Source organism: Rattus norvegicus, chromosome 9 (genome assembly GCF_021556685.1).
Source record: "Rattus norvegicus strain SHRSP/BbbUtx chromosome 9, alternate assembly SHRSP_T2T, whole genome shotgun sequence".
NCBI classification, from domain to species: Eukaryota; Metazoa; Chordata; class Mammalia; order Rodentia; family Muridae; genus Rattus; species Rattus norvegicus.
In genome coordinates this window covers 38,701,581-39,565,000 of record NC_141542.1, presented here as the reverse complement: position 1 = coordinate 39,565,000, position 863,420 = coordinate 38,701,581, and the positions used below count along the sequence as shown (strand labels likewise).

Genomic DNA, 863,420 nt, shown 5'->3' with positions numbered 1-863,420 from the left:
CTATTTATTCTTTAACTTTGGCTTGCTGTATGTCATAGTTTCAGCTGCCACCCTAACCTAGTGTCACTTGGTAGAAGGTAGCTTCAATTGAAGAACTACCTGGATCAGATTGGCCGATGGCCTTGTCTGTGGGCATTTTCATATCTACTAATGGATGTAAGAGGTCACAGCCCACTGTGGATCATGCCGTGTTGTGGCAAGCAGTCCTGAGTGTATGAAAAACCTAGCTGAGCATGCCAGTAAGGCAAGGCAGTAAGCAATATTCCTGTACGGTCTCTGCTTTAGTTTCTGCCTCTGGGTTTCTTTCTTGGATCCCCACCTTCGTTTTCCTCCATGAAAGGCTATAACAGGCTAAAGTAAACCCTTCCTTCTCAAGTTGCTTTTTGTCATAATATTATACAAGCAACATAAAACTAAGACATTATGTACTTAATAAATTCAATTATTCCATGACCAAAGCATGACTGTTGTAGACTATCCTCCAGACAGAATAACAACAGAAATATCCTCTCCCCTTGAACAATTACAATCTTCCCCCTCTCTTTCATCATTAGTCCTCAGACTCACACACAAAACAGCCCACAAAAGCAAAATAGAAATCTTTCAAATATGTGCAATGATACTCTAGTTTATGGTCCTCACACTGTGATTCATCGAACTTTTCCTCCAGGGTGGGAAATACAGCTTGTTATCTCATTTTCCTGGTCTTTCTGAGGACAGTTGCTTCTTATTCCAATATGAACTATTTTGAATAACAAGATTTCAACAAAGTTCAGGGGCGCCTCCCCAGGATCTTCATCCTAACCCTTGCCACAGTCTGGGATATCTAAGCCAAAGTACTAAGGATCTCAGGGAGGCCATATTATCAAGTTTGTCTCCTCTGTCCCTCGTTGGTATCTTCATTTTGACACTAATGGGCTATTCTGGTTATTTTGTAGCTGATTCATGAGTATAAAAGATAGGAAATTTATTCAGAACCTCAGAAAAGAGAGGTTTTGGGGGTTTTGTTGTTGTTGTTTTGTTTTTTGACTTTGGTAATGTTCAAATGTAATTAAACAGACTTTCTGTTACTACCGTTTTATATGTCAACTCATATATAAATGATAGAATATGCTTTTGATTGACCCTCCAGAAACTTCAACTTCAAGTCTGTCTCACTTTCTTCTCTAGGTTTTAATAGCACCAGTGTGGAATTCATAAGGATCAGATCTGCGCTATTCCTTTCTTCTTATAAGTTTATTTTCTCCTGAAAGATTTGAATATTGGCTCAGCTTTCATTACCAACAAATCCAAATAAAATATATACTTTATTCATTATGCACTTCTCTTTTAGTATAATTCTATAAGAAAATGAAATGATGCCTTTATTGATAAGCTGAAAATACCTACCTTGTCTGATCTTTTTCTGATCTTTTCCCCTTGAGATTTCCTTTCTAGTACTCACAGTAGAGTGCTCCTCTCCTCGGTAGTTGCTTAGTTTTAACTTCTGTTCCTTCCGTTCATCCTAAGTGCTCTTGTTTTTCAGGCTTTTTCTTTTCTGGTGTGTGCATGCATGTGTGCATGCATGCATGTGTGTGTGTTCCTCCCTCCCTCCTCTGTCTTAGTTAGGGTTTTATTGCTGTGAACAGACACCATGACCAAAGTAAGTTTTATAAAGGACAACATTTAATTGGGGCTGGCTTACAGATTCAGAAGTTCAGTCCATTATCATCAAGACAGGATCATGGCAGCATCCAGGCAGACATGGTACAGGAGGAGCTGAGAGTGCTAGCTATTCATCTGAAGGCCTCTAAGAGGAGACTCACTTCCAGGCAGCTAGGACTGGGGTATTAAAGCCCATGCCAAAAGTGACACACTTATTTCAACAAGGCTACACTTCCTAATAGTGCCACTCCCTAGCCCAAATATATACAAACCATCACACTATCTCTCTCACTCTCTCTCTTTATTTTTTTGACTTTCCTCCTTTTATTTAAAACAGATTTTTTCTTATATAATATATGCTGATTACAGTTTCCCCACCCTCTATGCCTCCTAGTTCCTCCCCACCTTCCCTCTCCATCGAATCCTTTTCTGTCCCTCATTAAAAAATAGCAGGCTTCTGAGAGATAACAAATGCCAAAATAAAAATCTAATAAAATAGAATAAAAACTAACACTTCAAGGCTGAGCAAGCCAACCCTCCAGAAGAAAGAGAATCCCAAGAGGAGGGACAAGAACCAGAGACCTGCTCATTCACACATTCGGGAATCGGAATCCATGAAAACACTAAGCTGCAACGCAGCTGCTCCTCCACTAGCTACAGAGCCTGCCCCACCTGAGGATCCAGCCCATATCCATACAGCCACGAAACCCAGACAATATTGCTGGTGCCAAGAAGTGCATGCTGACAGGAGCCTGGTATAGCAGTCTCTTGAGAGGCTCTGCCAGAGCCTGACAAATACTGAGGCAGATGCTAGCAGCCAACCATTGAACTGAGAACAGGGTCCCCATTGGAGGAGTTAGAGAAAGAATTGGAAGAGCTGAAGGGGCTTGCAACCCCATAAGAACAACAATGCCAACCAACCAGAGCACCCAAGGACTAAACCACCATCCAAAACCTACACATGGTTCCAGCTGCATATGTAGCAGAGGATGGCCTTGTTGGGCACCAATGGGAGGAGAAGCCCTTGGTCCTGCCAAAGCTTGACCCCCCAGTGTAGGGAAATATCAGGGCAGGGAGGCAGAAAGGGGTGAGTGGTTAAGTGGGGGAAACACCCTCATAGAAGAAGGGGGAGACGGGATGGATTAGGGAGTTTATGGACAGGAAACTGGGAAAGGGGATAACATTTGAAATGTAAATAAAAAATATCCAATGAAAAATTTTTAAAAACCCACTAAGCTGAAAGATATAACATGTATGCGAAGGACCTGGTGCAGGTCTGTGTCACTCCTGTGCTTTCTCTGATTCAACCTCTCTGAGTTCATAGGAGCCTTGCTCTCCACTCCCTTGGCTCTTATAGTCCTATACGCTTCCTCTCTCCTCTTCCATGGGTTTCCTTGAGTTCCAAGGGGGAGGTATTTGATGGACACATCCCTCTTAGAACTTTTTTATCCATCCATTAGAACTCATTTATTCATCTTCCCTATTTGATTTGGACACGCTAAGAAGCAGGACTATTTCTATTTTCATTTTTATATTACTCCAACTAGTAAGATACCCGTTGACGGGTGATTGCATGCAGAAGGAATAGATGCATGGAGGAGCGTCACGAAAACATCAGTATTTAATTCCTCCCTGAAGAATAGTGGTGAAATGTCAAGGAGTCTCCCTGTGTGTAATGTCTGGCTGTGGGTCTCTGCATCTGTCTCCATCCACTGCAGGAGGAAGCCTCTTTGGGAATGACTGCATAAAGCACTAATCTGTGAGGACAGTAGAATTCGTATGTGTTTCTCTAGGTAATCATCTTTGATTCCTCTGTCTTGGAACAAGGAGCATCTCTGGTAGGTTCTCAGTTTGTACTGAGTGCTGTTCTGGAAGTGGAATTAGGCAAAGGTTTCTTGCTCAATGGTCTCTGGTGGCTCTCTGTTCTTCAGGATACAGTGCCAGTCTTTGTTTCGTCCCTAGGTTGTGGAGTTCCTGGGGTAGGTAGTTCTTCTGCCTCCTTCACACAGCTCTGTCTTCCAAAGCAGCCCAGCTGCAGTGCCACCAACTACTTGTCATGCTGAAAGCATGGTGAGGGCTGTTTCGTCCAGCGTTCTCTCTTTGAAGATGCTGCTCGCATGTCCTCAGCACAGTCTGCTTCTTCTTCTTCAACACCTTCCCATCTATTGCATTGTTCAGGAAATCCTCAGCAGCTTGGATTGCATTCTGCACAACCTTTTCTCAACTCCTCACTACCTTGTAGTGACTTAATTTATCCATCCTTCCTGCCTGATTTGAACATGCTAAGAAACAGGACTATTTCTATTCTTACCTGTGTGCTCCTCTAGCTGGTAAGGCACATGCTGATTGGTGTTTGCCTACAGAAGGAATAAATGCATGGTGGGAGCTTCATAAGCAATGCATCCTTATGAATCCCTGTTAAAGAATAATGGTAAAATGGCAGTACCACTAGGGGGCATAGAATTATAACAGAATTTTCCGGTACACTAGCTCGCAGGAGATTTTTCACTTCTGTATCAACTTGACTATTTCTAGCTATATGGATCTTGGGATAATGTAATGATTCCACTAAAGTTACCTTTCAGAAGAAGCTTTTAAACACTACCTAAGAGATAAGACTGGCATAGTAACCTGCTAGAGTAGGCTAAATCAGTAGGGCTTCATGAATGAAACTGAAGCTAGCGTTAGGAAAGGATCAAACTATAAATACAATGTCAAAACATTAATACCATGAGACTTGGGGCTGCTTTAAACTTTGTAATAAAAATATCTACATAAGGAGACTCTTTATTTTCACAGAAAAATATGCCTACTGAAGCTATTTCTTCTTTTTAAATATAACCTGAATTCTGTTTAAAAAAAAAAACCCACATACTTATGAGGTTACTGTTAAAAGCAAATGAAATAATTATTTAAACCAGTGTTAGCACACTGAACACATAGTAAATACAATTATTTTACTTTGGAAATTCTGATCAGGACAATATTTTTCTTAGGAAAAAAAAGGTAGCTGCTGGCCTGGGAACAGGGAGATCTATTGAAGCCCTGTGCCCCAGCTCCTTACCAACTCCCTTCTGACAGCCACATACATGCTGTTGAAGTATAACAGTGCTCACTGCAAAGGGAAAGAGGCCTAGTGTATTCTGGAGCCAAATATGAGAGACCATGGCCTGAGAACACAGACTCAGATGACCCCTAAACGCCATGCTCCAGTGTAGTAACAGCTTTAGGAATAGCATTTTATAGGTAAGGGACAGGAAAAGCTATAAATTAAAGCATTTAAAAACTACATCTATGGTACTATCAGCAAAGCACGACCATGTTGGCTACAGGACTCATGTATCATCTGATGACATTTTTTGCCTTTGGGTTGGTGAAAGCTAAAAAAGATTTTATCTGATAGACCAACGGGAGTTAGGTCAAACGCAGAGGTGAGCAAGAAATGACAACCAAGAGGTTGAAGACAGCCCAGTAGATCCACAGCATCCCAGCTCCACCATCAGAGGCCTTCCAATCTGTCCATCGGCCTTGTAGAACGTTTAGCACAGGTGTGGCCTCTTTCTCGGAACTTCAGTTCATACCTCCTACATTCTTTCTGTGCCTGTGCCCTCAGGTCAGGCTGCTTTCCTGTGGACCATTTCTCATCAACAATGCATTTTAGGTCTCAGATTCCAATGACCAGAACCCCTAGCAGTCTGGCCACCCTCAGATGGTCTTGGATATTACGCTAGGTTTTCTGGCCTTAGCTTGTTGGAGAAACACCTTAAGAGGCTTGTGTCGTATCTCTTAGAAATTATTTATTTTGCATTAAAAAAAAGAATACTTTGGCCCACCATACTGCTATTTTTATTATGAGAAAATAAGTTTTGAGCCAATGGTTGTAATGATAGATACATATTAAATACAGTACAACTGCTATGCTTACTGACTTGACTGTGGATTACTACAAAGAGAATAAAAGGTAAAGACGCGGATCGTATAGTTTAAAGGGCATTCCTATTCAGGAGGGCAGAGGCTTCTGCCCTCATGCCAAGACTTGGTGCAAGTCACTGAGCAAGCAAGGACTTCCATTATTCTATGTTAGCAAATATTCTTACTGTTCCAAGTTTTGCAACTTGTATTATCATTGCTACTCAAACTAGCCCAGGTGGCTCATACAGGAGCAAAGTGTATCTGTATCCGTGTACAGTACCTCTGACATCACACGAGCTCATCAGAACAATACACATGGGTTTGACTGTGAGTCTACACTGTGTTGGGAGGGCTAAAACGAAGAGTAAAATACATGGCCCTGAATAAGGAAAGGAAGAGTGCTATGGCGATGCTAACCTTTGACTTTATTTAGTGTCCCTTTGTAGGCGCTACATGTGTGCGTCTTTAGCCTATAGGTGGCATTTCTAACGGTGTGATTCCAGAGTACAGTTCAGCAAGAACATATAGCAGGACAGAAAATACCTTGAAATAAATTATTTTCTAGTAACCATATTCAACTAAAATCATATCTATATAGACTTGAGGGAATTTAGTTTCCAAGGCCATATGTTTCAAGCAGGCATCGCAATGGAATAGTTGAAAGGACACTTACCTCCCTTTTTTTGAGACAGGGTTTCTCTGTGTAGCCCTAGCTGACCTGGAGCTTGCTCTGTAGATCAGCCCTCCTCTGCTTCCTGAGTGGTAGGACTAAAGGCATGTGCCGCCATTGTCAGGCTAAAGCAAAAGCATCTTAAGGGATGAGGGCCGGCCAATCAACTCATGTGTTCTAGATTAGTTAAGGGGATCCTTTGAATAGGCCTTTTTACTCAGGACACAAGCAGGGAAATAATTACAAGTTAAAGGCTAGCCTCAGCTAAATATCTAACTGGGCTACAGGGTGAGATCCTGTCGCACAAAAGCAAAATAAATAAATAAATAAATAAGTGAATAAATAAATAAATAAATAAATAAATAAATGGAATTGTCGTGTACCTTTACTATTACCCTTTCATAATATTTTAGTGTAATTATATATTCATGAAATAACGTTACATTATTTCATGCATGGCTCACTATGCCTACTGATATTTCAGCAAAAGAAATAAAAGGCAGTTTCCTAGCAACACCTGTATTCAAAGGAACAGCAACAACAATAAAAACTTAATTATAAACACTTTCTTTCCCTCAAAGTTGACTTTTGTCTATCTAGGGAAGTTACTGGGTAGCAATGAAAGCTTGGCACAGGCCGAGGCGTAGGAACAGGTCGGAACTGAGTCTTAGTCTTTCTTTCCCGGGGATGGATGAACAGGATGATCCACTAGGGTTCACACCTAGAACAGCCTTTCCCTTAACAGTCAGCGGTGCTGTAGATACAGTTCTGTCCGGTACTGTTCGGTCCATTTACTTGAAGCTGCAGAATGGGTACTCCAACTGGGAGCCAGGATGCTGGGTTCCTAGTGGCCTATCTTGTCTGTGGATACACAGACAAGCCCCCTTCTCTGGGTTTGTGATTAAGTGGATGACACTCAGAAAAGAGTGTTACAAACGTCTTCGACCTCTATAACCCTTACTAATTACAACTGTCCTTGCCATCCTCCTGCCTGGGTTTATTGACATTTTCGAAATAGACATCACAGCTTCCCTGGTTCTATTCCTGCACCCTAGGAAACCATCCTTGGACATTAAGCAGCTGACTTCCTGGGCCTTTCTGGAGGGGAAACATGGCCTTGTGTCATGCCTTAAAGAGATTTCCTGCGGGTGTGTGGGGCCCAGCCACTGAGTGAGGCAAAGGTGATCTAATCACAGTAGAAGTTTGCAGCCAAGAAAACAGCTTCGTTTAAAGGGGAAGTGGCCTTTTCGTTTTCTTATTTTCAGAAAAGCTGGGATTTTTTTTTCTCACGTCGACAGCGTGCGCACGAGTCATTTTAAGTCTCTACATCTTTCACCCTGAAAGTCCCTGCACAGAAACTCCGCGGGGAATCTAAATATAGCTGCACCGAATTCGCCCCGCCTTCAGCCAGGGGTCTCCACGCTCTTGGATTGGAGAGCTTATTCCAGGACGCTCTCTCTCTTTTTCTCTCTGCATCTGCCTTGAATAGCAGGGCACGGAGCAATCTCTCTAGCACCTCCACGGTGTGTGGGTGTGAAGTGTATTAGGGGAAGGCAGGAGTGACTCTGGGTGTTGGCGCTGGCTCACAGTCACGTGGTACCGCTGCCAGCTGCACAGCGCTAGGGGTTAGTAGTGCCTTCTGCCCAGAGGCTTTAAAGAAAGCAAGGTCATGCTGAGTAAGAACCAGGGAGAGGTCTTCACAAAACAATAACGATAAAAATAAAAGTAAAACTTTTAGCTGACACTCTGACTGCAGAGAGCAGCTGTCTGTGGGCGTGGGTGTATGCACGGGGTGGGCGGGGGTGTTGGTAGAGTATTATCTGCTAGGGGTGAGGCAACCAAGATTTTTGCCTTAGTGTTGGTTGATATTCATGGAAATGGGGGGAAAAGGCACACGGATGGCCACTTTGCTATTGTCTACCTTGGTTTTGTATTGAAAGCACAGTTCAGTTGAACTTGGTGATTTTTTTTTTTTAATGTTTGGGAGGAAGGCAGCTCTCTTGGAAGTAGTTCCCAATCCTGGCGTCCTCTCAGTTTCCCCAACGCTGAATCTGTTGTTTAATTGCTAACAATGTTTTTGAAAGGCAGAGTTCTGAGCCAGCAGCACCATAATCTCACTCTTAGCCAAGAGCGCTGGCTTTGGGGAGTCCATCTGCCAGAAGTGGTAGGAGATCCAGTCAGTGGTTCCCCTCCTCTCTAAACATTGTAAGTTACAGCATCCTGTCTGAGAGGCAGGTCCTGGACTCCCCACCCTCTGCGATCCTTCTCTAACTCACTGGGGACGCCACCGTCGCGGCGTAGACTTAAAGCAGTTTTATGACTTTCTCCCACTTAAATGGAAATTTCTTGAAGGAGGGAAGTGGGTTCATTTTCCCAGGCTTCTCTGTCAGGAGGAGCTCCCTCACCGCAAAGGAGCTACTTTGGAGTTTTACGCCCTCCCCACACCCCACCCTTGGGGATGGGAAGGATGTTCTGCGACTCGCGGGCTTGTAGGATGGAAAGTCACAGCCTGCAGGCTGGATTGAGTCGCGGGAAGCTGCTGGGTCCCTGCCTGGCGCTCTCCGGGTGTGTCCATTGAACTGCGGTGGACTGGTCCCCAGCGCGGGAACCCAAGCGCCACTGCCCCAAGCGTAGCCCGGTTGGCTCGCTCCTAGGCTAGCCAGCACCTGGAGGGCAGGACAGAACCTCTCTTGCTCGCACCCATCGCCCAAGGATGGCAAGACCAGGCGCGGCGTAGCAGCGTGAGAAGCCCAGAGACCCACTCGTCCAGTTTGTTCTCGAGGCACCAGGAGGACTTAACCCTCCGAGCTCCAGGAAGAACCGAGCCAAACTCAGCCTGGGAGACCGACTTGGGATCAGGCTGGTGCTCTGCGGGGGTGCAGGGGACAGACAGACTCGAAGCCAGCTGGGTGTGCACGCGTGCGAGCGTGCCTCGGGGCATCCCGCACACCCTCGGTCCCGTGTGGCAACACTCCGCGGGGAGGAGGGAGTGGCAGCCACCGGACTAAAGGAAAGCGAGGGACACCTCACAAAGTGACGCCCCCAACAGGTCCGGATTTGGAATTGGAAGCGGCAGAAATCCGGACCTCCCCGGGCCTGCTCCGCACACCCCGCCGCCCCCGCCCGGAGCCCAGACCCTCGGCTTGCCGGCCCCCCAGGGCGCCCCGTCGGCTGCGGGCTTCCTCCTGCAGACCTGCCCGCGCACATGAAGCGGCTGCCCCCGCCGCAGGCGCCGGCGCCCCCCTCGCGGTGCCCGTGGTGATGCCATGCCCCGCCACCACGCGGGAGGAGAGGAGGGCGGTGCCGCCGGGCTCTGGGTGAGGAGCGGCGCGGCGGCGGCGGCGGGTGGGGGGCGCCCGGGCAGCGGCATGAAGGATGTGGAGTCCGGCCGCGGCAGGGTGCTGCTGAACTCGGCGGCCGCCAGGGGCGACGGCCTGCTGCTGCTCGGCACCCGCGCGGCGGCGCTCGGCGGAGGCGGCGGCGGCTTGAGAGAGAGCCGCCGGGGCAAGCAGGGGGCCCGGATGAGCCTGCTGGGGAAGCCGCTCTCCTACACCAGCAGCCAGAGCTGTCGGCGCAACGTCAAGTACCGGAGGGTGCAGAACTATCTGTACAACGTGCTGGAGAGACCCCGCGGCTGGGCGTTCGTCTACCACGCGTTCGTGTGAGTACCCGCGCCCCCACCCCCGACCCCCGTGCGGCCCTAGCCATGCCCTCTGATGGGGAGCCCCCTGCCCCTGGAGCCCCGGGGCGCACTTGGCGCCAGCGCCCTGACCCTAGGCTTGGAAACGCGCGCGCGCACACACACAGAGCTACACACACGTGGTGGGTTTTTTTTTTTTTTTTTAATTTCTTTGCACGTGTTTGCCATCCGCCCTCTGGAGCCCTCCATCTCTCTTGTGCCACCTCTGGTTCTGGTTCAGATTGAACCGTTTTGCCCCAGAGCACCCAGGGGACTGCGGGTCAGTTCCAGGTACCTGGGTGATTGAAGGCAGAAGCTAGACTTAGGGGACTCAGATAATCGGGAGCGATTAGGTCCTGATATACAGAAACTTAACTGAGTGGGGCGCCCAGGAGCTGGGAAACGCTCCGGGAGGTTGTGCACCAACCTGAGGCTGGAGAGTATATTGGAAAGATTGGGAGGGCATGGCGGGGTGGCATGGAGTGGAGAGGAGAAGGTTAAGAGTGGGTCCACAGTCAGCTCTGGGGTCAAGCAGAGGAAGCTGCTACGTGGTGGAGAGACTAGGTTGTAAGCGCGCCCGGAAACACGCCTGGCCACCATCACAGCTGTCACCAACGGAAAATCTGTCAGTGCACGCAGTAGTCATTGCCACATAGAGGTGGTCAGAGTCTGGCAGGCTATTCAAGCTCGGCTGCAGGCAGCTCCAGCTACAAGTGGAGAACCTGGGGGGAGAGGGAGGGGGGTCAGGAACATGGCCAGAGGTGCTATAACAGAAGTGCACAGGGGCCAGCTGTGAGTGACCTGGATTAAGCAGTGGGTTTAGTTGGCACTTATGGCGCTGAGACAAAGTGTCTGTGTGTGTGTGTGTGTGTGTGTGTGTGTGTGTGTGTGTGTGTGTGTGTGTGTGTGTGTGTGTAGTAAGCTCTCACCTTCGAGCAGAGAATGCGAGAATGCTTAATGAGAAAATGATTGGAAGCAAATGTTTATTTTTCCCTTAGGCATTAAAAAGCTTTCGGTGGCTTTAAAGTTTACTACTGTTTTTCCCGACGTCCATTCATTCAATCTCCTGTTAGAGTTAGGTGTATCTGGACGACGACGACTTACGGTCATTTTTATGCCTTAACACCCCGAGTTATTTAATCTTTTTAAAGGAACCCTCTTCTTCTTGCCCCCCTCCACCCCCTCCTTCTTTATGTTAAGATGAAATACAAACATATTAGCCTTAGAAGACCTTCAGAGAAAGTTGCAGGCACATAACTGATTGATTCCTTGTTTCCTAGTTAAGGTATGTTTGGAAGAGACAAAAACAAAATCTTTCAGAAATGAGGCATGCCGTCCTATACTTCTCCCTCATGTGGAATGAAGAATTGGCACCAACCCAGGAAACTTAAAAAAAAAAAAAAGAAATCATAATATCAGGAGAGAAGAAGGAGCTGCCTTTATAAATAGGTGAACCTGAAATGTCACCAGGTAGAACTCAGGAAACTGGTGGAGTCTGCACTCTGGGGCCCCGGTGTCTGGAAATTTTTACAGTTCCAGATTGCTGTGAACACGAAGGATTAGGTGAACTATTCGGGCCAGCTTCATAGGTTTGCAAGGCACACACAGGGAATGTTGTGTTCTGTCTAGCGTCATTACAGTCAAAAATATAAGGTCTATCATTTGCTGATGGAAGAGGCACAAGTATTTGGATGAAATTAAGGATAAACACCCCTGACACTTGTTAAGCTCATCTCCTTGGGTTGATAGCCGATTAATTTAGCACTTAATGACTTAAATGATTTTGACCTGTTAGAATATGCCATACACTTTTAAAAAGAAGTGCTGAGGCATAATTTGCTGTAAACATACACAGTATGGATGATGGTATTTTTAGAGCATGCTCAAAATATTCAGGGCTGTGAGCTTTCAATATGATGGAATATAAAATACATGTTATGGGTTCGGAGGGAGTTTGACATAACCTCCACCGTTGCACAGACGGATGTCTCCTAAGCGTTGTTTACAAGCAGGAGTGAAAATTTCTCAGAATGCAGCATTCTCTTTTTGATGCCTGATTGTTAAGCCGGTTGTTATGGGTTTCTGGTGTAACATTTGGGCAATTTTTAAATTTTATTTATTTATTTATTTATTTATTTATTTATTTATTGGTTTCTAGTTTACCTATTTTCCTGCTAACCAGTTTTATCAGTAGTGAGTTCAGTGGGGGATAGAACACAAATTGTGTGCTTGTCAACCCAGTGTTGCTGATGTAAAGTTCTTAAATGTTGCGAAGATCCTTGAGGGCCACAGGGTAGGAGCAGTTGAAACTACATAGTGATGGTGGATCCATATTAGCACAAAGTCAGAATGGACAGAGTCAGGTTCTGGAAGGATGGGACTTAACCATGGCAGAGCCCTGAGGGTGGGGGGGGGAGGACTGGGGTAATCACTACTTACAGTCTTAAATGAGGATTTGAATAGCCGGAACTTACACATTAAATTAATAAAGCAAGGTTGCTTTGAGCTGCAAGTCTAATAAGACCATTAAAGGAAACTATAAGGAAATAATTTCTAGAGAGGTGTAACTAACTAATGCCCTGCCAGCCTGGGAATCCTCGAATCTTACTTTAATAACAGTTTTTGTAGGGTATTAAGCTCCTTGCCAAGAACAAGTACACTGTGATTAATGCGGCCGTTCAGGGATGAATTTACTTGGTTAGCCCTGTATTTCCACGGCCAAGAAACCAGAGAAGTATGCTTAACAGTATGCTCCAGGTCAAGAGAATATTCTGTTAAAATGTGTAAAGATAATTATGATAGTGATATTTTAATGGTCTAAAATGTGATCTGGTGAGTGTGTAACCCCAGCCTACTGGTAGGAATGCTGGCGAGAACAGAGGTGACCTGCTTCAAGTGATTTCTTCCTCAGAGTTTTGTGGGCCTCCCTCAGGAGATCCAGGCGCTTCCTACTTCTTTAGAGTCCCCGGGGAGGCAGCATGTGCTGTCTTCAGCTGTGATACGATTAGCCAGATGAGCTCTTAAAATAAGACATGATTTCTCTGAGTTGTTTGCTCCTTTAAAATTGCCCTTCTTTGGGGAAAATTTGGAAGAATTATGGGAGTTGTAGAGGAGCTCGTGATAGGATTCCTAATGTAAATGTGCATTGGTGTAGCAAATTCTGTCAGTCCTGAGGACTTGCCCATGAGATGTATCAATGAAGATATATCCATGTAACCCCATCACGTTGCCCTAAGTGTATCTCGGTCTCTTTTAGTCCTGTGAATGAGAATTCATAAATACTTTAAACTAGAGTATTCTAACCACCTGAACTAGGGAGCTGGGAGGCTGGGAGTCGTCATCATCATCATCACCACCATCACCACCACCATCATCATCACTGCCATCACCATCACCATCATCATCACTACCATCACCATCACCATCACCACCATCATCACCACCATCATCATCATCATTATTATTAAACTAGCTACTACTGACCATACAAATGACCATTGGATTTTGTTCACTTGCTTTGAAATCTTCTTACAAATATATCTTTCACTGTCCTTTGCTGCTTCCTTGGTGCCTCTCTGTTTCTCAGAACCTCTTCTCTGCTGCCTGGTCATCTTTCTCCTGTTTACAACCCTGTAGCTGCCACTCTGACACGAGTTTTATTAATAAAAGGCAGGCACGATTACATCACGTATAGATTTATCCATTCACACCTATCTGGGTGTCTGAGGTCTACGCTGATTTTCAATTTGATGAGGCAAAGGCCTCTGATTTCAAGGAGGGGTGAGCATTTAGGTGACTTTTAAGCATTTTCAGCAAGGGTGGGGTGATGCTCTCAGGCCTGTGACAGAGGAAATAAGTTGCAAAATAAATTAATGGAAAAGTGGAGATGATGATGATGATGATGACGACGACGACGGTGCCGCCCCCCACCCAGGGCAGAGAAGACAGCAAGCAGCCTTTAAAGGGGAAGCGAGACCTGGGCTGAGTTGAGATGATCAAGTAGTCCATTTTCAGGGGGGAGGGGGAAGTGAGCAATTGCGACAGAGAAAATAGCTTTAGCGAAAGTGTGAGGTCACAACTGTGTATTAAGTGAGAGTACTTTAAACTCATTGCAGGATAAAGCTAACTTCAAGAAAAGGGGTGGGGGGCTTGCACCTGATTTTTCATAGCTTTGATGAAGGAAATGGATATGGAACTGTGTAGGCCGAGTCTGTCTTTACCCTGCAGAATGTAGGCTAAATGAATGACGAAGAGAGAACAGGCGAAGAGAGCACATCTTAACTTGGAAAGTGAAATGGGGAAGGGACTTAAAATGGAGTTGGCATGGTGTGTAATTAGGTGGGGAGAGTGTTTCAGCATTTCGATTCATTCTGAGCATTTTCTTTTTTAAATCTTTTAAGTTCACGCAGCAAATGCCTCTTGGCTCTCTACCTGCCTTGGGTTGCTCTGGAGAAAGTGGGAGACGATTGCCCAAGGAGCCAAGGTAGTCACTGTGGGGATAAAAAGAGAGGTTTGATCAGAAATGTTTCTCTTTCTTCTAGGATTCATTCTTAGAGACTTTGGTACAGTGTATTTAGATCATTTCCCCCTCCAACTCTTCCCTAACGCACTCCACTACCCTACCCTACCTTCATATCTTGTTTCTTTATGTTGCCTGTGTCCTGGGTGTAGGGCTATCCACAGGGCATTCACAACCCAAAGAGGGGTCACTCGCTTAAAGAAGACTTTTCCTCCCCTACCAGTCATCAGCTGAAAATAACTTTGTAGTTGGGGGAGGGGCATTATTAGCCCATCTATGGGACTGTAAACTGGTTTGATCCTGCACAGGCAATCACACCTGATGTAAGTCCATGTCCTGTTTAGAAGATGCTAATTTATAGTAGTTCTTCCTGATCTGTGGCTTGTACACCTGTTCCAGAGCTTTGGCGGGTAAGGAGAGAGGCACGACATACAGGTCCCATTCAGGGATGAGTACTCCACACTCCTTTATTCAAATAAAAAATATTAAAGGTAAGGAATTGGTTGTTTGTTTTCACCCATCTGGTGGGTGTGTGAGGATTAATCTCACCTGTGTTCTGGAGGTAGGACTGTCATTTAGTAATAAATAATGCAATTAAATATCTGATCCATAGATGATGGCAGCATAGGACTCAAGCTCACAGAAACGTAAAGAGTTCAGATTTGCTCAAGCCGGGTCTCGGATGTTCTTAGTCAGCCAGGTAATGATTGTAAGAATTAGGAACATGGAGCCAGCCCTCGTGGTTTCATGGGCTTCAGATTAGCAACGACAATGCTTTCAAGAACACAGAAGTCACTCAAGGAAATACGTTGAAAGAATAAATTCATTTAGAAATCCCGAGTCTGATATAAATGTCTCGATCCTACCCCTAGATTTGAAACCTTTATTAGTTTGTAGTAATTCAATCAATGCTTTTAAAAATGGTGAAATGGGCTGGGAACACCAAAAGGAAGCAAAGAGAGTAGATGAGTGGAAATTTGCAGAAAGACCCAGAATAATAGAGCAACCCAAAGGCTAGAGAATTGGATGAGGCTCCATTAGATTTTTTTTTTTGAATGATGTTCCTGAAGAATAAGAATAAGAAGCCTATGTGGAGTGACACAGGTTTGTAGGATCTTAGCATATGGACGTGTGGCTAAACGCAATAAAAATTTAGGCTCCAGGTCCCCTGGGAGAGTTCAGAAGACTCTCCTGTCATCCTTCTGGCTTAATTACAGCCACCTCCCCAAGACTCCATCCCTTGCTGGGTTGCTCTGTCCTATGTCTTGTGGCTATACCTTTCTTCCTGCTATGCCGTTGAATTTTTTCCCTTTTAGGGTACCATGACTTTTAACACATACTTCCGACTTTCATTGTTTCTTCAAACTACAGTACAAAAGGGACTTCTTAGGTATGCTCCAGGCAGTTGACAAGGATGATGCAGGTGCCACTTGTCTTAGGTTTCATCACGTTCTGGGATTGCCATTACAACAGCACTTCATCCATCTTGGCTGTGTTGCCACCTTGCCCCAGCCCTTCAGTATGAGGGAAAACTTCCCATACAGAAAGTCTACATAATTCTGAATCTTAATTTAGTTTGTGTATCTAGTAGAGCCTTGTTAAATGCCACCTCAACGAGTGAGGAGGACGTAGTCTTATTTGGAAGTCCCCCGTGCAGATGCCTCAGGTAAGACAAAGAGGAAAGAGATGACACATCCTTGCAATTCTCTTGCAGATGCTCGAAGTATCCCAGAAGGTGATTGCTTGATTTCTAGCATTCTTTCCAGTGTCTGTGACTCAACGAGGTGATGGAACAGAACGAGTCTAAAATACCGTCCCAGAAGGAACAAAGTCTCTGGAATACAAAGCCTTCCGGCATCTTAATCGCCCCTCCTCCTCATGTCTGAGCTGGATGATTACCTCCTAATTCATGGCTGCACCTTACTCCTTAAGTAACACAGCATAGCTAAAGTCACCTTTCCGAAATGTAACACTTCGCTCCTCTGATTGGAGAAGAAACCCGTTTTATGGCCTCTCTCCGCTCCTTGTGCACAACTGCCCTTAAAATTACACCCTTCGTCCCGAGTCCTTAACACCCAGGATCCTCTATGTCGCACAGCTGTGGTCTGTGTGCATCTTAGTTCATTTACCAACATTCCATATGTCCAGACTATTCTAGTTTCCGGTGAGGTTCTGTATCTGACGCCATTAGACTGAATTAATTGTTCACTATTTGCATGAGAATTCTGCTCCAAATTAAAAGTCTGTATCTAGAGAAACCCATGCCTGCAATTTATTTAAAATGCGTTCATCAAAAATTACTTATTTCCCCTTATGTGCAGCGAGGCTCGACTTAATCTGCTTTATATTCAGCTAATATAGCAATATAAAATATAATGTGGCAAATTAGTCTATTTTTTAAAATATAAGTAAATATTTTTTTACTTGAGGTCCATAATCCAATTTAAAATGTTAAAACTGTTGACATATCAACGTCAAGACTAGTGTGGCATAAAAGAAACAAGGAAATTGAGAACAGGATTTCAAAACAAAATAAAGCCAAGGGTGCAAGACTCACTGTAAACAAGGAAGATGGCCAGAAGCCTTTTGATAATTGCTTGCAGAGAAGTAATGCCAATATTAATTTTTAATTGCAAATGGCTATTTTGGCAGAAGAAAACGCCAGCAGAGCATGTTTTACCCCCAGCCCAGTGGTGCGAGACGACTGGAAGCCCAAACATTGACTAGCCGCAGCCGTGTTAAGTTGGAAGATGTGCCTGTCCATCATCCAGATAAAAAAACCCTTAAATTCATTCAGTTATGTCAAGATTGGCTGATAATTTTATAGTTAATTGATTTTCACTGTACATGAAAAGATACGCCTCTTGCAAACACAGCCATACCGGGCATTATTCTCTTTATAATACTTGGGAGGCCATTCTCGACTGCTTCCTCTTTACCCCGTGGCAGGGCGGTCTTTGATGACTGTACTGTTAGAGTTCACAGTTCCTTGTCTGGAACCCTGGATCTAGTTTTCCCATACTAACTAAACGCCACTGTATACAGAAGGTGACGTGCTCACGGCTAGTCACTTCACAAAGCGGATAATACCATCTTCAAGATGTCTCATAGGAGGAAACGATTAGGTACAAATCCAACCTCAGCTTTACTCCTGGCGATGTGATGGCTGTGAGTAAGTTGCCTTCAGTGCCAGCTTTCTTAATCTGTGAAATAGAAGCAGGACACATCAAGAATGCAGTATTAGGCGAGAGCCGTGTGCATGTGTATATTTAAAATATGGATGCTACCAGTTAGTGTGGTGACTGCTTTTAAAACGGTAAATAAAATTAGGAATAGTGTGGTAGAAGGCTGTCTTCCCATTATAAAATTCTAGGATTTTATCTATACTTACTGGGCAATCTTTGAAACAGATAGAACTAAGGCAGGGAATAATGATCTCCTATTTTCTCTTCCTTCCTTCCTTCCTTCCTTCCTTCCTTCCTTCCTTCCTTCCTTCCTTTCTTTCCCATCTCTCCTTCCCAGCCTGCCTGTCTTCCTTCCTTCATTCTTTCCATCCATCCATCCATCCGTCCGTCCGTCCGTCCGTCCGTCCGTCCGTCCATCCATCCATCCATCCATCCGTCCGTCCGTCTGTCCGTCCGTCCGTCCGTCCATCCATCCATCCATCCATCCGTCCATCCGTCTGTCTTTTGTAATGGCATTTTCTGATATAGTTCAGATTGACCTCTACCTGTCTAGGAAGACCAGGCTGGCTTACACATTGTAATCCAATTGCTTCTGCTTCCCAAGTCCTCGGTTACAAGTCTGCACCTCCACATGAAGTTAGCGCTCATCTAAGGTGTTCCCCTCTACAGCAGATGACCAGAGGGAGAGCAAGGGCAGAGATGACCAGCTTCGAGACTGGTATTGAATTAGGATGCAGACTGGTGGGATAATGTAAGAAAAGAGAAAAATACAGCCCTGGAGTGGAATTGTATTTATGAATTATCAAATGGGAAAGATAGAGGTGGACTTATTTCTGGTCATTGAGTTAGGCCATTAGAGAGATAGTGGGGCCCATGAACTGAAATCAGGACTTCAGGTGACGCCGCAACAGGTTGTGGGGGCGGGGATGACAAACACGAGTTTAACTTTAGAGATACTGAGCTTTTAGTGCGGGTGGGTTTTCTGAGAGTGTGTTTACAGTCGTGTGTGGATGCTGCTTTAAAGTACTGGGGATAAAAATCACAAGGTAGGCAGTGAAGAGAAGGTTAGGAAGCCTTGGTGGATACCTGGAGAATTCCAGTAATTGAGGGTAGAAGAAGAAATGGGGAGTGGAATAGACCAAGAGCATGATGAAAGGAAACAGACTGCACATTGGTAAGTAGTGTTTAACTTAAAAATATCGACTGCATACATCATCCTAGTTACCAGGAGTGTCTGTTTTCAAGAAGAACGTCTATAATCTGCACTTTTCTTATAACTGGGAGGCTAGCATGAGACTCAGAAAAGCTTGTTTATGATAGGAGAGCCTCTGAGGTAGAATAATAACTTTATGTGATTCTATTTCGCTTCACCAAATACATAGGGCACAGAAATAGAAGAGTAATAATAATGACCCTCGTGGAAAGAACCCGTTTAGCTCCTTCAGGGTGTGCTTCTCAGCTCAGAAGTTACTCATCTTATTCGTGCACGTGTTGACAAGTTGAGAGAAGAAATGCAACTTGGTTTATAGGCTGTGGTTTGACCGGTAAGGGACATCAAATGGAAGTCTTTAGAAGAAAGCTAGGTGTTGTGGTAAAAATTAAAAAGGAGCGTTTGGCTGGAGAGATGGCTCAGCGGTTAGGAGCACTGACTGCTCTTCCAAAGGTCCTGAGTTCAATTCCCAGCAACCACGTGGTGGCTCGCAACCATCTGTAATGAGTTCTGGTGCATCTGAAGACAACTACAGGGTACTTATATATAGTAAGTAAATAAATAAATCTTAAAAAGGAGCGTTTTCTATCAGTTCCCACGTGCCAGATCCACTCGCTCCAGCTGCTACTCTACCATACGGTATGCAAGCCGCCTTCTCCCAACTGGCTCCCTTTTAGCCACCCTCTCCGTGTGGTCCCCCAGGTGCCCTAGGTGGTAGTTATTAAGCCTGGCGCACACCGCACACGCACACACACCTTGTTCTGCTAGCCCTTGTGTGTTCTTACTCCTCGTGGGCAACAGAACCAGATCCACACGCTCCAACTGCCTCTCAGCCATTTGCTTCACACACTGTCCTCTTTAGCTTGGTAAATCAAAGTTTCAGAAAATTTTAATTTAACAATTAGATTTACATGTTAAATTCTGCTCACCTAGACAAGACAAAATCAATCCAGTCCACCTCGATCTGGATCATCCTGCTCTGTTGTCTCCAATCTTGTTTCTCCGGGCTCCTCTTACTCCTCCCTCCTTTCTAGACTTTTCCCCGCCTACCCTTCCTTCTCATCCAATGATAGGCTATGCCTTATCCTGGACCTGCCTTGCAGCATAATGACATCATCCTACAGCTAGGCTGCATCATTAGGTTCAGACCCAGCACCGGGTCAGAACAATGAGAAGTATTACAGTCCTCCCACTGAACTCAGCCACTGTAGGTAACACGGAGGCGTTTTGTTCTTATGCTCAGGTGACCCTGTAGACCTAAAGCGTTTTGTTTTTATGCTCAGGTGACCCTGTAGACCTAAAGGTAAAGTAACATCGACAGTAGGAGAAAAGCATTCAGTTGTTGTGGTTATGTTGATCCTGTTGACTTCTGAAGGAATTCAGGCCACCAGTTTGGTGTGACCATGATCAACAGCCTTGCCTTCTCTCCTCTTTGAAGAACGTTGTAAGTCACTCCACTGAGAACGGAAGTGCAGCTTTCCCAGCGTCTCTACCGAGAAAACTTTCCTTACAGGCTTCCCTGGTTTTTTGCAGCCAGTGTTGGTCTTGATGAGTTACTTCACAAATTCCTGTTTTTAAACAAGTTGGGTCATGCTGCTGGAGCTTATTTCCAGAGCTCCTGGGTATGGAGTTATTATTCTAGGCTTCGGAGCTGAAAGCAGATAATAAAAACACATTTATAGTTGACATTGGGTGAGGTAACCTAGACACCTATAGACAAGAGTAGTCAAGAAACTATCGCAGTATGCTGAAGAACAGACAATGTCCTTTTAATGATAGGTAACACAGTTTACCATGTCATCAAGGACATCATAGACTTTCTTTTTCTGTCCATAAAGGAATGAAGCAAATACTCAGCTCCTTTTTTTTTTCTTTTCCACTTCTTGTTTCTTGTTGGTTCTAATTCTCTTTCAATGCTGCAGTCTTAATCTAGATTTCCAAACCATGTCATTGGATATTTGTGAGACCTCTTCACAGTCATCTGTTGTGTCTTGTTATGTTTGCTTCAGAGGCCACATGCAAAACCATGAAGTTAGTTCCGACAGAGTAAGCATCTGACCTGTGACGAAGCCCCACAGCACAATCAGGGGTCAACCGGAGTGCTGCATCTGTGGATGTGAAGAAGGGGAGAATAGAGGTCTCAGAGGATAAATGAGGACTTGTTTGCAAGGAAAATGATTGACATCATCCAAGTGCTCAGGATTCCCACCACCTGTGACCATCCCAAGGTCCAATCAGGTTGTTCATCATTACACGAAGGCGGGGTGTACAGGGGGCTCCTTTAAGCTCTGCAGTGTAGACATGTATGTCAAAGGAAGAGATAGTAATGGTGCTGGGTACAGGGAGAGAAAGTTGGCATTTTGGGAGATGATACGATAGGGGGAAACAAAACGAAACAAAACAAAAACCACAAAACTATAGTCATACAGCATCCACAGGAGGCCAAGTCTCACATAACTACAAGACAGGTAAAGTATTACAAAGAAGAAATGTTGTACGCGTAAACATGTGAAGAGAGGCAGTGACGTGGAAAGCCAGGATAAATGAGGGGTGGCCAGAGACCAGTAGAAAAGTCAGACATCCAGGAGCCAGTAGCATCTGCAGCCCTTTGTGTTGGGGGGACAACCAGTCTCACAGGGAATGCACTCAATGTCCTGGACAAAGGAGATGAAAACAGAGCAAGGAGGTTATGGATATGCACAGAAACCAGCACTTCCTAAGACACCCAGGAGTACGCTGCCTCCTGCAGTACAGTGTGTAACTGGAGTGCAGACGTCAGGGAAGGGGGCAATGCAGAAACTTTGCCAGTAGGAAAACCTGGTGGAAACAGAAATTCGCAATCAGAGAGGAGAGGGAGCTGATAAGTGCCAAGCAGTACTGAGGAGCCTGAGATAAGGCACCAGACACTGCCGTGGGAACGAGAAAGAAGAGACCGATTACGCCGCGAAACCGACAACTAAATGGGCGAAGAGAGGAAGGAGAATCGCAGATTAGGAAGCAGCCGGGTAAAGCTAAACCTTGAATGTCTCCAAGCAGTGCTAAGGCTTCCCAAATGCATAAAAATAGTGTATGGAAATTCTGCCCTAAAAAGGGAAATTGGAGTAATTGAAATGAACAAGATGGCAAAAAAAAAAAAAAAAGAGAAAGAGAATAGAAATTATGATAAATACATGTTTGGAGTAAGTAAAAGATTAAAACAAATTTAAATAGAAAAGAAAAATGGGGTAGCAGTGTTGGAAGATATGACTAGAAATCCCTAGATAATTAATAATTAATGATTCTCTCTCTCTCTGTCTGTCTCTGTCTTTCTGTCTATCTCTCTGCCTCTGTCTGTCTGTCTGTCTCTATCTCTCTGCCTCTGTCTTTCTCTGTGTGTCTCTCTGTCTCTCTATCGCTCTCTGTCTCACTGTTTCTCTCTCTGTGTCTCTCATTCATATATTCTGTCTTATTGAATTTTGGTTTGCAAATTAGTGTTTAAATACTGAATCTGTGACTATCGAGGATTAGCAGTGCATGCTTCTAGTCTGTACTTCAGAAGAATGTGTGCATCATAAATACCTTCTTATTCAGTCTCCTGTCTTTCTGATTCTCACCAGCTCCCTTACCCATTCTTAGAGGAAGCCCTGTGCATTTTCTGTGCTAGGGACAGAGTTGTAACCGAACCAAACTTACCACAGTGATTTCCCCATTGGAATTCTTGGAAAGACATTGGTATAATTTTATGTATGGAAGGCCATGCTAGAATGATCAGCAACATGACTCTGAGAGCATGAGTTCTTATAGCAAGTAATTCCTACGGCATCGTGTTCTCTGGTCTTCTAGAACTCAAGCGTCCATGAACTAAGGGGACTTCAGCTTTGTAATACCCTTGTTTAAACTCTTCTACCAGGCTGTCAGAATTAAAAATAATAACTAGGAAACAAGCAGTACCACTGACTCTATAACTACAAAGCGAAGCATGAATGGTGGTGTGGAGGTTCTCTTCAGTTAGACCTCCAGTGTCTGGGCTTGCTGCTTTCACCCCATAGTAGCAGAAGAGTGGTTAGTTTTTTAGACTAGTTTCCGCTGACTTCACTATCGGTGCCACCAAGAGCTGTTGGATACCATCTTCCCCAGGATATTCATAATGAAACACATCCATTTCTGGCTCAGCATGATTGTTTTCTTGGAATATTTTTGAAATCTTGCCATTTTTAACATGTTATTTCAGCAAACAGAGGACACATTTCACTTTTGTATCATATTTCCTTCCTGCATATATTGCACTGCTATTTTCTTTTATTGAAATAAAGTCTGAAGAGAAAGTATTTCTGGCTTCCCTAAAATACTCACACATATCCCGCCCCAATTAATGTAGTTATTTCCACTTTCCTCCCGTTAACTTCTGTGATGTGCTGTGCTCTTGGTTAAACGAAAGTTAAGAGTAAGTTGATGGTGGATTAAAAACTGCAGATAAGATAGGTCAATATTTAATTACAGATTAGAAAAATTAGTGTTAGTGTCTCCTGTAGACTGTCTGATAGTTCAGTATGCTGTGTACTTGGATTTCTAACAGTAATACATCCTTCTAGCTCCTCTTAAATATAGCGAACACTGTCTTCTACATATGTTTGTATGCATGTACACATATACAATCGAAATGTGTGAAAAACACCCCTTCATTTCAAAACACAAACAAGGTTTGTATGAATAACTTCAGCAACAAATGGTGAGTTTATTTTAAGGATCAGTTTCATAAATATATGTACCTCTAAAAATAAAAATAGTAAAAGTTCTAAAATGTTTATTTCCCTCACTGAACATGACAGTTGTGTTCAAGTGGAACAGCTTGTAGTTACTGGTGATCTCATGTCTGAAGAACCACAGGGATTTTTTTTTTGGGAAAGGCATGTGCATATCCCTTGGTGTGTGTGTGTGTGTGTGTGTGTGTGTGTGAGAGAGAGAGAGAGAGAGAGAGAGAGAAATATATGTATATATACACACATATATACATTTATACATACATACACACACACACACACACACACACACACACACATATATATATATATATATATATATATATATATCACTACTGATTTTATACGCAGATTATCCAGGAACACAAAAGGGACCTTTTCTGATGAGAAGCTGTGTATAGATGGCATATACTCTACCAGTCTAGGGGTGCTGGAATTTGGGATGTTTTTGAACTAGGACAGAGTTCTCAAAATTAATTTAATGTTAGTTGCTCCTTTATAAGGTAGCATTATTGTTCCAAAACAAGTGCCCAGCCTAGGCATGTTGTCCCAGTTATACACCATTTTTCAGACATATCTGTGAGTACTAAAGTAGAAGGAAGTCACTCATGCCTTTGTCACATTGGTAGGGGTTCATCTTGGTTACTGGCCACATAAACCCCTCAAATTCGTCAGAATCATCAAAGCCCTAACGACCTTGTTTTTATCCTGTAGGAAGAACTATAAGCAAAATAAAACCATCAGCAGAGGGTGTCTTAGTAAAGATCCACACAGAACAACATTGCTGAAATGAAGTCTTGTAGCTCTGGAGGCCACTGCAAATAAATTTTACTGGAACACCAGTAATTCACATCTATTTTTGTATTGTCCATGATGTTCTCATACTATAAGCACATAGTTGAATAATTCCAACAGTGATCTCAAGTCCAAAGCGCTGCAAATGTTTGCTACGTGGCCTAGTGCCTTCTATTCTGTGTCCTTGTCCTATGGGCAAGTGACAATGGAGACATGCCTGGTGAATGCCACTATGGACGAAATAGGAAAGATATTGCTGTTTAAAGGGAGTGTGAATGTGGGGAGAGTTGTAAGGAACAAGGAAGTATACATGAAGAAGAAAAGGAAAGCAAGAGACAGTAGGGAAATAGAACTGACCTAGAGTAAAAAGAGAACCATGTCTTAAGATGAGTAAGAGAGAAAGAGAGAGTTGGGGCAGAGTCTGGGGCTCAGAGACCCAATAGTGTCCTTACTAATCTTTCTGGTTTACTGACTGCTGTATATCCCACGTGTGCTTACAAGCACCCCTCTCCATCTGTAGGAACCAAGAAGCTCTTCTTTGTGATCAAAAGAAAGAAATACAAATTGATACATATTAGCATAGTCCACCTACAGACACAGAGATACTTATGTGTCCTTAAGGTGGCCAATTAATTTTCTTTATTTTTAAGTTCCTGTGGGAGTACCTCTCTGGCACTTGATCTCAGTGTCTGTAGTAAACACTAACATACCATTATGGATTTTAAAAAAAATAGCATTCAGTATCATGGAAAAGAACAGTGCTGACAGAAACCTTCAATGCAGTATTGACTGGAGTTATGTCACACTTTATGTAATCAATTGCCACTGAAACTTTGCTTTCTTTGTTTACCTATTAAATACTAAAGACCAACTTAATATATAAAACCTGTGCATGTGTATGTGACAAAAATCTCCATTCAGGGAACATAAATGACATCATAAGGAAGTTGAGACAGGCACAACAACTACCACCTAGGAAAACCCATGACAATTAAATTTAAAGGATAGTGACAAGAGGCATGATGTAAGCATCGCAGCAGCCACCATGGACATCATGCTGTAGTGGCTGAGGCTTCTGGAAAAAGGTATAGGACTATTTATGAGGAGAACAGAAGGTTATAGCTCACCACTGTTGGCAGGGGCATGAGTTCATGGGGCTTCAATAGGTGACACATGAGACCTTCCTACTTAAAAGTGTTCACGGCAACACCATTGTTCTTAGAACAGAGCTCACAGAGAGAAAAACAGGTAAACATAGACAGTCTCCTACCATAGATGCCAGGTAGTGGTAGAAAGCGGTTAACTTGAACTACTTAACCAATATTAATACCTCTGAAACTTGATACTGAACCAAAACTAAATGAGCGCAGGCAGATATGCATGTCCAACACATGGTCATAATCTCAGCTCTCAGGAGGCTGAGGCAAGAAAATCTAGGGTTTAGTCCCAGTCTGGACTTTATAACAACACTCTTGCCTTTAAGAACAAAAATGGGGGAATGCTATTTTACAGTGTGGAAAAGACTAGTATTCAAAAGTATGCAAATGATACTCATGGATATGTACATGTTTGTAAAACATCTTTTAGTATGTAGAGTTCATCATTGGTATCCACAAGGATAGCATTGGAGGCAGGAACTGTGAAAGCGTATGTAGTCGTGTCTATTTGCAAAATTTTCAATATTTAGACTGATAATCGGTATCTACAAGGATATCTTTGGGGCGTGGAATTGGGAACACATAGGTGGTAGTTCAACTGAACCTAAATGTAATAATTTTTTAGAAATAAAATTAACCCAAGACTGAGAAAATAACAGCAAAATGAGTGTTTGTGGGGGGGCATATGTGGATATTCATTTTATTATTCTCAAGCCCTTCTTCAGTTCAAAACATTTCTGAAGAGGGAAAAAGGAAAGGGCAGAATATGCATGTACTATACTCTGTTCTATTTCTGAAATTCCCATGTTTTTCATGTGTGCTGAATTATATTGGTCACCTGAGAAAAATGAGTTTTTTTAATAGATTCAAGGCAGGATTTTCTTTGAGCAAAATGAGTTTTCGGTATAATCAAAGCATGGCTTCTTTTGGCCAGACAAATGAATGATATTTGGAGTTGTCTGTGATTGAGCACTGATCTTGTTCTGCTTACAGATGAGCAGCAGATGGGCAATGCTGAAAATGAGTGGCACGCTGGTCATGAATGCTTAAGAGTGCATTAAGGGCTAGATCTGCAAAGGATTTCATTCATAGCCCTTCACAGAATGCAAATGCAAAATAAAACTATGAACTGTGCCCTTAAACAAACATGCTCACATGTGCACACATGCATGGTTGTATACATTTCTAAGAGTTCAGATATCATGAAATCCAAGAAACCCTAGTTGACGACCACATGGATAAACCACATTGCCTTACAGGAAGTTGGTTGAATCCCCAACAGTTACTTGGGTAATGCCTGTGGATATACTCAGTCATGGGTCCTGCAGACCCAGTGAAGTATTGGTGTGCCTCAAGGAGTCTTCCTACTCTTATGGATTTAGACACTGTTAAAAAACATTAATCTTGGGGCACATATGAGCAAACTATACAGTCATCCCTCGCTTGGCTTATATCCCCCTCCCCTGCCCCAATGCTTCTTTCATATTTAAGGACTAAAAATGGGCATAGAAGAATCCGTCAACCAGTTCTGTTACCTGTGTGCAACTATTTAGGTCGATGTGACTTACCCGAGGCAGTGTGTGCGAGAAAAAGAAACTCAGTCAGATGACAAGTAAATTCTTGGCATTGAGCCCTGACCACCGGTGTGGACTGTGAGTAAGGAATGAAAGCTTAGTGTAAGGTCACATACACTGTGAACTTTACACTTGTCATTTAAAAAGTGGCAAGTAGGCATGAGATTCCAGGAGGTTGCTTCGCTGGATGAATAAATACTGCATTGACTGGCAACCAGGTACAGCTAATACAGCCCCATTGCAAATGCTGTGCTTTTCATATATATATATATATATATATATATATATATATATATATATATATATATACACACATATATGTATATATACATATATCTTAATTATATATATTAAGATAGTAAAATCAAAATATTAAAGTTAATTTTTAATTATGTATCACACATATATGTACAGATGCAGATTTTTGGTCTAATCAGGCAACAAAATATACTACGTAAAATAAAAACTAAGTTTTTTTTCTTTACTTCTTTCTCATCATGTATTCTGCATTATATCATTCAACGTGTAATTCACAATCTAATAATTTTATCTTAACCATTACTTCTCTGGCCGACTAGATTGTACGTATAAAAATGACAACTCATGGATACCTATTTTCAAACAGTTAATATGAAGACGTATAATTGTGACCTGGTTTCTAAACACTTGCTTAGGCAAGTGAAATGTGAAAACAAAACAAAAACAAAAAGTGCTGTCAGTCCCTTAAAAATATGTTTTCAAGGTGACTTTCAGATCAGGCCCTTGCTTGTATAGCTGTGTAAAACGTATGGAAAGAAAACCAGAAATTCCAGGATACTTTCAAACTGGCCTAAGCATCTTGACACTATAGTTTTTCTCTGCCAGGAGGCTAAATGAATGCAGTCACTTCTGGGGGGAAAAGCCACTTTGAAGAAAACATACTTTAAATTCTTCCCTTTGTAGGCAGGAAGAAAAAAGAGCAGCATCTTAGAAGTTGGAGGAGCGGGCCTCTGCATCCCAGAGACCATAGCCAAATGGATCAGTGCAAAGTGTTCATTTATAAGTCTTGTTGTCTCTCTGTGTCTACTGGAAGTTAGATTCCGCCTTGGTTGTTACATTTCATGGTATTTGTATTTAACCTACATACATCCTTCAGTATAAGCCACCATTCATTTACTTATAATATCAAAAGAATGCTACTATTGTATAAATAGTTGCTCTGCTGTAGTATGTAAAGACTAAGGATCATTAAGAGACTATTTATTTAGTACAGTTACTATTTCTTTTCAAACAATTCAATACATTGAGTTCATTGCCCACGTGGAAACCTAAATGAAGGACAAGATACATATACATATACATACATATATATATATATGTATATATATATATATATGTATCAACATACAGGCACATGGTGACAGTCAGTGATAAGAAACTTCTAGTTCTTGTCCTCAAGTAGCTTTGGTCACAAGGGAGAAACCTTGGCATGTATACAGTGCATCATGGCCTTAGGGATGCCATGAAAATGAGATGTGTGGAAACTAGTCCCATGGGGCATGAGGAAGACAGCAGACAGCTAGTTTGAGAGCACGTGAGCTGACCAAAACTGATGAAATGCACTCGGGAGTTGTAATTTTTACTTTCTGTATGGAGTTGAAGGAAGTTGGTAGATTTCTGCTCTCTCAGTCTCATTATCATACCTGTTCATCTGATGTAGCTGTTCCTCAATGTAATGTAATTACTCCATTAACTTTTAATCTGTCCTATAGAATCCCAAACAAGGAAATACTCCATTCCTCTCTGTTCTCTAGCACGTAATAACACAAGCCCAAACAGTTGGCAAGTACAAAATTTATGCTTGTCTAGTTGAAGGGAATGAATGGAAGAATGGCTGGACGAATGGATGCAAAAAGGGATGGATAGATCTGTGTTTAGAAAGTCATAAACTTGATCTATGACTGCTTCAGCGGAAAAAACAACATACTAAGAAAAATGTAATATACAGGGTGTGGTAGAATGTAAAAATATTTTTACTAGAAATACACTTTGACTTTATTATAAATTGGAAATGATTTCCATCTACGTGTGGACTTTCTAAAACTTCACAATCACGCACTCATTAATTTACTTATTAAATTGTTGTACTAAGTCTTGTTTGGTTCAGAAGTCTATTCTTTCATTAAGATGGCAGTTGGTAAGTAACTAGTAATAAAAATCTTCCAGTTAAAGCACTAATTTCGCAGTGTGTACTTTGATTATGTGAAAATAAACTATTTAATCCACTGGAAAAAGTCTAGGTTCTGTTAACCCCTTTGAAGTGGTGTTGCATATCAGAGTACACCTTCGAACTACCAACGGAGGAAAAATAAAACCGTTCTGGAGGCGCAAGCCGGCTGCGCAGACAGCTGGAATTTTGGGGAAATGTCTGTGGCATTTGAGTTTACTTTTAAGGGAATGAAAAAATTTTTCCATTAAATTTTATAATGCAATAACATTTTAAAAACTTACACTCAATAAGAACATTTATAGTGCTGATGTAAAAGCCCAATTATATTTTATTCATGAATTACATGAAATACACCATTTCTTTTCTCATGGGGTGCATGGGGTAAGCAACGTTTTCTAAGTTCCTTCCATCTCCCTAAGCGCCTCCCCCTTTGTCTCAATGTATATGCTCACAGTCAAATCTTTTTTATTTTTCATGAGGTCCCATGTGCGAACACAACCATATGGTATGTGCATTAAGACGCACGTCAAACAATTTCTGCAACATTAGAAGAAAACCCAACTTTCTGGAATGCGTAGGTAACTTTGAAAGCCCTTGACACAGTAGAGGTGTGGGGGGAGCTCTGTAGCTTTGTGTCGTTTTTTAGTTATGTGTTTCTGAAGGTGAAGTTTTGATTATGTGCTTCTTTAGACAAGTGGGAGATTAATTCCTCTGACTCATTCTCTCCAACTTCCAGTCCCACTCTTATCTCTTTCTTTCCCTAGCTCTGCCTCGCCTTCCTCACGTCTCCTCTGCTCCTCCCCCTCACTGCCTCACCTTTCACAGAAAGTCAGTATTGTTTCATGGTAATCACCTAAAGTAGAGAAATCTCCGATCAGACACAAGTCCCCTTTGTACGGTCCTTATCCTATCCAACTGGAGTTCTCCTGGATCTTTCAGATTTACTGATACAATGTTGCTGTCCACGGCTCCTTTTGGCCTGGGATTTTGCAGGTGGCAGCAGCATTTGCTAACATCAAATGGGCTGTGTTCCTATGTGAGGTTAGCCCAGAAGACAGAGCTGGTCCCGCTCTGGAGGAGAAAGGTCTACTTGAAAAAAGGATTCAGTTTAGCCTCACGATTTACCGGAGTGTAATTCTGAACCAGGAGACTGGTGAGAAGCCGCAGTTGCCAATGGTGCTTGTTTCCCAGGCGGCTGACTCAAGTTCTAGCACCCACAATTAAAAAATTCTCAGGAAGGAGAAAAATCATGTCTTAGTTTCCTTATTTGAGTGGACTGAGGATTCTGTGGCTCCTCCTGTGCTCTCTTCCCCCTATGTGGTCCACAAAATGTCAGATATGTTGTCAGTATCAGCTGTTGTTTTTATTTACAGGGAAGCACAGGTATCCATGGAAATGGGCACCACAGTAGCTGTTGCTTACTGTAGTTTGTCTATTCCACTACAGTGGCTCTATCTTTCTGTAAAAAGAGAGATGTGTCCCTTGGGTTTTCATTTCTGTGTTTCAGCTGCCACATTTTCTGAATCTCCCATGTCTTAGCCTGGGTGTGATGTTTCATAACCAACCTGCAGGCTGTCAGAATCAGTGAAGCAAGCCATTTTCTGCTTGTCTTAGAAACGCTGGATGGTTCCCTCACCCCATTCTACTTTAGTATTGCCTTTTTTTTTCTTGTAAGGATCCATCTTTGGCAAATAGATTTTTTTCCTCACTACCTATAATTTTCACCACTTGGAATTTTATCTTTAATTCTAAATGTGAAATTTATATCTTAAAGGTGAATTTTCTCTCATTACTAGTCAGGGAGGAGGGGATAGAGGATGACATCCAAAAGAAGAAACCCTTTCTAATTTTTTAAAACATATTTTGGTGACCTTTTAGCAACTACATTATTTTACAGTTTGACAATTAGTTAGTAAAAGTAAGTATTTCAAATTATTTCCTTGGGGTCAGTTCCCCGAATACTATGCCTGGCAATATAGCATTTTATTTTGAAAGTGAAAATATTAAAAAAATCGCTTAATGTGCGTATAAAACAGTGTGTTCTCTCGCTAGACATTCTGATTCTCAAAGTATTTATATTTTAGTTGTTCTCCAAAGCATCTATTTCTACATATACCATACAGAAATTATTGTAGAATAAAGTCAATGTATAGATATTATATACTTGATTCTGTGGCTAAAAATGTAAATTTGAACATCAGGTTATTTCATATACAATTCTTTATCCATGGAGTCGATAAATATTTGGAAGACTCCCGTTGCTTTATAAAGTAAAAAGTAATTCAGTCATCTTCACACTGAAACACTTTGAAATTCGATACAAATAATTCATATAGAATTTAGTGCGGTCTCTGGCATGTGACGAGCATCCAGTGACCTCTACTTACTGTATCTGAGTTCATGATATAAACATAGCTTAGAATGAGACTCACATGACCAAATAATACTAATCGATATTTAAGTAATTAAACACATGTCTGTGCCTGTCTGAATTTCCGTGCACCACATGTACGTTAAGCAATGTGAGTGTGGGAAATAAGGCTAGAAATTGGGTGCTCTGTAGGACCATCGGATCTTCTTAACTCTGTAGCCATTTCTTCAGCCCCGAGGACAATTAATATTTAGACAGGTGTGAACAGAAAGGAAATAACTGGGAATAACTGAACGGTGTTTGAGATCATGTGATATAAGAATAGAGGTGAAAGTAGGGGTTCAGGTTCCTGGGAAAGTTTGGAAGTGTTTGGGTTACCTTGAACTTGAAGTGACAGAGTCACTGTAGTGGAGATGTGCCGAGGCTGTTTTGTGGATTGAAATCGAATGTCTGTGTTTATTTTCATTGTGGGCCAACTATGTTCCAGATACAGGTATGCAACAGAGGAGGGAGGTAAGTAAGTCATCCAGCCTATCTCTTGTATGAAGCATCAAGAATTGCAGAAAAGAAAGCAAGACACCGACACAGAAGGCTTAAGGAATGTCAAGAGTATGGTACATCAGGCCAAAGGAGCATGTCAAACAATTGCAGCAGTTGAGAAAAAAATACCTTTATAGGAACTGAATGTGTGGTTTAGAGATTAGAATCCTCCAGAGAGCAAAGGTAAAAGCAGATTATTGGCTGCCTATATTTATTTATTAGAGCTCTGCATCAAAATCATTGCGTGCACCTACTTTCCTAGTATGTTATTTTTTTTTACGAAAGGTATAGAAGTGGTGATTTAATGAATAATGTAAATAATCATTTTCTCTAGATATTAATTGGTCATGATAGGGTATTAAAAATGTTTAGGTCTGAAAGTTTTCTTTGTCACAATTTCTAGCATGTTTGAGAAGCGATGCTGAGTTTTGTTCTTGTTATATTTAGTAGACAGAATCTGTTTTAATTTTAAGGAAAAGAAAAACTGGGTTCTTTCTTTGTTGGCTCTCTGTGAACAAAAGGGAAAATATGGAAGGAATTGCCTACACATAAGTTGCAACGGGCTTTCAAACATTACCACTCAAAATTCAGCCTCCCACTGTCACCTCATATACCACTAGGTTTGGTTCAAATATACAGTTATATCTTGGCTGTCATTTTTGGTCTCTCTCTCTTTTTTTTTTTTTTAACTTTGTCACGTCGGGTTCTGCAAATCACGTGTTTACAATCTCCAAATGCATGCATGCATGGACACAATTATGTAAACAGCAAAATGGCATGTTATTGCTATGAGACAACTTCAAAGGTCAAAGGTGTGTGAAGAAAGAGAGAGAGAGAGAGAGAGGGGGGGGGGGGATAAAGGCGTGCATGTGATTGATAGGGCAAGGAAGGCTTGTGGAGGAAGTAGGATCAGGGGAATGAGGAGTGGGAGGGAGAATGGGAGAATGAGGTCATCTTGGTGTGCAGACAGATAGAAGCTTAGTTAATGCTGTTAGGAAGTAGTCTCCTAACTGGAGGGAATATTAGGAGAGTAGGGCATGGAGTGAAGGGTGGATATCTGCCCTGTGTGTGCTATGCTGAGAAAATTCCGATTGCTTTAGAGGGAAATGAAGAATGATGACTAGGTTTCGGGTAGGGGGACAGTAATTTAGAATCCCGAGACTGCACCCGTGTGGGGTGTATTCTAGAAAGAAGATTAATTGGACTTGTGGAAACTGGCTGGGAACCTACCATTCTAGCCGGTAGTTTAACAAAGTATGAATCGAGATGGAAAGACAGGGAAAGAATCTATCTACCCCGTCTTCCAAAAATGCACATGTCCGGGAATGTTCCATAGACCCAGTGCTCACGTCTGTGTATCACATTTCCATATTTCGCCCGTTGGTAACTGGCAGATTGAGCTGCAGTGTGATTTGGCACTGGCCAGCTCAGCTGTAGAGCTCTACTCTTGTGTATTCATAGTGTCTGCTCAGATTTGTCAGGCCACCAGAATGGCTGCGGCTATGATTCCTATCTTGGGGACAGTGGAGAAAGAGAATCGCGCATGACAGCATGTGTTATCAACTGGTTATCGCAGCTATTTAAGAGGTATCTTAAATAGGAAGGCAACTCTGTCCTCAGTCACTGCACCTTGTACATTGCATTGTTACCCTCTGGGTTCGGGGCTTCAAATGCATCACTTCTCGGCGTTCTTTCAGGAGCAACAGGTATGTCTGAGAGTTCTCGTGAGGATGACTCTCGTACTCCTTAAACAGAAAGGCTCTCTGAACTCAAAACATTTGCAACTACCGTCGGCGCCCTATTAATCTATGATAGTATTTTAATATCAAATGCCCTTAGTTATAATAAACTCAATAATCATGAAATAAGAATTGTTGACTGACCATTTCTAGCCTTGGTTTTTCCTTCCTTTGGCCTAATTAAAACTAGATTTAGAATCCTACGTGTATGGATCTAGTAAATAGCCACACAGCCAACTTCTCTAGGTTATATTTCAGGAAACTTTCTCCAGCACACAAATGCACATGCACTGCAGGTCTGATATCTCTGGCTCTTACACAGTTTGGTCTGAACCTCACCATTCCCCCACCAGTGCATTGAGGATATACTAGGTGGGCTTATGATGGTTAATGTTTAAGAGAATTATAGGTTATACAGCTTTTGCCTAATTTCCTTAAAAATCATCTTCCTGATTAATTCACCCGGTTAATAAATGAGGTCTTTTCTTTTTTAATCAGTGAAATAGACTTGAGCATGGCAATATTTTCTCAGACTAAATGTGTTAGTTGTATTACTTCTGAGGATTTTAGTATTTTCCCCATGGACGGTTCAGGCCTAAGGGAAGAAACAATTCTGGTTGGCTTCGGCGGTTCCTGGGAGACACCCAGGACGCTCACTAGAAGTCCGGGATGTTCCAGGACTATAAAAATTCTTCATATTGAAGCCTGCACACTGCAATTCATAGCCGATGTATGGATGATGCTTCTTAAACATTCCATTTTTTTCCTTCAGTCTGTATACTTCATGCAATGTTACCATTTTAAGGCGGCCTACAAAGCAGTGCACGTTTGTGAATGTGTCCGTATCTACCCGCTTCCGGTTATTATGACACTTTCAGCCTCTTATTTGGGAATGTGCTCCCAGTTTAACACAGGTCCGTCACATCAACGTGCAGGTGGTCGCCAAGCTTCTCCTGGTGCTTCAATTAATAACTAAGACGCAGATGAATCACAGCTGTACTCTGGGCTTCCCCAAACCTGAAAGTCGGGTTTCAGGACACTTTCTTAGAAGTCTTCAAATCCTTTCCTCTTCGCTCAGAAGTGAGGGCGTTGCAAGCAACATTTCCTGAAGTCCGTGTGGAAAGAGCAGGTGTCCGAGGATCGACCCTTGAAGATAAAGTTGGTTCTAAAGCGGAGAAACATTTATTTTTGTCCATTTAAATGGAAAATTCTGCTGTTGAAGACAGTTTTGTTTTAAAAATAAGAATAGGTCGAGCAGGCTTGAGGGCTGAAGATGGGAAGGAAAGTCCATTCATGACTGGATATTGCTGTATTCTTCCTCTCCTAGCACGCAGTATATATTTCTTAGTCCCAGTCAAGTGACGTTTTAGATTCCTTCCAATGGATCCTTTCTTTCAGGCAATCCACACACCCAGCATTTGCTGGATTTCTTACTTCCTCAGTGACTAGGGAGATTTATAGTAGAACAGGTACTTAATTCCCCCTTTACAGTTTTGTCACTTTCTGCCTATTTCTCTGGGCTCAGATTTTTTTTCATTGATTTTTTTTCCATGTGCATGGGTGTTAGGTCTGCAGGAGTCTGTGTATTACACACATGTAGCACCTGTATAGGTCCGGAGAAGGAATCTTATCACCTGGGGCAGGAGTTACAGACAGTTATGCATTGCTGCCTGGGTGCTGTGAATTGAACTCCCTGGGTCCTCTGAAAGAGCAGCATTGCTCTTAACCTTTGGCCCTGTTCTTTCATTCATATTCCCAGTGTCAAGTGGCTGGCTCACTGGATGAATGAATAAAGGCTGTAGTATATCTAGCTGCATGCTGATTTGAGAGATAGCTCTCTCTTAAGAGCTATTTCTATCCTTGACTCAGGCAACGAAGCAATGATTAGTATGTCCTGGACCAACAGTTGAGATCTGTGAATTAAACTGCTCTCCTTCCAGAGGGTCGGCCACTTCCTGTATTACAGATATGCATCACATTTAATAGACGACTCTCACAGCGTGAGTATTTTTAGTAGTCTGTGGTTTTACTGACTGAAATATATACACTTCTAAGTGCTATATGCTAGGCATTTATACAGATAGTTTAAGATTTTGAGAAACCCCATTTGGGGGATAGTTAATCTTAAAGGCTACCTGTGCATTTAAGTAGCTTCCTTTAAAATATGCATATCCATATACTATAATTTAATCAATGGCAATTTTCTTTAAATTCTTAATGACTGTTCACCTCTTGTTTATCCAAGAACTTAATTAAAATCCCCACGAATTCTCTTGTTGTTTTGATAAAAGTTCTCTCTTTGTAGTTCTGACATTTCTGGAACTCACTATTTTAGACCAAGCTGGACTTGAACTCATTGATGTCTGCCTGCCTTTACCCAGTGCTGGCATTAAGTTATGTACCCTATATCCAATCTCCAAGGATTCTTGATTATTCTCTTTTTGAATGTGTATGAACCTAAATTCCTGCTTTCTGTATTCCAAATCTATACTTGTATATAATGGTCCCCCTACTAAGTTCCTTACCACATATAAACTTCATCCTCCCTGACACTCACAAACATAAAAATAGCAAGGGGAAAACAGGCAAAGAGATGCTCCAGTCTTAGATTATCCCTACCACCATAACATGATAATTGGGTGGATAATGTATAAATATAGAAATATTTCCTTCACATTCTGAAAGTTAGGAAATCTAAGATCCAGGTGCCAATAGCTTTGGGTTTCTGTGTTAACTTTTGGCTGTGTCTAAGGTGGTATTCTTTTTTTTATTTTTTATTTTTTAATTTTTATTAACTTGAGTGTTTCTTATTTACATATTCCCCTTCCCGGTTTCCGGGCCAACATCCCCCTAGCTCCTTCTCCTCCCCATCCTCCCTCCATTATCACCCTCCCCCCAACAATCACGTTCACTAGGTGTTCAGTCTTGGCAGGACCAAGGGCTTCCCCTTCCACTGGTGCTCTTACTAGGCTATTCATTGCTACCTATGCAGTTGGAGCTCAGGGTCAGTCCATGTACAGTTTTTGGGTAGTGGCTTAGTCCCTGGAAGCTTTAGTTGGTTGGCATTGTTGTTCATATGGGGTCTCGAGCCCCTTCAAGCTCTTCCAGTTAAGGTGGTGTTCTTGAGGGGACAGATGCTATGTCCTCACACTGAGATTAACAAGGAGTCACACAACGACTAGCCTCTTCTCCAAGGATTGATATCATTTCCTTCTCGGTGCTGACAATTGCACAAGACAGACCCCCGAGCATACTGATTAAATGTTTTACTGCTTGTCTGAATCTCCAGCAGTATCCCATTCCTAAGGGATGTTCACTAAGGAATAATGACTTCCTAAAACACCACTTCTCTTAGTATCCTCATATGGGTAATTGTCAACATAAGAATTTTGGAGCTAAAATCCAAGCATCCCCCATGAGAAAGTTTGAGCTTGAATTACCAAGCTCCTTTCTGACAAATGCTCTCTGTATCCAGTCAATACATGTATACCACATCTATGCAGCTAATTGGCCTGTTTTAAAATCTGTTTTTTGCTTATGGGTCAAGATATAAGCTCTTAGCTCTTCCCACTCCAGTGACTTTGGTCTCACATCATGGATTCTAACCCCTTGCAACTGTAAGCCCAATTAAACACTTTCTTTTATAAACTATGTGGTGTTTTCCCTACAACAGTAGAGAAGTAACTAAGACATATCGTGTAGGCTTTTTGTTTGGTTTTGGTTTTGCTCCTTAAGTCTTACTGTTTCTTAGGTATTATATATGTCCACATTACATATGTTCATCTTTTGTCAAAAGAAAGTAGTTTGTAAAATATTTTTCCTATTCTAGAGGCCGTTCTTTTCTGTTGAATGTTTCACTTACTATGCAGCCCTTGCTAGTGTGGCTCCCATTTGTAAACTTTATAAACTTTTATTTCTCTATTCTTGATATTCGGGGAGAGAGAGATCTAGTCAAAAAGTTTTCTGGCGGGTTGGGGATTTAGCTCAGTGGTAGAGCGCTTGCCTAGCAAGCGCAAGGCCCTGGGTTCGGTCCCCAGCTCCGAAAAAAAAAAGTTTTCTGGCTATACCAATGTCATGAAGTGTTTTCTTCCACTAGGGTTATTGTTTTAGGTTTTACGCTTAGGTCTTTGTCACATTTTGAGTCGACTTGTTAATATGTTAAAGTAAGGGCCCAGTTTACTCCTTCTGCACTTGTATATTCAACTTTCCAGGCTCTGTTCACTGAAGAGATTTTCCTGGCTCTAATGTATGTATTTCTTCACTGGAGATCACTGGCTGTAGACACATTGATTTATTGATTCATGTGTTGTTTTTTATGGCATGTACTATATTTTGAGTGTTACTTTGAGATGAAATTTCTTAGTATCCTGTCACGAAAGTACTTAGCACCTCACTCACAGTTAGGTGACTCAATTGACATTGATGACCCAAGATGTACCTTAGACTCCAGGAGATGCCAGTGCTTAAGATTTACTGTTCATCTTATACATGAGTTCTGAATAAAATTCCACTATCAATGCTTTATTTTGACCCTTAAATCATAATTGTGTGTGAAATTATTGTTCATTCAATTGAGAAATACATCTTAGTAACAAATGTGGATCCCAGAAAATTACACTCATAAATTCTACTCTTCATGAAAATTAGCAAGAGCTAAAATGAATGTAATTGTCGGTAAAGATTTTACTCAGATGAGAGCAGTTATGACATATTATCTAATTAAAGTCTGTAAGCAAAGTTATCATCACCTAAATATCAGCATATAATAAAACGTGCTAATGAAAATATATAGAATGGTTTTCATGAGTCGTAAAATATTCAAAGTACATCTTAATTTTTCATGAATTTAAATGAATATAAATTTCATTCACTAACTAGGTCTAATACATCTCTTCTTTTCCAAGTATTCTTGATTGTCATGTCTAAACATAAAGGTTATCATTATATAGAGAGAGATTTAACCTGCTGCTAAAAATTAGGACAGTATTTATAATTTCCTTAAGATTAGCTATAACTTGTCACAATTATTATTTACATTATAACATAGTAATATGAATTTGCTGAATAAATTACAATATACAAATGATATGACTTTATAATATTCTTCCTAAAACTTTATTTATTTATTTTTTTGGTTATTCTGTGCAGTCTTATCCAATTAGTCACAGAATAACTGTTGCAGAATTAGATCATCAAAATAATACAAAGTATGCTATGCTGGGAATATTATTCCTAATCTGGGAGTGTTCTCGGAAATACACTAATTAAACCTCTCTTCCCAAACTATTATCAAATTACTCCAACACTGTTTAAAGCACACATTCTTTTCTTTCTTAGTAGTTGGTTTCTTTTACATGCTTTTAATTCATTCAGCTTCACTCTTTCATATTGACTTAGATCAAGACCTATTCAAACATTGATTAGCATTTTAAATAATACACACTGAGGTTCTCTAAAAGTGTAAGAATTAGATGTGCTTTGAAAGCATTTGAATTTATTAACTTATCTTTGACTTAAAATTTTTGTTTTTTTTCTATTGGGGAAGTTTTTTCATGTCTTCCTGTATAGACCTCACGGTTTTGTTTGTCCAAAATATTTAGTGATCTGATTTGCACTGAATAAATTGTTTTCTTGGATTTATACAATCCTATTATGGGCCAGAAACTCTTTGAGATAGAGAACTGAACTGCCTTCAAGTTGTTTTTGATTTCTAGGCATGACAGAACCGAATACATAAGGGGATGCAGTATTCAAAGCATCTGTGGTAAAGAAGCCACCGGGCTCCTGGGTTCTCATCTTTCCTCATTCAGTGTTTTATTTTTTGTTCTGCCTTGCAAGTCTCTGTACAATCATTCTTAATTTTCTCCTCATGCACTGTTGTCTACTCTTCTAGGAATCAGTCCCCCCGCCCCCACACGCACTTCTTTTCAGTATGTTTATATGCTGCCTTTTAGCTCACCTGAGAATCATAAATTTTCTGATCAGGAGAGTACAGTGGTTAGTATTTTAGTGGTTAATGCATGAGGCATAAAAGTAGTTATTCACCCAATAAAACAAAAGTAATAGAATCTGAACACACTATGTGCAGTATGATATTTACAAATCCTATCATGACTGCGCTCTGAAAGACCCAATGAGCAGCTCAAAGAGTCAGATGTCGATATGTGCACCCAACCAATGAACAGAACCTGCTGACCCCTGTGGTTGAATTAGAGAAAAGCTGTAAGAAGCTGAGGAGGAGGGCAACCCTGTAGGAGGACCAGCAGTCTCAACTAACCTGGACCCTGAGATCTCTCAGACACTAGGCCACCAATCAGGCAGCATACACCAGTTGATATGACATCCCCAACACATATACAACAGAGGACTGCCATGTCTGGATTCAGTCAGAGAAGATTCACCTAACCCTCAAGAGACTGGAGGCCCCAGGGAGTTTAGAAGTCTGGTGGGGTGGGTGGGGTGGGAACATTCTTATGGAGACAGGAGGGTGGGTAGGAGGTGTGGGATGGAGAACAGTCAGAGGGTAGACCAGGAAGGGGATAAAATCTGGAGTGTAAAAAAAAGGATTAAATAAAATTTAAAAATATAGTTCATTATTTAACCTGTTATGGGTGTTGCATGCATGTCTGTGTACCATATGTCTATAGCACCCATGGAGCCAGATGAGGATCTTGGATCTCCCCCCTTGGTCCCCCACGAACTGAGGTTACAGATGGGTATAACCTAGATAGGTGCTGGAAAATGAACTTGAGTCCCCTGAAAGAACTGGTTCTCTTAACTGCCAAGCACTCTTTCCAGCCCTTATAAGTTGTTTTTATCACACTTGTTTTTATTTACTTTCTCAGTGGTGTAGCTGTGATGTGCTGATATAAATGACACCTGTGGAATGTTTCCATTGACTGGAAAGCAAATACAGAGCAGGTAATAGACGTTATTCTGTGCTTGTGAGGAAAAGAGGGAAATTAACTGTTAATTAACGTTCTCAAAAAATCCAAGAGAAGCATCTAAGTGATTAAATACTTAGAACATGTCTTACACACCTAAAAGTAAATTATTCTATCATCTTTAAAGTGAGGTCCTGACGTCTGTCATACAGTAAAGGCAGCGTGAGGACAATTGACGTTCTGGTTCCCCCCCCCCCAACTTTCTAAGATTGCTTTGTGCTTGTCCCTGCCATTCTTCGTGTTTACATAAAGCACCCTAGCCATTAGTAACAGAGGAATGGCGAGAGTTGGTTTTGACAGCCAAAACCTGGAAGTGTTATGATCTCCTTCAGTTGTCTTAACTATTTCTGAATGTTATAAAGGCATGGGGAGTAATACCACTGAGTCTTGGGTTGCTCTTTAAAAAGCTTCAAAGATGAGCTATTTTAAATGTCCCCAGGAAGCTCCAAGTGTGGCTAGCAGGCGCCTGCTCATTAAAGTGGTCGAGTTTCCAAGGGAGCTTAAAGTTCCATTCATTAAACTTTCTCGAGGATGTGACATCTCGAGAAGTTGTAAATGTAATCACACTTGATATTTAGCATAATTCTCTTCTTAAAAGACGTCCTCTTGGGTCAGTAGCTGGGAAATATTTTATATTCTGAGTATAAATGAGGATACTGTGTGCTAAGACCACATTGATCTGTCGAGGTCTCCATTTCCCACCTCAGACTCTCTACTCTTCCTTCCTGCGACGGAAACCTCCATAGTGGTTGCTCCAGACATGGAGGTGCCACTGATTTCCACACAGAAAGTACAGTACAGAAGACTAGGAACATTCTTAGCAAGTCCTTGGCGCCTTCAGACAGCATTGCTGACTGACTAATTCCACTCCGTTCAAATTGCCTGATATTAGGGTTTTTCTAGACTCTCCTAAATGTACTTAGAATCTGCATAATGAAACAGCTCATCAATGGTTTTATGTTTTTTTTTTTAATGTCATAGTTCAGTGAGGATTCTCATGTCTAAAATCCGTTCTTGGGATATACCTCCTAGAGGTTCTAAGAACTAAGCAACCTCGTGGGTTCTGCTTTACAGAATTTCAGAATAACACAGCAAAGGAATACAAAAAAGAATTAATTAATCGCCATCGCTGCAAGGCCCAAGGGAGCACTGATAGAATGACTGAAGGAGCATGGAGCATATTGCCGTGCATTGCAGAGAGCAGTGACAGGGACATTTTACGTAGCAGTCATGATCGGGTGCATAGTGCGAGGCCTGCGAGGCCTGCAAGAAGAAGCCTTATAACACACGGCAAGTAATTTCAGATTTGTCTTCGTAGAGCACTCCAGGTATCTGGCAGAAGAGAAGCCAACATGTTGGCCTTGCTTATGACACTTTGGGATTCGCAGAAGACAGCTTCTGTGGGAGGAAAATAGCATGATGCGCAGGTTTTTTTGAGAGCATATATAAGAGCAAATTTATAATAAAGCGAATGAATCTTAAGTTCCGTGGCTTTCACTTGTACAACACCCATTATTTGAAGGAAAACTGTGGGTCAGTAATCTTACTAATGTTCTATGCCAGACAGCTGAAAATGAGAAGTCCTTTGCAGCAAGGTATCTCCTTAGATAGGTGCCAAATTATTTACTATAAGCAAATATCCTTTTAAAAATTACATTTATTTATATCCTAAACACTTCCCACTCTCAACACCCCCTCCCCCATCTCATCTCCCCTTCTCTTCTGAGAGGGTGGGACCCCCCCCGTGTCAACACACACACACACACACACACACACACACACATACACAAACACACCAAGTCTCTGCCAAGCAAACATACTTTAGAGTAAAGTCACTATTATTATTATTTGTAGAACACAATACATCCTTGGCTAGGATACAACCTTTTCTCACTCATAAATAAAAATGATTCCTCTTTCTACAACGTGGTGTTTGTGGGTATTGATTGTTTTTTTTTTATCCTCCTCCCCCCTCCCCTTCCTTATGGGTGTTCCCCTCCCAACCCTCCCCCCATTGCTGCCCTCCCCCCATAGTCTAGTTCACTGGGGGTTCAGTCTTAGCAGGACCCAGGGCTTCCCCTTCCACTGGTGCTCTTACTAGGATATTCATTGCTACCTATGGGGTCAGAGTCCAGGGTCAGTCCATGTATAGTCTTTAGGTAGTGGCTTAGTCCCTGGAAGCTCTGGTTGCTTGACATTGTTGTACTTTTGGGGTCTCGAGCACCTTCAAGCTCTTCCAGTTCTTTCTCTGATTCCTTCAACGGGGGACCTATTCTCAGTTCAGTGGTTTGCTGCTGGCATTCGCCTCTGTATTTGCTGTATTCTGGCTGTGTCTCTCAGGAGCGATCTACATCCGGCTCCTGTCGGTCTGCACTTCTTTGCTTCATCCATCTTGTCTAATTGGGTGGCTGTATATGTATGGGCCACATGTGGGGCAGGCTCTGAATGGGTGTTCCTTCAGTTTCTGTTTTAATCTTTGACTCTCCCTTCCCTGCCAAGGGTATTCTTTTTCCTCATTTAAAGAAGGAGTGAAGCATTCACATTCTGATCATCCGTCTTGAGTTTCGTTTGTTCTAGGGATCTAGGGTAATTCAAGCATTTGGGCTAATAGCCACTTATCAATGAGTGCATACCATGTATGTCTTTCTGTGATTGGGTTAGCTCACTCAGGATGATATTTTCCAGTTCCAACCATTTGCCTACGAATTTCATAAACTCGTTGTTTTTGATAGCTGAGTAATATTCCATTGTGTAGATGTACCACATTTTCTGTATCCATTCCTCTGTTGAAGGGGATCTGGGTTCTTTCCAGTTTCTGGCTATTATAAATAAGGCTGCGATGAACATAGTGGAGCACGTGTCTCTTTTATATGTTGGGGCATCTTTTGGGTATATGCCCAAGAGAGGTATAGCTGGATCCTCAGGCAGTTCAATGTCCAATTTTCTGAGGAACCTCCAGACTGATTTCCAGAATGGTTTTACCAGTCTGCAATCCCACCAACAATGGAGGAGTGTTCCTCTTTCTCCACATCTGTGCCAGCATCTGCTGTTACCTGAGTTTTTGATCTTAGCGATTCTCACTGGTGTGAGGTGAAATCTCAGGGTTGTTTTGATTTGCATTTCCCTTATGACTAAAGATGTTGAACATTTCTTTAGGTGTTTCTCAGCCATTCGGCATTCCTCAGCTGTGAATTCTTTGTTTAGCTCTGAACCCTATTTTTTAATAGGGTTATTTGTTTCCCTGCGGTCTAACTTCTTGAGTTCTTTGTATATTTTGGATATAAGGCCTCTATCTGTTGTAGGATTGGTAAAGATCTTTTCCCAATCTGCTAGTTGCCGTTTTGTCCTAACCACAGTGTCCTTTGCCTTACAGAAGCTTTGCAGTTTTATGAGATCCCATTTGTCGATTCTTGATCTTAGAGCATAAGCCATTGGTGTTTTGTTCAGGAAATTTTTTCCAGTGCCCATGTGTTCCAGATGCTTCCCTAGTTTTTCTTCTATTAGTTTGAGTGTGTCTGGTTTGATGTGGAGGTCCTTGATCCACTTGGACTTAAGCTTTGTACAGGGTGATAAGGATGGATCGATCTGCATTCTTCTACATGTTGCCCTCCAGTTGAACCAGCACCATTTGCTGAAAATGCTATCTTTTTTCCATTGGATGGTTTTAGCTCCTTTGTCAAAAATCAAGTGACCATAGGTGTGTGGGTTCATTTCTGGGTCTTCAATTCTATTCCATTGGTCTATCTGTCTGTCTCTGTACCAATACCATGCAGTTTTTATCACTATTGCTCTGTAATACTGCTTGAGTTCAGGGATAGTGATTCCCCCTGAAGTCCTTTTATTGTTGAGGATAGCTTTAGCTATCCTGGGTTTTTTGTTATTCCAGATGAATTTGCAAATTGTTCTGTCTAACTCTTTGAAGAATTGGATTGGTATTTTGATGGGGATTGCATTGAATCTGTAGATTGCTTTTGGTAAAATGGCCATTTTTACTATATTAATCCTGCCAATCCATGAGCATGGGAGATCTTTCCATCTTCTGAGGTCTTCTTCAATTTCTTTCCTCAGTGTCTTGAAGTTCTTATTGTACAGATCTTTTACTTGCTTTGTTAAAGTCACACCGAGGTACTTTATATTATTTGGGTCTATTATGTAGGGTGTCGTTTCCCTAATTTCTTTCTCGGCTTGTTTCTCTTTTGTGTAGAGGAAGGCTACTGATTTATTTGAGTTAATTTTATACCCAGCCACTTTGCTGAAGTTGTTTATCAGCTTTAGTAGTTCTCTGGTGGAACTTTTGGGATCATTTAAATATACTATCATATCATCTGCAAATAGTGATATTTTGACTTCTTCTTTTCCGATCTGTATCCCCTTGACCTCCTTTTGTTGTCTGATTGCTCTGGCTAGAACTTCAAGAACTATATTGAATAAGTAGGGAGAGAGTGGGCAGCCTTGTCTAGTCCCTGATTTTAGTGGGATTGCTTCAAGTTTCTCTCCATTTAGTTTAATGTTAGCAACTGGTTTGCTGTATGTGGCTTTTACTATGTTTAGGTATGGGCCTTGAATTCCTATTCTTTCCAGGACTTTTATCATGAAGGGGTGTTGCATTTTGTCAAATGCTTTCTCAGCATCTAATGAAATGATCATGTGGTTTTGTTCTTTCAGTTTGTTTATATAATGGATCATGTTGATGGTTTTCAGTATATTAAACCATCCCTGCATGCCTGGGATAAAGCCTACTTGATCATGGTGGATGATTGTTTTGATGTGCTCTTGGATTCGGTTTGCCAGAATTTTATTGAGTATTTGCGTCAATATTCATAAGGGAAATTGGTCTGAAGTTCTCTTTCTTTGTTGGGTCTTTGTGTGGTTTAGGTATAAGAGTAATTGTGGCTTCATAGAAGGAATTCGGTAGTGCTCCCTCTGTTTCAATTTTGTGGAATAGTTTGGATAATATTGGTATGAGGTCTTCTATGAAGGTTTGATAGAATTCTGCACTAAACCCGTCTGGACCTGGGCTCTTTTTGGTTGGGAGACCTTTAATGACTGCTTCTATTTCCTTAGGAGTTATGGAGTTCTTTAACTGGTTTATCTGTTCCTGATTTAACTTCGGTACCTGGTATCTGTCTAGGAAATTGTCCATTTCATGTAGATTTTCAAGTTTTGTTGAATATAGGCTTTTATAGTAAGATCTGATGATTTTTTGAATTTCCTCTGAATCTGCAGTTATGTCTCCCTTTTCATTTCTGATTTTGTTAATTTGGACGCACTCTCTGTGTCCTCTCGTTAGTCAGTCTAAGAGTTTATCTCTTACATTGATTTTCTCAAAGAACCAACTTTTGGTTCTGTTGATTCTCTATACAGTCCTTTCTTGTTTCTACTTCGTAGATTTCAGCTGAGTTTGATTATTTACTACCTTCTACTCCTCCTGGGTATGTTTGCATCTTTTTGTTCTAGAGCTTTTAGGTGTGCTGTCAAGGTACTGATATATGCTCTCTCCTGTTTCTTTCTGCAGGCACTGAGAGCTATGAGTTTTCCTCTTAGCACACCTTTCATTGTGTCCCATAAGTTTGGGTATGTTGTACCTTAATTTTCATTAAATTCTAAAAAGTTATTAATTTCTTTCTTTATTTCTTTTTTGACCAGGTTATCATTGAGTAGAGCATTGTTCAATTTCCACGTATATGTGGGCATTCTTCCCTTATTGTTATTGAAGACCAGTTTTAGGCCGTGGTGGTCCAATAGCACGCATGGGATTATTTCTATCTTTCTGTACCTGTTGAGGCCCGTTTTTTGACCAATTATATGGTCAATTTTGGAGAAAGTACCATGAGGAGCTGAGAAGAAGGTATATCCTTTTGCTTTAGGATAGAATGTTCTATAAATATCCATTAAGTCCATTTGGCTCATGACTTCTCTTAGTCTGTCTACATCTCTGTTTAATTTCTGTTTCCATGATCTGTCCATTGATGAGAGTGGGGTGTTGAAATCTCCTACTATTATTGTGTGAGGTGCAATGTGTGTTTTGAGCTTTAGTAAGGTTTCTTTTACGTATGTAGGTGCCCTTGTATTTGGGGCATAGATATTTAGGATTGAGACTTCATCTTAGTGGATTTTTCCTTTGATGAATATGAAGTGTCCTTCCTTATCTTTTTTGATGACTTTTAGTTGAAAATTGATTTTATTTGATATTAGAATGGCTACTCCAGCTTGCTTCTTCTGACCATTTGCTTGGAAAGTTGTTTTCCAGCCTTTCACTCTGAGGTAGTGTCTGTCTTTGTCTCTGAGGTGTGTTTCCTGTAGGCAGCAGAATGCAGGGTCCTCGTTGCGTATCCAGTTTGTTAATCTATGTCTTTTTATTGGGGAGTTGAGGCCATTGATATTTAGAGATATTAAGGAATAGTGATTATTGCTTCCCATTATATTCATATTTGGAAGTGAGGTTCTGTTTGTGTGCTTTCATTCCCTTTGTTTTGTTGCCAAGACGATTAGTTTCTTGCTTCTTCTAGGGTATAGCTTGCCTCCTTATGTTGGGCTTTACCATTTATTATCCTTTGTAGTGCTGGATTTGTAGAAAGATATTGTATAAATTTGGTTTTGTCATGGAATATCTTGGTTTCTCCATCAATGTTAATTGAGAGTTTTGCTGGATACAGTAACCTGGGCTGGCATTTGTGTTCTCTTAGGGTCTGTATGACATCAGTCTAGGATCTTCTGGCCTTCATAGTTTCTGGCGAGAAGTCTGGTGTGATTCTGATAGGTCTGCCTTTATATGTTACTTGACCTTTTTCCCTTACTGCTTTTAATATTCTTTCTTTATTTTGTGCATTTGGTGTTTTGACTATTATGTGACGGGAGGTGTTTCTTTTCTGGTCCAATCTATTTGGAGTTCTGTAGGCTTCTTGTATGTCTATGGGTATCTCTTTTTTTAGGTTAGGGAAATTTTCTTCTATGATTTTGTTGAAGATATTTACTGGTCCTTTGAGCTGGGAGTCTTCACTCTCTTCTATACCTATTATCCTTAGGTTTGATCTTCTCATTGAGTCCTGGATTTCCTGTATGTTTTGGACCAGTAGCTTTTTCTGCTTTACATTATCTTTGACAGTTGAGTCAATGATTTCTATCGAATCTTCTGCTCCTGAGATTCTCTCTTCCATCTCTTGTATTCTGTTGGTGAAGCTTGTATCTACAGCTCCTTGTCTCTTCTTTTGGTTTTCTATATCCAGGGTTGTTTCCATGTGTTCTTTCTTGATTGCTTCTATTTCCATTTTTAATTCCTTCAACTGTTTGATTGTGTTTTCCTGGAATTCTTTCAGGGATTTTTGTGTCTCCTCTCTATGGGCTTCTACTTGTTTATTTATGTTTTCCTGGAATTCTTTCAGGGATTTTTGTGTCTCCTCTCTATGGGCTTCTACTTGTTTATTTATGTTTTCCTGGAATTCTTTCAGGCATTTTTGCGATTCCTCTCTGTAGGCTTCTACTTGTTCTCTAAGGGAGTTCTTCACGTCTTTCTTGAAGTCCTCCAGCATCATGATCAAAAATGATTTTGAAACTAGATCTTGCTTTTCTGGTGTGTTTGGATATTCCATGTTTGTTTTGATGGGAGAATTGGGCTCCAATGGTGCCATGTAGTCTTGGTTTCTGTTACTTGGGTTCCTGCGCTTGCCTCTCGCCATCAGATTATCTCTAGTGTTACTTTGTTCTGCTATTTCTGACAGTGGCTAGACTGTCCTGTAAGCCTGTGTGTCAGGAGTGCTGTAGACCTGTTTTCCTCTCTTTCAGTCAGTTATGCGGACAGAGTGTTCTGCTTTCGGGCGTGTAGTTTTTCCTCTCTAAAGGTCTTCAGCTGTTCCTGTGGGCCTGTGTCTTGAGTTCACCAGGCAGCTTTCTTGCAGCAGAAAATTTGGTCTTACCTGTGGTCCCGAGGCTCAAGTTCGCTCGTGGGGTGCTGCCCACGGGCTCTCTGCAGCGGCAGCAACCAGGAAGACCTGTGCTGCCCCTTCCGGGAGCTTCAGTGCACCAGGGTTCCAGATGGTCTTTGGCTTTTTCCTCTGGCGTCCGAGATGTGTGTGCAGAGAGCAGTCTCTTCTGGTTTCCCAGGCTTGTCTGCCTCTCTGAAGGTTTAGCTCTCCCTCCCATGGGATTTGGGTGCAGAGAACTGTTTATCCGGTCTGTTTCCTTCAGGTTCCGGCGGTGTCTCAGGCAGGGGTCCTGCCGCTCCTGGGCCCTCCCCCACGGGAGCCCAGAGGCCTTATACAGTTTCCTCTTGGGCCAGGGATGTGGGCAGGGGTGAGCAGTGTTGGTGGTCTCTTCCGCTCTGCAGCCTCAGGAGTGCCCACCTGACCAGGCGGTTGGGTCTCTCTCTCTCACGGGGTCTGGGAGCAGAGAGCTGCTGCGGGCCGGGATCCGCGGGTGTGGGACTTCCGGTAAACACAGAACGTGCCTGGTCCTAGAGGAATTCTGCTTCCGTGTATCCCAAGCTCACCAGGCAGCTTTCTTGCAGCAGAAAAGTTGGTCTTACCTGTGGTCCCGAGGCTCAAGTTCGCTGGTGGGGTGCTGCCCACGGGCTCTCTGCAGCGGCAGCAACCAGGAAGCGTATTGATTGTTATAATGATTAAAAGTTGCTGTTTTAAGACTGTGAGTTGGGACGAAAATGCATCTACATAGAAGCAAGTCTCAAAATGACTGAGCTCTAAATTTCTCACTGTCTACATTTATAGCCACCCAAGGCTTCTCAAGGATTTGAAGAAGGAGAATCAACACTATCTCTTTAAACTCCTGAGTAGCTCTTTGTGAATTCTCCAGTAGCAGATTAACAGGTCCATAAGAAAGCACTTTCCCCAATGGGATGCATACGAAGTCATCAGAAGCAAGTGAATATCCACTGACACTTTCAAGCTGTATTGTTCCTTTCTATACAATTAGATGCTTATTTTTTCATGGATAGTTCATGTTTTCAAATTGTTATTTGTTTATAATCATAAGGCATAAATCACGTGCTTCCTGCGTGATACTGTTACATGTATACTGCGTGTACATGAAAAGATGTTACATACACTGGTTGTCCTGGCCGCACTATTCTCAGGCGGCCAGATCACTGTTTATATCACAGAGAGACTTCCTCATTAACATTGGAATTTTACTCAGAGTCACTTTATGAACATGTTAGCTTTTCAATCATCGGCCAACTAGACATGACTGGAATAAATTCTAATCTGTGATTGGCTGTATGAATTATCCTTGGTATTTAATGCTTTTCTCCGGGATTCTGTAACCAGACACAAACAATTCTAAGCCAGAGCTTCTGTAAATGGGATCAGCTTTGGACGTGTAATGGGAGCAGGTACACAGATATGTTTGCACTTTTTGTGCATGCAGAAGTCCTTAATCTTAAGATGTCTGATAAGGCTCCTTTATACTTTAAAACATAAAATGTCTTTACATATAAGCAAGATTACATTTGTTCTTCTTTATGCATTAAAATATTATGTATAAGTACCACATAGGTGAATATACGGCAGTGGTATAGGTTGGTCAATTCACTTTTCATTTTCTGAGAAACCTTCATACTGATGGTTATAGTGGCCGAACTTTATGTCTTTTGCAGAGAACTGTATGCAACCAGGGATTACCTTATTAAGTTAAGCACCAGGAAGACTAATGTTGCATATTTTCATTTGTGGTGGCTGGACTTTATATTATTGCATGAAGCATGCATACGTACATGGCATGAAACATATGCCCATCTACAGTGGCATGAAGCACTGATGGGTGGAGATTTGGGAGATGGACGCCCGAGAAGCTGTCATCCACTGGGGGAAGGAACACAATGTGGAAGCGTATTCTGAAGAAGTGAGAGGCCTTAATAAAATATCTGCGAAGTTCAAATGAAAGTCCACCTCAGGGCTAGTTGTTTCATTGACTTGGTGTATACTATATGGCTGCTAGAGATCGACCTTAAGATGAAAGCCAGGAAGAAATAACCTTATGCACAGCAGCCTATCCTATAATTTCTTAAATAATTTTCTGTAAGTCTTGATTGAATTAAAAGCATGAAGTTAAAGAAGTTATGGGACGAGGGTAAATATGTTCAAAATATGTTCCACAAAGTTGTCAGAGAATTAGTACAAATACAGAAGATAAGAAGCCAAAGGGAAATACTTTTAAAAACCACGTTCACTTCTGAAGGAAAGTGGATGTTCATGTCAATAGGGTTCCATTGCATTAACTAAGCGCAATGACAGAACATGAAATATTTGCGAGTAACGCAGAGGATACTAGTGACAAGTTGCCCAACCACTTATGGTTTTGTCTAAGAAAGTAAGATAAATTAGTTAGAAGATTCAAATCAAAAGCAGACATGGATTCTCTCTCCTCCCCCCAACCCGTGTGTTGTGTGTGTGTGTGTGTGTGTGTGTGTGTGTGTGTGTATACATATGTGTATAAATACAGGTGTTTCCAGGTGTTTCTTAACTGGGCAGGATAGTACATTTAGGAAAGCTTTCTGTAAACTGGGCATGGTGGCACATGCCTTTAATCCCAGCCCTTAGGAGCCAGAGGCAAACAGATGTTCGTGGGTCTGAGGTTAGACACTTTTACATAGTGGAAATTAGGATACACAGAGAGACCTTATCTCCAAAGCAAAAGCATAACGTGGGGATTTGAAGAGTAGGTAGAACTTTTATCAGGTGTTTATTATTATTTTTAATTATGCGTCTCTGTGTGTGGGGACGTGCAGGCGAGCGCTGGTGGAGGCCAAAGATGACAGATTCACCTGGAGCTGGACTTAAATGTAGTTGTGCGACATCGGATGTGGCTACCAACAGCCAGATCCAGGTCCTCTGCAAGACTAGCATCTGTCTTACCCACTGAGCTCTCTTTCCAGCCCCAGTAGATAGAACTTCTACAGAGAAGAGGCATTCCAATCAGAAATATTGACATAAGGAAAATCATAGTCTTTAGAATACTTGAAAAGGAAAGGTATCTTAATTATACCATGTGATTTATCAATGGGTATCTTAATTGGCTAAGGGTACTATACATATCACAATAGTTAGAATGAGTTAAATATAATAATTTAGTTTCTCGTTTCGTACCATCTTGAAGCACCCAGGTTAAGGTGTTGGCCAAACTGGCCTCTTAAAGATGCATATAGATGGCTAGCTTCTGATCGGAAGCTTTTTATGAATAGTCAGGAAAGTGCACATAAGCTTTCTATCATCTCTTCTCCTGAAGACACCAATCTTATTTTACCAGGGCTTCACCATCTTGGTATAATTCGAATTTCATTTACACTCTAGCCAGCCAGTATAGTTCCTGGCAGTCTTCCTGGCGTGCAGACAGCCAACTTCACTTTGTGTATTCAAATGCCAGGGAAGCAGCATATGCAATCTCACTTCTCCTTTAGGACTCATTTCTGTGTCTTTAGGTCCCCACATTTATCTCTAGATACAGTCACGGGTTTGGGGAGCCCACCAATGAATCTGAGAAGGATGCAAACATGAAGTCCATATGGCAACATTACATGACTCGTTTATGAGGGGGTAAGGAAACAGGTACCTTCACTGTTTCCTAGGAAGTCCACAGTGGGTGCTTCTCGAGTTCCGATGTGCACCTTGGCAGAATCTCCAAAAGGGTTTCTCATATGTGTGCGTGTTGGCATCATTCGGATCATGTCTCAGTAATTAGGAATACTCAGTTTCCAACAACTTCATCAACTTCCACCTAAAACCTCATCCTTCTGTGTGTTCGCCTTTGAGTCTTGCTTTCCGAAGAGTTGACAGTAACTGTAATTTTTATTTGCCACTTTAAAATCATGATGCCTCTTGGGCTTAAGTTTTGTACTATTACTCGACACGGTATTGATATTGTAAAACAGGTGATAATTTCACCTTTGTACATAAAGTATATGAGAACTATAAAAAGAGTAACCATGACAACAACTACGATTATAACCTAGTTCTTGATGGCAGAGTACATGAACATGCAGATCTTTGGCAGGGATTACTTGTCTATGATGAGACATACATACTCTGCCAGGAAGTTTATATTTCATGTACATACATTATCAAATCTTTTTAAAACTGAAGACAGAAAGAGCCAAAGAGGGCTACTGAGATTGTCTCCCAGACACACTTAGGCAGCCTAATAGGTTTAGAAATAAAAGTATCAAAGTTCCGAGGCTGGTAAGATGGCTCAGTAGTTAGCACTTGTTCTTACAAAGGACTTAGGACTTCAGGTTCGTTTCCGTGTGCCCCATGGTGGCTCACAACTGTGTACTGCTCCAGTTTCAGGATGCTCACGATACACAGACACACCTGCAGGCAAAACACTCATACACATAAACTAAAATAAACCTAAAATATGAGTTCTTATAAAGAAGTTGAAGTTTAGTCTTTAGCACTCTCTAGCTGTAGTTCTTTGAAAAATAAACCCTTGGGGCTTTATTTTTTCTCATTTCAGATAACCGAGAGGTTTCTCCTTTTCAAACTTACCTTAGCGGTTCATCAGAATCAGAATTAATGCCCCTCCAAGACAATTTTTAAAAATATCACAATTATTTTGCTAACTATGCCATCACCACGGTATGATTACTTTCTAATATTTGTTACTTTTGAGTTTCATGATTAAGGCTAATAAGTATGGAGATGTCAGTGGCACATAAAAATTTATAGGCATGACCAAAAGCCCTCATGAAAGGTTAAATAATCTGTAGTTATTATGTATGAGGAAGAGATGGCCAATAGGTAATCTGATAATTGTCTTCTAGCACTGGAGAGAGTTAAAAACATGAATAGAGAGGGAAAGGTCAGCATATCCGATCTAAGCTAATTAAACAAAAAAACTTTCTAGTAGTGGATGGAAGGCACTTCAAAGTAGAATTTGCTTCTAGGGAGGTTGTAGAATAGCCGACTGTGGCAGATAGCCTTGTGTCTGGGAGCAATTAAGCTACTCTTGCTGAATTCAGGCCTCTCACTGAACAGAAGCAAAGTTCTCTCTTAGCTTTGCATACTATGTATACAGGAAGATATGTGGATGTAGGGTACCACAGTGGGAGGAAGGAAACCCATTTTTCCGATTGTTATTGTTGACCTGTGGAAAAGAAAACAATCAGTGGAAAAGCCATATCTTGAATACGAGTGATTGTGTGTCTGCTTCCTTCCTTGAAAATCAATCTATTATTTTGAGTTTCAAAATTACATTTATTTATGTATGTATGCATGTATGTATGTATGCATTTATTTATTTATTTTGCATGAGTGTGTATGTATATGCCACAGCATGCTTATGTTAAGGGACAACTTGTGAGAGACAGATCTCTCCTTCCACTATGTGGGTCCTGAGGATTGAACTCAAGTCACCAGGGGTTGTGGCAAGTGCCTTTTTCTAACCAGCCATCTTGCCAGTCTCTAGTTATCACTTTGAAATATTGAAAGCACTATTACTTGATCAGGAGAGAAAATAGAATAGTCTTTTCAAGGTCATTTAGAATGATTTAGATGGACACAGATCAAGGATGCAGGCTAGGATGTGGATGCCTACGCAGCAGAAGATAGAGAGTGGTCAGAGGAGAGAGGAGACCAAGGTGTAGGGAATTTCTCTTTTCTTTTCCAGAAAACATTTTTATTTACATTTCCAATGTTATTCCCTTTCCCGGTTTCCCATCCATAAGCCCCCTATCCCATCCCCCTCCTTCTTCTTCAATAAGGGTGTTCCCCTTCCCCAACCACCCCCCTTCCTGCCTCCCTGCCCTGACATTCCCCTACACTGTGGGGGGTGTGGGGAGAGGGCCACCTTGGCAGGACCAAGGGCTTCTCTGCTATTGATGCCCACCAAGGCCATCCTCTGCTACATATGCAGCTGGAACCATGGGTCTGTCCATGTGTACTCTTTGAGCAGTGGTTTAGTCCCTGGGAGCTCTGGTTGGTTGGTATTGTTGTTATGGGTAATTTCTGTTTTAGTAAAGGGCACACAGGGCCAATTCTTTAGATTTTGGAAGCTGGACAACATTATCCTTTATCTCTGTTTTTTAAAAAACTTATTGAGAATGCCATACACGCTTACAATGTGTTTTAATTAAATCCACTTCCTAGTCTGTCCCTTTTAGTACCTTCTCTGTTTCTCCTCCCACTTTCTTACACTTTTAAAAAATAAAAATAAAACAAAGCTAAGTTCGCTGAGTTCACTTAGGGCAGCCTGCGTGCATTGGTATAGGACTATCAGCTGGAGCATGGGCTGCTCTCAGAGGCCACATCCCTGAAGAAAACTGATCCAGTGGCTGTCAGTTGCCAAGGGCTTCTCAGCTGGGTCTGAGACTTCATGCTTTGGGAAATGCAAATTGAAACTATTTTTTTGAGATTTCATCTGAGCCCAGGAAGAAGGGCTAAGAGAAAGTATTTCTTAAATCAGAAGCTTAGTCAATTGGTCATTCTCTAGGCTCAGATCTACTATCTTAAAATGGCTTCACTTTGGTTCAATACGTTGAGTAGGGTCCCAGAGTAGACCCTGGAAATATTATTTTCTAGACTCTGGTTATACTAACAATTCTGCTTTATTGGGGTTAAATTGGACTAAACATTCTCCAGCAATATCTTCTGCGTGAGGTTATTACTCTTAGAATTGCAGACAGTTGTAGTACGGTTTACTGCACTAAATCATGGAAGCCTCGCTGTTTTATTTTATGGCAGTATGATTTTTATCAGCTACACTTCTAACTTAAAGGCCTAAAGATGAAAGAGACATTCTAAATAATACAACACAACAAAATTTTAAGCAAAGTAAGAAAAATATTTCGCCCGACTTGCCTGTTTACCCTCATGTCTATCTATTTACCCATTTTTCTATCCATCCGTCGGGATTCATCTCTGTATCTTCCAATGTTTTAGTTTTGGAGAACAAGTTCTTTTTCAAGTTCCCCAAATCTTGCGTACGATTAAATGCTTTAGGTAATTGGATTAGAGGCCTGATTCAAAGGATGTTTAGTGGGGGTTCCGAGGAAGTTTGGCCTTAGGAATTGAGATGCGTCTTTTACTATTCACAGGAAGGTTCTGCTCTCTGCTACTTCTGCGCTAGCTAGCTTCATAGACTAGCTCTTCATGCTCTGTTACTCAGTGAGTAAATGTGTGTGAGCATGTAACAGTGGCAGGATAGACTTCGCTTGTTTTTATGAGACAACGAAATGAACAAGTCTTTTAAAATCCCTCTTCATGTTTTCCTAGATACATTATATATTGGCACTCAGGGGCTACTTGATTTTCAAAAATGAGTGTCTAAAACAGTCTTAGACCATATAAGGCTTGCTCGTGGTCTAACATTAAACTATCGGGGTAATTATATTTCTCATCCATGGGATGTTTTTGTTTTAAATACGAAATTGTTACCTGTTGATGGAAGAAGCTTAATCCTCGGGGGGGGGGGGGCACACAGTCTCTGTTAATTTATTCTGGAACTGCAATGATCTCTACATTCCGTCCCTGTGCTTTCTGAATTCTATTGTGGGACCTGCTATTTGTCAATGGGTTATAGATTTCCAGTTTTCACTTTTGGCCCTGAGGTCTGGAGTCTCGCTTATTACTCTGACAAACAGCAGCTTTTTGAGCTTAGCCATCTCACCATCGGAGGCTGAGGCCAAGTGACGGGAGGGGAGAGAGAACGGGCAGTGATAATAACTCAGCTTTCCTGACATGCTTCTCATACCGACTCTCTGAAGGATGTGTCATCATTTTTCAGAATGACCCCCCGTGAACCCAGGGCTTGTGGTATTTGCCTTCCTTGTTCACTCCGAGTTCTTTAGAGCCAAGTCTTTGGGATTTATATTCCTAGAGCTTTGCACTATTAATCTTTTGAAGAAATTTTAGGGGCTTTCATCAGATAGGAGCAGTGGCTTAGAAATATTGATTCTGGGCTGGAGAGATGGCTCAGCCGTTAAAGGCTAGGCTCACAACCAAAAATATAAGAAATATTGATCCTTTCTAGAGTTAAGGGAGTAAATCACCGGATATTACCTAGTATCCCTGGATGGGCTTTTAGTTGTTTCTACTGCATATCATGTCGTAGCCTCTTAACTGATTGAAGCTACAGTACTTCTACCTGTTTGAGTAAATCCAGAGAATCGTGTCTTCGGCAGGGCTGTCATAGGATCTACTTTTTTTTTTTAACTTGCACGCAGGCCTTTTGACTTTTGAAGGATCGGGCGATGAATCTCACATGATCTGTTGAGGATGTCATCTCCATTCCACAGAGGCAGCTTGTTAGTCTCTCGTCTTATCTTGAAGCTCTTGGAATGTGAGACGGCATAGAAGTGTGTGGAGATCAACATGCAGAAGAGTGGAAAGTTTTCTCTCTCCTATCTCGCAGTATCTTTGAAATACTGCCTTTCACGGCCATAAAACAGTCCAAGAGCCGTCCCATCTTGAAGCACCTCACCGTAACGTAAATGCAGTCAGGATGTGCCTATGCCTAACAGGGGCAAGGTGATGAGTTCATGTTATAGAGTCTACCAAGAAGCTGGTTTATGTCCGCGTCTCTGGGGCTCTTGTGGTTATGGTGGCAGTTTTGAGACAGATATCCCAGGTGGGTCTTGAAGTCCAGCTCCTCCTGCCCCAGCCTCCGTAGTGATGGACCTGTAGATATGCATGATCACACCTAGCTTTTCTATCTCTAATTGGTTTCTAAGTGAATCTTGGAGTGAACCACTTGAAACTCTCAATGAATTAAGAGATAATAGTCATTTCTTTACAGGACTGGTGGAAAAGAATGCTCTAGTAGTTATGAAATTTATTGATTTATAGTGTAGTTCTTTTCCATTTAGGTATAGTGTTTTTGGTATTAAGTAATATGCATAAAGTATCTTTTATTCTCTCTCCCCCCCCCTCTCTTTCTCTCCCTCTCCTTTATTTTCAGCAGTGCTGGGGATTGAACTCATGGCCTCGCAAATGCTAGGCAAATCATCTACATCCTCAGGGCATCTAACTTAAATGTATATTGTTATGTATTTGTTATTGTATCTTAGTTTTGCTTCTTTCTAGCATTTGGACATTATCTTTAGAATCTGGGCCTATCTTCAGGCTAATTTCTTCTGATTCTTTATATAAATATTCATATTTTTAAGCTCTATATAGAAACGGAATTAATACATCTGGATTTTTCATTGGGTTTTTCTCTCAAAAGCCTGCTGTAGAATAATGTAGGGCCAAGTGTTAAGAGATCTGAGTAGTCTCATGTACAAAGAAGTGTTTTTACAGAACAGAAAATATATACTTCTTTAGGGCTCAGTTGCTTTTGTGCATGATATTTGTATATTCGGGGTTTTGGTTTTTTGTATCAGTAGGGATAGTGTGTGTGTGTGTGTGTGTGTGTGTGTGTCTGTGTGTCTGTGTGTCTGTTTGTCTGTGTTTGAATTTCTATAGCAAACTTGGTACTTCCTTGGTCTACCAAATCAAATTACATCATAAAATGGGATTCGAATTAATTTTGCCTCTCTAACAATAGGTCCATCCCAGCTGGTTGGCATGATCAAATGTACAACCCGCTAGATTGTGAGGATAGCAATAGCCTGATTCCTATGTAAATTGTGGCCAGGCAAGTCAGTACTCTGTCATTCAAGCCAGACATATACAATGGAGGCAGTACAGTCTAGGCCTTGCAGAGTCGTGACCCGAAAGCTCCTTTCCCAACGTATTGTCTTGAGGAATGGTGATGGATGGCGGTAGAGGCCAGAAAATTGTTGCTCCTTAGCAGTGGGAATGCTTGCATTAGAATGTGTTTTTCCATAAGGAGAAAGTATCATGGCTATGAACACCATCTTTGCTTAAACATCTGGATGAGGTCCGTGCCTCTTGTCTCACAGGAAAACTGACTCTGGCTCTGACATCACGCATACGTTAAGACTTGTTGCGTTGATTTTAATTCTGCACACAGTATATCTCAGAAGGGAAGATCTAGATAAGGTAAGCTGTGGCTTTCGTTTGTATCTGTGACAGCTAGCACAGTACGAGGGAGTCGAGGAATACATTTATTCTACGAGACAAATACCTTTTTTAAGTAGGAATCACCTTTAGAACTGAGCTAATGCTACTGAACTATGATCTAGAGAGTGACATGGAAGGTGGAAGGAGGCTCATTTGCTTCTTTTCGTGTCTCATTATACTGAGAGAGACCACATGGATCCCGAGGGTGACTTTTTTTTTCCGAGTGGCTAGTAATTATAGTTGTTATTGTTTGTGACACAGCACAGCTCGGATTATAGCTACTTTGCTTATAATCAGATGAATGGGATATTATATTTGGCTTTGTTTATGGAAAAAAAAGACCTAAGTTTGAGGTTATAGGCTTGTCAGTAAAAATGTTAGTAAAAAGGATGAATGGTTTCCTGAAATCTGAATTTTCATAGCAAAGGGGTTAAAAAAACAGTATCTCACTGTGGCACTGAGCAACTGAGCAGCTTTTTTTTGTTTTGTTTTGTTTTGTTTTGTTTTTTTTTTTTTTTTTTTGTTTTTTGTTTTTTTTAGAGCTGGGGACCGAACCCAGGGCCTTGCACTTGCTAGTCAAACGCTCTACCACTGAGCTAAATCCCCAACCCCGGCACTGAGCAGCTTTGTGACCTTGCTTCCATCTCAAATCTGTAGACTCTGTAAAGAAAGTCACTGGGGTAACAAATGATGCAATGACATGGGATTAGACAAGTCAAAGGTGGCCTTATGGTGGTGGAGGAGGTGGTGGTGGTGATGATGATGATATCAATGTTCCAGGTCAACAAAGTGGCCAGTGTTGACATTTTAAATGTCACATATTGTTATCTTCATTTTAAAGATGCAGGTGATGAAGGCTACAAAGATCAAGAATATTTTTCAAGGGCATAAATGGGAAAATCAGGACTCAGAAAGTTTGAATCAAGGCTTGGTCTTTGAGTTGCCACATTGATACACATATTATTCAGGATTACTAGGTATACCCTGTCATTAATTACATCCTGATTAATACATGATGGTAAAAAAAACCAAATGAATGGTGGCCATATGTATATTTCATTAATTACACAATTCTTTTTTCTTTCTGAAAAATTTCATTAATCAAAGTTGCAAGAGGACAGAAATATAAAACTGGTCTTTTCTCACCAAATGTGTAAAATGTTCTAATGAGTAGTTAAGACGTTATCACGACAACATTTAATTTGCAAGATTTTTTTTAAATTAATGTGCTTAATTAAGTACTTTATTTCCCACTTTGGATGTGTTCCACATTTGAGCTGCTGCTGTTTCCAGAAGTCACACAATATCATTCTTAGTGAATCCCATTTTATTCTAAAAAACAAAGAGAAAAACAGAAACCATGAAGCATGTCTTTGATCCCTTTGGAGAAGAGCTAATACAGCGAAACTCATCCAAGGCATTTCTTTTTCCTTTTCTTTTTTTCAGAATTAAAAATTGGCAGGGAATTTTGTTTATAAGACTTTGAAAACCAAACAGATTTGCATATAAGGATTTTCAACTTTGTTTTGCTAATGTGGTGTCAGTTAGAAAGTCACTGGACCTCACACAGAATGTAAGCCCCAGGGGAATATGTTTGGGAAAATGTTGGTGGTGATAGGCAAGGACTTTCCAGGTTAGAAGCTTGAGATAAAATTCTCTCTCTGTCTCTCTCTGTCTCTCTGTCTCTCTGTCTCTCTGTCTCTCTCTCTCTCTCTCTCTCTCTCTCTCTGATACACACACACACACACACACACACACACACACACACACTTAATCTTTTTTTAGCTGTCGAACTGATAGAACCCATGGGAAAGGAATGCTGCACACAGGTGTGGAGCTGAGGCCCCAGCACCCATGTGAAAAATGGGACACCTTAGGTCCTGTCTGTCCCATCAGCCTCTAATTCTCCTGTGGAGAGGCAGATACTTCTGAGGTTTGCTGGCTAGCAAATCTAGACAATCAGTGAGTTCAGGGTTCAGTGAGAGAGGATCTGTCTCGAAAATTACGTTAATGAATGATAGAGGAAGATGGAGAAGCCTACCTACCCACAGGAATGTGTATACACAAACATAAAAATATCAAATTCAGTGGGTTTTTGTTTTTACTTGGAAATGCAGTCCTTACCATTATGTAATTCTAAAGTGTTTTTAAACACCCCTCATCAGAAGCCTGTGCCCATTGTTCACCTCCTCCCCCATCCCCAAATACCACCCTCGGTATCACTTCCAATCTACCTTCCCCCTAGGCATATTTTTCCATTCTTTCTGTTAGCAGAAATAGAATTGCTGTATAATTTTTGTTCTTTCATGTTGTTTATTATTCTCATATTATATGTTATCTATGCCACAGAATGTATCTGCCCAGTTCTACTCTCCTGCTAAGTGGTATTTCATTATGCTGATGTGCTTTAGTTTATGTATCCATTAAGTTTATGAATCCAGACTGGATATTGGAACCAGTCTGTTTGATTCATAATAAAATTGTGAATGTAGAATGTAATTCATGCTAGCTTCCAGGGGAGGTAGAGTGGCAATAGTGAAGACTCCTTATTTCCTTTTCATAGTGCACAAAATCGTATCTGACGAGAGGACCATACTTTCAGACAGGAGAGAACCTGACCTCGGTAGTTCAGGCAACAGAATTCTACAAGCTGTCTTTCCTCAATGAAATGGCTGAGCAAGTTTGTCCAACATTTGACAATAAAAATCTCTTGTGTAGAACAGCCATTCATGGGAAAACAATCTACATTCCTAAAGCTATAAAAGGAAGTGCCTCTTTACACTACTATGTGCCACATTAAATCTGGAAACAATCAATGGAGTTTTATGAAACCAAAAGTATACGTTACCCGAGAGGTTTTCATTGTCTTTGGTGGAATCACCCCTGCTTTAAGACAGAGAAGCATGCATTTTAGTTTGCAGTGACTTTTGTGATCTAAGTAGCTATTTAACGAGGAGCGACAAACAGAATGGAGAACAGTTGCTGCCAAGTCCAACGTAACTCTCACTACTTCCGTACTGACTCCAGAACTTGAACATGAAAAAGGGTGAACTGGTGTGAAAACCTCCTCTGTCCTGTTAGCACACTTCTGTGACCCATATCGCATGTTCAGTGACCTCAGCATTTAATGTGTGAAGAAGGTTTTGGTCCTTTATGCTTAAGAGAATTTTGTGAGATAACAAAGTTGACGAGCTAACTGGAGCTGCTGTTCATTGAGCAATTGCCCTGTCTTAGGGTTTCTATTGCTTCAACAAAGCACCCTGACCAAAGAGCTAATTGGGGAGGAAAGGATTTATTCAGCTTCCATATCCATCACTAGTGGAACTCAGGACAGGCACTCAAGCAGGACTGGAACCTGAAGGCAGGAGCTGATGCAGAAATCATGAAGTGGTGCTTCATACTGACTTGATCCCATGGCTTGCTCAGCCTGCCTTCTCATAGAACCCAAGACCACCAGCTCAGAGTTGGCATTACCCACCATGGGATGGGCTATCCCTCATTGCTCACTAGCTAAGAAAATGCCTTATAACTGTATCTCATGGAGGCATTTCCTCAGCTGAGGCTCCTTCCTCTCTAATGACTCTAACTTGTATCAAGTTGACAGACAAAACCAGCTAGTACATACTGTTTTCTAGACACTGTGTCTACATTTAACTTATAATTCTCCAACATACATTTTATTAGCATTACTTAACAGAAAGGAACCGTCAATGAAGTGAGACGTGTTTCTCTTTGTAAGAAAGATAATTGGAATTTAAACACCTATACATTGTCTCCCTCTTTGAATCAGGCACAGAGGATAGCAGATAGTTGATCTCGAAACTGTAGATACTAGTTTCCAGCAGCCTAGATGATAGATACCCAACCTCCACCCACAACATGAACACTGCTTTTGCTATGTAAGTTTGTCCTTTTCAAGCTTATCATTGGGGCTTATTTTCACCATGCTATGATCATAGGATATTCCTTACACATAATATCAATTTCAATTAAATGTCATGGGTGTTTTGCTCATATGTGAGTCTCTGCACCATATGTGTGTAATGTCTGCAGAGAATAGAAGAGGATATCAGATTCTCTGGGGCTTTACAGATGGTTTTGAGCTATCATATATATGAGTTTTGGGAGTTAAATTCAGGTCCTTTGAAAGAATAACTATTACTCTTAACCACTGATCCATCTCTCCAGCTCCAACTAATAGCATTTTAATGGGAATGACTTAATAAGCATCACTTTCTATTTTTTAAATGCTCATTTAAGAGAATCTAGGATCATTCTACATTTTATTTTTTCTTTGAGGAGTTTTGAGATAGTCCCTGATCTTGATTCTTGGTTGTTTTGAGCCTTAAAGAGTATTCATTTCTAAGGAGAATGGAAAAAGTCCTGGGGTTCATTAATATTTGAGCACACAGAGATTGAAGGATAGTCCAGTGACAGGCCCAACTTGAGATCCATGACATGGGCGGGCACCAAACCCTTACACTATTACTGATGCCATATTGTGCTTGCAAACAGGAGTCTAGTCTCAGAGGCTGTCCTCTGAGAGGCTATACCAGCAGCAGACTGAGACAGATACTTACAACCAACCATTGGACTGAGATCGGAGACATCTATGGAAGAGTAGGGGAACAATTGAAGGAGCTGAAGGGGATGGCAACCCTATAGGAAGACCAACAGTATCAACTAACCAGGACCTCTGAGTGCTCCCAGAGACTCAGCCACAAACCAAAGAGCATACATGGGCTGATCTGTAGCCCCTGGCACATACATTGCAGAGGACTACCTTGTCTGGCCTCAGTAGGAGAGGATGCACCTAATCCTATAATGACATGATGTGCTAGGGGAGGGGTATGCTTGGGGGAGGTAAGGTGGGAGATGTTGGTTGGGCAAAGGGCAGGCATGAAGAACTCTTGGAGGGTGGACAGGGAAGGGGGCAACATTTGGAATGCAAATAAATAAAACAATTTTAAAAAGATTTGAGCCTATAAGATGCCTTTAGCTAGACTGTTTATATTCCCTTGGTTTTTAAGTCTATAAGGAAAAGAACTTCAAGTGCATCATTACTTATATCAAAATGCACCATATAACCATATTGCTCATCTGCAACCTTAAAAGCATCAGAAATTCCTCTCATAGTTACTTGAGCCAGCATAATAGTTATATTTTAATGGTAGTGCTTTTCAGGACTAATCTTCAGTACATATTCTTAAGATATAATCTATTTTAGGATATCTAGTCTAATTCCCTGATTACTATTGCCTGTACCTGAAGCCATGTTATTCTAGAACTTTCTGCTCATATTAATTTTCTAAATTACTTCCTTCTCTTCTCTTCTTTCGTATAACAGGACTCATACTCCACCCCGCTCCCCATCCAACTTTGAATCAATGCTGGTTTCCCTAATTTCTACTATTCCTTGTCTGTTTTCCCAGAACCACACTCCTTTTCCTTTGTCTGCCATGTGCTGCTAGGCACTCATTAGGGTGCTCTTGCCTCTAGATACCATTTGCTACACTGTCATAGTACCTCGTATGTCTGGCCATCCCCATCACCCTGGCTCTTAAAGTACACACCGTACATAGGTGAGTTCTCCTAGCTCATGTTTCGCCATTAGCACAGAAGATTGGATAGAAGAGATGCTTATGATGTGCAATGTCCAATGTATCATTAGTCAGTCTAAGCCCAAGGCTGGTGACGGTGAAGGGATTTTGGAAGGTGATCTGTTCTGTTTCTACTTTTAACACTAACTCCCAGGCCCAGGATGCTTTCATCTTTCTTCACAGAAAGCAGATGTCTGAACTACTGCCTGCTCTGTAGTTCACACTGCCCTATCAGGACCACTCTGAGTTACCAATTACTTGGCTTGACTAAGAGGCAACAGATGGCAGGATACTGTTCTGGAATTGCTTCTCTCTCTCTCTCTCTCTCTCTCTCTCTCTCTCTCTCTCTCTCTCTCTCTCTTTCTGTGTGTGTGTGTGTGTGTGTGTGTGTGCGCGCGCATTTTAATTCCATAATATGTCCCACCACTTGTTTTTAAACCAGTTTTGTAACTAGAGAAATCAAGAGTAATTATTCACATCCATTAAATAAATGAAAAGAAGTGTGAAAACTGGTCTTTTAAGTGTTATCAAAGGCTGAGGCCAAACTCCTTTGGCCTCCAGACTTTCTGAGGCACCTAGAATCTGCCATTTTCAGATACTTCTTGTCAGGGAAGTGGGGAAATCTATTCTCAGTCCCGGCCATTGCTGGTCTCTGGTCTGTAGTGGAACAGGCAACACACTCTGGATGCACGTGATCAGTGCGTGTGTTTGGCTGTTCTCTATGACGCCATTTGTGAAGCTGCTCACCAGCTGCCGTGCTTGTGCTGCAGTGTTTGGAACTTCACTGTTTCACAGTTCACAAGTCCTTCTTTCACATCTCCATATCAATCGCCTTTTATCTCCTCAAGAAGGGTTCTGCATATTAGACAGGTGGTTTTGGCATTATTTTTTTCTAGTATTGAAACCAATATTTAGGATATAATAACCTGCATAGTCAGTGTCAGAGTGTAGGTCTTTCAATAATCTGTCCATATGTGTGCTTCCGTGCCTGCTAACACATGGTATGACCACTAAATTCATAAGAAGCACACTATGGATTTCCATCTTGTGATTGTGCTGTTACTGGCCACAGCCACCATGGCCCTTAGTTGTTGATGATCCTCCTTCTGTCAGAGGTAGGGTTTCTATTGTTATGAAGAGATTCCATGACCGTGGTGAGTTTTATAGGAAAAAAATTAATTGAAGTTGGCTTACAGTTTAGACTTTAGTCCAGCGTTAACATGATGAGGAGCATGGTGACATGTAGGCAGACACAGTGCTGGAGAGAGGGAGCTGAGAGTTCTACATCTGAATCAGCAGGCAGAAGGAATACCATGAGACGTTGGGCTTGGGTTGAGCATTTGCCACCTCAAAGGCCATCTCCAGTGACACACTTTCTTCAGAAGAGCCGCACCAACTCCAACAAGGCCACACTTCCTATTTGTGCCACTCCTTATGGGTCTATTGGTCCATTTCAATCCACCATACTCCCCTAGGCACTGGAGCTTGAGTTTGCTTTATAGGCAACCTCATACTTCGTCACCATCAGTGATTAGTAATGGACAAGACCCTAACTACTTACTCACTTATCAAGGTGTGTCTAGCTAGGAGACAAAGGGGCTTCACTGGAAAAGCTTATTTGTTTCTTTCCAGTGTGTTACTTAACATTTTCCTGGAAAACTAACATTTTCCTGGAAAACTCCATCTACCATGAGAGGCATTGTATATGCTCACAAAAATGAATTACCCTCTTTTTAAACAGTCTTACATCTCACACTCAAGCTTTAATAGAAACCTTCTAAGCATTTGTTCTGTTCCTTCTCTAGACTGGTCTGCATTTCCTGACAACACAACATGGACCTTCTTTCTGTATTATTTGTTAATACACTGGGCACAAAATAAGCAAGCACATTCAATAAACACAGAGGACCATAAAGAGAAATAGGCAATAAATTTAAGTTGAGCAAAGTAGATATGGAAATGAGTGTCTTGCCTTTTGTACATTGTGTTCAGTTCTGGAACATTCAGGCAAAGTCTTTAGTCTGTATTTAAATAAGTTTATTTATAGTACAGGGCCACTGTATGACAAGAACTTCAGGTCTCTGAAGAAAGAAATTGAAGAAGATCTGAGAAGATGGAAAGATCTCCCGTGCTCATGGATTGACAGGATTAATATTGTAAAAATGGCCCTCATGCCAAAAGCAATCTACAGATTCAATGCAATCCCCATCAAAATTCTAACTTAACTTGCAAATTCATTTGGAGTGAAAAATAAAAAAAAAACAGGATAGCAAAAACTATCCTCAACAATAAAATAACTTCTGGGAGAATCACTATCCCTGACCTCAAGCTGTATTACAGAGCAATAGTGATAAAAACTGCATGGTATTGGTACAGAGACAGGCAGGTAGATCGATGGAAGAGAATTGAAGACTCAGTAATAAACCCACATACCTATGGCAACTTGATCTTTGACAAAGGAGATAAAATCATCCAGTGGAAAAAAGATAGCATTTTCAACAAGTGGTGCTGGTTCAACTGGTGGTCAGCACGTAGAAGAATGCAAATAGATTCATTCTTACCACCCCCACCCCGTACAAAGCTCAAGTCCAAGTGGGTCAAGAACCTCCACATAAAACCAGATACACTCAAACTAATAAAAGAAAAAGTAAGGAAGATCTTCAAACACATGAGCACTGTGAAAAATTTCCTGAGCAGAACACCAGTGGCTTATGCTCTAAGATCAAGAATTGACAAATGGTCTCTCATAAAATTGAAAATCTTTAAAGCAAAGGACCCTGTCATTAGGACAAAATGGCAACCAACAGGTTGGGAAAAGATCTTTACCAATCCTACATCTGATAGAGGGCTAATATCCATTATATACAAAGAACTCAAGAAGTTAGACTATAGAGAACCAAATAACCCTATTAAAAATGGGGTACAGAGCTAAACAAAGAATTCTCAACTGAGGAATATGGAATGGCTGAGAAGCACCTAAAGAAATGTAAAACACCACTAGTCATCAGGGAAATGCAAATCAAAACAACCCTGAGATTCCACTTCACACCAGTCAGAATAGCTAAGATAAAAAACCTAGGTGACAACAGATGCTGGCAAGAATGTGAAGAAAGAGAGACACTCCTCCATTATTGGTGGGATTGCAAGCTGGTACAACCTCTCTGGAAATAGGTTTGTACATTCCTCAGAAAACTGGACCCAGCTCCTGGGCATATACCCAAAAGATGCTCCAATATATATCAAGGACACATGTTCTACTATGTTCATAGCAGCCTTACTTATAATAGCTAGAAGCTAGAAAGAACCCAGATGTTCCTCAAGAGAAGAATGGATGTAGAAAATGTGGTACATTTACACCATGGAGTACCACTCAGCTATTAAAAGTAATGACTTCCTGAAATCCATAGGCAAAGAGATGGAATTAGAATATATTATCTTGAATGAGGTAACCCAGTCACAAAAAACCACATATGGTATGAACTCACTGATAAGTGAATATTAGCCCCAAAGCTCGAATTACCCAAGATACAATCCACAGACCACATGAAGCTCAAGAAGAAGGAAGACCAAAGTGCAGACGCTTCGGTCCTTCTTAGAAGGGGGAACAAAAATATTCAAAGGAGGAAATACTGAGACAAAGTTTGGAACAGAGACTGAAGGAATTGTCATCTAGAGACTGCCCCACCTGGGGATCTAGCCCCTATATATACAGTCACTGAACCCAAACAATATTGCTGATGCCAAGAAGTGCGTGCTGACAGGAGCCTGATATAGCTGTCTCCTGAGAGGCTCTGCCAGAGCATGACAAATACCCAAATACCAAGGCGGATGCTTGCTGCCAACCATTGAACTGAGAATGGGGTCCCCATTGGAGGAGTTAGAGAAAGGTTTGAAGGAGCTGAAGGGGCTTGCAACCCCATAAGAACAGCAATAACAGCGAACCAAAGCTCCCAGCGTCTACACCATCATCCAAAGAATACACATGAACAGACCCATGGCTCCAGATGCATATGTAGCAGAGGATGGCCTTGTTGGGCACCAATGTGCGGAGAAGCCCTTGATCCTCCAAGGCTGGACACCCCAGTATAGGGGAGTATAAGGGTGGGGGATGCAAAAAGGGGTGGGTAGGTGGTTGTGTGAGGGAACACCTTCATAAAAGAAGAGGGAGGGGGATGGGATAGGAGGTTTATGGACAGGAAACCAGGAAAGGGGATAACATTTGAAATATAAATTAAAAAGTATCCAGTAAACAAAAAATAACTGTACAGATCCAAATATGGGGTTCCCATGTAAGGTTTTCTTCCTGAGACTCAGTTTGTTGTTCATCCTTAGCATAAGTAGTTTCAACTGAAACATGCGTTGTCCAGTTGAAGATCCGATTTAGCTGGGAAAATGATATGTGTGCCAAGTATACTAGCACATTAGTTGCTTTTCTCATTGTTGTGGCAAAAACCATAAATGCCTGAGAAAAGCAACTGAAGGACTGGAGGGAGACTTTTAGCTCACAGTCTAATGGTAAGCAAAAGGGCAGAGCATGACAGCCAAAGCTTGAGACAGTTGATCATAATATGTCCAAAATCAGAAGGTAGAAAGTCATAAATACTGGTATTCCATGCACTTTCTGCTTTTTTAAAAATTATTATTAGCCCCAGACATTGTCCCATAGAATCACTGCCCACATTTAAGATGAGGCTTCTCACTTCAACTCCATCCACAACCTCCTTAACAGACACAGCCCCAGGTTTGTGTATTAGGTGATAGTGTGTCCTGACTCATTGTTACTGATGGTCTAGACTCGGATAGGTGCTTCCAGGCATGGGGTTCCTTATCATTAGAACTCACTTATCACAGGGATTTATGCACATTTACAAAGGAAGCAAAATAACTGTCACTTTTCTTTTTGCAGTGGTGAGAACCAAGACCAAGAGCAACCTAGGGCAGAGAGGTTTTGTTTCAGTTTACAGTCTATAATCCAACGTGAAGGGAGGTTAGGTCAGGATCCTGGACGCAGGAACTGAATGAAGCAGCAAGCAGGGAGGAATGATGATTGACGGCTTTCTCCTTATAGTATGTTCACCCTGCTTCCGCCCTTCTTTCCTTCCCTCCTTCCTTCCTTCCCTCCTTCCTTCCTTCCTTCCTTCCTTCCTTCCGTCCTTCTTTTTTGCTATGTCTTTTCCGTTCTCTTTTTGTTAATTTATTCATCATATACTATACCCCAACTTCAGTTTCTTCCTCTCCCAGCACCTCTTCCATATCTCCTCCCCTTTCCATCTATTCCTCCTCAGTTTCTTTCTGAAAAGGGCAGGCCCCCAAAGGATAGCAACCAAACAAAGTATATCAAATTGCAGCAAGATTAGGTACCTCCCCTCATATTAAGTCTGGACGAGGCAACCTAGTAAAAGGATAAGGTTCCCCAAAGCAGACAAAAGCACTGGAAACAGTCCCTGCTGTTATGAGCCCCACAAAATACCAAGCTGCTTTCTTATGGAACCCTGGGGACTACCTGTCCAGAGATAACAACACCACAGGGGCTGGGCCCTCCCACATCAATCAGTAATCGAGGAAATTCCCTACAGAATTGCCTTCAAGTAAGCTGATGTGCATTGATTTACTTAACTAGACTTCTATTATTTGCTTATTGCCTGTCATGTTTTAATACAAACGCTTAGATAGTAGGCATTGTCCTTGTATGCACATAGATGCAGAGGGTAACTACCTGTATCTTACTTCTCAGAGTTCCAGAAACAAAGCAGTCCAAAATCTAGTGCATACTCCTGTCATAGCTCAGGACTATGAGCTCACTTGCATTCACACAGTCTCTTCTCCATGCATCCTCAGAGACTGAGCCCCGGTATCTCTCCTTCTAAGACCACTAAGTCTTACTACAGGGTCTCTGCCTTCATGACTACAGCTGAACCTAATCAAAGACGGGCGAGATGACTCAGTAGTTGAAGCCCATCCCACGGAAGGAAGGGAATTCAAACTCTCCAAACCTCACACAGAGCTGGGACGCTGAGGTACTATGCAATATGAAGTCCCAAAGAAGGGCCTGCAGCTACCTAGATTCGATGGGCTGGCGAGCTGCCAGTGCAGTGAGAGACCTTGCTCAGTGAATTAAGTAGAAAGTGATTTAAGGAGGACACCCAAAATCAACTTCAGGCCTCCATTCATGAGCATATGCATTTCAGACACATGCAAGCACTTACATAGCAAAGACACACCCACAAGTAATAAATAAACCCAACTGCTTCTCAAGGCCCTTACTCCTTAATATTGTAATATCAAAGGCTTCAACACAGGAACATAAAGTGGACACCAAGCTTTTAATTTGTCCACTGTGTCAGCAGTATTATCCTACGGTTTGTCATAAATATTTCCTATGTAAGGGTAAAGCTTTGAACCTTGTCAGCAAAGTGAGTTATTAAGTTTTGTGATGTCCCTTCATCATGATATTACCTTTTCAAAAATATTTATTTCCATGTGTACGGGATTTTCACTTCCATGTATGGCTGTGCAATACCTGACAGAGAGTAGAGTCCAGAAGGGCATGGCAGATCCCCTGGGACTGGTGTTAGAGGGAGTTGAGAGCTACCATATGAATGCTGGGAATTGAAGCAGGGTATCCCAGAACAGCAGTCAGTTCTCTTAACTACTGAGACATCCATGCAGTCCCTGAAGTTAGTGTTTCATTATTAATATGTGAGATTTAAAACTAACTCACGAGATTAGTAAATGTCAACAATTTATTTCTCAGGAAATAGGTAGGTGGTCATGATTGTCTTTGCTCACTGTCTTCTGGACTGGTGATTTTTTTCTCATATTTTGTTGGGGGTGCTTATGTATGAAAGCTAGACCTGGGGTTGGGGATTTAGCTCAGTGGTAGAGCGCTTGCCTAGCAAGTGCAAGGCCCTGGGTTCAGTCCCCAGTTAGAAAAAAAAAAGAAAGAAAAGAAAGCTAGTCCTTTGCATAGACTTTAAGTAGTTTTTCCAAGCTCATAATCTATGTTTTGATTATTTAAAATAAGTAATTTATGTTGCGCTAAAAATATTTTTTCTGTGCTGTCTACAGGCTAAGGTTATAAAATATTTTTCTCACCTTTTTTTAGAACATTCTTGGCTTTTTCCTTGTTTTAAAGTCATTGGCACTTTCCAATTATTATTAAATGCATTATGTGATAGGACCCACTATTTTGTTTTTATTTTATTGCTTTTTCTATCCTTTTAATATTTATTACACAGTTAGTGTTGATATCTTTAGAAAAAAGAGGAAGATCTATCAAATAAAAGAAAGCAAGCCTCTTAAGATCAAGAAAAGGCTAAAACAACATGATTCTATATGATAGCATACTGAATTATTTATTGCATTTGAGTAATTAATATCAGTTTGTGTGTATATACGTGTATATGTATGTATACATGTGTATGTTGTAATTACCAGAATAAGCTATATTCTAGTCCTGTTAATCATTTAGCCCTTTTATTTAATTTGCTTGATCTACAGATTTATTTAAATAGTCAAAACGAGTTACCTCAAACAGCCAGGAGACGTAGGGACATTAAGCTTCTATTGTAACACTGAGTGCCTATGTAGCTTCGCTAACACTGCTCTCTGTTCTGACTATGTTGACGTCTGTTGCCTGGATGTGAAGCCTTGAATGGAAGCCTTATATTTCCATTTGGTCCACTCAGGAAACACTTTCTGAGTATCTGCCATATCCAAGCACAGTCCTGGCATTAAGAGAAGCAAACTGTGGAAAGATAAGTCTTGTCTTCAAGGAGCATAGAGTGTAGTGGCAACACAGAAACATTAACAGTGATATTACACGTGGCAGCCCCATTCCTAGAATCTCCAGAAGTTCAAAGGAAGGCCATCCAATTTGGACTGGCAAGGAAGGCTGTCTCGAGGAGATAAAATGTAAGGACATCATCCATTTAGACTGAGTGCTAGGCAAATTATGGATGTAATCCTTACCAGAATCTTATTTCTGTTTATCTCGTAAGTACCATGTCTTATGGATGTTGGAGAAGTGCACACTTTATTTGTGTTTTTCCTGGAAGGAGAAAAGAAACATTCTCTCCCTGAGAGCCCATATAAACTTGAATTTGCAAAACTGTAACTTTTTACTTGATCATTTTTTAAAGGGTGCAAACGCATGCTACCTAGCTTTCTTCATCTGTTTATTTTCAAAGGAGTTTAGGCTTTATTTAAGCTATCTGAAATACTCTTCAGGGCATCTTCTTTTGCACATCATAGTCCTTCAGTACCCCCTTGGTGACATGGTTTTGTTTTGGTTTTCTTTTTCTTTATTTTTCTTTTACTACATCCCACCTCTTCCCAGACCCTACTCAATACCTCCCCCCTCCCCCAGATCCACTGTTTCTCCATATCCTTTCAAAGAAGAGGTCTCCCCAACATTGGTCAACCAAACATGGTACAACATTATTCAGTAAGATCCAGGACATCCCCTCATAGCAAAGCTGGGCCGAGGCAAGCCTGGTATTTTTTAAAATCAAATCAGTCTCTTGAGGCTAGGCATAGTAGCACACACTTTTAATGCTTGCACATGGGAAGAAAAGGCAGGTGGATATCTGTGAGCTCAAGGCCAATATGTCTGACATACCAAATTCTAGGACAGCCAGGACTACATAGAGACACCCTGTCTCAAATCAGCTCTTGGGAGTTCTTTTTCTCTTCCCTTTGCTAGGCTATACTACATCTAGACACTGACTTCTGTCTTCTTCTCTTACTTGCTGATTCTTACAATGTTTGGGGGATGTGGGACATGCAGATGCTGGTCAAAGAATCGTGTATGTAATGTCTGAGCTAGCATGAAATTCTATGTGACAAGTAACCATGAGTTTTGGGGGACAAGCACACAAACTGTGGCTCACCATAAGCCAACTGTGCCTGTCACCAAGTTTGCAAAGACTGATTATTTTCCAGCAATGTTGCTGAACATTTGAGGTTGAGGTCTCCATATCATGCAGCGTAAACTATCCTTGATTTTGCAATCTTCTCACCTCAGCCTCCCTAAGAACCTGGTCATAGGCATGTGCCACCACACCCAGTTGAAATTTCTGGATAACTTATCTCCGGGATAGACGGAACATGGTGAAGTAAAACAAAGTATAATAGGGTTTCAGGGGAGCATTTAATGTTTTATTGCATAAATATTATATTGTGGTTATCTATAGCTAATATTTATTATATTTATCTAATGAACTTCTCTTAATTTTATAGTGCTGCAAAAATGCTGATAATCCTAAAACATTAGTTTGAATCAGTATGGGGTTGTAGTAGTCTATTTTCACATTGTAATCAAGTTGCTCTAAATTACAAAATCGATAAAACCATTTCCCAAAGAAATATTTCATTCTGAAATAAAATACATATAAAAGTAAATAGGTTTAGTGGGAAAAGAGTCTTTTAAAAGGGTTTTGAGCAATAAAAGTGCGGCCTTAAATCACTACCCAATCTTTTGCATTAAAAGTTCTCTCAGTTTACTTATTGTTTGTATGAGTACATTTTTTTTAGAACATTTAGTTATGGCCCTCCGGAGCCACTGGCTTGAGTAAAGCTGTGAGCTCTTTCTGCATCTCCAAACGTGTTAGCAGTCAGAACAGTGAGTGAGAAAGGTGACTGGAGCCAGTGCATAGCAGACCTTCAGTCACGAATCCAATCCCCTTTGGAGAGAGCTTGCCTTTGCACAGGAAGAACAATGCAAAGTCTCAAAAACAAAACAAAAAGACTTCCATCGTCATAGACAGGCAATTACTACAAGCCATTCCATCTCCCACAAACATGCCCAAGGGGCAACTGGGTGAGAGATCATTAACTCAGAAGGTCACCTGGCTACAGAAAGATGAGGGAAGGGTTCATAGCAGCATGCTAGCCAAGGATAAACTACCCCCATCATGAACCCATGCCAGCTTTTAATATGTTCTGGGAAACAAGTTTCAGAAGCAAGATACTTTATGGTATCTAAGAATTGGGATTTAAATAAAAATTGAAGACAGCATCCAGTGGGACACGGGGAAGGTACAAGCAGCTATATTCCCAAGGAAAAGTGACTTGCCTTATTGGCAGCCATCCAATAATTCCTCAGCCTAGGATGTGGATCTTTGGACTGCCCTGATCTTACACGGGTCTTGTGCGGTCAGCTCTAGCCGCTGCAAGTTGATGTGTACAGCAGCCATGCTGTATCCAAAAGAAAGCCATTCACAGTTCTTATCTACCCTGCAGCTCTTCCGTTATTTCTAACCTTTCTTCCATGATGTTCCCTGAGCCTTGGACTCAAGGTCTGTTCCACAGTTGGCATTCTATGTCCAGTACTATAATACTAGTCAAAAGACCATAAGCAGAGCGGGTAGATCTAGCTTTAAGAGGGAATACCTACTGGCATTTTGCTAACTACTCCTGTTGCCAAACTGTATCCTAAATGTTTATGTTTGAACCCACATATGTTTAGGCTGCTGTCACTTTGTCACATAAGCTTTTTTATAGAGGGCTAGAGTCAATATAGAGACTCATACCCGGTCAAACTTCTGAGAATGGGTGACTGTAAATGCTCAGCTAACCGTGAGTCAACTTCTATCAATCTCATTTGAATTTTGAAGCGGTCTCTGATTTTCTGAGATTGGGTTCCCATTCTTCTATTTGCTATGTTTTGTGGTTTTGAAAGAAAGCCCTGTTTGATGATAAATAACGTTTTGATTAAATCTCTTGCCACGCATCATTGTATTGGCTTCAAGCATGGAAAGTGTTGGCGTCACCAATTGGTTGGCATCAGTATGAGTTGCTTTGACACTGCTGCATTCATAGTACACAAGAGAAGTAGCCTAAGAAGAGAAATAATCATTGGCTCAAGTTTTCAGGAGGATCTTACTCTACTATGGAGGGGAGAGCATGGTGGGAAGAATGTCTAGCAAGGATTCTCACATCACTGTTGGCCAGGAAGTGGAGATGCTAAGTCTGGAGACAAATAATGCCTTCAAAGACCCATCTCCCCTGAGGCCTGCTTCCACCAGTTAGGCACTGCATTCTAAAGATTTCACAGTCTCCAAAAATAGGCCCTCCAGATGGAGTACAGGTGTCCAAAACATGAACCAGATTCCAGACTCCAACCTTAGCAGCATCTTCCTATAAAATGTTTTTTTTGAAAAGAAGCAAAGCTGTGAGTATCAACAGAAATGATGCCTGTGAATGTCAACATAAACGATTCCTTTGATGTTCATATCTATTTCCCCAAGCACACACAGAGTTTCTGAGGTCCTGGGATCTGTTACTGAGGAATGCTTGTAGCATAATGTTTTGGAAATCTTAAGACACATCATTCATAGGACTTTAGGTAATTATTATCAGGGTCTTCTCAGAATTCACAGTAATGTACATGGTACATATTAAATATTAATCAGAACACTGTGCAAAGCGGATATAAGTTGCCTTTAAATAGCTTATAATAAAAATGACATGTGTCGTTTATTTGAACTAATTTTCATTAATAATTGTTATTTATCAGATTTTCCAGAAATAAATTCCTTATTAGATCCTTAGTCATTTGATTAAGTTCTTCTTAGAGAATAGAACCCTTCCCTTGCTGCATAGCTTCTGTTCTTAAGAAGCTTGGACTCAAAGTAAAATTCTTATTCTTAGCACTTTGGCTAGCTAGAGATCTCTGCTTTGACTGCTACCCACTTGAAAAGGAAGCTTCCTAATTAAGGTTGAGAACACCCCAGGCCTGTGAGTAAAATCCTAAACATTTCAGAGACAATTTAACAGAGTAGCCATTTAGTGAAATAGCAATAGTGGGTCTACCCTAGGTGTACTGACCCTCCCTGTCATGAGCTGGGACTATCGTTCCTGGCATGGAACTTTCTTGCAAAGCAGGCTTCAGATCTGATCAGAAAGCAGTTGGTACCTCGATAACAGTCTTGCCATTATTGCATGAGTAGGCATGTTTTGCCTGGCATATCAGTATTGTAGCATATGGAGTCAAGCATGGGTATGCCCATTGCTGTTTTGTCTCCCCTAGAAGTCCGCATGCACCTTCTGGCACTATGAAAGCTAACCAGCAGGAAGGAGTACTGATTAGCCCCAAGTGAGACATCTTTAACATTCTCTTTACCCTGCCAAGGCCCAGTGAAAATGTCAGAGGAGAAAGCAAAAGCAATTTAAAACCCATAGGATGGTGCAGAATGCAGAGAAAGGCTATCATTTGAACACGCTGTGCCTGGTACTCATAAATTCACAACTAGGAAGGTTACCTTCACGAGACATGTCCGAGATGAAACCTGCCAATATTCCAGTGTAAATAGGGGAGGAGCTCTCCAGGCCTCACCCCTTAATGAGGAGCTAATGCAGTTTATGGCTTCTGTGGGGAGAGAGAATTATTAGGTTTTTGAGGGTGTTGCCATTGGTGGGTTTCTATGGTCTCATGGGTGGCTTCACAGCAGTGCACACATGAACAGCATGGCTTATATTTAGTAGCTCATCAAAAGTAGAAGAGGACACGAAGATCATAGAGTAACATGTGGTGGCTTATATGGTGAGAGACGGAGGAAAGAAATGGGGAAGGAGATAGGATCATTTCATTGCGTAGAAGTATGAAATCTCAAGAATAAACAGAAATATCATTGGAAAACAGCAACTTCAAGTGGAGCTCCAATTTCAGAGAACTTGGCATAATATACTTCAAAGGAGTATTATTCTCTGTAACTGTCTCTCTGTTTACTGCAGAGTGTGTCAACTGTAGCTCATCCTCACAGCCGCAACAATGAGATTCAAAGTCGGGATGCACAGTTCTATTTTTATGAGTATCATTTAGAAACTAATTTATAAACCCTGTGATTTATGAAATATTTGCGAACAAAACACCCAGTGTTGCTGGAATGATCCAAATAAAAGGAGGTCTTACACTGAGCAATTTTCCAGTTTAAGACCTACCTCACACAATTGCCCTGCAGTTGACCCCTTAGCCCTATTTTGAGTTCCCAGAGGAAAATAAGATTTTTCCTTCAAGTGGTAGTTGCTATGGGCAACTGCACTGATGCCAAAAGATGAATACTCTGCCTCCTTAGTATAATACCTACTTTGTGAGCTAAATAAAGAGCTAAATTGTAGAGAAGTAAAGCATATAAATGGGAAATATCTGGGAAGGAACAGAAACAGGAGTATTAGAGATGTGGATATAAGAAAATAAATTACTCGCTGCACACTTTTGGTAACTACCTGGTTTGCACGAGTTTTCTAGTGTCCTGGGCACAGTATACTTCCATTTGTGATACCCAGAAGACTAACACTGTTTACTGTGCAAGCCTGTCCCTGGTAGCATGAATTTATTATGTCTTTAGTTCTTAGAGGATTTTGAAAAAGTAATGGAAGTGAAATTCTGAGACAATTGCATAGGGAGAAATTTCGGAGCTTGGATTTGCAAGTAGAAATACTCTACGCTGTTACAATTGCTCTATATGCCACTTGATAGTCTCAGCCCTCTCCGAGCACATTTCAGTTTGTGCTCGAGTGTATTGGTCTCATGAATTGTGTTAAATTCATAATTTCTTTGGCCTAATTGTAGTATCTTACTCTCGCCATTTCTATGACTACAGGATTTCAAAGCAAATAAGCCTTTATTTTCATTTTGTCTGGGGCATTGTTGCTACTGTAGGGTGCAGTCTTGATCCCTTTATTGTCCGTTCCTCTATTGACAAGCGTTCTTCTTGTCTATAAGGATGTTGTGAGAACAGAAAAGATGTAATGTGCTCATGTGTAAAGTCATGTCACTTCCTCCGTTACCAAAGTCCCTATCAGTGAAAATGTCTTGAGGTAAAATAGTTCATCTGGGAAAGACACGTTTTCCTGCATGAGAGATTGTAGAACGTGACCGCCTGCATGAAAATAGAAAGACCTCCATGACTATAGGCACAATTGACTTCTACAAGAAGTATCAGTTCTAAATTCCAGACTTTCCAGGGCCTTCTTAGCTATAAATGAAAACTTTTTACCCTCAACAGTGTGAAAGGCGCTTATCAAACATTGCCTTGACGTACTTGATTCTAGCAATTTGGCAAATCTTCCAGATAGAAAGGAATTGAAGAGAGCTAGCGAGGTGTTATTGTGACGCAGTGTGGAATTTTATGAGATTAGAAAAGTATATAAAGAATCTGTGGAATTATTTGTACGGAGCACTAAGAGAGCTGGATATTATATCCTAAGTCTCAAATCCACTGCTACCTTCCCAACCAAAGAAGAGTCTAGATCATTTTTTTAAAAAAAGGAAAGATACTGATTGGGATAGAAATAATGAAAAAATGGAGGGGAGGAGATGTGGATTTGGACGGAAGAAAAGGTGGAGAGGCTCTGGAAGGAGTTGTTGGAGAGGAAACTCTAATCACGATATATGATTTGTGAAATCTATTTTAACTTAAAGAAAAGTTGAAAGAAGGATATTGACCTAAGAGATATAAATACATGGATTAATAACTTAAAATGATAATGAGAGCACAGGAATGGATGATTTGAATCCAATGCAATCTAATGAAGGCTTGTAAAATAAGGAAAAGGGTGGCCCAGTCCTCAGAAAGTTGTGGGCGAGATGAGGAAGCAGGGATGTGCCTGACCATGACTTTGGAGAGTTAGAAGACAGCAGGATAGTGTGCCTAAGTGTGGAGGGCAGACAGCTAAGAAAGCTGAGGACTGAAGACTGTTGCCTGTGGGTGAAGTCAGATGGGAACTAGAAATGCACATTGGTCCGATGTCTGCACTGTTTGGACCCCCTTGAAATGTCTTAGATGTTTGATGGGGAAAATAACTCTGTTAATTTTAGGGTAAGTGATTCCTTTGCAGACAAGAGAGGGGAACTAATGGAACAACAAAACGACATTTTTCTTTCTGGAGAGAAAAAGAGGGAAATATTCCAAAAACACAACACAACACCAGCAAAATACCTCAACTATCCACGTCTTGGCAAAAAAAGTCCTTGTCATAGAATTACAGAACTGTTAACTGACATGTAAGTTGTGTCACCATAGAACAAGTGGTTGCCTAAATTATTCTGCAGTGCTCGACGTTTTAATTGCTTATTCTGAATTCTAATTATCAGGCAATAAGAAGATGTAGTCAAATTAGCATCTCACTGACTTAACTTGGGGAAAGTCACTTCTATTCACTGTTTCCAAGATGTTTCTTTCTGTCCTTCTCAACTCAATATTTAATCTCATAATTGGTTCTCAGTATTTTCAGTTTTTTGCATGCATGTATGATATGTGTGCATGTATTCATGTTCTTCTGTTTTGGGGAAAAGGTGTACATGGAGCTGTGTAAATCCATACATATGAAAAGTTCTGGGTTGGAGTGGAGTGTCTTCCTTTCTTACTGTCTATCTTATATACTAAGGCAGGCCTTTTCACTGAATCTAGAACTTACTTTTTGAGCTAGTGTGTATGGACATATTAGTATAAGTATTCCTTGTCTCAGTCCCCCAAGCACTGAGTTAGTCTACTACACGCACCTGGCATTTACATGGGTACTAAGAATCCAAACTCTGGTCTCCGGGCTTAGCTAACAAGTGCTTTCAGCCTTGGTTTTCTGTTTTAAAAGAATTGTTGAAATAAAGGAAGAACTGTAACTTCAGATTCTGCAGGTCGTGATGATGTCAGAAACTCTCTCTCTTCTCTTTCTATCTCTCTGTTCCCCCCTCTCTTTGTCTCTCCCCCCACCCCTGTCTCTCTCATCTTCTCAATGATTTTGGGAGAACTTTGATTAAATTAAAGTTCAGCTTAGTTTATTTGTTAGGGCTGCTATACCACTGTATAGTTTCCTTCTACCAAGCCAAAACAGTGACAACGCTAGCTCACAGTCCATTGTTGAATTAGTCAGGCTGCTGAAGATTAGTGAGTAATTCCGTGAGTTTTTGATTATGTAAGGCACAGGTGCTTTTCCTGGAGATACTTTGTATCCCATCATCTCTGAGAAGTGGTACACCAGACATAGTGTAACATCTGTGCTTGTGATGTGTGGCATTCAGTGAGACAGTATCCAGTCTGCTAGGGCCATACTTCACAACCTGGCAGAACTTTTGGAGATTCAGTGGCTAAATGACTGTCAGAGTCTGTTGCTTTGATATAAAGGCTTGACAAAGTAACACACATCCTCTTTATGTGTCTATCTTTTCTCTCAGGGGCTGTGGGCAAAGACACTGGCTTAGGAAGAAGCTTTGGATTCTAGTGCTGACTGGGCTCTTATTATCTACTCTGTAACTGCTGGTTGGCCAGTTGATGACTCTTGCTAAGTCTAATTCCACCTCTCTAAAACAGAGAGCTGTGTGACTGAGCTACCTCAAAAACGGTTGTGAGTATTCACAGAGCAACCTGGGCTCCCCGGGGGAGGACGTGTGTTACCAGAACTCATCATCCTGTGACAGAGAGCAAATGAGAGCGAGGGCTGAACACATCTGCAGTCACTGGGAACTGCACTTATCTACCTTATGGCTTTCACAATATGTCAAAACTAATTTGCATAGAAACTCGAAGGTATTTCGTGTAGTACTTTTCGAGACTGAAATACAGTAAACAATATACTTGTTTCTTTTTCCCTACATAAAATGAAATGGTAATGTCACATTTCCTTCAGATTTTCTTTGCAAAAAAAATTATTTACAGGTATTTCTACCGCCCCACTTCCCTATTCTGTTCCTCCTTCTTCCTTCTCTGAATGTCACAATGTTGAAATTGATGTCTCCTCACCATACATTTTGAATTTCAACTACATGTGAATTTTCATTCTGATATGTAGAATGCAACCTGTATTTATATACACACTAATTTTATTTAAAAAGAGTATGGGGATGTTTACCTACTGATACATACAGTTTTAATTTCCTTTCCTTTGACAGGAATACATGGTCTTTCAAATTGCTGGTAAGGGATAACCGGATACAACTATTTAGTCAGCATTCTGCTTAGGTAAACTTGACGAGATGGGAATTTATGAGACAACAGTCATTTCTCCCTGTTTAATTTTTAAAAGGTTTGACCTGGACAAAAGGATGTGGAATATGATTTTTTAAATGGAAAAACATGAAAAAAAATCTATGGCCCATCATCAGTGAAATAAATGGTATAGTCCTAACAACAGATGAAGTAGCACTTGAACCAAAGAAGTACGCTAGAAATGTAAGTGACGTAAGCATTAGGAAAGAAACGCGAAAATACCACAAACTATCCTTGGTAAAAAATCTAAGTGCAGAAAAAATTGAATGTTGGGTAATTTATAAACAGAAGTATGTCTCCTTATGCCTTAGTCACCATACATTTCATATAATTGATTTCTGTTTTAAGTACATGAGCAAATTGCAAAAGTAATAGAAGATTTCTCCAGCAGAAGCGCAGCTGATAAATTGGCAAGATCATTTCACAGTAGTTTTTCCATTTTCTTTGACAATGGGTGACAACTAGTTGTGCTATTTTTAGAGGATCACAATTAAAGAAGCCCTTTCCTGACTTTAATGTTATCTAAAGGGTCTCTACGTCAGGAAAAGCTGGCATATTAAAACAGCGACTTAGAAACAGGATAGACCGGGGATTTTTCTAAAATTGGAAAATATTAGATTCATACCTAGAAGTAGATTTCTCCAGGGATACCCACGGGATCTCAATTATGACTCCAAATATAAAATTATTGTTTTAATCTTTCAAGAGCACGTTTAAAGGACAAAAGATAGGCCCACACGATGGAAGGTTCACATTCAGCAATGACCGATGCCCCAATATCACACTACAGTAGTGGGGATAAGCTTCGTTAATGGTGAGAATACCAAGTTACTATTTACCATTATGAAGTCTGATAATTGACTAATAAATAGATTATCAATGCCAAGAAAGAGTTTGTACTTTCATGAGCAGCGTTTGTTTCTATCAGAATTTTGCTATGTAACTGTGGCTAGTCTCAAATTCAGGAGCTTAGGAGCTCTTGTCCAGTCTTCCAGCAGCTGTGGTCCTGATTATACACTGCCATGTTTGACTAGGACTTTGTTATACCACTTAATTCTGCTAAAAACCATTACTCAATCTTTTCCTTGTGAAGTGGCATCTCTAAGAGTAGTGATTCTACAGTTATTTATAGGGTGTTGCCCTAACTGGTCTTTCATACTGCCTTCTCTACCACAGATCTTATCAGTTTCTTATTTACAGTAGTTCTGGCTACCAAACGAACTGAGAAAGAGGCAAGTGGGAAACAGGAGTGGGTAAGCAATGTGTAAATAGTTACAGAAGTTGGTAATCCAGGATGCATCACATCTTTAGTCAAGTGGCTTCTGTGAAAATAGCAAAGAATTCTTAATTTATTTCAAGAGAGTCACTTTTATGAACAATTTACAAAGAAGACAATAGAAAGTGGTCAAAATAATACAATATGAATTTTGGTTTCAAATTTTTAAAGAAGGGAGGTATGGTATAGAATTCCATAGGTTTGGCTGTAAAACACATGTGGAAGGAAATGGGGAAGAAAGACAAACCATTTAAAAAGTGTGAAACATGACTACAGTTAAAGAAGTCTTACCCTGATGTTCAAGTCTGAACATTTTATTAGTCCATGACTTTTTATCTGTTATGTTGTCTTACAAGAAGTTTCCCTTGAGCTTTACTGAAAGATAATTTAGAAGTAGAGATGTTAATTAGCTTAGCTATTATATTATTCCACATTATATCAAGACAGCATATTGTACCCCATAAATAGATATTACATATAACAAAAAGGATCTTGATTAAAAACAAAACACTTATGAAAGGTTGGTGCCTTGATCTTTGTAAATTATTTTGCACTTAAAAGTTATCATTAGTCTTCAAAGGAAAATTCAATCCTTCGTTTTTCGAAGGCCAATATTTCAATAGGTCACAGTTAGACTATTCTTCAGGTACCAACTGAACATGTAGATGAGTCAGTGTATAGGAAAGAGGGAATATGTATTCAATGGCAATTCTAAAATAGACTTGTCTTTTTGAAATTTTTATGATTAAAAGGGCCAAGTAAAGTAAACAATAACAGGATGAATAAATCAGAGAGCTGATTGACATTTTAGCAAACATTCCAGAAGTATCCCTGTAAATAATATTTGGTTAAAACTTGTTAAGGATGACGTCTTAGAAAAACTAGAGATAACATTGGTGGTAGGTGAATGCTTGGAAATCTAGATCCACCACTAAGGTCACAAATAAGAGAGGATCTAATGTTGGCTTCAAATAATTTTTAAGGCTGAGGTGCAGTTGGTAGAGGACTTGAGTTTAATTCCCAAAGCCCAGTTTTTGAAAAGGCAGACATCTAAGTATGTTGGCGCACACTTGAAATCTCAGTGCTTAGGAAAAAGAAAGAAGTGAATCCCTAGGATCTGTGGACTGGCAAGTCTAGCCTACTTCAAAAGCATCAGGCTAGTCCCAGAAAAAGGTTTATGGGCACAAGGAATGACACTGGAAGTTATTCCAGTGTTGATACACATGTGTAGATGTATCTGCTCATACATGTCTGAAACATGCAAACAAAGACAGATACACAGACATGAACACCCAAACACACACACACACACACACACACACACACACAAACAAACAAACAACCCAGAGGGGTATGTGTGCACTCATGCACAGAAGGAAGTTTTGTAGAAGAAGAAGCAAAGGAATCCTATTTATCCAGTGATTTGAACCTTAGAACCTTAGATTAGGTCCAAATACATAATGACTGACCATGATATCAGTGGTGGTTGAAGGTAAACCAGTAGAGATATAAAGCTTGCTTCTGTGACCACTGAGGACTAAAGCAATCCCTGCCTTCAAGGTGACCAGAGATCTCTCGTTCCTCTTGTCTTGACTTCCAGAGATTACTGATTAAATCCAAACAACTGCCTTACTGTGAACATTACATCATTCTACTTAGCTATCGCTAACGCAGCAATTAGAAGACTGCCAAGTCCCTCCCTTCACCATGGAGTGTGTAAACAGCACAACTGGAGGACCAAGGACACCAGCTCTGCTGATCAGAAGAATTTATAGCTGTACGAGTTTTTAGCTCATGTGAGAATCTTTTAACGAGGCAGTTCTTATTCCTGGTCACTTAATTTGTTTGAATGTCGAAATGAAATGACTAATCTGAACTTTGATTCATTTGAAAAATTATTCAAATTTGCTGGATCAGGCTTAAAGTACTCTTACTTTGAAACACCATCCATCACTTACATTGCTGGATTAAGCTTCTGTGAGTAAAATGGTAAGATGTATCGAGTCTGCACTGTAGGACTCCTTCCTTCCAGGCATCGCGGCTTATGGCTTGGCTGTGATCGTGCTTTACTCTTTCTTCATGTGTCTCAGGGGCTTGTTTGAGAAGCAAGTGGGATCCAATGAGCTCTAAAGCAGATGAGGCAGCCTTTGGTGGGTCCTAAGTAAATAGACAGTGGGAAAACCAGCTGTTTGAATCACTCAGAATGTCTCAACCACAACAGTTTCCTTCCACCCAGCCTGGGGACCCGAGTTTGATCCCAGAAACTCATGCAGTGGAAGAAGAAATGAGCCACCTCAATCTTTACCTGGCACCCACCAGTGCACTGTGGCATGTGCAGGTGCATACAAACACGAACACAGGCACACGAAAAGCAGAAAATGTGATACACAGTTTCTGAAGCAAATCTGCTATCTCAGTGATACGGTAGTCTCGTTCGGACTGTGACGGTTGCAGAAACAGTGATTGCCCGAAATCTTAAACGTTGTTAGGTTTTCACTTAACAACCAAAGTCATTTCCAAATGAAGTCTCTTAGATCTCACTCCTAGATCTAAGTTGTTGCAACACGCGCAAGTGTGATTGTGAGCATATGTACGCATACATACATAGTAAATGAGTATTAAAAATATCTGGAATGTTAAGATGATATATGTGCGTTTGCGGGGCAATGAGTGTATGTGTGTGTTTGAGTGTGTGTGTGTGTTTGACTGTGTATATGTGTGTGAAAGATTGTGTATGTGACTTTGTGTGCATCAGGTTGTGTGTATGTGAATGAGTACATATGTGAGTGTGTATGTGTGTATGAGTGTGTGTGTGTGTGTGTGTTTGCGTGTGCAATTTTATACCCATGGAGATCAGAGGATCTGGTGAGAGTTGGTTCTTTTCCTCCCTCTCTCTGTGTCTCAGGAAATGAACTCAGGTATCAAGTCCATGCTTTAATCCACTAAGCCTGATTTTTGTTGTTGTTGTTGTTGTTTTAATATTTGAGTATTTTTTTGCATAGTACACTCTGAGACAGACATTCGTTAAGTCATTGTTCTAGCTCAAGTGTATTCAATGATTTGACTCTGTCTCATTCATTCAAATCTGAGCCGCCCCCCTTCCTTAGCAGCTTTAAAGCATCAGTGTTTACTTTAAGGGCAGTATGTGAGGTCAGGTACTTTGCAGTTGGGCAACAGTGCCAGTTTCTGGGTTGTCACCACTGGTCGTATGCATCACAGTTCAATATTAAAGCGTAGAACTCATCTTGATGCACAAAATCCTCAGAGACTTGAGGCCCCAGGGCATGTCCTCTGGTAGAGACCGGAGGGTGCACCCTGTATATCAGTCTTTCTGTTGTGGATATAACTCAGCCTGCTAAGTTAGGTGATGCTAAGAGCTGCACACCAGAGGACAGCCACTGGCAGAGTCCTCATGAGAGCAGTGATGCAAGCCTCCTGGAATTCATATGCAGCCTTTCTTTCTAGGACCAAAAAAAAAAATTATTTTCACACAATATCGGAACTGATAACTAAATGACAAAATGCAAAAATAAAGAGACTCCTAGATACTTGAAAAAAATGACTTAAGTGTAAATTGAAATCAGGCAGATGCTTTAAGAAAGGACATTCCCTCAGGTCCCTGCAAACCTGTACGCTTCTCTGAGAAGGAAAGGGAAGAGGAGAGAGTTGCAGCAACTTCTCTGGGAGGATCATACAAAACAGAGACCAGAGGGGTATAAAGGATACAAATACAGAACTAACATGAAAAATTTAAATATATATTTAAATATAAATATAAATATATATAGAAAAATTTAAATATATACATATATGTATATAAAAATACATATATACATGTACATACAAAAACACCTTAGAGGTCATCATCAATACAATATTTAAATTATTGAACTTACTGAATTTCTATTTTCTCCTACACTCTGCAAAATAATTCTCAAGAACTAAACAAACAAACAAACAAACAAACAAAAAACAACGAAAATATATGGGTAAGTAAACGAGGTCCATGCCCAGGAGAGGGAGTCCACGCTACCCATCACAGATGCCAGCTTGGGAGGCATCAAAGTGTTTCCAAGCCACACCTCAGCTAACCCTCGGCAGAGTCCCTACCCCTCCCATTTCAATAGATGCGTAAAAAGCAAAGCTTAGTCTAGAACTGGTAGGTATTCTACAAGTCCAGAGACAGACTGCTCTTTCTTTCAGCTCATACGATTTGGTCACATGACTGTTTGCTGATTTAATTTGTAATAAGCAGTGATAGCAGCAATATTTCCAGGTAGGACTTTAATGAAGACATTAGGAAGGAGGATTTCTCCTAGCTTTAGTTATAAGAATGACTCGCTAAGGGAGGAATAAATTACCAATTCACACACTTTGTAGAAAACACTATTTGTGAAATAAGCTCTTAAGCTAAAAAGGAAGCTTTAATTAAAGCTCCCGTGTCCAACAACACTTAACAAACCTGGGAGCCCAATTTTTAATGTAGATGAACTAGAAATCACATAAATTCCAATGTTTTTTGACTGTTTAATATTTTTAATTATACGACTGTAAGTTATACAAGTTCTACTACTTAGTATTTTGTATGAGACCATTTTATAATACACAGATTTTTCAAACGCAACAAAAAGTATTAAAAACTACATCATTTGTTAAGTGGATATTAGCCCAAATGCTCAAATTACCCTACATGCACAGAACACATGAAACTCAAGAAGGATGACCAAAATGAGAATGCTTCACTCCTTCTTTAAAATGGGAACAAGAATACCCTTGGGAGAGAATAGGGAGGCAAAGTTTAGAACAGAGACAGAAGGAACACCCATTCAGAGCCTGCCCCACATGTGGCCCATACATATACAGCCACCTAATTAGACCAGATGGATAAAGCAAAGAAGTGCAGGCCGACAGGAACCAGATGTAGATCTCTCCTGAGAGACACAGCCAGAATACAGCAAATACATAGGCAAATGCCAGCAGCAAACCACTGAACTGAGAATGCCGCACCCCCCTCCCCCAGTTGAAGGAATCTTAGAAAGGACTGAAAGAGCTTGAAGGGACTTGAAACCCCATGTGAACAACAATGCCAACCAACCAGAGCTTCCAGGGACTAAGCCACTACCCAAAGACTATACATGGACTGACCCTGGGCTCCAACCGCATGGGTACAATTAATAGCCTAGTAAGGGCACCAGTGGAAGGGGAATCCCTGGGTCCTGCTAAGACTGAATCCCCAGTGAACGTGATTGTTGGGGGGAGGGCGATAATGGGAGGAGGATGGGGAGGGGAGCACCAATATCGAGGAGAGGTGGAGGGGTTAGGGGGATGTTGGCCCGGAAACTGGGAAAGGGAATAACGGTTGAAATACCCAAGTTAATGAAGATGGAGAAAAAAACCAAACAAACTACATCATGTGCCAAGTTTACAGGCTATGGTGAAGCTTTTATCTTAAAAATACCTTCAGAGAATAAACACCCAACCAGTTCCCTCAGCTTTAAAAAGTATTGTCAGACATATGAAATTGAATAAAATACCAAGACAATGACCAATCAGATGCTGACCCATTAGTAACATTTTGAAACTTCCCTTCATCTGTGCGTGGGTGTACAATGACGTTTTCAAGCAGTGGAGGTAAGTCTGCAGTCCTGTAATCAGACAGATGTGTCTGTTTACAGTGAGTTCTACTGGATCAGGGAGGAGGGAATCTCTTACACAGTATAGTCAGTCTTTTAAACATATCGGTAGTATTTCCAGTCAGTGAAATGGGGAACACTCAGATATGTGGAGAAATACCAGAGCAGTGGCTATCCTCACTAGGTCACTTCAGTGGGAGAGAAACCTTAAAATAATTTCTATTGCCTATTGGCTTTTTGAGATCGGGTTTCTCTGTGTAGCTCTAACTGTACTGGAATTCACTCTAAAGACCAGGTAGGCCCTGAATTCAAAGAGAGCTGCCTGCTACAACCACCCAGCTTAAATAATATTTTTTTATTTTATTGGATATTTTTTAATTTACATTTTAAACGTTATCCCCTTTCCAGGTTTTCCCTCCAGAAACCCACTATCCAATCCCCCTTCCCCTGCTTCTAGGAGGGTGCTCCCTCACATACCCACCCACTCCCTCCCACCAGCTCCCTCTCACCTCCCCGTCCTAACATTCCCCTACACTGGGGCATCAAGCCTTGATAGGACCAAGGGCCACTCCTCCCATTGATGCCAGACAAGGCCATCTTCTGCTACATATGCAGTTAGAGCCATAGGACCTTCCCTAGCTCTTGGGGGTCTGGTTGGTTCTTCCTATGGGGTTGCAAACCTTCAGCTCCTTCAGTCCTTTCTCTAACTCCTTCACTGGGGACCCCATTCTCAGTTCAAGGTTAGCTGCAACCATCCTCATCTGCATCAGGCATCTGGCAGAGCCTCTCAGGAGACATCCATAGCAGGTTCCTGTCAGCATGCACTTCTTGGTATCAGCAATAGTGTCTGGGTTTGGTTTGGTGTCTGTATATGGGATGGACCCCCACATAGGACAGTCCCTGGATGGCCTTTCCTTGAGTCTCTGCTCCACATTTTGTCTCCATATTTCTTCCTGTGAGTATTTTGTTGCCCCTTCTAAGGATGACTGAAGCATCCACATTTCTGTCTTCCTTCTTCTTGAGCTTCATGTGGTCTGTGAATTGTGCTTGAGTATTAAGGTTTCTGACCAACTGCTTTCCAAAATGTAACCGATGTTTGTAGAACACATCTGCACCTTTTACCCTAACTTCAGGCCTTCCGAAATCAACCCACTTAGCTTCGTCTCTGGAATATACCTTCAGACCAAGCCTCTTTGTTTCAAGAACCAAATATATTACCACCTTTGCAAATAAAATACTGGCAGCAAATTCCTGGTAAAACTGATAGTTTTGCAAACAGAACTGCAAATGCTACAGCTTGAAGTTATCCTAAGCTTGGGCAAACAGAGAAAAGCAACTCAACACATTACGGGGTGGCTTTTGACACAGAAGATAAACTCTGTATCATTACCTCATTGTTTCTTAGACTATTCACCTAAATTTTTTTAATCTGCTAGCAAATTAGGATTATAGAAGAAAGAAATCTGAGGCAAATGTGTGTGTGTGTGTGTGTGTGTGTGTGTGTGTGTGTGTGTGTACAATCTTTGTACATATTGCCCTGCATTATTTCTTCAGAGGAAAGTTACCATTCACAGACAAATGGCTTCAACAGAAATGCATCATGAAACTGAATCTGAAGAAGATAAAGCTCTAAAATCTATTTAGCAATGAAGGGTTGCCTAGATAAGAGGTAGGAGCCAAGTATGATTGCGGATTCATGGGGCTCAAGGGAAATAAAAGTAGACATTCTTGAGCTGCTGCCCAAGGTTAAAGAAACAGAGTGCCTTCCGCTTTTTTCTGTTCTTTTTTTTTCTTTTGTGTTTTTCTCCCCCTTTTTCTTGAGGAGCATATGAAAGGTTTAAGGAAGAGCATTAAAAAAAACTGATAAAAACATTAAACCTTGAGATGATGCAATCTATAGCCTTGGCTGAGGTACAGAGAGATATGTCTTCACATTTCAAGGAACAAAACTTCTCTTGTTTGGAGCCACTCTGTGGAAATTCTTGGAGGCAGCCTGAGGACTGCCCAGCATCAGATAAGCCCTGGTGTTTTTCTCCCATGGCCTCCACATTTGCGGCCTACTTTTGCCTCTTGGATCTGGGGGATGAGAGATCCTTGATGTCCATTATAGTCCTAAGCTCAGTGCTCTCGCAGCACCTTGGACTCAATTTTAATGCATTTTATCCATCTTCCTCCTTTCCTTTTTACTGACCAGCCTCATGCCATTTTCAACTTTTCTTCCATTCAAACCACCTCCTCCCTGGATTGCTCCAGCTCATCTGACCCTTCTCTCAGCTACAGAAAGGGTCTTAGGATTCAGATCTGGTATGTTCTTCCTGCTAGAGTCCTGAACTGGTTCCCTACAACCAACCCAGAGGACAGCCTCTAACTGGGGCAGAGATCAGGGGCAGCAGTGGGTGTCACTCTCTAACTGTTCCAGTCTCCTGCCCTTCCCCATCTTCTTTTCCCACTCTTGTCCCCTTTCGTTCTAATTTCTTCTTGTAAACTCAGCATCCATTTAACCCCCTTTGATGTTAGTTGGATGGCCCTGTTTTCTGTCCGTGGGTTCCCTTGATCATGGTACTTTTTTATTATTCTGGAGTTGTCTGTTAAATATCTGCCTCTCTCAGTTGATTGCTATGGTTCCTTTTAGAGCAGGGTCTTACCCATCCAACAAAACCATCCAGGCTGAAATTAGCTTGTTAAGCCATTTCTTGAAAAATATTTTATTTGGCCAGAACAATGTGCCTCAGGTAGACTTAAATTGTTACGAAGGAGGCTTTGCAAACAATTCATCTCGCCACAACTGGGTGATTTAGATGACGCCCACCCCGTGCCAACTGTTTCAGACTCTCATTGATTTGTGCAGCTGTTTTAGAACGTGTTTCCATTTATCCAATTCTGTGTGTGTTTTAATTTCCAACTAAAGGGAGAGGATGTAACTGACCCTTCAAAGAAGCAGTTACCAACGATGAGGATGAATTTACTGAGATTTCTTAGCACTTAATGGTATGTGCCCCAAACCCTGAAAATCTGAGTTCAATCTCTGGGATCCATTTGCTGGAAAGAAAGTGCTGATTCTTGCAAGTGTCCCTCACTGTCACACACGTGGCAGCACAGACATGCACACTTGCGTGCATGGAATGCAGTTGAAATGTTTTTATTCCACAGCTGATCTGGACAGCCTCAGACATAGTTTAATTATTATTCCTAATTCGGTGGTTCAGAAGGCTATGATGGTAGTCTGAATGTCTGTTATAGCCTGTGGCATTTAAATGCTTGGCCCTCAACTGGTGGTCCTGTTTGGGGAAGGTGTGGCCTTATGGAGACGTGTCACTGGAGGTTGACTTTGAGATTTCAGAAGCCACGTGTCATTCCCAGTTAGCCCTCTCTGCTTCCTGTTTGGAATTCTAGGTGTAACCCTCAGCTCTCAGCTTCCAGCTTTATCTGCCACTTCTATATTTTTCCATGCTGTGCCCCCGTGATGGTGATGAACTGAGCTCAGGAGCCATGAGCCCAAAGCAAATCCTTTCTTCTATACACTTCCCCGGGGCCATACTGTCTTATCACAGCAATAGAAAAGTAACTAAGACAGTCGTTCTATATTTTGTTTTCATAGGGGTAATAATAGATGTTCAAGTATATATTTCTATGTTCATCGAGTTATATTAGACTTTTAAATTAAATATTTTCTAAACTATGTATAAATATCACAGTATTTGAAAGTTCACTGCTTAAGTCTTTAAGGCCTACGTTCAGAGTATACATGTTCTTCATGAGCTGAACTGCTTTTCTGACTTTCTCTTGAGAAGGTGGGAGGAATGGATCCAAGAAGTGCTCAGTAACAAGCTTTGGACTTTATATTAATAGATTTCTTGGATTAGTATATGATGCATTAACAGCTTTTCTAAAACAAAATCACATACACATTGTAATATACAAATAATAACTTTATTATTGACTCCTTCCTAATAAAGGTAGAAAATCTTAAGAGCTTAAATTTTCTGTTCCTCTTGTTACTCCTTTTGAAAATGTAATTTTAGTTTCTTTGAAAAACAATTGTCATCAAGAAAAGGTGTTATTTCTATTACACTAAATATAATGTTCCCTCTTTGCTTAGATCCTTTCTTTGATTTGGTGGTAAATAGAAAACCTGCTGTCTCTCTTTGTCTCCCAATTCCCCATCAGTAACTACATTTAAAAGATTACCATGGGGCTGGGGATTTAGCTCAGTGGTAGAGCGCTTACCTAGGAAGCGCAAGGCCCTGGGTTCGGTCCCCAGCTCCGGAAAAAAAAGAACAAAAAAAAAAAAAAAAGATTACCATGTTGTTGCATTACAGCTCAAGTGATTTCTAGGAAAGATATTACAGTTTCAAGCTTTATTATGACCTCCCTCAGTGTGTAACTATGGAGGGGATCCACTGCTTCCACAGTACCTTTGTCTACCTTTAGATTTTTTGATGCTTGAGTTTCTCTTGGTGTCTCTCTGAATATGAACTCAACTATTCATTGTTTTCCCAGTTATTTCTGCCTTTACTGTCCTTCTGTCTTTGTTACCGAATGGATAGCTATGTGGGGTGAGTTTGTTGTTGTTGTTGGTGGTGGTGGTGGTGGTTGGTTGGTTGGTTGGTATGTTGTCCAGTTCGCATTCATAGAGCTCGTCAAACACATAGGGTGGTAGAGCGATGCTCTCGGTGTATCCTGGAGTGGGGGGTGTCTCTGATAACCACTTATTTATGACTGTCTAGAAGCTAACTGTTGCCAATGCATACCCTGATCAGGAGAGTGCACCGTGGGTCTGTCAACAATCCATTTCATGCTGAAGCCATGTGCTACCTTTCTCAGTGTTCGTTCAGTATGAACAGGAAATGTGGCTTTTGCCAGGACAGAGGGTAGAATTGCCTGCACGGAGTAAAGAAACCCTCGCTGCTCCCCCAGCGGGACATTGTTCTCTCTGTGCAGTTAGAAAGTTTAAATAGATGAAATTAAGGAACTGAAGTTTTTCATGTAACTGTTCTTAAAATACACGTGAAGGCTTTGCTGTCAAAGTCTGTTTTTAAATAAAACACAGGCAGTATGAAATAAAATTTGTAAAGTGCGATTTCTTATAAGATTTTTGTAGTCTCTTTAAAATATAAGGCTGGAACAAATTCAAAGCAATTATTAGATCTAAATTTTAACACAAAAGATCTTTCATATTTTGTACTTTAATTACTTCAATCTGGGAAGTAATTTGTTATATTGTTACAATGTTGACAGGCCCAATTTCACTGAAATAAAATAAGTCTTTTATAATGTAAGCTCTTTTTAAAAAAATTCTTTCTGGTGTTTCTGTCTTACTAAAAAGATGAAATTATATGTGAAAACTAAATAAAATATAAAACTATTAAAATAAGAAATTATGCTTACATAATTTTTGGAAGTTAGTATTTTGGAAATGTTTGGTCTATGAAAAACTTGGACAATTAAACTTTGCAATTTTGTTTTAATGAGGCAGCAGAAATCGGAAATATCAAACACTATAAACTTTAATTTAATTAAAAATGTCATTCATAGTGTAGTTATATTTTCTGCTTTCCAAATAATTATTTGGCTAGGAATATTTCTCTGTTGGGAGAGTGATTTCTTTTGTATGCATAAAGCACTGTTTTCAAATCCAACACCACCAAAACCATTATTGAATATTTCAAATCTGAAACACATTGACTACTGCCAATGTAGACATTATTATTATTTTATGAAAACAGATGCATAGATATACCTAGAATAAAAATTATGAAGTTGAAGTGAAACTTTTTTATCAGTTGAAATGGTTTGAACAAACTTATAAAATATTTTAATGATGAAAATAAAATCAAAAATACTTTATTACTTTAAATTAATGTGCACTTTAAATTGTGTGCAGGTGGCTTCAGAGGCCAGAGAGCATCTGATTGCCTGGAACTGGAGTTATTGGCAGCTGTAAGTCACCTGATTTGGGTAACTAAATTGAACCCCAGTCCTCTGCTGAGTCAGTAGCCCTTAACCACTGAGCCATCCCTCCCCACACCCTGCAACTGAAATTTAAAAGAGCTATCCATATTAATAGCAGAGCCTATTTGAAATTTCCTTGTGCTTTCCCTTGCTTACATGCTGAGGTGCAAAACCCAGCCTGGAGAGTTGAATAATAATTAACTAACTGTTATCTGCAGTGTCTGAGAGGAAAAAGACCGGCCACTGAATAAATGCAATGGAAATAAATTTGTGTGAGAGAATAGTAGACTTATTGGGATAGTTACTTTATTAGCCTTGTTGGGGCTTCTAAAGGATTCATTAAATATGTTCCAATATAGGCTTATGGATGCCTATATTTACAACTTAAAAAATGTAAGCACACATGCAACCACAAGTAACTCACCCTTCCAAAATCAATTTATGGATTGAAGTCTGTAACCATTTCAACATTATTCTTTCCCTGCTCAGATTCCTTTTCTAAAATTAAAGTAAATGAGAGAGCGTAGTCTCAGGGAATTTATTTATTTTCTTCTTTCATACAATACATCCTGATCACATCCTCCTCTCCCTCTTTTCCTCCCAGACTGCCCACTCCTCCTCTTCTTCCTCAGATCCACTGCTCCTTGTCCATTTCCCTTCAGAAAAGAGCAAACCTCCCACGAATATCAACAGAACACAGCACAAGGTGCCAGGTACAAACAAACCTTCATACCAAGACGGGATGAGGCAAGAAATAGGAGGAAAAGGGTCCCAAAAGCAGGCCAAACTGTTAGAGATACCCAACTTCCCCTTTTAGTAATCCTATAGAAACCCCAAGCTAAGCAAACAGGAAGTACACACAGAGGACCTATCACAGACCCACGCAGGCTCCATGGTTGCTTCAGTCTCTGTGAGTCTCTTTGAGCCCTGGTTTCTTGATTCTGGGGACCATGTTCTTCTGTTGTCTTCCATCCCCTGGCTCATCCAATCCTTCCTCCCCTTCTTCTGTGGGGTTCCCAGAGCTCTGCCTGATGTTTGGTTCTAGGACTCTATATCTACTGCCATCAATTGCTGGAACAAGCCTGACTGATGACAACCAGGGTAGGCTCTGAGCTACAAGTATCGCAGAAGACTATCATTAGAAATAGTTTCATTTGTTTTTTGTTTTGTTTTGTTTTGTTTTGTTTTGCCGGTTGTCTTTGGTTCTATCCTAGGTCTCTGAGTCATGGAGCTTCCAATTCCTGGCCATCAAGGCAGTGTCAGGCACGAGCTCCCTCTCGTGGTATGGGCCTCTAATTAGACCAGTTATTAGATGGTCACACACTCCGAGCCGCCATTACCCTAGCACTGCTTTAACAGAATTGCTTCTTGTCTTCTATATCAGGCACATTAGTTGATGTAGACATACAAAGGCGCGCGCGTGCGTGCGTGCGTGCGTGTGTGTGTGTGTGTGTGTGTGTTGTGTTGTGTAAGCTCTCACTGACTAGCAGAGAATGCACATGCGTACTCCCATTGAGATATGCACACATCTGGTTTTCCCACGGAGAATGGCAATTAGCTACATCATTAAAGGAGCTTTACATTTGCATCCATATTCATAGATCCATCTGCTAACTTTCCATGACTACGTGTAAAAATTTTGAATCTCGCAGGATTTTTCAATCCCATTACAGAAGTATTATTGATAAATTCTCTAATAAATACCCAGGCATGGTGATGTGCTTCTCGAATCCTAGCATGTAGGGAGGCAGAGGCAGGAAGATAATTAGTTCCATACTTGTCTTGCTACTCAGCAAGTTCAAGGCTGGCTTGGACAGAATAGCAAGACATGTCTCTGTATGAATGGATGAATGTATGGATAGGTAACCCTTAGTAAATGATTATAATTAGATTTCAGTGCATCTTGGTAATAGAAGTGTCCTATTATGAAGACTGCTTCCTTACTTTGAGGCATCGACTTGCAGATTTTTAGTGTGTGTGTGTGTGTGTGTGTGTGTGTGTGTGTGTGTGTGTGTGTTTATTTATGGCAGAATTTTAAGTGGTATCATGATAATTTATGTTTAGATTAAGTAGGAAGCTAAATGAAGTTTTAACTCTTAACTGGAATGAAAATGAAAATACTTAAAACCACCAACGAATACCTTTTGTGAAAAATAAAGCTGAGATAAAAATGCATAAAAACGTCTCTTTCATGATTTTTGATTATCTTGGAATTTAAATTATACATTAACTTGGTAGTAGTAAATTTAAGAAAGAGGACAAGCTCAATTTCAGCTTTTATATTCTCTGGCTTAATTGTTTAACAGAGACAGGTCTTAATAAAAATTGAATTGAAAACCTTGGACGAGCAGCCTCAATTAACCTGGACACCTGAGATCTCTCAGACACTGGAGAAAGGAGGGTTGGGGAGGAGGTATGGGATGTGGAACTGTCTGAGGGTGGACCGGGAGGGGAATAAAATCTGGAGTGTATAAAAATAAGAAAAAAAAAGAAATAAAAAAGCAATCTAAAATAATTACAATAAATAAAAACCCAACCATCTTGATTCCACGAGGTGTTTGGATGAAGGGAGTAAGAATTCATGACCTACAGCTGACATCTAGGTATTCGTAAAATCCTTCTTCATGTTCAGTATTCTGACCCTGACCTGGCCCTTTTAGGTCCCAAGAGACTCCCCTCAGTCTCTTTCTCTTCAGACTTAGAGATCTTCAGACATTCCTACCACCTGCTCATCTAGGAGCTCAGGAAGTGTCTGTGAGGAAAAGTGAAACCACCTCAGCAAGTTCCAGTCATTGTTTTCAAGAACATCACCTCCATCAGAGCCCTGGCTTTTGTTTCTCTTCCCCACTGACAAGTCTTCACTTTGAAACTAACCACTGAGGCTTATCTCCAGCTTACAGTCTGTCTTCAATCAGGCTATGCTTGGTGTCTCTTACACACACAAGCTCCCGCCTCAGTGCTTTGCTGTCTTTGTTTGTTTACTGAAGTGTTTCTTAATGCTTGTCAATGCTTACATTTTAATTACAACTAAATGGCAGAATTTTTATGAAGTAGCTGCTTATATGAAGACACAATTTATTTATATTAAAATATAAAAATGGAAAGAGGCAGGACAGAGAAGAATTAAAAAATAACTGTAGGACAAAAAGGAGACTTTTTATCTATCTATCTATCTATCTATCTATCTATCTATCTATCTACCTATCTCTCTATCTATCTATTTCTGGTGTTTACTTTTCTTGTTCAGTAGCACACAGCATAGTATCTTTCAGTAAAATGAATGCTAGTCTCTAGAAGTAGAGTCTCTAGGTAGGCACCAATTCAACGTTTCAATGAGTTCTGTGGGTGTTTTCTTCAGTAGTAGGGCCTTCTTCTCAGTCTGTGTGAGCGACTAATAGCCTTGGCAATATCTGGGATTGTTTGGGGGTTTCCATGGCTCACCAGTGGGCAATGGTTTGATTAGATGTATTGTATTCCCACTACCGAAAGCTTCATTTGGTGGCAATAGATGGCCACTTGTGGCTCCATCTTCCTTGTTGTTTGTAAATTTCATTTAAATCACCTTCATATATACATATATTTCAGGAAGCTTCTACTGTATTAGGGAGACTTTGAAAAATCCTTAAAGGTCTTAAATAATTCGCATTTTTCCTTCACAGCAAGGGAAAACAATACATTTGTTGTTGATAACCAAATACTTTGCTTTCAAAGTTTCTCTAGATGAGGAAATAAAAGAGTAGACAATCCTTGGCTCACACACTTCACAACAAGTATTCAGACTTTTATCATGATATTTTAGAAGAGAACCAACTCAATTCTGTAAAGTTTTAAAACATTACACATAAAATTTCAATAAAATTACATCAACCTTTTTATGCTTCCAAACAATAAATCATGAAAATATATCGTCTTTCTTTTTAGTGAATCTAAAATAAAATACACAGGGAAAACATGCTCATTTTCTTGATAATGCTGGGTTCTCTGTAATCTTTGTCTTGCTTTTAACACAGCCACTTTATCTGTATAAAACATTAAAATAATTTGGTCAAGTTACCCTATTCATTCATACTGAAGTAGCATTCTAATGAATAATAATCTGAGATTACACTTGAGGAAGTAACTCTAGAATGAATGTGCTGTATTATTTTTTCTCCTATAATTTTCATTTTAATTCCAATGGCAGTTTTGTGGTCTCTAACAGAGATTTGGCCCAGAAAAGACGGGATTAATCTGAAGGGTGTAGCCATGCTAACTGATATCAATTATGAAAAAGCCAGAGGTAAAAAGGCACAGCTCCTGTTCATGATTAGAAAAATCACTTCAAAATATTTTTGCCTTAATAAAATCATTCTGCTTTTATTTTATAAGAATAAAATAGTTGACATACTGACAACTAGGTCTCTGAATTGGTTATTGGTGACCATAAGTTCATCTGTACCTGGGATGTTACACTCTGCTGATACAAATAGCTAAGAATCAAATAGCTATGCAAATTATTGTATATTACTTAATTTAAAGGTTTAAAGTCTCCATTTTGGAGGAAGTTCCTTGGGATAAAGATGTTCAAAAGAGAGATAAGACATTCCACCCTCTAAAAAAGCCTCTTTAGTCCAAAAAGTAAACAACTCAAGAGGTTCAGGAAGTCACTGAAACTGCCCAGATTTAGTAGGCCCATCTCCCTGCTCAAGCATGTGTAAGCACTAAGAACTGCTGAGAGGCATACATCCAGAGATGCTAAACTGTCTGGAAGAAGCAGAGTTTACTAACTAAATCGATTGGGAGCTGTAGGGACCCATTAAGCTGCCTGGAACAGGCTCAAACAAATTAGTTATCTGGAAAGAACAGTCTCCAACCTGTTCAGCTATATTCAGGTAACAGAGTTAATTCAAATATCTGATTTCATGAGCTCTCACTAAGAGTGGAGTGATCTTTTCATGATGCAGCTGTCTTTGAGTAGCTTCTGTTCCTGTAGTAACTACTTACACATATTCCTATGAGTAATCCAAGCAACATTTACTAGTTCTGGACTTCGGTGGTATCCATATATCTTTTCTTCTTTTCCTATCTGCTGTGAATAAACATTTGTTCATGTTTCCCTAAGAGTAGTATTATAAAACACAAAAAAATACACTTGCTAATTTATTCAAATATATCTACTGAGTGCTTTGTGTTCTGAGCATATACTAGACATGCAATGCCTGAGACCATGACATATTCTATGGTTGGATAAGAGTATAAGCAAAGAAGCATGATTAAGTAAGGCAATTGGTGCTAAGAAAATCTACAACTACTAAGGGACATCAAAAGTTTTTTTGATTTAGGGTGATGTGTTTAGAGCCAGTAATGAAGAAGTACTGTATAAGTTGGTATTTAAACAGAATATTGAGTAGAGATGGGTCATGTCTTGTCATGTGAGAGAAATCTAGGGTTGAAAACTTTGGACGCATTAGGGTTTTAGCCAGAGGAAAGGAATGCTTGAGAACAGAAGGAGGGATGAAGCCAGGCTTTATTCGTTACCACAAATTACAAAATGTGTTGTAGCAAGTAAGGTATTCAAAAAAAGTAGGTGACAGGGAGTCCAACCCAAATGGGAAGATTGTTTTACAGACAGAATTGTATACTCCGAAGTGCAAAATTAATTTACTTTCTAGTATAACTGTATTTGGAGATAAGGCTTTTTACAGAGAAAAAGTTGGTAGGGGTCAAAAAAGAAGAGACTCAAAGAGATTCACACAGTGAGGAGGTAGCTACCTGCAAAAGAAAGAGGTTCCATAAGAGGCCAGTTCAAGCTAACATCTTGGTCTGCAATTGCAGGCCACCAACATGGGAGAACACAAATGTCTGTAGTTACAGCCACACAAACTGTGCTTTTCAGTTAGTGCAGACCAAAAATGGGCTTCCCGAGGAGGTGATCTTTGAAGTTTATTTATGAGTTAGCTACCATAAGAGTAGCAGCCCAGAACTGTTTGCAAATCTCTAGAATGGGTGATTGGCATGTTTGGAACTCTTAGTGTGTTTGAGAATCTGAAAGAAGGTCCATTGATGGAAGTGCAAACTTGACTGGGTTTTGGAGAGATGAAAGAGGTGGCCAAAGGTCAAATCGTGCCATGTCAGGAGGGCTCTGCTAAAGATTCATTTGTTATTTGTTCTATAACTACTACCGAACAACTATAAGATGCAAGAATATTACCAATCCACCAAATGCTACTGTCATTGTTGTAAAGATCAGATTTACATAACATCTGGTTATGGCCTATTGGGGTAGGGAAAGCCTAGGAACAAAATGAACTCCTCTAGAGTTCTAACAGAGGTGAACTCTGTTAAAGGCAGTGTAGACAGGATGATGGAATGGAGCAAAGTAGATTGGTATTTATAGTTGAAGTTGACACAGTGAGGACATTTTTCACATTTGTGGTTTTATCAGAGAAAATCTGATGCCATTCTTAAAATGGAGAACACTGCATTTATAATGTTACCTCCAACATGACCTTTTTTTTTTGAGACAAGTGAAATTTAAGATACTTCTGAAACTTTGAAGTAGACAATATATGGGTGAATCAGAGGACAAATGGAGTAGGCTATAAGAACTTGGAAATCAGAAGTAGATGGCAAGCACAGCCTGCTATAGAGCAAGTTCTATGTGTGTAGGAGTTTTATTACTTATTCAAGGATGTATTCCAAATCCACAGAATATTGCTGACATAGAGAAGGCCCCCAGTATAATTATGAATGAATGAATGAATGAATGAATGAGCAAGAGGACCACCAATAAAAATTGAAGTTTAGCATGAAAAGAGAAACTGGTATAAAATGAACTCTGGAGGAATGCCAATATTTATTAGTTTTGTGGAAGGAAATAAGCTCACAGAGGAACAGCAAAAGAATGTCGGAAAAAAGAATAAGACAGAACAGTCTCAGATTTGGAAGCCCACGGAAAGAGAAGTTCAAGAAAGGAGAATTGGTGTTTGGTGTAAGTAATATGTCCAGACAATGACATGAATGAATAGTTCTGAATCTCTACCACAAGATGGGCATGAAAATACTTGGATCTACCCCTCTGTTCTTTTCTCTTCCCTGCTCTTCCTCTCGTCCCTGTCCCTTCTCTCTACCCCTACCCCCTTCCCTACAAGTGCTCATGGCCAGCCTTTCCTCTCTTCTCCTCTTCCTCTCTCATTAAATCTCTCCATGTGGGGAAAAATTACTTGGATCTGTTCATCTCTGTGTCAGACTTTCAGTTAAATTATAATTGTTTTCTGTCTGAGACTTACGTTAGATAACAATCTGTTGAAGCTACATTTGAAAGCATACTTCTGACACATTACCAGCATAAGCACATATATAATTACGCAATTATTCTTTGTATTATGACTTCAGTGACAGTAGAAAAATGTATCCATAATGAATACATTTAGACAACCAATATTTTTTCTGACAATTTCACTTAAAATATCCTTTTTGGGATACTGGAGAGGTAGAAAGCTCAGCAGTTAAGAGTAGTTGCTACTCTTGTAGGGGACCTGGGTTCCTTTTTTTTAGCATTCAATGGCAACTCACAACTGGCTAAATCTTTAGTTTCAGGCAATGTGACCCCCTTTGCTGTCACCAGCACAGATATCATGCACATAAATGCAAATGAAGATTCATACGAATTAAAGATAAATATGTAACATGTCCCTTTGGAGTGAAATTACTACCATTTTGTTTTTATAAGAACTCTTTTGTGGGAGGAGGGGGAGAAGGGGGATAGGATGGGAGGTTTGTGGAGGGGTAAGTGGGAAAGGGGATATCATTTGGAATGTAGTTGAATAAATAATTAAAAAAATTCTTTTGTAAGAACTTTGTTAGACTATATTACTATGTGTTTCTCTTTATTTTCTCAAAGGCTTTATTAACTTTCCCACAGAAGCTTATGATGATGAATTATAAGATATTGCTCAATAGTAAAAATTATTTTTATGTTACCACTTACATACTTTTCTTTAAAAAGCTAACCTCATTTAAAATACCAAGTTAAGGTAAAGATCTTAAATAGTTTCAAATATCATGGGTAATGACCCTAGCTATTCTCATACAGATTCTCTGCCTTATAGCAGATCCCCATGTGAGTCCACTGGGGGACTGTTCTGAAGACATAAACAATGGCTCTCTTACTAAATTGGGGTCATAGCTCTCAACCTAGAGACTGAAGATGTTTACCCCAAAGTACTGCCAGTCCATCTGATTTGAATGAACTCTTCCTTGTGACAGATAACCCACTAGGCTTTTAGCTATTATTATCTTCAGTGGATAGACTTGGAGAAAAGTCATTAATTAGTCCTTGGTTTAATTTCCAACCGTACCATAAATATTTGGTTCAAGGAATAGTTTTTCCTCTTTCCCATTGCCTTATTTTGCTTCAGCACATGATTAACGTACTTGTTATCTTATTATATGTTTATGACTTATTTGGCTTTGCTCGATTTGCCTTTGAGAGAGTGTCTTCTTGGGAACTAGAATACCGTCACTCCTGTTTACTGTGTCAGTAGGTCCCAAATCATGTTTGGCATCATGTAAATGTTTGGTAATATTTATAGAATGAGCTAAATGGATTGATATTTGAAGTCTGATGGCAGGAAATGAATACAGAATGTTGGTCGGGTTTACAATTTAGTTGGTGATGCAGTTCCTAAGAACACACACCTGAAAACCAAGCCAGTGTCTTGCACAGTTGTACTTGTGACTTCTCATGAGTCTCAGCCCCACATTGGAGGTTCCATATGAAAGGGAAATGGTTTTCTCAAGGTAAAAATGGGGCCTGGAGAGATGTCAAAGAAGTTAGGGGTTCTGGCTGTTCTTCCCGAAGTCCTGATTTCAATTCCCAGCAACCACACGGTAGCTCACAACCATCTATATTGTATCCTGATGCCATCTTCTGGCATGCAGGTGTACATGCAGATCGAATATGCATCATAAAATAAATCCTTTTTTTAAAACGAGGTACAAAACATGTTATTCTCATATCTACCAAATGCTATTAATTCTCCTCTTCCAGGTGTATTTTTTTATCTTTCCTCCACGATACCCTCTTTCCTGATCTAATTTTTTTAATTATGTTTTTCTATTTTTTTTTGGTGCATATGTGGGGGAGAAGAGCAGGCCATATACATGGAAGTCAATGGAAAACTTACAGAGCTAGTTTTGTCCTATTATGTGAGCCCCAAGGATCCAACTTAGGTCATCAGGCTTGGCTGCAAGTACTTTCTCCGTCATGTGTCTTCTGGTATTCTTTTCTCTAGACAATATATCATATTGTCAGCCTTGGCTTGTCCCAATGGGACAATAATTAATTGATGTCTTCATTGATCACAAGCAAGTTCCTTCCTGTGTCTATTTCAGGCCTAGGAAATGAATACCTTGATCCTACAGAGGGTGTCTTCCCTTTCAGAAAAGCAGAGCCAGTGGATACATTTACCTCAATAAAACTGCATTAGAACCCAGATTGGAAGTGAGCCCTTCACCAAACTGAGACATATGTCCTCTGAGCTTCTCTCCTGTAATGTCATTAAACACTCTGTGTTCTCCTTCTTCACTGCTTTTAGCTCAGGAGCAATTGCTGGTGTTCTTTGTGCTTAGTACCATGTGGCTTTCAAAAGGATGCGGAAATATCTTCCCATCATCAGAAGCGCGGATCGTGGTTGCCTTGGGCATTGTTTGAGAGCTACTGTGCTGCCAGTAATGACCACACCACTCGGAGTTTAACTGTCAGCTGCCGCATATCAGAACTTCCTAGGCTGGCCAATTCCCAGCAGTTTCTAAATGATAAGTGCTAATGTCAAGGCAGTTCAAAAATAGTAAAAACTCGATTTCCCTCCTTAATATCCCGAGAATCATATTCTTGGGCACCAGGGAGTCTGGGCAATAATTCTGATGGATTTTTGTCATCAAATTTAGAATAAACAAATTAATGCTAGAAACAGTTTTCCGACAGGAGATAATAAGGAAGTAGGGAAGCAAAAATAAAATGTTTCAAAGAGGGAAAAGGTAGTCTCTGTCATGACAGTCAGCAGTGATTTTTTTTTTAAAAATCAGGATGACATTTTTGATGAGTTCTAAAATTACCCAACAATATTTGTGCCTTATTTTTTTAAATAGTTGTCTTTTTCGGGGGGGGGAGGTAAATTCGATAGTTAAATGTGTTTTCTCCTACAATGAAGTACTTACAGTATTTTTTACCATGACCATTTCTTGACGTAAGTACAAATTTGGTTTATCTCTACAGGCAGGTCATCAAAGGGCCAGAAGGATGAACACTGAAGGTGCATGCAGACATCCAAGTGCTGTTTGTCACAATCTTAATGGCCATGTGCTTGGGTGTGTTCACAGTTCAACCAGGATCTGACTTGTCCCTAATTCCCCAAGGAATCCCTTGGGCCTATCCTATGGCTTTAACTTAATAAATGGCGCCTGCCGAGCAGTTATGGAATCTCCTGTGAATCTTAGTAAACTATTTGCTTCTTGATGATGACAACAATGCCCCTTGTAGGAGAGATTTAGACAATATGCTGAAGCCCCGGATGAAAAGAGGAATTAGAGGAAAGAACCATTTCTAAACGTTGTTACCATCAGGTCCAGCCTCTGCATCACACTGAGAATTCCTGACCCCCCCCCCCACTAAGACTTAAAGGTTGAACTTAAAATTTACTCTGAAATATACATGCCTTTAAATAAAAATGCTAACGGTTAACTTATTTTTTTTAATTAACTTGAGTATTTCTTATTTACATTTCGAGTGTTATTCCCTTTCCCAGTTTCCGGGCCAACATCCCCCTCCCCCCTCCCCTCCTTTATGGGTGTTCCCTCCCCATCCTCCCCCCATTACCACCCTCCCCCCAACAATCACGTTCACTGGGGGTTCAGTCAACGGTTAACTTATAAAACCCCTTTAATATATTTGGTTTTGCTCTATGATATTTTAAAGATATTAACCATTAATTGAATACATTGAAACACTTAACGAGAATAGTAACTAGGTAGGTTCTTAAATAAGATACTTATTTCACAAAATAGGAATATCCTAACAAAATCATAATTTTTACCTGCCATTTGTCATTTTCTTATGAAATCTGAAAGACTGTGATGGACACTTATAGTATAATTTTCTATGGTTACATTTGAGTGTCACTTATTTCTACACAGCAAGATCTGTAGTTGTGTTCAAAAGACGGTAGATATGATGAGATGGTGGTTTTATTTTTTCCTATAAGAGTTTGTATCCATAAACATGATATTTATATATAACACAAATGAAGTCCCGTGGTAAAGTTTGTGGGTGTTCTGTTTTGTTTTTATGTTTGGAGGAAAACAGCTTTCATACAGAGAAGTTGTAGTTCTGCAATGGGAGAAGATTCGTAACAGGTTAGAGAAAACAAGGAACCCATCTTCTTCCCTTTAAGACTAGCGGTGCAAAAACTTTGCATACCTTTTCTGATCTTTGACCTTATACACGTACCGAAGAGCACCTGCTTGAAGCCCATGTGAACCATGTTTCCAATAACTTAACAATAATTCTATCAGCACCAGCTAATAAAGGATATAGCCTTTGAAGGGACACGAGGTTGATGTTGAAACATCAATATCATACTAAATGGGATTTGACAACCAATAAATTAAATAGCAGTCTACATTTATCTCTTCGGAAAAGAGACCTTATGTTTAAAGGAAATGATAGAGAAAAAAAAACTGTGTGTGTGGAAAGTAACCAAATGGGATAGGGAAAAAAGAGATCAAAAAGGTTAGAATTTCCTTTTCTATAGGCCATTACAAGGGAGTTTTCCCCACTGTATTTTCCTATTAAGTACATTATTATTCTGGGTGGCTTGTTTTTAGCTTTAGAATAAACACACACACACACACACACACACACACACACACACACACACATTTAAGAACTTGCAACTAGGAGTGCATAAGATTCTCTTGGGATATCTCATGATTCTTACACTAGGACAAGTTCACAAAATAGTGTTATCCTTTTAGGACGTTTTCCTAGAGAGCAAGTATAACACTGAGACCCAAGACCATGCACACTTAAATTAGACAGGATCCATTTAGCTTGACCTTGGCAATGCTAATACATTTTCCAGGTTTTTCAATGACACTGCTATTAATCAAAAGTATCCTGGGCTTGGAATATAGCTAAGTTGGGATGCTTCCAGGTGTCATAGGTTCAATCCTCAGCCCAGACACACTGCATATACTTATGTATCTGTATTATCAAGACAAATACTTATATGTTTGTGTGTGTGTGTATATATATATATAAGCATGTTCAAGCGCACAGTCTGGAGTTCAAACAAATTATGAACCACATGAGAATTCCCAGGATATTTCATGCCATTTTAGCCCACAATTTATTGCTTACCATGGTGATTTATAGTGTGTAAAAGGCTCTAACTATTTCCTTGCAGGTATCCTAATAATACTCGTCTTTTGAGTTTATGGAAAAGCAATGGAATAGCATAACAGTGAAGGAAATTAAAATACGATTATCATGTACTTAATTAGCAACTTATGAGAAAATGCATAACCTCAGATAGGTTTAAGGAAAACACTATTTAACAAAGAAACCAATTATCTGAATGTGTAGAGTGTCACAGGTCGTGTGATTCGTATAGTTTTGAATGTTCTCCAGAAACAGCACACAAAGCTCTTTCAGCCTCGAGGGGACATTTACTTTTACTTTTGAGTTTTAAGAAGCGTATTCAGTGAAATAGTCAACTGGGTTTTGTTGTCTCGTAAAAGCAGTGTTTTAGGGCTTTCTTTTTTCTGTTTAATTGCTAAAACTTTTTTCTTAAAATCAATTCTGGCATCCACAGTCTCATTGTCTGTAGCCACAGGTTCCATTAATTCTCATGGTGCCATGTCACCGGTAGCACCAGGTGTATCTTCCTCCCTGGTGTAATCTCTAGGTGTTTTAATTGTTGTCTGTGGAGAGGATCTTAGATGCTAGAAAGTCACGGGTTTCAATTCCCTGACACCGGAGAGCAGTACTCAACTGTGATGAGACAAGGGAAGAGAATGCATTCTGGGAAATATCAGCCCCCGGAAAACAGACTGTGGGGCTTCTTCACAGACTGACAGCTGAACTTCTGGATCTGCTTCAGCCATTCTCCCCCCTTTGCCATGTCAAAGCAGAAATATAAATTCATTTGCACAGTTGATCGCTCCTGATATTTAATAAGCAGTTACTACTCACCAAGGAACACTCTAGGGAGTTTGTGGCGGGGAGCTAAAAACACAACAGTTATCTCACAGAATTCTTATTCTCCTTGGAGGGCGGATGACAGTGGTTTTCACAGATTATAGAGGTGTGAGTGCCGTTTTTCACTATGGCGCCGATACATAAGTAATGATCCCTGTGTAGTGAAGCCCCGGTGACATATGTTGAACTTCAGAAGATGATACACACAGACAGGAGCATTGGTTATCTAGGCTGACCACATCCAGGAAGACGGAAAGCCGAACACCTAATGCTCTATATTTTTTTAACTTTTAAAGATTTATTTATTTATTCATTCAGTTTATATCACAATATTAGCCCCCCTCTCTGCTCCCTGGATCCCCTCACGCAGAGCCTTTCCCCATTTCCCCTCTCTTTCTTCTCTGAAAAGTGGGACCCTCCCTTGGTGTCCAGGCCCCCCGTCCCCACACTTGAATACCAAGTCATTGCAGGACTAGGAACATCGGTTTTCACTGAGGCCCAACAAGACGGCCCAGCTAGGAAAACGGGATCCACAAGCCAGGCAAAGAGTCAGGGACAATAGACGCTCCAGTTGTTGGGGGACCCGCCTGGAACCAAGCCGCTCACATGCTACATATGTGTGGGAGGCCTCAGTCCAGCCCATGCCCACTCTTTGATTGGTGGTCCAGTCTCTGGGAGCCCGCAAGAGTCCAGATTAGTTGACTCTGTTGGTCCTCTTGTGGAGTCTCTTTACTCTTTAGGTACCTCAGTCCTCCCGACAACTCTTCCACAAGACTGGCCGAACTCCATCTAATGTTTGGCTGTGGGTCTCTGTTACCTGTTTCCATTGAATACTGGGTAGAACACTGGGAAAGGACAGTTATGCTACAGTCCTTTTACTAAACACATAAACAACCAACATAAAAGCAATCCCTGACCACAGAGATCACCAAAGAGTACACAACAGGGAATGTCTTCAGACATTGAACACTATTAGGAACTAGTTTATGCCAGTATCGGTGGAGAAATTTTTAGTGGGAAAATAACCTTTAATACAGGCCACATTTTGGGGGACCTTGGCTCTTGTTCTAGCCTTAAGCATAATTTAAAATGTAGTAGACATTATTGAAGCCACTAGCTAAGAACTCCTTCCTAGGAATCTACCTACAGATTTGTTTTTCAACCTACCAGATCACAGTAATAAAAAAAAATTATTGAATGAAATTGGGTTTGTGTACTCATGAATCGATGACCATTTCATCCATTGATGAAAAAGATTATAATACTAAGAAGGTGCTTGAAATCCTTTCAAAGTTTCTCTTTTAAATATATTTTTCATTTATTTTATATGTATTTTTAATGTATTTTTACCTGTGTCCGTGTGTGTATGTCTGTGCATAGTGTATATGCAGTGAGTTCTTGCAGAGATCAGATGAGGGCTTTGGATTCTCTGGGACTAGTGTTACAGATGGCTGTGAGTCCCCATCTGTGGGTGCTGGGAATCAAATCTGGGTTCTCAGCAAGAAAGACGGTGCTCTTAATCACGGAACCATTTCTCCAGTGCCTTATTTCCTTTATAAAAGGTCAAGGTTTTACATAATATTTACTCATGTTTTTCAGTATTTTTAATATCAACAGTATTTCCAAACCTACCTCAGAGTCTTCTCCTCACATGGCTGCTCCTAACCCAGTGTCATTTGCAAACTATTGCTCTCTCTCTCTCTCTCTCTCTCTCTCTCTCTCTCTCTCTCTCTCTCTCTCTGTGTGTGTGTGTGTGTGTGTGTGTGTGTGTGTGTGTACTCTCTAATACAAATATACTCAACATATGTATACATGCCATGCTATGACCTAAAAGCATGCATAGGGTAGCATACACCGAGTCCCCTTATTTTTTCAAAGTGACTTTGAGGAAAAGGCATAAAGAACCTTCTCTTCTTTACCTTACACTGTTTTAAAAAAATGATGGTCTTGAATGGCTCTTCAGAGAAACTGAGGTTGCCTTGACTTCAGCTGATGCTTGCTTCAGCCAAATGCTCTGAGATCCCCTGACCGGGTAAGAGTGTACTTGGAGCAGATCTCTGAGAGGACAACAGTAGTTAATCCTCTCAGAAGCATGTGCCCCGTCCTTTGCTGGCCTCCATGCTCCGCTTGCCAGTTTGCGTCAGCAGTTGGTGGCATTAAAAAGCATCTGGCTTCCCTTATATCTTGCCTTCACTTGCGGATTCGGGAGGTAAGCCAGGTCCTGAGGACTCTTTCCTTCTGTTGCCCCTTACGGGCTTGCCAGGCATCCTTTCACTTGTTTGTGGTACCTAGAATGGGGAAAGACTAAAAATATCAGTCGTCTCTGAATCCCCGATCTCAGTTTCCTTTTGGGCTTTGTCTTGGATACGCTTAGGTCGTATCAGCTGCTCCTTTGGAAGTGGAATATGGACGTGCGCTAGCTCTTTCCTGTTCCCCTGAAAATAGTTCAATAAATAGTTCACGCGTGAATGTAAAGTGTTGAAAATGGGGGAAGTGAAGGTGCTGTTGGGATCAGTGAGTAGCATTTCCTCACTGACCGACAATCTAATACTTGCTAGGATAGGTAAAGCAACAGCGACAGTAACAAAAGCAAGGACACAATTGTTCTTTCGTAGAGCGGGCTGTCTAGATGGAGCAGGATTCTAAGCTTGCCCTGACCTAGCACAAGGAAATTGCCGCCCAGATCTTTAGACCCCCTACAGGCTTTCTTGTGGAAGAGTTTTTCTGTCTTCACCATGGAAAGTATTTTGAAAAAAATATCCCTGTCCAGTGCAGAAAAAGATAGAGGTGGCGCTGTATTTAAATACTAGACACGCCCCACCACTTGTATTATCTGTTTCTGATGGCTGAAGCCTGTAATCCCAACTGTATGGATGGAGAGCTGGGAGGATCATGAGTTCTGGGCTATGCTGGGAGGCAGAGTAAGTTTCAAGGACAGCCTGGGCAACACTTAATGATACCCTGCTTCAAAGTAGAAATATTACGAGAACTGGCACTAGAGGTACACGGAAGTGTGTTTTATGAGGATCTGCAAGGCCCTAGTTTGGATAGGGAAAAACCATGTTCACAGAGCCATGGTCTGCTCTTGCAACTCTTCTGAAAATAATAATTCATTGGCTTCACGCTCAGAGATTCTTCTCTATGCACACAGCATCTATTCTTGGCAGTGATGTTGCAATGGTCCCTTGCACAGTCCTCACTCAGTCCTCCTGTGCCTCCCTAGTAACTCCCTCCTATCCCCAAAGAGCTCTTCACGGGTTGGGTAGTACAGTGCTACTCTCAGCTCCCTCAGGACCCTCAAGAGTCAATAGCAATATCCTGATCTCCCCGTGAGGAGTACTCACTCTAAACTGAGTCTCCTGGACTGACACCATAAAACCAGAGACTATCAACATGTCTAGACCAATGAAGGACTTGGCAAGAATCATGTACCTTCTGGTACCTGATATGTAAATCCTTTAAGGCACAGTCATTGCTAGAGACATGGTCCAAAGCCCATCTATCAGTGCTCGAAGTAGGAGTGACCCTTGCTATTTTGATGCATTGTCAGTTAATGGAGAGCTTCAGACACTGTGCCTATAAGTAAGCCCTTCTGTCCATCCGTCTTCCTTCCTTCCTTCCTTCCTTCCTTCCTTCCTTCCTTCCTTCCTTCCTTTCTTCCTTCCTCCCTACGTCCCTCCATTCCTCTCTCCCTCCCTACGTCCCTCCATTCCTCCTCCCTCTGTTCCTTTCTTCTTTTCTTTCTTTAACGTTACTATCTTTACCAGTGCTTTGCATTTCTGTGAACTCACAGCTTGCTTTACCTTCTGCTGTATTTGCTGCTTTACAACGGATGACCATATTTCACTGATCGGATTGTCTCAAAAATAAAAGTTAGACTCACAGGCAACGACTTCTCTTCCCCTACGTTTCTAAATCTATTATATTATTTTCATTCTTAAAAAAACAAAACAAAACATTTTGCTTATTTTGTCTCTCAGCTACACTGTGCTATTTATCTCATTGACTCCATGGAATGGATCATGGATAAGGATGTGTTCTTTGTGTTCTATTCCCATAGATTCTTGACTTTCTGGACTTCCTTTACTAACTCTAGTTATTCTTCAACCCTAAGAGTTTCTGCCACTGTGTAGAATTCCTTCCATGGTGACGCTTTGATTCTATTAGTGTAAGGTGATTCATGTGATTCATAATTACTGTATTCATAAAATGTCTAGCCCGGCAGGCTGGAGGGATGACACAGTTGTTAAAAGTACTTTTGCAGAGGACCAGTTGCCAGCACTCACATGGCAGCTCACAAACATCTGTAACTCTTGTCCCAGAGGATTTTGATATCTTCTTCTGACTTCCACCTCTACTGCATGCACACAGGGCAGAGTGCATACAGGCAAAACGACCACACATACAACATAAAAACAAATAGGTCCTTAAAATTTTCTACATGTGTAGGAGTTTGGGGATTTGTTTATTTGGTCTTATAGGCAGACAGCAAACTGAACACAGAGATTAAGAGATCTGCTCAGGGTCCAGAGACAATCCAGAGAGATGGCAACCCCATTTCCTGGATCTTGGGTATTGCTTTCACTTAATTCTTATTAAAAATATCAGGGGTACATAATGGAGAGCTGGCTCAGAGGTTAATGTCACTAGCAGCTCTTCTGGGTCCAATTCCCAGCATCCATATGGTGGCTCAGAAATGACTGAAACTCTAGTCCTAGTGAATCGGATGCCCTCGCCTAGCCTCTGTGGGCACCACGTGCATATTTGGTATCCATGCATGTAGGTAAAATAATGACAAGTAAAAGTAATTGAATGCCATTGGAAACTATGAGTAGGTATAGCTAATGAATAATTGTTAATTTTACAATGAAATTTTATAAATAGAATAGCTAATCTCACATGGATTTCCATCTTGCTGAAAAACCAGAGTAGACAATGAATGTATGGACTTATAAACCAGAAGGACAATAACCAAGCATGAGTTTTGACTTTTTCTAGTTTTATGATGTGGGTAAATCTGTGAAATCCTCTGAACTTTTGATCCCTAAAATTGGTTTATCAAGCTACACATGTAAAGTTATAATGACCATGAATCTAAATGAATTACTACTACTATGTAGTGCTTAGGACAGCACTAATAAATGGGATGCCCAGCTGTCACATCTCTCTTTCTCCTTCATCAAAATAATAACTTATCTTTATGATTAGAATATTAGCTCCTATTGTAATTATCATGGCTTTGTGATAGAATTTATAGATACATTAGTCCATAAAAACACATATCCTAGTCTTTCTCAAATGATGATCTTGGAGCTCTTCTGTAGGAATTATGTTAAAATGATGATTTCTGAGCTCTGTAAAGGAATCACTAATGAGAATCTCCAGCAATAAATGATCTTGGGAGCTCATTTTGTAATAAACCCCAAATCTAACCTTTATAAGTGCTAATTTTGAGAACTATTGCTAGAGAGGAATCATTTATCAAACACTAGGTTAGTGTACCTAATATATTACTTGAATTATGGTGTTTCCCTACATGAATAAACCCTACCAACTTTCTCTAATCTCCAATGAGTAGTGTGAATTTACAGGTCCTTGTTGGTGACAGACAGAGACTGTCTCATTCCATTTGCAAATCCTGGACCTCAATATCAGGGAATACTGTATCTCATTACAAAAGGGCATTCCAGTGACACTTGCATTTCATCCCAGATTATCTCAGTGGACCCAGCATATTCACAAGTACCCATATTTGAGAGAGACAGGATGAGAACTGGTGCAAAAGCGACTGAAGTAATGCAGAGAAGGAGTTCTGAAGGAAGGCAAGCAGCTGCCATCCAGAAGCAGAAGCAGGGAAGGATGCTCCCTTTGAAACCATTAACCTTCCAGAAGACCTGGCTCTTCTAGCACGTTTAACTTTGCACAGAGAGACTGATTGGGACCTCTGTGCTTCAGAAGAGTTACGTATTGTTCCAAGCCACCCACTACACAGTGACTTCTTACTGCAGGAAGCCAATGCTCTTCACCATTCCATACTGCCCTGCTGGTTCCAGCATTTTCCGGAGCCAATCTTAACACTTCCTCATCTCTGAGCTCCTGTGTTTTTTTCCATCTACTACATCTTCTCGCCTTTCGTTCTCCTGTGTACTCATTAGCACACTTTCCAATAAGTCCTCTTTTTGTCGAAAACCTTCCCTGGCTAGCGCAGACAACAGTGATTTCCCTTTCTCTGAAGTACAGAGGCAATCAGGAGCTGCAACACAGGTTTGGAATTCAAGAATGTAAAGCTCTACCCCATGAGCAGGGAAGTGGAAAAACCTCTCAGAAATCAGAACTCCTGGGTTTAAATTGTGCATTAGAGCTTGAGAGAAGCTTCTTAAATTTCCTCAGATTTGACTCATTGTCCTTCCCTGGGTCAACCTTTTTGGGCTGTGAAGTTTACACAGGCTTTGCATAAATAAATAAATAAATAAATAAATAAATAAATAAATAAATAAATAATCATGGTGACCATCAAAACATAGTCAAGACCCTACTCTAATGAATGATTGATATTAGTGTAAGTGAATATTCTTCTAGGCAGCCACTTAAAAGCTGATGTTTATATTCAAAATGTATTTGTTTCCTATTCCCTATTTAGTTCATGAAAGCAAGTGTAGTCATTATTTTAACAGCAGAAATAATGATAAAATTGTAACAGCAAAGTGCAGTAGTGAACAGATACTAATTCTTAAGCAGACCCTCAATTCTGCCTTCCCAATTTACTGGCCACTTGAAAAGAGAAGATAACGGGTTTCTTCCTTCACTTTTAAAGTGGTACTGATTAGACTAGGAGCATACCTCATTGGTAACTCACTTTCCTAGCATTTTTGAAGGTTAGGTTTGTCTGCAGTATAGACAGATAGGTACATAGACAGACAAGTCATAGATAAATGATATGCAGATGTACGGGTGAGTAGGGAGATAGATTATAGAATTAAGATGATATTTAACTTTTAAAGAAGTCTTATCAACAGTACAATATAGTATAAATTCAGCACAGATATTTTGAGGCATTTGCTTTTCTAGTTATTATTCCTACATATGTAAATATGTAAGTAATAAACCTATTACTTTATATAGGGCAATGGTATAAGAAATAGAAACAAATAAGTTATGAACATTTTATTTAATGCCAATCTTTGTTATCGAGTGCTATAGAATATTAGTCCTGTAGGCTCTCAGTGTATGCTATTAGAGCATTGTTCATACTACACAAAACCTTTACAAAGCCCAGACTATATCTAAATTCTTCCTCTTCCTCTTCCCTTCCCTTCCTTTCCCTTGCCGTCTCTTCTCTCTTCTATTTCACGTCAGACAGCTGTATGAATAGTTTGGTATTTTAGGTGTTTTAAATATATTGGAACTTTTTTCTCAAAGAAAAAAAATCTGTGATTCAATACTTTTATATTAATCATTACCTTTCCTTACAACCCTTCATGCTATTTTAGTCCAGATGAGAGCATTCCTATCACAGCTAATTTGAATTCATTTTTCAAATGAGAGTTCATGAGCTTGTATGCTAAAATTAAGGGCTGCTACATCCCTGCACTTCCTTTGTCTAGTAGCATGATAATGTAATTTTTATGTAATCGAATTTCGTCTGACATGCCTTCTTACTTAGAAACTCGGACTTATGAGCAAGCCTTTCATCTCTATAGATGTTTGCATGTTTCCTCTGTTGTTTTACATCTATCTTAGATGTATGTGGAATTAGTCACTTCTATTTAAAGCATGTAAAATGAACAGTGTAATACAATTCAAGAATATTAGGAAAATTAATGGTAAGGACTACATTTTGTCATTAGAAATATGGGAGGGAAAATCAAGCTAGCATTTATAAGACATAGAAATAACATAATGATGCCTAAGATTCCAACCCTTGGTTTATGCTCTTTGTTTATGTCCCAAATGTTGCCTCCCTGGTCTCCCCTTGCTTCCCTTGGTCTCTGAGAGGGAAGTTCCCACATCCCAGTATCTCCCCACCCTAGTGCATCAAGTCTCTGTAGGGTAAGGGTCATCCTCTACCTCTGAGGCCAGATGTGGCAACCCTCTGTTACATGTGTTGGGCAACTCCCATGTATGCTCTTTGGTTGGTGGCTTGGTCTCTGGGAGCTCCCAGCAGTCCAGGTTAATTGACACTGTTGGTCTTCATTCATTCATTCATTCATTCACTCATTCATTCGTTTGTTTGTTTTTAAGCAAAAAAAAAGATTATCTCTCTTTGTGCTAGTCTAAATGAGGATGGCCCCAAGCTCACATGTTAGAGTACAAGGTCCTCAGTGGGTAGAAAAGTTTGGGAAACATACAATGTTTGGCCTTAAAGGAAATGTGTCAGTGGGAGCAAGGATTAAAATCTCAAAACACTTGGGCCATTGCCACTGTACTCTCTGCCTCCTGTTTGGGGTTTGAGATGTGAGATCTTGAGATCTCAGCCATTCCACCATGCATTCACCCTGCCAACATTGACGTTAATCCTCTGAAACTGTAAGCCCAATTAAATGATTTTATTTAATCATTGCCTCACTGAGCAGTTGCTATAATAAAAGTAACACATTATGTTTTGAAAGTGTTCAAAGAATAGATTTTAAATGTAGCCAGAAATGTTTATGTAAGGTGATATGTTAATTATCTTGATTTAGTCATTATGAAATTTGAATGCATTAAATACTTAAGTGCATAAATATATTCAATTATTAGTCAAATAAAACTATAAAGAAGCCATTATATTTGTCAACTATTTCTAACCTAGTATTTAAAATCTTCATATGGCTTTCTTTTAGGATTAAGATATTTGGATTTTACAGGATAATAGCCTAGAAAGTCAATGATATATCTCTTAGACAGTTCATTATATGGCTAAAACAAATATATTTCAGCCATAATGCTGTCAGCATGGTGTCCTAAATTGCTTTACTTCTGAAGTCATTTATATGCATCATGAATGGATTCATTGCACATAAAAAGGTTCATGTGGGAGGACCTAAGTAAAAGCTGAAATATGGTTAAAGTAGCCTACTTAATAGTAAAAAAAAAATGATCCTTTAAGGTTACAGGAAGATTACATCACATAAATAAAGTGTATTTATCAATATTGCCACATGCAAAAAGTTTTTTCTTGTCATTTTAATGTTCTAAACAACCAGGACATCATTAAAAATTCACATCAAAGGTGACTGTTAATTCAAGGGTGACTAAAGGAGAAATAAGATTTTATAGAAAATTATGTTAAATGAAATATAGATTATAGAATGTTATTGACTAGTTACATGAAAAGTTCATACTCCCTTCAGTGCAAATCTGTAGTTAAGAAACATGATAGAGAAGATGCAAAATAAAGGAGAGAAAAATAAGATCTTACCCTGTAAGCTGTGTTTGTGAAAATTACATTATTCATTTAAATGATTAAATGATGCTGGAGAGTTATGCTCTTTGAGCTGAGAAGAGGTCTCAGTGGGTAAGGTACTTGCCGTACAACCATCAGGTCCTGACTTTTAAGTCCCCAAATCTACATGAAGTCAGACATATTAGTGCCTGAGGGAAAATGAGGGGAAGAGAAAGGAGAAGCCCAGGAAACTCACCAACTAACTAGCCCTGAACAAAAGATACTGACACAAAAACGGTGGGAAGCCTGGGCTGACACCAGAAGGTGTCTGTTGACCTCCACCTTGTGCCATTGTATATAAGTATCTATACACAAAGGCACACACTGGCTGGTTTTGTGTGTCAACTTGACACAAACTGGAGTTACCACAGAGAAAGGAGCCTCTCCTGAGGAAATGTCTCCATGAGACCCAGCTGTAAGCATTTTCTCGATTAGTGATCAATTGGGAAGAGCCCCTTGTGGGTGGTGTCATCCCTGGGCTGATAGTCTTGGGTTCTATAAGAAAGCAAGCTGAGCAAGCCAGGGGAAGCAAGCCAGTAAGAAACATCCCTCCATGCCCTCTGCATCAGCTCTTGCCTCCTGCCCTGCTTGAGTTCCAGTCCTGACTTCCTTTGTGATGAACAGCAGTGTGGAAGTGTAAGCTGAATAAACCCTTTCCTCCCCAACTTGCTTCTTGGTCATGATGTTTGTACAGGAATAAAAACTTGACTAACACACACATATATATGACAGTTGTTTAACTACTATAGCAAAAATAATGACTCCTTGGTTGTAGTGCTATTTTCTCAACATAGAACACATATCTAACTTTAACTTTCTATTGATACAGCATGTGCCCTGAACAACACAGCAAGGAAAGTCTTTTTGTGATCCAGTGGGCACAGGAATGATGAATGGTATGCTAGGCCTATACAGAAACTTTGCAGAGAATTTTTTTTTTAATCTTGTGGGCTATAGATTTCTATTCTTCGTCTTGAACACAATCTGTGGGAAAATAAAACGAGCAGAAAATGTCAAGCCCATCTGTGAGGGTAACGATTTTTAGCTTGTACATGAGATTTACTTTGTGTTATTGATCTATCATTCTTAGGATTCAAACTTTTTTGCCCAGTCAAGTTCAATGGCGGTAGTAACGTACCCAGTGCCCCTTCCTTTGAGAAGATACACTTCCCCATTGTTTTCTGAGTGCTCACTTGGTTTCTGCTTTCATATTTTTTTCTAGATTTCTTTAAACACCTCTGGGTACTGTCTTTATTAATCTCTCTCTCTCTCTCTCTCTCTCTCTCTCTCTCTCTCTCTCTCTCTCTCTGTGTGTGTGTGTGTGTGTGTGTGTGTGTGTGTATGAATTCCAACATCTTCTTCTGAAGTAAGTTGGGATTCCTTTCAGGAGACTTATTCTTCAGTAATTCTTCCTGTCCCATGATTGTTATATTAGTTCACTGTCTCCACAATATGATTGTGGAGTAGATAACCTAGTGCACATCCTGGAATTATCTGTCTCTTTATCAGTTGGTTGGGGTGTGGCTAGTGGACATCACATTTGCTAGTGCGGTTGTAAATTGCAAAGTTGAAGATTCGTCTATGACAGATGCGGCCAAGACAATTGCACCGTCTTTCCGTCTGTCCCTCTGATTATGGGCCCCATGAAACCTAGTGGCTTCATGGTGAAAGTTACTGTATTACGGCTCCCCTGGGCAACTAAAAATCAATGCATTTCTAATTGACAAACAGTAATTATGCATGTGTATGAGGTTTGATATGTTACTTCGATCTCAATATATATTTCAGAAAGATCCAACAAATGTAGCTCACCTCATTCATTTATCTCTCATGATAGAAACTTTAAGAAATATTATTTAGCAGCTTTCAAATATACAGTGTTTTTAAACTATGGTGACCATGTACAGCAATAGATCATTAACAGTCATTCTTCAATGTAACCATAACTCTGCAATCTTTGATTAATGTCCTCTCCATCTCCACCTGATTCTCATCTTCTGGTAATGAGCTATGCTCTGAGACTGACTTACTTTTCTTTATTCATTTCAACTTCCCTCTGTCCATACATTCATTCACTCATTCATTCATTCACTCATTCATTCATTCATCCATTAATTCAATGTGTGTGAACTGAACTAGGGTAATTAAATCACATGCTCTCTTTTCTTCTTCAGGATCCTGGAAACTCAGTCAGCATTTAAAACATAATCCCCAAAGTGTACAATTTTACAGACCTCACAAAGAGGATTAAGACCTAATCCTTGCCTTGAGTAGTGTGCAGTCTAATGTGGGAGCCTGACTGATAAGAAGTGCTTGTAGCCTAGGGCGAGAGGTGTTTTCCCAGGGCTGTGCAGAAGGTGAGATGGGACACATACAAGAGGCACTTGAGGAAGCCTAGGTGGAGGATTGGAAATACAAGGTGAGAACTGAGTGGAGCCATCAAGTTCCGGCTACAGGGTAAGATTGGAGCACTTTGGGAGCTGGAAAGATTGCTCAGTGGATAAGAGTGTTGCACAATTCCCATCATCCACGTAGAAGCTTAGCAAAGTTGTGTGCTCTAACATACAACTGCCCACAGCAGTAGTGGAGTCAGGGAAAGGGAGGCCAGTGAGTCTTTCTGGCTTTCCTGAAATACAAAGACCCTCTCTCAAGGGAAGAAAATGGAGACTGATACCACAGGGCATTAGGTATCTTTCTCTGTGCTCAGTATACATGGGCATACAAATCTCAACACACATGCATGCATAAACCACACGCAATTCATATGTACTTACACACACACACACACACACACACACACACACACACACACACAAAAACCACAAATATGGTTGTTTATATGGTTGACTAGAAGGGAGAGCTAATAGGAAGTAAATACTCAGCCCAGCCTGAGCACATCTGAAATCTGAGAAAGGAAGGAGCAAACGTTCATTGTATAGCGTCACTAGTTTTTTGTCCTTTGTCAGCTAGGGATGACTGAAGAAACGAGAATGGCATGAAGCTAGATCATGGGGGCCTGTGTGCCAAGCTAATTAAAATTTATATTGTCCCTGATTATAGAACTAGAAACAGGAAGTGATGTGCTCAGCTTCACATGTCAGAGGATCATCCCACAGGCAAATCAAAATAGGTTAGGGACAAACAGGATCCAAACAAAGGGAGTGCCAATGTAGTTTACCTAGTCTAGATAAAAAATGACGATGTCTTAAGCAGTGCACCCAGTTGGGAATGACAAGTCCTTAAGAAGAAGAATCTTCAGGGCTTATGGTGCATTGAATCTAGAAGTGAGGGAGCTGGACAAATGGAACAGCAAGACACACTGAACTTGTGTCCTGGACAACTGAATGGAATGGATTGCTTACCAAGCAGACGTTTTTAGGGAAGATAGGGTATCATAGGAGACTAGTTTTAGGTGCTAGTTAGACATTCACACGGGTCTAGAGAAGGATTGGAATCTAGGGGAAAAAAAAAACAGACCAGGACTGTGAAATGAATTAAATATGAATAAACTATGCTACTTGCAATGAGTGTGATGAAATCAGGAATGTGTGCAGAAAAGTGACGTGAGACTTTAGTGGTCTTTTAAATACTCTACATTTTAAATGCTATAAATACCAAATGAGGGAAAATCAATACACCTGTTGAATTCTGCCACTAGAAAACTATTGGAACTAACGCAGGTTAGCTTTGGTGGCAAGAAGTAACACTGAGTCAAAATATAAATCTCTATATAATGCTTTAAAGCAGTAGCATTTCTTGGATGAGAGAAAAGCGAGATTTCGTATACATCCTTTTAAAAATGGAAGCAGATTGGGTAGGTTTAAATTTGACAAGAAAGAGCCACAGATGGGGAAAAATGGAGGAGAAAGAGGATATTGAAGAAACTTCTGAGAATTATCAAGTTCTCCTCCAAAACTCCATGACTTTCCTAAGCTCTGGGTAGTTCACTAGGTTTCTTGAAACCAACGGTTATTTCCCCCTTTTCAAGTGGGCATTAATTCCTTCGACAGCTCTTGGTTCCAGCCAAAATGTATGTGACAGTATTGTACCCTGAGAGCTACGATGCCTGCTAGTTGTTAATATCATGACAAGGCAGGAATATTGACTGGTTGCTTTCCTTCTCTAGAAGCCTTTGTAGTGCTCTCTGGTACCATGAAATCTAGTCATCAGGGAGGAAACATTTTAGGTCAGATCCAGCTTTGGTCCTCTGGATCTTCTGTCCAAAGTACATAGTGTCCTCAGCAATAACCGCATGCACATGGGGAAGATTTGTCTTGAAGCATGGGGAACAGATCTTTTTATATAAGGGAGGAAAGGAACTATTACCAAGAGGGGGAGCTATGTGTAGTAATCACATAGAAAGCTAGAAAGTTAGTGACCATCAGTCCCAGGAGAGAATCGGCAGGGACAAATGAGGGGGCAGTTCTGTAGCCTATGAGACTAGAAACCATAGAGTGTTAGTTTTTCATGTGATCGTGTCATTTTCTCTAGTAATGTTCTGCAGGACAGGTAGAGGGAGGAGGAGGATTAGTTTTTCCTTCCCCAAGTGGGTATAAAGGGAAGATGGCAGGACATGGTTGGTTTTGAAAATGCAGTGGTGCACACAGTCAATGATAAAGCAAAGCAAATTTAACATGCAAACATTTATCCTGAGGAACAGGAAGGAAATTAGACTTTCTAATTAAAGGCGACTGGTAGTCACAATGAGGACAGCAAGCTGGAGGGCTGATGGCATCAGATTTTCACATGGCAGTGATTTTTCTCCAGTTAGAGTCAGAGAAATGGCCTTTCAGTCATTCGCAGGCTGTTGCAGACGGCTCTGCTGTCGGCTCACTTCACAGGAGTGTAATGAAAGACTAGCATAACTTACTCATATCTAAAATATTTTCTTATTTGCTTAACATAGACTTTATATTTTTAGAACATGGGGAACAAAGGAAATATCCATGCAAATATATTTCTTCCCATAACCATTACCTTCTTCTCCTGTCCCACCTCCCGTCTTGCTCCGTACACCATTCTACTCTTACCTTCGTTAATTCATATTATGTGGACACAGAATTTTGTACAGCGTAGATCAGCTTGAAACGCACAAGCTCCCTGGCAACCTTCCAGCTATTGGTAATATAACAGTGTACCACCAACCTAGTTTAATATGCAAAATTTTTACCAAGTATTAAAATTCTAGATAATCTTGTTTGACTTGGATATTCAGCCTTTTAGGTATGTGATGACTTTGGGACCTCTGTTTTGCTGCCTCGTGGTATTAGCGTAGTTGCGTTGATTTATGGGCTAACGTTCTGCCTAAAAGGCATACGCTCTGCTACTTCAAATAGAGCCCAGCAAAATAAATGGATATCACTGCAGCTTTAACATTATGGACTATTAATAACTTTGGGCAGAGTTAAATTATTTCATGATTTAATTTAAAACAAGATTATCCGGTTTCAACAGACAGTTTTTTTTATTTGAGTTCCTCAGATGTAAAAATTCAAGACATTTTGGAATCCAACTGAACTCTGATTCTATGATTCTGCATTCCAGTCTTTTATGTTCATGTTTATTTTAATGTCATGAAATTGCTAACACAGCTATTCTATATAAATATTCTATAACCTAGTGTATGCGCTTTCTTTACCAACACAAAACGAAAGTCATACAGATCAGAGTGGAGTCAGGTGGCTTCATGTGGACTGTTGAACAACTAAATACCCAAGAGAAATCAGGGGACAAAATCCAAGCTCTAAGACTCATTCTTGAAGAGCCTGACCATCAAAACTCCATTGTCGAAGAGAACAAACACCATATTATGGTCTGTAGTTGCTGTGGAAATGAAGCCTGTCTGTATCATGGTTCTAGCAGTATTACTGAGAGGGCATCATGGAGACAAGGACCATAGAGATGAGTACTGTATTTTGGCAGAATTCAGGGTAACAATCACCATTTATTTTAAGAAATGCACTGAAATTATCATGTTCACTGTGAATGTTTAGAAATAAATATTTCTAAATTTCATTTAAGATATTGTTAACAATAAAAGGTTTCCCGTGTTTCTCTTAAAAATCTACTGTTGGAGAATAAGGTTCTATTCATATGTTGGACATTATATATATATATATCAAGTGCTATCCCTCACTGCAGACCACACCCACCATACTGTCCGAGTGATCTCCTTATTTTATATTACAGATTTCAGATATATATATCAAGAATCTTTCCCAGATACTATTTGGATACAACGAGAGGGCTGAGCAAGCTGCAGCCAAGCCTGACAACCTGAGCTTGATCCCTGACACCTACAATTTAGAAAGAAAAAACCACCCCAAGCTGTCCACTTGTCTCCACAGGAGTTCTGTGGCACATGTACTTCCATGGACATGATCGTGCATGTGCATTTGCACACTCACACACAGACACACACACTCATGCACATGTAATTTAAAAGGTATATATGTATTCACCCCCAAAATTATAATTAGTGAATTTTAAGCATGCCAGAGTTGGTCTGTCTTTTAGATTTAGAATTCAACTTATTGCTGGTGACTATTTAGTTATATGTTTATAAAGCAAATTAAAACATATTTCTTCTTTATCAATTTAGTGTTTCAGATGCTTTGAAAAATAAGGAAGTAGAAATCTTGCATTATTCGCAGCCGTCTAAATAACACCTGGAAACATTGCTTATACTGAAGAATGTTTTCTATTTGAGCTAAGTAATTTAAAACTAACATGGACCTTGAATGTCAACGTGCATATACCTCATGTGGAAACATCAAAAACTTCTGATATTTCTTCTTTTTCTTCCTCAGCAATTTTTTTAAAAGCATGAAAGTTATAGTTTGAGGCTTACTTATATATATTCAGTAAAAAGATTCATTTACCAGTTGAGAATTTTAATGTAAGATTTGTGACATTAAGGGTTTATTTTATTTTATATTTTCTGCCCATGCCTACAAAATCCTGAAAATATCTAGTCTTTTTTGATGCTTATCTTTTATTCCCAGGGATGTATCCCAAGAAAAGAATTCAAAAACAGAAAAAAAGACACTTCTTATAAAGAGAATGCTAACGAAGTTATAGCACTGAATACAGAAACAATCTAAATGTCAATACCAAGGATTTAATTCACTAAGGAATAGTAGCAATGGGTATTATATTATCAAATGCATGATTAATCTGATTACTCAGAATGGTTCTGAGATTCTGCTTATGAGTAGAATTTAAGAAAAAGTGTAGAATTATGATAATATAAGTTATATTTCCTGTGTAGATAAAGATTCAAGGATCTGTCTAAATAGTCAACATGTAAATGTGAGAGGATTGTTACTGTTTCTGTTTCCTGTTTGGATTTTTCTCTGTAGTTCAGACAGAACACACAAACTTTCACGTTTGCTAACAATATCCTTTACCAATAAGCTGTATTCATTGTTCTTTCTAACTGTAGATTTTTTCATCTTGATACCCTGTCTTATTAAATTACATAGGCTAACCATGAACTTATTCTAGTTTAAGCAAGCCTTGAATGTGTGATCTTCTTATAACCAAGATTACTGGCTTAAGCACTTTAAAAATCATTTTCAGTTGATGTGATCAGAAATATGTGTACAGTAGAGAGTTTTTAAAGTGGTATGCTGGGTGTTAAAGAAAATAATATCTCATTAGTAAAGGTTCTGTTAGTCATACTTTTTATGTTTCTTACTTAGTACTGTTGAAATCTGTAATATAAAATAAGGAGATCACTCGGACAGTATGGTGGGTGTGGTCTGCAGTGAGGGATAGCACTATCCTTGACAGCGAAGGGACACAAAGCCAGATCTGTGACTTCTTTCTAGAAGATACAGGGGGCTTTTTTCTTCTTGAGAAGAATCACAACCTGCAATAGGCAGACAGAAGCCCTGGGTGAACTTTGGGATGTTTTCTATGTTGGGAGTTTCCCTTCATTTTGGAGGATTAGCATCTGCATGGAGCACTGGCAGATAGACATTTGTTTCTTTTTGTTGGTTTGTTTTTAACTAGTTAAGTTTTTTCAGAATGTTTCCTTTTAGGAAATATTTAAATGCTCAGGAAAGCACCTTCGTAGTGACCCTGAGCTCTAGTTTCATTTCTATTGCTCTTATAAAATAATATAACAATAGGCAACTTTGTGGAAAAAGTTTTATTTGGTCTATAATTCAAGGTCATATGTCATCATTTCTGGGAACTCAAGACGGGAACTCAGGTCACATCCATAGCCAAAAGAAAAGAGGGAATAAACACATTCTTCCTAGCCTGCCTCCTTACTCTTATCTGCCTTCATTTCTTCTATACTTTTAGGGAATTCCTGCTTGGGGAATAGTATTGCCCACAATGGGCAATGTATTCTGATAGCCCTTAAGTAGACAGTCCTCAACAGACAAGCCCAAAGTCCAATCTGGTGTGTGTAATTCCTCATTATGGTTCTTGCAGCAGGGCCTCTCAGGCCAGCCAATTCTAGCACATCTTGTGCCAGGAATCATCTGGATAAGTGGAGCCCCTCAGACTTCATCAAAGAAACTTTACTTTGCAACAGAAAGGGATCCACTAAAGGAAACCACAGCTGCTCAAAATACAGAGAATGGGTGATCAGAGAACGACTCCTGAACCTAAGACTCAGGGAAAGTCGTGTTAGACAAGGCAGAAAGTTTGTAAGTATCAAAGACCAGGAAATCGTCTGGGAGATTTTTGTCTCCTAGAAATGACGGAAAAGTTTCACCATTGATACATCAACGGTCTGGCTGCCTCACCAAGACCTGAAGAAGTACAACATCAACAGACATGCTAACATGGAAAGGGGAAATCTCAAAAGGCCGTGCTCGTAGACAAAGAAGAATCAACCAAGGATACTGAGAGCAGGAGAAAGACTCCTCACCAGTGATATGCTACGTAATTGTTTGTCCAATTGCAAGTCGGCATCCCTGAACATACATGTACATATACATACGCATCTGTGCTTGTGTGTGTGTGTGTGCTTGTGTGTGTGTGTGTGTGTGTGTCTGTGTGTGTGTGTGTGTGTGTGTGTGAAACAGCAAAATAAGAAAAGACCATGATTTTGAGAGAGAGCAAGGGTTAAGCAGGCAGAAATAAAAGACAGAATATAGAATGTACGATCTGTGGTCTGGATGAAACATGTTGGAGAAGGCGACCATTGAGGAGAAAACAGTTTGTTACCAAGAACACACTTGAGAAACTGATGACCAGCCCTACAGTTTCAAAACAGTCCCAGGGGTCTCTGTGGCTGGGCTACTCTCAAGAAGGTATTCTCAGAGAGTTCCCTATCAAATCCAGACCATTGCCATTGCAGTTGTAAAATAACTTTATTCCTCATAGGACTATAAACATTAAAACATTCTCCTTTGGATTTTCAATTAGATGTTCACTATTAATGGTTTTCAACATAACCCCGAAATGTGTGATAACTTTGTAAACTTTCCATTCTCATAGTCCTTGGACCACCTTATTTTTCTTAATTTTCATTTTCTATCATGTATTGATTTACTATGTTACTTTCCTTAGTAATAGGAACCTAAATGGTAGTATAATATTTTTACAAAGAATTAATGCCGTAGACTGATGGGAAAGAATGAATTATTAGACTATACTATAGCCAGATAAAAATTTAACCCCCAACATATTAGCTATTAATTTCAGAGAAGACACAGAGGGATCCTGAGTGCACCTTGATAAATGAGGGCAGTGATCTGTAAAGCTATGCATTTTAGGATGCAAACTATGTGGCATTTTAGAAATGGCAAAACTGTAGAGACAGAAAGTGCTGTGGAGCAAGAAGCATGCTTAGCACAGTGCAAAGGATTCTGCCAGTGAAACCACTGGGTTTCATGCTCCAATGCTGGAGACATGGTACTGTCCACTTAGGAAGACTTTAGACCTTCACGTGGTGAGCGAACCATAATATAAACTGTGGATGTCGGAGAATAATGCAGGTTCATCAGTTACATTGAATGTTCCCTTTCGGTGAGCAGTCTTTTTAGGGGAAGATGAAGTAGAGGGTGCATAGAAACTCTAGACTTTCTTGTCAACTTTATTATCCCAATTAATGTACATTGATCTTTAAATAATACTTTATATGTTTATTTCTGTACTCTTGCGAGTGGAAGCACGTGTGGGTATATATTCGCGTGAAAGCCAGAGGTCAGATTTAGATGCTATCTTAGATGCTATCTCCCTTCGTTTTAGGGATTGGTTCTTACTCTGGCCTGAATCTTGATAAACAGACTAAACTCTTGGCCCAGGAACCTAGCTCTGCTAGGGATTACGAGTGACACCCCCGCCCCCACCCCACTTTACATGGGTTAGGTTCACTGATTGGTCTATCTCCCCAGCTCTCCTTAAATAATTTTAAAGCAACTGAGGTTTTATGAGAATTACGGACAGAGTATAATTGTTGTGTATATAGAAATACATTTCTTTATGGAAATCTAACAGTTTTGATACATCATCTTTATGTGTGAAAAGGTTGTCACATTTTGTGAGGGATGAGTCAGTAAGATAGGGGGAGGGGTGACTTAATGTTTGCCCCAGGCCATTCTATCAGGGGCTTTTGTACTAATGTCCTCTCATTTTGCTTTGTTTATATGCCTTCTGAAAGCCTTTCATTTCACAAAGGGAACTCTGGACGTTTGCTGCTTCTCTGCGTTTTATTTTAAACCTAATCTTTTTTAAAGGTGATAATACAGATGCCACCTGTACACGCACCGTTTAAAGGAGAACGTCGCTACCCTGAGTAATTTGTTTCTCTATCAGAGAAGTCAGGAGAGCTGCAGATGGTGTGCTCGGTGAGCCGAGGAACCAGGGCACAGAGCTATTAATTCTCACAGCAGATTTTTGCTATTTTATGGTCCCAAGAACTGTTATCATTCGGAGTCTGCTTTAAATAGCACACATCCATAAAGTGAGAAAATAAAATTAACGTATATAATTTAAGGATACTTATACCCTGCTCTAAGCGTAGGCTATTTTGTTAGTTATCTATGGCTAAGTAATAAATCGTTTAGTGGCAACAAGCAAGTTAGCTCGTAGTGTGTGTATAACTTGCATCTATATGAGACATATGGATTTTTCCTCAGGGTCTCAGTTAATTGAAATCAATACCATTGCCATCTCAGTAGGTTTTTAACACCTTCTCTGGCTAGGGATGTTTACCCATAGTTGCTCTAATTTTTCCAACAACTCTAGGTTCAAAAATGTTGCGTGAACATCTCCTGTTTTCCACTTCAAGTGTAGGAAACCGGAGGTCAGTATAAGAACATGCTCTCAGGGGACGGATGATGGAGTCCTGAAGCAGTTTCAGGAAGAAAGTGTTGGGATCCTACGCCATCGCCTAAATCCTTCTGAGAGGAAGAAAGCAACTCAATGTGGCTTCTGGATCAATGTGTGTTGGGAGAGCCGTCCGCATTCGTAACTGGAAATTCTCAGCAGATTATAGGTCGACCATGGGAAGCCATGGTGTTGGAAGATTTACGACACAGTCTTCAGAGGCTCTCAAGTTGACAGTGGCGGCTACAGAACAGTAAAGCTGCAGTGAGACTCTAAAGGAACGATCAAGACCACACGGCCATCTGGTGACATTTATAGACTACTCTGGGAGATGTCAGATAAGGAAAATGCTTAAGAGACGCAGACTCACCCAGAAGACGTATTACCCAGCGCGTAATAAGGAGAATTCTGAGAAGAGGATCAGAAGGTGGATGAAGACCTTTTCCAGAATTATCAGGAACATAAATAGAAAGATATGTTGGTATATATGTCAAGCTTGATTTTCATTTCATGCCCAAGCCTTAGGCAGCTGGGTGCTCTTGGCCCTGGCTCCCTGCTAACACTTAACACTATTTTCACTGTGTTTCTGATGGTGGCCTAATGGTTGTGCACCTGGACTTCTGTGACAGATGTGTGCATCGTTTTAAGAATTTGGGCTATGACAAAATTTCCAATTCCGTTCAGCAGTGGTGGCACATGCCTTTAATTCCAGCACTGTGAAGGTAGAGGCAGGCAGATCTTTGTGAGTTTCAGGCCAGCCTCCTCTACAGAGAGAGTTTCAGGACACCCAGGACTGTTACACAGAGAAACTCTGTCTCAAAAAGAAAAAAAAAAGAAAAAGAAAAAGAAAACCAACAACCAAACAACAATAGAAAACCGAGAAACTCCCAAACAGTATTTACGATATAATCAGTTTGATACTCCAGTACAAATTTGCCTAGGCAATGAACAGAAACTCAGCAGGATTCAGTTTGCATCCTACATTGGCTAAAAAAAAAAAAAAAAATGCTCTTAGAAAGAGTTCCACAGTTAACTCTAAAAGTGTCACATCTGATCACATAAGTGTTTCCTTTCCTCTGCCCTTACTAAAAATAAAGCACAACTGGTGAAACGTTGTGCTCTAGTTTTATGGCTGATGTCCCTTCATATTCTACTGCCTTCGGTGGACAGCCTGTAAGAAATCAGGAAGTCAATGGCACTCTTCTGTCTGAAATGAAATAGATTCAAAGATGTGTTCTAACAATGAATCTCAATGCTTACATGACTTAGTGTGAGCAGACGTGTTTTTATTCCTATGCCACATTAGAAGAGATGGGAGTCTGTTTTTCTACATCCCCAAGTAATTCAGATATAGTGCATTAGAACAGGAAAAATGTACTGTACATAAGTAGTTCTCAACCTGTGGGTCATGACCCACCCCCCCCACACACACAGGGGCTGCATATCAAATATTTACATTACTACTCACAACAGTAGCAAAATTATTATACAGTTATGAAGTAGCAATGAAATAATTTTATGGTTGGGGGTCACCACAGCATAAGGAACTGTGTTAAAGGGTCACAGCATTAGGAAGGCAGAGAACCACTGTCTTAGATGAATAAGTAAGCCCCCAATATAAGAATTTGAATTCATGCCTTTCATCTAAAGTAGAAATTGTAGAACTCTTTAGGAATACCTTTAGATCTCTATGGAGAAAAAAAAATGGGACTGGAGAAATAGTTCAAGGGGTAAAAGCTCATACTACTTCCCCAGAAGCTCCAACTTTGATTCCCAGCACCCACAGCAACAATCTGGTGAATTGGATGCCCCTGGTCTCCACTAGACCCCAACTCTTCTGTACCTTACCCACCACAGAGACATATCCTGAGATCAATGTAAATCTTTCCTTGCTAAAATTAGTCTCTGTCCTCTTAAAGAAAGTATTATGGAAAAGCAGAAACTATGTAGTGGGTAGAACAGGGAAAACAATTTCATTAAGCCCCAAACCCTGGAATATATGATCTCCTGTTAGGAGATTTAGCAATCAGTTTGGTTTTGAGGTGCAGGTGACTGCAGCCAGGGTTACTCCCACACTAGGCAAGTGATCTTTCACTGAGTTAGATCTAACACCAACAACCCCTGTTTCCCTTCCTTACTCACCATCTCCCCGCCCCATATTGACCCTCCACTGGTTCTCTCCTTTTGTACAGTAGGGAAGCAGTTGCAGGTTGACATAGGGATGAGCTTTATGCCTGTATCTCACGCCTTCTCGAACGGTTGTTTTAGGGCAAAAGGACAGAGAACCTTCCAAGGGATGGAGCTGTGGTAGAGACCTTGTGAGATGTAGCTTTCAGGCTCCCTTATTGTAATTTGCATTTTGAAGCTGTGGAATTCTAAAATTGCCAGAGTCATTTTTTTTTCGGTCAAAAATCACTGTTGAAAAGTTCCTAAGGGTCGTAAGAGTGCTGGCTAATCTGCTCATGCCTACCGACGTCTCTTCCTCTGTTGCTCTTTCTGTCGCTATTCATAGCAGCTAATCTACAGGACATAAGCTCTCATCTTAGGGTCTGATGTAAATAACCATGGAGCTCAAACTACGCTGTGCTGAAGAAATATGGGTAGTTGGTATCTATACTCGATACCCATACATATCTTCAATACTAATACATGAATATGTTTCAGGGAGAGTACAATAAAAGATTCGCCTGACCTCAGTGATATTTTCATTCAAACGCCAGCGTTTCTAATGAGCTTAGTCGGGTTGAACTCCTGTGGAAACATTTAGAAAGGAACACTGTCGGTGGTCTTTGAGGCTGTGCCCTTGAATTGGAATTTTCCCTCAGAGTGACAGACGAATGCAGACAGGAGCGTAAGGAACTCAATGAGATACAGCAGTCAAGTTTGCCCCATGCCCACTCTGATATTTTCAGGCATAGGAGTGTGAACATCTGCCTATTTTCATCCACACTATATTGTAACTCATAAAAATCTGGAAAACATCAAATTAAGAAAAATGAAGTATGTAAAATGCCCCCTTTAAGAGGGGACCCAAGCAATATCCTTTTGGTCCCAAAAGGATCTATCTTCATGGCTTAGATTTTGCCCAACATTCTTCATAATCCTTCATTCATTTTAACCACTTAAAAAGAAGCTTTAATATACCATGTGCCCCTCAGGTAATGTGACTATAGTCATTAAATACTTAGACAATAGAAAGACCAAAGTTTGGGTTATGAATAAAAGTTTAATCTTATAAATAAAATTCTTACAAATAACTACACTATTTTTCAATACTTTTAATGAGTGTAAATATTATTGGACCCAAATAATAAAATATTTTATGGCTTAAATAATGAGGTTGATTAAATATTTTTATACTTTAATCATAAAACTTTAATTTAATTATTTTAATAGAATTTTGGTTGATTTAAAGCAACACTACTGTGCAGCCTCATAATTTTATTTTTAAAATGAGATTATGACAAATACAAAGTTATTTTCATTTTGTAATACAATTAATTGAACCCCAATGTAAGGGCAATTTGTCAACCTCATTTTATTAATATCGTTAGTGATAACCAAACGAGCTTGTGGATTAATAAACAGAAGTCCTTTTCATCCTGTGCTCCCAACCAGGACTGTGCCCAAATTTACTTTGTTTCTGTTACATGAAATCTAGTAAAGTGTTGGACCCAGACTCGGCTTTTGATATGCCATCTTCCCAAGGAAGGGGGTCTTTTCCCACTGACCTTCCCCTCTTTTTGGTGAGCTGATGACCTCAATGTGAGCTCTCCCTAGCATACTGAACATATTAAATGACATAAAAATCAAATATTGGACGTGATATAAATATTTATTACTAAAACTTTCACAGTAGGCTCAGTTTCTCTGCAGCCACGGGAGCAAAAGCCCAAGTCTTAGTGGCTGCGGATGTCCCCTGCATGAGGAAACTTGTCTCTTTGTTTACAGGATCTATGCTCTTGGTGATCCCTGCACACCATCAAATGGAAACCTCACGTTAGCCAGTACTTCTGTTTTATCCAAGCTGAGGAGAGATGCTGACAGATTACACGCAGGTATCCAAATCAAGTGGCGCCAAAGTGATGCCTGTAACTGAACTCACAATTCATGACCCAAAGGCAATACCACAGCCGTGTTCAAATCCCGTGGGGAAGTGCTCTTCAGCCAAGAGGCTGGGAGGGAAGGAGAAGTGACCTGTGTCTTAAGCTCAGGAGTATTTAAACGGAAAGCTAATACATTCATCCGGAGATTAACTTAGTGAGGAAATGATCTTTCCCTTGCATTGGTAGAAAGAAGCATTAACAACTGTCAACTGTAAATGGAAGATGTTTAAAGCCGTAGTTTGAGAAGATGAGATGTTTCCCATTTAAAAAAGATGGTACCAGAACCAAGTTTGTATGCTCCATTATGTTCTTAACACAAAACACAAGACAGAGGGAGAGTAAAAGCTAGAGATAGCACTGTAGAGAAATGACATAGAAAGTCTGGTAAGAAAAGGAAGAGGAAGAAGAGGAAGAGGAGATGAGGAGGGGGAGGAGGAAGAGGAGATGAGGAGGGGGAGGAAGAAGAGGGGGAGAGAGGAAGGGGAGGAAGAGAGGGGGAGGGGGAGGAGGAGGGGGAGGAGGAAAAGGAAGACACAGACAGGAGACTTACAGCAGAATCCCACTGCTGGAAAACGTGTGGAAAATGTGTGTGAATGACCACATTGGAAGCCAGCAGTGGAAATACATGTGTGCAGTTTCAGCACTGGGGAGGTGGAGGAAAAAGGATCAAGGTCTCAAAGGCATCTTTTGGTACTTAATGCATTTGCGGCCACACTGAACTACACTCGATGCCTTGTCCCAAAATATATCAAAGGGCAAATCAATGTTTAAAAGTCAAACAAAAAACAAAGTACGATATTAAAGAACGAAAGGAATATAGATTTATCTAGAAGAAATGACTACTATATAGAAAAGTAGAATTCAGCATAGAAATTTTGATCTAGGCTTTTCTAAAATGTTAGGGCCTTTTAATCTAATGACACAGCTTTTCTGTTCTTTTCTGTTTTTCTTAGTGCTTTGCCATTTAGAAGTCCAGCCGCAAAGGAAATTTTGGAAACAATATCTGTCTTTATGTGTGCAACTTCACTTTAAAATTAAAAATATCAATTAAGAAATTGTTGTCTCCTTTGTACTTCTTGAGTTGCCCCCAATTAATAAATTGGTTGAATTGGGCTCTCTAGCATTATCTATTGCTATACTGTCAGACTACTGCATGCTAACTATTTAAATCGAGTGAGTGTGTACCTTTCGCAGTATTTAGTATTTCTAGAAAGCACCTGGGTTTATGCAGGATTTCACTTATAAATGGTAGTGGTCGGGTCTAAAATCTCTACTCGAATTCTCGTAACTCTGCCCAGCTTCCCCTATTCTTAGCCTGTATCTATAGGAGTTTTACAGTGATGTGCGTTCTTTTTATACTTTTCTTTAGCCTTTGAAAGTTCCATGCACATATACAATGTCTTTTAATTGCTTCCGAGTCCCATTAATGTTGACTATAGGGAAATCAGTGGCGATTACCTTCTGGGCCGACAACAACCTACCAGAGACCACATCCCCAGAGAAAAGTGACTTTCCTTGGGAAGCCAGCAATCGCCAAATGTTTTTCTCAGCCCTAGAGGACGGAGATTTGAAATCAACATGAATAACAAAGTCCTATTTCCTTTGGAGTCTCTCTCTCTCTCTCTCTCTCTCTCTCTCTCTCTCTCTCTCTCTCTCTCACACACACACACACACACACATACACACACACACACACACACACACACACACACACACACACACACACACACACGAAGGCACGTACACATGCACATGTACAAGCTTCTGATGGCCCCTAGAAATTTGTGACTTCTATTTTTTTTTTAACCTTGTTACTCTCTCTTCTGCCTCTTATCAGGCTGTTTTGCAACTGAGCCTGCATTCCTAACTACAAATCCCTCTCTCCTTATAAGGACAGTAGTTACCAGATTTAGGGACCACTGAGGCCCAGAATAGTCTCTTGTCAATTTTCAAAGCACGTTCATATTCAAAGATACATGGAGTTAGAAATTAAGCATCTATCTTCTTAGGGGATATAGTTCCATACTTAACAATGGCATATTTAAATTTCTGTCATTCTCTATCATCCATAGGTGGGACTCTATGAAAACACTCTCAGAGACACTCTGTAAACCCCCAAGTATAAAAGATAATCTCTCTGTACTCTCCTCTAGACTTCTAATTGCCACTCAATATGCAAGTCCGCAGTGCTGATTGTTTGCCCTGAAACCTGGTTCCTGTGTTAGCCTTTCCCTCTCTCACGACTTTCTTAACAAAACTTGTCAGGCATTACCTTTGTTCTCAGGGCTTTGGAGTCCTTTCAAATGTGCCAGAACAGACATGCTGGTGACCAAGGGTGAGTCATTATCTCCCTCCCGTGTCAGGGATCTGCTGACAGATACTAATGGCTGTTGTCACTGAACTAAACCTAAAGCCATGGTAAAACGAAACAAACAAAAATACCAAACCAAACAAACAAACAAAAAACAAACAAACAAACAAGGGCTGGAGCACGTTTAGCCAAGACAACTGAGATATTGGGTTTTTTTTTTTTTTTTGTTGTTGTTGTTGTTGTTTTTGTTTTCATTTTTTTCCTTTTAACAACCCCACCGGTTACATACAGATAAAGGGTTGTTGTTTTCAAACCTGAGGCAGATTTCAGGGCACCATCTTTTTCTTTAAGATAATCCTAATATAATTTTGACTACGGGAAACAGGGAAACATTAGAAAAATGACATTAAGGGTAATGCACTGAAGTCCGAAAGCAGCAGATGATGAGTCAAAACTGAGCAACATCCTCTCACCTTATTGTGGTTTGCAATGGTGTTACAGCCTAATTAGCCCCACGGAACACGACCTCTCACTATTCGTATCCTTCTTAAAATAATTCCTATACCTGCGAACTGCCTTTAAAATGTTCTAGGAAAGCTGTCTTACATGAGAACTCTTTGGGGCATCATCTACAGAGTATTTCAATAGGTGAAGGATGATTTTCACAGATCCTTAAATCCTTTATGCAAAGGACAGATTAAGAGAAAGGACCAGTTCTTGCAAGCTGGAGTTCAGCGAGACTTTACACCTCAAGAATTTGCACACCAAGGTTTATTTGGAATAATGTAACGTACATTAGAAAATCCTATCGTTTTTTAGCATATAGCCTGTAGTGGATTGAGAACTGCCCCCACAGGCTTGTATATTAAATGTTTGGTTCCCAGTTGGTGGACTATCTGGGGAAGGATTAGGAGTTAGGGTATTGGATGTGAAGGTGTGTCACCGGATGTGGGTTTTGAGGTTTCAAAAGTCCATGCCAGGCCCGGGCCAAAGCTCTCTGTGCCTCCCACCTGTGGATCAGGGCATAAGTTCTCACCTACGGTTCCAGTGCCTTGCCTGCCTGCCTTCCACCATGCTTCTTTCCAGCTATGATGGTTGTGGACTAGCCCTTTGAAATCCCCGTTAAAGTTTTTCCTTTGTAATATTTGCTTTGGTCATGGTGTCTCTTCACAGCGATGAAAGAGTAACCAAGTCCTAGTAGAAAATAAGCTACATAAGCAGGTGACGTGGAGTATGTGGCTGCCCCCGTGAGAGGTAGATCATTCTGGGGTTTGTGTAAGCAGAGCTAAGAGAAGAGATAAGAAATTAGTTTGCAATGAAGAACAGAGAATGAATTGATAGATAGTATTTTTTTTTAATCACAAAACATTCTTAATAGCAAACACTTCTCTCATTAAAAGAAAATATGGTAAGAGATAGAACCAAGTGTAGATAAACTCAAACTGCCTTTAGATTTAGTTGTTTGGAGTGGCCTTCCCATGGAGAACCAAGCCCTAGGACCCTCTCCCTTAAAACACTCAAACATCTTTTTCCATTAACAACAGCTCCTTGGACATTAGTTGGAAGCCAAGTTCTGATGAGAATCTTGAACCACACCTCAGGCTTACTGAATCAGCATCTGAATTTTAACAAAAATACTCCATGATCTAAATCGTATTGGAATTTGGGAAGCACCTGGGATATGAAGAACAGCAGACCTACTGGGAGGTGAATCTAAGTGCTGATACCTTCTTTCCTGCTGGTTAAGGACTTTCTCGCTGCTTTCTGTCATTCATACTACAATGTATGTAATATGTACATACATAACATGTAAAACATATATAAAATGTAATCGTGACTTTGGGTGGAAAATCTCATTAAATCAGGCTGTTGTTCCTAAAGCTTGTAAAAAAAATCACTTTTCTGCTTTTTGTTTTTGTTTTTGTTTTGATACTGAGGGTACCAAGTATAACAAAACCCAGTCTTTGTTAGTCCCATGTGTTTACCAGGAGAACTCTTCCTCATATGGGGCAAAAAGGCCCTGTCCTACATTTAGGCCCATCATAACTGGATGTCGTGCCAGGGAAATTCAGAGTGTTTTTCCCGCAATGGCTCTGACATGCACACACATGAATGTATTTCATTCAGAAAAAGTAAAGGCTTAGAATGGCTCAGGATGCCTTAATGGGAAACAGATGTGTCTTGGTTCACCCACTCCCTGACCACCTGTGGTTTGCCCATGACTCAACTTTCCTCAATAAAGGGAGTTAACTCTTGGATCCTGACCAAACTCTAAATTACATATTTACTTTTTTCCTTCCCATATTTCTCTTCACTCTTCCTAGCCATTATAGGATCTTATGATTGAGAGATATTTCAATAAACTACCCAAGGAATTCTCAACGACATAAGAATTGTCCTTTAACAGTGCCATCCTCTCTGGTATTCAGACTGAGGTTCTGTAGACAGAACATTAATTCATCCAACCAGTTAGAAAGGGATGTTTATTACTTATTTAAAGTCACCTGTTTATAAAATTCTTTTAACTGTTTGTGTTTTTGGTTGAGGGGAGGAATTAGTCCCTCTAAGAAATGGGCTTTAGAAGCCTTTGACTAGTTTCTTACTCCTCAGCTGCCCCAGTCATGGAATAATTTAGACAAACTAATATAATATTTGTTACAGTTCAACTTAGGTAACACCTGCAGTTAAATCCTATCCTGATCTGCATCCTGCAGTTACTTACAAGTAGTCAAAAGGAAGGATTTGAACTTCATAACACTTTATTTTTCCTGACATGCCCTACTCTCTTACAGAGAACATCCAGGGAAATGATCCAACCAACCACAGGTAGGTGAATGGAAAAAGACACAAATAGCCCACGTGGGAAATAATCATGCCTTAAGGACTCACTGACAATGTTCTAAAAAAAAAATCTTTATTTCTATTTATGCCATCACCTTGGGGTGGCTTTTTTTTTTTTGGTTCTTTTTTTCGGAGCTGGGGACCGAAACCAGGGCCTTGTGCTTCCTAGGCAAGCGCTCTACCACTGAGCTAAATCCCCAACCCCGGGGTGGCTTTTTAAGATGAGGTTTCAGTATCTGTCTTTCCTTTTCTTAGCCTTATCATAGTGAAAAGTACGATACAAACAACGTAACTTGTCATGGAATTACATGACATCCATGGGCCACATTACAATTAAATGACCTCACCTTGAGGAGGGGCACTGACAAGTAGAAACCAAACCTCAGTGTCCATTCATTGCTTATGGTTTTCAAATGCAAAAGACATGAAACTTACATTTTACAAAGTTTAACTTTTGTATTTTTCTGTTCCAAATGGCTTCCAAAATGACACAGAGCAAATTTCATGTACCTTTTGTAAATTCACAGACTTAAGTGACAGACACCAAGAGCCTGGCACAGTATGGTCTATGGGAAACTTGGTTCATTTCCTAAGAGTATTCGTAAGTCAAAATGAGTTTAACATGTCTATCCAGCGTGAAGAAATGACCTGTGGGATCAGATCACAATAAAAGGTTTCTAGAAGGCAATATCAACATCATTTAGAGATGTACTGTTAAGATTAAAACAATTAAAATTCGAAATAATAGATTTTTGAGCCACAGGGCTATTTAAAAGTTTACTTAGCCAAGAAAACATTTAGTGACTTATCAATGCCCTCAGGAATGAATTAATTTAGTAAGTCACAAAGCCAAATGGGAGTATATTGAGGAAAAAAAGACTGTGGTATAAAAGTGATGATCATTCTAATATTGAGCTCTTTTTAAAAGTAAGTTAATTTTGTAATAATCGCCAAAATATGGTGCTTTTAAAGTCCATTTCTTTAATGGGCTTATAGCATATAACACCATAGGCATTTAAGAATGTCACTCCATGTGCTCAAAGGGCTTTAACTATTTAAATTTTTAAAAATATGCACATGAATATTTGCGTGTGTGTGTGCGTGTGCGTGTGTGTGTGTGTGTGTGTGTGTGTGTGTGTAATACGCATGTCTTGTGGAGGTCAGAAGAGGGTGTCAGTATCTTGGAACTAGAGTTACAGACATGCCACGATATGAGGGTTAGGTATAGAACATGTGTCCTTAAAAGCAAGTTAAAAGTTAAAAACAAGACACAAGAACACGTCTTTAACTGCTGAGCCATTCCTCAACCCCATCCAAGACTTCTAATGCCATCCCTTCAACATGTATATAGTATGTTTCATCCTTTTATATAACTTAAAGAGAAATTATCAACTTCTGCCAGTTGACCCCAGATACTATTTGAGATTTTCGTGTAAGTTGCAGTAGTAATAGGGTATGAAATATGGCAAAGAGATGGTTCTTGGCTAAGAGACTTGTATTTGCATGTCAAAAATTAGCTTTAATTTAACAAAGGTTATTCAAAACGTGGTATGGGGGGAGGGGGAGGAGAAAGGGAGAGGAGGAGGGGAGGGGAAGGGAGGGGGGAGAGGGAAATAGGGAGAGAGCACTAAAAATAGCCTTTGATTCTGATTCAGATTTTTAGGAAAAGGCAATGGTTTTCATAGAAGGCAACTTCAGGGAGAAAATATCAAACAATCTGAGGCCTGTATTTTAAAAATGTGCAAGTTAAGTTAGGTAGTGGACCATCGGGTATGATTTAGGTCTACAACAAGAAAACTAATATTTAAGGAAATAAATCAAACCATAAACTGAAGTTGTTTTTGAGAAGGCTCGAAAGGTATGGTATATGATGTAGAAAGAATAGATGTGTTGCAAAGCTCACATCACACTAGAAATTCATATCTGAAGTGATTCAAGGGGTAAAACTGAGTGGAGGTAGTGGCGACGTATTGCAGTAGAACGTAGTAGGTGGTCAAAAATAATAGAGTTAAGTCAGCGATTTTGTACTAATCCAGTGCTCTTCTGTTGCTATGATAAAACACTGACCAAAAGCAACTTGGGGGCAAAGGGTCCATGCAGCAAAAGGGTCATGCAGGAAAAGGGTCATGCAGCAAAAGGGTCATGGAGCAAAGCCAAGGAACCCAAGGCAGGACCTTGGGGGAATATCACTTACCAGTTACTGGTTACTGTTTCCAGGGTCAGGTCAACTACCCTTCTTATATGGCCTAGGACCACCTATCAGGGATCTCATTAGCATAGTAGGCTGGACCTTTCTAAGTCATTAGCACTCAAGACAATGCCCCATGGGCCAATCTGGATTCAGATTCCAGATGTGTAAAATTGGTAACAAAGCTAACCAGGATACCCAGTGATTTGATCTTACTTATATTCTAATAAAATTTCTATTAAGCGAATTATTTAAGGTTACAAGATCCTTTTTTGAGTGAACTTCCACAAAACTAATGGCATTTGTCTTCTGTTTACTTTTCAGAACTTGACCTTTTCAAATAATTTCAACTAATTGATCAACTTATATTCTAAACATATTTCTGGACATTACACTCCCCCTAGTTACATGAAAAGAAATGGGATGGGATAAAACAAAGAAGTGAAATGGAGTTTTTTATGTGACAAGATTGCAAGTCAGCCCTTGTAAAAAAATTTAATCGCATCATATTGGAACAACTGGGAAGAATACTATATAGTTTTCCAAGAGAAGCACCCTAGAAAAACACAAACATATCACCATCAGTCAGTGTGTGCTGAAGGCATCTTAGAAAAATATATGCACATTTTGTGTATATCCATTTATTATTTTACTTGTAGAATATGTTTTTTATGAGGAAATTGAGTACTTAGAAAAACAACACTTGTTTTATTTTTTTAGGTTCTTTTTTTTTTTTTTTTCGGAGCTGGGGACCGAACCCAGGGCCTTGCGCTTCCTAGGTAAGCGCTCTACCACTGAGCTAAATCCCCAGCCCCTTGTTTTATTTTTTTAAATGATGTCTTCATTTGTTTAGAAAGGGTGCACTACACCCTTTACTCTGTTTGACCTGGAACTCGTAAAGATCCATTTGCCTGTGCCTCCTCAGTCCTGAGATTAAAGTCATATGGCACATCAATAAAGCGGGTTAGACCCTGGAAGAGGAGAGGGCAAGTTTGTGTATGGGATGGGATGATAGAGGCTGCACAAAGGGTTCTAACACCTTAATATTTCTAAGAACAAACAGAAGCTTCTTATACCTTACTAACCATAGTGTGTGACTCTGTGAGTGTGTATGTGTGTGTGGGGGGGAGAGAGACAGAGAGAGACACAGAGAGAGAGAGAGAGAGAGAGAGAGAGACAGAGACAGAGAGAGACAGAGAGACAGAGAGACAGAGAGACAGAGACAGAGACAGAGAGACAGAGAGAGAGAGACAGAGAGAGAGAGTGTGCATGTATGCCAGCACAGTGAACATAAGGAAGATAGAATTACAGGATGCCACCTCTAGCCAAAATATTCTGGCTTCTGAGAGACTCTCCGAAGGATGAGTGATCTTCTGGGTTGTCAATGCAGAGTAGACAACCTTGAAAAAGTTTATGTGATTATGATGTTGACTTTGTTTCTTGCTACCTTGATGAATTCATCTACCAGTTTAAATAGTCTTTTAGTTTTTCTAAGTAGAGAATCATATAATCTGTAAATGGGAATAAATTAGATTGCTTCTTTTCTCTCTTTCTGCATTTATTTCATTCTCTTTAGTTGATCTAGCTAAAGTACCTATTATGTTGAGTAGGGGTTGGGGGGAGTAGATGTTCTTCTCTCCTATTTGTAAACATTAAGGGTTTTCTCCCTCCGTATTTTATTGGCTGTCAGTTTGTCATGCAAAGGTTTTACCATGTTCTTGTATGATCTGTCTGTACTTCAATTTTCAAGACTTCTACCATAAAGCAGTGTTTAACTTTACTGAATTCTTTCTCTGTATTTAGTAAGATAATCACATGGGTTTTGACTTTATTTTATTCCATGTACTGTATTGCACTTCTATCTTTTCACTTTTTTTTTTTTTTTTTTTTTTTTTTTTCGGAGCTGAGGACCGAACCCAGGGCCTTGTGCTTGCTAGGCAAGCGCTCTACCACTGAGCTAAATCCCCAACCCTATCTTTTCACTTTTTAAACGCTTTACATTATGAGTAAAAAGCTAACTTGATACTATGCAATCTTATGTTTTGTTTAATGCAATTTGTTACTTGTAAAACTAATTTTATTACCGATGATGGTTTACAGTTCCTTTATTTTTTTATAGTCAGTACCTGGACTAACCTTTGACTGCCCAGTTATTTATGTTCCATATTGTGTTATTTATTTATTTATACATGCATTGTTTTCATGAAAATATAATAACCTTATCTATAGTAAGAAGGCATGTTGGGTTATGTCAGGGTCATCTCTGATCTAGCATTTCTTGTAATTTGCTTGATCTGAAGCTACTATCAGTAAGATATGAAAATTAAAATCAAGCAAAAAGACAGAAATATCAATGAATAATTATGAGCAAGTTCATTTAAACTGGAAAGGACAGAGAAGAGACTTTTGGCTTTTGAGAATGTTATATTAGACAAGACACCCTAAAACCACAGTAGAATATAGACACCACATTTTTTTTCCTATTTCAAATTAGAACCTTGTTTGTGCAACCAGACACTCGTTAATGAGAAACACCTCTAGCTGTGTGCTCTCACCTTAGGAGACAAATGACCTCCGTGCAGACATTCTTCCCCGAAACTAAAGGGACAAGGTCTAACTGCAGAGACTATGGCCCTATATATTTTAGGAAATCAGTTGGTTTTTTTTTTTGTTTTGTTTTTGATTTTTTTATTTCCAATGCTCTCTGTCTCTCTGTCATCCACATTAACATTAAACGATTATTTTGGTGGGAAAGGGAATGTTCAATTCAAGTTGGGGTTGGCTATGGCTAAGGAGGGTTGCATATTATTAACTCAGCTTCATACTACATCTGCCTCTTTAAATGTTTTTAAATTCAGGTTCCAATATGGATCATGTAGAATACTCCAGAACATCAGTGTCTAGGAGAGGCATCAGCTTCCCAGACCACATGAATGTATGCATCGATGTATACATACCCTTGCTTTCCGGTTTACACGGTATAATCCCAGCCCATCGCTCCTGCATTTGTAAAACATCATGGTTTCAATGAAAATATAGTTGTTACTGTGTTACTCATCTACTGCTTAAGAGATGGATGTCCTCCAGAAGAGAAACCGGATAACTGGACGTAACCGGAGATCATATTTAAAACCAATGATATTTAAACCTTAAACATTTCAGTCAAACTAAAATAGCTAATTACTTAAAAGTAGTAGAATAATTGTCTACTCGTAGCAAAGACAGAAGAATAATACTTCACATATACAGGCACACAGAGCTTCTCTAGCCTCCCTTTTCCTTGTTCTAAAGTGAAGAATCTACGGCATATAATGAGAGGAAACAAGAAGAAATTGGACAAAAAGTACAGGTATTACTGAGCAGAACATACAGAGCCACTCAGCACTTCTGCCCCCAGTATAGCACGGAACTCTTGAGTGAATGAGTTCATAAAATGGAGAAAGCAGCTGCTTTCCCAGTGACGTGATTTCTCTCAATGACGGCGTTGTGCGAATGCTGGGCTTTGCCTGAAGTCGCTAACTTTCATTAATAAACCAAGTCCGCCAATTCAGGAAGTACCAGGAATGGCTCTAGGGGAAGGGATCCATTAGCATTCCACAATTACGTCTAGGAGACAGTGTCGCAAGGCCTCCTGGGTAAAGTTTTAAGAACAATTACAGCTAATTAAAAGGACAGTCCTATCAGCACCCGAAAAATGTGGGAAAGGAGTTGTTGACTCAGCTTGTCCTGTTGAACCGAACCCATGCAAAGCCAAATACAGTTGGTCTCTCAGTATGTCTATGAGGGTGTGTGGGGTGATACACGGATTCAGTTCAGCTTTGGGATAAAAGTGAAAGGCATTTTAGTTACTTTCAGAAGCTCTAAAAATAGCCACCATCCCCTGCCAAAGGTAATATAGACAGAATTCCCATGGAAACCCTAAGGACTACAAGGGACAGGTGTTAAGTTTTTCCCAACCCCTATTGGTCAAATGCTTCCTGCCCAATTTTTCTAATATAGAAATGTATAGAGCAAACCACAAAGGCACTGTGCTTATCAGCCATTTGTGTGTACTTCAAAAGCTCTTCCGGGGGAGCTGTGGAAGAGGAGCCCACGGTGCCTTGCTTCAAGCTGCATGTTTGCGCCGTTGGTTGACTTTGGTCCGCAGCTAAATTTTTGCTTTTCATACCATCAGTCCTGCATCTTTGTCTGCCATGCATGTCACTTGTCTTTGCATTTTTCCTTTTGAGGGTAGTATCTCTTGTGGACGCGTTTAGCAAGTCCTTGGGAGCTAAGAGAACTAAAAGGTATAAGGTCCGCCTGGAATTAGCTGTGTGCCATTTGCTTTTGAATCTAATTTTCATTACTTTAAATTACAGGTGAAAGTTTCAAAAAACTTCATTAAGAACTAAAGTAATCCCTGCTGTATGTGAAGACTTTTGGATCTTTGAGAATATTATAATTGTGATTTCACAAATACAGGGATAAGAATTTTTAACGTTTTTAACTGTAAAAGTGAAGAATAGATTAAAGTTGCTATTCACTTTGCAAATAATTTTAGTACGTAATTAAACTGATTTAAGGACGATAATTTAAAAAATAAAGTATTCATTCTCTCATTTCTTGCCCATGCGTATTCTTACTAGAAATGTGTTTTCTAAGCTACATTGTAAATAATGATTACCATATCAATGTGCTTTTGAATAACCTGCAAAGTCTTCCATATGGGTCAGATCTAATCATCCTGTTCATAGTCAGCTTGGAAGGTTGTCGTCATAATTTTGTAATTCTACAATTAAAGGATAATGAATATCTTCATTTTTTTATTTCATTTCCTCGCACAGTTAGTGTTATTTTACTCGTAATTCCAAAAACTAATTTTGCGGCAGCAACCACAACATGTTTTCTTCGTTTTATAGCATTTACATCTTTTTAAAAAATTGAGTTACAAAACTCTAATAAATGACAGCTCAAATAATAATAATAATAATAATAATAATAATAATAATATGCCACTGTACTACTTCCTTACTCCAAATCATCTGTACTAATGGCCAGAGACAAACTTGTAGAAAGAAAACCCCATGTTTCCATGTTGTATTTTAAAATTTCTTTTCAAAAATTCTGTTTGTTTCTTTGTTTTCTCAATGTGGCCCACGGAGGATAGATTATGGGATCCCATATATGGCTTGATGCTACAGCTGTGTTAGGGGAATCTAGTTCTCCCTCTACTTGTTAATTCTTATAAATCTAAAAATAGATCTAATAGATAGCTTAGTGAGTAAAATAATTGCGTGAAAACATGACGACCCAAGTTCGAATCCCCAGTTCACATAAAAGTCAGCACCAGTGTTCATGTTTGTAATTTTGGTGTTTATATACAGCAAGACAGGAGGCAAAGAGAGGACAAATCTCTGGAGGCTCACAAGTCAGCTAGCCTGGTTCATGTAGCTGTGAAGATCAGAAAATAACGGGGTAGAAGGCCAGATTTTCCTCTGATTTGCACGTAGTACCCACTCAAAAATATACAGAGAGAGAGAGAGAGGGGTGGGGGAGGGAAGGAGGGAGGGAGGGAAGGAGGGAGGGAGGGAAGGAGGGAGGGAGGGAGGGAAGGAGTTTGTGTGTGTGTGCATTCGCGTGCATGTATGTGCTACACATGCACACTGATGGGCTTTAAAACATCAGGTTTTAGATCTTGGCAGATCCAAGTTTGTTCACAGACTGTTCAGATGATCTAGACTTTTCTTTGAAGGAATATTTTTGCAGCTGGGGAAAGAGGTCTGCTGGTAACGTGCTTGTTATGAGGATGAGTCCCCGAGTTTGATCTCTGGGACCCTTGAACAAAGTACAGTTGTAGTGGGGATGGTGCCTGATTGTAATCCCAGCACTAAGGAGGCAGAGACGGGTGGATCCTGAACCCTCACTAGAGGGATGAACTAAACTACTTGGTGAGCTTTATTCCAGTGAGAGAACTTATTTGTAAAACAAGGTGAAAAGCAGCTCTGGGATGACACCGGGATTATCACCCCACCTCCGTGTACGGACAAGCATGCATATGCACACCTAAACAATCTTTTAAGTTGTTTCCTCGGCTGGCTCTGTTCCTGTTTGATTTTCAGACCAGGTCTTCCTAGGTGGCTAAGGTTCTTGCCGTTCTTCTCACTCCGGCTTCGGAGAGCTTGGACTGGAGAATTGTTCCATCAGACTTTTGACTGAAAACAGTGCAAGTCTAAATACAATGTCAAATTGCTTGTCATCTCACACTGATGCCTCGGGGTTCACGGGGATCCAAAAGAGCTTGGCAATGAAGCATCTTGAAAAATATCAGCAGCAGTGGCTGGAGAGATGGCACAAAAGTTAAGAGCATTTACAGCTTGTCAGAGGACCTACGTTTGGTTGCCTGAACCTCCATGTTGCCTCATGTCTGTCTTTAACCCCACTTTCAGGGGATTTGACGCCTTCTTATGTCACTAGGAGCACAAGGCGTGAATGTGTACCGCATCCATGCATGCAGCTAAAACAGATATACACATATAAATCCACGAGCAAACAAATAAATAAGCACACAAATACATAAATCATAAATACACAAATAAATATCTAAAAACCAGAAAAATAAATATCAGGACCAAAAGATTGTACCATGGGGGCGGAACTGACATTTCCAGGCAGTGTTTCCTCTGTATTAGAAGAATTTCAGCCAATTATCTAAGCAAGAAGTACATGATCCCATCTCATGAATAATTGAATAATGTTATATGATGTTTGATACTGTTTAAATATATTGCGGTGTCTTACAGATTATTTAACTAAATTACATTTGTGCATCTTAGTTAAATTTTCCTCTTATATTTTGTACAAAATTGGCTTATCATCGTTATTTGAATCTCTTCTAAATGTTTAGTCTCATGTTCCCAAGATAGCTAGGAAATTGAGCAACACCGAGCCACTTTAGTAACACAGTGAAAACACACACAGAAGCCTACACAATTGAATTGTTACTTTATTATCTAGAAAGAGGTTTGTTTCCTTAAAACATCATGAAAATCCGTTCCTGAAATGGAATGATTTCCACCATGTCTGTCAGGGTATAGCTGTGCTCACAGCACTTGGGAGGAGGACCAGGGGATCAGGAGCCCAAGGCCAATATTACTTTGTTGCATTACGAGCTTAAGGCTAAGTAGGCTATAGGGGAAATCCATTAAAATAACAAAAGAAGAAGCAAAATAAAAGGTAGACTTTAATTATGAACTATGAACAATGTAATATTTTCCTTTTCTACTACAACCAGAACAGTCCGTGGTCATATAAACAGGTATCTCATGTATTTCTCTGAAGCTAATTGTGCCCTAGACCCTGAGTGTGTGTCTTCCACAGCCTGTAGCGCAGAACTAGCAGACCTTATATTAATTATTTGTTGAAGAGGTTTGATGGCCTCACAGGCAGTGTTGGCCCCAGGGGATGGGTTATTATAAATGCTATCTGTGTAGACATTTGAAAGAACCAGAGTGGGAGGTAAAATTGTAGGTTCAAGAACCTATTTTTTTCTTCTTTCTCCCACACATACACTCATCTCTTCTCCTTTCCCAAATGTGGCCCATCTTGACGTTCACAATACATTTTTTCTTTTAAATAAGGGTTCAAAGTGTGAGTGGCTGGCAGTGTTTGGTGCCTTGTACTGTCTTGCATACTCTTTGAATGTTTGGAGTGCAACCCCCTGCAGATGCTCCGAAACAAAGCCTGCTCAGAGTAGACAGATGCTGGCTTCTGGTCAGTGGCTCTGTCAGAGAGGAGAGCTCCAGCTAATGTCTTCTCTCTATTCCTCCTCCTTGCATCTCTCGTTAGTTCTCATTTAGGTGTGGCAAGTACAAAAAGGGAAGCCTAGGAAGAGGAAAGTGAATGGATAGATGATTTTGAGGTTCCATGTTTCCCAAGTCTTGCCTTCAGGATCACGTGCTGTTATGACCAGAATATGACAAATAAGAGAAAACAAAAAAGAAGAAAAAAAAAAAAAACCCTGGTTCTGACTCCAGAATTTCCTTATGCTTTATCCCCTGGGAACATTACTTAATCTCTTTTCACTTTTGTTTCTCTCCCAATAAACATATTAATGAAAACAAGTATTTTTGAGCAAACCCAGAGCTCTCTTATAAAACAACTGTAAACTCTAATTGTGCGGGTGGAAAATCTTCTATTTTTTTTTATTTTGGTAATAACTGCCTAAGAGAGAGGAAGGAAACCTAAGCAAGTCCTCTGAATGACTTTATTTTCCAAGGTCATACTCAGAACTCTAAGAAATGTTGTCAACATGTGATTTTTAATTACAGAGAAGCAGTCTACTGGTTTACTCGGAAAATTAGTCCCAACATAAAATGTACTCATTTTGGAGTAAGAAAAAGGAAAATAAACAAGAAGATAAAGAAAAACTCTGGGGTTTTTAATCAGCATATATTTCTTTAACCTACTGGTTATAAATTAATGTCTGGAATCATAAGGAGAAAAAATAATAACCATTGGATGCAACACACACACAGTTTCCTGTAGTGCCAACTGACATGGAGGCTGTGAACTTATATGAAATATGTACTTATTTAAAATAAAGTATAACTGGAGATCATGTGACATGTGGAGTCATAAATAATTAAACATGTTAGATCAAGACATATGTGATGCAGGGACACAAAATAGTCATTCGCCAGAAAGGGCACTGTGTACTTGGCACTGGGTGGTCTTTAAAGTCTCTTTGTACTTAAGCTTGAGTGTCAGTCAGCAGAAACAAGCTATTCTTTGAACATTGCAATAAGACTATTCCATGCAGACGGGCCAGACACGTCCATGTGCTACTGCAAAATCAGACCTGAGCACAAGAGAGAACAGGGCGTTCTGAAGGTTCAGCAGAAGTCCAAGTATAGTGGTTAAAAAGGAAGGATAAGCTAAGATATTGCCAGAAGCGTAAGAGGTAGTTCCTATTTTGCCACACCACATTAAGATCTAGATTTATACGACAAGCGTAACCAGTTGCCCCTGTGAAATGTTACAAAGGAAAATGACTTCTATTGGTGTATATGAAACATGGATTCTACTCCATGAAATTAGGCTGACGGTAGGGGTCAAGAATGCGAACCAGACTGGCTTAGTGGGTAATTGACTCGTTTAGGTGAGAGACCACAGTGGCTTGAAATAGGTTGGTAGTAATATAGGCATTCAGCCCTTCGTGCCTTCATTTCATATGTATTTGTTAATGAATTACTATGTACCCAAACTGCTTTTAGACATTCATCAAGAACCAAGAATCAAAGGTCCCTCTGCAGATTTTATTCAGTGGTTGTCAGAGTTGATCGAGAGGAACAAAGAGTGCTGGAACTACAATTAGATAGGCTGGAACTAGGTTTAGGTAGGCTGGTCAGGGATCATCCCTGATTTAAGTATCAATGAGGAATCAGCATAATAGTTCTTTGGGTAAGAGCTTGGGTACAGGGATATCCACAAGGCCTTGGGAAAGAATAAAGTTTAGTAGGAGGCAAAGATCAAACTCTAAAGGCCAGATGGGGCTAGACTGTGGCTTAAGAAGGTCTTGTTAAGGAATTTGAATTAGGTTGTAAATGTTATGAAACTGCATTACGAATTTTAGTTAAGAAAGTGAGTTGCACCTGATGTGTCTTAAAAATAGTGTGTAAAGAAAGACAGTAAGTGTGGAGTAGACATATGAAATAATAAAAGAGAATCGCTGGAAGACCCTCTGAGTAAGGCAAGCAGGAGACAGTAAGGACTGGGCTACCTTAGCCATGAAGGTGCTAAGAATTGAATTTGATATGGAGTCAAAGCCTGTGGTGCTTGCTCAGACATTGGATATTAGGGTGACACTAAGGAGATAAAATATTTCCCAGGATTTTATCCTGAGAAACTACATGGTCCGAAGAGCCGTCGAAAGAGGGATGAGTATAGTCTGCAGCAAGGAAGAATTGAGACTCAAATATCACCTTTTGGAGATGCAAGCTGCAATATCTGTTAGAGGTTTTAGAGACAGAAGAAAACCAAGTTTTCAGTTTGGATTATTGAACACACAGATAGGAATCAAGGTATACAACCGTCTGCAATCCCCCTGAAAATGAAGTGGGTAGAGACTAGGAGAGGAAGAGAATGAATTGAATCTGAAGGCACAGAAAACAAAATAAGAACCTGCTGAGGGACCAGCAAAGAAAGTCAAAGATAAATATATGCGTTCACCACTGAGTGGACAATTTGTGTGAGTCACTGAGTGGGAAAGAAGGGAGAGGAGCTGGTGATGAGATGACCAGGAAGGTTCTGTTTAGGCTTGGGTAGGGACATTGGGTCTGCAGTAACGGTTACGTAGAGTCAATAGGGGAAGACATGGGGTAGTGGTATTAGGACACTGGATAGCAATAGACAAGCAAAGGAAGTTCAACCCTTATATCACGCCACATGAAAATACCTAAAGGTGAATTCTTAAAAAAAAAAAAGTGAATCATAAACTATGTGTTAGAATGTTCTCAGAAAAAAGTATAGGTAAAAAAAATGACTCTAGATGTTAAAAAATAGTTTTAGGCATGATATAATAAGCATGAGTAAAAGGAGAAAAAAGATAAAATGAATTCTTATTAAAATTTTTAAAATGTATTTCAAGATACATCATTAAAAAATTTAAAAGATATTCCATGAATGGAAAAATACTTGCAAATTATGTATCTCGAATTTGTTTATATATAAACAAATTCCTTTATATATATAAATTCATATATATATATAAAGAATTCTTACTTTTAAACAGTGAAGGAAACAAAAAACAATATAAAAAGTAAAGGAATAGATTCAGAACTTTCTCCAAGGGAGATATAGTGCTTGTTCTTCTTTAATGACTAATGGTATCAAATACCTTTCTTTTTCTGTGTGGCCAAGAGCCCATCCTCACATAGGTAGCACTAATTTAACTTGTTTAAACAAACAAATGAACACAGAAGTCATGAAATTTGGAGGGAGATATGATCAATGATCCGGGAGAGAACTGGAAGGAGTAAGGGATAATATAACCAAGATACATAATGTGTAAGTTTGAAATGTTTAAAAGATAACTAAAACAAGTCAATAAATAAATAGATGTGGGACTTAGAAAATGGAGGATATTTAACCTTTATCTTTTACTAATTCAACATGGTTTCTACATTATCATCAACACAATTACCTTATTCTTTTTTTTCTTATTTAGAGTTTTTTTCAAAAATCTTACATATTTATTCACTTTACATCTGGTTGCAGCCCCTCTAACTCCTCTCCTGCCAGTCCCAACCCCACAAATCTCTCCCTCCTCCCTTTCTCCTCAGAGCAGGGGAAGCACCCCCTTGGGTACCATTCTGCCCTGGGATATCAAGTCTCAGCAGGGCTACATGATCCTCTCCCACTGAGGCCCAACCAGGCAGTCTAGCTAGCAGAAGGGTATCCAATGGCAGGCAACGGAGTCAGAGACACCTCCATTCCAATATTTAGGAGACCCACGTGAAGAGCAAGCTGCACATCGATTACAAATAGGTAGGACGCCTAGGTCCAGCCCTCACATGCTCTTTGGTTGGTGGCTCAGTCCCTGTGAGCACCCATGGACCCAGGTTAGTTGATTCTGTAGGACTTCTTGTGATGTTGTTGACCCCTCTGACTCACTCAGTGCTGTCCCCCACTCTCTCACAAGATGCCTCAAACTCTGCCTGGTGTTTGGCTGTGTGTGTTTGCATCTGTTTACATCAGCTGAAGGGTGAAGCCTCTCTGAAAGTTTTGCTAGGCTTCAGAGTAAAAGCAGGGCAGAGCATTAATAGTGTCAAGGGATGCCTCTCTCCCATGGGAAGGGTCTCAAGTTGGGCCAGTCATTGGTTGGCTGTTCCTTCAAACTCTGCTCCATCTTTAGCCCCGTGTGTCTTATAGGCAGGAGTAAGTGTTAGGTCAAAGATTTTGTGAGTAGGTTGATGTTCCCCTTCCCCCACTAGAATTCCTGCCTGGCTACAGGATGTGACCACTTCAGTCTCCATATTACCCTGGTGCTAGGAGGCTCAGAGCTAGCAGAGACTCCTCTCACTCTTATTCACAGTTGTAATTTCTTATCTTTTACAGTCTTGTCATTCCCTTAGGTAAGAGTTGCTACCATACGGTTGTTCTAACTTTTATTCTTCTGATGCTTAAAGACGATGCAGATGTTTTGGTATTTAGATGCGCTTACACACACACACACACACACACACACACACACACACACACACACACACGGGGGGGAGAGATAGAGGGAGAGACAGACAGAGAGAGAGACAGAGAGAGAGAGAGAGAGAGAGAGAGAGAGAACGTGAGATGGAAGGTATGTTATATTGCCTAACTATAGCCATATTGAGTGCTATACATGCATAGAATAAAAATTTGTTTCAGATGGCAAAGCAGTTCCTACACAGGACCTTGTTTTCAGGAATCCTTACAACTAGATTTGTAATTCTGGTAGTGAACGGATTCAATAATTCCTGTGAGTTGAGCACAGTAGGAGTACACCAAGGGTCGTCTGTGCACGTGATGGATTCTATGGAAGGAGTGTCTATGTATTGTGAGGATCCCTGAACTACTTCACACAAAAGAAATATGTGTTTATTCATTTTTCTAGGAAGATATCCTACAATTTTCCATGAATTCTAAAGTGGTTCATAATACCACTGAAGTTAAAATCTTATGCCTTAAAATAAGAAGTTATTTTGCAGATTATTATGAAGAACTCATTATGTAGATTTTCATTAGCTCAGTCAATATCTTTATTCGTGATTCTGTAAGATAGGTTTTACTACCTAATTTGGCCATAAACTGGTGAGTCATGTGTATTGTGATTTTTTTTAAAAAATGTTTTATATGTTTTAGGTAAAACATATTCACTGTTCCTAACAAATTCGTGCAGGAGATTATACAGTAATTGCAGCAAAGGCCTGAACTTAAATCAGCCAAATGAAATTGACTACAACAGCATTTGTTTTTAATGGTAACGAGGAAGGACTTATTGCTAAATGCAGTAACGAGTAAAATTTCAAAAGAGTATGCCACCTTATAACATTTCTATATACTTAGTTGTAAATTGTCACTTGCTTTTATAAGTTAAACAGCTAAAGCTTTTTTTTATGCTGATAAAAATAAATGGCTTCCCAGAACCGGAAATTGCATCTTGAAGACTTGCCTGAGTCCTTTGATCATTTAACATGGGTTTACTTAAACAGAATGGCGTTCCCACTGGCCTCCCCCCACCCCCGCTCGAGTTGCTAGACTCAAATGTGGTGATGCAGAGAAAGTGCTGTGCCCCAAGCAAATCGTTTAGCATGAATCCCAAATTCTACTACACATCGGTGGGCTTCTGGGAGTGGTGTTTACAGTGTCACTACTCTGTTCCACCTACAGAGTGTTACTTGTTTGGTCAGCAGCATATCACTTTTAGCAAGACTTCACTGAAATCTAGCTTCCAGGAGGCCCCTAACAGTTTAGTCTGAGTGGAAACCATTGAGAAATGTGCAAAGAGAGATTTTTTCCTAAAACCATGCAATGTCCCAAGTGACTTGTCTTTTATTGAATGCATAATGTCCCAGCATCTGCTAGAGCTGCAGAAAATGGTTATCAGGAATTTACAACCAGAAAAATTTTAAGATTGAAGTAAATTGCCAAAAATGTCTGCCATGTTAGTATCACAGATCACCCATGTTAATTTTTCTATTCTTGTTAATGTTTCACTTAACAAAGCACAATATTCAACATATTACTGGTGCCAACATATTAACATGTGAACACAGAAACAAATTCTTACAAAGTATTCACTAGTTTAAAGAATTTTGAATTTTAATCTCGATTAGTTTGAAGCACTTTCTTATATCAGAAAGTAGATATTTTTTTAATTTTTAAATTTTTATTTGGTTTTAAATATATATGGTTTTTGTTTTATTCTGTTTTGGCATATGTGTCTATGTATCATGTGTGTGCCTGGGGCCAGAGAAGGCCAGAAAAGGAGATTAGATCATTCGAGACTGGAGTTACAGACAGTTGTAAGGCTCTATGTGGATGCTAAGAATTAAAGGTCATGTCCTCTAGACAAGCATCTGAAGATCTGAAACCACCAAACCATCTCTTCAGCCCCTAAAAGTATGCAGTTTCAAAAATGGCAACCCATTTTTCTACTTGTCTAGCAAGACATGACAAATATCAATTTTTTGATGTGTATATGGAAATGTAATTGGAAAGGCATAGTCGCCATATTCTGGCGCTTCATCTGTAAAGCCTATCCTAGGTGCTCAGTATATTCTATACATTGAACTTGACACTGGATTAATGCTTGTTTAGTTTGTGGGAATTATTGGATGGAACATATAACACTGTTTCTATGAGTATTTTACTGCACTGATTATTTGCTGTGCAGAGGCTTAAGTTAATTGAAGATAATTAACTTAACAAATGGACAATAGTGTTATGTACCCATGGCTTCCTCTTACCATCCTTGTTCTGTGTTACTTTCGTATGCTTTGATGTAAATTTGCTGCTCCAAAAATAATCCACAATTATAAATTACATAAATGATCTGTTGCTTATGAGCAACCTTGATGTGACTATTTACATCTGTTTATTTTTTTTTTGCTCCCAAATCCAAAGGCCCAGACTAGTCACAAGATTACATCACATAGACACACACACACATACACACACACACACACACACACACACTTACATGTACACAGATGCACACACATATGCACACATGCACAGACACACACATTCAAATGAAATGACATTCTACAAGATTGTTTACTCAGCACCATTGAAAACTGCTAAGGCAACCAAAAAAAAGAAGACCTGAGAACTGAAAAACTCTCGAGAGACTGTCCGTCACTTAAATGTGGTGTGGTTCATTTGGCATCCTGGAACAGGATGCTAAAATAAAACATCTGGATAAAGTTTAGATGTCAGTCATACTGTCTAAATACTGGCCCATTAATTAAGGCAAATGCACCATGTAAAATACTAAAAACGGTAGAAGTTTGTGACAAGGTTAATACTAAATTCTTTGTGACAACTTTGCAACCTCTTTGATTAATGCAAGATTACTCTAAGAGTCCCAATTAAAAATAACATTTACACTAAGTGTTGAGTTATGCTTAACTGAGAAGTTTGGCCTGCGACTTTAATATAAAGATGGGGTGCAATGACTAGCTTTCACAACCCAATGTGCCCTTGGAATGCTGGACTTATTATTTGCCTTCTCAGCGACTTTGAAAAGATCTTTGGTGATTAAAGTATAAAAGTGAATTACCTGTGTTTACTCCGGCACGGTAAGATGGCAGCTGTGTGACTTATTCGTTACTCACAGATATTTTCAATTCAACTTTTTGTATGTAACACTTCATGCAAAGGGCTGAGTGATGAAATGAGGAATGTTTTGTTAGTAATTACGGTCTATTAAAAATTAATTTACACTCCATTACACGCTTTCAACAAACATAATAGAAACCTCATGGAATGTTGGAACCGAAAGGGACATTTAAGGGATTAGTTCAGCTCCTTAACTTTCTATGAGATGTCTGAGTGCCAGGAAGTTTGGGACTTGCCCAAGGTCATAATAAATTTGTGGGATTTGGTTGAACAAGCATTTATGATACTTCAAGAACTGGGATGGGTCCTAGACACGTGACAGTGAGCAAAACTTTATCCTTCTTCAATGGGAGATTGGAGCAGGAAGAGGACACGGCTGGATGAAGAGGAGAAGCAAGCCAGAAAACTGAGTACAGGACACCATAGACATTAAGATACCGATAGGTCACGTGATCCATTGTAGGCATCACAAGATCCCGTGGAAAGGGGCAAGAACTTAAAACATTTGAATAAACAAGGGGTAAATGGATATTCCCAGCAGAGTTGACCATACAGGTTAAAGGCAGAAGAGGTAAATTGCTAATGTATTCTCTAGGCATCCCGCTGCTCATTGGCATTGCTGCAGAATGCTGTGATATTGGGAGAGCGGATATATTAACCTGAAAATGGTGTGTTTCTACAGAGGCCTGACTGTATAGCACTTAGCATCCCGAATTTCCATGCTTTAATTTTGGAAGTGTCAGAGAAATCCCGACAAGAGTACAGTTAAGGAGGTAGATAAGATGATTGGCGGTAAACATGGAGCAGAGGAAGTTAATCCAAGATGTATGTAAGAAAAATGATCAGTAATTGGATGACAGTTGAGTGGGGCAGGTGGGCAAATGCGCTGGGTAGAGTCTGACAGTTCCACGGAAGTTCAGATATCTAAAAGTGTACATTACCCGTGGTCCACCCCAGCCTATGGCTCTGTCTGCCAGCAAGTGAAACAGTGTTCGACAAAAGACTAGAGAAAGCAACCACCAACAAAATCCTCATGGTTATCCTATCTTATCCTATGACCAAAATAACGTCTGGCCCTATACACATATTACCCAGAAAGATCATTCCCATGGTTGACCTGAGACAAACTACGTCCAGTGCACTTTGCACTGCTTCAAGACTCCAGAAACTTCTCCCTAAAATTTTAATATACCCTCTAAGGATCAGACCTCTACCCCAACACCCGTATTAGGTTCCAACAACTGGAAGATTTTGATGCCTGTGAAAGAGGGGATATTGATGATTAGAGTTGACAGTGTGCCTATGAATTTCTATGAAAGTAAATCCTCAAGTTCGTGTGACATACAAATAAGTACTCACTGGTTATCATGTGTACAGTATGCTCATAGACCAAGCATCACACCACACATTACAGATACATATAATTTACATTCATTAATTGGATCTCTACAAAAGAAAATAGAAACAAAGGTCAACACAATATTTGAAAATCTACTAGAAAAGCTGAAAGAGAGGAGTCTTACCACAAAACAGACATTTAGAAAGCTTTTAGGTCACAAGATTTATGTGATCAATAAAGAACATACAGAGGAGGAGGGAACATTAAAATATCTATTAAATCGAACACTGGGGAAGCCATAGATGACTTTAGTGGGGCTTATTTTAGCAGTCATTGCCCTCAGTTGCACCAAGGTGGGTTGAGTGATATATTTAGTGATAAGTAGACACTGCTTTTCTAGACTTTCCTTCGAAGGGTTGGCAGAAACTTGAAGGAGCAAAGAAAGAAAATTGTCTAGAGGCAGAGCAAAAAGAGACTAATTTGCTATCTGACACAAATGAGTTGTTTAGCCCCTTTGTAGGCCACAGGGAAAGATGCTGGGTGGGAAGCAGATGTTGCTGAGCGAGCAGAATGGTGCAGAGTCCTGGGGAAAGATGATTGAGGGCAGATGCCTGTGCAAGCCGGGGTGCCATCCAACAGGTGGAGGAGATCACTTGCTTCAAAACCAAAAAGAGTTGCAGCCCACATAGATGGGTATGAAAGCAAGTTTTGTGGGCAGTTTATTTGAATGTGTAGACAGACAGCAGACAGACAAACGGAGTCTGCATTTTATACAGACGAGTAGAATATCTAGGTGTTGATAGTAGTTTAGCTCTTCATATTTTACTCTACTAGGAAGGAAGGAAATCTGCGAACGAGATGAATTATACTCCTAGTCAAGCAATATCTGGATGGGGACTAAGGAAGCCAGAGACAGGCGTTAGGAAGACAAACAACAAACAGACTGAATGACTCTTAATTTGAGGCAGCAATAATCTCAGGCTTTGGTGATTTTATTTCTAGGTGTGGCTTGATACTTAAATCTCTAAAAATGGATATTCAGTATAAACTACAAACAGCACATCAGTCCTAATAGGTTGACAATCATCGTGTGATTTCAATGTATGGATTAAGTAACTTCTCCAAGGTTGTACTACAGGTTAAAAGGCAGAGCACAGGTCTGAAACATAACTTCAAAACACACACTGTTAAATACTGTGGTCATTTGAATGGGAATGGCCCCCACAGACTCATGTGTGTGAATGGTTGGCCCATGGGGAGTGGCATCATCAGGAGGTGGGACCTTGTTGGAGTAGGTGTGGCCTTGATGGAGGAAGTGTGTCACGGGAGGCAGGTTTTGAGGTCTCTTATGCTCAAGCTATGTCCGGTGTGGCTGTCTACTTCTGCTGCCTGTGGATCAAGTTGTAGAACTTTTGACTCCTTCCCCAGCACTATGTCTGGATGTAGCCATGCTTCCTGCCATGATTATAATGGACTAGACCTGTGAACCTGTAGCTAGCCCCAATTAAATGTTGTCCTTTATAAGAGTTGCTGTGGTCGTGGTATCTCTCTAGAGCAATGAAACCCTAAATAGGGTTTTTCCCTCAAAGAATAGGAACTTTAGGCATTGCTAAGATGGTTTCCCTACCATTGTGGAACTTCTAAGGCACTTGAGGCATATATGGCAGCACGGGATTGGAATGTTCAAAAATCAGAACAGTGGGGAGTTCCTCACTGTTACTAAGGCTTTGGGATTCCTTCCCATTGAGTTGACAGCTGAGCACTGATTACCAGAGTTGATATCCATGGGATGAGCAGGAGTCAGATAATGTCAGCATTGTATGTGCTATATATGGAAGGACCACAAAGCATGAGAGGCAGCGCTTCTTGGATCAATGGCATCTGAGGCACAGTGACAGTGGAATGAGCTGGCAGGCTGTGGAATCGGAAAATTAAGAGGCATTCTAGCTACTGAGAAATTACTTTATCTAATAATCAACTGGAGGAGTGTAAGTTCTCAAAGGACAGAATGACATCAGAATTGAGTTTTTGAAATATGGCCCTGTCAGTAATTAGCAGGATGGATTTCGGAACGAGGAACCTAATAATTATAATTTGTCACTCTTAGACCGGCAACACACAAGTAATGTTCATAGATTCAGCAATTTAATCACATAAATGTTATGAAGGAAGTATAATTTTGATAAACAACCTTTCCTTCCACCTTGTATGAGAGAAGATGTCTTTTTGTTTGTTTGTTTGCTTGTTTGCCACTGTTTAAGCCAAGTGAGCTGGCCCACATTGTTGAGGTTTGGTGTGCTGCTGTGTATTGTAATGCTAAATTCTGTACCTGAAGGTCTAGGCCTCTGAGTGATTTCTCAAGGTTTGTTGTGCAAACCTCATTTCTAGATTTAAAACTATTGGTTAAATGAAATGGGCCAATTACTAGAGGGATTAGAAGTAGGTGGGTTAGGAGTGACCTGGTTAGAGGAGGAGAGACAGAAGGAAATAGGAGGAAGCCGCCAGGAGGGGAGTGAAACCATGAACACATGGCCAGGAGTAACAGCAAGTGTTTGAGGTACAAAGCTGTAGAGGCAGTTGGGCATGCAGTTAAAGGAGCAGATTGGGGACGACCCCCTGTAATTGTCAAAGCCAAATAAAATACCCGTAGTTTGAGTCTCATTTATTTTGTAAGCTAGTCGTGGCTAAGCTTAAATTGTTCATACTACATTTTTAACTCCCCCTCACATCTTGCCACAGGAGTGTTAAGAATAACACTCACATGCATTTGTGCCTGTAATTTCTGGGGATTCAAATTCAGCTCCCCATGTTTGTACAAGTATTTGCCAACTGAGTAGTTTCACTGGACCCATTTTTTTGGGGGGGGATTCTAACTTTGTAGAGATTTGTTACAACTTAGAAAATATAAATTCAAGCCATTTTCCAGTTAAAATACATTCATATATCTTTATAATTACATATAAAGAAGCATGTAATATTTGAGATGATTTATTGTTGATGATTTGAGAAGCCCATGTTTCTAGACTTATTTCCTTCCTTTCTTCTTTGCCTGGTATGCAAATCTCATTTGGATTTCCCCAGGGAATATCTTGCTTTCAACTACATATTGATATTATTGTCTACACTTTGAATATTTTGAGTAACTTGTTTTTTGCATTATAACCTTTAAATACCACTCTGGAAGAAATGTGAATCTAAGACTTGCTTCACAAACAGATAACTTTCTTACTTGCAGAAAGTATGAGAAGAGTGCTCAAGCCTGCTTCAGGCTTGCCTTTAGCACCAGCCCAGAACTGGCAGAGTCTCTCAAGAAGGGAAATACCAGAAGTTGCTTGCAAAGTATATTAGTAAGCTGTGCAAGCCATCCAGCACAATGAGTCTGCACATCTTTGAAACCTTGCGTCTTCACAAATATAGAATTGTAGAATTTCAGAGCTAGCCAAGTGCAATTTATATAGGAAAAGAAAACAGAAGCTAAGATCCTTTTAACTTCAAGAAAAACATGGTGGTGACTGGGGTAAACTCTAACCCTTTTGTCTTTCTGCTTTTCAACATCTTATTGACGACAAAGCACATTTGTCACATCTTCTCAAGTTCCCCTGAAATCGTTCTCTTTATTGTTTGTCACTGATGAGTATCATAAAGGTCATTTGACATTTTCTAGAAACTGCGCATTCAGATTCATCATACATAGAGACTACTCTACACAGGTGTGCATGTGTACACACATGCCACAGGGCCTCCGAATACATCCAGAGAGTAAAGTGAACTAAGAACGTCTACCAAGAGCTGCTTCCCTACACCTGCTCCAGCAGTACCTTAAAATAGCCTGCATTCTGTGCATTTTGAGAGTGCAAATAAACAAAGCATCATCCTGTTCTACTCAACCAAATTACATGATCCCAAAGCCCAATCCTCTTCCCTTTGAAAATTCACTCCTCTGAGAGCCTTGCTTTTGCTTAATGAATTAACGGTGTATGACACAGTTGTGAATTTTAGGCTTACCAGTGAGGAGTTTTGAAATCACATTTCTACTAAATTGACTCCTCTCCAGAAACTTTTCTGTCCCTCTTTCAATTACTTAAGGTTAGTGCAATCCTTGGAATTTGATATACCTTTAACGTATTTACTGGCCCATTATCTATCTTTGATAATAGATACTCATGTGCTTAGATTACTCCAGTAACTACAAAGTCAAGTATGATTGCTATTGTTAATCTAAGGATCAGTCAATGAATGAATTAGCTAATGCAGTCTATGTAACCAGAAACCAAAAGGAATGAATGTTGAAATGAAGGAACAATGGATAAAACATATAGGTAGTTGAACTTAGTGGTTCTTTGTTAAAGAAGCAGCAGCAGAGACCAGGGAGGACCTAGGGGCATTCAGGCTACTGTTGAAGAAGAGTTGCCTTTGAAGTAGTCAGTCTTTGTACGCATGTTTCCAGGGCTGACCATTTGGTATTGCATAATCTATCGGTGTGCACGTCCCTAGGGAAGAGCATTACTCCTATGCTCAGCACTCCTAGCTGCCTGTAGTTTTGTGTGTACGGTTGAGGCCTCGGGATCGTCCTCCAGTCCACTTTGGCATGTTTGTCGTGTTTAGCTCATGTTTAGGCATGTTTGAGAGATTTTATGGTGCAGTGTCTGACATTTCCTAGGAGACAAAAAAACATTGTATAGATGGAGTAGGTTATAGCTGAGAAAGGGGATGTGTGTGGGGGGGGCAGGGAGAATTATGTAATCATGTTATAATATCAAAATACAGAAATACTTTTAAAGAATGTTTGCAATCAAAGGGTACAATGTTAAAGGTACTTCAGGCAGTGTGTAGTTACCAATGGGAGATGAAATGTGACATCTCAATGGTATGTATTCCCTCCAGGTATTGTACAGACAATGGAGAGAGAGGTGTCTATAAACTGAGCATTTCTAGAGCTTATCTTTACAACAACTAGTTATATTTACAAATTTAAGTGTGGTGTGGTGTGGTGTGTGTGTATGTGTGTGTGTGTATGTATCTGTGTCTGTGCATGTATGTACGTGTGTGTATGTGTGTGTATGTGTGTGTGTGTGTGTGTGTGTGTGTGTGTGAGAGAGAGAGAGAGAGAGAGAGAGAGAGAGAGAGAGAGAGAGAGAGAAATTTGAAGGAGAGCAAGGTGGGGAGGGATATGAATGGGAGCTTGGAGGGAAGAACGGGAAGCAGAGGAAATGCAATTATATTTTATTTTTTAAATATTGACAAACAGGGCTGGGGATTTAGCTCAGTGGTAGAGCGCTTGCCTAGCAAGAGCAAGGCCCTGAGATCAGTCCCCAGCTCCGAAAAATAGAAAAGTAAAAAAAAAATATTGACAAGCAAATGGAGGTAGTGGGATAGGTCAGTGGGGAATAGCATTTTCTGTGTAAGGATAAAGAACTAAGTTCAAGTCCTCTGCACTCAGTGTAAATGCGGATCATGATAGTAGACACCTGAAATATAAATATTGGGGAACAGAGTTGAGGAAGACACCAGATATCCTCCTCTGGCCTTCACATGTGTGTACATGGGTACACATACCTATATACAATTTATACATGAACACACACACACACACACACACAAGTCAGAGGGAGAGGACAGGCATATTATGCAACTCATTAAAAACAAAAGTAAAACATTATAAGTGAATAATAGTTTCAGAAAGAAAATATTCTATATTTTCAAGCGCCACTTGAAGCAGGTCATTTGAAACAGGGTATACATGTCTAGACTCCTGGATTTATGCCTCTGTGAATACCGTGAATATCACAATAGAGTGTAGCAACACTGTAGTGCAATGTCACACTAGGAAAAACCCACTTTACAAAACTGAAGTATGCAAGACACAAATACCCAGTCACATGGCAATGAGATGTGTCTTGGCCTGTTCTTTCCACATGTGATCCTGTGTGGCTTATTATAGAAGGCAAAAGAGGTCTACACTGCCCCAAATATCCTCAGTATGTGTTTATTTCCAGATGAAGAACTTGAAAGAAAGCAGAGGTTATCAAGGTGTTGGAAGAAGAGTGGAGAATTGGCCACATCAACACGTCTCAGTATCACCTGCTTACATTAAAACATTCTGCATAACCAGCTCTGGGGAATAAAGGCATCTTTCTTTCCTGAATTCCTATGACTCCGTGCTTTTTCTGGCCATCTTCAGTATCCCTCTGTTGATTTGGCTGCTTGTGGCCTGCAGGTTTCTTCCTCTAACCTTTAGGGAGAAAGTTTTGCTTGTGATGTCACATGATTACAAAGCTTGTGTGGGTTTACACAGAACACACTAGACTGTGTAGCACACAAAGAGCTGAAGTATGTCCTAGATCACCTCAGAGAGGAGCAAATGCATACATAGCTGTTGCATCCCTCTCCTGACGCCATAGCTCCTCTGGTGAGTTCCTTCTCAGTCTCCTCCTGCCTGAGTTCGGTAAAGGGTGTGGGTACACCCTTAATAGTGTTTTCTGATGGATGTTCCTCCTTTAAAGAAGAACACAGTTGAAATGTCAGACAAAAGAGAGAGGAGTGCTATCTTGCCTGATAAGTTTGAATCTGATGAGCAATGTCTTGCAAAAGAAAAGGTAACAGGAATAAAGACATTTGAAGGAAAGATGCAAGGGAAGCCCAGTTCTGAAATACTTTCAGGAAGAAGTATTTTATCATAAAAACAATTACTGTTTTGCTTAGGGTTGTATTCACTGCAGATAGTGGAAAAGCAGCCCCAAGTAACACCCAGGACTGAAGCTCTTCCTGGCCCGTCATCCATAGCCTATTGTTCTCATGGCTTTGTTTTCTTTTGTTTTTTCCTCATGGATTCAATATAGCATCTCGTCTTCCACCTCAAACTCTATCCCACTCACGTGACCTAGGACTCATAGCAAAGCCTCGTCCTTTTATAGGAGAATATTTTCTTCCAGGAGCTCCTGTACATGTCCCAACATGAGCCATACTGGAACTCTTTTCTGTTTTTCCCTCTTCTGGATAGAGGCTGATTCAAAAGAGAAAAAAGTGGTACTCATAGCTGTTTGAGGAAACCACAGTGGATTCATTTTATTGAACAATCAAAGGCAGACCATAAATTGGAACACCAATGCAAAGCTGAGTAACGACACGATCAAGAGCTATATAAGTAGCTAGCAACATCAGCCAATGGTGATAAAGAAAATCATTTGTGGAAAGAACAAGGTCAACTTTATAAGACAGAGTAGACTAGTAGCCACTGACAACAGGAAAAGCCAGTTGGGATAGTCCAGAAAATCATTTAGTAATGGGCACCAAAAGGACAGAGGGTAGGAATCGCTTCTGGCTTTCTTCTATCTAATTCAGCTCAAGATGGACTACAAGAATGATTATATTAATTATGGGTGCATTTCCAATACACAAAGTACGTACTTGTATTCAATTGCCATAATAATCCCATAAAGATGTACAAAGTGAAAAAGAACAATAAAAAGATAATGACTATCACAGGCATTGACTAATACCAAAAGACCTTAGGTTATCTTACTTCATTCTCTGGGTTGTAAAACTGTTATACTCTTATAGTAGCAAAGAACATATAGCCTAAGACTATTTTATTTAATATAGGAAATATTGGCTTGGCAGAACAATGAAAAAGGAGAACTATACCTGAGTGTCCCTGCTCTGCTGAGAAGGCTCCATGACAAAGACTTATAATGTGGAGCTGAGGTCATGTCTGAAAACACTTCTGGACTGCTGGCAAAGAGGAGGAACACTGTAGAAATTGTTTTCCTTGTCTGCTGCTCTTCAGCATCTTTAAGTTTAAGCATAAGCACAAGTCATGTCCCTATGCTGTCTTAAGAATGCTGCCCCTCTTGTATGTACACATCACAACTGTGTGCCTTCACCAAAGTAGTCACCACTTCAGTGCTTACCAAGAACCTCAGTCCTGCTGTAAACCTTCATTTAGAACCTTTCAACCTCTGCCTTCTATAGCCATGTTGCCAAGAGAAATAGAATGCAAGTCCTGTGGGCAATTTTTAGTTTTCTATTTTTGAAAGTGGCGAAAAAGAATGGCTGGAGACTGGCTCAGTTGCCAAAGTGTTTTCAATGCAAGAATGAGGATCAGAGTTCAGATCTTTAGCATCCAGGCAAAGATAGAAAAGGCAAGGCATAGAGGGATATCTCTATCCCTAATACTGGGGAGGCCGAGACATGAGGATTCCTGAGGTTCACTGGCCAACACTATCAAATTAATGAGCTCCAGGTTCAGTGACAGACTCTGTCTCAAAATGTAGGCCAAAAAGTCATTGCAGAAACAATCTAACACAAATGTCTGATTCCCACATCTGGATCCATGCATGCATACTTTCACTCCCCCGCCCCCAACACATACACAAACACACAACCCCCCCCCACCCCCTCTCACATGCACCAGTGGCAAAAAGAGGGCAGGCATAGTGTTTCATCCTTGCGGTCTCAGTACTCAGAGGGCTGAGCTAAGAGAACTGCTACTTCAAAACAAGCCTAAACATAGTTCATGGTAAACAAAAAAATGGATATCGAAAATCAAAATCAAATTTAAAAAGACAGAAATGGATAAATTTCTAAAATCACCTTTAATAGTATGTTTTTTCATCCACTGTACCTAAATTATTATTCTTTTGACAGCATTATTTTGCATTTGCTATTATTAGTTAAATTTCTTACATTTTCTTCATAACTGAGTCTTTATCCTTCTTTGTGAAATTTATACATTCGGTTTGGATCGACACATCTTGCGTACTCATTAGTTAAATTTGATGAATGCCCACCATCTTAGAAGGCTTACAGACATGTTGATTATGTCTAATGCATGTAAAATAAAGAGAGTTTAATGAGGTCCTGACAGATGCTATTTTATCTGAGGAGAGACAGTTGTTTCCTAGACAAATCTGTAGTAGATAGGAAACTAGTTACTATACTATACTGGCTACTCTTGCAGAGGACTTGGGAACAGTTGTCAGAACCGACATAGCAGTTTAGAATCCTGTGTAACTCCAATTCCAGGGAATCTAGCACCGTCTTCTGACTTCCATGAGCACCAGGTGCAACCGTGGCATAAAGACACTCATAAGCAAAATACTCATAAAATAAAAATAAATCTTAAAAATTAGTCATACAGTTGCTATACTACAGGATCCTAGCACCTGCTGGTGGAATTATGTGTGTGAAGGTGAAATCTCCATTTCATCTGTGTTGGCTCATGCCTTGAGGGTTGTGTATTGGATGCATTTCTATAGATAGAGGTTTAATTTTTTTCTACTGTATAATAAACCCTGACCTTCCCCATCCTTTTCTTGTTTGTTTGTTTTTGTTTTGTAAAAATGAAAGCTGAGATTAATTCTTAACATTCTAAATAGATGAAATAAAAAGAAAAAAGTTTGTAGTAGAGAAAAAATGAGCTATATGGGAATGTCATTGTCCATAAAGCCTTATCATATTCATTTAAATATGCTCTAAAGATGCTTTTGTACGACGATAGAGAAGTGGGGTTGTTGTAACCCACACAATTATGTCCCTCTAAACCCACGGTGTTGGCTTATCTTGCCGACTTCTGAATTGTTTGCCAACCTCATGTTCTGTAAGTCTCTTGAGATCTAGAGAACTACAATGTCCACACCCTGCACAGAAGTAGCTATATGTCTTTGCTGAGATTTAAACATGAGTATTAATAACAAGAAGATTTAATACTGTAGCTAATCTATACAGGGCACCAAAGTCAACGGAGCTCATATGGAATGCATGTTCTAGGGCATGATGGAGAGAAGAAAGTAACCAGAGTCTCCATCCTCAACCTGAGCCTGTCAGCACAGAGGCCACAAGCCCACTTGCCAAGACATGTTCTTCTGAGTCAGCTCAGTCCCAGTTTTGTTTATCTCTGTGACCTTGGTCTTCCCATGCTCCAAAGGTAGCCAGCTCCTCTATGAATTGACACACTCCTCTGGAGTTAATCCTAGCTTATCAGCCTGGGGGCCATTCTCTATGGCTCCAACATGATTTTTTTCTGAGTCAACGGTGTTTTTATACTTTCTTAAGACTAATCTGATTTTCCTTTCTTCTTTGTTTTCAAGTTGCTCCAAATATGTCTGGGTTACTGCAGTGCCTCCGCTTTAGAAAATCTAATCTTTACTTTCCTTAGTTATCACTGATTCTCCAGCCTTCCATGCCTTCAGCCACTTTGTGTGTCTGTTGGATGGGTTGACTGGAAATTAAAATAAAAGTGGGCAAACAGTTAGGAAAAGCTGTTCTTCTGTCTAGGGAAGTGTTTGACAACCCTAACTGGTCATTAAATAACAGAGCTAAAAATATATGAATGAACATTAATTGGTAAATTATTTTTATACATGTGGTACATACGTTTAAAAGAATTCTAGAACAAAATTTTATAACTGATTTTTCTTTATAATTAGAAGAGCCACATAAACCCATTGATTTGGTGGGTCGTATTCATTTCAGTAGACAACTGAAATTCATTTTTTTCATGTTTTGTCATAGGAAATTGCATCATGTTAATGGAGTTTTCAGAATCTATGTGCTTATAAAAAGCATGAGCCATCTTTAAAAAAATGTTGTATTCAATTATTTGTTGATTCCAGGATAGTCATTGCTATCAGAACTTTTGGACCTTATCTTCACGTTAGAATTATCTAGCATTCTGAGCAGTTGATGCTAAGCTTCTCTTGAGGCTATCATCTCTGAACACAGACCCAAAGCATGACATGCTTTGGTCTATTGGAGTGCACAGATGTGTGGCCGAGTCTGGGAGTACTTGTCTATCTTTCCTTTTGTGTTCAGCATCTGCACAAAGTGAACCTGGTAGTGACAGAACTAGTCCTATTCTCCTAAGAGGAACTGGAACCAGAACCAAGGTTGCTATGCCTGGACCAGTGTTCCAGGCTAAAACTGACCAGAAATTTAAGGCACTATAGTCTCGATGCATACAAAACTAATGTAAATGAATGTTGTTTACATTAAGTAAATATATGAGCATAATAAAATATCAGTGATAGAGGACATAAATATATGTTTAATTTTAATTGAATTCATTGAGCATATTTATGTATTAGGTATGGTTAAGTAGATATTACTATTTCTATTTTTCTATAGTAATGGATCACTTTAATTTAGCTTCATATATAGCTGTACATCGTTGAATATTTTCCAATTATTAAAAATTATCAGTGCTCATTTCTTGCATTAATGACCCCACTGCTTACTCTTTCTTTTAACAGTTATATCCCAATTTTCCTTTTGGTTAGTAGGGGAGAGTATATATAAAGACATAAACTTGTATTATCTCACATAGTTGGTGAGAGTCACTCAGAAAATGATCCAAAAATCATATCATTTTTCTACACTGAAATTACATACACTCGTATTTATTCAAAATCTATTACCTTTTTGTGATTTTTCTTGAAGAAGTAGACATCTCAATTTATTTTGTTTAGTAATTTAGTTAATACTGTTTGTTTATATAGGAAACTGAATGTGAATTACAATGATCACAGGCTGAGTGAAACATCCAGGCTACAGGCCTGTTTTGAGACACAGTCATAGAGTGGTAGGCCCAGGGGAGGGCCGTTTTATTTTGTTAAGCTATTTGGAAGCTGAATGGTAATGATCCCTTGGATAGCAGTGATGATCTGAATGAACTTACATCTCACAAAGGACCGTTTTATAAGGGTTTGGATGGGACCCAAAGCAAGAAAATAGAATAGTACTGAGGTGAGAGTATCCTGGGGTGGCCAGATCGAATTAGCACTAGACTCAGCTTGTCAAGATAAATGTTTGCCATAGCTTGCATACAAGTCCCAACTCCATTAAAATGTTGATTTAAGCAATAACATTTTTAAAAGTTACTGTTGGTACTTTAAAAATGTGCTCAGAAATTTTATGTTATTTCTTAACATTTGTCTTCTGAAGTCTGTGGAATGGCAGTGGCTACAGTATAACCTTCTATAGAGAAGGAAGTTTTTCTGAGTAAATAAGAGTTATGAAGGTTGGGATTAAAGCTCAGTGTGAGTAGAGTTCTAAGAATGTGGCACTAAATTTAACCCCAAGGGGGAAGGAAGGAAGAGGAGGAGGGAAGAAGAGTAAGAGAGAAGGAAGGAGGGAGGGTTGGACAGCAGGAGAAAGGGAGAAGAGGGAGAGATGGAAAAAAGGAAGGAGAGAGGGAGGGAGAGCAAGAAAGAAAGAGATACATTCTTTGGTACTACAGGGACCAGAATGCAATGCATATGAAGTTAATAACTAAATCAGCTAAACATCAAGTAGAACCATAGAATAAATATAGAAAATGAGTTTCATAATATTTTTCTACTCAGAAAAGCTTCAATCATTTAGCACAAAGCACTAAACATAAAAATAACGAATAAAAATTTTGCATCAAAGGAATTAAATTGAAGGTATTTCATCCACTAAATCTTTTTCTTTCAAGTCAATGATGGATTTTTAAATATATAAATACATTTCAGAAATTAAATTTCATTTTATATTTACTCTGGAACTATAAATGACCAAGCTAAATGACTAGTTTTAATGTCTTTCTTCTTATCTTACATTAGAACTTAATATTGTAGTAATTAATGACTTGTTCCCTAAGACTCTACCTGTAAATTATTTTTTATTTCATGAGAAAGAAAAGGTTTCCAAGTCTCTATTCCTCTAAAATCACATGAAGACAACTCCTACTTTTCTTCTCTTAAAAATAAGAATCATTTTCTCTCTCTCTCTCTCTCTCTCTCTCTCTCTCTCTCTCTCTCTCTCTTTGCTTTAAAAGCTTTGTGCACAGTAAATACATGACTACTAGTTGTTGTTTGGGGTTTTGGTTTGTTTCTTGAGATGGCATTTTCCTATGTTTCTCTATCAATTAGAGAAGATCAAATGAACCCTGCTCAGTTTCCTAAGCATATAGGGGTATTGGCATATGCCACCATACTTAGTTAATAATAATTTGTGTTTTTTAAAAACAATATTTTAGTAAAATATAATCATGTCATTTCTCTTTTTCCTTTTTGTGCCTCCGTCAACATTTATGCCTCCTCCTCCATCCATACTTTGTAAGTCATGGCCTCTTTTTCTTCATTATTTACACACACACACACACACACACACACACACACACACACACACACACGTACATGAATAAAGAGAAATACAACTGCTCACTCTGTTGTGATATGAGTTCAGGGCTCCATGAGAGGCTTCCCTTTCATGCTAGCATGTCTACTGGTATTGTACTTCTTCACATCTTACCTAGGCAGCCATTTTGTTGAAGATGTCAGGGATGAAGATTTCCTGCTATTTCTAGAAGACAAAGTCTCACAGCAGATATCCTTGTCTTCTGTTTGGACAATCTTTCTTCCCCCCTTTCACAATAGTCCATGAGCCCAGGATGTAGGATCTGTGGTATAGATTATGAATTTGGGTTGTGCACTCTATGGAAAGTGATTTTCTAGATTTTGCCAAGTTGTGATCTTCTGTAATGGTGCTTTTCTGGGGGGAAAGAGAAGTTATTTTTTAATTTCTTGATTGTATGTATATGGGCATTTTGTATGCATGTATACCTGTGAAGGCCAGAACAGGGACTGAAACTCTCATTACAAACAACTGGACACTGCCGTGTGGGCACTGGGGTTCCAATTCAGGCCCTTTGGAATAATAGCCAGTTTTTGTAAACTGAGCCGTCTCTCCAGCTCCTAAAAGAAAAGTTTATTAGATGAGGTACAAGAGCTACACTTATCAATGAGTATAAAGATAGACATATAGAATACACTTAGTAATTAGTTTGGTTTAGTAAATTGGCGATTTAGTAAGCTGGATCCTCTGAGATCTATGACCTCACGAACTTTACGTGGGTGGGTGGATTTCTAATGCCAGGCATGATTTTCCTCCTCTTGTTAGGGAGCCGTAATCTTGAGCATCTTCTGTGACAGAAATAGGATATTACAAATCCAGTGTAAGAATGATTGGCAAGATAGGCACAGACCTAATACATTCCAGCCATTACCATTGTAAAAGGGAGGCTGTCAGAAAACAGTCAACAACTTGATAAATAAGAACTCATGTCATTCTCAGAAGAAAATGAACAGTGTTTCATCTCATAAAGTAACTGAGCATGCAACACACTCACTAATGGGTGACACTGGCTCTTCCCATGGATACTTGAGTGTGATGGTTTGCCTATGTTCAGCCAGGGGAAAGCACTATTAGGATATGTGGCCCTGTTGGAGTAGGTGTATCACTATGGCTGTGGACTTTAAGACCCTCAGACTAGCTGCCTGGATATCAGTGTTCTACTAGCAGTCTTCAGATGAAGATGTAGAACTCTTAGCTCCTCCTGCACCATGCCTTCCTGGATGCTGCCATGTTCTCGCCTTGATACTGGACTGAACCTCTGACATGTAAGCCAGCCCACAGTTAAATGTTGTCCTTTATAAGAATTGCATTGGTCATGATATCTGTTCACAGAAGGAAAATCCTAACTAAGACACTTGAGGAAAGATTTGTAGAAAAAAAAGATACTTGAAGTGAGTTCTGAAGTTAAAATAGGCTATCCCGGGACAAGGTCATAGAGGAATAAGGGGCAGGGAGTGGCTTATATAAATGCTCAAGGCAGCAGTTTAGTGCATGAATGGAATGTCTCTCTCTCTCTCTCTCTCTCTCTCTCTCTCTCTCTCTCTCCCTCCCTCCCTCCCTCCCTCCCTCCCTCCCTTCCTCTCTCCCCCCTCTCATGTGTATATGTGTATATGTGTGTGTATGTGTGTGTGTGTGTATGTGTGCCTCTCTATGTGTCTGTGTCTGTGTCTGTATTTCTCTGTGTGTATCTGTGTCTGTGTGTGTCTTTCTGTCTCTCTCTGTCTCTTCCCTCTCTCTCTTCCACATACACATACACAGAGCTAGACTACTATCTAAATAAAAGATGGCTATATATTCTTAATGTTTGAAGGATGCTCTTCTCTAACTCTCTCATCCATTCAGTACCTTCATCCTAACCATTCACGTCTCACTTTGGGAAAGATGAAAAATAATGATATATGGAAAGAAATGATGTGATTTTTGGTCTAAAATGCTCTTTCAAATGAACCGGCTTATGATTGGTTAGTGGGTTTTGCTGTTTACAAATGATCTATTTTGAGATCAGTAACTCCCACTGGAACTATATAAAGATAAGGGATCATTTTTTTCATGGCAAGATAATACACATACAATCTACATGAAGGCTTATAAATTTGGGTATCATGAAGATTAAATATTTTAAGCATTCTTTTTGGTCATGGCGGCAAATCAAACTGTTCAGTATATCCATGACCCATTAGTGACTCTTCAAGTATATAGAAAATTTCTTTCTTTTACATTGCAAAAATTTTAAATATTTTTGCTCCTTTTTTGACTACCTCCACCCTGGTATCTTTCGATAGTAATTCCTTTACTACATCCCTTTGGATCTGTTCACCACATTTCATGTAACTTCTAAAATACCAATTTACAAGCTCAAGGTGCCTCCTATGTTCTTTCTGACTTGCTAGGAGAAAAAAAAATCTTACCATGTCATTTTTCTGCATCTTAAAGGACAGTACACACATCTAGAGATCTCCTCTTGTGCAAGTATTTTGGAGTCAATAATTTTCTAAATGTCTCATAATTAAAGCAGTTCTAGAATGAAAACAGAACCTTCAAAGACATGTAGCCCTTAAAATGGATGTATAGCATAGTCAAAAACCATGAGCATGTCAGTGATGGGGCATTCATTTATCACGTTATTTTGGAGTTATTTGATGGAATTTCAGACTGTATATACATCCAATATGCCTCTGATGTTTTATATGCCTTAAAACTTGCTGCTATTGTATAATAACCAGGAGACCATAGCTGCAGGGTTCCAATGATATCAATAAAGAAAACTTTTTACATTGTCCCCAAATAAACGTGATTAATTAATGTCTCCATATCAAGACCATTTCAGAATTGATAACTGAGATCCTATACATATAAATATAGGGAAGCTTATGAAGACTTTACTATAACACGTACACTGTAGAAGAGAGGCAAGCCAGAAAAATGTCCTAACAAGATCCTGTAATGACTTTATCATGCCTAATTATGTGGCTTGGAATTGAATGAGTAATGTATTGAGATGGAAAGACTCATCCTCAATAGAAGTGGTTTCATTGCATGGGCCGATGTGCTAGACTGAATGAAAAAGCCAGAATGAGTTGAATGCAAACATTCGTCCTTTTGCTCCTAGACTCCGAACACAATGTGACCAGCTGTTTCCATCTAGTGTGACCCTGGCTTCCATGCCAGGATGGACTAGATCCATGATACGTAAGCCAAAATAAGCTATGCCATTTATTAAAGATAGGCTCAATGAATATGGGCATCTTCTTTGCTTCAGAGAATGTTTGTAAGTGGGCTAGGGCTCTCTAGGTAGCCACAGTTCCCAGATAGAGGTCAGCTATCTGCAATACATGTGGAATTCTTCACTGGATTTTTATGTAGTTAAAAGATAAATATACAGAGCTCAGAGCCCAAACTCATTTTCATTTTGCAAATAAGTGCAGTTCAAATATGAATTTTGCAAGATTTCAACGAGTATGGTGGTTACTCCTGCTCAAAACTTTACTGAGAGAATTTTGTCATTTAAAAAAGAAATATGCCATCTATCGATGGCAGCACAGCTTGTGGTATTTGAGTTGCCAATAAAACATGCCCACATTATTAAACATTTGCAGCAGCTGCAGTTGAGAGGATTCTGTGTCTATGCGCTACCACCCAACAATTCAATTACATCTTCTCAACAGGAGTACCCTGTCCAAACATTTACTGTCTGGAATACATTATTACAATGAATTACTTTCCTCATATTTTTCCTCATATTTTTTCTTTTATGGTACAGGTGGGGGGAGGTAAATTATGGTTTGAGACAAAAGAACATGAACTGCCATATCGTGTGTCTTGGTTTATTTTTACTCTACCATAAGGAAATTACAAAACAAGAATTTTTAAGGAAGAATTTTGTGAGACAGGGAATAGTTCTAAAATCTATCATCTCTCCAAAGAGGAAGGGAAGGGAAAAGGGATAAGGAAATCGGCTTCATTCCGGGAAGTTGTGTCAGGCCCTGTGCCCAGCATTTCAGATGCATGTCCGCATTTGTGTGCATGTCGCTATGAAATGATTTGAATATTGCGACCCTCTAGTGCCACATTCCAAGTTGGTGCTTGACACTTGGTGAGTAGAGACAAAAAGAGGAGATGAGCAGATGATTCTCTTGGCGTTGCTGGGATGCCCAAATTAGGGTAGCTAATGAAAATTTCACAAAAAAAAAATGTATCATAATGAAATCTGAAAAAAAATCATAGTAGATGCATATAGGAATTTATATGCATATGAATCTCAGTGCACATTGGCGTGCACGTGCTTCCTATTCATAGCTTTTTGGGACACATTTGCAAGTGATAAATGAACGTTGAAATGCTGTGCATATGTTTATCCCCACTTTTAGATATGGAGTTGTTTCAAAACATGGTATCTTCACTGAGCCAAGTCTCAGGCATTTGAAAAGGACACAAAATTAAAATTTCTCAGATAAACTAGAGGCAAGAAGAAGTCAAAGCTAAAACTGGCAATACAATAACACATTTACAAAAATGTCTCTTAAAGGATGTCTATATGAAATAAAATACACCACTATTCCTAACCAGTACATTATTAAGGGGTTCAGGTTTTAAAACCTGGCAAAAGAGGACCTTTCATAGATCAGCATTGCCTTGGGAATTTTGAGCACTAAAGATAATTTTCCCGGTTACATTTCAGTCATGGCAATCTCAAACCATTGTAAGTTTGGTAAGTGGCAGATTGCCTTCCTCTGAGAATGGCCAGGTACAGCTAGAGATTCGTATTTAATGAGGAATGTGTGACTTGGCATTCTATCTCTTACTTGGCAGAGTATTAAAAGGGTAGGAAAGACCTGAACAAGGAGGAGAGACTAAGTTCGAAGGGGAAGATGCACACATTGAAATGATAGCATTTTTGCAGTCATCGCAATAAATTCGAAGATTACTGAGATCATAAAGCCCCTTGATAGCAAAAATTGGTAGTAAGTTTCGAAACATAAAAAGACAGCTTTAATCAAGGAGCGGAATAAGTTGGCAGAGAGGTGTCTCAGATGGAAAAAACTGCCCACTGGCAAGCCTGAAGACACGAGTTCAATCCCCAGGACCCATATGAAAGAAGGAGAAAGAGCAGCAACTCAAGTAACGGCCATTCAGAGCCTGCCCCACATGTGGCCCATATCTATATATATACAGCCACCAAAACTAGATAAGATTGATGAAGCTAAAACATGCATGCTGAAAGGGACTGGATATAGCTCTCTCCTGAGAGACACATCCAGAGCATGTCCAATACAGAGGTCAAGGCTAGCAGCAAACCACCGAACTGAGAATAGGACCCCCTTGGGTGAAATTAGAGTAAGTATTGAAAGAGTTGAAGGAACTTGCAACTCCATAGAAACAACGCCAACCAACCAGAGCTTCCAGGGCCTAGACCACTATTGAAAGACTATACATGGACTGACCCAGGGCTCCAACTGCATATGTAGCAGAGAACAGCCTTGTTGGGGCACCAGTGGAAGGGGAAGCCCTTGGTCCTGCCAAGGTTGGACCCCCAGTGCAGGGGAATGTGGGGTGGGGTGCGGTAAGGGGGATGTATGGGGGAATACCCGTGTGGGGGAAGGGGAAGGGAGGGAATGTGGGTTTATGGACAGGAAACCAGGAAGGGGAATAACACTCGAAATGTAAGTAAAGAAATATATCTAATAAAAAATTTTTAAAAAATGAAAAGTTGTCTTCTGACCCCTACACCTCCAACCATACACTGCCCCCACAGATGTACAAATACACACATTCATGCACCCTCACATGCTGATTCCAAATATCTTATCAAAAGAGATCATGTTCATTGATCTAATTGGAAACTCTTTACATTTTGCTTGCTCCAGTCATAACTAGATTTTTGAAAGCTGAAACTTTTGTTTTGTCATCTTAACCTCATAGCCTTCGCTCTGCTTTCTCTGTATTTATTCTATGTTGTAGAGTAATCTCCGCGTGCTGTTCACAAAGTGGGGCTAAACGTCCTTATTTCATTATAATGAATCTAAGAAAAGCACAGAAATGTTTTCTATTTTATTTTTATTTATTTACTTTTATTTTGTTATTTCTTGAATGGATCCGGGTCACAATCCCTTAGCGGTGGTGGTAGAGAGGGCCATGTTTTGCAGGAGTAGATGGTGTTCTTTGGTATGACTGGGACCATGTGCCTTAAGGTGGTAGGGAAGATGTAGGACTTCAGTATCAGCAGCACCACAGCCTGAACCAAAAGCACTCAAGAGTAGATTCTGTAGGCACCTATGGCTGATGGCCTCACCCAGATATTGGGAAAGTTTTACTATATCACAGTCACTTCAAACTAATTCCACTTCAGTTTTTAATGATTATTATTCTCTCATACATGAACTCCTGACTGCTGTTTCCCATCTCCCCACTCCTTTATCCCTTACCTGCCTCCTCTTCCCCAGATCCATTCCTCTTAAATTTCCCTTCAGAAAAGAGCAGAACTCCCACGGATATTAATTAAACATGGCATAGCAAGTTACAATAGGTCTAGGCACAAACGCTCATGCGAAGGCTGGACAAGACAATCCAGTAAGATGAAAAAAGACCCAAAATACAGGCAAAAGAGTCAGGGACAGCCCCGACTCCTACTGTGGAGTTCCAAAAGTGGATGACCAAGCTACACGATGGTAACTTATGCATAGGACTTAGGTCAGACCCAGCCAGGGTTCATGCTTTTTGCTTTTCATTTCAGACTTTATGAGCCCTGCTTAGTTGATTCTATGGGCTGTGTTCTCCTGGTGTCCTGGACCCTTTGGCTCCTAAAATCTTCCCCCCACCTTTCTGCAGGATTCCCAAGCTCTGCCTCATATCTTCCCTGTGCTTACATCACGCAGAGTGAAACCTCCCTGATGGTTGACTAGACACCGACATAATAATCCTACTCCTGTTTAAGGCTGCATAATTTGGGCATGACATTTCTTTAGGGGCAAAAGAGACTCTGTAAATGATGTCGTTGAATATCACTTTCAGTGTTTTGGGAGAGTCAGCTCACTTCTCAATTAAGACTTGCTGATAGCAAGAGCTGCTTGGGTTACAACAACCATATGAAGAGAGTAGTGTGAAATATGAATCCAAATTTTATTAAAAAATCATTCAGGATGTATCTGCAAAGTATTTTAGAAATCGCACCTTAGCTTGGATGAGAGAAATTATTACCAAAATTCATATAAAATAGGAAAAATCCTATCATTTATTTTTACGTTATCATTTATTAAATTTCTGCTTCTCAGTGTCTGGCTATCATAAAGTATATGTTGAAAATTAATTCTGCTTTCTCTCTTTCAATCCTATATGTTGATTCCTAATGCCAAGATTTTTCCTAATTACTGCTGATAAATATAACTTCTGTTTCCAGAAAAGAGCCGTTTCTTAACCATAGGAGCACATAAACAATTGCAGGTACTTGCCGTAATCTATTTCTTTTTCAATATAATCTATGAAAGGTGTTTTCAACTATTAAATGTATTCTGAAGTAACTACTGGTGTCTTGCAGATAGGTATTTGAAGCTTTCTTATCGCCAGTTTTGACACACATTTGAAGATTATGTGACTGTAATCCTGGAAGTCAGATAAGATCTCAGTCCTAGAGAGACCTGTGTGTGTGTGTGTGTGTGTGTGTGTGTGTGTGTGTGTGTGTGTGTGTTCCTTTCAGCTCATGAGAGCTGGTGACACTACAGCCAAAAGTAGCGACTCGATCTCTGGACGTGCCCTAGGGCAGCCGGAATCTGAGTCTGAGACCTTGGCAGTATAGCTGTCATAGAGACAAGGGAGACTTGTAAGACTGACAGGCTCTGTGTAAATAAAGGAGGCTGCTCCTCAATCCCATGAGTACACTGTACAGTACGCTGCCCTGGGCTGGCCACCAGACTCTTCATTTGCCTGATGACTAGGAATTACAGGATGATGCTGATTTCACTGACCCACAAAAGCTTATTTAAGGAAGCAATGTAACTAGAGGTCTTAGCCATATTTAAGACCAGATTATTAAATTTTATAAGAAATACTGATTTCTAAACTTCCAAAGGTCAACAATTGAAATACAGATAGATACTGTAATAGGATTAAAGGGCAAATAGAGAGAATGGTGAATCTGTTCATTGAATCTAATGAGATTATTCCCAGGCAGACGAGGCTTAACTTAAGGAAGAACACGCACCACAGAAAGCAGATGTTACTTTGCAATTTCTGTGAACTCATGGCCTCTTTGGTTTGCTAGAGTTGTTAATGTTGATTTCCTTAAGGAATCAGATAATTATGATAGCCTCAGAAACGTTCATGGAAATGGATTTTTATGAATCTGAAGTTTATCTCTAATGTATCTGTTTTTTAATTGCAGTACTCAGTACAGAATATTACGTCAGAACTTATACTCACTACAAGTATACCATTTTAAAAGTGTGCATGTTTATGGGTATACATACATACGTGTGTGTGTGTGTGTGTGTGTGTGTGTGTGTGTGTGTGTGTGTGTTTTAAAGTCAAGGTCTTACACTGTAACCTAAACTAATCTGTGGACACAGTAGGTAGCCTCGAACTCTCCTAAGTATGTCTGTCTCAACCCTCTCAATGCTGTTACACTAAGTGTGAGCCACCATCCTGGCACATCAACATCTTAAAATCTAAAAATGCTATCTATTATAGTCCCCTTAGCAATCGATGTCTACAGGACCTTCTTTTCCCTCCTGAGCACATTTGGTTCAGGCTGTGGTACAGCGGATGCCAAGGTCAAGGCAGTTGTGCATTCCACGTTGTCTCTTTCCAAACAGTTCCCTTCTAACGAACTATCAGAGCGCGGCCAATTAAATTTGTGTTTTCGTATCGATATTATTTAGTACAATGATGGTTTTAACACTGTGAATTGTGATGGCTTTCACATTAGGAAGCAAGGTTTGATTTTTCTAGCATGGTGACTTTTTGCATTATCCGCAATGGGCGCTGATGATATAAGTGAATAACAAGAAAATGAGGCTCAAATTCTGTTTCATGCTATAGTGTGACTATATGGACTGCTGTCAAGGCCAATATATTACAAGTTTGGTCTCCAGGACAGCAGAAGTGGGAGACAGATAGTAGGTCTTTAAGCATTAAGGTCTTGTGTTAGGTCCTGCTGGGGAAGTATGCGTTCAAAGACAATGGTAGATTGCCTTTCTCTTTCTGTTAAGTTTCTTGCCTATAAGGCAACAAGGAATACATATTCCTCCTTTACCTCCCAATACTTTATAAGAGGCAAAAGCTGAGGGTTTACCCAGTCTTTGACTAGAACATTTACAACACTGGGTCAGAATAAAACTTATCTGTCTATAAGTTAATTATCTCAGACGCTTGTTATAGTTACAGAGGAATGATTTGGCAGTTAGATTTGGGGCAAGAAAAATTCAATATATGATATAAAATATTCATAATATTAAGTCAAAATACTATAACAAGTTTAAAACCCACTGATCTTTTTTTTAAATTTTTTTTTATTAACTTGAGTATTTCTTATATACATTTCGAGTGTTATTCCCTTTCCCGGTTTCCGGGCAAACATCCCCCTCCCCCCTCCCCTTCCTTATGGGTGTTCCCCTCCCAACCCTCCCCCCATTGCCGCCCTCCCCCCATAGTCTAGTTCACTGGGGGTTCAGTCTTAGCAGGACCCAGGGCTTCCTCTTCCACTGGTGCTCTTACTAGGATATTCATTGCTACCTATGAGGTCAGAGTCCAGGGTCAGTCCATGTATAGTCTTTAGGTAGTGGCTTAGTCCCTGGAAGCTCTGGTTGCTTAGCATTGTTGTACATATGGGGTCTCGAGCCCCTTCAAGCTCTTCCAGTTCTTTCTCTGATTCCTTCAACGGGGGTTCTAATCTCAGTTCAGTGGTTTGCTGCTGGCATACGCCTCTGTGTTTGCTGTATTCTGGCTGTGTCTCTCAGGAGCGATCTACATCCGGCTCCTGTCGGCCTGCACTTCTTTGCTTCATCCATCTTGTCTAATTGGATGGCTGTATATGTATGGGGCACATGAAACCCACTGATTCTTTATTATTGACATTAGAGCGTCTATTTTTAGTATTCGTTACCACTAATCAAAAGTTGAGTGCCTGAAAGTTTAGTGCTGTCACGTGTAGGCAACAAAGCCAGTCACTGAGTGAAACAGATGAATGGACCCACCACTGAGTATCTTGGTCTTAAGGCTTCATTTATAAAATGATAAGCAACAACTGTAACAGAACCTGTCATTACTAAAAGGGCTGGGTCCATGTATAGCCTGTTCTATACAAACTTGGTATGGTGTGTACTCAAGAACAGTGTCACTTTCATAGAAGCTACAGGAATTAGAGCCATTTCTAGAGAGACCCTATCTGAGACTTAATGCTTTCCCGTGCATATGTGAATGCTGCCATTGTCAGTTAAGTGATCGGGAATCAATCGATGAAGCTAGGAAGGACCATCTAACTCTCTGCTGATACAGACTATAGGTGCCACTCCAGGACCTTTAATAAATATTGTGTAAGAGGTAGGTATTTAAGAAATAAAAAGACATCTATCCTCGGGTAAAAAATAATGAACTCAAAAATGATAGTTTAGAAATTATTATAGATTGAAGTTGGGAAGGTAGCTCAGTCAATGATTTACTTGTCATGCAAGTATGAGAATATGATTGAGCTTGGATCCCCAATACATATGTGGACAAAACTGGGATAGACAAATACACCTATGTATAAGCACTGCGTTGGTGGGGGGAGACAGGAAGATCACTGGGGTTCACTGACCAACCATTATAACCCTCATAGATCTCTCTCTCTCTCTCTCTCTCTCTCTCTCTCTGTGTGTGTGTATGTGTGTGTGTGTGTGTGTGTGTGTGAGAGAGAGAGAGAGAGAGAGAGAGAGAGAGACCTTATAAATGAATAGTACAGAGCAGCAGATATACATTATGAAATACTTAAAATTATAAGGACTGTTATAAAGTATTTCATGATAGCTGGTAAATGGTTTGAAAAGGAAATGCTCTACTTATTCTGCAAAAAGGAATCATCATGGAAATTGAGATAAGGTTTTAGAAAGGACTGTGCTTCACAAAGAAAAATGTGTATGAGAATCCACCAGTATGTACCCCTGCTGATTGTCCTAACATTGTCCCCAGCCGTCTTATACTTCATCTTTGAAATGTCTTCTAAGCTGGTGTTTTAGTTTCAAGTGAGAGCTTTCACCTAGACCCACTAAAATATATAACACAGTTTATGAAAACAAATACCTACACATGAGAGACTATTCAATCCCTCAATTCAGGTGGCTATTCCATAAAAATTTCCCTTCATTTTTAATTTTAACAACAATTTATATCTATTAAAACCTGTTTTCTTTTTTTTTTTTTGGAGAAAAAAATGGTGTTTAAGTTATCCTCTTTTTTTTTTATTAACTTGAGTATTTCTTATATACATTTCGAGTGTTATTCCCTTTCCCGGTTTCCGGGCAAACATCCCCCTCCCACCTACCCTTCTTTATGGGTGTTCCCCTCCCCATCCTACCCCCCTTGTCGCCCTCCACCCAACAATCTAGTTCACTGGGGGTTCAGTCTTAGCAGGACCCAGGGCTTCCCCTTCCTCTGGTGCTCTTACTAGGATATTCATTGCTACCTATGAGGTCAGAGTCCAGGGTCAGTCCATGTATAGTCTTTAGGTAGTGGATTAGTCCCTGGAAGCTCTGGTTGCTTGGCATTGTTGTTCATAAGGGGTCTCGAGCCCCTTCAAGCTCTTCCAGTTCTTTCCCTGATTCCTTCAACGGGGGTCCTATTCTCAATTCGGTGGTTTGCTGCTGGCATATGCCTCTGTGTTTGCTGTATTCTAGCTGTGTCTCTCTGGAGAGATCTACATCCGGCTCCTGTCGGCCTGCACTTCTTTGCTTCATCCATCTTGTCTAATTGGATGGCTGTATATGCATGGGCCACATGTGGGGCAGGCTCTGAATGGGTCTTCCTTCTGTGTCTGTTTTAGTCTTTGCCTCTCTATTCCCTGCCAAGGGTATTCTTGTTCCCCTTTTAAAGAAGGAGTGAAGCATTCACATTTTGATGATCCGTCTTGAGTTTCATTTGTTCTAGGCATCTAGGGTAATTCAAGCATTTGGGCTAATAGCCACTTATCAATGAGTGCATACCATGTGTGTTTTTCTGTGAGTGGGTTACCTCACTCAGGATGATATTTTCCAGTTCCGACCATTTGCCTACGAATTTCATAAGGTCATTGTTTTTGATAGCTGAGTAATATTCCATTGTGTAGATGTACCACATTTTCTGTATCCATTCCTCTGTTGAAGGGCATCTGGGTTCTTTCCAGCTTCTGGCTATTATAAATAAGGCTGCGATGAACATAGTGGAGCACGTGTCTTTTTTATATGTTGGGGCATCTTTTAGGTATATGCCCAAGAGAGGTATAGCTGGATCCTCAGGCAGTTCAATGTCCAATTTTCTGAGGAACCTCCAGACTGATTTCCAGAATGGTTGTACCAGTCTGCAATCCCACCAACAATGGAGGAGTCTTCCTCTTTCTCCGCATCCTCGCCAGCATCTGCTGTCACCTGAGTTTTTGATCTTAGCCATTCTCACTGGTGTGAGGTGAAATCTCAGGGTTGTTTTGATTTGCATTTCTCTTAGGACTAAAGATGTTGAACATTTCTTTAGGTGTTTCTCAGCCATTCTGCATTCCTCAGCTGTGAATTCTTTGTTTAGCTCTGAACCCCATTTTTAATAGGGTTATTTGTCTCCCTGCGGTCTAACTTCTTGAGTTCTTTGTATATTTTGGATATAAGGCCTCTATCTGTTGTAGGACTGGTAAAGATCTTTTCCCAATCTGTTGGTTGCCGTTTTGTCCTAACCACAGTGTCCTTTGCCTTACAAAAGCTTTGCAGTCTTATGAGATCCCATTTGTCGATTCTTGATCTTAGAGCATAAGCCATTGGTGTTTTGTTCAGGAAATTTTTTCCAGTGCCCATGTGTTCCAGATGCTTCCCTAGTTTTTCTTCTATTAGTTTGAGTGTGTCTGGTTTGATGTGGAGGTCCTTGATCCACTTGGACTTAAGCTTTGTACAGGGTGATAAGCATGGTTTGATCTGCATTCTTCTACATGTTGACCTCCAGTTGAACCAGCACCATTTGCTGAAAATGCTATCTTTTTTTCCATTGGATGGTTTTGGCTCCTTTGTCAAAAATCAAGTGACCATAGGTGTGTGGGTTCTTTCTGGGTCTTCAATTCTATTCCATTGGTCTATCTGTCTGTCTCTGTATCAATACCATGCAGTTTTTATCACTACTGCTTGAGTTCGGGGATAGTGATTCCCCCTGAAGTCCTTTTATTGTTGAGGATAGCTTTAGCTATCCTGGGTTTTTTGTTATTCCAGATGAATTTGCGAATTGTTCTGTCTAACTCTCTGAAGAATTGGATTGGTATTTTGATGGGGATTGTATTGAATCTGTAGATTGCTTTTGGTAAAATGGCCATTTTTACTATATTAATCCTGCCAATCCATGAGCATGGGAGATCTTTCCATCTTCTGAGGACTTCTTCAATTTCTTTCTTCAGAGTCTTGAAGTTCTTATTGTACAGATCTTTTACTTGCTTGGTTAAAGTCACACCGAGGTACTTTATATTATTTGGGTCTATTATAAAGGGTGTTGTTTTCCTAATTTCTTTCTCGGCTTGTTTCTCTTCTGTGTAGAGGAAGGCTACTGATTTATTTGAGTTAATTTTATACCCAGCCACTTTGCTGAAGTTGTCTATCAGCTTTAGTAGTTCTCTGGTGGAACTTTTGGGATCACTTAAATATACTATCATATCATCTGCAAAAAGTGATATTTTGACTTCTTCTTTTCCGATCTGTATCCCCTTGACCTCCTTTTGTTGTCTGATTGTTCTGGCTAGAACTTCAAGAACTATATTGAATAAGTAGGGAGAGAGTGGGCAGCCATGTCTAGTCCCTGATTTTAGTGGGATTGCTTCAAGTTTCTCTCCATTTAGTTTAATGTTAGCAACTGGTTTGCTGTATATGGCTTTTACTATGTTCAGGTATGGGCCTTGAATTCCTATTCTTTCCAGGACTTTTATCATGAAGGGGTGTTGAATGTTGTCAAATGCTTTCTCAGCATCTAATGAAATGATCATGTGGTTTTGTTCTTTCAGTTTGTTTATTTAATGGATCACGTTGATGGTTTTCCGTATATTAAACCATCCCTGCATGCCTGGGATGAAGCCTACTTCATCATGGTGGATGATTTTTTTGATGTGCTCTTTGATTCGGTTTGACAGAATTTTATTGAGTATTTTTGCGTCGATATTCATAAGGGAAATTGGTCTGAAGTTCTCTTTCTTTGTTGGGTCTTTGTGTGGTTTAGGTATAAGAGTAATTGTGGCTTCGTAGAAGGAATTCGGTAGTGCTCCATCTGTTTCAATTTTGTGGAATAGTTTGGATAATATTGGTACGAGGTCTTCTATGAAGGTCTGATAGAATTCTGCACTAAACCCATCTGGACCTGGGCTCTTTTTGGTTGGGAGACCTTTAATGACTGCTTCTATATCCTTAGGAGTTATGGGGTTGTTTAACTGGTTTATCTGTTCCTGATTTAACTTCGGTACCTGGTATCTGTCTAGGAAATTGTCCATTTCCTGAAGATTTTCAAGTTTTGTTGAATAAAGGCTTTTATAGTAAGATCTGATGATTTTTTGAATTTCCTCTGAATCTGTAGTTATGTCTCCCTTTTCATTTCTGATTTTGTTAATTTGGATGCACTCTCTGTGTCCTCTCGTTAGTCTGGCTAAGGGTTTATCTATCTTGTTGATTTTCTCAAAGAACCAACTTTTGGTTCTGTTGATTCTTTCTATGGTCCTTTTTGTTTCTACTTGGTTGATTTCAGCTCTGAGTTTGATTATTTCCTGCCTTCTACTCCTCCTGGGTGTATTTGCTTCTTTTTGTTCTAGAGCTTTTAGGTGTGCTGTCAAGCTGCTGACATATGCTCTTTCCTGTTTCTTTCTGCAGGCACTCAGCGCTATGAGTTTTCCTCTTAGCACAGCTTTCATTGTGTCCCATAATTTTGGGTATGTTGTACCTTCATTTTCATTAAATTCTAAAAAGTCTTTAATTTCTTTCTTTATTTCTTCCTTGACCAGGTTATCATTGAGGAGAGCATTGTTCAATTTCCACGTATACGTGGGCATTCTTCCCTTATTGTTATTGAAGACCAGTTTTAGGCCGTGGTGGTTCGATAGCACGCATGGGATTATTTCTATCTTTCTGTACCTGTTGAGGCCCGTTTTTTGACCAATTATATGGTCAATTTTGGAGAAAGTACCATGAGGAGCTGAGAAGAAGGTATATACTTTTGCTTTAGGATAGAATGTTCTATAAATATCCGTTAGGTCCATTTGGCTCATGACTTCTCTTAGTCTGTCTACATCTCTGTTTAATTTCTGTTTCCATGATCTGTCCATTGATGAGAGTGGGGTGTTGAAATCTCCTACTATTATTGTGTGAGGTACAATGTGTGTTTTGAGCTTTAGTAAGGTTTCTTTTACGTATGTATGTGCCCTTGTATTTGGGGCATAGATATTTAGGATTGAGAGTTCATTTGGTGGATTTTTCCTTTGATGAATATGAAGTGTCCTTCCTTATCTTTTTTGATGACTTTTAGTTGAAACTTGATTTTATTTGATATTAGAATGGCTACTCCAGCTTGCTTCTTCTGACCATTTGCTTAGAAAGTTGTTTTCCAGCCTTTCACTCTGAGGTAGTGTCTGTCTTTGTCTCTGAGGTGTGTTTCCTGTAGGCAGCAGAATGCAGGGTCCTCGTTGCGTATCCAGTTTTTTAATCTATGTCTTTTTATTGGGGAGTTGAGGCCATTGATGTTGAGAGTTATTAAGGAATAGTGATTATTGCTTCCTGTCGTATTCATATTTGGATGTGAGGTTATGTTTGTGTGCTTTTCTTCTCTTTGTTTTGTTGCCAAGACGATTAGTTTCTTGCTTCTTCTAGTGTAGCTTGCCTCCTTATGTTGGGCTTTACCATTTATTATCCTTTGTAGTGCTGGATTTGTAGAAAGATATTGTGTAAATTTGGTTTTGTCATGGAATATCTTGGTTTCTCCATCAATGTTAATTGAGAGTTTTGCTGGATACAGTAACCTGGGCTGGCATTTGTGTTCTCTTAGGGTCTGTATGACATCAGTCCAGGATCTTCTGGCCTTCATAGTTTCTGGCGAGAAGTCTGGTGTGATTCTGATAGGTCTCCCTTTATATGTTACTTGACCTTTTTCCCTTACTGCTTTTAATATTCTTTCTTTATTTTGTGCGTTTGGTGTTTTGACAATTATGTGACGGGAGGTGTTTCTTTTCTGGTCCAATCTATTTGGAGTTCTGTAGGCTTCTTGTATGTCTATGGGTATCTCTTTTTTTAGGTTAGGGAAGTTTTCTTCTATGATTTTGTTGAAGATATTTACTGGTCCTTTGAGCTGGGAGTCTTCACTCTCTTCTATACCTATTATCCTTAGGTTTGATCTTCTCATTGAGTCCTGGATTTCCTGTATGTTTTGGACCAGTAGCTTTTTCCGCTTTACATTATCTTTGACAGTTGAGTCAATGATTTCTATGGAATCTTCTGCTCCTGAGATTCTCTCTTCCATCTCTTGTATTCTGTTGGTGAAGCTTGTATCTACAGCTCCTTGTCTCTTCTTTTGGTTTTCTATATCCAGGGTTGTTTCCATGTGTTCTTTCTTGATTGCTTCTATTTCCATTTTTATAAACTGTTTGATTGTGTTTTCCTGGAATTCTTTCAGGGATTTTTGTGACTCCTCTCTATGGGCTTCTACTTGTTTATTTATGATTTCCTGGAATTCTTTCAGGGATTTTTGCGCTTCCTCTCTGTAGGCTTCTACTTGTTCTCTAAGGGAGTTCTTCACCTTTTTCTTGAAGTCCTCCAGCATCATGATCAAATATGATTTTGAAACTAGATCTTGCTTTTCTGGTGTGTTTGGATATTCCATGTTTGCTTTGGTGGGAAAATTGGGCTCCGATGGTGCCATGTAGTCTTGGTTTCTGTTGCTTGGGTTCCTGCGCTTGCCTCTCGCCATCAGATTATCTCTAGTGTTACTTTGTTCTGCTATTTCTGACAGTGGCTAGACTGTCCTATATGCCTGTGTGTCAGGAGTGCTGTAGACCTGTTTTCCTGTTTTCTTTCAGCCAGTTATGGGGACAGAGTGTTCTTCTTTTGGGCGTGTAGTTTTTCCTATCTACAGGCCTTCAGCTGTTCCTGTGGGCCTGTGTCTGGTGTTCACCAGGCAGGTCACTTGCAGTAGAAAAGTTGGTCTTACCTGTGGTCCCAAGGCTCAAGTTTGCTCGTGGGGTGCTGCCTACGAGCTCTCTGCGGCGGCAGCAACCAGGAAGACATGCACCGCCCATAACCTGTTTTCAATACCATCTTTACACACACATATCTTTGGTGCATATTTAATGTAGGTTCTTTATATTGTATTTTTAAATTTTCATGCATGTAAACATATTTTCAGAACCATATAAGTAACATATAATTATGGGATATGTCTTAAAATTGACATAGAATCATATAAGTTGGAAAGGAAATTCTGTAATTTAATAGTCTCCAGAGATGTGGGATTGATATGGTATTCATCATATGTAGAAAGAGGAGAGATAGGAATAAACAAATGGAAAGCCACAGTCAAATCAAGGAAGAGAGAGTGAGATTAGTCTCAGGGTCTCAGCATGCAGATTCGTGGAGGCAAATGACTCTGAAATCCCCAGAAAAATGTAGCAGGCTGCAGACTTTCAAACAGAAAATGGTGGTTCAGAATTCATGACGTAACCCTCACATTTGGTCTTTAGGGTTGTCAGTTGGTTGGGCGAGGCCTACCTTCGTGATCAAGGTAACCTCCTTCACTCAACATGCTGTGGTGACCTACGTTAACCACATCTACACAGCAATCTACTGATTATTTGACCGGTGAATAGGAACTATAGCTTGAAGCTTCCATGAGGATGGAACATCAAGTGGCTATTGGCACAGTCCTCCTTAACTTGGAAACTGCCCCAAAGTCCTGATATTGAAAGAAATAGATAACCAAATGTCACAGAGCATGTTCCATGAGTCAACCTAAGACTCCTGAATGTATTTTCTCGTCTCAGCAACCTCATAACGTCTTTCCAGATGGTGGAACAAAGACGTAGAGCTGTAACCATGTAAATGATTCCTAAGACACAGGTATTCTTTAAAAGTTGGGTGACTAATTTTACTTCATGTCATTTAGTGTTCTAATTACTGGATTTCTGTGGGGCTTTGAAATTCTGATTAAAGCAGAGCACAGTATACAAATGCTGGTTATTAATAGTTTGCCTTTTCACATTTTTTCCTGTTCTCTTAATGACCAGACTAATAAATAATTATTAGAGAGAAACTACCCTATCGCCCACCCATGTTGTGCTCTCTGAGTTACAGTTTGAGCTTCTCGGAGTAAAGATACACTTCCTAATGAAGTATTATTTGACCTGTCTTCCTCCATGCAGCAAAATACTGGCAGCACTTTTATCTCACCCACACAGTTTTCTACCAAGAAATAAACAAACCTGAACTTAATGTGATAAAATTAGCGATTTGACTCAGTTCTGTCTCTCGTGTAGGAAAGAGAAACCCAGTCTCCTAACACTGTTTTCACTTTCAAGAAATCTTGCCTCTTTGCTCTTGTTTTATTTCAGCAACCAAGTTTATGGTTTTAACTTGTGCTAATAAAAATCTATGTACTAGATTCAGGAAAGATTTAAACTAATCACAGATACTTGGGGAAAGCTTCCATATTTCCTCCTTGCAAAGTCCTAAAAGTTGTATGTACTTCCCAAGGACTAGGGTAGATGAATGTACCCCGTAGAGAATTCACTGATGAGTGTATCTTCTAAAGCCTTAACTTCTGGGATCCTTTTGTAAAACATTTATAATTAATGCTCTAAGTCATAAACAGAGGGTTGATATGAGAGAGCCTTCTCCTAGGTGCCAGTACCACTTTATTCCTTGCAGCCCTTGGATTTGTACTATGTATTAGTATCATAAAATTTTCTCCTTTAAATTCTGAACCACCAACATAGAGGAAATGCTTTAATTTGGTGGAAACTTTCAAGGAAAGATAGCATTATTCTTAGAGTGTGTTCAAAGAGTGTCATCACTGTGGAGTGTTGCCCATCAGGGACTCTTCACCTTGTTGATCTTTCACCTTGTCACTTTGTTAATTTTTCAACTAAATATTTAGTGCAGTGAGTATGTGAATTTTTTATCTTCCAGAAGTGGCTCTCCAGAGCTCTTTGGAGAAAAGATTCTTCATTCTTACATTTGTTTTTGTTTGTGAAAGATAGAAATACAGCAACCTTTTAGTGAACAAGTTGAGTTTTGTTTTAGAAGAAGAAAAAGAAGCATTAGAAAAGTTAGTCTCCTAAGCATAAGCTAACTTGTTTTAAGTCATATGTCCAGGACCTTATTCTTCTTGTTTTTGAAGAAACATCTGTTATTTCTTCCCAGAGACAGAAACATACAGGAAAAACAGAATGGAAGTAGAGTCTAGCCCATCGGCACATCTTGGGTTTTGACTTTATCTATTTCTTTGCTGGTGTACTTCTGTCATCACTCATTAATGTCCATACCAGCAAATTAGTCCACTCTTTATTTAGTCTGTATGAGTATATTCTTGCTTACTTGGTATCAACAGGAGTCCCTATCATATGACATTAATTACTAATTGTATTTATTAACATGAAATGGAATGTTCTGACTGATGTTTTTAGTGGTTCACTAAATAAGACATACAAGTGGCCAATAAACATTTGAAAGTGAGTCCAACATGTTTTGTCATCAGGGATATGGAAACTAGAACAGCATATATTCTCATTCCAATCAGAATGGATATCAACAAGAAAACAAGTGAGACAAATGCTGTTGACGATGTGGGATAGCCACATCCATATTTAGAGCTGGTGAAGGGAATGTGGGATAGCCATTGTGCACGTCAATGTGCAGATTCCTCAAAAACACTGAAAATAGAATTACCCAAATTGGATGTACTGAATGATGTAGCTTTACCATTCCTGACTACATACATACAGGAATCCAAATATGATCACAGACATAACACCAGCGTTTTTTACTCCTGCACCTTGCACAATAGCTACAAAATGGAATCATCATAAATGTCAACCAACCAATAAGTACGTAAAGAAAATGTAGTACATAAGCACAATGAGGTTCCATTAATACACATAAAAATTTCATTGTGATATGTGAAGGAAAATGAATACAACTGGATGTTATTATGTTAAGGGTAATAATCCAGACTCAGAAAGACACACACATTTTTCTCATATGTAGACACTCGACTTGCATTTGAGGGAGTGGGTGGGGTGGGTATAGGAAGAACAGGAGAAAGAGGACTGTGAGAGAGGAGAAAGACATTTGAATGGAGAAGACATAGTCTGCATGGCATTAAAACAGAAGGTAAGGATTGTAGATGAAAGGAATCAAGAGTGAGGAAGTGTTGGGAGAGAGTGGTAGGATGAGGGAGATTTAAATGGACAAAGGATAGTGCCATAAATCTATGGGGATAACACAGGCAAGCCTCTTAATTTCTTAAAAAGGAAATAGAGCCACATTCCAGACAATATTCATAAAGCTAGTTGTCTCAGGAAGTAAGGTGCATAAAATTGCCAGATGTGTGTTCCCTGAGGAAAAGTCCAGATATAATCTAAGGCTTAGACTCTAAGCAATGCCCTCAGAGACATGTTTATTTCATTGTATGTCTTATTGACTACAAAAGCCATGGGGCTATTAAGCAAAATTCAGAAGATAAGGCAAGTATGAGATAGGGAGTTTCCAGTAGCCTCCATAAACACTGTGACTTCTAATGTGTAAATTTATTTCTTGCTGATATTTTCAGTGGATGGGTTTTCCCATTTTTAGTCATGATGTGTGGTTTCTTGATTCTCACTTGACTTTGAAACATTATCATTTATCTTCAGTATTTCATATAATTGGCAAGTCTTATTCTTAATTACTGGTAATGATCCATCATGTGGAAATTCACTAATACCTCACAGTTTGATTTATTCTAGTCTCTCACAATTATAGTTATTTAAATGGCGTGTGCCTCTGTGCTGAAATCTCTTTACATCTCTGTGATCATATGTGTATTTTTATACCTTAGGTTGTTTCCTTAGGACAGACTTCAAAGAGGAATTACTGACTCATGAACCAAATTCCCTGCATATTGTAAAATTTAATATTCAAAGTTTTGCTGTAACTTACATCAAATTTATACTGTCACCACTTTTATTAATGACTTAACTTTGAGATCTGTGCAATATAGAGGAGGTAAGTTTTCAAGTAATAATATAACTGAAGACTTTATACATAAAGACTTCAGATAAGCACTCCTTTGTAATGTAAAATTTAGCTGTGATTCAGTGTGGGAGCATTAATATTAAAAGAAGCATCAATTAATGGCTAAATACCAATGATTAGCATTCGCAAATTGCATGATTATATTGATGGATATAGGCACTCAGAATCTAGACGAACTTAATCTGGCGTGATGACAAATAGCACTGTTATTGCTTGTCATTTTGGTTCTTAGTTTTTTTGCTTCATATTAATGATCAGTGGCGTTTCTAAGAGCCTTACAGAGCAAGACAAACAGTGTCCTTTTCTTCTGTAGTCTTCATTCATGCATATTAATCATCTGCACGTGCTGCTCTTACCTCCTAAATGCTCCAGATGGACTTCCAGGGAGGGTTCATTGTGCAAAGAAAGAGACTGATTTGGGCAAAGAGGAATACTAAATCAGAACTAAAGGTACAGGCCAAGTTCAAATCGTGGGAGATGCAGAGCACATCTATGATTATTTTGCTACAAGTACAGTAGCAACATAGCTTGGAGTCTTGAACTTACAGAGTTAAAAATAAACAAACCTTCCTTTATCATTTCGCACAACTCTTACTGGGGAGATGTCAACAAACAGTATTCAAACAGGACTGTGTAATCAAAGAGATAAAACTATGATTGCCCCCAAGTCTACCTCAGTGAATAAATAAATATATCCGTATTACTTACAAGAACATCAGTAACTTGAGCATCTACATCACTGCACCCATCACAGCACCCATGGGAACTCATTAAAGCTATGTCCTTGAAGCTCCGTGTACAAATTGCAGGCAGCTCTCTTGAAGAGTCTCCTCTCCCTAAGGAGTTGTTGACTTCACAAGACTTGAGCTTTTCATGGGCTTTCTTCTCCGTCTTCCTTGAATCACCATTCTGGGGGGTCTGATGTGTGGGAAACATCACAGCCTGGTGGTTCGTGTTGAGTAGATATTCAGAGCACAGCCCAACTCAGAAATGGTGAGCCGACATAATGATGAGGCTTCACAACTTAGAAGTCTCTGAGTCATTGTTACCTAGCATTTTCACATGTCTTGGTGAGACAAACTAACGCTGTTTGTTCTTGGGGGTTCTCATCAACATCACCCCTATAGGTGTGATACTTAATACGAGAATAAATGAGTAGGGAAGACCTGTTCTAGAGAGTAGGCCATAGGATTGCAAAATGTTCTAAGCAAAGGCGAGTTCAAGTTGGAAAGTCCATAGACCGAGCGAACAAAGTCTAGGAGGCCAGTGGTGAAAATGTAATATGAAGAATGTGTAGAATTATAGAACAAGGAAACTCAGACTACTAAAGAACTCAGACTTTATGCGGAGGATGTTGGCATTACCACAGAAGATGTGGCTGGAGACACAGGGAACAATACATGTGTTTACTGGCAGCAGTGTGGAGGGTTGGCAGGGACAGGGTACAATTTGAAAGATCTTGTCAGTGCAGCCAATAGCAGAGGAAGTGAGAGATGGAGCAAATTCAAAAGCGTGTAGCAATACATAAGGAAGAAGTGTTAGAGCTCAATTTTCACCTCAGGTGACCAAGTACATGCCCCAAACGTAGTTCTCCTTTGGGAAAAAAATTAGAGAAGATCCTCATAAAATTGATGTCTTCCTTCAGTAATATGTGTCAATGCATTGCACCAAGCAAATCAAAGCATACCTTTAAGAGTCCATGTCCCCACATGAAGCAATGCCATTACCAAAGCCTATTACCTTTTAATTATCAATAAATTCACCCTCATTCTTTATGTTTTCCATCCTAAGTCTTCCTCGCTGTACCTATTTAAAATAAATTGATTTCAAGTTGGAGAAAATGAAAGGCCCTTTTGATTATTTTATTATATTATTTTTATGCCTGGTGCCCTGGCACTTGCAAGCAACCTTTCCCAAACCAGGTGGTGTGTGAAGAATGACTGTCAACGTGCCACCACATTTTCTGAGTCATATCCATGTTGACATGGCGAAACCTTGTACACAGAAGAACATGTGTAAGAACAATAATCGGAGGGGGCTGAGTAGCAACTGTATTTGGTGGAAATGTCACACGGTCTTCTCTGCAGTTTATTCTAATTACGCCAAGACAACAAGCATTTAGTGACAGCCACTCTGACCAGATAGCCGAGATGCGCTGCCGGCTGATGTCTCCTACTTCTAGCTGTTCTAAACTTCTCAGATGTGCTCTTGATGTAGTCCCAGTATTTTTGTGAACTGCTGGAAAATTTCACTCACATGCTAATGGTTCCAATGAACACAAAATACTTCTTCCAGAAAGCAGTTGCCAATAAGCAGTATTTTTAGAGGCCCATGTCACCATTCCTGTTTGCCTCTGTTGTGACTGTTAACGACTCTGAATGATTAGGAAACAGCCTCCGATAAAAGGTCCTACCCAATGGTTTCATTATATGCCATGGGCAGTAAATGTTTACTACATATAGCGATCAAGCTAACCTGTCATTAAACTTTGTTCCAGTTAAATTAGCTCCCAGACCAAAGCTGCCACTCCATCGAATGTTTGTCATTTCTCTACGGCTGAAAGAGCAGATTGTTCCTTTCCAGACTCCTAGAAATAAAATACCCCTTAACAATGAATTCTTTATTTTCTTCTTGTTATTTTGGTTGTTTTCCAAAGATGCCATTGAGTTCATTTTTTGTTGACCATTTACTGCTGAACATGACTTGCAGCCTAACCTTAAGAGTAATTTCTTTCCTCAAAGAGATTCCCTGGGAGGAAACTAAAGTTTCATTTCCAAGTGGTTATCAGCTTGATATGGCTTTCGGCCTAGGCATGTAGCATGTACCCACTTTATTTTCAGCTCTAGTACCAGTTGGGGAACTGGTGAAGACGATGCAGGGCTTAGAATTTTGTCTAAGTCTCTGTGTATTTTGCCTAAGTCTCTGAGTTTATATGTGTTTTGAATATGTTGATTTAGAGGATCTTGTTTTCTTGCTGTCTCCCATCTCATCTGCCATTTATACTCTTTTGGCCTCTTCTACAGAATTCTCTCTGAGCCCGAGAGGAGAGATTTCATAAAGGCATCTCATTAAGGGCTGAGCGTGCCAAGGTCTCTCATTCTCTTCATAATGTTTGTATTTGTTCCTGTCTGCCGCAGGAGGAAGCTTCTCTGATGATGGCTGAGCAAGGCACTGATCTCTGAGTATAGCAGAACGTCATTAGAAGTCATGTTATCCCTACCTTATTTTGGGGGTTGTTTGTTTGTTTTCAGAACAGTAATACTTGGTTTTACTCTAGGTCCCTGGGCTATATAGTCTCAGGTTGTTGGTCACCCACACAGTGTCAGGTATGGATTCCATCATATAAAGTGGGTCTTAAGTGAAATCCGATGATAGTTGGTTACTCCCGCTACCTTCGTGCCATTGCATTAACATATGCTGCAGGCAGGACAGCATTTTAGATCAAGGCATTTGTGGTTGGGTTGGCATTTCCATTTTTTCCCTTTGGTAGCATGCAAAGCACCTTCCTCTTCCAAAGATGCTAAGATTGTCCTGGTAAAGGCCCTTTGTATTTACCAGCTCAACTTCTCCATGTTCAATGAGTTTCGTAGGTGTTGTCTTCGGCAGTGAGACCTTGCAGTTTGTGGACAGCAAAAAATAGTCATGGCAACAGTCTGGGGTTTTTTCAGGGGGGGGGGATGCTCAGTGGGCAGCTTTGGCCAACAACTCAGTTATGTGTAACCATTCCCGGTACTGGAAGATCCATTTGGTGATAAGAGATGTTCGGTTGCAGCTCTGTCTGCCGCATTATTGATTTCATTTAGATCATTTTCATGTATGTATATATTTTAGGAAGCTTCTACTGTATTAGATTTCTACACTGCCCCTCAAATGGCCCTTAATTTTAGCCGTCCCTCCCTGTATTCTCTCCTTGGTCCTTGTATTCCCTCCCTTAAATCCCCTCCTCCCTCCCCTTCTCCATTTGAACACTTATACCAGTCCTCCATCTATCTCTAACCATCTATTCTATTTCCCTTCATTAGGGAAATCTATGTTTCCCCTCATGGTGCCTCCAGTCCTGTATTCTCTACCAAACTTGGTTATCGTTGACTTCATAGCTAATATCCACCTATAAGTAAAAAGTGTATCATACATCTCTTTTGGGGCCTGAGTTATCTCCCTCAAGATGATTTTTTTCTAATTCTATTCATTTACCAGGGAATTTCATGATTTCATTTTTTTAATGACTGAGTAATATCCTACTGTGAAAATGTACCTGTGGTGGCTATTCTTGGTTGTCAACTTCACTGCCTCTGGAATTACTAAAACTTAAATGCCTGGGTCCACCTGTGAGGGATTATTTTTTTCCTTATTAAATCATTTGAAGTGGGAGGACTCACTTCTCAACCAGATTTGAGGTGAGAAAATAAGGTTTAATTCATATCTTTTGGGATGGGAAGATCCACCTTTGATCCATTGGTTGGGCCAGTGAACCTGGGTTTTATAAGAAAGCAGACTGAGCAAGCTTTGATGAGCAAGCCAGTAAGCGTCACCCCCTCCATGCCTCTCCATCAGCTACTGACTCAAGGATACTGCTCTAATTGAGTTCCTGTCCTGGCTTCATTCAAATGACGGACTAGGATGTGAAAGTGTAAGCCAAAACCATGCTTTCCTCCATACCTTGCTCTTGGTCATGTTGTTACATCATAGCAATAGTAAACCAAAGTAAAACAGTACCACAGTTTCTTTATCTATGCTTCTAGTGGGGACACCTAAGTTGTTTCTAATTGCTGCTTCTAATTCTATTCTTTTATTAATAAAGCCACAGTGAACATAGTTGAGCTAGTGTCTCTGGTGTAGGATTAAGTGTTTTTGAGTATATATCGTCAAAGGTATTTCTGGATCTTTAAGTAAATAGATTCCTGTCTTCCTGAGGAACAGCCACATTGACTTCCAAAATGGCTCTACAAGTTTGCACTCCCAGGAGCAATGGATGACTGTTCCCTGCGTTCGACATCTTCACCAGTGTGAACTGTCACTTCTTTTATTGATCTTAGTCATTCTGATGGGTACAAGATGAAATTTTAAAGTAGTTACCATTTGCATGTCCCTGATGATTAAGCATGTTTAACATTATGTTTAACATCAATGAGCTTTCTGAATCATTGGGTAAAGCTTGCAATTCACTGTAGGATATTGCCCATGTTTCCATTCATATTCTCTAACCGATGGAGAAAAGAAATCCTTTCAGGAGGAAGTGGGGAGAAGCAAAGTCATCCTGTTACATAGAGTGCATAGCTATATGGGGGTCTTTGAAATGGCTACGAAGGAAATAGCATATGTTACTTTTACAGGGGACCTAAGCTCAGTTCATGGCACCCATGCATAGACACTCACAATAGACTATAATTTCAGCTTCAGGGATCCAGAACCTTCCGATCTCCATAAGCACCTACACTAACATGGCCACACACCAACACACAGACACTTGTGTATGCACCTAATTAAAACAAGTACATGTTTAAAAATAAAGAATGCATATTCTACTGTATTTTGCTCTCACAGGCAGGATTGTTTTCCTTTAGAGATTAAAGAACCAGAAATTGAAAATTTGAGTCTCTGACAAAAAAAAGTCTGTTTCTTACAGTGTTATACTGAGAGTTTCAAAACAGCATGTCTATAGAGAGCAGTCTTCTGTCTCTTCTGCGGTCTGTGGCTATGAAAAAGGAAGTGCTTGTTTTTGAAAACACCCCCATGCAACTATGATGTCATCATCACGAATTATGACTGCAAGCAATTAGAGGGGAAAAGTCTTTTGGGTGCCATTTTGGCTCCCTGTAAGCATGGCTATAAAATTAAACTGCCTCTTTTTTACATGCTTAGTCATAACTTTGAGGTTAAAATGGAAGAGAGAACAACAAAGCTATCAGGAGCATAAACATGTTTTCCATGTTGACATATAGTCGTCAAAGTGCCTTCCACAACTCCAAGTATGAGGAGCTGATAGCTCTTAATCAGTTATTTTTCTGAAACAGCATGCTACCATTTCGTGCCGGCGAAGTCAGAGATGATAAGAATACTGTGTCTGGTTCTCTTGGCTGTTCCAAGTTTTCAGTGAAAATGATCTAGTGATATAAAAATAAGATCGCGAATCTTTCCCCACATTCCATGCATGATAGCACGGCTTGTGACATCATTACCCAAGCAAAGACACTTCAGAGGGCTCCAAACTGCCAGGGAAGCTGGGGCCATGGGAGTCAGCCTGGGTGCCAAATATGCTGCCTGAGGTCACAGTGGGCATCTGTTATTCCCTAGACTGGGAAAAGCCAGTTGATAGTCATTTCTGAAGCAGATACATCAGATACAGAGAATCATGACAGAAGGATTTATGCCTTCCCCCTCTCCCAGGAGAACATTCTCTGTGCTTTCTGTATCAGAGCCTGTCTTACAAAGTCTGACTTCTGGAGATGAAGGTACAGATCATCATGAAGTTTCATTTGATGTCATCTGCTGCTCGTGCTCTTTGCATCTTGTCCTTGGGATGGATCATAACTGATTTTTCTCGCTATAGATAAATGATTTAAAAGTCACATAAGCAAGCATGTCTTTCCTACTGAAAAATAGTTCTGTTTTCTTCCAGTAGTTTTCTTTTAAAAGACTTGTGCTAAGATTTAGCTCTGCATGCCTCGTTGCATGACCCATGGTGGGGACAGCGTGTGTAAGAGTTGTTTAAGGATGATCCTGTCTGCCGCAGGAGATTTAGAGCCTGTGCATGCCCGGCTCTATGCATCGCTCCTTCTAAAACATCAGAAATGCCTAAGCTAGTGCTTCACCCATTGTAAGTACTAGAATCTTGACTCTCAAATGAAGTTGTATTGAACAGGGAGTCTATGGGGAAAATAATATATATCATACCAAAAAGGATTTATTGTTAAAGTTTATTTAATGGCAAACTGCTATGTATTCCCATGGACTTAGCAAACAAACCATGGACAAGGGTCTGCTTGCTTTGGTTCTCATAATATGGCTGAGAAGGAGGGCCTTTTGTCTGAGAACCCTCGCTGCTCAGAAATGTTAACACAGATCCAGTTTGATCGAACCAGCTTCAAAGGCTTGTTCTACTTCAAATCCAAAGGAAGCAGCACAATGAATGAGCCAAGATTTGTTCCTAAGGGTAAGGTAGATGTTAAGGGCTTATGGAACAAAATAGAACAAATTACATGGTAACCAGGAAGCTGAGATTGCCCAGTACCTACTGTTAGGAGAATTATCAGGACAAAGAAGAAACTTCGAAATGGGAATCACTTTTTATTTAAATGGAATAAATGTACATTTGCATGGGTGGTTTCTAATCTACTTAGAATATGTTTAATGTTATGTTACAATATACCACGTGCTATTTTGAGACTATTCCTAAGGTGATTCCTAGGATTCATGGTGAAAGATGATTTTTATATTTGCATTTTTAACCTCTTCCCAAGAGATCTACCCAGGTACGGTGCCATAGAGAGTTTCAGCCACATTATTTTGCAGCCCACTGTATGTGTTCTTACTGGATGTATATGGTGAGAAGGAACATCCTGAGAAGTGGGTATCTTAAACAAAATGGACTTTCTTTCAAAATAGCCTCTTTCCAGAGTCTTGCATCCAGGATTCTACCAGTTGCGGGGGTCACACCGTGAAAATATGTGAGGCCAACTAAGAAAAACAAGTGTTTTGACGCCCACTTGGGTACCATTGAATGCACACTGGATTTCATTCCAGTTTATTACCATGCTGGGGATAGAAAAATAACTGTAGTTTTCCAAGTAAATCTCCTTTTTAGCTTCCTCTCATGAATACATCTTACTTTCTCTCATCTCAGGACAGATAAGTCCCGTGTACTACATTTTTAAAATAAAGGTCTATATTTAAATTGCTGTAGTTCTTGGCACAGGCATTTCAGAGCAATCAGTGGGCTAGAGAGGGCTATTGGAGTTTGTTCTCTGCACTGGGCTGCTCTGGGCCGATGCTACCTGGAGAACTGGGAAGTTAGTCACAGTCAGAGCAGGAATGTAAACAGACCAGGTTCTGTCAGAAGAAGGACAGGGCCAGCACGGAGGCCCCACTCCAGCATGCTGATGTGCATCCACAGACAGGAAACAAAACATTGGGCTCACAGGACAGAAAATGGTCTGCAATTACAGACCAGCTAGACCTGCTAAAAAGGGACCAAGCTTCCAAGTGTGAAACACAGAGGCATCACCCCTGGAGGTGGGTAATGCTGCCCTCCACAGGAAGAGAGCGCCGGTGAGGCGCATGTTCCTTCTGAGCCAAGAGCGATTGCATTGCATCGGCTGCAGCTCACTGCAGATCTTGAGTGAAGAGTGAAGGCGCATTTGCCACATGCAGGTGTTTACTGCATCACCTGCTAATTAAGTCGCTCACTTAGGGAACTCACTGGAGCTCTCTGCTCCCAAGTCTTCTTCTGTAAATTAAGGGTTACAAGCTATTATCCACTTCACAAGTACCTCTGAACATTACCTGCCTCTTGAAGTACCTAGCCCACATCTGGAAGGAGCAATTCCTGATACAGGCAGTCGTTGTATTTTTGTGTTATGTTCACTTTTGGAACCAGGGGCATGACATTAAATTCTAATTTTTTTTATCACTTGCTTCCTTATACACTCACCATTAGTATCTGCTTCATCTTCATTACTTTATTCATTCTTTTTTTTTAAATCAATTTTTAGTTTAAACCTAATGCTTCAGTTGTGTGGTGCATGTGAGCACCTGGGTGTCACCTCCACCTTTTATCTTCTCACCGTTTGACAGAGCAGACAGGACCCTCAGCAGTGCATATCATGGTGACTTTAAGGAGAGGAACGTTTTCTCAGTTGTTTTTGTCTATGTCCTTTTCAAGAAGAATGTTCTTACTTTTGAGTTTTAGGTGGAAGGAGGTTTGACAGAATAGAACCCTTAATTGGAGTTTTTAAAGTAGGAACCAATTTAGTGTAATGTTCATAATTTCACATCAATTTGCACACAGGGAATTTTCAAATGAATTCAGGAAACAAATCAAATATCTGTCAGGGAAGTTTTGGGGAAAGGGAGAGAAGTGGACCATTGGCAGGAAGTAATGGATTCAGTTTTGTGTCTTGCATTTTAAAACTCATGCAATGTCTGGATTTTCCATACAGAAAAAATTAAACAAATAGACAAATCATCATCATCATCAGTGACAGTGTGTGTGTGCGTGTGTGTGTGTGTGTGTGTGTGTGTGTGTGTGTGTGTATGGGTGTGTATAAATTCATACACATGCCAAAGTAGGCTGTGAAGGTCAGAGGATAATTTTTGTGGCTCAGTTCTCTCCTTCCATTTTGTTTTGAGGCAGAGTCTCTCTTGAGGGTCTGTATCCGACACCCAGCTTCCCCCAAGACTCAGGTGATTCTCCTTTCTCCGCCTCTCAACATATGCTAGGGGTCCTTGGATTACACACACACACACACACACACACACACAGTGCTGCATCTGGCTTTTTTATATGGGGTCCAGGATCCAAACTCATGTGCTCTGGATTCTGTGCCTAACACATTTGCCCACTGAGCCATCTCACCTGCCCTTGACATGCTTTTGTTTCTCAAGGAGCCTACAGAGCCTATCAGATGACAAAGGGCACGATTGTGGGACTTTATACCCCAAGACAGCCCAACCTACACCTGGCATGTGCATGTTTTGTTCTCCCTGGATCAAAATGAGCAAATAGTATAAAGATTAAAAGCACATTTTTATTAAACACCACAGGAGAGACGTACAATTTGATGAGGCAATAAAGTAGGGAAAAGACATGAAGGGACAGGCAGTCTCAGACTTCTTCGGCTTCGTGGGCAGAGAAGAATCAATCAAGCAAGGGATGTGGTGTAGGACTATTCAAGAAGTTTAGGAAACGTAGCACACAGTTTAGTTTGATAAAAGGGCAGTGGTGAGAAGACATTGAAAAGCTGATCAGCTATTTGAGTCAAGCTTCGTGAGGACACAATAATTAAAATGGATCGGCGAGTTTAATGATGGATGCTATTAATGGGAATGTTGAACCATTTGGCAATGAGCTGAGAAATTGGAAATCTAGTCCAAGAGACAAAATTGATATGCCTCATTCTGGTGCCATTAGCACAGCCACATGGCCAAGAGAGAAGGGTTGGATTGACCGGAAGATGTGGAGTTTAACTAGGGACATATTAAGTTGAAAGTGTTGGCAGGACCTGCAGTATCAGAATTCCTGGGAGCCTTTCGGTGGAGAGAGCGCTCACACACAGGAGATGACTAAAGCCTTAGAATCACTGCAAGGGGAAGTCTTTGATGACTGAGGGTTAAGGTCATTTCCTTGAATATCTCACAAACCAAGAGCACAAAATGAACACACAGAGATGAGGAGGCCAATGTGCTGTTGTGTGGCATTGGGGGGGAGGGGAGAGACCGTTAAAAAGGATAGAATGCAAGACCTTCACTGTCACAAATACACTTGGAACCTGAGGAGAGATGCCAAATTTGGAGAGTAAAATGAAATGTGTGACCTTTGCTGAGACCAGAACAGGATCAAGAATCAAAGACATGCTGTAATAGATTACAGAGGGAACATGGTGTGAGCAAAGAGAGGTGAAGGCTAGGAGACATTTTAATCATCGTGTTGGGTAGCAAGAGGAATGAGACAGAATTATCTTAATTGTAAAATTCCCTTGAAAGTGAACAACTTCACTTTGCAGTTTAAGAAACAATGAGTTTTAGGTTCCATGATAAGAACCGGGGTCTTTCAAGAGACCTGTAAATGGCAAGAGAGGTTCCAGTGCATGCCAAGGGAATAAGCTGAAACACGGGAACAAGACGTGGGAGCAACCGAAGCAAACAAGCAAACATGGTAGCAAGGACATAACTGCATTGTCCCAGCTTTGTAAAACCTATTACCTTCCAGCCTGCTGTAGCTGTCTACATGGTCCCCAAACAACTCAGAGACAGTTTTCCTGAGAATCCCAGGGGTCATAAGTCCTTTTATGATGTAGCTTTGTGAAGTTGGCCTGCTTTCCAAGGATAAATTACCTATACCTCTGTCATCATTGTCTGGATAATATTGAAGAAAAGGACAAGTATGGTCTCTGTAAGATTTACTCCTAAAAATCTACTCTCATAGTGCATTCAGAGAGGAGTGAGAAAGAATTTTCCTAACACCTCCCTTACACAATACCAATACCAATGGGAATTGGGTACAAACATCTCATGGGCCTCAGAGCTACAGAAGAAAGGTATCTGGATTTCCATATGCAGGAACACACACACACATACACACACACACACACACACACACACACACACACATATATTTTCGTATTTAAATGTTATACAATGTTTTGATTGTATTATTATCACAACTAATAAATGATGAAAAGGCATCTTGCCACTTACTTTAATCAAACTGAAAAATAGCACAATCATCTTTTAAAAATTCATCATGGAACCAGAGAAATGGTTCAGTGGTTCAAAGCATTTGCAACAAAGCCCATCAGCCTGAGTTTTCTAGAAACTAACATGGTGGAAAGAAAGAATCAATTCCAAAAAGTTGTCCTTTTGCTTCCACATGCATGTAGGCATATCCCTCTGTGTCTTACTCCCTCACTCACATGCAGATACACAAGCACTCACGCACACACACATACACACACACACACACACATGCACACATGCATGCACACTCACATGGGTGGGCACACACGTGTGCCCACACATGTACTAAAGTAAATAAATAAAAGTTTTAAGATTTTATTTGTTCCTTGAGTATCTAAATGAAATATCTATTTTAAGATCTACTAGTCATAATTTAATTCTCAAGGTATTACAGAAACATAACATTACAGAACTAACACAAAGACAATCGAAGATGCACTTTTAAAGTAGGAGCTGTGCTTCAGAAAATAAGTCAAAATTGAGAACGTTAAGGAAGGGCTAGAGAGATGGCTCAGCTGTTAAAGGCTAGGCTCAAAACCCAAAATATAAGAAAGGGTTCAGGAAATACATCACAGAACAGGAATTGAAGATGTGCTCTGGCAGACTCCAGGTTTTATGCATAAGGAAACAGAGGCCCGTGGCATCAAGGAACTCAGTTTAATGAATACTTACAAATGAAGCAGGTACATAGTCATGGCACAGAAGGCACACTCACTAAGCTGCAATCGATTTCACAGCTTTATATTCATTTAATAATAAAGGAAAAACCTATAAACAGCTTGAAGGAAGCTTACATACAACCATTTTCCACTCAAGAATTCAAAAATATTTTTGAGTATGCATCATTTGTTTAAGCTTGTATTAAATGTGACAAGATGTTTGATTGATAAAAAGAAAATTTTGTGACAAAATCACGTCAATTTTAGCATAGTTTTTAAAAAAATAACTTATGTTTTCTATAAAACCATACATTTTTCATTTAACTAATTTTATTATTAACATTTTAATTAACATTTATGATTAAATTGTTGCAAGAGCCTTTAGGACATTCTCACAATTTTAAGAAGCCATGTTTGTCACACAAATGAACATGTTACATATAGAAAGTGTTGGGAAAGGATATTTTTTGAAAATCGTTCTGTAGTGGTTTTGCTCTCATGACTGCAAGATGAAACCCCTGATCTTGTGAGAAGTTATTACACAATTTTTGAAAGCTACATAAGCACTGCTATTAGTAATGAACCATGACTTAGCATGTTCATAGGCATTTTCACATTTGATATTTTATGGAAAGATAAAATTGCATGTAGATAACCACAAGCCTTATTCATGAGCAAATATTTTATATATAAAATCTTGAGTATAAAGATACCTGCAAGGATTTTGTTTGTAATAGGACTAGTTAGTAATTAATAAAGACTTATCTTAGTTGAATCTTCAAAATCTCCAAGGCAAAGTAGAATGGCTGACGTAGGAAAAATCACGATTTCCAGGTCAGAGTCATAGTAAGACGCTGCCTCTGAAAGTATGTGTTTCACTCAAATTTCATCTAGAAACATTTTCTATTTTGTATTTCATATTGTAAACACTTTATATTTTAAATATATTTAAATATTTAATTAATAAATAAATATGTAATGGTTGTTTAAATGGGTTTCCATTTGTAGTTTTCTGTAGCATTTCTCCAGCTGGAGCTGATTTAGAGATGATATGAGCTCTAAAAAGAGCTAGCGCCTGTGCAAATAGTCTTTACCAGGGGAAGGTTCTTCGTCCTCCTGAACCTCATTATTTCTTAAGTCACAAAGCTGCAGAGTAAGTAAAGTGAAGGATTTGCTGGGAGCTAATATCCACCCAGCGATAACCCTTCTTATAATTAGCATAATGTGCATGAAAATATCAATAGTTGAAGGGAAACCATGCTGTTTTTCATGACTCACATACATTTTATTGTAACATAAAACTTTCTTTTATATATATATATATACAATTGCGACTAAAATTAAAACTCTTTAGGATTTATGCCAAAAGTATTTCAAAGTAAAAATGATCCTAGATTCCAGAAGTGACCTAAAGAAGCAATATGTAGACTGAATACTTAAACTCTTGGGACCAAAGATGGATCCCAGCCATCCAGGAGACGGTACCTGTGTCTGCTCCTACGAAGCCCAGGGCTCAGGACTTGGGCTAAATCCAGAAGGATAAACCATCCTTTGCCCTTGGCGTACTTCACTTCCCAGGGTATCTTCTTACCTCTCATCTTTTGCCTTCTGGTCTTTTGCTCCAGTGGCCCTTTGGCTCCTCTGAAGCAATAACTTAAGCTTCCTGTTTGCTTGTTGTAGAAGGACCTGCCATCTTCCTTCTGCTTACGCATGCCAAACTTTTCATCAGTTGGATGAAAAGTTAGAAGATACCTTTCCGTCATATCTACTAGTTCTGATAATAATAGTTATGATGTTATTTTATAGCACTTGAATATGGTTTATTACCAAGGTGAAGTCCCATATATGTCCTTGTTGCGCATGAAGATACAGAAACTTTTATTAGGTTTTATAATAAACTGATATAATAATAAACTTTTATAATAATCTCCAACTGATAAACTGGAGATTAAATACATAGGGCCTAGATAATATCAGAAATATTTTTTTGTATTTCTAAGGCCAGTGAGATCTTCGTACCTGATTCCTGGTCTTAATGTGATGGGGAGGTGTCAGGAGAATTCCTTCTCACTCCTTGTTTTATGCACTGAGAGAATGAGGAGTACATCTTAATGAGACCTTGATCCATTTCTCTGATATCAACAAGGTAATGCTGACTTTGATGTAAGGTAACTTAACCTTCGAATGGCAGGCTGACCTAACAACGCTGCATCATAGACCTGCCACCTCTGGCATTCTCGCCATTTCTGAGTTTGCAAGCATGGCTTCATGCTTGCTTCCTGTCCCCAAGCCCTTCTTGTACAGTCTCTGATGTAATTATCTTTTCTTCCTCTGCCAATCACAGATCCCTTTGTTAAGGCTTCCTTCTGTTTCCCCCTTTCCTTGAGTTTCTCTTTATACCTGGGACTTTGGGTCACTGTGTGCTAGTAACTGCCAGTTGGGGGCATGTGCTTTCACTTTCTGATATGATAACCATCCCTGGATATGTATTTTCCTTTGTGGATACCTGCCAACTTTTGATAAGATGGTATATAGAAGTCTAGATTGACCAGGCAAGAAGTATTTGTCCCATTTGAGTACCATACACAATTATAATTAACCAGATATTGGTTCAAATATAAGAACAAAGTGGTTATATCACCCCAAAACCAGGCATTTACTCTGAGAGTTGATCTATGATGTGAACCCAAAACACAAGTTAGTTACCGTGCCAAGCTGAAGAAATTTATCGGCTGGACCATTAAGTAATCTGAGAAACCTACTCATCTCTACACATTCAAACCAATTCTCTTAGCAATTTTGTAAGTTCGAGTTTACCTGCATAAAATAGGTTGAGTTTTCATATAAGAATTTAGAACATTTTTATAAGGCATGGAGCTAAATATTTCATTTTTCTATAATCTCGAGAGTAAAATAAATTTACAACAGGCAAGTGGGAGTCCTATAGGAAGCCAGGCAAAATGGCAAGCTAAATTTTTTTCTGTCTCTTTCTGGTATCAAATCTAGAAGAGATGTACAGAAAAATAGTTAGGCAGCCCCTGAGATATCAACAAAAAGTATCATTCTCTCTCTGGAAAGGCCCCACTTGGCTTGCCAATTGAGCCTTCAGGCCACACTAGACATAATGTTTATGAATTTGAAGTTTTATGGAAACATTATTGGAATCGTTGTTTTCCAAATTGGGTTTTATATGTTCATCTTGCGTTTACTGGCTTGTTTCATGAGTCATTTATAATTCTTTACACTGCGCTTTCAGCTGGACTTGAAGGGAAAGAAATGCTAAGAACATATAATGGCCATGTGTTATGATAAGATTGGAAAGAGACAGATAGGAAACTATCCAAGACTTTCACAGACCAAGTGCCTCAGAGGCTCCTGGAAGAGTGAAGATGTGAGAATCTTGGGATGAAGAGACTGAACCCAGAAGCGATGCCAAACATGGTAGCAGTAGTTTATAAAAGGTATTGATATTCCGCATTGTAATCCAGTTTTAGTGGTTTTCTAAGCAACTGGAAATGTGGTCAACAAAGCTACTTCCTACCGGGTTTCAAAATCTATCCACCGGAATCTCTCTGCTGAATCCATTCTGAACAAGGTCTAGAGAAGGCCGCCCCTGGTTCAGATTCCTCTCTCTCTCTCTCTCTCTCTCTCTCTCTCTCTCTCTCTCTCTCTCTCTCTCTCTCTCTCAGATATTTCTCTTTTCTTCTCTCTTCTCTCCTCTTCTCTTCTCTCTCTCCTCTCTCTCTCTCTCTCTCTCTCTCTCTCTCGTTTCAACACTGAAAGACATTCTCCTCCTCCCTGTGCTCAACTGAGCATGCATATAAATGAGAGGCAAATTCACTTGTCTGCCTCCCGAATTGCCTTTCATTGAGTTTCACATGTTCCATTCTGTCACTGTGGAAGACATTGTGAGCTAAATATTCTATCTTGACTGAAATGCCACCGTCATTCATCTCTCCTTTCGAATCGTGTTTATTGCAGGGTGGACCCTCAGAGAGTTTCAAAGGAGTTTGGAAAACATATTAGAGGTTTCTCTGCATCTGATAAATCCCCACACATCTCGCAACCCACTCCTCCTTTCCAGCTGTTTTTAAAGCAGTACCTAAAAGCCTGGCAGAGTAGCACAAACCTGGTATTTCAGCTCTTGAGACTCTGAGGTAGGGAGAGTCATGAGTCCCATGCCGTGTAACCATAGTCTCCACAGCATGACTGTCCTTCAAACATTGACAATACCAATTTCTTACTATCTGGTCTTTTTCTTCTCTTTCGTTTTTTTGAGATCTCAATCCTTGTTGCCTTTGTGTTTTATGCCCAGCGTTTGTTCTTGTCATATCACTCTACCGGGGGCTTTTAACTGAGTCATTCTTATGGTTTGTTTTCTCTCTTCAGCATCCTTGTTATGTTCTTCTTTGCTTAATAAGCCAGGAATAAGAAGCCCTGTCTGGTTTCACCCCTGTGCACATTCCCTGAATGGAGCCCACATCCTTTAGGCTTCCGAATTGCAGATCTTAGAAGAGTAGTTACTGTCTAACTTCTTCTCTTCTCCCCTTTGACATTTCCTGTCAAATGCCACCCTCCTTGTTTCTCTTAAAGAAGGTTTCAAAAATCTCTATCTCGGAGATACCCTTCCTTGGCTAGGGAATCTTAAATCTCTGAAATGGCTCTGGATACAACATCCAGGCCTCACTATCTGGAACACCATTTCACTAAACCTGTGGAATGTTGTCATTGCCCTGGTTGAATCCTGCTCAAATGCTTGGCCATTTGGATGATCGCATTTCTACAAGCTCACCGCTAGAAATAAATGGTCTTTGTAATTAACAGCTCGGATGTATTTCCTAATAAAAGTCGGTGAGTGATATATATGTTTCATGGCCATCATTGCCAGTCACCTTCCCTTGAGTGCCTGCTTTACACATTCACATGAGTGGTCCACACCTTGGCAACCAGGTGAAACGAATAACATGTCAACAGGAGAGATGTTTCCAGGATACTTCTCTAAATCATGCCTTCTTATTATGGTATTTTACTTTGTTTTCTTTCCTTCAACAGACTTGCTAATATTTTCTGTTATTACTTAGCATATAGTTCTAGGGAAGCCTGGGACAACATATCAATCTATAGACCCCCATGGTTTAGTTTCCAATTTCTCTGGAAACAAATTGCCTCAAATTCAAATGCTGAGAGTAGTTTCTGAGGGCAGAAATCCAAACTAGGTCACACAAAGGTAAAACCAAGACCTAGGCAAAGTTTAACTCCCCTGAGAGCTCTTGGAGGTCACCCATCTCCTCTCCTTCATTCTAATTCCTTTGGTACTTAATTCTTTGACTCATAACCCAGTATCACCAACCTTCGTGCTGCCTATTAAATCTTCTCTGACCCCCTGCCTCCTTTTTATTGGATCGCTATGATAACATTGGGTCTACCATGAGTATTCAGAATAATATCACCATCTCATGATACCTGACTTAACCATTTCTCTGAAGGTCATTGCAATGTAAAATGACATCATGGATGGGATAGCTATTCTAACCATGTCACCAAACATAATTATTAATCTGAGCATGTGTACATTGTCATATACTGAATTAAGAATTGGCATGGTCATACTCGAATGAAGATAAAAAAAAAAAAAACTTTAGTTGGTGTTTTTGCTGTTATGAGGCTCTGTAGCTCAGGCTAGCCCTGAACTCACTTTATCCAGTGAACTCAGGATTATCTTATTCCAGCCTCCTAGATGCATTAGCAACAGGTGTGCTACATAAAACTTGGACAGAGACTCAATTTTAAGCTCAAATAAAGCTTATAGTATGACCAATAGAGTGTTATATTTAAATTCCTGATGGATGATCGTTTTGATGTGTTCTTGGATTCTGTTTGCGAGAATTTCATTGAGTATTTTTGCGTTGATATTCCTAAGGGAAATCGGTCTGAAGTTCTCTTTCTTTGTTGGGTCTTTGTGTAGTTTCAGTATAAGTATAATTGTGGCTCCATATAAGGAATTGGGTAGTGCTCCGTCTGTTTCTATTTTGTGGAATAGTTTGGATAGTATTGGTATTAGGTCTTCTTTGAATGTCTGATAGAATTCTGCACTAAACTCATCTCGTCCTAGGCTTTTTTTTTTTTTTGGTTGGAGACTTTTAATAACTGCTTCTATTTCTTTAGGGTTTTGGGACAGTTTAGATGGTTTATCTGATCCTGATTTAACTTTGGTACCTGGTACCTGTTTAGAAAATTATCCATTTCATCCAGATTTTCCAGTTTTGTTGAGTATAAGCTGTTATACTAAGACCTAATGATTTTTTGAATTTCCTCATATTCTGTTATGTTTCCCTTTTCATTTCTGATATTGTTAATTTGGATACTGTCTTTGTGCCCATTGATTAGTCTGGTTAAGGGTTTATCTATCTTGTTGATTTTCTCAAAGAACCAGATCTTGGTTTTGTTGACAAAGGTATAGCTCTTTTTGTTTCTACTTGGTTGATTTCAGGCCTGAGTTTGATTATTTCCTGCCTTCTACTCCTCTTGGGTGTATTTGCTTCTTTTTGTTCCAGAGCTTACAGGTGTGCTGTCAGGCTGCTAATGTATATTTTATGGGAGGAGAAGCCCTTTGTCCTATGAATGCTTGATGCCCTAGTGTAGGGGAATGCCTGGGCAGAGAGGCAGGAGGGAGTAGGTGGGGGAGTATCCTCATAGAAGCAGGGGGAGGGGGAGGGGAGTTTCTGGAGGGAAAACTAGGAAAGGAGATAACATTTAAAATGTAATAAAAGAAAATATCCAATAAAAGAAAGGAAAAAAATCCAGAATCCTCATATATAGAATTGTCACATACAGAATTGTCAAATACAGAATTGTCACATTTCTAAAAACTTATACCCAGTGACAATTTCCCTTCTAAATCAATCTTTCTTTCTTTCTTCCTTCCTTCCTTCCTTTCTTTCTTTCTTTCTTCCTTCCTTCCTTCCTTCCCTCCCTCCCTCCCTCCCTCCCTCCTTCCTTCCTTCCTTCCTTCCTTCCTTCCTTCCTTCCTTCCTTCCTTCCTTCCTTCCTTTCTTGCTTTCACATTGATATTTGGACAGAAACACTTGGTCATGTTATGCAGGAGCCAGTAACAGCTGTCCAAACGAAACCCTACCTGTTGTCAGCAGGTGCTAGATTTCCTGGAGTCCTTGACCCAGTTCATTTCTCATAGACCAGATGGATAACACTTCTCTAAGTCTGGCATCGACGGTACACTGAAGATTATACTTCATATTCCAGACTACGTGCCAGCTTAGGGACTCAAAACAACAAATGCTTGAATAGGAAAAGTGCTTTACTAACTGCATAAACCAAACACAAGTGGGTAGAATGTGTAGGTTATGAGGACAGCACATGAGCATGCATTTTACACACAATTGACAAGCTTCAAAACAACCATTTTGATGTATTTTAACCAGTGCGCTGATGTAATGCCGCATAATGTAATAACCAAACATAGAAATCATTTTAATGAGTCTGTGTTAATTCTGTTTTAATGTCTCCAAATTATGTTTATTAATAGTTACTGTCTTTATTGTTCTCTTACAAAATTTTTGTTTTTATCTAGGATACCTGTACTGTATTCTACTGAGATGGAAACTATACCTAGACTTCCATATTGTTTTTAGACAATTACCTTGCCTTTTAAAATAATTAAATTAATTATAAAATTGTCAGTTTTTATAGCCAAACACTCAATTTTTGGCATACATTTATGGTTCCAAAACGCTCATTTGAGTTTATAAGTTTGAGACTTGCTAGGTAATATAATGAGACCCATTATAAATTGACTTTTAAGTAAATTTCATGTGTAATACTTATTCTTAAGAATTTTTTCAACTACAGATCAATAACAAAGGCCAAAATGGAAACCTTGCAATAGTTTGTCTTCTCAGCATCTGAATATGATTGTCAAAATAAAACAAAATTTTCAAAAACTAAAAGTACTTTTTATCAGTCTCTCTGTCTCCTCTGTCTCTCTCTGTCTCTCTCTCTCCCTATCTCTTTGCTTGACAGTTTCCAATATTTTGCTCAAGTCATTTACAAGTCTGAATATACTAACCAAGTTTTCTTTTTTTTTATTGGATATATTTCTTTGTTTACATTTCAAATGTTATTTCCTTTTCCGGTTTCTTGTCCATAAGCCCTCCCATCACCTCCCCCTCCCCCATAAGGGTGTTCCCCCATTCACTCCCCTTACCCCCCCCCACATTCCACTGCACTGGGGGTCCAACCTTGGCAGGACCAAGGGCTTCCCCTTCCACTGGTGCCCCAACAAGGCTATTCTCTGCTACATATGCATTTGGAGCCCTGGGTCAGTCCATGTCTAGTCTTTGGGTAGTGGTTTAGTCCCTGGAAGCTCTGGTTGCTAACCTAGTTTTCAACGTCCACATTTACTTATTTGGATAAAATCAATATTTTTACCTCCCATCAGGAATTGATCCTGTACATTGCCATCTCAGACTATGGAGCAATATACGCTCAGAAGACTGATGCCCTTTCAAGCAATCTAGAGAGGGATCAAAGGGTTTCCCTTTATCTGGTTGTTATTAGCTAATAGCTTGATAAATATGATATGTGATTGTAGGTCCTCCCTTTTTCCCTTCCCCTACAGTCTTATCTTTATAACATATGTGGTAATGTTTGGAAACAGGAAAGAGCCCCTCACTTCTTTCTACCATAGTTGTGCAGTAATAACACCTTCTCAGCATGTAGACCTTTTTATGGTTTTCAAAGCAACTTCATAGCCACTTTTCCCTTGATCTTCACAATAAGTAGTCTAGAGAGACCACAATCTTCCTCTTTCGACACAGTGTCGAAAGCCTCAAGCCTGTTCCCTCTAAGCCTGTAGCTGCCAGACAAACTTTATCATAGACATGAGCTAGGGAAAAACCTAAAATCAACAATGCATGCTTGCCTGGTGTAGCCTACATATGACGGAACCCTTCTATATGTTCACTCTGCTAACCAGAAAATAAATCCACCTCTTCTTACGTTCCTCCTTCAAACATCCCACCCTTTTAGTCTGCTTCCCACTTTTCAAACTCTAATCTGCCAAAGATAATGATGCTTATCCACCATGTGCAGAATTCTTAGCTCTCGTTTAGTTATTTTTTTTTAATTCCCCGCAGCTCTTACTACTCTCAGATATACTATCTATATCATATATAGTATTGTCCAGCTCTGTAAACTAAATTGAAAAGATCTTTGAGAATAAGGATTGTCCTTTATTTGTTGCAAGTCCCCCCAACAGCTGCAAGGGTGACCTTGGCAGAATGCAGGAAGACTACAGACTACTAATGCAAGATGAGTCAGCTGGTTGCTATCGGAGAGAGCTCTCCCTATTATTGGTGAGGGGGAAGATTCTTGCATGGAAAATCCTGACAGCTTGACTCAGTTGAAGTCTGACCTTGGGTAATAGCTATTAATACCTTATAACATGGCTAATCTGGAGGGTCTTCAATAAGCTGAATTTAGGAGTGGGTTACTTGATTGCTTGGCACTTGGGGGATAATGTCATTTGTCCACTGTTATTAAACCTGGAACACACGTTAGGGTCAATCCTGCTATCTATTCATTCTAATACATGAGACACTTTTTTTTAAAGGAATAAATATTGAAGGAATGAAATCAGTCATCGTACATTGGGTAGCATTCAAGCTTTAGTTTCCAATGAAGGCTTAGACCAGGCAAGTCAGCAAGCTAGAGTTATTTGGAGTCTAGAAGAGCAGTTGAGTTGCCTTGTCACAGCTATCTTGTTGAGGTCAACCTTAGGTGTTCTGCCAGAAAGGGTTTGCACTCCCCAAAGGCCACTCGGAATCTGAGGCCCTTTCCTTTCTTCACTTTCTCTCAGGAATCCATGACAAATGCTTCAGCCCTGGAGAATTTTCTCGCAGACCAACTTACAGAATAAAGCAAAACTGTAAGCTTGCAAGAGAAAGATGCTAGATTAGTCTTTCCTGCCCATTAAAAGGCACGTGCACACATATGTACCATTAGGAATGCTTTAGTCATCAGTTATTCTTCCTGTGAGATTAGTCATCAAACCCCCCTATTAGCCTTGCTAATGCCTTGGGGAAAACCAGATAATTATAATGAGCTAAATTTAGAAATGACAGACATTTTTGTAGATTAGAAATAGTGGAAGCCAGAGCCTCTCTATCAGTCTTTTCACAGAAGAAATCCTAAAAAAAGAAAAAAACTGTAAGAAATGATGAATAGAATGCAAGAAGCTATACTTCTCACTGAAGAATTCCATTTATTTTCTTTCTATTTCTGCTTAAAGGAAAGCATGTTTATATTTGGTACTATTTTCTTAGTGTTCTTGGTAGCATTTTTTTTCAAAAAGTGCTCCTGCTTTTCATTAAGTCCATAACAATGAATGCATTTATGTAGCACACACAATTCTGGATACACTGAGTAACATAGTAACACACACATTCTATATATACATATATATGTATAAATATATATGATATATGTATGTGTGTATGATATACTACATGTTATATGGACATTTTCTTGTTAGTATAAAAAATCAACGTGTGTGTGTGTGTGTGCACGCGCACGCGCGTGTAATAATATAGATACATACAGCCATGTTTTGTTCAACCTTAGGGTTGTTTTCTGAGAAGTTTGTCTCTGAGGTATAGATGTCTCTGAGAAATGACAAGTACTCTTTAGTCATGATGTCTCAACAATATGGCTTCTTATATAAGACATGGAGAGCTTCAACACTAGTAGACATACTAGTAGACATGATGAATACATATATGTATATATGATGAATATATGTATATATATGCACGTACATACATACACACACAGAAACACAAATACACAGAGAGGCAGGGGAGGGACTCTTATCAACTCCCTATTTTAAATTTGCTGACATTTGCTTTATTTTTAAGTGTATGCATATGTTTGTATGAGTTCATGTATCCCACATGCATGTAGGAGCCCATAGAGACCAGAAGATGCCATTGGATTCATGAATTTCATTCACAGCTGTGAGCCTCTTTGTGAGTGCTAGAAAACAAAAACAGGTCCTCTTCAAGAGCAACCAGTGCTGCTAACCACTGAGCTATCTGTCTAGTCCTGACGTTTGTTTTCTAAAATGTAGTCACATATAGAAATACATACACTGAGGAGATAATTTTGGCATAGGCATTTTTGGACCTTTCTCTGTGTGAAAGAACCAATATTGGCTTAGCAAAAGTAAACGTTTTTCTCTGTTTTGTTCTTCATTAATTCAATATACATATTTCCTGAGTGCATTCTATGTGTGCTAAGTAACAGGAACCATGGAAGTTAATTTAGACTCGGCTTACACATAGCTAGGACTCTGCTGTACAGATTTTTCAATTCTCTGTGTACCATAGGTGTTTGCAGAGAAAAAAAAGCTCTTGGATTAAAACACCACCGATAATTGCATGTACAAAGTACCACCTGAGTTGTTAATGAGATTAGTCAGTAGAAGTACAGCCTCAGTACATAAAGAAAAAGACAACAGGAAAAATGGTTTGCTTTGTTTTTAAAAAATATTTTTGTGACGAAGTGAGCAGATATTAGAAAATAGAGAAAATTTGAAGTCCATATGAAGGACAGTTTCTCTAAGACAATAGTGGCAAAGAAGGAAGGAATGTGTTTGAACAGATCGTAGATAATAGCAAGTATAGTGAGAGGGACCTTAGCTCTGTGTGTACCTTGTCCCTATCTAGGTAAGGAGGCTGTTAATGATGTCTCTGCAGGAGCTTGATATCAGAGTTCCTGTATTATGAGGATCCACGTGAGGTTTAATGAGATGACGACAGAGGCCTGTCATGGAAGATGTAAGGCTGAGAAAATACTAACAGAACCTACAGGATGATGCTGGGAGGGTCAAACAGGGCAGGAGGTGTCAAATATAGCCAAGCACAGGGGTCAATTCCAAAATCAAATAGGACAATGTGTACTTTTGTGGCAGTAGAAAATGAGAGAAATCTCTACCCTACAGGTAATAAGTTGACTATAAATATATATCCGAGACATATCAGAAATGACCAGATCAGGGCTTGGAACAGATTCTGGCACAAAGGGAAAATAAAAGAGCTGTGTAGCGAAATAATAATCAGTGAGCTATAGCTGGAGATTGGTGTAGGCATGCATAAGAAGAGAAGAGAATCTTAATTTTTAGGTGTCATAGTTTTGAATGACCCTCTACACGAAAAGCTGCCAACAAAGAGTATTCTATCACAAATATGAGAGAGGGGCGTGGTGCCCTGGTATTCTGTGGAGTGATGCCAGGAACACCTCTAAACCCCTTGTTGTTCACAGGCAGCCTTCCATGACCAGGAATGATGTGCTCTAACGTGTACAGTGCCTGATGAAATCCCTTCAATATTATGTGTGATCTGACACACATCGTCTCCCAAATGTGCCTGTGCTCTATAAGAATTGAGAAAAGTCCTACCAAAACCCAGCAAGCGTTCCTAATACACTTTATAACTCTCTCTTAACCATTTTACACACACACACACACACACACACACACATACACACACACACACACACACACACACACACACACACACAAAACTTCTCTCACATATTCCTATTAATGAAAACCTATCGATCTTAATAAGAATGGTGCATTAAAACATCTTTACGAACCAAGGAAGCCCTCATTTTCTTTTTCAAATAAGTGGAACACATATTATATAGAGTGAAAGCCATTGGGATTCAAGTACGAGCAAGCTTATACTTGGTTTTGTGTCTATAAAGGTATCCACAGACCAGATGTATATGATAAGTAGTGAGTATATATTCCCCTCCTGTAAGCTTTCTCAGCAACTGTAGCTTTGAGTGACCTGGGCATGGATCTGACTATACTCCATTGTGGAAATTCCTAGACTTTCTCACTTGAAAATTAGGTTATATTCTGTGACCTTTTGAAAGAGATGCTTCATCAATTATGATAAAATCGGAACTGTAAGTAAGAGTAAGGAGTCGAAATATTGACGAACCTTTCCACAAGCCCCTGCACTTATCGAACTGACAGCAGCAGTTCTGTCCAGAGCTCAAAAGAGGAGAGTCTGGACCATTCTGCCCAGATTACCATGTCAGATAGACTTGGCATTGGTCATAGCATCACTTTTTCAACTTCTTAATCTACAAAGTGAGTGTGGCAATGTGCCCATATTCAAATTTCCATGAGGCCTTTATGGACTAAACACCTGGTGTAAGAAACAACGCAGTGATTATCTTTGCTTTCTATATTTATGGTACAAACTATGATTAACAGATTAGTTGTAAAAATTATAGCTGGGATCTGGAACTTAGTAAATACTCAACAAAAACAACAAATGTGGCATTATCCTTTTATTTTTCAGAGCTTAGAAGTCACTTGTATTTTTTTAAAAAAATCAATTTCATTATTTTTTACCATATATAGGTGTGCAGTGTGTGTGTGTCCCTATATTGAAATTATTGATAGAATTTAAATATACACTTAAGTTGCTATGTAATAAAACTATATTCTTGGGGTTTTTGCTTGGTTGTCTCTTAATTTTATTGGGATTAATTTTTATTAGATATTAACAACCATTTTAAAAATTACCACCTATTTTGGCATTCATATAGGAAAAATGTAAATATCCACAGAAAAGCAGAAAATATATTGTGCTCTATTTATACAACAGAGTAACTATCCGTTGCAATTTTAAATAAGGGTTTATCTACATTCGTCAACATCAACAAACATCAAAGGAAAACAGAAACCAAAAGCAAAGCACAAATTAAATATGTAAAATTATCCTGTTTATATAACTATGATAAAATAGCATTATGCAACACTAGAAATGGATTGTGAATTGCAGCTGCATCCAATGAGGAATTTATAGGAATAGTCTAGGGCAGAAGGAAAAAAAAACCCTCAAATTTATCAAAACTTTTGTCGTTCTCTTAGAAAACAAAATGACGGCCTAAGAAGCAAACTGACAGGACAGGAACATTGGATTTGGGGGTTGGAGTGTGTGTTATATTACACTTCATATTTATTAAGCTTTTGGAAACGGAAAGCATTTTGTTAAATGGGGCTCCAAGCAGAAAAGAATTTAACAGACTGCAGAGCACTCTAAAATTAGGGCGATTTGCCAGGGCCTGTAGTGCTCAAAAGGAATTCTTATTCTAATTCCTGAAAGAACCTCAGTATTGAATGATGCGGACATTCGTTTGACTCTGACATTTGTGCCTACCTGGAAGAAATCTTTTTGTTTGCCTTAAAACTTTCAACAGAGTACCTCGCTGGTACTCTTGGAAAATGCTTACATACTTGAGAAACATCTGTGATTTGAGCCCCCTGAATGGAGAAAGTCCAGCTGTAGTCATGTGCTTTCCATCAAATAGATTTCACACTACGGAAATGCCTACTAGTAAGATGTAGGCACAAAACAATCCTGCCCAAGTCACTCAAGGAAACTCTATAATTAGCCATTTATTGTGGGATCCTTCTGCTCTTGTTCTTTATGCGTGGAAAAAGAACTTTTAGGCCACTTGGAGGAATAGAATGCAAAAGTCCAGTCTGTCCTTAATATCCACAAATGATCTCGATTAACACATGTCAATAACAGTATTCTAAGACTGCTTTTGTGTTGCTGTAAAATGGAATCCGAGGAACTAGCCAAGAAGGATTTCCCCTCGATTCCAAGTTCTTGTTACTTTACACGATTTTCCATCCACCCTGTCCCCCCAACACGCCCCTGTCTGAATAAGTTTAGTTGTCTAGTCTCGTTCTGCAGCACATGTTGTATGTTTTCAAGTAGTCACCACATTTAATCAACATCTATTCCAAATGTATGACATTCTCAAACTGAAGACTATGTTCCAGTGGTGACGTTTACTTCCTTCCTTTACCATCAATTCCGTATAGCCATTCCCATGCTAGAGCTCTGCCGGCCCAGGAGCACTGGATTCCTTTCCGTCCTCTGGTGTCTTTGATCTCCCGCTACAACCTCCTGAGTTTTCACTGTAGAACTTCCTCATTTCTTTCGTGATGTTTAATCCTAGTTCCTTTACTTTCATTTCTGGGGTTACTACAAACGAAATATTTTTGCTAATTAATTTTGTGCAAGTTCAGCGTTGTTATTTTAGAGACTGCAAGTTTTTTTTTTTCCAAACATGATTTTCTGTCCTGACATTTTACTGAGTTTATTAAATAAAACAATTTTCTAGTAAAATATATAGGGTCTTTTAAGTGTAAAAGAATGTCATCTATAAACAGAAATAGCGTATCTTCCTTTCCTATTTTTATTCTTTGTCCACTTGCTACATCTAAGACTTTAAGAGAAGTAAGAACTGGCATCCTCATCTAATCCCGATTTTAGTGGCAATTCTGTTTGTACCCATATGGTGCAGTGTTGGCTATCCACTTATTGTACATACAGTATTTTCTTCGTACAAGATAAACAAACTCTAATTAATTGTGTGCGTTGTATGTAATCATTTATCAACTCTAATCACAGTGGCTATGACAACAGATGGCAGATGGAGCGAGAGGGAGAAGGAAAGAGAGTAGATGATAGATAAGTAGAATAGATAATAGAAATGAACAAGTGATAAATGATGATGATAAATATTTGATTGATGGGACAATATACATTCATACACACATAAACACTTGCATATATACATACATACACACATACATATATATATACATACACACATAAACATATACATACATACACACATACATATATACATACACACATAAACATATACATACATACACACATACATATATGCATGCATGCATACATACATACATACATACATACATACATACATACAAACAGATACACTCTCTTCCCTTTGTAGCCTGAAGACAGCCTAGAAATCCTTACTTATTCTTGCTATAGATATTGTCCAGAATATGGGCAATCCCTTCTACCTTATCATCCAGGTAATTAAATGTTTTATCAATTATACTGGTGGAGACTTAAAACCATTTTTTCTTTTCAGTTTTAGTGACAGATTACCTCAAAAAATCCAGGAAACAAACTTGACCAAAAGTTTATAATTCTTATGCCCCAAAATAGAAGCAATACTATTGACACTGACGTTGTGCTGTAGCAGTGACAATTTGTAATGGAACAGAATGAATGACTAACATAAATTGGTGGTGTACGTCTTTCATTGAGAATTAGGTTGTTTTCCAAACATGTAGCACATTAAATATAGTTTATACTTAATATTTGAAAGAATTATAGTAGTTAGACATAATTATATTGATTATAACACTGGGTCCCAGTGCAGTTAAATAATTTGACCAGTCATTACCTGAGAGTGTCATTGTCCATTCTCAAATTCATAGGCCAAACCTTTCTAGGTAATACTGTGTTGAGAGTCAGAGGGGTTATGCTGATAATCAATTCACAAGAGTTGAATACTCTAATGTTGAGTATTGGAGATATGAGTGGGCTAATCCCTTGTCTATCATTAGAAATTACTGAATTTAGAATTAAAATTATATACAAGGGTGATAAATATTTAAATCCCAATCATGTCTTGATACTTGGCTCTCCTCCTTGACTTTAGTTATCCAGGTTATTTACATGTGCCTTGTCTGTGATACAGTGTCTTCCCAATTCCAGGGTCAGTGACCCTGACTCCAATGGTAATTTGAAATCATCTGCAGATAGAACAATTTATGCCCAGAAATTGGTAAATATTGGGAATCAGCATATTTATTTTTCTTGGATCTGATTGTCAAAGATTGCCCAGCACAGCACACTGGTATACACTAGCCAAAACTAGAGGAAGCTTACAAAGCTGGCATCATAAATATTGGTGTTGATGAAAATGATTAGATATCTTATAGTATCCGGCTGCTCGCATTGTCTGACATAATGGTCTATACCTGATAACCTGTTTAGTTTCTAAGGGGAATACTGAGACTTTGAAGATATAGTGGATGGTTCTTTAAGATTTACTTTCAATTATTTGTATATGTGTCTGCCTGTATAAGTGTATTCCATATAACTATGTGGGTTCCCCTAGAGGCCAGAATAAAGATTTGGAACCCTTGGAATTTAAATACAGACAGGTTGTGAGCCACCACACATGAGTTCTGGGAATGAAGCTCAGGTCCTATAGAAGTGGCAAGTGTTTACTCTTAACCACTGCCTTTGTCTTTTGCTCTGTTTCCACACTGTAGTTTCTTTAATTTTTTTTATCCTTATTAACTTGAGTATTTCTTATTTACATTTCGATTGTTATTCCCCTTCCCAGTTTTTCCCAGCCAACATTCCCCCTAGCCCCTCCCCCTCCCCTTCTATATGGGCTTCCCCTCCCCATCCTCTCCCTATTACCACCCTCCTCCCAACAATCACACTGTATTTTGCCTGTTTGGATGAACCTTGGCAATGTGTAGCTAACAATAAATAACAAACTCATTTGGAAATAAGGTTTGATTTTGTCATTCTTTTTATAAATATTATATGTTATATTTTCTGCAAGTCATGTAGAATATGGAAATGAATAATAATTTTTTCTTATGAATTTCCTTTGGTAGATCATTTCTTTACATAACTGAAATACCTGATCTTTTCAATCTTAATAAGCATCACTAGGAAAGCTGGAAAAATGCATAGATGTTAAAGTTCTTGCCTGGTAAGCATGAAGAATGGAGCTTGAATTCTTACAACTCACAGAAATGACACATATGTTTGGCAACCCATATGTAACCCTAGCCTCAGAAGGTAGAAATAGGTGACCCTCAGGAGCAAGCTGGCTAGTCACACTCTTTGGCAAGCTCTGGATTTGGTTGAGAGAGTCTGGTTCAGGAAAAATGTTGGAAGGATGATTGGAAAAGATTCCCAGCGCCAACCTTGAGCTTGATGGACATGGCTCTTGGTGTTCATCCACTGAAAACATAGATATGTCCTCATTCATATGAAAATACTCATGATTTTGCACACAGGATACACAGGAAATACACAAAAAGACAGAAAGATAAACACAAGAAGTCATTGTCTCTGTTCTTCATATATATATACATATATATACATATATATATGTGGTGCACAACACCGTTTGAATTGATTTAATTAATATGACTAAATACAAAACTTATTATGTGTGTGTGTATTCAAGTTAATTGATAAGTTATTTGCCAAGTCATTCATTTGCTCTTTTATCATTTTCTGCAGACAATACTCCTGATCACCTACTCTCTGACTACAGCATCATCATCTAATATTGTTCCTTCTCTTGCTAACCCATTTCAGATTAATTCCCCTGTATTTTCTGGAGTATGCTAAAACAGCCTCATCAAAGTAATTTACAAAATTGTCCTCTGTATTCCATGAAAATATTATCAAGTGAAGCTGTGAAGGTATTGTTACTGAACTATGTTGTTTACGTGTTAGTCACAGAAAAGATAATGAGGGATATTTGGGTAGAATTACAGAGTCTCGTTTACCCAATTTCTTCCTATCCAGTACATGAACAGCATAATTAAATAACAATAACTTAACACGAGTGCTTATAAATTATATTGCTTTCATTTTCCTCAATCTTTCTGCATGCCTTGCATTAAAAACCTAGAAGAAATCCGAGCATTTAAAAACAGGTATACCAGAAACCTGTGAGAAAATTTAAGTCCGCATCACTCTATATGGCTGATGTTCTCTTTATAAATGCTGTCATACATGTCATCTGGATTGTTTCCACCAGCCCTTTAGTAATAGCAGTTCCCCATCCACATGCAAAGTTCCTAGCAAAAAAGTTGTACTTAAAAGCCCTGTGTTATCGATTCTCTCTGTCTTTGTCTCTCTGTCTCTGTCTCTGTCTGTCTCTGTCTGTCTCTGTCTGCCTCTGTCTGTCTCTCTGTCTTTCTCTCTCTGTCTCTGTCTCTGTCTCTCTCTGTCTCTCTCTCTCTGTCTCTCTCTCTCTCTCTCTCTCTCTCTATATATATATATATATATATATATATATATATATATGTATATATATATATATATATATGAAGAACCCAAGTGTCCCTGACATAAAGACAGAACAAGTGCTTGTAAGTTTGAAACTAGGTAAAGGCACATAGATTCTTGCCACACACAGTAGAGATGAGAACCCAGTTTGTAGCCATATTCACAGCTAAGGATTTGCAGTGGAGTGGCTTTGGGACTCACATAGACTTTGAGATTTTAGTCTGCTAGGGTAGGTTCTAGACTTCACAGGAGAACCAACGGGAAGCTGTTAGTACGAAAAGTGCATTGATTACTATTATTCTTACTGAGGAGGCTCAGCAGGGCAAGCCATACCATCTCTCCTCCATTTGCCCCAGGAACTATGCATAGTGTGCAGGCAAGGAGAGCATGTAGCCAACTCTAGCTTAAAGGACTGAAGTCATCTTAGGCCCACAGTGGGCTTCCTGTTTAAATATGGATCCTGGATTTGAGACAAAAAACCTGACAGCTGTAAAGATATGTATATATGTACCGATCATTCTGAGTGTCTTTCAAATTGATTAAAAATTTTTATCTTATACTTCCAATATTTGGGTCATTTTAATGCTGGCAGCTACTATTTTCCTCGAAAAATAGGTCATGTTTTCCTGGGCTCCTGTCAAAAAATTTGAATTATCTCCTGAATGTTGGTAGACTGGTTTCTATTACATTGTTTAAAATGATGTTCTGTTTGACAGTAATGGGTAATTAACTTTGGTTTCACTAAGCTGCATTAATCTCTTCTATACTTCTTGGCAACTGAAATCACCATTTAGTTTGCCCTTTTTTTTTTTGTTTATTTCTATCAAACTGTAAGCGTACTGATTTACAGAGTACAGTACGGAATTTTGATATATGTCTACCCTAGAAAAAGACTTAAAAATCAACAGTAACATATTTGATTCCTTATGTGCTTATTTTTGTAGAACATTTGAAATTCCCTGCCTTATTTATGTGAATATACAAACACATACATATGTATATACATATATATATATACACAGACATGCATGCCCACATAAATTTATATATATACATATATGCATATACATCCATGTATGCCTATATATCACATGTGCATATATAATATACACATACACGTATATTCATGTACACACATGCATATGCACATATATATACACATATACATACATGTATATGTGTGTGTCACCATAATCTATATATTTGACCTCAAACTCCTTCCTTGTAACATTCAACAAAAACCAACACTATTACTATTATAACCTCCCCTGCTGAGTTACAGTTTCCACCTAGTCTGAAAGAGACTTCAGAATCTGATTGTATCCCACACTATCAGCTTCCTCGTGATTGTTTCATTGGGTGCTCTATGTCCTCTATTCCATGACATGTAAATGATATGATTTAGCTGTCTATAGGGGCCTTTGCTCTGTTTAGAATATTGGAAGACATGCTTTTAGATTTATACATTCATTCTTTGTGTTTACTCTTCCCCATCTACAATTTTTGAGTTTGGAGTTCAAGTCACAGTAGGAAAAGTCTAACTGACCATTTGCTTACAAATGAAGAAAGAATAGTGTGTGTATGCACAGTGAAATACCCATAAAATAAGAATGAAATTCTGTCACTGGCTACACCATGATTGCATCTAGGATTCCCTGTGCTATGTGAGGTAAGCCAGGCTCAAGAAAGTTCTGCACGATCCTACTCATGTGGAATGCAAAAATGTCATTGCCAGAGGCTGGGTAAATGAGCGATGGTGGGTGCTGTATGTAACAAGTCGTTACTTAGTTACAGTTCCATAGGAAGAATAGGAAATTCATATTTACTAGTCTACAATACAGTAAATATAGATAGCAATGGTTTACTCTATTTTTCACATATGTAATACATTCTTGCTTTGAAAGAGTTTATCTTACAATGATGGCTATTTGGAGAGAGAAATGTTTCAATATGATTTAAACATTATATCCTGGACATATGCATTAAGAACATTGAGATATCATTTATCATTTTATATATATATATATGTGTGTGTGTGTATGTATATATGTATGTGTCTGTATACAGACAGATGTAAGTTTAGTTTTATGTATCAGTTAAAATAAATTTGATTTCAATAATTATCATGCAATGTTTCCTCACGTCACATAACATAACTTTCTACACTTAATAGAAACTAATGGCTATTTTTTTCATCAAAATTATACTTGCTTATTCTTTAATATTAATATGTATATTAAAGTAAACCTTTTGTCATTTAAATATAGCTCAATCTGAACACTACATTCTAATACTGAGCTTTTTCTTTTGTTCTTATTGTTTGTGGGTTGGTTTGTCTGTTTTTTGAGACAGTGTTTCTCTGTGTATCCTTGCTGTCCTGTACTAGCTCACTATGTAGACCAGGCTGGCCTCAAACTCAGAGATCCAGATGGTCTCTGCCTCCTGAGGGCTGAGATTAAAGATGTGCACCACCACCGTCTCACAGTACTTCTTTCTTAACAGATGTTGAATTCACATGTTTATTAGTTGCCTGTGACAGATTAGTTCTGTTTATACTGAAGTTACGCTGGGACATTGAAGAGGTGTTATTATTCCAATCTAATTCAGCATAAAAAGATATAGCAAAAGCACGATAATGTAAAATTACTTTTCGACCATTGGTGATGGTGGATCTTGGTTGTTATGGTGGCCCTGATTGGTATCATATTGCCTCTTAATTACTATACATACATTGTAAAAAAATGGAGTTAAATTAACTCAGGAATAGAATGACTGTTAAATATTACTGCAGGACAATGATTCTTGAGACGAGAATATAAATTTTTCTGGTGGGGAAGTTTTTGCTCTGAGTAAAACCATCTGAAAGTTGATATAACGTGTGGACTTGGTTTTTTAATTCCAATGTACTCCCAGGAAGGGAGAGAAACACTTTTCTTTCATTGTCAGGTGTCCCCTGTTCATCCTTGGTTGCCTTGTCTTTATTTAATAGTTTGAGAGCATCCCCTCTCTCTATCAATCTGGGCAGCAGCAGTGACAGATGTTCCTGCACTGGGCTCATTTGTGCAACCACAGAACCTATGACACAATTATCATGGTTCTCATTTTCCAGAGGAGAAATCTGATGCTCAGAGACGTTAAGTAGTGTATCCACCATCCTGACAGATGTCATGAGACTGGGTTATATCGCACAAATATTTATCTCTCCACCCTGCATCTGTACCTTCTCATGGCGACACAATATCGAGAGGGATGAGCTCATCTAGCAGGATTGAAACTTCCACATTATAGATGTGGAAGAGCAAGAGAGTGCTGAAGAGACATTGTTCCCTCTAATTTGCTCGTTTTTCTTTGTTCCCCATCTTTCCTCTCATCACACTTGGTAAATACATGAGTCATCGGAAAATGTGCACTTCGCTTTAGATTTTTCTGTTCCGTTCTGTAAAGAAACACTCTTCCATGACTGAAGGCAGCATAAAAATAGTAACATTGTGGGAAAATAATCCTCTACAACTTAAGCTATGTGCTAATCTATATTTTCTATTAATGTAGTTTACGGAATGACTACAATAAAAAAATGAAGGAATCAACTAATGAGCTTATCTTTTAAATTTTCACGTAAGCAAAATTATCCTAATGGACAGGGAAAACCATGCATAATAGTGTAATTTTAAAAATAGATCAAATCATATACTAATCATGTTCATTGACACGGCATCCCCAACTTTCTCTGAAATTCCATGAAGGTTGTGACATTTCATGGCCACTGGTGCAGCTAAATATAAGAGGATTATTCTGTGCCCGCTCCTTGTGCTTTTGCTGACTGACACAACAATTAAAGAAACAAGTTTCTTTTGTAAATTACAGCTCCATGCAGCTTTGAGTAAGCAAAAGTGTACATTAGAAATATTTTTAGCCTGACACAAAACTTTCCAAAAACTCCTAATTAAGGATTTAAGACCAAGAAACTATAATTGTAAATGCCACAGTAACTGGGAAATCAGACCTTTGGTGGGATCAATCTTTAACGGAAACTCTTGCTTGGAAAGCCCCAGAGGAAGGCTTTCCTATGTATCAGCATCTCCACAGGGAGAAGCCTACCTCTCACAGTGTTCACATGATGAGAAATTCAGGTGTGCACTTCATATGCAAAGAGTAAATGCAGAGGATGTGTATCATGTGGAAGTGAAATGATTGATTGCACACTCTGCCCAGAGTTAGGAAGCCTCCAGAGTCTTACGCTAGGGGACTCCAAGAATGTTCCATATCCTCAGGTCAAATGTGCATTCCCACCATGGAATTCACCTTTTAGGAATTCTAGTAGAGGTCTCAATTTTATTTGAAAACCACCTCATCTGTAACTTGATTTCAAAGCTGCTCAATGTCCTGGGTCACATTTGTAATACAACGATTAGGTAATATTATACTAAGGGTTCCTATTCAGCTCCGTGTGCAGTTACTGTTCTAGAAAGAAAATCTGCTTTTCATAGTTAAAAGGTAAACAACTTCCTTTTCAAAGTATCGGTTAACCTAATGAAGACATTCAGGGCAAGCATCATAAACGTATTTAAATGAATAATCATTGAGTTGCCATAACAAGTCATGTTGTGATCATTGATGCAATTACTAAGAGAAAGCTCTGAATATATAAAGAGTATTTTATATTCATGCAGTTTATCATCCTCAGATTAAAATGGTATTCTTTTGTTATCACTAATGTCATCTGCTGTCTTCTCATTGCATTTAATCTCATCCCAGAAATTTGGGTGTCGGAATGAGTGTCAGAATATGCTATAAGGAAAACTCTGTTGATGGCCAGAAATTTTGGATTGCTTACTCTGGGTAGCAGTATATGAATGAATTTACCCACCAAGTGCCCATCACTAATACTGAACCAACTCTGTTTAGGTGAGGAGACTGGTGTGACCTGTAGACAATACAAAATAAAATAAACTACTTTCTACCCAGCCATTGTGACTGGAGGCCTTCAGATAACATCAACACTGTATTAAATAGTTTGGTAACTGGACTTGTCTGTGTGTTTGTTTTTGTTATGGTTTCTGAGACAGGCCCTCTTTCTGTAGACCAGAATTGTCTTGTAATTGTGTAGTAGTCCAGGATAGCCTTAGATTTATTTTGTTTGTGAGTCTAACCTTTAACGGCTGAGCCATTTCTCCAGCCCTAGCTTCCAATTTATGACAATCTTCTACCTCCCAACTGTTTGGATTACAGGGACGAGCCTCTATGCTGGGCTCTTTTTAATTTTTTGACACTTATTTTTCATTCACTTACTCATTTATGATTGTGTGTGTACTCACTTCTCACGTAGAGATTCATAGACAACTTTCTTTCCTTCAGGTTTCAGATTAGGCCACCTTGGGACGTTCTGGTTCTTAATGAGTCTACATGTCACTGCTATTTTTACAACAGTTCTGGGGCTACTCTTGGGAACTAATTTTAGAACAATTTGATGAACCACAGTCATAAAATAAAACCTAGGCTCCTGCCTTCAAAGTCCTACTACAGTCTTGAAAACAGCAACATAGAAGAAGTTCTCCACATTTGATTATCTCCCTTCTTCCTCTGGTTTGTCTCTACACTACATTCGGCAACTAACATATTCAAAATCAACCCCCAAAGGCCGGAAGTGAGTCAGCTGTTTGAATTCAAAAGATGCAGTTGTCATTCAGTTTGAATAGTCTCAAAACGACATTGAGTAATGGAGGCATTAATGTTTATATTCATAGTTCACTAATCAGATAAATGGGCTGTTTAGGACAACCTTAACTGGGTCTTACTCTTCTCTTTTACGGTTGATTTTTGTAACTGTTTGCCGTGCTCTGTAGTCTGTGCTGGGAAATAGAGGTGATGGATGATTGGAATAGTGAAGAAAGGGAGATGGGAAGGAGTATGACCACTGAAGTTATCCTAAATGGAGTAAGATGAAACCCTTTGGAAATCATTCCTTGTTTTCCCATGATCTTTAGTGGCTGTGGTGATGAGAAAAAGATGACCAACAGTGGTTCCCTAGAGAGGAAGAGGAAAGAGTTTCCTTGCATATTGTCCTTCAGCATAACTTAAAAGCCAAAGCTTTGGTGTTTATCCTCCTTCTGTTTCTTCTTCTAAATAGCTGATGACCCAAACTCGCCACTTCCCAAGGAACTAACTTCTTGTTCTATGCTTGCATTCTGGGAATTGCCAGCTAGAAGAACAAGGTCGTTATGCTTATGACCAATCATTAATACTTACAATGAAAATTTTGGTGAAGAGTTCTGATGCCCAGGAAAGCTTGCTTTCTCTCTGTGACCTTCCTTCCACCAGACAGGAGAAAGAAACCCTTGCAGTGGACCCAATAGAGTGACATGCACTCTAAGTCAGGCCTACAACTTGCAAAGGGTATCAGAAATTTCTTTAGAGGTGGAACCTGTATAGAGCTTCAAATTATACCTGCTATCCCCCAGGCTGGGAATAGTTTAGTAGAACCTTGAATTTTGAAATTATAACTCCATCCAGAAAAGCCAGGACAAACAAGTTACGATGGAAAACCATCCATTTCCACAGGAAATATATTGAAGTAGTGAAATCCATGTCCCAGAGGAGACAAGGATACCAGAGCTGTGATATTTGCTGAGCTCATGAAAGACCGGCTGTAGCTTACTAATACAGAATCTTCCTATTAAACTCTCAGTTCAGCCATTTTATATTGATATGGTCTCCTTCCATTGATAAGAATAAATGTCTGTAGATACTGACATCGACTGTGTCTGATTCATTGTTAACAAATGTATTTAATTAACAAGATTAAAATTAAAGATTTTTTTGTATATTTTGGAATAAAGACTGGATATTCCGGCATGGCTTTGAATGTCAAATATTCTTTAGCCTTAAATTATATTTAACCCAAATGAATAATTACTAGTAAATATCATTTTAGCCTTTAGGAATTTAATACAAGTTAAACAATGTCTAATTAGGTTTACCTGTAAAATGGTGAGAGAGGGAGAGAGGGAGGGAGGGAGGGAGGGAGGGAGGGAGAGAGAGAGAGAGAGAGAGAGAGAGATTAAGAAAGACAAGATTCAGGTTTAGATCAGTTTGACTAACCCAATATAGAGAGGAATTCGAAATTTAAGCTGATACATGAGTTTCCAAAGTGATCATGAGTAACTTAAGTAAATGAAGAATGACCAAAACATTGATCAGTGTTATTAAAGGTCATGGGTGAATAAAGACAGGTATTTCAAATCTTGTAATGACATTATTCTTAAGCAGATTGGAATATTCAAGTGAGTCATACACTTGTGTCTTAAGGATTCATGTTAGCATGCGAAAAACTGATTTTGTGGCAAGACCCCACACACCCACTATACAAGCTGTGAAGGGTGTGGACAAGGCATGAGGACTAGGAAGCCCTAATGAGTCAGAACTTGGTACATTTTTGCTTTTGTGCTTTTTCTCCTGCATTCATCCACATATGGAGGGAAAGGAATGCTTTTCACATCTTTCAATGTGTGTTCTGATCATACTTTCAGTCCCTACTCAGGAACCCACCCCTTCTTTCTATTCCAGGGAGAATTTCCTTCCAGCAAACTACAAACACCCTGTGCACCTTCACCTCTCAGAATTTAGATCAAACATTAAGAAACAAATCTTAAGCACCCTAACATTCAAAAGCATGTTTTAGATCAACCCTATTCATTTTTAATATTTTTACTTATTCTTTGAGAATTTCATATAGTATACTTTTGTCATATTTAGTTTCCCTCTCCAGCTCCTCCTTTACTACTACACACATGCACATTCCTGTACATGCATGTGCATGCATACATATGCACACACAAACACACACACACACACACACCCCACAAATCCCCAAAATACAGAGTCTGAATTGTGTTCTTCACCTACTCCAGGACCTGAGGCCTGCCCTAGAATGTGGTTGATATACCCAGTGGCATTCATATGGAGAAAGCTGATTTTTCCCTTTTCTTTTTTTAGTAGTTATCAATTGAAATAGCTGCTTGTTTAGGGATGGGATTTATGTCAACTTCCCCTTCTCAATGCTGTGATTTTGTCTGGTTTGAACCTGTGGAGGTCCTATAGATTCTGTCTGAGTGTCTATGAGTTCATATGTGCCTAAGATTTTCTTGTACCTGGAAGATGCTATCTCCTTGGAGTTGTCCACCATCTCCGGCTCTTACAATCTTTCTGCCCCCTATTTACATAGATCCTCGAGTCCTAAAGGAAGGAGTGCAATCATGATTTTCTACTCAAGGCTGAACACTCGTTATGCAAAGATGGTTCCACAGACTAACTGTAGTTCCTATGAGTTCATTTATGATCATGCCATCTTGCACATGTCATCAGTTTATGATTTCATTGGAGGAGATTGGACAGTCTCTGTTTCTAATCCAAGAAAGAAAATATTTATTTAGAAATCTATGTGGTTTGTTAGGAGGTTTGTCATCGGGTGAGGGATATGAGTCTGAGGTACTGTCGGAACAGCCAAACCCAGGCTAGCAGAGCTCCTGTCCACCCCGAATGAAATGAGTCAATGTCTGGCTTTTGCTTGGAACTCGAGTAGTTTACATTTCCAGCATGACTTGCTCAGTGGGAACGACCCTATAATAACTTGTGTTCAGAGTCGCTCCAGGTGCTTTCTATGCACGAGAGAGACAGAACTGAGAGGTGTTAGCCCAGACTCTGAGTCCAGTCCATTAAATGCCATTTATTGAGAGCCTACTAGATGTGCAGCAGAACCACTCTGTCAAGTTCATTTTGAGTCCCACCAAAGACATCTCTGCACGACTCTTGCCCTCAATTCTCCTGTGGGAATAATAATTTTTCACACTTATCTAGTTCCTGGAGATTCTGTGAAGGTTGACAAGCAAGTGTTTGTGAAGTATGGGGAGTTCTCAGACGGAGGCATTATATAAACATAGAAGAACGCAACCACTCCCGGCAGCAGGCAGAGCCGTGCTTTGCTAACAATCTGCGTTTTCCTGGTTGGGTGCTATTGGCCAGAGGCTGTGTTATTCAGCGACAGTTGCTACTTCTTTTATTAATATATATACACTGACTCACAGCCCATGGAAGATAAGGATATGAAAATCAAATTATATTTTGCTAAAGCATGGACTAAGGTCTCCTAATCCCTTTTCAATCCTTTTGAATGGAAGACCTCAAATCTTTGTGATACATTATACATTAAAGAAAAAATAATAAAGAATCCTGCTTTTTGCCTAACAGATACTCTTTGTACTCAGGAAAAAAAAATCATGCAGAAGATATTCAAAACCTCAAAGTGATTGACTGCTTAGAAGCTATCTCATAAATAATTTAAGGGGATAATTTCTAAAGTCCTATTGAATCCCAAAACAATTTAGCAAGCCAACACATTAAGACAATGTATTATCAGTTTAAGGGCACCATTGTTAAAGGCTTTTCAAAATGTAGTTCATTAGACAGCAAATCACTGGGAAGTTTTAGTGTACACATAGAACATCCTGATGAAAACTTCTACCATTAAACTTGTCAACATATATCTGAAATTGTTAGTTCAGTGGCACTTTCTGTAAAGTACAATTTTGTGACTTTTGTAATGTGTGATGACAGTTAGCAGTATTAATTGGCACCTGGCAGTCATCCCGCCCCACCATTAATCTGGAAACAAGTTAACAAAGCTGCCAGGGAGTAAGACGTTGCTTACTGGTCAACCCATTCAAAATACTTCATGTTCTCTGGGCAAAGAACTAAGCCCAATTTTAAGGACTACATTTCTATAATCCTAAAACTTACTGTGAAGATTACCTCCTGAAGGAAAAATCTGAATATCACATGCAAAATATATCTAAAGTAGATTCCAAGTTATTTCATCTTATACATAATTTATACACATACAAAATACATCTATTTTATGTGTATTAAATACAGATTGAGTTGATTTCATTTCTACAAGCGTATCTTTGATCCTTTGCATAAAATCAGGGTCATGCTTCCAAGACTCTAGGACCATAGTACTTCAAGTGACTGTTCTTATTAACAAGACCATAATTATCTCTATAAGCTTAAGTTTTATAGGATTATTTGTCTAAAACATATTGAGAGAAGTTTTCTAGAATATCCTTTTACTGGTATGTTGATGAATGTGGATGTCTTTCACCATATTAGGTAGATGGATCAAAAATAGGTACACAGAGATGGAATTATTTTACTACATGTATATACAAATTAATAGATAATAAACTACTTTTTCTGTGTCTTATTTTTCTTCCAACAAATCAATTGCCTTCTTACAAATTTAAAATCAAATGTAGATATTAAAATTAAGAGAATGCAGACAAAAATTAAAGAATGTATAAGGAGGATCTATTCTGTATATTTGTAAGACATAAAAGTTGACATATTTGAATGGTGGACTAGATGTAGCTTCAACCAGCCTATCAGAAATGTTGAATTTTCAGGTTTGCAGATCAGGTTTGTTAATTGTATACATTTAAAATATGCACTACGCGAAATCAGTTAAATAAATAACAAGAAATAAAACACAGCAGTTTCTAATGTTCGTTGTTCACATTTTCAAAATTATGTATTACATCACATTGTAGGGATATTGAAGATCAGTGAACTTTCTTCTGCATTTCACATGCAGGAGCATCCCACTGTGAGTTCAATATCAGGTATGGAGGATGGATTCGCACCAAAGATTTCAACAGCTTCCATAAAAGATTGTACTTCTCAAGAGTCGATTAGTAAACATTTACCAGTACACACTTTTTTCCTCTAACTGAACTATTGTATGAATATTTAATTCTGTTTAATGTTTATGTCAATTGACCATTCTCCTTCTGATAAAGTTGGGCCAAAATAAGAACAGAAAAAATATTTTATAATCTAATCAGCTCTGCAAGTCTACAGTCTATAAAAAGCTACAAGATTTTGTAATCACAAGTTGTTACCATTGTGTGTGTGTGTGTGTGTGTGTGTGTGTGTGTGTGTGTGTGTGTGTGTGTGTGTTGTGGTAATCTATGGGGAGGAGTATTTTCATGTAATGATTGTAGGCATCCACAAGGTAAGAATAGTATTTAAGCACAGAGTGTTTTCTAAACAAACCAGAGTCCTTGTAGTTTCCCTCTCCTATACTTTCTTAAAATTTGTAGCCTTTTAGCACCTCTGAAATCAGTCTTTACTTTTGTCACCAAACATGCTTCCTCAGTAATGTAACAGAGTAAATGAAGTGGGGAGTGTTGGAATGTAAAGAAATTTATTTCTCTAATATCCTGTTTCATTGGATTTTCAAATTAGCATTATATGTGAAATTCTTTAATGCATTCTTTTCCCAAACAGCTCTAGAATGAACTAGCCATAAAATTATCTAGGGTAACTTTACTTGATGGAAAGATAACTTTTAATATGTATTGACTTGTATAAAAAATATCTTTATTACTGTTTAATTCTGCCACAGTTGTTTTCCACAATTGAAACATCTAAAAGAAATATGTCATTCATTATTTAATAAGACTATGAATGAACATGGATTAAAAGATCCTTTTATCATATTTACATTTGAGGCTATATTTTTCGTCTGATTTTTTTTATGTTAAAACCTGAAAAAGGTCATCCAAAATGTTTGCTAAGAAGTAGCAATAGTCTCTTCTTCTCTCCTTCTATTCCTCTCTTCCTCTCTCTCTATCCTTCTCTCCCTCCATATACACATGCTCATATGCATGTGCATGCACACACACACACTCAGACACACACACTCATACACTCACTCACACATTCACGCACATACACACATGCACTCACACACAGAGAGAGACGCACACAGACACACACTCATACACACACACACACACTCACACACACTCACACACACACTCACACACACAGGCACACATATTCACACACACTCACATACACACAGAAACACACAGACACACTCACACACACTCACACACACACTCACACACACACACTCACACACACACTTACACACAGAGGCACACATATTCACACACACACTCACATACACACAGAAACACACACAGACACACTCACACACACTCACACACACACACTCACACACACACTCACACACACAGGCACACATATTCACACACACACTCACATACACACAGAAACACACACAGACACACTCACACACACTCACACACACTCAAACACGCACACTCACACATCACACACACACACACACACACACACACACACATCACACCATGGCATATGACTGCTTAGAGCAGAAGGATTAATTCCATCATGCCACTTGAGAAATTTCATTTATGGACTCTCAGTTTTCCTATTATAATTATATGGCCTTGTGTAGAAAAAGATAATTATCATTTTCAGTGTCCCTGGCCTCACTGAGCAAATGGCTCTTGATATTGACATTTTGTGCCATAGATAATCATATTCTTCTCTCATTCCGAGGAACAAGAAGTGCTATAAAGTACTCACTCATCAATAGATATTGTTCCATATCAACTATCCCACATTGGAAGAGAAACAGCATCAAACCTTACCCAGTACAGAGTTATTATGTTCTCACTAAGCATTCCCAGATTATCAAATTAAGTTCATACATTTAAAGCAAGATAAAAAACAATGCCACTGAAAACCACAGTATTCTTTGTAACCAATTCTAACATTTTAAGTAGGATTAATTAAAACTATTTCACATTTTAACCTTTATTTTTGTAGATGAAGAAAACTGATTTAATTTAATCCTCCCCTTTAAATTGTCCAATGAGCTAATTACTCCTGTCACTGAACCATTTTACTAAAAGAGAGTTAAAATAGTAATGGGAATGCAGAAAGGTAGTTGATGTTTCTGTCTGTTACTGTGTATGCATGCGTATATATAAACGAACCTTTAAGTCTTAATTGTCTACAACTTAGTCCATTATGTTTGGTGACTGACAGTCTAAAATAAAAACATTTTATTTCACTTGGTAGATTATTTTCTAGTATTCTGACAAGATACCAAGAAAATGGTGTTCACATGACTCAATGTCATTTGGAAAGGCACTTGATGAAATTTTTGCTAATGTTGGACTTGGGGGAGAAAGAATTATAATGGAAACCAAGGGCTTGGAAGTGAGCAGTTTATGAGTCAGAAACATATTAAGTGATAGAAATAATGAGTGCTACCAGCTGAGACATAAAATCCACCATGCCGATTTTACCCTCTGGTACAGATGAGATTTCAAATTAGATTTTAGCTAACGGCCCATTTTCTAAAAAAAAAAATCTTAAATAAAAATGTTGCTTCAGACTTGTCAGTACAGGCAGTTACTCTCTATATCCATAAATTCTGCATCCTTGAATTCAACCAACTGCAGATCGGAGCTAAAACAATGTGTCTGGGCTTATGATGAGAGGCTTCCTCTCATTCCTTTCTAAATAGTACCGCACTGCTGTATTTATACGGCCTTCACATTGTGTTCGGTATTCTACTAAATCAAGAGATGGCTTAAAGTATTAAAGAATTATATAGTAAACCTAGTGTTAAAGAATGTATAGAGCTTGTATGCCAATATGTCATTTTCTATAAGACACTTGAGTATCTACAGGCTTGGGTATTCATTGGGAAGGGGGACCCTGGAACCATCACCCACTGATACCAAGCAAAAAAAAAAAAAAGCATGCATCTGATCAATAAATAACCTGTTTATACTCAACAACTGACAGAGAAATAATTAATAAGCTCGATTGGGTACTGTTCTTTCCTTCCTAACCAATCTCTCACTTTAGATTGACTGACATTGCAAAGATTTGTCAGAGAAGTTCTTTCCTGGAGATTTATTCATTTTCTGTGTATGAGACTTTTGCCTACATGTATGCCTGTGCACCACTTGCATGCCTGTTTCCCATGGTGGTCAGAAGAGTGTGTTGGATTCCATGGAACTGGAATTATACAGGGTTAGGAACCAGTGTTTGGGTGCTGAAAACTTAACTCAGGTCTTCTAGAATAACAATTAGTGCTCTTAATGGATGGGCTGTCTCTCCAGTCCCTCATACAAGTTTTAAAAAAATGTGCTATGCTATACATAAGCCTTACTTTATACAGTTATAATATATATAACATGATGTTATATATTTCATATATTTTATTAATGGCATACATTCATATGATTATATTATATTACTATATGTTCATATGAATATATTGTATGATTTATATATACTTATTCATAATCTTAATTTCCAATCAGTTAAATTAAAAGAGGCCCCAAAATATGGGTTCAAATTCCTGTTCCTACCATGTATTAGCTTTCATTAATTCTATAAATCACGAATTGTCTCAAGGCCTTTGCTAGCTAGTTCTGATTACAGTGTAGACAATAAATTAGCATCATCTGTTCCATTACCAACATTCTTTGGATAGTTACCTTCTTATATGGTTAACAGAGATGCTAATCTGTTATTCAGTTCCCATGCAGACAGCAAGGAAACATTGTTCTGATATCTCCTTGTCTCCCTGTGGTAAACCGTAGAACACGATAAAGATGACTGCGCTAAGGAGGGCTTTCATAGCAGTATGAGGAAAGAAGTAAGCTTCACACCCCCAACTGCAGGCGCTACCCTGCTGCCCAGTGACTGCAGAGACGGTTGCAGTGAAGCAACAGATCTCTCTGTGCCCCCATTCATGCTTCTGTGGAAATTAGTTCCAACTTCATGCAGTCATTCCGGGTATTATCAGAAGAATAAAAATCACAACAGACCTTATTGTGGTTGGTCATTTTTTTATAAAGTTTTAAAATATAAACCGATGTCAGAAGAAATAGAGTGGCTGATTCAACCAAAAAATAAATGATGCAAAGAACCAAAAAAAAATTAATACTATTGGAGATGAAGTTTGAATGAAACATAAGTGGATTTAAGGGTAAAAGTAGCTGGCAGCAGGAGTGAATACATGGCTATTTATGAGATGTGAGGAATGAGGAACAATGAAATTGGTGAGAGAACCCATTAGCGTATTGACATATTGACATATGAGAAAGAGCCATGTTGAAGAGCCTTGTTGAAGAGGATGATATTCTCTCTCTCTCTCTCTCTCTCTCTCTCTCTCTCTCTCTCTCACACACACACACACACACACACACACACACACACACACACACACACACACAGAGCCATTCACATTCAAAGAACACTTGGAGGTAATTCAAGCCATAAAGGGCACAGGGGAAATGTGGAAGGTATTCCAAACTTACAAAGACTCCCCAGCCATTGCAAAGCCTCCATACCGTGTTTCCTTTTTCACTAGGTGGCCAGACATTATGGCCAAGTTCAGAAAGCAGAACCTGCTTCCAGAGATCAGTGAGTGGTTCATGAAGACAAATAGCAGCAGGCCCAACCGTTGGAGAACTTACAGCAATAGAGAAGAGAGAACGCACAGACTCTAACCTTATGAGGGTTGCTTAGCCAGGAGACTCGAGCATTTCTTTGTCCACCATGCCAGTTAGCAGCACTTGTCACCCTTCATGCTAGAGTAAGCAGACTGTGAACCTTACCTGACCACCTCCTTTAAGAATGTAAAGTGCAGAAAACTCATGGCATGTCTGACAGGCATAGACACACACGCTTATGTAGATCAAAGGAATGTGCATCAAGTTTGGGACAAGGAAAGACACACCCTCATAAGGCGGCAGCCCCAGTACTGGCTATGAGGGTTCTTCATGGCTCAGTAAGGAAATGCTCTGGGTCCAAAGCCACTCTTAGTGTGCAGGACAAGATGTGCACAGATATTCCTTCCAATAGTAAATTTTTGATCAGAAGGAGCCAAATTTTAGTAAAACTCCTCTCTGTTTTTTTTTTCTATTTTGTTATTTTGCAACAACAAATAACTATGCATACTTTTGGGGGTTCAGTGTGATTTATAGATTAACATATACAACTGTTCTAGAATCGAATCAGGACATTGTGTTAAGTGAAATAAGCCAAGCCCCCAGCCCCCCCCACCAAAGGCTGATATTCATATGTGCAATCAGAAGAAAAGCACACTTCTTTTATACCTTTTTCATTGGATAGTTTATGTATTTACATTTTAAATGTTAACCCCTTTCCCATATCCCCCATCTCCCATCCACCCTCTCCATGCTTCTGTGAGCATGCTCCCCCTCCTACCCTCCCTCTCACACATCAACACCCTGACATTCCCCTACACTAGGGCCTTGAGCCTTCATAGGACAAAGAACTTCTCTCTTTGATGCCAGACAATGCTACCCTCTGCTACATATGGGGATGGAGCCATGTGTGCTCTTTGATTGATGGTTTAGTCCTGGGAGCTCTGAGGGGTCTCGTTGGTTTATATTGTTGTTCTTTCTATGGGCTTGCAAACCCCTTCACCTTCAGTCCTGTCTCTAACACCTCCATTGGGGTCCCTGTGCTCATTCCAATGGTTAGCCACCAGCATCATTATGTATCAGTAGGGCTCTGGCAAAGCCTCTCAGGAGACATCCATATCAGGCTCCTGTCAGCAAGCACTTCTTGGCATCACCAATAGTGACTGGATTTGGTGACTGCATATGGGATGGATCCCCAGGTGGGACAGTCTCTGAATGACCTTTCCTTCAGTCCCTGCTCCACTCTTTGCCCCTGTAATTCCTCCCATGCGTATTTTGTTCCCCCTTCGAAGAAGGACTGAAGCATCTACATTTTAGCCTTCCTTAGCCCAAAAGCTCGGAATACCAAAGATACAATTCACAGACCATATGAAGTTCAAAAAAAGCGTACTTTTATTCCTAAAGTTTTTAATGTTTTAAATTGCAATGTTACATTCCGATTTTTATTCCATTTTTATAAAGAATGAGATTATCTTATATGTTTTATCCTAAGACCTTTACAAATTTTTAACTTTTCCCACTGATCATTGATCATGTCCCATGGTTTCTATGGTTTAAGACTTAGATGCACTGGTAGTCCTTAACCAAACCAAAGAACACCAATGTCCTTCCATCTAATCATCTTCTACAGACAAGCACTGCCAGTTTACAGCATGAAGCCTTTCCTATATTTCACCACAGACCTGGCTTTCGGATTAAGAATAAATCTAAAGGGTATTCAGCTGTATACAATCCTTGTGCCAGCAAAATTGTTTATGTTTGTTGCTTATTCACAAGTCAGGGTTAGTGAACACAATGGTTTCTTGAGCCTGAACACTGACTTGCGAGCAGAAGTGAAGGGGATTGGCTCAGTGTGTGGTACAACATTAGGTCTGGTTGTTACTACTTCCTTGTAGTACCCCACACATGCAGGACAAGGAACAAAGGTAAATTGCATTGAGTGTACTCTCACAGGGTATTCATTACAACTGGAGGATGCACATATGACTACTGATTTATTCAACAAGGATTTACTGAATTCCTAGACAGCAAGCTCTAGTGTGAAGTAATAATAATAATGATAATGGTGATGATGATGATGATGATGATGATGATAATAATAATAATAATAATAATAATAATAGCACCATAACACGCTAGCGCTGGCTACTCTCTGGCCCCAGCAGTCTCGTGGCTCCCATGGCTAGCCCCATGTATCAACCACTCATCTAGCTGCTCTGTTGCCGAGGACTCTGCTCACATTCCCAGCCATCTGGCCCCTCTGGTTAGCAGTCACTAATCCCTGTAACCCTGTAAAATCAAAACTCTAGAGGCTTGATTTATAAATCAGATTTATATCAGTAAATCTCGCCCCACAGAACGTCCACACAATGAACTCAGAGTTCGATATTGATACCAATTGCCCACCTAGAGAAGACAAATTGTCCTGTAATTATTTATCCCTTACAAGATAGTCATTGTTACCTATGGCTGTTTGAAGCCATGCAGAATCTGGATCGTCTTTCTCTCCGTCCATCTTTCTTCCTCCCTCTCTGTGTCCAGTCTCTAAAATGCTCAGCCTGCCTTCCTTTTTCACTGCCCAATCCCAAGCTCTTGCCTTGTCTTGTGCCTGCCCTCACCTGTCTATAGACAGCAACCCACAGCAACCTCTACATGAGAAAATAAATGCTCCCAGAATGCTACGTCACAGAAGTACATTCTCAGCAGTCAGAAAGACAGTTAATTGTGAAACAAGATGTGGATTAGAGAAACAAAGAGTAAGAGTTTAAATGGATTGAGGGAAGTCATTGACGAAAGCAGCATTTGGACAGTTATAGACAGATGAATGATATATAGAAAATAAACTAAAATAAAAGAATTCTAAATCTCTCATGCTACGGAGTTTTAATTTTCACTGAAAAATTATTAGTAAATATAGAGAAAACACTTGAAAAACTTGGGCCACTTAAAATTTCAAAGACTTCTTTTAAAATATGTGTAGATCACGGAGATCTCCATGATTATTAAATAAACGGTAGCCATTGAGTACATCATGTCCATTTACCATGGTTTGTTTCCCCATTAAAAGATCTTTCTGAGGTTAATGGTCTTAAATCATCCTTTCTGGATTTGAACAGTCTCTGTCTTCAATGAAGCACAAACAAACCTTTAGAATGAATTACTGGAAAAATTACTATAGTTCATCCAAACTTAGCACTTTTGTTTATATTTACAAAATCTCGTGCTTTATTCTATATACATATACATGTATATGATATATGTGTTTATAAAAATGTTTTATATATATGTATATGTTATATAAACCTACAGCATCATTCATAATCATAAAATTAAACATAGCCTAAGTTTGGATTGGTGTTATTGACAGGAGCATGAGTGGGTGTTAACTACAAGAGCATACATGCATCATAGGTATGTTGATACAGTTTGTATCAATGTGAAGACCATCCTAGCTATGTACATGACCTCCCTTCCTAGAGGTCCCTGTGTAACTGACAGACAGGTCCAACAGAAGAGGCTTCTCAATAGTTGCCTCCTGCTTACACAGCCTCCGTGGGGGCCTTTTATAACTTCACGAACTTCCTGAGTCTTAAGATCTGAACTTGGGGATGGAGTGTTTCAATTTAGAGGAGATACCTACATATGAATAAATGTGTTCACTTTTCTTTTTTATTATTCCCTGGTATACCCATATCTATCCCCAAGATCAATAGCTCTCCAACCATAGATTCTTTGTTATTCAAAGGGAGCCCCTTGGTCCTGTGGAGGAGTGATGACCCAGGATAGGGGAAAGCTAGACCACTGAAGCAGGAATGTGTGGGAGGGTGGGAGCGCAACCTCATAGAGGCAGCGGAGAGGGAGGAGAGGACAGGGACCTTGTGAAGGGGAAACTGGGAAGAGGGATAACATTTGAAATGTAAATAAATAAAATAACCAATTTAAAAATACAGCTTTGAAGTCTAAGGATTTTTAAATAGCTCAGTTTGTAGAGTTCCTGCCTAGCATGTGCAATGTTCTGAGTTCAGTTTCCAGCATTGAATGCACTGGGCACAGAGACATAAGACTGTGATCCCAGCATTTGGGGGACTGGGGTGGAAAGGATTAGGATTTCAAAGTCATTCTCATACATGTAGGACATTCAAGACCAGTCTGGACTCTTAATGCTCTAAACAATACTGAGATCTTTTCCTTAGATTTTTTTTGTCTCTGCAGTAAAATTGACACATCATGGTCATTCTCTGCTTATGATCACTTCTCTTTCATGTATAGAAGATTCTTGGTTCTTTCATTATTATTTATAGTGCTGGGAATACATCAGGTACATAGCTACTACATTCCTGTGTCCCCATTATCTAGATCAGTCAGGACATTTGTTTCCAGTCACAAAGTATAAGACAAATTGAATTTAAAATGGCATTTATTTTTATCATAACTGGAAACCCAGAAACAGGATAAACGGTAAGTTCAATGATAAAACTATGGTTCTGCGACTGTGTTTTCTCTTGGCTTCCCTTCATAGTTACAAAATGGTAACAGCAGATTCAAGGCCCTTGTCCTCACAAAGCATCTGTAGCAGGGAGAATGGGTCATACAGCCTTCTACCTTGGAAGAGTTTCTGGCATGATTCCCTTCAGGGTCCATCAGGGTGACAAGGATTGCACATACATGTTCCTCTACCATAAAACACAGTAACAAAGCAAGTTCAACCTTGGCAGCAAGAGGTGGGCTCTGTGGGGGAAGAGCAAGTAGATTGGAAGTGAAAACTGCCTCCAACACAGACATGAATATTTTTAGCATCAAGAAAAAATGTATGATGTTTTACATCCCTGTAAAGACTTATCATCTATGGCTTCTATCTGAGTAGGGGCTGTTTATGCTACTTGCATTCTTTTTCATATGCATATCTATGCTCAAATGACTTTATCTAAATTTCTGTACACCATGATGGGTTTCATCAAGCATGTTGAGCATGGTCATTCCCATCATTAGTTTCTCTAAACCCCAACCAAGCCCAGCCATTTCTCTAAGTGTCCTCTCAGAAGCCTTGTGTAGCTGCAAGAGGAAATCTGGAGCTCCTGCCTCTCTGATCTGTCTCATTTTCTTTCAAGAAGAAAGACAGATTCTATGACACGTAAATTTGGGAGCCAGAGTTCGACCCTTCCCTCAGTATAGAACGTGCCACTTTCATGTATTTATATATTTACTCCTAGCATGATAAAAACCGTTAGCTTCAAAAATAATTTTTCATTTTGTTTCAGTATTTATTTTTGTACTTTTATTACATTGCCTTTCATTCCCTCACATTTTCCCCACTGTTATCCTTTAACATGTATGGACTCTATGCTCTGATTGCTTGCCTCTCTTAGAAAAGCCTTCTTTCATAGATCATCTCAACTGCCCAAATACTTCTTCCTCTTTGAGTTGCCCTCTAGTTCTGTATCCTGAATTTGATGGTGGTTACATGAGACTACACAGGTAACAAAAATTTGAGAACCATGTTCAAACACTGAAAGAGTGTTAATATGATAAAATATGAGGAAGATCTATGGTTACTAGAATTGTGCCAAGTTTCTAGACTTCTTAGTTCTAGAAAGTATTTTGTTTTTTTTTTTGTTTTGTTTTATTTTGTTTGTTTGTTTGTTTGCAGTGTTTTCACTGGGAAAGGCTGGATTTGAGGCAGACAGATGTCCCAATACTAGTTTTCTGTGTCTAACTCTCAAAATAAAAGTAATTTTCTCATCCCCCATCTTTGCTGTGATTAGGCCTGTTTATGACATGTTAAGTATAAACAATGCCTATAATTGTGTAGAGTAGTACTCAAACATATATGTTCTCTCATTAAAAGTGCCTAATTCCTATATTGTAATGAAATTGTATTAAAATATTCCTATGGTGATGAAGGATAAACTTATTTAAAATATGATGCCTTCATATTTTATAGTGAGAAATATGAGGAAAAAAATCTTGTCAAGAAATGAAAATCTTCATTAATTGAAGGAATTCTGTTTTTCAAATATTAACAGCAAAAATGGTTTAATTAATTTTGCATTAATACATAGAAGTGATTGAAAATAATGTTTAATTATTTCCTCCATATTTTTTAGCTTTTCATTTGACCATTTGTCAATTTCTAATCTAAAAGTCTTATCTTTATGTCTTTTTAATGAGAGATAATTTCTCTAGTATTTCTCAACTTAAGTGGTTTTCTTTCTAACTACCGATAATTGTTTGCTGTTGATTAAATTTATTTTAACCTACATATATCTTAAAAACACTGTGTAATGTTTCAAACTGGTTAACATATCCCTCTTCTGACTTATCAACATTTGATGTTGGAGACTCTCAAAGGTCTTCAAGCTTTCTGAATTATAAAGCACACGATTGCTGTATATATCTTTCTATTGAAAGACAGCACACCAGAACCTCTTACCAATTGCCTGACTTTCCAATCTCGCAATCCAAGCAAACCTCTCAGACTTGTGCTAAACACTATTCTACTCCCTGCTTCCATGAGATCAGTGTTTGTAGATTGCCTGCATGAATAAGATAATGTGGAACTTCATTACCTACCCATTGGTTTTTCTCATTTAAAATAATTAACTCCCATTCCATCCCCATTCCCACAAACAACAGGATCTCGCTCTTCATATGGCTAGCATTACTTTCATAAATGCCAGTCTGCTGTCTTGTTGTAGCTTTGGTTTGTGGTGTTGCTGAATAATACATATGTATACATTTTGATCCTGTGTATGTTTTCTCTGAAAAATACCCAGAAAGATCTATTACCCATTTCTTTACTCATGATACTTGCATTTCTGCTAGTGAAGTTATGGATTCCTTATTATTTTAGATAACAAGCTTTTGTCTGATGAAGGTATCTTTAGCCCGCCGCTGTAAGGATTTACTGTGAAATCCTTGATAGTTTGACATCGAGTTTATCTGGTATTTTATTTTTTGAGCTCTAGAGTTCTTATCAAAACAGACCCTTGTCCACACCAGTGACCCACTTTCCTCTTCTTCTTATTTCCACAGAATTGTTCAATACTGTTGATCAAATCTTGCCAGTGTTGGTGTCTCTGACATCAGTATGAAATTATTGGTATTTTCCTCTGTGTAAGAGGCCTTAAAATAAGTAGAGGCTTTGCTTAAATAAAACTAGCATTTGTGGGGTTTATGGATAAACCTACACTTCTATGGCAATGTAGCAGTAGCTTCTAATCTAATATTAAACAGTTTTTAAATATTACACAAAACCCGCAGGCCTTCAACATAATCATTAGTAAACAGAACTTTATGTGCACCTGTATAGGAAAATCAAAGCACCACATACTGCCTTTGTCTTTTTCCAGTTCTTAGAGTGGCAGTAGCTACTGGGAGACAACGTTTCTCACTCGTAAGATTGAAGTTTCCACGATTTCAGAGAGGTGATTACCTAGAAGGGACACTGTGTCTCTCACTTAGAACGTAATCATCACTGGTTGACAGCTAAAACTCAGGTTCACGCTGCTGTAGTGTAGGGTTTGTTTGAGGTTCTAAAAGAAAAGAGGGAGAGTTGTAGAGAAGTATCTGGACCTCAAAGGTGATGAGCAAATGATCTCTTCAAAAGGAGGAAGGCGCAGTAAAGAGATCTCTTCAGGCATAGAGATACAAATACAAATGCTATGAGACTCCGGATTCTCCTTGTCACAATCCCAGTGACATCAGCCATGCTCCCATTTTTATTCTGACTAATTTTGTCCTTTCCCGACATCTTACCTACAAGGGAGTCAACTCTTCAGTCCTGCTGAGGCTCTAAGCCATCATTTTGGTAAGACTTTTGCTAAATACTTGGGCTCTCTCAGAGAAAATCCCCTTAAAGCTTTGGGTCTGAGAGTCTGAGGTCTGGCTTCACTGTACAGCGCAAGTTTGTCTCTCTTGCTTAACCTTTTCTAAGCTTAAGATTACTCATCTGCACAATCACCGGTACAATAATAATGAAAGAAAGACTTAAATAAAGAGAAGAGCAGAGGAGCTCTTTGGAGAGATACAAGAGTTCACAGAAAGCACTTAGCATAGCACCCAAAACTTGATCTCTTAAACTAACCAAGGTCAAATGACTTTAAGATAGTCAATTTATGTACTTCCTACTGTTAAAACTCTAACTAAGCAATATTTTTGATGTAATAACATAGTTGGTCTTGGAACAGTGAATCTTTCAGAAATGTTATATTTCATACATTTAATGATATGAATTTAATTCTGGAGATGCGCATTTCTATTTTGTTTTGTATCATTTTTCTGGCCCATCATTGTCCTGATTTTTGTCTGTCTGTCTGTCTGTCTGTCTGTCTGTCTGTCTGTCTCTGTCTGTCTGTCTCTCTGTCTCTCTCTGTCTCTCTCTGTCTCTCTCTCTGTCTGTCTCTCTCTCTCTCTGTGTGTGTGTGTGTGTGTGTGTGTGTGTGTGTGTGTGTGTGTGTTGGGGGAGGGAAGTGCCTTGAATAGTTTTCCTTTTGATCACATTTTGGCTGTATTTTTGGTTCATGTCCTACAGATTAGTATTGATACACACTTAGAAGCTTTATCTGAAGAGCCCTGTGGATATTGGGTTGAAGAGCTCACATCTCTAGAGGGAAGCTAGAGGTTTGCAATTCAGTCTCCTACATTCCCAGGATGATAGGATTAAATCCTTCCTGCCAGGCTGTTTGATACCCTTCAAAGACTTGACCAGAATGGAGAAATCCAGCCAAAGGAAGGAACAGCATGAGTCCCGCAGAATTTTCCTCTTTATTCATAATGACTCAAGGCAAACACAGGAGCCTGTAGCTGTGCAGACCAAGCATTGAATTCCAAACCCAAAAAATAAACTTCACGGACTGCTTAGAGGAGACTCTCAAACACAGATAAACTCCCAGTTGGCTGAGAACAAACTGAAATAAGGGAACCAGTGAGATGTGTGTGGATTTAGCCAATTGGTCTTGTGTCGCGATCCAAGTCCCATGAGCAGACAGGCTTTCAATTAATTTCCTTTTATGAAATTCTTCCATGGTCCATAATGTCCCTAATTAAAAGGTGTTTTTGTAAAAAGCCTTCCTTACAAATCAATTTAAGATTCCTCCTGCTATCTTAGAGAACCTTTGGATGTCTGTAGGAAGCCATTTGATTGTGAAAAGGGTGTGAAAATGAACTAGGAGAGCATAAGAGTCCTCAACCTATGCTGTGAGGCTTTCAATGTGATTCCACATCCACACCTAGTAATCCACGGTCCATGCCAAACTTCCAGGTGGAGCAATTCCTTCACCTCAACTGAAGAAACTTTTCTTCTTTTGTGGGGTCTCCTGCATTTTGTTTCCAGTCTGTTTACTGTCAGTTTCCTTCCTTCTGCAGAAACATAGTTTGTTAGTCCACTCTTAGATTCATAGCCCTGATATGTCTCTGGCTGGCATGTAATTCTGTCTGGAATGGATGCTATGTCTGTATCAGACTCTATGTCTACCGTCAAACCTTATCCTTCCCAAGGCATATAATGGACCCTTATCCTATTCCTCAATCCTGAATCCCTTGGAAAGAGACTCAATTGTCATCTTGTCCAATCAGCTGTAAGTGGGCTGATCAGAGGCCCAGTCACCAGCTAGGACTGCTCTGTTGAGGAGTAGGAAGGAGGCAGAAGGAAGGCAGTAGACTCCCAACTGCTGCATTTAAGAAAAAAGTTGAGTCAACTTTTCAGTTTTCTTAAGGTAAAATAATGAATGGAGAGGGACCACAGCAAGATCTTCTGTCTTCTTAGGATTCTCATTGCCATTCTCATGATCTATCACAGTGAAGAGTCACCATGACCTCAGCAACTCTTTTTTTTTAAGATTTATTTATTTTATTTATATGACTACATGGTAGATATTTTTCAGACACACCAAAAGGGGGCACCAGGTCCCATTACAGATGGTCGTGAGCCACCATGTGGTTGCTGGGAATTGAACTCAGGACCTCTGGAAGAGCAGCCAGTGCTCTTAACCGCTGAGCCATCTCTCCAGCCCTCAGCAACTCTTAAAAAGGAAAACATTTCATTTATAGGTTTCTCTTATAGTTGAGAGATTTAGTTCATTGTCATCAGGGCAGGGAGCATGATTACACACAGGTAGACTTGGTGCTGCAGAAGGAGATGAGAGTTCTACATCTGGACCTGCAGACGACAAAGAGAGAGAGTGAGATCATGGGCCTGCCTTGAGCATTTAAAACCTTAAAGCCCACCCCCAGTGACACACTTCCTCCAACAAGCCCATGCCTAATCTAACAAGACTGTACCTATTCCACAAGGCCAAACTTCCTAATGCCACTCCCTGAGCATTCAAATATATGAGCTTATGAGGCCATTCCTTTCCAAACTACGTCATCATGGTTTTCCTTCCCTATCTTCCCTCCCCTACCCTTCCCTTTGCTCTTTCCCTTACTTTCCAAATTTCTCAGAAAGTGGCTTTCAAAGACTTTGAAAACATTACTGAGATTAGGTCTTAAAAACTCATTATGATGTTTGATAATCAAGAGGTTCTTGCTGGTATCTCATTGGGCTCAGGCCTAAAAGAAAAATAGAACGATGTGTTTTATAGATTTAACCACACTATTTGTCTCTTTTTTCTCTAAGCCAAACACCTTTGCAAAGATATTTATAGGAACATCAACAGTACAGGAAAAAATGACATTGTTTTTCTGGAGAATATAGACTCACAAATGGAAGCTGGCTACAACAGACTAATTGGCTCTGTTGATGTTGTTTGTATAGATGGTTCTACAAGGGACAGAGGATATATAGCTTAGCAAGTCACAGTGCTTGCGTGTGCTCAGTGGCAAGATAGGAAATGTATGAGACTAAGCATCTAAGAAAAATCAGTTATTTCCTTGTTTATATGTCTAAACTTATAGCCATGGGAAAGAGGGAGTTGATAGTCTTTCAAGACCCCTTAATGTTAGGCCTTATGAGCATATAGCAGAATACAAAGTGAATCAAAGAAATCTGGTTTTTCAGAAAGTAAAAAATTCCTGATGACAAAAAAAAAAAAAAAATGACGTCAAGTTTGGAAATATTTCTTTAACCCGGTTGCTTTTCTTTCTTTTTTTTTTTTGTAATAATATGCTCTCAAAATTAATGTTTTTAGATTTCTGTTTTTGCATATGATTTTATAATACTTCTTTTTTTCATTAAACATAATGTATTTTACTGAAAATATTCCAGAGGGCTCAGAGAAAGGAAATGTAGCTGCTATGAAAACCATCTCGACGGCCATTCTCAAAAATAATGAAAACCATTTTTTAAAATAGCTCGTGGTAGGTAAGGGCGAATAAGTGGATCCAAATAAGAAAGGGTAATTTCCTGCCCTCAAATAAAGCAGAGCACCATTGCTCTCCTGATGTATGTATTTCCATAGCAAACATTTATTTTAAAAATGATTCTTGTTGCAGTACTTTATCCATTCAAAAATACCTTTATGGTTGACGGTGCTAACAGAAAGGTGATACAACCGAAAATGCTGAATATTTAAATTGGTATTACACAAATAGGTAGAGTGTGTAGAAAATGGACATTACGGTGCTAAACTAGTGTTTAAACATCTACAGATCCTACTAAGGAAATAATGGCTGCTTCCTGGAAAGATGTTATTCTTCATGCAGCGTTGGCAGAGAACCTTCGCCTCTTCTCTGCTGGTACTCAGTGTCGGAGTAGCAAAGCTGTGTCCCCATCTTCTGCCTCTGTAGAAATTCTCATACCTCAACTTCGCTTTTTCCTGATTCCATCTTATCTATAGACTTATTTTTTTCCTTGCCCATTCTTTTATACTCCTATTTCTACTCATGAGTGCCTTGACTATGTGTCCTGGAGACACTACTTCCAGCCATTTCTCATCTTCCCCATGTTAAAGATATATACATATATATTTATATATATATATATATATATATATTATACATACGCTGTAGCTGTCTTCAGACAGCTAGAAGAGGGTATCAGATCTCATTACACATGGTTGTGAGCCACCATGTGGTTGCTGGAATTTGAACTCAGGACCTCTGGAAGAGCAGTCAGTGCTCTTAACCAGGGTTGGAGAGATGGCTCAGCCATTGAAGGCTAGGCTCACAACCAAAAATTTCTCATCTTCTAAGTTGTTAGTTTTCCAATTATAATCAGCAAAGTAATAATGGTATATCGGTATTACTCAGACACAGAACTACCTAAAGACATACATATAACAAATCATTAAGTGCTAACCAGTGATCTTACTAATTTAATATCAACTCCAAAGTCTCAAACTCTTTACTGATGAGCACCATAAACTCACTACAAAAATCTGGGCCAGTATGACCTCACTTAAAGTTTTTGTCCTTCGTTCTAGTTTCTATTCTTTTTCATTCCTTCCATCCTTAATACCTACCTTCTGTCTTTCTCTATTATATTGGTTTGGTCACTTGCAAAATAACCTGATAGTCTCACAGAATAACATTTAGTAAATAGTTATGTCTTAACAGTAGTGAAAACTTGGCTGGATTTGATGTCATGGAGTCCTGCAGGGTTATTTGGATAGCTAGTTTCTATCAATAGTAACAACAATACATGATTTAATTTCAGGTCAAGAACAAGTATCAAATCTCAGCTGAGTTCTTAATTATTTGCACTTACTCATTTACTCTTGTAACCTTTGAGGAATATTGTTTCAGACATTTACTATGTGTTACAAGAAGAGAAAAGGAAAAAATAGAATCCAAATAGTGATGCAGGGCTCTTCAATTCTGGGTCAATATTGGAACATTATTATTCATTGATAAATAATATTTCTGCTATTTTAAGAACTATGGGACATAATTTGTGGTCTTTGACCATTATAAACTTGTTACAAACCTTTTGATTTTGGCAGCCTGTATTAGAAGAGCCCTGTCCCTCCATTGATCCTTACTATATCTTTGGAGCTGTAGTAATGCATAACTCTAACCCCGACCTTGAGTATGCAGATGTGAAACTAAAAGCTAACGTAATTTTCCACGGTGCTCAAAATCTGTAGGAATCAGTGCCTACATTCTAAATACCCCAGATCTGAATATCAAATTCTCTACACACCATTATGTCCTGTATCTTTGCTGAATTTTATTGTTCCACTGTCATTCATGTATAGACAGATCTAAAATTCATCATAGCATGTTGGAAAGCAGGCTTGGACAAAATACTGAGTGCTAATATGCAAAGTACCTCAGTGGTACAATCTTCATCCACCATAAGAAAGCTACTAAATACAACTAGAAATCCTCTACATAATATTGGGTTTATCTCGGGACTACATAATGGTCTTGTTGCCACTAGGCTCTGTAAAATTGAGTGTATTATCTCTTTAACAGGCTAGTAATCCCTATGATGAGTCCTTTGATCATAAATGATCTTAAACAGGATGTTTTGCTTTCCCAAAACCCAGCACTCCTCAGACACCAGCTGGAGATATGTAATAAAAGCCTGAGCCCAGGGCCAACCATGTGTTGAAATCAGGGTGGATCATTTACATGGTTCCTGGTTACATAGTTTTCAGCTAACAACTGGAGATTACTAATAATGTTTTTGAGCATGTGTACTGAATGTCCTAGAAGACTCCACCAGTGAGTGGAGCATGTTTTCGTCCCTAGAATTCTGAAGGAAGGAAGGTTAATAGTAATATTATTTTTTTCAATAAAGGGCTGCTGTATTCATTACTCTGTATCAACGCATATCAATTTAAATTGAAACAATAAACAATAACAAAGCCAACCCAAGTGTCCTACTTAGGGTTTTATTGCTATGGAGAGACAGCGGACCACAGCAATTCTTGTAAAGGACGACATTAATTGGGCTGACTTACAGTTCAGAGATTTCAGCCACTATTAATACATGGTGGCATGTAGGCAGCCATGATGCTGGAAAGGTAGCTGAGAGTTCTACAGCAGGATCCATAGGCAGCAGGAAGACAAACTGAGCCACGAGGTCTGGGTTGAGCTTCTAAGACCACAAAACCTGTATATATATATATATATATATATATATATATATATATATATATATTGAAAGCTTTATGTAAAATAACCCAGTTATTTTAATAATACTTCAAAAGGCTATTATTAAGATCATTTTATAAATGTTACTACTAAAAATGGGATAAATTCTAGAACTTGACCAGAGGTCACATCATATGACAGTCAAGAGACTGATTCTGAAATTTTGATATTTCCAAGTTCTTTATGCTTCTCTAAAATTTTTTCTCCACCATGCTCACTCTAGTTTTTCTACCCTCTTGGCTTCAGGCTTTTTCTTATTCCTGCTCCGTGGGATCTTAGTATTATTTAAAATAAAATGAAGGAAGAAATAAGGAAGAAAAGCACCCAAAGAGAAGACACAGATGTGTTTTGTATGCGTTTATGTATGTCTTCTCCAAATCAGATTTGTCAGGTCTTTTAGCTTGGATCATTCTTGCCATGTACCCGCATTGTCAACAGTTTAAAATACAAAGCAAGAAGCAGTTCAAACACCAGGCTTCACCATGCTCTAACAACACTACCTAAGGATGCCGAATTCCCTATCTTCTATTGTCAATATCCTCACAACTTCTCCAGACATAATTAGAAAACCTTAATTCTGTAATAAGAAAACTACATAAGCTTCTTGATTTTGTTACCACCTCTATGTCTACATGGGCGCAAATTATTTGCTTCTAAAATACATGGAAATTTTTTCAGTCTGGCTCTTATGAAATTATTCTAATTCATTAAACTCTGATACCATGACAGCAATACAGAGAGGGATTGTGCATAACTTCAAGAACTGAATGAAAAATGCAGATGTGCACATAGATTTGAAGGAATTTAGTTTGAAATTATATATATAGACATTTGGCTAACAGAAGGATATAAGTTGTTGAATGTTAATTAAATAAATCTGACATAAAAAGCTTAGCTTTTACCTTCCTAAAATCACTCACAACTTTCTTTATATTCATCCTGAAAAATAGAGCATAAGAAGAAATCACAACTTTGGATTTGTTTTGTGTGATGGAAATTTGGTCTAGAGCACTTGATAGTTATATTTCATAATGTCTCTTGGCAGTCTGTGACAGTTTTCTGCAGATAAATGGTACTTTGTAGAGAACTCAGAATGCTGTAGAACAAACTATCCAAATGAGACAAATGTCTTCTTCCCTTTCCACATTTGAAGAGATTGAAGATGATGATGAAGAAGAAAATGGATTGCCTGAAGATGATAGATGATAGATAGATAAATAATAGATAGATAGATGATGGATGGATAGATAACTAATAGACAATAGATGATGGGTGGATGATAGATAAGAGATATATTATAGTGCTTTATATATGATAGTTGGTAGATTAATAGATGACAGACACAAAAACAGATAAATGCATATTCCGATCAATTGGAAGGTGAGAGATTTAGAAATAACTTGTAAAGAGAATTTAAAGCGGCACTTGATATTCAGCCCAAAGAAAAGTTACTGTAGTGTGATTGTTACCAAATAATTAAAGAAATCTTGTGTAGAACTCTTCTTTAATATTCTAAGAAGAACCAGGAAGGATATAGTCTATAGCTGAAGTCAAGTTAAACAGAAATGTCTTGCTCAAGGACATCTAGCCAAGGAAATAAAAGGGCTGAATGTTTGTAATGCTTCTGTGTCCCACTCTTTAGCCGGGGTTGGGCTATGTTTAGAAAATGCTCTATTTTGAGCGGGTTTCCTTTTCCTCATTTGTAAAAAGCATCATGTGTATGGCATACTGCTTGACTTCAAGTTTACATAATAAGAAAGTATTTGTCATCCATTTTTCTGTGATAAGATTACTTCTTCAAAGCATATTAGACTACCGCACCTCAGATTCCCCAGTAGTAAATTATCTTTTAAGGGGAATTTCATTCTCATCCAGACTTTATTACAGTAGGTGAGGCTGAACTAGGATTCTAACACTTGAAGCTGACAGTGGGCCTTGCTTGAGAGTGTGAAGGGATGCATTTAGTGAATATTTTGAGAGGGAGCAGGTAATCCCAACATTGAAGCTGACATCAGGAAGAATCAAGCCAAGGTAAAGCCACACAGTCTTGGGAAATGCAGAAATAGGCAGAGCTTACATTCAGTCAAATGAATGGCCACCTGTAGCAGAGAGAATGCCAGGAGGCAGGAAGGTTACCTAAGAAAGTGAAGCCCTGAGGATCGGAAGGAGAGAGAGACCTACTTCCTAAATAGGCTTCAGAAAGAGCCGTGAGGATGGAACATGACGGGACATGGGACAGTCAATGTCTGGTCAGAACTTAAGTCTCTAATAGAAGAAGAAAGAGGAGGGGGAGGAGGGGGAGGGGTGGAGGAGGAGGAAAGAAGGAAGAAGAAGGAGAAGAAGAGGAAGAAGAGGAAGAAGAAGAGGAAGAAGAAGAGGAAGAAGAAGAAGAAGAAGAAGAAGAAGAAGAAGAAGAAGAAGAAGAAGAAGGAGAAGGAGAAGGAGAAGGAGAAGGAGAAGGAGAAGGAGAAGGAGAAGGAGAAGGAGAAGAAGAAGAAGAAGGAGAAGAGGAGGAGGAGGAGGGGGAGGAAGAGGAGGGGGAGGGGGAGGAGGGGGAGGGGAAGGAGGAGGAAAGAAGGAAGAAGAAGGAGAAGAAGAAGAGGAGGAGGAGAAGGAGGAGGAGGAAAGAAGGAAGAAGGAGAAGAAGAGGAGGAGGAGGAAGAAGAAGAAGAAGCAGAAGCAGAAGCAGCAGCAGCAACAGGCAGGCAAGGATTAGACCAAGGTAAAACCATAATTTATGTTATCTTCAGCCTTGGCACTTGAGCTTGGGCCAAAATGATGCCACAGGTGAAGAATCTATGACTCCCATGAAGAAACAACAGCTTTGTGACAACAGGGAACCAGGTGGCATGTGGATTTCTCAAATTAAAGGGCGACGTTTTGAATAAATGCCCCTTTAGATAGTTTCCAGCCCACAGACAGCCTGACTCTGTACTCTTACATCGATGTTCCAAGTCTTCCCCTTATCCCACAACCCCCTCTTTCTATTCCCTTCAGATAAGTACGGAGTGCTTTTCTTCGGTAGGCTCCATGGCTCGTCTTTCACAAGCATAACATTTTTAAAGATGGAGCATTTTGACACAGTCTTTTTGACATTCAGTCACTTCAAGAGGTAAAATTTTTAGAAAACTATTTTAGAGGGAGGTACTTTTGAGTGAGGAGTGCCAGGAAAAAAAGCTGTTCTCTTGTATTGTTCCTCAGTGAGTAAGGTTCTTTGTCAGGGCAAATCTGCAGTGAAACTTCCCATCAGTGCACAAGCCAGAGATCTGATGACAAAGGCCAGGCAGAAAATACAGGTGGCGTTTGTTTAAAGTACTTAGTATTTCAGAAGTCTCCAATCTAATGGTTTATGCTCAGGGTTTATCAAACTGTCCTCTAGCCAAAATTGTGGCATTGGAAAGTCCACGCCATCAAAATGTGCCTATCAAGGTTCTTCCTATACAGGGTAACACTATTTCCAAAGTCCCGGCTTTGACATTAAAATTCATTTTGATGATTCTAATATGTTGAACTTTGAAGTCGTGGTAAAATCATTACATGATGTTCTTTGATACTTGGAGATTTCTTGTAGCTTGAATGTCATCAGGAAAAGTAATCTAAAACTTTGTGTGACTGTTTTGTGTCTTAATAATTATGAGCTGCAGTTTTTATTATCTAATGGGGAAAAAAAGCCCTCAGTAAATTTATTACCCTGAAAAGAGTTCACCCAAATTGTTAAGGCGATGACTCTTTTTCAAAACTAATTTATCATAATCCTATTGCTGTAAAAAAATATTTCATTGAATGCCCTTTTAATATAATATATAGCTAGGTAGATTTATCTTTTGCTCATAACAAATGTTGTAAAATGAACAATTTCTTGGTGATGTCTTCATCATGACTACTAGACACATGCATTTAATGTAGATTTTTCAAAATCAAGTTTTAGGTAAATATGATTTGCCACAAAAATGGCTCCTTGATGTTTCAGTTTTTGTGTTATTGTTTCCTTTTAAATGTTAGGCATTTGAGAGCACTGTCTTTGCAACAGTCATGTTTCCTCTTTCTTTTTCAAACTCTTTTTTTATTGAAAATAGATTCTTCTCTTATACAATACATCCTATCCACAGGTTCCCCTCCCTTCATTCCTCTCAGTTCCTCCCAATCTTCCCTCTCCCCAGATCTCCCCGACCTTTGTCTCTTCTCCTGAAAAGAACAGACCCCTCGCACCAAGACACAACAACCAAATATGACAAAACAAAACACAATAAAGCAAGGCAGAAGCCCTCACACAGAACCTGGATAAGACAACCCAGAAGAAGTAAGAGTCATAAGAGTGGGCAAAAGGATCAGAGACAAATCTGTTTTCACAGTAGAGTGTCCTACAAAAACACCGAGCTAACAGCCACAATATGTATGCAGAGGATGTGGTGCAGACACATACAGGCCCTGTGTTTGCCCACTCAGTCTCTGAGACCATATTCTCCCTTCTTAGTTGGCTCAGTGGGCTGATTCAGGAATCTCCCCAATCTTCTCTGACTCCTACAATCATTCCTCCCTTTCTCCCATGGAAATTCTTGAGCTCTGAGGGACAAAACCCAATGGAGATCTCCAATTTAGACTCTCTCTTTGCATAATGTCTGGCTGTGGGTCTTGGTATCCATTTCCATCTGCATCCAGAGGAAGCCTTTCTGATGAAAACTGGACAAGGCACCAATTTATGAATATAACAGAATATCATGAGGAATCAATTCCTTGATTTTTTTATCAGTTAGATTTGTTTCTACTCTAGTTCTCTGGGCTACCCAGTCTCTGCTTTTTGAATATTATCTAGGTATTATCAGGCATGAGCTCCCTTTTACAAAGTGGTCCTCAATTCAAACCCTACATTGATGGCCACGCCCACAAGTTCTGTGACATCATTGCTTCTGTTCATTTTGCAAGCAGGACAGATTATTGGTCAAATGTTTTGTGGCTGGGTTGGTGATCTGGAGAGGTAGATTAATAATTAAGACACTTAATGTTCTTCCAGAAAACCTGAGTGCAGTTTCCAGCCACCACATCTGGAGGCTGGCAACTATTCTTATTTCTAATTCTGGGGGATCCAAAGTCTTTCTGGCCTCCTCAGACACCTATTCACACACATACATACATACATACATACATACATACATACATACATACATAGAGGGGGAGAGGGAAAGAGGGAGGGGGAGGATGAATATACACTCAAGCAGACACATATATATAATAAATAGATCATGTTTTATACTGGTAACCTGCACAGAGACCCAAATTTGGATTCTCAGGTGTGATTTTTATGCAGTTCCTCTCCCTCTCAGGGGCATCCTTTCTCTCCCAACCTGGGCATTTTGGCCTGCCTCCTGAACATTAGCAGGATTTTTCCAAAACAACTAACATCCTTTCCCTAGATTGATTACTCATACCTATAATCAGAGCTACTTTGGAACTACCTAAGCTAGGCTCCCATTGCTGTACTAAAAGCTCCTCACGCAAAGCAACTTGGGGAAGAAAGGGTTTATTTCATCTCACAACTCCAAAAGCACACACAATCACTGAAAGAAGTCGAGCCAGGAAACTGGAGGCAGGAACTGAAGCAGAGGCCATGGAGGAGTGCTGCTTACTAGTTTGCTCTTCATGACTTGTTCAGCCCCTGTATTATAGGACTCAGGACCACCCTTTTGGGATTGGAACTACACACACTGGGCTGGACCTTCCATATCAATTACTAATTTAAAAAAAAAAAGCACCACAGACTTGCCCCCAGGGCAATCTGGTGGAGGCTTTTTTTTTTTTTCAGTTGAGTTTCCCTCTTTCGAAATGATGCCTGTGTCAAATTAACAAACATCTATAGGGCACAAGAGTCAAAGACAGAAAGATCACAAGGCTTCACAGCCTGGTCACAGCTGGCCTACAACCACAGTGACATTGCTCTGTGATGTAAGAGTGCATGTTTAGCATGAATAATATTGTGAAACCAGTCCCAGTCACACAACCAGCACAAAAAATGACTATCTACATTATGTAGAAAGGAATCTATAGAAACAAGACAGGACTAGCTTAACTTACAATTTGGTTTCGAAGAAGGAATCATTTAAATTTGTGTTAGATCTTTCACTTACAATCCACCTTTTTTTATAGTTCATCATACAACATATTCTGATTCTGAAAACTCAGTAGTGGGTTCTGAGAAACAAATGCAATATTGTTGTCTCCCTCCCCAACCCCTTTATTTCTTTGTGTGCATGGGAGGGATGGGGGTTGAGACAGGATTCTTCCCTGTAGTTTTGGTGTCCTAGAACTCAATCTGGGGATCAGGCTGTCCTTGAAATCACAGAGAGCCACCTGCCTCTGCCTCCTGAGTGCTGTGACTTATGGCATGCACCACCACCTCCTGGCCATTTTTTCTGTTATTTTCTGTCGGAGACCTCTGCAAGCATCATGGCCAGTAGCAGGGAGGATGTGGGAAGACACGGTCTAAGAAAGGTAAATAATGACACTCAAGACAGTACCATCTTTGCAGGCCCTGGGTCATACATACCCTTCAGGGATTGACCTCCAGGTTTACTCACACATTTAAACATAGTAGACTTTTGGGAGGGAAGTCTCCATGTACCAATTCTCACCACAAAGCTTCAAGGCATGGAAATTCCCTTGTGACGTAGCAAAACAACTGTGATCTTTACACTAATAATGGATTCTATTGGCTGATAAACAGAGCTCAGAGCAAGGCCCTAGTGTAGGGATCTGTGATGAGCATAGATTCTATTGATGGAGGATGTAACGTCCATGGGACCTTTTGTAGAGATGTGTTCTAATCACCGAGAGTCAAAGTTCAGAATACTGCCCTGAGCAATTCTCAGAATATTATGGGGTATTCAGATAGAGGCTGGCCTCTAATAGAACAGGAAGGCTCACCAGAATGTCCATTTCACTCCAGCATTCGAAGTGAAAATCATTCATCAACTGCCTCTGAAGAAAATTGACCCCTGAGGTTAACAGTCCTTGTTTCTCCCATGCTTAATCTAAACCATGCTTCCTACAATGCTCCACCCTTTGGAATGTATGTACATATTTATATAATAAATGCTATTATGATATGGCTGCCAATTTCCTCATGATTAGAATTTGATAAATAAAAGTGTTTAGAATCAATTAGTAAAGAAATAGCAATGATTTATTTTACTTCAGTACAAATCTCTTATGGTAGGAACTAGGGAAATGGTGCAAAAATATTCTAAATTCTGTTTGCCGTGTTCATCCAAAAAGACAATATTTAACCCAAATGAAAACTCAAAAGTGCCTTGTTAGTTCTCTCAATTCGGACATTGAAATCTAGAGTGAAGCCAAAGAAACTGTCATGTTTCCTTTAATTCTCTATGTGACTTCTCTCCTGTCCCAATCCTCTGAGTAGGAGCCCAGTAATATTCCTTACCTGGAAAAATCTAGGATTGGCCAGACATTAATCTATATGTAATATAACTAGAGCTTTGAGGAGATAAATGCCTAATCTCTAGGAACTAGATGGCTACCCAGTGCCAGAGTGAGAAACTCTTACCCATCAAACAGACTCAAAGGACAACAAAATACCCACAAACCTCATCATCCAGGGGAAAAGGAGAATGGCATGCAGTGTCCTCAGTCTTCACAGTGTGCAAGGGAAGTCTGATGAGTCAAAATCTATCGGGCTAGAAGGGTGGTTAGATGACTAGATAGACGGATGATAAATGAATAACATTAGAAAGAATTTGAGTGTCACACTTACTTGATCAACCATATACTTTGTACCATCTCCTCTTCCTCCTAAAAGAAGTCTTCTGAGCATGTCTGAGTCATGCCCTGCTGGGATATGTAATTAGCCTACCTCTAACTTAAGTGTTCACGTTTTAAAATTTACTTCTTGCTTGAAGTTGAAACAGATTCATGGGTAATTTCTATATTAATGTCACTCACAGTTATTTGCATTTCAAACTGACATTTGTCGAGAGAGAGAGCACAGAAGGCAAATTATCAGTTTAAAATGGGTGAATTGAATACACTGCATATATGGACATTTTCTGTCTTATCTCAGAAATCTGTTGGTGATGTCTGCCCTCACGTTGTAATCGTGGATGATGCTTGAAACATTGATGCACGCAAAGAGGGATCTTCTTAGGCAGTATGTTATTCCATCACCTCAAAAATTCTACTACCTCACATGTTTTACCTTTCTGCATAGTTACATGTGTAAGTGACAAGTGGCAATGAATAAATCCAAGACGTTCACCTACGCCAATGCAGCTCCTTACGATACCTCCTCTCTAATTTGTGAGTAAATGTGAGGGGATCTACATTCCAGTAACCCTAACTAAATTTTTCCTCATTATTATTGTCTCCATCCATATTCAGATTGTACAGTCTGTGACGAATTTGAAGAGACCTTGACATTGATCCACAGGTTTCATGTTTATTGAATCATTTTCATGTAAAAGTGAGTTATGACAGTGTTTACATATATCCCCTAACCTGACAAGAGAGCCCTTCTCCTGGAACAGATTTAGATGGAGATGAGTTTGTGTTTAAAGCTTCCAGAAACAGAAATTCACAGCTAAGATTAATGTGGCAGAGCACCATGACAGGGTGCAGGCAAGGTAAACCACAGAGATTATACAACGCAACACACCTTATGCAAGGAATTTATCGGGGGAAGCCATCTTGGTGCAAGGACATGAGAGAGAGAGAGAGAGAGAGAGAGAGAGACAGAGACAGAGACAGAGACAGAGACAGAGACAGACAGAGACAGAGAGACAGCGCGGAGCAAGAGAGCAGTCTATGATGGCAGGGACCTTTTAATGCCTAGATGATTCACATTTGACAACTGGTAATAACATAGCAGCTGGGGCCGAGTTACTGAAGACAAACTGGGGCTAACACACAGAAAATTCTCATGAACTCACTCAAGTATCTATATACTTACTTTTGTAGAATCAACGTACACTCACATTCTTTCCAGTAGAGTAGATCTAATTTTCATTCTCAATAACCAGATTATACTCATATAATGTTCCTATTCACTCTTTTCTGTTCTTATATCATAAAAGCTAATTTCCAGTGATATCCAAGTTTAAAGTTTTAGTCATACTCTCTAAGGTATGTTTTTTTCCTTTATTCAGATTAAAAAATAATATCATTTAGAACTAATTATGTTGCACCTGCCATAATAGTGCCCTAGATTTCACAACAAAGCAAGCCAAAGCCTCAGTTTCTGCTAGGCAAACCAGTTCTGAAGCTAACTGTTCAGTCTGCGTGAGATTGCATTTGTTCTCTTCAAAAATCCAAGCTTTTATGAGCAGGAAATGATAGAAATGCTTACATGGTCTTTCTGCTTCCAGATTGCAGACATGATTTATTACTGAGTGGAGTGGCCAGCACCCTGGTTTTAACTGGCTTAGGAAAGCCTACCCATCCTTTCTCCTTAATCGTATTAGTAGCTTTCTTAGCATTCAGTTACATTTACAGCAACTCTCAAAAGGAATAATGTTTTACTACATTAAAAATATTCAAGAAATTCTCTCTCTCTCTCTCTCTCTCTCTCTCTCTCTCTCTCTCTCTCTGCTTTCTAAGTAATAGGATGGGCTCAGGTCCCTCAGATAATACACATGCTAAAATAACAATCAAAGAGGCACACATACAAATTTTTCCACTCTTTCCTTACCTCCTCATATATAAGCAGCTTTGTGTGAATGTGTGTGCAATTGTGCATATATATGTATATATGTCTGTATATGTACATATGTAAATGTGTGTCTATGTATAGATTTGTTTTTATATATCTGTATTTACATGTATTATATACGTAATTTATAATTTTGTTGATGCTAAGAGTTATTAAAAGAGAGTATAACCGATAATGAATAGAGCTTAAAAATATATAAAACTAAAAGTCAGTCTTGGGATGAAAGTTATTTATTGTATGAAAATAAACCTGGATTCAAATGATCTTGTATTTATTATATCAATTCTGATTGATAATCCTATCCACATTATAATCATGATTTATAATTTTAAATGAGAATGTTTTCCCAATACATAAGGACAAATATCCTAATAATACCAAAAACTCATCTCACAGTATTCTTCACAGAAAATAAAAGAATATTATGTTTTTTCTTTCCTAGGGAAAAATTATGAATCCTACTACCAAACTGGTAAAGGTCGAGAGACATTGTGTTACTTAGATACTGAGGAAAACTAGATGAAGTGACTTCACTTATCTCTGCAGAAGAATAAAAGTATACTGAATACATTAGGGTCAGTAGGGCAGAAACTTGTAGATATAGTGAGAAATACTTTAGTGAGCTTGTCAGACTACCAACCTAAGTATGAATTCTGAGTGCTTTAATAATTGCACAGATGATCACTTTCTTAGGAAACTGATTTTCTTCTCAAATGATGGAATTACCAGAATCAAACCAGAAACTTCTGTGCATTCTCAAGTCTAATAGGGAGTAATTCCATGGGAAGGAAGCGAAGCAGCCAGCCTTGGGTCAGATGAGTAATAGCATTACTGAGTGGCCACACCACCTCTGTCTCGCAGAGCTCCAGTGTATGAGCCTCCTTTCTATCGCTGTGCAGAGGAACCCAAGTCTAGCCCACCAGTGAGCAGGAGGCAAACTCTCCCACATGCTTTACAGCATCGCATTCCTCTGAAGTATCTGGATTTAAAACATTACCGGAAAAGGTGAACTGACTACATATACACAAAATGGAAAATTGAATTCCTACAAAACAGGGGGTGTGCACACCCTATGCAACCTCCTGTAAATGCTGCCATGCCCATTTGTTTTGCTTCCATTTTAAAAATAAAACTATTGGGGGGATCAGGTTTTGGAATTCCCTGGGAATCTAATGCGATATTATCGGCACTGATAGAAAGTCTTGGATAGAGTTGAATTTTGCCTTTATAAGTACTCCCAAAGACATTGAGAACCAAGTTTTATGGGTGAATTGGTTAATGTGATATAACTCTAAACTCCATGAAAGAGAGCCCATTTCTAAAGAAGCAGAGTAAACTCAGCAATGGCCACAAAGCCTTGGTTTTGTTTTATATGTGTGTGTGTGTGTGTGTGTGTGTGTGTGTGTGTGTGTGTATCATATATATTATGATTCTGCCACCACTATTAATTTAGCCTAGTATTTTATTCAGTAACATGATATGTTTTAGAAGTTTACCTTGCCTTTCCTCAACCATTTTTTGTGATCATAGCTACGTGTGCACTTACAGCAGCTGTCAAACAGTGTGCTGATTTATGTGACAAGAAAAGAACACCCTCCCCCTCACGATCTCTTTTCCTATATGTTTTGCAGGCAGATATTAATTGTGCACAGGTGGATATTTTCACGCCTGCACGCAATACACCTTGACCATATTGCTCTTGGCTGTAATACTTCAATGTTTTTCCTGTTCTCTCCATGAATAAAATCATTGATTTCATTTCCCTTAGGTTTGCAAGGCGAAGATTTTTGTCCATATTGGAGTTTTCGCTTCTGAATTTTACAGATTACTTTCAAGTTTTCTTAGCGCACCACGGTCCAGCTACTGTCTTCCCCCAAATCACTTCACTTTGTCCCTTTCGCTGGAAGAAATGCCATGAATATCAAGTTGTCACCCTGTCTGATCATCAGACATCATATGTGAGGCATCACAGCATCTCCATCCTTAGGTTGTTTTTGTGTTAAAGGAAAATTATGATCATATGATTTTAATTGCTCAGCAATCAAATTCATAGCTAACCTAAGTTGAGAATATCTGAGTTAGGTCCAATTCACTGTTTCACTTGGTCTCTTGCGTTCTGCAAGGATATTTATTTAAGCAGTTTCATGAGAGAGATATTAATTGATTATGATAAAAAAATATAATGAATAATACTATAGTCATCTATGTGCTTATCACCCACAAACTTTTTGGTGCAATTGAGAACTTTTTGACAAGGGAAATATTTCAGGTGAAATGTGAAATGTTAAGTCTTATGTTTACTTCTCTCCTGTTTACTTCTTTTGAACTTCACTACTATGTCTATGATTCCACAAATATTTATGAATCATCTGTGCTGATGTGCTTCTTCTCTAAACAGCATAAATTAGTTTCTGTTACTTGCTGTGTCATGTGACCTATGGGTTTCGTCCTTCTCATGCCTTGGGAGGTTCATTATTGTTCTGTATAGAAAATATCTATAAGTAGTAGTTGGTCTTTATATATGAATCCTATTCAATTAGGTTTATATTTTAAATTCTGCATTCCAAACTATTTAAAAATAAATCAAATATATTATTGTTCAAAATTAGAAAATTTATAAATTAAGCAAATTTTAATGTTTCTTGAGTAATGTTTGAAATATTTAGTATATCAATGTCACCCATGATTTAAAATACTTAAAAAACTAGCAATCTCTCTTAAAATCAAAAATTTTATATAGCTGACTCTAACGACTCAAATACCTAAGGGGCGGCCTTTTTAATTCACACAAGGACAACAAAATCTTCCCAGCTCTCAAACGTGTCTTCTGCACAGCCAATCTAAATGAATAGCGCTAATGAATTGTATTGCCTTGAGCATTTTAACATTGATTTAAAAGTTGCATTGTGTAATGAAGAGCTGCAGGCAGTTAATGCTGCAGAGAAGAGTCATTACTCCCCGGGAATGGGCCCTGATAAGTTATCCAGGGCCAAGTGGTCAGCTCTGAACACAAAGACATTTGAGCAACACCAAACTGACTCAGAAGGCAGTACTTATATAAACATACAGACACACATATCTATGTGACCATAATTAAAGAAGAGGGCATGAGTTGGAGAAGGAGTGGGAGAGACAGAAGAGGAGTCGGGGCGGGGAAGAGGGGAAACGGAGGATGGTAACGATGTAAATACAGTCGTCATCTACAAGAGTCTCTAAACAGAGTTAAATGTTCCTTTGTATTTGGGGACAATATCTTATGTCAGAGTCCTTTAAATGTCTCTCTTTCAAAACAGCATGAACAGAAATTAATGACATGACTACAGATCATCCCTGAGCTTTCACTGAATGCAGGCTCTTTAACAGCGAGCATCCCTGCCTTGGCTCTGTCATCGCTCTCATTTTTCTGCCACCGAGTGCCACAATGCTTCCCACGGAAGCAAACGACCACCACAAAAGCTGCTTCAAAATAAACCTTACACTTTACAGAATTACGATATCTGTGTGTTTATAGAATTAGAGTGTTATCCAGAGATTTGACTAAAATAAGGAACATGGCTGACTTAGATCATAGGGATGGGAGTGTGCGTGAGAAAATCAGCTGGCCTTTGGGGAGGGTTCTCATGGCCTATCCTGTGGCCTCTCCCAATGTACGTATGAATATATATATATATATATATATATATATATATATATATATATATATACATATATATATGTATATATATATATATGCATGCATTATGTATATGTCTATTTTTGCTGTGTATAAATGGTTTCCTTAACGTGTATGCTTTGCCTGCATGTATGCATCATAACACCTGGTGCTTGTGGCAGTTGGGAGAGCGTGGAGGTATTCAGATCTACGCCATTGTAGTTGCAGACACTCATGAGTCACATCGGAGCTGGGAACCGAACCCATGTCTTCTACAAGAGTAACAAGGGCTTTTAACCTCTGAGTCATCCCTCCAGCCCCCTATAAATATGACATTATTTGTCATGATTTGCCATTTTCTTCTTGACATTGCCTACACAGTAATGACCTTGGCTTCCTCCTTAGATTTTTAATCACCTTATTTTTTCTTAATGCAACAGATGTAATTAAAACACAATATATTTAGTTTTAAGTTCATAATATATTTTTCTGAAGTCACCAGTAAACTCCATAAATGCCACTGTAGCTGTGAGCATCTATTTTGAGTAACATTTTTAGACTCATGCTTTTGACTGGATCATTATTTTCTTTTGGGGTGCTATGTTATAAGCTCAGAAAGCTTATGTTGCCTCAGGCAGTCCCTGTTCTAGCACAGTCCTAAGACATCATTCTTCTTGCTGGTAACTATTCCTTCAAATACAACCCTATTTTCTAGCATCATGGTAGAGAATTTATTTCATCCCAAGAGTGTTGGATCCTTAGAATACAGAGTTAAAAAGCTAAACCGAAAGGGTACACATCTGATTGTTAATTGAGAGAACTATAGGTAGGGTAGTGTTTCTCTGTATAACTCAATATAGCTGGGAGAGACACATTTTGAAATCCATATAATACATTTCATTTTTCATTAATTATTTTCTAAATTTGTTGCATATTTTATGTATTTAAATTTCAAATGTTATCCCCTTTCCTCCCTCTCCCTTCCCCCACTCCTGCTTCCATGAAGGTGTTTCTGCTCCCACCCACCCACTCCCACCTCAGCGCCCTGACATTGCTTTCACAGGGCCAAAGGTTTCTCCTCCTATGGATGTCAGACAATGTCACCCTCTGCTACATATGCGGCTGGAGTCATGGGTCCCTCCATGTGTACTCTTTGGTTGGTGGTTTAGTCCCTGGGAGCTCTGGTGGGTCTGGTTGGTTGATATTGTTGCTCTTCCTATGGGGTTGCAAAGCCCTTCAGCTCCTTTAGTCCTGTCTCTAACTCCTCCATTGGGGTCCCTGTGCTCAGTCTAGTGGTTAGCTGCAAGCATCCTCATCTGTATCAGTAAGACTCTGGCAGAGCCTCTCAGGAGACATCCATATCAGGCTCCTATCAGCAAGCACTTGTTGGCATCAGCAATAGTGACTGGGTTTGGTGGCTGCATATGGACTGGATCACCAGGTGGGGCAGTCTCTGGGTGGCCTTTCCTTCAGTCCCTGCTCTACTCTTTGTCTCTGTATTTCCTCCCATGTCTAAGAAGAGATGAAGCATCCACATTTTGATCTTCCTTCTTCTTGAGCTTCATATGATCTGTGAATTGTTTCTTGGGTATTCTGAGCTTTTGGGCTAATATCCCCTTATCAGTATGAGTGTATATCATATGTGTTCTTTTGTGACTGAGTTACCTCACTCAGGATAATATTCTAGTTCCATTCATTTGCCTACGAATTTCATGTAGTCATTGTTTTTTAATAGCTGAGCAGTACTCCATTGTGTAAATGTACCACATTTTATGTTTCCATTCTTCTGTTGATTTATTTACATTTCGAGTATTGTTCCCCTTCCTGGTCCCTTTCCACACACTCCCCTCCAAAACTGCCCTCCCCTTTCCCACTAAGGGGATACTCTGCACCCACCCACGCACACCCTGCTCATCTCTCTAGCATCCCCCTTCTCTGGCGCATCAAGCCTTCAGAGGACCAAGCACATCCTTTCCCATTGATGCCATGTAAGGCAGTCATCTACTACATATGTAGCAGGGGTCACAGACCAGTCCATGTATGCTATTTGGTAGGTGGCTAAGTCTCTGGGAGCTCTGGGGATCTGGTTAGTTGATATTCTTATTCTTCCTATGGGGTTTCAATCCCCTTCAGCTCACTCAATCCTTCCCCTAACTCATCCACTGGGGTTCCCAGGTTCAGTCCAGTGGTTGTCTTTGAGTATGTGCATCTGTCTTATTCAGATACTGGCAGAGCTCCTCAAAGGACAGCCATACCAGGCACCTGTGTGCAAGCACGTCTTGATATCAGCAATAGTGTCAAGGTTTTGTGTCTGCTGATAAGATAGATCCCAAGGTGGGGCAGTCTCTGGATGGCCTTTCCTTCAGTCTTTGTTCCATTTTTTGTCCCTGCATTTCCTTTAGACAGGAACAGTTCTGGGTTAAAATATTTGAGATGGGTGGATAGACCCATCCTCAACTGGTAGCCAGGTCTATCTACTAAAGGTGGTCTCTTCATGTCCTATCTCCTTGGTATTGGGCATTTCGGCTAATGTCATCCCCATTGGGTTATAGGAGCCTCTCATATCTCTGGCATCAGGGACTTTTCGGTTCATAGCAGCCAGAATCTGGAAACAACCCACATGTCCCTCAAAAGAAAAGTGTACACAAAAAGTGTGGTACATTTGCACAGTAGAATACTACTCAGCTATTCAAAACAAGGATTTCATGAATTTTGCAGGCAAATAAATGGGTGAAACTAGAAAATATCATCCTGAGTGAGGTAACCCAGACCCAAAAGAACATATATTGTATGTACTCACTGATAAGTGGGAAGCCATACAAAGATTAACAGAAAGGAAGGTCAAAGTGTGGGTGCTTGAATCCCACTTAGAAGGAAAAACAAAATCATGGGAGGCAGAGGGAAGGAGGGACTTGGGTGGGAGATAGGAGAAGGAAAGGGGGGCAGAATCAGGGATGAGGTGATAAAGGAGAGAAATCCACAGGGCCAGGAGAATGAATAGAAATATGCAGTGGGGGCTCAGGCACAAGGGTTGGGAGGGGGGAACACTGGAAAGTCCCAGATAAGTTTCTTACAATTTTACCTGTAACTTCACTTCTATTAAAAGTATGTCAGACTTCTAATATAATATAAAATGTCTTTCCTCATCTCTTCTCCCTTCTCACATTCTTTTGCCAGTCTGAATATGGCATTTTAAGCTGTCATATTGAATGATGTGATTAAGTTATAAGATTATCTAACTTTCGCAAAATAAGCTATGTTCCACTTAGACTCTGCAAGTGCCTCAGCTGCAAGTGAACCTCCTCTTTCTTCATATTTATTATAATTTTGCCATCATTTTAATGAACAATACGCTTTCAAGATTTTCCCTTTTTTTTAATGCCTTGACTTTTGAAGACACTGCTGTTGTTGAGTGCTAGAATTTCTCTGTAGTCTAAATCTGGAAGAATGGTTATTGTGTTATAATAAGTTCTATGCTGGACATTGACAAAGCGTGTTTCCAAATGGGTTGAAAGCTTGCATTCCCACAAGGAGCATATGAACTCTAACATTTCTTCTCATTTTTTCAAAGAATTTTTTATTAGATATATTTCTTTACTTACATTTCAAGTGTTATTCCCTTTCCCAGTTTCCTGTCCATAATCCCTCCATCCCCTCCCCCTCCCCCATACAGGTATGCCCCTCATCCATTCCCCTTACTGTCCCCCCCATATTCCCCTGGCCTGGGGGTCCAACCTTGACAAGATCAAGGGCTTCCTCTTCCACTGGTGCTCCGACAAGGCTATTCTGTGCTACATATGCATAACAACCTTGATATTGTACAATGTTTTGTGTTTTGTCAATTCTGATCATAATAAATGTTCTCTTACTTTCTCCTCCTCCTCCTCCTCTTACTCCTCCTCTTATTTCTCACCTTCCTCTTAATTATTGGAAAAAGTAAGATTTCTATCTCAGGATTCTTTTATAAAGTCACCAACCCCATTCATGCAACTTCACTCCAGTTACCTAATCATTTTCCAAAGAGCAACTTCTTGGGGCTTAGGAGTTCAAAGTAGAGGAGGCCTGAAAGGAAGGACACAAGCTCCCCAACTATAGCAGAAAATATTCACCATCTGGCATTTTGTCTTGTTCAGTTTCTTTCTTTTTTGCTTTCTTTTGAGTTTTCTTTTTTTTATTTTTGAGATTGCAATGCAATTACATCATTTCCCTTTCTCCTTCATTCAAACCCTTCCAAATACCCCTGAAACTTACTCTGTAGCTTAGCTTGGCCTCAAGAGCAAGCTCTTGACTTGAGGGTTGGGGTCATTATTATGTACTCTCCGGCTATCATATGTGTCCTATTTTTCCACTCAATTTGGCTACCTGTGAGCAGCAAAGAACATAAATACTTTCATGTCTGTATTTTACTTATGTCTAGGAAACTTAAGGGATTTGCTGAGGCTCTGAGCTATGTCTCTTTATATTATTTTATATTTGGCTGTTGCTACCATACACACACTATGCTAATTTTTATACATTTTGCCCAAAATCCCACAGCCTTCCGGAATTGCATTATGAATTTTCCTGATGCTTGCATTACGCTGGTTATTGACTATAGCATAACAATTAATCTACTATATCAGCCCATTCCTCCTCCTTTCTAAAATGGTATTTCTTTTCTTACTTCTGGGATTAGAGTCTCCAGAGCAGTGGTAAATGGTAAAATTCAAAGTTTCCAAAGGGAAAAATGGAAAGAACGGGGGGGGGGGGAAATGAGTTATTGGGTTGATCCGAGTTCGTTCAACAGATGACAATTAATGCATTGATATGATTACAACTGAACAGAGTGATTGACTGTCTAACCAGATGCAACTGCTGTTGTAGCTGCTACTGGTGGTAGTCATAATGATGACAGCCAATATTCCTTGAGTTTTGCTGCACTTGGGAACTGCGCCTGGGGAAATCATATAAGGGGGTTTACCACCATTTCAGGGATGAAAAAAGTGAACCTTGTAGATTTCTTATAACCTACTCATGGTCATAGAGTGGGTAGGGGATAGATATGGGAACCAACAGAGAAATGCTCCTTTGAATCCTCATCAGTAAACCATCTGCCACTTTTTCTGTTCTCGGACCAAAATAGAGATAATGAACAGGATTTGGTGGTGTTTCCCTGTAACCTTTGTTTTCGGGATGCGGAAGTAGGACCACTGTGCCCCAGAGCTGAGGGCCAACCAGGACCAGATAGCAATGCCCAACTGAAGAAAATAACAACATGCAAATAACGGACTTCAACTGCAATATAAATAATTTTAAGTACATTTTACTTCTTGCTTAAATAGTTTTCTGATTATGGAATAGAAATCCATGATTCTTTGGATTTATTCATGTCATAAGTATTATTGGTATACTAAATGGGGGTGGGGGACAGTCTAAGAAACCTGAAACAACATATCTTCAAAGATGTTTCCATGTTCTAAAGCAGACAAATAAGGGTGTGATCAACTACAATTTCAGTTGCAAGTCATGTAGGTAAAACTATATTTAAAATGGTTTAAGAGTATATAAGTAGGCTCCCTACTGATATACCTTCTAGTTGGCCATTCTGTAAGTCAAGTAAACTTTCCTATTTTTTGCGTAGTCTCTGTCAGAAGAAGTAAATAATGGTGTTATGAGAATACTGTTAGACATAAATAGATTTGTGTCCTTCCACAATGCCAAAATTTGTTGAATAATAATAAAATCAGCTGTTAGATTAGTTTCCTTGGCAGCAATTTTCTGAGTAGTCTCAATTCCCTTGATACCCAACAGAGGCAAATGTGGGTTCCTTTCCTCCAATCCTAACTATTATTATTAAGTCTCAGATCACATATTACACGCATATATTACCCTGAATGTGCTCGGTGCCTTCCGTTTGCTAAAAAGAATTAAAGATGTCTTAGCAAAGTTTATACAGTTTAAAAGAGGCCTCAACTCCAGAAGCCTAAAAGCTAATATGGATGCAAACAGAGTCTCTACAAGAGTAAGATAAATAACCCTGCTGGCATTGTACCCAGGAGGCTGCTCCTGCTGCAGAGGAACCTCTGCTGGGTCAGAGTTGAGCCCTGCTTCACCACTGAGTTAAACTGCAGAAGCAACTCACCGGACCATAGAGGCTGTTTAGGCAAATGATAGGAGCAGGTTCCTACAGATCTACATGCACTTGAGGATATGACAATTTGAGTAGCCTATTTCAACAGTGGGAACCAAGTCTGCTGTGTCTATGGTGAGAGTTAAGTGGAGCTGAAGTTCATAGGACATTCAGGAGTTGACCGCTTGTTAGTCACTTTATACACATGTGGTACTGTCATATGACTGGTCAGTGGAAGTCACCATGTTGTGTTAGATGTCCTCTGTATTGGGTCCAGGTAAGGGAGTTACATTTGTTCCTCTGTCTGGTGTGTTAGGAAACTTTCCCTGATGTGATTTTTAACACACTCATGTGCTCATAAGATCATAGATTACATTGATAAATTTATGTGGTAACACCCTTTTTACTTACACTAATAGCTCCTTTATCGATCTGTGGCTTTGGAGTGTTCTTGATATGCCCATCAAAGTACAGAGTAATTCTTCTACACTTTTCCTCAAAATGGAGTCAAAGGCTGTGTATAAAATGGAAACTCTCCGGCCAATGCACAGCCCCAATAACATCATTTTCTACAATGTCTTATATCTCAGGGCAAGCACAGTTTGACTTAAAAAGATAGATGGGAATATGTTTCTCTGGCAGCTTTCCATGTACTTGACTTTTAAAAAATTAAACAGAAAAATATATACCATTAAATAATATTTTATAATATTATAAATCATAATTTCCACCTCAAAAGACAAAATAGCCTAAGTTAAATTTTAAAATGCCACTATTATGACAGATCTATTTAAACTCACAATTTTAACCTCAATATCCAAAAGCATCATGGGTAAAGTGAGTGTGAGTACTTCTAAGAGTCCTTTACATAAATGTAGTACTGCACAGTAGAGTGCGGACATGAATTAAGAAAATATATATATTCTATGCACATAAACACATAAGTGTTTGTTTCTATATGTGCATCCTGACCACATGCATAACAACCATAGGCCCCAGAAGCCAGAAGAGGACATCTGATCCTGGGGAACTGGACCTGCCAAGTGGGTGCTGGGAACTGAACCAGACTCATATACAAGTCTTTTAATTATGATCCATTTCTCTAGTCCAATGAATGCTCTCTTTCAAAGGCCTAGAGAGCTGAGGCCATGGCTCAGAGTTTGTATTGTGCATTCACAAAGCCCTGGATTCTGTCTCTAGGAGAAAAAAACATGATTTAAAAATGCAGTAATAAAAAAGTTAAGAACATAGACAAACTAGTCCTAGGTGAAGTTGCAAAAATGTAGAAAAGGGCATTGAACCCTCCCTTACACATAGATATGTAAGCATATGTATATGTGCATATAGTATAACATTTAGTAACAAAAAAGAGTCGTTTAAATAATTCATAACAAAAAATAAATAATTCATAACAATGACGTCACATATATAGTACACTGTGTAAGTCCTTTGAATGGTCTCTTAATATATATTTCCCAATGCAAAGTATCTCTTTAACTGGGTGGTGTCCCTATGCGATTTTATAAAAGCCTGTTGTCACCTTTCTTAGAGACCTGAATTTTAAACTATGTTTCTCATTGTTTGAACATTTCTGTAGGTGGTGGCTCTTTGTAGGCAGCACAAAAGAGTTTATTTTAATCTTTAAACCTGAGTGCTTGGTATCCCAATAATGGAGTGTGGATATTGTTAAAAATACGTTTAAAATAATAATTTAAAATTTAAAAATTTCGTATATTCCTGGGAATACCAATTTTATTGTCCCTGAATTTCAAAATGTATTCTAAATCGCATCATTGTTATTTAAATGCGCAAAAAAATGTCCCAAATGAAAAGGAATAAAATCCAAGGACGCCCTTAGTAGGTAACGTACTCAAGAAAAACTCAAAACACCAACATTGAGCACAGCAAGAAAGTTAGAATAAAAGCTTAGAATTTATGATCTATTTATTTTACTTGTCTTTAATAGGCATTAGCTCTTCAAACCATCAGTATGTTAATTCACGTTTAAGGATTGTAGGGTCATTGTGCTGGTTTCTAAATATTGCTGTTTTCTTAGGGCACCATCTGCTCTAGGGATGGCCAGTCTCTCTCCCCCTCCCCCACCCCCTCCCCCCTTCCTCTCCCTCTCTTTGCATTTCACTTGATGGAGGTTGCTTGTGAGAGACATCTTTCCACTGAATCAAGGAAGCCTTGACACCAGTACATATATCTCTATAGAAGCTCATTTTTCTTTAGCATGAGAAGCAAACTATATTATTTTATGTGGGAAACAGACCTACCTATATATCTCATTGTATTTTCCACTGGGTTTAGGTAGAGTTTCCATGTGACTAATGAGCTATGACTCATGTGACTGTTCTTCTGTAATTAATCATAGGCCTAAGATCCATCAATAAACCTTTCTTTTGGAAGATTCACCACAGTTGCAGGCCTTATCCTCAGCCACCTTCTTTCTCCACCCTTAGGTGTGTCAAGTTTTCATAGCCCTGATGAGAGCTGCTGATTGAAGGAACAGCTCCTCAGCTCTGTACGTCTCAAAATCTTGGGCAAGACAATTTCTCTTTTGATGGTTTTTATCCATTTACTTATGGTACCATTTCTGTCAAGGGCTGATGATGCTTCCTGTTCTCAAACAAACGGAGTGTTTTTCCTGAGCATATTGTCTTGGTAATACAAAGTGTTAGTTATAAGGTGAAGAATCCCGATAAGAGAATTTTTTGTTGGGCTCAGGCTCTATTAAGAAGTCCCTGAAGCATCCATTGTTGGGTTCTATAGCCTCCTCCTGCAAATTCAAAGCCCACCTTTTATAGCTTTTAAGAAAAGAAAGAAGAGGTGTAGAGAGAGGAGGGGAGACAGAAGCTATAGGAGAAGGGGGGAGAAAGAGGGAACACGCTTGAAATAATTAACACTTAGAAGGGAGCTGATTCTGCTAGCAAGAACTCTCAGAATATAACACTGGCAGTAAGAAAAAGATAATGTCATTGAGAGCTCTGTGTGTGCACAAATGCTGGAGGGTTCAGGAAAGTGCCCATTGCTGCCTGCAGAGAGAGGCCCTTGCTACAGTTCATCATGCAGCAGATAGTGCAGAAGAGAAAGAGGAGATGAGGCTGCCTGGCTTCTGGAAAAGAGGAGGTAGAGGGAACCAAAAGGCAAATGCCTGGATCCAAAATAAGAAAGATGAAGGAAAATGAAAGATGACTTAAAATGTAACAGAAGCACATTGGGGTGAATAAAGTACACGTAGCACTGTTCAGCAAAACCAAGCGTGACTACACATCCTATAGTTAATATTCTTATATGTCACAGTGTGTTAACAGATCAATATCCTCAGGACATGCACAATGTCTTCGTTGTATGAATTTATATGGTGAGTTTACCAATATGTATTAACCTCCACTTCTAATAAATGTTTGAAGACGTAACTCAAATAAAACATGTATACATGGGCTGGAACGGTGGCCCAGCTGGTGTAATCTATCAAGCATAAGGGCCTGAGATCAAATCCCCAGCCTTCAAGTAAAAACATGTAACTCTAGAAATCTGAGAGCTGCTGATAAGCTCACAGGAGCATGATGCCTGCCACCGTAAGTACAGGTTCAGTGAGAGTCTGATTCTCCCTCAAGGGAATATGGTGATAAGGGATATGTTCAAATAATATTCTCCCCTGGCCTCTATAGCACATGTATGCACATGAACACACACACACACACACACACACACACACACACACACACACACACACACAAACTAAAATGCATTTAATACAGTTGAAGTCTAGCTTTTTTCACCAAAAGCCTGTGATTGAAACATGTCACCTTTCAATCCAAGACAAAACCTCGACCTTATGATTGGGTCTTTCTTCATGGCTGTCTCCTTATTTTTCTTTTGATATATCAAAAAAATCTCTCAGGTTGTCAATATGTTAAGTCTGGAAGGATAAGACCCTATTAAACAATTCATTATAAAGAGATAATTTATATATTAAAACATTAAGCCATATCCATCTCTTCATTGTCACTATTAGACTTCTCTCTTCCCTCATATAAGTCACTTGTCTCAGCCTATGTTTCATCATGTTTAACAGGTTATACCAGCATTAAACACAAAGTAGATTTGAAGATTAACATGTGAAAAAAATAAAGTATTTGTGAAAACAGTTATGCCATCAGTACAACTCAGAGTAATAAGAAATTATGGGATTTTAATAGTTACATTTTTCAGCTCCTTAAATGTGCAGACTACTTCAATGTAGACTATGTTTATATGAATCACTAACTTATACAACAGAGCAGTGTAGATAGTGTTCCAAATGTGTGTGTGTGTGTGTGTGTGTGTGTGTGTGTGTGTGTGATAATCTTACTATACTCACCATATAACCTTAGATTGCTTGAAGCACATTCTATAGCCTGGGCTACGTTTGAACTCACAGAGATCCACATCCTAGGATTAGCAATATCTGAGACCACACCCTGCTTGAATGGTATCTGTTAGCTAAAAAATTAGTACATGAAGTTAAAGTAAAGTAGACATTTTGGTAGACTTTATTAAGGAAGTAACAATTCACTGAAAAACGTTTTTGATAAGTTTTTACTTTTTGATTTAAAGGAAATTAAATATGGCACTTGTGAATACCGATGGTTATGTCCTGTGATGCTGGGCACGGTCAGTGTTTAGCTTGCACTCCATTCCTGCTGAGACAAGAGCTTAGCAGTACAGGTGCGGTCTATGATGAACCATTCATGTTTCTGGTCTCAGAGTTTGGATGTGGTGACAGCAACTAGTGAAGCTAGTCATCTCAGTCCCCATGATATAGGTTTTAATGCTCTCAGAAGGGTCCAAAAACAAATCTTTACCTCTCTTTGTTTTGGTTAATATCAGTCATTTAGCCAGGTATAGGAGTGTTTTACTTTCCTGACATAGTTTCTTTCTGGGTATCCTAATATCCTTTTCCTCTGTGTGTTTATTTAATGTGCATTGAGAAAAATGCAACTTGTAAGTATTCTTTTGTTGACGTTGGTGCTAAAGCAGTAGGTGCAAGTAAAAAGGCCTTTTGTCTTCACATAATCTCTATTTTCTCTCTCACTCTCTATCTCTATGTCTGTATGTATAATAGTGTGATACAATAGTGTGTATGTGTAAGAAAGAGAGCTTTAGTCTACCTGTATGTTTGTATATGTAAAGAAAATGTTTACAATAAAGACAGCATATAAGTAAATCATATAGGAGACTAGGAAATGGTAAATTGGATAAAAATGAAATATGGTAAGTGAATTGCAGAATTCCCATTGTATGTTAAATAGGTGATAGGGAGAACTTTCAAAAGAAATGCTTGAACTTGAACTTAAAGTAGTGGTGAAATGTAATAGGTAAGAATTGAAGGAATAGGTACCTAGGGAGAAGCAGCAAAGAGGACCAGGTTTCTGGACGGTGATGGTGACAGGGCCTAGAGTCTCAAGAAACGCCAGTAATGCCACAGTGGCAGGAAGAAAATAAGGACAGAAACAGCTGTCAGAGCTATTCATAGAGAACAGTATATTAGAGAAGATTTGGGGGCTTTGGAAACTACTGGAAGGCTCTAAGCAGAGAATTGCCAGGACCTAACTTAAACGTGTATAATATTTTCTACAAACGTCTGAGATATGCTCAAGAAAAGACTGATGCATTGAACCCCTCCTCCATGCTCCATCTCTAGCTACTGAAAGTATAAAATAAAGGAGTTTCATCAAGAAAGACCCAGGTCATAGTAGGAAAAAGAAACCAATGTTCATTAAACATCTAACACATGCCAAGTACTATACATGACCTCCAGTTTTATGATTTCCAAAGATCTCCAAGACTTCTTGTTGATGTGCTCAGGACAAATCCTTAACAGAAGCAAACATTAATGAGCAAGGAGGGGCCAGGAGGTAGCATTTACCTAGTATGGTGCAGGGAATGTACCCACCTTCCCAAGAGACAACCCACTTCCCAACAGTCAACAATCAGGGCATTCTCTGCCTTAGAACACCAACTATGTCTTGTTGATGGGTACATGAATACCTTTTAGTGAATTCGAGCCTGTGTCTACTCAATGATTATTATATATAAATGCTTTGCCTTTCAGATTTTTTTTCTTGTGTTCCTTTTTGTTGGCTTGCAACTATTTTGTTGTGAAAATACTCAGCATTAGATGGGAGTTCTTCCCTTATTTTTACCTGTGTAATAATTAGATTGCTGGCCCTTAGTACTATACACTGATCTCTAAATCTTGTTTTAGGTAACAGAGAATATACACAGAATTGTTCACTTTTATGTCAATTGCCTTTCTCGCAAAACTGTTTTGGTGGGTATTGGGGATGTTGGGGGTTATTAGTTACATTGGAAAGAGTTATTACAAAAACCCTATAACCCAAAGAATTGTGGCTGCTTCCCCCATGGGTAGCTAGGCCCAGGGTTCAGGAATATGACATCATTTGTACCATCCAAGTGGATGGAATGCTGGCACACAGCAGCATGAGAACATTTTTGCCTCGGTTCTCCTTCTTGATGTAAGCAGCTTTGTATTTCAGAAATAATCTGATATGCAGTCAGATTTTAGATACTAAAAGTATAAAATAAAGGAGCTTTGTCAAGAAAAGATCCAGGTCATAGTAGGAAAGAGAAACTGATGATTATGTAAAAGTAAACTGGGCATTACAGGGTAAGCTTAAAAAAAAAAACAGATCATATGAAAACACTCTAGAAAGAATGATAAACATTAAGATTGACAAGACATCTGGCCCTTGAGAGAGAATCTGTGGATCTCCAAAGGGAATACCAGAAGTGAGAATAGAATGAATTCAATCCTTATAGCTGCAAAGCTCTTAATGGCCTTAATAAACTATTTTCTAGCCTATGAGAAGAATTTTAGACAATGTAAAAGATGTGAGGGCTGATTTTATTTTAGGAAATTTAAAGATAGAGCGAGATTCATTTCATGAAAATCAGTGGTTATAAGAGAACCATTTAATAAATGAACATGTGAAGCCAGAGCCCTTCAGATCCTACATGGACTCCCCAGTAATAAATCATACCAGACATAACTTATTCTCTTGTTTAATAGGTTTATGAGAGCTGTAACCCAGGTCGTGTTCGAGTTAAATTGATTTCAGTAATGCAGTTGGCGAAGCAATGTTGAAAATTATCAGAACATGTAAGATTATTTAGTGATATACTTCACGAGTCATCTAAACAGTTGGATGAACACATTCAAAAGTATCAAATCGGATATTGTAGAAAACTGTAGAAATTTGAGTGAGGTTATTTATATAACGGAACCTTCACGCCTGAAAAACCTGTTTCCCAAGATTCTGGGTTCCTGGTTACTGACATTCCCATAGTGCAGGATAAAATGGCTTTAAATGGTGGCAAGTTAAGATAATTGACAAAAACACATGCAACTAAAATTATCATTTTCATAATCCTAAAACCTATATAATCCACAGTTATGCAGTGACTACTTCAAAAACGACGTGACTTACCCCTTGAATTTAGTACCCTCAACCCACAGAAGATGTAGCCCCACTACCTTTTTTTAATCCTTACCATGATAAGGAAATATATTTAAAAACTAATGTTCTAGAGGCTTAATTTTAAAACAGAAGAGTGCCACTTCTACTATCACGCAAAATCATTCTAGAATTTTCTGCCTGTTAGTGTCCATTCACCTTTAAACTTGAAAATAATTGTATGTTCGCACATTTGCAAATGACTCTCACACACATTTGCATTAAGACTCTCGGATATTTTAAAAATCTCAGATCAGTAGTAATTATTGTTTTTTCTCACAACACTATATGTACTATAGCTTATCATTAATTTAAAGTAACCATTATTTTTATTGTGTATAGTTCACTTTTCGTATTACACAGTGAGCCTAATCTTCATGTAAGGGTCTACCCTAATATTTCTTCCAAGTATATTTAATGTGCCCTATCAAGGAATGATAGAAAATAACATTTGCATCCATCACAGAAAGGAAAGCAATATGAAGAACACAGTCTTGGGGTCTCTAACATCCATAACCTGAAGGAACTTCCTTCTAAAAGGTTGGATCTCGTCTCCATCAGTATGATCCCCTTATGTACACTTGAAAGTCATTCCTGTTTTGTTTTGTTTTGTTTTGCTTTGTTCCCATGATAGGAACAAAATCTACAACGGTGATTTTCAGCCTGAGGGTCAAAAGAGAGGTCACCCAAGACCATCAGGAAAACACAGATATTTATATTAAGACTTATAACAGTAGCAAACTTACAGTTATAAAGTAGCAGTAAAAATAACTTCATAGCTGGGGTTCACCACAGCAAGAGGGACGATGTTCATGGATTGCAGCATTAGGAAGGTTGTAAACCACCGGTCCAGAACCTGCGCTTGGTAAGATTAATCCCACCCCTTCCTATTTAAACTCTAAGTTACCTTTTGGAGAACCTGGAACACAGATGCTTCTGCCATCCACTAGCTCTAGTGTAAATTAAGCTCAGCCAGGTAGTTGGCTCAAGTTGGCTGCTCTGTAGTCTTTAGATTAAAGCTCTCCAACATAAGAACAGGACTTCTCTAGTTGTGGAGAGAAGCACTATGTACTCACGGCGGTGATAAACATTCACACAGGCAAATCACCTGTAGCCGAGACTAGACCATTGGCCTAACGACAGATGGGACTCTCTTATAAATTTAAATGTGGAAAATTTAAGCTAGATATGACAGAGTGAAACTCTAATCTTCTGTGATAGGAAGGTTTCCTCTCCCAATCATAGTCTAGATCATATCATTCAACTATAATTCAACATGAATCTAGGACTTTTTTTCAAATCAAAACCAATTTGCAGACTGCCACTCTACTTGGATCACAGCAATTTTTGTAATAAACTGTATGTTGTATAGTATCCACTCTTAGGGGGAAAAAACCTGTAGCGAACCCTATATTGTATCTTGTCTAGATTTTGAACCTTTATCTACTCTGAATTATAACTCAGTTCGGATTCTTTTTCTGTTTAAGAAAGAAGAAAGCCTGGTGCCCAGGAAAACGTCAATTGATCGACAGTCATGATTGCATTATAAAATGGAGCCGTATGAATGCAGTCCTGCAAAGTTATAACGAGAAATACAGTCACGTCTGGCTCTCCCAGGGGAAAGGGCAGGCATTGACCTACACATTTCCCATTTACCTACCGCAGAACTTCCCATACTGAATACAATTAGCCATTCTTGCTCATGTCCACAACTGAACAATGAAGTATGTAAAAGAGTTCTCTCAGCACAGTGCAAACAGAACAGTCAAGAGGCTCTGGTATAATTAGTCTTTTTAATGTTAGGAAGACTGGGAAAGCAAAGCAACTAGGGCACAAGCTGGGAGAGGGGACGTAAAACTCCTGCACACTTCTGTAGTCTCCGCTGTATTCGAGGTGGATGTGTCAGCACTCTGTGCCTAAAAATGTGACAAATCTAGACTCTTTTCCTTTGGAAAGTAAGTCTGTCAGGATGAAGAATGGAAGGCTAGCACATCAAGTTAGTGGGAATCTGTAACTGGCTAGGTAACCTGGCTGTCTGCAGTAGAAAGAGAGTAAGAATCATCAAGAATTTAGAAGACCTATTTTGTAAAAGAACCTGACAGAAAATCTTGGCATTTACCCTCCCCGTGCTAGAAGCCCAAATTTAAATTAAATTAAATGCTGCAGTTGTTTCTTTCCTAGGTAAACTTTGACTCTGTCTTATAAAACAGTGCTTTCCCCTGTGTAATTTTTTTTTCTGGTCCACTCTAGGTAAAGTCTATTTTTTGGAGGTCATTTTTCTTCCTATGATAATGAGAGATTTCACATTTTTCTCCGCACTGTTCTTGCTTCTGTTACCAGCAGCCAGTGTTTGGACTAGGTCTTTCCAGGTTCTGATGTCTCATTCAAAGAACTGGGGCTAGAGAGGTACACAAAGATTACACAATGCCAAGGAAACTTTACAACACAAGCAAAGCAAGACTGCGCAGATGGGATTTGTTGACAAGAGACAGTGGAACCGCTGGCTGAGAGTCCCCTGGGGCCCTGGGGACTGTTTCAGGGTGTCTATTTATAAGATTTAGGGGAAGGAGAGTACAGTTGGTGTCACACTCTTATTGTGATTCATGGATTTGCATTGTGTAGCCTTTCCTACAGTGTATCTGATTGTACGTATACCCAATTATACACAGGTATAAAATAATCAATGAGCGATCCTCCTTAAAAGTTCACTCAGAGGACAACATTTGTCTTGTTACCTGTACACCCCAAACCAATCTAGACCAGTCCGGTCCCCTCATTTCCATATGCAGATTGATCCGTGAATGTATTTGAATAGAAACTCTCGTGGGTGTTTAGTGGGAGATGAGAAAGTTGCTTCATCCTTTGGGGTGTAGTATGCTGTGCAGTAGGTGTTCCTTCTAGATCCATAGAAGAGAGGTGTATGTGTACATAATTCATTCAAAATGTAGTTGAGGTTCCTAGGTTGCCAAGGACACTGTTAGAAGGGAGATGTGTGCATAGCCCAAACCAAGTGGATATCTAGGTTGTCAAGGTCTTCCCTATTCTGCCTGCCTCAGGACCCAGGCAGACATTTCATGGTGGCTCAGTGAGGTGAATGGACGGACACTCCACAGTTGTTTACTTATTTAATGCATTTTTAATGAAGCATTGACTATTCTCCAGGCAGAGTGATTAGGAAAGTCAAATAAAAATATCATTGCTGCACCGAGCCCGTGACTAATGAAACACCACTAGAGAGATTTCACCTTCATGTGTCACCCCGGAACCCTAACCACATAGCTTCCTCAACTCTAAATTGGCTGCGTTCAGATTTGGCCCATGTAGATCTGATCCTGGACTCCAGCTCTTAAAGCAAACACCCTCACGTTTTCTGTTGATCCAATCATACGATTATTGAGTATTTTTGTGAACGACTCTCACTTGGGAAGGAAAACATTTTAAGAGTCTGTTTGTCCTGTAAGTTGAAAATAATTTTGTTCAGAGTTTCATATTCTCAGTATAGCTGAAAACATTCTGTAACAGTCCTTCTACAAACAGCGTCTATCATGGCCCCCATAACACCTGCACCTCTACTTGACTCACATGAGTCAGAGCAATTATTCTGACACTTACATTTTTTACCTTCAATGCTTGCCAGGAAGCAGAATCTATTCACTCTACCTGTCATATAGGGCCTTTTAAGGAAGTAACCCGGGGCAGGCATGGTGGCACACACTTTTAATTCCAGTACTTTGAAGCAGAGGCAAACTAATCTCATTGACTTGAAGGCCATCCTGGTCTACATAGCATGTTCTAGGCTAGGCAACCAGCCAAGGCTATATCTTAGTGAGACCCTGTTTCAAAAAGAAAAACGATATCTGGGAAACAACCATGAAGACAAAAAAACAAAACTCTCTAGTGCCTGAAAGTTTCTCCATTTCTCAGCTTGAGTTCAACCACTGGCTGTCACCTTTACCTCTGCATGAATTTGGCCCTTGTACAGCAGCGTGAGTGGCATTGAGCTTCGACAGAAGGTCATAACATCTTTGTTAGAAATGATGTGTGTATTTTTCTAAAAGGTTGTAGCTGTAGCTCATGTTTTGTTTTAATTCTAAAAGCAAGAAAAGCTGCAGGACAAATTACTTCGTAAATCAGATATTAAAAGGTGATGAAAATGAATTGCCCTCCAGCTTTTGTCTTCCTTGACAATTCTTCTGGGATAAGGTTGAATATGTTTGTAATTCCCCGTGGTAACTGTTAGGATTGTTTGAGTGGAAAAACTAGCATAACAAAATGGTAGAAAGGATATTGCTTGAATAGATTCTCTTTTATATAATAAAAAGGGGGAAATGAGGATATTTTCCTTGGTTACCTCAATTTGATTATCTAAATATTTTTAACCCTATGAGAATCAATTGCTATCAGAGAGAATAAACTACATTGTCATATATTTATGATGTGGTCAGACATGGATTTACCTTAAATCTTCCCCAGAAAGTAAAATCAATACTCTAAAATGATAGGGTACTAACCTAGTTGTAGGTTTTTTTTCAAATAGAAGTTGCATTTAAAAATGTATTTTTCTGTATGTACACATACCTGTGCCACAGTATACACTTGATCAAAACACATGTAATAGGAGTCAGTCTAAATTTTGGGTCTAGGGTTTTGTATTCAGATTGTGACCTTTGATGGAAAATGCCTTTACCCACTGAGCCATCTTGTAGGCTCATGATTTCTTTTTAAAGAAGAGGAATAGTAAACATTGGTTGTTACCTGGAGATGCTGAAGAGAATACACACACACACACACACACGCACGCACGCACGCACGCACGCACGCACACACACACACACGCAGGCATGCACGCACACATACATGGTTTCTTTTTAATAAGAGGGATATTAAAGATTGGTTGTTACCTAGAGATGCTGAAGAGAACACACATGCACACACACACATACACGCATGCATACATACATGCACATATATGTACACATATACATGCAAATGCAAGCACAGATACAAGCACACTCACATACGTGCATGAGTGCACACATATGCCCATGAATGCACACACAGGAAGGCAAGCACATGCAAGCATACTTAGAGGTGTCCCACTGTCCTAAATTTTGATCCAATAGCAGCTCATTTACACAAAACTCCACAGCTGGTTTAAATGTTCATTGGACTTGAACTCCATCCCACAGACTCGCGCTTTGAACAAAACTGCACAGTGAATTGGATCACCAGTTTAAAGTACCAGCAAGGAGGACGAAATTCAATATAACATTACAAGAGGAAAGATGCAGGAGGCAACTGTGTGGTTGTTTTTGTTGGTGGTGATGTTTTGCACTGGGAATGAACGCAGAGCATTATACTTGCTAGACAAACACTCTACCTCTGAACTATGGCCTCAGCCTTTCGTGGGTTCTTTAAGAAGATCCACAACCAAGAGGCACCAGGGTTGGGAGAAATATTACTAAGGCTTTGAATTATTCATTACCATGCACTGTATAATGAACCCAATTTACATATTATTCAACCACTGAGGATTTTTTTAATAACCTATCCAGAAAACATTTAATGCAGTTTCTTAATGATTCGTTATGTATGGTGGAAACTGTTAGTCTTTTTAAAGATTAGAGGAGTTTTAGAGGTTTTTATCTTATACCCCAAATAAATTATGTTAATCCTCAAAAAGTCTATAAGGTGCTACATTTCAAAACTGCTCACATCCACTCTGAAAAAAAATCTAATGATAGCTGGCAATGAATGCACATGCTTTTAATGCCAGCACTCAAGAGTCCAGAGCAGGAGACTCATTGTGAGATCAAGGCCAGCCAGGGCTACATAATAAGACACTGCTTCCAAAACAATAAATAAAGAGAGAGCAAGAAAGAGAGAGAGAGAGTGACAGAGATAGAGAGAGAGGGGGAGAAGGAAGGAAGGACAGGGAGAAAAGAAGGAAGGAAGGAAGGAAGGGAGGGAGGGAGGGAGGGAGGGAGGGAGGAAGGAAGGAAGGAAGGAAGGAAGGAAGGAAGGAAGGAAGGAAGGAACAAAGCAAGCTCATACTAGAAAATGCAATGAGATAATTCCTGGGTACTTTGGACAAATTCAAAACTGGAGGATATTGCATAAAAACAAGTTCGAGTTTTAAAATAATGTTCCCTAATTCAAATTTAATAGCTTTTAAACAAGACTGTTAAATTACAATGAGATTATCTATAATTACGATAATATAACCAATGAGAGCTTGTGAAAGAGGTAACGAGGTAATCGAAATGTCCTGTGCCTGCCCTGGCAAACATCTCAGAACAATGACTTCATATTTATTTAACAGTATTTGAAGCGAGTTTTTAAGTTAGCTATCAGTTGTTGAGTATGGAGCATTACTCGAAATCTCAGAGGGGGTAAGGGAAAGAAGAGAGGTTTTCAAATTTGTAAACTGTACCTCAACCACATCATAGTGACTGCTTAGCCCGCCAGCCAATTTGATGGTGGTCACTATTAAATATTTGGAGGATATGATAGGTTTTCAGTGTGAAATCGTTCCCCCACAGGATTATGTGATTGATCACTTGGATGTCAGTTGTTGATGATGGTTTGGGAGGTTGTGGAACCTTTTGGAACATGGAGCCTTGCTGGCAGAGGTAGGACCATGGGCATGCAGCTAGACAAGGTTTCCATTGTCTGCAGAGCCAGTGCCCTGCCTGTTACCTGACACTCTGTGCTATAACAGTTCACTCCACATGCTTCCACCCCACAGGAAAGCCCCAGTTTCCCTGTCTCCCTCATGAAACTATGAGTTCAAATAAACCTCTCTTCCCTGAAATTGTTGCTGTCAAGCATTTTGCCCCAGCATCGAGAAGAGTAACTTTCACAAAGAAAGATTACTAAACCACATTACAACTGATTACTTAGATTTTTCTTTAAAATCCTGTTACAATGGTGGTTCTCAAACCCCAAGTGATAAAGAGCGAAGGAGCTGTCCAACAGGCAGATTCCAGGCTGTAAGGGCAGAGAAACAGGGCAGAGAATCCAGCATCTACATTCTTAACAAATACATACTATATGGAGGGAAAGGCTTTCCAAATTGCTTTGTTCTATTTTTTAGTAACCCTATTATTAAAAGCACCATATAATTTTTTAATAATGCCCTTGGCGTTTTAGTTTGGATAACAAATTATGACTTAAATTTAGTGAACCCAGAGCTCCTTAATGTCTCTACATTGTAAAATGTGATGCTCATAGGCTGTCAGGAACATCCTGCACCATGTATACCATTATTACCATATGGTGTCTTACACAACTGTCTATCAAACACTCACACCTGAGTCTCATTTCAAATCTTTTACATTGAAATAAAGTTTGATCATTGCAGGATCATTGAGAAACTAGTCCCTTCTGACATGCTTTTAACAGGGAATCCTGAGTCCTACTATTGTTTTTCCATTAACTTCTTAAGGACCATTGTCTAGTCCTATCAGGTTATCATCTCAACCAAAGCAGAGAAAGAAGAAGGCTCCTGCTAGAAATCAGAACATATTAGGATGATGACAGTGAGAGAGATGTACAGGGTGAGATGTGTGTGGACCACTGTGAAACAAAAGAAATGACCCTTGGACCCGCTAATTTCTTTTCCTCTCAACTACGAGAACACATGGTAGATTGATAAACAATTAAGACTTGTGAACCAAGGTCACTGAACACTCAGTGGGGACAGAACAAAGAACAGAGACAGAAAAACAAAAGGCTAATAGAAGGGGAAGTATGACAGCAAGATACACCTACCTGAGCCTAGACTCTTGGGGAAGGAGCAATTGAACTTTCTTTGACATATTTTCATCATGCAATAGATAATGCCTTTCATTCTCAAATAAAACTATGCTTACCCCATCAACACTACCTAAGCTGTGAGCCCTACCCTGGCTGCAGAGCACAGGGGTTGAACATTCTCCCCAGATATTTAGTATTTTATGAGTAAAGGAACATTAAGGAAATGTGTGCACACTTCCATGAAGGAAATGTATAAATATCTTTGAAACATTAATGTGTAGATAATCTATTGTTCTGATTTGTATTTCCCCTTTTGCCATAGCACTATGTCCTTATATTCTATATTCTCAAAATTATTTTAATGATCTTATAACCTTTCCATTTGTATATGAACCACAGTTTCCCAGCTACCCTTATCATTACTTGGTGCATCTCAGATCTTATTATATTTTTTGCCGTGCTGCGAATTGCTTTAGAGAATTGACCTAACTGAGTGGTGGAGAAGTGGACACACCAAGAAAAGCTGGGATCGGGTGGGCTGCATGATCTCTAATGGATAGTACCAACTGCGTATTTAATTTGTACATCTGGATCAGGAAGCTGGGATTACTATAGAGAGAGAATAAATAGATGGGTTTATGGCATAGAGCTGAGCAATGAGACAGACCTGGCTAAGTTCTATAGGTGGTCTCTGTAGGGGGGCAGTCTCAGATTGTAGTTGTCCTGGAGGAGGAAGACGTGATTGATGGCTTCTGTATGCAGGATCAGAATTCACACTCATACAAGAGGGAGCCTTTGCCCTACACACACACACACACACACACACACACACACACACACACACACACACACACACCAGCCTAACCCATGGAAGACCTTCCTAATTATCATAGGTCAGAAGCACCGGAGATTTGACATGGTTGAGCTCATATCAACAGCACACATGTACTCAGGCTTCCTCCGTTTTCCACGATTCCTCTTGCAATGATTGTTAGGCAAGGCCCAGGGTTTCCTTTCCTTGGATCATCTCCTTAAACTAGATTAATAATAGTATGAACGCTGATTAATATTGTAATTATGATGCATAATTATATGCATGGAATGATGCATCTTTCCTGCTTGTAATACTTCCTGTGTCCTACAATATTTTTATTTTTCCAAAGCTTTGTTGTCTTAATAAGAAAACACTGTATTTTCCTTAATTTATTTTGTTCTGATTATTAGGCAGGTCAAAAATACTTAGACATCACCTCCCCATCTTTGTAGCGTCTACAATTGTATTATTGTCGGTTCTCAGGTATTTGAAGTCGTGTAGGCTATGGCTTTCCTCATGTTATTGAGTTTGTAATATTCATTCCAAAGGACTGCTGCACCTTTTAGATTTTACTGTATTCCTTTGGGTCCCATAGAAACTTTGAGTCTTATTACTTTTACTCTATTATTTTTGTATGCTTGTACATGTCGATCCTCAAATTGATTTCCCACGTGTTTTAGAATTTTTGAGATGATTTTTATTTACACCTAGAGTCAACACACATTGTATTCCTGAGAATATTGTACGATAAAGGATTCAGGCTACTTTTTGTTATACCCATCTAGGTCCTTAAGCCACTGCAATTTATTAACTCTTTGATTTTCAACTAATGATGGGATTTCTCAACTGTAAGTATAATGATCTGCATGGCCCTCCTTCTAGATCACCTCTGTTGTCATCTGACCCTCCACTTTATCTTTCTCATGAAATTATACATCATTATTTTATAGCTTGATTGAAATAAATTTTCGAAACAGTTTAGAATACGTGAAGGTGCTTTACTACTGACCAAATTTCATCTTCAAATAGGCTGGTTGAGAGTTCTTAGCAATCATATCATAAACGTTCATAAAAACAAGTTGTATGTGCTTTTGTTTTCTTAAGAGAATGACATCATTTAAAGCATGCAATGTTCCAAAATGACATTAAGAGAAAACAGGCTTATCGGGGCCTTTCTGTGTGAATCATATCTAACCAGTCTTATGCTGTGACACCAGTGGAGGTGTAGGCTTTTCTGTCCTCAGTGATTGGAACATGCAAGGCACTATGACAAGTAATCATCAGAACCCTGGCAGTATTTTTTGAGTATCCATGGATGGGTCCATGACTCCAGCTACATATGTAGCAGAAGATGGCCTTATCTGGCATCAATGGGAGGAAAGGTCCATAGTCCTGTAAGGGCTTGATGCCCCAGCAGGGCGGGGTGGGGGAGATGCTAGAGCATCTGTAGGTGGGTAAAGGCAAAGATGAAGGATGGGATGGGGAGTTTGCAGAGAGGTGACCTGGAAGGAAATGGGGACAATATTTGAACTATAAATAGATAAAATAACCAATAAAAAATAAAATATATTAACATTGCTAAAGTATACATTTTTAAGGACATTTCTTAAATTGCTTTCGACTTTGCTTTTCCAGGGACATATGCCTTGAAAACTCTTTGCCATGGAGTTACTTAGCAATTGTCCTAAGTGTAGTTTGAATCTTATCGTGGAAAAGGAGGTCTTCTGTTCTGGCCTCAGATGCACAGGCAAATAGCACTGCATAGAGAGATTAGAATCTAAGCCAAGACACGAGGACAAACTCCTGAACTCATCTCAGCATGGTGTCAACCGGACCATCCCAACTTTCTAATTTCCCTAAGCTAATGTTTAATTCTCCGGCTGAGTACATTACCATTCAAGCAATGTATTCCCAAGCACTGCACAGCAAAATCTGAACAAGCAGTATTAATAGAAATGTGTTAACAGGCAAAGACAGTTTGTTCCACAAAGCCTTCGTGAAGTGCGAGCATTAGTTCAACATTTCCACCATCAAGAATTTGCAGTTTGTATGTCTATGATCCCCAAAAACATTAAAAAGCATCAGAAAGTATATTTTATCTGCAGGCAGATTTTTCATGTCCATTTAGACTATCTCTCCAGAAAGTTACCCACATAAGCTAAACATATGGACTTTCTAAAATTAAAGAAACCTGTTTGGAACTTAAAGAGACACCAAGCCACAGTGAATAATTCAAGAGGAACAGAGCCATAGAATAGAGAAAATGATTTTATATTATACAGGCAGAGTTCTATAAAATGATATGGGAAAACATCCAGGATTATTTCATTTGGTGGCCAGAAAGCAAATCAAATGATTTGAAGAAATTCTTACAAGTATTTATGCCTTCCTTTTAAAAATTAAAGATGTCTACTGATTTAAATATACCACCTGGGTTCTACACCACTATTCAGCAATCTCTTTTTAGAAGTCGGGCGGGGGGGGGGGATGCATCTATATTCCCAAACCTGCTCCCTTCTCTAAAATTAGAAATGCATGCATGTAAGTTGATCATCTTTTAAAAATTGGTATGTAAAACAGAAAAACTCTATAACTGATCTCACTGTGTGAACATCTGTGTATTAGTTTAAATTTTCACCTAGATATTATATTTTCACATGGAAATAATATTTCAATAGAGAAGTTTTCAAACAAAAAATAAAGCTAGATGAAGAGCTAAGGCAGTAGTTGATGGTGACTGAGAGAAGGGGTTTTCTCAACCACGCTGGCAAGTTATTAAATACCAAGTGTCGTCTCTAAACACAAGCAGCACTGACTGGAAGACTCAGTATATTATATATACTCATATAATACATATACATATATGACATTTATGTAAAGAACAGCTATAAAATGATAATTTACAAATTCATGAGGGAATAGATAACGTGGGAGGGGTCGGAGAGGGAAGAAGGGAAAGTTGAAATTATGTAAATCTAGTACCCATGTACAAAAGTCTCAAAAAATGTTTCTTTTTAAAAAGCGAAGTTTAAAAAGCAAGCTATAGAAACTTATTTGAATTTTAAATCACTTGAAAGAAACAAATGTAGGCGTGAGGAGAAAGTTACAGGTAAGAGCATTTCATAGTTGTAGGAAATAGACAAAAACAGCATCCTGTAAAGAAAATAGCTCTGGGGCAGAGAAGAGAAAGGTAGTGGGATTTGGAAATAAAAATAATAACAGAGGCAGTAGTGGCAGAGGAAGAAGGCAACGATTAGAGAGTTGAGCTCAAAGCCTTTTCTCAACGGAAAAGAATTATGAAATAAAATAAGCGTCTGCATTTGTGGGTGGGGCTTCTGGAGAGTGACAGTAGGACATCTCAGCCTGGGTCTCTTTCAACCACTCTAATGCAAACCCAAAGACCGAGAGAACCAATATCCACACATAAGCCAGGAGGATCTCCATGCCCGTCATGACCGTCCCTTGTCTTCCTTGCTTTAGAAGACCAACTTTGAAACAGAGAGAACCTGAGAGAATGCTTGGAAGATTTCTAAATGAATACACATATATCAACTTTTAAAAAAAGTAAACCTGTGACTGTGTGTGATTTTAGAAATATTTCTCCATCTTTCAGAACGTCATTCATTATTTTTGAATATAGTCATCTCTGCCTTCAACTCTACCCACAGCCATTAATTTGTGTTCCAGTTCTATAAACCTATGGAGTCCAATCGGTATGCCTATCTACTCTTGAGGGTGGGGCGTGGATATCCACTAAAGTATGTTGGCTCGACCACTAACAACAAACGTTTAAAACAACAACCCAGGAACTCCCCATTTCCCTTCAGCTATTATCCCGTTGTATGAATGTAGCACACTTTGATATGCATTGCCCATTGATGGACGTCTGGGGGATTCCCCTTCCCTGGCCATCATGAGCAGATCAGCAGTGAACATGGGTGACCAACTAACTGTCTCTGTAGTAGAATGTAGTCTATAGGGGACATGGCCCCAGAGTAGTATAGCTAGACAATCTATTGCTAGAATTTTCAGTAGCATCCACATTGGTTTCCAACGTGACTCTACCAGTTCATACCCCCACCATCCGTGAGTGTTTCTCCTCCCTACGTTCACGCTGTTGACATCTGTCATCTTTTTTTTTTTTTTTTTTGTAATTTAGGCATTTGACTAGTATGAGACCTGGCATAGGATGAATCTGTAGCTGGTGAAGATGTCTCTGCCCGCCCCCACTCTCATTCTGTGTGCTCCCTTTCATTGGAATGATGTATTTTTTACAGTGCACAGCATTTTGGTTTCATGAAGTCTTAATCATTTATTTTTTTAATTATGGTCTGCTCTACCAGAGTACTGTTTAGAAAGTCCTGTCTTGTGTCTCTAAGCCCAAGGCTATTTCCTATTTTTGCCTCAGTGTATCCAGTCTTGGGCTTGGGTGCTTGACTCATTTGAAGTTGAATTTTTGTTATCTGATTTAACCAGCAGGATTTGTTAGAGATGGTACCATTTTGTCTAATGTGTTTTGTTGACCTCTGTCAAAAACCGGATCTCTGTCTGTGGGATGTAGGTTTTCATTTACGTCCTGTAAGGCGGGAGAATGATAAGATGAAACTTACATTTTGAGACATCCCCTGCCCCCAAGTCATAAAGTGAAGGATGGAGAGATAGTTATGCAACAGGTGGAATGATTGTGACCGTGCAAAATTCATTATTCTACCTCACAGCATCATAGTGTTCTGAGCAGTGGCTTCTAGGATATGATTGGGCCATTTTAATGGAGGCTTCATTAATGGGTTTGGGTCTTCAGCAGAAGTCAGAGATTTAAATATAGCTATTTTGCCATGATTAAACTATCGTCAGAAGTCTGCATCCACAAAACAGAAGTCACGTGTCAGACACAAAGCCTTCCGAACTGAGAACATTGTAAACTGCTCAGCCATTAGCACTTTATCACAGTAACATGAATTAACTTACACAAATGGCAATGGGCCAAATCATCAGTAAGACCAACGCTTCCAAGTGCCTGACAAATAAAAAGCAGTAGAGAAATTGATGTTGTGTGATTACTGTGATCCATTTTGATACTTAAGAAATTCAGGGAGAGGGATTGTAGAGCCTGTATGATGTCTGCCTCGGATGGAATGAATTAGAATTGAGAGTCCAGTGTAGTTCTCAGACACTAAGTGTATTTATGCAGAATGCTGCATCCAGAGCAAAGAAGTTCTAGTGTTGCTTGTCAAGTGGATGGTTCATTTTTCTCACTTTCCTTAAAGATATTGTGCAGTTTCACAATAATCATTCCCTAACTTCTAAGCTGGCAGTTTTTCTGGTGGTTTTCATGTCTGGGAGGCTGGCACGTTCCTTGGGAGGCTTTTTCAATTCTCCGAGTTCGCGATGAGCATGTTTGCCCTCAGTCTTCCCTGTAAGCTTCAAATATGTGAACATTCTAATTAGTAACAACCAAGAGTGGAAGAAGTTGGAGCACCAGAATAGGTGAGCGGCTGTGTCATATGCCTGCCTTAGTTAGGGTCTCTATTGCTGCTATGAAACACCATGTCGAAAAGGCAAGTGGAGGATGAAAGCAATTTGCCCTACCCATCTGTATCCCTGCTCATCATTGAAGGAAGACAGGACAGGAACTCGAGCCTGGACCCAGGAGTGGATGCAGAGGATGGGGGAGTGCTCGACTGACTTACTCATCATGACTTGCTCAGCCTGCTTTCTTATAGAACCTAGGACTAGCAGCCCGGAAGTGGTACCATAGTGAGCTGGACCCTTTTTGTCCATCAATAATTAACGATAAGAGTGTCTCAAATCTAGTTACAGGAGCTGTGAGCGTCTGACTTTATTGTTTAAAAAAATCAGTGGGATAATAAATGCATAAAAGTACAGTTTATTAACTTAAAACAACATTATTTAGAGATGCAATATAAAAGTTCTCTTAGGCAGCACAAAAAATTGTGTTGGCGAAAAACTGTATTTATTGGATGTTTTGTTTATTTGCATTTCTGATGTTGCCCCCTTTCCTGGCTTCCCGCAGGCCACCTATTCCCTTCCCCTCCCCCTGCTTCTGTGAGGGGTGCTCCCCTGCCTGACTGCTCCCACCTCACTGCCCTGGCTTTCCCCTGCACTGGGGCAAGGAGCTCTCTTTTGTCCTGCTGATGCCCCATAGGGCCTTTCTCTGCTTCTCTAGCTATGGGTTGCTCCATGTATACTCTTCGGTTGGTGGTTTGGTTCCTGGGAGCTCTGCAGGGACTGGTTGGCTGATACTGTTGCTAAGAATTTTTACCAGAAATAGATTGAAGAAATTAAATTTTATTCAATTTTAATGGGGATAGCTGAAAATGAAAACATATAAAAGCTTTATGTTTATCAAAATAAAACTAAATAATGCACATTAAGTTTTCTTTCTAAAAGTTGGATTATTGCCATGATATATATATATATGAATGATGTTGGTATGTAATAGATGTGATATTTTGCTGACGCTATGATACATAGGAAATAATGAATATACATGTTCATCAAATACCCTTGTGCTAAATTTTCTTCACATAATGATACTTATAGGAGACACAACCATAGCTACATTCAGGATCTGGGCAAGATAAGTATGTGTGAAATGGTAATAAGAGAGAAATGCATATGTTAGCATGTCTAACCAAAAAATAATACCTTACATTTAAACAGTAACTGAATTGTTAAAATATGCTCTTTGTAAAATACTCAGAAAACTTCCAAACTGTTTCTTTTTCTGCAAATTTGAAGAGGAAATTGTTTAAAATTTGATTTAGGACTAGCTTATATGTGCTTTATTTTGCTTGGCTGCTGGGTGTTGCTTCCTATGATATCTGTATGCTTTGTCAGTATTTTCAGGTAGGCTAATTTTTCTATTACAATAATAAGCTTGTCATTCAATATTAGCTCATTGATAATGATAATATATTTTCTAAACTATTGTTATGAGATGAGATAACAATGTCATGTAGAATGCATGCAATTTGTAAAATTAACCAGATTTTTATATATCCATAGGAAAATCTTGATGTCAGGGTTCTGGCTACTCAAAAAAATCATATGTTGTTGACTAAGTGAGGTTCATTTCAGCATCTCTTTATATTAAACTCTTCATGGGATAATTTTATGAGCAATTATTTTACGATGATTTTAATACATTAAATGACTTATGTATTTGCGACTGAAAAAAAAGAATGCCCTCAACCCAATCTTATGAAGGCACTTTTTTCAGTCGAGGTTCCCCCTTCTCAGATGACTTCACTGTGTCAAATTAGTCCTGAAACTATCCAGCATGCTACTCCATAGTCAATAGCATTATCATCCCACATGTTGGCAGGATTGCAAATCCTCACTGTATTACTTGGTGGAGTCAGGCAGGCTGGCAAGATATCTATTAAGATATGATAGTTTCTGTTTTCTCATCACACATAGGATTTGGTAAGTTATTACTCAGTGTCATTGCTGACGTTCAGCAATCCTAGGAAACTCATAATCCGTTCCTTGTAAGACTACAGAAATTGCACGAATTAAGACAAAAGTAAAAATCCGGGGCAAGCAGCTCATTATAGGACTTTAAAAGTGACATTAATACCACAAGATTGCAGATCTTCCTCGGGGATTTGTACTGTGTCCTGAGGATCTCTGGAAGACTCTGAGTTATAGCATGTGATATTTGCGCCCACAGAAAAATTACACAGTATATGATTAGATAAGATAATGGATTTTGATGTCTTATACGTGGAAAGAGTTGTTTTCCCAGCCCTTGCAGATGCTATTCTTTTTTTTTTTTTTATTAACTTGAGTATTTCTTATATACATTTCGAGTGTTAATCCCTTTCCCAGTATCCGGGCAAACATCCCCCTCCCCCTCCCCTCCCCTATGGGTGTTCCCCTCCCAACCCTCCCCCCATTGCCGCCCTCCCCCCATAGTCTAGTTCACTGGGGGTTCAGTCTTAGCAGGACCCAGGGCTTCCCCTTCCACTGGTGCTCTTACTAGGATATTCATTGCTACCTATGAGGTCAGAGTCCAGGGTCAGTCCATGTATAGTCTTTAGGTAGTGGCTTAGTCCCTGGAAGCTCTGGTTGCTTGGCATTGTTGTACATATGGGGTCTCGAGCCCCTTCAAGCTCTTCCAGTTCTTTCTCTGATTCCTTCAACGGGGGTCCTATTCTCAGTTCAGTGGTTTGCAGATGCTATTCTTATAAAAAGCAATAACCCACTCCTAAGTCTCTCCTTGATTTTTGGTAGTTTTTTTTTTTCTTACATGATTTCTTCACCAAAAGTTAAATAATGTCTATGGGTTGTCACATAGAACACATTCACATCTTAAGCGATGTAAGAAAAAAAAAAAACAGATTTCTTTTCTTCCTATCTGAGGTTCATAGCCGGTGTTGCTGTAATTAAACATATAACAAGAGATGAGCAGACAAATTTATCTAAATTTCCGTGGTTTGAAAACCCATTTCAAGAAAACAGTGAATGGTTTTATGGGTTTTGCCTGACAGACAAGCAACAGTCACGGAAAGAGGTGGTCAGATGAAGAAGGGGGTGTGATCCAAAGTAGTCACCAGGAGACCTTAACAAACTCACTTGTTTGATTTTCTCCTCATGTCTGTGAGCTACGAATGCTTCTTCCCATTGGAATGAAGAAAGCAGTTCTGGAAACAAAGGTCTTGTGAAGGGATGCTAATAGAGTGTGACATCCTAGGACCTGCCTGGTGTGTGCTGCACTACAGAAAACAAGCTGAGGATGTCTTCTGCCATTTTAGTTTTGTAGATGTCTATGTGTTGTGTTTTGGATCCCTGTACTTGAAGGCCAGTGACTAGAAGGTATTCCCATTTAGGTTCAGCAACTTGGAGTGGAAACCCTGACATGTCCAGAGGACATTTGACAAAAGCTGCTGTCTTTATTCAAGCCAGGCAAGAAAATCACAAGGATTTGCTACAATAGAATAACTACGGAAAGGCTGAAGTAGATCCACTGTCTGTGTCACCAGGGATGGAAAAGGAAGCAAGGTGACTCCCAGCCTGTGAACGCATCATTTTGTTGTTCCTGGAAGGGATGTGTCAGGGGTGCATTTTTAGGTCCTAGAGAGGGCGTCCACTCCAGACCTTGAGGATGACCACAGTCTCTTCCGTGTCACTTTCATGCACTGAAGGACCATGTACTTCCCGACACATCTGCCTCCCGTTGGGCTCCCTCGTCCCTATTTAAGACCAATTTTCGAACTATGCTAAAGAAGCATCAAGCCTTGCAGATACAAAGAACAAACTTGAGTTTCTTTCCCAAGTAGACACTTGGGAAGTGGTGATACTAAACTACTTAGGAGTGGTAATGCTTTGCAGCTAAGAGTGAGTAGCCCTGGACAAACCACAACTTGACTCCTCCCAGTCTAGGCTCAAGCTAAGTACTTTGGAGGGCATGTGTTTTCATGTTGGCCAACTTCATGTCAGCTTGATACAGGCTAGAGTCATCTGAGAGTTGGAAAATGCCTCCATAAGATTAGGCTCTAGGCAAGACATTAGGCTGTAGGCAGGACATTTTTTAAATTAGTGATTGACGTGGGAAGCTCCAGGTGGGCAGGGCAACTCCTGGGTTGGTGGCCATAGATTCTATAAGAAAGCAGGCTTACCAAGCCACAAGGAGCAAGCCAGTAAGCAGCACCCCTTCATGGCCTATGCATCAGCTCCTAACTTTAGATTCCTGCCCTGTTTGAGATCTGATCCTGGCTTTGGTGGACTATTATGTCGAAGCATTAAGTAATAAGCTTTTGATCTCCAATTTGCTTTTGGTCATGGAGTTTCACCACAGCAGTACTAACTCTGTCTAATACAGAGTCTGAGGAGGACAGAGCCTTTGAGAGAATGATGTTCAGAACTTCTCCTAGTCTAAGTAAGCATACAAAACTCAAATCAACTCCGTTTCTGGCTCTCTTGCCTCTCCTGGCACTAGAAAATTCTTCCTTTTTCATTGTTCTACATTTTGAAATCAGATATAGCAGAAAGACATAAGAACGAAGCAAGAATCAAATAACAGAACCTATTAATTTACAAAGGTAAAAGGCTTCAGATTACGTAACCAAAAGAGAAGATGTTGAAAGGAACAACTTAATAATTGGTTTTTAGCAAAAGAGAAAGAAAATATGTTGTGATGGTTGTTCTCCTTCACAGAAGAAAACCAAGGAAAATTGGCCACATTTGGCAACAAGATATATTTAGGTTAGTCAAACTTATTAGATACAAAGGTGTCTATTCTAAATATAAGGAGTATATAATTTGGTGCTTAAGATATGTCCTGGTTTTCAGGGTGTTTTGCCTCCTATTTTAGAAAAGTTTGAATAAGTATTGAATCTCGTCTCTGAATTTTAAAAAGGCCAACTGTTTTCACTTCTTTAAAAAAAATCAGCAAAATTAATCAAATAGTTTGACTTGATATGCACATCATGCACAACTTCCAAAAATAATGGGGTTTTGTCCTGAGAAATGACATTTTAGAAAAACAATCTTTTTAGATAAGAAAAGTTTATGCTACAAATCTGAAGACTTAAAGTACAACAGACCTTTGTCAGTGATCTCTCTTTCTCAGACACACATACATGCATTCTCTCACACACGTTCTCCTTCTCAGACATGAACATGCATGCATTCTCACATGCATGCTTTCTGTCTCTGTCTGTCTCTGTCTGTCTGTCTCTGTCTGTCTGTCTGTCTGTCTGTCTCTCTCTCTCTCTCTCTGTCTGTCACACACACACACACACACACACACACACACACACACACACACACACAGAGGCATAATGCCCAGGTATTAATGGTTCTGGACCCTTAATGAACTAATAACTGTTGAGCATGGGAAACCTGATCTTCCTCGGGACAAATCCCTGATAGTTTATCTGACACCAAGCATTCCTCCCTCCACACATACACACATCAACAGGGTATGTCTATAAACATTTATATGTAACAATAATAATTAATAATTTCAGGCTATTAGTTTAGGAAGACCCGGGGTAGAGGAACACAGGAGGAGTTAGGAAGAGTGAATAAATAATGTAAATGTATATGAAATTCTGAAAAGTAGATCAAATATTTGAAAATTTAAAGAGACCAGTATTAAAAATAAAAGTCTTTTCTATAATTGTTTTAAAAATCTGCATCTATTACCAAAAAAAAATGACAAGTTCATTACTGTACATGTGTTTTCACGTCTAACCTTATGTAACCATTTATATAAGATCCTGTCTTTGAATATTCACACATAAAAATAAATCTGTCTTGAAATGTAAGATCCATGCGATGCATCAGCCCCCCAAAAGAGCATATTCTGTACCACTGAGCTCGCACTGTCTCCAAATTCACAGGGAGGGTGTAGTGCAAACAGAGCCCCCACTTGGATCTGCTAATTGAGTCCTCCCTAGGAGGAGGATATGAGGTGGTTTTGGCTTTAATCCCAGGTAGACAATCTCGGGGAATTGAGTCATCACTACAGAATTGGTCTTTTGAAGAAAAATTCATTCTTTAATGTTAAATTATTAAAGCTGAGCTCTTTTACACAACTCCGAGAACAGCACTGGCAGAGCAGAATCCATGGTGGTTTCTGTGGTAGCAATTCCTCATTTTATGTCTTTTTCCCAGCCACGTTATTGTTTGCACAGCATTAATAACAAGTATTAATTCCTCAACCGAAGCAAAAAGAATTCAGGTTTCACCCTGAATATTACATAGCTATACTGTAGTAACTACAAGATAGCATCACTGTCTTAAAATACTTGGAATGCCTCTGATATCAACACGTACAGTCTTAGGCATCTCAGGGGATGGGGGGAATAGATTGGAAGAAAACTGAAGTGTGCTGGGAGGAGCTGGGTTCGCACAGATGATAAAGAGGAGAATTCCAATGAGGTGACTCCTTCTCACTAATACTTTTGTCGATGCCCTGTTTCCCAAATAGCACCAGACAGCAAGGGCATGTGTGCCTGCAGTGTGATTATTCTGCCCATCAATCTTAACAATAGTTCTTCCCTAATCTAAAGAGGGGGGACATTTTTCCTGTTCTCACTTCCACTGAAGTGGAAATGAGTTTATTTTCACATCTCACCTGTGGGTGATTTGCAGATTTCAAATAACTGAAGCCTTCTTTAGCTATTCAACTTAGAGTTTTCTTTTACTTACCAAACTTCTTGACCTTACTAATTATTAACAATGACTATTACAGAGCAGGGATTAGGGAAAGTTCCTGATTATAACCTCAAAGTGTTGAGTGTTGACTGCCTTGCATTCCTTTCTATTGCCAGAGAAACAAAACAAAAACATAGAATCACAGTGGGATTCTGGGGCATGAAAAAAATATGTAGCCACACCATATCCTGATGATGGGATTTTCTCTTTGGCATTGAATGTTCCAGTGTAAGTCAGGGGAGCTGGAAAGCAGAGTTACTTTGTGCAAGGACCTTCCACTGCACCTTTGTGGGATGCCTTTCCCAATTGTGTGACAATTTCCCAATTGTCAGTGGGAATTACTGTTTCAAGATGAACTGAGAGAAGTCTTTGGGTAAGGAAGACTAGCAACCAATAAGAGGCAGGAAAAAAAATGTTCCAGTGTTGTTCAGTAAGTAAAAGCCCTAGACTTTCTGGACCATTTCTCCCAGTAGTTATGATGCTTCTCACTGATGAAAACACCTATCAGTCTTCCTCAAGTATTGAAAATCTCAGCTCTACAGTCACTTCCAAGATACCCTAGGGAGATTATGTTGTTCTGAAATATCCCTATAGGTGCGTATTACTTCCATTTGAAGTCTTCATTTCCTTGTTCTCTTCCTGCAACGTAAGCATGTTTCCTGACCAGGCATTAACATTGTGATATTCATAGAAATAATTCTTCTAATCTAGATACAATGGCGTGTGTCTGTAATCAAAGCACTCAGCATGGTGACACAAGAGGGTTGGAAGTTTGAGGCCAGCCTCAGTTTCATAGCTTGAGGCTATAGAAGAAGGAAAATAGTGGGAAAGAAAGATAAAGAAGAGTGGGGGAGAGGGAAGAGGGAAGTGAGAAAGAAAGATAAGCAGAGAGGAGAGAAAGGAGAAAGGCAGGCAAGCAGGGAGGGGGAAAGGGAGAGAGGGAAGGAGGGAGGGAGGAAGGAAGGAAGGAAGGAAGGAAGGAAGGAAGGAAGGAATGGGAGGGAATATAAAAAAGAGAAAATTAGCTTCCATTCTGAGAAGAGAAGCAAGGAGGACATAAGGGGGTGCAGACACTGAAGAGCTGGTGCAGGTGAGAGGGATGAAGGGGTCAGCCCTACAATTGGATCTCCCTATGAAGCAGGGTACTCCTGCTACTGCTGTCTCTTACCAAATCCTTGAAATTGACTTAGACTGAATACATCTTGAGAAAGCATGAGGCTAGACGAAATGCCAATGCATCTTTTGCTATATGTTGCAAATTTGAAATATGCTTCAATGAGTGACCAGAATGAGAGTAAATGAAGTTTTTATAAAGCTTTTTTTTAATTTAGAGAGTACTTTATTAGTTTTTGTAATCAAACCCACGTATATAAGACCTTACATATTTAATACAGTGTGTTACCCCTGTACAAATGGAAAAAACTTAAGTTCAACATTTCTAGACCAATATGGCTGTTAATTTCTGTACAGTGCCAACTCAACACAGTAAACGGGGATACTTTTTTCGAAAGTTGACAGCACAGGTAAAGTTTCAAAAAATTCAAATTATATATCTGTATATATATATATTTATATTTATATAAAAAGACCAATAATAGCAGTGTGTTATGCATCAACAGCAGCAACAGCTTTTCCAGGTTCTGCAGTCATCTGAACAAAACTGTAGAGACATCCAGCACACTCCATTAAAAAAAAAAAAAGTAAAAAAACAAAACCCGAGAAAACAGCACAGTTCTGTTACTCTTGTGGTACCTGGCACCATTTTTTTTTAAATTAGCTTCTCAATCATCATCTGGAAAGAAAACATTCTGAGCAACATCATTAAAAACAGCTCTGATAAAGCACGGTCACTACTACGTATCATAAAGCAGGTACAAGCTATTTTACATCCACAGAGGTATGATACAGTACTGTCCTACATCTATAATACTAGAGGATACAATTTAAAAGGCATTATTTGAGACTTGATTCTACTTTTCCAGCAGAGGGCCCAAAGGATGGTGTGACACAGCTTTGTAAAGAAACATACTCTAGACAGGATTTCCTTTCACTAGTGGCACAGTTCTAAGGATTCATTCTCTCCATGAATGTCAGCTAAAACCGTTATTAAAAAAATGAAATATCCCTAGAACAAAACCGTATAACCACCGGATTCACATGAAGATGACCTAGTGGAGACAAGCTGGACCTCACCTTACCAACAAGCTATCAAATCTGTTATGTTAAAACAGTGAGACCTCCAAGGAAGGAGATGCCAAGTAGTGCTTCAAAGCTTCGGACCACAATCAAACTCAGCATCCTTTTCAACAGAAGCAGAAGCTCATCTGAATATGCTCATGGATGCTGACATCAACATTTAATCATCTCCTCACTCATCCAGGAAGAGGGGGAGATCAGTTACTACTGTACTTTATTGTGTTCAACCAAATCACCATGTTACAAAAATAGCAAGCTGCTATAATAAAAAAATAAGGCTCCTCTATCCAGCACCAGATAGCATCATTTTACTTTCAAGCCTAGAAATTGCACACTTGTATATAAACCAATCGAAGATGAGGATTGAGAGTTCATCTTGGTGGATTTTTCCTTTGATGAATATGAAGTGTCCTTCCTTATCTTTTTTGATGACTTTTAATTGAAAATTGATTTTATTTGATATTAGAATGGCTACTCCAGCTTGCTTCTTCTGACCATTTGCTTGGAAAGTTGTTTTCCAGCCTTTCACTCTGAGGTAGTGTCTGTCTTTGTCTCTGAGGTGTGTTTCCTGTAGGCAGCAGAATGCAGGGTCCTCATTGCGTATCCACTTTGTTAATCTATGTCTTTTTATTGGGGAGTTGAGGCCATTGATGTTGAGAGATATTAAGGAATAGTGATTATTGCTTCCTGTTATATTCATATTTGGATGTGAGGTTATGTTTGTGTGCTTTCATTCTCTTTGTTTTGTTGCCAAGACGATTAGTTTCTTGCTTCTTCTAGGGTATAGCTTGCCTCCTTATGTTGGGCTTTACCCTTTATTATCCTTTGTAGTGCTGGATTTGTAGAAAGATATTGTGTAAATTTGGTTTTGTCATGGAATATCTTGGTTTCTCCATCTATGTTAATTGAGAGTTTTGCAGGATACAGTAACCTGGGCTGGCATTTGTGTTCTCTTAGGGTCTGTATGACATCTGTCCAGGATCTTCTGGCCTTCATAGTTTCTGGCGAAAAGTCTGGTGTGATTCTGATAGGTCTACCTTTATATGTTACTTGACCTTTTTCCCTTACTGCTTTTAATATTCTTTCTTTATTTTGTGTGTTTGGTGTTTTGACAATTATGTGACGGGAGGTGTTTCTTTTCTGGTCCAATCTATTTGGAGTTCTGTAGGCTTCTTGTATGCCTATGGGTATCTCTTTTTTTAGGTTAGGGAAGTTTTCTTCTATGATTTTGTTGAAGATATTTACTGGTCCTTTGAGCTGGGAGTCTTCACTCTCTTCTATACCTATTATCCTTAGGTTTGATCTTCTCATTGAGTCCTGGATTTCCTGTATGTTTTGGACCAGTAGCTTTTTCTGCTTTACATCATCTTTGACAGTTGAGTCAATGATTTCTATGGAATCTTCTGCTCCCGAGATTCTCTCTTCCATCTCTTGTATTCTGTTGGTGAAGCTTGTATCTACAGCTCCTTGTCTTTTCTTTTGATTTTCTATGTCCAGGGTTGTTTCCATGTGTTCTTTCTTGATTGCTTCTATTTCCATTTTTAATTCCTTCAACTGTTTGATTGTGTTTTCCTGGAATTCTTTCAGGGATTTTTGCGATTCCTCTCTGTAGGCTTCTACTTGTTCTCTAAGGGAGTTCTTTATGTCTTTCTTGAAGTCCTCCAGCATCATGATCAAATATGATTTTGAAACTAGATCTTGCTTTTCTGGTGTGTTTGGAAATTCCGTGTTTGCTTTGGTGGGAGAATTGGGCTCCGATGATGCCATGTAGTCTTGGTTTCTGTTGCTTGGGTTCCTGCGCTTGCCTCTCGCCATCAGATTATCTCTAGTGTTACTTTGTTCTGCTATTTCTGACAGTGGCTAGACTGTCCTATAAGCCTGTGTGTCAGGAGTGCTGTAGACCTGTTTTCCTGTTTTCTTTCAGCCAGTTATGGGGACAGAGTGTTCTGCTTTCGGGCGTGTAGTTTTTCCTCTCTACAGGTCTTCAGCTGTTCCTGTGGGCCTGTGTCTTCAGTTCACCAGGCAGGTTTCCTGCAGGGGAAAAGTTGGTCCTACCTGTGGTTCCAAGGCTCAAGTTTGCTCGTGGGGTACTGCCTAAGTCCTCTCCGCGGCGGCAGCAACCGGGAAGATCTGCGCCACTCTTTCCGGGAGCCTCCGTGCACCAGGGTTCCAGCTGACGTTTGGTGTTTTCCTCTGGCGTCTGGATGTGCACAGAGTGCAGTCTCTTCTGGTTTCCCAGGCGTGTCCGCCTCTCTGAAGGTTTAGCTCTCCCTCCCATGGGATTTGGGTGCAGAGAACTGTTTATCCGGTCTGTTTCCTTCAGGTTCCGGCAGTGTCTCAGGCACAGGGATCCTGCCGCTCCTGGGCCCTCCCCTACGAGAACCCAGAGGCCTTATACAGTTGCCTCTTGGGCCAGGGATGTGGGCAGGGGTGGGCAGTGTTGGTGGTCTCCTCCACTCTGCAGCCTCAGGAGTGCCCACCTGATCAGGCGGTGAGGTCTCTCTCCCACGGGGTTTGGGAGCAGATAGCTGCTGCGGGCCGGGATCTGCGGGTCTATAAAGCTTTTTGTTTTGTTTTGTTTTGTTTTGTTTTGTTTTGTTTTGTTTAACTATGACAGCAAGGCCTTTGAGAAAGCTTAATCTAGTATAGATTCTGGGAGACTGGAAAATCTGTTTTCAAAACGTGTTTTACCTGGGAAAGGATGCTTACTAGGAAGCCACAGCCATCTTCTTACCTCATCTGTCAAGTAACTATACGCTGGAAGACAACTTCTCCTTACTGACACTGTTGACACTTGTCCTTATGGTGGGGACTGTCCTGAGCATTTGGAGTACCAGTAGCGTCCTCTACACACTGATTTGTGAATTCCGACAATCAACAATGTCTCCAGTCATTGTTGAATGTTCTTAGAGAAGGTCCAGGTGTCCATTGAAGACCAACTTGTACCCAAATTAGAACCACTGAAACAGATTAAAACTTCCAAACCATGTGTCCTGTGTCACAGTGCTCCATGAGGAGGTAGCATATCTTGAGAACATGGTCACAGTATTTTCTCTTCTTAAAGATCTACACTGAACATGCGCACATGAAGAGCTACCAGAATCCTTTATTTCTGCTAGTGTGGATGTATTCAAATTTAGATCTTGTTTCCAAGAACATCTGTGTTTGTTGCAGCGTTTTGTGCTTTAATATTCTCTGGCTGGACTTTGGGTAGCATAGAGCCCAGAACAGAGAGAATTTATTTTACTGCTATTTTATTTGGCCATGTGTTCAAAATCGCTGAACAGGAAGGACACTGTTTTGTGATCATGCCTCAAGATCATGAAAGAAAAGTCTTTCTATGAGTCAAATTTCATTCTTCCCAGAGTTTAATAGATTTGAAGGAAACCCAACTCTAGAGAAGAGAAGAAAATGGAATGTATGGGAAAGTCTCTAATCATAACTTCAAAGGGTTGAACAGCAGTGACCACCCCACATTCCTTTCTCTAGCATAAACAATCCCATGGAGTCACAGAAATCAATAGGATGAGAAGGAGCAGCTCTCCCTCAAGAGCTGCTAAATAAGGCTGTGGGATTCATGGCTGAGGGTGCAACTTAATGTACTGAGCACTGAATGTCGTCTTCAGTGCTGGTCAGGGTTTGGGGGAAGCCCTACAACTCTGGGGTCCTATGTACTGCTTAAGGATCCTTGCACTCTATGTCTTTTAATGATACTGCAAAATGAATGGCAAAGGAAAAATTGCATTCAGATAAAGAAGCATCATTCACTGAAAAGAATCCTTGACTTTACAACCAGAGGCATTATCCAGGTCCTTTGTTTTCTCCCATAGGTGCTTTATTTTAAATAGGGAGATCAATAATGCTACTCCAGAATTCTTCCACTATTCAGGTGTTATTCCAGGACTGGGAAATGCTAACCTTTCACATTTTTCTGACATTTACTTCTGGGAAGAAAATGTTTGACACACTTTTCTTTCTCTGTGTTCTATAATTGTGCCTCAAAGAAGGCTAATGGTTCTGCTTTCACATGCAATCAGTTTCATTAGTTTTTTTCCCTTCGAAAAGTCTCAGCAATTTTTTTTCTGTTTATATTTACTGTGATTCATAAGAATGAAGGATGTTGCTAAGCACTAAAATATAGATTAATCTGCCATTTCATTTGACTAGTGAATCAAGATGCTTGCTTCTACTTACTCTTATCTGGCTTTAGTAGGAGTAGGCTCCAGCTCTATTTTTAATTGAGCTTCACCTTACATCATTTTCCTAAAGACTATATCTAAAGCCAGTTGAAAAATATTTATCAGAACCTGTGAAACATGGAAAACCTCACTTTAAATGTCACTTTAGAGAATTGTGGTGATCCCAAGCCTAACCAAATGATTAACTTTGGTTTGAAGATGAAAGACAACAAAAGTAAGTTACAAGTCCAAGTAAATAGAGCCAGGTTACAAACAAAGGATGTGTAGTATCAGGGGAGATATGCATGTTCATACAGAGAAATATGTAAATTTGTGAATATGAATACATAATATGCATTATGTATGTGTGTATGTGTGTGTGCATATACGTGTGCATGTGTGTGTGTGTGTGTGTATCACTGTAACAATGTCATTTGAGTTGATAGGAATAAATAGTATTCCTATCAACTCAATAGTAGTATTTAATTAGTAGTAGTATTTAATTAGAAAAGGACCAGAAACTCTTCGTTGTAGGACAATATGCATAAATGGCAAAGATATACATGCACAAGTTAGAATGACTAAGTTCACCAGGGAGCTATGCATAGGGAGAATGAAAATGCTGACAGAGAATTTCTGAAAAGTCATGTTCCTTGTTTTGTTACTAATTAATATATAATCTTGCCTGTGAAAAATGATCTCTGAACTTCTAGGTCCTCCTATGTAAAATGGGGAAAATACTCATGTATGAAATTCTCCAAAATGTATTAAATTTATATTTTAAAAGAGCTTGACTTCACTGGGTTGTAAGAATTCAATGAGATAAACTATTTAAGGTTTATAAGGACTCAAAATTCCTTCCCTCACCTTCTGTCCTAGAGACTTCTGAGTTAAGGCAATTTGATAGAAAATTTTCCAATGAGTCAAATCAAAACTGAATTGAATTACTTCACCAAGGTCTAGGTTGGCTTTGTGAGTCTAATGTCATAGAGTTAAATCAATTTAAAATGCAAAAATAAAGTTTAAGACCTACAACTCCTTCAACTTGAAATGCTTCTGAAAACTATTTTATGTAATATCCAAACATGTATATAAGGTTTGTATCCAATTCACTCCATTCCCTATCCCACCCACTCTTTCATTCCATTTTCATGTGTGTGTCATATCTAATATATATATATATATATATATATACATGTATATATATAATCAAATATCTTGTATATACCTATCATCTATCATCTATGTGTCATTTATATATCTATATATTTCTTTAAATTTAATGCACACTGAGTTCACTTAGTGCTGGTGATATGTACCTGAGAATAGAATTATCTAATGAAGCTTTGGAACCCTCTCAGAGCCTGCCTCCCTGAAGAAAAGTGGTCTCTTCCCAGTAGGTATCAACTGCTAATAGTTCCTCATCTAGAAGCTGGGCTTCATTATCTCCATCCCCTATCCGTGTTGGGCATTTCATTGGCTTTATCTTGTGCAAAAATTTTGCATGCAGTTCCAGCCATTGTAAGTTCATGTCTCCAACTATGCTGTCCTGTTAGCCAAATACTGCTTGACTACCAGGATCTACTCCCTCCTGCCCTCACAAACTTTCTGCCCTCTCTTCTGCACCAATCCCTGAGCTTTGGGAGAAGGGGGTGTAACAAAGAAAGTCCCACTTAGAACTGAACATTCTACAGTATGTTATTCTGCATATTCATCAGTTCTTCGTCTCTGTTAATCTACTGCAAAAGAGGCTCCTCTTGTGAAAGTTGACAGATGATTAATTTATTGGCATAAAGATAAGACCTTGGGAGAATTCATTACTGTGTACCTTTAGCAAAATGCTATTACTAGTATTTCTCCTGGGATCTAGCTAACCATGGGATTTAGCATAATTAAAGGTACTATGCATGGAGTATATCTTATGGAACAGGCTTTATAGCGTTCAGCCACTATCGCATCATTGGAAACAACTTGCCAGGCCAGTCATGACTGCATGGTTCATAGGTGGGAAAGACTGACATTTTTCCCCTGCTAGCCCCAGAGATCTGCTGTCTCTAACTCTTCAGTGTCTGGCATTTTATGTGAATGCTAAGAACTAAACGCAGGGTTGTACACCTGGAGCAAGCGCTTTACTGATTGAACTTGCTGCCTAGCCTGAATATTTTCCTATATATTTTCCTATACCTGCATCTGATGGCTTGTTGATGGGCACTCCAATTGATGACATATCTTGACTCTTGTGAATACTGTTACAGTGATCATTGGAATGAAATTATTTCTTATGGACTTCTAAAAGTTTGGTTGTAAATTAAGAGTTACAACTGTTGGACATGATGGTTCTGTCTTCTTGTATGACAAGTTATCCTTCTATTTCCCATACCAGCCAAATGTCCTTATATTTCATTAACAGGGAGTGACAGTTGACTTGTCCTCACTTTCTTATCAATATGTAGTATCTCTTGATAATAGCTATTCTAGCTGAAATGAGGTCCTATGTCACTGTGGTTTCAATTTACATTTCCTCTTGAAGAGTTTGTTATCTTCTGAGAAATGTCTGTCTGTTTGGATCACCTTTTGATTTTATATTCAGTTATTTGTTTTCTTGACACCGAAGTGTTTTAGCTATACACTTTTTGATGAAAGTGAACTGTAAATACAGACTTTTAAATTTTGAATACCATGGTTTACTTCTCAGGTCAAGATGCACCTGAGAAACGTTGAAAAAAAAATCAGTCAGAATTTACTAAATGAGAACATTTTGCTGATACTTTATGAGTAGCATGATTAACAATCAACTTGGGAGATTTTTACACTGCTTTCCACTCTAATTTCTTCATCTGAAAGAATCATTAATATAAAGTCTTATTATAGCTCATCCTCTGCTAATAATTATACCTCATAACTTGCTCATCTGAGTTCCACAAATCATTTTCATAACATACAATGTTGCTGAGAAGTGAAGTCATGACAGCACTTTTAACTTTTTGAGCTTAAAGCACAGATTTTGAAATTAAAAAAAATTTGTTAATAAAGGAATTATGAAACTGAAATAGATTTGTTTCTGAATGGAAATTAATATCATAACTATCAAGTCAGTATTTTTTTAAATAACCTCAAATTTGCAGTCATCAAAACTCCCTTTGGGTATCTTCACTTTATATTTTTGGTTGTGAGCCTAGCCTTTAACGGCTGAGCCATCTCTCCAGCCCGGGTATCTTCACTTTAAAGTATTGAGTTAAATATGCCTTCCTAAATGGAACCATCCGTAGTTTGACTTATGAATCTTCTCATACCCGATCAGTTTTACAGCCAAATTGTCTTCCGTGCTATATCTCCATCCTTATGTCAGTCTTAAAGGCTTCAAGTGACAGAGCCTCATCATCCCATCTCAAAGTCATATAGTATAGTATCTATCTCTTCACTTGTTCTCCTGACACCCATTAAACAAGTCTTTAGACTAGTGACCTCTCTGTGAAGGGGGAGCAACTGTCATTCTGGCTTCTGCACAACTCAATTTAAGAATTTAAGAATTTAAGAAACATGGGGTTTCTTAAATCTGGAACTCAATGCTAAACCCAGGATGATTGCTTATATAACTAAGTGTAATAAGGAGAAATGTAGCACAAGGTCCCTGACAGCATCTATCTATCTATCTATCTATCTATCTATCTATCTATCTATCTATCTATCATCTATCTATCCATCCATCTATCTCTCTATTTCTCTCTATATCTCATTTATTGTTTCAAATTATTTTTATTCCCTAAAAAATTATTCATGTGTACGCTGAGCATGGGGGCACATGTCTATAATCCCAGCAGTTGGGAAGATGAGGAGGATGGCTTCTTTGAACCTGAAGTTCAAGACCAAACTAGGCAAGACAGTGAGAATAATATCTCAGAAATATGTATTCACAGGATAAGACATGAGGATTCTTATTCTTCAAAGATCTTCTCTTTGTGTCATCTTAAGAGTATTATTCTCTGAATCAACATATTAGCTATTTCCTAAAAACCCTTACTTGGATTTAAAAACTATGAAAATTTTGTTATTCTACAACATAAAAATAAAAAGGATAGACACACTGTTAATATTATATTTCAATAAAATTTAAGCCTTAGAAACATGCACTAATAAGTATGACAGACATTCCAGAAGAGATTGGTCATGTATCACATCCTATGAGTGGATGAGAAGAGGACAGTGTGCTGTATCAGTGTTTTGCAAATAGAGATGAGCTTCCAAATAAGCACTTCACTTCAAATCTGTCAGGGCAGTACAGATATTTATATTTTTTTTAAAAACTCAAAACAGCTTTCTAGAATTCAAATTGCTTAATTAAACACTTTATATATCACCTCAATTCTGTACCTTGAAACTGTATCTCAAAGAGGCCAATATTATCAAATTAGCTATAAAATAGCATGTAGGTGTTCACCAACTCACTGAGCATCCATTCACCCTGGGCCAGTTGCCCTTCCAAGAATCTTCTAAACAATTTGGTATCAGTGCCTGTCTCACAGTGTACTAAGAGGTCTAAAGCAATAGACACAAATAATTCCACGGATACAATTAAAACTCACGAGTCAAGAGGAGTGGGGGAGCAAAGAGCATGACCTTCTTTAAATATGAAGCCAGACATGGTGGATGAGTCTTGATCTGTAGAACAGAAGGGAGACGTTTGCTTAGACCTCCCGGGGATCTGAAAGAGATACAAGCAAGGTGCTTTAGAAAATGGTAGGTGGGACTTGGTAAGCAAATACTTTGCTTCTTCTATCAAATGTTACAAGAGGCCAGCGTTACAGTACAGTTAGCATCGTAGTCCAATTGACGCTGTGTAAAGAATATTCACTGCCTCAGTGGCAGACCTTAGAATGTGTGTTGAATAGCAAAATAGCTGGAACAGGCTGCATCCAAGCGAGTGGTAGATACAGGAGTTATTCTCTGGGTGTGAGGAGGTGGAATTGAGCCCAAAGACTGTCTCCTAGTAGAATACTTTGCCTTAAAAAATCCAACCCCCTTCATCTCACATACTATCAGAGAAGATGATAAATTTCTCTGCCCCACAGAATTTGATTGGTTTGGGATATAGAACCGACTGGAAAAGATTAATTAATATTACAGCTGCAAGAAATTATCAGGTCATGAAAAACTACAGTATATTAAAAAATAAAACATGCGTACATTGTTTATGGGAAACATCTGCCCAGTCTTTGCTGAGACATCATTTCTTCCCACTTGCCTCTCTTTCACTCTAGTATTTGACTCTTAGTTCTAGTAGGTGATATGCTGTGTAATCCTTATTTCTAATCGCGTCGGTGGTAATTTAAGCAATAATAGCTAATGGCTCCCAAGGACTCAACTTACATGAGAAAACTCTGAGCAGTAACTAAGAAGCGTGAACAATTTCATTGTTCTTTAGAACTTCCCATCTGATTCCTTGTGGGGAATAAAAGCCTCTAATTTTGAATGGTCAAAGTCTCTTCCATATAATATGTTAAGGTAATGACTTTTCTATTTCCATTAGAGACATATAGGGACACATGAGGTAGTCCAGGTTTCTTGGTACCATGGTGATGTCTGTCTTTTAGGTTGAGTAGATCATTCTTGATACTTGATACTATTTTGGGGAGAGTGGAGGCTCACAGGCTTTGTTTAAAAGGTAGAAAATGAAAGTCTCCCAAAACATTGACATAAGGAATTATATTTTATAAAGTTGGCAAACTTAGGTCCCCTAGGAGGAAGATTTATGGTCGTTTTAGTGATACTTGGTAGTTCTTTTTTAGCCATTTGGAAATGCTAAAACTTTTACAACCAGAATTCTGTAGTTTTAATGTGTGGCAAATATCCCTGGACTAATTCCCACTGAGCTTCTCAAATATTTCAACTATGACACACTTAAAAGTTTCTCTTTTTTTCTCAAAAATGTGACTTGTTCAGATCTCATTTTGGGAAACTGATGTGTTTATACTACAGATCAGAGATGCAAGTCATCACTTTTATGGTGATTCATTTTTGTCACATGTCCTTCTGTCTTGGCGATCGCAGGGATCTGTATGAGCAAAAAATATTAAAGTTAATACTAATGTGAGCCTAACATGGCTTCAATAAGTTTAGTGTCTCAGAGAGATGATTCTAATCTGCAGACATGAAAACCGGATATATAACAGGTAGAAAGGTCTGGCCGATGTACATGGTTATCTGTTCAGCCAGTTTATATTTTCCTTTAATGCTGTCTATGTCACTGTTTTCATTAGCCAATTTCTCTGAGACTGCATTGAACTGCTTGGTTTTTTATCGAGGCATATTAATATTACTTTTCAGCTGTTTTATATGACCAATACAAGTGGTTATTGCCACAACTGACTCTTCTAGTCTCAGACCTCCAGGTGTTGCTCACCGTTACACAAAATTCATTGGTACCATAGCTGTCCCTGAGGCATAGAAGCAGTAGAGGAAGGAAAATAACTTGACTTTGAAAAAGCTAGTCCAGGAAGTAAAACCAGCTTTGTTAAAGAAGAAAAAGTAGGAAAATTGTGTTTTAAAAGACTCTACTGTTTGAGGAGTGCTCAAAGAACAAAATGTTATCTTGCTTATCAGGAAATGGGTGAGTAGAGTAGGCATCTTAATGTTCATCTCATTAATCTTATCCTCTTCTATCCAACTGAAGTTTTTAATGTTTCTCTTTAGTTTAATTTTCTGTAATTTAGCCAGTTGTATTAGAGAAATATTTTGGGTGCTCTCTCAATTAAGAAAAGAAAGGAAAAAAGATATTCTTAAAATATGCCCCAGCATTCAAACACATAGACTGTAGGCAATAGAAGTAACCCACTACAAAAATCCCTGAGGAATCCTGGAGATGAAGGCACAGCTTGAAAATTCCTCATTATATGCATCTTCATTACCCTGGGGCTACATTTGTACTTAAATCATTTCATCATAACAAGGATCTTAGAGCTAAACAATTTTCAATTAGCCTTTTAAACACTCTCATCTCTCATAAAAATTCAGAAGAAAATTGCCTTTAATTACGTGAGAAAATGTAAACAGACAGTCCCAGAACCTTCATATCTATGAGGGCATGGACACTGTTCGTTTTACTTTCATCTACCCCAATTTAAGCAAAATGAAAGATATACAAAGACATTAAGATGGAGAAAGCTTTATGTTATTGTATCTGTACCTATGTGTTGTATGTGAAGAACACATAGTCTAAACGCTGTGGTCAGTAGATATTAGAATAAATTGCTTATATATACAACATTGTTCCCTAATCTGTGGATGTCATTAGGCTTTTAATTTTTCATTCACTAATATTTTACCCAGTCATCCAACACAAATTAAATGTTCTGTGTTTGACATTTTGCAATGTACTGGAGTAGTGACGATAAGTGAATCTTGGTACTTGTACTTAAAAACCGACAAAGACAAAACATCCTAGAGTTAGGCCCTCATTCCGGAGTCACAGCCTGGAATGTAGACTGACTATTATGACAAAGAAGTTGTGCTTAATCAGGTCCATAACTAAAATGTAAGCTTGTAATCCCTTAATGTTTATTTAGAATGGAAGCTTTATCCCTAGTCATGAAACTATATATAAGTCTCCTAACCTCTTGTATGGGAATCAGGACCCAGAAGGGGTTGAGGAAAGTGAAGTAATGAATCTCTTGGACTTTGGAGCCCAGCACCAGGGTGCAGATCTACTGTATTCTGCAGCACCAAGCACTTTTATACAGTCTTTGAAACAATAGGAATTTGACAGGAGCGCTGGAAGAGCCAACTCTCCTACTGGGATTATGGGGAGGTGCCAGTCTCCCAGCACCTGATGGGACTCCCGTAAAGGCAGGGGAAGCAGCTACCACCCCATTCCACTCCCATTCTGAGGTTCCACTACTTTGTTCCGATCTCCTATTTGGTGTCATGTAATATTCCAGCAAACATAGGCACTTGTACTATTAGGACAGCGAAGCCTCCCTCACCTTACCCTAGACCCCAACTAGAGGCTGCAACACCCACACTCTCAAAGCATTGAGAAGGCTGATGTGAAAAGGAGGAATGTTGGAATTGAGGCCTCTTCTGTATCTGGGCAGTTGAATGAGGTGAACAGCGTTGGGCATCACAGTTGGTGTTGTTGAGGAATGTATTTGAAATCCTGCAACAGTTGGCCAAAGAACAATAAAATAAAAGTGCAGTGGCCTAAGATCAAATGGTCATGTTCTGGCCATTCCCATCAAGACATATATATGACACTGACAACTATGTTCTTATCCTCTAGGCATGAAACACGTAATCTTGTGGTCCCTAAGATCCTGAATACATCAGTTAAGAACCATGTATTTTGGAATTACAGACAAATTCGGTGTGTTTCATGTGTTTTTTTTTAAACTGTAAAGTTGTGGATTTATAATCCTGGAATTGTGTTAATTGGAATCATAGAATAGATTAGGTTATGCCAGAAATTGAACATTATAGAGGAAATGGGCCAAAGACAAGAACATGAAATACCTAAAACTTTCAAAATGTTTTGGCTGGGGGGGGGGGTTAATTCAGTGGGGAAAGGGCTTGTTGTACAAGGGTGGGCACCTGAGTCTGAATCCCAAGACCCTACATAAAACCAGGTATGGCGGTACATCTGCAATGCCAATGCTCTCACAGTGAGATGAGAAGCAGTGACAGGAGAACCTTTGGAAACTCTGTGGGCTATGTGACCTGCTGTATGCAGTAGAAAACAACAAAGATCCTGTCTCAAACAAAGTAGAAGGGAGGAGTAATATTGGAGAATCAGAGGTTGTTATTTTACACACACACACACACACACACACACACACACACACACATCTCCATGCATTCTCTCTCTCTCTCTCTCTCTCTCTCTCTCTCTCTCTCTCACACATCTCCATGCATTCTCTCTCTCTCTCTCACACACACACACACACACACACACACATCTCCATGCATTCTCTCTCTCTCTCTCTCTCTCTCTCACACACACACACACACATCTCCATGCATTCTCTCTCTCTCTCTCTCTCTCTCTCTCTCTCTCTCTCTCTCTCTCTCTCTCTCTGCTCGATCTCTCTCTCTCACACACACACACACACACATCTCCATGCATTCTCTCTCTCTCTGCTCCATCTCTCTCTCTCTCTCTCTCTCTCTCTCACACACACACACACACACACACACACACACAGAGAGAGAGAGAGAGAGAGAGAGAGAGAGAGAGAGAGAGAATTTAAAGGCATACACACCCAATGTTCACGTACGCAAGAGCACTTAAGAGGAATATACATTTTAAGTATGACCATTGACAATAAGCAGCATGTATGATGGAAACATTGGCAGATGGTGCTATAGAAACAGTCTTGTGACAGGAAGCAGCAAGGATAAGGACATCCTTCTGTTAACCTGAAACTCATATAATGTCGCTAGCTTTTTTTTTTTTTTTTTGGTTATAACTATAAGGTATTTTTGTGTGAAATTTGACATTGAGTCACAGTAACCAGTAACTATTTGTGTTCTCTTCCTTTGATGGTGTATTATTTTTCTTTATTGTTTGTTTGTTTGTTTGTTTGTTTGTTGAGATGGGTTAATACTATGTGGCTTTGTTGGCCTGGACTCACAGAGATCAACGTACCCCTGACTCTTTCTCTGCCCCTCTGCCCCTCTGCCCCTCTGCCCCTCTGCCCCTCTGCCCCTCTGCCCCTCTGCCCCTCTGTCCCTCTGCCCCTCTGTCCCTCTGTCCCTCTGTCACCACCCCTGCATCTTAAGTGCTGGAATTAAAGGCAGTGCCACTACGCCTGGCCCCATTTATATTTATCTCATTCTATGAATAATCATTTTAAAAATATTCTTAAACCATTTCAAAGGAGTAACGTTCAAAAGCAGTGTATAGAGTTGCTCAGCATTCCTTATGTAAAAAGGAAGATTAATACATAGTTGCTACATTTGATATTAACTGGTGAGGTCTTTCATAACACAGTGGCTGACAAGAAGATGGCACCAACAAAATTACTGAAATATGTTCATAAAACAAAGCCATCTAAGAGGAAGAGCTGGCAGGGAGGGAGTTATGTGAAAACTTAGAAGGAAACATTTTGCTCCAAATATAAAATACATTACGAACCTCTCTTTGGCTTCCCAGCATGGTAGGCAATCTTGACTTGTAAATCATCTTGAATACACACAGAACATGTAAAGCATGCTTGCTGTTAACCAAGTAATAAATGAGAAGGCTTTTGATGATTTGGAGAACATTAATATAATGCAGCTAATCACCTCCATTTAGACATATGGACAGTTCCAGAAAAAAGACCTGTGCCAAAGCACCTTGAAATAAGGTTAAGCAGATCTAATTTATGGTGAATGTTAATTAACCATATGCCCTATTACATGATAACAGTCTTGCATATCCTTGCATATGTGGCTTACATTAATTTCTTTCCTAAGTTAATTAATTAAGGGTATTTTGGCCTCTATTCATTTGAAACCTATTAAATATCCACACCAGCTGTGGAAGTGATTGAAGGCAGTAAATGAATGAATGAATCAACCCTTGAATTATGGTTTGAAGTTAAACTTTTGTATCGTGTTGCCTCACATTTTAGTCCATCAGAGAAGACACCTGGGATTCATTGAGTGTGCCCTTCCTATAATTTAGTCATTCTGATGTGTGTAACAGAGACATTAAGCTCGTATTGGCTTGCTAGCCTGTGCCCTCGGTAGGCAGTTAGGTTGTTGTTGACTATAGTATCTTGTAGCTCAGTTGACCTGTGCTGTCATATAATCAGATAGAAATAAAATGACTAATGTCTTTTATGGTCCATGCTGGTTAGCTTCTAAAGTTTATATATGAGGAGATAATTTATATAGACACATGACATTTTTTAAAATAATAGAACGCATCTTCTATTAAAACTAAAGTTTACATTTCAAATTCTTTTATGAGGGATGAATAGAATAGATGCCCTATGAAACAGAAATGGGGACCATTTAGGGTAATAGAGGGTACAAGCCAGAGAAAGGACAGCCAGGGAGGAAGAAGAGGAGAAGAGACAAACGCAAACAGAATATGACATGTATGTATATAAATGCCTTGATGGAAACCATGACACTGTAGGCTAACTTGTGTATCCTGCATGGTTTCTGTGATTGGCCTAGCCGGGGCAGCAAGGGAATGAAAAAAAGACCAGACAGACAAACAGATGCATGTGCAGAAAAGTTAGAATGGAGAGGTCCCAGCCCACAACCCAGAAGCTTGGTGTGTTTATTACATACAGTTGAAGCGAGAGCCAGGGTTATTTGCATATAGCTGAAGAAGGAGATGAGGTTATTACATACAGATGTATAAGGAGGCAGGGTTTTATATACACCTGGACCAAGGGGATAGGTTTAGCTAGTCTCAGTCAGATCTATCTCTATAGAGGAATCGTCTTCAGGCCATCAGCATTCAGTGGGAGAAAGCTACAGTGATCAAGTGTAACATATGCTATTAATGTTCTCACTTGTGCATGAAGAAGGCTTTGCGAGACGTCTGAGCTTCACCTGGGAAGGTTTTGCCACTCCCATGGGGCTGAGACTTTGGGATCCTTGACATGACTGTGTCCACGGTAACAACACACACCCAGGGTGTCACCTCCTCCCTACACTAACATAAAGATTACTAGGTTTTCTTTTATCACACCAGTTTGTCACCCTGAATCTGGAGTATATTCATCTACAGTGTATTAGTCTGCAATCCATTGGTCTATAGCATAGTTTAGTACGATAGTAAATTACTATTAGTTGAATTTTCATACTCACCATATCTGAAAACACATATTTTCTTAAATACTCTTTGAGTCACTTTTGTTAATAATAAAACCTCATGATGTCTTGTTAAATATGGCAGTAGGAACACTTGCTTAAGTCTCTGATCCCCATCTGAGACCAAATGAAATGACGGTAGTATTTTCAAGATCTTAAATCACCAGGACACAAGAAAATAAAAGGGAACACAAAACATCACTGGAAAGTGAGTGGACAAATGGCGACTGACTTAGCAGAACCTCGAAAGTTAAATCCTAAGTCAGCAGCTGGGAAAGCCAGGGACAAATAGATTTATGTTACACATCAAGGGACTTAGAATTGGTGGCCACAGATGCGAAAGTAAACGGAGGTTCTAACAGAAAGTTTCATGTGGATTTGTTAAAGGGATAGTTAGACTCCCTCATTTTCCATCCCAAACTTTCCATAACCAAGTACCTAGACCTCCCCAAAGCTAATAAAAATGGAAGGTGCCCTCTCTGGAGAGCCATCATGACGGTTTCCAGGCTGTGGTCCCCTGTGATGGGATGTGAATTATGCCAGACTGAAAGCAGGAAGATGAGGAGAAAGAAAACACATCTTGGCTAAACTCTCTGGAACTTGGCTCCCAAAACCCTTACAAAGAGGATTATACCCTCTGGACCCTTGGGGCTTCTCTAGGCAATCTGTACATCCAAGTCCAAGGCCGGATTTTATAGACATAAAGCTGATAGGAGAAAGGCAGATCGTAAAAACGTATAAAGAACTGTGCAGATTTCCTTCCCCCAAAGCTGGGCACAGATCTCTCAGCAAGCTTCTGCAATCCTCAGCACTTGGCTGAGCTGTGAGGAGAGATTATATGGCCTTAGTAATGAAAACACTGAACACGGTTCTCTCCAAAGGCTATTATCTACTGAGACAGAAAGAGAGAGAGCTCCTCTGTTAAAGGTAGAAAAGACATGGTATTTAAATTAGAATGATATTTACATTAAATGAAACATTTTGCTTAGGAGCAAAAAGAAAAAAGGAAAGAAAGAAAGAGAAGGAAAGAAAAGTCATACACATGTATCATACAATGAGAATAAAATTATATATTAATGCTTACCAAATTCTCACTTTACAGAAGCATTGTACACACTAAGCCAATTTAATTTAATTATATATGTATATATCTATGAAAGAGCAATTAATGAAAAAATGAACTTGAAAGAGAAGAAGAAGCTATGTAGGACGGTTAGGAGTGAGAAGAGTGAAGAAAGAACAATGCTATTATATTATAATCTCAAAAATAAAAAGAAATAATAAATACAGTAAGAAAACCCTGTTTTTTAATCACATCTTAGAGTTGGTCTTTTACAACACTTGAATATGTCTCTCTGATAATGGCACTTTAAAATTTCAGAACCCTGGCAATGATGATACGTGTATGCCCTCTCCCACATCATATTCAACCATGTTAAAGAATATCTATACTGTGTTAGTATAAATTATATATTTATAAAATTGGAGGGTTTCTTATAAATCATTTTTATGTTCTTATCGCTTCAAAGAACTCTTCATCTCTATGTTCTACTTGTATTATTAGCAACTTCTCTGCTTCTCCTTTTACTCTAAAACTGTCATGAAAATGCCTGGATGTGCCTTTTGAAAGTTCACATAAACAATTAATGGATAACCTTGTCCCCTCAACAAAGAATGGTAAGTCTCTCATGGGGCTATGACTTAGATAAAACATAAAATAGTCATATTGCTTTAAATATGTCTGAGTATGAAGAAATTTGGTATCACAACTGTTTATAGGAATAAAGCAGCAGGCAGAAAATCTTTACAATTTTAATGACGCAATATAATTTTTTTGTAATAAACATCCTTTTCAGATGCTCATATATGAAAGCATTATGGACACTCATCATTACCTTAGGCATTTTAACTTAAAGGTTTTCATGGCATTAGTATTTTACCTGGAGGTTTAGGAAAACTTAGTTGAGCACTGTGGTGTTTTGAATAAGGATGGCCACCATAGACTCAAATATTTGAATCCTTAGGCATAAGGGAATTGCACTATTTGAGAAACAACAATTGAGAAGCATGGCCTTTTTAGAGTAGGTGTGGCCTTGATGGAGGAATGTGTCCCTGGGGTGGGCTTTGAGTTTTCAAAATCTTCATACTAGATGTTCTCCCTTGCTCGCCCACTCACTCATTCACACACCTGCAGATAAGTGTGTAGCTCCCAGCTACCGTGTCAGCGCTGTGAATGCTCCCATGCATGGCACCATGATAATAACAGACTAAAACTCTGAAAGCGTAACTAGGTGCCAATTAAAGGTTTTCTTTTATAAGACTTGCTTGGTCATTGTGTCTCATTATCAATAGAACATTGGCTAAGACAAGCATCCAAGGAAGCCACGATATGCTGTTACTGCCCAGGGTCTTCTCTCTTCACCAGCCCAGACTTGGTCAGCTCTTGAAGGTTTATGCCTTTGTTTCTGGCAGGATTCTGTCCGTAATTCTTACAGTGTCCCTGACAGCTTTGCTGAAGGTAGTAGAGGGAGGCTGGGAGGGGTGATGTCAAAGGAAATCCTTCTCTTCCTGGATATTACTTCATTGTTTCTGATCAACTTGAGTTAGATCAGTCTATATTGTGAGTGCCAATTAATGATTTCCTGGCATTCATCAGGGAGATGTAATTCTGCTAGATTATCTCAAATTAGCTCTAATACGGGGATCATTATGTCTTCCTATGTCTTGAGATTATAAAAATAACCACTGCACTTCAAAAATACGATGTACAAATGAGTTGGTTTCCCTTCATTTCAACCTGTTATTTTCTTTAAAGCAGTGACATTTATACACTTCTTCATAATAGGGACTGAACTCTTGGGGGAGGATGGCTGCTGGGGAGGAAGAGACAGTTTTCTTCAGAGATATATCCTTTGGAGAACTAATATACATTTTCAGAAACCATGTAATGTCAAAATTTCCCCCTTACATGTTTCATGTTTACAGCTCATGTTTACAGGAGCTGATGCTCTGCGGAAGGAAGCTAGCACTCCACCTGATCACAAACTATCCTTTTGTCTGGCTTTTCGTGATCTCCATGACTCTACTCTTTCTCTTCACTCCATGAACCAACCACAGTTCTAACACACTTGATTTTTAAGAATCGCTTTTATTCTCTTGCCACATGTACTTTGGCACTCTCTCAGTCCCAGGAACTCTTGAGCTCAGTAGAACCTCCAACCCAGTGATTCTGACACTTTCCCCATCACCTCCCTCTTATGTTCATTTTCTCTTTGTATCTAGTGTTAATTTCATGGACTTTCACCCTGTCACTGCTGCCTTCATCAAAACACCAGCCCTGAGTAAACCCGTATATTGGCCATCTTCTGCTTGAGAAACTAAAGTCATCTCTGAGGACCTCTCACAACCACGCTAGCTGGTCTTTCTTTAAATTTGTGCCCATCAGTCTCAGGGCTCCCCTGCAAGCAGATTTCCAGACACATAGGGGCAGGCTGCTGCGTTGAGTCTCTTTTGCGTAAGTAGCTGTTTGCTTGTAACTGCAACATTCTCGTCAGCCTTGGCAAACATGGTCTGGTAGGTCTTATTAAAGGCAAATACTTTGTTCTATCCCCACCTCCATTCCGCTGATGCCTAGTCCTCTTGTCATTTTCATAAGCAAAATGTCTCATAGGGTTACTCTTTCTTTTCTTAACTACTATTCACTGAACATGGCTCTACTTTGGTAAAATTCAAAATCTATACAGTGGCAGCTACTCTATCCTGTTCACATGCTCGAAGTTCTGTAGCCCAGCCCTTCCTTAAAGTTGTGATTCTGCATCCGTCTCTTGAGTGCCAGGATTATACATTTGCCTCACCATGCCCACCTTCAATCTCCTTAAGGCTTCCCTCTTGTATTCAAAGGCTGCGTGTTCTTTTCCCCTCTGGTGGTAGGAGGCTTCTCAGACTCCATGCACACTTCTTCTGTCTAACCTACTTTACGCTTCAGGTTGAGCCAAGATGGATCACCAAGTTTATTCTCATATTGTTCCTAAATAGTCTCACTTGATGTTTTGACTCTGTCTTTTGCGTCTCATGTTTATACTGACAATACCCCTGTGTATACTCATGGTCTTGATCCTTCTGGGTAATGGAGGATTTGTGATTTCCAGTTACTTGTCTAAGAACTCCTGAAACAGCATGGCCCAAATGTCTCTTAGTGTAGTTCAAATGCACATCTTCCACAATCCCCAAGTCAGCAACTGGTTCTTTGCACTCGGTTGCTCATAGAGAATACACTCATTGCAACCTCCGGACTCTTCATTTCCGGGCCTTCCCACTCCATCAGCAAATAATGTCATCTCCTTCTGAAATAGTTTCAGTCAGCTTGTTTCTCTAATGCCATTATCTTTTTTTAAATTTAATTTTATAAATGTTTTCCCTGTTTTGGAATATTGTATGTCTTTACATTTCAAATGTTATCTTCTTTCCCCCCTCTCCCATCACCCTTCCCCTGCTTCTATGAAGATGCTCCCGTTCCCACCCACCCACTCCCACCTCAACGCCCTGGCATCCCCTACACTGGGGGAATCGAGCCTTCATGGGACCAAGGGCTTCTCCTCCCATTGATGCTGGTCAATGCCACCCCCTGCTATATATCTGACCACTTTCCCTAATTATCACACACATTCTTTTCCTACTTGGATTGAGCAAGTAGCTACTTTTGGAGCTTGCCCTGTATATTAGTGGCTTTTCTTATCATTGGGATCAAATATCCAGCCAGCAGCCAGGTTAAGGGAGGAACAGTCCATTCCTGCTCATGTTTTGAGAGTTCTGTCCTTAGTGTGGAAGGAATGGTGGCAGGAACATATGTGGTGGCTTCCTCACACCTCGGGAGACCAGGAAGTAGACGCAGTGTTCACAGTATGGTAAGCTATAGAGCTCAAGGTTTCTTCCTGCAGCTACTCAAACGTGTCCCAACCTCCTCCCAAGCAACACACTCCCGACTAAGGACAAAGTGTTCAAACGCATAAACCTTGAACTCTTTATACCCAAACCATAACACTCCTTAGTGTTCTCCCTCCAAACAACATCCAAAGTCACTCTAGAAACATGAATCAAACTGTGGCTCCATCTTGTCTTAATCTAGCTTGACTTCCTTTAGAAGGTAAGGTCTCAGCTCCTTATCGGGTCCTGGGAAAATGATCTTGTCCCAGACTGTTCCCTTGCTTTCCGTTGGTACTTGCCTCTCTCCCTCGCTAATCCCCAGCCTCCTTTATTTCTCTCCTCCTCATGTACACTGAACTTGATTGAGCTTCTGTGCATACTAAGCACACGGAAGGCCCTTCATACTCTGCTTTTCTTAGTTCCATCTTCTCCGGGCAGGTCTCTATGGAGATCCTCCACCATGAGAAGCTTTCCTGGATTGTCTTGCCTAAGGGTCCCCTTAGCAACTATTTTTCCCGTCCCTCAGTCTCATTTGTGTCGCCGAACATGTCATTAACAATAGGTCCCATGGGGCCAAAAGGCTCATCTGATTCATCCTGGGTTTTCATTGGAAACTTACTGAGAAATTTGATGAAAGGTTGACCAAACTTTAATGCAAATTTACATGAGTTGTTTTCCGAAATAAAGTAAGAAACAAAATTCAAGATTAGATGTTGTGTGAAAAATAAACTACATGCAAAGCTTTGAACTTAGAAGTTGATCATTTTTTAACCTCTTACAACATTTTTTCAACTCTTAATATATATATAAACATGCCCTGGGCTTTAGGGTAATGGGAATTGAATTCATGTCTGTACAAATACTGTTCAACTTGATACAACATAGAGTCAGCAAGGAAGAGAGAGCCTTAACAGAAGAATTGTCTAGATAAGATTAGGTAGTGGGCATGTCTTTTAGGCATTATCTTAATTGCTAATCCATGTAAGAGGGCCTAGACTACTGTTTGCAGCATGACCCCAGACAGATGGTCCTGAACTGTGTAAAAAATCTAGTTAAGCACAAGCATATGAGTGGAACAGAGAGGGAGCCAGCAAACAGATTTCTCCCTTCGTTCTGTTCAAGTTCCTGTTTACGTTCCTGCCCTGACATCCTTCATAACGGACTGTAAACTGGAAATGTGAGATGTAAGAAACACTGTCCTCTTCAAGCTGCTTTTGATCAAAGTATCTTTCCAGAGAAACTAGAATGCATACTCAGCATGTATTGTATTACCGGGGTACAAGCCTATCTTCTATCTGATTTTTAATTGATAAACCTATTTAATTCATAAAAATATGAGTTATATACCAAATAATTCTTGGCTCTTGTCAACAGTTCCTGCCCCTCTTTTTTTTTTTTTCCACCTGAGTACCCATGTGTCCTTCTGTTTCATCTGTGGCTTTCTCATCTTTGAACTTGATGGCTTCCAGTTTCCAAATCTTCTGTCTGAGTCTCATCATTAGCATCAGATGAATGTGCGCTTGTTCGTGTGATGCTGGCGTCTGTAATTTCCAAGTAGTTTCGTCGTGTATTTTGCATAATTGTGTTAGAACAGCAGCTGAAACTGCAACTAGGTTTGTAAGAGTCCCGAGGGAGCTGAGGACACAAAACTAACAGCGTGCTCATAAAAAAAAAAAAAGTCATTGATGAGTTGTGCATGCATACTAGGATTATAAAGAAATAGGGTAAAGCTTTGTTGCAGTAATTTATAAGTAATACTCCATAAAGAAGAACTATCTCTTGTGGTACACAGAGACTCTGAGATTCTTCACTAATCACTCTCCCCTCAAGTCTGGGACCTACACAGGGAACAGGACTTAAAGGTACTAGGTGATGTTCTGTAAATACAGTACAAATTTAGCTGGAATAGAAACTCGTTCCACAAAAGAAACTGTGAAAACCTTTGCTCGCAGTTAGAATCCACCCAGAGACAAGGTAAAAAACTGTTATATGACTGAGCAAACCAGAATCACTTTTTAAAAGGGAAACTACGACTATTTCTACCCCCAAATCAAAGGCCCATATAACATACCAAATATTATCAAAATAGAAATAACAAACAAGTTAGAGAACGTTTCAGTAAAACGTAAGCTTTTTCTCTTGTGCCTCATTTAGTAATCATTGATTCCTATCACTTTGTTATACCTAATAGTATTCGCTTCATCCTTGCTCCAAATGAAGGATGATTAAACAAACAGACAGACAGACAGACACACAGTGGGATACTCAGGAAGCTAAATGCTCTCAAATTTCTCAAACAACTCAGAAAAACTCTCATTTATAAAACTCTGGATTTTTTGTTACTAAATTATTCATTTGTGTATAAACCTCATTTACGAAAATGTATCTGTATAGGGATCTATACTGCACAGTATGTGCATCCCTGGTAACCACAGAGGAGAGAACGGGACATCAGACCCCTGGCACTAGAGTTATGCATGGCTGTGAGCTACTATTTTTGTGCTGCAAACTTAACCCAGGTCCTCTACAAGTGTAGCCAGCGCTCTAAATTGCTGAGCCACCTCTCTAGCACCACTGTGAAACTCATTTTAAAATAAGAATATTTTATTGTCCTATAGAATAGAAATAAAAATTTCATTAAGGAGTGGCTGGCAAGCTGGCTCGGATAGTAATGCACCTGTGATGTAAGCATGAAGACCCAAGTTCAAATCTCCAACGCCCATTACAAAAGATAATTTCAAGCCCATCTTTAACTTCAGCTCTGGGGAAAATGAGCACAGTTGGACTCCTAGAGTCCACTGATCAGTGAACCTCATCTAATAAGTGAGAGCTAGGTTCACACAGAGACCTTGTCTCACAAAAGAAGGTGAAAGCCATTGAGAAGGGATCCAAGGTCAATCTCTGACCTGCAAAGTATTTGCATAACCTACTCACATATCTACACCACACGTAAATACCCAGTGGAATATGTTTTTATTTGATTCTGTGTTCTTACTTCACATGTATTTATGTAGATCTCACATTTTCTTTGTATTTTATCACCTTAATTTGACTATAATTGAGTCAAACTGACTTTGCAGTTAAACAGAACAAATTTACCATTCACAAGTCAGCAGGAAATGTGTGCATCCATTTTCCCCCGTCCTGGTCTACTTTATACTTTCAGAAAGCATATGCTAACCTGACCTCCACAGGTTTTCTAGTGAAACTAAATGATGCTGGGTGAGAACATGCAAGATATGCAAACAATTAAATTTCAGGAGTAGAAAATGCTGCATTTCTAATATCCAATTATTATATTTTTTAGGACATTGGTTGTATAAGATTTTGAGTACCCACCCATTTCTGAGGATTTTCTGAAATCAAATGGGGCTGAAACAAATATTTACATGAAGCCAAGTGATATGATTTCTGATTGGCCTGATAGAAATTACATAAACTGAGATCATAACAATTGTTGCATAGTAACATAAATTAGCTAACATAGGATCATACATTTAAGAAAGACAAAGTTTATCAAATCCATACCCATGTGACAGTATGTCTGAGAGATGTAAACAAACTCACTTGAGACAGGGAACCAATGACAAACCAAATAATATCACCAAAATCCAACTTATGAACTGATGAATTATACTGAGCTAACTCCCAGGGAGGAGTTATTATACATGAGAGATTATAGGATCAGAAATGACTCAAGGGGAGCTTCATCTCTCAAATCCACCACCCCAGCATGGGTGACCACTCCTAAAAGCTGGGGACAGTTTGTATATGGAAGGAAGAGCCTGGTGAATCTTGTCCATTACAAGGAATTCCTAAGGCTGTTGAATCCTTTTGAACTTCAAGAGCTTCTCAGAAGGTTTCACCTCTCCATAGACATCCTGTCATTTCCCTCCCTTTTAACATGGTGACTATGAACACTTCCTCCAATATAGACAGTTTTGTCTCAAGGAAAATCGCTACACAACAATAACTGTGCTTTCATAAAACATAAAAAAAAATTACGGCATCATCCTTGCCCTTAAGAAACTTGTAGTGAATGAGTGAAAGTCAACATATAAACCAAAACTTGCTTAAATATTCTGAAGAAACATAAATGGTTCTGGCTACCAGTTCAAAAAGTTGAATGATTATTTTCAAAGTAAGTGTTGAAACCATGCTAGCGCTAGCAATACTGTTTCTAGAACCTAGAGCACATTCTGTGCTCTCTAGATACACACAATATTTAAAATCTCCAAAATCTCATTAACATCCACAAAAAAACTTGGCATTTGTGTCTGTATTTTAAGGTAGAGGTCTTGACATATCTAGAAAATATTTCCAATATTATCAGTTTGATGTTTACTGAGCATCACAGAGTTCCCGGTGCTGTTTGGAGAGCAGGTGGAATCTGGACCGAGAAAGAAGAGTGGAGCTACGGCTCCTTAGTCCTTTAGAACCCAGACCCTCAGAGACACAAACTGGCTAGGCTCCCAGAGATCACAGCAAACATGACAAAAGGAGTCCACATAGCCATAAGCTGTGTTTCTCATCTGTGAATCTAGTTCAGCTTTCTCCCTGGGGTAGACATTTCACCGTTGCTCTGGGGAGATATAAATGATGCCTTGACTCTGAGTTCAAAGGAGGAGTGCAGCTCTTCCAAACTTTCTTAAAATTTTAATACTAATCCTACTCTAAATCCTACCTAACTCAATCACCTAAACTATCTTATCAAGCTGCAGATGGGGCCGCCTTGGAGAGACTTCTCCCCACTAAGTACCCACACGTCAGAACATGTGTTAATGAACTGAGAACGGGACCCCCATTGAAGGAATCAGAGAAAGGACTGGAAGAGCTTGAAGGGGTTTGAGACCCCATATGAACAACAATGCCAACCAACCAGAGCTTCCAGGGACTAAGCCACTACCCAAAGACTATACATGGACTGACCCTGGGCTCCAACCTCATAGGTAGCAATGAATAGCCTAGTAAGAGCACCAGTGGGAGGGGAAGCCCTTGGTCCTGCCAAGGATGAACCCCAACTGAACGTGACTGTTGTGGGGAAGGTGGTAATGGGGGGAGGATAGGGAGGAGAGCACCCATATAGAAGGGGAGGTGGAGGGGTTAGGGGGATGTTGGCCCAGAAACCGGGAAAGGGAATAACAATTGAAATGTAAATAAGAAATACCCAAGTTAATAAAGATGGAGGGAAAATGTTTTAAATATTATAAATTTTCAACTTGATCCTTACTTCTCAAATGCAGAGATCAATACAACCTGCACAGTGGTTTCATTAGACATCCTCTCACTCACCCAACACATAGTCATCAGACTTGGTTTATTTGAAGCTTGTCTAAACCTATACAATGAGATCTAAGCTGCATAGATCATATATACATATACACAGACTGCCATATGCAATCACATGTAAACTGCATGGACCTAATGCTTGCCTATTTTGCTGAGCCTCTCTGTATCTACTGCATCCAGGAGGCCACGCCAGGAGAGAGGCTGACATTTTTTCTTATGTTTACTCCCATAGAAGATGAGCAGGGAGATAAACAGGAACAGTCAATTTTGGCTAGTTCTCTCAATTTTATGACTAAATGGGAAAACGGGACATGAAGGAATGTTATCCTCCAGGGTATCATTCTGAGTCACTTTAAGGTTAGAAAGAAATACTCATGTTTTTAAAACTGCCTCCCAGGTCTCTAATTTTGTCTTTTACAGCACAAGAGTGTTGAATTCACTGCCTTCAAAGCCTCCATAAGCTTGACCATTCTTGGATACTCTGAATCTCACCCATAATTCAGCCCTGTGCTTCACAGAATAAAAAAAAAAAAAAAAAACAAAAACAAAAAAAAAAAAACAGTAGAAACAAGTCTGACCACTTCCTTCCTCCTCTCCCCCACTTAATAATTTGACTCTCTGAAGCAGAGGAAGCCTTTTTTAACTATATGAATTAGTTATGCAGTTTTGAAATGGTTATTACCATTTTAGTCAAATTATTAAGGTTTTTAACCAGCAACTTTTGCCTAGCTCTGATATTCATTTTCATATACAGGATAATGTCACCCAAGCTGGCCTGAATTTCATTGGACTGCAGCGTTTCTCCCTAGCTCACACCTCAGTGGAAGCTACAGAAGTCGTATCCAGCTACTACTGGAATGGTTCTTGAACCACTGGGATGGGGTGGGGGAGGGGTAGATGTGACCGGGAAAGTGTCAGTCAATATTCCCATAAGTAATAGAGAAGGCATTAGTGCACGTGCCAAGAAAACTGTGTGGGTCAGAATAGGAAAGAAGATTTGCACAAATCACTTAACTTCATTGCTCAGTAATCTGTCTGCTGTAAGAAGAAAAAATATAAAGTAATGGATCAGCATGGACCGGGGTTTGCATCATGACTTTCACGTGTACTATCGCCATGACTTGCTTTGGCAAAGAAAAAGAAAGGGTACCATTTGGTCACCTGTGAGCTGTCTGTACACTGAACCTCCTCATGGTGACCACCATGAAAAATAATGTCTATATCAATCAAGAAGATGTAATATACTCTAACGAGCATTGGCTTTGGACCTAGTCTTAATCGTTAGTAATTTAAAAATCCCTGTTTCAGAAGATTGCTATGAGTCCAAAATGAGATGCCTTAAAGCACCTAGGCTAAGGTAGTGTCATGCTACCTAATTTTTAATGTGCACACACATATGTGTATATGTGTCACACCTGAGCCTTGTGTATGCTAAGCATTCTCTGTCATTTAAATACAATCTCAGCTACCTCTTTCCTGTTTCAATTAATGGATAGCAATTTCTTTGCCCGGGTTAACTATTCTGAACTTTAGGAATAAAACCAGAAAACAAGCAAATAGGACTCCAACTCTCCTCTAATCTAATAAGGGACGAGAGCGGGTCTTTATCAGATGGTCTCACTAATGACCACAGACCTAGGTAAACTGCCTGAGTCAACAGAGCCTTGTTTTGAAAGGCACTGAGTCTGAAACACCTGGCTCTTCAAATGGTGAGGGTTGGCGAAGTCTTGCTGGGCTCAAGAGAACTTTTTCTTCACCTCAAAAACAACAGCTGACACACAGGACCTGGCCACAGAGCTACCTTATAAGGATGTGATTAGCAATCAGGGAGGTAAATAAAAATGGTGAGTCTCTTAGTTGGCAAATTGGAGAAAATTCACTGATATCTAATAAAGACTTCCTTAGCCACAGAGAGAGCCGATTCCAACCAGTATCTTAGGACACTTACCTTGTTCAAAATCCAGGTGTATTTTCTAGCACTTAAATGTATTATGTAGTTTAAAATTGTATAAAGGTTATTACTTGACATAAATTATTAAAATTAAAACCATTGGTGTTACTCTTTATAAATTGTGTTAATGTAATTATCAGTGACTACCTCCATAGGTAATGAGACATTCCTCAAGTATTGTAGGATTAGTCTTAAAACTCAAAGGCAAATCATCCGTGACAACTCAGCTCTGTAGATGTCAGGGCGATGCCTGAAATAAGCTTAAAAATATATTTCCCAGATAAAAAATATTTTTAAGAGATTGACAGGTAAAACAGTTAAAGAACCCATAATTTCAGTTGCGGAGAAATTCTTTCAGACTGATAATTGCTTTCTAACTTTTCAAATTATTTGGGAGAAATTCGAGTACAGAACTTGAGCCTCAAAAGTATAAGTGAGCTTTAAAATAGAAATTCGGGTCTTTTAAGCCATGTGAATGCCCTGCTGCTGGTAGTCTTAGGTGTCAAGGAATGGCTGCTGTCTACAAGTATGTGCTGACCTATTTGGCCAATCATAAAAGAAAAAGCATTGTTGAATAATTGGAAATAAGCTTTTTGAACTTCCAGCCTGTCACTTCCTACCTCGTGTATTGATTAGGTAAATATTAGAGAGTACTTCAATTTACAAAGTTAAAACTCTGAAGTGTGAGACCCGATGGTATATGCCGATATTCATAACTTTTAAAAAGCTGCGGCAGTAGAATCACAAGTTTGAGCTAGCCTCAGCTCAGTGACTTCAAAGCGAGCCCAGGTCACGTAGATAGAACTGCTCAGAGGGCAGACACTTAGTTCAGAGAAACATTTTATTTTTACAAAATCATACCAGTGAATAAATGAGGAAAATTTACATTAAAATCAACATAATGTCACCATAATATTGAAATACAGTCTACTCTGATAGTGTCTGTCATTTTTCTCATGGTGCTTTTTAAAATTAAACATGTGGTTCAACCATCTTCCAAAAGCACTGACCTGTTGCTTTTGAAAGCACGTCGATGATACAGGGTGTCATTGACCTTGCCAGTGTACTGTAGACTCTGAATGAATGCACTCTAGATTGTAGCGCTCACTGATGCACCATCAGCTCAGCTGGAGAGCTGAGAATAAAGAATGGATTCGTGTCAGATAATTGTAAACTTGGTCTCACTGAAATGAGGTCTATTTTTAGTTACTAACACTTTTTGAAGACTAAATTACAGAAAATAGCAATCATTTTCTATCACATTGGCTCTTAAAATTAATCAGGCATCTGGGTTAATAATAGCATATTTTTATTAATAAACCACAGAAACACCTGTACTTTTTCACTAGAAATCTTCCCAATGATATTCTAGTAGAGGAGTATCAAATTATTTTGATAAAAATAAATTGTACGAACACTTTATTAGTGAGAGTAAATTGAAAACAATCCAGCACATACGTTTCAGAGTTAAATACCCTAAAGGTTAAGAATACAATTTTCAAATTTAGACAACCTAGATTCCAACCTCAATTTCAATAATAAGAGCTCATGTGCTCTAAAAAAAAGCCACTTCTCTGCATAACAAGTTTCTCACATGTAGAATAAGCATGATGGTGCTATCAGGGTGCTAATGATGAAGAAGAAAAGGGAAGAGGGGAGAAAGAGGAAGAAGATAGATGATAGATAATACATAGGTACATAGATAGATCATACATACGTAATACACACACACACACACACACACACACACACACACACACACATGCATACATATGCTCTATGCCTGTTCTGTGAAAGCTAAGCTCTTGAGAACATTTCTTTTAAAGAGGGAAAGGGAGAAAGGGAAAGGAAAAGGGAGGGGAAGAGAGAGGGGGAGAGAGAGGAAGAAAGGGAGTTGATAGATATTCTTGGTACTGTTCTAGGACCCCACGTTGCATCTTGCTCTTCCTGTTGCTGTGATAAAACACTCTGACAGGAACAATGTAAGGGAGAAAAGAATTGGTTTTATGGCTCCAAGGTGAGTGTACACTCCATCATGGCTCTGGCAGCTGTGAACACGGTTTCTTCACAGTTTGGAAGCGGAGAAAGATGATCACTTAGGCTCAGCTCACTTTTTACCCTTTTTTTTTTCAGTCTAGGACCCAGGTACAGGGAGTGGCACTATCCCCTGGGAAGGTAGAGATTCCCACTTTAATTAGGCTGAACAGGATTATTCCTCACAGACATGCGCAGTGTCCTGGGTGATTTCACAAAGCAGCGGATTGATAATCTCTAGGAACGATCACACCACATGTTTAATCTCCAGAACCATTTAGGTAGCCAATGTCATCAGTCCTTTTGCAGATATGAAGATGACAGAAACAAGAATTTAAACAACTTTTCCAAGCATCTCACCATCAGAGCCTCCGTGTCTTCAACCTCTATACTGTGGTACCTAATGTGCACATCAGTATAAAACTGACATTTCATGGGATTTTCTCTAGAGTCTACTCTCAAGTCTCTCAAACCTGTGACCTATAGGCCGCATGTGTCCAGAACGGGTATGAATGGGGCCAAGCATAAAATCACAAACTTCCTTAAAAAGTATAAGGTCTCTGCAATTAAAAAAAGAATTCGATTGTGTGGTTGTTAAGCATGAGCTTTGTAGTTGAAATCATCATATTGCAAAACATTGGACTTACTTGTTAAACCACTGTGTGGGTCCATTAAATATTCAATAAACATTTACTACCTTGTGGTTTATAAAACCATATTAAATATTTTACGCTATTTTATTGTCTTGGGGAATTTTCCAATATAATTTTCTTTCTAAGAACTTTCTACGTGCCTGGTATTATGTCAAGACTTTCTCTAGGACTTTCAACAGAGAAGATAGGCAAGGTTCTGCCCATCACAGCATAAATGCATAGTGAGTCATTTTGTCATTAACTTCATTTATATCTTAACCTTAAGGCTGGGGAAATGGAATCAAAATGAAAACGGGAATATTTGATTAGTGAGATGGCTCAGCAGGTTTCATCCTGGAGACCCACATTCTGAAAGAAGGATCTTTTACTAGCTGTCCTCTACTGTCCACACTCACACCACTAGATGAGTGTCTGCACAGACGAACATTAATAAATAAATAAATTAATTAATTAATTGATGGATAGATGGATGAACTGATAAAATATGTTCTTTCTTTTTAAATTGTTTTTAAATCATTATCAGTACATTATTATTTAGTAATAATTTAATAACTGTTATTCATTAATAGGTATTTTTATTTTTGATACTTTATTGTTTTAAAATGTTAATTATCATGTATTAACGGTTATTTATAGTTGTTTTGTTGTTTATCAATAATTACATTATTTATTATTGAAAATGCTTATTATTACATTTTTTCTTAATAATAAAATATATTTAAGAACCAAACTATTCCATTTACAAAACTTGGTATATTGCCATAGAGCCAGTCTTCTCTGTTACTGGCTATTTCTCATATACTTAAGAAAACTACCGGTCTCCAAAGAACCTTCCTACTGCTGTTATGGTTCCCTCAGGCCAGCAATTAAGAGACAAAGCAAGGGTAGTCTAAGACCTTTCAGATATGCACCTATGAGTAAAGCCCATACAGAAAGGATGTGTTTTATCAGTATGTTGTCCTCCATGGGTACCCAGGAGAGTGTTTCACAAGCCAGTCTTCCTCATTACTGCTTGGAGCAAAACCATCAAAGATACAAAATACAAATGGAGACTTCTCACTTGTGAGAACATAACTCGGCTCTTCATATTGTTTTCTTACATTCATCCTTTCCAAAACCAACTCCAGGTGCTGCTATTACCTATATTATATGGAAGACTGTTCACAGAGGTTATTCAGATCAGATCATGTCCTCTGATTACAAGGGAAACCAGTTTATTACAACAGTACTTAAGATTCCTTCATCAACTGTCTCTTAGTATCTCAAGGGAAATGGGTTTACAAAAATACATTGTACCCTAAAATTTGGAAATGTAAGTCTTTGTTTCTTTTGATTTTTTTTAATGGACTGGTGAAACTTCTATGGATACTTATAAGGAGAAATGTGATTTATATGAATTTTTAGATTTTGAATGACTATACTGATCTAAGCACAGAATGAAGAATACTAAGCCTTCTTTATTCTGCTGCCTTTCTGAGATAAGAGGAGTAAGGGCACTTACATGCACTGATCATAAACAAACTTACCCTATTTTAATCTGTAAATATGAGAATAGAATATGTCCAATCTCACATAATTCTCATATCAACGCCAATTCAGCTACATGAAAATAGCGATTCAGGAAAGCACCAAAACTGGCCCAAGTTCACTGAAACAACAGAGCCAAGACTGGTCCAGCAATGCCAAAGGCTATGACCTAATCAAGAAGCCACAGTATTCTACACCAGCAAAGGTTATACAGATGGTAATGAGGCTGTAGCTGCCCAGGAAGAAAGGGTTCTGAATGGTCTTTTATTGCCCTATTGCTACATATTACATTAATATTAGCCAGGGAAGCATCTCTATATGTTCATGAAATACAAAAAGTACACTGAATTTAGAGCCTCTTGAAACAACATGAATATCAATTACACCTGTCAAATAAAGTGCTACATTTTGTACAAAATACATAATGATCCTATTAAGTAGAATAAAATAATTGGTATAGATGAGAATCGTGCTTCTCCATTCACATACGCCATTTAAAGTTATCATCATCATAAACATAACGTTTATTGCACAATACAATTTCTAACACATCACGATTTGGACTGGAAAATATAGCTATGTTGCAAGACATACTGTTCATTTAATAAGTCATGAGCCATTAACTATTATTCAAGTACTGTATTTTCTGTAGCGAGAGGGAAAGTCTTTGCATTTAATGTGCAGGAGAGCAGAGAAAGTGCAAAAGCCTGCAGATATGTACAACTGTGCCTATCTGTATGTGCAAATCGGTACAACTATGAATTTAGCTATTTCCTCTAAGAAATCAGATGTACATTATTTCTTCTTTATGTATCATCTGTTATGTCTCATTGAGAAAGTTGTAAAGGACTTGTTGATTGGTCATGTTTGATCTTACTGTTAATTATATCTTGACTATAAAAAAAGAATGTTCACAGAAATGTTAAAATCATTCGTAGAAATATTAACTCTTTCAAAGATGCTTTTCACTAAGACATGAACGTGGAGAATGCCCTGCTCCCAACCTCCTCTTGCAACTGAAGATGTGGCCAAGTTCCATGGTAGTTTATGTGACCCCTCCCAACTTCAAGCCCAACAGTCTTCTCAAAGGGCGAGTTTCCAAGATCTGATTTGACTTTGATCTGTCACTATCTAAAGGTGGACCACTTTACTTATGTTCCTGGCTGACTAATGTCATAGTATCCATTGACCTGATATAGAAATCACAACTCTTGTTAGTGAGGTGACAGGACCATCTGTATGTTCTCGTTGATAAAACTTAAATGACAATTTCTGTAAGAGAAAACTTTCCAACTTTCCTTGTTGGAATACACACGTTTCATTTGGCATGTAGACACTCTAAAATGTCACACATGGAAAGAACTTTGTTCCACATGATTAACTTCTGACCAGGCAATCCTCATGAAGGGAGGTTTGGATATCATCAGCAATATATATATATATATATATATATATATATATATATATATATATATATATATATATATATTTACTACAACCTATGCTTACTAGAAGAGAAAGCTTTAATGGGTAGACTTGAAGTGTAAGCATGATTCCAGGATTGCTCGATAGTCACTTTAACTAGTAGAGAGGCATGGAACAGGCTCTAATTTCCCAATTTGGAATACCTAAAGGTCACTGGTGAATTATTAATAAAGAGCAACTGGAATGTTAGGAGTTTCTCTCTGTTACTAGAAGGCTCTAATATATGTAAGTAATCATTCCAGATCTGGAGACAGTATTGCTTCAACAACAACAAAAGGTGATTTATATTAGTCCTCCTAGCCTATACCTATATCCCTTAGTGTATACAGCATTGTAAACAACAACCACAGTTGTTCTGACAAGTACATAATGGAATGATTGAAGCCCAAGAGTATATGCCATCTATTTTCAAATTATGCAAAGACATAAACAAAGGTTGTAGTTCCCTTTGCTATATAATAGAAATCTGTAACCAGAACTTTGAATTTTATATAACTTAGAGTGAAAATATGGACATCATTGAAAATAATTTCATGAAAGTCTTAGAAGTCCACTCACCCAATGGGGTTTTCCCACTGTATGACTATATAGGGGTTTTCCCAGAACACGAAAAGAATTTAATTATCACAGTGCCACATCCGTTTTTGAAAGGCAATTATCAATTTCCCCAACCAACCTAGGGTCAAATTTCATGGTATTCGAATACTTCATTTTAAAACAGTTGCTGAACTGCACTTGAGCAATATCTCAAATACGTGACAAGACTGCTTAAAAGTTCCTTGAATTTGCCAGACACAAAGATCCATGGGGTTTAAGAGGACTGCCATTAGCCTACCTGAATGAAAGCGTGACACTCTCTCCCAGAAACCAAAACCAAACCAAACAAACAAAAGAGTGTTCCTTGTTGTCCTGGCATCGAAAGAGCAACAACAGTAAAGAATGCGCTGGCTCCAGATGAGCTTTTTTGAGCCCCACTGGCTTTCCGACTCCAATCGTCTGTCATTCCCTACTTGCACAGCTAAGCGTCATGAGAACAACTTGTTCTGAGCCTGCTGGCTGACTCCCCAGAAAAGTGAGCACTGAGTATCTTTCCTGATTAGCACATAAGTGATTTGATTGCAGTTTGGCCTCTTCGTCTTAAGGAACGAACAGTTCTTCTGCTTCTCGTGTTAAAGGACATGAATTTTCCCTCTCGAGGTGTATATTAAAAAAGAAATATTAGAAAAACAAATAGAAACTGATTTTATATTATCTGCCTTTGCTTGAGTCCAATGAACGTCGCAAATTTTCATATCTTTTCTTCTGACTTATTAACTTTATTCTTGTGCTTTTAATTCAGTATTTAGATGATTTATCCGAGAAGGAGGTTCATTGTTGATAGTAATAATAAAACCATTTGTTTTACTTTAAATAAAATGAAGGAAAGTCTGGAAAAGCTTGATTGTGGAAATAAATATTTTTATATGGTTAATAGTGCTAGCAACATTCTCTATTAGAAATTCTAACGGAGTAAGAGGTCTGCTATACACATATGATCTCGAATAACCAACAAATGAACACATATGATCACGAAATCTCTATTTCCCCAACAATTTACTTTTACAAACTCCTTCCTGATGTCTTCTGATGAGTACTGTTATAACTCAAAACTCAATGTATCATTTTTTTTGATTGGCAATGTTCATATTCACTAACATTCATTCAGGGAGGGGGAGGCATGGGGAAATGTTTATTTTTTTAACCCATTCCAATTGATAGAAACTTAGCTGCAAGATGAGTGACCCTTTCGATGGCATTCAAGGCTGGAAGGTAAGCTCTGGCTTAAAGTTAGCATTACTTCTCTATGTCATTGGACATGTCCCCTCCTGGGCCATCACATAAGAAATATGAATGAAGGAAAATCACTTCCTGTCTTGGAATCACTACAGAACTTTGTTCTCCTGCTCTAGAACCAAAGATTATGAAACAGAATTACATATGACAATAGAATTTCCAACTGCTGTGTAAAGTGAACACGACATATAGATCTATCATGTGGAAACCAGGCTCCCAGATATAGTGATGGGCAAGAACTGCTGTGCACATCTGTGTATTTTCTTGTCTCTCCCATTTCCATGAAGTAGGGTATGACATATCCTTGTCAATCAGTGTGATAGTTTTCTGAATCAATGTTTCATATGTATACACTAAGGTGTTTTACTATAAACTTTTTGGAGCACATTAACAATATTGATGGTGCCTCAAATGTACTTTTATTGCCCTCATTTTCACATATGTCACAAATTAGTAAGTTATCCCATTCGATTTTGGCATTTTTATGCCATGAAATGCAAACATCTCGACAAAAAAAGGAAATATTATTTCCATCATCTTTGCAATAGGAATGTTTCTCTTCTACTTCTGCCTTTCCAATTCTTATTTTTTATTGGTTATCATTTGACTGCAATATTTAATCATGAAGAAAGATCAGAGGTTCTTTTTTTAACCTAACACACCCTTTCATTTTTTTTTATTGAAAACTCTCTTGAGCAACCTTTTTTTTTTAATTAAATCTCTCTACCTTTTTCAAAATCCCAAGACAGATGCAAGAAATTTGCATTTGTTTCTTCCAGGAGCATAATTGGTTATGAATTATCGCATAACAACCTCTCGAATACTTTTTTAGCAAAGATCCTGTTAAGCCACACCACCAAAAGTTAGAAATAGCTAAGAAAAAAATCAAGAGCAATGCTCTCCAGGTCCACTAGAACTTTTATTCTTGTGTTTTTTTAATTCAGTATCCTTTCTTATGGCATGATAGTCCCAGAAAATCTTAATTCATTGATTGATTGAGATAGTCTGTTACCAGTGGTCTAACCTAAGTCACTTGCTCAGAGTTAGGGCCCTGTTTGCAGTCACTGAAAGGGATTGTTATGACTAGTGCTTAAAGGAGTAGGAAGGTTAAACTGTCTGAAACTCGGGCAGGAAGTCTTCACTGATGATTGTCACCCGGTGAAAGGCCACTCTACTGGCTGTGAGACTCCAAGTGTATGGTCTCCACTCATAAGTCACAGGACCAGTGTTCAGCTGAGCCCTTCAGCTGTCTCCTCACCTGGAGAGGAATGAGCCAGCTGCTCTTAGTCCCTTGCTTCCTGTTGTTCATCTGGTGATAGAGATGACTAAGATGCCCTGTCCTGGGACATTGGTGGCATCTGTCATGAGAATAGTGAGGCCACAGTTCTGTAGGTGTGAATACCAAAGATGGGGTAGTAGACTACAAGTGGTCTACGTTGGACAATCTTGATCTCTAAAGGTAGGACTTCAGAACTCGGAAGAGGGCTATTGTCACAAAGTGAGGACATCTCAAATAGCAACTGTTTTTTCCTATTGTGAAGCCATAGGACTAACCATGCGAAGGTATCTTTCTGAACTCTATTCATGAATCAAGTTTCTATTAATGCTTAGATTACCTCTCTGGTCCTAAGACATTAGAACCTACTCTGCTAGCTTTCTGTATCATTACTCCTGAGATCTGAGAATTTTCACTGGTTGCCTGAAAGCTTTTAGCCTTGTTTCTGATAGCTCCCCACCAAAACAAACAAACAAACAAACAAACAAAAAAACCATTAGTGTCACTAACTGAACATGGTAAATATTCCAATATTTATGGGAATTTGTAAGTTTCTTATTCTTTCCAGACCATCTTTCCCCTGAACACAGGCTTCTGATTTTAGCATGTTAATCAACTAATGAACCCTCAGTTAATACATGTAGCCTGTCAGTTTTGAATGCATTCTATTTTTTTAGTAAATATTGTGGGTATTTTATACTTTATTGTAATCCACAGCCACTTCACATAGAAAATTTCAATAAAATGTACAAATTTAGAAATTAATATTGTGTATGTAAAATAAAGAGCAAAGACTAAGCCTTAAAAAATTCCAATGCCGATCTTCACCTGGAAACGGTAATAGCGATTGCCATTTTCAAACTTCAACTTCTTCCCAAGTTTGTTAAGTGCAGATAGAAGGAGCTGTGTGGAAATGCAGTTCGCGTCGCAACAAATAGAATGAGTCATTTAGCTTTCTATGAATTCTAGTTATATATGAAAGGTCTAAATCTGTGCCTGTCACAAGGAAATCATTACTTAAAGATGATTTCTGCACATGTGGGAATCGGTCATGCAAAGTTTGTAAGCTGAAGTGTGGGCTGAAATATGAACAGAAACATTCAGAGAAATTAGTAAGATGTCTTTGAATTAATAAAAGATAATTCATGTCGCAGACAAGTAAGTCAAGTTCAAAGCTCAATGACTTACATCTGCCCATACACACAAAGTAAGCATAGGCACCCAGCACTTCCCCTCTGCTCTTGGGTCAACGACTTTTCATTCTATGAACATGTGTTTCTGTTTTCCTTTTGGGTGTGCTTCACTTTTTACACCACTGAAAATAAATTTTATTAGACATGCCAGACACAGTTCATGATCTTGTGTTATTTACTGCCTTACTATACATAACTCAGAATGCCTCCTGTTAGACCACAGCAACAAAGAGGCAGATTGTGAAAGTCTCTGAAAACATGTTTTCTAAATTAAAAAGTTTTTAGGTTAGTGTGGTCACTTTCATAAGTCGGGATATATCAGGAAACATTTCTACTAAATCAATGCTGTATTTTAAACCTACACCTACTTTGTAAATTATCTCCTCCTTAAATCAGTTTAGATAATGGGAGAGTCAATATCAAGTCATAAGGTTGCACTTTCTTGAAATCTGTCCCTTTCATTAAAACTAGTTCCTTCTCAGCTACAATCTGATATAATATATATCTGAAGTAATGTAATATATATATATAATCTATATTTAAGCTATAATCTATGCTTCTTCCTGTATCTTCTCTGATTAGCCAAGTTCTCAATGATTTTTCCAGGACCTTTCCTTCCATCTATTCCTTCTTTTAGCACATTACCAAAAGTATTCTGAGGAGGAAAGTTTGATTTAAACTTAAAGTTTATTTATATTTAAATAGTTCAGCTTTGTTGGTTTAAGTCAGAAGTCATAAATCTGTATGCCATATCTAGATTTTAAATTCCAGAAAACAGGAATCTGTTTTCTTGCTGAATTGTATGTTTTAAAGACCCACTGGTGTGTTATAGAATGCAGTAAAGACTCCTGGTGACACCTCAGTAGCCGACCGTTGGATTCCAGCATCTATCTACTCAGTACTCAGGTTGTCAGTGGACATTTCATACAGTGTTAAGCTCCAGATATACAAGTGACTTAAGAATGGATGGTTCATGAGGCATAGTTAATGAGAATATAAAAAACTGATATTTTCCCAAGTGGACTTCAAGCCTGGCTTACAGCCAAATAATACTAAACCAGGATTTTTTTTTCTTATGAATAACAATTTCAGTTGGCAATCTGTGAGTCATAAGACCATTCCAGCCCTTAAAAGAAGAGCTAGAAATTCATTCTACGTTCTGGGTGGGGGTGGGGTGGAGGTATTAACAATATGTATCCAAAATAATTCAGATCGAAGTGATGTACATTTTTGTAGCCACTTTTCACACATCGTAGTAAATGGCATCAACAAATTAGAAAGTGTTTCAATACAACGGAAATGCAAGTTTTCTTAAATCTGTTGAACTAAGCTACCTGTCTTCCTATATTTTTAATGACTGAGACGGCTTCTCTTAGGACACAACCCTCCAATTCTGATCAACTCCTTAAACTTCTTCTGTGCTTTTCTCTCTTGTGACTAAAACATGCTCACTGTTGGAATCTGGTTAATAAATGTATAGGAGACTCTCACCTTTTCAGTTACCTAAAGAGACAGTAGTTGTGTAGATTATTTGGGTGGAATGAGACCTCAATATATACATGTTTTAACATGTTTAACATGGTGACTTTTAAAGTTTGAAGATGTGTTGTCCACACCTAACAAAATTAAGACTCGTTCTTCCGTCTTCCTGTCTAAGCTGCTTAAGTTGCTTTATAATTATTAATCATCCACCATCAAAGATCAGTAGCAAAACTGATCCATCGAAAGGCTTTTGTCAGCTCGGTTCCATCCCCTTGGCAGTCTTTCCACGGGTTTTCTGTCGTACATCACAATGCAACCAAGTAAAACCAGACACGTGGAAGTTCTTCTTCAGGTATTTCATCTAGGTTCTTTAGTGTCACAGTATAAGATTCACTCAGACAAGCCAAGGTCCAGCTCTACCTACACCCCAATGCTACTGTCCCATGAATGTATGAACTTGAATATGTCACATGCAAACCTATATGACTTTAGTTTCATTAGAGAAGAAGTGAGACATAGTGGGGATGGGGGAAGGACTGGGGTAGAGGAAGAAGGAGAAGAAAGTGCCAGAGGCTTATTGAGATGGACGTCAATGAAAAATAATGAGAGAACTTGCTCTGAAATAATGTAGCAGAACAACAGTTGGAGAAAGCAGAGGGAGCATTCGCGTGTACCCACTTAAGGAAGGTTCATTAACGTGGCTACATTTGTGTCTAAGGAATTAACTCAGTGTATATTTTTACTCTCAGATATCTCAAGACCTGTGTGAGTGTGTGAAACCATGAATGTGTTGAAAAAAATCCCTCTTGGTAACCTCTCTCATTGATTATAAAACATCAACCTATCCTTGAGGATGGGAGGAATTTGAGTTCAGAGAGGGATAGAGCCCCAGATTGTTCTCTTCTGAGTGTTCAGCACTCCCCCAGACACACTTGGCTCAGCGAGTGGATTAAATGGCTTGTTCTATCTGTGTGATAAAATTGTGTCTGACATCTGTTTAAAATGAGCACAAGATACTTGAGGAAAAAAAGGACAAGGCTTAATACTGAGTGAGACGGAATCGGGAGAGGAAAGCCTGTTGTGCCTGTGCGCCAGCTCCCTGCACCGCTCACCTGGCTTGTTAGCCACGACTGCCCCTTTCATCAGGATTCTGTTAGCTTCAGATTTGTTATTAGCTCTTGGAAAAGCTCTCCCTTTGTTTTGCTCCTCTAGATAGGAGATGTCTCCTGGCAGAGTTCTTCAAAGGCAGTTAAGTCGGTAGCATCATGGAAATTTGGCAGAGAGTAAAGGCAGATTAAGCGTTAGTTTAGACTGTTCTCGAAGCCAGTTGTTCCACGATTTTTCATCCCTTTATTTTAGCAGTTAACACAGTCACTCACATCTGTCCTTCCTCAAGTGAACCTGCTAGGCCATTCTTATCGTTGTGCAGTCAAATCGATGAAATTTGAATTTAAATAGGATACATAAACACGGCGAAACATGAATAAATCATCCAAAAGCCTTCTTTTGAATCACTCCGTTTATTCCTCTTAAGGCTAATACAAAAAAGCCAAATACAGACCTTTGATTATATTAAAAATAAAAATCAAACAACTGGATTACTTTGTTGTATTTCATCTCTGTTAATTTTGTTCCTTTGCCTTTTAAATCATTCTTAATTGCTTTGAGTACTGTCAAGGTGCAAGTTCGTTCGAATCTATTTTAACTAAATGTGGGGCCTAGCTTCACATCTCTAGTATTACAAAGTAGAACATGTGCTTTGGTTGATTTAATCCACCTTAAATTAGTTGTGTTACTTAAGAACTGTCGAGTGATCTAAAAAGTCTTCAAACCCTGCCCTTGAATTCTGTTTTATACATTAACAGTCTTGAAGCTGAATTAGACTGCACTTTGTGCTGTAGAAGCATTGTGATGTACCACAGGAACAATGGAATTAGGTCTTATGAGGTTATGACTTTCCAAATGAATTAATGAATGACTATACAAAAGTAATTCTCAAAATTGACCAAGCCCAATTTTTTAAAACATGAATTCTTTAGCCTGTAATCCTGCGTCACTGTTGAACAAAAACTCTTCTGTTGCTTTCAACTGCAAGGAAGGTAAAAACTAAGGAATCGTCAGCACATGCTTCAGGCTAGATGCGTCCAGTCCTTTACATTGATCTTTATTAGATTTATTGTTTCTTATACTCCTGGCAAGAGCCTGGTGGGTAACATCTTCATCTTACATTGAAATAAAGTCTTCTCAAAGCCGCACAATGTGTCAGTTATTAGAAAATGGTCAGACCAGGGCCAAAAAATCCTTCTGCAGCTTCATATTGTATTACCTTTGACACCTAATTCTCCTTTATAGGTAAATAACCTTCCAAAGATTGGAAGTTTAGCGATAGGAAGTGACATGGTGGCAGTGTGCTGGATGAGCTCGATATTCTAGACAAAATGCCCACCCCTCCCTCTTGCCAAGAAGTAGTAGGTATAACTTTAAAAACAGAAAAACAAAAGCTAAAGCCATTATATTCAAGATTTGAGGTCAAACTTTCAGTCACAGTTTTTTTAAGCTCTTTTGTCCAGTTGGCTTTTTCCTTGGACTAGTGTCTTTTTGTATAAACCCAATGTTTTCAACCTATCACAAGATCCCATGGTCGGAGGCGGGAAAGATGACTTCAGACAGCCCTCCTGAGATTGTCACCTTGTCTCTTCCCACCAAGATGAACTTTGTCAGAAGTTTTTCAGAAGGCAGCTGACTTATGTCAGCCATTCTCAATATGCAGAGGTTCCTCAAAAGTCATCATACAAGCAGCTGTTCAGAAAATTGGATATTAAGGTCCATTGCATTTTTGAACCAGACTCTCACTAAATGCTCAGTTCTGATGTGCAAGAGTGTCGGGGAGCATTGTGAATCTCCATTCTCTAAGGTGTAGATACGTGAAGGGGGATTTACCGATAAGTTCTCATCTTTGCTGTATACATGTCTGGAGCTCTTACACAATATCCATAGCTAGACCCTCCTAAAAGTGAGAGCAGCTTTCTTTCCTCTCTGGCTAAAGCCTGAGCTTGAGCTTGAGCACTAATTAGCATCCTTTGATCCACAATGATTCTAAAAATATACAGCCCCAGTGAAGAACAGCTAGTCGCCAGGCTTTTCCTGCCCTTCTATTCCAAACTGCTGATTGTGGCCATTGGAATGTTAATAAAGATATTCTTAAAGGCTCTGTCCATCTTGATCCATAGTGCTAGGGGCTAGAGAAGGTCATTTGTTTTTAAATTTTTAAATTTGTATTTATATTTTAATTATATGTGTGGGTCAATGCATATCTATGGGTATATGCATATGTGTCCAGATACCTGTGGAGGGCAGAGGTGTTGGATCCCCCTGAAGCTGGAGTTGTAGTCAGTTGTGAGCTATTCATTGTAGGTGCCGTGAACTTAACTGGGGTCACCTACAAGAGTAGAGTGTACTCTTGAGCACTGAGTCATCTCCTCAGCCTTAAAAGTCATTCTTTAAGTGTCTCTTTCCTTGGTGACCACTTATTCATGGACTGGATTTAATCACAAACCTGGCCTTAGTCCCAGAAAACTTGAGGGAAAGGATGACTACGTAAGGGACTTCCCAGGAAAAGATTTTCATTCTCAATTTCACCTCCCTTTTCATTTCTATTTTCCAGCTATCACTCTTAAATATGCTGTCACACAAATTATGAAAAAAAATGAAATTACACAGTCTTTTCCTAAGACATGGCTACCTTATAATAGCAGACTTCTCATGGTGAGTTCTGTCTCGTGAACTCATGACTCCTTGGATCTGACTACAGTGAGGACCTGGCACGTGATAGATACTCAACTTCTGTTATAGTTTTGGTTTTTAGGTTTTACTTTTGTGAAAAGTTAACAAGCAGCCGAATGTTAGCCAATGCGATCCTGACAGCCAAACGCTGATACGTGGTGAAATTCCCTTCGCGTGGTTTCAAATTACCCATTACAAGAGAACAGCTGGCTATAATAGAAAACAGTTGCCAGAAGTAGTCAAATCTATAGCCGCCCCATGCCCTAAATGTACAAGTTGGCTAGCTGAGTGTTTGACTTGATGGAATAATGATACCAAGGGCATACCTAAATATCTGATTTATAGCATTGAGTTAGACATATAAACCAATTATTGTGTATGATATATAAATGCCCTTTAACAAGTTTTATGTGAAGTTTAATACTGCCAGTCTGGCTCCAGAAAACCACTGTATACTTTCTTGTATCATATCTATAAACAAAAACAACAACAGCAACAAGAAAAACAACAACAAATTTCCTTTATGAAAAACACACTCACTATCTAGGTTCTCATTTTAAATTTTCTGACTGTAATCAATTAAAGCTCCAAGCTGCCTATCTAATTGAACAATATGGTCAGGAACTGAGATTGTTTTAAGGAGGTATATTAAAGTCCAACAAAATATGAAGCCCATATGTGCTCATATACATGACTAGCTTAGTAAGTATGTGTTTGACTGATGTTACACAGGCCCTACACTCGGGTCAAGAATCAGGTAACAATTCCAGTGTCATTATGGGAGAATTGCCCTAATTGGCACCACAAGAACAAGCTCTCTTACTTTCCCAAAGTGCAACCCATTATCTGAAAACAGGAAAACATGTGGTAATCAACCATAAGTGTTACATTTCACAGAAATGTTTACACTCCCATTCCTCATCTAGGACCCACATTATTAACAAAAACAGAAGAAAACCTTCATGAAATTCCACATATGAGCTATTCATTTATAGCTAAGAGGAGGTTTTAGAAAGTGTTTATCCGGTCTTTTCTCCTATGCAATTCCGAGTTACATTTAAAGATAACCCAAAGGTGGTACCCACCGGCCAGTATTCTTCACTCATCTTTTTGAAAATGTAAACTTTAAGTCATATGTCTCTCCACAAGACAAAATGAATTTAGCAAACTCTATTCTTGCTACGAGGCAGAACATGTATCCGTCGGCAAAATAAAATGTACTGAGCTCTCAGGCTGGACCTGGACAACAATAATTCTGCAAGTGAGAACGGGGACTATGAGATGCTCTGCTTGGGGAATTTGCCGGTGGCTTTCCTGCCCCGCCCCCTCTTGCTGTTTCATAGTCACTAGTCCATTTATATGCATCAAATTAGCACCTTCACATCTGTGCAAGAAAAGGGAAATTCACTTCAGCTACTGGAGTGAGAGAGCTCCAGAGAACTCTTGAAGGAATGTAGCTTCTGTTTGAAGTCTTGGGTTTCCAGACTTTTAGGAAATGTTTGTTTATAATACATGAGTTTTCTGGAGAGACATTGAATCCACATCTCCCTGCCTAGATCATGCTCTCACAATTATGGATTCTGTGAACATAGTCTTGGACTCATGGCTTAGTATAGCATACCTGAATCTAATAAGTGATGAACAATATGCCTTTAGTTATACAACATGCTGGTATCCCTGAGATCCAGGCATGTTAAAGAAAACACAACTTCTTCCTTGTAAATGAAAATATGAATAAATCATAGCTTTTCATTTTAGAGTTCATGATACAAAATGATGAATTCTGTAATATTTTTTTTAAATTTGCTTCAGGGCAAACTCAAACTGAAGTTGTTTTTGAGAATAAAAGTTTATTTATAAGCTTGAGGGTCTAGGGATTCATAGTACAATTCAAATCTAATTACAGAAATGGCATCCCAGAGCACAGAACTACTGAAAGTATCCTGAGTGTGTTTAATTTTTAACTAAACCTTCAGCAAGAAGGCTTTTCATCTAACACTCCAAAACAGATATATAGAATGATTTTTGTGCTATGAAGGGTCTTTGAAAACATGTCAGCAGGGATCTGTATGGGGAAGAATGTTTCACTCCTACTACTTTGACTACTTTGTGTGCACCAAGATCCATGTGAGACTGGTTGGGGTTACCACTGTAAAAGTTGATCACATGTTGCTTCTGTTGGCATGGGCACCACATCTGTGTCTGTTTGGTAATGGGAAACATGAGACTGAGCATGGGTGAAAGAGTCCAAGGGACCACACAGACATTCAACTCAATTATCAGTAGCACAAGGATCAAGTTCTAGCAGCAGTTAAAAGTCCTTTATATTATTCCGGATGTCATTTATAAAAAAACTATAATCATATTTTCTTTTTCCCTTTTAGTAAAAAAAGATTCTCTTCTTATACACCATTTCCCCTCTCTCTACTTTATCACTCTAATTCCTCCGCACCTCAACTTCAATCCAAATTCATTCTGTCTCTCAAAAAGGAAAAAAAAAAAAAACCTCTTAAGAGATAACAACAAAACATAACAAAATAAAATTTAATAAAATAAAATATCGTCACATCGAAGTTTAATAAGGCAATCCAAGAGAAGGAAAGAAGTGCCAAGAAAAGACACAAGAACCATAGAGCCACTCGCTCACACATTCAGGAGTCTCATAAAAACACCAAAGTGAAAGCAATAGAAGGTATACAGAGGACCTGGGGGCAGACCCATGCAAGCCCTGTACTTACTGCTTTACTCTCTGTCAGTTCACATAATCATTGCCCAGTAGATTTAAAGGACTTGGTTCTCCTGGTGTCCTACATCATCTTTGGCTCCCACATTTTTTCTGCCTCCTTTGCCACAAGGTTCTCTGAGCTCTGAGGGGAGAGATATGACAGAGAAATGTCATTTAGAGCTCCTCCGTGTCTCTCTCTCTCTCTCTCTCTCTCTCTCTCTCTCTCTCTCTCTGCATAATGTCCAACTGGGACTGTATTTATTTACATCTGCTGAAAGAGGAATCCTTTCTGATGATAGCTGAATAAGGCATTGATTCAGGAGTACAAAGAGTTATTTTTATTGTTGCATTTTTCTTTTAGACAGTAGTATTGATTTTACCCTAGACCTCTAGGATATCAAGTCTCTTGTTCTTGGTCACCCAAGCAATGTCAGGGTTCCATCTCATGGAGTGGGCCTTAAGTCAAATCAAGGAGAAAAAGGAGAGAAAGAAAGAAAGAAAGAAAGAAAGAAAGAAAGAAAGAAAGAAAGAAAATGAATAGCCATGCTCCAGTGGTTAATTCACATAGAAAGCCTTAATTAAACTATGTTGGTTACGAAACAAAACCGAAACTCTGAATGTAGGAGAGGTATTTGCAGGAATAAGGAGAGGCTGATGAGACAAAAATAAGAATAGTTAAAATATAGTTCATACTTCTATGAAAATGTCAAAAAGAAACTTAGTTAAAAATTCTCCCAATTGTTGTTGGACTGAGTGCTAAAGTAATACATGTGTGCCTATATTATTATATTTTTCTTATATATAATTTCTCCCATCACTCATTTTTCTTGACTTTTTTTAATAGACAGCTATCAGGTGTTTTCCTCCATATTCCATTTCTGTTCTATCATGTGCATTGCTTTATTTTCAAAATGTCATTCTAAGGCAGTTTAAGAATTACTGCATTGAATGACTAATTAGCCTATGAAGCTGATGCAATTTTACAGTCCGGAAAGCAAAAAACCAGAAGACAGTCTTAGCCTAGACTAGAAAACATGATGCCATCTAGCCTCAAGCAGCAACAATACCAATGAAGTTAGGTAACAGTGCAGACTCCCACTTCCAACTACACATGAGTCTGTGCAAGGTGACAGGTGTGCCACGCGATGGCTTCCAAGTAAAACAGAACAGAGGACTAGCCAGCATAGTTAATCGACTTTCAGACGGCCTGCATGAAAGAATAGTGTTCCAGGTCTTGACTAGAAATGACCCTCTGGGTTCAATGAGACCAGCTTATAGAACTCTGAGAGCAGACAGCAGCTGTTGACAGAGGAAAATGGAAATTCCATGTCTAGATTATGTGTCATAAGCCTGAAAGACAATGAAATCATCAGGTTCTGAGTCCGTGGTGAGTGAGGTTTGTTAGTTGGGAAAGGTGAACTGAAAAGGAGGGACTTGGGAGCAGTGTGTAGACTATGAGATGGGAGAGAAAAGGGAGAGCTGAGTGAACTAACCAAGATTCAGCTGCAGCATCTGATGATATGACTTTGGAAATAGCACTAGATGGAGCCAATCCGACTGCCTCTTTGGCCCATTCAGTGTCCCTCTTGCAATGCACTCATCCAATGTTCCATATTCGAAAATCTTTGCTGCCAGAAATTCCTCATGTAGACACATTTTGAAGATGTTATTGGTTCTCTTTTCCTCAAAAGTGATAAGGTTCTTTTACCTTTTTCTAATGTGTGTGTGTGTGTGTGTGTGTGTGTGTGTGTGTGTGTGTGTGTGTGTGTGTGTGGTGTGTGTGTGTTTCCAACAAGTTACAACTTTTACAAATTATTCTGCATGCTCTTTGGTAGACGTTGAATGTGAAATGGCTCCCATAAGCTCAAGTGTTTGAACAGGATCCCACTGTTAGGAGGTGGAGCCACAGTGGAATAAGTTGAGTAAGATTTTTATAGCTAGTTCTAACCTCCTATTCATGCTGTTTCTGGTGTGACCAGCTAGCTTCCTGATGCTGCCTTTTCCTCCTGTTGCCATGGCTGGCTCCCCTTCCATGATGGACCATTTCTCCGAGGAACTGTAACCCAAACCTTTCCTCCCTTAGGGTGCACAAGTCAGAGTATTTTATCATAGCAACAGAAAAGTAACTAAGATACTGTGACTTGTAATCTCAAAGCAAATCGATAAAATCTGGAATCATCTGAAAAAAGGACTTCTGGTTATATCTGTGGGAGTGTATCTTAACTATGTTAAGTGAAACGGGAAGACCTGCCCACCTTGGGTGGTGTCATTCCCTAAATGGGATCCTAGATTGTATAAATGGAAAAAAAAGAAAAAGAAAAAAGGAAACAAATGACAATGTGCATCACTTTCAGACTGTGGAAGCAATATGACTTTAAGACTCATCACCTTGACTTTGCCATGAACTGCAATTCAAAATAGTTCCTTTCTCCTTTGTAGGTGTATTTTATCACCAAAGGGTAGGGAGCAGACAATACTATAAAAGAGACACATCTAAGCATCTAGGTTAATTCAGATATTCATAAAAGAAAAACACATTCTGGAGATGGTTGAGTTTGACTGAAATTATTTGCAAATATTTTGGAGTTAATTTCCCTTGGTAGAAAGGACATAACATTAAACCTGCTTCAAATCAAAGGAAAATTGTTTAGAGATGTCCTTTGCTTCCAATTGCTAATCTTCCTGAAGTTACTCAGTGGCATGAAGGAAGAAGATGACCAATGAAACACTTGGGCATCACATAGGGATCTTAGATTTCTGAAAATTCTGTTTAAAGCCTGGGTAAAAATATGATTTTAATAGTTTAATTTCTTCTCTATATTTCCACACCACAAAATTTAGACTTATTGAAATTAAATTTATTGTCATGTTATTTTGTAACTTGTCTTCTGTATTTCTAATACAAAATGCCTAAATCTGGAGGAAATATCTTACCAAATAGCTCTTAGTTAATGGAACACATTCATTTTAAAGACTGAATTGGAAAGCTTTGTGTAGACTAGTGTAGCTGTCAGCAAGAACCTTCGTTTGTCACATGGGAAGGAGAGTGTATGTATTGTCAAGCCCATCATGATAAGTTTCAGCAATCCACTTGAATTCCCACAATTTTGCATCGTTTGGGAATGATCATTTTAATTTGTCACAATGATGTAACACTGGCTACTTTTACAATACATCTCAAGCCTGGGAGTGCTGTGGACTCTGGGATTGTTATTACATACTGACAGGCTTTCAACGGTAAACTATGAATCATTAAGAATGATGGCATCATTATTTGCTCATTTTACTCTTCTTGGTGACCTTTGCAATTATCTGTGGCGTATAATAAGGATATGGTTGAAAGACCAGTGTCGGTCAATATTTGGAACAAGCTTCATTACTCTCAGGTTCCTGCAGCTTTTAAAGTTCCACGGGTTGTCCCTCCTGTTTATTTATTGGTGTTAAAGCAAACCTTTATCTAACAATAATATGCTCTAAGGCATGGAAAGATGTTATTTAAACATGAATTATAAGTATTGATTTTTATTACTCTGTGTTTATAGTGAGGTATTATTTTAAGCTCCTGGTTTCCACAATAGCACCTCGTTATTTCTGGGTTCCATGCAGACAAATGGGTTAACTCAGGAAAATTGACTCGTGAGACAAAGAATTAATTTGTGAGATATGGCAGAGAGAGAGAGAGAGAGAGAGAGAGAGAGAGAGAGAGAGGGAAAGAGCAAGAGACAGAGAGGGAGAGACAGAGAGAGACAGAGAGAGAGAAGGAGGAGGAGGGGGAGAGAGGGAGAGGAAGAGGAAGAGGGAGGGAGGGAGGGAGGGGGAGAGAGAGAGAGAGAGAGAGAGAGAGAGAGAGAGAGAGAGAGAGAGAGAAGATCCCTTTCCAGACTCTTCTCTGGCTTGCTTTTCTCATTCTTGAGCATCTGTTGATCATTTCATTGTAATGAGCTTCAGGAAGAAAGCATATGCGTATGGACAAAGTGCTTTCAGGTGTGAGTTATTGGTACTTGCTGTTGGCTGTGATGTCAGCATTAATGACACAATAGGTGCATTAAACAAGATTTCACCACACAGGAGAACAGTTAAAAGAAGGCCATGCATCGATCAGTTGATCAAATTAACCAAATCTTGGGGGATTTTGTGCTTTGAACATAGATTATACTTGGTAACTCACTACTTTACAGAAATGCAAAAGGTCACTACTGCCCATAATGATAAGCAAATTAATGTTCTTCTGCTTAATAATTTCATAGAAGCTAGTCCCTCAGTATTTCATCATGAACCTTTGTGGCTGGTTGGGAATATGACAGCAGATGATTTTATTGTGGCATTGTCCACCAACCTTACCGATCCACCCATTTACAAGAGAAAAGTGACCCCACAGTCTGCATAGGGTCAGATGCTTTGGTTTTCAACTTCCACAATCAGGCTACTGTTAAGGCTTAATTTAGTATGTTTAGTAATATCTGTTTAAGTATTGCTTAGAAAAGATTCATAGCCGTAGTTTTACGATCAGCAAAACCGAAGCACAACACCCGAGATCGAACAGGTTAATGTCTGTTCTTGCTGTTTGGTAAAAGAGTAATGGATAGTTTTTGTGTATCTGGAAAAAATAACACCATGCAGAATAATAAACATATTCAAATTTTTCTAGAAGTATGTTGGATCTTCTACAGGTCAACCTCTTACTTCTACACAAAATTGTGCCAGATGTTAGGAGTCTGCCCAGGGCCACATGCTCAGCAGAGAAGAAGGAAGGCCACTGTTTAGCAATGCATCACTGTTTCACCCAGCCAACTGGAGGCACCATGTTTTGTCCTGCTATGATTGCCCATCGCAAACCCAACTGAAGTCTCCTGTTGTCTTATAAATATATTTATTTCCTTCTTTGTTACACCAGACATGCTTGATAAACAGAACTCATATAGTCCACATCAGTCTAAAGTCAGGAACTTTATTTTGCCTAATAATCATGTAACCAAGAGAAATATTTTTGAAGGATGCCACTTCTTTACATGTTGGACAACCATCAAATATTTATAACCAAGCTAAACTTCCATTAAAAAAAACAGAAAATTGACTGGAGTCCAATTTGAAACCCATAACTGGATTTTGAGACAGGGATGAAGTCACTATGAACATTGAGAAATACATTGAGAGAAGTCTTCTCCACGCTGTGCACACAAGCCCTGCACATCCCCTAAAACTCAGTAACTGGTATGGGCATTGACGGTTGATTTCAACAAAAAGCCTACGTTATGCCTTGGAACCTGGCTATTTTGAAAGGAAACTGGAGAAATTAATGAGTGAATGAGATCTGATTCCTTTCTTTATTATTTTTTTTTTGTCTTACAGAACTCAGAGGAAGATGCATAAGGCAAAGATATGCCTAGGATAAGCCATTTCTCCTACTGTACGTTTTATTAAATGGAGCAAAATTTTAATGTTACTCCTGTCAGCTATGACAGAGTAAAATGCCTACAGTTATAAAGCTTTCCATTAGACTCCCTTCATACAAAGGAAATGAACTGCTAGAGATGTAATGGCATTGCTCTTAGGATTTTATGCACCACCCCTCAATTTCATAACCTTCTCTAGGACTAATACATTCGTTACCCCATAAAGATTTTAGTGAACAATGACTTCAACATTTTTTTTAGTTTTTAACATTTATTTACTGTGCATGGTGTGTGTGTGTGTGTGTGTGTGTGTGTGTGTGTGTTTGTGTGTGTGTGTGTGTGTGTGTGTGTACCTACCATGGAGGCCAGAGTCAACAATTTCCACCTTGAGGATCCCAGGAATGAAACTGGGGTCATCAGGCTCAGCAGAAGTGCCTGCCCCAGCCTTCAACTCTTTTCAGAGATTTCATAATCCTTCCTGGGCAATTACCTCCAGTAGTGAACAATAATGGCAATTGGACACTAAACATCTCCATGGGATAGGAGGGGGGTTTAGGAAATGCAGAATCAGGAGTCATGTGTGACAGTTTATCAATATTTGAGAACGAGTTCTATCTGCAAACTTGGAGAGCAGAGCGAGGTTTATGATCTGAGCTGATGAGAAGAAAACAAATTCCAAGGAGGTCACACGTTTAAAATTGAAAGTACAGCCAACTGTAAGCAGAACACTGGATATAGAGGAAGAGGCTGGGATTACAGCTCCTAAATTGCTGATCTTGGCTAGTTAGATGGGCAAGGTAAAATCACAGGCACTAAATTCTAGGGACCTGGACAAAGTGGTACATCTCTGTACTATTAATGTTCAATGCTTGTTTGAGGACCATCAGAGCCGCTTCTGATAATTGGTAAAATTTCCTAAAACTCATTAGCACTTACCTTCGAGATTGAGTCATGGTATCTGTAGAAAAAAAAAATTTGGCTTCTATAATCACACATAAAGATGGGTGCAATATTTGCAAAAATGATGAGAGGTGCTAACGTAACCAAAAATAAATTGAAGGACGAAGATCAACCCACGCATAAACCTGAGCAGCACCTGTTGTTTACTCCTGTCTCAAGTACAGCAGGGCCACTGGGATGAGATTAAACAATGTGGCCTCGCTGAGATATGTCCCTTTGGCCACTCACCCAATTGGCATGTGATGATCACATACCTGACAGGAAGGAGGCTTTGAGGTGGAAGCTGAAAATAGCCAACTGGAGTTTCCGAACTGTTCTTTGCTTTCAGTAAGAAGGATCGTTATTTATGTTTACTTTTCTCACCTTAGTTTTGAAATACTTATTTTTAACCATATTTTAACTATCCTTGATAGTTGCTAAGCTTTTTGTGCCAAAATGAAAACTATACGTTTTAAAAAGGTTTACTGGTTTTAATTCTGGGTGGGGGGTGGGGGAGTGATGGTGTGTGTGTGTGTGTGCACGCGCAATGTCAGTAGAAGAAGTCACATGTGTCAAAACTTTTGTGACTAGACTTAAATAGTTGGCAACCACCATGGAGTTGCTAGGAATTAAACATGGATCCTCTGCAAACATAGCAAATGCTCTTTATTACTGAGCCATCTCTCCAGCACTGAAATTAACCTGGTTGAAAGTGACCAAGATGATCGCCCTCTAATCCATAGAGATATATTTTGTTAAAACAACAGCTTAAAAAGAATGCTTTTTTTCTCACCCCTTGGAGAAGCTATTCTTTGAGCCTGGGAAGTTGTGCACAAACTTTATGCTGGATATAAACATTGGTCATTTATGTATAGCAAGATGTCGCACTAGCACCTAAGTAACATGTAAAGTTGGATCATAAGAAACTGCTGAAATGCAATTGGTTGGCGGCAGTAGCTTTGTATAGCTGAACCTCATGGTTTATTTAGCTCATGCCTTAGATAGGTAACCATCCCTCCTCCCTTGTGTGAAGACTCTTCTGTCTTTGGAGAGTCCTGTCACAATTGAAACTTAAGTCAGACTTCCCCTTGTGACTCCTCTGTTTGAATAGCCTTCTGGTCTACCATTCTAGGTATTAGCAGACAGGCCATTCACATGTTTAGTTGTCCATTCTCTGGTGACAAATTCTCATATGCTAGAACTTAAAGGGCAAGTGAAGTTGCTGTGTTGAGTTCAGTTCCACACATGAAGAATATGTCAAGTGCTCTTGCCCGTTTCCTACTACCTATCCTGATAAAATACCTCTTTTTTAACATTATTTAAAGTGTCTATATGATCCAAGAAATTAAGATTTCTATAGTAAATAGGTTCCAATGACAGTCTTTGATTATCAATATGTGAGAGAAGTTTCAAGCTTGCATGAATTATTGGTTTGAATTCTCTTCTATGATTCAAGCCTGTATAATTACAAATTTTTGTTTCCTTCCTTATCATAAGATGTACACACACACACACACACACACACACACACACACACTCATGGTGAAGGCGGGACAACATAACTATCAAGTGCATGAGTGAAGAATCTAAAATATCACATGTAACTGTTTAATATTGTATTCTCATGTATATTACATGTGCACATATGTACAGCACATACACACTGATATAGAAAACTGCAAAGTAGTTTTCCATGTATATTTTTAAGTAATGCTAAGTCCAATTGCTCAAAATAGGAGAATTACCTGTTAGAGCAGGCACTAAGTATTTCTAATGAGTTTTGAGGACATAGGCTTAGTATAAATAAGGGTCTTGTTGACTTTCTGTTAGTGTCAATGGCTTTGCTGCCTTTCTGGCTACTGGTAACGAAGTCTCTAACCCTAACATTATTACTACCTTTTTCTTTGCGGATCGTCATCAGTCTGAGGAAATCTACCACGCACAGAAGTCAGTTTATAGTCTTCCTTTCAAAAAATACAATTTAGAAATAGGTACAATCTTGCAATGATTTGCATTTTCTGTTTTCTGGAGAACAGGTGAATAAGTGTTTGCCATTTAAAATTTAGCTGGTATAATTCAACAAACAATCTTTGAGAAATGTCTCTCAGAACAACCGTGGTGAAGAATATATGTACCTGGTACCTAATCAATGGAATTTTCTTAAATTTGGAGGCGTAAGACACAAGCCTGCTCTCAAGAACTTTGTAATTCTCTGGCCGAAATGTGACATATTTACATGGCACTCTCATTCCTTCTCATACATAATCAAATCCTATACACATTACAAGAACTAGACTTCATATGTACTGATGAAGAAATTGAACTTGAAAGGGATTAAAACACTGGTCCAAGAATCTTAAGCTCGGAAGCAGCTGAACCAGATTCTACGCCTTCTAATGCCCGACCTAATGCTAGTTCTACCAAATAAGCTTAGCTTGCAAAATAAATCTGAAGAAGTAGTACTCTGAAAAGTCAAACCTTCCACTTATTTATTCATCCATTCATCCACTGATGCCCCAAATAGGACACCACACATAATGTAGGTTTTTTAGTTTATATTTTTCCAGCCATACATTACTGTTGCCCATAGTACATTCACATCATATTGGAGGGCGTAAATCTCTAATTAGTAAAAAGAAAATTTATAGCATAAGTTTTTATAATACTCAATAAAATGAAAATTTGAACTTCAAGGTCATGAGAAATCTCTGCACCTTCCTCTCAATTTTTTGGGAGGGTAGAAACCAACCCCCTTTAAAGAAAATAAGATTTGTTAAAAAAAAAATTCCTTTGCACCAAGGCTACATTTTTAGAGATGCTGTGAATCACTCTCAAAGACAATGTTTCTGAGAGTTGTTCTCGGAGATGCTTAAAAAACTTCATGTATCTACATACATACAAACATTTGTGTATGGATTGTTCCTTTTTTATTTTTCTCACCGTAGTTAAGAGTTTTGTGAAAAGCTTTTTAAAAGATTCAAACTCTTAACGGAAGTTGTTCTGAAACTGGAGAAAAAGTTGATTTTATTTCCCAAAACTTCATGGTGACACGCTCTGGAGAACTCCTTAAGCTTAGACTTTTGCAGTCAGACCCACATTGCCTGACATCCATTACAGATAATAGTGCCTGCTTAATCTCCTATGGCTTCTTGTTCCAATTACGGTTTCCACCAGGCAACATTAAACAGAGGTGACAAAGATCAAACGCCCTTCGGATCAGCTGACGCTCATTTTCTGCACATGACAAAGCAGACGCAATAGAGAGAGTGAACCACCTTCTTCCCAGTTCTTACAGTTGCGACCTATTAAGAGCTTAGCATGTAACCCCATCCCAAACAGTGTAGCTGTAGGGAAATATCAGGAGGGGGAAGTTTTCTCTAAGAAGACAGTCTCTCTGGTGATGCTGACATTCTCCGGTGGAAGACACAAATATAGGAATATTTGGGCAGAACACGTTGTCTTGAAAGATTAAAAAACAAAGATCAGAAAGTTGTGTGGGCCAGGACAGGAAGGTGACTTTGGGAAGAGTTGGAGAGAAGGGGTGAATGTTATCAAAATACATTGCATAAAATTCACAAAGTGCTAATAAAATATTCAAAAATAATTCCAATTAAAAAAATTCAGAGGATTCAATTCCATTTGTTTACATCTGTTTCTTTTCTGACAAATTTACATTTAAAGGGATGGAGAACACAGAAATTTTCTTATATTTTCATCCTATTCTTCTTTACATCTACCATACATTTCATTATGAAAGTGTCCAGATGAAGGATTTTTTTTCTTCAGAAGGGCTTAGGGGAAAGGGGAATGAATGAATTATGGAGCAGAATTGCCATTGTATGGTCAGAGCAGAGTACAAATCACAATGTTGACCTTTTAACAAATTGAGAACTGTATACAATGTGTTTGAATTATGTTCACTCCCGAGGCAACTCATCACGTCTCTATCTGCCCAACTGTAGGCCTTCTGCTTTGATTTTAAACTCAGGAAGTCTATTTGTGCCTGTTCCTCATAAGGTCTTCCACTGCACTACAGTGGATGTACCAACAAGGGCCACATCCTTAAAGAAAATAAATTCCCCTGTCCCAGAACATACCAATTGCTCCTCTGGTAAGGGTAGAACTTCACAGCATTCAGACTAAAGCCAAAGTCAACAATCTATAGCTTGTGGACCAGATCTTCACCATCAGCTTTTTTTTTTTTTGCAAATAAAGTTTTATCAAAACACATATCCATTCATTTACAGCCCATGGCTGCTTTGGCACTCAAACTGTAGCACCAGTTATCTGGAAGAGAAGCCACGTGGCTCCAGTGCCTAAAGTATTTACTCTCTGGTCCTTTAGAGAGAAAAAAAAAAGATGCTTGTCACCTTTGTTGTAAATCTACCTTCCCTTCCTTTCTTGCAAATGATAATAAGTAGAAAAGCATAGCCTAGATTCTCTGATACAAAGCAGAAAACAACACCTTCCCCCCTGGATTGTGCAGGTGATGCTTCTGGGCTCCTGACAGCTCTGTGCATTGGGAAGATCCCAGGGTTGGAAACTATCTGACTTTCAGCAGCAGGGCCTTCTTGCTACTGCTGTCAAAATTCAAACAAAGCAGCAGAGCATCCCAAAACAACTGAATTTCTAAGTAGAGAAGTTTGTTTCTGAGGTTTATTTTCCGATGGTGGGGAAAGGAGGGGAATAGGGAGGTATTTCAGTGGTAAAGAGGACTTGCTGCTTTTGCAGAGGACTAAGGTTTAGTTCATAGCATCCGTAGCCTCCGTTCCAAGGGATCCAGCACCCTCTTCAGACCCTTGAGGGCACCAGGCAAGCACAAGATACACATACACCCATACAGGCACTCCCTCAAATGCTCATGGAATAAAAATAAAAATAAAGAGAGGCTCTCAGCCCCCATGTTAGGCCGCATACAACTACCATAATTCTAGCACCAGAAAACCTCAACACCCTCTTCTCAACTCAACTGACAACTGTACACACATGCATACACACACACACACACACACACACACACACAGTTCGAAATAATAAAAATAAATCTTAGAAAATAGAGATAAATGAGTGACCATGAAAACAGAGTTTTAGACCAAATACCCATCCACACTGAACTTTGTGTCTTACATCATCTACATCCACCATAAGAAACACAAACAACCCTTAAGTAAAAATCTTTCTCAAGCTCCCACTGGTAGGTTAAACACAAGAGATGGCCTTGTGTTTGCCTCCCCTTTGACCATGCAATGCATGTCTACCTACATAATGACAGCACCTCTAATATTTGGGTGATACAAAATTGTGTGAGGAAAAGGTATTCTTAATGGCTATCTATCCGAACAGCAGCCTCAGAAAGAAAACACACCATTTTGCTTAGTTACCAGTCCCTGGAAGAGTGTGTACAGTTTTTAAAACTATAAATATATTGTTGGAGAGAGGAAGTGAGTGCTGTCTGGTGTCTGTCACTGCTTGCCAACTTGTCTGATCTATAAACTACATCAATGACTCTGTACACGCTGAGATTACCTTTCAGTTTCCTTTCAACTCTGGTCACCAAGAGTAAGAAGGGCCAGTGTGTGTCAGCCCCAAGAGCATTGTTTATCTTCTATGTTCCATGGGCAGATACTTACATGCATAGTAGATCCAGAGTTTACAGTCATTACTCTCTGGAGACAATTGTCTGCTGGGTTTATTTTTTCCTAATGCTGTACCACATCATAAAGTCTACTGCCAAGACTACTTTACTCAACGAGCTTCTATTTTCTTCTGTTTTAGGCACTTTATTTCTTTATTTATATAGACTGAAGAAGTTAAGAGGAAAGCAGTAGGAAGTCTCCATGCCTCAGGCCACACTGTTTGAGTTGGTTAGATTTGTCTTCCAATCCTGACTCTTTGACAGTTTTAAAAGATGTTCATCTTGCAAGATAGAGCCTCTTGTATATATGTGTGACACAGAGCCCACTGAGATTTTCCCCACAGAGTGTAAATGTTCTCAGAAAACCTTTCAAGGGGAAAAATGTTTTAAAGTAAATGCTATATATGGCTCTCCCCCATTGAAAGCAATCAAATTCATATTCCTTATTATTAAGAATAGTACTTTAAAATAGCTTTTGGTTTACAGACAAAAAAATTTAAATGTGTCTTTATTACCTCTTACTTTTATCTTCTGCAATAAATAAGTGAATAAATATGCTTCAGAAATTCTACTTTTTGTTCTCAAGTAATAAGATATAATTGGAAATTGCAGTGATTTTGATTGCCTGACACTTAATTTTATGGAAAAATTATTCCGTCCAGACAGCTATGGTCAAACAAGCATCTTTGAAGGTCTGTCTGTCTAAATGTGTACTATCCCTCAATTTAGTCATGAATAGACCCTTCAAAACAAAGCATGGAAATTTGAATTTATATAAATTTATATTAGAACTAACTACACTAGATTACATTCCACAACATTGCTTTCCCATTGACATTAACGTCTTAAGAATATAACTTTTTTATTGGTCATTTTATTTATTTACATTTCAAATGTTGTCCTCCTCCCTTGTCTTCCCTCTGCAAACTCCCATCCAGTTCCCCCTCCCCTTTGCCTCTAAAAGATTGCTCCCCTACCCACCCACTCACTCCCCGCCTCACCCCTCTAGCACCCCCTATGCTGGGAAATCAAGCCTCCCAGGACCAAGGGTCTCCCCTCTCATTGATGCCAGCTAAGGCCATCCTCTGCTACATATGTTGCTGGAGCCCTGGACCCATCTATATATACTCTTCGGTTGGTGGTTCAGTCCCTGGGAGCTGTGGGGGATGAGGAGGGTCCACTTGATATCGTTGTTCTTTCTATGGGGTTGCAGCCCCCTTCAGTTCCTTCAGTCCTTCTACTAACTCTTCTATTGGGATCCCTGGGCTCAGTCCAGTGGATGGCTGTGAACATCTGTATTTTTGTATTAGTTAGGTGCTGGCAGAGTCTCTCTCAGAGGATAGCTATACCAGGTTCCTCCCAGCAAGTACTTCTTGGTATCAACAATGGTGTCTGGGTTTGGTGTCTCCAAAGGGGTTGGATCCCTAGTTGGAGTAGTCTCTAACTTTAATGGGCATTGTTCCCATGGACTTTGCCAAAGTCTTTATCACCTTGCAAATAACTTTTATTTCATCTATGACAATGATTGGTACATTGTTCTGAGATGGCCCCTTTCTCATTGTGTATTGTATGAAAATTTACACAATATCAACTGAAGCTAAGGTATTTCTTAGTGCTTCAGGAATTTTTTTAAGGGAACCTAGTCTCAGAGGAACTGGCATCATCAGGGCTGATCACTGAGTTCTAATTCATCAAACCCAACATCAATGGAGATAGCATTGTAATGAATCAACCTCAAACAGTTCTTCATGATTCTAGCCCAGCTCTTACATTACCAGTCTGCAAGTAGGTTCTTTGAGTGAAATAGCTTGAAAACTTGAGATCTTGCTGCATGCTATTCTATACTGTTTCATATTTTTGCACTCTTAAATATATCACTTTATAAAGAGAGATTTCAGATGGCAAAAGAATCATTTAATTCATTGTCATAATTCTCATCCGTGCTAGTGGACCCATGGAGAGATTATGTGGCAAGGGGAGTTTTTAATTCAATTTAGCAGTTATGTCAGAACAAAGATTATCAGCTTGGTGTTTTTGGATACATTTACATTCATCATTTTGTTATTAATTTTCAGATCAGCATACCAAGTCATGTCATTTTCATGCATCTGTGCCATTATACTTTGTTTTTAATGATTCCCTGTGCCCTTTGACCTCTGGCTGCTTCACTTCCTGTTCTCAATCAGTTCCCTGGAAGAGGAAGTGTGGATGTGTGGAGGGGATTGAGGATAAGTTGACATGAGATTTGCTGACACATGGGTGGGTGAAGTGGCATACAGAAGCATGAGGATTCCTTATGTCAACTCTATTATGTTACAGGATGCCATCTAACAGAGAAGAGAAAGGGGAGGGGTCTTCTAGAAAGTCTAAAGTGGGAAATCTGAAGAGCTAATTGTTCTCATGCTGATCTTAGAAGCAAAGGAAAGACAAGAAGGGATATAATAAGAGAGCCATAAGCCTTTTGGTTTTGGTTTCATTATTTGTGAGTGTGTGTGTGTGTGTGTGTGTGTGCGTGTGTGTGTGTGTGTGTGTGTGTGTGTGTGTGTGTGTTTATGTATGCATCTATGTGTGCACACATGAGACCAGAGGAGGTCAAAATAACCCTCATCTAATGTGTCTGTCTTATTACTGAGTCAGGATCTAGCAATGAAATTGGATCTCCCAATTTGGGCTTTGATTGTTGATGTTGTTGTTGCTGTTGTTGTTGTTGTTTTTGTTGTTGTTGTTGTTGTTTCTAACTAGTCTTTCTGGTCAGAAAACTAGATGATCCACCATCAGTCACTAGAGCTATAGACTCGTGCAGCCACACTCAGCTTTGTGTGTGCTAAGGACACAAGCAAGGTCCTCATGTCCTGTACTGCAAGTATTCTCGCTCACTAAGCCATCTTTATCAATCCAACATAAATCGTAAAGCAAAGTATTATCATGAAAACAGAAGAAGAAAAAAAACAGAGTCTGTTTGGGAGCAAGCTCTAGAAGACCTGCAGGGGCTGTGCTCCAAAGTGGTCAGTTCTTTGTCTTCATGGATCATGGAATTCATGTTTCAAGATTTATCAAATGGCGCCTTGTCAGTGAGATGACACTAGTCCATTCTGTTCTAATGTTCTCTCCCTGCTTCCTTATCCATCTGCCTTCTATAATGTGCTTGTGTGTCATCTTTGTCAGCTGTCACTCTCTGACACAGAACACGGTTTATGTGTTTACATCACTTATTGCCCACCTTTCCGAATACAATATACGTCCTATAAAGGTAGAGAATGTGATGGCTTGACTCACTATTGTCACTATAGCTTTAAGATGGAGAACATCCAGAGTACATACAAGCCTCTGATTAATAGATACAACTTACATGAGTAAATCAGTTGATTAATACGGGTACCACAGCCTGTTCTGCATAACAAAAATGGCGAGATAAACAACAGACACAAGATTCCTGTTTTTGTCCAGGCTAGCAGAGAAACCAAAACAAGCAAACAGATAGGTACTTCCAGATGGAGAAGAGGAAAATACAACAGGCTCACAAAAAAACACAAACAGGTTAGGGGCTCTCTTCTTTCACACCTTGAATGCATGACAGTAGGAAGGAATGTTCTCAGAACAACTCTGAATTTTGAGCTCTATTAATTTTCCTAGAAAAGACCCAGAAACGGCTTGCAAAGACAATGCCCTAGTTGATTTATTTCTAAATTGCAGTCCTCAGGCCCTTTAAGAGAGTATTGTTGCCTTGTCCTATTAAGAAAGACTATGCCCAGAAATTATACTCAGACATTACAATGAAGCCATTACATTCCTGTTCTACCCAGGAGGATGGGTCTTTTTAAAGAAACAGCTGTTGGGGCTGGACAGAGACAGAGCAGTATGTAACAGCACTGGCTGTTCACCTACAGGACCTGGGTTTGATTCCCAGGACCCACAGTAGTTCACATCTGTCTGTAACTCTAGTTCCAAGGAATCAAATGCCATCTTCTGGTGTCTACAGACATTAGACATATATTTGGGGCACAAGCATGCAGGCAGACAAAATACCCATACACATAAAAATTAACTAATCATTAATTTTAAAAAAACAATGATCAAAGCATGATATCCCATCCTTCTCATAATAGCTGTAAAAACGCCTGCAGATCGGACTTACCAAGGATGTAGAAGGAATTTTTAAAAGACAGAAGTAGTTAAAGAAGACAATAGAAGAGGAAAAGCTCCCCCCCAATGCTGATGAATTTATAGGATTAATATTGTAAAAATATAACTAACTTACTGAATGTCATCTATAGACTTAATGCAATCTCCATCCAAAAACCAATATTTTTCATCACATTAACTAGTAAAAGCAATACATAAATCCATATGGAATAAAAAAGACCCCAGCAATCCTTACAGTAGTTCTAAACCGTCCTGAGGCTGTAACCCTTTAATAGAGTTCCCCATGTTGCGGTGACCCTGACCATAAAATTATTGTTGTTAATACTTCATAAGTATAATTTTGCTACTGTTATGAAACATAAAGTAAATATCTGATATGCAGGGTATCTAACATGCATATTATAGTGACCAATGGGTTAAGAACCTGTGCCTTAGAACAAAAAGCAATTTTGGAGGGAATCACACAATTCATGCTTTCAAATGATACCGAATAGCCATGGTCACACAAACATTATGGGACTTGCACACAGTCAGACAAATGGACAGGTGATCTAGAACAAAGGACCCAGCAATACATACACACCTAGAGTCACCCTTTTTTTTTTTTAGCCAAAGGATGAGAAACATAAAATGGAGAAAAGAGGGCCTCTTTAACTAATGGTGCTGGGAAAACTGTATATCTACATGTTGAAAAGTGAAACTAGATCCATATCTCTCACCGTGCACAGAATCAATTAAAAAGGCATCAGAGAACTAAATGTGAGACCTGAAGCTTTGAAACTGTCAAGGGAAATCTTAAGTAGAATACTCACAGAGATGGACACAGGCAGGAATTTTCTGGAAAAGACCCAGAGTGCAGGGTGTGATCTACAGAATTGACAAATGGGATTAAAAGTTTCTTCACAGCAAACCAAATGATCGGCACAGGTAAGAAACAGAGTGGGAAGATGTCCTTGGTGATTATATACAAGACATGTGTTTGATGGCTGGACCATATGAAAGTCCTTCAGAAAAAAAAATTAATAGGTAAGCAAATGGGCTGAATGGTTTTTAAAAGAAGAAACACAAGTCATTATGTCCAATAAATAGACCTTCAGCTATTAGAAAAGCACAAGTTAAAACATCTTTAATATTCTATCTCACCCAGAGTAGAATGTGTGTCACCAAGTAAGCTTATTTCAACAAACATTGGTGATTGTATGGTGGGGGAAAAGTCTTTGTACATGACTGTTTGGGATGAAGAAGTACAGCCAATGAGGAAATCAGCATGCTGGCTTTTCAAAAGCAAAACACAGAGCTACTATATACCCTAGCTAGTTGGGAAGTATACCTAAAGGACTTAACAGTATACCCCAGAGAGAATCACTTATTGTGTTTACTGCTGCAGTGTTCACGATACTCAAGAAATGGAATCAGTCTAGGTGTCCATCTGGTTGATGAGGAAGGAAAGAAATTGTAGAACATGAGCACAGTGGAATTTTGTCCATCCCAAAACATAATTGACATCGTCACACCTGCAGGGAAATGAATGCAGCTAGAAGGCATGATGCTAAATGAAATAAGACAGAAAGACAAACGCCACATTTCATCTTGATTAAGGAATATAGATGTGTGTGTGTGTGTTTGTGTGTGTGTACGCGCACGCGAGTGTGTGTTTGCCATTGTGAACACAAAAGGGGAAAGGATACCATGAGAGAAGAATGAGAACTTAAAGGAGGGCAGACAGCAAGAGAGTGAGAGAGAAAGAAATAATGCATGTACCATGAAAGCTTTCAGGACTGTTAGCTGAGACAAAGTTGAGCAGCAAAAGGGAATGACAGGGACATGAATAAAGTATGACACGTATGTGTGAAAATGCCATCATGAAATGCATTACTTCGCATGCTAAATTTTAAAAATTAAAAGGAGGCAAAAAGATGAGATCTTCAACATAATTTTATATTGCTTTTATATAAAACAAATTTACATACATATATTTTTCATTAATCTAAGCCCAAAAGACAATTACACAGAAGCAAATCATACATGTTACAGATGTACATAGTTTGTGATCAATGTGGTGATTACTTTCATTAATGTGTGTGTGCGCACACGTGTGTGCACGCACATACTGTGTGTGCACCTGAAGGGCAGTGGACAACCTGGCGGAGTCTTCTGTCTCCTGTTATCTTTATGTAGGTTGCTGAGATTGAACTTGGGTCATCAGGCTTGGGGTGTTGGGTAGCAAGCACCTTTTTCTGCTGTGCCATCCTGACAGTCCTAATCAATTTCATTTTGATGACTCAAAATCTGTTCTGTCTGTGCAATCCAAGTATCTTCAAGTTCAGATATGTGACACCAAGAAACAAGACAAAACTTGAGGCCAGTCTCCATTTTCCCAGTCGAGGTCTTGCTCTTGCTGAGGTCACGCTCCTTTTAATAAGGAGACCGGAGGAGAACAGAATTAGAACACAGAAGAGGAACACAGGGAAGCAATTTTGAAATCCTAATAAAAGTGGTGTGAAAGGCTGAACACAGACCTGTAGGGCAGCGTAGGAAGAAAGAATACAGAAAAAAAACCAATATAACACACTCAGCTTTCCTTTGCTTTTCCTTCCTTCCTTTTTTTTTTTTTTAAGGAAAACGTTTTACTGTGTAATCCAGGATGTCAGCGTCTCCCCTTCTGCATTTGAGGGTTGAGATTGTGAGTATGAGTCATCTCTCTCAAGGCTGCTTTGTTTGCTCTGGCTTTTTACAGTACTGGGAATTAAACCCGGGGCCATATTCCTGCTACCAAGTGTCCCCAGCAAAGCTGTATCTTCAGGTCTTTATCTCAATATTATTATTATTTTGAGATAGCCTTCTAAGGCTGGATATACACTCCTTAAAGCCTGGTACACCTTCTTTGGCTCTTTCAGTAGCTGAGATGGCCAGGCTGAGCCATTATGCCCTGCCACAGCCGCTGCTGGTGTTAGTAGATGTTGGATTGTTTTTCCTTATTTGAAGATAGGGTTACCCCTGGCTATAATGGAACTTGTTCTGCAGACTACCCTGCCCTCAAACTCAGAAATCCACCTGCCTCTGCCTCCTGAATGCTAGGACTAAAGATGTGTACCATGCAGCCTGATTCCAGCTTGCTTTTTTAAAATATGGAAAGAACAAAAGTTCTTTCGCTTAAACACACACACACACACACACACACACACACAATTATAAGTATAATTTCTATTTTTAAGATTATTTTTATTAGTGTGTATGTTGGGGATAAGGTGGCCAAGGAACCCAGGAGAAAGTATCAGATATGTTGCTAGTTACAGGTTCTTGTAAGTTATCTGAGGTATGCGCTGGGAACTGAACTCAGGTCCTCTAGAAGAACAGGAGGTGATCTTAACCACGTAACCTCATATAAACTATGAGCTAGAGAAACAAGACAACATCTACTTCCCTCAAAAATAAAGCTTTGAGGGACTGAAGCATTAAATCGGTGATTAAAATTGTAGGATCTGATGCCTCTAGCCTCCAAGGACATCTCTACTCAAATGGACACACACACACACACACACACACATGCACACACATACACAGAGAGAGAGAGAGAGAAAGAGAGGGAGAAAGAGAGAGAGAGAGAGAATAGATTCAAAGTAATGAGGTGGGGGAAGCTTTTCTTTTAATGATATTTTAAACAACTCTTTAGATTAGCATATGTGGTCTTTTCTGAGGAAGGAAATTAAAAAAATGGAGGAAAATTTTCCTAGTACTGCCTGTCATCATTTTTATGATCACACAGAAAAATTAAGCTCTCCAAATTCTAACCTGGCCCTTTGTTCTATCTATAACATCATGATGTTTTCAAACATGAGCAGTTTGAAAAAACGTGATTAAAATACAACAAAAATATAAAATCCTCCCCCTGCCCCCGGTGTAGGGGAATGTCAGGATGGGGAGGCTGGAAGGGGTGAGTGGTTGGGGAGGGGGAACACCCTCATACAAGAAAGAGGAGGCGTGATGGGGTAGGGGGTTTATCGGTAGGAAACTGGGAAATGTAAATAAAAAATTACCCAATAAAAAAATAAAAATACATCTAAAAATAAATAAATGTTGACTGTATGTGCATTCATATTTCTGGCCCAAGGGGTTTTTGTTGTTGTTGTTTTTGGTTTTGTTTTTGCTCTAAGGTGTTGAAGATTTGTAGATGATAATGAGTGACTTTAATTATTAATCTATAAGAATGTAATGGGCTCCAAGTGGTCAGAGAGAGGAAAAATTCTGATCATCAGAAAACAAATAAGAAAAACCAAGTGGGGTTTTACTCTGCATGCTGATCAGTTCAGCAGCAATTCCTAGAAATGCTTCAGACAGAGTATTAAGCACTGACTTATAATAAATTCAGAAGAGTAACTGTGATTGCTAGAAAGTAACACAAATTTGCCAAGAGCAAGAACATTAAATTACGCTTATTTTTCAGTTGGATAGGGTTAGCAGCTTGCTGCCGCAGAGCCGTGGAGGAGAGAAAATGTCTCGATTTCAGTAAAGTCGTCAAATGTGCTCTATAATGTGCTTAAGGAATAGAAAGAGAAAGTTAGACAGGATGACAGGACCGAAGGGTCCCCAGAGACAAACACAGCATTGAGAGAAAATTCCAGAAGACAGTGTCAGGCATAGAGAGATGCAAAGAAAAGGGAGTTGGCAGTTCATCCAATGGATAAATGGATTGAGAATAACATAATGATATATAAAATAACAAATGGGAGAACTTTCAAATCTGAGTGAGCAAAGTCTCTTCATCTGAATTTAATTCAGGTTTGAGACGGGGGCTGTACTTGGCTCCTAATAGAGAAGGGAACTGTAAGCTGCACTAAGAAGTCTTATTTCAAAGAGTGAAGACAGATGAAATTACATCTTCATTACTCACACCCTTAGTCATTCGGCTGAGCTTAGCCTGATTCATACAGAAAACAGTTAAGGATATTGACGAGGCACACACACACACACACACACACACACACACACACACAGATGTAGATGGGTGATGGGTTAAAAACAACGAAGGGTTTATCTTCCTCCTGAAACAGAAACTATGAGCACAAACCATGTCTGAGTTTGCAGAGTCTGGTACAGAGTCTCTAAACATTTGAGATAGGTACACTGCAGGCAGGAAGATCGGGTATTGATAGGAGGAGAGTAGACAGAAATCGGAAAGGAAGAGCGTCTGTGAGCGTGTGCATCCTCGTTAATAATTGAATAGGCCATTATTAGCATAAAATTCAGTTTCATATCTGAACATCCTAGCAGTCGAGGCGATGATACAAACATATTCATAGATCTCTGTCTCATACCAAAACTTCACCATTGTTTTCTCTAGCAGCAATATAGATGTCTTTTACAATAAAATACTGGCAAGAACATCTTATGGGACGCCTCAAGGAACCAACACAATGTAAAATGCTGAGGAATTCTCAGAACATAGCATGTTGGGTGAATGCTCATTATTTTTTTTTTCAAGGAAAGAGCAGAAAATCAAACATAGTTTAGTGAAATGTAATTACATTAGGGACCAGTGCGAGTGTACACTCAGGGTAGAGGGCAATAAAGAGTGTTCACTCCAGGTTCTGTAACGTGGTAGCAAAGAGGCAGGAACGGAAGTGTCCTTAAGACGGGCATTTTGAAACCAGTAGTTTTGCTCTTATCTGGGGAATGGAAAATCTGAACTTGAGTTTCCTGGCAAGAACTGGAGCTATTTCATGTTGGTAACTGAATGCCAGATCTGTAGCTGACATTGGAGGGTCACACAACGTCAGTCTCACATGGAGGGATACACAGTGGGTATATTTAAGGCACACCGAGGAGAGGAGTGCGAGATCGGAACATTGTTTCCTATGAACAGTACACAACAAGGAGCCCCACATTCAGTCCGAAGACCTCCAGTAAAGCTGTCCTTTAGTGTTTGGTGAACTCGGGGAGGTGGGAGTGCATGCCTTCTCTAATTGTGAGCCTGAAGGAACCAATGGCAAAGGTTCTGTGGTTCTATGGAGTTGAGTCCACCGAGGAAGCAGTTTCCCAAGAGTAGAGCGGTTTGTAACAGGGCTGATGAGCACAAAGGTTCAGGACCCTGGAAGGATTCGGGGAGAGACTGAACAAATACCTTTCAGGGATGCATAAAGATAACCACTTTGGGGAAAGAGAGACTCAATCAAAGAACCTTCTGATCACATGGGAAAACGATGTACCAAGGACCCTTCACAGAGCACTAAGTTTACATAAAGACAGATAAATTTAGGATGCCAGAGTCAAACCATGAGCCTTTGTCCCGTCGATTTGGTCATAAGGCTTCGATTCATTAGACTACTTCAACTTCTCGTGCTAATTAATGCATGTGCAAAGGGGATCATGGAAAGTCATCAATACCAGCATGCATGCTTTAGACATCATAAAACATCTTCCATACAATATACTAATATGCCCACCTCATCACGGCAATACTTAAAATTTTATGAAGCAGCATCACTGTGGTTAATTGTTTTTTATGTAAATGGTTCCTAAGGTCTGTATTTAAGTGTTTCCTTGTCTCTCATTAGAGTGCTTTCTTTTAATCCCATTATCTCATACCGTGTAAGATTTAATGATCTCCCATCCGAAGGCTTCTCAATAAAACTGCCAGTCCACCAAAATACTTGCAGCAGATTGTATTCTGGGGAGAAGTGTGTATTTGTGTCAACACCAGTAAAACCTCCTTGCAGAAGCTCTGTGAAATTTCCCCATCAGATATCCGTTCTGGGTCTTGTTTCTTCACCACAACGTACACAGCTGTTTGTGAATAGCTAGGTGTATGTGTGTGTGTGTGTGTGTGTGTGTGTGTGTGTGTGTGTGTGTGTGTATGCTTAGGTACGTGCATATGTGCCTCTTTGTGCATGTGTGCATGTGTACATATGTGTGTATATGCATGTGTGCGCATGCCTGTTCATGCATGAATGTGTGAGTGTGTGAGTATTCACATGTGTGCACATGCATGTGTGAGTGCAAGAATAATAATAATGTAATTTGCTCAGGTTCCTTTGGCATAGCATCAGCTGAGCTTTTCTGGGTGCTATATTTGCACGTCATTTTAATTCCAGCTAAGTGCACCTGCTCTGAAAGAACAGGCTTTGGAATCAGGGCATCATTTGTTCAAACAAGAACTTGTGTTTCTCAGCTCAGCCTTCTTGCTAAATTACATCCCAGAAATTGATTCTTAATTAACGAACATAAAAAGTTGATGGTACTTTTCTTGGCTAAACAGAGCAGCCTTGAGACTGGTAATATTTACTTTCTCATAAATACTCTTCTCATCTTAAAATAATCAGTGCCTTCCAAATGAGAAGCTTGGGATAAAAAAAAAATTGGATAACAAAATAGAAATGTTTCAGATAAAATAAGGGCCAAAAGCTGTTATGGAATTGTTTTGAAGGGATATGTTTATCCCATGATAGTTTTAAGTTGATCCTGATAAGGTTTCTTTGGTAAGTCATGGATGGCTTCCAGTTCACAGCCCTACCTTCATAACCCGTCACCACCCATTAGCATTTTAATTTTGTGTATGGCTATATCACGGATACATCAGTAGACTAACAAAGCCTATAAGCCATTTGTCAGAATGTTTTTAAATGCATGAAATACATATAATTACAAAAAATAAAATTAGGTCAAAATGGGAGGATTAGAGTTTCAAATATGCTTGTCATATGGCAAGACATTTTATTATAAATTTTTTATTCATCATTATTGATATTATTACATTATATTAATTATTATTTTATTGTATTATTTATTTATAATATTAATTTATTGTATAATTATTATTAATGCATTAAAGATAGCCCCTAGCCAGGGTCTAACAATTGCCATAATCTGGAAATAATGATTATAAAAATCATTATTCAAGATGAAACAATTATGATTTTTCTATTTATGGTATAAAATGAAAATATCTGTAATTTCTAAAGAGCCAATTGGAAAGGTTCTGTTAATTCCATCATAGTAAAAACAAAAAATCAGTTTTTTCCCTACCCGTGTTCAAACTGCCATAAGTCCTGTGCATAGTCCCCTCAGAAGCCTATGGACCCAGATCAAGACACCCAGACATAGAGCGTTCCACCACTGCCCCTACTTGTTTTTAATTTCCAAAAAGATACTATGGGGCAAACTGTTTTCCCTCTGCTTCATGGGACCGCAATTGATGGAGTTGTAGCACAGACTATGGCTAAGCACGGGGTCGGGAGTCTGAAGCTGTGCTGCGGTCAGGTAGATACTATTCAAAACCCTAAGGACATCAATACTCTTACAAGATCTTTCACAGCTACTAAACTAAATACGGAATCCGCCTTAAAAGTCTCTCCTCTCCCTTCCTTGCACCCTTCTTATGTTGTACTTCCTTCTGGGATATATTTCCCTAGTAAATGTTTCATGCTGGAACATCCCTCTTGCAGATCATCTCAAACAAGAAGTGTTCATCTTCCTCTGCCTTTCATTACTACCCTGTGTGTGGCCCTTGTCCATTTCCCTGCGTATATGATTCTCTATGGAGAGACTCTTTAGTTGATCAATGAACTTTGAAGTCTTGATATGGTCTCAATATAAACTTTCTGCTGAACTGAGATAACTGCTGTACAGAGACATGGAATTACAGGACCTGCCCCCTCAACTCTTCCCCATCTCACATGAGCTTGCAGGTGTTCACCAACCCCATCTTACCGATGAATTAGTGAAATCTGAACACACACTTGCGTCTCATCCCCATTCATACCGTCCTCGCACTAGAGTATTCCTTTACCCCAGTCATTCTTCTCCCAAGCTTCATTTGTACCTTCAGGACTGACGGTTGTTTTTTTTCTCCAGGAAGGCTCCTTTAACCCCAGGCTCAGTCCCATGGACATGCAACCCCTGTGTTCTCATGGAGACCCACACTTAAGAGTGTCCAACTGTGGTTCATACTTTCATGTTGTCTTCCTCATTAAATTTAAATACTTTAAACAGCTGGCCCCTCATTTTCATTTTGCATTGGATAATCTATCCCTGTTGGAGAATTAACTCCTAGAGAAAATGGGTTTCCTCTCCATTAGCAACCACTGACTGCCTATTGCTTTGTGTAGAGGTGGGCCTTCAGAAACATTGGTATGTTGACTGACACGTTTTTCGGGTATTGTTTAGGGAACTGTGTTGTTAAGATTCCATGAATACAGGACGCCTGTCAGGTCTAGAAGACATTATCCAGTCCCCAGATATTCTGGTACTGTGACTTTTACAATCTTTCTGTCCTCCTCCACAGTGTCCTCAGAGTCTTGAGTACAAAGGTTCTATGGCAAATATGGCACTAACAATTATTTTTTGTAAATAAAGTTTTATTGTTACCGATCTGTTGTCCATAACAGCTTTCACATTACAAGTGTAAAGCCACACAGTTATGATAGTCAGAATAACATGACTGATTGAAATATTTGCTACTTGATCCCTTAGAGAATGTTTTCTGACCTGTGATTGATATGGTTTGCCTCACTGTGGTAGAATGAAAACTTTGAAACACCAGTCAACACGGCAGTGTTTAACAAGTCCTGCCCCTATATGGCAGCCCGTGGCTGCTGAGACAGGGGAAATCCACTTTCTCTAGGGGTTAACACTCTGATAGGATATTCAATCCCAAGTCGTCTGTCCTAAACACATATGCAAATGAGCAACACTCAAATGGATGCAGTGGGTTTTACGTATTTATACATATACATATTATATATCCTATATATTAATGTAGGGAAAGGTCATAGATTTGAGAGGGATAGAGACCAACATAGGAGGTGTTAAAGGGGAAGAGTAAGAATTTGAAATAATAAAACCCAGAGATGAGGGAGTGAAAAACGTGTACAGTTCTGAGGGGATGGAGGACACCAGGGGAACATGGCCCACAGAATCAACTAAGCAGGGCTCATATGGGCTCACAGAGACTGAAGTGGCATGCACCTGGCCAGAAGGCTCTGCACCAGGTCCTCTGTGTGTGTTACAACTGTTACCGTGGAGCTTTTGCGGGGCTCCTAACAGTGGGGGTGGGTGTATCTCTGACCATTTTGTCTGCTCTTAGGACTTTTTTCCTCCTTTTGGGTTGCCTTGTCTAGCCTTTGTATGAGGTCTTTTGGCCTTTGCTTAGTCACGTTTGGTTGTTGACTCTTGGAGTCCTACTCTTTTAGAAACGAAGGGAAAGTAGGTCTGGGTTAAAGGGAGGTGTGAGAAAGCTGGGAGGAGGAGGGAAGGAAAACAGTTGTTGGGTTGTGCTGTATGAGAGAACAGTTTATTTTCAATAAAATACTTATATATAAACATCTCAACAATTTTTAAAGAAGCATAAGGAGGCAGACTTGTCGCTCAGGCCACAGTTAGCCAATCCTTGGCTAGAATGTCAGGGCACTGTGAGTCTTGCATGGTAAATGGATTTGAGTCTTGGTGCAAGCCACAAGGAAGCAGAGTTTAATTCCTCTGTAATAGGGAAGGCTTTATATAATGAACTTGCTGGATGTCAGTAATGAAGAGATCTAGTCGATGGCACTTTGCGCAATTTGTTTTGATAGCTTGAAATTCAGCTTTAGGTTTGAACAGACTTGCCTTTTATTTGAGATTTTCCTTGGGAGCTCATCACTCATTCCTACCCCTTCCTCAATCTTAGGAATCTCGTATTTTCAGAAACCTCATTAGATGATTAATAGAAAATCCTTGTTCATTACTTCTAATCTCTGTCATTAAAATATGAGTGGAGAGAACTGCAAGCCCTTTCCTCTATCACTTTTACTGTAGAGCTGAAAAGTGCACAGGTGGCAGAGAAAATTCATATTTCCCTGGTCTTCCTATTAATATAAAAATATAAATTAGAATCCGTAAGCACTATCATACTCCAACAATGGGCGCTTAGCAATCATAACATTCAATACCTGATACTTTACAGACTTCACAAATGGGATTTTCGGCTTCTTGAAATGAGAGTCTGCATTCTCAGATAGGAGAGCAAAACCACAATTCGGTCTTGCTTAGGGTTCCTTTTAGGAGATATGTATTCACAGGTTCCTAAGTGTTAACATTTAAATGCAGTACCACACAACACACACACACACACACACACACACACACACACACACACCACAGGAATCAACACCTACAACCATGTCTTCATGAGTTAAGTTGCAAGAAGATCCCCATTTGTATGAAACATCATACTGCACCCTGATATTTAAAGCGCTCAGTAATCATTTAACTCAAACGTGTTCAAGTGCATCTGGTGCTTTATTTGATTTGGGATGATTCTGCATGGTTCTCATCAAACTTCTCTTCTTCTGTTATTTTGCAGTTTTCTCCTTGTGTTTGGTTGCTTGATTTTGTCAGTGTTTTCTACCATCCCTGAGCACACAAAGTTGGCTTCAAGTTGCCTCTTAATTCTGGTAAGTGAAGTATATATAGTTATATATCTTATAAGTATTCGGATGTGCATAAAGTTCATGTAATATACCAAATGCGTATAATATTGATGCTATGCATTTATACTGTCATTGATCCAGAAGGATTGTTACTACAAAACAGAAAATCGTCAAAGATCGCTGAAGTATTTTGCCGCCAGTGTAACTGATAGAAAAACATGAGAGAGCCATACAGAAAAATTAAGGATACTATAGACAGCAATATCATGTCCTACGGGTATATCATGAGAAGAAGGTCATAATGGCAGCTTTTTTTTTTTGCTTTCTGCTAATAAATAACTATATCAAAAGTCAGTATGCACATGATTTCTCATTGTTGTTTAAAAAAAAAAGCTACAGGGTAGAAAGCGTTTTCCAATAACTGAATTTAGCAGTAGCTAATATAATTGGCTAAAAACCTGTATGAATGTGGTAACTCATACGAAAACAGAAGGGTCTTTGTGCTCCGTTCAACTGTTTGTTGGTAATGCCGTTACCTGGTGAGAAAGTGCAGATTTCTCTGTTTCCATTAAGCTGTCAGTCTTCAGACACACAGAATTACCCAGCTCTCTTTAAAATGGAAAAAGACCCCAAGAAAAATTTTAGTCTGGGTTATTCTGAACCTTTTAAGCTCTCGTCGTTTCGATGACAATGAATCCAGAGCGCCGTACACTCCAATCACATCTGATTGAAAGTTTGGTTCATTTATGTCCATTTTAACCTGGCTTGCTTAGTCCAAAATTAGTAGACTTGTCCGTCTCGGGGCTGTGCGAATGATGTAGAAGAGCCCAACTCTGTGAAGCCTGGAGGAAGGGGGTGGAGTGAGGCAGTTTCTGTGAAATCACAGGGACTGATTGTATACAACAATCATTTATTTTGCAAAGGTGCTGTGTCATCGAGATGGGAAAGGAAAGACCTCAACTCCTGTAAGAGGAGAGGAGGCAGATGCTCTCCTGGCCTGTGCTTCCACATGGCTAATTTTTGCTTGATGATGCTGAGGCAGCACCAGGTCTCTCAGTCTTACGTTACAGAGGATTCCTTTTTGAATCAGCAACGAATCTACTCCAATTTGCCTCCATACACATTGTGCTCAGCGGTATACTGCTAATGTTATAACTTCGCTTTCCAAACCAAGGGAGAGAGCAGAGCAAGGAAGAGCACACTGGGGGTTTGTTCCATTTGCACACTTTCCATGTGGGGAACAAGTGGGCTTTTAGCTTGGTCCACCCCTCTGCTTCTTACAAATGATGTTTGAAGCCTGAGATCTAAGGCTCGGCTGGCATCAGGTCCACACAGGAGCTGAATTGTAGTTAGAAAATGTAAATATGGCCTTCAGACCTTGGAATAGATTATAGGGAAAAAAACCTTAATCAACTGAATGAACGTGTACATGTTTAGAAAAAATAATCAAAAGCATAAAGAAACCCACAGAAACTTACAGAAGCTCAGCCTTTGCAAACCCCAGAGTAATTCAGATCCTGACTTTTCAAGCATGTTGTCTCATGAGTAACTGATGTTTAGCAAGTAGGATATGGTTTTGCAAATAAGGAAGTTGGCATTGTTAATCATTTTGATGGACTTGAGGCATCGTTCATGCTAGGCAGGTGCTCTACCGCTAGATGTGCTCCCAGCCCTGACCTTGTCAGTCTCAAACATCTTCAGATTTAACCGAGCAAAACAAAGTGTTTCTGCAAGTGAGCCTTCATTTTGAGCAGTGATCTCATGCTGCAGACAGACATTTCAGAAGGGTACTGTTATATGGTGTTCAGTTTGTTAATTTTCCTATTTGGGGGCTATAGAGGTACATTTCAGGTTGGCCATTTTAAAGCTAAAGAGTGTTCTAGAGACCTGTAGGGAGACTATGTGTAAACCTACGATTCAGTGCAGTCTCCAGCATCCTTTATTTTATCTTTAAAGCACAAGTAAAATTAAACTTTTTCTTTAATTCTTTCTTGATTTCTTGTGTTTCTTTTTCTTTCTTGATTGGGAATTGACAAGTTGAAAAGACATGCATATTTTAATGTTTTCACAATGAGTTAACAGCATATACATTATATTTATTATATATCATAGACATTCAATTATAGTGATAAATAGATGGTAGGTAGAAACATAGATGGTAAATGGTAGATAATGATGATAAATGATAGATAGATAGATAGATAGATAGATAGATAGATAGATAGATAGAAGATTGATGGATATCATAGGCATCCAATTATAGGCTATTAGGAAATATGAGAACACTGAATGATTTACAAAATCTCTTGCTATCCTTTTTCATGTATGTTTGTACTGATTAATCAGATTTCAAAGACTGCCCTGTGATCACATAACCAAACCAAATTCAAAGAAATCAATTCTAGCTGACCGGTTTTATCGTTTGGTTGCTTGGTTTTCACTGCCGACATAAAGAATATCTAAAATGTTATTATCCAAATAGTTATAAGAAGGGCTACTAAAATATAAACAAATGTTTTCAGTAAATTACCCATTTTATCTGACAGGGTCTAACTTTGTACTGGCTCAAACAATTCTGCTGCTTCAGACAGTGAGTAGCTCTGAATGTAGGTCCAGGCCGCCATGCCCAAATGATGTAAGACTTTAATTTTTGCTGCACACATTTGGTGTACAAGCACAAGACTAGAGGAGTAGTCATAATGATATATAAATAATGTATCATTCTGTATGATTTGTTATAACTTTACAGTTGCCTTGAAAGAATGTTCATTATGGTAAGGTATTTTCTGTAACCCCCATGTAAATAACAGACTCCCATATTTCAGGGAAAGAGCATACACAATGCTGACAAATCTACCCAGAAACAAACTTCTGAGAGTTGTCTTGGGTGTTCTCCTTTCTGACTCATTGTTCTTTGAGATCACCAGTGAGTTTAGTGCATTCCAGTCATTATATGGATATTCTCTTGCCTATGGAGTAGGGCCCCATGAAGATGACTCTAGTTCTTCATCCTATAACACAAAGAGGGCGTTCCAGTTCTGTCATCCATAATTGCACTTCGAGTGTTAGTATAAAACTAAGATCCATAAGCTTGCCTACATTCCAAACTGAGCTAATGCTTTGTTGATTTTACTCCTCTTTCTATTGGGTAAAATGATATTTACCTGGTTCCTTCAATATGTTTTATGTAGATGTCTGCAAACAGGCACCACTTGGTAAATTTTTCTTCAATCTTTGTTGGTTTTGTTGTTGTTGTTGTTGTTGTTGTTGTTTTTTCTTTCTTTTTTCGTGTAGTTTGGGAAATTAATTCTGTACCAACATCTGCTCAGTAAATAAGATTTGGGGAAAAATTAATAAGAATCACCAGTACTGTGCCACCATCCTTTGCCAATGGCTACAAAAGCATTATCTTATTGACTTCTTTTGGAAATCTGGAATCTATTGGATGCTTACAAATTCTAGGAAAAGTTTTAGACAGTTAGTTGTAATTAATTTCATTTTCAGCATTTAGCGCAGTGAGCACTCTATACCCACTAAGCCCAGTCCATTGCAGACGGCTATCCCTGTGTTCTAGAAGTACAATACACCCTGTTTATAGGAGACAGGTTGGGTAAAGATGATTTTATCCAAATGTCAAGGATCTTGTTCTGATTTCCAATTGCTGCTTCTAATCAGAGATCAGGAGGGAAAAGGTATCAGCTGTGCCTGGTATATCTCATTCCCTTAGGGTAATGTGCCCAGCTAAGGTGACTTCTAGTGGAATTTAAAGATCTGTTAGGCTTTATTTTTTTCTGGATTTGAGGTAATTTCTTTATGAATGTAATTGTGACCTTGTGACATCAGCAACTAGGAGCTGCAGAAACAGAACTGTGAAGGCTCAGAGCTTTGTGTATCATCGAAGCTATGTTGCTATAAAATCAGATTAGCCAAACAATGTGAGCGTGTTCCTGAGACAACCACACAAAAAGCTATAAAATGTACACAAGAGGAAATAGAAAAAGGGCTTAAACATTTCACCACCAAATAAAAAGTATTGAAATACTGAAGGAGAAAATGATGTAGAAAATGAGGGACCCGTAAAAAATAAAGAATGATGTGGAAAGGCAGACGTCCACTAAACACTAACCTGTTTAAATATAAATGGAACGAAGTTTCTAGACAAAACACAGTGGTTTGAAGTAGAGATTTTCCTTCAACATGTACTAACTACAAGAGACTCACTTTAGATCAAAGACACAAAATTTCAATAATAAAAGGATCAAAAATATAATGTAGAAATAGTAACTGAAAGAGAACAGACATAGATGTACTAAATATAATAGGCAAAATATACTTCAAAGCAAAGTAGAAAAGTCTCTTAAGAGAGAAGGACATTATAGAAAGGTTCAAAGTTCCATCATAAAAATAGAAATTTTCATCATATAAAGGGTTCATATAACAAAGAAATAAGTGTAAAATTAAAAACCATGTAGCTAATAACTGACTACCAAATACATAAAGCAAAAAAATGTATAACATTGGAGAAACAAATTAGCTGGGAATTGGAAGATGTGAACACCCCACTTTTCGTAACTAGGAAGAAGAGGAATAAAGAAACATGAGATGCAGCAATAAACCAACTACATCCAACAGGCGTAGACAGAACACTCTACTTAAGAGCAAGCATACACATTTTTCTCAAGAGGATATGGGACATTCTTCATGACCAATATATTAAATTTCAGTACGTCTTTAAAAGACAGATATTAGAGGGGGAAAAAAACATATCCTTCCATGATGGGATGAATTTTAAAACAAATTTAGGAAGCAACACAAATGTTTACCCATTGGTGGAAAATAAAAAATCCACTCATAAGTAACTAGTAGGGTAAGGAAGAGATTATAGAGATGAATGAAATAAGACACAACTTATTAATATTCATATGACATAGAGAAAGCAAGGTTAAGAAGCAGGAGCATATATGTACCACACTCCCTCCTCCCCAAGGCTCAGGAATCATTGTATTAGAAAGAGTGGAAAAGGTAAAAAGCCTGAGGTGGTGGATGACTACACGGAGGCCATCTCTCTTGGACACAGCAGGGTTACCACACATACCAATTCACAATGGTTATGACAGCGCATACAAAACTGTACAAGCAGCACGGAGATGGGAGGTGGGCATGAAATATACACCCCTAGCTGCAAAGCTTTGGACAATTGTCAGCTACTGGGAAAGGGGGAGATGGTTTTCTCTAAGAGTTGGTAAATTGACCATGGTCCATCAGAGGCCAATGTATCCAAGAATATTTGGGCAGCAAAGATTGGTCTTGGTGGGTTAAAATGGGGGGGGGGGAGATCAGTATGAAACTCTCAAAGAATTATGATTTTTTTCAATTCTAGGGGATTTATTTTAAGGAAATAATCTGAAATACAAACATAGACTACATTTATTTAACCTAGAATTCCCTTCTTTTCCTTTTCTTTATAATGTAATTACAATTATTCATTCCCTTTTCTCCCTCCAAACCCTCCCATATACTGCCCCCCCCTGGTTCCCCTTCAATTTGCTACTCTGTGCATGTGTGCACATGTATATACATGTATAATGTGTATTAATACTAATAATATATGTATTAATAATAATATATACGTGTTAATAGATATAACCTGTTCGGTTCATATAATTCAATTTGTATATGTTTTCTCAAGGCTAACCGTTCAGCACTGGACACCCAGTTGCTGTGCTCTTCCCTGGAGAAGACCTCCTGCTCCCAGCTATCCTTGGATTCCAATAGGAGGGTTTTGGCTCCATGGGTTTTTCATCGTCCAGTTTGGCGTGCCCTTTGGTGTCATCCTTTCTAAGCTCACATTTGCGTGGTCACGTTGGTGAGACTTTAAGGGTGTAGCTTCTGATATTACTCAAAGACACAATCTCAGGGCAAACTCCCTGATCCTTTGACAGTCTTACCCCTACCTCTTTCTCAGTGTTCCTGGAGCATTGAGTGTGATTGTGTTTTGGTGCTGTTCCCATTGGTACTGGGCTGCAAAGCTCAGCATTTTGATTGGTTGTGGTTTTCCGTAGTGGTCTCCATCTGTTGTGAAGAGAAGTTTCCTTGGGGGACGGTGAAGACTACACTTATCTGTGGATCTAAAGGCTTATGTTTATAGATTGTTGTTCGTAATTATGCAGGTTAGGTAAATTAGTAGTTGTAGAGTAATTAATTTAAAAGAATGAATATATCTGTAAACACATTTAGAAACAACAAAGACCTTACATCAGCAATCCAATTTCACAGTTTATCAAAGAAGAAAAAAGAACAAACCAAACCCAAACTGTGAGAAAGATAAGAACAGATAATTGAAATGGAAAGGGGGAAGAAATAAACGTCTGTTATTTGAAAACATCAACAAATTTAATAAACCCTGTTTAACAGGGTCTTACAATTTAGCCAAAGCTAGCCTTGTGCTTGCTGTGTAAACCAGACTTTCATAAATTTCCAATCTTTTTCTCAAACTTCAGACACTGTACCTGCCATTATTATATGCTTTGCCAATATCAAAAGAGGAGGGAGGGATCTTAACAAAATTGAGAAACGGCAGGTGTATATTATGTATACACTCTACTCTTATGTCACTGCTATGAACATTAGACAAATTGATATGCTTAGAGCTGGATCCAGCACAGAGAAAATTCTTGGAAAGTCGGCAACTATCATAATCATTGTTTCTTTCATCCATAAGGAAGACTTGACAGGGAGATGAGTATAGGAGAGCTGTACACTGCATTTTTTAATATGCTATAATTTTAAAATAGAAAACAAGTATTTTTGGCGCATCTCCCAGTTAGTTATTGTAGATTTGTACACAAATAGATTCTTGTAACTGGAAGCAGCTTCCTGGTACATGCTAAGCATGTGGCCCGCGCTATTGTAGCTTTTATTGCCGTGTCAGATGCCATGACATGCTCATGACTGAAAACTCTCCTCTCAACATCTGTCTGTTCACAGCTGGACTGACTCGCGTATGAATGCACAGAGATTATGACAGCATGCACAAGACTTACACAGCTTCACATCACAACACAAACACACACACACACACACACACACACACACACACACACACACCCTGCACCAAGAAGGGCAAAGGCCCAACCCTAACCAAGAAGATACTGGTAACTGATACTTGTGAAAGAGCCAATCAGTCACCAGTGTCTAACTCTAAGGCAGGTGCCATGTCCAGGAATAGTTATTGAACAGAGATGGACTCCATGCTCTTCCGTTAAGCTTTTCATTCTATATTAGCATTTTTATCTTGTTGTTCTTTATATTTCGTCTGTGTTCTGTTTTGTTTTGTTTTTGTTTTGGGGGTCTTTTGGGATGTTTTGGCTTCTTATTTGTTTGTTGGTTTGGTTGTTGATTGATTGGTTGTTGAGTTTGTTTGTTTGTTTGTTTGTTTGTTTGGTGAAAATAGGGATTTTTTTCCCCTCAAGATTTCTATTCACCCAGAATTTGTCACTTCCTCCCAAACCTACCCACCAAAATCCACATGCAGATTTCTGTTCTCTCTCATTAGAAAACAAACAGGCACCTTAATTAATAAAGATGAATAAATATTATAATGAAATAAAAACAAACTTCGATAGGACAAAATGAACAAATAAACAGGGAAAAAAAGTACCAAAGAAAAACAAATAGACACAGAGACATAAATACCATAAAAACACAAAGCCATATTATGTCAGCAAAAGATCTATAAGGTCAATAAGTAAGTAAGTAAGTAATTCCCAGTCAAAGCATTATGAGGCCAAACAAGCACCAAGAAATAACACAGTACTGAGTTCGTTTTGTGTCGACCGTGCTAGGCATGGAACCTGCCCTTAAGGGTGGTTTGTATACCCACTGAGAGAAGATGGTTTTCTTTTGCAAGCAGTTATAAATTGGAAATAACTTCTGGGCCAGGGATGGGGAATTGTGTCCCCTTAGGCTTTCAGAAGTCATATGTGACTTCATATGGCATAGATGAGTGAAGGCCCTGTGCATGCTACTATAGTCTCTGTGTGTGTGCATTGGTCCTGCTGTGGTTAGAAAGCCATGTTTCCTTAGGGTTCTCCATTCCCTCTGACTCGTGTAGTCTCTCCACTTCCTCTTTCATGAGGTTCCCTGTGCCCTAAGAGGAGGGATTTGATGGAGACATCCCCTTTAGAAATGAGTGTTCCCACCAAACTAGATAAGATGGATGAAGCAAAGCCGAACCGGATGTAGATCTCTCCTGAGAGACACAGCCAGAATACAGCAAATACATAGGCAAATGCCAGCAGCAAACCACTGAACTGAGAATAGGACCCCCGTTGAAAGAATCAGAGAAAGAACTGGAAGAGCTTGAAGGAGCTCGAGACCCCATATGTACAACAACACCAACCAACCAGAGCTTCCAGGGACTAAGCCACTACCTAAAGACTATACATGGACTGACCCTGGACTCTGACCTCATAGGTAGCAATGAATAGCCTAGTAAGAGCACCAGTGGAAGGGGAAGTCCTTGGTCCTGCCAAGACTGAACCCCCAGTGAACGGGATTGTTGGTGGGAGGGTGGCAAGGGGGGGAGGATGGGGAGGGGAACACCCATAAAGAAGGGGAGAGGAAGGGGCTAGGGGGATGTTGGCCTGGAAACCGGGAAAGGGACTAACAATTGAAATGTAAATAAGAAATAACCAAGTTAATAAAGATGGAGGGGAAAAAAAGAAATGAGTGTTCCGAGGTTCCTTGGTCTCTGCACATTGTCCTGCTGTGGGTCTCTGCATTTGGTCCTATATACTGCAAGGGGAAGCATCTCTGGTGATAACTAAGCAAGACACTTGGAGTCATTTTATTACTACATCCCTTTGGTTGTCCTCTAGGTTCTGTCTCGGGTTTTAGATTATCCAAGCAGTACTGGGCATGGGTTCAATCTCATGGAGTAAGCCTTGAATATCATCAGAGAGTGGATGGTTACTCCCACACCTTTTGTGCTACTATTACACTAGAGCATCTTGCAGGCAGGTCACCACTGAATATCAAAGGTTTCACAGCTGGGTCAGCATTTACCTTTCTCCTCTGCTAATGTGCAGTATCATAAACACTAGTCAGTAGGGATGAAGACTCTAGATACACACCAGCTCAATTTCTTTATGTTCTTTAGTTGTGTAAATGTCATCTACAGCAATGGGAACTTACCAAGATTTTTTGGAGAGCAACTTATACCCTTGCTAATAACCTGAGTTCTTTGGGAATTTCCATGGGCCCTTTTCACCAACAAATCAATTGCATGCAACCAAATCCTGCCACTGAGAGTTTTATTTGATAGTCAGAGATGTCTCCTTGGGGCTTTGTCACCCCATTATTTAGTGATTCCATTTATCTTTCTTTCATATATGTTTTCTTACATGTGTTTTAAGAGGCTTCTACTGCAGTAGGGTTCCATACAATCCCTCAAATGGTCCTTGCTTTTAACATTTCTCCCTATATTCCCAACTTACATATTCTCTCTTCCTCCTCATTCGATCCTCCACCACTGTGATGGTTTGCATATGCTTAGCCCGGGGAGTGGCACTATTAGAAGGTGTGACCTTGTTGGAGGAAGTGTGTCACTGTGAGGGTGGGCTTGGAGGCCCTCCCCCTAGCTGCCTGAGGATGCTGAGTTAGTTACTGGCTTTCTTTGAGTGAAGATGTAGAACTCTCAGCTCTTCCTGCACCATGCCTGCCTGGATGCTGCCATGTTCCCGCCCTGATGATAATGGACTGAACCTATGAATCTGTAAGCCAGCCCCAATTAAATATTGTCCTTTATAAAACTCATGCTGGTCATGGTGTCTGTTCACAGCAATAAGACCCTAAGACAACCACCGATTCCCTCCCCACTATCCATGACCATCAACTCTATTTGCCTTTCCTAGAGAAATCCTCCCCCCCCCGCCCAGTCCCTTATGCTAACAGAGTTATGTGAATTTTTTCCTGCCTATCAAATACTCGATAGGTAACATCCACATGTATATGAATACATACCATATTGTCTTCTGCAGTCTGAGTTACCTCATTCAGGTGAATTTTTTTCAAGCTCCATCTATTTACCTGCAAATTTCATGATTTCTTTCACCTTTTAACACCTGCATAATGCTTCACTACAAAATGTACTATACTACTTTATTTTTTCATCTTTTGACAGACATCTAGGCAGTTTCTAATCTCTAGCTGTTCTAGCAGCAATGGACATGATTGAACAAGTGTCTGTGAACTAGGATATGGAGACGATTGGATATATTCCCAAGACTAGTATTAGTGGAACTTGAGGTAGATCTAGTCATACCTTTTTTTTTAAGACTTATGCATATGACACACTGTCCTTAACACACCAGAAAGAGCATCAGATCCAATTACAGATGGTTGTGAGCCACCATGTGGTTGCTGGGAATTGAACTCATGGCCCTTTGGAAGAGCATCCAGTGCTCTTAACCACTGAGCCATCTCTCCAGCCCTAATCATGCTTTCCAAGGACCCACCAGACTGATTTCCATAACAGCTGTACAACTTCACACTCCCTCACACAATGGACGCGTGTCTTCCTTACCCCACATTCTCTACAGTGTCAGCTGTTGCTTGTTTGATTCATCTTGGCCATTCTGAAAGGTATAAGATGCAGATTTCAGCGTAGTTTTTATTCGTATTTCCCTGATATTGAAGATTTCTTTGGTTTGCAGCCACTTGTGTTCCATTTTCTGGGCACTCTCTGTTTAGATCTGTAGCTGTTTTTAGCTGGGGGTAGTTGGTTTTCTTCTCTTTTTTATTTTTATTTTATTTTATCATTTTTCTTTTATACTACAGATTTCATCCACCTCCTCCAACCTCTACCTCCCATCCCATACCTCCTCCCCACCCCCTGTCTCCACAAGGATGTCTCCACCCTCCACTCCCAAACCCCCACCCCACCAGACCTCCCCACTCCATGAGGCCTCCAGGCTCTTGAGGGTTAGGTGCATCTTCTCTGACTGAACCCAGACCCTGCAGTCCTTTGCTGTGTATGTGTTGGGGGCCTCATCTCAGCCTGGGTATTCTGCCTGGTTGGTGGTCCAATGTCTAAGAGATCTCAAGGGTTCACCTTAATTGAGACTGCTGGTCCTGCTGTAGGGTCACCCTCCTCCTCAGCTTCTTCCAGCTTTTTTCTAATTCAGCCACAGGGGTCACCAGCTTCTGTCCATTGGTTGGGTGTAAATATCTGCATCTGACTCAGCTGTTTGTAGGGTCTTTCATGGGGCAGTCATAATAGGTCCCTTTCTGTGAGCACTCCATAGCCTCAATAATTTCAGGCCTTTGAGCTTCCCCTTGGCTAGATCCTACTTTAGGCCTGTCGCTGGACCTCCTTTTCCTCAGGCTTTTCTCCATTTTTGTTCCTGCAGGTCTTTCAGACAAGAACAATTATGGGTCAGTGTTTGGACTGTGGGATGGCAACCCCATCCCTTACTTGATGCCCTGTCTTTCTACTGGAGGTGGACTCTACAAGTTCCTCTCCCCACTGTAGGGCATTTCATCTAAGGTGAAATGTTCCCTTTGAGTCCTGAGAATGTCTCACCCAGGTCTCTGGTACATTAGAGAGGGTTCCCTGCACCTCCTACCTCCCAAGGTTACCTCTTTCCATTCTTTCTCCTGGCCCGCAGGGCATCAGTCCTTTTCTCCCACCCAATACCTGATCATGTTCCTCTCATGCCTTCCCTGTCTCCTTTCCCACCCAGGGCCCCCTACCCCTGTGATTGCTTTCTTCTCCCTCCCAAGTGGGATTAAGGTGTCCTCACTTGGGCCCTTCAGCTTATTGATCCTTTTGAGTTCTGTGGATTGTATCTTTAGTATTCTGTACTTTTTTGCTCTAATATCCACTTATTAGTGAGAACATACCATGTCTGTCCTTTTGGGTCTGAGTTACCTCACTCAGGATGATATTTTCTAGTTCTATCCATTTGCCTGAAAAAAACTCAGGATGTCTGTGTTTTTAATAGCTGAGTAGTATTCCATTGTTTAAATGAACTACATTTTTGTATCCATTCTTCTGTTGTGGGACATCTGGTTGCTTCCAGCTTCTGACTACCACAAAAAAAAGTGAAACATGTAGCCCTGTGACCTGGTGAGGCATCTTTTGGGTTTATGCCCAAGAGTGGTATAGCTGGATCTTCAGATAGATCTATTTCCAATTTTCTGAGGAACCTCCAGATTGATTTCCAGAGTGGTTGTACCAGTTTGCAATCCAACTAGCAATGCTTCCATTGTTCCTCTTTCTCCACATCCTCAACAGCATGTGCTGTCACCTGAAGTTTTGTTCTTAGCCATTCTGATCGGTGTAGGGTGGTTTTGATTTGTCTTTCTCTGATCACTAAGAATCTTCTAATATCTTCTTCAATTTTAATCTTCAACATCCTAATGTTTTTACTATACAAGTATTTCACTTGCTTAGTTAGAGTTACCCCAAAATACTTTTGAGGCTATCGTGGAAAGTAATTTTCTGTGATTTCTCACTACGTTTCTCATTTATGTATAGGATTTCTTGTGCTAAGTTTGTATTCTGATACTTTCCTAAAAATGTTTATCAGCTATAGAATGTTTTGTAGAGTTTGTAGGGTCATTTATACATATAAACAAACTGTCTACAAATAAATATACATTGGCTTCATTCCTATTTGGTCTCCATCAATTGTCTTCTTCAATAATCCAACCACTCTAATAAAGCCTTCAAGTACTGTGTTTAATAGGTGTGGACAGAATGGACAACTTTGTTTGTTCTTGGGTTGGAAATGCTTCAAGTTTCTCTCTAGTTAGGTTGATGTTGGCTTTAGGCTTGCTACATATAACCTTTATTATGTCAAGGAATGTTCCTTATATCCCTAGTCTTTCTAGGACTTTTTATTATAAAAAAATGTTGGATTTTGTCACAGGCCTTTTATGTATCTAATGAAATGATCATGTGTTGCTGTTCTTGTCATCGTCATCATCCTCTTCCTCCTCCTCTTCCTCTTCCTCTTCCTCCTCCTCTTCTTCCTCTTCCTCCTCTTCTTCCTCCTCTTCCTCCTCTTCCTCCTCCTCCTCCTCCTTTTTCTTTCAGTCTGTTTCTATGATGGATTGCATGTATCAGTTTATATGTATTGAAGCATCCCTGTGTCTCTGGGATGAAGCCTACTTAATCGTGGTGGATGATCTTTTTGATGTGTTCTTCATTTCAGTTTGCAAGTTATTTATTGAGTTTCTGCATCCATATTCATAAGGGAAATTGCTCTATAATTCGCTTTCCTTGTTGTGTCTTTGTGTGATTTAGGTATTAGGGTAATTATGGCCCTGGAAAAAGAATTCTGCAATGTTCTTTCTGTTTCTATTTTGTAGAATAATTTGTGGAATATTGGTGTTAATTATTCTTTGAAAATCTGATAGAATTCTGCACTGAATCCATCTGGCCTAGAGCTTTATATGGTGGGGAAACTTTTAATTACTGCTACTATTTCACTAGATGTTTTTGGTTTGTTTAAATTTCTTACCTGATCTTGATTGCACTTCAGTGGGTGGTATATATTAAGAAATGTATTCATTTCTTTTAGGCTTTCTGAATGGGTGCATTATGGGATGCTAAAGATGTCATTTTGATCCTCTCTATATCCTTAGTGTCTTTTGGTACACCAGCTCCTTTTGATCTCTATATTATTAATTTGAATATTCTGTCTTCTTTTTAACTTGTCTAAGAGCCCGAGGTCCTCCTTTCACACGGAATTGTTGCTCACCAACCTAAAAGGACAAAGGGAGCAGAAGTGAGTGGGGCGGATTTGGACAACCTTGAGTACCAATGGATTAGCCTCTAGGATCAGCTTCAGTGAAACTCAACTTTATTTGGGATAAGCAAGGGCTATTTAGATCTTGGGGAGATAATAGGGATTTCTAAGGTGGGTAAATTTATGGTCTAGGGTGGAGGCCTAGGAATGCTTCATTTATATGAAGAGGAATTCCAGGAACCTGCACTGTAGGTTCTTGTCTAGACAGAGGAAGTTAAACCTGTAATGTGGCTATAGGCTACATGATTTTTCTCAGAGGTTTTTGTGGAGTTACGGGCAGAAAGGGCTGATTGGTCATAATACCGTGCCTAATTATTATACATCTATATCAGGAAGAGCTAGCAGGAAACTTTGTGCAAGATAAGTCAGGCACCTGTACTTAGAGACACTCTCCATATGAGAACAGGCAAAGAAGAAGCCTCATTGAGAAAAGGGAATCCTCCATTTTGCTCCAGAGAGCTTATCTGAATATGGAGGACTGTGACCTTAATAGCAGGGTCTTCCAACAAGGGCTTATCAGTTTTACTGATTTTCTCAAAGAACAAACTCTTTATCTCATGGATTCTTTGTATTATTTTGTTGTTTTTTGTTTCTAGTTTATTGATTTCGGCCCTGAGTTTGATTATTTCTTGATGACTATTAATTTGGGGTTTGATTTCTTCTTTTCTTGTGGTAGAGCTTTCAGGTATGCTGGGAAATTACTAATATGATATTTGTTCTTTTTTTTTTTTTTTAGTGTAAGCTCTTCATGCTATGAACTTGCTGCTTAGAACCACCTTCATTATAGCCCGTAGGTTTAGATATGTTGTGCTTTCATTTTCGTTCAACTCTAAAATGTTTTTCTTTCTTAACTTCTGTCTTGACTCATCTTTCATTCGGTAGTTGTTCCATTTCAAAGAGTTTGTAAACATTCTGTTGTTTCTCTTATTGTTGATGTCCAACTTTATTCCATGGTTATTATTTGGGATGCAAAATGTTATTTCAATGTTCTTGTATCTGTTGAGACTTGCTTTGTGTCTAAATACATGTTTAGTTTTCAAAAAAATCCTATGAGGTGCTGAGAAGGTATATTCTTTTGTGTTTGGGCAAAATGTCTGTAAATACCTGCTAGGTCTCTTTTATTTGTGACATAATTTAGTGCCAGCATTTTTCTGTTATATTTTGCCTATAAGACCTGTCTATTGGAGAGAGAGGGGTATGGAAGTTTCTCACTACTGCTGTGTGGGAGTCAATATATAATTTTAGCTGTAGTTGGTTTTCTTTTATGAATTTGGGTGCCCTTCTGTTTGGTGCATAAATGTTTACAATTATATTGTCCTCTTGGTGGAGTTTTCCTTTGATGACTATGCAGTTATTCCCTATCTCTTGTGATTTGAAGAGTTTTGGTTTGAAGTCTATTTTCATCATATATTAAAATGACTACCATACCTTTTTTCCTTGGGTCCATTTCCAGGGAATAACTGTTTCTATCCTTTTACTCGAAGGTCATGTTTATCCTTGGTGTTAAGGTGTGTTTCTTGGATATAAGGAAAGGATGGATCCTGCTTTCAAATCCAATCTGTTAGAATGTGTGTTTTATTGCAGAATTGAGGCCCTTAATATTGAGAATTTTCAATAAGTAGGATTTGTTTATTCCTGGTATTTTTGTTGTTATGTTGGTTGTGGTGGTGGTGGTGGTGGTGGTGGTGGTGGTGGTGGTGGTGGTGGTGGTGATTTTTCTGTAGTGGATCAATGAATTCTGGTGGAGATATAATTTCCTAGTTTGTATTGATTGTGTTTTATGCTGATGTCTAGACATTTATGTTTGGAATAATTGTAATTCTGGGTGTTTCCATCTGGTCTTGTCTTTGTTGAGTGATGTTCCATTCTCTATCTTCTGTTACCCTCCCTGGATCTTAGGAACATGTGTTGGCTATGGTAGTGAGTGCCTCTGAGTCCCTGCCATGTATGACTATTGAGATCCTGGGTAGATTGACTTTTGTGTGTATAGGTATCTGGAGCAAATGAATAGGAATGGGCAAGAGGTGGGGGCTTAAATGATTTATAGGCAAGAGGAAATCTAGATCTGCCATGAAGTTTGGAGGAACTCAAGGGAATGAAGTCAGAGAGTAAGGATATGCCCCTTTAGGTGATCTGCTACAGGGCTGGGGATAGGACTTGCTTAGTTTGATTTTATTTTGTTTGTTTTGTTTTCCTTGGTTTGGGGGTTTATTTATTATTGTTGTCATTTGTTTCTTTTTATTGTTGTGGTTACTATTGCTATTTAGAGGCTGAGAAAAAGAACATGAAGCTGGATGAGTAGGGAGTAAGTAGAATCTGTGAGGAATTGGGGGAGGAGAAGTATATTATACGAAAATAATTAAATGAGTATCCGTGTGTGTGTGTGTGTGTGTGTGTGTGTGTGTGTGTGTGTGTGTGTGCATATTGTGGGTTGAGACAAACATTGGGCAGGACAACTCTGAATCAAATCAACATATATATGTGTGTGTGTGTGTGTGTGTGTGTGTGTGTGTGTATGTATATATATATATATATATGTATATATGAGAGTGTGTGTGTGTGTGTGTGTGTGTGTGTGTGTGTGTGTGCCTAGCCTGAATTTCAAGGTTAATTGAAATTTATGTTAATTTCAAGAAACCTGAAATCGAAACCAGCATTTCAATACTGTTCACTTGGTTCTTGATTCCTTATTTAAACAAAAAGAAAAATATTTTGCAGTGGAAGTCTCTTCTCAGTTTTAGCATTTGGTAAATTAGCCATGTGACTAATAAATGGTGCTAAATAAATGCCAAGTGCAAAACAGAGCCATGACTTCAACCCAGATTTTGCCAACTGAAAGCCACCAAGTAGATGCCTGCTGTCTTCAAGTACCCACCTGACTCTCCTCTTCTTCCTTCTTCAAGACTAACTAGTGTGTTTGCCACAGCCTAGTGGAGCTTAAAATCCAAGGTCTCTTTGTGGTGCCATAAGTCAAGTGTTACTCTTCAAATGTTTCCCTTTTCTCAGTGAGTTTACTTTCTCGTAAATATGCCCAATGTACAAAATTATCACAAATGGTTAAGTCAGTTTGCATCACTTCATAGCAAGAATTCTAACAAACTATTTTGCCACTGATCACCTGATCCATCGAAGTCATAAGGGATACAGTTTCAGCTTCTAGCCACAGCTCACTTTGTTCAGAGGCGCTATTAGGCCAGAGAAGTAAAACTATTTCCAGGTCACACTGTACTGTAAAGCACCATCTTCTGTTGTTTATTTGGCTAACCTGAGGTTGTACACATTCATTTCCTCTCTTCTTGACAACAATATTTGAATTTTTCTAACCTTTTGGGCAATGTCCTGACTTCTAGATTCATTTTAAACTATTAGACTTGTAAATAAACATTTTTGACCACAACCTCTTTCAGTTGAAGAGAGAAGTTGAAGACAACCTCTTCAACTGAATGAAAGTGAAAGTGACTTGGTATTGTCACATTTTTTTTAATTGGTAATGGTCATTTCCAAAATGAAGGATGCCAATAGCAGTCTCAGTAAGATATCAGAGACCAGCTTGGTGTGTTTTCTCAGTTACAGTCATGCTGATTTATACAGACTATGAGAACCATCCAGATGTACACTACACAAATGGTGAAATGTCCAGATTGTCCCAAGTATCATAATGAACCTCATGAAGATAGAAACTGTGTGTATTTGCTGCTTATAGTTTATGTAGCAAAAGCTGACAAGGGTTTGGTTTTGGTTGTTTTTGTCTTTTTTTTTTTTTTTTTGCATAGAACTTTAATTCCTGAAATGCGTAAAATCCAAATTAGGCAGATCTAATTATATCTTAAACACACTAGTAACACTTGCTATTTAAAAAAATCTGTAGCGAATCTCTTTATAAAAAGAAGAGGCCCTTTGAAAAGCTGATAACAATATAATTAATCCGTGTTATCTGTTTCCTTTGTAATTGTGGAAGCACGTGTTCTTTACTTGTGATGTAACTATCTACTGTGCACCATAGTAATGAAGAATTGGAGATGACTTTGGCTATTTGCCACCCGACAGAATAGCCACAAACACATTGGCCAGGCCTTGCAATATGAAAGGGTTTGCACGTGAAAGTGTATGGGCCTCAGGTAGAGTGAGATTCCCTTGTTCTTTGCATTAAACCTTCTGGTACTAATCATTGTGAGAGAAGATAACAGAGTGTAAGGATAGGAATCCATTCAAGGGTATAAATCATGTCATTGTAACAGAGTGACAGACTGTGAGATGCTAAGCAACTACACATGGAAAAATGACTGATGCTTTCTGAGTTTCCTTGCGTCCCTGTAATTTACTGAAGAAAGCTCCCAGAATATCCCAATGAACACTGAAAACTGCAATTATTTTCCTGAGCTCTCCTTTCATCGAGGAAACTGAAAGTAAGCCTGAGAATGATTCATGGAGACTAATGGCTCTCATCAATCTGCTGATGACTGAAAAGGCAGGAGTGTTTAAACACCTACACGGGACCATCACTGAGAGATAATAATAGAGTAAGTAAGCTTCCCTGTGAAAGGCATTTCAGATACTAGAAGGAAGAGTTGTTGAGTTCAAACAAATGAGGCCATGCCTGGAAGACTGTTAAGAAAGAACTTTCTACATTGCTGATATAAGTATTAATATCTAACTAAAAGACCAGACATTTCACTAAACTTATATGGAATATGGCCCAGCAAACACTATTAGCATTTTCAATGAGCTCAGACAGTCGATAGTCTATGCCAGCATTTTTCAACCTGTGATCCCTTTGGGGTAACATTTCAGATATTTATATTGTGGTTTATAACAATGGCAAAATTAATAATTATGAAGTAGCAACAAAATAATTTTATGGCTGGGGAATCACCACAACATGAGGAACTGTATTAAAGGGTCACAGCATTAGGAAGGTTGAGAACTACTAATCCATGCAAATGCTTAGTTCCACAAAGGTAAATTTTGTGGTAGACAAGCACTGTCTATTGAAGCTTTGGCTGACAGAATCACTTAACTGGATAATTCTACAGGGTCTTAGAAAACACCAAAATCCAACACCAATAACATCCATCCTTTTCTCTGGCTTTCTTTACCACCATCTTCTCAGAGATACCTTCATTATTCATTTATCCATTTATCCAACAAGTCTATAAACTTTAAGATAAATGGACAAGGCTTTCTCTCTTCCTTTCATTTTACTTGTATGGGTATTTTGTTTGTACGGGATCACATGCAGGAAAGTTCCTTCAGTGGAGGTCATATCGCCCTTATCTGGAATTGTAGAAGATTATAAACTGACATGTGGGTGCTGGAAATCAAACCTAAAGACTAGAAGAGCAACCAGTGCTCTTAACCACTGAGCCATCTTTCTACCTCAAGTCCCTCTTTTAAGAAGTTGGAGGAGGGGTTAGAATGAACAAAACAAGTCACAATCTCCTTCATGGAGTGCCCAATTTTTGTTGGAAAAATGTACAGTGAGGAAAAAAAACATAAATTGGTGTTTTCAGAATAGTCTGGGCTGAAAAGATGGCTTGATAATTAAAAGCACTTGCTGTTCTTGCAGAGAACTCAAGGTTTGTTTCCCATCATCCACACGACATCTCAAAGCCATCAATAACTCCAGTTCCAAGAAATCAGATGCCCTCTTCTAGCCTCAGTAGACACTAGGTACACACATAGTGAATGTGCATGCATGCAGGAAATACACTCATACACGTAAAAATTTCTTTAAAATATTTAAGAATTAAAAGCCATATGTGGTAGCATACACTTTTAATCCCAGAATTAAGGAGGCAGAGGTAGGCTGGCTGAACTCTGAGTTTGAGGAAGTCTCATCTACATACTAAATTCAGGCCAGCATAGTAAGGCCATTGACAGATAGATAGATAGATAGATAGATAGATAGATAGATAGATAGATAGATAGATAGATAGATAGATAGATGATAGAGATATATAGACAGACAGGTAGATAGATAGACAGACATATAGACAGATAAATATAGAGATAGATAGATAGATAGATAGACAGACAGACAGACAGACAATAGATAGATGATATGTATGCAAATAAATTGACAAAGAAAACAAAGACATGATTCAATAGTTTACTTATTTACTGTTTAGAGAGCTCTACTGAGAATCTAACATTTTTATCAGGGAGTTAAAATGGAGCGAGTAGCAAACGCCACAGCAATATTGGAAGGAAAACCATTGTAGGCAGATGGAGTTTGGAGCACAAAAGACCCAGGCAGGAATATACTCGCTGAGACAGGATAAAAAAAGAGAAAAGACAACAGGGAAATAAAACAAGGTGGGGACAGAGACGTGGAGAAAATGATGCACCTGGTCCCTTCTGAAATGGTACGTTTCTTGAGAGTTGAATACAGAGCCGAGTTGGGGACATTTAATACAGTGATACTTGCAAGCAAATTACAGAGAAAGATGGCCAAACTTTAAATGCATGCTGAAATAATCGTAGTCCCATGGATATGGCTCAAGATGTAGGTTTTGCCTAAGAATGGACTGGGCCTGAGCATCATGGAATGTAAACTATTTAGAACACCTTTGAAGTCGTTCACTGGAAAATAATGTCGACCTAAACTCAGTTAGAGAGAGTGTGTACCCGAGGGAACAAGTGCGCTGAAGAAGTTATGCAGTCTAGAAGTCACAATAAAACACTAAGTCTTGTATAATTCTCTCTCTCTCTCTCTCTCTCTCTCTCTCTCTCTCTCTCTAGCGCTCTCTCTCTCTCTCTCTCTCTCTCTCTCTCTCTCTCTCTCTCTCTCTCTCTCTCTCTCTCTCTTAAAAAGTCCGTAAGGGATTTTCTCTTCAGACCTAGGGTACCTTACCCCTTTGGTTACTACCCGGCTTTCAGACACTTGTTTCCTGCCCAACATTTATTTTATCTGTGTCTCTTTCCTCATTAGCTTTCTGGTTTAGACCTACCCTCTCGCTATGGAACTAACATTAGATTTCCTAGGTGATGTTTGATTCTGTAGATTGCTATGGATAGTTAGGTATTTTCCTAGTTCCTACCTATTAATCTCCCACTAGCTTCCCCAGGTCTTGTTACTTAACTGACTGCTGTTGTGATTCTAACATGTTAAGTATCTCCTATATGCCAACTTTTATGCTGGGATGAGAAATCCCAAATATAATTAAGACATTGAACTAGAGTGGAAGAATTACTATCCGTAGCTCATTACTATGCACAGTAACACTTGGCTCCATCAAATCCTAAAGAAGCTCAACATCGTGAATTGATAGACAGTAACTGATAAAATGTAGGCAATGAGATCATCTTTTAAAATCCCCCCATACACAAATCTACATGGGGAAATATTTCTGCCTCATCATTTTTCTTCAAAAGATCACATTGAAACCATGGAAAACCATTTCTAATCTGATACTAGTCACCATGTTAGGATATCACATTTTGGTTTAGTGCTATGCAAAATCAATATGTAAACAAACAAAGGAACAAAATCTCACCTTTCCCTCTGTAAAAATCTATTAGAATCTCAGTTAAGGAGAGGAGCTGCAACAAGCAGCCGCAAAGTAAACTAGAGAAAAAAAATACCCAAGCTATAAATGGCACCATGACAACCAACATCAGTCTCGATTCAATGGAAACAATGCAGACCTGGTTTCCTCTGGGTCTGTAACTCACAGTGACTCCAGAAAGCCTTCCAGGTAAAATGGAGACTGGAAAAGACCCCCTGCAAGTGGCCCAGGCCTCCAGCCTTGACTTTCCTGTGACAATTCAAGATGGTAACATCTCAAAGACCTAGGAAAACCTGCAAATCCCTCCTGGGAAAAGAGCCTTCACTACGAAGTGGAAATTCTAGAAATTTCCTTTGAGGGAGACTGTGAGTTGGAAAGTGTGAGCACTACCCCTAATGCTGCAAAGTAGGAGGGAAGACTCTGATTTATATTCCTATAACCTGCTCTCCCAGACATAATTTTGAAAATAAGCTGGAATCAAGTACAAGTCAACATCCAATCTAACTTCAAGCGAAAGAGGCACTCTAACATAAATTAGTGGGGACTGTAGTGATTTGAATAGGTATGACCCCCATAGCCTCATGTGTTTGAAGGCTTGGGTCATACGAAGTGTCACTATTAGGAAATATGGCCTTGTTTCAGGCAGTGTGGCCTAGTTTGTGTGATGGTTTGCATATGTTTGACCCAGGGAGAGGCACTATTAGAAGGTGTGGCCTTGTTGGAGGAAGTGTGTCACTGTGGGGGTGGGTTTGGAGACCCTCCTCCTAGCTGCCTGAGGATGCTCAGTCTGTTCCTGGCTTCCTTCGGGTGAAGATGTAGAACTCAGCTCCTCCTGCACCATGCCTGCCTGGATGCTGCAATGCTGCCATGCTCCCACCTTGATGATAATGGACTGAACCTCTGAACCTGTAAGCCAGCCCCAATTAAATGTTATCCCTTATACAACTTACATTGGTTATGGTGCCTGTTCACAGCAATAAGACCCTAACTAAGACAGTATGTCACTTTAGAGGCAGGCTTTGAGGTTTTTGAGGTCAAGCTATGCTCAGTATGACACATAGTTGCCTTCTGTTGCCTGCCATCAAGATGTAGAACACTCAACTCCTTCTCTAGTACATTGACTGCCTTCATGCTGCCAAGTTCCCCACCATGACTAAACCTCTGAAAATATAAGGTAGCCCCAGTTAAATGTTTCTCTTTACAAGAGTTGTCATGGTCATGGTATCTCTTCACAGCAATAAAATCTTGACTAATACAGGGTCTAATACCTATTGAACATTCCCATTCTTAAGTGTTATGATGATTGGAGAACCTATGAATTAACTGCACATTCATAACTCCAAAAGGTTTTCTGGATGGTCAACTCATATGTTTCTTTCATCGAGCTGACCTACTATTTTGTCTTGGCCTGGGTCTCACAACAGGGGTGACTTGGAAGCCCAGACGTTATAGCTTGGCAATGAATGAATGACAGATGTATATTGATTGAGGAGAATAGGTTGTGTGACAAGGTAAGGAGTCAGGGTTAGAATCTAGATAAGAACCTTGAAGAGTTCCAGGCTGAAAGTGTGTGTGTGTGTGTGTGTGTGTGTGTGTGTGTGTGTGTGTGTGTGTGTGTGTGTGTGTTCCTTGTTCCTTTGATTTCATGTGAAGGTCAGAGATCAATTTTGGATATCGTTCTTCTGTTCCACCATCTTATTTATGTTGCTTTTACCCTTTTTCTTTTTTTCTTTTATTAACATATCTTAATTATGTATAATGATGAATTTTATTAAGGCAGTTTTGTATATGTACATATAGTATTTTATCATGTTCACCTAATTACCCCTTTTTGTTCCCCACTCCCCTTCCTCATCCTGTCTTCCTTCTACTTTTAGTATATCTGTCTGTCTGTTTGTTTGAGTGATTAGTTGTTTGGTTGGTTGATTGATTGGTTGATTGCATAATTGTGGGACCCAATGTGTTTAATTACAGCTGCTGCTAATCATGAATATTTATTATAGCATGAGCAAATTATTAGCAGCTATATCACTTAAGTAAATATCCCCCACTTCATCAGCAACCATTAGCTGTGTAGTGTTTCTCATCATTAACCACACCCCTAACAACTGCTAGCTGGAATAGCGAGTTCAGAAAGAGGTAAGAAAAGCATCTTTTCCCCATCCATGATGGACAGTTAATGCACCCAACCTTGTGCAAGTCTTGTGAAAATAAACACAGACATAATGAGTTCATGAGCATAACACATGCCAAGTCAAGAAAGCAGAGCTCTACAACACTTTTCCCCATCCTCCAAATCTTTTATTCCTTCTGTCTCCTCTTCCCCAATGTTCCCTGTGCCTTGGAGCAGATTATATAGAATCTTGCTGGGGCCAAGCATTCAATAGTCCCTTGATCTCAGCACTTTGAGTACTCACAAATCTTTGCTGTAACTGCCACATTCTGCAAAAAAGGAGCTTCTGGCAAAAGTTGATGGCACTACTAATCTACGGGTATAAACATATATAATATCCAACTATATATAAATAAATAAACATACCATGTTTATTTAGAAAAATTATAGTACCATTCCTACTATGGTCTATGACCTTCAAGGTGACAGGCTTTTGACTGAGTTTATAGTACCAAACATAAATTTTCTCACACAGAATGTATCTCAAATTAAATAGTTGGTTGCCACCATAACCGTGTCACTGTTATACCAGTAGATACATCTTGCCTGATAGAATGGTAAGGTAGTGTAGATTGTTCTCTATATGGAGGTGAGGGTTGGCACAAGTTAAGGCAATGCCTATGATTGGGCAGTGGAAAAGTAAGGCCAGCACAGAGTTCTGAAGGGAAGAGAAGGAGAGGAGAAGAGGAGAAGAACCATGAAGGAGGCAGAGAAGGAAAACCCAGATCTGTGTGACCTTAAATGGCCACAGATAGTTATGAAAATTTCTTAAGACATGGATTTTTATAGGTCAATTTATCTTTTCAGTGGGCAGTTTATATCATTATCAATTGGTTGTGGCTTTATTGTGTGGATATTTTGTGGAATGAGAATTTAAGATATAAACCTGATTGCTAAATTACAAGCTAATGAGCTTTGATTTTGTCAGGCTAGTGGGAATTGTGACAATAACCACACGGGGCAGTTGCTGGGAATGTGAGCAGAGTTCCTGGCAAAGAGCCAGGAGTGCTGCCACCTCTGGGACAAGAGGATAGCAGGGATAGCATGGTGTGTGCCCTAGAACTAGCTGCCACCTCTGGGACCAGAGCTGGGGATAGCATGGTGTGGTGCCCTAGAACCAGCTGCCACCTCTGGGACCAGAGCTGGGGATAGCATGGTGTGGTGCCCTAGAACTGGCTGCTGATTAGATGAATATACCCTGCTCGTGCCATATGGCTTGATGATGCCAGCTAGTGAGGGCTTGTGTAAATATTTTTAATATTTACCACTACAGGGTAGCATGTAGAGTCCAGAGCTGAATAAGAGTATTGATGACTTTCTCCCCAGCACAGGATGTTCCAGCACTATGAAAACCGGCTTCACTAAGGAAGATCAATTTCAGCTTAAGTTGCTATACTGTAACCAAAGTGTGTTATGTCTTCAATAATAAAATCCATACCATATAGTTCCAGTGGTCCCCTAAGAGCAGTAGCATGCTCTGATTGGTAGGTCTTGGAGTACTACTCCCTGACCAATAGCTCATAATAGGATAGCCCATGCCCAGAACCGCAGTTCTGACATAATGACTGTGGCTTCAGAGACCATCTTTATCTACACATGCAGTATAAATCTGCTCAAAACTATTTTATTGTTTTATTTTTTCTTTTATTAGATATTTTTATTTACATTTCAAATGTTATTCCCATTCCCAGTTTCCCAGAGATAAGCTCCCTATCCAATCCCCCTCCCTTTCTTCTATAAGGGTGTTTTTTCTCCGCATCCACTCCCCTTCTTTCCCCCACCAACATTCCCCTACACTGGGGTGTCCAGCCTTGGCAGAACCAAGGGCTTCTCCTTCCATTGGTGCCCAACAAGGCCATCCTCTGCTACATATGCAGTTAAAGCCATGGGTCTGTCCATGTATAGTCTTTGGATAGTGGTTTAGTCCCTGGGAGCTCTGGTTGGTTGGCATTGTTGTTCTTATGTGGTTGCAAGCTCTTTCAGCTCTTTCAGTTCTTTCTCTAATTGTTTGATTTTAGTTAGCTAATTTATTGATTAGTTTAATTAATATTTTTTCTAGTTAAACCATGTGGGGAATATGCAATATTAGCCAACAGTCTGTCTACCACTGTTAATTTTTTGAATTATAAAGTGGTAGGTTTCCTTATGACTTTTTATATATCCTTAGTTGGATTAGTCCTCACCTCTTCCTCTCCCTCATCTCATAGCCCCATCCTCACTTAAAAGTTCTACTTCCAATAGTTCCCTTCTTATAAGAGCTTTAATAGAATGTGCTTTCTACTGTTCTCTCCCCTCTAAAGTCTCTTTGCTCCCCTCTCGTGGCTACCTTACAGCACCTTGGTCTCTACACACTTACAGAAAAAATTAGAAGCTAGGATCCAAGTATGAGACAGTATGAAGTGCTTTTCTGAGTTGGATTAGATTATCTCATTTTAAATAATATTTTGTTCTTTTTCTTTACCTGTAGATTTCATAATTTCATTGTATTTATGGCAGGAAAAATTCATTTGTGTGTTTGTATGTGTGTATATACGTATACACATACATATACACACATACACATGGACTCCATTTTCATTATCCAAACATAAATTGGACATCTAGGCTGACTCTATTCCCTAGCCATGGTGCAGTGAGCAGCAATGCACACATAGATGTGCAAGGATTACTGTCGTAGGTATACAGAGTCTCCAGGGTATTCCCCAGGAGTGGTCATGGAGTAGTCCAGTTTTTAGGGCTTTTTGATAATCCTCCATATTGATTTTCATGGTGGGTTCACCAGTTTACACTACCACCAACAGTCAATGAGGGTTCCTCTTTCCTCACATTCCTACCAGTATTTGTCATCGTACATTTTCTTGATGACATCCATTTTGACTGGGTTGAGATGGGATATCATCATGGTTTTATTTTTTTTTTCTCCATGATGGCTGAAGAGATTGAACACTTCTTAAACTGTTTACTAGCCACTCATATTTCTTCTCTTGAGAACTCTGAACCATTCTGCAGCCCACTTTTTCTGGGTTGCCTTCTCTCTGTCTAGTTTCTTTTTAACTCTTTGGGTGTTCGTATACATTAATGTTCTCTCAGATGAAAAAAAAAATAACTGGAAAAGAATCCAATCTGTAGTCTGTTGTCACTTAATCTAACGTTTCCTTTGTTGTACAGATATTTTTAATTTCACGAAGTAAAATTTGTCTATCAGTTTGGGAATGATCTCCTGAAAGACTGGAGTCATATTCAATAATCCATTATGTGTGCTCATATCTTAAAGTGTTCTTCCAACTTTTTCTTCATCTGGTTCAAACTTCCACACAAGGTACTCGATCCTCTTGGTATTGGTTTTTTTTGTGTAGAATGAGATACAAGGATCTCGTTCTTTTCTTCTACACATAAATATCCCAAATTTGTTTAAAATGGTCTCTTTTTCTCCAATAAGTATGTGTTGGCATCCTTGTAAAACTCAAATGACCATAGCTGCACAGACATAGATCTGGATCTTCTATTCTGCTCCACTGTTGTACCAATACCAGACTGGGTTTAGTTTTTTTGAGGCAGGGTCTCCCACCTAACCATTAGCTCATCAAATTTGTTCGTTAACTAGCAAGCAAACCCTGGAGAGCCTGCTCCCTTCATGTTCCAGTACTGGGATTATACATGTGAACCACCATGCCTAGCTTTTTACTCTTTTACCATGGGTTCTGGGGATCAAACTCACATCTTCATGCTGTGTAGCAAAGCACTTTTCCACACAAGATATCTATCAACGTGCCCCACCTTTGGTATTCTTAAAAGCATTTTCCTAGTTAAACCATGTAGAAAGTCTGCAATATTAGCAAAGAGTATATCTACCGCTGTCTTAGTCAATGATTTATTGCTGTGAAGAGACACCATGATCACAGCAACCCTTATAAAAGAAAACATTTCATTGGGGCTGGCTTACAGTTCTGAGATTTAGTCCATTATCATAACGCTCAGAAGCATGGCAGCAAGCAGGCAGATATGGTTCTGGAGAGGTAGCTGAGAGTTCTACAGCAAAAACAGCAAGTGAACCACTGGGCCTGGCTTGAGCTCCTGATGTCAAAGCCATCAGCAGTAACACACTCCTCCAACAAAGCCATACCTACTCCGACAAGGCGACAAATACTAATCCTTTCAAATATTGCTATTCTCTATGAGCCCGTGAGGGCCAATTGTATTCAAACCACCACACCATCTTACAGAAGTTGTAAATAGGAAAATGGTGTCAATGTAGCACAGAAACTAGGGGTGACTTTTTTCACAATTTATAAATTGATCATAAAGTACCTGCCCCACCCAAATGCAATACTGCTCTTGTCCACTACTTTGTTTTCGGATATTTGCTTAATCCTGGAAGTTACTTAGGATGCAATCCTCTATAGCCACTGTACAGAAGTCATGAACACTGGAACACAAATTGGAAATATTCACCCTTTGTGCCAAACAAATACCCCTCTTTCTACTTGTGACTTAAGATGCAGTGCTCCATAGCTCCTTCACTTGGTGGCCTGCCCACTTCCTGATAAACAATCCCATTAAACTCTCTCCACCTTGTCAGAAGTGATGGCCAGCATTTCTGCCACATGTACATTGTAAGAGTTTGGTCATATCTTCTTTTAAAAAAAATGTCCTAGTGCTTTTATTACCAGGGATAAAATATGTCATTACGTATTTTATGTACTGTGTGATGGCTACAGAGTTCAAAACTGAACATAGCTTTTAAAAAGTTCATGTGTCTTTTATTGGAGTTCTGGCTTCAGAGTTCAGTTCACTTGGAATACTTTACTCTAGTTCTGTTTTTATCACTATCCTGTTCTTTTGACGGCGAAATCTTACCTATCCAGGCTTTTTAACGATGCGTATAGCTGTGTGTTAGTCTTCTTAGTTTCCACACACACACACTAGTCCTGCTTCATTTTGTTCTTTCAGAGTGAAAACAAATAAAAGGCAATGCCAAGTTGTGATGTCACATATAAAGGAGAAGTCTCATCAGATGAGATCACAGTATGAAATACTATTAATCGTCATGAAATTTATAAGTTTCCCTTCATCAAGCTGTGCTAAAGTTTTCACATGAACCAGGTTATCAAAATTCAAATTTTGATATACATATATGTATATGTAATGGTAATAGTCAAAGAAAAGAGGCCATCCATTTGAGCGGAAAATCATGGGAGGGGTTAGAGGGAGAAAAGAAAAAGTGATGTAATTTTATTGTCATTAAAAATGCATAAAAATAAAATTAGTATTTTAAATAAGTCTAAATTTTAATGAAGGGGAAATTTACATTCTTAGATTAAAAATACATTATCCATTGAATAAAATTATGCATGCCCATGTGTTATAATTTTATTCATCCATAAAGAACATAATCGTGTCACTTGAAGAAAATGAATAGAACTGGAAACCATCATGTCAAACAAAATAAGAAACTAAGACATAGTATGCTACATGCTTTCTCTTATAAACTGAATCTAGATACGTAATATTTAGGTTTCATATACACATATATGTATAAGTATATGACAGGAGAGTTTATCTTTCTGCATCATTTCAAATGATGTGTACATTATCAAACATTATCTTTTCATATGACAAGAAGATATTTTCAAAATAACAATAAATTAAACCAACTTTACAGTTCTGCACAATTTTTCCTTTCACGTCAAGACTCGAGATGCTTATCCTGGGTATGTACAAGGAAGACTCTTGTTCTTATGTAAATGTTGCCATACTTTTATTCTTATAGCGTTTGCTTTGATCATACTGTGTCTCTCATTCTTCATACCTAAAAGATCTGCCCTGACAGTTTAAGTGCTGTCTTGCCAGAAGCTAGCATGAAATGAACTCTAGCAATAACTCTATCATTCAGTATTACAAAAGACCTGAAGAATAGAAAGATGACCATTGAGGGAAACCAAAATAAATACTGGGTATGGATGTGAGCACAGTGCATATGTGAATGGCATAATTAATCCTATGATCTTTGCATTTTTGTTTGTTTTGTTGTGAGACAGTGCTTCTCTGCATAGCCCTGGCTGTCCTGGAACTCAGTATGTAGACCAGACTGTACTTGAACTCAGAGGTCTACTGGCCTCTGCCCTCTGAGTGCTGGGATTGAAAGTGTGTGCCACCACTGCCTGGCTGGTAATATTAAAAAAGGTATGTTAGCATCATCGTGGCCCACACCTGTAATTGAAACAACTTAAAAGGCAGAGCGAAAGCATCATTTATTCCAGACTCTAGAGCTCAGTCTGAGAAACAGAAGGTATCAGTCCCAATCTTTAAAAAAATATATTATGTATTACCAAAGTCAGTAAAGATATGTAAAGTTTTATTATAAACCAAATAGGTTATACTTTAATTTGAAATGTAATAAGGAGCTAGAGACATGGTTCAAAAGTTAAGAACATTCATTTCTCTTTCAGTGGACCTGAGTTCATTTCCCAGTACCCACTTGACAGTTCACAACCATCAATAATGTTAGTCTTAGGGGAATGTGATACCTTTTACCAGCTTCTTCATGTACTGCATATACATAGTGCACAGACACACATTCAGGCAATACACACACACACACACACACACACACACACACACACACACTAAAAATCAGTAAATTCTCAAAAAAATAATAGAACTGATATAATTATTTTAATTTGTTTTTACAATTCATCTCCAAGTATTTTAACATGTTTTTAGGGATAGTTTCTCTTTTCCTGTTTTTAAACTGAAGTATAATTCCAAATAGCTTCCAGAATTAGAAGACATCAATCTTTCACTTGCCAAATCCAGTCTACCAATGGCCATACCTTTCCTACATCTCTAGGCTAATTCTGTACCACTTTGCCCCATAAGCCCAAATAGCACTGGTGTATAGTTTACACAGATGTGCCCAAACACACACACATCCTCAGTCCCATGCAACTCCAGCAATAGCAAGCCATTCATTTCCTTGCATGCTGCGTGCCTATGTGCCTTTAGATGACGTCAAATGCCAACACGAAGCTCTGTTCCACCACAATGCTTTGCTACCTGTTCATTTCCAAATTCTTAGCTCCTAGCTTCTCTTCTCAAAACATTTCTCCAACTAACTCCGTAAGAGTCGCTGTGCTTTTCAGCATAGCTCAGCATGGTCTGTAGCCATAGATGGTTTACAATAGTAGGTGGTGGTTCCCAGGCATGTTTTGCTCCTACTCAGCCTGTGAGCTCTGTAAGAATAGGAACTGTATGTAAGCAGTCTACGTATGCCCTCTCGTATACCACAGTGACTTGCTTGTGGAGATTATATGGGTAAATGTGTGAGAGCGAAGTGATCTGACCATTCCACCTGAAAACAAATCAGTATGTATCTCTACTTTGTCTGTATGGCATCTGTCACCCTTTGCTTTTTTGTGCTTGCTCTTTTGTCACTGCTTTCTCAATATTGGCTTCTGACATCTGGAGTCTAAGCTTCCCAAGAGTTTATCTTTGTTTTATTTATAGCTTTATTTTCTCTATGCCCAGAACAAAGTAAGGACTCAGTGACTGGAACAAAAGAAATCTGAGATAAAACTCTCAACTACATGAAATGGATGACTAGATCCAGGTTTGCTTCCCTGTACTAGTGTCAAGCTTTTAAATAATTAGTGTACAGGCCCAGGCCTTCCTGAATACAATAAAATACTCTGGTTCCAATTAATCTTGTAATTGAAACACCATTGAATTCCAACACAAATTCTCGCTAATTTTGGAAGGCATATATAAAGGCTGGTATAATTAAGTATTATAGAACCTAGCTTCTGAAATGTAAAATAAAATGATTCTTTGTTAATTTTTGCCCCTTTATAACTCTTTCTCATTTTCTTTTGAGTTTCATTTCATGTCTGAACCTGAGCTAATTATGTGTTTACATTATTATCACTAGTAGTATCATCAAATATCAAAGCTTCATTAACCTTGAAGAATAATAGTATATTTTGACTCTGCAGTCACAAGCAAAAATGGATAGGGTCAGAAAACAATATTTACTGCACTCATAAATAGTAATATAATTTAAAATCATGTAGCAATGACTGAATCATTCAGTAATGATATTGAGAGAGAGAAAGAGAGAGAGAGAGATGCAAATAGCTTCCTATAATACCATTTGAGATCAGCAGAACCTAAAGAAACTAAGATGAGTGTATTACTGCCCCTCCCCGATCTCATGGCAACTTCATTGGGTTTAACACGTACACATTTTTAGGCGTGCATTTGAGTTTTCTTGAGTCTCTACTCCATTCTAGACTCGGTGTTCCATTTCACCCTTGATTTTATTCATGACTGATTTCATTAAATGAGAGAGCCAAAAGTAAGGGGAATTAGAAGTTCCATGATTCATGAAGATGATGGGATAAAAAGGGCACTTGATTAGAACAGAGGAAATGATTCAGTCTCTACGAGGGGATTGGAAAAAACTTCCACAGGTGGTCGTGACATTTAAACTAGCTCTGCAAGACAAAGGTTAAGGTTAGGCTGGCTAAAGCTTAGGGAAGTAGTGGTTGAAAAAAAAAGAAAAACTCAGAGGAATGTTGTAACCATGCTTTGAATTGAGTTGTTTAAGTAGAGTAGTTCCTCTGTTTCTGTGGCTTTTGTTATTTGTGCTCAACTGCATCTGAAACTATGACGTATGCCTTCTGAATTTTATAGTGTGTACCATTCTGAGTCTATGATAAAACCTCCTCCTGTCCCACTGACCCCTGTGTCATGAGTCATGTGCCATTTGTTCACAGGTATCTGCTCTGTATGTGCTACCCTCCCATAAGTAATCTTGCCTCCCTCCTGAGCGAAGATCTACTACCTTGGTATTATAGGATGTTTAGTCAGTTAACTCCTATTTTGTTTAATTGTGTCCCTAAAACAAAAGAATAATGTTGCAGGGAATGTGTATATGTCAAAATGAAACTATAAACATACTTCCCATAACTAGAAAGGTGAATATTCCCAATTTAATAAGAAAAGAAAGGTTATATGTCAAGCTCACTATCCCACTCATTATAATTCATCCTTTCTGAAAATAGAATTTAATGCACACTGAAATAGAAAGAAAAGTACGTATAGAACAAGACGTTTTTTAAAAGGAAGTTGCGACTGGAGGATAGCCCAGCACTTAAGAGCACTGGCTGCTCTTCCAAACCTGGATTTGATTCTTAGCACCCGCATGACACTCACAACTGTCTGTAACTCCCATTCCATGTGACCCAGTGTACCCTTCTGGCCTCTGCAGGTACCACAAATGTACATGGTATACAGACATGCATGCAGGCAAAACATCCATTTGCAAAAATTAATGCTTTCTTTAAAAATTTAAAGAGGATGGAAGACAGAATCATATTTCTATAAGTTTTATCACAGAATGCTGTCATAATTTATTAGCTTTTAATTTTTATTGTGTTTCATTTATAAATGTATCTTTATCTTACAGCCATGGCTAGGAAAACACGGTGTGCAGAAGATTTCATGCTATCTGAAGTCTTAGGCATCACCCAGGAGACTTAGAACATATTCCCCTTGGAGAAGTCTTCGGAGTGTGAACTGGCAATGACAGGCCTCAATAGGAGCTCTTTAAGTAGTATCATAAGCTGGTCAAATTTTATTTTGAATGTGATAATTCTGACTCCTTTCCGGAGGAAAAGTAAAATAGTGAAGGACCACTGGAAGGCAGATATAAGAAGGCTGCAACAATGCCGGGGCTTATGTCAGAGCATCTTGAATAAGGTAAAGAAGATGGCGGGGAAAGGACAAAATCAGCAGACTGCTCTGAGGTCAAGCCAGTAGTAGGGTCCTTTGAGATGAGAGGCTAGAGGTGAGCATCTCAGACCTTCCAACCTGCTAAAACTGAGAACATGGGGTCTTGGGCATGTTCAGAAACTCATTTTCCAACATCTCTCCTATTACCTTTAGTCTTCACACATTTGATCTCAAACATAGAATATAATTTAAAACCTACATTACCTTTAGTCAGCCCTGACACTGGATGTTCTAGAATATCAGCTTCTACACAGCCCTCATTTAAAACTCATGGCCCTGCATGACAGAAGCAACATTGGGAACGGGCCCTTTTTCCTTTGAAGGAGCTATGGTTTGTTCCTTTCCTGAAGACTCACTGAAAATAGTATTTTAAAAGCCAAATTTGTACAATAGCTCAGTGAAACCTCTCGTTTTGCCTAAGTCAAGATCCAAAGCCATGAAACTTTACCTCTGCCTATCCATTTTCTTGCAGAACCAAGAGACGGAATTATTCAGGAAATGGAATCCAAAAGACTGACTCACTTTTATCTACATAAATGCCCAACTCATGTGGGATCAGTGGCTTTTCAGCAATCTAGCATCTTCCTCTGGAAGAGTCATTTTTCCTTCCCACAAGACTCTAATCCACAGTGTGCAACATCCTGCCCTCTTCAGAACCACTCACCTAAGCTGTTGTGAACTAGCAAAAATAAGTCCGTCTATCTGGTACTACTGTAGTAAGGCAGTCACTGACCCAAGACAGTGCCTCCTTGAAGACAGAATGAGCAGATGACAAAGTTACCAGAGAAATAAATGGAAGGTCTTGCTTGACCCCATGCTTGTGAACCACCTTGCTAAGTCATTGAGTAATTGCTAGAGTTAAAAATATATTCAAGGTTTGGGATTTCATTTTAGGGCAGGAAGGCAAAAGAGAGTGATGATATAAAGTCTCCAAGAAGAAATAAATTCCTGAGATGGGGGAGTTATCCCCTCTTGACTCAGTAACAACGAGTACTAGAGGGGTAAATAACGTTTTTGTGTAATTTAACTGTAGTCAGAACCAGAGTTCATTTTAGCTCTGTCAACTGCCCAACTTTCCAAACCTTATATGATCACATTTTTTAACCACTGCAGTGATAAGCCACTCCCCATTGAGATGAGCTAGGACTTTATTCACATGGATTTATTTTCCAACAAACAGCCTAAGTGAGTCCGGGCCTTGCTGGTGGGTGGTAAGCACACTCTAGGCAGCATCACTGCCCACAGCATAGTTTTCTTGAAACCCTCCTCAACAAATAACGAGTTCAGTAACTTATTAATTATATGGCACCATTTTTGTACCTTGAAAATGCTTGAATGCTTCACCGAGATGCAATTATTTCCTACTCGATCTCATTGATAGTCTCATTTTACGGCCGCTTCTTTATATGCTGCCTCAAAATCAGACAGTAAGATAAAACTCAACGTTCTCCTCCTAAAATCTGGTTCAGCTGCTAGTCAAAATGAAAAACGGTTAAACCCTCACTCGCCAAGGGTTGGGTCTCAAACCTTCTGAACCATATTTGGAAGGAAAAAAAAAAAAGAACAGAATTACTAAAACTGTTGTCTCATGGTTGATGCTGTAGGCTTCCTTCAAGAATCAAGGTGGCAGAGTAGGATGCACACAGGCTGTAAAGCTTCAAATCAAGCGTGGTTTTTTTTTTAATTCTTCACATTTTCTCAATTTTGATTTAAGTTCATCTCAGACATACATAAAGATCAATGTGAGCCATTTCTCATTGCTTTGGTTCCAATGAAAACTATCTGTCAACCTGACACAAACCAGAGCCACCTGGGAAGACAGAGCTTCATTTGAAGAATGGCCTCCATCAGATTGGCCCATGGGTGTGCCTGTGGGGGGAATTTTCTTGATCAATTATTGAAGTGGGGGAGTAGAGGTGGTACAGCTCTAGCAATCCAGGATGGTTTTTAAAAGCAAGCCAATAAGCAGTGGTCCTCATGGCCTTTGCCTCTGTTCCTGCCTCCAGGTTGCTGCACAGAGTTCCTGCCTTGGCTTCTCTCAGTGATGGACTGTAACCTATAAACCAAGTAAACTCTTTTCTGACCTAAGTTGCTTGTGGCCAATGTTCTGTCATAGCAAGAATGAAGCTAATTAGAACACTATCAAGTCTAACATTCTCTCTCATCTCATCAAAGCCACTCTGGGGAAATCATTTGTTGAGGATTATGTTGAAGAATGAGACTGCCGGTTGGCTCTTGGCAGGGAGCATGGTTCTATTCCAAAGGTTCTGATAATTATAGGAAAGCATTTAATGACAATATGATATTGTATTTTCAAGATTCTTGTTTAAGAATGCATGGGGAATGCCTTATTCTCAGCTTAGATTCTCATTTTTATTCTCCTGCTCCAAAGAAATATACAGATGAATCCTCTCCCAGCTTCCACTGGATGCTCACTGGATCATCTGTGGGTACCTGTTTTTTCTTGAAGGGACTTCCTAACTTCATAAAAAATGTTGACGGCCAAGACCAGGAAACCCACTCTTCATACCCCTCAGTAAGAGTCAGAGTCTGGGTCGACTCCTCTATCTCCTGCATAAGATACGTGTCGGCCCGGGACCTCGGTGTCAGCCTGAGATCTCGTTAATAAAGCTGCCTCTTGTTGTTACATCAAGATCGGCTTCTCGTGTTCCTGGGGCACGCCATTCATCCCAAGACCGGAGCAAGAGTCTCCCCTATTTGGGGTTCTCTCATTTGTTCTTTCATATGAGGGCTCGTCCAGGATCTGGCATAGCCCCCGGAGACCCAAAGGCCCCTTGGAGGCTAAAAGACCTACAGGTGATACGGAAAGAAGTCTGGTCACAGCTGGCAGCAGCCTATACCCCAGGGACCCTCGAGACATCTCATCAGTTCCAGGTCAAAGACTACAGATACATATAACGACACGGAGCCCAGACACTCGAGCCTCCCTGGAAAGGACTGTACCTGGTGCTGCTGACCACCCTGACAGCCATCAATTCTCAGCCCTCACCAGCTGTGTACTAGCTGTTGGGGCTGAGAGCCGGGACCTAGAGGGACACTCAACATGTTCGCCCTGGGTTCCATCGGGATAGGTGTGGGGATAGGCTTGATTTCTATTACAAATGATGTAACATTACATACGTTAGTACTCCTAACACTTCTTGGGACTGTGCCTCAGGGATCACAATCTGTATAAGTTTAAAAGTTCTAAAAGCTAGTCATGACCATGGTGTGTAGGTTTAGATAGTGTCCATATTGGAATCCTGATGCTAAAGACTTAGACAAACAAAGAGTTGAGAATTACTTAAGGCTATCTAGGTGCTGCAAGGGCAGTACAAGGACATCTGCCATTGCCCTACAATGCAAGGCTTATAGAGAATTCAGAACTGCCATTGACTCAGATATAAAAAGAGGGAAGGACTTTTTAGCTGACCTCCAAGAATACCTAACCTCCCTCTCAGAGGTAGTCCTTCAAAATAGGAAAAGATTAGACCTGATATTCCTTAAAGAAGGAGTCTGTGTGCTACACTGAAAGAAGAATGTTGCTTCTATACAGACCATTCAGGAGTAACTAAAGACTCCATAAATAAACTTAGAGAAAGGTTAGACAAAAGACAGACAGAGAAGCGCATCAGGAATGGTTCGAGAGCTGGTTTAGTAGATCTCCTTAGATGACTACTCTGATATCTTCCCTTATGGGACCCTTCTTAGTTTTGCTTCTGCTTCTGATTATAGGTCCATGTGTGTTAAAAAAAAAACAAAAAACAAAACAAAAAAAAACAAAAAACAAAAAAAACTAGTTAATAGGTTTGACTCCTACAGAAAGATAGAGATGCTCAACAAGGTTGGTTTGAGTCTTGGTTCACTTGGTCTCCCTGGATGACTACCCTACTCTCTGCTATATGGCTGGGCCATTACTAATAGTTTTCTTGGTTTTAGTTTTTAGACCCTGCGTGACAAACAGGTTAATTACTTTTGTTAAAAATCAAGTGGGTGCTGTGCGGTTGATGGTCCTGAGACAACAATACCAAGCTGTTATGCCAGATAAAGCTGAGTTCTCCATGTAGTTCTAAGATTAGAACTACTCACAACAAGTAGAGGGGAATGAAGAGTTAAATCTCAAAAAGTTAGTCACAAACAAAGTCCGAACATGCCTGAGAGAATTTGAGATAGGGCTCACCGGCTGGAGCCACCCCCTCCCCTTCCTTCATTCCCTGAGGATGGGTCATCCCCCTGCTGAGTGAGATGAGTCACCCTACCCACATTGCTGAGATACTAGGTTGCACGTATCCTTTGCTGATGTAACTCCGAGCCAAAAGTAACTGCACACCATTTGAATCAGCCAATCATGTGTAACCTCTCGAAATCCCCTGGCTTTCCCTATATAAATCCCTGCCTTTAGAGGCTCGTGGTCGACTCCTCTATCTCCTGCGTAAGATACGTGTCAGCCCGGGACCTCGGTGTCGGCCCGAGATCTCGTTAATAAAGCTGCCTCTTGTTGTTACATCAAAAAAAAAAAAAAAAAAAAGAGTCAGAGTCTGTTCCGATACCTTAGAGCCCACAGCAGCTGTTTCTCATCCCCAACTACCCCATCCCTCCATTTAAACTCTTTCTTCCAGACCAGTCCCCTGTTCCTTGCTCACTCAGAGCTAAGCATCCTCTTCAGTCAGTGAACTACCCTGGCACCTTTTTATCTGCTTGGAAACCCTCACTGTGAAGTTCCAGTAAGAAGTTGAAAACCCACATCTCCTCACAGTCTTCTCCCCTATTTCATAGTTCTCTGTAGCCTCTGTCTCCCAGTATCCATTACCTGCTTTCCTGACTGGACACATCTTGATCAGGGATTCCTCTAGTTTTGTATCTATATCCAAAGTCTAGAAAAGAATCTGGCACACAGAAAGCATTCAAAAAATATTTAATGGATGATTTTTTTTTCTTTTTCTTTTTTTCAGAGCTGGGGACCGAACCCAGGGCCTTGCGGTTGCTAGGCAAGCGCTCTACCACTGAGCTAAATCCCCAACCCTTAATGGATGAATTTTAAATAAATCTTATTAAGTCTATATAATGTGATTTCTACATTTTAGACATTGCTTTGAGCTTGATACAAATGTTAAACTAGTTAAACAAGCAACGACCTTATTTAATCTCTGGTAACAATGCTATTTAAACTCTAGTGACAATCTTTGCTTAAGAAGGGCTTTCCTACCCCATCCCTGTTTTACAGAAAACAAATGTGAAATGTAAGAGGAGTTAAATTAAATTTTATGTACTTTGTGTGTGAAAAGGAGGCTTAAGTTAAACTGTATTTTAAGAATGAGGACACCATTTTGTCCTGTTGACAGTATCCTTTGCCTTACAGAAGCTTTTCAATTTTATGAGATCCCATTTGTCTATAGTGATCTTAGTGCCTAAGCCGTTGATATTCTGTTCAGGAAATTTTTCTCTGTGTCAATGTGTTCCAGCTCTTTCCCACTTTCTCTTCTATTAGTTGAGTGTATCTGGTTTTATGTGGAGGTCCTTGATCCACTTGGACTTAAGCTTTGTACAAGGTGATAAGAATGGATCAATTTGTATTCTTCTACATGCTGACTAGCACCATTTGTTGAAAATGCTGTCTTTTCCCTCACTGGATGGTTTTAGCTTCTTTGTCGAAGATGAGAAAACCATAGTTGTGTGGGTTTAATTCTGGGTCTTCAAATCTATTCCATTGATCTACCTGCCTGTCTCCATATCAATACCATGTGGTTTTTATCACTATTGCTCTGTAGTATAGCTTGAGGTCAGGGATGGTGATTCCCGTCCCCCCAGAAGTTCTCTTATTGTTGAGAATAGTTTTTGCTATCCTGGAATTTTTGTTATTCCAGATGAATTTGAGAATTGCTCTTTCCATCTCTGTGAAGAATTGAGTTGGAATTCTTATAGGGATTGCATTGAATCTGTAGATTGCTGGTGGTAAGATGACCATTTTTACTATGTTAATTCTGCTGAACCATGAGAATGGGAGATCTCAAGCCCCTTTGACTTACCTAGAGACAGATCCCCCTCCCTTCTCCTCTGGGTAGTCATGGCTATGCTAGGTTGGGAGTCACTGCTACAGATCACAGGATTCTTAGAGCCACCTATGGGAGAGACCAATAGATATTTACCATTCACTTTCTTCCACATAGCTGTATCTTACTAGAATAATAACCTCAGTGCTTGGGAAACATTTAAGATGCTTGGAGGGAGTGGTCTGAATGGGGGAGAAAGCCTACCTCTTACCAGTACCATTGCACTGATACTTAGGAAATCTCTGCTAACAAACTGTTGCCAAATAAATGTCCCGCTGGGTTTTCTTTAATTACCAAGCTGGCTTGGTTACAATTATTCCATTAATTGTTTAAATGCAAGTAAAGGCTATTTAGCATCTTTAAAAGCGGTTCCTCTTAAATATGCTAAGCCCTCCCCCCCCCTTCCTCTCATAACTGTTCTAAATTTGTCTGGCAAATCCTCTTTTTATTCGTGATTCAAAAATAAGTCTTGTTCAAATGCTGGTGGAGTTCAATTCTGAAGTAGTGGAGTCTGAATGAAAGTAATGAGTTGAATCTGTGTGCCTGAAAAAGATAAGTTTCCATTGAACCCATGTTTGCCGTGCAAAAAATGAAAGCAGGGTGATGTAATGAAACAAATCCAAAAGGGAGCTTTCCAAAGCAAAAGCTGTATGATGAGATCAATCTTGGATATATGAAGCTATCTAGTCTTTAGGTACTCTTAGGCATCATTTCTCCTTTGGTTGTAGCTTGCTTAAAACACTGTTCCCTGTCTTTCAAGAGATGAGCTAACTGTGATACAGTCCATAGACCCAAAGAAGCCAAATAACCAGGAGGGCCCAAGAAAGGATGCTTAAATCTTTCTCAGAGGGGGAAATAAAATAGACATCAGAGGTGGATGGAGGGAGGGAACCTGGTAGAAGAGGGGATAAGGAGTAAGACAGGTGGAGGGGGGGGGATGTTCAGGTTTAGGGAGAGCAGAGGGGAAAAAATGGAAATAGGCAGGCAGGAGGAAGGATCTCTAGGATATGCACTGGAGACATGGGATGGGGGGAGGGGGCAGGGTGTCTATGGAAGTGACTCTAACTGAGACCTCTAGCACTAGGGAATATGGAGCCTGAAGTGGTCATCTCCTGTAGCTAGGCAGGATGTCCAGTGGAGGGATAAGGACAGCAACACACCCACAAAACCTTCAACCTAAAATGTTTCCTGCCTACAAGATTTGCAGGAACAAAGATGGAGCAGAGACGGAAGGAATGGCAAACCAATGGCTGGCCCAACTTGAGACCCATATCATCGTCAAGAACTAATCCCTGACACTATTAAGGATACTCTACTATGCTTGCAGATAGGAGCCTAGCATAACTGTCCTGAGGAGCTCCACCCAGCAGCTGACAGAAACAGATGTAGAGACTCAGAGCTAAACTTTAGATGGAACTCAGGGAGTCTTAAGGAAGAATTAGGGTAAAGACTGAGGGACCTGAGGAGGATAGGGACTCTACAAGAAGACCAACAGAGTCAACTACCTGGACGTTTGGAATCTCCAAGAGACTAAACTACCAACCAAAGAGGAAGCATAGGCTGGGCCTATGCCTCTATGCATATGTAGCAGATATGTAGCTTGGTCTTCCTGGGGCTCCCCCAACAACTGGAGTGAGGGCTATCCCTGAATTTGTTACTTGCCTATAGATCCCCTTTCCTTAACTGGGCCTCTTTGTCTGACTCAGTGGGAAAGGAGATGCCTAGTCCTGCAGTGACCTAATGTGCCAATGTCAGGTGACATCCAGGGGAGCTTCCCTCCCTTCTCAGAGGAAAAGAGGAGGGGCAGGTAGGGGAGAGGGTCTTGTAAGAGAGGACTGGGAGGGGAGTGTGATCAGGATGTAAGGTAAATACATAAATTAGCTTAAAAATAAAAAAAGGGGAGATTCAAACAATACAGAAGCTCACACTCTTTCTCACAACAACATAGGGAGTCTTAAGCTTCTGTTATGAACAGACATTAGGTGGGACCCAGCTGCATCTGCAGATTGCCCATAGGAGGCCTAGATAGTTTCCTCCATAGATGCTTCAAAAACAAGCCTGAGGTAAACAAGGGGGTACAAGCAAGAAAGATAATTGTTTCCTTCTCAACCACAGGAATTGTCTGTCCTTGCTTCAAGAGGAGAAGGCAGCCTTATAGATCCCTTCTCCCTTTTCTACCAGAACAACACTCCTGGCCTCCTCCTTCCGTCAGGCCCTGCTCCACTCATTTTAACCAGATAGTAAAATTTATTTCCAATACACTTTGCTCCAGGATTCCTTTTGTCTAGATTTCACAAAAGGTCAACCTGACACTACTGTATTACTTTACATCTATTCAGGCATTCTGTGCTGCCCAGGGAATGAGAGGAAGTGTGCTTGCTCTCTCTAGTGCATTCTTTTCTAGGGCAGACCCTTACTTTTGGGCAGATAGTTATTTTTGTCCAGAACCTACTTCCTGTTAAAGGGCCCATAAAGCCCACAAGTGGAGAAGCCTCTGTTTCCATAGCTGGGATCATTAATTGTGTTCAGAATGATTTATGGGTTAGCATTGTATATCAGTCTTATTGTGTATAATTGTAAATCCAGAGTCACGTTGCTTGGTAGGAATAAACCTACAACCAAAGGAAGGAGGAGGGAAGGGTTTCAAGTTTCTTTGACATCTGAGTTGTTTCCTCCCATGAGTGAGTTTTTGAAATCCATCCAAATGATAGCAATTCATCCTGTGGATGGAGGCCGTAGCCCATCAGGAGTGGCTTGAACAGCAGTGGCTTGCTTTTAAAAGAGATGTTGGTGATGTGAGATTTGATAGTTATGGTTCCAAATACTCTTACGGACAAAGAAAAGTTATGACATCTCTATAGAAGAAGCCATCTCTACATGAAGAGTAGACCTGACAAGATAAGGCACTTTCTTCTAGGAGGAAACTGTAGAGAGACAAATGGTGGACAGAAAGTGAGCTCAGAAAAAAGAATGGAAAAAAATGAATAGTGGATGCAAGAAGGCTTTGCTGTATGGATATATGTTTGTCATTCAGGATGGGATGTTTAGGGACACTAAAAGTTGGCATTCTAAAACACTTGAAAAATTCCCAGAGAGCTTCTTGCTTGTAGTCCTCAGCTCCATTTTTCTTGAGCCAGTAGGTACAGTGACATTTACCCTCCATCTGTTGTGTAGTGGTTCAGACAAACGACAGGCAGAAGAAAACATTAAATTAGCTCAGGAGTAGCTGCAACCAAGGCGTTTCTCGTGTTCAGCTGAAGAGTCAACTTGATTTATAGCATGACTGGTCTTGAATGATTTTGATGGATGACTTGAAACAATTAGAAATATAAGTAAATATCTCAGAACGGTGACAGATTTCATAAAGGATAGACTATGAATAGTTACATAGATAATAGAATTTAAGCTAGAAAAATAAATGCACATATATTGAAAACTTCTTTGTCATCTAGATGTTCAGAGTGATAGAAAACTTCAAGTGTTCCCTCACTTTAGGAAATGTTATTAATGGAATATTGTTACCATGACATTGATGTATGTACTTTGAGAATAGTTAACTTTTTTTTTAAATTTACTAAAGATTGCACCGAAAGCCAATATGTACTTTGTATTTGTGGGTCTGGTTGATTTGTAGAACACCTGTAGATGTAGGTTTCTCTTTTTAAAATATTTTTAAATCATGTGAGAGAATGCGAGGTAGAGAGAGTGTTTGTGTTACATATGTGTGTTCGTCTGTGTGTGTTGGTGCACTCGCTCATGCATGCATACATGTGTGGAAACCAGATCTTTACCTCAGAAGTCCTCTTTAGCCTCTCGTCACCATTGGTTTTGTGTGAAAAAAAAAAAGTATACACTATATTCTGATCGTAGTTTCTCCTCCCTCAACTCCTTTCCGATCCTCTCCACCTCTTCATCCACCCTACTTGATGCCCTTTCTCTCTCTCTTTAAAAAACAAACAAACAAGCAAGCAAGCAAGCAAACACACACACACACACACACACACACACACACACACACATAAACTCAAAGAAAAAGCACAAGAAACACACACACAAGAAAAACTGATAACACAAAATCAGAAACCCTAATACATGAGCGAGCTAATACATAAACAAAAGATCGGCAAGACAAAAATGGCCAAACAAAATAATATCAGGCAAAATGTCTGCAAAGATGCCATTGAGTTCATTTGCATACTGGTTAACATACCCGGTGAGGCATCATTAGAGAAAACTATTTGCTTCCTTGCAAACAATAACATTTGGAGCTATCTTCTTGGTTAGGGGTGGGAGCCCATGTCTGCTTTCCCATCTCAGTGCTGGGGCCCTCCCTGGCTTGAGCCTGGGCAGGCCTTCCGCATGCTACCACAGTTCTGTGCGTTCGTGTTTTTCAGTCTTGTTATGTTTGGAAGATGCTTTTTTCCTTGGAGTCCTGCATCTTCTCTGCCTCTTACACTCTTTCTATCTCTTCTTCATCATAGCTCCCTGAGCCCTCAGAGGAGGGGTTTTCATGTATTTCATTGAACACAGAAAAACAGAGTTGATGCCTAACTAGAACCTCCAACCCTATTGATTAGTGCTCATGGTACTACATTCTACCAAAGAAGGGTAACCACCAACCAGCTACAAACCCTATAATCAATCTACAGTGGTGACCCGTTAGCATGATCTATGGATTCAATAGTAGAACAAACATGAAAATATCTAACCGACCACCGGCTGACTTGACCTTAAGGCCCACTCCATGAGACATAACCCAGGCCTTACACTGTTTAAGAACCTGAGACTTGAGGGGTCATGGGTATAGGGAAAAACTAAATACTATTGATCTGCTAAAGAATATAGCAATAAAATGACTCCTAATGATATTCTGCTATACCCATAGTGATATGTGTCCCTCAACCACCATTAGAGATGCTTTCTCTTACATTATATGTGAACAAACACAGAGACCCACAATGGCACATTGTGCTGAGAGGGAAAGATGTTGGAACACTCAGTGCTAAACGGGATGTCTTCATTAAATCCACCTTAAGTTTTGAAAGCATCTCTCTCTGAACCCAGAACTCCCCACTTTCACTAGACTAGCTGGTCAGTGAGTCTCCATGATCTGCCTGCCTCTACCCTCCCCTAAGCAATGGGTTTGCAAATGAACACTGATGTCCCCGCTTTGTATGTGGTTGCTCAGGCTCTATTCTCAAGTCTTCACTCTGGCCCATCAAGCACTTCACATGTTGAGCTGTTTCTCCAGCCCCCTTTCTCCCTATAGAGATGCTTTCTTCGATTTTTGCCTGTTCTGTTTGTCTGCATGAGTCTAACTGGCTGTTTCCTATTACAGAAGTTCTGAAAGCTTTTGTGCTCATAGATGTGCACGTAGCCTGAACAGAGAGAAAAATGTGTTTTCTTATCTCTAAAATTTACCAAGGAATATAGCATTTGCCTGAAGTTTCTTAACAACAGCAGCACATTCTATAGGCATCAGCGAACATGTGTAATTTTTGGTGTTGATAAGGGAAAAATAACCATGAGTAAAAGATGAGCTAAGCAAATATAGACTTTGAATCAAAATGGCTGCTAATTTATAGAAAATTTAATAGGAGGGTCAGGTTATTGGAGAATTCATGAAGGTTTCTTCTCCTGATGATGTAATGAAGTTCTACAATGAATCTTAGGGCATGGGATTTATAAAGATCATTGCAGTGGTTTGAATTAAGTATAGCCCTTATAGACTCATTCGATTGAATACTTGACACATAGATAGTGGCACTATTAGGAGGAATGGTCTTGTTAGAGTATGTGTGGCCTTATTAGAAGAAGTATGTCACTGTGGAGGTGATCTCTGAGATCTTATATGCTCAAGCTACGCCCAGTGTGAGATAGTCTCCTTATGTTGCCTATATATAGTTCATGATGTAGAACTCTCAGCTCCTTCTCTAGTGCCATATCTGCCTGCATGCCTCCATGTTTCCCACCATGATTATAATGGACTAAACCTTCAAACTGTAAGCCAGCTCCAATTAAATGTTGTCTTTTATAAGAGTTGCTGTGGTCATGGTATCTCTTCAGAGTAAGGAACCTTAACTAAGACAGTCATACAGTATGTTATTTCTGTCTTTCTCTAACACTACATTGTCTTTTTCCTCTCTGAAAGCCATGTTCTCTAAGGCCTGTGCCTACTGTTTCCTTGTTCTACCAACAAGCACATTACAATGCCATCAACTCCAAGTTCCCAGTCCAGTAGGACAGCCTGGGCCTTCAATGAGATTAAATAAACCGAGGCTCCTTCTGTCTGGCCTTCAAGAACTATCCTAGTGCCATTTTGAATTTCTGTTTGCTCCAAAGCTCAAGACATTTTGGAACTATGTCTTAAACATACTGAACATGACAAGAAAAATTCTCTTACTTTCCCCTCTAGAGAACCTGACATAAAATCTGTCTTATAGACATGGTTCCATACTTTCCTTTCCAGAGGAGACAGATTTCAGAAAGTGAAAAGATTGAAAGGCTAAAATATGTTTAGAGAAATGTTAAGATTTAATTACCCCCAAAGAGAGATGACTGACAGACGCTGTATTTTTCTCACTCTACTTGAAAGTTTACCTGTGGTTTTCCACACCTTTTGACCAATGAGGCAGCTCAGTTGAACATTTTAAAACTCTCTGAAGCATTCGTGTTCCAAGGCTGGAAGCATAGATGCCCCCTTCGCACCTCTTTCTACCTTCTCCATCTGTACCCCCACTCGACTGCTGTGTCCTCATCCACACACCACCTCCCACAGGCTAAGCACTTTTGGAAAGTTCCGTTGTCTGCTCACCACCACCTCCACCACATGGGCCTGATTTGAAAGCTTCCATTTGTCTTCTATCTAGAAAGAATTGTTCTATTCTGTAAAACCTTGCTTCTCTAATTCTCCTCAGATACACTAATTGTTGATATAATAATGTGTCTCCAAATAAGGAGACATTTGAAAACTAAGTTTTAATGGTATGTGATGAGCTCTGAGGATCATTCCATGGGTTTATTTACTTTTTAATTATTTTTAAATTATTTTATGTGTAGGGGTATTCTGCTGCTTGGAGGGCAATGGATAATATGTGTGCAGTGCCTGTAGAAGCCAGAAGAGGGTGTCAGAACCCCTTTAATTAAGTTACAGATATGCTAGAAATTGTACCCAGGTCCTCTAGAAGATTAGCTTGTGTTCCTAACTACTGAGCCATCTCTCCAGCCCTAGAAGGCATGCTTTTAAAAATATTTTTCCTACTCTCCAAAGAGGCATGATTTCAAGAAATTATTTTTTGTTCATTATTTTCATATTCCAGTTTAAGCAAAGGGCCATTTCCACATCTTTATGTCACCCTTTCACTGTGTATTATTCTGGTGGAATTTTCCATGTTACAATGACTATAACCAGTAATCCTTCCAACTAATGCTTTTCTTTACCATTTATGTCACAAATTATTTTCCTTCAGGGATTATGTGACAAGGCATGCTGGCTCACTAGCTTTGTACTGCTTTAAATATATGCACACACAAAAACTGAATGGAAGTGGCTGAGAATTGATGAGGGTAATATTCTGAATAGAAGCAATAGTTACATTTTGTGTGTTTAATTAGCCACAGCTCTTTAAGAACTAGTGTAAATGTCAGGAGGTTTGTAACATTGACAGTTCATCTACACACACAGACACACACACACACACACACACACACACACACAGAGCTATTTGACAGCAGAAAAACAAGACAAAAGTAACTAATAGTCACAGCAGACAGCTTGTAAATTAGATATAGGTCACTGTTTTAATTAGCAATGCTGTTAGTTAGTGAGAAAACAACTACAGCATGTGCCTTTCGGAATCCTGAATTTGTACCAAAAATAAATAAATAAATAAATCTGCACCTAAAACTACTTTAAGAGTAACTTGTAAACAGACTAACTTCATGAATAGACAGTAGATATCAAGCAATATACAGAAAAAAAAGTCATCTTATTCAATGAAAAGGTACCATCCGGCTAGGCTTCCTCGTTATCTGGGAAGGAGGCTTAATGATATAGTCTCAAAGACCATTAGACAGAATTCAAGACTAGCTGCTTCATGCCTCTTAGGTTTCTAGATTTTTATACACATTTCTTTGCTCTTTTTAAAATGAAGTTAGCTGGTTGGTTATTTGTATGGGGATAGGTGGGGAGAGTTGATGGTATCTGTGCCTAGGGCACATAAGTAGAAATTATTTGAGAATTAGCAATAGTCATTTCTCTCCCTTCACCATGTAGGTCCTATGGATTGAACTCATGCTGTCTAGCTTGGTAGCAAATGCCTTTATCTACTGAAGCTACTAACTGGCCCCTTCTTATTTAAGGAAACTAGAGTGTTGCCCTATGTTTACCAAAAGAATATGCTGAACAGTGGTGAAACAGGAAAACTCCTTCGAGACGGATAATAAAATTATTTAGCGTTGTCTGTGGCTCTGTAGAAGACTGTCAAAAGTCAACCTGCTAGTTGCTTCAGTAGAGAAGGATAGTTCCAGGATTAGTCACATCAATTTTTACCTCAACCTTTTCTCCAAGGAGATCAAGTACTTTGAATATTATCGGCAAACCTACACACAGTCGTTTAAATATTATTTAAATAAGTGGTGGACAATATAGTTCAGACAAGTGAAAACTGATTTAACCTAAGATCAGACAGTAAGGTGGGAGGGTCTGTCTCACAGTTGTTGAAGAATTGCCTCAAACTTCAATTATTCTGGGTGACCATTTGAAGTCATTTGGATCATTTCAACCAAACAGAGCTTCAACTCCTTTGAAAATAACATGTGAAGACCCTACATAGAGGTTGACCTAGAGAGTGCATTGCCAGGACATGGTGATGCTAAATCCTAGCCAACTGGGCATGAGAAACACATTCTTTCTTCCAAGACTACTCCAGAGTTTGATCACTGGCAGTGACTTATTTTCACTGATCATTTCATCTAGATATCATAGGCTCCATGTAGCTGTAAGGAACCGTAGACGTACCCTGTGTCCACTTTGCCCCATTTCCCCAAAGGAAAAAACTCCCATATAGTATCACAACTAAGACAAAAGGATTGATAGAATTCTTGGGTCTTATTCAGGTTTCTCTAGTTTGACATTGTTTGTATGTACACAAGTGGAGGCTTGTGGGCTTGTGTATTTATGGCAACGACCTAGGTTCCAATCATTTCCATCAACTTGAGGATCTCTGAGACTGCCTGTGTGTGTGTGTGTGTGTGTGTGTGTGTGTGTGTGTGTGTGTGTGTGCGCGCGCGCAGTTTCGTAAGTGCCACTGTATATACACATATCTGGAGGACAGGAGGTTACCCTGGTTGTCATTCCTCCGTTTGTATGTTGATTTGTTTTGTTTTGTTTTGAGATGTAGTCTCTTATTGGCCTAGGATGCACTAGGTTAGCACGGTAGACCAGCAAGCCCCAGATCCCTGCATGTCTCTGTGTTCCCAGCGTTGGACTTAGAATCATGTAACAGCAAACACAGCTCATTTGTCCCCCTCCCCCCTTTTCTCTCTCTCTCTCTCTCTCTCTCTCTCTCTCTCTCTCTCTCTCTCTCTCTCTCTCTCTCTCCATGTTCTGATGACTGAACTCAGGCCCTTTTATAACAGAACTTCCCCTCCTTTGCTTCACCCACCCCTTCCCAGCAACCCAACTGAGCAACACCAATCTCCATTTCTACACTCCTTTTATTTTAAAAATGAGGGGGTTGGGGATTTAGCTCAGTGGTAGAGCGCTTGCCTAGGAAGCGCAAGGCCCTGGGTTCGGTCCCCAGCTCCGAAAAAAACGAAAAAAAAAAAAATGAAATGAATATAAGATGGGATACTGGTATGTAACCTGCTAGAATTCTCTAGTGATTTTTTTTTTCCAATTGTGTGTATCAGTTGGCTCGTTGTTGACTAGTATTCATTGGTGAGGCTACACCAAGATAGCTTCTTTAATGTCCTTACAGTGACATTACTTTAATGTCCTTACTGTCTGTCTTCAGTCACAAGTAAACCTGCTGCCATCACTCATGACTGAGCTTTTGTATTTCTTTAGCCCAAGAACACAATAGTTGCTGTATATCAACCCTATGTTACTTCAGTAAGAACTTACCAATATGCATACTGGAGGTCCTATTAGCACCTTCACCCATACTGTGTGACTCCCCTAACCCAGATTCCTCAGTGTTTTCTGCTATGGCTAACTTTTTATTTTTATTTTAACAATACTGAATGTTGTGCAATGTGGTTCTTATTGAGGTTTTACTTTCCCTGGTGGGGCAATGATGTGAATATTATTTCAAGTGTGTCCTTGTCATTTGTTTCTTCTCATATATATATGTGTATATATGTGTGTGTGTGTGTATGTGTATACTGTATGTATATACATATATATACTGTATGCATATACATCAACATATATTTTAATATCTTAATGATTCAATGATATCTTTTGCCAATATTGTAATTAAATTTTTTACTTAATATTATTAATTTTTCATACTTTTATTTTTCATGTCTTCTAAATACTGCTTCCTTACCAGATTCATGGCTTACAAATATTCTCTTCTGGTCTGTAACTTATCTTTTTGTTTTCTGGCCTAAGCTGTATCCAACCAAAGTTTCAGTTTTGACAGAATATAAGTTTGCTTCTAGTATTTATGTTCTTAATTTCAAGACTAATAACACTTCTCTTGGTTCAAACATATAAAATTTTCTTTTATATTTCTGGTTTATTTATTATTTAAGAACATCATGAAATGTATTTTGATGATAATCTGTCCCCTTCCCAAACTCCTCCCAGGTCCTCCCCCACCTCCTTAATCACCCAGCTTCATGTTCTTTCTCTCGTAAAGACAGACAGAAACAAAACAAAACATGGAGTCAGGCTTGTGTTGACCAGCTACTTGTGTGCATGGGGCCTTATCTAGGGAAGAGTTAAGATACCCAGTATCACAACCCTGAAGATACCTGATTTGCCTCCCTCATCAGTTATCATTTGCAAAAAGCTTGTTGCTTGGTAGGAATTTAGGTCCACGTTCCTTTACTTTCCTTCTTTAGTGCTGGGGCTTTGCTTGGCTTGAGCTTCTGCTTGTGTATGTTTTTCCCTGAAAGTTTTATGGTTTTAATATTTATGTCCCCTGACCTTTTGAGACACGGTCTCACTATGTAGCTCCGGCTAGTTTGAAACTACCTTTGTAGACTAAGCTGGCCTTGAACTCACAGAGATCTGCCTGCCTCTGTCTCCCAAGTGCTGGAATTGAAGTTGTACGCAATTGCTCCTGGTTTATGCACGTAATTCCTTATCACTGATTTCAGTGTAACCTGTGAGGTTATATATACACTTGGGATTCCTGCTTCCCTCCTTTCCTTTTCTTTTCCCCTACTCACCGTACCTACTTACTCTATCCCATTCCCTGCTTACACTTCTCTCTTTCTGTCCTTCTTTTCTCCTTCTGTCTTTCCTTCCTGTCTATTACTATGACTGTTGAGAGATTGTTCTTCCTACACTGATTCGCTTTTATACCGTTAATAAAGACCAGTAGAGCATCTCTACACGGTTCTATAGCCAAGATCATCTAACTTACCCACTGCTCTGTATGTCAGTCCTTTCTGCAAATACCACACAGTCATGGTCACTGGAACCATAGAATAGACTTTAAAGTTCTGCAAAGCAATTTTGTTTATCTTTGCCAAACAGCATTAAAAGTCAGAGTCAAAGGCAAGTGACTCTGCATACCACTGAAAAAACTATGCATCCCCAGAAAGATTTTCTGAGATTTGCACAGGACTCCTTTATATTAGCTACTCTGCTTAACAAATGTGGTCTTTATCTACTTAACTGAGCCTTCTCTTATTTCTTTCATTAGTAGTTTTATATTCTTCACGATATATAAGCTATATGTGTTCTACTAAGTAGATGTCTAAATGTTATTTTTATTTGAAATGGCTGTAAATGATATTATACTGTGAACTTGGGTTGCAACATACTCATTGTACATGTCAGGATTTCGTGCAATGTAATTGACTTTTTTGTGTAGTGGATTTTCTAAACAAACAAAAAGCAAAACAAAACAAAACATAGACTGTATCTAGAGACTCCTTGACTTGTTGCAGACCATCGTGTACTGTGATAATACAAACCATTTCTAGTTGGCTTTCTAAGCTGGATCTTTTTATTGACTTCATTGCTTCATTCCAATCATTACAATGTATAGTAAAATGTTTAATTAGAATGATGAATGTAGACATCTTGCTTCACTCTGATTTTAGAAAATAGCATTCAGTTTTTCACTATTAAATATGTTAACTGTAGGGGGTTTGTAGATAATATTTATTGACTTGATAATATCAATCACCCTCTCTAAACTGCTGAAAATTTTATAAGGAATAGATAGATGCCAAAGGATTTTCCTGAACTGATTGATATATTTATGTGACCTTTTATCTTCTTTAGTTTACTGATACAGTAATGCATTCCGTGACTTGGATTCAAACGCTGAACCAAATTTACATACCTTAAATAAATCCTGCTGGCATATTTTTTGATATACTAACAGGTTTAGTTTGCTGATATTTTATTGTATTTTATATCTAAATGATATAAAATATTATAAAATAATATAAAATGATATGAGATATTCGATCATAATTTCAGTTTATTTTTTCAATTAACTTTAGCCATGCATAGTTTGAATGCCTGTAGCCTAAGCTTTCCCAAAAGAGACGGCCGGAAAATGGCTTTAGCACGGGAATTCAAGGCCAGTCTGAACCCCATAGCAAGACAAAATAATTTCTTTAAAACGTGAATTAGGTGTAGGGCATCTGGTGACACATGCCTCTGGCCCCAGTACTCAAGAGATAGAATAGCAGGCATCACAAATTTAAAGGCAGCCTGGGATCCACAATATGCTGCAAGCCAACATGACTTATCCACAAAGAACTTGTCTCAATAGAGAAAAAAGAATTAGGAATGCTCTGTATTTTCTGAAAGAAATTCTGTGAAGTTGGAGGGGGGAAATGGAACTTTTGTTGTTGTTTTCTGTAGTCTGTAAAAACATTGTATGGAATAGACATGACTCTTCTCCATCTATTTGGTCGGTTTCAGTATCAAAATTGCTTGGCCTACACATGGCTTTTTCAAAATTTTTTCAAATTATGGATTCAATTTTTTATAGATTATAGAACTATTCAATTATTCTTTGGTGTGCTGTCATGGCTTCTTTTTAATTTTCTGAGTTGTCAAATGTATCATGCTTGTCCTTATTCCTAGCATCTCTTTATTGCTTTTATTTTTTATTAGTCATTTTATTCTTTTACATTTCAAATGACATCCCCATTCCCAGTTTCCCTTCCACAAGGCCCCCCTCCCATCCCCCCTTCCCTTTGTCTCTTTGAGGGTGCTCCTCCACCCACTCACACACTCCTGCCTCACTGATCTAGCATTCATCTATGCTAGGGCATCAAGCCTCCACAGGACCAAGGGCCTCTCCTCCCATTGATGCCAGATGAGGCCATCCTCTGCTACATGTGTATCTAAAGCTATGAATCCCTCCATGAATATTCTGTGGTTGGTGGTTTAGTCCCTGGCAGCTCTGGTTAATGTTGTTGTTCTTCCTACAGGGTTGCAATCCCCTTCAGCTCCTTCAGTCCTTCCCCTAGCTCTTCTTTTTTATCATTCTAATTGCTTCTCTTACTTTTTCAAATTATAACTACATCATTGTCTCCACCTATTTCCCTCTCCAAACTCTCCCATCGGTCCCTATTCGCTCCTTTTTCAAATTCATGGCTTCTTTTCTCATTAATTGTTGTTACATGCATAGTTATACGTGTGTGTGTGTGTGTGTGTGTGTGTGTGTGTGTGTGTGTGTGTGTGTTTAAATATGCTCAGACTCACTTGTATGCATGTTTTCTGGGTTGCTCATTTGGTACTAGAAAACAAATTGGTATGCTGTCCCTGAGAAAGAGTATTCTTCCTACTCTTAGCATCCCTTTGTTACCTGCAGTTCTTTATATAGCATTGAGGCCTTTTGTGCTTTTCCTCATCCTTTTTCAGTTCCTGTTTAGCCAATAGGGTTGGTTAGACTTTTGGTGTCTATGAACTACACAATGACTACCATAGCATTATCACCCTAAGGGTCCAGTAATGGCACACATACCTTGGCAATAACCAACGGCTCTCTATTGAACTAAAGACTCTCTCAGCAAGAAGGAAATCGTGTCCAGTACTGGAAAGCTAGGTAACTACTCAGTGTTAGTGTAAGGGTCTATGATTTGCCAAGAACGATACCACAAACTCATATAGTATGTAAGCTCAACGAGTGTTTTACTCTGCAGAAGTCCAGCATGCTGGGCTCTCCCATTACCAGAATAGAGAGACAACCAAGTGAGCTCCCAGGCCTGATTTAAAGAACATTAGGGGATTCTGAGGGTGACCTATATCTTGGTCCATCTCTAGGGACATTCCATTACTGGGGCTTGGGGACTGGAACTTGCTGCAGAATTCCAGGATAGGTGAGCTTCATCTCTAGGCACTCCAGAACCATTACCAGGGCATGGGGGCTGGAGCCTGGGTTGTTTTTTTTTTCTAGTAACTGACTTGGCTGGGCTTGCCTGGACTTGCCCAGTTCTTAGGCCTAGTCTCCTGGACTGCCAATTTGAAGCCTGTCATGGAGTCAACCTTCTTGCTAACAAAGTCAGGAACCTGGGAGAAGAACCAACAACCAGTACTTTACTAAACCAGTATAATCTCTAACTAGACTCTAAATATTGGTCTTTATACCCACAGAGAAGTGTAACCTTTCTGCTCATCAAGAAAACTTCTCTTTATAATAGATGGAAACCACTACAGAACGGCCAATCAAAATGTAGAGTCATGGGGCTCATGTTTTACATATACATCTGCAGAACACTTCCACTCCTAACACTGGCTAACATCCCTGTATAAGGAGGGGTGGAAGGCCAGAGGATAAGGGTGTTTACTGTGGGATTGTGTCCCATTACTGTCAGAAGCTACATCCACAGAGATTCCTTATTGATATCTCACAGCCACCATGTCTATAGTGACATCCTCTACAACATTCTTGAGATGGGTGCTTTCTATCAGCCTACAAAAGACCTCAGTTTTATTTGATTTTTTTCATAGAATCAGCTTTTTGTTTCATTAATTTTCTGTTTATTTTATTATTTTATTACTTTCTTATATATTACTATATATATTATAAGATATATTTTTTTTTCATTCTTTGGGACAATTTTATTCTTCTGTCCTATTCATTGCTGTGGTTTACCTGTACGTTTTGATAGGTTGTGTTTTCATTCTCTTTAAGTTATTTATACTTTATAATTTTCATTGAGATTTTACTTTAATAAAATACATAAAAGTATATTTTAATTCTCTTCCATGTTTTTAGAGTTTGCTAGTCCTTTTACTGTTGATTTATAAGAAATTCCCTTATAACTTGACAACACAGTCCAAGCGATTTTAATCTTTTCAAAGCTGAAGTCTGCTGATAGCTTAGAACATGCTCTGTCTTGAACTGTTTTAAATGAACAAAAGAATGACATCAAGATGTTTTTAACATAAAAAATGCATATTCTGTTGTGGGCGTGGGGGATGCAAATCTCTATCTAGATCCCATTTCATTCCCTTATTCAGATATTCATTAGACTTGCTGACTTTCTGTCCACTAGTTCTGTTCTACTGCTTCTGAGAAAAGAGGCTGGTGATGTCCCCAAATATAATTACAGATTTCTTTGTTCTCATTTCAATTCTACCAGTTTTTGCTTCTGCTTCACAGAGTAAGCATGCTGGCATTTCCCCCTAATCTCATTTAAAAACAAAACAAAACCATAAAGCATACGGCCATATTCTTGAGCAATGGGAATTAAATAAAGGCCTTGTAGAAGTACATTATGTTATCCTGCTTCTTTCACTACAGCATAGAAATGGGGTAGTGACTTGAGCACTTCTCTTCTTAAGAACAGTGTTCTTATATCTGTTGGTGTTATCGGTTTACCTGAGACATAAGCATCATTATATGGCTGTGTTTGTGGGATGAGTCCACACATCAAGATTTGCAGGGAAAGTATCCTCCACAATATAATCTCTGACAACTGGAGTACCAAACTTCCTGAGAGAAATAAAAGTCCAGTGAAAGAGTAATGGTGAGGTCTGCTAATAAACTTTGTTGTGCACAGGTTTAGCTAAATGGGCTTTTTATTCTACAGCATGGTTTGTGTGTGTTCAAAAGTGTGCTACTGAGAACATGATGTGCTGGGCTGCAGTGGTGCACATCTTTAATCCTTTGGGGAGATTAAAGGAGATTGGCCAGAAGCAGAGACTGGTGAATTTCTGTGAGTTCGAGACCACACTGGTTTACAGAACCAGTTCCAGGACAGTCAGTGCTACACAGAGGAAAAAAAATGACTATGCACAGATGACCAAGTCTATGGTCATACATGATCAACAGTGATGATCTGCGGGGTTTACTTATTTTAGGGGTTTTGTTGTTGTTGTCTGGGCTTTTTTTCTTTGTTTGTTTGGTTGGTTGGTTTCATTTTTGTTTTTTAATAATACTGAGTAATAACGCTATGGAGGACTCATCCATCATTGTGAGACGTCCTTGTGGATTCCTTAATGCAGAATAATAGGAGAATGGAATGCCATGCCTCTGTGGGGCATGTCAAATGCAGAGCATATCATACATGCTCTAAAGACATGTTTGCATAAAGCATGTACAAAAATCTAGTTTTCATGAGTTTGGTAACAACTTTACCTTAATGAAAAGTGGGTTGGAACTTGATATTTCTACAATCTATGCATCTGTGATATAAGGCAGCTTATATAAAAACCATGAGTTAATTTTATAATCCATCCCTTATAGTAAAGTTGAGTAATATGCATCATCTGTACTATAAATAAGAACAATCCTTGGCTTCAAAAAAGAAAGGTAGTTGCCTTTTTCAAAACAAGCCAATTTTAATAAAGGTGGGAGGGTCTGTTCCTATAAGGACAAATGACTTTGCAAGACTTATTCCAGAATTATTTTCTTTTGTGAATTCCCTCTGCCTTCTTCATTCTGTGACTGAATGTTTAAGAGCTGCTATCATTGGTCTTTCCCCGGGGTTAACTCACGACTCTTCCTAAATAATCTCCAAGTCATTTTGCTGGCACAGGTGTTGTTCTCCAGGCAGCCATTGCCAAAGGGCAGCATGATAATTAACAAGTTTTGATCTGGAGGATTCTAGGTCTCCCTTCTGACAGACATCAGATGCATGTGTCACGTGCATAGTTATTCTTCTGAAACTGCCTGTGACTTAAGGGGAGTCTGACACTGTAACAAAAGGCTGAATACTCCTGAAACTTACTTCGTATCCTCTGAGACCAACTCTTTATTTTTTTAATTGGATTATTTTTTTTTGCTTACATTTCAAATGTTATCCCCTTTCCCCATTTCCCATCCATAATACCCCTATCCCATCCCCCCTACCCCTGCTTCTATGAGGTTGTTCTCCACCCACCCACCCACCCCTTCCCACCTCCCAGTCCTGACATTCTCTACACAGGGGGGATCCAGCCTTGGCAGAACCAAGGGTTTCTCCTCCCATTGGTGCCCAACAAGGCCATCCTCTGCTACATATGCAGCTGGAGCCATGGGTCTGTCCATGTGTTCTCTTAGGATGATGGTTTAGTCCCTGGAAGCTCTGGTTGGTTGCTATTGTTGTTCTTCTGGGCTTGCAAACCCCTCGGCTCCTTCAATCCTTTCTCTAACACCTCCAATAGGGACCCATTTCTGTTCAATAGTTGGCTGCAAGCATCTGCCTCTGTATTTGTCATGCTCTGGCAGAGACCAACTCTTAAAGGTTTAGGGATTATGCCATTCCTCACAACACCATGAAGCTCTATATCTACAGGGCTTGCCATTGTATTTCTTGGCTCAATTTTTATTTCATGTTACCAAGCAGTTAAAGCTAGCTACACTACATATCCCTAGTGAGAAAACATTCCTACTCGACCTGCATGTTTCCTATTAAAGCTGACACTTTCATGCTGATAGAGACTTGAGGAAGCACACACCCCACAATAGAAGACAAGACTCAGAAAAAAAGGAGGCTTCAGTGATCTTCACACGGGTTTTGTGGAGAAGAGATGTTCTTTACACATCAACCGGATGTGCCAAGCACAGGCCCTAAAGGCACAGAAATATTCACACAGCGTCTTAGTTGTTACTCTACAATGCTTGTCTCTCTGACATGTCTGTTCTGATATCTTAGGAGTTCGTGATGATCGTTGTCTTTGGCTTGGAGTTCATCATTCGAATCTGGTCTGCAGGTTGCTGTTGTCGTTATAGAGGATGGCAAGGGAGACTGAGGTTTGCTCGAAAGCCTTTCTGTGTTATAGGTGAGTATCAAAGTCCGGGATTGATGGTACTGCATTTTCTTCTCTCTCTCTTGCAACATTCAGCAGATATTAGAAGGGAACATCAAGGAACTACTTACTATGGACTGTGTTCTCTCTCTCTCTCCCCCTTCCCTCTGTGTGTGTGTGTGTGTGTGTGTGTGTGTGTGTGTGTGTGTGTGTGTGTGGTGTGATGTGTGCATGTATATGCATGTGTGCCTCTGCTGATTATCTTGACAGTATGCCACCAGGTTACCTTCATATGATCCAAATGGTCATCAATGCATTATTTCTACCCTTTAGCATACAATGACAGCACAAGTGTGCCTTATGCTCTGGAAACTTTAAATCTAACTATGAGCTCTACACTCCGAAATAAGATTTCTCCTATCTCTACCCTATAGCTCCAAAACCAATAGTGTGTTTCTGTGTTGCCCCTGGCTTCTGTACATCTAGGAGGGACTCTATTCTATTGAGAGAACATTTGAAATGATGTCTCCTGATGAAAGTGTTGTAGAGTCCTGTGGAGTTGAGACTTAGATCTCTCAGTAACAATATTTAACACCATATCATAAAACTGAAAACCCTGCATATCAAAGCTATTATTAGACAGCTAAATTTGCTTTTCCTGCCCTTTTGCCCTTCTCACTTGCTAGGCAACCATTCAGATCCAAAATGCTGGAAGTTCTTGGTGAGGTTCACTCCAATTATTTCCAAGCTGAGAGTCGGGTTTAATTTACAGGGTAGTTTACCCTCTTGTTTGGGGAGTGAGGAATTGTTGAGTAATCTCCTTGATCTCACCCCTTCATCTTGCTCCCTATGGTGAGAGCAGCAGAGTGCTTTTCAGGAGTAGAGTTCCCCTCTCTACAGGCATGACAAATACCAACTTCTCTCATCTACAAAACCATCATGCTGAGGCATGGAGGAAAGCAAGGCATTAAACATTTGATGCCCGCCCCTCAAGAGGGCATCTTTCTCACTCAGAATTCTTTACTCAAACAAGGTTAGGACAGATGTTCACTTGATGAGAAACTACTTGCCAAAGAGGGCTCTCTGTGCCATGAACAACCCAAAGAGAACAACTCACAAGGCAGGTGGTTGGCCAAGATTCACCCAACTTTTACAGTTTAAGGTCAGTTCATGGATGACTGCAAGAATGTTCCAATCCAGATCTTAAAACCAATTAAAAGTTGGTTGTGTTCCAGTTCCAAAGGCAATGCCCATGTATTTCTGCTCTTCAAGTTAGAAAGAAAATTCTTTCCCAAATGCTTACTGCATCTTGGTAACTCTTTCCAGTCATGGATGCATCAACACATAGTAGCCTTTTAATCTTTCTGTGTCTGCTTCAGACCTTTGGAGGTCTTTCTCAGAAAGTAATCTTCTGTTCTCCATCATCTTACTTGCCTATCAATAGTGACCTTGTACATTTAATGTCTGCATAATTCAGTTTTTGTTAACTTTTGGGGGACTTTTGTTTAAGTGGGCATTTTACAACTAGAAAACTAACAGCTTTGTAAATTGGCGTGGATAAATACATAATGTAACTATCCATTACAGCATAGATCAAATATCTACTTGCAGTAAAGGTAATTTTGCATGGCTTTCAGTATTTTGTTTAATGTCTATGTGACAGCTGTGTTTCAACCTAATTGACGTAATAGTGAAATATATTCAAATGTGGCTTATTGGTATTAGATCCTTGAATTTATCCCACACAGAGAAATCAAATGTCACCTAGTAATGGCAAAAGCTATACCCCATTATCGTTGAGACCCTTCCTAGATCTCTTTGGGGGTCCATGAAAATGCTGTATAAACTGCTAAGAATGATGACGTCAGGTCGATTGTCCCCTTGTTCAACCAAATCTACACTACTAAATGCAAAAGGGGATATTGCACCTTTCTCATCTCTCTGTGATGTGTGTTTTGAGCATGAAAGACTCTGAAATACACCAAGACTTATTAATACTTCATATGTTTGAAAGATTAAGAACTCTGAATATGCCAAATATTTGTTTTGAAATCTTGAACATTTAAGAATAGAATGTGCAAAGGATGGCAGCTCTCCTGTTATGCCTTGTAAGTGGGAAATGTTTCCTCTAGGCACACATAGCTTTAGCTACGAACTTGACACAGCCATGTTAGCTGACAGTGTCTATTGGGGATCATCTCAATCAGGTTGACCTATGACAGTCTGTAGGGCATTATCTTAACCAATGTTTGATACAGGAGGCCCCAGCCCACTGTAGAAGATGCTACCCCTGGGCAGGTGGCCCTGGACTATATAGGAAAGCAAGCTAAGACTGAGTAAGAAAGCAAGCTAGAAAGCATAGTTCTTCCCTGATTCTTACCTCTGTGCCTGCTTTGAGTCCCTCAGTGATGGATTGTGAGCTGGGAGTTATAATACAAAGCAAACCATTTATTCTCCAAGGTGTTTGTGGTCAGTGTTTGTCAGCGCAATTCAAAGCCAACTAAAACACACCACAGTGAGGACACTTCCCATTGGAAGCAAACAGAAGCTATGACCATGCTCAGACCTTACATAGTACTAATCCTTATTTACCATTGGGATACTATTTGGGAGAGGTCCCGTAAGCTGATTCTAGAGACTGGCATTCATTCCTCTTTCTGAACCACCAACCCTCAATTAATTAAAGACAGCATATACTGTACACTTGTGTTTGGAAAACATATTGTAAATATTTAACATTCTAGGAAAAACAACTGCATTTTTAGAAAATCAGACCTTTCCTTTTATCATTGTTTTAAATATTTTGCTCAGTTTTGATGGCTTCCTTTGAAAATTGGTAAGATTATATCTAGAACTGTAAAACCCTTCTTTATCCCTACATGTTCAACTAGATCCACTCCTAACACTCGGCTCTGAAAACCTTCCTACAGCTTTGGCTAATCCCTACAGTCCTGCCTCCGATGAAGCAAATTTGTAGTAACTACCTGGGTTGGCTTCCTTATGAATTTTCTATATCCCAACATGAGTGCCTCCTTCTACAACATGAGCAGGGAGATACTTGAAGCATGGCCAAGACTGGTATCACAGCCATCCTTTTTTATCCAGCTTTTCTTAATGGCCTACTGGAGAATTGCAAATAGCATCAAAGGCTGGTACTTAGATCACAGTAATGAACCTGATGTGTCAGGCAGTCTCAACTTCAAATGGTGGCTATTTTTGGATTCCTGGGTGACTACTTTTTAAAACCAGTCATAACAGGGCTATATTTTTTTTTCTTCAGCCTTCAAGCGCGTCTCAGTGCAGCAGAAAATGCCAGCCTGCTAATAATCTTGTATCTATAGTTGATGCTAAATGTAGGTTGATTTCCTATCACTGTTTTAACAGTTTCCTGTGCTGCTTCCAGCAGAGAACGAAGAGGGTTAACCACAGCTCAGATGTTTCCTGCAAACCAAGCATGTCTGTCTTTCATTTGTAGTAACTGCTTCTTGGGAGAGTGCCAGCAAGTATTTTGTTGTTGTTGTTGTTGTTGTTGTTGATGATGTTGTTTTTGTTGTTGTTGTTGTTGTTGTTGTTGCTGCTGCTGCTGCTGCTGCTGCTAGTGTTGTTATTGTTGGTAGTGGTGGTTTGGTTTGGTTGTTTTATAGAAAACACGGCCAGCTTCTTACTTGGCTAAAAGAAAAATAGAAGACTTTATTAGATCAACCACATGGCAAAGGCTATTAAAATACATCTGTGATTTCATCATGTTATAAGGCAAGTCAAGTTGTCGATGCATTCACAAGTTAGAACAGAGACTCTGAACTGCCACTGGCTTGCAAACTGAAGACTTTTTTTTTCTCTTCTGCTTCTCTGCCATCCCCACCTTTTACTGGAATAGACCTGTTCTTGACCCGTGTCATTTTCAGTACCTTCAAAGCTTTTTAATCCCCTTTAGTGGAAACTTTTCTCACAGGCTCTTGCCTAACAGTCACTCATTCTTCTGCCTTTTCTCTCAACTACGTGTTCATGTCCTTCTGTAACACAGATTCTTCTTGTGGCCAACTGGGGACAGTTCAAACCTACTTAATCAAACACTATTAAAAGTGTTCCATTATCTTTCTCGTAGCATTATTTACTGAGGACTGCTACATGCTACCAATTGCCTCAAGAACCTTATAAGTATTACATTACTAACTCTACTCAAGTATTATAATATACTTTTTAACTTTTTATTGCTATCTTACTTTATGTGTGTGTGTATTTTTGCCTGCCTATATGTCTGTGTACCACATGCATGTCTGATGCCTGTGGAAACTAGAAAAGAGCACTGAATCCCCTGGAACTGGAGTTATTGATAGTTGTGAGACACTACTGTGTGAGTCTGGAAACCAAACCTGGATGCTCTTAAATACTGAGCCTTCTTTCCAGCCACTAACACGCCATTCTAAACATGAAGAAGTAAGATAGTACTTAACAAACTGATAAAAAGTTAGAAAGAACGTAAGAAAACAAAAATAAAAAATAAGATTCTTTTCCAATGATTTTACTGTAGAAAAAAATATAACCCCTTGCTCATTGTGGCCTGACAACTTAAGATTAAACTTGATTGAACTTTGACCATTGGCACCAACTGATGTCTTCTGGCTTAGGAAATTCAAAACACCAGAGTTTATTCGAAAACATTAATAGCAACATTTGCTTTATTTTTAACAATTATATCTATTACTGCTTTCTAACTTGAAGGAGAAACTAAGGAATAAACAGACTGCTATGCCTAGTAGCTACTTCTTAATCTCTTATAGAATGTCATTCTAAGGGTTCCTGGGATTTTCAAATTGGAAGTTAGTAGGGTTTTTTTTGTTTTTTGTTTTTTCTGTAAAAAATATTTTGCAAACTGTAAAGTCGTCTCCCTCCCAGAAATGCTTCCAGCTGTTCATTAACAGTATGGTAGTCACTTAGGTGCTAATGTGGTATGCACACTTAACTGATAAGGAAGGATAAAGGCTATTATTTCACGATACTAAAAGTATTCTTAGAAGGAAATGAAAAACTGGAGACTGTCCCTCATTTCTTCAACAAAATTTAGTAGTCCCCAGTGATATCTTTTATATTATTCTTCCTAGCTCCTGCTAGATAAGAAAAAAAAATAATTCAAAGACAGAATTCTTATGTGCCAGACACACTCTGAATGCAAAAGACGCAAATACTCATAAAAGTAGACCCTACTTGTAAGAGAGCAGTCCCATATATCCTTAGAACGGGGAAAGCCAAAAGGACATTGAAGAGTTCTGGGAAGAATGATATAAACTGTCATGATTCACTCTCTAAGACAAAGGTGCCAAGATCATCTCAAGTTTGAAACTTAGTCATCCAGGAAAAAAAATTATATATATATATATGTGTGTGTGTATATATATATATATATATATATATATATATATACCAAGCAGAGCTCTGAATGATGAGAATAGAAACATAGAGAATGGAGGAGAGATATTTTAGATTGTGCAGCCCAAGAAAATCCAAGTAGTAGAATACTGAACCTATCATATTTTTTAGAAGGAGTCAGTCTTGAAAGTATTTGGACACATACCTTTCCAATCCAAGGAAGAATATTTGAAAAGTTTTCTCAGATCTTATGCAAGAGGCACTGTGTATTGTGGCTGTAAGTCAAGGACAGTAAGGACAGTAGGAAGAAAAGATGGTAGGAATGGGGCAGAAGTCACAACCTTTAGAGCAGCAGTTCTCAACCTCTGGGTCTCAACACACAGGGGTCACGTATCAGATATCCTGCATATTATAGATTTATATTACGAATCATAACAGTGACAATATTACAGTCCCGAAGTAGAAGGAAATAATTTTATGGTTGCTGGTCACTATGGCATGAGGAACAACTATATTTAAGGGTCGAAGCCTTAGGAAGGTTAAGATATGGACAGTTGCAAAGAACCTGAAAAGTTTCAGAACTAATATAAATGTCTGGGTGAAAGACATCTAGAAGTTTGACTGGGGTCTTTTAGTCATCTATGTGTACTAGAATGTTTTATCTGTAACATATATATAGGGGAATAATTTATAAAGTAGCAACCCACGACTTTTCCACGTATGTATGGCCTTGCCCTTGCGAACGTGAAATTTCTACTTTAAAAAGGAAATGTATTGTTTTCTGTGTGCAACCGAAATTGTGATGTGGTAGAAACTTTTTACAGCCTCCTTGGCAACTGCAACTAACAAGAAGTTCCTGGGAGCTTTCATTCCAGATGACGGTGCCCCAGACTCATTCATTATGGCGACTGAAAATGCAGATCTATTTCATTAAAGAATATTTATTTCCTTTGAGAAGTAGTCCCTTTTGCTCCAAGATGTTATCTGGAACTTACGATCAATAAGAAGCATTAAACTGTCACTATGGGGTAAATTTTCAAAGTGGTGCTTCGAATTTACCAGTATGAGTCCCATTAACTTCAGTGGAAGCCCTGCAGTTAGACCGTTACACGTGGCTTTGAAAATGTTCTGTGATATGTCTTTGCAGTGTGTTTTCTTAAATTTTTAATAAATATCACAAAGAGACTTGGGGTACAGCTGATTGCAGTATTTAGGAACGTGGATAATGCACTGTCTAGTAGGAAGCATTTACAATTCGATTTTAAGCTTTTGTGTCTATTAAGAATCACAACAATATAAATATACCTTTACTTCTGCAAAGAGTACCCTTCTATAAAGAAATCTGGAGCCCTGTTAGAATACGGAGCTGAAAAAGCAGAACTATATCCCTCTGAGACATTGTTTATCTCACTCTATAGGTGGAAAAAGTGAGCTGCCCTGGAGCAGGGGTGCTTTGACCTCAGCTGTAAGTCATCACTGAAACTAGGAAGAGAAAACTGGTTTCCCAAAAGCTCGAGCTCTGCAACACTGCCTTTTGTGGGAGTCGAATTTAATTACAGTGTAATCCATTTAATCTACACATGGAAGAATAAGGAAGGAGCAGGGCAAAGAATTCATTAATGGATTAGTGGGAGATTATGTTACATAGATTAGTGGCTTTCTTTGGGGGTCCAGGTTTTCAGCCTGTCCTAGAAGGTTTCAACACTAGCAATTTTATCTCCACTGGTTAGCACTGGGAAGAACTTCTTAATTTTTCTCACCCTGAAACATAAGTAAAGTTTGTGCTTGAAAATGTCCCAGAATGCTCCTCCTTGTGAATATGATTAAAAATGTAAACATACAGTTGTGCTATATATGGATTAGTCAGGGCTGGGCAGGATCAAAATAAAGTGTCCTTTATGACACTTTCTCCAAGAAAAAGCAGGGAAGCTATACACCCATGAAGTCACATGAACATGGCTGCCTCAATAAGCACTGAGCAAGGGCAACACCAATAGACAGGCTGAGTGCAAAGAGGGAAATCTCATGGAGTTCCAACCACAGACAAGAACTGTAGGCAACCACAGAATTCTGGGAGTGAGAGACATCTTCAGACAAGATCCCTCCAATTAGCCATCCAATACAAAGTTGCCACCCCTGAATGCAAGTACCTTTATATGGACCACACACACACACACACACACACACACACACACACACACACACACACACACAGAGCATGTTGTATATAGACATGCATACAGGCAAAACACTCACACCTACAAAAGTGTGTGTGTGTGTGTGTGTATCACACAAAAATACACATATTGACAGTTAAAGAAAGAGATGCCAGAGATCTTGGGATTTGAGAGAGAGAGAGTAGGGGAGTGGTATACTCTCAGGAGAAGTTGGAGGGAAGAAAGGGAAAGGGGAAATGGCATAATCATATTTTTATTTCAAATAATTTAGATGTAAATCAAGGAAACACAAGCATGGGAGCTAGAAAAATGTGTCAGTGGTTAAGAACACTTTCTGCTCCTGCAGGAAACCTAAGTCCCATTTATAGCACTCATGTGGGGTCTCACAACTGTCTGTAATACAACTGTCTATAATGCCAGCTCCAAGGAATCAAACACAAACACAAACACATACATACACACACACAGAGAGAGAGAGAGAGAGAGAGAGAGAGAGAGAGAGAGAGAGAGAGAGAGAGACTTAAAAGGAAAATGGGCTGAAAAGACGGCTCAGGAGTTAAGAGTACTGGCTGCCCTTCTAAAGGACCCAAATTCTATTCCCAGCAAATACATGGCAGCCCACAGCCTCTGTAAATGTAGTTCCTGGGAATCTGACACTCTCCCTCTTCTGGCTAGAGCAGGTGTCAAGTATGCATGTGGTATATAGACATACATGAAGGGAAAACAACCATACACATAAAGTTCATAATGAAAATAATATATAAATATAAATAAATAAAAATAAAATAATAAAAAGTTACAAAAATGTTCACATCATAAGAGGAAAAGTGCATGTATGCTCAACTTTCAAATGAGTAATGAGTGAGCTTCCTCATTTTTGTTTCTGATGACCTTTTTCCTCTAAATATAAACACATTACATACACTAGTCTATTGGTTTCGTTTTTGCTGCATCTACATTAGAGAAGGGAGAGTACCATAGGGGTTGAACGTAAATAGAAAATTTCCCTTGAAACTGAACATAATAAAAGATTAGTGACTGAGCTGCCTGGTATTACATCAGCAGGGATAAAACTTCATGGTTTTAATCATAAATCATGGATGAAAGTTGTTCTGTGTAATTCCTAAAAAAAAAAAAGTGTACTAAAGGGAATAGGGACTTGATCCACACTTTATGGCATAAGAAACTGGGACTCGGATTAGGAGCTTTAATACACCATACATCAAAGAGGGACAAGGCATCTGCTCAAGTTCTGACTTGACACTTCATTATCCCTTGTGCCAGGTATGTGCAGTGTGGGGTCAAATTAATAAAATATATGATGAGGCTTTAGTCTTATCCCTAAATCTCCCTCCTCTTTCTCCTTGAAGACATTGAATAAAGTCAAAAAGTGAATGCTTATAAGTATCAAAATAAAGGTAATTCTTTCTCTAAACACTTAGTCTACAATCTGGCTTTTTCCCCCAAAACCTACACAGAAATAAATTTTTGAATCCTTCTTACAAATCTCCATGTTAGAATGTACCCTCTCTCTGGCTTTCCCCAACAAAAAAACAACATGAGTGCCTACTGTTATCTGACCCTATTCAGAGTTCACTAGTTTTTACACACACTGCTTTGTATATGTATGTCGCTATACATTTTTTTTTTCCCGGAGCTGGGGATCGAACCCAGGGCCTTGTGCTTCCTAGGCAAGCACTCTACCACTGAGCTAAATCCCCAACCCCGCTATACATTTTTATCATACGGACAGAGTTGTGTACCATTACTATCAAGACTCAGAATCTTTCCACCAGTCAACAGAAACATGGCCTGCAACCCCGAGTGTTGAGCTTTTAGAGTCACTCCTTCCCTCAGATCATAACCTCTGTGATCCACAAGTCAGTGCTCGCTCACTTTCGATTTCTTACTCCCTGAGAAATTAGAACTGTACTCATACAATAACAAGCTCTAGAAACTCATTTTTCTTCACTCAAAATGAGGGCACCTGCCCTCAGTAATTCATCTGTTTTACCGCTGAATAATATATCCTGTGATATGGATACACCACATTTTTTATTCATTTTAGAAACTCATTTGGTTTATTATTTAGCTATTACCAGTTTCGCTGCTCTTTTACTTTTACTGCAACAGATAACCCTTATACTGAAGATTGCCATTTCTTCAAAATCTCCCTTACTTTTCCCAGTGGCTTTTTTTATCACAACCAACCAGAAAAGTTTTTTTCCCCTTCAGTAAAACATCAGTGGATGATCAGATTCATGGATTTTTTGATTTACTGAGATACTTTTTCCATGATGGAGCAACCAGCTGCTCATGTAGGAAAAGGTCATGTTAGATCCATGTCTGTCTTACTTAAGATAAATTCCAAGTAAGTCAAGATGTAAAACAGACAGGGATAATAAAAAGTGAAAAGCAGATATAAGAATCTCTATGACCTTGAAAGTTCAGAAGCCTGTCTTTTTTTAATAATTTATTTTTTTACTCACTTCCTAACCATGATTACAAATACAGACAAAAGCAACCAAGATTGTTACATGACACGTGAAGCGAAAATAAAAGCAACTGTAGGAAACACTTAGAAAAATATGTACACCTCCAATCTAAAACAAAATCTGATGCCCTTAAGACAGAAGGAACACAGAAGTCAAAGGAAATCTAGCATCTCAGTACAAAATAAAGGATGAGAAGGAAGAGATGAACCGAAGCCACTGAAAGAAAAGTACGCCTCTTAAACACACTGCCACACTCTTAAGAAAAGCATACGGTCCTAGTCTCTTAGCTACCAGAATGACAGGAACCTTCAGTTCCACCAGACACTGTTTCAGTGGATCTCTGGTTATTCCACATGGCTGAATCAAGTCTACACACACCATGGGATTGCTAACTAGTATGGCTTAGGAAAAGAAATCCATGATTGTTTAAAGAGCATAAGCATCTATTCTTCACCCACGAACCGAGCTTCCGAATAATATTTTCACCACTAAGCTTTAGCTAAATCAACTAGGGGATGTCCGCACAGTAAAACACAGTTGATGTCTGTCTGTACTGCCAAGGCTGTGTTAAACGAAACGTAAAGGACATGGGCACAATGTGTAGTGGGCTGGTATTTGTGTGAGAAAGGGTAAAAAATAAGCATTTTTATTGTTTTGTGTCTGAATTTTGAGAAGTGAGAAGAGATTTTGAAGTGAAGGAGAGTAAGAACGTTCATCTGAAGACACAAGGAAAGATTGACTGGGAGAGGCAGAATTTCTCATCACGTACCTCTTTACGTCATAAAGACATTGAGATTATAGATATAGATATAGATATAGATATAGATATAGATATAGATATAGATATAGATATAGATAGATATATAATCATCCACAGGCAGAATAACAAGCACAGCTCTTTGGATCACAGCAAGAACAGTCTAAATGCCAACTGTCCTTCAGCACAACAGTGGCAGACCGGTCCACAAAAAGCATGGCGGCACAGAACTTACACTGTGGGCACTTTGCCATTTCCGTGGGCAAGGCAAAGGATAACTTACCATAGGATCCTTATGCAAATGCTCTCATTTTGAAGCTAAAGACGCATATAATAGCCCCTCTAACTCTCTTAAACCATATTCTAAAAGGTGTTTTGTGGTGTGCTTTAGTCTGGCCTTCATGATGTGAAATGAATTTTAAACTTGGAATTTCAGACTTCTCAAAGAACTTCCAGGAGAAGTTGAAGGAAAAATCAGACGACAGGTATGAAGAGCATTGTTGGCTGCCTGGCGTCTAAGCAGTAGCTGACTTGATAAATTATGAGCAATGGCGGGTTCAGAGTACCCTCCTGTCAGCCCCAGGTCTGTCAACATAAATAGAACAAAGTTTTCAATGCCTACACAGTAACACCTCCTTGAGTATGTTTTATTATTTCTCTGCAAACTCTCACCGATACTGTATCCCTAGATTTGAGAGTTCATGGGTGCAAAATAAGAATAAACTTTGCTGTATGAGAGGGAGAGGGTAGGAAACAATCTCGTCATTTTTTGGAACCTGGAGACCATTAGATATAGTTGCTTTAGGGATGGCGGGTGCCGTAGCTAAAGAAGTGTCTTTAGTGGAGTGTCTTTCAAACTAATTGGTGGATTACAGTTTACCCTGATGGAACCTGGGAGGGATCCATGGAGTCTTAACCAGGTTAACTGGCCCCGAAAAGTTCTCTGGGAATCTCTCCTTCATCGATAAATATCATTACACTCCGTAGTCTCTTCAACCAACTCTCACTTCGTCCTTGTGAGTGTAGGCAGCATGTCTCTGTGTAAACTGGCCCTAACGTATGTACATACCTAGCCCTAAACCACATCCTAGAGGCTTCAAGTGAAATTCAATATGTACTTACTGAATTGAAATGCCAGCTGTTAGCTAGTGGGCATCCACTGGAGGACATCGGCCCCGCCCACCATGGTGACACAGTCATACATGCATGATGCTTCACGCATGCCTGTTGCTACCGACATATTCCGTGTAACTGTGCAATGCAAGAGAGAAAACATGGCACCTTCACCTCCTGGAACTTTCTCTAGTTTGGCCATGCGAATGTGATTATTCTGTTTACTGAAGCACTTGTTTTACAGACTCTATAATTCTGGATTCTTCTCCTAGCAGTTTTAATCCTATACCGTCCAGGTTTTGGTTTTTTTTGTTTTTTTTTTTTTTGGGGGGGGGGGGTTCTCGGTTTTGTTTTGCTATTTTTCTTTTAATCTCTTTTATTTTTAATTTTTACTCCTGCCTTTTACAAAACATTTCAAATATTTGCTGTTAGCTCCCACCACAGACTCCAAATCTGTGCTAGGAATTTGGACATCAAAGTGCTGTAGCTAATCCTTAGGACATTCCGCCATCCTGTGCCTTCAGAATCCTTCTCCTATCGAGTTTCTGTGGTTTCCCGGAGTATTTTCTGTTAGAATGCGCACATCTGAAACTATTTTCTAAATTATTTCTCCTCAGTGCTTTTCCATATCTAGTTACAAGGAGCCTGTAGCTCCTGAGTGGTTGGAACTCTCTGAGGCCATCTTCAGCCTCTTTAGAGGGGAATCCTAGATTATAGGGGCACCTGTTTCTAATAAGCTTTATGGGTCCCCCCCCCCCACGCCCACCACCACCACCACAGATACACACTCACACACTTTAACAGAAGTATGGCTTTACAGAGAGTTCCTGACCTGAAAGGAATTGATACTGAGGAGAAAGTGTCCCAAACAGGGTTCTGCATATAGCTTTGGCATTTTTTGTGATTGTTACAGTCTAGGTGCAGCTCCGATCACCAGGTCCTACGAATTCTAAGTCTCTCTCAGAAAGAACTTACTGGATCAGCTTATACAAGCCTCTCTCTGGGGCACAGAGGTTCTTTTTTAAGCGCAGATTAAAAACATACGCAGATTTATATGGATCGTAAGCAGTGGTACAGAGAAACAAATACAAGATTGAGAAGTTCTAAAACTTTTTAAAAAGAGGGCAATGTTTGGGAGAAATTTTATAAAGATGGGGCTATAACAGATAATAAAGCACAATATGTCTGGTTAATGATATCACTAAAACCACAAGTGGACTGATATAGCCTGTGTTTATCTCAAAGTGGGAGGGAGTGGGCTTTCAAGGTAACAATGAGTGCCAGGCATTTATCTGTGGCTTGTATTTACTCTAATTTATTTCCTTAAAGCCCTTTCCCTTCATTCTCCACAGCAGGAAGAAAACTCCATTTCCACACCCCAGTGTTTATCCCCAAGGATTAGCCAAGTGCCTAGACTGTATCCGTTTCATATTTCTAAAATAAGAAATGGTGCATTGGAAAAGATTGAGAGGCAGGTGATCCGGGTAATTCTCAATTTCCCAAAGATGAAACATAGAATAAATTGCCACCAATAGGTTTCCTTTGCTTGGTGATATTTAAGCTCAAATTGCAGCACCCCTGCAAAAGCCAAATAGCCCAGTCTGGTCAAAGAGCTTTCGAAACCTTTTAGTAGTAGGTGTTGATTAATCATAACCGCAAGTCATCTGAAAGCAAGGATCAAGTTTCTCAAAGAAAGAAAGAAAAAAAGAACAATACATCCCAACAGCAATAAACCTGACCATGAGTCAGGACTCAGAACGGCTGTGTGCTGGATGTAGGTATGAGAAAGGAGGGAGGCTCTGGTGTTTGCCGACTGTGAATTTGAAACTGCAAAGATGTTGTTACCTGTCAGCGAATAAGCGTTCACTCGAGTTCTGACCCAGCGTGAGACACAGAGTGCTGAATTTCATCTTCAGAGGTCAGGGGATTTCCAGTAGAAGTTTCAATATTAATCCTCTCCTTGGTTGGAATCCAACTCTCAGGTTCCAGTCTGTAGTCAAATACTATTTGGGGCTCTGTTTGGGAACTGAAACTGGCTCCAGTTTTGACGTTTGATGTTTATGAAAATATGTGCTAGAAGAAAACTGTAAAAACTGTAAAAAAATTTTTTCTGCTAACAGAAAACTCTAACCCACATTCTTAATCACCCAAGATACTTGTGATTTTTTTTTTACCATATTGATATTGAATACTGATGAAAATATACTCAGGTGATTTACTCAAGATGCTTCCTAGGCCTTAAATAGAATTTGTTCACCTCCACTTTTACATCATGGTGACTCTCAGGGGGAACAAACACTTCTCTGCTGTGTTAACAAAGAAACAGAGCTTGCTTACATCTTCCAATCTATGACCTACATCTGAAATTAATCATTTATGATCATACTTTGAAGTAAGAGTTTTCCACAAATCATATTTTTATTTTGTGTGCACTGGTGTTTTGCCTCCATGTATATCTGGATGAGTTGGATCCCCAGAGATTGGATTTGAAGACAGTTGTTGGGTACTGGGAATTGAACCACAGACCTCTGGAAGAGCAGACAATGCTCTTACCCACTGAGCCATCTCTCCAACCTGAAACAATAGTTCTGATAGATTGCTGACAGTAAGGGAAATTACTCCTATAGCATAAACAAATAAGAGGTTGCTTGTATCTGCAGCCCTGACTTCTCTCTTGCCCTCCACCCTCAAATGGAGTATACCAGTTATCTAGTAGGCATGCCAAATTTAACAAGGTTCAAATGAGAGTCCTAATTTGGTCCCTTAAACAGCACTCCTGTCTTCCTCTCCAGTCCCAGCATTTCTCAATAAATGACACCTCACTCACCCTACTGTCCAACTCAGAACCCATATTGCAGCCTGGGCCTCATTTATTTCACACTGGGAACGTGAGCAAGTCTGGGCTTCTCCAGCCTCATTCCCAGCTCAGCTCCACCTGCTTCCTTCTCCACTTCGCCCTCACTTGTATAAAGCTGACCTCACTCTCTTCCTAGAACAGGCAGGACACCTTAACTAGCCACCAGGCTTATGCCCAAGCTGGGTTCAATGTTAACATTAACAACAACAACAACAAAGTAATTAGTATAACAAAAAGGTTATAAAATACAGATCTGATATTCAAAAGCCTTCCCCAGCTGCTATCCAAACCCAGCACTCACTGAACTCAATTAACAACCGTATCTCTTTATCTCCAACGTCTGACACAGGTGCTGGCTGTTTCCGCCTAAGACCCACAGCATTTTCTCTTGAAACAAGGTCACAGATACCCCACCCCACCTCCTACTCCAAGGCACCTCCAGGAAGACAATTTCCCAGACCGTGACACTTCAGGCATAGGCACGTGTTCCTTTATGGTCCCATTCGCTATCTGCTTTGTATTTCTCCAGATCTTTGCTACTTACATGATGCCCTGAGATTAGCTTGCTGTCAGGCCCGCCCTGCTCAACATAAGCTCTAGAAGGGCTGGAGGGGATGTTCTCTTCCGGGTACTTCTATCATTACTACAAAAGAATTTGTCGAAGGAATGTGTAAATTGTACACAGGAGCGCATCTTAAGTAAATTAGCTGTTTGTGTTTCCATCGATCCCCAATAAACCAAATGGGTGAGAAAAATTAGGAAAAGATCATTTCCCAAACGTTCTTGCTGGTGTCTCATAATTCAACCGTGTCTACCATCCCTTAGAATTCTAGAAATTCAGAATTGGGATCTTTGACTTTCTGGTTTAATTCATCTCATCTTGATGATAGGGAATCAGACCTGAGATATTAGAAGGGCCCTAAGTCCAGTGCAGAACTGGACCTTACACCGGGCATAGTTGGGTTGATTATGCCCCTGTATCTTACCTCGCTGTTTCTTCGTACAGGTACACGGGCAATTCCAATGGAACCACGAAATTTCAGTCTCTCCTTTCCTTGCTATGTTGGCAACAATATTTGTGCTACATACCATCTGTATGTCAGTAATAAATGGCAAACTCATTCAGAAATGGACACTTGCAGATAAGGCATGCTAACAACTGGGTCATATTTTATTGTCCTACTGAGTACCTAAAATATATATATATATATATATTAAATATAAGAGTTTTGACAAAATTTTATCCTGATGGAAACCATTTTAAGTTGACATCTTCCTTAATATGTTTAGAAGTCATGTAAGACTTAGTGACTGCCTGCGTGGCTGTTTCCAGACATTCTGCTCTCTGTTGCCAAAGGGAAGCCTGGAGTAAGATGCAAGCTGGAATCAGAGAACCATGAGTTTGATTCCTGCCTCCACTAACTAACTAAATGACCTTGGATGTGATCCCTAAACTTGTTTAATATCAATCCTCGATCTATAAAAGTGTTAAGGATGCAGACATATGTTTAACATTTTTATTCTTTGATATTAAGAAGTCATCATGTCTCCAAGCACACGAAGGCAGGCGAAGGGCTTAATGTGTCTTATCTCACTTAATCCTGCCACAAGCCTTAGGAGAAAAGTGAGTCTATTCCTGAGTTCCAGGACTCTAAGACTCCACAAGATTAATAGACCTGAGGCCACACAGCTAGCAAGGGGCAGAACTGGGAACTCCACATTGGTAGGCCTCTGGGCCTCCTTGGAGAACAATTATAGAGAAGTAATGAAGTAGAATCTTTAAACTAAGCTCACCTCACAGGCTCATATATCAGAGGTACTCAATAAATGTTGCCCATTTCCTTACCTCTGACTAAACAAATTACCTTGGTTAATGTACTAACCTATCTGAACCATAACTTGTTTTATTCAATACAAGAGCTGTCCATACATGCTTGCTCTAGAAACTACTGGGTACATACACACCCTCAGTTTTACACACGCTTCTGCCCAAAGACAATAACCACTGAGATGGAAACAAGCATAGATAAAAGCACGCACGCGCACACACACACACACACACACACACACACACACACACACACACACACAAATACATAAGAACATTTGCTTGCATTTATACTATAAGATCACAAGATCCCTTTGTGAAGCAAGTCGGAATCATCCTACATATTCTGCTGTGAAATTAATTCTCCAACATACGGATAATTGGAATAAGTTTATCTCGTCCTTTAAAACATGATCATGGATCTTGTTGTTGATTGATATCTAGGCAATACTGACAGCAATAATAAATTAGCTATTTATTACACATTCCCATGTGTAATGTAAGGTCCGCATGACATAGAGACTTTTGGATCTTTATTTTATGAACAAAATGAGCCACAGAGAGGTTCACCAACTTCACCCAGGAAATCCAGGTAACAAGAGGCACATCCAGGGTTAGAACCCAGACAGGCGCCATATCCTTTATCCTACTTCCTTACCCTGCATTTCCTAAAAAGGAAGTACCATATTATTTTCCATTAATCCATTCTTAATAGAAAACTGCATTTTCTAATTTTGGTATCACAAAAATAGTTGAATAATGCTTATTATTACAACATCCAAATCCCCTCGTTACAGTAACTTAAAGTAGAAGTTAATGTTCTCCTTGTTTAATGAAGGTGCTTCCCATTGAGAGCAAAATGCGATAAGGGATTTTTCTACTCTACACGGTTATTGAGGCTGACAAAAGCTGCTACACATGGCTTCTCGGAACATGAAGCCATCACGACATGAAGCTGATGCACAGGGAAAGAGGAAGCTCTGTGTGTATGTGTGTGTGTGTGTGTGTGGTGTGTGTGTGTGTGTGTGTGCAGCCTAAACATGATAAATATGTCCACTCATTTCCTATCACCTAAGAGTGGTCACATCATCTCATTCAGAAGGGCTGAAGGTAAAGGGAACCCCTGAGTGGGCACCGTCTTGGCAAGGATAGCTTTCTATGTTGAAGCTATTACCTGTGCTGGGCCGTTACACAGGCAATCCAGATCAACAATGATCTCTGACTAAGCACACAGAGTAGCCAAAACAAAATAAGGGAAAATGGACAGAGTCATTCTGGATAATTCCAAATAACGTGAGCCCAAGGAATCTGTGAAACTCACACGCACACACATACAATTGGTAATGATTTATACTATACAGGGCTACATGCAGACTCTTAGAGCAGTTTAGTCATGTTTATAACATACTCACCACAGCATTTAATCCACTACTATTATTGTTAGGAATAATGCTGTGCTTTACTAGCGAAGAGAAAGAAATGATTGCTTTCCAATGCCGTTCATGAGAGTCAGTGCCATCATTTTGTGTCTACCCTGACCTCAGTCAAAATCCAGAACATGTAATTGCAATTCTCTATCTAGAAAAAAGTGTTTAAAAGAATCCTGCAAATGGACATCCCTAAAAACATAATACAAGTAGGCTGAGCAGGTGATATTTATATATTCAGGAAAAAATATATATATATATACATATATATATTTCATATCCATATATCCATATATTCATATAAGTAGCTATGAATAACAGTTAATGAAAAAAGATTCCATGAATTTGAAGAGGTGAAAGAGACATCCATGGGCAGGTTTGGAGACAAGAAATGAGTGGGGAAATTATATAACTATATAATGATCTCAAAAAATAAAAGAAATATTTTTAAAATAAAAATAGATCCATAGGGGGTTGGGGATTTAGCTCAGTGGTAGAGCGCTTGCCTAGGAAGCGCAAGGCCCTGGGTTCGGTCCCCAGCTCCGAAAAAAAGAACCAAAAAAAAAAAAAAATAGATCCATAGATATACACTGATTTCATCATTTTACTAACACGACCATGAGTCAAAACCTTATTAATTGATAGATAAATCAATTCATTGTTTTCTTCTACATACTTATGGTATTTTGATTGTGTGTGTGTGTGTGTGTGTGTGTGTGTGTGTGTGTGTGTAAAACTTTAAAACATCTATTTCACTAAAATCACTCCAATTTTCCAATTTGGGGTTTATTGGCCTTCAAAAACAATAAAATGCAAAGAATTTTAAGTACAAGGAAGATATGCATGGTGTTAGGAGAAGCTTTCTGAGAATTTCTGAAGATCGTCTAAGAATCTAGAAAGAATTTTGCCTCGCATGTTCAGCATGTGCAGGGCTCCAGCCATGGCTGTCCTGTGTGTTACTTCTAAAATGTCTTTCTCCTTACGATCACTAATGTTGAAGTGTCCAGACATGCTCTTCTCGGTCCTTATAATTCAGTTCTTCCCATTGAGCTGAGTCCTATCAGATGCATCATGTATGTAGGGCAATCGTGGCAGAAAGCAAAGCGTGTCCAGTACAGACGTATATCTGCCCTTGCTTTAACCCAGCCGTGAGGTCTATGACCCGGTGCCTTTGCATGTGAATCTGCCTTCTAATAAGAGCTCACAGTGACTAATCTCCTTTAAACTCCACCTGTAACGATCCATTCATATGGATTTTGCTGACTACACAATACTGGAGCTAAGTTAGAAGAATCTGATAAAGACTCCAGCACGTCTTAAATATCGTTATGGATTTTAATGTGTTCAGATCATTTCCAGTTTCCCCAAACCTCAAAAAAGAAAAATCATTGATAAATCTTTCTAAATGACTCAGTACATCATGACTCCTCCATTCAGCACACTGTGAACGTCCTCCACAATACAGTATTGGTCTTTGTTTTCTATTTCTCCCGGCTGCTTAGAATCACTCCGTGATCTTTTGACATTTCCCAAGGTATTCAGATCTATTTCCTTGGGAAGAAGTAAGCATTAGACCTACATGTTTTCTTTTTTCATACGGTCTTTAAGCTCTTTATTTCTTAGCTTTTCTATGTCTTTCTTTAGCCCCGTTTTCCCCTTGATACACTCATAAAAAGAGCTTCTGTTCTTAGAATCTGTCTGTCTGTCTGTCTGTCTGTTCCCCTTCCTGCACTCTGCCTTCCCTCAAGGCTTTGAGTCATAACAACTTATTCTTGTTTCATTATACACCTTATTTTCATAACTTTTCGCTTTTCTCTCCCCCATCACCGTCCTAGCCAGACTTTCTCAGCCAAAGACTGATATAGCACAGCTCTTACGCAGCCTCAGCACTGGCTACGCTGCTTACAGAGGTTGAGCCTCGGTTGTTGACTGCTACGATCTTCAGTTTCTCAATTTGTTCACAGAGTGGCTCAAATGATTAGATACAGTAACACACACACACACACACACACACACACACACACACAATCAGGATTCCTTAACCTCAGGACTAGTGACATTTGGGGCTAAGTCATTCTTTGTTCATTGGACCACATTAGATATTAAAGGACATTTAGCAAAAAAAAACAAAACAAAACAAAAACATTGCTTCTTATGCCCAAAAATGTCACTCTCAATTACACCCAAAATGACACTTAAAATATATTTATATGTTCATAGCTAAAAGAGATATCTCAATCGGTAGAGTGCTTATTGCCATTCCTGGCAGCTTGACTGATTCTCCAGAACCCTCATAGTAGTACAGAACGACTGGTACAAGTTTTCCTCTGGCGTCCTCATGTGCAACAGGTAACATAGCGGAAGAAATGACTACCACAAGTTGTCCTCTGATAGTCACACATGTGCTGTGGTGCGGCCTCCCAATAAATAATAAAACAATTTTAAAAGAAAAGAAGGACCTAGATTCACAAAGACTTGAAGTGTGAGGGTGGGGGGATACCCAGGGGGCCCCCACCTGCTCAGAGGAGAAGGGGAGAGAAGATAGGGGAAGGATTATGGGAGGGGGTCACTGGGAGAAGGCAGTGAGCGGGATGTAAAGTGAGTAAGTAAAAAATTAAATAAAATTTTTGAAAAATCAAAAAGAAATACTGCTTCTGACCACTAGATATCAATAGCAACTTCCTCTCATCTGTGACAATCAAATATGTCTCTGCAAATCTACAAGTGACCCTGAGGGACGACCGATTTAATTTTAACCCTGGGTTACTGCTAAATGCATAAACCAATAAACAAATAAATCTGAATACTTTCTAATAACTATGCCCAATGAATCACTCAGCCGCAGGGGCTGCCTATTGGTCTTACCTATACTGAAATGGAGTGTCTTCACGAAATGCAAAGCTCCAATGTTTCAAAATATGTCCTTGTATTTGTAACAGAGTATCTTATATTCATGTTTCATCTCTTCATACATTGAGACATTGAATCTTGATCATAGGTACCCTCAAATCAGGTTCACTCTACCCAGATCTCCCAATTCTTCAATCCCACTCTCCCCAGGCACCTCCGTGCATCCTCCTGTCCCTTTTGTTCTCTCCTTTCTTCTAGTTACTAAATAATTGACTCCGGTTAGTTCTTCTTGTTAACTGATCATGGACTGGTAACTACAGCCCCAGAGCGCTTGTGAATCCAGTAGCCATGCCTTGTCTAAAACACAGGGCTTCACAGCACTCCTCCTAGCTTCTGGCTCATGTGTTTATTTTTTCTATCCCTTCTTTTGTGCTGTTCTCTGACCCTTGTTGCTGTTCTAGGTGTCCCACTTGGGGCCTGAGTACTAAGAGTCACATATTCTGACACTCTGACCAATTATGAATGTCTGAATTAAATACGGACTAGAAAAGAGAATATTCCCTAGAAAAGAATGGGGAATCCACTAGTGCGTGAATGTAAACTTAAATGTTTAGACAATTGTATAACAACATGTCATTTGCTAAAATAGCAATGGTGGGTTCCTCTTTAAGGTCTATGACCTCCTACGCCTTTGGCTAAGTTTATGGTACCAGACACAAATTCCTTCCTGTAGAGCAGGCCTCAAATCCAATCTACAAAAAGTTGGTTACTACACACCCTTTGGTCTACTATTGCACCAGTGGCACATGCCTAGAAAGTTAGTATCTTACTGTAAAGAGTTGGCCACAGGATACATTAATGTCCCTTCTCCCCCAGTGACCTACATAACATGTTCCAGCCCTGTGAGAGTCAGTCATAAGTAAAGAGGTTTTCAGATTAGTTCCTATTTGCTTTCTCCATGTCCTGACACCAAAGTATATCATGTCTTCTGCAATAGTGTCCTAACATCCAGCTACGATGAGCAGCCAAGGGCAACGGCAATATCTTGTGCTATTTCAAAGACCTTTGGTGTTCCCTAACCAATAACTTCCTGCTTAAGGATATATCCCAATCCTGCCTCTAGATTTTCATCCAGCCCAATTCTGCAGAACCATTGTCCATTGTCCATCTGTGTTCAACTATTGTTTTTTAAATTATATATTTTGATTAGCCTACACAGTAGTGAATGAAGTTCACTTGGGTTTTTTTTTTTATTGCTTTATTTATTATTTATTGGGAGGACTCACTGCAGCACAGTATTAATGTCAGAAAACGACTGTGGTAGTCAGTCCTGCCACTATGCGGGTTATGGAGATCAAATACACATCATCAGGCTTGGGAGCAAGTACATTTACTTGCTGAGCTGATTCGCCAGCCCTGCACTGTAGTTCTTAACGAGATACAGTATAGAAGCTACTTTTAGGCATTTTTGTTTTTAATCTGAGGTTTTTTCTGTAAGTTTTACACTGCATTTACTGTCAGAGGTAGTTAGGAGATTTTTATTTTCAGAAAGTTCTTAGGCTACATAAAAAGGAGGAAAATAAAAAAAACAAAACCCAGTGATTCAAGTCTATGGAACCTCCATTCTATAAGCTAAATTAACTAACAAGAAACATAATAAACATATGAAGAAAAAATTACTCCTAAATTCCACAGGACCCTAGCAAATACTGTAGGTGGTGCTGATTAAAGGAGAAAGAAAAAGAGTGTGTTCTAAGAAAGAAAGAAAGAAATCAGAAAGAAAGGAGAGAGAGAGAGAGAGAGAGAGAGAGAGAGAGAGAGAGAAAGTTAGTTCTGTGTCATTTAACTGCTCATTTTCCTGACTTCTAGTTTCCTCTTCTGATCAGAATTACAATGAGGGTATTAAATCCAATCTGCAGTTACCTTTGCATGTTTCCTGACTTTAGACATTTAGATTATGAATCACTGTGTGACTAATTTTAAATTTTCTTCAAACTAACAGTGCTCCTTTTACTTTCTCTAGCTTTTCTGTAATGTGCTAAATTCACAGCATACTTTTGAAGGTATTTGTCTAAAAGATTGACAAATCGATTTAAAAAAAAAAAAACCAACAGTACAATGCATTTATTCCACACCTGTCTTCATCCCGGAAATGAAATCCATAGAATTTCTAATTAATAAGTTTCCTAACACTCAAGACAAGTTTGTGGGGCTGGAGAAAGGGCTTGGTGGCTAAGAGCACTGCCTGCTCTTGCAGAGAACCCGGGCTCAGTTCCCAGCACCCACATGGTAGCTCGCGAACATTTGTTACGCTAGTTCCAAGGTTTCTCTTGTCCTCTTGTGGCCTTTGTGGACAAGCACACATGTCAGAAATAAGACTGGGGTCTAGAGAGACTGCAGAAGTTAAGGTAGCATATTACTTCACAGAGAGCCAGGATATAGTTCCCATCAGCCAAGGTGGGTGATGGTTTACAACTGCATGTAAATCTACCTCCTGGGTCTCAAATACCTGCTAATCTCTGTGGTATCTGTACTCACGTGCACACACACACACACACACACACACACACAATTAAAAAGTATTTTTAAATGATACAGTGTAAAAATTATAGAAATACCATGCATGGTAGTTATTTTAGTTAGTTAGATAATCTTTCCAGTGTTTTGACTGCTTCAGAACATGAAGAAGTATGAAGTTGGTAATATGCAGGAATACAACAAAATAAAAGCAAAAAATATCTACCGGGCTCATAAAATCAGTGTCTCTTCGAAGTCATAGTTATCACAGTAAGTTATTTCCAAATGGTGAAAACCATGATTTTTGTGTGCATATCACATTTTTTTTAAATTTTTTATTTTAGTTTATATATTTGTGTATAAGAAAACCCCAACATTATGAAAATTTAGAATTTGGAAAATAAAAATTCCCTGTATTTAATATCACCTGATTGCCTACCTCCCTACAGCTAATTAATGGTGATAACCTAGGCAAATTTTCATATGCTTTTCTAGCCTACACTCATTGATGCATATGCCAGCTCAAATGAGATTAGATCGCACATTTCCATAACTTAAAATGTCTTCCATGTCTGCAGCAACATTTGGTACCTTCTCAGCAGCAGGAAAGGATACATTTGAGGCCTTCTGGTACCTCATCACAAGGTAGAGTCTAGGTCTGACCACAAATGTCCCCTGCCTCATCCTTGTGCTGTCAATCACTGATCCTTTCTCTCGGACCCAGGATCTAAGAGGGCCACCGGCAGAGTGACTCAGACATACTCTGGCAGTTGACCTAAGGAGGTCTCACCATTGGGAAGGAAAATCTGAATGAAGAAGGTACATTTATACATCTGTCGTTCCTGAGAATCATAGACACATGTCAAGTGCTACACCTTAGACCCTCGGAACAAACTCAGCCTTGGCGTGTGGAAGCCCACTCGTGCACAGCCTACTTGAAGCAGGAAGGAAATTTGACTTGAAGAGAAGTGAACCCTAACATTGCCAAAGGATGCCATTCTTTTTCTCTTTGTTCTTAAGACCTCAAAACCCTCTTCCTACCATGTATGGATTTAATTTTGAGTGATTATGTCCTCTTTTGTCTTTTCTATTTTACAATTTCTTTTTTTTTTCTGTTTCAAAAGGCTTTATTTTACTTGTTCCAAGACTTGGGAGAGGCTCAGAGTGGTTACAAAGCTGCCCAGTGGTTTTAGAGGTTCATCCAGGTGGAGGTCCTAAGGCGGCTTCGCTCGGAAGGCCTCCTATTCCTGCTTGAAAGTGAGGCGCTCAAAGAGATACTCGCCCAGAGGTGCATGGTGCACACCTGACTATGCTGGTTGTGGCCCTGCCACCCTACGGAGGTTGGTCAGGTGGTTGCCCATCTTCTTGATGAACTTCACCTCTTTATCCAGGAAGTGGCTTCCCCAAGAAGAGACAGAGATGAGGATCTGTGCTGGCAGAACCCAGGGGATGCAGATCCAAGAGGACCTGGTTCGGGTTCTTCTTCAGGGCCAAGACAGCTTCCATGGTCTCCTGGGTTTTACCCCCACTCATCTTGAGATGGCTTCTGCATATCCCGGAAGAGTGCATGGCCCCCGCGATCGTTCTGCAACTTGAGGAGAGGCTCGGTGCCCTCGCACTTCTCCTTAGCCAATTTGCGAAAGAAGTGGCCTATGCCCTCCAAAGCCACGTCATCCTGATCAAAAAAGAAGCCCAGAGAGAGGTAGGTGTAGGAGGCCTGCAAGTGCAAGTTGATCAGACGGTTCGTGGCAGTTTCCACTTCGGTGAAATAATTCTGATGAATCTGAGAGATCATGGCTGATCCGGAGTATGGGACTAACCTCCAGACGGTGCTGGCTGGTCCTAGGAGCCGAAGTCGATGAGAAGATGGTCCCGGAGGCTGCGACTGGAGAGACTTGTAAGACGGCTGCAAGCTAATAAAATGGGAGTCCCCCGGTCTGTTCCTTCCAAACACTGTTGAAGCAAGACACAGATCCACGGGACCTCCAAGGCGGTGTTCCTATTTTACAATTTCTCTTTTCTGTTTTTTTGTCTTTTCTCTTTTACAAAAAGAACTGATTTTTTTTTTAAAGTCAAATGCCAGAAACATCAAACATTAAGTATCCATTTCCACACAAAGTACATGGTGCATGATTGCATACTGTATTGTTATAGACATATTTGATTTGTGTACGAAACTGTCACCGAACTGGCAGCCAAGTTCAAAGAACATACTGATCTTTCAGAACATCTAGAGCTTTCAGATTACTGGAGACTTTCGTTAAGCAGTAAGCACAACTGTGGACTCCACAACACAAGAGAATAGTTGGGTAAAAGAGGATATGATATTGTTTGGCAAAACTAACAAGAGTCATTATGGTACCAAGCAAGGACATTTTATCAGGGCATAGAATCTGACTTCTCTGTCCCATTAACCAGGGAGCCAGAGTGTTGGGGGCTAGTTGGGAGCCTCCTGCCGCAGACGAGCCAGTTAATGAAAGAAGAATTGCTTGAAAGAAAACTTCATAGCCTTGCAGCTTCCCAAGACACTAAAATCCCTGGAGGCTGCTGTCAATCTGTTGAAGCTTATGTGATTCAAAATTGTACAGGTAAAAGTGCACAGTGGTCAAGGGACCAGAGCTAAAGTGACAGGTAGGTCATGTTCTGGGCCTTTTCGCTCTGCAGTCAATAGACTCCCTGCTACTACGTACGTCCTGGTAGGCGAAACAGAGTGTCTGTTTACTCAAACTGACCCACATGAACATTTCAGAAATATTGTTTTGAGATCTAAAATATATTACTCGTGTGACTTAAGGATGTCTCAACCTGTTTCTTTCAGATACCATTGTTCTTATCGCTTCAATAGCAGTTGTTTCTGCAAAAACTCAGGGTAATATTTTCGCCACGTCAGCGCTCAGAAGTCTCCGGTTCCTACAGATCCTGCGTATGGTGCGCATGGACAGAAGGGGAGGGACCTGGAAGTTGCTGGGCTCCGTGGTTTACGCTCACAGCAAGGTAAAGCTGCTCTTTCTGCATTGTATAGGAAAAAGTTTGAAATGTTCTGTTGATTGTGATCAGGTTTAATAAACATCATTGCTACAGACTGTAGCTTAAGCCATTTGAAGCCCTGATATGTAATGCGCTATTTTAAAACCTTCGTATATTTCCTAGAAGTAGGAACATGATTGAATCATACCTAGAGTTCATGTTTCCTCTGCCAAAGAATACTGTCACCTCTAAAATCTTTTAATCCCTTTTATACCTAGGAATTAATCACAGCCTGGTACATTGGATTTCTGGTTCTTATTTTTTCATCCTTCCTTGTCTATCTTGTGGAAAAAGATGCCAATAAAGAGTTTTCAACATATGCGGATGCTCTCTGGTGGGGCACAGTAAGTATAAAAATTTGTTTTTATCTACTAGCTATTACGGAATGTCTCCCCTGAATATAACATAGCAAATGGTCTCAATGAAAAATTAACCTCCTAAAGGGGTGAATATGGAAATATATGGTATTTGTAAGAGGTCTGAGGAGTTTCCGTGCCTTTTGGGGCAAACAAAGTTAAACTTAACACCTAAATTATCATTTATATTTTTTGAGGGCTTGGCTGTTTCCTAAGTAAAAATTACCATTTTGAAAATACAAAATGTTAGCAGGATTATTTGTTTTAACTTTATAAACCAAAACAGACAATTCATGACATGATTTGTCTCTCCGGAAAAAAAGGAAAGAAAGAAAGAAAGAAAGAAAGAAAGAAAGAAAGAAAGAAAGAAAGAAAGAAAGAAAGGAAAGAAAAGAAAGAAAGAAAAGAAAGAAAGAAAGGAGGGGTTTTAGTTGTCGAAAGAGTGAAAGGAAGGAGTGTGTGGAGGTACAGGCCAGAAGTCTTAACACTGAGGTAGACGGATCATGAGTTTAAAGTCAGTCTGGGGGCTAAATAGCACCACACTTTCAAAAAAAAAATAGCAGAAACAAAAAAAATTGGAAAGGCAGCTGAGACAAAGAGAGAATAATTAAATGGATCGATCAATGAAGACGAGAATGCTGTGAGGGGCATCTGAGCCGGCAGAGCAGCAATCATACAATATTTCCCATTCACAATGCCACTTTACACTGTTACAAATATTTTTCAAGCAAGGTAAAAGCAAAAAGTAACAGTTGTTGTACAAATAGAAAACAACTGGGCAGTGGTGGTGCACACCTTTAATCCCAGCACTAGGGAGGCAGAGGCAGGAAGAGCTCTGAGTTTCAAGCCAGCCTGGTCTACAGAGCAAGTTCCAGGACAGCCAGGAGAGAAAATTAAAAATTAAATGCATGCTGCCTATTATATTTAATTCATTTAAATAATTCATCAGGCACATGTGACAGTCAGTTCATAATAATGAACAGAGCCCAGAAGGGATTCCTAAATTCAGGATATTGAAACGTAAGGACAAATAGAGGGAAATCTGTCTGCTTTCGTGATATAGGAAACAGATCAGTGAACATCCACTATACAAAATTTATTTGCACATATACAGCAAAAATTATTTTTTTGCATTGATATGTGTTATCTTCAATTTACCCAGTTGTAAAGTAGCTCAGAAAGTCACAAAGACACAGAATGCAATAGTCTGGAAAGGGTGTACTGTGAATAATGCATTTTTCCTTTCAGGCAAAAGTTCTCAATGCATGGTGAAGAATTTACAAAATGGCCATTTGGAACTTGCTCCCTAAAAAGAATTTACAGGATATGAGAATACCTTATACAATATAAGAATTATAGTTCTTTTTATTTTATATGTTTACGGTGTTTTAAAGGGGAGTTATATGGAAACACACAAAATTTGTAATTGTGCAAGATATTTTCATTTTATTCTTGAGAATATAATTCCAACATAACTCCCTTCCATTTTCTCCCTCCAAACCCTCTCCTATAGCCCTCTCTGTTCTCCTTCAAATTCACGGCTTCTTTTATTTAATAGTTGTTATTGCACATATGTACACATATATATTCCTAAATATTACTTGCACCATGCATATAATGTTATTGTATGTAGGTCTTCAGGGCTGATCGTTTGGCACTAGACAACCGCTTGGTCTGCTCTTCTGTAGGGAAGACCACTGCTTCCATTCCCAGATTTCTTTAGTTGCCTCCAGTTCTTGGCATAGGGTTGAGGTCTCATGGGCTTTGCCCCATCCCCTTTGTCCTCTGGTATTGTCCTTGCTCAGTTCACGTTTGGACAGTTGTGTTAATGACAGTTTATGGGTGTAGCTTCTGATATTACTAGGAGACACAATCTCACAGCCAATTCCTGATCCTCTGGTTCTGACCATCTTATTACCACCTCTTCCACAACCTTGGATACAAGAGTGTTTTGTAGATTTATCCTCTGGGACAAGGCTCTACAACATTTCATTCTGATTGGCTGTAGTTTTCTGTAGTAGATGCTGCGGTGAAGAGAAATTTCCTTGATGAGAAGTCAAGGTTATACTTATCTGCGGGTATAAGTAATTAAATTTATATTGTTGCTAGGGGCTAGTTTGCCTTACTCAATTATTAGCTATAGATTCTCCTACAATGGCTCCACTAACACTGAATAGTTAGCTAGGTTTCCAATACCAGAAGTAATTAATCCTCTTGATTAGCAGAACGCAGGTCCAATTAGAGAATTGCTGTTACTTACTACCAAGATACGCATACTGCTCCTGTGGCCACAGAGTTACTGTGGCTCGTTGTCCTGTAGATGTGGTTCGTGGGCATCACAGTTGGACAGGACGATTGGTTGCTTCCCGCTTGTGGAAGCTCGTATGGTGCCTTCTGATACCAAGAAATCTAGACATCAGGGAGGAGGCGTTCAAGTCAGTTCCAGCTCAGGAGTTTCAGTGTCGTGATTCTGAAGGTCATGGTGTCTTCAGCAATAGGGACTTAACTTCTACCCTTGGGGAGTTAATCAAGGGCACCAGTGATAGGCTGTATCTCTTGGACAAAAGAACTAAAAAGACAGCTTTCTCATGTCCGTATTGAGGTTTTTGTCATGTGATCTTTGGCACTTGGAGGGAAGATGCTGATCCCAGATGAGAAAGGTTCGCTAAAACTACGTGTTTATATTTATACATGGAATTAGATGTGTTACGGGGGTTTTTATAGGTAAATAGTATGATTCACTGAAGCTTTTTCAGAGTCATTATTTTACACATTTCCTTTTCCTTCTTTTTTCCTCTCGCTTCCCTAAAATTCTCCCGTTTTATTATTTCCTCTCTCAGATCACTTGTATTCTGCTATTCTCCCTTACCCTCCCTCCATTTTCTTCCCTATTCTCCTCTCTCCATTCTCCCTCAAGAGCCTTTTCCCATTTGTGTAGAATGTTTCCACTCTTTTTATTCTGCAGAGGAAATTCACTTATAAATCACTCTTGAGCGCTAGCCAGCTTTTTTGCCAGTCTATGAACGTGCCACCATTTTAACCCATGACCCAGACGCTGCTGGGTGTGTGTTTGCCTTTTGAGGAGCACAGACTTGAGTTAGTGTTGTCTAATAATCCACTGCTCATCTAAAACCTGTTTATGTGGCCAGAACTCCTGTAAGAGAGAATGAAAATTTGTCAGGACTAAATCAGGCAGAACTTAATATATTTCTGATTGTATGGTAGTCATTAAATAAATAAAAATTAGAGCTTTTAAAAACATTGAGTGCATGTCTTCAAGATTGTGCTGCTAGTGAGAGAGTCGTCTATTATATTTAAAAAACAGGCTACACCAATGAATATCCTAGTAAGAGCACCAGTGGAAGGGGAAGCCCTGGGTCCTGCTAAGACTGAACCCCCAGTGAACTAGACTGTTGGGGGGAGGGTGGCAATGGGGGGATGGTTGGGAGGGGAACACCCATAAGGAAGGGGAGGGGGGAGGGGGATGTTTACCGGGAAACCAAAGAATTATTATTACGTATTAAATAAATTAAAAAAAAATTAAAAAAAAAACAGGCTACACAATGGGAGGAAAAACATCTTTGCTGAGTGCACATCAGTCAAAAAATAAGTATCTAAAACATATAAACTGTAAAACTTCAACACCAAAATTCCATCCAGTCAGTAAATGGGCTAATGAACTTGACAGACAAAAAGAAATAAGGCAAATAGCCAACAGATACTTGAAAAAAAAATACTCAAAACTTAGCCATAGAGGAAACTGGGGATTTTTCCACCTCAGTCAGAATGGCTCTTGTCAAGGAAATACGTGACAGTAAATGCTAGTGCAGATAGGGAGAAAGAAGAAAACATACACACTGTTGGTGGGAAGGCGTAGTGGATAGCCACTGTGGGAATGAATCATTGTGGAATTTCTTCAAACAAACTTAAAAGGGCTCTATCACCACCGGGTATATGCACGAGGGACTCTAAGCACGCCATGGGACACAAGCTTTCACATGTTTACTGTTGCACTGTTCATAGTGCCTAGGCAGTAGAACCAGATAGAACTGTACGTGCATGTTTTCTCTAAGATGAGGAGTCTAGATATAAACGAGTGTGTGTGGTTGTATGTGCACACATTTACATGCACCCATAGTCTCATAAAAGCAGAGAATTCTGGAGAGCTTTTTTTTTCTGTCACAAAGGAAAATGTAGGTGACATTCAGAGGAAAGTGGTTGCAAATGGAGATCGTCATAGTCATAGTGAAATAAGCCAGATGTTCGTGCACCCTTAGCCCCATGAAACAGATAGGGTATCATGGGAGAGGAGAAAGAGATTGACGCATGTGGTAGGGAAAAGAGAGAGGGTAATGAAACCCATGCGACACAGGAGCAGAAAGGGAGGCTTTTTGTAGGGAGAAATGTAATCAGGAAAAAAAAGCAACACGGTTGGGGTGCCAAAGGAATATGGGAGAGGGATGAATCAGAACAAAATAATACAATGACATGCATACACGAGAACAAAATATCAAGGCATACATGTATGAGAAGAGCTATATAACAAGAGAAAGTGTCAAAATAAAACTCATTGCTTTATATGTTAACTCACACTGTCAATTTAGCAATTAAAAAAAAAAGGTTTCATTTCCAACTCTTCCTCCCTACACACAAGAAACCCTGGGCATTTTGAAAGGAGAAAGATGGAGATTGGAAAAAGACCCGACATTCTTGAAATACCTCTAATATATAGAAATGGCGTGACCTGAGGAAGTGGGTGGGTTTTCGTGCAATCGAGGGAAGGCAACGCATACCCCAGCCTGTTTGCAACAGTCTGAATCCCAGCATAGTGTTTGCTTCTCTTTCATAGTTCAAATACATTTCAATTGATGGAGATAGTCAGGGCCACCTTTCCCCCTCTGAGATGCAGTTGCTGGAGAATTAAGCTCGGCAGTTTTTTTTTTAAATCTCTCTTTCCATCCTTTTTCTTTTTCTTCTTGTAACCAATACAAATTGCTGTGTTGTGTGTTAAACTGTGTGTGGGAAACTCTTAATATACTCTTGCTTAGTCACCAGCTAGCTTCTCTCCAGAGCGACACGCAAAGCAGGCTTTCAAAGGTCATCTCTGCAATTTGCAGGGAGAAGCAACATATTTTCAATGATTTCCACTTCAAGAAAGCTGTTTTGACTGCTGTTTAACCTGTACTTTACAGGTTTCTGAATGGCCTAATTATGTTTCCATTTAAAAAAAAAGAGGAAAAAAAAAGAAAACACTAGGCTCAACATCAAAGTAGAAATAAATAAATAAAAGGAGCTTTCAGCACGCCAAGCTTCTAGGAATGAAAATAAGGGCTTGTGACTCTTAAAGCAGTTTTGTTTATATTGGCTGACTCATTAATGGAGTTATCTGAAGCTTTAAAAAAACATGAAAAGCAGATAAGAGGGATTATTATTTCTATTCATTACAAAAGCAGCATACACTAGATCTGAGTGTTAAATAAATTTAGATTGGTGTACCACTTTATAATATGTCACTAAAGACCTTTGTGGAAAGTTTGTTCACATCATGTTTAAATGAAATTGTCTGTGTTGCATATGATGGGGTCCTCAATAACTCTGGAGTATCTAGGTTCAGTGGGGGAAACGAGACCACCCTAAACTGAAGTGTTATTAGTACTAGGCTTTATCTCTTTCGTAAGAGTCCAAAGTATCAGCATTTAATACCAAAATTCAATTTGTGTCTCATCTACAAATACAGTTCCCCAGTAAATTCCAGGAATCAAAAATAAAGGTCCTTGCTTTAAGATATGGAGAGCTATCCCAGACATCAATATTTAGGGGGACACAGGAGTGTAGTCAACAGTGGCCAATGCCAATGTACAATTTTGATACCTGAACAGGATTCTATGCTGAGGAACAAAGCTATGTGCCCACCTCACTGTGTGTGATAACAGATACTCAAGATCTGGTACCAAGACCACAGCAAGTTTACAGACATGGATGGTAGCTGTTTGGAGTGTGGACATTGATGTGAAGGGTGTTAAATAGAAGTGTGTGATAGAACAACAGAACAAAAGAGAACCATGTTCTTTTATTGCAGACACACAGTGTAGACAGAGAAGGGGGCTTGAGCATTGGGAGTTACCAGGAAAAGATGGCTGGGTTGTACATTGTTAACTGGGGCAGGATATAAGTGTCCTGGCAGGCAGTGGAGGGGATGAACAAGCTAAGTGCATGTGCTCCTTGCTTCTGGAGTTCAAGGTCTGGGTGTTACCATGTGCTACTATTTCTTCAATTATCCTAGTACTATTTCCTTCTTGTCCAGCCACCTCACATTTATTCAGAAATAATTTGAGAAAAGGCTTTTCTGAAGTTATTTTCTGTTATTTCCCCCTTTCCTATTATTTTTTTGCCTTCTGAATCACTTTAGATTTATTCTGAAATACTTTAAGATCTCGTTTTCCTGACATAGATTTTTTTCTAATAATGACCTGCTTGAAAACCACCATTTTTCTATTTACCGTTCTCCTTGTAATAAAGCTAGTGCAACTTTTTTAAATATATATAATAGCAGAGAAAAGGACTCTCTCTAACGACAGATAGGATGACATCTGAATACAGATTCCATTCAAGACCATGTCCTTGAAGGAATTACTTCAGACACACAGAAACATTTATATCAGCCAGGAATATTCACAAAGCAAGTTGCTTAGATGGCTTCTATGTGCGATTTAGTATGTTATGTGTGCAATGTGTTTCACATCCTAAATCTATGTGTAAGATACATGAGAAATGAACAAGGATACCATTGTCCTTGATAGCAACCAGTTGCCCTTCAGAGAATCAGGCCTCTTAACTCTGGATTCACCAGTAACAGTGTTTTCTGCATTGTTGTACAAAGCATCATTTTCTAAATTAGTACCAGTACATGTGGTTAAAGTAAATGATTGTTTTTTTTTACTGCCAATGCTTTACCTAAAGCTTTATTTAGCCCAAGAGAATCGACGTAGCATCTCCTAATGATTCAAGAGCATTCTCAGCTACTGAACACCCACACAACCCAGCCACCCACCCCAAACCCCATTATAAGCACCTCCGAGTCTGTTACCTTAGCAGCATGTGTTTGTGAAGTGCACAGCTCTCCAGGCTCTTTAGGAAATTCTTCATTAAGAAGCCTGATCTTTTAATAATGTCACCCCGTACATGTGTCTGGACACTTGTTTTTGATAGTATTATTCAGTAGGCATTGACATAAGCTGTTTTAAAAAGAAAAGAAATACACTCAAGAGACACGAGTTCTAGGCCCAACATTGTGATTTGCTGAAGCATTAATACTGGTTTTACCTCAAGTGTATGTGAGTGGACATATATCCATGAGGAAGCTAGAGGAGGGCACCAGGGGTTCTGCCCTTCCACCCATCATTATTTCATCTCTTTGACATAGATAGGATCACTCACTGAAGCTGCAGATAGACTAGTAGTCAGGAAGTCGTGATGGGGGTACAGGTGTGCATATCTGCACTCAGCCGTTTACATAGGTTCCGGGGGTGGGGGGTGAGCTCAGGTCTTCATGCTTCTGCATTGGTCTCTCTTACCCACTGAACCCATCTCTCTAGTCCATGGAGATTGGTGTTAAGCAACCATTCCCTGTATTACAATAGAGATAGTCATATTGACAAAATACAGCTATGCTATGAGCCTGGAATGAGATTGGGGCATGGAGCTGGTCTGTCAAACACTAAGAAATTATCAACCATTACTATTATTATGTATTTGACCTCAAGCCTGAAAAAAAACACCATGGATGATAATATCCCAAGGAAACTGCCATAGAAGAATCCAAATTATATAATACCACCCACTGCAGGACACTCTGATCTTTGAACCAGAGAAAACCATTCTGAGCCAACAGTTCACGTATCAAAGCTGACTATAGATTCAAGGACCACACACTCTCTGAAATCAGCTGTTTATGCAGAAGAGAAGGGGAGGGGAGGGGAAGGGAGGGGAGGGGAAGGGAGGGGAGGGAAAGGGAGGGGAGGGAAGGGGAGAGGAGAGGAGAGAGGAGAGGAGAGGAGAGGAGAAAGGAGAGGGGAGGAGAGGAGAGGAGAGGGGAGGAGAGGGGAGGAGAGAGGAGAGGGGAGGAGAGAGGAGAGGAGAGGGGAGGAGAGAGGAGAGGAGAGGAGAGGAGAGGAGAGGAGAGGAGAGGAGAGGAGAGGAGAGGAGAGGAGAGGAGAGGAGAGGGGGAATAAGTGTTTTACAGATAGTGAAGTAGAATTGTCCGTCTTCAAAGACCCTCATTTTTGGTGAAGTTATGCCATGCTGTTGAATACAAACAGCCTATTTTTAACTTGCTCACATGAATGCATTAGTCAAAATCTAGTATTGCTAGTTGTATCTTCATAATCTTAGAATATTTGTTGATTTCTTCCCTGAAGGAAAGAGAGGAAAAAACCTCCAATTTTTATAATGGAATTTATCAACTTGAAAGAAATAATCTCTAGCCTAATCAGTGTGGAAATGTGACCATAGCTTCTTCCATCCTCGTTTATATTGTTGTTATTTTCCTTTGCTTTGTTTTATTGTTATTTGTTGCTTTTGGAGTTGTCATCTAACTTATTATCAGGTCTGTGTATGGTACATGTCTTTAGATGCAGACATGCACATGCCACACATGTGTGATTAGAAGACAACTTTCAGGAGTTGGTTCTCTTCATCCACTTTGTTGAGACGGGGTCAATTTTGTTCCTACCACTGTGTACCGTAGGCTAGCAGGCCATGAGCTTCAAGGTGATTTTCCCATCTCCAGCTCCATCATTCCATAGGAAGGATGCTGGGATAACAGACATGAATTAATGCATCTGCCTTTTGAATGTAGCATCTTCACATCAGACTCAAGTCATCAAGTTTACACAGAACTATGTCACTAGTCTGTTGTTATTCTGAGACAGGTTTGTACTAAGTGACCCAGACCAGCCTAGAGCTCACAATCTTCCTCCCTCAACCTCCTAGGTACAAGGATTATGGACGAGTGCCACCAAGCTGATCCCTCCCAAGCCATGCACTCTGTCTTCTCTCATTCAATGCACCCCAACCACAGCTTCCCCTCCCTCTACTCCTCCCATACCCCCCCCCACACACACCTCCCCTCTAACCTAGGTCAGAGCACTAAGTGCCTCCATAAAGAAATTAGAAAGTTCTCATTTCAACAATTTAAAAGTATATATGAAAGTTCTAGGAAAAAGGGAAACAAGTATACCAAAGAGGAGTAGAAGGCAGGAAATAATCAAAATCAGGACTGAAATCAACCAATTACAAACAAATAAAATGATACAAAGTATCAACAAAACCAAGAGCTGGTTCTTTGAGAAAATCAACAAGATAGACAAACCCTTAGGCAAACTAACTAAAGGGCATAGAGACAATATCTAAATTAACAAAATCAGAAATGAAAAAGGAGACACAACAACAAAACCTGAGGAAATTTTAAAAATCATCAGATCTTACTACAAAAGCCTATACTCAACAAAACTGGAAAATCTAGATGAAATGGATAATTTTCTAGACAGATACTATATACCAAAGTTAAGTCGTGGTCAAATAAACTTTCTAAATTGTCCTATAACCCCTAAGGAAATAGAAGCAGTCATTAAAAACTTCCCAACCAAATAAAAGCCCAGGGCCAGATGGTTTTAGTGCAGAATTCTACCAGACCCTACAGGAAGAGGTAATATCAATATTCCTCAAACTACTCCCCAAAATAGAAACAGAAGGAACACTGCCTAATTCATTCTATGAAGACACAGTTATTCTGATATCTAAACCACACAAAGATCCAACAGGGAAGAGGACATCAGACCAATGAATATCAATGCAAAATACTCAATAAAATGCTTGCAAACCAAATCCAAGAACATGTTAAAGCTGTCATTCACCACAATCAAGTAGGCTTCATCCCAGGGATACAGGGATGGTTCAATATATGAAAAGCCCATCAATGTAAATCTACTATATAACCAAACTGAAAGGGAAAAAATCACATGATCATCTCATTAGATGCTGAAAAAGCCTTTAACAAAATCCAATATCCCTTCATGTTAAAAGTCTTAGCGAGATCAGGAATTCATCTGTCATTCTTATAGAACCCATGACCTCAAGACCAGAAGTGGCACCACCTGTAATAGACCAGACTCTCCCCCTTAAGAAAATGCCCTACAGGTTGACCTGAAGCCCAATCTTATACATGTATTATCTCAACTGAGGCTCCCTACATTCTGATAACTCTAGTTTGCTAGCTAGCATACTAATTGTACATGGTACAGACAGATGGATGGTTTATGAGAATGGAATACAATGTTTTCTAGAAGCAAAAATGCAAAATACTAAAATATTAGTACTATGAAAGCAAGTGTTAACACCCAACTCTGTTGAGGGAAAAATCCTACAAATCTAGGCACTCTCTGTATTTAAATCATTCCATGAGACTTGAGTTCATGATACACACACACACACACACACACACACACACACACACACACACACAACTTGGGAGGAATAACTGGTTTAGAGCACTTGTTCTTGCAGAGGACCTGGGTTTAATTCCTAGGATCTACAAGATAACTCCTAACCTTCTGTAAATTCGGGGGATCTGATATCTTCTTCTGACATCTGTACATACCAGGCACACATATAGTGCATAGACAGACAGACAGACAGACAAAAATTACATGCATAAAATAAATATTTCTTAAAACATAACTTATAAAACATCAAAATTTGATGCATTATGGGTGAGGTTTATGCAAATAAAAATATGAAGTAGAATCCCAAGTCTTCACAAAGAATGTTAGAAACTGAGTGTATCTCTGTGATTTGGAGAGCAATGAAATATTATATGTATTTTGCAAATTATATAATATAATTTAGTTTTGAGATGTTGTGCTGTTTATAAAACTTCTAAGTAGGAAATTAGCTGTCATAGAACTTTAAGTTAAGAAGCCTTCTCTGAAACTGAGAAGATAACTCAGAGAAAGAGTATTTCCCATATGAGAAAATCCCTGTATTTTTTCCCCAATTAAGGGAAAAAAGGAGAAGGCCATCATGTTGTGTGTATTATCATTCATTAATTCAGTATCATACACAAAGAGTAACAGGACTCTTTCATAAGACTTATTTTCCATTGATTATGCTACACTAAAGTTCAACTCATTCCTTTATATTTGGTATGGGCAAAGCAAAACTCGAATATCTTATGATTCACTTCTAACATTGGATGTAATAGAAAAGAATGAAATGCCTTGACTCAGGAATTTTCCAAAATGTCTTAGTACAAGCAGAATCCATTAAGTAACCACACTTCAATGCTCTGTATCATCCTGGACCCACCCAGTAATCCCTGTCATCCACACCCACCCAGCCTGTGTGCAGCTATGAAGCACCCTCATGACTCAGCCAAGATGAACAGAGACGTTGGATCTGATTCCAGCTCCATCATTACTGTGCTCAACCCTTGTGCCCTAATGTCCTGTGCACATAAAGATCTGACAACGAATTACACAACTCAGGGGTCACTGGGGGTATCTGCAAGGGAGGAACTACATTATTTATCTGTTGTTGATTCCTGTTCTAAAGAGACTGGCATTGAAAAGAGGTGCCTTATTTATTGTTTCTGTCATAGCATCACTCTACCATTAGATTTAGTTTTTCCAAAAAGAATCAATGCTCTTTAGAAGTCCAAGTTTCTCAAATCACTACATTAATGGAACGCTGTAATTAATAGTCACCATCTGCCCTTATGACTGAGAGTTGCTCAGATGCTCTGTGTGTGACAGTGGTTGGAAATATGGAAAATATGCAGCACAATAAATAAGTCATCTTACCTCACTGGACCATCAGAATACTGCTGGGATCTTAGAGACATAAGAAATCTTTTCCAGAAAAGACGTCAATTGTCCCCATCACCCAGTTCAACTCTGAAGTCCAACTGCAACTTCCTCAAAGCCTCTGACAATCCCCTATGCAGCCAGTCTAGGATCTCCAAAATAGACTCTAGAATTCTCCCTAAATGCACCGAGAGCTGATGTCTGTGGGAACTTTCATTTCTATGACACTGAACCTACATGAAAGTAATCATTTCTATGCTCAGACAAAAATGAGAGGTCTCTAGAAGGCAAATATGTTTAATGGTTTAGCATAAGTCTAGGATGCGAAGTATCAAGAGGGCTTCTGTTGGCAAAGAGTGAGCTAACTACCACCAGTGTGGCCTTTCAGCAGCCACGAAGTATGCTAGTTACAGTTCACTTGTCTGTAACTGAACAGTCTAAGGGGAGGAAGGATTTGAGTCATAGGACACTCGTCCCATGGTCACATGACCCAAAGGTCTTGAAGAGAACATCATGGCAATGGGAGTATGTGGCAGAGAAGACGTGCTTATTTCATGGCCAACATGGAGGCACGGCAATTCACTCCATCACAAAGCCAAAGCAGAAAAAGAAAAATTCACTGTTATCGACTTTCCCCCCCCTCATCTTTCTTGGTCCAAGAGAGTGATGCCATTCACATTCAGGATGGCTCTCCCCCGTCAGGTGACCTTTACAAAATGATATCAAAGATATAACCCAGCGGTGTGTCACACAATCTCCTAGGTGATTCTAGGTCTAGTTGAGTTGACAACAGAGATTAACTGTCCACAATGTACAGTTGTGCTGTTCCAGATAAACCTGTTGGCACTTAGAGGACAGTTTCACTTGAAAGTCTAGGAATTCAGGGAATACCAATGCAGGTCTATATAATGTTAGTTTTAGAGAATGTATCGACCCTTGTCTTTTGGTAGCTGCATCAATCAGAAATATGAAATCCTAGAGAAAACTAATCTGGTCAAGTGCACCTTAGAAACTTCATAGTTTTATTTCCTTTCTTTACTGGAATATATTGTGTGAAAAGGTGTGTTTCATTAGGATATTTTCATAAATATGTATAATGTTATGTGATCACATTCCCCCCCCCCTCCATTTATCCCTCTGCTACCTCTATACTCTTTCTTCTTCCCCGGAATCTCCCCTTCTGCTTTCATAAGACTTCACTATTTCACATAGCACTGTCTTCCTGTTCACAGTATGAGACCCATCATTTCATTTAAATCTACAGAAGGGAAAGGATGAGCCCTTGGCAAAGACACAAACGAAATTGTAACCAAGTCCTTTCCTGAGGCAAAGGGAAAGAACTGGCCTCCCTGTTGCAAGATCCATCTTGGGCCTACCCATGCCTGAAAGCAATAGGTCGCTAAGCATCTAACCAAGAAATTCCTGAGTTTCTTTGAATTCAGAGAGGAGTAATTTGTCGAGAAAGGGGATCTGGTAACTAGTTCCAAGAGGTTCTCTAGATGTGGTCCTTTTAAAAGTCTGAATCACAGGCTGACAAGTGGCCCAACTCTTCACCAAAATCCAAGGGAAGTTGAGCCAATTTCTTTGAAATTAGGATATTCTATCTCCATGTCATTACCATTCATGGGAGAAAAAATTTACCAGCATAAAACACAATACAGTCACTGTGCTGCGTTCCCTTCTACTGATTTAGACACAGTGCATTGAATTGTATTCCCTGAGAATCCGAGCTATAACTTTTTGTTTTAGAAACACAAAACAACCATGAAATGTCACATTTTCCTTCATGACAAAGCCAGGAAATGTTCCCTGAGTGGGTTATTATTGACAAATTATTGCAAAAAGATTAAGCAGTTTGGCAGAAAAACAATGGTTGCTTAAAACACAATAAAATTAAAACAAAACTTTGGGTTTGGTAGTATTGAGAAATATATTTGAGAGTCTCATACTGATGTGTCTGGGGTTAGACTCCCTGGGCTACTGGGTGTCAGCCTGCTTTCCCTCTCTGCAGCCCTGGATGTGCTCTCCCACCGACAGGCCTCTTGCTGACTTGCACCTGACATTCTCCCACACTCCCACTGCCCTGAGCATTTCCCCCTCCCCTGGGCCACTGGTTCTCCTCAAAAGTCTCCAAGTTCTTCAGGGTGATTAGAGACATTCTCAGCGGCCTCCCAGTTCCCATCCCCATTCATACTGTGCCCACATTATCTCCTGCAGGAGAGTTTGTCTGTTCATCCTGCCAAAGCTAACACCTGCAAGAATCTTCATGACTCCTTTTCCTCTGCCTCCTCAGTTGGCCTAACCCATCATAAAGCCATTGTCCTTCCCCTCTTCAGTTTTACCCTTCCTCAACCCTGAACAAGCCCATCCTCGGAAGCCTTCCCTCAAGCTAGAGGTTCATAGAGTTTTCTGTCCTGTGTTTCTCAATCAATTTCTTACCAATAAACTTTAAAGGTTTTTTAATTATTTTCTAAATACTTAGTTCTCCATTATCAGCAGCCAGCACCATGCTAGATGTTGGGAAATACAGGTCATCTGTACTCCTTTTGGTATGAATCTAGTACTTGCTATAAATGCTGTCAGATTACTCACACTTGTTACAAGTGGATCATAAAACAAGGGGCACAGACTTCTTGGTGTATCTGTAATCCCATCACTTGGGACATAAAGACAGAAAGATCGCAAATTTGAAGATAACCAGATAGCTGTGGAACAAAACCCTATCACAGAATGGAGGAAAATAGAAAATCAAGTAAGAAGGAAATAAAAAATTAAAGAAGGAAAAAAGGAAGGAAGGAAGGGAGGGAGGGAGGAAGGAACTTATATATACAGTAACAAGAAACTCTATTGTGGATGAGATGGACAAGTCTTCCTCCATGAAAGAATATTTGAGAGATAAAAGTCAGTACTGATCCCTAAGAAGATTTGGTAAAGAAGAATTTTGCTGATGGGACAACATGATCAAAAGCCTACCTGGGCTTGCCTATATCAACAAGATTCTCACTTGTCTGGGGGACTGGAGTGACAGGATGGCTAAAGTACCCCAAGCAAATGTGAGATTATGATCCTCTCCGAAGAGAACAGATTGAGTGAACTGTGGTTCAGAAAAACAAATAAATAACCATTGATTTTTTTTTTATTAGAGGGGAGTGAGAAAATGCCATTCCTCAGGTCTTCAGGGGAAGAACCCAAGGAAAAGGCAAGCACAGAGCAAGTAGGAACTAGTGTAGCAACTTGGCCTAACAGGTGGCCATGGTGACAGAAGGTGGGATTTGTAGCATCTTCCACAGAATCTATGGGATTTTCAGACAGGGCCAATGAAGGGAGAGATAACGAAGAATAATTAGGATGAGCCTACGGCTTCTGATATGAGCAACTGGATGGATAATGGAGTTCCTGACTATAATGGGAGGGAATATACCAGGGGTTTCATGGGGAATATTGCAGAAGAGGGTGTGTAAAGGTTGTAAGAGCCAAAGCAACAAAGAGTTTGCTGTGAGATTGTGTAACCTAAGAATGTCGGGAGCTATGCCCATAAAGTCTCACCAACATTACCACCTAAATATGCCCTGAACGAGGACAAAGATAGATATGACAAACTGGTAGGAGAAAGCCCAGGAAGTGTCAATCCTACAGAAAGAACTGAGGGCAACAAAGGAATGCTGAGACAGAAGAAATAGTTTTCCACAGGGAAGAGCACACAATCGGTTATCCAGTACCAAATGGTCAGCCCTGGAATCATAAAGACAAGTAACTTTATACAGATTGCGCAGGTACTTAGGAGTGTGTGTGTGTGTGTGTGTGTGTGTGTGTGTGTGTGTGTGTGTGTACATGCATGAATGAACACATAAACATATGTATGTATCAACAATTAATATGAAGATAGCAATACATTTCCAAAAGAGCAAAGAGGGGTTCATAGGAGAGTTTGGAGGGAGAAAGGGGAAGGGGAAATGACATCATCATATTAATCTCAAAACTAAAAGAAAGAATTTTGAAAAGGAAAACACCTGTGATATTCGTCTTTCCATGCCCAGTTTATTTCAGATAACTTCATTATATTCAGAAAATTGTTGGAGTGATGGTCAATGGCTAAGAGAGTTTATTGCTCTTCCAGAGTAAGAGCATCCACAACCGGTAACTACCCATGATGCTAGCCTGGAAGGGAACCATAGCCTCTGGCCTCTGTTGAGACTGCATTCAATCACATATATCTAAACACGTACACACACACACACACACACACACACACACACACACACACACACACACATCCTTGTTTGGACAAATAAACTAATTCAGGCTGGAAATTGTGGCACACCCTTTTACACCCAGCATTCAGGAGGCAAAAGCAAGCTTCTCTCTATAAATCAAAGACCATCCTGGTGGAAACAGTGAGTTCTGGGACAGCCAGGGCTACGTGGGAAGACTGGAGAGAGGGGGATGGGGGCGAGGAAGAAAGGCAGGAAGGAAGAGGGGAGAGAGGTCAGAAGAGAGGGAAGGAAGAGAGAAAAAAGAGGGAAAGATGGAAAGAAAAAGAAAGATGGAAAAAGAGACAGACAAGCAAACAGAAAAGAAAGAGAAGGAGGAAGGGAGGAAAGAGAGAGAAAATGGGAGAGAGGGAGGAAGGAAGGAAGGGAGGGAGGGAGGGAGGGAGGGAGGAATAAGAGAGAGGGAGAGAGAGAAGGAGAGAGAGAGAGAGAGAGAGAGAGAGAGAGAGAGAGGCCAAACCAATGTCATTTGCAATAGTTGCCAAAGATAAAATAAAAGTTAAAGATAAATTAACCAAAAGCTTAAGGAATTATACTGAAAGAATTTTAAAGCATTAATAAAATGAATGCAAGAAGCCACTGCTCTTTCTCAAATCTACTTTGCTTATAGCTGAAGAGCTTATACTTTCCAAAGCCTGCCCTATTTCTTTTCACTTCATGAGTCCATTCCCTGGAGACCTCCTTTATCATTTCTGCCTGTTAACAGGAAGGATGGCACACCTTTGAAAGCTTTCGATAGGGTAGCAATCCCCAGGTAAACATCCCCATCTCTCCCATGCTGGTAACTGTCGAACTGTCCCTTCATATTCTCTCTCTCTCTCTCTCTCTCTCTCTCTCTCTCTCTCTCTCTCTCTCTCTCTCTCTCGCACTCGCGCACACATTAGAATTCCTGTATGGCTCTCTTCCTTGTTTTAATTGGTTGCCCATGTCATGCCTCCCTTCCTGTCCTGTCATAATTATCTCAGGGCAAGAACTATATCCCTTTCCTTTCTGTTCCACTGTAAATCATAAAACGTATACACAGTCTTGCTGAATAAATCATCGTTTGGGGTACCGGCTTATAAATCCACGGTGCTATCTCTTCCATATCAGGGATGATGATCTTCTTCTCCAAATAACTTGCCTTTGAGTACACATGGACAAGCTGGAGACTGTATTGCGAGGGAGGACAAAATATGCAGGTTATTCCTTCCCTTAAACAAAGAGAAGTTCTGTTCTGCGTCACGGAAAGTTAAAACACAGGAAGAGAATGTGCCAACAAGACTTCTCGCATCATGATTTAGGGGAGATACTGTTTTGTCTCCCGCTCCTGGGTCCTAACTTCCTTCTCAAGTACTTAAGCTGGATGTTCTGTTGACTTTGTTTCTAGATTACACTGACAACCATTGGCTATGGAGACAAAACACCCCTAACTTGGCTGGGAAGATTGCTCTCTGCAGGCTTCGCCCTTCTTGGTATTTCTTTCTTTGCACTTCCTGCTGTGAGTATCTTCTCAATGATAAAGCCGCTTCAATGGGGTCCTCAGGATTTATAGGAGGGAGCCCTCCTCGCACATTGGTGTTCTGAGGAACGAATCTATTTCATTGACCGATACTATTATTCTAATAAACATTGACTTTCTCTAAGTCTATCCAGGTACATCATGTGTAAAATAGGATCCTGAGTCTCCAATACTGGCTAGAAGTATAAACAAATAATTCAGATTGTTTTCGTCAACATGCCACTAATCCATCTTAAGTGTTTATAAAGATTTAAAGATAGCTTCATTTAAGCTAATTACTGCAATTTGGCTTATAACGTACACAAACGGAAAGATAGATGAACACAGGAGTTCCTTCCTCTTCCCAAACACTTGAGTGAGAAGCATCTGACCTTAAGTGTTGTAAATGTGTCAGATGATTTATACAAGTGTCACAGCCATTGATTTTTTTTTTCCTTAATGAGCAGTTTCTGCATTTTGTCAGAATGGAGAACACATTCATCTCCCTCTGGGCTCCTGATTAGTTTCTCTTCAAAGGACGAGGCTTGACTTTCTGGTAATTTTAGCCTCTTGTTTCTTTAAAGGCAGTTGGGCGTGACATTACCATTTGCCTCTTCCCTCCGGACATCATTTTTTGGCCTCTCCAGCTGAGGTGGAGCTGGGCATCAGGGAGCCAACAGTAAGGACTGAGGGTCAGCCACAACAGGTGTGCCTAAGAAAAACAGATCCTCCTTGTTTCAGGCAGCAGGCAATGCCATGTGCAAACCTCTGTCAAACTGAAACCTGAGAGCAAACGCCAGAGAAAGCTGAGCACACCGAGGTCACATGGGGATTTTCAGTACCGCAGACATTAGATCACAGTGCTAGTCCTTTGACAGTAAATGACCTCAGAGGACACTCCTGCCTTTCCCACACTCAGGTCCCAACTTCCCACGGGCCAGCTGGTTCAGGTTCATACCACTCAAAACCATGGCAGGAGACTGCACAGAGTATGCACATGGTTACTATGAAATCTAAAAAAAAGAAAAAAGAAAAGAAAGAAAAAGAAAAGAAACGCTCCTTAATTTACAAGATTATAAGAATATATGTTTCCAAATAATTTAAGACAGACGGGGGTGGGGGTAGAATCTCCCATATCCAAAGTAAATTCTTTCTGTTGTTAAGATGGACGTTCTCTGTGTAGCCTGGGCTATCTTGACCAGGCTACAGAGCCACCATATCCAGCCCAAAATCATCTTTTATGGCTGTCCCAGCAACCCAGAAAAGAACAGAGAAAGACTCGATCATTAGATTCCCTACAGAAAAATACATCCTTGGAAATAATAAAATTCAGTCTTGCCCCCCGCCTCCAAGAGTACTGCCACAAAATACCTGCTGTTTTATGTTTATATTTACCCTGAGGACACAGCGATAAATGAACTGTTAAAATAGACAGTAGAGGCCAGCGGAAAAGACACTGCCCAGGAAGAGATGTTGGAAAACTAGCAGCAAGGGCAGGAAATGAAACTCTGCAGTAAGTGAGCAGAGATAATTGTTCAAAGTATATGAAGACTCTGGGTCAGTCAGAGTCAGGGTCAGGATCTCCCACAGTGCAAAGCGAGGATCCTATAATGAAACTCTGAGCCATTTACCGGGAGGTTAAACTATATTATTGTGTTAGGTTACAGGCCAGAGACTAAGTAGTCGTTCGTGTGAGTGTTTGCAATAAAGCGATTGCCATTTTTATATACAAATTAAATTAACCTATGTTAGAAATTCATAGAATGTGCTTGCACTAATCACACCAGTTCCTGATGATATCAAGGGAGGAGGCCTCTCCTGTGCATCCTTTTACTGTGATCTCACTCTGGGTGCTGACCTGTCATTTTGTCCTCTGCACCTGCCAGCCGGCAGCAGGGCTGCCTGATTGAAATTATGGAGAATGAGTCAGCATTTTGCTGAGAGAGTATCTTCATCAGTTACTCTTCCTGTGGTGGGACACCATGGCCAAAAGCAACTTGGGGAGCAAAGGGTTTATTTATTTCACACATATAATTCTACATAACAGTTCATCCTCAAAAGCAGTGGGGGCAGGAACTCAAGCAAGGCAGGAACCTGTAGGCCAGAGCTGATGCAGGGGCTGTGGAGGGATGCTGCTTACCTGCTTGCTCCCCCTGGCTTGCTCAGTCTTCTTCCTTATGTAGAGCCTGGGACTATTAGCCAAGGGATGGTGCCACCTATAATGCACTGGGACCTCCCCATCAATCACTAGTTAAGAAAATGCCCTACAGGCTTCCCTACAGCCCCATATTGTGGAAGCATAATTAACTGAGGTTCCCTGCTCTCGGATGAATTTAGCTTGTGTCAAGTCGACAAAAAAAAAAAAAAAAAAAAAAAAAAAAACTATTCAGCACAGTTGACCTCTTGCTGCCACACAGACAAGTCACTGATAAGCCATGTTGCCTTTCTTGTTCTTCCCAAAGATTACACATTAATATTGATATCACGATATAAAATACTTTCAAACTCAAAAGCCCCTCAGTTTTGCAAATTCAACGCCTTAAAACCTCAGTCTCTTAAAGAAAACAAAGGCCTAAAGTCTTTGCTAAAACCCAAAGTCCCTCAACTGAAAGCTCCTATAAAAATCGAAAAATAAATGAAATACTTTCTTATACTTTCTTACTTCAAGAGAGAAGAACTAGGTCCTAGTCAAAATCTGAACAAGGGTAAACCAAACTCCAACTATGTAAATAACTCAATAACCAATGTCTGGGATCCATGAGCTTCTGAGCTTCTCCAGGGGACTTAGGTCACTTCTCCAGCTCTGCCCTCTGAAGCACATACAGTTTGTCTTCTAGGCTCCCTCCCACAGGCTGCACCCCACAGCTGCTGCCGTTCCTCATAGTCATCCCATACTATTGGCCATCCCCATAGTGCTGAGGTCTTTGCCACAACCGGACTGCACTTTGACCAAACAGTAGCCTTTCTTGGGCTCTCTTTAAGTTCCCGGTCCTTGCCACACAGTACCAAGCTTCAGCTGCTCTCCTTGATCCCTTCATGCCTTCAAAACCAGTACTACCTGAGTTGCCAGTAGGAGGTACACCCTTGGCTGCCTCTGGAACACAGCTTTCTGGGTGCTTGCTGACTCTGGGAAACACTTCCCAGAAGACTTCACCTCAGTAACACTGGTCTCTTCCTAATCACAGTTGATTCCACAGCCCCAGCTGACTAGAAACCACAGATCTTCCACAAAAGGCCTTGGAGAGTCATTGCTTCTCTCTGAAACTTCACGAGCCAGGCCTCCATCATCTTCTGCATTGCTCTCAACATTCTTGTTTTCTAAGCTCCTACAAAACAGATCACTGAGCTTTTCATGAACACTCACTGGCTTTTCAAGTCCAGAGTTCCAGAGTCCTTGCACAATCCCAGAACGATATCTCACTACCTAGGTACCAAATTCTGTCTTAGTCACTGTTCTATTACTATGAAGAGACCCCATGACCACGGCAACTCTTATAAAAGAAAACATTTAATGGGACATTGGCTTACAGTTTCAGGGGCTCAGTCCACTATGATCATCATGGCAGGGGGCATAGGGGCAAGTGTGTCACTGGATCGGTAGCTGAGAGCTACATCTTAATCCACAAGCAGAAAGAGAATCTGGGCTTGCCATGGGCTGTTTAATGCTCAAAGCCCACCCCAGTGACACATGTCCTTCACCAAGGCCACACCTCCTAATCTTTCTAAAATAGTGTCACTCCCTAATGACTAAAGCATTCAAATATATAAGCACATGGGGGCCATTCTTATTCAAACTCACACAGAAAGGTAGAAGAGGATTGTGAGCCTTTCCTCTTTGGGGTTCCCACAACCCAGACAACTCAGTGGCCATGGTGTCCTAGCTTACCTTGATAACAGAAGAACTCTGTTGAACCTCACAGGGTCAACAGGTCACTTGCTCCAAAAGCCAGTGTAGATTACCTCCTCCGGCTCCCTCCAGTCCTAGGCTACTGAGCTCCTGCAGGCTAAACAGACCTTGCCTATAGCAGCCTCACAAGCCATTCTTGCTTACTCCTCCTGCTGGATCCCCTAGCTATAAATTGCTATTATTATGAAGTAATTGGGATTTTTAGACATTGAATCCCTTTTAGATATCCAACTGGCTTAAGTTCAATGCAACAAGTAGTTCTGTTTGATTTGAAATATTAACCATTCCACAAACACATGTTAGCTATTATCTGAAATAATTAAAAATATTAGCAAATATAATAATAATAGATTTAAAAAACGTATTTATATATTTAGTGCTCAAATGATAGCTCTTGCTTTTGACCCAATGTTTATTTTATAAGTCTGATTTTTGGTCAAATATAGTAATACTTAAAAAAATCACAAATAAAGACATATATTATAAAGCTATTGTGTGTTCTCTCCTACATGTTTATACTTAATGGGAAATAAAGTTAAAAGAAAAATCAGCTGATCTTTTTCCAAATGGTCTCATTCAACAAACAAACAACAGTTTCAAATGACTAGAGTTGATCTGGATTTGGAAGTGGAGAGTATTTGTGACTCCAAGTGGGGAAATATTATTTAAATCTACAAACCAGACCAGACAAGGCAGGTTTTACAAAGCTTAGCTTATGTAATCATAGCCTGTGTGAGGTAGAGATAGTGGACAGTACAAGACCTGCACTGAAAGAGAGTGAAAACAGAACTTATAGTTTAACTGCTCATTAGGACACAGCCATTCGTCCTAATTAATACTCAAGAAGGACAGTACACACTAGTAGCAAATGGTATTATCTTATAATTCTGTATTTTAAACATGGCTGCACTACCTATTGTCTGTCACCAATGTGCTCAGAATTGTGAAATAAGATAAGATGGAGGGTCAGGGGCTATCTAGGGCCCAAAAATATCTTAGTCAAGTTGTCACAAGGCTGAGACTTAGATAAAATAAAATAAAATACCTTTTTAAAACCCACCACTTCTCCAAGAGGTATCTTAACGAGGGTTGGACATTTCTTGCCTGCAGAAGATACTGACTTAGTGCTAAGAAGATACCCAACTCTAACCTAAGGGTTAGACTCCTTGAAGTTTAATAAAAGGCAAATAATTTATAGGTAGCAAGTGAAATCCACAGACTTGAAAGCACTGGAGCTCCCAGCATCATACTAATGAAGTCAAGAACATAGGCAAAGCCTAGAGACTGAATTTAGCAAGCTCTGAATGTGAACCTAAGGTTGAGACAAAAGGCATCTTGATTTCAAGAAAAGTAAGCCTCAAAGAACCAGAATTTTTGCAGCTGAAGATAATAAGCAAAAGGAAATCAAACTAGCAGCCGCAACAAAGCATCCAGGACTAGAGCTCCTCAGCAGGCGCGTGCACGCCACCCCTACAGAAGAAACCCTGGGTTCAGTTCCCGGCACCCACATTGAGCAGCATTCGGCCACCCTTGTCTCCAGTCCCTAGAGATCTGACAGGAATCCTCTTCCCTGGTCATGTACATGCATATACATATCCACACAATTTAAAGTAAAACCATCCAAAGGACAAACCAAACAATGAAGGAGGGAATATTAATCTTTATTAACACCGCATTCCAAATAGACAAGCCAAAACCAGAACAGGTAATGCATGCTGCAAGGGCCAGGTTAAGACTGAGGGAAACAGGGATGGGTTTGTCAGTGAGTCATGCTCTTGGTTTTGTTGTTATTGTTTGGGGGTGGGGTGAGGTTGTTTGTTTTTTATTTTCATATAGACAGGCCCAATCTCCAGCTTCAAACCCAAGAGCCTCTCTCTAACGGTTACAACTGGATTAGATCTAAACCCAGCTGCTCCACCCAATGTCTTTCCAGATTCTGTTCGAGATGGATAACGTACAACCACAGAGTCTCATCGGTGTTACAAGTAACCCGATGTCTACAAGAGCAAGACTTCAAGTCTCCCGAATTCAAAACCCAGCCCAGTCCAAAGCAGAGTTCATGCCCCTAAGTCCTATCATTTAAGACCACTTGCTTGAAGTTAATGATCATTTCTGTCTCTAAGTATGATGGTACCTGGCAATATTGTAACAGAGACAAATAGTGGGGTTTTTTTAATAAGGAATACATTGATTATCAACAGATTACATTCCGTTGTTTGTCTCTTTTTCTTTTCAATTCATTGTAGAGGTGTTTGGCACATTTGTCCTTTAAAACGCTGCTATTTTGTATTGTTCCAGGGCATTCTTGGCTCAGGTTTTGCCTTAAAAGTACAGGAACAGCACCGCCAGAAGCATTTTGAGAAAAGAAGGAACCCAGCTGCCAACCTCATCCAGGTACCTGTCAGCATAGTGGGCAGACGGCAACATCTGCCTCCAGAACTGCTTCTCGTGTCGTTTTCCAATCACTTTGCTTCATCGCATCCGAGGGCTATTTACTATTTCGTCCTAAAAGAAAAAAAAAAAAGTCCAACTTTAATGAACTGTCCTGAATTTGGGCAGGTGTTGCCCCTTTCCCAAACAACAACAACAACGCATGTTTTCTGGATAATGGCCTATGCCTGATTGAGTCATTAACCAGCACCGCCAATGCTGTGTAGAGGTCATCAGTCCTGTCACTCCTGGAAGGACCTCATGCATTTTATGAATCACTGTACGAGGCGTAATTGGTCATTAAGTGATGGTGCAGGGTACAGTATCATCCCTGGCATCCTGTGACTGTCTCTAGCCCGTTATGTATTACTGTTGTGAAGAACACACGTGTTTAGAATGTTGAGGCTTGTGTCTGTAGACTTGCTTTTAATGCTATGCAGGGAGAAGGCCTGAAGTGCATCAGTGTTTGAGAATATTACATAATAAGTATATTGTTTGAAGCTAGTATTTAATACATGGGTTTTGTGTTAGTATTTCTTTTTTTTTTCAACAGCTCGGGACTTGTGTTAACATTTTTCTAAAATATGTCTCTTTTTTTTTGCCGTTCGCTTTTGTTTCTTCTGTTATTGTTGTGCAAAGAACGTAACAGTCCTACAACCTAAAGTTATCTCCCTGCCCGACAAATAGCTGAACCTCCAAGGCTCGAACCTGGGGATGCTGGGATGTATATATGAAACACTAGGGGAACTGTTTCCATGGAGATGTATGTGATGGTTTGTATACGCTCAGCCCAGGGAGTGGCACTATTAGAAGGTGTGACCCTGTTCGAGTAGGTGTGTCACTGTGGGCATGGACTTTAAGGCCCTCATCCTAGCTGCCTGAAAGCCATATTCTCTTAGCAGCCTTCTGATAAAGATGTAAAACCCTCAGCTTCTCTTGTACCATGCCTACCTGGATGCTGCCATGTTCCCGCCTTAATAATAATAAAGTGAATCTCTAAACCTGTAAGCCAACTCCAATTAAATATTGTCCTTTTAAGAGTTGCCTTGGTCGGGGTCGGAGATTTAGCTCAGTGGTAGAGCGCTTGCCTAGCAAGCCCAAGGCCCTGAGTTCGGTCCCCAGCTCCGAAAAAAAGAAAAAGAAAGAAAAAAAAAAAAGAAATGAAAAAAGAGTTGTCTTGGTCATGGTATCTGTTCGCAGCAATAAAACCCTAACCAAGCCAATACAGCAAGCACATTGCTTTAATTTAGATCTCAGGTTTGATTGGCTAAACTCAGTTGCATCCACTATTTCCTGTTCCATACCTTTTGCCTGTGTCTCTGGCATGCAGTACATCCAACAGAAATGATGCTAGAAAGGAAACTGTGGCTTATATATATCCTGAAGGAAATCTGTATCTAGAGACTAAATAAGGACATTAGTTTCAAACATAGTGTTATTTTACATCTGTTTGCAAGAGATGAACCATTGGACATGAATTCCAAGGCAAACCATTGACTATCACTATATTTGTAAGCATTTAAAAAATAAATAAAGGCCAACATGCTTTTAATCCCAGGACTCAGGGGCAGGCAGATCTTTGTGAGTTCAAGGCCAGCTCTGTCTACATAGTGAGTTCCAGGACAGCTAGGACCTCACAGAGAAAACCTGTCTCAAAATAGAACAAAAGCAAGTCAAAAGATAAATAAATCAGGGTTGGAAATATGGCTGAGCAGTAAAGATAGCCGACTGTTATTCCAGAGGACCCTGGTTCAATTCCCAGCAGCCCTATGATGGTTCACGTCTATCTGTAGTTCTAGCTTCCTCTGGCCTCTGCAGGTACCAGGCACACACATGGTACACAGATATACCTGCAAACAAAACACCCATACACATGAAAATCAATAAACCAAACTGTTCTTAAAAGATCACTAATGAATGAGTAAAAAATGCTTTCTTGAAGAAAAAGTCCCCAAGATAATAGAGGCTTACCCTTTTTTGACAGGAGCTGGGAAGGTAGTTCAATGTCAAGAGCTTCTGTAGCCTGTATAAGGCCCTGGGTCAAATCTCCAGGATTTAAAAGTCTGAAACCAAACCACAGTCAGCATAGTGTCAGAGCGTACACTGCAGTAGGTAGGATACTCACCACTTTGCATCTGTGAGCACTCTATACTGAAGTGCATGTGCTTTTCAGATACCTACAGCTTTTTTGTTTTTGTTTTTATTTTTCTCTTCTTCCTCAACTTTCCTTTGCCCTAGAATACTTCTCCAACCCATGAACATGCAATTTATTCAAGGGGATCCCAGAATCCCCCTGAGCAACAAGCCCTATTAATGCATTGAACCAATAAACCATCTCCCAGATATTAACTCTCCTTAAAATCCCGCATTGTTTGAGCATAAACCGTAAGACTTCAAATGTTTAAGAATTCCTTAAAAAAATCTATGCTTTAGTTTCAGGAACCACAAATTGAGTTTGCTAATTTAGGAAGTGGCTGCCCACTCATTCTGATGAAATTATTCAATTAAGCTGCTTAAGAATAACATGATATTTATTTGATCATTGCATCTCCCTTATGTGGTCTTTGAACAGAATCCGGGGGTTTTAGTTAGATATTGTAGAAATCTATTTTTTAATTGAGATGTGAATATTTGAAGACGAGAGCACGTTGAAAAGCAAGCTTCGTCTGCTGATCCTTTCATTTCTTACCCCGTAAACCTGGCTGAATATAGAAAGCATAAAGGCCAAAGGCAATATCATTGTCTTAAGTCTGAGCCATACTCTTGCCACCATGCCGCAAGTGAGATGTTAAAATTGCCTTGTCATTTGGTTGCGAAAGAACTAAATTAACCAGCATCTCGAGGATTTAGAGGGGGAAGAAAAAGAAACCCGTTTAAAATCCTAGAAGCTCAAAGCAAATTTAGCTGTGTCAATATCTTTGCCGGATTCATTTAAATTAACTTTTCAAGTGGAGCAGTCTGGGAAAAGACATCAGCTCTGAGTAACATTCCAAATACCTGCCCAAATGTCACAAGTTTTATTAATAATGCCTAAGACTCGCCAAGTCTCTTTTAGTTTGCAGAGTGCTTCCAGCACATTATTCCATTTGATCATCAAGACAACCTACTCAGAGCTAGGTCTAAATCCTGGCTTTTTTAGTCCAAATCCAATTTTGGAAATTTTCATACATGTATACAAAGTACCTTGATTGGATCTACCCCAACTTCCTTCTTTCTACTCCGCCTTGCCCCAACCAATACATCTCCCTCTCAACTGGGTTTTCTACAACCCTCTAAGTCCAGTAAGTGATACCCATATCTACCTGAGCATTGGGTCATCCAGTGGGATCATGGCACCATCCACCCAAAGAAAATGGATAAGATTGTCTGCTGGAATTTTTAAGTGGTTTGGTCTTCTCCATATAATCATATGTTGCTGCTGTGAGGTCATAAGTGTAGTGGTCATGTCATGTCCTGAGGACATTACACAGCATCTTCCCAATCCTCTGGTTGAGATACCTACCTGTGTTAGTTGATATCTCACTCTTTCTGCCCCCACTTCTTCAAAATTGCTGTGTCTTGGAACCAATCAGGGTTAGGACTCAAAATTCAACACGGTGCCCTCCACGGGCGTTACTGAACTTTTGGGTAGACATAAACAAATGTATGAGCGATTCATAATAAAAACTGACTCTGAAGACATTGTGCCAGTTCAGTGTGGAGTAATGCTAACAGCAAAATCAACAATTCACTGAACTTTTGTAAAACCAGCCCTGACAGACCAGTGAGAAGGTGGGCTGGAAGATTATCCTGCCTCCCTTAAGAAGCAATCAAATCCCAGAGAAACCAAGCTACATATTTATGCTTTAACTTTATCTGGTGAAATAACTTGATTGGTTCCTCAGCCACCATAAAGAAAAGCAGCTAATCAGTATGCACAGCCTGGGTCATACAAGTTGATGCACTGTCCCTCATGCTTCAGACACAGAGAGCAGATTCAGAGATGGGATAGATGGAAAAGTAAGAAAGCAGAAAAGAAAATAGAAGGAAATACCAGGTTGTAACAGCATCTTGGGAAGTAAATAGAAAGGAAAGAAAGAAAGAAAAAGAAAGAAAGAAAGAAAGAAAGAAAGAAAGAAAGAAAGAAAGAAAGAGAAAATAATTCAGAAGGACTTGTTTGTTTCTTTGTTTCTTTGTTTCTTTGTTTATTTTGAAGTGCAAGACCTAACTATCACGGATATCTCAACCAGAGTCCAGAGATATTAACAAGAGGGTTTTTACCATGGAAATAGTGTACTATGACTCTCTAGAACTGGAGGGCAGGAGTAGCTGCCATAAATGACCCAAAAATGCCTGCATTATGAACCAAAGCCCTCCTACTAAGATTACCACAGAGAGACATCAGAATGCTTGCACAAATCATGCCTCCTGTATGTTTTCTGAGCTGAGCATATCCAAAGGCTAATGAAGCAATAGACAGGCTGAAGAGATGACTCACCGGTGAAGAGCACTGACTGCTCTTCTAGAGGTCCTGAGCTCAATTCCCAGTAACCACATGGTGGCTCCCAACCATCTGTAATGGGCATTCGATGTCCTGTTCTGATGTGTCTGAAGACAGTGACAGTGTACCCACATAAATGAAATAAATAAATAAATCTTAAAAAAAAAATCAACGGACACTGGATATTTCGCTAGAAACTCAACACTTAGAACTCATGAAAACAAACTGATTAGGAAGAAAAGGTACTTGCAACCTACCATTCTATACCAAGCCAAACCATTCATGGAGTATGAGAACAGTACAAAGATGTTCAGAAGCATTCAAGAGCCCCCAAATTTACCTACTGCCCTAGTTTGCTTTCTTTTGCTGTGATAGAGCACCATGACCAAAAGTAACTTGGGGAAGAAAGGTTTTATTTGGCTCTCATGTCCCTGTCAGAGTCTACCATCTAGGCAAGGCAGGACAGGAACCTGGGGTCGGGTACTGAAGCAGAGGCATGATGGATACCAACTACTGGACTGTTCCCTTAGCTCACCCAGCCTGCTTTCTTAGGCCTCCCAGGACCAGCTGCCCAGGGACAGCATCGCCCACAGTGGGCTGGCCACTTCCATAGCAATCATTAATCAAGCCCTGTATGCTTGCCTACATGTGGTCTAATGGAGCATCTTCACAAATGAGGTGGAGAGGTACCAGCAGAGTGAGCAGGATCCAAGTGGGCTAATGGGCAGTACTGAAAGGGTAGAGCAAATGGAAGTGTGGAACTGAGAGACTCTGTGATGGCTTTGATCCCAGGGATGTTCTGTTTCTTTGGAAAAGATCAGGAATGCCATAACTTTATAATAGTTAATAAGAGAAAATCAAAAAAGGAAAAGAAAACCAATGATAACTGCAAATAAATCAACACACACACACACACACACACACACACACACACATATATATATATACCTATGCATATATAAATAGGAAAGAAAAAACAGTTATAGCATTTAACAGTTTGTCAGACTAGATACTCCCTAGCTCAACATACACATACACAAAACTGAAGTGCACTGACATTTTTTTTCATTGGCAAACTAGAAACAGTGCCGGCATGGTTATAAGAATGTAAGCACTAATAACCAAAAGCTGAGATATAAAAAAGTTGGCAGGATGAAAGAAAGCAAAGATGAGACTTGAGTAGGCTATTTTATTTGCCTTCCTTAATTGAAAATTGGTTAATACCACCTAACATTGAAATAGGAGCATAGATCTTAAAAGAAAGGATTCTCAAATGGAGAAAGGAGAACCAGCAAATGATGCACTGACCCACCCATGAATATATATATATCAGAAGGTATCTAAATCAACGTACCACAGAGTTGTTTGCACACGTCCGTGTTTGTTGCAGCACTATTTAAAATAGCCAAGATAAAGAGTCAATCTAGTACCCATCAACAGATGAATGAGTAGGGAAGATGTGATATATGATATATATACATATAGGTACACACACACACACACACACACACACACACATATGTATGCACACAGTGGTTTGTTCAGCCATGAAAATCAAAATTATATCATTTGTAGAAAAATAGATGTGACTAGAAATCCTCCAGCTAAGCACATAAGCCATACTGCAAGCAGAGCCTATATTTAAATAAATGAATCGATAAATATATGTATATCATGAATATAAAGAAATGAAAAGGACCATTAAGGAGAAAACAGGAGTCGTGGGATGGGCGAGAGGGAACAAAAGAGCATCCTGGAAAGCCGAGCATGAGCCAAACACTAAATATGCATGCATGAAGATGTCATAACCAAAGTGTTATTTACTGCATCCATTACTAAAATAGAAATTATACAGGAACTGAAAAGCATGAACGGAGAAGTGATTGCTGGTTGACACGCTCACTCTTTCAGGACTGATATTTTAAAACAGCACTTTGAAAATGTAAGTTCGGTGCTAGTCTACCTTTGGTCAGCTGAAATTTTCCGGGCTGTTTTTAGAAAGAGTCAAAGGACTGATAATTGTCCTGGTCTAAACAATACAAACTGAATACTCCCCACGTAGAGAGCTGTGTAGGCTTTGTACTTTCAACCCTAGACCAAAGTTCAGATTTGTTGGCCTGCCTACGCTACCACAATCGCCCAGTAAACATAAGTTTGGTTTTCATTTGTGTTCTATTAACTTGTCCTTCACAGCTACACATGCTATGGAATTGGTTCATTTGGATCCACAGGGAACCCTGAAGGCGACTATTTTATTTTATACTCTGTGATTTGGACTTTAAATACAGGAACATCGGGTACTGGGGCATATGAATGGGGACTTGAATTTCAATGGCTAGAATCAATTAGTGGAACTCAAGGGCAAGAAGAAGTTACTGAGAATACAGGATTATGTGGAAAGCACACATACGAGTAGCATATACAGACTGAGCAGGCTTTATTTAGGAAATACGTTCTTCCTATGGGGTTGCAATCCCCTTCAGCTCCTTCAGTCCTTCCCCCTAGCTCTTCCATTGGAGTCCCCAGGCTCATTCTGATGGTTGGCTATGAGTATCTGCATCTGTCTTAGTCAGGTGCTGGTAGAACCTCTCAGGGAACAGCCATGCCAGGCTTCTGTCAGCAAGCACTTCTTGGCATCAGCAAGAGTGTTGGGGTTTGGTGTCTACAGATGCATGGGGAGGGGGGAATGAGATGGAGGTTTGTGGAGGGAAAACCAGGAAGGGGGATATCATTTGAAATGTAAACAAACAAAATGATTAATAAAGAGAGGAAATATATGTATATACATACACATCATATACATGTCTACATAATACACATACACACCTTTATACACATAAACACATATATACATATATACATGCACATATACATATGAATATGTGTATATATACACATGTATATATATACATAGATGCATATGTATATGCATACATATTCATTTATTTGTGTAACAACAATTAATGAAAGAAGAGGCCATGGATTTCAAAAAGACCAAGGAAGGGTGTATGAAAGATATGGACAGAGGAAAGGAAAGGAATGGAAAGGGAAGGGAAAGGGAAGGGAAAGGGAAAGGGAAGGAAAAGGGAAGGGAAGGGAAGGGAAGGGAAGGGAAGGGAAGGGAAGGGAAGGGAAGGGAAGGGAAGGGAAGGGAAGGGGAAGGGGAAGGGGAAGGGGAAGGGGAAGGGAAGGGAAGGGAAGGAAAGGAAAGGAAAGGAAAGGAAAGGAAAGGAAAGGAAAGGAAAGGGGGAAATGCCATAATTGTAATCCCTAAAAAAAAAGACATAATAAAACAAACACAGCAGTAGTACAACTGACACTCTGTCTCCATGTTGATTGTTAACTAATCTCAGCTCTGGAATAGATGTCCCCTGGCCCTTCTCTGTGTCTCACTTACAAGACTTCTTTTACAAGAGAACATGGAACCAAGAACTCGCCATTAAGCTCAATTTGATAGAAAATGATCAAGAAACTAGGTCGTATTGTAAAAGTAAGCCTTTAATTTTTCCATTCCCCCAGTGGTTAATGCATTTAACAGGTTATATGTGGTGTATTGTAGTGGGGGTATTTTTACCCACTAAAGTTGAATGGACTTACATTATCCGTTATATCTAGTTGTACAAAAGTCTTTCAGAATCCTGATCTCATATATGCACCACACCTCTATGGAAACCATTTAATTAAAATAGCCAACTAAATTTTCCCATCAGCTGAGGATCGTTGGGCCTCACTACCACAGAAACAACGTTAGTAAGTCTACCCTGTAACCTCAGCACTTAGGAGACTGACTCTGGCAATCGCCACACACTCAAGGACAGCTTGTGGTGCAATGGTGAGACTCTGTCTCCAACAAGCAAACTTGCTAATAATAGCAAGATGTCTGTGTTTCGTTGGTTATTTTAGTCACCCCCAAAAACTTTATGTCAACAACCCCAAACACTAAAATTTCAAGACAGTGAGATGGCAATTGTCTGTAAGATGCTGAGATGCTTAGCACAAATTTCCACAGATGTATCCGTTAAATCAACACAAGCATGTAGGTAAACATTCAGGCAAAGAATCCTACTTGAAAAAAAAGAATTAAGAAAAAAAGAAAAGAAAATGTAATCCCTTGGGTTCTACTGTATCTCTTTCTAATTTTTCATCTCACTTCCTGAATATCTCACTGAAGTATAATGTGCAGGTAGCGATGAGTCCATTTCCTAAGAGAACTGAGCAGCCTCGATTAACTGGCACTCAGATAAACAAAATATGGCTTCTTGAGTATCCTCTCTCCCTTACTATCCCACCAGGGGAAACTGCTTTGCTACCTGTTGGCAGAACAGAGTATTTTCCCATTTTCCCAACTTGATAGAAAATGCTCTTCTGTGTCCTGTTTATAACACATGGCATTACTCATAGGAAGCCCATCCACACTGTCAAGCACAGTTACAATGAGCTGCTACTATGTAGCCACATTGCACCATGTGACCGTACTACAAGGCTTCTGTTTACACTACAATTGATAGGTGTGTGGGAATTTCCAGCTGTAGTTAAATAGCCAAAATGTATTGCATCCCTTTTGGTGAATATATTTAAGCACACCTATTGTGGCTACCTGAGAACGGGTATCTGCATCATCACGTATTCATGCATTTAAATTTATTAATATTGCCGGGCAGTTTCTCAAAATCATTACTGCAATTTTTTAATTGTTGTTCAACTCAATGATAGTCTTCGAAAATAGACTGTACTTAGAACGCTTTTTCTTTCACTGTGTTTCAAAATAGTGACTTTTGGTCATACAGTAGGGATGTGACCCATTTACATGAGTTTGCGCTAAGAAACGAAGATCACAGCACCGGGGTTCTGAGGAAATGGGAGCAAATGCTCAGACTTTTATTTTGAGTTATTTGCAGGCTGAAAATAAATGAATTTATCATACTCGGCATGGGAAAGTAAGTGCAGGTGATTTCTCAATGCACAAATCAGAAGTTCTTCCAAGCACAGCCCTCGGGCAATTGGAAAACCTCTCCAGTAGAGGTTGTAGGTTCTGACCCACACTATCTCAACCTTCCCAACCTTGACAGAAGCTCTTTACCTGACATTCCTTGTCTCATCTACAAAACATGGCTCTTAATTCATACCACGGTTGTAAGGATCACACCATTTTATATCCCAAAAAATGATTATGTAATGTAGACAAGCCAATGTCTTACATCAAATGTGTATGAACATCTTCTTGGATAATAATATTAACTCCTTGCATATCTTTTCAATTATCATCTGAGAGAATATTTTCCCTGTATCTCGTTTCAGACAAGTTTTTGTGATTGCTACCATTTTTTAAATTTAATTTTATTTTATTACTTATTCACTTTACATCCCAGGCACTACCCTCTTCCCGGTCACCTCCTCCCACAATCCTTCCCCCATCTCCCACCCCCTTCTCCTCTGAGCAGGTTTAAACTTAGAAGTGTTGTGTAATTCAACTCACGGAGTCCATTAATTAAATCACCACCACTTTCTAAAGGTTGTTGGTTTATTACTTCACTGGTTTTATAGAGATTTTCTTTGCCTCTGTCCTGTCAGATAAGGCAACTATACAGCACCCTCTGAAATGCACACTTATGATCAGACAGTTGAACCAGTATCTAGAACTGGTTATGCATATTAGTATGCATGTTACCCGTTAATCATCCCCGATTTTGTATCAGATAATACATCATTTTCCCTTCACCATTTCCAAATTCGTCTTTTCTTATTGTCGAACACTTGTTTTGAAAAGCCGTTCTGATGTGACAGACTGTGTGTAACGACTCATCAAAAATGCCAATGTAGCCTGTGTGTCTGCTTCTTCCTCTGGACATGTATCAGGGCTACACTTAAGGAGGAAAAGATCCTTAACCTATAGTAACTAAATAATTGTCCTTTTCTGTCCACTCTGTTTCCTGCTCTTTCTTGTGCTCCTGTGTGCTGCGTGCAGTGTGTCTGGCGTAGCTATGCAGCTGATGAGAAGTCGGTCTCCATCGCAACCTGGAAGCCACATCTGAAGGCCTTGCACACCTGCAGCCCTACCAAGTAGGTATCAGTGGGACAGCTGGGGCTGGACTTGAGTCTCTTCTAGTTTGTTAAACAAGCCATCCGTGTGTAGAGAATCTCACTCTGGAACTTGTTTTATTCTCTCTGTTGCTTTTAAAAGGTATTTAAAGTATTTAATAGCAACTCAACCATAAAACCATGTGGCCTTGGCAGCATTCCTTAACACCAAAGGCCATGACCAAACTCTTAACGAATATGAGTTATACAGAGATGTGGTAGTTTCCTAATGTCTCTTCTTTTGAAGCAACAGGTCTTGAGAAACAAGGATCACTTGACACATCGCCTAATTTTACAGGGAGATTGTTTGGAATCTCTCTCTTTCACACACACACACACACACACACACACACACACACACACGTGCGTACACATCATAGTTCTCTGAGAAACTTTCTGGATATATATAAAGAAGGAAGACTATTTGTAAAGCTAATAGAGGGTCTCAAGTGACATAGCAGTGGTCTATTACATGTGACTATCTGCCTTCCCACTTAACTACGGTTGTGGATTAAAAGTCATTCTGAGGTCTGGAAAAATGTAATAATGAGTCAGTTTCTCTACGTGCCTCATGCAGAATGTTGCTCATATTCTACTCCTCTCCTCTTCCCTGTGTTAAGTGGGGGTACAGGCGAAGAGGATTGATTCAAACAGCTGCCTCCACCCTGTTCCCTTGAGCCCATCAGACATGCCTTCCCTCACTTCTCCCCACAGCCTTCTGCTTCAGTCTCACTAACTGAAAAGCAGTGACTCATCCCAAAGGACACAGCAGTCCCTAGTACCATGCATGGAACCTGGTTGTCCTGACACAAATCACCCCTGAGATGCTTCCTTGTTCTTGTGGTTGATAATCATTGCAGTTATTAGTGTCATTCTTTAATAAACCAGTGAAATGTGACAGAAATTGTGCCCGCCCTTTTCCCGAAAATGATATCCACTGCGTGCACATATAGACACACAGGCACACACAATCAGAATTTTAATATCCTCTCAGACTCCCTGAAGCCAAGTTCAGAACCTTTGCTTTAAAAAGAAAACCTACTTCAGTCAAGTTTGTTTTTATGAGAAGAATAATTTACAATAAGCTATAGGACGGTTTTACTTGAAATTAACTATCTTTCTGAATGGAACTTGGTGCGATGCAAAAGACTGAGACTGCTTTACATCTGCATGGTAGGTTTCTCCTCAGCATTCAGATTGCAGCGACTCCGAAAGAGAGAGAGAGAGCATCCACTCAGAACGTGTAGCCATTCTGCAAGTGCTCACTGAACACTTACTGTGCACAAGGTTGTGTTTCTAAGACTAAGCAAGAAGCAGTCAGGGAAATCCAGAATAAGTTAGTCTCATGGCTCAGGAACTAGACAGTCAAAACAAATATTGTGAAACATACCTCAGCTTTAAAGAGAAAAGTAGACAGGAAAGCAACTTAGGACTCATCGCGGGGGGCTATGGTGTCAACTTGACCATCACCACCACTAACAATGACATTAATGTCGCTAAATAACACTAGACCAGTGCTCTTGTTCCCCCACAGTTCTGGGGATGTGTTTAGTTGATCTCACTCCACAAGCTCATATCAAAGAGTAGGGTGAAAGACAGCTGTAAGAAACAACTCTGAGTCTGGGAGATGCAGAGAGAACTGGCACCCTGAACCCTCTTCACACCTCCCAAGGTTATAAAGGAGAAGTTTCTTTCCCTTTCCAGGTCATGGTTTTCCTCTTAAGGACACTGTACATGAGCCATTTCAGCCACCGCTATTTCATAGCTTTGTTTTAATGAGAGGGGGATTTATAGAGGAAAGTATTTCCCTGTTTTTTTTTTTTCTCAAAATGAGGGAAGGCTACGCTAGACAAAGGGTGAGACCCAGGGAAATATGGCATTTCAAAGAACGATTTGGATATTTTAAAAAGTTGAGGGGAATTATCAAGCTGCAGAGATGCTAAGGGGTACTGTGAGAAGTCACAATGTAGACGCTATCTGATATAACGCCTTCGCGTTTAGCTGTAACACTGAGACACGCCAAGAAAACACCTTGTCCAAGCCCACAATTCATTTGCAGAGGAACTCCCTTACACCACGCCCTAATGAATGATTACAAATGTCACCCAACAATGGGCTGTAAGAGCTCAGATAGATTTTTCTGTGCACCTTATTCACTGCAAGAAAATTCATTCTTCATATAAGAGGAAAAAATTCTACCTCAGTAAGTGACTGAACGACAGTCCCAGATTCGTGCCTCTGGGGCTTGTTCCCCAAAGTCTGCCCAAGATATGGGGACTGCAGCCATATTGGAATCAGCAACACTCCGGGAGCCTTTTGCCAAAAGCTTCTTCAACCAGAACCATAGTTTCTTAACCAAACAGTGTGCGGTATTCTGCTGTGTGGGGGCAGTTCTGGACTTGCCAAGTAATGTTGTGCTGTCTCAGATCTGCTACAAAGAACATATGTTTGAAAGGTGTACGTAGTTATTATAAATAGCATTTGCTTCTATGGACTGTACTTTAAAGGGGGTTACTTAAAGGGACCTGATTACCCCGTCTCCCATCTGGGCCATTATCCAATGCTATAAATGTACTCACTGGCTTATCATCATTTCTCTTCTGTCTACACGCACCTGAAGGAAAGAACAAGGGGAGGCAGCAAGCAGGTTTGTGATCTCTCTTCTGCTACATGTTTGTTTATAAATCAGATGCCTAACTGGTGTTTTAAATGTGCCTCATGAGTAAAATCGATCAACAAATGCAAGATGATTAAAAGTGACCTTTCACAAGATTGCCTGCACAGTTTACTGGATTTTATTGATTCTTTTTTCCCTCCTCGGGAATAGAAGCATTTTTTTTTTTACCGTAACCCACTCAGTGCCTTTTAACAATCTGTAAGGCCTGGAATGTTCAGGGGCAAAATAAACACTGCCTTTGATTATTCTTGTCTGCCACTGTCCCAAACAGAAGTCCTTCCCAAGTATTCAAATGGAATTACCTAAAAGCCTAATAGGAGAAAGAATGGGCAGTAGTCTAGGATAGACTTTCATCTATTTAGGTGCTTTTCTTGAGATGAGAAATTTTTCTCTTATTTTTTTTAATTTGGCAAGAAGTACACTAAAGACAACAAGCAAGAACCACCTGTGTGAGATATCTCCAGCCCAGGGAACAATATAGTTTACTTGGGTTATCAGTTCCACAGAGGAGAGCTCATCTTCAGGAAGAAGACCACCTCAGATTTCCCCAGATGCCTCATGGCTGCTCTGCCTAGAAAGATCCAAAGGGAATAGAAGCCAAGAGTAATAAGTAAAAAGTACCAGGAAGGGTCTTGACTGGGGAGCAAAGGCTGAAAAGAAAGTCTGTAGATCCCCACAGTGAAATATAAGTGGTAATAGACAGAAGCAACAAGAAAGGGGAAATGTTAATATTTTTCCCTGTCACTACCATTTGCTTCAGTAAAGAGAAAACAAGGTGTTCTCATGCCCTGAGCCAGTTTCTAGCGAGGGTCTATGATGACACCAACTGTAAAATATCTATACAGTGCTTGACTGGTTGTGAAACTTCCTCTGGAGTAACAAGACTGTGTTAGCCATTTATGCATTTATACTTAAAAAAAAATTTCCAGACCAAGATGACCGTGTTGGCAGGTGCTTGACACAGTATGAGACACTGCCTCAAGTTCTCCATCTGTACAGATGAGCAATGTGTTCAGGACCCTCTCTTAAGTCAGAAGGAAAAGACTTAAAGCAAAAGATGCTGGATTTTCATGAGTGATGATTACAGAAAGTATTAGCGACCCAATGAGTTGTTCTTTCAAGGGAGATTTCTAACCAAGAAGAAATTTAGTCTTTGGACCAAGCCCCATCTTTGCATAGACATCTGAGAGTCGAATTTACTCAGTGATATTTAAAAGGCATTGTCTCGTAAAGATCTATCTACAGCTTACCCAGAGGGTAATTTTCTTCAGAGTCTAATAGCATGGGTTGCAGAATAACTCGTGGAGAGCGTCAGTTTTCTTAGTTTCATCCTCCAAAATGAAACTGATAGCCAAAGAGGAAATTATAGGTCATGTACAAATGCTTGAATAAATATGGCCTCTTTGGCAACCCCAAGACCATGGTCACCTTGGGCCAGTAATAACAAAAGCAGAAGACACATTTCCCAAAGTTAGTATATCAGAAAAGCTATCATGTCTCTCTAAAATGTTAAAATCTATTCAACAGACCTGTGAATAAAGTTGGTAAAGATTCACTTGTAGATTTGATGTGTGCAGAGCCACCCAACCAGGCCCATGACTCGAAGAACGACATGGTGAAATTCTTTGCTTCTCTGCATGCATTGAACATTTGGCAAAAACAACCTTGAAACCAGTCGTATATAGCACCACTCAATTTCTCAAGCTTCCTATCCCCGCCCCCCCTAATTAATTTATTTACTTATTCACTTTACATCCTGGTAGCAGCCCCTCTCTGCCTCTCCTTCCAGTCTCACACTCACAAGCCCCCCTATTTCTCCCTTTCCTTCTCAGAGAAGGGGAAGCTCCACTTTGGTACCTACCTGCTCTGGGACATCAAGTATAAGCAGGACTAAGCACATCTTTTCCCAATGAGGCCTGACCTGACCAGTCAGTCCAGCTAGATGAAGGGGATCCAATGGCAGGTATCAGAGTCAGAGACCGTCCCCTGCTCCTATTGTTAGGGGACCCACTCCCCAATTATTTATTGCATCTCTCATGTAAAGTAATAACAAAAAATGTGCTTAATAAATTATTCTTGATTGGAAGAATAAAATTTCCCCAACTCCAAGTACGTTTTTGGAAAACACAACCAACAAGAAGAACAGATGAGCTCAGCACTTACGAGCACATACCACTCCAAAGAGGACGCATATCCATATGCAAGCATCCATGTCAGGGGGCTCACATCTGTAACTGCAGCTCCAAGGGATCCTCCACATTCTTTTCTGGCCTCTTTAGTCACTGCACTAAAGTAGCTCACATGCCCGCAACTACACACACATATACATATAGTCAGAAATAAATCATTAAAGACAAGATACTGCAAGAACTATAGGAAATAAGCTTGAAGCTCTTTTTTCCTTTTTTTTTTCTTTTCTTTTTTTCGGAGCTGGGGACCGAACCCAGGGCCTTGTGCTTGCTAGGCAAGCGCTCTACCACTGTGCTAAATCCCAACCCTCCTTTTTCCTTTTTAAATTGACACATGCTATAAAAAAAATGATATGCATTGAAACTCCCTTTGTATTTATTGCCTTGGCTTCTCCCATGTGCTCCACAGACAAGAGAATTTATAATATTGCAATAATGAATGCAGAAAGACTATCGTTATGGCAATGACAACACCACCCTCATAAGAAGTAATCAATCTGTCCTTACTGAAGCAAAATATCCACCACAGAAAATGTGTTTATAATGAAGCTCTCCCTTGGAGAAGAGCAGTTCTGAGTTCGGGATAATGTTAATTAATGCTTGACCTCATTTCAAATGAATGAATTAATGGGTAATACCCAACTGCAGAGCCTTTTGCTGACTTTGTGGTCAGCCATTTGGTTATTGATGTGGTTTAGATAAACAGAGCAGACAAGTGTCAGCCCCAGGAGGAGCTGATTTTTCCTTTAATCCTTTGGATACCTCAGAGTCTGGAATCTACTAAGTCCTCCCTCTGGGTCTTTCCTTCTGTTAAAAACCTCAGATGAGCTCAACACTTCAGGCAGCACCTTTCTCACAGGCAGCCAGCCCCACCGCTGAGGAAGAGCCCTGTCCACAGATGACACCACAGGATGTAAATGGACAGAGGTCAAACACACGCCACCCTTGATTAATTACGCTCACTGCTTTGGGGTGTTCTTGTTACAAAGAAAAGTTTGACTGTCTGTGAAGTTGAGATACACTTTAAACAACATTTATTACACCCCAGGCTAAGAAACACTGTGATTGATACATTTTAATTCAAAACTGCAAACAAAAAGATTGAAGAGAAGTTTGTTTGTTTGTTTGTTTGTTTGTTTGTTTATATATAGCTATTGCTCAACTGGATAATGATGAAAATAATGTTTCTTTGGCTACTTTGAATACAGAGTCAGGAACCCTCTCCACTTAGACCATAGCTCCATCTTGCTAAGCATTATTATGACGCTCTTCCTTGCCCTATCTTCCCATTGGAATAGTTAGAATCGAAAACATGTGTTGATGTGTTTATTGATGCTCTTCTAATTAAGTCTCCCTTAAGTAAAACTTCCAGCTCATTTTTAAGTGGGACAGTCCTCCTCTCAAGGGAGTACATTGTCATTCTCAGAGAAGAGTTTACATGGGAATCTGTCTGGTTACCCTACCTCAGTATTTTGACCTAGAAGTCCTATCTTTCCTCCCTTCCCCCTTGACTAGGTCATCAGAGAGTGGCCAGCAAGCCATTGCATTGATATAAGAAGGTTTCATTTCTTCCCGCCTACGTTTTTATCCAGACAAGAGCAGATGGTACCCACTGAGACTGGGGAATTAACTGTGAATCTCACTGCCTCCTTTCTGTCTTCCTGTGAGCAATGGCATACTGTGTGCCTGCTTCAGTTACACAGCCATATTTTTTATCTACAAAGCACCCCTAACACTGCCTCTAGACAGCCAACTATCTAAGATTGCTTTAGCAGGCACCAGTGAGGCTGATTTAACATGTGTTAAGGCACAGGTATCTTAGGGCATTATACTGTGGCCCATTAAGTGCTTTGTCCAAACCACTCCAGTGTGTTCTCACCCAATTGTGTGACTCTTGGGAAAGAAGTCGAGAACGCTTGAGGAAGAGACTGTGTGTTCTTAATGTTTCTTCTGCTTTTAGTTTGTTTTGTTTTGTTTTTTACTACTTTTTTTTTCTTCCATGGATAGTGAATGATCTGCATGTATTGTTAGGCTAAACTCAGTGAGACTACACTTGATTTTCCTCCCCCACATATTCATATTAAATAGAATCTTTCCATCCATTTGCGTTATTTATAGAAGGAAAGGGTTTGCTCTTTTATACACAGCCAAGGACTTAGTAATTACACAATTGTTTTCATCTTTATAAACTATGGATCTAGAGTCCTTTCTCCTGTTTACTTTTGAACAGGTATTCAACCTGACACCTGTTTACCTACACACTAACTATAACTTCAGCTCCACGCAAATCGTGTGTGTGTGTGTGTGTGTGTGTGTGTGTGTTGTGTGTGTGTGTGTGTGTGTGTGCATGCGCGCGCACGCACGTGCTTATCTTCAAAAATACTGTTATCTGGTTCATTGATTTGTGGAAATATTCATTCTTAAATTTCCTGAAATTTTGGCTCCCCATTATTTATCCTATATTCATGGATATTCATGACAGAAGTTGCCCTACTCTGCAACATTATTATCCCCGTTTCGTATGAAACAGACCCTGACGTGTATTCCCATCATTTGTAATGCTTACTTGTAATCTAACTATTACAGCCTAACCGTAAGAGCAATCTCGGGCAGCACAATTGAACGGCAGAGAGCCTGCTGCTTATGTATTCTGTCTACTCATACAACGTCAAGTCAAATGGCTTGTCTTTAGAAAAAGAAAGCCCTCAGCACCACGCTGGTGGAGAAATGCTTAATAATACACTGCTCTATCTCCCTCACTCCTAGTAAGTTCTGTAGTAATAAGCAGAAGTTCTTCAGAATGTACACCTCACGGAAGCAGAGGTACCCAGCATCCCAGCTGTTGACATGAGATTTGAGAATGCCAACTAACCTCAGGTGCATGACCAGGTTACGCCGCCACGACACCTGGGCCCCGTTCATAGACTCACTCTCCTAGGGACATCTTGAATGACGTCCTCAGCGCGCTTGTAACTTTCCTTGTTGCTTGTTGCCTGCTTCCGGAACTCCATCACTGGGACGAAATCAATACATAAAATCAAAAGCAGGCATAGTACTGGCGGTCAGCCTGTTGGCGCCTCCTGGTGGCTGCTCAACTGCTAAGCTGTTGCACGCGCTGGTTTGTTAATGGCTGGGTTGCCATATTGTGCCTGAGGCGACAGTTTGTAGGGTGCTTATCCTATGAAGGGCTAAAACACTAATTGTGTATAACAATAGCGGCGGCAGAGTAAGCCCTAGTGGATTACTACGGAGTTAGGATGCCGCAAGATTCCCTGGCAGGGTGCATCTAACAGTTGAGTGCATGCCGGGCCACGAGAGTGATTTGGACAGCTGCTTCCAGTGAAGGATGAATTCCCTTGCAGAGCAGTTCTGCAGGCTCCCCTGGGCATGGTGCTCAGCTGGGAACATGGAATTGCGTACTAAGAGGCTCCAATCAATGACCACTGTGACCTTTTGGTTACTTTCTCCAGAGACAGACTTACTTGTTCTCCTGGGGATTATCCTTGGCGAGCTTTCTTAAAAAAGTGCTGTGACAGAAAAATTTTCCTCAAAAGTCATGTTTTAAATGTCAACAACAACAAGCAAAAAAAAAAAAAAAACAAAAACAAAAAAAAAAAAAAAAAAAAAAACAAGAAAGTAATGGAAATGTTTATGTCCTGGTGAAATGTCTATAATTTTAATTGATGGGTGGTTTCTATAACAACCACCTAATCAGTTTACTAGACATCTAATCAAGAAGCTCTGTTGATTTCCAAAGGGGAGACAAGGCAGGAAAACCAATAAAAGAAAACTTTCCATTAGAGGGCACGCAAACAGAACTTTTCCTTGAGAAAAACTCATTGCGTGTTAAGATGCTGCTCTAAACTTCCATACTCTCATGTCAAAAGGGAAAAGAAAACATCACATTTTCTCTGTTTTAGCATGTCATCTATTGAATTTACTTTAGGTTTTGGCTTGGTTTGGTCTAGTTTGGTTTGGGCCTTTGAGACAGCATCGCCCTTTACAACTCCCGTTGGCCTGGAACTTGCTGTGTAAATGAGCTGGCCTTGATCTCACAGAGATCAGCCTGCCTCTGCCTCCCGAGTGCCTGGATTAAAGGCATGCGCCATAATCTACCATACATTGCTTGGATTTAAAAAGGAAAAAAGGACATTAGCAAATCTCTTTATAGTTTAAAGATGCTAAAGAGGAAGGGTTGGGGAGGGAGATGGCCTGCCAGTTAAGGCCATTGGCTATTCTTCCTCAGTACCCAGGTTAGATTCCTAGTACCCATCTGGTGGCTCACAACTATTTATAATTCCATTACCAGGGTATCTTGTGTCCTTTACTGGCCTCTGAGCCCCAGCCATGTGCAGGGTTCACAGACAGACAAAGCGTCCATATACGCAAAATAAAATAAATTTAAAAGAAAACCAAGAAGGAAATTAACATAGAATTAACCTAGAATTAACGTATCAATTTTTAATGTGTGTAGATTTAAAGAATGTTTCACCGATTCATAGAGATAATGAGGTAATGAAATGTCACAGGGGGTGATTCTTAAATACCTTCTCAACATAAATAAATCAGGGGAAATCTGAAGTTTTACTTTAGAAATTTTTAAGCTTTTTTAAAAAATGTAATTCTTTAAAAAGAGAATAAAATAGAATCTATATTAATTTCATTGCGATGTTTTTTTGTTTTTGTTTTTATTTTTGTTTTTTACCTGTTTCCTATTCATTCAGTTGGGATAGGAAAGAGATACAGTGTTCTAGCATTTAAACATCAGCCTTTATGTAACTAGCATTAATTCCAGTAAGGTAAGAGACGAGGTCAAACATAGTGAGAATACTTGGGGCGGTGGCTGTGTCTACTTGAGCCAGCCATGTATCAAAATAAAGGTTCAGAAGCAGACACGTGTTTGCCGAACTGGATCATCAAAAATTTAAATTTTAATGGTGAAGACACACTGAAACGTTTTAAAGATTGGAAACTTTTATGATCAATATCTCTTTAAGAGAAAGTGGACATTTTTCACCTATCTCTTTGACAGGTTTCTCTTAGTAATTTAAGGGTTTGGGGTGGTGTGGGGGACCCAGTCTGAATATAATACTGTGCGCTCTTGAACTGTTTTCTCTTGCTGTTGTTTAATGTAATCTATCATTTAATCATACATTTGTCGAGATAAACCCTGTGACTGATGGGACGGTTGGACAGAACTCTTGAACTCACGTGACCTCACCACAAAACTGCCTGCATGTGCCTTCAGCTGGTGTGCTGGAAGCGGCTGTGTCTGCATTTGGGGACAGGAGGTGTCAGCTGCATGCTCAACTCCTTTAGTGCTAACCAGACTCTCAGGCCACCATTGTGCACGATTCGATTTGTTTCCATGTACACAACTTCGCCTCAGACACGGTACCTCTTTAGAGCGGCAGGATGTTGAGTGACTAGGCGTGGAAAGACAAATGTCACTACCTCTTGTTAGCTACCAAACACGCACCCACTAAACGCATTTGCTGTTGGCATCTGCAGCTGGGGACCGTGGATACTGCGGTAAGTGGAAAAAGACGAGACCTTCACTCGGTCTCAGACAGTCCTCTGAGCACGCTGCCTCCACCCCCCATGAAGGCTGAAGCATGACTCACACGAGCTGTGCTGAGCGACTCACCCTCAGATCCATTGCCGCCTTATTTCTTCAGTCCCTGAAGAGCACTGGGCCCTTCACATTGATAACTGTGTGTTGCTTTCTAATGAATAGCACGGTGCTTTGTAAGTGAAACAAGAAACAAATGTTGGGGCAGGCAACACTCTCCACAGTTCATTTGATTCCTATATAAGATATATATATATATATCTGTGTTACTCCTGTCTTCACATTAGTCAGAGACCTCTGCATCCCATGTCTCCACTGTCTCCATAATCCCTACCTGCTCCCCTACCACATCACAAAAGACACACATCTTAACCACGAAAGGGTAAAGACGCATTTGGAGTTTGTTGTTAATACAACCTTGATCATCCCACGGCAGCTTGATCCTACCCTAGTATCAGGGAACAGAATGTTTAAACAAATGTGATTTTACTAGTAGCTGCCACGGCAAATCAATAGCTTGTTTCCTAGCAGGAAGTTGCATTAGCGAACACTGCATCTCTTTCTGTCAGTCACCTCATTCATTACATGTCGAGGCTGCCCCCACCCCAATCCCTGTGTAGTTTCTTTTTCCCAAGAATAAAGAACATAATGTCAAGTGTCATGTGTTTAATACATGTGTGCCGTGCTGTCAGTTGCTTTGAGATTGCATGAATTTGTGGGTATCCTCATCTTGCCTGGGATACACAATGCATGCTGAATGTAGGTACATCATCCCTGTCTACCTATAGAAATACTTAGGGATTCCAAAGATCTCCCAAACACACAAGCAAAAGGAGCTCAACAATGGAGGGGAAAGCCGCAACCACCCAACAATTTTTAAAGTGAATTCCAAACTCCTTTTGGGTTACCTTCAGTGAAGTCGGGTAAAAAAGTGCTCTACCTGGTCTTTTCCCTTCCTGCATAAATCCAAGGAGCATGCATATACTTGTAAGAGTGAGAATGATCTCAAATGGACACAAACACCATGGTTAAATAAAGTTCTTTTTTTTTTTTCTCGATAGAAAAAAAAATCTATGTCTATGCCCCTACTTGCTGAACACACCCTTGCCTATTGAATGTAAATGGCCTCATGCAGTTTCATCCAAGTATTCACCCCTGCGGAATTAAAGCAGCTTGTTGCGATGGAATAACCGTGGCTCTGTTTCCCACAGTCAGAAGCTGAGCTTTAAGGAGCGAGTGCGCATGGCTAGCCCAAGAGGCCAGAGCATTAAGAGCAGACAAGCATCGGTAGGTGACCGGAGATCCCCAAGCACTGACATCACTGCTGAGGGCAGCCCCACCAAAGTGCAGAAGAGCTGGAGCTTCAACGACCGAACCCGCTTCAGGCCCTCACTACGCCTCAAGAGTTCCCAGCCGAAGACGGTGATAGACGGTAAGCCCGGTGTTTGCCACTGTTTTTAGCCTGATATGCTGCTCGATTATGAAATGATTGGTTCTCTGTGGTACCACTGAAGCTGCCAGGTGGAAGCATCCCCAGGGAAAGAAATTGTTTATTCTTCCTGGAAATTTATTTGATGCTCTGGTCAGGTGTACAAAACATGCGTTAGTTTTGAGAAACAACTTGGGCAGCTGAACGTATAGCTCAGAGAAGGCAAGTGTCTGGAAATAGAGAACAAGGTTAGGGTTTATCATGGGCAAAACCCTGGTATTCATGACTGGTGACACATTTTTTTATTTAAAAAAAGGATAAAGAGACACAGGGAGGGAGGGAGGGAGGGAGGGAGGGAGGGAGGGAGGGAGGGAAAAGCCCTTTTGTCAATTCTTCCCTCTTACCTACACTACATTTCTTTCAAGTTCACCATGACCTCCTTGATGGTGTGTCTGCTGTGTGTGGCCAGCCAAGCCCCAAAGTAGAAAGACTAGCACCAACCTTGTGAATATCCTGAAATGTGAGATTGGTACCCTTCTGGGCCCAAGGAAAATGGTCTTCCCCCTTGTCCCACAATCCATCTACCATACACTCAGAGACTGCTCTTTGTCTTAGAGCCCTCCTGTGCAAAGCTCTGCAGCCTTCTAAAGATGAATGAAACTCTCTCCCAAGAGAAATTAACCTATTTCCTCTACCGCCCCACGTGGCACAAGGTTTCTTGCCAACCTTTTATTGACTGACGCATAATTTTCATGTTTATGAAATACTCTCTCTTTTTTTTATTTAAAAACTATCTCAGTTTTTCTTTTGAGTGTGCCCTGCCTTGGGATCTCTCACACTGGGCAAAGCGCCAGAATCGACTAGCCTCTTCCATTAACGCTACAAACTGCAAAGGTCACCAAGCCTTATACGCTCGTTCCCTAGCATAACCTGTGTTTTCCCAGGCCCTTAAAGCTCCAGGGATAGGAGGAACAAGCAGAGGTCATGGCTGCAGTGATTTTAGGTCCCTGTGGTGAACCCCTGGAACCTCGGACTGACAGCCCCTCCCAGCTTCCTCAGAGGTCCTCGGGGACCTCCCATCCACTCTCAAGTGAACAGCACGCGTCCTTCCTTCACACTTCTTCGCTCTCTGTGCCCCTCCTGGTGTCACGTTCCCCAAATAGACTCCTAGATGATGACCTGACACGGCCCCACCTGGCAGACATGATGGCTCCCAGCTCAGAGGCAAGGACATGCCGATCCTGCTATGCCTTCACCTGTTGCTCTGCTAAGCTGGGAAGCGTCTTGTCCTCCGTGCCTTGTCCTCCGGTGTCCTGTACGCCTCATCTATCCACTTGAAGCATCCCGAGACACTGCTAGCACAGATTCTCAGTGTTCTCTTGTTTCCATATTTTGCATCCTAGGAGGAAATTCCCAGATACCTTTGGGGTAGTTGCGTCGGGAGACCCTGGTAACAGGCTTTCTGTTGCGCCTTGAAAAAGACTCACTAATAAAAATGGATGTATCCTTTCTGCAAGATGGTTTGGCAAAGAGATAGCAAAACCATAGCAGATGCCAAACATTAGTCGCATCCACCTACCGGCTCCCTCTCCAGATGCATGAACCAGTATCACACGTTGAAAATGATTCTTACTGATATGAAAGGGAACTGATCACAGGCCAGACAGCATGATGTATGCCTGTAATCTGAATACTTAGGAAGCTGAGGCAGGAAGTCATGGATTCAAGGACAGTCTAACCTACACAGCAAGACCCTGTCATAACTCCGGCAGATATGTACCCTTACATGTATATTACAGGTGCTGTGTACACAGATTTGTGTTCATGTGGAAAACTCTGGGAAACAAATGAGATCATAATTTCATCACTTCCACATCTTCTTCACCTGTATTTTTCAGTACCTGTTACAATGAACATGCAACCCTGTTGTAATAAGAAATCCAAGCAGGACTTTTGGTAGATTAAAAAAAAAGATCCCTTCCATACACCATCTCTCTCTCTTCCTCCTACTCTAGCAGCCCTTGAACTATTGGGTACCAAATATCTCACTTAAGGATGATCCTTTCAGAGAGGTGAGAGGAGTATCTGGTATCTGCAGTGGGCGACCCTTCACTCACCGCATACATGGATCTCCCAAGGATACTTAACAGCAGAAAATACAGCTTGTATTGAGTTGTTATAACGAAGCACCTCCCTCTGGAGAATTTAAACAACAGAAATTAACTGTCTCGATATCCGGGGCTATAAGTCTCAGCCAAAAGTGTCGGCAAAGGTGATTTCTACTAAGAGCATCTTTCTTTATGGTCCTTCTGTCTTCACATAATCTGTTTTTCTCTAGCTGTATGTGTACTTTTTTTTTTGGTATGGAACATGAATCATATTCGATTTAGACCTACCTTAATAACTTCATTATTGAATTAATCACTTCTTTAAATACCCTGTCTCCGAATACAGTAGCATCTAGAGGAGTGGCTGGATGTAAGGATTTCCACACACGAATTGGGAAAGGCAAACACAGTTCAGCCCCTGTCAGATCTCCTGCTTGTATAACAGGTTCTCTGGCTGACTGAGGGGTTTACCTGTCTTCCACCCTGACCCCAGGCTCACTCTATACCAAGCACATAATTATTACACATTGCTATGGGCCCTTATTCTGAGAACATGAAGTTTTAAACTTTTCTTTGTCTCCTTGCTGTGAGGTTATGGTTGGCTGAGCACATTTAACTATATGTTAATAGAAACTAGGTTTTGAAGAACATAGAAAATGAATTCTATGTTGTGCTGCTTATCCTGAAAGAAAGGGAATTTCTAAGACTTATTAGAATAGGCACTACCTATCCTAGCATCTTCTGTTTCCCCAAAGGTATCTCAGAAGTCAGATTTTTTTTAAAAAAAAAATTTAAAAAGACCTATTCTTTACCAAATCACAGATTGGAAAGGTCTCATGCCATACACTTGCTAGATCATTTCATACAAGTGCAATTCTGTTTGCTCAGAAAAGAATTGCCTTGCCCTGCCCGAGCCCCTTCTCAATTGATTCTGAACTCCCCAAGTGAAGGCAGGACTGATTGCTGCCCTGTTGAAGTAGCTCTGAGCGCTCCTCACCGGCAGGAGATGGTAGCTCCTGACTCCTCATTTAATCCGATAGCCAAGAGTCTTTACTTATGATTTAGCTTGAAATTGGATCTTGGAAATTTTCAAGTACATTTTTTTACAGAAAAAAAATAATAAAGTAGCTATCAAGTAAATGTGGCCTTCAATTACATGTATACATTATCTTCAGTGTCTCTCCAGGTTAGGAGTCTGTCTAAAATCCACTTATTGCCCATGGAATATAATACGTAATAATGCTAGAGCTGACTCCCAATTTTCCCAGGTCCAGTCATGTGTTCGCTTCTGGAGCCTTTTTCCGCCGCTTCTTCACGTTTCATTACCCATTAGCATCCTCAAGGAGCCGGCATGAACAGAAGGAAGAATAATGGGAATCCAGATATGCCTGTGACTTAATAACTAAAACCTACATGTAAAAAAAAAATCAGCCTTCTCTGAATATCAGCTATAAACCAAAAACAAAGATTTCACGGCTAATCTCTAAGTGTGAACATTTCCTGATGACTCGGGTGTAATGTAATGACTCCTGTGCGAGCTTATTAAATATCCACTTGGTTTTCTTTGTTATGGTCGTCATAAGACTAACCTGTAACAGTTAAGAAAGCCACTCCAGGGGTTAGTGGTGGTGCACACCTTTAATTTCAGCACTGGAGAGACAGAGCCAGGCAGATCTCCGAGTTCGAGGACAGCCAGGTCTACAGAGGGAGTTCCAGGATAACTGGAGCTACACAAGAAACCCTATCTCAAAAGAAAAAGAAAAAAGAAAGGAAAGGAAAAGAAGTGGCGAGTAGCTGGCAAATACTGAAGCTAGAAATGTACAGATGGTAGAGGAAAATCAATTCTAAGAATATTTACTATATATTATCGTAGTAAATATATTTTAATCACGATTACTTGGATGGTACCTCTTAATCTATGCAACCCTATGATAACTGACAGAAATGCCCGCACTTTAATAGTTTTAATAGCACTCATGCCTCCATATAATTGTAAAGCTCAGGTAGCCATAAAAATGGCTTTATCACAAGACTATAAGATTACAATGAGAGAGGTAACATCTGTCAAATCTTCTGTGACATATTGTTCTAACTGCTTTAGCAGTAGCAGCCCTGTGTCATGACATAGTAAACATTTCTTTTTTTTTCTTTCTTTCTTTTTTTCTCCATCTTTATTAACTTGGGTATTTCTTATTTACCTTTCAATTGTTATTCCCTTTCCGGGTTTCCACGCCAACATCCCCCTAACCCCTCCCCCTCCCCTTCTTTATGGGTGTTCCCCTCCCCATCCTCCCCCCATTACCACTCTCCCCCCCAACAACCACGTTCACTGGGGGTTCAGTCTTGGCAGGACCAAGGGCTTCCCCTTCCACTGGTGCTCTTACTAGACTATTCATTGCTACCTATGCAGTTGGAGCCCACGTGTATAGTCTTTGGATAGTGGCTTAGTCCCTGGAAGCTCTGGTTGGTTGGCATTGATGTTCATAAGGGGTCTCGAGCCCCTTCAAGCTCTTCCAGACCTTTCTCTGATTCCTTCAATGGGGGTCCCATTCTCAGTTCAGTGGTTTTCTGCTGGCATTCGCCTATGTATTTGCTGTATTCTGACTGTGTCTCTCAGGAGAGATCTACATCCGGTTCCTATCAGCCTGCAGTTCTTGGCTTTATCCATCTTATCTAGTTTGGTGGCTGTATATGTATGGGCCACCTGTGGGGCAGGCTCTGAATGGGTGTTCCTTCAGCCTCTATTCTAAACTTTGCCTCCCTATTCCCTGCCAAGGGTATTCTTGTTCCCCTTTTAAAGAAGGAGTGAAGCATTCACATTTTGGTCATCCTTCTTGAATTTCATGGGTTCTGTGCATCTAGAGTAATTCAAGCATTTGGGCTAATATCCACTTATCAATGAGTGCATACCATGTGTGTTTTTCTGTGATTGGGTTACCTCACTCAAGATTTTCCAGTTCCATCCATTTGCCTATGAACTTCATAAAATCATTGTTTTTGTTAGCTGAGTAGAAAATGAAGGCTTAAAAACAAATAGCTAGCCTGAGACCTAGCATTTATAAGGCACAGCACTGTAGCATGTGACCAGCCAATCCTATGTCACAGTTTTCACGTACACACATAGCTAACGTGGGCTCCAGGTAAGTGTGCTAACTGTCCTTTCCTTTGTGCAACCCTTTTCTGTTTCCACTCTTAGCTGGTCCTTGCTTTCATTCTTCTATGTCCCTTCTGTCCAGATTACCCATGCCACTAAGTCACGTTTCTTTGTCACCATCCCATCATCTCTTTCTCGAAGTTCCAGCCACCACAGACACAAGCCAGCATGCATGTTTTACCATGCTTAGCATGGCTTCTGCTTAAGGGGAAAATACAAAATGCTATCCTATTGTGCAATACTCAGGATACTGCTGACTGCCAGGGAAGGTATTTGACCATCACCAGATGTTTGTGAAAGACTGATACTGTCTAGACGCAAGAAGAAAGGAATCAAAGGTTAAATACCTTCTAAATGTTGGGTTCCCTTGAGTATTGTCTATTTGTTCCTGCCACGACTGATATCTCTCCTCTCTTCTCTTCATGTCCCTATCGCTCCTTGGGTAACATATCATCATGTGTACATTTGGTTGTACACAAATCAAGCATATCAGAATACCTTAAAAGATAAGGTGATTTATATTATACCATCGTAAAGGAGTTTGTAATGAGAAAATTGGTATTATTCCTTTTTAAAAAATGTTTCTTTTGCGTTCTTTTGTTGTACAGAGTGATGTGTTGTGCCAGAAATTCTCATTAACTGGTATGGTGGTATTCTTGTGTGATCCCAGCAGGGAAATCAGATTTTCAAAGCTAGCCTCAGCCATGCAATGTGTTAGAGACCAGGCTGGACTACATGAGATCTCGAGACCCTATCTCAAAAGAGGGAGGAAGGGAAGGAGGGGTGCCCTGGAGAAAAGACTCATTGCTTAAGAGCATTTGCAGAAGACCCAGGTTCTGTTCTCAGTATCCACATGGTGACTCACAACCATCCCTAACTCTAGTTCCAGAGGATCTGAGACCCTCTTTAAGCTTCATGCACTGTATGTATATTGTATATATGCATACACCTAGACACATACACACTTAATATGAATTGATTTGTTAATTAATTAATTAACATTTTGAGATAGAGTCTCACCATCTTGTGGTCTAGCTTACCTGGAACTCATTATGTGCACACCAGGCTTCCCTTGAACTCATGGAGATCCACCTGCCTGTTTCCTTTGCACTGGGATTAAAGGTATGTGCTACAACACCCAGCTAAATAGATAATTCTTTAAAGCAGAGAAAGACATCTCCGTGCAAGTATAGCATGTACTCTGTATAACTTCTCTACATTCCCTGTCACCTTCAACTGCCACTAATCGCCTTCATTTTCCCAGATAGTTCTCCTTTTGGGTCATATATCTGTATCATTAAATCTAGACTGTGCCTATGAGAGAAAATATGCGTTCTGGACAGAGACAAATCTACAGTACCCATGCTAGCAGTTTCAAATGGATGGGTTTATTACACAACAAACAAAAGAGGAGGAGGGAGAAAAACAAGCAGCAAGCAGTGGATAAACGGGAACAACAGATAATGAAATGTTTTCAGGTCAGTTTATAGCATTGAGCAGAGATGACTGGGTAACCCGAGAGAACAAGAGCAGCTTACAACATCCAGCAGAAAGCAAACAGGGAAGCTGAGGCAGACAGAGAGGCTGAACTTTCTCTTCACAGATGAGCTCTCAGCTTCTCTTTTTCACTATGGATGTTTCTATCCCATGGGATGGACGGCAGTAACCTTTTCTGGAAAACGCTTCACCTTCCAGCAATTTCTCAAGGATGCAATGTTTTCAATACCCTTAGCACCGTTCGCTGTTTGCTGTGGTTAGGGTGGGGTGGGAGGGTGCAGTCTGACCCGACCTTCGTTACTTCTTTTTCTGCTAGTCTGGAATTCGGTTTGGTGTTGTTTCTGAAAGTCCTAGAGATACGTGTTAGGTTATCTGTTTAGGAGCTGTCTGATTTTTAAAATATGCTTAACGTTATAATTCCCCCTCTCAGGGCTACTTTCATGATATGGGTTCTGAAATACTGTTTTCATCTTCATCAGATTCCAGGATTTTACATGGCCCACTAAGTATCAATGTATTGTTCAATATCTTTAACTTCTATTTTCTGTTCATCCCCTTGCAGTTAATTGCTAGATCTCCTCTTGTGACAAAATAGAATACACAAGTTTTTGTTTTGAATTTTTTTGTTTGTAAGGCTTGCTTCATGGGGGCTGGAGAGATAGCTCGGGGGTTAAGAACACTGACTGCTCTTCCAGAGGTCCTGAGTTCAATTCCCAGCAACCACATGGTGGCTCACAACCATCTGTAATGGAATCCGATGCCCTCTTCTGGTGTGTCTGAAGACAGCAACAGTGTACTCATATAAACGAAATAAGTAAATCTTTTTAATTTTTTTAAAAAAGACTTGCTTTATGTCATTAAATCAAAGAAAGGTAGTCTATAGTGGTGAAGGTTCTAGAAGCTGCTAAGAAAATGTGTATTCTTTTACATAGACTATTCTATAGATGCAGATGTTCTGTAGATGCCCTGTGATCCATAGGGTCATTTAACTGATATTCATTTGTCCTTGTTATTGTTGATAATTTAATGCGTAAGTGCTGTAGTTACATGATGATTTCCCAGGTTTCCTCTTCATCTCCAACTCCCCCTCCCCACCCCTCTAAAATTCATGACCTTCATCTTTATTATTGTTATATTTGTGTGTGTGTGTGTGTGTGTGTGCATGTGTGTGTATGTAAATACAACCTGCTGAGTCTATTTAGTGTTGTTCATATGTGTATGGACTTAGTGCTGACCATTTGGGATTGGATAACCTCTTAGGGGGCTCTAACGTGGAGAAGATTCTCTCTCTTTGTTAATATTTTAAATCTCAATGCCTATGAATCAGACTATGGTCATCCATTTTGAATTTGTAGAAGTCAATTCATGCCTTTATGCCCTGTAGTGTTTGCTTTACAAAATTGGTTGTGCTAATGTTCAGGACATATATGGTTTTACTTGTTATATCCTCTTCATAGATGTGATGCTGCCATCAGTGGATCATGAATTCCCATAGTTTGTGTTCATCATGAAAAGGCATTTTTCCTTCAAGGACAGTTTTGCTGGGTATGATAATCTGGGTTAGCAGTTGCTTTCTTTCAGTGCTCAATACACCATTCTACACCCTCACAGATTTTAGACTTCCTGCTGAGACACCTGCTATTAATGTAATGTCTTTATATCATAAGAGTAGACACTTCTCTTGTAGCTTCAGTAGTCTTTGCTCTGTGCGCTTAGTGTTTCAAATACAATATATTAATATATAAAATATATAAAATATTTTATATATTATAAATATAATATATAAAGTATTTTAAATATAATATTGTGTGAGAAGTGTCCTTTCTTTCATCTGTTTGATGTTCTAAATACATTCTAGGGACAAAGTTTAAGACAATTTTATCAATAGTGTTGAATATATTTTACATGCCTTTAGTTTACACTTCTTCATGCTCTATTCTTGATAAGCCTTGACTTTTAATGCTGTCCCAGAATCTTGCATGTTCTACCCATATTTTGTTTCTTCCTTTAGTGTTGCGTGAATTTTCTAGTTCTCCTGCCTTATCTTCACGCCATGGTATTCTATCGGTTTCATCTAGTCTGTTGGTGAGGCTTTCTCCTGAGTTGTTCCGCTTATTGAGATATTTGCCTCAAAAGTTTTTTGTTTATTTTTTTTCAGTGTTTCTACCTCCTTGTTCAATCCTTCTTATGAAAGAAAGTATCTTCTACTTCATTTGGCTGTTCATTTATGCAATCTTTGAATTAATTTAAGCATTTCGCTTTTTGATTAGGTTGAGCACCATTATAATTGTACTTTCTTAATTCTTTGGGATTTTATCTACCTCACTGCCATTGGAATCTGTTATAGTAGTACTGTTAGGTTTTGAGTAAATTGTATTGCCTTGATTTTTTTCATAGTTCTTGAGTTCCTGTTAGGACTAAGTCCTTGTTTGGATTTGTTTTGTTAATATAATGTATTTTAATGATCTATGAAGCTGACATCCAGGGCTGACTTCCAAAAGCAAGTCCCCAGAGGCTCCGTGAAGGTGGTCTATTTAAGCTGCTGCTGACTCAACAGTCAAGTGTCATATGTCTGCCAGAACTCTTTCCCTTGGAAGCTTCCCTTCTTATATAACAGGAACCTCTGCTGGCCACACTTACCTTTGCAGCCTGTGGGCTCTTTTATATGCTGTTGATGAGGCTTCCTACTGAGTTGTTCAACTTGTTGAGATATTTGCTCCAAAAGTTCTTGCTTAATTTTCCAGTGATTCTATATCTTTAATCAATCTCTCTTTTACATCCTGTACCTTCTTCCTTACTTTTTTTCAGCTAATTATTTATGCTGTCTTTGATGCTCCCAAGACTACTGAGTTCATACACCCTGAGTGGTTGGTGATTTTTCCTATGAACACAAACCAAACAACAGCATTGAGAACTGCATAGGTGGATCTGTTTCCAGAACTCCTTGCTTGAAGGATGAGTCTGTGGGTGCCAAGTATTTAAATGGAGCTTCAGAATTCTCAGTCCCAGTGGCAAGTAAATCCTTGGCAATCTGTGAGTCATAGATTAGGTTTTTATTGATCCAAGATTTCAGAGTCCACAGTTTTCTTCAGGGGTAGATACAGCTCTTTGTCACTGAGGGTGGGGTTACAAACCACTGTGCACTTCAAAGCCTTAGTTTTCAATCCTTTCGTCTGAATATGTAATAATACCAATGTCCAGCCCTTACCATCCCTAGAACTCCTTCTGGTGGCTCTCTCCCACCCTGTGGCTGGGTCATGACCTCTCATTTGATTTTGCCCATAGATATCTTCACTTCTTCAGGGTAGAAGCAAAATGGACAAAAGAGTTCCAAGCAATTTGCAAGATTTCTAAAGACAGTTTTCTTTTTAAAAGCCACCTTATATCTGCATTCCTTCTAAAAAGTGCTATAGCTTATCCATTCACAACTTACTTTGTAAAAGTTTTACAATTCAAGAGAGTAGGGCCAGTATTGGCAGCCATGAGTTAGTAGCTCGATTTGAGATCAGACTTTCCTAATGTGTATGATCCAGTGGGAGGGGAGCTACATGGGATCATACACATTATAGCTGAAGCTCAGGGTCGAAGGATTGGATATTGGAAAAGCAGCATAAAGTAACTTCTAACTTAGTTCAGAAAATGTCTTTAACTTCAGGTGAGAAAAATGATTTTATCCTGTGTATTCTGCTCATGTATATTTTGTTCATCTCAATGACTAGTCCTCTTAATTAAGTTTTACATATATATATATATGTATATATAAGTTTTACATATATGATATATATAATGTTATGATTACATGTACCTTCCATTATGCAATTTAGGCCCCTTCTTTCTCTCTCTGAACACTTTCTTCTGTCCCATTAGCTCCTTTGTCACTTTCATGATTTTTTGAGCCACATAAATATATTTTGAGCCATAAATGTATAAAAATATGAGCCAATAAAATCTATTTAAAACTGCTTACATAGCATATCTAGGGGTTAATTTTCTTAAGATTAGGCAACTCAGTGGTGGACAAAACTGAAGAGAATCCACTTTCTCCCCACGGCAATCACTAATTGCCAGTAATTCCTCAGGAAGGGATGGGGACTCTTTGATGGTGGCCCTGTCCATGGTAGAATGTTGAAGAGCCCAGTCAGGTACAGAACCTATGTGGATATGCATGGGTGCTCTGTGTTTGTGATTTCAGTGGCTATGTCATGTCTAGATGGTGGTTTCCCTGGCATTGCTCCCATCCCATCATCTGTCTCTTGAGTTCTTTCCAGTCCCTCCTCTTCAATATCCCCCAGGTCTTGGAGAAGATGATATTTACGTATGAACACACATCAGCCCCTTATTCTCAGCACATTGACCAGCTGTAAGTCTCTGGGTTACCCTTCAGAGAGAGAGAGAAAGACACAGAGAGAGAGAGAGAGACAGAGAATATCTCTGCCCTCTGGTCTAAGGTTAATTTTTTTAATTCTATTTAATCTTATTTTTTTACTCCAGATTTTATTCCCCTCCCAGTCCACCCTCTGACTGTTCCACAACTTATACCTCCCCACCCCCCTTGTCTCCATGAAGATGTCCACCCACTGCTCTACCCCCACCCCACCAGTCCTCCATGGGGCCTCCAGTCTCTTGAGGGTTATATGCATCTTCTCTGACTGAACCCAGACCAGTCAGTCCTCTGCTGTATATGTGTCCAGTATCTCATATCAGCTGGTATAAGCTGCCTGGATGGGGATCCAGTGTCTGAGATATCTCGGGGATCCAAGACCGCTGGTCCTCCTACAGGGTCACCCTCCTCCTCAGCTTCAGACTTTTCCCTAATTCAACCACAGAGGTCAGCAGCTTCTGTCCACTGGTTGGGTGCAAATATCTGCATCTGACTCTTTCCGCTGCTTGGGTCTTTCGGAAGGCAGTCATGGTAGGTCCCTTTTTGTGAGCACTCCATAGCCTCAGTAATGGTGTCAGGCCTTAGGACCTCCCCGTGAGCTGGCTCACACTTTGGGCCTCTCACTGGACTTCTTTTCCTCAGTCTCTTCTCCATTTTTGTCCGTGCAGTTCTTTCAGACAGGAACAATTATGGGTGAGGGGTTTTTGATTTAGAAGAAATTTTTATAGAATGTCATTAGTCAAAACAACAGCAGTAGGTTCCACCACAATTTCTTTCGATCAGAAAGCAATTAATTACTAACAATAACTCCTGCTGCTTTCTTTTGCCACCACCATCACCCAGAGCATAAATAAATAAAACACTAGTAATGGCCCCTGTAAGCATCCGTGCCTGGAAACTGAGGATGAATTTTCTCTTCCAGCAGCCTAGATACCAGCTTCCAGCACTGGGAATACTAGCCAACAGGGAGCTTCCAGCTTGATTTCTCCGTCTTCTAACCAACTCGTGTGGTGTCTTCAGCAGTAGGATCTTACCATCTAATTCTGGAAGGCAGTTAAGAGAAATCATCGCAATAGCCTGGGCTGTTTTGAGAGGTTCTGGGACACGTCTAGCCAACAACTCATAAAAGAGGTGTCCTTAACTTGACATTGAGCTTTTAGTTTAAAAACTCATGAATTTCAGAAGCAATGTTTTCCACCCCTGTAGCGTACTTTTGTTCAAAGCTCTTTTTTTTTCATACTACTTTTTTAGTTAGCATATAAAGTAGGAGGCTTCCATATGGCTCTTTCGTACATTCTTTGTTCCTGTTATCCCTCTGTTACACTCCCACCCTTTCCTCATTCTCCGGATCCATCTTTATTTACAGTTTTTCACACCTATCATTCCCTACCCTCCACTGTCATAGACCTTGTCTTTTATGTTCTTCCCCTCTGAAGGCCTCCCCCATCCCTTGACTCCTTTCTTGCTTTCCCACCTCCACAAATACCTTAAACCCAGACATCTAAACCTCCGAAGCTAGGACCCACATGTGAGAGAGAATACAGTGCTGGTCTCTCTGGGCCAGAATTACCTCATTCAGTATCTTTTCCAATTCTATCAATTTGTCTTGGGGTTTTGCTGTTGTGAACAGACACCACAACCAAGGCAACCTTCTAAGGACAACATTTATTGGGGCTGGCTTACAGGTTCAGAGGTTCAATTTTCACAAGATGGGAGCATGGCAGCATCCAGCCAGGCATGGTGCTAGAGGAGCTGAGAGTTCTACATCTTCATCTGAAGGCCCCTAGAAGACTCGAATCCTCAGGCAGCTAGGAGGAAGCTCTCAAAGCCCCCACCCACAGTGAAGCCCTTCCTCCACCAAGGCCACACCTACTCCAACAAGACCACACCTCCAAATAATGCCACTCCCTAGGCTAAGCATATTCTAACCACCACACTATTCCATTGCAATTTTACAATTTCACTCTTTTTACACATGCATAAACTACCACTGTGTGTATTACTGAATTTCCACCATCCATTCATCAGTTGATGAACATGTGGGCTAATTCCATTGCCTAACTCTCATAAATAGAGCAGCAGTGAAGATGGGCATGCAGCCATTCTCTGTCACGGAATGGTGACTCTCTTGACTTTGGCTTTGGTTTAACGCAAGAGCCAGATATAGAACAGACGGGTCCCCTTCTGTTATCTTCTGTTAGGGGCTTCCTATGAGACAGAGAGCACAAACTATCCTAACTCCTTGAATTTGAAAGGGGCAAGTGGGCAAAGGAGAGACTAGAAAAAAACGTAAGTTAGTGGAGAGACATGAGGGCATTTGTAATCTGTGTACTGGAGACAGAGACACAGGAAGATTGCCAATCAGAGACCAGCATGAGATAAGGTCCTGTCTCTAAACAGCAAAAATGAGTTGAATGAATAATAAGAATATCAACTGTGCACCCCCTCACTGTGTTTACTCTCTCCACCACCACTGAGAAGCTGACTCAGCTGACTTCCTCTCCACCCCATTAGCAACCCTGGGGGTATTTTGTCCTTTCGACATTGCCAATTATGATTAGCTGGGTCATACCTAAAAGAATCGTGGAAAGGTCAGAGGTATATCATGGTTGTGAGCACTTACCTAGCATGCACAGGACCTCGAAATGAAAAACCCAAACACAAATCTCCTATGCAAAGTGCCAAAACCCTCAAATCCCTCTGAAAGGAGTCTATTCTACATACTCAACCTGTACTAGCTGGGGGGAATTTTTCCTCCATGCAGTAGAAATCACACAGTCTCATCATTTTACCTGTGACTACTGCATGCACATGGACTTCAAGGTCACTCTGCCTTCCACACTAGTTTTCCAGTAGCACTTTCTTTTGTTTGTGTTTTTCTCAGATTCCCCACACTGACATTCTAGTGTTTCCACAAAATGCCAACAACTGCAGGTTACGTTTTCCGTGACTTTCTATAAGGATGACCCAACTTTGTGCTGATCTTGATTATAATATTCTAGTGCAGATGGTACTGCTTGTCACTCTGTGAAATTAACCAATTACAGCTCTGCACTGTGGTACAATTATTTCATGATGTTTTAAAACATCTGTAAATATGTAACTCTGGCTGCCCAGGAACTCATTGTGTACTCTAGGCTGGCTCTGAACTCACAGAGATCTGCCTGCCTCTCTGATTAATGGGAGAGACCACCATACCCATCTCTGAAATAATTATTTCCTATGGAAATCCCCCAATAGAACTTCTACGTAGCTGGTTGTCATGGGTGTCTAGCTTGTGATTCTGACTGAGGATTTTACCCATACCTGTAAACTCTGTCTATAATGAAAGCTGAGGGTCTGCATTAACAACAACAACAACCAAAAAAAAAAAAGAATTTGGTTAGGGCGTCCAAATCAAAAATCTGGAAAATTATACTCCATATACCTATTTCCTACTCAGCTTAACTGTTATTATGACTATGGAGAAGTCTACAAAGAACAGTCAGGCTTCTAAGAGACACTTTCAGTCCTCCACCATTATTAGTCAAAATGACTTGATATTGTTTCAGTTTTGTCCCTTAGGTATCTGTTTCCTTTTTTCTCTTGCCTGCATTCTTAATCACATACATTCCCTGTTCTTCTTCTGTGTCTTCTACACTGCTTTTGCCTCCCATGCTCTGGTCCAGTGTGTCTGGCTACAGACTCCAAGTAAAAGTATTCCCAAGAAGGGTTATATCTTAAACAGTTTGAGTGCTATAACCATTATACCTGGAACTAGATAGCTTATAGATAGCAAATATTTATTTTTCACTGTTCTGGAGGCTAAAAGACTAAATTCATCATGTTGCCATGGTGATAAGATCCCACTTTCCCCATGATAGAAGGGCAAGCAACCTCCTAGGTCTGCTTGATAAGAACCTCAATTCCACTCATGGAGACTGTGCCCTGAAGGTCTATTCACCTCTCAAAGACTTCACCTTTTTGGAATTAAAATATGATTACATCATTGTGTCCATTTCCTCCTCTAACCCTTTCCATGTACTTCTTTACTCTCTCAAATTCTTAGCCTCCATTTAATTGTTTATATATTCACATATATTTATATGCTTAGGAATATATGTACACATACACATATATATTTCATATACATATACATATGAATGTACATATGAACACAGTATGCTCAATCCATGTAAAGTTTTACTTGTACATATATGATTTCAGAGCTGACCACTTGGTATTAAACAAACAATCTGTGGGCTCTTCCATGGAGACCATTCCTTCTCTTGCTTTCAGCATTTCTTGGCTGCCTGCAGCTCTTTGTCTAGTGTTGAGACCCCATTAGATTTAGCCTTTTGACACCATTGTCTTGGGGACACAAATATTCATAAGTCAAAGCCCGCCATTTTTTGTTAGTTTTCATGAAGCACCCATTTCTACAGCAGAAATGTTTCTCTACTTTAACTGGACGGAAGTTCTACCTGGATTTCTAACCTAGCCCAAGCTCTCTGTGTATTATCAAACATGATTTCTGTCCAATGGTGGGAGGTTCTGCCTCAGTGTTTGTTGTCTCCCTACCATGATAAGGGAAATTGCTCTTATTAGTGTGAAATACACTTCCCTACCTGCACTACATATGGGTTCTACAGCCTTGCTTCCAGAAGACTCCATGCTGCCACATGACTTCAGGGTATAACTTAAACCTAACTTGTGACTTTTGTAGACTCAGATTTTATCAAGAAATCGGAATTCATAAACAAGAGCCACCTATTTTGAGAAATTGTACAATGTGCCTGTGCACTGTGCTGTAGGATGTCAAAATGAGTCAGAACGCTGTCATTCACCCGTTGCAGCAAATTCCTGACATAGTACTTTAAGACCCACACACTCATAATGTTCAGATTTTCTATGGTTGGTAACCCGGGAGCAACTCAGCTGGTTACTGTTGCTCCTGCTCTAACGAGGCTACAGTCTAGAACCTGGCAAGAGATGCTGCCATTTCAAGGCAAAAATAAATAAATAAATAAATAAATAAATAAATAAATAAATAAATCCCGAGAGTTCACTCAGATATGTGGCACATTGTCTACTCCATAGGTTGAGTGTCTGTCCACAAGACAGAATATGCCAGTCAGAATCTACAGTGTTTTACGACTCATCTCAGGTGACAGGTATCTTTTCTACCATATGCTAATCATCACACAGGCCATGCAAGAGAGAAACACCAAGAGTTGAAGGTTATTGGTAACTATATAAGAGGCAGATGCCACGAATTTCTTGCAATCTGTTTTGCTTGGAGCTACATAGTTCTACCATTGCCTTGTCTTTGACGTGAACCTTTAATATCTAGTTCTCTTTGACATTACAGTATTTCCATTACCTACTTATCTTTGAGAGTGTTTGAGTTTGTGACATTTAGCATAATCAAGGGTCTCACCAATCCCTTCCTATTTCAGATAGATAGATAGATAGATAGATAGATAGATAGATAGATAGATAGATAGATAGAAATAGATAGATATGTGTTGTGTTAAATCACACCTTGATTATATAGCTACAAATTTATGTTCTATTCAACACAAATTTTCAAAAGTAATATTATCAAAAACTTTATCATACTATTAGTGGAACAAAAAAATAAATAAAATAAAATGTGGAAAGTAAATCAGCCCATCCTTTGCCAACCAATGTTTCTGACATTCAGGCTAGGACACTTTCTTGTGCAATGCCTAGCCTCTTTTCAACCCTATCATGAGGTGTTGGACATATTCTTGGTCACTTCAAAGAGCAGAATCAAAACCAAGAGATAAGAAATGCAGTTTTTAGTTCAATATAATAAAAGCCTAACCCCAGGTGTTTAAACATCCCGGGCCAATAGAGTGGTTTCCACAATTGGACACATTCAAGCCAAACTTGGAAGATCTGCAGCAGGGGGCTTCTGGACCCTAAAGGAGATCAATCAGACATCCTTTAAGGAACGTTCTAAGCCTGAGTTTCTAAAACCTGCTCGGCTATCCTGATGGGAAGTAACATCCTTATCCATTAGGCATACTGAGGAACAGAGGAGGGAAGGAAGGATTGGCTAAAGGATGCTAAAGATAAATTATCATCACCTGGGCTTCATGTTCCTTTGACACCTTTTTTTTTCTTTTTCTTTTCCTTTTTTTTTTTTTTGTCTCATTTCTTTCCTTCCTTTCACCAATCACACTGTTTCCAACTTTTCTCCAGGGCTGGAGATGGTTCTTCATGTTCTGAAAATTATCTGAAGTGTCCCGTGGTATCATTGTGAAGCATATATGTGTGCACACAGTGGGTCATCATAAAATTGAAATAAACCCTCACTTGGTAGATTCGAATCCAAGAAAGGTATTAAAAATGCTCAAGGCTGGCTTTTTCCTGGAGTTCAGAGTAAGAGGCTGTGAAAACACGTGACACTGTGTAAGTTTTACTACCCCCACCCCAGTTATTATAGACCTGATTTGCACAGGGATGAACAAAGGTATCTTCTTCACTCTCAGATACCTTACTTGATAAAAATAACCCGTGTCACCCCTGAGATTTGCACAAAATAATCTCAAACTTAACCATCACCCAAATCACAGAATTTAGCCCATATTTAGGAGAAATACATTTCGGCTCATGGAGATTTTTTTTCCTTCTTTTTTCATCTGTATATCTCAATTATTTTCTTCAAAGGCACACTTAGTCGCCTGCTGCACAAAAAGAAACCAATATGACACAATTTTGAAATTATATTTAATAGTGCTCGTGGTGTGTTCTACTTGGTAAGGAAAGAAAGAAAGGGTCAGATAGAGTCCAGGGTCCTTTATCTGCAAAAGACGGCTGGCAGAGAAAGAAGACAAGCTACTTGGTCCCTGCTTTATGTCCGTGGCAGCCTGCTACTTTTTTACATTGCCCCAAATTCCCTTTAGTTTGTAGTTAACATCTAGCCTTCCCAAATCCTTCTTCCCTCCAGAGCTCTCCTTCATCGCATGCACTGTGCCTAACCACTGTTCACAGGCAGCAAAGATTATGAGGCCTCAGAAGATCATTGTCTCCCAGTTACAAGTCACCATTTGCACCCAAAAACCTTTAAAACCCCATTAATAAGGAAGTATGCCACACCCCTCTGCTGGACTTGGTGACTTGCCATGGCCCAGGTTATTTCAAACTTGTATTACCCTCTTTTGCATTTGGGTTGAAAAATGTCCTGAGTAGGTATCTACATGCTTCTGCACCCGCTGTCTATCTGCCATAAGTAACCTCTCTCAGGTTCGTGATTGAAAACAGCAGTCATTTATTTGGCCTCCAATTCTGTAAGGCAGTTCTTTGGATCTTGGCTGGACACCTTCATTGTCTGTGGTGATCCTGCTAGGTTGACTGAAGGCGGAGAAGAAGCCGCCAGTGAGATTACTCACCTCTGACCTGCAAGCTCTCTCGCCTTCTGCTGGGCGGGCTGGGGTCACATGATAGCAAGAGGTTCTTAAGAAAGAGATTCTGTTCAAGTGGTCACTGTGTATGTCCATGTTGAGAGTTTGCTGGGGTATTTGATATGAGGAAGTAGGTGTAGATTTACAACCTGTAGTTTGGGCCACTACTATAAAACCTAGTGTCTTGTAGTAAGGTTGGGGATCCCTCAACATGGTTCAAAGGAAACAAATCCTATCCCTTAGAGTTGGGATAAAAATAAGATCTTCTAAGTCATCTCAGCTTAATTCAGATACATTCCAGAAGGCTTACATATAAAAGGATAATGCCTCTCCTAATCTGACTTCGGTTATGAGGCCCCGTGAGGCCATGCTATCCAGTGTGGAGCAGTGACTGTCCCTGAGATCTGAATGTAGTTTGTCACTTGACTTGGCCAGAATTGCCTCAGTATTTGTTCTATTGGACGCAATCTTGCACCATGTTTTCCTTACAAATCCCTTGCTTATCTGCTAGTAGACTATATATAAAAAATGATTTTTGTATGTGTGAACAAAAAGCTATAAGATTTATGCTTTTGCTTTTAATTGGAAAGACTTATAGAGAAGAAGATGGTGAAGGTGGATTCTGTGAATTTTTTATGAAAATTTATTAATTACATACAGTGACTAGGATCACGACTTTGGAGCCAAATAAAACTCTCTTTAACCCTAGTACCCGAACTAGATTAAATAAGATGAGACAACTGACAAACTCATTCTGTGTTCATATTTTCTCCATCTCTATCTCTCTCCCTCCCTAGCTCCCTCCCTCACTCCTTCTGCCTCTCTCCTCCCCATCTCTCTTTCTTGCTCCAAGGATCCAGGTATAGGATCATACAAGTTTAACAGGGTCATATGAATATTAATAAAGTATAATATATGAAAAATTACTGATCAATGCCAAGCACAGTATAGGTCCTCAAAAGTTGAATAGTCATTATTTAATAATCACCTAGTACCAATTTCTACATTGATGTTGAAGAATTGAAGTTTTAGTATTATTAATTTGAACATCTTCCTTTTTCCTTCCTCCAGTACTTGATGAAGTTCCTGTCATGGGAAAATGAAGGTTTAAGGTCCTCACACTGAATAATTCATAGAAAGACAGAAAGAATGGCGCTGTCCTGATTGCATTGTGTGCCATGACTACATCTCAGGAGCCATTGGGTTTATCAAAGACGGCATAGATAATTGCTCTGGGAGAGAGGCCTTGCCTCACAATATGACAACATAAGGTATAGCACATAACAGCTACTTAGAAATATCATTTCTAATTATATATAGTTAAAAATTATATATAATTATATATAGTTAAAAATCTAATTATATATAGATAAAATATATCTAATTTATATATATATATAGATAGATAAAATATATATTTATATCTAATTATATTTGGAGGCTGAGGATGCAGCTCAGTTGGCAGAACACTTGCCTAGCAGGCAGGAGCCGTAGGTTCGATCCCCCAGCATTGCACAGGTGTGATGTTGTATGCTTGTAATCTTGCACTCAGGAGGGGGAGGCAAGAGAATCAAAAGTTCAAGGTCATCTCCCTTAATATATATGGAGTTCAAGGCAAGCCTGAGCTACATGAGACCTTGTCTCACAAAATAATAACTAAGTAAATATTGCCAGAAAGAAAATATTTAGTCTAAATGAGTGAATAATCAGCAGGTCATGAACAAGTAACTGATTAAGTATTACTTAGGATCCAATTAACTAAATCTATCGATTAAAAACTGTCTTTGGGGACCACAGACAAATGCAATATATCCCTGAGACAAAGGCTGTATTATCAAAATTCTCTCTACTAGGTCACTGAGTGCCAATGAGTACAGGAGGTAGGAATCGGAGGGGGTTTTAACTTTTTTATTTTTCTTTTATTGGATTTTTTAAATTTACATTTGAAATGTTATTCTCTTTCCCAGTTTCCCCTCTCGAAACCCCGATATCCCATGCCCGCCCGCATCTATGAGGGTGCTCCCTTACCCACCCTCCCTCTCCCTCCCACCTCCCTACCCTAACATTCCCCTACACTGGGGCATCAAGCCTTAACAGGACCAAGGGCCTCTCCTCCCATAGATGCCCAACAAGGCCATCCTCTGCTATGTATGTGCGTGGAGCCACAGGTCCATCACTGTGTTCTCTTGAGATGGTGGTTTAGTTCCTGGGAGCTCTGGGGCGTCTGGTTGGTTGATATTGTTGTTGTTCTTACAGGGTTGAAAACCCTTTCAGTTCCTTTAGTCCTTTCTCAAACTCCTCCATTGGGGACCCCATTCTCGGTTCAATGGTTGGCTGCAAGCATCTGCCTCTGTATTTGTCAAGCTCTGGCAGAGCCTCTCAGGAGACAGCTCTATCAGGCTCCTGTCAGCATGCACTTCTTGGCACCCGCAATATTGTCTGGGTTTGGTGTCTGTATATGGGATGGATTTCCCAAGTGGGGCAGTTTCTGGATGGCCTTTCCTTCAGTCTCTGCTCCACACTTTGTCTCCATATTTCCTCCTGTGAGTATTTTTGTTCTCCCTTTCTAAGAAGCTCTGAAGCATCCACACTTTGGTCTTCCTTCTTCTTGAGCTTCATGTGTTTTTAACTTCTTAATGGAACTCCTGACTTGGTTAAGTTTCGATAATTGTTTTAAAGATTTATGCTTGTTTATTTGTGTTTGTATGCATGTGCAGTTAGTGCCTGAAGATACTACAAAAGGACATTGCATGCCCTGACGTTGAGTTGAGGTAGGTTAAGCCACCCATCGTGGGTGAAGGAACCCAAACTGTGGTCCTCAGGAAGAGCAACAAGAGCTCTTAACTGTCTGACCATCTCTCCAGTCCCTGAAATAATTTTTAAAGATATGTCAAAAGTATATTAAAAAAATAAAGTACAGTTTTAAAGAAAAATACTTTTTCTCACTTTCCCCCCTTTCCCTTATTGGCGGTGGCTAAGCTATTGTCATGCTGTGATCAGCAATACACACTACATTAATTGTTTTTGAAAACTCTCTAGTGCTTCATATCATCACTCAAAGCAAAGAGACCCCCTTAATTAAGTGTCAAGAACTATTCCACGAAATCATGCCAGCATTTCTGCTAGCCAGTGAAGTTAATTGACAATCTTTAATAGAGAATCTTAGAGAAGACTCATATCATAATTAACATAATTTAAGGTGCCGAGGATGCATGAATTATTCACAAATGGCATCTTTGATCTTTAAAAGAAAGCACCCAAATGCAGCAGCATCTTACATAATAGGTTCGTGTAAATTAGTACTTACACTCATTAGTGTAAATTAGTAATTCTGAATGTTGCTAATTAGCCAGCCTGAGAACAAACACGATAAGAAATAGCATCACTACTAATCAATGAAATGCAAATCAGAACCACTGTCAGGTAGCACCCTCTCTCCATGGCTGTTACCAAGAGGACAAAAGATGCCAGGTATTGTCTCCAGAAAGTAAAGAAAAACATACAACGCTGTGGTGGCAATATAAATTACCACAGCCATAGGGGCACTCACTGTTCTTGCAGAGGACCCAGGTCCAGTTTGCAGCATCCACGTGGCAGCTCTGGGCCATCTGTTAGTCTAGATCTAGAGCAGCTCGTGCCCTTCTGCACAGGTTCCAGACAGACAGGCGGTGCACACAAGTGGGCAAGCATTCTAACACAATAACTAAATAAGTAAATAAATAAATATTTCTAATTAAGAATAGAAGGCTGAGAAATGCAGTCAGTATGCGGGAAGTTACCTGACTCCTCTGTCTGTTACAGCATTATTCACAATAGCCAATGATCAAAACAGCCTGAGTATCCAGCCATAGGAAAATTGGACATTATGTGCTCTTGCCACAGAATGGTACTATGCTGGTGTTTTAAATGACAAAGATTCTTTCCAGGTTTTGGTTTAGCTTTTTCGGTTGGTTTGGTTTTTGGTTTTTGGTTTTGGTTTTTGGTTTTTTGGTTTTTTTGGTTATTTTATCTATTTTCATTTCAAATGTTATCCCCCTTTTCCCAGTTTCCCCTCCACAAACCCCCTAATCCCCTCCCCCATCCCTCTGCTTCTATGAGGGTGCTCCCCCATTCATCCACCCACTCCCATCTCACCACCCTGGCATTCCCCTACTCTGGGGCATGGAGCCTTCACAGGAACAAATGTCTCCCCTCCCATTGATGCCAGACAAGGCCATCCTTTGCTACTTATGCAGCTGGAGCGATGGGGCCCTCTGTGTACTCTTTGGTTGGTGGTTTAGTCCCTGGGAGCTCTGGCAGGTCTGGTAGGTTGATATTGTTGTTCTTCCTTTGGGGTCGCAAACCTCTTCAGCTCCTTCAGTCCTTACCCAACTCCTCTATTCAGGTCCCCATGCTCAGTCGGATGTTTGGCTGTGAGCATCTGAATCTGTATTGGTTAGACTCTGGCAGAGCCTCTCAGGGGACAGCTAAACCAGGCTCCTGTCTGCAAGCACTTCTTGACATCAGTTATAGTGTCTGGGTTTGGTGTCTGCATATAGGATGGATCCCCAAGTGGGGCAGTCTGTGGATGGCCTTTCCCTCAGTCTCTGCTCCACTCTTTTTCCCTGCATTTCCTTCTGACAGGAGTAACTCTGGATTAATATTTTTGAGATGGGTACGTGGCCCCCATCCCTCAAACGGGGCCATGCCTATCCACTGGATATGGTCTCTGCAGGGTCTATCTCCCCTTTATCGGGTATTTCAAGTACCCTTGGGGTCCCTGGCATCTGGGACTTCCTAGTGGCTACCTCCAGTTCCCCATCCCCCACTGCCACACACCTCCATTCAAATTTCGTTCCAGGTTTTGTAGCTGGCGAGACGTGGCTGAGGTGAGTTTTAGGTCATCTGACACACAGGAGAAGATGAAATCAGAGAGCGAGCAGCAACCTGCAGAACTAGAGGGAAGCGACCTCTGACCTTAGAGGGGCGGGGTCACCATGCTTAGGAGCTTAATGAAGGTACTGGATGGGATGCAGGCAGTTAATTCTGGAAGGCCATCTTATTGTACTATCCTAGGTTAGCACCTAGGTATCCTAGGTAGGAGATTAGCAGTTTAAGAACAGATAGGATCTGGAAAATATCATCCTGAGTGAGGTAACCCAATCACAGAAAAACACACATGGTATGCACTCATTGGTAAGTGGCTATTAGCCCAAATGCTTGAATTACCCTAGATGCACAGAGTACATGAAACTCAAGACGGATGATCAAAATGTGAATGCTTCACTCCTTCTTTAAAAGGAGGAACAAGAATATCCTTGGCAGGGAAGAGAGAGGCAAAGTTTAGAACAGAGACTGAAGGAACACCCATTCAGAGCCTGCCCCACATGTGGCCCATACATATACAGCCACCCAATTAGACAAGATGGATGAAGCAAAGAAGTGCAGACCGACAGGAGCCGGATGTAGATCTCTCCTGAGAGACACAGCCAGAATACAGTAAATACAGAGGCGAATGCCAGCAGCAAACCACTGAACTGAGAATAGGTCCCCCGTTGAAGGAATCAGAGAAAGGTCTGGAAGAGCTTGAAGGGGCTCGAGACCCCTTATGAACAACAATGCCAAGCAACCAGAGCTTCCAGTGACTAATCCACTACCCAAAGACTATACATGGACTGACCCTGGGCTCCAACCACATAGGTAGCAATGAATAGCCTAGTAAGAGCACCAGTGGAAGGGGAAGCCCTTGGTCCTGCCAAGACTGGACCCCCAGAGAACGGGAATGTTGGGGGGAGGGCAGTAATGGAGGGAGGATGGGGAGGGGAACACCTACATAGAAGGGGAAGGGAGAGGTTAGGGGGATGTTGGCCTGGAAACCGGGAAGGGAAATAATAATCGAAATGTAAATAAGAAATACTCAAGTTAATAAAGATAAAAAAAAAAGAACAGATAGGATGAAAGGTGTGGCTACTCCTGTCTACAGGGTTATCCCCAGTGGTCTAACAATCTGTTAATTAGCCAAACTTAACCACCCAACAATGTGACATATCCCCAAAATACTATGTTGTGAGCAATGAATTGACGGGGCTCTCAAATTCTTAGAAATAAGTAAAAGAAAACAGTAAGGTAAAGAAAAAGTCAAATAATGTGAGCTCTTTATAAGGAAGTATGATGGAGTTCTTTCTTACCTCTCCTAGCCGACCCACAGGATTCTGATGACATTTATGTGTCTCTATTTCCCCAGTCAGTATGAGCATTATGTTTTCTTCTTGCCAATGACAGTTTAGCAGGGTTTACTCTTTGATTCCTTAGCAAGACCCTTCCATGCCTCTAATACAAATTACAAGCATTTTAATGTGTCAAAATGTAGCCTGTTCTTTATATTAGTATCTTTAGCGTATTTTTGCCAGAGTGCACTTACTTATCCAAGCCCCTACACAATGGGTATAGAGTTTGCTGTCATTGCTACAACAGTGTTTTAGTTTCATCTGCAGCTGCTATGTTTAAAATATTCTGACACATAAAACTTAGGATAGACAGGGTTTTTTTTTTTTCAGCTCAGAGCTCCAGATTAAAGTCCACCCATCATTGCTGTGAAGTCAAAGAAATAGAAACGTAAAACAGCTGATCATATCCAGGGGTGAGGGCAGAGTAAGAGAATGCAGAGAGGACTGTGAGGCCAAGTGTGGTGCAGATTATATTCGGCATTTCTCATCTTAACAAGTTCCCATTTGTTCTTGCATCTAGAAGAGCCCAGTGCTGCCAAGTCCTGACAGTCTTGAGTTCTCTGAAGTGTAAATCTTGGCCCCTCCATTTATCCTGTTGCTGGCTGATACAGAGTTTTCTTTCTGGTGTCAGCTACTTAGTTACCTAACTTGTCCATCTGCTTCCCACCTCCAAAGTTGGGTTTCTGCTGCCTTTTCTCATATTCTCTCTTTTTATAGTTTATCTTTTTAAATTATCTCATCACTGTGTCTTTGTGAGTTTTCAGAAAGAACAAGACTAGATATGTATAATCATTCTGTCATCTTATCTTACTGATGTGTATATGCATCTCTCTCTCTTTCTCTCTCTCTCTCTCTCTCTCTCTCTCTCTCTCTCTCTCTCTGTGTGTGTGTGTGTGTGTGTGTGTGTGTATATGTATGTGTGGGTATGTGTGTGTCTGTGTGTGTGTGTGAGAACACAATATGAAATGCATTTCTTTTCTTTTTATGGATAGAAGTCAAAATATCTGAAAAGTACTATAGAACAAGTTAACAAATAATAAGTCTAGCCAGCTGCTAATCATATTTTTCCTTCATATAAAAACCCCTTTGCAGATTTGAGAGGGGCATTCACGTAAAAGTCTAGATTTCTTTTTGGGGAAAGAAATGTAAACTTCACTTTCTCTTATATTTAAATGTGTTGCTCTGTTGTATTGTCTTGGGTACTGGGCTATTTATCCTGCGTCTAAGATTTCTTTCTTATTAAGAATATAGCACTAAAATTAATAGCACTAAAGTTTATAACACTGAAATATAAAATAGGCAACACAGACATTAAGTCATATGAACTGCACACACCTGTAGTTTGCCGTTGTGCTTACATTTGCCTAGTACAGTGTATCTGTTTCAGACATGTATATGCATATACGAAAAGGCAAATACCTGTTCAAAATGTTGAAGGCAGAGCTTTAATTAAAGTTATTCTTTAAAAACTCAAATGGTTATTGATTTTGAAAGTAATATATTCTGTATATAAGAATGATTGGACTTATTTTCAAATAAAATAATTTCTCTTTTTTTTCAGTTTTTTTTCAATAGTGTGTTTTTTATTTTAGTCCTATAGTCTTTACATTTTAGGGATATATATTCACAGTTGCACCAAATGCTTCCTTGCCACTTTCTTACTCTATAGAAACTCAATAAGATAGTTTCCTAACTCAGCATATAAGCTATTAACTCTCTTAGCAGAGTTTTGGGTTTTACTTAATCATGAATGTAAATAAGTAGATGGTAGATAAGTAGTTAGGTAGTTAGGAAGATGATAGACAAACAGATAGATAGATAGATAGATAGATAGATAGATAGATAGATAGATAGATAGACAGACAGACATGGATGGATGGATAGATAGGTAGATAGATAGATAAGCACAATAGATGATGAAACCATAAGAATAATGTTGAGAAATCAGCTACATGGAGAAGAAGACAAAGTCCTGCTGTGGTAGAGTTCACTATGTATTAAGTAAAAGGGCTTCTAAACAATAAAAAACAATGCAATGTAGGGTGTATGTAGTTCAGTGATGGAGCACTTACCTGATAAGTACTAGGTCTTGGTTCACCCAAAAGCTACACAATACAAAGAGAAACACCTCCCAGCAAGAAATATGTGTACCGGGCTGGAGAGATGGCTCAGTGGTTAAGAGCATTGATCGTTCTTCCAGAGGTCCTGAGTTCAATTCCCAGCAACCACATGGTGGCTCACAACCATCTGTAATGGAATCTGATGCCCTCTTCTGGTGTGTCTGAAGACAGCTACAGTGTACTTATATATAATAAATAAATAAATCTTTTAAAAAAAAAAGAAATATGTGTACCCAGTAAAGGAAGAAGGGGTTAATCCATTCCTTGGATTCCCCAGTGTATTTCTGAGGGGCAGCATGCACCTGCAAGGCTTGCCACTGCAGATCTGTATCTGAGGCTCGGAACTTGCAGCAGATTCTCTCCATCCCTCATGCTGTCTGCTTAGGATCATTGACAATAAAAATAACTGCTAGAATGCCAGACACAACTACAGTTCTCCAAGTGGCACAAGTTGCATGCATGCTGAACCTTAAACAGTTTCTTCTGCTTATTCTGAGGCTCACCCCCATTTGAGTGTTCCCTGCCCTTGTTGGAAATCTATGCACTTTACAATCCTCCCTTGTATGGGAGGATCCTCCCAATCCTCCCATACAATCCTTTAAGTATGCAGAAATTACCAGCCAAGTAAGAAAGAAAGGAAGAAAGAAAGAGAGAGAGAGAGAGAGAGAGAGAGAGAGAGAGAGAAAGAAAGAAAGAAAGAAAGAAAGAAAGAAAGAAAGAAAGAAAGAAAGGTGATGATTCGGGTGTGTGGACAGCACACTTTGAAGAGTATATCCATAGGATGCCTACATAGCACCTGGTGGAAATGGGTCATCTGGTATACCTAGAGCATGGGATGGAAAGACCATAAAACAATAAGACAAAGCAAAAGCTCTCAGAATAAATTTCTCTTACATGGCAACCAGAGATGTTTAATTTCAATCTGTTAAGAAATTGACTTTGACAGAAAGCATCAGTTGATGCAGAAGAAATGTGATTAGAGGGAATATGCCAAATTTTAATAAGATTTGCCTCAAAGGTTTTGGACCAAAAATTTTTTTTTGTATACTTTATGATTTAATTGAAAATGCAAGAAGGAAAGATGGAGAGATGTTAGTCTCTAACAGGTAGTGAGCTAACGCTAGATGGGACAGAATGAGTTCTGGTGATTTAGTGCATGATCTGGTGGATATGGTTACTATTAAGGAACTGTAACCCAAGAATTACAGGGAAATGGTTAGAACCAGTGATGAGCCAGAGCTGATCCCTATATGAAATTCCACATGGACCATGAGAGGAACTCTTGGTACAAAGTACAGGGCAGCATCAGTGATTTGGGAACTTAACCATGTTGCACCTTCTTCTAACTGTACTGCTGGAAGTGTCTGTATAGGATTTGATATACTTCTGTAAAAATGCTGAAGTGTATGGAATTGTGAAGTATTAGAGTTGCTATTTATTCATGCCTACAGTAAGTGACAATGGAGGATCATTACAAAGAGTAGAGAATGTGGTGTAACTACTGGAAGACAAGACAAGGCCAGATGAACTTCCCCTTCACCCAGGTATGCTCATGTTATAATATGACCAGTGGGTGTACTGTGTTGGTCCCTATCAAGATGGATATTTTTTGACACATCTACAGAAACCAGAGCTGGAACTGCTTACTAATGAGATGTTGATGTTACTTCTCATTTCCTGGGTAACCAAGAAATTATAAATTAAATAAGAATTATATTCTTCTGGATGGGACATAAGCATTAAATGAAAGTCTTACATAAAATCTACCGGTTGACATGCAAAATTATATCTGACTTACTGCTTAAACGTGAACTTCAAGTTCTATTTAAATGGGAGCTATAGCCAAATCTGGAGTGTCTAGGTTTCCAGGTTTCAAAGATTACTCCTAAAGTAGAGGAGGGAAATGCTCTTAAATAATTCTCTGTGACCTTAAAGTTCAAGAATAAACATATTGGCGTGGATTTGAGGCAGTTGTTACAGCCTGTGCCGGACAGCTATGGCTGAGATAGATAGACCAGCATATCCAACACCCACGTTCCACAGCTGCCCTGATTGCTGAATCAGCTGTCACTCCTGCTGCTCACGGTGCTGTGTTTTGGGTTGGTCTTCGGTGTTTCCCAACAGTGTACTCTCTGTTGTTTGAAATCTAGAATAGTTACTTTCCATTACTGCCGTCGTTTATTTCCTTTCTTTCTTTTCTTTTTTCTTTATCAGGTAGCAAGAACAATGGCTACAACTTGACACATAAAAAAATTTACATTTGGTCATCCAAGTCTGCCTTTTTTTTTTTTTTTTTTTTTTGCTAGAAAAGTTTGTGGAGGCTGGGGATGTAGCTCAGTACTTCTTAGCACACAGGAAACCCTGGGTTCCATCCCTAACACCAATAACCCAGACACTGTAACTCATACCTTTAATCCTAGTACTCATTAGAGAGATAAAAGCAAGAGATAAGAAAGTTAAGGTCATACTCAGCCACAATAGTAAGTTCAAGGGCATAGGAGAATATATGAGACATGCTCTAAGAAAAGAAAGAAAAAAGAGAGGGACAGAGGGAGGGAGGAAGATGGAAAGATAGGTGTTCTGCAAGCAGTAATACTATAAGTTCTGTTGATATTATGAATGTATACTTTCTGCTAAGAAAACTCAAATATTGAACTTCACCTGTGGGAGAGCATAAAACCTTTAATTTGTACAGAGCACAGAACTTAGTCTGTCTCCAAATTACTCAGCACAATGAACATTTAATTTAATGTTTTGAAATGTTTTCACAAACCAGTGTTTTAAAAAATTAATCCCCAGAGAAATCTGTTGTGAGACTTGGCACAGTGGCACATGCCTGGGAAACACAGGCGGTTGAATCTCTTTAAAGGACAACCCAGTCTGCAAAGCAAGTTCCAGAACAGCAGGGACTGATATACAGAGGTACTCTGTCTCAAAGCAAAACAGAAGAAAGAAAGAAAGAAAGAAAGAAAGAAAGAAAGAAAGAAAGAAAGAAAGAAGGAAAGAAAGAAAGAAAGAAAGAAAGAGAAGGAAGGGGAGAGAGAGAAGGAAAGGGAGAGAGAGAGAGGGAAAGGAAGAGAGAGAGAGAGAGAGAGAGAGAGAGAGCGCTCTGTTGTGGAATTTGATGGGTATCATTTACTTTCAGGCATTTATTTACATTTCCATCACATCTATTCTTGTGTTTGTATGGAGGGCATTGCACAGATGCCGTGGTGTGTGTGTAAAGATCAGAGGGCAACTTGTAAGAGTCATTCTCACTTTCTACCATGTGCGTTCCAGGAATCGAACCCAGGCCATTGAGCTTGGCACCAAGCACTTGAACCCACTGGCCTATCTCACCAACCCATGACATCATTTCTTTTCTGTCATTAATTCATATGCACTCCCCTCTTTTCTTTTCTTTTTTCTTTTTCATTTAAGAATTCTGTACATGTATATAAATTTTTAATCGAAATCCACCCATTCTTTCCCTTCTGGTTATATATATTTACTATAATATTATTTCTAAGGCAAATAGATGAATTTTTCAACATCATACCCTGCCGATATACCTACAAAATCATCTTTTACCATCCAAATAGATGAACCCAAACTGAGCTTTAATTTTCATCATGCCCTAACTTCTCTGTGAAGCAACTAAGAGGTGCCATCTTGACAGTTAGGCTTAACATTGTAATGTAGTGCATATTATCATTTTACCAAGCACCGATTAATTAAATTGGGTATACTTTTATTCTTTGGTATACTGATGGTAATCAGTAGTTAATTTAAAAAAAACAGTTCTAGGAAGAAAAGAAATGTAAGCTGGACAGTGGTGTCATACGCCTTTAATACCAGCACTCAGAAGGCAGATGTAGGTGGATCTCAGTTCAAAGACAGTAAGAGCTACCCAGAGAAGCCTGCCACAAAAGAAAGAGAAAAAGGAAGGAAGAAAGGAAGGAAGGAAGAAAGAAGGAAGGAGGAAGAGAAAGGAATTAAGGAAGAAAAGAAGAGAAAGAACAAAGTGAAAGGAAGAAAGAAAGAAGAAAAAGAAAGGAAGGAAGAGAAGTGCAAAGCTTCAGGTCTTGATGCTGAATACTCCGGTTTGAATGTGTTCCAGCATGTTCGTGATTACAAAATCATATTATGCTGGCTGTGGTATATATGGCTACATCCCAGCAACATGGAGGTTGGGGCAAGAAGATCAAAAATTCAGATGTATGCACAAAACATAACAAGACACTGGCTCAATAATGGAGACCAAAAAGCATCCTGTTGTACCTCACTAAAGCATACCAATATTATGTGGTCAGTCAAAGAGCAAAATCGATAAAGGATAAACTTTTACAAGCTTGGGTTAGTGTTATTATGGAAGAAAGGTAGAGTTTAAAAATAAGTATTTGAAAAGAGGTAAGTCTGGGCCAAAAATTACATTATCTGTTTCCTGGGTTGGTTATTTTGTTTGTGCCTGAGGGACTCAGTCAATCTGTTGGTAACTTAGCAGCAGCAAGCACAGGACTGAAAATGGGCCAAGCCAAGGACATAGAGAAATGGGATTGTGTTACTGCTCCAGGGCCCAATATGTCACTCTAAACTCTACTCGGATCAAAGAAATCGTCCTTGGCTTAGCCTGTGTCTAAGACGAGCCTTCTAAATATAGGAAGATATTTAAGGTGCTGTGAGGTGCTGGTGGGTAACAGAACAACTTTAATCCAATAAGCAGCAAAGGAAGGAACCTTTGGAGAAGGCATCGTGACTCATGACAGAATGTAACAAATTGGTCATCACTGCCATTTATGGTGGCTATTCCAACGTGTGTTCCCTGTGGCCCAATGACAGATGGCTTTTGTATGTCTCATCTCTATACGTGCACTGGGATCTCTCACACTCACACGTAAGAAATGTACCACAATCCTGGTTACTTTGAAGTTTTGAATCTTGGGGGAAAAAATTCTTTCCTTCATGCCAATTCTTCTTTGGTTTTTTTTTGTTTTTGTTTTGTTTTGTTTTGTCTTGTTTTTGAATAGTCTGTATGTCAGAACCTATATGTTATTAAAGAAGCCGTAGTTCATTTTCTAACTTTCTTTCCCCAAAAAGTCTATTCTAAGGGTTAGGAAAAAACATCCTTGAGGGACTGATAAGAATATACATACAATTTAGAATACCCTACCGTAGTATAATTAACTTCATTTCCGTATTCTCTCCTCCTTTTCTCCTCTTCACATCTCATTGTCCGTAATCCACATGGGTGCATAGCTCCATGTTACAACCTGATCACACATCTTAAAATGTTTCCACATCATCGTCAACAGCTGGCCTTACTGCTCATCTGTGTCCTGGCTACTAACACAGCTTCCTAGTACACTGCTATAATTTAGGACAACGGTCAGCATCCGACTTTGGAACACTGCACTTTTGTAACTATTTACAATAGGCTACAATATCATAAACCTTACTACATTAAGTTTCTTCCTTTTGTAACACAAAGAAAGCTTCCCTGCACTAAGATCTGTAATATTGCTGCTTTTGTTTTTAATGTATAAGTTTTTTTAAACTGTGTGTGTGTGTGTGTGTGTGTGTGTGTGTGTGTGTGGTGTGGTATGTGGTGTGTGTGGTGTGTGTGTGGTGTGTGTGTGTGTGTGTGTGTGTGTGTGTGTGTGTTCATGAATGTGAATCCACACACTCCAAAGTGGCACCTGTGTTTGTAGAAGTCAGAGGACAGCCACAGGGGTCATCCTTTGCCCTGCACTTTGTTGAAGTCAGTCTCTTGTTCTTGGACCTTGCCACTCTGTTCCACTGAACTATATATCCCTAGCCCAAGTCATCTCTATAAAGTGCTTTCTCTGCCCATTTATATGAATACCACAGTTAACTCTCCTGAGTGTGATAGTCAGATAAATGTTTGTATTTTGCAGGTTTCCCAAATCAAACTGTTTGGGTAGGGTACTCTTCTACTGCGTGTGCCAAGCCATCCGACATGGTGGCTTCTAGGAATTTTCCTGTCTCTACCTCCCACCTCTCAGTAGGAGCTCTGGGCTTCCGCATGAGTTCCTGAGATTCGCACTCAGTTCCTCACAACTGTGTTACCATCTTCTCCAACCTAATTTTAAGTCTTAGTAGCCATAAAAAATGTGTTCCAACTTGTGTTTGGTACTAAATCCATCTGAGTTTTGTCATTACTAGTTACTTATACAAATGACATAGATAAATGTTTACAGTTTTAATTTGTGGATTTGTATTTGTAATAAATGAATAGTTAGCAATTTTTTAAGGTTAGTATTATTACTAGTTGCTTTTGGATATATACATATATATATATACATATATATATATATATATATATATATATATATATATATATATCCTTTGATATATATATCTGGAGAATCAAACTCAGAACCGTGTGCTTGCTAGCCACTGTAGTATATGCATCCCCAGTCCAAGTCACCTGTTGAATAATTTATCTGCCCATTTATATAGATATCACAATTAAATGTCCTAAGCCTAGAAGTCACATGAATATTGCTTGAATTTTCAGACTTTCCCATTGAAATATTTCTGGTATTATTATGATTTACCTACTATGGGCACTCACTTTCTGTCTTCATGATCAAAGCTGTGACTCCCTCCGTTATAATTCCTCCACTTCCCCAAACCTGCCGGCACGATTCTTCTGGCACAGAAAGAAAAGGAATGTGTTCTGCTAGGTTCCTGACAATTTATCTGATGCGGTTCTGTGAAGATCTACACTTCCTGTGGGTGGAACAGCAGTTGCTTCTTTATAAGCGAGAATATGAACCCTTTAGGAGTCAGGTTAGGCAGGACCGGGGACATGAGATGGTAACTGGAATTTCACTGGAGGCTGACACCTTCAAGCTGAATCACACAACAATTAGTGTTTTGTTAGCTCAAAGCCTTCTTATCACCAATTCATCTGAGGCTTTGCTTTGTAGGTGTGGACCTTTTCTGCTGTCTTGTGAAGCACTTATCTTGTCTCAAATTGCAACTCTGAAAAACATATCCAGAGCAAACGCACACACACACACACACACACACACACACACACACACACACACACACACACACACTGAACAGAGAATCATTAAAAACACCCTCTCCAGCAGCTGTGGCTCAGAGAGTCCCTGTCAATAGCCCAACCATGACAGTTCCTCTTGCCGCTGGCTACACTCGGATTTCTCTACAATCTGAAAAACAATTGTGCCTTCTCTGATGCCTATTTCCGGTGGTGGTATGGGTATATTGAATTAAAATCAAGGTCTCCAGCATGAAGGCAACTGCTCTATGGCCACCCCGTGTACCATTTCTGCTGCCTGGCTTCTTCTTTCAGTTCCCGTGTTGATCCTAGGGTACACTGGGAGTTGGCTATTTTGTTCCCTACTCCTTGGGTGAATCTAACATGTTCTAAAATGCAGCCAAGACTGAAACCAACTATACAACCTCAAAATTGCTAAGAGGGACTGAATCTCAAAAGGCAGCTTACTAAGAAAAAGAACTAGAAGCTACCTGCCCTTCCATAAACACCTACCTACATCTTATTAGATTTTCATGAGAGGAAAAAAAATGGTGATTTTAGATATGTTTCCAGAATTCCTTCTTTGGCATCTTCTTCCTTTATTCCCTAAAGACAAAGTGATCCTCACTAAACACTACAAAAGGTAACAATTTTAATGAGTGGTTTCGGTTTGGTTTTATTTTTGGTTTTTGCAGACAGCATTTTTCTGGCTGTTCTGGAATTCACTCTGTAGTCTAGGCTGGCTTCGAACTCACAGAGGCCTGCCTCTGCCTACCAAATGCTGGAACTAAAGGTGTGCACTACCACTGCCCTGTGACCTGTTTTTTGTTTTTCAAGTGTTTGTTTTCGATTTTTTTCTAACTCTAAATGGAGAATAACAACTGCAGAATATTGATTATTGATAAGAGACAGGACTAAGGATGCAGTTCAGAGGCAGAGAGTGCCTGGCGTGATCAAGGTCCTGGTCCACCAAAACAAAAAGCAAAGAATACCAAAAAAGAAAGTGAGAAGGAAGGAAGGGAGGGGAGGGAGGGAGGGAAGGGAAGGAAAGCTGAGGAGAAAAGTAAAAGCAGAAAAGCATCACATAAAGAAAAAAGAGCTGTATTTTATACTTCTTTTTCTGTGCCAAGGATGAGCAGCACACGGTAGGAAGATTGTCCAAAGCTAGAAGGCCTTTGGAGAACCTTAGGTGACTGATACTGCATGTTCCTAAAACAAATGAAACTCAAGACGGATGATCAAAATGTGAATGCTTCACTCCTTCTTTAAAAGGGGAACAAGAATACCTTGGCAGGGAATAGAGAGGCAAAGATTAAAACAGACACAGAAGGAACACCCATTCAGAGCCTGCCCCACATGTGGCCCATACATATACAGCCATCCAATTAGACAAGATGGATGAAGCAAAGAAGTGCAGGCTGACAGGAGCCGGATGTAGATCGCTCCTGAGAGACACAGCCAGAATACAGCAAATACAGAGGCGAATGCCAGCAGCAAACCACTGAACTGAGAATAGGACCCCCGTTGAAGGAATCAGAGAAAGAACTCGAAGAGCTTGAAGGAGCTCGAGACCCCTTATGAACAACAATGCCAAGCAACCAGAGCTTCCAGGGACTAAGCCAGTACCTAAAGACTATACATGGACTTACCCTGGACTCTGACCTCATAGATAGCAATGAATATCCTAGTAAGAGCACCAGTGGAAGGGGAAGCCCTGGGTCCTGCTAAGACTGAACCCCCAGTGAACGTGATTGTTGGGGGGAGGGCAGCAATGGGGGGGAGGATGGGGAGGGGAACACCCATAAAGAAGGGGAGGGGGAGGGATTAGGGGGATGTTTGCCAGGAAACCGGGAAGGGCAATAACACTCGAAATGTAAATAAGAAACACTCAAGTTAATAAAATTTAAAAAAAAAATCTACTGAAATTTCACAGCCTGACCTGTGAGGGGAGAGCACAGATCTAGCCTCCATTGAGGATTACCCATTCCCAGCTGCTCAGTAGTCGTAAAGTGTTCTAAGCTGTTAGGGAACAGAGTTTTAATGAATTATTAACTTTACTAGAAAGAAACATGATATCCCAAGATACAAATGTGCTGAGGGTAAAAATTTTAAAAGCGGCGGAACCAGTTCCCGAGAGTACCCTGGCTCACTAGTCCTGGCTCCTGCCGGCCATTTGAACTAACGCTAATTTATCTGAGATTAGTATCTCTCTAAAATCATGGTTCCAGATATCCAGTAGTGGCTGGCCTATTGCGGCTCCCTGCCATGGACTCTGCCCATACTCCCAGCCCCCCGATATAAACTCCCAACTACCCAGTGAAATCGTGACCCAACCAACTGTAACCCAACAATCAGATTTATAATTAAATCCTCAATCTATAATACATCCACAGAATAAATTCACTGCCAATTAATAAATATAGAAATTGCCCACCTAGACAAGATAAAAACTGACCTAGACCACCTGGATCGGAATCCTCCTCCTCCTCCTCCTCCTCTGTCTCCATCTTCCTTTTCTTGGCTCCTTGTCCTCCCCCCTCCTTCCTAGACTTTTCCCCACCTACCCTTCCTTCTCATCCAGTGATAGGCTTCGCTTTATCCTGGACCCGCCTTGCTGCGTAATGACATCATCCTACACGTATGCAGTGAAATGATGTTGTCTTTCCCATTTTGGGGGGCCTTTGGAATAAGGATGAGAATAAACTCTAATTCAGCTCCCTAGTTCCGCATGCACCAACAGAGATATGTATGATATTTATTTGTTCTAACGAAACCTACCAAAAGAGCAGAACTCAGGGCTGGTGAGGTAGCTAGGCCAATAAAGATTGCTTACTGCCAAACTTAGCCCCTGAGTGTGATTCTCCCATACCCTCATAGGAGAAGGAAAGAAGCAACTCCCACAGGTTGTCCTCTAGACTTCACATACATGTTGTCACACATACATACATGTACGTGCACACACACATACACACTAAATAAATGTAATCTACAAACATAAATGATTGTTCAATTTGCACCTGAATATTAAAGTTATAAAATAGTATGATAAATCTGCCCAGTAAGACACACCTGAATATAAATACAGCTCCATTTGCAGTCTAGACTTCCCACCAAGGTAGTTGGACCACATGGCTTCTTGACATCTAGGCTGGGGTCGAGGAAGTACAGCGGTTACCTAGGAGATGACTGTCATGTGATCGTTTGGGAGAGGACTCAATGGGGAAACACAACATGAAGTTGGGGGAGGGGCAGAATAGTAGCTCAAGGAAAAACTGGGATAGAAGGAATAGGAGACCACACTTGACCAAAAAAAATTTCTCAAACAGTAACATTTTTATTTACAAACAAATGACCCTGCATCTCATGCTGCTGAATGTAAAAATTGGGCTACCTTTTCAAGAGGCCATCAATATTGCTATATTGTTATACATAATACTGCCCTCCCTATGCCTTCTCCAGTATCCCCGGTTGTAGGATGTCCTACAGGTGAGGGTGGGTACAGAGTAGAACGAGGCCTGTCATTGGACAAGAAGGAAGGATGGATGGGAGAAAAGTTTGAGGGGAGAGGAGGAGACTGGAGAGAAGGGGCAGAGATAACATGGAGGTTGATGTTAAGATTTCACTCTGTCGGGGGCTGGAAAGATGGCTCAGCGGTTAAGAGCACTGACTGCTCTTCCAAAGGTCCTGAGTTCAATTCCTAGCAACCACATGGTGGCTCATAACCATCTGTAATGGGATCCAAAGCCCTCTTCTGATGTTGTTGAGGACAGTGACAGTGGACTCACATAAAGTAAATAAATATTTAAAAAAAAAAAAAGAAAAGATTCCACTCTGTGTATTACAGGTTGTTATGAATATTCTTAAGGGATGGATGTGTAGGCATGTGTTTAGGTGGGCAACTGTATCTTATCAATTGGATCAGAGGTTATTGTGTTGTGTGTTCTTTCATGTAGTGATTTAAGTTTAAGGGAGTGTGTGGCGGCTAGAGACACTGGGCCACCACGGAGTTGGGATGTGTGTTTCTGGCAAGATATCTAACAGATATCTTGGGGCACTGTGGTGCCAGATCTAGAGGGGGTAAAAGACAGTGCCTTTTTTATAATTTTACAACAACACCCGGTTTTCTGAAGCATAATACCTCTCACTAGAGGTCAGATGAGAGAAAGCAGTCACGTGCCTCAATTTTGAAGACGACTATCAGATGCACCCAAGAATTCCATTCTGGAAGCCCCGAAGAGTGTTAACTGAGAGTGCCTCTGAGGAGCTAGTATCTGTGCATCTCACAAGATGTTGGTCTTAGCTCTGCCTATCAGCTAGTCTACATGTATTACCTGTCTACCTATGTCCTCTTCCCCTTGTGTCCTCTTCCTAGAAGCTCCCTCATACACATCCAGAGCTCCTTTAGGATATAAAGTACCTTGGCACACAGCCAAGATAACTAGACTGCTCCAAGCTGGATCTTCTGTCAGTGCTGGACATGCACATGACCACGTGAAAGGAATAGTAATACAGAAGGGAATCCAGAGACCAAGAGGGCAGGCAAAAGGGCCGCATGAGAAGAGGCCAGAAGAGGCTGGTTTGCAGATGAACAGCTCTGATTCTATCCCTTTAGTTTTCATGCATCCTTGGAGAAGTTTCAGAGTTTTCTGTGCCTTACCCCAACACCGTGAAAAGCCAGGGAACTGTACACATTCCTAAATGCTACAATTAGACAGAAAGTTAACCTGATTGGTTTACACAGAACTGATTTTCATACGCAAACCAGCCCCTCTTAGCGTGGACTGTATCTGCTTAAGGAAGCACTCTCAACGACCCCACCACCGCCAGGCGAGCAAGCAATAAGTAGTCAGCCTTCTCCGGTCTGCTGCTTCAGTAACCGGTTCAGCAACAGGGCTAATGAGGTCAGCGTCGGGGGATTTGAGCTCTGTATGGGCAGACTAGTGAATTTAAGAGTCCAAAGACAGTTTCCTCGGCTCCAAACAGCTGCAATTTAAATAACAGCTATTAGCTTTCAAGGACCAGGGCGAAAATCATGAGCGAAGGACGCATGTTTGTCACCACCAAAGACGTGGATGAGTTTATAGGACAAGGCTAAGACTTGGCAACGCAAACGGCTTATAGCTCAGAAGTTGGTTACATGCTCAGTCTGCAAGTGCCCCCACCTATCCTAGGTGAGACACGCAACCCAGAATGTCCTAACCAGAAACCGGTGGTGTTAAGTTGTGTCTTTCTCTTGCAGCTGACACAGCCCTTGGCATTGACGACGTATACGATGAGAAAGGATGCCAGTGTGACGTGTCCGTGGAGGACCTCACCCCACCACTCAAAACCGTCATCCGAGCCATCAGGTGGGTAGAACCTGTGGACAAAACCATGTGAGTCTGGCTTATCTCCGATTCTTTGATTTACCAGTGGGGCTATTTGGGGTAATTTGCCCCCACCAGGTTAAGTTTCCTGGAATAACTATTTCCCCTCGGTTTGTTCACTGGAATGCTTTTTAACTCACTGAGTATGTTTTCTTTTCTTCATAAATTTATTTTTTTTAAGATTTTATTTTATTGTATATGAGTATACTGTAGCTGCCTTCAGACACACCAGAAGAGGGCATCAGATCTCATTACAGATGGTTGTGAGCCACCGTGTGGTTGCTGGGATTTGAACTCAGGACCTCAGGAAGAGCAGTCGGTGCTCTTAACCACTGAGCCATCTCTCCAGCCCGTTTTCTTTTCTTCATAAGGAACTGTACCAAATGCAACATGAGATATGTCAGAAAAGGTCGGTGGGATTTGAAAACCTAAGCAACACCTGAGAAATTCCTGTAAGAGCTAGGATACTGTGTTATATTTGCTTTAGGGACATTTGGTTTATTGATGCAACTGGGTTTTTTAAAATTATTTTATGCCTTTTATTCAATAATATATGTTCCATATTTTGTAGCAAAAGGGAAAGCCCTCTGGCTACTTGAATTAAGGCTGAGCTCTGGCCATGGGAAGCCTGAGGTACTGTGCAGTGTGACTTTTTCCATTCTAAACAGTAATTGTTCATACACAGGGACTCTTAATCTGGTCCTCTACAATGGCAAAGAGCTAAGAATGCCAGCTCATATCAGGACAATTAATTGTTTGCTTATCGTCTGAATTGGTCATGATGCTAGATGTGCCCTTGTGATTCATTGGGAAATACTGGGCGAGCAGAAATTAGTTACCAGTTAATGCCAGTAAATGTTGTTACCGGTTACCAGTGAATGGGTGGTAAAGGAAACTGTAATGTTATGAAAATGTATGTGCTTTCCGAAGATGCTTAAATGGTCTGTATCCCCAGTCAAAACCAAATGCAGTAAAGGTCAATTGCCCTTACACAAATGGAGGTTCCTATTGGGCCCAGATGGTCATAGGTTATGCCCTACATCACCTTGTAACTGTAGAAAGCACCACCAGACTTTCTCATTGGGTACCAATTTGAGCAACCAGTTATATAGTCACCATATATCCATGGACAACCTAGAAGTCCTAAGTGACATTTCAAAGAGGCAAAATAAGACACGCCTGTAATCCCAGGCTTCAGAAAGCTGGGGGGGAGGGATTGTGAGTCTGAGGTCAGCCTAGACTACATAGGAAAACGCCACAAAAAGGGGGGTCGCACTAGCTGCTCTTCCAGAGGACCTGTTTCATTCCCAGTACCCACATAACTGCTCACTGTATTTCAATTCCAGTGAATCCAATGCTCTCTTCTAGCCTCCTCAGTCACAAGGCACTATGTATGGCACAGAAAAACACGAAGGCACCTATGCACGTATACTGGCTGGTTTTGTGTCAACTTGACACAAGCTGGATTTATCACAGAGAAAGGAGCCTCCCTTAGGAAATGCCTCCATGAGACCCAGCTGTAAGGCATTTTCTCAATTAGTGATCAAGGGTGGGAGGGCCCATTGTGGGTGGTACCATCCCTGGGCTGGTAGTCTTTGGTTCTATAAGACAGCAAGGTGAGCAAGACAGGGGAAGCAAGCCAGTAAGCAACATCCCTCCATGGTCTGTGCATCAGCTCCTGCTTCCTGACCTGCTTGAGTTCCAGTCCTGACTTCCTTTGGTGATGAACAGCATTGTGTAAGTGTAAGGTGAATGAACCCTTTCCTCCCCAACTTTGCCTCTTGGCCAAGATATTTTGTACAAGAATAGAAACCCTGACTAAGACAACACATGCGATTTTTTTTTTCAAATTTCAAAGGGGGATAATGAGGATCTAGAAATGCACTGTCCAATACTGTAACTACTTTTTTAAAATGCTATTTAAATTTGAATTATTTAAAATAGACGACAATTTAAAGTTCAGGTTGCCCAGTTGGCTCTAGTTACACAATACACACTTCAAATGTTTAGTGGCCATGGGCACGCATAGCTAGTGACAACCATATTGGATTCCCCTCCCCCCTAAAAAAAAGCAACATTCTGTCATCACAGGAAGTGAAACTCAATAGTACTGCATGGTAAGCCACCTTCAGATTCTTTACATGCATTGACTGCTTCTATCACAGTCCTAACATAATAGTAAGAGAGTTCAGTCCACAAATCCATCTGACTTGCAACGAGTGCATTAAGTCTTATCTAGTAGAAGCAGATCAGGCTCGGCAACCGTCATCCTTAATACAGTTTGCGGCATTTCCACAGACCTTCCGAAGCTCTCCCTTCTGCTTCACACCCTGTAATAAAAGGATCGTGGGCTGCAAGAACGAGAATGGGATCCGTCTATTCTGCTGCCTTAAGCACTTTGGCAATGGTTTAAGATTTACTTGGCCCTTCCTGAAATCGGCTGACGCTTGTAAAGTCTTTTGCAGAATTCCCTTGTTTTTCGGAACTCTTTCTCAATCCCGCCCCACCCCATCCCCACCCCCATTCTTCCTCTGTGGACTGTTTGGTCAGGATTTTGTATTTTTATAAACTTACTTTTGTATTTTTTATGTATATGAGTGCCCCATCAGCATGTATGCTTGCTTGCTTGCCGGAAGAGGGCATCGGCTCCCATTATAGATGATTTGGAGCCAGCCACTGTGTGGTTGCTGAGAATTGAACTCAAGACCTGTGGAAGAGCAGCCAATGTTCTTATCCGCTGAGCCATCTCTCCAACCTAGGGTTTTGTATTTTTGTTTGGATTTGGTTTGTTTGGGTTTTTTGTTTGGTTGGTTGGTTGGTTTTGATTTTTGTTTTTAGGACAAGGTCTCATGTAGCTCAGGCTGGTCACAAATGCAAACATACTATGTAGCTGAGGCTACTCTTAAACACCTGATCCTCCTGCCTCTACCTCCCTAACTCTGGCATTTCAAGTCCTTGCCATCACACCGAGCTTGGTTCTTCTTTGTACATGGGGGTGGTTTGTATGTAACTGTATGATGTAGAGGGGATCTGTGCTCACCACTGTCCATGTACAAAAGCCAGAGGAAGATGTCATATGTCCTGCTCTGTCACTACTGTGAGACAGGGTCTCTTATTAAACCTGGAGCTCATCGTGTTTTCATTAGAATGTTTGGTCAACAGACCCCAGCAGTTCTGTCTTTGTCTTCAACCTATCTCCTGCTCTTGCAGCCATTGGCAGGTACAGAAACACCTGGCTTAGGTGCTGGAACCTGAACTCTGACCTCTGCGTGGTTAGCAAACGTTCTTATGTACTAAGCCGTCTCCTTGGTGCTAAGTCATGATTTAGGTATCTACTCTGTGTGCGTGTCTGTGTGTGTCTGTGTCTGTGTCTCTGTGTGTGTGTGTCTGTGTGTGTGTGTGTGTGTGTGTGTGTGTGTGTGTGTGTGTGTGTACTGTATGTATTTTGAGGCTCTTAGTGAGGATAACTGGGGAATATCTTTCTCCCCTGTATTCTGATTCTGCCTGGAGTTGTTGAAATCATTCCTAAGTTCCGTTTAAAGTAATTAGTTACTGTAAGACGTTAAAAGGCACTACATTAGAGTTTAACATCAGCATGAAATTATTCATCCACAAAGCGTGTAACTTAAGGATGCACAGTTCAGAAGCCGAGGAAATGCTTAGCAGTCAAGGGCGTACACCACTCTCACAGAGAACCCAGGCTCACTTCATAGCGCATCAGGTGACTACAATGGCCTGTAACCCCAGCTCCAGGGGATCTGACACTCTCCTCTGGACTCCATGGAACTACTCTCATACACACACACACACACACACACACACACACACACACACACACACACACACACACCATTTAAAATAACACCATCTTTGTAAGACATAATTCAAAGACCATTCAATACTACTAGTTCTGCAAAGAAACCTGCACATGTGTGTCCCTAAATCTTACACGAAGGTGCTTTTTTGGTGAAGTATTAATTGCATTAATAAGTTCAAAATCAGGTAAGAAGTCTGTCAAACATATTCACATCTTACAACTCACCTGAAATAGTGTTTTATGTGTCTATTGCTAACTCCGAGCATTGCACTAACCATTATCCATCTCTAAACAACTTTGCTTTGACATTGTCCTTGGTGTTATAGTTGTTAGAATATTTAATATAAACACTCTTTTGTATCCCAGAAACTCTTAGTTTTTCCTAAAAGACAAGTTCAGAATGGGAGGTGATGGCACACATCTTTAATCCCAGCACTCAGGAGGCAGAGCTGGGCAGAACTCTGAGTTTGAGGCCAGCCTGGTTTACACAGAGAGTTCCAGGGCAGGCAGGGCTGTTACACAGAGAAACCCTGTCTCAAAAATAAGTAAGTAAGTAAATAAATAAATAAATAAATAAATAAAGCAAAAAATAAAAATAAAAAAGACAAGTTCAAATTAAACCAAGGAATTAAAAATCTGCATCCCATCACAGAGGTGAAATATGAAAATAATATTACATTTACAAATAGCAAGAACCAGTTCTTAGGTTTGGTTATTAGTATTTTATTAAATGTCTCCCAATGTCTCAGGAAACAATACACTATAACTCACCGAGTATAGCTTCTCTTATATTTTACTAAAGGATCTTACCTCTTAATCACTGCATATAAACTTGGATGTCAAGGTTGTTGTTGCTGCTGTTACTCTGCAGCGCTAGAATCACTAGGTAAATGTCCTACCATCAAGCGACACATCCCCAGCCATTCAATGTCCCCTTTTACAGTCAGGTTAGCACAGACTTTTCCCTAAATATTTCATGGAAAACTTCACGCTCCCGCGCAAGTGCTTTTTTACTTCTAAGAGTGGAGATTTTTACTTACTTTGAGAACGCAATCTAAACCTTATTAATTACTCAGTTCAAACTGCCGCTTTCACATATCTATGAAAACTCATTTCTAAATAGATAAGGTTAATGGAGCAGTAAGTTTATTGACAAGCTACACAGCATTGTGCCTTTGACCATATCATGGTAAGATACCTGTTTTCCGATCACTGTTTGAAAAACCTCACCCACACACAACCCACAACAGCCAAGTTGTGAATCAGTCCGGATGGCCATGAAACACCTTGATGGGTCAGGAAACTGTGGGATGTATATAGTGCAGAATTCTTTTCAGTCGTAAAGGAGAAATGAAACACCATGGACATGACTTGGATGGCATGTCAGGTGAAGAAACCAGACAGACCCTCCGAAGGACTCCTGTGCTATGCTTCCTCTCATGTGCAGAAACTACATTTTCCAGAGATACGTGAAGTTCATAGGAGACCATTTCGAGAAGGAGAGGAGGAAGGGTCCATGAGATCTTTATGAACAGTGAATATTATCAGAGTCAATTGTATACGTGTTTGAAAATATCATAATGGAACCAGTTATTTTATATGATTGATTTATTAAATGTCAAAAAAAGAGAAACAAAAAGGAAAAAACTATAAATAGATTACCTTGACATTGTCTTCCAAAATGCAGAGAATCTGACCATTCGGGAACCTCTGAAGTCGAGGGACAGTTATATTCCGTGCTTGCGTTGGGATTGCGATCACTATAGAAGTACGAATTGGGGCCTGGTGACATGGCTCTGTGGTTAAGAACACCCGAATTAAATGGCGCACGACTGGTTCTAAGGCCAGTTCCTGGAGATCTAATGCACTCTTATGGCCTCCATGGGCCCCTGCACGTATGTTCATACCCACACGGAGAACGATCATACTCACTTTTTAAACAACCACAAATACTTCACACACACACACACACACACACACACACACACACACACAAAATGAATATACGGTTTATATTTGTTTTAACAAATGTTTGACAGTCTTATCAGTGTGACTGGATGCTTATTTTAAAGTCTTGGAGTGATATCCTGTTAAAATGCAAAAGAAATTGCATATCTCGTTTGCTTGCACTTGCACTGGGCTAGGCTACTGCTCAGAGATGCACACCCAGGCAATGTGAGAGTATTGTTTAAGGAATCATGCATTTGGGGAACATGCTCTCCCTCACTAGACCACGCGGTGTTCATATGCTTCTTACTGTTGTGGTTGTCATAGAATTACTACATCTAGGATGAGAGTGACTCTTAATGAGATCCTCAGTGACCATCGTTCGTGCGTAAGCTTGTTTTATATATACAAAAAGTGTGTGTCTTTTCCTCATAATTATCTCGGTGGCAAAGCGCCCACCTAGCACGTGCGAATTCCCTGGAATTGATCCCCAGGACCACAAAAGCAAAAATCTGAACGAGACGACTGTGCAGAATATCATTCTACAGAAGATAATTAAAGCCAATCCAAGCCTTGTGAAAAAACTGCAGGAGAAGCTACCAATTTCATTATGTTCCTAATTTCTCCTAATATTGATATGCAAGAATCACCTGGCCTGTTACATTTCCCTACAGGCCACCTTTTATATCTTGAGCCAGGCCAACTGTTTAAAGAATCAAGTGAAATAATAAAAATCAAGACAGGAGACCGGAAAAAAAAAGCTCTCTTTTTTGTATATTGGTTTGCAGTAGTGAGGCTGCAGCCCAAGACCATGTGCCTAACCAGACAAGCACTCTACCATTGAACTACATCCTTAGCCCCTCAGAGAATTCTTTAGCTGAACATCCATACTTGATCATCTCTCCAGTATCATTACCCTACCAGGCTGGCTGCTCAGGAAATTTAAAGGAACAGGAAATCCTATATCCAGTCCCGTGCCTCTCATGGGATTAGTGAGAGTCTTGTCCTAGCAGAGCTGTGGGGAAGACTAAATGCAGTAAGCCCTGGCCCAATGCTAATGAGTAGGCCTTGAGTTGATTGGGCTCCTGAGTGCCTTGCAATGTGCCTTTTCCACTGCCCCTCCTCCACCCTGAGAGCAAACTGCAGGCCCTTCCCTCCCCACCTGCTTTCATGACATGTCACATGAGAGAAACGTTTCTTTCCCTTTGCTAAGGCATGCTTGTAGTTTCCAAAATATTTGCAGCTTTGAATCCCTTCCCAAAGGTGGACTACGACCCCTCTGAAGTTCTTGATCAATTATCTAGATTGCTAAATTACTCAAATTGAAAGTTTGTTTGTTTTTTTTAAACCTAATCAGAAGTCCCCCCTTCCTGCTTAGGGTAACACACTTACACACACACACACACACATACACACACACACACCACACACCACACACCACACACACCACACCACACACACACACCACACCACACACACACACACACACACACACACACACACACACACACACACCACACACACTCAGGTACTTCTAAAGAAATATAAAGTTAGGTGTGGTTGCCTGAAACTCCACCACGGAAGCTAAAGAAGAAAAGTAGCAAATTCGGTGCCAATCTCGGTTACTTGGTGGAGGGAAACAAGAGGAAGAGGAGGACTGAGAGAAGAGCAGAAGAAGAAGGAGAGGGAGAAGAGAAAGAAGAAGCAGAGCTTAGGGTTGCCAGTAGCTTCTTTCTCTTCTCTTTTGAGAAAGTCTAACTACAGACTCTGCACTTCTTCCCAGGGAGTTTGTATTTACACTCTAAAAATGAGCTGAGTTACTACCATGGCCCAGGCACAGAGATAAACATTAACAAGGGGACAGATCCCTGCTTACAGTCATGAGGGCCAGGGAGAAAAATGCAGGCAATCACAATGCCAGGCAGGATAGTTGGAGTTTGTAAAAATCAACAGGTCTGCAGGATATGGCGTTCAGAGAAGGGTGGAACAAAGAAAGCCAATTGATCTGTAGGTACCAGTGAGGTTATTTAAGGGGATGGATGAGCTGCAATTGTGGGAAAATGCAGAAGCAGAAGTGGCATTAGAAAGGGTATGTGTCTTACAGAGCAATAGTGATAAAAACTGCATGGTATTGGTACGGAGACAGACAGACAGACCAATGGAACAGAATTGAAGACCCAGAAATGAACTCACACACCTATGGGCACTTGATTTTTGACAAAGGAGCCAAAACCATCCAATGGAAAAAAGATAGCATTTTCAGCAAATGGTGCTGGTTCAACTGGAGGTCAACATGTAGAAGAATGCAGATCAATCCATGCTTATCACCCTGTACAAAGCTTAAGTCCAAGTGGATCAAGGACCTCCACATCAAACCAGATACACTCAAACTAATAGAAGAAAAACTAGGGAAGCATCTGGAACACATGGGCACTGGAAAAAATTTCCTGAACAAAACACCAATGGCTTATGCTCTAAGATCAAGAATCGACAAATGGGATCTCATAAGACTGCAAAGCTTCTGTAAGGCAAAGGACACTGTGGTTAGGACAAAACGGCAACCAACAGATTGGGAAAAGATCTTTACCAATCCTACAACTGATAGAGGCCTTATATCCAAAATATACAAAGAACTCAAGAAGTTAGACCGCAGGGAGACAAATAACCCTATTAAAAAATGGGGTTCAGAGCCAAACAAAGAATTCACAGCTGAGGAATGCCGAATGGCTGAGAAACACCTAAAGAAATGTTCAACATCTTTAGTCATAAGGGAAATGCAAATCAAAACAACCCTGAGATTTCACCTCACACCAGTGAGAATGGCTAAGATCAAAAACTCAGGTGACAGCAGATGCTGGCAAGGATGCGGAGAAAGGAACACTCCTCCATTGTTGGTGGGATTGCAGACTGGTACAACCATTCTAGAAATCAGTCTGGAGGTTCCTCAGAAAATTGGACATTGAACTGCCTGAGGATCCAGCTATACCTCTCTTGGGCATATACCCAAAAGATGCCCCAACATATAAAAACGACACGTGCTCCACTATGTTCATAGCAACCTTATTTATAATAGCCAGAAGCTGGAAAGAACCCAGATGCCCTTCAACAGAGGAATGGATACAGAAAATGTGGTACATCTACACAATGGAATATTACTCAGCTATCAAAAACAACGAGTTTATGAAATTCGTAGGCAAATGGTTGGAACTGGAAAACATCATCCTGAGTGAGCTAACCCAATCACAGAAAGACATACATGGTATGCACTCATTGATAAGTGGCTATTAGCCCAAATGCTTGAATTACCCTAGATGCCTAGAGCAAATGAAACTCAAGACGGATGATCAAAATGTGAATGCTTCACTCCTTCTTTAAAAGGGGAACAAGAATACCCTTGGCAGGGAAGAGAGAGGCAAAGATTAAAACAGAGACTGAAGGAACACCCATTCAGAGTCTGCCCCACATGTGGCCCATACATATATAGCCACCCAATTAGACAAGATGGATGAAGCAAAGAAGTGCAGACCGACAGGAGCCGGATGTAGATCGCTCCTAAGAGACACAGCCAGAATACAGCAAATACAGAGGCGAATGCCAGCAGCAAACCACTGAACTGAGAATAGGACCCCCGTTGAAGGAATCAGAGAAAGAACTCGAAGAGCTTGAAGGGGCTCGAGACTCCATATGTACAACAATGCCAAGCAACCAGAGCTTCCAGGGACTAAGCCACTACCCAAAGACTATACATGGACTGACCCTGGACTCTGACCTCATAGGTAGCAATGCATATCCTAGTAAGAGCACCAGTGGAAGGGGAAGCCCTGGGTCCTGCTAAGACTGAACCCCCAGTGAACTAGACTGGTGGGGGGAGGGCGGCAATGGGGGGAGGGTTGGGAGGGGAACACCCATAAGGAAGGGGAGGGGGGAGGGGGATGTTTGCCCGGATACCGGGAAAGGGAATAACACTTGAAATGTATATGAGAAATACTCAAGTTAATAAAAAATATATATATAAAAAAAAAGATTAAAATTACCACAGCAAGTGCTCAGCGAATAGTTGTGAGGTCAGTTATCAAAGCAAAAAAAAAAAAAAAAAAAAAAAAATTAAAAGGGGAACAAGAATACCCTTGGCAGGGAATAGAGAGGCAAAGATTAAAACAGACACAGAAGGAACACCCATTCAGAGCCTGCCCCACATGTGGCCCACACATATACAGCCATCCAATTAGACAAGATGGATGAAGCAAAGAAGTGCAGGCCGACAGGAGCCGGATGTAGATCGCTCCTGAGAGACACAGCCAGAATACAGCAAATACAGAGGCGAATGCCAGCAGCAAACCACTGAACTGAGAATAGGACCCCCGTTGAAGGAATCAGAGAAAGAACTCGAAGAGCTTGAAGGGGCTCAAGACCCCATATGTACAACAATGCCAAGCAACCAGAGCTTCCAGGGACTAAGCCACTACCTAAAGACTATACATGGACTGACCCTGGACTCTGACCTCATAGGTAGCAATGAATATCCTAGTAAGAGCACCAGTGGAAGGGGAAGCCCTGGGTCCTGCCAAGACTGAACCCCCAGTGAACTAGATTGTTGTGGGGAGGGCAGCAATGGGGGGAGGATGGGGAGGGGAACAACCATAAGGAAGGGGAGGGGGAGGGAATAGGGGGATGTTTGCCCGGAAACCGGGAAAGGGAATAACACTCGAAATGTAAATAAGAAATACTCAAGTTAATAAAAAAAAAAAAAAGAAAGAAAGAAAGAAAGGGTATGTGTCAATAGAGGGGAGCAAACCAGGAAAGTACATTAAAACTGAAGATGGAGTCTGACCTATCTGAAAGAATAGGAAATGTGAGGAGTCCTTAAATACAGGAGCAAGTTAATCTGATGGGTGCTTTATTCCGAAGTTTGAAAAGATCCTATGATGCATATATATATATATATATGTATATATATTTATGTATATGTATATGTATATACACACATGTGTGTATACATACATATATATGTGTGTGATATATAAATATATGTGTATAATATATAATATTATATATTAGTATAATATTAATATTATATTATACATATAAATTAGCATCACAGCACATTAAAAAACAGGCACCCATATTAAAAGCCAGGCAGGAGTGACAATCCACCTATAGTCCTTGGGCTCAAGGGGCAAACACAAGTAACACAACTCAGAACACACCTGCTAATTACACCAGCTGGATCACTGAACCTGGAGCTCAAGCAGGGACCTTGCCTCAGTAAATAATGTAGCAAGATCAAGGAGCATACCCACCTCCACCTCTGGCTTCCTTACACACACGCCCCATATCACACATGTGAATCTTAGTACTTGTCAAATTTAGTATACAGACTGGGGAATCCTAGCACTTAAAAAAGCCACTTCAGAGCCAATCAGGGCTATATGGTTAGACAGTGTCTTAAAACAAAAGAAAACAAGTTACAGAATGTAGGGAAGCATGATGGGAGAAAGTAGGAGGAATTGAGAATGGTGTGTCTTAGTTTGGGTCTTACTGCTGTGAACAGACACCATGACCAAGACATATCTCATAAAAGACAACATTTAATTGGGGCTGGTTTACAGGTTCAGGGGTTCAGTCCAGTATCATCAAGGCAGGAACCTGGCAGCATCCAGGCAAGCATGGTGCAGGAGGAACTGAGAGTTCTACATCTTCATCTGAAGGTATCTAGCAGAAGACTGGTTTCCAGGGAATTGGGATGAGGGTCTTAAAGCCCACATCCACAGTGACACACCAATCCAACAAGGCCACACCTTCTAATAGTGCCACTCCCTTAAGCATACATAAGCCATCAAAGAGTACTTGGCTTAAGAGAAGCAACTATTGAATTAGAGTGCCAGCAGGGCTCAGCAGCAGACTGAATCTTTCTCTCTGGGTCTGTGGCCCAGTAAAAGAAAAAAAAAAAATGGAATGGAGACCAACATGGTAACCATTAGCAAAGCAACAATTGTCTTACTGATGTCTTATCCCAGGAAGTATAAAATGGTCTACACAGATTCCAATGCTTGAAAGCATTCAGGGAGCCACAAAGCAAAAAAGGGAGTCACTCCAAGTGGACAGACAGATGGAGGTTGTAGTAGAAGGAGTGGAGGAACCGGCTTGAGCAGGAGTCAGAGGTCAAATGTGCTAAATGCAGAGCTCAGAAAGATTGAGTTAAAAGGTCCTTGGAAAGTCCACCAGGGTTAAGCCCCCAGAGGGAGAGGGAAATCAGGTTAGAGGAAAGGGTTTGAAGTCAGAGAGTCAGCAGAGCACTTTTTCAAACTCTTTTTAAATATTGGAATCTCTGAGTCTATGATGAACACGGGTGTCAAGAAATTCTTTGTGACTAGCAAAGACTCAGCTGCTCTAAAATAGCTCGCATCAGATCAGCCACGGAAGAGCCCACAACGGCCTGTCAAACCCTCTGAGGTGGATATGCAAATCAGACCCCACTGTCACCCTAGATTACAGGACAGAGCCTTCTAGTCTTCTTTCTGTACAACCTGTGCGGAGATGCACACACGGGGCAATTCTCTCTGCCCCTTCCTCTAATGCAATCTAAACCCTGGGTCCTTCTGAAGCCTCGCTTTGTACTTCAGACACAAATACTCCACAGGGAGGAGGCTCTGCTTGCCGGTTGTGCTTGTTGCTGTTGTTTTTAAGTCTACAAAGCTGTTCAGTCATCACGAGCTGTTTATCTTGCTGATGTCTTATTTTCCTCCTTGTTTTAACAGAGGTAATGGTTCTTTGTTTCCCAGTCACTATTAAGACATTCTTGACAGCCGTGCTACAGTTAAGGGCAGGGCGCTGCCAGAAGAATGTTGTAAGGATCACTTAGCACATGTTTTTTAAAATCAGCTAATGTGTTCCCTAGGATATTCTTTGGTTGTTTTTTTTTTTTTTTTTTTTTTTTTTTTGGAAGATAATGACTTGTGGCCAGATTTTCATTGAGGCCAAATTAAACTACTGTTCCTATAGGAGGCACAGTGTGATGGCATGCAGAGATGTTTGGTTTTTTTTTTTTTTTTAACCTTTTATTTATTTATAATTTAAACCGAGTCTCTGTGTTGCTGGAACAAAATGATTTAAGAACAACAGGGTGTATGAGCACTTTTTGCATAGTCCTTCCATGCTTTTAAAGTTTACGCAGAATTTTGTTCTCCTAGAAAAACAAAATCCCTGTATTTAGATACCATACCAAGGTTAAGCAGACCCTATGAGGCAAGTTAACTATTTATAGACTTACTTGAATCTGCAAGATTCTACTTCAGTTTTACTACCTTTCTTAGTAAGAAAATTACCAAGCCTTCAGAACGTCCTCTGTAGTCATTCAGCTAGAGAACAACAATAATTTAGGCCAGGCATGATGGCACTTGCCTTTAATCCCAGTGCTCAGGAGGCAGAGGTAGGCAGATCTCTGGTGTACCTAGTGAGTTTCGGGATATCAAGAAATACACAGAGCTCTCTCAAAATAAAGGGGGGGGGCTCTTTTGACAGACATAGAAACATGTTCTAAGCCAGTCAACTGGTATACCTGAGCAGTAGTTAAGGTTTCATTGCTGTGAAGAGACACCATGACCAAGGCAACTCTTAATTTACATCCTGATCATTATCAGCCCCCTCCCATTACCACCCCCATCCCCCATCCCTTCTCCTCTGAGAAGATCCCTGTGTATCCCCCCTACCCTAACACATCAAGTCTCTGCAGGACTAGCTGCATCCTCTCCCACTGAAAGGAAAATATGAACTGGGGCTGGCTTACAGTTTCAGAGGTTTAGTCCATTATCACCATGGCAGAAAGCATGGCAGCATCCAGGCAGACAGACATGGTGCTGAAGGAGAAGAGAGTTCTACATCCTGATCCATAGGCAGTCAGGGAGAAACTCTGGATCCACTGGCGAGACTTGCACACATAGACGAGACTTCCAAATCCCAATCCTATAGTGACATATGTCCTCTAACAAGGCCTAATAGTGCCACATCCCATGGACCAAGCATACTTAAATCGCCACAACCTCTAGTGAGAACACTAGACACGCTGTATACAAGTGAAGCCAATTTAAATATCTCTACTAAGAAATGGGGCTTGGGAGATGACTCAGTGGTAAAGAGCATCTGTTGCTCTTACAGAAGACCCATGTTCAGTCCCCAGCAGCTACGTGGTACTCATAACTCTCCGTAACTCCACTTCCAGGGGATCTGCTGCCCTCTCCTAACCTCCCACAGACACCAGGCATACACCAAGTACACATGCATACATTCTGCCAAATTATTTACATACATAAAATGCATTTTTAAAAAAACTAAAAAGAAAGAGAAAGACAGACAGACAGAAAGACAGACAGACAGAAAGACAGACAGAAAGAGTCGGGGCATCTAAACTCTCCAAGGCTTCAAAAAATACTTAGCCTACTAATAAAAGCATACATTGTTGAATTATGTCCGTATATTAACAGGAAAACAATATCACTAAATACCATAATGAGTAACAGCACATACTTACAAGAGGGACACAAATTACCAAATCATGTAGATCTGGTTGCCTATTCGGTATGCTCCATGAATGCTACCACACTTGAGTTAAGGTCTGAAAATTGAGAGCTTGGGGTAGGCTTGGGTTATGTGTCAATCCAGCATCTCCATGTCACTCAATAATAAGCATCACCACCCCAGGAAAGGCCCTTGATATATATATATATATACTTACTTACTTACTTACTTGCTTACTTACTTACTTACTTACTTACTTACTTACTTACTTATACAGGGTTTCACTCTGTAGCCCTGACTATCCTGGAACTCACTTTGTAGACCAGGCTGACCTTGAACTCACGGAGATCCGTCTGCCTACAGGCATATACCACCACACCCTGGACCCTTTGATTTTAAAGGTATACAGAGGCTGCATTTGACGACAACTCAAACATCAGAAAATAGAGTTTTCCAAACTCAGAAGAAAGGCTGTGAAATACAGAACAGCTGAGCATAGGATGCCAAGAAACCAAGACAAAGTAGGAAGAAAGACTGTCCAGAGAGGGACCACACATGCACTTTAGAGACAGGGGAATATACTATCAGATGCCTTAGAGATGGGTATGCAGGGCCTGTGACAGGCTGTCACATCCAGAAATTGTGGGCTAGCATTTTTTCCAGTCCAGCTGAACACTCCTTCCCTATGCTCTCATCTTGACCTGTGCTGCCTTCTGTCCATTTGTCAGCTGTCTTACTAGTCTGAAAGTGCTTTGGCTGAAGGGGCTTGTGTCTTACACAGGCTTCCTTCAGTGGTGCACTATCAGATGAAATGAACTGTTTCCTATCACAAAAGCAGGCAAACAAGACCAAGAGTGCCACCATTAAATCTCTGCGGCTAAGGGAAAAAAAAAAAAAAAAACCACAAAACACTTTTTTAGCATTCATAAAGCCCTGGGTTCAGTCTATAGCACTACAAAGGAAATGTGTGTGTTTGTGCGTGTATACTTCTGTTTGTACATATGTGTGTATCGATGTGTCTTTGTCTGGTAGCTACAGCCTGTTTTCCCAGGTACTCAGACCACTTGAACTCAGAATCTAAATCCAGCATGGGCAATTCATGGTGAAACTCTGTCTCAAAATAAGAGGAGAAAGAAAATCAAAACTCTCTGGGTCATATCCCAGACCAATTAAATCAGAATTAGAGTCAGGGCCCCAAGCTCCCCGGGTGATTCCAAAGAGCAGCCAAGCTTGGGAAATAGTGCTGTCTTCACAGTCAATCAAACGCCTCTTCAGTTCACAGTCAGCTGGGCCCTCTCTGCCCTGCACTTGGTTTGGCTGCTGGCCGGGCCATCCATCTGTTGTAGTCACTGCTGCTTCTGTTTTCCCATTATTCTGTCTACATATTCATGTCTTCACCCCGATTTAGAGATACTGGAAGGAGACTCTTGTGAGATTTTATAACTCGTGGCAACACAACAAATGCACCTACGTTTCCTTAGAGCCTCAGAAGCACACATGTGTTTGTATTTATAGATATATTCTGCCCGAGGTTTAACTTAGCTGTAGTTCCTTACTTCTCAGAAAATGTGTGAGCAGGCTTCTCCAGTTTCTGGAAGAGGTGCCTATTCAGTCTGCGGTGAATCTTTTGCGCCCTCTAGTGGTGTTACTGCAGCACCTCAGCTTTGTTCAACAGGATCAGATTTCTCCACTCCTCTTGATTACCAAGAGCATTCAAAGAGATTGACCGGAGGAATCCTTAGCTCTCGCCTGTTGCATTAACCCTGTAATGCATGCGACTCACTCACGTGAAGAAGAGAATTCTCTGAGTGTAACTGACTTCTTTCATTTAGGGGACCCCAAAGACCAGCCAGGAAGTGCCATAAGAACGGGCCATTCACTTGGCAAAGGTTTATTGAGCGTGTTATGTGTCAGGCACGTGTGAGTGAAAAAAGGCTCTAGTACATCAAAGTACCAAGATATTAAGGCAGTAGGAGACTGTAATAATTAAAGGCTTAACTCTGGAGTCAAACTGACTGATTTCCTATCCCATGCTTGATAGATAGTTCCTTAAACATGAGCCAAGTGACTTGGCCTCTCTCTCTGTATGGGTCCTTATCTGCAAAATAATTATACACCTCTCTCCAAGTATATTAAGAAGTACAGTCTAATACTATATCACCCTAATTATTAAATATATTTTAAAGGCCTTAATTTTTACCCTGGTGCAATGTCCAAAATAATTCCTTTTTTCCCCAGGCATTGCACAAGCTATCACCACTTCTTTTGTAAACATGGCAGAGGCCCCCAAAGTCTTTGACCTCCTTGACCAGCCGGTTTATAGCCTTTCATTTGTTCCTGGTTTCTTGGCCCTTCCTCATAGTTCCTATCTAAAGCAGGGGTCAGGAATGACAGCTAGGTCAAAACTCTAACCCAAAGTTTGTTGGGTGCAAATTCAGTGTCACTGGGTTGTCTGTCTCCTCCAGGGGTTTTTCTTTCAGGCAGAAACCATTGGACCTTTAGGACACACAATTTTCACCCGATGCCCTTTCACCTAGAATTCCTTCTTGCCCTTCATCTGGGTTCTTCAGTTTCTCCGTATTTACGCCCACCTATGTCGGGAGAGCGAAGACAGAATTCCCAGGCTGGCCCAAGACACGAAATCAGCTTTCACCCTCTACCCGCTAACCCGGGACTTCCCAGACCCCAGATCTCTCTCACTTTGCTTATTTTTATAGCTAGAAGTCATCTTTGTATCTTAAATACAATGGTCTTAGAGAGGCGAGTAAAGGAATAATTAAAAGGCATTTCAAATTCATAGTTGAATGGCTTCTCTTAAGACACTTCTCTCAAGGCAGACATAGTGGCACATGCCTTTAATCCCAGCACTCAGGAGGCAAAGGTAAGTAGATCTCTGTGAGTTCAAGGTCAGCTTGCTCTACAGAGTGAGTTTCAGGACAGGCAGGGTTGCCAGAGAAAACCTTTCTTGAAAGGCCAAAAATAGATATTTCCTTCATTTTCAACAATCTCATTTCTTCCTGAGGTTTAGAATTATTAAGCCAGGAGCTTCATTTCTTCCCCCTTGGTAACCAGAAAACGGTCCACTCTCTGCCCTCTGGGAGATAATACACTCCAAAGTACAAAGTAAAACGAGAGACTACGTCAAGAGTAATGTATGTATACTGAACCAGGATATAAATAAGCAGAGAACCCCGACATTCATTCAAAAGGAAAATATTACAATCGGCAGGGAAAGAGGAAAACTTTTTGAGAGCAGAGTGAATTGCCAGCACGAGTCCCTTGGGGAAGAAAGACAGAGACAAAGATGGACAACATGGTGAGTGTTGCTTTAGATTCACTGGTACACATGCCAGAGGTCACGTGACTAGCCTCGACCATCTGCCTCGCAGCTTTGAAGCCTCTTGGCTCCAATCCTCCCTGTGAGGGAGCTCTCTGGATTGGTAGACTGTGAGCCTGGCACCAGCAATAACTTACCACTTAAGAGGTGAATGGCCTTGGAGTGGGTTACTTAAACTCTTCCTTCCCCCTGACTCCAAGAGGAAGGTGGAAAATTGTTACTTTCGAACGGGTGTGGTGCAGATAAACTGCTTAGCACGGTGCAAGGCATCCAGAAAGCCGTGACCATTAGAGAGCCATCGAAGAGGGCAAGAGCTATCTATGTCGTGTCCAACTTTGTACCCTTACCGCCCAGCTGAGCATCCTGGGGACCATACAGAATGCTCACATCCAGGTTTGGAATTTCCCAGTCAGCACCAGAGAAAGGATGAAATGGCACAGGAACAAGGATAGCAAGACATCCTCAGAGATGCTTTCTCGGGCTCTCCTACTCCCCATTCGTTTTCCTCTCTCTACCTCTGACTTTGACTATGAAAATGTCTGTCCCTAAAGAACTGAGAAGACAATTCTGATATAGAAAAGGGGCATCACTCATACCTCGTCTTCCTTAGAGCAAACTTGGTATAGGTTGATTCCAAAATGTGTATAGTAGTGTCCCAGAAATAAAACCTAAGGTTATTGTTGTTGCCTTGTTGTTTCTAGCAGGATCTTGCTATGTTGCCCACCCTGGCCTTCAACTTCTGACTTGGTTGCAATGAGTAGAGAGGCACCTCAGTGCTTAGCCACAAGTTTGATTTAGATGCTAGTCATATTTTCTTTCCTACGGTTTTGATGATTCTAAAATGATGTACCGTGTGTGCTGTGGTATGTAGTTAAAAAGTAGAAACAACATGCAACATGAAATAAATGGCATCTGTAACTAGTGCATTGCTTTATTGATTAAATAAAGGGAGGTCCTCATTAAGACAAAAAAAAAAAGTAATTCGGTTTAAAAGGTATCTACTTCTAGGCAGACACAAGAGGCCACTGTGGGCAGGCTGCAGGCAGCGGAAGCATGCTGCTGAACCCAGCCCCACCTGGGACCCCAGCATCTTCTCATTGTCAACATGGGAGATGAGGATTTAAGATGGGAGCCAGGAAGGACTGGGTGGGATCGTGCTTTGCTATGGACTGGCTGCTTATTTGAGGGAGGGGAGGAAGTCACTCTAAGATCTTTGTATTTCTGCTTTCCAAAATATGTATAAAGCAGAAAGGAATATCACTCCCAGTCCTGTTGAAGCTAAGGCATAATGCACTATGCATACAAGTGTGTGCATACATGTTTATGTGGGTGGGTACATAGAGGTGCATGTGCAGGTAGAGGCCAGAGATTGACATTGATATCTCTCAATTGATTGGACCTGGAGCCCCAGCTGTGTCTGAGATCATACGTGAATAGCAGGGATCTAGACTCAGGCCTTTCAAAACCAAGTTTTCCCAGCCCCACCCAGACTTCCTCTACTTTCTGCTGAAAATTTTTTCCTAAATGGTTTTAAGAAAACAAACAGATAAACACATTGCTGAGAATGGTGGAGCACGCCTTTAATAACAGCACTCTGGAGGCAGAGGGCATATTGATCTTTGTGAGTTCAAGGCAAGCCTGGTCTACAAAACGAGTTCTAGGACAGCCAAGGCTTTTACAGAGAAACTGAGTCATGAAATAAAAAAGAACAAGAAGGACAAAAATTTAAAAAATAGAAAAAGATAAAAGGAGGAAGAGGAAGAAAAGGAGGAAGATTGGAAGAAGGAGGAGGAGGAGGAGGAGGAGGAGGAGGAGGAGGAGGAGGAGGAGGAAAAGAAGAAACAAACACAAAATCCCTTTCCTAAATAAGGAGATTGGCGTTGAAAAATATGGTTAAGAGTTAGGATGTTGTGGATGAGTGATTCAACAGTAATTAGGATATAATTAGTGGGAGGTTAAAGATACAATTAGAAGATAGAGTTTGGTGTTTTTAAACTACTAAACAACTTGGGGATTTAGTCAAATAACCTATCACTTCAGATAGATAATGGATATTTTCTCTTTAAAGTCTAATCTTTCCACTTTTAACCGAAGGATGATAAATGTTAGTCTTTAGAACAGAGACCAGCTCACTGTTTGGAATCCATGACTGCTATAATAGGAATCAGTGAACTATTTAATGGTTGAAAAAACACCATCAGGTTTAACATTTACCAGCAATGAGGCTGCACAGATTAATTAAAGTGCCATGCTCCTTTGCCTTTAAACCCACTTTATGACACTGTTGCAGTAACTAATTACCAAACCAAAGGAGCTACTTGGTAGCATCACCAAAGTGACTGGTGAAATACAGCTTTCCAATCTGGGGCTCAAGTTAATGGAAGCCTTGTAATGAATGAACTCTTACCCTTTACAGCATGCTTATATCTAAGTTCCATTGATAACTGTGCTTGAAAATAAACAAAATGGCTAGCTAATCCAAAACAATAGGCAGAAACAGTTTTCGGGAGTTTTTTTTTTTTTTTTTACAAATTTCAAAGCATTACTTTGAGATTTGCAACACACTTGCATCTCAAAGATACATACAAGGAACAGGAAAAAAATGCTTGCAACCTCACCTGACAACCTAAATTTGATCCCTGGGCTTCCACAGGATTGGAAGAGAGAATGGACTTCTCCAGGTTGTCATCTAACTCCACGTGTGTTCTGTGGCATATATATATATATATATATATATATATATATATATATATATCAAGAAAGAAAAATAAAAAGAAAGAGAGGGGAGGGGGAGAAAGGGAAGGATGGAGGGAGGGAGAAGGGGAGGGAGGGGGAAGATGAAATTTCATAAAAGACTACTTGGACAAATACTCTGTGGAGGAAGGCTTACTTGAGTGAGAAGGGTATGTGTGTATGTTTGTTTGTCTCAGTGTGTGTGTACACGCGTGCATGTGAGTGCATGTGAAGTTCAGATCAAATGCTTCCCTCAAATTTCACTCTATCATTTGACATAGAATCTCTCACTAATCCTGACACTTACTAATTCAGCTATGCTGCCTGGCAAGTCTTCTCCAAGAATCCACCTGCCTTCACCTCCCCAGCACTGAGATTACAGGTGTCTGTCACCACAGCCAGTTTTGTTTTTTTAAAATGAATGCCAAAGATCCAAACTCAGATTTACTCATGCTTGGATGGCGAACACTTTCCCAAACGAATCATCTTTCCAGTGTGCTCTATTTTCGAGAGATATTGTCGCTCGATCTTACGGTGTCTTGAATGTCTGTGGTCACAAAGAACTGCATTCGACTATGGTTTTAACTGGAGATTCCAATGGGTATTAAACAGATATAACACTTGATGTTTAGTTTCTTTTTTTAGTGTGTCTTGGTATGCCAAAGGTATGTCTCAGATGAAATATTCTTAACAACGCTCTCTTTAACCCTTTTATATTGCATTGCTATAGGACCATTAAATAATTTGATATATGATTTTTGCTTCCAGAGTTTCATATATATATATGTATTTTACAAAAACCTAGGATGTTACATATGCTAAGCAAGTCTCCTACTACTGAGTTGTATCTTTGACCCATTTTTGTCCTAAGACAGGATGTCGCTAAGTTTTCCAAGCTGGCCATGTAGCCCAGGCAAGTTTTGAACTTGCAATCTTTCTGCCTTGGCTCTAGAGTAAATGGGGTTATAGATCTTTACCACTATGAGATTTTTTTTATATTTTCTGAAAAACATATAGTAACTTATTTTGACAAAGTTGGGGAAAATAATATCCAATATGTATTGATACAGAATCATGAAGTTTCATGTTGCAAAGCGGAAGTTTAAGGAAACATTACGCCCATATGATGTAAAGGATGTCATTGAGCAATACTCTGCTGGCCATCTGGACATGCTATGTAGAATTAAAAGCCTTCAAACACGGTAAGCAATGGGTATGGAAACTATTTGCAAATACAATACGCAAAACCTCTTAATTCTGTATTTCTGATTCATTTTTGGTAGGCAACAGGGTGGTTGCCTTTTAACGAGATTGAATTCTTCTTTTCATGTAAGTATGTCACCCTTTGATGGCCTCCACATATCTTCAGGGAAATGGAGACAATGTCGGTGGTGCCTCACAGGGTTAACCTGGCCATTGACTAGTCAGTGTAGTTTGTAACGTAGTGACCTTGGCACTGACTAACCAGTCAATGTTAATGATACGCTAACGTGGCAGTGCAGTAGAACACTTTACAAAAAACCTGTAGCTTTCTTAACCTGCTTATCACCCACATATCAGGTATCAAACAAGTCCTCATTGACTAATTATCATTATATAAATATCATTGTATAATTATCAGAATTATGGTCACATGGCTTTTACGGTAGAACTCAAAACTGACTGGTCCAAGGTGGAGATGAGTTATTTTACCTGGACAGTTTTCCTCTAGACCTTCCTTCCTAAGTGACTCCCTTCATCAAGTAATCATATGTAACGCTGTGTTAAGAAAAATCATCAGGGGCTGGAGAGGTGTCTTAACTAAGAACACTTGCTGCTCGTCCAGAGTTCCAATCCCAGCACCCATGTCAGGTGGTTCACAACTGCCTGTAACTCCAGCTCCCAGAGAATCTGACACTTCCAAAGGTACCAGCAGACACACAGACACACAGACACAGACACAGACACAGACACAGACACAGACACACACACACACACACACACACACACATTCAGCGCCTATAAACAGATATCTTCTTTGCCTGGCAGCGTTGATCAAATTCTTGGAAAAGGACAAATCACATCAGATAAAAAGAGCCGAGAGAAAATAACGGCAGAACACGAGACAACGACAGATGACCTCAGCATGCTGGGCCGAGTTGTGAAGGTTGAAAAACAGGTAGGGCTCAACCCCACTCGCTCACTCTCAGCTGTGGCTCATTAATCAGAGCCGAGCATATGGAACTTAACTGTTAAGATTCATGCTGATCATTTTAAAGTTTATTTTAGGTGTGTGAGTGTTTTGCCTGCATGTATGTCTGTGCCCGAACTTTAGTGCCCAAGGAGGTCAGAAGAGGCTGCTGGATCTCCTAGAACTGGAGTTGGGGATGGAGGATGGTGCTGTGGGTGCTGGGAATCACACCCTGGTCCCTATAAGTGCCCTTAGCCTGAGCTATCTCTCCAGCTCCTAAAGTTAATCTTGTTTGGTTCTGTTTCTTTGTTTCTTTGTTTGTTTGTTTGTTTGTTTTTGAGACAGAGTCTCTCTACAGAGCTCTGGCTGTCATTTGTAGACCAGGCTGGCCTTGAACTCACAGAGATTCACCTGCCTCTGCCTCCCCAGTGCTGGGATTAAAGGCCTATGCACCATGCCTGGCCTCCTAGAGTCAATCCTAATGGTCAGTATATGTTATAAGAATGAAATGGAGAATATTTAATTGCGTTATGCAAAGACGGTGTTCTTTAAAACAACTTTGTGTCTCCACTGAAGGAAAAGAAACTTTCATCTTGTCCATTAATACTTATTGGGAAGCAACTGTAGAATTTCAGCGGGTAAGACAGCAAAAGTCTGTTTGTCAGCCGTGTTTTATGTTTCATGGTGTCTCCTCTAGTTACCTTCATTTGAGACAAGATTTAACAATCTCACCATAATTGTGGCAAACACTGGTTATCCATCAACCCTGAAGACGCAACTTCTCCAAGAGTCTTCTCAATGGAATCCGTTTGAAAGCATTTCATTTATCGTATTTATTTCGGGGCTTAGGGGACAAGGTCTCAGTATGTAGCCCTGGCTGGGAGTCACTATCACTACGTTGACCAGGCAGGTTTTGAACACTTAGAGACTTTCATGTTTCTGCCTCTCAAGTGCCCTGTCACAACTAGCGAGTGAGTGTGACTCTTCATAGAGTTAGAACTGGAGTGGCCTTCATAGTATTTATATTACTTTGTCAATACAATTTTTAAAAAGATTTATTATATACTTACTTTTAATATGAGTATACTATAGCCATCAACAGACACACCAGAAGAGGGCATCAGATTCTGTTACAGATGGTTGTGAGCCACCATGTGGTTGCTGGGATTTGAACTCAGGACCTCTGGAAGAGCACAGTGCTCTTAACCACTGAGCCATCTTCCCAGCCGGTATCAATGCAATCTTATTTCACCTTTTTCAACACCAGTAGTCAAGTCGGTTCTTCATACTAGCGTGGGCTGGTGTATAACCATTCTCTCCACTTCCAGGTACAATCCATTGAATCCAAGCTGGACTGCTTGCTGGATATCTACCAGCAGGTCCTCCGGAAAGGCTCTGCCTCGGCCCTCACTCTGACGTCCTTCCAGATCCCGCCCTTTGAATGTGAACAGACCTCTGACTATCAAAGTCCCGTGGAGAGCAAAGACCTGTCGAGCTCCGCGCAAAACAGTGGCTGCTTAAGCAGGTCAGCCAGTGCCAACATCTCAAGAGGCCTGCAGTTCATCCTAACGCCAAATGAGTTCAGTGCCCAGACTTTCTACGCGCTTAGCCCTACTATGCACAGCCAAACTACACAGGTGCCAATGAGTCAAAACGACGGCTCCTCCGTGGTGGCCACCAATAACCTTGCAAACCAAATAAGCGCCGCACCCAAGCCAGCAGCCCCAACAACTTTACAGATCCCACCTCCTCTCTCAGCCATCAAGCATCTATCCAGGCCGGAACCCCTGCTGTCCAACCCCCCTGGCGTACACGAGAGTATTTCTGACGTCACCACCTGCCTTGTTGCCTCCAAGGAAAACGTTCAGTTCGCCCAGTCAAACCTGACCAAGGACCGTTCCCTGAGGAAAAGTTTTGACATGGGAGGGGAAACTCTGTTGTCCGTCCGCCCCATGGTGCCCAAGGACTTGGGCAAATCTCTGTCTGTACAAAACCTGATCAGATCGACAGAGGAACTGAACTTACAGTTTTCGGGCAGTGAGTCAAGTGGCTCTCGAGGCAGCCAAGATTTTTATCCCAAGTGGAGAGAATCCAAATTGTTTATAACTGATGAGGAGGTCGGTGCCGAGGAGACAGAAACAGATACTTTTGACGGCACCCCACCGCCTGCCGGGGAAGCTGCTTTCTCATCAGATTCTCTAAGGACTGGAAGGTCACGGTCATCTCAGAACATTTGTAAGACGGGAGACAGTACGGATGCCCTCAGTTTGCCTCACGTCAAACTGAACTAAGTTCTTTGTTTCCTTTCTAAGCGTAGCTGTTCTTTTAGCCATACATATCACTGCATGAACTACTCTGAAAGCCCTTCTAAAAAGTTAAAAATCGCGCAAGAGTCAGGAAGAACATGAAAGGCCATGTATACGCCCGTTATCTTTTAATTGCATGAAAATGCATGTTTAGGGGTGGCAGAAATTCCAAGGTACATCGACATTAACCCATGCATTTAATAACGTACCTTGAGTCTAAAATCCCAAGCCAACAGTCGCTGCTGATGCTATGGGGTGTGTGAAGATGTCGGGATATTAGTTCAATTGCAAGAGTTGACGCTGTATTTTGAAATTGTGAGAGTAAACACCTTCAAATTTCAGGCATTTCTGCTTTATGACTAGATACAAAGTACATTTTCAAAATTAGGCCATAATGTATGTTTTAGACACAATGGCTATCAACAGCTGCTAATAACACAAGTAAAGCAGAATTTGGAATATAACCGAAATGGCTGCTTATTTCAAGAGACCTTTGCCAACCCGTTCCTCCTAAGTCATTTCATCAGTGTAATTTGAATGTCAATCTGTGTGCTTCTGGTGACTTAGCGCTGTGGCAAGCAAATTTGCACATTGTTTTCATGTTGTCCTTTATGCTGAGAATGTTTTCCGGTTAGAGTATGGCCAAATAATATTATGGGGGGCCAGTGTGGGGGGAGTGTCCCTCTTCCTTTGGCATCTAACCACTTGATGACAACATAGCCTCTACTGGAGGAGTCAGCTCTGTAAATGGTCAACCTCTTTACAAGCGTGTGAAATGCTGGTGGATTTAACAGCCTGTGTGCAACTGGGCTGGTCTCCCTGTGAGGATACAACCACAGGTTTGCCCATCCTGTCTTCTCAAATGGCCAGGGTGACTAGCAATTCCCATTCAGTGGACACACAAGTAGGGTCCTGGGGAAGTGGTTACCCACTTGAGGGTGGGGAAAAACAACTTGGAAAGAATCCACAGTTGCCACAAGTGGGTGACGTTAAAGGAAGTTGCCTCCCCACCCTGATGGGCAAGGAGGAGAGGAGCCAAAATGAAATAACTAGGTTTCCTTAGAAAAATAAATATTGCTAGGGAATCTAACTACCTTAACATCCCTCATTCTTGTATAACAGAGGATTTTTGCAAGCTATTTATTTTAATATGCCCTGAGTGTCTTTTGGTATTATGTAGCACATTTTGCATATGAAAGGCTAAAATCAAACTCCCTTACTTTTATACTATAGTGAACATTTTTCTATTCTTCCCAACAATCGTATCCCAAATGTAAAAGTATGGGCTCAGTTTCCAGGTTATGAACATTTATAACTACAAACCAGAGAGCACTGGATGGGGTCTGCAGATCAAAACTCCTTAGTTAGATACTATGGTGGGAAAAGAAACGAATGAAAAGTTATTTATTACAAACATATTTCCCAAAAGGCAAGCAGTACCGGCTGCTTGGTAGAATTCAGCCCCACACCTGTAGTCACAGAGATGGTGAGCCCGAGACAGAGGATCATGAGTTCAAGGCTAGCCTGGATCATACAGCAAGAAAAAGGGGGTGGGTCCGCTAAGGAAAGACTTATAACTGCGGTTTAAATTGTCTAAGCTTTAACTAAAGGATTCCTGAAATAAGGTTGTTTTTTGTTTTGTTTTGTTTTGTATTTTTAATACTGGGGGTCTGGGGAAGAACCTTTTCAACCTTTTTAGCATCCAGGCCAAATGAGCAGAATCTAGGGATATCAAGTGGTTGGCTGATCAAAGGAAGGGAACCTCCAAACCCACCAGCCCTTCCCATGCCTCTTCCCCAAGAGAATGTTGTCCCTGAAAAATCTGCCCTTACTTTTCTTTCCCCCAACACCACAATTTTGCTTTAGAACTTCACCAGGCTTTAACCAGCCTCCAGCCTCAAGCAAACCAATTCTCTCTTCCTCAGATGTGTTTCCCAACCTTTAAGTAACATTGTCATTTTTGGCAAACGGCCATGTTTAAAAAAAGAAACAAGAAAGAGAAAAAGTCTTCCTCTCGCTCACCCCTCAAGGATGCATGCACACTTCTAATCCTTTGAGAGGCAAAGTCCGGTGGATCTTTGTGAGTTCAAGGCCAACCTGGACTATAAGGTGTGTTCCAGGCCACCCAGGGTGACAGAGAGACTCTGTCTCAATAAAACAAACAAAAAACAAAATCTAAAAACAGACAAACAAAAACCTTCTTGGACTCTAATACAGTCTCTTAGAGTGTAGCGTTCAGTATCTTCTGACCTATGAGAACCCCTATAAAGTCTGAATTTTACACTCCATTGAAATATTCCTCAAGCTATTATTTTCATTTTACAAACAATGCTACTCAATTATTAGTACGATTTCTTATTTACCTATATCTCCAACCAACCCGAATGATGCACCCTCCAAAGGACACTGCACGCACTTGTGTGTATACACGCAGCACACCCCTCCCCACTGAACAAAAACCAGAGATACCTGCCCGGCACTGAACAAGGCTCACTCCAAATACTGACTGAGGAAGAGGAGGGAGCTGACAGCTTCCAGACAGCACTGTCTCAGGTAGAACCCCACTGGCAGCAAGGATTGTGAATGTATCAGGGAATCCCTTCTTAGGCATCCTCGGGCCTCAAGCACAGTACAGTTCATCTAACATAGCTAAAGTCTGAAGACTCAGAGAGAAAGCCTAAACGTGTCCCCTACAGTCTTAAGCATAGAAAAATGTGAAAAACGACATTGAGAATAATGTCTGGATATTGAAGCCATGACCACTTTGTGTCTGTTTTATTCTAGCACAAAAACTCCTGGATGTTGGTAGGTTTTGGGTATGTTCATTTTAGGGGTCTGTCTATGCTATGGGGGAATAGAGGGGGAGTCTCCTATTTGCACTTAGCAGAGGCCCATTGCTCCACCCCAAAGAGTAGGGGGTGGGGGGAGCACAGTTTAGCTGAGCTCACTGAGTATCCCTGTGCTTTCTCGGCTCAAGTCCGTCTGCCTCCGGCCACTGCACAGGGTTGGTGGGACTCATTGATAACAGCAATCGTCCCACGCGGAAGGTTATCCGCAACATTTTTTGCCATGTCTAATCTAAATGTTTGCATTTTGTTGAACCAAATCAATATCCGTAGATGGCAAGTTCATTTAATTTAAGAGCTTTATTGGGTTTTCTAGGAACTTAACGGTGCCTTTCTGACGTGCCATTGGCTCAGCCTTTTGGCTTTGTTCTGTTTTGCTTTGTCTCCTGGAAGGTTCCTAATATGAAAATCAAACAAGCCTAACAAAGGAGTTGAGGCACAAACTAGCTAAATATCCTACCCATTTCCAGAGCAAAACTATAAAGAATGACGAAACCCAGGCAAGCAGAGCATCCAGTCAGATCAAGGAAATATCATAAACGCTAATTCCCCAGAACCCGATTTTTTTTTTGCCTTAAATGACATGGTTGTGTTTTTGTAAGGAAAAATTTAATTTAATATAATTATGTGCATTTAACCAAGCAGTTCCAAAAGTCATGTACGAAAACAATGCAGTTGTCTGTTTCCTGAAAAAAATGACTAAATCAGGAACACCGTACCTATTTCAAGCTATCGTCAAAATGTAATTTCCTTTACCCTTTTACCAAGATGACTTGTTTTAAACTAAAACAATTAAAAAAAAAAGATGTCTACAAACAGCTAGTGTGGCTGCTTTTATCTGGAATGAACCGGTTGGATCTGTTTGAAATGTCCACGATGAGCTCCATTGGTAGAGTCCTCTGGAACTGACTGACTGACCCAAGTAACTCGACTGTACACCAACTGTGATTCTGTAGCCAACTGTGTCTATGGTGGTGGTGGTAAAGAAGCTGCTGCATTTGGGGAACGTAGGAGAGCTGCATGTGTTCTCAAGGATAAAATCGGGAAAATTATAATTTTTTTTCCATTGCTGAGGATTTAACTCAGGGGCCTGACCATGTAAACCCTAGAACAAGCAAAACCTCATTTGTTACGAGTCATCACAACTCAGACACCAGTCCCTGTGGTTGGTTCTTCCGTGGAGTGCAGTTTTGAATAGCCCTTACCTACCCTTCCTGAAACAGAAGTGCTTTAGATTACAGATCAATGTGGATGGTGGGATGTTTGAAAAATGCATAATATACTTTAGATCCAGGTCTAAAGACGAAATTCGTTATGTCACATACACTCAAAATGTAAATCCATACAAATGCTAGGCAAGTTACTCGACTGTGACATTTATATACTCTTTTTAATAATTCGTGCCATGAAATTTCCTATGTATGGTGTTCATGTCAGCATTACGAAGCTTCTGGATTTGATTAGCTTTGGAGCTTCAGCCTTAGAGATCCCCAACCAGTATAACAAATGGGTGTGCTAAAGGAGTGTCATATAGATACCCAGAACTACATGGGTGCACACACCCAGCTCTGCTTACCAGGAAAATGTTTCAACCTCAAAGGGACAGTGTCCTTTGTTCCATGAGAGACTCCATTATAGAGGCTGAAGCTAGGAGCACTAACTGCTCCTACGGGGAACCCAGTATCACTCCCCAGTGCCCACCACTAAGCAACTCGAGACCTGCTGTATCTCTCGTTCCAGAGAATCTGACACACTCTTTTGGCCTCCAAGGGCACTACACATATTTGTCAAACATAAACTCAAGGAGGAATATACACATAAAATTTAAGAACAAATCTTAAAAAAAAAAAAGTAAGAATAAGAGCCTCTACTAAAATCAGCTGTGGTGGCTCATGCCTGCAGTTCTAGCTAATTCTAGCTAAATAGTGGTCTCGGTCCACACACAAACAAACAAAAACCCAACAACTACAACAAAAATACTAGTAAGCGTAAAGACTCCCATTACCTTTAACTACTGGCAACTCTGTGCCAAGAGGCTAGTATCATTAGTTCAACTGTTTTCAAGGAAACTCAGAATCTTGCAATCTCTGAATACAGAGGCATAAAATCCTTAGGGAGACATCTTTATGTTGAGATTCGAGAATCGACTCACAAGCCACAAGAACACCTCAGTCAGACAGGGACAGTTTATTAAACATATACCCCAAGACTGGTAAACCAGGGCCATGGTCCAGATTCAGGAACTGAACCCTGAGTTAAGATCCTACAGGATTTTGAAGCCCAAAATCCACAAACATCTGTGCCAAGTTATTTCACCAATCAGGATTTAGGGATGGGGGGATTTCCTTAGGAACATGTCTTTGTTGTACACTTTTCCTGCTCTCATTGGTTGGGGTGTTCAGCTGTGTCAGGGGACTTGCCTTGTCTAATATTCATGCCCTAACTTGTCTACCAGGATGGGACTTGTCTAACATTCATGTCTTAACTCGCCAACCAGGATGTCGGTTACCCATGTACATGTCTCCACCAAGTAGGAGTTCACAAGGAGGTCTTGGGGACTTAAACCTTGCTAGACTGCTTCTCACAGTGGAAGTCTTATTCCAAAGAGTTTCTTATATTGATGAAGTTGGGGGTCCATCCCAGGGGCAACTTATAAAGGCAAATACCATAAAAGTTTATACACAGGTATAGGAAGTGCTGTGGGGTGGTTGGTTCAAATCCAAGCTTATTGTAGGTAATGATACAAAACAGTTCTCTTGACTTCTATCAAGATTGGTTCCCAAGGGCACAGAACATAACAGAATATAGAATCAATCTTGGCATTAGAAAGCTTCTTAGTAACAGTAGAAACATATGAGAAAGTTTCCTTACAATAGCGGGCCAGCCAGGTAACAGTAACCTAGACCTTCACATTTTACCTAGACCTTAGCATTCCATCTAGGCCTTAATATTTTACCTAGGTCATAACACTTTAGAAAGGGGAAGCAGAATGAGGTGCTACTTGAAGGAAGCTCCTTCCTTTAAAGCCCATGGCTTTAATGTTGGTAGAGAAGAGTGTTTCTCAACTACAGACTTTCAAAACTTCTATTCTGAAAGCAAAACTGTGTAGGGTCTACTATTGCTGTCATACAAACAGCCTGCCAAAAGCAACTTAAGGGTTTGCCTTCAGTGACAGTTCACCATGGAGGAGGCCCGAAGTGGCTGGTCAAGTCACATCCAAAATCATGAAGGTTGAAAGCTGCAAATCTTCAACTTAGCCAGCTTTACCCTTCTTATTCAGCCCTGAACCTGAGTCTAGAGAGCAGTGCAACCCATTTCTTTATAGATATTTTTGCCTCATTTAAGATAATCAACATAATTCCTCAAAGACAGGTCTCTCACCGGCGTACCTAGAGGCTTGACTTCATTGGTGATTCCTGTCAAAGTGAAGACACTAACCGTCACACCGTCACACCGTCACACTAACCGTGAGGGCCAAGGTTGCTCTGTCGTCATTTGAGATAAGACAGCTTCTAGTGGCTTGGAGAGATGGCTCCAGGAGTTAGAAGCACTGGCTAGGCTGGGTGTGGTGACACACCTTTAATCCCTGCACCAGGGAGTCAGATCTCTGTCAGCTTGAGGCCACCCAGGTCTACATAGCAAGTTAGAGGCCAGCCAAGGCCACACAATGAGACCCCACCTCAAAACAAATATACATACATAGCACTGGCTGCTCTTGCAGAGGATCCAGATTCAATTCCTACCATGCACAGGGCAATTCACAGTCATCTGAAACTCCAACTCTAAGATCAAACATCACTTTCTGGCCCCTGTGAGGACTGGGCCCACACTGGACGTGATGGCAAAATACCTATACACATTTTTTTTTAAAAAAAATAAAGAAATTTAAAAACTGCTTCTAAACATCTCTGGAACTACTTTAGCAGTACCTCCAACCTACCACTTAAAATGAAAATTCTGTCTTAACCACCAGTTATTAAAAAAAACAAAACAAAACGGAGGGGTGAGGTTTGCTGACTTGTAGTGGCAGTACTATATCCCTGGTTTCAAGTGCTTCAAGTCTGATACCATTAGACGCCTTACAACTCATCTAATTCTAAATTATTGAGTTTTTTTTTAACTTACTCCTTTGATATATGTGTTTTGCTTTTGGTCATGGTCTTTATTAAAGCAAACTGGAACCCTATCATAAGCTCATAGTAAAATTTTATATACTATTTCGAAAAACAAACAAACAAAAAAAAAACCCAAAAATTTTGCCCAATATTATCTCAATACATCCCCTGTCATATATCCACTGTTAATATATTGCCAAAGTAACAGACCTTTTGACATAAAATATACTAACACCTTCACTGAAAGAACAGGGATACCGTGTTTAAGAAAATACTAGTGAAGCCAAGGGAGACGATGCACACCTCTTAATCCTGGCCCTTAGGAGGCAGAGGAAGGAGGGTCTCTGAGTTAGAGGCCAGTCTGGTCAACTGAGTGAGTTCCAGGACAGCCAGAGCCACGCAAACAAATCCCTGTCTCAGAAAATGAAAAGCAGCAATCAAACTTCGGAACTTCTAAGCCTGTCCCACAAAGCTAGAGATAAAGGCAAGGTATCCTCCGACCCACTCCATCACCACGCTCCCGAGCTCTTCCCGCCTCTCCTGTCCCCTGCCACGTGGATACTGTCGGAGCCTCCTCTTACGGTCCACGTGACAACTGCCGGTGAACTGGCATAACATCTTTAATTCTAACACAGGGAGGAGATATGACCCTGTCTTCCCAAATGAATAAAAACGCTTCCTGGTACCTAATGAAACCAACAGTAAATTCCCAGCGCAGTACGCCATCTGATGGGCTGAGGCCTCAACCAACAGACTTAGTGATCTAGGGAAGACCCAGCCACAAACACTGATCTTGAGAAAGGCAGTAAGAGGGCCGCTGGGGCAGGGCTGCCTGCCTTTAATTCCAGCACTCAGAAAGGAGAGGCAGGCAGACCCCTGTGATTTCCAGGACAGTCAGGGCTACATACAGTTCCTGTCTCAAAATAATAAGAAAAGTAAAAGAGGAAGAAAAAAATTAAACTGCCCCAGGTAGTTTCTATACTCGTTATTTTGGAGATCATAAAACCTATTCACCGAGAATTCGATATCTTGCCAGAGATGTCCAAGCATCAGAAAAAGACGCAGTATTACCAGGCCATCTCTGCCCTGCCCTCAGGGACTAACAAACATAACACACTGACATGGCACAAACAATTCAGACTAGAAATTAGAGACCTGCCTTGCAGCCCCAAGGAAAGTTGATTTGCCAATGGTTGGTATGAAACTTCACCAGAGGGGGGAAAAAAAAAACAACTTTTATGCTTCTTTTATTTATTTATTTTTATTTATTTTTTTTGTGGGAGGAGGGAGGGCTGGGAGGTGGTGAGGGAGCTTCTGTTTTGAGTCAAGCTCTAAAGACATAGAATGTTAAGAAATAGATAAAATAATAGGTTGTATTAGTCATTGCAGACCCCTCCTTTAATCGTAGCATTCACAGGGCAGAGGCAGGCGGATCCCTTTAACTTGCCTTTTGTGTAGCCCTGGCTTGCTGGGAACACTCCAGGCCAGCTTCAAACTTAAGAGATCAGCCTGCCTCTGCCTCCCCAGTGTTAGGGTTAAAGGTACACTACTATGTCGGGTTCTATTTCTTTTACTTTTTAAGATTATAATATATACATATTGTTTTATCCCTTCCATCTCCCCAAACCCTGTCATAAAGCCGTCCACAATCTCTTTCAAATCTATGGCCTCTTTTTTCATTAACTGTTCTTACACATGCTTGCGCACGTGCGCGCGCACACACACACACATGCATACACGCACGGACGCACTCCTAAATAGCCAGCTGTTGTCCCTCTTCTTATTCTGAACAGAATTAGGAAAATTTTGTCACTAATGTATTCATATATCCGCTAAAAGGAAGAATTACCAAAATAAAAAATAAATGATATTCCTCCTTGAGAGTAGACAGGTTGCTCTCTTCTTGCAGTCAGACTGCCAAGTCTTTCTACTGTGAAACTGATCTAGTCTCTGGTCAGCAGTTGGCAGTGTTTTAAAAACCAACGTGACTAGCTCAAAAGGATGCACCAAGTTCAACCATTTTCTGAAATTTCTCCCATTTCATTCTGGTCCCACACATGAAGCCTCTCTCCCAGCTTGACGAAGTGGAGTCATAAACTGCTGGGGACAATAGGCGTAAGACTGATAGAGGAAGAAAGTGCTAGAATGTTGGGTAGAGATCACTGTAGGCATAGTGCTATTCTGAACGGAATTAGGAAACCCTCATCACTAATTTATTCCTGGATCCCCAAAACCACTTTCCGGGTCCACCCCCAAAATGGTTGAAGTCAGGAATAACAGAGGCTGCTCCGTTTTTCTTTTCTTTTCTTTTTTTAAGTCCAGCTCAGTGCGCTGACCACCCTGCCTACTTCCAAGCATATATTTCCATCTAGACTCCACGCTCAACTCTTTCCTACTCTTCTTTTCAAGCTAAGAGACTCTCAAGCCTTCTGAGAAGGTTGGTCTGCAGAACCTGTGTTTTCAGCATATGAAAATAAGGCAAGCCGTTTGTATCTTGTTTCTGGCCCTTTCCCATTAGGCTAGGTTCCTAGGAGACAGTGTAGTCTGCCCAGACCTAGGGACACAACTTGCAAAGAGATACTGGATTGGACAGGAGAGACAAGGAGAGATTAACACATGCAAGGCATTGTTTTATTGCACATTTGCCATTACAGAAAAGCCTTATGCTTGGGAGATGTCCCTCAGATACTTGCACCCGAGTCTTCCCTCAGGATAGTGCACCATGCCATGTCCCTTTAGTTCATCTTAAAGGCTGGTCAAAACTGTCACATTCTTGTTTCCCAGGGTAGATCAGTCCCAGGTGGTGACTAAATCCTTGATATCACGTGCCTGCACTGTGAGGGAGGCATCCAAGTGAGCTCTGGTCAGAGGCTGCTTCCGGACAAGATCCAACATCTCTTGGCCTGGGGAGGAAACAAACCAGTGGTAAATGGAGGGACCAAGACTCCCTAGGAAACAGGGTAGTGGGAGACATCAGCCAAGCCCATGTTTTGTTAGGTTACTTACTCATACTGCCCAAGTGCTTAAGGGCTTCGTGCAGTAAAAAAGGCTTGGAACTTGTTTCCAACCTGTTTCCCTTTGAATGGATTTCGAGGAGCATTTGGACAACGACACTCTTGGGAGGCTCAGTGACCATTTATGATGGCAGACAACTATGACGGGACAGCCAAGAGCACCTACCTCGGGCCCTGTGGCAAGCTTCCTGGTTACACAGGTTCCAAATCATATCCACCAACCAGTGCTTTGATCTGAATGGTCCCACCACTGTGACTCGAGTCTGGCCTGAAGCTGTGAACCATCTCTCCAGTTGAATGAAGGTGTTGCTGTGTTCCTCGATGCATCTGAGGTATTCGTCACCATGGCCTGTGCACAGAACAAATGACAGCAGATGATATAAATCTTTATTTTTTTTAAAGATTTATTTATTTATTATAAGTACACTGTAGCTGTCTTCAGATACACCAGAAGAGGGCATCAGATCTCTTTACAGATGGTTGTGAGCCACCATGTGGTTGCTGGGAATTGAACTCATGACCTCTGGAAGAGCAGTCGGGTGCTCTTAACCACTGAGCCATCTCTCCAGCCCGACAGCAGGATATATAAGCCACCAGTATTTGCTGTATGGACAGGGATCGGCGATGAGGGTGGTACTATGTAGCAGTTACCTCTAAGACTAAAAGCTTCTGTTTGGATGAGGGTGGTACTATGTAGCAGTTACCTCTTAGACTAAAAGCTTCTGTTTGGATGAGGGTGGTACTATGTAGCAGTTACCTCTAAGACTAAAAGCTTCTGTTTGGAGTGAAGCCTTCAAGACACAGGATATTAAGACATAAAATAGGCTGGACCAGTCACTGTGGTGCCCTCTTTTAATCCTAGCACTCAAAGGGCAGAGGCAGGCAGATCCTTTTAACTTCAAGGTCAGCCTGCTCTACGTAGATAATACCAGGCCAGCCAGGGCTACACAGAGAGACAACTCCTCAATCAAACCAAACAAACAAAAGCAAAAAACGAAAATAAATGTTCTAGAACAGGGGCAGTTAAACATTCCAGCCTGTATGAAATCCCCTTAGGACAGAAGCAAACGACTTCTGGAAATCCCTCAAAACTGACTGCATTCACTACTTTTACCTCCCCCAAGATTATGCAAGCAAACTGGGTAATGGTGGCGTGGGCCTTTAATGCCAGCACACGGGAGGCAGAGACAGGAAGATCTGAGTTTGAGGCCAGTCTGGTTTACAGAGTCAATGCCAGGACAGCCAGGGCTATCCAGAGAAAGAGTCCACAGTGTCTCAAAAAAGCAAGACAAAACAGAAAAATATGTGAGCAGTAAAGACTGTCAGAAATCACGCTCAGACTGAGCTGCTAAGAAAGGCAGTCCCCGGGGTCCCAGAAAAGCAATGATGAACTGAGTTGCCTTAAGAGGCTCAGACCAACCAAGCCACTGGGCAAGAACACCCTCCAACCTGCTGAGCTGTGTGCAGGACAGTAAGCTCCAAGTCTCCAGCTTTAGAGACCTGCAGTGGACTAAGGATGCAGCTGTCTCTTCTGTTGCTATGGGTACACCCAAAAAGACCTCATTGGTCCACCCATTCCTACTGAGGGTTTATAATTTCCTTACTGCTCTGTTTTTGTTTGTTCCCCCCACCTTTTTGTAGTTGGTAGATTTTGGGGGTGGGGGGGGCTGAGTCTCCATTTGGGGTGAGTATCCATTTGCTCACACCTCCCCAGAAATAATTTCACACAACAGCTGAGAACCTAGGACAGACATTTGGGGAAAAAGGAAAGGATGGAAATCATGAGAGAAACAAGGTGTAGGCAAAAGCCACCTACCAAATATGTGCTGCTCCTGGTCCTCATCTATGAAGAACACGAATGGAGACTCAAAGTTTTCAGGGATCATCCACCAGCTATTCTCATTGGCAGCATCCATTTCCGTCTCAGATATTCCCCGACTTCAACACAAGGCAAGTCCAAGCAACTGACTGCAGAATGATATGAAGGAGGGCTCAGGCCCTGGATTATATATACCCACTTCCAAAACCCAGTCCTTGATCCACCCTAGAGCTAAGGACCCATGCCTGAAGTTTCTCCAGTTAATCCAACCAATCAGCTCGTGGCTTAGTCATGCAAGATAATCTTTAGTGTCCAGAAATTCAAACTTTCTCCTACGTAATCATCAAAGATCCTTGAGGAACTCTACTGAGCATGGTCTAAAAGAGTAGACCAGGGATAATAAATTAACAGGAGCAGCAGGGTCCTGGGTTGGTCCTACCTCTGTTTGCTTGTTTATTGTTGTTTTGGGTTTGTTTTAGATTGGAGCCTCTCTATATAGCTCTGGCTGTCCTAGTAAAACAGGCAAGTCTCAAACTCAGAAATCTACCCTCATCTGCCTCCCTAGTGCTGGGATTAAAGGCCTGTGTCACAAAGCCAACACCCTTGCTATCTTTGTATGAGATCAGTGATTGTATGTCTAGTCTGCATCCCTAGCTCCAACAGGGGGGTGGCATTTGTTTTTTATTTGATAATTTCACATTCTAGGGCTTTTTGTGTTACAGTGGAAAAACAGACATGCCTATTTTGGGAATATACATGTGTGTGTATATACATATATATGTGTGTAATACTTATGTCTAGTATATATATACTATATGTATATATGTAATATAATTTTTTATTTGTTTAAGGACAGTTAAGGACAAAAGGCTATGAATTCAAAAAAGATAAGGGACGGGTTATAAGAGGTTTTGGAGAGAAGGAAAAGGGTTAAATGTCATTATGTCCTAATCTGAAAAATGAAGGAAATAAAGTCAGTGGTGTTACACCTTTAATCCTAGCCTTCTGGAGGAAGAGGCAGGCAAGCCTCTCTGAATCCAAGGCGATCCTGAAGAGTTCCCAAAAAAAGGTATTTTTCTCCTTCAATGAAGTTTCACACCAACCATTAGGAAATCAACCTTCTTGTCCAGGCTGCAATGCAGGTCTCAGAATCTGAATGGTCTAAGTAATTTCTTTTTTAAATCTATCTTTTTTTTTTAACTTTTTTATTTATTCATTTATTTTATATATAAGTACACTGTAGCTGTCTTCAGATACACCAGAAGAGGGCATCAGATCCCTTTACAGATGGTTGTGAGCCACCATGTGGTTGCTGGGAATTGAACTCATGACCTCTGGAAGAGCAGTCGGGTGCTCTTAACCGCTGAGCCATCTCTCCAGCCCCTGGTCTAAGTAATTTCAGTGCCTGGGTACAGGGATATTTGAAACAACGTTTTGAAGATGGCTGCTTATGGCGTACCATTTCTGATACTTGGTCACCTCTGGCAATTACTGTTCTCTTTCTTCTTCTCTTCTCTTTTTTAATTATATTAGTTTTTTAATTACTTTAATTTTATGTATATTGGTGTTTCTCATGCATTATGTCTGTATGAAGGTGTCAGATCCCCTGGAACTGGAGCTACAGACAGTTGTGAGCAGTCATGTGTGTGCTGGGAATTGAACCCGGGTCCTTTGGGAGAGTAGCCAGTGCTCTTAAACACTGATCCACTCTCCAGCCCCAAGTTACTTATTTTTTTTTTTTTAGTGTGTAGATTTACCAGATACAATTTAGGTAACCACCTTGACCAGGAGCGCTTCTCTGCTCCTTAGCTTTAATCCCTTTGGTTTGTTTGTATTTTCTTTTTCCACTTGCTTTATCTTATTTGGAGACACATTATCTTTATGTAGCTATGCCTGTCCTAGGACTCACAGAGATCTTCCTGCCCTCCTGGGGGCTAGGATTAAAGGTGTGCTTCCTTCAGCCTTTCAAGCAACATTTTTGTGTTCGGTATAAAAAAGTAAGCCACCTGTCCTCCAAGGTTTTGCTTAAGCACTACAAACTCTTTGGGAATTTTGTTACCATTGTTCATACTTCATTCCAACCCCCGCCACACACTGCCTCTACTCCCCCACCCCATCACCACCTCCCCACCCCACCCCACCACTGCCACCCCCAACCCACTCCCCCACTCCCACACCCCACCTCCCCACCCCCGCCCCCCACTAATAAGTCTTTTTTGGACCAGAGACATACAAGTTCAGCACTCGGTATAGGAACACAGAGGCCGTCCCTGTGGAGGGAGCAGTCACACCTTATGTCCTATCCAAAAAACTCCTACACTGTTAGCATGCAGCCGTCCCAAGATAGGGTAGGGCGCGATAGAATTAATTTCTTAAATTATTCACTGATAGCTGATCTAGTGCCTGCACTGAACTCTGAGGCCCTTCTGCTCTACATGCAGAGGCCCTCTAATCTCAGAGTTGGGAACTCTCTAAGAAGCTAGAAATGGGGTTGGGGATTTAGCTCAGTGGGTTCGGGCCCCAGCTCCTTAAAACAAAGAAAAAAGAAAAAAAGAAAAAAAGAAGCTAGAAATGTCAATAATGCCCTTCCTTTCATGGGTTTCAGTTGGATCTCTCATGCTGAGAGTGACCCTCACCGTCAAAAGACTTGACTCTTTAACATTGAATACAACTCTAGAGAACTGTTCTTTAACCCACACATATGTAAGAAATATGAATAATTTTTTTAAATGCTCATCTTCCCTGGGCAGTGGTAGCATATGCCTGCAATCCCAGCACTCTAGAGGCAGAGGTGGGTGGATCTGAAGGCCAGGCTTAAAGTCTACAGACTGAGTTCTAGGACAGCCAGGGCTACATAGATAAGCCCTGTCTTGAAAATCATTTGTAGAAAATCATCTTCGACAGGCCAGGTAGATGGAGCATGTCTTTGACCCAAGTATTCAGGAGCAGAGGCGAGTGGATCTCTTCTCCTTTAATTTAGTTTAATTTTATTTTATTTTTGCAGTATTCAGTGCATGCTACTGTGGTTAGTCACCAGAACACCTCCTGCTGCCACCTACTGTTGGTGGTTTTCAAGCGTTTCGATGCATACCGAGCTATCAAATCATCTGCCAGGGAATGCGTTGCTCACTGAACACCATGCCGTGGTCAAATACCATTCTGCTCATTACTAGAGAAACAAATGGTTCTTTGAATAAAACTCAAGGACAAGAGCAGACATTTCAAAAACAAAATCATTTCAAAAATCATGTCGCCAAATCTATTCTGTAAGTTTGTTGGCTTTCCTTTTAGCCCACTCCCAAAAACTGTCCTGACTGGCCAATAATGTCGTAGATGGAGCCCTAAGTAATAAAAAAAAGATCTTGACATAACAGAGGTCAAGCAGTTTTCTATACCCACCGTGGAGCATTCCCTTAGGTTTGTAGGATCTCCAAAGAGACAAACTCTAGGTTGCCTTCCCTAGATGTATTATTATTAGTGTTGATTTGGAAAGCTTGCTTCAGTACTAGGGGGCTGCTTTGACACAGGGTATGTACCTATGTTGATCTCAGGTTTTAGTTGATCCTTTGGGCTCAACTTCCCTTATTCTGCTGTTCCAAGCATGCAGAACAATACAAGCTATTTGGGGTTTGTTGAGACAAAGTTTGGCTATGGTTGGGAGGCTGGTCAAGAAATCAAGATCCAGGCCTAGGTGGATCTTGCTCACTTTTAATCCCATCTCTTAGGAGGCAGAGGCAGGTGGATCTCTGAGTTTGAAACCAGTCTGGTCCACAGAGCAAGCTCCAGGACACTAAAGGAAGAAATCCTGTCTCAAGAAACAAACAAACAAACAGCAAAAAAGAAATCAAGATCCTGTTTTGGCTCATACCTTTAATCCTGGCATTTAGATGGCAGATGTAGGAAGATCTCAAGTTCAGGGATAGCCTGGTCTGCATAGAGAGTTAAAGTACAGCCAGGGCTACACATAGAAACTCTATATCAAAAGGAGGTGAGAGAGAGAGAGAGAGAGAGAGAGAGAGAGAGAGAGAGAGAGAGAGAGAGAGAGAGATCGAGATCCTCCTGCCTCAGCTTTAAGAGTGCTGGGATTGCAGGCAGATTCCCCCACCATCATGCCCTGTTCCTTGGAACCATCAGAACTGTAGCTCTCACTGAGCAGAGGAAGAGGTATCCCCTGCACCCTTTCTTGAGTTTTTTTTTTTTTAAGGATATTTATGTATTTATTTATTCTATATAAGTACACTGTCGCTATCTTCAGACACACCAGAAGAGGGCATCCGATCTCATAACAGGTGGTTGTGAGCCACCATTATAGATGGTTGTAAGCCACCATGTGGTTGCTGGGATTTGAACTCAGGACCTCTGGAAGAGCAGTCAGTGCTCTTAACCACTGAGCCATCTCTCCAGCCACTTTCTTGAGTTTTTATCTCCTTCCCATCCCTAAGTTCAGAAGCCTTTCAGACCAGGGGAGACTGATTCTGAAAGCTAAGTCACTCACAGAACTGAATTTGTCCTCAGAGTCCTTGCATTGTTCCAAGTAGGGAATGAAGCACAAGAGGAGATGTATCAACAACCCTAGGAGATACTACTCTGTAAGCAGCCCCATGACAGCATCCTGCCCTCAGCTCAGAATAACTTCAACAGACGCCTACAGTTGGAAAAATTAAGTTTCTCATTTAGCTTCTCATGAAGTTAGCTTCATTTTAGGGTTCAAGTATAAAAAGGCATCCATCCTTTCTTCTGCTTATCACATGACATCATACATCCTGTTCTCAGGTAGGGTGTCGTCATCCTTGTCACTGGGATAAGAGTATAGTCTGACCAGGAGATGGGCCTTCTACAAGTAAAACAAGCACTTGGGAAACTGAGGCAGGAAACTCATGAGTTTAAGCCCAAGTCCAGCCTAGAAAATGCAGTGAGATCCTACCCAGTCCAAGAAAGGGTGAAGATGAGAAACAGAAGGAGCAGAAGAAAGACTTTGTGGTTATTGACAGCACAGTTCCATGCAGCATATGCAACCTATTAGCACTTCCTCAAAGCACTCATGATAAGGGCCCCGTGCAGATCCATTGGTATCTGGTGGAAGAAACCGGCTGAAAAGAAAGAAATACAGACTGCAACAGCCATGGACAGGGCAACACGATGGCCTGTCCTATCTTGACTTGGAGAAAGCACCAACTCCTTGACTTTGTCATCGAGCTGTCAGGCCCTGTCACCCTTTGCCCAGCAGACCCTTTCATGGGCACACTGCTCAGTGTGCACAGGATCTCCTTAGTGTCTACAAGATGGTGGTCAGAGGATCAACACATTTCACTAATTACACAGGGATACAGGAAGGAGACAGGAAGCCCGTCTCCCAAATACAGAAAACATGTATTTTTTCCAACACCTCATTAAGCCGATGCAGGTCAAATGCATGATTCCTGAAGTATTGATATCATGGTATGCCATCAGATTGGTCAAAACCATGCTCATTCCCAACTGAGTCTAGAATAGTAGACCAGACCCACCCTACAAACACTGTTCTTACTAAGCTCATTTATGTGTGGTGATACATGCCTTTAATTCCAGCACTTGAGAGACAGAGGCAGGCTGATAACTGTGCGTTCAAGGCCAGCCTAGACTACATACTGAGTTCATGGATAGGCCCTGCTTCATAGTGAGACCCTGTCTCAAAAAAAAAAAAAAGAGTTGGGGGAGCTGTAGAGATGGCTCAGCCATTAGGACCACTGGCTTCTCTTCCAGAGGATCCAGGTTTAATTGCTAACACCCATATAGTAGCTCACAACTGTCTAAGTCCAGTTCCGGGGAATCTGACATCCTCACATAGGTATATATGCAGGCAAGCCACCAACAGAAGTAAAATAAAAATAAATAGATCATTGTCTTAACCATTTCAAAGACAGAAAGAAACCACAAAACAAAAAAATGGAATGGGTCAGGTTCAGTTTCTATTCTGAAACTAGTCAAATTCTTTAATTACTGACCAAGTTCCTATGTTGGTAGCTTCAGACCAGTCTAAGTCAATCATCACGGGACATTCCCCTGTGGTCATACTCTGCTCAGGACAGTGTCCCCTCTCCTAGACTAGAGAAATAGTGTCCTGATAAGACAAGTGACTGAAGAACCCTCTGAAGAGAATATGTTTAAGGAGTTCCAGTATTTTTTTTTTTTTTTTTTTTGTTTTTTGGTTCTTTTTTTGGAGCTGGGGACCGAACCAGGGCCTTGCGCTTGCTAGGCAAGCGCTCTACCACTGAGCTAAATCCCCAACCCCCATAATTCCAGTACTCTTGACAGTCAACTTACTCGTGGATCCCAGAAAACAGTTAAGCCCTCCCCCAACTTCAGGTTTCAGGGGACAGTGCCAGAGACTCAAGGTCAGGCTCAGCCAGGTGGCCTCCCTGCCCACTTCAAACATGTCTGCATCCACTTCTCTCTCCTCTCATTGGCAGGTAGATAACCTTAAGTCTCTTGAGACGTTCTTGGCAGAAACAATGTTTTCACTCAGAGAGCAGCCAAGAGACCAAAACAGGACCCACATGTCATTCATTGTCCTTAGGTCTCCATACCTTACAAGAATAAGTTTGTTTCCTGAGCCTACTGCATCCTATAAACCATGATTTTTCAGCTTATGCTAAACTTGTAGGCCCATGATGTACACCCACTCTTTTGCCTTGCTAACCTCCCAAACACAGGTGATGAATCCATGTCCACTTATCTACCCCACAGGCAGCCTTGAGCCCTGAGTCCCCCACTCTTCTGCCCAGGTGCTAACAGCCAATTCTGTATCTCTATGACTGTATTCTATTCAAATCTAACCCTTCCCAATAAGAAACCTCGAAAGGAGCGAGGAGCTGTTCTCTTAAACCCTAAAGTGGCTGGAAGGACTGGGGGAGGGGCAGCACTCTAGCCAGTACCGCCTGTGTAACCCAGCCTAAGCAGCTTTTGATGTGAGAGAAGCAATTCATATCTTGTTTCCAGTCCCACCTCCCAGATTGTAGCTCTAGGGAGACTATGTAACCTGCCCAGACCTTGGAGACTGACTGCCTTGCATGGAAATTCCATTACTAGGTTGGATTAGTGAAGACAAAAGAGACCCAGGTCAAAGGCATTTGCAACATGTTTTATTAGAGATCTTTGCCAGAATCTTACACCTAGAAGTGTGTAATTTTACACCTCACACTGCTTGAGAGTGCTGGTATGGTTCTTCAATTCAAACTTCCTTAACCATTTTTTCTGTGCTTTTCAAGGGCTGATGAAGAACCTCTCCCCCTCCCCAACCTGCTGCTTCCCCAAAACAGTTACCAAAGGAGATCTGTGAAATTGTGAACACAAAGAATTCTAACAGAACCCCTAAACCACCAAACTACTACCACAGGAAACCTCAAGTGATGAGTAGCTTCCACAGAAGTCCCACCACTCAATCTGGAAACCAAAGACTGCTCCCCGATTCTGGATCAAATTTCAGGTCTTGCTCCGACAGAGGCTGACTCCGGATCCGTAGTAGCATTATCTTGCCTGAAAAGGGATTGTAAGGGGAACAAGACTTTCTGGAGGACATTGAAGGGGAAGAAGTCACCCACCTCAGGTCCCTCCCCCATATACCCCACTCCGAGTAATCCATCCATTCATACCTTCCCACTACCTCAGACTTCATCCCATAAACCTGTATGAGTTTTTGCTCTCTCTGTCTTTCCTGCTCTCCGGGTAAAATCTGGTTTACCAGATAACTGAGAGGCCCTTCAGGATGTACCGTGCTATATACAGGCTATTCGTAAAGAGGCATCAAAGCACTGGACCTCTTCCAGAAGTCTGAACTTCAATTCCCAGCAACCTCGTGGCTCATGAGATCAGACGCCCTCTTCTGGTGGGCAGCAGTACTTGTAGTTAGAGAACTCACACATAAATAAATAAATCTTAAACAAAAGAGGCACCAAGGCCTCCACCACAATCCTGTCAAGGATGCCTACCTGTGGTCTGATCGAAAGTGTTCTGACTCCCCACTTTTGTGATCATGTTCATCACCCACAGCCTTGCCTGAATCGGTCCCACTACAGAGACCCGAGTTTGGCCTGAGGCTGTGAATCCCCTTTCCAGCTGAATGAGGGTGTTGCTGTGGACCTCCATGCGGCGAAGGTATTCATCCTCCGGGCCTATTCACAGAAGAGGTAATAGCACATGTGAAACACCAGCACAGATGCCTTGAAGGTTGGAGCCTAAGGTAGACAGGTGATGGAAGGCTATTAAGATGAAAGTGATGGCCACTTACCAAATATGTATTCCTCCTGGTCCTCTTCCATGTAAAACATTAGTGGGCTGTGAAAGTAGTCGGGTATATTCCACCACGCCTTCCCGTGTGGGTCGCTCATTCCTGTCTCGTGTAGGCTCCTCCTGGCTTTACAACAGAGCAATTCCAGGCAGCTGGTAGCTTAGTGCAAAGGCAGTTCCAGTCATATATATATATGGTGAGGGATGGGTGAGTTGGAATAGGAAGGCCCAGGATTAGTCTCTCACCTTTTTCCCTCCCTTAAGACAGGATCTCCTTGTAGCCCAGGCTGACTAGAAACTCTCTAAGTAGCCCAGGCTGCCTTGATCCCTCCAGGTGCTGGGATTAAAGGTGTGTGCCACCACACCCAACACGCTCCTCCTCCTTGACAGGAACTGACAGGAAGCTAGGGACCACAGGAGTGCACCCAAAGGAAAACTGGCTTCATTGTGTCATTTCAGTGCCCCAGGGAGGCAGGATACAGTTGCCTCAGGTGCCACTTGGCAATTTCGGAAATTCATGTGATTTGGGGTTTTTGTTTGATTGCTGGCTTGTTTGTTCCTTTTGCTTTAATTAAGGTTTCACTAAGTAACCAGATTATACTCAGGTTTGCCTGCTTCCTTCCTGAGCCTCTCCAGGTAACTGTCAACTTACTGAGGCGCCTAGCAATAAGAAACTATGTTTTTTCGTTTGGTTGGTTTTTGCTTTTATTTTGTTTCTTTCTTTCTTTCTTTCTTTCTTTCTTTCTTTCTTTCTTTCTTTTTTTTTTTTTGTTAGTTTGTTTTTGTGGGATTTTTTTTGGTTTGGTGCCAGTCTGGAACCCAGACCCCTTAGTTCTAAAGTCTTTCCCAGATCCCCTTGTGATCGTGATGTTTCAGGTTGTCCTCCCTATTTAATTTTGAACAGTTCTTATGATCTTGACTCACTATAAATATGTCACAGGGGGCTTGTGGTTTTTCTTTGCTCATTTGTTTCATCGGCTGGAGGTGGGGTTCTCAGTGGCTCAGGCTGGTCTGGATCTCTAAGATAGCAAAGACTAGAACTTAATTCTTCACATTTCTGTCTCAATCTCCTCAGAACTAGGATTCTAGATGTGTGCCTCTCCATTCTGCTCTCCAGGAAATTTTGTTTTGTTTGTTTTTTGTTTGTTTGTTTGTTTGTTTATTGGGGCAGGATTTCCCCGTGTTTCCCTGGCTGTCCTGGACCTCACTGTGTAGATAAGGCAGGCTTCAAACTCAGAGATCCACCTGCTTCTGCCTCCCTTGTGCTGGGATTAAAGGTGTGAGCCACCACACCGGTTTTGAAGAGTTATTTACATTTAAGAGGAAAAGATCCACGTTTTCTTATCAGCCTACAACTGTTAGTTCTTATGGTTTTATTTCTTTAGCCTTTCTTTAGCTTTTTTCTCTTCCTTCCTTCCTTCCTTCCTTCCTTCCTTCCTTCCTTTCTTTCTCTCTTTCTCTCTTGCTCTTCTTTTTCTGTCAAAGTTCCCTTTTTGATCCAAGGCATACATAGGATTTTTTCTTTGATAATGAAATTTTATTGTAAAATAAGAAATTGATATATTAAAAGGGGTTTAAAAAAAGAGGGAGATGGGGTGGGGGATGGATAAATGCAGACCAGCCTTGCAGAGTGGAAGGAAAAATGGGTCCTGGAGGATACAGATCCTATGAGGGCCCAAATAGAATCTTACAGGGTGTGGGGGAGGGTGAAATTTCATTTTACGTGCCGGGGTCCAAAAAGTGGCTGGATAGAATTCAGCTGGGCCAGCAGAGACCTGGCAACTTACCAACCCATTCCAGCACTCATAGAGGAGGCTGAGCCCTATCTACAAGGTAAAACAAGGCAGCCGGAAGGGACCAGAATTGTTTTTGGGTGTCATAACAAGCCATAAAGTCATAAAATGGCAAGAAAGGAGAGGGGGAAGTTGGTGATGGGGACAGGATGCAAGACTATCACTCTGAGTCAGGCCCCACTTCCTTGATTTTTTTTTTCTTTTTTTATATGGCAGGAAGTAGACTGGCCTCCCCTCTTGGTCTTCAGGTAGCTATCGGAAGACAGAAAAGGAGAGGAATGAAGTGATGGAAGCTAGCAGTTGGGCTTTCCTTCTTGATCAAAGTTTGGAAGGTTCTAGTTTGGAGGCAGGAGTGAGCCCTGCTGTCTCCTGACTCCTCTGCTGCACGGGCATCCTTTAATTCCAAGGCCTCATTCAGTTCTCAGAAGCTCTCACGCCCTTGGATCTTAAGGGTGGAATGTTCTCCATCAACTGGTTTTTTTCTTTGTTGGGGAAGGGAGCTTGTGCTGGTGGGCAGTGCTCTCTTAGCACTCCCCGAGGGCAGCTCGGGGCAATGTTCATCCTTTTTGCGGAAATTTTCTTCCTCCGTCAGATGGTCTCTCCCTGGACCGGGACAAACATGAACCTCAAAGCTTCCGGTTCCAGAAGCCTCCTACTGGAGTCTTCCAATGTGATGATGGTAAAGTTGGGCCGGCGGTTCATGCCGCCCATGCAGGAGCTATTACACATGTACTTGTCGTGGATGGTGGTATAGTTGGGGCCGAGCTCAAGTGGCCCATACGGTACTACCACACTGTGCCTGTCGTCCAGATACTCAGCATACAGGTTTCCTTCCACCCGGATAAGATGCTGGGGAAGAGCCAGGCCATCACCATCAGAGCAACGCTCATGGTGGGGGCAGCGTCTCACGACCTTAGTAGTATGTTGTGACTTCTTGTAGACGGCCATGCCATGGACACGAGTACCAGCTGGAGGTGTGAAGCTGACCCAGAACTGCACAGGGCATGTCTTCACCAGCTGGCAGAATAGCTTATCGAGGGAAGGGGAGTGCACCTAGCAGACTTGGCCGTCTCTGACTGCAGGAAGCCCAGGCGGAAGCCATAGTTGCCTTGGTACGGGCACAAGATGACAGGGGCCACGGATTGACTGGTGCAGTGGCCTCAGTTTCAGGGTCCTGTGCTGCAGAAGCTGACACATGGGCTTCCTCTGGGTCTTCTAACAACTCCTCAACATCCTGGGACAGGAACAGATCTTCCATGGAATTAGGTAACACTACAGGCAGTGGACAGAATATCTTCTGGAGGAAGTAGTTTCCAGAAGCCTGAAAATGTCTCCTGACTCAGAGGGAGCTCGATGCTGATATCTGACTGGGAGTCCTCCATGACAGTTATCCAGTCTTCAGGGGAGTGTGACACCCTGCTGGGAAGTAGGTTGAGGCCTGGATGCCAGGTGTCCCCTAATTGTAGTTGCTACTACAGCCAGGATCATTCTCTGGCTTTTTGACCACGTGGTTTTGATCTACTCTGTAAGATCCCAGGAGTTCCCAGGAGTGTGAAACAGTGTCTAGGTAAAGCTGCAATGATAACAGAACTTTTAAATTCTTGCTTTAGTGGCCAAGTATGGTGGCTCACAACTTTAATCCCAGCACCCAGGGGGCAGAGGGTGACAGACCTTTTCGAGTTCAAGTCCAGCCTGGTCTTCATAGCTTCAGGACAACTAAAATTGCATAGGGATGCCCTGTCTGAAAACAAAAACAAATTCATGCCCAACTCCTCTCCAGTTCCCTTATTAATCTGCTAAACTCAGACTTTTTCTCTAAACTCAGAGACTGTTACCCTCTGTGCATGTAAGGAATTCTGTGAGGTTCACCACATCACAGCCTCTGTAGCTGCAAGAGGCTGGTATCCTGACAGAACCTGATCACCTGAGATCCACCTCAGCTCATCTTTCTGGGGAGCCTGAAAAGGGTCCTGACTGTTCATAACACACACTGCTATTGAAAGACCAGCGGGGTGGGGAAGACCCCCCACTCAAATCTCGAGACGACGCAACCCCCAAGAACTTACGAGAAATCGGTCTTGATGTAATGAACAAGAGGTGTATTTGAGAAACCAGAGCTCTGGGGACAACACTTATCTCACACAGGAGACAGAGGAGTCCACCCCGAGCCCAATTAGGGGAAGGTATTTATAGGGAAAACTACATAGGTAGTTGGCAACAGTCACACAAAGCAAAGCAATTTTACTAGTTCGTTTACGTTGGTGCACATGATCTAACTTGGGCTCAGTCCAACTCCAGGCCACCCTGCCTCTGGGTCGAGCTGACCCCAACTCTTTTTCCAGCCACCCTGCCTCTGGGTCGAGCTGACCCCAACTCTTTTTCTAGCCACCCTGCCTCTGGGTTGAGCTGACCCCAACTCTTTTTCCTCAGGACTGGTAAGTCAGACCTTAATGAGGCCGGATGGCTTATATTCAGCCAGGCCTTATCGAGGCTGGATGGTCTATGCTGAGCTAGGCCTTATCGAGGTCAGGTGGTCTATGGCTGGACTACTTCCCCATAACATGTGATGCTATTCTTTTGTGAGGTGTACTGGCCCTCATACCAGGGACAGTGGGGGATAGTTTAAAAATCTTTATTCTTTCACTATCAGAATCAAATGACCAAAGTTTCTCGTCGATTGATACCCACTGCAGCACAGAATCAGGGTCCAAGAGGCCTTCTTACTCAAAAAGAGATAATGAAGCATCTAAAGAGACCGTGACTGCCCACAGTATGAGACAGGACTTGAATATGATACAGCTCATTATTTGAAAACCTACTTTCCTTCTGCTTGGGTGTCATATGATCCCTTGGATCTCATTATGTAAGCCAAAATTGTCTCAAACTCACAAAGATTCCCCCTCCCTGTGCCTCCTCAGTCCTAGAATGAAAGTCATAGAGCACCAGGGCCCACCATAAACACTTACTCTTAATAACCTATTAATGCTATTAATAATCTAAGAGATCAGAGCCTAGACTGTCAAACCAAGGTTCAGAATCACATCCCCAACTGCATCTTTATTAGAAAAAATAGTCTTCAGGAAACTATAAGTCTCAGCAAGAATTCCTAGAAGACAATTTGCTAGAAATAGAGACTCCCCACTTAGCTAGAAGATCCCTTCCCAATAAGGGGATCAGGCATGTTCCACAACCAAAAAGTAATGGGTGAGAGGTACACCCCTGAAAATACAGCTCAGCAGTGGAGTTTGGTGAGGAAGGTAAGGTTGCTGCCCTACTCCAACAATAGGGTAACAAGAGAAGTGGGTCCCCAAAACTCCGTTAAGACCAAGTAAGTGTTCCCAGTGTCCAGGAAGAAGGAGATGGGCTGCCCACATACCATGATGGTTACCCGGGGCTCCCTGCTGGTGATGGCAGTGGTCAGGTCCAGGGAACTCAGGCCCCTTCAATCATTCATAGCCAAACCTAGGAGATCCATTGGAGGGTTATCTGGACGTGATGTCCCCCTGTCCTATACAACACGAGGACAATCAACAGCCCAATGTTCCCCCTTGATGGCACCTAGGACATGGCCCCTTGGCTTTCGGAAGTTAGGGCAAGCCATCGCCCAATGACCTTGTTGACCACATTTGTAGCAGGAGCCTGGCGATTGGTCCCTTAGCCTTAGAAGACCAGGAGTCCAGGGCAGTGGCTGAGGCTGGTCGGACAGCCTTTGCCAGCATATGGTACTTCATTCTTCAAGCCTTCTCATCCCTTCCATGGTACACTTTAAAGACCAGTACCAAAACTTCCGCCTATAGAGTTAGAGGCCCTCTCTTTAGCTTTTTAAGTTTGTCTTTTATGTTGGGGTGCTCTGGGAAAAGAAATAGGTCATCAGAAGTTGCTTACCTTCCAGGTTTTCAGGGTCCATATTACTGAATTGCAATAAAGCCTTTGTAAGTCATTCTAAAAATTAGGATGGGTTTTCCTGTTTTTCCTAAATGACCTTAGGCAGAATGCTAACACCCAGTGTTCCAGAGGCAGAGGCAAGAGGATCTGTTAATCTTGAGATTTACCAGAGAAAAACCGGGTCTACCATTTTGGGTCAATTTTAAAGCAAGCTTTATTAAATATTAAATACTGACCAAGAAATGGACTTTGGTCAAGGCCATTCCCTGGGATTTCCCTGGGGCTGGAATGGCCCCAGTCATATGTTTATAAGGAGTTTATCCTACAACCCTACTGGCTACAGTATTTTCCCTTGAGCCTTTGCTATTTTCCAAAAACTGAACTACAACTCCCACCCTTCCAGATTGTTACCTGGTCCTTGGGGGGCGGGTGAGTCTTTTTTTTTTTTTTAAGATTTATTCATTTATTTTTATGTACAGCATCCTGCCTGCATATGTGACTGCAGGCCAGAAGAGGGCACCAGACCTCATTACAGATGGTTATGAGCCACCATGTAGTTGCTGGGAATTGAACTCATGACCTCTGGAAGATCAGTCAGTGCTCTTAACCGCTGAGCCATCTCTCCAGCCCGGGTGGGTGAGTCTTATAGGTTAATTTTGGGCGTTACAGATCCATCCCCGGTTCATTTAATACTGCTAACCTAAGCTAAATTATGATATGGGTGTCATCCTGAACAATACGAGCAAGACCCTGTGTCAGAACAAGATAAAATGAAGCAAAACAGTAGCTGGATGCTAATAAAAAGCATGGTGGTGTTTTGCATTTCTTAGGAAGCCAGAGCAGTGCTGTGTGTGGAAGGTGAAGATTGCTGAACTCATCTTGAAACTTTGGTTGGACGCTAGAGGGCAGCAAAGCACACTAAGAAGTGCAATGCTGTTTTAAGGGGGTTTAAAAAAACAAATCTTGATTGGTCTCTTGATTGAGGTATCTGCTCGAGGTCATTAGCTTCGTTATCTGAAAATGTTGGGTTCTAAACATCATTATATTCAGATATAAACCTTAAATGCTGGTTCCAAACAACCCCTTCCCTAAAGAACGAAGCTTGTTTTGCCTCCGACTTAGTCTCTTCCAAGAGACTCACAGTCCAGATTCCCGGCTTCGGAAAAAGCTAGCAACACCAATTTTCACAGCCTGCACTCCCATTTCAGCACTGCAGCTTATTCGCCAACAATGACTTCACTTGCTACCCGGCACAGAACAACCAGGAACAAAATAACAATGAGTCCTTTCTCTTAACAACTTGCCAAACACATAGGCTCTGCAAAATCCTGCTTTCTTGTCCCACCCGCGTCGCGGTTCGGTTTTAAAAATAAAATGAAAATACAATTAGACTCTTGAGTCCCTAGAGCCAGTATTAAGACCTTTCATGAACTCTCCTGGCTTTGGACCCAGGTGACATATCTACTCTTCACCTCTTGCTGGTATCGGAGGGCTTGCTCCAGAGAGATCCCTGCAGTAGGGTCAGCTATGGAGGGAATTTAGGACATGTAGTAAGACTGTTCCAAAAGACCAAGGTCTGGTATTAGAGTGCTAGACTTGTGGCTGTTCTGAGTCCTGCCCCAGCACCAGAAAAAGTTAATGTTTGAATATGATTTGGGCAACAGCTCGGAGTGTCATGTTGCCAGACTGAAGAGGGAGGAGACAGGAAGAGATAGAGCTTGAGCCCTTGACGAATTGTGCTTGAACCTCTTGTACGACGACCAGTTTGACCGAGTTTCCTGGTACTTGAAATTTAAAGCACACTTAATTTTTGCCCTCTTTTACATACATCTTATTTTGATAGCTAGTTTTATCAAACGGCTGCTTTTCTTTCTTTTTTTTTTTTTTTAATTTGGTTCTTTTTTTTTTTTTTTTTTTTTCTTTTTTCAGAGCTGGGGACCGAACCCAGGGCCTTGCGCTTCCTAGGTAAGTGCTCTACCACTGAGCTAAATCCCCAGCCCCACGGCTGCTTTTCTTAAGATTTATTTGCATTGTGTGCTGTAGCTGCTTGTATCCTAATGCTAATTTGCGTCTCCCAAAATTGTTACCATGAGAGGGTCTGTGAAAAAGCTTCTGAGAACCTGCCCCCCAGTTAGTTCTGATTGGAGGGGTGGGGAGAGACACCAGCACCCAATATCTGGGGCAGGATTTAGGGTTCCCAGGCTTGGGGCCTCGGGACTGCTGGGAAGCAGGAGGGAAGGAGAGAGAGGACATGCCTTAGGAGTGTGCAGGGCAGAGACAAGAGCCACCATGGGATAGAAAAGCAAGGAGAGTGCCCTGGGCTATGGATCAAGAAAATGTGGCCTAGGGGCTGGGGATTTAGCTCAGTGGTAGAGCGCTTACCTAGGAAGCGCAAGGCCCTGGGTTCGGTCCCCAGCTCCTAAAAAAAAGAACCAAAAAAAAAAAAAAAAAAGAAAAGAAAAGAAAATGTGGCCTAGAGGGCTGCTCAACTGGGTCATGAGCAGCCAACGGAACATAGAAATTAGTAAGTAGTAATTGAGAATTACCGAGTTATCAGTAAGGAAGGGGATTCTAGCAGCATGGAGGGTAGGCAGCTGCCCAGCGAGTGTGCTGCTTAAGGCAGATTGAAATATAAAGGCTGTGTGTGTGTGTGTGTGTGTGTGTGTGTGTGTGTGTGTGTGTGTGTGTGTGTGTCTTCCAGGAACATAAGCCATTGAGGTGGGCAGCAATGGTTTAATAAACTCCATGCAGGGGTCTATTAAGATACTAACACTACAGTATGCACATGGGTGTTTTGCCCCAGTGTGTCTGTGTACCCCATGCTACAGCTCCAGGAAGCCAGAAGAGGGTATTGGGTGTCCTGGTATTGGAATTACAGATATTTGTGAGCTGCCATGTGGGTGCTGGGAATCAAACCAGGGTCCTTGAGGAGAGCAGCCAGTGGCCTTAACTGCTGAGACATCTCTCCAGCCCCCAACTGTCTTTAAAAAACAAAACAAAACAAAACATCAACAACAAAAACAAAAAGCTATGGGTGACCAATATTTTATTTTATTGTATAAAATCAAAGAAAAAAGTTTGTATTTCTTTAATGTCTAAACACTTGCTCAGAAATAAAATATTAAACAACGAAGAACTCGATTACGATATATATGTAAGGGCTAGGGTGTAGCTCTTGACTAGTATAAGTAAGCCCCTAGATTCAGTCCCCCAGAGGGCTGAATCCCCCAGTTGTTCTGCCTCGCTCGGTACGAGACAGCTACTATTAGACGTCTGTGGCTGGATGTAGCCATGTCAAATGCAGCAGGGAGCTGCAGGATCTTGGGGATGCAGGAGCAGGTGGGTTTCCCAGTGGGAGGCCAGCCTAGTCTACAGAGTGTGTTCCAGGATAGCCAGGGCTACCCAGAGAAACCCTGTCTCCAAACAAAACAAAACAGACTTAGCCAAATGGATCACATCACCTGAGCGGAAAAATATCAAGAAACTTGATATCCCGGAAGACAACGCTAAGGGACCAATAGCTCTGTCCTACTGAGATGTGTACTTACAGACTCTAGAATACCCTCTCCCGATGCAGGTGTTCCTGTGTCCTCCCTGCTAAACCTTTCTATCTTTTCAGGTATAATTCAGGGGGAAATGACCTCCTTCCCCTTTTCTTTTCTTTTCTTTCTTTTGTAACTTTTTTACTTCATTTTATGTACATTGGTATTTTGCCTACACGTACAGTTGATGTGAGGGTGTCAGATCCTCTGGACCTGGATCCATAGACAGTTGTGAGCGTCCATACCGCTGCTGGGAATTGAACCCTGGAAGAACAGCCTGTGTTCTTAATCAGTGTGCCATCTCTCCATCCTGTCTTCTCTTTCCTTAAAGCTACAGTTCTTGGGTGGGTGGGGTGTTGGTGGGGAGAACACACTGACATACTGTGGCATGTACAAGAAGTCAGAGGACAAAGGGTAGTTCTCTCTCCACCTTGTAAGTCCTGGGACTTGAACTCAGGTCATTGGGTTTACTATCGAGTGCCTCTAACTGCTAAATCCTCTTTAGGTTATTGATTTCCTGTGTGTGTGTGTGTGTGTGTGTGTGTGTGTGTGTGTGTGTGTATGTATGTGTGTATGTGTGAGTGTGTGTGTCTCTGAGAGTATGTTTGAGTGTGTGTGAGTGTGTGTGAGTGTGTGTGTGTGTGAGTGTATGTGAGTGTGTGTGTGTGTGTGTGTGTGTGTGTGTGTGTGTGTGTGTGTTTCAGTACAGGTGCACGTGAACCATGGGACATGTGTGAGAGTCCTACAAGTTTCCTGTATCACATCTCTGTGGAGATTCTTCCTAGAAGAATCCAGTAAATTCAAGGCAAAGTCCACAGCCATGTCCTTAATGCTCACCAAATCCATGTCCCATCTCCCAGCCGTTCCTGCATTCCCTTTTAGGCAGCTTTGCTCAAAGTATAACATGTGAGATCATGAAGCAACTTCTTCAGCCATCTTTCCAATTTCTAGCTCCCGTTTTGAATACAGGCCCAAACCCGATGCCTGCTTCCCCAACACTCTGGGCATGCTCTCCCGGGTTCTGAGGAGAGACCCACACCCCTTGCATACAGACTCACACCAAAGATGCTGATGCCTTGCATTCTGAGCCTGTCTACCTTCCTGACCCCTAACTCTGAAATCATAACTCCTTTCTTACCTCCCTCTACTTGCAGCCTCTGAGGGTCCCACATTGCCCTTCCTGTTGTTTTTCCCAAACTCCAGTAAAGTGATCCCTTAAGCTTCCTTCTGAGCTGTTTTTAAACTTTAATTAATTGATTAATTCAGAGTGTGTGTGGTGGGGGTGGCATGTAGGCAGGTGTGTGGTGGTCAGCACAACTCTCCAAGGTCAGTCCTCTCTTTCTACAGTGCGAGTCTCTACATTCAAACCAGTCTTGGTCACCAATATCTTTACCAACTGAGATAGCTCACACACCCTTGGTTTTAAAATTACTTTTTTGGGGTTGGGGATTTGGCTCAGTGGTAGAGCACTTGCCTAGCAAGCGCAAGGCCCTGGGTTCGGTTCCCAGCTCCGGAAAAAAAAAAAAAGATAAAATTACTTTTTTTAGGGGGGTGGGGTTCAGACAGGATTTCTCTAGGTAGCCCTGGCTGTACTAGTACGCACTCCATAGACTAGACAGACCTCAAATTCAGAGAGATCAGCCTGTGTTTGCCTGGGCTAAGGATTAAAAGCAGGTGCCCACACAGCCTAGCTGATTTTAAAATTTTGATCTGAGTCTAAGATTCATATGAGAGCCTGTATTCCCTGATAACAATGGCCAAACCTCTACCTATCTTGCCAAATTTAAGGCTTTTGTCAGTGGGAAAAAGTTACCTTTTCCAACTTAAATCTTGGCAAAATATCAACACAATTTTCCTACCATGGTACTCTCAGACCCTTAAAAATCATATAAACAAGGGGTTGGGGATTTAGTTCAGTAGTAGAGCACTTGCCTAGCAAGCGCAAGGCCTTGGGTCGGTCCCCAGCTCCGAAAAAAAGAAAAAGAAGAAAAAGAAAAAGAAAAAAAAAATCATACAAATAGGACTCTTACATTTTGTCAAGATTTTATTAGGGCTGTTGATTGGTGTGTGTGTGTGTGTGTGTGTGTGTGTGTGTGTGTGTGTGTGTGTAGGGATGGGATGGAGAAGGAGGGAGGGGAGGGTGGGGGAGGGAGCTCTTGATCTGGAAATGAGCAGAGTATGTACTTAAAGTGCTCAAATAGGTGGGTTAAATCATCAGCAATAAAAAAATAAAATAAGCCTTTAGTAAGACAGTGTTTCACAGTGTATTCCTGGAAAAAAAAAATACCCAGCAACAATAGCAAATCCCAATATACCCATAGTTTAATATCTGCAGATTTCATTTACTGAAATGGTAACTCATTGAGAGTATCTCATTGAGAACTTACTCCAACCTGGTAGGGGAAAAAACAGTATTTGAACCATAGAAAAGATGAGGCATCCCTCTGAGGGTCTGATTTATCCAACAGACACCCCTCTTCCAGCTGCCCCCTACTCTAGTTCAGCTGTCTATCTCTCTATCTCTCTATCTCTCCTTTTACCATTCATCTATCATCTGTCTGTCCTAAATTCTTATGTTCTGCAGCCTTCTGGAACCCTCCTATCTCTCCCTCCTCTGTGGGACATGAATCCTGGAGAATGAATCTTTCCAGGGTACTGTGATTTACTTAGAGCATCCGGAAATTCCAAATACTGAATTGATAACATAAAATGAAAATAGATGTAAAATGGTGGGAAAGTTTTTTTTTCTAAAGAGTTTTATGAGTTTTTTTTTTACCCCCCTTTCCCTCTAAAGAGTTTTATACAGACAATGAATTCTTGCACAAACATCACACTGCCAGTGAATTATCCATGTTTGCACAAGCTGGCAAAACTGCCCAGGTTCAGAAATGAACAGATAGCTCATTTTGTCTTTTAACCTGGATTCTAGCATGGATTCAGTAAGTACATGACCACCCTGATTTGTCCAATTCCTGGCTACCATTACCCCAAAGAATGAGAAGCAGTTGTACTAACATCCTTTCTTACAAACCCCTCAGTTCTCATTAATACTGTTGGCTTAAGTGGCTTTCCAAACCAAGCCAGTGTTACTTGCAAATCCATCCCGTCGTGGAATAAAACTGCCCTTGTATCGTGGCTTCTTGGCTTACAGTGCTAATTTCAGAGTGGAAATTTTGTATCTGCCTTTGTCCCTGAAGGCTATTCACCATGCTGGAAAAACTCTTTGGTCCCGAGCCCAGTGGCCACCTGCAGGCAGAGTAAAACTGAGAACAAAATGTTGTCTGTGGTACTTTCAAATATTATCTGTAACATTTTATGATCAGTCTTGAAAGGTAAATATTAATATTCTAATATTAATTAGAATGGCTAAACACCTTTCCTTTTAATTCAGAGCTGAGACCTCCCGGTCCCTAAACGCTGTGGGTGTGGCTTGTCCCTTTCGCGACTCCTCCTTCTTCCCCTGGAAGGAGCCCACTCTGAGGAATAAACAAATACACTTGTGATTCTATCCTGTCTTGGGAGCAAAGAGAGGTGAGTACTGGCAGAGTCACTGTATGTGCTACCTTTTAGAAGCTTAGAAAAGTACTTTTCATCTCCAGGTCCTCAGCAGGAGTGTTTATACTCACGCTGTGCTTTCTTGTGCGTGTGCCTAAAGAACCTAACAGAAGCCCTTTACCCCGTTTGTTTGATAAACAGTTTTTCAGACCCATTAAAAGGAAGAATGTAGAAAATGAGGAAATGAGAGTTTAACAGTTTGAGAAATTGTCTTGTTATTAGCGGCCCTTAGATTGCTGGGAGCTCCTTACAAGAATTGGCTACAGGCACGCAGGAGTACTTAGTCTTTCTCACACCCAGGCCGGCTGGAGGCTGCGAGCGGAGTCCGGAACACTTAACAGCCTTTCTGAACACTAGTTGCAAAGTTAGAGACCCTCCAGCTGCCTCCCCGCAGACATCCGGCCTCATCCTCCTCTTGCTTCTTACCTCTCAGACATCAGAGCCGCAATCCTTTCTTTTCCTTCTCATAGAGGGGAGAGGTGAGGAAGCGGGGGAGGGGGCATCTAATTAAAATTAGAAAATGTTTAGTTAGTTTATTCTTTGATAATTCATACGTGTATATAATCCGGCTCCGTCATTTCTTCCCACTGTTTCCACCCCACTTTCCGGGTTTGTTTGTTTGTTTTTGGTTTGGTTTGGTGTTCCAGTGCCCTGCATGGGTGCATGGCTCCTCCTATGACAAGGCTGACAAACTCAGTAGGGGGAGGGCAGACTCTGTGCTGGCTGTGCGCCTGCGTGAATTCACTAGCACCAGAGCCAGTGTTGTGCTTGGCAATGCATGCCCAGAAGGCTTCTTTTTTCTTTCTTTTCTTTCTTTCCTTCTTTCTTCTTCCTTCCTTTCTTTCTTTCTTTCTCTCCTTCCTTCCTTCTTTTTTCCTTCCTTTTTTCTTTTCTTTTCTTTTTTTGGCTTTTAAATGAGTTGGTTTAATTCAAAGCTGTACAGAAGATGGGACAGTAGGTTCTGGCAGGATTCCAGACTGGGTTCACTTTCAGTTCACAGCTGAGTTAGGAATTGCTGAGCACTAGAGACAACAAGGAGCCGCTGCATTATTATTCACTTCACTCTTTTTTTTTTTTTTTAGCAAAGTTTATTACCACGTACAACAGGCTCCAGGATAACACTTCATTCTAGCTATTAGCTGTCAAAGATGTCATGGCAGGGAATCCAGATGTTAAACGGAAGAGGAGGGTCCCCATCACCTCAGCTGTGAGGAACAGTTTTCTTTTTGCCAGATTTCTTCATTCCACCTGTGGCCAGGGGCCCTTCCCCCTCGGCCTTGGCTTTTAGCTCCTGGAGTTTCTTCTTCGGTTCCTCCTTTTGTTTGATGAAGGGCTGTGGGCACCATGTCCTGCTGAGAAGGTGGCAAAAAGAAGCCCCAAGAAGCAGGCCAAGGAGATGGATGAGGAAGATAAAACCCTGGAGGCTTCTAACCACCAAAAATTTCCACCTAAGCTTGGGGTTTGCTTTGTTGAGAAACTTGCTTTCAGTTTCATTTGGGGGTGGGGTTTCTCCTCATAAGCTAGCCAGGGTTTAGCAAAGTCCACAGTTCCTAGGATTTCGGAGACTTTCAGTAAAAATGGATTAACCCTTGCTTTATGCCTTAAGAAGTTGGGGAGCTGGGTAACCGATGTCTTCAAACCCTAACCTATATATATCTCAACCTGCTTCTAGTCTCATCACAAGAAAAGAGCATAGCATTTCACACAAATCACTACCCTCCCCATGTGCATTTTCATTGTTTTTTTTAACGATTTATTGTATTTGTTTGCATCGGAGGGGTGCGTGTGGCTTTGGGTGGGAGCCCAGAAGAAGTCGGGTACCTCCAAGCTGGAGTTTGAGGTGTTTTGTGGGATACATGCCTCACTAGGTAGGTGCTGAGATTCAAACTCAGGTCCTCTGCAAGAGCTGCAAGTACTCTGTGTAGCCATCTCTCTAGACTTCCTCTGTTGGTTTTTGAAAGAAAAACAATAGCCAGGAATTAAGGAACCAGGGCAGAGAATTGGAGTCAAACGCAGAGAATTTGATTGGTTGATGTCTTAGGGTTTTGCTGTTGTGACTAGATACCATGACCAAGGCAACTCTTCTAAGGACAACATTTGGCTTACAGGTTCAAAAGTTCAGTCCATTATCATCAAGGCGAGAACATGGCAGCATCCAGGCAGGCATGGTGCCGGAGGAGCTGAGAGTTCTATATCTTTATTTGAAGGCTGATAGCAGAATAAAGGCTTCAGGGCACTTAGGATGAGGGTCTTATAGCCCACACCCACAGTGACACACCTATTCCAACAGGGCCATACCTTCTAACAGTGCCACTCCTGGGCTGAGCTTATACAAATCATCACAGTTGATGAAACAGGGGTCGGTAGCTATCTGAAAGTGCAAGCTTATCCTGTGCATTCTCAAAGTGCAGTGTATGCCTGCCAGGCAGAATCTAAATCTGGACTTCGAGTTGAGTTCACATGAAGTGTTTGTTCAATGGTCAAGTTAGCTACCGATCAAACAACAACGTGGCCTCAGTGGGAGGGGAAGCACCCAGCCTAGCAGATACTTGGTGTGGGATATATGTCTCCACACCCCGAGAGGCCTCATCCTGCTCAGAGAAGGGGAGGGAAGGAGAATGGGGGAAGAATTGTGGGAGAGGGTGACTGGGAGGGTAGCAGTGAGCACGATTTGAAGTGAATAAGTAAAAGGTTAAATTAAATTAAAAAAAAAACAACAACGATTATTTATAAACAATTAACTAGCCAGGCTGTAATCAATTGGCTAGTCTGTTGACTAGGCTGTAGTCCGTTCAGTTGCTTACTACATATGCTTACTACATATACTGTGCTTCTGTTTCTTTATTACTAGATCACATTGTTGGACTTGTCAGACTTTGTACCTTTATATTATTTTTGTGTGTTTATTAAGATGTGTGTAAGTGCGAGCTCCCATGAGCCATCTCACATATGTGGTCAGAGGACTACTTTGGGTGGTTGGTGATGACGCTCCTTCCACATGACGTATTCGTGCACTTATCTGTGTCACAGGTCACAGGCAGCCTTGAACCCTGAGTCCCCCAACTCTTCTATCCAGGTGCTCATGGCTAATTAATTCCAAGGCTGTTTTCTATTAACCCTAACCCTTCCCCATAAAAGGGAACTCAAAAGCCTGTGATGGACTGTTCTCTGAAACCTCAACTTAGGGGGAGGCAGTTTGTGGCCAGTCCTTTGTGCACTCCTAAATACATCTTGCTTTAATCAGACATTCCCTCAGGTCTAACACCAACACAGGATCTAAGGGTGGAATGCTGGTCTTTGGGCTTCCAGGGCAAGTACTTTTACCAGTTAGACCATTTCTCATCTCTTGTGCCTCTACTTTATCTCCTCCTCCTCCTCCTCCTCCTCCTCCTCCTCCTCCTCCTCCTCCTCCTCCTCCTCCTCCTCCTCCTCCCCCTTCTCCTCTCTTCCAGATGGACTTGTTCACTTCCCTGGGTTCTCTTTCTCTTACTGTGTCTTCCTCCTCCCTCTCCCTGCTCCTTCAATAGTGAGAAGGCCAAAGATGAACAGGGTTTAATTTAAAGTCTCAAAAGGGCAATAAAATATAAATATATATGAATTTAGGATAGTAAAGCAAGAAGACCTAGATTTTCTACTTTGGCAACCATAAGAGCAACTAATGCTCTTCTCTTGAGATGCCACATTCCCACTCCAGCAGACAATTTGCAAATTCCTGAGTTAATATTCCCCTCAGCATTCCCAGCAAAAAATAGATTTGCTTCCACCCCCAACCCCCGTGTGTGTGTGTGTGTGTGTGTGTGTGTGTGTGTGTGTGTGTGTGTGTTGATAGAGACCAGAAGACAGAAGAGGGTGGTGCTGGGTGCTGGATTCTCTGGCTCTGGAGTTAATAAACTTTGGTCCTCTGTAGGAACAGCATGCACTCTCAACTGTGGAGCCGTCTGTCCAGCCCCTGGAGACTGCAATCATTTGAGTGATTGTGTTTAAACAGCCAAGTACTAAAGAAGACCGTCACTGTACTAGCGTGGCCCTAGCTTACTATTAGATGGTCTGTTTTTCCTGTTGAGGGAATGTTGTAAGAAATGGCTGCCTCTTGATACAGAGCCATGTGCTATCCTGGGCTGTGGGATAAATAATGCAGAACCTGACACACTAAAAGGCTATGTTGACTTCCTGGAGGATCCGTCTGTGTGGGGGCTGGGAAGCAAGTTGCCTTTGCAGGCTGTAAACACGGAATAGGATGAGCAGGGAGAAACTAGTTCAAATGCCAGGACTAGCTTCAAATCCAGAGTTCCTCAGATCCCCTGTGGTTCAGTACCTAGGGAGTCTTGAGGGAAATTCACTAAATGGAGCAGATCTCAGTAGGCATAGAACCTACCACGTGGAGGCAGTGTTGGCTTGGAGTCACTGCCAATAGAAGGAAGAATGTAACAATGATTTATGTAGGAAAACCTCAGACTCTCAGAGAGACCTTGTTAAAAGAAAAAAAAAAAAAGTCACACTGTTATTTAGAGTTGTAGAGGGTAAACCAGAATTCAAAGAACCCATGGTGTCTGTTGGGGGAACATTGAAATGAATGGAGAGCATGATGCTTATAACTACATGTCTGTGTCAGTGTCTGTGTATAGAAATGTTCATGTATGTGTACGGGTGCCCATAGAGTCCAGAAGAGGTTGCTGGATCCCTGGGAACTGTAATTGCGAGCAGTTGTGAGCCATCTGATAAAGGGTGCTAGGAATCCGACTCAGGGGTTCTTAATAGCAGAGCCATCTCTCAAGCTTTGCAAGCTATTGTACTAGCTATGGAGGGAGTAGTAATAAACTACGGATAAGAAGCCTGAGTTCTGGGGTGTAAGAAAACAGCTGCATGACTCTAACCCCGTAGGTAGGATCCCACTTCAAAGAAAAGGCAAGCACGTTGTGTTCAGGCTGGCAGATGTCTTCCAGGTCTGATGTGATCGACTGAAGGGACAAGAACTCCTGACCCATGAAATACCACCACTTAGGACACATTGTGCTTTCTCGTGTGTGCACAGGTCTGTGGTCAGGACGAGATGTAATCCTGTTCAGTGCGGAGAACAGACTAGGTTGGTGTGTCCTTCTCTACCAGCTATCAGCATTGCTTGAAAGGTTAAAAAAAATGTTTCAGTTTGTTTTTTTTTTTTTTGCTTTTGAGACTATGTAGCTCTGACTATACTGGTACTCACTCTACAGACCAGGCTGGCCTTGAACTCACAGAGATCCACATGCCTCTGCATCCTGAGTGCTGGGATTAAAGGAGTGCAACACTATGCCCTGCTTCCTTTGGACTTTTTTTCTTTTGTGGGTATATAGGACAGGATTTTTTTGTTTTTGTGACTTTTTTCTTTTTATGGATATTTTCTTATTTACATTTCAAATGTTATTCCCTTTCCCTGTATCCCCTCCAGAAACCCCCTATTCCCCCTTGCTTCTATGAGGGTGCTCCCACACCAACCCACCCGCTCCCTCCCACCTCCCTGCTCTGACATTCCCCTACACTGGGGCGTCGAGCTTTGACAGGACCAAGGGCCTCTCCTCTCATTGATGCCCAACAAGGCCATCCTCTGTTACATATGCGACTGGAGCCATGGGTCCATCCCTGTGTACTCTTGGAATGGTGGTTTAGTCCCTGGGAACTCTGTGGGGTCAGATTGGTTTATATTGTTGTTGTTCTTTTGGGGTTGCAAACTCCTGCAGTCCTTTCTCTAATTCCTCCTTTGGAACCCCATTCTTGGTTCAATGGTTGACTGTGAGCGTCTGCCTCTGTATTTATCAGGTTCTGGTGGAGCCTCTCAGGAGACAGATATATCAGGCTCTTGTCAGCATGTAATTCTTGGCATCCACAGTATTGTCTGAATTTGGTATCTGTATATGGGATGAATCCCTAGTGGGGCAGTCTCTGGATGGCCTTTCCTTCAGTGTCTGTCCCACACTTTGTCTCCATGTTTCCTCTTCTGAGTATTTTTGTTCCCCCTTCTAAGAAGGACTTAAGTATCCACACTTTGGTCTTCTTTCTTCTTGAGCTTCATGTGGTCTGTGAATTGTATCTTGGGCATTTTGAGTTTTCAGGCTAATATCCACTTATTAGTGACTGCATACTAATTGTGATTTTTGTTGATTGGGTTACCTCACTAAGGATGATATTTTCTTTCTTTTTTTTTTTTTTTTTATTAACTTGAGTATTTCTTATATACATTTCGAGTGTTATTCCCTTTCCCGGTTTCCGGGCAAACATCCCCCTCCCCCTCTCCCCTTCCCTATGGGTGTTCCCCTCCCAACCCTCCCCCCATTGCCGCCCTCCCCCCAACAGTCTAGTTCACTGGGGGTTCAGTCTTAGCAGGACCCAGGGCTTCCCCTTCCACTGGTGTTCTTCCTAGGATATTCATTGCTATCTATGAGGTCACAGTCCAGGGTCAGTCCATGTATAGTCTTTAGGTATTGGCTTAGTCCCTGGAAGCTCTGGTTGCTTGGCACTGTTGTACATATGGGGTCTCGAGCCCCTTCAAGCTCTTCCAGTTCTTTCTCTGATTCCTTCAACGGGGGTCCTATTCTCAGTTCAGTGGTTTGCTGCTGGCATTCGCCTCTGTATTTGCTGTATTCTGGCTGTGTCTCTCAGGAGTGATCTACATCCGGCTCCTGTCAGTCTGCACTTCTTTGCTTCATCCATCTTGTCTAATTGGGTGGCTGTATATGTATGGGCCACATGTGGGGCAGGCTCTGAATGGGTGTTCCTTCAGTCTCTGTTTTAATCTTTGCCTCTCTCTTCCCTGCCAAGGGTATTCTTGTTCCCCTTTTAAAGAAGGAGTGAAGCATTCACATTTTGATCATCCGTCTTGAGTTTCATTTGTTCTAGGCATCTAGGGTAATTCAAGCATTTGGGCTAATAGCCACTTATCAATGAGTACATACCATGTATGTCTTTCTGTGATTGGGTTAGCTCACTCAGGATGATATTTTCCAGTTCCAACCATTTGCCTACGAATTTCATAAAGCCGTTGTTTTTGATAGCTGAGTAATATTCCATTGTGTAGATGTACCACATTTTCTGTATCCATTCCTCTGTTGAAGGGCATCTGGGTTCTTTCCAGCTTCTGGCTATTATAAATAAGGCTGTGATGAACATAGTGGAACACGTGTCTTTTTTATATGTTGAGGCATCATTTGGGTATATGCCCAAGAGAGGTATAGCTGGATCCTCAGGCAGTTCAATGTCCAATTTTCTGAGGAACCTCCAGACTGATTTCCAGAATGGTTGTACCAGTCTGCACTCCCACCAACAATGGAGGAGTGTTCCTCTATCTCCGCATCCTCGCCAGCATCTGCTGTCATCTGAGTTTTTGATCTTAGCCATTCTCACTGGTGTGAGGTGAAATCTCAGGGTTGTTTTGATTTGCATTTCCCTTATGACTAAAGATGTTGAACATTTCTTTAGGTGTTTCTCAGCCATTCGGCATTCCTCAGCTGTGAATTCTTTGTTTAGCTCTGAGCCCCATTTTTTAATAGGGTTATTTGTCTCCCTGCGGTCTAACTTCTTGAGTTCTTTGTATATTTTGGATATAAGGCCTCTATCTGTTGTAGGATTGGTAAAGATCTTTTCCCAATCTGTTGGTTGCCGTTTTGTCCTAACCACAGTGTCCTTTGCCTTACAGAAGCTTTGCAGTTTTATGAGATCCCATTTGTCGATTCTTGATCTTAGAGCATAAGCCATTGGTGTTTTGTTCAGGAAATTTTTTCCAGTGCCCATGTGTTCCAGATGCTTCCCTAGTTTTTCTTCTATTAGTTTGAGTGTGTCTGGTTTGATGTGGAAGTCCTTGATCCACTTGGACTTAACCTTTGTACAGGGTGATAAGCATGGATCGATCTGCATTCTTCTACATGTTGACCTCCAGTTGAACCAGCACCATTTGCTGAAAATGCTATCTTTTTTCCATTGGATGGTTTTGGCTCCTTTGTCAAAAATCAAGTGACCATAGGTGTGTGGGTTCATTTCTGGGTCTTCAATTCTATTCCATTGGTCTATCTGTCTGTCTCTGTACCAATACCATGCAGTTTTTATCACTATTGCTCTGTAATACTGCTTGAGTTCAGGGATAGTGATTCCCCCTGAAGTCCTTTTATTGTTGAGGATAGCTTTAGCTATCCTGGGTTTTTTGTTATTCCAGATGAATTTGCAAATTGTTCTGTCTAACTCTTTGAAGAATTGGATTGGTATTTTGATGGGGATTGCATTGAATCTGTAGATCGCTTTTGGTAAAATGGCCATTTTTACTATATTAATCCTGCCAATCCATGAGCATGGGAGATCTTTCCATCTTCTGAGGTCTTCTTCAATTTCTTTCCTCAGTGTCTTGAACTTCTTATTGTACAGATCTTTTACTTGCTTGGTTAAAGTCACACCGAGGTACTTGGTATTATTTGGGTCTATTTTGAAGGGTGTCGTTTCCCTAATTTCTTTCTCGGCTTGTTTCTCTTTTGTGTAGAGGAAGGCTACTGATTTATCTGAGTTAATTTTATACCCAGCCACTTTGCTGAAGTTGTTTATCAGCTTTAGTAGTTCTCTGGTGGAACTTTTGGGATCACTTAAATATACTAACATATCATCTGCAAATAGTGATATTTTGACTTCTTCTTTTCCGATCTGTATCCCCTTGATCTCCTTTTGTTGTCTGATTGCTCTGGCTAGAACTTCAAGAACTATATTGAATAAGTAGGGAGAGAGTGGGCAGCCTTGTCTAGGCCCTGATTTTAGTGGGATTGCTTCAAGTTTCTCTCCATTTAGTTTAATGTTAGCAACTGGTTTGCTGTATATAGCTTTTACTATGTTTAGGTATGGGCCTTGAATTCCTATTCTTTCCAGGACTTTTATCATGAAGGGGTGTTGAATTTTGTCAAATGCTTTCTCAGCATCTAATGAAATGATCATGTGGTTTTGTTTTTTCAGTTTGTTTATATAATGGGTCACGTTGATGGTTTTCCGTATATTAAACCATCCCTGCATGCCTGGGATGAAGCCTACTTGATCATGGTGGATGATTGTTTTGATGTGCTCTTGGATTTGGTTTGCCAGAATTTTATTGAGTATTTTTGCGTCGATATTCATAAGGGAAATTGGTCTGAAGTTCTCTTTCTTTGTTGGGTCTTTGTGTGGTTTAGGTATAAGAGTAATTGTGGCTTCATAGAAGGAATTCGGGAGTGATCCATCTGTTTCAATTTTGTGGAATAGTTTGGATAATATTGGTATGAGGTCTTCTATGAAGATTTGATAGAATTCTGCACTAAACCCGTCTGGACCTGGGCTCTTTTTGGTTGGGAGACCTTTAATGACTGCTTCTATTTCCTTAGGAGTTATGGGGTTGTTTAACTGGTTTATCTGTTCCTGATTTAACTTCGGTACCTGGTATCTGTCTAGGAAATTGTCCATTTCCTGTAGATTTTCAAGTTTTGTTGAATATAGGCTTTTATAGTAAGATCTGATGATTTTTTGAATTTCCTCTGAATCTGTAGTTATGTCTCCCTTTTCATTTCTGATTTTGTTAATTTGGACACACTCTCTGTGTCCTCTCGTTAGTCTGGCTAAGGGTTTATCTATCTTGTTGATTTTCTCAAAGAACCAACTTTTGGTTCTGTTGATTCTTTCTATGGTCCTTTTTGTTTCTACTTGGTTGATTTCAGCTCTGAGTTTGATTATTTCCTGCCTTCTACTCCTCCTGGGTGTATTTGCTTCATTTTGTTCTAGAGCTTTTAGGTGTGCTGTCAAGCTGCTGACATATGCTCTTTCCTGTTTCTTTCTGCAGGCACTCAGCGCTATGAGTTTTCCTCTTAGCACAGCTTTCATTGTGTCCCATAAGTTTGGGTATGTTGTACCTTCATTTTCATTAAATTCTAAAAAGTTTTTAATTTCTTTCTTTATTTCTTCCTTGACCAGGTTATCATTGAGTAGAGCATTGTTCAATTTCTATGTATAGGTGGGCATTCTTCCCTTATTGTTATTGAAGACCAGTTTTAGGCCGTGGTGGTCCGATAGCACGCATGGGATTATTTCTATCTTTCTGTACCTGTTGAGGCCCGTTTTTTGACCAATTATATGGTCAATTTTGGAGAAAGTACCATGAGGAGCTGAGAAGAAGGTATATCCTTTTGCTTTAGGATAGAATGTTCTATAAATATCTGTTAAGTCCATTTGGCTCATGACTTCTCTTAGTCTGTCTACATCTCTGTTTAATTTCTGTTTCCATGATCTGTCCATTGATGAGAGTGGGGTGTTGAAATCTCCCACTATTATTGTGTGAGGTGCAATGTGTGTTTTGAGCTTTAGTAAGGTTTCTTTTACATATGTAGGTGCCCTTGTATTTGGGGCATAGATATTTAGGATTGAGAGTTCATCTTGGTGGATTTTTCCTTTGATGAATATGAAGTGTCCTTCCTTATCTTTTTTGATGACTTTTAATTGAAAATTGATTTTATTTGATATTAGAATGGCTACTCCAGCTTGCTTCTTCTGACCATTTGCTTGGAAAGTTGTTTTCCAGCCTTTCACTCTGAGGTAGTGTCTGTCTTTGTCTCTGAGGTGTGTTTCCTGTAGGCAGCAGAATGCAGGGTCCTCATTGCGTATCCAGTTTGTTAATCTATGTCTTTTTATTGGGGAGTTGAGGCCATTGATGTTGAGAGATATTAAGGAATAGTGATTATTGCTTCCTGTTATATTCATATTTGGATGTGAGGTTATGTTTGTGTGCTTTCATTCTCTTTGTTTTGTTGCCAAGACAATTAGTTTCTTGCTTCTTCTAGGGTATAGCTTGCCTCCTTATGTTGGGCTTTACCCTTTATTATCCTTTGTAGTGCTGGATTTGTAGAAAGATATTGTGTAAATTTGGTTTTGTCATGGAATATCTTGGTTTCTCCATCTATGTTAATTGAGAGTTTTGCAGGATACAGTAACCTGGGCTGGCACTTGTGTTCTCTTAGAGTCTGTATGACATCAGTCCAGGATCTTCTGGCCTTCATAGTTTCTGGCGAAAAGTCTGGTGTGATTCTGATAGGTCTGCCTTTATATGTTACTTGACCTTTTTCCCTTACTGCTTTTAATATTCTTCTCTTTATTTTGTGCGTTTGGTGTTTTGACTATTATGTGACGGGAGGTGTTTCTTTTCTGGTCCAATCTATTTGGAGTTCTGTAGGCTTCTTGTATGCCTATGGGTATCTCCTTTTTTAGGTTAGGGAAGTTTTCTTCTATGATTTTGTTGAAGATATTTACTGGTCCTTTGAGCTGGGAGTCTTCACTCTCTTCTATACCTATTATCCTTAGGTTTGATCTTCTCATTGAGTCCTGGATTTCCTATATGTTTTGGACCAGTAGCTTTTTCTGCTTTACATTATCTTTGACAGTTGAGTCAATGATTTCTATGGAATCTTCTGCTCCTGAGATTCTCTCTTCCATCTCTTGTATTCTGTTGGTGAAGCTTGTATCTACAGCTCCTTGTCTCTTCTTTTGGTTTTCTATATCCAGGGTTGTTTCCATGTGTTCTTTCTTGATTGCTTCTATTTCCATTTTTTTTTGAGCCTTCTCTCTCTTCTTTTTTTTTTAATTTAGAGAATACTTTATTAGTTTTTGTAATCAAACCCACGTATATAAGACCTTACATATTTAATACAGTGTGTTACCCCTGTACAAATGGAAAAAACTTAAGTTCAACATTTCTAGACCAATATGGCTGTTAATTTCTGTACAGTGCCAACTCAACACAGTAAACGGGGATACTTTTTTCGAAAGTTGACAGCACAGGTAAAGTTTCAAAAAATTCAAATTATATATCTGTATATATATATTTATATTTATATAAAAAGACCAATAATAGCAGTGTGTTATGCATCAACAGCAGCAACAGCTTTTCCAGGTTCTGCAGTCATCTGAACAAAACTGTAGAGACATCCAGCACACTCCATTAAAAAAAAAAAAAAAAGTAAAAAAACAAAACCCGAGAAAACAGCACAGTTCTGTTACTCTTGTGGTACCTGGCACCATTTTTTTTTTAAATTAGCTTCTCAATCATCATCTGGAAAGAAAACATTCTGAGCAACATCATTAAAAACAGCTCTGATAAAGCACGGTCACTACTACGTATCATAAAGCAGGTACAAGCTATTTTACATCCACAGAGGTATGATACAGTACTGTCCTACATCTATAATACTAGAGGATACAATTTAAAAGGCATTATTTGAGACTTGATTCTACTTTTCCAGCAGAGGGCCCAAAGGATGGTGTGACACAGCTTTGTAAAGAAACATACTCTAGACAGGATTTCCTTTCACTAGTGGCACAGTTCTAAGGATTCATTCTCTCCATGAATGTCAGCTAAAACCGTTATTAAAAAAATGAAATATCCCTAGAACAAAACCGTATAACCACCGGATTCACATGAAGATGACCTAGTGGAGACAAGCTGGACCTCACCTTACCAACAAGCTATCAAATCTGTTATGTTTAAACAGTGAGACCTCCAAGGAAGGAGATGCCAAGTAGTGCTTCAAAGCTTCGGACCACAATCAAACACAGCATCCTTTTCAACAGAAGCAGAAGCTCATCTGAATATGCTCATGGATGCTGACATCAACATTTAATCATCTCCTCACTCATCCAGGAAGAGGGGGAGATCAGTTACTACTGTACTTTATTGTGTTCAACCAAATCACCATGTTACAAAAATAGCAAGCTGCCATAATAAAAAATAAGGCTCCTCTATCCAGCACCAGATAGCATCATTTTACTTTCAAGCCTAGAAATTGCACACTTGTATATAAACCAATCGAAGATGAGGATTGAGAGTTCATCTTGGTGGATTTTTCCTTTGATGAATATGAAGTGTCCTTCCTTATCTTTTTTGATGACTTTTAATTGAAAATTGATTTTATTTGATATTAGAATGGCTACTCCAGCTTGCTTCTTCTGACCATTTGCTTGGAAAGTTGTTTTCCAGCCTTTCACTCTGAGGTAGTGTCTGTCTTTGTCTCTGAGGTGTGTTTCCTGTAGGCAGCAGAATGCAGGGTCCTCATTGCGTATCCAGTTTGTTAATCTATGTCTTTTTATTGGGGAGTTGAGGCCATTGATGTTGAGAGATATTAAGGAATAGTGATTATTGCTTCCTGTTATATTCATATTTGGATGTGAGGTTATGTTTGTGTGCTTTCATTCTCTTTGTTTTGTTGCCAAGACAATTAGTTTCTTGCTTCTTCTAGGGTATAGCTTGCCTCCTTATGTTGGGCTTTACCCTTTATTATCCTTTGTAGTGCTGGATTTGTAGAAAGATATTGTGTAAATTTGGTTTTGTCATGGAATATCTTGGTTTCTCCATCTATGTTAATTGAGAGTTTTGCAGGATACAGTAACCTGGGCTGGCATTTGTGTTCTCTTAGGGTCTGTATGACATCAGTCCAGGATCTTCTGGCCTTCATAGTTTCTGGCGAAAAGTCTGGTGTGATTCTGATAGGTCTGCCTTTATATGTTACTTGACCTTTTTCCCTTACTGCTTTTAATATTCTTCTCTTTATTTTGTGCGTTTGGTGTTTTGACTATTATGTGACGGGAGGTGTTTCTTTTCTGGTCCAATCTATTTGGAGTTCTGTAGGCTTCTTGTATGCCTATGGGTATCTCCTTTTTTAGGTTAGGGAAGTTTTCTTCTATGATTTTGTTGAAGATATTTACTGGTCCTTTGAGCTGGGAGTCTTCACTCTCTTCTATACCTATTATCCTTAGGTTTGATCTTCTCATTGAGTCCTGGATTTCCTATATGTTTTGGACCAGTAGCTTTTTCTGCTTTACATTATCTTTGACAGTTGAGTCAATGATTTCTATGGAATCTTCTGCTCCTGAGATTCTCTCTTCCATCTCTTGTATTCTGTTGGTGAAGCTTGTATCTACAGCTCCTTGTCTCTTCTTTTGGTTTTCTATATCCAGGGTTGTTTCCATGTGTTCTTTCTTGATTGCTTCTATTTCCATTTTTAATTCCTTCAACTGTTTGATTGTGTTTTCCTGGAATTCTTTCAGGGATTTTTGCGATTCCTCTCTGTAGGCTTCTACTTGTTTATTAATGTTTTCCTGTGTTTCTCTAAGGGATTTCTTCACGTCTTTCTTGAAGTCCTCCAGCATCATGATCAAATATGATTTTGAAACTAGATCTTGCTTTTCTGGTGTGTTTGGATATTCCATGTTTGTTTTGGTGGGAGAATTGGGCTCCGATGATGCCATGTAGTCTTGGTTTCTGTTGCTTGGGTTCCTGTGCTTGCCTCTCGCCATCAGATTATCTCTAGTGCTACTTTGTTCTGCTATTTCTGACAGTGGCTAGACTGTCCTATAAGCCTGTGTGTCAGGAGTGCTGTAGACCTGTTTTCCTGTTTTCTTTCAGCCAGTTATGGGGACAGAGTGTTCTGCTTTCGGGCGTGTAGTTTTTCCTCTCTACAGGTCTTCAGCTGTTCCTGTGGGCCTGTGTCTTGAGTTAACCAGGCAGGTCACTTGCAGCAGAAAAGTTGGTCTTACCTGTGGTCCCGAGGCTCAAGTTCGCTCGCGGGGTGCTGCCCACGAGCTCTCTGCGGCGGCAGCAACCAGGAAGACCTGTGCCGCCGTTTCCTGGAGCTTCCGTGCACCAGGGTTCCAGATGGCGTTTGGTGTTTTCCTCTGGCGTCCGAGATGTGTGCAGAGTGCAGTCTCTTCTGGTTTCCCAGGCGTGTCTGCCTCTCTGAAGGTTTAGCTCTCCCTCCCATGGGATTTGGGTGCAGAGAACTGCTTATCCGGTCTGTTCCTTCAGGTTCTGGTGGTGTCTCAGATGCAGCGGTCCTGCCGCTCCTCGCCCTCCCCCACGGGAACCCAGAGGCCTTATACAGTTTCCTCTTGGGCCAGGGATGTGGGCAGGGGTGGGCAGTGTTGGTGGTCTCTTCCGCTCTGCAGCCTCAGGAGTGCCCACCTGACCAGGCTGTGAGGTCTCTCTCCCATGGGGTCTGGGAGCAGAGAGCTGCTACGGGCCGGGTTCTGCGGGTGTGGGACTCCTGGTAAACACAGGACGTGCCCGGTCCTAGAGGAATTCTGCCTCTGTGTGTCCCGAGTTCACCAGGCAGGTCTCTTGCAGCAGAAAAGTTGGTCTTACCTGTGGTCCCAAGGCTCAAGTTTGCTTGCGGGGTGCTGCCCACGAGCTCTCTGCGGCGGCAGCAATCAGGAAGATCTGCGCCGCCCTTTCTGGGAACTTCAGTGCACCAGGGTTCCAGATGGCGTTTGGTGTTTTCCTCTGGCGTCCGAGATGTGTGTTCAGAGTGCAGTCTCTTCTGGTTTCCCAGGCGTGTCTGCCTCTCTGAAGGTTTAGCTCTCCCTCCCACGGGATTTGGGTGCAGAGAACTGTTTATCCGGTCTGTTTCCTTCAGGTTCCGGCGGTCAGGATGATATTTTCTAGTTCATTCCATTTGCCTATGAATTTCATGTAGTCATTGTTTTTAATAGCTGAGTAGTATTCCATTGTGTAAATGTACCACATTTTCTGTATCCATTCCTCTTTTGAAGGGCATCTGGGTTCTTTCCAGCTTCTGGCTATTATAAATAAGGCTACGATGAACATATTGAAGCATGCGTCTTTGTTCCATGTTGGAAAATCTTTTTGGATATATGCCCAGGAGTTATATAGCTGGGTCTTCAGATGGAACTATTTCCAATTTTCTGAGGAACTGCCAGACTGATTTCCAAAGTGGTTTTACCAGCTTGCAGTTCCTCCAGCAATGGTTGAGTGTTCCTCTTTCTCCACATCCTCGCCAGCACCTGCTGTCACCTGAGTTTTTTATCTCATCCATTCTGGGTGGTGTGATGTGGAATCTCAGAGTTGATTTGATTTGTATTCCCCTGATGACTAAGGATATTGAACATTTCTTTAGGTGCTTCTCAGACATTCAATATTCTTCAATTGAGAATTCTTTGTTTAGCTCTATACCCCATTTTTAATAGGGTTATTTGACTCTCTGGAGTCTTATTTCTTGAGTTCTTTGTATATATTGGATATTAGCCCTCTATCAGTTGTTGGGTTGGTAAAGATCTTGCCCAACCTGTTGGTTGCCATTTTGTCCTAATGACAGTGTACTTTCCCTTATGGAAACTTTGCAATTTTATGAGGTCAATTCTTGATCTTAGAGCATAAGCCATTGGTGTTCTGTTCAGGAAATTTTCACCTGTGCTGTGTTCAAGGCTCTTCCCCACTCTCTCTTCTATTTCAGTGTATCTGTTTTTATGTGGAGGTCTTTGATTCATTTGGACTTGAGCTTTGTACAAGGCGATAAGAATGGATAGATTTGCATTCTACATGCTGACCACCAGTTGAACCAGCACCATTTGTTGAAAATCCTGTCTTCTTCCACTGGATGGTTTTAGCTCCTTTGTCAAAGATCAAGTGACCATAGATGTGTGGTTTCATTTCAGGATCTTCAATTCTATTCCATTAATCTACATGCCTGTCTACAAAATCATACAGTTTTTATCACTATTGCTCTGTAATACAACTTGAGGGTAGGGATGGTCATTCCCCCAGAAGTTCTTTTATTGTTGAGAAGAGTTTTTGCTATCTTGGGTTTTTTGTTATTCCAAATGAACTTGAAAATTGCTGTTTTTAACTCTGAGAAGAATTGACTTGGGATTTTGATGGGGTTGCATTGAATCTGTAGATTGCTTTCAACAAGATGGCAATTTTTACCATATTAATCCTCCGATCCATGAGCATGGAAGATCTTTCCATCTTCTGAGATCTTCTTCAATTTCTTTCTTCAGAGACTTGAAGTTCTTATCATACAGATCTTTCACTTGCTTGGTTAAAGTCACACCGAGGTATTTTATATTATTTGGGACTATTATGAAGGGTGTAGTTTCCCTAATTTCTTTCTCGGCTAGTTTCTCTTTTGTGTAGAGGAAGGCTACTGATTTGTTTGAGTTAATTTTATATCCAGCCACTTTGCTGAAGTTGTTTATGAGCTGTAGGAGATCTCTGGTGGAATATTTGGAGTAACTTAAGTATACTATCATATCATCTGCAAATAGTGATATTTTGACTTCTTTTCCAATTTGTATCCCTTTGGCCTCTTTTCGTTGTTTAATTGCTCTTGCTAGGACTTCCAAGTATTATACTGAATAGATAGGAAGAGAGTGGGAAGCCTTGTCTAGTTCCTGATTTTAGTGGGATTGCTTCAAGTTTCTCTCCATTTAGCTTAATGTTGGCTACTGGTATGCTGTATATTGCCTTTACTGTGTTTAGGTATGGGCCTTGCAATCCTGATCTCTCTAAGATCAGGATTATCATGAAGTGTGATGAATCACTTGTGTCAATGCTTTCTAGCTTCTAATGAGATAGTCATGTGTTTTTTTTCATTGAGTTTGTTTATATAGTGGATTCAATTGATGGATTTCCATATATTGAACCATCCCTGTATCTCTAGGATGAAGCCTACTTGATGGATTGTCGTTTTGATGTATTCTTGGATTCAGTTTGGGAGAATCTTATTGAGTATTTTGGCATCAGTATTCATAAGGGAAATTGGTCTGAAGTTCTCTTTCTTTGTTGGCTTTTTGTGTGATTTAGGTATGAGTGTAATTGTGGCTTCATAGAAGGAATTGGGTAGTATTCCATCTGTTTCTATTTTGATGAATAGTTTGGAGAATATTGGTATTAGGTCTTCTATGAAGGTCTGATAGAATTCTGAACTAAGCCCATCTGGGCTTTTTTTGGCTGGCAGACTTTTAATGACTGCTTCTATTTCTTTAGGAGTTATGGGACTGTTTAGATGGCTTATCTGATCCTGGTTTAACTTTGGTAGCTTGTATCTGTCTAAAAAAATGTCCATTTCATCCAGATTTTTCAGTTTTGTTTAATATAGGCTTTTGTAGTAGGATCTGATGATATTTTGAATTCCTCAGATTCTGTTGTTATGTCTTGATTTTCATTTCTGATATTGTTAATTTGGATACTGTCTCTGTGTCCTCTGGTTAGTCTGGCTAAGGGTTTATCTATCTTGCTGTTTTTCTCAAAGAACCAGCTGATTTTGTTGATTCTTTGTATAGTTCCTTTAGTTTCTACTTGGTTGATTTTAGCCCCAAGTTTGATTATTTCCTGCTGTCTACTCCTTGGGTGCATTTGCTTCATTTTTTTCTAGAGCTTTCATGTGTGCTGTCAAGCTGCTAGTGTATGCTCTTTCCGGTTTCTTTTTGGAGGGACTCCGAACTGTGAATTTTCCTCTCAGCACCGCTTCCTTGTGTCCCATAAGTTTGGGTATGTTGTGCCTTCATTTTCATTAAATTTTAAAAGTCTTTAATTTCCTTCTTTCTTTCTTCCTTGACCAAGTTATCATTGAATAGAGTATTGTTCAGCTTCCATGTGTATGTGGGCTCTCTGTTCTTATTGTTACTGAAGACCAGCCTTAATCTGTGGTAATCTGATAGGATGCATGGGATTATTTCTATCTTCTTGTATGTGCTGAGGCCTGTTTTCTGACCAATTATATGGTCAGTTTTGGAGAAGGTACCATGAAGTACTGAGAAGAAGGTATATTCTTTTGTTTTAGGATGTAATAGTCTATAGATATCTGTTAAGTCCATTTGGTTCATAACTTCTGTTAATTTCACTGTGTCTATGATTAGGTTATGTTTCTATGACCTGTCCATTGATGAGAGTGGGGTGTTGAAGTCTCCCCCTATTATTATGTTTGGTGCAATGTTACTTTGAGCTTAAGTAAAGTTTCTTTTATGAATGCAGGTGCCCTTGCATTTGCTGCATAGATATTCAATATTGAGAGTTCATCTTGGTTGATTTTTCCTTTGTTTAGTATGAAGTATCCTGCCTTCTCTTTTTTGATAACTTTTGGTTGAAAGTCAATTTTATCTGCTATTACAATGGCTACTCCTGCTTCTTTCTTGAAAATATTTGATTGGAAATTACTTTTCCCAGCCTTTCACTCTAAAGAAGTGTTTCTCTTTATCACTGAGGTGTGTTTCCTATATGCAGCAAAATGCTGGGTCCTGTTTATATATCCAGTCTGTTAGTCTATATCTTTTTATTGGGGAATTGAGTCCATTGATGATGATAGATCTTAGGGACCAATGATTATTTCCTATTATTTTTGTTATTAGAGTTATAATTATATTTGTGAAGCTATCTTCTTTTGGATTAATTGAAAGAAGATTACATTCTTGCTTTTTCTAGGTTGTAGTTTCTCTCGTTGTGTTGGAGTTTTCCATCTATTATCCTTTGTGGGGCTGGATTTGTAGAAATAAATATATTGTGTAAATTTGGTTTTGTCATGGAATATCTTGGTTTCTCCATCTATAGTAATTGAGACATTTGCTGGATATAGTAGCCTGGACTGACATTTGTATTCTCTTAGGGTCTATATGACATCTACCCAGAATCTTCTAGCTTTCATAGTCTTTGTTGGGAAGTCTGATGTAATTTTGATAGGTTTGCCTTTTTATGTTACTTGACATTTTCCCCTTACTGCTTTTAATATTCTTTCTTTGATTTGTGCATTTGGTATTTTGACTATTATGTGATGGGAAGAATTTCTTTTCTGGTCCAATCTATTTGGAGTTCTGCAGGCTTCTTGTATGTTCATGGATTTGTCTTTCTTTAGGTTAGGGAAGTTTTCTTCTATAATTTTGTTGAAGATATTTATTGGCCCTTTAAGTTGGGAATCTTCACCCTCTTCTGTATCCTTAGGTTTGATCTTCTCATTGTGTCCTGTATTTCCTGGATATTTTGGGTTAGGATCTTTTTGTATTTGCAGTTTCTTTGACAGTTGTGTTGGTTGTGTCAATGTTTACTATGGTATCTTCTACCCTTGAGATTCTCTCTTCTATCTCTTGTATTCTATTGGTGATGCTTGCATCTATGACTCCTGATCTCTTTCCTAGGTTTTCTATCCCCAGGGTTGTCTCCTGTTGTGATTTCTTTATTGTTTCTATTTTCATTTTTAGATCTTGAATGGTTTTGTTCAATTCCTTAACCTGTTTGGTTGTGTTTTCCTGTAATTCTTTAAGGGGTTTTTCTGTTTCCTCTTTAAGTGCTTCTACCAGGTTACCTGTGTTTTCCTGTATTTCTTTAAGGGACTTGCTCATGTTCTTCCTAAACTCCTCTATCATCATCATGAGATGTGATTTTCAATCCAAATCTTGCCTTTCCGGTGTGTTGGTGTATCTAGGACTTGCTGTGGTGGGAGGACTGGGTTCCAATGATACCAAGTGGCCTTTCTGTTGCTTAGGTTCTTGCACTTGCCTCTTGCCATCTGGTTATCTCTGGTGTTAGCTGACAGTTGCTGTTTCTGACAGTGGCTTGACCCTCCTGTAAACCTGTGTGTCAGCACTCCTGGGAGACCAGCTCTCTCTTAGAGGGATCTGGTTACAGAGAGCTGTGGCACAGGATCAACTCTGGGTGCAGACAGAAATTGGGAACTGCTTTGGACTTTTAAAAGACTAATACATAACATGTAAACTAGCTCTCTCTCTCTCTCTCTCTCTCTCTCTCTCTCTCTCTCTCTGTTGAGTATCCAAACAATCTGGAATTGTGCTTCTGAGTCTGGATAACTGAAATGCTTCTGCTGACACCTTTGCTTCCGTATGCTCTTTATGCACAACTTGCTTGAGTTAGCTGTTAACCCAGTCTCATCTTCAATCTGAGGTTCCATCTGGCTCCTTCCTATATTCTGTTCTCTCAGGCAGCAGGGAACAGAGCAGTGCTTCTCAACGTGAAGGGAAGTAGCCTAGAGGTATTGCTCCAAGAGAACAGTTGACAAAGTATGGAGATATTTTTGGTTCTCATAGCTGAGTGTTAAGGGAGACTACAGTATAATAGTGGAGGTTGCTTAGTAAATATCCTTCAATAAGTGGCATAGACTCCTAGAACAAAGATGACCAAACCCAGAATGTCAATAGTACAGGGGTATTGTGGACAAGAGTAAGCTGTGGCCCTCCTCTGGTAAGTACCAGTAAGGTGTGTAGCTTGAATCTTACCCCATGTCGCAGGTGCATAGCACAGTATGAATGGAACCCAAAATGTGTGTCTTTAACATACACAATAGGATTTTGAAATTTATTAAGATATTAAAACTTCAAAGTGCTACTTAGAACCTACAGTGCAAATTTTCCATCTCACTAATAAATGATAACGTGGAGTTTGCTAAAAATGTGTGTGGTAAAACGCCAATGTTTCAGCATCAAATGTAGTGCATTTGAATGTCCAGTTTTCCATGTCATTGTGTCTGTATAGATACCAGTGTCCTGTATAATAATTGGATGTGGATCAAAATGAGACCTTGCCCTCTATTCACTGGGCACTGAAAACATCGACCATGTTTCATTCAATACCAACTACCCTGTTCCTAGAGTGTAAAATAAAACTCCATCTGGAAGTGGAAAATGGAGTTGCAATAGAAAAAGATTCCCTGGGGTTGGGGATTTAGCTCAGTGGTAGAGCGTTTGCCTAGCAAGCACAAGGCCCTGGTTCGGCCCTCAGCTCCAGAAAAAAGAAAGAGAGAAAGAAAGAAAGGAAGAAAGAAAGAAAGAAAGGAAGAAAGAAAGAAAGAGAGAGAAAGAGAGAGAGAAAGAGAGAAAGAGAAAGACAGAGAGATTCCCCTTCTGCAGTGAGACAAATTAGATTTTAACTACAGTGTCTGGGTGTCTGGAGCCATTTGCCTGCACTGAAGCAGAATAGAAGCTGCCTGCTAGGTAGGGTCAAGGAAGGTCAGGGTCTGCCGGCCCAGCAGGATGTTTTGCAGGCAGGCAGATTTCCTGGCCCACTCATGCATGCAACATTAGGAGGAGGTCCAATTGAGGCTCAAAACAAGGAGCTGAACCTTGACCTTAGAGGAAGGACCAAGGAGGGCTCTGGATAAGATTGGTTATCCTGTGTAAATGCCAGCAATTGTTTCTGCATGCTTGTGGTTTTGCCTCCCATAGCACTGTGGAGTATAAAAAAGTTATACTTTTCAAACTTGGGGCTGCAGTATACACTGACAGTCCTCCTGAAATTATCTCTTGCCTCTGTGTCTTCTTTAATCCTCACTCCCCTCTCAGGTACTTTTCAGCTCCTGCCATCCAGGCTCTGGCGTGGTATCACCCAAACAGGGACCTAAGAATTGGGGATCAACTGGAGGACACCTTGGAGAAGTGAGCTTAGAAAAGGTAAAAGTGCAGTGAGTAACTCTCGGAAGAAAAAGACGACATGGGAAATGGAAATATCGAATGTTTTTTCATACAAATGCTTGAGGATATGTTTCATGCTCTTGGGGCTAAAGTAAGGCAGCCGCAATTACAGAATTTTATAGACTTTGTGAAGAAGGTACAGTAAATTTAATGACCTGGAAGAAGGTTGGGAAAAGACTTCAAGACTACTATATTGTGCATGGACAAGGTAAAGTGCCTATAGTGCCTTTAGTCTTTGAACCTTGACTAGGGGAGGTTCAGATCCTTGACAGGAGAAGAAGTGGGTTTTGGAGAATCAACCCCATCTGGGGTCACTTTGACCAAGGAGTGAGAAAGTGAAACTAAGCCATCTGCTCCTGCAATCAAGCTTGTATATACTGAGCCAGTTTTCGAGCTGCCTGCCTTCTTATAAGAAAGAGAAAGAAACTCTAGATGTGGGAGCAGCTAAAAGAGGAAACCGCTAAATATCATAGGGAGGAGAGTTCTTCAACACTTATTGCCTTGGTGGAACTGGAAATTTCTTCCAAGGATAGGTTAGTTACAGAGGAAGTGCAGCAAGTGCAAAAGGTTTTCCCTTTATTGTCTATGCAAATGCAGCAGTTAAAGGCTCAACAACCACAAGAGGAGTTCTTAGAACCCTCAGACTGGATTCCAAGGCTGAGAGCTAGTAAATCCCAAATCCTCATAGCCGAACTGGGACCTCCCTCCAGGAGTGGAGCCACCGGTCATAGCAGTACTGCAGAAACCATCTGGGAGACAGCCTCTGGTCTGAGGAAGCTTTTATCCCTCTTACAGGTGACCTTGAAAAAAGGCTACAAAGAGAGGAGACGATTCTGGGATTTCATCTTCCATTTCCAGTTATAGAGCAGATCGATCCTCACGGTGATAGAGTCAGAGCTTATAAGTCTCTCCCATTTAGAGAGTTAAGGGAATTGAAAACTGTTTGCACACAGTATGGGCTGACAGCCCCATTTACTCAGGCTATGCTAGAATCATTGGCCACAGAGGCCCTCTCTCCTGGGGATTGGAAGCAATTGACAAGGACATGCTCGTCAGGAGGAGATTTTTTTATTATGGAGATCAGAACTTGCTGAGCAATGTCAAAATACTGTTGAGATCGATCGAGCACAGCAGATACCTATTACATTTGAGATGCTAGCAGGGGAGGGGCAATATCATGAGACTGCTCAACAGTTAAATTTTAATCCAGCTGTTTATTCCCAGGTTAATACTGAAGCCAAGAAGGCAGTATAAGCTACCTTCTACAGGAAGACAGACTGAGAATTTATCTAAAATTAGGTAGGGTCCAGATGAGTTGTTCCAAAAGTTTGTGGCCAGGTTGTTGCACATAGCACTCAGACTTATGGGAGATCCCAAGGAAGCTCTATTACTGGTGAAGCAGCCTGCCTATGAGAATGGTAATACTGTATGTCAGGCAGCATTGCAGCCCTTTAGGAAAAAGGGAAATTATATCAGATTGTGTTCTGACATAGGCCCTACATACACCCTGGGTGTTGCTATGGCAACTGCTCTGCAAGGCAAGACAGTAAAGGAGCTATTGTTTCAGCAAAGAAAACCAAATAAAAGTAGAGTAGCCAGTCCTTCTGGAATTTGTTACAGGAGTGGGCAAATAGGACATCAAGCCAAACAGTATCCCAATAAAAACAGGACTAAGCCTTAATGTTCTTCCCAGGACGGCCAATAGCCAGAATTATGTCCTAAATGTAAGAGAGGAAAACATTGTGTTAAAGAATGCAAGTCCAAGAGAGATGCTATGACCCCTCAGGAGGGGCCAGCCCCAGGCAATGTTATGGGGTACTGCGGAACTTCATTTCCCAGCAAGGAATTCCATTCAGGACCTCTTGCAAACAACCCCAGGCAGCACAGGACTGGACCTCTGTTCTTCCACTTACATAGTATCAACACCTAAAATGGGTATACAAGCCCTACGAGTGTATGGTACATTACCACCAGGTAGGTACCATAGGTCTGCTCCTTAGGAGAAGTAGCATTACCATGAAGGAGGTATTAGGGTGGAGCCAGGTGTTATTGATAATGATTACATTGGAGAAATCAAAATCCCCTATTGGGATTTCAGTTATTCAGTCATGGCAATGTTTGGCACAGTTATTATTACTCCTTCAAGATCAAACTAAGAATACAGCAAAAAGAAAAAAGGATAGAAGAGGAAATGCAGGTTTGGGATCCTCAGATGCCTATTGGGTACAAACCATAGGGACTCAGAGACCAGAGCTCATGCGAAGAATTAATAGAAGAGAGTTTCAGGGACTACTGGACACAGGGACTGATGTTTCAGTGCCCATGGCAGATCAATGGCTTCAGGCTTAGCCAAAACAAGAAATTGGTTACAGTCAATGTCCAGAACAGAATAGTGATATTTTTATTCTGGAGGGCTGAGGAGGGACCATGAAGTTTAATTCCAATCATACATTGTACCAGACCTACCAGTTAATTTATGGAAGTGGGATGTAATGAGCAAAATAGGGGTTCTAACAAAGAAGTTACAAGATAGATGCTTGATCAAGGATTCTTGCCAAACCAAGACGGGAATTAAGGGGAAAGGAGTCCAGGAGTCCAGTAATGCATACTCAAAAACCTCATAGAGCTGGGTTAGGGTGTTTTGGTAGAGGCTACTGGCCACCCTGTGCTCCATGCCAATCCTATTAGTTGGAAGAGTGAGAAACCTGTATGGATGGATCAGTGGCCTCATATGAAGGAAAAAGAAAAGCCACAGAGTAGTTAGCACTGGAACAGCTTGGTAGCAGACACATAGAGTCCTCTAATTCACTTTAGAATTCTTCCTTTTTTGTGTGTGTGATTAAAAAGAAGCCAGAAAAATGAAGACTGTTGCAAGATCTCCAGAGTGTTAATGAAATTATGGATTAATGGGAGCACTGCAGGCAGGGCTGCCTACCCCTTCTGCCATACCCAAAGATACCTTTAGCATTGGATTTTAAGGTCTGTTTTTGTACTATACCTCTTGCCCCAAAGCATTGGAAGAGATTTGCTTTTAGCACACACCCCCCCCCCCATAAAATTTTAAGAACCCATGAAAAGATTTCACTGTAAGGTTTTACCCCAAGACATGGCAAACAACCTTACTCTATGTCAAAAGTTTGTGGCCCAAGTTACAGCTTTAAGTTTTTTCAAAGCCTACCTTTAATGATGGTTCTTAAAGGTTTTAACCTCACTTTTAGCCCACTACCCACCAGAGATAATGGTAAAGAAAGGATATGGGGGCGGAGACAGGATATGGACCTTTTTAGAACAATTCTTTAGAGCAAATCAAATCTGTATTGTCAGGATATCAGCAATTCAGTTCACAGGTCAGAGACGACTTGATCCACTTGCAAACACTTCATAAATATATACCAGCAGTACATTTTGGTAGAGTCAGGATAGCAATGCAGATCAGCAGCAGTCACATGACCTAGCAGAGACTTCTGAATCAGCAGAAGTCAGCAGGAAGGATTCAGAACAGCAGGGACACCAGGAGAAGTGCCCCTCTGAGCAAAGTGAAAATCAGCAAAAATGTGAGATTAACAAGCGTTGCACAGATAGCTGTACCAGCAAGCCCCAAGCCTCTTCTCACAGTCTGTTGATTCCTATTTATCCTCCTTCCAAACTTCACATTTCCCCCCATGGGTCTATCTCAGTTGACATTACTCTGCCAATCAGCTCAATTCCACAAAAGTGGCAAGAAGCCTCAGCGTACCACCAGAAGGTTTTTGGTGTATTTCTCTATTCTTTAGAGTTCCAACAAACAGAACTCAACTATGCATTGTAAGGTGGACCATTACATATGTGTCATTATCAAAGACTCCTTCGTCACATGTCCTTTCACATGCTTGCTTTATCAGAACATCTTTCACCTGTGTCTACTTCAGCAAAATGTTCCTTCACGTGTTTGCCCCAGCAAAATACCATCCAACACAACTGACTTTCCAAAGAACCCTTAAGTTTCCACTTCATGAAGCTGTTACTAAAGCTAGGCAAGCACATCCTGAAGTCTGTATAATTCGTTATATGGATGATATTTTTTAGCCAATAAACAAGGACGACTGCTAGTAGCAGCTTATGCTTATTGACAGAAGGCCGTGAAGGAATAGGGCTTAATAATAGCACTCTAAAAGTACAGACTGGACCACCTTACTCTTATTTGATACATAAATTGTATCCCAAGGTTACCGTACTTCAAAAAGTCTGAATCAGGAAGGATGGATTGAAAATGTCAAAAAATAATGGGAGACATAAATTGGCTTGGATCTTACTTGAACCTTTCTACAGGGGAGCTAAAAACCTCTCTTTGGTACTTTGTGAGGTAATCCTGATCCTACTTCTGAGAGAGAATTAACGGCTTCTTTTAGACGGGCTCTGCACAAGGTGGAACAAGCTAACAGCTCCCAGCACCCAAATCCCGTAGGGGAGGGAGCTGGACCCTCACAAGGGCACACAATCCTGAGAACTCGGAGGAGACAACTACTTCCTGCCCACATTCCTGATGCAAGATGAAACCATCTAGTGGCATCTGTGCCCTCTGGGCACGGGGACCTAGGGGAAGTCAGGAACAGGACCCTTCAGGTCTCTGCCTGCACTGAGAGCTGAAAGCCAGTCACCAGGAGCACCTACGTACCTGAGAACACAGCTCTCTGTTCCCAGATCTGGCTGAAAGAAAACAAGTCTACAGGAGTGCCGACACACAGGCCTACAGGACTGTCAAGCCACTGTCAGAGACAGCAAGACAAGCTAACACCAGAGACAACCTGATGGCAAGAGGCAAGTGCAGGAGCCTAAGCAACAGAAAACAAGACTACTTGGCATCATGAGAGCCCAGTTGTCCCACCAAAAGCAAATACTGGATATCCAAACGCACCAGAAAAGCAAGATTTAGATTTAAAAATCACATTTTATGATGATGCTGGAGGACTTTAAGAAGGATATAAATAACTCCCTTAAAGAAATATAAGACAACACAAGTAAACAAGTAGAAGCCCTTAAGGAGGAAACAGAAAAATCCCTTAAAGAATTACAGGAAAAACACAACCAAACAGGTGAAGGAATTGAACAAAACTGTCCAGGATTTTAAAATGGAAATAAAAAAAATAAAGAAAGTACAAAGGGAGACAACCCTGGAGGTAGAAAACCTAGGAAAGAGATCAGGAGTCACAGATGCAAGCATCACCAACAAAATACAAGACATAGAAGAGAGAATCGCAGGGGCAAAAGATACCATAGAAAACACTGACACAACCGTCAAAGAAACTGCAAAACACAAAAAGATCCTAACCCAAAATATCCAGGAAGTCCAGGACACAGTGAGAAGATCAAACCTAAAGATAATAGGTATAGAAGAGCTAAAGACTCCCAACTTAAAGGGCCAGTAAATATCTTCAACAAAATTATAGAAGAAAACTTCCCTAACCTAAAGAAAGAGATGCCCATAAACATACAAGAAGCCTGCAGAACTCCAAATAGATTGGACCAGAAAAGAAATTCCTCCCATCGCATAGTACTCAAAACATCAAATGCACAAAACAAGGAATATTAAAAGCAGTAAGGGAAAAAGATCACGAAACATAAAGGTAGACTTATCAGAATTGCACCAGACTTCTCATCAAAGACTATGAAAGCCAGAAGATCCTGGGCAGATGTCATACAGACCCTAAGAGAACACAAATGCCAGCCCAGGCTACGATATCCAACAAAACTCTCAATTAACATAGGTGGAAAAACCAAGATATTTTATGATAAAACCACATTTGCACAGTATCTTTCTACAAATCCAGCCCTATAAAAGATAATAGGTGGAAAACTCCAACACAAGGATGGAACCCACAATTTTACTTATACCTAAACCACACAAAAACCCAACAAAGAAAGAGAATTTCAGACCAATTTCCCTTATGAATATCAATGAAAAAATACTCAATAAAATTCTCGCAAACTGAATCCACGAACACATCAAAACGATAATACAGCATGATCAAGTAGGCTTCATCCCAGGTATGCAGGGATGCTTTAATATGTGAAAGTCTATCAATGGAATCCGCTATATAAACAGACTCAAAGAAAAAACTGCATGACAATCTCAATAGATGCTGAGGAAGCATTTAACAACACAATTCATTACCCCTTTATGATAAAAGACCTGGAAAGATCAGGAACCCAAGGCCCATACCTAAGCATAATAAAAGCAATATACAGCAAACCAGTAGTTAACATTAAACGAAATGGAGAGAGACTTGAAGCAATCCCACGAAAATCAGGGACTGGACAAGGCTGCCCACTCTCTCCCTACTTATTCAATATAGTACTCAAAGTCCTAGCCAGAGCAATCAGACAACAAAAGGAGTTCAAAGGGACACAAACTGAAAAGGAAGACGTCAAAATATCACTGTTTACAGATGATATGATAATATACTTAAGTGTCTCCAAAAGTTCCAACAGAGAAATACGAAGCCTGATAAACAACTTCAGCAAAGTAGCTGGGTATAAAATTTACTCAAACAAATTAGTAGCCATCATTTACTCAAAGGATAAACAGGCTGAGAAACAAATTAGGGAAGTGACATCCTTCACAATAGTCCCAAATAACATAAAATACCTCAGTGTGACTCTAAACATGCAAGTGAAAGAACTTTATGACAAGAACTTCCAAGTCTCTGAAGAAAAAATTGAAGAAGATCTCAGAATATGGAAAGACCTCCTATGCTTGTGGAGTGGCAGGATTAATATAGTAAAAATGACAATTTTGCCAAAAACGATCTACAGATTCAATGTAATCCCCATCAAAATTCCAACTCAGTTCTTTATAAAGTTAGAAAGAACAATTTGCAAATTCATTTGGAATAGCAAAAAAAAAAAAAAAGGATAGCAAAAACCATTCTAAACTATAAAAAAACTTCTGGTGGAATCACCATCTCTGACCTCAAGCAGTATTGGTGATACAGAGTAATAGTGATAAAAACTGTATGGTATTGGTACAGAGACAGGAAGGTAGATCAGTGGAATAGAATTGAAGATCCAAAATTAAACCCACTCACTTGATCTTTGACAATGGAACTAAAATCATCCAATGGAAAAATGAGAGTATTTTCAACAAATGGTGCTGATTCAACTGGAGGTCAGCATGTGAAAGAAAGCAAATTTATCCATTTTTATCACTCTGTACAAAGCTTAAGTCCAAGTGGATCAAGGACCTCCACATGAAGTCAAATACACTCAAACCAATAGAAGAAAAATTGATGAAGAGCCTCAGTCACATGGGCACTGGGAAAAATTACCTGAACAAAATACTAATGGCTTATGCTCTAAGATCAAGAATTGAAAATCGGGCCTCATAAAACTGCAAAGCTTCTGTAAGGCAAAGGACACTGTCATTAGGACAAAACAGCAACCAACAGATTGAGAAAAGATTTTTAACCAATCCTACATCTGATAGAGGGCTAATATTCAATATATACAAAGAACTCAAGAAGTTAGATTCTAGAGAGCCAAATAAGCCTATTAAAAATGGAGTACAGAACCAAAGAATTCTCATCTGAGGAATATAGAAAGGCTGAGAAGTACCTAAAGAAATGTTCAACATCCTTTGTCATCAGAGAAATGCAAATCAAAACAACCCTGAGATTCCACCTCACTTCAGTCAGAATCACTAAGATCAAAATCTCAGGTGACAGCAGATGCTGGTGAGGATGTGGAGAAAGAGGAATATTTCTCCATTGTTGATGGGATTGCAAACTGGTACAAGCATTCTGGAAATCAGTCTGGAGGTTCCTCAGAAAATTGGACATTGAACTGCCTGAGGACCCAGCTATACCTCTCCTGGTCATATACCCAAAAGAAGCTCCAACATACGACAAAGACAGATTGGTCCACTATGTTCAGAAGAGCCTTATTCATAATAGCCAGAAGCTGGAAAGAACCCAGATGCCCTTTAACAGAGCAATGGATACACAGATTATGGTACATCTGCACAATGGAGTACTATTCAGCTATCAAAAACAATGACTTCATGAAATTCATAGGCAAATGGATTGAACTAGAAAATATCATCCTGAGTGAGGTAACCCACTCACAGAAAATCACACATGGTATGCACTCACTAATAGGTGGATATTGGACCAAAAATTTGAATTACCCAAGATTCAACCCACAAACCATATAAAACTGAATAACAAGGAATTGTGCAATGAGACCATGAAGCTCTAAAAAATCAGTTACAAAAAAATTAAAAGGGGGATTTGTGTACTCCTTTAGCACAAAATAGTGTAGATCATGCACTTTTTATTTTAAATTTTTGACCTCAGATGACAAGGGCATCTCTGATGCTGAGTCTATGGCACCCTACTACTCAGCATACTTATGCCAAGTGAAATGGAAGGACCTGCTTACTGGCATGTAGCATAGTCCTGATCCACTATTAATATGGGGATGAGAGCATGATTTTGTTCTCCCACAGAATGCTAAAGATGCCAGGTGACTTCTGGAGCATTTGGTTCGCCATGTAGAAAAGTCAAGTGACTAGCACCCCGATGTTGATGAGCCATTTCCTGATGTCAGCTCAAGAAGACCTATATTGGACCTATGTTCATGGCCCCCTGATCTTAAATACGTTCCACCTGGGAAGTCCTGAGATCATGGTGAAATTGAATGATACATGTGTGCTGGGAATGCCATCTATGGGACGAATAGCAAAAGAAGAAGATTTGAGTATACTGGTCACGGCATAGGGTTGCCAGTTTGCTTTGTTAAGGATGGGATCGAACCAGGATGTCTCAAGGTAGTCAAATGCACCCTGTCAGGGGGAGAACAAACGGTATGCATTAGGCTGCCAAATGGAGACATATTCTCTAGTGTCACACAACTTTCCTCCAAACCCCAGTCATTTTTGTCGTGTGAAAAGGAGACCCGAGATAACAATAAGTCCATTCTGTGGAGAATATGCTATACTAACAAGCTGTACTGGAAGAGTGTGTTCAGCTCAGGCAGATATATTGTCAACAGATCTGGGGTCGGGATGGAATACAAGGAGACACCAATGTGTGGGAAAGAGGTCTATCAGCAGGATTGATAGTCGGACACTGCATCTCATCCAGCAGACTCTTCTCTAGAAGCTTGCCATGGTCCTGGGAGAGATTAAGCCAACCAACACAGCTACTCGACAGAGATGGAGCACTAAGTTCAGATTACTTGCCTGAGTTGCCCCACTATATGCTCTGTTGGTAGGGAAAATTAACATCACTATGAATGGGTCCAGATTTGATGTTACTTACTATGACTAAAATTTGACTAATTGCATATCTGACATTGTGCAAGAAACTTCTGTTACGGCCTTTCATCAACCTTCATTCGTTATGCTTTCAGTTAACGTTTCAGGACCTTGATATGCAAAAAGAGGCTTGCAAGTGTTGGAAGAGATTTGACAATAGCTTTGAGTAGGCCTAAGAGAATGATGGGATTAATTGTTGCTGGGATTTTTTTGATATAATATTTATTATAGCCACCTCTACAACAACAGCCATACCCTTGTTTCAATCTGTTCAAACTGCTAATTTTGTTAATGATTTGCCTAAGAATGTTACCTTCGCCTTGGGAACACAAGAAGATATAGATAGTAAGCTAGAACAAAAGATAAATGCATTATATATAGTAGTAAAATATTTAGGAGTTCAAGGGCTGAAGTTGAGATCACATTTAGAATGTCATGTAGACTATCAGTGGATTTATATTACCCTGAAAATGTATGAAGAAAGTCTACAAAATTGGGACCAGGTACATTTGCATCTTAAAGGAATCTGGCATGATGCTGATGTTTCCTTGGACTTAATTCAATCACATCTAGAAATTTTGCATCTAAAGGATACCAAGCCCCTAAAATTCAATGCTACAAAGGCTAGCTCTGAATGTTAGAGCAATTAAGAAAGACCATGCGGTCCTGGTCTTTGTTTATTCATTTGGCCTTTTTGGTACTTGCCTTGGTTGCTCTAATGGTTATAGAATTATTCCTGTTATCACATGTGGTTACGTGTGCTTTCTGTTCCTTTTTGAACATCCCTGCAGATTTCCATCGTATGTGGCTCAAGACTGTAACCTAATGGGTTACATTCCCCCATTGAGGAGGTTTGTAGTCAAAGATTCTCTCACAGGTGGATCAGCCTAAGACAGGGCATAAATGCTACAATTCATGTACTGATGATGGGTAAGGTCCATAAGTCTTGGAGAAACACCTAAGACAGGCACAGTCTTTCTGCAGCTTTGGCTTGTATAGAATAAAAAAGAGGGAGATGTCGGGAGCCATTTGACTGCTTCTGAAGCAGGGTAGAAGTTTGCCTGCTAGGCAGGGACAGGGCAAGTCAGGATCTGCTGGCCTAGCAGGATGTTTTGCAGACAGCTAGATTTCCTGGACTGCTGATGCATGGAGTATTAGGAGGAAGTACACTTGAAGCTCAAAACAAGGAGCCGAATGTTCTTTTGACCTTGGATGAAGGAACAAGGAGGGCTCTGGATAAGAATGAATATCCTGTGTAAATTTCAGCAGTTGTTTCTGATAGCTGGTGGTTTCGATTGCCACATTACTGTGGAATATAAAAAGGTTGTACTCATTAAATTTGGAGCTGCAGTATTTACTGACAGTCATCCCCAAATTATCTCTGTCTCTGTGTCTTCTACAATATCCCCCACCACCACCAGGTACTGTTCTACTTCTGCCAGCAGGCTCTCACAGTATAGGCAACTTGAAGCTGAGTTAGAGCCTCTTGAACAAAGCAAAACAGGAGCCAGAGAGCTTCAAGGAGAGACAAGGAAGGCTCTGGTGCCTTCCTCCTGTCAGTAGTGTCTCAAGCTTTCAAGGTTTACCAGGTACTTAGTCATCTGCCACTGTAGGAGCTAGGCTGTTCAGTTTATGTCCTCAAAGACAGGGCCAATAGGATTGTGGGAGTGGTTTGGTACAATTTCAGGATGGGGGTCCTTAGAGGGTGAGAATCTGGATCAAGAAGATCTGACTGGGATTCTAAGCAGCCTTGCCAAGGACAGATGTAGATAGTTCTTCTGGGGTATTATATTATTAACCATAATCTATAATCCTAAAGTACATTTAGTTTCTGTTCATTCATTCATACTGTCATTCATTCATTCATTTATACTTAGTGAATCTAAGGAGCAACATCCATGGCAGAGAAGCCTTTATTTCATTATGATGAGGCCCGGGGTAGAATGGAGTCTGTGCGGTGGCTATTGGCTGCAGCTGGAGTAGAGGTAAGTTTTGAGGTGATTCATCTAAAACTGACAGTGTCAAATGCTTTCTTCACATCCACCAGGAGCTGTTTCCTATTTTGAGTCTTCTAAACAATTGCATTCTGTTTTGGGCTTCTTAAGGCAGCTTATTGTGGTGGTTTGAATATGCTTGACTGAGGAAGTGGCACTATTGGGGGGTGTGGCCTCATTGGAGTAGGTGTGGCCTCATTGGAGTAGGTGTGGCCTCATTCACTGGAGTAGGTGTGGCCTTGTTGGAGGAAGTGTGTTACTGTAGGGTTGAGCAATGAGACCCTCCTCCTAACCACATGGGAGCCAGTCTTCTCCTATTTTTTTTTAACAAGATATAGAACTCTCAGCTCTTCCCCTAGATGCTGCCATGCTCCTGCCTTGATAATGGACTGAACCTCTGAACCTGTAAGCCAGCTTCAATTAAATGTGGTCCTTTATGAGAGTTGCCTTGGTCATGGTGTCTGTTCACAGCAGTAAATCCCTAACTATAACACTCATTATCCCAGGAATTTAGGCAGGAAGATTGCAAATCTCATACAGTGTGACCCTTGTCATTTCATGCATTAAATTAAAATGACCATTTTTTTTTATTAACTTGAGTATTTCCGGGCAAACATCCCCCTCCCCTTCTTTATGGGTGTTCCCCTCCCAACCCTCCCCCCATTGCCGCCCTCCCCCCACCAGTCTAGTTCACTGGGGGTTCAGTCTTAGCAGGACCCAGGGCTTCCCCTTCCACTGGTGCTCTTACTAGGATATTCATTGCTACCTATGGGGTCAGAGTCCAGGGTCAGTCCATGTATAGTCTTTAGGTAGTGGCTTAGTCCCTGGAAGCTCTGGTTGCTTGGCATTGTTGTACATATGGGGTCTCGAGCCCCTTCAAGCTCTTCCAGTTCTTTCTCTGATTCCTTCAACGGGGGTCCTATTCTCAGTTCAGTGGTTTGCTGCTGGCATACGCCTCTGTGTTTGCTGTATTCTGGCTGTGTCTCTCGGGAGAGATCTACATCCAGCTCCTGTCGGCCTGCACTTCTTTGCTTCATCCATCTTGAAAATGACCATTTTTAAAGATACACGTGAATAGATATCATAATAAGTGGTTGAAAATATCTTCTTCATACATCACAGACAGCACAGCTTTGAGACACTAGTCACAATATGTGCACCACATTTGGATGGAGATTTACAGTATGAAAAATAAATAACTCCAACTATATATAAGTTCACTGGGATGTATAGTCTTTGTGTCTGATTAATTTTTGTGTATAGCTTTCTCTTATTTATGTTTTCTATAATAAAATTTAAAACAAAATTTAAAAGAAAAAATAATTCATTGCATTTATATTAGAAGTAGAGATATAAGTATTGAGTATTTCATAGCACTAATGAATTCTTATTGTTTTAAATGTGATAAGGTATTAGTTGGAAGTTTCTCCTCTAAAAATGTTCTTATGATATGGAGAACACAGTGAAATATTTAGAGACAAAATACATAATATTTGATAATTAGACAGACTTGGGAGATTTTTGCCCTTAGATAGAAGCTGGGAAAAAATGGTTAAGGGGCATGGCAGTATCCTATGTGGGAGACTGGAAGGGCTCTCTCAGCCTTATGATGCTGTTTACTGGTCCCTGAGGATTGTACTTCACACTTGCTCTTGGCATGCATAGAACTTGAGCTTGACCCTTTGCAGGTTCAAAGAAAGCAGCACCCAGATACAAATGAGCACAATCCACTTCGCGTCTTTTCTATGAAGAGTATGTCTTCCCATCATGTAGATGCCTTATGATTTATCCCCTGAAGGAATGAGTTCTAAACAGAAGTGTACTGTAGAAGCAATGGACAGAATCAAAGCTTCCTCTTGACCACCTTTGAGGGAGACTCGAGAGGGAACTGAGCCCTCAGACCCTTGCTCAGACCTTCTTGGTCTTTGTACCCCAAGACTGATCATGACATACCCATGCATCCCATCATCCCTACCATAGCCATCAGACTCACCAACCCCATCCAGCCTTGGTGATCCTCTTCCAATAACTGCTCATCCCCTATGTGTTTTCTGAATTGATACTTAGCATATTGGTGACAATCATCACTTCACTGTCTCTATGATCTAATGCAATGTGACAGTGAATCTACAACCAAGCATTCTACGAAGCATGCCAGGAATAAAAATATTCCTATAACTACTTAGAGTTCAAATAACTCAGCACAGCCTTTGCAACCAGAATTATTTACTTATTGTCCAATTTTATGTGGGCCACATCCTGTACTCTATATTTTGAAAACTACATGATTTATTTGAGGAAGTGCTCATTTGGGTATTGTGGTGTGTGCTTAAGGCCCCAGTTACTCAGTAGATTGCAGGTGAAGAAGAATTGTTTGCACTTATCTTGTATAATGCACTGAGACCTTGTCTCCATTTAAAAAAAAATCAATAGATTAATAGAAAACACTCCCCATGTTACAAATTGTAAGACAGATGCTGTGAGATCTTAAATGATTGTGCTCAAATCACAGACACACATTTATGAACTAAAGATCATAAATCACATGAGCATCAAAATACAGAAACACTCAGAGTTATTTCTAATGACTATTTTTGGTAGATTCTATCAATTCTAATATGATTGTATATTTGATAAATGACATAAAAACTAACTTGAGTTAGTTTTTTTATATTATTTTATTTGCATGGATGTTTTGCTTGCATGTATGTCTGAACCACAAGCATGCCTGGTGCCTATGAAGGGCAGAAGACAGCATCAGATCCATTGGAACCAGTGTTAAAGACAGTTGTGAACCATCATGTCTGTGCTATAAATTAGACCAGGAACATCCAGCCAATCCTCTTAACCACTGAGTCATTTCTCTAGCTCATGAAGAGAGGGTTTTTATACTAGTGTTGCTGTGTATCCCAGGCCGGCCATGAACTTATCATCTTCCTGCCTCAGTTCCAGAATGCTGCCACTGCATAGGCAAGTGCTACCATGTCTGGCTAAACTTATTGTCTCCTCTGTAGCAAATACTGTCAACTGTTTGGAGCATCAGACCATTTTCTGTCAGCCCTGTTTGGGGCTGCCTACCTTACCAAAGTGATTTCTCTCAGATAAGCTTTAATCTCTAGAGGCAGATAAAGGGCAGAGTAGATAGTCACCAGTATTCACCTGCTTTCACACACACACACACACACACACACACACACACACACACCTCTGAACATTTCTGTGTTTTGAAACGATTCATGAATTATTTCTCATAGCAAAGCAGAACATAGGTCAATATAATTGTACACATAGATTCAAATATTGAGACAGAGTTAGCAAGGATTTCAAAGGTCAGGTAAATATTGAAGCATTCCAGTGAACTTTTACAATCATCAGAACCCTAAATTTTTGCTTAATATCTTCTTTGCAATTATATTTTGTGTACGTGTTTTCATGTGTATGCATGTACATGTGCTGTAAATGCACAGGTAAAAGCAGGAGGATAACTTATGGGAGTTTGTTGTATTCTGCTACTTTATGTGCTATGAGAATCAACCTCAGGTTGTCCAAAATGCCAGCAAATGCCTTTACCAGTTAAGCCATCTTGTCAACCTTGGTTAAATATTTTGTGGAAACATGGAACCAACCACACAAGATCATACAAGTCATCCTTTTTGTTCTTACTTTTCTGTTAGAACTATGAAACTTTCTTTGAACAGAGTTCTAACATAAAGTTCCATATATTTCAGGGGAGGAAATTCTAACTAAGAAGAGTTGATATTCTGCTATATGACATCCATGACTCAGGTCATCTGCAGCAGTGATGTAAATTATAAATTAAGCAGAAGCCACATAGTAAAAGTATGAGACTGTCCTGGTTTGCTTCCTGTTTCTATGCTAAAACACTGAATAGGGGCTAGAGAGATCATCCAGTTGTGAAGAGCTGCTCTTCCAGAGGATCCATGTCTGATTTCTAACATCCACATGGTGGTTTATAGCTATTTCACAATTTCTAAATATCTTAAAGAATCTAATGTCCCCCCTTTGGCCTCTGAAAACAGCAGATATGCAAGAGCACACAGACATACATTCTGATAAAACACTCTCACATATAATTTATACATATATTAACTGTGTATACATATAACTATAAACCTTTCTTTCAACTGAGAATTCTACCATGAATTTCCATATATTCCAGAAGAGGAAATTCTAGCTAAGAAGAGTTTGTCCATGCTATATGACACCAGGACCTATGTTATCTACATCATTTGAAATTTATGTTTAAAACTAAAACTCTGCCCCAAACTTGTTTTGGAAGTAAAGAGTTTATTTAGCTTGTATGTTAAAGCTAATCATTGAAGGAAGCTGAGATGGGAACTCTGGCAGAGACCATGGAGCAATGCTGCGTACTGGCTTGCTTTCCTGGCTTCCTTAGTCTTCCTTGTAGTCTAGGCCCAGATGTGTAAGGATAACACCACCCAGGGTGGGCTGGACCCTCCTACATCAATTAACAATGAAGAAGGTTCCTCACAAACATGTCCTTGGGCCAATCTGATCAAAGAGATCTCCTAGTTGAGGTAACTATGGGGTGTGTCAAGGTAACAACTAAAGCTAGCTAGAACAGAGATGTTTTGTTCCATGTAATATCTTGTACTGCAGACCCAATGATCTCTCTTGGAGGTGCGGACTCTCCTGAGATCTTAGAGCTTCACAATTAGAACATTGCAAGTTTTCTTTTTTGTGAAATCCTTCCCTAATTGTGTATTTGCCCAAGTTCTTGGTGGGGAAGAGGGTAGGAAGGAGATTACCTTTAGGATGAGCAGCTCTATGCTGTGAATTGTGCTCTCTTCTTGACAAGTCAGATAAAGATTTCCAAACAGCTGTAAGCAGGTTGTTGCAAATATTACCAAACTTCAAAGTATTACCTCACACCATGTATCAAAAGAATATATTCAAATTAAGAAACCTACCATACTAAATAAAAATTAACAGCTCCTTTGCTGTTTCTACTTTCTAGTATGAAGAGAAGTTTATACACACTAATGAAGACTTGGAGAAGTTAAGAAGTGGTAAGCCCAATTATCTGAAGACCCCTGGTGGGGTTATCTTCCAAAAGAGCTAAACCCTGGGTCAGGTGCATGTGTGCGTGTGTGTGTGTGTGCATGTGTGCGTGTGTGCGTGCGTAGGTGCGTGCATGCATATTGTGGTTCATGGGGATGCCAGAGAGGCATAGAGTAGTTAACCTATAAAGAAGAAGGGTTCTGGGGCTGGGGATTTAGCTCAGTGGTAGAGCGCTTACCTAGGAAGCGCAAGGCCCTGGGTTCGGTCCCCAGCTCTGAAAAAAAGAACCAAAAAAAAAAAAAAGAAGAAGGGTTCTTTAAGCAAACTTGAGACTCTCTTAAGGTCAAAAGGGCCAGGCTGCTGAGTATTTGCTAATAAAACATCTCTTGTCTTCCCCTAGTTTTCATGTACTTTCTACAGTTTTCTTGAGCTAGAGACAGCTTGGGATCCCACACTGCTCACCCACTACATAAGGTGAAAGAGAAAAAACAAACCCAGCACTCCTGTTAAGTTCTTCAGTCTGGTGGCTTGGCCAGGTGATTCCTGGCAGCACTTAAGGATCTATTGTGCAATGGTCCTAAAGTATTGAAAGCTCACTAGAGTGTGGAGAAGTAAAGAAAGGAACAATACCAGCTATAGGGCTAGGGACTCAAGCCTTCCTTGCACCTACTCTCTGGTACTCTAATTAGAAGAAGACACAGCCCTAGATAGAAATTCTTCTCTAGACCAACCATGATATCAGCTGGTCACCTTGTTCTGTTTTCTTCCAATTTCCTAAATATGGCTATGAACAGAAGACAACATGAAGACATTCCCTTACATGAATCTGGATGGGGAATAAAGACAGAAATGTGTTAGCAAGCTAATGACTGAGGACTAGGGGGTGAGGAGAACTACGGGAAGCGTTTAAAAAAAAACTGTATTTAATTACAACAGTTACCAGGCAATAATCTTATATCCTATTGGATTTGTAGCCATCTGAGCACTTTTCGTCCTATACATATGACCTATAATTTTTTTCTCTTCTTTCAAAAGATGGAGTTCTGATGTTCCAGCAAGTGCCCATGGTGGAGGTTGATGGGATGAAGCTGGTGCAGACCAGAGCCATTATGAACTATTTTTCCAGCAAATACAATCTCTATGGGAAGGACATGAAGGAGAGAGCCCTGTACAGTGTATTTCTGTTTCTCTATCAGTGGTTATCATGGGAAGGATTTAAGTCCTTCAGTGAATAATCACATCTATGAGAGGAGTCATTTGTATCGTGTAATTTTAAAAGTAGCCCACATTTTCTCTGGTTAGGTACTGGCAATGGCAGCCTTACCCAGTCCCCCACAGCTAGCTCCAAGTGGCTCTCTGGCCCTGGTTCTTGATCTACAGAACACCAACAACCACTCTGGTCTCACTCAGCTCCCCCTAGCCCCATTGAAGAAAAACACCAGAGACTTATTTTTATACCAGCCAGATTCATGTTGGTAAATCTCCAACCCCAATATGCCTGTGCAAAGAACACAGAACTCAGTTAATGTATTTACAAGCTGCACGACTAGATTACACAAATATGCTTCACACTACTCTACTGCCCAGCTATGAAAGACCTAGATACTTATGGCTCCTTCAGGCCATGTGGGTCTGCCCCATCTTCTGCCCCTTCTTCCTCCATCCACCTCTCCCTCTGTCCTCCATCTTGTCTTCCTTTTCCTCCATCTCTCTGTCTCTAAAACTTCCAGCCCTGCCTTGACCTTCTACTACCCAGTCACAGGCTCTCGCCATTATGTGACCAATTAAGATTTCACCGGAAATCACCTGAGTAGTGATCTTCTACTTCTTGTTGGGGCACCCCTCTTGAGGGAGCAGAATTAGCATCAAAATACAAACAGCAGTCCACAACAGCCATGACCACCAGGCCTGCCCTGGTCTTTACACTGGATTCAAGGCTATGGAAATGAGCCATGAGTGACTTTGGGGGAATCCTGGTGACTGGGATAATAGCCAGGGATATTGATGTTCTTACACACAACACATGGACAGAGGTTTAATAATCCTTATCAGCTTTGAACTGGGGAGAAAAGTAGAACCTTTTTCTGGATGTTCAGGCTCTCAGATACTGGATGCTCATCAGATGAAATGTCTAGGAATGGAAGAGTGACCGTAGAAGGATTTCATCTGCCAACTTTTAATTTCCAAAATGACCATGCTCAGGATGAGGAAATTAAGCTACTATTTATGTACATTAGCCCAATGCAATGGTTAGTAGAACCTAGGTGCCTAAGATTCTAGGGTCACCTGGCTTATGTCATGTAAAAACAAAGCAGCCAGATTGAGTCAGGGCCACCAGGGTTGGCCTGTTGCCTCCCAGTTTTGGTAGAGCTGCTTCATTGAAACTTTAAAACTTAGTAAACTCTGGGAGGGGAGATGGTTCAGTCAGCAAAGTACTTTCTTTCCAAGCATACAGATTAGAGTGTGATATCCACCATTCATGTAAAAGCTGGGTGCAGTAGTAACCCCAGTTCTGAGAGGTAGAGATCCAGGGATTCTAGGTACTTGAAGACAGTCTAGTAGAAACATTTGAGCTCCAAGTTTATTAGAGTCTGTCTCTTTAAGGTGGCATTGACTTCTGGCATCCACATGCACATATACCCAATATACACCTGTATGCACATACATAACAGTCCAAAAATTAAACTATGGCATATTAGCAATTCCCCAAACAGTCAAATCCAGTATCAAATATCAATGACTCATCATTGATATGATCTGGTGTCTATCCTAGAGAAACAAAATTATGCCCTCCTCTGTTCTTGTACAGAAATGCACATAGCAGCTCTTATAATATCCAAACTGCTAGAGAAATCAGCAAAATGCTAACTAGAGGCATCTTGCATACTTCTCTCTATATAAGCCAAAATAAAATTTAAGAAGCAGCACCTGTATCGCTGGAAATATTTAGGCAGCATACCTGACCACTGAAGTGCTCACTAAACATTTAAAAACCAATGCCATCGATCCAACCAACACTTAAAATACCAGCAGAAAGTCTTTGTTTATGGAAGCCACTCTTACATAAAAGTGGAAGGAGTGACCAAACCATCAAATGTACCAATATCCACATGGGGATACTGGAAGCATGTAGAAACAAGATTAAAAACAAAATGCCACCAGAGAAATTCCCAATAAAAGGGAACCAACAAGACTAAGAATTTCAAAGAATAATTTTAATGAGATTTATCAAAAGGAAAATGGGCTTTAATTCCAGCACTTAGGAGGCAGGGGCAGGCAGATCTCCGAGTTCAAGGCCAGTTTGGTCCACAAATCAAGTTCCAGGATAGCCAAGGCTATGCAGAGAAATCCTGCTTCAAAACAACAGCAGCAGCAGCAGCAACAACAACAAATCCATAAAACAAAGAGAAAGTCCAAGCCTCAGATTTAGAAAGAATTTATAATTTAGATGACATTTAGAAATAAAGAGAGACTTGTAAACAACTGATCAGAAATCTTGGCACTAAGAAATTGTAGTAACTGAAAACTATAGTTGAGAGCCCTGACAGAATTGTAGAGGCATAGGCAAGGACCTCGGTGCATCCCAATAGGGAGTTTAGAATATTATTTATTTTTATGTGTATGGGTGTTTTCCCTGCACGTCTATCTGTGTACTAGATATGTACATGGCCCAAGAGGCTAACAAAGATGTCAGATCCCTTGAGATTATACAGTTGTGAGCGTCCAGGTGGGTACTTGAATCAAACCCAGGTCCTCTGGAAGAGCAGCTAGTGCTGTTAACTGCTGAACTGTCTTTCCAGTCCCCAGATTTTGAAACTGAACACAACACATATGGGACACGATTAAGTGAGTAAACCTTCACACTATCAATGTTCTGGGATGATACAGGAAGGAGTAAGAAACCTGTAAGTGTGACAGTTTGTTGATGCCTTTCCACAGCTTCACAAAGGTGAAGGAAAAATTCTCATCCCATGAAGCTCAAAAGATCTGGATAAATTCAACAGAACTAACCCCTGAGGCATATTGACAGTATTATGTCATATGGCTGGTATTATGTCATATGACAGCATTACATCATATATAGACAACAGTATTACCTACTATGACTGTATTACCTAATATGACAATATTGCATCATATGACAGTATTACACATACTACAATGTGTCAGACGTGAAAGAGCATGGAAACAAGAACGTCATGTCAAGTCACCTGCAGCAGAAGCCTCTAGACTAACTGAATGAGACACAACTAAAGGAGTTGGTCCCCAGAGGTTTGGCCCCAGTGCACATGCTTAGGAGGTCTTAAATCGGAAGCCAAAGGATGGTATTGACACCTACCATCTGGAAAGCGGAGGCAAGTGTACAGGGCAAACGTGGACCAGAGCCAAAAAGGAGGAAGAGGAGGGAATCAACCTGAGTCTCCTTCGAAAGCCATCAAAACACGGGCAAACAAAAGTGGGAGGAGATAAAAGAACACGCAGCACGAGTAGGAAAAGATGAACAGATATGGGGCATGTCTGTTTCATGACCATTCACAACCTTGAATGTGAATGGGTTAAATTTGCCAATTAAAAGATGCATTATGGGGCTGGGGATTTAGCTCAGTGGTAGAGCGCTTACCTAGGAAGTGCAAGGCCCTGGGTTCGGTCCCCAGCTCCGAAAAAAAGAACCAAAAAAAAAAAAAAAGATGCATTATGTGAATCAATGCCCTCCCGACAAAGAACAAAGTTGGAGGTATTATAGTACACCTGACTTAGAAATGTCCCACACAGCGATGGCACCCAAACTAGTCTGAGGCTGGTATAAAACCAGACACAGCATGCAATGCAGTGGAGTAGAGAGCCCACAAGGGAATGCATGCGTATCAACTGCTTTCCAACAGACACACAAGACCCTACACTAGAGTCACGGGGTATCCCCATACTTAGGGATGAAACTAGTCCTGGATATTTTATGCTCGACCTATGTTACCCTTTACAGACAATAAAATGAATAAAAGATACATGCAAATCTTGAAACTGTAAAATCACTGAAATTTGTGACATTAAGAGAAATGTGTTTATGCTGTGCAGCAGGACAGAGAAGCATCTAAGTTGTTCCAGGAATTCGTGAGTGTTCAACGCTGATACCCACCCCCTGTTTGTTCTTAGCACAAGCCAAAGTAGAAGAGGTAATCCTATCTGTGGTATCAGTGGCACACATGTTAGTTCTACAAAGTTCTGTCCTGACAATGACTCTGGACTGCTCCCCAAAATACTCCTATCTGTATTTGGCCACATGGACAACAAAAGTGTTAGACATATGTGTTCCTTGTAGATTTCTCAAAGAAACCAATGTTAATATGTAAGTATGTATGTAAGTATAGAAATCATATTACATACCAGGCCCTCACTGGAAGAGGGTAGGGCTGGTGTCTACTAATATTCTTGAAGGTTTTCAAATTAAGAACAGTCAGGCACACTGCATTTGACAGTTACGTTGTTATTGTCTTTCAGCATCGATATGTATTCGGAAGGGTTGGCAGATTTGAATGAGATGTTTATTCTCTACCCATTTGACCCACCTGGAGTCAAAGAAGCAAATATCGCCCTGATGAAAGAGAAAGCAACAAACCGTTACTTTCCTGCCTTTGAAAAGGTTGGTGGAAGCTGTTCCGACTTTAAGAGCGTTGATATTAGGGTGGGTGTGGTGGCATATACCTGTAATCCCAGGACTCAGGAGGCTAAGACAGGAAGACAGCCTGGGATACTAAACAGCAGGCTTTAAAGGGGATGGCCTATCAGGTGCTCTTGGAAAGAGAGTGTAGAGCAGTGGCTCTCAACCTTCCTAATGCTGCAACCCTTTAATACAGCTCCTCATGTTGTGGTGACCAACCATACATTTATTTCATTGCTACTTTATAACTGCAACTTTTCTACTGTTATAAATCATAATTGGGAATATCTGATATGCAGACACCCCAAAGGGGTTGTGACCAACAGGTTGAGAACCCCTATCGAGCATTTCTTAGCATGGACTTTGACAGTTGTGCAACAGATGTTAATTTTGAACAATTCTGGAGACTGGAAAGGAGGTCAAAGTGGTAGCAGATGTAGTTAATGGTCGAAGGCCTGATTCCTTTTCATGACTTGCCACCTTCTAGCAGTTTCTAACCAGTTAAAGAACCCTCGAGATCCTTTCATAAGGGCATTGGCGACATTCTTCCGAGTCTCCTGTTAATTAACTAATTTCCCCCAGACCCCAATCTACATATAAGACAGTGCTGAGACTTAAAATCTCAACAGAAATAAGCAGGGGCCTCAGCCTGGCTCTGTGTAAAAGTAACTTTTATTCACCAGACGTAATTGTTATCTTGGAGGATTACTGCTGAATAAGCTCACCCTTTCTATTCTTAACTCTGGCTGACTGGCTCAACTCAGCTGTTCTGGCCCAAACCTCCCCACCAAGGTGACTGATTCAAACTGGATTCTCTGTGCTTCTGACTGAATTGCTCTGCTTGTCCTCTTTGTCCTCTGTAAATCTGTTATAAGCTTCTGGCTCCTTCTCATTCTCTGGCTTGTTCTGTCTTTACTTGCAACCTGTCTCTGTAAAACTGTCCTGGTAAAACTGCCTCCTCCCTCCTCTCTCTGCACCTCTCTCTCTCTCTCTCTCTCTCTCTCTCTCTCTCTCTCTCTTATTGGACATGTTTTTATTTTCATTTTAAACATTAGCCTCTTTCCTGGTTCCCCTCCAGAAACTCTCTATTCCATTCCCTCTCGCCCTGCTTCTGTGAGAGGACTCCCTCACCCACCCATCCATCCACCCCCTCCCACCCACCCTAACATTCCCCTACACTGGGCCCTCGAGCCTTCACAGGACCAAGGGTCTCTCTTCCCACTGATGCCCAACAAGGCCATCCTCTGTTACATAGGCAGCTGGAGCCACAGGTCCATCCCTCTGTACTCTTGGGATGATGGTTTATTCCCTGAGAGCTCTGGGGGGTGGTCTGGTTGGTTGATATTGTTCTTATGGGGTTGCAAACCCCCTTAGCTACTTGTAACTCCTCAACTGCGGACCCTGTTCTCAGTTCAATGGTTGGCTGCGAGCATCCACCTCTCTTTTGTCAGGCTCTGGAAAAGCCTCTCAGGAGACAGCTCTATCAGGCTTCTGTCAGCATGCACTTCTTAGCATCTGCAATATTGTCTGGGTTTGGTGTCTGTATATGGGATGGATCCCCTAGGTGGGACAGTCTTTGGATGGCCTTTCCTTCACTTTTTGCTGCATACTTTATTTCCATATTCCTGTGAGTATTTTTGTTCCCCCTTCTAAGGAGCATACATACTTCCTTCTTGAGCTTCATGTGGTTTGTGAATTGTATCTTGGGTATTCCCAGCTTATGGGCTAATATCTACTTATCAGTGAGTGCATACCATGTGTGATTTTTGTCTGTACTGCTCTCTGAAGTCACTTCTTTTTCCTGTCCTAGTGAGAGTTGGGTGTATCCTATCTTTGACTCATTGTGTCAAACCTTTCTCTGATTCATCATTTTGTCTGGCCCTCCATTAGATGTCACTTTCAAATATTGCTGCTTCCTTTTACAAACTACCCTTACCTACATTGTTTGGGATTAAAGGTGTGTGCTAAGAGCATGTCTGTATTACAGCCAGATCATTCTGTAATCCAGGGCATGTCTGCTGATAATATAGTCCTGGGAGGTCTTTGGATATGATCCCTTGCCTGAGTAGCCATATTGCTGGATTAAAATCCCTCTCCAGCTCTGTGTCTTTAGCATGTGTTCCCTTGAATTCTCCAGGTGTTTGAGAGTCATGGACAGGACTACCTCGTTGGGAACAAGCTAAGCAAGGCTGATGTTCACCTGGTTGAAATGATCTACAATATGGAAGAACTAGATACCAACATTTTAGCCAACTTTCCTCTACTGCAGGTGAGCTGACTTACACTTCCCATTAGGAATTTCATAGTGGGCTTGGGCTGGCAGTGTTTGACCTCCAGTCTTCTTCAGGTCTGCATACTCAAACATGGCCTCAAACATGAAGTTCTAGGTACTTGTCCTAGGGCTTTACAACAATCTTGTTCTGCAGTGAAACTTAAGGTGGATGCTACTCTAGAAGGACCCAACCTCTCCGCTCCCATCTCAGCCCCCATCCACACTAGAAGGACCCAGCGTCTCTCCTCCCGTTTCAGCCCCCATCCTCTTATTCCATTGACATTTCTGTTGCTCCTTGGGATGCTCATCTTCTTAGGTGTAACTTTGTCCTTGCACTGAGTCCATGAGAGCTGGTCTCTTTTCATCTGATCTCCTACCTTTGGCTGTCACTTCTACTGTCAAACATTGGCTTCTCTCTGTATAGCTACACACACACACACACACACACACACACACACACACACACACACACACGTCTTGAACTGTTTTATCTCAGTGTAAAAGTTGATTATATATGACACATGGAAGCTTTAATGTGTGAGTGAAACGTACCTTTGTCTTCCTCAGTCTAGTTAGTTTGCTTAACACAGTGATCTCCAGTTTCATTCATTCTCCCACAATTGTCATCATTCCATTCTTTATACGTGAATAAAATTCCAATGTGTGTCTATACCGCATTGTTGCATTATGTTTTGTACTATTTGATTTGTATGGGTTGAACCGACTTTGCATCTCCAGAATGAAACATAGTATATGATCCTAATATGTTTGTAAATGAGATTTGTAATTGACATATTTTAAAAGCACAACTGCAGAACCATTTTTTTTCTTCCACTAAAACTTTACTGCAGGACATAACTAACCTTGTCATCCCCCACGCCCACCCCATCCAAAGGCTTAGCACACTGGAAATCTATAAGGCAGATGTGAATCATTTCAAAGCCTTTAAGTGCCAAAGAACATTTTCTATTTTAAATTATCACAAAAAAATGCTTAAGTAAAAAAGGAAGGAAGGAAGGAAGGAAGGAAGGAAGGAAGGAAGGAAGGAAGGAAGGAAGGAAGAAAATAGGGAGAAAGAGAAGCAAAGGGACAATGGGGGCTTCACATTCAAAAAAGTTCACATTTTATGTCATATATTTGATTTTAGGTAGGTTAACAAGGTAGAAACAGGATTATTATCACACAGCACATTAGCACCTATTCTATCCACACCTCTCCATCAGCCCCCTAATGCCTCCAGCTCAGCGACTTCCCAGTCTGTTGGGCCTGCCTATGGAGAACACATAGATACTGTCTTTGCTCTGGTCTCTGCTATGAGACTGGTATGTCTCCATGTCAACTTAGTAAAGAAGACAGCTAAGATCTGCCAGGTTGTCAATAAAATCAAACAACTGATTGATATACTGTGTGTGGAGGGGCAGTTGGGATTCATTCCCTTCAGAGATTCTTCATACACTTTACAAACACTTTCTGTGAACCCATTCACAGACTCTTAGTCAGCCTAAGACTTGCTATCCGGCATCTTGGTAGGCTGTTTCAGCAAAAATGCCATGAGGCATTGTGCCAAATTCTTTGTTGTACAACTTTTACTGACAATTTCTGTGTCTGTGTTTATTAAGAAATTGCACTTTAGGAATTGTGGGTTGTTTCTTTATTCATTTGCTTATTTGGTTTTCGGTGTTGTCCTTATCTGGTTTCACTACAGGTATAATGGTTAAGTGAGAATGTCTCCCATAGGCTCGGATATCTGAACAATTGGTTCCCAGTTGGTGACACTTTTTTGGGGAGGCTAAAGAGGTGTGGCCTTGCTGTTGAAAGTGTATCATTGGGGAATGGTCTTGGGGCATTTACAGTCTCCCTCACATCCGGTTTGCTCCCTCTGCTTCATGCTTGAGGTTCAAGATGTAAGCTCTCAGACTCCTGTTTCTGCCACCATGCCTGCCATGTGGCTCATGCTTCACACGATGATAGACTACTGTCCGACTGGAACTGTAAGCCAAAATAAACCATTTCCTCTATAAGTTGTCCTTGATGGTGGTGTGTTATCACATCCATCAAAGAAGAGTAACTATTACAGAAGTGTGATACTAACTAAATTTATAGGATCAGAGTGGTAAGTTTCTTATTTCTATTTCTTGATTCAGTTTGGAAAGCATTAGTGTTCAGTCATTTCTAAAGGCTTGGTAGAATTCAGTAGCGGGAGTAATGTCTCAGCATACTGGCCCTTGTGGAAACTCTGGGTGCTGGCAGCACGGGAGCTCTTCCACAGAGTCTGAGAGTTTGGGGGCCATCCCAGGGCTGGGTCTTCTTTTCAAACTCTGGGTGCTGGCAGCACGGGAGCTCTTCCACAGAGTCTGAGAGTTTGGGGGCCATCCCAGGGCTGGGTCTTCTTTTCTTTTGGTTAGATTTGTTAGAATTTTTCAATTGCATTCATTTTTCTAAACCATCTCTTTACTTGTTGAGTCTATGGATTGTTTGTTGGTTTTATTGTTTGCGGACAGGATTTTAAATATTTCCAACTGGCCTCAAACTCACTGTGTAGCTAGAGATGACCTTCAACCTTCAATCCTCCTACCCCTACGTCCAAAGTACTTGAATTACAGTTATGTCCTCATGTAGTCTATGTACTCAGTGTTGGGGATTGAACCCAGAGCTTTGTGCATGCTGAATAAGCACTGCCTACTGACCTAAATCCCAAGCCTATGTATTTATCGTTCTCTTAGTTGTATTTCATTCACTTCTCTCTGATACTTTTGTCTCCTACTGCTTTTGACATTGACTTGCTCTTGTTGTTTTGTTTTGTTTTAGACCTTGGGGGTGCATCATTAGGTTATTTATGTGACTTTTTAATGTAAGCACTAGTATCAATAACTTTCCTCTTAAAACAAGCTTGGCTGTATCACAAAAGTTATCTTTTTTTTTTTGACTTTTTTTTTTTTATTATTAACTTGAGTATTTCTTATATACATTTCGAGTGTTATTCCCTTTCCCAGTTTCCGGGCAAACATCCCCCTCCCCCCTCCCCTTTCTTATCGGTGTTCCCCTCCCCACCCTCCCTCCATTGTCCCCCTCCCCCCAACAGTCTAGTTCACTGGGGGTTCAGTCTTAGCAGGACCCAGGGCTTCCCCTTCCACTGGTGCTCTTACTAGGATATTCATTGCTACCTATGAGGTCAGAGTCCAGGGTCAGTCCATGTATAGTCTTTAGGTAGTGGCTTAGTCCCTGGAAGCTCTGGTTGCTTGGCATTGTTGTACATATGGGGTCACGAGCCCCTTCAAGCTCTTCCAGTTCTTTCTCTGATTCCTTCAACGGGGGTCCTATTCTCAGTTCAGTGGTTTGCTGCTGGCATTCGCCTCTGTATTTGCTGTATTCTGGCTGTGTCTCTCAGGAGCGATCTACATCCGGCTCCTGTCAGTCTGCACTTCTTTGCTTCATCCATCTTGTCTAATTGGATGGCTGTATATGCATGGGCCACATGTGGGGCAGACTCTGAATGGGTGTTCCTTCAGTCTCTGTTTTAATCTTTGCCTCTCTCTTCCCTGCCAAGGGTATTCTTGTTCCCCTTTTAAAGAAGGAGTGAACCATTCACATTTTGATCATCTGTCTTGAGTTTCATTTGTTCTAGGCATTTAGGGTAATTCAAGAATTTGGGCTAATAGCCACTTATCAGTGAGTGCATACCATGTATGTCTTTCTGTGTTTGGGTTAGCTCACTCAGGATGATATTTTCCAGTTCCAGCCATTTGCCTACGAATTTCATAAACTCGTTGTTTTTGATAGCTGAGTAATATTCCATTGTGTAGATGTACCACAATTTCTGTATCCATTCCTCTGTTGAAGGGCATCTGGGTTCTTTCCAGCTTCTGGCTATTATAAATAAGGCTGCAATGAACATAGTGGAGCACGTGTCTTTTTTATATGTTGGGGCATCTTTTGGGTATATGCCCAAGAGAGGTATAGCTGGATCCTCAGGCAGTTCAATGTCCAATTTTCTGAGGATCCTCCAGACTGATTTCCAGAATGGTTGTACCAGTTTGCAATCCCACCAACAATGGAGGAGTGTTCCTCTTTCTCCACATCCTGGCCAGCATCTGTTGTCCCCTGAGTTTTTGATCTTAGCCATTCTCACTGGTGTGAGGTGAAATCTCAGGGTTGTTTTGATTTGCATTTCCCTTATGACTAAAGATGTTGAACATTTCTTTAGGTGTTTCTCCGCCATTCGGCATTCCTCAGCTGTGAATTCTTTGTTTAGCTCTGAGCCCCATTTTTTAATAGGGTTATTTGTTTCCCTGTGGTCTAACTTCTTGAGTTCTTTGTATATTTTGGATATAAGGCCTCTATCTGTTGTAGGATTGGTAAAGATCTTTTCCCAATCTGTTGGTTGCCGTTTTGTCCTAACCACAGTGTCCTTTGCCTTACAGAAGCTTTGCAGTTTTATGAGATCCCATTTGTCAATTCTTGATCTTAGAGCATAAGCCATTGGTGTTTTGTTCAGGAAATTTATTCCAGTGCCCATGTGTTCCAGATGCTTCCCTAGTTTTTCTTCTATTAGTTTGAGTGTGTCTGCTTTGATGTGGAGGTCCTTGATCCACTTTGACTTAAGCTTTGTACAGGGTGATAAGCATGGATCGATCTGCATTCTTCTACATGTTGACCTCCAGTTGAACCAGCACCATTTGCTGAAAATGCTATCTTTTTTCCATTGGATGGTTTTGGCTCCTTTGTCAAAAATCAAGTGACCATATGTGTGTGGGTTCATTTCTGGGTCTTCAATTCTATTCCATTGGTCTATCTGTCTGTCTCTGTACCAATACCATGCAGTTTTTATCACTATTGCTCTGTAATACTGCTTGAGTTCAGGGATAGTGATTCCCCCTGAAGTCCTTTCATTGTTGAGGATAGCTTTAGCTATCCTGGGTTTTTTGTTATTCCAGATGAATTTGCAAATTGTTCTGTCTAACTCTTTGAAGAATTGGATTGGTATTTTGATGGGGATTGCATTGAATCTGTAGATTGCTTTTGGTAAAATGGCCATTTTTACTATATTAATCCTTCCAATCCATGAGCATGGGAGATCTTTCCATCTTCTGAGGTCTTCTTCAATTTCCTTCTTCAGTGTCTTGAAGTTCTTATTGTACAGATCTTTTACTTGCTTTGTTAAAGTCACTCCGAGGTACTTTATATTATTTGGGTCTATTATGAAGGGTGTCGTTTCCCTAATTTCTTTCTCAGCTTGTTTCTCTTTTGTATAGAGGAAGGCAACTGATTTATTTGAGTTAATTTTATACCCAGCCACTTTGCTGAAGTTGTTTATCAGCTTTAGTAGTTCTCTGGTGGAACTTTTGGGATCACTTAAATATACTATCATATCATCTGCAAATAGTGATATTTTGACTTCTTCTTTTCCGATCTGTATCCCCTTGACATCCTTTTGTTGTCTGATTGCTCTGGCTAGAACTTCAAGAACTATATTAAATAAGTAGGGAGAGAGTGGGCAGCCTTGTCTAGTCCCTGATTTTAGTGGGATTGCTTCAAGTTTCTCTCCATTTAGTTTAATGTTAGCAACTGGTTTGCTGGATATGGCTTTTACCATGTTCAGGTATGGGCCTTGAATTCCTATTCTTTCCAGGACTTTTATCATGAAGGGGTGTTGAATTTTGTCAAATGCTTTCTCAGCATCTAATGAAATGATCATGTGGTTTTGTTCTTTCAGTTTGTTTATATAATGGATCACGTTGATGGTTTTCCGTATATTAAACCATCCCTGCATGCCTGGGATGAAGCCTACTTGATCATGGTGGATGATTGTTTTGATGTGCTCTTGGATTCGGTTTGCCAGAATTTTGTTGAGTATTTTTGCGTCGATATTCATAAGGGAAATTGGTCTGAAGTTCTCTTTCTTTGTTGGGTCTTTGTGTGGTTTAGGTATAAGAGTAATTGTGGCTTCATAGAAGGAATTCGGTAGTGGTCCATCTGTTTCAATTTTGTGGAATAGTTTGGATAATATTGGTATGAGGTCTTCTATGAAGGTTTGATAGAATTCTGCACTAAACCCGTCTGGACCTGGGCTCTTTTTGGTTGGGAGACCTTTAATGACTGCTTCTATTTCCTTAGGAGTTATGGGGTTGTTTAACTGGTTTATCTGTTCCTGATTTAACTTCGGTACCTGGTATCTGTCTAGGAAATTGTCCATTTCCTGAAGATTTTCAAGTTTTGTTGAATATAGGTTTTTGTAGTAAGATCTGATGATTTTTTGAATTTCCTCTGAATCTGTTGTTATGTCTCCCTTTTCATTTCTGATTTTGTTAATTTGGACGCACTCTCTGTGTCCTCTCGTTAGTCTGGCTAAGGGTTTATCTATCTTGTTGATTTTCTCAAAGAACCAACTTTTGGTTCTGTTGATTCTTTCTATGGTCCTTTTTGTTTCTACTTGGTTGATTTCAGCTCTGAGTTTGATTATTTCCTGCCTTCTACTCCTCCTGGGTGTATTTGCTTCTTTTTGTTCTAGATCTTTTAGGTGTGCTGTCAAGCTGCTGACATATGCTCTTTCCTGTTTCTTTCTGCAGGCACTTAGCGCTATGAGTTTTCCTCTTAGCACAGCTTTCATTGTGTCCCATAAGTTTGGGTATGTTGTACCTTCATTTTCATTAAATTCTAAAAAGTTTTTAATTTCTTTCTTTATTTCTTCCTTGACCAGGTTATCATTGAGTAGAGCATTGTTCAATTTCTATGTATATGTGGACATTCTTCCTTGATTGTTATTGAAGACCAGTTTTAGGCCGTGGTGGTCCGATAGCACGCATGGGATTATTTCTATCTTTCTGTACCTGTTGAGGCCCGTTTTTTGACCAATTATATGGTCAATTTTGGAGAAAGTACCATGAGGAGCTGAGAAGAAGGTATATCCTTTTGCTTTAGGATAGAATGTTCTATAAATATCCGTTAGGTCCATTTGGCTCATGACTTCTCTTAGTCTGTCTACATCTCTGTTTAATTTCTGTTTCCATGATCTGTCCATTGATGAGAGTGGGGTGTTGAAATCTCCCACTATTATTGTGTGAGGTCCAATGTGTGTTTTGAGCTTTAGTAAGGTTTCTTTTACATATGTAGGTGCCCTTGTATTTGGGGCATAGATATTTAGGATTGAGAGTTCATCTTGGTGGATTTTTCCTTTGATGAATATGTAGTGTCCTTCCTTATCTTTTTTGATGACTTTTAGTTGAAAATTGATTTTATTTGATATTAGAATGGCTACTCCAGCTTGCTTCTTCTGACCATTTGCTTGGAAAGTTGTTTTCCAGCCTTTCACTCTGAGGTAGTGTCTGTCTTTGTCTCTGAGGTGTGTTTCCTGTAGGCAGCAGAATGCAGGGTCCTCGTTGCGTATCCAGTTTGTTAATCTATTTCTTTTTATTGGGGAGTTGAGGCCATTGATGTTGAGAGATATTAAGGAATAGTGGTTATTGCTTCCCGTTATATTCATATTTGGATGTGAGGTTATGTTTGTGTGCTTTCATTCTCTTTGTTTTGTTGCCAAGACGATTAGTTTCTTGCTTCTTCTAGGGTATAGCTTGCCTCCTTATGTTGGGCTTTACCATTTATTATCCTTTGTAGTGCTGGATTTGTAGAAAGATATTGTGTAAATTTGGTTTTGTCATGGAATATCTTGGTTTCTCCATCTAAGTTAATTGAGAGTTTTGCAGGATACAGTAACCTGGGCTGGCATTTGTGTTCTCTTAGGGTCTGTATGATATCAGTCCAGGATCTTCTGGCCTTCATAGTTTCTGGCGAGAAGTCTGGTGTGATTCTGATAGGTCTGCCTTTATATGTTACTTGACCTTTTTCCCTTACTGCTTTTAATATTCTTTCTTTATTTTGTGCATTTGGTGTTTTGACTATTATGTGACGGGAGGTGTTTCTTTTCTGGTCCAATCTATTTGGAGTTCTGTAGGCATCTTGTATGCCTATGGGTATCTCTTTTTTTAGGTTAGAGAAGTTTTCTTCTATGATTTTGTTGAAGATATTTACTGGTCCTTTGAGCTGGGAGTCTTCACTCTCTTCTATACCTATTATCCTTAGGTTTGATCTTCTCATTGAGTCCTGGATTTCCTGTATGTTTTGGACCAGTAGCTTTTTCCGCTTTACATTATCTTTGACAGTAGAGTCAATGATTTCTATGGAATCTTCTGCTCCTGAGATTCTCTCTTCCATCTCTTGAATTCTGTTGGTGAGGCTTGTATCTACAGCTCCTTGTCTCTTCTTTTGGTTTTCTATATCCAGGGTTGTTTCCATGTGTTCTTTCTTGATTGCTTCTATTTCCATTTTTAATTCCTTCAACTGTTTGATTGTGTTTTCCTGGAATTCTTTCAGGGATTTTTGCGATTCCTCTCTGTAGGCTTCTACTTGTTTATTAATGTTTTCCTGTGTTTCCCTAAGTGTGTTCATGTCTTTCTTGAAGTCCTCCAGCATCATGATCAAATATGATTTTGAAACTAGATCTTGCTTTTCTGGTGTGTTTGGATATTCCATGTTTGTTTTGGTGGGAGAATTGGGCTCCGATGATGCCATGTAGTCTTGGTTTCTGTTGCTTGGGTTCCTGTGCTTGCCTCTCGCCATCAGATTATCTCTAGTGTTACTTTGTTCTGCTATTTCTGACCGTGGCTAGACTGTCCTATAAGCCTGTGTGTCAGGAGTGCTGTAGACCTGTTTTCCTCTCTTTCAGTCAGTTATGGGGACAGAGTGTTCTGCTTTCGGGCGTGTAGTTTTTCCTCTCTACAGGTCTTCAGCTGTTCCTGTGGGCCTGTGTCTTGAGTTCACCAGGCAGCTTTCTTGCAGCAGACAAGTTGGTCTTACCTGTGGTCCTGAGGCTCAAGTTTGCTCGCGGGGTGCTGCCCAAGGGCTCTCTGCAGCAGCAGCAACCAGGAAGACCTGTGCCGCCCCTTCCGGGAGCTTCAGTGCACCAGGGTTCCAGATGGCCTTTGGTGTTTTCCTCTGGCGTCCGAGATGTATGTACAGAGAGCAGTCTCTTCTGGTTTCCCAGGCTTGTCTGCCTCTCTGAAGGTTCAGCTCTCCCTCCCACGGTATTTGGGTGCAGAGAACTGTTTATCCGGTCTGTTTCCCTCAGGTTCCGGCGGTGTCTCAGGCAGGGGTCCTGCCGCTCCTGGGCCCTCCCCCACGGGAGCCCAGAGGCCTTATACAGTTTCCTCTTGGGCCAGGGATGTGGGCAGGGGTGGGCAGTGTTGGTGGTCTCTTCCGCTCTGCAGCCTCAGGAGTGCCCACCTGATCAGGCGGTGAGGTGTCTTTCCCACAGGGTCTGGGAGCAGAGAGCTGCTGCGGGCCCGGGATCCGCGGGCGTGGGACCTCCGGCAAACACAGGACGTGCCTGGTCCTAGATGAACTCTGCCTCTGTGTGTCCCGATCTCACCAGGCAGCTCTCTTGCAGCAGACAAGTTGGTCTTACCTGTGGTCCCGAGGCTCAAGTTTGCTCGCGGGGTGCTGCCCAAGGGCTCTCTCCACAAAAGTTATCTTAAGTTGTGCTTTCATTTTCCTTTGATTCTAGAAATGTACCGATTTCCTCCCTGATATCTTTTATGACATTCTTCACTCAAGTCTGAATTATTCAGTCCCCAAGTATTAGTTTGCTTTCTCCAATTTCTCCTGTGAAATTATCATATCATATGACACAGTAAAGTTTGTGTTTTATTGGTAATATCTATTCAATATTTCCTATACATAGTTCCATCTCCATTTCCTTGTACTACTCTGAGCTGATATATGACAGACTTTCTACTTCCTTGCGTTCTACTAGAGTCATGAACCTACTAGGTTAAGATGTAAGGGAGAGGATAAGGATGATTATAACTTAGTAAAGCCTTAAAATAAACTTCAGATGAAGTGCTAGTGAGCTATTTTCTACCTCTTCATCTTATTTTCTTTGTCACTAGATGCCTATCTGTGGGTTCTTTTTTTTTTTTTTTTTAACTGCAGGCTCTGAAAACCCGAATCAGCGACATGCCCACCATAAAGAAGTTTCTGCAGCCTGGCAGCCAAAGGCAGCCTCCTGTTGATGAGAAAAGTATACAAAAGACAAGGAAGATTTTCAAGTTTTAATGATGTGACATGGACCAAGTATTACACCTACCCGCTGACCCTGAGCATTGTGAGACAAGAATGAGCTTTCTCACTTGAGCGTATTAATGAAATAAGGGGCTTCTATGATATGGTCTAATGAAAACTATGTTATCATGGATATGCTGTGGAGTTGGTTTTCTAATTGCCTGATGTAATGCTTTCCTGTAATAAAAAATTTAGTAAAAAATGTGGAATATATGTTTTTATAGTCCTATAACATCTGTTATCTCTACTATTGAAAAAGCAAGTTTAGAATTTCGCTTAATGTTCTTAAGCATACAGAATTATGGCTGTACTTATGTACTAGTGCCCCAAATAACAATTTTTCTTCTTATAAACATTTTTAGTTTTGGTTTTGTTTGTTTATTTGTTCATTTCTTTTGAGACGGGATCTCATTCTATAATCTTTCCAGTTCTGGAACTTTCTGTCTAGACTAGGATGACCTTAAACTCACAGAGAACTGCCTAATTCTACAGTGAGACCTTCTTCAACCTGCCAGCGGTATAAATAATGCCACAGAGCTTTTTAATATTTTAAAGCTTAGGCCTTTTAGCTATGGCAGTCTCCTAGCCAGCTATCTAGCTTAACCTGACTAAATCTGGCACTACGCCTGTACGTGGCCAACTCTACCTCTCAGCTCCGCTTTGGTCTCTGTTCACCCAGCATCTGCTGGAGCGTCTTCCAGGTCTCATTTCTCCCAGCCCCCCCCTCTCTCTCACACAGACATTCTGTTATCTCCACTTCCTGCTCAGCTATTGGCTGTCGCATGCAATTCTATATTGCTTCTAGGCTAGGTAGGAAAGATGAATATTTACAAAATATGAGGCTAGTGATGGGCCACAGAAATAACAATAACAAGATCCTGCCAGCATTTAGCTCTCTGGCAGTACAGAAGAAACAGTTGAATATATATAGACCCCTTCACACAATGTATCTCAGCATATCTCTGCCTCTAGAGTGCTAGCATTAAAGGTGTGCAACATATTACCTGGCCAGGAAAATTTTATTTTGTTGTTATGTTTTTTGAGACAGGGTCTTTCTTTCTGTGTAGCCCTGGATGTCATATAGACCAGGCTGACCTGGAACTCACAGAGATCTACCTACCCCTGCTTCTCAAGTGATGGGATTAAACTTGTGCACCACTACGCTACTATTATTTTTAATAATAAAAAGTCTAGTTTTTATTAGCGTCTTCCCAGAAGTCCTTCCATTTTATTTAGTGATCTAAGATGGTTAGAGTTTGGTTTTATTTGTATGTTTATTTATAATTTATTTACTTTGACCTTATGTGTGTGGTTTTTAAACCTACATGTATGTTTATGTACCATGTGTGCTCCTAGTACTCAGAGGCCAGAAGAGGGTATCAGATCCCCTAGATTTAGAGCTATAGATGCCTGTGAGCTACCATGTGGATACTGGGAACTGAACCCAGATCCTCTCCAAGAACAAATGCTCTTAAATACGGAGCCATTTCTCCAACCACAATGGTTAGTTTTAACATCAACTCAACACAATCTAGATTCACCGGAGAAGGGAATCTCAATCCCTTTAGAGATTGTCTAAATCAGGCTGGCCAGGGCCAGTGGACATGTATAGACATGTCTTGCCGGTGTCAATGTTGCAGGAAGATCCAGACCACTGTGGGTGTGTTATTCCCTAGGTTTGGATCCCGGACTGTGTTGAAGAGCTAAGAAAAGGTAGTGAACATAGGAGCAATCCTCCTGTCTCTGTTCCTGACTGTGAATGACCAGCTGCTTCAAGCTCCTGTCTGACTTCCTCACAGTGATGGTCTGTAGCCTAGAATTGGGAGCTGAACAAACACCTCTCTTAAAGGTTGCTTTCCTCGGGGTATTTTATCATAGCCATAGTCAGTAGAACTTAGATACAATCTTACAGGAAGGATGTTACCACAGAGCACCAGCTTCCCATATACTGTTAGTCTCCTCTTGCTGGTTTCCCACTCATAAAAAGCATCATGGGAAATTTCTTCAAAAATTCATTCTCCTATCATTTTCAAAGACATCCGACCAGAAAAAAAAATTTTTTTTATTAACTTGAGTATTTCTTATTTACATTTCGATTGTTATTCCCTTTCCCGGTTTCCGGGCCAACATCCCCCTAGCCCCTCCCCCTCCCCTTCTATATGGGTGTTCCCCTCCCCACCCTCCCCCCATTGCCGCCCTCCCCCCAACAATCTAGTTCACTGGGGGTTCAGTCTTAGCAGGACCCAGGGCTTCCCCTTCCACTGGTGCTCTTACTAGGATATTCATTGCTACCTATGAGGTTAGAGTCCAGGGTCAGTCCATGTATAGTCTTTGGGTAGTGGCTTAGTCCCTGGAAGCTCTGGTTGGTTGGCATTGTTGTTCATATGGGGCCTCGAGCCCCTTCAAGCTCTTCCAGTTCTTTCTCTGATTCCTTCAACGGGGGTCCCGTTCTCAGTTCAGTCCGACCAGAAATTTTGAGAAGGAATGTTTCTGCCCAGTGCTTTATGGAAATACCTGCTACCTCTCTCCTAATGTAGCATGAGCATTTTCCATCCCCTGAAGTCTGTGGGAATGGCACGTCCTTGATTGGGCTCTGCCTCCTTCATTGGGAGGTGGATATTTAAATGAGCCAATGTTTTTATAACACAATCAGAATAGCCTATTGAACTGCAGGTCCAAGAGAGAGACGCCCTTTCACAAGTTCAGTACAGACTGTCGTATTCTCTACAGCATTTCACAACATTCCAGAGTTATATGGAAACTGACTGCTTTGTAAAATGATTAAAAATACACGGTCTCAAAATTTTAAAGAGCTGGAGTTTTAGTGGAGGTACCCTGCGCAGGTGAACTATATTGGCCCCAGAAACCATATGTTATTATAATTTCCCAATGCCAAAAGTAGGATACCTCCTTCTTTATTCTGAGGCCCCAAGGCAATAAATCCTATTGCCACAGCTCTTTGTTGCCCGCTAGAACTAGATGCCGAGACACCAGTTCTGAAGACACCTCACGCTTTGACTGTAGAACATAGAGAAATCAAAGTGGAAGCTAGATAGATGCTTCTTCCTTTCTGGCTAGCGTTCATGGTGCTGGCAAGTGCTAGGTAGGCCAGCAGGACAAAAGGCATCACCAAGCTTGATCCAGCTGTGGACCCTGCAAGCTATACAACCGATATGATGTGCCAGGCAAGGTATACTCACTCATCAGTAACGGTATGTCATAGGCATAACCAACTGCATTTGAGGCCCACTCTATTGGAGAGAATTCACAGCTGGCCACTGCAAAAAAAAAAAAAAAAAGGTTGTCATGATTGTGGAGGTCATAGATATAGTGATGGGGACTATTGTCATGAAGTACCTCCTGTCCTAGTTAAGGTTTTACTGCTGTGAGCAGACACCATGACTGAGGCAACTCTTATAAGGACATCATTTAATTAGGACTGACAGGTTCAGAGGTTCAGTTCATCATCAAGGCAGGAGCATGGCAGCATCCAGGCAGGCATGGTGCAGGAGGAGCTGAGAGGTCTACATCTTCATCTGAAGGCTGATAGGAGAAGACTGGCTTCCAGGCAGCTAGGATGAGAGTCTTAAAGCCCATCCCCATAGTGACACACCTACTCCAATAAGGTTACACCTCATAATAGTGCTACTCACTGGGAAAAGTATATACAACCATTACACCTTCTAAATATGCTTGTGCCTCAGATCAGTATTGCTCTGAAATTTGGTCCATGAAGCTTCACTTTGCAACACACATCAGTTGTTGCAAAGACTCTTCCCTGCAACCCCCAACCCCAAATTTATGTACCTAGTGTTTTAATGTCTGCTTACTGGGGTAGGCCAAGTTTTCTTTTTTATATTGGTTGGTTTTTTTTATATTGATTCTATGTAAACTGAAAAGGGTCTCTGATAAATAGGATTTATAGATCTAATATCACCTATTATGTAATGTTTCTTTGTATTCATTCTCAAGAAGAAAACCATATGCTTGTGTGGCCTCATATATTTTGCACTGCTATTCTAAGTTTTAAAATATCAATGATGCTGTGTGCAACATATTGTACTTACCCTGAAATATCTGCCCTCTGAACCCTCACAACTCACAGGGGACATAAAAGAGTAAAAAGTAGATTTAATACCGAGCTCAGGTCCTGGGCAGCAGAGAATAACCATTTGTTGAGACCCTTGTTAGGTCTCTTGTCACTAACATGAGTCCTTCAGTGAAAAATTATTTCTCTTTGTTTTCAAGAAATAATGTAGAGATCTGAACCTCATTAACTTCTCCAACTTCACACAGATCTCTGTGCTAAGAGTTGGGAATTTTGAACGCATCTTCGAAAATGGAATTCTTCAAACTTCCAGCTAGAATTGGCAGAGCTCACACTGATTTCTAAACAAGCCTATTATCTTATCCAGAAAGACACATGCCCTCAGTTCAATCAACTTTCTTGGTCAACAAAGAAAGCCCCAGCTGAAATGTACTAGTTTTCTATTCCCATAAAAATCCCTGAACTGGATTAATATTTTTGAGATGGTTGAGTGGCCCCATCCCCCAACCGAGGACTGTACCTATCCACTGGATATGGTCTCTACAGGTTTATCTCCCCTTTGTTAAGTGTTTCAGCCAATGTCCTTCCCTGTTGGGTTCTAAGAACCTCTTGGGTCCCTGGCATCTGAGACTTTCTAGTGGGTACCCCCAGTTCTCCCTCCCCAACTGCTACACACCTCCTTTCAAATTCCTGACCCTCTATTCTCCTTCCCCATCTCTCCACATATCTGAACTTCCCCCTTTCCCTCCCCCTCCTTTCTCCCTCCCAGATCAAGATCTCTCTCTCTCTCTCTCTCGCTCTCTCTCGCTCTCTCTCGCTCTCTCTCACTCTCGCTCTCGCTCTCTAGCTCTCTCTCTCTCGCTCGCTCTCTCTCTCGCTCTCGCTCTCGCTCTCTCTCTCGCTCTCGCTCTCGCTCTCGCTCTCGCTCTCGCTCTCTCTCTCTCTCTCGCTCTCGCTCTCTCTCTCTCGCTCTCTCTCTCTCTCTCGCTCTCTCTCTCTCTCGCTCTCGCTCTCTCTCTCTCGCTCTCTCTCTCTCTCTCGCTCTCGCTCTCGCTCTCTCTCTCTCGCTCTCTCTCTCTCGCTCTCTCTCTCTCTCGCTCTCGCTCTCTCTCTCTCTCGCTCTCTCTCTCTCTCGCTCTCGCTCTCTCTCTCTCGCTCTCTCTCTCTCTCGCTCGCTCTCTCTCTCTCTCGCTCTCTCTCGCGCGCTCTCTCTCTCTCTCTCTCGCTCTCGCTCTCGCTCTCGCTCTCGCTCTCTCTCTCTCCCAAGATTATTTTCTTCCTCCTTCTGAGTAGAACCAAAGCATCAACACTTCGGTTTTACTTCTTCTTCTTGGATTTCATATGGTCTGTGAGTTGTATTATGTTTTCTGTTTGTTTATTTGGGTTTTTTGTTTGGTTTTTTTTTTTGGCTAATATCCACTTATCAGTGAGTACATACCATGTGTGTTCTTTTATGACTGGGTTACCTCACTCAGGACAGGAGCCTGGTATAGCTGAGAGACACGGCTGCACGCTGCCAACCATCAGACTGAGCACGGGAAGCCCAGTGGAGAAGTTAGGGCAAGGACTGAAGGAGCTAAAGGAGTTTGCAACCCTATAGGAAGAACAACAGTAACAGCTAACCAGACCCCTCAAAGCTCCCAGGGACTAAACTACCAACCAAAGAGTAGCATGGGGGTACCCATGGCTCCAGCTGGATACGTAGCAGAGGATGGTCTTATCTGGCATCAGTGGGAAGGGAGCCCCTTGGTACTGTGGAGGCTTGGTGCCCCAGTGTAGGGGAATGCTTGGGCTGAGGCAGGAGTGGGTGGGTGGGTGAGGGAGCACCCTCGTAGAAGCAGGGGAAAAGGGGTGGGATAGGGAGTTTTTGGAGGGGAAACTGGGACGGGGATTAACATTTAAAAGGTAAATAAATAAAATAACCACTTAGAAGAATAATCCCTTAACTGTTGCTCCCATCATATAGGCCCATAATGTATAGGAAGCAGTAGTATAGCCCTTTAATCTCAGCATTGGAGAAGCAGAGGTAGGTGGATCTCTCTAAGTTCAAGGATAGCTTGGCCTATGTAGCGAATTCCTAGCCCACCAGGGCTATGTAGTGAGATCCTGTCTCAAGATTAAGTTTAAAATAACAATAGTAAAGAGGGACAAATGAATAAAGATGAATGGACCGTCCGCCCATACCCTTCTACACCAGCCTGTACTTGGCTCGGGGCCCCTTCTATGTCAACCTGTTCTTGGCTCAGGCATTCGGACTGGAAAAATCAGGAGCTGGTTTCCAGAAGACTAGGCGGGCTCCATGGAGGAGTAGAGAGCTGACCTGAAACCAAGGACAATCATATACCTGACACTCAGTGTGTGAGTGTAGGTGAGTAGGTCGCTCTGAGCCTTGAACACTCCCCCATAAACAGAATATAAGGACCGGTTCTTACGGGGACTAGGCAGAGGACAGCCACTCCTGTGTACTGAGTTTGAAGGAGGAACATGGGTGAGACCTATGGGTTAATCTCCCTTGGTCTCGTTTTCTATTGCTCCTGGAAACCATACTTACTTCCCCCCAAATCACGACCCAGGTTTGGAATCCTCTTAAAGTAAGAAGGAGGAAGTGCTTTCTAATGAAGAACTTTGTGATAAAATATCATGAGAGTGAGTGTTATTTCATTTCCTTTGGAACGGGACCCCTCGTCACTGACAACAGAAATCTGCTGTTATCAGAGCTTCAGTCCCTAACAGTCACACACCTCCCTGTCAGCATCGGCTTCACTCTGCCCTGCCTGCTGCTGGACTTTCTTCCACCCCCGTGGCCAGAAAGAACACTGGACAGAACCTCCAGTTCAGTGCCTAGAATATCCAGTTACAAGACAAACAAGTAAAGCATGCTGCTCTATGGCTTCTTAAAAAAAAAAAAATTAAACTGTGGGTCCATGATCTAGAAATGCAGATACTTACAACACGGTGACATGCTTTTTGGTTTTAGAAATTGTTTTGGTTATACAGAAATACATCTCATCAAAAACTGCACTTGCAAACACGATCTCACGGCAGTTGCAGATGCCTGCACAAATCTGGCTCAAAACTGGGTCTGTTGGGCTGGAGAGGTGGTGGCTCAGTGGTTAAGATGCCCCAGTGTAGGGGAATTCCCAGGGCAATAAGGTAGGAGTGGGTGGGTGGATGGGAGAGCACCCTTATCGAGCCTTCACAGGAAAGAATTTGATTAAAAAAAAAAAAGAAATTGTGCATTCATGAAAAAACATGGAGCTCTGCACAGTGTCCCTTTTGAAGGAAATTTCTGGATGTTTTCCAAGCACGCTTTGTACTTTGGGGCATTATGTAACAATGTGGGAAATTATGTAACCATTGGACTCTAGCTGTGTCCAATTAGCCCCTTGTGTTTCTATTCAAGCCACAAGTGTCCTGGAGCCATTGGTTTCATTGAAAGTTTCTTCGCTTTGTTCCTCTTTCCACACTAAGACAGAACATCGATCAGATCCCCTTGACTGGAATTAAAGAACATGTTTTCTAACCTCTGTGACGCTCGTCACAGCAGTCCACATGCACACACTCACATTCGTGGCACACACATAAATAAAGTACAGATTACAAAAAAAATTCCAGCAAAAGTATTATGTAAGGGCTTGGGAGATGGGGCGGCAGGATCACTGGCTGCTCTTCCTCAGGACCCGGTACCCCATGTGGATACAGTGGTCTGTATATTCGGTTCTGGGGAGTCTAACATCCTCTTCAGGTCTCTCTGGGAACCAGGCTCACATTGGTATACAGACCTACGTACAGGAGACTCCTACCCATAGAATAAAAATACTTTAAAAACTTCGTGCCTCTGATTGTAGTGTATGGAAGAGGTCAGTTCGAGGTGTAATCTCAAGGGAGAAGCACCTTGTCCCCCACTGAACTCAGTAAACACAATCACAGAGATTTTTCTAAGGAAAGCAACCACCAGGTTCCTTCAGCTTCCTTACCACAGGAGCCCAGAAGCTGCTGGCCCCTTTAGGAGTAGTTTATGTTCATTTCCCTACTCTTTTGTCAAAGCGTCCAGGACAGGGGGGACAGCTGCTTTTCTGAAACCCATTCTCTCTCTCATGGCTGGGATCTAAGTCATCATCTCCTTCCTCTGGGAATTCTGCCAGAGAAGGGAGAGGAGGCACAGTGACAGCTACTGATAGTTGCTTCCCGGTGCCCTGGTTTTTTTAATTTCCCCAATTCCTCCTTAGCTCGTCTAATTAATACTTTCATTTTTTTTTTTTTTGAGACTCGTGGCGAAGGTCCAAAGCATCCCGGATTAAAGCACACACACAGAAATGTATCTACCATGACCTTTTCTGACCCGTGAACAGTGTAATGATCTGTTCTATATTCTAATTGTTTTTTCTGAGTTAGTATACTAACCATTCCCTGCTCCAGGAATCACGGTCAGGATGAGTGCACTGGGGCTAAAAATGTTTCCGATGTCTGTTTTTTAAACGCTATTCTTGCGGCTTGAAGCAGCTCTTAGACTGTGAACTAACCGGTTCTTTGTACTACTCTGCCCCTTTTCCCTGTTTCTCTTCTAGGTGAGTTAGGCGCTGGGTAAGCACCGCCCCAACCTATTGTTCCCCCACTGCCCGGCCCCAGTACAGTCCTTAATAGTCCATTGACCCACGGATATAATTACTTACCCAGTACTCAGAATTACCCTTCACTTTCTCTTTTTTTCTGAGGTCAGATGACAACTTCTGGGAGTTCTTTCCTTCTTCTGTCATGTGGATCCTTGGAAAGCGAGCAGCTTGGAATCCAGCACCTTTTCCCACTGGGCCACCTTGTTGGCCTCCTGATTGTTTATTTAAAATTATAGAACATCTCATAGGAAGAAGATATAGCAGTACACACCTGCAATCTCTGCAATTAGAAGGGGGCAAGGGGATGAAGAGTTTAGGTCATTCTCTTACATTGCAAGTTCAAAGCCAACCTAGCCTACATGAGGTCTATTCTTTCCTCTAGGGCTTTCAGGGTATTAGGCCTTATATTGAGGTCCAGAAGTAGAGTAGAGGCCTTTGAGGTAATGTTCTGGCAGGAAACATGGCTGTATTTGAGGCATGCCCATGCTGGGGAAAGCAAAGAGCTTATTGGGAACATCTAGTCTCTAGACTTTTAAGTGCATAATATTATTTAATGTGGTGATGCAGGCCTTTAACTCTAGGCTGGGGCAGGTGGACCTCTGTGTTCTGGGTCAGCCAGGGCTATATATAGACTTGGTCTCAAAACAGTAAGAAAGTGTGCATAATGGACTGGCAGGGTGGCTCAGCATGGAAAGGAGCTTGTCCCCAAGCTGGTGACCTGAGTTTGAATTCCAGGATCCACTTGATAGGAGAAAAGTAACTGACAGCTTGTCTTTTAGCCTCCACCCCGCTGCAGTGGCACACATGTGTGCACACATGCATACAGTAACACATAAGTGGGGAAAATGCACACCATGGTATAAATCGAAGGCTGACAGGACTTTTTAGGATTGGTTTGCTATTTCATAGGAAGTGGTCACGCTGGGGAAATGGAGGCCAAACTTGGCCTTTGAGCAGATGCTGTTACCAGGTAGTGGACTTGAGCTTGAGCAAAGATTAGTGCTGAGAAAAGGGCACGGTAACTGTTGGTTGGTTCAAGCTGTCTAGCCGTTGGTTAGGTGTGCATTTCAGTTAATGTTGCCAGGCATTAGAGGTAAGTCCCAGTGCTTAAAGGATGTCTTTAGGGAGGGCGTGGCCTTCTGGGCGTGGCCTTCTGGGCGTGGCCTTCTGGGCGTGGCCGTCTGGGCGAGGCCTTCATTAATCCTCTCACTAGCATCATCTGCACTTAGGAGATGGGCAGGGAAGGGGATGGATGAGGGAAAGGCTGTGAGTGCCTCTGCGTCCAGAAGAGAGCTGTACCCAGGGGTCCCTGTGCGCAACTGGGTAAAATGCATGTGCCACCACACCTGGCTACAGCTCTCTTTTCCCCTTCTTTGTTTTAAAAAGACTGATATTCATCATTTTCAATCGTGTATATGTGTGGGCATGGACAACACATCAGTAAGTGCACAAGGAGGCCATGCAAGAGCTGTACTCATTTTTAACTGCTCAGCCATCTTTCCAGCTCATGTAAAATCTCCCTCCCCCCTCTCCCTCCTCCCCCAGGTGGAGTTCCGTCTCTGATTGCTGGGCTCTCTGTAGGCCTTATGGCTGGCTATGGAGCCTACCGTGTCTCCAATGACAAACGGGATGTCAAAGTGTCACTGTGTAAGTGAAATGTCATCCCCCAGTTACAGAGGATCCATGTGGAAGACGCCCCCTTCATGAATGCTCTATACCAGGCTTACTAGAGAATGAATGAACTGTCAAAGTCAAGTGTCTGTGAGTCCGTGTCAAGTCTGAACATAACTCTTGTTCCTCTCTAGACAGAACTGGTAAGAAATAATAGTACTCACATCCTTCTTCTGCCTCATGTTTTTATAACACAGGATACTGAAAACTAAGTCAGAAAAGGCATTGGGATTATGACCAGATTTTCCTAGGTGGACATTTCATATGTATTTTTCAAGTTGCTGTGAAAATACCTTTATATAGCCTTACATCGTCATCATGTTCAGGGCACAGAGAGCTTTTATGTAGAGCCATGCCTTAAGACTGTCTTAGAGAACAAAGCTGGCTTACCTCTACCTTCTTTTCTCCTGCCTTTACTAAGAGCATGCCTGTTGGTTATCTCCACTCGACCCCCAAGGTACTTGACTTTTAGTCTCTTGACTAGCAAGCATCGATAATGTGAGAAATTCTAATTCATGGAATTTGGGTTTCAGTTACAGCTTTCTTCCTGGCCACCATAATGGGTGTGAGATTTAAGAGGTCCAAGAAAGTAATACCTGCTGGTCTGGTCGCAGGCTTAAGGTAAGAGCCATTCTGATCTATGCTTTCCTTTGCCAGCATTTCCGAGTGGTGGCCATCTATGGCAGTACCACTCTGAATATGCCCAGGCTTGCCCAAGCTATGGCAGTTTTTGTGCAGAATTAATGTCCATGGGTCTATGTAGGATTAGTTGTCATCCCCACCCCCCAGACCCCTCTGAGTCTGCTCTGCCACAGGGGAAGTTTGACCTTGCTTACCCACGCTAGCCTCTTCCTGGTGGGTGTCAGGGACACAGCTCCAGGAAGTGCTGGTCTGAACTCAGACACAGTGCTGGTGACTCAGGAGTCTCCAGGTGAGGCTTTTGGGTTTTCAGGCTCTTGGGGATCCAGGTACCACTGGGTTGCTGAGGAAGAGCTGAGAACAGAATGGTGTCCTGTGGGGCTAGATGTAGCCTGGAGTGAAGGAGGAAAGAAGGGGACTCCAGCTGGTCCTGTGCGGAGGATAATCTTGGTTGGATGGCAGCCCTTAGCCTTGAGCTTGGTGCCCCTGGGAGCGCAGGGAGGATTTCTTCAGGAGATTAGACATTAGCTCTGTAGGCAGGCAAAGGCCTTCTCTGTGGCTCCCCAAGGCAGATCCTGATGAAAAGAAGCAGTCCATGATTTCAAGGCATTTATTGTCATGGCAGAAAGTGGATGAGAAAGCCATACCCCACTTCTCAGTGTGGGCCTGAGATTAAACACCTTTTGCAGGGAGGAGTGTCTGGGAAGGGAAATTCTTTGCCTTAGCCTCCAGGCCTTTAGGTACCTCATTATAATGGAGATCTATCTTAAGCCTATGTGACCTATGGTCAGGTCCTCTACCTGTGGAGGGGCTTGGGGCATTGCCCTTATGTGACTGATGGTCACAAATCTATGGAGGGCTGCAGGCTAGTGACTGGCCTGGTTTCCTTGGAGTCCGGTGAAATGCCTACTGTCCAGTCCCTCTGGTCCACTGGGGTTTCAAACCTTCTCAACTGGGAACCAGGGTTCCTTTCACTGTCCCACAGGTCCAGAGGAAAGGTTCACTTACTACTCTTGCAGAGGACCAGGCTTGGTCCCCAGGGATCTAACGCTCTCTTTTGGTCTCTGTATTAGGAACTTGTGTATAAGCACACAGGCAAAGCATTATTACACAAATAAAAATAACTAATGTTTTTAAAAGGAATTAATTTCCTTGCTGGAGAAGTGGCCCAGCAGTCACAAGACCATTTGTTACTTTCCAATAGGAACTGGGTTTGGTTTCCAGAACGCACATCAGGGGCTCACAACCTGTACCTTCAGGTCCAGGGGATCTGGCAGTGTCTTCTGAACACTGCAGGCACCCACACTTGTACATATACATGTACACACACACATGCGCACACACACACAGAGGAACGCACACAATGGTGTAATTATCATTTGAAAAGTCAAATAGTTATTATGATAAGAATTAGCATAACAGACTTAAGCCACCATGGATTCCGTTAGTCTTTGGTGTGACAATGCTCCTCTCTGATGGACTTTCCAGTATTCAATCAGATGTATGTATTTATCTTTATCAGAATAGGAAATTAAGTTTTCCTCCAGTTGATTCATCCACTGGTATAGCAAATTCATTTAGGACCCTTTTAGAGAGTTGTACAGTGACAGTCTGAGTCATTGACTTTCAAAGGGAGATAAGTTTTTAAAAGTAAATAACCTTACATTTTACTTTATTAGGATATAGCATATTCATTTTATTGATTTGTTTATTTATTTGATTGTGTGTTCAGTGTATGTCTTAGGGTTTTCCTGCTATGAGCAGACATCATGACCAAGGCAACTCTTATAAGGACATTTAACTGGGGCTATCTTACTGGTTCAGAGGTTCAGTCCATTATCATCAAGACAGGAGCATGGCAGCATCCAGGCAGACGTGGGGCTGGAAGAGCCAAGAGTTCTACATCATCATCTGAAGTCAGCTAGGAGAAGACTGGCTTCCAGGCAGCTAGGATGAGGGTCTTAAAGCCCACACCCACAGTGACACATTTCCTCCAAAAAGGCCATAGGCCACACCTCCAAATAGTGCCAGTCCCTGAGCCAAGCATAGTCAAATCAACCACCATGAGTTCATTTTCAATTCCTGTGATAGAATGCTCCAACAGGAAGCACAGTGGAGGACAATATGGTTTACTCCAAGACTATATTCTAGAGGGGACGCATCATATCACACAAGACAAAGTAGCACTGGGTGAGACAGGCTTGGGAATCAGGAAACAGAGTGATCACATTCTGTCCACACGAAGAGAGTAACAAGATGGCTAAGCTATAAAACCTCGAAGCCTGCCCCATATTGACCTACTTGCTCCAGCCAGATTCCACTTCCTATGGGTGTCAATACCTTTCCAATCATGGCCACCAGCTGGGGACCAAGCATTCAAGTTCATGAGTCCATGGGGGAACACTTCTCCTTCCCACAGCTAGTTATTAGTTACCTGTTACTGTTCAGTGCTGACGACTAAACCCAGGGCCTTGTACAGGCCAGACAACCACTCTGACACTGAGCTCCGTCCCCAGCCCAGGTCCTTTGACTCTATCTACGAAGTTAAATACATATTAACAAATGAAATCCAGAGGAAATGTTTCTAATTCCTCCTGGAAGCTGACCCTCCTCCCTGGCCCCGTGTGCCAAAAGCTACAAACATCGCCTCGCTTTGGAACACATTTTTGGGTGATAATAGGAAATATAATGAGCTGGAAAACTAAAGCTGCCTAGAAAGTCACCAGAGGAGAAATATAAATGTTTTTTCCATTTAATGGAATATTGACCAGGCATTTGCATATCATGTTTTAAAAACTAGTTACTGCCATTGGAAATGAATAATATCATAATAAAATAAGAACAGGACCAAAACCCCAAATATAACTTGACCCAATGTTTAGAAGTGTCTGTGGCAAAAAAAAAAAAAAAAAGGTGGGAATACTTCAGGTATCAGTTGTGTATTGCCCTGGATACAGCCTCCTGAGTGGTTTTATGCTTTTTTGTTGCCATAGAATTTCCTAGAGTGACTCTGTATTTACCTAGTGTGGTGACCTTTATTTGTGTGGAGAGGTGCCAAAGACAACTGTGCAGCTATGTCCCTGACCTAAGATGAACTTTGATGCTGGGAAGGATCAAAAGTCATGAATGATGAATACGGGACCCAGTTCCTGATACTGTTCTAAGTATCCCCACTGCATTACTCCTTGGCTTTCTTTTCTCTTTTAAAAAGGTGTGTGTGTGTGTGTGTGTGTGTGTGTGTGTGTGTGTGTGTGTGTGTGTGGTGTATACATGTCTGTGGTGTGTGTTGTGTGTGTATGTGTGTGTGTGCAGGTGCCTACAGAGGACAGACCCCTTGGAGCTTGAGTTGTACATCATTTGTTGGTATGAGCAGCTCCATGGATGCAGGAACGGAACTCTGGTCCTCTGGAAGAGCAGCAAGTGCCCCTCACTGAAGAGCCACCTCTCCAGCACCCGTGATGGGTCTTCCCAGTTGCTCCTCTTCAGTGTCTTTTAAAACCTTATATTTCTCCCTGACCTTTCTCCCTTCAGCCCTCAGCTGAGCCTTTCTGAACAACAGGTCTGGTTTCTCTCAACTGTTCATGAAATGTTTTTAAGCTGCTTCTGGGAAATTGGGACACAGGAAAATGAGTCCACCCTCCTTCCTCTAAGGAGGGCTATGACAGAGCCCTCAGAGACCACAGCACAGGGACATGAAAATGAAAATAGAGCTCCCTGCTCCCAAACCCTGTGGGAGAGAGAGCTCATCGCTCAGACAGATGGGCACTCCTGAGACTACAGGGCAGGAGAGACCAACAGTGCTGCCCACCCTTGCCCACATCCCTGGCCCAAGAGGAAACTGTACAGGGCCTCTGTGAACAGGAAGATAGAGGCATTCAAGCTGCAAGTCCCCTGTGGTCCAGACACTGCCCAGATCTGAAGGAACCTGGTCAAACAGCTCCCTGCACCCAAATCTCATGGGAGGGACAGCTAAAGCTTCAGAGGGGCAGCCATGCCTTGGAAGCCAGAAGAGACTACACTTTGCCCACATTTCTGACTCTAGAGGAAAATGCTTAGCGCCATCTGCGACCCGTGTGCACAGGGACCTGAGGAAAGGTGGGCCAGGTTCTTCTGGTTGCTGCCCTCATGGAGAGGAGAAAAACAGCACCCTAGGAGCAACTTCAGGCCCAGGACCAGAGGTAAGACCAACTTTTCGGCTCCTAGTGACCTGCCTGGTGCACTCAGGACACATGCCCACAGGAACAGCTAAAGACCAGTAGACAGGAAAGACCGTACGTCTGAAAGCAGAATACTCTGGTCCCATAACTGGCTGAAAAAAAAAAAAACAGGAAAACAGGTCTACAGCACTCCTGACACACATGCCTATAGGACAGTCTAGTTACTGTCAGAAATAGCAGAACAAGTTAACACCAGAGACAACCTCATGGCGAGAGGCAAGCGTATTAACCCAAGCAACAGAAACCAAGACTACATGGCATCATCGGAGCACAATTCTCCCACCAAAGCAAACACGGAATATCCAAACACACCAGAAAAGCAAGATCTAGATTTTAAATCACATTTGATCATGATGATGGAAGACTTCAAGTAAGACGTGAAGAACTCCCTTAGAAAAACACAGGAAAACATAAATAAACAAGTAGAAGCCCATAGAGAGGAAACACAAAAATCCCTGAAAGAATTACAGGAAAACACAAACAAACAGGTGAAGGAATTAAAAATGGAAATAGAAGCAATAAAGAAAGCACAAAGGGAGACAACCCTGGATATAGAAAACCAAAGGAAGAGACAAGGAGCCATAGATATAAGCATCACCAACAGAATACAAGAGATAGAAGAGAGACTCTCAGGAGCAGAAGATTCCATAGAAAGCATCAACACAACTTTTAAAGATAATGTAAAAGGGAAAAAGCTACTGGCCCAAAACATACAGGAAATCCAGGACACAATGAGAAGATCAAACCTAAGGATCATAGGTATAGAAGAGAGTGAAGACTCCCAGCTCAAAGGACCAGTAAATATCTTTAACAAGATCATAGAAGAAAACTTCCCTAACCTAAAGAAAGAGATACCCATAGACATACAAGAAGCCTACAGAACTCCAAATTGATTGGACCAGAAAAGAAACTCCTGCCGTCACATAATAGTCAAAACACCAAATGCACAAAACAAAGAAAGAATATTAAAAGCAGTAAGGGAAAAAAGTCAAGTAACATATAAAGGCAGACCTATCAGAATCACACCAGACTTCTCTCCAGAGATAATGAAAGCCAGAAGATCCCACACAGATGTCATACAGACCCTAAGAGAACACAGATGCCAGCCTAGGTTACTGTATCCAGCAAAACTATCAATTAACATAGATGGAGAAACCAAGATATTCCATGAAAAAAACCAAATTTACATAATATCTTTCTACAAATCCAGCCCTACAAAGGATAATAAATGGTAAAGTCCAACATAAAGAGGCAAGCTACAACATAGAAAAAGCAAGAAACTAATTGTCTTGCAACAAAACAAAGAGAAGACAAGCACAAAACATAATCTCACATCCAAATACGAATATAACAGGAAGCATCACTGTTCCTTAATATCTCTCAGCATCAGTGGACTCAACTCCTCAATAAAAAGACACAAATTAACAAACTGGATACGCAACGAGGACCCTGCATTCTGCTGCCTACAGGAAACACACCTCAGAGACAAAGACAGACACTACCTCATAGTAAAAGGCTGGAAAACAACTTTCCAAGCAAATGGCCTGAAGAAGGAAGCTGGAGTAGCCATTCTAATATTGAATAAAATTGATTTTCAATCAAAAGTCATCAAAAAAGATAAGGAAGTACACTTCATATTCATCAAAGGAAAAATCCACCAAGATGAACTCTCAATCCTAAATATCTATGCTCCAAATACAAGGGCACCTACCTACATAAAAGAAACCTTACTAAAGCTCAAAGCACACATTGCACCTCACACAATAATAGTAGGAGATTTCAACACCCCACTCTCATCAATGGACAGATCATGGAAACAGAAATTAAACAGAGACATGGACAGACTAAGAGAAGTCATGAACCAAATGGACTTAACGGATATTTATAGAACATTCTATCCTAAAACAAAAGGATACATATTCTTCTCACCATCTTGTGGTACTTTCTCCAAAATTGTCCATACAATCAGTCATAAAACAGGCCTCAACAGATACAGAAAGATAGAAATAATCCCATGCATCCTATCAGACCACCACGGCCTAAAACTGGTCTTCAATAACAATAAGGGAAGAATGCCCACATATACATGGAAGTTGAACAATGCTCTACTCAATGATAACCTGGTCAAGGAAGAAATAAAGAAAGAAATTAAAGACTTCTTAAAATATAATGAAAATGAAGATACAACATACCCAAACTTATGGGACACAATGAAAGCTGTGCTAAGAAGAAAACTCATAGCTCTGAGTGCCTGCAGAAAGAAACAGGAGAGAGCATATGTCACCAGCTTGACAGCACACCTAAAAGCTCTAGAACAAAAAGAAGCAAATACACCCATGAGGAGTAGAAGGCAGGAAATAATCAAACTCAGAGCTGAAATTAACCAAGTAGAAACAAATAGGACTATGCAAAGAACCAACAGAACCAAAAGCTGGCTCTTTGAGAAAATCAACAAGATAGATATACCCTTAGCCAGACTAACCAGAGGACACAGAGAGTGTGTCCAAATTAACAAAATCAGAAATGAAAAGGGAGGCATAAGTACAGAATCAGAGTTAATTAAAAAAATCATCAGATCCTACTACAAAAGCCTATATTCAACAAAACTTGAAAATCTGCAGGAAATGGACAATTTCCCAGACAGATACCAGGTACCAAAGTTAAATGAGGAACAGATAAACCATTTAAACAACCCCATAACTCCTAAAGAAATAGAAGCAGTCATTAAAAGTCTCCCAACCAAAAAGAGCCCAGGTCCAGATGGGTTCAGTGCAGAATTCTATCATTCATAGAACACCTCATACCAACATTATGCAAACTATTCCACAAAATTAAAACAGATGGAGCACTACTGAATTCCTCCTATGAAGCCAGAATTACTCTTATACCTAAACCACACAAAGACCCAAAAAAGAAAGAATTTCAGACCAATTTCCCTTATGAATAATCGAAATGCTCAATAAAATTCTTGCAAACGGAATCCAAGAGCACATCAAAACAATCATCCATCATGATCAAGTAGGCTTCATCCTAGGGATGCAGGGATGGTTTAATATATGGAAAACCATCAACGTAATCCACTATATAAACAAACTGAAAGATTAAAAAACACATGATCATTTCATTAGGTGCTGAGAAAGCATTTGGCAAAATTCAACACCCTTTCATGATAAAAGTCCTGGAAAGAATAGGAATTGAACCCAGAAATGAATCCGCACAGTTATGGTCACTTGATTTTTGACAAAGGAGCCAAAACCATCCAATGGAAAAAAGAGCATTTTCAACAAATGGTGCTGGTTCAACTGGAGGTCAACATGTAGAAGAATGCAGATCAACCCATGCTTATCACCCTGTACAAAGCTTAAGTCCAAGTGGATCAAGGACCTCCACATCAAACCAGTTACACTCAAACTAATAGAAGAAAAAGTGGGGAAGAGTCTCAAACACATGGGCACTGGAGAAAATTTCCTGAACAAAATACCAATGACTTATGCTCTAAGATCAAGAATCAGCAAACGGGATCTCATAAAACTACAAAACTTCTGTAAGGCAAAGCACACTGTGGTTAGGACAAAACAGCAACCAAGAGGTTGGGAAAAGATCTTTACCAATCCTACAACAGATAGAGGGCTTATATCCAAAATATACAAAGAACTCACGAAATTAGATGGCAGGGAGACAAATAACCCTATTTAAAAACGGGGTTCAGAACTAAACAAAGAATTCACAGCTGAGGAATGCCGTATGGCTGAGAAACACCTAAAGAAATGTTCAACATCTTTAGTCATAAAGGATATGCAAATCAAAACAACCCTGAGATTCCACCTCAGAGCAGTCAGAATGGTTAAAATCAAAAACTCCAGCGACAGCAGATGCTGGTGAGGATGTGGAGAAAGAGGAACACTCCTCCATTGTTGGTGGTAATCAAAACAAAAGAAATCTGACATTTATTTAAAGAACACAGCTCTGCAAATATAACTTTGCCAGGAAGTTTCTGGATGTCTTCTGAGCACAGTTTGTGCTTTGGGGTGTTATCTAAAAGTGTTGGGAGCTGTGTAACCATTTCTAGCTGAGTCCCATTAGCCCCCTTTTGGGTCTTTTTCAGCCACAAGCATCTTGGAACCATTGGCATTCATTGTCAGTTTCTTTGCTGTGTCCGTCTTTCCACACTGCTGAGACAGAGCATTGATCAGATCCCCTTGATTGGAATTAAAGAACATGTTTCTGTCCTTTACGAAGTCATTCACAGCAGTCCACATGCGCACACTCACATCCGTGACACATGCAAAAATAAAGTTTACAAAATACAGTTTACAAAAAACAAAATCCAGCAAAAGTATTGTGTAAGGGCTTGGGAGATGGGTTGGCAATATCACTGGCTGCTCTTCCACCCGGTTCCCCATGTGGATACAGTGGTCTGTATATTCAGTTCTGGGAAGTCTAACATCCTCTTCAGGTCTCTCTGGGAACCAGGCTCACATTGGTATACAGACCTACATACAGGAGACTCTTACCCATAGAATAAAAATACTTTAAAAACTTTGGTAGTAGTGTATGTTAGACATCAGTCCAAGGCACAAAGATCAGAATGCTCTGGCCTCTGGAACAGTCAGTGTGTGTTGTAAACAGAGAAAGGAAGTCACGCAGAGCAAGCAGAGGACAGGAGAGGACCTTCTGTCACAAGGGAGGTGTGTTTTGCTTGGAGCTGGGTGGCTGGAGGCTGCAATATCACCTGACATCAAGTTAGACTCTGGCTCGGCTTACTAAAGGTGGAGAACTCTTTAAGCCAAACAGATCAGTTGAATGCCATGACACCTTACCTGTGGGGAGGAGAGTCACTCCTGCCTACTGACTCTGAAAGAAGAACATAAATGAAACCCCTGCTTCTGTCTCTCCTCATCTCATTTTCTACTGATCCAGCGAATTATATGCTAACCTTTGCTTTGCCCAGTGTTTCTGACTCTTCCTAATTCTTTGACCCTTTCATATAACTGCTCAAATGATGGTGACTCTCTCACCATAAAATTATTTTGCTGCTACTTCATATCTGTGATTTTGCTACTGTTATGAAGTGTAAATAAATGTCTGATGTGCAACTACAAAGGGGTCATGACCTACACGTTGAGAACCACAGGCACGGTCATTACCTGGGTATTGGACTCCTTTTTTTTTTAAATTAAGATTTATTTACTTATCTCTGTCTTCAGACACACGGGAAGAGGGCATCGGATCTCTTTACAGATGGTGGCGAGCCACCATGTGGTTGCTGGGAATCGAACTCAGGACCTCTGGAAGAGCAGTCGGTGCTCTTAACCGCTGAGCCATCTCTCCAGCCCCTGGACTACTCTTGTAGTTAGAGCTAGCACAGCCCAGGAGTTAGGCAATTCACTGCCTTCACTAATTCCTCTAGGGTAAAATGAAGGCAAATTACTGAGTGTGACCAATGTATGACTGGTACCTACCAAATGTTGTCTTCTTCCCATTCATCCACACTCATAAGTGAATGCAGGAACACTGCCCCCCCCCCGCCCCCTTTTCCCAAACCACAAAGCCAAATACAACCTCCGGGGCAGCACACGGATTTCCAGCATGAGCAGGGAATTAACAACTAGGCTTGGAATGTGAAACTCTGAACTACAAAGCTACATTGAACTCAGTCTACGTTTTACTTTGATCCCTCTGTGGCTGAGCAGCCAAGGAGCTGAAGAAAGGGATGCTGTCTCCTCAACCTGACGTCAGTGGTAGCCTCTGATTTCCCGGGACTTGGTGACTCCCAAATCTGCCTTTGTTTTGCTCCTGCACAATGGACATGAATTTTCAGGTCCATAAGTGGCCAATCTGTAAGGGCAGGCTTTGCTTTTTGCTATAGAATAGAAGTAGCAGTAAGTATAGCTGAGCACCCGATAATATTTCAACCCATGATGAGCCTTGTGATTGACAGTGGTACTGTATGATTAGAGCGGAGCTGAATGCTTTCGATGACCTAATACAACGCAGCCATCATAAATCAAACGACAGCACGTTGGGCGCAGATTTGTGACAATTTTAGGGTAAACAGTTGCAACAAGCCTTCTATAAAAATAGAGAGCATACAACTATATATAATTCTTAATGCTTATTTTTAAAGATTTGCTTTGAGTTTATGTGTGCTTGAACGTTTTGCCTGCTGATATGTTTGGATGCCAAATCTGTTTCTGGTGCTCACAGAAGACAGAAAAGGATGTCAAAGCCTGGGAGATTGATAATACAGAAAGTCATGAGGTGCCATGCGGGGGATGGGCACTGGACCTGTATCTTCTGCAAGAGCGACTAATGGTCTTAATAGCTGAGCCATCTCTCCAGTCCTCCAAATGAACTCCAAAAGACTGATATTTTATACTATACATAGATAGATAGATAGATAGATAGATAGATAGATAGATAGATAGTTATTACCGCAACCTCTCACCCGAGAACCTGCCAAGCACAGCCTCAACTCATCCCACAGACACACGAGGCTTGTTTGATCATGTCTCAGGGGCTACTAATAGGTTTGTACTGAGGAAGGCATTTCAGAAATCCCTGAGGATCCACCATAGAGAAGACCAAGTGCTTCCATAGAGTGGACACTGCTTAACCATCCTTCTGGACATGCATTTATGCCTGCATGGTTTAGCTCACTGATCCATGTCCTGATGCATTGTAAGCAAGACGAGAGACGGTGGCTGCGGACAGGGCAGAATGAAGTGTACCTGGTCACCCTTGGCTTTAGAGAAGGGCTCTGACTGGGACAGCTTAAGTTAGTCCTAAGAGTGACCCTATCCAATGCCTTTCACAATTATTAGAATGGAAATTCTGAACAATGTTATATAAATGAAAAGAATAACATGTATGTGATCTACACATATTTATGTGGGGGCCTTCCTTTGGGTTAGTACCGTGAAGGAGAGTGGATGAGAACACAGATCCTTTCGGGATCTCACACCGGCACCCCAGGTCTGCCTTGGTCTTGCACTCTGTATCCAGCCCCTCTCCATCTCTCAGCCCAGGCTGTTACTGTGAGATCCACTGCTGTTCTCTGCACAGACCCTTTGGCAAATGCCTTCCCCTCCTCAGTCCCTCAGTTTTATCTGTGAGAATTGGCCGTGATGGCTGTGATCAGACTGTAGGCACTCCTGTCTCAGCCCCGTGTGCATGGTTCAGTCTTATTTCTGTGTTTCCATCTTGTCTACTCCCTGTGAGTTAGCGTCTGACACATGGGCATCCCTTAGATGGTATCAGACCATAAATGAAAGAGTTTAATGTACAGGACAGAAACCAGAATGACTGGGAATGAATGTCTTTAAGGTATCTGTGTGGGTACTGGAGAGATGGTTCAGTGTAAGAGCACTGGCTGCTCTTTCAGAGGACTTGGGTTTGACTCCCAGCACCTACATAGCAGTTCACAGCCATCCAAAACGCCAGTGTAAGATCTGATGACCTCTTCTGGCTTATGTGAGCACCAAGGGTGCAGGCAGTGCCCAGAAATACTGCAGACAAAAACCCATATATGTCTAATGATTGAGGAAAGATGTCTGATGAAATGGTGTTGAGCTCCGAGTTCTTTCTTCTCCAGCTCACCTTGTTCACATCTCTGCTTCTATGGAGGTGCCTGCTGCCACACTGGAAGTTTTATACAGATTATTAAAGATGGACTCCCTACCAATTAAATACATCTGTCTCTTAAAAACCTTTTCTAATTCAATTCATATTTAAAATATCCTGGGGTTTGGACATGGGTGTATATTTTGAAAGGGACACATGGCTTCTTTTCCGGTTCCCACAGCCGCACCCATGAGCAGCAAAGTTTCACGTGACACCCTCTACGAGGCGGTGCGGGAAGTCCTGCATGGGAACCAGCGTAAGCGCCGCAAGTTTCTGGAGACGGTGGAGCTGCAGATCAGCCTGAAGAACTACGACCCTCAGAAGGACAAACGCTTCTCGGGCACCGTCAGGCTTAAGTCCACCCCTCGCCCCAAGTTCTCCGTGTGCGTCCTGGGGGACCAGCAGCACTGTGATAAAGCCAAGGCCGTGGATATCCCCCACATGGACATCGAGGCGTTCAAGAAGCTTAACAAGAACAAGAAGTTGGTCAAAAAGCTGGACAAGAAGTACGATGCCTTTTTGGCCTCCGAGTCTCTGATCAAGCAAATCCCACGTATCCTGGGCCCAGGCCTAAACAAGGCAGGCAAGTTCCCCTCCCTGCTGACACACAATGAAAACATGGTGGCCAAAGTGGATGAGGTGAAATCCACAATCAAGTTCCAGATGAAGAAGTTGCTGTGTCTGGCTGTTGCCGTCGGCCACATGAAGATGACCGATGACGAGCTGGTCTACAACATCCACCTGGCTGTCAACTTCTTGGTGTCCTTACTCAAGAAAAACTGGCAGAACGTCCGGGCTCTGTACATCAAGAGCACCATGGGCAAGCCCCAGCATCTGTATTAGGATGCTCCAATAAACCTCGGTGCTGCCATCAAAAAAAAAAAAAAAAAGGGACACATGATAACTTACTCTACAGCATAGTTGACAAAAAGCGGCAGTTGACGGGTGAAAATGATGGATAATTTGGATTTTTCAATACTATTTCACTTTCTGTCAAAATTGTTATACATTAATTTACTGAGTAGGCACTAAGGACATATTTTGGGCCCCTTTACAGGGACATGACATGTATAAAATTCATTAATCATATTGAACACATTATGCTCATGTTATATTATGTTAAAAATGAAACATAAATGTGAAAATAACTCAAGACACAATAATTGAGAAAATTAATAGTAGCTGAGGGTGGAAGAGTCTAACTGAACACAGAGCACATCCGAAGGCCTTTTGGTGAGAAGGTAAAATCCAGGACACCCATGTCGATGTGAAGCTCAAGAAAAACATCTCCTTTTAGTCTAAGCACGTTCCCTACCATGGCCAGGCAACAGAAATACTCCCTAGTGGTATGCTCTTTATAGCACCTCCTAGCTTAGAAACAGAGATGTCCCGTTTTCTTTAGCCCTTGCCTGCCACCTATGAAACCTCACTGGAAGTTTCCTGGAAAATGCATCTACACTGACTTCCAAAGAGTTAAACTTGTTGAAAGACTTCCTGCCAGCTTTCTGCTGGCAGCATTGGAGGGGAAACACATTAACCAACTGTTTAGCAACTCAGGCATGACTTTGCATTTTTCTTCTAATCTTTCATAGAAATTTCTGGCCACTGGACACTGTGGGAGCAGCTTTTACCTTATTGGACTATCTCCCCTTAAGTGGGAAGGGCTTAGTCAAATGCAGTAAAGAGCTATAAAACATCGAGAACTCTTGATGTGTTGTGAAACTTAGAGGGAGCAGCTTTTTAACAAGGTAAGTACTGATCGAATCAATTTTTCTACCTAACACACACACACACACACACACACACACACACACACACACACACACATACCCCTTAGGTACATAGAAAATACTTTAGCACAAGCAAACATTTCTTTTATACTTGGGTTATGCAGACTTGGTGTAGCTCCCTCAGGGACAGTTTAAGAGTTGTTGACTCCATTTCTGCTGGATACATTGTTGCAGAGATTTGAAAAGAAAAGGATTTAGAAGATTATGGTATAAGAATTTAATGCTCAGAAGCAAACTGACTTAATAAGGCGAGAATAGAGTAGGAAATAGCCTAGACAACCTGGAATTATGTCCAGGAAAAAGAAGCATGGGATTCAAGCTAGAGTCGCTTTTTCTAAAGAAGAAACCAGGGTGCAATTGGGAATTGGGAGGCTGAAGCAAGCCACAAAGACAAAGAAATGAAATAAATGAGGAAAGAAATCGAGGTCCTCTCCTTAGCTGCTTGAAAATTTGAATAACATAATGAGTTATGTTTATAGTCTAACCACATGCTTTGATCATTAAGCTTTTTGGACTGCATTCTGTCCTATCAGACCATAGACCAGTGCAATGGACCTCATAAACCACACACAATCTAGTGTTATGGGGAAACTTCTTGGATTAAAAGTAGCACTCCTAAACCCGTTGCCTAACATTTAAATCCTTGATTGAGGTTACTAACAGGCGTGTGTCTGAATCAAAGACATTGGTAATGACTCAAAAGCTGCCTCCTAGAGCTTCCTGTCTAGCTTCTAGGAAGCTTCATTGGAAAATTTCCAGCTTTTGTTCTCTGCTTTTGTAAACATGGGGAGGGGCCTTGTAAATCTTACAGCTTTTATGATCTTCCTAAGTCTCTTAGGTTACCTTAGCTTTCTCAGAATTATAAGGCTAGTTCTTCCTTTCCCAAGATTGTTTTAGTTCAGAGGAAATCACTACACAACACTTCCCCTGTTACCTGGCTACCCAATCTATAAAGGGCTTCCTCCCTCTCCGTTTTAGAATGTTGAGATAGACCCCAGACCTCTACCACCAAAGAGTGTGGTTTTTCACATGTGCATTACCTTCATGCTGTGGGAGCCCAATATGTCTCCCCAACCTCAGTAGACGGCAAGCAATAAGTCCTGACGATCAATGAGGACCTGCCTTCTCAAGGATTAACACTTCAGAATTCTTAACAGAGAGGGCAAACACGGGAGCATTTGACAGGTAGCCAGAATGTGGAGGTCATTAGAATGTGGAAGTCAACAATGACACAGAACAAATGTTAGCACTGGGGGAAAGGGACCTATTACAAAAGAAAGACTGTGAAGTTTTCTGAAAGTCCAGATGTCAGAGTAACCAGGTCTAACAATTCATAGGAAGTGAGTTGGTGGAGAAGGATATTGAATAGACATTTTAGAGGAGCAGGCTGGCAAGATGCTACCCAAGTAATGTTTGAGTGAGATGTGGTCCTGATGTGACCAGAGGGAGGTAGACATCTCAGACTTTGAAAGTTTTCTGTACCTGGCAAGTAGCTCCCCATCCCAATGCAAAACAGAGAGGTCCCCAATCTCTTAGCTCACTTGCCTTCTCTTATGGTTCTTTGTGCTTGGTCATCTGAATCAGGATTCATGGATTGAGGTTTCCAAAACACATGTGTGAGGTTACCGTTGAACACATTGTGCTCTGCCAGGTTTCCACAAGGCACATGGATATCTTTAAACTCTAGAGAGAAAGGACCATGTTGGAAAATCATCCTTCGCTGGTACATCATGGTTTCTTCAGATATGATGGATGGCTGATGTGTTCAGACACACACTAGTCTCCCAGGAACGGAGGCCATGGTGAACATGCTTGTGTGATGTCTCTGCTATGAGTGTTATGCCTATTGATTTATTGTGTTGTTCATTAGCTTCTGCAGGGAGGGTGCAACTTTCTACAGTGAGAAGGGAAAGGGAGAACCAGATTTAGAAATCTATTGAGTTCATATGTCTCCAAAGCTGGAAGGATTTAATCTGTGAGACTTCCTTCTACCTCTGAAGGTGTGTCACCCTTAATCAGATGTTAGGATTAACCAGAGATAGAACTCCTTTAATTTACTACTTCAAACCTTTATGGATTTGTTCATTTCAAAAGAAGCTCATTTTTTCCCACACATGTTTTCTTCGTGTTCTTTTTATATGCTTGTATTCTGTTTTGTTATTATTTTGAAACACCTGGCTAATATTTAGCTCAAATTCTTATCCTCCTGCCTCGACGTCTCAGGTACTGGGATGGAAGTTGTGTCCCAACTCACTCAGCAGCAAGTTTTCTTAGTGGGACAAATACAGCAACATTAATCTTCCTCACACTGAGTTCCTAAATCCTCACAGTAAAGCACCGAAAACCTTTATCTGTGTTTTCTTTCCCTGAAGTCTCCCAAAACCTGCTAACAGAAAGGCATTCGTGCGTTAGATGCTCCCTCTAGTCCCTCTTCCAACACTGACTTGGCTGAAGGACTCTGGGGAAATAGGCAGTAGGTGCTCAGGAGAGCAGCATGGAGCTCAGGAGGGCTCCAGGGTGGCGTGGAGAAGCCCTGACCTGTAACTAGGACAAGTGCAATACTCTGAGAGCGGGAGTGTGTTGCTTCTCCCTGAACTCCCTGAAGACCTCTGTGAAGGAGCACCAACAGCTGCCCCTGTTGGGCAGGTCCCTGACAGGACCTGGATGTGGCTGAAGAACATGTGAGACCCCATGAAATCATTCGGTCTCTCTGGTTCTCATTCTCTGTTGACTCTGTGAGACTGTGTGATACCCTTTGCCCTGGTGGAGAACCATTAGAAAGCTCTTGTTTGGAGACTGCAGAGTGATAGCATGAGGGGCGGGGCGTTATGATGAAATGTCATGTAATGTGATCCTCTATAGATGCTAATCGGTTTAGTAAGCAGATTTGAACCGCTTGGCTCAGTGTTCCCAAGGATCAATCACCTGCAGCCACTCGAACTTTACTATCGCTTCCTCCTGCTCAATCGTTCTACCTAATATGAACATGAAATAATCACCTTCTACAGATATAAAAATAACGAAGCAATTATAATTACCATAGATTTTACAACATAAAGTTTGGGGCTCAGGAGCTCTATGTTATAAGTGAAGGTATTTAAAGTAATTTGCTATTTTAAATCCAAGTGGATATACTTAAAAAAAATACATGTTAGTAAAGACAAGGATAGTGTTTCCAACTGTACAGTATCAAAAGCTCTCCAACGACAAATATAATGCTTTGTAACAGCTATTAGGATCTGTAGAGGGAAAGTGTGATGCCCCTGAGTTTAGTTTTATATCCACGACTTCATTGGTCCCATCTGTCCCGGGGGCCATTGCTTCTTAAAATTTATTTAAGTTTTGTGTGTGTGTGTGTGTGTGTGTGTGTGTGTGTGTGTGTGTGTGTGTATGCTACCTCCAAGCATCCTGAGATGGGGAGCTGTCATATTTCCTCACTGGACTCATGCAGGATCTCCTAATTCTTAGCAATGACTAATTGAGCATATGGACACACATCTATTCATCTGTATGGTGTACACACTGAACTGAAAGCACGGTCACCTATTTAACCCTTTCTGTCTCTGGTACTTCTTATCTTTTTCCTAGTCCATTAAAAAAATGGTGATCTTCATAGCCCTCCTAGAGATTTCCACACACATTTTGAAAACCAATACCATAGGAAATAAATCCTAGACTCAAATTTTAAATGGATGAGTTAAAACCAGAACAGTGTTTCATTTGGGCAAGCTATTCCAGAAACCTCTGTCTTTCCAGCAGTGCACTTAAAAAATATTTAATAGTCCCAGCAGGTTATGTTTTAAAATTAGGATAAGGAGAAGATGAGCTGACAAGAATACTCAGCATGGCATAGCTGGACACCCTTAACCTGGTCCTATCTATATTCTTTAAAATGAACTGAGCACCATTCAAATGCAGAAGCAGACATAGAAGCAAGAAGTTAGGATTCTGTGTCTGTGGGGAGAATTTGGTTATTTTGAGGGGCACCTGAGTAGTTCTTAGCATATTCTCTCCATGTGGTCAAGCACAGCTTCTGAAGTCCACTCTGTTCTTACTCAAATGCAGCTTAACAGCCAAAGGGCTGAACAGTGCCTGCTGCCATGGCCATCGCTGTGTTAGCCGTGTCATCTGGGTTTGATGTGTTCGCTTATGAGGGAACAGATCCTTCTTGTCTTTGTTCCTCCCTCTGACTCTTCCTGTCCATCCCTGACTTCAGGGCAATTGTGCACACTGCATTAAACTTACTGATGTCCAGGTTCCTTAACTGAGCCATGGAGAAATAGGCAGTTCATGTGGCCATGTGCGTGCTAAAGGCAGTGTGTTAGAGGAGATCTGGGCCGGGGATGAGGCTCAGGGATACAGGCCTCGCCTAGCCAGTGAAAAACCCTGGGTTAGACCTTCACCAGGAGGGGGAGGGGGAGGGACCCGAGAGGAGGGGAAGGAAGAGAGAGACTGTAGTTTGCTGGTACTTTGTTTTCCTATAATGTCCCACATGTTATCATCCTCCACTCTGAACTCTGATCCTATGTTTTTTTAAGTCACATATTAACTGATGGAGACACTAACTGGTTTGGTGCAACCTGAGGGTGGCTCCTGATAGGTACCAATTTGGACCATGGAACAGAGTCCAGGGATGTTTCCGACCCTGCCCTAAAGAAGGCAGACACTTCTTTAGCAGCCGTTGTCCAGACCCCCTCGTAGGACAGACTTTTAGAACAGGCTGTGCTTTCATCTCTGTTTAGAGAACTCAAGCAATTGCTGCCATGCCGGGGAAGCCAGTCCTTCACTACTTCGATGGCAGGGGGAGAATGGAGCCCATCCGGTGGCTCCTGGCTGCAGCTGGAGTAGAGGTAAGTTCTGCATGAGTCATTTAAGTGGGACCTCGTTGTCAAACACTTTCCTCACACGAACTGACAAAGCGTCTTACTGAATGACCTAAGATAAAAACTGCCACACACACACACACACACACACACACACACACACACACACACACTACAGACACACACACACACACAAAGGAGAGAGAATAAAAATAAAACTCAAGGGGTTGGGGATTTAGCTCAGTGGTAGAGCGCTTGCCTAGCAAGCGCAAGGCCTGGGTTTGGTCCCCAGCTCTGAAAAAAAGAAAAAAAAAAAACCTCAAACTAAAAGACGTGTAATTTATCAAAACTATATACTTTCTTTAAATTTAAACTGTAATTAAAAAGCTAAACCTAAAAGCTATGCCATTAAAAGAAAAAATAGAAACACGAACATCGCCTTCTTGGTGATGTTAAAGGGCCTTTAATGTTTAGTGTTTTCGTGTATTGTAGTTGGTTCCCTTTACACAGACTCTATGCTTTGTGATTTGCGTATATATCTGGGTGTAAGGATGCGTAAGTGTATGTAGTTAGGCACATATGTGGAGGCTGGAGGATAACATTTCATCTGATTTCTCAGGTACCAGTCACCACTGATTGTTTTGTTTTGTTGTTTTGTTTGTTTTGCTTTGATTAAAGACAAGTTCGTTCACTGGCCTGGAACTTACCAAGCATGCTAGGTTGGTTAGCCAGAAAATATCTCTGCTTCTCCAGCAGCCAGGGATCACAGCCATGCTCACCACACCCAGCTGTTTGACATTCCTAAAAGCAGAAAATGGAGCAGGATATTTCTCTCTACAAACGAATGATGCTTCTGCGTTGAGAGCCACGTTGTCAGCTTTAAAGGAATGTTCCTGACACTGCTCCTCAATGTCCCACTGTGGCTCCTGTCCTCCCGCCTCGTTTTTAATCTATACGTTCTCCTTGCAGGGATAGCTCTGCAAGTCTGCTATAAGCTATGACAGCACCTTTGCACAGTGTGTGGTTGACCCAGCGTTGGTATAGATGGTGGATGCGTGCATGGGATGTGAGAGTTCCTTCAAGGGATGAGAAAAGAGGTGTGGATGGGCTTACAGGAGAGAGCCCCGCTGCCATGTCTTGACAACTGTTGAGAGTGAGGGGTACAAAGAGGAACCTCATAAGTTTCTGATTACTTTCACACACCCCCAGACACGTCAACAATAAAAGGACTGAAGCATACACTCTTAGGAAATGAATGTAATCACCCAGAAAATACACACACCAGATGAGGTGGACAGGAGACAATGCCAATCCTCTGTTGAGCATGAAACGTATTCGTTTATATCAGCTAGAGAAGTCAGGATTTTTTTTTTCTGGGTCATGGAGGTATAGGGCCATAAAAGACTGACAGAATGCTTGCCTTTGGACGTCATATTGTCGCTGTGGTAGCCATAGCTCTCCTCTTAAAAGGAATAAGAGATAGCTTGTTCTATCTAACTACACACTGTGAGTTAACATGGTCCAGGGAACACAGACAGATGTTGCGCCCAACACCCATGTTCCAACATAAAAGGTTTTTATAGTTTTACGGAACAAAGAAGGTAATATGTCAAGCTAAGTTTAACATATATTGGTGGGCATTTGTTGTCAAAGGTGTTCTGTGTCAAGAGCTTCTAAAAGGTTTTTATTTATTATCGTGAGATGTTAGTTCAGATACAAGGTGGGCCAAGGAATGGCTTTTCCACAAGGCTAAAGCGAGCCCAAGATAAAGGAATTAGAGTCTGAACCTATAAATTCCAACTCTTCAGAGCATTGACATCCCAATAACGTCTATTGGACAGACAGACTCTTCCCACAGGATTTTGGTTCACAGTGAGATATAGCTTCTCTATAGGAATTTTTCATTCACGGTATGAATGAAAACGAATCAAGTTTTTTTTCTTTTAAACATGGTTAAAAGGCATTTTTTTTCAAACTTTTTTGCACAGTAATCTGGTGGGATCTTTGTGATCCAGCTGGATACTGCTTTCTACAGGTGTTACAAGGGAATACGTTTCAATCTAGGCAGAGGCATCCCACAAATGGGTGGCCATGTTTGTGAGAAAAGAACTCATGAAAACTTCCGAGAGATCTTGTCCCTATATGAGATCTTATCTCTCACATGAGTTTCTACTGTCTCTGCTTCTTGGCGAGCTGTTTCCCAAAGCCTCAGATTACCACCCATTCACATCTACTCTGCGAATGTATCTACTGTGTGGCCCGATCCTGTTTCAAATTCAATGAAGAAAAAAGGAAAAAAAATGTGTCAAAACACCCAAGATTGTTTTCTTCACACAAATGAATGTGTGGTTTCCCGGGTAACCAGATGACAGCCTTGTGTTTCAAGACTCCCAACCCTCTGGGTAGAGGAAGGTCAGTACAGACAGAGCAAGAAGCAATGTTGCCATCTTCCTCTCCTGCCTCTCAGCATGACTGAAGAGCCTGCTGGGAACAAGTGGCCTGGAACCTCTGGCTCAGAACTTCTGTATCCAAAGGATGATCACTATCTCCCCATCCATCTTCCTCCTCACCATCATCATCACACTCCCAGCCCCATCTCACCTTGCCCACCCTCCTGGGATAACAACTTTCTACCCCTTATGATTTTCCTGGGCTAGGTGTTTGGCAAAGGGTTATCATACGACCTCTTATTGCTTCTAGAGCATGATACACTAGTGGAATCATACAGTACCACAAGAAACTGATCCACAGAGCACTCTCGATAAGCCCAAAGTCCTGAATTTTCACTACCAATGGCTCTGTAAAAGTCAAATAGTCACTGAGAGTAACCCTAAGGCATTATGTAATGGCATTTGCTCTCTGTGGGGCAAGTGAGGTACTGAATGTTTTTGAAAACTTTCCAGTATTCTTTTAAAGAAGAGTACACTTCCTCTAACTTTACAAATGAGGGAGTGAAGTCTTTCCCATGTTAACTGACTGATTACACCATCTCCCAGCTAACATGAGACAAAGCCATGAGGGCAAGCAAACATGTCAACCTCAAGAGTCACATGCCTTGATGACTCGTTCCATGGGCTTTCCTTGGGTTCTGCCTACAAAACAACTTGTATTATTATATACAATCCACCTGTCCTCTCTCTCTATGAGATATGCATGGCTACTGGAGTTGTAGCAGATGCAAGGCCCTGCTCCCAGCAGACATCACACGCACAATGACTCATTTCAGGAAAACACGTAAATGATCAGATATGGTTCTAGGACAAAGTACATTTTTTCAGCAATGTGAGAATAGTTTAAGCTATATTTAAAAACAAAAGGGATGATACCAAAAGGTACCTGGGGACAAAAATTCCTGAAAAGAAGCTAAGTCTGCAGAGACTGATTAAGACTATGGAGAGTTTGGCTTGCCACAGACCCAGAGGCTAATCTTGGACAAACTTGAGCCCCCTTTGGGTCCATTCTTTGTACACCTCTGTGTCAGATCTAACGTCTCATAAACAGATGAAAAATATGGAATGTATTTACTTAACAAACGCTGATGCTGATTCACCACCAGCCTAAGAGTTGACATGTTATCAGGTAGCACAGAGGTCTATAGTTAGCATTCTACCACATGGCTATAACCCACCTCTATATTGTTTCCAACGCCTATATTTTAAATATACCTTTAACATGTGCCTTCTTTGTTCTGTCATAAAATTCATTCCCTATTGGAACAATTAAACTTGGGGTCATCAAAACCCATGTTCTCAGGCCATGGCCAATCCAACGTGGATCCAAAATAAACTCTCTCTTATCTCCTTTGAGTTGAGAGGTGTGTTTTTTGTGTTTACATCCATCTTTTGAAATCCTAATGATGTCCCCACCTCTTGCTGGCTACTGCACTTGGGAAAGCAGGCCACAGCTAGCCAGGACAGCATAGTAGACCTGGCCCTGGTGGCATGGGTATAGATGAACCAGCCCGAGGATATGAGGGTCAGAGTGCTGCCCCAGTGCCTTGTTGATCATTTGGTGGCATGGGAACAGGAGACGTAGGAGTGTAGGAGAGTTGGCCCCAATGGTCTGAGCATTGGAGAGCCAGTCCCTCTTCTCGATAGCTAGCTCTATCTCTTGCATGTGTAAATCAAGAGATGTAGCCCTGGTGACATGGGTATGGGAAAGAAGGCAGGCTGAACAACTCAACCACCACCCAGGCCCAGAGCCAGGGCTTAGAGTAGGTTCACATCTCTCCCACCTATGAACTGCTGGAGCTTCAGAAGGGGCCAGTTCTGCAGAACCAAAGCATCAGGATCTCCATGACACAAAATCTCTGAGGGGAATCCTCATGAGGATCCAGTAGTGACAGTGTGGCAAAAGCCGGAGGCCTCGAACTAGACCAATGACCCATTGCAACCAACATTTCCAAGTGAAGCTTTTTGGATTAGCTGTGAGACCCACTGTGACCCAACACAGCTTCCACAGGAAGGTTTTGTTTTATTTTGCTTGTTTTGTGTGGGGAAGACTGCCAAGGTGGATGGAGGATGTGGAGGGATAGGGGGATGAATGGGATCGACGTTGATATGATGTTCAGAAAGAATCAATAAAAAGTTTTTACAAACCCTAATGGTGTCTCACGCTTACTGATCACTTACTGTACAACAGGTGGTTTTAAAGGTGGCTTGCACGCCTTAGCGATTTAGTCTTGAAATCAACCAAAAACAGGCATTGTAAATAAATGCATTCTATGGATTAGGGTACTGAGACACAAGAAGACTCAGTAGCATGGTTGGTGTAAAGAACCTAATACATTCAGAAGGACAAAAGATCAGTGACAAAAAAAAAAGTATGGAGATATTAATGCTTTCTTACCTCAGGAACACTACATTATTGTGTCCCCATTTTCCAGGAAAGGCAACTTTACTTGCAAGAGAAAAAGAGTTTAGTGAACAGGAAGTGCTTCGCTCACTGAAGCAAGGCTCCTGCCTGAAGAGATAAGTGCTGTTAAATACAGCAGAAGCCTAGTGGCAGGATATTAGACATACGTTCGTGCCATATTCCACTCTGGAGACACACAATGTTCCTTATGATCCCCCTTGGGATCGGATGAAATATTACAAATGCATAGCCAGAAGAACACACCAGCATTTCCCTGCTACTGGCATTCCTGTAAGTCATGATTTACTCAGCAGCACAGGTAGAGTCCTGGGAAAGATGACGTCAACTACAGTAAGGTGAAGCGATGTGACGACAGCTCCTGGCCATAAGACACCCGCTATAAGTTCCCATTAGCTATGACTAGCTTACCTGTGTTCTTGACAAGTTTAAAATTAGCTTTCTTATTTCATATATCCTATGGACAGGAGCCTTCAAAATGAAAAAGGTGAAATTAACCAATAAAGACTTGGTTACTCTTTCTGTTTCCTAGTTTGAAGAACAATTTCTGAAAACTCGGGATGACCTGGCCAGGCTAAGGAATGGTAAGAAACAGATCTAAACATTCCTGAGGGTAGTCTCTGGTAGAAACTTTAAACATTAAAGAACCTGCCTAATTCTTGTGTTCATTGATGGATAAGGTGATAGATTGTAAACCACAAGTCTCTGTGAGCAGATCTGAAAATCTCAGTTAAAGGAACTGAAAAGCTCTTTGTAGTCACTGAGAAACCATCCCCAGAGCCCCACGGGGGTCCCATCTCTGCTGTCACATGCTCAGTGCAGTCAGCTCAGGTTCCCACAGTGCCCTCCACCCACATACAACTCACCTGATGCCAGGAGCAAATAGAAGTCAGTCACCTACCTTGAATTTTGGCAGGTTTAACAAACTGATTTGCGTGTAATACTGTGCTCGAGGATTAACAAAAAGATTATGCTGGTTATGTGGAATCCTCTGAGAGGATAAGCGGAGAAAGGGAGAAGGCCAACACTTATGGGTGACGATCACTGGGCCTGTCCAGTACATACTGTCCCTTTGTGTTAGTGAAAAGCACACAGGAACCTACATAGAAGCACATTCATGATCTTGTCTTGATATTATGAACAGCAAGAGACTTGAGGACTTTCTTTTTTATTACAAAGGAACCTGCTGACAGTACAACTATATCTCTTTCAACTTCTTTCTAAAATATACATGAAAATGAAATAAACACACCATCACATCCTGTCAACAGATAACAGCATTAGTGTTCGTGGTATGAAATAAAAATACCAGTAAAGTAATAGGCTGGATCTTAAAAGACACAAAAGATGCAGAAAACAAAAATGTAAATGCTATTTCACTGAAAGTTATCAAGTCATCAAATCTGTTTTGTTTTAAATATATCTGACCATAGATTTTACAAATTATTTTCCTTTCCCTTTCTCTTTGCTTCATCCAATAGATGGGAGTTTGATGTTCCAGCAAGTGCCCATGGTGGAGATTGATGGGATGAAGCTGGTGCAGACCAGAGCCATTCTCAACTACATTGCCACCAAATACAACCTCTATGGGAAGGACATGAAGGAGAGAGCCCTGTACGGTGACTTTCTCTGGAAAAGATTTCATCCTCTCTTGAGTGAACATAACCATGGCAAGGGATTCATGAACACAATGGGGTTGTGTGCTTGGATGTACATACACTGACATCCGTTAGGAGGAATACCATGGAGATGAAGAACATGAGGGTTAGAGAAGTGTTGCTATAGAATAGGAGATGTTGGAATCCTGTTTCCATTTGTTTAGTCTTTAGAAGAGATATTTTAGCCAATATCTTTGGACAGAGGCCAAGTCTTTGACTGAGGGTAAGGAGAAGGAGGACCCAAGAGTCTATCTTCTAGTTCTGACCATTACAAGGCACAGCCATGGTTCCAGGTCACCATCTAAATCTATATACAGCCAGGCTGCTTGTGGCTCATGGAGTCCAGTGCAGAGATGCTAGGGTTGCATGAAGGTTTTTGTGGAAACTGCCAAGACTGATCCTGAGGTCTCCTTTCTCCCGTGATAGGACCTCTCTTTTCGAACTAAAGTTTTCCATGGAACTGTGAGTTGTTTCTCAAAAAGCTAAGCATCAAAGCCCCTAGCAGCTCCATTAATAGAGAAATGCACAAGGGGAATGAAAATACATACTCAGGAATAATCATACAGGAATGTACACAGATGAGCTATTTATAATGTAAAAAAAAAAGTAAAAAAAAAAAGCCAAATGTTAAAGAGAGGATGCAGAGAAGAACATTGCTTGCTAGACAGTCAAGTCTTTCAAAGTGGAATATTACGAAGGTGGTGGCATTTGCCTTTAATCTCTGAACTTGGTGACAAAAACCTGTCACCATAGTAAATTACAGGCCAGCCAGAGCTATCTAGAGAGATATGTTTGTTTTTTGAAAAATCTCAAAGTACTGCTAAGCTACAAATAAAAGTCAGATTGCGATTACTGGCTCCACAGTACTAACAGAGGTGAAGGAATTTACCACAACCTTTTACATCCTTTAGCAGTAAAATCTGAGGCAGGACAGTTTTAACAAGATGCTTGTCTGTTTTTCAGCATCGACATGTATGCAGAAGGAGTGGCGGATCTGGATGAAATAGTTCTCCATTACCCTTACATTCCCCCTGGGGAGAAAGAGGCAAGTCTTGCCAAAATCAAGGACAAAGCAAGGAACCGTTACTTTCCTGCCTTTGAAAAGGTGAGAGGAAGTTCACTGACCTTGCCCATGCTCAGAGGGTCTAGGAGTCCTCAGGGGACAGTCCTGAGCAGCCAAAGATGCTATAACAAAACGCCAAGCACTGTGTGAGTTAAACCATACACTTGTTCCAGACTTGTTCTTTAGTCCATGGATGCCCCTCATCTGTCTTCAATTGAAGATGTGGTACAGGAAGTCTCTGACGTCCCCTTGTTGGGAACACGGATGCCATTCATGAGCACTTAACTTGTAGGATCTCAAGGGTCCGACTTACTAAGAGCATCATGCTATAGACTAGGGATCAGCTTAAGACTGTCTGCATTTTGGGTTACACAGGACAATTAATGCAGAGGGGGGAGGGGAAGAGGAGGGGGAAATGGAGAAGGAGAGGGAGAGATACTACAGGATTAAACCTAGGTTTCTCAGATAAATTGACACCAGAACCCCGTTTTTCTGAGCCTCTTTTTGTTACACAAGAGGCTTTTTAGGAAGTCAATTTCCACATACCAAAACATCTTATCTGATCCAGGGGTTGTCTGAAGGAACCATTACCTAAGCCATTCTCAGACATAGGGAGGGAGAGAGTTCCTGGTTTACCATCTATGTCCTAGGGACTAACTTATGCAAAGGCTCTAAGAATCCCTCAGAAGAGCAACCTCTTAAAATTTCAAATAACAATCACTGACTATTTACAAAAGGCCACTTCAAAGTCTAGGTGCCTTCACTTCAGAATTCATGCCAGATACGAAGGCTCTGCTAAGATTCTGCTACACAAAACAAGGCTAAAATGTAGTGATCTTGAGGCCAACCTGGGCTATATGAAACCTTGTATTCAAAAATAGGAAAGGAGGAAGGAAGGAAGGGAGGGAGGGAGGAAGAAAGGGTGGGAGGGAAGGAGGGAGGGAGGGAGGAAGGAAGGAAGGAAGGAAGGAAGGAAGGAAGGGTGGGAGGGAGGAAGGAAGGAAGGGAGGGAGGGAGGGAGGGAGGGAGGGAGGGAAGGCAGACAGAAAGAAACAAAGTTAGTTTAAAGAACACATTGTGTATCATCTATTTGATGGCAAAATCAGCATTCTCTGGTACTGGCTTTGTTGTAAGTATCCATTCCTCCCGTCTCTGCCCATGCACCCTTCTTCCCACCAGCTAACCATGGTATTTAATTTCTAGCATTTGAAAATTAATTATAGACATGTATGCAGTTAACCCTCTGATGCTTCAGCAGTGCTGAGGATCCCATAATATAGAGTCTGACGTCGCAGAGATGACAGCTCAGGCCTTCTGTAGATGCCACAGACACGAGAACACTGGGAAGCAGAATGAGGAGGAAGGTAGTCACTGAAAGTCTATGTATGTGTGAAAGGTGCAGTCACACAGCAAAGCCACTTCCCACAAAGAGACTACAGAGTACAGTGAGGGATTACTCCCAAATGTCAGGGCTTCACCCCTTTAGGGTCATCAGGATGAAGTAGTGCAGTGGGAGCTAGGAGTTTGGCACGTCTCCAACATGTAGGGAAGGACAGGTGACAGAATGATTGTCAGAGATCTGTTTTGTGATTTTATCATGAGCCAGGGCCTAGGGACAAGCACCATGCACCTCACAAGGGAGCGAAGGGACATTTGATATGAGGCTCAGGAAAACTCAAGAGGCCCCAGGTCTGATACCAGTTGTCTTCAAGATCTAACTAGCATCTTGACTTCCTCAGGTGTTGAAGAGCCATGGACAAGATTATCTCGTTGGCAATAGGCTGAGCAGGGCTGATGTTTACCTAGTTCAAGTTCTCTACCATGTGGAAGAGCTGGACCCCAGCGCTTTGGCCAACTTCCCTCTGCTGAAGGTACTCTGTTTCATATGGGACAGTCCATATCTTACTTATGTCATTGAATCCAATATTTTAACCATAAGGTTAACAGTGATGCAAACTCCAGTGTTGCTTAATTCCAACCCCAATAAACCCAATATAAAAACACACAATTCTACACTACATAGTGTAGAATTATAAACTACATAGTTGTAAACTACATAGTTAGAGTGGGCAGATCTAACACTATGCTAATTTATTCCCCAGCTGTAATAACCCTTGCTCCTGGAAGTTTCATCTGCCCACATGGTTCTGGTCCATCATAGCTTCCTCCTCCTCCTCTTCAGTCCTCTCTCCTTCCCCTCTTGTCCTCTTTTCCTCACTACCCGCCCGCTCCAAACCTCCAATCCCACCTTTCCCTTCCACTGCCCAATCATAGACTCCTACTGATCAGTTAAAATGGGGAGAAGGTTCACATGAGTATGAGATGGATGGCTCACCCGAGGTAACACCTCTTGAGGAAACAGAATTAACATCAGAATATAAGCAGCATCAGGACAACCTACAACATCCCAGTTTCTTCCTGCTACCCCTCTCCTCCAGCCACACCTACAAAATGAGATTTTAGACTCTAGTTCCAAGACATGAAAAGAATCATGTTACATGAGGAAATCTGAGGTGGATACTCTCTCAGGACACATATTCTCTCTTGTATAATGGAAAGACCCCAGGACTCCACTCTCTCTCCCCTCACCCTATCCCACCTTGGACTTGATCCTGATTTCAATGGGATTCTCTCTATCAAAGATACAGCATTGTCCTTCTACAATGAACATATCTGGAGAGATCTTTTTCAAGCTTCTGCATTAATGAACATTGTATTTCTTTCTACAGTAGTCCCCTTTCCTGGATCACAGTCCCTCTTTCTTCCTTTCTTTATTTCTTCCTTCCTTCCTTTCTTTCTTTCTTCCTTATTTATTTATTCATTTATTTATTATTTAAGATATAGTCTGTCACTGAGCCTGGTCCTCATCAGATCTGGTAGGCTGACTAATCGATAAATTTCAGAGCTGTCTCTCTCCACCCTCTGCACCATAGCATTGAAGCAGAAACACATACTACTCTCCTAGGTTATATGTGGGTTGGGGATCCAAACTCACACCCTCATGCTTGCAGAGCAGGCACTTTGCCCACTGAGCCATTCCTAGGCCCTCACGCTCTTTTTACGTGCCTTTGTTTTTTCTGTGGTGCTCATGAGTAAACCTTGCTTCTACCAAGAAAATGCTGTACCACTGGGCTATACTGCCAGTCCCTGCTACTCCCATTTTTCTTTCCAGGTGAAGGTTTGTGGTGACTGGATCCAGGTGTCCCCGTTTCCTTTCTACTACCATTTCTGACAATATTATCCCAAATCATCATTTTTACCTATTTGGGTGTTTCTATGTATCTATGTGCTGAGAGAAGTGGTGAGTCTGCAGGATTAATGTCCAAACAAGACGGGAAAAACTCAGAGAGAATGAATCTTTAAGATATATTGGTACAAAGTCCATTTCCTTCCTCTCATCTTCATTGTCTCTGGGTGTCTGTCTCCAACCTCTACCCTCGTGCTGCTGATGGAGGGGCTCAGTTGGTCATTTGCCCGGCAGGGGCACAGGGCTGGGCAAACCATAACTCTTTCTTCAGCTGCTCTCTGAGGCTCGGATTTGTCTGTTGCAGGCCCTGAGAACCAGAGTCAGCAACCTCCCCACAGTGAAGAAGTTTCTTCAGCCTGGCAGCCAGAGGAAGCCATTAGAGGATGAGAAATGTGTAGAATCTGCAGTTAAGATCTTCAGTTAATTCAGGCATCTATGGATACACTGTACCCACAAAGCCAGCCTTCGAAAGCTTTGCAACAATCGCATATTTTGACTAAATGTTGACCCTACTTATTGGGAGGCCAACACGTTTTCTAATGCTTCTGTGTTAATTCATATAGACATGACTGATGAGGAATTGCTGGGATGCTATTTGGTTGTAGTTAAAATTTGAAATCATGATCACTTCCTCAGATATTACTTTGAATCTCAATAAAAACTTCGCAAGCTTCTTAGAGTCTGGGGTATTCGAACATCGTCATGAAATAGTTGTAAGGTCCTCGTCAGAGGAGAAATCCTCATGTCAAACTCTTCCTTATGCAAAAATAACCTTTCTGTGGGGAGAGTGCCCTTCCTGACTACACACATACATGTGTACTCTTACACTGTAAAGAAGTTTTTTCCTTCAACTAATTAACCTTTCTGTAAAATTAATTACTCAAACAATATATTTGTGTTCAATATAGAGCAATCATTTCTCCTGGGGCTGCATGAATGATATATATGTCAGATACAGTCATTTACCCCACCCCCGAAGCTCTGAATTTATTGTCACAAAAGTAAGAAAAACTTGGGGTATTCCTAATATAAACTTGGACATTCTGTGCGTCCCATTACTGAGGCTTCTAGAACAGTGTATTCCAAACCTTATGCCTTAAAATAATGTACGCTTATTGTCCACATAGTTCTGGGTGAGGTGTATGTCTGAAATCAAAGTCCTAGAAGCACGAGGTTCTCTCTGAAGGCTTCGAGAGAGGATTCCTCTTAGCCCCTTCCCAGTACCTTTTGGTAGTCAGTCATGCTGAAATCCCTTGCTCTATTGATGTATAACCCAAATCTCTCTACCTCCATGGTAGCATGGCGCTCTCTCTCTCTCTCTCTCTCTCTCTCTCTCTCTCTCTCTCTCTCTCTCTCTCTGTGTGTGTGTGTGTGTGTGTGTGTGTGTGTGTGTGTCCCTTGCCATAGAATAGTAATCAGATTATGGGCACCTTAGTATGACCCCAATTCAGTATGTACATCCGTAGAGACCGTTTTTCAAGATGAGGTAACATTGACAGGAATTATGGCTAAGATTGAAACCCTCTCTAGGACGGAATGGTGGGAGCAGTTATTTCTGGTTATATCCCTAATAGAGATACTGCTGCTGGGCACTGAATGAGAGCTCACACAGCCATGTTCCTTCTGCTCTGGCAAAAACACCTGTGGAAAGTGACTTGGAGAACAATGGGTTTCTTTTTCGGCTTACACTCTGGGGATACAGTCCACTCTGCAGGGAAGGTATGCTCGTGAGAGTAGCTTTAGCTCATCTGTCAAGGATACGAACAGCTACTCACATTCCTGACGCAGTTGGGAGGCAGACAGAGAGATGAATGCTGTCAGTGTGGCCATCTAATTCCAGAGTCCAGGTTGAGCCACCCACTCATGATGTGGCCCCTGGTCATCCATGTGTCTCCGAACAGCTACAGGAAGAAGCTGGCAATCACTGCCTTCCTCCTTCGCAGGGCGTAAGTTGATGTCATTATGCAGGGGAAGGCAGACAAGATAAAACAGGGTCTGTCATTAGATGAGAAGGAAGGGAGGCAGGAACAGAGGTTTTAGAAGGAGAGAGGGGAACGAGAGGAGAAGGAGCTGGGAGAACATGGCGGCAGGTGTTAAGATTCTTCTCTGCACATAGACACAGGTTGAATGAATATTTTTAAGGGATGGGCGTGTGCGGGATTTTGGGCTGTCTAGATGGGAAAATTATATCTTATCGATTGGGTCAGAGATTATTGTGTGGTGTGTTCTTTCATGTGGTGACCTAATTGAATCCAAGAGAAGCACCAAGCCTGCCATGGAATTGGGACGTGTATGCCTGGCATGGTAACAACCGGCCAAGGGAACTGGGAGTGAAAGCAAAGCAGTGTGGCAAGGTGCCACGCAGGAATGGCTCACCGACCGCCCAGGGTTAGATAGTACCATGAGGGCCAGCACGGAGCCACTGAGATAAATAAGCGCTACTTCCTATGGACAGCGGAACCTGAAACTAGCAAGAGAGCACCATCCAGATATGCACTGGAACTGGTTGCACGGCTTTTTCTTTTTTACCACAACAGGGGACCTGCAAAGTGCAGTGCGAATATAAAGGAACTCCTTCCATCTCTGAGCTAACTGCATATGTCTGCTCTTAGGTCACTGTTACATTTCAAGGTGTTTCTTCTTGCTCTGACTGTGAACCAATTTACAAGCCTCTCCCTACCTCTTGTTAATAATCACACGCATTTATTTTTGGCTTTAAGGCCTACGTGTGTGTATGTGTGTGTGTGTGTGTGTGTGTGTGTGTGTGTGTGTGTGTGTGTACAATGTATGGGTGCAGTGTTCACAGAAGCCAGAGAGGGGTGCCGATCCCCTTGGATCTTGGTCTGGAGTTACAGATCATTGTGAGCTCCTGTGTGGGTGCCTGGAATTGAACCCACGTCCTCCTCGAGATCACTCAATAACTTTTAACAACTCTTAACAACCGTGCCATTTCTCCAACCCTTTGCCTGCTTTGCTAGTCGTCTCCCTCTCCCTCTCTCCCTTTCCTTCTCTGTCGCTCCAATCTCCAAAATATGCTTCAGTCTCAAAACCACATGTGGTGAAAATCTTTCCCCATGAAAGATATTTGGAAAGATGAGAATCAGGAAGAAAACACAAGGAGAAAAAAATCCACACATCCTTTAAAAGGTGAAAGAGTCCGAAGGTTGTTGTTTCGCCTAGGAGCAACATTTGACGGATAAGCTTGCGTCCAAGGGTGTTTTGCCATGGGTTTGAGACCCTGAAAGGCAGGACTACAGCTTTCTATCTGTGTGCCTTAGTCACCAGCTATTCCCTAATGTACAGCACAGGCAAAACAAAGATGGTAAACAAAACTAATGGGAGAGGAGGTTAAGGAACCCACGGGCATGTCCTCAGGACTGTGAAATACAACCTCACATTCGGATTCATTGTGCTTAGGATACAACATCAATTTCATTAACTTTATACATCCATTAGGAATTCAGAACTCTCCCTTTATGATGGATTCTTGCTAATGGGCAGGAGAAGATTTTTTTGCATGGGTTGCATTAGGATTGTGGAGACAGATAAAAATATTTCCTTCTCATGATTCAGGCAGCCAGTCTCTGCTCACAATGTCTTCACAAGACACTGCCCCCGGAAATTCTGTAGCAACCTCTCACCTTTTCAATGTGGTTCCTGTAAAAGACACAGGGCATAGGTGTATGGGGGAGGGAGGTATTTGTGACGGTGAGAGATAGAAATAAAATACAAGGGGGAAAGGCATATTGAAGAGAGAGAAGGGGGATAGGTCTGGACAAGATGGGGGCTTGGCAGAGATAAAGCACAGATGCTATCTACAGCTTAGCATCCCTGGTAACATTATCAGTATCTGGTCTGAGCAGATGTGCGAGAACTGACATCTGCTCAGTATCTCATAGAAAAATGAAACAGGTTTCTATCAGTCTCATCAGAAATTGTTGCAGATACTGTTCCTGAGGTGTGATTTTTACATTGATGTGGTGTGTGTGTGTGTGTGTGTGTGTGTGTCTGTGTGTGTGTCTGTGTGTGTGTGTGTGCACGTGAGTGTGTGTAATGAAGAGGGTTGTTTCCTTTTGCTAGGCTTGAACATTAGCACTGTGCTCTTGTAGTTTCACCTGACAGCACACTGAACCACAAGGCACTGTGTCCTCCTGGCCTTGTCCTGGAGCTGGCTGGCAACCATTGCTCCACTGTACTGTGCTGTGGGCTCGTTCCTCTGAACAACTTCTCAGCTCCCCACACTCCACCATCGTTCGCAACTTCCAGGCCTCCTCTTCTCCGGCTGCCCTGACATTGGCATCCATTTCTCTCCAAGGCACATGAAATGTACGGCTCAAAGAAAGAGCCTAGTTATTCCCAGCTGAGCAAGGCCCAGGCAGCCTGCAACCCAGACAAGTGGGCACCATTTGCCTCAGAACTACTGCCACGCCGTGTGTAAGTCTTCCATAGAGGACAGCACCATTCCCTTTGGTCTCTGAGTCCTCTTTCAGTCCTTCCTGAAATCATCCTCACTGCCCCCTCAGAGGACTGTTTGACTTCATACTGGCAGGCCTGGAACAGACAGCTCAGGGCAGTGCTTCTAAGTGGGCTGAAGAGTAGAGCATGGCCCATGCCTCAAGTGCTCTCTTACGAGATGATGCACAAGTCTGCTTGGATGAGAGCTCCACACTTCCTTGGTCTGAGGAAGATGGTAATTTGGAAATAATTCTGCTACTCGCTCGCCAGCAGAGAAGAAATCTTTCTCTTGTCTGTTTGCTTGTCTTGGGCATCTTCAGTCTCCATGATGATGCAGACCCGCTGCATTCAGCTACAGACTCACACACCAGGTGACACTCTGTGTGCTTCATCACTCAGAGTCACCTCTCATGTGTCTGTGGCCCTATCCACACACCCACCCCTGTCTCTGGTGCCCTCCGAGTGACTTCCCTAGCTAGGCTATCAGCTCTCCCTCTGAGATCAAGTTAGGGTAAAAACTCCCAAATCAGGGAGTCTAATGCTCTAGGCTCTGCCACCTGTCCTGAGGAACTGGGACAAGGGCCATGAAACTGGGAAAGGACCTTTATTCATGATGTGACATCAGAAAGCACAGAGGTCCGGTGACCTAAAAGCCAACTACAAACTGTCTCAGCATTACAGGGACAAGGATTGGAGCTCTACAAGACAGGGTTCTGGTGGTGTTGGTCTAGCTGATCATTACCCTAGCCACTGAGAGCTTTTTTGATGCCAACCAGCTCTCCCGTGCTCAGGCATTGGTTTCAGTCCTTTGTTTAAGATGATCATCAGTTAGGTTGTGGCTTCTGAAACCCAAGGAACTGTGGGTGGCTTGGGAAAGTTCAGAAAGAGGGGAAAGAAATCAAATGGGATAAATAACAAAATCCACTTAGCCCACCCCATCCAAGTCTTTCTCAGAGGCCTTGAGGAAAGGACAAAGAAGCCTAGCTCTGTGTCCTTGCTCAGGAGCAAGCTTGGCAAGAGTCATCTGGGGCTAAACCGATGGCCTTGACGGAATCAACTTAGCTTGTCCCTGAAGAGACTGAAGTTATCAGGCCCAAGGCTGCTGTGTGCTGGGACAGGCCTTGAGATTCCTCAGGTTCCTTTTGTGCAACATTGTTTGCTTGGCCTCCCACTTCCGGACTTCGTCCCATTGTACAATGGAGCCTGCCAACTCTGCCCCATTTCTCCCCTGGAAATAGTGATGCAGTGCTGTTCTTATTAATAAGTTTTCTGGGCATAAGACAAAGCTTCTTCAAGGCCTTCCACCCTTCCTCCCAGCTTTTTTTTTTTTTTTTAACGCTTCACAAATTTTCGTGTCATCCTTGCACAGGGGCCATGATAATCTTCTCTGTCTTGTATTCCAATTTTAATATACGTGCTGCCCCGACGTGAGCACGTCTCATCCCCTGGCATCTCCACCTCAGGATCCCGTCACAAGAAGGACTGACGTGCTACTCCAGTCAGTCCCACAGCTGCTGGAGAACCAATGGCAAGAGGCTGAGAAAGGAGTCTCAATCTGTCATGGAGTGATTCCAGATGTCATTCAGTGGCCCCGGTCTCCAGGCACAGCCAGAATCTTTGCGTTATTTGGGGCTTCCCAGTAACAAGGGCAAGAACACAAGCTCCAGGGCTGGCTGCATGGATTGGTTTGGGGATTGTGGTGGTGGTGGGTGGATATTTTGTTTGCTTGCTTGTTTGTTGTTTGTTTGTTTACGTCATGATCTCAATATGGACTGTATTGGTAGTTGGTACAGAGCGAAGCCGACCTTGGATTCAAAGAGATCTGCCTGCCTCTGTCCACCCTAGCTCTGTGATTAAACGAATGCAACCCCAGCCACATACCAGGCATCTGTCTGGTTCAGGATTCCAGCTCCATGTGTTAGTAGCGGCTTGACCCTTGTAGGGATGTCATGTTAGATCCAGTTACTATTCTGAGTGCAACGCTTGCAGCAGGATCCCTTTTATGGACACAGACTCTCCACTGAGAAATTGTCTGTAAGTCCCCTAGCTAAAGAAATTCTAGGTGCCAAAGGGACTTTTCATGGACAATGGTAGTGGTGGCTACACATCCTGTTTCCTACCACCTCCTTTTTAGTGCAGGTACAGGCACACAACATATGAAAGGTATGTGCACACATCGTCAGAAGAGTATGTGCACACATCATCTGAAGGGTATGTGCACTCATAGTCAGAAGGGCATGTGCACACATCGTCAGAAGTGCATGTGCACACATCGTCAGAAGGGCATGTGCACCTATCATCAGAAGGGTATGTGCACACATCGTCAGAAGGGCATGTGCACACATCATCAGAAGGGTATGTGCACACATCATTAGAAGGGCATGTGCACACATCGTCAGAAGGGTATCGGGTAGACCTCCCACTCTCTCCTCTCCTTAGAGCCCCCCATCACTGTTATCCGTTTGCCTGACCATAGTATTTTTTAGAGTAAATTCCTAACTCCTCAATGATTCATCCAGATGACTTTCTCAAATCACTTCTCTGAAACCTTTGAACCCCTGATCCCTGTGCCTCAGTTCTCACCTGCACAAAGCTGGGATGAAGCAAGGGTTAAATAAGTTAGTATTTAAAAAATAAAAAAGATTACAACAGTGCCTAATGTTAGCTTGCAGGTGATTCCAACAGACTCCTCTCAGGTACCTAGCAACAGCTTATGTCATCACCTGCCACCATTTCCACCAGGTGCGGCTGGTTAATGTTTAAGAGGACTGCTAGCAACAGCTTTTGGAATAGCCCTGCTCCAGTTGTTCGGGACTCACCCGAAGACCAAGGTACACATCTGCTACATATGTGTGGGGAGGCCCAGGTGCAGCCCATGTGTGCTCTTTGGTTGGTGGTTCAGACTCTGAGGGGCAGTGAGCCGGTTATAAAGTGAATAAGTAAAACCAAAAAAGGACTGCTTGCCACCCCAGTACAGACACTCTGTCCTTCATCCTTTTTCTCTCTGCTCCCACATGTTCTCAGCCAACCTCTCTCTCCTGCCTCCTGCCCTGTTTTCTGTCCTTCACTGTCCCCCACTTCTTTGCTCTCATGGCTCTGCTCCAGTTTATCTGTCTCTACCCGTCCCCCTTTATGCCAGGTCTTTTGCACTGTGTGATTTCTCGGGGGACACTTTAGGATCGGCCTGCTAGGTACCCCCAGCTGATACACTGTATTTCACAACACCTGCCACAGAGTTACCATTGGATGAGTGTTCCTCAATATGTCACCATAGGCCCGACAGTGCTGTCCGCATTTGACAGTGAGGAAACCCAGGCTGGCAAGAAGAGTTCCTGTCAGATGTAGACCTGAAGGCCAGGTTTCCTGGGAAGACTCGCTGCCTGTTGTTATGAAGTGATAAGAAAAACAGCACAACTGCTTATGAGACACTGGCTAAATGCTCCCTGTGCTAAGGCCTTAATACACAGTGCTTTATTTTTTCCTCATAACCGACAAAGTAAGGCCCTTAAACTAGTTCTCTGCTTTCAAGTTAACAGATAAACCTGTACTTTTCCACTTAGCAGTTGTCTTTACTGCCATTTTAGACAAATTTGAGGACAAAATATTCAGAAGGCAAAGACTTTATGCTCTGTGACAGGCACTGAGGACCAGGACACAGGTCTCTGCATCCCCAGAGCCTGAGGCATCGACTATGTATGCTCCGTGACCTCTGCAATGCAAAAGACCTGCTTCCCAACTTTATAAACAGCAGTGGGCGAGCTACCAGGACAAACTGGGTGACATTTGGGAGCCCCTCGAGGTCAGGAAGTGTTGGGAGTTGGTTCTAATGGCCAGGTCCCTTCTCTGGTTGGCTTCACTTGGCAATATGGCATTTCCATACAGTCAGTGGCTGGGCAAGGAAACAGAGGCATGACTTTTAGATTGCACAGGCAAGGGACTGAGGGGGAAGAAGGACAGAATTCCTATTGTAGGACCCCCTCTGGGGAGACCCCACTCCAGTCTCGGGATTGTACTCCCCCAAGAAACTCGAGAGACCGGCTCTTGATGTAAAGCACACGAGGCAGTTTATTATCAGAGCTCTGGGACGGCTCGTATCTCACACAGGAGACAGAGGAGTCGACCCCAAGACTCGAAATTTAAGGCTTTTTATAGGGGAAGGTAAGGGGATTCAGCGTGGTTATACTTGATTGGTTGATTTATATATCAGCCAGGGAAATGGGTACAAGGTCTCATCAGCAAGCAGTACGTGCGGGCTGGAGTGTTCACAATGCAGGAGAGTGTATCTTTATTTGTAGAGCAGGGAGTTTGGTAGTGGCTAGCCAGTTCCGGGAACAATCCCTCGACCTTGTTTTTAGGCTTGTCCGGGCATGTCTCAGGCCCGTTCTGTCCTGTCCCCTTATCTGCTGTTCTTTTGTAGTTTTTATGAAGTTTTTATTTTAACTCCTTCACTATAACAGGGAAACAAAGAGGACAGACTTAAAGGCCCAGCCACATGTAAGAAACCGGGAAAGCAGCCCTAGTGTCCACTCTCCTGATTGGGTCTGGGGTAGCAGAAAGGAAATAGAGTTTTTAAAAGTTGTTAACTGGGGAATACCGGAGGGGAGTCTGTTCTAGCCCCGGGGATGTTTACAAGTGTCCAACCATTGAGCAAGTAAGGCGTATCAAAATTAGCTCTGTGTGTGTGTGTGTGTGTGTGTGTGTGTGTGTGTGTGTGTGTGTGTGTGTGTGTGTCTTTCATTCAAGAATCCAGAGAACTCTGGTGGGTGGCTAGAGGCTCGATCACCCACGAGGAGGGAGCTCAAAACAGATTAACTATTCACTGCTACAAGGAAGCTGTCCTTGTTACCCATCCCTCATCTCTCCCTCTGCATCAGTCACTATACCCACAAGTGATCCATTCGCTCCTGTGGACGGAACTTAAGGAGTCAGGCTCAGGAGACATAGGGGCCACGTGAGCCCTTGCTAGCCAAAGCCAGGGCTTCGGACACCAGAATTGTTTGATAATGCTGAAAGACTGAAGCAATTGATGCCAGAAAGCAAATGGTTTGATAAGTGCTGAAAGACAGAAGTTGTAGATACCAGAGGAATCTACTGCACGTCTAGTCACACAGCCTTGTGATGGCCATCGATTTGCAGAAACAAAGCAAACCCAGTGAGTGATGGCTGGCACTTCGCACAGGAATGGCAAGTTCTAGAAGGGTGCTGCTCCAGAGAGGGCTGCAGGTCACTGCCTGCTGTAAGAATATAGAGGAGGTCTGAGGGACACAGCCCTTTACCAGGCGTTGCCTAAGCCATTCTGACTGATCACACATGGTTATGGCTGGTAGACCAGCCAGACAGGCCTGTTCAGGCTTCTGTTGTTTCTATTTTTTCCTCTATCCTCAGGCATAGACTCAGGGCCCTGAATCTCAGCTGTAATTGGCGATGGTGGCCAACTCATAAGCCCTGCCAGTGCCTGTTGGCGCCCCCTGCTGGAAGAGCAAAGGATAAAAACACCATCTGGCCAGGTAAGGAAAACACAGGAGCTGTAGGCATCTTCCCAGCTGACTTCAAAGAGCTGTGCTGTATGTCTCCCTGCTGTCTCTCATAGGTAAATGATTTACTGTGACTTAAGGGGCAGCAGACACAACAGCTCTGGACTTCAGATGGATTTTGATGAGAGAAGCAGATTATTGTCTGTGTCTTAGCTTCCCTTTCAAGGCTATACAACTGCCACTCCATTTGAAAGGTTCCCTACTTAGGGCTGATCTGGGACTAGGGATGAAAAACATGCAGCTTGAGCAAAAGGTATTTATTTTTTTGGTTATTAGGGTAAGATCAAGGACATATGAAAGTCATTTGTGAAACTTGACGCTAGTACCACAGAGGAAGGCAGAAAAGGCTCTACACGATGCCCTTCACAACTGCATTTCTCCTGGGTTTATGCTTAATGAGGAACGCTTTGGAAGGGCAAACATGGCTTTCCTCTTTTTAGTACCCTCCTCCACATCTCTTCCTGAACATGTCCTGCCCCGAAATCTGTGGAGAATAGTATTCTGTGAAGACTTCTTACATAGCCCTAAACACTCACGTCCAGACTCTGATCCTGTCTTATAGATTTTCATTCCCTTTCCCCATCACCAGAAAGGCTGCAGAAGCCAGGCCATGTGTGACTGGGTCATAGTCTCTGCAAAAAGTCCCTGAAGGTAACCACATGAACTTGAAGGTGAGCCCTCAAGATGTGGGAAATGTCAGGCACAGAGTGACGTGGGCCCATGGGAGTGGCAAGAGCTGACAAGGCAAGGCTGCCAAAGCTTATTATAGCCCAGATGAAGCCACCACAAGCTCCACATATCAGACATGGAGATGCCAGGTTCAGTGTTTCTGCTGCTGGCTTTCAGGATGGTTTTGGTCCAGTCACTCTTTGCTGTCCACCCCTGTTCCTCTCTTTGGTAATGAGAGTCTTTAGTCTGTGCGGAGACATTCTGAAAGTCTGTACTTAATTTTCTTATACTGATGGCAATCACAGTTAAGAGATTACACTGGGTCTTAGAAGTGACTTTGGAAGAAGAGTCTGTGTGTGGTGTGTGTGTGTGTGTGTGTGTGTGTGTGTGTGTGTGTTGTGTAGGATCAAGTGTAGCACAGACTGTCAAGCTTCTTGCACTAGAGCTGCTGGGGACATGAGCACTGACCCTACATCCAGGGTTCCAGAGTCACTGGCTTTGGAGTAGGGCCTGAGGATCTGCTCTTCTAATCTCCCTCAAGTGGTGCTCATACAGGTCTGCGCCCACACTTGGAAGATCACTGTGTATATTTAAGCCCAGCACAAAGAAGGCTTAGCTAGGTAGCACACAAGCAAACAAAACCTCCAAACTGTTCTCTTTCCAACTCAAAATCAAGGTCCACTCAGGAGAAATCGTCACCCCCAGAGGAACTCGCTGAACAATGGTGAGAGGTGACACCAATGGGCTTTGGAAGAGCGTCACAGTGAAGGGCATTTGAGAAATGGAGCCTCTGTGCTAAGCTTACTGATGGAAAGGACCTGGCTGGCACAAACTTGCTCTATCAGGCAAGTATGGGATACATCGTAGGGTGTGTGTGTGTGTGTGTGTGTGTGTGTGTGTGTGTGTGTGTGATCTAAAACCTTGCTGTTATTCAGAGGTAGCGTCGTGAGAATTCAAGCTCAAACGCTTCCTTAGTCAGGATAAATGGCTTAATCCCAGAGCACTGCACTGACCTGGGACCTGTGCAACACCGGCTTGAGGAGAGCAGAGCTTCAGGCAGAATGAATTCCACTCCTGACTCTATTCCCTTTTAAGACCTCCTATGTGAAAATAAATGTCCTCAGGGCTACAGGCAGTTGTTAGAAGTATCATTGAAAATAACCATGAAAATATTGTTCTTTTTTTCCCCTTCGGGTTTTTAGAGACAGGGTTTTTCTGTGTAGTCCTTGCTGTCCTAGAAGTCACTCCAGAGACAAGGGTGGCCTCAAACTCACAGATCCAGCTGCTTCGCCTCCCAAGTGCTGAGGCTAAAGGTGTGTGCCACCATCACCAAATGAAATACTGTGTCCTGGAAATACTTCACAGTTTTAAAACTGAATATAGAAGAAGGTTATTAATTAATCATAAACTATTGGCATTCCCCTTTATATCCCGTTTAATTGTACACATGTGCATTAATATGTACAACACGAAGCAGGCAGTAGATGGTAATTTTAAAATAGGTCATAACTCAGACTTGATGGTTCACATTTATAACTCAGCCCTTGGAAGGCTGAGGCAGAAAGGATTCCTGTGGCTTTGGGGCCAGCCTGGGCTACATAGTGAATTCCAGGTCAGTGTGGGTTACAGAGTGAAATTCTGTCTCAAAAATTAAGTAAATATTAATATTCTGTACACTGTACACACACATGCTTATTCAACACCTCTCTTCCTGGTGAGCAGAAGTTGCCATATGGACAAGAAAGGAAAGAGTGAAGACTTTGCTTTTGTTGTCCTTTAATGTCAATAAATCCCTGAGATTTGACTCTTTAGAAATAAATCTTCCCAAAGCAGGATAGACCTGGAAGACCTGAGGCACTCTGAGTTTCTCTGGTTGTTGGGAACCAGGCTTAGGACCCAGTAAGAATAACTCAGGATGTCCTGACTGATTAGTGGGCTGGACAGACGGACTGCTGACCTGCCTCTCCCTCCCACCATTTCTTTCCGTACTCCACCTATGGAAACAAGCATTACCATAGAACCTGTCAGCTTTCCTCTAGGATCTGCTGTAGGATCAGAACCAGGAATGAGAGTCAAGCAGAATGAAGAAATTTCTGTTTTCACTAGCCTCCAACTTAGTCTCACCATTTCCATTAGGGAAGCACACATCAGACCACAGTAGCACTACTATGTGTCTCCTGTCACCAGGGACCACACGCAATCCCATCACAGATAGTTTAAAATACACCTGTACCTACGTTGCTTTGAAACTATACTGGAATACATACCCCAGATTTCTTACACTATGGGATATTCATAAACTGAGCTTCCTTTAAAATCTTATGTATTTCTCCGGCATGCCAACACTCTGAGGCCATATTGAAGTGGGCATCTCTCTTATTATGGAGTATGAACAGAAAGCCTGTCTTAGTTAGGGTTTCTATCGCTGTGAAGAGAAACCATGACCACAGCAGCTCTTATAAAGAAAAACATTTAACCGGGGTTGGCTTATGGTTCAGTGGTTTAGCCTATTGCCATCATGTCAGGGAATATGGTGGCACCAAGGCAGACACCTGGGGAGTAAGCTGAGAATTATACATTAGGAAGTACAGGCATCAGAAAGAGTGACGTTGGGCATGGCTTGAGTGTCTCAAGCTCAAAAGCCCACTCCAAGCAACACCTCCTAATAGTGCCACTCCTATGAGCATTTAGGGGCCATTTTCATTCAAACTATTACACAGCCCTACAAGCTGGCAAAGGTAGAAGCTTTCACTGCACTGGGACCCACCCTTGTCATCTACCTGAGCAGGTGGCAGCTGATGACTTGAGCTCAGGTGATAAGTTCCCTCTACCTAGGAGCAATTCTGTTCCACATATCTGACAGATGAATCCCAAATGCCCTACCGGGAGATGTTCTCCGGGGTTCAGTTAGAGTCATTGAGTGGGAACGTGTTAAGGTTAAGGTTGTACCTATCTTCTGATACTTTAGTAGCAGAATGTCAGAGCGTATACTCTGAGCCGTTCTTTACCGAGTTGCCGAGGCTGATGGCTCTGTCTCAGAGGAGGAGTGTTTAAGTCCTACAGAGTGCACAAGAGAGGCTGTGCTTAAATTCTCAGTGCCAACCAAACAACAGCAAAGACGCCACATCATCATGACCAGAGGGCTGATCCACCCAATCATGTGGTGGGAATAATAAAGTGCTCCAAAGGGGTTGTTTTGAGTAGGGAACGTGTTCTATGAGTCTGAGGAGAGAGAAGGCAGGGATGGGTGTGCTATATGTGTATGGGACGGAGAGCCAGGAGGATTCATAGGCACACTTCAGGCTAGGAACGACTCTGCAACCCTGTGTCTTGATGCCAGTGCTCCTGCGACTCTCCCATTAATTCCCTGGGACCAATTTAGATTTCCTAATTCTCAATATATAATCAAATTACTTCCCCGAAATTACCGGGTGTGTGTTTGGGGGTTGGGGGATGCTGTTATTCCGTAGAGAGTTCGTCCGAGTTATCGAGTTACTATTTTCATCATAGAAAGTAAAAACGGAGGGGTGTGAGAATTTACCAAGAGGCACAGGTTTTTGTTTGTTTATTTGTTGACTCAGGTTTCATTTCTGGGAACTGGTTCTCTGGAACTGCATGATTCAAACACGCTTCCCAACTCTGGAGTTCTGTGCCACAGCTCCTGGACATCTAAACTTGGATATCCTGATCGCACACGGTAAGAGCAAGATCTCTATGCTATGCCCATATGTACCTAGCTGAAGGGGCACGCGGCTATGAAACCAGATCAACTAGGATTCTGACGGTGGACACACTACGTCACCTTTTGGAATGTCCCCACGACCACTGAAAATTGAAACAATTTGTAAACTGTGTGTATGTGTTTACTTTCCTAAAATTCTTATGGCTTACTGGGAGTCTAGCTAAACCAAGGAGTCTCGCTGCAAGCATCATGCAGGCCGGGAGGGGGCAGCAGACTCCAGCCATGCGGTCCCTGGGCCAACACAGCCTGGCGGAGAAGCCAGCCAGTTCATAGTGTATTGGCTCCATTATTCCAGAGCTGCACCCTAGGCCGAGGAAAGCAGAAGGACATGGAATCAAGGACTCCACGTCTCAGGAACCACCTCCTGAGAAGACTAGGCTGAATACACACTAAGGCGAGTCGCAGCTAGAAAGTGCGCCTGTGCAGTACAGCATCTAGAGTGAGGGACTGCTCTTGTGCATCACTGCTTTCTCCGCCTTCTCCAGCTGCTGCAAGGGCTCAAGGGTGCAGGTGAGTTGTGCATCCGTCCCATACAAGAAACCTTTCTTGCAGAGACAGGAGCAGCCGCCCTCTCCTTCAATCTCTCAATCTTCACAGCAGAAAACAATTCATCCTAGTTCCTAAATTTCTGCCTTCTTGGGGGCTCTAAAGCTCACATCTATTTTGCCCCTTGCCTTCCAGGAGGTAGGGTATGGTGGTGGGTAAGGTTCAACCAGACTTGCTTCAAAACATGGCTTTCATACCCACTTAGCTCCTAGGGAGGCAATTATTTTATTTTTATGTGAAAATACTTTGTGTATATTTATTGACAGATCTCTTAGTGGGTGGAGAAGATTCTGGAAGACCTGGGACAGGGCAGCACAGGAATTTTTCATTCACTTTTGTATGCCAAGCAGTAAATGATTTTGCTGCATTGCGCCCAGGACATTTTCCAACATTGTTATCAGCACTTAGCCTCTGTCTGTCACTGGTATAAGTGACGCTTCCCTCTTCCAGACACAGCCCACTCCTTTCAAGGTCTTACAGCCTCATGGTTGAGGGTTGGGGGTGTAGAGCGAAGGACAAGTGTCCTTGTTTTCCAGAAGAAGCCAAAAAGGTAATAGTGTAAGTTTTGTCAGCGAGCACTTGTTGGGAATGGATTCGTTTTATCCTTCTTTAGAATTGTGCGGTTCTTGACAATGTAGCCAGGCCTGGTGGGGCAGTGGAGGGGAGCCTGGATAACCTTCACACAGGCTGTGTCTTTGAGATACCAACACATTCACTTAGGGCAGTGTGATTGGAGCTGTGTGCAGGCCAGCAATGGATGAACTATTGTAGGTTTGCCCTACATGAGCTTGGCTGGACGAGAGAAAGAATCTGTCAGGCAATATACCTCAAGCAGCTTTACCGGAAATTAAAGGGATTTATCCCTTATTAAGACAAGGTCTCATGAACAGTTGCGGGATTCAGGTGAACTCACTTTTCATACTTTAGGATAGCTTAGAAGAAAAAGCAAGGCTCCAATCAACTATCTAATGATGAATGATCTGTCTTACCAGCTTTGCTTTTGTAATGACTGTTAGACACCTCAGTCTATATTTCAAATATTATATGTCTTGTGTGTGACACACACACACACACTTATATGTCTTGTGTGTGACACACACACACACACACACACACACACACAATTGCCCCAGGGCTCTGACTGAGAGAAAAACATCAAGACTCCCCACCCCTACGTCTAGTGGTCCAAGGTAGAGACCAGTAGGGAGCCTTGCTTGAAACCTCCCAGGCCTGCATACCTCCAGCCTGGGGACTCTCAGGCTGAATCTCAACTTCATCCCCCCTGCTTGCTTCATTGTCCTTTCTCGAGGGTGGGCACTCATCAACCACAGCTTCACTGTGGTCAGCTCCAGATCCATGTCTCTGTCTCCCTAATGGTGTCCACTACCACAGGTAGGAAACACTGAGTCTGTAAGGCTTGCTCACTGACCCCTTCACTGACCTCGGGGTGAGAACCTCAGACTCCCCTTACAGCCTGGTGTGAATGGAGGTAGTATTTCTGAGCAGACACTCTTTGCACAGCCCACGTATGATTCCGGTTTTAATGTGTGTCATTAATCTTTAACCATGTGTGCCTCTGTGTGGGTTTGTGCACATGCGCTTGCCCTCAGTTCTAAGGAGGTCATCAGATGCCCTGGTGTTAGAGTCCCAGGCAGTTGTGAGCTGCCCACATGGGTGCTGGAACCAGGGCTCAGAGGCTTCACCAAGCTCTCCCAGTCCCTGCCCCCTTTGCATTTCATTTCAGTTTATTTACAAGCATGCCTCACTCGCTAACTCCCAGAAGGCTTTGCACAGGATCCTTTATCTGCTTACAACACTGGCTTACTCTGCTTGTTCCTGCTTTCCCCAAGATCCCAGCTGGGACCCTGCCTCCCCTTGACATCATCCTTAGACTCCAGTGCCAACAGATGCCTGTCTTCTGGGGCTCTTCGCCATCTGCTTCTCCCTGCCCGGTTGTACTGTAGACAAGCCTGGGTCTGCAACCTTTTCAAACTGCTTCCTACTGCCTTGCACAAAGATAGTGCTCAGTGAATACTTGTTGAGTGGAAGGGGTTAAAATGTGCTTCATTGAGTGTCCAGATGACAGATTTATTCTATGTCAGTTGTTTTCTTGGTGTGTGTGCTGAAGTACCAAATAACAGGAGAAGAATATTATATAGAACTATTAATAATAGTTGTCTTAAAATGCACTTTTGCATTTAGTTGACACAGTAATTATCCGTATTTATGAGATAGAGTGTGGCATTTCAGTATCTTGTATTTAATATTTAATCAGCCGATTAGGGTGATTGGCATAGCCATTGCCTCAGACATTATTTTTTCCACCGGGGCCATCCATCATCCTATATGCCAGCAGCTACTGAAGAATGTAAAGTAGTTGCCAACCACGGCTATCCCACTATGCTCTAGGGCATTAGACGTTGTTCCTCCTTACAGCAACACTGTGCACCCCTCAACTTCTCCCTCCTCATATCATTTCCACACTTTGGTAAGATTGTAGCTTCCACATATAAGCGAGACCACATGGGATTTGTCTTTCTGTGCTGGAGCAACTAATGTTTCCTGAAGGCGCAGTATGTGCCGGGCACTATCCTGGTCCTCTGATTCATCTTGGACGTAACCATGTGAGCTAGACATTTCTAGTGTCCTTTTCTAAAAATGGAGAAACTGAACCACACAGCAGTTGAGGAATGCACCTGGTTTGACCCAGAGAGTAAGCCTCGGTCTCAGGAGGCCGAGGTATGTAATATGGCGTCTTTATACATAGTAGTAGGTGGGGCTTCCTGTGAGATGCTCATAGGGCAGAAGAGAATGAGTGACAGGTGGGTGGTGCACTCTGGTCACAAGGTGTGGAGTGACTCAGCAGAAGAACCCGCCCTAGGGATCTGGAGCACAGCACTCACACTGCTGGTCCACCTTGTTCAGCCCAGCTCCACAGTTCTTAGGGGCAGGACTGCATAGTGCGACTTCCCTGAATACGAATTCTTGGCTGTGTGTGGCTTGGACATTGCTTGCTTTCTCTGCACCTTAGTTTCCTCACCTGGGAAATACTTATGCTGACAGCACTGCCCTCATAAGGTTTCCGTGGTGATTGACTGGGTGATACGGAATCGAGTGCTTATAGCTCAGAATTATCTTTCTCCTTACCCTATTGCTGCCCTATTAAAACAAAATAAACCTTTTCCATTGGTTTGTTTAGTTTCTAAAATTTTGTTTTAGTTAGTTAGGTACTTCCCACCCCCCCACACCGGGGGTCTCACTGTGCAGTGCTGGGTGGCCTAGAACTCATTTTGCAAACCACCGTGGCCTCAACCTCACATTATCCACCCACATGGGGTTGAAAAGATATGATCCCTGGCAGGTCAGCCACTCTCTAGACCCCATACTCAAGAGTATTTTAGTAACACAAATTGTACTCTTTCGGGGGAAGGAGAGGGGAGAGAGAGGAGAGGGAGGGGGAGGGGGAGGGGAGAGAGAGAGAACAATAAATTGGCTTGGTAGGGAAGTAGGTAGTTTGGTAGGAGATGATCTGGAATGAGTTGGGGGAAGAGTATGTTAAAAAAAATACATGGAAATCTCAAAGAATTAATAAGAACAATATTTTAAAAATCACCTATCAATGTAGGATTTAGCAAGCTGTCTCACTTTGGGGAGCATGGGGAAAGAAGGGTGTGGCCTATGAATCCAGCTTCTAGAGACTGAGTCCTTATCCCCTTGGATATATATCTTTTTCTATTGCTTCTTGGGTAATTGAGGGCAGGGACTCAGTGGAACCTTTCTTACCCCTGGAGGCACTTTAACTGTTGCATGAGTCACACCAAAATGACACTGACAAACACTTTAATTTTGGCCCAAGGCTCCATTATAAGGCATAGTGATTTACTATGAGTTACAACTGAATGTGTTGGACCCTGGGGAATTGCTACGGACTGTACCCTAGTACCCTTAAAGTGTAAGCCAAAATAAACCCTTCATTCTGTAAGAAACTGTTAAGGTTTGGTCTTGTATTGTAATGCTAACTAAATACTGGTCCCCAGAGCCTGGTTGCCCCCAAGGATGAGAGAATTCTCACATAGACCCAAGGGACTCTGTGGAACCCTGGCCCCTGAGTTACCCCTGACTGTTGAATAAAATTGCCTACAGCTGGGCAGAAGAGAGAGAGGTGGGCTTTTGGTTCCTGATCTTGGTTCAGAGTCAGGAGACCATGAGGAAAAGGGGAGAAGAGAGAGAGAGAGAGAGAGAGAGAGAGAGAGAGAGAGAGAGAGAGAGAGAGAGAGGAAGACCTCCATGAGGTAAAGGATCTTAAAAACTGGCCATGTGGGCTGGCCAATCAGAGTCAGAGAGGCCCATGCAGAAGATGGCAAGTCATAACTCAGGGTTATTGATAGATAATTTTTAGAGGGTAGATATCTACCCAGGTCTAGTGCTGATTAAGACTTATTATAAATGTAAAAGTTGTGTTTATCTTTTATCTGAGAACTGAATGATCAAAGGCAGGTTAGAAACCCCCCATTGAGATTAATATTATCTATGGCAAGAAGCTTTCTCACGTGCTTTTTGTCATAGCAGAAAAAAGAAAAGTAACCACCATTTCTCACACTCAGAGTCTAGCAGAGGTATCTCTCGTTATGCACCTGGAATTAACTGTTCCGTAATATTTTAGGATGAATCCTGTCCTAGAGAATCTTCCATCCTTACCTATAACTCCTGACAATGTCTTCTCTACGATCTCTGTAATCTCGACAGTCCACAGATGTAAAGGTTTGGGTGCTATACCAACACACCAAGGTATTTCAGCATCACTGGCCGCCAGGCTAAGAAGGATTCTTTCTCAAAGCCTCCAGAGGGAAACTGGCAGATTTCAGACTTAGATGTCAGACAGGCAGCTCCCCCAGAACTGAGGGAGAATAAGTTTATATTATTTTAAGATTCATTTGTGATACATTGTTGTAGAAGTCTTAGGGACAGGACACACAGAATGTCCAGTTTTGTATTAGGAATACCTAAGCTTTTATTATTACATTTATTACAGAAATCCACAGACTCTGGGGCTGGGTAAATGATTATCCCTGCCACATTCATCATTCATGCAGCTCCCAGGAAGAATGACTGCTCTATATTGGACATAAATGTACTGACGGAGTAATTGAATAAGAAAACCATTCAGAAGTTGAAGGAAAACAGTTCTTCACAGTTTGAGTGCACACACGTCTGCGTGTATTTCACTAGAAAGGACACTCTCCATAAGGAAAGATTACTTTTGCGTAAGAGAGTTTGACATGAGGGTTTCTACGTGACGCTGTTTGACAAGGATATGACAGCTATTTCATGACAATGTTTGGATACTCCAGCGTCTAAGAAGCTTGTTTTGTTTTATTGAACATTAAGAAAATATCCGAGGAAGTGATCGAGATTGAGGTTTTAACTCAACTAGATGGCATCCCAGCAATTCCTCATGAGTCATGTCTATATGAATTAACACAGAAGCCTTAGAAAACATGTTACCCTCCCAATAAGTACGGTCAACATTTAGTCAAAATACTTCATTGTTGCAGAGCTTTCTGAGGCTGGCTTTGTGGGTACAGTGTATCCATAGCTGACTGAATTAACTGAAGATCTTCTTCGCTGATTCTACACATTTCTCATCATCAAAAGGCTTCCTCTGGCTGCCAGGCTGAAGAAACTTCTTCACTGTGGGGAGGTTGCTGACTCTGGTTCTCAGGGCCTGCAACAGAGAAATCCGAGCCTCAGAGAGCAGCTGAAGAGTTATGGTTTGCCCAGCCCTGTGCCCCTGCAGGTCAAATGACCAACCGAGCCCCTCCATCAGCAGCACCAAGGTGGAGGTTGGAGACAGACACCCAGAGACAATGAAGATGAGAGGAAGGAAATGGACTTTGCCCCAATGTAACTTAAAGATTCATTCTGTTCGAGTTGTTCCCGTCTTGTTTGGACGTTAATCCTGCAGACTCACCACTTCTGTAGACTGTGGGGAAGGACAGCTTATTTCTCAGATACATAGACCCAAATAGAAAAAATGGTGGTAGAAAATAGAACAGGAAGGGCTGGGGAGATGGCTCAGCGGTTAAGAGCACCCGACTGCTCTTCCAGAGGTCGTGAGTTCAATTCCCGGCGACCACATGGTGGCTCACAGCCATCTGTGGAGAGATCCGATGCCCTCTGTATCTGAAGACAGCTACAGTGTACTTATGTGTAATAGATAAAATGAATCTTAAAAAAAAATAGAACAGGAAAACCTGGATCCCAGTCATTGTCAACCTTCACTGGGAAAGAAAAATGGGAGTAGCAGGACTGGCAGTATAGCCCAGTGGTACAGCACTTGCCCAGTAGACATAAGTTTTATTCACGTGACCACAGAAAACAAAGGCAAATAGAAAGAGCGTGAGGGCCTAGGAATGGCTCAGTGGGCAAAGTGCTTGCTCTGCAAGCATGAGGACATGAGTTTGGATCCCCGACCCATATAACCTAGGAGAGTAGTATGTGTTTCTGCTTCAATGTTATGGTGCAGAGGGTGGAGAGAGACAACTCTGAAATCCATTGATCAGCCAGCCTAGCTGAATTGATGAGCTCCAGGCTCAGTGACATACTGTATCTCAAATGAGTGAATGAATGAATGAATGAGATGGAGAATGATCCAGGAAGACATCCTATGTCTATATCTGGCACTCATATGCATAAGTGAATGCACATACCCCCATATGAACACATTCATCTCTCTTTCACACACACACACACACACACACACACACACACACACACACGGAGTTGTTGGATTGTGGAAATACGTTTGTAAAGGAGGCCTCTGTAGAAAGAACTATGTAGCAGTGAACAGCAATACGCACTAAGATCTGAGCTCCTGATCTGGAGCTAATCATGCTTCTAGCCACCAGCCAGAGGTCTCTGGATTCTCGAAGGAAAGACCCGCATGTCGGCTTAGTGTTGATATATGCCTTGACAAGCTCAAAGGCTCGGCACTTTCAAAATTCCCTGCTAGCACACATTACCCTCCAGTATTCCTTAGTTAACACTTTCTAAGTCTATATTTTATCTTTGCTGCCCCAGACCCAAGCTGAGGAGTGGCCCCGGGGGCTGCTCTCTTGACTCATATATCAGCACATCTTTAAGTCTGATCTCTCTGCTTCCCTGTCATGCCTGGTCCATCCTACACACCTCTCATGGCTGAATTTAGAAAATGTTAACTAAGGAATACTGGAGGTTTGGAAGTGCCCAACCACTGAGCTAGTCAAGGCATATCAAAATTAAGGTGATGCGCGCATGTGTGTGTGTGTGTGTGTGTGTGTGTGTGTGCGCGCGTGTGTGTGTGAATGTGTGCCTGTGTGTGTGTGCATGTGTGCCTGTGTGTGTGTGCATGTGTGTGTGCATGTGTGTGTGCATGTGTGCATGTGTGTGCGCATGTGTGTGTGCATGTGTGTGTGCATGTGTGCGTGTGTGTGTGTGCATGTGTGTGTGCATGTGTGTGTGCATGTGTGCGTGTGTGTGTGCATGTGTGTGTGCATGTGTGTGTGCATGTGTGTGTGCATGTGTGCATGTGTGTGTGCATGTGTGTGTGCATGTGTGTGTGCATGTGTGTGTGCGCGTGTGTGCATGTGTGTGTGTGCGTGTGTGTATGCGTGTGTGCATGTGTGTGTGCATGTGTGTGTGCATGTGTGTGTGCATGTGTGTGTGCATGTGTGTGTGCATGTGTGTGTGTGCGTGTGTGTGTGCGTGTGTGTGTATGTGTGTATGCATGTGTGTGTGTGTGCATGTGTGTGTGTGCGTCTTTCATACGTGGTGAATCCAGAGAATTCTGATGGGTGGCTAGAAGCATGGTCACCCACCAGAAGCTCAGTGCAGATACTCACCAATACACAAATACAATGTTTGTTAATGTAGAAGCTTGAAAAAGCCCTCCCCAGATACGTTCAGTGTGGAAGGACGAGAATCCCATTGAGATCACGATCAAATCCAAGGTGGGATAGGGTGTGGAGAGAAAGGGTAGGGCCCTTGGGTCTTCCATTATACAAGACAGAGTATGTGTTCTGAGACAGCATCCACCTCAGATTGCTTCCTGTGACAAGCTATCACATGTACTAGCATCTAAAGTTTAATTTTATAGGTATGGCTGGAGGAGAGAGCTAGGAAGTCAGGAAGTAACTGAAGTTGCACCACTATCCGCCTGATGGTCAAAATATTGCTTTCCATGAGGTAAGATATGGGCTGTCTTCAAAGGGCTTGAAACAGAGTACCTTTAGCAGAGGGAAGTTGTCCACAATGCCTGGGTCCATCTCTTCCACATGGTAGAGAAGTTCAACCAGGGAAACATCAGCCCTGCTCAGCTTGTTGCCAACGAGATAATCTTGTCCGTGGCTCTTCAACACCTGAGGAATTCAAGATGTTAGTTAGATCTTGAAGACAACTGACGTCAGATGGGGACCCCTTGAGTTTTCCTGAGCCTCTCATATCAAACGTCCCTTTGCTCCCTTGTCAGGTGCACATAGGGCCCCACGCTTGTCTCTAGGCTCTGGCTCATTATAAAATCAAGAAGCAGATCTCTCTCTCCATCACTGTGTCACCTGTCCTTCCCTACACCTTAGAGACATGCCTGGCTCCTAGCTCCAGTTGCACTATTCCTTCCTACACACCCCGAAAGGGTGGAGCCCTGACCTGTGGGGGTGGCCTCTCACCCTACTCTGTAGTCTCTTTGTGGGAAGTGGTTTTGCTGTGTGACTGCACCTTTCACACATACATAGACTGCTTCAGTGACTACCTTCCTCCTCGTTCTGCTTCCCAGTGCTCTCGTGTCTGTGGCATCTACAGTAGGCCTGAACTGTCATCTCTGCAATGTTGACTCAGACTCTTTATATTATGGGAGCCTCAGCACCGCTGAAGCATCGGGGTTAACTGTGTACATGGCTACAGTCAATTTTCAAATACTAGAAAAAGTACTATAACTATCAGAACAAGGGCAGAGAAAGGGGAGGAATGGATCCACTAGACACACAGGATGTCAATTTTGTCATTAAGTCAACACTGTACATGTGTTCTCTAACTTACTTTCTGTATGTATACATGTGTGCGTGCATGTATTTATCGAGTCAGATTTTCATGTAGTACAGACTGGCCTCAAACACACTATGTACTTAACCTTGTCCGGATCCTTCTCCTTCTATATCTTGAGTGCCAGACACAGGCATGTGTCACCATGCCTAGCTCAACTTTTCTAGATGGATGAAAGTTTTTAGAAAAAAAAATCATGATAATAAGTAATATTTGCCTAAATAGTTCATCCATGTCAAAGTCTTAAGAATGAAGAAAAAACTCCAGTAGCACTACCAATTAAAGATAATATGTTGTAAAATATGTATTAGATTAAGTATATGTATATAGATATAAATCACTGCTTGGTCATAAAGGCAAGCTGTAACGAATGGGGAGCGTCTTTTCATGGGAGACGTCCTAATCTGTCAGCCTAATCACAAGGGCCAGGAGTGAGAATCTGAGGAAATGATGACTTATGTTCTTCTCTACACCCTAGACCTGACACACGAGCAATGAATTAGTATTTGTTGAATTAATGAAGGAAGGAATGATCTAATACACAGTAAGTGTTTATCCAAAGCAAGTGGGGGATTAAAATGTGCTATGGGCTAAAATACCCAGCATTATTGAAATCCTGATGTCAAAGGGGAAAGCACGCAGTGAGGTGAAAGTAAGTGAAGTCAGAGCTTCTTCCTTTACATGCAAGGCTCCTGCCACCATTGCATGCTTGGAATTATTTCTCTCATGCTCATTTTGGCCTTAGGTAGTTCGATTCTGAAACATGGCTTCTTCGTTTGCAAGTGGAATTCTCAGGAAGACGTATACATACAACAAACACACCTACATGTGTAAAGACAGAGCTTTATTCTTTTATTTTGTGTAACTTTTTTTTGTTCTAATTCTGAGAGGAACGTTGCTAATCCTGGCAATTTTCCCCCTTTACATCTCCTCCCTGTCTCTTTCCTTCCACGCCTCTGCCATTATTGTAGATGCTTCAAATCCATCCTGAAATGAACCAATTGTCTTCTGATGGCCCTCTGTCCCGGGCCTCCACGTATGAGGGGCAGAATATTTTCTGACGTGTTACTTTCTCCGTGACACTCTTGAGTCAAAAGGTGGTGATATTCTGTTTAATCAAGTGCACCCCCCAGCGTGACTTGGAGGTTCACGAGCCCGAGTTCTAATTGCAACTGTGGAATCTTTCAGAAAAACTCTAGGGTAGGTCACAGCCCAACAAAAATTTTTGAAAAAAAAAAAAAAAAAGCAAAAACAAGAAACGATTTCTCTCTGCTCTAAGTATCCCAAAGTTTCTTCTCATTCTACATTTACACAACGCCTCCAAAGTTTAGGTGTTGAGTTAACAGGAATGAAGTCAGTTCTGAAAGTGAAGACCAACAGCCCAAGAACAGCCAGGCTGTTCCCTTCTTCCTGTGTTGTGACGGAGGATCTATGTCTGCCCCCCCAAATCAAGATTCAAAGAACCCCAGCCCACAGCATCATTAGCGAGTAGGACCCTTGAGAGAGGAATAGATTAACTACAGGTGAAGTGCTTGAGAATGGCATCCCTGCTCCCTACACAGGGGACTCTCGTGACCCCCACACCCCATCTGCAATTGAAGACACAGACAGAAGGCCAGCATCCAGGAACCAAGGCGCAAGTCTGGCCAGGCACCAACCGGCAGGGTCTCATGTTATACTTCATAACAGGTTTGAACAGGCTTAGCACTTCTGTTATAGCAACTTCAGTTGCTCCGATGTCCCCTGAGGACTCCTAGACCCTCTGAATGGGCAGAAGGTCAGTCAGTGAGCTTCCACTCACCTTCTCATAGGCAGGGAAGTAACGGTTCCTTGCTTTGTCCTTGATCTTGGCAAGACTCGCCTCTTTCTCCCCAGGGGGCATGTAGGGGTAATAGAGAACCATCAACTCCAGATCGGCCACACCTTCTGCATACATGTCGATGCTGAAAAACAGACAAGCTTTCTGCCGAAGCTCTTCCCACCTGAGGTTTTTACACTTAAAAAACACAAAAGGCAGTGGTAAAATTGTTTACCTCTGATCTGTGGAGCCTGCAGTAGCAATCTAACTTTAGACTTGCAGATTAGCAATCCTTTTGGATTTTTAAAAATATATGCAGAGTCTCTGTATGAAGCTCTGGCTGGGCTATAATTCATTGTGTTGACCCACTGGCCTTAAACTCACAGCAGTTTGCCTGCCTTGGTTACTGAGCTCAGGGATTAAAGGCAACACCACTGCATCCAATAACATTCCCCTTTGAATGACCTGAATAGCAAGCAGTGTTCTCCTCTGCATCCAGTCTTCAGTTAACCCTTGGCTTAGTTATTTTTGAACATCATAGTGAACACATCTATGCACATTCCCGTGCAATCATTCCTGAGCACGTATTTTCATTTCCCTTATATATTTATCTAGTAAAGGAACTGCTAGGTTATTGGTGACCGACTCGGTATTTAACCTTTGAGAAATAACCCACAGTATCAGAGAAGACTCTAGTTTGAATGGAGTGCTTATATTGTAGAGAGATCCTGATGATTAGTCTTGGCAACTTCAAAGGCCTTCATTCAGTCCCTTCGAAAAGTGCCATGCAACTCTGCACGGGGCTCTATGAGCCCCAGGCAGGCTGACTGTATGTAGATTTAAATGGTAACCTGGGGTCATGGTTAGCATTATATGTCTTGGAATGGCCAGAACTAGAAGGTCAGCTCTTTGGATCCCTCTCTTTATTGTCAGTCAAAGACTTGGCCTTCGTCCAAAGTTATTGGCTAGAATATCTCTTCTAAAGACTAAACAAATCCTTTGGAAAGAGAATTCCAACATCTTCTATTCTACAGCAAGACTTCTCTAGCCCCACCCCATACTCATCCCTCATCTCTATGGTACTCCTCCTAACAGATATCAGTGTGTGCACATCCAAGCACACACACCATTGTGTTCATGAATCCCTAGCCATGGTTATGTTCACTTATGAGAGGATGAAATCTTTTCCAGAGAAAGTCTACCATACAGGGCTCTCTCCTTCATGTCCTTCCCATAGAGGTTGTATTTGGTGGCAATGTAGTTGAGAATGGCTTTGGTCTGCACCAGCTTCATCCCGTCAATCTCCACCATGGGCACTTGTTCAAACATCAAACTCCCATCTATTGGATGAAGAAAGAAAAAGGAGAGTAAAATGTCTGTGTGTGTGTGTGTGTGTGTGTGTGTGTGTGTGTGTGTGTGTGTTATGGAAAGAGAGAGAGAGATTTTCATACTATGGTCAGAACACTTGAAACAAAGACTATTTCATGAATGCACTGACATTTTAAAAACAGCTTACAGCTTGCTAAATCTTTAATGAAATAGCATTTTCTGCAACCCCTGTATCTTCTAAGTTTTAGCCTATTTTATTTCATATCCAGAATATTAATTCTATATCTGTTGCATGGGATGGAGTATTTAATTCATGTTCACGTATATTTTAGGAACAAGATGAGGGAGGTACAAGACAATAGTCATCTGGTACTATCACAAATAAAAAAGCCCCAAAGACAATATCATGACAAGATCATGGATCTGCTTCTATGTAGGTTCCTGTGTGCTTTTCACTAACACAAAGGGACAATATATACTGGACAGGCCCAGTGATCCTCACCATAGGTGTTGGCCTTCTCCCTTTCTCCCCTTATCCTCTCAGAGGATTCCACATAACCAGCACAATCTTTCTGTTAATCCTTGAACACAGTACGACTAGCAAATCAGTTTGTTAAACCTGCCAGAACTCAAGGTAAGTGACTGACTTCTATTTGCTCCTGGCATCAGGTGAGTTGTATGTGGGTGGAGGGCACTGTGGTAAGCTGAGCTGACTGCACCGAGCATGTGACAGCAGAGATGGGACCCCCGTGGGGCTCTGGAGATGGTTTCTCAGTGACTACAAAGAGCTTTTCAGCTCCTTTAACTGAGAGATTTTCAGATCTGCTCATAGAGAAGACCCATGACTTACAATTTACGGCCCTTTCATCAGGGAACACTACAATTATGTGTAGGGAGTTGGTCTGGTACAGCTATGTATTCAAATGCTAAGTACTGGCCCCCAAGATCTGGTTACACCCCCTCCCCAAGAGCTCTTCAAGTATAAATGATGCTATGTAAACCTTGCCTCGCAAGCTGTTCCTGATTGGTTAATAAAGATGCTTACTGCCAGGACTGGGCAGAAAAGAGGGGAGGAACAAAAGGTTCCAGGATTTGGGGTCTGAGGGAGGGACCACAAGGAAGGGAGAGGAAAGGGAAGGAGCTGCCATGGGGTAGATAGATGGTAAATGCATGGACATGTGTACCATGGGTGGAGTAAGTAGGTCCCAGGCAGAACAAGGAAAGTGATACCTTAGGGATCACCAGAGGGAGTAGACACAATAGCATAGAGGGTTGATATCTGCCAGGCTTTAGTGCTTTAAGGCTTTTTTTTTATGTTTTTAATTTTTTTCATCTTTATTGACTTGAGTATTTCTTTTTTTTATTTTTTTTATTTTTTTTTATTAACTTGAGTATTTCTTATATACATTTCAAGTGTTATTCCCTTTCCCGGTTTCCGGGCAAACATCCCCCTCCCCCCTCCCCTTCCTTATGGGTGTCCCCCTCCCAACCCTCCCCCCATTGCCGCCCTCCCACCATAGTCTAGTTCACTGGGGGTTCAGTCTTAGCAGGACCCAGGGCTTCCCCTTCCACTGGTGCTCTTACTAAGATATTCATTGCTACCTATGGGGTCAGAGTCCAGGGTCAGTCCATGTATAGTCTTTAGGTAGTGGCTTAGTCCCTGGAAGCTCTGGTTGCTTGGCATTGTTGTTCATATGGGGTCTTGAGCCCCTTCAAGCTCTTCCAGTTCTTTCTCTGATTCCTTCAACGGGGTCCTATTCTCAGTTCAGTGGTTTGCTGCTGGCATTCGCCTATGTATTTGCTGTATTCTGGCTGTGTCTCTCTCTCTCTCTTTTTTTTTTTTTTTTTTTTCCGGAGCTGGGGACCGAACCCAGGGCCTTGAGCTTCCTAGGTAAGCGCTCTACCACTGAGCTAAATCCCCAGCCCCTGTGTCTCTCATAATAACAAAGGCTTCTGTGTCTTTTATCTGGGAACAATACGTGTGAAGTGGGGGAGAAACTCCCCAATAGATATTGAAAGGCAATGAGGTGGTGTAGCAACCCCCCCCACAGAATAATAATAACCACAACATGACATAGGTACTGTCTTATGATTACAGCTAATTATACGCTTATACCTCCCACCAGAACCCCACCCCACATCCCCAGGAACACTTAGATCTATGTATTACCACTTCTTAACCTGGCCAGGTCATCCCGAGTTTTCAGAAAATTTTCTTCAAACTAGAAAACAGAAAGAACAATGAAGTCTTTATTAATTCATTTCATTATGCTCCGGGTGTTTCACTCTAATGGCTCCTGTCTCTAGATAATATGAATCAAAGAAGATTTTGTTTTTTTACAGTTTGGTACACAGGTGAACTAAGCTTGATGGATGGAAATGTACAGCAGACGTCTTTAAGAAAGGAGCTGTGGTTACAACTGTTGGGTTTCAGACCCTGGAGGGGTGACTGAGGTTCCTATTTAACATATCAAAGTGGACCTGGCCTCCAGGTTCCCCCAGCATCCCTGTGCTTAGCTGTTATCCCACCCTCTGCCCAGAACTTTCCAGCCCAGGGGCGGGGCTTCCCCTTCCCCAGAGACCTCGCTCTCCCTTCCCTTCCCCTCCTGTTCCCCTCCTTCTCCCTCCCTCCCCCTTCCCTCCCCCTCCCCCTTCCCTGTCCCTCCCTCCCTCCCTGGGCACATGCTTTCTCCTCTCCCCCATCTCAATCTCCCTGTCTGCATGGTGATTTTCTGGGCCTTCTTCCTCGGGATTGGTGAACCCACCTGAGAGCTGCCCTGCAAATAACCTGCTTTTTTTTTTACTTTTAATTTGGCTTGAATTGGCTTATTTCATGGGCAGAGAAAACCTATTATCTTGGTGCGGAAGACCAGGGAGAAGTTAAGCCCCTAGTCCACGTGGAGACTGAGGACCTCTCCTTTCCCTCCTATCTTTCTCTCTGCCTGATGTGATCAACTTTTGACTGGGTGAGTAATCTTTTCCCAGCAGCCTAAGAAGAACCAGGTTCTTCTGCTGGGTCTAAGACCCCCAGGATCCCTTGCCAAGCTGGGATGTGCCAGGGCAAGCCCATTCTGGAGCAAAGAGGATCTTTGTTTAGGAGCCTTAGGGTCCAGAGCTGTCTAATACACACACACACACACACACACACACACACACACACACACACATGCCCCAGATACCAGGTACGATGCTGTGTTCTAAGTCCTCCAGTTTTCAGCGCAGGCTGGGCCAAAAATTGATCACCAGCCCCCCTAGGGGTGCTTGCTGTGAAATTTAATGTAACCTCATTGCTAAGAAGTATTTGAGTAAGGAAGGAGATAACTGTCGATGCTCTCATGACCTCTCTGACAGTCCATATGGCGTAGTGTGCAAGTATTTTCAAAGAGGGTACTGTGTTTATGGAGACCTCTGCAAATACGAACACAGCAAGCCACCGAAACAGGAAGAAGTGACTGCTACAGATCTGAGTGCAAAGCTATCACCCATTGCTGCTTCCTCAAGTCTCCCTTCTGGTGTTGGATCACTTGCTGAAATGAATCCAGGCGAAGCTGAGTCATGAAACCCAAACTTTCCAACTGTAGCAGCGGGTTCAGAGGACTGGGTGAATGCCATTGAGTTTGTCCCTGGGCAGCCCTACTGTGGCAGTACTGCCCCTTCCTGCACTGAAGTACCCCTGCAGGGCTCAGTGACCAAGGAAGAGTCAGAGAAGGAGCCAACTACCGTGGAGACAAAGAAGCAGCTTTGCCCCTATGCTGCAGTGGGAGAGTGTCACTATGGGGAAAACTGTGTGTATCTCCATGGAGACACCTATGACATGCATGGCCTGCAGGCCCTACACCCAATGGATGCTGCCCAGAGGTCACAGCACATAAAATCGTGCATTGAGGCCCATGAGAAGGACATGGAGCTCTCTTTTGCTGTTCAGCGCAGCAAGGACATGGTGTGTGGGATCTGCATGGAGGTGGTCTATGAGAAAGCCAACCCCAGCGAGCGTTGCTTTGGGATCCTCTCCAACTGCAACCACACCTACTGTCTCAAGTGTATTCGCACGTGGAGAAGTGCTAAACAATTTGACAGCAAGATCATAAAGTCCTGCCCCGAATGCCGGATCACTTCTAACTTTGTCATTCCAAGTGAGTATTGGGTGGCAGAGAAAGAAGAGAAGCAGAAACTCATTCAGAAATACAAGGAGGCCATGAGCAACAAGGCGTGCAGGTATTTTGACGAAGGACGCGGGAGCTGCCCATTTGGAGGGAACTGTTTTTACAAGCATGCGTACCCTGATGGCCGTAGAGAGGAGCCACAGAGACAGAAAGTGGGAACATCAAGCAGATACCAGGCCCAACGAAGGAGCCACTTCTCGGAGCTCACTGAGGAGAGAGAGAACAACCCCTCTGACAACGACCCAGAGGAGGTTGTCACCTTTGAGCTGAGCGAGATGTTGCTTATGCTTTTGACTGCAGGTGGGGACGATGAGCTGACAGACTTTGAGGACGAGTGGGACTTGTTTCACGATGAGCTGGAGGATTTTTAGGACTTGGAGCTGTAGCAGCTTTGCGTGGTGCAGGAACGGGTCTGCGGAGCCTCAGACAGTAGCTGTCCCCTGTGCTGTGTGGCAGTGCGTGTGGCTCTCCTAGGCTGGCCTCTCAAACTCCAGGTGCTGTGATCACTACCCAGGGCCTGTTCCTCTACCCTCACCTTTCCCCCAAGAGTGTGTTGTTTTCTCTGTTTCAAAAGTTACAAAAATAAATCTTAAAGTTAAAAAAAAGTATTCAAGTATTCAACTCTTTCATTTCCTTTTTATGGGGGGGTTATTTATTGTATCTATTTACTTATTAATCTTTTAATTTTTTAAGTCAATATACAAAGAGGTTTGTTTTATTACACATTGACACACAGACGTGTGTATATGAGTGTGTGTGTATATGTGTGCACGCGTGCACGTGCATGTGTGTGTGCCTGTGTGTGCGCTGTTTGTGTGTGTCTCTGTGTGTGTGCACTGTATGTGTGTGTCTCTCTGTGTGTGCACTGTTTGTGTGCGTGTCTCTGTGTGTGTAGTTTTGTGTGCGTGTCTCTGTGTGTGTTTGTGTGTGTGTGCATGCTGTTTGTGTGTGTGTGTGCACTCATGTGTGTCTGTGTGTGTCTATGTGCGTGTGTGCATTTGTGTCTAATTGTCCTTTGTGCTCATTCATCTCCATTCCCCACTGCCTTGGCCTCACCTCTTCTGCCACTCACTAGCTCATCCTTAAATAATTCAGATTGTTTCTCCTGAGAAACAATAGGAGGCTGGGCTGGAAAAAGAGCTCATTTGAAAAAATGCTTGCCTCACATGCAGGGTAACCTAAGTTTGACCCCTAGATCCCATGTGAAATAGCTGGATATGATCATACCTGCTTGGAATCACAGAGCAGGAGACACAGAGATCTGTGCAAAGCTGAGGCTCCTCCCTGGCCATGCTTGGTGTGCACTGTTTGTGTGTATGTCTGCGTGCGTGCTGTTCGTGCAGTGAGCTCCAGGCTGGTGAAAGAACCTGTCTTTATACACATTAAAATGAAAGCTGGTTGGTCTGGCTGGTACTTGAGAAGTACACTGCCGTTTGCCCTCTCACCCACACACATGTGCCTTCCCATGTAAACATAAACATATATGCATCTGCACACACTGATAAACATACATGAATAACTGCAAATAAAATATAGATATGCAAAAACAGCTATAATATATGATCATATAAAAAACTAAGGTAACGGGGTTGGGGATTTAACTCAGTGGTAGAGCGCTTGCCTAGCAAGCACAAGGCCCTGGGTTCGGTCCCCAGCTCCGAAAAAAAAGAAAAAAAAAAAACTAAGGTAACTTAAGGTCAAATAGACAGTGTTCATTATCTAGTCTTTTTCTCAATTGGCACATTTGGTTGTTTTTTTGTTTTTTTGTTTTTTTGTCTTTTACAGATTATTACATCTAAATAGAGTATACATTTTGATAAATTACACATATTTTGTTGTTTTGAATATTTATTCTCTGCATGTGCATCTGTGTGTGCGCGCGTGTGCGTGCGTGTGCGTGCGTGTGCACGCCTGTGTGTGGGGGGGCAGTTTTTATCTTAGGTCATTCAGTAAGACGCTTTGTCAGTTCGTGTGAGGAAAGTGTTTGACAACGAGGTCCCACTTAAATGACTCATGCAGAACTTACCTCTACTCCAGCTGCAGCCAGGAGCCACCGGATGGGCTCCATTCTCCCCCTGCCATCGAAGTAGTGAAGGACTGGCTTCCCCGGCATGGCAGCAATTGCTTGAGTTCTCTAAACAGAGATGAAGCACAGCCTGTTCTAACAGTCTGTCCTACGAGGGGGTCTGGACAACGGCTGCTAAAGAAGTGTCTGCCTTCTTTAGGGCAGGGTCGGAAACATTCCTGGACTCTGTTCCATGGTCCAAATTGGTACCTATCAGGAGCCACCCTCAGGTTGCACCAAACCAGTTTAGTGTATCCATCGGTTAATATGTGACTTAAACAAAAATAGGATCAGAGTTCAGAATGGAGGATGGTAACGTGTGGGACATTATAGGAAAACAAAGTGCCAGCAAACTACAGTCTCTCTCTTCCTTCCCCTCCTCTCAGGTCCCTCCCTCTCCCCCTCCTGGTGAAGGTCTAACCCAGGGCTTTTCACAGGCTAAGCGAGGCCTGTATCCCTGAGCCTCATCCCCGGCCCAGATCTCCTCTAACACACCGCCTTTAGCACGCACATGGCCACATGAACTGCCTATTTCTCCATGGCTCAGTTAAGGAAACTGGACATCAGTAAGTTTAATGCAGTGTGCACAATTGCCCTGAAGTCAGGGATGGACAGGAAGAGTCAGAGGGAGGAACAAAGACAAGAAGGATCTGTTCCCTCATAAGCAAACATATCAAACCCAGAGGACACGGCTGACAGAGCGATGGCCACGGCAGCAGGCACTGTTCGGCCCTTTGGCTGTTAAGCTGCATTTGACCGAAAGCAGATAGCAGACACCTGCAGACTTCGTGCTTCTACAGTTCAATGTGGAATCAAGGGAAAGAAGTGTTGCTGAATCCATTTTACAGAACACAGGAGCAACACCAAGAAGACCCATTTCCCCAAATTCCTGTAGCTAGACAAAAGCCTGCCTTTCCCAGGAACTTGGGAAGCCTGAAGCAGGTTCCCCTCTACCAAAAGGAGCCATTTCCCTTACCACAGACAGAAAGTTATCTGTGGTTCCTAATATCATACCCAAAACCATGCTGGCCTCCCCTCAGTATCACAAGTACCCACTACACATTTCAACATGCATGTTAGCAGCCTAGCCCTTCTGGCCTTTAACCCTAAACTTTCCCAGCATGTGGACTTCCCAACCCCAATCCACTTGTTTTCATTATAACCCTGCTATTTTGGTTATATTCCCTCTTTCGCCCACGCTCTTGTTATCTTCTTCTCTGTGTCTGCCTTTTCTAGCCCCATATGCTCTCCAAAGCTCCTCTCCCTCTCCCCCTCCCTCTCTCCCCTCCTTTCCCTTTCTCCCCCTCCCTTCCCCTCTCCCTCCCCTCTTTCCTCTCCTCTTCCTCCTCCCCCTTCCTCCAACCCCCACCCTCCTCTATTCTTACTTCTTTTATGGCCATATCCAGTCTGGTGGCCATGTTCAGGCTACTGCATTCTGTCAGACTACTATGTTCTCTCTTTGCTATGGACTCTGTCCAGTATCCTCTCTTATGTCAAAAATAAAATTCACTGGGGTTGGCGATTTAGCTCAGTGGTAGAGCGCAAGGCCCTGGGTTCGGTCCCCGGCTCCAGAAAAAAAGAAAAGAAAAAAAAAATTCACCCCCTTAACCACACCTGAAGCGGTCAAATCCTCAATTTATCTGGTGATGGAAAAAAGCAAAGGGGGGACAAATGGACCCAATTCCAACAGGTTGGGCCACTCCTAACTGAACCAGGCTACTGCTTAGAAAGAACTCTCCTAAGGAGTGGGTTATTTGTTTCTCCTGGCTTTTGCCACCCATCATAGTCAACTCCAGATTAGATCTGTCCTCTTAACTTCTTCCTCCCTCCACCTACTCTCTTCTGATAAATGTCACCGTGGAGTTGCCTGCTCTGACTCTGACAATCCCTGAAGCCTCTAGTAGGAGCCTACTGCTTCTGACTCCTTCCTCAGCCCCTCCTGCAGCTTACTCTGTTTCTACAAAAGGCACAGTCGGGACAAGTAGCTTCTCTTGTCTGACTGGGATCCCATCACATGGGAAGGATGCTTCTCCTTTGTGATTTGGAGACATGTAATTTGGACCAGACACCAAGCTAAGGTTTTTCCACATCTGCCACACTGGGAATCCTCATCAGTTTATCGTCATTTTCTCCTAATAAAAAAGTCATTTGATGGAACCCTTAAAAATTGAATTCAGTGTACAGCTGTGGAGATGGGTTTTGGAGAAATCTATGCAAAAATAAACTGCTGATCTACCATTCACTCTTCTGTTTGAAACAAAGTCTAGGCTTTATTAACTACTGTATGATGGCTTGAATATGGTTGGCCCAGGGAATGGCACTTTTAGGAAGTGTGGCCTTGCTGGAGTAGGTGTGGCCTTGTTGAAGGAAGTGTGTCAGTGTGGGCATGGGCTTTTTTTTTTTTAAGATTTATTTATTAAACATAGGTACACTGTAGCTGTCTTCAGACACACCAGAAGAGGGCATCAGATCTCATTACAGATGGTTGTGAACCACTGTATGGTTGCTGGGATTTGAACTCAGGACCTCTGGAAGAGTAGTCAGTGCTCTTAAACACTGAACCATCTCTCCAGCTCAGGCATGGGCTTTAAGACACTTTTCCTAGATGCAGAGAAACTAGTATTCTTGTTTGCCTTTGGAACAAGATGTAGAACTCTCAGCTCCTCCTACACCACGCCTTCCTGGACACTGCCATGCTCCCCACCTTGATAATGGACTGAGCCTCTGATCCTATAAGCCAGCCCTAAATAAATAATGTCCTCATAAGAGTTGCCTTGGTCATAGTATCTGTTCATAGCAGTAAAACCCTAACCAAGATATACGGTATTAGAATTTTTTTTAAATATGAATGGAAATCTCTAGGTAGGTTATGTAATCCAACTTTTTTGATGAAGTAGAAAAAGGATAGGATGTACCAGAGTGCAAAAAGTTAAGCAGATTGGTGAGTTTTTAGTTTCAGTGTGTGTATGCCATAAGTACCGTTATAAGTGAGTCTGTGTGCTCATTTGGTCATTGTGAATAAATAGGAAGTCTTGACTGAGTCCAGTAAGGAAATTTGACAGCGTCCCATCTCAGGCTGCTTGGAGGTAGGACACAGCAAACAAACAGAGAATAAAAGGCAGTGGCTTCTGGAATAGATGGGACCAGTGAGGTCATGGGTAGAAACTAAACACCCAGGGATTGCTCCAGTGCTAGACTTAGGGGAAATCACATTTTTTCCCCCTCAGCTCTAAAAAGCTGTTATAGAACAGAATAGATCCCCTTGAAGAGTGTTTGATGGTGTACAGTTGGAAGCACTATCCTTGTCTATACCAATAGATGCATGTTTTTAGGTAATGTATACTTGGATTTAAGAGAACAAACTACTTTAAATAGTTTCCCTTAAAAGCAGAGCTCCTAAGCCCCAAACTTTATGTAATAAAATTTGTTGTAAAAATAATCACCCCGTTAATTTTACAGCTGTAGAGTGTGAGTATTGCATGTTCTTATCAGCTGGGATGATTCAGAAGAAGGAAGCGAGAGTAAAGTTTACGTGGCGGCAGGTGAATACTTGTTGGGAACACTGAGCCAAGAGGTTCAAATCTGCTCACTAATCCGATTAGCATCTATAGAGGATCATGTTACATGGTATTTCATCATAATGCCCTTCACTTGGACATTCTCCAGTCTCCATACAAGAGCTTTCCAATGGTTAATTCTCCACCAGGACAAAGGGAATCACACAGCCTCACAGAGTCAACAGAGGATGAGAACCAGAAGAAACTGAATGATTTCATGAGGTCTCACGTGTTCCTCAGCCACAGCCATGCCTGAGGAGGAGCTGTCCTGTCAGTAACCACCAGCTGTTGGTGCTCCTTCACAGAGGTCTTCAGGGAGTTCAGGGAGAAGCAACACACTCCCGCTCTCAGAGTATTGCACTTGTCCTAGTTACAGGTCAGGGCTTCTCCACTCCACCCTGGAGCCCTCCTGAGCTCCATGCTGCTCTCCTGAGCACCTACTGCCCATTTCCCAGAGTCCTTCAGCCAAGTCAGTGTTGGAAGAGGGACTAGAGGGAGCATCTAACACACGAATGCCTTTCTGTTAGCAGGTTTTGGGAGACTTCAGGGAAAGAAAACACAGATAAAGGTTTTCGGTGCTTTACTGTGAGGATTTAGGAACTCAGTGTGAGGAAGATTAATGTTGCTGTATTTGTCCCACTAAGAAAACTTGCTGCTGAGTGAGTTGGGACACAACTTCCATCCCAGTACCTGAGACGTCGAGGCAGGAGGATAAGAGTTTGAGCTAAATATTAGCCAGATGTTTCAAAATAATAACAAAACAGAATACAAGCATATAAAAAGAACACGAAGAAAACATGTGTGGGGAAAAATGAGCTTCTTTTGAAATGAACAAATCCATAAAGGCTTGAAGTAGTAAATTAAAGGAGTTCTATTTCTGGTGAATCTTAACATCTGATTAAGGGTGACACCTTCAGAGGTAGAAGGAAGTCTCACAGATTAAATCCTTCCAGCTTTGGAGACATATGAACTCAATAGATTTCTAAATCTGAGTCTCCCTTTCCCTTCTCACTGTAGAAAGTTGCACCCTCCCTCCAGAAGCTAATGAACAACACAATAAATCAATAGGCATAACACTCACAGCAGAGACATCACACAAGCATGTTCACCATTGCCTCCGTTCCTGGGAGACTAGTGTGTGTATGAACACATCAGCCATCCATCATATCTGAAGAAACCATGATGTACCAGCGAAGGATGATTTTCCAACATGGTCCTTTCTCTCTAGAGTTTAAAGATATCCATGTGCCTTGTGGAAACCTGGCAGAGAACAATGTGTTCAATGGTAACCTCACATATGTGTTTTGGAAACCTCAATCCATGAATCCTGATTCAGATGACCAAGCAAAAAGAACCATAAGAGAAGGCAGGTGAGCTAGGAGATTGGGGATCTCTCTGTTTTGCATTGGGATGGGGAGCTACTTGCCAGGTACAGAAAACTTTCAAAGTCTGAGATGTCTCCCTCCCTCTGGTCACATCAGGACCACATCTCACTCAAACATTACTTGGGTAGCATCTTGCCAGCCCGCTCCTCTAAAATGTCTATTCAATATCCTTCTCCACCAACTCACTTCCTATGAATTGTTAGACCTGGTTACTCTGACATCTGGACTTTCAGAAAACTTCACAGTCTTTCTTTTGTAATAGGTCCCTTTCCCCCAGTGCTAACATTTGTTCTGTGTCATTGTTGACTTCCACATTCTAATGACCTCCGCATTCTGGCTACCTGCCAAATGCTCCCGTGTTTGTCCCTCCTATCCGTAGTTCTGAGAACTCGGGTCCTTCAGTGCTCCCGAGCCAGAGCTTCTGCTGCTTACCCACTGCTGAGTTTGAGGAGACCTATTGGGCTGCCCCAGTCTGAGGTAACTTTACACTCTTGGATGGTAAAGGTCAGAAATCCCTCTCAACACCCTATAATGGAGAGTGTAGCCCTTCATAGAAAGAGTAAGTCAAAAGGGGGCAGTGTTGAGTAGCTATTTCCTCTGAATTAAAACACAGTCCCATAAAGGGAATAAACTATGTAGGTAAGTCTATGAAAGCTAAGGAAACCTAATGGCCCCTCCATCCCCATAGGATCATTTTCTGAGAAGGGATTTTCTTCAGTGTAGTTTTCTACAGTCAAAGGTCTATAGGAGGCAGATTTTGAGTCATTTCCAATGCCTTTGATCTGGTTGCTATAAGTAACCCCATCAAGTCCATGGTTCACCAAGCCAGAGGTGGATGACATTTTTTCTTTCATTTGTCAATGACGCCTTCTTCGGGGTGAGTAGATACTTATTCACGTCTCCCCAGGAAAGGTCACAACAACTGACAGTGAGGCTGAGGTTGGGCCACTCTGTCCCTGCCTTTCTTCTGCTCTATTAGGAGATCTTGCACCCTACAGAGATGACGTCACTGACGATCTACTGGATCAGTGACAAAGACGAGATGAAAACCCACCACTCCTACTATCTAGAATTAATTGTTTCTAGAGCAGTAAATCTCTGCTTGGACTTTCCTAGCCTACATAGTTGTATGACATTGTTGCAGGCAGTGGAATGTGTGGTTCCTCAGTGCTAGCCTTAGCAACTTGCGGGGTTCTATTCAAAGACTAAATTCTGTGAAAGCTGCAGTTTTGGGACTTATGCCCTGGAGAAGAATTTCAGGATAGGTCAGCATAAAGCAAAGTTGACGTTCTTTAAGAAAAGATCCTGCCCTCCACTCATGGTTCAGGGAGCATCGTGGAAAAACAGGTAGACAGAACCTACAAGCTGGAAAGTGAGGAGGGAGGTTGTAAGTAAAGTGCAGTCCTCTTGACATGATGTAGCTACTGCACACTTGAACTCAGCCATGCAGCCAAGGTTGCCTGCACGAAATCAAGCCAGTTAAAATCCTACTGTTGGGGGTAGGGAATTCCAGTGATCCATCCCTAATGGGAGAGCTATTGACAGCTCATGGCAGATGAGGCAGGGGAGTACCTTCCCTTGCAGGGTGGGGAGTGGAAGTGCCTTGGTAGGTTTCTCATGACCTAGTGGATGATTCTATACCTGTTCGTATTTGGGCAAAACTAACTGGACTCAGTATAAAAACAAGAAGATGACAGGAAGCTGGGAGGGTGATGCGTTTGAGAGGGGACGGGAGTGAGGGGTGAACGTGGCCAGGATACCTCGCACATATAAGGAAAGAATGCACAGGAAATAAACTGCAGAGTCACTGCCTAAAGATAGTTTTGGTATAGATTTAACTAGACAGATGGGGAATGGGAAAGGGGGAATGGAGGGAGAGAGGGGAAGAGAGGGAGAAAGAAAGGAAAATGGAGGGAGGAGGATGGCTATTTGGGGCAAGGAAGGACAGTAGCAGAACAGAGAGGGCAACAGGGTAGCAGAAATACAATATAATGATAGACTGCATTGAAAATATCTTAATGAACTCAGTTACTTTTTACAGTTACTGTAGGCTCTACTTTTCTGAAAAAGGAAGGAATAATTGCATGTATCCAACTATAAGCAGATAGGTAGGTAGGTAGGTAGGTAGGTAGGTAGGTAGGTAGACAGACAGACAGACAGACAGACAGACAGATAGATAGAGCTGTTAACATAGTAGTGTTATAATTTAAAGGATTAAAATTAAGGATTTAAAGGTTAGGCAACATGTTTAGGCAGGCTTACTTTTATCCAAAGACTCCCCCCACCAATAAACTAGATTGTGCATGGTTTATCAGGCATCTTCCACTGGTATGTAGTTTATACGGCATATTGTACTAGTTTTTAGACTGATAAAATAGCATACAGTTTAAAGAGGTCAGTGATCAAGACACATGCTTTGACTCTAAACATAATTCATAATCTTAAGTGTCAGCCAGCAGAGGTGAGGACCTCAGTTTTGTTCCCCATGTCTAATTCTCTTTGTCTTGTCTCAGCATCACAAGTCACAGTTGCACATTGGTTTCTTCTATACAAAAAGCAACCCTAGCCTAAATGTAAACAGTCTCAACCTCTTCTAGGTGATCAAATGCACCAGTCCCTGAGCACAAAAATAGCCAGTCCCTGAGTGCAAAATTCCATCAATCCCTGGGCTTGCACCATTCACAGGACTTACAATTGTACCAATCCCCACTCTGGAATATTCCAACCCTAAGAAACCCTAAATGAAATCTGTCTCTTGCTCACTTCCCTGCTGTTTCTATCCTGGGTTGGGGGGCAGTCGCCCTCCTGCATCTCTCTCAATAACTCTCTTGGGTGAGGTTTTATGTGCAGTGTGACTTTGTACCATTTCTTAGTTCCCTACTGCTAGGATGCCATTCCACTCCCTTCAAAAACGCAACATTCCCATAGGTGGAATCTTTCGCCTCAGAACTATATCACCTCCATGGGGGACATCCCCGCTCATAGCTGTAGCAACTCCATTGGGAAAGTCTTCTCCCTAAGGGCTGTAACATGGACATGTGCTATACTTCAGACAGGCTTTCCTGGTGCCTGCACTCCTCCTTGGGGTCTAAGCCAGTCTACCTGCAACAACACACTCACCTTCTGGCTCACTTATCACTTGGCACCCCATTCACCAAGGGCAATCTAGTAAGACCCTTTGGTTGGGTATAAAAGCTTTCCTGAGTCTGAGGAAGTAATTTTTAGCACCTGACATTCTGCTGGTAACCCCAGGGGTACCCCCAGCATGATTGTTAAGGCTAAGGCTGGCCCCCTTTACCTGACCCTTTCCTTCCCCTACCTCTGGAACTGCAATCCTTAAGTCCAACCAGACTATTATGCCCTATCCTGCACTCTTCTTCTTCCTCCCTTTCAGAGCTGGCAATAATCCCACAGATCCTCTAGCGACCATTTCAGACCCTTCCCTCAGGCTTGTCCTCACATCTGGCCTCCATAAAAGCCCTAGTTCTAGGCTTGAGTCTCTGCTTAGGCTTAGTCAGGCTAAACCCCTAAGCAGTGATGATCCACTCGAAGGCTCCTGTCTTCCTCCCCTCCTCCCTGGGTCCTGGGTTGCCTGCAAATACAGGCTGCACTCTCATCCATGGGACCGGTGTCTTCCGTACCTTTTCATTTCCCCTTGGGATTCCTTTTAGAAAATCTTCAGCCCCTCCACGTAGCATCCGACCTGAAGGGCTCCATATTTATTTGCTTTTGCAATTGAATCTGGCCTTAGATAATCTACCCCTTGGATAATCAATCCAAAACGTTGCCTAATGACATCCTAGGTCTCAGTATTATTCGGGATCTCTACAAATACTGTTGAGTGATACAGGAAATGGAAAGAGATTTCCCATTCTCTATATTCAGGCTTTCTTTCTCCATTCCAGGGAGTTTGTCTCTGTATGGTCTTCCTTCAAACACACACACACACACACACACACACACACACACACACAGAGAGAGAGAGAGAGAGAGAGAGAGAGAGAGAGAGAGAGAGAGAGAGAGAGAGAGAATGTCTTGTCTTTTAAGTTATGGTTGATGAACCTGTAAGTTTGTTGCAAAGTGGGAGCCAGCAGCGGGAGGAGAAAGCAAAGGAGTAGGCCAACTACAGTAAGTGCTGTAGACCCTGACTGGGGGCTAGTGAGGCTCTTACCTCCCTGCACTGTCCATTATTGCCAGAGCTCATTTTTTCTATCTTTAAGCCTTGTTTGCTCTCATCTTACTGGGTTCATTTTCATGGACTCTCAGGTGTCTTTTAGGCATGAGTGACAGTAGAATACTGTCTTATGTGTTCCTCCCCACCATCCCTATAGGGACCTCTCGTTTTTTTATCTTAGACCTCAAGGATACCTTCTTTTCTAATCCTCTAGATCCAGACTCAAAATATCTTTGCCTCTACTTAGGCCGAGCCGGTTCTACCCCAGGGTTCAGCCCACATCTATTTGGTCAAGCTCTAGCCTGTGACTTATTCTCTTTATCTCTTCATAAACCCAAGCTTATCAAACACTTAGATGATGTCCTTTGTAGTCCATCCCTGCAAATTAGCCCGGACAACACCTTACTAAACTTTGGATCTGACCAGGGATAAAGGGTCTCACCTACTCGATAAGTCTCCCCTCTCTGGTTCCTGGAGCCTGCTACACCCCCAGGAGCTCTAATTGGGCAAGTTAGTAAGAAACTTTGTATCTCTTCCGCTATTGGAACCCTCCCTGTTTCCTTGCCTCCTGTAAGCCCTTCCTGTCTCTCAGCTCCCACTTGGAACTTATAGACACTCCCTTTCTCACGGTCCATTTCGTGACCCTTCTTCACTTCCTCCATGGACTCATGAACTTTTATTAAAGCCTCCCTCCGTCACTACAAACAGCTTGACCTCGGTACAATTCAATGGCCCAAACTGCCAGGGTCAATTTTCAGTGGTGGCAACTTCTGTCACTGCACAAACAACGGATCTAAAAATCTTTTATGTCTAAACTTTCTCTCTCCTCACTGCCTTCTGTTTGCACCTGTCATGGGTAGCTTTTACATAAAGATGCTTATTTTCCAAGAGGCCCTCCCCTCTAACCAACAGTCCTTCCTAACAAGGTTGGTGAATTGTTCTTTCAGGCTATCAAAAGCCAAAATTCAGTTCCTTAAAACTCCCTTATCCATCTCTCTTTCACGCCTGTTTTCCCTATGATCAAAAGGAACGTTACTGTAAAAAGTGGTCAGAAACTTAAAGAAGTTACCCACATTGGTCCTACAAATACCCTGGGACAAATCTTGGCTGTCCCGATTGCAGATCAGTTACTGAATAACACCGTGGCTGACCACTCTGAAGGATGTTGGTTGTGTGTCCCTTCTGGGTCAAACCCATGACCACCACTTGTGGCCTCGCTTATCAGTCTTTGCAGCTTGCTTTAAGCCAAATCTCACTCCCACCACTTGCCTTTCCCACACCTCTCGCTCTGGTATCACTAACTGCTTTAACTCCGTTGGGACACATCGGATTCCTCAGACTATGTAATACCCTCACCCTGAGCATAACCACCCAGCCCCTGTGTCTCGAGGGTCACAAGCCTTGATTCTCTGAAGGACTCATATTTACTGCTGAACCCCCCCCCCACCTACCCTTGGCTGGGTAGTCTGGGGCTTGTACCCTGGTGTTTCTTTTCCCACAATTATAAGTGGTTCCTGGAGAGGAACCCTGGCCGGTTCCCATCCCTGGGCTTATCCTGGCATGGCATGAGAAAGGAGTGGTTCGGGTCTTATTCCTTCTTGTGACCCTGGAAAAAACTCCTGGCATTGCCACTGGAAACGATGAGACTTTCCTTATTATCTATTATCAGTTTTCCTTTCAGTTCATTCAGGACCTCCAGGGGGTGACTCAGACCATCCTCATCCCCCAGGGCCAAAGAGACTGGCTGGCAGCCATGGTTCTACAACATCAGCAAGGATTCCTTTTACTAAGAGCAGAGAGGTGGCCTTTGTCTCTTGTTCAAGGAGGAATGTGCTTTTGAGTTAACCAATTGGTTATAGTAAAGAATCAGACGTGGCAGCTCCAGACAGATATCCAAAAACATTAAGAAACTGCTCAATGGCTTCATTGACAGTTTAATAAGGAACTGAATACTGCCTTTCCTCCTTTTCTTAATCCTACTAGTGACACCTTGCCTTATAAACTTCTTGTCTAGATTTCTCCAACAAGAGATCTGAAGGACTTCTAACCAGACCTTTATTCAGTTGTTATTATGCAATGACTAGCCACTATCTACTGAGCTGGAGGCTGTGACTATGGACTACACCCTGATAGTGAAGATCAAGTTTGCCCCCAAGAACTTTGGCACCCCCAATCAGCAGAAAGTAATCTAATGAAAATGTTGCACCACCCCTCCCTACCACCTGGCTGCATTATTATTAATTATTATTAATTACATTTTACTATTAGTATTATTAAAACCAGGGAATGTAGGGTAAAAGGTATAAGCCCACTTCTGGATGGCAAAAGCTACCCAAATCCTTGAGCATGAAAACCCACCACTTCCCGAGCTCAAAATTCCTGCCAATCCCTGCAAGCCCAGAACTTGAAATCTTACTGATCTTCACCCTGGAAATCTCCACCTTAAAAAACTCCCCCCTCAAAACAAGTTGTGTCTAAGCCTTTCTCCTGTTCAGTTCTCACCCTGGCAGGGGCAGCCACCTTCTCATATCCCTCCCTAGAAATCTCCAGTGCGAGGTTTGTTGTGCACTGTGTCTCTGTGGTACTTGGTTCCCAACTGCCCAGATGCCTTTCCCTTCAGAGCTGCAACATTCCCATCAGAGCTACAACACAGTAAGTCCCACGCTTCTCTTCCCTGGACATAATTGCAGTTTGTCTAGGGTTATTACCTCCTAATGGTTATTTATGAGGTTAATTTTCTCTTCCCATTAAATTCTCATGTCCAAATTTCCTAAACCCTTTCCTTTTACATCTCTGTAACAATGTATCCATCAGAAATGGAATGGACAATTTTTAGACTGTCCTGAATGCAGCATACCTAGTCAGTATAAAATAGGTGTTTTCTTGCACTAAATTATTTCCTAGGAACCTAAGGGGTGCGTGTGTGTGTGTGTGTGTGTGTGTGTGTGTGTGTGTGTGTGTGTGTGATAAAGATTTGATTTAGTACTTACCTTGCTAAAAATCTGTTCCCTCTGAAAAGCTAGCTCCAGCGTATGAAAGAGTTTCTGCTGTTCTATAAGCTATTTATTAAATTTGAATGAGCCCTTCCCAGTTAAGGGGAGACAATCCAATAAGGGGAAAGCAGCTCCTACAGTGTCCAGAGGCCAGGAATTTACATAAGGGACTAGGAAAAAATGCGAAGTCATGCCTGAGTTGCTTAAGAGCTGGTTAATGTGTTTCTTCCTCCATATCAACAGAAAGGTGGAAGAACCTGTTTCAGACAGATTTAACTCTTTGAGTGTCAAGGAGGATGGATTTTTCCAAGAAACTCCCCCTGAGGCTTCATGGGTGGCAGGCAAGGGCTAAAACGAGTAGGACATCTCTGCTTCTAAGCTGGGAGGGAGGTGCTGATGGCACCAGGGACTATGTCTGTAGACTGGACCACCCGGTGGTAAGGTACAGAACAGACCAGCTTGTCGGGGACAAGCAAAAGAACCTCATTCTAAGTACTACCAGTTTGTTTTCAGACACCATTTAATCATAAGAAAAAAAAAAAAAACGAAATTCAAGGTCCCAGGCCCAAGGAGAGCTGGGGACTTCCCAATAGCTGAAGAGCTTCTGTTGTAAGGAAACGGTTGTCTGAGTCCAGACATCTCAAGGACGACTTCAACTTGCTGGCAAGGTCAATCTAAGTTCATCTTCCCAGGCCCAAGAATCAACTCCAATCCTGATGGATGGAAACCCCCTTGCTCAATCCCTTAGATCAAGATATGATTGGACAATGCTATAGCCCACCCAGTACCCCAGCTCTTTGGGATTGCTTGATTGCAATGACATTTTTGTCAACTGCATTGACCTGGTGTTTGACTTATGTTGGATTTAAGTGGACCCCACAAGATAAAGAATGATTATTAATATGTCACAAATATTAAGGGAATGTGCTTATACTAAGAGGAGATGTTTTCTTTGAGCTTCACATCGACATGGGTGTCCTGGATTTTACCTTCTCACCAAAAGGCCTTCGGATGTGCTCGGTGTTCAGTTGGACTCTTCCACCCTCTGCTATTTAATTTTCTCAATTATTGTGTCTTGAATTATTTTCACATTCTATGTTTCAAGTGTTTCTCTCATTTGGTGTATGTCAAGTCCCTATAAATGGGCACAAAATACAACCATAGTACCAGTAAATTGATTTAGAATGTTTGCAGTAATTTCTAACAAGTACAAAAGAGAGATAGTGTTTTTAAAAACTTGAATTATTCCATCGTTCAGTGTCATAAATTGTCAGTTTTTGTTAACTCTATGGTATAGTACGTTAAGTTTCTCACGTGTCCCTCATAGTTAGGCCCATGTCCAAATCCCAGGATATTTTAAATATGAATTGAATTAAAAAATACTTTTTAGAGGCAGATGTATTTAATTGGTAGGGAGTCCATCTTTAATAATCTGTATAAAACTTTCAATGTGGCAGCAGGTACCTCCAAAGAAGCAGAGATGTGAACAAGGTGAGCTGGGGAAGAAAGAACTTGGAGCTCAACACCATTTCGTCAGATGTCTTCCCTCAATCATTAGACATATATGGGTTTTTGTCTGCAGTATTTCTGGGCACTGCCTGCACCCTTGGTGCTCACATAAGCCAGAAGAGGTCATCAGATCTTACACTGGCGTTTTGGATGGCTGTGAACTGCTATGTAGGGAATCAAACCCAAGTCCTCTGAAAGAGCAGCCAGTGCTCTTACACTGAGCCATCTCTCCAGTACCCACACAGATACCTTAGACATTCGTTCCCAGTCATCCTGGTTTCTGTCCTGTGCATTCAACTCTTTCATTTATGATCTGATACCATCTAAGGGATGCCCATGTGTCAGACACTCACTCACAGGGAGTAGACAAGATGGAAACACAGAAATAAGATTGAACCATGCACACGGGGCTGAGACAGGAGTGCCTACAGTCTGATCACAGCCATCACGGCCAATTCTCACAGATGAAGCTGAGGGACTGAGGAGGGGAAGGCATTTGCCAAAGGGTCTGTGCAGAGAACAGCAGTGGATCTCACAGTAACAGCCTGGGCTGAAAGATGGAGAGGGGTTGGATACAGAGTGCAAGACCAAGGCAGACCTGGGGTGCCGGTGTGAGATCCCGAAAGGATCTGTGTTCTCATCCACTCTCCTTCACGGTACTAACCCAAAGGAAGGCCCCCACATAAATATGTGTAGATCACATACATGTTATTCTTTTTATTTATATAGCATTGTTTGGAAATTCCTTTCTAATAATTGTGAAAGGCATTGGATAGGGTCACTCTTAGGACTAACTTAAGCTGTCCCAATCAGAGCCCTTCTCTAAAGCCAAGGGCGACCAGGTGCACTTCATTCTGCCCTGTCCGCAGCCACCGTCTCTCGTCTTGCTTGCACATGCATCAGGACATGGATCAGTGAGCCAAACGACGCAGGCACAAATGCATGTCCCGAAGGATGGTTAAGCAGTGTCCACTCTACTGAAGTACTTGGTCTTCACTATGGTGGATCCTCAGGGATTTCTGAAATGCTTTCCTCGGTACGAACCTATCAGTAGCCTCTGAGACGTGATCAAACAAGCCTCATGTGTCTGTGGGATGAGATGTGGCTGTGCTTGGCAGGTTCTCAGGTGAGAGGTTGTGGTAATAACGGATGTATGACGATTAGTGTGATGAAGAAGCAATATTTATTTTAAAACTCTTAACGAGGCCCCTCAATGCTCATCTACGGCTTCTTGTGTTTCCCACTGGTCTATGTAGAGGTCCAGTGAATGTCGGCAATGCATCCCTAAAGATCAAGACAACTGCTAAGAAATATTCCTTTTCCTCGTGGTAAGAACATCATGGAGTATACTTCTGAAAGCTAAGCTGAGGAGGTCAAGATTGCACAGGGCCTTTTGATATGAGCAATGGAGATATAGTTAATTGAAATGTCTGAGGCACCTGCTAGCAAACTCACCACAATTAGCTTTATTTATTTTTACAAGAAAAATTACGCTTTAAATAATAACAAACAATATATTATATAGCGGATCCATATACCAAAGCCAGTTGCTTACTGTTTTACCCAATATAGGAACTGGGGCTGGAGATAGAGCTCAGCAGTTCAGAGCACAGTTCTGCTCCCACAGAGGACCTGAGTTTGGATCCCAGCAGCTTGTAACCACCTCTGACTCCAGCTCCAGAAGCATCTGATGGCTCAAGTCACTGCAGGTTCCAGCGCTCACACAGACATAGCCACACACAGAGGCATGAATAATAGTTTAGACATATTGACATAAGTTTTAAAAATCGATCTTTCAAAAGTTCATTTGGAGGAGTAGAGAGATGGCTCGGCTGTTAAAAACATTAGTTGCTCTTGCAGAAGACACGGGTCCAGAGCCCAGCACCCACGTGGCACCTCACGACAGAATCTCCAGTTCCAGAGGATCTGATATCCTCTTGTGGCCTCTGTGGGCACCAGCCATAGACGTGGCACGGAGACATACAAGGAGGCAAAACACTCAAGCATACATAAGATCAAAACACATCTAAAAAATTAAATGTATTAGGGGTGGTACATGATCATATACTATAATTTTATAGAAAGCTTGGTGGATCTACTTACACTAAGATTACCACAAATCTGTGCCCAATGTGCTGTATTTTGATTTACAATGGCTGCCTTGCTAATAGGTCATCGAAAGTACTCATCTCCACTCTAATCATACAATACCATTGTCAATCATGAGGCTCATCACAATTAAAATGACGCACACCCATAGTCGTTGCTACCCCTATCTTGTAGATAATGGAACCGTGTAAAGAGAGGCAAACAAAGTCTACTGTTACACACTGTCTACTTTATGGACATGAAATTCACGGCCAGTGTGCAGCCTTAAAATAAGGGCAGATTTCAGAGTCACAGAGACCAAAACCAAGATCCAGAGGCTACCCCTGATGGCAGCCATGAGGAACCAGCCACTCTTGAATGAGCACTTTGGCTGTTAAGCCACATTGGAATCCAAGTAGACCTCAGACTGGGCTTCATGCAGTTGAAAGATTCAAATTCTAAGGCCAGTTGCTAATTCCCTGCTCAGGCAGGAGATCTGTGTGCTGCCCCTGGGGGTTGTATTTTTGCTTTGTGATTTGGGGAAAGAGGATGATCTTGCATTCACTTACTAGCAGTGCGGATGAATGGGATGAAGATAACATTTGCTAAATGTCAATCAGTCACTGGTCAATTGCACAGATTTGCCAGCATTCTACCGTAGAAGAACGAAAGTAGTGACTGGCCCGATGTGTGAGCTGTGCTCGAGACTCAAACTCGTATTTAACCTCAAAGTCCAGGATTCAGCCTGGTCTACACAGTGAGACTCAGGGCCAGTTGGGGCTACAGAGTGAGACCCTGTCTTTAAAATAAAAAGTCTAGGTTTTATTACCTACTGTGCTTTTACACTCACTAAGCTATTGTAGAGAAATAGAAAAAGAATAAATAAATATGCTGTGGGATACTGTGAGAGGATGGGAGTCCAAAGCCCTGGTCATGACTAGGGAAAAGGTGAACAGAGAGCTTGCTGGATCAACAGAAAATGAGACAAGGAGAGACTGAAGGCAGCTTCTCATCTCTGTTCTTCATCAACGGGAGCGCCTCTCCTCCCCACAGGTAAGGTGCCGTATCTGTTCAAATGACTTGTTTCCATTGAAGAACTGCCCATACTTAGAAAGCTGAAGTCTAACTTGATGGATATTGCAACCTATGCTTGAAGAAGGCAGCCTCCAGCCACCCAGGTTCAAACAAAACACATCTCCCTTGTGACAGAAGGTCCTCTCCTGTCCTCTGCTTGCTCTGTGTGGCTTCCTTTCTCTGTTTACAACACACACTGCCTGTGCCAGAGGCCAGAGCATTCTGATCTTTGTGCCTCGGACTGATGTCTAACATACACTACAATCAGAGAGGCAGGAAGCTCTACAAAACAAGTTTTTAAAGTATTTTTATTCTATGGGTAGGAGTCTCCTGTACGTAGGTCTGTATACCAATGTGAGCCTGGTGCCCAGAGAGACCTGAAGAGGATGTTAGACTCCCCAGAACTGAATATACAGAGCATCGTATCCACATGGGGGTACCGGGTCCTGAGGAAGAGCAGCCAGTGATCTTGCCACCCCATCTCGCAACCCCTTACATACTTTTGCTGGATTTTCTTTCTTTTTTTTTTTTTTGTAAAGTATATTTTTGCATGCGTCATGCATGTGAGTGTGTCCATGTGGACTGCTATAAATGACTTCATAAAGGACAGAAACACGTTCTTTAATTCCAGTCAAGGGGATCTGATCAATGCTCTGCTCAGCAGTGTGGAAAGAGGGACACAGCAAAGAAACTGACAATGAACGCAAATGGCTCCAAGATGCTTGTGGCTGGAAAAGAAGCACAAGGGGGGCTAACGGGACTCAGCTAGAAATGGTTACACAGCTCCCCACACTTTTAGGTAACACCCCAAAGCACAAACTGTGCTCAGAAGACATCCAGAAACTTCCTCCCAAAGTTACATTTGCAGAGCTGTGTTCATTAAGTAAATGTCTCGTTTCTTTGTTTGGATTCTCTTCATTCTCTGAGAGTCGATACATGTGTATCGAGCATTGTGCTTGCTCTCATTCCTCTCACCCCGTCATCTCCCCAACCCCTCTGCCCTACAAGTCCATTTCCATACTTATGCTGTTTGCTTTTGTGATTTTAACTAGCAGTGTGCCCATAGGGTTAGAGCTGTCCATTAGAACCTGCTATGCTCATCTTTACGGGTTTCATAGACAACTGAAGACAAACACTGCCCCTTTCCCAAGCAGCCACCCTTTGCTAACAATTGAGCCCCTCTCCAAACCCACCCTTGGCTGTTGACAGACCTAGTTTTGTGCCAGCCCACTGCAGGAACCCGAAACTGCTTTCAGACCATGTTTGCAGATGCGTGGTTTTATTATTACTTTTTGATAAAATATACTTCTACATAACCAGAAGGAAGCTCTAAAATCAAAAGGGTATGACCATGTTTTAAGAATCTACATTTTTAAATGTGGAACTCCACAGTTTAGTGTTTGGTAAGAAGGCATGGGACACGTTTTCCAGAGACCATAGCAGACAGTAGAAAATAGGCAGAGATCTCCGGATGGGCTACCTGGTCCCTAAGCTGCCTTGGACATTTCAAGTTACAACAGTTCTTCAAATGGAGTGGTGACTTTACAGGGGTTTGGGAGACAGGGATGCCTCCTGAGAGGCATGGAGGTCTGGTGTCAACAGCCCTCCCTTGACATCCATTTTACTAATAACCAAACTGATAAGGCCAACATGAATGAGTGACTGAGTTTCTAGAAAAGACACAGACACAGAAGTGACTTAGAATACGATGCATTTTATTTAAACACTGATTACATTTGGTCAGGATTTGATGTACTGAGAACAGAATCCCTTCAGTGCAAACTTACTCCACCCCCAACAATGCAAATAGAACCCCTAATGGACAAAGTCACACACAGCTCATTCACACTCCCTGTGGTCCCCTCCAGCAGTCCCATCTTCTGACAGGTTGCAGTTAACTTATTTTAGTCCTAAGTGTCTGGGATTGTCAAAGGCAGAAAATATCCAGTCCCCAATTTCCAGATACAAAGTGAGTCAAAGCAAACAAGCATGTCATAATTCACGAAAGACTGGGATTTACAAATGGAAACATCTAAAATCTGTGCATTAAATAAAAAGGCGTACGAATAAACATTGCCAATTATTCTTAAATATTAGGGTGACAACATTATTTTCATTTCGATGTAAGACATTTCCCATGTATTTAAATTGATCACTCTAAAGCAAGAGCCTGCTCTGCCAGGCCCAGCAGCATGGTGGGAGTTTGGCTCTCCGCTTCTCTGGATGCTACAGCAGCAGCAGGACAAGTCTCAGGATCATCATGAGGCTGAGTAAAAAGAAGAGGAAGAAAGAGGGGCAGTCACTCTGAGGGACAGAAGTGCCATGTACCACCCTGTCATGTCCCTGTGCTGTGGGCTCTGAGGGCTCTGTCACAGCCCTCCTTAGAGGAAGGAGGGGGGACTCATTTTCCTGTGTCCCAATTTCCCAGAAGCAGCTTAAAAACATTCCATGAACAGCTGAGAGAAACCAGACCTGCTGTTTGGAAAGGCTCAGCTGAGGGCTGAAGGGAGAAAGGTCAGGGAGAAATGTAAGGTTTTAAAAGATACTGAAGAGCAGTAACTGGGAAGAACTGTCACGGTGCTGGAGAGCTGGCTCGGCGGTGAGGGGCGCTTGCTGCTCTTCCAGAGGACCAGAGTTCCGTTCCTGCATCCATGGAGCTGCTCATACCAACAAATGATGTGCAACTCAAGCTCCAAGGGGTCTGTCCTCTGTAGGCACCTGCACACACACACACACACACACACCACACACCACAGACATGTATACATCACACACACACACACACACACACACACACACACACACACACACACCTTTTTAAAAGAGAAAAGAAAGCCAAGGAGTAATGCAGTGGGGACACTTAGGACAGTATCAGGAACTGGGTCCCGTATTCATCATTCATGACTTTTGATCCTTCCCAGCATCAAAGCTCATCTTAGGTCAGGGACATAGCTGCACAGTTGTCTTTGGCACCTCTCCATACAAATAAAGGTCACCACACTAGGTAAATACAGTCACTCTAGGAAATTCTATGGCAACGAAAAACCATAAAACCACTCAGGAGGCTGTATCCAGGGCAAAATACAACTGATACCTGAAGTATTCCCACCTTTTTTTTTTTTTTTTTTTTTTTGCCACAGACACAGACACTTCTAAACATTGGGTCAAGTTATATTTGGGGTTTTGGTCCTGTTCTTATTTTATTATGATATTATTCATTTCCAATGGCAGTAACTAGTTTTTAAAACATGATATGCAAATGCCTGGTCAATATTCCATTAAATGGAAAAAACATTTATATCCATGGTGGCTTAAGTCTGTTATGATAATACTTATCATAATAACTATTTGACTTTTCAAATGATAATTACACCATTGTGTGCATTCGTCTGTGTGTGTGTGTGCATGTGTGTGTGTGTACATGTATATGTACAAGTGTGGGTGCCTGCAGTGTTCAGAAGACACTGCCAGATCCCCTGGACCAGAACGTACAGGTTGTGAGCCCCTGATGTGGGTTCTGGAAACCAAGCCCAGTTCCTATTGGAAAGTAACAAATGGTCTTGTGACTGCTGGGCCACTTCTCCAGCAAGGAAATTAATTCCTTTTAAAAACATTTAGTTATTTTTATTTGTGCACTAATATTTTGCCTGTGTGCTTATACGGAAGTTCCTAATACTCACAGAGGCCAAAAGAGAGCGTTAGACCCCTGGGGACCAAGCCTGGTCCTCTGCAAGAGTAGTAAGTGAACCTTTTCTCTGGACCTGTGGGACAGTGAAAGGGACCCTGGTTCCGGGTTGAGGAGGTTTGAAACCCCACTGGCTCAGAGGGACTGGACAGTAGGCGTTTCACCTGACTCCCAGGAAACCAGGCCAGTCACTAGCCCACGGCCCTCCATAGATTTGTAACCCAGTCACATAAGGGCAATGCCCTAAGCCCCTTCACAGGTAGAGGATGGGACCACAGGTCACATAGGCTCAAGATAGATCTCCATTATAATGAGGTACCTAAAGCCCTGGAGGCTTAGCCAATGAATTTCCCTTCCCAGACACTCCTCCCTGCAAAAGGTATTTAATCTCAGGCCCACACTGAGAAGTGGGGAATGGCTTTCTCATCCACTTTCTGCCATGAAAATAAATGCCTTGAAACCATGGACTGCTTCTTTTCATCAGGATCTGCCTTGGGGAGCCACAGAGAAGGCCTTTGCCTGCCTACAGAGCTGATGTCTAATCTCCTGAAGAAATCCTCCCTGTGCTCCCAGGGGCACCAAGCTCAAGCCTAAGGGCTGCCATCCAGCCAAGGACTATCCTCCGCTCAGGACCAGCTGGAGTCCCCTTCTTTCCCCCTCGACTCTAGGCTAGATCTAGCCCCTCAGGCACCCATTCCGTTCTCAGCTCTTCCTCAGCAACCCAGCTATACCTGGATGCCCAAGAGCCTGAGAACCCAAAAACCTCACCTGGAGACTCCTGAGTCACAAGCACTGTGTCTGAGTTCAGACCAGCACTTCCTGGAGCTGTGTCCCTGACACCCACCAGGAAGAGGCTAGCATGGGTAAGCAAGGTCAAACTTCCCCTGTGGCAGAGCAGACTCAGAGGGGTCCAGCGGGCGGGGAATGACAACTAATCCTACATAGACCCATGAACATTAATTCTGCACAAAAACTGCCAGAGCTTTGGCAAGCATATTCAGGGTGGTACTGCCATAGATGGCCACCACTCGGAAATGCTGGCAAAGGAAAGCATAGATCAGAATGGCTCTTACCTTAAGCCTGCGACTAGACCAGCAGGCATTACTTTCTTGGACCTCTTAAATCTCACACCCATTATGGTGGCCAGGAAGAAAGCTGTAACTGAAACCCAAATTCCATGAATTAGAATTTCTCACATTATCGATGCTTGCTAGTCAAGAGACTAAAAGTCAAGTACCTTGGGGGTTGAGTGGAGATAACCAACAGGCATGCTCTTAGTAAAGGCAGAAGAAAAGAAGGTAGAGGTAAGCCAGCTTTGTTCTCTAACACCGTCTTAAGGCATGGCTCTACATAAAAGCTCTCTGTGCCCTGAACATGATGATGATGTAAGGCTATATAAAGGCATTTTCACAGCAACTTGAAAAATACATTAAATGTCCACCTAGGAAAATCTGGTCATAATCCCAATGCCTTTTCTGACTTAGTTTTCAGTATCGTGTGTTATAAAAACATGAGGCAGAAGAAGGCTGTGAGTACTATTATTTCTTACCAGTTCTGTCTAGAGAGGAACAAGAGTTATGTTCAGACTTGACAGGGACTCACAGACATTTGACTTTGACAGTTCATTCATTCTCTAGTAAGCCTGGTATAGAGCATTCATGAAGGGGGCATCTTCCAGGTGGATCCTCTGTAACTGGGGGATGACATTTCACTTACACAGTGACACTTTGACATCCCGTTTGTCATTGGAGACACGGTAGGCTCCATAGCCAGCCAAAAGGCCTACAGAGAGCCCAGCAATCAGAGATGGAACTCCACCTGGGGGAGGAGAGAGAGGGGGGAGATTTAACATGAGCTGGAAATATGGCTGAGCAGTTAAAAATGAGTACAGCTCTTGCATGACCTCCTTGGGCACTTACACTGATGCATCCATGCCCACACATATATATAAAATAATTGAAAATAATGAATATCAGTCTTTTTAAAATAAAGAAGGGGGAAAGAGAGCTGTAGGCAGGTGTGGTGGTGCACGTCTTTAATCCCAGCACTTGGAAGGCAGAGGCAGGTGGATCTCTGTGAGTGCGAGGTCAGCCTGGCTTAAAGAGTGAATTCCAGGACAGCTAGGGCTTTGTAGAGAAACCCTGCCTCAAAAAAGTATGAGAGAGATAGAAAGAGAAAGAGAGAGAGAGAGAGAGAGAGAGAGAGAGAGAGAGAGAGAGAGAGAAACAAAGAGAAAGAAACCCTGCCTCAAAAAAGTATGACAGAGACAGAGACAGAGACAGAGAATAGCGCATCGAAAATGAATATGATTCATTCCATCATTTTTCATCTAATGGATGCATTTTCTTGCTTGGGCACTATAATGGAATGAAGGCAAAGTACATGGACCCCTTCACAGGTCATTTCATGCAAGACACTGAATGCAAGGCAAAGGAGCATGAACACCCAGCACTGCAGAAATAGGCCTCATGTGGTAGAGTAAGAAAGCCGTCCTTGAGCTGAAGGGGATTGCAACCCCATAAGAAGAACAGTATGGACTAACTGGACCACCCAGAGCTCCTGTAGACTGAACCACCAACCAAAGAGTCCACACGGAGGGAGCCAGGACTCCAGATACATGTGTAGCAGAGGACGGCCTGATCTGACATCAGTGGGAGGGGAGGGAGACTTGATGGCCTAGTTTAGGGGGATGCTAGAGGGGTGAGGAGCGAGTGGGTGAGTGAGTGGAGCACTGTCACAGAGGCAATGGGGACGGGGAAGAGGGGGGATGGGAAGGGGGGCCTGGTGGAGGGGTAACCAGAAAGGGGGATATCATTTGAAATGCAAATGAATAAAATGATTGATTAAAAAAGAGAAAGGATTGGGGTTGGGGATTTAGCTCAGTGGTAGAGCGCTTGCCTAGGAAGCGCAAGGCCCTGGGTTCGGTCCCCAGCTCCGAAAAAAAGAACCAAAAAAAAAAAAAAAAAGAGAGAAAGGACGCCTTCCTCAGTTGCTCCTCTCCTTCCCTTACTCCCCAGCCCCAATCTCCTCAGTACTGTCTTCTTCCTAGAGGGATGTGATGACAGGAAATGAGTCCCATGAGTATTTTTACCTTACAAGGGTAAGGAGAGAAGTGCTGTGTAGGTTAAGCATCGGCTCTATCTTAAGTTATTATTTCCTAGCCTCAAGATAACAGTGTTAAAAACAAAACGGTGACTACACTGAGAGAGGAGAAGACACAGGCAGCCTGTGTCCGTCAAGCCTCCCAACCCAACACACCTAGATAAATGCTAATAACTTCCTGTGCTCTGGGCAGAGAAGCATGCTGGACACACAGCAAATAGTATGCACGTACTCCTTGCTTTAGAGAAGTCAACTAATTTAAAATCTTTTAGATTAGAATTCCTGGGTGGAAGGTAAATGTATTTTAAACACCCATAGGGAATTCAGCCATGCAGTTGGGCTCACAACAGTAGCCATCCATGCATGCATGTGGGTATAGACAGACAATCATAGTGTAACAGGGCCCAAGGCCTTAGAGGCCATGAAGACCTTAACACAACCGACTCCATTTTGAAAGTGCCATCTGGGCTGTAAAACTGAGCAGCTGTCAAAATGAAAACAAAGGCCTAACCCATCAAAGTTGAGTATTGTTAGGGGAAAGTCTCAAAAAGGACTAACCTTGCTTTTTAGCTTCTATAGTTCTGCTTCTGGATGACTGTTCAACTGAACTATGTCAACCCAGGACGAGGACTTTGTGTTTACAAATTCACCCCGAGAAAGGCTTGAGGCTACAATGGGATCCTGACACTCAGTGTAGTCACTGGCTGGCTAGTGAACTCTTATGGCTCTAACACATGTGCGAGCAATCTTCTCTGATGAACACTCCACAATGATAGACAGACAGACACACACACACACAGACAGAATGATAGAAAGACACACACACACACACACACACACACACACACACACACACACACACGTACACGGGGAGTGGGGAAGGAAGGAGAATCTATCCATACCCACTTAAAAGGCAGAAATAATCAGATATTCTTTTCAGTTCTGCAATAGAAGACATTCAGACACATCAGACACATTCAGAGGAAAAGATAGGAGACACACTGAAAAGAACTGACAAGCCAGCACAGTTCTAGACAAATCGTCCCAGGCAGCGTGAAGGGAAACAGAAGTCTCACCCAGAACCTAAGTCAGGCAGCCCCAGAAAAAGCCCAGTGCCCTCAAATCTCAAACCTAGTTTAGCTGTAGGTTTTGGTGGGACACTTATTCTTCAGTCAGACAGACAGCAATAGAGAAGAATTCAAGTCTGTCATTCTGTGACCTGGGGGACAGGGACCAGGTGGGATCTTCAAAGGCAGTCTAGAGAAGGGGGTGGAATCTGTCCGTTGTAGACAGAAGAGGAAGAAGGTGGCTTGTTTGCAAAGGCACAGCAAAGGGTGACCTTCATAGTAGGTGATGAATACAGGAGAGGAAAGAAGGATTCTACTTGTCCAATAGCAGGCCAGCAAACCCTCCCTATACTATCAGGGGAGTTGGAAAAGATCAGACAATAACCCATCCAATCAGAAAACAACCACCCACTCATCATTGGGATAGGTGTTATTTCATACACTTTTAATCCCAGCACTCAGGAAACTGAGACAGGGGGATCTCTATGAGTTTGAGGCCAACCTGATTTAGAGGGTGAAATCCAAGATAAACTATAAAGAGGGATCCATGTAAACTCCACCACAGATCAAATGGACTTACAGAGATATTCAGAATATCCTATCCACCATATGCAAAATACTATATGCAAAAGTGCCTATAGTCCACAGTGATGTCTCTAAAATACTCCACAAGCAATCTACCCTTGCCTATAAGTCATTTGTTTAAATGCTCTTAATTTTTAGGCTGGGTATAGTGGCATACAACTTTAATCCCAGCACTCAGGAAACAGAATCTAGCAGATCTCTGTGAGTTCAAGGTTAACCTGCTCTACATAGTGAGTTCCAGGACAACTAGGACTCACTATATTCTAAGAACAAACAAAATTAATTATAAAAAGAATCCATCATGTAAAATGATAGAAGTATGAGTATGAGGTTCTAAATATTTATAACTGTAAAAACTAAGTAATTAAGTACTTTATATCCTTATTATTTTGTGGGGTTAGAAAATTATCATTTGCCCCTCAAAAGCTGAGTGATCCACTCTTATTTTCCTGCATATATATATATACATATGTAAAATCAATTATTATAAAACAGTAAAATTTCTAATATCTACATTATGACACAGAACATTCTCAGGAGCAGAAAAGACTCTAACTTCCCATTTTTCTTTTTTATAATCAAATATCCGTAAATAAAATGTTTTAGTTCTGTGTAAACAGACATAGGAAGTACATTGCCTTGAAGAAATTAAATTAATTATGCAATTCATAATTGCTGGTGACATTAGTTTTGTGAAAGCCCAGAAGGCTAGTCTGGGATGCTCTGCCATGACTGGCCCCGCAGAACTTCTCTCTGCGAATCTCTCCCAAGGTGTGCTGGTTCTCAGCCACCGCCAAGACATCTTTAGCTTCTTCTTCTGGTCACAGATCCTCACATGCCAGCACCGACACCAACTTTCCATTCAGTTCCTTTGACGGATTTGCACAGGATATAGGTGTCCACCTATAGTCCCAGCACTTGGGAGAGCAGAAGAAAGCTTTAGACTACCCTGAGCAACAGGAGACACTGTGTCAGGAAGGAAGGGAGTGAGGGAAGAAGGGAGGTAGAGATGGACAAAGGGAAAGGAATGTCTGGGCTTACCTCTTCGCTTATATCCCAAAACACTTCCAATTGTCACAAGAGCTGCATAACCAAAACCAATCAAGTCCATTGATAAGGACGCAAGTCTAAAGAAAAAGCAAGGGGTGTATTATCTAGTGTTTTGAAGAACAAATGTGTACACCAATGACAGTTATCCCACAAATCTATGGGATTTCTTTGGCCCACCGAAGAAAGGAGGTTCGCAGGGGTCACCTAAGACCATCAGCATATCAGGTCCTTACATTACAACTCATAGCAAAATCACAGTTATGAAGTAGCAATGAAAATAATTTTATGGTCGGGGGCTCGCCACATCTTAAGGAACTGTATGACAGGGTCACAGGCATCAGGCCTTTTATCCCTGTGTCCCCCAATAGTGAAGAATGTAGATACTATGAAGTTGTTAATTGGTAAGTTCTATATTGTTTATTTTTAAAGATATTAATTCTTTGAGGATTCCATATAATGTATTTTTAACATACTCCCTTCTCCCCATCTACATCCTTCTAGATCTTTCTGTGCTCTTCTGGACTCTTGCGCTCTCTCTCTCTCTCTCTCTCTCTCCCTCCCTCCCTCCCTCCCTCCCTCCCTCCCTCCCTCCCTCCCTCCCTCCCTGCCTTCCTTCCTTCCTAGATGATCCCTGAGCCTTTTGGGGAAGGCTATGACACACATGCCATTTAGAGCCTGGGATACCTCAGCCGAATTCTCTGGATGTTGACTAGCTGTGAATCTCTGTGTTAATTACTGACTACCAGAATACGTTTCTACGATAAGGGTTCAAAGATGTGCTAATCTATGCTATTAGGAATCATTTTAATACTATGTCTTGTTAGCAGAACAGTGGTAGTTCTCCCCTAGGGCCTATGACCTTTGTAACTATAGGATCTTCACATTTTTATAATTCGCCATTTTTACATCTGCTTTGCCATAGGAAAAAATAATCATGTTAGTACATATGAAAAATGGCAACAGTGTGTGACGTTTCCTGTACGTGTGTGTGTGTGTGTGTGTGTGTGTGTGTGTGTGTGTGTAAAACTGTGGGCTTTCCCATCCATGCATAAGTTTCCCCGAAATGATTCTGAGACTTAAGTATAGTTGTGAATAAATGCCTAGGCCTTCAGCTTGGGCCAGTTCTCTCTCTAACTAGCTCATAACTTAGTTATCGGTTTATTCTATTCTAAGTCCTGCCACGTGCATGGCAGGTTAAATGATCCTCAGTTTCACATAACCTTTTTCCCCTGTGTCCCCGTGAATCTCCCAGCATTCCTCACTCCCGGAAGTCCCACCTTCTAATCCTACCTCAGCTCTCCGGCCAACCAGCTTTGATTAACAGGGGAAAGCTTTTACACAGTGCACAAGGGATTATCTCTACCTGCACAATAACTGACTAGACAGGAGCTCTACTTCTCAACTATCTCCCTGGCTCTTTCGGGCACTGCTTTAATTTTCTTGCTGTTTCTCCTTTAGAAGAAGACTGACTCAGATTAAGGTAGGTGTTAAACTGATCTCAGAGTCTACTGTAAATCAAGTGTGGTAGGTAGTTCCTGCTTGTAATCTGAGCACATGGGAGGCTTTCCAGGAGTTCGAGGTTAACCTCGCTACATACCGAGTTCCTTGCCAGTCAAAATATTCAGTAAGACAAACAGATAAACACCAAAACCAGGCGCGGGGGACTAGGGGGACTGGGGGATAGAGAACATTACACAAGTTGGGGGGGGAGGGGACAACAGTAAAAGATTCCTTACATTTGCATGAACTAACCCATTAAATTCCATCTGTGCCCAGGAAGTGGCACCAAGGGAAATAAGCTGTAGGTAAGACCTGATTTCTTTTTTTTTTTAAATCGGTGGCAGAACACCGGATGAAGTGATGATGATGATGACGACGACGACGACGATGATGATGTTAGAAGACATATTAATTAAGAATACAGAGCACTCTTCCAGAGGACTAAGGTACACTTCCCAGAACCCACATGGCAGCTCATGACTGTAACACCAGCCCCCTTGGATCCGATGTGCCCTTCTGGCCTATATGGGCACCAGGCACTCACTCTCTTGGTGTACAGACATACACACAGGTAAAATAACCCAAAACATTAAAAGAAAGATCAACTCTCCACCAAACAAAAGTTCCCAGAAAACTAAACAAGAAATGTGCTATGATTAAAAAAAAAATCAAAAACCTAAGAAATGTGTAAGCTTAGTGCTGAAGCACACACACACACACACACACACACACACACACACACAGAGTACTGGGTGGGAAGTCATAGTAACTACACACTACACTCTTGAGTACAAGGCTGCCCTGTGCTGCACAGTGAGACCCCATCTTTGGAAGTGGGACGTACCTAATTAAAATAAATTTTAAAAAACCAATTGGAAAAGGTTTATTTTATTTATTTATTTTTTTACAGAGAAAGACAATTCTGAGCTACAAGCACACGATTCCATATCACCCAGTCAATCACCACGGAAACCTTATGAGGGCAGTGCTGTCAGCATTAAGTATTTCTCAGGTGAGGAAACTAAGGTGCAGAGAAAGCAAGCAATGTCCAAGCCACACACAGCCAAGAATTCGTAGTCAGGGAAGTCGCACTGTGCAGTCCTGCCCCTGAGAACTGTAGAGCTGGGCTGAACAAGGTGGACCAGCAGTGTGAGTGCTGTGCTCCAGATCCCTAGGGCGGGTTCTTCTGCTGAGTCGCTCCACCCACGCTTCTCCAGAGTGCACTACCCACCTGTCACTCACTCTCTTCTGCCCTATAAGCATCTCACAGGAAGCCCCACCTACTACTATGTAGAAAGACGCCATATTACATACCTCGGCCTCCCTGATACTGAGGCTTACTCGCTGGGTAAAACCAGGTGCATTCCTCAACTGCTGTGTGGTTCGGTCTCCATTTTTAGAAAAGGATGCTAGAAATGTCTAGCTCACATGGTTACTTCCAAGATGAATCAGAGGACCAGGATAGTGCCTGGCATATACTGCTCTTTCAGGAAACATTAGTTGCTCCAGCACAGAAAGACAAATCCCATGTGGTCTCCCTTATGTGTGGAAGCTATAATCTTGCCAAAGTGTGAAAATGATGGGAGGAGGGAGAAGTTGAGGGGTGCACAGTGTTGCTGTAAGGAGGAACAATGTCTAATGCCCCAGAGCATAGTGGGATAGCCGTGGTTGGCAACTACTTTACATTCTTCCGTAGCTAGCATATAGGATGCTGGATGGCCTCGGTAGAAAAAAATAATGTCTGAGGCAATGGCTATGCCAATCACCCTAATCTGCTGATTAAATATTAAATACAAGATACTGAAATGCCACACTCTACCTCATAAATACGGATAATTACTGTGTCAACTAAATGCAAAAGTGCATTTTAAGACAACTATTATTAATAGTTCTATATAATATTCTTCTCCTGTTATTTGGTACTTCAGCACACACACCAAGAAAACAACTGACATAGAATAAATCTGTCATCTGGACACTCAATGAAGCACATTTAAACCCCTTCCACTCAACAAGTATTCACTGAGCACTATCTTTGTGCAAGGCAGTAGGAAGCAGTTTGGAAAGGTTGCAGACCCAGGCTTGTCTACAGTACAACCCGGCAGGGAGAAGCAGATGGTGAAGAGCCCCAGAGGACAGGCATCTGTTGGGCACTGGAGTCTAAGGATGATGTCAAGGGGAGGCAGGGTCCCAGCTGGGATCTTGGGGAAAGCAGGAACAAGCAGAGTAAGCCAGTGTTGTAAGCATATGAACGATCCTGTGCAAAGCCTTCTGGGAGTTGGCGAGGGAGGCATGTTTGTAAATAAACTGAAATGAAATGCAAAGGGGGCGGGGACCGGGAGAGCTTGGGGAAGCTTCTGAGCCCTGGTTCCAGCACCCATGTGGGCAGCTCACAACTGCCTGGGACTCTAACACCAGGGCATCTGATGACCTCCTTAGAACCGAGGGCAAGCGCATGTGCACAAACCCACACAGAGGCACACATGGTTAAAGATTAATGACACACATTAAAACCGGAATTATAGGTGGGCTGTGCAAAGAGTGTCTGCTCAGAAATACCACCTACACTCACATCAGCCTGTAAGGGGAGTCTGAGGTTCTCACCCCGAGGTCAGTGAAGACTTCAGTGAGCAAGCCTTTCAGTCAGACTCAGTGTTTCCTACCTGTGGTAGTGGACACCATTAGGGAGACGGAGACATGGATCTGGAGCTGAGCACAGTGAAGCTGAGGTTGATGAGGGTGCCCACCCTCGAGAAAGGACAATGAAGCAAGCAGGGGGGGTGAAGTCGAGATTCAGCCTAAGAGTACCCAGCCTGGAGGTGGGCAGGCCTGGGAAGTTACAAGCAAGGCTCCCTACTGGTCTCTACCTTGGACCACTAGATGTAGGGGTGGGGAGTCTTGATGTTTTTCTCTCAGTCAGAGCCCTGGGGCAATTGTGTGTGTGTGTGTGTGCGTGTATGTGTGTGTGTGTGTGTGTGTGTGTGTGTGTGTGTGTCTCACACACAAGACATAATATTTGAAATATAGACTGAGGTGTCAACAGTCATTGCAAATTCAAAGCTGGTAAGACAGATCATTCGTCATTAGATAGTTGTTTGGGGCTTCGGTTTTTCTTCTAAGCTATCCTAAAGTATGAAAAGTGAGTTCACTTGAATCCCGCAACTATTCATGATGTTATAAATCCCTTTAATTTCCTGTAAAGCTGCTTGAGGTGTGTTGCCTGACAGATTCTTTCTCTCCTCCAGCCAAGCTCATGTAGGGCAAACCTACACTAGTTCATCCATTGCTGGCCTGCACACAGCTCCAATCACACTGCCCTAAGTGAATGTGTTGGTATCTCAAAGACACAGCCTGTGTGAAGGTTATCCAGGCTCCCCTCCACTGCCCCACCAGGCCTGGCTACATTGTCAAGAACCGCACAATTCTAAAGAAGGATAAAACGAATCCATTCCCAACAAGTGCTCGCTGACAAAACTTACACTATTACCTTTTTGGCTTCTTCTGGAAAACAAGGACACTTGTCCTTCGCTCCCCACCCCCAACCCTGAGGCTGAGAGAACTTGAAAAGAGTGGGCTGTGGCTGTAACCGGGAAGTACTGCCTGTCCATGTAACAGATAGCATTCTAGGTGCTAACACAACCGTGGAAAATGTCCCGGATGCAAAGCAGTAAAGTTACTAACTGCTCCGCACAGAAAACTGAATAACAAAACCCTGCCCTGCCCTGCCCTGCCCTGCCGGGTCAGGTCCAGTGCCAGGTCTTCCAGAATCTTCTCCACCCACTAAGAGATCGGTCAATAAATATACACAAAGTATTTTCACATAAAAATAAAACAATTGCCCACCTGGGAGCTAAGTGGGTATGAAAGTCATTTTTCAAGCAAGTCTGCTTGAGCCTTACCTACCCACCACCACCCGCCTCTGGGAAGATAAAGCGTAAATAGGTGCAAGCTTTAGAGCCGCCTAGAGGGCAGAAATTCAGGAAATTGGCTGGATGAGCCAGGAAAGATTTCTTGGGGGGTTGAGGAAGGGAGGTGCAACCCTTCCTTCCCCGGTTCCTCTGAATTGTTTTCTGCTGCGAAGATTGAGAGATTGAAGTAGAGAGCGGATACTCATGTCTTTGCATGAAAGGTTTCTTGCATGGGATGGATGCACAGCTCACCTGCACCCTTGAGCCCTTGCAGCAGCTGGAGAAGGCGGAAAAAGCGGTGATGCGCAAGCGCAGTCCCTCAATCCGGAAGCAGTGCAGCGCAGGCGCACTCCCTAGCTGCGACCCGAACGAACTACACAAAGCTAAGTGCTTTCTGGAGCTGGTTCGGGAGGGGTGGAGTCCTCGATCCCATACCCTTCTGCCGTTCACAGCCTGGGAGGGAGGTGCAGGTCTGGGCCAGCAGAGGCCAAGACTCTGTCAACTCGCCTCTCCACCAGGCTGCGATGGCCCAAGGAGCGCAGGGCTGGAGTCTGCTGCCCTCTCTCGGCCAGGATGATGCTTGCATCAAGACTCCTTGGTTTAGCTAGGTAGGATCCCCCTAAGCCATAAGACTTTTAGGAAAGAGATGGGGATGTTCCCAAATGTAAGGACTCCAGGGTCAGTGCGAGTTAATCTGGTTTCAGAGCATGAGTGCTCGTACACTTCACTACCTAGACAAATGTGGTCAAACCCTCGTGATCCTGATTTTACCCTATGAGATCAGGCTATCCAGGTTTACATGTCTAGGTGATGTGGTACAGAACTCCACAGTTGGAAAGCATTTTGAGCCTTGCGAAGCCAGGGGAATCAGTTCACAGAAGCGAACCTTAAATTGGCATGAAATTGTGTCTCTTGGTAAATTCCCATGCGACTCCAGTTTTGCTTTCTAGGCTGGAAATAGTAATTAGGATGAACCGTCTGCCCTCTGTTATACAACAGCAATCAAGGTATTCAAGAAAGCTCCAGAATTCTCTGAGGTGAGGAATAATAGAATTCCCTCAAAGACACATGGGCCTAATATATACATTAAACATGTGGCATTTGTTTGATGATCCTTTTCTACACACACAAGGATTTGAAGAAGTAATGTGACTACTTTTGAGAACTATTCTGCTCCTAGGGATTTAAACCCCGGAAGAGTCGCAGGAGCACCGGCATCAAGACATAAGGCTGTGGAGTCAGTCCCATCCTGAAGTCTGCCTTTGGGTTCTCCTGGTTCTCCTTCCCACATCCTGCTTCTGCACACTCATCCTAGCCTTCTCTCTCTCTCTCTCTCTCTCTCTCTCTCTCTCTCTCTCTCTCTCTCCCTCTCCCTCTCCCTCTCCCTCTCCCTCTCCCTCTCCCTCTCCCTTCTCCCCCATCTCTCTCTGTCTGTCTGTCTCTCTCCCTCTCCCTCTCTATCTGTCTCTCTCCCCCTCCCCTTCCCCCTCCCTCTCCCCTCCCTCCCTTCTCTCTCTCCCCTCTCCCCCTCCCCTTCCCCTCCCCTCCCTCCCTCCCCTCTCCCTCTCCCTCTCCCTCTGTCTCCCCTGTCAGACTGAGAACTCTTTTCTATTCAAAATAAAACAAGAACCCTCTTGGAACGCTTTATTATTTCCATGACACAACTGGGTGAATGATGGTTCCTTTTATCTCGCAGTGGATTTAGAGTGTGGTCTTTGTTGTTGTTGGTTGGTGCTGAGAGTTGGAGCACAGTCTCTCTTGGGACGTCTGTAGCACTTAAACACCCCTCCACCAAGACACACCATCAGCCCCAGAAGCAGGGTTAAGATACGGCTCAGAATTGGTGCTCTGAGATTCTCCTACGGAAGTGTCAGAAGATGGGAGCAGCTGCAACACGCCCCCCTTCAGTAATTCTAACTGAACCCAGAGAACATCTCCACGTATGCCCTTGGCATTCCACGATGTGGAACAAGTTTGCTCTTAGGTGGAGGGAGCTTGTCACCTGAGCTCTAGCCATTAGCTACTGCCTGCTCTCGTGGAAGCCAAGAGTGGAGCCCAGGATGGGGTGAAGTGCAGCCTTCTACCTTTGCCATCTTGTCAGACTGCCTACCTATGATCCACACCAACCGAGACCCATTCCATGTGGCCTCAGCACTTCTGTCATTCTGGAGAAATACAGAAATAAAATATGTAGGATTTCAAATGAAGCTTAGCTAATAAACATCCCGAAGAGTAAGTGGCCTTGACCGTCTACCAGCATAATTTCAAAGTTGTTACACATGAGTATTATTTTAAGCTATCTGCAATGGGACTGTGCATGGTGACGGGAGACACATAGTAGTGCTACTGTGGTCTGATGTGTGTTTCCCTAATGGAAATGGTGAGACTAAGTTGGAGGCTAGTGAAAACAGAAAGTTCTGCCCGACTCTCACTCCTGGTTCCGATCCTACAGCGTTTGGGAACTGCAGATCCCAGAGGAAAGCCGACAGGTTCTATGGTAATGGGTGTTTCCGTAGGTGGAGTACAGGAAGAAATGGTGGGAGGGAGAGGCAAGTCAGCAGTCCGTCTGTCTAGCCCACTAATCAGTCAGGACAGCCTGAGTTATTCTCACTGGGTCCTAAGCCTGGTTGTCAAAAACCAGAGAAACTCAGAGTGCCTCAGGTCTTCCAGGTCTATCCTGCTTTGGGAAGATTTATTTCTAAAGAGTCAAATCTCAGGATTTATTGACATTAAAGGAAAACAAAAGCAAACAGTCTTGACTCTTTCCTTTCTGGTCCACATGGCTACTTTACTTCTCTGCTCACCAGGAAAAGATGGGTTGAAGGAGCATGCATGTATACAGAATGTTAATGTTTGCTTCATTTTTTAAGATAGAATTTACTCTGAAATCCAGGCTGGCCTGAAATTCACTATGTAGCCCAGGCTGGCCCCAAAGCCACAGGAATCCTTTCTGCCTCAGCCTTCCAAGGGCTGAATTATAAATGTGAACCAAAATATCTCATTTTTAAAAGCAACACATACCACTGTGCTAATACTGTAACTATTATTAATGTACATGTATACAACAAAGCAGATTTTAAGGAAGAATACCAATATTATAGGATTAATTAGCAATCATTTCGTGTATAACCAGTTTATTAAAAAGTGACATATTTCCATGATACAGAACAATGATACTTCTAACAAATGCCTGTAACCCTGAGGACATTTATTTTCACATAGGAGGTCTTAAAAGGGAATAGAGTCAGGAGTGGAATTCATTCTGCCTGAAGCTCTACTCTCCTCCAGCCCGTATTGCACAGGTCCCGGGTCAGTGCAGTGCTCAGGGATCAAGCCATTTATCCTGACTAAGGAAGTGTTTGAGCTCAAATACTCACAACTCTACCTCTGAGTAACAGCAAGGTTTTAGATCACACACACACACACACACACACACACACACACACACACACACACACATGCCATGCAGCAACCTACATTGTATCCCAGGCTTGCCCGATAGAGCAAGTTTGTGCCAGCCAGGTCCTTTCCATCAGTAAGCTTAGCACAGAGGCTTCACTTCTCCAATGCCCTTCACTGTGATGCTCTTCCCAAGCCCACCAGTGTTCACTGAGCTCCTCTGGGGGGTGACAGTTTCTCCTGAGTGAACCTTGATTTCGAGTTGTAAAGAGAACAGTTTGGAGGTTTTGTTTGCTTGTGTGCTACCTAGCTAAGCCTTCTTTGTGCTGGGCACAGTGATCTTCCAAGTGTGGGGCAGACCTGTATGAGCACCACTTGAGAGAGATTAGAAGAACAGATTCTCAGGCCCTACTCCAAAGCCAGTGACTCTGGAACCCTGGATGTAGGGTCAGTGCTCATGTCCCCAGCAGCTCTAGTACAGGAAGCTTGACAGTCTGTGCTACTCTTGATCCTACATAACACACACATCAGGACTCTAAGACCCAGTGTAATCTCTAAACTGTGAGCATCATCGATATAAGAAAATGAAGTACAGACTTTCAGAATGTCTCCGCACAGACTAAAGACTCTCATCACCAAAGAGAGGAACAGGGGTGGACAGCAAGGAGTGACTGGACCAAAACCACCCTGAAAGCCAGCAGCAGAAACACTGAACCTGGCATCTCCATGTCAGGAGCTTGTGGTGGCTTCATCTGGGCTATAATAAGCTTCGGCGGCCTTGCCTTGTCAGCTCTTGCCACCCACAGCACATGTAATCTCTCTCTTGGGCCTGCGTCACTCTGTGCCTGACATTTCCCACATCTTGAGGGCTCACCTTCACAGTTCACTCGGTTTCCTCCAGGGACTTTTTGCAGAGACTATGACCCAGTCACACATGGCCTGGCTTCTGCAGCCTTTCTGATGATGGGGAGAAGGAATGAAAACCTATAAGACAGGATCACAGTCTGGAAGTGAGTGTTTAGGGTTATGTAAGAAGTCTTCACAGAATACTATTCTCCACAGATTGTGGGGCAGGATGTGTTCAGGAAGAGATGTGGAGGAGGGTACTAAAAAGAGGAAAGCCATGTTTTCCCTGTTCCTCATTAAGCATAAACCCATGAGAAATGCAGTTGTGAACTGCATCATGTAGAGCCCTTTCTGCCTTCCTCTGTGGTACTAGCGTCAAGTTTCACAAGTGACTTTCACATGTCCTTGATCTTGCCCCAATAACCAAGAATAAATACCTTCTGTTCAAGCTACACAGAGCCCCACACTTAGTCCTGCCTTAGTCCTAAGTGGGGGACCTTTTAAATTCAAGGGCAGTTGTGGAGCCTTGAAAGAAGCCATCAGCATTTTTGTGGGTCTTCGAAGTCCTTCTGTGTTCTCTTTAGAATACAGTTTACCCACCCACCCCAATTCTGATACTTTTTCTTTATTTGATCTCACAGAGGTGGCCTCTTGTCTGCCATCCTCACTGGGATATATTTATTTTGAGGCAGAGACGTTTCCTGGATCTCACATTCCTGATACTTTGTTTCAGCCCAGCCCGGTAGATATAGAGCTACCAGCCTTGGGCTGACCTCTGAAATCAACCAAAGCAAATGTGCAAATCTTTCTTCCTTTAGATAGATTTTTTTAAAAGTAATTAAGTCTGCCCCTCTGAGACGTACTTCTGCTAGTTAGGCTCCTCTTTCTGCAGGTGCCATAACCTCCCCAAACATGGCCACCAGCTGGGGAGCAAGCATTCAAGTTCATGAATCCACAGGAAACACTTCTCCTTCCCACAGCTAGCTATTAGCTACCTGTTACTGTTCAGTGCTGACAACTGAACCCAGGGCCTTGCACATGCTGGACAAACACTCTGTCTGCCACTGAGCTCCGTCCCCAGCCGAGATCCTGTGACTCTATCTACAAAGTTAAATACATATTAACAAATGAAATCCAGAGAAAATGTTTCTAATTCCTTCTGGAAGCTGCCCACCCGGCCCCCGTGTGCTGAAAGCCACAAACTTCGCCTCACTTTGGTACACATTTTCATTTTCCAGAAATTATTCCAATAGAGAAGTATGCAAAGCCTAATGTTCACTGTGGCTGTGTTTCTAATACAAAATATAATAAGGTGATAATAGGAGATATAATGAGCTTAAAAACTAAGGCTGCGTAGAAAGCCACCAGAAAAGAGGTGTAAATATTTTATCTATTTAATGGAATTCTGAGCAGGCATTTGTGTATAATGCTTTAAATGGCATGGAAATTAATAATGTCATCATAAAGTATGTCAGGACCAAAATATACCAAATATAGTTTGTCTCAATGTTTAAAGATACCTGTTGCAAAAACAAAAAACAAAAACAAAAAAACAAGATAGGATGGAAATACTTCAGGTATCAGTAGTATTTTGTCCTGAATTATAGCCTCCTGAGTGGTTTCATGCTTTTTTGTTGCTGGAGAATTTTCTAGAGTGGCTCTGCATTTACCTAGTGTGGTGACCTTTACTTGTATGGAGAGGTACCAAAAACAACTGTGCAGCTATGTCCCTGAACTAAGATGAGCTTTGATGCTGGGAAGGATCAAAAGTCATGAATGATGAAGTGGGGACCCAGTTCCCACTGCACTACTCCTTGGCTTTCTTTTCTCTTTTAAAAATGTGTGTGTGTGTGTGTGTGTGTGTGTCTGTGTGTGTGTGTGTCTGTGTGTGTGGTGTGTGTCTGTGTGTGTGGTGTGTGTCTGTGCGTGGTGTGTGTGTGTGTGTCTGTGTTTCTGTGTGGGTGTGTGTGTGTGCATGTGTGTGTGCGTGTGTGTAGTGTATATGTGTGGTGTGATGTGGTGTGTGTGTGTATGTGCATGTGTGTGAGGGGGTGTGTCTGTGTCTGTGGTATGTGCATTTGTGTGTGTGCGCATGTGTGTGTGTGTGTGTGTGTGTGTGTGTGTGTGTGTGTGTGTGTGTACATATGCCTACAGAGGCCAGAAGAGTTGATGGGACCCCTTGGAGCTTGAGTTGCACATCATTTGTTGGTATGAGCAGCTCCATGGATGCAGGAACGGAACTCTGGTCCTCTGGAAGAGCAGCAAGCGCCCCTCACCGCCGAGCCAGCTCTCCAGCACCCCTGACAGTTCTTTCGAGTTACTGCTCTTCAGTATCTTTTAAAACCTTACATTTCTCCCTGACCTTTCTCCCTTCAGCCCTCAGCTGAGCCTTTCCGAACAGCAGGTCTGGTTTCTCTCAGCTGTTCATGGAATGTTTTTAAGCTGCTTCTGAGAAATTGGGACACAGGAAAATGAGTCCACCCTTCCTTCCTCTAAGGAGGGCTGTGACAGAGCCCTCAGAGACCACAGTACAGGGACATGACAGGGTGGTACATGGCACTCCTGTCCCTCAGAGTGACTGCCCCTCTTTCTTCCTCTTCTTTTTACTCAGCTTCATGATGATCCTGAGACTTGTCCTGCTGCTGCTGTAGCATCCAGAGAAGCGGAGAGCCAAACTCCCACCATGCTGCTGGGCCTGGCAGAGCAGGTTCTTTTTTTTACACGAAACTTAAAGCATAGGCTTTAGATGTTTCCATTTGTTAATTCTGGTCTTTCCTAAAATGTTATGTGCTCGTTTGGTTTGTCTCCTTCTTTTACATGAAAATTAGGGGCTGGATATTTTTCACTTTCGACAATTCCAAACACTTATCACTCAGATAAGTTTAAGTTAAATTGCAACCTGTCAGAGGATGGGACTCCTGGAGTGGACCACAGGGACTGCGAAGGAGCTGTGTGTGACTTTGTACATTAGGGGTTCTATCTGCATTGTTGGGGGTGGAGTGAGTTTGTATTGAAGGAATTCTGTTCTCAGCACATCAACGTCCTGACAGAATGTACTCAGTATTCAAATAAAATGCATCGTATTCTAAGTCACTTCTGTGTCTGTGTCTTTTCTAGAAACTCAGTCACTCAATCATGTTGAACAGGTTGGTTATTAGTAAAACGGATGTCAAGGGAGGGCTGTTGACACCAGATCTCCATGCCTCTCAGGAGCAGTTCCCTGTCTCCCAAGCCCCTGTAAAGTCACTACTCCATTTGAAGAACTGTTGAAACTTGAAATGTCCAAGGCAGTTTAGGGACCAGATGGCCCATCTGGAGATCCCTGCCTTTTTTCTACTGTCTGCTCTGGTCTCTGGGAAACCTGTCCCTTTCTTGAGGACTCAGTTTCTCATCTCTATGGGAGGGGTGTTAATGGCTAGCTTGAAACCAGGCTCACAGTTTCAAGTCCTTCAGACTGCGACCTTTGTTGACATGGAAAGGGGTCGAGAGCTCCAACTCCTGGTCTGGTAGGCAAGAGTCCTTACTCTGCTTGTAAGTGCAGGCAGGATGTTACCCTTTTAGCCATAAGGAATTGAAGGAGGGAGAATGCAAACCTATTAGTTAATTCACATAGCAAACCCTTCCCAACATCATTAGTGTGCTTTCAATGATCCCCCTTTTTTAAAAAGACAGACAGAAAAAAAAAAAAAAAGACAGACAGATCCCAGCAATGTCAAGCACATGGCTTCCAGCAGCCAGGCTGGAAATGGCAGGTAGTTTGCTTCCTTGGCAACAGGCAAGGTTGACAAGGGCTTCTATTCCCACTGTGATTGACCCTGAGGCCAAGGTGAGTTGAGGGATTGATGGTAGAAACACTTGCTGTGTCTGTAGGATACCCCCATGATGGAGAAGCTGCTTGCAGTTGTGCTGCATCAAGGCAGTGAAAGTGAGAGATCAGGGTGTGTGTGTGTGTGTGTGTGTGTGTGTGTGTGTGTGTGTGTGTGCGTGTGTGTATGTGTGTGTGAGTGTGTGTGTGTGTAGGAGTGTGTGAATATGTGTTATTGTTGAGTTTTGTTTTTTAACCTTTGATGGTGACTATGATGGTTCAACAGCCAAGGTTGCTTGATGGTAAACCTTATGACCTGAGTTCAGTCCCCAGGGTCTACAGGGTATGAGGAGAGTTGTTCTCTGATCTCCACACATGTGCCACAGCAAACACAGGTGTGTGTACACACACACACACACACACACACACACACACACAAATGCAACAAAAACTCCTTGACTTTCACTTACGACATACAAGTTTATTCTAGGACCGTACAGAAGGCAGAGGACTCCTTGGGTTTTCTGGATCCAGTCTTGGTGGCACGTCTTATTTCAAACAGGAGTTGGTTGTTCTAGTTTATGAATACATTTTTAGTAGTTTATCTCTTTACACATTTAATATTTTCGTTACTAACATTCTAACATTGCTAACCTACTAACATTACTAACATTTACTACCATAACTTCAGCCTCTGTAACTGTTAATACTCAGCTACTATAGTGCTCATGTTTTTAAGGAACATGCCTTGTTCAAACTTGAATATGTCCTTTGCCGTGCCAATGGATTGCTCATCCAATGGAGGCTTCCTCTGGCTTCCAGGTTGAAGGAATCTGTTAATTGTAGGGATTTGGCTGGTTCTCACCTTGAAGTCCTACAATGTAAAAGCCAAGATCCATTAAAAGAGCATGTAGCAAAAGAAACACAAAGTAGCCATGCTGTTACAAATGAGAAAAGAACGGAGAAATTTGTGTCCCCTGGAGAGACGGCTTGGTGGTTAAGAGAGCTTCTCATCTTTCCTGAGGACTGGGGGTTCAGTTACCAGCATTAAGTGACTCACTGATCACCTGTAACTCCTGCTCAAGGGGAGGCGACCTCTGTCCTGACCTCTTCCAGGATCTATACTCCTGTGTGAGTGTGAGTGTGTGTAAGTTGTGTATGGGTGTGCATACGTTGTGTGCATGTGTGCGTGTGTGAGCATGTCTCTATGCACATGTGAGTATGTGTGTTTGAGTGTGTGAGTATAGGTGTGTGGTATAGGTGAGTGTCTGTGTGTATGAGAGTATGTGTAAGTGTGTATGTGAGTGTGTGAGTGTGCAAACTTTAACGGAAACACATAATAAAATATGAATTCTACACTGCGAGAAGCAGGAAGGGTGATGGCCCTAACATTGTATGTTATTGCCAAGTGGTAATAGGTTGGGTGTTATTGACAATGCAACTAACTAGAACCATAAGCTATAACCAACTTTTCTCACTGTGAGAATTATATCCTAACGTCTTCCATGTGTAAGCACCTATTCCTGTCATGATGCTGTTGACGTACAAGCCATAAAAGCAAACATCAGAGCATCACAGTAAGGGCCACAGTGAGGCGAGTCCTTATTTTCTTGGACTTCCTAGACTGATTTCTTAAGCTTATTTTCTTAGTGTTTTTCATGTTGTTGTGTGAACGACAGCTTTACGGGGGGTTGCTGCATAAACTTATACAATGGAAGCGTCCTCGTTTGCATAGCCATCCCTCGGATATCAGATGCTTCTGGCTTTCACTACTTAAAATAAGCACAATAACCAGCCAGTTATATGACCAGGAATTTTTTTCCAGAAATATAAAAAAGGCAACATTGAAAAAAAAAAAAACACCCGTAGTGAATCAAATAGCAATTCTAAATTCGTTTATATCATAATAGAAACTGGAAAAAAATTGTCGCTTTATAATTGTAATAAGTCTAAAACATTTTAAGTTTTGCAGTGATTAAAGTTTGAGAGTTCAGCTGTGTAAATCAGATAGATTTAACTTCGAGTCCCAATCCTTGCACCAACTCACCATGTAGAAGTTTCCTAACTCCCCGAGTCCTCTCTGTTGACTTTGGGGGTGAATTAGTGAAAGGCTAAGTGTGTTTGGTTCTTGGTGCAATGGGAGGCATAGGATAAGCTTCATCAGTGAGCACTGTTGTTCTTAAGTAAGGGCTATGTCCCCTGATGCTGTCTGAAGTGCCTGCCCCCAGAGAAGAAAGCGACTCTTCGTTCTTGAAAAGGGGATCCTGCTGCATAGCCTACTCTGGCTTTGAACCAAGATTCTCCTGCCTCAGCGTCTACAGAACTACAACTGCAGTTACACACCACCGCGGCTTCGGCTTAGGAAACAGTGCATGCGCGCCACCACACCAGCTGAAGAAGCGGCTTTATTAAGGTTCTGCTACATCTCAGTGCTAGAGATTCGATTCCACCAAGAAACCTCTCTCCAGTCCCTGAGAGTGGTCTGGGTGGCGCTTACCTGTTTTCCCATATCTTTAACTTAGCACATTATGTGGAAGGTACCTCCCTGTGTCCCTGTTTTCTGGACTAGATGTCTCTAGTTAGTGGCATCTTTATATATTCTAGCACAGGTTGTGGCATAAAGATGAAAGTGACTTCTTAAATAATAAAGTGCGACCGAGTGAAGGAATAAATAAATAACATGTTCATTCTCTCTAAAGTCCCCTAGAGCTGTTAGACAGCATTACCTGTAGCAGAGGGAAGCCCGAGAGAACACTGGCGTGGCATTCTTCAGCCATTAAGATGACTTCAAGGAGCTGTACATCCGCCCAGCTCAGTCGATTGCCCACAAGAAAATCTTGCCCGTGGTCTCTTAGGGCCTGCGCGGTGGTTGGGATGGAGGAAGCAGAAGGTGAGGGCCAGTCTCAACATTCAAAGTGCTGTACGGCGGAAAATCTTTAAGAGGTTAGACCTTAGTAGTTGAGCTGTTCTCTGCTTCCAGCTAGCGTCACTTAAGTGAACTTAAGTCCCATCCTGTGTCTCCTGGGCTTTCTCTTAGTTTAAACCATTCAGTGAGCACAGGGAATCCTTGTGCCTCCCTTGTAAGTCATGCACCATCCTGGTCTGGTGGCTCTTCATCACTCGTAGTGATACCCATGTGTGGACCCTTACCTTAGGCGTGCTGTCTTAAGAAGGTTCTCTGTGTACAAGGACAGTGTCCTCAGAGGGACACAAATCCATTTTTTTCCCGACAAGTTTTTTTCTAATACAGTTGTAAACTATGTGTCAGGTTGGTTTAAAATTGATGGATGCAAAAATGGAATAGACTAGAATAATATATATTCTAGCCCCCAAATTGTATGTTCTTTGTTATAGACTTGCATGGGTGATCGATATTTGTAGAGCTGTGAATGCAAATGTTGACTTTTATATGCCATTGGCCAAGTTCTAAGTTATAATTTCTTGTCTGTAAGTGGAATAATAATAGCACCTCTTTCTTGGAATTAATGAGTATTAAAAGGTAGTGCTTACAAAATGCATATGGCCCCACTCTTAGCCCTCAGTAGAGATGATTCTCATTGTTATTGATGTTGCTAGAAAATTTGATGTTGTTACTACTTTCAGACATGAGAGAAGCCTCCGTACTTCATGGTATTCTAGGGTGAAGTAGCAGTGTTATAGGATATAGCGTTGCTGAATGAAGGCCTGGGTGTTATCCCCAACACTGCCACAAAAAGAAACACACACACACACACACACACACACACACACACACACACACACTCACACTCACACACACATTCACACACTCACACACTCACACTCACACACATAATCACACACACACACTCACACACTCAAACACACACTCACACAAACTCACACACATTCACACACTCACACACACTCACATACACACACTCACACACTCACACACTCACACACACTCACACACACGTTTACACACACTCTCACACACTCACACACTCACACACTCACACACACACTTACACAAACTCACACACATAATCACACACACTCACACACACTCTCACACACACACACTCACACACTCTCACACACACTCACACAACACACTCATATGCACACTCACACACTCATATGCACACACACACTCACACACACACATACACGAGAAGGGGAAGGGAGGAGAGAAAGAAAAAGGAAAGAGGGAAGGAAGGAGGGAAGGAAGGAAAGGAAAGGAAAAATAGGAAAGGGAAGATAGGAAGGAGAGAAAGAGAATGGGATGAAGGAAGGAAAAGGAAAGAAGGGAAAAGAAAGGAAGATAGGGAGGGAAGAAGGAAAATGAGGGAAGAAAGGAAAGAAAAAGGAAGGAAGGAAAAGAAAGGGAAGGAAGGAAGGAAAGAAGGAGAAAAGGAGAGGAAGAGAGAGAGGAACTAAAGAAAGAAAGGGAAGGGGAAACCTCAGAGAAAGGAAGACAAGCAGGCTTGTTTCCTACAAGTGAGGGATGACAGTCAAGCTTTCACAGAGCTTTTGCAATCTTTCGTCCACCGAAGAAGTTCTGCTCTGTTTCGTTAGCCGTCCTCTCTCTTTGATGCGAGCTGAAGGTCATGGCTCACCTTCTCGTAAACCGGGAAGAATCTTGTTGTGGCTCTTTGGAGGATGTACTCCAGGTTCATCTCCTTCTCTTCCGGCAGAGAGAGTGGGAAGTACATTATCATGTCGCTCAGGTCCCTCAAGCCTTCTACGTACATATCAATCCTAGGGAAAGGGCGGCCATTTACAAGAACCACCAAGACAGAGAAGAACATTGCATGGACCAGTGATACATTTTACATAGTGCCTTAATCTCGTGCACCTGGTTATCAGGGTCCCCACAGGATTTTGTGTTGTGAACTTCAGTCAAGCATTTATATCAGCAAGCGGTTCTTGAGGATGTTAACAAAGTTCAATCTGAAACCAGTGTGGTGATATAAGCCTGGAATCCCAGTCCTCAGAAGGCTGAGGAGGGAGAGGGGGAGGAGAGATCCTGGGCTATGTAGCAAAACCCTGCCCCTCCCAGATTAGTGTGTGAGCAATTACATGTACGTTCATATTAGTTATGTAGTACCACTATTAATAAGATACAATATGCTCACAGAGAGTCTTAAAGTAACAGTGAAGTAATGCAGTGTGGAAATGTGGTATTTATGGTATTTGTCTGTTTAAATACAGCACACGGAAGGTGCATGTGACTGAAGAGAGATCTAGGGTCCTCAGTCAAGCTCAAACCCTCTCCTCTCAGATCCAAGATTCTCAACTACTCAGAATGTCATTTTTAAAGGGTCCAGAGTTTGTTCCACCAGGCCTTATTTGCCACTGTCAGAATGAATGGAAAAATGGACACAAAGACCCAGTGAAGAAACTCGTGGGGTTTCACATGATATGTCTTATCCTGATCTAAAATGGATCTCTGATCTTTTTGAGTAACAGGTCCTGAAGCTTCACCCTGAGGTAGTACCTAGTGTCTGAAAATGGTCTTGAATTCTTGTGCTTCTTGTAGGTTGATGTCATTACGCAGGAGAAGGCAGACAAATTAGATCCAGGCCATGATTGGACAGTAAAATCTAAGGTGGGGGAAAAAGCTTTTGTAAAGTGGGAGAGAAGGAGAAGAGAGGAAGAATCCAGATGGAGACAGAGAAGGATGACCCAGATCCGGGTGGTTTTAAATTGCCAAGGTAGTTGGGAGGGATTTCTGTAGGCAAATTTATCTTATCTAGGTGGGTGGTTCAAATCCTTATCAATTGGTTATGAGTTTATTGTGTGGATGTATTGTGGATTTAGAATTTAACATGTGAATCTGATTGCTGGGTTACAGTTTGTTGAGTCTTGATATTACTGGGTAGTTGGGAATTTATACCTTCACTACCAGAGGGTGGTTGCTGGGAGTGTGGGCAGAGTCCATGGCATAGGCCAGACAGCTGCTGTTGGACTTCTGAGTCTTGATTTTACTGGGTAGCTGGAACCAGAGAGTTCGCAGCTAACAGAGCTGCCAGGAGAGATGCTAATCTGAGATAAATTAGTGCCAGTTCCAATGGACCCCTGGAGCCAGAACTAGCAACCATCAGGGTACACACAAGAACCAGTTCCACCACGTTTTTTACTTTTATTGAAACAGCTTCTGCCTTGGATATAGTCAGAAGAGATTTGGCAAAAACTACTAAAATAAGGGGGTGGGGCTGGCAGTGAAGGTTAAGGTAAGATCACTCTAAAAATTGGCACTGCATCGATTTTCTTGCACTTGTCTTAAAATGCATTTTGAAACGATATCACGACAGATTTATTTAAAATACACCTCAGCTACCACTCATGGACTACTTCGTTCCCCAACTATGTTATCAAACTCCACACAGGAGTTTTCAGCTTTCAGTTTTCAGGAGACAAGCTTGGAGTTTATAGGTAGGGCTGCCCATCATGCCAGACCTAATACATGCTCACCACATGCTTCTAATGATGCTAAGTGTTGGTGTTCTGGTTTGGGGTGGTTTTAGATTTTGTCTGGGAGGCTGAGGGACGCAGCTGGTATAAGCAGAGACCGTGTGATTGTTTGTATGTACTTGGCCCAGGGAGTGGCATTATTTGGAAGTGTGGCCTCCTTGGAGGGAGTAGGTGTGGTCGTGGCCTTTAATACCCTTCTCCTAGCTGCCTGGAAGTCATATTTCTCCTAGCAGTCTCCAGAGGAAGATGCAGAACTCTCAGCTCCTCCTGAACCATGCCTGCCTGGATGCTGCCATGTTCCCGCCTTGATGATAATGGACTGAACCTCTGATTCTGTAAACCAGTCCTAATTAAATGTTGTCGTTACAAGAGTTGCCTTGGTCCTGTCTGCTCACAGCAGTAAAATCCTAAAACAGATCTGATGCCCAGTTTCCTATAACCACTTCCGGTCTTGGGTTTACAGGGTAAGGTGAACCTTTCCCCCAAAATAAATGTATGAATCAGTGTTCTTCTGATTTATTTGTGCCTTCCATTCCCACCTCATAGAGGCAAACATGGCATCATGAGAAAACAGCTAACTCCTTCTACAAATGAAAGCCAAAAATACAGCTAGAAAAAAAACCAAAACTATAGCAATTTCCTGAATGAATTATTGCTAAAGGTAAGTGTTGTGGAATGAGATGTGTGTGTGTGTGTGTGTGTGTGTGTGTGTGTGTGTGTGTGTTAGAGAGAGAGAGAGAGAGAGAGAGAGAGAGAGAGAGAGAGAGAGAGAATTGCTAACCTTCTTCTTTAACACTTGTTATAATAGATTCTTCCACTCGAGCAAAAGTAGGCTTTCTATCAATCTATCAGGAACTATATGCTATGAATGTGACTTCTAATGATGCTAAATTTGGTGGTTCTGGTTTGGGGCAGTTTTCTTTTGCTTTGGCTCTTGCTCTAAGTAACAAAATGTCCTAGTACCAGGCTTGCTCTTCCTGGTTCCTTCCGTACAAGTCATACTTTGCAGCTACGTATCTTAAGATGGCTCTGGTCTGCACCAAATTCATTCCATCGATTTCCACCATGGGCACTTGTTCATACATCAGGGTTCCACCTTGAAATACACAAAAGTAAGTTAGATTATATATTGGTCTTCAGAGAAGTAACTATATTTCCTTTCATTCTAAAGACTCTAAAAAAATAGGACCACATGGCTCACTTATCAATTTTAGAAATGAACAGGAGAAATATGTATGCATTTATCCACGAAAGATATACAGCATACAATATGATATTTGACATTTTAAAACAATTGTTTGGATATTTGGGACATTGTGGATACATTTGGATACATATTGGATACAAAGCATTCCTTCAGACCAGTCTCCTCCTTTCTACTTCCTCAGTGTCTTTCCCTATGGCTATGCCATTCATTCAGACACCTTTTACCCTCAACTGTAATTCTGAGCCCAGTTGGGCTTCTTACCTACCCGTCATCCCTCTGGTAGCTTCCTGAAGTCCTATAGCACTGATTACATCTTTCTATCACTCACCATTGCTTGCCAAAGGACACACATGACTAATGACCCTCACTCTGAATTCAAAATCTTTCTTGCAATTTGCTCTATCTACAGGCGAGCTCTCATTTGGGCGACAGTTATTTACTTGGGGCTTTTTTCTTCAACTTTCCCAAGATGCTCTGTAGCAAAGCAAACCAACCAAGAAATCACACGGAGATAAGGAATGCAGAATGGCTATGGTCCTTTCATTAGAAGAACTCTGTCTCTGTTTCTATTTGTCTCTCTCTGTCTCTGTTTCTGTCTCCCTCTCTCTCCCTCTCCCCCGACTCTCATTAAAGCAACAGTGAGGCTTACCCTATGCTTTTCCAATCACAATCTTTCAAGTTGGGTGGGTGGGGCTAGTCTCCTGTTCTCATTCAGTATCTAACAGGGAGTCTGAACCACATAACTTGCTCTAGCAGAGCAGATTCAATATAAAGACATTAGTGGTGTGTGGTGGCATTCAGGGGTAATCCCAACATTCCAATGAGGGTAGGAAGGACGGAGATTCAAGGTCATGCTCAGCTACGTGATGCGGTTCCTGTAGCCGAGGTTCTGAAACCTTGTCTCAAATATGTACTCCAGAAAGTACCACCTCAAGTCAGGGGGAAATTGAGAGTCATAATTATCACAACTCAGAAAGTTGGGAGTGGGCTCCCCCTACCGGCAAGATTCCGGTGCAATAGAACTAGGATCCTAGTAGTTCCTGCCCACCTACCTTCCACGGTTCTCTTGGTGTATTACAGAGAGGAGCAGAAGAGGGAGACCCGTCTCAAGTTGGTCTCGGGCAACACTGAGAGTGAACAGGATTTTTCTCTTACCTTGGAGTAACTTCTCAAATTCTTCACGGGTTTCAAAAAGTTCCTCCTCAAACTGTAGAAGGAGACAAAGAACATAAGAATATGTTGCTTTCAGCAGGTCCATTGCTATTGCTCTTGATGGCACAGGAAAACTGAAAAGGATTTAAAGGCCTAATCTCCTGTTAAGCCAGGAGTTAATGTACACCAGGACATGGTTCCTTGCTCGGCCTTCCTGAGTACTTGGACTGTTAAACTAAAGTGGGAGGTTGTGGAGACCTAGAGATGCAGCTCCCAGGCAGGGTCAGGTAAGGACTGGTGACAGGTGTAAGTAGGAGCTGGGATGCCGCCCTTGAGAAGAAAATGCTTTTCTCACTTGGCCTTAAACTATGTTCTCCTGTGTGCAGTTTCTGTGGAAGCGGTTCTCATCCTCTCTTGGTTATGGCAAATATATTTTGATATAAGAAGAGGGGTGATTTGTTATATGAATACTTTGAGAAGAAGCCTTTGTTTAGTCTTATTTCTTTGTCTAGTCTTGCCTCAGTTGTTTCTGGTATGCTGGGAATAGCGATCTTATGGTATCTGGCCAAAATGGAAATTGAGGTAATGCATATTCATATCTATATAAGGGTTAATAAAGCTTGCAACTGCGTGCAGTTTCTTCTGCCTTTGCTCTGCATCGCCTGTGTCCTGGTCATTTGCAACCGTACCCAGGGCCCCCAAGGCACTAGACATTAACAGGAGGTCACCTTTATTTCTGATTCTCAAAGACAAGTGTGACTTGAACTCTGAAATCCAACAGCCAGATTACAGGTTCTGAACTAGTAACCAAAATAAGTTTATGGCTGGGGGGTCACCACCTGTGAGGAGCTGTCTTACGGGGCTGTATGAGGAAGGTTGAGAACCTCTGCTCGAGAGCCCTTAGCAGGTAATTTCTTACTCTTATGCTCCTGTAATACCCCATGCAGAGTAAAGGTTTCTCTTTAACTTTATTCATTTCTTTAGTAACTCCCTCCACTTTGTTTCTAAAGTTTGTCTAGTGCTTTAAATTGACTTGTGTTCCTTTCTTTGGCAAGCCAGACATTTCTTTTCGGAACTTTAATGTGTTCTCCCTCCATTGCCATCCCCCATCTTTTCTTCTGTACGTTCGTTGTGACGGTTGATCTGAGTTAGTGCACCCATGCACTAATGCATGTCACTACCTTGATACGCAGTTTGGAAATTCCTTGTGCCATTATTTTTATTTTGTTTTAAGTTCTTAAAAGAAGCTTTCGCTTATTTTTTTTTTAATGTGTGCTTTACAGGAAACAAAACGCAAGAAGGCAAGAACAAAGTCACCCAGTCACAAACAGCTCAGTTTGATGTGTCCTTCTAGATCCTGCACATGCACATACACTTAGGTCTTTGAGATTTGTTGTTGTAAAAATATAAAAAAATTTAAAAAAGTATATCGTTGTCTTTTATCCCCCTACATCCAGTACTGTAGTGCCCCAAGATGTCTGCTAGATATCTTGGCAGAAACACATCCCAACTCTGTGGCTGCCCAGTGTCTCCTGCCGCCACACACTTTCCTACACTCAAACTGTCACATAAAAGAACACACAACACAATAATCTTTGACCCAATTGATAAGATATAATTAACCACCTAAACATACAAAGACCGGTACCCTCCATCCCTTAAGAACATTTGCAACAACCTGTAAAGGTTCAGCATGGAATCTTAAAGTCACCCGCCATATTGTCCAGCCACAGCTTCTCTCCTCTCCTGTCCTCCTTTCCGTTCCAGTCTCCTCCTCTTCCTTCAAACTTCTCTCCCACCCACCCTTCCTCCTCATCCAATGAAAGGCCTCCTTCTAGCCTGTACCTGCCCCTCACCTGTATTTTACAAATTCAATGGGGAGAAGTTTCTGCTGAAGTCCATGAGTCTGACTAGGCAGCTGTCCTCTGGGCAGTGAAATTAGCATCAAAATACAGATAACTCCAGGGCAAACCACAACAGAGATTATACACATTGTAAATGTTTACCAACTAAAACCCTCATGCCTCCCCATGTCTTCCTTGGCAACATAGAAGACAGAAATGGCAGCCGGCCTCTCGATAGACATACTGGCAAATTCTGCATTCACTGAGTGAGTGCTCAGCTCACAAGGAAACACAAAGCAACAGACCACACTAAGCATAGCATTCCTAAGCTTATCATCAAGTCTACACACTAACATATGTAGAAGAAGGGGTGTCACCACTCAAAAAATGTATTCCTATAGAGCAGCTGGGAGATGCACCCACGGCAGAGGCTCTCAGGGTGTCTCCACACTGCTGCAGGCTTCGCCCCAAGAACCTCTCTGCCCCTCCACTCAGCGAACAGCATGAATTTCCTCACACTGTCCAGACATGACCTAACAGTTCCATGTTCAAGAGGAACCCTTTTTGTCAGTTCTACCTTATCACTAGCTGTAGTTTTAACCATGTGCTCTCCTTTAGGATGTAACATTCAGATGATGAGAAATGAACTCTGTGTACAACGAATGCAAGTATTTTACCCAGTTGCACACAGGGACCCCTGGGTACAGCTCTCTTCTGGACGCAGAGGCACTCACAGCCTTTCCCTCATCCATCCTCTTCCCTGCCCATCTCCTAAGTACAGATGATGCTAGTGAGAGGATTAACCAAGGCCACGCCCAGAAGGCCACGCCCAGAAGGCCACGCCCAGAAGGCCACGCCCAGAAGGCCACGCCCAGAAGACAGCCCTCCCTAAAGACATCCTTTAAGCACTGGGACTTACCTCTAATGCCTGGCAACATTAACTGAAATGCACACCTAACCAATGGCTAGACAGCTTGAACCAACCAACAGTTATCGTGCTCTTTTCTCAGCACTAATCTTTGCTCAAGCCCATGTCCACCACCTGGTAACAGCATCCGCTCAAAGGCCAAGTTTGGCCTCCATTTCCCCAGTGTGACCACTTCCTATGAAATAGCAAACCAATCCTAAAAAGTCATGTCAGCCTTCGATTTATACCATGGTGTGCATTTTCCCCTCTTACATGTTACTGTATGCATGTGTGCACACATGTGTGCCACTGCAGCAGGGTGGAGGCTAAAAGACAAGCTGTCAGTTACTTTTCTCCTATCAAGTGGATCCTGGAAATCAAACTCAGGTCACCAGCTTGGGGGCAAGCTCCTTTCCATGCTGAGCCACCCTGCCAGTCCATTATGCACACTTTCTTACTGTTTTGAGGCCAAGTCTATATATAGCCCTGGCTGACCCAGAACACAGAGATCCACCTGCCCCAGCCTAGAGTTAAAGGCCTGCATCACCACATTAATTAATATTATGCACTTAAAAGTCGAGAGACTAGATGTTCCCAATAAGCTCTTTGCTTTCCCCAGCATGGGCATGCCTCAAATACAGCCATGTTTCCTGTCAGGACATTACCTCAAAGGCCTCTACTCTACTTCTGGACCTCAATATAAGGCCTAATAACCTGAAAGCCCTAGAGGAAAGAATAGACCTCATGTAGGCTAGGTTGGCTTTGAACTTGCAATGTAAGAGAGAATGACCTAAACTCTTCATCCCCTTGCCCGCTCCTGCTAATTGCAGAGTTTGCAGGTGTGTACTGCTACGCCTTCTTCCTATGAGATGCTCTGTAATTTTAAATAAACTATCAGGAGGCCAACAAGGTGGCCCAGTAGGGAAAGGTGCTGGCTTTCCAAGGATCCATATGACAGAAGAAGGAAAGAACTCCCAGAAGTTTTCATCTGACCTCCAGATATGTGTTTCACATATCACTCCCCCCACACACAAATAATAATATAAAAAACTAAGTATTTACAAGTAGATGGTGTTCTCGCTAGGGTGGTAAGAATTAACTGAAGCTATGAAACAAAAGGATTCCCCTTCCTTCTTATCCTTTCCTCTTTCTTTCCTCTCTTCCTTACCTTTCTTTTTCTTATTAATTATTATAGCACACTATCTACACTATCTTTGAATGCACTTAATGTCCATAATTGATCTCCACAGGACTTGAGCATCTGTTTCAAAAAACTAACTCACCAGAGGCCCAACATTTAAAGAGTATTTGTCAAAAGCTACATTTTGTTTGGAAAGAATACAAAGTTTTCTACGACTTTTAACCAAGTAAGTGCTTAGCTCAACGAATGACCTGGGAACAAACACTAACAACTCTATCAGGCAACTTACCTCTACTCCAGCTGCTGCCAGGAGCCACCGGACTGACTCCATTCTTCCCCTTCCATTGAAGTAATGAAGCACAGGCTTCCCAGCCATGCTGAAATATTCCTGACAAAGAAGAGAGGGAACGAGAGAGAGAGAGAGAGAGAGAGAGAGAGAGAGAGAGAGAGAGAGAGAGAGAAACAGACACAGACACAGACACAGACACAGATAGACAGACAGAGAAAGAGAAAGAAGCAGAGACAGAGAGACAGAGAGACAGACACAATGTGACCTCCTCAGCCTGACAGGCTAGGGAGACTAAAGGCAGAAGCCAACCTCGAGTGAAACATCTGCCTTGGCTGCAGCTGTGAGCTTTGGTGTGCTGGAGTTTACAAGCTGCAGCCAAGATGTGCCAGAATGAACCAGCTGCAAAGATACTGAAACTTACAGGATTTACTCCTGTGCTGTTGCTACCCCCACGTTACTGTTCTGAGGATGGGTTTTGTGATTCCTCCCTTTATATACACTGTGCTGACTATTAAACTTTGAGCCCTGATCAGAAGAACGCGGTCTTGACTCCATGTTTCTCTTGCCCCCTGCCCTTTTCAGAAACGCGGTCTTGACTCCATGTTTCTCTTGCCCCCTGCCCTTTTCATTTCCAGCCCTCCTTCCAGGTGAGCCCTGCTCTACCTTGAGCCGCTGGACAGCTACAGGTGGCAGCGGAACCGGACCTGAGCGAGCACCCCCTGAGAAATGCTGCTTTGGGTGGAGCTCCACAGGAAAAAAGAGAAAGCGAAGGGTAATTCTGAGTAGTGGGTAAGTAATTATATCCGCGGGTCGATGGGCTATTAAGGACTGTACTGGGGGCGGGGCAGTGGGGGAGCAGTAGGTTGGGGCGGTGCTTACCCAGCGCCTAACTCACCTAGAAGAGAAACAGCGAAATGGGGCAGGGTAGTACAAAGAATCAGTTAGTTCGCAGTCTGAGAGCTGCTTCAAGCGAGAGGAACAAGGTTTAAAAAACAGACATCGGAAACATTTTTAGCCCCAGTGCACTCATCCTGACCACGATTCCTGGAGCAGGGAATGGTTAGTATACTAACTCAGAAAAAACAATTAGAATATGCTTAACAGATCATTACACTGTTCACGGATCGGAAAAGGTCATGGTAGATACATTTCTGTGTGTGTGCTTTAATCCGGGATGCTTTGGACCTTTGCCACGAGTCTCAAAAAAATGAAAGAATTAATTAGACGAGCTAAGGAGGAATTGGGGAAATTAAAAAAACAGGGCACTGGGAAGCAACTATCAGTGGCTGCCACTGTGCCTCCTCCCCACTTCTCTGGCAGAATTCCCAGAGGAAGGAGATGATGACTTAGATCCCAGACATGAGAGAGAGAATGGGTTTCAGAAAAGCAGCTGTCCCCCCTGTCCTGGACGCTTTGACAAAAGAGAAGGAAAATGAACATAAACTACTCCTAAAGGGGCCAGCAGCTTCTGGGCTCCTGTGGTAAGGAAGCTGAAGGAACCTGGTGGTTGCTTTCCTTAGAAAAATCTCTGTGATTGTGTTTACTGAGTTCAGCGGGCGACAAGGTGCTTCTCTCCTGAAATTACACCTAGAAAGAGTTAGAAACTTTTGTCTGGTTTAAAGGAGTAAATGTGTGTAGCCACTTCATGTTTGGTTCTGACTGGCCTTAAAAGTATGATTATGCTCTGCATGTCTTGGTTATAAAGTTTTGGCTTATAAGTTATTGGGTATGATTAAAAGCTTGTAACATTGGTAACAGAAAGTTAGCTTAAAACTGGTAACAACACGTGGCATGAGCCCGCCCAGGGAAACAGGTCTCTAAAGATACCTCTAAATCGAGATAATATTTTATGTAATTCCTATTCTAGAAACCAGACTTACAAAACATAGGATTTAAAACAATGTCTCCTTAATGAGGTATTAAAAGCTGCACTGTCATGCATTCAGACATAAGAACTGGCAGCCAGACTTTGTAGCATGAAAATAATGGACTTGGTATTGATTTCAGTGAGAATGGATTGTTTATATTGATGAAAATTGGGTTTTCTTTCCAGAATTATGGTTATGCTCTGATATTGCAAAATAAACTCAGAAATTATAGTTAAACTGCCAATGTTCCATTAGCCACAGTTTACAATTTGGTCACAAGCTCAAGATTTTAACTCACTCCTATTTGTAATTAAAAAATCAGGCTAGTGGAGATTTATTAAAGGTTCGTGAAACTAGGGACTGATGGGAACATTACCACTGGCTTACCTACTCCAGCTGCCATTCCAAAAAAAGTATAAAATTATAATAGATTTAAGAGATCATTTTTTAAAGTTTTTTTAAAGGATTTTATTTACTATTATGTATAAGTATACTGTCGCTGTCTTCAGACACACCAGAAGAGGGCATCAGATCTCATTACAGATGGTTGTGAACCACCATGTGGTTGCTGGGATTTGAACTCAGGATCTCTGGAAGAGTGGTCGGTGCTCTTAACCACTGAGCCATCTCTCCAGCCCCTTAAGAGATCATTTTTATACTATTCCTTTACATCTTCATGATTATAAAAGGTTTACACTTAGCATGTCTGCTTGTAATTTGAAAGAACTTATGAAGTGATGTCACTGGAAAGTTTTGCCTCAAGGAATGGCCAATGGCCCTACATTAGGTCAAAAATTTGTTTCTGCTTTCAATACAAGAGGTCAGGACTTTGACTCCTTCAGTGTATATTATTCATTACATGGATATTTTATTATTATTATTATTATTATTATTATTATTATTTTACTTATTTTATTGGATTCCTCTGAAGAAGTTTTACTACAAGCCTTTACACTTTTACAGCAAGCTTTGAAATTTTGGGAACTAGCTGTTGTTCCAGAAAAGATTCAAACGCCTTTTCAATATTTGGGACATCAGTTATATCTTAAACAATTTGTGGAAGAGAAAATTCAAATAAGGAAAGATAATTTACTTACTTTAAATGATTTTCAAAAACTGTTAGGAAGTTTTGATTGGCTAAGAGCTCACCTTAAACTCATCCCAGGAGGATGTAGGCTCTGTTTGATATTTCTCAAGGGGGAGGCAAGTCCTAATTCCCCTGGACAATTAACTGATGAGGGACAAATAGCTTTGCAGAAAGCAAAGGAAGCTATTGGCCAACAAAAAGACATTATATAGACTAGGACCAATTGCCTGCTGTTTCAGAACAGTTCTTTGGCAAAAGGGAGCATTAATGTGGATTCATATTTCTTCATCTCCAAGTAAAGTTTGAGCTCCTTATTAGGAAGCTGTTGCTGTGTTAATACAGAATTGTAGGATAGAAACACGAAAATATTTTTGGAAAGAACCTGATGAAATATTTATTCCTTATTCCAAACAGCAATGAAATTGGTTTTTGCAGAATACTGATATTTGACCTACTGCATGTGCAAACTTTTTAGGCAAATTTGGCAATCATCTAAAAGACAAGTTGTTAGAATTCGCCTCCGTCTATGCTTTTGTACTTCCTGTAAATTTCTACGTGCGGCCAATAGAGAATGCACTTACTGTATTTACAGACGGCTCATCCAATGGGAAGGCGGCATATGCAATTAGATCACGTGTTTATGCTCTTCCCCCTCCTTCAGCACAAATAATTGAATTAGCTGCTGTAGCCACTGTTTTTGAAATGTTGAAAAATCAAGCTTTTAATTTGTACACCAATATATTTAATTTGATAGCCAATATATAGCTCGTGGCTCACAATTGCTTGAAATTGTTCCTCTTTTTAGATACTGCTAATTCTGAAATTTTGCAATTATTTATGCAAATACAACCTAATTTAAGAGGATGTACTGTTTCTTACTTTACAGGACATTTAAGAGCTTACACCAGATTACCCAAACCCCTTAATGAGGTCAATGTCACAGCAGACTTGCATACCAGGCCGATTATAGGGTTTACACAGAAACAATTAGCCAAACGATCTCATTCCTAAAGTCATCAAAATGATGATAGCTTGAGCCAACAATTGGGTATGTCTGGAGAATGTGCACCTCAAATTGTAAAGACTTGTCCTCAATGTCCTCAATTTCTTCCTCCACCACATAATGGTGTTAATCCTCGAGGACTCGTATCTAATCAATTATGGCAAATGGATGTCACTCATATTTCTGATTTTGGAAAATTAAAATATGTACATGTGACTATTGATACCTTCTCAGGCTTTGTAGCTGCAACTGCTTTAACAGGAGAAGCAACTAAAAGTAAAACTAGTCCTTGCCTACGTCGGTTTGTCCACAGTGGGTGTTCCAAATCAGGTTAAGACAGGTAATGGAAATGGCTATTGCAGCCAAACATTTGAGGTGTTTTGTTAACAATTTAATATTACCCATATCGCTGGGATTCTTTATTACCCTCAAGGACCAAGTATTGTCCCATGGAACTTAAAACAGTATCTTCATAAAAAAAAGGGGGGAATTATATCTCTGTACACCACAAAATTACTTAAATCATGCTCTTTTTATTTTGAAATTTAAAAATTTGGATGCCAAGGAACTCTTTGAGTGTCTACAGCCCCTTACAGGCATATGCTACTTATGCCTGGGTGAAATGGAAGGACCTGCTTACTGGTGTATGGCATGGCCCCGCTCAGGTATTAATACAGGGAAGAAGGCATGTTTGTGTTTTTTTTCTGCAGGATGCCGAAGGAGCTTGCTCCCTGCCAGAGTGAGACACGCTGATGCTGGGACACAGAATGATGCTGATCATGAGCTTGCAGAGTGCCCCGACCATGATGACAAAGAAGCTGTGCTGGTCCTTGATTCTGCCCCTTTACATTCAGCACTATGGGAAGGCCCAGAAGTTGTGGTAATGGTAAACAACACTAAGTCAATGGATATGCCCGATGGGGGAAATTTCACTATTAGTAGAGAAATTATTTGCCAAGGATTGGAAACTGGCATCTCCATATGCTTTTCAAATCGGAACGCTACTGGATGTCTGAGAGTATCTCGTACTACATTGCAGAGAAAAGATCTCGATACACACCAAGATTGGTAAATAGCATTCGAGTAACTCTACCCACTGGCCTAGCGGCTGAGGGATACCAGGCACTGCAGCGGTTCCCGAATTGTGGGGTGAGGGAATGCACAAATATCACAATTCCCTGGAAAAGACGGGGGGGGGGGATAAGCCTGTGCTTCATCAGCCCCCACAGATATGACCTCAAGATTTTGGGCTGCTCAGACTATAGGGGAGTGGCTCGTGTGACTAATTATGCTACTGGCTCTCCATCTCTACCTGTCCTCCTCTCAGAAGCCTTGTCTGCTGGACTCTGGTGGACTCACACAGGTTATCAACAAGGATACTATGGAAGTTGGGTGCTGTCTTAGACGATATGAGTGCTCAGCCTGAAAGATCGAGTCCAGCTTATATGAACAGACCTATTGCACCACATGTTTGCATGCCATATGTCCTATTAGTAGGAAATATTAGCATTATTGTATATTCTGAAAATAATACTTTAGGTGTGGCTGGTGTCGACTGTAGTTTGACTTGTGTCTTTAAAACCCATTCTAAGCATTCTGCAATGATTTCATTTAATCTGCTTTTGTGATGGCTCCTGCAAATATTACTGAAGATTGGTTCGACAACAAGGGTTTATTAGCAATTGAAGAGTTGACAAGGACATTGGTCAAGCATAATTGTTTTAATTATCGCAGGTGTTATAGCTTTGATTACTTTAATCTCTAGTGCTACTACAGCTGCCATTGCCCTATCACAATGTGTTCAAACAGTTCATTCTGTGTATGTTTTATCCAGAAATGTTTCCATGGCATTGCATACTCAGGAGGATATAAATGATAATAAAATGCAACAGAAATTAGATGCCTTACTTGAGGTGGTTAATTTCTTGGGGGGAAGAAATACAGGGATTAAAAATACAAACTAGATTTAGATGTCATACTAATTATCAATGGATCTGTGTAATGCCAAAAATTTTTAATGATACTATATATAGTTGGGAGAGTGTGCATTTTCCACTTGTGAGGTGTTTGGAAACATGCAAATTTATCTTTGGACTTATTAAAATTACACCAAGAAGTTATTAATTTAGAAAAAACAGAGCTTCTACATTTTATTGCAGCTCTGAATGAAGAATGTTGCTTTTATATTGATCATTCTGGAGTAGTTAAAGACTCCATGGCCAAAGTTAGAGAAGGACTAGCAAAAGGAAGAGAGGCAGAGAACAGAATCAAGGACAGTTTGCATCTTGGTTCAGTACATCCCCATGGTTGACAACTTTGACTTCAACTTTACTTGGACCCCTGATCATTATTTTGCTACTTTTAACCTTTGAACCTTGTATCTTAAACAGATTGGTTGCCCTCATACAGGATCAATTTCAGCAAGCCCAGCTCTTTACCATGGTGGTTATCAATCACTATGAAGAAATGCACTAAGTGCACACTTAGCTTTGATATGTTCTTCGTGGCTCTGGTCTGACTGGGAAAGACTGTGCTATAGAAGTCCAGTTAGTCAATGACAGGTAAGAGCCTACATGGGTAAGCCAATCTAAGACAGACAGGGTCGTCTGGCCAACATTTGCCCTAGACGGGGCTACAGAAAACAAGGAAAGGTTGTGTCCCTATCCTACAACTAGTACTGCCAGCCTTCAAAAATAGAAAAGGGGGAACAGTGACCTGCTCAGTCTGGCAGGCTAGGGAGACTGTGAAAACACCCAAGGAAGGCAGAAGCTGACTTTGAGTGAAGGCTTTACCCGCCTGAACAGAAACATCTGCCTTGGCTGCAGCTGTGAGCTTTGGTGTGCTGGCGTTAACAAACTGCAGCCAAGATTTGCTGGAATGAACCAGCTTCGAAGATGTGGAAACTTACCTGATTTACTGCTGTGCTGTTGCTACCCACACGTTACTGTACTGGGGATGGGTTTGTGGTCTCTCCCTTTATATACACTGTGCTGACTATTAAACTTTTAGCCTTGATCAAAACATTGTTTGGCTCCATGTCTCTGGCCCCCTGCCCTTTTCATTTCCAGCCCTCCTTTCAAGTGAGTCCTGTTTGACCTTGAGCCTCTGGACAGCTACAACACAGAACTCAGAGAAGCAGAGAGAGAGAGAGAGAGAGAGAGAGAGAGAGAGAGAGGGAGAGGGAGAGAGAGTCTCAGAGAACGAGTTTACAGGGCATAAGCACAAGGCTAAGAAAGCTTTTACTTGGAATTTGATCTCTAAACAAAGGTACTCCTCTTCCACAAGACTGCACTCTGTTCCTCCCTACCAATGAAGCATATCTCTATAGACTTATTTCCAAACACCTTCCCCAAACCTAATTAAATAACCGATAAAAGGAAGAGAAAGACAGGTCTGCACACGCTAACAGATGGAAAGAATTCAAAAGCAAGGTGGTTCATCCTCTCTTCCTGTGGCGGGTGGTTCAGATCAAGCTTTTCTCTCTTTATGTATGGATTCTTCTCCTCCCTCCCACAAAGACAAGCCTGGACTGGAGAAACAGTGTGAACAAGAGGGTGGAATTGCTGGCAATTTTTACTTTCCAAGTTAATCTTAGTAGTTTAATTGTGATATTCTCCGAAGCCAATAGCAGATTCAATATTTCATGGGTATTTTAACAACAACAACAATAACAACATACAGTTAAGCGAAGGGTTCCTTTTTTGTACTGTATTTTTCCTTGGAAAACTATTTTTCTTTCAGAGACATAACCTATGTTCTCTTTGAAGAAATTGAAACAATACACACATCTAGACGTCAAGTCCCATGCCCATGTCTCAAGATAAACTGTGAGGTTTGTGAGCTATGAGAGACAGGCTTGGCCAGGTGACAGATCTGGGACGTGATTGGTACCTTGAGGTATCTGGACCAAGGGTGCCAGATCTAAAGAGCTGCAGGAGGAGGATGGTGCCTGTATGAGCAAGATGGCCTTCCTTATATACGTGGATATGAGTTGTTTTACATATATTAAATGGCTCAGCTGCAAATCCCAAATTTCATATCTCTACGTGTGAAAATCCCTATGAATCAAATGTAGAGAAAAAGATAGCTCATTGAGAAAAGTCACTATTCTGAAATTTAGAGTTAGAATAACAGGAAGAAGGAGGAGGAGGAGAAAAGAGGAAGAAGAAGAAGAAGAAGAAGAAGAAGAAGAAGAAGAAGAAGAAGAAGAAGAAGAAGAAGAAGAAGAAGAAGAGGAGGAGGAGGAGGAGGAGGAGGAGGAGGAGGAGGAGGAGGAAGAGGAAGAGGAAGAGGAAGAGGAAGAGGAGGAAGAGGAAGAGGAATTGGAAGAGGAAGAGGAAGAAGGAGGAGGAGGAGAAGGAAGAGGAGGAGAAGGAGAAGGAGAAGGAGAAGGAGAAGGAGAAGGAGGAGAAGGAGAAGGAGAAGGAGAAGGAGGAGAAGGAGAAGGAGAAGGAGGAGAAGGAGAAGGAGAAGGAGAAGGAGAAGGAGAAGGAGAAGGAGAAGGAGAAGGAGAAGGAGAAGGAGATGTTTCAACCTAATGAATTTATTCATCCTGGTTGCTTCTTAATTAGTATTGCCCGAGGTGCTTAAAATGCATGCCAGTTTCTTCATTGGCAAAATGGGAATGGACACATCAATGTCATAAATTACTGAGATTTGAAATCTTTAGTCCCATAACTAAATCTTTAAAACTCAGATGAGGAGCTGAAACTCCATACACCTCACCCTGTCCTTCATCTCTGCCTTCCTCTATTCTTTTTCTTCCACACACATTGACAGCTCTTCACCATCCCACACTAGAGCTATAGCGAGTCAAGAGACACTTGGCTAAGTCTCTTGATCAAATCCCAAACTATGAAGCAAAGAGCTGACCTACTCCGTAGGACCATGCAGTGCAAAGAAGAGGAAGGGTAGGGTCATGACGGAATTTTGCACCTCCTAAGGGAGTTACAGAGAGGAAAGGAGATGGCAAGATAGACTTTTCTTTTCAGGGAAGTTTGGGGGAGTAGATAGCTGAGCAAACAACATAACTTCTCTTGGCAGAGATGCTCATTATTGTGATAGACCAGCTGATTGAGGTTGGGAAACCTTCTAGAGACTGAGCCAGTAGTCCTTATGATGACATTCTCAGTAAAGACTCCAGGTTGGAATGACATCATATGGTCAGTCTAAGGCATTAAGCAAAGGAGTTCTTACATATTTGTCCAAGAGAAAGTCTTTGAGGTACCTCTAGAAAGGAGATGTTTTACTAATGAGTCCAAGGACAGAAAGAAATAGCACCCACTACTTTTCTCAGAATAGCAATCATTTACTGAGTGCTTAGTATGTAGAAGACATTTTACCAACTGGAGAACTCTGGAGGACCTACCATATCTACACGACCTAGCTTCCCTGAATTGCTCTGTACATACACAGGCTGATCTAAGGCCTTTAACATGTATGTAGCAGAGGACCGCCTTGTCTGGCTTTAGTGGGAGAGGATGAGACTAATGCTGTAGAAACTTGATGCGCCAGGGAAGGGGGATGCCCAGGGTGGAGGGAGCACCTTCTCAGGCTAAGGGGAGGGGGAGGGGGAGGAGTGACAAACTCTGGGAGGGGAGATCAGGAGGTGGAGGGAGAACAGGAAAAGCTGTTCAGTGGAAACTGTGGCAAGCACTAGATGCCTGAGTACATGAAATGGAATCAGATGGGGAAAGACCAGAGACAAAGCACACCAAGGATAAGAGAATTCCATAGAAATCAGGACAGAGTCCAGAGAGGCATGGGGCTAGGATCCCTTTCCACCTCCGGTGTTTTGTTTTGGAGTGTGTGTGTCTCTCTCTGTGTGTGTGTGTGTGTGTGTGTGTGTGTGTGTGTGTGTGTGTGTGTGTGTAGACCTGTGTGTGTAGAAGCAGGCCAAAGATGAATGTTGAGTATTGCCCTTGGTCATTTTCTTGGTTTGGTTTGGTTTTGTGAACTTGCTGCTCACTGACTCTCCTAGACTAGTTTGCCTATGCTCCAGGGACTCTCGCTCTATCCAGCCCTCCTTCAACCAGGCTGTAATTACAGCCACTTACCACCCAGCTTTTACAAGGGTTCTGGGGATCTAAACTCTGTTCTTGTGCTTCCATAGCAAGCACTTTACTGACTAAGCCTAGCTCCCTGTCTAAAAACCCTTGGCCCTGTACCCAAGGACAGTTACAATGAGAGCTCACTGCTAACCCCAGCAGTAGTCACGTGAGAACTGGCAGACTCACTTCACAGGGACACAGAGTCCACAAACAGACTTGTTCTCTCTATTGTCTATCTAGTGCCCAAGCGTGGTGAAATTGCTATTGCTAAATGGCATAGTTCCCAGCCACCTTCTCAGATACACTCTCTACTTGTCTTCTTACGTGTTCCTGAGTTCATTTTTATGTCCAGTATTAGAATTCCCCCCCCAAATTCCCATGGAACATTGATCCATAACACTGTAATGTTGAATTGAATTCCAGTCGTGTTTGTATTTCTTTGTTTGTTTGTTGAAGACAGGTATGTAGACCAGACTAGTCTCCAGATCACAGAGATCTACTTGTCTCTTGTGCTTACATTTCTTCCTAAAAAAAAATCAGGGACTCTTCTAGTCTATTTATTTATTTATATTTTTTCATACATCGTATTTTAATCATATTTTCCCTCTCTCAATGCCCTTCAGATCCTTCTCACCTCCCTGCTCAACCAAATTCATGCCCCCACCTCTCAAACATTGACAAGAAAAACAACAAAAATCAAAAAGAGAATATCAAAACAGACCAACGAGCTAAAAAGTGACAATGAGAAGGAGGAAAAAAAATATCAAAAACAAAACGAAAAACACAGGAAAAGAACTTGCAGTTCGTTTTGTGTTGGCCACTAACCCCAGAGCATGGAGCTTGGCCTAGAGTAAGGTTGATTTACCCAATGACTCTTCATTGAAGAAAGCCAACTTTCCCTGTTCCCAGCAGACATCAGTTGTGAATAACTTCTGGGTTGAGGATAAGACTTTGGGTCCACTTCTCCCTCTCAGTGCTGGGATTATGTCTGGTTTGGATCCGTTCAGGTGCTTCCCATGCTGTCACCCTCTCCGTGAGTTCATGTGCCTATCAGTCCTTTGGGTCTGAAGATACTTTTTCTTTGGAGTCCCTGGCCACTCTCTGGCTTTTAAATTCTTGCTGCCTTCTCCTCCACATAGATCTCTGAGCCTTCAAAAGAGGGTTTGATGAAGACATCTCATGTATGGCTGGGTGCTCTAAAGTCTTTCATTCTCTGAACACTGCCCAGTTGTGGATCTCTTTCTTTAATTACCATCTTCTATAAGAACTGAGCCATGTTCTCCTCTATGGGCGTAGTACTATGTCATTAGAAGTTATCTTATCCTATCTATAGGGTTCTCAAAAGAAAGGCCACTCAGTGACCAGCCGAACTTGGGATCTATCCCATGTGTGCCCACCACATCTTGACACTATTACTGAGACCACATTGTGTGTGCAGACAGGAGTCTAACATGACTGTCCTTGGAGAGGCTCTACCAGTAAGTGACTGAGACGAATGCAGGTAATTACTGTCAACCATTGGATTGAGGTTGGAAGATTTAGAGGAAGGACTGAAAAAGTTGAAGGGAATGGCAACCCCTTGTATGACTTGTATGGCTTCAGTGGGAGAGGATTAAACTTAATCCTGTGGAAACTTATTGCCCCAGGGAAGAGAGATGCTGGTAGGGGTGAGATGGGGGTGGATGGGTGGGGGAGCACCCTCTTAGAGGTGGAGGAGGGTGGGGTAAAGAACTCAGGGAGAGATGGCCGGGAAGTGGGGGTCAACTTTTGGGATGTCAATAGATAAAATAAAATAACTTAATAAAGATTTTGAAAAAAGAAGTCATTTTATTCCTATGCTCCTTTAGCAGAATAATAATAGTAGTTTTTCCTCTAGGCCAAGATTAGACTTATCATGGCCACTTCAGCATTCTCAGGTGTGGGTTCCATCTCATGTAGGATTTAACTATCAAACTGTGGGTTGTTCCCAGAACATTTGTGTCCCTTTCACCCCAAAATACCTTGCAGGCAGGTCACTATTGTAGGTACAGTGTTCGTTTCCAGGTGACGTGGGCAATTATTTTCTCCTCCTGCAATATGAAAAGTACCTTCCAGCACTGTGAATGCTACTCAGTAGAAGTGAAGCTTCTAATTGAGCACCAGCTCGATCTCTTCATGTTTGATGACACCAGTTAAGGTGTTTCTTCAGCAGTAGGTAGGGTCTCATTATCAGGTTATGGGGGAAAACCAAGAGTTTGGGAAACCTGTAACATTTGATGGTAAGTGCCTATCACACCCCTTTGGTGTGTGACTCAACAAGATGTAACCCATCTCTAGACATGGAGGTTTGATGTGGTGGCATAAGATGTCTAGTTGGGGCATTGTCTTCCCCACTATATGGTGACTCTATTTAAATTGCTTTTATAGATGTATGTTTTGGGGAACATCTACCTTAGTAAGTTTCCCTGTGGCTTTTCATAGGGCCTTTAGTGTTAATTGACTCTCTCCGTGTTCCCTCCTTTCACCTGCCCTCCAAATCTCCTTCCCATTTGACCCTTTGATTCTAGTGTCTGCTTTGTCTCTTTATAGCATACCTTAGTTTCTTCATTTTTAAATGGGGGTGGACCCTTAGTTTTTTAGTATGCTCCGTGAATTAGTTTACCATTTCTACATGGACATATACAGCTATGAATAGCAAGGTCCTGTTGGTCTGGGATTCACACACCAGATAAATAAGTAGAGTCCAGACAGTGATGAAGATAGCACTTGTAGGCTCCAACACTTCTTTCATGGCCAGCTATAGGGATACAATGAGGGTCCCAGGTTTAGCCACAAGCCCTTCCCCAGATCTTAGAATCCAGAGGCCTAAAACACAAAGACATAAACTCAGAGTAAGTACACAAGGTTTTGGGGAGCCTGGTAGCCACTCTCAGAGCTTTAGCTCATAGACAAATCAAGCAACCATCAAAAGTATCATAGAAACAACAGGATTTTTACGTTAACGTGTCTGTCAGAGCCCACACAAGCTGCGTGATGAGCAAACCAAACCAAAGATGCTAACAGTTGTGAAGAAGTGTCTATCTTACCAATTCTTTTTAAGACTAGCATTTTTCTCTCAGCAAGGGTTTGTTAAGTCACACAAACCAATGGATTAATTACTACATATACTTTTAAAAGAGGATTATTTCACTTTATCATATTTCAATGAGACAACGTCTCACTATGTTATGTAGGCCTGGTTTGCCTGGCACAGACCACAGAGATCTACCTGTCTCTGTCACTGTCGAAACTAACAGTGTGTACCACCACACCTAGCTAATTTATATTTTCTTAGTGCCTACATATCTAAGTAAATTATATTATGTTATAAGTCTTCTATAAAACTCACATGCATATAGACCCAAAGTTATGGGTAGAAATGGGTTTTATGTTGTTATCAATAAAACTTACAGTCATGCCTCAGGTCCCATAATTTAAGATGTATTACTTGAGTTTGACAAATGAGACAATATATGCTAACGAAGGTACCTTAAGATGTTATTTGCTTAAATTTCAAATAGTCAACTGTTTATTGACTTGACTTGACATACTAAGAGTATATCAAGGGGGCTTTTTAATTTTAGATTGACTCTGGTTTTGATCATTTGGTTCATTTTAGCTCTGCCCATAAAGTAGGGAACATACAAACAAACAAAAAAGAATTCTCGCCAACCTTCCTGGAGCCAAGGCAATCTTCTAAGGGAAGGAATGTAGAGATGCGCTCGATTTCCCGGTGCTTGTTTTATTTTTCTTACAGGGATGGGCATGGAGCCCAGGCCTTTGCACATACGAGGCAAGTTTTGTGCCACTGAGTTCCGTCCCTATCCCTGGTTGCTTGTATTCAGGATAATGACAAGTGACAGAAGAGCAGAGCCCAGGTAAAGAGTGAATGAAAAAAAAAATGAAGGACATGACTGCTTCTAGGAATGGTGAAGGAGGAAGTTTATTGTTTCATATGCAGGAGAGCACAGCCAGAGGCTGGGACATCCGGGAGAGTCCAGAGTGGGCATGACCCTGAGCAGGGCCATGTGAGGACAGGGAAGAGGGAGAAAGAGAGAGGCAGAAGAGCAAAGGACAGACAAAAGGTAACCAACATGTCTGGATTACATAGGGAAGGGCAGCCCAGCCCCTGAGCTGGAGGAGTTTAGGGTAGGGGGTTGGATATGCCAGCCATACCTTGTGATGGGTAGGGACTCAACAACTATGGCCAGGTCTGCTTTGATATGTTAAATAGGCATCTTCATTAGCCTTTTGTCCCAGGTTTGAGACCCAACAGAGGTTTCTCTGAGAGAGCCGGTAGAGGTCATCTTCTGAGATATTACTACAGGATCTGAGAATTACTTTTGCGAACTCATCAGTTGATCCGCTGTCTGAACACCAGTTTCTTTTGTTGGGTTTTACTTCCCCTTTCTCACCTGAGTGCACAAATTAAACTGTCAAGACCACCAAGCAGTATGGAGTTCTAGCCACCAATGGAACTAAAGCATACCCTGTCTTCCTCCCCACCAACCCTGGATTCAACTATAGACATCGCCTTACTTTGTTTTAATACCTGTTAAGAGTTTGACTGAGAAAAGTCCCACACCAGTTCCCGTATTTGAGTCCTTGGTCCCCAGCTGATGGTGCTGCCTGGGGAGGTGTTGACACTCTGACTTTGGGGCAGACACTTGAAAGTTACAGCCTGGTCCTGCTTCTAGTCTGAACTCTCTGATTCCTACACACCAAGCTGTCACCAAACCCCACAGCAAGCTCCCATTGCCACAAACTATGTCACTGTGGCTGTCACATCTGTACCATGACTAACTGAAGCCACTGAACCGTGAGTTGAGACTACATAACTCCACCCCTTACTTTGTTTGTCCTTTGTGTGCTCAAGAAACAAGAAAAGTATCTAATAGGTTACCTGAGCCTAAAATGTAAGTGACCCACACACAAAGCCACACCAAAAAATAAATTCTCCCTTCATTCTAACCACTACTCACTGGTCCTTTGGTTGTTCCTAAGAATTTTAAAGCCAAATCATTCATATCAGGATTCAAACAAGGTCCATACAAAGCATTTAAGCATCACATGTGGACATGAGGTACACGGGGTGTGGGTGTGGGTGTGGGACCCCTGAGCCTTATCAGGCCCTTTGTCATGTTAATAAAAGTAATGGACACTGGAGAAGCTGGAGTAAATTGTTATGTCAGAAAGCCCCAAGGGACAGGGTAGAAAGGCTCCTGTCTGAGCAAGTGCAGACAGCTGCCCGAAAAGGGTTGCTGAAAACTTATTCTCCCTGGAGGCAAGACGGGGCAAGCTCAATGCTGAATTCGAGCAACGGCTTCCAAGGAGTGGGCTCTCAGGTTTAGAGGTATATAACCGGCTGAGGGGAAGCTTAGTTGTCCCATTCCCTTGTCATGTCCACGGCCATTATGTCTTTCTAGCCTTGCTTTTGGCCTGGGCTGGTCTTCCTTCTCTCCTAAATGAACAGAGAGAACAGATGGCTGAAGATGTCCCTCATTTGTTATCTTTCTTTCTCTTGGCCCCTCTGAAATATATACCATAGAAATGAGCCAATGAACACAGATCTCAGACAAAGGGCCCAGAAATGAGAGGAGAGGGAGTCCCTAAAGACGGATATTCTTCCAAAGGATCAAAGTTCAATTCCCAGTACCCAGTTCACATCCAGAACTACAGTTCCTGGGGAATCCAATACCCTTTATAGCCTCCGCAGGCACTATATGCATGCAGTATATGGACAGACATGTAGACAAAACAGCCATAAACATAAAATATAATGATAAGGGTATAGATTATAAAAGCCTATATTGAAGGCCCAGAAAGGGAGAGACTGTGATGATCAGATTTACCCTATTATAACAAAATCTCTCAGTTAATCAAATTTTGACTCACAGTTTTGAAGGATTTTAGACTAAGGGGTTCATTCTGTTTTTTGGGGCATGAGGTGGTATACTGTGGTACAGCCTGCTATGAAACAAAACTGTACCTAAAAGCAAGAAACAAAACAGAAGAGAAACAAACTAAGGTCCCATTATCTCTTTAAAGACCACGCTCAAAATAATCCAAAGGCCTTTCTCTAGGCCCCACTTCTGTTCTCTATCTTTCCATCACATGTTAGGGGCTAGAGAGCAAAACTTGTAATGTACTTCGAGGAATGTTCACAGGCTTAACCAGGGAAGAGAATTACTCAGGAAAGACTGACTATTCCAACCTTTCCAGAACATGGGCCCAAACATTAGATTCGGAAGAGATGGGGCTGCTTTTCTGAGGGCTGGAAACAGAATCCCTGCTGTGGTGAGGAATGCCCAGAAAGCTGGGGTCCTACCCTTCAATGTGGAAGAGAATTTAACCAGGTTAATGTAAGCCCTGCTTGGTCTTTTGCCAACAAGGTTGTGGCTCTTAAACATCTGAAGAATCCTGGGATTCGGCATGATACACCGTTAGACTGGGTCCTGAGTCTCCATGACTCTCTGTGATCAACCCTCCCCCATCAAATCATAGCCGGGAAGTACCATCCAATCTAGAGATCTAGACTGGAGATTTTGTTGAAACTTTAAAAATAAGTCATAAATGGAACGAGTGTTCTTCATGGTCTTCTTCTGTAAGCTGAGGTGTCAGGCTGTTGACACTACTATTCAGTGACACTCACCGATGCAGTTAATGCCTCGTGGAGAAGCAAGCATTGTCCCACTGTCTTCTGAACTGACTTCTTGGAAACAGCTCACGCCATCACAGACAGTTTCAAAAGCAGAAGAAAATGACAAACCACTCTTCCTTTGATCTAAGGAAGCTTGGCGTCTTCGGTCAGATGGTCAGATTGGCAGAAAAACAATCAAACCTCTCAAACGTGCTGGATCCTTTGCCTCTATATTAATCCCCAGAGACAAGAACAACCGCTCTCCCACAGACTTTGCACCCTTGGAAGAGAGTTCACGGTTACGGAACACTGGCATATGTGGGGTTTTTGTGTGTAGAGTTAATCCTTAGAAATCCACTAGGATGACTAACGTAAAACCATATTTTATGTCCCTAGCCAACTCCCAGGTGTGGAGATTATTATGATGGTCAGAGCCACAGCTGAGGTGAGCATTTGTAGAGTCATTCCTGGCAAAATGTTGACAAGGCACTTAGGGCTTGTTGTCTTTGCTCTGTTCTCTGCATGAGCGTCATGACTCTGGAACTGGAGAGATGGCTCAGTCGTTAAGAGCACTGTCTGCTCCTTCGGAGGACCTCGGTTCAGTCCCTAGCACCAGCATAGTGACTCCAGTTCCTTGGGATCCGATGCCCTCTTCTCGCCTCTGCGGCCACTGCATGCACACAGTGCCCAGGTATATGTGCAGACAAAGCACCCATACACATAAACAGGCACAGCTCGTGCACAGTGAAGACCTGACTCAAACAAAGTCCCCAGCATAGCAACGCCACCTCAGGCAGGCCTCCCCTCCTTCATCTTAAGCCCACACAGGACTTTTCTTACAATAATTTTCCGTGTGCCACAGAGGATTCGCCTCTGTGTAACCTTACCCATCTCTAGCCACATGTGTCCTTTGGATGACTCTTCCATATCGCCTCTTACACTATAAATTTATTTCTTTTTCCTATGCATATGTGCGAGTACCCATATGTACGTATTGTGCACCACATGCATATCTGTGCTCACGGAACCCGGAAGGGGATGTCGGATCCTCTGGAACTAGAACTATAAGTGAGCTGACTGATGTGGGTCTCAGAAGCCAAACTTGGGTCTGCTGGAACCACTGAGCCATCTCTCCGGCCCTATAATGTCACTCTTTAAAGAGCATAAATCTGTGGTGTATAATCAATGCACAAAAGCATGAAACTGTCACCGTTCTCTGCTTCCGGAATATTTCCGCCACCCTGAGAGGAAAGCTGTGTGCTTGTTTTCTAGTCCCCACCTCCCCGAACACTTCTCGGCTTCCTGTCTCTGAGGATGCGATTGCTTTGGGCGGCTCACATGAAGAGAATCAGAAACTATGTGGCATTTTGTGTCTGTTTTCATGTAAGGTAAGAGTATCTTAAGATTCAGCAAAGTGTACGATAAGTCAGAACTTCACTCAGCCTCCAGGCCAAATAATATTCCACCGTCTGGTTACAGCATCTGTCTTGTTAGGTTTTCTCTTGCTGTGAAGAGACACTATGACCATAAAAACTCTCATAAAGGGGAGCATTTCACTGGGCCTGGCTCACAGGTTTAGAGGTTTAACCTGTTATCATCCTGGTGAGAAACATGGCAGCACATAGGCAGGCGTGATCCTGGAGAGGTACCTGAGAGCTCTACATCTGGAACGGCAGGCAGCAGGAAGAGACAGTGAGTGGCTGGGCCTACCTCAAGCATCTGAAACCTCAAAGCACTCCATCAAGGCCACACCCACTCCACCAAGACCACACCCACTCCACCAAGATCACACCCACTCCATCAAGGCCACACCCACTCCATCAAGGCCACACCCATTCTACTCCATCAAGACCAGCCTATGAGCCATTTTCACTCAAACCACCACAGCACCGTTTGCTCTTCCATTCACCCCTCAAAGGGTGTTCAGGGCAGTTCTTTTTTAGTATAATGAATGATTTTTCTGTGAATATCTTATGCAAATTACTGCTGATGTATTTTCATCAATCTATCTCACATACCTAGTTAGTAATGGAATGTCTGTGTTATTGATAACTCCCAGGTTGCACTTTCTGAGAAACTGCCTGGTTCCCTGAGAGATTTTATTTCCCAACATGCCATTTCCAGAGAACTGGGGAGTTAGCCCCAACTTTGGCTATGTTGAATCGATCTGGGTGTCAGACTATTGGAGGGATTTCAGGCAGCTGCCACCCATAGGTGTGTACTTCTAATAATCCATGAGGTGGGGCAGTCCACATAAGGAGCTGCCACCTTATGTCCCTTGGCAGAACAACTCCTCCTCCTCCTTCTCCTCCTCCTCTTCTTTGAATATTTTAAGCCTTGAGAATCGGCTCTTTTGGACCTTTCACCCCTGGACTTTCTGTTGTAGAAACACTGACACATTCATTACCCTTTGTTCATCGCTCATTATAGATTTGATGCAAGTCTTCTTCTTTCTAATGAACCCCAAGTCTTCTCCTTCTTCTTTCTAATGAACCTCGATATTCGGTAGCTTAGTGTTTTAGTACAAGCCCAGCCTTCCATTTGGCCTATGCTTCAACTCAGTGGTATCCATATTTCTGTTGATGCAGAAACCACACGGGGCTCTCTCCTCTGTGTCTTCTCATAGCAGGTCTATTTCCTGGAGATGTCGCTGCTCTCTCTGCACAGTTTTGTTCATTTCCAGCAGGGGCAAGTGCTGGAACACGCAAACCTCGCCGCCTGACAAAAGAAAAGAGAAAAACGAATTATCCACCGTTCTTAATCTTCGAGTGGAAAAAAGTTGCTGAGATGACTGAAGATACAAAAGGAGGAGCCATCATAATCTTGCTGGTGGCTCAAGAGGAGCCCACTCTCTGTTACTGCTAATTCCTCTTTTTCTTGCCAATCTTCAATTTGTGTGTGTGTGTGTGTGTGTGTGTGTGTGTGTGTGTGTTTAATCCACTTCATTGATGATTCTATTTTTCATCCAGGTCCTTTGAAATGTTTGTTTCTTTTCTTCTTTCTTTCTTTTTTTTTTTCTTTTTTTTTCTTTTTTTTTTTCCCGGAGCTGAGGACCGAACCCAGGGCCTTGTGCTTTCCAGGCAAGTGCTCTACCACTGAGCTAACCCCATTTGTTTCTTTTCTTACGAAGTAGGGAGGAATTCGACAGATCACACGTTTGCAGTGGTTAGTCCCATAGCTAAGCGTCATGCTATTTAAGGGAGGTTCTCTGAGAAGTTTCTGTGCAGAGGGGCTGTTCTCTATTCCTACAAGCAATTTTAGCATTGCTAATTTAGCATAATTCATCAGAAGCCAAAACTAAAAGCCCTGGGGATACTTGGCAGTTCCCTTCCTGTTTATCTGATCACGTCCGTGTGTGTTCTTGGCTAAGGGACAACGTGGGATCCATGCTGCTGAGATCTTACAAGGGAACAAGGAGAAGCTGTTCCGAGGGCTCCGGGCATGACTCCTTATCAAACAGACAAGATCGGGTGCGTTCAGGGTGGTATGGCCGTAGACATGACTCCTTATCAAACAGACAAGATCGGGTGCGTTCAGGGTGGTATGGCCGTAGACATGACTCCTTATCAAACAGACAAGATCGGGTGCGTTCAGGGTGGTATGGCCGTAGACATGACTCCTTATCAAACTCTCAGATGCACCTTACACCTCTCAGCCCCCTTGGAGGGTTGCCAGACCCACTCAAAGAGCATCAACTCTTCCATTTTCATACTCTGCCTCTCCACCATCTTCAACGCCCATTGTAGCAACACACCAGCATGGCCTGATACTGAATCACCTACCGATGCCACCTGTAGGACATCGTCACGAGAGCCATCTGGTGACTTGGTATTTTCCTTATTAACTTATACGTGCCTTGTTGAGTTTCTACAAATACCCCTCAAGTCTAGGAGCCGAAGTTATTTGTCAAGTGGATGGGTGAACGGCTGGATCCTGACACCTCCACTGATTCCTCTTCTCTTCACCATTCACAAAACTGCCGTGGTTCAATGACACCGAAACGAAACATGGAGTTGGTAAACTGTAAGACCTTTCTATGAACAGAGAGTGGAGTCCTTGGTGACTCAGAATGGAAGTGAACAGACTAGAAGGTGATAAGAGGAAGCGAGAACTTCTCGATTCTCCCTTTCTGTTCCCACCTGTCAGACTCTGGCAGTTTATTCTAAGACAAACTTAAAACCAGAGGAAAAGGGATTTCTCTTTTTGCAACAAACCATGCAAGCTCGGATTCTAAGGCAGTGTGACTGTGGCTCCATGCTTCAACACCAGGGGGCGCACTTTCCACAGGCCCTCAGTCAATCTTCGGTGGTAGGTGACTTCCCTAAATAAATTCAGTCTAGCCTTCTTAGCCTCTCTTCCCTCTTCTATATCTCAAACAAAGTCCACAGTTGCACACTTGCCCTGTTCTAGCCAAAATCTTCTAGAACCGAGGGCTAGAGCAAGACTCCAAAATCTTCTAGAACTGACCTCTTCTAGAAGCTTCCTCATGCTCTATTTTCTCTTCTAGTGAGACTTCTTCCCCACAGAAGTTGCACTTCTTGGCGTCGCCATTGACTTCTAGGCTCCCATTTCAACACTCACACTTCAAGCTCCCATGTAGAACTGTCATGGCTCCTTGGATCTACACCACTTCACTGTTTCCTGCTCCTCCTCAGATTCCTTAGCTACTCTTTTTTTTTTTTAAGTTAAAAATTTCTTAATTTTTTATTCCGGGTACCCCTAACACAATTTACAGAGCAATATACCTGATATAATGAAAAGAAAAAGACAAAGACAAAGCCACAACAGATAAAAGACCTCAGGGATGTACATCTAGTTGACACTCATTGCATTAGTCAACAGCTGCACTTTTGCAAACTGTGGCTGTGCGAGTCCTGAACAAGAAGGGCTTCCTGTTTAAGCCGCAGTGACTTTTCTGACCATGGATCATCGTTCCTTCTGTGGCAGATTTTACAGTTCCTCTAATGCATGTGGGACGACTGTCTCGAAGTGACCTGCAGCTTTCCTGACAACGCTTCTCTCTCCTGCTAAGAACCATAGCCGTTTGTTTCTGTTTTATTTTAAAACCTTCTGTTACCGTATCCACCACTTCAACTCCAGATCCATAGCCACCACCACAGGGACTGCCTGAGCTTCTTCCACCAAAACTACCCCCCTTTGTGGTTCTATAATTAGATTGTTGCTGTCCACTATAATTTCCAAAGTCATTATAGTTCCCCACCATCACCATAGTTACCTCCACCAAAATTTCCTCCTTCAGTGTAACCATCATATCCTCCTCCTCCACCACCATATCCACCACCTTGGTTTCCATACCCTGGTCCACCACCTCCATAACCTCCTCTACTACTGTAACCAGGACCACTACCATAGTTGCCACCATCACCTCCAAATCCATGATATCCACCATCACCACCTCCATAACTGCCTCTGCTGCCAACCTCCACCACCATAGCCTCCTCTTCCACCAAAGTTTCCTCCACACCCCATAAAGTTGCCAGATCCACTTCCACGACCACTGTGATCCAGCAGACTGCATCTCTTGTTTAGAAAGGGCCTTTTTCACTTCACAATTATGCCCATTAACAGTGTGGTATTTCTGAACAGCAATTTTATCAACTGTGTCATGATAATCAGAAGTTACAAAAGCAAATCCTCTCTTTTTCCCACTCTGCCTGTCTTCCATAACTTCTATGGTTCCAATCTTGCCATACTTTTCAAAGCATCTCTCATATTATATTCTTCCATATCCTCTTTAATACCACCAACAAAAATCTTCTTCACCGTTAAGTGGGCACCAGGCTTTACAGAATCCTCTCTAGAAACAGCTCTCTCTGGTTCCACCACACATCCATCAACCTTGAGTGGCCGAGCACACGTTGCAGCATCCACCTCTTCCACACAAGAGTAGGTCACAAAACCAAAGCCTCTGGAACGTTTTGTTTGAGGATCTCTCATTATCACACAGTCTGTAAGTGTGCCCCATTTCTCAGAATGCTCTCTTAAGCTATCATTTGTGGTTTTGAAGCTCAGACCACCAATAAATAGCTTCCTCAGCTGCTCTGGTTCCTTTGGATTGTGGCCCTCATTTTGAGACCGGATTTGCCTCTTCCAACTTGAGTTCAATATGGGACCAAGAGGAAGAGCTCCTTAGCTACTCTTACTCAACTTACCTTCCTCCTCCATAGCTAATAGAGGTCTTCTCAGTGGATTACTGGCTCCTAAAATCTTAGACACACTGTGGGTCCTGTCTCTTGTGCGATACATTTCTTCTCTTAAGCCAGGAGAGGTAGTAAATGTTTGTTGCTTTAAGTAGCTAAAGCTTAGCACAGCATCTTCCGAGTCAGTAGCTAGCACCCTCACAGATGCTGCCCAGGAGGCCCTCTCTAGAATGGGGCTGTTGGGTAAATTCTACCTCCTACAGAGTTATATTTCTTAACTCAGGACACCTGCCGGTGTGACGTCATCTGGAAAGACCACCCCTTCCAGACGTTGTCAAGCTGAGGTCATACCTGATAGGGGAGTTCCCAAATGTGATTACTGGTGTCCTTATCAGGGGAAATGTGTACACACAAACATACAAGTTAAATACCATATGACCATGAATGTGATTTAGTGTATCAACGCAAAGATACCCACCCTGGTGTGGCTGGCCCTTGGCAGGCGATGGGAAGAAGTAAAGAAGGATCCTTCCTCACAGTCTTCAGCTAAAGTCTGCAGCACTTTGGACCGACCTGAAACCCACACTGTTCAGAACTCTGAGAAATTAACTTTCTATTATCTTAAGGTGCAAGGTCTGTGCTGTATGGCCAAGAGCCGCCTTTGGTGCATGATACTTGCAGAATGCCTGGATGAATTGGAATCACCCTGTTTGGTTTTGTTTCTCTCGCTGCAGCCATCAAAATCTTCATGAGGCTGAGAGTGCATCTGAGGTACTCATCATTGACAGACTCTAGGGAGCAGTGGATGCTCGACATTGGGTATAAGGATGTAAATATAAGAGTGATTAAGACAAAATTTCTTGAAGGAACAGGATTCTTTACAAAAAGGTGTTGTTACTCAGAAAGTTGTGAAAGCACATCAGAAAAGAGTATTTTTGTATCGTTCAAAGCGTCAGATGAAAAATTCTGCTTAATTTTTTGACAGGGTTCGTAAGAGGTGATAAATGACAAGACTTTTTAATAGATCTTAGTTTTAACATCTCTCTCTCTCTCTCTCTCTCTCTCTCTCTGGTTTATTTAAATTCAAAGGGACATCTTAGGAAGTGATCATGACTTCAAACTTGTCCAAAAGCCAATACATGCTATTGCATGGGACATGGTTTCATGTCTAACAAGATAGACTTGTAGTGGTTGGAAACCTTTGTTGGCTCCATGACAACTGGGACCAGCCATGAGCACTTCACAGCTAGAACACTTGGAAGACAAGGAATCCATGTGTGATCTTGTCCAGTCTCGTCAAAGAAGCTCTTAAACTCTTCTACACATCTCTCATCCTCAAAAGGCTTCCTGTGGCTGCCAGGCTGAAGGAACTTCCTCACTCTGGGGAGGGCGCCAACTCTGGTTCTCATGGCCTACAATATAAAACCTCAAAGTGAGGCCCACACTGGTGTGTCCCAGGAAATCCAACCCCTCCTTAACAAAACCCAAATAACCCCCTTCAGCAACAAGAGGGCAGAGCCCAGGGGACAGATGGCAGAGGGAAGAAGAGGTGGGGATAAGACTGACTAACCCTTCCTTCCCAGAACACCCTGAAGACTTCATGCAGCTTCAGTCAGCCCTACCTTCCTACCTGCCCTTTGTGTATAGACTCCACCCCTTGTGTAAAGGAAAAGGAAGGAAAATGTTTGTCAAATGCCAATACGGAGAAACCCTCACACCAGTGAAATCAAGGCGCTGAGTTGGAATGATGACAACATAGAGTAGGAAAGCCAGAGTCAGGTCTTCATGACTGCATCACAGTGAGGGATGAAAGACGGGTATTGCTAGGTTGGCAAAGAACATGCTCATGATGGCTATTCCCAGTTGTCAACTTGACTATATCCAGGATGAACTACAATCCAGAAATGGGGGCACACCTGTTATCTAGATCCTGAGGCTGGAAGACACAGGATTTTGATCCGAATCTTGACATGGGATGACACACTTTTAATCCCGATCTTGAGGCATGGTGGCCATGAAAAGTTAGGCCCACGTAAGGTGGTCCATGCCTTTAATCCCAGGAGAAAGAGGCAAGCAGATCTTTGAGTTCAAGACCAGCCTGGAACAGAACAAGTTCCATGTAAAGAATAGCTCAGGTCCAGGCATGGTGGTGCACACCTTTAATCTGGGCCATACCTTCTGCTGGAGGCCTACATAAGGACATCGGAAGAAGGAAGGGTTCTTCCTCTTTCTTCTCCTGCTTTCACTTACTCGCCAGCACATCTTTTGGAACCTTGAGGATTCCACCTTATACAGAAGAGCAGCTCAGACACCCAGCCTCATGGGACTGAGCAACTACTAGATTCTGGAAACTTCCATTCACAGCTGCTCGTCGTTGGGTTAGTTGGACTGCAGGCTGTAAGTCATACCAGTAATTCCCTTAATATAGAGAGACATCCCATAAGTTCTGTGACTCTAGAGAACCCCTGTCTAAGATAGTGCTCATGCTGAGAGAAATACAATGTCTGCTAATGGGAGCAGAATCGAGAGACCCAAGACAGAAAGGGAGCTGCTAAAATAAGACTCAGTACGCAATGATGTAGGTCTTTGTGATAAAGGGCATTCATTATACAAGCCAAACTATACTTGTTGAGGTAGTACCTATGTCGAATTTCCCAATACTGTAGTGTCAACGAGGGGGCTGAGGGTACCTGTAAGAGAATGGGGGACAAGAGACGCGAAGAAGGATGCCAAGACAAGAGTCTGATCAAGGCAACAATTTTATTTTTTCCCAAGGCTGAATTTATACCATAACAGGGGTAACAGAGGGAGAGGAGAAGTGTGAAACATTTACGCAGGCCAAGGACACAGTTATTTGTGTGATCAGCTGATGTCAACTGGATGTCAGAAAGGTCACAGGTTTGTCATATCTATTGGTCAGCAGGATGTTGGTTTTTCAGAAAGGTTACAGGTCATCGCATTGGGCATCTTGACGTCAGATGTGTTTCTCAGCAAGGTCAGAGCGTTATCATATCATTATTCATCCTGACCACCAGATTTGTATTAGTCTTCTGCAGCTGGCTGGGGATTTTCCATGAACCCAGTCATACTTAACTAACCATAATAATAACATCAATAATGGAGGGCTTTAAGGGCATCGCTCCCAACACTGTAGGAGTCTCTTCATGATCCAGAAACAGGAAGAACATTTCCTAGTTGGTAGTGTGGGATGGGATTTAAGGGGTAGGAGGAGGGGAGAGGGGATTTGGCAAGATGTCATATGCCCTGACAGCACTTGAAGTAAGATTTGTGCTGGGAGAGGAAAGCTGCCTCTGAGGGACTGAGCTATTGCGGGGAAGTTAGCCACCATCCTGTCACTGAGCTCCTCGATGTGGTAGAGAAGTTCAACCACGTGGATGTCAGCCCTGCTCAGCCTCTTTCCAACCAGGTAGTCAAAGCCTAGAGAATACAGGAAATCGACTCATGAACATACACAGTCAGCCTGCAACACCAATGTCTCCCCAACTGTCTGAGCCCAATTCTCCTCCTTCTACGGCCTTGCCAAGGAAGTGTGGGCATCTGGACTTCTCTCTAGGGCCCTGTCATGAAGGAGGAGGAGACAGGGAGTCTGCTATCTCCTCTATGTGAGCCAAAAGGACCTCTCCAGTTTCCTTCCCAGATCCACATCACCTGCCCTTTCCTGAATTTTACACATGCCAAGGACTCACCTCATGCTGCAGTTTCTCCCTGTTCCTACCTTCTAAAATTGGCAATGTTTCAGCTCTCTTTATACCTAATGAATGGGGGTTCACCCATAATGAAGTTGTTCCATGTTCACGGTGGGCCCCTTGACCCAGGAGTGGACCATTTCTGTGTAGGCGAGGATACATTTCTCCTCCTGTCTGTTTTCCTTATCCTTTAGGCCTGTTTCTGGGATCTAAAGTCAGCTGGAGAGAGACTGAGGAGATAGCTTAATTGATAAAGTGCCAGGCACGACAGCACGAAGACCTGGTTTCAGATGCCCAGAATCCACTGGAGAAAATGGAACATGGAACTCATAGTTAAGGACACTAGCTGCTCTTCTGGAGGTCCTGGGTTCAATTCTCAGCACCCATATGTCATCTTACAACTGTCTATGACTGTAGTCCCCTGGGATCCGAGGCCCTATTCTGTGTGTGTGTGTGTGTGTGTGTGTGTGTGTATACATGTGTGTGTATGTATAGACACAACACCCATATACATAAAATAATAAATAAGTCTTTTTTAAAGAGTGGAACACGGTGGTACATGCTTATAGCATCAGTCTCGGGAAGTACATATAGCAGAGACAGGGGGATCTCTTGAATCCCATGGGCCAGCCAGCCTGGCAGAAGGACGAGCTTCGGGTTCAGTTTCAAAACTAAAGGTGGGAAGTGATCTAAGAAAGACAACTGGACTTCTGCCTGCACACACATGTGCACATCCACACACGCAAACACACCGCTGCACACTCACATAGTTGTGAGGTGAAGACAATTGAACCAGCATCTCGGCAACTCTGGCTCCCATCCTCTGCACTGTGGCACAGTGGGCATGCGGAAGTCTGTAACTAATGACTCGCTTCAGTGGTGGAGAGTGGGATGGAGAGATGGACACTTACGGTGAAGATGATCCTATTGGATGCCAAGTGTACTCCATCCGCAGGGAGTATCTCTGTGCCTCTGGGATTTCCCTTGACTTTTCTTAGTAGATGAGTGGTAATTACAGGACAATCAGGGAGGAGTAATACTTACTTAAGATTCATGAGTAAGAAAAATAAACAACACGTAGAACTACCAGTCAAAGATAATTGTCAAACATATTGTGAAGATAGTATGATAATTGTTTGGTATAATCACAAAACATGACATGATTTTTTTTACATTTAGTGTCTGTGTGTATGTGTGTGTGTGTGTGTGCTTTTGTGTGTGTGTGTGTGCTTGTGTGTTTGTGTCCCCACCTGCCACAGATCAGGTCATCAGGTTTGATAGCAAACACTTTTACCCATGGTAGCATCCTTTTGGCCAATATGAAATGAATGTTATAATTTGTGCTATGTAGTTACATTCATGGGATACTTTTACTTCATAGCATAGGTAACTTGATTTTAATAATGGCTGCAGAGATTATTGTCATGTAACACGTCCTACATCATTAGCACCATAGCACCATCAGCATCGTCAGTAGAGGATCTGATTATACGACAGCACCTGCTTACATTGGACCCGGCACACAAGCAGGAACTTAACATTCACTGGATGAGTGAATGAATGAATGAATGAACGAATGAATGAATGATCTAATGCTCTACAGGTAGAAATTAAGTGTTTACTTCATTGCTTATTTACAAGTCTGTATTTTTCTGGCTCTTTTTTTTTAATTTGATTTGTGATTTTATTCCACATGACCTCGGGTGATTTTTTGCATCTTGAAATGTTTATTCACACACAGAGAGAGGTCTTCTTAAAGCAGATCCTAGATAGAGTGATGGGATTTCCATTCCTTTATTTCTATGTAACTTCCTTGGGAAAATAACCTGTAATCATCACTCCGTTTCTCTCTTCTACGTGTCAGTGTATGAACATCCCATCTCTGAACACTACAGTACTCTCTGATGGGCAGCTGGTCCCAGGCGTCCTGGCACTCTGTGTCAGTGTGTTTTCTAATGCGTCACTTTCACTGTTATGGTGCTCTGCATGATCTCGTCCAACCTCTACTGTGCCTCAGACCTTTACACAGTCCAGTTCCAATCATGAGCCAGGAAGTTACACCATACTGAAAATTCTAGAATGGAACTCAGCAAAATCAATTTTCATGAAAAGCATAGGCTCTGATATACCTAGAACAATGCCTCTGCACAATACCTTCAATGCTAGACTAATAAAAGTCCTTTCGAGAGGAAGGTTGATGCCCAGGAACAGTAGGTGCTGTTTTCTTCCTGTCTTTGTTAGACTGAATGTCTGTGATCCTCGAAATTCATATATTGAGATTCTAACTCGTGATATGATATGGTTTGTAGGTAGGATATTTGAGAAATAATCATACATTCTTGTGAATGACATTAGTGTTCTATCATCTATCCACCCATTTACTATCATCTATCTATCCATTCATCTATCTATCAATCAATCATCTATTCATCCATCTATCAATCAATCATCTATCCATTCATCTATCATCTATCACCTATGGTCTATCTATCATCTATCTATCACCTATACATCATCTATCATCCGTCTGTCTATCTATCTATCTATCTATCTATCTATCTATCTATCTATCTATCTATCTATCTATCTATCTCACCTTGAGATGGGATCTCAGGTAGCCAGAGTAGCCGACTTTGAATGAGTTCTTCCTGCCCCCTCCTCCTGAGTTCAGAGATAACGGATGTGCTGGTATTACAGGCATGAACTGCCCTACCTGATTTATGTAGTTCTGGAGATGAACCCATGGCTTTGCCCATGCTAGGCAAGTCCTGGGGAAGTTTGATACCCTAGAGTAGGGGGATGCTAGAGCAGTGGGGCAGGAGAGTGTGGTTGGGTGGGGGAGCACCCTCAGACAGGCAAAGGGGAGGGGAGAGCAGAGATGGGATAGGGGTGGTGGCGGCAGGGTAACTGGGAAGCGGGATGTCATGGGATGGGTGGTTGGTGGAAGGGGTAACAGGAAGTGGGATATCATTTGAGATGTAAATGAATGGAATCATTAATAAAAAAAATTTTTTTTAATTACAAAAGAGCTGTTTTTTCCTAAAAGACCTCTAGGGGGCAGCACCACAGTCCCAAGATCCTTACCTGGTTCCTGCTCAGGCAGTAGGAACACTGTCAAACACTTGATCCTGCATATAGAGGCTGCCACATCACAGGGCACATCTTTGTCAACCTGTACCCCCCCTCCAGTACCAAGCACAGAACTGTCACATAATAGATGCTGTGGGTCCCATGGCTAACAGGCAGTTATTACCCTCATCTGCCCACTTCTCCTATGAGCTGTCCTCAGTTTGACTATAATTGAATTTCTTCTCTAATAGTATCATTTTAATTACTTTACTTAGAACATCTATGAAACCTATAAGTGTGCGGAAAAGCAGACAGCTGTTCTCTGTACCTTCAACAGTCACCTTGACTCCACAAGTTCTCCTCTACATGCCCCGCCCTCTCTCCTTCTTCTGTAATGACCAGAAGGAACCCTGGCAACTATGTAGTACAACTGAAGTGTTTCTGTGTGAGGAAGGGTTAAGGGAACAGAGAAACTGAAGAGGCAAAGAATCTGCTAGTGAAGAATTCCCAGTGAAGACTGGAGTAGGCAGGCATTTTAAAACCCCAAGGGTTCCGCCCCTTCCCAGTTATACACAGACTGCGGATCCAGCCTTCAACACATGGGCCTCTCAGGGATAGCTCTGATCCAAAGTATAGCACCTAGAAATGTCCTCAAATTGAAATCTACTCACTCCTCATTCACTGACACACTCAGACAAGTGTCTACTCTGTAAAGCCCTGCATGTGGTTAAGTGGCTTACATAAATGTATTCTGTGTCTTTTTAAATCACAACTGTGCCATGACTATTCTATGTTCGGGCTTGCTTAGGTAAAGAAGTATTTATTGTGGTATTACAATTGCCTGCTGTATAGGTTACAGTGGAATACTATGTAAGGGTAAGACCTAGGAACACACACACATGCACACAGACACACACACACATAGACACACACATACACACACACACACACACCAGGTCGTAGGCTACTCACTCAGATACACACAATACAGAAATAAAACGGATGCATTAAAATCACATAAATTGATGAGTGATATATTTTTCAGAACATCCTCTCATTTTTAATAAATATAATACCATATTTCATACTTCAATAATTTGTTTCTCTAACACGCAGGAATCATGTGAAGATAAATGTAATACACGATCACAACAAAACCATGACTTAGTGTCACTACCCAGGACCCACACCTCTAATTGTTATTTAAATGACAGATTATTGTTTAGTTTCCTTAAACACAAAGGAAGGCCCATACAGTGGTGTTTCTTATGTTTCTTTCAAACTTACAATTCTGGGTAAGAAAAAAAATTTAATAATTTCTTAGGTCAAGCTGCGAATCTCTTCAATAACTGACATTTTTCTTCCAACTAAAACGCTTAATAAATGATTCCGTGAGAAACACCGTCTGGCTTGTGAGAGGAACGTATTTCATCCAGTCAGCTCAGCTGTAACTTAGAGCCTACCCATCTCCGGCCAATCTTAGAACCTTCCTCTACTCCGGCGGCAGCCAAGAGCCAGTGGACAGGCTCCATTCTGCCCGGGGAATTGAAGTAGTAAAGGATGGGCTCGAGCGCCATGACAGGGGTCTCATTGTTTCTCTAAACATGAATGAATAAGAGAGGCCATGCGAAACGCATTTTACAATAGATCAACTGGATAGTGGCGACTAGAATAAAAAAGTATCTTCCTTCCTGACACTTAAATGGATTCCTGGATTCTTGCTCCAAGCTGTTTCCTGCAATGGCCAACCATGGATTAAAACACAGCAGCCCCAGAACACCTTGGGTTAAAAGGCTACTGTTCTTGGCAGGCTAACAGGTGAGCACTTGTGGCCATGCCTGCTTGGGAGTTAGTGGGAAAAGCAAGAAGGAGAGAACGCAAATGCACTGAAAACCTCCTAATGCCCTCAATACCCTCTCCTGATACACCGTCTTTACTATTTATGCTATAACTGTGAAGGTGTTATTACTTCTACATGCAAGTTAATGAAACCGAATGTTAACGGTATCAAATGTAATGTCTATTCCACTAAAACTGACAACAGACATGACAATTCGCAGTGGTCACTAAAGGAAAGAAGTGTGGGACCCACAGCAGGGAAGGTCCAGGAAACTTGTCAGAACCTTGACAAAAGCAAAAAATCTGGGCCTCAAGACCCATTCAACTGAGCAGATGAAGCTTAACAGCAAAAGTTGCACAGCGTTGCCCTTCCTGGTTTTTTGTTGTTATTGTTGTTTGTTTGTTTGTTTTTCTGTTTTTTTTTTTTTAATCAGTGGGGCCCCTGATTTCCGGATTCTGCCAAGATCCCACTTGGTTCTTTAGACTTGGTACCCCAACTCTATTGTACCAAGCCAAAAAGGATATGCGTGACTTCTTGTTTCTGTATATAAAAGGGGCCTGACAGTTCTTCATCATCAAACAAACAACGGGTATTCACAGATCTGTCTTCATTTCACTCTGAAAACATCACATAAGACGACGCCTTTTAGCATTTTTATCTTACAGATGGAGACATTGGGTTTCCAAAGAGGCTCATCCGAATGAAGTGCAGTCCGAGGGATTCGGAGTCACTTTTATTTCAAGTCAATCACTTTTCACAGACAGTGGGGTTCAAAGTGCTTGTGTCAGACCTCAAGGACATGGAAAGGGATAGGGGGTGGTGGAGGGCAGAAAAGGAGTACATGGAGGGTCTTCAGCCTCACTCACAGCCATGTGGGCTCACGCACATGTCCACTCGCTCATCCTACACGGTAACACACAGCTTGATCAAGCCCACTCAAAGCAGTTGGATAACCTTTGATCTAGCTCACCTGCTCGGGGGAAGGTGGAACACAGCAAAGAGTCAGAGCCCGAAAACCCAGAGCTCCTGGAATAACCTTTATAGAGCTCCTGTCGTAACGTGTATAAAGCACCTGGTGTGACTAATCACATCATGATAATGCAAGTAAAAGGCTCATTGAAAGCAGGGGCCCAAGAGCTGAGACCGGGAGATACAGCTACCCATTCTGAAGCTCTTTTTATAAAACATTTAGGGTATATAGTGCTGCTTGCACACATACACACACACACACACACACACAGTTCTGCACTACATATATACATATACATATATAGTACTGTACACAGACATATATAATGCTGCATATACACACACACAGAGTTCTGCACTACATATATACATATACATATATATAGTACTATACACACACATCTAATGTTCCATATATAATGCATATATATTATATATATAATGCTTCTCACACATACACACACAGAGTTCTGCTCTGCACTACATATATATATAGTACTATACACACATATATAATGTTGCATATATATGTATATAATGCTTCACACACATACACACATACACACATACATACATACACAATATATCTAGCATTTGTAAGGTCCTAGATTCAGTTTCCATGCACCACCAAAAAGGAAGAAATATCATCAGTGACAAAGTCTAGCAAATTAAGAGAACTATCTCCCTGAGCTGCCCAAAACCACTGGGGCAAGAGTGTCATCCCTTAATAATCTGAAGGGAGCCGTGGACAAAGTGAACCTCTTCCATTTAGGGGTATATAAACCCAGTAGATTGTCTAATACCTGACCGGAATATTCTCTTGTGAAAGTAGTCTCTAGTATACTTTTTAGGGCTATTGAGAAGTTACAATGAACTAAGGTAGATGTAATATTGCTAACTGCTTTGAAAGGCTAGTCACAACTCCCCAGTTCTGGAGAGATGGGTATGTACATAAACACCCGGCTAGCCCTTGCCAGTCTGAACATCCACCACTCCCCAGGACACAGGGAAAGTGTTCAGCACTGTGGAGCACTGTTAAAGCAGGCTGTATGACAGGTTCTCCCTCTCTTCTGTCTGGGCAGCCTTGAGTGGGGAAACTATCAGTCAAGCAGTTCCATCACTAGATGGCCGTTGGAAACCCTGATGGTTCAGAAACTTTTTCATCACTCTAAAACCCTCAGCAGCTGGAGAGAAGGACGTGTTCCAGCTATCATCACTCCAGACGGTAGGAAATCAGCACCGTACACAAAATGAGCTTGGTGAGTTCTAGATGCCCTCGAATAGGCTGCAGCCATTTTCACTAAGGCCAGAGACAGGACAGGGCAGTTCCGCTAAGGTCTGAGATGAATATAAGCAGCCCTTCATTGTATCAAAACTGTCGGTGTCAATCCACTTGCCATGCTTGGCCATCGAAACTACAGCTGCTCTGCTACGTCCACTACACTGCTGATCTGATACCTAGGCTGCTTCTTTGGGTCAACAGTTCAGCCATGCTACAGAGATGGGAATGGACCTCAAAAGGAGCCTTTTACTGAGCCTAATACTTTAAAACAAAGGGGACACAGCACATGAGAAGATCTCCTTGATAAATCACCAAGAGAACCAAACAGCCCACTTATATATGTTCAGACGGGGGTTTGTACCACACAGCAAGCCTTGTATGCAAATAAAGGTTTGTATTTGGACCAATCACAGCACTGGCCCATCCCATATCTCCCCCCCACCCCGGCTCCCCCCCCCCCCCCGACTCCCAGCAGTCCTTCTGCTGGATCACAAGGGGGAGGTGCTTCCCCTCTGGCCTAGGTGAAAATGGTTGCTACAATGTTTATGCAGTTTCCTCAAGACATTTGGAGAGAGTTCAAAATGAGAGTAATAAAATAAAGGGACTTTAGCTGGCTGAAAGGCTGACAGTTCTTTTGTGTAAAAGGCACACAAAAAGAACTTTGCTTATTCCCAGGAACATGAACAGGAGCAAGTGTGCTTACAGTCAAAACCTGAAGGCTGTATTGTTAACAGGCATTACCGATTTTCACCAGGGCTTTAAGGTGCTTAACATCCGCCCAGTGCCCCGGAGAAAGGGAAGGATCCCAAAGCTCTCTCAAAACTATGGGGATTTAACTCACAAAAGATGAAAGCTCAGCCCCTGTAGCTCAAAATCTGAGGTAGAAGCTGATATCAAATAAGTAATGCCCAAGTAATTCAAGGAACGTCTAAACTGAGAAACTACCACAGCAGCTGCAGGTAAAACACATTAATCAGGGTCAACAACTTACGTGAAGGCCAGGTCCTGAGGGTCGGGCTGAAAAGGGAAGCACGCCAACAGTTGCTACACAAATTAGATAAAATTCTAGACACTCGTGTTCATGTATATTTCAGAGAAACAATACTTTGGTATAAATACGGTCCGTGCAAAGTTTGAGACATACTGACGTACTCGGATTGTTCCTTCTGTTTGTCTTAAGTCCCTATTTGACTGGGAGTTCTGCATCTTGTTTGGAACACAGCAAGAAAGGACTCCGGTTCGCCAACTGGTTGCTTTTTTTTTTTTTTTTTTTTTTTTTTATAACAAGCATTGCCTTCTAGCTGAGCTCAAAACTGAGTTTAGCAACTGTTGTAGTCTGCATTTCATTCACAGAAACCACACAACTCAGGTCCTGGAAAAGCCGACCACATAGACAACTGAAATGCCTCAAGTTTTAATTACAGCCTTGAAAGGGACGAGTTAACCAGTCGTTTTGCAAAAGCCGTAACAGCAGTAAAGAGACAAAGGGTGGCTGCCTCCCACTGTGGTAAGAGAAAGCAGTCAGGACAATAAGAGACAGTTTCAAGTTCTTGGGAGCAGTTCAAGGGAACAGTCAGGACAATAAGAGAAGGATGGTAGAAATACAGAGAAGGCAAAAAAAAAAAGTGGGGGAGGAGACAAAAAGTTGAGGCTGAAGGGCTAAGAATGTAGCTTTCTGTTGACAGAAGAAGGCTTATCTCGCGTGCACATGGCCCTACGTCCAAGCTCTAATATTACATAAAACTAAACATGATGGTGTCAGCCCTATAATCCCAGCACTTGAGAAGTAGAAAAAGGAGGACCACAAGTTCCAGGCTGCCCATGGCTAGAGCAAGTTCAAGGCCAGCATGGACTACATGAGACCCCTTCTCTGAAAGAAACAGGGGATGACGGAGTTCCAGAATGCAGAAACTGAAAGAGGACGGAAGACTAAAAGAGCTATGAGCGCCATGGCCTAGAAACTGCAAGTCCTGCCAGTTAGAAGAACTCCAAAGAGTAGTCGAGTTTCCAACCGCAAGGGTCTCCAATACTCTAAAGCAGTCGATCACAACCTTCCTAATGCTGCGTGGGACCCTTTAATACTGTTCCTCTTGTTGCGGTGACCTCCAGCTATAACATTATTTTCGTTGCTACTTCATAACTATAACTTTGCTACTGCTATGAACCATAATGTAAACATCTGGTAGGCAATGGGGACTTAAAAGGATCTAAAGAAAGGTAACGCCATTCAGAGTGATTTTTGAAAAACTGCTCTGGTTGTAAGTGGAAAAGAGACTAGAGCAAGGGAAGCGCGTTCTCCATCGCACCTGTCTGCTCCCTCCCTAGCCTAAGGCAGGGGAGGGAGAAGTGACTGCCCCTGGCTTCAAACTGATACAACTACTGATGAGCTGTGAAAACTAGGCAAGGTCTTTAATGGCTCTAACTTTGCATGCGCATTTTACATGCTGAGGCTTTAACCAAAACGTTCCCTTGTCCTTCCTGGACACAAAAGACATGATTCTGACAAGATTGGAATATCGGAATTCATGAGCTCACTCTGCAACCTTCCCCAAGACTCTGACACTAGGAAGGTGGAAGGCCTAGGAGAGTTAGGTCTGTGAATTAGAAAGTCAAAACATTGTCCGCAGGTGGCATGAGGATGGGGGACAGTCTTGACACCCTGGTCTGTGGTCAGGGAGGGACAGCAAAGTCCCTTTTATTTCTGCACCTTAGCAAGACAACAGGGAAGTCAGCACTGTGGGACGAATATATACATCTGCTGTCCTAAGCCAGAGACTGTGGTGGGGGCAGAAAGAGCGGCTTGCAAGCGCAACACCTCATTCCGGAAGCAATCTCAGCGCAGCCGCACTCCCAGGCTGCAGCTCATCCCCTCAAACCCGGGGAAGGGGCCCGGGCTAAGCCCGCAGCGCGCATGCGTAGTCATCTCATCGAGCCCCTCCCAGGAGTGTGGGTATTGCTCAGCCGCCTAGAGAGTCCGACCCTGAGAATGGCTGCTCCTAAATCCAGAATGGATTTTGCTGCCCCCTACTGGGCTGGCTGACACTTGCAGCACGTACATTATCCGTTGCATTATCAGCTGGATCACAGAAGGAAGAAAGATCTCTAGCTGGGAAGTTTTTCTTTCAAGGGACCCTGGTGGAAACTCTTTGGAGCCAAACAACGTGCACGCTGTCTATAAATTGTTACTATTTTCAGCGGAGAGAGCTGGCGTTCTAAGAGGTGAAGTAGTATGTCCACAGTCAAGAGTCCAAGTTGATAAAGCCCAAGTGCCCGTACAGCTCACTACCTTGGCAGGTGTGGGCATAGCATCATGATCCGCTTTACTCTGTGAGAGCAGGATAGCCAGTAGATGTCTGGGAGGAATGGCACAGAACGCCACCGTTGGAAAGCATTTGGAGTCTTGCGTGTCCAGGGGAATTAGTTCCCAGAAAAGAACCTTAAATCGACATGAAATTGTGCCTCGCGTTTTGCCTGAAAACAGGACGAACCTTCTGCCCTCTGTCATACAGCAGTAGTCCTGGTATTGAGGAAGTCCAGGAATCCAGGGTTGGTAGAGTGGGGGAATAAACAAATTTCCCCCAACACACAAAGGAATCTAATATGTAGATTAAATCTTGTGACATTCCTTTGCTGAACCTATTTCTCTCTCTCTCCCCTCTCCTCTCTCCTCTCTCCTCTCTCCTCTCTCCTCTCTCCTCTCTCCTCTCTCCTCTCTCCTCTCTCCTCTCTCCTCTCTCCTCTCCCCTCTCCCCTCTCCCCTCTCCCCTCTCCCCTCTCCCCTCTCCCCTCTCCCCTCTCCCCTCCCCTCTTCCCTCTCCCCTCTCTCCTCTCTCCTCTCTCCTCTCTCCTCTCTCCTCTCTCCTCTCTCCTCTCTCCTCTCTCCTCTCTCCTCTCTCCTCTCTCCTCTCTCCTCTCTCCTCTCTCCTCTCTCTCTCTCTCTCTCTCTCTCTCTCTCTCTCTCTCTCATATTTCGGAAGCAATGTGACTGCTTTTGAGAACTGGGAAGTCTAAGCTGCTCCTAGGGAATCAAACTCTAGAAGAGTTACAGGAACACTGGCAACAAGACACATGGATGTGGAGGCATCTGCATCCTGAATTTTGCCTTCCAGTTTTCCTTGCTTGCCTTCTTACCTCCTGCTTGTCCACCCTCACCCTAGCCTTCTCTCTTTCCTCAGACTCACAGCACTCTTTCCCTACTCAAAATCAAATGAGAGCCTTCCTCTTATTCCTCATTGTTTCAACATTAGGACCCGAATACATAGCTTTCTCTCTGCGAAAGTAATCTTCCTTCTAAGAGCAAGTGTCTCAGGCTAGCTGCTCCAAGATCTCCTTCACCTAGCAACTAAAAACTTAGAAGATGGAAACAGGTACATTCCGTTTCTATTGTACTCGTGTTGTCTAAACTATTTAAAGAATCCTCTGTACACTGTGGGGATCACACACTTGCAAATATATAGGAAGAGGACCTTCCCTGGGCTCAACTTCCAGCCGCCAAAGCCAGCAAACCTATTTTACAAACTGATAAACAGGGGCAAACTAAGTCGGTTCATAGCCACCACGAAGGCACTGCAGAAAAGAATTGCAGGGATGCTACACAAAGAAGAGGAAGAATGTTTGGATCGCATGAGCGTAGGAGAGAATGAGTTAATGGCAAGAGTGAGTGGTCAAGGAGAATCCATGTGATTCCTGTTGTACCCTACACAGTAAATCAGCTAAGCCCTAGCACAGTTAGGAAAGGAAAAGAAGAAACAATAATATGCCCAATAAAATCACCATTCCGTAGTAACCTTAAATGTAATGACTTTGGCTCACCAGTCTGATGGACTGGATTTTAAAAACTAGATCCAAGCGTCTATGGTCTCCAAGAAACACACCTCACAGGTAAAGACACCTATGGGTGGAGAGCCAGAGAATGGGAGACAATCTGCCAAGTGAATGGACACCAAAACCAAGGGGGCATGGCTATTCTGATGACCACTAAGAATACGCCAAGCCAAAGTTGGAAGAGATAAAGAAGAGTTATTAATAAGAGGAACAAAATCCATTGAGAAATATAAGCATATATATAAATATATATATATATTCTCCACCAAACATTGGAGCCCTAATTTCATCAGCAAACATTAAAGGTGACTATAAGTCACATACGTCCTGATAAAATAATCGTGGATGACTTCAATCTCTCCCTTCATCTTTAACTAACGTCAATGTAGTTTAACAGAATCCTCTGAATTGGAATATTTCCTCCTGGGTGGAGGAGGCCCCTTAAAACGCAGGACATTCTAAAGCAGTGGTTCTCAGCCTGTGGGGTCGAGACCCCCTTGAGGTCAAATGACCCTTTCACAGGGGGTCACACGTCAGACATCCCGCATATCAGACATTCATACGGAAGCAAAATTACAGTTATGAAGTAGCAATGAAAATAATTTTATGGTTAGGGGGTCACTACGACACGAGGAACCGTATAAAAGGACTGCAGCATTCTGAAGGTTGAGAACCAGTTGTTCTAAAGGGATGCTCAAGGCCACTTGGTAAGGAACTCACGATTCTCAGGAAATCGCTGAGACTTACCACATTCATAAAGATTCTCCCCTCCTCAAGGTTATATAAACCATAAGACTCTCCTCTGAAATAAGAAGAGTCTCCAGTAGGTCGAGTTGCCTGTAAGTCACAAAATGTTCCAAAAAGTCAACTTTTCATGAACAGAGACTTGGGATGATGGAACTGCCTCTAAGACGTTCCTGTTCCTATAAGTGACCCCAGTAAACGCACTGGCTCACCAAGTTAAACTTCGGTAGGATCCCTTCTTTGTTCTGTCACCAGTATCCTACCTGGGATGAGAAGAACTTCCTTCACATATCCCATGAAAGGCACACAATGGGTTCTTTCTGTGCAACTACTCCTAACATACCTATCTCAGACTTCAATGCCTTTTAAAGACTCACACGGGAAGTAGTAAGTGTAGACCGCAAACAGGCATACGGACAGACACTAAGTGCCAACTGCCCTCTTCCTGGACACTGAAGCCCACATACCCTGCATGAACAAATCCCTGAACTCTACTTGGCCTAACGGACACTTGACTACATCTGTCGCTCAGACAATCCAATCTTGGTCCTTCTCCACACTGCTTTCCTCTTTCTAGGATATTCCACCAAATCCTCTTTGACAGCCTAGTCAGGAATCACTTCAGCTTTGGTTGATTAAATTTTTTTTGTCCTTTCTGTCCAATATTCCAGCTCAGTCTATCACTGAGGGAAGTCAGGACAGAAACCCAGAGGCAGGAGCTAATGGAGAAGCCATGGAGGAGTGATGTTTACTGGCTTGCTCTCTATGGCTTGCTCAGCAGGCTTTCTTAAAGCATCCAGGACTCCCAGCCCAGGAATGGTCCCACCTAAAGTTAGCTGGGCCCTCACAAATCAATCACGAATTAGGAAAAAACCCTACAGACTTGCCTACAGCCCAAGCTTCTAGAAGCATTTTCTCAATTGAGACTCCCTCTTCCCAAACGACTCTGGCTTGTGGCAAGCTGACAGCAAGCTAGCAATCAAGTTCACAAAGAATTTACCTCTGAACAATATTCATAAATTTCTGCAGCTCCTTCTGACAAGGACCAGTTCACCCCATTCATTTCCAGAGGGCAAGGAAAGAACCCCTCCACAATGTTGGCCTCGGACACACTGGAAGTTAATCTGGAAAGCCTCTTACAGAAACGGGCTTACTCTGGTCCCTTTCTTTGCCTGAGAATCCTAGAAGTAGCTCCGAGAACTGTCGCTCTGAGCTCAGAGTCTGGGGATCGAGACGGACCAAGTACCCAATGGAAAGGTAGGAGGAGCAAATGGAGGAAGGGTTGGAGTGATGCTCCTCGGGGTCTCTGCCCTTTCAGCCAGGCGGCTCCTGAATCATGTCAAATTCCATCTGGTAATCCTGCAGCTCTGAGATGCCCCTGGTCCTCTCAGTTTCTGCTGCCGACCGCCTGTTGGACCTCCACTCTCTGGCCCCGGGTGGGATATTATTACTCCTGGAAGGTGGGTAGCCTAGTCTTTTCATGTGGATTCCTGGTGGGTCAGTATTGGGGGCTGCTTACTGACATCTGTTCCCGACGTATAGCTCACCCGGGTGGTTCTCCCACCACAAAGCGACTCCACCACCCCTCCCAGCAATCTAAGGTGCCATCTCCAGTCAAGGACAGCTTGGTTCTGGCTTCCGGGGCATTTTGTGTTGAATTTAATAGAGGTGAACCCTGGTAATCCAAAGCCCTAGTCAAATCAGTCTGCACAACATACAGCGAAGCTCCCATTCTCTGCCTCAAGTACCTGTTCCAAATTTGCCTGAAGACAAAGCCTGGGTAGGGGGAGGGATGTACCCGACAGCCACTTGTCCCCTGGACTCAGTCATCTGACACTTCATACGCCTCGTTGGGTTTTGCTAAACTGAAAAGGAGACAAGAGTAGGACAAAATTTTAAATAATCAAAACAAAACATCCAAAAATCAAGGAAAACAGAAAGACACGAAAAATGCCCGATAAAGAAGGAGGAAAAAAGCAAATTTTGCAAAGGAAAAACAAAGAGATAAAAGTTAAACTGGAGAGATCAGGTCAAAATAATAGAAATTTAATTTAAGTTTTAGTATATTTGCATCGAATTTTTATTAGGACCTCCAGAATCAAACATGGTAAATAATGCTTTTCTCGTTCCGTTGTATTTTCTACAGAGAGGCAGCAGAGGGCGCTAGAGGCCAGCGCGTCATTGAGCATTCTCCTTAGCCTTTCTGGAAGTCTACAAAAAAGGTGCGTGATTTCTTCACTACATCTTATTTAAAGACTATAACTTCCTGAAATGTTGTTACAGGATATAAGACGGAACTTTTAAGTAGGGGAGTGGAGAATAACCGGAACAGGGTCTGCCTGACCTGTCCTCAGTCAGCCATCTCGACTCAAAAGGGACTTCTGCCAAGGTTGTGGGACCGTCGATGCTAACACTAGAGATAAAGGTTTTCTCAGGACGGAGCCCATTCTAATAAGGCAACAATAATGATATAGGAACAACTGATGATAATGAGCATCTTTTGTGTGCTGGCCACCACTTTAAGTATTTTATAGATATCAGCTGTCTCCTTCATAGCCACCCACTAGTAGGTACCACTATCATCCCATCTTATAGCAGAAGGAACAAGAGGCTTGCCTTAGGTCAAATACAGAAGCATCAAATACAGGCTTCAGATGAGCACGTGCCGACCCTGCGGTCATTCCACCCGAGTTTGTTGCGCCACACTTTCTTAAAAAGGAAAACACTGAGTGACTGATCGTAGGAAGTACACAGTAGGAAATATGCAGTAAGAAATACACAGTATTTGCTATTGTTGGTAATACAGCTATATGTGTCCCCTAGGTATTTGATATCTAGATGGAGTTTGCCAAGATTAATAACACAAGAGAGGCACCAAATGAATGAGTCAATCAAACCAAGAAATGATAGTTGCAATTAGCAATCCAAAGAAGGAAAAGATCTGCAGAGGGAGTTTCAGGCCTGGGTCATAGCTGACTCAGTGTAGCGACTGCTTAACATTTTACATGAGAAACCTCCATACCATTGACAGAAAGTAATTTCTGATCCTAAGTGGCTGAGATAATTGTTCCATTCTGAATGTTTGATTGCACGGATTAGACACATTAAATAATCCTCACGGGGCAGGAGGCATCAAATCCAGCCGGCTTGAACACATTAATATTAAACTCCGAGTTACCGATAATGTGTTGGTGAGGCATTAAGGAACGAAATCAAAGCTCTTTGGGTTGATATCATCTAGATTTTATTTCTGTACTTCAGGCTCCCTGCGTCTTCTGTCCTCTCGCCTGTGAGTGTGAATCTGTGCCTGCCTGAGGCTATCTTGTGAGGCTGTCCCGGTGTCTGTCCATCTGTGTGAATGTGTCTGTCTGGGACTGTGTGAATGTGTGTCTGTCTGAGAGCACCTGCAGTTAACGAAGTGTTTTAATCTGTGCAAATTGAACATCACAGGAGGCATCACATGGAGAAGGAAGGAGGGGATTCCTTACAGAACTCTTCAACAGGGTTTACACGGGATTACGTCACGGACTCCAACTGATCCTGGCAGGCCCAGATAAAAAATATCATTGTCCATCAGGCGGTAGCTGTATGTTGTGCTTAATATTTATGGTGGATATAAGATGGTTTTCAATCTCTATCTTGGCTGCTTTCTGCAAAAGATTACCAGAATACTCATGCATTGTTCTAGGTCTGACATGGGGCAACACATAAACCAAGATTACAGCTATACATTGCAGCTTGGGTTGTAAACAATGATTACAATGCGAATCTAAGGCAGGCAGTGTCAACTGTTACACTGTTCTAAGTTAAACAAACAGGCGGAGTATACAGTAGGACAGCACCCTGAAGTCTTAAGTAACCTCAAAGTACACTATTAACTCCGCGGAGTCCAGCAAAGGTCTCCGTCTTTTAAAATGTAAAACCATTGTACCATAATGCATTGCCACATTTGATCACCCATGTGCCTGAGATCTTCTTCACTAAAATTCACCAAATAAAGTCATAGCACGGTGTCTACATGTTGGTCGGACTAGTTGCTGATTTTGAGGGTCCGTTTCTTTCACAGGAGTATTTATTTCTATGAGCTCTGGAACAGGACTCAGACATGGACTGGATGCCAATTCACAGCCTGTGGAAGAAGGGACACAGGCAGGCTTATCATGGTAATTGAAACTTGAAGTCTGAGAGGGAGCCAACAGGCAATGAGCCAGTTGGACCACATATTGGAACCCCATACTGGGTACATGGAATAAATAGGTTTAGCAAGGGTGCTGGTGGGGGAAGGGCTCTGTGACTGGTGGAAACAAAATGGGAGTTCTTGGTTCTGCACAACTGGGAATTAGAAGCACAGTGGATTGATTCAGTCACAAGCTGAATCCATAATGTATTCCTAAATGACCTGGGCTAAGCATGGATTCCTGTCCCTGAGTCATCTGCTCAAGTCACCTGGACTTTGCAGGCTCTGGATGTTGCTGAGAGGTAATTGGGCACCATGGGGTGAGAGGTCATTTCTGTGTGCATCTTGCTTGTCATTGGTTGACATTAACTGAACTCAATGCTCTGTGTATCTATGCACTCTGAAAGCACCTGAACTAATGTGCAAATGAACCTGAAGATAAACAAGGAATGTCCATGGCTTCTCCCTCACATTAACTGGGGATGTGGCCAAATCATAATTGGATGGTTCTTTGTAGCTCCCTTTCACAAAAGTGCCTCTTCTTCTTCTTTTTTTTTTTTTTAATTAACTTGAGTATTTCTTATATACATTTCAAGTGTTATTCCCTTTCCCGGTTTCCGGGCAAACATCCCCCTCCCCCCTCCCCCCTCCCCTTCCTTATGGGTGTTCCCCTCCCAACCCTCCCCCCATTGCCGCCCTCCCCCCATAGTCTAGTTCACTGGGGGTTCAGACTTAGCAGGACCCAGGGCTTCCCCTTCCACTGGTGCTCTTACTAGGATATTCATTGCTACCTATGGGGTCAGAGTCCAGGGTCAGTCCATGTATAGTCTTTAGGTAGTGGCTTAGTCCCTGGAAGCTCTGGTTGCTTGGCATTGTTGTACATATGGGGTCTCGAGCCCCTTCAAGCTCTTCCAGTTCTTTCTCTGATTCCTTCAACGGGGGACTTATTCTCAGTTCAGTGGTTTGCTGCTGGCATTCGCCTCTGTATTTGCTGTATTCTGGCTGTGTCTCTCAGGAGCGATCTACATCCGGCTCCTGTCGGTCTGCACTTCTTTGCTTCATCCATCTTGTCTAATTGGGTGGCTGTATATGTATGGGCCACATGTGGGGCAGGCTCTGAATGGGTGTTCCTTCAGTCTCTGTTTTAATCTTTGCCTCTCCCTTCCCTGCCAAGGGTATTCTTTTTCCTCATTTAAAGAAGGAGTGAAGCATTCACATTTTGATCATCCGTCTTGAGTTTCGTTTGTTCTAGGGATCTAGGGTAATTCAAGCATTTGGGCTAAAAGCCACTTATCAATGAGTGCATACCATGTATGTCTTTCTGTGATTGGGTTAGCTCACTCAGGATGATATTTTCCAGTTCCAACCATTTGCCTACGAATTTCATAAACTCGTTGTTTTTGATAGCTGAGTAATATTCCATTGTGTAGATGTACCATATTTTCTGTATCCATTCCTCTGTTGAAGGGCATCTGGGTTCTTTCCATTTTCTGGCTATTATAAATAAGGCTGCGATGAACATAGTGGAGCACGTGTCTCTTTTATATGTTGAGGCATCTTTTGGGTATATGCCCAAGAGAGGTATAGCTGGATCCTCAGGCAGTTCAATGTCCAATTTTGGGAGGAACCTCCAGACTGATTTCCAGAATGGTTTTACCAGTCTGCAATCCCACCAACAATGGAGGAGTGTTCCTCTTTCTCCACATCCTCGCCAGCATCTGCTGTCACCTGAGTCTTTGATCTTAGCCATTCTCACTGGTGTGAGGTGAAATCTCAGGGTTGTTTTGATTTGCATTTCCCTTATGACTAAAGATGTTGAACATTTCTTTAGGTGTTTCTCAGCCATTCGGCATTCCTCAGCTGTGAATTCTTTGTTTAGCTCTGAACCCCATTTTTTAATAGGGTTATTTGTTTCCCTGCGGTCTAACTTCTTGAGTTCTTTGTATATTTTGGATATAAGGCCTCTATCTGTTGTAGGATTGGTAAAGATCTTTTCCCAATCTGTTGGTTGCCGTTTTGTCCTAACCACCGTGTCCTTTGCCTTACAGAAGCTTCGCAGTTTTATGAGATCCCATTTGTCGATTCTTGATCTTAGAGCATAAGCCATTGGTGTTTTGTTCAGGAAATTTTTTCCAGTGCCCATGTGTTCCAGATGCTTCCCTAGTTTTTCTTCTATTAGTTTGAGTGTGTCTGGTTTGATGTGGAGGTCTTTGATCCACTTGGACTTAAGCTTTGTACAGGGTGATAAGGATGGATCGATCTGCATTCTTCTACATGTTGACCTCCAGTTGAACCAGCACCATTTGCTGAAAATGCTATCTTTTTACATTGGATGGTTTTGGCTCCTTTGTCAAAAATCAAGTGACCATAGGTGTGTGGGTTCATTTCTGGGTCTTCAATTCTATTCCATTGGTATATCTGTCTGTCTCTGTACCAATACCATGCAGTTTTTATCACTATTGCTCTGTAATACTGCTTGAGTTCAGGGATAGTGATTCCCCCTGAAGTCCTTTTATCGTTGAGGATAGCTTTAGCTATCCTGGGTTTTTTGTTATTCCAGATGAATTTGCAAATTGTTCTGTCTAACTCTTTGAAGAATTGGATTGGTATTTTGATGGGGATTGCATTGAATCTGTAGATTGCTTTTGGTAAAATGGCCATTTTTACTATATTAATCCTGCCAATCCATGAGCATGGGAGATCTTTCCATCTTCTGAGGTCTTCTACAATTTCTTTCCTCAGTGTCTTGAAGTTCTTATTGTACAGATCTTTTACTTGCTTGGTTAAAGTCACACCGAGGTACTTTATATTATTTGGGTCTATTATGAAGGGTGTCGTTTCCCTAATTTCTTTCTCGGCTTGTTTCTCTTTTGTATAGAGGAAGGCAACTGATTTATTTGAGTTAATTTTATACCCAGCCACTTTGCTGAAGTTGTTTATCAGCTTTAGTAGTTCTCTGGTGGAACTTTTGGGATCACTTAAATATACTATCATGTCATCTGCAAATAGTGATATTTTGACTTCTTCTTTTCCGATCTGTATCCCCTTGTCCTCCTTTTGTTGTCTGATTGCTCTGGCTAGAACTTCAAGAACTATATTGAATAAGTAGGGAGAGAGTGGGCAGCCTTGTCTAGTCCCTGATTTTAGTGGGATTGCTTCAAGTTTCTCTCCATTTAGTTTAATGTTAGCAACTGGTTTGCTGTATATGGCTTTTACTATGTTTAGGTATGGGCCTTGAATTCCTATTCTTTCCAGGACTTTTATCATGAAGGGGTGTTGAATTTTGTCAAATGCTTTCTCAGCATCTAATGAAATGATCATGTGGTTCTGTTCTTTCAGTTTGTTTATATGATGGATCACGTTGATGGTTTTCTGTATATTAAACCATCCCTGCATGCCTGGGATGAAGCCTACTTGATCATGGTGGATGATTGTTTTGATGTGCTCTTGAATTCGGTTTGCCAGAATTTTATTGAGTATTTTTGCGTCGATATTCATAAGGGAAATTGGTCTGAAGTTCTCTTTCTTTGTTGTGTCTTTGTGTGGTTTAGGTATAAGAGTAATTGTGGCTTCGTAGAAGGAATTCGGTAGTGCTCCATCTGTTTCAATTTTGTGGAATAGTTTGGATAATATTGGTATGAGGTCTTCTATGAAGGTTTGATAGAATTCTGCACTAAACCCGTCTGGACCTGGGCTCTTTTTGGTTGGGAGACCTTTAATGACTGCTTCTATTTCCTTAGGAGTTATGGGGTTGTTTAACTGGTTTATCTGTTCCTGATTTAACTTCGATACCTGGTATCTGTCTAGGAAATTGTCCATTTCCTGAAGATTTTCAAGTTTTGTTGAATATAGGTTTTTATAGTAAGATCTGATGATTTTTTGAATTTCCTCTGAATCTGTAGTTATGTCTCCCTTTTCATTTCTGATTTTGTTAATTTGGACGCACTCTCTGTGTCCTCTCGTTAGTCTGGCTAAGGGTTTATCTATCTTGTTGATTTTCTCAAAGAACCAACTTTTGGTTCTGTTGATTCTTTCTATGGTCCTTTTTGTTTCTACTTGGTTGATTTCAGCTCTGAGTTTGATTATTTCCTGCCTTCTACTCCTCCTGGGTGTATTTGCTTCTTTTTGTTCTAGATCTTTTAGGTGTGCTGTCAAGCTGCTGACATATGCTCTTTCCTGTTTCTTTCTGCAGGCACTCAGCGCTATGAGTTTTCCTCTTAGCACAGCTTTCATTGTGTCCCATAAGTTTGGGTATGTTGTACCTTCATTTTCATTAAATTCTAAAAAGTTTTTAATTTCTTTCTTTATTTCTTCCTTGACCAGGTTATCATTGAGTAGAGCATTGTTCAATTTCCACGTATATGTGGGCATTCTTCCCTTATTGTTATTGAAGACCAGTTTTAGGCCGTGGTGGTCCGATAGCACGCATGGGATTATTTCTATCTTTCTGTACCTGTTGAGGCCCGTTTTTTGACCAATTATATGGTCAATTTTGGAGAAAGTACCATGAGGAGCTGAGAAGAAGGTATATCCTTTTGCTTTAGGATAGAATGTTCTATAAATATCTGTTAAGTCCATTTGGCTCATGACTTCTCTTAGTCTGTCGACATCACTGTTTAATTTCTGTTTCCATGATCTGTCCATTGATGAGAGTGGGGTGTTGAAATCTCCCACTATTATTGTGTGAGGTGCAATGTGTGTTTTGAGCTTTAGTAAGGTTTCTTTTACGTATGTAGGTGCCCTTGTATTTGGGGCATAGATATTTAGGATTGAGAGTTCATCTTGGTGGATTTTTCCTTTGATGAATATGAAGTGTCCTTCCTTATCTTTTTTGATGACTTTTAGTTGGAAATTGATTTTATTTGATATTAGAATGGCTACTCCAGCTTGCTTCTTCTGACCATTTGCTTGGAAAGTTGTTTTCCAGCCTTTCACTCTGAGGTAGTGTCTGTCTTTGTCTCTGAGGTGTGTTTCCTGTAGGCAGCAGAATGCAGGGTCCTCGTTGCGTATCCAGTTTGTTAATCTATGTCTTTTTATTGGGGAGTTGAGGCCATTGATATTGAGAGATATTAAGGAATAGTGATTATTGCTTCCCGTTATATTCATATTTGGATGTGAGGTTATGTTTGTGTGCTTTCATTCTCTTTGTTTTGTTGCCAAGACGATTAGTTTCTTGCTTCTTCTAGGGTATAGCTTGCCTCCTTATGTTGGGCTTTACCATTTATTATCCTTTGTAGTGCTGGATTTGTAGAAAGATATTGTGTAAATTTGGTTTTGTCATGGAATATCTTGGTTTCTCCATCAATGTTAATTGAGAGTTTTGCTGGATACAGTAACCTGGGCTGGCATTTGTGTTCTCTTAGGGTCTGTATGATATCAGTCCAGGATCTTCTGGCCTTCATAGTTTCTGGCGAGAAGTCTGGTGTGATTCTGATAGGTCTGCCTTTATATGTTACTTGACCTTTTTCCCTTACTGCTTTTAATATTCTTTCTTTATTTTGTGCATTTGGTGTTTTGACTATTATGTGACGGGAGGTGTTTCTTTTCTGGTCCAATCTATTTGGAGTTCTGTAGGCATCTTGTATGCCTATGGGTATCTCTTTTTTTAGGTTAGGGAAGTTTTCTTCTATGATTTTGTTGAAGATATTTACTGGTCCTTTGAGCTGGGAATCTTCACTCTCTTCTATACCTATTATCCTTAGGTTTGATCTTCTCATTGAGTCCTGGATTTCCTGTATGTTTTGGACCAGTAGCTTTTTCCGCTTTACATTATCTTTGACAGTTGAGTCAATGATTTCTATGGAATCTTCTGCTCCTGAGATTCTCTCTTCCATCTCTTGTATTCTGTTGGTGAAGCTTGTATCTACAGCTCCTTGTCTCTTCTTTTGGTTTTCTATATCCAGGGTTGTTTCCATGTGTTCTTTCTTGATTGCTTCTATTTCCATTTTTAATTCCTTCAACTGTTTGATTGTGTTTTCCTGGAATTCTTTCAGGGATTTTTGCGTCTCCTCTCTATGGGCTTCTACTTGTTTATTTATGTTTTCCTGGAATTCTTTCAGGGATTTTAGCGATTCTTTCAGGCATTTTTGCGATTCCTCTCTGTAGGCTTCTACTTGTTCTCTAAGGGAGTTCTTCACGTCTTTCTTGAAGTCCTCCAGCATCATGATCAAATATGATTTTGAAACTAGATCTTGCTTTTCTGGTGTGTTTGGATATTCCATGTTTGTTTTGGTAGGAGAATTGGGCTCCGATGATGCCATGTAGTCTTGGTTTCTGTTGCTTGGGTTCCTGTGCTTGCCTCTCGCCATCAGATTATCTCTAGTGTTACTTTGTTCTGCTATTTCTGACAGTGGCTAGACTGTCCTATAAGCCTGTGTGTCAGGAGTGCTGTAGACCTGTTTTCCTCTCTTTCAGTCAGTTATGGGGACAGAGTGTTCTGCTTTCCGGCGTGTAGTTTTTCCTCTCTACAGGTCTTCAACTGTTCCTGTGGGCCTGTGTCTTGAGTTCACCAGGCAGCTTTCTTGTAGCAGAAAAGTTGGTCTTACCTGTGGTCCCGGGGCTCAAGTTCGCTCGTGGGGTGCTGCCCACGGGCTCTCTGCAGCGGCAGCAACCAGGAAGACCTGTGCCGCCCCTTCCGGCAGCTTCAGTGCACCAGGGTTCCAGATGGTCTTTGGCTTTTTCCTCTGGCGTCCGAGATGTGTGTGCAGAGAGCAGTCTCTTCTGGTTTCCCAGGCTTGTCTGCCTCTCTGAAGGTTCAGCTCTCCCTCCCACGGGATTTGGGTGCAGAGAACTGTTTATCCGGTCTGTTTCCTTCAGATTCTGGTGGTGTCTCAGGCAGGGGTCCTGCCGCTCCTGGGCCCTCCCCCACGGGAGCCCAGAGGCCTTATACAGTTTCCTCTTGGGCCAGGGATGTGGGCAGGGGTGAGCAGTGTTGGTGGTCTCTTCCGCTCTGCAGCCTCAGGAGTGCCCACCTGACCAGGCGGTTGGGTCTCTCTCTCACAGGGTCTGGGGGCAGAGAGCTGCTGCGGGCCGGGATCCGCGGGTGTGGGACTTCCGGTAAACACAGAACGTGCCCGGTCCTAGAGGAATTCTGCTTCCCTGTGTCCCAAGCTCACCAGGCAGCTTTCTTGCAGCAGAAAAGTTGGTCTTACCTGTGGTCCCGGGGCTCAAGTTCGCTCGTGGGGTGCTGCCCACGGGCTCTCTGCAGCGGCAGCAACCAGGAAGCTCTTCTTCTTCTCCTTCTTCTTCTTCTCCTTCTCCTTCTCCTTCTCCTTCTCCTTCTCCTTCTTCTCCTTCTCCTTCTCCTTCTCCTTCTCCTCCTCCTCCTCCTCCTCCTTTTCCTCCTTTTCCTCCTCTTCTTCCTTCCCCTTCCCTCCCCCTCTTCCTTCTCCTCCTCCCCTCCTTCTCTTCCCCACCTCCTTCTCTTCCTTCTTCTTTCTTCTTTTTGCTCATCTTCTCAAAAATCATCTTGGCTCTGTGTTTCCTCATTCAATGATTCTCAGCCCTCAAGGGAATCACTTTGGAAATGAATGCCTGGCTCCCAGTTCCAGATTTTACCATTTAATTGGCATGAAGAGCAACCCAGGCATGCGAGGCACTTTCTAAATTAATCCTTCTATATTATGACACTTGTATATTCACATGTGCCTATAGAAAAAATAATACCAAGAGACTGCTTTACACATTCAAGTTTCCTTAAAATCGGGAGGGAGGCAAGGATGTCGGCTCTCAGTGCACTCTATTCAAGAGAGTGTTCAAAGTCTTAGCTAAAGCATTACAAAAGAGATGAAAAGAGTAAAGCAGTACAAGAAAAAATATCAGAGAGTACTTCTCTCTGCAAATGGCATGAGGCTATACTTAAAAGATCCTTAAGACTCAACCAAAAAGTCCTTAGACATGATACACACTTCTAACAAAATCAACCTGCAAAAGCCCGTAGCTTTTGTTTCCCAATAATGAACCTGATGAGAAAGAAATCAGGGGAAAATTCTATTTAAAATACTATCTAAAAGTTAATACCAAGGAATAAACCACCATGGTGAAAAACCTAGACAATGGATACTTTAAGATACTGAAGAGGACACCAAGAGATGGAAAGATTACCCATGTTCCCGGATTAGCTTAAGTAGTGCTGTGAAAAGAGCTACACTAGGGGAAATCGTCTATATACTCAATAAAATCCCAATGACGTTATTCACAGAGCTAGAAAATGCAGTCATCAGATTCATATGGAAAGGCTCTGGGACCATCGCAGATGAGGGTATGGAAAGACTGTAAGGGTCAGAGGTAGGGAAAGACGAGACTGAAAAGACCACTGTACTTATGAACACACAGCAGCCATGGTTGCCTGTACAGGATCAATCTCGACAACATTCCAACATGGCGGTAAGCAGGCATTCAGGAACCTCCACCCCCAACCAAAGAGCTTAGGGCTCCTGGGAGTTGATGGCTTCCCAAGAAGGTAGAGTCCGTTTTCTTTATGGGTGTTGCCCTGGGTCGACCTACCTCACTCCAGTGGATGGCTGCCCACCTGTCAGCGTATGAGTAGCACAAACTGGAGTCAATCGGTTATTCACTGTAAGTTGTGAGCAGTAGGGAAGTGAGAGAAAGCCTGAAAGGAGTTGGGAGGAGATGCGGTAAATGAGTATGATCGAAATGCATTGTATGTACAAACTTCTCAAAGATTTACTTAAAAGTCAAACATCTAGAAACAGAAAAGATCTCAAGTAGCCAACGCCATCTTAAATAGAAGGTACAACACCGAAGGCATCACAGAACTTCAGCTCAAATTATACTACAGAGACACAGTAACAAAAATCACATCGTCCTGGCATAAAAAAAACTTGTTGACTGAGGGAATAGGAGACCCAGAAATAAACCCACATAACTCCAACCGCCTCATTTGACAACGATGCCAAAAAGTTTGCATTGCAGAAAAGATAGCCTCTTTTAACAAGTGGTCCTGAGAAAGTGCGGCTATCCACATATAAATAATTAACCTAGACCCGTATCCCTCACACTGCCCTCAAATAAAGGTGTATCAAGTAATTTAATATAGACCTTCAAACCCTGAAACTGCTAGATAAAAAAATCATAAGAAAGATAGTTCTCAAGATAGAGGTATGGTCAGAGCTCCCTGAAAAGGTCTTCAGGGGGGTAGAGATCCACTCCGAGAACTGGAGAATGGGGCGGCATGAAATTTTACAAGTTTCTGTACAGCAAAGGAAGCAATGTGCATAGCGAAGAAATATCCCATAGAATGGGGAGGAGGAGTCTTTTTCTGGTAATTTTGTTTGTTTGTTTATGTTTGCTTGTTTGTGTTTTCTTTCTGGTTTGATTTGGGTTTTTTGTTGTTGTTTTTGTTGTTTTGTTTTGTTTTTGTTTTTTGAGACAGAGTTTCTCTGTATAGGTCTGATTGACTGCCCTGGAACTTGCTCTGTAGTCTAGGCTGGCCTCGAACTCATAGATTGCCTGCCTCTGCCTCCCAAGTCCTGGGATTAAAAGCATTCGCCACCACTGGAGGGAATTGGGGAAGAAGGGGGCAGAGGAAGAAAAGAGGGAGGAGGAGAAGGAAGAGGAGGAGGAAAAGCTGAAAGATAAAGATGAGAGGAAGAGGAAGAAGGGCAGGAGCAGGAGTTGGAAAAAGAGGAGGAGGAAGAAGAGAAGGAGGAGGAGGGGAACCAGATTCTTTGTTAACAGTCCTAGTTATAAGGACAACTAGACAAGGGTTTTTTTTTTTTTATCATCCGTTAGAAAGCATACCTTTCTCCCTCTCTCCTGTATCTGAACTACTGTCCTCCCCACCCCTACTCTATACTTGACAGTGCCCACTTCTATGTCCAAGGGCCACATGGTGGTCAAACCAGGCCATCCTGGAGTGGGAAACAGTGGGGAAACTGCCACCTGGAGGATACTAACTGAGTTCTGGTCTTTCTCCAGCCTATCTTCCACAGTTCACTTTTCATGAAGTCTCTTGGTGTTTCTGAGGAAAGAAACACCAGGAAGGAAAAATGAGGGTACATCGTCTCACTCAGTATTACCACAGGGACATAACTCCTCACAGTTGATCTTCTTGGCGCTGCTATTTTAATTTTTTAAAAAAATTACATGTGCAAGTGTTTTGCCTGTGCCTGGTACCCATGGAGGCCAGAAGTGGGCATTGCATGCCCTAAAACTGGAGTTTCAGATGTGTGTGAACCATCCATCACATGGGTGCCGGGAGTCAAACTTGACCTGTCGAGAAGAGCAGCCACTGTTCTTAACCCCCGAGCCATTTCCCCAGCCCTAAACCCCAAAAGTTTCTACGTCTCTAAAAATTTAGATCACCCTAGTTTGATTACACTTTCTTAAGCTCTGTCCCCCCCACCCCCACCCCCCGTTTCGTATTTGTGGGTTAAAACGAACCAAAACAAAATTGACAAAACTTCTGGACCAAAAACATGTTCTTTCGCTTTCAGTTATCACCCGATCAGGATGGACCGCAAGTTTCAAAAGGCCACTGCCTGCATCGCCTCAGTGGTCCACACATGAATTACTGGATCCGCTTGCAGTCCGCAGGCCCCAAGAACTTGAACAGCGGGCTCTTTTATTTCTGCCTCCTCAGTGCTAATTTGCTCTGATGTGTGACTGCATCCAAACTTAGCCAGTGACTCCAACGCAAAATAGACAACAGCTCATCTTTTCATTCTCAAGTCTGGCTTTGATGAGGACCGCAGGGTCCAATGGGAACACTGTGCATGAGATTCCCCGGAGAGGAGAAGGGCCTGCTAAGCCCTGATATAAAACACCCCAAAGGGATCCTACGCTTTTGATTTGGGGGGAGGGGGGAGGCTTGAACAATGATTCAGATAAAGACAAAATTTCTCATCAAGAGCTAAACAGGATCCCTGACACGGAGGAAACCTGAGCTTCTGAGAACCACATCCAGTTGTCTTTGCGCCGAGGCTCTGTCAATGCACAGGGCACGAAGCCAAGCAGGGTGCTCCCTCTTCTAAACGTGTCGGGATGTGACCCCTTCTAAAGATGCTTCCCCCACTCTGTCTGATTCCAAACAATCAGCTTCCTACCCTTAGTCATCAGACACCGCTGTGTCTGAGTCTGACTTTCACCGTTCCTTTGGCTTCCCTGGACAATTCAGCCTCTTGAATAGTGTGTTCTGTCTGGGTTTATCGCAGAGGTGACTTGTGTCGATACTGAGTGTTCTCTCTTCTCTTGGAAGCTACACGGAGAAACTAAAATTCGATTCCATGAGTCGAATTTAGGCCCCCAAGGAGCTCCAGGGAAGCAGCCAGGCACCTCTAACACAGTAGCATTTGTTTCAATACTTCCGGGTCTTTTACAGCAATGTGCAACTTGTTCAGTTAGAATTTTCACTGGAAAGGGGTTAGTTTAGCCATTGAATCCATCCTGGCATCGCGGTAGCCCACTATCGTTCGGAAGACTTGGCTCTTTCGGGACCCCCTTTGCTTCTGCTTGCTCACTGAGAATGTTTGCCCTTTCCTCTGCGGCTGAATTCAGCAGGTGGAGAAGAGAATGACCCTGTCTGTAGTTTTGTTTTGTTTTTTTTTTTCTGTTTGTTTGGTTTTTTTTTTTTTGTTTTTACTTGTTTGTTTGGATGAATTGCTGTGTTTTAAATTTCTTCTATATTTTTTTCCACTCGAAAAACATGGGAGGAGGATTATAGTTCTAAATTTATCTTTACTAAAAGAACTCTGAGTTATCTTTCTTTGCAAAAAAAAAATTAATAAAAATCTCAGCTTAAAATAATTGTACATGTAAAGTCTGTATAGGAAAATTTGATAAGAGATAAAGAAAAAGAGAGCGAAACATCCAAAACATTGTTCTCTCCAATGGTGGGCATCCACCTGGAGTCCCAGCATCCTGCTGTTACCCTAGCAACCAGTTGAAATGTTTTCACCAAAGCCTTTAGCTAAATTGCTTTAAGAAAGTTTTCTCCCAGATAAAGAAACAAGGAACATTCCAGCACAAGGAGAGGGGAGGGGGAGGGGAGGGGGAGGGGGAGGGAGGGTAAGCATACATTCTAAACTGCCTTTAAACTCATGAACTTCCGTCTCAACCTCCTGAGGACTGGAACTACCGGCCTGCACCACCATTCCAGGATAAATCAAGTGCTTTTAAAACACAATTCAGAGAACCCTCTGGGAAGACAGGCCTTGCAAATCTGCTGTTTCTTCAGTAGCTTCTGCCAGTCTCAGTTTTTGGGTCTCTAGACCCTTGAGAATTTGTGGCTAACCTTGGACTGCTCTTCATCCTCCACCAACAAGAGCATTCTCTCTCGTTCTGCGAAGCGCTCATTAATGTGAGAGGCTCCCTGTTGGTTGCGCTCGTGCTAGTTCCGGCTCCAGTGGGCCAGTGGAACTAGTGCTAATTTATTTCAGGGCTCCACGCTGCCCCCGAGTACTCTCTGATTTAGGCGGGTCGCTGCTATGCCACTTTCAAACAAAGACCATCTATCTCGTGGCTCTTTTACTGTAGACTCTGTTCACATTTCCAGCACCCACCCCCTGTTCCCAGTGCTGGCTACCCTCTCCTAACTCTCTGAAGCTGCTCTGTTTATATTCCCAACACCCACGCTCTAATAGTCATGGTATAAACTCCCAACAGCCCGTTAAAATCAAGACTCAACAAACTGCAACCCAACAATCAGATTTATATGTTAAATCTTCAATCCATAATACATCCACACAATAAACTCACAACCAATTGATAAGGATATAAACTGCCCACCTAGATAAGATGAATTTGCCCACAGAAATCCGTCCCAACTACCTTGACAATTCAAGACCACCCGGATCTGGGTCGTCCTTCTCCACCTCCGTCCTGATTCCCCTTCCTTCTCCTTCTCTCACGCCTGACGAAAACTTTATCCCCCACCTTATATTTTTACTGTCCAATCATGGCCTTGACCTAACTTGTGCCAGCCCTCACCTGCATAATGACATCAACTAGTCCTTTGTTGAATATGAAGTGTCCTTCCCAGTCTCTTTTTATTAGTTTTGGATCGAAGTCTATTCTGATAGATATTAGACCACACCAGCTTGCTTCTTGGTCCATTTGCTTAGAAAATATTTTTCCAATCTTTACTGTGAGGTAATGTCTATCTTTGATGTTGAGTTGTGTTTCTTGTATGTAGTAGGAGACTAGATCCCCTTTCACATACTGTTAGACTGTGGTTTTTTTTTTTAAATTGGGGAATAGAATCCATTGATATTGAGAGATATTAATGACTAATGATTCTAAATCCTGTTATTTTGTTGTTGGTGGTATTGGTGTTGGTGGTGTTGGTGTTGGTGGTGGTATTGGTGTTGGTGGTATTGGTGTTGTTGGTGGTGGTCTGTGTTTTCCTTTTTACTATTTATTTCCTGTATTTTCATGGGTGTAGTTAACCTCCTTAGGTTGGAGTTTTACTTCTAGGGCCTTCTGTAGGGCTGGATTTGTGGACAGATACTATTCATATTTTACATTGTTAAGAAATATCTTGTTTTCTTCATCTATAGTGATTGAAAGTTTTGTAGGGTATAGTAGTTTGGGCTGGCATCTGTGGTCTCTCAGAGTCTGCAGAACATCTGTCCAGGTCTGTTTTTAAAGTCTCCATTGAAAAGTTGGGCGTAATTCTAATAGGTCTGTCTTGGTCTCTTTTTTTCACACAGCTTTTTATTAAAAGTGTTTTTTCTGTCTTTTTTTTTTTAATTCTGTATGTTTAGTATTTTGATTATATGTGGGTAGGGATTCTTTTTTGGTCCAATCTAATTGGTATTCCCTAAGCTTTTTGTGCATGTCTTTCTTAAAATTAGGAAATTTATCTTTTATGATTTTGTTGAAATTATTTTCTGGGCCTTAGAACTGGGATTCTTCGCCTTCATTTCCTATTATTCTTAGCTTTAGACTTTTCAGAGTGTTCCAGACTTCCTGGATGTTTTGTGTCAGGAATGTTTTATAGTTAACATTTTCTTTGACTGATGTATCAATTTCTTCTATTGTAGTGTCAGAGAAGTATCGTAATCCCCCCCCCCAAAAAAAAAACAGATAGGAGCCAATATGATGCAACTCACAGTATGGTTTTTATTCCATTCAAGATAGCTCACCCTTCCCCACCCCAGCACACTGTTGTCATGCAGGATGGTGCTGGGGGAGCCCCAAATATTTACTGGGGCAAAGCTTTATGGTAAGCAGTAAGTGTGGGGGGGGGCTAAGCGTGCAAGTATCTAATTGAAAAGCTACTGTGGCCTTTAACATAATTGGGTGGTGCTAGGAGTCGTATATAAACTTTATTTCTGCTCCCATATGCATTGGTGGCCCTTAGACAGGGAGCAGGCTTGTAACCTGGAGGTGCAGGTTTGTTGGGGGAATAACCTGGAGATGCTGGTCTTGTTGGGGATGTAACTTGGAGATGCTGGTCTTCTTAGCCTAGAGACTGGAGTTAGGCTCTGGTTTTGTTTGGGGGCAGCTTGGAAACTAATGTTAGGTACCATCCGGTTAGTTTACCTGAGTTCAGACTTAGGTCAGGTTCTCTAAAATGAAGTCTGAACTTAAAAGATCTGACTTCTCACCTTCACATCTTCTGCACCTGAGACTCTCTCTTCCACGTCTTGTATTCTGTGGGTGATATCTCTGTCTCTAGCTCCTGTTCACTTACCTAGATTTATTCGATCTCCAGAATTCCCTCAGTTTGTGTTTTCTTGATGGCTTCTGTGTTCACCCATCCCCTTCACCCGTTTGCCTGTTTTTCCTGGCTTTTTTTTTTTTTTTTTTGGTTCTTTTTTTCGGAGCTGGGGACCGTTTTCCTGGCTTTTAAAAGAGGAATCTATCCATTCCCTCTCACTGTTTGTGATTTCCTTAAGGTTTCTTCAAGGGATTTATTCATCTCCTCTTTAAAGACCTCTATTATCAATAAAGTTATTCCTAATGATACTCTGCTATACTCATAGCCACAGTCATCATCAGAGAGGCTTTAACAAGCGACTCAGGAAAGCAGATGCAGAAACCCACAGACAAACATTAGGCAGAGTTCAGGGGATCCTGTGGTATCGTGGGAGGAAGGATTGTAGGAGCCAGAAGGCTCAAGGACACCACAAGAAAACCCACACAATCGACTAATAGGTCCTCACATAGACGGAACGGACAATCAAAATTGATATTTGGGTCTGACCTAGGTCCTCTGCATGTATGTTATGGATATGTAGCTTGGTGTTCTTGTTAGACTCCTAACAGTGGGAGTGAGGGCTGTCTCTGACTCTTTTGAACCTTTTCCTCCATTCATCCTTAATAAAAGGGGATGTGCCTAGTCTTGTTGAACCTGATATGCCACATTCGGTTGATATCCCTGGGATAGCTCCCTTTTCTGAAGGGAAAACAAAGAGGAGTGGATTTTGGAAAAGGGTAGGTAGTGGGAAGGGTCTGGGAAGAGGGGAAACTGTGGTCAGGATGTAATATATGAGAGAAGAACTTAAGAAGGAAAGCAAATATTGGTACGGATGTGGGAAAAGAGGAACTCTATTCACTGCTGATGGGAATGGTGAATCTGTTTAGTCACAGAAATCATATACATGTTTTAAAAATAGATATATGCTGTACCCAGAAATATCACTCCTGGATATTTATGCGCGGGAGTGGAAGTCAACACACCACAGAGATGCTAGCACATCAGTTTATTGCTGCCGTACTACTCCCAACTGGGAGAAAAATGAAATCCATCCTAGATGTCCATCAGTGGATGAATATATAAGGGAACCGTGCGTACGAGCACACATGCTCATTTCACACACACACACACACACACACACACACACACACACACACACACACAGAGAGAGAGAGAGAGAGAGAGAGAGAGAGAGAGAGAGAGAGGAGAGAGAGAGAGGAATTTTATGTAGCTATAAAGTATAATGAAACCATAACCTTTGCAGGAAAATGGATGCAATTAAAAACCATGACGTTAAATGAAATTAGCCTGATTTGGAAAGGCAGATATCATAGTACCCCTCATATATGAAACAAACTTTGTGTGTGTGTGTGTGTGTGTGTGTGTGTGTGTGTGTGTGTGTCCATGCACAAAGGGATGAGGAGATGCTATGAAGGTTGAAAAAGTATCATGAAGGGAGGAAGTGACCTTAAGTGGGGAGGAAATAGAGAGGGTATTGGAGTACAGCAATAAGAAGTTGGAGTCAGACTACTGTTTCGCTAAATAGTTGTTTTGCTGACGGGACATGGTGTGAAGCTTTACCCAGCAAAGCTTCTGTTTGGAATATGTTGTGGTTTGCCCTGAAGTTACTGTATTTTGATGCTAATTCCACTGCCCCAAGGACAGCTGCCTAGTCTCTACTCAGAACTCAGGTGACTTCAACAGAACTACCTCCCCATTGAATTTGTAAAGTACTGGTGAGGGGCAGGTACAGGATAGAAGGAGGCCTGTCATTGGAGGAGAAGGAAGGATGGGCGGGAGAGAAGTTTGAGGGAAGAGGCGGAGACTAGGGGAGAGAGGAGGAGACAGGAGGGAGAGAGGGGAGAAGCCGCGGCAGGACAAGATGGCAGGTGATGTTAAGATTCTGCTCTGTGTATTTACAGGTTGTTATTAATGTTCTCAAGGGATGGATGGTACTGGGCTTTGTACGTTTAAGTGGGCAATTATATCTTACCAATTGGATCTAAGATTACTGTGTTGTGTGTTCTTTTATGTGAGGGTTTGAGTGTAGGAAAGTGTGCGGCTGGGCTGTGTTTCCGCCAAGATATAATGGGGCACCGAGGTGTAGACTTAGCGGGAAAAAGACACCAATACTTTTTATTATTATATTTTTTTTTGGTCCTTTTTTTCGGAGCTGGGGACCGAACCCAGGGCCTTGCGCTTCCTAGGTAAGCGCTCTACCACTGAGCTAAATCCCCAGCCCCTTTTATTATTATATTTTAACAACAACAGGAGTACACAGCCATTAATGCTCGGACCCTTGACTTGTCAGGGTGCTCAGCGTAAGCGGCCACTGAGTGTTCAGCCCTAAACAGTACATTTGTATCACAGTCCCCGACCCCTCAGGACTCAGGGGACACAGCAGAAGAGAAAGAAGAGGTAATGAACGAGCCAGATGATTGGAAGGAATGCTGTCGAGTGCCGTCATTTGGACACGACATGGAGTTTGCTCCCATGAGCCTGCTGCACATGTGATCATTAAGTCCTAGATGGGGAAGGAATCATCAGGCTTCACCACTCCTGAGGAGTTACTGGCTGTACTTACTTAATGGTTGTCGAAGGAGAATCGTTTTCTCCAGTGATGCAGCAGCCACTGTTAAGTTGCTCGAACTACAGTTATAGTCGTCACACATGCAAGCAAAATACCCATACATATTTTTTTATGGATAAAATAAATATTTGTTTCTGCTGGGTATGATGCTGGGTGCTTTTAATTCCAACACATATGAAGCAGAGGCAGGTAAATCTCTGTGTAGTGAGCCATATTGGATTTGGGCCTGGCCGCTTTGTAACTGCATGGCCACAGTTAAGAAGTCATGGGATTGTTGGACAGGCCTCTCCCATGTATTTACGCCACAGGAAGAAAAGACCAAGTAGTAAACACCCAGTGTCTCCACTGCATGACCTCTGCTGAGCCCGGCTGATGCATGTGGGACTGACACACCTGGACCACACCTGGGTGGTGGTCAATTTACTTCTGCCTTTTGCTTCCTCAGCCTTAATTTAGTCTTCGTGTTGATCCAGCCTGGGTCCCAATGCTTTCTGTGTGCTGAAATAGGTCCATTCATTTTAAGGCACTAAGGGCCAGCTTCCACTATCCATTTGAACTTACTGAGATGCTTAGAAAACTCAGAAGTCCAGTGTCCAAGTTCTGATATGAAGAAAATTGTGTGTTGTTTTTTTTTTTAAAAATCCTACGGTACATCCCACTACCATGGAAAAAGCAAGTCTGAAAGGCCTGACCCAGGGTTTGGTAGACTCCATTAGCTATGTGATTGTTTTACATTTAGCAGTCAACAGCTCCTGGACTAACAGTGCGTTCAGGGACTCGGAATTCAAACTTGGACCATAGTTCACAAGAATTAATTTCTGCTATTTCCAAATATTTCCTATTCTAAAATGAAGCAAAGGGGCTCCTAAAATGTCCCTTATTTGAAAATAAGCGGGCTGGAGAGATGGCTCAGTGGTTAAGAGCACCCGACTACTCTTCCAGAGGTCCTGAGTTCAATTCCCAGCAACCACATGGTGGCTCACAACCATCTGTAAAGAGATCCGATCCCCTCTTCTGGTGTGTCTGAAGACAGCTACAGTGTACTCATATATAATAAATGAATAAATCTTTAAAAAAAAAAAAAGAAAATAAGCATATTGAACATTCGATTCAGTGGTAGCCACTGAAAATGTTTCCTCACAAAATGTGTATGTCTTACCCAAAATTCATGGTAGGAGAAAGACAACCAACACACATAGCCTGAAGGTAACTCGATACAATGTTACTAATGTGCTTTCCTGTGAAAAGACAGCAGGTGTGGAGTTTTCTACAGTGATAGCATGTTGATGCTCAAAACGATTGTGGGTTTTAGAGCCTTTTGCATTTTGGTTTTTTGTCTTGTTTTGTTTTGTTTAAATGTGATACAGAACTAACCTAAACCAGAAGGTCTCCTGTCATTTAAAAGCAAGCCTTACCTTCAGTAGGCACACCACAGAAAAACACTGTAGAGAAGGGGGAAAATATGAAATATGAAGGCTTCCCTCCCTTTCGAGTCTGCTGTCTTAAAAACATACACCCTGCCAAGCTAATTTTCTGCTGCTTGTCAGCTCTCCTGTTGTCTGTACTGACAAGCCTAAGAAGAGAAAGGACAGTTTAGAACAGGAAGTTTGCAATGTTGTGGGAAGCTTATTAAAAATGTCTCTGTTCAGGAAAGCATTCGATGGTCAACACTGAACACACACACACACACAGAGACAGAGAGACAGAGACAGACACACACACAGAGGCAGGGGAAGGGGGAGAAAGCGTTCATTGGTGCATGGTGCTGTGTTTTTCTGACTTTGAATCATTTAATTTCAAATGATTTTACTCGTATGAGCAGTAAAATCCTAATAAATCTAAGAGCTTTGCTGAATTTGTATTAGACATTGCTATAATGTCTCAAGTTAGTACAGGGATCGAATACATTTCCCCAGATTTATTGAGATATAACTAACAAAAGTTTGGTATATTCTTAAGGTGTAAAATGTTTGGCTATATTTACAGTGTGAAGTAATTGGTCCTGATAAGCTGATTAACATATTCATCACTTCATAGAGTCACTATCTTTTTCTTTTGCAGTGACCATATTTAAAATCTGCTCTCAGACAGTATAGAGTGCATGGACCATGCCACTGAGCACAGCCACCAGGCCGTATTCTGGATCAATCAGAAGAGATTGTTCAACCTGCATCACTGAAACTCTGCAGTCTTTGGCAATCACCCTACTTCTAACCATCACAGCCCCAGCCGCTGGCAGCCACCATTTCACTTGGTCTCTGGAACCCTAGTTTTTAATCTAAAGACAGAGGTGAGCAGAGATGTTTGATGTGTGCATTTATGAAATTCTTCTTGATATGCTCGAGAAATGGAATGTCTGCTTTTCTCTACTTTCCACTCTTCACTGGTTTTTCTCAGTTTAGAGGTGAGATAGAAGTATGGAAGGAGAGACATAGAAGAAGATTCAACTCAAAGACGGCGCCCCCCGCCCCCCGGGTGTCATGCTGAACTTCGTCCTGAGAAACATTGCTGGGACTTTCCTGTGTAGCTTCTCAAGGCTGGCTTTTGCATCTCCCATTTCCCTTCATCACAGACTGTACTTGAGGCAAGAGGACCCAGGCTTGTTTTCCTGGACCACTTCATTGAAATAATTGACTGGTCATTCCAAACATGATGGCCAGTCTATTGAGAAAGCTATGAGAAGGAAGGCCAGGGTTCAAGGCTTCGGTTTTGTCCTTGCTCTCTATACAGGATCAAGCAAGAACATAAGTTTATTAAGCCTTGGTTCCACGTATCCTATATTCACCTATTTTTGTTGTCATAACAAAATGACTAAGGCTGGGTGTGTTATCAAGAAAAAAAAAAGGATACATGTAATTTGAAAGCCGAAAGCTCAAGACTGAGCCATCCCACCTGTTTGAACTCTGGCAAGGGTCATAGTGTAGAAGATACACAGTAAGAGTCTCTGCAGAAGTGAACAGGCTTCTTTAAAACTGTGAATGGTCTTACTTTAAACAATGTAATTTAAACAGGGTGGCAGATGTGGTTCAGAAGGTAAGAGTACTTGTTGCAAGAACTCACTCAATGAGGAAAAAGGGAGAACAATTCAAGTATTTGCAACAATTGCTGTCATAAAACCCTTATGATGCTCTAACACAGCAGTTCATAACCTGTGGGTGGTGATCCCTTTGGAGGGTTGAACAAACCTTCCACAAGAGTCACCTAACACCATGCAAAAATACAAATATTCACATTATGATTTGTAATGGTAGTAAAATTAGTTATGAAGTAGCAATAAAAATGATTTTATGGCTGGGGTCACCACAACATGAGGAATTTTATTGATAGGTTGCAGCATTAGGAAAGTTGACAACTGCTACTCTAATCCAATTAGAAAATGGGAACCTCCCACTCCTCCCAACCTCACCTTCACCTGCTCATTGCCACCTTGTTCTGAAACAGTCCAGAAAGATGTGTATAGCTTCCAAAAAGAATATCCAGGTGTTGGAGAGATGGCTCAGCTGTTAAGAGCACTGACTGCTCTTCCAGAGGTCCTGAGTTCAATTCCCAGCAACCACATGGTGGCTCACAACCATCTGTAGTGGAGATCTGATGCCCTCTTCTGGTGTGTCTGAAGACAGTGTACTTCCATACCTGAAGTAAATAAATCTAAAAAAAAAAAATGTCTTAAAAAAAAAGAATATCTATATTTCTGAGTAACTTAGGTCTGGGTATGGAGAAAGAGGACAGCATTTGTCTTAGTTAGGGTTTCTATTGCTATGGTAAAACACCATGGCCAAATGCAACTTCTATAGGAAACAGTTTATTTCATCTTTTAGATCATGGTCTCTCATCCCAATCAAGCATCAGGGAAGCAGAAGTTGATGCAGGCCATGGAGGAATGCTGCTCACTGACTCTCCAAGGTTTGCTTGTCCTGTTTTCTTAGGCACCCAGAACCTCTAGCAAAGGAGTGGCATCACTCACAGTAAAATGGACCACCCCACCACAATTGTTAATCAGGAAAATACCCCAAAAGACTTGCCCATAGACCAATCTGTGAGAATGTCTTAGAGTTTGCACTACGTGAAGAGATGCCATGACCATGGCAACTCTTACAAAGGAAAACATTCAATTGGGGCTGGCTTACAGTTTCAGAAGTTTAGTCCATTATCATCAAGCAGGAAAGATGGCAGCATACAGGAAGATACACGGTGCTGGAGAAGGAGCTGAGAGTTCTACATCTTGATCTGCAGGCAGCCAGGAGGAGACTATCTAACCCCTGCACTAAGTGGAACAGAATGAGCATAGGAGACCTCAAAGCCCACCCCAACAGTGACACACTTCCTCTAACAAGGCCACACCCACTGCAACAAGGCCACACCCACTGCAACAAGGCCACACCCACTGCAACAAGGCCACACCTACTGCAACAAGGCCACACCTACTGCAACAAGGCCACACCTACTGTAACAAGGCCACACCTACTGTAACAAGGCTACTACTTAAAGCAACAAGGCCACACCTCCTAATAGAGCCACTCCCCACAGGCCATGCATTAACAAATGAGTTTATGGGGACTGAACCTATTCAAACCACCACAGGAGGCATTTTTTTTTAATTTAGGGTTTTCTCTTCACAAATGAGTCTAGCTCTGTCAAATTAACATAAAGCTAGGTAGCCCCCACAATGTTTTTTTCCTTCCTGCTTTCTAACAAAGGGTTAAGGAAGGGAAGGGACCATCGTCTGAGACTCTAGTACATAGCAAGGCTCTCTCAGGTGGAAGATCTTATGCCTGCTGCTACGGAAATGGACAGTCAGAAATAAGAAATATATTGGGATCACACAGTAAATTCTTAGATGCCATAGGTTGCTCCATAATCTGCCTCATTCTTTCCATGGATTCCTCATCCAAACCAGGGATGGAGGCCAGTCTGGCAGTACCCATCTCTGTAGCCTTTTGTAGGATAGCAAAACTATCAAGCTGACTTTAAAATAAAGACATCAACGCACAATGCAAAGTATTCCCTTCTAAATGACAGCATTGACTGAAAGTACCCTACAAGACAAAGCCTTGAAGATATTTGAAATCGCCCAAGATTTCTCAGTAGACCTCCATAGGCCAAACTATGGCATCCCTGGGAAGACAAAGGAGCACCTTTTCCCACACCATTATAAACACACACCTACGCTTGGCTCAAGGCATTATGGGAACAAGTCGTGACGCGCCCCTCATGTAATTTATAGCCAATAACTGATATTAACTGATTACTCAAATAAGATGGAGAGTCTCTTAGTCAGGGTTTCTATTCCTGCACAAACATCATGACCAGAAAGCAAGTTGAGGAGGAAAGGGTTTATTCAGCTTACACTTCCACATTGCTGTTCATCACCAAAGGAAGTCAGGACTGGAACTCAAGCAGGTCAGGAAGCAGGAGCTGATGCAGAGGCCATGGAGGGTCTGCTTACTGGCTTGCTTCCCCCAGCTTGCTCAGCTTACTCTCTTATAGAACCCAAGACCACCAGCCCAGAGCAGGCACGACCCACAATGGGCTGTACCCTCTCTCCTTGATTGCTAGTTGAGAAAATGCCTTACAGCTGGGTCTCATGGAGACATTTCCACAACTGAGGCTCCTTTTTCGGTGCTAACTCCAGCTTGTGTCAAGTTGACACACAAAACCAGCCAGTACAGAGTACCCATTCTAGTATTTGTCCTATTTATGTATGTGTTACACATACTGTATAATACAAAGACTACTATTTCAGTTCTTTCTCATTTTCCCCATTACTATTTAAAATCACTTACACCCAGTGAAATAACAAGGTGAATAGGTTTCAACACTTGCACACATCTGTGGTCACACTTGTCATTAGCATATTCACAGTGCGGGACTGATGGCACCATTCAGCACTTAAGAGTGATTGCTGTACTCACAGAGGACCCAGATCTGGACTCGAGCACTAACATGATGGCTCATAACTACCTGCAAGTCCAGTTTCAAGGAATCAATGCCCCCTCCTGTCCTCCTTGGGCTCAAGTATACATTTGGGGCCACATCTCACATCATCATCATCATCTTGTAAGATAGGCATGGTGACTACAAACTGGTGCAATAGCAGGAGCCCTATCCTATAACTCCTAAAATATCCTTTGTGTCTCACCCTAGACCATTTCCCTGACTAGTATCCCCCATTCCTGATATCTTTTCCATGATATATTTTTGCCTGGCCAAGATCCTCATAAATATGGAATCGCACACCATATACTCCTCTGTGCATGACTTCCCTCACTCAGGATAACATTGAGTTCTATCCAGGTGTTAGATGCATTAGGACTCTTGGTTCTGTTATTTTTGGATGGAGTCCCTGTGAGCAGACATACTCATGTGTGCGTTAACTCTTTTCTAATGAACATTCAACTTATTTCAATTTATTGAGGTCAAGGATGGTAAGGAGGAAACGTCTGCGTGTGCATGTGCGTGTGCGTGCGTGTGTGCGTGTGTGTGTGTGTGTGTGTGTGTGTGTGCGCGCGCGTGTGTGTAATTGGACTCTGGGCCTCATGCTTGCTAAACATGCCAGTTCCTAGTGAGCTAGTCTCCCAGCTAGATAAAGTTTTGAAGTGTTCTTTCCCTCCTGATGTATTCATCATGAACAACACAGCTATGAACATGTATGTCCAAATCTATTCTGTGTTTAGATTTCATCTTGTGTCATGTTAAGAATTGTAATCAGGGACTTGTGCACGCTACCCTACCACTGTTCTAGAACTCCAGGACTGAGCTACGTTTCCAGCCCCAAATATTTTCATTTCTCCTATGCAAATCTCTAGAAGTGTGTTTGTTGGGCCACGGTGTAGTCGCATGTTTCTGAGAATCAGCCTGAGCAGATCCCACTGCACAATTATCTGTTCACACCAGATTAGTATGTCTCATTGCTTTGTACGCTTCCTCACTCTTGGTGCTATCCATGGTGGTGGTGGCTTCAGTTTGCATCTCCCTGATGACTACTGATATTAAACACCTTTTCAATATGCTTCTAGGCATATCTTCCTTTGTGTAATGCTTGTCTAATTGGTGTATGTTATATGTGTGTGCATGTGTGTATGTGACATACATGTGCATGTACGTGTAAGGGTGCACTCATCCATGCATACACATGTGAATGTGAGACAGTATGTCATGCAAACACTTTCCATCTTACTTTTGGGAACAGGTCCCCCCCCCCCCCCCAGTGAACCTGGAGACCAATGACCAAGTAGATTGGCCGGCCATGGATCCTTCTGTCTCTGTTCCAGCATTGGTATCATAGGCATGAACCACCACGTCCAGCTTTTTGCTTGGATTCTGGGGATCTGAACTCAGTAAGCTGAGGTGGGAGGATCTTGAGTTCAAATCCTGCCCGGGCTACAAAGCAAAACCCTATCTCAAAAAAAAAAAAAAAAAAAGAGGTTCAAACAGCACTACCTATTTTGTAAGTTATTTTCATTTACCTACTGGTCAAAACCACCTTTCCTTATTTAAGGAATTTTTTTTTTCAGAGCTGAGGACCGAACCCAGGGCCTTGCACTTGCTAGGCAAGCACTCTAACACTGAGCTAAATCCCCAACCCCACCTTTCCTTATTAACAAGTATCCTTACATACCTTCAAGTTTTAACATCAGCAGTCTTTATACTTCTGTTCACAATAGTTTAAACAAGGAACAAACCGAATTACCTTCATCAAGTGAGTGCATAAACAAAATATAATGTCTATCTGTACAATGGGTACTACTCAGCAATAAAAGGGCAGGTAATAAAAGTAACATCCACACAACCTTCACTCAAAATCCTGCTAACTCACAGAACCTTGACACCTCTGGGGGCAGTGTCTAAACCTCTGATATAAATGTTGGGAGAGGTCGTACCTGCCTTGATCCTAATCATAAGGGGAAGTGTCTTGACATTGCAACATTAAGTACGTTTTCTACAGACATTCGGCAGAGGTCCCTTGACAAATGGACAAAGTCTGTGGAGAGAGAGAAAGGGGGAGGGAGAGAGAGAGAGAGAGAGAGAGAGAGAGAGAGAGAGAGAGAGAGAGAGAGAGAGAGAGAGAAGAAGAAGAAGAAGAAGAAGAAGAAGAAGAAGAAGAAGAAGAAGAAGAAGAAGAAGAAGAAGAAAGGAGGAGGAGGAGGAACAGAAAGAGAAGAAGGGGGAGGAAGAAGAGGGGGAAGAAGATGGATGGTAACTGTAGGCCTAGATTTTTCAAAACCTACTTTAATAAGGATTTTTAAACACTTTAACCTCCCTTCTATCCCACAACCCACCAGAGGTAAGAGAAAAGGGAGATGTGGACTTGTTTAAAAATAGTTCTTTTGGGCGATTCCGTTCCTCATTGTCAGGATATCAACAGTTCATTTCCCATGAATCAGCAGCAGTAGGTCCATCCATTCACAGACGCCATTCACAAATCCATAATGGAAGTTCGATCCAGAAGGAACCATGAGGCTCTGCCAGTTGACCTTAGCCCATGGAAGCAGAAGCATCAAGAGACTGCCAGAATATCATGAGGAGTTCTTTGATGTGTTTCTCTCAACAAAATTATGACAAATGATGATCAATGAAGAAGGGAAGAGCCGATGCAACAGTGTCATCAGCGAGGACCAGGTCAACAGAACCCAGCAAAGACCAGCAAAGAATGGTAAGGTGGGCCAATGCCACAGCATTGTCCCCTGTCTGTTGGGAAAAGCTTATACATTTTCCAAACATCACATGTTTTCTCAAATGTTTGCTTCAGCAAAATACCACATACTCTATTCCTTGCAGCTTTCAAAAAAACACCACGTCTCTGTACTAAACAAAATATCCTCTCACATGTCTGCTTCAGCAAAACATCCATCTTCTCATATGAGTCTCCAGAAAAACATCAAATGACACAACCGAGTCTCCAAACAAACCGGAAATGTCCAACTGAGAAGAAGATGATGGTGTCTTCTTCTTCTTCTTCTTCTTCTTCTTCTTCTTCTTCTTCTTCTTCTTCTTCTTCTTCTTCTTCTTCTTCCTCTTCCTCTTCCTCTTCCTCTTCCTCTTCCTCTTCCTCTTCTTCTTCTTCTTCTTCTTCTTCCTCTTCTTCTCCCTCTTCCTCTTCCTCTTTTCTTCTTCCTCTTCCTCTTTCCTTCCCTCCTCCTCCTCTTCTTCTCCTCCTCCTCCTCTTCTTCACGTAAGCTGTTTGAATTTTGACAGATGTTTCTCTTACATCCATTAAAACAACCATATGAATCATGTTTCCCTCCTTAATTCACCTCAGTTCATAATTACAGTACTGCCAATGTAGCCATCCTGTAATAAACCTATCTAATTATGATAGCTTGGTCTTTTTCTGTAGTGCTGAATACAGCTTAGTAAGAAATTCCAGATTTTTGCATCTAAATTCCTTTTGACAGTGTGAGGCAGTAATATACTTTTTATAATGTGCTTATACAGTTTTGATATGACTGGAATCCTGACCTCATAAAATGAGCTCTTAAGTATTATCTCATGACTTTTTCCAATAAAAATTTATGCAAGGTTGACATTATCTCCCCCTTAATGTTTAAATTCATTGGTAAATATGTGAATTTTTTGTGTTCGGCTTATTAGCCTGTTTCCCTTCAGGGAATACCAGTCTCCCTATTGTCTAGTGTCCTCAAACCACCATTTAATATGGACAGTGCATGGCATTGAGACTGTTTATAAAGCAGGTTGCTTTATAGAGGATAAACAAGATGTCTCCAGTGAAAAGCATCTTATATCAATGCTACTTATTATTGGGATAGTTTTAGATTAAATGGATTTGATATTACCCCAGTATTCAACCCTAGTAGATTGTGCTTATTGCTTATTATCTGTTGTGTCTAACATCACAATTTAAACAATAATATAATTGACATAAGACAGTAGTCACAAAAGCTAGTTAGTACAAAGACTAAGAGTCCTCAACCAGGTGTGGTAGCACATATCTATAACTCTAGCACTGAGGAGGCTCTGGTAGGAGAAGGACCATAGGTTCAAGACTCATCCTAAGACTCTCAGAAATGAATTAAAAGCAAGAAGCTTGCACATGTCACTTGGATTGAATCATTAGTAATGTTTGGTATCCTTCAGTTCGGATATACTTTCTGGAATGAATGAATGAATGAAAAGCTATACAGCTAAGGGTAGTGTTATGCTGCATAATTTCAATCCCTTTCAGGAACATCTCACATTAAATATAATTTTGAAAGCCACTATTTATATGGCCCATAAATACCATCATTTCAATACATAAAAGTTCCCTGCTCACACCCACAAAGATGTGTATGTAACTCTAGCACCAAGGCAGAAACAGGGTGTTTCCCAGTAACCTGTACAAGAGATGTTTAGAAAATCATTTTACAAAATGAGTCTTAATATTCAACATAAGTGGGAGAATTATTACCCTTAGAGCTACCCACATAGAAACTAGTAATTTGTTTATCAAGCCTCCTCTGAGCATGACTCTACTTTCCTTTGGCAAACGACGAACTGCTTGCTTCAACTTCCTCTTTGGGAATTAAGTTCTAATTTAAACAAATGATGACTCGAGATTAAAAGACACCCGGCAGTTGTGGTTCCTGCCTTTTCACTTAGAGGGAAGGGAATGGCCTTTGCTCACTTAAAGTGCTTGTCACCCCACCTTTGGACCTTCTGAGTGCCATGTGTTAAATAACCAGAGCTCAAGGTTACCATGGCATAGCAACGTGAACTTTGACCTGGGAGTAAATAAAAGAGAAAGGCTTTGCAGCCTGTTCTGTTGACACTGTAGTTAAGGAGAACATTGCATCCTTTGAAAATATTGGAAATGATATCACCATGTAGAAGGCATGGGAGAACACATTTCCTGAACAGCTAATTCTGGAGAGAGCGGAATTTTGGAGTCCACATGGATGGCACTAGCAAATTCTGTGGCTTCTGTGGATGAGCTTGGTCTTCCAGTGTTATTTTTCTCCAGTCAGATTAATCACTGTGACAATTTGCCTCAACACACTTACTAATCTCTCTCGACAACTTTGGGGGTCAAAGGTAGGCTGACAGTTTACTGGGTTGCAAAAATTACAATCCCTTAAACAGCATCAAATACCACAAAAAGCTACAATGCCAAGACTAGGTCCCTAGATGTTTGAGCTTTTCCTGGGAATTGATTTATGGCACCCCATCGGTGTGAGACTTTTATTTTATTTCAAAGTGAACCAAGACTAAATATTCTTTATCTCTCCCATGTTAAGTGGCGCTCTTCTGACAGATACCTTCCTCAAACCACCACTCTGCTCCTGTTCCTTAATGGGATTTGAACTCCTTGGGCTCTCTGTCATGCTTGTGCAGAGCTGTATGGAGCCTGCACAGATCCTGAGGGCTCCAAGTCCAGGCTATTTCTCAGTAGATCAGAAAGTGTCCATGATTTTCTTTTTGTTGTTTGGGTAATTGTTTTCGTTGGGTTTACCTGGGGTTTTGTCCTTTGGGCTTTTGGTGTTTGACTCTCTGAGTAGACCCTCTTTTAGAGCTGACAATACCAGTGTTGAAAATCTTTAAAAACCTTTAAAAATTACAACCAAGGGTTTGGATCAGTGGAAGAGCACTTGGCTAGAATATGCCAGGTCCTGAGTTCTATCCCAGTACCAGCACCAAAAAAAGTGAAGGGATAAAAATCAATTAATCTAATTAAAGTGAATTTATAATCTCATATTGATATCTAAACATTTGTTTATGTTTGGATTGGCTATATGAGAGTAACCTACTCTGACCTCAAACTGGAAGTGCTCTTGTTTGAGCATCCTGGGTGCAATTTTAGTTAATTTTTACATAATTTATAAGGATGGGATCAAAACTTAGTCTTTTGCCTGTGCACATCCACTTTTCAAGCACTGTGGTCTTGGCTACCTGTCATAGATACTTTTTCTACTGCTGTGATAAAACACCAGGACCAAGGCAACTTACAAATGAAAAGAACTTTGCAGTTCTGGAGGGTTAGCGTCCATGACCATCGTGATGGGGAGCAGGGCAGGCATGGAACTGGTATAGTAACTGAAAGCTCATATCCTGAGACACAAGCAAACACAGGGAAGAGAGAGAAAGAGAGAGAGAGAGAGACAGAGAGACAGAGAGACAGAGACAGAGACAGACAGAGAGAGACACTGAGAGACCGAGACAGAGAGTCAGAAAGAGAGACAGAGACAGAGAGTCAGAGACAGAGAGAGACAGAGAGAGACAGAGACAGAGAGACAGAGACAGTCAGAGAGAGAGACAGAGACAAAGACAGAGACAGAGTCAGAGAGAGAGACAGAGAGAAAGACAGAGACAGAGTCAGAGAGAGACAGAGACAGAGTCAGAGAGAGACAGAGACAAAGACAGAGACAGAGAGTCAGAGAGAGACAGAGACAGAGAGACACAGAGACACAGAGTCACAGAGGCAGAGACAGAGAGAGACAGACACAGACAGAAACAGACAGAGACAGAAAAAAACAAAGGCATAGAGACTGAGACAAAGAGAGAGACAGATAGACATACACGGAGAGACAGAGAGACAGAGACAGAGAGACAGAGAGATAGAAAGACTGGGAATGGTTTGAATCTTTTGAGACCTCAAAACTCACCCCTAGTGATACATCTACTCCATTGATGCCATACTTCCTGATCCTTCCCAAACAGTCCCATTTAGTGCTGATTGAAATATGTGGGCCTATGAAGACTATTCTCATTCAAACACATACTTTTGTCAAAATTCACTTGACTCATTATATGTGAGGTCTCACCTCTGGACTCTATTCAGTTCTACTATTCGCTCTGCCTATATGTGTACCATACTGTTTATGGTATATTGTCATTTTATGTAATTCTTTTGTACTGTAAATGAGGTTAAACATACTTTTCAGTGTATTGTACAACCACTCTGGGAAGCCTAGTGAAATCAAGGCCAGCTTGGGCAATTTGGTGAAGCTCTGTCTCAAAAAACATTTTTACAGGAACAAAAAGATAGATGATGGAGTCCCTGCCTAGCATGTGACACACCCTGTGTTCCATATGAAAGACCCCCAGAGAGGACCTTTCCCTCAGGAGGAGTCCCAAGCGCCCAATGACCGAGCCGAGTCCACTCGGATGCAATCAGCAAGACGGTTTATTGGAAAACACAGGTACCTGCGGGCACACAGTCTCTTCGGAGGACTTGCGCGCCCAGCAGCTCCAGCATGGGGCTTTTATAGGGATTGGGGAAGCAGAAGTGGGCGTACAGAAGCAGATGCATAGTTACGGGGATTGGTGGATTCAAACGAGGCACATAGACATGTTCACATATGATTGGCTTTTCACATGACAAGGTAATAAGGTATAGCTACACACATTGGCAGGTTTGGGGAGTCCTGGATGTCGGGGGCTGGGGGCTTATCTCTTCCTGCCAGGTGGCCTGTGAGTCAGATCCGGTACTCCTGGTCTGTTCTGCATTCCTTTCCTTATCTTTATGGCTTGCCAGTCCTGCCTAGACAGTGTTTCCTGTGCTCCTTTATCTTTATAGCCTGCTAGTCCTGGCTGTAGGGCTTAGCCCTCGGTCTGTGGCCTTTTGGGGTTTATTCTTTTAATTTTGTATCTGTGGCCTTTTGGGGTTTATTCTTTTAATTTTGTATCTCCAAACCTAGAATTCGTATAATTCTCCTTTCACATACTCGTTGCTGAAAAATAGAATGGTTTGCTCATATTTTTACATTTTGAATTAGGATTTATTCCAGTTTGCTTTCTACTTCTGTGATAAAACACCATAATCAAAAGCAACTTGGGGCTGAAAGAGTTTATTTGGCTTACATGTCCTGATAACAGTCCATTATAAAGAAAAAATCAAGATAGGAACTCAGGCAGGAACCTGGAGGCAGGACGTAAAGCAGACACCGGGAGGAATGTGACTGATTGGCTTGCTCAGCTTGCTTTCTTCTACACCCCAGGACCATCTGCTGAGGGCTGGCACCACCCACAGAGGGCTGGGACCTTCCATAGTAATGCCTCGCACAGTTGTCTACAGGCAAATCGGATGGATTCCCTCCTCCCTGAGGACCTGAGCTTGTATTAAATTGTCAAAACAAAACAACAACAACAATAATAAAAACAGCACAGGCACTAACATGTTTTGTAACTGAATGGAGAATTAGTTGTACAAAATAAATACCTACCAGCTAACCTGCTCACTTCTTTGTTGGGAATTCCCCTCTCCTCTAACACAGGTGAAATGGAGCAGACTCCACTTCACAATTTACACTAAGCTCCTCCCCAGTCTGACCATAGTACACTGCTCCTGGAATGGCATGGATTACATTGGTTAGAAATAGCTGCCACCTCACCTCACCTTGATACTCTCTTAAATTTTTTCAAATCTCTCTCTCTCTCTCTCTCTCTCTCTCTCTCTCTCTCTCTCTCTCTCTCTCTCTGTTGTACTAAAAGTTCTAATTTATACTATACTAACTACTCTTGTTACTGCTGGAACCAAATGTCTGACAGTGAGCTAGTTAAGGAGGAAAGGGTTTGTCCTAGCTCATGGTTTGAAGACATCATTTCGTCACTGTGGGAAAGTCCTGGAAGGAGCCACATGAGGCATGGCATGAACAGGAAGTTGTCTGGTCACACTGCATTCACACACAGGAAGTAGAAAGCATACCAGAAGTTGGGCCAGTTTGTAAAGCCTCAAGTCCTGCCTCTAGTGACTCAAGTTCGGTGAAGTTCTACTGCCTAAAGGTTCCACAACCTTCTCAAGCAGCGCCACCAGCTGGAGACCAAGTGTCCAAACACAGGAGCCTATGGGGGACAGTCCACCTTCAAACCAGACGTTCACATGTTCAGCTATTCACTTAGGAAATCCACACTATTGCAGACATAGGGAATATCGGAACAGTCAAAATAAGCATGGTCTGTACCCTTGAAGAGCTTCTGCTCCAAGGGCAGGGAGGTGACAGATAGAGAAAAAAGAAAATATAGAACATGGGGAAGGTTTATATTTTCAGTTTTATTTCTGTTGCTGTGATTTAAAAAAAACAGCCCAACAAGAAGAAAGTAAGCAGAAAGATTTACAGCATCTCACAATTCCAGGTCAGAGCTCACGGTTCGGGGGAAGAGACTGCATCAGGAACTTGATGTATTTTATCACATCACATCCACAGTCAAGAGCAGAGAGAGATGAATGCGTGCATGTTCACTCAGGATCAGCCCTGTCTACACTTCTACAGCACAGGATTCAACCCCAAGGAATGGTGGATGCTTGCAGTGGGCGGACATTTTCCCCTCAACAAATGCAGTCAAGGCAACTGCCCACAGCCCACCCTGATCTAGACACTCCATCACTGAGACTCTCTTCCTGGGTTATTCTAGGTTGTATCAAACTAACAGTTTGAGATGAAAGAATACGAACAAAGTACATAACATTGTGTGTGTGTGTGTGTGTGTGTGTGTGTGTGTGTGTGTGTGTACAGTCTGTGTGTGTATAACAGTGTATAAAGATGAATACTGAAACCTGTTATTTTGAATGTGTGGGTTTTAAGTTTTATTTTTGTTTTTAATTTTATGTGCATGAGTATTTTGCCTGTATGTATGTAAGTATATACATACATCATGTGTGCCTGATGCCTGTGAAGGTCATAAGAGGGTATCAGATGTCTTAAAACTGGAGTTACACATGGTTGTGAGCTGCCATGTGCATACTGGGAACTGAACCTGGGTCCTCTGAAAAAGCAGCGAGTGCCCTTAACCACTGAGCCATCTCTCCAGTGTCCTGTACATTATTTTTTTTTTAAAGAAAAGGTGTATCAATGCCAGGAGAGAGAGAGAGAGAGAGAGAGAGAGAGAGAGAGAGAGAGAGAGAGAGAGAGAGAGAGAGAGCACTCTATTGAGAAGCAAGAGGCCTGAAGATCACAAGGAAAGTCTAGAGGCAGGGGGATTGGTTACTGTAAAGGTCAAGTGGGGGATTCTGCTGGATGGGTTGAAGATAAGGAAGTTGTGAATCTGGAGTGGAGTCACCTGAGAGAAAGAAAGAAAGGGAGGAATGGCGCCCTGGGAGCACTGGAGCCATTGGATTTGCTCTTTGCTTGAAGTGCTGCAGAAGTCATTTTTGGTAGAGGAAGGTGATCTCTTTGTGCAAGTCATTATTCTAAGCTGTGTGATTTGCTCTGTTATATAAGTTGAAGAAACACTTTTTGTATTCTAGTGTACACACACACACACACTCACTCTCTCACACACACACATACACACTCACACACTCACACACACACATACATACACACTCACACACACACAAACACACACACACACACTCACTCACACACACACACCACATGAGCTCTGCACACAGTTATGTGGGCTTCAAGAATCTCAGGCAGGGTCTTTCCCTCCCTGCAATCTTACAACCCTGAAAACTTTAAAAACTTGATTCTTAGGGCCAGCCATGGGGAGTTGGGGGTGGGGGGAGCAGCATCCTTAATCCTGGGAGACAGAGGCAGGAAGATTGCTGAGTTTAAGGTCACTTGATTTGCACTGTGAGTTCCAAGCCAACCAGAGCTACCTAGTGAAACCGTGTCTCATAAAAAGAAGAGGACACTCCCAACTCCACTTCTCTCTATGCTAAAAATTTAATCTTTATTTTAGTAACATCTTTATTAATTGTTTTCGTTACCATACTAAATCATGGGTTTCTGCATGACATTTTTTACACATACATATGATTCTACTTTGCGAATATTCTCTTTCTATTACATCTACCCCTCGTTGGTTTTGTGTAAGCAGTTGGCTGTTTATTTGTTTGTTTTGAGACAACACCTCATTATACAGCTCAGATTAGCACGGAACTCACTGGTCCATGCTGGCCTTGAACTCAAAATTCAGACTCTTCTTTGAGGTGTCGCAGGCTTGTGTCATCATGCCTCCTGAATTTTT

At 41.1% G+C, this 863,420-nt stretch overlaps 8 protein-coding genes, 2 long non-coding RNA genes, 1 other non-coding gene and 5 pseudogenes across 36 annotated transcripts; 6 read left to right on the top strand and 10 right to left on the bottom strand.

Annotated features, from left to right (window-relative positions):
* Positions 1-8,715: 8,715 nt before the first annotated feature.
* On the top strand, positions 8,716-573,709 carry Kcnq5 (potassium voltage-gated channel subfamily Q member 5). Of its 3 annotated transcripts, NM_001134643.2 has the most exon segments (15): positions 9,317-9,887; positions 375,035-375,125; positions 432,730-432,856; positions 459,030-459,205; positions 459,457-459,582; positions 477,096-477,206; positions 483,412-483,507; positions 493,989-494,083; positions 496,722-496,748; positions 501,734-501,790; positions 505,751-505,971; positions 545,098-545,206; positions 566,643-566,774; positions 567,601-567,730; positions 569,071-570,808. In NM_001134643.2, coding segments are annotated over 15 exon segments (2,856 nt in total). In that variant the 5' UTR covers positions 9,317-9,492; the 3' UTR covers positions 570,034-570,808.
* LOC134480561 (uncharacterized) lies at positions 482,756-502,255 on the bottom strand. Of its 2 annotated transcripts, XR_015629453.1 has the most exons (4): positions 487,046-487,163; positions 486,846-486,961; positions 485,515-485,606; positions 482,756-483,618 (listed from the first exon to the last, which is right to left on the bottom strand). It is a non-coding gene; the product is annotated as an uncharacterized LOC134480561 (long non-coding RNA). The 2 variants fall into 2 exon arrangements; XR_015629452.1 differs by lacking the exons at positions 486,846-486,961; positions 487,046-487,163 and adding an exon at positions 501,840-502,255.
* A 5,911-nt stretch (positions 573,710-579,620) lies between the features above and the next one.
* Positions 579,621-582,005, bottom strand: Khdc1b (KH domain containing 1B). Its single transcript, XM_087568970.1, has 3 exons — positions 581,840-582,005; positions 580,190-580,372; positions 579,621-579,912 (listed from the first exon to the last, which is right to left on the bottom strand). The coding sequence occupies exons 1-3, from the start codon at positions 581,937-581,939 to the stop codon at positions 579,800-579,802; spliced, it is 396 nt and encodes a 131-aa protein (XP_087425096.1). The 5' UTR covers positions 581,940-582,005; the 3' UTR covers positions 579,621-579,799.
* A 6,941-nt stretch (positions 582,006-588,946) lies between these two features.
* Positions 588,947-603,559, bottom strand: Khdc1 (KH domain containing 1). 2 transcript variants are annotated; one of them, XM_087567730.1, is made up of 4 exons: positions 603,309-603,559; positions 590,109-590,267; positions 589,810-589,992; positions 588,947-589,357 (listed from the first exon to the last, which is right to left on the bottom strand). In XM_087567730.1, exons 2-4 carry the CDS (start codon positions 590,206-590,208, stop codon positions 589,260-589,262), a joined length of 381 nt encoding a protein of 126 aa, XP_087423856.1. In that variant the 5' UTR covers positions 590,209-590,267; positions 603,309-603,559; the 3' UTR covers positions 588,947-589,259.
* p53-ps (Wistar clone pR53P1 p53 pseudogene) lies at positions 591,861-593,390 on the bottom strand (annotated as a pseudogene).
* On the top strand, positions 602,801-660,684 carry Gsta6 (glutathione S-transferase alpha 6). 12 transcript variants are annotated; one of them, XM_087567231.1, is made up of 8 exons: positions 602,801-602,858; positions 624,978-625,085; positions 636,276-636,383; positions 641,392-641,443; positions 642,471-642,603; positions 646,932-647,073; positions 649,229-649,360; positions 659,348-659,842. In XM_087567231.1, the coding sequence occupies exons 3-8, from the start codon at positions 636,297-636,299 to the stop codon at positions 659,468-659,470; spliced, it is 669 nt and encodes a 222-aa protein (XP_087423357.1). In that variant the 5' UTR covers positions 602,801-602,858; positions 624,978-625,085; positions 636,276-636,296; the 3' UTR covers positions 659,471-659,842.
* Erh-ps1 (ERH, mRNA splicing and mitosis factor, pseudogene 1) lies at positions 650,591-650,915 on the bottom strand (annotated as a pseudogene).
* On the top strand, positions 682,451-683,160 carry Rpl10a-ps1 (ribosomal protein L10A, pseudogene 1; annotated as a pseudogene).
* Gsta1 (glutathione S-transferase alpha 1) lies at positions 684,003-700,866 on the top strand. The gene is made up of 7 exons (NM_031509.3): positions 684,003-684,035; positions 688,820-688,927; positions 694,305-694,356; positions 695,254-695,386; positions 696,394-696,535; positions 698,233-698,364; positions 700,045-700,866. Exons 2-7 carry the CDS (start codon positions 688,841-688,843, stop codon positions 700,162-700,164), a joined length of 666 nt encoding a protein of 221 aa, NP_113697.1. The 5' UTR covers positions 684,003-684,035; positions 688,820-688,840; the 3' UTR covers positions 700,165-700,866.
* A 4,653-nt stretch (positions 700,867-705,519) lies between these two features.
* LOC120094861 (U6 spliceosomal RNA) lies at positions 705,520-705,630 on the bottom strand. Its single transcript, XR_015630076.1, has one exon. It is a non-coding gene; the product is annotated as a U6 spliceosomal RNA (small nuclear RNA).
* A 14,047-nt stretch (positions 705,631-719,677) lies between these two features.
* Gsta3 (glutathione S-transferase alpha 3) lies at positions 719,678-745,399 on the bottom strand. Of its 6 annotated transcripts, XM_087567195.1 has the most exons (8): positions 745,223-745,270; positions 737,755-737,933; positions 733,078-733,185; positions 729,059-729,110; positions 726,767-726,899; positions 725,563-725,704; positions 722,951-723,082; positions 720,040-720,411 (listed from the first exon to the last, which is right to left on the bottom strand). In XM_087567195.1, the coding sequence occupies exons 3-8, from the start codon at positions 733,162-733,164 to the stop codon at positions 720,292-720,294; spliced, it is 666 nt and encodes a 221-aa protein (XP_087423321.1). In that variant the 5' UTR covers positions 733,165-733,185; positions 737,755-737,933; positions 745,223-745,270; the 3' UTR covers positions 720,040-720,291.
* On the top strand, positions 729,454-731,656 carry Mkrn1-ps1 (makorin ring finger protein 1, pseudogene 1; annotated as a pseudogene). The gene has a single exon (XR_015629448.1). The product of XR_015629448.1 is annotated as a makorin ring finger protein 1, pseudogene 1 (transcript).
* Positions 745,400-751,597: 6,198 nt separating the features above from the next.
* On the bottom strand, positions 751,598-765,276 carry Tmem14a (transmembrane protein 14A). The gene is given in 5 exon segments (NM_001108790.2): positions 751,598-752,162; positions 754,655-754,742; positions 755,298-755,399; positions 759,377-759,462; positions 765,046-765,276. Coding segments are annotated over 4 exon segments (300 nt in total). The 5' UTR covers positions 759,447-759,462; positions 765,046-765,276; the 3' UTR covers positions 751,598-752,122.
* Positions 760,646-790,655, top strand: LOC102550123 (uncharacterized). 3 transcript variants are annotated; one of them, XR_015629451.1, is made up of 6 exons: positions 760,646-760,865; positions 761,230-761,331; positions 761,796-761,897; positions 785,642-785,758; positions 786,457-786,610; positions 790,490-790,655. It is a non-coding gene; the product is annotated as an uncharacterized LOC102550123 (long non-coding RNA). The 3 variants fall into 3 exon arrangements; XR_015629450.1 differs by lacking the exon at positions 761,796-761,897 and having other exon boundaries at positions 760,652-760,865; XR_015629449.1 differs by lacking the exons at positions 761,796-761,897; positions 785,642-785,758; positions 786,457-786,610; positions 790,490-790,655 and adding exons at positions 771,650-771,745; positions 771,867-772,131 and having other exon boundaries at positions 760,662-760,865.
* On the bottom strand, positions 773,304-786,616 carry Gsta3l1 (glutathione S-transferase alpha 3 like 1). 3 transcript variants are annotated; one of them, NM_001431281.1, is given in 7 exon segments: positions 773,304-773,717; positions 775,570-775,701; positions 777,424-777,565; positions 780,245-780,377; positions 781,644-781,695; positions 785,822-785,920; positions 786,485-786,616. In NM_001431281.1, coding segments are annotated over 6 exon segments (717 nt in total). In that variant the 5' UTR covers positions 785,909-785,920; positions 786,485-786,616; the 3' UTR covers positions 773,304-773,546.
* A 16,892-nt stretch (positions 790,656-807,547) lies between the features above and the next one.
* On the bottom strand, positions 807,548-808,445 carry LOC148003659 (heterogeneous nuclear ribonucleoprotein A3 pseudogene; annotated as a pseudogene).
* Between the last annotated feature and the right edge of the window lie 54,975 nt (positions 808,446-863,420).

What these genes read in the sequence shown, in the direction of transcription:
- Kcnq5 (XM_087564912.1), top strand. Translation starts at nt 9,493, where the DNA reads ATGCCCCGCCACCACGCGGGAGGAGAGGAGGGCGGTGCCGCCGGGCTC. An exon ending in CAAGTTGCCTCTTAATTCTG is followed by an intron (nt 375,126 to 432,729) that starts GTAAGTGAAGTA and finishes CTGATATCTTAG; the next exon opens with GAGTTCGTGATGATCGTTGT. An exon ending in ACCGTCATCCGAGCCATCAG is followed by an intron (nt 545,207 to 566,642) that starts GTGGGTAGAACC and finishes GTATTGATACAG; the next exon opens with AATCATGAAGTTTCATGTTG.
- Khdc1b (XM_087568970.1), bottom strand. Translation starts at nt 581,939, where the DNA reads ATGGATGCTGCCAATGAGAATAGCTGGTGGATGATCCCTGAAAACTTT. An exon ending in CCAGGAGCAGCACATATTTG is followed by an intron (nt 580,373 to 581,839) that starts GTAGGTGGCTTT and finishes TTCTGTGCACAG; the next exon opens with GCCATGGTGACGAATACCTC. An exon ending in AGCTTGCCACAGGGCCCGAG is followed by an intron (nt 579,913 to 580,189) that starts GTAGGTGCTCTT and finishes TTTCCTCCCCAG; the next exon opens with GCCAAGAGATGTTGGATCTT.
- Khdc1 (XM_087567730.1), bottom strand. Translation starts at nt 590,208, where the DNA reads ATGAGCGACCCACACGGGAAGGCGTGGTGGAATATACCCGACTACTTT. An exon ending in CCAGGAGGAATACATATTTG is followed by an intron (nt 589,993 to 590,108) that starts GTAAGTGGCCAT and finishes TTCTGTGAATAG; the next exon opens with GCCCGGAGGATGAATACCTT. An exon ending in CACTTTCGATCAGACCACAG is followed by an intron (nt 589,358 to 589,809) that starts GTAGGCATCCTT and finishes ATCCCTTTTCAG; the next exon opens with GCAAGATAATGCTACTACGG.
- Gsta6 (XM_087567231.1), top strand. Translation starts at nt 636,297, where the DNA reads ATGGCAGAGAAGCCTTTATTTCATTATGATGAGGCCCGGGGTAGAATG. An exon ending in CTTGGAGAAGTTAAGAAGTG is followed by an intron (nt 641,444 to 642,470) that starts GTAAGCCCAATT and finishes TTCTTTCAAAAG; the next exon opens with ATGGAGTTCTGATGTTCCAG. An exon ending in GACATGAAGGAGAGAGCCCT is followed by an intron (nt 642,604 to 646,931) that starts GTACAGTGTATT and finishes ATTGTCTTTCAG; the next exon opens with CATCGATATGTATTCGGAAG.
- Gsta1 (NM_031509.3), top strand. Translation starts at nt 688,841, where the DNA reads ATGCCGGGGAAGCCAGTCCTTCACTACTTCGATGGCAGGGGGAGAATG. An exon ending in TGGCTGCAGCTGGAGTAGAG is followed by an intron (nt 688,928 to 694,304) that starts GTAAGTTCTGCA and finishes TCTGTTTCCTAG; the next exon opens with TTTGAAGAACAATTTCTGAA. An exon ending in CCTGGCCAGGCTAAGGAATG is followed by an intron (nt 694,357 to 695,253) that starts GTAAGAAACAGA and finishes TTCATCCAATAG; the next exon opens with ATGGGAGTTTGATGTTCCAG.
- Gsta3 (XM_087567195.1), bottom strand. Translation starts at nt 733,164, where the DNA reads ATGCCGGGGAAGCCAGTCCTTCACTACTTCGATGGCAGGGGGAGAATG. An exon ending in TGGCTGCAGCTGGAGTAGAG is followed by an intron (nt 729,111 to 733,077) that starts GTAAGTTCTGCA and finishes TCTGTTTTCTAG; the next exon opens with TTTGAAGAAAATTTTCTGAA. An exon ending in GACATGAAGGAGAGAGCCCT is followed by an intron (nt 725,705 to 726,766) that starts GTATGGTAGACT and finishes TCTGTTTTTCAG; the next exon opens with CATCGACATGTATGCAGAAG.
- Gsta3l1 (XM_087566618.1), bottom strand. Translation starts at nt 785,908, where the DNA reads ATGGCTGGGAAGCCTGTGCTTCATTACTTCAATGGAAGGGGAAGAATG. An exon ending in TGGCAGCAGCTGGAGTAGAG is followed by an intron (nt 781,696 to 785,821) that starts GTAAGTTGCCTG and finishes CTCCTTCTACAG; the next exon opens with TTTGAGGAGGAACTTTTTGA. An exon ending in TCTTCCCGGTTTACGAGAAG is followed by an intron (nt 775,702 to 777,423) that starts GTGAGCCATGAC and finishes ACCACCGCGCAG; the next exon opens with GCCCTAAGAGACCACGGGCA.